Source organism: Phlebotomus papatasi, chromosome 2, assembly GCF_024763615.1.
Source record: "Phlebotomus papatasi isolate M1 chromosome 2, Ppap_2.1, whole genome shotgun sequence".
Lineage (NCBI taxonomy): Eukaryota > Metazoa > Arthropoda > Insecta > Diptera > Psychodidae > Phlebotomus > Phlebotomus papatasi.
The window spans coordinates 73,615,183-74,498,845 of NC_077223.1; the positions used below are offsets into that span (position 1 = coordinate 73,615,183).

At 33.5% G+C, this 883,663-nt stretch overlaps 22 protein-coding genes and 3 long non-coding RNA genes across 57 annotated transcripts in view; 12 read left to right on the forward strand and 13 right to left on the reverse strand.

The window, feature by feature from the left end:
• The window catches only part of LOC129804360 (mRNA turnover protein 4 homolog), a 106,197-nt gene extending 78,740 nt beyond the window's left edge, over nt 1–27,457 (reverse strand). Inside the window, exon 1 of the mRNA XM_055851610.1 lies at nt 27,447–27,457. The gene's annotated coding sequence lies outside the window, so the exon portion shown is untranslated. The remainder of the gene's footprint in view (nt 1–27,446) is intronic.
• On the forward strand, nt 7,952–28,985 carry LOC129804315 (ATP-dependent 6-phosphofructokinase). Of its 6 annotated transcripts, none has more exons than XM_055851498.1 (10): nt 8,014–8,222; nt 8,312–8,456; nt 8,524–9,020; nt 12,630–12,738; nt 17,170–17,358; nt 17,421–17,699; nt 22,095–22,115; nt 22,798–23,116; nt 23,184–23,871; nt 28,591–28,985. In XM_055851498.1, exons 2-10 carry the CDS (start codon nt 8,313–8,315, stop codon nt 28,730–28,732), a joined length of 2,388 nt encoding a protein of 795 aa, XP_055707473.1. In that variant the 5' UTR covers nt 8,014–8,222; nt 8,312; the 3' UTR covers nt 28,733–28,985. The 6 variants fall into 6 exon arrangements, with proteins under 6 accessions (XP_055707476.1, XP_055707473.1, XP_055707472.1 ...); XM_055851497.1 differs by lacking the exon at nt 12,630–12,738 and adding an exon at nt 16,584–16,692; XM_055851496.1 differs by lacking the exon at nt 12,630–12,738 and adding an exon at nt 16,923–17,031.
• A 168-nt stretch (nt 28,986–29,153) lies between these two features.
• On the reverse strand, nt 29,154–61,919 carry LOC129804327 (aldehyde dehydrogenase, dimeric NADP-preferring). Of its 16 annotated transcripts, none has more exons than XM_055851529.1 (10): nt 61,337–61,919; nt 60,272–60,578; nt 48,821–48,861; nt 48,350–48,408; nt 44,715–44,895; nt 43,696–44,510; nt 35,374–35,489; nt 30,390–30,525; nt 30,152–30,302; nt 29,154–29,654 (listed from the first exon to the last, which is right to left on the reverse strand). In XM_055851529.1, the coding sequence occupies exons 2-10, from the start codon at nt 60,495–60,497 to the stop codon at nt 29,640–29,642; spliced, it is 1,740 nt and encodes a 579-aa protein (XP_055707504.1). In that variant the 5' UTR covers nt 60,498–60,578; nt 61,337–61,919; the 3' UTR covers nt 29,154–29,639. The 16 variants fall into 16 exon arrangements, with proteins under 16 accessions (XP_055707504.1, XP_055707500.1, XP_055707495.1 ...); XM_055851525.1 differs by lacking the exon at nt 35,374–35,489 and adding an exon at nt 34,889–35,004 and having other exon boundaries at nt 61,337–61,858; XM_055851520.1 differs by lacking the exon at nt 35,374–35,489 and adding an exon at nt 39,258–39,373 and having other exon boundaries at nt 61,337–61,858.
• A 10,544-nt stretch (nt 61,920–72,463) lies between these two features.
• Nucleotides 72,464–84,003, reverse strand: LOC129804369 (heat shock protein beta-1). 2 transcript variants are annotated; one of them, XM_055851622.1, is made up of 4 exons: nt 83,451–83,903; nt 79,611–79,640; nt 75,455–75,548; nt 72,464–72,928 (listed from the first exon to the last, which is right to left on the reverse strand). In XM_055851622.1, the coding sequence occupies exons 1-4, from the start codon at nt 83,630–83,632 to the stop codon at nt 72,635–72,637; spliced, it is 600 nt and encodes a 199-aa protein (XP_055707597.1). In that variant the 5' UTR covers nt 83,633–83,903; the 3' UTR covers nt 72,464–72,634. The 2 variants fall into 2 exon arrangements, with proteins under 2 accessions (XP_055707597.1, XP_055707598.1); XM_055851623.1 differs by lacking the exon at nt 79,611–79,640 and having other exon boundaries at nt 83,451–84,003.
• A 14,710-nt stretch (nt 84,004–98,713) lies between these two features.
• Nucleotides 98,714–366,189, reverse strand: LOC129804301 (uncharacterized). 3 transcript variants are annotated; one of them, XM_055851467.1, is made up of 19 exons: nt 365,685–366,189; nt 320,226–320,693; nt 290,503–290,712; nt 148,913–149,570; nt 139,108–139,194; nt 128,300–128,420; nt 123,437–123,632; nt 123,119–123,328; nt 118,085–118,432; nt 111,150–111,275; nt 110,308–111,056; nt 104,666–104,869; nt 104,439–104,574; nt 104,207–104,329; nt 103,846–104,115; nt 102,036–102,249; nt 101,855–101,971; nt 101,464–101,787; nt 98,714–99,586 (listed from the first exon to the last, which is right to left on the reverse strand). In XM_055851467.1, the coding sequence occupies exons 1-19, from the start codon at nt 365,763–365,765 to the stop codon at nt 99,372–99,374; spliced, it is 4,857 nt and encodes a 1,618-aa protein (XP_055707442.1). In that variant the 5' UTR covers nt 365,766–366,189; the 3' UTR covers nt 98,714–99,371. The 3 variants fall into 3 exon arrangements, with proteins under 3 accessions (XP_055707442.1, XP_055707443.1, XP_055707444.1); XM_055851468.1 differs by lacking the exon at nt 365,685–366,189 and adding an exon at nt 327,514–327,964; XM_055851469.1 differs by lacking the exons at nt 290,503–290,712; nt 320,226–320,693; nt 365,685–366,189 and adding an exon at nt 235,927–236,947.
• On the forward strand, nt 163,177–163,601 carry LOC129804392 (uncharacterized). Its single transcript, XR_008751982.1, has 2 exons — nt 163,177–163,305; nt 163,391–163,601. It is a non-coding gene; the product is annotated as an uncharacterized LOC129804392 (long non-coding RNA).
• Nucleotides 279,564–281,002, forward strand: LOC129804357 (uncharacterized). The gene is made up of 2 exons (XM_055851606.1): nt 279,564–280,881; nt 280,955–281,002. Exon 1 carries the CDS (start codon nt 279,623–279,625, stop codon nt 280,439–280,441), a length of 819 nt encoding a protein of 272 aa, XP_055707581.1. The 5' UTR covers nt 279,564–279,622; the 3' UTR covers nt 280,442–280,881; nt 280,955–281,002.
• A 14,727-nt stretch (nt 366,190–380,916) lies between the features above and the next one.
• Nucleotides 380,917–387,713, reverse strand: LOC129804303 (muscle M-line assembly protein unc-89). Its single transcript, XM_055851471.1, has 4 exons — nt 387,394–387,713; nt 384,325–384,861; nt 382,832–384,262; nt 380,917–382,751 (listed from the first exon to the last, which is right to left on the reverse strand). Exons 1-4 carry the CDS (start codon nt 387,461–387,463, stop codon nt 381,028–381,030), a joined length of 3,762 nt encoding a protein of 1,253 aa, XP_055707446.1. The 5' UTR covers nt 387,464–387,713; the 3' UTR covers nt 380,917–381,027.
• A 2,967-nt stretch (nt 387,714–390,680) lies between these two features.
• LOC129804384 (uncharacterized) lies at nt 390,681–393,233 on the reverse strand. The gene is made up of 3 exons (XR_008751974.1): nt 393,087–393,233; nt 392,123–392,322; nt 390,681–390,973 (listed from the first exon to the last, which is right to left on the reverse strand). It is a non-coding gene; the product is annotated as an uncharacterized LOC129804384 (long non-coding RNA).
• Nucleotides 393,234–395,331: 2,098 nt separating this feature from the next.
• On the forward strand, nt 395,332–652,879 carry LOC129801038 (titin-like). Its single transcript, XM_055845796.1, has 75 exons — nt 395,332–396,544; nt 401,256–401,448; nt 401,904–402,017; nt 402,177–402,351; nt 406,556–407,203; nt 409,172–409,536; nt 409,607–410,001; nt 412,748–412,943; nt 416,507–417,025; nt 421,063–421,233; nt 443,259–443,381; nt 448,137–448,622; nt 450,094–450,915; nt 450,982–451,329; nt 455,112–455,288; nt 455,372–456,127; nt 460,081–460,272; nt 460,545–461,484; nt 464,650–464,810; nt 465,274–465,700; nt 469,080–470,387; nt 470,459–470,665; nt 472,611–472,927; nt 473,004–474,656; nt 479,522–480,035; nt 485,057–485,836; nt 486,296–486,616; nt 486,987–487,075; nt 487,147–487,327; nt 491,061–491,162; nt 496,024–496,161; nt 503,574–503,747; nt 505,054–506,770; nt 514,379–514,608; nt 514,678–516,042; nt 518,105–519,961; nt 520,020–520,163; nt 522,425–527,181; nt 527,248–528,847; nt 528,915–529,202; nt 532,969–533,200; nt 533,269–533,440; nt 533,511–533,697; nt 535,199–535,544; nt 538,221–539,547; nt 544,093–544,231; nt 551,255–555,976; nt 556,273–557,508; nt 558,037–558,095; nt 558,192–558,516; nt 558,804–558,878; nt 559,196–559,300; nt 559,409–560,394; nt 560,520–560,580; nt 560,965–561,009; nt 561,543–567,232; nt 567,300–567,345; nt 573,271–592,743; nt 595,231–605,916; nt 608,247–616,553; nt 618,787–624,720; nt 626,412–629,684; nt 630,308–633,139; nt 633,978–635,807; nt 637,103–638,893; nt 639,386–643,252; nt 643,663–643,803; nt 643,864–644,016; nt 644,142–646,481; nt 646,551–646,838; nt 646,910–648,070; nt 648,139–648,444; nt 651,310–651,609; nt 651,719–652,024; nt 652,088–652,879. The coding sequence occupies exons 1-75, from the start codon at nt 396,378–396,380 to the stop codon at nt 652,288–652,290; spliced, it is 104,061 nt and encodes a 34,686-aa protein (XP_055701771.1). The 5' UTR covers nt 395,332–396,377; the 3' UTR covers nt 652,291–652,879.
• LOC129804388 (uncharacterized) lies at nt 545,535–546,582 on the reverse strand. The gene is made up of 2 exons (XR_008751978.1): nt 545,685–546,582; nt 545,535–545,617 (listed from the first exon to the last, which is right to left on the reverse strand). It is a non-coding gene; the product is annotated as an uncharacterized LOC129804388 (long non-coding RNA).
• A 5,134-nt stretch (nt 652,880–658,013) lies between the features above and the next one.
• On the forward strand, nt 658,014–659,526 carry LOC129804352 (E3 ubiquitin-protein ligase TRAIP). Its single transcript, XM_055851601.1, has 3 exons — nt 658,014–658,465; nt 658,530–658,790; nt 658,847–659,526. The coding sequence occupies exons 1-3, from the start codon at nt 658,137–658,139 to the stop codon at nt 659,247–659,249; spliced, it is 993 nt and encodes a 330-aa protein (XP_055707576.1). The 5' UTR covers nt 658,014–658,136; the 3' UTR covers nt 659,250–659,526.
• A 9-nt stretch (nt 659,527–659,535) lies between these two features.
• Nucleotides 659,536–660,139, reverse strand: LOC129804382 (60S ribosomal protein L29). Of its 2 annotated transcripts, none has more exons than XM_055851638.1 (4): nt 660,082–660,139; nt 659,885–659,944; nt 659,756–659,820; nt 659,536–659,687 (listed from the first exon to the last, which is right to left on the reverse strand). In XM_055851638.1, exons 2-4 carry the CDS (start codon nt 659,919–659,921, stop codon nt 659,565–659,567), a joined length of 225 nt encoding a protein of 74 aa, XP_055707613.1. In that variant the 5' UTR covers nt 659,922–659,944; nt 660,082–660,139; the 3' UTR covers nt 659,536–659,564. The 2 variants fall into 2 exon arrangements, with proteins under 2 accessions (XP_055707613.1, XP_055707614.1); XM_055851639.1 differs by lacking the exon at nt 660,082–660,139 and adding an exon at nt 660,007–660,044.
• An 11,135-nt stretch (nt 660,140–671,274) lies between these two features.
• Nucleotides 671,275–677,457, forward strand: LOC129804326 (augmin complex subunit dgt6). The gene is made up of 4 exons (XM_055851517.1): nt 671,275–671,529; nt 671,597–671,733; nt 671,796–672,065; nt 675,948–677,457. Exons 1-4 carry the CDS (start codon nt 671,392–671,394, stop codon nt 677,263–677,265), a joined length of 1,863 nt encoding a protein of 620 aa, XP_055707492.1. The 5' UTR covers nt 671,275–671,391; the 3' UTR covers nt 677,266–677,457.
• Nucleotides 677,458–682,156: 4,699 nt separating this feature from the next.
• On the forward strand, nt 682,157–684,216 carry LOC129804335 (probable cytochrome P450 4ac1). Its single transcript, XM_055851547.1, has 4 exons — nt 682,157–682,412; nt 682,498–682,607; nt 682,674–682,846; nt 682,916–684,216. Exons 1-4 carry the CDS (start codon nt 682,247–682,249, stop codon nt 683,958–683,960), a joined length of 1,494 nt encoding a protein of 497 aa, XP_055707522.1. The 5' UTR covers nt 682,157–682,246; the 3' UTR covers nt 683,961–684,216.
• Nucleotides 684,217–689,967: 5,751 nt separating this feature from the next.
• On the forward strand, nt 689,968–695,960 carry LOC129804333 (probable cytochrome P450 4ac1). The gene is made up of 4 exons (XM_055851544.1): nt 689,968–690,480; nt 690,552–690,661; nt 690,753–690,925; nt 694,819–695,960. The coding sequence occupies exons 1-4, from the start codon at nt 690,315–690,317 to the stop codon at nt 695,888–695,890; spliced, it is 1,521 nt and encodes a 506-aa protein (XP_055707519.1). The 5' UTR covers nt 689,968–690,314; the 3' UTR covers nt 695,891–695,960.
• Nucleotides 695,961–695,969: 9 nt separating this feature from the next.
• LOC129804332 (synaptic vesicle 2-related protein) lies at nt 695,970–721,845 on the reverse strand. Its single transcript, XM_055851543.1, is given in 7 exon segments — nt 695,970–696,434; nt 703,967–704,141; nt 704,212–704,813; nt 711,138–711,547; nt 711,550–711,582; nt 717,990–718,254; nt 721,779–721,845. Coding segments are annotated over 6 exon segments (1,527 nt in total). The 5' UTR covers nt 718,177–718,254; nt 721,779–721,845; the 3' UTR covers nt 695,970–696,314.
• On the reverse strand, nt 721,423–728,872 carry LOC129804310 (GPI ethanolamine phosphate transferase 2). Its single transcript, XM_055851481.1, has 3 exons — nt 728,618–728,872; nt 726,296–728,555; nt 721,423–722,279 (listed from the first exon to the last, which is right to left on the reverse strand). The coding sequence occupies exons 1-3, from the start codon at nt 728,761–728,763 to the stop codon at nt 721,905–721,907; spliced, it is 2,781 nt and encodes a 926-aa protein (XP_055707456.1). The 5' UTR covers nt 728,764–728,872; the 3' UTR covers nt 721,423–721,904.
• A 214-nt stretch (nt 728,873–729,086) lies between these two features.
• Nucleotides 729,087–736,223, reverse strand: LOC129804364 (uncharacterized). The gene is made up of 4 exons (XM_055851614.1): nt 736,017–736,223; nt 735,792–735,951; nt 735,425–735,731; nt 729,087–729,584 (listed from the first exon to the last, which is right to left on the reverse strand). Exons 1-4 carry the CDS (start codon nt 736,028–736,030, stop codon nt 729,337–729,339), a joined length of 729 nt encoding a protein of 242 aa, XP_055707589.1. The 5' UTR covers nt 736,031–736,223; the 3' UTR covers nt 729,087–729,336.
• Nucleotides 736,224–736,483: 260 nt separating this feature from the next.
• LOC129804373 (deoxyuridine 5'-triphosphate nucleotidohydrolase) lies at nt 736,484–737,470 on the forward strand. The gene is made up of 3 exons (XM_055851626.1): nt 736,484–736,746; nt 736,813–736,949; nt 737,059–737,470. The coding sequence occupies exons 1-3, from the start codon at nt 736,643–736,645 to the stop codon at nt 737,259–737,261; spliced, it is 444 nt and encodes a 147-aa protein (XP_055707601.1). The 5' UTR covers nt 736,484–736,642; the 3' UTR covers nt 737,262–737,470.
• A 33,164-nt stretch (nt 737,471–770,634) lies between these two features.
• Nucleotides 770,635–786,068, forward strand: LOC129804347 (uncharacterized). Of its 8 annotated transcripts, none has more exons than XM_055851585.1 (6): nt 770,635–771,389; nt 779,853–780,101; nt 780,166–780,293; nt 780,363–780,556; nt 781,249–781,318; nt 784,832–786,068. In XM_055851585.1, exons 1-6 carry the CDS (start codon nt 771,088–771,090, stop codon nt 784,843–784,845), a joined length of 957 nt encoding a protein of 318 aa, XP_055707560.1. In that variant the 5' UTR covers nt 770,635–771,087; the 3' UTR covers nt 784,846–786,068. The 8 variants fall into 8 exon arrangements, with proteins under 8 accessions (XP_055707560.1, XP_055707558.1, XP_055707559.1 ...); XM_055851583.1 differs by having other exon boundaries at nt 770,641–771,389; nt 780,166–780,299; XM_055851584.1 differs by having other exon boundaries at nt 770,641–771,389; nt 780,166–780,299; nt 781,252–781,318.
• Nucleotides 786,069–786,422: 354 nt separating this feature from the next.
• LOC129804329 (fatty acyl-CoA reductase 1-like) lies at nt 786,423–798,010 on the forward strand. Its single transcript, XM_055851536.1, has 6 exons — nt 786,423–786,781; nt 789,954–790,290; nt 793,413–793,683; nt 793,749–793,941; nt 796,412–796,506; nt 796,582–798,010. The coding sequence occupies exons 1-6, from the start codon at nt 786,606–786,608 to the stop codon at nt 797,151–797,153; spliced, it is 1,644 nt and encodes a 547-aa protein (XP_055707511.1). The 5' UTR covers nt 786,423–786,605; the 3' UTR covers nt 797,154–798,010.
• Nucleotides 798,011–803,375: 5,365 nt separating this feature from the next.
• LOC129804339 (putative sodium-coupled neutral amino acid transporter 11) lies at nt 803,376–834,772 on the forward strand. Its single transcript, XM_055851552.1, has 7 exons — nt 803,376–803,824; nt 822,135–822,191; nt 822,278–822,578; nt 822,655–822,910; nt 825,440–825,510; nt 825,837–826,436; nt 831,581–834,772. The coding sequence occupies exons 1-7, from the start codon at nt 803,768–803,770 to the stop codon at nt 831,697–831,699; spliced, it is 1,461 nt and encodes a 486-aa protein (XP_055707527.1). The 5' UTR covers nt 803,376–803,767; the 3' UTR covers nt 831,700–834,772.
• On the reverse strand, nt 834,634–839,203 carry LOC129804355 (rhythmically expressed gene 5 protein). 2 transcript variants are annotated; one of them, XM_055851604.1, is made up of 3 exons: nt 838,069–839,203; nt 836,877–837,060; nt 834,634–836,072 (listed from the first exon to the last, which is right to left on the reverse strand). In XM_055851604.1, the coding sequence occupies exons 1-3, from the start codon at nt 838,171–838,173 to the stop codon at nt 835,465–835,467; spliced, it is 897 nt and encodes a 298-aa protein (XP_055707579.1). In that variant the 5' UTR covers nt 838,174–839,203; the 3' UTR covers nt 834,634–835,464. The 2 variants fall into 2 exon arrangements, with proteins under 2 accessions (XP_055707579.1, XP_055707580.1); XM_055851605.1 differs by having other exon boundaries at nt 837,929–839,199.
• A 34,449-nt stretch (nt 839,204–873,652) lies between these two features.
• LOC129804309 (uncharacterized) overlaps nt 873,653–883,663 on the reverse strand; it is a 33,207-nt gene continuing 23,196 nt past the window's right edge. The window contains exons 4-7 of the mRNA XM_055851480.1: nt 880,628–880,921; nt 880,316–880,565; nt 880,144–880,253; nt 873,653–875,557 (exon numbers count right to left, since the gene is read on the reverse strand). Of these exons, the coding sequence (XP_055707455.1) occupies nt 875,338–875,557; nt 880,144–880,253; nt 880,316–880,565; nt 880,628–880,921 (874 nt within the window). The 3' untranslated portion in view covers nt 873,653–875,337. The remainder of the gene's footprint in view (nt 875,558–880,143; nt 880,254–880,315; nt 880,566–880,627; nt 880,922–883,663) is intronic.

The window sequence follows — 883,663 nt, forward strand, 5'->3', positions numbered from 1 at the left end:
AGACATGTTGCAATATTGTGAAATTTTATCCAATGCAGGAATAGACTTTTCTCTCCCATGATCATAATTTTCGCTGACTTGCATTTTTTTTTACACTTGAAAATTTTCGAGTGGCGCCGTAATCTGATCCCTTTTTTCCGACCAGTGAAAATATTAAAGGGTATTCAATCCTATATTTTAGTTACAACTTGGAAAAATTACAATTATTAACAGAAAATTCTAGAGATTTATCACTTTTGGATGATTTAAAAGATATCTTCATTGCTTTGTCAATATCAATATTTTCGAAGATGTCTACATGCAAAAAAGTGCGATATACACAAAATATTACAATGAATACCCTTTTACAACATTCTGAAAAAAGAAAATTACACGTGCCGAAATTTGATCGTTTTATTTGTGACAATTTTTCATCATATTGTCTAAAAAATGCAAACCTTGCAATTTTGCAATCTATTTAAACATTTAACACAATCAGAATCAATTAAAGGTTTTTGGACACTCTTCGTGACAACACCTCTATTATTTTTCCTTGTGAACCAAGTACAAGAAAGTCAAGTACGAAAATGAGTTCTATCGAAGCTAATAAGTTCTCACGCGTGATTAAAGTTCTTATGAATGAATCTACAAATACAATCAATTCGGCAACCGACGCAATGATCCGTGCGATGTTGTTCAACAAATCTGACTCAGAATTAATCGCTCTTTTGGGTGATAAGAAGAATAGTGATTTGTTTAAAGACATTGTGGAAAAATTAGAAGAAATGGTGAAAGGAGGACTTAATCTTTCAGCCACAAATAAAAAAAAATTAACCATGAACATTAGAAATTTACCAGATGACGTTCTAACTGAAAAAGTATGTGGAATTTTATATAATGAGGAGGATAGTGATTATTATGAGCCTCCTACTAAGAAGCGCAAAATTGCATCGGCTCCCGTACAAATTGGTTCTGGCGATAGTGTTGGCGAAGATAAAGGAAGTAATAATGATACAGTGCTTAAAAATGTTAATTCTTATAATGAAAGTCAAGACAATGGTGCTATTATTGCTCATGATAAACAAAATGAAATTAAAAGTGATCGTATAAAAATTGATGGTAAAGATGACACCAGTGATCATGAAAATTTGATCATGAATAACGATGCTAAAATATCAAATGACAGCGTAGAAGATGCTAAAGTTGAGATTCAGAATAGTGAAGAAAATGTTGGTGAGATTTTGAACTCAGACACTCAAAATGAAATTAAAAATCAGGACACTGAAAAGAAATTTGTAGAAATTTTATCGAAAGTGAAAAAGTTTAATGCTTTTTTTAAAGTCACCCAACTGGAGATAGATTTTAAAATAAAAAATCCATCGGACAATATTTCGACTGAATGGTGGGATAACGCTTTTGATGAAGTTTTAGATATAGTTCGTAGCGAATCTACACCTGATGACAAAGTTGTTCTGCAAGTGTATCTCGTTGATAGCCCAAACACTAGGCCAATATATATTGGGAGGTGCCCCATAAATGCTCTCTCAAAGGATGCGATCTTCGGGAACTTGGAGAAAGTGCATCAAAGTACCAGTGCTTTTCACTCCACTGATATATTGGGGGTTCGAGCACACCTATTACATCCTCAAGAAGGAAGGGGTCGCCATCATACTCCAGAAAGAATGACAGGAAAGAACATGCGCCACTACAAACAAAAATCCATCATTGACGTTGATTTGGATGGAAACTGTCTACCGATTGCATTGATTTTTGGTATGTCCCTTTTGTTAAATGATAAGAATGAATCGAAAAGAATTATCAAAAATTACAAATCTACTCAAAACACATTGATTAAAGCTGTTAACAAATTAGTTACTTCTCTCGGTGTACAAATTACAAAAGATGGAAAATATAATTTGGACCTGGTACGCAAATTTGAAGAAAAATATGATTATGAATTTAGAGTTGTTGTTTACGATGATTTAAAAGATTTTAATAGTCGAAAGTACTCATCCAAAATAACAGAGTCTAATAAAAGTAAAATCATAAATTTGTTTTACAATGAAGATGAGTCGCATTTCTTTTGTATAAAAAATGTCAAAGGATTTTTTAATTATAAATACCAATGCGAATTTTGTGAAATATTGTACAACAATAAACACACATGTTCTATGGTTTGCAAATTTTGTCATAGTCATCCTCCATGCAAGCCTACGAAATATTTGAAAGATTGTTCATCTTGTAACAGGCGATTCAGGGGTGATTCTTGCTTTCAAAATCATATTGATGGGGAGGTTTGCCAAACATTTAGAATCTGCCAAAACTGTTCGCATATTTTTGAAACGAATAAAACTCATGAATGTTATACACAGAAATGTGAAATTTGTTATAAGAAAGTACAAAATCCACATTTCTGTTTTATTCAGCAGTACAAGGCAAAGCCTCCCAAAAAATTTGGACTAATTTTTTACGACTTTGAATCCGAATTTGTTGATGCGGGGAATGGCTTTTCTAATCATAGAGCTAATCTTTGCGTAGCCAAAGAAGTTTGTTATCTCTGCTACAAAAATGCAGATTCTTCTACGGATTGCGAAAATTGTACTCAAGACTTTCAAATTTTTGAAAATTCTAATAATCAGTCATGCGTTTATAAATTTGTTGATTTCGCTCTACGTTTCCGTCCCTACCCAATTGCAGTAATTGCTCATAACGCAAAAAGTTATGATGCTCAATTTATTTTGGAAGAGCTCTGTAAAAGGGACGAGAAACTTTCCCCGATCATAACGGGATGCAAAATTTTAACAATTAAAATTCGCGATATAACGTTTCTAGATTCTCTCAGCTTTATTCCTTTCGCGCTATCTAAATTTTCCTCGAGCTTCGGTTTGCCATCTTGTGAAAAGGGTGAATATCCCTACAAGTTTAATACAGATGCAAACAAAAACTATGTAGGAAAATATCCGCCTATTGAAGCCTACGCCATCGATTCAATGTCAGGTGAAAGGTATCAAAGGTTTTTAGAATGGTATGATTCCCATAAGAATGACACGTTTAATAATCGTGAGGAGTTAATTCGGTATTGCACCCAGGATGTTAAAATCTTAACTCTAGGGTGCATTAACTTCATGTCCTCATTCCTTGAAACTACTGGAATAAATCCTTTTTTGCAAGCAGTTACTATTGCTGATGCTGTAATGAAGGTGTATAGGAAGAATTATTTGCTTCCAAATACACTTGCTATTACACCTAAAAACAATTACAGCTCAACATTTATGAATCTGCAAAGCAAAATTGGATTAAAATGGCTTGTCTTTTTAAAGATGACGACAAACTGTGATATTAAATACGAAGTTAGACTTAAAAACTCACGAATTATTGCAGATGGTTATGATGAGGCCTCAAATACTGTTTACAGTTTTGAGGGTTGTTATTACCACGGTCACACATGCATTTTTAATAGGGATTACGTCTGTTCCAGAGACCCTCAAGACACCATTCATAATCGTTACGAAAAAACATTGAATCGATGGCGTAGAATTGAAAGTCTTGGATACAATTTAGTTACCGTATGGGAATGTGAATTTCGAAAGACTTTAAAGAACGACCCCGAGCTTGCACAAGCAATTGAGAATCACCCAGATGTCTTAGACGGAGGGTTTGATCCTCGGAGTGCCGTGTACGGTGGTCGGACAGAAGTATTTAGACTTCATTACAAATGTCGCCCAGGTGATCGCATTTATTATTATGACTTTACGTCATTGTATCCCTGGGCGAACAAGTATTCTAAATATTTTGTAGGCCACCCCACAATTTTAAAATCTTTCGTGATTCCAGAGGAGATTTTAATGTATGACGGCATCGCGAAAGTTGAAATTTTGCCGCCACGAGAATTGTATATTCCGTGTTTGCCTTACAAGTGCAACAGCCGATTAATATTTCCTCTCTGCAGAATTTGTGCCGAAATGACAAACACGGATCGTTGTACTCATTCTGACAGTGAAAGAACTCTCACAGGTACGTGGTCCCTCGAAGAAATTCGACTAGCCGTGCAACACGGATACAAAATTATTAAATCCTTTGTGCTTTGGTCGTATGAAACCGCTGAGTATAATCGCGACACTGGTGAGAAGGGTTTATTTGCAGGCTATGTTGACAATTTTTTAAAACTCAAGCAGGAAGCCAGCGGGTGGCCTAATGAAGTCGAATCCGATGCCTCAAAGGAAAATTACGTCCGTGAATATTTCGAAAAGGAGGGAATACAGCTTGACAAAGATAACATATCTGTTAATAAAGGTATGCGATCTTTGTCAAAAATCGTACTCAATAGTCTTTGGGGTCGATTTATTATGCGAGAAGATCACACGAAAACCACGGTGTGTAATACAAATGAAGAAATGAATAGTCTACTTTCTTCAGAAGACATCGATATTACAGATTTTTACGTGGCTGGACCACGCCAGATTTTTATTTCCTGGAAATATTCTTCTGGTGCTGATCCTCCACCATCAAAATATGTTAATCTCGGTGTTGGTATCTGCACAACGACAAATGCTCGCATAAAGTTGTATTCCGTTCTTTCCAAATTAGGCCGTAACCTTTTCTATTGCGATACGGATTCAGTTATTTATTTAGTACCTGCTGGCGAAGAGAATCCTCTTGAGTGCGGAAAATTTCTCGGCGAACTGACGGATGAGATCGCTGATTATGGTGAGGGTTCCTTCATTGAAGAATATGTTAGCTGCGGTCCGAAAGCTTATGGTTTAAAAATTTATTGCCCGACAACAAATACGTATTCATATAAAGTCGTTTTCAAAGGAATCACTATGAATCGCCACATCGAGAAAGAAATTAATTTTGAAGGTTTGAAGTCAATTGTGTTTGGTGAAAATGATGAAATTAACGTAAAATATCAGGATAAAATTTTTCGAAAAAAACATTTTCAATTATCATCAGGGACATACCAGAAAAAGGCACAATTTACTTTTAATAAACGACGATGTGTCGATAATTTTGATTCATTACCATTCGGTTTTTAATGTTTTTTCTTTTCAAAATTCTAAATATTCAATTTAAAGAGACTTTTTTTTATCAAAAGCAGTTGTATCTAAGTTTATATTTAGTTGATAATTAGGTTATTATTTATGACATTTGTAATTATAATTTAATATGGTGTAAATTTGTAGATATAAGAAAAATAAAAAAATATAGCATTTAATTTAAAAGATAGTACTGTTTTTCTCACTTGTCGTTTGTCCTCTCAATGAAATCTCCATTTTTTTTTCGCTTGGATAGTCGATCATAGCAACATTTCTGGAGTATTATGTTCTTCAAGTACAAAGAAATATTTTATGGAGTGTTTTAGAGGAAAATAGAATAACAGGTAAGTACTATATAACAGGTGAGTGTGGAATATGAAAAAAAAGGCACATAAAATCGAAATGTTAAGAAAAATGCTGCATATTTAGTGGAAAATGTAACCCCTAAAACACCATTTGTTATTTTTTTGTAATGTCAATTGGCTTATTAATGATTTTTAACTAATTTTGTGCACTTGAATTTTACTCTTTACAGAAAATAATTTAAAAAAAATAGCTGTGATTGCAAACATGCATTCTATACCTCAGATCTCCATACATTTAATCAGACGTACCACGTATATTTGATTTTATAGATTATGGACCAACGTAATACATCCTTATAAAATAGTTAGTTGCTAAAAATGATCGAATAATTTTTAAAAATTCATTTTATTTTGAGATAACAATACGAGAAAAACTTGAGGATCGCGGATGTACCCTCCTTTATGAAAGAAAAATAGTCCATAACAGTTCATTGCCTTGTCTATTCAGCATAAAAATGCAATCAGCATAAAAATGCAAGTGTCCATATGATAGTATTCTCTTACTCCTCCTTCACCTGAAAGAACTAAATGAATCATCGTAGAGCGCAAGAACATTTCACTCGCTCTTTTTTCCATTTTGCATTTCTCTCATCAATCCACACGCGGGAAGGATTCACATTACACATTGCACAATATTGTGAAAAACAATTTTTTTTTAAATAAGAATAGTTAAATGAATAAGAATAAATAAAATAATTAGCAAAAATTGAAAATATGAATTTAAGTGAGCATGGGGAGATGGGGATTTCAAATAAAATTATTAATAAAAAAAGAAACTGGCAGTGGATTCGAATATTAGGCTAAAATCATCCATGAAAAACTGAAAGTGAAAATGTGGGGTCAGCAAAAATCACCCTCGAAGACGTGGTGGCATCATGGATGTTGTCGTCATCACTTCTGAGCCCACAGATCAGATTGCAATGCTCTATATTATGCGCGAGACATTTCTGACCGTACGCGATACCTCTGAAAAATCTGACTGTGCGCGATGCCTCTGAAAAATCTGACTCTGCGCGATACCTCTGAAAAATCTAAAATGTTCCATGAAAAACTGGAAGAAGGAGCGGGGAGAGGAGAGTGAATCAGCAAAAAATCATCCTCGGAGACGTGGTGACATCATTGATATTGTCGTGGTCATCAATGTTGAGTACACTGGTCAGATTGCAATGCTCTATATTATGCGAGAGACATTTCTGACCGTGCGCGATGCCTCTGAAAAATCTGACTGTGCGCGATACTTCTGAAAAATCTAAAATGTTCCATGAAAAACTGGAAGAAGGGGGAGGGGAGTGAATCAGCAAAAATGATCCTCGGAGACGTGGTGACATCATTGATATTGTCGTGGTCATCAATGTTGAGTACACTGGTCAGATTGCAATGCTCTATATTATGCGAGAGACATTTCTGACCGTGCGCGATGGTTTTCTGACCGTGCGCGATACCTCTGAAAAATCTGACCGTGCGCGATACTGACTACTTTTAGTATTTAAATATTTTAAGGTCGAATGAACACCTCTTCGTCAGGGAATCCCTATTGACACTTTTGTTAAAATGTTGAAATTTATTTAAAGTATCTAATAAATTAAAGTAATATGTTTTTTTTTCATTAATCTACGTTTTTCGATAAGGATTAGTGTTCAAATTTCGTATTCCAAATGGTACATAATAGGATGTCAATAGGTCTTGACCGGGGAAGAGCATTCTCATACATTTTTCGTACAAAAATGTGGTATATTTTTTCTTAAGTGGTTTTTTTAGTTTTGGTATAAAACCAAATGCAATCATTTTAAAACTTTTACCAAATGAAAGAGTATCTAATGTTATGTTATTAGCATAAAATTTATAATGATTGCACGAGGATAATAGTTTTTAAAACCTTTATGAAAATTACGTAAAATTCGCAATTTTTTGAATTTTTCTGACACATTTCTATCTGTAACACCAGTAAAATTTTAAATTTAATATAAATATATTCTCTGTATATGTGGCTACCGTGGCTACCATTTCGTGTTATATTTATTTTTGTGGGATCTAAGACTTAAAAATTATAAAGAATTTAAGAAAAATAGACCATTTGTGAATTAAAATGCTCCATCCTTTAGGTAATTATCCTAGGTCCTGACACGAGTTCTTAAAGTGTCAATAGGTGTTCCTTTCATCCTATCTTAATACTAAATCTACTAAATCTCATCCTGTTCTCTAAGTGGCTGGCTAAAGTTTTTAGAATTCCTTCATGATCAAGCCAATTGGAGGACGCAATTGAACTAAAATTTAGATTTGTATTTATTTAAAAAAAAAATAGGGCCAGATTTCTAAAAAATCTAATTTATTTTATTCGATTATAACTATATTCGTAATTAATATTGATGATACTTAAAGGTCATATATTTATTTTTATAAAATTATACTTCCGATGGTGTTTCCGGTTTGAAAAAAATAGCTCATAATCAAGTAATCAAAGCTAGTTTTTATGTTTTAATTTTCACTTGATAATTCTGGATTTTCAGTAAAATTCAAAATTCCTTTTTTTTAGAATAAAATTGTCTACTTTGGATAAATTGTCATGTTTGAGAAGATGTAATCAATGGACCCAACTCTAGGAGCGTGAAGCACGTGGCGCCCCCACTCACTTGCATCGAGGTTGAAGGTCACCTTGGCGTGTCAGTTGTGTGTGTCACCTTGACCAGCCAAGAAGTGGAGTTTTTCTGGCTCAGACTCACTTTTTTGGAGCTCTCCAGTTCAGTCAAAACACCCAATCTGTCCAGTGAGGCATTCTCACACGAGCCGTTGCTGTGTCAAGAGTGTTGGTGGTGAAGTTTTCTGGTTAATCTCCAAAGGCAAGGTGCGCTCAAGACCTTTGGGATTCGGGGCAGTGTCTCGAAGATTTTTTTTTCGGTAATTCTTGAGGTGATCTTTTAAATATGTTTGCAGGATGGCTGATCAGAAGCAACGATTTATCGAACGGGGTTCCCACAAGGGGAAGGGAATTGCTGTTTTTACCAGTGGTGGTGACTCCCAGGGCATGAATGCTGCTGTCCGGGCTGTAGTCCGAATGGGTATCTACCTGGGATGCAAAGTGAGCCAATGTCAATTTGAATTTCCTCTTTAAAATTGATCAGCTAACAGAGAATCTACTGTTTCAGGTCTACTTCATTCGGGAGGGCTATCAGGGTATGGTGGATGGCGGAGACAACATCCAGGAGGCACAATGGGCTTCCGTATCCAGTATCATCCATCGGGGTGGAACTGTGATCGGCTCAGCACGATGCATGGACTTCAAGGAGCGTCCGGGACGTCTCAAGGCGGCGGCCAATCTTGTGAAGCGCGGCATCACGAATCTTGTGGTGATTGGAGGCGATGGCTCTCTCACGGGGGCCAATCTCTTCCGTCAAGAGTGGACAGGGCTACTCGATGAACTGGCCCAGAATGGTGAAATTACGCCAGAGCAGCGACAGAAGTACGGAAGTCTGCACATTGTTGGCATGGTGGGATCCATTGACAATGACTTCTGCGGCACTGACATGACCATTGGCACAGATTCTGCCCTGCATCGGATCATCGAAGCTATCGATGCTATCGTCAGCACGGCATATTCTCACCAAAGAACATTCATCATGGAAGTGATGGGACGACATTGCGGGTAAGTTCTTTCCTCTTTATCGCGATTCCTACGCGGATTTTTATTTTTTTGCGAGAATCTTAATTTACTGAACACAGCAGATTTATTCACTACACACGCTGCACTAGCCCGGGTGTCCTTTATTGAAATACTTTATGTAGCTGGGGAGGTAAATAGTAACAAGTTCCTCTAAATTTTAAAGGATTTTTTTTTTCATTCGTAAAAGCATCGTACATTAAAGTACGAGCATTTTGCAAAGTTTTTTTCCATTACATCATTTTTAGGAGAACGTGCTGCAAAAAAGTATGAGTGGATTGCCATTGATTATAATACATCATCTTCCAATATCTCAAAATGAAATGTGCTTTTTGAATTATTTTATTTAAGTTGAATTTTCTTAAAGTTGAAGTAAAACTAGTGATAAGCCTAGATCAGCTTATTGTAGGTGAGATTCTTAACGAGAGCAAACTCGGATTGTAAGGAAATTCGATTTGAAACTAAAGATGAAGGATAATATACGGCAATTTGCAATTAAATTTCTGAAAAATTGCAAACTTTTTATTTAAATAAAAATATCTAGATCTAGGATCTAAATGAACTGACAAATAGATGATTGTGAATTATAGACCAGAATTTTGCCCCAAAATTAGATCTTATCGGTTGCTCGGTAGCTGAGATAATTCAATTTATTTGTTTTTGAACACGTTTTTTGACCACAGCGGGCTTTTTATCCATGTTACGAACTACAGCAATATCAAAGGACCTCGAAAGACTTGAAGATTAAGCTGGCTATACACTAGACAAAATTTATTGCAATATTTCTTTTCAATATCCAATATTGACAAGGATTGCCTCCATATCGCAAAGATTTATTGACATAAAAGTTTCAATATTGAAGAAAATTGTCCTGTGTGTAGGCAATTATTGCAATATTTCTTTCAGTATGGAGCATTTTTTTCAATATTTTATTTCATTATTTTGAATGGCTACACACTAGGCTAAATAATGTCAATAAAAATTCTCAAAGTCACATTGAAATAAAATTTCAAGGAAATTCTAAATATCAAATTGATTTGATATTTTCTTCAATATTTTTTAATGGTCAGGAATCTTTTTCGTTCAGAACATCACAGAACCGCTGGGATTTCCTTGTTCATGAATGAAAACACATCCAAGATCAAAATCTAAGTCAGGACACATTTCTTCCTGCCTCCTCCAGAAAATCCCAGATACTCGAAATTCCGCTGTATATTTTGTCAAATCTTCCCAAGAACCCAGCTTGGTTAGCAGTTCTCATCTGGTTACTCCAGGAAAGCATAGTTCCTTTGGAATTTTGTTGTGCACTTGGTCGAATACACACAGAATACCCAAATTGGTCAGAAGATTTCTAGTCACAGATCCTCTTGGACTTTCTCCTGTATTTTGTCAAGAACACCCGAAATACTCAAGGAGAAATCTTCTAACCAACTTGGGTGTTTTGGGTGTTCTTGGAAAAATCCAAAGGAAAATCCCAGAAGATCTGTAATTTCCTGGAGGAACCAGTTGAAATCTTCTGACCAACTTGGGTATCTTGGGTGTTCTTGAAAAAATCCAAAGGAAAATCCCAAAAGATCTGTAATTTCCTGGAGGAACCAGTTGAAATCTTCTGACCAACTTGGGCATCTTGGGTGTTCTTGAGAAAATCCAAAGGAAAATTCCAGAAGATCTGTGATTTCCTGGAGGAATCAGGAGAAATCTTCTAACCAACTTGGGTATTTTGGGTGTTCTTGAAAAAATTCAAAGGAAAATTCCAGAAGATCTGTGATTTCCTTGAGGAATTAGGAGAAATCTTCTGACCAACTTGGGTATTTTGGGTGTTCTTGACAAAATCCAAAGGAAAATCCCAGAAGATCTGTGATTTCCTGGAGGAATCAGGAGAAATCTTCTGACCAACTTGGGTATTTTGGGTGTTCTTGACAAAATACAAAAGAAAATCCCAGAAGATCTGTAATTTCCTGGAGGAACCAGTAGGAATCTTCTGACCAACTTGGGTATCTTGAGTGTTCTTGACAAAGTCTAAAAGAAAATCCCAGAAGATCTGTAATTTTCTGGAGGAACTAGGAGAAATCTTCAGACAAACTTGGGTATTTTGGGTGTTCTTGACAAAATCCAAGAGAAAATCCCAGAAGATCTGTGATTTCCTGGAGGAACCAGGAGAAATCTTTTGACCACCATTAATACTCCGGACGTATTTGACAAAAGATACAACAAAATCCCAGAAGATCTAGGATTTTCTAGAGGAAGTAGGGGAGAAGTCCTGACAAAGACGGGGTCTCTGGGAAAAATTGGGCAGGATATAGAACAGAATCTCTAGTCCTCCTATCTATGATGATGTTCTGAGATGTCTTCCTGTTCATAAACATGCTAATTCCAAGAGTTTTTCTATGTTTGAAAGGAACTGAATCTCTAACTAAAATGGTATTTTAACAAGTTGTAATATTGAAGTTTTAATATTGAAGTCAATTTGTCCAGTGTTTAGGCAAATATTGAAATATTGGTTTCAATATTCTCTTCAATATGGAAGTTGTATTTCAATGTCACTTTGAAATGTTATTATTGCAATAATTTTCTTAGTGTGTAGACAGCTTTGACGAGAGACGACTTAGCGCAATTATATTCGCAATAATGGTTAAATTACTTTTCCATCATTTTCCACTAAGTCGTTTCTCGGCTTAAGTCGTAAGTCTGTCTAGGGCAAAAGAATGATAAAATTTTGTAAGAATTTTCTATAAAACCTTATTTTAAATAACGTAGTCAAGTAGAAGCAGTCATATTGGCATATGAGTGGTTTAAAAGCGTTATTATGGGAAAAATAATTATTTTTACACTGAAGCGACAAAATCGGACAGATGGCATAAAATGAGCAAAAAAAATGAAGTTTGGAGAAAATTGTAGATATAAATGTCCTTATGAATTATGCATAAATAATCATCAAAATCATTTGAGCAAGAGTCGAGATACAGTAGAGTCAGTCTCGCTATAGTCCATATTTGGTTTCAAATTTGACACTTGGGTCGCACTATAGTCCATGTAATTTTTTAAAATTATCAACGATTTTTAGTATTGAAATTGCTCGACGGCTTCCACTTTCTTTGCGATTGTGGTACTTGTTCTTGCTCTCTTCACTGTGGATCACAATTATCACAACTACTTAATAAAGTTTGCCAAAAATATTAAAATAATTATGCATGTCGCATACTAAAAAACATAACCTAACTTAAAATCAGTGTTTTGAAATCAACGGTCGATAAATTGTGGACTATAGAGCGATGGCCTATAGCGAGACTCTACTGTAATTAAGTTTAATATGAAAATTGTTTTTTCGACTGTGGCGCCCTTTGCGTTCGTTCTATGAAGTTCAAATCTTTTATAAAGTTGTAGCGCTTTGCGAGACCTTCAATTTGCAACCAAATGGGACACCCGGATTGAGTTACATCGTTATTATTAGAAAAAATATTCTATTGTTGTATACATATTTACATTTTCGTCGTGATATAGATACAGATCAGACACCAAAATTTTGGCTATAAAGCAAATCTTATCTAGATAGAAGTTGGAATAACACGAAATATGCATTTATTATAAATTCAGTTACTTATCAGTTGTGGCCGCTGTGATATCCGAAGCGACATATGTCTTCTGTCCGGAGTCCCCACCACCCGTTGAGTGGCCAGAAAAGCTCTGCCAGAAGCTCTTAGGGGTAAATTCCAACAAGGACTTTATGTGATTGAACTGTTAGTTCCTCTTTCATCTTCTCGTCTCACTCACATGTCTTTTTTTATTGCATTCTCCGACCCCCTGAAATACTGTTCCAAGATGATTGATATCTTGTTAACTAATCTTCCCCATTGTGATCTCTTTTCCTCTTGAGACTAACACTCGAGTTAAGTGGCACAATCAAAGGTTTATCTTTTAATGTGATGCAAATTGCTCGAAAAATTATCTGCGGCATTTTGCAAAATTATCATCTCTGTATTCTTGCTAAGAAAAATTAAAGAAAAGCGACGTATTAGAAAAGATAATAAGGAGGAGTAATATTTACGTAATAGCAACGTAATAATTTTCACGAAGTTACTTACGATGGATATATGGTGTTTTTTGCTACTAGATAGCATTTTCAACATTGTTTTTTTTTTATATAATAAGCATATATTTAAAAGAACAAATACCATTTGGATATAAATAGGTACCCAATGAATTATATTTAAGTTAGATGGCTTGCTCTATGATGCAAATACCTCGGGTTATAATATTATTTATATCACGTGATATTAAATGTATTTTAAACCGCTTCCAATATGCTTTACTACACTATCTATAAGACAATTTTCCCAAAAACATCTTTTGTGTCGGGATCTTTGAACCTACAGAAAATAGGAGTTTTAAAACAACTCAAGAAAAATGAACGTTGAATCTACACAGAAAAAAATATTTTCTAAAAATTTCCGTAAATGTTTGTGAATTCGTATGGGGGAGTTACGAAATTTTCGTGAATCGTATAACCCACAAACAAGTTCGTAAAAGTTTGTACTTTTTTCACAAACATTGTTCGTAACATGATCATTTGACGAACATTTTTTGTACTTTTACAAACATTTGTTCGTAAATATTCGCAAATACACAAAAAATGATCGAAACATTTTGTCATTTGTTCGTAAAATGTTCGTAAAATGTTCGACAGGAAAACAAACATTTTCGAACAAATGACAAAATTTTACGAACAAATGTTGGTAAAAGTAAAAAAAAAATGCTCGTCAAGTGATCATGTTACGAACAATGTTTGTGAAAAAAAGTACAAACTTTTACGAACATGTTTGTGGCTTATACGATTCACGAGCATTTTCTAACTCCCCCATAGGAATTTACAAACATTTACGAATATTTTTACAAAATATTTTTTTTCTGTGTATCAAATTCTAATCTCAGAAAGTTTCTGTTAAAAAGAACTGATGTCAGATTTTAATAATTTTTTAATAGTGGTTAATTTCCAAAGTAAAAATCTAACATTTTTTTATTAAATAGAAAAAAAAATAACTTGAAATTGCAAGTACTGTTCTTGATGATTTTTTTAAGGTTAGATTATACATAACCTCAAATTCCAGAATAACCTCTTAACGAAGTTAGAGAATTCGCTTAAATAACAAAACTTCAGTGAAATATTTATTACAAATTTACAATCAATATTCCCTTTGGTTCAATACTTCTTTTTAAAGATAAAAAAGTTGATCATTAAAAGATGGATAGGGTAGTTTCGTTCATTAATTTGGACTTAACTTTTCCGATAAGGTTACATAAAAACAACAAACAGAAGACAAACTTACTGATTTTTGTAAGTTATAGTTGATTGTAGACTTAAAGAGTATCATTTGCTGCGATTTTTGAATTTTATTGGCCTCTAAAAGAACGGTTCAAACTTAAAAGCAAACTGCGTGAAAAAAAAACTCTTATGAAAGCCGATTTCGAAAAAGGCTGGATAGTTTATCAAAACAAAGATTTAGCTTCTTTGTTTAAACATTGAATATTTTATTATATCATTAATTACAAAAATATTCTTCGGCGAAAATTTTGTTTAAAATGGCATTAGGGGAGGTGAGGCTATAGAGAAAAGGCTATTTTTCGCATAGTTCTAAAGGAAATTGCGCGTTGACGTAATGTAATTTAGTTCTGCACAACAATTTTGGAACTAAATTAAATTATGATAATGTCTATGCGAAAAATATCATATATCAATGTATTCCCACTTCCCCTTATCTGCTTATAAAAATAGTAAACATTTATTATTGTCAAATATTCGGCGTTTAGAATATTAAATGGATATAAAATGTTTTTAAAACCAGTTACTGTCAGTAGTGGAACGTGTGGAACTGTGCAAAATTTCGGACAGCTTTCAATATCGGACACTTCTTTTGTTTCTCATAATTCCATAAAAATTTAGTTGAGTTTTCTATAGATCGTACAATGCCAAAGATATAAAAAGGTTTTGTCTCTACGAATGTGAGACTGTAGGTAGGGCCTGTAGAAAACATCTGAGGGAAAATTCCGGAAAATCATGAAGGGAAAGTAGGGACTTCGAAAAATTTGGCGTCCGATAATTTCGAATGTGTGAAGGAGAATATTGTAGGTGATGAATTACTTACCAAAATTTTAAATTATTCTTCTGAGAAACAAGTAATATGATTTTTTTAATTATTGCATTTTAAACCTAGGATGTTGCGGTTTGTATGCAATGTGTCCGAAATTTAGAACAATCCTCTTTAAATTAATTATTAGTTTTAAAATTTAGATTGTAAGCACAATAACAATTTGGATGTGATCCAAAATGGAATGAAAAGTTTTTCTTTTAAATTTTGGATAATCAATTTTTAGAGATATTTTAATATAATATAGTAATGTGTGGTAGCTGGATCGTTTTCCTAAGAGTGCTACTTAAACGCTTGTTTTTGGACTGATGAAATTTTTTTTACTTATTCTAAATCCATAGAATTATTCACTGTTTCATTCAGAAACATAATATAAAAAAATTATCAAAAAAACTAAAGAAGATTTATAAAATAATGATAATACTGAAATAAATCAACATGCACTAACTGGGTCGCCTTTTCGCTAATTCAGTTTTAATTAAATCTTTGGATTTAAAATACTTTTTTCACAAGGAAAAGAGAATAAATGTTTAATCAACCAGTTGTCATTAGCGAAAATATCACTGCTAGAAATTTTTTAGTGAAAAACCCAGCTGGCACAAGATTGAAATGAGTCGATCACACTCACTCATTTAACTCTTTCGCGTCCATAGGGTCATATATGACCCGGGGAAAAAAGTTTCTTTTTGGCTATTTACATTAATTGAAATCTAACTGGAGTCTTGAGAAAATGAGCCAAGAATCTTACATCCTTCTATTATGATGTCGTGCACGAACAGATAGATTTCAATTAATGTAAATACCCAAAAAAAACTTTTTTCCCCGAGTCATGACATTACTCTATGGACGCGAAAGAGTTAATGGATAAAAATATTATTTGTGCTTTTTTTCAAACTTGAATAGTTATATTATGTTACTGTAGTGACTATATTACGGAAATAAAAATATTATTTTAAGAGGATTGACTGTATCTGACTCATTAAAATTCTTAATACATTATAAAAGCAATTAAAATTCTAGACATAGCTTTGCGTAATATTTCGGACACCTTGATTCTCATAGTTCCTTGCCATTATGAAATTTTTCCGAAGTCTTTTTCACATCATCTCATTCGTCGAAACGAAATTTTTTGTTATTTTTGGATTGTATATTCTCTAGACTGTGCAAAAACTCAAAATTCATGGAAATTTGAGGAACAACAGAAGTGGCCGGAATTGCAAGCTGACCGAAATTTGGTACAGTTTTCCTACTTGCGTTTGAAGTGAATTTAACAAGAAAGCAAAAATTTTTCATTACATTTCTAATTTGGAGACCAAATATTTGAAAGTCTAATTTATAATTCTCAGCTTAATCAGACTGATAAACCTTTGAATGTGTAGTTAGTAAATGAGCTGCCTATAAATAGCTACTTGGCCCTTGTTGCTGGACTGTCCGTGGAGGCGGATTTTATCTTTATCCCGGAAGATCCACCTGGTGCTGATTGGACAACACAGTTGTGCCGACGATTGTCTCAGGCAAGACCATCGAATTATAATCTTCAAATTTTTGTACACAGCTTACGGTTTTGGGAGTCATTTATATGGATCAAAATGTGTCTCTTATCATCCTTTTTTTTGTGCCTTGCTGTGAATTTGCCAAATACTTTCCCTCAAATTCTCTGTTCGTTCCAATCAAAAGAACAAAATCCAGGATTTTGTGATTCATGAGGGGCATCGTGAAATTTTCATCTTGAGTTCTTTTTCAGTTACTTAGCTGTTGTTGCAGCTCTGGCCAGTGAGGCTGACTACGTGTTTATCCCTGAAGATCCTGCTGTACAAAATTGGCCAGAGAAATTGTGTAATAAACTCCTTCAGGTATTCATTTGTTTTTTGTGTGTGTTGTTACTTCCCCTCTCATCATTATTCACATATGGCTGTTGCTTTGCATCATTGTTGTCGATTTTTTGCCCAAATTGATCCCACTTCACGGAGTTTTAATTGGATTGTCTGCAGGAGCGCAATGCTGGACAACGTCTCAATATCATTATTGTGGCTGAAGGTGCAATTGATCGGGATGGACGTCCTATAACAGCTGAGAATGTTCGTCAAGTGGTTGTGGATCAACTGCAACAGGACACGAGGATCACTGTTTTGGGTCATGTACAACGTGGAGGAAATCCTAGTGCTTTCGATCGAGTTTTGGTAATTCAAATTTTTTCCCAAATAAATTTTTCTTGGGTATTAGATTGATGAATATTGTTCAGGGCTGTCGAATGGGAGCCGAAGCTGTGCTCGCTCTGATGGAGGCTACTGATGAGACGGAGGCCTGTGTTGTCTCCTTGGATGGTAATCAGGCTGTTCGAGTACCCCTGATGGAGTGTGTTGAGAGGACGAAGGCTGTGGCTAATGCCATGGCTGAGAAGAAGTGGGCTCTGGCCGTTGAATTGCGAGGACGTTCCTTTGCCCGCAATCTCGAAACCTACAAAATGCTGACGCGTCTAAAACCACCGAAGGACGCTTTCGATGCTTCCGGAAAGGGAATTGTAAGTCAATTATTCTACCCTATTCAATTCCATAATTTTGGGTCATTTTTGGGTGAAAAAAACCATGTGTTCCATGCAATTTTTTGTAGTTAAAAAATGACTTGTGCGCCCCTAGTGTCAATTATATAAACTTTAAATGTCCTGAGATGTTGTAATAAGTGCATTGCTTTCCCGCTTTGCCTTTGGGTTTCAATTAAAAAATATCCCTAAAATTTGTTCTGCATATGAGTTTTTCCAGAGAAATTTTGATTATAATTGCTACCTGTTAATTTAGTTGGTAAAATAGGCCACGCCCCTTTCGAAAAATGTGATCAAATTCGAAAGGTGAAAATAGGATTGCTGCAATACAAGAGTATTTCGGTCGGTATTGCATTTTTTGAGCAAAGTAAAGCTATAGTGAATAAAAATGTGAACACTAAGAAGAAACCTAAAAAGTTAAAACAACTCTATGGCAGAGTTGAATTAATTTAATTAATATTGATCTAATTGTTACTCTTTTTCGTTGTAAATATAAGTAAATAGAGTTGAAACAACTCTTCGTGCGAGTTGAATTAATTCGTTGGATATCGATGTAATTATTACTGTTTTTCGGTGTAAAATTTCATCTCGACTGAAGTACATGCTTAAGTGTTTTCGATTTAAGAATATACTTCAGTCAAGAAGATTTTCGTGTAACAAAGTTAATACGAAACATCAATTAGAAATATGCCTAACAGTGTTTCATGAAGACATGTGCGTACTCATACGTGATATTTCTGTCGGAACATAGGGAACTTGAGGTCAAGAAAATATTACTAAAGAAAATGATAAAATAAAAGAAACATTAAATTGCGAAACATATTCATTTTGGGATTTGAAAGAGTTATTTTAACTCTAAAAAAAGATTTTTTTAACTCTTGAAAAGAGTTATTTGAACTCTTAAAACGAGTTATTTTCGATCCTAAAAAGAGTTATTTACACTCTTTTGACATGTAAATTTTAGGAAAAAAAAGTTAAAACAACTCTTCTGAATTTTACACCTACGAAAAACAACGAAAAAGAGTTATTTCAACATCGATTCGAGTAAGTTTACTCGATTATTTTTCTGAGTGAACTTATCAACAAAACGAAGTACAGTAAGCAGTAAGATGCGGTAACCGGATCGTTTTCCGTAGAGTGCTACTTAAACGCTGGTTTTTGGATCTATGAAATTCTGTTTTTACTCCTTCTAAATCCATAGAATTATTCACTTTTTCATTCAGAAACATAATATAAAAAAAAATTATCAAAAAAACTAAAGAAGATTTATAAAATTATGATAATAGGGTAAATGTCCTAATTCAAAACCATTTCCAGACGCTTTAACTTTCACAAAAGATTCAACACATTAAGTTCTTATTTTTTCTGAAAAGAATTACATAAATTTGCTCCTTGACTCTTCTAGAATGTTACTGTTTAGTGAAAATTCTTTAGATATAATTTGAAAACTTCTTAAATACAAGAAAAATACACAAATGCAAAATGCTGCAATTGGAAACATATTAATCCAAATGGAGACAAGGGAAAGTTTCTAATTGGAGACAAATAATGTAAGTGAAACCGCAACGAAAGGCTTCCAAAACCTTGTTGAGTTGCTCTTGAGTGCAGAATTTGTTCTTATTCCTGGTCTTTTCTCTTTTCCATCTAAAACAATAACAAAATCTCTCCAAAAAATAATATTTCCGGGGTTTCTTATTGAAGCATTTGCAGACACTTCAGAAAAACCCTTTTTGTTCACGAAATAGGTAATTATTTCATTTGAAATCTTCACGTACCGTTAACAATAAAGATTAGCACTTAATTTAACTAAAATCAGCCTGAAATAAGACATTAAATGTTAAACAAAACGAATAAACAACAGTCACCTTATTGTGTTTTTCATTGGAAAACATGGTCGATCGATGAAAAATTCGATGGTGAAAAGGTACACTTTTAATTTTTCTGAGAAATTGACAAATTAAAATTTATGAATATGAATGGATTTTCGCTTTATTTGGAGCAAAATTAACTAAATAATGAAACTGTGGTATAGAAAATATATAAATATAATAATTTAGTACTATATTTATCGTGAAAACAATGATGTTTCCATTTGGAGTAGCGAAAAGTTTCCATTTAGAGCAGGTTTTGAATTAGCTTAATTTACCCTACCGAAATAAGTTAGCGATCACTAAGTGGATCGCCTGTTCGCTAATTGGCTTCAATGGTCTCTTAATTGGATCACTCAATTTACAAACATATTAAAATGAGAAAATAATTCTTTATTACATTTTTTAAATTTTTTATTGGATTATTTCATTTAATATTTAATGTAAAATGCAATCTTTGGTGTAATATAAGTTTTATGAACAACCATTGGAAGAATAATTAGCCATCGGCCAGTAGCATACACCATGAAGAGTATTGTGGCATATTCCTTCGGTCTAGAATTTTTAAGAGCTGGCACAACACGTGAACCTCCAGAGCCAGAGCATCCAAATTTATCCAAATCGGTTGAAAAATAGACCCTCTAACGTGGTAAAAACTTTTTCCTTCAAAAATTCAAGATGGCGATTTTTTTTTAAAGTTTTTGCAATGTTTGGACGAAATGTTCGTCTGAACCACCTCCAAAACATATCCAAAAATAAAACAAATACACAAACAAATATCTACAGAAATTCGTCAGAGTATGCACCAGGATTCGTCAGAAAATCTGCAATAATTTCTGACGAATTTTGTCCCAAGCCCAAATAAAATTCGTAGGAATATCTACAGATTTCTCGGCAGATTTTCGGCAGAGGTGTAGATATTTTCTGCAGAAATCTTAAAGATATCTGACGAAATTATTTGACGGGAACTGAGTCTTTACGGGACTATTTAGATCCAAAGACAATGGAAATTAGTATTTTTGCTCGCATCTTTGTAGTTATCTAAAATGTTTACTCGGTAGTGCTTGTTAAGCAGACCATCCCATTTTCTTTATAACTTATACAGTTTCTTCATAAATCAATATTTTTGTGAAGTAACACTATGCAGATTTTCTATGGAGAAATTCTGCTGAAAATCTACAGATTTTCTAGGCAGAAATTCTGCCGAAAATATACAGATTTTCCAAACAGAAATTCTGCCGAAAATCTACAAATTTTCTCTGAATATACTGTAATATATCCGTCAAATAATTTCGTCAGATATCTTTCAGATTTCTGCAGAAAATATCTACACTTCTGCTGAAAATCTGCCGAGAAATCTGTAGATATTCCTACGAATTTTGTTTGGGCTTGGGAAAAAATTCGTCAGAAAATTTTACAGATTTTCTGACGAATCCTCTTGCATACTCTGACGAATTTCTGTAGATATTTTGCCGATTTTCTCTAGATTTTTTCTACATTCCAGACTTTCCAGACAGCTGTGTCTGAAAAGATGGAATATTTTTCACTGAAGTTTGCAATATTCAATAGAGTTATTCTTGGTGATTTCACAGTGTTTATATACAATAAAGAATTCTGCGACGTCGTGTTATAAGTAGATAATAGTGAAGTAATAACTTTAAACACAGTGTCGACCTAAATTTCGTGTTTTTGTATCATTCGATTGGCAATTTTTAAGAAATTAGTATTTTTGCTCACATTTTTTTTATTTACCTAAAACGTTTAATCGGTAATGCTTGTTAAGCAGAGCATACCATTTTCTTTTTAACTTCCACAGTTTCTTCATAAATCAACAATATTTTTGTGAAGTAATGAACACTATGCAGATTTTCTATGGAGAAATTCTGCCGAAAATCTACAGATTTTCCAGGCAGAAATTCTGCCGAAAATCTACAAATTTTCTCTGAATGTACTGTAATATACCGTTACAATTCAAGAAACCTTAGAGTAAAATCGGCAGGTAGATCAATGATTTGACGGGTTTTGTAGAGACAATGGGGACTATGCAGATTTCCAATGCAGAAATTATGCCGAGAATCTGTAGATTTCCTTCAGAATTTCTGCCGAAAATCTACAGATTTTCTAGGTAGAAATTCTGCCGAAAATCTACAGATTTTCTCTGAATGTACTAGAGTATACCGTTACAATTCAAAAAACCTTCGAGTAAAATCGGTAGGTAGAGCAATGATTTGACGGGAAACGACTAAGCACTCCGCAAAGTGTCCCAGCTTTGCGGAATGCTCGAACTCATGAGATAGAACTCTCCGAGAAGTCTAGGTGCTTGTTTATGCCCATTTCTGTAGCGGGTCTTCCGAAGGAGGCTGCAAAATGCACAAATGCATCCCGTGTACTATTTTTTCAAAACTGAACTATTTGTTTACGCTCAAAAATGACCCAGAAAATGCATGTTCTAAGCTTTTTAGAACACTCTAAAATAATTTATACTAACACAATTTACTAACTTTTCAAGCGTCTCAGTGGAATTAAAAATGTAAGTCCATTTAACATCTAACATCTTAATATTTTCAGTTATTTTATTATTGAAAATTTTCACCTATATTTTGCTATTTTTCAAAATTTTTATCAATTTGCTCTTTAATGATAGCCTTCCTCATTTGTTTCTTCCCATTTACTGTAAAAGAGTACACGTTGGGCGTTGGTGAGCGATCGGGTAAACTTTTCTATCTTTGCCTTTCAAGACCAATTTAATTGGAATGCATTCGTTGTTTAAACTGGGTTTTCTGTCAGAGTATCATATCGCTCATTTGATCACTGAGAAAAAGAGAGGGTGTGATTAACTTTTTTCGTCATAACTTTAACACTTTTTAGGTGTAAAAATATATCAACATTTTTTTAATGTTAATTTTACACCTTTTTAAGGGTTAAGTTAACATGACAAGGGGTAACTTTAAGCCCCAATACACCTAAAAAGGGTAATATTTACACCGATTTTGGATCAATACTGCAGGGTGAAATTTACATTTCCGGAATGTTATTTTAACTTTTTCGGATTTCTCTCAGTGATATTACAGGGGCACAACTGTAGCTGCAAGTTTATTTTGTGTGAAACAGCTTCAAAAGTCACAGTTGTTCCCCTGTAATTCCGGATGAGCGATATTTTTGGGATTTTGCAATGGGATTTTTGCCTTATGCTGCAATGCTTGCGATTTTAGGAGGGTTATACGCTGGCAGTGATGCACATTGGGGCACCAGCGTGTGGCATGAATGCCGCTGTGCGGTCTTTCGTTCGCAACTGCATCTATCGTGGTGACACGGTTCTGGGCATTCATGATGGCGTTGAGGGACTCATAGCTGGGAACATTAGGAAAATGGAATGGAGCGATGTGACTGGATGGGTGGGACAAGGTGGTGCTTTCTTGGGTACCAAGAGAACTCTGCCTGATGGAAAGTTTCAGCAGATTGCTGCTAAACTCAAAGAATTCAAAATTCAGGGTCTTCTCATAATTGGTGGATTTGAGGCATATCATGCATGTGAGTTTTGTTTTTTTTTACGACAAATTCCACCTGCAATTCGATTCAATTTATTAATGTCATTTAGGTGGACAGTTGGTTGATCAGAGAAAGAATTATCCTGAATTTTGTATCCCACTCGTGGTGATACCGTCGACAATTTCGAATAATGTGCCAGGAACTGAGTTTTCGCTCGGCTGTGACACGGGTCTCAATGAAATCACGGAGATTTGTGATCGTATACGTCAGTCGGCCCAAGGAACAAAGAGGCGTGTCTTTGTTATTGAGACAATGGGTGGCTATTGCGGTTACCTGGCTACACTGGCAGGGCTCGCTGGAGGTGCCGATGCTGCCTATATCTATGAAGAACGCTTTTCGATCAAGGATCTCCAACAAGATGTCTACCACATGGCGTCCAAGATGGCGGACGGCGTGCAGCGTGGTTTGATTCTGCGCAATGAAAAAGCTTCCGAAAACTACAACACAGACTTTATCTATCGTCTGTACTCTGAGGAAGGAAAGGGACTGTTTTCCACGCGTATGAACGTACTCGGTCATATGCAACAGGGTGGCTCTCCTACGCCATTTGATCGAAATATGGGAACAAAGATGGCGGCCAAGTGCGTCGAATGGCTTGTGGAGCAATTACGCGTCAATACGCAACCTGATGGAACCATCAATGCTACTAGTCATGATTCAGCGTGTCTTCTGGGTTTGGTAAGGCGTCAATATCGCTTTACGCCTCTGCATGATTTGATAGCCGAAACCAACTTTGAGTAAGTACTACCTACACCTAATATACTCTTTTTAATTTTACAAATCAGAAACAATTCGCAAACACCTCATCTTTGCGAATTTGTTTGCAAAATCGATTTGTTCCATGATGAAAACAAATGATTTTCCATGATTTCGAACTCGTAAAATTCATTTACACTCCGGAATCTTGTTTACTATTACGAGTGCAGAACCTGTTTATATCGATTCTCAGAACACTCAATTGCAAAAAAATGCGCTGTGTAATAATTTAGCATTGAATTAAAGAAAAAATACAGTGGACTCTCGCTCAATCGGCTCTTTTTCAATCGGGCGAAAAATTTTGTTGACAATTTTCACGTTTAGTTATGAAGCTAATTCGCACAAATTCGCTGCAGTTCTTCCTATTTTATCGTGATTCTTTATAATTGAGCGTTTTTTGTGGAATTTACAAAGGCTTTGACGCCCAAATCTATCGATAAACCGGATGACATTTTGCCCCAAATGCCCAATTGAGAGAGAGTCTACTGTAGGTGTGCGTTTGGCAAAGCGTTCTATGCCTTGCGAATTATTCGTCACTCCGATGCTATAATATCTCAAAAGTATACTTTTGTATCATTTACCGTTTACAATCGCGAATCACTGAGAAAAAAAAGAGAGTGCGATTAACTTTTTTCATCAGAACTTCAACACTTTTTAGGTGTAGAAATGTATCAATATTTTTTAATGTTACTTTTACACCTTTTTAAGGATAAAATTAACATGAAAAAGGGGAACTTTAACCCCTAATACACCTAAAAAGTGTAATATTTACACCGATTTCGGATCAATATGGCAGGGTAAAATTAACATTTCCGGAATGTTATTTCGACTTTTTTCGGATTTCTCTCAGTGATTGAATCGATAAAAATAAATAAAATATTTTAGGAGTAATACAATAGATTTTCGATGAAAAGCTAGTCATCGGATGATTACCGATTCATAAATGATTGAATAAAATGTATTGAATGAATCAGACTTAGCTGAAATTCGAATACCTTTCCAATGAGCCCTAAAATGGTCCAAATCGGTTGAGAATACACTCTCTAGAGCCATTTTCACTTTTGACCCTGAAAAACAGTTATTAAGAATGTTTCAATGGTATTTTCGTATATGGATGAAACGGACGAAACGTCCGACGGAACGATTTCTAAAACCGATTCAAAAATGAAGAAAAAATCACACGACGCATTTTCGAACTAGGGTAAATGTCCTAATTCAAAACCATTTCCAGACGCTTTAACTTTGACAGAAGATTCGACACATTGAATTCATATTTTTTCTGAAGAGAATTACATAAATTTGCTCCTTGACTCTTCTATAATGCCACTGTTTAGTGAAAATTCTTTAAATATAATTTGAAAACTTCTTAAATACAAGAAAAATACGCGAGGGTAAAATGCTGCTATTGGAAACATATTAATCCAAATGCAGACAAGGGAAATTTTGTAATTGGGGACAAACAGTGTAAGTGAAACCGCGACGAAAGGCTTCCAAAACCTTGTTTAGTTGCTCCTGAGTGCAGGATTTGTTCTTATTCCTGGTCTTTTCTCCTTTCCCATCTAAATCAATAAGAAAATCTCTCCAAAAAAATCATATTTTTACTTAATTTAACTAAATAAACTAAATATTAGTTTAATATAAATTTAACTAAATATTAGCACTTAATTTAACTAAAATTAGCCAGAAATATGACATAAATATTAAACAAAACGAATAAACAACAATCACCTCATTGTGTTTTTCATTGGAAAGCATGGTCGATCGATGAAAAATTCGATGGTGAAAAGAAGGTATACTTTTATTTTTTCTGAGAAATTAACAAATTAAAATTTGTGAATATGAATGGATTTTCGCTTTATTTGAAGCAAAATTAACTAAATAATGAAACTGTGGTATAGAAAATATCTAAATATAATAATTTAGTACTGTATTTATCGCGAAAACAATGCCGTTTTCATTTGGAGTAGCGAATAATGTGCATTTGGAGCAGGTTTTGAATTAGCTTAATTTACCCTAGTTTCTAATTATCTCTAAGAATAGGATTTTTATCGATTCTAAATAGTCTAAAAAATAGTTTTTCCTAGAATACCCGTGTTTTCCTTTGGGTAGGGGAGACCGGGGAGATTTGAGACACTCTTTCATGCTTTGATTTTGAGACAGTATTCGAAAAAAGCACGATAGTGTTTTACAAATTTATACGTTCTATAGAATACTTATGGGTATTGACTTTATAAAAAGTATTCAATAGAACTTGAAAAACAACTGAATTTTCTTGGAGAAGATAAAACATTTAACTTGACGTTTTGTCCCAAACCTCTCCGATGTGGGGCAGTATGGGACGCAAAAGGGGATGTTTGGGACGCGTTTTTTCTCACATAATTTGCATTTTTGAAGCACGTTAATTAATTTTAAATACTCATTTAAAAATATTTCTAATTTAAATAAAAATGTTTAACTCTTTTCGGACCACAACATATCCAGCGAACGAATTTCAGTAAAACTCACTTTATTGTAAGTCTCAGTGGTCAAATATGATACTTTTGTAGAGAAAGAATTTTTTCCGCCTTTGGGAAATGGAAAACTCATGGGTACTCTCGTCTCCAAAAGAACGAAAAGGAGACAAACTTCAATTTACCAAAAGCCAATATTATCGATTTTGTAAACTATTTGTGCGTGTCAAAGGACTCCTGTACGATGTTGATAACTAAAACAAGGTGAATTATTGACCAGTATCTTGTGGGATGTCCAGGAAGTGCTAAAAAAGATACCCAGCTCCTGCTTGTAAACAGATTCCTCAAAAAATTTCACAAAAAAAACACTTTAAAACACATTTTTCTCAACACGATGTTATTGTAGACACATTAAGCCTTCTCAAGAGCCAAAAAAACACTTCTTCGACAATCAGAATTCACCAAAATCTGGAAGAGAAAAACTTCCTTGAAAGCAATCTCCCGCACTGCCAAATGTCAAAATTATCGACCATATTGGCAAAAATTTCGCTCCCGCTTGGAATTTTCTTACAAGGTTGGTGTCAAAAAGCAAATGGCGGACATTGGCGGGATAACCTTGACCTCTAGATTTTTGCGGCTGAGAGTACCCACAAAGTTTGAACAAGTTTTTTGAAAATTTAAGAAAAAATTATTTTTCGAATTTATGTAATCTGTAATTGTTAGTTATCATACTTATTGGCCCCGAGAGGTTTTTCCTTATTCTGGTCTAAAAATATAAAAAAGTCAGGATATCTGCAAGGAAGCAGAAAATCGAAAATTCACGATTTTTGACCAAAAATATCTAAGCTCATGAGTTAATTAGGATAATGCAAAAAATATCCTAGATTTGGACATCCTTATTGTTTGTACTTATCCAGAAGAATCGAATTTTTATGGATTCTAGATAGTCTAAAAAAAATTGTTGTTTCCATGGGTACCCAGTGTCCCAAAGGAGACGAAAGAGTTAACAGAAAGCTTGTCGAAATTTTCTTAAGAATTTAAAAAAAGGGAAGCTGCTGTTAGTCCCTTTTCCTTAAAACATAAATGCTAATATTTATTTTTTGGAATTCAATTAAATCTGATTACGTGCTATCTGAACCACTTAAAATCATCAAAATCGGATTAAAATAGGATTGATTTTTATTTCCAAGCATATAAAGTTTGTGGTCTCAAATCTCCCCGGTCTCCCCTACTCTCACAGAGTCCCGAAAAACGAAAAAATCAAAGGCTGATAACGCCCAACGCACAATAACTTTTGTTTAGTAAACATGTTTTTGAAATTTCAATGAGAGTGAGTAAGATCTCGATCTAGTCATTTCTCTCATTCTCATGGGAAATTTTAAAAACATGTTTACAAACAAAAGTTATTGTGCGCTGGTCATAATGCCCAAAGCACAATACAATAGACTCTCGCTCAATCAGCTCTTCCTCAATCGGGCGACAAATTTTGTTGACAATTTTCACGTTTAATTATGAAGCTAATTCGCTCAAATTCGCTTTAGTTTTTCCTATTTTATCGTGATTCTTTATAATTGAGCACTTTTTGTGGAATTTACAAAGACTTTGACGCTCAATTCTATCGCTAAACCGGATGACATTTTGCCCCATATTCTCGATTGAGAGAGAGAGTCTATTGTAATATCTTTTTTACGGTTTAAGCTCTAGATCGGTGTCAAATTGAGAAAAGCGGATTATATACTGCTCTTTCCTTGAGTTCGAGCAGGAAAAATTTTGAAAAAAACCTGTTAATTTTTGGCTTCGTAATTCAGGAAACCCCTTAACTCTTTTGGGACCGCAATGCAGCAAGGCATTTTCATTTTTGGTCAAAAATAGCTTAGAAATGAATCGATCTTCTACAAAAAATATCTTAGATTTGAATATCCTTGTAGTTTGTAATCATCCTTAAGAATCTGTTTTTTTATCGATTCTAGTCTAAAAAAATAGATTTTCCCAGAATATCCATATTTTCCTTTGGGTTAGTTGGGTTAGTTAGAAGTCCCGAAAGACGAAAAAGTTAAAGGCTGATAACGCTTCATCAATTCATTATCTTGTTGCAAAATTTTTCGTTCTTAAAATGTTTGAAAGATCTTCTCTTCTTCTATTTTAAATAGATTTGCAGACTTTCGAAGTAGTCTTTAATATAATTCAATTTAATTTATTTAAGTTAAATAAGTCAGTGACCCGAAAATAACAGTGACTTACCATTTGCAGCCAACGCATCCCCAAAACACAATGGTGGCTAAAGTTGCGTCCTTTGCTGAGAATTCTTGCCAAACATGATTCAACTTATGAGGAAGAAGGTCTCTACATTACTGTCGAGGAAGAATGCTCCAGTGATACGGCAGTTATATAAATAAAAGTTTGCAGCAAAAAAAAGAAAACCCAAAGGGTTTTTTTTAGGTCTACAGTGAGATTTTAGTGAAATCAATGTGTTTATTTTTTTTTTCAAAAGATTTGTTGACTTTTTAGAGTGTGTTTTACCTCTGAAATAATCATTACTATTTCAAAATTCTAGTTTCAATCATGTTATCGCTTCCAATTAAGTATTATTATTTGCCAATTGGCCACAAAGGACACACAATAAATTATTGTTGATCGAAAAAAAATGTGTTTTATTTCTCTGCAGGAATTTAAATTAATTACATCAAAAAATTGATTTGAATTTTTCATTGCCAAAATTTTATTTCGAATTTTCTTCGCTGTAAAGGTGAGAAGAGAATTATCCAGTTTATCCAAGACATGAACCCCTTAAAATTAAGAGAAAACTATCAAGATTTCTAGAGAAATATTTATTTTGCAATCATTTTTTATGAAATTACAATTGTATTTTAGCTCAAAAATACCACGAGAGTAACATACATACGCGCAGTGAAACATTAATCCATAATTGTAAAAAAAAAATAATTACATAAAACTTTTGCACCTGTGAACAGGATGTAATTTCCAAGAGACTCTCCACTTTCATAACAAATTTCCAAATGGTCCTAAATTTAAGAATGAAAACTTCTAAGATGCTCTTTTGATCAGATTCCATCACTGGGAACTTTGTTCTAACTCTAAATATATTATTTTTTTTTTATTTTGTGAAGTATTTAACTTCTAAATTCGCAGATCCTCTTAAAATAAGAGCTGGAAATTTGTTTTAGGAGCAAGTGATTTTTCTCTCAGAAATTCATCCTGAAAAATTGTTTTTCAAAACGTAAATTGTATAAAAATCACATTTATTGGTGTAGATATGCAAGAAAAATCCTATTTTTCTCTTACTGCTCTGCGTCCTAGAAAGGAAGAAAATTGAAAGAAAAAAAATCGTTAATCAGAGTGCCAAAATCGCTTTCCGGGCATAAAACACGCACAGCAAAAATATTTTTTGACCAATGAGGAACCACCGGAAAAAGCCCAATGTTAATGCCCCAAATCATTCCACAACAACGGAGGATAATTTTGATGAAAACCAATGGATAAAAATTGCATACACCAGGTATTTTTCTTAGCTTTATTCCACAAACATATTCTGATTAAAAAAAAAATGAAGCTTGTGCATGCGTGAAAACCATCGCCCGGATTATTCTAATCTTAAATCTCACAACAGATCTCCTTACAAAGTTTTATCGTGTTTACATTTACAATGTTGCAATTTTTAGTTACAATATTGCAAAGGACAAAAAGGGATACAATAGTTTCTTTTGTTTTAGTTGTGTGGTCTCTGCAAGAACAAGTTTAAAGCTTTCTTGAAAATTAACCAATTAGTGCCACTAGCTGATGACCAATTTACCTTCATCAGGGCATTTGTTATCAGAACAAATGCCACTCCCAATCCAAAGGCAAACAAATGGGACAGATATTTTGTTGGCAATCCTCGTCTCTTGCGCATCAGCGAAGCCAGAAATTGCATCTTACTTTCTGAATATGGTGGGTATCTTCCTCTGCAAAACAAACCAGAAGACATTTAACATTATCCTCAAATTCTAGAATTATTCTTCCTTTTTTTACAAGAAAATAACATGACTTACGAAGCTAATTTCTCGCCAATTGGATTGAAATTCTTCACCAGGCACGATTTCATGTGCGAAAATGTATCAAAGGAGTATTTCCCATGGTAGAATCCCATTCCACTCAAGCCAATTCCTCCAAATGGCAACGTTTCAACTGCACCAGATAGAAATCGATTAGGAAATATTCATAAAAAAAAACTTTGCATTCAAAAATTTTAATTTTATAGCCAGAGTGAAGGAAGATTTAAGGAAAAAAGCTTTCCTAAAGCTGTATTACTGTTTATCTAAATATATTTGCATATTTCTTTACAAAAAGTGCGGAAACTTAAAATTTCTCTATGAGTACAAAGAAATGTCTCAATTATTTTATTTTTCCCATACGGGTAAGGTAAAGTACCCTTACTCGACCGGGTTCCTCTATTCGACCGGTGGGTCAATTTTTGAATATTTGATGGTGAATTTCATCAATTTCTATGAATTTGTCACTGATTCATATTGTTTAAAGAATAATTGACCTATTAATGTTAGATCATACACAAAATATTATAGCAAATATAATTAAATTGAATAAATAAATCTACCGGTCGAATAGAGGAACCGGTCGAATAAAGGGTACTTTACCTTAGATTTTAATTTTCGCAATAAGATCCTCCCAAAACTTAGATTAAGCCACGCCCCCTTAAAAAAAGTTAAATAGTGAAATACTTTGTCACTCAAAGGCAAAGGCACTTTCACTAATTTAATTGTAGGCGGGGTCTAAAGTATATTTCTCTTAAGCACCGATAACGCCGTTAATTATCACACTTGCACATTAAAATTTTAATGTAATTCACATTAATTGTCGCTTGTGAGCGTCCAAATATGTTATTTGTGTCTTTGAGTCACTTAATATTTGGGGTTTTTCTATTTATTGATAAAGAAATGGGCTTGGCCTGCAAAAATAAGTTTAAATTTACTTAAAGCATAAATATTTTTCACATTAAAAAATTAAAGAGAAAATCGCATTAATTTTTCGCATTAATGCTATAAATCAATTTATATCAAATTTTGCGAGCCAAGTCTACCTTTTTATCAACAAATAGATCAAATTTTGAATATAAAATGATTTAAACACACAAATTACACATTTGGACTCTCATCAGCGACAATTAATGTGAATCATATTAAAATTTTAATGTGCAAGTGTGAAAACACAGTAAGACATTTATTTAATTTTAACGATCTTAACACTAGCATAAACTGCTATTCCAAGCCTAATTGAAATCTTTGGGGTTGATTTTAAACCCTTAAACCGATTTGAACCGATTTATCACTCAACAGATCGCTCGAAAAGCTTAGAAGTACTTCAATTGATTTTTGGGCAAAAATTACTTATCTGTTTATAACCAGTTCATTACCGGTTCCTAACCGATTAGAAGCCATTTATAAGCATTAGAAATTCCTCAAATTATGACGCCATTTGCAAGCTAGAGCTTCTTTTTTAACCTTTGACCTTAAAAATCCGTTATTAGGAATGATTCACCACCCGGAAAATTCTGCAGAATTTTGTGGAAACCCAGCAAAACTTCGTTCTGCAATTCCTCAATTTTTACTTCTTCTTCTTCTTTTTTAACGGCCATCATTCAAAAACTGCACTAGCGATCGTATCGGCAAATACAAAGCTATCAAAATTTGTCTCGAGTAAGCGAAGTCTCACACCCGTTACCTGAGCCCGATCACAAGTAGATTTTGATTCTCCAATAGTGTCTTGGATGAAAGGTAAATGGAACTCTATTTGCACAAAAAGTCGTTGAAGTTCGAAGAATTCAAATTCAATTTCGAATTTTCATACTAAATTTTCGAACAAGATGGGGAAAATTTATCAAATATCACACTAAAAAGCTCGTAAAAGAGTTACTCAGTGATTATGGAGTGATTAAATACTGGGGCGAGAACAGTAAACGTCGTTGTTCAGTTTTTTTCCTCACAACAATGTGAAGACCGTCACATTTTGACACTTAAGCACTTCGAAATTCGAACAGGACGTAACTTCCGCCACCTTGCGAAAGCATTAAGAAGTAAGAAAGTCTGTTTTTTAGATCTTCAAATAGATTTTCGAATTGTTCAAGATCTACTTCTGTACGGAAAGAATATCTACTTCTGTACGGAAAGAATGGCTGCTTCAGAGACGGTTATTTCAAATTTATACATTTTATTGGAAAAATCGACGAAAATATACTCAATGAAATGAAAAGAATAACTTTTTCATAAATAATAAATAATTCTAAAGGCCTCAGCTGAAAATCACATCGTAAATTTTTTTTTGTTCTCAAGAAAATTCTTATACAATTTATCAAAAAATGCAGAATTTTCGGTCGGGAGTATGTTTAATACTGCTATTTAATCCTTCTCTATAGACAGTATACCCTCGCAGTATTTATATATATATATGAAATATATCTTGAAAATCGTGATTATAAATTCTACCAAGTTGATAAATAATTTCAGAGAAAATATTCCAAGTCCATTTTGACAGAACGACATCTTGAGGAAAGTGCCGAAAATTCATAAAATTTTCTGTAGAAATTCTGCGGAAAATTTTACAGAATTTTCATACAACGATCGGATCCACCTTTAGAACAAAATTCTGTAGAATTTTCGGCAGTTACATTTTCAAATCTGACGAATTTCTGCAGAATTCTGCAGAATTTGCCGGGTGGAAATTCGTCAGATTTGAAAATGTAACTGCCGAAAATTCTGCAGAATTTCTGCAGAATTTCTACAGAAAATTTTATGAATTTTCGGCACTTTCCTCAAGATGTCGTTCTGTCAAACTGGACTTGGAATATTTTCTCTGAAATTATTTATCAACTTGGTAGAATTTGCAATCACCATTTTCATGATATATTTTACATATATAAATATGCGAGGGTATGCTTTCTATAGAGATGGATTAAGTAGCAGTATTAAACATACTCCCGACTGAAAATTCTGTATTTTTTGATAAATTGTACAAGAATTTTCTTGAGAACAAAAAAAAAATTTACGATGTGATTTTCAGCTGAGGCCTTTAGAATTATTTATTTTTCAGAAGAATTTCGGTTCGACAGAATGTATCAGGAAATAGACGGAGACACTGAACCTTTCTTGATTTTCACAATTTTATTCTCTACGACGTTTCGAGGATGGATGTCCTCTTCATCAGGTATATTCACAGAAATTTCTGTGTCAGCCAGTCAATATGGTGAACATCACGGATCAAGTTGTGATCAACGTTCAAATGCAGTGTAACAACTTCCACCTGTACGTGATTTTCCCTGCCACATTCGATACCTGATGAAGAGGACATCCATCCTCGAAACGTCGTAGAGAATAAAATTGTGAAAATCAAGAAAGGTTCAGTGTCTCCGTCTATTATTTATTATTTATGAAAAAATTATTCTTTTCATTTCAAGAAGTATAGGGTCATTTGCCTAAAGTGAGACAGTTTGGAAAGTTGGACAAAGCAGTGTGGATTGTGAGACACCACCTTAAAACTTGATAATAAATCAATTAAATATTTAAATTTTCGATAAAAAGACCTCCATTCTCTTTTCTGATGTGAATTCTGTTTGCTAATTCGTGTTCTTAGATAGTTACTCTATCTAAATCAAAAGAGTTTGTAATTAATTAATGTACAGAATTTAAATTCAGTGACCGTTAAGACGCGTGTTTGACAAGGGTTCCCCGCGCCCCCATGATAGATAAATGTTTTTTCTTTTAAAAAAAAATCATCTATTAATCTGTATGAAACTAATTTCAAAATATGAACAATCTATTTCAAGTATTTCTGGTACATTGACTGAATGGGTTAAAAAAGTTAAGACCAATAAATCAAGAGAGGTCTTTCTTTCCATTATTGTTGAATAAAAGATAGTTACACATAGTAATTCAAAGCAACATCTCATCTTTAATCAAGTACTAAAAATTTTGCGATAAAGCTTTCTTCAAAACCCAAAACAAAAGTTTGTGAAGAAATAAATTAACCGATTGTAATTCTCTTATTCACTCTGGCTACAAAATTATTGTTGAGCTTCTTTTAAATAATTCAATTTATTGAGCTCATTTGTATGTTTACAAAATGCAGAATTTTAGATTAGTTATTTATACAACAAACGTGCAAATTTTTGGGCAATTCACTTTCAATTTCATAATCTTGAGGAAGGTCAGTAAATATTTCAATGTAAAAACTAAATGCACATTATTTAATGAAATCGGTTAATACATTCTCTAAAAATTAAATGCTAATTTATTATTTCTAAATTCAAGATCAATGAACCTATTATAATTGTATAATGAAGATTTACAATAAAGAATAAAAAAGTATTCTTTAAAAAGTGAGCTCAATAAATAGTGAATTAATAAAAATCATGAAACAAAATATATATAAAAATAACAAACAAAGAGCATAAACAAGTTAATAAACATAAATGTACAAAAAAAAAAGAAATTGGTAAAAAATACGTCCTTATATGCATTTTTTTTTCTTAAATTTGTACCTGCATAGTGAGTGATCGTGTCGTTGGTACATAAACCACCACTTGAAGTACATTGCATAAAGAGCGTCTGTGTTTTGCTATTGCTTGTGAAGACATACATAGCCAAAGGTTTCGCCCTAATTGCATTGCAAATCAACAGACAGGACAGACATTAAAAAATTATTTTTTGCTTTGCAAATGACAAATTTTCTATGAAATTCTGTGATTTTGTGATTTTGAAAGCATTTCGATCTAATTGAGCCAATGCAAGTGATGCTGTAATGTATTTTTTACCAATATTTTTTACATAAAACACCAATTAATTCTCGTGGAATTTGCGATTATTCATTTCTGCATAAACATTTCCACGAGTGATTTGTTTCATGAAGCATCATATTTACAAGACATTCAATAAGCATATCAGAAATAAAAAACACAAAGACAGTTAGAACACATCTTTGTTAGAGAAGTATAAATATTAGATTAATTTATTAAAAATCTCCTACCTCCAATTTGCATTACTGTATCATTGACACAGATGCTACCACTTGAGGTATTGTTTATAATTAACTGATAATCTGCCTTCTTTTCTGAGAAGATGTACAACGCTAGAGGTTTATCCCTATTACCAAGCAAAATAGATTGATTTTTCAAAAGAGAAATAGAGAAAATAAGAAATTATGTACATCAGATACTGAAAAAAAAATAATAAAGCAATATAATCTGTGTAGCTTTGATAGTACATTATCATCGTGTTATCTTACAATAAATTGTCTTTATGAAGAGTTTATTGAACTAGTAGTAAATGGTTAGCCACCACCTTGATAGTGAGAGATATGAAAAGAGTGAAAATCTTTGAAGGAATTTAATTTTGTATTAAAATATACCAATACTTTACTGAAACTATTTTTAAATTTCTTTTTATCACCTCGTTGCTTTCATCAGGAAGTATTTTATATTAATAGGGAATTGATTTTCATAGGCGAAAATTTCACGAGATGATTGTAATTGTTGATCCTTCACTGAGAAAAAAAGGGGGTGCCATTAACTTTTTTTCCTCGTAACTTTAACACTTTTTAGGTGTAAAAATATATCAACATTTTTTAATGTTAATTTTGCACCTTTTTAAGTGTAAAATTAACATGAAAAAGGGTTAATTTAATCACTAATACACCTAGAAAGGGTAATATTTACACCGATTTCGGATCAATAATGCAGGGTAAAATTAACATTACCGGAATGTTATTTTAACTTTTTCGGATTTCTCTCAGTGTTTGATTAATCTCCGCCCATATTTTTTGACCACTCCCTCTTCAGGAACTATAGCGAACTCATACTCAAATTTTTAATCGGTAGACTTGGCAATAACGTCATTATTGTGTCGTCAATAGGATAAATGTCCTAATTTAAAACCATTTCCAGACGCTTTAACTTTGACAGAAGATTTAACACATTAAGTTCATATTTTTTTCTGAAGAGAATTACATAAATTTGCTCCTTGACTCTTCTAGAATGTTACTGTTTAGTGAAAATTCTTTAGATATAATTTGAAAACTTCTTAAATCCAAAAAATATACGCGAGCGTAAAATGCTTCTATTGGAAATATATTAATCTAAATGGAGACAAGGGAAAGTTTCTAATTGGAAACAGTGAAAGTGAAACCGCGACGAAAGGCTTCAAAAACCTTGTTGAGTTGCTCCTGAGTGCAGGATTTGTTCTTATTCCTGGTCTTTTCTCCTTGCCCATCTAAAACAATAAGAAAATCTCTCCATAAAATCATATTTTCAGTGTTTCCAATTGAAGTATTTGCAGACACTTCAGAAAAACCCTTTTTATTCACGAAATAGGTAAATATGTCATTTGAAAACTTCACGTACCGTTAACAATAAAGATTAGCACTTAATTTAACTAAAATTTGCCAGAAATATGACATAAATTTTAAAGAAAAACGAATAAATAACAATCACCTTATTGCGTTTTTCATTGGAAAACATGGCGAAAAGTTACACTTTTAATTTTTCTGAGAAATTTACAAATTAAAATTTGTGAAAATGCATTTATTTTCGCTTTATTTGGAGCAAAATTAAGTAAATAATGAAACTGTGGTATTGAAAATATATAAATATAATAATTTAGTACTGTATTTATCATGAAAACATTGAGGTTTCCATTTGGAGTAGCGAAAAATTTCCATTTAGAGCGGGTTTTGAATTACCTTAATTTACCCTATAACTCATCTACACCATGACAATTTGAATTTGTAGGCCATGCCCTCTGCAAAACTAAAATCTAAATTTTGGGTGGCAACAATACTTCTTGAAATGGCAGAGGATCAATAGGCGTGGGCTGCTAAATCTAGATGCACTAACTCCGCGACCTCAATAAAGCGGTCTTCAGACTAGAGGTTTAGACCAGTTCCCGAAGATCTCAAAATCCTAAATAGCAACCTATTTTATTGCCTTTTCTAAATTTAATAGGTCATTTGTCCTTAATAATCCAATCCTAACGTAAATTTTTCCAAAAAATCTTAATTGTTGAAGTGCTTTATTTTCGTTTCAACCTCAATTTCAAGGTTAAAAAACAATCTGAGAGAAAAGTTGCACATAGACGAAAATGTAGATAATAAAATTCTCTATCAAACCCACAAAACAGATTGTTAGGGACAGTGCTAGTTTTCGATATAATTTGATTAAATTTGGTAAAAAGTTCGATTTTTCCATGTTTTCTGACACATATGAGACTACAGCGCCCCTGGTGTCAGTTGTACGAACTCCATCTGTCAAAAGGATTATCGGGCATGTAAAGGAGAACAAATGCTCCCATATTAAGAAATAAATCGGTTCAGTAGAATCAAAGATATAGGCAGGCACCCAAGTATAAACGGCAAAAACGGTTTTGCCTAGATTCCAGGCGCAAAAACAAAATGAAATCAAAATGATAAGTATTTTCGTAAATCATTGGACCCTATCAATAGAAAAAATAGTATGAGAATCCAGGGACAAAAAAAAGTTTAAAATTGTTGCATATTGTTATAGATTTGGGTGAGGGAACGATTATACTTAGGCGTGGTTTTCAAATGGGCGTAACATTACTACACTCTAAATTGTTCTGTTTTTTTTTTCAACAAAGAAAGACAATCCCCAAATTTGGGTTTTTGATAGGAACGAAATGCACAATAATTAGACGTGGTCCTTAAATAGGCATAATCCTTAAATGGGCGTGTTATAACAACATATTCCTTGTGTTCCGACGTTTTAAAGATTTACCAGAATAGCGGATAAAAACTAGGGATATTGGTAAGGTCAATTCTTCAAATAAACGTGGCTCCAAAATGGAAGAGGTATCATTAAATTTTCTGGATCGAAGTTCGGATTTGACAGGGGGTTAAACCACAAAATGAGTAGGTTTGGTCTTCAAATGGGCATGTTGACAATATATTTTCCTGTTCCTCTTGTTTCAATAATTTAAAAGTAGTATCGGCAGGTAAGAATTAAGGATCTGAGTAAAGTGAAGGAAACCTTTTTTGTAGGATTTTGGTTTGACCGGAAAGCCTTCATCAATTCTTTACAAAGTTTCGAGGACCAATGGTTTCGGTTATAATCAAATCAGTCACCGATTTACTATGAGAAAATTACGTACAGGCAAGAAATTATTACAGTTTACTTGACTTACAGAATTGGAGCAAAGTTCCTGTCCTCAGATACAGTACACAAATGTAACTGACTTTCCGCCTGTACGTGATTCACATACTCATTTCGATTTTAGATAAAGAGGATATCAGTCTAAACTTCTAAATTCAATACTAAAAAACTAGGCGTGGCCTTTAGGTGGGCGTGGTAATTAAGTGAACGTAGCATAACCCCATTTTCCACATTAATTCATATATCCGTAATAATTTATTGTAAATCCTGAAAGACAGAAATTTCACAAAAGCTGCATACTCAATATTGCACTCGCAATAGGTAGATAAAATTCTGTAAGGGGCATGGCCTATATTTTTAGCGGGAGGAGCCTATATGCATTTTTGTCGATTGTAATAAAATAAGCAGTTATTTTGAAAGGTGTTACAACACCCTTAAAGAAATAAAATTATTTTAGCCATAGTTCCTTAAATGGGGCGTGACTAAAATAAACTTATGGGTGGAGCTTACTAATGTGATCAAATACAACCTTCCTGAAATAAAAGAAATTTAAAAAAGTAACAGTAGAGTTAAAGACTCCCCAAATTTTGAGCAATAGTAAACCAATCACCGGCAAACGTAATTTAAAAAAAAACTTTTCTCCAATTATTCACATAGAACCCAATAAACAAAGACCCAGTTTTTGTTTTTTGAATACAGAAAGAAAATGTAAAGTATTTCCAATTTTGGAAGGGTTTTTTCTTCTTACTTGCATACTGCATTATCGTGTCGTTAATGCACATACTTCCGGATTGTGTGCTCCGTACGAATAAATCCTGAATATCATTGTCCGTGGTGAAAATGTACATTACGAGTGCGAGAGGTCTTTTCATGTTTTTTTTTTAATCATTATTATTTTTTTGGAAATCGCACACGAAATGGGGGTGGTTTTGTCAGATCCAGCACGATAATGAGAATGTGATGCATTTGATAAATGGATGATGTGGTGTGGTATTTTTTTTTATAACATCGACAATTTCAAAATGCAAAAAAAAAAAAATAAAAACAAAAAAAATAAAAATGTGATATTTGATTTCAATGTGGTACTGAGAAAAAAGTGCCTTAGGCCATATTTGATATAAAAAATAAACATTAATTTTCTATGTTTTTGATTCTAATAGAAATAGAAAAAATTGTAATCAAATGAAAATGAAATTCCTGTAGAAGCTTTTAAACACTTTAAGAGTGCACTTTTTTGTCTTTAGTAGTCTCATTGATGGAACCAAGAGTAAAAGGTCTTACATCTGACTTTAGAAAATCCAACAAAGTCTGTTTTGGTATATTTTTGTCTCTATGAACGACAGGAAAAAAATACCCCAAAATTTTAAGTAATTTTTCTGACGATACGGACGATATCAATGACTGATAATTTTCACTCTAATGAAAAATATTATGTTTGAGTATTGTAGTTTCGTTTACCAAAACGGTTTTCAAAAAAAAAAAAAAATGGAATTATAAAAAGTAATTAAAATAATTTTTCAATACGACAATTTGAAAATTCGTCATTTTTAAGCCTTAAATATTTACTAGGGTAAGTGTACCAAATTTCGGCCAGCTTGGAATTCCGGCCACATATTTTGTTCCTAAAATATTCATATTTTTTTGTTTCTGCATTTTCTAGAGATTATACAATGCAAAATAATAACAAAAAAATATCGTTTCGACGAGCAAGATGATCTGAAAAAGGCATTGGAAGAATTCCGGAAAGGCAAGGAACTACGAGAATGAAGGTGGCTGGAATAGGCCACCAATACTATATCTACATTTTTATTAATTTTAAAATGTATTAAAAATGATTTTAGAGAAAATAAAGACGATAAACTGTGTACAATGTTCCAAGTAACACTCCTTATAAAAAAATAACAAAAAAAATCAATTTGTATTAAAAATATTACATTTCAAACTTGAGACTTTTGCGTTTACATGCAACTGTGCCGAAATTCGGCACACTTACCCTATACAGTAATTATCTGGGGACTTGCAAAAATATCCTAGATTCCTTCATCCTTCTTCTACTTTGCAATTATGTGCAAACATAAGAAAAAAATTGCTTTATGTAGTTAAGAAAAATTATTTTCTTTATAGGACACCGGTGTTCCAATCGTCCTTAAGGCTTAATGCCTTACTTCGAGAACCATACAAGATTATATTTAGAAAAAAATGCTTTTTAGGTTTTCGCCTATTGATTCGTCTCTTATAAGATTACCATAGATAATTCCAAAGACTATTAGCTGATTTTCTTTTAAGTTATTAAGCTATTGAGACACATAATGACAACAACTTGCTCATACTCAACCACTTGCAGTACTAAAACCGAATGTCAAAGAAATAAACTAAAACTTTTAATATTTATTAAACTACATAATTACGGTACTTCCGCGTTAATTATTCTGAATTTGCCTCAGAAAAAGAAACATGTCAAGTGTTTAATCCAGATTTTGCTTCATAAAATAATATTTTAATAATCTTTAATTTGTGGAATACCTTTTATGTAGTTTAAGTATATAGTTTAATATTAACGAAAAATAATTTATTTAATTTAAAAATTTTGTAATATGTATTAAGGCCCTTAAATAGATAATATTGTACACTTTACGTAAATTCTTAGTAAAGTATGACTGGCCCTTTATAGTCTCGGTATCAAAACACGGATCTGACCTGACACAATTAAAAATACTTTTTAATTAAGTTCTAAAAGTTAACATATTTTGGTCAATGAAAAAGAGGTAATAAAATATTCCATTTAGCAGAAAAATATTCTATTTTAAGGCCTCTACACATTGGAAGGGAGAAATTTTTGTCAAAAATTGCATTTTTCACAGAATTTTGACGTTTTCGTCTGCAGCACAACAGGCAATTTCTTTCAAAGGCATTGTTTTTATGATAAAAACTACTCAGTAAATAATGTAAAATTGATCAGAATAACTTTTAACCGTGCTCAAGGTGCCAAAATTTTGAACTTTAAACTTAGTATTTCTTTTTCAAATACTCTTAACTCTTTCACGTCATTAGGGTCATATATGACCCGGGGAAAAACATTTTTTTTGACTATTTACATTGATTAAAATCTATCGGTTTGTGCACGACATCATAATAGAAAGATGTAAGATTCTTGGCTAATTTTCTCAAGACTCCAGATATTCAGGAAAAGAAAATATTTGAGATCAAAAATCACTAATTTCGAACTTTGTGAAATGACTTTTCTTTTTCAAAATTTTTTATATTAATTTATTTTTTTCAGCAAAAAGTTCTTTAGAAACACAAAATAGAATGTCCAAAGATTGTATATTGCATATTTTGATATAATAAACTACTCTCAATTTTCCAGAAAAGCGTGTAGAATTTTCCGGGTCATATATGACCCCATGGTCCCCAAGGGTAACAGTGTTTTCGTCCCAAACCTATAGCGAAATGTAGTTGGGACATTGTTTTTCTTCGTGAAATGCAGGTGGGACATCTTGCTCCTGGACATTTCATCTTATATCTGATGAATTATAACATATTTTGCAATATTTTAGGGTATTCTGCAAGCGTTTCATATTGTGCAATTGTATTGTTTGTGAATAAATATGTGGATAAGTTTATTTTTGCCAAATACCACTCAAAATATTGTGACAGTGACTGTTCAAGGGATTTCCAGGAAGATTCCTTGAACACCAGGAGTACAGTGTTCATCAAAGCAATCTAGTTTGCCATGGTTTTGGCCAAATTAACAACTTCAAACAAAAAAACTCTCAGAAAGCCCGTGATATAGATTTTGAAAATGGTAAATACACTTCCCTTGAGGACAACAGGGTCATATATGACCCGGGGTTTTTCCGAGTTTTCACGCAATGGAAAATTTTTTTCCTCTCTGAATTATTATATTTGATCATAAAGCATTAGGAAAAACTCAATTTTACATGAATTCATCTGCTGAATAAAAGTGGGACGCGAAAGAGTTAAATGGCAAAAAGAATAACTTTGGGGTCAATGGCCAATTAGTATAAATGAAATTAGAATTTTCATATGTAACTCAAAATTTTTCAAGACTTTCTTATAGTTTTTATTACCTTTAAAACTAGAGGTAATAAAAGGTTAATTTGCAGCAATATAAATTTTTATTTTACATATGAATCTTGAATAAAAAGGCTCGCTTTATTTTTGATGTTCGGAGTTCCAATTTTTTTATGTTTAATCTTCAACTTAAAAAAAAAACCTTTGTTACCTAACACTTCAATTAACTGATCAAAGTGATAATTGTTTTCTCATATCTATTTTTATATTTAATTATATTAAATAATTTTTTAGACTATCCGTAAACCCATAAAATATTATTACTGAACTTATTTTAAATTTAATTTGCAATAAACTCAGATTTAAAATTTAGTTTTGCAGTTTTTCTTTATAAGTAAAATTGTTAGATTTTATAGGAATCACGAGAAGTTTATTAGTTTTATGGTGTCTAGACACTAGAAGCAATTTGCGTCAAAAATTGATTTTTTTAAGGAAATTCTGACGTTTCTGCCTAGGATAGGGAAAATTTTTCCTTAAAAAAGGCATTTTTTAAAGAAATTTCTCAGAGGCCTTTACGGACAATAATGTTCAATTCAGGGGTCTCTCGACATTTCATTTTTCCATACGTTTTTGTATAGATGCACTGAAGACTATTGGCAAGTTTATTCCTAAAGAGAATTGACTTATCAGTCTAATATATTTCGAAATCGTGCATTAAAAGCTATCTAAAAATATATAGGTCATAATGTTCGCCAAAATTATACAAGAACTACGAGCAGATTTGTTTAGGACGCGGTGCAATAGCTGCAAAATTTTTAGAAGGAAAAGTGAAAAATAGCTTCACTTTTTATTAGACTTGATGGGCCCCTGGTTCAATTGATTTAAATTAAAATCAAATAATAAGATCACTCAAATAATTAGAATTTCAAAGCTCAATGTTGTTGTGATGATGTCTAAAATCAATTACATCTATTTAAAATCAAAAACAAGATTAAAATCTAATTAAAATTTGAAAATTCACAATAGAACTTTTTTCTCAGTTAAAAAAAATATTTTGGGTAAATATGTAATTCTTATTTTAAATGAGATGCAAGTTTCTTTTGATTTAAAAAAAAATAAATTTAAAAAGAAAAAAGAAAAAAATATGTTACCTTGCATTGATGAATTTGATGGCATCGTAGGCGTTTTCCACATTAACAATGGGTAGAATGGGTCCAAAGATTTCCTCTTGCATTATTGGATCCGTGGGTTTAACATCAATCAGGATGGTTGGTTCAATGAATCGTTCATCGGCATCTGTATTGCCTCCTAGGGCTACATTTGCCGATTTCAGCATACCCACGAGACGCTGATAGTTCCTGGTGTTGACAATTCTGCACAAATCTGGGCTCTCTTTGCTGTTCTTCCCATACCATTCCTGAAGGACTTTTCGAGCCTCTTCGAGGAATTTTCCTTGAACTTCCTTGGAGCATAGCAAATAGTCGGGAGCAATGCACGTCTGTCCGGCATTGATGAGTTTTCCCCAGAGAATTCTCCGGGTTGCATAGGCAATATTGCAGGAATTGTCAACGTAGCAAGGACTTTTTCCGCCCAATTCCAACGTTACCGGTGTTAGATTTTCATTAGCTGCCGCATGAACGATCTTGCCAACACGTGTTGATCCAGTGTAGAAGATATAGTCGAATTTTTCCTTTAGTAATTCTGTGGTTTCCTGCACACCACCCAGAATTACAGGAAAGCACTCATTGTCTAGATACCGAGGTACTTTGTCAGCTATAAACTTTGCACAGTTGGGTGATACTTCACTGGGTTTGATGACCACACAATTTCCAGCTGCAATTGCTGCTGCAACGGGCAGGAGGGTTAGCTGAAGTGGATAATTCCAAGCACCCATAACCAATACAACTCCAAAAGGCTCCTTGTAGATGTACACGCCATCGAGCATATTCACAAAGGTCTTTTCTGGCTACAAAGATCACCCAGGAAACATGGTAAAATCATAAATTAATGCCACTGCTAATTACCAAGTAATTCTCCGTGAATCATTTCTCTTTCAAAGTTTAATTCTCCCCTTTTTAAATTTCCCATTACAATAGCGCAGAAAATGAAAGTGGCAAGTGCTCATTGCATAAATCGTGGCATTTGCATTATTCTTTGAGAAATCACATACCTTCACGGGCTTTGCCCAGTCTCTCAAGTGCATCAGAGTGTTCTTGAGATCATTCTTGAGAAACTCAATCTCAAGAATATTCGATTCTTGCTTGTGACGTCGTAAATCTGCCGCAAGTGCAGTCTCCATCTCTGTCTGATTCTCTTCGTAGAGTCTCATAAGCTGTTTCAGTTGTTTCTCCCTGATTATCATTTTTTTGCAACAACAATTATTTAGTCATCATGGCGAGACGAGATCAAGATCGAGGGGCATAGAAGAAGAGAGATGTTTTATTCAACATTGAATCAATGAGAATGAAATTTTACACTCCTGAGTAAAACAGTTACAACATTTGCTGAGAAATTTGCAAATAATTAAAATTTATAAACTGATATCATTCAATTTGTTATTATGAGATAAAAAGAATTCGTTGCTTCTAAAAATTTTTGAAATTAAATTTTGAAATCGTATCTAACTTCATGTGGTTATAATTTCCTCCAATTTCTCCTTCTTCCACCCCTGAGGTAGTTCTGACTTTTCTTAGTGTGAGACAGATAGTGATCCTCTCAAGTGTTCCTCACATTTTCTTGCATTTCTGCTATTTTCCTTATATTTTTTGTGCAAAGTAACATCATAATGGTTGTTTCCATCCTATGGTAATGTAACACTCGAAAAAATAGTCCGAATACGTAAAATACTCAAGAACGAGAGTATTAAAGCCCAACATTGAAACGTCAAAATTTACTATGGCGTCTTTTCAAGTTTCACAAGAATGTTGTTCTATTTTTGGTAAAAATTGTGCCTTCGGTTCAAACATTCAAACACTAAAATAAAAGAATTGTAAAGCTGCTAGTTCTAAATTTACACGGTACGGATTGTGTAGACCCAGATAGGCCTAGGTTTATTTTCTTACAGCTGAATGTTGAATCGCAGTATAAAGATAATTCGAGGATGATCCACCATTTTCTAATGTTTGAACGAGAAATAGAATAAAATTAAACAGTGGATTAACGTTTAAGCGAAAAATTAGACCCCCGATTTCGGAGGTATAATTTTTGGCTTAAATATGGAAAAAACCTGTCCACATCGATCCGTAAATTCTTCCCGAAAATACTGTTAAATGATACCAAATTGATATAATCTGCACTTTAGTGGATTTAATGAAAAGAAAAAAGGCTTGCACTCTATTTACAGCTTCTTAAAAAGCCAATTTTGCCTGAAATAAAAAAAAAATATCCACCAAACGTGACTTCAATGAGCCGTCACTGAAGCTGGAGTCGCGTATTTTTTTGCACCCCGAAAACATGCATATTCTTTCACAACCACAATATTCGTTCCTATTTTATATTAGAGAATTTTTTAGCAAGTCTGGTAGTTCAAGATTACCAAATGACGAGAAAAAGCCGTGGAATCTTCCTAAACCGAACGAAAACATTAACGAATTCACATTTTCTTGCATGCCGGAAAAGCCAAAATATGGGGTTGCCGTATAAGAAAAACAGCTTACGCCAAAGCACTATTTCACGTTTCTGCATACGAAAAAAATTTAAACCTAGCTTAATTTTAACTCCAGACTAATGCCCTGGACACACTTACGGCTAAAGTTCAGAGACGACTAAGCCCATTCATAGCCAGGTCAGTTCGTGACACACTACAAACGAGGCTTAGTATTCACTGGTATCTACAAAACATAACTTTCGAGGGTTTTTATGCAGATATTTCTAATAAAATGCACTAATACTCCTTTGAAAATTAAGCTACTTGTAAATTTACATCACAATTCACGTATAACAACAGGAATTATTCACTAGAATCACCTAAATTGGCTTAAGTCGCGAGACAGCTTCCAGCTCACAAATAATTGTAATCAACAATAATTATTGTACGTGAACTGCGATATAAATTTACAAATAGTTTTATTTTAAATACAGTACATGTACATTGAAATAAAAATATCTGCCTAAAAACCCACAAAAGCTATGTTTTGTGTATACCAGTAAATGCTAAGCCTCATTTGTAGTGTGTCACGAACTGACTTGGCTATGAACGGGCTTAGTCGTCTCTGGACTTTAGCCGTAAGTGTGCCCAGGGCATAACGCTAATCTGTGGTTCAACTCAAGTTATTCTTCGTTTCAACATTCAGCTGTTAGTAATCAATATGAGAAATGAGGACGAGCATCGATACATTCAGACATCAGCCTTAAATATAGAAGATCAGGTCGATCCTCTTAGTTCATGAGCTCAAATGAATTTATAAGGATTAGAACATCAGCACTCATTTTAATAGTCAAGCTTAATTTGGATATTTTTAGGTACTTTTTCTAATGTCATTAGTGCCACAAACTTAGAAAGCTAAATCTAAAGATGGTGAAAGATTGGTGTGACGGGAAAATCAGACTGTACATCAATTGGAAATTTATGAAACTTCAATTCTTATTCACAAATATCCTAGACCCTGTGTGTAAAATAGTTTAAGTTGATACTTTACTACCAAATTTTTCAAGCTGAATGACTATTAGATTGAGTCAATTTTCAGTATAACGTTTGATAAAGTCACTCTATCACTGAAATTCTTCCCCAGAACATCTTTGTAGAGTGTTGTAGGGTAGGGTAAATACTTTTTTTCTAATTAAAACATACAATTTGAAAAAAAAGTCGTACTTGTTCTGAACATATGTAATTTTTTTAAGTTATCAAGGCTCAAAATATAAAAAGAATCCACTCTAAAGCTAAATTGGAAATGCTAATGAATTTTTTAAAGCTAGTTTACTTTTTAAAGCTAATGACATGGATCTCTTAGACTATTACATACTAAAAGTGTTTAGATGAACTTTTAGTACATGAAGCAGTAATAATATTAAAGTCATGATTACAAATCTCTGAAGAGGATTAATAAAAACGATCACTTAAGCACCAAATTTTGTTGTCAAATGTCGTTTATTTAATTCTTTAATTCTAGCAATTCCAAAGAAAATATTCTAAAATTAATGATAAACAATTAATCGCAGTATCGTATGAAAATTCGTTCACAACAAAGCTATCTCAATTTCAGAACTAATGTGTATGTTTTGGTTTTTTTTAATAAGTAATGACCAGTGCACAGTAGTTTTTGTTTCGTAAATATGTTTTTGACTTTTCTGTGAGAGTGAATGAAACCGAGATCTAGTTATCTCGTTCACTCTCTTATGTAAATTTGAAAACATGTTTACAAACAAAAGTTATTGTGCGTTGGGCATAAGGGATGAAATGCAGGATGTTCTCAAAGTTAATATTTAAAATTCATCGAATCGATGGAAAGGCTATGATGATTTTGACAAGTCAAGGTTGGCACCACTTTTTTTACATTACGAAATGACTATTTATACGAGTTCTAAGGAAAACAAAAGTTATATTGTGATATTGTAAAGTAAATAGCTCTATATAGCAGAAGTGTTAGACTTTGTTCTTCAATTTTAGCAAATGAACATAAACATTTTTGGTCATTTGAGCCGGCCCTTGATAATATTTTTGTTTCAGAATATTGGATTTATATAGGATCTCCTATAAGAAAGGTAAGTCAATTTGTACACTTGAATATGCAACAGGAAACTAACAAGTGAGAATATTTCTAGCAAATGCTACAACTTTTTCATTCAGCAGTGTTACCTTCGACTTACCTGAAGTCTACATCTCGGGTCTTGCCACTCGCAAAAGCGGCATGAGCCTTTTGCATAATCTGCAAAATGAATGATACAGAGAAGAAATTACTGAGATTGCCGGAGAAGTGATAAAAAAGGCAAGCGTCTTTTGTAGAGAAATTTCAAGTTAATTCTCTGCGATCAAGCCATTTCACTCCATGTTTCCTTCAATGTATTTGTGTTAAAAGTGAAATTTTTGCCTTCCGACCGACTTTTCAACATCATACTCTTGCACAGTGATCGCATTGGCAGAGTTTCTTACATAAATAGCCCCATTTGATTCTCAGTGAAAACTCTTCATAAATATTTTCTCCCCCATGGAAAATCATGCGGAACCGTTCTTGCAGTAAATGAGTGTCGTCATGGAACATCAATTATTTCTATTCTAATGTGGGTGTTGGCAAGATTTTTCAAATATGAGGAAATAATATTATATAAAATGCAACTTACATCGGCATATGTGGACATCTTCTTCTCGTTGGTGAACGTATCTGCAAGAGAGAAAATATCATTAAAATTATCTCCGGAAGAAACTGGTTGGAAAGTAATAACAGAGGGTCAATGCCTTGGACATGATGCGTTTATCTTAGTTTAAGAAAAATTGCATCAGTAAATTGATATTATTGGAAATTTTAAGTATTTTTTCTTCTCCAGACTCACCTCTAACCATTTTTGAAATTTTTATAATCAATTAATTGTTGAAAAAGTATATATCTTTGCACAAAACAAGAGAGTGAACATCACACAACTCCAAATACAAAATAATACTTGTTTCTGAGATTGGTCGATTGACATTGAGGCGCTGTACTTTCACGCAAATTGTTCACCAGAGGGCCCCTCAACATGAAAGAGATTTATTTTCAAATTAAATGTTTAACGACCAATCTTATTGTGAATACTTATTTTTAAAAATAATTTCGACTGCAAGAATATATCTTTAGTAGAGTAAATCTTAGGATAATCGTTCATGTTTCGTTTTAATTAAATCGTCTTTGGTAATAATCGCACATTAAAAATTGTTTCAAAAGTTCTCATAAAACCTATTATGAAATTGTAATTTTTGATCAATCTTAATTACTTTAATGGATTAATAACAGAATTAAGCTTATTTTCTTGGAAATATCTTTAGAATTTTCGTCACGATTATAAAACAATAAAAATAGAAGATCAGAGTGATAACAATTAAACATACCTTATTTTAAACAGCAGTGAATTAATGATTAGAAAGGACTTCAGAAGGGGATGATAGTGAGAAAATTGCTGTATTACGTTGTAATTTTGAAACTTAAATCGATGACCTCTTTTATAATAATTTTAAGTAAAAATTGTCGCTTGAATTTTTAACATGAGAATACACACTTGGACAACGTGGAAAATGTTCCTTTTTTTCACTTGATAACCTTATAAAATATTTAACAAGTCCTTTGACAGTTCGTCAATTACGTTAGAATAGCAAAAAAGAGGGGCATATTTTATCAGAAACTTTGTATGTGACTTGCAAAATATAAAGTTCACCAACATTGCACCTATTTATCATACATCGAGTACCTAATTTGACCTTTTGGAATATAGGTATAAATAACTTCAAAATTCTTATCAAAACAGTGAGTCGAGTGATAAGTAATGTTTGGGTAATGGTAGCTCTGGGAGGCTCAATTCTATTTTTATGGAACTCAGATTGTGTGATATCATGAAAAAAAGGAAAAAAGTAAGCCGTACAAGATAGACTTATAATCTGTGGTATGGAATGTTTTATTAAGAGTATTCTTAGATGCCACTTAAAACTGATCTATAGTGAAGTTTTACTTCAAAGTAGTATGAAGAAGTTCACTGACTCTCAAGATTGTGAAACATGTTGACAAACTACTTTTAAAAAAGCACAAAAAAGTCAAAATACCCCTTTAGTTGAGAATCAGAATGCAATTCAGCACCGCAAAACTCTATAAAAATCAATGTGATACTAACCCAGAACAACTTTAGTCTCAATAGTAAGACTCAAACTGAGATTGAGTTTATTACATGAAACGAACATTTATTTTCATTACCAACCAGTTCGGTTTTCCATTTCAGTATCAGAATGCGTATATTCAATTCAACTTTATGCGTTATGTAAGCATTTATTAAATATTCTACACTGTTAATGTTTTTTTTATATATATTTTGTTAATATAAAAATTTTCAATGTTTCTCTTTAGTGCAAAAGTATTACTAATAAAGTAATAGAAATGAGATACTATATGCCATTCAAGAAGATATTTTAAATTAGAAATGATCGATATTACTTTTTCTTTTAATTTTTATAATCATATAGATAAAGAGAAAATTAGGCCTTTTTAAATTACGAATTTCAAATTTACTGAAAATATCATTTTTGAGAAACTTGTTTTGCAAAGTTTGTGAATTAGTGATGTTAAGGCCTTGTAGTCGACCGGTTCCTTAACTCGATCAGTGAAATTAATTAACCATTTTTTTAAAAAAATGTTTTATAGTCAATTTCTATGAAATTTTTACTAATTTGCATTATGTGTAACGTAATAGATCTTATAATAATAGACAGGTTATACCATATTATAGTAAATCTAAGTAAATTGAATAAATAACCCCACTAGCCGTCTACAGGATCTTTACTTTGAGTTATTTAACAATAATTCAGATTCTCTATATGTATAAGCCCAATATTTATTGGAATTTTCCAAAACTTTTCCCTTGCGATATATTTAATCAAAATTGATTATGTGATCTAAAAAGTAAAAAACTACCCTAATATGTGACATTTATTCAGAATTCAGACATCTTCAGTTCTCCTTTCCTGTTATTTTCAAATAAGATTTTTCTTGTTAAAAATCGATTTTGGAAAATTTCTTGAAAAGTATATTTAAGCTAAGGTAAAATGATGTGGGAAATAGTTGTAGAAGTTTTTACTTAAAGGCTTATACAGAATTGGGAACAATTTTCATCAAAAATTACTTTTTTCAAAGAAAACGTTGGCACTACTGTACACAGAAAAAATATTTTGTAAAAATGTTCGTAAATGTTTGTGAATTCGTGTGAGGGAGTTACGATATGCTCGTGAATCGTTTAACACACAAAACAAGTTCGTAAAAATTTGTACTTTTTTTCACAAACATTGTTCGTAACATGATCACTTGACGAGCATTTTTTGTGCTTTTACAAACAATTATTCTTAAATGTTCGTAAACATGCAAAAAATGTTCGTAAAATTTTGTCATTTGTTCGTAAATGTTCGTAAAATATTCTTCAGATAAACAAAAGTTTACGAACAAATGATAAAATTTTACGAACATTTTTTGCATGTTTACGAACATTTAAGAATAATTGTTTGTAAAAGCACAAAAAATGCTCGTCAAGTGATCATGTTACGAACAATGTTTGTGAAAAAAGTACAAATTTTTACGAACTTGTTTGTGGGTTATACGATTTACGAGCATTTCGTAACTCTCCTATAGGAATTCACAAACATTTACGAATATTTTTACAAAATATTTTTTTCTGTGTACGTGGGAACGTCAAAATTCTGTCAAAAATGCATTTTTGACAAAAATTTCATCCAATGTGTAGATGCATTAAGTGACTGTTGCTATAAAAAATGCATATTAAAGTATTTCTTTGATTTATTTGAGTTTGTAAAAAAACGAATAAAAATGTGACAATTTAAGCAATCATACAATCGTAACTTTGAGAAAATGGAGCGAAAAGAACATTTTTCAAACGCATATAAATATTGACATATCTAAAATACAGTACATTGTAATTCTCGTGAAAATGGGAAATTTTGGTATTTTAAATCGCACAAAGGGATATGAATTTTAACAGTCATTATTAAATACGTGATTTCACATTGTATGTTAAATTGGCAAATCATATCATCCGCCAATAATCGTAAATGATAAGACCAGAGACATAGAAAAAATAAGTTTACAATTGTGATTTTAGTTTGATAGATAGATAGATAGATAGATAGATAGATAGATAATGTTTATTTTCATGTCAAAAAGAATATATGTTCTGTAACTAACTATATAAATTTTAGTTTTCACTTAATTCTAAATTGAGTGCGACCAATCCGTACGAGATACATCCTCAGCGTTCTTGAATATCCAATAAGATTTGTTTAATATGCTGATTGTACAATGCTTCATCTTTTTTTAATTGTGAAGTTAATTTATTATAATGTGTAATTGAATTGTATTTAATTGATTTTTGTCTATATTTTGTTGTTTTAATTTTAATATTTGTGTTATCTCCTTTTCTACGTCTATTATGTGTAACTTCTTCTAGATTGTTTAGTGAGTGTATTAATTTATTTTTCATTTTAAATATTAGAGTAATTCGTTGGGCTTTTATAATATCAGGTAATGTTAGAAGTCTTAATTCTTTATATAATAATGGACTGCTTGTAAGTCTACTCGTAAAGACTGTAACTGGTAAAGTCCTTAACCAGTTTTCGTCAAAATATTGTATATGCAAAATTATTTTTCTCTAACAAAAAAGTAAAAATTTTGCATGCAACATTTCGAATCCTGAAATAATTAAAAATAGTGTATGAAAATTCTTTAAGAGTAATCTGACTTAATCCAAAAACGGGCTTCAGACTTAAGGTTTACCCTTATGGCTTCTGCTTTAATTTCTTATCAATCTTTTTTTTGAAAATAAAATTACTTAGAATTGGAATATTAAGGGCAAATGATGTTATAATCTCTTAAAAACTAATACAATTCTTTTTGTAATTTAGGATTTTGAGATTTTTAGGATTGGGCTAAACCGCGCTAGTCTGAAGATCGTTTTATATGGATTTCAAATTTAAGAGCTACCCGTATCTAATGCCCTAGACACACTTACGACTTAAGCCGAGAGACGACTTAGTGGAAAATGATGGAAATGCAGTTTGACCATTATTTCTAATATAATTACGCTAAGCCGTCTCTCGGCTAATCCTTAGGTCTGTCAAGGCCCTAAATGTCTTAACTTTTCTCTATTATAGCTGAGATTCACAACAATTTAAATTGTTTGTTATTTAGGATTTCAAGACATTCAGGAGCTAGGATAAACTTTCAGTTGCCTAGTGTAACTTGTTTATTTATAAACTTTTAACTCTTTAAATTATTTAAGGCTATATGTCACTCACAGAGTAAAAGTGGGCTATTTTAATGGAAGTGTAAATACAATAGATCGCTTATGCTCTCAGCGTCTATATAATTCTCAGAACTTTTAATTAAATAAATTGTATATAATAGCTGCTCCTTATCTTTCAGTAAATTTCGAAAGGAATTTGAAAAAATTTATAGTAAATATTATTATTTTTTAATTATAGCTAATTCGCTATATTTTTACGTATTAGGTGTGATTCCTTCATAATCACACCTATTTACGAGATGATATTACTGAGAATTGTGCCTTCAAGTCGTGTGTTTATCGTAAAAATTTTCAAATACTTTTTACAGTGTACTAATTGTATTGTGAGACACCGAAAAGGTAAGTTTAACAATTGTCGCTGTTTCATTAGGTCCATTTAAATCATCATTATTTTTGCCGTGGTATTCGTGGAAAATGAACGTCTTCAGAATACTAAATTCTAAATGACGTCTCTATTCGTGGGTAAAATCAACAAAACAAAAAAAAATGACAGAAGATTTGTTAATTTATTTACCCGGACTGGTTCACCTTCAAAAAAATCTCACAATCTATGCGCCTTATGCACAATTTTATTGCACGTTGTCTTCTCTGAAATCACTGCGCCAAGTTCAAGGTGATGGCAATGTTACTAGCACTATGTAATAATGATCACGATCATTCACAATCTCTCAAAACTATGTCCAAATGTTGGTGATTTTATGTAAAATTGTGTAACTTTTGAAGAGACGAAAAGCCCAATTACGACTTTTACTTTCAGCACCGCAAACGCAACTGCCTTCCCGTCCGGTTCCCGTTGAAAGCCGTCGTGGATCATATGGTGTACATAGCTTTATCGCAATGTCTAAAGTCTGTACATAGAATTATAACATTAACGACTTCTTATCATAAAGATTTTCCATTGTGTGTGTAGGAATGAATGACTTGACAAAGCGAATGAGCACGTATATATAAGGGGTCTGTGAATAGATGACTATAACGTGCTGTAGAGATATATAATAACACTTGAATATACTTTTGTAAAATGAATTGTTTTGAGTAATTTGCGTAAGTTATTTTTTTCCCTCAAACACCTTTTGTAAAATTCTGTTTATTTGCATTTCAATGGTACATAAATTCTGTCCTTTTGTGATAGGGAAATGCCAAAGAAAAATTTACGAACTTTTGTGCATGGATATTTATGCGGGGAATGTATTGTAGTTTTGTGGATTTTTGAGATGTAAGGAATTGTTAAAGATAACAATAATTAAGAAGTATCACATTTAATTTTTTTCCTTGGCACACTTGTATACATAATACATAAGATTTATAAGTAATTCAACCTGATATACAAAGAAAATCAATCACTTTACATGAGTTCTTTTTGCTTGATATTTTTTTTATGAAATATTAGAAATTGTGGCCTATTCAGAATAATTATTGTCATTTGCAAACATGAGTGCAATATGTCAATGTAGTTATAATTTAAAAAAATGAGACCTTAGAAAGCTTTCAGAACTTTTTCTTCAATATGATAAAATTTTGCGACTAAATGATTGAGAATTCATTAATTGATATCGCAGAATAAAATCAAAACAATCACTTCTTGTTGTGATATTCGAACTTAATTAACAAGTTGAATTCAATTCGAAAAGCTTCTCATCTTATTCAGATAACACATAAATTCAATAGATAAATTTCCCCGGAAGGAACCTTGGATCACGGGTTCGAATCTCCTTGGAACATTACAGCACTAATATTGTTTGAATTCTGTATTTTTTAAGGAGGAAGAAGAAAGGTACATAACATAGCAAGAAGGAGGGTTATTGAAGTCCATAAATCTATACCCAAAACCGTGTAGCCTCTAGATCAGTAACAGACTGATTTTTTTTTGTGAATTTCCGAATTAAAAAAATCTACCAAGATATTATTTTTTGGGGAATGATGAGCCAAGCCAAATCCTAAAATTGATGAATTATATGTATTGTCCTCTCTGTGAGTCATGGTGAGAAAAGGTATGTGCAGAAGCCCTTGGAAAAGTTTATTAAATCTTTTGTGTTAATACTTTTATTCAGTCAGTCACTAAAATAATGCTTTTATTTCACTGTGTAAAATAAATATAGTTTCACCTTGTACAAGATCGTCCACTATTTTGGAATAAACCAAACCCGAATGAAATTCTACAACCAATTCATCTGTTTTATGCGCCCAATGAATAATATTGATTTCGATTAATGATGAGATAGGAAACGGGAAGTGTCCTTCTGATGGTTATCAGTTTTTTTTTTAAATATCGACATACAAAATAAATATCTACGGAAGTTGTATAATACCCAAATGACAAAACGACATTATCAGATTTTTTTTCCAAAATATTTAAATCTTTCTAATAAACATTAATCATAGACCCAATTATATTTTATCTTTTTCAAACAAATACGTCAATACGTCAAACTAAATGAGAGATTATTTAACTTTATGTATGTAATGTACAATTGCATACATAAACACTTGAATAAAATAAAATTTTCTCAGAGTTTTCTTTAGTAAATTTAGAGCAGAGATAATGATTTGGTTCTATGTTTGCAAACAAGTTTTAATGAGAGTTCACTTACATGCGTTTTAAGAACTAAATAAACTCATTCCACAAGAATATTTTAGGTGTGCGCTTTAAAAGTTGATGTTAGTTAAAACAGGGTCACTATATTTTTTTTTTCATTGAATGTCAAGACTTATATAAAATGTATGTCTCTAACTCTTTTATATCTGAGCTTTGTCTAAGGCAAATGAAAACTTGTTTGACGAATATCTTGTTTATACCAAAAAATGATTAATTCGTGATAGATTTTTTGTACAATAGATTTTGTGTTTTTTTCATCTGCTTTGGAGCTAAGAAACATTCAATATTTTTTATTTATTGGATTAGATTTTATGTTGGTCATTAAATGCGATGCCAATAGAGCCAATAGATGAAACTTAAGCTCACCGATTGAGTCCGTGATAACATATCTTGTCTCTTGATTAGCCTTAGACATTGTTAAAGTATGTTTACGGCATCACATTTTGTCCTGATTCAAGGGCCTAATGTGACTTTCTAGGTCAATGTGCAGCTTATCATATAGATTTTAAAGCATCATAAAAATCAAAGAAAGATATATATATTGAAAATATTGATATATCTATATAAATATAAAGATTCCTTTATTTTTTAATTTTGGTAGGGGGAAGTTGGGTAGCTTTGAATTGGGACACTTTGAAATTGGACTTTTTCTCCTATTTTTAAATTGAACTGACCCTTATGCCCTAGACATACATACGACTTAAACCGAGACACGACTTAGTGGAAAATGATGGAAATAGACTTTAACCATTATTTCTAATATAATTACGCTAAGCCGTCTCTCGGCTAATCCTCATGTCTGTCAAGGACCTTAGCATGATATTATATAATTTATCTCCATAAAACAATTGTGAAGCTAAATTATATTATGACGACACGCAATTCTATTTAGATAATATAAGAAAAAAATATTCAAAAGTTATTTAGACTAAAATTGATTTTTTGTTGTCATAACTATTTTCCATATATTTTTTCACAAAAACTTTGAACGGTCTAACTAAACGTTGCTAAGCCATTTTTGGCTAGTTCTGCAAAGATGTAAAAACTTTCGCTTAACAGCATTGTATTCAAAAATCCATGAGTTTAAAAAAATTGGAAAATCTTTTAAACTTTGGGCTATACTGAAATTGCATTAGAATTTGTCAAGAATCGTGTAAAAGACATAAAGATTAATAATTTTGTTTATGGGAGAAAGATATTATTGGATAATATTTTAATATTCGTTTTAAACTTTTTAAAATATATATAATATATAAATCGAGAAAACTTAAATAATTTTATACAAGAGTAAATTCTTTAAAGACTTGATGCATTTTTAACCATCGTTCATTTCAGTAAAATATATTTTTTAAACATTTAAAATTTGAACTGAGTTTCGAAGAAAATCAGTTTATCGTTGGTTTTGTGAAATTTCAAATAAATCAATTTTTCAATGGATGTGGTCTAACATCCATTGAAAAATTTTACCTCCGGGTTGGTTGAACTTTGACTTTTAATATTTCAAGATGGCGATTTTTCCGGTGAAGGGTGTACAGTAAAACCCCGCTATAGGCCATCGGATCGTCAAGTTTTTGTCATATTATTGCACCAATCAAAATGAACTTTTAAAAATTATTAGCTTTTTGACATATAATTCTTAAAAGAATACAGTGCATTAATGTAGATTTAATTTATAAAACCAATATTCCGTGAGACATCTGATTAAATTCGTGACGATCCGAGGTACAGAGTACACAGTAGCAATTACATCTATTTTTTATTAATTTATATTGTACAATTTTAAAGTTCAAACGCACAGATATAGTTAAATGGATCACTAATATATCGATTAGCATACACAAAAATACCAAATGATATTTTGAGGCTCATATTTTCAACTAAATGTCGAGCATGTCTCTTAACATTCCGATCCGGGGTAGGGGAGACTGGGACAAAATTTGTCAAAACGAAAATTTTAATATTCACTATTTTCTAAAATAAAAGAGACTGAGGCTTGAAATTTTTATTTATAGCCTTCATGAATCTTCGTAAACTTACAAAGTTTCAAGGGATTCGAGGGAAGATTATGTAAAATAAAAAATAATGAAATTTAAAGCCCAATTTTTGGAATATTTGGCTTACAGAAAACATCAATACTGATTAGCTCAATTTAAGCACATTTCTCGTTAAGATAGAGAAAAATTATCTTCGACAAAGTTGTAGAGGAATAAATATGCCTATTTGATATTTTTAACGTTTGCGAGAGTAAAACGTCACAAATTATCCGAAGACTGACAAAATTTGCCCCAGTAATTTTGAGAATCTCCACAAAATCGACTTTTAGAAAATGATTAAAAAATCACATTTCTTTCTAGATAGAGGAAAATAGTCTTCTGCAATGTTGTAGAGCAGTAAATTTCCTATAAGAATATGCTCATTATAAAACGTTTAAGTTTTCTCAGAGTTCGTGAAAGAATTAAATATGCGTTTTGACAAGTTTAGCCCCAGTCTCCCATACTTTTCCCTTACTATTCTCTCTGAGCTGTAACCTGTAATCACCCGCGAGTGCTGCTGGTGACAGTTTTCAATTTTCAAGTTTTAAGTCCAGAATTTCAAGCAATTGCATCATAATTTACAAAAATATTTTGAAGCTTTCGTTGTTTCTATAAATTTAATGAAGTTTTTGTATAAAATTTTGAATAAATATGCTTCATTTACATAAAGAACAATATGAAAATTACCTTAAAATTAATTTTCATCATATCTGCATATATACTCTTAAAAGCATTGAGTCAGTGTCTAGTGAAATACTGAGGATAGAATGTTCATATTCGGAATTAGTTCCTTACAGAATGAAAAATATTTGTTTTTAACGGTAAGGATTTTTATCTATTATGGGGGCACGAAGAGCCGGTCTTAAACATTCGTCTTAACGGTCATTGAATTTAAATTCTTTACTGTGTTATCACACTTGCACATTAAAATTTTAATATAATTCACATTAATTGTCTCTGGTAAGAGTCCAAATGTCTAATTTGTGTGTTTGAATCATTTTATATTGAAAATTTGATCTATTTGTTGATAAAAAGGTAGACTTGGCCTGCAAAATTTGATATAAATTGATTTATAGCATTAATGCGAAAAATTAATGCGATTTTCTCTTTAATTTTTTAATGTGAAAAATATTTGTGCTTTAGGTAAATTTAAACTTATTTGTAAACACAAGGTTTCTTGGTCAATGATGAACTGATTTATTGCCAAAATTATTCGTCTTTTATACAAAATTTTCTGCTTAGCTTAAGATTTTTGATATTGAGGGGAAATTGGAAATTATTGGGAAAATTATGGGGAAATTGGAAATATTGCCGGGATTTATGCTAACTTGTTTAAACTAACCCAACGGTTATTCTTAATACCATATATGAATAAGTGCTTTATTTGCTTCAATAATATTACAAATTGTCTATTCTAATCCAATAACAATATTTATTTATTTATTTTTACATATTTGTCTATTTCTTTTATATATCTTCTAAAATTTATGTTCATCTACTGAACATTATTTTTGCAGGCCAAGTCCACTTCTTTATCAATAAATAGAAAAACTCCAAATATTAAGTGACTCAAAAACACAAATAACATATTTGGACGCTCAAAAGCGACAATTAATGTGATTCACATTAAAATTTTAATGTGCAAGTGTGATAACGCCGTTATATTGACCGTATTAATCCATTACAAGCTCCCTTGATTTAGAAAGAGTAGCTATCCACGAAAACAAATTAGTAATCAGAATTCAAATCAGGACAGATAATGAAGCTCAATTTTAAGAAGTTCTAGGGGATGTCAAATTTTCCCTCCACCATTTTTAGCAAAAACTTTGAGGCTTTATAGCAAAGAAGTAAAGTAACTAAAAATCCATTCCCGACAGCAATTCAAATATCAATAGCGTAGAAATAAATTATCAATTAATCACTCGATTTACGTATGATGTGTAATACTAATAAGGAATGGGATAATAGGAATCTCAACCATCGCAAGCTGATCTTGGCTTACCTCTAAGTGGTTTTAGGATTTAGAGAAGACGCAAATTAAGTTTTAGAAATCAGAAATTCTTCTGTAAAACCGTCATAAAATATACGTAGGTCACAAAGTACATAATATAAACTTACCATTATCATCGTAAATTTCAATAACCGCAGGTTTTTCGGGATGATGCCCATTGCGAACAATTCCATTGCCATTGGAGAGATTTGCGTTATTCATCTCGGTTACAAGAGCCGATTCAATGTCATTTGCGAGACTATTGATCGTTGACAGAGATGATTGTGTATCTGGACGCGCCGGAGGCACCTCACCAAAAAGCTCCGTCTCAATCTGTACAGCTGTAGAGTCCATAACTGGGCCTCTTTTGTGATCTTGAGTGAAATCTTGTTATTTTTTTCTCTTCCAATTCACTCACTTCAATGATGTACCTCTCTGTAGAGTAGAGACGAATTCAAATTGAAAGAAATAGATACAGAGAAGTCGTTGGTAGAACAATTATCTATCATTAACGCATCATTAGCATAGTTTTTGTTTAAAGATTATAAATAATAAGTATTTATCATCCAATTTCTTGGTCTTTTCAAAAAGCTCTTTATTATGAGGTTTATTTTAATGAGCCAATTGTGCAGTATCCCTTATCTACAGTCATTTCAACTCTTATCGTGTTGTAATTACCGAATTGCTTGTTGGAATAAGTTCAACTTAAATTTCTTTCACTTTCTCTTTCTATGTAGGCCTATAATGCTGATGAATTAATTTTTTCGGGTCACCTAATTTTCCTTAAAACAGTTTATTTTGCTGAATGGCAAGATTCCACTAAAATACTTTACAGAGCTGTTTCCCGATATATTGTTAAAATTTGACTGATTAAGCTTCTTTCATATTTATTAAGACTTCCTTTCCTCACAAAAAAAACTTGCTTTCCAACCGTTTTTCTTGAACGAAATACTGACTTTTGGCCTGTATGCATAATTTAAAAAAATATCTACTTTGAATAAAAACTAAACATTATGTGACAAAAAATGGCTTTTTTGATGTATCGTGCATGTATTATTTTTCACTTTTTGTTGCTTTAATGGGATGGGACAATACATGTGCTGAAATTATAGTTTATTTTCTAGTGAATTCACGAGAAGCTATTCATCTTTGTTGAAACAAGTATTTAAATATTATCTCAGTCACTTCATTACCTTACACAAGATTTAATTTGTAATCTCTCTCACAACTTATTTTCTAAAATTGTCGTTAGAACTCCAAATAAGCACAATTACACACAACACTATATACTTCACTTATTCACTGAGTTAGTAATGAATTCTGTGATCAAAATGTGTGAAAATAGTGTTGTTAAATTTGGTCAAATTGCAATTGAGAGGCAATGAAATTTTGCGGAACTCATGTGGAATGTCTTCATGTGAAAATCAGTGAAATGGTTAATTTTTGTACACGCTATTTGTTCCACTGGGACGCACATTCACACACTTTCAGTCTCACTTGCCGGAGTTTTCTCCATTAACTGATTTAAATTGCTTCACAATTCACGGGTGTACTCAATAATAATGTCTATTCCTCCACAGCGCTTATAGTGACGTATAGAACTTGAGTGCTGCTGGACGGAGTTGGATAGAGTGGCCAAACTTTGTGTGTGACTTCTGAAAGAACCCACAGAAAAATAAAGCGACTGTCCAACGTAAAGGTGCTAAAGAGCCGCGCGACTAGCGATGAGAACAAGTGCAAGTGGCTTGAAGTGTTTACCGTCTTCAATTTTGCACTGAGCATCGATCGAGGAGTAGGGTTCCATGGCTCCATTGAACCACAATAGTGTTAACAATTAGTATTTTGTGCGTGTGACTTAACAGAAGTTACCAGAGAAATCAAAGAGAAATTTAATAAGATAAGAAATTTGAAAAATTCCAAGAAGATTGTGAAAATAATGTAAATTTGTATGATAAAAATAACGAGATCCATTTGATAAGGCCACATTTTTTCTACATATCAACAAAAATTTAATAAATCCTAAAAGCCATTCAAGAAATCAGCGCGATTATCAAAGATTTGTATATAATATATGTACAACTTCTTATTTTTAAAGTGTGTGTATTATAATTGTGATCTTTGATTGCTAGATGAAGCATTGTGAACAGCACACAAAGTCCTTACAAGCAAACTTTTATTTAGATATCAACTGAATAAAAGGTTGCGACATTACTTAACCCTTTAACGACGAGATACTTTTTACGGACTGAAAATCAACAATAAAAATTAAACTGAGAAACATAATCAATGATAAGTCTTAAATCTAACCTTGGAAAATCCAACAGAGTCTGATTCGGTATATTTTGTGCCTCTATGAACGATAGGGACAAAAAGAGCCCGAAAATTTAAGTAATTTTTCAGACAATACCAATGAATATTATTTTTCGCTTTAATGAAAAATATTACATATGAGAATTATAGTTTTTATTGCCAAAAGGGTTTTGCTTAAAAACAAATTGGAGGTATAAAAAATAAATAAAATCAATTATGAATTTTAGAATTTAAAAATTCGCCATTTTTCAGCTTAAATATTTACTACAATAGCTAGACACTTGTAAAAAATATTCTAAATTCCTTCAACCTTCTACTTTACAATAATGTACAGACATAAGAAAAAAATAACTTTAGGTAGTCAGGAAAAATTATTTTCTTTATGGGACACCGGTTTTCCAATCGTCCTTAAAGGGTTAAGGCATGTAAATACTTAGGGGAAAGCGCTGTACCTTTGGTCGACTCAAGTTTCGAACAATTCATTTTTTACTTTATGTTTTTAATGATTTTAACCCATTATAATATTATATTTTAATAGCTAGCCAATAATGCCTCAAATTTGCAGAATAGATCCAGGGGGAAATCCATTAATAACATAGAAAAAGGGGTGGCAAAGCATCCCAGACTTTGCGAAATGCTCGAACTCGTGACTTAAATGCTATACCTTAAAAGTACTTTCGCATCATTTACCGTTTACCGGTACTCAACCGATTTGAATCGATTCATAAATCACTCAACAGATTCCACAAAATAGTTTAAACTTTTAAAGAGTAATAAAAATTATATTCGAACAAAAATTACTTATCGGTAAATAACCGGTTCATTACCGGTTCACAACCGATTTGAACCGACTTATAAATCACTCAAAATATTTCCCAAAATACACCTCAAGAGTAATTTAATTGAATTTCGTATAAAAATTATTTATCGGTTATGAACTGGTTCATTACCGATTCAAAACTGATTGGAACCAGTTCAGTTTTGTCGGAAATTCCAAGACCTTTCCAACGAGCCCAAATATGACCACATTCACTTGATAAATGCGCTCTCTAGTGTCTTTTTAATCTTTGACCTTGAAAAACCGTTATTAGGAATGATTTAACGGTATTTTCGTATATGGACGAAATGTCCGCATTGGTAATTTCTAAAACATATTCAAAAATGAAAGGAATTTTGGAGCGTAAGGGGAGGGGAGGGGTGGGTGGAAAACGAGGGGCATGTTAACGGTCTTTGGGTCGACTTACGGGGGGTTCCATGAAGGTCCTAAGTAGTTATCTCTAACTGTTTGGCCACTAGAGCTGGCGACGGACGTTCGGACGGACAGACGGACAGACGGACAAACAGCATGACGACATTTCTCAGAAATCGTCTGAAACGTGAAGATTTCTTAAGAAAAGTGGTCTCCGTGGGGTGAAAAAATCAAGGGATTATATATACCCAAGAAGCAATTTTTTCTTAATATAGTTTTGTAGAATTCTCTAAGTAAGGCATTATAGAACCAAAAATCTTTTTATTTGCTTCTAACGCTCTTGGTTCCATCACTGAGATTACTATAAGTAAAGTGGCGCACTCTTAAGGATCTTAAGAGTTTCTATAGGAATTTCAACAGAAAGTTGTCAATTTAAGTCTTTTAAAAGTGCACTAAAAGACTTGTCTAATACTTGATTCTATAAGGCAGCTATTTTGCTTCTTGGGTACTGCTCTCTCCGTGGAGTTCGAGCAGTAAAAGTTGTCCGAAGCTTGAGTCGTCCGAAAGTAAGCGCTTTCCCTTATAACCTTCTCGTAGAACGACTAAATTGGGAATATTTGTTACGCTATGATAGAACATATATTCTCATTTTTTTGGTTCTTCGAAATCATTTTGTGGCAAAAATTGAAGATTTCTGCGAGAAGATCGAGTATGGACAAACTGATTAATGTCGCAACCGGCCGCAACCCTATTAAGCCAAATTTATTCCTTATCTCATTCACTCCAAACATGGTTCCTAAAATATATTCAATTATTTTTTTTTTATGTAGGCTATGTTTACAAGTATTCCTTATATAAATTTGGTGTTACGTTTGACAAAGTTTTCTTTTGTGTTCCCTTTTACATCTGTGAAATTAAAAATATTGAAACTAGAAATAACTTTATCGATCTTACTAAACCTAAATACCACCTATTTTGGATTAAGATCTATTGTCTCTTCTGCAGTGAATTCATTGAATGAATAAATGAATGTAAATAATTTTTATTTAAAAATTTAATTTCATGAAATATAAATACCTTCACATTAAAACAAGTATTACTAGATTATTTTCAAAATATTTAAGTGAAACTCTCCTGTCATTACGTTATAAATTATAACAGCTTTTTGCCTTACTTCACTTATGACTTAAGCCGAGAGACTGCAGAAGGTAACTAGAATTAAAATATTGATCAGATTATATTTCCATCAGTTTTTGAGTAATCCGTCTTTCAGCTTAAGCCGAGACACGGCTTAGTTAGGTGGAAACTGATAAGAATATACTCTAATCACTTTAAGCCGGCTCTCGGCTTAAGTCATAACTGTATCTAGCGTAGGTAGGGCATTAGCCTGCCAATTTTCTATTAAACATTGTCATTCATATCTACACCACGAATCCATACAGCCCTATTCTGTACTTAAAATTGTACAAGGAACATAATTTTATAAATAAATAATGAATAAATAGTTTGATCTTTTTAAATCGGACGATATTCGTTCTGACAACCGCAAAAGTCAAACCAGAAGTTTATCTGCTTAAAAACTGACGCTCTTACCAATTATGCCACGATATCTCCACTTCCTAAAATATACAAATAGCAATATTTGAGATTTATTTATACCTCTGTTACGGAACATTAATTTGGTATTACCTAAATATTTAATTTAGGAGCACTTATGACCGATTAACTATACTTCATGTCAGTAACTCCATTTTCCACCACATTGAATTAATGGTTTAATTTCTATAAAAAAAAAACAACGCTTAGTTTATGATATCGTAAATGATCTCTTTGAAGTACTCTTTGACAACAAAATATTAGTAATGTAAAAGAAAATTAAACCTATTAAATTTTGTATTTTACAGCTTCTTCGAACATAATTTTATTGTAGCGCAACATTCCTAAATAATATATTAATTTTAATACAATAAATTGAAGAGATTTGTTAGTAAAAAATCAAAATGGGCAAAAAATATGAATTTAGCTCTAGTCAGTAAAATATTAGGGGAAACTGGGGCACCACCAAATACGGGGTACCACCAAACACTGCGATTTTTTAATCAGATATTCGACTTTTGAGGACAAGGCCTATAGGAATTTATAGGCACTATAGGGATGCTTGTCCACTGAAGGAATGGTCGAGATATTCCAAGTAGTTTAGAAATAAAAATTAGTGTTTGGTGGTGCCCCAGTTTCCCCTATGTATTTTTTTAATTTATTTTAATATTCTATTTTCTTTTAATATTGAAGTGAATTGAACTCGGTTTGACGCCACGGGCCTAGCTGCTCCTGTCACACCTACCTTGAGCATACTTCTGATTGTTTCTGCAATAGGGCTTTTTTGTATCTACTTATTGATTAGCAAAAAATTAAAAGATCGTTATCACGACAAAAGTCTATACAGCCTGTGAAGAAGCATTTCCGCCGTTTGGCTTTGGAGACTGGTCATCAACGGTAAGACGGCGGCGGACGCAAGAAGATTAATACCTTATTGCTTTATGGATTTTGTATCAATTGTGTATGCTTAAGTGTAATAAAAATATTATTATTATTATTATTATTACTATTATATTTTGATTAGAAAAGAAAACACGGAAATTATTTAACTCATATGTCTTCAGTTTACATATTTAAATATCTTTAGAGTCTTTAGAGAATATTAACTATGTAAGAGAAAAATAAAAATATCATCAATATCAATGATAATAAAAATTAATAATATAACATGTTTAATGTAAATAAAAAGTGGTGACAAAGCGTCCCAGGTTTAGATGCTATACCTCCAAAATACTTGTGCATCATTTACGGTTTACCGGTTTACAACCGATTTATACATTACTCAAAGCATTTCCTAAAATACCTTGGGAGTAATATAATTGAATTTCGGTTAAAAATTTGTTATCACTTATAAGCGGAATCATTACCGGTTCATAATCGATTTGAATTCACTCTAGCTTTGTCAGGAATTCCAAAGCCTTTCCAACGAGCTCAAACGGTTGAGAAATACGCTCTCTGTACTGTAATTTTAGATTTTTTTATTTTAATTAAACTTATTGCTTCTGAAAAAATTTACTATGCTTTATTTTTTATCTATTAATATAAATCAATAGATAAATGAGATATTTTATCAAATTAATCGTTCATATTGTTCTTGCAAATCCTTCTACTATCGAAATTCAAGAAATTGGATTTTACGTTAAGGTTTATACAACATTATTATAATAAAATCTAACGAATAGTTTTTATGTCTTGTTCTTTAAAATACCTTGTGGCGACTAATAAAAGCAGCTTACAAAGTTTAGGTGGACCAAAAATTGAGTTGTCCCACACGACTCAGGTTTAACGTATTAGACTGATCATCTCTTTAGCAATTATAAGTAAATAAGAGACACTAATTTATCTTTTTTTCACTTACGTAAAACACTTAAAATGGAAAATCACTTAATGTCGTAACCTGTATATAATTAATTATTTTTCTTTTGTTTTGTGTTAGCATAGAACAAAATTAAGAATTTCTTAGAGGACAGTGCTTCTTATGTCATATGGAGAATTTGCTTGGAAAAATTTTATATTTCGCTTAATTTCTGCTAATATTATGCTCATTTTGATCGGTCGACCTTGCTTTTATTTAAATAAATTTCTTTAAAAAAATCCGCATAGGAAACTCTTAGTTTCAACATCATACTTTCATAAACAACTTCCTGAAAGCGGCAAAGAGTCTTGACATCTTCAGTATTAGAGATTCAAGAGGTTTAAGTGACTCCTTACTTAATTAATGTGGGAGTTTTGATGGTCATTCACTCACCAAAAATCAATGTATAATCAAAATCTTAACCCCGATCTTAACTCATATTGTGTAAAATTTATCAGGTGTGTAACAGAAAGGTTCAAGACACACTAAGGACCTTGGGAAGTTTATATTATTCAAGCATTTCAGAGAACATGCGGTGAGTTTTTTTTAGTCGGTCTTGCTGCTCAATAGAGAGTTCACTGCATTTTTAATTTATTTCCATTTCTCATAATTATTATGCACGAAATAACAAAGAAGGAACTATTGAAATGTTGTCTATATTCTTAAGTTAATAACTTTCCCGTCCCTAATTATTTTCTCTGAGTTTTAGAACGAGTAATTAAAGTTTGTGATGTTGTAATAATATAAATAAAGTTTTGTCAGGCTTTTTTTTGCAGAGAAAAACAAATAAAGAAGGTTGAATTTTATTATACAGATTAAAAGTATTGCATGTTCAGAGAAGATCATCATGATGATTGTGTTCAGAATGTAAAGTTTCAATGTTTGTTTCCGTGATCTTCACTTTAAATCATTTTTGATTTTTATTTCATAAGCGCAAAGTGATTTCTCAATTTTTTTCACCTTTGAATTTTTTCTTGATGTAACTAAATGACTTGCTTTTACTTTTAATCACTCTATTTTACTCTCCTAATGTCCACAACTATCAATTTTTGGACACCAAAAACTTGTATCCAAAAAAATAGCGTAAGAAGTTAACGCAATAATTTTGTCAATATTAAATGAACAAGCGATTTTTGTTGATGTAAAAGTGAAAGTTCAAATTGAAATCACTATACGTGACCTGCTAATTGTATTGGGTGAATGTACCTAGGTGTCTGTTATTTTTTTGGCACGTCTAAATTTGTTGGAAAAATATCAGGGCCAAATATTTCAACACATCTTTGAAAATTCCTACACGTTCGTCTTCTTATTACACATGTGGCATAATGTTGAGGTGTTTAATTTCCCCCCTGGAACGGTGTGAATTAGATAATGGAGCGTTAATTATGTTGAGCTAATTAATGAGGCATGAAGTATCTAACTAAAGGGAGTTTAATAATGTTTGAACATGATCATTGTTCGGAATTTGTGTAAGTTGTCTCATCAATTATACATGACGGATATCTATATTAAAATTTATTACTTTATTAATATATGTACAGTTTTAAAATAAAGGCTGTTAAAAGTTTGATTTGATTTTTTAAACGATTGTTTAAATTAAAATTAAGATGCAATAAATTTTTATTTCATTACATTTACGCAAGCTAAAGCTATGCTTCTTTAACAGTAAATAAACTTACAAATCAATAAATTTTATCAGTAAATATTCTATTTTGATGAGAATTCTTTAGAATTTTAAAATTAGTGGAGTGGAGACATCGTGTAAGTTTTGCCAAAAGGAAAACCAAAAGCAGAATAAACAATCTTTTTAGTACAACTGTAGGGGAATTCTGTAACGATATTACAATGTCATATGAGAAACTTTCGTAGTAAATTCGGTAGTAGGATAACGTTAAAGTACAGTGAGCACCGAATGGCCATTTCAAGGAACTCTATGAGAAACTCTATGTTACTCCATGTTACTCTATCAATAACTGATGTGAAACCGATTTTGAATTAATTTATCCGAATTTAGGACATAAAATTTTTCAAATTTGTCATTATAGAATTTTATATAGAATAGAATTATAGAATATTATAGAATTCCCCGACTGATCTTAGGGCAGAATCACATTGACAGTAAAATGCTCACCGTATTTCGTTAATTTATACATTTTCATTACAATTCTTACGCAAATTCTCGATTACCGTATTATCTTATCTCATACTCAGTGGCATTAGGTGAAAATAATATAAGAAATTTGAATAAATAAAACGAAAATTCAATAACCGGCAAGCGTACAATTATTTTTGCTCACCGTTTATCGCATTTTCATTTTATTTCTTTAATTTTCTTATATTATGTTCACCTAGTGCCACCGAGTATGAGACAAGGTAATACGGTAATGGAAAATTTGCGTAAATTATGCGAAAAATGCGTAAATTAATGAAATACGGTGAGGCTATGGCAAGCATTTTATTGTCAATGTGATTCTGTCCTTAGATTTTAATTGTACATAAATTAGTCTAATTTTTGTAAAGTTTAGTTTTTAACTTACCAACATTTCATATTTGATTGATCAATTTGACTTTCTGCTGACCAAAATGGGAAGATTATCATTCATTGATAAAACAAGGCCATTTGGCGGTTGTTAGAAGGTTGGGATATAGAAAAATGGGAATGATAATGTTCGTTATTATATTGATAAGATTTTGTCATAATTATTCTGAAATTCACCGCCAGTCTATCAAAACTTACCAATAAAATGAGCATTTTCCAATGACTTCCAATGTTATCTAGTCTCATCAAATAGAATCATTCCAATAGATTCGTAAAGTTCTGATCATTTTCACATCTTTTTCTCTGTGATGCTAGTAAAAATTACGAGGAATACCTACTTTAGTAGGAAAAACTGTTGAGATTAAAAAAAGCACGAAGCAAATACAAAATGAAAATTTTTATGAACAAAAAATACTTTTAATAAACATGAAATATTGTTGCACAGAAGACTTGATCAAATCACATGCGGCGTTGTAGCATAGTGATGTTGCATCAAAAATCTTCCGCCACTTCAGGAAGATCAGGAAGATGTTCTCGATCGATCTAAAGGTGCTCCAACGCAAGATCCTGATTGTGATTCAGCCACCTTGTCCTAGGTCTGCGCCAATGGTTTGCAAAGCTTTTCTGGAAAATCTTTTTCTATTCATACGCTGAACATGCCCATACCATCGAAGATATGATCTTAGCTCTCCACGAACAGCCACGCTCCTCACTCGATCGCGACGAGTGATTCCTTAACCACCTGAAGATACCTAATCTCGACAATTTGTACACACGATCTTACTTTTTCGATCATTACACAAATCTTATGACCATAGGTGAGAATAGGAATGAACGCAGCTTTAAAAACCGATAATTTAGCAGAAGTAGATATTTAAAAGATTTTTTTCCACCAATTTTCTTTAGCGGTTGGTCACCAGCGCTAAGACAGCGGTAGATGCTGAAAACTACATATTTTCATATAAAAACGAAATCGTACTTCTATACCTAAAGCATTGTTGATAAATAAATATGCCTATCTATCTGTCTATTTTTGTGCAAAATATCTTCCTGTTCAAAATTTCGAACATGTCCGACAGTTCATGTAGCAATTAGGGTGGAGTAACCACTTTTCGCCACTTTAGGGAAAATGTGAAATTAATTTAATTATAACTTTTGGACTCTTATTATAAGATGACTGAAATTTGACACAAAGTTACTGAGATGTATTGGCTCTAGATTCGTCAAAAAAATAGTACTCCAATTTAACGCTGGACTACTTAAAAAACTAATTTTTATTAACAATCAAAATTGAAATTTATTGAAAATTTTTGGCGACAGGTGGTAAAATTAATTCAAAACATTATCACTCCCTGCCATTCCTCATTTTTACATAAAAATTATATTAAATGAAATAATTATTTATTAAATACAAATTTTATGTATTTTACGAATATAACTAATTAAATATTCAACTGACAGATTATTTATCCAAAAACGTAAATTTTCTTTGATGAAAATTTGATGGCACTTGTTATATTTGGTAAGAAATATTGGACTCGATGGACTTGCTTAAAATATTGCTTTAAAAAATGCTCAAAATCTTAAATTCAAAACGAATAAAAATTATTTTTCGACATTTTTCCTATGATATTTCGGTAAAGTTAATGCAAAACTTTAGAAAATGAAACTTAATTTATTAACTATAGTTAAAAATGAAATTATTAAAAGATATCAACCTAAATTTGGACAAAAATAAATATCCTAGCGCTCAATTTATTGAGTGGAATTATACTTATTTCCACTCTAAAAAAACAAAATTCTATTATATTATATTTCTAAAAATGCTTAGAATAAAAAACCAAAATGTCGATTTTTATGTTGGCATGAAAGGACGTTATGGTCTACGTATGAATTTTTTTCGACATTTCTTTTTTTTTGTTGAGTTTCCTTAAGGATTAATGGGTGGAATAATTCTTATTTCCACCACTGTATTACTATATGGCAATTTATTTTTTAAGGGAAAGTCAAAGATTAAGTTGCTGATTTTATTTGTCAAAATAAAATGCATTTCGAAACTTATAAGAATTTCCATAATCTATCTATGTTGTTTTCTTATAGTCGTTGGATAATTTATCTTAATTTAAACTTTTAAGTAATCTTGCTACCGCTAGGTAGCGCGATCTTTAATAGAAACGGTTGGTGTCTAAACTTCGCATTACGCCTGTATAAGTACTAAATATTATTTTAAAAAATAACGAAAGACCTCATTAGAAAAAAATCTTTCAAGATTTAAAAAACAAAACACCGATAAACATTTTTATTACTTTCGAGACATTACAAAAGAGATTTATTGTGATAATTATCCTAAATTGTCTATGTTGTATTTCTGAATAACAAAAAGTTCAGATTTTCCTGAAGTGTTTAAAATGCTCGTGTTCCAAAAATAATATTTTGCAAAGTGAGTCAACGAAGTCAACAGTAACTCGATGTGCAATAAAAAATTAATTTTCTCTCACAAGGTCGCCATAAAGCCATTATCAATTAATTTTTTCTAAACATTTTCTCTGCAATGAATCGTAAACATTTTTTGTGAAAACTTGAGAATTGGTTGGATTTATAATAATGAAATATTTTCATTATACTCTTACCTTCTTAGATGATATTATTAACCTCACCTATTTTCTGATGAGTGGGTAAATCTCTTGTAATTGAAGTTAATCACAGTGTTATGCATTATTCAATGATGTCATCTACCCATTAAGCATCGCTTTGAAAGTATTTTTCATCGATATCTTAATAGCGCAGTAATCAAAAGATAAGGTGTCGGATTCTTCAGTAAAACACAAATATTTGTGAAGCTAAATTTAAAAAATATTCTCTTTTATCGTCAAAAGATTTTACATTAATATTTTGTAGACTGACAGAGAGTAAATTGATGGTTTTTGTTTCATTAAATATGGCTCCAGAAAATGAGAAGAGCAGGCATGAGTATCTTCCAGCAAAAGAACGAAGTTGAGGATTTAGTGGTGTGCAATTGGGATGAGGGTCTCAGCTGCTGTGAGGGATGGTGGCAGAGGGGCATCCACTGTCAAGACACCGTCTTTGCTGAGGGATGACCTAATGGATTCTGGGGCGACTCCCTTGGGCAGCAAGAATTCACGGTTATACTCGCGGTAGACGCTCTTTGTGTCAGATTTCTCTTCGTGTTTTGCATGCACCAGCAATTTGTTATCAACTGTCTTTACGACAATTTCCTCAGGTGTGTACTGGCTCACGTCGAATCTTAATTTAAGCACCTTATTGTCACCATCCTCCTGGAAAAATCAATAAAAAATATTGTTAATTATCATAAAAAAAACGGTGTTAAAATTTTAACGGTAACACAACTGAAGGTGGTTACTTTATAATTTTAAGTTATCGTCATATGCATACAACCTCGAACACCCAATAAAAATATTACAAGAATATTCATTGAATTTAAATTTAGCTATGCGTTTCAGGAATTTCTTCGCCAATTTCGGTTATTTAAAATATTTATATTAAGCAAGTTATCCAATGATAATGATAATTTGTTTAACTCTTATAAAATTGTGCATTAGGTATAATTATGTAATGATTTACTAATACTTAAAATTTACGAAGTTTATCAAGCCATGAGTAAATAACTAGTGGAGCTGACAGCAATAGAATTTACTAAAATGAACTCTAAAATGGAATATATAGAGTTTTAAGGACAAATCGAATCACAATCAATTTATTTTTTCCTGCTATAAGCTCAGATTCTCGGATTTGTATTTATCGTTTTAAGGTTACTTTTAAAGGAAAGAAAGCTTGGAAGTCTCCAATATTTCGTTGATGTTTAGGGTTTATCAATTATCATTCGCCAGTATTGTTAAACAAAAAACCTACATGTGTGTCTTGTCTTTTAGTTTATCATAAATAGGTACAATATCTAAATGGTTTAAAAATATGGTAAATTTTATCCCGAAAAATTGACGTTGTTACGCGTTCTTAAAGTTTATTTATTTTTATTCAAGGAAACTTGTGAGAGTTTATCAAAAAAATCACTTGAGATACCCTGATTAGACGTACAGTACGACTCCAATAGAGTCAACCTCAAAAAGTCTTAAACACAGTGGAACAAAATTTCAGGTTTCATGTCAGAATTTCAAACGACTTTTGTTAAGTAACAACCTGAAATAATTTTTAACGAGTGAACGCTAAGACGGCGGTGGACAACCATATACTGGTAAAAATAAGAGGCTCAAATTTAGATAAATTTGAACCTTTTGCAAAGGATGGATCAAATTTCGAACTGTAAGTCCACATTTATCATAATAGAATATGTTAATTAGATTAATTTGATTCTTTTATTTTTACCAGTGTATCTTAAACTACTTATAACTACTTTTGTGCTTTCAAAAGAACTTCTCTCAATAGCACTGATATTATTAATAATAAAGAGTATAACCATAAAAATTAATAAATTAGAATATTGCAAATATACAAGTATCAAATGCTTTGATTTTACTGGAGTCATACTAATAATCATAACAGTTATCTTTAATAATTTTTTCTACACTGAGAGAAGATAAATATATTAACGACATTTCTTCAGATTTTTTTTACACTTTGTGACTATAAAATAAAAAAAAACACCCCATCAACCCTCTTAATTCATTTTAAATTGTCATAAAAATTAGCCTTGTATTTTTCTAATATTTTAAATTATTATCTCTACTATTTTTATTAGTTTAACGCAATATTTTTAATAGTCGATTTATAGAAATTATAAAGAAAGATAATTTCTGAATTCAAATACAAAAAATACAATTTTATATTAATTAAAATGCAATTTTTCAGATTAATTTTACACTTTGCTAGATTTATTTAAAAAATCGAAAACAGGAGGACTCCAATAACCTAACAAGTTGGGTTTATATTGCTTGTAATAATTTGGTTCATAACCGATAACTAATTTTTATTCCAAATTCAATTATATTAGTTCTAAGTTATTTTGGGCAATATTTTTGAGTGATTTATAAAACCGTTCAAATCGGTTGTAAACCAGTAATAAACCGGTTATAAACCGATGAGTAATTTTTATTCGAAAATCAAATTTATTACTCTTAAAATTATTTTGTGGGATATTTGGAGTGATTTACAAATTTATTTAAATCGGTTGAGAACCGGTAAACGGTAAGTTATGCAAAAGTATTTTTGAGGGATAGCATCTAAGTCACGATTTCAAGCATTTCGCAAAGCCTGGTACGCATTGCTACCCATTGCTACCCCTTATTATAAGTCATTAGTTCTTGTAATTACATGCTTACTCGTTAAATATTCTTTCAGTATCTTAATTAGCAAAAGTGATTCAAAAATTTTACAATTTTCATGGAATTTTACATATTTTATCAATAGCGTTTAAAATGTTTATGCGCTGACACTATAGGAGTCGTACTGTATTTTAATATTTTAATGAATTTACCCTGAATAAGAAGACAAATAATTTTAATCCTATAATAGGAGTAATTGGGATTGCAAGAATGTTAATTTTTTTTTCAGTAACATTAAGACGATCTATTCATTTAATAAATTTTAAAAATCATTGTTAAAAATTCTACTGTTCAGAATAGTAAAAAATCAGATAAAATGTGATATCAACGTCAATGAACTTATGAGTGTTTTAGCTTATGACAGAGACCATTTTATATGAGTTTTATCTGATCGCGTAAACGCATTAATAGCAACACTTCATTCAAAAAAGCAAGGATATTACTGTTTAAGGATTCCCCCATTAATATTGATGGTACATAAGACTTATTGTATGAGATATTTACCTGAATAAGTGGGGAATTTATGTCGCTCACGTAATTCTGCTTCGGCCTCTGAGACAGTGCGGTATTTCCCGCGTTGCTTTGGGTTGTTGTGGAACTGCAAGAGAAATGAAGAGGGTTAAGAACAATCATCCAAAGAACAATCTTACCCTTAAAAAATTATAACAATCATACAGAGAGACATATTTATCGAAAACAGTGAGGATATTCTAGATCATTCTAAATACACACGACGCAATAAAAATACACTTGGATGATTCATTGAATGGCTCAATAGAAGAAATGTTGATGACTAACATCCAAGGACACTCTTCGTCCTTATGGCACAGTGGATAAACTAAAGGGATTTGTAAGTTTGCGAGGGGTGTATGAGTCACTGGGAAAATATTTTCCGTGTGGAATCCTCAAAAGTCAGAAGATTATAGACATTTCTTGTGGGATTCTTAGGAAGCAAATGAGATGTCTCATAGTTAGGTGTGTGGGCACATAAAAAACAGAACACGCATCACGATTGTGAATTTGTCAGTAAAGTCGTCAATATAAATAGTTCACAGCTGAAAATAATATTTCTAGCACATTCTTCAGACTGTGCAAGTTGCTCAGACACCTAAAAGAACGTAATTTTGGTTTCTTTTACTCAGCATTGTCGAATATGCCACAGAATTCCATTTAGATGGTAGACAGAACATTTATCTTTTTCAATTTATCGACCAATTTCACTAAATATTATATGTACATTGCATGAATTTTTTAAACTGCTAAATAGGATGATGAGAAAATTAGCACAAAATTGCCATATGCATTTTCTATACTCAATGATTATCACCATTCAAATGGAATATACAATGAGGGAATTATTTTTAGAACCACATCATGCCACAGAACAGAAGAACACTATAAGGTTTTCATTGAAATTCCACGAGATTTTTGGCACATTTTATCATGCGAATTTATGGGATTAATTGAAAACTTTCCAGGGGTAACCAAGGCTAAATCAGACGGCAAATTAAATTTTTTCGTGTATAAATTTGAGAAGGAAAAGCTAGGATTAGCCTGATAAATTGTTCAGTAAAAAGGGGATTTTGGATTTCCTTAAATTAAGTAGTGGTTCGCTCAATAATATTCTTAGGTCAAATTAAAATATCACACTGTCTAATTAACCCCGGTTGTCTATCTATTTTATCATAAATAACACTACTGGTAGAAATAAACGAAGAAATGAGCAGACTTTCAGGGTTTGCAATGCTTCATTTTGAGCCTTGCCTGAGAATAAGCTTCATATTTTCAAAGAAATAATCGATCATTCATTTGCAAATGTTGATATTTAACTAGAGGTCTATCCCTTTATTGAAAATTTCCAACCTTGCAATTTTAATTCATTAAAAAAAGTTAATACAACAATAAGAGAAAGAACAAAAAATAATAATAATAGACATTCTGAGTAGGGGAAAATGCCCATGTTTGATACCATTGGAAGCTTCGTAATGACTAATTTTCTTCTATGTTTCTCAATAAATATTACTTCGCAATATATTTAAAAATTGGCCACTTTCCCATAGTTTTTAAAATATGGTTGCGATGAGTCACATATATATTGTGAAACATAGAAAATGTAGTCATTACGAAGCTTCCAACGGTATCAAGCATGGGCACTTTCCCCTACAAGGAAGAGTCTTTGCAGATTTCTTAAATTTTCAAATTAGAAAAAAATGTGTGAGTAATTGGGGTTTTTCAAAACAATAATTTAATTTAACCCTTAATTTTAATAATTAGTAGGGTAGATACCCCGAATGATGCCACTACCCTATTTGATGCCATCTTGAATAAAATGTTAGTTTTTTCAATATTACAATATTAAAAAATTATGAAATATATGTAGTAGTGACTGTTGCATATATTTCATAATATCTTGATATCGTAATATTGAAAAAAAAAAAATATAAATTTATTCAAGGTGACATCAAATGGGGTAGTGGCATCATTCGGGGTACCCACCCTGGTTCTTTGAAAAGCATTTCCTAACTTTGTCATTTTTTAGTGAATAAAATAACAAAATCAGTGAAAAGTGTTGTTTTCAAGATTTGGCTCCGATATAAAGAAACGCATTGAATATTATTAATAAATATGCAAAAAATAATTAAGTTACGGAAATGACGATGAAAATAAGCGTGCAAGTTTTCAACAAATCGCTTTTAATTATAAAAATTATCGCAATAATCAATATAATTGGAGAGGTCTTGATTTCATCTTTTGAAAATTCAAATATTCTTGAATAATAAAAATTAATTTATGTATTTTTTAGTGAATCAGTTCTTAAAATCATTCAAAAAGAATACTGGATTGTTTTTCCTGTCTACACACTATAAGCAATTTTCGTCAAAAATTGCCTTTTTTAAAAAACTCTGACGTTTTTGCCTACAAGGATAGGGGAAATTTTCTTTAAAAAGGCATTTTTTAAAGAAATTTCTTATAGTGTGTAGAGGCCAATGCAGAAAGAAAATTTAAAACGTTACAAATTTAGAACAGATTAGAGACCGACCGAATATCATTTTTTAGAAAGTATGACAGATAATCGTTTTATTTTTATCAGTGATGCTTTAAATTTCATATTTGATCAAGATTTTATTATCTAACATCACATTGAAAATAATATTTGAAAAATAAATAATTATTTTCATTGTTAACAATAGCATTATTTATTAAATCCATTTGATAAATCGGTAAATCAGTTTAATTCATGCGCTTGCTAATCCCCAATTGAAAACAGAAAATTCAATTGCAATTGAAATAAATATAGATACAAACACCGTGACCACCGTGACTAATTTTATAAATTTCCGTACTCAGTTATCTCAGATAAAATTAATCCAAAGTATATTTTAGTTGCAATTCCCTGAATAACAAATAAATTGTTGGTTACTTGACAATTTAAAATACAACCGAGGCGTCTGAATGGACTTAAAGTATTTGAATTATAGTCAATTAAATCACACCTCAAATTGCGTGATAAATTTTAGGATTTACACTTTGTCACTGTAATTTTAGTGAATAACACAAATGAAATTGCCTAAGAAGGTGGAGAACAAAAGAATTTGGCATTCAAGTTTATATTTGGAATAATTGGGATAAAACTGCGAAACTAATGACCTCTTCAGACTTAAAGTTTAATATCATAATTTAACGTGCTTTTTTTCAATAACTGGTTGTCTTTTTGAGACATTTTGGGTTCGGATATTTTTTGATATGTACATAATTTATGTTGCTTCCATCAGCTAATGTCACAATTTCAATTTTGTGATTTTCTGCTTTTATTATATAGGTTTATCAGAAAGAGAAATAAAGTATTAGGGCAATGGGACTATTTAATGCCAATCATGATATAATGCTACCTTTTATAATTTGGTGTTCTTAATTAATAGAGGGAGGTAGGGCTACATTGAGCGGGGATTACATTGAAAATGCTATTTTTTGCAATATTTCTAAATAAAGTTGGAATTAGCCACAGTTTAACTCACATCCTTACAGGTTTTGTCTATCTACATAAATTACATTGAAGCCTAACTTCAATTCAAGACAATTGCATATTGAGAACTACTTGATAAAATGAACTATGTTTGTTTAAAGAGATAACGTTTTCTTGTTTTATTTTAAAATTGTTTAGATACATTTTTTTAAATTTTTAATCGTATTTCTAATAAAATATGTGTTTTGAAAATGTTATTTAAAAAATATGCTAAATGGAAGTAATGATTAGTTTTTAAAGCGCGAAAGAGATTACCGCGTAAGGCTTAAGCCCAACGCACAATAACTTTTGTTTAGTAAACATGTTTTTGACTTTTCAATGAGGGTGAGTGAGATCTAGATCTAGTCATCTCGCTCATTCTCATGGGAAATTTTGAAAACATATTTACAAACAAAAGTTATTGTTTTAGCCTGAAATTTTCATTAAGTCATAAAAATTGTGTTAGATTTTGTTTTAATATTTAAAAAAAACAGCTGTTTTATTGAACTTATCACATTACAATCTAAAAGGAACTTAATAATGTTAACACATGATAAGTATCACACACGTTCATGCTTAATAAAAAAAATTTATTGTAATTCGTACAGCATGCATAAGAACTAAATTTAATTGTTCTATACAAAACACAGACTGTACCTGGTGGTTGTAGTCTTTTTCGTGGTCGAGCTGTTTTTTGGTTATTTGCGATTGTGGTAGAAGAAGTTATAGATATCATCCATTTAGAGAGCAAGACATGCGAATTTAATATTAATTCAATTAGTTCAATTTATGCAAAAGATTAAACTATTCTACACTCCTAATGCCGGTTTTTTCAATCCAAATATTTAGGGTTATTTATTTCAAATTTTTGCCAGCTTGTATATACAAATCTGTAATTTATGACATTTTACTGAGAGAGGAAAAATCATTCTGTTATGTTTAAATTCACAGATTGGCGCTGTGTAGTTTTGGTATACATATAGAACTAGATACATATAATCGATAGATTCTATTGAACAATTTTCTCTATCACTTTCAATGCTAGTAAATTAAATGTTCTAGAACCATATGACCCAGTTTAATTTAAACATGCGCACGTATAAAATAAAAGAATTTTGATAATAAATTCTACTCCAATTGATATCACCTCAATGTTTAACATGATATAATACAAAAGTTGGGAGGATTTTTTTTGTGTGCACATTTGTGAGAATATTGGTTTATGGAAGAGTCATTGAACTTCCTAAACTAAACAATGTGGTACATAAGACATAACCATATACAATTTTTGCCTCAATTTCTGCTCCAATCTTAGACTCTGTATCTTGTCTTTGGAAATTGTCTTACTTCGAGCAATGACTTCAGAACGGAAATTGTACACTATTGCAAAAATTTATAGCTCCTAAACCCAAGTGTGAAAATTTGACTGAAAATAGATTTCATGTCGAAAATAATAAACTTTTCAAAACGTTTTTTTTTTGCAACAAAAAAAGTGATTTTGCTGATTTTCCCCACTCGTGTTCTGTGCGTGTTTTTATCTTCATCAGTACATAGACAAATATTTCAATGTTAAATTTATTTGCATTGGACGGTGAGTTAGAAATAGCCGCTATTGTTGTACTGGCAACCGTTTTGTCGTGTTAAAATTTAATCATCAACGAAAATAGCCGCAATGGAGTTTATGCTGTGCGAAGTTTTTCTATGTACTTCAGAACATTTTTCCTCTCATATATCTGCTATATATAACAACATGTTAATGGATGAGGCAAAAAAAAATTAGAGACCAGATTACTGAATCGCATCATCGCTCCAATTATGCGCAGAAAATGGACAATATTGAATTAATTGATGTTGAAGTTACATGTGAGGGGTTATTTCAAGTGACCATCTCAAGTCACACTTCAATCTCAATTTCATTTTATAACTGTCTCATCCCATATGCAAAAGAACAATTTCTTTCGTAGTAAATTGCACTTGACAATTCACACCGTATTTGTGCAGAGGCATTGAAGGAAGTTTCCTTCTGGCATTCCAGTCACGGTCTCATATGACGAAATGTATTCATGATGAGATACAGTGATTTTAATTGAGTCTCCCGCCACTCTTTGCGTGTTGCAAAAGAAACAGTCTCCTTATAAGGCGAATGAATGTGGCAGCCCAAGCAGACGAGTGTCTCTTGAGAAGCCCAGTGTGACTGTTCAGTGCCACAAGATGATTGCTCATTGGGATAAGCGTCGATATTGTCGCGAGTTGGCGGCAAATCCACGCGAGAAGTGTTCAAAGTCAAAGAGGCTTTATATTGAGGAAGTATACTTGACTTTTCCAAAAATGTTTACTTCCAAACTTTAGGGTTATCCCCTCTATCGATACTTAAAAGACACATCAATGAGTGATAAAAATTGTAACAAATGGAACTTAATCTTAACTAAATTTACTATTTAACCTAAAATTTATTACATTCATATGTTTAAATTTAAAAATCTATATTAATTGACCGGAGATGTTACATAACCTCACTAGATTGTCCGTTGCATCAACAGTTGTCGTACCTGAATTTCTTTGGACGATGTTAGTATTGTCGTTCATACTAAATTCAGACACGACAACGGTCAAACCGACGAAATATTGAAAAATATTGTCGTTTTCACCATCTAATATCGTATAAGCCTTTTGAAGATTTTTTTGTTATTCCTTTTTCAGAATCTGAATAATTTTCTCATAAACGAACATGAATTATCAACTCTTATAAGTTCCATATCATTCTCTATACGATACTAAGAACGCTCTAAAGAGAAATCGGAGCTGTTCCGAGTGACATCTATGACAACAATTTAAATATCAACAGGGGTGTAACTGTTGAGAGGAAGCTACTGCTAATGCTAAAATCATAAAATATATAATACTAAAAAATAATTTATAGATTTTATTACTTTTTACTCTATGAAATGGAATCTGCCATACTGAAGAATTCAAACAGGGGGTTTCATATGGGTCAAGTTTACGGATTCCAAAACAGATCTTAGATTTTTTTCTTATAACCTATAGCCCTCTTCAGGAAGACCGATTAAAATTTTTATAAGTGCTTATTATAATACAAATTGTGTCTGATACTACAATTGAATATTAAGAAATGTCTGACACAGGTGGCAATAATTCAATAATTTATACACTAAAAAAAAACCTGAAAAGTTAAAACAATTCTATGGCAGAGTTGAATTAACTCTAAGAACATCGATGTAATTGTTACTCTTTTTCGTTGTAAATTTTAGTAAATAGAGTTGAAACTACTCTTCGTGTGAGTTGAATTAATTCATCGGATATCGATGTAATTATTATTCTTTTTCGATGTAAAATTTCATCTCGACTGAAGTATATGCTTAAGTGTTTTCGTTTTAAGAATATACTTCAGTCAAGAATATTTTCATGTGACAAAATTCATATGGAACATCAACTAGAAATATGCTTAACAGTGTTTCATGAAGACATGTGCGTGCATCATACATGATATTTCGCTCGGAACATAGGGAACTTGAGGTCAAGAAAATATTAATAAAGAAAATTTTAAAATTAAAGAAAACATATAATTGCAAGACATATTCATTTTGGGATTTGAAAGAGTTATTTTAAGTCTAAAAAAGATTTTTTTAACTCTTGAAAAGAGTTATTTTAACTCTTAAAACGAGTTATTGTCAGTCTTAAAAAGAGTTATCTACACTCTTTTGACATGTAAATTTTAGGAAAAAATAGTTAAAACAACTCTTCCGCATTTTACACCTAAATAGAAGTAAAATCAACTCAAAAATACAGTTAATCAAAAATTACACCGAAGAAGAGTTAATCCAACATCGATTCGAGTAAGTTTTACTCGATTATTTTTCTGAGTGTAGCATGCTACTTAGTAGACAACTGGTTAAAAAGAACTTTTTGATTGTATTTTATGAAGAGTTGTCAAAAAGCCTGTACGATATTGGCTGATGAAATCGACAGTAAGTATATTTCCAATATTGATGTTTCGGAAACTCCACTCGAATTGCAAGACAGACTATAACTTTTTGATCGATTTAAGATTTTGAAAATTTTTTGAATTAAAACTATGATTCTAAAACTAAGTGCTAATATTTATTATGATTTTTTTTAAAGGACTGATTTAACTATTTAATAAAAAGAAACATGTATATTGCCGTTGTATTGAATGCCCCTTTAATAATATACGGTCCTTGAGACAATGGTCTCTCCTCGCCGTCTCACACCAAACATAACACCGCGTAAATTTCCCTCATATTATAATTGTTTTTCACCAATTCGAATACGATTTTCCTCACATAAAAAATACGACTGACTCAAACTTCCTGAGAAACATTGATTTTTTTTCTTTGTCCATCTACTTTTTTTTTACATTTTCTCCACGAATTTTCCACCCGAAATATTTGGTCTCTAAGGCGATGACTAAAAATATTCTTCATGCTTTGTGGCATAGAATGGTACTTTCGCTCTCACCTTGATGTAGTCTCGAAGAAATTGGCTTCGCGGTTCATTAATTCAGATCTGAATTTGGCCATTTCATCTTCCATTTTGCGCATTTCGGCATCAAAACGCTCACGGATTGAAGCAAATTCGGTATCGATGACACTAAAATCGCCCAATTTGATTGGGATGTTGCATTTGTTGCTCTCAGCCATTTCTTTTCTAATTTTTTTTTCTTGGTAGAACTCTCTCACTCAATGAAATTTGTAGAATAAATTTGTACTCTTCCTTATGGGTATATTACACCAAATTAATAATTTTTAAGACACTTGTCTCGATGGAACCTTTTTTTTCACAATATCTGTAGATATACACAGAAATAAAAAAGACCGTAAATTTTATCGCAATAAAAGCACTTGCTGTTTACACCACGAAATTGTATTCTTGACTGAACCACTCGGACTGTGAGTTTATTTAAATAGCATTTGAGTTTGCCGATCGTGAGGAATTTATTAAGGCGAATGGGCCACGGTTTCCAACACAACCCTACAAAAATACATTAACAAATCCTATGCAGACAATCAAACGCCCCGGCAAACTATGCTCGGCGTCGTCGTCGTTACAACTTCGTTCGCGGTCCGATGAGGTAATTCTTCGCGGGGCATGCGCATTGGATGACGTCATGCGCACCACCACACTAGCGGCATCTTCCACCTACTCTTTCCACTGGTTCACTCATAGTTCGCGGTCCCACCATCGAGAAGATGCATCTGGGAATGATCGAGAATCATCTTCACCATTACGATTGTCTATCTATTTTAGATTTAGTGAATTGCAGACGAAAGTTCGGGAATCTGTTTAATCATTTAGATCTATGCGATGACATGCTTCAGCTGGTGCTTTTATTATTACAAAAATGACGCCATTACTAGTTTTTGTTGGTGTCAAATTCTAACCTAAATAGGAAGTCACTAATGATTATCATATGGTGTTTTAGCGCCTTTATAATAACTTTTCGGTTTAAAATAATATACAGGGACTGGTAAATCGATTATGAATAGTAATAATAAGAAATGACAAATTCTGATTTATTTGTTTGAAATAGCGTTCGAAATCCTTATGAAATATTCGAACAGTAAGCCTTACAAGTCAAAGAGCATACCAATAATTGCCATTAACACTATTACTGCTCGAACTGCACAGAGAGAGTAGTATATAAATATAATCCCTCAATTTGGAGTTACATATAAAAAATAAACGACTCCTTGACCTTACCCCCTAATTTGTCACGTTTTGATAGAATTTTGGAAATCTAAAGTTTTGAGTTTTTTGACATCACGTTGTTTGTCCGTCTGATCCGTTCGGCTGTCAACAACACTAGAGACAAAACGGTTATAGACAAAGGCTTAGAAAAAAGTTGTGCAAAAACCGTTGAAACCGAATAAACGTCAAAATAATATTTGTTCTGTTAGCGTTTTGACCATTGATGTACATGTTTCTTTTGACGTTTATTCGGTTTCAACGGTCCTTGCACGCCCCTGGCTTAGAAGCTTCGGGGAACTTCACTCAAAAACCAAAACCATGTTGTTTGGGGTTGCATAAAATCGCGTTGCGATGCTTTTGATTTTTTAAATTTTTGAATATATTTTAGAGGCTATCGATATATTTTTTCTGTGAAATCTGTCACTAAGGAGAAACCTGAAAAGTTAAAGCAATTATATGGCAGAGTTGAATTAACTCTACGAATATCTATGTAGGGTAAGTGTGCCAAATTTCGGCATAGTTGCACGCAAGCGACAAAGTCTCAAGTTTGAAAGTAATATTTTTAATATAAATTGAATATTTTTGTTACTCTTTTATAAGGAGTGTTGCTTGGAACCTTGCAGACAGTTTATCATTTTTATTTTCTCTAAAAATCATTCTTAATACATTTTAAAATGAATAAAAATGTAGACATAGTATTGGTGGCCTATTCCGGCAACCTTCATTCTCATAGTTTCTTGCCCTTCCGGAATTCTTCCAATGCCTTTTTCAGAACATCTTGTTCGTCGAAGCAACATTTTTTGTTATTTTTTTGCATTGTACAATCTCAAGAGTATCCAAAAACTACAAATTCATGGAAATTCGAGGAACAAAAAATATGACCGAAATTGCAAACTGGCCGGAATTTGGCACACTTACCCTAATTGTTACTCTTTTTCGTTGTAAATTTTAGTAAATAGATTTAAAACTACTCTTCGTGTGAGTTGAATTAATTTGTCGGATATCGATGTAATTATTACTCTTTTTCGATGTCAAATTTCATCTCGAGTGAAGTATATGCTTAAGTGTTTTCGTTTTAAGAATATACTTCAGTCAAGAATATTTTCATGTGACAAAATTCATATGGAACATCAACTAGAAATATGCCTAACAGTGTTTCATGAAGACATGTGCGTGCATCATACATGATATTTCGCTCGGAACATAGGGAACTTGAGGTCAAGAAAATATTAATAAAGAAAATGATAAAATTAAAAAAAAAAACATAAAATTGCAAAACATATTCATTTTGGGATTTGAGAGTTATTTTAACTATAAAAAAGATTCTTTTTTAACTCTTAAAACGAGTTATTTACGCTCTTTTGTCATGTAAATTTTAGGAAAAAAAGTTAAAACAACTCTTCCGAATATTACACATAAATAGAAGTAAAATCAACTGTAAAATATAGTTAATCAAAAATCACAACGAAAAAGAGTTAATTCAACATCGATTTAAGTAATTTTTACTGGATGATTTTTCTGAGTGGTCAAGTCTGGAGTCTGATTTGGTTCCAATTTCCAATCCGTTATGAACCTGTAATGACCCGGTTGTGAACCGATGACTAATTTTTATCCGAAAATCAATTGTATTACTCAAGGTTGGGTGATCCTTTGGGTGATTTATGAATCAGTTCAAATCGCTTGTGAATTTTAAAATTAAAATATAACATTGAAGTCACGAGTTCGAGCATTTTGCAAAGCCTGTAACGATTTGTCTCCTTTTTGATTCTATGATTCCAATTGACAAAAATCACAACAGAGTATACCAATAAATTGCTTTTTCAAGAGAAAACCTGAGAGTTTTGAGCATTTGTCTACGGATAAGGATTGGAACACGAAGTAGTATAGAACGAAGTATATTAGTTTCAATTTATTGTATTAATTTAATTGGTTTATTAAACTGTTTTAAACAACTGAAAAATAGACAGAACATCCTGGACAGAACAAGCCAATAAGAGCTGGGTTCTCTTTGAGATACCCATCCCGATGCTTTTATAAAATTGCACATTTTCAGTTAATTGATTGAATGTTTTAAAAACAAAACCACATATCTGATAAGCCGTTTATCAACGTAATATTAAACAATTATAGCAGAAGTGTTCTGAGTCCTGATTAAATGGGCAATTTCGAGCAGTACTAGAAGTCTTAATGAGCACCTTTAACTTTAAAATGTGAAATTTTATTGTGTGATAACTCCATTAAATTGCTTCTTATACGGAATATATGAAAATTCGATTATACACTTAATTTTAAGGATAGAGATTTGCGTCAACTGAGCTTAATTAACGAAGTGTAGGGGGAACTGGGGCAGTAGTAATCTGGGATAGTTGTAAACACTGTGATTTTTTTCATTAATTTTAAGACTCCAGAGGATAAAACCCATAAGCATTCATAGATACCATGGGGATGTATGTCCACAGATGAATTGGTCAATAAAATCCTAATATACTTTAAAAATAAAAATCATTTTCCTGAAAATGTTGATATTTCGATTATTTTGATCATTTGGATTTCCACCTGGAAATTAAAAATTGTGTAAAATAATCGAAATGTAGCAATACCAGTTTTTTCCTACATCTTTTAGGATTATATTAATGCATTTACTAGAGAAATTGAGATTCTCATTATTTCAAAAGAATTAATAATTGGTCAGAAAACAGCATTTGGGGTAGATGTAAACAGGCAATTTCAATTTCACAAAATGAGTAGGTAAAAGTGCGGGAAATTGACCTTCATGCGAAATATCTATAATTCATAGATTACGAAAAAAAATTGGTGGTGCTGTGTTCAATAAAAAGTTACATGATGTCAAAATATGGGGAAAATCCATTGAAAAATGTCTTTGATATGCATGCTTTTAGTTTTTTTGCTATTTTAATTATTCTTTGTAAAAAGTGTCGTGATTTTTTGAAAAATATACAGTTTTTATATATCTCTTAAGTAATTAAAATAATCGAGAGTGGTGCAAAGTTAATTTCAAGGGTGGGAAAAAAGATGTTTACTTCCTCCCCAGAAAGTGGTTACTTCTACCCCAGGTATTTTGTGAAAAGAGAAAAATGCACAGGGACACAAATTTTATTTTTATGGAAAACTCAATTGTTTTCCAGCATCCGCATTACCCTCGACGAATTGCCTATACCCAAGGGTAAAACATGAGCTAAGAAATATTTTCCAAAAAATCACGGTGTCCTTGGAAAATCACCTCAAATTCGCATCTATCGAAAATGATTACATGTGCCCCAGTCTCCCCTATGTTTAACTTACATCGGCCAAGTCCGGTTGCATATAGAGCTGTACACGGGGACACTGGTAAAAATAAAAAGATTCAAATTGATACAAATTTGATCCTTTTGCAAAGAATGTATCAAATTTCAAAATTCTTTCCAAAAGGATCAAATTTGGATCAATTTGATCCTTTTATTTCTACCAGTGTACGATTTTGATTTTTCTATAGGAAGGTCTTATACTTACTTTGGTATCGTATCGAAACTTTGAAAATTTGATTTTCGATTTTAGTGGACAATTGGCATGGATTTTAAATTTTTAACATGGTCACACAAGGTCATAAATCACAGCGCTTAAGTTTGTAAAGAATCCAATCCAGATATGAATACTTAAGATACAATATACCATTAGAAAGATAAAGGTCATGCAGGTCTTATAATATTAAGCCACAGGTTAGAAGATCATTTTCTTGCTGGCTCATAGAGAGTTTATGTTACTGAATACACTCTGATTTGCAAATAAATCGCAATTGTGACTTGTGATTTTCCAGACTAATGGAAAAAAAGTATTTGCTACAAACAAGACGTATTTTACGAAAAAACATCAACAGAATATACCTTCAAATGTGATTTTTTTTTCTTAAATAGCCTGGCTCTGTTCCAAGATCATGACTATGTTAAAATTAATTCTAAAGTGATTCAATGTGCGTAGGATTCAATAACAAAATCAAGATGATGAATTTCCGGAAAAAGAGAGGAAACACGTGGCAATAGATCTTTCAACGGAGAAAAAATGACACAATTGTTTAAGAATATTCTAGATTTATATTCCAAGTATGGATTTAGCTGATTAGCGAAAAGAGAATTTGTCGCATCTCTGCAAATTGCGAGATTTCATACAGATCGAAAATGTTTTATTTGCGCATTTGTAATGAGTCTCCTCGCTTAGAATGGCTTTTAGCATGTCCGATGGATGCCTTTGCAAATTGACATGAGTATTTATGATTATTGTGCTGGGCAAATATCTTATTATGTTATTATGTTTGTTTAACAAAACTCGTGTTATTGAGTTCTACCCGTTCTACCTCACATTGATCTCGAAAAGATGAATGTCGTCAGTTTTGACTTATTTGCCAAGCAGAAGACCCTCATGTCTTGCTTATTTGATCCTCATGGTATGAGTAATTTGACTTAAACACGACTGTTTCATAAAATTAAATATGCGAATAATGGGCTCAAATTGTATCGAAATGATTCGTCAGGTCGTAAATAAATAAATATGATCATCCCACTTGTATTTGCACTCTCTACGTCTACGTTGATTGTATGACCATATTACTCTTTTAACTGGAAGTAACGTAGGTGGTGGATATTAAAATTTTTTTCCTAAAGATCACTCCGTCAATTTGCCATGAATGTCTCGAAACTTGTAAAGCAAAGTGTTGTTCACATTGTGTGAAGGTGAGAAATTCTACTCAGCGTTTCTCCAAGATTCTATGAGGAGGCGTTCTGAAGTTGCAAATATCGTGCTCCATAATCATATTCACAACCTGCGACAACAATTTCCTTTCCTTGTGATTCCTCCAGCAGTCCAAGTCTAACACGAAGCCCAGTACATTGCCTTTTAAAGTCATCAACTCATGGAGCCCACACAATTTTTTAAATACTTCTTGTAACTTTTTTTTTATTATTGCTGTCATCTATATAAAAACTCTAATTCAGTCAATTTCTTAATTTCTTAATAAAATGAGGAAAAAACGGGGGTCAGTGGAATTATACTGTAATATTACTAGACATTAAGCTGCTCGTAATTCAATATAATACAAATTGCTTTCATTTTAATAATATCAAATACATATATTTTGTTGACAGATACTCGTTTCACAATCCTTATTTTACTTTGGCTAAAACTATATAAATAAATATAAGCATTATTTGCTGAAATTTTTATTAACAAAATTTAAAGAGTCAGCCATTCAGATCGAATTTTGGAGATTTTTTTGGAAAAAAACATACTTTTCGGTGAACAAGATTTCTCAAACTTCGTTCATATAAAAATCAAAAGCTAGATATTTTCTGTAAGCAGATGAGTTAGACTAGTCCTTGAAAGAAAGATTTTTTTACTTGATTAACAACTTATTCTACAAGACGAAACGTGATGTAAAATACTTAAAAAATGGTATTTTTGTATTAAATTTTCCCAAAAATTCAAATTACATATTTTTCAAAAATCCTTCGTTCAAGGATGTTTAACTGACCAGCTGACAGGAAATATTTGGTTTTTGAATTTAACATTAATCAATTCCGACAAATCTTGTACACCGAAAAGTATTTTCTTTTTAAAAAGATGTCCGAAAATCAAGTCCCAGAGGCTGAATTTCTAAAATTTTTAAATGAAAATTTCACAAAATATATTTTAAATGTTGTACTATTATATCCCAAAGAGCTTGGATTAACACGAAACCTACCGATCGTTTTTGGTTGTTTTTCGATCAAATGACAAACCGCGGTAGGGCAGGATACTCAACAAATTTGTGTTGGAAAAAAGCAAAAAATTAAAATTTAAACACTGAAAAATATATTACATGCATATTTTAAGAAATTCGTGAAGTTTAATAGAGACATTGTATACCGTTTAAATATGTGTTAATTTTAAACCGATCAATATGACCGGGTGTTGGTAGGTTTAGTGTTAAACAAGTTTTTCATTATGCCCAACGCACAATAACTTTTGTTTAGTAAACATGTTTTTGACATTTCAATGAGAGTGAGTGAGATCTAGATCTAGTCATCTCGCTCATTCTCATGGGAAATTTTGAAAATATGTTTACAAACAAAAGTTATTGTGCGTTGGGCATTATGCTGAAAAAAATAGAGAAAAACATGCTACTTTTCGTTTATTTTGATCCACGTAATCCTTTAACCGCTAGAATTGAAAAAAAAACTTATGCACAGTAGAATGGCAAAATCATCCCGTCAGAGCAAATTCTGTTGAATTCTTGACTTCAGGAGAATCAATTTTACATTATAAGTATGTCACATGTAATATTAAAAGTATACCTTTTTTTTAAATTGAATGGATGAAAGTATTTATTTTTTAAATTTCAAAAATTTTCCATTTTACTTTTGGGTTTTACTTTGGAGAATTAAAATGTTTTTTTTTTTTAATGTAAAATTGTTCAACGTTTGAGTTATCAAATGAGGTATCAGATTTGAAAGCTAAACGGTTAGTGATTGAATTTTGGATCTTTTGAATACGATCTGTAAGGTTCACTTTAAAATTTGTATTACTAACCCGTCTCAATTACCTTAGAAATTGGAGATATTTAAATTGTGAGTAAGACTCATAACGCTAGTATTAGTATAATAATAATTATGCTGGCACAACATTTCTTGAATGAAATAGGCCTTCTCGCAAGGCTAGACACGTATTATTATTTTTTCTTATACAAGATGAGATTGTCAGTCCCATGCCCCGTGGAATAAAGTGCAGTGAAGCTCACTGGATGTAATCCGAAATCCGAACCACTTTTAACGCCAGAAAAATTCCTGGCTAAAGGGGATTCGAACCTGAGACACTTGTATCATAGAGTGAGTACACTACTATTTGACCTATTGATAATTCCTATTTATTATTTTTTATTATTATTTATTACTTATTTTTATTTATTATTCTTATTTATTATTTATTATTAGTATTATGTATTTTATTCTGGATTTTATAGGCAGAAGTAAAGAGATTTCAGTAGACGAAATAAATAAAAGTTAGTCAATATTCTTTGTCTATATGCTTTTTGGCCAGGAAAATTTCAATTAATCAATCTTTACATCCCTTTCTATCTCAAAAATTCAGAATACATAGGGGAAATGCTCATAATTTTGTCCAGTTTCTTATTTTGGACACTTTGAGGATAACATTGGACACTAAAAATAAATTGATTAAAATGATGGATTTTTATTCCAATATTTGATGAATAATGAATTCTATCTAAATTTTGTTCTTTTTGGAAGATTTTAACACAAAACACGTTAAAATTTGAATATGATTTGAGTTGAAATTGCTTTGTTGAAAATTCAGTGTGAGCAATTGCTTACGAGAAATATGACAGAACTTCGTGGCTTACTTCAGTCTTATTTAGTTTTGGTGAAGTACTAACAAAGTTTGTTCGCTGTTTTTGAGTGATATTATTGAATATTCATTGAATATTGTGTTGATTCACGTTACTGATGATTTGTACATTTGACCTGAAGTGAGATTTGACTTGTGAATTAGATTTTTCGTGTGAAAAATGGGAAATGTTTTAAGACATTTACCAGTGAGGTGATGGCTCTTATTTTGGACAGGTGTTTTTCTTACGAAATTTCGTGAAGTTTTAGCTTTTGTGATGACTAGGTTGGACAAATGCCAGGAGAAGCAAAGCAGTATCATCTCTACGAAAGAGATGTAGCGAGAAAAGCCTTGAAAGGCTCCCGAAAAGGCCAGGGAATGAGCGAATCCGCACGTACTTGGAGCACCGAAGTCAACTCACTTTAATGAATGATATGGAAAGTTTCCGGGCTTCTTGTGACATTCTACGTTTCCCTTACATGAACAGGAAGAGGACTTGGTAAGATTGGTTCATCAAATGAAGAACAATGGGCATCCTATTGAGGCGGATTAGCTGTCCAAATTTACAGCCAAGTTGGACAAATTAATAAACAAGTTGTCCAAAATAAGAGCCAAGGTCACCTCTACTTATCAATTCATTTTTAAACGTATTAAAACTAATTTTAATAAAAATAAGACGATAAATAGCTTGCTAAGTTTCTAAACAACCCTTCTGAAAAGAGAGTAACAAGAAATGTCAATTAGTATTGAAAATATCGCACTTCAAACTTGGAACTTCGATGCTTATAAGCAGACTGTCCAAAATTATAAGCACTTCCCCTATACCACTTTTATGGACTCAAAATGTAATTAAACTAAATTGTAATTTGCTAATGCTGATCAAGAGAAGAAGAATAGTCCGAAAGATTGAAAAAAGTATATATATGTAAAAGATTGAAGAAGAAAGAGATGTATATTTTGATTTCGTAAAATTTTCCTGATCTAAAAGCATTCTGGAACCATAAAATAAAAGTTGTCAAACGAATTGTCACGCATTTAGAGTAATAAACATTACGAGGTTGTATTAAAGAATCTCAAGCTATCATAGGGGAGACTGGGGCAGTATAGTAAACATGTGGTAGCACGAAAGACTGATGTTTATGTCTATTGCATCAACGTGGACTAATGTTGACTATTTCTTCAGTGGACAAGCATCCCTACACTGAGAAAAAAAAGAGGGTGCGATTAACATTTTTTCCTCATAACTTTAACACTTTTTAGGTGTAAAAATATATCAACATTTTTTAATGTTAATTTTACACCTTTTTAAGGGTAAAATGGGTAAAATTAACATGAAAAAAAGATAACTTTAACCCCTAATACACCTAAAAAGGGTATAATTTACACCGTTTTCGGATCAATACTGCAGGGTAAAATTAACATTTCCGGAATGTTATTTTAACTTTTTCGGATTTCTCTCAGTGTAAAGTATCTATGAATTCATATAGGTTTCGGCCTCTTATAAAAATTGCAGTGTGTACAACTATCCCGTGTTTATTACTGTCCGACTTCTCTCTAAACATCTTTGGACTTATGACTGCTAATTTTTGACTTTTTCACCATTTGCCAATTTTTTCCGCGTTTTTATAGACTGATATGGCAGCTTCCAAATCTGTTTTAGGAAATGTGTGAATTTTTGAATACTCCATTCTTTTATGATGTTTAATCGTTTATAGAAAACAATAGTAATTGAGTTATTGAATATATTAATATGAGAAAATATTCTATTATTAGTCATATATAAATATACGGCGGTAAACATTTTCTTCAATTTTATTCAATATTCGTAAAATAGACTTTCCAGACAATAAAAATGATTTAGCATGTTCAATGATGGTATCTAAAGTTCTTATATAGTAAATGGCTTAAAAAGTTCAACGGACAGACAGAAAAAAGGCCAAAAATATATGGATATCGATTAAACGTGGCATTTTGAAGCAATTAGATTTGCTTCCGGTATTCAATTATGCATATTGCTTGTCCTAGATATTCCAGTAAATTTATGTAGTGTATCCTTTCGACTAAGATGACTTTTCTATTGATCCAGACTTTACGGCGCGACTGTTTAAAATAATATTCTCTTCGATGTTGCGTGATTCACATGGAATTGGGTCAAATTTTATACGAGTAAATGCACTTACCGTGGTTTTCCTTTTCGTGTGAAGATTGCCTCGAAGGGCTGGAGTGTCTTTTTCAATCACAATAGATTAATTATCTGACTGAGTAATTTTGTTTATCATATGAATTTATTGCTTGTGGTATTATTTCTTTCACTTATTGAGATTTCCCTCCAAAAGTACTTTTGCATGCAATGCTGTGCGACATCTACAGAGCATTACGTTAAATGTTCAGGTTTGAGACTTGGAAGTTGGTAAACTGTTATATGAGAATTTACTATGAGAAAGTTGTGAAATTTAAGGAAAATTGGACTTCTATGGAAAATCAAAAGGAAAAACGTAAGGGAAAAGATTTATGAGATTTTCAATGAAATTTTGCAGAGGTTTTTTTCCAATGACTCATCTTTCGTTGTGAGGAAAGTCGCTCAATATGTCTCAATATGGTAATTTATTCTTATGAACGTTGTTGTCCATTCGCAGAAGGAAAAACCTCTTAAAGCATTTCTTTCAATTGTGAGAAAATGTACATGAGTGAATCTCAGAGCAACGGTCGCTTTTTCCTAACTTTTTCCTCCAACAAGAATCTTTCAGTTTCCCATTCAAATACCAACTGGATATACTTGAAACGTGGATTGTGATTCAAGAAGGTTGATTTTATATCTTTACCAAGTTTGTAAAGAAAATCAGCATCATTCTCAAATTTGGCATAGACAGTTTTGACCTAAATGGTGACTCATTTTTTGTTCTTCCACCACGAATGTGGATAAAGAAAAAAATCAGACAAGAAAGCCCGTTCATTGAACCAATCTCATATGGTTGAGCTTGAGATTCTTGATTAGTAAGAAATCACGTTTTGAAATCTGGCGCTATTAATAAAGAAGTCACTATTTATAGCTATTGACACAGAGATCAAGGCATTCATCCACACAAGGAATATAAACAAAATAAGGCACAAGACTTGAAGGAGTATTATTTTTTTTAAAAAAACACTTTAAAACACCAGTTAATGAGAAGTTATTTAAAATATTTCTCCCTGTTAATTTTCATCATTATATCATGATGGAGAGACAATTTCCGAGATGAATTCATGCGATGAAACTCACAGAAAGAATTCAGTGGAATTGCAAATATGTATAAAAAATTAATTTCAATTAATTTAATTAGAGAGAAAAATTAATTGAAAGCATGAATGAACTGGGAGATATTTATATTTCATTGGATGCATAAGCAAGAAAAATGGGTATGCAACACATCATCGTGAAAATACTTTTCCCTTCACAAAAATACTCTTCGCACGTTTTTCGAATATTTCAACTAATGAGGTCAATGAGCAAATATCTTTTGCTGAAAAAGGAAACACCTTTCAATATCTCAGTGGTTGATTTACGTCCAGTCTTTTGGACAAGAAGAAAAGTGTCGAGGCCCAGCCCAAACCATTTCATTTCTTTAAAAAAAATATCATTATCAAAAATTGTTTTATTTTTTCAAACCTAATCATACTTTAATAGCATTCCTTCGCCTCATTAAAATAGTTAAAAATTAAATTAAAATGATGAGGAAGAGATATTTGGAGAGGACAATGCTGAGACTGTAATCCAAATTTATTCAATTTCCAATAAGTTAAATCAAAAGAAGTTTTAGGAACTCAAAAAACAGAAATAGGTTTTTCCGGACAATCTGTGCTTCCGGTGAGCGTCGGAATTTGTTGATCAAATCCTATGAATCAAACACACAATTTTACCAGAGCTTTCGGCACTTATCGTGTCTTCCTCAGTGGATATTGATTAGTCTGGATTTTTGTCACTAATTCCTCTACTTTCTTATGCATCAGTTTTGAATTTGGTTAGGAGCTAATTTTCTTCTTTCTTTTTTACACAGTGAACGGACTGGCACTTGTACCAGTAAAAAAGAAAGAAGAAAATTAGCTCCTAACCAAATTCAAAACTGATGCATAAGAAAGTAGAGGAATTAGTGAGAAAAATCCTAAAGAAAAGACCAACCAATAACCACTGAGGAAGACACGATAAGTGTCGTAAGCTCTGGTAAAATTGTGTGTTTGATTCATAGGATTTGATGAACAAATTCCGACGCTCACCGGAAGGACAGATTGCCCTGAAAAACCCAGCTCAGTTATACCATCGTCGGCTATCCCTTTATACAAAAAACAGAAAGGTAAATTTTGCTGATTGATTGATTTTCTTTACACGTGAATGATAATGAAACTCTTTAAAATAATTTAACAGATTTTCACTGAAATTCAAAAACTTTATACGTTTAAAAATCAATTATTCTCCTTAATGTTTTGGATTTAAAACTTTCAATAGGGGGATGTGGGGATACATTAAGCTGGGGCTACATTGAAAACGCTATTTATGCGTATTTCAAAGAAAACTGGGCTTTAATGTTATGTAATTTAGACAGACATAACAATTGTGGATCTAAATTAAATTATGGTTAGGTTCAATTTTCTTTAGAAATATGCAAAAATAGCGTTTTCAATGTAGTCTCACTTTTCTCTACCACCGATATTCGGAAGAAAATCCATGTATTACTTTTTTTTTACAGTTAATAAATTGTCCATGTCTAATTAAACATTTAATATTATATAATATTTTATTCATTTATTATATTGCTTTAAATTTAAAACAAATGATAAAATGTTAAGAGACTGAAATAATTTATGAAAATAAATGTTACTTTACATTGAAAATGTTTAATTTTGCAAAACGGAATTAAGCTTTTTGATTTTATTCCAATTATTCAGTTTTGGACAAATCTTTGAAGGTAAAGTTATAGTTGTAATGCAAAAAGGAGATAACATTTCTGTTTAGTGTATTACCAAATAAGTTATGAAGAAAAAACAATTTTTTGTTAATAAAAAATTCTTCCGGTCAGTTAAAAAACCAATTTTAGTCAATAAAATATTCAATTTTGATCAGTAAGAAGCTAAAAGGTGATCATAATCCCTTAAACTCAAACTTAATCCTAACCTACTTTATTTTCTTCACTTTAAAAAATAAATAAATTCAATCTGTAAAAAATAAAATTTGAGGAGTAGGGGAAAGTGCGCTACCTGTGGACGACTCAAGCTTCGGACAATTCAATTTTTTCTCTATGTCCCTTATGGATTTCACCCATAGGACTTTTTTTTAAATTTCAGGAATTGGACTACCTACCAAGATATGAAATTATAATGGGTCAAATTCATTTATAACACTTTGAAAAAAAAAATCATTTGGGCGAAGCATAAATCGTCCGAAGGTAGCGTGCTTTCCCCTATTCAATTTATTGCTTTAAGAAAAGTGAAATTTTCAGACAACCTTCATGAAAACGAAAATAAATAGTTTCATTTTACAAATAACCATCTTAGATGTTAATATATAAATTAGACTAGACTAGACCCTTTTTTGTATAGATTTAGATTTTACTGACCAAAATTTAATATTTTAAACATCCGGTACGCCTTACCGACACCAGAGAAATTACATTACTTCAATTATAGTAATAATAATATAAAAAAATTGAAAATAAACGTTTCGGAGGTTTCAGAATTATGAGGTGACGCCTATTTTCAAACAAAATTTTTCAGTAATGACTCTGGCACACCTTTTAGATCTGGAAAAGAAATCGAGGAATCAAAATTCACATCCCTTTATTCCCTACACATAGTGGATATGTCTATCTCATTCTTCTACACTGGAAATTCTATTGAGCTAAATTGAATTTGTTGTGATGTTCAAAAGAAAAAGAAGAGTCCGAAAGAGTAAGATAAACATATGCAATATATTTGAGGAAGAAAGGGATGAGAATTTCGACTTCATTAAATTTTACTGATCTAAAAGGTGTGCCAGAGCCGTAACTAAATAAATAAATTTCCTATTTTTAGACAGAATTAAAAATTGTAAATTTCTCAAGTTATAATGGATTTTATTACAAAATTTGAAGTCAGAAAAGATTCATGTGGAAATATTTTGTGTTATAAAATGTGGATATTTTTTTACTTATTATTGGTTCGATAAAATCGTTTTCAGCGTAAGAGTATCGTTCAAGAGCTTTAGTTTTTGTGTGCGATATTGCCTAAAATTTAACATGCAATTCAGCAAAACATATTAAATTATAGGTTTTTCAATATTGAAATCTAAAAAATCGTATTTCCGGATTTAGAATTGAAATTTTTTGTTGTTCGAACATTTTTGCCTTGAATTTAAAGAAATATACCTAAGTTTAAAAGAAATTTTGAAATTTCTTTACTGATGGTTTTAAATCGGTTTCATCTCTAAAAACCTGATTTAAAACCGCCTCCAAAATAGAGCGGTTAGCCGGTTTTTCGGTGACCGATTAACCGTTATTGGAATCACTATTCGAAACTTAATAAGACTTACAATAGTTTTATTTGGAGTTGACGATATGCTACCTTGTCATTTCCACCATATATATTTTACTACCTCTATTTTATTCCTTATATCCGGTTTTACCTAAAAATCTTAAACCAAAATAAAAATGCAATTTTTGTTGCTGTATAATGCATATTGTATATATTCAAGAAAAGTGTGTGAAATACACAAAAAGAATAAAATATGTATATTTGGAAACTATTAGTAAAAGTTTTGGAAAGAATAAATTGTATAATATAATAATTCTATTCTTCTCTCTGGCAGACTTAATGGCTAAAATGGCGAAAATAGAGTGACAAATACGTAAATTTATAACATTATTAGAGATATTTTTTTGTTCAATTAAATTATAGTAAAATAGAAATAATTTCAATCTCATCTACTCAATAATATAATAATTAAGAGTTGCATTAGTGGGTAAAATATTATAATGTTTTGTTTATGTAGGTACATCTGGAACTGCAATATGTTTTTTTTTTGAAACAGAAACTTGGAAAAGTGGTTTATTGTGTGTGATTTTTTTGTAAGTTAACATTTTTTCTGTGGTTTTTTTCTGGAGACAGAAAATTTTGAAAAGATATTGAGGAATTTGCAGTATAGAATGGTGTTTCAGGTGATTTTGAGTGTATGTGTGTGATTGCGTCTTGGAAATTTGGTGTAAAAGTTCAGTAAATGTTGCTCCAATATGTTTATGTACATATATATTACTCAAGAGTGGAAGCGTCTAAATTCAGCAAGATTGAAGTTAATGTTTTTGGGCTACCTCAGCATTAGAGGTGGACGGTGATTGAGTCAGTGATGTAAGGATTTGGAGATGATGGTGATGGTGTACTGGTTTGTGGCCTCTCTTCTGGATTTGTGGCAGGTTTTTGGTTATCAGACGTTGATGCGGAGCTCTGTGACTTTTTCAGTGCGTGACTCCAATTTGGCGGGAAATCGCTGGCCTCATCCGGCGACAGGGAAATATCAGCAATTATTCCACTTTCTGCAAGCAAAAGAAGTCCACACATCAATCACAATTTATTCGTCACTGGAGAAATGCCGATCTTTGGCAAAATTCTGCTGACATGAGAAGTCTTCAAAGCACTTCATAAAATGCATTAAATTTAAAAATGAGCATCATTATAAAATTCTTCCATATTTAGACCACTTCTTGCAGGAAAGCTATCGGTTAGCTTGTTTCATCTTATGGAAACTCGGATTTGTTCAATGAAAATCCGGTTTATAAGCCAACTTCAAAAGACTTGCTAATCATCCTCATAAGTCTGAGACAAAGAAAGCTCAAAGATTTATGTTAAAAATTCAATGTCAAAATTAAAAATTCATAGTTAGAAACTAATGGACTCATGATAAACAAGATCTTCTTGACATTTATTAGTATTTTAAATTCTTTAAGGTCCTTGGGAAAATATTATCAAATTTAAGAAAAATAATAAAAAAGATAATTCTACCAATCCAGCTAAGATATTTGGGAAATTTTCTGTTTTATGACTAGATGAGTTTTTGATTTAAACTTTATTTTAAAATTAAGAGTTATGTCTCAAAAACGGATTAACTAAAAAAAATCATTTTAAAACAGGCCCTATTTAGCGAATAGTTGCGTATAAAGTTAATATTTTAAAAAATGTCAGGATGTGTCTTTTTTAAACAATATTTTGCATACTAAAATATCCAGCTATTCAAAGGTTAAAAATGAATAAAAAAGAACATTTAACATATATTATGTCTCAAAAAAAGAAATTCATTAAATTTTCAAGTATGGCATTATTTAATATGGGTTCTTAAAGAGGGCTCACACTATTTCAAAATTGTTCTCTTAAATGCACCTAAAGTTTTGTAAAAAAAAAATAAACAAAATAAAATTAATAAATACTGATTTTAAACTGGTTTCCCTGCTTACTGAAACTCTTTAAAATGTTTCAAAGTGTAAATTTAAAACAGTGCCGGACAAAAGCTCGAAAGCCAAAATCGCCATTGCTAAAACTTTAAAAACCAAAATACCGAAAACCAAAATTATGAAAATCGAAAGTGTGTCGACATCCTGGAAGCCAAAATCCTGAATGGATCTAAATCCGGAAGAGTCACCAGGATTAAGGCGGTTAATACGAGAGGCTCGGTTCCTTAAAGGGACATTGCAGCCACCTAAGCAAGTAAGTAAGGTGTTTTTTGGAAACACGCTTAAGAAGACCTACTCTATTTCCAAAATTCCAATGTGAACAATTTAAAAAATAAAACTAAACTAATCCCTCCAGTTACTCCTTTAAGATTAAGAAAACTTTCTGAAAGCCAAAATACCTTTCTTTCTTAAAAGTTTTGCATTTTTCTTCCCAACTATTTCGGACTTAAAATCTAAAACGTTTGAGGGAAAAAGGGACACGAATTTTGATTCCAAGATTTTATTGATCAAAAAGCTGCATTGGAGGTATAAAAAAAAAAAATAAATAAATAAATAAACATAGTCTTAAAGCAGGTCGAGATTTCTGAGCGAGATTTTTCTGCTGATCATTTTCGGAATCAAGAATTATATTGAAGGTGTTACCGAAGTTCGTCAGCAAATGGGATCTCTCAAAGAAAACACTTTAACTTATTTCCATGGAATAGGTTTATGAGTTTTTTTTTAAGAGATCCTATTTCCCGACAAATTTCGGTAATGCCCTCAATAATATTCGACTTCACTTTGTAATCAAGAATGTTCAAATTGTAAACTCTATAAATATGAGCTCAATCGAAGATACTTCATTGAATAAAACAATTACTTTAGCTGTGATTATGAACGAATCTCATCTACATAATCATACTTATATAATTCCTAAAATCACTTCAGTCAGCAAATTTTGCAGCAATTGATTATGTATAACTTACCCATGGAACATTGGCTGACCAATGTAGTCGAACGGTGGTGTTTTCGTCCACTCGGCGTACTGCCCAAAGTGGATGCAATACATGTGGTAATTGGAACATTCTCCTCCACCAGTTGGAGAGTATTGGCAGAGGATCGTGACGGATTCGCGCTGGAGTTGCTGCTTCCAGCTCCAGAGGTACTTCCATTGCTAGAACCAGCACTTGTACTCACAGATGAACTACTCGTCCCAGATGACATACTGCTCACCGAAATTATGGAATTGGGACGACGAGCGGTCTTCACTTCCGTCTGACTGCCAGTGAAAGAATTTCGAAACTTGGGTGCTGCAAACAAAAAACAAAGTATCGCATAAGAGAACTTTTGAATTCACACTAATCGAAAATAACTTACTTTTGCCAAGTTGTGAAAAACTAATGGAACGATCATTGATTTGATTTTGGCTCGGTCTGATGTCAAGGCAGGGTTTGCTTCCAATGCCCATTGAGGACATCTCTAGAAGTCGGATTTCTAGTAATAGATGAAACCATTACAATCTAATGAAAATTCTAGTTGAATGATTTTTCTTATATACCTCGATTTTTCCTGGCTTGCTTCCAAAGGAGCTTGGAAATCTCTTCGGTCCATACATTCTTGATATCCTCAGACATACTCTGAAGTGTCCATGTGTCATCGGGCTTCCTTTTGCGGAACCAAATTTCGAATTTTGTACTTGAATCACCAACATGGGCAGTTAAACCAATATCGGACGTTTTTATGCTGTTTTTGTAGATATAAAGATCGAGATTCTGCAAAGGATATAAAATATTCAGTTAAGCTGTGTGTCCAAAACAGACTTAGGGGGAAGTGGGGTAGTAGTAAACAGGGGTAGTTGTAAACACTGTGAATTTTTTCATTAATTTTAAGACTCCAGGGGATAAAACCCATAAGCATTCATAGATACCATGGGGATGTATGTTCACAGATGAATGGTCAATAAAATCCTAATACATTAAAAATAAAAATCATTTTTCCCGAAAATGTTGATATTTCGATTATTTTGGTCATTTGGATTTCCACCTGGAAATTAAAAACTGTGTAAAATAATCGAAATGTAGCAATACCAGTTCTTTCCTACATCTTTTAGGATTATATTAATGCATTTACTAAAAAAATTGAGATTTTCATTGTTTTAAAAAAGTTAATAATTAGTCAGAAAACAGCATTTGGGGTAGATGTAAACAGGCAATTTCCCCGTAATTGTAGATGTCGCGAGTGTAGAATGAATGGTAAAATATTTTTCTTGGTATTGCGTCTCATGGTGGGAAATTTTTCGTTGGCTGTGTTCAATAAGAAGTCACATAATATCAAAATATGGGGAAAATCCATTGAAAAATGTCTTTGTTTTGCATGCTTTTTCTTTTTTTGCTATTTTAATTATTCTTTGTAAAAAGTGTAGTGATTTTTTGAATAATATACAGTCTTTATATATCTCTTAAGTAATTAAAATAATCGAAAGTGGTGCAAAGTTAATTTCAAGGGTGGAAAAAAGAGTGTTTACATCCTCCCCAGAAAGTGTTTACTTCTACCCCAGGTATTTTGTGAAAAGAGAAAAATGCACAGTGACACAATTTTTTTTTAATGGAAAACTCAATTATTTTCCAGCATTCGCATTACCCTCGACGAATTACCTATACCCAAGGGTAAAACATGAGCTAAGAAAGATTTTTCAAAAAATAACTGTGTGCTTGGAAAATCACTTCAAATTCTCATCTATCGAAAATGTTTACATATGCCCCAGTCTCCCCTACTTTTTAAGTCGAGAGACGACTTAGAGGGAAACTGATGAAAATGTAGTCTAATCATTATTTCGATTATAATTAATTTAAGCCGTCTTTAGGTTTAAGCCAGTTTGTCCATTAAATTTAAGGGGATTTCTGACACTTTATCTTTTCTTTTCTGAAGATCTACAATTTATCCAAAAATACGTTGTATTTTGTCGTTGTTTTTTGTGATTTAAGGTGTCTACACATTGGGAGCAATTTTCGTCAAAAATTGCGTTTTTGACAGAAATTTGACGTTTCCTCCTACAACGCTGCAGGGAATTTCCTTCAAAAAAGCAATTTTTGACAAAAATTGCTCCCAATGTGTAAAATCTAATGTAATAAATCTTGGTAAAATCTAATAATTCAGCCTTCGCACACACTCTGGTTTCCAACACTTCACGTTTTCTCAATTTTTTTTTAAAGGAAACTGACCTCTCTATCTCCTAATATTGTGAAAAGGGGCGTGGCTTAAAATTATTGAATGGCGAGTCTCAAATACTACCCAACAGTAAGACAAATCCTTGTAAAGATAGCCTAGTTTTTTTTTTTTAAAGAGGAGAAATGAAGAAATGATCCTACCTTCCGATCAGGAAATCTCCTGGCCTTGCTGAAGAGTACTAATTCTTCAAATAAGAATACCTGTCGCAATGATTTCTTCCCACCACGTCCTTGCCACACGAGAAATTCATTCTGACGCAGGAGTCTTCCTTGTTCTTTGACATTAACGTCACAGTCTCTTAGAGAGTCCATGGCAAGGAGATCATTACCATGGCGCAATTGAAAACGAACCATTTCCTCAGCCTTTTGGAGTTCTTCCAGATCTTCTGCAATATACCTCTGCGCTGATCCCTAAAGCACAAAAAATGGTGAAAAAAAAATTAATGTTGCAAATAGGCGTAATATTTCTTCAATGGGTGGTGAAGAGTGAAAGTATTCTTACTTGAATATTGGAGCAAGCTTTCATGAGTTGTTGAAGAAGAAGCGCATACTTTCCCATTCGTTGCACAGGCTTCAGTAAATACGACGCTAAATCCATCTTGTCGTTCAACTCCAGTTGTTTAGACTGTTTATTTTTAATTATGGGGAGGAGTGAAACAAATAAATTCTCACGATATACAAACATTTGAAGCATTTTTTTTATCGATTGAAATGCAAGAGAGGGATTATCTTACCTTGAAGAATGCCGTTCCGTATTCACTCATCAGGGAGTCACTTTTAGGCTTATTCTTGTTGTACAGGGCATAGAGATAGAATTTACTCTCATGTCGCAGGAAGGTTGATCCTACTTTAAGGGGATTCTTCTCAAATCTGAATAGGTATGGACAAGACAAGAAAAAAAACGAACCAATAAATTAGATTAATTTGAGATGAAGATCTCCAGGGTGTTGGGGTCTCTTACCTCTCGAGCTCTTCTAGGAAATACTGCTGGTGAAATTCATAGATTCTCTCAACATTCCCAAAAATGACATTCCTCTGACCTCTCAGTGCCTGTGGGATATCATCCCTCAGCAATTCCTGGGTGTAATTTTCAATTATATACTGCAGCGATCTGACATAGTCGCGTTCCGTTCCGATCATTTCTCGCATGATCAAGAGAAGCGTCCTAAATGGGATGGAAATTAAATTATTAATTTTACACCAATCACTGTTCCACACAATAAAGTTTTATGCAGTTTATATTAATATTTTTATGCATATTATTATCTATTTTTTTTATTTATTTTGAAACACGCTCATTCATGTGAGATCACTATTATTTTATTTAAAACTTGCTGAAAGAAAAATTAGCCGCTTGTAGAAAATTAATTTTAATTAATTAATTTGCTGCAAATAAGGATAAGGTTGAGCTGAATGGGAATTTAGACATAATCAACAAATAATAACAAATAACATTCTATCATTTTTAAAATTATTTTTAGTAATAAAGGTTTTTTTACTCAGGAGTGTCCTTGGTTGTGCTTTTTAGATTACTCTCAATTTAATATGGCTTCGTACAAAACGAAGCAGAACTTTTATCACAACAGAACTTCATACAGTTTTATTACAAAAAGTGCTGTATGACTTTATTTAAAAATATCGAATTGATAAAATTTATAAAAAAAATAGAATAAGTCTTTTAGGTAAAGGTTTAACCATTTAAGGACGATTGGAACACCGGTGTCCAATAAACAAAATAATTTTCCCTGAATACCTAAAGTTATTTTTTTCTTATCTCTGTACATAATTGTATAGTAGAAGGTTGAAGGAATCTAGAATATTTTTTGCAAGTCTCTAGCTATTTGCTATGTAGTAAATATTTAAGCTCAAAAATGGCGAATTTTTAAATTCTCAAATTCATAACTGCTATAATTTATTTTTTATAGTTCTAATTTTTTTTAAAGCAAAACACTTTCGGCAATAAAAACTACAATACTCATACATAATATTTTTCATTAAAACGAAAAATATTATTCATTGGTATTTTCAGAAAAATTACTTAAATTTTTGGACTATTTTTGTCCCTATCGTTCATAGAAGCATAAAAGGGACAGATAATCCTAACCGGCTTATGTAGGTGAGATTCTTAACGTGAGCTAACTCGGAGTGCATGCAAATTCGATTTGATGCTGAAGTAGGGAGACGCCATTCAGTTATCTTGAATCAAATTCGTGAAATTATACAAATTTTGTATTACCAAAATATCAAGGATTTGGATGAACTGACAGAAAAGTGTTATATGGGTGAAATGTAGACCAGAATGTACTCTATAATTTTGCCGTAGAACTTGAACTCATCGATTACTCAGAAGCCAAGATAAGCGAGGTTTTTTGTTTCTTAACTCGTTTTTTCATCCAGAGTGCCCCAAGTGTTCATTTGTTGAACTTCAACTAAATCAAAGAATTGTTGTATTTTGCGGGACTTTCCATTTAAACCCCTATTTTAAGTGTCTTGGTGGAGTAGAGGCAGTCAAATTGGCATCTGAGTGATTTCAAAGCGTTATTATGGGAAAAATCAATTTTTTCACACTTAAACGGCAAAATCGGAGTGATAGCGTAGTCTGATCGGAAAATGATGTATGGACGAAATGTAGAGACAAATGTGCTCTACAATTATGTTGAAGTAATCATCAAAATCTGTTCAGCGACAGTCGAGATAATTGAGGTTATGTGATATTGAAATTGGTTTTTCGACTGTGGCGCCCCTGGTGTTGGTCCCACGAAGTTCAAACATTCTAGAAAGTTGTAGCATTTGGTGAGATCTTTCGTTTAAGCCCTCATTCATCAAAATCGGTCACATAGAACCGGAGATATGATTTTTTGAATTTCGTGAACTTTGACCCCTCATATCTCCGGTTCTATTGAAACCACAGCGCGCATACGCACCATTTTGGAAACGTCCTAGACTGGACTACAACATACTAAAATTTCATTAACTTGCACAATGCCGTTTTTGAGAAAAGTGACTTTGAATTTCGATGAATTTTGACGCTATCACAGCGCCACCTGTGGTGACTTTTTGAACTTCCATCTGAAAGTGCTCATCGAGACGAAACCAAAAAGGTAAAATTTAGGTCGCTATGTTAATTAGAACCGGAGATAGAGGCCGGTCAATGTTTGAACTTTGACCCCTTATAGCTCGGGTCAGGGGTTATGGATCGACTTAAGTTTTTTTTTGTTTGATAGGTATAATCAACGGCTACAACATACTAAATTTTCAGCCCGATGCACAATGGAATTTTTGAGTTATTTAACTTTTAAGATTTAAAAATTTTCTTTTTAAAAAAAGCGCCCCTAGCGGTGGTTTTATGAACTTGCGATGTTAGAAGGGGAAGTGGCATTTTACGAGAGCTTTCCAAAAAGCCCTCATTTTTTAAATTCTGACAATTAGAACCGGAGTTATGGCCATTTTAAGAAATTTTTTTGGACCCTTATAGCTCGGGTCAGGGGGGTCGGGGGACCTTAAGTTTGGTATTGATGGAAAGCTCTAAAGCCCAGCTATAACATACTAAAATTTGAGTCCGCTGAATGCCATAGGGGCGGAGCTATTGAGAAAACAAAAAAAAGGGGGGTCTTCAAAATGGCGGAAGGAGGGGTGGGGGGTGGGGGGTCTATGCACCAAGTTGCAATTTTCACCCGATATATAACCTTTGCCGAAAACCGCAAGTCGATATCTTTTTTAGTTTAGGAGCTATTAAGCTCCAAAGAGCGGCCGGCCGGCCGGCCGGCCGGGAACGTAAATTAGCCACATATATATTCGTGATCAGGAAGTGCTGAAACACATTTTGGCCAAATTTGAGGTCGATCGGACGACATGAAATTTTGTTAGGATTATAGTAGGTGAGATTGTTAAGAATCTCACTTAATACACCGAATCAGACTCTGTTGGACTTTCCAAGGTTAGATGTAAGACTTATCATTGATTATATTTCTCAGTTTAATTTTATTGTTGATTTTGAGTCCGTAAAAAGTGTCTCGTCGTTAAAGGGTTAAAGACTATACAATCACTTAAAGTTCACTTTTTTTAAATTATCTTATTCTACAGAGGAATATTACTAAACTATCCATTTCCATTATTTTATATGTAGGCAGATCTTCTAGGCCACACCCATTTAAAGTACAGTAGACTCTCGCTCACTCGACTCTTTTTTGTTGACAATTTTCACATTTAATTATGAAGCTAATTATCTCAAATTCGCTGTAGTTCTTCCTATTTTATTGTGATTCTTTATAATTGAGCGCTTTTTGTGCAATTTACAAAGGCTTTGATGTCCAAATCTATCGATAAACCGGATGACATTTTGCCCCAAAATGCCCAATTGAGAGAGAGTGTACTGTAGACCAAATCACTTTCACTGTTTAGTGATAACTGAAGCAGAATATTAAAAATGTTATATTGCATAGTGTTCTGATATTTTTCAATGCCTAAATCGGACGAAATAGTGACAAAATAAAATGTTATGTGAGGATAGTAGGGCAGACTGGGGTAAAAAGTCACAAAACGGATATTTTATATTTTTACAAACTACTCGAACGCCTCAGAAATTTCTAATTAGCGCAGTTTTATAGGAAATTTACCACTATACAATTTTGTGAAAGTAATTCACCTCTATTTTGTAAGCAAATACATTTATCGTGCCGTTTTCTAAAAGGTAATTTTGTGACTATTCTCAAAAATGCTGGGGAAAATAGTATCAGGCATTGGATGTTATCACATTTTGATTCGCTTTGTTACGGGATTTCACGGGATTCCGTAAATTAAAAAAATATCCTAGATAACATATTTTCATAGGAAATTTATTCCTCTACACCTTTATAAATTACCGTTTTCTCTATCTGAACGATAAAAAACGCTTTTGAAGCTATTTTAGAAAAAAATACACAAAAGACTGCAAATCGTTTGATCAATGCAAACAACAAGCGGCGACACATGGCATTGACGTTTCTTTTCGCCGTGAGACATCATAAATTGTTTCGGTTTTTCTTACTTTTTGCTCCATACCTTTTGTTACTTTTTACCCCAAGTGGTCATTCTTAATAAAAGGATTTATTGAGATACGTATCTTTGTAAAATTCTGAAATAGATACCGGCTTCGTAGTCAAAGAATCCAAGTCATTTAGAAAATAATCATCAGTGTATAAATTTTGAATAATAAGTAGGCCAAAATTGATATATTCTTCAAGGGAAAGATTTCAAAAATAGGGCTAAAAATTTTGATATTTTTTGTTTTCTAAATTCCTTGTTAGAATTCTAAGAAACATACAACATTGAAGAAGGTCTATGGAAGCTATCTGTGGAAAAAAATTAAGTCGCTATCCTATTTATCTTGGAAGATACTGAATTTTGAAATTTTCGATTTGTGACTTTTTGCCCCAGTCTCCCCTACTCGTAAAATATGGGCGGAGTCTCGTAAGATTACCTTTTCCTAGCATTTCCGATAACATTATATTCTATTCTATTTAATAAATATTGAGTATTAACATTATCGCGTTTAATTCCAAAAGCACAATCACGCAAAAGATCGTGGTTAATTTTTGGTTAATGTAGTAAACTTTTGGCCCCTCCCACCGAGAAGTTAGTTTGGGTGGCTCTCTTTAAAGGTATCACAATATTCTGTTGTAGTAAAATTAGGATAAATATTTCATTAATAATATGTCCTGAAGGAATGTGGTTCTATCTCCTGAAAATATTTGACTTGTTTCTACTTTTGGGTAGGGCTATCGTCTTACACTGAGAAAAAAACGGGGGTGAGATTAACTTTTTTCCTCATAACTTTAACACTTTTTAGGTGTAAAAATATATCAACATTTTTTAATGTTAATTTTACACCTTTTTAAGGGTAAAATTAATATGAAGAAGGGTTACTTTAACCCCTAATACACCTAAAATATTTACATCGATTTCGGATCAATACTGCAGGGTAAAATTAACATTTCCGGAATGTTATTTTAACTTTTTAGAATTTCTCTTAGTGATTAAGTAGAGTACTAACATTATTATAATAATTATATTTTATTTTTAGAAAAAATAATAGATGATTTTCTAATAAGATTAAATTAAGAAATCATCAATTACTCGATCAATTAATCAATTAATCACCTTTGATTTTGAAATTCGGAAAATAATTTACGTCTCGGTGTATTAATTTAATTCAACTTCAAAGTCAAATAGAATAATAGCTGAGGTAAATCTTTCTTTACACGTTTCTTTTCATAAAGAAACATGAAATAAAACATTCTTGAAAATGTATCTAACATATAAGTACTTTAATACTTTCTTTAAATACAAATCACTTTTGATTTTTAAATTTCTCTATCACTTGAAGTTTGAAACCATAAACTGCACAGAGTTCTCTCACTCTTTTAAAATGTATTAACCACATAAATTCTGATAAATTTTTGAAGAGGTCTAAATATGAATCACTTTGAAATTACGATGGGCCTCTTCATTTTTAAAAATTACTGCTCAACTTGGAAGCAAGGGACTTGAGCTAATTTCCTAATTTAAAATGAGGAAATGCCCATTGCATTTCAATTAAGTGTTCTATTTTTGGATTGTACGTACTTCTGTGTTTTCTGATCCAAGCCAGTCTCCTCGTCCAACTCGGTCAAATGGAGATTGGACGAATGACAATGTAGATGGGAATTTGGCTGAAAGGGTGCTGGTATGTCGGTATGTTGCTTTTGTGATTCAAAGCAATCCTCCTCGAGATCGTCACTGTTGTTACTCTTTACGCACGCCAGAGTGGCATCTTCGAAGCTCTGGCATGAACATGCCCGTGTCAATTTGTCATTGCCCTCACATCGATCACATCCACCAAGACCAGAATCTGCCAATTTGGAGTGCTCTTCCTCGTCCTCTTCGAGATTTGCCTCTTCACTAAGTTCACGGTCCTCATTCTCTTCTTCTGCCAGCAGAGGCAGTGGTTGTTTGGTATCCGGATCCATTCTATCCATCCAGCAATCGCAGATAGAAACTGGGGTAGTCTTGGCAGGTGGTAGCCTCTGGGGTGTACTGGTCTCAATGGGATTTTCACACTTGCTCCTTGCTTTGGCATTGTCTCGACAACGCTCAATAAGACCCGGATCCCCAATTTTTTCTGCCAATTTCTGCATCTCCTGCTGCACATCATCCTCTTTGAGATGCAGGCCCAGCAGATGATGCAACCTAGCAGCTCCCTCAATTCTCTCCCGTGTCGTCTCCAATTTCTCACTAAATTGCCGAAGGCTCTGTTTGAGAAGACATGCACTGTCCTTGAGATTCTCTATTTCCATGGTGGCCTCATGAAGATCTCGACCTTTGGCAAGATGTTTCTGCAAATTACCAACATATTAAGTGGATCACCTTCCTCATTCAATGCATATGGCAAATTGATTGTGAGAAAGTGCAAATTTGTGTCAACTCACCATCGATATGAAGTAGAATTTCTCAAAATCTTGCTCTTGATCTTTAATTATGTCGCCCGATTCCAGTGGAACTTGTGTATATTTATGCAGAGATTCATCACCGTCGTTTCGCATCCACGTTAAGACCTGAAGTGAAGTGAATATAATTTTTTTTTGTATGTGCAATTCCAAACACTATAAGTGTAGTAAGGAGTGAAAGAAAATAGAGAAATTAAGAGTAATTAATAAATCACCAATGAATTATTAATTAAATTACTATGCTGTAAACATGGTGAAATGGGTGCGTGCACAAATATTTCTCTTATAGTGATCTTCACACTGAGGGAAATGGATCTGGGAGCCGGGGTTAGAAAGAGGTGTTAAATATGCACCATAGCAATCGGGGTTTAGATTTACACCAGAAAAGAGTGAAAAAAGTGAAATTCACACCAACTTTGCTTTATAAAAATTAACTCTGCCGAGTGTTATTTTCACACTGTTCATACAATCTCTGAAAAAGCACATAAAAAGTATTTTTCGTCATCTAGGACAGTCACAAATATGTCTTGAGTGAATTTAATATACTTTCGCTCCATTACAATATGAGAAAGATATATTAAATGTATTATTGAGGAAAATAAATCGCCATAGAAGATTTAAAGCTCATCGAGTGTTAAATTTACACTGCTAGTAATGACGCTAAGAGACTACAGGATAAGTGTGAAAAGTACACTTAAACAGCGTATACTGAACACCTCCCTGGGGTTAATGAACAAAAAGACGCTATTAATTTTTCAGATTACTCATTTGGTTCAGTCTTTCTTGTGCGTCGGTCGACTTGAAACAGTAGTGTGTGCCCGCGTGAGTGTTTTCTTTGTTTTCGTGAAAAAAATTTATAATAGGATAAAGTTCTGCGTGAAAAAACGGTAAGTGTTCGAATTTATCTTTAGTATTGCAAACAAAATGAAATATTTTCCAGAAAAAGAAAAAAAATCCGATTTCTATGAAATAGGCAAATGCTGTGAAATTTGTATAATTTCTGTGTTTAATTTTCTTACTATTATTGTGTAATAATATGTATATGCTTTATGTCTGTTCTAAGATTGAAGAGAATTGTTAAATCAGGATAAAATTAGCAAATAAAAAGCATATGTTGTGTAGGGACGTGATTAAGATAACTTGAAATTTAGGTGCAATTGTAACTAAATTTCATTGTCAAGCAGCACACCATCACATTAGTACTCATTTTGTTACTAATTTATTCATTATTTTATGCCTTATCACAGTTTTTCGGAGAAAACAAACCCTATTCCAGAGAACTTTAAATATTGGAATTGCAGCGGTATTAAACATAGAGATGTCGACGTAGTCACCTTAGGGATGCTGCGATTTATGTGGGTATGTCGAATATCTCATAATTTTGATAAAATTTAATTTCTTATTTTTTGTCTGCATCTATTTTTTAGCTTTTGTTTGACTAGTTATGATCTGGACACAAGTTCTGCACACTCGGAAAACAAGCTTTTGCGGACCTCAAGGGAAGCGTAACGATAAGGACTCTCCCTCTAAAAATTCACATTGCTGAAGGTAAAATTTTTACTTTATTTTTAGAACGTTTTATTAAAGAAGTTTCGCAAATTTTCTTTCATTGATCATTGCATTATGTTTTTTATATAGGTAGGTACTGCTTGACAAAAAATAAAAAAGTAAAAAGTAAAAGAGTAAAAATATTATTCTCTGTTTTGTAGGGAACTAATTCGCTGAATTATTTGTTGTCATTTTCATTAAGTAACTTTTTCTGCTTTTGTACTCATGAATTTTAAAGGAAAATCCTAAACTCAACTCCCACAAAACTTAATTTTACTTTTTTATTTACGTTTTTCACATTATTTACCAACTAAGTAATTTTTTTGCGATTCAAATATTAATTTTTTGGGCACATTAATTAGAATGATCGTTAATTATTTTCCCGTCCTATTGACAAAATTGTAGAAAATAAAATTTTAAGTAATCATCATTTCACAACAACTTTTTAAGATATTTTTAAAGTAGATTCTAGTAAATACTATTAATAACAAAACAAAACTATTTAATCTTATTGTTCAACCATCTTTTTTTGCCACGAATTATCCCACTATTATAAATTTGAATGTTAAAATAATAAAATTTTTTAATTTTATTTTTTTTTAAGATTGGCAGCGCCACTTTGAATAAACTGTACATCGAGCTTAGTTAGGACTTTGGATTTATCCCTTAGACTTCCAAACGAAAATCGCTTCTACAAAAACAATGTCGCTTAAATGTTGGTTGACTAGAAAGGGCCCAAAGCAGCTGCTACAAAAGATTTGGTAAGATCAACAAAAATAACATATTCGACACGTTGATATATTTTTTTTATAAACCATACTCGAGAAGTTAGACATTTAAAATATTGTCTTTTAATTGTTATACCAAAATTAAAAATTTGAAGTTCCCGTTTTGTAAAATAAACTTGATTTTTAAACGAGGTTTTTATAATTTTAGTTTTAAAATGTGTAGTCTCTTTTTTTATTAATTTATGCGTTGTCTTTTTAAAAGTGTTTGTTTCTCTTTCCAGATTCAAAAAAACTTGGTACATCTTTTGATCTACACAAGATTTTACAACTTGGCCTGTTCGTGACACAATTCGAGAAAGGAAAAGGAATTGTGGACTCCAAGAAAAGCCAAATCCTTTTCGGTCCAGTATTGAACGACTACGATATTCATTCATGTAAAGATGAAATAATAAAAAAAAATGAAAACCAGCTATATTTTTTTATTGGGATGGGTGTAATATGTACACTCAACGGGGGTACAATTATTTACACTGTAGATAGTGCTACTATAAACCTCAACGTGGTTTATCTATTTTAAATACCATTGGTGTAATAATAAACCTCGAAGGGGTTTCAAATTCATTTTATGGCGTCGGTGTAAAATCTACACTCGATGGGGTTTGATTTTTCTATTCAATCTTTTTAACCCCCGCCTATTACCAAATTTACTACCGGAGAGGTTTGGTTGATTCGGGGTTAGAATTTGGTGTGAAAAATAACCCCCGATTTGTGCATTTTTCACACTCATATTTTTCTCAGTGCATTAAAATTCCTTATGAAGAATATATGGATTTTATATATATGAGAAAAATATAGTGGCAAGTGGCATGTAAACGGCTCTATTAATTACGGAAATCTTGTATCGAGAGAGAACTTTCTTTGCATTTAAACAATAATCATACGTATATTTCAATAAACACACTTTTTCACTATCATCTTTCCGGATGATGAATCAGTTTTTTATATGACGCAAAGTTGAGTGATCTTGTCTATAAAGAAGCTTTGTGCACTATCTCCATAATGCAATGTTAGAAAACTTTTCATTTTACACCTAAATGTTTTTTTTTTATTGTTCGGTCGAGACTTTCTATTATAGTGAATCTTCTTGGATTAATTAATATATGATCATCTTGGCTCATAAGGCTGAATTATTCGAAATAAATTCAAGCAAATTGTTTCTATCTGATGGATCAGCCATATTACTTAATTCACTGAATATTCGAATTTATATATTGGAATTTTTTTGCATTTGCTTGAAAATATAGTCGTTATATTGTGTATCATAAAAAATAAGATTATGTAAAAGTGTTAATAGATGTGTTAAATTTCTTTACATCACAAGTTTGACATTGAATTATATCCAAATATACTGATACTTTTTTAACACATTTATCGATTTTGATGTTAAAAGTGAAATTGGTTAAATACGAAAAGTTTACGTATTATTGGAACTGGATTAAGTAAAGTTCTATATTTTACTGTGATCGTTAATTCATATTTAAACTCATAACGATTTATTTCGCGAAAGATGGCCCAGAAAAAGCTATGCAAGCCATTGTTCACAGGCGATAAGCGCGAGGAAAACCTAGATCTTTTCCTACAATAAGATATAGCTAAAGTAAATTCAGGATCTTGGCTTGAATAGTCTTAAGACCGACTTCAAATATCTTCCTGAAATATTTTTGAATAAGAAGACGCGGAGGTCTGGACTGAACTACGTCTTAAGGCCGTTACCCTATTAGGGAAAAGTGACTGAAAATTATTATTATAGTATTGAGATATTGTACTACAAGGTAATAATTTTTACAATGTCTTTGCTCTTTAACTTTTGTTTGTAAATACGTTTTCAAAATTTCCAATGAGAGTGAGCGAAATGACTAGATCTAGGTCTCACTCACTCTCATTGAAATGTTAAAAACATGTTTACAAAACAAATGTTATCGTGCGTTGGGCATAATGCCCTAAAAGTTTTTAGGATTTTAAGCTTTAAAGGACAATGGGCAAAAGTGGTCTATGGTGCGACCAACAATGAGACCTATATCATTGAATTGGCCCTGGTATAGGTAAAAAGTTTTGTTCCGGGACTAAAGTTCTAGACCATGGGGGAAAAGTTCTAGAATAAAAAAATTATTTTCGTAGAAGAAAAAAAATCTCTTATACGAAATGTGCGCATTTACACTGTCTGATTTTAAGGGAAAGAATAAATTGTAACATAAAATATATTAAGTGACTGCATATTCTCGAAATAGACATAAAAGCATATGTCTTTACAATGCATTACATGCGTAGGAGGACATTGAAACATGATGGCTCAAAGTCAAAACTTGAACCCTTATATCTCAGAGATTTATCAACCGAATTTAATCAATGAATACTCAATCAAAAGGTCTTGAAAAATCTTATAAAATGACGGTATAGATAATTTCACAAGTCGATGGCAAGGAGCGCTCCAGGTTATCAAAGTTTTCAATTAACAAGAAATGTGTTAAGTTTCGAAACTATTCAACCGATTTTAATAATCCTATAATATGTATGTCTGATACTTTTATAGAGAGAGATATGGCCTCATTGTATTCATCGATTTCAGTAGAATCATTACATATTTTGACTTATTTTTCTAACTGTGATTTATTTATTTATTTTATTTTGAAATCGTAATCAGATTTTATATGACTGAATAGCCTTCCATAAACCTTGTTCCCAAGCCGAGTTTCAGCTTTCTCAGAGAGGAGTTGTCGTGGAAAGAGCCCTCATTTTGTATGGGAACTGTTGGAAGGAGTGACGGGACGAAATGTATATATACACGGTTAAAGAGCCTTCCATTGCCCTTGATCCTATGCCAAGTTTTTGATTTCAACTTCTTTTCACAAAGGAGTCATAGCGGAAAAAGTCATTATTTTGTATGGAGGCTACAAGAAGGAGTGGAGGGGGAGGAGCCTATATACATAATTAAAGAATCTTTCATAAACCTTGATCCCATACTAAATTTCAGCTTTGTACTTCTTCTCAGAGGAAAGTTAAAATGAAAAAAAGTCCACTAGGACTATTGAAAGTAGGAGTCAAGGGAGGGGGTAGTATCCATGGATAAATAGCTTAACTTAAGTCATACATTGAGTGCATACCGAATTTCATGAAGATTCCTTTAGCTGATGTTGAGTAATTCGATATCAAAATAGTATTTTTTTGAAAGGATAAAGCAGTTTTTTCAGGGACTCTCGGCGAATATTATTCTGGGTCTCGGTGGTTTTTCATCCTACAACATTACCTATAAAATGCGCCTAGTCCCATCTGTTGTCGCCACATAGACCAACTCCCATACATTTTTGCCCAATGTCCTTTGACTTAATTATTATTATAAAAACTCTAGTATAATATTTTGAGAGCTTCTATCTAGAAAAAAAAACAGGAGGGGAATTCTGTAACGATATGACAATGTCATATGACAAATTTAAAAATTTTTATGTGATAAATTTGGAAAAATTATTCGAAAATCAAATTGATATCAGTTACTAAGACCCTCATAGAGCTCCTTACAACAGCCATTCAATGCTCACTGGGCTTTAATGTTGTCCTGTTCTTGAATTTACCACGAAAATTTGGGGTGTTGACAGACTCGGCGTGACGAGAAAAATAGCAGGGGATCATGTATGATTTTTTTTTATGCCTTAAACTTCTTTTCTCCAATATATCGTCAAAATGCAAAACAGACAGCGATCGTACGTGGTAAAAATAGCGCTGGATAATCGCTTTGGTGTGAAGATCAAAGTACATCCGTCCGTCTAACTGATGGATTGCTTGCAATTAATTTTCTGGGGAGTTTTCTCAATTCCCCCCAGCTCATGAGACATCATATTGGCCGCTGTGGTGCAGAACATAAGGAATTCCTCCATTGCACCATGAATTATGATCAAGGGAAATATATATTTTGCTAATATTCTCGTTGAAAATGCAACTTTGTGCAAACCTGACGACAGTTAATAAACGATTTGTTGATGGCACGAAGAGCACAAAATACTTTTTCAGCAGATATGGGGGGCACCGTGCTAAAAGAATCCTCTTCGAGTTATTGGGCGTAACAGCTCAATTATCTTAGAGAGGGATAATGATGAGATTCTTTTCAAATGACTCTTGAGAAGACTTTTTTTTCCTCCTTTCTTGTGTACTATATTTTGTGGCAATTAAAAGGTGATAAAAAGGTGAAAAATGCGAATGACACGAAAGTCTCGTGTGAATCATTTCGCGTTAAATGTTAAATGATACCCGATGATCGATTTGTTGCATGTTGAATACTAAAGAGGTGTTGAGTGAAATCATATGAGGAGATATCACATCATGATACATGTGAAATTGGAATGGTGATGAAAAAAGACATACTTTTATGCCCATTTCCAATTGACAAATGGAAGTTGATGGTATAAATGTGATAAGGATTGCAAACGATATGATCATTTAAAAAGCCTCTAAATCACACTGCCAATTTGTCTCTCTGGGTGAAAATTTCAATAAATGAAAAAAAAATCACTTCATGGATGATCTTTCGGAAAACTTTAAAAGGTGAAAAATGAAAAAAAAATAAAAGATTTCTCAAAGAGTCTCTCAAACCTCATTGATTTCATCCTCGAGTGCCCGCTGGCGAGTCATTTCACGAAGTCTCTCTCTGCGCTGCTCAGTCATTTGCTCCAGCCTCAGTGCCGCACGATCAACTTCATGGAATATGGTCACCACCTCTTGCAGGCGCATCGCCACATGGTCCAGCTCACATGACTCTTCCTCGGTACGGTGATTGTCATCTTCCGCCTGAGGAGTTCTATCCGAGATACGCTGTGCTCGTTCCTGGAGGCGCGACAGCGTGGCCAACCCCTTCCGACGCAAATTCTGCAATTCAGGATCCATCAGAGCTCGACTGAGGGCGCGATGCTGTGAATGGAGTTGTCTTCTCGAGGGAACACCCTGCAACAACACATAAGCCTGTCACAATGCAGGAATTTCATTTATATCCAAACATCCCTAGGTTAAAAATTGGAATTTCAGATAATGTGGAATTTCGGAAAAAAAAACAAATTAGAGTCCGGACAACTCTGTTAAACTTGATAAAAATCAATTAAATAATCTTAAAAACATATTCTAGATAAATTTGTCTGGAATTCCGAAATTTTTCTCTATTGATTTTCGTTTGTTAAATCCCATAATCCAATATGAAATTACTGCCGACTGTTGGTCACTATTTTTTCAGGTGAACAATCACTAACTCCGGCATATCTTTTAAATTAAGAAAAGTTCTTGAAAACTAAATCTTTCTTTCTCAGATGCAGCTATTTCTATTTTGCTCTTTTGCACTCGAATCTTAATTGAATTTATATTTATAAGCACAAAATTTATAACGTAATCACAAGATATATAGTATAAAATTGAAATACGAAATAAACTTTGAGAAAAAAAGGACAGAAATTTTTCCGATTTAACACTAAACCTACCGATCGGTTTTGGGCCTTTTTCGGTCAAATGACAAACGGTGGTAGAATAGGATACTCAACAAATTTATTTTGAAAAAGAGCAAAAAATTAAAATCTAAACACTGAAAAATATATTACATGCATATATTAAGAAATTCAAAAAGTTTGATAGTGAAATTGTGCCGTTTAAATATGTTTTAATTTTAAACCGATCAATTTGACCGGGTCTTGGTAGGTTTAGTGTTAAAGGGGAGGCAAAATAATTAAAAATTGATCTGTAAATTATTTTTAAAAGAAATCTGTAATTTCTGGTTATTATTTATAGTGTTCGATTAACGAATCATATAAGTTTTTTAGGCATTACTTGTATAATTTTAAATAGTTTTATGAGATTATATCTCAATAGACAAGCACAGGACTCTTAAAATTTGCGAAAAAAAAGTTTATCAGAGAGGCAGATTGACCGATTGGCATTTATATCAAAACATCTCATAAAAGAAATATTAATTTTCACAAAAAATTATAGAAATTGTCAGGAAAGATTATAGTAGATGATAGATTAATTTTTTAATAAGTAAAATTAATCTATTTGAATATCTATGCTAATTACACGTTTTTACTATTTCGTTTTTTTTTTAATTAAAATTTTCAATAATCTTTGTCACTTTTTTTCACCGCACTTTGTTTAATATCGTCGATCACAACTAGTCACATCATTTATGTTTTTTTTTTACTGCTCGAACTCAAAGAGAGAGCAGTTATATAATCGTTTTTTTTTTCAACTTTTCACTGTTCTGGAGCTTAAACGGTACGAGATATCGACTTCCAGTCTCCGATGACCCCCAATTAAAAAACAATATCTCTCGACGTTTTTTTCCCTCCCCACCTCCTCTATCCCCTCCAAAACCATGTTTTTTCGGTTTTCTCAAAATTAGCCCAAGCTTTTTCAAAGATTTTTTGATATGTTTTAGAGCTAGTCCAGGCGAACATTTTTGACCGGAAAATTCGCCATTTAGAATTATTGAAGGTCAAAGATCAACCACTTTGGAATGTTAATTTTTCAACCTAGGTTAAATTTTAATTTTTTGCAAAGGTATTGAAATTTAGAACCCGGCTGCATCGGTCTTCATAGGTAATGAACCGGTTAAGTACCGATTTTTGAATAATTTTTCATCCTGTTGTCGGGCTTTTGCCCTGAAAGATTCCTTAGGGAGACCAAGGCTTATCGCGGCCAATTGCCCGGCAGCGACCCAGCTCTGTGCCCCCATCCGTACTCTTTCAGGCCATGTTACCGACTAACTGACAGTGTCGCCTGTCAGACAATCCCCCACACGGCGGGCAACAGAACTATACCACCAGGAAAAGGCCTTGCTTGGAGCGAGAGGCGGGAAATATGATTTTCCCGCGAACAGGGAAGGGAATCCACCAGCCGGGCTCTATTTCGCTATTGGGTGGAAAATCTCGACCACAATCCCCTATAAATAAAATCCCCTAAAAAAATCTTTTTCCGGTTTTTCTCAAAATTGGCCCAAGCTTTTTCAATGATTTTTGGATATATTTTAGAGCTAGTCCAGGCGAACATTTCACCCAAATATTCCTATGACCGGAAAATTCGTCATTTTGAATTATTGAAGGTCAAAGGTCAACCACTTTGGAAGGGTAATTTTTCACCCCATTTGGTTAAATTTGGATTTTTTTGAGAGGTATTGAGATTTCGAACCCGGCTGCATCGGTCTTTATCGGTAATGAATGGGTTAAGTACCGATTATTTGATTTTCAAATGCTTTTGTGATTTATGAATCAATTTGATATCTAGTAGATCAGTAATACCAAAAAATAATGCAAAAAACTAATTCACGGTGAGCTCTATCTCGTGAGTTCGAGCATTCCGCAAAGCTGGGACGCTTTTCCATCTCTTTTTTAAATTTATATTCGTAATATATACGACTCAACCAATATTTAATTTAAAATGATAAAAATTATAAAAAATAAGATAACTGAAAATATTAATTTATTTTTAAAGAATATAACTAAAAAAATTGGAGAGATTTGAGAAAAAATTGAATATTTCGAAGGCAAAACATATGTTTTTTTTTTAACTTTAGCGTAATTCGCTGCTCTGATTCTTAGAAAACGCTCCTTAACATTTCAGATGATTTAATTCAGATTTCCATGATAGATTTTGGGAACATTTTTAAAGAAGAAATTGATATTTGTGCTTAATTGTCACCTAATTAGAATAATCTGTGTTGTGTCACTTTTGCAGCAAAGAAGGACCTAAAAATCTCCAGTAGGGGGAGGCTTTGATCGTTCGCATATACGCTACTATCGGACACTTCATATTTCTCCCATATTCCTTTATGAATCTGACATATGGCTTTATATTGTAATAGCTAACCTTAAATCCCATCTTTCCTGAAAAAATTGAGAGTCTAATCCTTTTTTCCTAGTTTCAGGAAGCAAAAAATAAAAACAGGTCAAAAACTGTAATTTTGCTGTGCAATATTTCATACGATTGTGCAGAATTAATATCACTTTTCTGAAAAACTACTATCACAGAGGGTAGAAGGGTTATTAGGAATCAGATTTAAGTAAAAATCTTTTAGGCTGAACAGACACTTTTTGTGGGTGGAACAAAATTCACAAACTTGACTCAGATTCATCGATCGCAAATAGAAGACTGCTTCTTTCAGATATTTTCCAGGAAACTTCATTTTAGATACGATCCCTCATATTCACATCTATTGTAATCTACCGATTTGATCCATCACTAAAAAGGAAAACTTAAAAATCGTAAAATTGATAAACAAGAAGTAATTTGACTCAAATAGGTTGCAGTTGAGTAATTATTAAGCAATTTTGCATTTCTTTGATATAAAAATATTTTTCAAGCTTGCACAAACTGAATGTGCAATGAAAGAATCACATCTGCAATAAGCTCATACAGTTTACAACTGGTTTTTTGACAATCTTTGACATAACCTCACTATTGTGTTGTTTTGCATGACAAAGAAAAGAAATTGTCCGTGAGAAGCTGTTTTGTGAAAATTTTAGCTTGTTCACCTGCTGAAGCTCAATATCTGTGCTAAATCCCGATTCCTGCAGCTGCAGGAACAGAGAAATCTTCAATGATGCGCATTCAAACGTTTTTGTGCATATCCGGCTCCGTGGAGGAATGGTGGAATCTTGTGTGGTCTTCTCGCTTGCAGAGTTTTAGTCAATTTTTAGCTTTAAAAACTTATTGATTCGTGTAAATTTGGTGATATTTGGACTTTTTAAGAAAGTATTCATCAGATTTAACCGTTTCCGGAGTGAAATTCTCGTAGAACCAATCAAAAAAATGGTTTTTAATGTCAATAAAACATCTCTCAGAAAAGTTCCAAAAAAGTGATATTAAAATGTTTTATTCTATATAAAAATGGTTTAATCAAGTAGATTAGAGTTCCCTTTAAACAATGATGTGCAACTTTTAGTGTCCGGTGCAAAATTTACGGTGAAAATGGGGTGTTCAATGATGGCGTGAATCGTGTGCGATAATAGAAACTTGATTCATCTATCGGATAAATCGCCATTAAATTTTCATTTTCCTCTGGAGGAAAATCTAAGGATTTCCTGGGATTATGTTTGGTGGGATTATGAACCTTATAAGTAAGACATTTTTTTGGCATAGTTGGAGAATCCATACGGTTTGCATGGTAGTCAGAAAAAATCACTGAACTTGAACATCATTTTAGTATGCGAAAGTTCAAAGCCTCCCCCTACTAACTTTTGGAGATAAAACTGAATTCTGAAGGTGCACAAAATTCTCTATCTAATTCTGTAATACTTGAAAAAAATCAGAAAATCCTCAAAATACCAGTCAAATCGTGAAAGTGCGATATACATTTGACTTGCATTCATACATTTTGCGCATAAATATATTTGTTTTGAAAATGCGTATTGAAGTTGGGAATTTACTTATATCAGCATGTTTAGGACTAATGGGATTAATAGAATTAAAAGAAAAATAACAAGTTAGTCGTATATAAGTATGTTATACCACAGTGAAGAACAAATTTCTTGAATTGTTCAAAAATATGTAAAATAATCTTATATGACACGCATGTCATACATTGAACTGTCGCATTGTATTAAGTTTCTTCTGTTGATAAAAAAAAGTGCTTTTCTGTTTTTCAATAGTTACCTGTTGATCAGAATTCCTGATGTCTCCCATTACGGTAACTAGTTTCTTTCCCACCGAAATACACTGACTTTGAATTGGCTCGAGGGCAATGAAGAACTCCCGCCATTGTTGTTGATCGTGGTCGCATTCGCCACCGTGTGCTCTCAGGATGTTTCGTGGGCTTATGTAATTACTGATTGATGAATCAGACGGACAGCAGCAGTACTTAATCTAAAAGAAAATTAATTGGATATGGCATGAGAAGTGTTGGAACTGCTGCGGACGGGTGAGAGTGACCAATTTGTGAGACTCCATTGCTTGTGGACACTATATCTTTACCTCAACATGACTCGCTGGCAAGTGATCTCTGGACGATCGCTTCTGATCTGCTGCTGATATCTGGAATGTCCCGGACACGATAACGCGCTTGACGGCGACATGACCATGCACCAACTGGAGGCTGCTGTCCAAGAGGTCCACAACGCTAAGGTGTGCACTTTCATTCGCCACCAAGTGGATGGTAAAAGGGACGGGACTGCAAAGAAGAATTTTTCGTTTTTTATAATTATTTATTTTCTTTTAATTATGCCTCATTCCACTGTCTCACTGTCAATGCGTGTTTGCCTTTTTTCGCGTGCAAGAATAAATTAATAATTACTCTGATCATTTCAATAAAATAAAACCAATGTATATCGTTTTTTGTGCATGGCACATTTTGGGATTTTAACCAGTTAATTGCTTCATCATCTACTTCTTATACCGTCTCACTCCATGAGGCATTCAATTTATCATCTCATTGGACTCCCATAAATATTTCCCTCTCAAGACAATCTTATTAAAATAAATATTTATTTGAGATATTTTATGGGAAAGACAAATATGTGATTTGAAAAATTCACTGACAGTGCGCATCAAAGTTTATTTGGAATTTTAAATATTTTCAGGAAGATCTCTAGTCATACAACAATGTTATCAGATAATTCGTTTTTCTGGCAAATATTTCATTTCTCATATATCTTTTACAATACCTCTTGGAATTTCAAAATTTTCCTTATTTCTGAGATTATTACAAAACATTATATAATATTATGTAAACTAATGGGTAAAAGCTCGGATTTCTCTGCAAGATTAGAACTTCTAGTTGCTTTTTATCACAATCAGAAAATAAATTAAATATTAGGGGGATGTAAAAAACCTTTGAAAGGTTTTTTTTCTCCAAATATTAAATGATTTTGAGTTTTATCATAATGCAATCGGTTTATGAAATTTCTTCATAGTAAGGTCCTATTTTGTTTAAATTTAGGAGATAATGGGCCTATTTCAAAGGTCCCTCTATTCAAAAATGCCCTACTTTCCCTTATATCCAAAAACTTAAGGTGGTAAGCAACTTGTTCAGATTTTGGTAAATATGAACAATAAATATAAAATTTAATAAGTTGACAATTAAAACGAACATCCTAAATGTGTAATTTTTAAAAATGGTGAACTCTGACAGAAATTAAAATTCCTAATAATTAAAAAAAATTAAATTTAAAATAAAAAGTTATTAATAAGGGGTGATTAAGTGGATATTTGAACCACTAATGAGTGGTAAAATTATGCAATTTCTTGCACTTGATTCGATTTGGCTCAACATCAATAAAGCTGGCTTGTACACTTGTGTATCTTTTTTTACTTAAAACTTTTTAAATCACTTTGAAAAACTTATACCAAATGGTTAAAATCTAGAAGAGTCAAGGAGCAAATCTGTGTTATGTTCTCAATTTTGACTCCAAACTACCTCATGAAACCAAAAATGAAATATTTTACAGATAATTTAGATTCTTTCACTTAATACATTTTTTACTGTTCGAATTCAAAGAGACAGTAGTTACATTATCGTCATTTTTTCAACTTGTTATCACTCTGGAGCTTAAACGGTAAAAGATATCGACTTCCGGTCTTCGATGACCCCCAACAAAAAAAAACAGTATCTCCATACGTTTTTCTCCTTTCCCCCACGCCCTCCGACCCCTCCAAAACCACGTTCTGTCGGTGTTACTCAAAATTAGCTTAAGGTTTTCAATGATTTTCGGATACGTTTTAGAGCTAGGGGGAAGTGGGGCACCTTTGATAGTGGGGCACCTTTGATAGTGGGGCACCTTTGAAATTGGGACTTTTCTCCTATGTCTAAGTGGAACTGAGCCATATCAAAATACACTTTAGCTTCTCAATGTGTTTGTACAGCTATGTTATATCATAATAATGTTCAATTTTATTTAAAAATAGCTGAAAAATCCCAATTTCAAAGGTTCCCCACTTTCAAAGGTGCTCCACTTCCCCCTAGTCCAGACGAACATTTCGTTCACATATACTTATGACCGGAAAATTCTCCATTTTGACATATTGAGGGTCAAAGATTAACCACTTTGGAAGGCCCATTTTTCAACCGATTTGGTTAAATTTGATTTTTTTTTAAAGATATTGAAATTCTGCACCCGGCTACATCGGTTTTCATCGGTAATGAATCGGTCGAGTACGGATTTTTTTAAATTTTCAAATGCATTTCTGATTTATAAATCATTTAGATCTCTAATAGATCAATAAACACCAGAAGATCATGCAAAAAACTAATTCACGGAGAGCTCTATCTCGTGAGTTTGAGCATTCCGCAAAGCAGGGACGCTTTGTCATCTCTTTTACATTGTTGAATCCTTTATATGTGAATTTTAGAAGCAAAACGAGTTTCAAATTTTTTTTAATATTTTCTCACCTAGAGCGTAAACCGAAAGAAATAATGAAGAATGAATGTTTTTTTCGACTTTATCGGATCATAATTATCTTAGAAAATATTTTTTTTAAACTTTTTTCGCATATTAAAGAAAATACTGTTAGATGGTTAAAATTCTCCGTTTCAATTTGTATTCCATCACTGAGAAAAAAAAGAGGCTGCGATTAACTTTTTTTCGTCATAACTAACACTTTTTTGGTGTAAAAAATATATCAACATTTTTTAATGTTATCTTTACACCTTTTAATGGTAAAATCAACATGAAAGAAGGGTAATTTTAACCCATAATACACCTAACAAGGGTAATATTTACACCGTTTTCGGATCAATACTGCAGGGTAAAACATTTCCGGAATATTATTTTGACTTTTTCGGATTTTTCTGAGTGATGATATTTCAAATAATTCAATGTTTTGTATATACTAAATTTTGTATCCACTTTTTTATGTTTTGAAGAGCTTCATATGGTATAAATCGAGCTCAAATTTTAGTACGTTATAACTGAGCCTTTATTTTATGAGTAAGTAGTGTGTTGAGTGATAGAGTAATCGCTCAATGATGCAAGTATTTTAGGTTCGAATCCCATTTAGGTTACCAGAAATTTTTCTGATATTGTTATAGGTGTTAGAATTTTGAATTGCACGAATTCCATTTAAGTAATAAATGAAAAACGAAATTAAAATAAAGAAAAATTAAGCTTTACCATGATTTGTTACTCAATTTTCTAGTGGTAAACTGTGATTATCAATAAGTGTTTTCCTAAGTTTTATATTTAATTTAATTTTAATTTGTTTTATTAAAGAATTGTAATTCAACAAAAAACTTTTTATAAAAATTAAAACTTCTATAACAGTGTTTTTGTGTTCTTTCATGTTCTGAACATTGATATTGTGAAAATCTTAGGTGTAGTAAATAATTTATCAATAAGTTTAATTGCATATAAATTGAGAAATTAAGAGCCCCGTGAATTGTGTAATGAATTTAGGGACAAACTTATATATTTATGCCTCAGTGTTTACTCATAAATGCATGTACACAATATTTGGATGCAAAGGACAGAATAAAATGCTGAAAACGACTAAACTAATTTACAATATTTTATTAATTTATTCTCTGTCTCTCGTCTAGACGTGTTTTCCAAACACTCTGATAAAGTACTGTCAATATATTTGTATACAAATCAGTATATATGGTAAAAATTTTATGAAAGCAGAGGGAGCAAGATTGAAATATTGCGAAATTTTGTGAAAACACCACTAAAACATTCGTGTCACCCACTTTATGAATTCATAAAATTTTACTACAGAATGTGGTACATAGAGTTTCATTCACAAAGTGTTACATGCTCACCCACTCATCAAAATAAAACATACGCCACATACGGTGTGTTAGAAATTAAACAAACCGCGATTTGGTTAAATTTGTGCACAGTGCGAGAAATCATTAATAATTTTACAGATTATTACTAAAAATAAATATCTATCATTTTTCTTTCTTTTTTTTGTTTCAGAAAAATAATATCTTTGAAAATAAAAGTGTTCCAAACCAAAAAAAAATAAATTGTGAAGAATAGAAATTTTTTCAAAACTGCACCTATGAACATCTTAACAAGGCCTGAAAATGTTTATTTACATTCTTCAGATGAGATAACTTTCTATTTTAATGTTCCGTTTAACAATTTTTAATCTTCAATTTGACCGAAAATTAAGAAAAACTAGCCCATAGCACGCATTTTTCTTTTATATATGTATACCTATATTTCTCCTCAATCTTGTTATTTACTCTGAACATGCGAAGATTCAATAGGTCTAACTATTTTTCCAGTTATTTTTTTCTCGGATTTTATCGAATTTATATTTTTCTCATAACATAACTTATCCCAGTTAATATTGTGGTCTATATGAAATAACATTGGAAACATCTTCATTTGCTATGCGCCGGAAAATTATTCAATATGCATATTGGAATGCATATCGATGAGTTATGTTGAGAAGGATTGCAACACATATATGACGTGCACATTCCAATAATTATTTATGCCAAGTAATAAAATTATAAATAAACTGAAACACGAAGTGTGAAATATAGGTCAACTTATGCTCATTATGCGGTCAAGATCGATTAAGATTGACTTTTCTCAATTAACTGATAAATTGAATAAGACAAAATATTCTGTCTTACATTCAAAAAAAAAATTAAGTGTCTTTTTCATTGTTAAAATACTTATTGTTGTCTTATTGTAAGATCGCAATCAAGACATATTTCAATTTATATTCATGGAAATGCTTTTATGTAGTTTTTTTTTCGGAAATGGCACATTACGCAAACGGAATTTTGTTTAATGTGGGTAAATTTATCAGTACAACACGTGTAAATTTAATTACTTGGGTTAGAAAATAATTTTAAAAAAATGTGTATAGAAGGAATCTTACCTAGTAGGTACTGTGCTGTAATATAGAAAAACAGTGGCTATTTCGTAGCAATTGACTGCTGCCTCCATCAATTTTTGAGCTTCGATCACGATAATCGAAGTATTGTTTTTGTCTTTTGTTCCTGCAAAAGAAAAAAAAATGGAAAACATTTTATTAGATATAAAATTCGACAAGACAGCAAACAATATAATGCAATATTTCATGTAATAAAGGCGTCTACACATTGGGAGCAATTTTCGTCAAAAATTGCGTTTTTGACAGAAATTTGACGTTTCCCCCTACAACGCTGCAGGAAATTTCCTTCAAAAAAGCAATTTTTGACAAAAATTGCTCCCAATGTGTAGAGGCCATAAGACTCAGAAAAAATATTGGACAGAGATTTGTTGGAAGAAAAAGGAATGCTGAAGTGACCCAGAGAGAGGCAATAAGAATTGCCTCGTGAGATTATTTCTTTCTCATGATTTTCAAGGAGGGTTATATATGTAGATATGTTGGCGGAGTGTACTGAAAATAGTAAAGGCTCAACATAAAAGGAGTTGAGTCATAAATTAGTGAAATGAAATTGCCATTTAGTTGGATGAGAAGGTGACATGACATAGAGCGGGAGAAAAATGAAATACTCAATTGGTAATGACAAGAAAAGTTTGCTTGATTTCATTTTCTAACAAACTCCCTTTCGATTTCTACAATGTGTTCCACTTAACAGACGACAAAAGCAAATTTATATGTTAGCTAGAGTATAACAATAATTCATGAACAATTTCCGTTTTTCCCATACACAGAGTTTCGATCCACTGTGATTTTTTTTCCTCCTTCCTTCAATATAATATACATCTTTCCTCATTCACATTACGATATTTTGAACTTGATGGCAACCAGCAATAATATATACAACTGAACTTGTGACTCCTCTTTGGTCAAGAAGTCAAATAAATGAATCCGACAAGAGTTTCTTTCTGTATACAACTAGTATTAAATTAATACCATAAAGGTGTACAACTTTTATATTACGTTTTCTGGATGAAATGAATGAGGTGTTTTGTTTGCAGATATTAAACGATAAATCGTTGCCAAGACTTGTAAACTTGCAATTTGTTACATGTAATTGCAACTAGAAAGAAAATACTGATATTTTCTTCAATATGAATCTCCCACCCTTTCCCCTCATCCCACCCCCCTGAAAGATGAACAAAGTATTAATCAAGGCAATGATAAACTTTTATAGGCAAATTCTATCATCAGCGATTAATTTCATCTTTAGTCACTTATAATGTTCAATTAATATTGCCATATTTGTCGGCACCGGTATCGTGGAATAAATTAAAGGAAAATTTTTATTGAATGATTGGGATATTGCGCCAAGTTTCTCATATACAGACATTAATTTAAATTGTCATTTAACAAATTTTATCTGCCATTAGATGAGTAAACAACATTTTAATTAATGACTGAAATATCAATAATGTGTTATTTTATAGACTTTCATTGCATTAGACATTTGCCACTAGTCACAAATTTCCTGAAATGTCACCAGAAATATGTGAATTAAAAAATTTGGCTTGGTTTTTCTCTATCTATAAATCAATAAGAAGAATTGAAAAAGATAATTCCATGATTTTATTAATATCCCCTTCAATATACTGTAAAGGAGATTTGGGCAAAAAGTCACAAATTGAAAAATTCAAAATTCAATATCTTCCAAGGTAAAAAAGATAGCGGCTCAAATTTTTTCCATAGATAGCCTCCATAGACCTTCTTCAACGTCGTAAGATTCTTAGAATTCGAACAAGGAATTTAGAAAATAAAAAATATCGAAATTTTTAGCCCTATTTTTTGAATATTTTCCTTGCAGAGGATAACAATTATTACCTACTTATTTTCTAAAATTGATGCACTGGTGAATATTTTCTAAATAATTTGGATTTTTTGAATACGAATGCGCTATCTATTTTAGAATTTCACAAAAGTTCTTTTCTCCAGAAATTCTTTTATTAAAAATGGCCACTTGGGGTAAAAAGTAACAAAAGGTATAGAGCAAAATGTAACAAAAGAGCGAAGCAATTTCTGATGTCTTACGGCGAAAAGAAACGTCATTATCATGTCTCGCCGCTTGTTGTTTGCATTGGTCAAACTATTTGCAATCTTTTGTGTATTTTTTTTCTAAAATAGCTTGAAAAGCGCTTTTCTCGTTTTCTCACTTTTCTCACAGAGAAAATGGTATTTTACAAAGCTGTAGATGAATAAATTTTCTATGAAAATATGTCCTCTAGGTATTTTTTTCAAATTTACGGAAGCCTGTAATGAAGAGAATCAAAATATGATAATACCCAATGTCTGGTACTATTTGCCCCAGCATTTTTGAGAATAGTCACAAAATTACCTTTTAGAAATTGGCTCGATAAACGTATTTCCTTACAAAATAGAGCAAAATTACTTTCACAAAGTTGTAGAGCGGTAAATTTCCTATGAAACTGAGCTAATTAGAAATTTTTGAAGCGCTCGAGCAGCTTGTAAAAAAATAAAATATCCGTTTTGTGACTTTTTGCCCCAGTCTCCCCTACTATTCATAATATCAACATGTTCTATTAAATTTCCCTTCTAAATTGTGTATCATAAAAGAGAAATCATGTTTAAAATTATTATGCTAGCAGAATGTCTCTAATTTTTAAAGAAATATATATGTTAAACTTAGAACATTAACCGTATCAGTTGCTTAATGGTTTTGTGAGAAATAAAAGATAGGGTAAAGTTTGGAAAATTGGACATATCATTATAGAGATCGGAGATTGGACAACTCTTTTAAAACATAATAAACTTCATAAAGACTTAATAAAAAAATAGTTTATAGACACTTTAATGTACCCTAAAATTGCATAGTTACTAAATTTACTAAATTACTGAAATATTTATGTGAAATCTGGAAATATTGATTTTATCAGCTGTTTAATTAAAATTTTGTGGGAAATTACATTATGGTTGAATTTGGAATTTCGGACAAACTAATCTAGAGTTCGGACAACTCCTTTAAAATAAATAAAAAAATTATTAAAAATACTTCGATATACCCTAAAATTGCATAATTACTAAATTACTAAAATTTTAATATCTGCTGTTTAGTTCATTTTTTTTTGTAAAAAAAAGACTAGGGTAAAATTTGGAGTTTCGGACAAACCAATCTAAAGATCGTACAACTATCTTAAAACGTGATAAAAAGTGAATTATAAATACTTTTTAAAGCACTCTATAATTGCATTATTTATAATTATAATTATTATAGGGTAAAATGATACAAGTTGGATATAGTGTTACAAGTTGGACAATTGGCCAGTACAAGTTGAACAGAAATTTTTTCTTGATAAATACAGTACTAAATTTTTTTAAGCACAAGGAACCAAATTATAAAACTAAAGCATTAAAAATATACAAATAAAACTGAAGTACTAAATTTATCAAGACAAAAAGCCCTGTTCAACATGCACCATTGTCCAACTTGTATCACTTTACCCTATTGTCCAAATCCAAATTTGCAAAATTTTTTTTTCGAAATTTCAAATTTTATCGTAGTCAGTCGCTCAGTTATTATTTTAGAACTGTATGCTTCTGCACAACTTTTAGAATAGAAACGTTTCATGAAATCAAAATCCACAACCTTTTTTTTTTAAAGATTTTCTATATGCCTACCCTATTCTTTCGCACTTTCGTTTTTGTTCTTTTTTGACACTTTTTTTGGTACACGTTTTAGATCAGGAAAATTTTATTAGATTAAAACATCCATTTGCTATTTTCTCAAACATCCCAGCGAGCACAGTAAGCAGAAAGGAGCAGCGTTTTCAGCATATTTTTGCTGAATCGGATAGCATAAATTCTGACCGGTCAGCACGTCAGCAGTTCTCGAACAAAAGTGCTAACCAAATATATGAAAATAGCACTGCCCCACGAGTATCGTTTTAAGGCTAGCAGATGTCAGTTGAAAATGCATCTGTTTTTAGTTGAATTGAAATCCGTTAGCATTTGGTTCTAGCTAGGATGTTATCATTTTTCTATCTCGTTTTTTTCTGGACCCAAATTTAAATTGAATTTGTTGTGATATACCCCCCCCCCCTGGCAAGTGGCCTTCAAAGTTGAAGCCACTTTCTCACATTCACATACAGATTTGTATGGAAATTTTTCTGCACTCGTGACTGTTACACGATATAAGTCACAATTGAGGTGTGCCTTGTGCACAGGATTCTGTGCCTTGTAAAGAGGGATAAATATTCTATATTTCCATCTAAAAAGTTTTTCGTAACTCGAAGAGTAAGCTGTCTTTGGAAGCAATTTATGAGTCGGCTTCAAAAAGCTCCATATAAAAAAGAACCTTTGTTGTGATGCTTTAAAAATGAAAAAGAGTTCAAAAAGGTTTAATTAGAAATATGCAAATTTTTTGATAAATACAGAGACTGGAATTATTAAATTGTGATTTTCATAATCTAAAAGGTTTTGTGGAGCCATAGGGTTAGGATTTTCTTTTATACGAATTTTAAATTAAAAATATTGAAACTTAAAGATAAAATGTATTACAACAAAGTAAGAGTTATGACGAAAACTATTCTCAATGTGAAACCAATAACTAAATCATGAACAAGAAATCTTTTATATTTTAGAGATAAAACCTTTTGGTGGTAAAATATTCAAAATGATCAGTAACGGCTCTGACACACTTTTTAGATCAGGAAAATTTCATAAAGTCAAAATTCACATCCCTTTCTTTCTTAAAAGCTTTGAATATGTCTATCCTACCCTTTAGCACTGTTCTTCTTCTTTTGAACATCACACCAAATTGAATTTAATTCTGTCCAATTTTGAGACTGAAAATGTGGGATAGAATTATGAAAATTTTTCGAAAAAGAAAAGACCACAAATTTTGGTTTCATGCAATTATACTGGGCTAAAAGATGTGCCGAAGGCATAAAAAAAATTTTAGTTAAAAAATAATCCTTTTCGTTTAATCAAAATTGAAAATAAATAAAATAAAAGTCAAAAATCATAAGACTCTTTAAACTAAAATCGAAAATGGAAAGATAGTTCATATATTTTTTTCATGTAAAAAATATATGTGGAGAATACATTAGCTTTTCTAATAAACTTTAGCTTATATTTCCCTAACAAAATCGACTGAATTTGAACTTGTGTTTGTCAGCATTACTGCACAGCAATTTATGGGAAAGTCTAAAATTTATTCATGTCATTTTAAAACAGAAAAGCCTGACGAGTGAGAAAAATGTGAGATAAACTGTACTTCGAAACTCCTTATAGAGTTGTAACATAAACTCATAAATATCAGTTTAATTGAATTACAAATTCTATATCAGTAAAACCCTGAATAATCACACTGAGCAAATGTTCTTGATCTTTTGTTGTGATTAAACATCATACTTATAGAGTGTTGTGCAGAGCATTAGATTAAGTTGTTCTTACCAGCCCACATTAATTCCTTTTCACTGATTCCATCGCAAACGTCAATGAGAATCAAAGGATTAGAGGCCTTGGACTAAAGAAGGAGAAAAATCACAAGTGCTGCGTGGGCTTGTGATTAATTGCATTATAGAATAGTACTTCAAATACGGATTTAAGAACAAATCTTGTTGTAGTTTGAGAGAGATTTGCTCAATGATGGAATTTATATATTTACCCCAATCACATTTTGATGTCACTCGGAGAAATAGTAATTTTGTTAAATTGAGCAAACAATTTATATAGCTGCAATTGATGCTTACGATCAAAGAATATATGCAAAGTGCAATTTCGCAAATTACTCTAAACACCATTTGATATAGTTTGCGTGGTATGAAAAAGCGTGTGATAGTGCAATCCCCATAAAGTTCGTTCATTTATTACAACATGATATTCAGCATTCATGTTTCCAACGTAAGAGACGACCTACCGCATTCAAAACTACCACTCTTCGGGTACAGGTAGGATAATTTATGAGTTCCCTTGAGTGCATAAAGGCAACACAATTATTATTGTTCGTATATGTATGAGTGTCTCTCAATGCATTTATTACTCACGGGCAATATCTTCTGACCAAAACAAAATCAATATTATTCAATTAAATGCCGTCAACAGATCTTCAGGCTACAACTTGCTTTTCCGCGCTATGCGTTCAAATATCCCATTGATAAATGTACAAATTGTCATAAAATATTAGAATTTCTATCAGTAAAGTAATAGAATTGATTGAGTTATTGAATAGACTTAAATCTCTAATTTTTTTAGAGATATAGGGGAAATTGGAGGATCATCGAACAGGGATAGCTTCGAACACAGGAATTTTTAAATTAAATAAATATTAGACTTCAGAGAATGAGACCTGTATGAATTCAAGATACTCTAGGGATGCTTGTCTAAAGAAATTGCTGATATAAGACGAAGTGAGGCTATATTGAGGTGGGAATACATTGAAAATGCTATTTTTCACGTATTTCTAAAGGAAGGTGGGTTTTAACATAAAGTAATTTAGATACACTAAACAATTAAAGAATTGAATTGTGGTTAGGACCAACTTCCTTTAGAATAGGGCGAAAAAATAGCGTTTTTTATATAGCCCCAGCTCGATGTAACCCACTTCCTCCAGCTCAAGAAATGTAGAAATAATTTTTTTTTTGTTAATTTGGGAAACATTATTAAAGGATTGTCTTAACATCTCGGCTTTAGAGAATGCTAGAACTCTTGACTTTGGTGCTATGGCCTCATATTGATTGTGCATTATATGTTATATTTAAGTTAATGAAGTTGCTAAGTATTCTAAGGTGGAAAACAATTTTGTTTGCAAATACAAGCATTTCATACAGTAATTTTACAGCAATTTTTGTTGATTTTATCGGTTCTCACCCGATTTAAACCGGTCTGAAAGTTAGCACAATATAGCTAAGAGCAATACAATTAAATTTTAATCTAATAATAAAATGATAATTGGCATATTATTAGCTCAAAGTCAATTAAAACAGATTTAGACTTGTTCAGGATCCAAAAATCTTTCCAAAGAATTCATATTCTTCCTAATCGATTGAAAACTATGTTCTTTGGTGCTGTTTGCATATAGAAATTTAAAAAAAATTAACATTCTGTTTATGGATGAAAACTCAGCCCAATCTCGAATTCTAATGATCGTCCATAATTAAGATGGAATGGCCGACAAAAATTGTGGAAAGTAAGTGAGTTATATTATTCTGTAATACGGTTTCAGACCTAAGGTTTAGCTGCATGGCTTAAATCCTATAACTTCGAAATAGATCGGTTTTATAGAGACATTTTTGCTTAAGATGGTAAAATAAGAATAAGTATTCTTTCACATTCCTTAAATTCAGTGCTCCTGGTGCTCCTGCTTGTCATTTAAAAACTAGATTTCTGGATTATTTTATTTGAGAAAAATCAAAAAATTAAAAATAAGTTTTCAAAACCATTACAGTCTTTATTGAGTATATTAAAAATATTATTCTTTAAAAATCAAATAAATATTTATAATATATTAGATATTTATTGTTAATTTGAATAAAGCTCATGAATTTACCAGAAGAAAGGCACAAAAAATTCATAAATCCTAGGGTGAAAGGAACACCTATTGATATTTTAAGAAGTCGTGTCAGGACTTATTGACACCCTACTCTGTACCATTTGGAATACGAAATTTGAACACATATCTTTATCAAAAAATGTTTTATTAGATAGGGGAGGGTGGGGCAGTTTAACGACGCAGCAGTTTCAATTTTTGCATATTCTTCTTATCTCTTTGAAAGGAATGGGATAAAACCATTATGTTATTGAAGAGATAACTGAGATCCATGTTCATAAAAATAATTAATTTCATGACGCTTCTCGTTTGAATTCTGTAACTAATTTTATAAAACTGCATCAAAATGAAACTTTTTGTAATGTTTTATTATCAACAATTTCTGAACTGTTGCACTTATCTATCGAAGTAACATAATTGTATTAAATTAACAGTAGATTTATGATTATTATAATACATTTAGCGTTGAATGAATTCTAAGACGGTTCTGACAATTTTGATTTGAATTCCAAAATTGCGAGTGGGGCAGTTTCATGCAAGTACACGGAGAAATTTCCAGTATCTAACAATTTACTTTTTTTTAATCAAAATTAACTTAAAATTATCAGTGAAAACGTTTTGTAGCTGTTTTGTCGATGAAGTTCGAAATTATGGGAAGTAATATTTCCTAAAAGTTCATAAAAAATTTTAAAAAATCTTTAACTGTTTTTTAAGTGCTTAAAAATGATGAATTTAATTGTTACAATATCTTTCCAGAATGTTTTCAGCAAGATATTGTAATTTTTTTTAGTATTATAAAAATTCAAGACTTTAAAGTTCTATTGCAAAACTGTTATACTAAAAAGAACATGTTCTAAGGCGATATAATGATCCAACAATGTACAGAATTAGCTTATCACTATAAAAGACATTTCTGTCGTTTAAAAATTTAAAGAAAATTGCTCATTTTATGAGAAACAAGCTTGGAAATATTTGGCGATATTTTATTTTCTCTGTATGATCAATTAGGGTTCAAATTCTGTTATAAAGTTCTTGTTCGATTACATTTTCATATTTTAGAGTTTTAGAAGACTTCAAAATAGTAATTTTAATCAATTCTGATATCGCAAGTTTCCCATAAACACGTTTTATCATTCTCAAAAATTGCCTCATGTTTATCTTTAAATTGTCCCGCAATGGAGGACTTTCACACATTCTGCCTTTCAAGTGAAATGAATTTCCCCACAATAGACTAATGAAATTAAAGGATTATTGTTATTATTTTTATTAACCCTAAACCCAACTGTAATTCACAGAATATACAAAGTTTTACTTCTGTTTATCATCTTTTTGCAAAATGGTCCCAAAATATATTTTGCAATTTAGGGGTGAAACTGCCCCACCCTCCCCTACATTAAATAAATTTCAAGATTTTGACAAAAGTGTCAATAGGAGTTTCCTGTCGAAGAGGTGTTCCTTCGACCCTAGATGGTTTATGAGAGAACAGGAAATCTACTCGAAATCTTTGGCTCATTGAAAATTTTTTACAACATACCTTCACTTCATGTAAAATATTAAACCTTATATTTTTTCAAATCTGAATTATAGGAAATTATAAGAAAGTCAAAATCTTGAAATCAATCCTGGTTCAAAATCCTGCACTGAGAAAAAAAACAGGGATGCGTTTAACTTTTCTTCCTCATAACTTTAACACTTTTTAGGTGTAAAAATATATCAACATTTTTTAATGTTAATTTTACACCTTTTTAAGGGTAAAATTAACATTAAAAAGGGTAACTTTAACCCCTAATACACCTAAAAAGCATAATATTTACACGGATTTCGGATCAATACTGCAAGGTAAAATAAACATTTCCGGAATGTTATTTTAACTTTTTCGGATTTCTCTCAGCGGAAAACCCGAAATTTCAAATGGATCGAAATACTGAAGAGCCAAAGGATCAGAGAGGATCAAAAGCGAGATTTTGACCCATTTTTGATGATCAATTCCGAATTTTGGCTTTTCGTGTTTTCGTCCTCTTATGGCCTCTACACACTAGAGAAAATTATGTCCATATTGAAGAGTTTTTCCTACACGGTCGTAAGAAATTTGCTTCAATATGGACATAAATTCCTCTAGTGTGTAGAGGCCATTAGATTTTGACTTACGGAATATTGATTTTTGAGTTTTTTGGTGCTACTGAATACATAAATGGAAAATGTACTTGGTGGAAAGGAAAAATTTGCCCTAATTTGATAAAAAAAGCAAATCATTTGTTGTGAATTCATATCACTTAATTCATCATTCGTTTGTTGAAGCATTATTTCCTTAAGTTTTTGGTTTTTTTTCTGTGACAGTTTTTTTTATTTCGAATATCTTTGAAAGCATTCAGTGACAATGTCAAGTAATTGCCACGTTAAGTTTATCAACATAATAGAAATAATGTTTAAATTGAATAGCTAATGACAATTGACAAATAGAAATTGGTAATCGATGTCAATTTAACCAGAAGATACAACTCAAGCTAAACCGTACTTAGTAATTAACTTCTTGGCATTTGCTTTCTCTGTAGAATTCTACTTTAACGAATTTTCACAACAAAATAATCTGAATTCTGCAGTGAAGCATACAAGGTACATTCATCCTTCACTATACTTGGAGTGGTTTAATTCAAAATGACACGTTGACTTTAGGTGCATTGATTAAGCGATTCTCTTATGCTTCGCACAGTATGTAAACAATGAAGAAAGTTATATTGCTCGTTTTTCATGGTTTAACATAATAAAATTTGCAATATGCAGAGCAATGAATACTACAAACTAGAGGATAGAACCACCAGGGTGCATGTAGGTGTAATCAGTCAAAGCAATTTTCTAGCTATTTTAATCAAATAAGGTGCATATCAAATAATGATGCAGACGACGAAGAAGTGGTACACAAAAGAGAACAACATTGCACATGTACAGTAATAAAAAGGTGGAATTTTGTAACAAGTCAACGTGATTTTACGTTTTATGTTATAAGAGGGCGGAGGAACTCCCAACTTATCATTTTTCCTACGCAAAATTCACACTGGAAGTTGGATGTTATGTGAGTCTCGTTGAATGAGTATAAAAGGCAAGAAAATGGGGTCATTAATGCGAGCACACTCACTTGCTCTACGATATTATCCAATATTAAATTTAACAAATAGACATTTACTTTATCTAGTTAGGTTGTGGTGTTTTACAAGATTTTGATTAATTGATGATAATTTGAGATAAATACTGCTCTTACCTGGTAAGTAAATTCCTGCCATTAGTAGTTTCTCCGGTACGTCTTGTATTGATTTGGGCGGGGTTATTTCTTGAGGAACATTAACCACTGAAAAGAAGAGAAATTTAAAACATCAATTAGTTTTCTTCTCGAACAAAAATTTCTAACGACAATTTAATTTAATTTGTCATGCATTAAATACTAGACAGATTCCTAATAGGTTTCCATTTAGAACAGTACCATAAAGGTTACAATTTACTCATAAGTCATAACTAAATTTCTCTGTTTTATTTCACTGACCAAACAAATGCTTGCGTGTCATTTTATAAAGAAAAATTCATTTTATAAAAGACAATGAATTGCATTTCAATTATCACACAATTTCTAGAAATTGTCGTGACTTAATGCCATAAAACATTATGGTGATGGTTTAAAAGTACCGAATAAGTTAAAAGAACAACTTAAAACATATGTATATCTTTGCAAGAAGTTTTCCTTCTACGTGGAAGTCAATCTCAACTCTATAGTTCTGAGCATAAAAAAGGGGTAGCCAAGTGAAAAACGTTTCGCAGAATGCTCAAGCTCGTGGATTTATTTCTTGTAAAAAATATTCTGGTATCTTTTTTTTAATGAAAAAAGTTATAATGTGGTTCTGTCGATTCTGTAAAGCTGTTCGATGCAATTATACGTTATTATTTGAAAAATCAATTCATAAGTTATGTTTAAATTTGAAAATGTGATATGAGCTTCCGCAAGAAAAACCTTATCAATTAAATTAAGGAGTAAATCATAAAACTTTATTTTATGTGCAGTACTCCAATAGTTAACGCAAAATTTTAAACGATTTGAAAATATATAAAATTCCATGAGTAAAATACTAAACTTTTAAAGTACAGTGGGACCTCGATAGAGTCAATCCCCGATAGAGTCAATCTCCAATAGAGTCAATCTCCAATAGAGTCAACAGCTATTTTTTTACTCTACGGACTCCAATAGAGTCAACTTGGACCCAAATTGACTCCGATAGAGTCAACTTTTCCTTTATTATTGACCTAATAACATCATATGATTTTATTACGATTTTTTCGAAATTAAAATGAGTATTTTATATATTATTACATAACGAAAAAAACAACTATTAATCTCTTCTTTTGTACACTAAAAGAAAAAAATCTAGTTAATAACGTCAATTTTATCAGAATTTTGAATAATTAAATATCTACCGTAGCTCTCCTAATAAAAGCGAAAAAAGAAATCTCTAAGACACCATTTCCTTATCTTAACATCGTGGGTGGACCTCAATATTACCACATGGAGAGTAATTTATACTTAAGATATTTACTAATAATAAAAACATTCCGTAAAATAATTCCTTAAGCTCCAAGTTTTGCCGAAACATACAACTTTTTTGGACCAGAAGGTATAGAATTTATGGGTTAATTAAATATTATTGGTCCATCGTTTTGAATTTGTCAATTATCTAGTACAAACATAAAATAATACCCCCCTCAATCAAAATTTCACATTTTAATTGATTTTTTTTCGAATAGAGTCAACAGGCCTGGAAATTATTAGTTGACTCCATCGAGGTCCCACTGTATATTTTTTTTTAATTAAAAACATGAAACAACATTTACCGATTGAACTAGTAACTACAAAAAACAAATAACTTAGAAGACTGCGGAACCACAAGAACCAACCCTTTTCACACTAATCGAGCCGTATTGTATTTCCATAGTTCCAGGGCAAAGCTCTTAATAGCTTCGAGGAGTTAGCGTCTTTGCATAAATTTTCTTTATTGATTCAAAAATTTACTGGCTAAATAATCTCGAAGATAAGCCTAATTCTATACGGTCCTTTAATCTTCAGGGATGCTCTCAGATTTCTCAGCATTTTTCCTAATGACTTCCTATCAATATCCAAAATGAACTGAGCATTCCATACAAGATTAAAGGGGTAAATTCCTGTCTTGAGGGTGAACGATGCTACTCTGAAGGACATTTGGGCTTTAAATTCACATACCAACGGGTGGTTTAACCATTAGGAAGATTAGAAAGAAACTAATGATAACTAAACGTGATACTTTCTTCATAATTTTCTTCTCAACGGGATAAGTATTGCGATTTTCCAGTTCAAAAATATGTGTGTGCTCTTGGATACGTTTCTGCTCTATCTGAGTTTCTATGGAATAGTTTTCGTATTTCTAGGAATTTTTGAAATTGCAAGAAACCTTTCGGCGTTTTTGCAAAATTATTAATGCTTTATTATTTACATTTATTATTTACTGTTGGCCAATTGATTTGTGTTTCTGCATTGCCTTATATCGGTTTCAAACTGGTTTAGCCCAGTTCCTGAGTGTGTACAGATCGTAAATTACAAGAAATTTTAGTCATTTTTCTAAATCTAATGGACTGTTTCCCCTTAAGTTTCCGTAAAAATCCTGCATTATAAGAAATTTGAAATATTTAGCCATTTGGTTAAATCTCAAAATCGTAAAAACGGCTTAAAACAGGTCTCAACATTTAAACTGGTTCAAATTTGTTGAGAAATAAAAGTGCTTTTGAGATGATTAAGAATATTTAACATTGAAAAACCTTTAGATGGAATAATTTAATGAAAAATTAATATTTGAGAAGAAAATAACAATTTAATAATTTCAGGATGAAATTATATGAGGGTCACTGAAAGACCTCAGGTCAGTATCTCTGTCCGTTTGGGCTGTGCCTGTGATACCGGCTGGACATATGGACTTTATGACATCATTTTCACCAAACGTAAAGTTTACGACAACACGTAGAGCTGCAATTGTTTTAAAGTAGTCAAACTATGTATATTGCTGTCTCTGGAGAGTACGAGCAATAAAACTATAAATGAATGTGCCAACAACATAAAGTTTCCATTAGCTCAATTAAAGTTTTCGGTATGAACTGAATCTCACGTCATAACAATTTTTCACCGGAATATGTAATTTGAGGAAAATTTCCACCAATTCAAATGAATATTCTGTAAGTGAATAACTATTTGCAGAAAGTTCTTAAAAGGCCAATGACCCTAAATTGAAGTGAAAATAAAATAAAAGCTCATATTTCTTTTCTAAAATTTTTTGTCTGAAATATAGATTGATTTCTTGAATTACTTGGTGTCTTAAGAAAAATGTAGCAAACCGATCTACTAATAAAATAAGTGCTTGAGCTTTCCCATAGCATAAATGCAAATGCACATCGATTTATTTTGGGTGAGCAAAATGAAAATGGACAGTGGTCGGTACTTTTGTATATCTTTCAACTTGTAGCATGGGAGTTATCATGTTTTACATGCTTTTTTTTCTCTGCTCTTCAAGAGATTTTCTTGAGATTCTTGTCTCAGCTTCGCAGTGTATGGTGCTGGTATAACAAAAACATATAATCTGTTATGTCATTTACTATCTTTTCGGTACGGTAATTTTATTCATGCGCCACCACCAAGTGAGGGAACCGTGCTCGCCGCGAGGCAAGGAAGTGACTTTTTTGCACGTTCTGCCTTCACTCCAGTAACTTCTATCAGGCTCCCACGAAAGTTAGTCAGTCAATCAGTGTCGATTGTCAATAATTGTTACCAATATTGTTACATTAGAATGTTGTTGAATTGACTGGAAGTAATATTGCCAGCAATTTTCTACTGATTTGATTAGAATGCGAGATACTTAGACATTACGGTGCAAAAAATATTGAACATAGGAACGGACGGAACGGACATGATGCGCGATTTCCCAAAACTATTTCTTTTTTTTAAATTTTTAAACACCTTTTCTTTCTAAAATAAAATGTCTTCTGATTCTTACTAAATTAATTTATGAGACTCTTCGATTGATTTTTTACTGTTGGATTTACATTTTTAGAACATGAATGTGCTAAATCAATTTGCGATTAAAACTTAGATTTTTTTTTGGTAATTTTGGTTAGTTACAAATAGTGGAATATGGAGAAGTGGGAAACCTTTGAAATTGGAATTTTTCACCTATTTTTTTTAAAAAAAAAAATTGAACCTTATCGTGATATAATTTAAATGCACAAACAAATTGAGAAGCTAAATTGCATTATGATACGGCTCAGTTACACTTAAACATAGGTGAAAAATCCCAATTTCAAAGGTGCCCGACTTTCAAAAGAGCCGCATTTCCTCCTGTTGTATAGCAAATTTACTCATTCTTTTAAAATTATATTTGAACTTTTTAAAGAAATGGAAGGAGAAATGGGAAGTCATAATACCTTACAGGCTTTCCTTATAAAATCTGTACTAAAGTTCTCATGGTACATTAAATAAGGGTGTTGTCAAAAAACAAAAAACTATTCAGGTTCAGAAAAATCTAACAGATACAGGCTTATCGATAGGGTAAGGGCTCATAATTTTGACCAGTCTGCTTATAAGCATCAATGTTCCAAGTTTGAAGTGCGATATTGTCAATACTAATTGACTTTTTTTGTTACTCTCTTTTCAGAAGGGTTGTTTAGAAACTTGGCAAGGGATTATTTTCTTTGCTTTTATTAAAATTAGTTTTAATACGTTTAAAAATGAATTGATATGTAGAGGTGAATTTGACTCTTATTTTGGACAACTTGGTTATTAATTTGGACAACTTGGCTGTAAATGTGGACAGCTAATCCGCTACAACAGGATCCCCATTGATCTTCATTTCATGAACCAATCTTACCAAGTCCTCTTCCTGTTCATGTAAGGGAAACGTAAAATGTCGCAAGAAGCTCGGAAACTTTCCATATCATTCATTAGAGTGAGTTGACTTCGGTACTCCAAGTACGTGCGGATTCGCTCATTCCCCGGCCTTTCCGGGAGCCTTTCAAGGCATTTCTCGCTACATCTCTTTCGTAGAGATGATGCTCATTTGTTTCTCTAAGCATTTGTCCAACCTAGTCATCACAAAAGCTAGAACTTCACGAAATTTCGTGAGAAAAACACTTGTCCAAAATAAGGAGTAGCACCTCACTGGTAAATGTCTTAAAAAAAATCCCATTTTTCACACGAAAAATCTAATTCAGAAGGCAAATCTCACTTCAGGTCAAATGTACAACTCACCATTAACGTGAATCAACACAATATTCAATGAATATTCAATAATATCACTCAAAAAAGCGAAGAAACATTGTTAGTGCTTCACCAAAGCTAAATAAGACTGAAGTAAGCCATGAAGTTCTGTCATATTTCTCGTAAGCAATTGCTTACACTGAATTTTCAACAAAGCAGTTTCAACTCAAATCATATTCAAGATTTAACGTATTTAGTGTGAAAATCTTCCAAAAAGAACAAATATTCAGATAGAATTCATTATTCATCAAATATTGGAATAAAAATCTATCATTTTAATCAATTTATTTTTAGTGTCCAATTTTATCCTCAAAGTGTCCAAAAGAAGAAATTGGACAAAATTATGAGCCTTTCCCCTACTGTCGATTCTATAGTATCGAGACGTTATCATTTCACCTCTGTTAAATAAAATGAGACTATTCGTTTTAAAAGTTCAATCTCAGTAAATGTTTAAATTTATTTACAACAAGTGTTTGTTTTCGAAAATTTAGTTTAGTACATTTCTGTACTAAAAATTTCAGATTTTTGTTTTTTTCTGTATTTCAATGTAAAGGCTCATTATTATCTGCCCTGTATTACTTCAATGCTGTTTTTAGCTGTTGTTAGTGGAAGTGCAGCATCTTCTGTGAAATATTTAATTACAGGTGGGAATAGCAGTGTATAAAAACATTTTTTTTCATTTTCATCTCACACCTAAGCATTAGAAAATTAAACGGAACTCCGATGTCATTTCACTATACTTGTGATTTCAAAGAAGTGCGACAAATTAAATGCAATATAATTACACGGAATGTTCTACAAAATTACATATGAATAAAATTAGTAGCGAATAGCAAGAATAACATACATTTTGTGAGATTAGAGCCATGAAGACTTTGTACAAAACGATGTTAGTCTACTCATTTATTAAATTGATTTATGCAGAGGCAGTCTAGGGTAATTTGAATATTAATTCGTGTCTCGTGTGTCCAATTCTCATATAAAATGATTTTACATTGAGACACTCTGGTAGTGGATAATTCTCTTTTGACTTTTCATACAACATGTCATTAATGTGAGAGCTAGTGGGCACCATACAAAAATTTATAGTGTGCACTTGATGACTTCACAGGAGGAGATACTTTTGAAATTGTGCGTGAGTGTCTATGAAAATCAAATCATGTTACTTGAGATATTTCTATCTCGTAAGCATACCAAATAACTTTTCAATAAATTGAATTATTGAATTAGTCCGCAAAATGACATGCACTAATTTCTTTCTGGGTCCATATTTCAAAATGTAGCGTCAATTGCTTGAAAATGTGACGGATACTATTAAGAAATATTTCGTGAAATATTTCCACGGAGATATGTTATATACGCATTTTGGGTTTGGAGTATTAATTTTGTATGACTGGGGGTCAGATTTGCTTAAGATATGCATATTTCATGATAATTAGGTCAATTGCTTTACTTTTATTCCTTATATGTAGAGTTTCGTGAGAAAATTTTCCAATAAACACATATTAGTTGAAATTTATTGATGATACAGAAAAAACACTTCTCATAAAATTTGTTAATTGATAGAAATTTTCATCGTGTCGGAAAAGTGGAAAAAAACTGGAAATTTTCAAGACCTATCAAATAAATTTAGTATTCGACAGATAGGTTGATAAATAAACCAATTAAAGGGGATTGACTTTAGATTAAAATAATTTTAACGGGGTTAATAAATTTGACAAATATGACGATAGGAACATTTATAATAGGGAAATGATCTGCAATTTTTCCCCATTTTTCACGATATTACATATACCACTTCGGAGGGGTTTTCTTTATTCCTCAGGTAGTAGTGAAACTTTAAGAAGATTTATTGGGTATATGATGGAAATGTTATTGATACAATAAAGTTCAAAAGTGCTAAATAATACATATCGAATTATATGATTGGTTTCTTTTTAGAAGTATTTCATATTCAACGAAAAGAAGTGACATATCCCCTCTGGAACGTCGTTATGAAAAATAAATTAAAGGTAATAGGGTAATTTCCGTCTAACTAAACTTCCCCTAGATCTATTTGTATTGGTTGAAAATCGTTCTATTTTACAAAACAGTATCCTAGACAATTCCTAAAAGGCATCCGGAAATGAATAAAATCAAACAGTGACTTTTGAGATGAGGAAAACCTTTATATTTCGTCAAATAAAAAGGTATTACCGTGCTATCACACTAGGTTTTTTCAATTTGTAAATTCAATTTAATTTTCAGATAAATTGTTCAAATAATTTTGCATTAAAAATTATTTGAATTGATAGATTATTGCTTATTTATTGATATAAACTAATACTTGGCCCACCAAAACATGTTTAAACATGCTAAAATAGCATAAATGTGGTTGCTCAATTAAATTTGAATTCAGCAAATTTAAATTTAAATTAAATTAAGTACTTAAATTAATTTAAATTAAGTACTACCACACATTTTCCGGAGTCATTTACAATCAAAAATATCGCGGCACTATTTAAAATTGAGCAAATTTCTTGCAAAATGTGTCTTGGCTATGAGAATTTTCAAGTAAATTCTATAAATCTTATAATGCTCAATTGGCTCAATTGAATTTAAAATAAAATTGTGAAAATCCTAGTGTAATAGGGCCGTTGTTGTGGTTGTCGTGAATAATGTCTAGTCGGGTAAGTTGAACGGATTTCAGAATAGGGGTTTAATTCAGTTCCCGAATGTCTTGATATTCTAGAGCAATTTTAATGGCTTTTCAAAATCGGTTGGATCATTTGCCCCTAATACCTAATCCCTTTCCAAAAATCTCGCCTGATAAGAAATTATGTAAGTGAAGCCATATGGCTAAATCTTAGGTCTGAAACTTATCTTATAGACGATCTAAACGAAAAACCCCCTACGACATTTTTTTATTACATAATATTAAAATTCTAGCCAAAGAATAAAAGGATACTAAGTAATTTAAATTATAAATACAATGCAAAACGGATTATACTGTTTCCTCTGGGATCAATTAATTGTATAAACCGGTGGCAGCCAAAATCCCGAAAGCCAAAATCTCGAAAGCCAAAATTCCGAACGCCAAAATTCCGACAAAGGTCAAAATCCTGAAAGCCAAAATCCCAAAAGACAAAATCCCGAATTTTCAAAATCCTGAAAGGGATGAAATTATATGGAGGAAAATATTTAGAATAATATTCTAAGCCACAGAAGATTTCCCTTTGCCTCCAGCAAGCGCGAGTGCAATCATGGAAGTAGCTATGATACTTTTAAGAATTCGGGATTTTGACTTTCGGGATTTTGGCCCATTCGGGATTTTGGCTTTCGGGATTTTGGCGTTCGAGATTTTGGCTTTCGGGATTTTGACTTTCGGGATTTTGACCTGGACCCGTATAAACATATGTTTGACTATAGAAGAATTATTTATTTATATAATTAAAAGGACTAAATAAGTGTATGAAGCCTACCTTTCTAAGGATTTAAACAAATTCTCTTTAAATAAGGTGTTAAACACTACTGGTAAAAATAAAAGGATCACATTGATCCAAATTTGTTCCTTTTGCAAAGGATGGATTAAATCAACATGATAAATGTGCATTCAAAGTTCGAAATGTCATCCATTCTTTGCAAAAGGATCAATTTAATCCTTTTATTTTTACCAGTGAAGCATTGAGATTTTGCCAAATCCTCGAATTTTTGACTTGAAACTTCATAAATCACTCAAACGATCACCCAAATAATCTACGATTTTATAATAAGATTTTGAACAAAAATTAATTATTGTATTAATAATTATTAATTATTAATTATTATAACCGGTTCAAAAGCGGTTTGAATCGGTCCAGCCTTCTCGGGAATTAAAAAAAAATCCCAATGAACTCAAATTCACCTAAAATTGTTGAAAAATATGCTCATATAGGTTTATAATTTATGACCTTGAAAAATTGTTATAAAGATTAATTTCGTGAATTCAGCGATATTTTCGTGTTTGAACAAAATTTCCGAAATACTCGGAATAATCTCTGTAGTCAATTTGTCAATATGCTGTAGATTTAATTTTAAGCTCAAACGTCGTATATAGTAAATGGATTGCAGTCTTCGAAATTAATGAAATTATCAATTTTTTTAAGTCGTTTATACACTGAGAAAAAAAAAGAGGCTGCGATTAACTTTTTTTCATTATAACTTTAACACCTTTTGGGTGTAAAAATATATCAACATTTTTTAATGTTAATTTTACACCTTTTAAGCGTAAAATCAGCATGTAAGAAGGGTAACTTTAACCCATAATATACCTAAAAAGGGTAATATTTACAGCATTTTCGGATCAATACTGCAGGGTAAAATTAGCATTTCCGGAATGTTATTTTAACTTTTTCGGATTTCTCTCAGTGTATATTCCTCGGATATTTATATTTAGTAAAAATTATTTTTTTTTTCAAATTAAAAAAAAATGCTAAAACTCATGAATTTTAATCTTTGCTCTCGTTTCTCAGTTCCTCCTAAGGGTTGTTTTTCAATTCATCTTATGCAGAATATACGACCTTTTTTTGTATTGATTTTAGTACAGATGTGTACTAAATATGTATATCCTCAATCAATTTTTGTTTTATATTTTGTCATGTCATATTGTTTATTATAGAGATCCTTGTTGAAACACTGAATATTGCTAGGGATAGGTCATTTTAAAATGTTGTTTAAAATCAAATGGGTGTGAAATTTGTATATTTTAATGTAAGTTGATATTACATACCTGGCGTGGTGTTTGTTTTTTTCGTCTCATCGCCACTTTCTTCGTCACTGTCAATATGAGGAAAAGATCCACCCAGACAGAAGAGTGGCATGGATGCCGACTCTGGTGTCGTGCAATCGCCCGAGGATGCTGCTCCTGTGGAATCCGTGTTGCCGGATTCGCTCTTGATGGCTCTCAAAAGTGTGTACTTGTTGCTAATCATGGTGTTTCGCGTTATCAGCTCACGGCGCTTTATAGTGCTCTCAGGAAGTCGTCGTGGTGCAGCTGAATTTCCATTTTCCTCCTCAGCTAGAGCCTCCTCCACAGCCGCTGATGCGGGGAAAGTCAAATCATCTAGTGGCAGCCGACAGATGACCCGTTCGACTCCCACCAACAGACTCTGGAGCAACTGTGGCAGATCGTCCGCCAGCATTTCAATTGCCAGCGGACTTAGTGCGTCTCTCTGTGGACTGAGGCGCCGATAGATGATGCCTGTCTTGGATGAATGCCAAACTGCCTGCAACTGAGGCTGATTCCTTTCGCTGGATTTCTCACTCGGGTTCGGTTTTACACATAAGTAGATATCCTGCGGACGCACCAGTGACTCCTCGAGGGCACCCAAGTGGAGCACCAGAGCCCCAGATACACATAGAGGCCAGCCAGGACGCCAGGACAGAGTCTGAAAAATTGAAAGAGGGACCTATTTTATTACTCATCTTTCACATGCCCAACGTGCAAGAATGCGGAAATGTAATTCGATGAAGAAGTGCAATTGATGCTGCAACTGCATATAGTGTCACACGGAATGACTCCTCTATGCAAATGACTCGAGGGTATAAATTGACCCTCGCCACTTATTTTTCACAGTGTCACACCGTGGTATCAAGTTAGTTTGAATGGAAAAAGCATAATTGCCCATTCGCACAATTAATTAATTTGCGTGTGCTGACACTATATACGCATTCGTCCGACATACGCCGGGGTATCATCGCGACGTGAGCTCTTTAATAATTTTCTTCAAAGAATTATTGGCGAAAGCTCCTTTAACCAAGAATATTATGACAAGATATTAGTTGCATGAGAGATTTATCGATGTTTCGACAGTAAGCTGCTGCTTAAATACCTCTCTGAGTTTTCTTACTTTCAAAGATCTTTGTATTTAAGAGTAAAAAAATATTAAAAATATTTTAAATGTTTTTATTGGATCCTTTAATTCTAAAAAAAATGTATTTGCTATAGGGGAAAGCGCGGTACCTTTGAACGACTCAAGCTACGGACAATTCAATTATTCTCTGTGTTCCTTATGGATTTCATCCATAGAACTTTTCTGAAAATTTGAGACATTGGACTAGCTATTAAGATTTGACCAAATTAACTTATAACAAAACTTTAAAAAAGGGATGGCAAAGCGTCCCAGGCTTTGCAAAATGCTCGAACTCGTGACTCAGATGCTATACCTCAAAAGTACTTTTGCGTCATTTACCATTTACCGGTACTCAACCGATTGGAACCGATTCATAAATCATTCAATAGATTCCACAAAATAGTTTGATGAAACATAAAAATTATATTCGAACAAGAATTATTTATCCGGTAAATGACTGGTTCATTACCGGTTCACAACCGATTTGAACCGACTTATAAATCACTCAAAATATTTCCCACAATACACCTCAGGAGTAATTTAATTGAATTTCGTATAAAAATTATTTATCGGTTATCAACTGGTTCATTACCGGTTCAGAAGCGATTGAAATCGGTTCAGTTTTGTCGGAAATTCCAAGACCTTCCCAACGAGTCCAAATATGACCCTATTCGCTTGATAAATGCGCTCTCTAGTGACTTTTTAACCATTGACCTTGAAAAAACGTTATTAGGAATGATTCAATTCAACGGTATTTTCATCTAAGGACGAAATTCCTGTCTGGATAATCTCTAAAACATATCCAAAAATGAAAAAAATCGCATAACGCGTTTTCGAGCAATCATAAAAATTAAAAACACACTATCAAAAAGATATTTAAATAAAGAAGTTAAATAAACTTAATAAACCTTTAAATAAAGGGACAAGAGAACTTTCAGTAGTTTAGGGGAAGTCTTTCAGGCATCGCACATACTTTGGCTTCGAACACATCATATTTTTCCCATACACTTTTATTGAATCTAACCTAATAAGACTATGTTTTACTAGTCAGTCTTAAGTAAAAAATTCCCAAAAAATATAAGTCAGGTTCATAATTGAAATATGGGAAAATATATAAAATATTCGAAGCCACTGTATATGCAAACCCTGAAAACCTTCCCCTAGTTTTAATTCCGAAAAGATAGACAAATAAAAAACTAGACTGAAAAGTAATTAAATAATGAATATAATCTTATACTTTGAGGTAATTGCCCTTCGCAGACTTATCCCACAGCCAAAATCCAAGTGAAATAAAATTGCATTACGGGAATGTAGGCATGGTTCGCACAGAGTGAACCTTCAAACGATGCGAATTTTCTCTTTGTTTGCAAAGAGTTGACTTAGCATTTCTCATCTCGTTTCATGAGCTTAATAATAAATGGCTGAGAAATGACGAACTGGCTCTTTCCAAATAAAGAGAAAAATTGCGTTGTTTGAAGGCTCACTCTGTGCGAACCATGCCAACATTCCCCTATAGCTTATTTAACAGAGAACCTTGCACTGAGAAAAAAAACGCGTGTGCGATTTTTTTTCCTCATAAATTTAACACTTTTTAGGTGTAAAAATATATCAACATTTTTTAATGTTAATTTTACACCTTTTGAGTGTAAAATCAACATGAAAAAAGGGTAACTTTAACCCATAATACACCTAAATAGGGTAATATTTACACCGATTTCGGATCAATACTGCAGGGTAAAATTAACATTTCCGGAATATTATTTTAACTTTTTCGGATTTCTCTCAAGTGTGAGAAATGTTCAGCTGCTTGTAAACTGCCCCTATGTTTTAACAGTATCAGTAATTTTGGAATTTTCTATGAGACACCTTGCGACAACTCTGGCTCTGGCTCAAAGCAATTTACTTGAAAATCTAATCCCTAGACTTCTTTGAAGAATAATTTATTACAAATGGTTTGTCTTCGCGTAATAAATATTCATTCTCAGCAAATCACCTCAAACGCGTGTCTCAGTCGCACGTCGTTAAAATCGTCCGGCACAAAGGCTCCAAATTCACACTTTACGTATATAAATTGATATTGGTGGCTGCTTCAACCTATAATACCTGCATGACTTCTATCTCAGTCTTCCCCTTTTGAAGAAAATTGGCAAACAGAGCCGGAAAGTGATATGCATAAATATGGCATTTAATAAACAGTAAATCGTTTAATGTCCAGCGTTGAATATGAAAGCGCCAAAATAGATGATATGGAATATAGTCACAGGTAAGGTGCCTTTTTTCCCCATGTAGCTACCTCCTTCATACACATGTTTTATAGTGCTCTAATGCAAAAACAGGTAGAGACATAATTTATTTGCATCATAGAAAAGCTAAATCACTGGCATAATGACAAAAAAAACCCACTAAAAATGATTAATTGTCTTATTGAAATTGTTGCATTATGCGCGATCTCGTTAAATTTATTTATCGTACACGGAAGTAATGTTTGTGCACCAAAGCAGAGGGTTTTGCGAAGACAATTTGAGGATTTATTCGTCTCCTATGTAACATGGGCATATGTGTTATACAGGAGACCACAAGTTACAATAGATCGTCTCACGATCTTAAATTGCTGAGAACGTGCATTACACTAAATTCAATGATTATTATTTTGTAATAACGCTAATCGGATTATGAAAATGGCCAATTATTGACGCTTAAAGTGTGAACTGCTGCACACTCCTCATAGATTTTACCATTGAATAAGCAAGTCTAGTGTGATGGTAATTTATGATTTTCCCACCCTTTTCACTCTATCAGATTTTATATATTTTCCAACTGATTCCCGCCAGTTGCACATTTCAGAGAGATTGTGCATTTTATTGAGAATCACTCGCTTTTGATAGTTTACCCTCCCAATAGCATATTGAATGCACTTTTCCTGCCCGCTTAAATCTCTCACCACATTTGGTTTATTTTTAGGGAAAAACGTCAACTGAACGAATTTATAGGGCTATTAGAGGAAAGTGCTCATGCTTCGTACGATCCCAAGCTTCGTAATGAAAAAATTTTACCTATGTTTCTGAATAAATGTGATTGTGCAAAACATTTTAAAAACCGGACACTTTCCCTTAGTTTGTAAAAAATGAGGGCGATAATTAACATTTCTTGATAATCATAGAAAATATTTAGTCATTACGAAGCATGAGGTCGTACGAAGCTGGGCATTTTCCCCTACATTGAAAATATTTCAAATTTTCTGATTGGAAAAGGAGTTTGATAGGCATCACAAGATGTGTTTTCTTGCAGAAATATGTATTTTTTTTTGTAAGAATAATGAGCAAAATATCAAGTTTTAAATCAGCTACTTTTAGTACATTTACGTACTAAAATTTTAAAATGAAATATATTGCAAATTTCACATGATATAGTAAATAGAACAAGATTAGTAAAAGAAAATGGTAAACGAGTTTGGGAATACTTGTTCCGTTCAGTAATAACATTTCGAAGAGATAAAGCCATTCCGTTGATTGTTCTACCACTTCGAATTCTTATTCTTGAAACTTCAATCTTCAACAATGTTAACAACAGTGTGTATAAACGTTTGCTGAAAAAAGTGATTTTTTATGTAGTTTTGTGATATTTCAGGATGGTAGAATGTTTCAATCGCAGTTTTATTAAAATAAATGTCTTTTTGATTAACTTGTTCACTTTTATATGTAACTCGTCGGTTCAAATGTTCGAACTTCCAACGAGTTTTTAGGTAAGTTCTCTCTTATAGGCCTTCAAATCGGTACAGAAAAAAACACCAAAAGAAGAAGGATCCCAAATCGGTAAGGTTATTACTGAAATTTAGGGAGTTTCTAGCCAAGAAGATCATAATGTCAACATTGGGAAAAGTACTAAATTTTAATACTGTAAATTTTAGCAGTGTGTAAATGCACTGAGAGAAATCCGAAAAAGTTAAAATAACATTACGAAAATGTTAATTATACCCTGCAGTATTGATCCAAAATCGGTGTAAATATTACCCTTTTTAGGTGTATTGGGGGTTAAAGTTACCCTTTTTCATGTTAATTTCACCCTCAAAAAGGTGTAAAATTAACATTAAAAAAGGTTGATATATTTTTACACCTAAAAAGTGTTAAATTTATGAGGAAAAAAGTTAATCGCACCCTCTTTTTTTCTCAGTGTGTCAAGCATAATGGCCTCTACCGCCTCTACACACTAGAGAAATTTATGTCCATATTTGACAGTTTTCTCGACCAAAGCGTACGCAGTTTGCTGCAATATGGACAAAAATATTATTCTGCACCAATTAAAATGAGTGTCAAAACACTCATTTTACAGTAGAGTCCCGCTATAGGCCATCGCTCTATAGTCCACAATTTATCGACCGTTGATTTCAAAACATTGATTTTAAGTTAGGTTATGTTTTTTAGTACGCGACATGCAATGTTGTCATAATTATTTTAATATTTTTGGCAAACTTTATTGAGTAGTTGTGATAAGTGTCATCCATAATAAAGAGAGCGAGGACAAGTACCACAACCGCAAAGAAAGTGGAAGCCGTCGAACAATTTCAATACTAAAAGTCGTTGATAATTTTAAAAAATTACATGGACTATAGTGCGACCCAAGTGTCAAATCTGGAACCAAATATGGACTATAGCGAGACTCTACTGTACATCGAAAATTTAGGCCCGATCTGACGAGGTCGGATTTCACCTGTGACCACAAAAGCTGAGATTGTAAAGAATCTCAGCTAACCTTAAAATTCTTTCATAAATTTGATTTTAAACAATAGTTTTCTTAATTTATTGAAGTTAAAATATGGATATTTTCCTTGAATGTATTTATATAAATACATGCGACATAACAGAGAATATTGTAAGATAAAATTTGGGAATGATTTGGGGTGTCACGTCCACTGCTATCTTAGCATTTAAAATCAACCATAAAACAACACGAGAGTAATACCCGTTAATATTACAGATATTACCTTAATATGTATCTCTTTACTACAAAATTTTACATTCTCTCAGTTAGTGAAAGTGATGACTAATGGTCTCTATACTCTAGAGAAATTTCATGTCCATATTTTACAGTTTTTCCTACACAAGAGTAGGCAATATCCTTCAATATGGACAAAAATTTCTCTAGTGTGTAGACACCATAAAATCGTAAGCAGAAAAATATTGTTCTGACAAACTTGTTAAATTTATGTATGACAATATGACAATAATAATAATAGTAATATGAATCCAGTACGCTAAAGAAGACATAAGTCTTCTCATAAGACACATTTTTAGATTTATTTTTTTAATAGAAAATTTTTATTTAGGGTGAAGTGGGGCACTTTTGAAAGTGGGGCAGCTTTGAAATTGGGATTTTTCACCAATTTTAATATAAGATTGAGCTTTATCGTGATATAACTATTTTAGTTGCACAAACAGATTGAGAACCTAAATTGCATTATGATATGGCTCAGTTCCATTGAAACATAAGTGAAAAATTCCAATTTCAAAAGTGCCCCACTTCCCTCTACCTGTAAGAGATTCGAACCTGGAACACATGCCGTTCACAGCGAGCGCTACAGCTTTTAACCTATTGGATACGCTTTCAAAGAGTTATTTGTGATTTATTTTGTCACTGTGAGCGACTTTGAAGTACATTGAGGCCCTTATACGACATAATTTTACGAACACCTTATCGTATTAACAAAAGGCATTGTTAATGGGATTTTAAAAATTCCTTTATTCAATGCCATATATAAAAACACTTCCATTTACATTCTGTACGAGGGTGTTTCTTTTTAATTTCTATAATTTTCTTAATGTAATGGTTGTCGCCTATGAATTTGAGCTTGGTTCAACATGCCCCTTATTTATTCGGTAAATTTCCTCTGCCATCTGGTCACAATTAAAGCCCCTTACATACACCCATTTTGTTGATCTCACATCCGAAGTGGCATCGATAAAATGGAATTTTATATATCATGAGAAGAGGAAATATAGCACAAAAGGACCTTTGGTGTCGTGTGAATTGCAACAAAACAAATGTATGGCAGTCCAACCCCAAAAATTAGTAGCGGAACACACAAAGTTGCACAACAGCAGTGGCTGAACTTGAGTTTGAATTATTGCAATCAATTGGTTCCCTTATAGAAAAATTGAGTGTTGAGATGAAAGAGAAAGACTGTATTAATTTAATGATACAACTGCAAAAAAATGCAGACGAGAACATTGAAGTGCAGAAGAATTAACAGGGTTTCATTTGTACAATTATCGCCAATGCCAGTGACAGAAATCAATTATACGCTCGATGGCTCACCAGTTGTCCAGAAGAAATGGCCCCAAATATGAATTTAAAAACAACACCGACGAGAAAATTCACCAAATTGCTGAATAAATAATGCTTATTGAAAATTTAACAATTCGTTTTAAATTAATTATCATGGACACTGACATGTGAAATTTATCATTTGAGGAAGGAAAAAATAACTTGAATTCCTTTTCAATGAAAGTTAAAAATTTCTGCAATCAATTAAATAATTGGGTCATTTTTCACAGGAAACATTATGCTGAAAATTATAGAAATTTTCGAAGCAGCAAGTATAGCGGAATATTATTTTGGCCATTGAGCAACTAATTGGTTAAGTTCGCTAAAATATAGTTGATTGTATGGGATTATAACTTTGAATAAAATTAATAATTAACTGAAAGAGTTCAAACACTCTTTGTGTTAGTATACTACTCTATACTCTATTAAAACCGACAGAGATTTATCTTGTCCACTAAAAAGCAAAATGATTTTTGAATAGGGGAAGGTGGGGGTATTTTGAGCTGTAGGGCTACATTGTTATAGGATTCTGGCATTGTTGTACATGGACAATACATCCTAACGGAGCTATTACACTAGAAAATTTCACATTAAAGTTAAAGTGAAAAGTTGCTCATTAAAACTTCTAAAACCAGTCGAAATTGCTGATTTAGTCGGGACACAATGTTAGAATTGCTCAATGTCACGATGGCACACGGGTTGTCAGATGAGTATTTTTGTCTTTGAAGCATTTCAGTCGTTTGAGCGAAAATGTTCGATTTTAGTGAAGAAGAGGAAGTTTTCCTCCTGTACACTACTTTTATGTTGTGCAAAAGGACCCGCTAAGCGAGAAAAAGGAGGTTGTGGGCGTGAGATTGGCTCCTAACGCGACCTTCACATGGTGTCGTTGAAATTCTCTGGGGCGATTTTTTGGATATAATAATTTTCTACGGTTGACTTCGGAGGAATTTAAAGAGCTGCTTGAAATCGTAGGGCTTTATTTTCAAAAGAAGACTATGAAAATGAGGGAGCCAATATCACCCAAATCCCGACTGAGGTGTGAGTTCCGGCCATTGGTGACTCAATTTGACGCAAACGGTCTGAAAACCGTCAGATCGGCTGCCTCTATTTTTGTATTTCCAGCAGTTGTAGTCCCAAATGATGGTTTCCTGATGCACAGGCTCAATTAACCCATTCCTTACCATGGTATTATACATCATACGCAAATTGAGTGATTTTAGATGATTTATTCCTCGGCAACTGCTATCTCAATTGCTGTCCGGAATGGATTTTTAGTAAATTTAGTCTTTTAATGACTTGGGAAAAATAGTCCGACAGAGATGAAAATACATTTTGTTATTGTTTTCTTAATTTGCGGAAGGTCATGCAAAATGTTTGCTCAAAATGGCGAACGGAAATTCGACCTCCCGTCGAATTAGTTAAAATTGGCCTCTTTCCTCTCTTCTGATTTGAATTCTAGTTGCCAATTTGTTTTCTTCAATAGCTACTGTATTTAAATCAGTAGAGTTTGTAATGAATTAATGCACAGAATTTAAATTCAGTGACCGTTAACACGTGTGTTTGACAGGGGTTCCCGCGCACCCGTAATAGATAAAAAAAATTCTTTTAAAAAAAAACATCTATTAATCTCTAAGAAAATAATCCCAAAATATGAACATTCTATCTCAAGTATTTCTGGTACATTGACTGAATGGGTTAATTCGGCCATCATCTCATTTTACCACGAAATCCTAGAAATTTATGAAGGAATATACAATGTAGATCGAACACATTTTTGTTTAGCTTTTTTCTTACTTATCCTCTGCACCGATCTTTTTCAAGGTACTTTGTTCATTCTCCATTTCGTGCGTGATAAATAATAGTAGGTATTAGCACTACTTTTTATCACAATTTAATCACGAATAAATTGGTGAGAAAATTGTGGCGTAGAAACTACCCGAATGACTGCAATGAAGTAGTACCTGATGGAAATTTAATGAGCAAATTTTGCTCATAAATTTGCTCACTTCTCATTAATTTGCTCATTAATTATCAATCGTATTTATGGTATTTTAATCTATTTAAACCAATTTTTGTAACCCGAGTCCACTTTTTTATCACTAAATGAATCGATTTCTAAAAACTCTTGACGAAAATTGCACATTAGGACACATATCAGCAACAATTAATGTGAATCACATTAAAAATTTAATGTGAAATTCTCTAGTGTGATACCATGGTTAGACTACCTCTAAATAAGACATATCCCAATATTGAAGAACAATGATGTAAATCGCTTGCAAGAACATGCATAAAGGGTTGGTATAGAGAAAAACACATTGCACTTAAAGCAGTCTTCAGACTTGAGGTTTATGTGCAGGATAGATCTACGGCTTAACCCGAGAGCTATTCAAATGTCTTCTTATTCTTAAAATTTAAATAGCGCTAGAGAGTATATTTATCAAATGATTGAGACAAGTATACATTTATTTGAAAGGTCTTGGATTCTTGGATAAATCTGAGTCGGTTTTAAGCAAAAAATATTCTAAATTTGATCAGGTGAATTTTAAATTAAATAAATAAATTGAATAAAGTGTCTTTGTTTAACGCTTTCGTCTCTTTTGGGACTCTGAGTACCCAAAGCAGCATATGAATATTCAGTGAAAAACAGTGTTTTTTAATTATTCAGAACTGAGAAAAATTCAATTCTTTTGGATGATTACAAACCGTAAGGATGTTCAAATGTAAGATATTTTTTGTGGGACCTCAATTAATTCATGAGCTAAGATATTTTTGATTAAAAAATTGTGAAATTGGCTTGCAGCATATGCTGCGGTCCGGAAAGAGTTAACAAGTTAATGGAAGGGTTAATACATATTTCGAAATAATTATTATAAGAAAGGCATTCACCCTGTAGGGGAAAGTGACCATGCTTGATACGATCCAAGCTTGATAATAACTATTTTTTCTTGTGTTAATCAATAGTTGTGACTCTTCGCAATATATTTTAATAGCTGGTCCTAAGTCTCACACTTCCTGAAAAAATTAGGAACGTAGCTCTTTTTTCCTAGTTCCAGGAAGCAAAAATCAAAAATAGGTCCAAAACTGTAATTTCAATACATGATATTTCATAAGTTTTTTTCTTAATTAATGTCGCTGTTCATGAAAAGTGCTATCATAGGCACATAGAGGGTTCATCAGTATTAATATTTATTTAAAAATATTTTTACTTGAGGACACTGTTTTTGTGGGTGGTGATAAATTCATAAATTCTACCTGTGTCCATCCTATATTTTAAAAAGGGTCCATGAATGATAATTCAAAAGTGGTAACTCTATCATTAGATGTGGTTCTTTCATAATTATACCTTTTGTAATCCTTCAATTTTATCGACAATTGACATAACCTTCATCCCTGTTGCCTGAATTTTAAGGTTCCAAAGTGACATTTTCTTGGACTCAAAGTGAAAAAATGGTTTTCGCTAGTGCCCTAATGTCATAAAAACATGGCTTAGAAAAAATTACATAAAAGTGATTTTAAAACTAAAAACCAGTCGTACAAATGATATAAGCAGATAGATTAGAGTTCCGTCTAAATATTGTTGTGCAATATTTTGTATCCGGTGAAATTTTTACAGTGAAAATGGGCCTCCGAATTGTCGAATCAATTATTATACAGGAAGGCCTAGGACCCAACTTGTATAAAAATCGCCACTGAATTTCCATTTTCTTCTTGAGGAAAATCTAAGGTTTTTCAGGAACTATTTGAGGTGGGATTATGAACCTAATAAGTGAGACTTTTTTTATCATAGTGGAAGAATCGCTTCGGTTTGTGTGGTAATCAGAAAATAATCATAAACCTTGGAAATCATTTTACAGTATAAAACATGGTCTGGTCACTTTCCCCTAATCTCTTGAATAAATTTTATAAATCTTAGAAGCAACTAAATTTGTTGAAGAAGAGAACAAACATATGCGCTGTAAATTCTCAAAAAGTCCATAATCCTGATTCATAATTACTGATCACGAACTACTGTACTTTTCAAATAAAGAAAATTAGGGAGAGTGACATGCTGCTGGGAGATACAAAAGGCAGTGAAAGTGGTCTGTTACTAATAAATTCTATCACCTTTTGCAGAAAATGATTGTGAAAATAGTGTGAGCCTATTGAGAGACGCAGAAGACATATCGAGAGCCTTCAAGTAAGGCATCAAAAGTGAAATAATTCTGCTGGTTGGTCTCCCTCCGAGTATTCGGATGCATATGATGCATGTTGTTGGGGGATAGCATACATATATTTTGTATGTCGCTGTCGGGACATTAATTTTAATTGAATGGTGGTAATTTGAAAAGGTTAATTAACAGAAAAGTGCATGTCATCGACGGCGGATTTTCTGGATTCATTTGTCAATCACACAAAGTCGAATAAAAGTGAAAACTTACAATTGGACGTGAGGAAAGAATCACCTTATCTTCATTTCTTCTTTTATTTTGTTTTTGTTTTTGTTTTGCTTCACCTTCATTTTGCACTGTGCACCACCCATTAATGAATGTGATATTCTCTGAGTGCGGCAGCCACAATTTGAGTGTATGAAAGGCCATAAACATCTAATCGTTTATAGATTTAGCATTAAAATAATTACAGCATCGGTGTCGGTAGTATATCATTATTGTCATAAATGGCAAAAGTAATTTGCATTGAACGTGAGTGGTCAAAGTTCGAACTGATTATGTGTGCAGCCACTAGCGTCACTTTTCGTTCAAATATCACACTCCCAAAGTGGACGTCTCATCGTGCTTTTATGCCAGACAATGTGAAATATCCGACTGATTTAATTGACCATATTACTCAAACAGCAAGAGGGAATGATATTGGGAAAATTTTTTGAATAGTACACAGTCTGTTGTATAAATCGACATTTCCGGCAAAGAATTAATCTTGCATATAACATCACATTTTTGAATAAACAGAATTTTGTTATTTATTGAATGTCATTTAAGGGCTTGGCGCATTTTCTCTTCACAATTTTTGTGTTCTCGCCTCTCAGGAAAAAAAAACTGAATATTTAACCTGCGAAAGCATACATCATAATGGTACTACTTAGTGCATATACTAGTCGTACATTAGAAAATTGTTTTACGCAATACCCCAAAATAATTTTACGTTTATTTTCTTCTATTGAAAATTTCTTTCATATTTTTACAAGTGTTTAGAGCGATTAGAGTTTAAAACTATTTATAGATGATAAGTAGTTATGATGCTTAACAATTATGAACTATTAAGGTGAACGAATTATCTATTAAGAAGGTTATTACGAAGGTCTATTAAGATGTTTGCAAAATTTTACAAAAAATTTCAATATACAAATAGAAAATATACAGTGGCGGCCAAAATAATAGAATCACCTCCGCAAAGACCACTATTTTACCTTTAGCAGTTTTGTTTATTCCAATTCGTTTAAATAATTTTGTTATAGAAATGTTCAAAAAATTACCTTACGTCAAATAAGTATTGCTTTGGCCGCTAGATGTCTCTATTTTTCACAGAATACATCAATAGTGAAATTAGGTATAAAAAACACGATAGGACCACTTTCATTTAAATGAAAGAATGTGGTCTATAAATCGGATAAGTTTAAATAAAGCCATATTTAGAAAAAACCATAACTGACAGTTTTCCAATTTTTTTTGGCGAAACTGAATTTCACTATTGACGTATTCTGTGTAAAATAGAGCCCTCTAGCGGCCAAAACAACCCTTATTCCACGATTCTTATAATTTGGAGATTTCTACTTCAGAGTTATCAACAAATTGGGAAAAAATACAGAAGTTAGAAAAATATAAGCTTTGCAAACTGATTCTATTATTTTGGCGGCCACTGTATATGTTTGTCTTTATAAAAGAAAATTTATCTGAATTTCATTCAATTTTGTAGAATTGTTTAAATAAAAATAAAAAAAAAATTAAAAATTTAGATGAGTAACCAGCGCCACTCGCGGCTGAAAACAGTGCCCTCACACGGTAAAAAATTGTCAATGTCAGTAGATTCTCGGTAAATTCGAAAAATGAAGTCATTTCTCTTAATATGGAAATAGTGATAATGTCTTTTAGATTAGAAATTATTTTGATTTACTCGGTTTCTAAAAAATTTGCAATTTTCGTAACTTAATAAGAAAATACACATTTTAACGGACTTCCAATTAATGAGTTCTTTACGATAATTGTGATATAAGCGACTAAAAATCGACAGACGGGCAAAGAGATAATCTTCGAAATTCTCAAGCTGCAAAATATTGTATTTTTCCCAAAAATTGCCAAAAATTCTATTCTATTTATTCTGTTATTTTAATTCAATTCAATTCTACTTTATTCTATAGAGTAAAATTTTCGTTTTGGGAATTGCAACATTCCAAGAGGATAAGCGACATTCAAAAGTCAGTCGAATAGATGATAGTCGTATTCGAAAATTTACACCTTTTTTAAAGTGTATAAAGATTTTTATTCATTTTTACTAATCAATATTGTAGGAAAAAATGAATTTTGAATTTAAGACAAAACTAAATTTTAGAAAATTGAGAAATACAAATTTTATATTTTCTTTATTTTAAATTGCATAGTTTTGAATAAATTAAAAATTACCTGGTAATTTGCATGGATATTGTAAGCTATACTTTCAAAAAACTCGTTAAATTAGTCACAATAAGGAAAAAAAAACAGAACTCATTTTAAGAGAGTTGTTATTGCTATTTTACAAACCATTAAAAATCCAATTGCGGTTTTTAATTTGATATTTTTTGTAATTAAAACTATGATTATACTTCTTTTCAATCATATTTTTTCTTGTTGTTTTCAGTCATTTTGCAAATTTCAATCTGAGTAGAAGGTTTAAGTCATTATGAATTTCCGGTTTGTGTTAGGATTTGTTCTGATTTTCATATTGCAGATTCTAGCTGACGGTAGCATTCTCAAAGGTAAAAAAATCAGATTATTGAGTTTCAGTCTGACCATAATACTTATAAATAATTTAAAATAATCTTCTATATTTTTTGGTGCTAGACAAAGGAGGTGTAGATCAAAATCAAAATCAAGAACAAAGTGTTGTGGTTCGACCAGGTCCTACAATCTCGAAGAACACAACTATTATACTTCAAGATGAATATGATGATGAGGATGATGACGATGACGAGTGAAAAAAGGAACATAAGAAGATTAAAGAAGTAAAATTATAAAAGAAATGTAAAATAAAAATCGTTTCAGATCGGTAAGACCTGTAATTACGAAAATGGGAATTAGATATTCTGCAAGATTTTTTTTCTTAACTTTCTTGGCTTATTCCTTTATTGTTGGGTAAATGTACTAATTCAAAACCATTTCCAGACGCTTTAACTTTGACAGAAGGTTCAACACATTAAGTTTATATTTCTTCTGAGAAGAGAATTACATAAATTTGCTCCTTAACTCTTCTAGAATGTTACTGTTTAGTGAAAATTCTTTAATATAATATGAAAACTTCTTAAATACAATACGCGAGTGCAAAATGCTTCTATTCGAAACAAATTAATCCAAATGGCGACAAAGGAAAGTTTCTAATTGGAGACAAACAGTGTAAGTAAAACCGTGACGAAAAGCCTCCAAAACCCTGTTCAGTTGCTCTTGGGTGAAGGATTTATTCTGACTCCTGGTATTTTCTACTTTCCCATCTGAGACAATAAGAAAATCTCTAAAAAAAAATCATATTTCCGGCATTTTCAATTGAAACATTTGCAGACACTTCAGAAAAATCCTTTTTGTTTACGAAATAGGTAATTATTTCAGTTGAAAACTTCACGTATCGTTAACAATAAAGAATCACATTTAATTTCACATTATTCTTCCAGAAATATTACATATATATGTAAAAAAAATAATAAAGAACAATCACCCTAATGCGTTTCATTAGAAAACATGGTTAATTGACGAAAAATTCGATGATGAAACGATTTTTCTGAGAAATTTATATATTAAAATTTGTAAATATGAATGGATTTTCGCTTTATTCGGAGCAAAATTAACTAAATAATGAAACTGAGGTATAGAAAATACATAAATAAAAATTTAATACTGTATTTTTCATGGAAAAAGAATGATGTTTCCATTTGGAGTAGCGAAAAGTTTCCATTTGGAACAGGTTTTAAATTAGCTTAATTTTCCCTTTTATTATCTAAATTTTAAACATTTGCTACTTCATATGTTTACATATTTATTCGTAGGGTTCATTTAATTTTTTTTTTAATATTCTTTTAATCAAAACAGTAAAAGAAAATGACCTGAAGACTGTGTTTCTGGCACTCATTGTTATATTTTTAAATGTTTCAATGCATAACTTTAGACTTAACATGGTATACACACTTCTTATTTCTTATTGCAAATTTCATTCATAAGAAGTTTAGACACTAAAGAAAAATTTATGTAAGTTAAAATTATTGAAATACATTGTTTTTGCTTGTAGAGGTTTTAGATGGAGCCTAGAAACCAGTTCTCGAATGCACCGAAATTAAAAATGATAAGCAATTTTAGATTTTTCAAAATCTAATTTTTCATTTGCTCTTAATATCCAAAAAACTTTATTGATAATAAAACGAGAAAATTAAGCCATGCAACTCTACAGCTAAATCTAAGACCCTGAAGATTACTTGTCTTATGTTTCCAATTTGACTGTTATTCTCGGTTCAAATCGGTTATGAATTTACATAGTTCTTATTTCCGGTATTATAAGTGTCTGAATTGCACTCAGCGAGAATCACTGCACTTGATTCCACGAAGCATGGGATTAAAAAATCCTTTCTTGTATAGGGGAAAGTACTCTCTTTTCGAACGTTCATGCCTTCCAAAAATGTAAATTTTCTTTTAATTTTTGTAAGACACTTACAAATTTCTATTAAATATTAGTTTGCTTATGATCTATTATTAATAATTACGTGATAATTATGTGTAAGTCTCAAAGAATCAATAAAAGAAATTCACATTATTCGAAGGCATGAACGTTCGAAGGGAGCGTATTTTCCCTTATAGGGAAAAAGCCAGTGATTAGCCTAAATGAGTTTATGATAGGTAGATCGGCTCTGCTCAATAATTTGTAGAATTGAAATGTAATTTTTTAAGTTAAAATACTCAGTACGATCCTAATGATTAACAGATGATAATTCCAATAAGGGAACAACTAAAGAAAACAAATTGAAATCGTATTAAATAATTAAGGTTGATTTGATTCAATTCAATTTTGGTAACATTATTCGAAGGCATGAACGTTCGAAGGGAGCGTATTTTCCCTTATAGGGAAAAAGCCAGTGATTAGCCTAAATGAGTTTATGATAGGTAGATCGGCTCTGCTCAATAATTTGTAGAATTGAAATGTAATTTTTTCCTAATGATTAACAGATGATAATTCCAATAAGGGAACAACTAAAGAAAACAAATTGAAATCGTATTAAATAATTAAGGTTGATTTGATTCAATTCAATTTTGGTAAAAAATAAATTCTTTGATTCTGAGATAAAAATGTGAAGCCTGAGAGCCTTCCCCTACACGATTTTTAATTTTCTAATACTTATAAACATTCCCCTCACTTCTGAGGTAAGGGATATTTAAAAATTTAATTTAAATATTTAATGCAAAAATTAAAGATTTACGATTCTTAAAGGCTAATAAAATGGCACTTCATTTCTTCCAATCTTGCATCTAAATTATCTGTATTTAAAGATTTAAATGAATCCTCCCTTCTGGCTATAAAGGTAAAAAAAATCTTTAAAGTGTTTGTAATTTGCATTTCTATTTCGCTATTGTGAACACTGCTACCTTTCTGATAAAGGTTTAAAGAAATTTGACACGTTGAATATCGCTATCAGAGAATATGAATCAAGAAAGACCGATTTAAAGATTTAAGGCTACACACAAACTACTGCTCGAACACTTAATATTTTTCTCATTTTTTTTTTAATAAAACTAACCTATTGGCAATAAATTTTAATAAATAGTCTTAAGTCAGACATTTCCTGAAAGAAAAAATCATTTAGATTCATGAGAAAAATATGAAGTGTCCGAAGCCAGAGTGTGTGCGAAGCTTGAAACTGCTTCCCTAAGTCTGAACGATGTACAAGACAATTGATTTTGTTTAGACAACATATCTGCTAAATTATGAATCTGAGCCAGCGAAAAGGGCAGTGTTGTTGCCCATCTTTCTCCATTTTTCAATTCAGAATGAGTATTTCGACAAATTATATGACAGATATCCTAATACTTCTGGCAAAGAATGATCACTTCAGTGCCAAGAGCTATATTCGAGGACTTTGTCGAAAAAGCCGACATGATCATCAAAAGATCCGCTAAAAATTCAACTAAAGCATCCACTTGATATAAAGGTGAACGAGATCCACGAGTACATCTCCACGAATTTCGCATGGATAATAAAAATTGCATTCGCAAGAAGAGTGGATTTTTGGTATTTTGATTAAAACTTTTCACCGCTGATGACCATGTTTTTTCTTACTGAGTTTTTTCTTCAACTTCATTATATTTTTTTACTTGAACTTCACAGCTTGTTCGTCTTGTCGAAGAGAGTTTTTTTTTGTATATATGATGTGTTGATAAAAATGTATGTATACACGCATGTTGGAAATGAATGAAGCCATGTTGACAGGAAAAATCACAATCAAATTGCTAAATTGTTCAGTCATTGGTCATTTTTTTACAACTTGAGATTTTAATCAAGAGATCGATCGTACTTACATGCGAAGATTGATTATTTGCGAATGTTTTTGGGCGGAGAGCCATATATACATACATATAAGTATGATATTTTTTTTTAATAAAATAATTGCACATATATACATGATCGTATGACATTTTAGAAGGCATGAATTGTTGCGTAACATTACAGTACAACTATTAAACATTGTACGTGATCGAATTGAAAAGGAAAATCAGTGAATTAACACACGATCGGTGTTGTTCGATAGTGCAGTCTGCAGTGGAGGATCGCTAACGATCACCCAAGTGAACATGTAAAATGGAATGATTTTCTCTTGGTCTGTTGATTTTCAAGAGAGCCAATTATGGATATATAGAGAACCAACATTGACAATGAATTCTTCCAACTGTTGGGTGAGAGGATTTATATTTTGTATATGTATGTTGATATATACTGAGACTTTTACTGAATTCCACCAACAAGGAAATGGTAATTTAATAATAATAATTGAATATATGGCTTCACAAGAATCACACAAAGCAATTAATTGTAATTTATCTATGTAAATAAATGATGGCCTATGGGCAAATACACCTTCAACTGTCTAAATCCGTTTGGAGTTTGTTATTTTAGAAATGCTGCAAAATTGATATTAGACTCTTAAATACTTGTCAGTCTGGATAATTTAATTGCAAACTTTCGGAAAATATCTTTAATATTGATGGACATTGTAAGCAAACGTAAATTCATTGATGAATTTCACGCATCTTACTTGATTACCATGCATAATGTGCTTGTAAGAGACACCCCACAGACGTCATCTCCTTATGATAATTATGGCCAGCATAAAAATATACAGTTTTTCCACTGTTGCAAAATTCAAGTATAATTATTTTGAACTTTATAATTAAAATATACTTCTTGTACTGCATTTAAATGCTGTCTGGGAATCGTTGTTCGCGTATAAATTATGTATATATCTTGTTTATGATGGTTTTTTTTTCAGTACAAATAGTAACTTGATGGAATTATTCGTTTAATTAACCATTTATTAATTCAAAAGGCTTGGGATGTCTTGATGTAGTGAAATTTGTTTAGATATCTTCGACATACACTTTCCTGTGAAAATGATAGATATATGTATTAAGGGGATGGTCAATAGAGTGTTTTTCCTCACTTAACTTCCTATTCAGTAGAAATAAATCATTTAAGAGAGATTTTCACATTTACTTGCATTTTTGGAATTATCTTTATTTATTTATCTTTCTGTTTATGTTTCAATTAATTCAGCATAGTGTAAATCAACGAAAAAGCATTAATTTTTTTTGTACATTTCAACTAGAAATCGGACATTACTAAAAATACTTTTTCGCTTGTAAATAGGGTAAGTGTGCCAAATTTCGGCATAGTTGCATGCAAGCGACAAAGTCTCAAGTATGAATTGTAATATTTTTAATGAAAATTGAATATTTTTAGTTACTCTTTTAAAAGGACTGTTGCTTGGAACCTTACAGACAGTTTATCATCTTTATTTTCTCTAAAATCATTCTCAATACATTTTAAAATGAATAAAAATGTAGACATAGCATTAGTGGTCTATTTCGGCCACCTTCATTCTCATAGTTCCTTGCCCTTCCAGAATTCTTTTATGTCTTTTTTAGATCATCTTGCTCGTCGAAGCAACATTTTTTGTAATTTTTTTGCATTGTACAATCTCAAGAGAATGCAAAAACTAAAAATTCATGGAAATTCGAGGAACACAAAAGGTGGCCAAAATTGCAAGCTGGCCGGAATATGGCACACTTACCCTACAAGCTTTAGATTTAAGATTTCGCCACATGGGTTAACTTCTCTAATTTTATATGAATGATTTTTTTTTGAAAATGTATTGTGATAAACTAGCGAACCAATGATTAATGTTGTTTTATTTTTTTCTTTTTGTTTTATTGGATTTTTAGGAGAATTTTCAAAAATATTTGTTTTTTTATCATATCGTTTGTTGGATGATAAAAAATAACCTTGTTTCTAGAGTAGTGCTCTTATACTTTGTATGAGTGATATATGCGATCGTCGTCAAATTGTTCTTAAACGATTCCATTAATTTTTGACAAAGACAGTTTAAAGGTTTAAGTTAAATACAGTGTCAAAAAGACCACGATTTTGAGTTAAAAGCTAAATGACATTTCCTCTATTCCAATTGTACCTTGAAATTTTCTGTATTTAAAGCATTTAAAGGTTTTAAAAGCTATCCGACTAATTTCAAGAATTAAAGCAATCTTAAAAAAAAGGTTGACAATTCCATTTCAGTTTATTTATTAAGTTTGTTACATTTTCGTTTAGGGCTTTAAAGAAATTTGTCAATTTACAGATTTAACACTTGTATATTTAACTCAGAATTGAGAGGCATATCCAATAAGCATTATCCACTAAAGAGGTTTTTCTATGATTATCTATATAGTTATTCTACAGATAAAAAACATTTCTCTCTGATATTAATCTTTTACACACATAATTATATAAATGTATTTTTGCAATCAGATTTGTATCCGTAATAAATTATAGCTACTCTTTAACTAAGATAGAGTAAATAAAAAAAAAATGATACTTAAAAAATAGACAAATATTTATTGTTTTAGTGTCAAATAGAAGTGAAAGTAAAAATTGCTCCCTTTGGTAAATAAATAAAATTACATAATGGATTATATATAGGTATATGATGTTGGAAAATGGCTTTTTTGTGTGTGTAATGTTACTTATAAAAGAGTTCGACTGCCTGATGTGAACTTAACATGATATTGACATTGCAAACGGCGTGGTAGACGCAATGATTAGGTGTAAAATGTAAAGAATTGCAACAGAATGTCTGACTGAATGTCCAATCATGCGAAATTGAAGGTGGAAAGTGAAGGTTTTCATTATGTAAAAAAAAGGAAGAAAAATAAAATGAAAAATACATTGCAAGTGTTGATAATGATAGTTTAATTTAGTATCAATTTGTGCTTGTATTTTGTAACTATCATCCAACCACCAATGGACTCAGACGAGTAATCTAGGCAAGAAAAGAGATCAAGCGTCTTTACTCAATAGTATGATGCGATAAATTCAACTGATGATTGCCGACTAATCGCATACAATCGATTTGCCTTTCGTTGCCATAAGACTTGGGTATAATTTAAAAGGAATGAAAAGACAATAATCACATGAGCTTTTGCCAAGATAAACGCCCTGTACGAAGAGTTGATCAAGTGATCAAGTGGAAGAGCTCAAATCAACACAATATTGCAAATGCACCTAATCATTTAAATATTTACGACTTGATTGTTTAGAGATGCTCGCGGCACTGTTGTCTGACACGATCCCATTTTGCATCTCTAAACACAATATAAATGCACAAATTAATTTTCACAGTTCATTCCACCCCAATTGAGTGTGATTGAGGAAGTTGTCTGGATTTTCCATCTTCTTATTTCCTCAAACACCACAGCCTTTGTGATAAAATTGGGAAGAATATATTTTATTGCCTCTCTAGGGAATTTATCTAATGTGAAAATTACTAGTGACTTTCTTCCGGATAAATTATCAATTTTTCGATTACTGCACTTTATATTTCCAATATGACCAAGTGCGCCTCATAGGCACTTTGAAGAAACGATGGATTACAACAGTCTTGTCTCTATTGAAATCCTATATAGGGTACACCGAGAAAAATTTGGATGGTATTTTCTACAAATCGTGTCTTTAAATTCTACTATCTCAAAAGATAGTAGAAAATACCATCCTCCATAGAAACTTTCCTTTAGAATCTACCATCTTGACATTTTAAAATTTACTATCCTATGGATAGTAAATTCTAACAGCCGGATGGTAAAATTTACTATCCTCATTTAGATTTTACCTTGACCTCTCTTAGATTCTAATATCCGGGAAGTAAATTTTACTGGCCGCATATTAGATGTTAAAATTTAACTGGCAGACAGTAAATTTTAACGGAGGATAGTAATTTAGATTGAAATTACCATCCAAGCCAGTAAAATTTGCCATCCTGCTGTTAGAATGTCATTTTGGAATATCGTGGGTGCCGATTCAACCGTTCCCGATATGCTTTGAATACATTATAGCAATTCGTGGCGCAGCTGGAAGATGCTGGACTGTCATCACAAAGGTCGCGTGTTCAAATCTCGGCGCAGTCGTCAATTTTCACGCACCAAAATGGCTTGAAATACAGAGAATATCATCCAAGAAGGGCCCCAAGCCCTCAAACAATGGCCAAAAATCAATGAAAATAAGGAAAAATAAATTTTTCCGACATTTTTCATTCTAATATCCGGCTAGTAAAATTTACTATCCTGCCAGTAAAATTTACCATCCGGCTAGTAAAATCTAACATCCGGGGATATTAGAATTTACCATCCGGCTATTAGAATTTACTATCCATGCAATAGATTCTACAATTTTTGACAGTCCAATTTAATATCGCGTTTGCTGGGTGACTTTTTTACTATCCGGCCATTAGAATTTTGTATGGAGGATGGTAAATTTTACCATCCACATTTTTCTCGGTGTAGGGGCACTACAAAGTGACACTACTATTTGTGTTTAATATGTTGCATATCCTGGCATTTTAGAATTGGAATACTAAACATTACTGATGAAATATATTAACTTTAATTTTACAATTCTTAAGCCGCATTGTCGAAAAGCATTCCGAATTTATGTAAGGATGCATTTACAAATGACATAAAAAAGTAACACTACCCTATAAGTTTAAACTTTTCTTAAATCCAGTCAAATACAATATTTGGTAGTGATATCAGATAAGGTTCAACCTTAAACGTACTATCTTTAACGATATCAGTGTTTTTGTTTTATTTTTGCATTTTATTGAATTGTGATATTCAAATTAAATATCGCCTTATAATACTAAATATCCCATCTGACCAGTTAAGCATAAAGTGTGAATTAACCCTTGTCCTTTATACCGTACTTTTAAGAAGCTCTCATAAAAAATACCCCTTACCAAATTATAATTGAAAAACAATCTTTTGTGCTCCTAATGGCGAGCATCGGAACTAAACAATTTTATATAGTCAGTTATAGAATGTATATTCTTTTGACATGAAATAAACCGGTGGCAGCCAAAATTCCGAAAGCCAAAATCCCGAAAGCCAAAATCTCGAACGCCAAAATCCCGAAAAGGCCAAAATCCCGAAAGCCAAAATCCCGAAAGCCAAAATCCGATTGTCTTCCATGTTTCATTCTAATAGTAACGGCCACATTTTTGTGATGAAAATGAATATAGGAGAAACCGGGGCAAATTAGCCAGCAAATGATTTTTTTCTGTGTCTGTCTATAATTTTTAAACTTAACGAAGTATGTACCATTTATATCGATATTTATTTGTACAACCATATTATTGTAATTATACCGGTCAACCGACGCTGACACCCTTAAATCGATAAAATCTTCAAAACTTAACGAAATATTAAATCCAAGGTTAAATCCTTTTTGAGATTTTCAGGAAAATACTTTCAATTAGTTCGAGGTTGTCTTTATGTGCTCTTAAATAAAACAGAACGAAAACACGACAAACTGAATCCATTAACTTAACGAAATGTCAAAGTTTTCGGAGAATCTTAACGAAATTTAGAAATTAATACTGAAAATTACTGTAGCCATTTATATTGAAATTACTTCGAGGCTTCCTATGGACACACCCACATCTCACTGAACGAAATTTATGTAGATAAATTCCTAATATTCAACGAAGTGTCAAATCTCTCTAATATTTACAACAAATATTTTCAATTTGTTCGAGATTGTTGTTGTGCATTCATAAATACAACAGAACAAAACAACAACTATGAGTCCTTCAACTTAACGAAATGTCAAAATATTCAGAGATTTTTAATGACAGGTAATTAAACGAAGTATTTGCCGAAAAACTTCTAAAACTCAATGAATAGCTCAATATTTTCTGAGATTTTTAACGAAATATTTTTACTAAGTACAGACAACTTTGTTGCAATCGTTTGAGGTTTTCGATGAGTGACATAATAGAACGAAATGCCGACTAAATGAATCCCAACGGAAAACCAAAGTTTTAAAGATTCTTAACGAAAGAATTGGAATTTCTATAATGCCCATCATAATAGTGATCAACAAAATTCTAATACTGACAATTTAAATGTAAAACTATAAACCCTTATGGGGCTCACCTAAATAAATAACACATATTATAATTTTGAAAGGGAAAATGAGGAACTGAGAATACCACCCATTCTTAAATTTCCTCAGGAAGAATCGTCATCGGTGACTGATATTCACTGACTGAAGGTAATTGCCATGAGCAACAAGAGCATCATATAACAACCTTCAGCTCAACACTCGCCTGGAGATGAATGGTGTGTCATAGGAATGAAAGATTAAGACTGGTAGGTTTGGCCGTCAACTGGGTTAGCAACTGTCGAATGTGGAGTGCGCTCTACAAAATCTGTTCAGAAACATCTAGTGAAATTATTTAGAGATTAGAGTATAAAGTCATTCTGGTTTTTTTGTATATTGATTACTTGTAAAATAAAGTGTTAACAGCAAAACCTCCTATTAAAATCCCCTTTACTTTTAATATATCAACCAAAAATTTAATATACAATACATATTGTAAATTTCTTCATAAATATCTTGATTTAGAAAATATGACGCCAAATAAATGCTATACGAAATTGAGGTGTTCACTTTAACTCCTTATTGGAAAATTAAGCTATTATCAGCAATTTATCAAATTTGGCATCGTATAAACGTGCTAAACTTGCGGCAATTTCACATAAATTTAAGTGTGAATAATCTCTTTTGAGATTTCTCTGAGTGTATCATGTTTTAAAATGTTTATCTCAATCTTTTTAGTTGGTAGCTCATTTCTCCAAGAAAATCCACTAGTTTTAGAAAACCAAACGACACTCAATATCATGGAATTTGACTTTTTCTTTCACATAGACAAAAGGCAATTTTGTGATGATTCGATGAAATTTCTTACCTTATAGTCTCCTATGTATTTGATCAATGTACATATAAAATTTACAAGTGACTTACATAGTGAAAGTTATAATGAGTTGGTTGGTCATTTTTTCACCACATGTGATACATTGTAAATAAAATCTTGGGCCAAAAACCATTGAAACACCATGTTGCTCCTTATCGATTATCAATGATCAGAGAAATACAATTTATAGTTATGTTACTTGCAGTGTACAAGACAATTTTCGTTATATCCGTACTCATTTTATTACTTAATTGGAACCCCCATTAGCCATTCTCCACTTTAGGGCTTTTTTTTCATAAAAAAAACTTTTATAATTAAATTGTTCTTCAAGGTATTGTAAACTGTTAATTTGGGGTGGGGGGGGGGAGATTAAGCATGCAAAAAACAAGAGTAAGATGATATGGATCTTTGGGAATTTGACAGTATACCGGTAAGGAATTTTACTTGATTATTCGGGTGGAGCATAATGGATGACACTTGAGACACTTGAAGTCGAACCATGTTTGGTGACATAGTAATCTACTTAAAATATGTGTATGAAAATTAATATAAATATATATATGCAGATGATCGTGGTTGGAAGATTACATTTAAATCGTGTCGCTGAATGTCTCTATTCCACTGATCACCATTTTAACTGGCGGCAAATTTCCTTTAAAGACTTCACACTGTGCGATCGCGATCAGTTAATAGTGTAAATTCATATAACAACATTGAATATTAAAGTGAAATTGCTTCACGCTGTTTTGGCATTCATGAATCAAATCATCATCGTCTGTTTGCTTTATTATGACCATTAATCGCCACTGCTACGATGATCGATTTAGTAATCATCTAGCGAACAAGAGTGAAAAACCAGGTAGAGACATTTTCGAGTTTAAAGAAGTTACAGATAAAAAAAAGCAGACCATCCACATGAGACATGGTTGTGAACATGGAAATGACCAGTTGCAAGTATTTTGACATGTCTATTTTGCACATAAGACACAGCGTCGTCTGGACAATTTAGTGACAACCATGATCTGCAACTGATCATTTTCTCACCGGAACTGCTCATTTGGCACGTTTTCATCTCACTAGGTGATCGCGTGCACTTTTACGTCAAACACGTAACTTCAAAATTAGCACAACGGATTTGATTAATTGCAAAAAAAAAGTTTACGTGAGAAATTTCAATTTGTAAACTTGCACATTTTATTCATAACCATTCTTGGGGAATTTTCTTTAACAGTGTATCGTTTTGTCGATATCTTGTTATGTTGTTTAACCCATTGATATATAAACTTGAAGATCTATTGATTTTTTTTTGATAGGTATTATATTAAGGCTAAAACATTTGTGGTAAGTATTTTGGTAAAATACCGTTTTTACCAAAATTCATTCATTCGAAATGAATGAATGAATGAATGAATTTTGGTAAAAACGGTAAGTAAAATAGCAAAATTGGTAAGTAAAAAAATCAATTTTGGTAAGTAAAAGATTGAGTTTGGTAAGTAAAATGTTGTGAATGGTAAGTAAAATTAAAAGTTTGGTAAGTATAATATCAAAACTGGTAAGTAAAAATTCAAAATTGGTAAGTAAAAAAAAAGGAATTTGGTAAGTAAAAAAAATCAAAACTGATAAGTAAAACATCAAAATTGGTAAGTAAAAATTCAAAATTGGTAAGTAAAATAATCAAAAATGGTGAGTAAAAAAATCGAATTTGGTAAGTAAAAAAATCTAAAATGGTAAGTAAAAAATTCACAAATGGTAAGTAAAAAATTCACAAATGGTAAGTAAAAAAATCTAAAATGGTAAGTAAAAAAATCTAAAATGGTAATTATTTTACTCAACTATGAGAATTGTTCGCTGTATAAATACTTGCGGTCCTTGCGGTAGTAAAATATTTCTTGGAATAAAGTGCACCAGAAAAACCGAAAAATATTAAGCCAAGACACATACCATAGGTCAGTAATGCCGGCTTCAGGATGAAGGTTTAGCCCAGTTCCCGAAAGTCCCAAAAATTTTAATAAGAAAGCAATTTTATTGATTTTTTAAAATCTAATGAATTTTTTGCTCTTAATGTTCAATACTAAACAACAATTTCCTAAAAAATCTAAGGAATTAGAGGAGTTAAGCCAGATAGCTAAGCCTTAGGTCTGAAGCTCGTATAATGTGTTGAGTTTTTCTGTTCTAGGTTCTTTTATTTTATGGGATAACGAACATATTAAGTTTTATGGAGTACGATTTTAATTATTTATTTCGTAGAACGTCTTTAAATTTATAAAGGATACTCTAAATATTTAACTTAGAACTTAGAATAGATAATGAGATGAATCGTTAAATAATAATCGAATATCGTTAAAGAAAGAGATGAATCGATCTGACATATTAGAAAATCACAACCACAAAATCTTATCAAATGTGCGTCTGTATTCTCACAATTGGTAAATCGTTTGGTGAATAAACTAATGTAGGGGGATATGGGGATACTTCGATCTGTGGTGCTACATTGTTATACGATTTTTTGCATATTTCTAATTGAGACTGGGTTTTAGCATTATGTAATTTGGATAGATAAAATAATTGTTATAAAAACAGAAACACACACAGAAAAAGTAGTATAACAAATTAGTCCCACAACTCAAAGTAGCCCCACCTCCCCCTACTGTGAATATCAGTAAAGTCTACGAACTGATTTGGAAAGTTGTCCTTTCTTTAGTACGAACATATTATAATTCGGGAAGGTCATTTTATTCACAAGTTTCCCAAATTTTATCGAATATTTCCCTACGTGCCTACAACTTAAAATTATTATTTACTAAATTGTTAGGGGAAAGTGGTCTGCCTTTGAATGCGGCAGCCTTTGAATATTGTAATTTTTTCACTTTTCTTTAAAGCATAAATTCTTTTCTATTAACTATTAGATAGCTATTCATAATCCTCACAAGTCATCAAAAAATGCAGACCCTAGCTCTTATTTTCTAGGTGCTAGGGCAAAAAAACGAATCTGAGCTCTAAACTGTAATTTTGATGTTCCACAATTCATGTGTTTTTTTATAATCAAAATAATTTTTCGAACAAATCTTCTATTGTGAGTCATAGAAGGTTATTCTTGGATGGTATTTCTCCAAATACATTTTGATTCAGATGAGACAAATTTTGTGGGTGATAAAAGTTTACAAATATTGCTCTGCGGCAGCCTTTGAATCTTAATTATGTGTGCCTTTGAATCCTCTCTTTACATACATTGAAACGTCTGACAATTTCCTGTCCGGGAGCAGAATAGAACTCCTACTTTGGTCCGACGAATGTCATACAAATACTTATAACATGCTATCTTGCTCCGGCCGGGATGTTTCAAACTGACAATTGGCAACTTCAATGGCGTTTTATTACAAATTTTCAAGTGAAAAACAGAGCTTCAGAAAAATGTAAAAAATGTTGTTGTATAATGACTTTTGACTACAGTGATTGTTTTATTGAGTGCATTAGGGTTCATGCTAATCAATTATGGGCCACTTAATGTTATAGCCCAAATATTCTCAGTGAAAAATTAAGATTCAAAGGCTGCCCAACCACATTCAAAGGCAGACCATGCAGGCTGCCTTTGAATATATCGACATAACATTTTTAAGTTCCTCACCAGGAAAAACTGAGGACTTGCGAGTCCTGAATGGGGTAAGCATAGAAGCTTAATGAACAAAAGAATATTTTGGTGTAGTGAAAAGTAAAACTCATGTTGTAGTTTACTCTGAAAAAAATCTCAAATTTTGAACATCATTTTTCGTTCAAAGGCAGACCACTTTCCCCTATTATTTACTTATTATTTAAAATTCCTTTATTAAGTAATTAGTAAAAAGTAGCTTTAATGTCCCTACTACAAACTACTTAATTAAGGACAATAACAAATCCCTTAATTAAGAGCTTAGAGGTAAGGCTAGGCTATATCATGTTATTTTCGCTTTTCGCCACAAAGCGCTGACGTTTGTGTCTTTTTCAGATTATTTTTGAGTAGTTGAATGTTGTGTTGCCCTAGACATACTTAAGCCGAGAGACGACTTAGTGGAAAATGATGGAAATGTAGTTTGACTATTATTTCTTATAAAATTACACCAATCCGTCTCTCGGCTAACCCTCAGGTCTGTCTAGGCCCTTAGAATTAAGTCAATGAGTTAAGAACTTATCAAATACTTAATAAATTTTTTTTGTCTTTGACATATATTTAGTTAGAGGGGTAAGAGGTATTTTCTATTTGAGCTTTTATAAAAGTAAGAAGGTAAATTATATGCAATTTATAAAACATTACTTGATATTCTCTAATCAATGACATTTTTAGCGTATTTATTTTACCTTATCAAACTTCAAGAAACGCATCATCATTATGCCACTGAGTGAGTGTCAAGTTAAAATTATCCTTTGATAGGAATCTCGAATGATTAAAAAAATTAATAGTTATTTTTTATTATTTATATATATATTTTTTGTTAAAGACATGTAAAATAGGTAAAAGTGCGCAAATATTATACCTATAAAGGCATAAACAAAACACTAAAATGCTTGGCAAATCTATGCAATTTATTCAGAGAATGATATAAACAAAATTGATCAACTTTGTGATAAAACAGCGGTCTTTAATGGGTTAACACAGTATCATTTTGCCATTTTTTTTATGATGCGGTATTTAAAATTCTACGTTTGCTATTTCAAGTTTTAGTGACTCTAAATTTTATTCAGCGCCATAAAAAGGTGACGAAAGTTTTGCAAGGTGTAGTATTCTTGGTAAATTTATTGCTATTGCACATTGTATTCAAATGAATTCACCTTTTCGGTTATTTTTCAAAAAAAAAAAATTGCTAAGAAAAAGCTGATTGTGTGAGAGTTGCCTAAAGGAGGAATGACTGTCAAAAATCATCAAAATTGTATTAGAGAAAAATTGTGTAATATCTCACACAACATTTTGTGATAGTAGAAGAAAGTGAATGTTAAATATTAGCTGATTAATAATTAGTCATTATTTCGGCATGGTAAAAAGGGAATTTTTCTTATTTTGCTGCTGGGGAAAATAATAAAATTTTTCTGCTTTCACAGAAATTCAAGAGGATAGGATTTCAAAAGAAAAACGATTTCATTTATTGAAACCTTTGGATATGGCGTGTCAGAAAATATTTAAATTGCCCACCTTCCCATATGACTTTTTAATTCGATAATTGATCATTGATTTTGAACACTTGGCAATATATATATTGGAATTTACTTCAATGGAAAACACCATGACTAAACTTTCTTCACAATCCCATCCAAATGAAGAATATGGAAGTCTCTTCGCGTAGCCATTTAATTGCAGCAAAATGCAGTGTCAGAGTAAATTTGTCACTTGCAATTGATCTGGCGATTCTTCGTGATCTGCTGCCCCAGGAAAGGCACCAAATGGAACGTATAGCCTCTATAGAAAGTGACAAGGTTGTTGGCGATTGTATGAACTCTTGCAGAGTGAGTGTGATCAAGTGCAAAAAAAATTGCCCATTCGTATTTCAATCTCATCACGCAGAAAAATCGTACTCGACATACCCCAAAAAGTGGAACTTGAATGAAATCGCTCTTTCTTTTGTTATAATGCCCCAATGGTGGCAAAAAAAAGCACCAGAGGAATCTCAATTCGGGAGACTTTCTTCTTCACCACCTTAACCAACTAACTCTTTTTGTCCCCCGAGCCATCTGATACCATCACCTCGTTTCAAGTCAGAGTTTTGCTTTCGTTGCCGCGCATCTCTTTAGGCTGCTGCTGCCTCTTTCTTTGATCTCCGGTAGCCCGTGGCCAGTGAGTGTGACTGCAATTTCACCTCAAAGAGATTCGCATAATCACCACAATGTGTGTAATTCGTATGACATGCTGACCTTGAATGCGAGCTTTTTATCTTGACGGATGGTTTACGTTTTGGACTGCAAAAAGTAAGTACTTGGGCCAGTTGGACGGATTAGCGTGAAAATTATGCATGCCTCGGAGATCACTTATTGATTTATCACAAATTTATTCGTATCCCAACGAGACATTTTGCGGAAGAAATTGAAAGGAATTACTCTCTCACAAGATGTTATCGGACACTTGGCAAGAAGGAAAGAAAAAATAAACAACTTCCTTTTTGGTGAAGACAGCAATAAATTTATCCAGTATTGCAGCACTTTGTTTACTGGACAATTCAACAAATACTAGATTTTTGATTAAGACTACAATTTTTGACTTCAAGATTAATGTTGTTCTCATATCTCTCAGAATTCTCCGTATAAAGTATAAGATGACTTAGTATACCGGCTTCAGAGCTAAGGATTAGCCATATGTTTCACCTTCTCTAATTTCTTATCATTCAAGATTATTTGGAAAAGTCTAACTTAAGATTGGATTATCATGGGCGAATGATCTGTTTAAAGATGATTACCTGCAGACAGAAATAATTGTATCAATAAAATAGCCAATATATCCGGCTTGGAGCACACGGTAGAATATTGTCTTCGATGAATGTCCTCTTGTTATATTTATCACTTGAGAGACACTTTTTCACAATTAAGTTACAATTTATTCTCAATTTGAACTTGTCTTTTTCACTGCTCCTTACTTACTACTTTTTATAATATTTTTTTTTTATTTTCTGAAGTTACTATTTTAATCACTAAACTGCAACAGGATCTATTAGATTATGAAAAACCAATAAAATACATTGCTATTTATAATCTTGAGCCCTTCGAGAAATAGGTTAAACCTCTAGTTTAAAGACATAATGTCAATACCAATATTACTTATTAATTAAAATAATCTGCGACAAAGTGTGCAAGCCACAAATTTTAACTCTATATCTTCGACGGTAAAAGACGCCTAGAATAAAATGGAATGAATTAGAACCATTAACTCTTTCGTCTCTTTTGGGACTCTGAGTACCCAATGAAGCATATGAATATTCAGTGAAAAATAATATTTTTAAATTATTCAGAACTGATAAAAATCAGATTCTTGTGGATGATTACAAACTATAAGGATATCCAAATGTAAGATATTTTTTGTAGGACATCAATTAATTCCTGAGCTTAGATATTTCTGATTAAAAAATGGTGAAATTGGCTTGCAGCATATGCTGCGGTCCGGAAAGAGTTAATTTGAAATTTTGATATTTCCTTTGCCCAATGTTTCAAATAGGCATAGAGAAGAAGAAGACCACGAAGTAGTACAAGTCCAATTCAAGATCAAGATTCAAGAGTACTTATTATTTTTTTTTTACTTATCCATCTCAAACAGTGAAAAAATATCAAAATCCCAAATTAGAAAAGGATTGGAAATTACCCGTATTTTACCCTAGGCCCTGATTTTTTACTAAAGTTTTCATAAATCTTTTTAAAAGTAAAAAAATGTACTGTATTTAAATGAGAATTATAGAAATATTTTCATTACAACAGATTGTGATGTTGATCAAGTTATCCTGAAAACCAACATCTCAAAATCCAAAATCTTGAATTATAAAAAGTATAATAGATAGTCCCACTATTGGACACGCGCTTGCTGGAAGTAAGCGATTTTTATGACTGGGAAAATTATTCCATAAATTATCCTCCATGTGATTTCGATCCTTTCATTTTGATTATTCGGGTACTTAGTTTTTAGGATTTTTTTCGTTCAGGATTTTGGCTGCCGCTGTTTGGAGGATTTGGATACGGTAAGATCGGGTAATTCAGAATCATCTCAATTTTGAAATTTTGACATTTTCTCACTGTTTCATATGATCAAAGAGAAAAAGAAAACCACAAAGAAGTATAAGACTTTACATTCGAGAATACTTCTTCGTCGTTTTTTTCCTGTTAAAATCTAAAATTGTTAGGAAATCTCATAGTTCCAAATTACCCTATCTTACCCTAATTTTTAAGAAAAGATTCTACACTCGTGGCCGTTGTCATTGATAAATATCGCTCTTATTTCTGGAAATTACATTGACAGAAATTTCGTACCACTCGATTTTACTGATTGAACTATGTATATCCTGCTATTGTTTTATAATGTATGATATTGCATCATCATCATCATTTTCAGCCGCTTATCCCTATTGGGGTCGCGGGATTAAGACATATAGGTCAAAAGTTCACGCGTGTCGATCCTCTGCCATTTCAGCCACCTTGTCCTAGGTCTGCCCTGAGGTCGACACCTCCTCACAATGGCTTCCATAGCTTTTCTGGGGAAACTTTTTCTATTCATGCGCTGAACATGTCAATCGAAGTTGTGATCATTTAACTGAAGAAGCACCTACTCGACTCTTTTAGATCCTCACGGATGGTTACGTTCTTCACTCGATCGCGACGAGTGATTACCCTTATACGGGCTTCAGACCTAAGGCTTAGCCATTTGGCTTAACTTATCTAACTTCTTTTTTTTTGTTTCCCCCCTTACCAAGGTTTTAGGTCTTGAGACCTATTTTGACCAAAATCAAATGTTGGGAAATCCGAAATAAATTCACCTATGTGTTCAAAAATACCAAATCATCAATCAATAAAAATTTTTCCTATAATCTGGTAAAAATAAATAAATAAATAACAGATATGGAGTTGGACCTTACACATCACTAGTCGTGTTCCTAACTTCTTATCTATCAATATTTTTCATAAAATTTTGACTTAGAATTGTATTATTAAACCCAAATAATCTATTGGATTTTAAGGAACCAAATTAATTGGTTGTTTTTAAGATTTGGAGACCTTCTGGAACTGGGCTAAACCTTTAGACTGAAGACGGCCTTAACCACCGGGAGGTACCTCATCTCGGCAGCTTGTACTCGCGATCTTACTTTTTCAATCAATACCCAAATCAGGCCAGTTACAATTTTTGAAAACCGATAATTTAGCCGAATGACTAAGTTCGGCCTTCCTCACCTCGCTCCTACCAAGCTCTCATTACTGCAGAAGCTTGAACGATTCGCGACGAGAGTTCTGTGTCCATCCTAAGATTATCCGTGAATAACACCCCGAGATACATGAAATTCTCCACCCTTTCTAATAAGATTCCGCTAATTATAAAATGGGGATCTCACTGGCGCAATAGGCATAAGACCGTTAGATCTTGGGCGGTGAGATCTCTGACTCGACTCTCACAGTTGTGAGTTCGAGTCCCACCCGGTGCAAGAAACTGAATCTCTAGAAAAAAAAGACATGTTCACATGTGATTAAACATAAAATGCACCGCTTCTACCCCAAAAAACTTCAGGAGCACGGAAGAAGCATTCACTACGGGGAAGGTGTTCCTGGACCCTGGACGATCTACGATCAGGAGATTCTTCCAACACGGGACACATTCTAATTATTACATTGTAATAGAAAATAAAGTGTTTCGACACGATTAATAATAACATGTAAAATGCATTGTACATGCTGTCGGTAAATAATCTGAAGTTTTTAAGAAGGGATTTTGACCTTTGATCTTCTCCTCCTTTATTCCTTGCCAAAATCCCCTTATTTACACTACTTAAAAACTATTTCATTGGCCAAAAATCATTAAATAATCTGAAGCTCCTAAATTATAATGGCAAACCTGCCTCTCGCAATTAAATGCGGCTTACATTCTAGCATAGGAGGAAGTGGGGCTACTTTGAGCTGTGGGATTACATTGATTTTATTATGGGATTTCATTGATTATTTTCTCATAATTATAAAGACAATTGGGTTTCAACGAAAATTTAGCTTTGAAAAATAATTATAGAATTAAAAGTAATATAATTGTAAGGCTCAGCTTGCTTTAGAAATATACGAAAAATCGTACATCAATCGTACAGCTCAAATTACCTCCGCCTATGTATTTTCTTATTTTAGAATTGACAAGCAATTGTTTAGCTCACAATTCCAACAATTGAAATTAGATTAAAAATATTAAATTAAATTAAACAAAAAAATATTACATACCTTATAATTAATTTTCTAAGTAAGAAAGGGCATAATGACTTTAATTTAATTAAGAGTAAAGTAATTTATACAGAATATTTCAATATTATATTTTATTTTGTTATCTTCCAAAAAATGCAAATTAAAAATAACAGCATAAATTCAAGTTTCTTATTTTGGGAAAGAAAACACAAAACTTTTACGCTTATTTAAAAAAAAGCTACTAATGTTGAAACGTCCCTGTAGAGAAGATTTCTCTTGAAAAAGAATTACTCAATCATATTAAAAATCTATTGAAAATCCATCACAATGATAATTTATTTTGCTCTATCACGATATAAAATTTTGACGAAACCTTCATTATATGTTTTGCGAACAATTTTCGAGCATAATTTGCAGTAGACAAAAACCTACTGAATTATTGCAATAGAAAAAAGAAAAATCTACTAAAAACATTTCAATATGTGTCAGCAATTTGGAGAATTATTATCGATTTGTATTAAGTTGATATCCGTGAGTATCTATAAATTGATACATCTGAACTAAACTAAAGAATTGTTCTCTTAAATTGTGATATAATTAATTTAATTTCATAGAAATAGTTCAGAATGTTGACAGTTATTAGTATTCTCGCCTTTTATGCTTTTCTGTGTAACAAAATTACAAGTTTAATATTCTGTGATTTACATAGCCCAGCAAAGAAATTGGCTTGTCTTTTGGACGAACTCACTGGTATTTATGACTTCATTGTTTCTTGCCAGTAAACAGCTACTAAAATAGAACAAACATCTTATTTATTTTCCCATCATTAGAAATTCTTTTGGTATAGCGCAGCAAAATATTTTTCACATCTACGGAAATAGAACCTCAGGAATTCTAAACAAGATTGATCCTAATTTTCCATTTATATATTCATTCGTTAAACGTCTGGAGTATGGTGTCAAAAGATTTCACACAAAGTCAATTAATTTTTTTCAACCACGAAATAAGGTTGGGCGAAAGAAGTGTGACCTTTTTTGGGGTTAATATGTGTATCCATGACCTTTCTATTGTATTCACTTCCGTGGGATAAATCCCAAATACCAAAATTCTCTGGGTCATTCACGCCAAAAACACAAAAAAAGACCAATTGATTTCTTTTTGCATACAAACACCATGATAATTCTTTGAAAGAAATTTCGTGAGAATAATTTGTCAGTCTCTTGTATTATTTCATGTTAAATAAATTACACTTCAATTGATATTCGTTTTATTTTATGTGGCATTCATTATCATACCGTAGGCAATTTATTGCGTAAAATGTTAATCGAATAACATGAAATAACATAAACATTCATAATTTTTTCGAAAGTCGCTCGAAAAATTTGAATTCTGCGGTTTATGAATTACCACAAAACTCAACTGTTATCGATTGATGGCAACGTATTAATAAATGTGGATATGAGATGAGACTACCACCGGCTGCTCATATTTTTCACGAGTAAATTAAAAGATCGCATGATGCGATACAGGGAGGAAATATAATGAAAATGTCAGGAGCGTAATTTATAAAAATAATGACATTGGTGAAACTATTCTCCAATGAGCCATATACGAGATAAAAAGAATTTCCTTCCATTGATGACGACCAAACTTGTTAATAATAATGTAAAACGTTTTTTAACATGTAATATCTCTTGCAGAATTACTCTGTCACTTTCATAAATGGGTTATGAGAGGGTACTTCCAAAGGGGTTATATTAATGACCTACATTCAAATTAAATACTTCCTTAAGACAACTTGGTGTATAAATGAAGATTTGATACTAAATCATTCTAGGTTTAAAACTATCAAACATGAGCAGCTAATCTTATTTCAGTATTGCTAGAAAACTTGTAATCCATTTTTTTTTTTTGAGAATGATTTGAGATGATGATTTGAGAAAGGAACTTTACGTTTGGGGGATGCCATACAAGTTCACCGGCTTATTAATAACCGTAACATAAAATAGGATAAAGGCTCATAATTTGGTCCAGTCTGTTTATAAGCATCGATGTTCCAAGTTTGAAGTGCGATATTTTCAATACTAATTGACTTTTTTTGTTACTCTGTTTTCAGAAGGGTTGTTTAGAAACTTGGCAACCTATTAATCATCTTATTTTTACTAAAATTAGTTTTAATACGTTTAAAAATGAATTGATATGTAGAGGTGAATTTGACTCTTATTTTGGACAACTTGGTTATTAATTTGGACAACGTGGCTGTATATTTGGACAGCTAATCCGCCTCAATAGGATGCCCATTGTTCTTCATTTCATGAACCAATCTTACCAAGTCCTCTTCCTGTTCATGTAAGAGAAACGTACAATGTCACAAGAAGCCCAGAAACTTTCCTTATCATTCATTAAAGTAAGTTGACTTCGATACTCCAAGTACGTGCAGATTCGCTCATTCCCTGACCTTTCCGGGAGCCTTTCAAGGCATTTTTCGCTACATCTCTTTCGTAGAGATGATGGTTTGTTTCTCCAGGCATTTGTCCAAGCTAGTCATCACAAAAGATAAAACTTCACGAAATTTCGTGAGAAAAACACCTGTCCAAAATAAGGAGTATCACCTCACTGGTAAATGTCTTAAAAAATTTCCCATTTTTCACATGAAAAATATAATTCACAAGGCAAATCTCACTTCAGGTCAAATGTACAAATCACAATTAACGTGAATCAACACAATATTCAATGAATATTCAATAATATCACTCAAAAAAAGCGAAGAAACATTGTTAGTCCTTCACCACAGCTAAATAAGACTGAAGTAAACACGAAGTTCTGTCTTATTTCTCGTAAGCAATAGCTTACACTGAATTTTCAACAAAGCAATTTCAACTCAAATCATATTCAAAATTTAACGAATTTAGTGTTAAAATCTTCCAAAGAGAACAAATATTTAGATATAATTCATCATTCATCAACTATTGGAATAAAAATCTATCTTTTTAATCAATTTACTTTTAGTGTCCAATTTTATCTTCAAAGTGTCCAAAATAAGAAACTGGACAAAATTATGAGCCTTTCCCCTAAAGCATATTCTTTGGATATATTAAAAACTTCTTCATGTGCAATAGTGACCTTGAGTTATACCTTCAAATGGTTTTTCAAGGTCAATAGTTAAAAAGGTTTTAGAGAGCGTATTTATCTAAAATTGAGTCATTTTTAGGGTTCATTGGAAAGGTCTTGGATTCTCTGAAAAGTCTGAAATAGTTGCAAAATTAAATGTTAATTTTTTCTTAAAGAATATTAGTTGAAAAGATTTTATAATATCATCAAACAATAAGAGTAGGATGATTTAGACAACTATACAATTTTATTGGTATAATCAAATAATAGTGTGAAACATTTTATTCGATATGTTACGAATACCGTTAAAGAAGTTTAAAATAAAGAGAATACTTTAATAAGAAAAAAATACATTTTGAAGACGTATCGTTTGTGAGGTATTTAAAAGCATTAAATAAAAAAAAATAATTGGCTCTTTTAAGGACAATACCGTGAAATTTACAGGAAAAGATGCCAGAGTATTGACATTTCAAAATAAGGACCGCTAAGTGGAATCGACTTTGGAGAGCTTTCGAATTATTTAAATGATGTAAATTGCATTACATGCAACATTATAATAAACAATGTTCAATTGCCAATAATAAGGCAGTAACAATGGCCAGAAGTGACATATGTGGCATAAAGTACATGGTCAAATGGGATTCAATGGAAGGAATTCCTCAATTTATTAAGCTTTTTGAATTTCTTCTTGGGACACTTCACACTCACTGAAAGTTGTCGCTTTTCACCCAGGGTTAATTTGACACATTTCATCTCATGTTTCTTAGGCCGGTGCATCAAGCGAATGTAAGGAGAGACGATGGTGAAATGTGGAGTGAGAGAGAAAAGTACATTTTGAGGAAATAAAACAAACCAAATATTGCAAAGTGCAACGAGGCACAAAAAATTGTTCAACATACTCCAATGTTGAAGCTCTAATAAGGTAGAAAATTTCTCCGATTCGCATCGTTTTACATAAATTTACAATATGTATATCCCCCAATCGACCTGTCGATTTTCCGCGCCATTTCTTATTTCTCCCAAGGGGGGTGAAACAATGTGATATATCGCAATTTTTATTCATTCACCATCCTCACACTTTGATTTGGATAAAATGCAGAAAATACTACAAGATGAGGTGCCTTCTGTACAACATATACAGAATACATAATAATTATACAGACACGCGTTCGGAACCATACACAAAACTGATGCCAATCGCAAATGAAAGAAAGTTGATTGAATGGGACATTAAAATGGATAAAATATTTATGTATTTATAGAAGAAAATTTTAATCCGCAACACAGATTTCTTCCTCAGTATATTCAAGTGTATCAATGCCGATCAGACAAAAAACAACCTATGCCATATTGAAGAAATATTCCAATTTGTACTTTATGTATCTCTATTTGTTATTATTGAAATAAACATAAAACGTGTTGAAGATATATCGAGAAGAACATGAATTTCCATTGGAATATACAGGTATGATTTTATTTTTGATTTTATCCACAAAAATAAAAATAAAAAATCTTGTAGCTGTGAAAAATCGAGTAAAATTTTAAATATTTTCATAAAAGTTCCGCTCCATTACCTCAAAAATAATAGAAAAATAAAAAAGGGACAGATAATCCTAACCGGCTTATGTAGGTGAGATTCTTAACGTGAGCTAACTCGGAGTGCATGCAAATTCGATTTGGAGCTGAAGTTGGGAGACGCCATTCAGTTATCTTGAATCAAATTCGTGAAATTATACAAGTTTTGTATTTGAACCAAAATGTCAAGGATTTGGATGAACTGACAGAAAAGTGATATATGGGTGAAATGTAGACCAGAATGTACTCTATAATTTTCCCATAGAACATGATCTCATCGATTACTCAGAAGTCAAGATAAGCGAGGTTTTTTGTTTCTTAACTTGTTTTTTCATCCAGAGTGCCCCAAGTGTTCATTTGTTGAACTTCAACTATATCAAAGAATTGTTGTATTTTGTGGGACTTTCCATTTAAAACCCTATTTTAAGTGTCTTGGTGGAGTAGAGGCAGTCAAATTGGCATCTGAGTGATTTCAAAGCGTTATTATGGGAAAAATCAATTTTTTCACACTTAAACGGCAAAATCGGAGTGATAGCGTAGTCTGATCGGAAAATGATGTATGGACGAAATGTAGAGACAAATGTGCTCTACAATTATGTCGAAGTAATCATCAAAATCGGTTCAGCGACAGTCGAGATAATTGAGGTTATGTGATATTGAAATTGGTTTTTCGACTGTGGCGCCCCTGGTGTTGGTCCCACGAAGTTCAAATATTCTAGAAAGTTGTAGCATTTGGTGAGATCTTTCGTTTAAGTCCTCATTCATCAAAATCGGTCACATAGAACCGGAGATATGATTTATTGAATTTTGTGAACTTTGACCCCTCATATCTCCGGTTCTGTTTTAACCACAGCGCGCATACGCACCATTTTGGAAACGTCCTAGACTGGACTACAACATACTAAAATTTCATTAACTTGCACAATGCCGTTTTTGAGAAAAGTGACTTTGAATTTCGATGAATTTTGACGCTATCACAGCGCCACCTGTGGTGAATTTTTGAACTTCCATCTGAAAGTGCTCATCGAGACGAAACCAAAAAGGTAAAATTTAGGTCGCTATGTTAGTTAGAACCGGAGATAGAGGCCGGTCAATGTTCAAACTTTGACCCCTTATAGCTCGGGTCAGGGGTTATGGATCGACTTAAGGTTTTTTTTGTTTGATAGGTATAATCAACGGCTACAACATACTAAAATTTCAGCCCGATGCACAATGGAATTTTTGAGTTATTTAACTTATAAGATTTAAAAATTTTCTTTTTAATAATAGCGCCCCTAGCGGTGGTTTTATGAACTTGCGATGTTAGAAGGGGAGGTGGCATTTCACGAGAGCTTTCCAAAAAGCCCTCACTTTTTAAATTCTGACAATTAGAACAGGAGTTATGGCCATTTTAAGAAATTTTTTTTGGACCCTTATAGCTTGGGTCAGGGGGGTCGGGGGACCTTAAGTTTGATATTGATGGAAAGCTCTAAGGTCCAGCTATAACATACTAAAATTTGAGCCCGCTCGATGCCATAGGGGCGGAGCTATTGAGAAAACAAAAAAAGGGGGGTCTTCAAAATGGCGGAAGGAGGGGTGGGGGGTGGGGGGTCAATGCACCAAGTTGCAATTTTCACCCGATATATAACCTTTGCCGAAAACCGCAAGTCGATATCTCTTTTAGTTCAGGAGCTATTAAGCTCAAAAGAGCGGCCGGCCGGCCGGGAACATAAATTAGCCACATATATATTCGTGATCAGGAAGTGCTGAAACACATTTTGGCCAAGTTTGAGCTCGATCGGAAGACATGAAATTTTGTTAGGATTATAGTAGGTGAGATTGTTAAGAATCTCACCTAATATATAGTTCTTTTTTTAATGAAATTTTATTAGTAAAACTTGAAAAGTAAATCCTCCGGCCACGGATTACTATATTCCTGGATAGTAGGTAGACATTTTTGTGTTCCATACACTGAGAGAAATCCTAAAAAGTCAAAATAACATTCCGGAAATGTTTATTTTACCCTGCAGTATTGATCCGAAAACGGTGTAAATATTACCCTTTTTAGGTGTATTATGGGTTAAAGTTACTGTTCTTTCATGTTGATTTTACCCTTAAAAGGTGTAAAATTAACATTAAAAAATGTTGATATATTTTTACACAAAAAAGGGTTAAAATTATGACGAAAAAAAGTTAATCGCAGCCTCTGTTTTTCTCAGTGTAGTAGTGCAAACAAACCAAATGAAAGTGCACCCAGGAATGATGCGATTTGATGCTGAGGAATGAAAATGTCGAAAATGTCGAAAATGTAGTATTTAAGTGATTTTCAGTCTCGAGAATATCAAAAAGCAAGGGTACGACATCTTTATTCGTACTTTTATTCACTTTGTTTGCACTACTATGGGACACAAAAATGTCTACCTACTATCCAGGAATATAGTAATCCGTGCTCCGGCACATCCTTTAGATCAGAAAAATTTAATGAAATCGGACATTCACATCCTTTCTTTCTTTCCTTTCCTTTCTTTCTTAAACATTTTTCATATGTCTATCTTGTTCTTTCGCACTCAAAATTCGATTGATCTTAATTGAATTTGTTGTGATACGCAAAAGAAGAAGAAGAGTAGAAAAGAGTGGGACAGGCCTATGCAAAATATTTGAGATAGAAAGGGATGTTAATTTCACTTACATGAAATTTTCCTAAACTGAAAGGTCTGCCGGTGTCATAAAACGTAAAACTTGGTTAATTCAATTAAAAATGAGAAGTAGATATTGAATTCAATCAGTAAAATAAGTACAAATTTGATCAGTAGGGTAAAGTGGTACAAGTTGGTCAGTTAGTATTTCATTTTTATTTGTATATTTTTAATGCTTTAGTTTTATAATTTGGTTCCTTGTGCTTAAAAAAACATTTTGTACTGTATTTATCAAGAAAAAAGCCATGACCAACATGTACCGGCGAATTGACCAACTTGTAACACTAATTCCAAATTATATCACTTTACCCTAATAGCTTTGTCACACCTTTTTTTAGATCAGGAAAATTTCATAAAGCAAAATTCACGTTTTTTTTTCATCGTCAAAAGATTTGCATAAGTCTATCTCACATTTTCGGTCTCAAAAATGGACTGAACCTAATTAAATTTGGTGTGATGTTCAAAAGAAGAAGAAGAAGAATAGTGCGAAAGAGTAGGATAGACTTATGCAAATAATTTGAGAAAAAGGATGTGAATTGCAATTTAATGAAAATTTCTTGATCTAAAAGGTGCGCCAGCGCCAAAAGAATCGGTTTTGATCAGAATATAATTCAATTTTAGTCATTAGAAAAGTTAGTTCACAAAGGGAAATTAACGAGTATTTGATTTCTCTATAATTATCTTTTAAAAATTTGGATTTTAAACTCATTAAATTAATATTAACCAATTTTGATTGATTTACTGCCCAAAATCGTTCATTTTAGTGACATTTTAGAAATCACTCTTCGTTATCCAAATTGATTGATTCTGACCAAATTTAATTTTTCCTTATGGGAGTATTTTACTTACTGACTAAGTAATTTTTACTGATTATTATTATATTAGCTAAATAATGAAAAAATGTTTATTCGCATTTAAAAATTAAAATATTAGGTGAGATCATATATTCTGTCAGTAGAAGAGGTAAAAAGTTTGGAGTGGTATATCTCAGCTCCTGATGAACATAATTGGATGAGTGAACTATTGTTGGAAAGCTTGGTTCATTAGCTTTCAGAATCTGGTATATGTAATTGACTATGGGTAAATCATGGTCATCCAGAACCATTTATGTCGAAGAAGACACTTTTTGCAGCGCCATTTTTGACCATCTACTGCTGGGACCAGGAGTGACCCACAATTCTCGCACTTGGACTGTTCGTTAGAGGAACTCAAAGGGTATAATTTGTTGAAGAAACTTTTTTTTTGGACATCTTACTTTTTTTTATTCATCGACTTTTGCAAGAATTTTATATATTTTTTAATATTATATTGCTCTGTCTTTAAATTCCAACTACAAAATACTCTGGCCTCTTGTGATCAGTATATCAATACCGGAAAAATATAAAGTTGCAGGTTGCAAAGAAATACCTTTATATAGATATTCCAATTTATTATTCAGACCATGTTACTTGAAGTTATTTGACTCAAAATGCTCCAAATTAGCATGAGGAAAGGAATCATTCGAAATTCTTCATTCAATATGGAATACTTCATTTCCACATTGGCCAAAAATCACCAAGTTCGAAAAAGATCTACATACATATTCTTATGCTTAATTATAACTGTGTGATTATTGTGTAAAAATTAGCCAATGTGCAAATTAGCAAAAATGTTTAAACACTTCGAGTAACGAGTTCCCACATTTGGATCTTATCATCTCCGTTTAATCTAAATGCAAATTTGCTAAAACTGATACCTAACGTGGAACACCTAAACACACGACTTGTTTTGCCAATTAGGTATACGTGAAAATGTCTCTTGAATGGAATTTGCAAAAATTTTTCTCTCACCAAAAATGATGTCAATTGTGTGATAGGAAAAGCTCACCACAGAGTCTTTTTTGTTACGTACCTGCAAAGAAAATGAAGAAAAAAAAACAAAATTATATTTACTTACTTATAGGTAGATAGTAGAATATCCAATAAAACATTTATTTCTTATGATTTGCATAAATATAACATTATAAAAATTCAAAGCACGATCCAGTATTGTCTTTTATCTGTCTCTGACTGCATTTGAGAAAGGGAGGAAGCAAATGTTAGATGTTAGGACGTAAGTGAGACGATTGGAGTGTGACTTGAATTCCTAGGGTTATATGCAAGTGAAAGAGAGATTTATTCTAGTTACCAGAAAAGATTGAGAGTGTGCATATTAGCCTTTTGCGCGCTCTTCATGTAATTAGTGTTGACTTTTGTGGTACAGACTTGAACTAATTGACGCAAAAAGAGAGTTTACGAATTTTCCAAATTATATTCAAAGTCACATGGACTTTTATTTGCAGGAGAGCTTAAAACTATACGGGAATGCAGGCATAGGTTGTACACAGTGAACCTTTAAACGATGCCATTTTTTTTTCTTTAGTTGCAAAAAGCTAGTCCCTCAATTCTTAGCTATAAGAGACATATATTAATCCCATAAGACGAGATGAGAAATGCTGAGCCAGCTCTTTGCAAACAAGGAGTAAATTCGTATCGTATTGTTTGAAGGTTCACTGTGTGCGAACCATGCCCACATTCCCCTAATTTTAATAGACAATAAGTTGATGAAAATAAGAAATATGAGGAAAGATTCATTTTGATTCCTTTTTATGTCAACTACAAAATTTAAACTGCAAGCCTTATGACCAGCGCACAATAACTTTTGTTTGTAAACATGTTTTTCTTTAAACTTCCCATGAGAATGAGCGAGATGACTAGATCTAGATCTCACTCACTCTCATTGAAATGTCAAAAACATGTTTACTAAACAAAACTTATTGTGCGTTGGGCGTTACGAATTTTGTAATTTTAGTCAACTTGAAGCTTGGGTACTGCGCCTCAGTAATATTTAAGTTTTGGCTAATGCCTTATGCCCAACGTACAATGACTTCTGTTTTGTAAACATGCTTTTGACATTTCAATTAGAGTGAGTGAGATCTAGATCTAGTTATCTCGCTCAATCTCATAGGAAGTTTTGAAAAGATATTTACAAATAAAAGTTATTGTGCGCTGGGCATAATGCACATAACTTTTCTTTTCCAAAGATATTTTTATGAGTTCAATGAGAGTGAATGAAATCATGATCTAGTCATCTTTTTCACTCTTGTGCCCATCCCACAATAACTTTTATTTTGTAAACATGTTTTTGACTTCTCAATGAGAGTGAATGAAATGTAGATTTAGCTATCTCACTCTCTCTCATATGCAATTCTGAAAACATGTTTACAAACACAAGTTATTGTGCGCTGGGCATTATTGGAAATTTTGAAAACATGTTTACAAACAAAAGTTAATGTGTGCTGGGCATAACGGTCATGAAACCATGAAAATTGAAACCGCTAAATAAACTCTGTCATACTTCCCTTTATTTTAAAACCAAAAATGACATGTAGTCAAAATCAAAAGTGACATGTGGCTTGTAGTCTTGGTTAATTGGGTATATCACCCAGAGAACTTTTACGATATCGGATCACTTCAAAGACTAACCAGTCTGACTTCATTATGCAGTACATTAATATGTTACTTGGTCATACACAGAATAATTAAAATGGGTATCTTTCCGCATTAATAATAGCCATATAGCTGAAAAATCAGGCTCCAGAAGAATTATCTCCTGAACTTCTTGAACAATAATATTAGAAAACACAAAAAGACATGCAGAAATTCTAAACATATCTACTGCATCTAAATTAACTGAAACTGATAGATAACCCAATAAGGTATGTTTAGGGTTCACTCGATAAACTTTATAAGAAACTGTAGAGTCCTTAGTCTACAAAAAGCTTGGAGTAACTACAATTCAGAGAAATTAGATTATTACCACGTGAACTTCCACACAATTTTCACAATATATAGATCCTGAATGTAACAGTGGAGACAGGGGCAGAATTAGCAAGCAAATGAAGTTTTTCATTGCGTATAATTTGTAGAAAATATGTTTATATTATGCTGATAAATATTCCACTGAATAGGAATGAAAGCATTTACTTGAAATAAATAATGGTTTCCCCAATATTCTATCTAAGGCAAATTACAAGATGCCACTATCAAACTCTATCTGTGGCTAATTTCGGCCCGGTCTCTCCTACGGGATGCAAAGTCTAGGAATAGTTTCATAGTCCGCATTGCATCCAAACCAATAGAATTCATGAAAAAACTCCTTAATAATCCGAATATAATAAAGGTAGTCAAACTTTCCAGGTTTTTACGGCTTGGTAGGATTGTATTTTTCGTCGAATCATTGTTCTGATTATTATTAGGGGCATGACGTTTCCTATGTTTCCCATATGTTTCTAACGTGCCTAAAAAACTTTTGAGTTTATTAGCTGTTTTCTGTCATTGTAGAATGAATCAGCAAATATTACTAATATAAAACACAAGCGAATATAATAACGCAAAGGCAACCGAAAACCCCAAATTTGCAACCTATGAAGTTTTAGAGATATCTCGTGAAATGTGTATGAAAACAGGAAAAATTTACACTAAAACTGGTCGCATTTTGCAGAGCTAATGTTACCCCCTTGATTATTACGTTAAGATGTCTTTCGGCTTCAGCCATAGGTCTGCCCTGCACATTACATAGGTATGTTGTGAGTAAACAAAATTAAGTTTAAATCTTTCTAACTAATGTTTTAGGTCCTAAACATTAGGACCTTTAGGGCCTAAAGGGCTAAAATTAAAATTTCATTTGGAACATGCAGCTAACTTCATATTGCTACCAAAAAGTCGTTACAGTAACCTTCGCGTCTTACGTTTGTACGACAAAGGCAATCTCTGTACTATCTTAAACCTTAAGCTATAAGATCCATTGCTATATTGCACTATAAGACTATGGCAAATGAAAGCTGTGGAGAGACAGTATATTGGTGCAATATTTTTGATTTCTTTCCAAGATGCGCACGCCTTTGATCGGGGGTCTCGTATCGCAAATTACTCATCTCTCTTAGGGTAAAAGAACGTGTTTTAATGATGGACACAGCTACAATTAATAACATAGAGATGTTTATATGGTAGAAAACATTTGTATAAGCCAAACCCGGAAATTTGCAATAAATCTCAAATGTAGACGAGCAATGGTTGCAAATAATGCACATATTTGTATAAGCTAAAATGTTATCAATTGTCTAATTGTTTCCTCACGATAAACTCATTTGCCAAAGAAATTGTTCACATTTCGTTGTACAAATTCATTATACACATCTCCATCAATATTCCTCTGCAAAAGTGTTTATCTTTTTTTTTCTTGAACTCTCCAACTTCTATGTTGGTAAATGAGCGTGCAACTGGATTATTTTAGCATGTAAAGTGATTCTCAAACGTGAAGAAGGAAATGTGTCACGTTTTTGGCCCGTTTGCATGGGGACTACAGTGAAGTAAAATGAGCCCATTAATTAATATATTGCTCACATTTTGTGACTTTTACTTTCACGGAAAATACTCAAACTCTTGATTGTTGTGTCACTGGCAACTACTTTAAACAACTTGGGCAATATTAGAATTTTGTTATTTGTTTGTAATAAAATTTTTGAATTGTTAAATATGAAACTATATTGTCATCTAATAAATGGTGAAACTCAAGTATTTGGCGCGTTTTCACTTTACTCACTAGTACGTATACATTGTAATCGAGTAAGTTAATCTTTTTGACACTTTTGCAAGGAATTCCTCGCAGCTACTTGCCTCAGACAATAAAACACTTGAAATATGATAGTTTGGTTTTAGGATGTAGAAGGTGGGACGTCTTCCACTTTGTTGATTCACATTATCTGTGCATTTAATCAAGCCAGATGCTATAGTGGCAATGATTTGAAAAAAATTTGAGGTCACCTTTGAAAGTGTAAAGTGTCAAAAATGAATTTAAAAACTATTCATTTTCTTTCGTCACTATCTTTTGCCAATATAAATTCGATGAACCCTCTCACAAAAAAAGACCTTTGCGGCCAGTAGATTTGAGAGTGAATAAGAAAAATAAAGAATTTCTTCTTCCACCATTGGAAGTTTATTCCAAGAATACGATTTCAACTTGATGGTGTACGTAGTACGTTCAGGTAAACGTTCAAGAACAGGAAGACAAATCGACAGATCCCAACAAGGATCCTTTGTCTCTGACACAATGTACTCTTCGAAAGAGACGAGAGGTTTATTTTTCACCACAGTGTCACCATAAAAATAGTTATTTTGCCCAAAAGCATATAGATATATAGATTATATATATATTCAAAATCATATCCTCACCACAAACATACAAACACATTTTGGAACCAATAAAAATTATGGTTCATTGTTTTCACCATTTATGTGATTCTCGTGAAAAGCCAAAACATTCAGTTTGGTTGAACATAAAAAAAGCACCGTCAATTTATTATTTCCTGACGACCGAGAAAAGAGACAGAATATCTCAGGTTATCCGAAAAATATTGAGGCTCGGCTCTGAAATTCACTCATCTCATTGGCCGCCATTTACCAAGATAATTAGGTTTACTTCCCAGTGCCATCAATTTATCGAATGACCGGGAGGTTGATGATACGGTACACGCAATTATAACCAACGATGCGCCATACTTCTTCATTCATGAAGTGTCTTTTTTTGAATGAAGGGGACAATAACTGAAGCTGTTTTATGAGCCACACACAGGTCAGTAGAGAAGCCCTTAAGGTATACATAGGGGCTTTCATATACTTCGGGTCCGGTTTCGATCAATGAAGTGAATAGATAAATGTGTTTTCATACATCAATTAATAATGTTATTTCATTAGAATCAACGAGACTCTTAGGATTATTAAGCACATTGGTCTCCAAGGACTCATTCTACATTCCTTTTATCGCTCCTTGGAAATTACAAGGGGCCAACTTAATCTGAGCCATTTTTCAAGAGACAGCATGAAAGATTCAACTTTGTATAAATAATTATCTCAATTAAGTATGTTAATAAAAACAATTTAATTCTTTTCTATTTCTATGAGCATTATTATGAACATCGAAACATACATATTTTTACCTTTTAAAATATGTTTTTTTATGAGTTAGCTCTTTGTCAATCTAAATGATGCGCAAATTTTCATAAAATTAGAATGACACGGGATCAACTTGCTTGAGTTAGTCCCTTGTTCCACAAAAATTTGAACGATAAATCTATTTTGTACCTCTTTATTTCAAACAAAACCGCGCAAGCAATCATAAAGAGTAAAATTTTGAAAAACTTTTCTAATAACGAAATTTATTGACTCATATCATCTGAAATTTTATTAAATTCTCTATCTGAGTGCATTAAAACCTCAAAATCGCAAAAAAGGGAGTTGGCCCCTTGTAATTTCCAAGGAGCGATATGGATACACTACACTTCCTATTTGTATCACATATTAACCTGTATATCATAATGCCCTAGACACACTTACGACTTATGCCGAGAGACGACTTAGTGGAAAATGATGGAAATGTAATTTAACCATTATTTCTAATATAATTACGCTAAGCCGTCTCTCGGCTAATCCTCAGGTCTGTCAAGGCCCTAACATTCGAATATAATTTTAACTGATTTGAAGCGCCAAATAGATTCTTTCTGATCCTCGAATATGTCTAGCCCGTTAAAATTGGCAAAAGGATCAAAAAGAAATATGTAAAGAACCTCAATTCTATGATTTTGTGCACCTTAGTAAAATTATAGTTTCGGATGATTCTTACCAACTAATTCTACGGGCTAAATATTCAGCCTTATGTCCTAGACACACTTACGACTTAAGCCGAGAGACGGCTTAGTGGAAAATGATAGAAATTCGGTTTAACCATTATTTTGAATACAATTACGCTAAGTCGTCTCTAGGCTAATCCTCAAGTCTGTCAAGGCCCTTATACAGGCTTCAGACCTAAGACTTAGTCATATGGCTCAACTTCTCTAATTTATTGCACTACTCAAGATTTTTTGAAAAATTTTGTCGCAGGATTAGATTATTAAGGTCGAAAGATCTTAGATTCCGCAGAACTAATAATTTTGTTTGCTATTTAGAACTATGACACTCTCAAAAACTAGGCTAAACCTCTAGTCTAAAAGCCGCTTAAGTTTGATTGAGGCTTTCGACTATTTAACTTATAAAATATTTTATTCCTGTAATTAAAAATAATAGACAATTTGTCGAACTTTTTGATCAATATCAATAGTATTTATGTACACGGGAAAAAGTATTTTGTAAAATTGTTCGTAAATATTTGTGAATTCCTACTGAGGACATAAGCATTGCTCGTAAATCGTATAACCCACTAAAAAATTCGTAAATGTTTGTACTTTTCTCACAAAGACATTTTTCGGAACATAATGACTTAACGAGCATTTTCGTAAAGTTTTGTAAAACAAACAAAGATGTACGAACAAATACTTGTAAAAAAACAGAAAATGCTTGTCAAGTGATCATGTTATGAACAATCTTTGTGAAAAGTACAGACTTTTAAGGACCTTTTTGTGGGTTATACGATTTACGAACATTTAGGAAAGCTCTAGTGAGCATTCACAAATATTTATAAACGATTTTACGATTTTTTTTGTATACAGTGAATCGTAATTCAAAATAAATGACAGACACATCACTTAATCTTTTCCGGAGTGAAGGTAAGAAAAAAGTTATAAAAAAGGTCCTTAGATCTATCCTGGGTGAACGAAGGTGTTAAGCTTATTTTAGCTTAATTAGTTCACCAAATCAAGAGGACTTTTATAACTCCTTTAACGTTTTTAATTATTTTTTGTGTAAAAGTACTTATAGAGAAAAAATAAGCTGTCAGATGTTTGATCGACAGTTCAGAGACATAGTGAAATTAACAGTTTAGATAAACTCTCTTTTAGATACACGTTAGATAAATTTGGATAAACTATCAGGATATTTTCCAGGAGAAGAAGTCCTTGTAAAATAAATGGAATTCGAATTCGGCTAACTAAAAATTTTAATCAATCATCCTATAGAATCGATGGTTTGGCTTCAGCGTTAATTTTTTTTTTTATTTTTTCGTGATAAATTTCTTTGTGAGGTTAAGTCACAAAAATCTTCATATTGTAGCGCTACAATCCAAAAAAAAAACTATAATTTCCTTATCCCATTTAAGAGTAGATAAAGATCATATCCCTATCCTTTTCTATCTTTTCTGTATCGATTGGCTGTGCTACTGTGCAAGCGGGTTCTTACAGGTGGGGGGCCTCTGTGAGACCGGTCAGAACGGCACCAAACGTTGCGGAGATCGGTGGATTTCCACAGAAGTTCCGGTACTTTCCAACGTTCGCTTCCGCGGCCGCCACAAAATTAATTATTTAGGAATAGAAAAATTTAATTTAAAAATTTAAGTTTAATCAAAATAAAATTTTAAATCTTGATTTAAGATTTTGATTTTGATTTATAATGAAATTTTCTTTTCGACTTTGTCGTTTTCAGTATGGGAACACTTTGCCACATCTTTTCTGAAAATCTTGAAAAATCACTGCAATTGAGAACTGGACTAAACCTAATAAAAATACCGTTTTTTATCGTTCAAGCAATACAGCAGATTTGGTATAAACAATTTATATCGTTTTTTGCAAATTTTAGGGATTCATTTAAAACACACAATATCGAGAAAAACTGCACCTATGTTATCTTAAAATCAGATGAAGGTTTACCAATTCAGTGAATTAAGTTTTACCCATCGATAAATCATAATATATGTACATGATATGCAGAAGCAAAATTATATTGGCTTCAGTTCCCAAGATGAGCTATGTCGAAAGTTGTGAGATCGCAAAAGACGATAATTTCGGTTTGTGAGATGGAAAATTGTCAGGTGATTGTGAAATTATCAGTTTACTCATGGCCACAAAATCGCATTCATTAACTACTGACTGATTTAATTTCTTACTGAGTAGAGTCATAAAAAGATTTTTACGATATCTCTCCTTAGCTGCATCGTATAGCATCAAAGAAAGTTCATTCATACTCTGACCCTGAACTTCGTTGAGTATTAAGTGGGAACGACACCGGTCTTCAAGTAATCACAATATTAGAATTTCTTTTCACTCTCAGCCATGGCACAACAAAGGTAAAAAGCCGCTTCTTGAATTTCATTTGGGATTGAAAGATATTTGATATTTTCGACATAATTGCTTTTCATTTAAAGATGATGGTGCAGCATTGAATGAAAAATCCATTGGCATGAACTAGGTAAAATCAGCTGATTTTCTTACAAAGAGGCAGTGACACTGAATTTCTTCTTTATGCTTTATGTAATTCTTGTGCTGCTAAAGCTTGATTATTTCTTGATCGCATTCTCTGTGATGATCACACCAAGCGATTATTTCATCAGACACACAACGGGTCAATGATCTTCCTATTACACACCATGCAGCGGCCAGATGTCTATTGTATTAATTTATTGTCCAATTAAAGTGGTTAAATGAAGGAAAAACCTTGATCTTAAAAAGAATTCTTCATTCTCACTCATGATACCCATCCATGGGGTTGGATGCCTCATTGAGAGATCATTTTCGATCGTAAGTGAGTCTTTTTTTGAGTGCGGTGCAACTGTAAGTTTTACACCATGCTGTTTCCATTGAACCTGCAAACCTGCAATTTTCACCAAACTCCTCATCATTTATTATGTTGCAGCCTGAAACTTGGTGCATCACACATTTTTCTTTTAATTTATTGCCTATGTCTTAAGCTGACGGTGGCAATTATTGTTTGTTGGAGTTGGTTTTGTTTATTCGGCCTGCACCAGCAAAATTCCCTCTTGCACGTTAGACAATGAAGTCGAATTTCCATTTAACTACCTCACAAATTACTCATAAAATTGAGATACGAGAATAAATTTTCTCCATAGGGTGTTAATATGCTTTTAACCATTGTAAATGCCTGAAATTGTCCGTATATTTGCTACTAAGTGTAGAATTACAATGTGTTTGAACAAATTAAAGGAAATATGGTGTCATTACCATTAGCTAATGCTGTAAAACCTTTTTGACAACTTTTTAGGATGAGAATTCTTAAATACAGATTTTTTTTACTACTAACTATTGAATTTCAAATAATAATTAAAATCCGTCTCATTACAGATCAGAGGCAATCTTCACTCGAAGATCGCCTAAAATATCACAGGAATAAAATAATTGATTTACGAACAAAAATTACTCATCTATTCATAACCGATTGGAACCGCTTCAATCTTATCATAAATTTCAAGACCTTTCCAACTTTTCCAACCTTTCCAACGAGTCTAAATATGATGCCATTCGGTTGAGAAATATGATATCTAGGGCATTTTTGTCCTTTGACCCTGAAAACCTGTTACTAGAACTGCAACTGACTCAACGGTATTTTCGTATATAGACATAGTCCCAGGCGAGTGGCTTTCAAAGTTGAAGCCAATTTCTTAGTTTCACATACAAATGCGTATGGGAATTTTTCTGCACTCGTGATCGTTATGTAAAATATTTAAAAAATGAGAAGTTTTTCCGTATTATAAAATACCTTTCCCTATGGAGGGATAAATATACTAAATTTTTGTTTAAATAAATTTTTTCCTTGAAACACTGTGAGCTGAGTCCGAGATCATTTTAGGAATTGGCTTCAAATGGCTCCATATAAAAAGGCCAACTTGTCAGGCGCTTGATATAGACGAAATGTCCATCTGCACAACCTTTAAAACATATCCAAAAATGGGGAAAAATGAGAGGCATCGTAATAGTCTCAGAGTCGACTTATGGGGGTCCCCGCGAAAGTCCCGAGTCTCTACCTCTAACCGTTTAGCATCTAGACGTGATAATGGGCCGGAAGAATAGACGAACAAACAGCGTTACGTCGGAGAATTCGCAATTTCAAATTTTCAAAATACGAGCCCTTATAAGGAGTCGAAATAATTTAAATTTGAGGGATTATTGATATATTGCTCTATCTGTGGAGGTTCATACACGCAATGAAATTCGACGCTTTATTATTGAATTAGATACATTTCTTTGAATATTATGATTAGACACAAAAAACTGACCAATATACATCTCTCGAAAATATACTCCTCTAAAATTTCCAAAATTCGTATACGACAATAATTAATAACAGCGACGAAATGTTACACTGAAAGAATTTCTTATTTATTTCTTTCTTTTGTGCAATAAAGAAATGACTTTTCTCTGCAGAAGTCATAATTCTTTACACAGCGATTTGTTCCACTTTTTTTTAGAGACTCACTCTTCTGCTTTATATGAAAATTCGGAACATGAAATTTGGGTGAATTGGCTAATTTCCTGTATAAAGTCGCCCACAGCCGGTGAATGCTTTGAAAGTTAAAAGACAAATTGGCTTTTAAACGTACCATTTGATTTTGAATTCATTTTGAACTTTATTTTAATATATTGTAAAATTAGAATAGGAGATGGCTATTGCTTGAAAAGGGAAGCCATAGTTTTTACCTCACATTCTGATTGCGGAATTCAAAAATTTATGCTTAATTTGTATTTGCAGTGAATGTATTTCAAATATTCCTGGAATAAATCGAATTATAATTCTTGCTGTCCTTCTGAGAGAGATTGCATATCTTTAGAGAAAAATTTAATTTATCTTGAAAGTCTATGTAGATAATGTACACTCAATAGATATATAAGTATATGTATATTGTATTCATATGTATAATGGAACTTTTTGCAATCAAGGAATGAATGCTTCTTGGCAATGCGCAGCGATAGTCTTCCCAATTAATCTTCTAAAGTGGTAATACACCCATGTTGCCAAAGAGGTGCGATAAAGAAGGCAATTTTACGATAGTAAGGACTAGGACTGTGGAATTTATTATCATTTGGCACGTCCAGAAGCCGTTACTTGTGGTTCACCTGACAAAATGATGCGCAAAAGGAGGAAATTAGCGTGCTGCGGCATGATTTGTACCACAACGATGCTGCGGCTCTTGCTTCCATCGAGATATCTTGCACTCGACAGCTTACGCGGGATGATATGTACGTTATAATTAATTTAACTCTTAATGTTGTGTCACGTACAAGACGACTCACCGTGTGCATAGCCATTGTGCCTCCATGTGCATACTTTCATATCAATCACTATCTTAGATACACTACATATTTGCACAGTGACATAGAGATTATTTTTGCTTCTTTTGCTTCTTTTGCCTCTAAATTTTGCTACTTCACCAACTGGTAAATACAAAATACAATCTTTCTTCATTTCATTTTGAAATTCTTTCATATTGCATGAACGATAGAGGCATAGGCAAAATACAAATTTTATAGATTTGTAACGTATATAAAAAAGGCCAAATGATTCAGACTTTAAGGAGAATCACTGTTATTAAAATTGTCATAAAAATATAGGTTATATGAGGTACAGATAGATATGTTACAGATGGAGTAAAAAATTAGTAACTGTTAACTCTTTTCCGATACAACACTTCAACTTTTTTTTAAAATAAATACGCGTAATGTTTTTCAGTAAATCGTGTTCTATTTATTTCATCTTCATTTATTTATTTCAAGTTTAATGCATTCAAGTTTAAGCATTGAGATGGATCAGGTACGAATTTGAGTATCCTAAAGCAGTCTTCAGACTAGAGGCTTAGCCCAGTTAACGAAAGTCTCAAAATCTTAAATAGCAAGCAATTTTATTCCTTTTTGATAGTCTAATAGGTCATTTATCTTTAATAATCCAATTCTCAGGTAGATTTTTCCAAAAAATCGTGAGTGATAAAAAATTAGAGCAGTTAAGCCATATGGCTAAGCCTTAGGTCTGAAGCCCGTATAATAGAGTGGAGCTAATTTTCGAGAATATTAAGCCTGTAAAATTTGTCAGTGAAGGATTAGGTAAAGTGAATTTTTATGCGAAGGATCTCTAAATCAATCAACCTAAGTCTTCAGTGTATGACAGTTGTTGTTCCGTAGGCTAAATTTTTTGTAATGAATGTACTAATTTATCAAAACGTCTTGCAAGTACGGACATGAAACATTAACAAACGTCACCAAACATAAACTGTTATATTTTTGATGCAAATAAGTCGAATACATGAGAAATAAGAAATAAAAGAATAGCACTAGATTATCGTATCCACCACACACAGCTGCGTAACAGCTGTATAACAAATTTGCACGAATGTGCTAAAACATTCACTTTCAATATGACCTCCTTAATGACATCTACAACATTTTTGTGAGAACCTACCATATAGAATTGTAATTATTTTTTAAGTATTAGAAACTCAGCTTCTTGAAATTCATTATTATCAAACGACCATAAGGCCGGCTTCAGACCTACCAATTTTACCAGTTTTAAACCAATTGAACCAATTTTATTGGTTTTTCAAAATTTAATGGATCACTTGCACATGTTGACCAATCTTAAATGATAATTTTCCAAAAAATCTTGATTAAGAATAAATTAGAGAAGTTAAACCATATAGCTAAGCCTTAGGTCTGAAGCCCGTATAAGGGAAACGTCATTGTTTTCTTGCGTACTTGGCTTGTACTAAAAACTGGGAAATAATCTGGAAATTTTGTGATTACTATTTGCAGTACTCGAATACAACAGATCCGCAGATTATTCAGTAAAACCAAAGTCGATGGTTGATCTTATCAAAGACGCACGACATTCAATCATTAAGGAAATCATATGCTGATTGTCATGTTTGGTTTAGGACTCCGTTGATACAAGAGCATCTATCCTTCCTGAATTACAGATCGTCATCGAAAATATAGAATGGTAGCCAAATCATTTAAAACAAGAAAATACTATTCCACTGTATGGGACCGTAATCGATACTGCAACGGATCAAGAGAGAAAACGTATATCGATATCTATTTTAAATTTTTAGGGGAACTTCCGCCCTCAAATCAAGCTACAATTAATACCTTTACGAGATGTAAACACATTTGAATGACATGGGAAAGCTCAGATCTCAGTAGTTAATATTTTATTACGGTATATTAACTAAATATCAATAAGCTTGATAAGCGTTATATCTACATTTTCTCTCAATGCATCTACGAGAAAAATTAATTTAAAATGATCTCTAATAACCGCCATTTCCAATGACATGAGTATGGTGTGGAATAATATATGAAATTATGAATGGACAGTTTCTTTAATTAACTCTAATTGTTTGATTCATCGACTACCAATAAGAGTTAGATAGAGTTGAAAAGCACTTGTCAATTGTATACCGGTTGTACACAGCATTACCTAAACCGCTAACGTGTTTTTGATATTCACATATTCACAATGTTCGAGAAATGCGTTAAAATCATAATTATGATTTATTCACGGTTATTATTGTCAACATTTTGCTATATTTCTTAAAATGTTTAAAATAAGCATGTGGTACCAATGATGGTTACTAAAACATATGCTTGATGAGTTGCAAATATCCTACACCTCTGCAACTTTCTTGAGATATCTTCAAGGAAATTATTTAGAAATTTAATACATACTCGTGGTACAAGAAATTTAAAAAAAAATCATCCAAATGTTTGAGTTAGTTGTAAATGAAAACAAATATGAAGATGGATGTGATATTAATGCAGAAAGGGAAGAATACTGCAATTTACTAGTATTTGCAGTTTGGGTATAAGAATGTAAAATGCCGACACGAAGAATGTGAGAAAAGAGGAAGAAAGTCGGGTGTACCTATTTGCTTTAAGTGATCTCCAATGCCATCAACCACTTTCTGTGTTCCTTTTCGGTTTCAGTTTGTGTGACTTCAATTGAATATTAACTGCCGCAATGGTATCTATGCATACGTTCAGGTGATAAATTATTCACACCACGCGTATGACAGACAGGTAAAGACAAATTAGCACCATAGGAAAGTGTTAGTGCAACTTCTTCCACGTACACCGATAAAAATAGTAAAACAGTAAAAATTACCAATTTCAATGCAATACTCAACTAACCTAATAGTTTAATATCACATTGAAATTTGTAGTTTGGTTTCAAAGGATCCTATCCAGGATTTAATATTTAGTTAGTTTATTTTAGTAATTCTTTGTAAATAACTGAGCGATAAGTCTTTAATTTAGTCGAGATCTTTAAAACAAATAAAAAAAACCTATGTTATCGTTTTTCACTGCTCAAGTGTTTGCTTAATTATTCTTAATAAAAACTGTTCCATGAAGATTTTACGAAAATACTTTTAAACTCTTGGAAAATTATGATAATTGATAAGGAATAGAAATAGATGAAGAGTGTTTAAAACTTGTAAGGAACCCCTTAGTGAGCGGTCTAAAACACTTATCGAATTCATACTATCCTTATGAACTCACAGAGATCTCTTGAGAACTATTTTGAACTCACAGAAAATGTTCAAAAACCACAGCAATAACATACAAAAAAGAAATTTCAAAATTTCACGGAAAATACTTGGCGAACACTTGAAATCCTAAATGAACTCTTGCAAATCTACGAGTAATGCTCGAAAACTCATGGAGTACCCGAGAAATTCTAATAAACCCACAGTAAATGATTGGCGCACTTAGGGACACACGGAATATTCGAAAACTTATAGGATACACTGGGAACAGTTTTTATAAAATAGGGAAACAATTGGACACTTGTACGGAACTCTCGAAATTTCAAAGGAAACACTTAGGAAATCTTGAAGAACACATCGGAACTCATAATGAAGTCTGTTAAACTGACGAGAAACCCTTGCAAAACCCATGAAATCATTGGGAATACATAAAAGCGTCCAGAGAACGGTCTAGAATAGGGGAAACATTTTTATTGAGAACTTATGAGAAACATTTGGGTACACTTGAAAATCCTCAGAAAACCAGGGTAATCCCTAGGAACTGACAGAGACTGTTCGGAAGCTCACGGGGACTATCCAAATATATATTCGTAAACCTGGGGAATACTTGGAATTCCGTAAGCTACTCTTGAAATCCCTGGAAACCGACGTGGTATGGTCGATAACTTCATAGAAGACTCTTGAAACCCTTACTAACGAACTAAAACTGAACCTAGAAGGATCGCTCATAAACTAGAGAAAGTCTTCGTAATTCCCATCACTGAGTGAGAGAAATCCGAAAAAGTTAAAATAACATTCCGGAAATGCTAATTTTACCCTGCACTATTGATCCGAAATCGGTGTAAATATTACGCTTTTTAGGTGTATTTGGGGCTAAAGTCACCCTTTTTCATGTTATTTTACCCTTAAAAAGGTGTGAAATTAAGATTAAAACATGTTGATATGTTTTTACACCTAAAAAGTGTTAACCAATGGGACACATTCAATAACCCATAGATTTTTCTCGGTATATAATGAGAACTCCACTTTCATTATACGTAATACAAAATTAATAATTAGTTGTAATTCTTCTTGTACTTTATTTCATAAATCAAGTTAAAAGTACTGGATTAATCTTAATAGAAAAAAGGCCCTCTTGTTTCGATTGACAATTTCTACTATCTATCGGTAGATTTTGTACTAGGAAAAATATAAATATTTAAATTAAATATCAATTAGTATCAACCAAAATTTTTCACAGTGTAAACTCGATCATGAAGTTCCTAATGCAAAATGGGCAATATTCATAAGAGAGTGCAATACAATTTGTTGTTTAATCTCTGGTTATAACATTAGGAATATTGGACGATGCCATGGAGACAAATGTAGAAAATCTTTCATGGTTTAGAATGGACGGTAAAAGAGGAAAAATGGATGCAATTTAGTGAACTAATGTAAATCCATACATATTGTCCGCTCAATAATCAACATGTATAAAGTTAAATAAATATTCTCGTAATTGAAGCAAATTGACGATCTCTTAGAAGTGAATGTGTGGGAGTGTGTGATGAGAACAATGCACGCTTGAAATGGGAATAAATACCAAATACGAAGATCAATTGAAAGATTACGACTTTATATTTCTCTTTCTCTCTTCTCATTCTTGAAAGTGTTTTTGTTTCATAAAACCAGATCATATGTAGAATTCTGTATGCTTTTATGAAAATTTTCTTATGCATAGTGGCTCTTGCTGAATCATCATTCTTGGAAGATACCTTATGGGTAATGGGTAAATGGAGAGACTCACGGAATAGTATAAGAATCTCTTTCTTAAGAATGAAGCATATTGTGTAATGTTTATTTAGGCGCTATTCTTTCCGAATTGTAGAGAAGCAAAAGGAATCACGTAGGAATGAGACAGTAAAAATGTAACACTTATGAATGATTTATCCAAAGATGGACTTTTTAAGATGATGAGAAAAAATGTTCTTCATTGAGTCAGTCCTTCTATGTACACGAACCAGTTCAACAGTTGAAACAGATCAAAATAAACTTGCATCAGATCTTTCCTGAGAATTTTTATTGGGAGTATTCTAAACGATCTGAGATTATCACCAGAAAAATTACCCCTCATAAATCTGTCTTTTTAATTGCAACTGTCTTTGCTTTTTTTTAATAAATAAAATTAAAATATTGCACAATCTGGATTCCAATGCATCTTCGAGAAAAAAGCCCGAGGGGGTCTCAATGAATTTTACCTTAAGATGATAATTTATTGCAATTTAACAAGAACAATTGGGCAGAAAAGTTGAAGAGCAATTCATCGTATATCCATTTTCGGCATCTCCTTTTAATTACACTCAATGCCATTCAATCTGTTTTCAAGTGTTTCTCAGGTGGAATTCATGTATAGTCATCCGGCGGTGATTTCGGAGAAATGCATTGGAGGTGTTTTTCCTCCAAATGATGTGTGGGACTAAGTAATTTATTCCATTATGAAAAATGAATATAGCATTTTTGCTTGTAATTCCAGATGAGGTTCACTGACATCCTCTCAGGAGAAAAGAAATGTGACTAATAGGTATTTCTTCTTCCTCTCCATCCCATCACTAACTCATTTTTTTTTTCAAAAAACATTTTTGCGGTTTGTTGTGTCACGAAGAGAGCGAAATTGCAAAAATTTAAAATTATAATTTTCTTTTTTGCACAATGTGGTTAGAGCAATTTCTTTTCGGTAATGTCTTATGAAAAAGCCACAACATCAATAATAAGTATTGAAGACTGATCACATTAATTTTTATGGAAATAAATACTGAGAAATTTTAGTAATAAAACCAGTAAAATCTTCTAAAATCGTTTACGGAATCCTAGTATTCAGAAGTACCAATTCGAAGTTAGGAAGTCCAAGAGCGATAATATTCGAAATTACAAAAGAATACATAAATTCCGTTGCTAAACTGTCTAAAATTGGATGAAGAACTGGCGTAATGTGTATTGATAGGGGACTCTCCGGTGGTGGCCATTAGATTTGAAGTCACTTCAAAGAAAAACACTTCTTCAATCTTTCGCAGAGCTTTCGGTCCTGGATGTCACCCTTCGTCAGTGGTCGACTAAACTATGTTTTTTGTACTTTATGAAGATCGTTATTTTGTGTGGGATTGGACAAAAGTGAAGGTGATGATATTGTCCGATCTCACACAAAATAACGATCCTCATAAAGTACAAAAAACATAGTTTAGTCGACCACTGAAGAAGGTCCACATCCAGGACCGAAAGCTCTGGGAAAAATTGAAGAAGTGTTTTTTTTTAAGTGACTTCAAATCCACTGGCTACCACCGGAGAGTCCCCTATCAATAACTGTGTAAATGACATTACATTTTTCAAATCGAAATTGAATAAAAAGCTTTTTTTCTGTTAAGAATAAAAAAAATAGAGTCACTTTATAGATTTTTAACCAAACTGCTTTAAAAACTATAAATTTTTATTAATGGTAAAAATATCCTTAAATTTGAAGTATCATGTGATTTCTTGTTCAAATTTTTAAGAGCCTCTCATGTTAATAATTAAAACATTTAACTATTGTCTTGCTTATAGCCAGTGCTAGAAAAATTCGGTATCAAAAGCCAAATAAAAGTTTTTTTTTGCTTTTTCGTTAATTCCGAAATGTTTCGATCGTCAATGGGGTTCAGTCTCCACTTTAGTAGAAGAAAAATGAAATTAAAGAGATTTATACGGGGACGTGGGGCACATTTGCATGTGGGGCAGCTTTTAAATTGGGAGTTTTTCACCAATTTTTAAATAAAATTGAGCCTTATCATGATGTAATTTAGCTGCACAGATTGAGAAGCTAAATTACATTATGGAATGGATGAATTCCATTTAAACATAGGAGAAAAACCCCAATTTCAAAGCTGCCCCACATTCAAAAGTGCCCCACTTTCCCCTAATGCTTTTACCCGGTGTATAATAATCAACAGTATCTTTGAGATACTCTTTTGAGAGTTTATAAGTGTGGAATTTTGTAAATTCTCTCAGCTTCACTCGAAAATTTAGTTTGATTTTTCCGATTTTTCACACATAAACAATGTTGATAATCTTTTTTTTATACAAGGCACTCTGATAGATAAGCAAGTATACTATAGTTATGAATTGATGGGATTAAGTTCGTATAATCCTAAACCTGTACATAAAATAAATAAACAAATTCCTCTTTGCATGTCATCGTATTAATTTTTAGCTAATAAATTGTCGTTATATATGTTTAACTTTTCTGTTTACTGTCATCATATATATATAATTTTATAGAGATGTGCACAAATCGCACAAATCTTAACTGGTTTTTAGTTTAAAGTACAACAAACTTATTTGACCATTCATTTCTGATTTTATGTCTATATTTTATTCTTATGTGGAAATATTCCTTTAAGACAATCCTCCACATTTGGAAAATAACAGTTTGCTATCTAAGCACGAGGGAATACCATGAAACTCGTCTTTTAGAATTATTCCCGAAGCTGGAATTTGCCACATAAATAGACACAGATCATTTAGAAAGAATAAATAAATACTGAACACTTGGTGGTGAGTAAATGGAATTAAAGTTAATTAGTCGTGGTGTGTTGAATGATGATATAAAACATGAAAGAGGGAAAATTTGGAGCTACATATTCAGCTATGAAAAAAAAATTTAATTGCATTCGTTGAAATGTATTTCTGGGTGAAGAAAGTTTCAAAATCAAAATAAAAAAAAAAGAAAAGAATCTTTAAAATTGCTAAATTTCCGATTCTCTTTCTGCATTGAAAGTCGTAAATGGGGAATCTGGTTCTGGGAAATGTCCTCTACTGAGTGATTGAATTGGCTCATTCAGGTGAAAGAATTTTCAATCGAATGATTAACGTTTCGAATGGCTTTTTATATCTTGTTCTGCGGGAAAGTCTTCCTTCCATTCTTGAAAAACTGTGAATACGCCAAGATAGTATATAAAATGATTCAAGAAAAAAAACAAGTTTTCTGATTTAAATCACTTGCATCCAAGATATATTCTGATCACGCCAGTATTGTTGGAAACATGATGATGAGGAAGATTCACATGTTGACTTTTGTCTGAAATTCCCAAAATTACTCCATGGACGACCATTTGATGAATTCATTGACTCTGATAAAAAAAGAAATTCGTAATAATCACAATAATCAGCTTCATCTTGGTAACATTCTCTTTGTTATTACGCGCTTTTGTGAGTTCTTGGTTGGTTCTACTCAAGTCTCCGAAAACATCAAATCCACATATAAGTAGTGTCTTTCGACCCATAAAACATTCCCTTTACGATGCACTTCTCGTCGTGGTCATAAAGATGTTGTGGTAATGAATAATTTTGTTAAATTGCTGTATGACGCATCTCTTTAATATTTGCATTCCAGCGGTGTCAACGGCGGTAACTTGCGACGCCCGACAATCGATCCCATGATCGTCCAAAGAAATTTAATACCCAATGAGGTTTATTCAGTACACGTCTCACATTAAGATTATTTTTCTTCCCGGCAAAGATCATTGGAAGCAACCAAGTCATCCAAGCCAGAGATGCAAGAACGGCACATTTATAGAAACTCAATTGTGACATATAAATCAAACAGGATGACGTAAGTTGATCAACAAGTCCATAGGGATAAAAACAGTCACCAAATTACAAATGCACTTTAGCAATAAAACGACTTTGTCTACTGCACTTCTTTTTTTGCTTAAGTCTTGAGAAAAGTTCAATTTATTTTGCCATAGCTTCTACCCAACTGGATATTTATAAACATTTCTGTATTTATATATTTCTCAGATTTCAAAAATACGATGAAATTACTTGCTTCTCAATCATCAATTCATTAATCAATTATGCTGATTCAAATTATACAAATTGGGAAATGAAATCGAATTTCATTTTCTCAGAATCATCTTTATAGAGCTGAAAAATTAATATTGCAAAAAAGAGCTCTTCAATAGAGAATGTAATGCAATTATCGATCTAAAGGCTATCCATTTAATACTCTACATGTGGTAAGGAGGAAAAATGATGGAAAAAAAGCGTATGCGAAAATAATTTCAATAAACTTGTGTACAAGTTCTTAGGCTGTGCTGTTGTGTGGCTGCCGGTTGTGATGCGTGTCCAGGTCTTCTTTCACTTGTCTGTGAGGTGCTTTGAACCCAAATGGTAGAGGACGGTACCTCGGGAAGCTCTCTTCAGCTTCTTCATCAGTCATCGTCGACTTCTTGAACTAAAGTTCCTTTACCCCCATCATGCAATAAGCATATTAAATTTTATAATCTCACCGTATTACTCCCTTTCCTCCAGCACATTATGTACTACGATATAAACATTTTTCGTGTATCCAGACATCTCGCAAGACTCTATACAATAATGACTATCTATGATAAATAGATGTACAAGTCTTGGCTACGCCTAGATGTTTATATCCCTATTTATTTCACATGATAATTCTGATAGACCATGCACTTGATCTTATTTTATCGAGGGCTAATAACTTTGCAAGACATGCTCAAGTCTCTTTGTAGGGTGAGGTACCTAAGTAGAACTTCACATATTGAAATGAAAATCTAGACCATGTTCATGTAATTGCCCTATCCTAGAATTACTGATTCATGACGCACAATTAATTTCACTTGAGCGCTGAAAATTGAGGGGTATTCATCACTAGTTTAGTGATGAAAACGACATAATAATGAGATACGAGCAATAATCGGAAGATTTCGATTTTATAAAATTAAGTGAATATCATTCATGTTTGTTCTCAGCATGGGAAAATGTATAGTCTGTTCATAAATGTACCTAAGGAAAGTTTATATGGACATTTATACAGCCACAGCAGCAACTATGGCTCGGAAAATCACATAACTGAAGTAGCCAAGATCAGAACTTAAGAATTTATGAAGATAAAATCATGATAAACATTTGGTTTCATTATCGGTTAAGTAAGTAAGAAAGGTAAGTCAGTAGGAGGTGGGTCAGTAGTATACACTGGATAGTTGTAAACACTGCGATTTTTTAAATAATTACAGTGCCCGCTTTGTAATCGAACCATTCGCTTTGTTCGTAATCCGGAAGGATTTTTTGAATTTGTTCAACGTCTCGAAAATATAATACAAGATTTTTTTTGTAGAATTAGAATAAAACTTCTAAAGAGGATTAAAAAAAACCTAATTAGAAAAGTCTATTCTATTATACTTCATTTATTAAACAAAAACATCTCAGGATAATTCATTTTCATTGCTGAACATGCATGTATACATAACCTCAAAGGCCGGATTACGGCGATCCGGATTAGAAAGCGGGTACTGTATTAGACTTCAAGGGACGAGATCTGAATATGAATATGAAATGATAAACACTATAGGGATCCTTGTTTGTTGAAGAAATTAGCGACTTTTGAACTTTTTCTTGAATTAATTAATTATTTAGAAATTATTTAACAACCATTTTTGTCTGAGTTTACTGTACAAACTTAGTTCAAATAAGTACAAATTAAGGGCAGAATCACATTGATAGTAAAGCTCACCGTATTTCATTAATTTACGCATGTTCATTGCAATTCTTACGCAAATTCTCGATTACTGTATTACCTTATCTCATACTCGGTGGAATAAAAATAAAGAATAAAATTGAATAAATAAAACGAAAATGCGATAAACGGCGAGCAAAAAAAAAACTGTACGAATTATTTCTCTTATAGTTTTTATTGCTCACCGTTTATCGAATTTTCGTTTTATTTCTTCAATTTTCTTATTTTTTTTTTCACCTAATGCCATCGAGTATGAGATAAGGTAATAAGGTAATGGAAAAATTGCGTATGAATTGCAATGAAAATGCGTAAAGTAACGAAATACTGTGAGGCTACGGCGAGTATTTTATTGTTAATGTGATTCTGCCCTAAGACCACTAAATATTTATCGAATTTGCATAGTTTTCCCGACTATTTAACGCATCAAATGTTACTGCTTCGAGACTACTTATTGATAAAATTCACAGTTCTTGTAAAATAGACATAAAAGTATGTATCCCAAGAAACAATTTTTTCTTAGTATAGTTTTGTAGAATTCCTTAAGTAAGGCACTATAGAACCAAAAATCTTTTTATTTGCTTATAAGGCTCTTGGTTCCATCACTGAGATTACTATAAGTAAAATGGCACATTCTTAAGGATCTTAAGAGCTTCTATAGGAATTTCAACAGAAAATTTTCACTTTAAGTCTTTTAAAATTGCACTAAAAGACTTGTTTAATACTCGGTTCTGTAAGGCAGCTATTTTGCTTCTTGGGATACTACCTTCTATCTATAACATATGATATCACCCTAAAACATTAATATGCACTCCTTAAACTCTAACAATCATGTAAAACCCCTTGCAGCAAAATTGATATTCCCAGTTGAAAGTGAACTCTTGAAAATTTCAATTCATTTCACCTCTCCAATACCTATGATAGCTTCTGCTAAATACGATGAAAAAATTAATGAGTTTGAAGTATAGAAAAAATCAATCATCGAGATTATTGATATTTAATGATAAAATAATTATAATGATGCTATCCGAACAGCAATGGCTGTATTGGGTGAAAATGAAGTGAATAAATATATTTTGCCTTCAATTTCCTATTTTGGATTTCAAAAGTCAACTTTCTTTCATTTTCAATTTCAACTGATTTATATGTACATACGATAGATTATCAAGTGGTTAGTTAGGGTTGTTGGTGTACTGAAAGGATTGACAGACATGGGAAAGAGGTACAGAATAATGTTATGCTATGTAATGTGTAGAAAAATTATTTGAAAAGATGAAGAATTGTGGAAAGGAAAAGGAAGATACAACGTTAAATGACTATCTGAGTTCGTGTATTGCTCAAGAGTTTCTCTCTACTTTGTGTAACACACAAGTGAGTTCTCCATATTTATACCTTTTCTATATATATAATTTATTCACGTTGAAAAATCTGTCAATTCTTCTCTATCCTCTTCGATCTGTACTTAACATACAATATTTGAATGGAAATCTATACGCCACAAGGGTTCTTACAATATTTATTTTCTCTACCATGAACTATTTTTATGATCTTCCAATTTTCATTATATGTCCATCAGTGATCCTCTCTTACTTCATCTTGAGACTGATTTTTCTGAGAAGAACTTCTTCAATGGCCACCATTGAAGTCTTTGAACTTCTCTTCCTTGTATCTCCCCCTCGGCATTTAAGCAATTGTGCTTGCCTAAGAAGAATTACGCAACCATGCTTAACTACAGTTCTAATTAGTAGGTAGTTTAAGTAAAAGAAAGTCACTCGATGTGTCACATGTGATTAAATATAACCACCACGACAGAGATATTTGGGCATTTAATTAGCACTGAAAGATATTTACTTAAGCCATTTCTAGATGAAATAACAGTGAAAATGTGAAGTGTTTGCTATGTAGCAAGAAAGTTACAAGGGAATGCCTTTCTATGGTGCGACAGCGCTAAATTGAGGCAAAAGTGTCTGTTAGAAAAATAAACGAGATGAATTTCACCTCCTTTCCGCTTTTCCGCTTTGCCACTTGATGCAATTTCTTGGTCTTTCACATTTATATTGGTTAAAGCAAGTAAATATAGCTAAATTCCAACATTTCTCGTATATCAGCAGTCAGCTGTTTTCATTTTCATGTTTCTCCTTTTCATCTAGATTCTTCTCCATACACAAGATTCAATTTCTAAATGTAAGAATGAAAAGTCAAGAAGTAAACATCTTGGTGCATCTAAGGATCATTGTACCACAAGATATAGTGACCTTTCAAAGATGGATTACGCTTCATCGACAATGTCTCTGATATTTTTATTTTATTTAAAAAGCATTTAGAAAGAGGACATACGACAGTTGTACAAAACAAACTCATGACAATCAATTTAGAACTAGGGTAAGTGTGCCTAATTCCGGCCAGCTTGCAATTGCGGCCACATTTTTTGTTCCTCGAATTTCCATGAACTTTTAGATTTTACGTACTCTAAAGATTATACAATGCAAAAGAATAACAAAAACTGTAGCTACGACAAACGAGATGACGTGAAAAAGATATTGGAAGAATTCCCGAAGGGCAAGGACCTATGAGAATGAAGGTGGCCGAAATAGGGTACCAAAGCTATGTCTATATTTTTATTCACTTTAAAATGTATTAAGAATGATTTTAGAGTAAATAAAGACCGTGAACTCTTTACAAGATTCCATGCAACACTCTTTTAGAAGAAAAAATTAAAAAAATCAATTTGTATTTAAAATATTACATTTAAAACTTGAGACTTGGACGTTTGCATGCAACTATGCCGAAATTTGGCACACTTACCCTAAGACTTCTGTTAAATCTTCTAATTTAAGTGAAATAAAACAGGGAAATAAGCTTTAATATATTTCATACTAAATATAATATTAAATATTTTATTAATTTTATTTTTCGATCTTATAAAGATGTTATTGAATTTTTGAAGAAAATAGAGAGAAATGGGATACTTTTGGAATAGGGCTTTTTTAATGGAAGTGAACCTTATAATAATGTAATTTTGCTTCACAGTTGGTTTGGGAATAATAATCAGGCTTGTCCCTCAATAGGACGAGCGCTACCTAAGTAAGTATAAGTAAGTAAGTAAGTAAGTTGGTAAGTTGGCTGGTTGGTCTCTCTATTCGGAAAAAAGTCATACGTTTCTAGAATACATCGTTTCGAAATGTGTAGGGGGAATTAGGTTGGGGCACCCTTGGATTGGAACAGCTTTAAAATTGAGTATTTGTCTCCCATTTTTAAATGGTACTGAGCCTTATTATGATGTTATTTAAAAATTATTAATAAATTTGTTTTATCACTTAAAAACATGTTACATAATTTTGGATTCTTGCGTATAGAAAATGAAATATTATAATTTAACAATTTTATAGATTTTTTGATTTTGAAAACATCGAAATAGATGATTTATTCAGTTAGAATTCATATTGATACTAAGTAAAAAAAAAAACGAAAATTGTCTTAACGAAATGTGTATAATATATTTACTGAGGGATCGGAAATCTTTGTTTTTTGCCATTTTGTTTTTTACACTTTTGTTTTTCCCAGTTTGTTTTTGGAAATCTTGTCTTTCATACATTTTGCACAATTTTCGTAAATTTTGTCTGTAACACGTTTTGCACAAGTATATTTTATAACTTTACAAAAATTTCCCCTTTCTCAGAAAATTTCCATTTGCCCCAAAGAAGGGACGAAACTAAAAACTTCCCAAAACACAGAGAATTTCCCTTTGCCCCAAAGGACGATACTAAAAACCTCCCAAAAACAGAAAATTTCCCTTTGTCCAGACAGGCGATACTGATAACTTCCCAAAACACAGAAAATTTCCCTTTGCCCCAAAAGACGAAAAAAAACTTCCCCAAACACAGAAAATTCCCCTTTGCTCCAAAGTACGAAACCAAAAATTTCCCAAAACACAGAAAATTTCCCTTTGCCCCAAAGGACGAAACTAAAAATTTCCCAAAACACAGAAAATTTCCCTTTGCCCTGAAGGACGACGAAACAAAAAACTTCATAAAACACCATTGTATTATCATTATTTTATTTAATAAAATATACTTGTTTAAAATATATGAAAGACAGGATTTCCAAAAACAAAAGTTTCCAAAAAACGAAAGATTCCGCAAACCATTTTCTGAATAAGTAGGGGAGACCGGGGAGGTTTGGGACAGGGGTAGTGTGGGACAAAGCGATTTTTTCAATTAATTTTTGAAATAAATGGGATTTAACCATTACTGTATCGTAGGCAATATTAAGATGTATCTTGACTAAAAGAATGGATATCCTCAGTTTTATTGTTTCAATTCTATGAGCATTTTTTTTAAAAATTGATAAAAATCGTATATTTTGACATCTCAGTTTTCCTCTTTGTATTTTATATCAGCGATATATAATCAAAACTTTTTATCTCATTAGGTAGCAGTATAATCTGAGAACATATTTTTATAAAAGTTTCAGAGCTCACACGCTCTTGTTTTTTCCTTAAAAGTTTTAATACCGAAAATAACCGCGGGGATGTTTGGGACACCTGAAAGGGGATGAATGGGACGTTGATTTTCAATAAGATTGTAGATGACGTGCAATTTTTTATTGTGAAAATGAAGAGTAATGCCCAGTTTCTACAGGAAATCTCCCTCTTGTGCAAAGTTTATCAGTGGAGCAGACTTCTCTAACTACAGGGACAATTAAACCATCAAAGTCTTGGGAATCAATAATTCCTTCTCAGAGGATATTCTATCTTTGCCCAATCTAGTTAAAAACTATTTTTTTCGAAAATTTCTCGAACAATTTTTCCAGAAAAGGCAAGGCGAGAGCTAATTCAGATAAATAATGAGAAAACAAGGTACAATGCAGTTGTCGTAAAATCAAACAGGAATCCATCAATGAGTTCAAAACTAAGAGTTGCAAGAAAATCGACTCGCCTGAGGAATTTGATAATCATGATTGCAATATTTAGAATAAAAAAAAGAAAAGAAAGGTAGATGGAAAACAAGAAGAAAATACTTTAAATAACTGATTGACAATAAATGGCTCTACTGCACAAATAAAATTGATATTAATTTCTAAATGCAAATAAAAGATGAAACATTTTTATTTCTATCAGAAATATTTTCAATTTGGTATTTAAAATTAATTATCGTGTTCCAATAATGCAAATTATGCGAGAAAAAACGCGTCCCAAACATCACCTTTTGCGTCCCATACTGCCCCACATCGGGGAGATTTGGGACAAAGCGTCAAGTAAAATATTTTATCTTCTCCAAGAAAACTCAGTTGTTTTCCAAGTTCTATCGAGTACTTTTTATAAAGTCAATACCCATAAGTATCCCATAGACCGCATAAAATTGTAATACACTATCGTGGTTTTTTGGAATACTGTCTCAAAGTCAAAATATGAAAAAGTGTCCCAAACCTCCCCGGTCTCCCCTACTAGAAAATTCGATCATTGCGGTTATGGTTCTCAATGAAACTTCAATTGAATTTTCAAATGACCTTTAATAAAACTTCTACTGTATATTTTTATTTAAAATTTCGCATTATCTTTTATTCTTTTCTTAAATTTAATAGAGATTCTTTACAAGAGAATTTTGATTCTCAAAGATTATAGATTACCCGCTAAAAATCATAGCCTTTGGCTGGTATGTATTATACATGACACATTCGTACGTCTGACTGATTCGGATATTTGCTTATTGGATTTTAATAAATTTTTAATGGACATAATCTTTCATTCTATCCGTCTGCACTTCATAGTCGTTACTATGTAAATGAAAGGCTAAGTGCTATATGCTACAACTATTTAGAATGACTTTGTACTGTCACCGTTAGGGGTTCTTTAATCGGAAAATCAATGATCAGCAATGGTAAGCTTCCAGAAACCTCTTCTTTGCATTCATCTATGAAGATCCTCTACATGTAACTTCAGAGAGCTTTCAAATTCAATTATAACCGTCCTAATTTCAAAAATTGATTTGGTAGAAAAGATCCCACGATCCCCCTTGTTGCCAAGCTTACAATTATTTTCATCAATTTTTATCAACTGGTTTTCTGAAAGCCAATTACAATCTCTGCCATTATTTTAAAGTTTTGAACAGACTTATTTTGCCTCACATTATTGAATTAAAATTTGAAAAACAAAATAAATTATAATTAAAATTATTCGCAAGATTTTTCGATTACGTTTATAGAATGCGATCAATCGTTCTATTCCTAAATTTAAAAGAAAAAAATTCGATACTGTTGTCGGCTTTTCTTTCCTCTTTGTCAGATTAGAATATTCTATTCATTTGATCATTTGAAGAAATTTTCTTTGAAAAGATTCCATTTACTGTTGAATTCGTGATATGATTTTAAAATTTTATCCGATGCATCGATACAAATTCTAAACAAATGATTCATCTTATACTTTGTAATCCGCACACGAAACATGATCTTTCATTTTATTCTTGTGGGAAAATGTGAAATTCTCTTGAGATGTTCAACACTCATTGACAGAGTTGTATAGTGGCCTTTTGTACTCGGCCGTATAGAACTAAGCGTGGTTACATGAAAAGTGTCTATTGAGTTTGAGGAGGGTATTAGTTCTTTATCCCTATTCCAGAGACGTCTGTATTGGCAATGTAAAGTGCATATCAATGAGTTGACACACGCATAAAATGAGTGTTGTCTGGAAATAATTTTCCGTTTTGCAGAATACTCATTGTTGATCCCTTGACGATTAGAGTTCAGTTTAAGTAAATATGGTTTTGCATACATAAGCCTTTAATATTAGCATATTAGCTCAACGATCTTGAGGGTTGATGCAGTTTATGACGGACCTCACCACTAATGGATTTTCATAAAATGCTTGAGGAATTGCTCTTGTCTGGATTAGTCATTCGGTTCTTAAACAGAAAAAAAGCTGAAGTATTGTAAGTTATAATTAACATTTGCATTTTGTAAAACTATCTACTATTATATTATTCATAAATACTGACAGTATAAGTTTTATGGCTTAAATTGAGAGCAAAAATTTACCCTCATTTTTTCTTTTGATAATTTTATCCGCACTTTTAGATTCCACTCACTACAATAACCATTCAATGGTCATGGTTCTTGAGACAATAGGCTGCAGTCCTATTTTAGTTTTAGATCGATTACACATTTTTCATCTCAACTGGTCTATGGTTTGTGACACAAGAAACAATTTTCTAAAAGGCTACGACAAGTTTCCCTGTATTGTTAATATATGTATAAGACATTTTGTGGCACAGAGGCGTTATCTTGGCGGATCTTTGTGTATAATGGCACAAACAGAACCATTTTGTGCTATGCAAATTTTTGCGGTCAACTCACTTTGTAAATGCTTTAATTTTTTTTTCACTTCACCACATTAACACGTGCATACAATGATGGAGAATAATAGACAGTTTACGATTATGAGTGGCGAAATTAATTTTCACGTATAGATATCTATAGATTTTATCTAACCGAGCAATGTAAGTACCTATGGGCACGGTTAAATATCTTCCCCCTTTATATACCAATCCAATTAACAATATTTGAAAGAAAAATATTTATAGTTCTATACCTTCTATACGAATATATGCATTACGACTTCTCATCCTACTCTCCCCTATCATGGCAGGAAACAAAAACAATTGGAATTTCAAAATTCCGAGAAAAAGTAACGTTTCTATGCTACAGTCCTATATAAACTAAACAGGAAGAGATATTGACTTTTGATCTTTAGTGACCCGTATAAGTCACTATTCACTATCATTTTTTTTATTTACTTCTAATCGTATTTTATTTATTCCATTTCTTCAAAAACCACGTTCTTTTATTTCAAAATAGACTTCAGTGAATTTTTTTTTTCATTTTTGTGAAACGGATTCTTAATTTACAAAATCTTAATTTGACGGATTCTTAATTTACAGAATATAATGATTTCACAAAATAAGTCCATCTTTTAATGATTGAACCATTCTTTATAAAGAAAATGTTATTCAGTTTCGATTAATTGAATTAAATCTACAGATTTTTGAGGCGCTTTCAGACCTAAGGTCTAGCAACTGGTTTAACATATAATTTCATTACAAGAAAGATTCTTGAATCAATATTTGTCATATTTTAGTATAATAAGAATAATCGGTTTTTTAAGAACACGAAATTAAATTTATATTTGAAATCCCATGTATCCTGCTGATCTGAAGAAGATATTAAAAAAATTGGGGATTAGTCAATAAGTGTTTTAACTTGTTTAATCATAAACGTAATAATGAACAATTCATATTGTAATGCCCTAGACAGAGTTACGACTTAAGCCGAGAGACGGTTTTTCAGGCTTTTCGGGCTTTTCGTAATTATAATCAAAAGAATGACTAGATTACATTTCCACAAGTTTGTGATTAATCCGTCTCTCGGCCTAAGCGAAGAAACGGCTCAGTTAGTGGAAAACTGATAGGAATTTAGTCTAATCAATATTTTGATAATAATTACATTAAGTCATCGCGCGGTTTAAGTCGTAAACTTGTCTAGGGCATAAAAGAATTGCATTAGCTCTTTTCTTAGCTTTTCTTCAGTTGTCTACAAGGGGCATAGAGGCCTCTTACACAAAAGATAGATTGAAATATGTTAAAAAGTAGATTCACCTGGGTCCCGGTCGAATTGCCGAAAGCCAAAATCCCAAATGGATCAAAATCTCGAAAGCCAAAATCCCAAATGGGTTAAAATTCCGAAAGTCAAAATCCCAAATTCTTAAAAAGTGTCATAGCTACTCCCACGATTGCTCCCGCACTTGCTGAAGGTAAAGGTAAATTTTCTGTGTCTTGGGAAATTATTCTGAACATTTTCCTCTATATAATTTCATCTCTTTCAGGATTCGAATTCTTCTATCAACAAATAATTTTAATATTCTAAATTAAGCTTGTTTTGAAATTTACTAAATAAGCTAAGCTAATGTATATACTATGAGGACACTTCCGGTGATCGCCAGTGGAAATTTATTTCACCTCAAGAAGAAAAGCAAATTTTTTGTCTTGCCCAGAGCTTTCGATCCGGATGTGGACCTTTTTCAGTGGTCGACTAGACTATGTTTTTTGATTTCCTGAAGTTCGTTATTTCTGGAAAAATAGAAAATCATCACTAGCAGTAATTTGGGAAGGTTTTACTAATAGATAATTACTTTTCTTGCTACTTTTCTAAATTTTCTTTTTGCAATTGTGGCTTTGATGTGATTTGATTAGGCGCTTTTTCTGACTCAGTCAGAATTCTGACTCTGTGATTACTGCTGGTGATGATCCTCTGTTTTTCCAAAAATAACGAGCTTCAGGAAATCAAAAAACATAGTCTAGTCGACCACTGAAGAAGGTCCACATTCGGACCGAAAGCTCTGGGCAAGACAGAAAATTTGTTTTTCTTCTTGAGGTGAAATATTTTTCCACTGGCGATTACCGGAAATGTCCCCATAGAATATCCATCACGCCAGCTCATTATCCAACTAATGTATATAAATTATATTCAAAATATATGTAAAAAATATATATAATGAAGTATTTTTCATTTTCATACCAGATATATGGATGGATATTATTTTCTACTTAGTTGCGTCTACCACCGCCTTATCAATACCGACCTCATGAGATAATCGACAGAAATCTTGGAACAATTAGCCGGATATGTTATCATAACCATTAACTCTAGTAATAACTTTATAACAGCTAATTATTTATTCAAGAATTGTTATAATAAATGCTTTTGGTTTTTGATTCGCCACTGAAAATTATGTATTTGGTGTAAATTTTCTATTCGTGAAGATTATAGTTATGTCACATATCAATCTATTGCCAATTAAGATTATTCAGTTTTAGCAAATTATTATGTTGTCCACGTTTGAGTGTTGATAATCTTCAATCCATTTTACATGGAATAATGTGTCTCCACGCTTCTCAATTGTAAAATTCACACATTGCACGGCGTCTCAAGTTTGCTTAACTGTCGATCGCTTTAACACATTATCGCGACAATTGAGCAGCACGACGTTAAGCGTTTTAATTACAAATTCCATCCAACAGACCTCGCGTAAATGGTTTAAGATGTAGGAGAGCATTATATAGTTGGAAAGCTAAAAAGTCTATTGCATCCATAGTGCAAATGAGGATCGCGTAAATTAAGCTCGATCGTAGTGCAATGATCTTTAATACCATTGTGTCAGACACTCTTTTGCCACCTTTTAACTGCCACCTTCTATGCTACATAATAAAAAGGAGTTGAGGAAAATTTTTTGACAATCTCCCTGAAAAATCAGTCGATCGTGATGCAATTCCATTCACTGGGGACGACACAAAATAATCAAATTGGGGCCACAGTTTCAATTTGCTGGTAATTGTAGGAAAAAAACATTACAAAATCTATATATGCAGACTTCCATGGTATAAGGTAGGTTAATTTTATATAGAGGAACACCTGGTTTTTTTCGGTATATTATGTGAATTAAAATAGTGAGATTGCATGTGTTGAAGTCATAATTCTTGGAGATATCTCTGCAATAAAAAAAAAGAAACAATACTACGCAAGCCAAAGAGTTTATGAGGCATCAAAGTTTTGGGGTGGATATACTAGACCATGTGCAATGGCTGGAAAATGTACACAAAAGTGTACTTTCAATGAATTGGTCAAATTTTAATTACCTCTTGTTTAATTATATAAAACAAAAAAAATTACTGCGAATTTTTTAAGAAACGAAATTTGGACTATGTACAGATCTTTCTCTCATTCTAAAACGTCGTGTGATTTTGCACAAAAAAACGGACTCTAAAATATTAAAATTACTTCCTCATTCCCATAGCTTTTTTTTTGTAACTGAAGAATTTTTTTAACATTGTAGATAAATGTTTTTTTTTGTTCAAAGACTTATACTTCCAAGAAGATGGAGTGAACCGTGTGAATTGATATTTAGCTATTAATTATGTGTTTCGTAACCTCAAATTTAAAATAATTTGTCAAATATTGGCTGCAGGAAATGTATTTTATTTATTTTTTTCATTCTATAGCATAAAAATTTGCAGACAATATTGAACTAAATCTGGGTATAACCAATATTTCACATAAAATATGATAAATGGTTGATTTGAAGTTCATGTTTAGAGCTGCAATGCAGATTTTAAACTTTTTTACTATAGCTTTGTGAATTTAAGGTGAAGTAATTTGAAGAGAGAAAGATATATAATAATCTATAGGGGTTAACAAACTTTTCACCCATCATTTGCTAAAATGCATTGTTGTACAAGACATTTAGTGAAACACTGCAGACGTTTTATAAGAACTTTTATATACAGTATATGGAAGAGTCTTTTCCGTGGTTTGTTAGAACTTAGTTGGTGTGCATGCTGTTTGAAAAGCCTGCCTCAATGATTAGCATATTCGTGTTTCTTGGAAATCCCCGCTATCCTCAGAGAATTTGTCATGCTTTCCCGCGAAAATTCCATTTATAATTTCTCTTAATCCCATCGAGTTTCTCAACTCAACATAACTAAAACATAAAAGCATTAATTAGAAATATTTGTCTGTTGAAAGTGTATTTTATGAAAATGTAGGGGTAAATGGTTTATGGGAGACTCTTGCACTGAGAAAAAAAAGAGGGTGAGATTAACTTTTTTTCCTCATAACTTTAACACTTTTTAGGTGTAAAAATATATCAACATTTTTTAATGTTAATTTTACACCTATTTAACTGTAAAATTAACATGAACAAGGGTAATTTTAACTCCCAATACACCTAAAAAGAGTAATATTTACACCGATTTTGGATCAATATTGCAGGGTAAAATTAACATTTCCGGAATGTTATTTTAACTTTTTCGGATTTCTCTGAGTGTGTAAAAAACACGCGTGTTTTCGAAGTCATGAAACCTACCACATTATGAAGTTTTATCCAAATGGTGTAACTCCTGTAATTTTTCAATATGTGTGACATTTTCTGCAAGCCGATTTGTAAAACTTGACTTATCCGATTTTCAAATATTTTAGAAATTGCAGCAAATATTTGTTATTTACAAAATTAAAATCTCCTGTAGGGAAATTTTGTAACAGTCTGACAATGTCATATGACAAAATTTAAAATTTTTTATGTCATAAATTCGGAAGAACTAATTAGAAATCCGACTCATATAAGTTACTGGAAGCTTCATAGAACTGCGTGCAACACTCAATCGATACTCATACGCTTTAATATGTCCTATTCCCGAATTTACCATGAAAATTTGCCATATGACATTGTCATACTGTTACAAAATTCCCCTACTGGAAATGGGCTATACATTTCTGAGTCTGAAAATCGTTGTAATACAGTCTTGAGACCGTTGAGGCATAAAACCATTGACTATGTGCAAATGTTTTCAGTATCTAAACAAATCTTTGGAATTAAAGAAAAAATGAAGTAGTTCCACTGCGCATTTATGTTTGTATTTTATCCATAAACCTTATGTTATAAAAATTCCAGACGTACACGCATTGAGAGAAAATTAAAATGTAGTTATACTTTTTAATTTCATGTTTGAAAAAAATAATATTACGCCAAGAATATCGTTTTAAAAGGAAGTGGGGTACGTTTGAATTCAGGGTGCTTCAAAACAGGGATTTTTCTCATATTTGTAAATTGAATTGAGCCTATTCCTAATTTAATTAACTCCACATTTGGTTCGTAGAGCTAAATTATTATCATTGTAAGGTCTAATTTCATTTAAAAGAGATGGCAAAGCGTTCCAGCTTTGCAAAATGCTCAAACTCACGAGAAAGTCCTCTCCGGTAGCATATTTTTTTGTATGCACATAGGGTTACTGCTGATTTAATATTGTTTATAGACAATGAAAAAGACATTAAGAAATTATTAAAAAAAAAATTATTGAAAAAGCTTGGGGCAATTTTAAGAAAAACCGAAAAAACATTGTTTTTAGGGAGGGGATGTAAAATTATTCAAAAATCGGTACTTAACCGGTTCATTACCGATGAAGACCGATGTAGTCGGGTTCGAAATTTCAATATCTTTCCAAAAAATCCAAATTTAACCAAATCGATTGAAAAATTGGCCCTCCAAAGTGGTTGATCTTTCACCTTCAGTAATTCGAAATGGCGAATTTTCCGCCCATAGACATGGTGGGCTAAATGTTCACCTGAACTACCGTCGTTGCGGGTGACTTTGTACGTTTTTTCGCTGTTTTTCAACTTTGCCCTCTAAAAGTGGATAGTTAAAGTGATGGGAGGGGGGTTTTTGAGTAAAATTATTTGTATTCAGTTGTTAATGAATGGATTTTGTGCCACTAGCATTAATTTTATAAAATTTTACTATGTTTAAAAAAATCAAGAAAAAAGGCTTGCACTTGGGATAAGGTGCGGGTGACTTTGCACTTTTTAATAAATACTAAAAAATCAACAATTTCTGATAATAAACGGCAATGAAGAACTTCACATCTAAGGGTAAGATGCACGAGATCTACAGGATGACATGATCGCCATATTGATTTGACGTTTCTGTCCGCCATTTTGAATAACTGTCATAATCTAAAACAGGTTCGATTGGGTTGAAATTTTAGTATGTTGTAGCTGATATCAAGACCTTTTCAGAACGTATGTATGTTCCGGTCTACGTCAAGTATTTACCTTGATACAGAGGCTCAAAGTTTGAAAATTTGAAATATTCATATTTTGGCGATCTTTATTTTCTAATCCTGAATTTTGAAACCTAAACGAAATGCCTCAGTAACCATTAGAAATGGTTAAAGCTTTTATTTTATATATTTATTTACTCTTACATAATTTAAAAAAAAAATAAATGAACAGTGTATTTATTTATTTTTTTTATTATTTCATCTTTGCAAAAGTTTTTCAGATCTTCAAATAATATGCTGTTATAAAGAAAAACATTACTTTTTTTGTTGTTTGTTATTTAGATCTCATCGCCTAACGATAATACTGCCTTTTTTGTGATGGTTTCGATAAAAGAAGCTCTCCGTAGTTCTGTATTAATGAAAATGTCAAAATTTTGAACTTAGAGCCCCAGTACCCAGACAATCGCTTGACCTAGGTCGGATTTTGTATATGTTCTGAAAAGGTCTTGACATCAGCCAGAACATACTAAAATTTCAGCTCAATCGGATAAGTTTTTTGTTTTGACAGTTATTCAAAATGGCGGACAGAATCGTCAAATCAAGATGGCGACCACACCATTTTGTAGATCTTGGTCATTTTGTCTTAATTTATAAAAAAAATGGATAATTTTTGGCAAAATACTTCTATAATAAAGCTTAAGAAATTCTACTATATGCAATTTTATAATATAAATCATGCGTTCTTAGGAAGACTATAGTGAAAAAAAGGAATTTACTAAAAATAATGAACAAAATCGAAGTGGATTATTCTAGCCAGATAAATTTAGAATAGATTTGGGCAATTTACTTCTCTGAAATCGATTTTGGAATTGCATCTTCAGATAACTTTTTCGCGGAGTCGTTTTTTGACAAAATACCTATACTACAATTTCATTGACTATTACTGAAACTACAAGAATCCTTTTGAGGATCATTGTACCTTACTTGGTACTTAACATATCCCTATATACTTTGACATGGTAGACCGGATCGACGAAGACTATCAATAAGTGCTAGAATTGTTCAAACTCTCACGAACAGCAGAGTGCAAAGTCACCCCCCGAGTGCAAAGTCACCCGCAACGACGGTACCTCTAAAACATATCCAAAAATTATTGAAAAAACTTGGGCCAAACTTGAGAAAAATCGAAAAAACATTGTTTTTAGGGAATTATACTTATAGGGGATGTAAATTTATTGAAAAATCGGTACTTAACCGGTTCATTACCGATGAAGACCGATTCGAGCTTTGAAGATTGAGCTCGATCAGTAAAATATAAGAATACGAACATATTTTAAAGATGTTTTAATTCAAATGTTCCCCACTGTCCCTCTAATGTAAGGTTCTTTAGATAAAATTAATAGATCGGGTCCCGGTCAAAATCCCGAAAACCAAAATTCCGAAGGCCAAAATCCCGATCGCCAAAATCACAAAATCCTAAATTCCGAATTCTTAAATGTGCCATTATTACTCCCACGATTACACCCTCGTTTGCTGGAGGCAAGGGGAAATTTTCTGTGTTTTGGGAAATTATTCTACACAATATCCTCCATATAATTTCATCACTTTCAGGATGAACATTCGGAATTTTGGATTTCGAAATTTTGGCTTTAGGGATTTTATCTTTCGGAATTTTGTTTTTCGGGATTTTGTCTATTGGGATTTTGGATATCTCCGAATACATCATATTCAGTATGACTTTATGAAATTTTAAAGACAATTCTGTAAATTAATTTAGTTTAGATTTACCGGGAATAAAAGAATCCTTTATAACATATTATATGAGTTTTAATAAGCTATATTTATTTTCTTTGAGATTGTGTCCGTTTAAAAAGAAAACCAAAGACACAAATACTCTAAAACTCTTAAAGCGGAAAAAGATCGAATACAAACCTAAGTTAAAATCTTTTCGAATATTTTTCTTGTAATTAAATTAGGACATTTAATCCAAATCTGCAGACAAAACTTTCGTGGCAAAACCAGGAATAGGGAAATATTATATGCCAGTTTGGAGTTTTCATTAAGCAGTTCAGTAAGATCTGAATACAATTTTCAAAAAGCATTCCCAAATTTATCTCAAAAATAAATTGTTATTTTTGGAACAGCCATTAGATGTATCAGGTTTTACGAAATGTTTCCATTTAGAGTGAATTTCTAAAAAATCACTAAAAAAGGACTTATCTTAAAGAATTTTCATAACAATAATAAATCCATAATTTGTTCCTAAATGATTTTGAGTACAAAAGACTTTACTAGAATTCAAAGAGTTATCCAAAACCAAAAATACAACTAAGAAAAACATATTTATATTTCAAAAGAGAAAGAAGTGTAGAAAACAAAGCTTTACAAAACTATTGCATATAGACCACAAGTGAACACTTTAAGGTGATCTTCTTTCACTGAATGAGTGGCATGCAAAAATAAAGAAAAGGTCGTATAATAAATTGTCTCTTGGGGGGAGCAAGCGTAAAAAAAAATAGAAAACGCGCAAATTCGATGAAAGTTCGTTGAGAATATTGTATTAAATTTCGGCACAGTCTTTTTTAATCACGGTCATCACCGATGACCAAAACACATTTTTCAGATCGAATACGTCACACTGTGATCGGAAAACAATGATCACACATTCCAAAAGTGTAAGCTTTTCATGTTTTTACACACATCAAATCACCACTTAATTTCACTTCTTTATTTGACAACATACAATGACCCTAATCGGATTTCGACTATACGTATTTGTTTGGGACTTTTGAGACATTGAAAACAATCATTTTTGCCTCAAAAGACCTTTGAACATCTCTATTCACATAAAATTGGACATAATAACTTGAACACTCTATCAAGAGATTTCATTTTAAAGCATCATTGGGATATTGTTTGAGATTATATGTTTATCGCTATCGATAGCAGAAATTTTTCATTTATCGATATGCTATTCAATGGTAACATAAAGAGATCGCATAGGATGTAAAGAATATTGACAAAGTCAGAAAAAGTCGAATAAAATTGAAAGTATATGTAAAAGTAGATAATACCTAGGTTTCTGCAATGAAAAACGGGCTATTGGTTTCGTGTAACATTGTGAAAGAAGCTCGAAAGTGAAAAAGAGGCGCATATCATGATCTTCTTAAATTCACACTCTAAGACATGTCTTTCTCCTTGGATGTGTCCAATGGAGTGAAATAGACAGTGTAAAAAATCACTTAATTACATACGTATATAATTCACCTATAAGGGTTTCACTCTCAGATAATTTTTTTTTTATGTATGGCCAAAAGATGGGAATTGAATTTGAAAATGAGGCTAATATTGCTTGTGAGATTGCCATCCAGACAAAAATGTCTTCAAAAAGACACTACAAGATGGTCCACGAAGGGGCCAAATATAGAAATGAATCAAACATTTTGCCATCACTTTCTTCTTATTTCGGCTCTAATACTTTTTTCCCCCTATTTACCACCAAGGTTTTTTTTTGATATTTCTGCAGCACGAGAAGCACTATTTCTTTTTTTTTCTCTAAATCTCTTCTACAAATTTAAACTTCTCCACATAAGATTATGGAATTGATAAATCAAAGTGAGAAGCCCCAATCGATGGACAGGTGATCTTTTCGCCAAGATCAGATATGGATTTGAAATAAAATTAAATCATGTATACTTTGGCATATCGTTATTGTTGGATATTTGAAAAGTGCCTATTGGGCTTGCCTCAGACGCTGCTGCTAACCCAATTTACATGATGGGAAATTTCTAACAAGGCAAAAAGACAAAAAAAAAATCTACACTCAATTGTACACATGTTTGGTTTTTATCTTGGCAAATACAAAACATACAAGAGTGAAAATAACGTGAATTCGGAAAAGTGAAAACCTTCAAGGTAGTTTTTTTTCAATCATCATCTTCTTAACACTGAAGATGCTTTCAAAATCACGAGTGCAATGTAAATGAAATTTACATGTAAATGTGTTAAGGACAATTTCATTTTGCCAAATGATTCGATCAATTGTAAGTTCTTTCTCTTCACGCATGATCAAATACTGTATTTGTTTAAAATGATACACTGTGCCTACATATTGATGCCTCTTTATGACTGTCGCATCAAAAAATGAAAAGGCATACGAAAATCAATTCGAAAATCCAAGAAACAAATTTTACCTTTCATAGCGGTGAAAACGAAATATAAATGATACGATTAATTCGTTAATAACATTTAGTAGCTGATTTAAACGCTATTTTATTTAGATATTCAACGAATGTGAAGAACTGTGTCAGAACATTTTAATTTAATTTTCGTATTTCCGAAAAAAAGTTTTTCGATTATAGTGTCACTGATTTTATTGAGTCAAGAAAATATTTTATCTAAGACTAAGACTTTCCGAAAGAGTAGAGACAAATCTTAAAGAGATCTTTGATCTTAAACTTATATTTTGATTTGATAAATCTTTCTGCTGGCGAATAAGGGCTTCAGACCTAAGAGATAGCCTATGGCTTACCTCTTTTAATTAAATTTAAAATTAAATTTAGATAATGATTTTTTTTAAATCGTGGGTAAAATTCTTGGTCCCTTGAGAGCAAGGTACTGCTGTAAAAATCCATGCTAAAGCCCATCTGGACTTATGGTATTCAGTTATAAGGCTCTGCCTGACACTCTAACATCGAAATCATTCAAAAATACCAAAACAAAGTTCTATGTAAGGTAAAAGTGCCCTCAAGTCGACCGGTTCCTCAATTCGACCGGTAGAGTTATTTATTAAATTTATTTATATTTACACTAATATTTGTCGTATGATCTAAGATTAATAAGTCAATTGAGATCAGAGCAAAAAAACGCTATTTTAATAGGGAAATGCATACGACTTAGAGTTTTGTTGCTCCGAGAGCCTCAATTATTCCATTAATAAATACGAATCAGTGACAATTTTATAGAAATTCACCATTAAAACATTCAAATATTGACCACCGGTCGAGTCGAGGAACCGGTCGACTCGAGGGCACTTTACCTTATTTTAGTTGATGCTCGTTGGTATGTTTCCAACGAATTTATTAGACAAAGACCCTTATTTAGCCACAGTCCAGGAGGATATCAGTAGGTGCAGGGAAGCCTATGGACAAATCTTGATGGCTTATCCTAATAGCCTGGCAAGAGAGTTATTGGACCCCTATGCCCCTACCAGGTTCAAGCGATCACACATTCCAATTCTGTGATATGACCAGCTGCGATATTATTTTCTTTTACGCTTTTTGAGTAAAATTGGACTTAATTCCCCTCATGCGATTCTGTCGTATTAATCAAAATATTTGCTGAATGTATATTTATACAGTTTACAATAAAATATGATTTAAAAAAACTGATAAAATTCAAGTTATTTTTTTAAATTTAAGTTTTTACCGGAAATATTCGGTAAATTGTGTAGTGAAGCTTATCCTTCCCACGTTCTGAATTCGTGAAAACAACTTCATTTGAATGATTTGAATACAAGAAACGAATCTAAATTATAATAAATGGTGATCGATGTTTAGGTTTTTACTAAGTGCAGTACCATATTGACCGTCAAATACCGTCACGGTTAAATCCTCACAGTTTTTTTTTTTTTTTTTGAATCAAATTTACGCTTTCTTATAACATTTCCTAGACAAATTCGCGATCATTAATCTTGCCTATCACATAGGTATGCGGAGACATTAAGCGAAAATTATATAAGAAAATAAAATTAATAAGCCGAAAATGAAAGAAACAGTGACCGAAAAAATTGTAGGTGTAAATTATGCACAATTTAGTTGAAATATAAACTTTGTCTAGCTTTTGTTATAATTTTATCGTATTACATATATATGTGATTACAAGCTTCAAAACTGCAAATTCGTCTGAGAATTGTAATCTAAACGTTAATGGTGGAATATGTCCAATCCAAATAATCGTGATAATGATTTCACGGTGAATATTACTTTGCCTGTCTCTAGAATTTAGTTTTAATTGCTTTATTTTGTTAAATAATTTGTACTATTAATTAAGTTTTTTATGAATTTTTCTGATGGGAATTAAGTTAAAATTTACATTGAACGGTGACGGTAAAAATTCAGCAAAACTCAAAGACTCAAAAAATAAGAAAAACTTGTTAAATAAAAAATTAAATGATATTTTAGATCAGAATTAGAACAGTTTAGTCAAAAAAAAAACTTTGTTAATTGCTAATTTGTATGCAGCTTCGAATTGGACCAATCTTTAAGTTTTTGATCTCTGAAATCGAAATATATCTAGTAAACTTTTATCAGATACGATACAGCAAACATTTCTTTATAAATCTGTATTCAAATTAGATTTGTTAAAGTCAAAATCTCAGACCTAAGGTAAAGTACCCTTACTCGACCGGGTTCCTCTATTCGACCGGTGGGTCAATTTTTGAATATTTGATGGTGAATTTCATCAATTTCTATGAATTTGTCACTGATTCGTATTATTTAAAGAATAATTGACCTATTAATGTTAGATCATACACAAAATATTATAGCAAATATAATTAAATTGAATAAATAAATCTACCGGTCGAATAGAGGAACCGGTCGAATAAAGGGTACTTTACCTTATATAAAGTATTAGAGATAATAGAATTGGTTTAAGTTTATAATCGTTAATATGGTAAATAATTGAAAACTATTGGCATTTGATTTAAAATTCATACCGACTATTAACAATCTTAAAAGAAAACATTTAAAATTCAAAATTATTTTAATTGATAACTGGATAACTCAAAGAAGATTGTACATTTTAAGCTTAACTGGCGAAATTAACTTTTTTAAGCTAAGAGTGTATACAGTAAATAATCTATAAAAAGTAACACTTTCTGCAAAGGGTCAAATAGTCATGAATGAAATGAATTAAACATCATGTGAAATTTCATGCAAATCATTTTTGTAAGTGTCTCAGAGCTCTAGTGATGACCCCCAGTCAAGTTAACAACCCAGTACAAGGCTAACACTCATCTTATAAAACATTGAGAATTTTTTTCTTTAAATCTCAACCGCTCAACAATTTATCCAATTCCAATGATTGGGTGCTGCAGGAGGAATAAACAAAAAGAGTCCCAGGGAGGAGAAGCAGAAAGAAACCCAAAAAAAAAGATGAATATGGCAAAAAGATTTCGATGACTCACCAGACAGTTATGCAATTTACAATATAATTATGATTTCGTTGGCTTATGATGAACAATCACATTTGTTCCAAAGTCACATTAAAGTACAGCGATCGATGCAGAGGATGAAGAGGGAAAAGTGTTCCAAGAGCGGTGCACTTTTTTTTATTTAAATACCAATTATGATAAATAAATTATTCAGTTATCAGGAGTTTTGTATATAAATATCTCACAAGGCACTTTGAACTTGATTCTTATTTGTTTTATCTATAAATGGTATAATTGACACTTCCTTTCTTTTCTTCTCACGCACATTCGAGGCACTATTCAAGATCTTCGAGAGCAAAATAAAAAAAAATTACGGAGAAAAATAGATACAAAGGAAAACTTTGATGCAGCTCAAATATCATTGATTCTACTTCACAGGATTATCGTCTATTATTCTGTCTTCCCGTAGAAACTACACGAAGCATATAGATATTTTCTAAAAACACAACTTCAGGAACAGTATACGTAAAATTGCGAGATAATGCACGATATTACACTTTTTTCAACCTCTTCTACAGTTTTATTATGATCCACAACTGTGAGAAATGTGCAAAGAAGGGAGGAATATTAGTTATAAGAAAAGTAACGTATGATGCTCCTATCCAACTTCTTTCTTTAACTTTCTCACACTGTATATCCCTTTCAATGAAAAACTGTAGATACAGTAAAAACAAACTCTACGCCTCCAAAAGTTTACAAAATATTCTTTTTTTTCTGAAATATAGCACTTCTTTCAAGGCAAGCACAGCACTTATAGTGTTGCAATATTATAGATTGAAGAAGTAACTTAATGGCACTCGATTGTTTTTAGCTCACTACTTGAGATAGTCCTCTTCAATTAGAGTCTCTGCAATCCCGTACACGATAAATTAATTGCACACGCAATCGGCACCCGGTACTAAACCGCGGCTGGTCTGTGCACACACGTCTTCAGCAAACGGCTGCTGGCAGCAAAATAGTAAACCAACGCGCTCAGTGCTGGAAGTGAACTGGTGAGACTGCAGAGCAACGGAACCACACCAACTGACACACACAGAGTCTCATGGTGAGCGAGTGAGACCATCCCAAGACTGTCAGATACAAGAATTGTACATATATACTCGATGCCCAAATACACTTCCTCAAACTATTTCAGTTCCAATTGAAAAGGAAGATTCCTCAAAATCAAAATTCATTTGAGAATGTTTCATTTGTGAATGAAAAAAACATTCCAAAATTTATATAGAGGAAAGTGCCCATGCTTTGCACGGTCCCAAGCTTTAGAATGACTAAATTTATCATATCTTTCTGAATAAATATGACTCCGTAATACTCCCTCCGTTCCGAAATAAATCGTACGTTTGGGAAAAATTCTTGTTCCGAAATAAGTCATACGTTTGGGAAAAATTGGGATTAAGGGAAAGTTTGTTGGCAAATGTTTTGTGTATCAACAATTATCTCTTGTAAGGAACTATTACTAATGTTCAGAACTAAAATTGGGGTCCAGTCTTGATGATAAGATGAGGAAGAATGTCTTAAATATATCTTATTTTTTGCGTTTTATTTTCAATCTAAAATAGGTGCAGAATGGTGAGAGATACAGACTTGGGACCTTCGAGGGACCCCCCCATAAGTTGACCCTGGGACTATTAATATGTCCTTTATTTTGCCCCCACTCCTTCCCTTCCCCTCCAAAATCATGTTTTTTGGGATTGCTCGAAAACACGTCGTGCGATTTTTTTTTCAATTCTGGATATGTTTTAGAGAAACATATAAATGATCTCAGGGTCAACTTATGGGGGGTCCGCTGAAGGTCCCAAGTCCCTATTTCTCACCATTTTGCATTCAGATATTCGAACACATTAAAAAAGGATGTTCTTTTTATTGCCCATTCTGCAAAATTTAAGATATAAAAAATGCCATATCGGTAATAACTGTTGAGTTCTACTTTTCCATACTAAAAATTTTAAATAAATTCTAGCCTGTAATGTTAATCACAGTCCATTATGTAGTAATTAACTATCTACCGGAGCTCTTTGAAAAAAACGCGAAAAATGAACAACTTCAACACATCGATTGCTCAACTTACCATCGTCTTAAGATCCCCATATTATCCCTGAACATGGAGGATAGTTCATACATAAGATATTTACAAATAACAAAAACATTCACTGAAACCATTCCTTAATCCCTAATTTTTCCCCAAACGTACGACTTATTTCGGAACGGAGGGAGTATATTTTAAAAATAAGACACTTTCCCCTAGTTTTTAAAATATTTAATATATAAATCATATTTATTAAAAAACATAGGAAAAATTTAGTCATTATAAAGCTTGGGACCGTGCAAAGCATGGGCGCTTTCCCTTAAGTATTCGATGTTATTGCAGGAACTCAAAACAGAGAGCAATATTTATTCGATTTCGAATTATATACACATTTCGACTCCTAATTCTGTATTAACAAATAAACTCTATAGAGGGTGATATAATCTTGATTTTGAAAAATTAAAATTGTAAATTTTCTCTGACCTTTAGTTTGCTTGAACAAAATTTTTGTCTGATTTACTTCAAAACCAAAAAGAGCAATTATTGAAAAAAGTTCTTAAAAATAAACAAGAAAATGTGATTTTTAGAAAAATAGGGATCGAGAGGGTAACAAAAGTAAAATCCAGAGATATTGCGTACAATGGGCGGCCCGATACCGATCTGACCGATCAGACCGATCTGAGCACATTAAAAAAACGCAGTATCACAATAGATGTGGTTATGAAGGAATCACACATAAAAATATATCTGGAGAATGTCATCTAATAAGTTCGATCAGCGAGTGTCTTTAAACATGGACTCAAGTCTGGAAAAAAAAACAGAAAACGGAATAATGCCGGGATGCATCTTCATAATTTTAAAATTTTACCAAAACATGATTCCTTGGAAGTTGAGAAATCGAAATATGTAATATATCACTCAAAATAAATTAATTATGCTTGTATAGGGTAAGTGTGCCAAATTCCGGCCAGCTTGCAATTTCGGCCACCTTTTTTGTTCCTAGAATTTTCATGAATTTTTAGTTTTTACATACTCTTGAGATTATACAATGCAAAAGAATAACAAAAAATGTAGCTTCGACAAACGAGATGACGTGAAAAAGACATTTGAAGAATTCTCGAAGGGCAAGGAACTATGAGAATGAAGGTGGCCGAAATAGGGCACCAAAGTCATGTCTACATTTTTATTCATTTCAAAATGTATTAAGAATGATTTTAAAGTAAAAAAAGACGATAAACAGTCTACAAGGTTCTAAGTAACACTCCTTAAGTAGAAGGAATGAACAAAATCAATTTCTATTAAATATATTACATTTCAAACATGAGACTTTGGCGCTTGCATGCAACCATGCCGAAATTTGGCACACTTACCCTAATACATTGGTCTATCTTTAAATTAGATCGATGAAATAACATCGCTAATTTAGAGTAATTTTAGACGAAAAATTAACATTTTTACATTTCTCCCTACAGCTGTAAAATAATTTCTTTCAAGTGAAAAAAAAAACAATTTTTGGTAAAAATTACTTCTAAGCCTTTAATTATTGCGTCTTGGGAATTTCCAAAGAATTCCTATAAAACTATCTTCAAATTTTCACCCAGTTCTTCATGTTTTTCATTCCTTTTAATTAAGGTCGAAGGTTAAAATGCTCAAGAAAATCTATTTCGCAACTGATTTGGATAGATTTAGATTTTCTGGAAGGATTTTTGAGTCATTCATGTTCAACAAGAAATTTTACGGGAAAAATTATTATCTAATATCCTCAGGTTTAGACCCAAAAATGAGTCCTCTGACGGTCATCAGAGAGTTGGGGTCCAAATATATTCAGGCTGATCCTCGTAGCCTATAAAATTTGGCAAAAAAAATATAGGAAAAGAAAATTTATGGAAAGGAATAAAACTCCTAATCGATGATCCTAAGCCCTCAATGTTTTAACTGCTAAATTTGTCATAATAAATATTTCTGAGGATCACCTGGAGTGTATTTGGGCTTCTATACTACACAGGTGTCAAGCTGAAGGTATAGTCCATTTTCCGAAGGTCTCAATATAAAATAATAAACGGTTTTATTGGCTTCTCACGTTTGTGTGGATTAAGTAAAAATATTACTGAAACACATGCCTGATTAAAAAATATAGGAAGTTAAAGCTATATGGATAAGCGTTAAGTCTATAGGCTGTATTATAGTGAGTAGGATAAAAAAACGTTGAATAATGGAGTATAATTTTGTATTATAATCGCTCTAAAATTCCCTTGAAAACCCAAAAATTACGTAAAATAAGCACTTTACACAGTAGGGGAGACCGGGGTAGAATTAACCATCATATTAAATTTTTCATTGCGTATAATTTGTACAAAAAATGTTTGCATGAGGCTGATAAATATTTGAATGAATAGGAAGGGAAGTAGGGTAAGTGTTCCAAATTTCGGCATAGTTGCATGCAAGCGCCAAAGTCACAAGTTCAAAATGTAATATTTTTCATATAAATTAATTTTTTTGTTATTTTTTCTTAAGGAGTGTTACTTGGAACCTTGTAGACAGTTTGTCGTCTTCATTTTCTCCAAAATCATTTTAAAACCCTTTTGAAATGAATAAAAATGTAGACATAGCTTTGGCGGTCCATTTTGGCCACCTTTATTCTCATAGTTCCTTGCCCTTCCGGAATCCATCCAAAGTCTTTTTAACATCTTTTCGTTTATCGAAGATACATTTTTTGTTATTTTATTGCATAGTATAATCTCTTTAATATGCAAAAACTAAAAATTCATGGAAATTTGAGAAATAAAAATGTGGCCGGAATTGCAAGCTGACCGGAATTTGGTACACTTACACTATACATTTAGAATAAAGAGTGATTTCCTCAATATTCCTTCGTAGGCAAACTGTAAGATACCACTATCTAATACTATACGTGACTTCTGTCCCTGTCTTCCCTAACTTCTGATTTAGCTTTTAGTGTTGTAAAACGACAGAGAGCTGTGTAAGGTATATTCCTGTACAGAAATTATAAATATATCAGACGGTTCATTCAGTGGTAGTCTTATGTCAAACATTTTCGCAAATGTGAATTAAGAAAAAGATGAAGTACACAAATGTAATTTAATAATCAGAAAAGAATGTTAGAAAAAGTCAAAAATAAGTCAATAAAGTACGTACATATGTCAATTTTGTGTTAATACGGCAGAGAAGCATGTGAAATGCCTTGTTTGATGTTTAATATATTTTTGGAACATTTTTCTGCTTGTGCAATAGTAATTTTGGGTATCTTTTATTACCCTATATTACTAAAAGACAAATTTTTATACAACGTTATTTTCAATGAGTTTCTATTTTAATTTAGAGTAACGTTTGTGACGCTAATTTAACATTTTTAAGGTTTCAATTCATTTTTGAGTCAGGGTAATAAATTAACGCTTGAGAATTCTTAACTACTTCCAAGAGGTTATGAACTGATAAATCAGAAATTAATTTGTGTTACTCCTATTTATATTGTTATATTGTGAAATAATTTAGAGGTGATCTATAAATCTGTTCAAATCACTTGTATGGCAGTTAAACACTAAATGAAAAAAAAAACACTGATAGGGAAAACTGGGGCACCACCAAACACAGGGTAGCACCAAACACTGCGATTTTTTAATCAGATATTCGACATCCAAGGACAAGACCTATAGGAATTTATAGGCACTATAGGGATGCTTTTTTACTGAAGAAATGGTTGAGATAGTCCAAGTAGTTTAGAAATAAAAATTAGTGTTTGGTGGTGCCCCAGTTTCCCCTATAGTACTTGAATACATGAGGCCCTTTCAATACATTAAGACACTAAAAGTCTATATATGTATTATGTTATGACATTTTGTCGTCATCTTGGAATTATCTGAAGTTACTTTTGCGCTACCGCATAATTTCCAATATTGATCTACTCAAAATGTCGCTGACTGTAGCTTTTACTTTGCATCGTATTATTCATACAAATATTTTTGAATTGTAAGCGTTTTATTTGTTGGGCTGCTTTTGAGAGCGGCATCACACTCAATTTCTATGAACATAGGCCATCATTCTCTTTTGCTTCTAAACGCGAGATCTGGGAGTCTCTGTGTGTGGCTAGGAGCAAGATGCGGGATGCTGTGCGACTGTATGGATCACGAGCATCTCTCAGCCAGCATAAAGAGAATGCACTATGCCTTTACACACTTATACCACACAATTGTGCATCGGTTTTATTTAAAGTGGGAAATGAACAATAAAAATGCTATCCTCTTGAGATAGAGAGAGTGAAAGACATTTGAGTATCAAGCCATCAGAATTGAGCACACTCTGGAAGAATGATGAAAAAAACCAGCAAGTTCTTAAAGAATATAATTGAATAAAAAAAAATATGGAGGAAACCATAAAACCGATAAATTGTAAATTGAAAATGAAAACCAGACAGATTTGCTTGCGAGCAACACGCGTTTTTATTGTACTCATATCTCCCACGGGATAACTTTTAATTTGGCCCCATACCGGCTGCTGCAGGGTGATTTTAGAATACCAAAAAAAAAGAGGGTGTATCATTAAACTGAATCTTTTCAAAGATCTTTTAAATAATAGGTTTTTTTTACAAGCTTTACAAAGATTTCGCATTAAAATATGTAGTTACAGAAGTATATAAACGCCTTAGCAATACGCTGCAAAATCGACCGAATAAGGAGTATATTACAAATTGCCTCTTACTTAGATAATTCTGCAAGATCATGTAAAGCACAAAATCCCTTGGTGGAAAATTTTCGTTGTTTCTACATTCTATTCCTCATATTTTCATTTTATTTTATTTTAAATCTTATTCGCTTATGCAAAACAATTTCTTCATTGTGTAATAAGGTAATAGAGAATTTTCAAAACAAAAATCACAATAATCTGCAAATGAAATTATAATCCGTATGGTATAACGGGCAGACATCTGATTTATTTTTCACGAGGGAAATATGCAAATCATCCATAAATCGTGTGCATATAAAGTGATTGATGTTAATGAATTAGCATATGAAATGTGTGATTTGGAATTTGATACACATATTCCCTTTGGAGTGGAGGCGAAAATTACGAAGAATTTCACAGCGTCTCGCGAAACATGATCTTTCTTATGCACTGGACAGCATATGTGATGGAAATGAAATGATTAACAGCAGTTGCGGAACTCCTAACAGAACATCTCTATGTATTCTGAAAAATTGATATGCAATGAATTGAGATGACTTCAACTGAGGCGTCCAAGATCGGCGCCAGTCCATACCATAATGATCCAATAATACGAACACCGAACACTCTATGGCTACGTTTATACGCTAAATTATTTACTTATTTGTTGTATTAATTTTTCGCGAGCCTTTACAAATAATAGTGGTTGGATCAGCAACTGGGCTATATGCATTTCCTTTGTATTTTAGTTTATTTGCAATTTACGTATTGTTGCGAATCGTTTGCAAAAAGCAGAGATTCTCAAAGATATATAAACTGGCATCGTCTCTTGATTGAGTGGACATTTCCTGACATTCTTATTCAATGGTTCTTATTTAATGAAAGATCTATAAACACATAATGTTACCTTGGCTTATACAACCCGTGATAGAGCTTTTCCATCGTTTTGGCTCTTGAGGTTGGTCACCAACGCTAAGACGGCGATGGCCGCAGGGAAGGTTGGAAATGTCACAATCAAGATGAAGAATAAATACAATACAATACAAAAATACAATATAAAATAGCCCAATTGCTGATCCATCCAATGAAATATACAAATACAAATGAGAGTTTGCAAGAAATTTCGATCAATTTGGACTATTAAAAACTAAAAGTAGGGTCGGATGAACATCTGTTCGACAGGAAACCCCTATTGACACTTTTGTTAAAATGTTGAAAATTTTTTAATGTATCTAGTAAAATATATGTAATATAACGTTTTTTCTGTAATATACCTTTTACTATAAACAGAGATGTTCAAAATTCGTATCCCAAATAGTACAGAGTAGGGTGTCAATAGGTGCTGACACGAATTCTTAAAGTGTCAATAGACGTTCCTTTCACCCTAATCCTAGAATAAATTTTAGTGTGTTTGTTTGCCAATAACATTTTTTTCAATCCCCTTGACGCTGATACCCTTCCTTCTCCTACAAAACTATGTTTCGTTTTAGGTTTTCTCGAATGCGGTTCTAATGATTTCTTTGTTTCGAATCCCTTATGGAAGTCAACCAGACAAACATTTAATCCGTAGGGTAAAAAGTCTAAAGCGAGGCAGTGTGGAAAGTTGGACAAAGCAGTGTGGAATGTGAGACACCTCCCTAAAAACTTGATAATAAATCAATTAAATATTTCAATTTGCGATTAAAAGATTATTAAACCTAATTTTGTGATTATTTGAGAAGTTAAAAATGCAAAAGTCGTTATTAAACAATCAAAGGGTGATTTGCAAGAAGAATTTAAAAATGTATTGCATGCGTGATATTCATAACCTTCACACGGTAGTTGTCATTTTCTCTGTTTCTTATGGAAGTTGCTAGGAAAATATCAAAGAGTTTTGTTTGATGTTTCGGCATAATTTGTGAAATATTATTAAGTCCGTAGTGAAAATCGAAGGATACATCCATTTAAAAGGTGAATAAAAATATTTGTGAAATATTACATTTTAAAAGTAATTTAATTTCGTGTTGCTTTCAAAACAAATTTATTCAAAACAAAGTTGATTTTGTTAATGAATTTGGTGGTTTTGTGCAGTGAAATCATGTCAACAAGGAAGACAAAGGTCCTTAAGTATTCGGAGAAATAGTTGCAACAGCAGTTAGCAGCTGATAAGGAGAAAATCTCCTGGAAAAAGCTGCTAAGATTTCTAGATTCCGAAGACCACTTTTTCTGACAGAGGTAGTAATAAAAATCGCAAAAACATCTGGAGAAAAACAAAGAGGAGCCTCTACAGACCTTCCAAAGCAAGTGGAAAAGGACCTGGGCAGATGGGTAATTGAAATGTGCTAAAAAATTGCATCTGCTTTAAAGCTATAACTGCTGGACCGCGCGAGGCGTCTATGTGAAATTTACAGAACCTCTTTTTGGTTGAACGTCCAGGAAGTTCTTGGTAATTAGCGTTCCTTAACTCTTACCTGGACATAAAGCAGAGATTAGCATAACCATCCAATGTGCAAGTATACACTGAAAACCCTCCACATTTGATTTTCTACATATTTCGTATAATATTTTGTCGTTAATATCAATATGTCCAACTTTCCAAAAATTTTTGTCCCATTTTCCAAAATTTTGTCCATCTTTTCAAAATGTGTTGTTTTCTAATTTAATTAAATATTCTAATTAATTGGTTTAAATATCTATTAAAAACTGTTAAGATTCTGTTAGAATATTTCACAAGCAATCTCATGATGCAAAGAAAATGAAAAAAAAAATTTATTCGGCTTAAAAATGCATTTAAAATTAATTTTTTTCTTAAGTGTCTCCCTTTCCACAATTCACCCTACAGTGAAATTTTCATTTTTTCTAAATAAAAGTTCAACTACTCTGGATCTGGAGGGCCTTGTATTAACCGAATTGATCAAATATGGATTTTTTAAAACGCTCTGAAATATTCAATTTCGGTGCATCGATTTAATTCAGTAATGTCAGTAATAAATCAGTAAAGCACTTATAATTGATTTTTATTTATTTATTTTTTTTTTAATATTCATTAAAGTATTTTTTATAATTGGTAAAATATGTCTTTCCGTTTTATAGTATGAATTGTATTAAAATTTGTCATTGACTTGAATAAGATTTTCTTATTTTATTTCCTATTGCGAGATATTTCCAGATTATTCTTAGTGTATAAACGAGATCTATGAGTGGATGATTGTTTCAAATAAGAGACAGCTAATTCTGTCTATAATGTGCTACAAATGCGTTTAATTATGAACATATTCATAGTGCAAGTAATATTAAATTTATGATATGAGTGCGTATTTCAAGGGTCGAAGAGGGCAATCTCATATTCCACTTTTCTCCATCACAATTATTATCACTTGAGTGGCATAATTCGTAGAATATACATCGGTTTTGCTTGCTTAAAAGGCCATATTCTATTCATATTGACAGACCCAAAGAAAAGAACGAATATTACAAAAAAGGGATCAAATGGAAACGGAAGTCAATGGGGTTAAATTTGTATAAGAAAAGAGATGATTGCATTTCCTCTCTCTGGAGGAATCTTTAACACGTCTCCTTCATTCTAAAACCAAATATCTTGCACAGCATTGTTGTGCCTGATGGTGACTCAGTGCTTCGTGTTATAGTCACCTAACAAATTCACTCATGTTCTAGGCCTCACATTATTATTACACAACAGAAATTTGATCGGTTTGTTGAGTTACCTGCCCCAGATCTTTTTAGAATTTCAGTTTCCATTGTCAACAATTTATAATGTTAGTTTTGTGGTACGAAGAGGTAAAAGTACTTCTTTCAGCGCACAGCTATGTGACATAATTTATATTCTCTGTGGATATGAATAGAATGAGGGACTGTTTTTCTTTTCTAATCCTTCAATGAGAGAGGATTAAATAGCACACAAGGTGTGTTCATAAGAAATATCTCACAAAGAGTTTCTTGACCCCTTTTATTCTCTAACTGATAAGAAACTATAGAATTTTATTACTTATTTTTCGAAAACTGTAAACACTGTCATAACATTTTCAACATTTTAGTTCCCATTTTACAAAATATAAATTTATTAAATTAATTAACGTTCATTTATTGTCTGAAGTGAGAATTTTTGAGGGGTTTCAAAAATTGAAGATTTGGTGCAAACTCTTGTAACGTACGACTTGGAGGGGAATTCTGTAATGCTCTGGCAATGCCATATGACAAATTGAGTTCGAATCTTAGGAGAGCTTTTTCGAAAATACGATTCTCTAGCCGTGACATTGCCATTTCAGCTCACGTGGCATTGTCAGAAGTCACATATTTGAGATTTCTGGCAATTAAAATGACAATTAATTTTATTGAACAAATTAACCAAGACGTACTGTATTTTCTTGAAATCATCAAGTAAATGGATTTCATTAATAATTCATTGAATTGCATTTTCGAACTCATATGATATAACAAAAAGCTCGAATGGCATTGTCAGTTTTCGAACTCACGCGTGACAATGCCACGAAAATTACAGAATTCCCCTACTAGGGGGGAATTCTGTAACGCTCTGGCAATGCCATATGACAAATTGAGTTCGAATCTTAGGAGAGCTTTTTCGAAAATGCGATTCTCTAGCCGTGACATTCTCATTTCAGCTCACGTGGCATTGTCAGAAGTCACATTTTTCAGATTTCTGGCAATTCAAATGATAATGAATTTTGTTAAACAAATCAACCAAGACATACTGTATTTTCATAAAATCATAAAGTAAAGGGATTTCATTAAAAAATCAATGAATTGCATTTTCGAACTCATATGATATGACAAAAAAAAAAAGCTCGATTGGCATTGTCAGGTTTCGAACTCAGGCGTGATAATGCCACGAAAATTACAGAATTCCTCTTCTGAGCATAGGGGAAGTGCTTATAATTTTGGACAGTCTGCTTATAAGCATCGAAGTTCCAAGCTTGAAGTGCGATATTTTCTATACTAATTGACATTTCTTGTTACTCTCTTTTCAGAAGGGTTGTTTAGAAACTTAGCAAGCTATTTATCGTCTTATTTTTATTAAAATTAGTTTTAATACGTTTAAAAATGAATTGATATGTAGAGGTGAATTTGACTCTTATTTTGGACAACTTGGTTATTAATTTTTACAACTTGTCTGTAAATTTGGACAGCTAATCCGCCTCAATAGGATACCCATTGTTCTTCATTTGATGAACCAATCTTACCAAGTCCTCTTCCTGTTCATGTAAGGGAAACGTAGAATGTCACAGAAGCCCGGAAACTTTCCATATCATTCATTAAAGTGAGTTGACTTCGGTACTCCAAGTACGTGCGGATTCCCTCATTCCCTGTTCTTTCCGGGAGCCTTTAAAGGCATTTCTCGCTACATCTCTTTCGTAGAGATGATGCTCCTTTGTTTCTCCAGGCATTTGTCCAACCTAGTCATCACAAAAGCTAAAATTTCACGAAATTTCGTGAGAAAAACACCTGTCCAAAATAAGAATCATCACCTCACTGGTGAATGTCTTAAAAAATTTCCCATTTTTCACACGAAAAATCTAATTCACAAGGCAAATCTCACTTCAGGTCAAATGTACAAATCACCATTAACGTGAATCAACACAATATTCAATGAATATTCAATAATATCACTCAAAAACAGCGAACAATCTTTGTTAGTACTTCACCAAAACTAAATAAGACTGAAGTAAGCCACGAAGTTCTGTCATATTTCTCGTAAGCAATTGCTCACACTGAATTTTCAACAAAGCAATTTCAACTCAAATCATATTCAAAATTTAACGTATTTAGTGTCTAAATCTTCCAAAAAGAACAAATATTTAGATAGAATTCATTTTTCATCAAATATTGGAATAAAAATCCATCATTTTAATCAATTTATTTTTAGTGTCCAATGTTATCCTCAAACTGGACAAAATAAGAAACTGTCCAAAATTATGAGCACTTACCCTAAAATGTAACATATTTATTTTATTAAAATTTAAGAAAAAAATCATTATTTCTTGAGTATTAAAATATATTTTAAGCAAACCATTATCAAAATAATAGGCAAAATGCAATCGGCAATTGTCATATTAGGTTTTAGCCGAAACAACGTCTTATAAATACCTGTTAAAAGCATCTACGAATAGGACGAGTAGCCCCTTAAAATAGGGATTCAACGGCTTTTCCAATTAATTTAAACTTATCTAAATCGGTTAAGGAGTTTAAGAAAAATAAATTCAACAAAGGAAAAGTCGTTAGAAGAAACGATTTCGCTATTAGTTTTAAAGAAAAATAAGATACATTACAAATAAAATTAAAAAAAATATATTTTAAACACATTATTTGCCATTTAAAATTGGAAAAAAAATAAAATCTGAAAATTATTGAAATTAATTCAGTAGGAATAATGTATGACTCTCTCTACACAATGTATCCTTATTATAGAAAGCACCATGATCAATTTACCACACATTACACGACGACAAAGTGTAATGCAACAATGTTTTTATGCAAAAAGCAGTTAGAAGACAGTGAATTATTGTTCTTTTGGATAAAGTTAAAGTGTGGGCAAAAAGATTCATGCACGGTGATTTTGTATTTGGTGGGAAATTTCGCGAAAGCATCATTTGGCATCATTGCCTTTTCATGTTTCCGCACTGAAACATTTCTCCTTTCTCATACACCTGCCATCAATTGACTACGTTATACAATTATATTTTATAACAAATTACCTCGATCTTCACTGAGAGTGCCAAACAATAAAATTTACAGAACTTACGAAATTACTTACAATAAATAACAAATTTCTTTTTAAACTGTCAACAAGGACTGATTTGTCAAATTGGAAAAATCACTGCATATTTTATGTTTAAGAGAGGCGTTGAGTTATGAAACATTTGATTTCGTATTAAAACATTAAAAGGGATTAGCGATGTAACTTATTTTGTAATGTGAAAAAAATTAAATCGATGGGATCATTTTGAGTATATATTTTTGTAATTTGGAAAGATTTATTTGCTTAAATTTCATATTCACATATCATGCATAATATTTTGTGCATAATTGTTTAAAATAGGAATTTATAAAATATTTGTTGATACGATTCAATAAAGAAATTGAATGGGAAAAGAGTCTCAGCATGAGAGAAAAGATTTAATAAAAAAAAATCCTACACTTTGCTTCAATGCTTGTGACACAATTGCCTTATTTGCCCTGTGAAACATTGAATTATTAAATAATTGTAAAAAAAGAAAGTATCGTTAAATATGTGTAAGTATTTGATAGTTTCCCAAATATCTAATTTCATTTGAAGAGAATTTAGTACAACCACCGAATTTACATTTTACGATTTCATAAAACCAGGCTCCATTTCACAGATTCTCCCATTAAATAGAGTGTGATCAAAATTTTATGACTTTATTTCACACACAATTACAGAATAGAATTTCTTTTTCAATGCATTTCCACAGGTCCGTTAATGGCCACTTCTTACACGACCATAAATCTTATATGTTGCAAATTTTAAAATTAAACTACAAGTGCCAAAAAAATTCTTTTTATTCACATATTTGATCTCTTACTTAACATTAAAACAATGGAGAGCTACTTCAAGCATAAGTTGGTGTGATTTTATTAAAATCATCAATGAACCCATTAAATTTTTTATGTGTTTTTGGTTTTGTAGCATGATTTTAATGTTACCCCGCTATAATAATATACTGTCGGTTTGTTCAAAGAAATTCATTAATATTAAACTAAATTGACAGAGAGAAAAATTGGAAATTAACATTTTAGAGTGTCAAATTCATCATAATAATTCTACAAAATTTATGAATGAATCGAAAGTTAGAATGTTTGAGACAAGGGTATATCCAAAAACTCTTAAAATATGTTTTTATGTAGTTATAGTCAAATTAATATTGAAAATATCTTCTTCTAGATCTCATATTAAATTATGCAGATTTACGGATAATTTTGCTTGTATTTAAAATTTGGGAACCGGACCTTTATATATACATAAAATATGTAATAGGGATCTAAATCTCACTGGTGTTATGTTGACGGGTTTTAAGGGAAACACTTTTGACAAGTATTTCAATTTCAAATAACACATAAATATTCTATTTTCATTATCTCAATCATAAAAGGGGCTATGTGCTTAACTTAACTTAATTATAATTAAAATAATGATTAAACTACATTCATATTAGAATTAGAATAATTGACCTATTAATGTTAGATCATACACAAAATATTATAGCAAATATAATTAAATTGAATAAATAAATCTACCGGTCGAATAGAGGAACCGGTCGAATAAAGGGTACTTTACCCTATCTTGATTGTTAAGAATTTGGAGAAGTTAAGCCATATGACTAAAGCCTCAGGTCTGAAGCCCGTATACCTATGTCTAGGGCATTACAGCTATTAATTAAGCCTCCAAAATTACTTAGGCATTTTTCACATTTTAAAAAATGTTCGTTTTTTAATTTATAAGTTTCTTGAGAATAGAATTATAAAAAAAGTTTTGATAATATGAAATAAAAAAGAGCATATACCTAATAATTAAAACATTCCCAAAGGGTTAAATTAATTAAAGTCATTTAGATCAGGTTAGGTTAGTAGGTTCGTTACAAGTATTTGTGGTATAAGGATAATCTTACTGTACCAACAGAATTGTTATCTGAGTCTAAACACTATAACTTTATTACCTTAATCTTGCAAAAAATAAAAAAAAATATAATAAAAAAAGTATAGTATCTAATTTAACGATATTTAAATAACTTGACTTAAATTAATGAAAAAGATTCCCCAGAAAAGCTATGCAAGCCATTGTGAGAAGGCGTCGACCTTGAGGCAGACCTAGGACAAGGTGGCTGAATCAAATTCAGAATCTTGCCTTGGAACGCCTTGGGATCAAACCCGAACATCTTCCTCAAGTGGCGGAGGATCGATAAGTATGGGCTGCTAATTTGGATGTCATGGGACCGTGACCCAAATAGTTCGTTTCTCCTTCCATTTAACTACTGATGAAAGTCGAATGGTTAGAGATAACAAATTAAACAAATAAGCTTCTTTGAGGGATCTTAATTCAACTTTCCGGATCATTACATATACGGGCTTCAGACGAAAGGCTTAGCCATACGGCTTAACTTTTTAAATTCTTATAAATCAAGATTTATTGGAAAATTTTCACTTTAGATTGGGCAACATGGGCAAATGATCCATTAAATTTTGAAAAAGCAGAAAAAAATTTATGAATTTCGAGATCATCGGGAACAGGGCTAAACCTCTAGTGTGAAGACCGCTATGCTTTCATTTGGTATCATTTCATTTATTTCCAAAAATGTGTTTTTTATGTGACATGCGATCTTCTCATTTTCGAACTTATTTTAGATTTTAAAAATTTTCCTTTGGTAAGTAGTTTCCTTGAAGCTTTTATTCTAATAATTTTTCAATTTTGATATGTAAGACCATTGCGATCGATTGGTACAAAGTTTCGTTTCAAGTTAAAAGGTCTTTGGAACGGGAAGCAGCCAAAATCCCAAATGCCCAAATCCCGAAAGCCAAAATCCCGAAAGAGCCAAAATCCCGAAAGCTAAAATCCCGAATGTCCAAAATCCTGAATTGGATGAAATTATATGGAGTATAATATGTAGAATAATTTTCCAAGACACAGAAAATTTTCTTTTTCTCCAGAAAGCGTAGGTGCAATCGTGGGAGTTGCTATGACACTTTTAAGAATTCGGGATTTTGGCTTTCGAGATTTTAGCCAATTCGGGATTTTGGCACTCAGGATTTTGGCGTTCGGGATTTTGGCTTCTGGGATTTTGGCTTTCGGGATTTTGGCTTACGGGATTTTGACCTGGCCTCTTTGAAACAATGCTAAGTTTGATAATAATAATAATAATGGTGGTACAATGTTCCATAGGGAAACTTAGCCTTCCCGCAAGGGGAGTTCGAGACATGCATTATTATTTTTTTCTTATACAGGGATGGGGTTGTCATCAAATGCAGTGAAGCTTACTGGAAGCAATTAGAGAAAATCTTTAAAGCCAGAAAAATTCCTGGTGACCTAAATGGGATTCGAACCCGGGACACTTGCATCATTAGAGCGAGTGCTCTACCACTTGACCGACTTGACCCATTGAGTGCCCAAATGCTAAGTTTGAGCAAGTTGTAATATGTGCAGGAACCCTTTAAATTGCAGTGCCTTATTCACCCAACCGAATAAAGGGAAACTTATTTTTGAAGTCATAAAATTGACCATTTCGTGAAATCCGTTTTTTTTTAATTTAGAAATTATCTACAATTCTCCTTTGAACCGAACATTATTTATCCATTACTTGCAATCTTAACTACCCCTTCTTAGCAAATACTTGAAAGGGACATCAGTTTCGTGCAAAGCACAAAAATAGTTTAATTTTCAGGAATACTTTTAAAGACAATCGATACGAAAGGTGTCCTAAATCTACTCGTTTTGCTGTGTAACTGTCTTGCTCATGGTGTGGTTTAAATTTAAGTTAAATATCATATTACTTGTAGCTTATGCAAGAGTAACTGATGGGTCTTTTGCGGCAGCTTTGGCCTTTTTGACACAACAAATTAACATTGCAATTTTGCAAATTGGAAATTATGAACGCAGTCACGATGCTTTGATTGATATAATGTGGGGGTGTAATTTAATTTCAATCAATATTGAAAATTCGTGTGAATGCCAAGTAGAAATGTATGCCATTTCAGATCTTTACACATATGAACTTTTGATGAAATTAGGGTATGTGGCTTTGTTTATCTATTTACACTTTTAATATAACTTGAGGGCCTTATTAAAAATGCTTTTTACATTTCAGTGCGAGAGGTGTTTCACAAACTAAATGGTACCCAAAAAGATGATGCGGTTTATTTTATTTATTAGAAACATAATCAAGTATATGAGGAGTAAACAGTTAGAATGCATTTCAGAGAGATTTTTTTTTTGTGTTATATGAGAAAATATAGTCTTTTTTTTATTTACACACATCTTTTATTATCATCAAAGAGTGAGAATTACTTAGACAGCAGTTTCCTCTGACGTGAAAAGTGTCGTAAATGTGACACAAGACTATTCAGTTTTATCAAATACAGCATAAGTCATGCAATAATTTAAGTGCTTTTCTACAAATATTAATTTGGTTTAATTACTCAATGATCCAGATTTTGCCAATATAACACCATCCAAGTTGTAGAAACGTCTCATAAATCATGCAAATTTGCAGTTCTCGTCAATGCTTAATTAGACGCAGGCAATTTTTGGATGCAATCTGCTCTGTGAATATCTTATGTTTAAAGTGGATCTTTGAGAAAATATGCTGAAATGTCTCAATAATTATCGTCGTTTTCAACACTCGTTGTTGTATGAATTATTAATGTTTTTCAGACTTTAAAATTTTTAATAGATTTTGCACCTATAGTTTACTGGCATATATCATTAATATTTATTTTTAGGCAATTACGAATATGATAGGGGAAGTGCTCATAATTTGGGATAGCTTTTAATTTTGGACAATTTGGGGATAAAATTGGACACTAAAAATAAATTGATTATAATTATGGAATTTTCTTCGAATATTTGATAATGTGATTTATCTAAAGATTTGTTCTATTTGAAAGATTTTAAAACAAAATTCTTTAAACTTTGACTATGATTTGTGTTAAAATTGCTTTGTTGAAACTTCAGTGTGAGTAGTTGCTTACGAGAAATATGACAGAACTTCGTGTTTCCTTCAGTCTTATTTATCTGTTATGGCTAGGGTGGAGTAACCACTTATCGACACTTTTGGGAAAAACTGAAATTAATATGATTATAATTTTTAAACCCTTATTATAAAGTAACTTAAATTTGACACAAAGTTAGTTACTTAAATATGTTGTCTATAGATATATCAAACTAATAGTCCCTCAATTTAACGGTGAATTACTTAAAAAATATATTTTTATTAAAAATTCAAAAATAACCACTTCTCGCCACCTACTTGAAAGGTCCAAACTCAATTATTTTGGACAATATTACTAAAAAATATATTCAACGTTGCGTTTTCTTCCTGATATCCTTTTTATTACTCATATTATATGAATTTTTTCGATTTAACTATAGATGGCGAGAAGTGGGTCACTGGCGAGAAGTGGTGACACCACCCTAATAAATGGAAAGTTTCCGGTCATCTTGGGACATTCTACGGTTTCTTTCTCATAAACAGGAAGAGGGCTTAGCAAGTTAGGTTTTTGAAATGAACGACAATGGGCATTCTATTGAAGTGAATTACCTGTCCAAAATTACAAACAAGGTGTTAAATATTACAGTCAAATGTATCTCTACATATCGTCTGTTGGATCAACAACTGTGATAACTGCATTTGGTTTGTGTCTCCATTTGTTGCAAATGCCAAGCAGAGATGCGTCGCTTATGGTCAATGCAGATACAAAGCAAATGCAGTTAGCACAGTTACTGATCCAACCAACGATATCACTTCATTTTTAAACGTATTAAGAATAATTTTAGAAAAAGGAAATGGAATAAGTTTGTCAAGTTTCTAAACAACACTTCTGAAAAGAAAGTAACAAAAACCTAAATTTGTATTGAAAATATTGCACTTCAAATGTAGAACATTTATTCTTATAGGCTAGGCACCCTGTTCCAAATTATAGTACTTCCCTTTTTCTTCTAAAAACATTTCATCAACGTAATACGTCGTAAGTAAAGCAATTATTTTCAAGCTGTTTATTAGCAATTGTCGTAAGTGAATTTTTGTGGTATTTGTTTGAAACAAAATGATTAAATGTATCATTTTTTTGCATTACGAAATGAAGTTTACGAAGAATGTTGTTTTAAATAAATATGTTCTCAATAATTTGAGTTAATTTTCATAAAATAGACTTATTTATTGCTTTACTCTTTACAATCAATAATTAGTAAGATTGAATTACCCGATTTTAAATCCAACAGTGAGTGTCTTAACATTTTTTAATTGGAAATTATTTTTAGAGATCAAGTAATTTATATGTTGATTGATATTTTCATATATATTTTGAATGTTATATCATCTCTTTTTTTTAACTCTTCCCCCGTGTTACCATCGTTGTCTTACAATCACCAACCTCCAAGACAATACGGATAGTTAGGACAAAACGATTTTAGTTATTAACACGATTAATCCATAACTTTTCAATTCAATTCAATTTATTCTCTCACTATGCTTGATTGCGGCTGCCGACCGACTTCACTACCGATCTCATCAGGTAAACGGCAGAAACCACTGAATCACTGATCGTATATGCCAAATTTTGTACATGTTATATGTTAACAATTATACAATTATTTTTTAAACCATAAAATGTGAGTGGCAGTTGTTGTATGGAATCGGGAACAAGCATGGTGAGGTGTGAGTCTCAGCTTGGCCAAGAAGGCACGTGTTGCTGAAACTAATATATATACATATATATGGGAATGAAAGGACAAGAAAGGGTTATAATTAGGAGGATTAGGAATTGTCTAAGCCAGAAAAAGAGGCAGCGTGCAGGTAGGATCTAAGGGAAACAGATTACCCATGGCAATTGCGTCACCACGATCCAAGCACCCAGGAGCCGCTCCGCCACCCTTAGTCAGAGGCCCTATCAGCAGGGTGTCCCATGGGGTAAAAATGTAAAATAATGACGACAACTATGGCCTGCATCATAAAAGCTAGCCCCTGTACATTGGTGGGTAAAAAAGAGGCGGAAGGCCCAGAAAAAACCCCATAAAAGTGGCGACCCACCATGAAACAGGCCAAAAAAAAAAAAAAATAAAAATAAAAATAAAAATAAAAACAAAAAACATGTGATAGAAAACACCCCAGGTAGTTAAAGAGGTTATAAGACGTCCTACAGACAGGATGCATGAGTGTGGAGCAACGGGGCAAACAACCGGGATACTAACAGCGCTCGGACGCATAGGAATGCCACAGATGTCTCCTCAGGAGATAAAAGAGGGAAAAATTGCCTGCAGTATGGGATCTGAGTTCTCTAGGAAGGTCATTGAAGAGGGCGGGTACTTGATAGAGAAAACTACGTCTAAACAATTCAGTCCTAGGAAGAGGTAAGTTCATCTGCGGGCCCAGGCGCGATTGACGACCTCCCCTCACACTAAAATATCCACAACGCCCAAAAAATACCTTTAGAGTCTTAAAAACATATAAATATTTGAGTGGGAATATCCTAAGGTCCAAGAATGCTTGCCACAAGGAATCACTTCTGCGCTTCTGGAGGATAGAACGGATAGCAAATCTCTGGGCTCGAATGACGGGTGCAAGAGTAGTTGCATAGGTGCCCCCCCAAAAAGGTAGCCCATAGAGTAACCTGGACTCCACGCAGGAGAAGTACATAGCCCTTAGCACATTCACCGGGCAAAGACGGGCAATGCGATATGTACGACTTATCAACGGCAGAAGTGAATTTGCCATGTTCTCAGTGTGAGCCTTCCAGGACAGCATTTCATCAATATGCACCCCAAGATATGTGTAACCGGACACAAAAGGGACGGGAATACATGTGTCCAAACATTGAATGCCAGTGCAAGAGGGTGAATGACAAACAATTTCGGAAATTAAACCGCCAGATCTAGGTGGCAAAAAACGTATAGCCCTGGACTTGACACTGAGGGCCATCAGGTGATCCACCATGTACGCTCTGACCAGCTGAAGGTCATGAGAAACATTAAGATTGACACTGTCCCATGAATTACCCTTGCAAATCAAGGCAATATCATCCGCGTAAGCTACTATCTTGCCGGATACGCTCAAACCAAGGAGATCATTAATATAAATGAGAAAGAAGAGGGGGCCAAGAACGGTTCCCTGGGGCACCCCAACTCTCACCTCAGCAGGGGCACTAATGGAATCACCCACTCGCACTGACTGTGTTCTTCCTCCAAGGTAAGAGGTAAACAGCTCTAACGCGAGACCCCTCACACCCAAACACTCAAGTTTGTGCAGCAGAATTCTGTGTGAGACAGTGTCAAATGCCTTGGATATGTCCAAAAATACTGCTAAAACCCTCTCACTGGCGTTAACACCATTATATATCTCATTGAGGACAACCTCCATCGCCCTCTCAGTATTGAGCCCACTTCTGAACCCAAACTGCATATTATTTAATGCACCAGTCATGGACAGAAAGTCCATCAGGCGACCACTAAGTACCCTTTCAAACAACTTGGAAAGAATCGGCATAAGAGAAATTGGGCGGTAGTTATCACCTGCAGTCCTATTACCTTTTTTAAAAACGGGAACCACAGTAGCAATCTTGAGGCACTGGGGAAAGACACCCCTATCTATGCAGCGGTTGATCAAAATAGCAAGGATATCAACAACATTTAGGGCCACCCTTTTGAGGCATACAGTGGAAATCCCATCACAACCCACAGACTTCTTATTAGGAAGCTCGTTAATAAGACGGAGCACTTCAAGACTACTTACAGGTCTAAGGAAAAAACTTGGCTGGGCCCTAATAGTAGGAGTAGCAGGCTCCACTACAACATCCCGTGGGGAATCAAGCCGGCAAACTTCCTCAATAATTTTATGCGGAGCATTAATAAAAAATTCATTCATATGGTCAGCTATGGTCCGTTCATCAGTCACAGGATTCCCATTAATAATAATCTCCCTTAACCCCTTTTTATTTACACTTCTACCTAACAGATCGTTTATGATTGACCACTGCTCCCTCGCGTCCCCCCTTGCCCGGCGAAAACGATTGGCATAGTAGTCAGACTTCTCCTGCCTAATCCTAGACCTGACCACACATTGCAAGCGTTTCACCCGCTCCTTGAGACGCTCATCATCTGGATGCCTTTTTGCCAGCTTACTTAAATAATTCTTTTGATTAATCAGTCTAACGAGGGATTCTGAGATCCATGGCTTTAAGCGTTTAGGAGATCCCTTACCACGACGAACAGCTGTGCTGGATTCAATGTGTTTCTTAAGGCCATCAACAAATAAGGAGAATCCCATAGATGGATCCTCAGTGTCAATCACATCCTGCCAGAACTCAAGGCGTAATCGATCATTTAAGTCCGAATAATTAATACTCCTAATTACAGGGTGAGTAGGATGAGAATTGCAATGAACGGAGACAGAGACTTTACAATGCAACAAACAGTGATCAGAAATCCCCAAGTCAAGAACTGCACAGGAGTCATCAATTGTGGGAGACAATTGTTTAACAAATACATTGTCAAGGCATGAGACAGAAGTACCAGCAATACGAGTTGGTTCAATCACCAAGGGATCAAACCCGTACGAAGAAATGAGGAAAACACAATCATCCCTCTCACGCGTATTTGATAAAAAGTCAATATTAAAATCACCTTTTTGTCATGGACTTCTCGACTCGATTAATAATAATAATAATAATAATGTGATGGACTTTATCTCAATTCGGAATTGATCCTTTTACATATGGAGTTTAATTTTGACCCTTTTTTGTGATTAATTTTATGACATTCTTATGATTAATCTTCCCCATTTTGTAATTGATTCTTTTAAATTTTTGTAATTTGTAATCTATCCCCTAATGTGTTATTGATTTCACCACTTTTCTGTGAGTAATTTTATCACTTCATTTTGGATTCATTTGATGCCATTTTTAATATTTTAAAATGAGACAAGTCCATGATTTAAAATGAAAGTAGGATTTTAGACTCTCTACTATTATATTTTAAGGCACCATTAGCCTGGTCAGAAACCACATTCCGTAAAATTTATTACGCTTGATTGATATTTTATATCCATGTACTATAACTGACAAAATTTCCATGCAATTGTGGATACGTTATAGAATAGCACTTACAACAAATGCATCTAGGGGAGATGGGGCTATTTTGAACTGTCGAGCCATATTTATATACGATTTTTCGCATATTTTTAAAGGAATATGGACCTTACAATTATTTTATTTAGTGTTAGAATTATTTTGTAAAGCTAAATAGCACTGTATTAAAGTACAGTTTCCAGCTCTAAGTATCCCCACCTCTCCCTAGTACAGGCCCCAGGGAAGTTATGATCATAAAAATAAGTCATAAAAATAATATTTTGCCCATTCCCACATATTAATTGTGTCAGGCTTTCAGTAATATTATTGATATTTTCTACTTATTCGTTCATACATCAATTTTGAAATAAAATTAGCACAATTGCTGATACAAGCGACGAAATATATATCTATTGGTGTCACATAGAGTGCACTAATGAATGAAAAGAGGAAAGGCAGATAAAGTTTGTTACGACTTATTAAGAAAGTGTCACCCAAATGATGGCATAATTTTCTCATTAGCAAATCAGTAAATTAATGTAGAAGAATTGCTGAAATATAATGATTACATTTTATGTCAGTGGAGATCAATGGAAGTAACAGACATAATTGCATTTTCCTCAACTCACCACCATCATTATGGTCCAACTAAATATTTTTGCAAGACAGAAAATCGTGACTTAAAACTCTTATCCAGACGCACAAGAGAGTATTGAATTACTCTCGAGAATCATTTGCAAAGTCAATGATTCTGCACATGAATGGGTAGATATATAAAAATAATTGGTCGCATTTTGATTTATTGAAGAGTTTTGTGGTCACCCCGTAAAAAAAAGGCATCACATTATCCTTATCAGTCGACAATGTACTTTTCTCCATGTTGTTAAATCAGTGAAAGTTTTCAAGCCAGAAACCTCAAGTGAATTATGAGTTCAACTGTCAGCTGAGGACTTTCAGAGTGGTCGAGATTGAAAATGGCAATTTTCATCTCATTGGGAGTTTGTTTAAGTGAGTGGGAATTTATTTTTGCCATATGGTCAATAGGGTATGTATAAGTTGAGTGATCGAGAATAAAAATTTTTATAGAACGCGATCACTGGTGTGCACCTTTGTTTGGGGAGATACCCACATTAAAAAGAGTAAAATTTGCATATTATACATTTTCCGTCATGTACAAAGAATTTCAATCACACATCACATTTGAATATACAGTTTCCACACTATTGCAATAAGTCTCTGAGATTTGTTGCATCGACAACAGTTCAACAGTTTGTAGGCGCTAAGATATCTCTTAAAGCTCACGCATATATTATCCATAAATTTATCTCAAATAAGAACTTTTCTTTCTCCATCTCGCTCTCAACAAAAATCACTCATGAGCCTTTTCGATTTTACAACATGTCTTGAATAACAAATCTCCTTCTATTTATTTAATTAAATCTCCACATTTATTGCTATACATTTCTTCATAATGTTTCTTGTATCTCTTCTAAACTTTTAGATAAAAAAAAATCAAATATCGAAAAACTTCACCCAAATAAGCAAACTTATATACTCAAGTTACTGACCCCAATCCACCCACTATTTCCTTAAACATACAAAAAGTGTAAAATTGTGTCAGAATTTATCTTTTCTTTGTAGAATGATTAACTACAGCGATATCACGTGAATTTCATTACTACAATTTCCAAATGAAAAATTGTTTCCCGACTCTAGATTTTAGGCTCCACAGCCACAATCAATTTGTTTGTCCCAGAAAATTTCCTTATTGAATCATTCTAATGCTACAGCAATGTATTTTTTTCTATATCTTTTCTATAAGGTTAAATATTAAATGGCATCTCTATAAACAAATGATGATAAATAAATTTTCCATTTAACGCTTGATGTTTATTAATTAATTTTTATTGACTTGACATTTACAAAATGCAATAAATATTAATGTTAATAAATATCCCCTGCATTAATATGAATTGATGCCTTCAATTACCCTCGAAGACATGAGAAATAAAAAGAGTCATAGGTTTCATTCAAATAGCTTTTTAGGCTCTTGATTCCACCATTGAAAAATATATTTGTCAAAAAAAAAAATTGAAAAGTGAAATTTTAGATGTATAATGTATAATTTTCTACGAAAACATCTTGTTTGGATTTAATTTTACAAAATGTGAGAATTGCAAAAAAGTTATTGAATTTGAATATAAATTCAGAATTTTCTTTAGAATCGTGTATAGGAAATTTTTATGTCACTTAGAAAATTTTTGAAATGATTTTTCTATGTTAGCAAGTCAAAGACATTGTACAATGAACTGTATGAAGTTAAATTTGATCAGTAAGGAAAAATTGAGTAGTGAAGTACCGTGAAAATTTTAGCAAAGGAAAAATAAAGTTTTACATTTACCTGAAATTATTCTTGATATTTAATAAAATATAAATGAAACTCATTTTTGTAAAGATTCAAGTGTTTTCTGATATTTTTTTTTCATTTTTTACTGCTCAATTATATTTTGTCTTTTTAAAACTGTCTTTTTCATTGTGAAAAACACGATCTTTATAATTTTAACCCATGCCTTACCATGATATTATACATCATGCGGAAATTGAGTGATTTTACATGATTTATTTCTGCACAAAAAACACTATTTTGTAAAAATTTTCGTAAATGTATGTGAATTCCTATGGGGGTGTTACGAAATGCTCGTGAATCGTATAACCCATAAAAAAGTTCGTGAAAATTTGTACTTTTTCACATTGTTCGTAACATGATCATTTGACGAACATTTTTGTACTTTTACAAACATTTGTTCGTAAATGTTCGCAAACACATAAAAAATGTTCATAAAATTTTGTCATTTGTTTGTAAATGCTCGTAAAATTTTCGTCAGGAAAACCAAAAATTTACGAATAAATGGCAAAATTTTACGAACATTTTTTGTGTTGATTTTGTCATTCGTTCGTAAATTTTTGGTTTTCCTGACGAACATTTTACGAACATTTGCAAACAAATGACAAAATTTTATGAACATTTTTTATGTGTTTGCGAACATTTACGAACAAATGTTTGTAAAAGTACAAAAATGTTCGTCAAATGATCATGTTACGAACAATGTTTGTGAAAAAGTACAAATTTTTACGAACTTTTTTGTGGGTTATACGATTCACGAGCATTTCGTACAAAAAGTGCTCGTGAAGTGATCTTGTTATGAACAATATTTGTGAAAAAAAGTACAAACTTTTACGAACTTGTTTGTGGGTTATACGATTTACGAGCATTTCGTAACTCCCCTATAGTAATTAACAATCATTTACGAACATATTTACAAAATATTTTTTGTGTGTAGCATTTTGCGCGTAATTTTACAATAAATTGCGAAATGATTTTTTTTCAGATATTTAGCTTGAATAGGGGAATGTAGGCATGGTTCGCACAGAGTGAACCTTCAAACGATGTGAATTTTCTCTTCGTTTGCAAAGAGCTGATTTACCATTTGTCATCTCGATTCATGAACTTAATAATTATATATTTTATGGCTAAGAAATGATGAACTAGCTCTTTGCAAATAAAGAGAAAATTTACGTTGTTTGAAGGCTCACTCTGTGCGAAACATGCCAACATTCCCCTAATCATTTTTTCAGAAAATACTTCACTGGTAGTCTTAGATGTTTAAATTTGTTAAGAGATTTAAAGACAATCCTAAAACTTTATTACAAAAATTTCTATTATCACTCAAAAGTATTTAGTATAATCCCTTAAATACATATTTACAAAAGTGGCTTTAATATTATATTATCAATTCTAAATAATTTGTTGAGAAATGTTTATAGGAAGTGGCTGTCAAGCTTCGCACACACTCTGGCTTCGAACATGATATGACCATTCTCTTAGGGCGTGAAATTAATCAAATTTTTTTTCAGATACGTTAACATTACTAAAACTAGCCAAAAAATATACTTCATATCATAAGCCATTACACTACTATAATTTTATTATTGTTTTATTGTGCTTTCGAAATTTATATACTGAATACCCAAATGGTTCAGAATTACACCTCACAAAATTTAAGTAAAATATTAAAGGGACAGATAATCCTAACCGGCTTATGTAGGTGAGATTCTTAACGTGAGCTAACTCGGAGTGCATGCAAATTCGATTTAGAGCTGAAATTGTAAGTCGCCATTTAGTTATCTTGAATCAAATTCGTGAAATTATACAAATTTTGTATTTAAACCAAAATATCAAGGATTGGGATGAACTGGCACAAAAGTGATATATGGGTGAAATGTAGACCAGAATGTATTCTATAATTTTCCTATAGAACATGATCTCATCGATTACTCAGAAGCCAAGATAATCGAGGTTTTTTGTTTCTTAACTTGTTTTTTCATCCAGAGTGCCCCAAGTAGTCATTTGTTGAACTTCAACTATATCAAAGAATTGTTGTATTTTGTGAGACTCTTCATTCAAAACCCTATTTTAAGTGTCTTGGTGGAGTAGAGGCAGTCAAATTGGCATCTGAGTGATTTCAAAGCGTTATTATGGGAAAAATCAATTTTTTCACACTTAAACGGCAAAATCGGAGTGATAGCGTAGTCTGAGCGGAAAATGATGTATGGACGAAATGTAGAGACAAATGTCCTCTACAATTATGTCGAAGTAATCATCAAAATCGGTTCAGCGACAGTCGAGATAATTGAGGTTATGTGATATTGAAATTGGTTTTTCGACTGTGGCGCCCCTGGTGTTGGTCCCACGAAGTTTAAATATTTTAGAAAGTTGTAGTATTTGGTGAGATCTTTCGTTTAAGCCCTCATTCATCAAAATCGGTCACATAAAACCGGAGATATGATTTTTTGAATTTTGTGAACTTTGACCCCTCATATCTCCGGTTCTGTTTTAACCACAGCGCGCATTTGCACCATTTTGGAAACGTCCTAGACTGGACTACAACATAATAAAATTTCATTAACTTGCACAATGCCGTTTTTGAGAAAAGTGACTTTGAATTTCGATGAATTTTGACGCTATCACAGCGCCACCTATGGTGACTTTTTGAACTTCCATCTGAAAGTGCTCATCGAGACGAAACCAAAAAGGTAAAATTTAGGTCGCTATGTTAATTAGAACCGGAGATAGAGGCCGGTCAATGTTCGAACTTTGACCCCTTATAGCTCGGGTCAGGGGTTATGGATCGACTTAAGGTTTTTTTTGTTTGATAGGTATAATCAACGGCTACAACATACTAAAATTTCAGCCCGATGCACAATGGAATTTTTTAAAAATTTTCTTTTTAATAATAGCGCCCCTAGCGGTGGTTTTATGAACTTGCGATGTTAGAAGGGGAAGTAGCATTTCACGAGAGCTTTCCAAAAAGCCCTCACTTTTTAAATTCTGACAATTAGAACCGGAGTTATGGCCATTTTAAGAAATTTTTTTTGGACCCTTATAGCTCGGGTCAGGGGGGTCGGGGGACCTTAAGTTTGGTATTGATGGAAAGCCCTAAGGCCCAGCTATAACATACTAAAATTTGAGCCCGCTCGATGCCATAGGGGCGGAGCTATTGAGAAAACAAAAAATGGGGGGTCTTCAAAATGGCGGAAGGAGGGGTGGGGGGTGGGGGGTCAATGCACCAAGTTGCAATTTTCACCCGATATATAACCTTTGCCGAAAACCGCAAGTCGATATCTTTTTTAGTTTAGGAGCTATTAAGCTCCAAAGAGCGGCCGGCCGGCCGGCCGGGAACGTAAATTAGCCACATATATATTCGTGATCAGGAAGTGCTGAAACACGTTTTGGCCAAGTTTGAGCTCGATCGGACGACATGAAATTTTGTTAGGATTATAGTAGGTGAGATTGTTAAGAATCTCACCTAATAGATATTCAAAAAAACATAAATTATTGTTGCTTATAAACTTCAGCAGTTTTTTTTATTATTTATCCCTAATTTCATTATTTAAACATTTTAACCTTGAACATATTGAGACTAAATAAAATAGAATAAACATTAAAGGTCGCTCTAATAGTGAATGAAATTATTTCTTCCTTCAAATTTATAGTATTTGTGTTTAGTTTACAAAATGATTTATAGCAATGAAATTTTCTTCCACTACCAATAATGTTTACCAGCTGCTGCAGTATTCTATATACATTTTGACTGATGCGATCGAACAGACAATCAATCAATATCAATGTTCTCGAACATTGCAGCAGTGTTTGCGATGAGTTTAGGTTGGCTGGAAACAGCATTAATTATTGGGTGTAAAAGAAAGTGAAGCATTGAAGATTTTAGAGGTGGATGATCAACTTTTTTTCCCAGAGGAAACTGCAATAAAAATAAATTTTACTGGGGGCTACAGCGAATGTAGAGGAAAATACAAACTTCTCATATATCCAGTGAAAATTGAGTTGTAAGTTACCAACATGATACCAGGAAGTAACATTTGAACTAAGTATATTTTATTAGGTAATAATCATATTTTGCATTTAAAAAGGAAGTCTAGATCTTATGAGACGCAATTTCTCGATCATGATCCCTCTCAAAAACTCATTGCAATGTTTCGCCCATTTAATATACAAATATGGATTTGACTTTATGGTATATTAGAGATGATTTTAACGTTTCATTCATTATGCGATGACCCTATGATCTCGCTGTGAGTGAGCACAATCTCTCAATGATTTGGAACCAATGGAAAAATCATTTATATTTCGTCATCGAAAGTTAACAATGAGGTGTATACGTGTATACAAATTTGCGTGAATATGCACAATTAATATAAACTTATCTACGATCACTGTATGCTAAATGGTTGTACACATTTAATAATATGGGGAAGCATTTTGCATGGCATTCAATATCTTTCAGCTGACTCGAGCTAAGGCATTTATTCACGTGTGATAAAATATATGGACGATGATCGAATTGAAGTGGAAAATGCAAGAATAATTTGACAACTGCCTTTGAGTGGCATCACTATCTATGCATTATACCTTTTTTGCATATCCCAATGTCTTTGCTATGAGAAATTATTTAATATTTATGTATTGCAATTCAATGTTCAGCGTTGACATTTTTCCTTTTAGAAATTTCAGCTAAATTCATTCATTTCCATTTATTACGATGACAAAGAGACTTTCTAATAACTAAAACTTATGGTAGGTGTGATTCTTCAAAAGACAACTCTAAGTCTAATTTTAAAATATTAGAATAAAATGTGGAATTAAACATTATGGGTCAGTACGTTTACTTTATGTGATTTAGGGGATATCTTTAAGGTTTGGCAAAACCATAACTTAATTTTAGCGGTTTTAAGTTCTGCATAAAAATGTATTTGAATATATACCTACAATCAACTGAATTAGAAATATCGAACTGAATTAGTATTTCGATAGAATTTTACAAAACAATCGTTTTATAAAAAAAAAATTCTGAAGTTTTTATCTGATAACGGCAATTTTATAGTATTATAACGTAACTGAGGTTTGTTTCGACCATGAAGGTTGAATAGTTATCTCAAAATAAAAAGATTTTTTGAAAACTATTCATTTCATTACTTTTTACCAATTGTTTTTGTTAAATGTCTTGAATCACTTTCTTTGAACACATGTTGCCAAAGTTAATTCTTAAAAGCGACGAATCATTTTCAAGAAATATGATTTTAAAATAATTTTTTTTTAACTACTGAGGTTGGTCATTAATGATAAGACGGCGGTGACCGCTAAAAAAAACTACAACGTTTGCCCTTCTTGTGTTGTTCCTTAGGAGTATTGCTGATGAATATCTATCTATCTATCTATTTTAAGGTGAATTATCAAACCTTTGTAATCGATGAATGCTTTACTGACCATAGTATGAAATAAGTTCATTTTAAACAATTTTGGTTTGAACAAAAAATGCAAGTCGTTTGCCTAAGTTTTATATCAATTTTTAACACTATTACACTGTACTCACACTAAATTTAAACCTCTTAAAGTAAAAGACGCAAATTATTAAATATTAAGCATTAGTAGTGTTGTTTTTCGAAATCTAGCAGATCAGTTGCGTTTAATATGTAATTCTAATTATGAATTTTCCCTAAAAGCTTGTTTATTATGATATTAGGGAAGTTAAGTTTTATGTTTAAACCAGATAAACTTTAGATCAGAAGACCACCACCATGCATTACGGTCCTTAATAAAAGAAAAAAACAAAATTCATGTACAAAACTCCTAACTCTAAAAACTTTAGGTGAACTTTCTGTATTTATTTAATACAAAAATTGAAGAATTCCCAGGAAATTCCCATACGGGAGACCGGGGCAGAATTAGCCAGTAAATGAAATTTTTCATTGCGTATAATTTTTCTTAAAATGTTTTGCATCGTGCTAACAAATACTTCAATAAATAGGAAATGAAGTTTAATTTTGGAATAAATAGTGGTTTCTTTAATATTCCTTCTAAGACAAGTTATAACATCTCACTATCTAATACCATGCGTGGCTAAATCTACCCCTATCTCCCCTACACACGTATAAGTAAGGATTTAATATAAATAATTTTAATTCCCGATTCCCCAGAAAGGCTATGCAAACCATTGTGAGGAGGCGTCGACCTTGCGGCAGACCTAGAACAAGGTGGCTGAATCAAATTCAGAATCTTGTCTTGGAACGCCTTGGGATCGAACCCGAACATCTTCCTGAAGTGGCGGAGGATCAACAAGCGTGGGCTGCTAATTTGGATGTCATGCGCCGTTCGCGACCTCAATAGCGATAAGGTTGAAAATGATGATGATGATGATTTTAATACCCGTTATCAAAACTGAATAATATTTTTCGTCAGTAAAATAGTCTATTTTGTTCAGTAAATAATGTAAAATGTACTTGAGATATTAAAAAGGTTCGTAGCTTCCTTGTACAAATTATTTAACTAATTACATTATTTCTTGCAGTAAATCGGATTTAAAATCCGGAATTTGATTTTAACTGACCATTTTTACAGAATATCTGCAAAAAGTTCGCAAAATTCTCAGAATAGCTGCAAATTTTGTTGCATCTCTTGGAAAATGCTTCATTATTATTTTTATGAAAGTTCTAAACTAAACTATTATAAACATAAAAAAAATAATATAAACAATTATGACAATAAAGTAAGTGAAGCATGTACAGACACTGAAGATCGTACACTGAGTGAGAGGAATCCGAAAAAGTTGAAATAACATTCAGGAAATGTTAATTTTACCCTGCATTATTGATCCGAAATCGGCGTAAATATTGCCCTTTTTAAGTGTAGTAGAGGTTAAATTAACCCTTTTTCATGTTAGTTTTATCCTTGAAAAGGCGTAAAATTAACATTAAAAAATGTTGATATATTTTTACACCTAAAAAGTGTTAAAGTTATGAGGAAAAGAAAGTTAATCGCACCCTCTTTTTTTCTCAATGTGTCGTCTCGAAGTATTTTTTTTAATTTTTACTGGTTTTTACTAATTATTTTTTGTAAAGTGTTTTACATTAGTTATTAATGTAATACAAGTTACAAAAGATAAATTAGTCAAAACCATCCTATCTACAGTGCCAATACATACACTAGTCACTATATAATAATAACAACCAGCAATAACACATAATCTCTAGTGCGTCTACCGTCGGCTTACTCACAATCAGTCTCATCGAGAAAACGGTGTAAAACTTAAATCATTGAGTAATATCATTTTGGTATCCATTTTATATTTTTCATTTTTTTGTATGTACTTTGTATTTCAATTTTCTCTTACTCCTATAATCTAGACAAGATAATTTTCTTGTTTTTTGTTACTTTACTACAATACTGATAATACAAAACCAGTTTAATTCTTCGTAGGGAAAAGTTAAAGGTTCTAAAATGATCGATAGCTTTTTGAAAGTAATAAACTTTTTAAGATGTTTATAAAAGTAGCTTGCATCCCAATAATTTAATATATTATTGAACTCTTTTCTATCTCTGGATTGTAACTCAAAGATATAAATAAAATTGTGTCTTTCACTACACAGTTATAGACATGACGACAAAATTATTAATTTCTCTATGTAAGATATTATGGTGACTAAAGATACACTCAACGGAATGACATTGTCCCTCGATGATCATTAATAATTGCTAGAAACATATTCATTGGTCGGCGCCTCAAAGACACTTTAAATGGTCTGGCAAAAAGGGAAAAGAACAAAAAAAAATGTATTTGACTCATAGTGAAAATAAATTTTACTCTCATTTGTACAATGTGCTAAAATAAGATATTGATTCATATAATTCAACACGATTTTCAATTATTAAAATATCAAAATTAGACAAGCTCAATTACAAAGTGGCGAAAGAAAATTGAAATTCTTCGCTTTTTCTATACACATTGTACACATTGAATTTGAAATTTCACTTTGAAATGTGTGGTATGTAAAGCAAACTACAAATTGTTTTTATGTTCACCTGCATTTTTTGACTGTTGCGGATGATTTAAAGAGAGTAAAAGTTACTTGCCACAGTTATTATGTTCGACAGTAATAATCACTTTGCTTTCCACATGATTCACTTTAAGAATGATGATATGAGGTCCGCTTTAGTAGACACCGAATTATTGAGCAATCAATTTAGAATACACAGATTTTTTGACATGAAGGAGGAGATTATGAAGTATAGCAGTGAGATGACTTTGCTGGATGTTTGAAAATTAATGAAAAGAGACTATGCAGTCTTGTACACCTATGCATTCATTATTGGTAATATAATTTTTTTTGTAAATTATTGGAAATTAATCAGTGTAAGAATTTGTTAATAAGTGATTATTTATTTTTTTTTATTGTGGGATGTTGTGTCCGATTTTTTTTGCTGAGACTTTAAGATTTCGTTTAAATATATTCTATAATAAATTTACAATTTTTCACTCTGTAATAAAATGGTGGTCCTGCCTTAAAGTCTTTCGATGAAAAATCTTGATACCCCTTTCATACGAGATTTGGAGATCCAAAAATAAATATAAAAATAGTCATAGTTCACATTCCAATTGCTTAAATTTAACAACTAATAGCGTATATTTAATGTCTCGTAAAACGTTACAGCTTTTGGGTACACTAAATTTCGTAAGGGCGCCGTTATGGCCCAAATAGACTCAGGCTGATCTTCGAGAGAATTAAGCTTGCAAAATTTGACAGCAAGGATTTATGTCAAACTCTTATACATTGAGAACTTAAGATCATCAATTAGAGATCCTTTACATAACCTTCCTTAACTTAATCCTTTGTTTCCAAATTTTACAAGCTAAATATTCTCGAGAATCAGCCTGAGTCTATTTTGACCATTAGAGTTGTTAAAATCGGAAGAAACTATTTTCAATATTTAAGTAACGAATGTCTAAAAAAAAACCTTGATAAATCTTTCGAAATCGCTCAGAAATATTGTCCTATTTTCTATGGAAATTTCTTAACTTTTAAAACTTTATAGATTACGCTAGACTAAGATTGGGTAATTTGGAACCATACCTAATTCGGAACTTTGAGATTTCATAACAGATGGCAAAAGGGAAAAACAACGAATAAGTATTCTCGAATGTAAGGTCTTGTACTTACTTGTTCGTGGTTCTCCTTTTCATTTTGGTCATCTGAAACAGTGAGAAAATCTCAAAATTCTAAAATAGACATGATTCCGTACCCCATCTTATACGATCTTCAGGCTTAAGGCTTAGCCAAATGGCTTAAATGCTCTAATTTCTTATCAATCACGATTCTTTGGAGGAATTTTACTTAGGATTGAATTATTAAAGATAAGTGACCTATTAGGCAACTAAATTGTTCGCCCTTTACGATTTTGAGACCTTCGGGAACTGGGCTAAACCTCTAGTCTGAAGTCCATTTTACACTTTCAGTATATATCATACAAAGAAATTAAGAAAAACTTAGAACTACAGGTTTAGTTTAATGTTAATAAAACGAGATTTACTTAACAAAAAGGAAATATAATATAATGTAAGTAAAGCAATTTATTACTGTCAATTTTGCTTCACTTGTAATTCAATTAATTTTATGGTTAGGAATGAACCTTTTTTTCTAATTTAAGCATATGCGGCAACTTTTTACCTTGGATCAATTGAGAAAGGAGGGGAATACAAAAAAAAATCTCTTGAGATTCATGATTTTCTGACTCATCTCATCGCCTTCACAAATCTCAGCATAAAATGTACTTGCGTGTTTAATAAAATGATGCACTTATTTCTCCGGTCTCTTCAATTATGCAATAATAAAGTGAGTCTAATGGTAGAGTATGTTTGTAAGACAAATCAATGTTATTCTACTTTGCGTATTCATTTTGTAAATTTCTTACATACAATAGCCATCAAGCCACCATATGGCTGCAGTTTTATTTTAATCTTCAACTATTTTTTTTTAAAGGAAATATAAGACAACGTATTCGTGATGATCGACATACTATGTGGGGAGAGATTTTGAAATTTAAAATAATATTTTTATTGAACTCTTGATTTCATTAAACGTGATTGATTTCGACAATTTTCAAGTCTATATTTTGGTTCACATGGGATTTAGTTGATGTAGTTTAAGCAATCAGACTGGTAGCCTTGCGCTTTCTTTCTTTCTCAATTTTGTTCAAAAATTAAAAAAAAAAGTTTTGCCTTAAAATGAAAACAATATGATTAAACTAATAAGCAAATAAATTATTTGTAATTTAATAATCCTTTCATATAAATATTTCTTGGGAATTACAGAAAAAACAATAAATAATTTGAAGAAATTTTTAGAGATATTGTAATGGAAAGAGTATTCAATTTCACTTGTTTCTTATAGCAAGTTACAGCTTCCAGTTATTTGCATAAAAAAAAGTGGAATAATATTTCTTAAGCTATTTCACAGTCACTTGATGTTTTAAATAAATGATCCTTGAGGTAAAATGCCTATTAAACACTTCTGTTTCACGCTGTATGTTGCAATACTTGTCTCATATATTTGGTCAATAATTGGAAAATTGATAACCTTCTTTTGCCTTACTATACTTTGGCAATAAATTGTGAATGAATTATTTGAATGAATGGTCAATAATTTTGCCAATCAAAATCAAATACAACTTCTGCCAAATATCACTGAAATTACAGATGACCATAGCGAAAGAATTGGCAAGGCTGCACTACTCCTTTTTAGTTAATGAATAAAATTATAACATATGAGTCTTGATTATTTTCTTCATACCAAAACTGAGCTCCTTTCACATTCACCAAGATTAAATATTAACTGACAATACACGTCTGTATACTCTGTATATGTATATCATATCTACAATATTTTACACAATTCTGTGTAGCACTATGGATTATTTAAGACTAAAAGCTACTAATGCAACAAATTGCACATTGTGTTTTTCCGTAAAATCAATTGTGTAGTAAGATAGTGCCCTAACCCACTGTATCACCCCTTGGCCGGAACTGAATATAAGATTACGAGTTTACTAGAAACCTCAATATTACTCACAATCTTATGAACACCTAAAATTTTCTGCATCCCAGCTGACCATTAATAACAATTGAATTAATATGAAATGATTCCTATACCTTTGATTGTTCTGTAAAAATCCTAATTTTTTACAAAAAAAAACGAAAAAAAATGCGGATAGGGGAAGGCTTTCAAGCATCGCACACAGTCCTGGGTGATTTTTTTTTTTACATTTTTCCATTATTTCTTTAAGGAATCTCACCAGAATTTTTTCAGGAAATTTGTGACTTAACCCATTCAGTCAATGTACCAGATATACTTGAGATAGAATGTTCATATTTTGGGATTAGTTTCCTACAGATTAATAGATGTTTTCTTTGAAAGGAAAAAAAAATTATCTCATATGGGGGCGCGGGGAGCCTCTGTCAAATACACATCTTAACGATCACTCAATTTAAATTCTGTGCATTAATTCAGTACAAACTCTATTGCTTTAGATAGAGTAACTATCCAAGAATACCAATTGGCAACTAGAATTCAAATCAGGAAAGAGGAAAGAGGCCTATTTTAAGAAATTCGACGGGATGTTGTATTTTTCGTCCGTCATTTTGAGCAAAAATTTTGCATGACCTTCGGCGAAGCAAGAAAAGAATAACAAAATGTATTTTCATCTCTGTCGGACTATTTTTCCCAAGTATAATTGAATAACTAACGTTACTAAAAATCCATTCCCGACAGCAATTCGGATAAAAATTGCCGAGAAATAAATCATCAAAAATCACTCAATTTGCGTATGATGTATAATACCATGGTAAGGAATGGGTTAAAGCAGCTATTAAAATATAATTCCATAAATAAGTCAGATTCATTAAAGGATTATAGGAAAAATATGATGCCATTAAAGCCAGGGTGTGTGCGAAACCTGAAAGCTTTGCTCTATGGGAACCCTTCCTATTTAAATATTTTATTTATTTATTAAATAGACTAAATACATGGTGTCTAGGTGCGGCTGCCGTAGACAGACGCCGTATTACAATTACAGACCTTCTCATGTAAATTGTAATTTTTTGTTCATATTCAAATTTAAAACATCGAGCTTGCCAAAAAACCAGCTGATGTTCGTATGGTAATGATCTGCCACTGTGATGTAAAGTTGACAAAATGAGCATGAATTTAGCGGTTATCCGCTAGTATTTCCTAAGTGTTCTTATAATCGGATTTATCTGCTATAAAAATTTAATGAGTTAAAATTCTAGTTTCAGACTTGTGCAGTAAGACTGCTGAGCCTAGAGTAGTTGAACGGAGAAAGCCCTTCCTAATAAAGGTTTTTCTAAGCCAAAGGTACCACTCACTGTTCAGCTGAGGTGGTGACTATGAGGGGTGTTGTTAAGAATTTGAAATTTAAATTTACATGATTGTATAACTTTAGGCTTTTTTTGAAGTTCCCTTGGGTAATATTGCATTTATCAAAAACCTGTAGATCATCTTCACTCTCTCATTGAATACCGCAATCGGTACTTCCGTATAAAAAATACAGTTTGACCAGTCTTTGGCAAAAATTCCATGTGAGTAGACAAGTGATCCACGAGGTGAAGAATAAAATTATAATTTCTGTGAAAATAAAAGTGTTTTTAATTCCGGAAATTGTCCAGTGAAATCCTTGGAGATAGTTGCAGCAGCAGAGGAAAGAAACTTTGATCCTACTCGATCGGATTGTAATAGTTTCTGTGTTTTTAATAGGTGAGCACGTCACTGAGGTGGCCAAAGGGCATCATAACAAGTTACCAGCGGTTTTTGTCTTGTAATTTAATAGGTGAGAGACTATCTGCAGAAGTAGAAGGGCTGGTGATTGATATTTTCGGTGGTTCTTCTACAAATTATAGGTAAATCCTCATCATTTGATCCTACTCGATCGGATTGTAATAGTTTCTGTGTTTTTAATAGGTGAGCACGTCACTGAGGTGGCCAAAGGGCATCATAACAAGTTACCAGCGGTTTTTGTCTTGTAATTTAATAGGTGAGAGACTATCTGCAGAAGTAGAAGGGCTGGTGATTGATATTTTCGGTGGTTCTTCTACAAATTATAGGTAAATCCTCATCATTTGGTCCGACGTCGCCTTCAGGGAACAATTTGATTTCACGATGCCTGAAAAGGAACTAAGTAGACGTGCCTACAAGGGTCAACTTACTAGCATCAAGAAGGTGCTTGAGAAGTTCCAGAATGATCCAACCCTCCTTGAAAGAGATAATGCAGAGATGCAAATTGTATCACACCGTGATATGGTTGGACGGGTGGAGCAAAAGTTTCAATTAATCCAAATGGAAATTATCAAGGACACGACCACTCCGGAGGATAAAGAGAGAGAGCAAAAGGAATTGATGAGCTTTCTGGATGACTGCATGGTCACTGAGATGGCATTTACGAAGCTATTGGCAACCATCTCATCGCAATCTCCACGGTCACTCGCTGATGATTCTATTTGCTTAGAAGGAGCGGGCCCCGGAAGCTCAGGTCTGGAGACTTTGCTTAATTTAATGAGCAAACAATTGAAAGAACAGCGCCAGCAACGCTTGAGTGATGAGTCTAGACTCAAGGAAATTCTTGATGTTCAGCGAGAGGAGTTCAGTAAAATGCTGGAGACTCGTAGGGAACTTAATACTTCTCTTAGCGAAACTGACCTTCTTTTTACTGAGTCATCGGCAAAACTTGAGCCTATTAAAATTCCTTCTTTTGGGGGCTCATATTGTGATTGGCAATCTTTCAAAAATCTTTTTCTCTCCTCTGTCGATAAAAACCCACGGCTCACAAAGTCACAAAAAATGCAATATCTTGTGAGTAACACCAATGGGGAGGCTTTGGCTCTCTTCAGTAAACTCCCGTTCTCTGATGAGAACTACGATATTGCATGGAATCGCCTGGTGAAGAGGTATGATGACAAAATGTTGATAGTCGCTGCACATATGGATGCATTTTTAAGCCAACAAGTGATCTCTAAGCCGAATGCTTCAGCCCTAAGGAAACTCCAATCATCTACTAATCAAGCATTGGAGGCCATTAATGCTTTGCAAGTCACGGAAAGAGACCCTTGGCTCATCCACTGGACTCTCAATCATGTGGACCATCAGACCAGGACACTGTGGAGTGAAAAGAAGCCCCAGTCTACACCTACATGGGCGGACTTTGATGACTTCTTGAACACCAGGTGTCGGAACATGGAGTCCTGTCCACCGCAGCAGTCCTCAAGTAAGTCAAAGCATGTGTCTTCTCATGTAACCGAAAACCAGAAACGCGAAAATTGCAAATACTGTAATGTCAATCCACATAGATTGTATAAATGCAAGAAGTTTTTGGGTCTTCAACCCAAGAAAAGACTTGAAACAGTTAAAAATCTTAAGCTCTGCCAAAATTGTCTTATCGATTGTCATGAAATCAAAAATTGTTCATATCAGTCATGTAAAGTTTGTAAGCAAAGACACAATCATTTGATTCATGATGCATTTACAAGCCCAAATCCCACTGCAGTGCCACTCTCAATACTGGATAACCCTACCCCATCTGATACTGGTACTAATCCCTGTCCCTCAACATCCACTAGTTTGAATTGTGCGGGAAAATCACGAGGGGTGCGATCCCATGTATTGTTCGCAACTGCTGTTGTAAAACTTTTGGGCAACAATAATACCCAAGAATATTGTCGAATTATCTTGGACCCCGGATCCCAGATTAATATCATCTCCACTTTCATGTGCGAAAAGTTACAATTGCCACTTACCCGAACAAATTTTATTGTTGACGGAGTAGGGTCAATTTCACAAGTCTCGCAACAGGAAACTCAGGTTCGATTGCAGATCAAGGACAAATCTGAAATCCAGACCCATATATTGGATTGTCTTGTGATGATGAAAGTCATTGGGGAGCAGCCGAATTGGGAGATAGATGTCAGTAGGATCCAAATACCCCCACAATTTCAGTTAGCTGACCCCCTCTGGTTCAAGCGACAGAAAGTAGATTTGCTGATCGGTGGTAGCCATGCGTGGCAATTCCTGGGGCTTGATAAACACGTTCTAGGAGAAGGTCTTCCCATGCTCCAACACAGTGTTTTTGGCTGGTTGGTAGTAGGTCCGTGCTATTCCACAGATTACACAGTAGTGGGTTCTTGCAACATTACCACATTGACTAGCATAGATCGGACACTCAAAAGGTTCTGGGAAATCGAGGATGTCCCCAAGGAGTTCGGTGCTCAATCAGAACATGAAGAAGTTGAAGCACACTTCCAAGACACAACCTTTCAGGACCCAGAGGGAAGATATGTAGTATCACTTCCACTTAGGGATGATGTGAAAGATCTAGATAACAATCGTGGGGCTGCTGTGCGTCAACTGAACTACTTGAACAGAAGATTGGTAAAAAACCCAGCATTGCTGAACCAGTATGATGGGATATTCAAAGAATATTTGAGCCTCAATATTATTGAGAAAGTTCCTTTCGATGAATTACAGAAGCCATCTTACTACTTTCCTCACCATGGCGTGATCAAGAATGATTCCTCAACTACCAAGATACGGATAGTGTTTAATGCTAGCTCACGCACAAAGTCTGGGAGGAGTTTGAATGATTGTATGATGGCCTGTCCAGTGGTACAACCAACTCTGGTGTCAATCTTGTGGAGATTTCGATTACATGAGGTCGTCTTAACCTGTGATATTGTTAAGATGTACCTACAGGTTCTCATTAATCCCTCACACCGAGACTATCATCGGTTCGTTTGGTTTGAAAATTCAGAAATGGTGGATTATCGGTTCAGAACCGTTTGCTTTGGTGTAGCAGCATCTCCATACTTAGCAACTAGAGTTCTAAATCAAATTGCCACAGATAATAAAACGGAGTTTCCTTTGGCTTGTTCAATCCTGACTCAAAATTTCTATGTGGATGACTGCCTGTTCTCTGCCCCAACCATAGGCGAAGCCATAGATGCTAAAAATCAATTAGAAAATGTTCTAGGTGGTGCAGGGATGAAGCTATCCAAATTCAGAACTAACAGGTTAGAAGTTCTACAGCCAGAAGATGATATTACTCCAAATTCCACTGAACTCGTCTTAGATGAAGAAGCCAAAACTTTGGGTATCCTATGGAATCCAAAGACAGACGCTTTCCATTTTCGAGTGACCAACCAACCAAGCGGAGAAAATCCTACGAAACGCTATATTCTTTCAACGATTGCAAGAATCTTTGATCCGTGTGGACTAATCGGACCGATTGTCACAATAGCAAAAATCATTCTGCAAGACGTATGGGAGACTGAGGCTGATTGGGATACTCCAATCCCTAATGTGTTGGAAAAAAGGTGGCAAATGTTTGTTGCGGACTTAGCAGATATTGAACAAATCCAAATCACAAGATGGATATCCACAATCAGTAATCCAAGTCATCGTGAGCTCCACGCATTTTGCGATGCTTCGAAAACCGCTTATGGAGTCTCAATTTATTTGGTTTGCGAAGATAGTCATACCTCTCGGTCGTCAAGTTTATTGGTTTCGAAGTCCAGGCTCATGCCAATCCCATCAAAGAAGGGTGCGACTCCTACAAAAATTACATTGACGATACCAAAGGCAGAACTCAGTGGAGCAGAATTAGCCACGCAAGTAATGAACGCTGTCTCAAAATCATTGGGAATAGAAAGATGTTTCTTTTGGACTGATGCAATGGTTATCCTGCATCAAATACATTCGCCAAATCGTCCAAGAGAGGTATTTGTACGACATCGGGTATCCAAAATTCTGAGTTTGTCAACAGCATCCCAATGGCGACATGTGCCTACGTCGCATAATCCCGCAGATGTCCTTTCACGTGGTAGCAGAGTCAAGGCACTTGCCTCTAATAAGTTGTGGTGGAGTGGACCTGAGTGGTTGCTGAAGACGGAAGAAAATTGGCCTCAAGAATTTTGTCCGGGAAAACCCAACCTGTGTTGTTCGGAGACTTTGGCGGGTATGGGATTATCAACTACAGTGGATCCAGACATGATTGTTTACGATCGTCTGTTGGAACACCATGGTTCATTTTTGAGGATCAGTAGAGTTCTCGCATGGATTTTTCGAGCAGTTGCCATTTTCAAGAGCATGAGAATACGCCGAACCCGAAATTCTGTTATGATTTTTCCTGAGAATTTGCAGGTCACAGAGTTAGAAGAAGCGGAAGTTCGCATATTAAAGTGGGATCAGAAAAGGCACTTGAAAAATGTTCGTGATTTGGTCAAGGCTAACCGCCTGAATTCGTTGCCTAGCCCTATGCGAAAACTGCGTCCCTTTATGGATCCTCAAGGAATCTTACGAGTTGGTGGACGATTAAGCCTGTCTTCAGAGGATTTTGATCTTCGACATCCCATAATTTTGCCAAAAGGAAAACTTTCGGATTTACTCGCGCTACGTGAACATCAACGGCTTCTACATGCTGGGCCACAGCTCACGCTAGCGTCGCTGAGAAGAAGATATTGGCCTTTGAACGGGAGAAACACTGTGAAGCGCATCATTCATTCTTGCGTGAAATGCATACGATTAAAGCCTCCAAAATCTCAGCAGTTGATGGGTGACCTTCCACCTTCGAGAGTCTCTTTTACTCGCCCATTCCGTTATACGGGGATCGATTTTACGGGTCATATTATGATCAAAAGGGCCCCCAGAGGTGGTGTGCAAGAAAAGTCATATGTGGCAGTCTTTGTCTGCATGACAGTCAAGGCCGTTCATCTCGAACTCATTACTTCGTTAACAACGCACGCCTTTATTGCTGCATTCAAACGATTTGTCGCAAGACGGGGTCTACCAGCACATATCTATAGCGACAATGGCACTAACCTTGTCGGGGGAGAGAAGGAGTTACGAAGGTTGCTCAGGAATCGTCAGGCTCAACAAGAGCTGTCAGACTTCGCATCAAAGCTACACGTTCAGTGGCACTTCAACACTCCGGGTGCCCCACATCAAGGTGGCTTGTGGGAGGCTGCCGTTAAATCCTTCAAATATCATCTCTCACGAATTGTTGGAAATGTGTCTTTGACTTACGAGGAGCTGAACACTGTGATCATCCAGATCGAAGCAGTATTGAACAGCAGACCCCTAGTTGCTCTCACAGATGACCCACAAGACCCAACCAGTTTGACACCTGGAGACTTCCTTACAGGGGGAGCTCTCACACAGCTACCAGTTGTTCAACAAGATCTAGAGAGGACGGATCGTTTGCATAGATGGGAATTATGTACCAAGCTGCAACACGATTTCATGACCCGATGGAAGAGAGACTATCTTCATACGTTGCAACAGAGACATTGCTGGAACCGAGACTCTCCCAATATCGAACCAGGAGACGTTGTTTTGGTTAAATCAGACATTGCACCTAATTTGGATTGGCCAATGGGTCTAGTGGAGAAAGTTTTTCCTGGCAAGGATAATAGGGTGAGAGTGGCACAGGTAAAAGTCAAGGGCAAATCTTTTTCAAGACCCATTACAAAATTAATAAAATTACCAGTTCGTGATAATGAAATAAATTAAATTGCGTCTTTGCATTTTCTTAAGTTAAACAAAAAAGGTCTAAAATTTATTATTCTAAACGTAAACTTCAAAAAGGGGGAGTGATGTTAAGAATTTGAAATTTAAATTTACATGATTGTATAACTTTAGGCTTTTTTTGAAGTTCCCTTGGGTAATATTGCATTTATCAAAAACCTGTAGATCATCTTCACTCTCTCATTGAATACCGCAATCGGTACTTCCGTATAAAAAATACAGTTTGACCAGTCTTTGGCAAAAATTCCATGTGAGTAGACAAGTGATCCACGAGGTGAAGAATAAAATTATAATTTCTGTGAAAATAAAAGTGTTTTTAATTCCGGAAATTGTCCAGTGAAATCCTTGGAGATAGTTGCAGCAGCAGAGGAAAGAAACTTTGATCCTACTCGATCGGATTGTAATAGTTTCTGTGTTTTTAATAGGTGAGCACGTCACTGAGGTGGCCAAAGGGCATCATAACAAGTTACCAGCGGTTTTTGTCTTGTAATTTAATAGGTGAGAGACTATCTGCAGAAGTAGAAGGGCTGGTGATTGATATTTTCGGTGGTTCTTCTACAAATTATAGGTAAATCCTCATCAGGTGTTATAACAGCGGCTAAGCTCAACTTACGATATCGTTATAGTTTCGCTAGATGAGGTTGTGAGTACTTGACGAGTTATTCCGGAGGCATTATCGAATTGTCTCCTCAGTCAGTCTTCACTAGCGAAGTGAGGAGGACGCCAAATCGTGGCTGTCTTGAAATGCGCAATAGGGCTCAATTCCGGGAGGTTACTAATGAAGTATGCTCCAGTATGTTCTGCGGTTGGGACTTGTAGCATTCGTGCTACATTTGTAATTGAGATCTCTTTAACCTCAAACTCCGCCTACCGATCGGGTATTTCATTTCAAATTTTCAAATAGAATATTCAAATATCCCTCTGTCCTAACGATTACATGGGCAAACCGACAATAAAAGATATATTTTTCCAAGTGAAGCAATGACGCATAATGACTACCATAATAAATTTTTAATCAATTTAGAATAAAGTTTTGGTCAACCGGGTTATATCACGCAAAGAAGTCCGGTAAAAAGTTACAATTAATCATGGTTGAAATAAAAAAAAGTATTCATTGTGACCAAGGGAGTGTCCAAAGAGAATTTTTCAAGCAAGAAGCATTTTGTGTAGGCATCTTAGCAAATCATTGGCATATATCATTGAATATAGGAAAGGCAATTTCTCATTTCAGCATACAATTCAAATGCAAAACTTCTGTATTTTCTTATCACGTGAAATGACAGGAATTCATTTCTTTTTCCACATGTGCATTCAAATTAAAGTGCAATCCACTGGCTTTTTTTTTTACTTATTATTTTAAACTTCATCAGCCACACACAAAATGCAGATACAAGCCTTTGCGGCATTTGAACATTTTCTGCTTCTTGTATTTTGCTCAGTGCTGCTGCGAACGAGTAATTTGTGTATTTATAACTTTTTCCTGGGAATCACTCGGTCACGATTGTCTCTGTCAACTTGCGCATATGGTTGGCATAGGAGATTTTTAGAGAATGCCAAGAAGCTGAAAAATTTAATGGATTCTACATTGTAACTTCAATGCACTTAAAACTGCCTCCACAATTTACACACGAGTGGATGCTTCTCTATCAAATTGTCTGTGATTTGGAGAAATTATATAGAAACATTTTAAAGAGACTGAATATATTAAGTTCAGAAATGTAAGAGAGAATTTAGAGACAATCTTTTTCAAAATGTAGTAAATAGTCGTTTAATTTACTACAACGCTCTTCTAAATTTCAAATTGTAGACATTTTGTCAATTGGAATAAAATAGACTAGCGTAATTATCTTCTGCAACATTGTTGTCGATTTGTCCATCTGACCGTTATAGGACAGTAGTAGACTTAAATTTTTCCAAATGTTATGGTTGGAATCCGGGTAACAGTGCCGTCTACTGGGAATATCTTGTGGAACTTACTATCCGTCAGAAATGTATAAGTCATCACAAGGTGAATAATCGCAAGTTTGATCTCTGCAAAACTCAGACTTAGGTTAGGTAGTAAGATACAGAAATTAAACAAGGAATTGTAGAAAATTTTCCGCCAGACAAAGGCAAAGTAGCGATCATGTCGTTATTCTCTCCGTCGTTGGCAACCCTCTCTACAGCCAGAGCGATCTGAACGTTGCCTCCCTGACCTGCTTCAGAGTGAGTGGTATGACGCTCTGGCGCCATATGTAGTAGAATAAGTGTATCATGGGAAGACTCATGATCATGTCACATATAAGATTAATATTAAGATTAATGCTTTCTGAACTGCGATAATGCAAAAAAAAAGATAACAATTGTTTTATCTTGCCTCTCTTTCGCGTTTCGCTCGAAAACTTCCCGAATCACAGTTGGCACGCATGGAAAATTGCTCGAATTGCCTGTAATACGATTCAGAAAGCAATAAATACGAACAGTAATATCTTACTCATCGTATTAATCCACTAGGGTGCACTCTTTCTAACACACATATTTTTCCATCTGAAATTTCGAATACTATACACTTCTCTTTCTGTTTTTCTTACTCTTTCGCTACTTCATATGCGCGCTCTCATCTTTCTTAACCGGTTGATTGCATCGGGATGCCCTGGGTACCTGGCCTCTCTCTTGACTCCTGGCGGGTCGGCTAGAGTCGGTGGACTGATTGTCCCTAAGTCACACCATGAGTCCTCCAGACGAACTCTATTTGTCAAAGGGGTTTTTATGTATAATTCTCTCGCTCCTCAGAAGCGTAGATCGCCTGACACTATTAGGGAGCACTTCCAGAATGGACCTTGCTAATTTCTCTTTTCATCTTTAAATTCTTAATTTGTTTTATAAGCTATATTTTGTTTCATTTTCCTTTTTTTTAACTATTTTTTTTATGCCACAAATTTGTAAGAGGGAACTACCCTAAGTTTTGTGAGTCAATAAATTGAATTGAATTGAATAGTATTAATCTTATATGTGATACCACGGTCAGAGTGCGAATGCTGAACTTGCGATTCCCAAAAAAAGGAAGTCACCACCAGTGTTAGTGTCAGTAGTACGGGAGGGCTATTATACTCTATTTAAAATAAATTATCTATTGTTGGTTCTTCGAGTCGAATTATTTAGTAAATATTCCAAGACTGACAGGTTATGAAAAGTATCAACATAGCTGATCTCATTGTTGCGCTATCTAAAGTAGAAAAAGATCCCAATGAGATGCTATTTTACAGAGAAGTTAATCATATTAAGCTCAAAATAAATTAATCAAATTTTGATCCTTCGAACCGTGTCAATATTTCTATACCAGAAAGGAACTCTCAACTTCAATTAACCTAGTATTACTCAAGTTATAAAATCTCAATTATTTTTAACTAAGAAATTTAATCCATAGAGAAGTTTATTTGATGTTTGTTATTTTTTTCTTAATTTTTAATTAAGTAACTATTACATTTAAAAATGAAAATAATATTGCACAAATGCACAATATGATTATCGCAGAGTTTTACTCTCTACAACTTATTATTCTTATTATTGTTATTATATTTTTTGGTATCTTGAAAAAGATGAGACACTCAATCAGTAGGGGCATTTTCACGGTTAACTATTTAACTAAATTTCTAGTTTGAAACTTTATAATAAAATAGGAACTCAAAATACTATGCATAAAATCAGGTTAATTCCTTCTTTATGAAAATGCCATAACATATTCATCTTCAGCTTTAGTATAATTGTGACAAATATACTTTTACCACGATACAATCATAAATCATTTGCATTATGCACAATATATAATGGATTGAAATGTGTAAAAAGAGCAAAGAAATGCCGAAAGTGATGATTCTGATCGGGTGAAAGCTTCTTGAAATTCCATCGATTCAGTGCATCAGGTGAATTACGGTCTTCAGCCAGAAGGTAATCCACCTCTCTTGGTTGAGATCTTCTCTTGAGACACACAAAAGATTATACACATTCATCTGATCATAAAAATTTGTAAAGTTTAAGAAATAAACATGTCAATAATTAAGTATTCTTAAATGCACTGGTTTCTCACATTGGGGAAGATGATTTTCTTCTTTTTTTTTTCTTCTACCTTCTCACAATCCACGTAAATAATTACTCTTGTAAAAACCACCCAATGAACCACTTTCCACATAATATTGCATGCAACAAGTTATCGGAAAAAATCTCAAGTACCACCTTTAAAGATATTCTTCGCTCTTTTGTAACTATATAGTATCTTGAGACTGACTGGAGAGCGATTCAATAATTTATGTTTATTCTTTTAAATACATATTGCTCTTTAATTTGCATACCCATTTCGAAAATGACTTTCAGTAAATTTATTTTTATTTACTTATATGACAATTTGCACAAGGATTTGGTTAAATTCTTTGATGCTTTTAAAAATGATAAGTCTGGATGCAACTGAATTGTCTTTAAATTTTTATCCCCATCATTCAGTTTATCTTAATCTATTACGCATTCTTCCATGTAAATTGTCCCAAGTATAATTGCTGTGTAATAGTGATGCAATGATATTATTGTAAGAGTTTCACATTATTGTATGAATAAGTGATTAATAGTCAAAACATAATTAAAGAATCCCCCTGTCTATGGATAACCTTTGATCCTTCCCTAAAGTATACAACTTATACAATAACTTTTTCGCGGCAACATGGACAAAAGATGCGGGTCTTTGGAGAATTATGTAGAAACGAAAAGGATTATCAATTTAACCCTATAATCTAAATTACAAATAACCATCATTAGTGTGAGTGAAAATAAAAGTTCACTCTCTATTTAAGTGATGAATTGCAGAACTACGAAGATTATCCCTGAACATTTGGTGAAGCATTCAATGAATTCCCACAAGATATAAATTACGAGTGTAATATTTGAGAGTGTGAAATACATCGTAGCCGAAATGTCTTGGAAGAAAGTTATAAAATTAATTATCGTTCAAAGATTTTTCTATTGATAGTAAAAGCATGGAACAGGTTTTAGAGATTTAAATCTAACATTCAATCCATGTATGATGATTATCACGAGATTTTTCTTCATTTTTTTTCCTACTGCACGAATTTAGATTCTTGTTGAAAGGAAAGCGAAAATTGCTTAATTGTTTCGGATATTTTTGTTTTCATTTCAGACATAAAATTGATGATTTAAGTGAGATTTTCAGCATTTGGTATAAGAATTTTTGTTCTGAAAATATGTAGAGAAAGTTACTAAAAGTGGGGTATTTTGTCGTAACATAATTATATACACAGTAAAAAAAAACGTACAGTGATAATAGTGAGTTCAACTGTGCATTATGATTGTCATTCAAATTTGGCATGAAAACATAACCTTTATATTTCCTCAAATTTCCTCAATTTCAATGTAAATAAAACAAAAAATTACGAGATTTATCTCGTAAATCTAGTACAGTAGACTCTTCGATATCCGGCTGACTCGGGGACAAAATGACATTTAGGTTTTTTGAATGATCAACGGTTTTTCTATTTTGTGCAGTGTGAATTTATTTTCTGTCTGACAAAGAAAAAGAGAATTTTCTTCATGGTGTGCTTATGTTTCATTTTTTATCACAATTATGTATTAAAAACTTCGATACAATGTTAATAATACTTTAATTCACTCTGGACAAACTTCATGTTAAGTGAAAATAATTTTGAATATATCAACCGCCAGTGTTTGGCAGCTGTCACCCGGATATCGAAGTGCTGGATATCGAAGAGTCTACTGTACTAGTAGCATACTTAATACTAGTAGTAGTAATATAAAGTAGTATACTAAAATGCTGCAGTAAAATATTTAATAATGAGTTTTCAAAGTTAAAAAGATAAAGCACTTCAATTACATTATTATTATGTGCCACCATTATTATTATTATTATTATTATTTTAGTGCAAGAAGATCGAGAGCATGCGAAGATTAAAAGTTGACAATCAACTCAAAAATCCAAATGTGATTTATGCTGAGATCGCGCAATTGACCGGGTAGTGTTCCACTACACCTTCAAGAAGATTATAATTCGGTTCAAGGAACTCAAGACTGTTGCTCAGAAGCCAGAAAGAAGTAGCCGAAAGACTGAGTTTTAGGATGGCAAAGAGAGTTTTTGAACTTTTCGAAGAGCAACTCAATCTTTCCATGTGTGATGTGGGAAAAAAGATAGGGGTATATTGGAGCTTGATCCATAAAATCAAGAGAAGAAATGGTTTGATAAACCTACAAAGGTCATGCTGCTCCCTATTGGACCGAAAAACACAGTCAAAGTGCTAAAACAAGGTCGCGGAAACTCAACGATCATCTGCACAAAGGATTCCAAGGCTGCGGAAAACCTGCACTCCGAAAGGTTGAGAAATACGAAGATCAAGGAGATGAACTCCCTCCAGACCGGATGCGACAGGGGGAGGGGGGTGCAATCCTATCAGGACAGGAAAACACAAAATTCTTTGCCAAAGATTTCGACGCTTCAACTCGTCTTCCTCAGTGGTCAAATCTGTGATTTGTCTCTGAAATTTGGTCCACACTGTCTATCCATTACTCCAAATGAGGACTTACAGGGAAATTTGGGAATTCGTCGTGGGTAGGGGAGACCGGGGTAGAATTGGCCAGCAAATGAAGCTTTTTTTTCGCGCGTGGTTTGTGAAAAAATGATAAGGTTTGTCTAATGTTTTTGTGTTTCATAAGTAGTATTAGGATATTGGTTGTATGAAACAATATAGTCCAAAGCTCTAAAATCCTTGAATTTTTCTAGAGAGGATAATTAAAAAAGTATGACACATTGGCTACACGTGCCCCGGCCTGGGTAGATATAGTCACTTTTGGGGTGCTAATTGCCACCAGTTTTCCAGACGAAATTTTAAACTGGAGATACCTAATATTGTTTTGCTTGATGCACTGAAGCCCACTGATGCTAAATATGTCATTTAAACCTAAAGAAAAAGGCTTTAGCCGACTTTTTATCACATTTTTGTAATTGCGGCAAAATTGATGAAAATATCTTGAAAAAATCTATTTCACAAATTTTTCATCCGAATGGAAATATTGCTTGGAATATCAATAGTACTTTTTCATCTAACAATTATCCATGTATTAGTGAAAAATCATTGATAGTTTTATTCCGCCACGGAAGAGTGTCTACAATTGACCCGAGGGCTGTTTCAGTGTTTATCATCTTATATAAAAAATTGGATAATTATTATCCAAGTGAGAAATATTTTTTAATTGGGTTTCTTTAACCAGGAACGAGGTAAAACTATGAAATCTTGACTAAAAACTCAGAAAACCAAATGCTGGTCCAAAAACTGTAACATCAAAATTACAATTTTATACCCATTTTATAAAAATGTTTCTAAATTGTAGGATAACTGGATCAGACTTATAAATATTTCTGGGAATATGGGGATGTGTTTCTACTTTCATTAAAAAATACTTTGCTCGATGCACATTTTAAGAAAAACGAGAAAAATCCACTGACTAATTCTACCCCTAGCTATAGGTACCCTGGTCTCCCCTACTCTTTCTTAGATATTGATTTGAGGCCAACAAAAAAAAAATTATGAGAAATACTGCTGAATTTTTAGGAAAAATCTCATGAAGAAGAGTCAGACATCTGAAAACTTGCCGGATTTCGAGGGGAAATGGAAGAAAACCGGCCGAGACCGTGGAGTTTGTTAAGTCCATAATAGCGCGAGAAACAGCGAGATGCTATTGGACTTAAAAAAAAACTAAAAAAAAAACATGATCGTAGAAAAATCCTAATAAAATTATCTTTCAGACATTACAAAATGGAAAAATATACGACATATGAAAAAATACATATATTTTTTCATATATATACTGTGGTTAATTTATCATCTGCATGCTTTAGATTGTGTTTTGGATAGATCTACGGCTTAGGCTGAGAGACAGCTTACCGTAAATATAATCAAAATAATGATCAGAGTACTTTCCCATCAGATTCTCACTAAGGTGTCTTTAGGATAAGGGCAGAATCTTGACAGTAAAATTTTCACCGTATTGCGTTAATTTACGCATTTTTACTGCAATTCTTACGCAAATTCTCTATTACTGTATTACCTTATCTCATACTCGAAGGCACTAGGTGAAAATAGTATAAAAAAATTTAAGAAATAAAACGAAAATGCGATAAACGATGAGCAAAAAAAAAACTGTACGAATTATTTCTCTTACACTTTTTTTGCTCACCGTTTATCGAATTTTCGTTTTATTTCTTCAATTTTCTTATATTATTTTCACATAGTGCCACTGAGTATGAGATAAGGTAATACGTTAATCAAGAGTTTGCGTAATAATTGCAATGAAAATGCGTAAATTAACGAAAAACTGTGAGGATACGGCGAGTATTTTATTGGTAATGTGATTCTGCCTTAAAGCTGTAAGTCCAGTCTATGGAATTACGAGGCATCTATATTTTATTCCTATTCCGAGGCTATTGTATAAATAGTAAAAGATTTTATTGTTAGTATCTTTTTGGTAGAACATTGTTATACTGGTTAATACAAGGTACGAGAAATTTTAAAATTCTTTAAAAAATTTAGAAGTGTGAGCGGTTAGGGACAGCTGTAAATATGGGGTAGTTACACTAACTGAATTGTTTCTAAATTTATTTGGACTTATGGTGAGTATTTCTTCAGTCGACAAGGATCCCTATAGTCTGTAAGTTCATATAGGAGTCGTCGTTTGAAGTCTAATATCTAATTAAAAAATTGCAATGTTTACAACTACCGTATATTTACTACTGCCCCAGTTTCTCCTATACAAATTTAGGTTTTATCTTGTAAAAAATTGTGAAATAAGAAGTTTGCTTTTTAACTGTGTACCCTGTTGATCTTGAAATTGGAGAGATTTTGTCATCATATTTATTTTCAAGAGGAAGGTCGAGCTTAGTCGATCGGCTAAATTATCGGTCTTTAAAGCTGTGTTCATTCCTATTCTCACCTATGGTCATGAGATTTGGGTAATGACCGAAAGGGTAAGATCGCGAGTACAAGCTGCCGAGATGAGGTACCTTCGAGCGGTTAAGGGAATCACTCGTAGAGATCGAGTGAGGAATGTGGCCGTTCGTGAGGAACTAAGAGTCGAGGAGCTGCTTCTTCGGGTTGAGAGATCACAACTTCGATGGTATGGACATGTTCAACGCATGAATGAAGAAAGATTCCCCAGAAAAGCTATGCAAGCCATGGTGAGGAGACCTCGGCCTCGAGGCAGACCTAGGACAAGGTGGCTGAATCAAATTCAGAATCTTGCCGTGGAACGCCTCGGGATCGAACCCGAACATCTTCCTGAAGTGGCGGAGGATCGACAAGCGTGGGCTGCTAAGTTGGATGTCATGGGCCCGCGACCCCAATAGGGATAAGCGGTTGAAAATGAATGAATGAATGAATGATTTATTTTCAAACATATTTGGAATTGAATCATGGATAAATGTGACCAATTTGAGTCTTATGAGATGATCGTTAGTGCCATACAAATGAGTATAGCGAAGAGTTTGAAATGTGGAAACGAGCACAAAATGATGTCAATTTGATGAATTACCCACAAGAATATCCACATGAAAAGTAGAATGTTTATTATAATATGATTTTCTGTATAGTTATAACTTTATTTATTATCCGCTCCATCGTCTTGACTGGTGGAGTATATGTCACTCTTGTCGAGGTCTCATTATTTTTGAGAAGGTGTACAAGAGTAGACTAATAATTACTGAAATACTACATTTCTCAGCTTCTAATTGCAATCACAATGCGATTCTGATGGAAGATCCACTTCATGCAATTCGGTTAATGTTACTCATGCGTGTGTTTTACCCATAATTGACAGTTTTTTGCCATCGGAGCTCATATACAGAGGAAAGCAGGAGCGAGAGCAAAGGCTCTTAGTGAGTTGAATTGATGCTGTGATCAGCATATTTTATCATTGGACACTATTCTGTCATGATTATGGAAGTGTCGTATGCGCGGAGAAAAGTTGGAAAATGAAGAATGGTTGAATAATCAACTTACCGATCCACATGAACAGACTCGTTTGATGTCTTCGATGAGTTTGGCTCCTGGTGCTAAAAACTCTGCCTCGAAGCGACTCAGATTCCCATGGAAGGTGCACACCAGAAGATCACGGGCCTGACGTACTAGCAATGAACGCACATGGTCATGGTAGCCTGGATAGAGATGACTCAGATACCTGTCCACAAGCGTCGCCACACTGCAACCGTCCTACAAGATAAAAAAAAAATCTTGTTTTTAACATTTCACATTATATCATCAGCAATTACACGATGAAATATATCATGTAGTAGATAAATTGCATGTAAAAGTAAGGGAAATTTGTCTTCATTGAAGTTTTCAGGCATATTTTATTAAGTCGGGTTTAGTTTTTTGTACAACATCTTTATGAACTCAACTATCTTTCTTTGTTTTTAATTTCAGGTCAGTTTTAACCAATTTCTCATTATTCAAATTACTGAAATTTTCACAGTCATTTTTTCTGTGAACATCTTTTTAATTTTAAGACAAATATTTATAATGTAAAAAAAATATCTCTGATATTAAAAAAAATATTATTGAATAATTTAAAAAAAAAATCATATTAACAATTACCTCTACGAGAAGGTGGTAGAGAGATTGGACCGGAACTTACTATTAAAGTCTACATTCCTTCGTTTAGTATAAAGAAATGTTTATTAGCACTCACTGTATTAGTTTAACCCCAGGAAGAAAACTTTTTACAACACTTGCAAGAGGCTGGGACAGTATCCGTGACTTCACATGTAATGCATATTAAATAACAAATATGCTTATTTATTAAAAGGAAATATTAATCAGTGCCCTCACACTACATATCATACTATTTCTAATAATTAGACTTTAAAGTGAAGTTCTACATATTTTTAGGTGTGGTTCCTTCTAATCACACGTATTTATTATTTGAAAGGCATGATACCTATAACGTGGTAACCGCCTCATAACTTATGGGACCTAACTTCAAATTTGTCCGGGAGTCTAAGGCCTTTCGAACAAACCATGCTTTCCATGATTATAAGGGCTCATAATTTTGTACAGTCTGCAGATTTCATGAAATTTCACCGTAGTCTCCATCTACAATAGGCGGAAGAACGTGAAATTTCATGAAATTTGCCATCTATAAGTCTGCATATAAGCATCTATGCTCCAAGTTTGAAGTGCGATATTTTCAATACTAATTGACTGTTTTTGTTACTCTCTTTTCAGAAGGGTTGCTTAGAAATTTGACAAGGGTTTATTGTCTTTATTTTTACTAAAATTAGTCTCAATACGCTTAAAAATCAATTGATATGTAGAGGTGAATTTGACTCGAATTTCGGACACCTTGGCTATAAATTTGGACAACTTGGCTGTAAATTTGGACAGCTAATCTGCCTCAATAAGGTGCCCATTGTTCTTCATTTTATGAACCAATTTTACCAAGTCCTCTTCCTTTTCATGTAAGGGAACCGTAGAATGTCACAAGAAGCCCGGAAACTTTCCATATCATTCAATAAAATGAGTTGACTTCGGTAATCCAAGTACGCTCGGATTTGTGCACTCCCTGGCCTTTCCGGGAGCCTTTCAAGGCTTTTATCACTACACCTCGTTCGTTCTTTGTTTCTTCAGGCATTTATACAACCTAGTCATCACAAAAGCTAAAACTTCACGAAATTTCGTGAGAAAAACACCCGTCCAAAATAAGGATTATCACCTCACTGGTGAACCTCTGAGAAAATTGCCCATTTTTCACACGAAAAACGTAATTCACAAGGCAAATCTCACTTCAGGTCAAATGTAAAAATCACCATTTATGTTAATCAACACAATATTCAATGAATATTTAATAATATCACTCGAAAAGGCGAAGAAACATTGTTAATACTTCATCACAACTAAATAAAACTGAAGTAAACAGGAAGTTCTGTCATATTTCTCATAAGCAATTGGTCACACTGAATTTCCAACAAAGCAATTTTAACTCAAATCATATTCAAAATTTAACGTATTTAGTGTTAAATCTTACAAAGAGAACAAATATTAAGATAGAATTCATTATTCATCAAATATTGGAATAAAAATACATAATTTTAATCAATTTATTTATAGTGTCCAATTTTATCCTCAAAGTGTCCAAATTTAGAAACTGGTCAAAATTATGAGCTCTTACCCTACATGAGAGCAATTTGAAGCTGAGATTTTTACATGCAGAGTATTAGGATTAGGATTTTTGAGATTTAAAATCTCTATAACTTTGAAAATAATTATCTTTCAAGTATAATTTTCACAGGGAAGGTAGAGGGCATAGAGAAGTATCCAAAAAGCGAATAAAACAATTTTTGTAAAAAATCGAGTTGTTCAACTTATATTCTGAGTAGTCAATGAGATTATATTTTCTTTGATTAATAACCCGAAAAGAATTACAAGATTGAAAAACATACATCCGGTGAAAAAAGATTTCGTTTCATTCGATTAATTAGATAAATATTAATATATTGAAATTACAATTAATATCAAACATGAATGTTTTCTTTTTGAATTAGAATATAGAAAAAAGTGAAAAAAAAACAAATTAAGACTTGTTATACAATTTGTCTTGTTTGTATTTCAATTTATTTTACTATAAAAGGTATTTAAGATGCTTCTCTAAATATTTTCAAGTATTTAGGCCACCCTCTAAGATGGACTAATGTTCTAATGAAATTAGATATAAATACGACAACTTTAAAGAGGGTATGTGATTTATAATTCATTCCCTTCACACCCCAAATTCCCATATAATGCTTTTAGAATTCGTTTCGATTGTAAAGCCTATGCACTTTTATCTCTTTTATCACAACAAGTGAGATTTATTGAGTGACTTGCCGACTTTCATGGAAAGGATGTGAATCCAAAGTCTTGTACATCACTATTGAATGAAGATTTAAATGGTGATTAAGTGATTACACGTAAAATGGCTAGATGACAATTTTCTCTCTGAGTTTCTCTTTTACACACCTTCCGAAATGTCTCAACTTTTCACTGTGGCCCCTTTTATAATTTTTTTCTGCAGGAAGACCCTTCAGTTTCAATGACAGCGTTTGATGATGCGCTATCCGGAAAGGGATTGTTTGTCTCCGAAATTTGTTGGTGGTCCACACAACCTATTGATTCCCCCTGTTCAATTTTTATAAGACCGAGAAAAATATGATGTGGTGTGCCTTTATGGAAACCCCGTGGAGAACAGAGCAGAAAAAGACTTGGAAAAAATATGGTTCAAATGTGTAAATAGAAAGGGAGAATAAAAAAAAACCACAATGAAAAAGTAAATACGAAAAAAAAATAATAATTTGGTATACCCTCAACAGTGCTCAAACTCATTTACTGAAGGATTGAATATTCCCTTCAATTTAACATGTATAGTGCGCGAATAAACACCATAAATAAAATCAGGATTATCCGGGTGGGATGAAAAGAGACGTAAATTTACTATATTTGTTTGATCACACATGCAATAATACTTATAGGTGGATTTAGATGAATGATTTATGTGAGTAAAATAAATTCTTATTTTTGCTAAGAACACCAGCAAACTTTTTTGTAAAATATTCACTTTACTCTTTTATTATTTTTAAACTGAAAAAATGATCGATAAAAATATGTAATCCTACAATTTTTCGATACCTCCTCTTACCAATCCAAGCCGTCATATTTTAGTATTACAATTTTATGATTATAAAAAATTTGCAGTACAATATGACATATTTATCAGTAATATTTACCCATTTGTCAACTCTGTGTTATCGACCTAGGTTAAGCATCTAGAGATAACGACTTTGGGTTTTTCAATTACCTTCTTCGTTATAAACATACTTAATTTTTTAGCCTTACCCCTTGGCTTTCCTCAATGACTTTTAATATTTTTCATTTTACTGATTGACATCCAACTTACAATTAATGTAAAAAATAAAGAAGAGGGTGATATTTTGATGTTGGTTACTAACGTAAGGACGGGAGTAAGTCGTTATTACTCAAATGACTCAAACATGAATTTGAAAGAAGAATATTTAAAAAAAAAAAGATAGGTAATTTACGTGTACTTAACCGATTCATTACCGATAAAGACCGATACGGCCGAGTTCGAAATTTAAAATACTTTTTCAAAAAGGCCAAATTTAACCAAATATAGATTGTGCTTCATTTCTGAATCTAGATTATGTATCGTCTCTACGAAAAATATTCATTGAAAAAAAAGACATTGGAGGCGTTTCAGAAACAATAATAGGTTATTTAGAACAGATCTGTTAATTTATGACAACAATACTCATTTATTCTTTTTACGGTTTTCTATCTGTTTTTCTTTTATAAAATAATAAATTGCATTCAAAGACTTATATAACAAATCTGGTTAAAATTTGAAAAAAAAATTATGCTTTGCAACTACAAGTAATCAGTCAAAATTCAAATACTTTGTCTCATCTTTATTATTTTTTATAAATTTTGACATGTTATTTAAAACTTTTTTAGAAAATTTTCAAGAATATTGCAACTTTTGTATGTATAAACACTATTAATTCTTGATTTTGGAAAATCCAAAAACATTTTGCTATTAAATATATTTCCTACAAAGACAGCAAATAAACTACTTAAGTTAATTTATTCTAAAAAATTATAAGTGATAAGAAATTATAGCAGTTAAGCCATATGGCTAAGCCCTAGGTCTGAAGGCCGTAGAAGTGTATAACTTCCATAAGTGATGACTCTATTCTTTTTCTGAAGGTGAATATCGAACGACAGGGGCATAATAGAAAATTTTGGTAAATTATTTCTTGAATCATATGTTAAAATTTGACTTTTCGCTCTATTTTTCATATAGTAACATTTTTCTAGAATGATATGTCTATAGCAGAGGTGTGCAAGAAACCGTTGAAACCGAATTAACGTCAAAATAAGTTTGTTATAGTAGCGTTTTGACCATTGACGTACATGTTTCATTTGACGTTAATTCGGTTTCAACGGTTTCTTGCACACCTCTGGTCTATAGGATTCTAAAGCCAAACTCTTTGAAAAATGAACTTTAGATTTTGAGGAATTCTTTGAACAGTTAAACAAAAGTGGTAATGAGGGCAAATAGAGTAGGTACTATTCTTATAAAAAGAATTCTAATTTCTAAATCTTGTGATACACACAAGTTCAATGCGCGACTTTTTCTGAAAGTTTGGTAGTAAATTCCCGCAATTGAAATTACTCCAATTCACTTCAAGTGCTAGTCTGATTATTAGTAATTCTCTGAAGTACTTTGTTCAATTGCTCCATAATCTGTGAAAAGAATAATGCTGGCACGAGTTTCTTTAAGTTCTTACATATATAGACATTTGTAGAGTAACAACAAAAGATCTATTGAATTTTACTACGTCTTTCATCGGCTTGAGAAATTTCGATCGTTTAAGTCTCTTCTTGGCATCACTCCTCTCAACCCTACGGAAATACCCCATTCATAAAACGCACTTATTGAGTTACTATGAAAATAATAGTCTTTGCCCATAAGTATAGTTGAAAATTTTCAATTTATCAAAAAGGAAATTTTGAATTCAATTGTTTGAAGTTGCAATGACAATTTCTGCGTGATAAAAGTGAAAGCAATAATCTTAATTATAACAATTTAATTATCTCAAAATTATTTCCGATTTAGTAAATGGCAGATTATGCCAGCAAAGAAATTTGCCATTTGGAACAATCGGGCGTGATTTAATGTGCGAGGAAAAAAGGTGCCAAATGCGAATAATTTTAGCTGTATACGCGGCGGTTTTGATTAAATTGAAATTTTCTTCCGGTTTATATTGCCTTAAGGCCGTTTCACACTCGTCGGTGCCAGATGATAATTTTAGAGTAGAAATAGCTAAAGTGATAGACAGAAGAATGCTGTATGTTGAACTCACCAAAGAGTTTATAAATGATGATATATGGTCAATATTAGGCGCCGATGGATAAGTTGCCAATTGGCTACACAAACAACAAATACATAAACTTCCACACTATTCTTTTTATCTTCTTATCGAATAAAACTTCTATACATTTTAACTATACAGAAATAGTATTTGTAGTGCATTCAAACGAGTGATTTCATCAAATTCATAAATATTCTTCTCTCTTTGGTTGGTGGTTCAACGTGCTGAATAAATAAAGAGATGCGTCCCATAAATCTCTAATCACATAAATTTCATATGAAAATTAACATTTCTGCTACACTCTCCATGTAGTCGCCAAGTGTGTGGTTGTTTTTTTTTTCTTCTTTCAAATATCAAAGTCTTGATCAAAGTCCTCCTCTACCTTCTACTTTATATTTCTTTCTTAAATTTGCGCTTACTGATCTACTGTTAAAGTGGCCAAAGTGGAAAAAAGATCTAGCCAGAATTCCAAATGCTTGACCATCGCGAGCTGAAGATAGCCCTGTCACATTCACTCGATGGGAAATAGGTCAAACGGTAAAGGTAAAATTATTCTTGTAGCCACACCGTGTAGCTTTTCTCGCATTAATACGTCGATTAGATACCTTTTGGTGTGGTCGGATATTTAAAGTGAATGTGAAAGACCAGAAAACGAAAGATATACAGATCCAAGGTGCTATTCACATTTGCATCTTTAATATAATTGACTGATTATTTCATTTATAGGCTTTTAACTAAAAAAAATATCGTTTTACAATCAACTGATTTTATTTTAAATTTAACAGCGGGAATGACTTAGCACTTCATTAACTTAACAAAAATGCGGAAAAAAACTTAAACAAGTGCTGGCAATTATTTTGATTAGGTGTGCATCCTGTCTTATGTATGTTTATTGTTACTTTTATTCTTAAAGATCGTAAGAATGCAGATGTTTACTGCGAAACGATTTTGTGCATGTCCATTGATGTTTTATTATTATTATTATCTGCATTGGAAATTATTGTTTAAAATCTTATATTTAATTTTTATTTTTTCTTTGGCAATCTAGGTAGACAATAGTAGGAACAGGGTGGGGCAGTTTCACGCACGATTGTTGGATCGATTGTCACAGTTGTGGGTTCAATTCACGCTCAATACCAAAGATTATAACATCTGAAGCGAAATTTTTTCACGTATTGTAAAATTAATAAAGTTTAGCAAACTTCATAATATACAAAATATCCGAGATGCCCGGTACTTAAGAAAATATAATATTTTTCAGGATAAAAATATCTAGAAATTGTGCTATATCTAATATTTTCAGATATGCAATAAGCCTAATACGGACTTTAGACCTAAGGCTTAACCCGCTTAGCAACATGGCTTTACTTTTTTAATTTATTATCAGTCGATTTTTCTTCTTTTTTTAATTATGACTCAGGTTTGGAAATTATGGGTAAATAATCAATTATTATATGCTCTGAAAAACCAATAAAATTGGCTACTATTTTGAATTTTGGGACCTTCGAGAACTCGGCTCTTGGATAAACTTCAGATCTACATACAGCCGGTATAAGTCTAGGACACTAAATTAAATTAGGTAGAGTAGGGGAGACTGGGGCAAAAAGTCACAAATCGAAAAATTCAAAATTCAATATCTTCCAAGGTAAAAAAGATAGCGGCTCAAACTTTTTTCTATAGATAGCCTCCATAGACCTTCTTCAATCTCGTAAGTTTCTTAGAATTCGAACAAGGAATTTAGAAAATAAAGAATATCGAAATTTTTAGCCCTATTTTTGGAATATTTTCCTTGCAGAATATAACAACCTACTTACTTTCCAAAATTGATGCACTGGTGAATATTTTCTAAATAATTTGGATTTTTTGAATACGAATCCGCTATCTATTTTAGAATTTCACAAAAGTTCTTTTCTCCAGAAATCCTTTCATTAAAAATGGCCACTTGAGGTAAAAAGTAACAAAAGGTAAAAAGCAAAAAGTAACAAAAAAGCGAAGCAATTTCTGAGAAAGCCAAGAACAGAAAATTTTAATTCATTAAATTTTCCAAACTTAAAAACTGTACCGAAGATCACAGTAACGAAAAGACAAAAAAAATTATACTGACTGAAAATTATCAAAATATGACTAAATTTTCTTATTGCAAAATGGATTCTACTCGCTAGAGGATGAAAGTTCAAGATACATATTTCTGATTATGTATGTTTATTCATAACGTTCTACTTTTTAGGTGTGTATAAAATCAATGTAAATAAACTGGAAAATAATAAATATTTATTACTATTAAATGAACTCATGGGGGGGCATTTGCAACATTCGTGAGATGCATTTGATTGTCATGCAATTCCCTTCTTTACTTCATCTGCACCACTTTTCGCCCTCAAGGCGCAAATTGAGCCATTTTCTCTGGTGAACACTTCCTTCACCCTTTTTCTTCTTAACATTCATACCGCAAAGTTAACAATTTAATAAAAGCGTTCTGTCAGTGAGATCCTCTTTGTATTTTACTCACTTGAGATCTTCTCATCTGTGCGAATTCTCACGCGATCATCACCATCTATAAGCAATCTCCTAGGACTGCCTCATACGTTTTCTTTTTTGCAAAGAGTTTTATTAAGAAATCTTAATTGATAGTGGGCAGGACTAGAGTTATTGCATATTTTTTTTTATTAAAATTTATTCCATGAGATATCACATTAAACTGCACAAAGAGTGAGAATTTTTCTTTCTCTCTATCTGATGGAAAGGTTCAAGACACCAAAATCAATTTAATGTGAGTGTAACACATGTTGAAGCGATATCAATGTTTCGATAAAATTTAATTATATTCAATACAAGGGATCCACCCGCTTGTAACCCATTTCCAGTAAATCATCCACCAATTCAGTGAATTGATTCCTCGCAGGCGGTCTTGCAACTTTACATTATTCACCACTAAACAGAGTTGATATAAGAATATTGAATGAGTTTTTGTAGATAAATTTCTCCTTTATTTTTATTTATTTAGAAATTGTTTAAAAATTAAATATGTATATCACAGTTTAGAGATCTTAAAGAGTGCCCAAGAAGCAATTTTTTCTTAATATAGTCTTGTAGAATTCTCTGAGTAAGGCACTATAGAACCAAAAATCTTTTTATTTGCTTATAACGCTCTTGGTTCCATCACTGAGATTACTATAAGTAAAGTGGCGCACTCTTAAGGATCTTAAGAGCTTCTATAGGAATTTCAACAAAAAATTCTCACTCTAAGTCTTTTAAAAGTGCACTAAAAGACTTGTCTAATACTTGGTTCTATAAGGCAGCTATTTTGCTTCTTGGGGAGTGAAATTTGGTTTTAAGAAAGTATGAAGTAGTTTCCCATATGAGAAACTGGGGCTATAGTAAACATGGGGTAGTTTTAAACACTGAGATTTTTTGAATTAAATATTAGACTTCAGAGGACGAAACCTATATGAATTCATTATAGGGATCCTTGACCATTGAAGAAATAATCTTAACACTAAACCTACCGACTGTTTTTGGTCGTTTTTCGGTAAAATGACAAACTGCGTTAAGGTAGGATTCTCAACAAATTTGTCTTGGAAAAGAGCAAAAAATTAAAATTTGAACACTTAAAAATATGTTACATGCATATTTTAAGAAATTCATAAAATTTGATAGGGACATTGTACCGTTTAAAACAGGGGCATGACGTTTCCTATGTTTCCCATATATTTCTAGCGTGCCGAAAAAACTTTTAAGTTTATTAGCTGTTTCCTGTCATTGTAGAATGAATTAGTAAAAACACTAATACAAAATAAAAGCCAATTTAATAACGAAAAGGCAACCGAAAACCCCAAAATGGCAACCTATGTAGTTTTGGAGATATCTCGTGAAATCTGTACGAAAACAGGAAAAACTTTACACTAAAACTGGTCGATTTTTTCAGAGATAATGTATGTGTTAATTTTAAATCGGTCAATTTGACCGGGTCGCGGTAAGTTTAGTGATAATAAGTCCAAGTAGTGTAGACATAAAAATAAGTGTTTACACGTACCTCATGTTTACTACTGCCTCAGTATCCCCTATGTATGATTCTTGAATATACATATCATTCGGATAAACAAATAATTATCTAGGAATTGTGTTGTATATTTACAGATAACCAATACACAAGTTACTTTCGGTTTGAATATGATTTATTTTCGTTTAGTAATTGATCTAATAAACCTTGTATAGTATTTCGCAAAACTCAAAAAATAGGCAACGTAGAGTAAAACTTGAAATAACCTTCAGATGGAAAAAACTGAAGGAAGCTTTTCAGAAATATACAGTAGACTCTCGCTAATTCGGCTCTTTTAAGATCAGGCTACTTTTTAATTCGGGCGGCAGTTAAGTTCGAAAAAAAAATTTGATGACATTTTTCAAGATTGTACGATTATTGGATGAAGAAATTATCATTAAATTTGCCATGGTTTGTCTTAGTTATGATGTGATTTTGCCCTATTAAGGGGTTTTTTTGAAATTCACAATAAATGAGTATGTAAATTTAATATGTGCAGTGCACGCACTCAGAAAAAAAAAAGTTTTGTCAAATTAATAAGACAAGTTTGTCAAAAGGATGTTCTTCTATACAGAATATGGAAAAGTTTTGTCAAATTAACGAGCAACTGGATTTTGTTAAAAGTTTGTCAAAAGGGTGTTTTCACATATAAAATGTGAGAAAAAGTTTTGTCAAATTGGTAAATAACATCCTTTTGACAAAATTTAACCAAACTTTTTTTCAGAGCAGTTGAACAAAAAATCGTTGCATTTCAAGGAGTTTGACGCTCGAATTTCTCTTTAATTCGGGTGACATTTCGGCCCAAAATACCTAAATTTGAGAGAGTCTAATGTTTTAATACGGTTTAATACTATTTTTCTTAATTTTTGTAGTAAGATAATAACAAATTCTGCAGGGAAATTGAGATGATTTTCAGAAGTGGTCTATCATTAAATGTGGAAAATCTTGAAATCTTGGTCCATTTCTAAGACATTTTAAGATCTTCGAAGTATTTGACAACTTGAAACTTGAAAACTTGAAACTTAGTCTCAGAATTGAGGCCCATATTTTTTAAATAATGAAATGTAATCTATATCTATAATACTTGCAACTCAGTGCAAAAGAATAAAAATTCTCAATTCGGAAGAAAGTCATGTGTTTGAGAAAACTGCAAGAGTAAAAGGAGTGCACTGAGTCTCTAATTTTATAATGTGGCTTTACAACAATCCATTATATGAAAATGACTTAAGGCTTCAAACAGATTATTGAATCCGATCATACGACTTTTTTTTATTAAGTTTTTATGTCCGCATTGCTTTTCATGAGAATAATGGGAATTTTTTTCAATGCAGAAGCTGCTCTTATTGCAACTTCTGTAGGTGTTCTCCTTTACATTCTTGAATTTTGACCAAATTACTTATTTTTCGCTTTATATCGAGTTATTTTAAATTCTTAAGAAGACTGTACAGCATTGCAATATTTTAGAATTAACAGGACACATTGACAAATTGAGTTTATTGAAATCAAAATCTTGATCTAAAATTCGGCGCTTATCGTATGTTAGTTGTTTTATGTGAATGCTGCACTTTAAATCAATTTCACGGCCAATTGAACCCTCAATAATGAACACAGTTATAGCTCGAAGGGATATAATGTGAATTGACGAGGAGAGAAATCACGTGCTTCCTGGAGTCGGCTGCTGGATCACGCTACATCCATATGAGATGTTTTACAGTTGACACGCTTGATTTAGAGTCACGTGGCATTTGCCACAGCTAACCATTAGATGCCCTCAAATCAACACGAGGAAGGACGCTATGGCACATAAATTTTATTTCGATACACAAGAAGTGTGCATTATTGTTAAATATGTCTAATATTATGTAACACGTGATGTTATTCTCGGTTTCATCAATAGAGGTTTGAGTAAGTCAATAAATAGAAGCAATTACTCCAGAGACAAACTATATGAGCACTGTAGGTGGTTTCAGCAGTAAAATGTACATAAAAATGCAAATTTTGAAACCTTTGACATGTTCTAGGTGTTTTTATGTAGTATATCGAAAGCTTTAAACTTTTTTTTTTAATTATAAATTTTGCAGGAAAGTAATGGATTTTCCCATTTCGACACAATAAAAATTCTAGTTTAAATTTAGGAATTATGGCAGAAAACTGACATCTTCTTAATTGTCCGCCTGTTCTGCCCATCCGTCACAAGAGCTAGAGGGCAAACGGTTGGAGATAATACCAGCAAACCGTTTCAGGTCTTTGATGCACCCCTAAGTAAACTTAATAAAAATGTGAATTAATTTCCATCGATTGGGATTTGTGCACCAAAAAGGGACTTATTTCGGGGAACATGATCCAATCTGACTGAAAAACTCAGGAAAACCACTGCGAATCCACTGGAAATCCGAGGAACGTACAGGAAATCCAGGGAACTTACAAATTTTCCAGGGACCCCAAGAATCTGAATTATTAAAGGATCTAGGAAACCCATGCAGTATTCTGCCGGAAACCCTAAAAACTCATATAATTTTTCAAGAAAGTTGGGGACCTCTTACAACTTTTTAGGGGAATCCCGGGAACCCATACAGGGCCGTAGCGCTGGAGGGGCATTGAGGGGCAACGCCCTACCTTAAAACTTCCAATGCCCTACCTTAAAACCAGAAAGTAAGATAATGCTCTAAGTAGACTGGTCGTAGTATGACATAGTAGAGAATAAATTAATCTCCTTATCGCTGATGGTCTGATACATCTAATTTCATAGAGTTATCGATTGAAGTGCTTAATGCAATTTGTTAAAATCGTATGCAAAGTCAAACGATAATTTTGTGTATAATTTAAATATTTTCTCAAACTTAAAAAAATAAAATAAAATAAAATATTTATATTATATATCAATTTGGCATTGCAATTATTTGATATTAATTAAATGAAATAACGTTTTTCAATGCAATACGAAATAACGTAATCTGTGCAATACGAGCGTAAAGATTCTTACATTTCTTACATAAAAAACTCAATATATTTCTTTCTCATTTACGCATTCTCAAGATACTTAAGAGATTATGTGGATCAAGAAGACTGTAAAAATATAATAATTTCTCAATTTTTTTAGCATATTAAAAAAAATATTTAATTTAAGCTCTTAGGCATATAAAAGTATAACATTAACATAACCTATATTAGGTGAGATTCTTAACAATCTCACCTACTATAATCCTAACAAAATTTCATGTCGTCCGATCGACCTCAAACTTGGCCAAAATGTGTTTCGCCACTTCCTGATCACGAATATATATGTGGCTATTTTACGTTCCCGGCCGGCCGGCCGGCCGCTCTTTGGAGCTTAATAGCTCCTAAACTAAAAAAGATATCGACTTGCGGTTTTCGGCAAAGGTTATATATTGGGTGAAAATTGCAACTTGGTGCATTGACCCCCCACCCCCCACCCCTCCTTCCGCCATTTTGAATACCCCCCTTTTTTTGTTTTCTCAATAGCTCCGCCCCTATGGCATCGAGCGGGCTCAAATTTTAGTATGTTATAGCTGGGCCTTAGAGCTTTCCATCAATACCAAACTTAAGGTCCCCCGACCCCCCTGACCCGAGCTATAAGGGTCCAAAAAAAATTTCTTAAAATGGCCATAACTCCGGTTCTAATTGTCAGAATTTAAAAAGTGAGGGCTTTTTGGAAAGCTCTCGTGAAATGCCACTTCCCCTTCTAACATCGCAAGTTCATAAAACCACCGCTAGGGGCGCTATTATTAAAAAGAAAATTTTTAAATCTTATAAGTTAAATAACTCAAAAATTCCATTGTGCATCGGCCTGAAATTTTAGTATGTTGTAGCCGTTGATTATACCTATCAAACAAAAAAAACCTTAAGTCGATCCATAACCCCTGACCCGAGCTATAAGGGGTCAAAGTTCGAACATTGACCGGCCTCTATCTCCGGTTCTAATTAACATAGCGACCTAAATTTTACCTTTTTGGTTTCGTCTCGATGAGCACTTTCAGATGGAAGTTCAAAAAGTCACCACAGGTGGCGCTGTGATAGCGTCAAAATTCATCGAAATTCAAAGTCACTTTTCTCAAAAACGGCATTGTGCAAGTTAATGAAATTTTAGTATGTTGTAGTCCAGTCTAGGACGTTTCCAAAATGGTGCGTAAGCGCGCTGTGGTTTCAATAGAACCGGAGATATGAGGGGTCAAAGTTCACGAAATTCAAAAAATCATATCTCCGGTTCTACTTGACCGATTTTGATGAATGAGGGCTTAAACGAAAGATCTCACCAAATGCTACAACTTTTTAGAATGTTTGAACTTCGTGGGATCAACACCAGGGGCGCCACAGTCGAAAAACCAATTTCAATATCACATAACCTCAATTATCTCGACTGTCGCTAAACCGATTTTGATGATTACTTCGACACAATTGTAGAACACATTTGTCTCTACATTTCGTCCATACATCATTTTCCGCTCAGACTACGCTATCACTCCGATTTTGCCGTTTAAGTGTGAAAAAAATGATTTTTCCCATAATAACGCTTTGAAATCACTCAGATGCCAATTTGACTGCCTCTACTCCACCAAGACACTTAAAATAGGGTTTTAAATGGAAAGTCCCACAAAATACAACAATTCTTTGAAATAGTTGAAGCTCAACAAATGACTACTTGGGGCACTCTGGATGAAAAAACGAGTTAAGAAACAAAAAACCTCGATTATCTTGGCTTCTGAGTAATCGATGAGATCATGTTCTATGGGAAAATTATAGAGAACATTCTGGTCTACATTTCACCCATATATCACTTTTCTGCCAGTTCATCCAAATCCTTGATATTTTGGTTTAAATACAAAATTTGCATAATTTCACGAATTTGATTCAAGATAACTGAATGGCGTCTCCCAACTTCAGCTCTAAATCGAATTTGCATGCACTCCGAGTTAGCTCACGTTAAGAATCTCACCTACATAAGCCGGTTAGGATTATCTGTCCCTTTTCTAAATTTTTCATTTCAAATTTTTAAAAATTTAGTCATTGCAACCTTATTTTTGCAGATTTTCTTTTTTTTTTTAAAAAGACATACTTTTCGGTGAAGAAGTTTTGTCGAAATTGGTCCATCAAAAGTCCAAAAAACAAATATTTCCTGTTAGTTGATAAATGAAAGTAATCCTTGAAGGAAAGATTTTATGTTCACTTGATCAAAACGTATTGTACATTCTACAAGACGAAACATAGTGTAAAACACGTCAAGAGTGGTATTTTTGTGTATGAAATTTTCTTAAAAACTCAAATTTCATTTTTTACAAATTCCTTCGTTCAAAGACTAGTTTAACTCATCAGGTAGCAGGAAATATTTGGTTTTTGGTTTCCAGATGAACCAAATCCAAGAAAACTTGTCTACCGGAAAGTATGTTTTTTTTTTCAAAAATGTCTCCAAAAATGTCTCCAAAAATCAAGTTCCACAAGATAAATTTTAAAATTAAAATTTCAAGAAATACAGTTTGAATGTTGTACTTTCATATGCCTAAGAGCTTTAATTAATTATATTTTTTTATTATATTGAAAAGAAATTAGAACAAAATTTGTTATCAATTTTGTCAATTTTGATCCACGTAACCCCGTATGTAGGGGAAAGTGACCATGCTTGATACGATCCAAGCTTGATAATAACTATTTTTTTCTTGCGTTAATCAATAGTTGTGACTCTTAGCAATATATTTTAATAGCTGGTCCTAAGTCTCACACTTCCTGAAAAAATTAAGAACCGAGCTCTTTTTTCCTAGTTTCAGGAAGCAAAAATCAAAAATAGGTCCAAAACTGTAATATCAATACATGATATTTCATAAGTTTTTTCTTAATTAATGTCGCTGTTCAGGAAAAATACTATCATAGGCACATAGAGGGTTCATCAGTATTAATATTTATGTAAAAATATTTTTACTTGGGGACACTGTTTTTGTGGGAGGTGAAAAATTCATAAATTCTACCTGTTTCCATCCTATATTTTAAGAAGGGTCCATGAATGACAATTTAAAAGTGGTAACTCTATCATTAGATGTGATTCTTTCATAATTACACCTATTGTAATCTTCCAATTTTATCGACAATTGACATAGCATTCAACCCTGTTGCCTGAATTTTAAGGTTGCAAAGTGACATTTTCTTGGACTCAAAGTGAAAAAATGGTTTACGCTAGTGCCCTAATCTCATAAAAACATGGCTTAGAAAAAATTACATAAAAGTGATTTTAAAACTAATAACCAGTCGTACAAACGATTTAAGCAGATAGATTAGAGTTTCGTCTAAATATTGATGTGCAATTTTTTGTATCCGGTGAAATTTTTACAGTGAAAATGGGCCTCCGAATTGTCGAGTCAATTATTATACAGGAAGGCCCCGGACCCAACTTTTATAAAAATCGCCACTGAATTTCCATTTTCTTCTTGAGGAAAATCTAAGGTTTTTCAGGAACTATTTGAGGTGGGATTATGAACCTAATAAGTGAGACATTTTTTTATCATAGTGGAAGAATCGCTTCGGTTTGTGTGGTCATCAGAAAATAATCACAAACCTTGGACATCATTTTACAGTATCAAGCATGGTCACTTTCCCCTATAATGTATCGAAGAATTAGAATATATTTTTTTAATTTGTCTTTTTGATTTTTTTTTGTTTAACCTCATTCACTTACATTCAAGTAAAATGGACGAAAATCGACTAACCAAAATAGATTAATCAAAAATTTTGAATTATGCCCTATCTTTAACTACTGATGCCCTACCTTAAATTCAACTCTAGCTACGGCCCTGAACCCATATCAGGAAAGCTATAGTTCTCCGATTTGCACGCATTTAGAGGTCGCCTGTAAAGAAGCTTAGCTACCATAAGTTTATCTCAGCTTATCATTCTTTTTTCTTTGGAAAATTGCGTTGGCAACTGCTGTCAATATTAAATACTTAAGTTTTTATTCGAAAAGCTCAGCTAAATTGAATGAAATTCACGAAAATTAAACAAATCACTCGATATATTAGGGAATTTATTGTTAATATTTCTCTAAACCATATGAGTGAAACGTACAGCACATTTTACTCTACCCTAATATATCTATGCAACACTCATTAAATGCCATTAGCGAGTGTGGTAAATCTTTTTATTAACATTCAAGCATTATTAATTTATTATGCCTTGTTATGCAAAGTGACAGTCTCCCACATTTTATTCGCGTCTCATGTATATAATATTTTAAGTGCCTCTTGCATGTATCAACCCATGTCAAGACGCAATACTAAATGTGTGTTGATCTCTTCCGACTTCCGATTTGATTTTTGCCCATTTCAATCAACGACTTTTTAGTTCCATTGGACACACTCAAGCCCAATCACGTGTCGGATATATTAATGAGTTTCCAAACAACTCATTAGACGTGCAGAATTTTCAGTCAATAAATCATCGACACTTTGATACGGTCTCATCGAATATGATTTTGGTACTGGAAATTTGCAGACTGTCAGAGAATGTTTTTTTTTTTAATTTATTGTATTTATGGAGGATGCAGGTCACGGATTTATGTGATACCTAGATATTTTCCAGATTTTATAATACCTTTTGAAGAATATGGGCAAAATTGTATGAATAAGCAATTTCCGCAATGGAATTTTTCACATGATGATTTTCATCTGCCGCTTGAGAAGATTAGAGTATTTCCCTTCAGGCTTTATGATCTTTCCAAGAGTTATCAGTAAGAAATCTTTGGTTTTAAGCTTTTCTCCATAGATTCATCAAGTTCCTAAAGGCTTACCAATTTGCCTATTTTTTAAGAGTTTAGGAAAATGTTGTATAACTACATTAAAATCTGGTATAAGGTCTTTTCGGATAAACTTGCTATAGACAATTACGAAAATCTTGCAAATCCGTTATGTAAATTCAAAATATAGATATGATAGACATTATGTACAATATTCCACTGCAAAATTCAGTCATCGAAAGTTTTGAGTGTAGACATGAATTGAAGAAACATTCAGTGGTCAACATACCAAAGTCTTGTAAATTCTAATTTGATGATCTGTTGAAATATTGTCTGAATATTTTTGCATAATTTATTATATTACAGTAGAAACTTCTCCTAAATTGACATTGAAAGTTATGTAAATGATCTAGCAAAATTGATTGTATATTTCAAATTTTGTGAATGTGCCAAATCGCTAAATGATTTCACACGGAGAATTTCTTTTTGCAACATTGCCAATAAATTGGATGTTTTGTGTTGATTTTGTGCGCTCCACTTAATTTATCTGTTTTCAATTAATCCACTAAATAAGATTTATGATATTTTTTCTCTTCACATGACAGACTCTCATGAAATACATATTGATATGTGTAATTGAAAGAAAGCACGTATAATTTGATATGATGGGAAAATTGGATAGAGATTTCTTCTCATATAGCGCATGATCTCGCACAAAAGTTTCCACCCGCGAGTTGAAGAATGTGGTATGAAATGGAGTTGTGTGTCAGATTCGATTATAAGCAATCAATAAATTTGTCAAAATATTGCTCGAAGGCCCACAGTGTTCGACTTAATGGTTTTCACAGAGATTCTTCACACAGTGTGGAGTATTACAAATATTATACCTGGTGGAATGAGATGGGCACTATATTGGTCGTGAAAATAGTATTGGCTTCATGTGAAATTAATATAGCGGTCCAGTAATTAAATGTGAACACGGTTTATATGGTGATGAAGACACGCCGATGGCAATTGTGCGTTGTTCCTCTGCGTTGTGTTTATTAATTAGGAATTAATTGCGGATCATGTTCACATCCTCCTGCTCCATCACTGATTTCCTACAACCGTGCTATGTTGGCTCTTTGCAATCTTACCGCGAGAATTGTATTCTGAACATTCGGATGCGATCATCACGGACAGATCACAAACACGGGAACATATGGCTAAGTAGTAACATTACAGAGTTGTCCAGACCAAGTGTATCAAGTAGACCTACACCTAGTCAAAATCTAACCATACTTAATAAATAAATAATTTGTGAAAAAGTCTTATAATAAAAAAAATAATAACAATTTAAACCTCAAGTCAAAAGATCGAAGTTATTGAAAAATTCATACCTTCTACATAACGATTTACTTAATGCTAAGGTCACTAATTTTTAATATAATATGAATTACTATTGTGTTAATATTATTATTATTGTGGTTTGTCATTTGACCAAAAAACGAAGAAAAATGGTCGGTAGGTTTAGTGTTAAGAGACTTGCACATTTTTATTAAATATTAGTTTGCTTATCATCAATTATTGATACTTTCGTGATAATTTAGTGTAATTCTCTCAGAGAAAATAAATGAAATTCACATTATTCGAAGGCATGAACGTTCGAAGGGAGAGTACTTTCCCCTATTTGTTTCACTGGACGTTAATAAATTTAAAAAAAAAACATGAACCCCTGAAATAAGTACTCGAAAAGGAGTCTAAGATTTAAGATTTTTTACTGAATGCCACACACACCGAATCAATTATATCACTATATCAAAAAAAATCTCTTACTTATTGGGTTCATTCTGCCTCACAAAAATACTGGAAGTCCTTGGATTTTCCTCTACAGGAAAATGAAAATGTAGCGGTATTTTTTACGAAGGTGCCCTGATTAACTCAGCTTCGTACCACTTTTTCCCACCTCTGTAGGCCTTATTTTCCCCGAAAACATTACACCGGATACAAAAATTTGGGCATCACTACTTAGATGGAACTTTCATATCTACTTGTTTTCACCATTTGTAGGAGGTATCACGCATTGAAAATCAATTTTAAGCTATTTTTCTAACACATGTTTTTTGACACTCGGAAAACCATTTTTACCTGCATTCTGATAGTCAGTGAAGAGCTTGGTTAGGTATGATTCTCTCATAATCACTCCTAATAATTTGCGAAAAGTCTTATAATAAAAAAATAATAACGATTTTAACCTCAAGTTAAAATATCGAAGTTTTTAAATATTCATATCTTGTACATGATGATTTACTTAAGGCTATTAATGCAGATTTTCTCTAACACCTTCAATTGGTCTTACAGAACATATTTCGAACATAACTGATTTCAAAAATGACCAGCCACCAATCTAAAGTGAAATCTGGGAAGTTCCACTTTAAAAGAAGGAAAATTGAATGAGAAATACTCAAAATACATCGAAGTGGCAATTAAAGAATCACATCGGCCATAAACAGTCTAGTTTCATCACTGCACAAATCAGAAAGTAGTAATCACACCTATTGTAATCCTTGTTCTTTATCTAACGTCTCGAATCTGTCTTACAGAACATTTTTTGAACATCAGTGATTTTTAGAATTACTAGTGATTAATTTAAAGTAAAATGTGAAAAATTCCGCTACAAAACAAATCAAATTGGATGAAAAATTCTCAAAACGCACCGCATGGGCAATGAAAGAATCAGACCTACCATAAGCAGATTCATGCTTAACGTTTAATTTGACAGAAGTGAAATAAAAACATCTGATAAAGTCTCATTTTGATGGGGAAGTACGTGTTTTCCTTCGAGATTTTAGTGAAAATTGTTTAATATCCCAATTTTCTTATGATTTTATTCAGTGGAATCTCTGATGAGTCAAATATCCCGAGCGGCATGCACAATGTGCCCCAAAACAGTGAGGAATTCTCAAATTCGGTGGTCAGTAATTTTGACAGATGTTTTTACGAATCTGCAAAATTCAATTTTCCTGAGCTTCAAGGGTGGTAATTTTTATGAATTTTCCCCCATCCACTAAAACAACCCTTTTCAAGCAAAATATTTTCACGCTAAATATTAACCCTAATAAACCCTCTATAACTTGGAATAGTTACTTTTCCGAAAATACACTTGCAGTCTGCAAAAATGCATAATATATTACACATCAGAATTACGATTTTAGGCCCATTTTTTATTTTTGCCTTTTGGACCCAGAAAAAAAGGCCTAGGCTTCCATGTTTGTCAGGAAATGTGAGATGTAGAACTAGCTTTTAGATTATATGTCCATGGATGAAATTCATTTAGTAACTTGGAAAAAATCAACTTTTACGAAGCTGCAACATTACGAAGGTGCAAAACCTTCCCTTACTAGCATTAAAAAAAGGTTATACGTTCGCATGATGTAACATTTTCTTATTCATAACCAGTTTCATTACCAATTTATAACCGATTGGAATCGGTTATCTTGTCATGAATTCCAAACGAACCCAAACATGATCCCATTCAGGTGCGAAATTATAGAGCAAACTAAACCCTTAACCTTGAAAAGCGTTATTAGGAATGATTTAACTGTAATGAAATGAACGAAATGTGTGTCTAAGTAATTTCTAAACATATCCAAACATTTAGCAGTTCTTAAGTTGAGTTATGAAGGCCCTAAAAAATCCAAGTCTTTGTCTCTAATCGTTTGGCTTCTAGGTCTGATAACAGCCGAACAGACAGGCGGATCAACGGACATACGAGCAGCATGACGTTATTTTTCAGAAACCATCTGAAATGGAAAGATAGGCTGAGAAAAGTGGTTCCCAGGCACTGGTAAAAATAAAAGGATCAAATTGATCCAAATTTGATCCTTTTGAAAGGATGGATCAAATTTCGAACTCTGAATGCACATTTATCATAATACAACATGTTAATTTGATCAATTTTTCTGCAAAAGAATCAATTTGATGATTTTTTTTTACCAGAGGGGGGTAGAAAATGGAAATTTTGGGGAATGAAAGAATCGAGCGATAATAGATATTATGCTGGGAGTTCGAGTAACTAATATGAGCATATGGACTGGATTTCTTTGTAAAGAGCTTTCTCCCACGCAAAAGAAAAATGCCAACTTATTTTGATTCTTGTCGCATGTACAATAGTGTAAAAGCTAAATAGTATTAATCGATGAGAGTCACATAGTAGGGCATAATGCTATTGATCTAAAAACATATGTTTACAATTTCTCCAAACAAACACAATCCATTCAGTATCTACTCTCTTCTGGATGGACAATAAAAATTCCCCTTGATTGTTAATCGCCGAAAAAAAAACCTGAGAAGAAGTTTTTCTATGCAATTGAATCTCGTAGAAATTTGCAATAAGGAACAAAGTTTTGTATGTGGTGAGATTTTGAGATTACACAATTATTCCCATTGAAGGCACTCGAAATGTTCCATATACTCTCACAGTTAACATGAAAGGAATTGTACTTGGGAATTTAACTTTTCTTAACTGAATTTCTCTCTCTGATTATTCAATAACACTTTTCTTTGGCTTCACAAATTGTTTCAATAAAATTAATTGAACCTTTATGTGTGGCATTTTTTTTTAATTGGAGTCTCAATTTATAAAAAATTCACCACATTTCAATAAATTCTCAATAAATTTAACAAATACGTATGCATTTATTTACAACTTATTCTCTAATTATTTATTAAACCAAATATTAAAGATTAATCTCACTCAGTGAGTGTGCGCTCTTGCGAGTCTCTAATTTACTTGATTTATTTTCACACACTTTGTGATTGTTGTTTGATTTATCATCTCAGACGTGGAGAAATTAAAATCGCTAATTTATTGAGATCCTTCAGGGCATCAAATAATATACCAAATATGCCTCTGTTGTGTGAGAGTTCTTTCTTATTTCTGCATGAATTCAAAATTGCACCAAACGCCCATCCAGATGAATGACCACTCTGAGATAAATATATTTTTCTGTTTAATGCTGACACAAGGTGTGATGAGCCTCAGAATTTATGTATAATGCCTAAAGGACATAAGAATTCCTTTTTGACGTTTCACAAGAAAGTTCTTTATGCAAAGAAACGGTTCTTATTTTCTTAAACTTTGGCAAATGAAATTTACAATTTTAAGTTACTGAGCCAGAAAATTTTGTAAACTTTTAATATTATTCTTCACTTTTTTTTTAAATAATTATATTCCATTTAATATACTTCTTTAGAATATACTTAAGGTAAATTAAGCTAATTCAAAACCTGCTCCAAATGGAAATTTTTCGCCACTCCAAATGGAAACGTCATTGTTTTCATAATAAATACATTACTATATTATTATATTTATATATTTTCCATACCACAGTTTCATTCTTTAGTTAATTTTGCTCCAAATAAAGCGAAAATCCATTCATATTCACAAATTTTAATTTGTTATTTTTTCAGAAAAATGAAAAGTGTACCTTTTCACCATCGATTTTTTCATCGATCGACCATGTTATCCAATGAAAAATACAATAATCTGACTGTTATTTATTCGTTTTGTTTAACATTTATGTCATATTTCTGGCTAATTTTAGTTAAATTAAGTGTTAATCTTTATTATTAACGATACGTGAAGTTTTCAAATGAAATAATTACTTATTCCGTGAATAAAAAGGGTTTTTCTGAAGTGTCTGCAAATACATATATTGGAAACACCGGAAATATTATTTTATGGAGAGATTTTCTTATTGTATTAGATGGGAAAGGAGAAAAGACCAGGAATAAGTACAAATCCTACACTCAAGAGCAACTCAACAAGGTTTTGGAATTGGAAGCCTTTCGTCGCGGTTTCAATTACACTGTTTGTCTCCAATTAGAAAATTTCCCGTTTCCCCATTTGGATTTATTTGTTTCCAATAGAAGCATTTTGCACTCGTGTATTTTTCTTATAATTAAGAAGTTTTCAAATTATATTTAAAGAATTTTCACTAAACATCAGCATTCTAGAAGAGTCAAAGAGCAAATTATGTAATTCTCTTCAGAAAAAAATGAATTTAAGGTTTGAATCTTCTATCAAAATTAAAGCGTCTGGGAATGGTTTTGAATTAGCACATTTACTTCGTTCAGTTTATTTTTCGAACCTGAAAATATACATAATCCCCAGGACCCCCTGAGATTCCTCTTATTGAAAAATAAACCACGCTCTTTATAATACTTGTTATAAAATTATAATCTTTTTTTTATGCAACGCAGATAAAAATGACAATGTACAAGTAAGCAGTAAAACAAATAATTTTGACCAGTACTTTAAGGCTTTAAGACCAGTAAAATCATCATATAAATTTTAACAGAAGAAAATAAACTTTTTTTGTTTTGTATAGAAACATTTTAGATGTTTTTAATTTAGACGCATTTATGTAATAATTATGTTTTTTTTTAAATAAATTTTGATACTTTACTGACCATGTTTAAATTTTAATTGCTCATTTAGTTTCGTCAATAATACTTGAAATATTTCGAAATTAAACCACTTAAAATAAAAAAAATTAACTAATTAATTAAAGAATTCTAAAACAGCAGCAATAGAAATGTTACTACATTTTACAATAAATACAGGAAATGAGTTAAGAGAGTAAAATAAGATCCTTACTTAAAAATTTACATAACTTTGAAAGTAACGAAAAATTATGTGTGAACTTTTGCTTAGGAAAACACGGTAATGCTATCAAAATTATTCATATTATTATTGAGTATAGGTAAATTATGCAATACCATTTGAAAACAAATGTACGAAAGCAAAATCCCAATATACCCAACATTGTGTTAGAAGTGCAAATTTGTTATTACAACAAATATCTTTCAAAGTATATATTTGAATTCATTAAATTAACATATGTTTATTGAAAATTTGTGATCAAACGTATTATAAATTCAAGAGATATCACGTTAAATTGTAATTGTGGTATCTAGTTGAACGACATGAAAATAAAATGAGTGTTTGCATACGAAGACAGAGTTAGAATCGTGTTTTGCCTTTTCCCATGTTGGCGGCAATTTGAAGAGTATATTTCTCACATTTGACTGTGAGAGAAAACAAGATGATTTTTATTAATATTTAAAATTTGTTGAATTAGCCGGAAACGACAAAATTTTATGGCAGAGAAAATTTTCAAGTAAAATCTTAGGGAGTGCAGATTCTTTTGGTTAATAAAGCATCTCCGGGAAATTATGGCTATCGATCAATATAAATCTGTTTATGCATCATGTGTTTATTCGGTTGTAGGTCTCGCACGGAGCCAAATGATGCATTGGTATCGTTTTGATAATCACGACTTCGGTGGACTTTTAATTAAACCTACTGTATCATGAGTTGGGTGAAAGAGTGAAAGAGAGATAAATGGTCCGATGGAATCACCATAAAGACCACACCATATGTTCAGAAAAGTCGCGAACCAAAGATTGTCCCTGGTAGATTATTTAATGATAATGTTGCAGAACGATGTGGTCAATCTTTTATGTAGTGGCATTATTATTTTTCTTTTTGGTATGTTGTACACACAATTTCGGTGATTCTGATTGAATTTGCTGCTGGCCACTGTGCAATATCCCAGCATATAAGATGATTGCAAATCTCCCAAAGAGACTTCGTGCAATGGCAAATTCAACTCAGGAAGTTATTGAAAATTCAAACTCTGCGCACCACAGAGTAGCAAAACGATGACTCCTTCGAATGTCTTGAGAAGAGCACGATTATCTTGTTCTAGGCACTTTCACCTTAGTGCATACTCACTTAGGGCTCTCAACTGCATATTGGCATATCCATTGTCGTAAGCAAAGCAGCATAAATTGTATCGAACTCATTTCTCTCAGCACCAACCTTTCCAGGTCTTTAGGTTAAGAATTAATATTATGCACTTTTCTTCTCACTAAAAATCTCTTTTCCCATTCCATATTGTACATAAACAGACATTTTTAAAATAGTCAACATAAAACATATAGATGAATATACAGTCACTTGAAGTCTTTTTATAGCTCAAAGCCAAAGAGGGAGAAATATAAGTAATCCCTTGATTTTATGATCTCTACATTAATATGTCCCCACCCCCAGGAAATCGTATTTTTGCATAACTATCTCAATCGGAAATTGTGAGAAAAATTATGTCACGGTTTTTATTCATTATCTTGCCGTAAGGGATTAAACAGACTCAACAATTAAATATAGTAACTTGGAGTTCACAGAAACTCTTCGCCATATTATTTTATTTGTTTTAAATTCTTCAATCTGTATCAATTCAATTTTCGGCAACCCTTGTGTGTCACGTTTCGAATATAGCATTTGTTATTGATTTTATTTACGAATAACTTTTAGAAATATTTGTTGCATACATTTCGTCAATGCAATTTATAAGAATAAAAATTTATAATAATATTGATGATAAAAATTTGAGATTAGTTAGCAAAAGAGTGTTGGATTTCAGACAATCTCATTTTCGAATTTCTCCATAATTCGGATGAAAAATTTAAGTTATTGAAATTTTTAAGTTACTGATTCTTGTGATGTTTTTAATGAATTAATTAGAGAATGGATCAAGAGACATTCCGGTCAAAATTACCTTTTTACTAAATTTATAATATTTTTCAGATATCTTTATAATATTTGAAATAATTCATAATTTCTTGAGATTCATTAAGCATGTAAATATAGGATGCAGGCGGGCTGATTTAAAAGGTCAACAGAGTTATATATTTTTTGCTGCCTAAATAGATAGATAAACTATTTAAAAACGTACCAACAAAATTTCAGAAGCCGATTTGAAGTAATTTCCGAAAATACAGACACGAACGCAAAGGAGCACCGGGCAAAATTTAAAGGCGTTCGGACGAATATCCAAAACTTTCAAGCGCGTTTTCTCCACTTCTCATTTTCAAAAAAAAAAATAATAAAATAAATAAATAAATAAATAAATAAATAAATAAACACGTTATGCTAAAAAACCATGAAGCTTAGACGTTTCCTTCTCCTGCATTAAAAATCTCCAAAAACCGCTAAATTTTGATCTTTTAATTCAAACTCCTCTCTTAATAACAAGACAAAAATAATTTTGAAATAATATACAGTAGGAATCATAAGTTTGTTACGATGTTCATTACTAATATAAGACTATTCAAAAACTATGTTAAATATTTATAAAAATTAAGTTTTTTTTCCATTACTTTCTATGGTTATTGCGGTTATTGCTCTTTCTAATCATAGATTTGGAAAAAAATAATTTCAATTTTTCGTTACTAATAAAAATAATATAAAAAAGTAGTGCAACATTTCATCGATCAAAAGTTTGTTACGATGTACAAATCAATCAAGATACCGACCGGGTCATGAAACGCATCCAAATCGAAATGATTGGACTTTGTATATTATCATCTTCTCACAGGTTTATGAATGTTTTGAAAGATTCTTTTGATAAAGTAATTTTAATTTACGTACTTCTCGTAAATTGAACTTCCTGGAGAGGCAGGATATCATAAAGAGATTCTGTAATGTAGAAGATGTAGAATGTATAATAAAAATTGCCGAGTTCACCGAGTTTAAGGTCTAGGGAGAAGAAGAAAGAGTTGAGCTAAACGAGCTTCTGGTAGACCCAAGTCCACAACATAAAGACTGGATAAATACGTACTATCAATCTCTGATATAGACCCGGTGATAACAGCCCTAAAGATCCAGGGTGAGCTATGTTCGGAAGGCAAACAGGCCCCTTCTATTTGCAAACTTCGACGAAAACTGCATGAAGCAAGGAAAAATACGAGAATTGACAAGAGAAATTCCCTACTCAATAATATCAATATACAGAAGAGGGCTCAATTCTATTTGGATTCCGTTTTCAAAAGCCCAGAATTCTGGGAAAAGTCATCTGAATGGATGAATCGATGATTCGAATAAATTATTCACATGATCGAGTATACATGTAACGTCGACAGGAGGAAAAGTTATCCTATAAATCAGAGGCGTGCAGGAACCGTTGAAACCGAATAAACGTCAAATGAAGCATGTACGTCAATGATCAAGACGCTACCAGAACAAACTTATTTTAACGTTTATTCGGTTTCAACGGTTCTTGCACACCTCTGCTATAAATGTACAAAACCGACTATTAAAGGGTTAAAGCAGGATATCATGGTATAGCTATTTGACGGCTAAGCTAGGTGCTCTTGAATGGGATGGTCAATGCTGCTGTGTGCTTATGCGAGATGTGATAATATTTACTATAAGGAAATCGTTTAAGTGGTGCCGATTTTATCCTACAGCAAGACCACCGATTCACAAGGCCAAAATCATCACAAAATATCTTCAGAATGAAGACACTATAAGTGGCCACGCCAAAGTTCAGACCACTCATCAATCCAAAATCTTTGGGTTTTGTTCAAAATCAAAATCTCCGCTCAGAAACTTCATTGTTTGAAGGATTTAAAGAAGACAATTCTTGAGATCTGATCTTTTTTCACACAAAACGAGCATAGGAAGCTTTGTCTCTGCATGTCTGATCGAATTGCTTTATCTCGCAAGAACGGTAGACATACTAAAAATATTATTGTAGACCATAACAAACTTGTGATCAATGAAATATTGCATTATTTTTTATATTAATTTTATTAGTAACGAAGAATTAAAATAATTTTTTTAAAACCTATGATTAGAAAGATTAATGAATCATAGAAATGGAAACAAAAAATGAATTTTTAAAAATATTGAAAATAGTCTTAAAGCCTCTTTCCGCTTAGCACCGCAGCAAACTTATGATTTCTATACTATTTTCTGTATTTTGTGTTAAAATATTTTTAATATTTATGAAAAAATGAAAATAAAATACTAAAAGGATAAAATAACTTTAGATAATCAAAGAAATCTTTTCTGTTTATCGGTCACCGGCCACTGTGGTTTACTATGAAATAACCTTATCCAATGCGAATCAATTTGTTTAAATACCTCACGGAAACTTTTTATACCATGGGAACTCAATGGGTCAAGTGGTAGAGCACTCGCTCTATGATGCAAGTGTCTCGGGTTCGAATCCGCTTTAGGTCACCAAGAATTTTTGCACTTGATTTCACGAGGCATGGGACTGACAACCTCATACCATATAAGTAAAAAATAATAATGCATGTCTAGAAATCCCCTTGTGGGAAGGCCTAGTTCCTTTATGGAATGTCGTGCCAGCATTATTATATATTATTACTACACAGTAAAAAATTGTGTGAGAAATAAAGTTGTGTATGGGAAAAGTTGTGTAAATTCACAAGCACTATGGTTGTAAATTGTAAAATTACTATCATATTCGTAGTACGATACTAACATAATGCTAGTAAAATTATGTATTGTGTAAGGAAATTTGTGTATTGGAAAATTTGTGTGAGAACTGTCAAAATTTCATTGTTCACTATTGCAATTTTTTTTTTAAGATTTTAGTCATTTTTCGCATTTCTAACTGTCTAATTGTCTTCTAGAATCATTCATTGGATTCTTAAAATATGCCTCAGTCGTAAAAAATGAGGAATAATTATGTAATAACAGAAAACAGAGGATGCATCATGTAAATTAGAAAAATTGACGATGCAACTCTTGGCCATTTGCTTAAGAGAAATAAGCTAGTTCGTGGCGCAGCCGGAAAACGCGAGACCATCAACGCAAAGGTTATGGGTTCAAGTCTCAGATCCCTCTCTTCATATTTTTCTTTTTTTGTTCCTTTTTTCTCTTTTTTTCTTAGTTTAATACAAAGACTTTTCACAGATAATACACATAAACCGAACAAAATTGCTCTACAATCAAAATTATAGACAGGAAGCCATTTTACAATATTGACAATACACAACTTTGCCAATACACAACTTTGCCAATACACAAACTTCACAACCATAGCGCTCGTGCAAAAATTACCAACGATAGTGGTTGTAAATTTTTTTACTGTGTATTTACCTATTTGTGCAATGTTAATTTATTATACTTTAAGTTTAATTAAAAAAAATCTAAAAGGTTACTTACCTCATTTACGGGATAGATGCTCTCAGCTGGGGCAAGCGAAGTATTTTGTGGGGATATTGCCAAGGTATCCTCTGTGGAAGCACTCTCATTCAGTGCTTCTTTAGTACTCTGAACATTTACTCCATCTTCTGGGGTGGTTTCATAGTACCAAGAAGTTGTGGAAGGTGCCTGTGAGACAGCTTCATGGGTAGTGGGACAATTTTCTTCAGCAGCAGGAGTACCAATGAGAGCTTCCTTGCAACGCCTCAAATATGATCGGACGCGTGATTTACTTCGACGCATTTCCCCACGTATAAATCCACCATCACTATTTTCCACTACAATACTTATGTCATCCGATGCTACAGGGGATGGACCAGCACTTGTCTGGGAAACCTGAAGCGTGTGTGATTCTTTGGAAGATTTGCATCCCTCATGTTCAAAATCTCTGGGTATATTCTGTGCACCAGCAGAATTAGTTGGTGTAATCTGAAACAATAACAATATCATGGGATATAGAAAATCTGCAAAAAAATTAATTTTATACAAGATTTAATACAAAAATTGTGAGAAAGTTTCTGGGTAGAGAAGTAAACATGAGACGCGTGATGGCATGTTTTGAAATTAAATTAAGAAATTAGCACAAAAAAAATTGCTGATTCTTCTCTGGTAAATAAATCCGCTTCATGTTGTCTTGCAAAACGTTTATTTTGAGATTGTCGTTACTTTGCAAAATTGTAATCACTCTACTGTAAGAGGCTGCAGAGTGTTGTCGGTTGTGCCGAAAGTGCCCACTTGCGAGATTAGAAATTTGGTTAATTGCAAAAGGAGGTTCCATATGCTTTAAATGCGCGACAAGAATGAAACTAAGAGTATCAAGACAGCGGGGAAGAAATGGAACACATTCCGAACACGACAAAGAATTTCATTAGACCTCATAAAGCACGATTGGACTACTTATGGGGACTTGCCTTAAAGTCTCCATCTCAGTTCATAATTCACCTCAATCCATATAAAGTGAATTTGATTTTCATTCACATGTTCGTCTCATACAATTACGCCCTATCCCACTTTCTTGGTGATCTCAACACGTGCAGTTTCACATTTTGACTCCTTCTATCATCTTACCCAGAAATCAACACAAAAACAACAGCAAAACTAGCCTAATTCTTGGCAAATTACCTGCCTCTTTTGTGCTCCAATCTGTGTCTCATGAGATTCTTCTTATAATTGAAATTTCTCTATGAAATCATTTTAAATTAAAATTCTTTCCTTGCATGTTAGCAGAAATTAGTGTAACATACAAACTCCCACGTCTTCTATAAAAACTGAAGAATAACGCGTGGAAGAATTTTGGAATATAATCTGAACTGATAAATAAATTCAAGAAAAATGTACAAATAAAATTGAGAAATCTTTTATAGACTTTAGAAATTATTATCTTATAATGCTCGAACACAGAAGAGACAGCATTATATGTTGATTGATTTTGAGATAAAATTATTACAATTTATTCAATTTTCAAAATGCAATACCTCAGCAATGTTTAACAGATTTTCAAGTAAGGTAAAGTGCCCTCGCTCGACCGGTCCCTCGTCTCGACCGGTAGATTTATTTATTCAATTTATTTATATTTGATGTAATATTTTGCGTATGATCTAACATTAATAGGTCAATCATTCCATGAATAATACGAACCAGTGCTAATTTCACAGAAATTGACAATGAAATTTTCAAAAATTGACCCACTGGTCGAGTCGAGGAACGCGGTCGAATAAGGGCACTTTACATTACAGCTCAATTTTTTGAGACTACTCAAGTATATATTTACAAAATATTAAGATAAGGGCTTATTGAGATGAGCTATTCTTCAAAATAGAACAAAAACTCATATTAAAAAAAATCGTAAAATTGCATTTTAAATAATAAATATCTTTAAAGAGAAAACCTGTTAAGTTATCTTTAAGTCAGTTATCTCTATACTCAAACCATCTAATCTATAACTCAGACTCTATTTTGATGATTAGTCATATACAAAACAAGAAAAGTTGAAAATATAGGGGGAACTGGGGCAGTAGTAATCTGGGGTAGTTGTAAAATCACTGTGATTTTTTTCATTAATTTTAAGACTCCAGAGGATAAAACCCATAAGCATTCATAGATACCATGGGGATGTATGTCCACAGATAAATTGGTCAATAAAATCCTAATATACTTTAAAAATAAAAATCATTTTCCTGAAAATGTTGATATTTCGATTATTTTGGTGATTTGGATTTCCACCTGGAAATTAAAAATTGTGTAAAATAATCGAAATGTAGCAATACCAGTTCTTTCCTACATCTTTTAGGATTATATTAATGCATTTACTAGAGAAATTGAGATTCTCATTATTTCAAAAGAATTAATAATTGGTCAGAAAACAGCATTTGGGGTAGATGTAATCAGGCAATTTCAATTTCACAAAATGAGTAGGTAAAAGAGCGGGAAATTGACCTTCATGCGAAATATCTATAATTCATAGATTACGAAAAAAATTGGTGGCGCTGTGTTCAATAAAAAGTCACATGATGTCAAAATATGGGGAAAATCCATTGAAAAATGTCTTTGATATGCATGCTTTTAGTTTTTTTGTTATTTTAATTATTCTTTGTAAAAAGTGTCGTGATTTTTTGAAAAATATACAGTCTTTATATATCTCTTAAGTAATTAAAATAATCGAAAGTGGTGCAAAGTTAATTTCAAGGGTGGGAAAAAAGGTGTTTACTTCCTCCCTAGAAAGTGGTTACTTCTACCCCAGGTATTTTGTGAAAAGAGAAAAATGCACAGGGACACAAATTTTATTTTTATGGAAAACTCAATTGTTTTCCAGCATCCGCATTACCCTCGACGAATTGCCTATACCCAAGGGTAAAACATGAGCTAAGAAATATTTTCCAAAAAATCACGGTGTCCTTGGAAAATCACCTCAAATTCGCATGTATCGAAAATGATTACATGTGCCCCAGTCTCCCCTATATTCTTTAAATATATTATCGTACAATGGTAGTGATTGACCGGAGCGTTACTTCACAATGGCTATAATTATAGAAAAGTCACAGGAGAAATTTCAAAAAACTGTTTCACGTGTAATAATTTTGTTGTTTGTTGTTGCTAGAAATATACCGTAGATGCGGATGACTTTAAACTCCGGGGATGACTTTGCCACCCTTCTGTTCGTAAGCTGTTCTTTAATTTTAACACTTAAAGATAGTCCTTACTATTGAGACATGGTAAATAGGATCGGTGAAGACCGTCCTTAAGTGCAAGGACCTTCACCTTCACCTTCGCAAGATGGAAAGTCATCTCCATCGGAGAGCAAAGTCACCGACTTCTACAGGACCGGTTCAGTACTACTATTCATGAGATGACAGTTGCTGTATCAGAAGAACTTCGGTCCGATATAATGTAGGGTAAAGTGGTACAAGTTGGACAGTGGTACAAGTTGGACAGGGTTTTTTGTCTTGATAAATTTAGTACTTCTTTTTTATTTGTATATTTTTAATGCTTTAGTTTTATAATTTTGTTCTTTGTGCTTAAAAACAAATTTTGTACTGTATTTATCAAGAAAAAGCCATGTCCAACTTATACCGGCGAATTTTCCAACTTGTAACACTAATTCCAAATTATATCTCTTTACCCTAGCAGGAAATAGACGGAAACCTTGACGGAAGGATTCGATGTTAGAATATTGTGAATATATCATTGATAAAAATGTCGTTTTTCTAAATTGTATCGACAGAATTGTAGACCTTATGAAGAGGACATTCACTCTCCAAATGTCTTAAAGAATAAAACTGTGAAAATCAAGAGGAATTCAGTATTTTTTGTTCACTTCCTGTTACATTTTCAGGAATAAATTTCAAATTGAACCATCAGACTTTTTTTGTACAATAAGCCCAAGAAACAAAATAGCTGCCTTATAAAACCAAGTATTAAACAAGTCTTTTAGTATACTTTGAAAAGACTTAAAGTGAGAATTTTATGTTGAAATTCCTATAGAAGTTCTTAAGATCCTTAAGAGGATTAAGAGCGTTATAAGTAAATAAAAAGATTTTTGGTTCTAGTTTCTTACTAAAGGAATTCTACAAGACAATATTAAGAAAAATTGCTTATTGGAAGATGACAAAAAGAAACAAAGGGATAAAGAAGTAAAGGGGTAAAATGTTGACAATTGTTCTTAAAATTTCATAGGCTTTCATGATTGAGCCGATGAGTCGCAGAGTACCTAACATATCCAATGTCAGACAATTTCACGCAAAAATTAAGCAGTGCGGTGTCTGAAGAGAAAAACATAGCCTATAAAAACGATAAAATATCCCCATATAATTTTGACTGAAATTACTCATCCTGTTCTTTCAAAATCATCATCAACATTTTTAACCGCTTATCTCTATTGGGGTCGCGGGCCCATTAGATCAAGGTTAACAGCCCACGCCTGTCGATCATCCGCCACTTCAGGAAGATGTTCGGGTTCGATCCCAAGGCGTTCCAAGGCAAGATCCTGAATTTGATTCAACCACCTTGTCCTAGGTCTGCCCCGAGGTCAAAAAGAATTTAAAGCGACATTTTAAGAATAATATTACGAATCATCCAGTGTTAGATATTTTTATCATGACAACGGTTATTAAAAATTATTGTAATTATGTCATTTCTCTAGATAATTGCAATAATTCGCAAAAGGTTAAAAATATAAAATCCTGGAGTTTTATTTTCACACAATTTTTTAAAATCAATTGCAGAATACAATCTATAACGCTATAAATTCAATGATTGTAGTTGGTATATACGATATATACTTATAATATACTGTTTTTAATACGAAGGTTTGAACCAATTCAGGTCCCATTCCTCTCATAGGGGTTACGAAAAATGAGAAAAAGAGAAAATTGTAAGTGACCCTTTTTGATATTGCCTCACCTTTCTCCTCTAAATGACTGTAACCAATAATTTAGTTAGTGTCCCAAACTTGACTAAGAAGGATATTAATAATTTAAAAGGGTTTCTTTATTTCCAAAAAATCATATTAAATATTTGGATTCGTAAGTGGTTACCTAATTCTTGTTTCCAGGAATTTTATTGCTTTTTTTTAATACAGTGAATATCAAATATAAAAATGTTGAAGAAGTGCGGAAGGATAGTAGAATATTCACAGTAATTCAAATAATGTAACTGTGTTATCACACTTGCACATTAAAATTTTAATATGATTCACATTAATTGTCGCTGGTGAGAGTCCAAATGTGTAATTTCTGTGTTTGAATCATTTTAGATTCAAAATTTGATCTATTTGTTGATGGCCCGCAAAATTTGATATAAATTGATTTATAGCATTAATGCGAAAAATTAATGCGATTTTCTCTTTAATTTTTTAATGCGAAAAATATTTAGGATTTAGGTAAATTTAAACTTATTTTTGCAGGCCAAGTCCACTTCTTTATCAATAAATAGAAAAACCCCGAATAATAAGTGACACAAAGACACAAATAACATATTTGAACGCTCACAAGCGACAATTAATGTGAATCACATTAAAATTTTAATTTGCAAGTGTGATAACGCCGTAAGGGAGAGTATTCTCCCATCGAACGTTCATGCCTTCGAGTAATGTGAATTTTCTTTTAGTTTTCCTCAGAGACTTACAAATTTCTATTAAATATAATATTAGTTGGCTTATCGTCAATTTGCAATATCTCCTTGTGATATCACTGATACTTGTGATAATTCAGTGTAAATCTCTTACGAAAAACAAAAGAAATTCACATTATTCAATGGCATGAACGTTCGAAGGGGGAGCACTTTCCCCTACATGTATTTGATTTTAAAAATAGTTTTTGCAGGCATTCTGCAAAGTCTTTACTACTTAGTCATATCTCTCTAATTTTTAATTTCTTCTTTTTTTAAGTTTTCTCAGCTGTCAAACATTGATACAACAGTCATAAAGTTTGTATCATTAGTCATGTAAATTGAATCGACTTTGAGTTAATCACATGTTCACCATAAGGCACTAGATGCAATCAATTAAATCAATAAAACAAAATGCATATGTAGGGGTTCACCGGTGTCACACTGAAAGAGTTTTATGTATTTTGCAGACTTTTGTCCACAAGAGACCCATAAAAAAATATCCATAGAATGAGAACACCCACATTGAGGTCATTCGCGCTATTACGAGTTTCTATGGAAAAAGGCATTCCTTCGTCTCATTCATTTTCCCTTGTTTGTTCGATTAAAGTTCAATGAGTTCTCTTCTGCGGTGTCGGGACATTTTTGCCATCATATAATCTCAAAGATGGGGACAACAAAAAAAAGGCTCAAGAGTGAGAAGATTCTTAAGTGCAAAAAACATAAACATCATAAGAAGAAACTGCGACGACGCACACCCTGCCTTAAGTTACCATCCACATTTTATGTCCTTTTTCCTGAAAGAACAATTCTAAACCACAGAGACATTTCATTATCTCTTTGCATCCCCTGTAGGCGTCTAAACATTATTTCCAATCGTCTTTTTAACTCAATGAGTCTTTTTCCTATACCACCATGGTGTTTATCACCATGGCAAATGCACAGGCTACGGGCAATTTTTGATCACATGAGAAACATTAAAATAGCTCCAAATTGGCACTTTTCTTGTATACCAAATGGACTTCAATCTTATGAAAGAAGCGCACTTGGGATATAGCTTCATTTATTTCTTACATTCATATGTAGGCTTTCTAGTTCTTGAAAGAACACAAAAGTCTGTCATCGACATTCCCTGTTAAAGGCATATAGAGGACGGCTTTCAGGTTTCGCACATACTCTGACTTCGAACACTTTATATTTTTTTACATATTCCTTCCATGAATCCGACTTAAGGTTTTCAGCAAATATATGATAATAGTAGCTAAATTAAACTACATTGCCGAAGGTCAAACTCATTAAAGGAATATGGGAAAAAATTCAAAGCCAGAGTGTGTACAAAGCCTGAAAATCTTCCACTATCCTGAAATATGTAATTAAAATTTTCTGCACTTTAATCCACATCACGTGGAATTGGCTCCATTGCGGTCGTTTTGCGACGCTCCTTCATGGGATAATGAATCAAATTGTACAGACGTGAGATATTTACATAAATTTCTTGAAAGTATTGATTTTATACCCTGAGAATACTTGAAAAGAATATTATTCGCATTGGGTCTTTGGGGTAATAATTCACACATTTGCAATGCAAATATGCGGTTCACATTTGAAGATAAACTTAGCAAGAAGTTGCTTATGTGTCCTATACCTTTCTTCTGCGTGTCAAATACATCCTTCATGTTATTTTCTCGATATTTGCTTTGGAGAACCACACTGTTTATATCCTTTCCAATAACCGTTTCACCACACACACAAATATCACTCAATCAAACTTATTTTCGGAACAGAGAGTAAAATCAGCACATTTTCTTCAAGATATTTGCACGAGAAAAAAAGTGAAGTTGTTTATGGTGGGGACACACTGTTGATGCCAATGCACTCAGAAAGTCCAAATTCACTGCAAACACAATGTCTCGGAAATTGGCTAAATTTGGGGCTGATTTGAGAGCCCAGAAGGTACAAATTGCACGAGGTAATGGACAAAATGGGTGTGTTACTTTCATGTAATGAAGTTTTACTCAAACAATTTTGTGCGCAATTTATACCGTGGGAGTCACACGTTAGTAGGTCATATACAAACCGTCGCGTGAAGGTTACTGAAGTCAGCAAAAGGATATCTTCCGGCAATCCACGTCCTCTCTTTTCCCCTTCGCGAAAAATCCCATCCAATGCAAATAAGTGGGGAGTGGTTACAATGATTATTTAAAAAGTTCTTTTTTTTCCGGCAGACATTGAATTTGTTCTCAAAATGAATTGAAATTATGGATCTTTGGAAGACCCCAGAAATCAATTGGGAAAAAGGGTCAATTTCACTTTACTTTCATTCACTCAGCAAAATTCTGCTCTTTTTTTGCCAAATTTTCAACTTTAGCACGAAATTGTAACTCCAGACCAAGATGGAAAACGCTTGCGCGGAAATATAAGGTGTTGTGGAAATTTTCCATCTTCCCATCACTTTTTCCAGCATGACTCAACCTCATGGCAATTTAATCAGTTCCCATTGCGAAATTCCATCACAGGATGAAGTGTCCTGGGCATGAGTCATCCTCCCGAAAATACTGTCAGAATCCATGTAATCACTTCCATTTACCGCAAATTTCAGTGGTTTTGTTTGTGATAAGAGCTTCCAGGCATGGCTTTTTTCTTAATGCGCAGGGTCATGCCGAAATTCACACGCTCGTAATTTATTAGTATTGAATTATAATTGAATTTGGAAGAAAAGGAAACAAGAAATATTGGTCAATTACGAAAATATATAGGACTATTTTGTTTGCTAAATATGCTTAAAATATTTATGCGGATCATCATAACACGTTTCTTACCGCACATTTACATTTCTCCTGATGAATATTTTATTGGAAACAAGTCATGTGATCACTAATAAATTTATTTCAAATTAAATTTATATCGTATAAAAAGACCAGCCCTTGTTGCAAAAGAAATTTGAAGACATAAAGTATGTGGAGCATTTTTATGATTAGATTGTCAATCCCTTTTCTTGTGAAATTAATTAATTAATAATAAATTCAAATGGAATATTTATTGACGTCTTTACACGACCACTATTCGGACAAACCTTTAAAATTGAGAAATACAGTGGGAGATCGATAGAGTCAACCCCCGATAGAGGCAATCTCCAATAGAGTCGACAGCCATTTTTTACTCTACGGACTCCGATAGAGGCAACTTGGACCTAAATTGACTCCGATAGAGTCAACTTTTCCTTTATTATTGAACTATTAATAATATATGATTTTATTATGATTTTTTCGAAATTAAAATCAGTGTTTTGGTGTATCAATGTAACGTTCTTAACACAAGAAAAACATTTATGTAAGTACATGGTAATTATTATGTTAAAATTAGTATATTAGCCCTCTAATCATTTTCCAACAAAATACTCCCTCCGTTCCGAAATGAGTCGTACGTTTGGCGAAAAATTAGGGATTAAGGAACGGTTTCAGAGAATGTTTTTTGTTATTTGCAAATATCTTGTGTATGAACTATCCTCCATGTTCAGGGATAATATGGGGATCCTATCACGATGGTAAGCTGAGGAATCGATATGTTGAAGTTGTCCATTTTTCGCGTTTTTTTCAAAGAGCATCCGGTAGATAGTTAATTACTACAAGATGGACTGTGATTAACATTACAGGCTAGAATTTATTCTAAATCTTTATTATGCATAAGTAGAACTCAACAGTTATTACCGATATGACATTTTTTATATCTCAAATTTTGCAGAATGAGCAATAAAAAGAACATCCTTTTTTATGTATTCGAATATCTGGATGCAAAATGGTGAGAGATAGGGACTTGGGAACTTCAGCGGACACCCCATAAGTTGACCCTGGGACCATTTATATGTTTCTCTAAAACATATCCAGAATTGAAAAAAAATCGCACGACGTGTTTTAGAGCAATCCTAAATACATGATTTTGGAGGAGTAGGGGAGGGGTGGGGGCAAAATAAAGGACATATTAATGGTCCCAGGGTCAACTTATGGGGGGGTCACCCGAAGGTCCCAAGTCTGTATCTCTCACCATTCAGCACCTATTTTAGATTGAAAATAAAACGCCAAAAATAAGACATTTTTAAGACATTAGTTCCTCAACTTACCATGAAGACTGTACCCCAATTTTAGTGCTGAACATTAACAATAGTTCTTTACAAGAGATAATTGTTGATACACAAAACATTTATCAACAAACTTTCCCTTAATCCCAATTTTTCCCAAACGTATGACTTATTTCGGAACAAGAATTTTTCCCAAACGTACGACTTATTTCGGAACGGAGGGAGTAATTTTCTTTTCGTGATTTTAAGCGTTTCGACCAATTGAAAGTTCTCTTGTCTTCTCTCACTTGTTTTAAGATTTTTTTGATTAGGCCTATATGCGCGTAATGTAAGGAAATTTGTAATGTAAAGAAAAACGTATAGGATGCTTGATTTTTTGAATACAAAATAGCGAAAAAACTTTCTCGAAATTTATTCATACTTTTTGATAAATTTACTTATTTAAACAAATATACACGATAAACGACCATAAAAATTATCCTTTTAAAGAAAATGTGTAAATTAATTTAAAGTTACATTTTTAATTTAAAAGATTAATATCTCGAAAGAAAATTTGAGATATATAGAACCATAATACCATATTAAAAAAATTTCACTAAAAATTGAAAATTATTTAACTATTTCATTCCAGATTGAGACCGATGCAGCTAAATTGTAAAATATCTTTATTTGATTAAATTGGTTAAGAAATAGAGTCGGAAGCATACTTATTACCACTTTAAGAACTTGTGACTAGAGAGCAGTCGCCATCTACTTCAGGCGGAAATTCATGAAATTTCTTGATATTTACCAACTCTACTTGTGACATGACATGATCTTTTGTTATCCTTTCTGAAGTAAAATTTAAATCTTTATAGGAAAGGTAAATTAAGGAAAAAAAAATCATACTACTAGTATTTTAATAAAAATATTAAGTAAATTACAATATTTTGACGAAAATGCCTGTAAAAGTTCTCAGCTGAACAGGTACTCCTTTGACCCTAAGGGCCGTGACGTGAGGATTAGCCGAGAGGCGGCTTAGCGTAATTATATTCGAAATAAAGGTAAGACTTCATTTCAATAACTTTCCACTATGTCGTCTCTCGGCTTAAGTCGTAAGTGTGTCTAGGGCATAAGGGCTCCAAATAAGGGACACTAAAGCCTAAAATAGACAGGGATTGGCTTAGGGATCACCCCGAAAAATGAGGATTGGTGTCGATACACTCACGGATCAGCCCAAAATTTGGAGGATTAGGCTGATCTTCTAAATTCATGAGGTCTAGTGAAATTACCAGGATTAGGTGACATCAACGCCAGTATTGAAAATAAAAGGCTTCACTTTGTGTGTTTTGGGTGCATTTCGAAATGTCAATTGGATGAAAAACCTGGAGAGTAATGCTATTCAATATTTAAAAATCTTAAAATGCATTAAGATTGGAGTAATGGGAAGTTCAGAGTGCTCCTTTTTGTATGAAAAATCCATTGATATTGCACTTACAAAGACTTTCAAATTTCAAAGTGTGTACATCTAATAGAAATTTACGCTGAAAACGCTAATCCTTAATCTAAATCCTCAGTGCATGATAGATTGGACTAAGTATTTACCGCCAAATTTTTCGAGCTGAGTATTCTCCAGGATCAGCCTGTGTCTATTTTCGGCATAAGGCACTCAGGCTGATCCTCGAGAATATACCTATGACTGTAAAATTTGGCAGTAAAGATTTATCCAAAACTGTCATACACTGAGAGCTTAGGATCATCAATTAAAGCTCCTTTGCATTAAATTCATTTCTAATCTTTTTTGCTAAATTCAACAGACTGAATATTGAGGATCAGCCTGAGTCTATTTGATCTCTAAGTCTTTTAGGCTGAATGAAATTTAACACTAAAAAATTCGAAATTTCCAATTTTTCGCTTAAATAAATGAAATTTTGATCTGGAATATTTCCAAAAATAGCCATTATTAAAGCTTTTTACGAAAAAACTAAAAAGAACATGGTGTTGATGGACGAGGAAGGAAGTGAAGGGGTCATTAAGCAAGAAAAAGAAGGAGTCACGAGTCAATAGAAATCGAATTATCTTACCATTTGACCTCTAGCCGGTTATAACGTTTAAAAATTTTCAAAATTTATACACTACAGTAGAGTCTCTCAAATCTGAATCTCTCAAATTCGAACGACGTTTGGATTCAAAACGTCAATTGTGAGGTTATGCTAGAAAATTAGTATTCTTGGTGAATGAAAATCGTATTTATGTGCTTCTTCCTGAATGTTTACATACATTATGCTCGTGTAAAATGAAAAGGAAGTATGTTACCACTAAGACTTGCGAGAAAGTACGGGAATTTGATTTAAAGTACAATTTAATCTCACACGAATTTCGTTAGTTTTGAAAAAATCGTTCGAATTTGGGAGGTGAGAAATGTCAAAATTACCCCCCGAGCGTTCGAATTTAGAAGACTCTACTGTACTTGCAAACTTATGTAACTCCTTAAATAAAAAGACTGTAAATACCAAACCATAAAACAGTGCGTGATCTTTTTGATTGATGTTTTAATTTAATTATATCACGTTTTATATCATTGGCATTGAAAATACAATAAAAATCATAAAACAGTTAGATTTCCAGGTAATTTGCCAATTCTAATTTGAATAAAACGTCAAATCACTCTAATATCGACCACTCAGAATATAATCCGACTAACTCGCTAATGGCCAACTTTACAGGAGAGCGATTTAAAGCTGAGATTTGCATTTGCTAATAAATCAATTAATTTAACTTCACTTTCCTAATATTGTACATCAAACGGAAGGATTCGATAATAGCTATCTTAATTCCATAAAACTTTCACAAAATAATGTGTATTTTAATAACTATTACAATATTTTCCGAGTTGTAACATATTTTTCCTGAGCTGTCATATCAAAAGCTCAGGATAAGACCCGAACAACTCGAGTTTCCCACGCTGCCAAGCGACCCGGCTGGTCACGCATCACTTGTCAAAATTGTTTCGATATCATTCCCCATACGCATCACTGTCTATGTATTCTAATTTTGATAAGTAATTTTTTCAAGACATTTTAAAACTTTAAAACCCGAGCCAAAAAAATTACGTAAAACACCAAACTGGCATAAAATGCCAGTGCAATTATTCTCCACAAAAAAGCAATTTTTCAATATTTTTCTTTCCGTAAAACTTCTACAGCAGTTCTAGGACTCATAAATTATTTTTTCAATAAATATTTTCCCATTTTTCTAGTCATTTTTATATAAATTTTGTGAAAATTGTCAACAAATGCTAAAGTGATTTTTTACAGATTTTCGTAGCAAAAAGGCAACTTCTATTGAATTTCCTTATACTATTTGTTTACATATTGAATTTTCTTTTTTCTAACAATTTGGCAAGAATCTTAGAACTCATATCTATATATTATCCTGTAAATTTTTAAAATTCTCATATATAGTTTAAAAAGAAAAGAAAAAGTAAAACAAAGCGAAAAGTGAATATTCACCTTTTTTACATTACCATTCTACATCAATTCTTGGTCTTATATTACTTAATTTTTAATATTTATTTTATTATTTTCACGTATTTTTCGAATCGTGACAAAACTCAAAAATATTAACATTTTTTAGGTTATATAGTATAAGCCATTCAAATGTCCATTTCGGATGCCAACTACGTATAAAAAGGTAGCATTTTACGTCAATTTGGTATTTTACGCCCATTTTTTTAGTTTTTTTTTCAATTTTTAACATAATAAAAAAGTTATCAACTATTTTTTTCTACTAAACGAAAGCTAATTAAATTCTCTATACATTAGTGTTATCACTTGAAATTAAAGTAAAATGCCAATTTGGGTTTTAAAGTGTGAAAAAATCAATTAATTGCATTTTCGAATCGAACAAATGTGATATGAGAACAAAAGTTCTATTGGCATTGACAGGTTTCAAACGCAAGCGTGAAAATTCCACGACAATTACAGAATTTACCCTGTGGGAACTATAGTGATGGGAAAATGTCGATCAGTTGGTGTGTGTCTAGGATGGGGAACTGGAAGAGGAAGAAGTAGAAGAAGTGAAGTTTGAAATGGCGGCTAATTATCCGAAAGAAAATGTAGAAAACTTTCATGTGAAAATTGATTAATAAAAAGATATAATTATCGAACCAAGGGGTAGTGTTTCAGTGAAGTAGGATTCCCAGGACGGATAACCACACCACCTGTAGGTCTTATATTATTTAGTTTTTATTATTTTCACTTTTTCACATATTTCTTATTATTATTTCTAACCAATTTTCAAGCAACAAAATTTCTTAAAAGGTAATAGGTTATGAGCTCTCGCGCCAAAGAGAAGTTTGATGCATAATAAATTAGCATTTTATTGCTTTTATCCAGGTTTGCAATACTTGCAATACTAGAGAACCTCAAAAAAATATCAAGATATCAGTAATATTTCATAAATAATTGCAATATTCGCAAAATTTATATTCTGGATTAAATCGTGAAATTTTCTTTGGTCTTTATAAAATATAAGCCATTCAAATGTCCATTACAGCTGTCAAACTCCATATAAAAATACTAGCATTTTACGCCTATTTCGTATTCAATAACCAATTTTTAGTTTTTGATCCATTTTTTTTAATTTTATAGAAGAGTTATTAATTATTATTAACAATATTAGTTATTGACTAGTTATTACCAAATTGAAGACTATACATATTTGCAGCCAAATAATAGCTTATCTATTGTCGTGAAATCAGCCGGGATACTTTTGACAAGCAAAATGATGACGTCACACGGTCGAGTTATGCGGCTCTTATCCTGACTGAATTGAAAAATGAGTGAGATTTTGCTTTTTTAGAAAAAGCGCTATAACTTTGGAAATAATTTATATTCAGGTATAATATTCACAGGGAAGGTAGAGGGTGTCACGGAGTATCCGAAAAGCGAAAAAAACGAATTTTGCAAAAAATCGAGTTAGTCGCATTATATTCTGAGTGGTCGATATGATAAAAAGAAAGGAATAAAAAGAAAGGAATAAAGAAGAGGAAAAATGGTGAGATAGCACCTAATATTAGTTTCTATACAAATTTTCATTAGTGCTTGTATTGTTGGGAAGTCTGCGGAGATGTTATAAAAATTGTGAGATACGCAATGGATGATGGTACGAAGTTGCACGGATAGACTGAACAATATTTATGACACCTTCTTGTGTGGTGAACATAGGAGAGTGTTATTCGTCTATCTACTTAATGGACATCACTCCCACGGTTGTTGTATTACCACAATAGCTCTCTGCATTCAATGGTTCACAGCAACCGTCTTTTTTTTCATTCAGAGGTTCCTCTAAAAATATTCGATCAACTATTAGATCTTATTCTAATATCCGTTTACCATTAACAATAGCATGATGTTGACGTATAAAATTCCCTCAACTTGGGAATGTGTCATCTTTTATGAGAGAAGACATATTGCACTTCAGGCACAATGCACTTTAAAATGATGCTCTACAATGTTGTCAATAACTCAATGAAAACCACTTCCTTTACTTCTTTTGCACTTAATGTGTGTAGATCTTCATGTTAGCAGACCAAAATGAACATTTAAGTAAAATTATGAAACACAATTGCGGTTTTTGCAGCGTATTGCTTGAATAACATTGCGCTCTTACTGACACTTATGGAAAAAGAGCAGTTGTTCTTCCAAGTTGTTCAATCGAAATAGAAGCATGTGCTTGTTAATTACATATTCATTAGGATTAGTTTTTTTTTACTATTACCTTTTATAAAGAAATGGCGAAATAAAAAAAACAACTTCGCCGAGATCACGAATTAAAATATTTGGTTCTATGTAATGAAATCTGATCACGCATCAATCATTTGACTGTAAATAATGGTTAAAAAAAAACAAATTTATAGGAAATAATATGGAACTGGGAAGGGTTTTCTACATTGCCATTATTATTTTTTGATTTCTGAGAGAAACTAAGAAAAGGGGTGGCAAAGCATCCTAGGCTTTGCGAAGTTCCCGAACTCGTGACTTAGATGTTATCTCTCAAAAATACTTTCGCATTATTTACAGTTTACTGGTTCTCAGCCGATTTAAACCGATTTGTAAATTACTCGAAATATCCCACAAAATAATTTTGAGAGTACTAAAATAAATTTTCGTTCAAAATAACTTATCGGTTCATAATCGGTGCACAACCGATTTGAAAGGATTTATAAATCACTCAAAACATTTTCCAATATAACTTATAACTTAGGACTAATATAATTGAATTTCGAATAAAAATTAGTTATCGGTTTTGAACCAGTTCACTACCAGATGAATTTCGGTCAATAGGTTGATTTAATGATAATTGAAACACGGAAATGACCTTTGGTTTCTTCTCCTTTACTTTCTCAAACCGACATTTCGGAGGGGACTTCCTCCTTCCTCAGGTATGGAAATAATTGGGAAAGACCTTGTCACAAAGGTTTATGTTAAACTTAGTGCGTTTAGGACTTTTTCACTGGACACTCTTCTCATCGGATTCTCAACAAAGACTCAACAAAGACTGTCTTATTTCCATACCTGAGGAAGGAGGAAATCCCCTCCGAAACGTCGGTTTGAGAAAGTAAAGGAGAAGAAACCAAAGGTCATTTCCGTGTTTCAATTATCATTAAGTTCACTACCGGTTCAAAACCGATTGGAACCAGTTCAGTTTTCTCGGACATTCCAAGACCTTTCCGACGAGTCCAAACATGACCTCATTCGTCTGATAAATGCGCTCTCTAGAGCCTTTAGTAACCTTTGACCTTGGAAAACCGTTATTAGGAATGATTCAAGGGTATTATCACACATTTAATTGTTTAATTGATGTTTCACTCATGCATCACTTTAGAAAATATAAATCTTTAAGATAATAAATTGATATCTGGAGAATATTTTACAAATTTTGACATAGCTAATATTCAGGGTAAACTAATTTGACTAATTTTAGTCAATTCAAGTCTATTTATATCAAGGCTATTTTAGGCAATAGCCTCGCTTTCAAAAACCATTCTCACATTCATATTATTTTTACACTTAAGATTTCGAACATTTTTAAAATGCTACTATGTAAAAGAGTATATCAAGCTAATAAAAAGAATTTACTATTTAAAACACATTGTTAGATGCCAATGCTAGGTATATAGGTATGTAACACAGCTATATTAAAGTCTAAGGCCCAGAAATATCGATTTCATCACACAGTTTCATATCAGATTTTTTGCTAATATATCATTTTTTTTATCCCTATTCAATATTTCATTCAATAAAATTCTAAATTCATCTTTTATGCGACAAAACTTAGAAACATCCATTTTTAGTAACTAAACTTCTCATTTTTGGTTTCCTTAAAACAGAAATAATTGCATAAGTTTTTTCAAACAATTTTCACTGAAATTTTCAGGAATATACTATTTTTGACTCAATCAGAAATTTTACATTATATATAATTACTCTATTTATAATGTGTCTCTATTTACTGTAGCATATGTAGCATTTCTCTGTTTGGAATCATACATATCGGAAACCGGAAGTTATAAAATTTTAGCTGTGAATTTTTCATAATTAACGCTACTACTACCGGAATTTTGTCAAGAAAGCCAAGTATTTTAATCCATGGTTTAAGTTAAATTAAAAACAAAATTTTATCTTAAGCCGATTTGAAGATAAAACCAAAATTTCACCAGCACAGCTTAACTAATAAATTTTATGATTAACGTTTGAGTTTATAAATATTATGGAACAACTAGATCCATTTGAGTGAGCACACTATATTAATACTTTTCAATTTATATCAATTTACTAATTGAGATTGTGTTTATATCAACGTCATGTAGCGTGTGTTCTCAAATTTGGCTCGCTGTATGTAGGACTCTAATGATAAAAGTCATATTTTTTAATCAACAAGTTTTATTTATAAATGCTCTTCTGGCAGTCACCGTGCTCAACTCCATTGCCTCAATATGGTAAAATAAGAAATAATACCGTGGCATTGTCGTGAAGAAAATTGACAAGCGTCGTAGCAACTGCGTGTGACCACTAAGTGGGATCTTTTGAGAGTAGCTCACGATAGAGTGTGCAAGAAGAGCAAAATACCCAGTAATGGTATGGATGTTGAATGGGCAAACTCATGGAGAAATTACGGACTATTGGTGACTAATGGGAGCTTTCGATTTTGCCCTGTTCTGCAATGATAGATGAACCTGCAGGAGGGCCATTGGAAATGTCTGTTGTCTGGGGCTTAAAGCCACGAGAGATCCGCGATGTAGAAGATATTGTAAATATATTAGAACTCAATTGAACTATTCGTACAGTTGTCATAATAGACACTTCAATGCAACCATCAATCGATATCGTTTTGCCTACCGAGTGTTGCTATTGAAAATAATGATTCTCTTTTTTTTGGTGCGGTGAGAGAGAAAAGATCATGCAAAAGAGATCGTAAGGAGAAAAGCAGATTCAGTCACGTTGCAGTCATCCTCATTAGAGATTAATTAAGTGAAAATTATGTTTGGAGACATTGTGCGTATGTTCTTTGTTACTCCAAAAAATTCCAACCCAACAATAGATTAAAATGTGTATAGTGCATATATAACGAAGACAACAGAACCCGCAAGTAAAAGAAATCTCGGTCAACATGCCGCCGACCATCAAAAAGGGGAAATGAGGCTGAAGCTGCCACCACCAATTTTCTATTTAAAATAAATCTCCGGTACAATCGACAATCGAGAGTAAAATGCGTTTATGGTACGTGAAAATGAAAGCTCTGCCATATATGAATGCAAAAATAAAGCACTACAATGGCACAGTGTGAAATTTAGAAAAAAAAATTAATTAAAATAAATTTCTTCCGAGACATCAATTTTTTTTTATGCATGTTAGCTTCCAAGATGAATAGATCAATTTGTACGTCTTGAGATCTAAATAAATAATAGTGTGAAGAGTACACCCACAAAAACTGTCAGTGCTTCACTATAAGTAAAATCGAATATTAGTTATACTTTGACTAAAAATAGTTGACACATTTATTGATTTTTCACTTTTACATTGAAGCGAAAGTGTTTATCATCTGCACTGAGCTTTATTTGGAAGTGAGCATTAGTCCTAAGCTGAAACATCAACTTAAGATATTGTGCAGAAAAAAATAACCTAATTAAGAACATTTACTCTAGTTTCATTGAATTACAAAAGATATTTAAAATACATATTTATCTCCAAATCGTAAGAAGAGAAAGAAAAGTATCTGAATTCATAGATATTAATTTTAGTTATATTTTAAAATGTTTGTATTATACTTGTTAACACTTTTTACTCTGCATAAATTGTTGTTTTTGTCCATTGGAGTGAGTAGTTTAATACTTCTTTTTTTTTAGATTGATCAGGTACTAACGAAGAATAAACAGCATTTAAATTCAGAACTTTAGAGCTTTCGACTACAGTTCTATTAAAATAAGATTGCCTATTCCTTCGAATATAGTCGAGAATATTTATACTGTTAAATTTGGCAGGAAAAATTTATCCCAAAATGTTATACACTTAAGACTTAGGATCATCAATTAGAGCTCCTTATTCGTAAATTTCAAGGGGGAGATATTTGGGTCGGAAGTGGTGTACATGTACAGCTGAAAATGAAGTGCTTGGAAGTCTTTGGAAGTGGGAGTACTCAAATATAAAGTCTTTTCTGTCTAATTCCGTATTTTTCAGATTACGTTAGTTTTAGTTGAAATTTTAATTCGAGCGGCAGTATAATTTGGAAAGGTGGTATTTTGAAATTTTCAAGTTCGATTATGAAAATGAAATTTATTTATAGCTTAATTTGTGTCGTAATCTTTTCGGGGAAATACTCAGTTGAACAATGATTTTCCTGAATCTTTACAGGGCTCACCAATAATGACAAAGGTGTTGTAATTGACTGTGAATCAATTATATATTTTTTTCTAATTTATCGTAAATATGAATGTATTGAATGATGGTATAATATCGGTAAAGGGTATCCCAGGTTACCTCCACCAATTTTTGTTTACCTTTTTGCATATACTGGAAATGTTTTAGTGCTTTACATCTCTTCAATGCCAAAAGTATTCGTTAAAAAAAGTCGATTTGTGGTTTTGAGGATTTTCATAAAATGAGAAACAAAAGGTGCATTTCCAATATTTAATTTTAGACTAATTTTGGAAAGATCTATCTGATGAACTTCCATTAAAAAAACATTTTGGGGGTTTATTTAAATCTTGTCTTTGCTCTAAGATCTATCTCGATCATCTCGATATATCCTTCGAAATAACAATTCCATTTTAAACAGTCTCTAATATTGATGGCAATATTGTGAGTATCATAGTGAAAGAAAATTTGTGGATAAAAATTAAAGAGATTGTTAAAATGTTGGAAAACAATAGTTAGATCGTATTTTGCTATTTAGAAAAGCCTGGATATGTTTAAAACCTCGATATATGGGTGCCACATTCTTTCACTGAAAGGAATAAGGGGAACTTAATAAAAAGTGAAGATACGTCTGAAGTGCTGAATTAGTTGTTGCACTCGTACTTTTGGACTCTTGTAGACCACTGTTTCAATAATTGCAAATGACAATACAGCTTTTTAGATACTCTGTTTTCCTAAGCTTCACTTGTAGCTTAGAAAAAATTAAAATATGTTGATACTCTTTCGTAAAACGCAGATAATATTAAAAAATGCAAGAATATCTGGCGCAAGAAATTCAAAATATAAGGAAAATGCTAAATTATGTGTAAAAATAAGTTTCGTTAATTAGTCTTACTAATTAGATTTTTCATAATATTAAATAAATTATTGATTTCTAAGTATGAGAACTGCATGAAGTGCAGTAAGTGCTGGAAGTATTGCAACATTTTCGAGAGTGTTGCGAATTTTCGGAAGTGTGAAGGCCTCTTCCATACAAATTGTGGAAGTGCCTGGAAGTGGTGTACACATTTTTACCCAAATATCTCCCCCTTGATAAATTTCCTTTTCTTAAACCTTTACTACCAAATTTTAGGGCCAAATATATTCGAGGATCAGCCTGAGTATATTTCTGTCCTAAGACTGCGATTTTTTATTAGATAATTTGTTAGACCTTAAACAATTAGGTTGAACAATTAGGTTTTAAACAATTAGGTTGAATGAGGGTTGAACCCTATTTTGTGTTGGTATATTGAATAAAAAAATTAATAGATGTTTTAAAAAATAGGAATGTTTGTTCACTAAAGAACTGGTCAACATACTCATAGTCGTAGATCAGATAATTTAGATGTAAAAAGTATTTTTCCTAAAATAGCAAGATTTCGAACGTGATCGATCTACTTCGGGAAGTGGAAAGATCAACGTTGGTTTGATTTCTGTGATTTTTATGGATTTGATTTGTATTCTACTCGAAATTTTTGGAAAATCAAGTCAAATTTGCACTTATGTTAAAATTATACAATAGTATCCAAATTCTTCCTAAGATTTATGTATATAGAACTTTACGATTCTTAGAATTGCGCCCGCGATTTTGAGAGACTATTAAGAATACTTTAAATGAAAATTCCCCACCTTCACCAAAAAGCGATCAATATTTAAGTTTGTGAGTTTATAGAACAAAAGCTGTATGCATTATTCTTTAAATTTTGCAACAATATTGATCCCTATAGAGTCTGAGTCAACTTTTTACCTAAATGGGCGTTGGGGTAATTATGCATTCAGCAGTTGCATAATAATAGCAATCGATTAAAAGATCATTCTTTTTGCTATCGCCTTTGTGCACTGATGGAAATTTCTTGATATGGTAGCAATACCGCCTCTGTAAATTTTCTTAATTGCTGTCCCGCAGCCCATACCTCAAATCACATGGCGCCCCGTCTCAATGAGATTATTCCTCGTGCCGTCTTACTAAAGGCAAAGTGGAAAAGTAATGACAATGGATTTATTGTTGATTTTCCATTTGATCGTGTTTTATCTTCACTCCCAATGAGAGCTTCACATACTGACTCAATTCGCAAACATGGTTGACAATATTCTGTCTTGAAAACTTTTCGACACGCTCCTAGTTATTGGGTTTTGTATGTCATGGTCCCACGAGTATGTTACACCTAATGGAAGTGATCATAGTGACGATACTGTAGGTCCCGCAAAATGCAAATCTATTCACGGGTATATTGTCACAATTTGCCAAGCCCTAATTGAAGTCTGTTCGTGCTATTGAGATAGTGATTCTTGATCGTCTGGCAGTGCTTTTATTCACGCTGAACTGATGCCACAAAATCAATTATCAGTGAAGAAACCATGTAGAATGCACTCAATTGCTGCTCAGACACAGACACCAATCTTGATCGACCCATTGTGTTGCTCTAATTCAATAATGTCTTCGGAAGACGTTCAACTCCAACCCATTGAATCACTTCATTGACCATGTTTATATTTTTCCCTCTTTCACTTTTTTTTCATAACTAATATATGCATATACTTCGTCATCAATGTTTATATTTTTATTGTGAGGTGACTGAACTTGATTTTGTATTATTTTATTTAAATAGGGGAGAACAGGGCTAGATTGAATGGAGTTATATTAAACAGTGATTTTTGGGGTCTTTGGATTCCAGAAGTTTTGAAAGACAGCACCCACACATAGGTCTAAAAGCTAAAAATTATTTCTTGCCATATTTCAATTTGGATTTCTATTAAATTAATTAGAATAAAATCGGGAAAGTCTTGCAAGGTTCGCACATATTCTGGCTGCGCAAGCACTTTGTATTTTTCCCATATTCCTTTAATGAATCTGTCTTAAAAGCAATACTTTTTAATAGATAGTCACATACATTTCCTGTAAAAAATAGATCAGATTCATTAAAGAATTAGGAAGAAGTGTTTTGAGTCCAGGGTATGTGCAAAACCTACAAGCCTCCCCCTTTAATTTTCAAATTTTAAACTTATTATTTTAAACACTTAATTCTAGTATAGTTTTTAATCCTAGAACCTTTAGAACACTTTAAACTAAATCTTTAAATTACACTGAATGGATTTCAGAATAGATTATCACCCCATGTTCGTGAAAGTCTCGAACTTCAAATAAACCCATTCCTTATCATGGTATTATACATCATACGCAAATTGAGTAATTTTAGATGATTCATTCTTGGGCAACTTATACTCGAATTGCTGTCGGGAATGGATTTTTAGTAACTTTAGTCCTTCAATTACTTGGGAAAAATAGTTCAACAGAGATGAAAATACATTTTCTTGTTGTTTTCTTACTTCGCGGCAAGTCATGCAAAATATTTGTTCAAAATGGCGGTCGAAAAATTCGACATGTCGTCGAATTTGTTAAAATTGGCCTTAATCTTTTTTCCTGATTTGAATTTGGATAGTTACTCTATCAATAGAGTTTGTAATGAATTATTGTACAAAATTTAAATTCAGTGACCGTTAAGGCGTGTGTTTGATAGCGGTTCCTCGCGCTCCGCCCCCTATCCAAAAAATATATTTTTTTTCTTTTTAAAATCATCTATTAATCTGTAAAAAACTAATTCCAAAATTAGAAAATTCTACCTCAAGTATTTCTAGTACATCGACTCAATGGTTTAATAAACAATCGTAGTTATTTTTTGACCTATTAAATCAACTGTCCCGTATAGGCCAAAATAGGACAAAATTATTTTAAAAATCAAACTGTAATGGGATTAGAGAAATTAATCAACATATATAAACCTGAGGTCTGAAGTTCGTTTTGGTCCTAAAAGGCGGATTCGTATTCAGCGAGAGTTAAAATTCTTCAACTTTTTTAATATAAATCAAGAATATATTAATTTTATATGTGAAATGAAGACTTTTCTCAAGATTCCTAAGATAGACCTAAGATTCAGTCCTGTGGCTTAAATTCTCTAATTTCCTGGTAGTCAATATTTTTAAGAAACATTTAGCTTGGGATTATACATTAAGATTAGTTGATCTTAAATCTATAAAGTAAGGGTAGTTGTTCAAGACCTTTAGGAACAGGGTTCAAATTTCAGTATGAAACTCATGTTAAGTCTATTTCTAAGTCGATATAGGTATGTGATGAACAATTCTAGAAACAAAAGGTTTATTTAGATCTATCGTAATTATTTTTGAAAGAATAAAAGAATGACAAGCACAAACAGACAATTAACTAGAGTTTTTTTTCTTTAATTTATGTACTGGATTAAGTTAAATTTCATCATGAAATATTTAATTAAGTATTCGTATGTTTAAATATATTTGAAAAAAACTCATAGTGGGGAAGTTTTATATAAAATGTGAAACCTTTTCACAAACAACGACTTTTGACCGAAAATTTAATTATTTTGATTCATTATTATGGGCTTTGACATTTAGGATCACTTCATGAATACATCTAATTAGTTTTCTAAACCTTAACAATTTTTCTTCCAACATCTTATTTTATCTATTTATTTTTACATTGATTTTTGTATTTTTCTTCTGCTACAAATTTGTAAGAAGAAAACACCCTATTCTGATGAACCACATCATTATTTATTTTTTAATTTGTTTTTAATTTCTAATACAAAAAAAATATGTACCCATTGTAACCCTGTTCTCCCCTATAACCCAGCAGTAGATCATATGGCAGTTTTGAAAAGCATCTGGTATGTGAGAAGACACCTACATAAAATGGTAGAACAGTAGAACCAGAACCTTTTAACTGAAGATTCTCAAATTGGAATTTCTCTACAAAATATGACTATTGAGACTTGAGATTGATTTTCTTTATTAAAATTTCTAATTTTATACCCATATACCATAAAAAAGAACTTGATCAAGAATGCAAATCGCATTTATCAAATGAAACTATTATAATGCATGCTGTTAAATTGTTTAATTGCTCTAACCATTAATATTAATTTTTCCTAATTTATTTAATGTTTCAATGAACATATTATGACTTTTCAGTTCATTAACGACCGCACAGGAAACCATCAAAATTATTTTTCAAGTCCCTTTCCTAAGTGGAAAATTGTATGGCACTGCGGGTGAAGTTGTAACTGTTGATGTTTCTTTTTAGTAGTTAATACGAGAAAAATAAACAAGATTGATGGGACAATTGATTGTCAATAAGTGGATCCCTCAGTTTGCGAAGGGTCAAGTGTGTAGTTTTAGAGGCACTCCCATCGACCATCACAATATTCCATTCGACACAATGAGCATTTGCAGACGCGTGAATGAGTTCAGCGAATTGCATCGCCATTCATTTGTGCCGGATGCCCCTCGCAATTGATTTTCTACTGCTTCGATGATCACTAATGACAATTGGAGTTTTGTGTTTTTACAAATCACCGCTATATATCCAAATATGAATCACAAGTAATATATTGTATTTTATTTAGTGTAAAACTTTAAGCTTTTTAAATATATAAGTGCCCTTCACTTAATATAAGAAGATAATAATACTTTAGTACACATTTTTAGAATCCTAAATTTCAAGTTCCGTCAAATATCAGCGTTTTCACATTACTCTTCTTATACGATAAAGTACAGACATAAGCCGGCTTCAGACCTGAGGCTCATGCTAGTTCTTCGCTAAGATGGCTTTGTTGGTGACTGAGGATGAGCCAAAAACCCTTTTAAACCTAAATTGAGACTTAGTGTTTAGATTTTGACTTCATTGGAATCTGTTGAGCTGCCAAATAGCGTTTTCCGAAAACATAAAGTGCGTTTTCAAACGGTTATTCACAAAATTATGTCTCTCTCAAGTATGAGAAGAAATTTAATCTTGTGTGTTTTTGGTATCCTAGATTTTCGTCAAAAAATCATAAAACACTACTTTAATATGCGTAACTATTTTTACATCTCACTGTGTCACTGCAAAGGTACGTCATCATTGATAAGCCACTAACAAAGCACTTAACCTTCGTTTTAACGTGGACTTAGATAAGTCCCCAAATTTTTGGACTTAGCCACAACCCGATCTTTTCAGACTATGGACTTAACCCTTTAACAACGAGACAGTTTTTGCTAATCGAAAATCAGCAATAAAAATTAAACCGATAAACAAATTCTTATTGCTTTAGGACAGAATGTCCTTCCGGTGAGCGTCGGTGTGTTGAGTGTAATCCAAAAATTAAACACACAAATTTCCAAAGCTTTCGACACCTATCGTGTCTTCTTCAGTGGTTCTTAGTTAGTCTGTCTTTTGGATATTAGTCAATATTTTGTCTATTTTCTGGTTCATCAGTTATTTGAAATTGCTTAAGAGCAAATTATTTTCTTTCTTTTCTGAACTAATGAACCAGAAAATAGACAAAATCTTGACTATAATCCAAAGAAAAGACTAACCAAGAACCACTGAAGAAGACACGATAGGTGTCGAAAGCTTTGGTAAATTGTGTGTTTAATTTTTGGATTACACTCAACACACACCGACGCTCACCGGAAGAACATTCTGTCCTATAGCAATAAGAGTATCATCCACCATCGGCCCATCTTTCTCTACAGATAAACAAATTTGTGAAACGCCTTACATCTACCCTTCGGAAAGCCAACAAAGTCTGATTCGGTGTATTTTTTGTCTCTTATGAACGATAGGGACAAAAATACCCCAAAAATTTAAGCAATTTTACTGACAATAACAATGACAGATAATTTTCACTCAAATGAAAAATATTATGTTTGAGTATTACAGTTTCTTTTACCAAAACGGTTTTGCTAAAAAAAAATCAGAAGTATAAAAAATAATGAAAATCAATTTTCAATAGAAAAATTTAAGAATTCGTCATTTTTAGGTTTAAAAATGTACTATATAGCAAATACCTGTAGACTTGCAAAAATATCCTAGATTCCTTCGACCTGTTACTTTGCAATTACGTACAAACATAAGAAAAAATAGCTTTAGATAGTCAGGAAAAATTATTTTCTTTATGGGACACCGGTGTTCCATTCGTCCTTAAAGGCTTAAGCGCAAAGTTAATGGTGGACTCAACCATAAAGTGGTCTTCAGATTAAAGGTTTATTCCAGTTCCCTCAGGTTGCAAAATCCTTAATAGCAGTCACTTTTTCTGGTTTTTAAAAATCTCATTGATTATTTGCTTTCAATATTTAATCCTAACTAAATCAAATTTTTCCCAAAAACCTTGACCAACAAACACTTAGAGAAAATAAGCCATTTGGCTAGGTCTGAAGCCCGTACAACTCTCTAATGGTAAGTCCATATTACGTTCTCGTCAACTCTTCATAAAACGAAACAAGAATTGACAGCTTCAGTTTAGTATTTGTAGTGTATGGAGATAGATGATAGATAAAAGAGATAGGATGAGATTGTTCAGGTCAGGTTTTGAAATATTGAAGTCAGTCTAATAAACGCACGCATAGAAGTAACATCGCGTCAATAAAGTTATTGTACATAGTCAAATAATAGTCTTTTAATTAGAGTCTTTTTCTTCGCCATATAATAGCAAAAGTCAGAGCTATTATAATTGGCGACGAGTGTAAAAAGTACTCGCGTGAAAATAAAGTGTGATGAGTGTAGAAGACTTGGATTTGGACAAATTGTGGATCCAGTCAGATCAACGTGAAGCCAAAATGGAATCTTCATCAGCCACGAGGCAAGGTGGTTTTGTGGGTAGTATCTCAGAATATACTCCAGGAACCAACTTCAAGTACTACCACGATCGCATTAAGCAGTTTTTCATCGCAAACTACGTATCTGAGGAGATGAAAGTACCAACATTCTTAGCGTGCGTCGGCGAAGAAATTTACAACACGTGCACCACACTTTGTGCGCCAGTGCTGCCCAGTGAGAAAAAATTTGAGGAACTCATGGCTCTTTTAGAGCATCACTATGATAAAAAAGTGAATAAAAGGGCTCAGAGATTCAAGTTCTTCAAAGAAAAGCAGCAGGAGGGTCAAACAATCAAGGAATACATCTTAACCCTCAAGGAATTGGCGGCAACATGTGAATTTGGCGGGTTTATTCCAGACACCAATCAACAAAAGGGTTCACTCAGAGCATTGGCATTGGAAGATGCTCTAACGGATCAATTGATTGTGGGATTATCGAATGAAAAAATTCAGCAAAAACTCTTATCGGATGATTCCAAATCATTTGATGCTTGCTGTGAGATTGCACTCAATATGGAAATGAGTGAAAGAGAGCAATTGTTGCTGAAACCCAGTACCAGTGGAGTGAATAAAGTGTCCGAGAAGAAAGCAAAAAAAGCTGCAAACCGGAATAAATCACCAGCCAAGAGAAGTTCTTCACGTCACAGGGGTGATGGATAGCACCATCGCAACAAAGATGAGTTCAGTGATTCTACCACGTGCTATCGGTGTGGCCGACAAGCTCCAAATCATAAGCCACAGAATTGTCCAGCGCTAAATTGGAAGTGCTTTATCTGTGACAAAACGGGACACATTTCTACGGTTTGTCGACAACGGAGTTCTTCAGGTGATCGCGGACGAGTTGGAAGGATTCAGTGCAACTCAGTAGGAAGTGGGACAGCGCCCAGGAAAATGTCACAGCCTCTCTACTGGCAAGTAGTAGTCAATGGAGTCACCACGAAGTTTGAGGTTGATGGCGGATGCGGAGAAACGCTCATGAGTCTACAGGAGTACCAAGATAAGTTCCAGAATCATCATAAAAATTTGATCAGTATAGGGTCCCTATCTCTTTCTACTTTTACAGAAGAAACTGTTAGGCCGTTAGGATCATTTATCGCAACTGTGGTGATTGACGGTGTGGAATATGGACATCTTGAGGTGCTTGTAGTAGACACAGGGAAGCGATTTACTGCCTTGTTGGGTCGCTCATGGCTTGATGTCGTTAATCCAAGCTGGAGAGAATTGCTGTCGCCACGTAAGAATATTTCAAATATTTCTAAAATGTCTTATACCCAAGGGAATGATACTCAGTCTGATACTTTGATTAAAAATATTCGTGAAAAATTCCCATTCACGGTCTCTCAAGATACAAATCAAACAATTGTCGGGTTTAAGGCACAAATATTGCTTGAACCGTGCCAGCCTATTTTTCACAAGGCTTATAGTGTTCCATATCGATCTCGTGAAAAAGTCGAGCAAGAGCTTGAGCGTCTTTGCAATGAGAACATCTGAGAACCAGTGAAGAATAGTAAGTGGGCTTCACCCATTGTCGTGGTGCTAAAAGGCAAAGAGTCAGTAAGACTTTGCATGGATGCAAAGGTCACGATCAATAAATTTATTAAAACCGAACATTATCCTCTTCCTTTGGTAGATGATATTTTCGTTTCCTTGGCCAATAGTCGATTTTTCTGCGTCATTGATTTAAAAAATGCTTATCTTCAATTGGAGGTAGAAGAAGAATCAAGAGAGTGTCTTACCATTAACACTCTTCGCGGTCTTTTCAGGTATAAGAGGCTTTCTTTCGGGGTGGCATCTGCGCCTGCAATTTTCCAGTCGGTCATTGATCAAGTCTTAAAAGATATCGACGGATGTGTTGCATACCTTGACGATATTGTCATAGGGAGTAGTACCCAAGAGGGATGCAAAAGGATTCTTTTCCAAGTCCTATCGAAACTCAATGATCATAAGATCTTGATAAATCTCGAAAAATGTCAATTTCTGGTCAAGTCAGTCAAATACCTTGGACATGTCTTAGAAGATGGACATGTAAGTCCCAATCCAGATAAAATAAAAGCGATTGTAGATGCGCCAGCACCATCCGATGTCGCTAAATTGAGTTCCTATTTAGGGCTTATAAATTACTATAGGAAATTCCTACCAAATTTATCCACGGAATTGCACCCATTGTATAATCTACTCAAGTCGAATGTAAGATATCAGTGGGATAAACAATGTCAAACAGCGTTCCAAAAATCCAAAGAATTGCTGATAAATAGTCTTGCGTTAACCTTATTTGATCCTAATAAGGAAACTATTTTGTCGTGCGATGCATCTCCGTATGGGTTAGGAGCATGCTTATCCCAGATGGTTAATGGGAAAGAACGTCCAGTCTCATTCGCGTCAGCAAGTTTGAGTCCGAGTGAGAAAAATTATTCTCAACTTCACCGTGAGGCATTGGCAATTATTTTTGGGGTAAAAAAGTTCCAGAAATATTTATATGGAAAATGTTTCACGTTAGTCACTGATAATCAGGCAATTCGAGAGATTTTCAATCCAAAGAAAAATACTCCTGCAGTCGCAGCAGCAAGGTTACAGCGATGGGCTGTTCAGCTGTCAATGTTTAATTATAAGATAGTGTATCGCCCAGGGAAGAAAATGGGAAATGTGGATGCGCTATCGCGCCTACCTATACAGGAAAGTCATGAAGTCGAGTCGATTCCGGTCAATAACATTAGGTGGGATGATTCAATTCAAGTTGATTTTGAGAAAGTCAAATCAGAGACGAAAAACGACCCGGAAGCTAAACAAGTGTCGTCGTATTTAGCAAATGGTTCGGGTGGGGGGATACCTTCAGAATTTAAAAGAGTCCAAAACCAACTGTCGTTGGAAGATCAGTGCATATTTTATGGGGAACGGCTATTTATTCCTAAGAATATGAGATTAGCAATCTTAGAATTGCTACATGAAAATCACTCAGGAATGGTGCTCATGAAGAAATTAGCTAGATCTTACGTCTGGTGGCCATCCATTGATAAAAGTATCGAGGATTATGTTAGGTCATGTGAGATTTGCCAACAGACAAGCACCGTTAAGAAGGAAAGGCTAAATAGTAAATGGCCAGAATGCTCAGTTCCTTTCGAGAGAGTACATCTCGATCTATTCTATTTCGGGGGCAAAATGTTCCTAATAATTGTCGATTCGTTCAGTAACTACATTGATATTGTGTTAATGAACAATACAACTGCTCGTTCTCTCATCAAAGTTCTTGAAGACAAGTTCGCGATTTATGGACTATTTCATGAGATCGTTACCGACAATGGACCACCTTTTAACAGTTGGGAATTCGAAAAATATTGTCAGGAGAGAAGTATCAGGTTGAGTCATTCACCTATTTACCATCCAGCGTCGAACGGGCGCGCTGAGCGCGGAGTAAGGATTGTAAAAACTGTATTCCGAAAATTTCTCCTTACCAGCAAGGATTCGACGATCGAGCAGAAAATTCAAAAATTCTTATTGCACTACAGAAACAGTCCAAATTCCACCGCCAGTCAGTCTCCAAATGAATTAATATATTCATATAAACCTCGCACACAGATTGATAACTTAAATCCTAAGAAGAAAGTCAGTTTTGATTTGTCAAAGAATAAATATCACAGTCAAAATCAGAATAATGAGGTATCACAGAATAATAATCACAGTCAAAGTTATAGTCAAGAATTTAAAGTAAATGAGAAAGCATTATACAAAAATCATGAGAAGTCAATTGTTCGTTGGTTACCATGCATTATCAAACAAAAACTATCTAAGTTGCGATATCTGATTAGCTTAGATAGCAAGATTAAAATGGTCCACGTAAATCAATTAAAGAAATATTTCAGTCAATATAATACAGATTTAATTGCCTATAAACCAAAAGAGTCACAACCTAATTTAAAGAAAAGAGTCAGAAAACAGTCAGTAGTTGAACCTTTCTCTTATGATGGAAAACCTTTAAGAAAGAAGAGAAAAATTTATGATTCAGAAAATGTCAGAAGATCAGAAAGAATTAAGGAAATGTTAAAAAGAAAACAATTAGAATATCAATTATATAAGTCATAGTTTCATTAACAGGACCTTTAGGTAGAGTTAGGATTCTCCTAGCCTTGTAAATATAAATTGTAAATATTAGTTTAAAATTGTAAATAGGGAATTTAAAATATTGCTGGGAGAATGTAGTGTATGGAGATAGATGATAGATAAAAGAGATAGGATGAGATTGTTCAGGTCAGGTTTTGAAATATTGAAGTCAGTCTAATAAACGCACGCATAGAAGTAACATCGCGTCAATAAAGTTATTGATAGTCAAATAATAGTCTTTTAATTAGAGTCTTTTTCTTCGCCATATAATAGCAAAAGTCAGAGCTATTATAGTATTATTTAACTTTTGAAGTAAGAACATTAATCCTGTATTATTAGATATGATTTTTCATTATAATTATTTTGTTTAGAGGCGAATTTCATAAATACTTTAGTTTTGTTGTCCACTTAAACGTATTCACCTAGGTATGACAGCAGTGCGAACAATAGGAAACAAACGGCAAGAGCTAGTGGCTTGGCTTTTTTAAGAGGAACAGTAGACTCTCTCCCAATCGGGCATATGGGGCAAAATGTCATCCAAATTATCGAGAGATTTGGGCATCAAAATCATTATAAATTCCACAAAAAGCCCTGAAATTTAAAGAATCACGATAAAACAAGGGGAAATACAGCAAATTTGAACAAATTTACTTTGAAATCAAATTGAAATTGATTGAAAATTGATTGAAATTAAATAAAATAAATTGAAATTGAAATTGAAATTGAAATCAAACGTGAAAATCATCAACAAAATTTTGCACCCGATTGAAAAAGAGCCGATTGAGTGAGAGTCTACTGAATATAGTTTAAGTAGTTTAATTTTTTAAGGTTGAATATAAAAAAGCCCTGGTGAATATATTTCTTAACTTATAGAAATAAAAGTCTTTTGAATGACATAAATGTTTGATTTTAACTATTCTTGGTCAGGAAATTAACTAGCTCATTATTCTTTATCCGGAATTTGTTTGAAGTAATTTAGTGAGAGATATTATGAAAAAATATTTACAGAACTTCTAACACGTAGGTTTAAAACTTACCTAAAAAAGTCAGGTGAATATCCTTCATAAATATTCGTGTTTACTATCTCTAGGCAAATTTAATCATCCAATAAATAGAAATGAATTCAATTTTCAAAGTGTATTAGGTATCAAACTCATAAGTGTCGAGAATTCTTGGCCAATCGAGAAAAACATTATCGTAAGATTTATTTACAAAAAATATTAAATTATATGAGAGGGTTATTCATCTAACTTTGGCACCCATGTTAAGCAATTTACCATATAAGTATCATAATAATGTGTAAAGTACCTTTTATAATTTATTTATGAGGAGTGCTTGAACTCTATAAAAATACGTATTATATTTAAAAAAGAATTCAGTGAAAAGAAGCGAAACTTCACTTTTCACACATTCATTGTGTCTTCTCATTTCCGTAAAAAGAATGTTCAATTAACATTTTTAATACAATCTGTATGAATTTTAAAATATTTTAAAACACAATAGTATGTGTTTGTGTGTTTTTATATACATATAATATAGCTGATCTTCATAACAAAGTATAATGTTGGAATTCTTGCACAAAATTATTCGTATTACAATTAAAGCAAATAATATTAAATAATATGTAAGATACTCACTCTTTGTAATTAAGGATACTAGAAAAAAATGCTTTACTGCGGGTACTTTAAAAGTATTATCAGATACTTTTTTAGAAGCATTTTATAAAAATGCTTCTAAATTGTAGGATAACAGGATCAGACTTATAAATATTTCTGGGAATATGGGGATGTGTTCCTACTTTCATTAATAAATACTTTGCTCCATGCACATTTTAAGGGATACGAGAAAAATCCACTGTCTACTTTTGCCCCTGGCTAATTGTACCCCGGTCTCCCAAATAGCAGAAATAACTTTTTAGATTTTGCGAAAGCGATTATTAAAATATATTACAAGAATTATTAAGGAACTTTTCAATATAAAAATTATAATAATTGCTATCATTCTAACATATCCAAAATGAATAAAATTAATCTGAAGATTATATAGATTACATTATGGGTGCCCTAGATACCATCTTCAATGAATTTGTGTTTCCTGACACTCAAAAATGTGGGAGAAAACTTTTTTCCGTAGAAAAAGAAACGAAGAGCATAACACCCACGCTAATAAATATAAATAAGCAATTATAACTTGCTTGGCCAAAAAATAAATTAAAATGTCTACGCCAGCTAAATTACCTCTATTTTGCCACAACTTTATTGACTAAACTATAATTAATTTTAAAAAAATCTTGTGCAAATGACTTTACGAAATAAAACACAATTTTGCGAAATTTTGCAACAGAAAATCTAAAACTTTATCTCAATTTTTTTTCACAAATCAATTTATATCAAGGAATATAACTGAAATTGTGTGAAAATAAACAAAACTAACATTTCATCATATCACGCATGACTTTTCCTCTAAATTATTTCTTCACGCAATTCAAGAAACATTGGAATCCCTCCTGAGTGTTTAAACATGTAATATCCATTAAATTCAGGCCATACATTTTAGTAAATTAAATCAAGAAGGAATATGTGTTGTTGACTTTTCTCTCTTACATTTACATGATAAACAATGATGGAAAAGTCAAAATGTAATTAATTGGAGAAATTCACGAAGACTCTTGCGGAATGTTTTATGTTTTATTGCATGCATTGTAGAGTGAGGGAAACAAACGAGAAAAATGTTACTAATATACTTGAATTCTTGAACTTGGCATTGTTAAAGACGTCACACATTTCTAATCACAAACTATGTGTATAACTCTCAATTGAATTTATTAAAAAGGAAAATAGCAGACAAAAAAAAATTTAATTCTTCTTTAGGAAATTGGTCACGAATTGATTTCTCTCTAAAATCATCAAGCAATTTTGCAGAATCTCTTGTTACCTATTTTATAACAATACAAAATTGCAGGTTAGAGAACTCTGCGAATACATTTTTTTTTCTATCTTACTCTTCTATCTTTACATATTATCTTATTTATTCTCATTTTATTTCTGTGTCTTCATAAATCACTTGTATTGCGAGCCAAAGTTTATTCTATTGTTTGTCTGATTGGTGTTAGTGCAAATTGACAATCAAATTTCCCATATTAATTAAGTGCTATATAGCATCATTCCCCTACATTACATCTTAATCAGTATACTTCAAAAAGTCCTATTTCTACGACATGACCTACAATTGCGGCATACTCAATATGATTTATGTATACCTTCAATTCAGATTGGCTTATATTCTTTCACAAATCACACGAAACTACATATATAATGTACATTTAGCCACAGACTCTTTCCTAACACTATAAAGTTTAACAAAGCTTTTTTTTATCCCGGCGCGATGAGATGTGAATAGAATTCATTGACTTACATTTCTTTCATTTGAACAATAGGATTTTGGAAGATGAAAAAAATGGCGAATTTGCAGTAATCACTATTGACCAGTGAATATTATGTTTATTTTGGGATTCTATTGCTCGAAAGCTACAGAACAAGAAATGAGATTGTAAATAATCTTAATTTAAATCTAGTGATAAGTCTAGATAAGCTTATTGTAGGTAAGATTCTGAACATGGTAAATGTCATATTGCATGAAAATTCGGTTTTGAGCTAAAGTTGGGAGGTGTTATGCAATTACTTTCAATTAAATATTTAAAATATAATGAAAACTTTATATGTAGAACAAAAAAAAAATTAAGATTTGATTTCAGCCAGAGAACTTGATTTTATCATATAAAACACAGGGGTAGGCCCTCTCTATGGCTAAATAGGTGAAATAAAAGGATGTCAAAAGGTCAAATGCAAGGTCAAATGCCCTCCGGGTTTGTTAGTCGGCAAGTCAGGGCTTACCCATAACCACGGTTTACGAAGACTATTTTGAACGAATGAAAGTTGACAATATTGTTCTCAATGGGTTCCGGTCAAAATCCCGAAAAGACTAAAATCCCCAAAGAGGTCAAAATCCTGAATGGGTCGAAATCTAGAGCGCCAAAATCGCGAATTCTTAAAGGTGTCAGAGCTACTTCAATGATTGCACCTGCGCTTGTTGGAGGGAAGGGAAATTTTCTGCGTAATAAGAAATGTTTGTACACATTGTTTTTCGTATGATGTCGTCCTTTTCAGGATTGTGATCATTCGGGAATTTGGCTTCTAGGATTTTGAGCATTCGGAATTTTGGCTTCCGGGTTTTTTGATTGACCTATTCTTCTTATTCAGTAATAACCTTCCCGATTTGAGACTCTCTCCGGTTGAGGTTTTTCCTTTACCGATTCGAAGGTATATCAGAGAAAACTTACCTAAAAGCAGATCGAAGTTCGAACTTACACTTTACACTTACATATAAACTTACACTTTAGGCTTCCGGTAGATTTTCGAATAGGTTTGACTTGGCTTTGGAGTGGCTTTGTCTCTTCGAATGGTTATTACTGAATGGATCCATTCGGGATTTCCATCCATTTGGGATTTTGCCTCTTCAGGATTTTGGATTTTCGTGATTTTGACTTTCGGGATTTTGGCTAGGACCGATTTCGAATGAATGTATGTATGAAATATGGCCTGTGTTCAGTTGATCAACAATTTGACCTGCCATAAAAGAGAGATCGATGACTAAATGGCCGCACAAACGGGAAACTTTTTTTAGCGACCCATATTTGTGATCAGGATGGGGTAAAACATATTTTGGCAAAGTGTAGGTCCGATTGGAGGACATGAGATTTTCTTAAGATTCGGTGAGAGTGTGCAGGATCTAGCCTCCGGCGAAGTGTTTTTTAATCTGGATCTGTTTGAAGCCAACTTACAAATTGATCAGAAATTCAGCTGACACTTCTCAGAACAAAACCGCATTTAGACAGACAGATAGTATATTTATCCCTGTTTACAAAGACCAGAGTCTTGTACACAAGGCCCACCTCAATTTTGACATGTATCGTGTAACGGTCACGAGTGCAGAAAAATTCCCATACGCATTTGTATATGAATGTAAAAAATTGGCTTCAACTTTGAAGGCCACTCGCCGGGGACTAGTTCAGGATCTCAACTAATAGAAAATTTATTAAATAAGCTACTACGAACTCAATACATCTCTAAAAAGAAACTCTTATTCTTCAAAAAAAAAAATTATAGGAAATCTTTTGAGGTACTCGAGCAATCAGCGAAGTTGGGTACTCCTTTTTGGAAAACAAGTACCCATTTCGGTTTAGAATTAAAAATGCTACCTATGGCTTAACCACAATTCATAGGAAGACATTGAAGCATTAGAATTAGGTGAATCGGCAATATTTGCAAATTGTCTGACCTCTTCTTCAATATTGACTCACTTATATGTAATTTTGCGTACATATAGGATGAGTATGGAAGCAAGAATAACTGTTTAGTGAACATGCTCCCCTTAGGTGACTATTGTAAGAAAGAAAGGTCTTTGTGATGTACTCTCTAGGTATTGATATTTACAGCAATTTTTTTTCAAATGCTCTTTAATCATAACATAATGTTTGCATTAAACGTTTTTATCCTTGGGTCAATTTCACCTATTTTGTAAAATTTGTTTCATCAAAAAAGCACATAGCGTAAGTAATGCTTGAGAGAATCCCATAAAATGAGCTAAGAAATATTCATAAATCGAATAGAGGGTAAAAACTAAAAAAATAATCATCTAAATAACCTTGGGAAGAGTATATGAACTGTGAAAGAATATTTGCTTATGTTGAAACCGTCATTTTGATTTTTGCTCTGGATTTTTTTTCTGACACTTGTATAAAACGTGCGGCTGAAAAATAACCTCCATTTGTTCTCTCGGTTTATTTTCTTTAGTGAATATTTTCAACAAGTTCTTTAGCATTGGGTGTGTCCCACAAGTATGCAGATTTACAAAACATACCAAATAGCAAAATATGCCGAAGACTTTGCAACATGACAATGCGATAGCATAAAGGAATGCGCGTATGTACTTTTAATGTAACTGTTGAAAGATTCATGGAAACCTATGAAAAAAAAACATCCATAGTTGACGAGCGATGATGTTGGTTGGAAATCACATGCATGTATTCTATTTTAAAGTGGTGTCAAAATGTGAATTTTCCTGATCAAAAAGCAAAATCAATATAAAATGTCTTTTTCTGGCTTTCAATTATCCTTGAAACATGCAAAAATGATAACATCACTAATCGCTCTTATTCACATGGATGAAGTAAAAGATTTGCTCATTTTGTGCATTTATTAATTGAATTAACACATTGCTTCAGTGAACAAGAAATATTCTCAGTTAGTTTGAAAGTGAGGAAAATTGCATTTAATTGTATATTCCGTGAATGCAATTCACCAGAAAAAAAACTCTCTCAATTTGCGGATGAGTGAATTGACTCTATTATTTTAAAAGATTTTTAAATGCAGCCTTTTACTTTTTATTAACTTTGAAATATTATGTTTTTCTAAAAAACACACCTAAAATGCTCGATTTCATAAATTCCTTATTATACGCTCCTAATTGGTCCAGCAATGGGATTGACATGATACGTTGAAGTTTTTCTTGCAAACGTTTGCACGGTTTGCACATAGTTTCAAAGTCGAGGAATTCGCGTAATATTTTTTTACTCCATCAACATTTTCCTATAAATCGATTTACAACGAAATAAAACTTTAGTAGAAGTTATAGAAAATTATTTTAAGATAACAAAAGTCAATAACCATACCGATTTACTACCGGTTTAAATTTAAAGCATATAGATTTATAAAAAGTTTGAGAGCAAATTCCCTGAAGTATTAATTGAACTATTGAACCCTTAAAAAACTGTTAAAAGGATAGATTCTAAATTACTAGACATGACGAAAATATACAAAAAAATCAAATAAACTTAAAAAAAATGATTTATGGAGGAGTAAGGGATTGGAGTAATTTTATTAATGCCCTACACACGAATTTATTGAAAAGGTCTTCTGGAGACCCCAAGTCTCTATGATGTACTGTTATGCCTAGTCCGTGAAAAAGATGACTAAACAAAAGTATGTATTTTCAAAAAGCGGATTCTTGAAATTCTTAAAAAATAAAAAAAGAATTTCTAGCTATGAACATTTTATTAAAAAATCAAAGGGTTATTTTAGGTGTAATTCCTTCATAATCCCATCTATTTATACAGTATTCAATTTTAGCCCCAGGGACTGTTCAGGAGCACCAATTTAGTAATGAAAAAAGTCTTAAATACACGTGGAGGTTTATTCCTTGCTATTTTATACAGTACCCTTCCTTTATACAGTAACAACATTTTAAGTAGGAGCAGTGACTCTAAATCTATTATGCGATGAAATTTACATTTATTATGTAGATATAGTAAAGAGAGGTAATCCGGATACTTTTCATAGAGTGCGACTTTAATGCTTGTTTTTGGACTGATGAAATATTTTTTCCCCATTCCAAATCAATAGAATTATTCTTTGTTTAATTTAGAATCATAATAGAAATAGAATTTTAGCAATAATATTGATGAAAATTAATAAAATTACGATAATATTAATATATGCGCAAGAATGTTACTGCGACGCTTTTATGTAACTCCGTTGAATTCGATCAAACTCGGATGCTCATTTTAAGGAAAAGTTTAATGCATAAAAATGAAAAGATATTATTTCAAAAACATTTTTTAGAGTTTTATTCCATCAATTCATTTCAATAATTTATTATTTAATTATATATAATATATTTTTATTTATTTTAAGATTGCACTCAATTCTTTGATTTTTCCTCGGTTTTCTTGGCTGACTTCCTTCCACGTTTTTTCTTTTCAGCTTCAATTGGCATTTGAGCCTTTTCCTTTACCATGTGTTTCTCCTTTAGTTTTATCTCCTTTTCTTCTGCCCTTATATTTTTGTTCCTCTCTCTGGTCAACTTCCGTTCAGCAATTTCTTTCTTTTTTTGTAAATCCTGCCTCAATTTTTCCTCCTGTTCCGCGATAATTTCCTCGGAAGATACAATATACTGGTGTTTCACATTGCTGGCTTTGACCCTCTTCTTCTGACGACGTTTTGGAATTTCTCCTGGCCAGAAATAGCATTTTTTTAGTGTGTCGAAGATCGGTTGAGTCTCAGAAGTTGCAGAGAGTTGGTTTCCAGGGATGACTGGATCATTTGAAGGATTATTGTCGGTGGCCTGATCGTGCTGGTTATTGATAATGGACTCCTCTGAATGTTGGAAAACAATTTTCGGGAAATAAAGACCAGCATAGAAAAGTGGCCCATCCATCCAGCCACTCTGTGGTGACGTTCCCATTTTCCATCCTTCTGCGTTGTGAATAGCAATTTTTGGAGTAATGTCAGTTTTATGAACAGCCATTGGAGGAGCAAGTTCGCCAGTAGCTGACACCCTGAGGAGTACTGTGATACATTGCTTCGGTCCTGAATTTTTAAGAGATGGAACTACACGTGAACCTCTCCTGGACAGGACATTTCCATCTTCCGGTGTCAAAAAGAAGGCACTTTCGTCGCAATTAAAAACACGGTCTGGTGAAATGCTCAGAAGGTTGTGTTCTGTGAAATATTTAAGACAATTCTGAAACCATTCCGTGAGGTCTTCAGCAGTAACAGTAGCTCTTTCCAATGAGAAGGATTTTGGCTTGCGCATGCTGAGCTCTGGATGACGCTTAAGAAAATTCCTGAACTAAACGTCTCCGGGTCTTCCAGCTGTAAAATGGTTTGGAATTTTGTAGACCTCACAGATGAGTTTAACGCTGTCCAGAACTTGTTCCTTCCCGATGGGATGCCAGCCATCCGCACATCCCAGGATCCATTTGACAAGTTCTTTTTCCTGTTCTTTTGAAAGAATTGTTGGCCTGCCATTGGGGCACTCCTCTGGGTATTTGCCGGTCAATTTGTTGTGCAGTGTTGTTCTTGGGACATTAAATGTTTTGGATGCATATGCTATGGTAGAACCATCTCGTACACACTGCAAGGCATTCCTAATACCTTCCTTAGAGTAGGGCTTGTCCTTATAGGTCTTTTCTTTTGTTCCCTTTGGCATCTGAAACAGAAAAAGAGTCCTGAACAATGCAAATTCTGAACCAAATGTAAACATTCACAAAAATCACTTATTTCTGTATGAATTATTAATATATTATCAATAAACTCTTACTCACCTTGTAGATCAATAACTACACTAACTTTTATTAATAATTTTGATTGCAAATAATGTTTTATTATATAGAAAAAACACTAAACTTTTTCCAGCGACGAGCTGTCAACAGCAAAATTTTCTCAGAAATTAAATTTTTAGTACACAACCCAGCTGACCCGAGCTTAAAAAATATTTCTTTTACCCACTTATTAAACCGATAAAAATATAATTTTTGGTTTTTCTTAAAGTAGAATAGTTATAATATGATACTTCAGTAATTAATTACAGAAATAAAAATATAAATTATATTTTAAGTGGATGTATCAGAGTTAAATCGGTCGCGGCATCCGAGTTTTGCAATCGTCGGAGTTACATGGCCTTACTATATATGTTTTATCCTTATATCGAAAGATAAAGACACAATAGAATGATTTAAGCTCAAAAACTTTAATTCAAAATTTTTAGTTTTCATATGTAAATTTTTTTTTTATATAAATACTACATATCACTCACGCATGACTTAAGTAGAGATCGGGGAAAATTTGATAGAAAATAAAGAAATTAGTTTAAAAAAAACTCACAATTTAAAGGTTACCTAGCACTTAATCCTTTAAGGACGATTGGAACACTGGTGTTCCAAAAAAATTTTCTACGGTCTTCTAAAGTTATGTTTACATCTAAAAAGTCATGAAAAGTACTCCCTCTATCCCAAAAAAGTCGTACATTCATTCATATAAAATGTACTAGTAAACGTACGACTTTTTTCGGGACGGAGTAATTCTTTCTAACCCTCAATTTTTAACCCTCTCGTTCTTAAAGAGTTAACGCCTATTTAATGATGAATTGAAAGCTAATCCTTAAATAGGTAAATTTTTGGGAAATGCAAACGTGGAAAATTGTTCTGTTAAAAGCCTTGTAGGGGAGACTGAGACAGAATTAGCCACGCATGGTAATAGACAGTAGGATGTTATAGCTTGCTGTAGAAGGAATATTGAAGAAACCATATTCGAAGAAAACACATCCTTTCCTATTCATTGAAATATTTATCAGCCTGTTGCAAACATTTTTCTTACAAATTATATGCAATGAAAAATTTCATTTGCTGTCTAATTCTTCCCTGGTCTCCCCTAAGAGTTTTAAGGGATCTTGGAATGATCGTGAAGATCATGTGATACGCTCAGAGCAAAAACCGGCTATTTTAATAGGAAATGGTTGTTCTAGATTGCTATTACTTACAATAACTCATATATTATAGGAGTGGTATTATTAGTAAAATTTCAACATTATTTTTTTATAATTTTGTTTTTCAAATCGTCCATAGATTTTTATAAAAAAGTTTTGTGTGCTACTTCTGAATTCTGAATCACTTTTTCTGCATTTCTTCTGCTTGTACCTTCTACAGAATTGGTATATAAAATCCTCATAATCCAAATGAATTTATTAAAAATCTAAGATTTTTTTAAATAAATTTTATAGTTCTTCAACCCCCTTAGCAAAATCAAATAGAATTGTTGCCGATAAAATAACATTATTGTTAATCTTATTAGCACATAATTTTATCCCTGTCACCATGAGAAATAAAAATCTGCTAAAGTTTACCACTCTGGAAATAATACAACATGTTATCGTAGAAAATACAATGATGAACACATTAAACTAAGAATTTAATTAAGGAAAAAGATTAATTTGAAATAACTAATTAACTTTTAAAGTGATGAAAGAGATGAATATTTTAATTCCACGTCTTTTACCGGGTTCATTACCACTTGAAGATCATATCGTGAAGCAATTGTTTTTTTCATCTTTTTCACCATGCTTCAGGTTTTAAGTACAGATTGTAGACATTTTCACGGAGAAAATGTAAATAATAATAGTATTGTGATCTCAATATTTTGCACTCTTTTTTATGAACGGCAGTAATTTTATCTATTACTCAGTACGGGAGCAAAAGTTTTACACAGAGAGATACAGGACAGTTATGTTAATTTCAACGGAAATGTGTACAATAATTCACATTTGCAACGGTGTGTGCTGGTCCTTAAAATTCATTAAGTAAAGCTAAAAATTTTTAATTAGGTGTGATTACTACATAATCACAACTATTTTCAATGTTTGACTCCGTACCACTGTTTTCAAAGCTAAGGGCATTGATAGACATGATGATTAGTCGAGAGACGGCTTAGCGTAATTATATTCGAAACTATGGTTATACTACTTTTCCATCATTTTCCACTAAAAGCCATCTCTCGGCTTAAGTCGTAAGAGTGTCAAGGACCTAAGATTTAGCCATATAACTTAACTTATATAATTCTTTAACAGGTAATACTATTAGAAAAAAAAGATTTAAGATTGCATAATAAAGGATAATGTTTTATTATATTTTGAAAATTAACTAAAATTGTTTGCTATTTAGAATTTCAGGACGATCGAGAACTGTATTAAATTTCCAATCCGAAACCAGTATAATACTCCAATAACAAGTCAGTCCCACAAATTTTAATGTGGGCAGAGTTTAATAAATAATTTGAAAGAATTCTAAAATTTTCATAAATGTTTTTTAATGTGTAAATCCTTAATAGTTTTTGGTTAGACAAGGCTAATAGGCTTTAGACATTCTAAGAGACCTACGAAACTTTTTAAATAATAAAGAGAAGAAATAAAATGAAATATTTTATGTAGGCGAAAGTACTCTCCCTTAGAACGTTCATGCCTTCGAATAATGTGAATTTATTTTACTTTTCCTAAGAGACTTTCACATAAATATCAATAATAACAATTATTATTATTATTATTTTTATTATTAATATCAATACTCTTTTAGGAAAACTAAAAGAAAATTCACATTATTCGAAGGCATGAACGTTCGAAAGGAGAGTACTTTCCCCTACATGTGTATAAGTCGTTTTTACAATCATTTCATACATAAGTCATATATTTTCTGAATGGCAAATGTCAAGCAAGAGACTATGCCCAGCCTGATATAGCCGTTTGGCATTTAATATAATAAATAAGATGTCTTTAAACAACTTTAGGGGCGTGGTCTATATTTTATTAGGCTGGATTCTAAGGCGAAATGAAATATTAAATTGAAAAAGTAGATAGATCGTTTAGATTTAGACGGGGTTATACGTAAAACAAAAAAAAAACATTTTTATTTCATTGAAAATATAAAAATAATAATTTTATATAGGGGAGGGTAGGGTAATTTCACGCATGCATTGCTTTTAAAAATAAAGATTTTAAGGACCAAAAATAATTATTTAGGAATTACTCTGTACATTTTCAGACAGCCAATACACAAGAGAAACTTAACCTATTTAGTTTGACATTCATTTGGCAAATACATTGTGAAAAAAGGTCAGCTACGTAAACTGCTATATTCTAAAAGAGGGAGTGACTTAATTTTTTTAAAGTACCTCACCTACGAAATACAGCAAAATAAAAAAAAATAGAAAAAATAATGTATTGCATAGGGAAAACTGGGGCTCCGCCAAACACGGGGTAGCACCAAACACTGCAATTTTTTAATAGGATATTCGACTTCACAAGACAAGAATTATAAAAGTTTTAGGCATTGTAGGGATGCTTGTCCACTGAAGAAATGCTCGAGGTAGTCCAAATAGTTTAGAAAAAAAAATTAGTGTTTGGTGCTACCCCATATTTGGTGGTGCCCCAGTTTCCCCTAGTTATGCCAAAAATTATCCTCCTTGGACATTGGGACCTTATTTTTAAATCTTTTTATTCTGAGAAATCCAACGAAACCTACAACTTTTCAATAAGTTCATTAACTTTATATAAAATTTTAACTGTCTATACATAAATTGTGCATTATGAATAATATTTTGCATTGCGTTTAGAAAGGCGTAATACGGGTTTCAGACCTAAGACTTAGCCATATGGCTTAACAGCTCTAATTTCTTACAAGTCAAGATTTTTTGAAAAAAATTAACTTAAGATTGGGTTATTAAAGGCAAGTGTCCTATATTAGAATATAATAAGCAATAAAATTGGTTGCTATTTTGGGTTTTGGAACCTTTAGAAATCTGGACTAAGGGCTTTGACAGACCTGAGGATTAGCCGAGAGACGGCTTAGCGTAATTATTATTAGAAATAATGGTCAGACTACATTTCCATCATTTTCCACTAAATCGTCTCTCAGCTTAAGTCTGTGTCTAGGGCATAAGCCTCTAGTCTTATGAGAACCGCTTAAGATGTCTCGGATTAAAGAGAAGTGGCGTCCTGTACGTGGTAATTGGAATTGTTCATGGGTGAAATAGAATGTACTTGTACACTATACTGCACATATACTGCAAAAGCATACGAAAATTAAAATTCAACTCCCTATCAGAAGAACCCCTCCTATCCCTATACAAGAAAAAGAAGAAATTTGCTATGGCTTCCGTAACACTTTTTTTTTATTTATTTGTAGTTCAATAAGAAAATTTTCGCCAATATGTTCTATAACACATCTTGTTGAACTCAATAACACATAAGTATAATTATTTATTTAGAGCCGATTTTTTTTGGAATCTCTATGTAAAATAAATTCTTTTACTTTTGTTTAACAATCCATCAAGTGACACGCCTAAATATAACCCAGAAAATAATGGTCTTGTCAGATTTGAATGACTGAGTAAATACAATTACCAAAATTAATAAAATGTGCTTATTAATTGACTGGTTGTTGCAACGTAAGCTTGTTTTGTAAGTCAATTTCATTTATGACATTTGCAAATTTTTATGAAAGAAAATACCAACTATAATAATAATGTAATTATATTTATTTGTATTTAATTAATTGTGCGACTATATGATGAAATCTCATTAAAATGTAGTAGATTGGATAATTGGTCAACAATGATCAGGAAAATAGCTACAAAAGTGGACAAGTACCGGAGTACTTACTAAAAGTTGAGGATTTCGCTGTATTCCAAGACGAGCTTTGGTGTACTTTTTCATAAGAACTCTCCACACTACATATGCCATTTCTTCTGTGTTTTCTTTTCAACTCTTCACCCACTCATATGTAATATAACTCTCCAACGTCCACCAACAGCTAAGATGACTTCAAGGTTCCTTCTGTCAGTTCAAATAATCCAACGTTTGCACAAGTAATTTATACACCATCATCATTGTTAAAGCACACACAAGGAAAATGCAAATTCACGGGATTCTCTTTAAAAACACCATTTAATATATTTCCTAAATAAGTTGAGTCAATTTCCAAGCACAAAGAGGATTAACTGAGAACTAAAATGCATTGCACTGGAAAATAGGGCAATAAAACCGATATGCAGAGGACTTCGATAGGTGTGGTGGATGAAGGATTTAAATTTAAAAAAAAAATGTGAAAATGAACACTCTTGTGATAGAGACACACAACAATAGTTGCCGCGACTCACGATAAACTGAATGGATGGGTATCATCGAAAAATGCCTCAACCGTCAACGTTGCGCGCAGTAAACTCCATACACTCCGGCAGCAAAGAAGCGGGAAAAATTCACTTGGTGTTGATGCCTCATTCATAATCGCACTCTATAGCAAATAATATTGTGTGTAATTTTTATGCTATGCTATTGTATGCACAAGAGAGTTTGATATCTTCCACTGTTGGTTTTGTTTTTTTCAACTCGTAAAGGCATCTTTCTCAAGAAATGAAATTCATTTATTAAAAACTATCGAGTTTTTTCCGTTTGTTGGTTATTAATAATCTTATTAAAAAAAGGAAACTAACATCTAATATCAGTGGATTGTAGATAAGAACATTTATATATTACTATTTATGTTTTCTTCTAATTTTCAATAATCATTAAGGAATAGACAAATTCGTTGCATTAAGAAATCCATTCATTAGAAATTCTATTATTTAAAGATCTATTGAAGCAGAAAATATAAATTGGCGTAGGGTAAAATTTTAAACTCATAAATTATTATTAATAATTATTTAGTATTTATGCAATTGGTTCTGTACTTTAACCCTGTATATTATTTATTATTAAATAATATATTTATTATTAAATGTACTTTAACCCTGTAAGGCCGGCAAGAAAAACCAACCCCTTGGAAAATATAAATAGACGTATTTGTTGATTTTTTTTTACTTGTATAAGATATTGGAACCTCTATAATCCGTGAAATATGAGACATTTTCCCGAAAACACAAAAGAATGATAATTCCCATTCTTGTGAAGAATATCACATAGGGGAGACTGGGGCACATGTAACCATTTTCGATAGATGCGAATTTGAGGTGATTTTCCAAGGACACCGTAATTTTTTGGAAAATCTTTCTTAGCTCATGTTTTACCCTTGTGTATAGGCAATACATCGAAGGTAATGCGGATGCTGGAAAACAATTGAGTTTTCCATAAAAATAAAATTTGTGTCACCGTGCATTTTTCTCTTTTCACAAAATACCTGGGGTAGAAGTAAAGTAAAGTTTCTGGGGAGGATGCAAACACCCTTTTTTCCACCCTTGAAATTAACTTTGCACCACTTTAGATTATTTTAATTACTTAAGAGATATATAAAGACTGCATATTTTTCAAAAAATCACGATACTTTTTACAAAGAATAATTAAAATAGCAAAAAAACTAAAAGTATGCATATCAAAGACATTTTTCAATGGAGTTTCCCCATATTTTGACATCATGTGACTTTTTATTGAACACAGCACCACCAATTTTTTTCGTAATCTATGAATTATAGATATTTCGCATGAAGGTAAATTTCCCGCTCTTTTTCCTACTCATTTTGTGAAATTGAAATTGCCTGTTTACATCTACCCCAAATGCTGTTTTCTGACCAATTATTAATTCTTTTGAAATAATGTGAATCTCAATTTCTCTAGTAAATGCATAAATATAATCCTAAAAGATGTAGGAAAGAACTGGTATTGCCACATTTCGATTATTTTACACAGTTTTTAATTTCCAGTTGGAAATCCAAATGACCAAAATAATCGAAATATCAACATTTTCGGGAAAAATGATTTTTATTTTTAAAGTATTAGGATTTTATTGACCAATTCATCTGTGGACATACATCCCCATGGTATCTATGAATGCTTATGGGTTTTATCCTCTGGAGTCTTAAAATTAATGAAAATAATCACAGTGTTTACAACTACCCCAGTTCACTACTGCCCCAGTTCCCCCTATAATTATTATACTTTCTAGTTCCAAGAAGTCTTTCAAAACAAAACAAAAAATGAAAAATATAAAAAAAATAATTCATTCATAAATGCGATTATTTGAAATTTCCCCACTTTTGAACTTAAATATTAAATTATATAGCAAACAGCTGGAGATTTGCGAAAAAATATCCTAAATTCTTGTAATTTTCCACTTAATGATTATGTGCAAATTTTAGAAAGAAGTCACTTTATGAATTCAGAAAAAAAACACATTTTATCTGTAGGATGCCGGTATTCCAATCATCCTTAAAGATTAGGAAAGTTGTGCGACCTTTAAATTGGTTAATACAAAATTTTGCTTTTTTCGGAATTTCAAATTTCACCTCATTAGGGGAAAGTACCCATGCTTTGCACGGTCCCAAGCTTTATATTGACTAATTTTTTTTTAATTTTAAAATAATTGTGACCCATTGAACCCATATTTTAAAATCTAAGAGAAAATATCATTTTTTTTTAAATATATTGCGAAGTCACATTTATTCAGAAACACAGGAAAAATTTAGTCATTATAAAGTTTTGGATTGTGTAAAGGATGGGCACTTTCCCCTAGCCGTGTCACCGCTATTTGCATTTTTTGGTGACCCTTTTTGGTTCTAGATAAGGTTCTAAATCGAAATTTACCCTCTAGCAAACAAAGAGAGATAGTAAACAATTTCTAAATTCTGGGACAAATAGAACTTAAACTTTTAAGATAAATATTTACCATAAAAAGCATTTATTTTTTTTCAAAATTGAATACCCAAGAAACAAAATAGCTGCCTTATAAAACCAAGTATTAAACAAGTCTTTTAGTGCACTTTTAAAAGACTTAAAGTCGGAATTTTCTGTTGAAGTTCCTAAAAGCTCTTAATATCCTTAAGAGTGCGCCACTTATAGTAATCTCTGGAACCAAGACCGTTATAAGCAAATAAAAAGATTTTTGGTTCTATAATGCCTTACTTAGGGAATTCTACAAGACTATATTAAGAAAAAATAGCTTCTTGGGTAGTCATCAGTGACAATTCATTGTCCCTCTAATTCTGTTAAGATTTCAGTTAAACGTTTAGTGTAAAAATCAATTATTGAGTTAGAGGATAATAATACCTAATAGTTATATAGAGTATAGACCTTTCTGCAAGAGAATTTAAGTTCACTGGGTGTTATTCGAGCATCTTTAACTCCAGAAAATATTTGATAACCTAAAGAGAATTCAAACCCGGAACACTTGCAGATAGAGCAAACACACTACCATCCGACCAATTGACTGGTCAAATCACGTTAAGAGCCTTTATTACAAGCTAAAAATTTACAGTATTTATGGATTTAAAAGATCCCATGATCAAATTTTAAAATTAAAGTACACTATTTTATTTCAGCTTACTGTTTTTTTTTTAATTAAATATGATAGCCTAAAAATTTATCACATTAATATACAAAATTACTTCAAAATCTTTGCTGCTTAAAGCTTCAAAACTAAATATCAAGAAGTTGCATTTATGCAATTAAGTTAAATTTTTAATATAATTTTTTAATGATTGTTGCAATTCAGGTTTTGGCTAAAGGCTTTATTAAAGACTAATTTAAAGATTTGAAATCTAATGATTTTGGACGATTTTTTTTCAGTGATTTATGGATCTGTGAAAAACTCGTCTTGTGCTTTTCTTCCATTTTTAGATATGTTTTATAGATTACCCAGACGGTTTTTTCTTCCTTATGGCCTCTACGTTAATATAAATTTCTTCAAAAAATGCATTTTTAAGGAAAATTTCCCCTATGCTTGTAGGCAAAAACGCCAGAACTTTTTAAAAAGCCATTTTTTGACGAAAATTGCTTCTAGTGTACATTGTACATGTGTAGGCACCATTATAGGAAAATACTGTTGAATTACTCCTTATACCGGTTTTTCAATGTCAAAGGTTAAAAAGGCTTTAGAGAACATATTTCTCGACCGAGTGGTAAAATGCTTGTGCTCGTTGGAAAGGTATTGGAATTCTTGACAAGCCTTAATCGATTCCAATCAGGTTTAAACCCGTTCATAACCGACAACTAATTTTAATCCTAATTTCAATCATATTCCTCCTAAGGTGTATTCTGGACAATGTTTGCAATGATTTATAAATCGATTCAAATCGGTTGAGAACCGGTAAATTGAATAATTCGAAAATATTTTTGACGTATAGAATAGAGTATCGAACACTGAGAGAAATCCGAAAAAGTTAAAATAACATTCTGGAAATGTTTATTTTACCCTGCAATATTGATCCGAAATCGGTGTAAATATTATGCTTCTTAGGTGTATTAGGGGTTAAAGTTACCCTTTTTCATGTTAATTTTACCCTTAGAAAGGTGTCAAATTAACATTTAAAAAAGTTGATATATTTTTACATATAAAAAGGGTTAAAGTTATGAGGAAAAAAAGCCCGATACACTTTGTCACTCCTTTTCAGTATAGAATTTTATTAAAGGAATTGATTAGATAAATTATCCTAAAAGAAGTTTCACAGTAATTGAGTTACAAGGGACATATTAAAAATTTTAAAGTTGTTTTTTTTATTTTTTTTTTTGGCTGATCTTGATAATTTTGTGAACCTCGGAATTTTTTGTGAATATTGTGACATAATCTGTAATATAGGTATTATACAAAGTGTACACTCAGAAAAAGGCAGTTCTAACTTTGTATGGGACTTGCTAAAATACAGCTCTTGTCTGTAAGAATATTTTAAGACCCGAATCAACCTAAACATGTCGTGCTTAGAATCAAGAGCTGTTTTCTAAAACAGATCAACTAAGAGCTGCCGTGTCTTGAGAGAGAGAGAGAGAGAGTACCGTCTCTCTAGAAAATTTTCAGTGGCTTCCAGTGCTGTCAAATGACAGACAAAACAATTCACAGTGCAATTAATTCGCAAAGTTGTGATTGTTTTCGAGAGTTTTCTCAATGAAATTATAGTTAAAATTGTGGGCAGAAGTCTCTACAGGTAGTGAAGTGTCTTTTGGTTTAATAAATTACAGTGCCGACAAGAAATAAGTGGAAAATAGGTGAAATACGTTCGAAAAACGAAAAACATTTTTTTCTGGAAAATAAAACATTGTGTCTAATAAGCTTTGCTCGAGTCTCTGGAGTGTTGTGGAAATATGATTTTTTATTTTGAAAATTTATATAGTGAAATATTTGAAAGAATTTTGCGAGGTGGTCTTGTGAAAAAAAAATGTCACGATATTCAGAGGCATCTCACTCATCGATAGTCGGATGGAAAAATATCTTCCCAAATGTGAGTCTCGAGTTGGATAAAACTTGATCAATTTCGCTTGGATTTCAGTAGAAAATGAGGGAATGTGACAAGTTACAGTTTAAAAAGTATATGTAATGGTGGTTCATTAAAAAAAATGTGAATTTAATTTTCTCTTTTTAATTGTGAGCGTACGTCGATTTTGTCGCGATATAACAGAGAAAATTTGATACTAGAATCAAAACTCATTTAGCTTTGCTTTAAGAACTACTCAGTACTTGAAATTATATTTTTTCCACGCATGTAAATTCAAAGACTGTACGTTCTTGAGGCAAAGCGTATTCTAAAATAAATGCTTTTCTTTAAGTAAAATAGTCTTTAACCCAAGACACAAATGCCCGTTCTTATTTCAAGAGCTAAATCAAGACCCGTTTCCACAGAGCTGTTTTCTGAGTGTAGACGAGAAAAATATGCATACATCATATCCGACACTACTTTCTAAATTTTCCTGAAAATCTGCATATCAATTTCGACTTAATATCCGCCAGATATGAAACGTCGAAAACCTATAGCTAAGAATTAGATATTTTTAATGTTTATACTAAATATTAACTAATATAAGATAAGATTCCTTTGACTCATAATCAGTCTTTATTTAGAATTTAGATATTTAACGATTTATTAAATATTATTAAAAAGATGCTAAAACTAATTTTAAAAAAAACGTATTAATTTGTTCATCGTGTTTAACACTAGAAAAACCATTTCATAGGAAAAATGTTCAAAAGACATAGAAGAAAGACACAACATTAAAAGCATGCTGTAAAAGCCTCGTCACAATAGAAAGGAAAATCATGAGAAAAACTTTTAAAATACCGCTGAGAGAAATATTCGGAGCAAGACATCAGCTAACTGAAAGTTTTGAGTGAAATTTGATACAAAAATTTCTAAGGTAAAACATAGATCAATATTATTTATGCGAATTTAACTTGTAATATAAATCCTCATATTTCTTTTGCTCTGCAACAGATCAATTAATCAAAATTTTAATGTCAAATTTCATTGGATTACTGATTCATAATAAGCTCATTTTAATTTCGATCGTCTATTGATCTCTTTGCCATAGCATGTGAAGCTTTTTAGTCAAAAACCTAAGAGGAATTTTGAAATTGAAAAAGAATCATTATAAAATTACCATGAGCATTATAATAAAAATAGTTTGGCGTGACTGAAATTTCTATCAAGATATTTTTGCAGTTTTTATCGTCTATCCTCTTTTCATGTCTCAGCTTCGTGATCACAGTGGAAATCACAGAAAAATTGTTTATGTTATGGTTTTGAAGTCCAGAATGAGTTAAAAAGGGTGCAACATTAAAAAATACTAAAATGTTTATTTACACACATTAGCGAACAGCCCAGAAAGAGAAATTTGCCTATGAAATATTTTCGCTGAAATCCAAAGAACAGGGACAGAGGCAGCGAGGAATATACAATTTTTTTTTCAAATTGCAAAAAAAATGTTTTTCCGCAGAACTATAAAAATATATAATGATATATGTATGTACACACTACACACGTATTGTGTATATTAAATGTATATGACACATATTTGTCTTATGAGAAAAAATTAGTGTCTTCTAAATGAATTAGTTTTTCAGTGTTTTTTGGATCAGAAAAGGATCATTTTATGTATTTTCACATCATTGTATAACGCGTTTAGTTATCACCTTGTGGAGGAAAAGACGTTTTCCCCCCGAAGACATTCAGCCGCACCTTTTCTTCGAAACAATTTCTTGAAAATGGAATCATTTAGTTCCACAAAAAATGTAACGAGACAATGTCTACAAGTACATCCACCCTCAACAGACACTCCTTGTTTTAATTCCAAGGAAATAATTCAGTAAATGGGGTGTCGATTGCGAGATAAGCTTAGTGTTTTATTATGTCGTATTTTATGTTGAAGGTGTGTTGCTCTGCAGTAACTGTTTGTTATACGAAGAGAGGTTTGAAATTGAAAAGACAATGAAAAAAATTGCCTAAAGTTATGTGATTTTTCAAGTATTAGATAAAGGTTAAGGCAAAGCTATATAGAGTTATTCAAATAAGAGTTTCGTTATTAATTCACCGAAAATTATTCACAATGTTTCTTCTCTTATTTTATTTCTAATTTTTCAAATATATTTTAATGTAACAACTAATTCAAATAAGAATTTTAACTGAACAAATATATAAAAAGGAGAATGATTTTGAGAGTAAAGTTATGATTTATGATGAAATTAAATAAGTATAACAGTATTAATACTTATTGATTAAAAGGACTGAAGTGAATTTTTTGCACTTAAATAAAAGAAAACATTCCCGCTTACTAATTTATTTTATGACTTCAATTTTGGTTAATATATTAGCAAATTTAGTGAGTAAAAAATTTAAATTAACCAGTAAATAATTAAAAATGATCAATAAAAAATAAAAATGGTTTGTGTAATAATTTTCCCTTTGCCTTGAATGCATGTGAGCGCAGAACATTTAAGGTAAGAGAAGTATATATCGGCCATTGTACCTTGTATCGGCCAGCTTGCAGAAGATATCGGCCACCAAGATAAAAATGAATATTTAAAAATTACTAACTACGTTTTACTAATTATCTAATACAAAATATATTACGTTTGTTCATATATGATCTTCTGAATTGAGTTTTTCGTCGACTTTTTAACAAAATATAATTATTCATCTAATTAATTGAAACACTGTGTCAGAGTCTTAATCAAAAAGTAGCCATTTCTCAAATTCTTATGATTTTATACTAGAATTTCAGTGACACAAAATAAGGAATTATACCTTATTTAAATTATTTACGAAAATGTCTGAATAAAAAAATACTACTTAATTATTCTACTTTTAGTATCAGAACACTTTTTAATTGTCTCGCTACGCATAATTAGAATTAATTTGTTAATTGAGAGGAAGTACGTTTTGTTCCAAGTACAGAGCCCACCGGCCATTTTTCATCGCATTTCGATGTCATTTTCGCGAGCAGTTGAGGTTATGTCGGTAATGTTTTTGTTGTGAAAAAGGATTTCCTCAGTGTGAATTTCGCATTTTATCAATGTTAAACATCTTGAAGGAGGTCTTTTAGAAACTGCAATATCAGAGAAAAGATTGAAAAATGTGCTGGATGTCATGACGGCACGAGAATATTCTTGAATATGACTGCAAAGTATGGAGTGTCCAGAATGATCCTGAATGATAAACTTTCCGGAAGGCATTCAAAAGGGAAATCACTGGTAAGCTTGTACTACGTAAGCTTGTGAACCGGAGGATCGTGAATCAAGCCGAAACTGGATTTCTTATCCTTAAGTCCGAGCTCCAGGATTGGATCAAAAATGTGGTGAAAATGAGAAGATGCAGACAACCTTCACCAAAAATCTCCCTGGAAAGTGCTAAAAAGTGGTCTTGATGGTTAGGTTCTGGTAAAGGGTGGATGTCAGAGAGTGTTGCTTCGAGTACAACGTAATCAATTAGAAAAATATTCAAATTTATGATATTTTTTTTGGGTTTTATTTTCCGGTCGATGCCTGCTACACTCCTGGCCGATATCTTCCTCATCTGCTTTTATATGGCCGATGCAATATGCGCAGTGCATGATTGCAATTTTACCATTTTTTTAACTAATTTCTCTAAATAGTAAGAAATCAAATGTTGATATATAGATAAATGTAATACTGGAGTTACAATTGGCACATTTTAGAATGTCAAAAACTGGTTTAGATAATTTATTTTAAGCGAATTATGGAGTATTTTTCTTAACTGGCCGATACATACTTCCCTTACCTTAGATTGGATTTCAGCTCAGAATATCAAAATCTTGGCGTAGTCTCCTCACTTCGTTCTCCTGACCATATTGAAAATATTTGGGGAATTTTGTTCGTCATATTTACACAGATAATTGACAATAAACTAATGTTTTGTAGTTAAAATCTGCAATTTTGGATACGTGGAAGACAGGTTCATCAAAAAGCTAGTAGATAGTAAGCCAAAACGCATTCTTCAAACAAATCAGGAAAATGGGGGAATCATTATTATTTAAGATTTGCATAAAAATTACTTACCCTAATAATATTACAGAAGAATTTATTGATCTTATCTTGGTTGTATTATCAAAAACGTATAAAATTTATACTTTCTCAAATTCAATTTAAGAAAGATGATGTGCTGCTAAAAAAATTATCAACAATGGATTTAAATCAAAGTCTTTTATAAAAATAAGTAAGTGAAAGATGTATATAGAATAGAGATAAATTTTGAGTATTGAAAAGTGACCCTAAAAAATGCGATACGACCAAAAATGATCAAAACCAGCATTTCCTCAATTTAAATTTGAGAAAAACGTTGTAGTGTAATAACCTATTGTAATAACAATAACCTATTCAATTCAAAGTATTTTGCAGAAAAAATATAAATAAAAAGAATACAGAAAAAATTAGTTCAGAAAAGTGATTTTATGGTACACAGTCTTTTTATTAATCCTAGATTTTAGAAATTATAAATAGCAACTTTTGGCCCCGGGAGAGTCCTATACGTTAGAAAACCAGTATGCTTAGTTAATTAAACTAATGCACTACCATTGTTTAATGGATGGATTATCAGTAAAGTCATTTTAGACGAATTTTCGAGAAGTAAGCCTCCCTATATAACAAAAAGATCAAATTCTAAATATTAAGTGATTTAAAGACACAAATCGCACATTTGGACGCTTATTAGCAACAATTAATGTGAAATCATACTAAAATTTTAATGTGCAAGTGTGATAACACAGTCATGGTGTCTAGGTCTACACACTAGAAGCAATTTTCGTCAAAAATTGCCTTTTAAAAAAAAATTCTGACGTTTTGGCCTACAAGGATAGGGGAAATTTTCTTTAAAAAATGTATTTTTTAAAGAAATTTCTCCTAGTGTGTAGAGGCCATTAGAGGTTATAAAGACAAACATTTCGTCTATACATCCTATCAACCTTCCCAATAATAATTATTCAAAGGTTTAATTATTCAAAGGTTCATGAGGGAAAGTGGAGCACCTTTGAATTGCGGCAGCTTTGAAATTAGGATTTTTTATCCGATTTTAAAATGTAATTGAGCCTTATCATAATGTAATATAGCTTCGCAAGTGGTTTGTTGAGCTAAATCAACATAATCAGGTCCAGTTTCATTTAAAAATGGGAGAAAAATGCCTAATTTTAGAGCTGCTCCAATTCAAAAATGCCCCACTTCCCCCTAGAAAGAGTGTAAATGAAAAAAAAATCAGTTATAGGAGCACAGAAAGGATATTATGGGTTCAAGAACTTAACAAAATGTTTTGCACTTTGTAACCCTTACTTTTTATTGCATAATTTGGTCCATGACACGAAATTTATTTTACAAGAAATAAGTCATTGTATTACTTACCAATTTTTTTATCCATTGTATAACGTGAAGATTTTTTAGTCTTATAATTTCTCTGTATATCCTGATAATGCACTGAATCCTCACAAGATTAAGAATATAGAATATGTTAAAAATTAAATCCATTAACTTCATCACTAGTCACTGCTCTCCTCTTAAACTCTAAAACATTCACAAACTACAAATACACTCTTCAAGAAACTTGCACAAAATATTTGGTATAAATTCACAAATTAACACTATTTCAAAAGCCGAGTTAAAACATTTGTTCAACAAAAATTACAAAATTATAACGAGATATCTTAGATTTACGTTAGCTCTTCGCCAATGCCAGGTGAGAAATGACCCGTTATGGTGATATACGGAGCAATGCACGCACTTTTGGTCAGTGATTCGTCCCTCTTCAAAACACGCCATTCAGGACGGCCAAGACAAAGCCCCAGAAACGACATCGAATTCTAATTGAATATAATTCATTGGGAAAGACGCGGTCTGCATATTAAATTACTTTCATAGAAATTGTTGACGATATTAACATGGGGAGTGAGCGCGTGCAATTTTAAGGTGTGATCTTTTTATTGGTAAGTTGTACCCAGTACTTTCAATGATTGTGGGTTGTTTCTTGTTGCAGGCCAAAAAATTTGTCACTAGCAAATTTAAAGACATTTTGATTACTCTTTAATTTACTTTATAATAAGAGTGATATTAAATTCAAGAATAAGAAAACTTTTTACTTTATAACACTTCACATAAAATTTCTGTAAAACCTACAAAGGCCTATACAAACCCAGTGAGTTTTGTCCTGACTAATTTTTCAATACTTTAAAGTGTGTCTCCACTAAAATGTTTGTTTTAGAAAATCGGGACCTTTCAAAATTAGCTATTAGAATAAGCGTTGTAAAGTCAGAGAGCGCGGAATGTCGAACAAACCAATTCGGAAGTGCAAATTATGATATTGAACTAATAATGTAGTAATTATGCAATTTTCGAGTTTACTTTGAAAATTATTCCATTACCTCTTTCTGTTAAGATGTAAGAGAATTGTCGAACTTAAAAATTTGTGTGTTCGAAACCTGGCTCGTTGGAAAGATCTTGGAATTCCTGACCAGGCTGAACCGATTCCAATCTGTTATGAACTGGTAATGAACAGTTTCATAATCGGTAACTAACTTTTATCCAAGGCAACCTCATTTAAAAAAGTGTACAAAATTTAGGAAAAAAAAGAAAAGAAAAGAAAAAAAAAAGAAAGAAAGAAGAGCAAAGGAAAAAATGAGAAATGGTTTAAAAAGTAGTATTTGAATTTAAAATAACTAAACAAAATTTCACAAGCCTAATCAATTCGTACTTGTTTAAGTATTTCTTTTATGTTGAAATTCACTGGTATAAGAGTTTAAACACTTATCTTCTAAATTCTAAGAAGAAATTTCTGGATGATATTGGTGTCTGAGGACAAAATGTCCACCTTGGTAACATCTAAAACATATCCAAAAATGAAAAGTATCGATAGTTTGGTTCTTGAGATATTCCCAAAAGAGTGGTTTCGGAAAAATCCAAGAAATAGAGGAGCGCAAGGAAAATCGCAATCAATGACGAAGAGCTAAAATCCCAGTTTTTGGTCCTTATGCACAAAATACAGAAAACTTTAAGATTGGAAAAGGACACGCTTGTAAACGAAGTATAACTCAAAAGAAATTTTTATAAAATAAATAAAAAACCAGCTAAAAAATAAAGATTTTTTTATAATAAGAAAAAAGAAAAAAAGGAAAAAAAGAAAAAAGTAAAAAAAAAAGAAAAAAAAGAAAGAAAAAAAGATGTGTACAAATTTCTTGAAGTGATGTACCCTTGCTTTTATCCTACACGGTGAACAATTTCGGCACATATTTGTTCCAAAAATTAGCTCGTCCACGGACACCATAATTTTTGGCACGATCTAGTTTATTTTGCGAGACTTAAAAAGATAATCAATATTAGTAACAAATTTGTTCCAAAACGTAGCTCGTCCACGGACACTGGAAATTTTTGGAATAAATTTGTACCTTCTAAGAGAAACAAAAAGGTACCCAATATTAGTAACGAATTTATTCCAAATAATAGCTCGTCTAGTATAAAATCGAATCCCTCCTCTCACACTCAATCATACGTCACCAATGAAACAAGGAAGACGCCAAAACTGTGGCAATTTTCGTGCTACATAGTTTCACTTTTTTGATTCGAAATTCCCTTAAGTCTTAAAACACTCTTAAGTTGCTTTTCATTTGATGTTCCCTATGAACTTTCGCCATAGAAATCCATCTCGACTGAAGTATAGGCCTTAACTGTAAGACGAAATCACTTACACGAATTTATTACCGACAATGGGAACAGAAAGATTTCCCATATGAGTAACAATTTCTTTCCAAAAATTACTTCGTCCACGGACACCTAAAATGTTTGTAATAAATACGTTACAAATGTAGGAATAATATTGTAATAAAGAAAATCGTCAGTTAAATCAGCATTTATCGTAACTTCATTTTTGCGATTTTACATATTTGGAATCAGCGTAATTTTGTTTATTAAACGCACTTGTTAAAAAGAAACTTTTATAATCCCAATAAAAATTATTTTAAACAAAAATTATCGTAAGTGCCCTTAATTAAGAAAAATTTATCAGAATTTGTCGTAACTTCCATTTTTGGGGAAGTTACGACAAATTTCCATACAAAATTTTCTCTAATCAGCATTTGCCGTAACTTCTTTTGCTTGTTTGTGTGGCTTGTAATTTGCAACAAAATTGCAATATTTCTCAATAAAACGTTTACAAACTCTTCCAAATATCGAAAGACAGTGCGAATAGTGTAACATGAAATCATTCTAATTCAATATTTGCAAGAAAAAAGTGAGAAAAAATCCCTGCGCATCTGTCATTAATTCAAAACAAAACAAGCGACGTGGCGCACAAAATTTATTCATTAAAATTTATGAAATAAATGCTTTTAGGGACAGAAATAATAGTATTATTGACTAATTTAGTCAAATAAAGGCGCTTATTATCACTAGAATAATTCAAATTGATATAATGCATTTTAGAAAATTGTCATAACTTCCAGAATCTCCATACATTGGAAGTTACGGCTTTATAAACGATGGAAGTTACGATTAAATATTATTGTGTTTCTTCTAACATATTTCTCAATATTGAAGCTTTTAAATAATTTTATAAAGATTTTCTCGAGTTAACTTACAGTTTATTAGTGTCACTTTTATTATTTTGACTCAAAAGTATCGCATTCGGGGCTCATTTTTAAGAAAAATAATGCTGAACTGAAAATTTCGTCTCCTGAAAAGTTGTCAAAAGGAAGTTACGACAAATGCTGATTTAACTGACGAAATGTACCAATTTGTTCCTGACAGTGGGAACAAGACAGCCGAGTGCAACAAATTCTATTCCAACTTTCAGGAACAAATTTGTATAAAACGAAATCAACTTAAATTTGTAGACATTCCACCGCATCAAAACGGTTCCAAAAGAAAACTCTAACAAAATTGTAACTATATTTCGTAACAAAACTGTAAAGAAAACTTTTTGGAACAAAAAACATCTTCTAGGTACAAATTGATTCCAAAAAAAAAAAAATTGTTTAAAGGAAAACGTGTTCCAATATTTTGGTCAGTGTCCAAAAGTTTTAACCGTGTAGAATCAATTCTATTACTTTTAGAATTATTTTGACGGACCTTTTGAGAGATTTATTTATCGATTCAAATCAGTTGAGAACCGGTAAACCGGAGGATAGAAGTCACAAATTCGAGCACTTCGAAAGCCTGGGATAGTGTACCAGTTCTTTTAATTTAAATTTCTTTTGATAGCACATCCTTTCCGCAACTTCAGTTCAGTGTTTTTCGTAAAGGATTATAAAAGATGATCGAACAATTTCGAAATTATTTTTGATTTCTAGCTTGTGTCTGATACTGTGAACTGCATTTAAAAATACCCTACTTCAAATAGGTCTTAAGAGATAATTTTCAAATATTTGAAATATCATGAGACAATATTCAGAAAATCCATACACACATTTCCAAAATGCGACTTTCGTATAACAAAATCAAAGTTAAAAAGCAGAAGAATTTGCAGTAATGTATTTTGTGTGAGCTGAATAAAAAATCTGAAGAAAGTCACACCAGTTAAACGCATTTCCTATACTGTACTAGTGCACTGTGAGAGAAACCCGGAGACAGTGTAAGAGCATTAGATCTATTTCTTCTCAATGCCACGGATTTTATAATTCCATATCCCATTAATATTAAGACGTTGTAGGGTGTGTTTTTGAAGTTCTTTATTTTATTTTGCACATTTCTTGTACAACAATGTTAGAACAATTTTTTTCACATAAATGAACCTTGTCACGTGGTTTATTTTCATAATTAAAGTTAGCTTTCTTTCTTCTTCATCCATGATGGTAAGTAAGTCTTCATTGCATCGCCAATTTGTCGATATACCATCAGGGCCAAGATAGGGATGACGAGACGGGCATCTTTGAAGAAGTACACCCAACAGGCTGCCACAAAGAGTGCAAGATCTGTTATATAAGCGAAAGTAGACTTAACCTTGATATCTGCATCTTCCTGAGTAATTTCTACAGGAGTCTGAGAACGTGGTGGAGAAGGTGGAGTTGGTTCTCTGGGTTTTGGTATATCCGGTGGCTTCAGTGTTAGTGGCCGTCGATTTAGCGAAGCAGGAGATTTAGATTCACTGCGGTTTCTCGTCTTGGAAGCAGCCCTTTTTTCTACAGCTGACTTCTCAGTCCGCCTTGGAGCACCAGTTTGAGATGAAGTGGAGGTATCACGAGATCTTGGTACCTTTCTATCTGCGGAAGGTTTTGGTGCTGGGGATCTCCCTCTCGGAATCACGTCCTGATTTTGTTGTTTGATGTCAGTTTGTACAATTTCCGGGCGTTTTCTAGTTGCCGAACTGCTGCGTGATCGATTCTTTGGTTGGTTAACAGTTTTGGGTTTTTCATGTACTGCTACCTCGATCTGCTTTGGAGGTGTCTTCTCCTCGTCATCTTGTTCCGCGGCCTTTTTTAATTCTTCTGCACTGAGATATATGGGAACAGGAGTCCTTCGTCCACTTCCCAATTCTCGTACTATATCGCTATAATGATCAATCACAACTTTCTCTTCTTCCAAGGATTCTTGTCTTTCTTCCAGTTTCTTCTTTTTCGACAATTCACTTGCCGTAAGGGGTTTTTCTGCAACTTTCTCGGAAGGTTTGTCAGCTTCATCTTCCTGCAATTTACTGTTGCTCCCCTTTGACAGAGGCTTCAGATCAAAAATCTTTGACAAGCTCTTTCTCTCACCTTTCTCCGGAACCTTGTTTTTCTTTGCAACATCTTCCTCCTTGGCTGAGGAGTCTCCTTCTACCGAAGTTCGCCTCTTCAGGATGGGCTTCGGAATAAAGTCCGGACTCGGCAGATTGAAAGGCTTCGACAGTACCTCAGCTGCTTGATCAGGAGCTGGTTGACTATAGGGGGTTTGAACTCGGATTTGCTGACCACTTGGATGATAAGTTTCCAATTCTTCATCACCTGTAAATTTTCCTGCATGCTCACGAACTTTTCTCTTAAACTTCTCAGTCTCTGACTCATCTGATGACGCTGTACTATCTGTGTAATCGTCTGTGTATTCAAGATCACCCCGATCTTTAGTTAGTTCAATAGATTCATCCGATTTTCTAGGACTCTTGCGCTTTTCTTTTTTAACCGATATCTCCCTCTCAACGCTACCCGTTTCCATGTCCTTGAGCTTGAGATTTCCTGGATGGACAATTGGAATTTCTCCTGAAAGTCTTCGTCTTAGAGAACTTTTTCTTTCACCACGATCATGTTCATTGAATGAATCTCTTCGTGTGAGACTAGGGACTTTACGCAAAGTTGGTGCTGCTTGACCTTGCTTCTTCACCTTTTCCGCTTCCTCTTCAGCTTCCACGGCATGATAAAATCTAGCCATTGCTCTCTCATAGAGCAATTCAGTAGAACTAACAGACCGTCTTAGCATAGGCTGAGGAGGTATTTCTGCAGAAAGTTCCGGTGCTGATAGTGATAGCGGTGGTGGCGGAATAACTTCATCAATTTCAAAGTCAAACGACTGTTGCTCTGCAAAAAATAAATAAATAAAATAATTGTTATGTTTGTCCTAATCTTTGGAAAATTGTCTAAAATCAAATTTGATTTACTTGAGACACTCTTTGACCCATCTTTCTCATCATAGATAAGAAGGACGAATTCGCCGCTACTATGAATTCCATCATTGTTATCCCGTGGAGCATCAAGGCTCTTCCATGGTTTTTGCATGTCATTTTCTGGGCTTGCATTGGTAACAGAAGGTACTTCCTTGGTTTTCTCTTCTGCGACCTTTTCTGGGGATGGTTCCTGAATTATTGTCTTCACCGTACTAGTTATAATGTCTTTTGGCGCCATTTGAACATGAACGTTACTTTTTTCAACAGAAACTGTCTGCTTTGGAGTTTCTGGTGATCTTTCTCTTGAAATCTTTTCCCGTATATCCCTTGCAATTGAAGGTGAGCTCTCTCGAGATTTCGGTCTTCTATCAGCATCAGATGGTAATAGGTTTAGTTGGATTTCTGGTGGACTTTCATTCGGTCTTGATGGTGATTTTTCTTTTTGCTTCATTGGAGATTTCTCCCTCTTCTCTGCTGCTAGGACAATGGGATCAGGAGTACCATAGGAAATATCTCTAGCTATAGTTTCCGAATCAAAAACCTGAGGTATTAGTTGAATGTTGACAGTTGGTCGTTGAATTTTAAGTCGTGCAACATGCGTCTGTTCGCTCTTGTCCACCGTTCTGGTCAATTGATTTATATTGCTATCTAGGGACTGACTGGCTGGGGTAGGTGATGAAGTCGTATGCTTTCGTCTTGGTACAATCGTCGGTCGTTGATCGTCGATAAATACACTAGTATCACTTGAGCTATTTGGTTTGGTGATGCCCCTTTTTGGATCTGGAATAAATAGTATGTCTGACTCTTCACTTGGCTCTGACATCCCATATGGATTTTCTGCCTTGACACGAAATTTATATTCACTACCCTCAATCAAGTCATTGAGGGTGGTGGACAGTTGACGGGTTGTTGCAGCCTTAAGCCAAACATTCCATCCTACACGATAGTACTCTACCACATAATTGCCAATCTTGCAGCCACCATCATCTTCGGGACTGTTCCATGTGAGAGAAACAGACTTCCCGATGGACATTGAAATTGTGACCTTTCCTGGACAACTAGGGCGTGAGGTAACTGTAAGAAGAAAAGACGCATTGTCTTCTCCGAGTGTATTTTTAGCTCTGATATTGTATTCTCCACGATCAGAACGTTGAGCATGAGTGATCTTCAGGGAAGAGTTTCTATCAGTTGTTGTGATTTCGTGACGATCATCGGACTTCAGTGCTTCGCCATTCAATAGCCAAGTAACACTGGGTGGTGGTCGACCAGCCACACCAACCTTTAGGCGAATAACTTCATCAGCCTCAATCAAGAGACCATCCTCATATTGCCGGGGTAATCGAATTTTTGGTGGTGCTTCCACCTTCAAACGACATCGAGTTACCACGTGTCCAGCACGATTGGTAGCAGTACATTTAATTTCACCTATAATTTAGTATTCAAATAAAGTAACTTAAACAAATAAAAGGCAATCTAAATCTTTTTACCTTCATCTGTTAGTGCAGCCTGATGAATTACCAAAAGGCTTGTGTCGTTCTCTGTGAGGATCTTTGTACGACGACTGCTGAAGATTTCAAAACCATCCTTGAACCAATTGATTTCCGGTTGAGGTGTTCCAATTACTCGCACGTGAAATTCCACCCGGTCATTTTCAATTGTTGTTGCGCAGTCCTCGAGTTCCTGTACAAAACGTGGTACACTGATAGCAGTGCGCTGAAGGGTAACAGTGAGCCCATCTGAGAGTTCACTGGGTGGTGAAAGACCAACAATATTTTCGGCAGCAACACGAAATTGATAGCGCCAGCCTGGTTCCAGGCCACTCAGCGTGAGCTCAGTATATGGTACGAGACCCGGAGTAGCACGGACCCAGTGAGGTGAACCGGTACGACGATGCTCCACGAGGTAGCCGAGAATTGGGGCACCACCGTCCGTAAGGGGCTTCTCCCAGCGAATGGTGACAACATCGGGAGCTGTCTCGGCATCACCAGGTACAAGAGTTGGCTTGCCTGGTGCCACAGGAGGTTCTGTAATGATAAATGTTTTTAAAATGTGCCATTGTCCTAAGTTTAATATGATTTGAATCAGTATTTCCTTAATAAAACTATAGGGGAAAGTGCTCTCCCTTCGAACGTTCATGCCTTCGAATAATGTGAATTTTTTTTATTTTTCGTAAGAGATTTACGAAATTATCAACAATTGATTATAAGCCAACTAATATTTAATAGAAATATGTAAATCTCTTAGAAAGACTAAAAGAAAATTCCCACTATTCGAAGGCATGAACGTTCGAAGGGTGAGTACTTTCCCCTATGCCTTTATGGGGTTCATTTGCAAATTACTACAAGAGTTAATGAGGAAATGAATATATCGGAGCCTAGAGAGTCCATATAAAATACCTCAGAAACTCATGGGGAACTCCTAGAGCACATAAAGGACTTTAGTAACTCACGAAAAACCTGAAGAATTTACGTGGTAGGGGAAAGTACGCTCCCTTCGAACGTTCATGCCTTCGAATAATGTGAATTTCTTTTATTTATTCCGAGAGATAACACATAATTATCACGTAATTATTTATTTATTCCGAGAGATAACTTTATTTTCTTTTATTTATTCCGAGAGATAACACATAATTATCACGTAATTATTTATAATAGATCATAAGCTAACTAATATTTAATAGAAATGTGTAAGTGGCTTACAAAAATTAAAAGAAAATTTACATTATTCGAAGGCATGAACGTTCGAAAGGAGAGTACTTTCCCCTACCAGAACATACATACGCAGTAAAAAAAATTAACACTATTATTGTGTGTAATCTTTCACACCACTATTATAGTGTTAAATTTAGAAAAAAATTTAGTTTAAAATTGTTTAATTTAAAGTTGTTGAATTTAAAGTTGTTGAATTTGGAGTTGTTAAATTTAAAAATTGTTGAATTTTTGTGTGTAAACTCAAAAATTATTGAATTTTCATTTCATTTATTTTAGTTTTGTTTTGCCTTTTTGGACATTTGTAATGTTTTTTCCTGTACTTGGCATCCTCCCTTATGCGAGATAATTACATCTGATGCTTGGATCTTCACGATATACTTATTATGCATATAAATATTTGATGTTCTATATGACTTTTACCCAATGAAAAGCATCTCGACTGAAGTATAAGTCTTAATTGGAAATTCAACAATTTTTACACAACTTTTGTTTAAAAATTCAACAACTTTTGTCTGAAAATTCAACAACTTTTGTTTAAAAATTCAACAACTTTGGTTGAAATACACAAAGCTTCACACTATAATAGTGTGAAATATTATGATCAAACTATAATAGTGTTAATTTTTGATCATGTGACAAAAAATACCATAAAGTTGTGTATTTTTCCATATTATAATAATGTGAAAAACTATAATCATACTATAATAGTGGCAATTTTTTGAATTTTTCAACAGTTTTAAATTACAAAATATTGTTGAAAATTTTTTATGAGTATAATAGTGAGAAATTTTACACAGATCGTAATTAAATAATTTATTTATCCGATTTCACACTATTATAGTGTTAAAATTTTACACATTTTGAAATTAAACAACGTTGTTTAAAATTTTTCAACTATAATAGTGGTAATTTTCAATCACGTGACAATAAATTACCAAATTATTGTGCATTTTTTAAATATTTTTAAATTAAACAACTAAAATGGTCAATTTTGCACTATTATATTAGTAAAATTTTACACATTTTTTTACTGTGTAGATCTTATTAGAACACCAGGAAGTCAAAAAATTTTGATTGATAAGAATCATAATTTAAATGAAATAAAATTTTACTTAGAAAGCTAGTAAAAAAAGACCAGTCTATAAAATAATTATCTAAATTTTATGCTTAATTAATAAGCCTTAATCCCCTGTATTTTTTTCGCACCTCGGACACTTTGACTTAATTTGTACTCCGATTCTTTTTGTATATTGCTGAATGCGTTGAAATCTAAACTGTGATACATCTTTCACCACATTACTTTCACACTTGTTCTTTATAGACCATTTCAGATTATATCGAAAATTCTCAAGAATCGAATTAAACTAAATTAGAAGCAATGATTTTTTTCATTATTGTTCCAATGATTTTTAAAGTATGAATCCACTGTCATCAAATTTGATGCAGACAAGGAAGAACAACAAAAAGAACAATTTCATCAGTGCAAATAGTTAAATATCTTGGGAAAAGTAAGAAATAATACATACATTTTGCTCAACTACAATTTCACTGTCTGTGGCTAAAAATATCCCATCCGAAGTGCTTGACGCAGAGGAACACTGGGTTTGCTTCATACTGAATATCTTATATGAATTTTTCACCCAAAAGCAATATGAAACACATTTAGAGTTAAATTTGCAAATTGAAATAAATATTCAGCCTCAAAACTTACACAGATACCATTTCTAATATAGGTTTTGATAGGGTAATATTACGATATCACATTCAGATGTAAAGGAATTCCACAATCCGACACTGGTAAGATTTTCTCATTTCACTTTTCTCACAATTTTCTCGAGCACCTACCTGCAGTTTTCCAGTGAACATTTTTTCGTGGACGATCCCGTAGCTGATGTTTACCCGATGTATTGCCCATTTTGGTGCCCCAGGTGACAATGGTCCAGCTTACATTTAAAAGCAGGAAGCGATAGAAGACACCCTTACAATCACTTCACGTTTAGTACTATTGAAAAATTTTCAAGAGTTCCGAGGAGGAGATCTCAAAACACTGTCAACGACGTCAATTTCCGTCTCGCACAGACTCACTGTTTGATCCACATAATCTCATTTTAGAACTTAAAACACTTAAGAAACTTTCCCATCGGGTGGTGCTCCTCGGCAATCGTAAAATTCAAACGAATGTCGAATATTTATTCAAGCAATGGTGTACTCTTGCGACGGCGCAAACCGGAAACATATAAACGATTTTAAAGCATTAACATCTATATCGTAACATGACGTCCAAAAGCACAGAGTATACTGTAAATTGAGACTTATTAATTTCACTTCTTGAACTAAATAATAAAAGGGTAAAAATAAGCAATTTTTAGAATATCCATTGATTCTAGACTAAACGAATTATGGCCTTCGTTTTAAACATCTCGAAAACGGATAGATATAAGATCGTTTTTAGATATAGATTTCAAATATTTTTGTAGATCTCAGATGAAACTCAATGATAAACCTAGATAAGCTTGTGTTAGCTGAGATTCTTCACAGGCAACCTGGACATGCGTGAAAATTTCGTTGAGTTGAATTTGAGGGGTAATAGCTCTGGCACACCTTATAGATCAGAAAAATTTCATAAAGTCATAAAGTTCGCACTCTTCTTCTGCTTCTGAACATCGCACCAAATTTAATTTAGTTCAGTCCAATTTCCAGACCGAAAGAGTGGGATAGACTTAAGCAATTTTTTAGAGAAAGAAAGAGACGCGATATTTGATTTCACAAAATTAAACCGAGTTAAAAACTGTGCCAAAGGCATAAAGAATCGAGTCGAGCAAATTAATCTCTGCGGCAGAAAGAGATAAAATTAACGTATAAATGAACAGTCGATTTCGACTCAATAGTGCTAAAACTTTTTCAAAATTCACCTAATATATTTCATTTTGTTTAGTTTAGGAGTTTGCGTAATTTAGTACTCCCTCCGTCCCAAAAAAAGTCGTACGTTTGGGGAAAAATTAGGGATTAAGGAATTGTTTTACGGAATGTTTTTGTTAATAGTAAATATCTTACGTATGAACTATTCTCCATCTTCAGTAGTAATATTGAGGTCCACCTACCACGGTAAGATAAGGAACTGGTGTCTTGAAGATTTATTTTTTTTCACTTTTTTTCGAAGAGCTCCGGTCAATATGTAACTTTTGAAAATTCTACTGCAATTAACATTTTTAACTAGAATTTCATTTAAAAATTTAGTGTACCAAAGAAGGGATTTATAGTTCTTTTCGTTATGCCATAACAATGGGTCTAAATTTTCAAAAAGGGCAATAAAATCAATCTTGCTCTTTTTTTGTACGTTCTGTGATATGGGTGCTGAATGGTTGGAGATAAAGATTTGATGTCTTTGGACGACCCCCACCCCCCGTAGGTCAACTTTTGGATTTTCAATATGTTCCCAGTTTCCCCCCGCCCCTCCTCTTCCTCAGAAAAAAATCGCACTATGTGTTTTTGAGCAATCCCAAAAAACAATATGGTTTTTGGAGGGATAGGGAGGGGGGAGGGTAAATGAGGGGTAGGGTAATGATCCTAAGGTCGACTTGCGGGGGCGCCGCCGAAGGTGTCAAGCTTCTATCTCCAACCTTTTGGTACTTAAATCTTACTAAAAATATTCAAAAGAAAGATGTTTTTAAGATATTGTTTTCTTATCTTACAATCGTAGGTGGACCTCCATATTACCACTGAAGATGGAGGATAGTATATATATAAGATATTTCCAATACACAGCATTTCTACTTTACACCGTCTCTTCCTAGAGATATTCTTCCAAACGTACGACTTTTTTGGGGACAAGAATTTTTCTCAAACGTACGACTTTTTTTGGGACGGAGGGAATATAACCTAATCTGAGCTGCATACAAATTTTCAAACAAAATACTTTCAAATGTATAGAGCGTACGACTTATTCGACACATGTCAACCCGGTCGACGGCCGTATCCCACTAATCCCAGAATCTCAGTGGATTAGTTGGTAGAGTAGTATGAAATAGTCCAGTGAATGAATGAAAAGTAATGTCCAATGCATTTCCAATAAATCGTCTAAACAAAAGAGGCTGGTACAGGAATGAGATCAGCATTAAAGACATGTGTAGATAATCCACATTCACTGCAACTAATCCAACCAAGGTTGGTCTGCTGCAGTATAGAAACGGCACTGTGTTTCCCATTATTGGCACACAGAAGCCGAGATATCGTCGGTTGCGTCTACCTCTGTCGTATCTGCATATCTTTTATGTCAGCATTTCACGCAAGAGGGGACGTCTGTTTTGTAGCTCGCACCAAATGCAGCTACAAAACAAATGCAGATACGACAAAGGTAGACGCAACCGACGATATATAGCTGGAAAACCGCCTTGGGGTACAGATAGCGTGGCGGAATGGGGAGTGCAAAATAGTCTTAACCCCTTAAGGACATGAGGGTCAAAAATTAGGGGTCAGAAAAAATCACTTTTTCTGGCTTGTAAGAGTAAAACCGAACTTTAAAAGGCCATAGGAAAAATTTCACTTTTGGGTCACCGGTGACCCAATCGTCCTTGAAGGGTTAAATAAGTGACCTGAAGGGGAATCCTGTAACGATATGACAATGTCATATGACAAATCTTTGTTATAAAATTCGGGAGCAGGACTACATAAAAGCTAAGTTTGCATCGAATGGCCATTGCAAGGAGGTCTATGAAGCTTTTACTACCTGATATAAGTCGGATTTATGATTAGTTCTTCCGGAATTGCCGTATAAAAAAAATAAATTTGTTATATGACATTGTCATACTGTTTCGAAATTCTCCTACTGGATGCAGCGGAACCGATAAAGGTTTCCTACACTCAAAAAAATTTGTGAGTGAATTCGCTTACATTTGGGATGCGCCAAAAGGACTTCCACTTGGTGTGGTAAATTTGTATACAAATCGTAAGCGTTTTTAGCAACATTCTGTAGATTCATTTGGCATCGTTTTGTTAATAAATTTGCTATCAAAATGCACACAAAAATATGAATTTATGGCTTACAATATGTTAGTGATTTTGTACTCAAAGTGTACAAAAATTTAGCATTACTTTGAACCAATATTTATATACACTTAGGAAATAAAATTCAATTTTTCATTATAATCGTTTTATTCACTAAATTAAATTTAAATTTACAATTACCTTAGTAACAATAAATATTTGAACCTAAATAACAACAAAAAGTTCCATGGTTGCCTTTGCGTAGGCAATTTTGTCGTCTTTGTTGGGTTGAGGCCGCTAAAGAAGAAGATGGTTAGCAATTATTTAAATTGCCATCTTTCTTTCTCGTGAACTTGTTTTTCTCAAAAGCTCAGCACCGTTGATTAGAACAATTCTTTGAACTCCAAAGTACTTGTAAAGCTCCAAAAAAATAAATTTGTTCCTAAAAAGTAAAAAAATAAGAATTACTAATGTTAAAGAATAAAGAAGAGGTCAATTTTGGTAAAGTACAATTAAATCTAACAAGTATTATCTGACTTGTAAAAGGAGATTTTTTTAAATTCCGTAACTGGTTCTTTCGATTTTTTGTCTAAATCATTTAAAAAGACTGAATTAGTTCAGCAATAAAATCAACTTAGTTAATATTAAATTCACAAACTTTGAGAGCAATAATATTATTTTAAGCATTCGCAAAAGAAAAAACAGGATCTCATTTTTACTCTGCATCATTTTGGAGGCCAATTGTTTTAATTAGTCTGTAATAAATTGGGCAATTGTTTAGCAAAAAAATGGTCAGCAAAAAAACAATTTTTAAATTTCAAATTATACAATTTTAGTTCATGTGATAAGTAAAATATTGGCCTCAATTATAAGACAAAAAAACAAAATACTTAGTTTCAGGATTTTGGTATTCCAAAATCAAAAACTTATGGCTTGGGCACACCTTTTAAATCAGGGAAATTTCAAGAAGTCGAAATTCGAATCTCTTTCTTTCTTACACACTTTGCAAAAGTCTATCTCATTCTTATGTACTCTTCTTCTTTTTTTAAACATCACAACAAATTGAATTTAGCTTAATCGAATTTGGAGTGCGAAAAAAATGAAATAGATATATGGAAAACGCGTGAGAAAGACATGTGAATTTTGATTTCGTGAAATCTTTCTGATCTGAAAGGTGTGCCTTGGCCATTAGGAGCAATATGTCAAATCTATCAAATGTTAATGAAATGTCAAGATATAAACCATATGTCAAACTTCCTGTCTCCCTAAAATAATTCCAAACTTCTCAGAAATGTTTAGAATTATCAAGGTACTAACAGTTTTTTTTTTAATTAAAATCTTGAACTTGGAAATATTTGACAGTGTGAAATTTTGAACTTGATCTTGGTCCCAAAATGAAAACCATTGTTGCGGAAATTGATAATAAAAAAGATGTCTTTGAATAAAAGAGATGACTTTGTAATTTTTGATCAATTTTAGGTTTATCACTGAGCAAAATGTAATATTTTACCGATGAAAACTGTTTTTGACTTAAAGTTAAATATATTTTTGCAAAGATTTGGATATTTAACTGATCAAAAAATTTTAATACCTTCGCAATAAGAGTAGGCATCACATTTGGATTTTCCACGAGAATGTTTTCACTGGCAGCGGTTCCAGACGCATCTTCCTCGTGACATATGTTTGATATAATACGGAGTTTTGACTTCTTGAAATGCTGCCGGCAAGATTCTAACTCCCTCTGAATCTAAAATTTTTCGAATCCATCCTCTTCGGTTAGTTGACTGCGTACTGCAAATTATAAGAACAATAAATAAATAAAATCAAGAATAAAAAAAGCGAAAGTAAATTTAAACTTGATAATACAGAACTTAAAGAACTTAAAGAATTTAGGTGAGATTCTTAAAATTTTCTGTCCCCCGATCAGCACCAATTTTTGCTAAAATGTGTTTCACTACTACGAATATATGGGTGGCCAAAAGTAAATTATAAAATAAGAAAGATAACTTGCAGTTTTCGTCAAAAGTTATACATCGGTTGAAAATTGCAATTTATTGTATCAAATCAATCAATCTATTCAGCAAAATTATAGAGCGCATTCTGATATACATATCAGTAAAATGATCACATATCATTTTACTGCCAGTGCATTCAAATCCATTTTGGATTCGATACAAAATTTTAACTATTTTTCTTAAAATTACTGCATTACGTCCTTCCAACTTTAACTTTATATATAATATTTAGTCACATTCCAAGTTGACTCACGTTAAGAATCTCACCTGCAATAAGCTAATCTAGGTTTATCACTATTTTTTTTTCAGAGAAATAACTGCTTTGGAAAACAAAAATATTAATAACGGAGAAGATAGTAATAATTTTTTTTTTATTTCTATCAAATTTGAGATGCCATTGTCTATAAAATACTCTTCCTCAATCCAATTTTGTTGTGAAAATTTCATTGAAAGTTTAGGAACTTCTAACGTGAAACATCATGCACCAAAAAGAGCTTTTTCACTTATCTAAGTTGAATATTTTGCTTTTAAATTACTCACCACTATTTTCCAAGTCCTCGTAGCTTAATATGCCACTAAATTTTACATTTATAAAACACTTTTCACTGAGAAATTGCACTTGAATTACTTTTACTGCGCCATTTGCTTTTGCACTGGGGCACAGCCTTCTAGAATATTCCAGTAATGTGAGAAAAATTCTCTCGCACGCGAGAGCCCAAACTGTTTCTCTCTCTCACTTCACTCCTTTCCTGCTGTTTCTCGCGCAGCTTAGCTTTCAGCTCTCACTGAATTTCTCTCACTCTCCCGTTTAGCAGCAAAAAAGTAGCGATTTAGCTTACAAGATTTTCAGGCATTACCAAACGTGAGAATTTTTGTTACACCAAGTGGAAGCTTAAAAGCTAACACGTTCCTGGGCGTCACACTTTTTTTGCAGTGTATAGACAAATCAGACAAATCTAATCTAATCCCGCCAATCCTAATCCTCTATTCCTTTGACACGTTTGACATGCTTAACCCCTACCATCCGGGTACTGAAAAGTTACTTTGGGGTTCTTATTATTACATTACTGTCCTCAGTCTCCAGTTAATTAGTATCAGTCGCCATAAATGGTTCACTCTCATGAAAAGAAAAATAAGTGGTGTGTCTTCAGTTCTCAAAAATCCCTTTATACATTTTTAAGAATATTTAGGTGACACCATTAGGGCTTACAAGAATATATTCTTAATTTTTCGCTTGCAAAATTCTCTGAAGCATGGAAGGAAACTCCACGCATATTTAGGACTTTCTCGGAACTAAGTCGGTGCTCCTGGACAGTCCCCGGGGGCTGACTAATCCGATTAATCCTTCCACCACGATGAATCCCAAAATGAATTTGGGATAAACTAGAATATTACTAAAATTTTGAATAACCTGACCATTACTGAAGTTCTCGCAAAAAAAGTTTAAGCCGTAATAAACTAGATAGTTAGGCCTGAACATATACTCATACTTTGTGTCTTGTCTCCCAGAAGATTTGGAGTAACTATAGACAAAAATTTATAATCCATATTTTGATACTTTAATTTTTTCATTCTCTTTTCTGTTACCTGGTGATCTAAAGCAAAATTTCCTATGGCCATGTAAATTTATGTTTTCCACTAAAAATCTATTTTTTTTTCTCAAACTTAAAGGACCGTAGACTACATCAAGTTTATCACTACATCTTTATTCTTTCCCTAAAAAGTACATTAACAATATTTGAAATATAAGTGCTTCAGCCTTTTACTTATCTTTAATTAATGTAATTAATATTAAAAGTTTGATAACTTTATTAAAGAAAAAACATTATTATACAAAGTCTTAATAGCCGGATAGTAAAACACTTCACCCAGCATATAAGATATTAGCACAGACCTATCGGAGAGTTAAACATTGTAGAATACCCAGCCCGGTTTTAGAATATATTATACTGTGGATATAATATCCTTATAGCCGGAGAGTAAATGTTTCTAGCCGGATAATAAATTCTAATAGCTAAATAGTTAGTTTTACTCGCTTGAATATTAATTGCTATTGAAATTACTATACTCCTTTAAATTTTATTATCTTTAAGTTTCCTTTTGCTACATTTATATAACGAACTTTCTTTAGAAATCGAGAGGTTTAACATTAGATTTTTTGTCGATTCATCTATTTTGTTTAATAAGCATAATTTTATTATATTATTCTTATCTAGTCTAGGCAAACACGGAAGGTCGATTTATACTTTGACAGAGTAAAAATAAAGAAACTATGTTCAAGTGTAATTTCAGTAGAAAATTATAAATGATTTTATTGCTAAAAAGCACTGTATGCTTCTGAATAAATGTGTCTTCGCAATATATTTTAAAAACCGGACATTTCCCTTAGTTTTTAAAATCTAAGGTGCGATGAGTCATATTTATTGAAAAAGAAAACATGAGAAAAATTTAGTCAGTATGAAGCTTGGGCCCGCACAAAGCATGGACAACACTTTCCTCTAAAAGCAATATTTACGCTTTAGAAAAATGCATCTTAACAATAATTTTTGTGGTCTAAAATTATCTGTGAGTAGCCTCTAGACTTTCCACGTGAGTATATATAGTCATCTTTGTTATGCCGCATGCTTCTAAGGGTACTATCACTACATTTAAGTTGAATCTCTCTCGTTCTCTGTGAACATGAAGCTTTGAAGTGAGAATTATTCCAATTGACTGTGAAACCGGTATGGAGAGTGCCTGGAAAAGCGACCTCACTATTGGAGAAGTGTGTATGGAGAATGTACATTCTGCAGCTTGGAACATGTTACTCTTGTGAGTAGGGCTTCAGTCAGTTCTTGGACGTAGCCCAGAGTGGAAGTTTACTGGGCTGGAGTGTAGTGCGTGAAAGAGCTGCGAACCAGTTTTCCATAAATTGAATGAATTGACGTCAAGAGCGGGAACAGAATCCACGGTGCAGATGAACTATCATCGACCTCAAGACGTGTCGTGTGACTACTGCTGAAGGAGGTCTGTTGAAGTGAAAGAAGACGATGGGAGCAACAGGTTCAGAAAGAACATCATGGATAATTGAACCATCCATCGGCATGTGGGCACAAGCGCATACATAATGGGTTGTACATATATATGTATATACATATTGAACAATTACACATAGTTTGCGCCTGTGAGAATTTCACTTGGAATTTTCTTTTTCTACACAACAATATCATAGAGAGGAAAAAATAATTAAATGTGTTGTTTTTTTTTTCGGTGGAATAGAAGTCAAGATAAATCAAGTGCATACAGTGATTCCTTAAATTCCATCAATGTGTTTCTTTCATTTTTCTTTCACATCTACTCAATACCTTGTGCAAATAACTCTGATACACAAAAAAAGAGATATATAAATAAGTGAGAAAGAACGGTTTTATATAGGTACTATACGCAGTCCGTCATTCGATCGCATCAGTGTTTCACTTTGACCTCAATGGACATTTGAGAAATTTCAGCATTTTCACCAGTGGAAGCTGTATTTCCAGCACCATACAGATCTGGGTGCAGCAGCCCAGGCAAATAAGGCAGCAAAATATGAAGTAAGAAAAATGGAAAATAACACAGCACTGTCCACCAATGATACTTTATAACTGTAAAGACTGCCACATCTGGTTGATGGCCCCATCAGTCTGATCTCCAGCGACACCACCATAGAGAGAATAAAACTATGAGGAAGAGAAGAGATCTTTAAGATGAACTCACTATCGCAACTTTGGTTATAGATTGAAAGTCGCCACATCGTCCAATTGACCATTTAGGCAAAGTGATACTGCAATAAGAAAGTTATAAACACAAGACATGGAGGAGGATGTTCTCAATGCTTTGAAAACACGTTCCGCATTCTTGCCAGGTGGGCGTGACAGGGACAACAATTTGCTCCTAGTGATTTCGGTGCCATCTGAATTGCATCCATGGACTAAGCCATATCTCGAAATATCCATCAAGTACATTCTATCGTCATTAAGGTAATTTTTATTCTAATTAAAAATTTAAGTTTTTTTATAAATTGGACCCAATTAAAGAGTCTAAATCGAAGACTGATAAAACCTAAACTGATAAATTAGTTAAACTTTTTTTCCTACATCTTTTCCTTCTCTTTTTTTTGAAAAGAGTTGTACCGATTTTTTTGCTCAAATTCCACGGTATAACTCAGCTGCGAACAAGTAGGGGAGACTGGGGCAAATTTGTCAAAACGAAAATTTCAATACTCACAATTTTCTAAAATAAAAGAGACTGAGGCTTGAAATTTTTATTATAGATAGCCTTCATGAACCTTCTTAAACTTACAAAGGAGAATGGTCAAATCCGGTCCCGGAATCGCCACGAACGGGACCTATGTCATTGGATAGACATTAGTATAGGTAACAACTTTTGTTCTGGGACCAATGTTCTAAACCATGGAGGAACAGTTCTAGAGCATAAAAACTATTTTTTACAATGATGAAGAATGATCAAAAGTATATGGGCGCTGGTTCATCTTCATACAAAGATTAGAGTAGACGCATTTTGAAGATATTGATATAAGGTTGAGAAAAATGCCGGGACCCAGGACGATAAATGCTGGGAGTCCTTGTAAAAAAGGCCTTTATCCTTCCGAAAAATTGTTATTTTGACAACGAATTATACAAGAACTGCTTAACTGATCTTGATGAAATTCGGTATAGGGTCAGTGTATGTTTTAAGCTTTTTATTTATGCATACCACCCCCTCCCTCCACCCTCCGTTCTGGTAGCCCTCATACAAAATGGGGACACTTTACCTTATAACTCCTTTCTAAGAGGATGTAGAAAGCTGATATTCAACAAGGGAACAATACTTATGGAAGACACTTCAACCATGCATGTTAACCCCCTCCTCCACCACCCTTCTAGTAATCCTATACAAAATGGGAGCATTTTGATCTCCTTTCTGAGAAGAAGTAGTTGGTTTGTAAAAAAATGAAAAAAATAAATAACCAATTAACGTTAACAATAATTTTCTAGATTTTATATGCATTTATAGACATCTAGTCGAATTACAACTTTCTGCTTCCTCTTAGAAAGGAGTTATAAGGTAAAATAATCTTATTTTGTATGGGGGCTACCAGAAGGGGTGATGGACGAAGGGTTTGGTCTGTATGGTTAAAAAGTCTTCTATAAGCCTTGTTCCCATGCTGTATTTCAACTTCCTATCTTTTCTCAGAAAGGAGTTACAAGGTAAAATGCTCTCATTTTGTATGAGGGCAACCAGAAAGGGGGACACAGGAGGGAGATATTATATATGGTTTAAAAGTATTCCCTAAGCTTTGTTCCCATGTCGAATTTCAGCTTCCTACATCCTCTTAGAAAGGAGTTATAAGGTAAAGTGCCCCCATTTTGTATGGGGGCTATCAGAATGGAGGGTGGGGGGAGGGGATGGTATGCATGGATAAAAACTTTAAGTCATACAGTGCCCCTATACCGAATTTCATCAAGATCACTTTAGCCGTTCTTGCGTAATTCGTTGTCAAAACAGCGATTTATCGAAAGAATAAAGGCATTTTTACAAGGACTCCCAGCGTTTATGGTCCTGGGTCCCGGCAATTTTTCAATCTTATATCAGTACCTACAAAATGCGCCTACTCTCGTTTGTGGCGATTCCGGGACCAGCGCCCAGCGTTTTGACCATTCTCCTTTTCAAGGGATTCGAGGAAGGATTATGTAAAATAAAAAATAATTAAATTTTGAGCCGTATTTTTGGAATATTTGGCTTACAGAAAATATCAATACTGATCAGCTCAATTTAAACACATTTCTCGTTAAGATAGAGAAAATTTATCTTCGACAAAGCTATAGAGGAATAAATTTCCTATAAAAATATGTCTATTTGATATTTTTAACGTTAGCGAGAGTAAAACGTCACAAATTATCCGAAGATTGACAAAATTTGCCCCAGCAATTTTGAGAATCTCCACAAAATCGACTTTTAGAAAATGATTCGGAAATCACATTTCTTTCCAGATAGAAGGAAATAGTCTTCTGCAATGTTGTAGAGCAGTAAATTTCCTATAAAAATATGCTCATTATAATACGTTTAAGTTTTCTCAGAGCTCGTGAAAGAATTAAATGTGCGTTATGACAAGTTTTGCCCCAGTCTCCCTTATTTATTACTTATTAATCGTATCGAGACATTTTATATGATATTACAATGTAATCATTACAATATATCCCGTGTTGGAAGAATCTGCTGATCGTAGATCGCCCAGGAACACCTTCCCCGTAGTGAATGCTTTTTCCGTGATCCTGAAGTTTTTTTGGGCAGAGACGGTGTATTTTATTACGTTTTATCGGTTTTATCACATGTGAAAATGTCTTTTTACTAGACATTCAGTTGCTTGCACCGGGCGAGGCTCAAACTCACAGCTGTGAGAATCTAGTCAGAGATCTCACCGCCCAAGAGCTAAACGGTCTTGCCTTGGCTATTGCGCCACTAGCACTAAGATACCCGCAAACAGGTTAAAAGACACAATTAAGAATTACAATTAGTAGGGGAAAGTGGGGTAACTTTAAATTGGGATACCCAGGGGCATGACATTTCCTGTTTCTCATATGTTTCTAGCGTGCTGAAAAAAACTTTTGAGTTTATTATCTGTTTTCTGTTATTGTAGAATGAATTAGCAAATAATACAAATACAAAATACAAACCAAATTAATATAGAATAGGTAACCGAAAACCCCAAATTGGCAACCTACGTAGTTTTAGAGATATCTCGTGAAATGTGTACGAAAACAGGAAAAAAATTAAACTGAAATTGGTCGCATTTTTCAGAGCTTATGTCACCCTCCCGGGGATACCTATATTTATTAAATTCAATTAAATACCTCATATTTTTAAATTGAACTGAGCCTTCTACGGGCTTAAGACCTAAGACTTATCCAAATCGTTTAACTTATCTAACTCCTTATCAATCAAGATTTTTGCTCCAATTTTGACATATCATTGGATATTAAGAGAAAGTGATTCATTAAATTCTGAAAAATCAATAAAATTGGTTGCTATTTAGGATTTTGAGACCTTTGGGAACTAGGTCTAACCTTCAGTCTGACGACCGCTTTAACATAATGTAATTTAGCTTTCACAGCTGGTTTGTGAAGCTAATGTATATCATCTCACAATCCCATTTCATTTAAAAATAGAAGAAAACAATTCTATTTTAAAGGTGTCTCAATTCAAGGGTATCCCATTTCCGCTTAAACTAAAAATTATTACGCAGCCGTTTTTTAGGGCACAGAATCAAAATATCGAGTTTAATAATTCACATTTATCCCTAATGGGATCGCAAGCTTAGGACTTCTAGGTCAGCTTTCAAAGAGTATTTTATTTTCGGTTTTTCAGATTTTTGAAGAACCTTTTCGAAATCGATCCCGAGTCGTTCCAAAATTGTTTCATCCATATTAAACAAGATCTATCTCGAGGTCAACGAGTTTCACATTCTGATCTCTAATTTCTGTATTGTTTTGAATTTTTCAAATAAAAAAAGAGGGAAAAACTTGAAATATCCATTCTATAGGGTAAAATTAGGTAATTTGGAACCATTCATAAATTTGGGACATTTGAGACTTTCTTAAGGCGATTAAGAAGAAAAGAAACAGATTTCTTCCTTTTGAATCTCCAAAACTGTGAGAAAATCTTAAATATCCCAAATTGTAAATGGTTGTAAATTACCTCATTTTACCCTAGCTTAGTTTTTGAGATTTTTGTTGATTTTAAAGAATTAAAATAATCTAGGACATTGAAATTAAGGATCTTTATAGCTAGTTGAACAGATACGGATGAACTCTAAAGATTTAAAACTCATCGATTTTCCTCTTTTTTATTTTTTCTTTATAAAGGTTTCTATTTGTCAAACTTCTTGATAGCTTTAAAAATATTAATATCTCCACTTTATTAATTTTTTCGTAAATAAAAAAATGACACACTCGGTCCATTTGGATCCAGTTCGCCTTTTCTGTCACTAATAAACCAACTGAGCGACTTTTCTTCCTTAATTAAGTTTCTGGAAAACAACTTTAAAAGTATATTTCTCGTTGAAAGATATAGAAAAATAGTTTACGACAACGTTGTGGCGGAGTTTATTTCCCATACAAGATATTAAATGGATATTTCTCCACTTTCAAAAATTGCTCAAATAAAGGCTTTCAGATAAGTTTTAAATTGGTAAATCTCCAAATAGAATGCGCCGATTAGAAGTCTCTTAATCTTCTAAAAAAGTAAAATATCTGTTTTGCCTTATTTTGCCGCAGGTTTCCCTAAATGAAGTAGTTAATTTAAATAATTAAGTATGATTAATTAAGCCGATTAATTAAGACGACTCATTGACAAATATTAATCTTAAAACATTTTGTGAATGTCTTTAATCTCTCAATCAGAGAACGTGATGCGCCTAAAATACTCTATGGAAATAAAATATAAAAACACATGTGGATAATAAATACATAACTCACAAAGAATAAGATTTATAAATCTAATTTTGGAACAATTTTTGATGGTGTGGTTAATTTTCTTGATCTTCATGGGTTAATTTACCTCACCGATACTTTCGCTAATGTTTTAAAGACAACAGTTTTTCTCAGGATTTTTTAAATGAGTTTTAGAATCTTACGTAAATTGAATATTTTGAATATTCACAAAAATGTTTCTTCCTTGTAAATATTTCAGTGATGAAACCAAAAATTGTGGCTTTACGGTAATCGTGGATGCACAAAAGTGTTCATGGCGCTTGGCAAAGATGCATATGAGAGCCACGTCTCTTCTTGGTGCTAATTTGGCGACTCTCATTGTGATACGACCTGATGCATTTTGGGATACCCAACGTGTTGAAAATTGTGCTAAAACTAACAAGACTGGAGAGGTAAGAACTTCACGCCTATATACGTGAAAAAAAACATCTTTAAAGTGTTTGTATTTGATAGTTAAAAGTATGGCATGGTTCTCAACATTTTTAAATTGATAAATTGAAGTTACACAGTCTGTTCCGAGGAATTATTCATGCTTTTTTTATAGCTTCTCAATTTGTTTACTTTTATTTTCAATAGCTTAACTATCACTAATTTATAGCCAGCAATATTCCTTCAGAATTCCTATTCAAATACATATTTCATGTTTGCAAATCTTTTTATTAATTCTACATCTATTAGGAGCTTTAGAACAAGTTTGGTGTAACGGTCTGGAATCTTCTGATTAAAGCACGCAAGATGAGTTCATTAGACTTGAGACGCACCTTAGATTTTATTTTATACTCCTTATCTAAATGCAAACAAGTTTTTAGCGCAGACTATTTTGAAAAGAGTATTTATTCCATTTCAGCCGATAATTATCTCGAAATCGCGCCTTGGTAAGTATTTCGACATGACTGAGCTGCCAGATGGATTGGGTGGTACACTTGCCTACAGTCACGAACAATGGCTCCACAATCGTATGGTGAGTTCTATATATCACGAAAAGAACACACTTGAAAATTTACTTTCATCGTCACCCAAGTCATTTTCATTTTTTATTTCTATTTTGTTTTGTTTTTTTTTTTCTTTTTTTTCAAACATGACAATTAATTCATGTTCAATTCTCGTTCTTTTTTTTCAGCGTGTCGAAGAATTCAAAAAGGCTTATGAGAGAACTGTAAATGACCTAGAAAATTTGCACATTACATTGTTGGATAGCAAATCATTGCGAGCAAATGAGACTGAACAAGCCTTAAAAACTTGTGCCACACTCAATGGGGACGCTCAGAGATTGGTGCACACTGTCATTGAGACTGGTAAGATTATTCAAAAATTTATTATTCATTTGTAAAGCACACACCTCAAGGAATTTTTGATATACGATTGTCGCAATGCCTGAGAAAGTGGGAGACAGTCCAATCATTTATTATTGAATTTGCATTTAGTAATAGAAAGACAATAATTTTAAAATATGACATAAGAAGAACAGATTAAGGGGTTACATGGGTCTCTCAGGTCAAAAAATAGGCCTTTTTCTGATAATAATTTATTGTGTCGAAAATATTTTAGAAATTCTAAGTTTTGGGATATAAAAAAGTAACTTTAAAACAAAATTTAAAAAAAATTGAAAAATTCTAAAAATTCGACCGTTGGTAGATGATTTACCGAACCATTCCTCAAAAAACAGACGTTGCGGTATGCAGGATTTCTCCCAGCATGTTCATAAGAAATAAAAAAAGAAATATACTCTGTTAGAGGATTAGTTGGACCTCTGGATGAACGAAGGATTTTTAAAAAAAAACTAAATTTGGATTTTTGGCAAACATTTTTGTAAAAAAGTACCAATTTTACCTTATTTCTCAACACATTTTTTATTGTAAAAATGGTTATGATTAGGGGAAGTGCAAATCCTTCGTTCAAACAGTAGATAATACTTCTCAAAATAAGTATACAAAATTCCAGAAAGATCGGTTTAGTAGACTCTGAGTAATCTTGACTACCGCATTGTAAAACGGTGTATTGAGAAAAACGCGTTTAAAGTTTAACCCTTTAGGGACGAGAAGGTCATAAATCGGGGGTAAGAAAAATCACTTTTTCTGACTTTTTAGAAAAAAAAACATAAACTTTAGAAGATCGTAGGAAAAATTTCATTTTTGGGTCACCGGTGACCCGATCGTCCTTAAAGGGTTAAAGTTTTACAACAATATCCGCACGCGGGCGGAATGTAACTAAAACTACTCTACCTTCGAGAGTTTTACTTCGATTGACTTGATATTTTCAGACATATTTTTCAAATGTTATACTATAAAATAAAAAAAATTAAAAAAAAAGATTTATTTAACCTGAGAGACCCATGTTACCCCTTAAAAAATAGAAAAAAATATTCTAATTTCTCAATGTTACATTTGCATTCGGAAATCCCAGAAAATCTAAACACGGGATAGGTAAAAGTGAGTTGTTTTAATAGAAAAATGAATAAGGGACAGCCGGTATGTTTGAGACGCTTTTAATGTTTCGACTTTGAGGACATTATTTCCAAAACTCGAAAAATTAGCTTGAAATTTTGTATAAGGCACTGGAATAGACTTTATTAAAACAACCTTGATTAGTGTTTTTGTCACATTTAGATAAATCATTAAAAAATAATCTTCAGCGTCTGAAACATGGAGGCTTTCCTCTATATAGCCCTTTTTACTCCGAGTATAATGTACAAAATGAATGATTATATATTATATAAGCACAGAAGAAAAGTAATCTGTAACAATATTAATATAAAATAGTTTTCATTATTATGAGGCATGAGTAGTGAAACTTTAAATTGTGATCTCTAATTCCAAGTGAATAAATGAGAAAATGGTCAACGAGTGAGAAATTAGCCAACGTATTTTTCAATTTAAAAAAGTAAATTTTGAAAATTGTTACACTTAATTTTCTGATATCCGGATGAGTCGGATTAAAAATTACATTAAAATTTACATAACAGATAAAAGAGGATTTTTTAAAGTTGATGGATGAGTATTTGACAGCTGTCATCCGGATATCGGAAAGATTACTGTACAGTAAACTGTCACTCAATCGGCTCTTTTTCGAAACAGTTTGTTGACAATTTTCACGTTTGGGCGAATTTGTTTATTGAAAGCAAATATCTTCAAATTTTCTTTTCTCTTCTCAGATTTATCACGATTTTATTTATTTTGAGAGTTTTTTTTATTAAATTTAAAAATCAAATAAAAAAAAAAGATTTTTTTGAACTGACAGACCTACGTAACCCCTTAGAAAAATAGAAAAAAAATATTCTAATTTCTCAATGTTACATTTGCATTCGGAAATCCCAGAAAATCTAAAGACGGGAGAGGAATTAAATTTAAATTTAATTTAATTTAAATATTTTGTAAAATTTATAATGTTTATGAATATGTAAATTCAGCAAAAAATCGTTGGATTTCAAACAAGGAATTTCTCAATAGTCTCAACTATTTGAATGATATTCTGCCTCATATGCCCAATTGTGAAAGTGTCTGCCGCACTTTGTACGTCTTATTACAAAATTCCTGTACCGGTCAGGAGTAAACCAACAGTGTAATAAGTAAAAAAAAAACTAGTCAATAAAGAGTTGAAATTCCATCGCACAAATGTTAGGAATTATTTTCTTAGTGACTCCGGCACATGGCATATCTTCTAGATATAGATGAAGAAATTTTTTTTAAGGTCAAAATTAACATCCCTTTCTTTCTTAAAAGTTTTGTATATGTCCATCCTACTCTTTCGCACTCTTCTTCTTCCTCTTTTAAACATCAAACAAAATTAAATTTAAGTTCTGTCCAATTTTGAGATCGAGGGTGAGATACAGGGGATAGACTTTGCAAATCTTTTGAAAAAGAAAGTGACATGAATTTTCATTTCACGAAATTTTACAGATCTGAAAGGTATGCCAGGGGCATAAGGATTGTTTTTCACTTGTTTTTTTATATTAGAATTTGATTTTTTTATTGAAGAATTTAATTTTGTGCCAATGAAGCTTCATCACTTTTCTGAGCGAATTTTCTGCTATGTTATTTGAAGTTTTACTAACCTAATTTAATTCCACATTCTGACCAAATATTACTTTACTATTCAGGTTATTTGGATTTTAAGGGCAGAATCACATTGACAGTAAAATGCTCACCGTCACCGTCAAAGCCCTCACCGTATTTCGTTGATTTACGCATTTTCATTGCAATTCTTACGCAAATTTTCCATTACGATATTACCTTGCCTCATACTCGGTGGCACTAGGTGAAAATAATATAAGAAAATTGAATAAATAAAGCGAAAATGCGATAAACGGTGAGCAAAAAAAACTGTAGGATTTTTTTTGCTACAGTTTTTCGGACAGTTTTTTGCTCACCGTTTATCGCATTTTCGTTTTATTTCTTCAATTTTCTTATATTATTTTCACCTAGTGCCACCGAGTATGAGATAATCTAACACGGTAATTAAGAATTTGCGTAAAAATTACAATGAAAATGCGTAAATCAACGAAATACGGTGAGGGCTTTGACGGTGACGGTGAGCATTTTACTGTCAATGTGATTCTGCCCTAATACTCAAAATTTTATTTATAGTCGATGATAAAATTAATTATTTACAACAGATATTCAAGAATAATATTTTAAAATTTTAATTATTTAATTGCGAGAGATTACAGTTCCTTTTAAGTTAATGATCGTCGTTTTTATCAACCAATCTTGCATCGGTATTTCCGCTTGATTTTTGTCTTTGAAATGTTTCCGTTTATTAGTTCATATTATTAGAACAAAAACAAAATTTTGGTAAAAGAAAGTGATTTATAAACTTTAAGATTTTTCTTGAAATATCAAATAATTCTGATTCTTTAACAGATATTTATATAATATTATAATTATTTTCACAATTAATATAAAAATGTAAAGAAAGCATGCCAAATATTAAGTGAATTATGCGTAAGATTTTTAATGTCTCATTCTTCTTTGAATGTGCACTCAATTTCACATTTATCAAATAAAAATTTAAATAACAATGAAACATAATCACACCTATTATACAAGTTTTTTATTTATAATGACAGTTCAAATGTGTATTTAAACATATATAAGTTTCTTTTATTTTCCTTTTTATGTTGAGAAAATGATAATTGAATTGTACTGGCAAAAAGACAACAATAAATCTTTAAGTATAATAATTTACATTTAACAATAAGATTTTTTTTCTCTAATCTTACCGATGGAAAAAAATCCAGCCGGTCATAATTAATGAAATATGATCTTTTTATATGTAATTAACACAATGCCTCAAGATATAGAAAATGCATGAGTGCGTGAACTACATTTCCTGTTCTTGGAAATGTAAATAAAAGTGTGCTGTGTATAATAATGGTGGAAATTATAAAATTATGTATCAATTGAATATTATGTAGAGTAGAGAGGAAAAATTTATCTTGTGGCTTCCTGCCCATAAACATCAATTGAAATGATTATTTACGTTTGTACTTCTATTCAACAGGAAAAACATTAATCACGGACTTAGGAAAGATCACTTGGAATCCCAATTCAGACTTTGTAAAATCTCCTGATCTTGTGGATGCTCTTGAATCAATTAAGAAGATGCTGAATGAAGTTGAGAAGCGTCAAACGGAAGTGGCTAATGCATGGATAGAGCTAGAAAAAAGTATTGAAGTGGCCCGAGAACTTGCATCTCTGGAAGAAGGTGTAGCTTTTGTCACCAATTGGATACTCACAACGGCAGAATCTATGCTCAATGCTCAGAAAAAAATTGGCTATGATGTACAAACTTCTGAAGAATTGAGAAAGAAGCATGAACATTTGGAAATGCAGTGTTGGGATACTTATGGACTTTATGCGGAACTATTGCACAAAATCAACACATTTTCTGTGCCAAAAGATACATTTGTGCATAAAGATTTAATGTCAAAGAAAGACTTTATGGATTTTGTTTGCCGTAGTTTTGCTACACGTCTCGAACGACGGAGAAATACATTAATCACGTCATTGAGATTCTTCAGGCTGGTGTCTGAATATTTCGATAGGACCAGTGAAGTCTTTGAAACATTAATCATGAGAAATCGCGTGGATGACTTCGAAATGGCACCAGTTAATCTCCAGAAGTTGAAAGACAGTCAGCATAATTTAGGTAATTATATCAATTTTAAATTAGCTTATTTTATAGCAAGATTCGGCATAATTTGAAAGTATTTTACGATCTTTTTATTGCTCGAGCTCTGTAGACAGAGTATGATACGTTTTCTCTATTTTGTGTTACATTTATGACTTTTTTGTCCCCTATATGTATTTAAGGAAAGTATTTTTAGCCAAATTTTGTGAATTAGTTTTGAAGAAAACAAAATTTTCTCCTTTTGTTTGTCGGTTTGACTGTCTTCTTTGTCAGAAGCCAAAGGGGTTCAGATATTGAATTAAGATCTTTGGAGGACACCACCAAAAGGCGACAAGATTTTTTTAATAAAAGCATTTCAATTACTTATAACCCCTTTTTCATCTTCAAGACAAAAACAATCTTTTTCTTTATTAAGAGCCAATGTTAGGGCCCAAATAGACTCAGGCTGATCCTCGAGAATATTTAGCATACAAAATCTGGGAGTAAAGGATCCGCTAAAAGAATTTGATACAAAGGAGTTCTAATTGATGATCCTAAGCCCACGATATATGACAGTTTGGGATAGATCTTTACTTCTGAATTTTACAGGTTAAATATTCTTGAGGATCAGCCTGAGTCTATTTAGGTCTTTAGGGAGAAGTAAGGCACTTAACTCTTTCGTCTCTTTTGGGACTCTGGGTACCTATGGAAAAAAGAATTTTTTAGACTATTTAGAATCGATAAAATCCGATTCTTGTGGGTGATTAATTACAAACTATAAGGATGTCCAAATCTAGGATATTTTTTGCAGGATCCTAAATAATTCCTGAGCTAAGATATTTTTGGTCAAAAATCGTGAATTTTCGATTTTCTGCTTCCTTGGAGATATTGTGACTTTTTTGATATTTCTAACCGAATTTTTCGTTTTTTATCATATTCTTAAAAGGAACTGGACTTTACCATGAATTCCACAAACCAATTGTCAAACTAAATTACATTAAAATAAGCCTGAACTCATTTTAAAAATAGGACAATGAAGTCCAAATTTAAAAGTACAGTAGACTCTCTCTCAATCGGCTTTTTTTCAATCGGGCGAAAAATTTTGTTGACAATTTTTACGTTCAATTAGGGGAATGTAGGCATGGTTCGCACAGAGTGAACCTCCAAACGATGCGAATTTTCTTCTTGTTTGCAAAGAGCTGACCTACCATTTCTCATCTCGTTTCATGAGCTTAATAATGATCTATCTTATGGCTAAAAAATGACAAATTAGAATTTTGCTAACAAAGAGAAAATTTGCGTTGTTTGGAGGTTCCCTCTATGCGAACCATACCAACATTCCCCTATGAAGATAATTCACTCAAATTCGCTGAAGTTCTCCCTATTTTATCGTGATTATTTATAATTGAGCTCTTTTTGTGGAATTTACAAAGGCTTTGACGCCCAAATCTATCGATAAACCGGATGACATTTTGCCCCAAATACCCAATTGAGAGAGAGTCTACTGAACCCGAATTCAAAGGTGCCCTAATTCTCCCTGTTACGGTCAAACTGACATTATTTTGCAAGTAATTACAACCTCTTTTTTGAAAGTTTAACCATCAAAACCTGCTTTATGAAGAGTCGAAAATTTGACTTATGAGATGATCTCTCAAAGGTCTTAATTGATCTCTATTGTGAACAAAAAGTCCTACAATAACGCTAATAAATGAGAATAGATTGCTTAACGTATACCATTTAGCAATATTTGTAAAACTTTTATGAAATATTATATTTTTTTGAAATATGCCTTTTTAAGACTATAACTCGGAAGACAAGTATTCCAATTATTATGATTGGTTGGTATGATTTACAAAAAAAAAATAAACCATTTAGTTATGTGGCCGAAAAGTGGGTCACCGACCGGCCAAAAGTGGTTAAACTGCCCTTTATAACACATATTCCATGCTGATCAAGTTCTACCACTTGTTTGAAATTAAGACATAAATGTTACTGTATTCTTTTCAGAGACCGTCGAGAAGGAACTCATCAGAGAAGGTGAAAAGCTAAGCGATATGCTTGCAATGCCAGTAAAAGATGCTCTGGGATGTGACATAGGTTTTGACTACAGTGAAGACATTGTCAATATTAGAGATATTCTCGATGCAAGTATTGCTCGGAGAAATATCTTTATCGACAGTGTGGAATTGCAAAAACTCACTCTTGAGCAAGTGACATACATTCATTCATACGAAGAAGACGCCAAGGTGGCAATTAAGTGGATGGAAGATTTGTACAACGTTATGATTAAGTTGCATTCTCACGTGGGCAGCAGTATGTGTGAGATTCAGACACAAAAGGAGGAACTGCAGACCTTTCAGGAGACAGCTAAGGTGTGTCTTTATCTGAAAATTTGCAAATCTTCTTGCAACTCAGAAATTTGTTGTACATTGTATTTCACAGGGAATTTTCAGCTATGGATGTCAACTGTTAGAGGCATCACTCACGCTTCGACAATCTTGCAAATTGGACATATCGTGCAATTCAGATATGTTGATGCAATTGCAACGCGCTTGGAGTAACCTGCAATCTGTAAGTCAGGAGCAGATGACACGATTGAGAGTTTCCGCGGTGTTTCACCGCAGTGTCGAGGATCACTGTCAGAAGTTGCAAGAGCTCCGGGCAGCTGTTGAGACAACATGTGATATTGATGATGCTGAGAGACGTCGGGGGCGTCTGCGAAAGTACCTGGCATGCCGAGAGCGTCTTCTTGTAGAGGTTGGTCGCATGGTTCGTCTTGGAAGATTGCTCAAGACACGCCTGAAAGAAGCATTCGTCTTGGATGACACTGTGGATGGGTGAGTTTAATTTTCAGGACCATTTACTGCTAAATGCCTTAAAATAGAAACAGTCGGCACAACTTTTACTATAACGGATTTTATGCATAATGCATATCCATATGGATCAATTTCTTAACTGACGAACTTTTTGGGAAAATTTCTTTTCTACCTAGGATGATATAAAGGACAATATGATCTACATGATCTTTAAAAATCTCTGAAATAGCTTATTATTTAGGTCTAAAAATCTGCCAATTTTAAATAGACTGAACCTTTAATCTGTGGACCTCTTTACTTTACGTTCTATTATATTTACACAGAAAAATATTTCGTAAAATTGTTTGTGAATTTCTACTGGACACTTATGAAATCCTCTCAAATCCTTGGCTTTTTTTAGAGAGGATAATGAAAAAAGTATGACACATTGGCTACACCTGCCCCGGCCTGGGTAGATTTAGCCACTTTCGGGGTGCTATTTGCCACCAGTTTTCCAGACGAAATTTTAAAACTGGAAATACCAAGTGTTATTTCACTTGATCCACTGAAGCCCACTGGTACTAAATATGTAACTTAAACCTAATGAAAAAGACTTTAGCCGACTTTTTTATGACATTTTTGTAATTGCGGCAAAATTGATGAAAATATCCTGAAAAAATCTATTTCACAAATTTTTCATCCGAATGGCAATATTGCTTGGAATATCAATAGTACTCTTTCATCTAACAATTATCCATGTATTAGTGAAAAATCATTGATAGTTTTATCCGGCCACGGAAGAGTGGCTACAACTGCCCCGAGGGCTGTTTTAGTGTTTTTCATCTTATATAAAAAATTGGATAATTATTATCCAAGTGAAAAATATTTTTTAATTAGGTTTATGAAACCAGAAACGAGGTAAAACTATGAAATCTTGACTACAAACTCAGAAAACCAAATGCTGGTCCAAAAACTGAAACATCAAAACTGCAGTTTTATACCCATTTTATAAAAATGCTTCTAAATTGTAGGATAACAGGATCAGACTTATAAATATTTCTGGGAATATGGGGATGTGTTCCTTTTCATTAAAAAATACTTTGCTCAAGGTACATTTTAAGGGAACCGAGAAAAATCCACTGTCTACTTCTGCCCCTGGCTAATTGTACCCCGGTCTCCCCTACTGTTAAAAAGGTTTCGAAACGCTTTACGATCCACATGAATATGATCTAATCAAAATATTTTTTTAAGCATCAAAATCCAATTTATTTCCCAAATCCAGTTTTTAAGTCATTTTTGTAAATTCTTTGAGCAAATTCTAAATAATCTTATCTAGAAGGAATGTGCAAAATTTCAGTGAACAGTGTATTAGTGAACAACTTGAAACTTTCAGAAAATATTTTTGGCATATTGTTGACGTGTTGTTAATTTTAATTAAATTAATTTAATTTTTTTTAAATTGCAAGATCCACGTAATCCCTTAAAAATTAATAAAAATACATTTTAATAGTTTCATTTACTTAAGTACTCAATGGGTCAAATCCTAAAGTACTCACTCAATGCTAGTGTCGCAGATTCAAATCCCTTTTAAACATCACAAGATTTCTTCAATGTTAAACATATTCAAATTGCATCCAGTGAGCTCCACTGCACCTGATTCCACGGGGGATGTGATTGACAACCCTATCTCTGTTTAAGAAAGAATAATAATACATGTTTAGAAAAACCGACTTACGGGAAGACCTATTTTCATAATTAATATTATTAAAACTTCATGATTTTATCTAAAGTTTAACACTATTAATGTGTTTGTTGCTTTTTATGTTTGAAAATTGCTTTACAACCAACGAGCATTATGATGATTGCGAACTTTTACTGTCTCATAAAATAAATCATTAAAGATTTAATGTTACTATTTGAAATCAGTGAAAAAGAGTTTATATATTTCCATCATTCCTTAACATAGCATAAATCTAAATATTTTAATTTTGATTAATTGCATCGTAGATCGAAATTACTTTGAAATTTGCATTTCAATTTCACAACTTTATTCAAAGAAATGTACAGTATATAAATCTCAAAATATCTCATTGAGAAGATCTAAAGTATTACCGCTATCTTTTAAGACAAAAGTACAAATAAATCTGAGCGTATCCGCCTTGAGAGTGAAAATTGTCCCACACTAAAATAACCAGAATAAAAACAATTTTCGTGGGAAGATCTTTTGGCATCAATCGGTCGGACACAGTGTCAGTAAAGTCCAGTGTGATGTCGTGATTTGTACCTGCCACACGGGCTTTCGGTGCCGGTCCCCCTCGTGGTTTGTGAAATTGTAAAAGAAGCACTTGTGATGTCTTAAAAAAATAATTTTGGTGGATCTCAATGGATTTTATGTGCGGCTTTAATATCCGCTTTCTCTCAGAAATCAGCGTTAGATTTGCCTTTCTGTCTGGCTAACAGCCGGGATTTTTATGCCTCTGATATTCTAATTTTGCTTTATTTCATTTTAAATATTGCCTAGTCGCACAATAAGCTCGCAGAAACTGTGAAAAGATATTGATCATATGTTTTGTTTTTGTGCCAGAAACAAAGTTAAATAGCCAAACGTTTAAAACTTCCAAATGCTTTTTGCACAATACGATCTTCTTTAGTTTATATACGTGATTGCTCTACCCCATTTCACTGACATGTTTTCCTGACATTTGTGCCGATTGTGTATTTGTTCGAGATAAATAGATTTGGGATCGAGAGTGAAAAGAAAGAAAGATTATCGTGACATTTTTCTCAGGGTGTCGTCATCAGGAGAAAATAACCGTGTTGTAATGGCCACCGACAATGTGATCGCCTGCGAGGCGATCTCAGAGAAACTCAACACTGTCGCCAGCGTGGCTGAAGCACTGGACAATGTTTTGCGTGACACTCAACATGGCTTGGAGGTCATCGAGACCACGACATCGGAGAAGAAGTGCGAAAATGGAACAGATGTAAGACTTTTATTGCTTTAAGTGTCTCTTAATTGATTAGATGGATATCCGCGGGAGAATAATTAAAGTGGTAGCCTTTCCGTATTGAATTGCCGAATTATAGAATTGACATTTCTTAGAGTACAATAGGGTAATTCTGAACAGAATATAATTCTGAATTTTGAAATTCCTCACTTTTTCAGGTAGACAAAGAGAAAAATAAGAAGACTAAGAAAAAGTTTAAAACCTGCATTCAAGAATATTTCTTCGGGGTCATTCGAGGTCTTTTTCTTTTGCCGAGCTGAAATAGTGCGAAAATCATAAAATTTAGAATTAAATCCTGTTCAGAATTAGGTATCCTATTCTATCCTATTATAGAAAATCTTTTGCATTAATTATCAAATTTTTGGTACAATGCCATGAAAAGCATTTTTTGACTATATTTTTTGTTATTTGTTTGACTGATCAATATAGGGATGGGTGGGGCAATTTCACACATATATGACTTTCGAAAATACAAATTTTTAGGTTAATAAGTTAATAATATTGGAAATCTGCCCTATAAGGGAAAAAGACCCGTCTTTGAATATTTTAATTTTCCTCTCATTTTCCATTGCAAACACTCTAGTAGATTAATCGAAGTTAAAACAACATATTTATTAGTCTATAGTTAAGAATAGTATTTATGTTTTGGGAAATGAGAGAAAAATTGAAAAATGCAAAGGCTGACGCATTCAAAGACAAGCCAATTTCCCTTATGATATTAAATACCCAGTACCAAAAAATCCAGAAAACTATTTGAACTTAATTATCTTGAATTTTGTTCCGTAACAGCTGAATGTTGAAACGAAGAATAACTTCAGTTGAACCTCAGATTAGCCTTAATCTAGAGTTAAAATTAAGCTAGGTTTAAATATTTTTTCGTATGCAGAAACGAGGTATAGTGCTTTGGCGTAAGCTGTTTTTGTCATACGGCAACCCCATATTTTGGCATTTCTGGCATGCCAGAAAATGTCAATTCGTCAATGTTTTCGTTCGATTTAGCAAGATTCCACGGCTTTTTCTCGTTATTTGGTAATCTTGAACCACCAGACTTGCTAAAAATTCTCTAAAATAAAATAGGAATCAATATTGTGGAAGTGAAAGAATGTGCATGTTTTTTGGGTGCAAAAAAAGCGCGATTCCCGCGACTCCTACTTCAGTGGCGACTCATTGAAGTTGCATATGGACGATGTTTCTTTTTATTTCAGGCAAAATTGGCTTTTTAAGAAGCTGTAAATAGAGTGAAGGTCTTATTTCTTTTCATTAAATCCACTAAAGTGCAGATTACATCAATTTGGTATCATTTAACAGTATTTTCAGGAAGAATTTACGGATAGATGTGGACAGGCTTATTCCATCTTTAAGCCAAAAATTATACCTCCGAAATCGGGGGTCTAATTTTTGGCTTAAACGTTAATCCACTGTTTAAATTTATTCTATTTCTCGTTCAAACATTAGAAAACAGTGGATCATCCTCGAATTATCTCTATACTTCGATTCAACATTCAGCTATAAATGTTTAGGAAATACGTCTTTAAAAAACTTTAGAGAGGTACTACCTTCTCCTATTGAAATTATTTTACTTTCTTATCCAATTCAATTTTTGAAGAAAAAAAAATTGTACAAAGTATTCAGTATTAATGCGACTTTCAAAAGCTATAAGTGCCTTAAACTACCCCATGCTCTCCTATTTCAGTATAAAAATGTTATTTTCTTGGTTAATTTATTGTGATTTAAAAAAAAATTCTATGTCAAATTTTATGAAGCGATTACGTGGGCTAAAAATCCTGAAAAACAGCATGTTTTCTCTATTTTTTTCAGCATGATAAATTTTTATTTTAATTCAAGTTTTTAAGCGTAAAAAAGTACTATATTTTAACTATATTTTCTGAAATCTTGGAATTCATATTTCCCTTAAAATTTCAGACGTTGGAGCTTAATTTTCAGAAATCTTTTTGAAAAAACTCACTTTGCGGTGGACAAGATTTCTCAGAGTATATATTCATCGAAAACCAAAAAAACAAATATTTCCTGTTAACTGATGAGTTAAACCACGGATTACTATTATATATTCCTGGATAGTAGGTAGACATTTTTGTGTTCCATAGTAGTGCAAAAAAAAGTGAATAAAAGTACGAATAAAGACGTCGTACCCTTGTTTCTTGATATTATCGAGACTGAAGATCACTTAAGTCCTACATTTTCATTCCTCAGGATCAAATCTCATCATTCCTGGGTGCACTTTTATTTGGTTTGTTTGCACTACTATGAGACACAAAAATCTCTACCTACTATCCAGGAATATATAATCAGTGGTTAAACTCGTACTTAAACGATACATTTTTTAAATTGAAAATTCGGCTTCTTTGAGAATATTATACAAAAATACAATTTTCAGAGTATTTTAAACCAGAGATGTAATGCCCAGCGCACAATAACTTTTATTTTGCAAACACGTTTTCTACATTTAAATGGGAATGAATGAAATATAGATCTAGTCATCTCGCTCACTCTCACAGGAAATTTTGAAAATATGTTTACAAACAAAAGTTATTGTGCGTTGGGCATAATTCACGAGCGTAACCAGATAAGTTTTATACTGGTTAATATATTTTATAAAAATAATATTGTGTGACTGCTTAAAAGAATGAAAAGTGTTTCTTATTAATATAAAATAGAGCTTTATATGAGATAATTTGTTTTTGTCATGGATAAATTTCCGATTAACCAAGCAATCGACGAACGAAATAGACAGGAACCAGTAACTAATTGTAACTGGTTATTTTCAAGAATTTGGCCCCAGTTTTCGTTTTGCAAAATGAGATATGATCAAGGCACAAAATTCAACCGCTTAAGTACGAGTTTAACTCATCAGCTAATAAGAAATATTTAGTTTCTTGACGTCAGCTGAATATACTCGGAGAAATTTGTTCACTGAAAAGTATGTTTTTTAATTCAGAAACCGTCTTCTAAAATCCGATCCCAACGACTGATTTTTAAAAAAAATTTGAAATGAAAATTCCACCATAGTTGAAATTATTATACCTTTCTATGCTTAAGAGTTCGAAATAAATATTTTTTTTATTATATGGAAAAAAGACGAAAAGAAAATATGCTGTTTTTCTATTGCTCCTAATCCACGTACCCCCTTTAAAAATCATAATTTTTCTGAGTTTAGATTTTTTATGAAATATTTGTTGTGTTGCTGGTCTTGAATTTTTAAGAATCGATCTGCGTTGATCTCTAGGCTATAAATAGCGTCGGTTGTTAATCTTAAGGCTTAATTTTTCGATTTCTCATTTAATAATTCTCGCAATGCACTGAAAAAATTATTATTATTATTTGATAATATTTTTGAAAAGAAACTCAATGTTAAGCCGCGTATCGTATCCCTAAAGAAACTAACTGAAAAATTACTTCTTAATTAAAAAGAACATTGAAAAATTCTTTATCAATAAAGATATTTGAAAACCTGTTTAAAATTTTCAACCAAATATGATAAAACATAATTTGACATTGAAAATTCTCAAATCTATTTTCAGGACTGGAATTCAAGCTTGAAATCATCGAAATCTTCCACCGAAGATGAGTCTTTTATAACTGCTTCAGATTGCACCTGGACACCCCAGTCGCGATCTTCATCTTATCATACAGCCTCAGAATGCCGAGCATCACCGTGGTGGGATTCTGAAAAGAATTCCCTGGACATAGCCGATGTGTCTGACATCGAAGCTGAGATTCCTTCAAATAAACATCACGTTCATTCATCAAATTCAGCATCTTTTGATGAATCTGAACACAGTTTCCTATCCCATCATTCACCACTCTTTGTGCAGAGTGATTCAGATGATGCCAGAAAGAGACCTCTGCACAATCGTGCACGGGATTCTCCAGATCCCGGAGTTCTTCTTGAAGATGACAAAGAAACTACGGGCAGAGAAAGTGAATCCGAAGTGATTGAGAAGGTGAGAAGTGAGGCTAATCCGAGTGCTCATGATTTTCTGACATGGAATGGCTACTGCCAGAGCTTCATAACAAAACAAACCATCAAGGGATGCTTATGATGGGATCTCATGAATACATTCAAATGATCATATCAACGAAATTGCTTTTCTACATCACAATCTACCCCTCCTCATCAGACTTTCCTTGCTCAAGAAATGCTTCAAGTATTTTCTTCATCGTCCAGATACATACATAATTTATTAATACTATATACTTTCTTGTTTAATTTATAATAATTTAGTTATTTCTTTAAAAAAAATATAAATTGTTTTTAATTCATTTTATCAAATTCAATTACCAAAGTGGATTACAATGATTGACGAAGAAGAAAAATATCTCTTTGGTATTATTTTTTTTTAGTGTTTGACTTATCTGATAATTATTATTGTTTTCTTTCTATTATTATTTTTTTTGTTTGAAATAAATTATTAGCAATAAAATTCATTAGGCATAACACTGATTACTCTGAAGTTTATTAAATGGTATTCCTATGGTCTTTCGCTTATGTCATGTTCATATGTGTATGAATGAAATTTCTATTTTGATGCACTATTCAATTAATTGCCCAGTTAATTAATTATATTTCTTTTTCCTCTAAAAATTTGTGGCTTTTGGCATTGCTCCAATTAACTTTACTTCTTAGTCCCGTCTAGTCAATTATTTTGAATAATCTACCGAGGAGGAAGAGGTGGAAAAAGTTTATTATCACTATTGCAGTTTTTATTGTTTTAAGATATTTTTGTAATGGGAATCAATGGGATATGACAAATAGGGGAAGTCTTTCAGACTTCACACAACTCTGACTTCGAACACTTCATATATTTCTCATATTCCTTTAATGAATCTGACCTAATAGCAATATATTTTAAAAGCTAGTTGTAACTGAAAAAATTGGGTAGGATTCATTGAAGGATAATGGAAAAAATATGAATTGTTCGAAGTCAGATTATGTGCAAAAACTGAAAGCCTTCCCTTAATGCTTTCAACATACATATCCAATAATTTAAAGAAACGATGCCGTAGGGCGGATTCTCCACTCCCCGCTTTTATAAACCATTTAATAAATTTTTAAATCGCTCTTAACACTGTTTGAAACTTTCTTAATCCAAAATACTAATTTCATTTTTGGTTAATTTATTTATTTATAAGATATTAGGTTAACCTCCTATGTAGGAACCGTCTACAAATGAATTTCGATCCCTGAAGAAGTATATTTTTATTAAGTTTATTAGCCAAATTGCAGTTAAAAGTCATAAATTTATTACTTTAGTTTATTTTTTTATTTATTAATAGAAGGAACTGAGATTTGCAACCTTGAAAAATAATTTTCGTTTCATTATTAATATAAAATATAAGATCAAAATATAACAACTGGCTATGAAAAGAACTAAATTTCAGTTGTAAAATATATTATATATATTTCACAGTATTCATTCAACTGAAGATGAAATTTCTGAATTTTAAATATTTGATTACGAATTAAGGGAGAATCGAATGGTTTTAAATACCAAAGTATGGATCATGCCCCAATTCCTTGGAAAATTCTAGTTTTTTGCTTAGGAATTAGCGAGTCAAAATATTTGAATTTATCTTAATATTTATTTATGTTGTTCTGTGAGGAAATTTCAAGCCCCATATTGGTTCTATCCAAAGTAAAACGGTGTAACTTGATCGAATTATATCAAAGATTAGATCTTAACTAATTTTCGTTGATAGAGTTTTTCTGTCCCGTTTCTGTGTTAAAATATTTTAAAAGAACTAAAACAGTGAGAATTCCAGGCAAGTTTACACAATTTTAAAGTGCGTGTAACTCTTAATACTTATTGGATTGTAAGTTGAATTTTGGTAATAAAAATTTGCATAAGCCAATTTTTCAACACTATTGCTAAGTCGGTGTGGCAGAGAACGAAATTAAATATTGGGAATATTTTTTTTAGGCACTCAATGGGTCAAGTGGTAGAGCACTCGCTCTATGATGTAAATGTCCCGGGTTCGAATCCCCTTTTAGTCACCAGGAGTTTCTCTGGTGTTAAAGATGTTCGGATTGCATCCAGTGAGCTCCACTGTAATTGATTACACGGGGCATGGAACTGACAAACCCATCCCTGTATAAGGAAAAAATAATAATGGATGTTCCGTACTCCCCTTGCGGGAAGGCCTAAGGGGCTTGACAGATCTGAGGATTAGCCGAGAGACGGCTTAGAGTAATTGTATTAGAAATAATGTTCAAACTACATTTCCATCATTTTCCACTAAGTCGTCTCTCGGCTTAAGTCGTAAGTGTGTCTAGGTATCTGTATGGAACGTTGTACCACCATTATTATTATTTTTTTTTGGTTTATAGGACCTGTACCAAATTTCAGCCTAGTCAGATGTGAGCACCAAAGTACTAAGTTCAAAATGTTAATATTTTTAATACAAATTGGAATTTTTTGTAACTTCATCTTCAGTTGGGAACCTTGTTGATTGTTTATGATTTTTATTTTTTCTAAAATCATTCATAATGAAAATACAGTCATTGCTTTGGGTAATATTTCAGCCATCCTAATTCTTGTAGTACCTTATACCCTTCCGGAAGCATTCTAAGGTCTTTTCCGCTTAACTTCGTTTGTAGGGGCATTTTTTTTGTTCTTTCTTTGCATTATACGACTTCTAGAGAATCAAAAACCAAAAACTCATGAAATCTTGAGAAACAAAGGCAGTGACCGAAATTGCAAACAGGTCGAAATTTGATACGGTTTCCCTACTATACAAAGAAGAATACAAGAATGATTTTTGACTTTTCCTTGCTCCTCAGGTATGGAAATTACTAGGAATGAGCCTATCACGAAGATCGTACGTAGGGTCGAAGGAACACTTCTTCGGTTGGAAATACTTGTTTTCAATTTCGTCAAAATATCTCAATTTATTAAATGTATTTAATTAAATGCAAGTAACATGACGCTTTTTTTTATTAATCTACCTTTTTCTATAAGGATGAGTGCATAAATTCAGTTTCACATTTTGTACATAATTTGGTGCCAATAGGTCAGGACACAAGTTCTTAAATTGTCAATAGGTGTTCCTTTGACCCTATTTGTACCCCCCCCGCCCCCCTTTGTTGTGTTATAATTTATTTTTCTTAAGATGGAGCTAAATGATCCAAAGGTCATATCCGTATCAACGTTTCTTTTTTTTTTTGTAAACCCACTCCGATTGGCCGAAGATCATCTGTAAAGAATCCTTTCTTACCGCGCAAAAGAGGTCCGCTAAGGGAATACGACGAGATACTACCTTGAATTTGTATCTTGAACATTTCTTCATTTAAAACTGCAACTTGCACGATATAAGAAACCATCTGTAAATTGCTTGACGTAAAATATGTTCCACAGACGGAGATTACTGTTTAATCACATCATGCATTTTCTACATTAATCTTCACGGTAGACATTAAGATTGCAAGCTGTTAAAACGCCCGTCGAAGGAAGGTTTCTTCAGTTCGCAATTTTGTGTTTTTGGCTCGGTATTGAGCTAGTAAACTTCATACATCTACAAATCTTAGCGCATTCGCCGGCTTTTTCGATAAAACCAACCAACAACATGAAACACATGATCATATTTTTCTGAAGATGTGTACGTGAGAAGCTGCCGTGGCTGGCAAGTGAACAAGTCGCCAGCAACTTCTTAAGTTTCTCGATCTGCCAGTTCAGTTCTTGAAGTGATCGCGAGTGCTGTGGTCGGTCTTTAGGGTGTGTAGCTCGATTCGTGTTTGCCTGCAAATCAATATAAATTCCTGTGCTGTGTGTTTTTTCATCTTCTCTCTTGGTTGAAAAGCAAGAAAAAAAAGTTTTGCACATTTATCTTCTCTGTTCCAAGACCACATTCAACTTAACTCTCGGGGATGTTTATCTAACTATTTTTGGCTAAAAATATCACTTTTTTTGGATACAGGATTTCATTCAAGAGTGTTCTTCAATAGCAAATATGTTTATCGATATTTTCTCAGAATGATAGTTTCAAGTATTTTCAATTTGTATGGAATTTATGTGATCAATGCCTAATTGAGGAATGTTCGCTGTGTGATTATCCATCGAGATATCGCAATTGTGTGTAGTTTTTCATCTTTGGATCAATTTGGCTCAATAAAAAAAAACGGGCAATGGATTCGGACGCTGCAGCCTCTCTCGAGGCTTTTGGATACCACTCAACACTGCCTGGAACAACGACCATCAGCACTATTGTCCTCCACAGTGGACCAGTGAAACTCGTCGTGGCTCTGCTTCAAGTAAGAAATTGCCCCATGTGTGTAATTTGTCGCAGAAATAATTAAAGTGTATGGTAAATGTCAGTGAAAGTTTAAAAGGTCATAATGATTGTGGTGGACGCATGAAAGGCAATCAGAGAAGTGCTCAATTCTTTCACTTGTCCCGATTATCGCTCATGATAGTCGTATACACTTATTTGCTCTTATGGAGTCTTGAGAAAATATGTAAGATGTATGATACTAAAAAGCATTGACTTTCTGTAATCGCAACACAAGACTTTTTTTAGCTTTTGAGAAACCATAAAATTTATGAGTAAGACCATCTGTTTCAGATGGGGGTGTAGCCAACATCGCTAATTTATTTTACAACTTAGAATTTTCTCTATCAAAAATTTATATGAGCTAAAATTTTGACAGGTATAAATTATACTTGTTAAGTTAAATAAAAATAAAAATTCTGGAAGATGTAAAGTTTTGAAAGTTTAACTTGCATCAGTAAAATCGTTATTTCAAACTCCCAAAAAATCAATGGAATATGTTTGGTTTTAAAAGAAAACCCAAGCAATTACAAAAATAGGAATAATTTCAACAATTAGAATCTCATCTCATTGCATAAAGAATAATCTAAATAAAAAAATATAGAGTCGGATTTTCAAAAATCTTAGACGTCTTAGAATATTTCTTGCCATTTAGCTTTTAAGTTCGTACGTCTAGAAAAGTCTCTAAATTAATTTCAGTCTCTTTGATTTGGAAAAATAATTTCATTTTTATTCTATATTCATTTATTTGGAACTTTGAAGTTCTTAATTAACTTTTTAGCCAATTTTTACTAATACAATTTGATTTTTCATTAATCCAAATTCAAAAAATATTGCGGATGGGATTAAATCATTTTAAGTTGAAATCCAAACCGCAATAGAAACTGTTTTATAAATTTTTATTGTAAATTTTATTGCAATAATGCATTACGAAAGCAGAACGTTTTTAATTGATATTGTATTTAACTTAGAGTACTTTCATTTGTTATAAATTAGCAATATTCATTAGGGTATTTACAATCTTATAACTCTTCAGGTTTAAATAAAAATCTACGAGAAATACATGTTTCAAGCAAATCGTTGAAAAATATTTGAATTACTTCATGCTCTAAAAGTGATTTCCATTTTTTAATGGTTTTAAGTAAAAATGGATGCTAAATTTTAGTGCTCAAAATAACCATAATTAAGAGTTTGAATAGTCTTGAGAAAGAGATATGGAACGCGATCTTACATATTATATATGTACTGGTTAATCGTGAATACTTATAGAGTAATGATTTGAAGATTGTGAGATTGGACAAGTTGAACAACAATTTTTCCTGAAAAAAAGGGTGGCACAAAGTTGCACAACTTTCGTTTGCAGCTTTGTGCCACATAGGGTAAAATGAGGTAATTTGGAACCAATTATAATTTGGGACATTTGAGACTTTCTGGTTATTTCAGACTAGCAAAGACAAAACAAAGACCACGAAATAGAAGAAAAAGACGATTAAGAAGAACAGGAACAGCTTTTCTTCCTTTTGATACTTTAAAACTGTGAAAAAATCTCAAATGTCCCAAATTGTAAATAGTTCCAAATTACCTCATTTTACCCTACAAGGAATTTTCCTCCTTGTCCAAAGATACGCGGATTTTTTTCTATTGTGGGGCTATATTCTTGTGACGTGTTGATATCTTGGATAAAAATCTCATTCAAATATCTCAACTAATTTGGAAAATATTCAAGAAAAACTTGAAAAAGTGGTACAAAGTTTTATGATTTGACGGTAAATCATCTCTCGTGCTATTGATGCTTTTGTTAGGCAGATAGTATTTTATTTTGTTTTTCTTTTTATTATTTAATTGAACTTTGTAAATTCATATTTCCTTCTGATATTCCCCGATAAAAAATAATGAAAAATTCGATAAATCTCAAATTAGGTACTGAGATTATTGTAATTAAGAAAATGCGTATTGAAAGTTGAAGGTTAAAAATGACACTTTGTATATTTTAAAATAATCTCATCGGAATATTTATTATTTAAAAGGATCTTTAGACTATTTTTTAAGGATTTCTAAAACTCAACTTATTTTCTTCAAGCCTTAAAAAAACAAAAACGTAACACTTCTTTGAGTTTCCTATAATTTTAAGATTCATTACACAAACTTTTTGAATAATTTAACTCTTTTGCGTCACACTTTTATTCAGCAGATGAATTCATGTAAAACTGAGTTTTTTCTAATGCTTTATGATCAAATATAATAGTTCTGATAGGAAACAAATTTTCCATTGCGTGAATACTCGGAAAAACCCCGGGTCATATATGACCCTATTGTCCTTAAGGGAAGTGTACATACCATTTTCAAAATCTATATCACGGGCTTTTTAAGAGTTTTTTTTGCTTGAAATTACTAATTTGGCCAAAACCATGGCAAACTGGATTGTCTTGATGAACACTGTACTCCTGCTGTTCAAGGAATCTTCCTGGTAATCCCTTGAACAGTCACTGTCACAATATTTTGAGTGGTATTTGGCAAAAATAAACTTATCTACATATTTATTCACACACAATACAATTGCACAATATGAGACGCTTGCAGAATACTCTAAAATATTACAAAATATGTTGTAATTCATCAGATATTAAATGAAATGTCCAGGAGCAAGATGTCCCACCTGCATTTCACAAAGAAAATCAATGTCCCAACTACATTTCGCTATAGGTTTGGGACGAAAACACTGTTGCCCTTGCCGACAATAGGGTCATATATGACCCGGAAAATTCTACGCGCTTTTCTGGAAAATTGAGAGTAGTTTATTATATCAAAATATGCAATATACAATCTTTGGATATTCTATTTTGTGTTTCTAAAGAACTTTTTGCTGAAAAAAAAATAATATAAAAAATTTTGAAAAGAAAAGTCATTTCACAAAGTTCGAAATTCGTGATTTTTGATCTCAAATATTTTCTTTTCCTGAATATCTGGAGTCTTGAGAAAATTAGCTTAGAATCTTACATCCTTCTATTATAATGTCGTGCACAAACCGATAGATTCCAATTAATGTAAATAGTCAAAAAAAAATTGTTTTTTCCCCGGGTCATATATAACCCTAATGACGCGAAAGAGTTAATGCTGTCAATACTCAAAATTTGGCAGTGAGCTGAAAAGTTACGGGTCAGTAGGTTGGGGAAACAGTGCAACAGTAAACACGGGGTAGTTGCAAATACTGCAAATTTTCTAAAGTAGATATTATCAGAGGAGGAGAAATATATGAATTCATAGATATTATAGGGATCCTTGTCCACTGCAAAAATGGTTGACATAAGTCCGGGTAGGGCTAGGTATATAATATCAGTGTTTCATGCTCCTCCTTGCTTACTGCCCCAGTCTCCCTTATGTAATTTTAAGACGAAATATTTAGTTTAAGTCTTAAAGATAAGGTTAAAAATTTAATTTGGAATAAAGCTCCATTGTCTTAGCTCAAGCTCATTAATTTGATATTGTACATTCGAATTTAAATTAATTATTTTTTTTTACTTCTGACTGTTTTAAAGAGCTTTTGCATTTCAAAGAGAAACAAACCTTATATAGAATATGATTATTCTCAGAATCGATTGAGAAATATTCTTTTATTGATTAATGGTTTCCCAAAAATTTATATAATAAATAATCCATTCGATTTAACGTTTAACTGCTTTAATTTTTTTTCTGCATTTGTAGCCATAAAATCAAACTCGAACAGCCCCACTGGCTCCTACACAGTTTTCGGTAAAATTTAGACATATTGGAGGATTTTAATCCAGCACGCAAATCATATTTAAAATTTTACCCTAAAACAAGATTATGAAATGAGCAATTTATCCGTGAAAATAAAAATCTAAAAAAGGCGAAAACAAAATATTGTGAAAAAACGTCCTGTATGCTTGGTCTCGTGAATAAATAAACACGTAAATTTTGGTGAAAAAAAATCAGTGTGATAAGTTATGCGGTATAATGTGGAGATCACCTTAGAAATATTTAACACATTCCTGCTTGAGCTTTCAATGGCTTAGCGGCGTGACATCACATATGCGACTCGCCAGGGTCATTTAGCACATCTTCGTATACAGGTTGTGTGTGTCACATATGTCCCCCTAATAAAAGATATAGCAATTATGTATTATTCAATTCTGGCATTAATGTTTATGCCAAACATTCATAAAGTCAAGTACACTATGCATAGAGTGTATTATGCAAATTTTTTACTATATTTCTCTACAGTTCAGGGTGTGAGAACAAACTCATTAAAATATTTCACGACCAGGAATTCAATATTTAATCGTTCAATATTCACTCAATCAATGGGCCACTTTCTGGAGTGTGTATATATATATTCTTTTTTGGCCTTACGCAATAACCGCTCTGGCATTTTGTGCTATATGCCCATTCAGTCTGATGAAAAGATCAGCTTGAAGAAACATACATATAAGTGAAGTTTAATGGTCTTTCTCAACAGAATTAGGAACAGCAACATATTTCTCTTATTTTTTCTCCCTCTTCATGTACCTCCCAGCTATATTGCTCAGGGTTCTGGATAGGAAGATCAACAGAGAAAAACTCGCACATATGCTAAATGGAAAGTAAATTCACAGTTCATGAGTACAAACATTCATGACGTAGTCTTAAAATTCTAATTTTAAATTGGGACTCATGCACATAAACATTCTGCTCAGCACATTCGGCACTTTTCTATACTCTTTTTTTTTTTACTTTTCCTTTTTGTGATTATATATATCGGGTAAAATGGAACGAGCATAGAATCACAAACTCCATTCCTTCATGTATTACTCAACGCATCTTTTCATGGAGTTCAGTAGATAGTCCTCTGGCAAATTTTTATGTTAGTGTTGAGTTCTAAAATTAAATTCGTGGAGTAAGAAGATGTTTCAAATATCAAACATGAAGATCGCAACAATTTTGAAAATTAGTCGATGGGGTAGAAGAGCTATTTGCATAGTAATGTGTACGTATGCTACTTGTACATTATGTATGGATGTTATACTCTCAAGACAAGAATCACTACAGGCCGTTTATGCCCTCAAACAATCTTCAGACAACTTTGCTAAATTTAATTGCATTTATTTAAATGTTTTAAAGGCATAGCAGGAAGTAGATGGATGAAATATACCTTTCTTGATTTTTTTCATTTTATTTCCTAACGATGTTTTGCTGATTAATATCCTGAAATATTTTAAAGAAGTAAATTGTGAAAACAAGAAAAGATTATTTTTCTATTGACTTCCTTTAACACATCCTATTTATGCCAATATACTTTAAATTTACAATTTTTTTTAATATACTAATATTTATGCAATTTTCACTCAATGGCTTCAAATTCTTCAAATACTCAAGCTGATCCTCGAGAATAATTATCCCGTAAAATTTGAAAGTATAAAGGAAATTTATATGAAAAGAACCTTTTATCTCTACACAGAAGAAATATTTTGTAAAAATGTTCGTAAATGTTTGTGAATTCCTATGGGGAAGTTACGAAATGCTTGTGAATCGTATAACCCACAAACATGTTCGTAAAAGTATGTACTTTTTTCACAAACATTGTTTGTAACATGATCACTTGACGAGCATCTTTTGTACTTTTACAAACATTTGTTCGAAAATGCTCGTAAAATTTTGTCATTTTTTCGTAAATGTTTGTTTTCCTGTCGAGCATTTTACGAACATTTACGAACAAATGACAAAATTTTACGAATATTTTTTTGTGTGTTTAAAAACATTTACGTACGAGCAAATGTTTGTAAAAAAAAACAAAAAATGCTCGTCAAGTGATTATATTGCGAACAATGTTTGTGGAAAAATTACAAACTTTTACGAACTTGTTTGTTGGATTATACGCTTTTCGAGCATTTCGTAAGTCCCTCGTAGGAATATTTGTGAATAGTTTTATGAAATATTTTTTCTGGGTTATAAAAATTGCTTCACTGTATTCAGTATCAATGGGTTAAGTTTTACATTGGCATTGATAGTTTCAGCTGATTCTCTACGGTTAAATTTTACAGAATAAATATTTTTGAGGATCAGCCTTAATCTATTTAGACTTAATAGTCTATTTTAACTTAATCAAACTCTTTTCAAAAAATATTTTACTTTATCTACAAAAAGTATTAAATAGTTAAAATCCAATCATATTAACTAGCTTCGCGTCATTCTTGAACTTTTTTTGTTCATAAAAAATGTTGAATTTTTTTAAATAAAATTTTAAGTCATAGAAAATATTCTTTTAGACAACTAATGCGATATTTAAATGCAATAGTGATTTTGACCTTCCGGCTAACACATTAAGTACTTATTAAGTAGATAAATACTTGTTCACTCAATGATTCACTTAGGAGTTATAAAACATTCAACTACTTAAAAGATATATACAAAAAAAAAGAAAAACATCAGCGTTTTCTGGTACATAGCCCTAACACTGTAAGTACTTAAGTAAGGGCCTTGACAGACCTGAGGATTAGCCGAGAGACGGCTTAGCGTAATTACATTCGAAATAATGGTTAGACTACATTTCGATCATTTTCCACTAAGTCGTCTCTCTGCTTAAGTCGTAAGTGTGTCTAGGGCATAAGGGTTTTGTAAAAGTCCTGAATGAAGTAATTTGTATATCCACTACGTACTTAATTAAGGACTTTTGACTAAGTCTTTTTTAAATACCCTAATGTTTATAAAACATTATATCTTTAGTGTATCTATTTCTTTTATTTCTAAAAAAAAGGAAAAAAAAACACTTTTGCCTAATTGGCAAGGTGTACACGTTTCTACCAGTTCTGTTAGGTTGTGCGGCATTACACTTTTTTGCTGTATGCAACTGTCTCCGGATGGAAATGTTGTTATTTTTTTTATCTTTCGGCAGAAGTATTTCAAATGCATTCTGGTATAAAAAAAAAGTCGAAAAGACAATAGATTAAAGAAATACAATATAGATAAACTCTCGGAATATGAGTTTCTGGGACTCAAGGGTATAGATATGTACCCCAAGCTTTCGGATTTCTCTGGTAGGACTACAGAGAAATAGTGAGAGGATTCATCAAAATTTGGCGATTTAACGTGCAGCAGTTCATTTTCAGCAGTGGAAAAAGTTTGTTTAAAATATTTTATTATTCAAATTCATTCTAAAATCATTTATCATTAAAAACTCAATATCTAAGTTAAATAATTTTGAGTATGAATAACAATCCATACCACTATCCTGCTTAATCTTATGGGGTAAAAGCTATCTTGAGACGCTACTTTAGGCTAAGTAATGTGGCTTTCTCCAATCTTCTTTAATACCAAAGTTTTTTGATATTTCATGGAAAATTAATCATATTGAGGTATTTTTTTATAAATACGTTTAATAATATGTGCGTAAATGACCATATTGCGCATTTCAGACTAAACTTGCACTATATATCGCAACGTGTGCGAATTTTGATTTGAAGACTCAAGTGAAAGAAGTTAAATGCAGCGAGAACAGCTAAAGCAAAAGCACTGATGAGCATTTTCTTCAAGTAAATTAATTATGTGGCGAGCCAAAGTGTAGATTAGAGAAGCGATGCAAAATTTATATTTAACCGTTGATGCAAGTAATAATATTCAATTTTCTCTCTCGCATACACTGCAAAATGAACAAGAAGTAAAGTGTTATAGGGAAAAATGCATTTGCCATAGCATTCACGTAAATGGCATTAAATCGAGGAAAGATAGAAATAAATCTATTGATGCCTCTTTTAACCACGCAAGTAGGAAGTAATAACAATAAATTGTGTTGTCTTCATAGAGAGAAATTACTGTCGAATACTGATCCTTTGTAACAACAAACACCATGTTGGTGACACAAGGACTATATTTAACATAAAATAAAATTTTCATTTTAGCACATTTAATGATCTTTCTCTGTTTAAGTGTCTTGAATATGCAAATAAATAATATTTAAATTTAAACATATTTCTTCATATTTGTTTTTCAATTTACATTTGTCAATTTTACTTTTCTTCTTTGCGTGTTGCAAATTCAAAGATGCGATTTCACACAGTTTATCTTGATCTACTGAGGAATTCGATGATCTTAAGATTAACAGTATACCTCTGCCGATTGATATATTGAGTGGCTGAAATGGTCATAAAATTGAATCAAATTGCATTTCAACTTATTTTAATTTATTGCGGTTTGTAATGGTCATTTGCTGCCATATAAAATAATACGCTCTAGAAATATAGACTAAAATATTTTCTCCTCATATTACATTCTTCTACTGTGCAGAATTGTTTGTAAAAGTCTTCCAATGTATTTTCACACATTTCACTAAAAATATCTACATATAATTATTCTATAGGTTAAAATAAAGGGGTTTATACACAAAGACAGAATACTAATCAGACTGCTCATAGGCAAGAAATATTCATGGACTTTATAAGGTCATTTTTTACCAATTCTTTTCAACGTGAGCCTGTGATTTTATACATACATATATGTATACGAAAAGCCGATATTATTTATAGTACCAGATATTACAAGTTTTTAAATAAAAATCGCCAGTCAAAAGATAACTTTAAAAACTGTGCTACCTCAAAGGATACATCAAATGGCAGAGATTAATGACTATTAAAGGACAATCGCATACGGTATATTATAAGCAAACTGGACGATTTTGGATAATTTATTTCCACGCAATTCAAATCAGAATTCCTGACTGGAAAGAAATTTTAATTACTTCAGTCCTTCAATGACATGAGAAATAAATAGCCTGTTAGAAGAAGAAATATATTTTATTGCTCTTTTCTCGCCTTGTAGAAATTTATGTAAAATTTGCACACCTAGATACGCACGGAAAGTTTGACATCGCATCGATTTTGATAACATTTTCCTTCATTCCCTTCTCTTATTTGTATTCTCAGTGAGAAATTACTTTCTTAGATATTTACACTATATAAATAAATGGTGTTCGTAATGGTTTAATGTAAAGTATTTTAAATTCAGTAACCGTTAAGAGGTGTATTTGATAACGCTCGCAGTTGTAAGCAATAAATACCAAAAATATATCATTCTCTTCAATATTTTTAGTGCATATTGCATATTCTTATGCTCAACGCACAATAATATTTGTTTTGTAAACATGTTTTTGACATTTCAGTAAGAGTGAGTGAGATCTAGATCTAGTCGTCTCGCTCACTCTCACAGGAAATTTTGAAAACATGTTTATAAACAAAAGTTATTGTGCACTGGTCATTATAATGCCCAACGTACAATAATTTTTATTTGTAAAAATGTTTTCGAAATTATTAATGAGTGTAAGATTGATGACTAGATGTAGATTTCATTCATTCTAATTCAAAAATATATACTTCCAAAATAAAAATCATTGTGCATTGGGCATAAAGCTAACGAATGGTATTTCGAAATGGCATTGAATAAATGAGCAGTAAAAAGTTAAAATTGATCAGTAACAAAAAAATTTGAAACAGTGATATTATCGTCCAAATTTTGGCAAAGGGCTTTTCACTCTATATGGAACAATTTTAAATGTTAAATATGTAAATTAGGCCCATTTTTGTAAAGATTTAAGTTTTTTACTGACCATAATTAGATATTTTACTGATCATTTTTAATATTTTACTGCCCATTTAGAATTTTTTACTGATCGTTTGTTTTTTGCCTTTCGAAATGCGTGTAAATTCGATTTAAGGCTCGAATTAAGGATTATAGTTATTTTAAGAATTGAGAGTATCTGATTTATAATTTTCTTTCATCTTAGTACTTCTAACGTTGATTTTGCAACATAAAATGTTCTAAAAGGTTGTATTATTTTATAAGACCTGTATTAGTTTTTTTTCCTTTGCGTCTTCTTTTTGCAATAAATTACTTGGAAATCGGGAAGAAATGGATTGACATTAATGATTGACATTAAATAAGAATTCAGCATTCATTTTAATTTGTAATAACAAAATCCTATTTAAATCATGGAATTTTGAAGTTTCGAGAAGACTATGGCCTCTACACACTAGAGAAATTTATGTTCATATTCAAGAGTGTCTCCTACACAAGCGTAAGGAATTTGCTTCAATATGGACATAAATTTCTCTAGTGTGTAGAGACCATAAGACAAAAATTTCATAAACATTTTAAATGTTATTTTCTTCCACCTTCCATTCAATTTAATAATTTATGGCTTCATATATTTAAATGTATGAAAGAAGTGCGTAAAGGCCAATAACTCTTGGAAATGTTGACAAATTGTCCAGACTCTCAAAAGTGCTCAAAATACAAAGAAATTATATCTGCATTTTTCAATTTTATACAATCCTGCATTACTATCAAATCATTATTTAGGAATAAGGGCGCTACTTTCGGACGTCTCAATCTTCGGACAACTTAATCCTTTTTTCTATGTTTTTAATAGATTTGACCCATTTGACCCAGAATATAATTTTATAATGGATCAGATTTATTAAAAAACATATTGAAAAGAATGAATTGTTCGAAGCTTGGGTTATCCGAAGGTAAGGCGCTTTTCCCTAGTTTTTTGTTAGGTTTTGATTTTACTAAAATTATTTAATGATAATGGCCGCTACACACTATGAAAAATTTCTTTAAAAAATGCCTTTTTAAAGAAAATTTCCCCTATCCTTGTAGACAGAAACGTCAAAATTTCTTAAAAAGGGCAATTTTTGACGAAAATCGCTTATAGTGTGTAGACACCATAAATGATCAGTATTGGATCATCAATTATTTAAAATGAGAGTCAATATATGATTATTATTAATGCCTCCGGTAGACCTTTTAGATCGGTAAAATTTCATAAAAAGAAAATTCGCGTCCTTTCTTTTTCAAAAGATTTGCATAAGTCTATTCTACTCTTTCGACTTCAAATTGGACTAAACGAAATTTAATTTGCTGTGATGTTCAAAAGAAGAAGAAGAGTGCAACAGATAAGGATAGATATATGCAGAACTTTTGAGAAGGAAAAGGATGTGATTTTTGATTTTAAAAATTTTTTTGATCTCAAAGGTGTGCCGGAGTCGTAAGTATAAAATCATTGTGGGACTTTAAGCTAGGTATTTATTTGCCCAAAAGAATATTCCATAATCTCTACAACAATTTTAGATGCTATTTTTATAAATTACAATCCCTTTTGTAAACATATAGATTTTTTAAAGATCTATATAAATATTTTTCTTTAAAGTATTTGAATTCATGTTTGTCTTTAATTCTTGAACCACACCTTTAAATCGTATTTTGTTAGACTTAATTTTAAACGTAAATATAATATACTGTACGTGTACTTTGCATAATTCTAAAATAAAATGAACTTTCATGGAGACCATTTACACCACCGCATTAGATTGAAATTGAATTGTCTTAAAATCTGTTGTTATTGGCTGTATTCCATTGAAATTGTTTTAATTCAGTATAAATAGCCTCAATAATGAGATCATTTACGCACCGTAGATTGAGATTGAGTAATTCCAAAAATCGATATTTTGACAATTCAATCTCAATCTGCGGTGATGTAAATATCCCCATGTATAGTAATTTAGATTAGCAGTTTTTTTTCTTATACGATTTTAGATGCAAGCGAAAAGCAACAATACGTCAACAATTTAATCTAATTAAAAATATTGCAAATTGACATCCAAATTCCCAACAAAATATTTGTAAAGCAAATTATCATAGTCTTATTGCTCAAATGAAAAGCAAAGAAGTTGATGTTTAGGTAAAGGGCTAACAGCAGTTTTCACCCATATGAATACGGTTTAAAGTAAATGTTCCACTTGAGAGAGCGTCATCTGAGTTGATGCAAATTGAACCTCTCCTTTTCCTTGCACTGCAACAATTTAATGAGAAAGCAAGCTTTTATACACGTAACACCAATCGTGATAAGTCGAATGCACCCATAAAATTTGAATACAATTACCAAATGACAAATTTCACTGTGCAAAATTAAAGAAGTATTAAAGAATAAACATTTCTTTTGAACTCAAGTAATGGACCTTCTTTCGGAATACCGTCTTGGTGTTCCAGTGAGTGAGTCTGCAAGATATTATTTCCCATGCACTAAGAAAAACCGAATCAAGAGCCAATTTTGTGCAAAACATTATGAGCTACAAATGCATTTAATTACCTTTCGTTGGGGAAGATAATTATTAATAACTGCATTTACCGTCTTTCCACTATGCAATTTGTTGTCGTACAACATGCACATTTATGTATTTTCTTTTATGTTGAGATTATCTCGAAAGAATATTGAAATAAATTATTAAAACGTGTATATAATATACATATTTCATTTGTGTTATATAGATTCAGATGTTTGCATTGCATTAATATACAACACTACATGACTCATTTATAGTTTTTTCTTTCATAATACTAAATGATTGACATAAAAATTAACTTTTGGTGCATAATGTTGAGAACAACTGAATTAATGTTGAAATGTGTTTTTTTCCAAAATTATATTGAAAACTAAATTTTAATATGACCTTGAGATAAGAGATTCGAAAGGAAGCAAGAATTAACAATACTGCTGGATTTTCTTTTTCAAATTTTTCACGACTTTATTACACGATAATTTTCATGAATTAATAATAAAATGATATAAGAAAGCAATACACTATTGCAATTTCTAATCTAAAAAAATGAAAATCTCAATTGGATGTCAAAATGTGTAAAAGACTTATAATACCAGCTTCAAACCTAATTGAGAAAACATTTTCTAAACATAGTTAAAAATTTTATTTTATTTAGCTTTTTTTGTCACATTAAAGAGCAATTTGTTTTCTATTTTCTGTTGTTTTTCACAAATTCCAAAAATTCAGCATTTCGGACCAGATTTTAGGATTTGCTTTTGAAAAACTTGCTTTATGGTAATCACAATTACTCGGAATAGATTAATCTGAAGCCGGAAAACCAAGTATTTTCTACTAGAAGAAGAATTAGACTTGTACTTGACAGAAGAATTTTTTGTTTTCTTAGTCACAACTTATTTTATAAGCAGTGACTAAATCGTGAAGATCGTTTTTTTTGCTAGAACTCTTACAAAAATTCAAATTCCATTTTTTTTTTCAAAAATCGTTAGTTCTAGTACCAGCCGTATTCAACTTATTACATTTTTTTCTTGATTTCATATCAACATACTCAGAATCTACTTTACCGCAAAGTAAAGTTTTCCAAAAAAGTTTTCCGAAAATTAGGTATCAATGGCAAATTTATATAATTAATAGTTAAGATGGTTAAGATAGTAGCAAATACAATGAGGAACATCTTTATTTGACCTTTGCCACAGCTTCCATAAAAATAAATTAAATATTTAATAACAATAATAAAATAATACTAACAATAAAATTGATTACCTTCAAAATTCTAAATCAAGTATACTTATTAAATTTTATTTTCTGCTGTTCATTTTTTACTGCCCAGTTCTACAGTACTTTTATTAAATAGTAGTTTGGATAATGAACATATTTTAACAAAACCAACAAGCAGTCTTATATCCAGCACAGATCTACAGCGTAATGTAATTATATTCAAAATTGTGATAAAGATTTTACCTACAACTTAAGCCGTAAGTCTGTCTAGGGAATTATGTGGTTAACATATCTATAACTAAAGTAAAAAAAACAACAGAGCTTGTTCATAGCCCAGTCAATTCCTGATGCACTATAGAAGGGGTTTTCATTTACTGGCACTGAACATGTCTTTTAAGGGTTTTAATAGAGATATTTTTATTGCAATGTGCGTGTATTCAATTAAAAAATTGAAAATAAAAATATTTGAAAATTTATATCTCAGTTGTAATTATATTTTTTTAATTGATATTATTTATGAGATGTAAGTCATTTCGTGATTTAACTTTTTCCGGACCGTAACATATCCAACAAATCAATTTAATTTAACAATATTTTAATTAAAAATAGCTTAGTTCTGGAATTAATCGAGCTCTTTCAAAAAATATCTATAGATTTGAAAGATCTTAGTATAATCATTAACAATTTTATATAAACCAATTTTTTCCCAAGAATAACTATATTTTCCTTCGGGTACTTAACGTTCCAGAAGATACGAAATAATTAAGTCCAAGTCAGTTTCAGGGATTCATGTTAATAATTCTTATCAATAACAAATAATCACACATGAATTGTGTAATAAATTTACAAGCAACTTAATTTTCAATTGAACTCTAGTATATTTCACTAACTACATATTGTGCAAAGTTAATTTTCCTACATTAAGGTTCCTATTACAATTTTTGTTACTATAAGAAAAAATTACCTGTTTCAATATGTACAAGTTCTTTATGAATGGTTAAGAGCTTCAGAACCAAGAGAAGGTTAAACCTGAGGGTTAAAGAGGTCATAGCACTACACCCGATTTGATTAAAAAAAAAATAAATAAATAAAGTCATAGGGGAAACTGAGGCACCACCAAACACGGGGTAGCACCAAACACTGATTTTTATTTCTAAACTATTTGGACTATCTCGACCATTTCTTCAGTGGATGCATCCCTATAATGCCTAAAAATTTGTATAAGTCTTGTTCTCTGAAGTCGAATAACCTATTAAAAAATTGCAGTGTTTGGTGCTACCCGTGCTACCTCGTGTTTGGTGGTGACCCAGTTTCCCCTATATTAAATAGGAATAGGTGTTTCACAATCTGTTGCAGTTACCTACTGCCTATTATGAGGTTAAAAGGTTAATTGATCAATCTTTGATAGAAGTCATGTGTCATGTGATTTACAATCGCGAGTTCAAAAAGTCGAAAAACATCTTATCTGCGGAGGGAATAATAGAGAAAAATTTCCCACGGTAATGAATCTCAAGAAATGCCTAAATGTTATGCAATGAATAAATCAATAAAAGGAATAGAAATACTGAGGCAGGTTGAGATTTTTGAGATTGAAATAGTTCAAATTGCTCAAGATTCACAATGTTAATGGTTGCAGTGCCTGAAATAAGTAAATTTTCAATATAAGAGCACGCCAAAAGAAATGGATCGAATTACTTGTGTTGAGTTCAACAATTGCGCCCACATGTTTTGAATCACAGCAATAGCCACACGAATAGTGATTGGCTTCCGGACGGAACTACCCAGAGATGCCACATGATCGTGTAAATATTCGAAAAACGATAGTTATGATGCTGTTGATAGCATCAGTGATGCAGCAATCGAGGATTGACCCGATTCGATTAACCATAAGAGAGCCACAATAATAGTCTGTCTGGTGGCGAAAGCAACTTTTTGACGCACAAGCACACATCACACATTTTGTTCAGTATTAAATTTTCTGCAAAGTATTTCATTTGATGGTTCCATGTGTTATTTCATTGCATGTGATCATGATATGGGTGAGATTGTGAGTTGAGCTCATAGCCCGATTGAGATCAATTCCAAAGAGAAGACGTGCAAGAAGCCAGTAACTTGTGCGTAAGATGATGCGCGAAATCGAGTCAGGAGGAATAAAAACGCCCAATAAATCACTAAAAATAATTTATTTTCACTTCTCTATTTTTCTGGCCATGCACTCCGGTGTCACATTACCAATTCCCATGATTCACAATAAATCAAAAAATATATTACCAAAAGACCATGTTTCTGGATTTTTAAGCGTGCATAGTTGGTTGAGAAATGAATCAATAAATTACTAATGCTTTCATTGTAATCAATTTAAACAAATATTAACAAAGCTGCGAAAAAGATAATTTATATATGAGAATAAAAATAAAAAAAACAATATGTATAAACAATACATAAACACGGAAATCCTATGGTTTTACAATGAATGATAAATTACATGCGTCTGTTGACCCACAAAGAATACTAACAATTATGACCATCGCACAATTGTAACCTAGTGTTTGTAAGACCGGCAGTCAGTGGCCAAAAATAACTAATGACCGTAATACCAAACCATATGTAACTTACACATATTATATGTTTCGTATTGATACAGAATGCCTAATAGCGAAAGTGTTATGTATTTATTCTTTTACTAAGGCATCTTTTCTTTGGATTTTAATTTACACTAATTTAATAAGTTTTTAAAAATTTACTAAATCAAATGTTGGGTCATATTTGATTCTTTGAAAATTATAACAAAAACAATCAATCTTTCGTTAAAATTAGTTAAATTAATATTTTCAGAACATTTAGATATATTATATGTATATATTCTATATTTCTATGCTTATAAAATTCTCATAACTTTGGCTCATCGAAGTGCTTCCGTTTCCACTTTTGAGAGCAATATTTTCAATAAATTCAGAAGCGGCACATAGGGTGGATTTCTCATAATAATGATAAACTGAGCTTTACTTAATTATAATTTTTATAGTTTTGATAAAACGATTCTTTACATTTAGCTAAATGTGTTCCAACTTCCAACACTGAGAGAAATCCGAAAAAGTCAAAATAACATTCTGGAAATGTTAATTTTACCCTGCATTATTGATCCGAAAACTGTGTAAATATTACCCTTTTTAGGTGTATTATGGTTTAAAGTTACCCTTCTTTCATGCTGATTTTACCCTTAAAAGATGTAAAATTAACATTAAAAAATTATGATATATTTTTACACCCAAAAAGTGTTAAAGTTATGACGAAAAAAAATTAATCTCAGCCTCTTTTTTTCTCAGTGATATAATACTTACGATACATTTAAGTAGTTTTTCGATAGGTTATCATTAAAAGTTATCAAATAGCGTTTTTGCAACAGATGAAGTTTTCACTATTTTACGACAATTTTGGCTACTTTCTCCTAACTTTGTTATTACTATCCGTCATTGCCTATCAATTACAAAAAACGAAGAATATTTACGAAGTATTTTCTTTTATTGTCCAATCTTTAAAGTGGCTTTTTAAATCTGATTCGTATTTTTCAGGAATATTTTCTTATTAGAAAATTTAAAATTTGATAATGCATTTTTGCTATAATGCTATAAATTTCATAAAGGCTAAGGTAATATTCAAGTTGCAAACTTTTTTAAAATTGTTTTCAAATTTTCTTTAAGTTTGTCACTAGGGTATTTAAAACTTCTTAATACTGAAAATTGTGACATAAGTTCGTAAACTAAATCCAATGCTAAACTAAATCCTATTTTAGAAATCAAAATATCTAATCATTGACTGATTTTTAATATTATATATGTCGTTTCTTTTTGAAAGCTTTCAGCTGTGATGCGTTAAATTTACTCCAAATGAAATCTCTTAATTTAATACCAGATGTAATGAGTGCCGATAATAAAGACATAAATAAAGTTAAGGCAGGTTCATATCATAAGATAATCTGCTGAATCTCAACTTTCTCTGCATCAAAATTCAATGACCAACATATTGCTCAGAATTATATTCAAGTATTCTTTTTTTTTAGTGATATGTTCTGTTACTTGTGTTATAATGAATCGAAAGGAAAACGAGCTGCGAGAACGTTTGAGCTAAATGTTGATATTTTTTTCATGAGTGACTGCACTCTTGAGAGTTCTAATTAAGTTCTTGCACGAGGCATCGTGCTTTACAACACTTTCGCGATGCCTCAGATGGAAAATGACATTCGATGATTCATATAAAATTATATACTTAATTACTCCCTCCGCTACATTTCCGACAAAAGTGATGGGGCAATTGAACTCTTTTGCTGCATTTAATTTATAATAACTTTGCAATCTTATATGGACCATCAAATTAAATTTTCACTTGAGGTGATGACCAAGGTTTGCGAATGTCAGAAAAATTCACAAAAGTGTATTTTTTGATACATATTCCGAATATTTGATGTCATGGTTATACGTTATCGTTTAGGGGAAACTGGGGCACCACCAAACACAGGGTAGCACCAAACACTGTAATTTTGTAATCAGATATTCGACTACTGATGACAAAACCTATAGAAATTTTTAGGCATTACAGAGGTGCTTATCCACTGAAGAAATGGTAGAGATAGTCCAAGTAGTTTAGAAATCAAAATTAGTGTTTGGTGCTACCCCGTGTTTGGTGGTGCCCCAGTTTCCCCTATATGTTCTACTGACTCAAAGTAAGAATCTGTATTGTAACTCATAATTTTGAGATATCTCACAGTTCATAATGTTGGAATTAAAATTCTAAATAAATTAAATAATATGAAATATTAACAAGCTTACATTGCTAAATACATAATTTTATACAAATATTATTAATTAGAAGAATTAGTCAATAACATAATTTTTGACTCCGAATGAATTGAATCGACATTAAGATCTAAAATATTGTGGTTTATGCAATGCATGCAATAAGTCTTTGATTTTAGTATCGTCGGTTGCGTCTACCTCTGTCGTATCTGCATTTTTTTGTGTCAGTATTTCACACAAGAGGGGACGTCTGTATTGTAGCTTGCACCAAATTCAGATACAAAACAAATGCAGATATGACAGAGGTAGCCGCAACCGACGATATACCGAATTATTTTTACTGAATGTAGAGCGTACGGCCTATTCGACGCATATCAATCCTGTCGACGGCTGTATCCCCCACCAATCCGAATCCTTTATTCCTTTTACACGCCTAACCCCTACCATCCCAAGGCGGGTGCTGAAGGTTATCATTATGGCACTCTTGTTGCTTTTGGCAATTAACATCAGTACTTCAGTCAGTGAGCATCAATCGTGCTGGACAGTTACCTCTCAGGAAGTTGAATTAAATTAAATTAAATTAAATCTTTAATAGAAATTGATTTTTCATTCCTTTTACTTAACGAGTATTCCTTAGAACCTTGTAGACAATTTATCGTCTTTATTTCCTGTAAAATCATTCTTAATACATTTTAAAATGACTAAAAATGTAGACATAGCTTTGGTGCTCTATTTCGGCCACCTTCATTCCATAGTTCCTTGACTTTCAGGAATTCTTCCAATGCCTTTTTCATGTCATCTCGTTTGTCGATGCTACATTTTTTGTTATTCTTTTCCATTATATAATCTCTAGAGTATGTAAAAATTAAAAATTCATGGAAATTCGAGGAACGAAAAAGGTGGCCAAAATTGCAAGCTGGCCAGAATTTGGCACACTTACCCTAATGGTAATTATTTACCCTCGTTTCCCAAATGAAAATAAATTTATAGTACAAGGAACATTTTAAATAAGGAAAACTTTAAAAATAATTCTTGTTTTACTAAAGAAAAGTAGTTATGAGTACAATTCTTTAAGCCTATGCACAGTATACTATTATCAGTTAAGGCCCAAATAGACTCAGGCTGAGAAGATATAATCAGTAGGAAGAGGCTACAAAATGTTACAGTGTTATATCACAACTTTACGAATAATTAGTTTTATTGAATTTACCACATTAAATTTTTTTAATTTTCTCATATGACATTGCCATATTCTGAGAATTATTTTACAAGTATATTTCATTTATTCATTTCATTCATTTATTTATCATGAATTTTCTTTGGCATGTAAAAACTTTTGAATGACTTCCTATTTGTACCAATCGGTTGAAAAATAAACTCCCTTAGTAACTCTTCTAGAAGAATCAAACCTTTGTCTTTGAAAATATATTAACTACAGTTATTCAACGTCACTATCATACATACATGAGATTTGTATTTTAAGAAATTACAAAATATCTTAAAATGGAAATATTCGGTGGAACGATTTTTAAGATATTCAAAACCATGTTTCCTGAAAGCAGAATAGTGTAACCCTTAGGATAGAGATTGTTTTAACCCTTTAACGACGAGACACTTTTTACAAACTGAAAATCAACAATAAAAATTAAATTGAGAAACATAATCAATAATAAGTCTTACATCTAACCTCGGAAAGTTTAACAGAGTCTGATACGGTGTATTTTGTGCTTCTATGAACGATGGGAAAAAATAGCCCAAAAATTTAAGTAATTTTTCTGAAAATATCAATGAATAATAATTTTCGCTTTAATGAAAATTATTACGTATGAGTATTGTAGTTTTTATTGCCAAAAGGGTTTTGCTTAAAAAAAATTTTAAGTATAAAAAATATATAAAATCAATTATGAATTTGAGAATTTAAAAATTCGCCATTTTTGAGCTTAAATATTTACTGCATAGCAAACAGCTAGAGACTTGCAAAAAATATTCTAGTTTCCTTTAACCTTCTACTTTACAACTATGTACAAACATAAGAAAAAAATAACTTTAGGTAGTCTAGAAAAATTATTTTCTTTATGGGACACCGGTGTTCCAATCGTCCTTAAAGAGTTAAGAAAAATATACTTTATCTCAACTTTGTTAAGATCACTTATAAAAATTGCCTCAATTCTTGCTATCTCAAATCGTTTAAGTTCTATAGCACTCCGGTAATGAACAATCAGCTGAGCTGATATTTTAAATTTCAATTCCATTTATTTTTATCTCATTTCGTCTTTTTACCCCCCTGCCCATGCGTCCATCGCCGTCTTAGTGTTGATTCCAGCCTCCAGGACAAAACGATGGAAATGTCCCTTCGCAGGCTCTATGTTATTAATTACAAAATCATTGTTACATTTGCCTTGGGAATAGGCCAGACAGAATTGTGAGACAAAGAAAGACCATATCCGCGAGCCAGAGACTGTTTGGAAAAATGGGTGTTTTTTTTACATAAAAGAAACTACAAAAATGCAATGGCCAAGAACTACTTAGCCAGTCAAACTCAAACTAAACCCCACACAATATTCATCATAACGTCATTCTTCAAATAAAATCAGATTTTTAAATCTACAATTAGTCTTTTATAAGGGTCAGAGGGATAAATTTCGTGAAATATACCAAGATGGAAAATAAAACCAAGACTTTGACGAGTCTTTTAATGCACTTTTGAAATGCTGATTATGAGTATTTAGTACTTACATTCCTGTAGAAGCTCTTAAGTCTATCAATGTACCGCAGAGTACACTGGTCAAAATAAAAAGATCAAATTGATCCTTTTGCAAAGGATGGATCAAATTAACATGTTCTATTGTGAAAAATGTGCATTCAGAATGTGAAATTTGATCCATCCTTTGCAAAAGAATCAAATTTGGATCAATTTAATCCTTTTATTTTTACCAATGTAGTAGTAACAGAGATGGATGGAACCAAGACCTTCTTAAGCAGACTTTAAGGACTTTGGTTCTATTTTATGCCTTACTTAGAGAATTGTACAAGACAATATAGAGAAGAAAATGCTTCTTGGGATGGCTGTTTTTGTAAAGTGATCTCGGTTTTACTCGATAATTGAAACTCTAAGGACGTTTTACAAACTTTGCAAATGTTATGGGCATTATGTACATTTTACTTATTTGGATAACTTTGAGAAGTTTTTTTTAACAATCTTTTATCGATACACTCAACTAGTACGTTCTTGGTAAAATTCTGTGGAGGAGTATAAGAATTGGTATTCAATCAATATAAGTCTTAAAATTAATCCTTGATGGGTCTTTATAATCTAATAAAATAGGTTTTAAGTTTCAAAAACATTATCTTAGAATTTAATGAGGTTCTGAAGGTTCTGAAGCAAAACTTTTACAATCGTATTCCAGTTACAAAATGCAATTTAAGATTAAATTTATGAAAGCTCTTAACTACAAAAATAAACAATAAAAATAAACAATAAAAATTGTTTATATACCTCGTTCTACTTATTAATAACACATATAATTCATATTTTTTAACAAGGCAAAATAAAAGTTAGCTAATTTGCAAAACTACATTTAAGTTCATGTTTATTTAATCTTGTTAATTGTTAGTCAAATATACTGTACAGTAGTAAAGTGCAGTGCTATTTGTTTAATTTATTGAATTAGCAATACTCCATGATTTATTTAATAAACCATCAAATGTTTGCGTATAACTGCAAAAATCAAAGTTGGACATTAAAAGTGCGTAGTAAACCCCCTTTTTTCTTAATTCATTCACTGTTAGTGCATTTAGAAAGCGTTTAGAAGTGAGTGCAGCAGTGATAAAAGTAAAAACTGTAAAATTGCATGCAATTCTCACACATAAATCATCTTTTCCTTTAATTCTAGAGTGGCGAACAGTTTCACATTAAAGTTGTTGAAGCAGAACCACGATTGACATTTCTTGGTGGTGATTTGGATGAAGCTATTCTTCTACAGCGCCAACACGATGAAGTGCTCCGAAAATTGCAGGTAAATGGTTCACTTTTCATTCAGAAACAAAAAAAAAAACACCTAGCATATTGTTTATTGGTGATTTTGTGAGTGCCGATGGGGAAATTTATCAGTGCGTTACTGATTGCCTCACGACGATAGGGGAGAAGGTGAAGATCATAAGTAAACTTGATAGCTCTCAGCTGGATCAGTTGCACCAATGTATTAAATTGTATATGTTTTGATGCTAACAAAGTCGAGCGTAATCTTGGTATTATCACCTCATTAGTATGACGAGCATTGATTGCAGAGGGAGATACAAATTGAGATGATTCTGTTATAGCAGCGGAATTAGGTATGGTGGATTGAATTTTGATTAGAAGAAGAAAATCTGATCTCAATTTTTGTAACGGTCAATAATTACATATGTTGCAGTACAACAATATCACAGAATTTCACCGAGATTTTAAGTAATTTATAACCAGAAAGCCCAGAAAGTAAAACGCGTTACTAAACCACTGAGCTACAATTCGTAATTTTAGGTATTAGGTTATCTTTTATGATGATCTTGATTGTTACCGATAGCAGAAAGCTAAAGAGGTTTATAGTAAGGGAGAAATTTATCATATAAACAAATGAGACAAAGCTTACAGGCTTTACGAAATGCTCAAACTTTGATTTAGGGTAGAGTCAGTATTTTTTGCCACCCTTAGGCTTTAATGGCCTCGTAAGGTATGAAATTTTGCTCAGATTATAATGAATTGTTGTATAAAGCTACTTTGAAGCAATATCTACCTATATATCAAGAAGGATTTGTCTCGAGAATTTTGATGAATCTTATTGAAACATAGGGTAAATTAAGCTAATTCAAAACCTGCTTCAAATGGAAATTTTTCGCTACTACAAATGGAAATGGCACTGTTTTCATGATAAATACAATACTTAATTACTAGATTTATATATTTTCTATATCTCAGTTTCATTATTTAGTTCATTTTGCTCTAAATAAAGCAAAAATCTATTCATATCACAAATTTTAATTTGTTAATTTCTCAGAAAAATTAAAAGTGTACCTTTTCACCATCAAATTTTTCATCGATCGACCACGTTTTTCAATGAAAAACACAATGAGGTGACTGTTATTTATTCCTTTTGTTTAACATTTATGTCATATTTTTGGATAATTTTGGTTAAATTAAGTACTAATCTTTATTGTTAGCGGTAGGGTGGAATCACCAGTTCTCGCCAGTGCCCCACTTCTCGCCACTTACATTGAAATCGCTATTTTTCGCAATTTATGAAATAAATGAGTCGCAATTTTTTTGTATTGTTTCTGCTTCTACGCATACAATCGAAAAATAATAATTATTCGTTTTGGATTCACGATTTTGATCACTTTTTAGAGCAATATTTTAAGCAAGTGCATCGAATCCAACATCTCTTACCAAATGTACTAAGTGTCGTCAAATTTTCATCAGGCCAAAAATACCTATTTGGGTAAATAATTTGTCTATTGAATATTTAATTGCACTTGTGGAATACATAAAATTTGTATTTAGTCAAATAATATTTCATTTTATATTATTTTTGTATAAAAATGAGGCATGGCGAGAAATGGTAATATTCTGGAATTGATTTTACCACCTGTCGCCATATCTTTTCAATAGGCGACGCTAACTTCACTTCGTACATTCTCAGTTGTCAAATCTGCATTGTTTACTTTCTGCAAAGCCCCATAATTTGATTTCTCAAATAAAAGTGAAGAAAAATCATTTAAAGAGAGTAATAATAAAGTGATCACAAGGAAAGAGAAATGGTGAATGTATTCTTTTCATAGCATTGCCTAAAATAACCGAGTGTGGTTCTTTTCAAGTGGGTGGCGAGAAGTGGTTACAAATTTTACAAAACTGGCGAAAAGTGGTAAAAAGTGGCGACGAAATGGTTATTTTTGCATTATTAATAAAAATCAGTTTTTTAAGTAGTTCAGCGTTATGTTCTAGGATTATTGTTTTCACGTATCTAGAGCCAATACATCTAAGTAACTTTGTGTCAAATTTGACTTATCTTGTAACAAGGATTCAAAAGTTATGATTAAATGAATTTAATTTTTTCCTAAACATGGCGATAGCCGGTTATTCCACCCTACGTGAAGTTTTCAAATGAAATAATTAGCTATTTCGTGAACAAAAAGGGTTTTTTTCTGAAGTGTCCGCAAATGCTTCAATAGAAAACCCCGGAAATATGATTTTTTTGGAGAGATTTTCTTATTATTTTAGATGGGAAAGGAGGAAAAACCAAGAATAAGAACAAATCTTGGACTCAGGAGCAACTCAACAAGGTTTTGGAAGCCTTTCGTCGCGGTTTCACTTACACTGTTTGTCTCCAATTAGGAACTTTCCCTTCTCTCCATTTGAATTAATTTGTTTCCAACAGAGTTTTCAAATTATATCTAAAGAATTTTCACTAAACAGTAACATTCTAGAAGAGTCAAGGAACAAATTTATGTAATTCTCTTCAGAAAAAATATGAACTTAATGTGTTGAATCTTCTGTAAAAGTTTAAGCGTCTGAAAATAGTTTTGAATTAGGACATTTACCCTATGCATTTTCCTCAATTGTGTTTGTTTCAGTACTTTTCGCCACTTGTTTTAAGATGAATTTCAAATAATTAAGAGACGTAATAACCCATTAGAATAGCAGAATAGAACATATTGTGAGTGTTGAAATACAACTTGTTCTTAAAGTCCTTAAAATATTTGTTTTATATTGGGTGGCCAAAAAGTGCATACATGGCGTAAAGGGCTGACTCTACCCTAATATTAATTAAGTTGTTTAACTGCTCAATTCATGGAGAAAATTCATCATACACTAGTAAAAATAAAAGTACCAAATTGATACAAATTTGATCCTTTTGCAAAGGATGGATCAAATTAACATGTTCTATGTTAATTTGATCCAACCTTTGCAAAAGGATCAATTTGATCCCTTTGTTTTGACCAGTGTACTTAAGGGTGAGCCTGAATTACTACGTAAAAAAATCAATTCTTTTTTCTATTTCCTAAATCGATTGATAAACTATTTTCTAATACCAATACGAAGTATTTTCGAAGATACAAAGGTAAAGCAGCACCAAGCAGATTTACAAGCGCTAGGGCGAACATCCAGATCCAAAACCTCGAAACGCATTTCATCCACTTCAAGTTTTACGATTTTGTCGAATTGGCGGAAAAGATAGCAATGAAACTTATGGACTGATTGGAATGAATAAAAACTTGTTTTCCTCAAAGATAATTTCTCTGCTAGTTTTAACATAAATTTTCTTTAAAATATTTTTTACACCATTAATAGAGTAAATTTTTATCTAGAAATATGTAATTTTTAATTCATAAAAAAATCCGGTTTGACGATTTTGACCGACGTTTTGTTTGTTTAAATACGGAATAGACTTATCAAACTTCAATATATATTATTATTTGTTTTTTTTTTCACATGAAAAATAATGAGCTCCATATTTCCCGCTAATTAGTGACTGTAGCAATGAGGCCAGTGGACTGCTCATTAGCCTGCCATTTTATAATATTATTACCTAAAACTTCATTTAAGCACTTTAAACACGTACTTAATTTTTATGAAGTTTGAAGCTCTCCCCTTGAGAGATTGAGCATTTTGTAAACCATATTTGCATTAAGCATATCTTCCTCATCATAAAGTAGAAACAAAGGAACTACCAAATAATCATTAGTTCTATCAAATTAAAATAAGTTTGTTTTAGTTCGAAGATATTCCTAATGAATATTTACAATCCCCAATTTTTTGATATGTGATCTTTAGAGCTGTGTAATTGTCGACCTTCAAAAATGGGTAAGAAAAATGGTTGAAGGTTATGTTTTTACGTACATGAAAAGTCCACTTATAGACCTCCAAAGCCGAAAATGAAAGACAGCACTTGACGATATTTTTAAATAACTCCAAGAACGTAATTCCTGAAAATTCCAAGTTGGTATTTCTACACTGGTAAAAATAAAAGGATCAAATTGATCCAATTGATCAAAATGAAAGGATCACCGAGGATCCTTTAAAAGTGTCTCTGTTTTGACACATATTAATCTCCGGAATAAACGAGCAAAAACTGTGATAAAGTCATCTTTGGTGTTCGCTCAGATGAGAGAAATATGGTATCAGTAATAAGTTCATCTAACGTGATGAATTTGCATACACTGAGAGTGCGAGAAATCCGAAAAAGTTAAAATAACATTCTGGAAATGTTAATTTTACCCTGGAATATTGATCCAAAATCTGTGTAAATATTACCCTTTTTAGGTGTATTGGGGGTTAAAGTTAACTTTTTTCATGTTAATTTTACCCTTAAAAAGGTGTAAAATTAACATTAAAAAATGTTGATATATTTTTACATCTAAAAAGTGTTAAATTTATGAGGAAAAAAAGTTAATCGCACCCTCTTTTTTTTCTCATTGTACAAAATTTCAAGAGACACTAGCGATCCTTCCAAAGGTTCAAATATCATCCATCTTTTCTAAAAGGATCAATTTGACCCTTTTATTTTTACCTGTGCATAGTTTGGCATTTAGGTCTTCTAAAGATCATACAGACGAATGGACAGATAAAAAGCGAATATCATAGTTTTTTTTAATCTTCTGATTCACTATTGGATCTCGGGGTATGGTAGATAATGAGGGGTCAAAATTCGAGTGTTTATGTAAATTGAACTGTCTTGAAAAATCGAACAATAAAAAAACTATCAGACTGAAATCTTCGTATTAAAAAATATTTTCAGGACAACACAAATCCAGTTGATGAGTTTCTGCGAAAAGTAGATCAGATGATCGAAACAAAACGGCCACGTGCAGAGGTTCTGGATGCAATGGAGCAATCAATAAAGACGGTGTGGGATGACATGACAGCACTTCTCCACAGAAGAAAATTAATTGCAGACACGAATGCAAACTTTCATGAGAAACTCGGGGGTTGTCGGGGAAAGATGAGTGCTCTGGAGGAAGCCTGCCGTGACACAATGATACCCATAGAGGTAGAACCTGTGGAGGAATTTCTCAGTAAAATTAGAGAACTTCGTACAGATGTTCTTGCATCAGTCATGTCTGCCCTGCGCGAAGGTAATGAATTGCTTGCCCAATTGAAAGATATTGCCACAGAGGGGAGCCTGGACTCAAGACCTGACCACATAAAATTTGACGCCATTAAGTCGATTAGTTTAGTTGAGGTTTGGCTGGAGGATCTGCATGATCGGCGGAATTCTTTAGAGGTGTGTATAAAAATATTTCTCAGAAAAATATAGCGATCCCTACTTTAACCAAGTTCTATCCTTTTTTTCTGAGGAGACTAATATGATACTTTTTCACTAAACTGTAATAGTGAATAAGATTAGGAAAAAAGCAATTTAAAAGAAGCAATTATGAACTACTGCAACACCAGTGTGAGAAGTCAATTTGAGATACTTTATAATTCAAATAGAACTTAAATTTATACAGCTTATAAAAATTAAAACACGCCTCATGTAAGTTTAGCAGAAAGGCGCAAATAACTAATGGAATAGTGAAAGCTATAATATTCTACTTTTTCTTAAAGAAACAATAAAATTTGAATTTTATTTTACCATAATTTATCAGCGCAATAATTCATTATTCTTACGATAATAATAAATTATAATTAGAAATGAGCGCGGTATCATAAAAAATTTTGTCTCTGTTGAGCATTTCAACAAATTCATTTTTAATTTGCAGAATATTCGCGATATTCAATCAATTTCTGTTATTCTGTTACAAATTTAAAAGGGGAGTGGCCTCTTTTTTTAGGAAGGAAATAAATGTTCGAGTATATCCACGATTATAGAATATTGCGATGCATTTCAACTCCTAACAACTCGGACAATTTATTTAACTAATTACTATTTTTTCCAGTTGCAAGTGTCACAGGGGCGTGGTTTTTTTCTGAAGGAGTCCACTTTATATTACATAAATTATTGAAAAAAATCGACATCAATTGATTGGGATATATTACAATTCTTGGTACTGCCAATAACCGTATTTAACGAACATAATCTTCTGTTTCAATTGTTAAGGGGGCCTGGCTTACTTTTCGTAAATAGGATTCACTTTAGTTTTCAATTATGATCAAGGAAATCAATATTATTCGATTGGAATTTGTTATAATTTTGAGCTCTCATTGTATTTAACTAACTTTTGTTTTTCTGTATCAAACGCTGTAGGGGCGTGGTCTACGACTTTAGTCTGTATCCGCGATTAAATAAAGCAATCTAACTAGCAGGGGAATTCTGTAACGATATGATAATGTCATACGACAAATTGTCGCAATGAATGTAGAGCTCTTAGCAAGTGGTATGAATCTGATTTTCAATTAATTTTCCGAATTTCCCAAATAAAAATTCTTAAATTTGTCATATGACATTGTCATACTCTTAGAGAATTCCCCTACAGGAATGTGATGTTAATTTTGATATACATTGAATTCTGTAAATTCAGTAATCCTTAATTTTAATTATCTAAAGTTTGTTTATATAGTCAGTTATAGAATGTATATTCTTTTGACATGAAATAAACATATCTATCTATCTATCTATCTTGTTAAGGGGGCGTGGCCTAAAACCATTTTTGAAATATCTCACTTCCGGAAAGATATTTTTTACCGAAAGAAAAATGCTGCAAAACATTTTGAATGGAATTGAACTGATTTTGGGAATCTCTGTCGGTTTCCAGGTTGCTTGGCAAAGCAGGAAATCCCAGTTGGAACAGTGTCTGCAACTGGCGGTATTGGTGAAAGAACTGGAAGAAATAGAGGCCATGCTTCATCGCCGGGAGAGCGATATGTCAATATCCTTTACACTGGGCGACACAGAGAGTATAGTGGATGATCTGCTTCGCGAATATGTGAGTCTCAAAGATGATGCCATTCTTTTGCGAGATCGTGCTCTTAAGGTGGCAAAGGCCACGGAAGAACTCGTGCGATCAGACTGTTTTGCCGGTGATGAAGCATGCGCCAGAGCGTACAGTGTTCTATCGAGATGTACGGATTTCTTCGACGAGACAGATCGCCGGGAGAATTGGCTACTGCAGGCCAAAGATTTCTTTCATCGTGCCGAAGAGGTATTGGCCACACTCGAATCGATGGAGGCCGAAGTGGCAGATGTGAAGGTATCTTCCGAGGCACCGGAAGCTATTTCGGTCTACACGCGTCTCCTGAGTCGACTCAATGGTCTCATCGATGTACCAGTGCAAATGGGCTACTGTCTCATGGATGATGTGGGTCGCACCCAACCCGAAGTGATGGGTGTGAAGCGTGTAGTGGATGAATTGGAAAATCGGAAAATCTATTTAGAGAAAGTTTGCTCGATAAACAGTGAAAAACACGTCACCGTTTCCGAACATATTAACAATTTCTTCCTTCACTACAATGAAATCCTCTCTTGGCTCGTGTCCACTGCGGAATCATCGCTCAAAAATCATAACACATTCGGGAGAAATTTGCCCACAGCTCATGAATTTCTCACAGCACAGCATCAGTTGCTCTCAGATCTTGAGGTTGGACATTTACATCCATTTCACGAAGCTTTTTTTTATACAATGTCTCTGTTTTTTTGTCAACAGGGAAAAGGCAGAGAAATCAACAAACTCCTCACGACACTCGCTCCCATTCTCGAAGAAGTTGATGAGGAACAGCGGAGAAATATCGACGAAAAGGTGGAAGCTCTGCAGAAACACTGGACAGATGTGAAAAATATCGCAGAAGCTCGTGTTGATCTTGTTTCGCTGTACATTCAATTTTTGGATGAATCAGAAAGCCTTGCAAAAACATTTGATCAAATTGAGGCCATTCTCAAGACATCACCAAACGAAGAGAATCTGCAGCGCATCCAGAAAGCCTGGACTGTCATTCAACCGGCATATACTGAGATTAAATTGACTGCAAGAAGGTTCATCGATGAAGCCTCCAAAGTAAGACTCAGTATTATTTTTATATTCGTTAAATTTTTAATCCTGTTCTTTCCAAATTCCAATGCAATCCTCACAATCCCAATAAGACTAATTTGTGAGTGTATTGAGAGAATTTTATATTCATTTTCTTGTCTATTTTATTTTAAAGGAAAATTTGAGAAGGTTTATGAGTTTATTTCAACCACAAATTCCCCTTAAATAATCTTTTTATTATTTTAAAATACTTTATATCGCTCTTAGAAGAAAGATTATGTGTTTATCGTTTTCTATAAAATATTATTCATCCACATGTCGTATAAAATTTTTCAAAAAAATATAGGTTATTTTTTATCTTTGTTTTATTACCGATAAGCAATAAGTTCAGATCATTAACAAATTTAATGTTGTTTTTAAAATAATTTAATTTTCTTTTTATTAATTTCAAAATTACTTTCTAGAACGATTTGGACAAATGATTTTAAATTGAGTTATATACCGTAAGGCCGGTTTCAGACTAGAAGTTTAGCCCAGTTCCCGAATGTCTCAAAATCTTACATAGCGAGCAATTTTATTGCTTTTTGAGAGCAATAGATCATTTGTCGTTAATAATCCAATCCTAAGTTAAATTTTTCCAAAAAATCGTATTTGATAAAAAATTAGATTAGTTAAGCCATATAGCTAAACCTTAGGTCAGAAGCCCGTATAAGTGCGCGTGACTTTGTCATCTCCGGGTAACTTTGACATACTTCTGTTCGCAAGCTTTCCTTTTCTTCTAGAACTTAAGGATGATCTTTACCAACCCGATCTACCATATCTGATCGGTGAAAACTAAAGAATTAAAGAAAGGCTTACGAACAGGAGGGGTAAAAGTCACCCGCAGAGGACAAAGTCACCCGCAGAGGACAAAGTCACCCGCATCTATAGTAGCTCAATTTTACATAGTCGTTCGCAAAAACAAAAACAATATTTTTAGGTTGAGTATGTCTAAAGCGAATTCAAAACTAACATAAATCAATTGATTGGATTTCGAATTTCGTCGTACAAAATTTTTCAAAAGAATAAAATATTGTAATTAGAAAAAATCTAATATCTTTCAGCTCTGTAGTTCCATTTTTCAAACTCTATAATTGTGAATCATGATAAAAGACCTATAAAAGTAAAATCCTTCTAGTTAATCTGAAAAAAAAATAGTTAACAAAAAAATCTAATTCTGTCAGTCATTAAATGTTGCTTTTAATTTTTTTTATAAAAAAAGAAAAAGATAGCTAAACATCGCAGCTGTGCACAACTCTCGAATGATATTAGATGCTATATCCCAATTGTAGAAGTTCGCAATATTGTTTATATTAATAAAGATTCATGTATATGTCAAAATTCTTCTCCTTTGCATCATTTTGTTATGATTATCGACACACAACCAATTTATTGATCGTCTGAAAAATGCCCACATTGACATAGCAGTTAATACGCGATTAAATTTCGAACAAAAATAACGGTTCCAAAATAGATACATTACCGCTGATAATAACTAAATTCCAAAAGACTTGTACGGGTTTCAGACTTAAGGCTTAGCCAAATGACCTAACTGCTTTAATTTCTTATCTCTCACGATTTTTTTTAGAAAAATTTAACTTAGGATTAGATTATTAAAGACGAATGACCTATTAGGCTCTTAAAAAGCAATAAAATTGCTCGCTATTTAGGATTTTGAAACCTTCGGGAACAGGGCTAAACCTCTAATCTGAAGACCGCTTTACTTTGTCCGAGACTCGAAGGCCTTTTCAACAAATCCAAACTCGTCCTAATCGGTTGGAAAATACATTTTCTAGATTTGTTAAACCTTTAACCTTGAAATCGAAATATTGACATAGAGACAAATAAAATTACGTCCAAAAATCCCACGACGCGTTTTTGAATTACCATTCATAAGGCATAGTTTTGAAGAATAAAGCGACACAAAAAATCAAATTGAGAAAACCAAATTGATATTAATGATCCTTAAGTGGATTTTTAGTAAAGTCGTGCTTTGATGATGCTATTTAGTATCTTTTACTATTTCTTTTCTGGCTTTCAATTATTATGGAATTATGTTTTAACAAAATGTAACGCATATGGGGCAACCTTTGTCAATTGCTCGAGAAAAAATACTTTGCAAAACCCAAGAAAATCCGTGAACTCCAAAAACTGCTTTTAACATCTTAAAAACTCATATATCGCTTCACTAATCCCAAAAAAAATCGTTCTTCATCTTTGTCATCCAAACGTTTGTTTGAATCTACGCTAAGACGGAGATGGCCGCACGAGGTGGGAAAAGAACAAAGATATAATTAAATCAAATCAAAAACGCTTTACAGCAGAGGTGTGCAAGAACCGTTGAAACCGAATAAACGTCAAAATAAGTTTGTTCAAGTAGCGTTTTGACCACTGACGTACAAGTTTCTTTTGACGTTTTTTCGGTTTCAAACGGTTCTTGCACACCTCTGCTTTACAGACTTGAAAAATCTTTAAATTGCTTCGGGAAATTCGAGAAACCCAAAATTTGCTTCGCAAAAGTCCATAAACTAGATAACTTTTTTTTTTAGTAAAAACGGGAATGTGTCACCCCTTGTTTTCTAGTCTTTGAATGATAATTTTACGGCAATTAGATCTCTTTATTACGTAGGGTAAGTGTGCCAAATTTCGGCATAGTTGCATGCAAGCGCCAAAGTTTCAAGTTTGAAATGTAATATTTTTAATATAAATTGAAGTTTTTATTACTTCTTCTTAAGGAGTGTTGCTTAGAATTTTGTAAATAGTTTATCGTCTTTATTTGCTCTAAACTTGGCTCTAAAATCATTCTTAATACATTTTAAAATGAATAAAAATGTAGACATATGCTTCCTGTCTATTTCTTTTTAGTTTAAACTTAATCAAACCATGTAAGAGGGGCGGACCCTATAGGTTTTGATTTAAATAAATAAATAGTAATAGTAATATTACATTGCTTTGGTGGCCTATTTTGGCCACCTTTATTCTCATAGTTCCTTGCCCTTACAGAATTCTTCCAATGTCTTTTTCACATCATCTCGTTCGTCGAAGCGACATTTTTTTGTTATTTTTTGCATTGTATAATCTGTAGTGTATGCAAAAACTAAAAAATCATGGAAATTCGGAGAACAAAAGAGTGGCCGGAATTTCAAGCTGGCCGAAATTTGGTACATTTACCCTATTGATCAAATTTTAATTTTTGTATTTACTAAAATTTACTCTTTATTGATGTATGGGACACAGCTATTATTTATAATTATGATAATCAAAAGTCGAAAAGCTCATGAATTAAAACCTCAGCGATGATTTTTAAAAGGATTATTCTGCAGTATTTTAAGAGTTTTCTTTAATAATCTTACATTTTATTTTTTTCCTTGCGAATCCTTTGCAAAAAATCATTTGCAATCAATTTTAAATTTATCTATGTCTTCCGTGAATTCATCTTCGTGATGTCGCTGTCTTAATTAGATAGTTAAAGAGTTTTTGTTAATTTTATAGTTAAACTTTTCTCAGTGCATTAAACGTGAATGTAAAATTAGTAAAATTCAATATACCATCCTGTCAATCTCATATGCCCATTAGTCAATCCTCTGGTAATTTCTAAGACTTCTTAATTTAACATTAGCCTCTTCCAGTCACAAATAGGATAAGATAGTTATAGGAAAATTATAATTATAAAATGAAAGTTTGAGAGAGAGTAAATCTCTCATGAGTTTGTGCGTTCGAACTGGCTGGCTTTTCTCCAAAACGTCAATGATATTCTATTTATGTAACAGGTCGCGGACCCATATCTTGAAACAAAAAGTGCCTGCTCTCGAGTCGATGAGATTCTGAACGATTTCAGTTCGCGACAGTTTAGTATCACGGAAAGTTGGGAAAATTGGACGCAGAGTATTACCACTAAGCGCGAGACCGAGTTACTCTGGGAGAAAATTATGTCGGAAAATGTTCATGTGAGTGTTGCTTTATTACAAAATATTTAGTAGTAAATTGCCAGATTTAATTTGATGATAAATTGTTTTCTGGTAAATTGCAGACACTCAATGCAGCATCCAAGCTCGATGCTCAACTCTATCCAGTACTCTCGATAGCTTCCAATGATCCTTCAGCACTAAAAATCTTCGTTACGGAGAAGTTAACCAGTGTTTTGGGGGATATTGCAAAAGCAAAGGGTGATCTTCAGGAACGTATCACTGCCACATCCAGTCTCGATGCCAAAGATGAAAGTACCACGGAAAAATTGCAACAAGTGATAGAAAATTTGTCATCGATTAAGAACAGGCTAGATCGTATTGCTAATGAGTATGAAGCTCTTGTGATTTCAATTGTATCCTTCCTAGAAGCCATAAACACTACCAAAACGCGTATAGAGGAATACTTTGCCACACAGAAAGTGATCAATCGTGACAGTGCTGAACGTGTTGTGAGTGATCATGAGGCCTTTAGGGACAATGTAAAGGCTCAGTTCCGATCATTGATATCGCAAAGTGAAACGATTATTGAACGTATCCGAACTCTAGAACCAAATGGGGCAAAAGAACATGACACAGATCGCATTATCACCCTTTTGGAACAATTGAGGATGACCTTTGAAACGCAAATTGAGTCAAAGAGCACAGAATTGAAGGAGCAACAGCAATTGGGATTCTTCAATAAGGAACTCAAAGAGATCCACGGGAATCTCGATGATATGACGAAGCAATTGGAGGACACAGAGATGCAACAATGTGAAACTCTTGCCGCTATTTCCACCAAGTCCATTGCTTTTGAATATTTTGAGAGGACCATTGATGTAAGTTTATAACATATTAATCTTGATTTATTGGTCAGATTCACGATCACTTTGGACGCATCCATTTTGCCATAATTTCTCTTCGCATTCGCGTGGGTGCTTTTTCTCAGTAAACATTATTGTCCCAAAAAAGTCGCGATGTGTTTATTTAATCAATGACACAAGTGTGTAAATTTGAGGATGATTTAATGCAGAAAAAAAAAACAGAATTAAACATAAGAAAAGAAACGATAAAACATTCTTGAAAATTCAATTTTATTGCATGAGACAAAATTGAAGTATATTAATACGAAATGATTCCAGAGATCGCAAAACACTCTTTTGGGTTTTTTTTTCTCCACCACATTTGAACTAAAAATATCATGGAGGAGTAAATTAAAAGTTGTTATAATTTTAGTTTTCTTTTGCGGAAAAAAAAGAGAAGAAAAGCGATTTTCCAAACGCCTACATATAGAGTATTTTGAGCATCTTGTCCCGCAAACTCTTCTGATATCCATTTCGTCCCACAGTCAAATTGAGGACAAATACAATATGTTGAACAAGAAAAAAAACAACAATAACAATTTTATTTTAGTTTAGATCCTGATTTTTATAATGCACAGATATTGCAAGCGATAAAGAATCATCTAATGGGAAATTGAGTTCAAATTTATTTAGTCCTTCTTTTAAATGTGTTTTTTTTATCTCATATCAAAAAGTGTAACAAACTTTGGATTTACCATACTGACGTGAAATTAAACCTTAAGTTATGTTCAATTTTGAAACTGATCGATCGTTAAAACCTCTTAAGTCCCTAGTTGAGCTTGTAAAATGCAAAATATCACAGGCTTTATCACAAGAAACATTTAGAATTATCAGGAAATCATCACTTAAATAACTATATACGTTTTAATCCATGAATTGAATATATGATTCGGTCTAAAGGAATGTTACGATTTATTAGAAATATATTTTGTAATGATAAATGAAACATTTAAAATTTTATTACATAATGCTACACATTATATGCTATTGTTGTATATGGCATAGTTTACAAATTTGATAAATTTTTAATAATTAAAAAAAAAAGTTGGAATGCATAATTAGTAGAAGAGGTAAAGTTGGCAAGCTCAAAAATTTTAAAATTCAGTACCTTCGTGCAAAAAGGATCTTTATTTTAACACGAAACCTACCAAGACCGGTCAAATTGACCGGTTTAAAAACTTATATAAGTAACACATATTTAAACGGTACAATGCCGTTATCAAATTTTATGAATTTCTTAAAATATGGATATAATATATTTTTCAGTGTTTCAATTTTAAGGTTTTCCTCTTTTCAAGAAAAAAATGTTGAGTAACACTTATAGTACCTACCGTGATCTGTCACTTGACCGAGCGCGCTAGGAAAAACGAGCAAAAACGGTCGGTAGGTTTAGTGTTAATGACAAAATAGAGTATTTATAGGGTAAGTCTGAGTAAAATGTAATATTGAATTTTAAGATTTTCTTACTATTTCAGCTGGACAATGAAAATAATAAGGCTATAAAGAAGGTCTAGCCATGCGCTCAAGCGAACTTCTTCGTATTCTTTTTCTTTTGTCCATCTAAAATAGTTAGAAAATTTCAAAATTCAGACATGGATTCTATATAAAATTACCCTATACAGAAAAAAAATATTTCGTAAAATTGTTCGTAAATGTTTGTTAATTCTTAATGGGGACTCACGAAATATGCCCAACGCACAATAAATTTTGTTTTGTAAACATGTTTTTGACATTTAAATGAGAGTGAGTGAGATCTAGATCTAGTCATCTCGCTCATTCTCATGGGAAATTTTGAAAAAATGTTTACAAACAAAAATTATTGTGCGCTGGTCAATACTCGTAATGCCCAACGCACAATAATTTTTGTTTAGTAAACATGTTTTTGACATTTCAATGAGAGTGAATGAGATCTAGATCTAGTCATCTCGCTTTTTCTCACAGGAAATTTTGAAAACATGTTTACAAACAAAAGTTATTGTGCGTTGGTCATAAAGCGTAATAACCCACAAAAAATTTCGTAAAAGTTTGTACTTTTTGCACACTTGGTGCGTAAGATGATCACTTGCCGAGCATTTTATGTTCTTTTACAAATATTAGTAAGTAAAAATATTACAAAAAAAAATTACGAACAATTGACAAAATTTTAAATGGTTTTTTGTTACGGTGCTATCACACTAGGATTTTTTAAGATATCTTAGAATTAAGATATCAAGATATTAAGATATCCAGAATTTACTTGAAAATTCTCACAGTCAGGATACATTTTGCAAGAAATTTGCTCAATTTTAAATAGTGCCGCGAGATTGTTGATTGTGAATGACTCCGGAAAATGCGTGATAGTACTTAAAATGTCTTATAAGTCACTTATCTATCATTCAGAAGGATCCCCAAAGCCAGAAGAAAGATTTGTAGGCAAAGGGCTCATGCAGCGACTCTCATACAGTCTTATTAAAAATCTGTATGAAGTCGTCCCAACTCCCAACTGAAATTTCTAAACATAACAATTTCCTTCGAATGGCTTTGGTGGAACTTAATGAATTACTCTCGATACTTAAGCTTCACTGCATGCAAGTTTATAACTAAAACACTGTAGTTATCTTATATTTTCGCCACAAATAATATTAATTACGAGTAAATAAATTTAAAAAGAACAATTTTCATCAAAGGACTACTTGTTTAACTGCAATAAAATTGAAATTATTGAGCAATTTTAACATTTTAATTTGCTGAATTCATATTTATTTGAGCAACCACATTTATACCATTATAACATATTTAAACAGGCTTTTCTGGGCCAAGTATTAGTTTTTATTAATAAATAAGTAAAGATCTATCAATTCAATTGGTTTTTAGTGGAAAATAACGCATAAGAACAATTCATCTGAAAATTAAAATGAATTTACAAATTGAAAAAATCCTAGTGTGATAGTACGGTTAGTTTACGAGAATTTACAAACAATTATTTTAAAAAGTACAAAAAATACTCGTCGAGTGATCATATTACAAACGATGTTTGTGAAAAAAGCAAACTTTAACGAACTTTTTTGAGGATTATTGCGTTTTACGAGTATTACGTGAGTCCTCAGTAAAAATCCACAAATATTTACGAACAATTTTACGAAATATTTTTTATGTATTTTACCCTAGTAGAAGAATTTTTATATTTCCAATTTCTTTCATTTGTAAGACGCTGTTGTAGAGTTAATAAAAATTTCATAAAATTATCTCGCTTGTCATTACTTTGCCCGGTATTTCTGAGAAAGTTTGACTGAATCAACTATTAGAACATGGTTCGAAAATCACATTTCCCTTAGAAATAGAAAATAACAATTAGTTTGATTTGGTAGAATAGCTTCATTTTCTTACTCTTTTCCTCTATTCCTTTTCTTATCATATTAATAATATTAATAATTTCAATGAAAGTCCTCTGTTCCTATCTCTACACATTCAAATTTTCTTTTTTTCTTTTTTTTTAACATTTAAAAAATAAATCTATAAAATAAGAACAACATTAAATGAAAAATCATGTTATTGATATTTTGATTCTGAAGAATCACAAACAACATAAATCTTGTTAGCCTCATCTTAAAATTTATATCATGCGAGAACAAGAAATCGTAAATCTCTTTCAGTGTTTCATCTATTGACGGGAAAGTAAAATAAAAATTCTACAAGTTATTTAATTACTTTCTAAACCACATTTAGTGCAAAATGAAAGAAAATTGTAGAGATTATGTGCTATATCTATTGATGATTTTGAGTTGAACTGCGTCCAAAACGTGTCCCGAAAATAATTAGGTGACTTCTTACTAAACACGAATGAGTTTATTAAATGATGTACTCATGTGTGACGCAAAGCCACATTAAAATCTGACTTAGAGATGTATAATGAAAAGCCTAATTTGTTTGTAAATTATGGTAAATTACAGCTTCTTGGTAAACGCATTGACAATTTTCGCAAAAGTGGTGAAAATATTGCATCAACATATCCAAATACAAGAGCATATATTGAGGATGAACTGCAGAAATTGGTACAGCGATGGGAAGAATTTAGTGAACGTGCCCAAAAATCCAGGACATCTATTGATTTATCCATTGCTTACTTCAAACTACTCGATGAGGTAAAAGACTTGATTGTGATTTTGTCTCTAAATTAAAATTGAAAATGCTTTCACAACAAATTCAGAAAGAGGTTTTTTTTGTGTAGTTTGAAATTGAAACATAACTGAACATTTCTTTTATAAAATAAACTAAGCAACGAATAGTTTACATAAAATAATCTCAATAATCTAACCGATTTTCCTAAAGATAAATTTATAGTTTATCTAAATTTAACTGTGACCTGAAATGTAGTAGTGTGACCTAATATTAAATACTATTAAATCTTTCCCAGATTAACGCTCAGTATCGGATACATTCAACATATCTTTCGCATACGAACAACACTGTTCAATTTGTCTCCACTGTTGAGCAAGCTAATGAGTTGGTTCACCAAATTGATGACTATATTGATCAGAATGAAGCAGCACAGTTGAACAAATTGAAGAAATTATCAGAAATATCTGTGGAAATTTATGGATTGGACAAAACTGTTACCACCTACACAGAAAATCTATCCCTCTTTCAGTCATTCTTGAAACTCAAAGCTGATCTCAATGATACCATTGCAAAATTGAAGGAAGAAGAATCTCGGGAGAAGATTGAAAAAGTTGAAAAATTGCAAATTACTGAAATTCAAACTTCACAACATAAACCGCCTGTCTTCACACAAACTCTCATCAATGCTACCATTCAGGAAGGTGAACGTTTCACCTTTGAATGCATCGTAACAGGAAGTCCTCTACCTTCCATTGAATGGCTCAAAGATGGCATTTCTATCCAAAGCAATTCTGACTACAAAACAGTCTTTATGGATGGATTCTGTTCATTGTCAATTGAAGAAACTCTTGCTGAGGATTCCGCAACATTTACATGTAAAGCGACAAATGTTGCCGGAAGTGCAGAAACAACGGCAACATTGACAGTGAAAGAAAATGTAACTGAAGAGGTGCTAGAACCACCTGTCTTTACAGAGCCACTTCAGCCAGGATATGCCAAAGAAGGTGCAACATTTGAATTCCGATGCACAGCAACAGGATATCCTCTTCCTGTTGTTGAATGGTTCAAAAATGACGTTTGCATTGATCAATCGCCAGATTATATCATTACATTTAACAATGGATTGGCCATCTTGAAATTTGAACATGTTTTCCTCGAAGATCAGGCTCTGTTCACGTGTCGAGCTAGCAATACTTCAGGGATGGTACAGACATCAGCAAACTTGATGGTTGAACGTAAGTTTATTCCCATTCAAAATTAATACAATAACAAGACGCATTAGAAATATCTTCTAGTGATTTTCTCTCTTATAGATAGCTGAAATAAAAGAGTTAAAATCGATAGAGGAATGGGGTAAAATGTGACAAAATATATTTTTTACGGCTTACTGAAAGACCTTACTGAAATCTCGCGGTGCTATCACACTAGGATTTTTACAATTTAATTTTAAATTGAATTCAGCAAATTGAGCAATAAAATTGCTAGAACCACTTGAAATTTTTCATAGCCAGGACACATTTTTGCGAGAAATTTGATAAATTCAAAAAAGCCGCGCAGATTGCCAGTTGTTTTATTTTGTCATTTGTGATTTTGCTTAGAAAAATGAGTGAGTCCAGTGACGAGGATGAAATTTTCGTACTTTTTTGTAGGATATATGTACAATAAAAATGTGCCTCAAGGCAAAAGGAAGAGATTGTGGGCCAGAAAATGTATAAAAGAGAGATCTTCCCACGGATTCATTGAAAAAATGTATTATGATATCGCAATTGGTGATTTTTTTGGACACAACAATTTTCTTCGTATGGCTACTGAAGAATTGAAGAACTACTTCACATAGTTGGACCTCATTTGCAGAAAGAAACAATGAAAATGAGGGTTCCTATATCGCCTAAAATTGGAATTGTTGAGCAATTTTAACATTTTATTTTGCTGAGTTGAAATTAATTTGAGCAACCACAATTATGCTATTTTAGCATATTTAAACATGTTTTGGTGAACCAAGTATTACTTTATATCAATAAATAAGCGAAAATTTATTAATTCAAATGATTTTTAATGCAAAATAACGCATAGAAACAATTCATCTGAAAATTAAATTGAATTTACAAATTGAAAAAATCCTAGTGTGATAATACGGTCAGATTTGCACATTCTTATTAGAAATTTGCTTTTCTATAACTTTTTCGAAAAGTTCTTTACCTCGAAGGAGAATACAATCTCGAAGTAATTTTCTAAAAGCTGATTTTATATACCTAGTTTGTGACATATTCGCTTTAATACACGTTCTCCTAAATTAAATAAATCCAGATGATATTTCAACAGAAAACTTATTTCAAATAATTCTTCAATTGTCATTTTTAATTTTGGCAAGGGACATCGGGGATAATTTGATACTTTTATTTTTTTAGAACCTAAATCAAAATTCAGTAAGATTTATTCATAAATCGTCAGACATTTTCGCAAGGAGTAGATAATTGCGTTACTCACGGTTCTTTTGAGTGCCAATCTGTTAATTAAAAAAAATAAATAAATCGAACGCAAAGTTCATGAAGATCTTCTAAACTGCATACCAATTTCCTTAAAAATCGTCCTACAAAAATCATCTAAATCTGTCAATCTTAAGCAAAGATTGTGTTAGTATATATTTTTGCAATGACCATGTTAATCCAGGGATCTCATCTAAGTATTGTTACGATTTGTCCATTTTTGCAACCAAATCAGCGCCGTTTTATCGATTTTCCTCCTAGTTCACACATCTTATTTCCTCTTGTAGTCAACTAAACACTAAAAGATATTTGTTTTTTTTAAAGGTGATACTATGCCAATCCAGAGTATGAACCTTTTATTAAATTTAATGGGAATTTATCTTTGTTGCATCTTAATAAATAAATAAATTTTAAGTAAATTGAAACGGCATTGAATAAACGAGCAGTAAAAAGTCAAATTTGGTCAGCAAAAAATTCGCAATGATCAGTAAAAAATTGAAAAACACCAGTACTTTATCAAAAACGGTCAGTTGACCACTTTTAACTTTTTAGTGATCATTTATATTTTCCCTTTATTTTTTACTAACAACAATGCCACAGTTTAATTTTTACTGAGCATTTTTATTATTGTTGATTTTAATTTCTATTTCTCACTGCTCATATATTAATTTTTTACTGACCACATTTCATAATTTACCAACCATTTTTAATTTTTTGCTGACCACTCTTTTGATATTTTACTGATCAATTTCTATTTTGTACTGACCACTTTTAATTTTTTACTGACAACATTTAATTTTTTACTGTTCAATTTTAATTTTTTGCTGACCAATTTTTATATTTTCTGCTCATTTTTAATTTTTTGCTGACCAATTTTTATATTTCACTGCTTGTTTTTAATTTTTCTGACCAATTTTTATTTACTGACCACTTTTAATTTTTTACCCACCAATTTTTATTTTTTACTGATCACTTTTAATTTCTTACTGTTCACTTTTAATTTTTTACTGACCACATTTAATTTTTTACTGTTCACTTTTAATTTTTCACTGACCAATTTTTATTTTTCACTGCTCATTTTTAATTTTTTACTGACCATATTTTCTTTTTACTGACCATTTTTAATTTTTTGCTGATTAATTTTAAATTTTTTACTGATCAACTCGAATATATCTACTGATCAATTCGAAGTTTTTACTGACCAAATTTAATTTTTTTTTTGACCAAATATAACTTTTTACTGACCAAAGTTTACTTTTTACTGACAAAATTTTACTTTTTACTGACAAAATTGAAAATTTTTACTGATTATTTCGAATTATTTGTTGATCAAATTTAATTTTTTGCTGACCACTTTTGATTTTTTACTGACCATTTGGTTTTTGCCAATTGAAACTCGAGAATGCTGCGATGGAAAAATATAGTATCTCCCCTCTTCTTTTTATAGCCACACCTACTTATTCCAAAATATTAGCCTTCAAAGTTTCTAATATTTATCTAATGTTCCAAAAATTTACTTAATATTAAAGCAATATAAAATGCAAATATTTTGGGAATTATTGTGCAGTAATTACAAAGCTCTTGTGCTTTATTGAGGGCGTGGTTTGTTTTATAGTGGGCGGATCTGAGTGAATTTTATTTTAATTTTTACCGCATTGTTTATTATTTGTATTAAAGGTCTGAACATACTTAAAGTATTCGAGAGACGAATTAGCACAATTATATCCGAAATAATGATAAAAACACATTTGATTTAATCTTGCACTTAGTACTTTCTAAGCTTATCATCAAGTCTATATAAGTCCTAATCATTTTTGGTAGGACTTCCTACTCTAAATACAGTCTATATAATAATTTTGTATATTTGTTACCGCTTAAAGAAATACAAATCACTTTACTGTACTTCCTTTTCAGCTTTGGAACCTACTGAAGTACCGGCATTCAAAGTTCCTCTGTCAAATGTGATGGCTCGTGTTGGACAAAAGATCAAGCTAGAGTGTGAAGTTACGGGAATTCCGCGTCCTGAACTGTTCTGGACTCACAATGGGAAATTATTCACGGGTCGTGACTCAAAAGTGAGTGTAAATCTTTCATTTTATAAATAGCCTATGCATGTCTCATGTTTGTTAGTGACATAAAAATTGTGAAATTTTCTTCTCTCGGTCGATTTTCCAATTTTTCACTCTCACTATCGGATGTAAGAAAGAGAGAAAATGCTCTTCAAAATACTAAGTATTTAATATACGAGGCGAATTCATAAATATATTCTTATGAGATATATGTGGCTGTAGTACGAGAGAATAAATTAGACTTTAATTTAAATGTTTGTCCCCTCTGCCGAATGATGCTAATCCAAAATACTGTGTTTTCTTCATAATCTTGTCCACTTGCCAAGAGTTGTGGGCTGCGACAGTGCATGGAAATGCATTTCCATCAACCTGACAGTGGTACACAGGGGGCTATTTTTAAAATTTAATTTTAATCTATTTTGTGCTCCCATTTGTGAAACTCATTTTTCGTCCTCATCGTGCTTTTCAGTTACTTGTGGACGGTGATCGTGTGACGTTGCTCATCCCAGAGGCCTTCTTCAAAGACACTGGCATCTATACGTTGACCGCGAAAAATTTGGCCGGAGAGGTGTCCAATTCATGCAATGTATGCGTGAAGGGACGCGTGCCAAATGAGACATCTGATTCTGAATTTGCCAGTGATATGGAGCCAATAAAGCCATCTGTGCAGCTTCCTCTGAAGAACACTAGTGTCTTCGAGGGTAAATCCGTACGCCTTGATTGTGTTATTGTTGGTCAACCGGAACCCGAAGTTATTTGGTATCACAATGATCGGCCAGTTAAAGAATCAGCTGACATTCAATTGCTCTTCCAAGGTGACCGCTGTTCGCTCCTCATTCACGAAGCATACATCGAAGATGCGGGGGAATACAAAGTTGTTGCAATTAATTCAGCAGGTGAGTTTAAACACAGAAAATTCTTTGTTTGTTCTTAAAACTTACTCTGAGGGAAATAGTACAGCATCTTTTGAAAAAGCTCCGCCCATGAGATTTAAATTCACACCCACTTTCAAAAATGCATTAAAATGCATTAATTGAATTAATTGAATTGCATTAATTGAATGGCTCGTATGGCTCAAAAGATAAATAGGAACAGTATGACAGAGCTCATGTAAACCAATCTGGCCATTTTGAGCATGGGCGGAGCTTACAAAACTAAATTCAATAAAGCAAGTCACGCCCCCATGAGAAATGGGTGGTGAAAAATGTGGTTTGTATATATACAAACAGGCTTAGCTAAAGCGTGTACACGACAAGATTGTACCAAATGATTTGATATTTTTATGACAGATGTCACTAGCTCCGCATTTTCGTTGTATGTAAACATTGTAATACGTGTTTTTAGCTTTCTTTTGGTGAAACTCTCATTAAATTCTCTTCATTTTTCACTGAGATACGAAAGAATAATGAAAACATAAGGGAACTGATTGTATACGCGTATCTAAAAAATACTGGAATCAATTACGCGGACCTTGGAAAACTCACAAATACCTCACGCCAGACCGTCCGGAGGGTGATTCTTCGATTCCTCGGCAGTAAAACCACTGCCCAGAAACCTGGATGTGGAAAAAATCGGGGTATTGGAGAACGAGATTAGGAGAAAAAAGTGATCATGCGGTATAAGAACAATCCTTCGACATCTGTGAGGGATATGGCTAATAAACAATTTAAATGTTCTCCCAGTCTTGTGCACAAAATCAAACAGAGGAATGGACTGAAGACTTTTATGGCCCAAGCAGCCCCTCATCGCAGGGATGCGCAAAATCAGTCAGCTAAAACACGAGCTCGAAGGCTGCACGATAAGATAATGTCGGGCTTTAGTGGGGGCATGCTGATGGATGATGAGACTTCAAACAATTACCAGCAAGGGCGTAGCCAGGATTTGATTAAGGGGGGGGGGGGGGGGGCAAAAATTTTTCAAAGGGGGGTGGGGTGTTCAGTATTCGGTATTTCCACAGTACTTTTTCAAATAAGAAAGTGAACTCATCCTCCGTACGAGGATCAATGTGCTTGCAGTGTGTGTCAAAAACATGGAAAGGCAGAAAGAGATTAAAAATATGACCGGCAAAGAAAATTTTAAGGGAATTTAGATCGTGCAAATAATGATCCTTGTACAACAAGAAAGATCTTTTCGTCAGTTCTTTTGATAAGAGTAATAAAACTTTTTAATAAAAGTCTTCATTAAAGATCTCAAATCTTACGTCTGTTTGCCGCGATCACATTCTGATTTCTTATTTAAATTATACATTTTTTTTAATGTTTTCCAAAATTCAAAAATTTTTATCCGTTTCTATTTATACGATTTTAATTACATGTAATTAAGTAAGTGTATTAATAAGTTTATATTTGAGGTTTTCTACAACTTTTCTAAACATTGCAAAGATTTACGATAAAATTAACAGTCACTTTTAGAGCCCTCATCAAAAAAAAAATCACCCTAAATTATGTATTATTCATGTTTTGTTTTTAATCTTCCGCTTGAATAAAAAGTTTTATAGTATAAAATTATTACATTTTTTCATTACTCTGCGTTTTCTTATAAGGGTAGGTGTTCAAGTTTCCTGTTCCAAATGACACAGGGTACCAATACGTCATCACGAGTTCTTAAAGTGCCAATAGGTGTTCATTTGACCCTATTTGCAGAAAATATGCTGATCGGCAGCATAATTAGGAAGATCTAAGCCGAAAAAGAAACGCATTTTAAAAATATTAGAGAAAACAAATGTTTATAAATCAGTATAACTCTTTCTCACGAATGGACCTTTTGTGAATTATATCAATTTCATTTTAAAGAAAATTAGACCAGAGGTGTGCAAGAACCGTTGAAACCGAATAAACATCAAAATAAGTTTGTTCAGGTAGCGTTTTGTCCATTAACGTACAAGTCTCATTTGACGTTTGTTCGGTTTCAAACGGTTCTTGCACACCTTTCGATTAGGCGATTAATTTTTACTGCATTCAGGATATTCTGATGTATTATTGAATTAAATTTCTCCACGCTTAATATGGTTTTCCTGATATTTTAGACATTTATGAAATAGAAATCTAGGCTAACAATAAACGTTTTATCTTATTGCATTAGGGGAAACTGGGGCACCACCAAACACGGGGTACCACCAAACAGTAATTTTTATTTCTAAACTACTTGGACTATCGCGACCATTCCTTCAGTATACAAGCATCCCTATAGTGCCTTTAAATTCCTATAGGTCTTATCTTCTGATATCTAATATCCGATTAAAAAATTGCAGTGTTTGGTGGTACCCCGTGTTTGATGGTGCCCCAGTTTCCCCTAGGCATTTTAGACCTTATGACATGGTTTTATTGAACACAGGATTATAATTTCTTAATAGTATGAGTATGACTTTAGCAATAGTGAAAATGTTTTTAAAGGTTTACATGGGCATGAAGCTTAAAAAACAGCATTGCATCAAAACTCAATATTTTCCAAAATAGTTAAAAGAAAGAAACTGGAGGCTTCAATTTTTTTCTAGCCTTCACGAACCTTCTTAACTCTTTCGCCTTCTTTGGGACTCTGCACGCATGGAAAAACAACTTTTTTTGGCAATTTTGAATCGATGAAATCCGAATTTTGTAGATGAGTACAAACTATAAGGGAAGGATATAAAAATCTAGGATATTTTTTATAGCAACATAATTAATTCCTGAGCTAATATATTTTTGATCAAAAATAGTGAATTTTAGAAATATCGCTTCCTTGCAGATATTGTGTTTTTTTTTTCATATTTTTAAAGCAGAATAAGGTAAAACCTCTCGGAACCAATAAATATAATATAATAAATATAATAAACTGTTCAAACTTTTTGGGTAGGCTCATCCCCAAAATTTTAAACGTCAAATACACCAGTTTCCACCAATTCAAGAAAAAATGGAATGAAACAACCAAGAACGGCGATGATGATCTTGTAAAGACCTTGATGGGAGGACTCAAGAAGAAGATTCGAGATTTCGCCAGTCCAATACTTGAATAAAAAAAACTAATATATCCAATAAATCTACAATGAATTAAAGTTTCAAAAAATATTTTTCTTTTTTTTTTTAATATCATGTAGATTTGATTTTTAAAGCATTATTCTTGGGAACAATTTTATCGTGGACACGCTTTATCAACCAAGATTTAATTTTAACAATTTCAAAAAATAATGAAATTTTTCAATATTTATTTATTTATTTATTTCAAATTGAAAAATATTTTAGCAATTAAGAATTTCTCAAAAATTAAAAAGTCGTAATAAGGTGTATTGTAAATTTTCAGGGGAAACCTCGAGCGTTTGCCAATTAACAGTGACGCCTTTGAACAACTTAGAACCTGCAACTCGAATGTCCGGTGAGAGGATTCAATCCACGGTTGCCCCACCTAAATTTGAGAAGCTTCTTGTCGATGTCTTGGCATCCGAAGGGGAGAAAGTGGTATTTGATTGTCTAGTTGTTGGTGATCCTCGACCAGAGGTGAAATGGCTACTTAACAATCGTGAGATCGCTCCAAGTGATCGCATTCATATATCATACGATGATGATGGAGCTATAAAGTTGATAATTGAAAATGTCACAACGGATGATAAAGGGCTGTACACTGTGAAAGCTACGAATTCTTCAGGTGAATCCAAATGCTTCTCACACCTCATTGTCAAGTCTGTCAATGTAGCAGAAACTCAGCGTCCAGCTCAAGAAATTCTCATTGAGGATCATTACATTTGCCCTATGTTCAAAGAACTCTTCTCTGATCGTGTTGTACGTATTGATGATTCAACGAAATTCGAGTGTATCGTGATTGGCAAGCCAACACCAAAAGTACGCTGGTACTTCAATGATGAACCCGTGCATGGGAAAAATTTCTTAGTATCTACAAGTGGTGATCGTCAGGTCTTGACAATTCCCGCCGTTACGAGTGAAACCACTGGGAAAATTTCTTGTGTGGCTGAGAATGAGATTGGTAAAGCCACTTGTGTGGCATATGTAAATCTTGAGGGTGCATACGAACCACCCCTTGTGGCTAGTCCTCAGACTTATACCCAAGAACACCATACTCAATCATCCCTGGTGACTCTGAAGAAGCAAATGTTTACAACAACATCTACCCAACAAGTGAGTTCTGTGGCCAATAATATTCCTCAAACACAAATACTCACATCACATCAAACACCAGATACCATTGAATCGCGTCAATTCCAAGAATATCATCAATCGAAAGATTTAGCGCCGAGTTTTCAGCAGAAGTCCGTTGTTAATGTTATTAGAACGAATCTTTCTGATGTGAATATCACAAAACCAACGCGAAAGTACACACCACCACGTTTTATCTCACCACTTATTGGCAAGATTGTAGATCAGGGAGCTAATGTGGTGCTAGAAGCGGTTGTGGATGGTTATCCATCTCCCGAGGTCAAAGTGACGAAAAATGGAGAACCCATTGAGAATGACAGTCACATTAATGTAAATTACAACTTCAATAAAGTTACCATCCAACTGAACAATGTCACCGTCCCGGATGCTGGACGGTATATTTGCACAGCTAACAACGCAGCAGGATCTTCTACAAGTGTAGCAGATTTAGTTGTAAAAAGTACGTTGATTGTGATCTTAATTAAATAGAAATTATCTGTTATTCTAAAATTCACCTATATTCCTTTCCAGAATCCATCTTTCCTCCAGTGTTTGGACATCGATTGCAGACTCAGATAGCCAAACTTGGAGAGAGAGTTATTATGGATGTTGAGATAACAGGCTTGCCAGAACCTACTGTAACATGGTTCAAGGATGATCTTCCTCTCAATGAAGCATCAGTGTCAACCCATAAAGTTCAGAAGATGGGAAATTGTTACAAATTAATAATTGAAAATGGTAAGTCAAGAAAATCGATTAAAAGATTTCGCAGAACATACTCTTAAATTCACTTTTTGGAATTTTGGAATGATTCTGCAAAATTTATTCAAATTATTATTAATTATTATTGTCAATCTAATCAAACCATTTTCGTTCGGACTAATTCGAATCTTTAATTCTTAGTGTCCAACATTTTTATTGCTCAATCTTAAAGAAAGCATATTATAATCTATCAATTTTGAGTAACATAAATATTAACAATTCTCAACATCCCAAAGAATCCCAATTTTTGTAATATTTTGAAATTCTAAAGTTTCGAGTTTTTTGTGTCCCAATTTTTGTCCATTTTTTGTTTGTTAAATATTTGGTTAAAGGCCAAACGGTAAGAGATATCAAACTCTGGTAAGCGTTTCGTTTAAAATTACCTTAACTTCAGGTGTTTCTTATGCCCTAGTTACGATTTAAGCCGAGAGACAGCTTAACGTAATTGTAATCAAATTAGTGATCAGGTTACATTTCCATCATTTTCTGAATAATACGTCTCCCGGATTAAGTCGAGAAACGGTTTAGTTAGTTGAAAACTGATGAGAATTTAGTCAAATTATTATTTTGATTATAATTATGTTAAGCCGTCTGTCGGCTTGAGTCGTAAGAGTGTCTAGGGCATTACTACTATGCCCTATGTATATTTCGACAATTTGTTTGGTGATATTATTTGTTTTAAAATACGTTTAGTAAAAAGAATAAATGAACATTTTATCCACATAACTTATAATATTACCATAAAATTCTATATTTTGAATTTTTAAAAATTACAGTTAAACCACTTTATATGACCTATTTCTCAACCGATTTCGTCAAATTTGCATTCAATTAAAAAGTCTTGAAATTTAGAATACAATTTGTATTGGTTCCAATAGCATACAAATCGGCAAAGTACGCGTGATTGACTTAAGTTCGTTCTTTTCTTCTTTGTTAAACTTTTCGGAAAATTATTACGGGGTTGGAGGCACTAGGGTCAATTTGGAATTTCGAACAACGCGAAATTCCCGGAAAGCTAATTTGAAGTTTGACTAACGGTGCTATCACACTAGGATTTTCACATTTTAAATTTAAATTCAATTGAGTCAATTGAGCATTATAAGATTTCTAGAATTTACTTGAAAATTCTCACAGTCAGGACACATTTTGCAAGAAATTTGCTCAATTTTAAATAGTGCCGCGAGATTTTTGATTGTGTATAACTCCGGAAAATGCGTGATAGTACTTAAAATGTCTTATAAGTCACTTATCTGTTATTCAAAAGGATGCCCAGAGCCAGAAGAAAGATTTGTAGGGAAAGTGCTGATGAAGCAACTCTCATATATCTTGTTGAAAATCTGTGTGAAGTCATATAAACAGGAGATTTCTTGGCACAATAATGGCTTTGGAGGAAATTAGCAAATTACTCGCGTACAAGTTTATCACTAACTTACTGTACTTATCTTATTTTTTGGCCACAAATAATAATAATTATTACGAGTAAATAAATTTAATAAGAACAATTTGGTTCAAAAGGATACTTGTTTAACTGCAATAAAATTGAAATTAATGAGCAAATTTTAACATTTTAAATTGCTGAATAAAAATTTAATTGAGCAACCACATTTATGCAATTTTAGCATATTTAAACATGTTTTGATGGACCAAGTATTAGTTTATATCAATAAATAAGCGAAAATCTATATCAATTCAAATGATTTTTAATGCAAAATAACGCATAGAAAGAATTCATCTGAAAATTAAATTAAATTTCCAAATTGAAAAATCCTACTGTGATAGCACGGTCTCTCTCTTAAAACACGATAAAAATTTGAAAAAAAAAATAATTAGACAATCCCGGAAACCCCGATTTTTTTTATTTTTTCCTATTGCACATATTGAATAATTTTGATAAATTTATACCTTTCATAAAATTTCACAGCATCCTTATCGGACGCTGGGAAGTACATGGTGTCAGCTGTGAATCCTGGAGGGAAGGCAGAGAGCATTGCAAGTTTCGCAGTGATGGAAAAAACACCTGAGAGGGTTGTTGAAGTGATCAAAACTGTCGTGTATGAAGATCCCAAAGATCACACAAGAAAGGTAAGGCATATAAAATTTTCATTTCACCCATCTCGTATCTCTATTGCTAATTTAAAAAAAATTGGTGGAAATAAACTCTTGATTCACATTTGGATCATAATCTATGCCACAAGAGGCACAAAAAAAGTTAAATCTAGCCACTTTTCTCAAAATTGTGCTGAATGAAAACACTCTACATTACTCACTACAGCTGTCTTTTCATCATGTTATATGTATGTATATATTTATTAAGGGGTCGGAAGAGAGTTCAGCTATTATTAGAGCACCGGGCTCTTCTCATTCCGCACATACAGTATCTCATACAGAGACGGATATGCATGGATCAGAAGAATCGACAATTCTCACGGAAACAAGACGAACAACTGAGGCTACAATGCGAATGGAGCACAAAGTGTCATTTCCGGATTTGCCACCTCTCACCTTTTCCCAGAATACCCAAACCCTCGTGACACCAGTTCGTCATGAGGCAACTATGTCAGATCAAGCGGAAGTGCGCTCATCTGCCACAAATACTGATAAAATGCACACAAAGAGTGATGCTACTCAGACCCCTCCTCAGGTACCACCTAAACCCTCCCATGAGGAAGAAAGTACCATACAGACACAGTCAATCACGAAGAAATCCGCTTTGGAATTCTTTGAACACAAAATTCAGAGTGAACCTGTGACATTTGCTGAGGATAAATACACAAAATTCAGTGATATAAAAATGTCACCAGCACCACTCATCACTCAGCCACAATTCGATGATAAGCTGTCGAGTGAGCTGAGATCGTTGAATCTGGAACCGGGCCCAGCACCGGAAATTGGCTTCATGCCAAAAGCTGATCAAGTAAAGCGAGAGAATATTTCAGATCGTATCAAACGCTTGGAGTCTGTTCACAAGGAGACAGAATCACCTTCAGGCGGTGTCAGGGTCTTTCCTCAAATGTCCAGGACCGAGGAGCCTGGAAGTGTATCTCCTCGTCCATCTGCAGAAGGAGTAGCAATGGAAAAATTATGGGCTTCTCCTAAGTCCCATGATACCTTCATCTCTGATGTGAATGAAGTTAAGAAGAGTAGTGAGCAGCAGAGTTACTCTTTTGTCAGTACCAAAGAATCCCATATTGGTACACTGCATCCGGCACCAGAGCATAGAGAAGTAGAAGATCTCTGTAAGAAATACTCGATAAATTCGGCAAAGAAAGTCTTTGAAGAGAGAATAAAGGAGGTTCCGGATCTTGTTGCACCACAATTGGTGCGTCAAGTATCGGAGAAGACAGAACGTCCAAAGTCAGTTCATGAGATCTTTCATGATATTCACTTAGAACCAGGATCACCACCTGAGGTGTGTTATGCTCCAAAGCCCACATTTGCACGTAAGAAATCACTGGTGGAGACATTGGAAGAGAGTTTGGAGAAGAAAATCGAATCAGAACCGACACGTGTTCCACCAGGAGGCGTGAGAATTGTTCCACCACCCAAGCGTGAAAAATCCCTGCCACCAACCCTACCACCCCGTGACTATGCCCCATTAATCCCACCACCCCAAGTTCCTACATGTCTCAAGAGTGACGTGAGTGAGGCTGAGTATTCTAGTGATTTTGACTCTTTACCATGGTCAAAAACAACTGAATTCAGGCATGTTGAAGCACCGAAATTTCCCAGAGATCCTGCCCAGAAATTCAATGTTGATCAACCTGTAGTGCCATTGAGGCAGACGATTACAGAGGGCAAACCTATAACACTTCCAAGTGGCTATATGGCTGATACAGAGGAATATCATAGCACAAAGATATCTCACCACGACACTCAATTTGTCCCCAATGCTTCCCAAACCAAACACTATAGGCATCACAATCATAAGCATGATAGAACCCAAGAATCATCTGGAACTGATCTGAAGGTGCGATTGGTTCGATGGATGTTTGCAAAATAGCTTTATGTGAAACTTAGAGACAAAACACATTTTTCATCTCATTTTTTTTGCAGTTTTTCGTGTGAAATCCTTTTTGTTTTTTTTTCCTTTTTGTGCAGATTTATTCCAAATTTTTAACAGCATGATTTTCAAGATTCCTTTACCATACCGATCTTTTTAATTCGCATATTTTACAGAATGATAAAAAGTGAGTAATTTAAAAATTAAGACAAATTCAGAAAGTGCCCCTGCTTTGCACGGTCCCAAGCTTTATAATGACCACATTTTTCCTAGGTTTTTCAATAAATGTGACTCATAGCACCCATATTTTCAAAAACTAGGGAAAGTGTCCTGTTTTTAAAATATATTGCGGAGTCACATTTGTTCAGAAACATAGGAAAAATTTAGTCATTATGAAGCTTGGGACCGTGCAAAGCATGGGCACTTTCCCCTAATAATTTTTTTAACTCATCACAAAGGTCACGATAAAAAAAGTTAAAAGAGGTTAAATGCATTTGAACATTCAGCAAACTTTGGGGGCGTGACTTATTTTTTGCTTGAGGACATTTTTCTGTAAAGGTGTCTACACATTGGTAGCAATTTTCGTCAAAAACTGCGTTTTTGACAGAAATTTAACGTTTCCACCTACAACACCGCAGGGAATTTCCTTCAAAAAAGCAATTTTTGACAAAAATTTCTCCCAATGTGTAGAGGCCATAAGGGGAACAAGGACTATTTTGAGCTATGGGGCTAGATTATTATACGATTGTTTCGCATATATTTAAAGGAAATTGGGTTTTAACATGATGTAATTTGGATAGAGAAATTATTTGTTGAACTAAATAAAATAATTGCAAGGACCAGCTTCATATATAGAAATAGGCGACAAAATCATATATTAATGTAGCCCCACAACTCAAAGTAGCCCCACCTCCACTAAGTCTTTTAGATGCGTTTTTTATACAAAGGCAGTCATAAAAATAGAATCACTCCTGAAAACTTGAGTTTTTTAACTTTTGTTAATTTTTCTCTAGTAATGATTAAAAAATTTTACTTTAGAAAAGTTAAATTAATTGCTTTACGTCGAAAAATTACAGTACTAGCTGCCAAGGGTCTGTATTTTTACTCAGAATGCGTCAATACTGATGTTCTGCTGGGACAAAAAAAAAATAGAATCACTTTCATTTAGTAATAAATTGAAATTCATTTTAAGTATTTCAAAATAATAAAATTTTCGTGCAATATCAGTAGTTATTTAGTGTCTTGTCAATTAATTTTTCGAGTTTGGATAATGAAAACTTTGAAAAATTGGAGAAAATGTAGAACTTTTTCATTAGAGGTTCTATTAGATATTTGAGGCTACGAAAGCATGGAATGATCGTAAATATCATAGCTGACCACACAGTAAATTGCGAAAATCAGTAATCCATAACACAATATAGTGTTTACGTAAGCATAGTACTCGAAATTTTGGTTTCTATCGGTTCCGTGTCCCAATGGTATTGAGTAAACAACAATTCAGGATGTTCGAATTGGTCAATTTAGTAAAATCAATCTAGCATTTCTTCACAAGGAATTCTATGGGACAAATAAAGTTGAAAATGTCCTCAAGTAAGTTCTGGCTAAGTTAGAAGCTAAGTTAGAGCTATGATATTCACAATCATTCCATGCTTTTTCAAAAATCTAATAGAGCTTCTAACGAGATAGTTCTACATTTTATCCAATTTCTCATAGTTTTCATTATCCAAACTCGAAAAATTAATTGACAAGACACTAAATAGCTATTGATATTGCACTAAAATTTTATTATTTTGAAATACTCGAAATGAATTTCAATTTATGACTATAAATGAGAGTGATTCTATTTTTTTTGTCCCAGCAGAACATCAGTATTGACGCATTCTGAGTAAAAATACAGACCTTTGGCGGCCAGTACTGTACTTTGTCGACGTAAGGGAATTACTTTAACATTTCTAAAGTAAAATTTTTTAATCATACCAAAAAAAAGTTAACAAAAGTTAAAAAAAAAACTCAAGTTTTCAGGAGTGATTCTATTTTTATGGCCGGCTCTGTATATAACAAAGAAATATTGCGAAGAAAAAATAGTTGTTTTTAAGGTAATCAATTTATTCTCTCAATTATATGGAGATTACTTTATAAACCTTAATGGCTGCCGGTAAATTGAGCAGTATTTTGGCAAAAATTGGCAGCAAACATTAAAAAAAAGAAATTCATTCAATATGTAGATAAAACGGAAATCTTATAAACGTAAAAAATAGTGAAAGGGACAGATAATCCTAACCGGCTTATGTAGGTGAGATTCTTAACGTGAGCTAACTCGAAATGCATGCAAATTCGATTTAGAGCTGAAATTGTGAGTCGCCATTCAGTTATCTTGAATCAAATTCGTGAAATTATACAAATTTTGTATTTAAACCAAAATATCAAGGATTTGGATGAACTGACAGAAAAGTGTTATATGGGTGAAATGTAGACCAGAATGTTCTCTATAATTTTTCCATAGAACATGATCTCATCGATTACTTAGAAGCCAAGATAATCGAGGTTTTTTGTTTCTTAACTCGTTTTTTCATCCAGAGTGCCCCAAGTAGTCATTTGTTGAACTTCAACTATATCAAAGAATTGTTGTATTTTGTGGGACTTTCCATTTAAAACCCTATTTTAGGTGTCTTGGTGGAGTAGAGGCAGTCAAATTGGCATCTGAGTGATTTCAAAGCGTTAATATGGGAAAAATCAATTTTTTCACACTTAAACGGCAAAATCGGAGTGATAGCGTAGTCTGACCGGAAAATGATGTATGGACGAAATGTAGAGACAAATGTGCTCTACAATTTTGTCGAAGTAATCATCAAAATCGGTTTAGCGACAGTCGAGATAATTGAGGTTATGTGATATTGAAATTGGTTTTTCGACTGTGGCGCCCCTGGTGTTGGTCTCACGAAGTTCAAATATTCTAGAAAGTTGTAGCACTTGGTGAGATCTTTCGTTTAAGCCCTCATTCATCAAAATCGGTCACATAGAACCGAAGATATGATTTTTTGAATTTCGTGAACTTTGACCCCTCATATCTCCGGTTCTATTGAAACCACAGCGCACATACGCACCATTTTGGAAACGTCCTAGACCGGACTACAACATACTAAAATTTCATTAACTTGCACAATGCCGTTTTTGAGAAAAATGTCTTTGAATTTCGATGAATTTTGACGCTATCACAGCGCCACCTGTGGTGACTTTTTGAACTTCCATCTGAAAGTACTCATCGAGACGAAACCAAAAAGGTAAAATTTATGTCGATATGTTAATTAGAACCGGAGATAGAGGCCGGTCAATGTTCGAACTTTGACCCCTTATAGCTCGGGTCAGGGGTTATGGATCGACTTAAGGTTTTTTTTGTTTGATAGGTATAATCAACGGCTACAACATACTAAAATTTCAGCCCGATTGCATAAGGAATTTTTGAGTTATTTAACTTTTAGGATTTAAAAATTTTCTTTTTAATAATAGCGCCCCTAGCGGTGGTTTTATGAACTTGCGATGTTAGAAGGGGAAGTGGCATTTCACGAGAGCTTTCCAAAAAGCCCTAATTTTTTAAATTCTGACAATTAGAACCGGAGTTATGGTCATTTTAAGAATTTTTTTTTGGACCCTTATAGCTCGGGTCAGGGGGGTCGGGGGACCTTAAGTTTGGTATTGATGGAAAGCTCTAAGGCCCAGCTATAACATACTAAAATTTGAGCCCGCTCGATGCCATAGGGCCGGAGCTATTGAGAAAACAAAAAAAGGGGGGTCTTCAAAATGGCGGAAGGAGGGGTGGGGGGTGGGGGGTCAATGCACCATGTTGCAATTTTCATATGATATTTAACCTTTGCCGAAAACCGCAAGTCGATATCTTTTTTAGTTTAGGAGCTATTAAGCTCCAAAGAGCGGCCGGCCGGCCGGGAACGTAACTTAGCCCCCCATATATTCGTGATCAGGAAGTGGCGAAACACATTTTGGCCAAGTTTGAGCGCGATCGGAGGACATGAAATTTTGTTAGGATTATAGTAGGTGAGATTGTTAAGAATCTCACCTAATATTCTTGACAAAGAATTTTTCACTTTATATTATATACAGATCGAAATAAAATATAAACAGATTATTTTGAATTATTTACTGATCAAATTAAATTTCTTACTGACCCGTTAGTGACCAAAAATATTTATACGTTCACAGAATATAGTGTATGGCTCCAAAAAAAATCCGTTTAAAAATATAGTTTTTACACTAAATATCATATTTTCAGCAATGATTATGATCAACTAATAAATTTATTTAATGGAACTTATTACTTTTTATACATCTTTCTGTAAAATATGGTGTATAAACAATTTACGGTATTGTAAAGTAATGCTTGATTTTCTTTTGGACAGAGAAAGAGAGTAAAGAGTTCTTGAAATGCGACATAGGCCAAAATTCTCATTAAAATGTTTAACATTTTATTCGTGAGACATGTCTCGCAGATTTATTAAAATTGCACGTTAATGCAAAAATGTCTAAAGCAAAACAAGACCTCATAATGTTTCTCTTTAAAAATTATAGGTTCTTGATAAGACTCGAGTGGAATGCTCCCATGAACTTTATTGCTGACTTTCAAAATTTATTATTAAAGCTATTTTGGCCTATGTCGCCCTGTTTTTCTGACAGATTTGTCTTTATATAATTCTTGAAATATTTTTTTTGAGTGGACAGATCCATTTATTTCTTGTGAATTTTATGCATGTTTGTTATTTGAAATGTAATTTCATTGAGATAATTCATGACTATTTTTCTGCACATGTCTCATTAAACAGGAATACTCGACAGCATCATTGATCAAGAATATATCAGTGACAACGACACAGTATAAATATTTGGATGACAACCAATTAGAACCGTTGCCATTTAAAGCTGATCCACCTCAAGCGAAACGCCCTCGAATTCCACCACCACCGAGTCCCTCGAAATTCATTAAGGGTGAATTTCGTGAGAGTGACTATGAGAGTGATTATGAGGGACGCATTGCGCCCATTTGGCGTCCAACAGACTCAGATTCGGAACCACAATATCGTCCAGTGAGGGTCAATTTGACACCCACAGGACGACGTTCGTGTATTTCCGATGGACAAAGATCACCTACGCCTCCCTCTGAATTCGATCGCCGACCACCACAATTTGAGGGTACTCCACGTCCTAAATTTGAGCCCATTGATAAAGTACATCGTGTGACTGAGACAAGTTATAGCCACACAACGAAACAACATCATCAACCGTTTGTACACAAACCAACTCCAGTGACTTCAACGCGCTACTTCACTGGAATAGCAGGTACACATTATTATTGAATTAATCTAAAGTTTAAATTAACTTAAATATTAGCATATTTTCTTCAAAATATGTATGTGAATTACTAATATTATTGAGATGGAGACGCCTGGTGGTTTTGGAAATATATTGAAAAAAGACATTTTTTTCTCCACATATCATTGGTTGGATTAGCAACTGTGCTAACAAAAGCTCCACTATAATTTCCATTTTAATTTTCGCAGTTAAATTGCCTTTAAATTAAAAAAATAAAACAAATTTTTTGAGATGGAGGCGCCTGGTAATTGGTTTATATTGTTCAAAACAAGCAAAACTCATAATCACGTTTAAATCTAAGACAAAAGATCAGATTGAATTTCCTTCTAAATTCTCGCAGTCAAACTACAGTACGACTCCGATGGAGTCAACCTCTGAAAATTTTAAACACCGTGAGAAATTATGCAAAATTCCAGGTTTAAATGCTAAACTTTTAAACAAATTTTTGTTAAGTAAGAATCAGAGACAATATTTAACGAGTGAAATAGTAACAACAACAATTAATAACTCAAAATATTGCAGGTATATAAGAATCAAATGTGTTGACTCAATTGGAGTCGTACTGTACTCTTAATTCAGAAAATATTTGGATTATTTCAAATGGAGGCGCCTGGTGGTTTCATTATATATTGCAGGAAAACATTTTTTCTAAATATTTCAAACTTCATTATACTGTTGAATACAAAATAAAACTCTGCTCTGTGTCTATTCTGAATTTCCGCAATTTAATTTTCCCTGAAATCAAGAAAATATTAAAATGTCTCATACGGAGGCGCCTGGTAGTTTGACTACATTGCTTACAAACGTTACTTTTTGTCATCAAACGTAACTTAAAATCACGTCTACATCGAAGATAAAAGTACAGCTTAAATTCCTTTCTGAATTTGCGCAATCAAATTCCTTCCAAGTAGAGAAATTTCAAATGTTTGAAATGGAGGCGTCTGGTATATTCTCTTTATTGAAAGAAAACAATATTTTCTAAATCGTTATTAGAACTCTATTTTGTGTTTCGACGTGAGATGAAACTCCACTGTAATTTCACTCATTTCGCAGTTAAATTTCCCTTTAATTAAGTAAATATCAATATGTTTCAGATGGAGGCGCCTGGTGGCTTATCTAACTATTATAGAAAAACATAATTTTCTTAACATTAAGAACTCAAAATCATATTTAAATTTAGGATAAAATATCAGCTTGAATTTCCTTCTGAACTTTTACGATCAAATTCCTGTCAAGTTAAAAATTTCAGGGTATTTCAAATGGAGGCGCCTGGTGGCTTCACTAATTATTGCAAGAAAACATTATATTCTAAACATTTATAAATTATTTTTGGTTTTAAATGTAGGATTAAGCCAGATTAAGCTCCACTTCATTTTCATTCTGAACTTCTGCAGTTGAATTGTCTTTAAATTACGAAAATATTGAAGTGTTTGAGATGGAGGCGCCTGGTGGTTTATTTAACTATTATAGAAAAACATAATTTTCTCAACATTAAGAGCTCAAAATCATATTTAAATTCAGGATAAAATATCAGCTTGAATTTCCTTCAGAATTTTGACGATCAAATTCCTATCAAGTCAAGAAATTTCAGGGTATTTCAAATGGAGGCGCCTGGTGGCTTCACTAATTGTTGCAAGAAAACATTATTTTCAAAACATTTAGAAATTATTTTTGGTTTTAAATGTATGATTAAGCCAGATTAAGCTCCACTGCATTTTCATTCTGAACTTCTGCAGTTAAATTGCCTTTAAATTAAGAAAATATTAAAATGTTTCAGATGGAGGCGCCTGGTGATTGACAAATTTATGTCACATAAACGTTATTTCATCAACACTAGGGACTCCAATTTATGTTCAAAATTAAGATAAAAGATGAACTCGTATTTCCTTATGATCTTTTGCAATTAAATTTCTTTTATGTCAGCAAAATTTTAAATTCTGTACGATGGGGACGCCTGGTAGTTCATTGATAATTTAAACAGAGTTTTATATGCAAGAAAAAAAAGAATTTTTGAGTATTCTATGTAATAAATGAGTGGGATTTTTACAGAAAAATAATCTTTAGAAAAGAATTAGGGTAAGTGTGTCAAATTTCGGCAGAATTGCATATAAAAGCACGGAATGCCTAAGTTTTAAATGCAATATTTTTAATTCATATTGATATTTTTTGTTACTTCCTTTTCGGGAAGGTTGTGTGGAACCTTGAAAACTAGTTTATCATCTTTGTGTTCTTTAAATTACTTCCTAGAATATTGAAAAATTAATAAAAATATAGACATTGCTTTGGGTAGTATTCCGGCCACTTTGACTGAAATTCTGACCACCTTTTTTCTGACCACCTTTTGTGACGCAACGGATAGAAAATTTCAAAACGTCAAACGGAACGAGTTTAATATTTAGTTTTATACGTTTATATGACCCACAAGCCCTGAGATCTTCCGCGTAATTTGTCCTGAAGACCTGAAGAGTAGCATCTCAAATTTACGCGCAGATTTCCGCAGCAATTTGCCCGTCCTGAACTCTTCCAATCCATCATTCCATCATCATTTTCATAAAAGCGATGGTTTTTTTTTCTCTGGACATTGTAGAACTCAGAAATCGAAAAAAACACAAAATGAATAATAAATTAAGGAAAGGAAAAGATGTTGCCGGAATAGGCAACACTACCTCACCGGAGAGACGCTCACAAAGTATATACTTTTTTACGCGAAATACAGGATCCAGCTGGGAAATTTCACACGAAATTTAAAGATTGATTCACTATTAACATAAACAGAAACAATCTTTAATGAAAACTAATCAATTTTCATAAAAAACACCGAAGGAAAACCTTCTGCACTTCACCACAAATCACAAGCCTGCTAAAAACACAATCGATCTGCCACATTTTTTGTAAGACTCTTTCCACACTGAGTTTTTACAACGCAATTTAAATTCAAATTGTATCTAAAATTTAACGATCTTTGTGTTAATACATCCTAAAATGAATAAATATTTTAAAGCAAAATGAATTCATTGACTACTCGAAGATAACATAACATAATTTTAATTAATTTATTTCCATGGTCGAAATTACACTCAATGTGACCGAAATTTGGCACATTTTTCCCTAATTGAAGTACTTAAATTCGATAAAATTTTGCAATATTAGGTGAGATTCTTAACAATCTCACCTACTATAATCCTAACAAAATTTCATGTCGTCCGATCGACCTCAAACTTGGCCAAAATGTGTTTCGCCACTTCCTGATCACGAATATATATGTGGCTATTTTACGTTCCCGGCCGGCCGGCCGGCCGCTCTTTGGAGCTTAATAGCTCCTAAACTAAAAAAGATATCGACTTGCGGTTTTCGGCAAAGGTTATATATCGGGTGAAAATTGCAACTTGGTGCATTGACCCCCCACCCCCCACCCCTCCTTCCGCCATTTTGAAGACCCCTCTTTTTTTGTTTTCTCAATAGCTCCGCCCCTATGGCATCGAGCGGGCTCAAATTTTAGTATGTTATAGCTGGGCCTTAGAGCTTTCCATCAATACCAAACTTAAGGTCCCCCGACCCCCCTGACCCGAGCTATAAGGGTCCAAAAAAAAATTTTAAAATGGCCATAACTCCGGTTCTAATTGTCAGAATTTAAAAAGTGAGGGCTTTTTGGAAAGCTCTCGTGAAATGCCACTTCCCCTTCTAACATCGCAAGTTCATAAAACCACCGCTAGAGGCGCTATTATTAAAAAGAAAATTTTTAAATCTTATAAGTTAAATAACTCAAAAATTCCATTGTGCATCGGGCTGAAATTTTAGTATGTTGTAGCCGTTGATTATACCTATCAAACAAAAAAAACCTTAAGTCGATCTAAAACCCCTGACCCGAGCTATAAGGGGTCAAAGTTCGAACATTGACCGGCCTCTATCTCCGGTTCTAACTGACATAGCGACCTAAATTTTACCTTTTTGGTTTCGTCTCAATGAGCACTTTCAGATGGAAGTTCAAAAAGTCACCACAGGTGGCGCTATGATAGCGTCAAAATTCATCGAAATTCAAAGTCACTTTTCTCAAAAACGGCATTGTGCAAGTTAATGAAATTTTAGTATGTTGTAGCCCAGTCTAGAACGTTTCCAAAATGGTGCGTATGTGCGCTGTGGTTTCAATAGAACCGGAGATATGAGGGGTCAAAGTTCACGAAATTCAAAAAATCATATCTCCGGTTCTATGTGACCGATTTTGATGAATGAGGGCTTAAACGAAAGATCTCACCAAATGCTACAACTTTCTAGAATATTTGAACTTCGTGGGACCAACACCAGGGGCGCCACAGTCGAAAAACCAATTTCAATATCACATAACCTCAATTATCTCGACTGTCGCTGAACCGATTTTGATGATTACTTCGACATAATTGTAGAGCACATTTGTCTCTACATTTCGTCCATACATCATTTTCCACTCAGACTACGCTATCACTCCGATTTTGCCGTTTAAGTGTGAAAAAATTGATTTTTCCAATAATAACGCTTTGAAATCACTCAGATGCCAATTTGACTGCCTCTACTCCACCAAGACACTTAAAATATGGTTTTAAATGGAAATTCCCACAAAATACAACAATTCTTTGATATAGTTGAAGTTCAACAAATGACTACTTGGGGAACTCTGGATGAAAAAACGAGTTAAGAAACAAAAAACCTCGCTTATCTTGGCTTCTGAGTAATCGATGAGATCATGTTCTATGGGAAAATTATAGAGAACATTCTGGTCTACATTTCACCCATATAACACTTTTCTGTCAGTTCATCCAAATCCTTGATATTTTGGTTTAAATACAAAATTTGTATAATTTCACGAATTTGATTCAAGATAACTGAATGGCGTCTCCCAACTTCAGCTCCAAATCGAATTTGCATGCACTCCGAGTTAGCTCACGTTAAGAATCTCACCTACATAAGCCGGTTAGGATTATCTGTCCCTTTCTTAGACAAGTTCTTCTCCTTAGGTACACCCGTCCATAATACTATTGCAACTGAGACGAGTAACACGATGCATATGCGAGAACATACAGAAACCAGCCGTCGAGTTGTTAATATGAATCAGACCACAAGAGTAATCAAATTCGATGGTGGGCAGAAAAAGAGTGATTTTGAACAGCATTTGGAACCATTTCCATATGCCCCAACTAACGGAGATACTTCTCCCAGACCTAGAGTGTCACTTCCGCCAACACCAACGAAATTTGTAAAGGGTGACTTCCGGGAAAGTGACTATGAGAGTGAAGTAGATTCAGCAAGAATTCGTCCTCTATGGACACCAAATCCTTTGGATTCGGATGAGCCACAGTATCGACGTGTGGCTCCACCGCACTCCACTAGGTCTGCCAGTTGTCCAAGATCCTATCCAACTGAAAGGGTGCTTACTCCAATGGAATTTGATACTCAGCCACCGCTAATGCCGCAGTATTCTGCAGCAGGACTATCTAATGAGTACAAGACCCAAACACTTGATCGTTACTCTACAAAGAAGACACGTCAATATAGTAGCAGGACTCAGGATGACACACATATTCGACAAAGTGGAACGGCAAATGACTATGGGTATCCCTATGTCAGGATGAAAGATATGGGAAGTTCTCTTAAATCTAAGGCCAGTCAATTTATGAGAGATATTTCTTCGGACATAAATCGTCCAACAGCTACCCAAAAGCCAATTCTCAAGAAGACAACGAGCATAGACAACGAACCACAAGCATATCGTGAAGAATCTCGAATTTCTCAATATGGTAAGTCTCAATATTAATTCTCTATTTTAACATTTTTTTGAATGATTGTTTTCATTTGGATTTTTTTTGAAAATTATTATTTTTAAGCTTACCTCTTTCTTTCATTTTTCCGTTTGATTTTTAACCTATTCTCCATTCATTCAGTAAAGCGTCAAAAACTCCCGGACAAGGTTAGAAGTTAACTTTAAAAAATCAAAGTTAAAAAGGTTAAAGGATAAAAATTATACTTGCATTTTGTTTTAAGGCAAAATTCTGTCCAGGAAATTCTGACGCACAATTTCAATTGGTACACAAATTGGTCTTGGAATGCCAATGAATGAAAGTTATATAGTTTTTTTTTCATTCATACTCATCTTCTGTTTTATTATTTGAATCTATATTTATCATCAACTTTGCCTACGATGAGCATAAAACCCATAAAACTGTCACTGACACAAACTTTATTGTCAATGTTTTAAGGAACGAAACATATTGACCCCGACACTGGCCTGATTTATTTCAAATATGATTTTGGTTATGAGTTCGGGATCCTGTTTCCGGGTGAAGGTAAAAAATTTGTAGGCGGAAGTAGCATGAGCACTGATAGGAAGGGACATCAAATCCAACGAACTGGAGATATTGAATTGCCAGTTCTTCATGAACGTACCCATACCCCATCGGCTATGTCCAATGGGACTGGAACAAATTGGGGTCCTAACAAGCGCTATAGCCTACCAATTAACATCAATATCGATCAAATTCATCAGCCAATGGCGTCCACAGGCGCCCCATATACCAAAGGTAGAATGTGTTTTGGTGTTGTTTGGATTTTGTGTTTTAATTTTCTTTGCGAAAACTCCTCTAAGCTTTTTTTATGATTTTTTTCTCGTATAACTAATTATCAAAGGTCATAATTATCAATTTGTCACACTCTAAGCATTATGTTCTCTCATGGAAAAGTTATCCTTCATCCCAAAGTGTGTTTTTTTTTGGTTTTATTTTTGTCATATCTGTGATTCCCACTTCTTTGCATTACACTCATCACATGGATTCATTTGCATGCATCATCAATGTCTAAATGTAAGTAATTTGGTCAATGGAAGAATTAAAATAAAACTCAGAAACATTTCATTACTTCAGTTCACTGTAAAATATTTTACAAATGTTACAGAGCGTCAACGGGATATGAGCCAGAGAACCCAAACACCTGTAAATTACTCACGAGAAGATAAGCCCAAGAAGCCACCCTCAATTATAACGGTTTGTTGCATAATATAATTATCAAAAATATCTATATATCTTCAAGAAGATTCTTTCTCGTTTTTCAACAGCCTCTAAAGGACATCGCTGTTGTTGCAGGACAAACTGCGAGATTCGAGTGCATCATTCAATGTGAACCTCATCCGGATGTGATTTGGTCGAAGAATGGCGTCATGATTGGAAGAAGTTTGAAGCATCACATTGAATTCCGCAATGGAGTTTGTCGTCTTACAATTCCTCATGCATTTACAGGTAAATCTTTTGTCATAACTTGACAAATTAACAATTTAAAATGAAATTCTGCTGTATTGTAATAAGAAAAATGGTTCGAGATATCACTTTCAAGTTTACGATGACTACGTAATCTACGTAATAGAAACATGAGCTTAGCTTTACAAGGTTCATCTCACTGTCTTCAAAAGAAATATCTTTTGGCAGAATTCCAAGTAGATATTCAATCATTTACACTAATAATATCCACAGATTCTCCTTTCTAAACGAAGAGATCAGAAGATAAATTTACGAAAATAATTAGGTAGAACTGGTTACAGTCTAGTCAATTCGGTGGTATTCCGATAATAACCCAAAAATTATGAGAATATTATCAAACTTATACTTCAAGCCATTTCCCCTTAATCTGAGAGCTTACACTTCTCTAAAATGACTGAATATTAGCTTCATAAATAAACAGTGACCAGGGTATGAATTCTGAGATGCGTGAGTTTTTCACGTGAGAGACTCACGGTTTTTAGATCGTTTCCTGTAAGGGTTTGGTTAAACTTTCACAAAAATGTCACGTGAAACACTTACATTATCTACGAATTCACATGAAAGTTTTGTCGAAAGCTTGACAAAATGCTTACTAAAGGTGATCTCTCAGAGCCGTGAATTTCTCACGTGAAAAACTCACCATCTCAGAATACATACCCAGCTAAAATTAAGTCTGGTTAGATTCTGTTTATGCTCTACAGTTATTTGAGAAATGGAATTGCCTAATTATAAGAATTAAAATGATTATAAACCATATTTCTATCAATTTTTCACTAAGTCGTTTCTTCTGTTGATACTGAAATCTTTGCAGACCCTTATACAGGTTTTCAGACCTAAGGCATACGGCGTTATCACACTTGCACATTAAAATTTTAATGTCATTCACATTAATTGTCGCTTGTGAGCGTCCAAATATGTTATTTGTGACCTTGAGTCACTGAATATTTTGGATTTTTCTATTTATTGATAAAGAAGTGGACTTGGCGTGCAAAAATCAGTTTAAATTTACCTAAAGCATAAATATTTTTCACATTAAAAAATTAAAGAGAAAATCGCTTTTTTTACGCATTAATGCTATAAATCAATCTATATCAAATTTTGCTGGCCAAGTCTATGTTTTTATCAACAAATAGATCAAATTTTGAATATAAAACGATTCAAACACACAAATTACACATTTGGACTCTCATCAGCGACAATTAATGTGAATCATATTAAAATTTTAATGCGCAAGTGTGATAGCACATTTAGCCATATGGCTTAACTCTTCTAATTTCTTTTCAATCCAAATTTTTTTGGAAAATTATCACTTAAGATTGGACAATATCGGCAACTGAAACATTATATTATGAAAACCCAATTAAATTGGTTGCTATTTTGAATTTTGAGATCACCGGGAACTGGCCTAAAAAATCTTAGGTCTGAAGCCGGCCTTAGATAACCTTTACGCTAGACGTTCAACCTCGTTCACAAAGGCTTCCCATTATAAGTAACAATCTAAATGAGAATTCTGCCAAAATACTCATCTATATCAAAATTTTACAAGTTAAGGCCTGAACTCGGATTTCAAACTGGATGTTTGAACCAGTTCCCGAAAGCTTCTAAATCTTAAATGGCAATTTTGACAGCCATTTAGAATCCAATGGAGTATTTGCCTTTCAAAATTAATTTTAAGTTTAAATTTTCTAAATATATCTTGCGTGATAAGAAATTGAAGGGTTAATGCATGTCTCCCTCAATGTGATTCTCTTACTTCAAATTTTTGTCCTGAACTTAACGCTTAAAATAAAGGACAATCTCCCCAATTGCGATAGAAACTTCTGAGCGTTAATTTTTAAACCGATCTTTTTTCGTTAATTTGTATTCACCGATACAGATCTTTAATTTTATAGTATTAAATTTCTTTAAATATTTAAACTTAAATATTATAAACTATAAAATTCCGAATCTGAAATAAAAACGCCAAATTTAAAGCTTATCGGCAAAACCTTTTAAAACCTTTAAATACGGAACATTTTAAGGCTAGATTGACATAGATCAAAGCATCATTAGTCCTTAAATCAGCATTGGAATTTTCAATTTTAATACTAAATCTTTAACTCAAATTATTAGGTTTCTTTGTCACCAAAAATGAAAGGTGTAAGGGAATGTTTATTAGAAAGAATCTATCAAATGGATTTCTTTTCACATAATATTTAATTTTTGGTTACTATTATGGGTATTAAAAGTTTAATATTCAGGAAATATTTTAAATTTATAACACTGTGCATCAAAATGAAAACTTTTTCCGTGTGATTTAAAATAACTGGTTTTTTCGGGTTCCTTGGTGTCTCCCGAGCACATGTCCCGAAGAAAGTTATGGTCCATAACGTCTGGTTTCTGAGCTAGATTAAGATGAAAATCTTTAAGAAATTGGTTAGAAATATTTCATGAAATTTGCTTTATCTCAAAAATGGTACATCCTAAGATGATGGTATCAAAGAATTACTCAAGGGTGTGTAGAGCAGGACTCAAGGAAGATATTCCAGGAACGAACCATATCCCTATCTCCCCATTTTCCTTGAAATGTTCCAGATTTTCCCCATAAATCTCTAAATATCCTTCAAATCCATTATAAGGATTCACAGGACGACTTGCATCGTTTACAAAAATATTCTGCTGAATATCATAGGATCATAAAACTTACCGTTATCCAGAAATAATGCATTTGAATTACTTATGAACAACAGACTTTTCTCACAAAATTCAATATTTTATCTCATATCTTATCAATATAAAATTATAATAACTAATAGTTTACCTTTCTTTGCAATAAACTATCTAACACATTTCTGACATAGGGGAATCTAGGTTCTTACTTTTATAGAATTTCACGTAAGATACAGCAAAGAGATAGGGATATGGTTCGGTCCTGGAATATTTTACTTTAGTCCTGCTCTATACATCTTTGAGGCATTCTTTGATACCATCATCCTAGGATGTACCATTTTTTGAGATAAAGCAAATTTCACAAAATATTTCTAACCAATTTCTTAAAGATTTTCATCTTAATCTAGCTCAGAAACCAGACGTTATGGACCATAACTTTTTTCGGGACATGTACTCGCGAGACACCAATGAACCCGAAAATACCGCTTATTTGGAAAAACATTTTTTGCCGTTGCACAGTGTAATTATCTTCCTAAGGTTGGCTTAGTTTATAAAGACTTTAGGTCTGTATATCACAAACCATTTGGACTCCTGCGTACACGAAAAAATCGTTTTCGAATACTTTTCTGATACTTAAAATGCAATCAATTTTTAAGACTTTTTAGACCTCTGTAGCAACGCTTGTTTTCAATGCAATTCAATTTAGGGGGAAGTGGGGCACCTTTGAAAGTGGGGTACCACTAAAATGTAGATTTTTCTCATGTGTTTAAGTCGAACTGAGCCATATCAAAATGTGTTTCAGCTTCTCAATATGCAGCTAAATTATATCACGATAAGGCTCAATTTTAATTAAATAGATGAAAAATACCAATTTCAAATGTGACCCACTTCCAAATGTGCCCCACTTCCCCCTAATATGGTGGTTTTTTTTAGATCATTTGTGAAAATTTCTAAACGATATTATTATTATTATTAAAATACTAAAAACTAAAAAGAAAAAAAATGTGACACCTTTCACAAAATTATGTATAAAATAATTCCTAAAATTGTATTTCGTATTTTGCAGAGGATGCTGGAACATACTCCTGTACTGCAACCAATCAGCTGGGCTCCGTAACAACAAGTGCCGATCTACTTGTCCCGGGAAATAAGTGGGGCTACCGAAAATAATAGAGGAAAAGCCAATCTGCCTAAAATATATTATTGTGTATTGCAAAGAGTAAAACTCTCTTTTTTGTATTCATTCACTAAGCTTTGTATGTCTGACATACCTACTCTGTATTTCAATGAATTGACAAAACGTATGTTATTTAATAAAGATTAATGTATTGAAACTTGGCACAAGTTCTATATGTCTGTTAATATTTATTCCTGTATTCTAAATACAAAATATTATGGTTTGTATTGTATACAAAACATTGTTGCCATGGATACGAACAGTATTTTCATTTTCTTTGCCAAAAACGCCATCAGGGATGACAACTTGAGGAAAAATCTACAAATTTTCCGATCGAGAATCGTGTGATCGAAATTTCATTCGTATTTCCCCTGCAAAATGGTGAAATCGGAAAAGATCGTATTTAGGGGAAATTTTACCGAAGATCATGAGGGGATCGCAAGCGTACTAGAGATCATCTAAAAAATCAGCTGTGATGATAGTGAGTGCCAAAGATTTTAATAAAAACCAAAACATCTCACTTGGCATACATTTTGAGGATCGACGTGTAATTTATTTTTAGGAAAAAATTGTCTGTTTTTCCCCCAATGTATTTATGGATTCGTGACAATTGTGGTGAGAGATCTATATATATATATATATATATATGTCACAACTTTAATAAGTATTTTTATCTATTGATTGTCATCAACTTCAGAATGAATTAATCAATAGACGCTTCGTTAGTCACTCTAATCATTGAGATCATTTGATCTATAAATTGTCATTACTCAGTTCCTTCTAAATCATGCCAAAAGATCCTCATCTTTCTATTTAAACAATGTCTATGACTTAAAGATATAAATATCTACAGTGATATTATTCACCTGGGAAACCATCCAAGAATCCACAGTGTGGAGCATGAATAATATTTCAAATACAAAGTCCAACGCCTCCACAAAAATGATCTCACAACTTCTATTAAAATGTCGGGGGATTGTTAAAATTAAGGGAAGCTTCTAATGTTGAATTCTAAATAATTTATAGAGGATCATGTTCAAGAATGTCTAAGGTTTTACTATTTCATTCTTTGTTGGCATTGGTTACACATAATATTCTCTGCTAATTAATATATCACATTGCCTACAATTAAACAATTAAATAAATTAAACACAACTGTCATTTGATGTTGTAATTTAGGAAAATCTTTTTGGTAACCTTGAGAAGAAATCATCAAGTCAAATAATCCACCAATTATAATCAAATTTCTCTATTTAATCAGAACAGGAAATAAAAATTATTAGCTTTAGTAAGGAGATGGGGCTGTGGAGCTACATTGAGACAAAATTTTTTTTGCATTATTTTTAAGGAAGATTTAGCTATAACGTAATTAAATTTAACAATACAAAACGAATGTGGAACTAAATAAAAAAAATATTATAAGGTCCAACGGTCCAACTTCCTTTATAAACACGCGAAAAACATATATCAATGTAGACTCACAATTCAATGTAGGCTTTATAGGCTCAAAATGGCTCTATCACCCTTTGGTTAGTTTATATATTTTTTACCGACCACCAAATATTATTGGAAAAAACTATTGAAACAGATTTTGATTTGGATAGGAATTCGCTTTTATGTATTCGATCAAGAACAAAATAAAATTCGGTCAGCTTAAAAACAAATTTGAGCTGAATTTAAATAAAAAATTTAAGCCTTCAAAACACCTTTTCTTGATTAGGAAAATTAGGAAAACTGCGAAAGACCGGGATAGAGGGGATAGACATAGAGTAAGATGGGGTAAGTGGATCGCTTTCCGAAGAGTGCTACTTAAACGCTTGTTTTAGGACTGATGAAAGTCTTTTTTACTTCTTCTAAATCCATAGAATTATTCACTGTTTCACTCAGAAACATAATATAAAAAAAAAATTATCAAAAATATTAAAGAAAATTTATAAAATAATGATAATACTGAAATAAGTCAGCATGCACTAAGTGGATCGCCTTTTCGCTAATTCACTTTTAGGTAAACCTTTGGATTAAAAATACTTTTTTCACAAGGAAAAATCAATAAATGTTTTTAATAAACCAGCTGTCATTAACGAAAATATCACTGACTAGAAAATTTTTAGTGAAGAACCCAGCTGGCACAAAATTGAAATGAGTCGATTACCCTCACTTATTTAATGGATAAAAATATTATTTTTGCTTTTTCTCAAACTTGAATAGTTATATTATGTTACTGTAGTGAATATATTACGAAAATTAAAATGAAAATATTTTAAGTGGATTAGTCATAAACGATCCAGATAGCGAAGCGCCCGGATTAGCACACTTGACTATAATCAAAACGTTTGAGAAATAAAAAGCTGTTATTTTTGAATTCATGAAGTTTTCCTGGTCTAAAAGGTTATATGACACCATTTTAAGAGCAATCAAATTTCCTTGCAGGTTTAACAAAGGAAAAGTAGGTTATTGTTTTACCTGCAACTATCTTAGGCGTTAATTATAAATTAGACCAATTTTCGGAAAAATTTAGATGTTCTACTGATCAAAAATTAGTATTCCAAAGAACAGGTTTTTTTTTTAATTTCAATTTCTGCTTAACTGTGTTATCACACTTGCACATTAAAATTTTAATATGATTCCCATTAATTGTCGCTGGTGAGAGTCCAAATGTGTAATTTGTGTGTTTGAATTATTTTATATTCAAAATTTGATCTATTTGTTGATAGAAAGGGAGGCTTGGCCCGCAAAATTTGATATAAATTGATTTATAGCATTAATGCGAAAAATTAATGCGATTTTCTCTTTAATTTTTTAATGTGAAAAATATTTATGCTTTAGGTAATTTTAAACTTATTTTTGCAGGCCAAGTCCACTTCTTCATGAATAAATAGAAAAACCCCAAATATTAAGTGACTCAAAGACACAAATAACATATTTGGACGCTCACAAGCGACAATTAATGTGAATCACATTAAAATTTTAATGTGCAAGTGTGATAACGCCGTAACCAAATTTGTTTTTGTAATTTACTTTTTTAAATAGTAATTAATTTGGCCATAAGAAGAATAGTTTTTGTAAATAAAGATGCAAGATAGTCAGTTAAAGTAGGAAATGATTAATATTTATTATTTCTGTATTTTTCCCTTGCAAAACTTTCATACTGATATCGTTGCTTTTAAGTATTTAAAGTTGTTCAATGCTGGTTTTTAAGATTTCTTCCTAATCAAATTTTAATTGCAGACCATATAAAATACTGATTATTAAAGTCTTACTACCCATCTATCCCCAGTCTTCGTTTTAAATTTTATTTGATTAGAGATATTTAAAAAATATCAACTTTTTATAAATCTAAAAAAAAATGCTACAATGCTCATTTTTTGACCTTTTTTCACATTACTGATCAAATCATATTAGTATTGTTCAAAAGTTGTTTGTAACTGCAACGCAATAAATTCTAAAAGGACTATTTTAAAAATCGGCATAAGATGTTGGTAGAAAATAATTAATGGTAGAAAGTTTATGTTTCCTCAGAGAAAAAAAATATATCGTAAATTTCGCTACGTTCACCAGAATGAAATAAAAAGAAAGAGGATTTAAGAGACAATTCTGTATTTCTCGATTATAAATAAAATTAGAATGGAATTGAGAGAGAAAATATCTACTACTGATCTTTTCCCCTTTACAACCTCTACCATGAAACTATTATTTGCGCGTGGGAAAAGATATCATCGAGAAAATTCTGTGATCTTTCGTCTTTGGAAATTTACTTCTGAATTTTTCTTTCTTTTTTTTACTTCACTGTTAAGAAATAGTGATAAATAAGTCAAATAATTCAAATATTTGAAAAATATAAATAAATAAAGTTGTGAATTTCTTATGATTAATTCATCGTAATCATGATTTATTGCACTTTTAAACTTCAACGTGGCAAGAAATTATCCTTTAAGTGAATGAAAATATTTCAACACTTTGCCAAATATGTGATTAGGGCAAATAAAATTTTATTCAGATTTTTCAGACATCATTTATTGATCAATTAATAGGACGATGCGCTGTATGAATTAGCAAGTAGCTAATTAGACACATCGGAAGTGAAGCTGCAAGATGATTGCATTGAAAATATTTTCTGTTCAAGTTGAAATACTTTTGTAAAATTGCCAATTGACTGTGGGTTTTAAGTGTGCCAAAATTAGTTCGAGTAGAGTGCTTTTAGTCCTTCCTACATAAACCACAATCGTTTTGTTAATTTCACCACTTTGGAGAATTGTTCAAGGCTCTACTGTCTCAATGCGTTTCAATTTTGAAAATGTTTGTGGAATTTTCACGATATTATAATTTGTTTATTATAATGTGTATTTGATGAATGACACATGTCTATATATAAATTTCAGAGAAATACGTTTCATTTTCTTTGGAAATTTAATCACTTGTGCGAAAATTTCATCAACAATCACACAGACGATATAAAATTGTCATGAAAACACCCAGAATTTTCCGACATGCAGAAGAAAATGAGATTTATAAATAGAAAAAGTGGCTTTCAATGTGCCAAAAAATGTGTCCTAAAATCACATACTCACAAAATTGCCAGAGATTCACGAAAATATCAACAATTTTTTTTTCATCCAAAATTAACTGAGGAAAAGCTGTTTATTGTCCGGATTTTCCAAAAGGACAAGAAAAAAAAGAACACAGAAATCTCATTTTCAGTTTTTGCGCAGAGGCAATTTTTCATTGCACTATGTGGGCGAAATGGAGTTTTAAGACAGAATTTAAAGAAACAACAACATCTCACATGAAACGAAGTGTTAGAGATATCCCATTTAGAAGATTGCTAAATTCTCTTCAATGTGATTTTTTGCAGATTCAACAAAGTCTAATCATACCCATTATATTGTTGAATACAAGCAACACCCAGTGAACAGAAATAGTCCACAACTGACAGAGAAATGGGAGAACATCTTGGAGTGCTTGCTTTCACCAACATCATCCTCGGAATCAGGTAGAGCAAACTATATAGAAAAAATATATATTTAAAAAAACGGATTTTTGCAATTTTAAACACAAATCCACCTACCTCGAATTCCTCAAAATTTATCATCACCTCGGAGGAGTTAGTGTGGGTGAACAAGAATTTAGAATTACTCATTGAGGGGTGGATCTAAATTTTATACCTATATTTTCAACATCCCGAGTGAATCTCTCATTATTCTTGTATCATTTCAATATAAAACCTCTTGCAGTGGATCGATTTGTATCTTTTTAACTTGTCTTAATACATTTGAGTTATTAACCAAAAAGTAAGAAGCATTACTTTTATTAGGAAAATAAAAATAGTGAAAATGTGATAAGATCTAGATTTTCTCAAATTCTTAAAATCAGTGTTTTTGGTATTAAAGATTAATCCATATGTAATTAAATAATCCCAAAAAATATTTTAGTCTCGTATACTCTCGTATCTCAGCTCTGATATTTAGTACCGATCAAATGTCATCCGAATTATGGAGAAATTCGGGCCTTAAACTGTTTGAAAGCGAACGATTCTTGTTCATAATAATAATAATTATGTCTTACGAATAATTATGTCTTTATTCGTTTAAAATTGCTTTAGTACGTTTAGTCATAGTCTTACTGAAATTAGGTGAGATTCTTAATAATCTCACCTACTATAATCCTAACAAAATTTCATGTCGTCCGATCGGCCCCAAACTTTGCCAAAATGTGTTTCAGCACTTCCTGATCACGAATACACCCAGCGAAATTTAATTAAGAAGTTTGCATTAATTGGCTGGTGTGGGTCATCTATACATCTGATCAGCCTAAAATTTTTTTGTACAATATAGGTCTGTATAACAACTTTTTTTATGGTAGTGAGCGCGGCTCACTACCAATTAATGCAAACTTCTTAATTAAATTTCGCTGGGTGTATATGGGGGGCTAAGTTACGTTCCCGGCCGGCCGGCCGCTCGCTCTTTGTAGCTTAATTTAATAGCTCCTAAACTAAAAAAGATATCGACTTGCGGTTTTCGGCAAAGGTTATATATCGCATGAAAATTGCAACTTGGTGCATTGACTCCCCACCCCCCACCCCCCTCCCAACCATTTAGAATATTCCCATTTTTGTTTTCTCAATAGCTCAGCCCCTATGGCATCGGTCGGGCTCAAATTTTAGTATGTTATAGCTGGGCCTTAGGGCTTTCCATCAACACCAAACTTAAGGTCCCCCGACCCCCCTGACTCGAGCTATAAGGGTCCAAAAAAAATTTCTTAAAATGGCCATAACTCCGGTTCTAATTGTCAGAATTTAAAAAATGAGGGCTTTTTGGAAAGCTCTCGTGAAATGCCACTTCCCCTTCTAACATCGCAAGTTCATAAAACCACCGCTAGGGGCGCTATTATTAAAAAGAAAATTTTTAAATCTTAAAAGTTAAATAACTCAAAAATTCCATTGTGCATCGGACTGAAAATTTAGTATGTTGTAGCCTTTGATTATACCTATCAAACAAAAAAACCTTAAGTCGATCTAAAACCCCTGACCCGAGCTATAAGGGGTCAAAGTTCGAACATTGACCGGCCTCTATCTCCGGTTCTAATTAACATAGCGACCTAAATTTTACCTTTTTGGTTTCGTATCGATGAGCACTTTCAGATGGAAGTTCAAAAAGTCACCACAGGTGGCGCTGTGATAGCGTCAAAATTCATCGAAATTCAAAGTCACTTTTCTCAAAAACGGCATTGTGCAAGTTAATGAAATTTTAGTATGTTGTAGTCCAGTCTAGGACGTTTCCAAAATGGTGCGTAAGTGCGCTGTGGTTAAAACAGAACCGGAGATATGAGGGGTCAAAGTTCACGAAATTCAAAAAATCATATCTACGGTTCTATGTGACCGATTTTGATGAATGAGGGCTTAAATGAAAGATCTCACCAAATGCTACAACTTTCTAGATAATTTTAACTTCGTGGGACCAACACCAGGGGCGCCACAGTCGAAAAACCAATTTCAATATCACATAACCTCAATTATCTCGACTGTCGCTGAACCGATTTTCATGATTACTTCGACATAATTGTAGAGGACAATTGTCTCTACATTTCGTCCATACATCATTTTCCGCTCATACTACGCTATCACTCCTATTTTGCCGTTTAAGTGTGAAAAAATTGATTTTTCCCATAATAACGCTTTGAAATCACTCAGATGCCAATTTGACTGCCTTCTACTCCACCAAGACACTTAAAATAGGGTTTTAAATGGAAAGTCCCACAAAATACAACAATTCTTTGATATAGTTGAAGTTCAACAAATGAACACTTGGGGCGATCTGGTCGAAAAAACGAGTTCAGAAACAAAAAACCGCGCTTATCTCGGCTTCTGAGTAATCGATGAGATCATGTTCTATGGCAAAATTATAGACAACTTTCTGGTCTACGTTTCACCCATATATCACTTTTCTGCCAGTCCATCCAAATCCTTGATATTTTGGTTTAAATACAAAATTTGTATTATTATTTCACGAATTTGATTCAAATTAACTGAATGGCGTCCCCCAACTTCAGCTCTAAATCGAATTTGCATACATTCCGAGTTAGCTCCCATTAAGAATCTCACCTACAATAAGCTGATCTAGGCTTATCACTAGTTTTCTTTAATGAATTTGACATGTATATGGCAATATATTTTAATAGATAATTTTATGTCAAACATTTCTCGAAAAAGTAGGTCAAATTCATTAAAGGAATACGCAAAAAAATGAAGTGTTCGAAACCAGTGTTGTGCGAAACCTGAAGGTCTTCTCTAAAATCTTAATTTAAACAATAAAAATGATTTTTTGTGGTGCGCGTCTTTATCTGCTGTGGGCTTTTCTATACGGTTAAAAGAACCGATTTACCGAAAGTCACTCTATAAGATCTAGCAAATCAAAAAACGCGATGATGAGGGCTCGAACTATTAACGGAATCTTTCACTTTCGCTCTAGATCATATGAATTTGTTAGGTACATAGAATCTTTTTAAAAAATTTAGTGGGCAAACTTAAAACTCGGATTAAAGTTTATATTCGGCCATGGTAGTGTTGTTTGAAAACTTATTAATCAGTTTTATAGTTTATTCGTACTTTATAGATAATAAATTTTCACAGAAAAGATTTTTTTTATTACAATAGCATAAGTTGCGGTCGCCAGAAGATGCGATATACTTGCAGAGCAACAAGACTTTTAATATCAATGTTTCAATTTCAAAAATTTGTATTAGTTAGTAAGTTATATAAATTTTAAGAAATATTGGTAACTTCTATTTGAAAAATGAGTGTCAGGATTCTATATATGCGTCATTGAAATATCTTAGAGCAAAAGAGGGTAATTCAGAATAATTTCTTATTCTGAATTTTGAGATTTCTTCATATTTCAGATAAACAAAGAGAAAAAGAATACCACAAAGAAGTACGCGCCCTACAATCAAGACTACGTGTTTCTTGTTCTTTTTATCTTACCCATCTAAAGCAGTAAGGATATCTTAAAATTCCGGATTAGATTACAAACTACCCCATTTCACCTTAAGCTTAAATTGTTTTTCGTCACTCTCAGTTATCTGAACAATGAAGTGCTAAAAAAATATGTTCATTTTTCATTGGAGTAGGGGAAAGTGTGGCACCTTTAAAGTAGGGCAGCTTTGAAAATGGGTTTTTCACCTATTTTTAAAAGAAAATCAACCTTATTATGATACTATAATTTATCTCAGCAAATCTAAATTACATGATGATAAGACTCAGTTCCATTCCACTTCCCCGTAGCACTATAACTCTCAAGAGGTCTTTAAGAAAACTGTCCGTGTTCCACCTTCGCGGACCACTTCTTGTTCTAAAATTGCAAAAGGTATCACATTGAAGTGTAAATGATTCTAGATTACCACCTTTGGCCTGAGTAGGAAGAAAGTTCCAGATTCTGAAAACTAATGAAATGTGCATTCCAATATGATAGCTCACAAACTTAATTGTCTTTAATATAAGCTTCTTAAGCTTTTTTAATCTTTTTTTTTAAAATATTATTATTAAGTTTTAAGATTTCAAGAAACGTTACATTTCGATGAAATCCTGATTGAAAACAGAGTTATGATTATTTTAAGAATTATATTAATGGTAAAAATTAAAATTGATAACTAGATAGAGAACAGAAATTATGAATAGAAAGCGCAGAAGTTATGAACAATCTTGGCAGCTTTATAAATATTGTTTAAATTGATTTTTGATCAATCTTGCGCTGCGATATTTGGAAATAGAATCCTTTGTTGACCACTTCGAATTATTTGCTAATTAAAAGCTTTTTTTTGTAAACCAAACTACTACTAGTATACTGATCAAACATATTTATTATAAGAAACTTAACCAGACAGACGAGACATCGCACCACAAATATTTTAAGACATGTTCATAAAAGAATACAAGCAGAACCCGAACCGATTTATGTGAAGTCTAAAAGTTCAAAGTTCAAATAAGTACAGTAAAGTAAATTACAAAGTAAATTTTGGAAAAGAACCCAAAATCCATGATCATTTACTTTCAGTGCATGATATTTTGAGATTGTCTTATATCGCCGAATTTTACAGGCCAAATAACTATACACATTTTACACGGCAAACACTGATTTTAACAGTTGTCTTCTGCGTGAAAGGGACGTAATTCATGTCCCTACCTACTCCGCGATTGCTTCAGTGGCTTTCTTCGTCTCAATTACAATAAATGCAATATAATAATTTTGCCTAAAGTCCACTTCTATTCTGAAATGATCGTCATAATGTAATGTGTAAAGAATTCGTGATTTGTTTGAAAGTTTAATTGATGATCTTTTTCCTCATGTCTTGCCACAGGATGCTGCTTTCAAGTACATGCGGCTCTCAATGAAATTTCACAGATTATGTTTGATGAGAGACACATTGTACGAATTGTTATTATATCCATTCAAAATTAGACTAATTTCTTTTAAACAGTTTATTTTGCAAATTTCAGCAGATAGTTTTTCATGTAAAAAATAAAAGTCTTTTCAAGAACATTAAATAAAACAAACTAAATTTTCTATTGACAGCAGAGATTTGTTCATGCCCCATCAAACATTCAATATTTATATAGGTTTAGTAATAAAAATTTGCCAATACCCCGTCTATTTCTATCTGATTTCTTCTGATATATTTCACGATCAATGTCCATCGATTGTGTCATTCAGTAAATTTTTTTTCTCCAACTCAATTTCATCTGAGTTTTCTGCTGAGACGAACTTTACCAATTTCACTCGAAACTCTTCCATTCCAATCCAATTGCGTCTGACCTTCATATGACGCCACAATTTCATTTATTTATTCCACATGAATATGAGATTCCCAGCTGATTGTTTATTTTGAAATAAGAAAAAAAAGAACGATGAAAAGGGTCACAATAAAGACATTGCGTTCTGCTTCACTTCTTATTTTTGACAATACGAACACGATATCAATAAGCATTGGGAACTTATTAGGTTTTAATGGTTTTTTGAACATCTTGTTCTTCAATTGAAATTGACAAATTGGAAAATTGATACATTATTATCATCATTTATTGCTCTTTCTATTACAAACATCATATAAGTTCAATGTTAATTTTAAAAACGTTTTATTCTCCAGGCATTGTCCGGACTTTGAACTCAAAGTCTTTGGGTTATATTCGGAAGGCTTCAATAGACATTTCCTAAAGTAATAAAAGGACGAAAAAGGATGAAAAGGATTTTTTCAGGAAAAAAATTTCTCACTTAAGGACGTTTTTCAATGCAACATTTTACCCTAATTAAGAATTTGTTAGTGCAAATTCTTGCCTAAAAATAGTTTTCTGGTTATTACCATTTAAAATCACCCAATTTTTATTATGTTATCTCTTATAACTGGATATCTTATTGTTAGATTGCAATGATTTTGATCCTAAACGTTAGATTTTGTTGAAGTAGAGATCTTTTCCTAATACATCGAACCTTCTTGAGTATTAGAAAATCAATTATTTTTAAATTTTCCGATAATCAGTGGCAAAATTTAGAATATTTACGTGATAAAAATTGAATATCTCGGACAATTTTAATCACAAAAAAATTATTCCCTCAACATTTTGTAGTACTCAATGACCTCTATTAAATATGTGCACAATGGATCTGTCATAAATTTAATTTTTAAAAATAATTAGATTTTTAGTTTTTGTTGAATTTCAATTTTATGCTGCATCCTTTATAAAAACCATGCAAAAAATCCCTAGGAAGAAGTCGTACAAAATTGCAATGTTCCAAGAAGTTGTAGTGTATGGAATTATGAACCTTTCTGGTCCAAAATAATCCAACTCGGATCATAAATTTCCATACTACAAGTCATTGATTCTAAAAAATTTCCAAAAAACTTTAATTGCTCATTATTCTGAAGCTATGGTAAAGAGAATTTTTTCTCTAATTAGATTTGGATCCTAATACCCTAAAGATTGTTATAGAGGTAATTCCAGAGATGAATCCAAAAATGTCCATCTCTGGATATCTTATCAAAATGATCCTGGAGCAATGCTGAAATTGAAAAATGCAAAAAATCCGAATTTTTTCGCATGTATAATGCCTTTTTAGCGATCAAAACATTGATAGGGAAGCTCTTATCAGGAGGAAGTTGTTTACCTTGTGATAAGACATAGCCGAAGTGCAAGACGAGTATCTCCGATAGTCATCGTGCGAGGGTAATCGTTTGGTGATCGGTTGATCTTAAAATAATTTTCGTAACCGAGTACAGTGTTGGATTTAGGTGTATTTTTTGCGCCATGTTCTAAAAAGATTTGTTAAAAGTTATTTTGGGACACAGAAAATTTCCCCCACCAGAAAATTTTCGTGAAAATTCAGCCATTGACTGGGTATGCACGATCACAAGAAGATCACTCTTCGCTCGCTACTCAAATACGATCGACGTCTTGAAAAGTTAGTCTCGCGGGATGACTTGAGCTCTCTGCTAGCTGAGAAGAGCCCCGGACGGCAAATTGAAATAAAATTTGCTAGTTAGTGGACTTAGTGAATAAGTTGAAGAGTGGACTTAGAAAATTTTCGGATCGACTTTCATCGAGATAGGAACCAAGAAGGATTATTGCGCTCTATTGTTGGATTTTTTTGTTCGTTTTTGTGCCTATTTAACACAGTTATTTATTTTAAAATAGAAATTATTTATCTAGTGTTTTAATTAAAAGTGGAGATTTTTTTCTGTCTGATTGAGTGCAATCGCTCTTGTGAAAATTTCTTTTTGAGCGAACCCATTGAGAAGAAGGAAGAATTTGTGAATTTGTGAGAAGATCTTATCCAAGTTTTCACGGAAAAAGAATTGAAAGATAGAATTCTTGTGTATTTTTCTTGTGCAATTCTTTGCTACAATTTTGGATTTAAGAGATATTTCTCATCATGGAGCGACAGAATTCTAATCCATATCAGCTGCAGCAAACTCAACAATCGCAACAAATTGTTAGTTCGCAGCAGCAATATGAGCAGCAAATTTCCCAGCAAAGGATTAGCCGTTCTGAACATACTGTGAGCCGTCAGCAATTTACGACTCAACAGAGAGGTGTGGAATTATTCCTGTGAAAGGAAAATTATTTTATGTGCATTGTGTGGTCCAATGGACATTTTCATTGGCAATAATACTGCTAAAAAGTCGTAATCCAAACTGAAAAAGGAAAAAATCGTGTGCGATCTTTATGGTGAAGATCTTGTCTATCAGTGTCTCTCCCTCTCCCAAATCATTCTTTGGTGCATTTTATGATTTTTGCAGCATAAATCTTGTGTATGTGCATTGAGCCATTTAATTTGAGCTAAATCAAGTGACTGGCTTTGCCATTTATGGTGTGGATTTGCATTGAATATTAAATATAAAGTTACGCCATTTGGTTCAAAAACAAGCAGAAAAAAGAGACGTTGTTGTGCGATTTCTGTGACAAAAAAGTGGATTTTCTTTATATGGTTCATCATTACTTTCTTCTCTCCGTTAATTACAACAATTGTGAAACATGTGGATTTTATTGCTACAGCTGGAAATTCAGCCAAATTGATGTTTTTTAGAGTGTACAGTGATTTTATGCCCAAAAAATTGAACTTGGTGAATTTTTTTTTTTTTCAGAAAAAAGACGATAAATGTGCTTTGAGTGCTCTTAAAATCCACAAAATCTTAAGATATTCAGAATATTCGTGAAATCCGCAAGAAAATTGAGTGATTTTTGAAGAAAATTTGGATTTTTAAAGGGTTTTCGTGAATTTTTCGGTCGTTATATAACGGTGCTTAAAAGTGATTTTTCTCAAAAATATCGTTTGGGAAGGACAAAATTCATTAAATCCAGACCGATTAAATGCAATTTTATTGAAATTTTGGATTTTTTCTCATTTTTGTGTATTTTTTTGTGAAAAGGACTGATTAACAAAATCTTCACTAAAACCGTTTAAATTCGATAACTCCGCAAAAAGTGATTCAATTTGAATATTTCTTTAATTCTCCAAAAACCCATGAAATTTCTCATTGAATGATGTAGAAATTTTGCAAAAAATTTAGAAATTTTAATATGAAAAAGGACTCTTAAAAAAAATATTTATTCAATAAATTGAGTAGTTTAGTCAACGAAGTTTGGATTACGACTGAGCTCAGTGCTCCTAAAAAGGTTCCGCGTAACGTGATCTCAATGGTGAAAAGTCTTAAAAATAGCAACATAGAATGTGGATTTGTGCCAAGAAACTCTAGCATCTCTCTTTTTAACATCCTTCTCTATGCATATTTCTGCGAGAGAGATTCATCGGGAAAATATTTTTGTTCTTCACATTCATGGGCTATTTTCACACTCTCACGCCTCTTTTTTTTTCCTCAATTTTTCACTTTATTTTAGTTCATGGAGTATCACAGCAACAGGCTATTCAGCAACAGCCACAGCAAGTCTATCAGCAGCAGCAGCAGCAATTCGAAAGGAGCACGCAGCAATACCAGCAAGTGGCGCCAAAGCCATACGGTGGTGGCCCTGCTGGTGGCAGACGTGAACCAGTTTTTGAGCAAGTGTTTCAGAATGCCAGATTTGCCCAAGGGGGAGATGCTCTGTTTCAGGGACGCCTCGGTGGTAATCCCAAGCCACGTGTTTCCTGGACTCGAAAAGGTGCACCACTTCTCGAGTCCCAGAAATACCGTATGACTTACAATGAAGCCACGGGCGATGTCTCCCTGCTGATACGTCAAATCAGCCCCGAAGATATTGGCGAATACACATGTTTTGCCGTTAATGACTATGGCGAAGCTATTTGCTCTGTATTCATCCAGTTTGAGGGTCAGCCCCAAATTCAGGGCTACCGCAAGGAATTTGCCCAAACATATGAATCAACCCAGAATACACTGGGTCAACATACACAGTCCACTCAGCGATATGAACAACAGCAGAATTTCAGCAATGGCTACAACAATTACAGTCTCGTTGAGGAGGACTTCAAGGTAGACACATTTGAGTATCGCTTACTCCGCGAAGTGTCCTTCCGGGAGTCCATTACACGACGTCATATTTCTGAATCTGACTGTCAATTGAGCACTCAACTCGATCGCAACATGGGCCCCGCTGCCCCACCACAAATTGCTCAGAAGCCCCGCAATTCGAAGCTCATTGAGGGTTCTGATGCAGTATTTACAGCCAAAGTTGGCGCTAATCCCAAGCCACGTCTGACATGGTTCCGCAATGGAAAGCGCATCGTGGCATCAGAGAAATACGAAATGACCTACTCCAATCAACAAGCAACCCTGCGTATTCGCAATGCCACTTACGCTGACTCAGGCCACTACACCCTACTCGCTGAAAATACCCAGGGTATTGTTGTATCATCAGCTGTCTTAGCCATTGAACCGGCTGCCGAAAGTGCAACTGCGGCAGAACCAAGACCCGTTGACACAATGGCCGAAGTAGCAGAAGCTGGTAAAGCCCTAGCACCTACATTTGTGCGAACTTTCCAGGATCGCGAGACGAGTGAGGGCAAAATGTCGCGTTTCGATTGTCGCGTCACCGGAAGACCCTACCCCGAAGTACTTTGGTACATTAATGGCGAACAAGTGCGTGATGATGCTACACACAAGATTCTTGTCAATGAATCCGGAAACCACTCACTCATGATCATCAATGTGAGTCGACGAGATGCCGGAGTTGTGTCTTGTGTTGCACGCAACAAATCTGGCGAGGTCGCATGCCAAGCCAGACTGGCAGTTCTCGAAAAAGAGGTCGTAGTGGCGCCTAAATTTGTCGAACGCTTCACCACTGTCAGCGTTCATGAGGGTGAGCCTGTACAGCTAAACGCACGAGCTGTAGGTACTCCTACACCACGTATCACATGGCAAAAAGATGGGGCTCCCATTGTTGCCAGCCCTGATACCAGGGTTGCTATTGAAGGTGGGGCTACAACTTTAGATATCCTGCGTGCCAAGGCATCAGACTCAGGATGGTATCAGTGCACAGCCCAAAATGTTGCTGGCTCTACAGCCACTCGAGCTAGGCTCTATGTCGAAGTACCCAAGGAGGGTATCCCCGAGCAGAGACGTCTTCATCTACCAAGACCCACAAAAGTCATCGAACCTGAGTAAGTACTTGCAGATAATTTTTTAACTATAACGTCCCATTTAAAAAACTATTGTTATTATGGTATCAATCAAAATACGAACGAAACACTTTTATTAAATATCTACTATGTCTATAGGGGAATCTATTAAACGTAAACGTATCCTATATTAAAAAAAAGAAATGAATAAGTAAGTAAAATTAAGTCTGTCACGTAATATTCAGATTGTCCTGCTCTTTCGTAATATATTTAATTTTATAACATTTATTACGAAAACATGTCTTATGAGGATACTAAATTTACTACTCCTTATCCCTCTAACGGTTAAGTGTCACTGCAGGGTAGCATTACAAAAATCGCATTTACAGCAACAATAAAGGTTTTATTTATTCAGAATTGCTATAGTATCCTCGGTAATACTTTTGCTAACATCCATTCAAGGTTTGAACTCATTTTGACTCTTCGTTTAATTGCTATTCAAAGTTTTGTGTGACAGGTCAGAGAAAAAGTAGAAATTTTTTTTGTGGAAAAAATCTCATTTACAAAATCAAGAAAAATACCGGTTTAAAGTAATCTGACTAAAATAAATTTATTTTTTACTGAAAGATATCGTTCTACTTTGTGTATTTTATTTATAACATTTGAAAAAAGTAAAAATGTGAATTTTAGAAGCTAAAAGAGTTTCAATTTTTTTATATTTTTCCATTTTTCGCCTAAACTAAAAGAGAAAATGAAGAACGGATGGTATTTTTGAGTTTATTGAATCGTAATTAGTCTAAAACAAATTATCACACTACATTTTTTTCATATTTAAAAATTGGACGCTAGAGGGTTAAATATGGAAATTGTAAGAAACTATGCTCAGTGAAACTGTTATTTTGTTATACAAATACATTAATAATGATTTTATCTACGGATAAAATTTATTTATTAATTCCCGTACCATAAATAGTTCCTGTGTAATTTTCAAAAACACCAGATTATAAGATTATCTGTAGGGGAGACTGGGGCAAAACTTGTCAAAACGCATATTTAATTCTTTCACCAGCTCTGTGAAAACTTAAACGTTTTATAATGAGCCAATTTACTACTCTACAAAATTGCAGAAGACTATTTTCCTCTATCTCGAAAGAAATGTGAATTTCGAATCGTTTTCTAAAAGTCGATTTTGTGGAGATTCTCAAAATTGCTGCGAGCTGTTCAGCGTCGTGAAACTACTCCACCCTCCCCTACCCTTATTCGTAGGGAGTTCCTTTATATTAAACATAATGAAAGTCCGCTGCGGAGTTCACTTTCATTTTCAAACGAGCAAAATTGCACTATTTATCAATAACAAATATATTATACTATTTTTCCGGATAATCGGGCCAAAATTGTAATTTATAATACCATAATAAAAATTACTCATAAAGTGTTAGGTACTTTCAGGCAGCAATAGGGGGAGATGGTCGCCTTTGAATTGGGGTATCTTTGAAATTAAGCATTTCTCTCCTATTTCTCAAACAAATTTAGCCTTATCATTCTGTAATTTTGCTTCACAATTGGTTTATGAAGATAAATTATCTAATGGTAAAATGTAGTAACATTTAAAAATTGAAGAAAAAGCTATTTCAAAGCTACCCCAATTCAAAGGTGTCCATGCTCAAGTTCTTCCTGATCTTTTTCAATAGAGGAGACTGGGGCAAAAAGTCACAAAATAAAATATTTAAAAATTCAAAAACTTCCGAGATAAGCGGTTTAAAAGACAATGGGCAAAATGGTCCACCCTTTCGCCATGAATGAGACCTATACCACCGAATAGGTATTGGCAAAGGTAACAACTTTTGTTCCGGGACCAATCCCAAAAGTATGTAGAAAAGCACTAAAGCATAAAACATATGTATAAGAATTGTAATGATTTTTTTGCATATTATTATACAATAATGGTTAATCGTATATTGGTCCTTTTAGGAATCCTTTGTAAATAAGGACTCAAAGAAAATTTTCCTGGAACTTCCTCTTCATTTTCCCTCCAATTTTCCAGTTCTTCCTTATAAGTCTTTTACCATCCTTCAAATTCATAAAAAAAGGATTGTATCTAGAAAAATGTCTCATATGCAGTGATATTCTGCTTGAAAAAAGAGTTAAAACCTCTAAAGATCGCAGGGTCCTAAAAGATACCGTTATTTAATTACTTTGAGTAATGAATTCAGAGACAAAATTTTTTTAATTATTTATATTCATAACCTTTTGTTAAAATTCTGTAGTAACGGTACCTTTACAACCCTATGGACTTCAAGAATCCTAGCTCCTTTTTGAAGGAGAATAATTCTCTAAAGACTACAAAAGGATGATCTCGAGGCAATACTTTTAACGGAATTAAAGAATATTCGAAGATATTTGAGGATAATCTATAGATACAAAAATAATGGTGGACTAGGGATACGGCTTCTTTTAGGAAAATCTTCCTTGAGTTCAGTTCTCTTTTAGAAAACGTTCTTTGACGCCAACAACTCACGATATGCAGTTATTTAAAAAAAAGTAAATCTCATAAAAATAGTTCTACCCATTTCTTAAGAACTCTTACTTTAAGATATCTGAAAATAAGAAATCTGACTATAAGTTTCTTCGGGTGATATGTTCAAGACACACCAAGGACTCCGAAAATGCCTGTGATTTGCCATTAAACAAAATAAGTTTTCGTTTTATTGTCCTGTAATGTGCGATGGCTTTAAAACATGGCTAGTTTGTATGGCAGCTACCAGACGGAGCAGTCAAAGGGAAAATCTGAAAATATTTATTTAAAGCTTAAGTCATATATCGACTTTGATCCGAGTTTCATTAAGATCGGTTGAGCCATTTTCGAGTAATAAGCTGTCAAAGTTGCGAATTTTCAGAAGGATATCGTTAATTTCCCAAGGATTGACAGTCCTTTTTGACTTTGGTCTCGGTAATTTTTAAGTCGTACACCAACACCTACAAAATGGGCCTACTCCTATCTGTGGCGAAGGGTTGGACCAGCTCCAATACATTTCTGCCCATTGTCCTTTCGTCAAATTCATTCAATTCGCTATTTTCGCCTTTTCAGAATAGTTGAATAGAATTTTCTTGCCAAAAATAGCCTTTGGAAAATAACTTTAAAAGCGTTTTTCTCGTTCAGATAGAGAAAACGCTGGTCTACAAAGGTATAGAGGAATTTCCTATGAAAATATGTCATCTAGATATTTTTTAAACTTACGGAAATCCGTAATAAAGCAAATCAAAATATGATAATTTTTATCCATACTTGATACTAATTGCTCCAATATTTTTGAGAATGGTTAAAAAATTACCTTTTAGAAAACGGTTCGATAAATGTATTTTCTTACAGAATAGAGGAAAATGAGTTACACAAAGTTGAAGAGAAGTAATTTTCCTATAAAACTGCTGTTCGAAATTTCTGAGGCGCTCGGATAGCTTGTAAAAAAAATAAAATATCGGTTTTGTGACTTTTTGCCCCAGTCTCCCTTACTAATAATTTTCTTAAATAGTCGGAAGGAAAGTGATTCTGTAGAAACAAATGCAATATTATTTTATGCAAGATAATTGATGAAACGTAAAACAAATAAAAACTAGATTTTATCTCGGGAAAACTATTCTTTCTGCTAACTTGACGATAGGAGCTGCATTGTCGATTGTGCCAGCTTCTCTGACTTTTGATGGTTTTTGATTTGATAGTGAGACCAAATTCAAATTCAAAGAAATAATAATTTACGTACTTCAGAGTAATACAATTAAATGATGGAAAATTTTGATAGAGACAAAGAATACTCAAAATACAATAAAATTTCCTACCAGAATCTAATATTCAAAAATCTTTTTAAAAAAAACTGTGTTTTGCTACTTCCACTGAAACTGTGTAAAATATTACCTATTATCTATAAATGATTTTTCAGTATAAAACAAAAGGTTTGAATAAAGAAATTTAAAAGAAAATCAGTTGAAAATTAACAATTGAATTTCTAAAAAAAAAGGTACCAGCCCAGCAGTATGTTAAAATTTAATTAGAACTCAAAATGGTCATACCAATAACAAATATTCTGTTCGCTCTTAGTAAAGATCATCCTGGTAATTTTGACCCATTCAGAATGAAGTTAAAATGATTCATGAAATATTTTAAATACCCTTTTGAAGTACTTGAAGCTAATTATCTCAACTTGGAATTCATTAATCTATTTCATCTTTACCCTATTTTGTTTTAAATAAGACATCGAATTTAATTGGGAATTTAAAATCACGCACTTTGTAATGACTTAGAAGAAGCAAAAATTAAGTGTGGCATTTAACGTGTTTCCTCTAAGAAAAATCCGTGGGATGATTCTATTTAGAACCTCTCGCCAAGTTATATTCACAAGACAATTTTAAATGTGCCACAATTTCTGTAGGAGTGAGATTAAGCAAAGTCTTGAAAATATTTATTATTTATGTGGCAAATTGCCAAAAATGTTTGAGCCTGAGATGAAGTCTGAATCTTATAGCGCCTGCTCATAGAAAAGTTTTATCATGTCTTAAATCTCAATTCTGATTCAACAAGACGATCATTGGCCTATAGTTAACTAAATCTGATTCATGAATTTCTCTTTTTAGTAACCTTATTCAGGACATTTTCAATTTTCATAAAAATGTTGGGAAATGCGGACAGATATTTCCCATGATAATGTTTCTCTTGGATATCATCTTATTTAAACTAAAACTGAGTGTTCAAGACGGATCTATAAAGCTTATTCAAATTTTAATAATTTTATTTTAAGCTACTAAATACTATATGAATTGTTTGAAATAGGACTAAATCACTACGTTTCAATTTAACCCTCTAACAGGTAAGACTGCCTCAAGGCGGTCATTCTATAAATCGCATTTATTGCGGTAATATTACTTATTTGAAGTTAAAATGTCTACAGTGTCCTCAATTGTAGTCTAACTAACATACAGTGGCGACAAGATAAATACCACACCTTCAGGGATTTTCCTATTTTGATGTTTATGATACAATATCTATCTTTATACCTGATCATGCTTTATTTTTTTAGAAAATACAATGCCTATTGCGAATAAAAATGATAATTATTTAATATTTGTATCTGTTAGAACCATCTGTTTTTGTCATTTTATTAATCTAGGTATAATTCTTGTGGACAATTTAAATAGCACACTTTCATTTTTTCTGAAAATATTACCTGAAATTCACTTTTAATTTAAAATTCATGATATTTATTTATTTTTGATAATTATAGGCATTAATGCCACAAGTTTTTGTAAAATAAAATTGTGAGAACTAAAAAATCATGTAAATAAAGCCTTTGGCGCAGATTTATAGGCTTTACGTAAAAGAGTTTAGGATAAATAAAGGCATGTAGGCATGGTTCGCACAGAGTGAACCTTCAAACGATGCGAATTTTCTCTTTGTTTGCAAACAGTTGACCTACCATTTCTTATCTCGTTTCATGAGTTTAATAATGATCTATCTTATGGCTAGGAAATGACGAACTAGTTCTTTGCAAACAAAGAGAAAATTTGCGTTGTTTGAAGGTTCACTATGTTTGAACCATGCCAACATTCCTCTAACAATTTTATTTTGCAAATTATATTGTTCAGGGAAGATAACCATGAATTCAATATTTTTTTATGATCTAACTTACAAATCACGCAAAAACATGAAAATTTCGAGAAAAAATTACAATTTCTAGAGAAGATTCTGCCATTCTTCTTATAGTAAACCTGCATTTATTTGCCGCCGTTCCAAAAATAAAGGAACAAATTGAACAAAATTTGACAAAGTAACTGATGTGAGGAATACTGAAAGCCAATTATGTAAAAATACCCAGTTTGGAAGTGTTACCAAACGTACAGAGATAGTATTCAAACGAAACCGTACCTGTTGTTTGATTTTTGTTAAAGAGCATATGGAGAAGGACCTGTAATTCTGAAATAATATTCGTTGAACTGATGTATTCTTGTTTAATATCATGGGATATGACATAATAAAATATTAGATGTCCCAAAAGTCAGGAATTTTGTCCTTGATACATAACTAAGAACGTAAAACTTAGCGGTGGTAATTTTTTAATATGGAGTTACTTTTTGTGAAGTGGCTTATGGCCTGTATATGGAATATCACCCAATATAAACCAATTTTTTTACAAGGACATCTTTGGACAAAACATGTACTTCAAAAACGAAAGGGACTTGCTTTTGGTTTTTAAGTTTTAATCAAGCTAATGATCCCAAACACACTGCCAAGAGTTTTTAAAAGTGGTTCAATAATAACAAAATTGACCTTCTGGAATGGCTGGGACGGTCTAAGGACCTCAATCCTGTTGAATTTAAAGGACAAGATTGACCACAAGATAAAACTCTCGAATGTGACTAATTTGGAATAGTTTTAAGTAGATATCCATACTACATGAGATACAATCACATTAGAATAGTGTCAAATCCTGATTTCTTTAATGATATTTCATTGTCAAGCGTTCATTTTTTGCAAAAGTTACTTAACTAAGTACTAATTAATCCAAATTTAATTTCCAAATAGAATTCGTAAGTTGTTAATTGCGGTAGAAGCCGAAAACTATCACTTCTTACCATCTTCAGTTTTGTGTGACAGGTCAGAGAAAAAACAACAAAATGTCGTTCGCAACATTTTTCGTTTTCAAGTGCAAAAAAAAATTTTAAAGTAATCTAACTGTAGTAAAAATGTTATTTTCTGAAAGATATGCTATTCTAGTTTGTATATATCGATTGATAAATGTAAAAAAAGAAACCAAAAGTATGAGTTTAAGAATAAAAAAAGGAAGACCGCCTGGGGGCGATCTTATCGGTTAAGTTGTAAAATTTTCAAAAAATACCGACTTTTTTATTTAATGGTTTAGACTGTCCAGAAGAATGAGTAAAATGGTCGATTTCTGCGAATTAAGTGAAATTGATAAAGAAGCAGACTTCAACAGTGATGATGAATTCCCTACTTCGTCCTTTAATGCCCCAGATCGTAAAATAAAACCTGAAGATGATCAATGTATTTCAATGGACCTTCAAATTATACAAGAAGATGACATTTTTATACCCAGCCTGCGACCTATTAGTTTAAAATCAGTCTTATTGCCATACCTTGAGCTTAATTAACGTCTATTTATACAAATTATAAACGTTTTTCTCCTAAAAATTATCTTTTCTTAGATAATCATACAACATTCATCCATAAAAAACGTTTAAAATTAATTTATTTTACTATTTGTTCACTATTTTTCAATTAAAATATTCCAGTATTTTTATGCCTTTCCTTAAACCGATATGACCGCCTCCAGGCGGTCTTTAGCTTTTCTCACCTGGCGTCCAAACAGAAAGAGATAATGAAGAATGGATGGTTTTTTTGAGTTCAGTGGACCATTAATTACCATAAACAAAATTATTTAACTACTTTTTTTGCATATTAAAGAAAACACTGTTAGAGGGTTAAGACTTGGAAAAAGATCGAGTAGAGTATATATTCGATTTTTGTAGCGATAATATGAAAAGTAACATTCCTCACTGTGGTTTTCTTGCAGAAAGATATTTTTATCTTCTTTTGAAAGTCAATTTATAATGCAAGCCATTGTTTTTTTTTTAATTTTGCAGACCTGCTCCTGGCCCTGAAATTATCTACTTGAAACATGTGGAAAGGGCTAAGCCCCATTTAGCGCCAGGAGAGGCTGATCGAGTTTATCCACCTCCCCAGTTTATTGTACCTCTACGTGATGTTCAACAGACGGAGGGTGGAAAAATTCATTTTGAAGCTCGCATTGAACCTGTAGGAGATCCTACCATGTACGTCGAATGGTTCCTCAATGGAAGGCCTCTAACTGCTAGTAAGTCAATGAATTATTTGAAGAAAAAAAATGACCTCAATGCACAAAATATTTTTTTTCCATATATAGGCTCTCGTGCTACTTATACCTTCAAATTTGGCTTCATCGCCTTGGATCTATTGAGTGTAACCAGTCATGATGCTGGAGAGTATGTTTGTCGTGTAACTAGTGCAACAGGTGTTGCAGAGTCTCGTGCTGTGCTGAATGTCTCTCAGCGTGCTTCAATTGAACAGAGACCTCAACACCCTGAGAGTCTTCAGCAGATCCAACAACTCGAAGATTACTCCAAGTATCAACGTGCCGAGAGCATTGAAGAGATGACCAACCAGAAGCCAGTGTTTATCAAACCACTGGTCAATCTGGGTGATATTGAGGAAGGACGGAATGCCCATTTTGAAGCCCAACTAACACCAGTGAGTGATCCAACGATGCGTGTGGAATGGTACAAAGATGGTCGCCCAATCACGGCAAGTTCGCGAATCACTGCAATCTTCAACTTCGGATATGTCTCCCTCAATATTTTGCACCTACGGGCTGAAGATGCTGGTTCGTATACAGTTCGTGCCGTTAATCGACTCGGTGAGGCCATCAGTACCTCCACCATTCGTGTTATCACTAAGAGTACTGTCACTTCGGATTTGGGCATACCTGAGCAACAGCGCTACATTGAGCGCGTGGAACAATTGGAGGCCTATCAACAGCAAGCTCATCAAAAGTACGTGGAAGAGGTACCGGAGAGTCTTCATGCTCCGGAATTCAAGACACCTATTAAGGATCAACTAGAAGTTCGTGAGGGTGGATTTGCTCACTTTGAGGCTCGCCTAGAACCAGTTGGTGATCCTACATTGCGAGTAGAATGGCTTAGGGATGGACGACCTGTAGAAGCCAGTTCACGTATTACATCCTTCTTCAACTTTGGATATGTAGCTCTGACCATCAAACAGCTTACAGTTCACGATGTTGGCACCTACACGTGCCGCGCCTACAATTCCATTGGACAAGCCACGACAACCGCTAATCTCAGTGTGGTGACCAAGAAGGACATTCTGTATGATTCACAGCATCCAAGTGGACTGCAGAAGATTCAACATCTCGAGGATACCTCGCGCTACACGAGGACAGAACAAGAGGATACAAGTATCAAACAAGCACCACGCTTCCTTGGGCCACTTAAAGGCACCAACAAAATCCTTGAGGGTCAGAGAGCCCATTTTGAAGCTCGTGTTGAGCCCCAGAGTGACTTATCCATGACTGTAGAGTGGTATCACAATGGAAAACCTATAATGCCAGCAAATCGTATTCAGACCTATCACGATTTCGGCTATGTAGCTTTGGACATTGTAGGTGTTCGTGGAGATGATGCTGGTGTCTACACAGTTGTGGCCAGGAATAAATTAGGAGAAGCCCAATTGCAGGGAACAATGATTGTTGAGAGTAAGTAACATTAAATATTTAAAAAGCCAGTGATAAGCCTAGATCAGCTATAGAGGTGCGATTTCTTCGTTGCAAATTCGGATTGTGGCAAACTTGAACGATATTTATACATAAATAATGCAAATTCCGTTTAAATTGTATGTAACTTATTAACGTTATTAATGAGGAAAATTGGATGAGAAATGCATAAAAGTGTCTGAAAATCTTTAAAGTCGATTATCTCGGAAACTATGAGAGATGTCAAATTTTACACCCATTTAGAGCCCCTTTCAGGCTTGATAAGTGCAAAATTTCATTTGAAAATGAAAAAAATTGGATGAGAAATGCCTAAAAGTGTCTGAAAATCTTTAAAGTCGATTATCTCGGAAACTATGAGAGATAGAGGTCTCAAACTTTACGTCCATATAGAGCCTCTTTCAGACTTAATATGTGCAAAATTTCACTTGAAAATTAAGAAAATTGGATGAGAAATGCATAAAAGCGTCTGAAAATCTTTAAAGTCGATTATCTTGGAAACTATGAAAGATAGAGGCCTCAACTTTACATTAATTGAGAACCTCTGTCAGCGACCCCAGAAAATCGCACTTTGCGAAAATCCGCGAAAAAATTCACGCCCTGTGAAAATCAGCGAAACAATTCGCGCCCTGCGAAAATCCGCTAAAAATTCGCGCCCCGAAAAAATCAGGGAAAAATTACGCGCCCCGCGAATATCCGCGAAAAATTCGCGCCTCGCGAAAATCTGCGAAAAAATTCGCGCCCCGCGAAAATTCGCAAAAAATACGCGACCCGCGAAACTCCGCGAAAAATTACGCACCACGTGAAAATCCGCGAAAAAATTTGCGCCCCGCGAAAATTCGTGAAAAAATACGCGACCCGCGAAAAATTTCACACCCTGCGAAAATCCGCGAAAAATTCGTGCCCCATAGAAATCAGCGAAAAACTTCGCGCTCCGCGAAAATCAGCGAAAAAATTCGCGCCTCGCGAAGATCCGCGAAAGACGTCGCGGACCGTGAATTGTATATGCTACCTTACAAATCTTCGAATATAGACTCACTATGTAAAGAGGGAGAGTGAGAGAAAGGGAGAGTGAAAAAGTGCTATATATATGGGGAAAGCTTGTCCGACGCCGCTTCTCCCGCTTTTTTTCCCGCCTGACGCTAATAGCAAATTTTCTTAAAATTGAGATCTTTAAAGTGAAATATCTCGAGAACAGTTCGACGAATGTCTTAATTTCTTTTTTTTAAATTGGTCTAAATTTTCTGGACTACAAGATAAACATAAAAAATTCAAAATCGCATACTTAGATTTCGAGATAAACTACAAAACGTGATTTTTAACCGGTTTAGAACCGGTTTTTTAAAAAACTAATAGCACAGAAATCGTCGTACGCGCGCGTAGATATATTAAAAAAAGAATTATGAAGATATCTCTATCCAAACCAGAGATATTGCGTACTACGGACGGCCGGACGGCAGCCGGACCCGAAATTGCCGGCTTATGATTTTCGGCATCAGGGATGTTCAAAACATATACCCTGTAAATTTCAGCTCGATCGGAGCACTTTGAGAAAATCCGAGGATTACAATAGGTGTGATTAGAAGGAATCACACCTAATAGGGTTTTAAATGGAAAGTCTCACAAAATACAACAATTATTTCATATAGTTGAAGTTCACCAAATGAACACTTGGGGCGATCTGGTCGAAAAAACGAGTTCAGAAGCAAACAACCTCGATTATCTCGGCTTCTGATTAATCGATGAGATCAAATTCTACGGCAAAATTATAGAGAACATTCTGGTCTACATTTCACCCATATATCACGTTTCTGTCACTCCATCCAAATCCATGATATTTTGGTTTTAATACAAAATTTGTATAATTTCACGAATTTGATTCAAGATAACTGAATGGCGTCCCCCAACTTCAGCTCTAAATAGAATTTGCATACATTCCGAGTTAGCTTACATTAAGAATCTCACCTACAATAAGCTGATCTAGGATTATCACTAGCTTTAAGAATTCGCAAAAAAAAAACTTATGTTCTACTTTAAATATTCTCAGCACGCTCAAGCATCGATACGAGTAGCATGCATCGTGGAACGTACGAAAAGACCCAACGTCTGGAAGAGGGAAAATTTATCGAGCCCCAGTATGAGATTGAGGAAATCTCCAAATCAAAACCTATTTTTGTGACTCCCCTGTCCGACCCTAAACCTGTGCACGAGGGAAAAAACGTGCATCTCGAGTGCCGCCTTGAGCCCATGGGTGACCCAACTATGCGCGTGGAATGGTTCCACAATGGTCGCCCCATCACCGTTGGCTCACGCTTCCGCACATACTACGATTTCGGATATGTGGCACTCGATATCATCCACACAACTGCCCTTGATTCTGGTGAATACACCGTGCGCGCCGTCAATCACCTCGGATCTGCCCACACATCGGCATGTGTCCGTGTTATTGGGCGGAGTGATATCATGACAGAGACGCAAAATGAGATGTCTCTAGAGCAAATTCAGGCCCTTGAAGATGCCTCTCGACGCCGTCAGCAGGTAACTGAAGATATCACTGTTATGCAAGCGCCACAATTTACACGACCACTGCACAATATTGAGACAGTTGAAGGCACCAATGTCCATTTGGAATGTCGCTTACAACCTGTGGGAGATCCTACAATGCGTGTTGAATGGTTTGTGAATGGTATGCCCGTGAAGACGGGTCATCGCTTCCGGCCAGCTTATGAATTTGACTACGTTGCACTTGACCTTCTTGGTGTTTATGCCGTGGACTCTGGTGTGTACACATGCCAAGCACGCAATCAACTTGGTGAAGCTGTGACATCATGCTCAGTTCGTGTGATTGCAAAGAAGGATCTAATCTTAGACACGCAACACCCACAAGGTCTCGAGAAGATCCAATACCTCGAAGATTCTTCACGCTACAAGCGATCTGAATATGTCGATGAAATTGTCAACATCAAGCCACGCTTCCTCACGCGTCCCAAGAATTTGGAAGGAATGCGAGAGGGTCAGCATGCACATTTTGAATGCAAACTTGAACCAGTCACAGATCCCAATCTCAAAGTTGAATGGTACAAGAATGGACGACCCATCACTGTGGGACATCGCTTCCGACCAATACATGATTTTGGGTATGTGGCTCTCGACATTATTGATCTGATTGCTGAAGATTCAGCCACCTACACGTGTCGTGCTGTGAACTTTGTTGGATCTGATGAGACTCAATGCAATCTTATATGCCGTGGCAGTGAGCAAATTCTCACTACTAGTCAAAATGAAGCTGGTCTTGAGCAAATTCACTATCTAGAAGACCGTTCACGGTATCACCGACAAGAGGTTGTTGATGAAGTTACCAAGCAAGCCCCAATCTTCACCACATCCCTGAAGAACATTGAAATTCGGGAAGGACAGCGAGCTCACTTTGAGTGTCGTCTAATTCCAGTGTCTGATCCAACTATGAAAGTTGAGTGGTACCACAATAACACCCCACTCAAGTCTGGATCACGCTTCACCGAAACCAATAACTTTGGCTTCGTGGCCCTTGATATAATGGGATGTCTTCCAGAGGATTGTGGTACATATACCTGCCGTGCTGTGAATGCCCTCGGAGAGGCAGTTACTTCAGCTATTGCCATTATTCATACAAGAAAGTCAATTTATATGGAATCACAGCATGAAGGAGCTTTGACTCGTTTACATCAATTGGAAGATACATCACGGTACCAGCGTCAAAGTGTCCAGGAGGAATTTGTCAGTCAAGCTCCCCTATTCACCCTTCCCGTTAAAGATATTCGAGTGGCAGAAAATCAAGCAGTTCACTTTGAAGCACGTCTTATTCCCGTCGGTGATCCCAAGCTCAAGGTCGAGTGGTTAAGGAATGGCGTTCCATTGGAAGCATGTAAGTTGTCTAATAAGTGTTTCTTAATTGAAGCGTACTAATAAGAATATTCTTGCAGCTAATCGAGTTACAACGATGCATGACTTTGGATACGTTGCCCTAAATATGAAATACGTCAACCCTGAAGATTCTGGTACCTATACTTGTAGAGCAATCAATGAATTGGGTCAAGCAGTCACGTCTGCTTCTTTAATCGTCCAATGTAAGTATTAGATCAATTCATTCATTCATTCATTTACAACCGCTTAGCAAATTAGCAGCCCACGCTTGTCGATCCTCCGCCACTTCAGGAAGATGTTCGGGTTTCTAGGTCTGCCCTGAGGTCGAGGTCTCCTCACAATGGCTTGCATAGCTTTTCTGAGGAATCTTTCTTCATTCATGCGTTGAACATGTCCATACCATCGAAGTTGTGATCTCTCAACTCGAAGAAGCAGCTCCTCGACTCTTAGTTCCTCACGAACGGCTACATTCCTCACTCGATCTCGACAAGTGCTACCCTTAACCGCCCGGAGGTATCTCATCTCGGCAGCTTGCATTCGCGATCTTACCCTTTCGGTCATTACCCAAATCTCATGATCATAGGTGAGAATAGGAATGAACACAGCTTTGAAAACCGAAAACTTAGCCGATCGACTAAGCTCGACCTTCCTCAGCACGCTTCTGCCAAGCTCCCTCATAACTGCAGAAGCCTGACCGATTCACGACGAGAGTTCTGCCTCCATCCTACCATCACTCGTGAATAACACCCCGAGATACTTGAACTTCTCCACATGTGTCAATGAGACTCCACTAACATGTAGTGTGCATTCCACAGATTGTCGGGAAATCACCATTACCTCCGACTTACGTTCACTTTCATTGTTATGTGTTTCTTCATTGTTATGTTCTTGAGGTTATGTGTTTCACTTGTCAATTTTTCGGTGAAGATGATGGTATCACTCGGTGAAGCCAGTAAAAATTTTTTCATACTCAGCTTAAAAAAAACAAGACCATATCATTTCTTATACTCAATTCTAGTGTTTTCCAGAGTTATTTAGTTCAAATATTGATGAAAATCTTAAATTTAATGAAAATTTCAACACACTTCCCCTCTCTCTTTCACACAAATGTACAGAATAACTTTTCTAGCAGTCGTGAAGGGAAGCTCGTGAACCTTTTACTAGTGAATCGTTCACTAGTGAAGCGTTCATCGAGTTACAGAATTCCCTCCCAGGTCTGAAACCGCATTGTTCCTCACCCAATCTGGGTTCGACTATATCTCAGCATCTTCGCTCAAGGACTTTGGCATACACTTTGCCGGGCAAACTCAGAAGGAAAATTCCCCTATAATTGAAGCAGTCTTTCTTGTTTCCATTCTTGAATATGGGTACAATGACCCCAACTTGCCAGTCTTGAAGTATTTCGTCAAATCCTGCAGCTTTTCCATCCTTCAATTTACTAATCGCATACAGGACTACACTCTCTGAAGGACTGCTTTCTTCCCTGCCTTTACTCGTGGGTATACGTCATCATCAGTGCCCTGCTGAGGATTGAGCAATTCTGACAAGTACTCTTTCCAGCGACTTAAGACCTCTTCCTCTTTGGTCAGAAGATTCCCTTCCTTGGATGTTACTCCTTGGATGGAATTGCTTTTCTTCCCTCGGAGTCTTCGGACTGTTTGCCAGAAAATTTTGTTTGCCATCCTATAGTTAGGCTCCAGCTTTTCGCCAAACTTTTTCCACGCCTCCTCTCTAGCGGCTTTAACTGCGAGCTTTACAGCCTTTCGCGCTTCAACATAACGATCACGAGAATCAGGATCCTTACGTTGCATGTACAACTTGTAAGCCTTCTTTTTCTCTCCAACGACTTCTTTTACTCCCGGTGTGTTCCACCAAGATGACCGTTTCACGTTGTTCGTCATATTAATCCGCTTAAGGCCACAAGCTTCTGTAGCCAAGGCCAAAATGGCTGTATGAAAACAGTCCCATTCCGCCTCAATGTCAGAAGGAGATTGTGGAATTTGTTCAAGCCTTTCTTGTACGCCCTTCACACATTTTTCCTCAACGTCTTTCTTCTTGAGACTCTCCCACCTAATGCATTTAAGCACTTTGCTCTTACCCTTAGGTAGAGCGGGAGGGTCTTCTTTGAGGTTAATTTTTACGAAAAGCAGGTTTTGATCAGTTGACAGTTCAGCACTACGAAAAACTCGAACATCTTGGGCAATTCTTCTATCACCACCGGGAACAAGGACAATGTCAATTATTGTCTTAAGTCCTCGTGTTGTGTCTTCCCAGGTGTATTTGTGAATGTTCTTGTGCTTGAAAAAGGTATTATTGAATAACCTTTGATTGCACAAAAGTCAAGCAACATTTTACCGTTCGGGTTCTCGCCATGATCTTCGTCCCCGTTCTTCCCAATCACACCCCTCCATGTCTCAAAGTCAACACAATATTGGTATGTTCTAAAAATATGTCTTCATTATAGCTAAAGCAGCGCTTCAAATGGAGACCCAAAACGAACAGGCCTTACAGAAGATTCAACATTTGGAGGATACATCGCGATATGCCCGTCGCGAAGAGGAAGAAGTTGTTGTCAAACAAGCTCCTCGTTTTACCGCCCAATTGCACGGCCCGACCAATTTAATTGAAGGACAGAGTGCCCATTATGAATGCCGAATTGAACCCTATCCGGATCCTAATTTGAAAGTGGAATGGTTCCACAATGGCCAGCCTCTGCAAACAGGCCATCGTTTCAGAACATGCTACGATTTTGGATTTGCCGCTCTCGATATTCTCACAGTTTATGCAGAGGATAGTGGCGAATACACTTGCCGTGCAGTCAACAAATTGGGCCAGGCTCAGTCATCAATTAAATTGAATGTAAAGTCACGCCAGTCAATCATTCAGGATACACAGCATGAGGGTGCTCTGGAAAAGATTCAATACCTTGAAGATGATTCACGGTACAAGAGGAAGACTGAAGAAGAGCAGTATATTGCTGAAAAGCCTCAATTTGGACGACCTCTTCGCAATGCTAATGTGCAAGAAGGTACACCTGTGCACCTTGAAGCAACGTTGACGCCTGTAAATGATCCTACCATGAAGGTAGAGTGGTATTGCAATGGACGACCAATTCCCCAAGGACATAGGTTCAAGACAGTCTATGACTTTGGCTTTGTGGCACTCGATATTCTCTATGCCTATGCCGAAGATACAGGAACTTACATGTGCAAAGCCAAGAATGCAGTTGGAGAAGCTGTTACTACTTGTGCAGTTAAGGTCAATCCCAATGCTGGTCTTTATCTTGACACTTTGGATGAACAACGTTTGGCTAAGATCAGAGAACTCGAGAGTTACGAGAGACCACAAAAGCCTGAAGTTGAGGAAGTTGGACAGAAACCAGTTTTCCTGACACCACTAAATAGCCTGGAGAATCTCAAAGAAGGCGATCATGCACATTTGGAATGTCGTGTTGAGCCAATCAATGATCCGAACCTGCGTATTGAGTGGTTCATCAACGGAAAAGCCATTCGTGCTGGTCACAGATTTAGAACCACCCATGACTTTGGCTATGTTGCTCTCGATGTTCTCTATGTATATGGGGAAGATACTGGAACTTACATGTGCAAGGCTACAAATCTCCTGGGTGAAGCCATGAATACTTGCAACATCCGCGTTGTCAATCGCCGGTCTATTATTCTGGATACTCAACATCCTGATGGTTTGGAGAAGATACAGAAACTGGAATCCAAGGCTGGACCAACTAGGCCAGAAATTCAAGATTTACCACTCAGTCCACCGAGATTTGTAACACAACTCAGAGGAACAACTGAATTGTATGAAGGACAAACTGCCCACTTTGAGGCTCAAGTTGAACCAATTCATGATCCTAATTTGCGCATTGAATTCTATCACAATGGCAAACCTTTGCCATCAGCATCTCGTTTCCATATTACCTTTGATTTTGGTTATGTGGCACTAGATATTCAGCATGTTGTGCCTGAAGATGCTGGAGAATATTCAGTGCGTGCTGTTAATGCCCTTGGGCAGTGCGTCTCATCCATTAAGATGCAAGTCCATGCTAAAGATAGCATTATCATGGAATCACAGCGCCCAGAAGGTCTCGAGAAGATTCGTCAACTTGAATCAGCAACTCCATTCAAGCGCCCAGATATTCCCGATCAAGTTACACGACAGAGGCCAGTGTTCACTCAACCATTGCAGAATATTGATGCTATTATTGAGGGTGATACCGCCCACTTTGAGTGTCGCTTGATCCCCGTTGGTGATCCAACACTCAAAGTAGAATGGTTCCGCAATGACAAACCACTAGAGGATAGTTCGAGAATTACCAAACAACACGACTTTGGATATGTCTCCATGGATATTCAGCATGTGCGCGAAGAAGATCAGGGAGTGTACATGTGTCGTGCTACAAATCCACTGGGTGAAGCAGTTACAACGGCTTCCATGAGAATTCGCACTCACGCTAGTATTCAGTTGCAATCTCAACACCCTGAAGGCATGCGCAAAATTCAACAGCTCGAAGCACCTACAGCCAAGAGGCCCGATGAACCAGATCGTGCCTTTGAAAAGCCAATCTTCACGCAACTTCTCACAGGTCCAGCTGAACTGTGGGAGGGACAGCATGCTCGTTTTGAAGCTCGTGTTGTACCCGTTGGCGATCCAACGATGCGTTTCGAATGGTATGTAAATGGTGTCGAATTGAAGATGGGATCGAGATTCCGCACAACTCACGACTTTGGATTTGTCACTCTTGACATCAATTCGGTTGTGGCTGAAGACAGTGGTGTGTACATGTGCAAGGCTATCAATGCGGCTGGTGAAGCAGTCTCGTCGACAGCTATGAAAGTTAAATCACGATCATCGATCGCAGGTGAGAGTCTTCTTCCTGAATCCTGGCAGAAGATTCAGCAGAAGGAAGCCGCGATGAATCGTGTACCTGAGATGTTTGTGGATACAACACCACAACAAGCCCCTGTCTTCACCACGCATCTTCAGAGCTATGACAAACTTGTTGAAGGTCAACATGTTCACCTTGAAGCTCAAGTCGAACCACGTGCTGATCCCAATTTACGCATTGAGTGGTTCAAAAATGGAATTTCCCTTACAACTGGTACACGTTTGAGGAGCACCTTTGATTTTGGTCTTGTCACGTTGGCAATCAATGGACTTCGTGCAGATGACTCTGCTATCTACACTTGTCGCGCTACGAATCTTCTTGGAGAGGCCGTATCGACATGTACACTTAAAATTGAAGATCGTCATTGGTTGCTGGCAGACACCATGCATCCAGATGCATTGCCACGCATTGGACAGCTCGAAGCACCAAGACCTGATCGTCCAGCTGCTCCCGAACCAACATACGAGGAACCTGTCTTCATTACTCATTTGAACAATGTTGAATGCAAGGAAGGAGACAATGTACACTTCGAGTGCAATGTCGAACCTTCGCGGGATCCTACCATGAAAATTGAGTGGTTCGTCAATGGGAAGCCCCTGCCAGTTGGTGCTCGATTTAAGACAACCTATGACTTTGGTTACATTGCTTTGGACATCAGTCATGCATATGCTGAAGATTCCGGAATTTATACCTGTAAAGCTACCAATAGCAAGGGATCTGCGTCGACATCTGGTTCATTGAGGTGCACTAGCACAGCTACAATGTTCCTAGATACACAACATCCACAAGGCAAGGCTGGATTGGAAGCAGTCCAGGAGGCTGAAGGTGCTGCAGCAGATCGTGCTGCACGCAAACCAGGTAAACCTGAAAAGGCATATCCCAAACCTGAATGGGTTATCCCAACCCTTCCCGAGTTCCATCTGTCTGAGGCTCAACCACTACACTTGGAGGGACAGGTTGAACCCAAGGAAGATCCTAATCTCAAGATTGAATGGTACTTCAATGGTAAAATCCTGCAACATGGTTCACGCTTTAAGATGACCAGTGACTTTGGATTTGTTACTCTTGACCTCATTGAAGTATACGAAAGGGATCAGGGTATTTACACATGCAAGGCCTATAATCTGGCTGGTGAAGCTTTCACTTCTACCACAATTTATTGCACAAGCAAAGAAAGTATTATTGAGAAGTCGCAGCATCCGAAGGGTGATGAAGGTTTGGAGAAGATTCAAGATCTGGAAGATTCTCTCAGAAGGGGTGATGACAAGAAAGTTGAAGCTGAGATTGGTCAACCACCAAGATTCACGTCAGAATTTACTGATATCAGAAACATCAGTGAAGGTGAGATTGCACACTTTGAAGCTTCCCTTGTTCCCACTGGAGATCAGACAATGGTTGTTGAGTGGTTCTACAACGGCAAAACACTTGAAGCTAGTCACAGAGTCAGAACTGTTTATGCCTTTGGAATGGTTGTCCTGGAAATTTTGGGCACTAAGATTGAAGATTCTGGAAAATACTCATGTCGTGCCACTAACAAATGGGGACAGGCAGAAATCAGCGTTAATCTTGAATGTGTTGACAAATCTCAAGGGCAGAAACCACGTTTCACAACGCAAATTCAGAGTTTGGCCGGACTTAAGGATGGACAGTCTGCCCACTACGAGTGCACGCTTGAACCTGTTGGTGATCCTAATATGAAGGTTGAATGGTTCCACAATGGACAACCCCTGCGCCATTCAACGAGGATCAAACCCGTGGCTGACTTTGGTTACGTCCTTTTGGACATTGCCTACGTGCAGAGTCACGATTCTGGAGAATATGTCTGTCGAGCATCCAATAAATATGGTGAAGACTTTACCAGAGCTACGCTTCAGTGCACTGGTAAGGGTGGAGTGTTCCTTGACAGTCTTCAGCCTGAGTCTCTAGCTAAAATTCGTGAACTGGAAAGTGGTCTGTCTCAACAACCAGCAACCCCTGGAACACCTGTTGGTGAACCACCTAAATTTGTTACCCAGATCAAGGAGATTTCACGCTTAGTTGAAGGTCAGAGTGCTCACTTTGAGGCCCGTCTTACACCAGTCACAGATCCGGATCTCAAAGTCGAGTGGTTCTACAATGGCAACAAATTGCCTCATGGTCATAGGTACAGGACCTTCCATGATTTTGGCATAGTTATTCTGGATCTATTGTACTGCTATGAGGAGAATTCTGGAGAGTATGAGTGTCGAGCTACGAATAAGTATGGATCAGATTCGACAAAAGCTTCTCTGAAATGTCTGTCGAAGGCTAATCTTATCTTGGACTCGCAATTACCGCGGGTAAGTACCAAAGTACTAATAAAGGCAATTGAATTCAAATATTCTGAAACTATTTTATCTGTATAGGGCATGGAAGGAGGACTTGAGAAGATACAAACTCTGGAGGACTCACTAATTCGTGAGCATCAGGAACGTGTAGATGAGGAGAGAGGAAAAGCACCTGTATTCACCGTTCCACTATCCAATATTGATAGCCTCCGTGAGGGTGAGAATGTACATTTCGAAGCTCGTGTTATACCAACAGATGATCCCAAACTCCGTATCGAATGGTATTGGAATGGAAAACCACTCAAAGCTGGATCACGTTTCCGCACATTCTGTGACTTTGGATTTGTCATTTTGGAAATCTCACCAGTTTACCCGGAAGATTCTGGAGAATATTCGTGCCGTGCTATTAATGACTATGGTGAAGCAGTTACCACATCCTCTATGCGTGTACAAGGCAAGAGGAGTATTATTTTGGAGTCACAGTTACCAAAGGGCATGGAGAGTACTATTGACAAAATTGCAGAACTTGAGGGATTGGGTGCTAATGCTGGACAAATTTCACCTGAAGAAGACAGTGGTAAACCACCAGAGTTTATCACGACACCATCAGATTTGACACTGGGCGAAAATTCATTGGCCCACTTTGAATGTCGCTTGACACCGATCACCGATCCCAGCATGAGAGTTGAATGGTTCCACAATGGAAAGGCACTGTGGGCAGGATCACGCATTAAGACTATTAATGACTTTGGATTTGTCATCTTGGAAATTGCTGGATGCTATCAGCGTGATTCTGGTCTCTACACATGCAAAGCAACTAATAAACATGGTGAAGCAACAGTTTCGTGCAAACTACAAGTACGCGGACGACAGGGTATCATTATGGAACCCCAATTGCCATCAAACTTCCGAACTGGCACAGAAAGTATTCAGAAATTGGAGGAATCACTGTACAAACGAGAGGAAATCAGTGCCGAAGATGAGGAACCCAATCCACCGAGATTTGTCGTTGACATCAAGGATAATGTTGATATTCCCGAAGGTGGTCCTGTTCACTTTGATTGCCGAGTTGAACCCGTTGGAGATCCCACAATGCGCATTGAATGGTACCACAATGGTCGTCCATTGGCAACTGGATCTCGCGTACATATGCTCAATGACTTTGGATTTATTGCCCTTGACATGGATTATGCCTATGCCCGTGATTCTGGCGAATATGTCTGCCGGGCCACTAATAGATGGGGATCTGCTACAACTGTGGCTAAAGTAACGTGCAAATCCAAGAAGGACATCATCTTTGACAGTCAATTGCCAGAGGGTATGACAGCGGAAAAATTGAAGGAACTCGAACGTGGTCCAGTAACTGTTGCACCACAAGAGGAGGCCCCAATGAAACCACCAAAGTTCATCACTCAAATCCAATCCCATACAGTAGATGAGGCTGAAAGTATACGATTTGAGTGCCGCGTTGAGCCCAAGGAGGATCCAAAACTCCGCATTGAGTGGTACAGAAATGGCAAACCTCTACCATCGGGACATCGCTATCGTACAGTCTACGATATGGGATTCGTTTCATTGGATATCCTGTATGTGTATCCTGAAGATTCTGGCGAATATGTTTGTCGAGCTGTTAATGATCTCGGAGAGGATACAACTCGTGCTACAGTTTCATGCAAAAGTAAGCATTTGCAAACTATTCAATAAATGTTAGTAGATTACTATTTTCTTTCTTTCTTTTCCCTTAGAACTGCCAACGATTATCCTCCAAAATCAAATACCAAAGGGCATGAAGAAATCCGAGACGTTGATGCAGATGGAGGCCACCATTAAGAAATATACATCAGAGATATTCTTAACAGAAGATGATCTCTATGATCCGGATAGGAAGCAACCACCAAGATTTGTGACTCAAATTGAGGATCAAACAACTTTGACGGAAATGCAGAGCACTAAATTCGAATGCCAGTTGGCACCTGTTGGTGATCCCAACATGAAAGTTGAATGGTTCTTCAATGGCAAACCCCTACCATACAGTAAGTTTATTTCTGTTTGATTTCTCAATCATATACAAAAAGCTTTTATGATTACACTAGTAAACAAATTTCTGGCGCAAGAAATAAAGGGCATAGGGGGAAGTGGGGCACCTTTGAAAGTGGGGCACCTTTAAAATCGAGATTTTTCTCCTACATTTAAGGGAAACTGATCCATACTATAATATAATTTAGCTTCTAATTTTGTTAGTGCACCTAAATAATATCACGATAAAGCTCAATTTTAATTAAAAATAGGTGAAAAATCACAATTTCAAAGGTACCCGACTTTCAAAGATGCCCCACTTCCCCCTAAGTTTGAGTATTTTTTGAGACTATTAAACTATTGAGATCCACAGAGTATGATATAAATATAAATCACATGCGAAATTACCCATTTTCAGAGCTATAAAATAAATTTGTTTATACCCATTGACTTAGTATTGTAAATCGTAATGTTGATACTAAGTGTATTTATGCTTCTTTTATATATCATTCTTTATATCAGAATTAAGGGGAATATATCCAGTTTTACTGGACCAATTTCCACATTTTTTTTCTGTGGTCAAACGTAATCATCATCAGTTTAGACAGCACTAAACATCTACAATTACCTTTGGATCTAGGGTCGATAAAAGTAATAGAGAAAAGTACTTTCTCTTCGAACGTTCATGCCTTTGAACCATGTGCATTTTTCTTTTATTTTTCCTAAAAGACATACACATAATTATCAATATAATTGATAATAAGGCAACTAATATTTAATACAAACGTATAAGTTTCTTAGGAAAAATTAAAGAAATTCACATTATTCAACGGCGTAAACATTCGAAGGGAGAGTACTTTCCCTTGCTCATACTTTTTGAATTATATTGGTCTTTGAAGAGGACGGGAAGGTACAATACCCGAAAGCTTCCCACTGAAGGGCAATTTTTGGGTAAAAGGGTGGCAATTCCTAAAAAGAAATAGATGTGATAATATAAGAATCACACATAAAATAAAAGTAAATGAAATAATTTTAAGACTTGAAGACACAATATTTTTAATATAAATTGTGCAAGAATTTTATTACATTTTTTCTATTTGTTTCTAGACTTATAAACGCATAGCTTTGCCATACATTTCTCATTAGTTATCCGCTGCATCAATTTTACAAATCATTTATAAGAAAACCTTTAGACTACATATGTACATCTCTGATAAAAATTCAGTGTAAAGAATTTCCTATAAATGACGTTGTAGACCTGATAAAGAGGATATTCATCCTCAAAACGTCGTAAAGAGTAAAATAACGAAAATTAAGAGTGGTCTAGTGTTCGTATATTTTCTGCTACATCCCATCATCGGACCGATATTCTTCACAAAAGTTTAAATGTTATATAACTTCAGAGTCCCAGTTCAACTTTTTTTTTACTCTTGACAAAAACCTCCTGAACAAATATTGTACTTAACTAATTAGGGAGTTAATTGAGATCTCTATTCAACGGGATAAGTAAATTGTTTAATTCGGTGGCAGCCAAAATCCCGGAAGCCAAAATCCTGAAAGCCAAAATCCCGAAAGCAAAAATCCCGAACTCTAAATTCCCGAATTGGCCAAAATCCCGAAAGCCAAAATTCCTAATTCTTAAAAGTGTCAGACACAAAAAAAATATTTTGTAAAATTGTTCGTCAATGCTTGTGAAATTCTATGGAGGACTTAAGAAATGCTCGTGAATCGTATAATCCACAAACAAGTTCGTAAAATTTTGTACTTTTTCACAAACATTGTTCGTAAAATGATTATTTGACAAACAATTTTTGTACTTTTACAAACATTTGTTCGTAAATGTTCGTAAACACACAAAGAAATGTTCGTAAAATTTTGTCATTTGTTCGTATTTGTTCGTAAATTTTTTCCAGACAAACAAAAACTTACGAACAAATACGAACAAATGGCAAAATTTTACGAACATTTTTTTTGTGAGTTTACGAACATTTTTGCCAGACAAACAAAAACTTACGAACAAATACGAACAAATGACAAAATTTTACGAACATTTTTGTGTGTGTTTACGAACATTTACGAACAAATGTTTGTAAAAGTACAAAAAATGTTCGTCAAATGATCATTTTACGAACAATGTTTGTGAAAAAGTACAAAATTTTACGAACTTGTTTGTGGGTTATACGATTCACGAGCATTTCGTAAGTCCTCCATAGGATTTCACAAACATTGACGAACAATTTTACAAAATATTTTTTTCTGTGTAGTTACTCCCACGATTGTACTTGCGCTTTCTGGAGACAAAGGGAATTTTTTTGTGTTTTGAGAAATTATTCTAAACATTTTTCTCCATATAATTTCATTCCTTTCAGGACTTTGAACATTCGGGATTTTGGGTTTCGGGATTTTGGTATTCGGGAATTTGGCTTCTGGGATTTTGGCTGCCACCGAATTAAACAATTTACTTATCCCGTTGAATAAAAATCTCAATTAACTCCCTAATTAGTTAAGTACAATAATTGTTTAGTTTAGGAGGTTTTTGTCAAGAGTAACAACAGTTAAATTGGGATACTGGGATTCTGGAGTTGTATGTACTTCCTGTCTATTTATTGAGTATGTTCTTGTATTCTACGTAAAAACGTAAGATACTTGAAACCATTCGTAATTTTTTCTCAGGTTCTAAGAAGTAGAAAAGTATCTGATCTTTTATTCTCGAATAGAGTGGAGTCATAACTCGTTGACGTTGTAAACTAATGAACAGTTTGCAAAAATCTTAAGTTCTTGTCTAAAAGAGATTTCAAAGAATTACAAAATTGTTAATCGCATCATAAATTAATAATTTTAAAATTTTGCGAAATTTGTGCTAGATAAGAACTTCAGATTTCTGCAAGCTGTCCCCAAGTGTATAACGTCCATAAGTGTTGACTCCATCCTATAAGCCTAACTTTATAATTTTTTTTGTTCGAATTCAAAGAGAGAGTATTTTATAAAATACGTTATCTTCAAATAGTAACTGGGCTAGAGACCAAACGATAAAAGCTATCAACTTTCGGTTTTCAGTGACCCACATAAAAAAAACATTATTTAGCGTCATTTTTTCTTTTTTTTAAGTTCCTTACACTTGTTGTAATGGGTAATTTCACATACAGTGGTGGCCAAAATAATAGAATCAGCTCCGCAAAGACCGCTATTTTACCTATAGCATTTTTGATTATTGCAATTCGTTGAAATAATTTTGATATAGAAATGTTCAAATAATTACCTCACGTCAAATAACTATTGTTTTGGCCGTTAGAGGTCTCTATTTTTTTTACAGAATACATTAATAGTGAAATTTGGTTTGAACAACACGACAAGATCACTTTCATTTAAAATAAAGAATGTGATCTATAAAATAAGTTTAAAGAAAGCCATATTTAGAAACCATAAATGACAGTTTTCCAATTGTTTTAGCCGAACTGAATTTCACTATTGACGTATTTTGTGTAAAATAGAGACCTCTAGCGGCCAAAACAACCTTTATTCTACGATTCTAATAATTTGAAAATTTCTACATCAGAACTATATTAAAAATTAGGAATAAAATTATTCATTCATTTTCAACCGCTTATCCCTATTGGGGTCGGGAAAAAATACAAAAGTTAAAAAATATAATCTTTGCAAAGTCATTCTATTATTTTGGCCACCACTGTATTTTACTATTTTTTGCTTAGTTTACATCTTTTGCTGAATATTGAGTTTCTAATGCAAAAAATGCTGAGTTTATTTTTCACGTCTCATTTTTAGAAAATCGCTTTACACCAATATACGATTTTGGCTACGTTGCCATGAACTTCGGTTGGGTCTACCCAGAAGATAGCGGAGAATATTTGTGCCGCGCAACGAATTTGTATGGAATGGATGAGACACGAGCAGTTATCAAGACGACAGGTAAACCGGGCATCATTTATGATTCTCAGTTGCCTAAAGGTATGAAGAGTATTGAGCGAATTCGAGAAATGGAAGCCTCATGGCAGGTGTAAGTAAACCCGAATTTTTTTGCAGAAAATAATAGAAACTATGAAATTCATAATTAATATTTTATAGGGTCCCGGAAGAAGTTGATGAAGCCATGAAGCCCAAGCAACCACCAGTGTTTGTCAGTAATCCTGAACCAGTGACAGTGGAGGAAGGCGAATGGGCTAGATTCTGTGCTCGAGTCACAGGTCATCCGAGACCACGTGTAATGTGGTTGATTAATGGACATACTGTTGTCAATGTAACTATTTTATTGAAATATTCGACAAATTCACAATTGATGCATTTTTCTTTTACTCCTTAAACTCTAGGGATCACGATATAAGTTAACATACGATGGCATGTATCACATGGATATACCAAAAACACGACAATATGATACGGGCAAGATAGAAGTGATTGCAAGGAGTTCACTAGGAGAAGCACTTGCTACAACAGAACTCAAAGTTATACCACGTAAAGATGATTATCGTGGGGTTTTGAAGAATTCACCAAGACGTAAGTCTATCAATAAATTAATTCAAACAGTCATATGGCATATACATTGCTCTATTTAACCATTTTTGCACAAATTAGTCACATAGAAAGTTCAAATGGAATACTTAACCGATCAAAGAAAATCGCAATTAAAGATATATGCACTTCATATTTTTTTTGATATACTAAACAAATTATGCAAAGATAGCGAAAGATAGAAAGTAAAATGCTACACGCACAATTAAAATTGTTTTGTAAATATATTTTACAAAAATATCTATGCGAAAGAATGAATTAACTGTAATTATTCTGAAAGAAAAAGTTTGTTGTGCTATTTTTTTTTAAAGTTTATTAAAAGAACTTTGTTCGGGAAAACTTTTTTTTATTAATATTTCAAGGAGACTATACGTCACTGAGAGAAATCCGAAAAACTTAAAATAACATTAGGGAAATGTTAATTTTACCCTGCAGTATTGATCCAAAATCGGTGTAAATATTATGATTTTTAGGTGTATTGGGGGTTAAAGTTACCCTTTTTCATGTTAATTTTACCCTTAAAAAGGTGTGAAATTAACATTAAAAAATGTTGATATATTTTTACACCTAAAAAGTGTTAAAGTTATGAGGAGAAAAAGTTAATCGCACCCTCTTTTTTTTCTCAGTGTTCTGACAAATTTTTAACAAAGAGCATTACACATTTTTTCTTTCACGATAGATATTTTCAACTCTCGTTAAATCGTAAAATTCATATTTACAAAACAAGAGCAATTCTGTGATGCTCATAACACGAATAATGCGCTTCAACAACTTCCAAAATAGTATAAATATATCTTTAAACGTATTGCTTAAAAATAAATAAATTTTAGAAATACAAAAAATTAGACACATATTTTTGCTAATTTGCACAATTCACTTTTTTTGGTTTTTTTTGCTTAATTCACAAATATTTTTTAACACTCGGATGAATTTGAACTTTCTTCTAAAAACAAATTTTAGTATGGAACTTGAAAAACTAAACACAACTGCACCATAAATAGTTGATTACGCAACGCTATTAAAACACATCAAAAAATAAATTTAAATTTGCAAAACCATAACCGAAATACATTTCTATACACATAATATAATATACAAGCACTACCAAAATATTCCCAATCCTTTGGTCCTATTCCTTGGTATACCTAAGCTTAAAGCTCTAAACAACTGTAGATATGAAAAGCCCATCGACGTTCATCGCTTCCAGCTTTTGTACAAACAAATCTGAGATTGTAAATGAAAAGGCAAGGTATGAAAAAAAACTCATTGTAAATATTAAGTTACATCTCTTTTCTTCTTTCTGATAAATTTTAATGGTAATATTTCACATCAAGCATGTTTTCTTCTTTTTCTTTGCAAGTGACGTAGATTTAAAAAAAAAAAGTGCCAGTTTTCTAAAACTTGATAACAATGCTGTTAAAATATTTGCCTCAAAATTTCAAAAGTTAATTGTGACTTAATAATATTTTCTGTCTACCAAATACAGCCTGGTACGACTACGATCTTGTCCAATACCAGAAAGAACGCACTGAAACTGAGCTGGAAAAGACATTTGAAGAGAGAAAAGCCTTGTTAGATCAACAAGGTGGTATTGAATTGGGTCAGTACATTAATAAACCAAAGGTGTTCAAGGAAGCCGATACTGAATGGCAACAAGCGGTTAAGAGCAAGAAGGGTGAGGACTATTACAGCAAATTGCAAGAGTTGGAAAATGAACAAGTAGTGAAGGAGTCACGTCTACGAGAAGCTAGTCATCAATTTGCAATTCCCGGAGAAAAGATTGTTCATTCGTCAATGGCAAAGGGAATGGCACAGAAATATGAGGATACACTGTAAGTGTTAATTTCTTAACTCTTTGTTAATAATTTGAACATAAGTTTTTATAATTTATTTTAATTAAATTTTTGGAAAAGTTCAAGACATAATTTGAATCTTAAAATATCTTCAAACCTAAGAGCAGATGAAATCCTAGGTCAATCTCGTTAAAAGAGATCTTGTCCAGAGTTTAGGCTTTATATTAACAGGTTTTAATACTAATAAATCAATCCTTCAGAGAAAAAACGGTTTAAGAATCAACTTAGTTTTCAGAAAAAATTATAATATCAAGAAAATCACAGAATTTGGTGATGTCAGATTTACGTTTTTCATTATTTTAGAATACTCAGCCTTCAGATCGATTTTAAATTTTACTTTTAAAATTTAGTCTAAGACTTTTTGATAAAAAAAAACTTGATCCCACCCAAATAATCTAACCTGTGATAATAATGAAATCATTTAAATTATTTGTCTACTTTGAGAATCTTCTCAAATAAACTGCTTTTTTATAATTTTATGACCACCGGGAGTAATTTTTTGTTCTTAAGCTTTTTTTTTTTAATTCAAACACTTAAGGATGGTCTTCACTGATCCGATCTACCATGTCCGATAAATGAAGAACCACCCTGAATAACAGTGCCAATTTTAAAGAAAAGCTTACGAACAACAAGGGGCAAAGTCACCTGCATCTACGATATTCGAGTTAATATAGTCAATAGGGAATTTCTAGGGTGTTGTTAGTAATGAAGAAAAAGAAAATTTCTTGATAATCTTGGTATAGTATAAAGGATCTCTCTTTACTCCGAAGTCACCGATGCTGGCTTGGAGACCTAGTTGAATCTTTGGAAAGAGTTCTTGGTTTTCTAAGAGTGAAGTTTGTATCATAAAACTTCAAGGTTTAAATAAATTTAAAGTAGTGATATATGCTGGTCCGAACTGATAATGACGAAAAAGACTTGTATAAGGGCTCGATTGGTCGATTTTTCCAACTGGGAAAACCCTTCCGCCAATCTGGTGGATCGGTTAAATGTTGCGATATCAAGGTTAGAACGTTTAGCTGGAACCTGTTATATCTAAAGATAGATGTGTGATCTCTAAATGACGACCAATAGGCAAATTAGTATTGTTATAGCCCAACGGAACTATAGAATTAGACCGTTCAATAAAGGAACAATTTCTTCCAAGAAATAAATCTAACTCGGCACAAGAAAGAGTAAAATCCAAAGTACAACATACTTTGCAGCGGTAGCGATTTCCCCCCTGATATGTTGCGATAAAGAACTTTTCTGGATCGATTTGTGACAGATGTTGTTGAAAAATGATCTAATTCTAATATACAACAACAGCGGAAAAGGTCCTGGATAAAATAGCCAAGCTTGTTGCAAAAGTTGATTTGCAATCATTACAACTGTTGCTGCAAATTTGATGGAATTCCAGGGAAATTATATCGGCTACTCCAAGGCCATCAAATAAGCACTGTGATTCATTCAGTAGATTCAATGCCCTTCTTTCTTAATAAAAAAAACGTCCAATTTTGGGCAAACGAAAGAGCATAATCTTGCAAAATAAGGCGACAACACTAAATCATGTTAAAGTTCCAATGAAAAATTCTTCAGAACCTAGAATATTTTTCAGGTATTGACCCTTCAAACTATCATTTGCTTCAATCTCTATAAAATAATTTGGTACGCAAAAATATGGACTCCTTGAAAGCTTTCTAAAACCAGAAAGACTTTTCAACACAGTTTCAATAAATTTAGAAACGACAATACATTTTTTAGAGACTCTCTTTCCAAAAGTACCTAGCTTCAATGTCTTAAAAAATCCATAAAAAGAAATTCTGTTGGTCTTAAAACACAAATAATATTAAAATATCGTTAGTATGCAAGAATATCTGCCGCTAAAAATTCAATTATAAGCAAAATTTCTTGATTTTTTTTTTAATTTTCCTAATTAGACTTTTTGATAATATTAAATAAATTATTGCTTCTTAAGTATGAGAAGTGCAAGAAGTGCTGGAAGTATAGCAGCATTTTCGGGAGTCTTCCGAAATGCTGGAAGTCTAAAGAGCTCTTCCAAATTGTGGAAGTGTTTGGAATTAGTGTACACATTTTCACCCTAATATCTCTCCCTTGGTTAAACCGAATTAAAGGTTAAAATCTCATCTCAAGACTGAAGAGATAGATCTTTAACGTTTGATTAAGTGATAAAGTTCTTTAATCTTTACTCTTTAAAAACGAGTGAGTCATGGAAACTATAAGAAGTATAATATTTTCATGATACTTCCAAAAAATTAAATATTCTTGTCCAGCATAAATAACGCAAACATAGATCATTAAGGATTTAAAAATTAAATTAAAAAAAAACATAATAAATTTCTAACCAACTTTGATGGTTACAAAACATTGTTTTAAGTCTGAAAACCCTGAAAACCGTAAAACTTTTGGCGCAACATAATTAGAAAAAAAATTACAGATACTCTTCAGATCTGTTTATTTTATTTAACTGTTTATTTAGTCTTAAATTTGGTGAGACTGAAGCATTATCAATAGCATTGTTTCAACTATTATTGCTAGAATAGAACATGAATAATAAATCTACTTAAAACACAATGATAAAATTAAGTATTTGATAGAAATCACAATTAAAGAGTTATAAAAAATTTATTAAACTATTTTTTTTATGTTTTCCAGCGAAAAAACTGAAGAGGTTGATGATAGAACAGTGGAAACACGAAAATTCGTGAAGAAACCACCAGAACCATCAGAATCCGCCGTTCATGGACGTGAAGTTCATGTATCGAAGCAGAAGCAGACGCAGAAGGAACAAGTGGGTGATCTGGAGATCACGAGGAAGATCACGGCCACTGAGACAACAGAAATGGAACACAAAGGAAAGATTCAGGAGCGTGTGGTGCAGGGTCCAGTACAACCCAGTAAACCACCATTCTTCACCAAGAAAATTCAACCATGCCGTGTATTTGAGAATGAACAGGCTCGATTTGAAGTGGAATTCGATGGTGAACCCTTGCCACAAGTCAAGTGGTTCCGTGAGAACTTCCTTATAACCAATTCACCTGACTTCCAAATTCACACATTCAGCACAAAATCTGTGCTGATCATCCGCCAAGTTTTCCTCGAGGATTCTGCCGTGTTTTCCGTTGTGGCTGAAAATCGCGGAGGAACCGCCAAATGCAGTGCCAATTTAGTGGTGGAGGAACGCAAACGACAAGGCCGTGGGGGCGTAGTTCCTCCCAGTTTCCTGACCACCGTACAGGATGTTCGTGTTACAAATGCTCAATTGGCGCGATTTGATGCACGTGTGAGTGGTACGAAGCCTTTGGATGTCTACTGGTTGAAGAATGGCAAGAAAATCACTACAAATATCAAGTACAAGGTTCTTGAGGAAGATAATACCTACACTCTCCTGATCATTGAAGCCTACCCAGAAGATGCTGGAAAATATGAATGTGTTGCCGTGAATAATGCTGGAGAAGCTCGATGTGATGCCGAATTGATTGTTCAGACACCAGCAAAACCCCAAAAAGAAAAACCCACAACTCCTGGTACGGAAAAGGCTCCAACATTAGTTGAACCACTTAAGGATCAGAAGATCCTTGAAGGACATTCTGTGGTGTTTAAGACGCGTGTAGTGGGAAAACCAAATCCAGTGGCAAAGTGGTTCAAGGGTGAGAGCATCATCAAGCAATCTAAGTACTTCCAAATGATACGAGAAGGTGAATACTACACCCTACGCATCTCTGAGGCCTTCCCAGAAGATGAAGGTGTCTACAGGTGCGTCTTGGGCAATACAGCCGGAGAGGTATCCACCAATGCTACTCTCAAAGTCATGGCTCCTGAACAACAAGATGCTTTGCCAAGTCTAACACCGCTAAAAGATGTCATTTGCGAAGAAGGCAATCCTGCTCAGTTCCAAACCAAAATCGTTGGAAAAGCCAAAGCAACTGCAGTCCAGTGGTTCCGTGAAGGTGCTCTAATTCCCACCTCACCAGACTTTCAGGTGTGTACAGTTTTATTCATACAATGTTATTATCTCTAATCTCTCAGCTACGTTTTAATTAGTGTGATATTTGGGGGTGCCAAGAAATTTTCTTTAATTAAAGTGGAAAATTCACATAGAATTTTACCATAAACACATTTTTCGGTCTAAAGATATGATTAATGGTGTAGTATAAATTTTGCAATTACGAAGCATGAAGAGAATTTTTTTTTGCAAACTTTGAATTTATGCCAATATGTTTTATGCATATATCTCGAATATTATAAATTGCAACTTTGCAAGGTTTGTTCTAGATTTACAATTACTATCGTCTATCATTTTACACGAAGATCTATCATACGATTTTCTAATTATGTACCTCGTTGTTTGCATCGACCGTCATTGTATCCGTATTTTTTAATATTCTATTTTTAATTGTTTATGCCCAACGCACAATAACTTTTGTTTTGTATACATGTTTTTGACATTTCAATGAGAGTGAGTAAGATCTAGATCTAGTCATCTCACTCACACATAGAAAATTTTGAAAACATATTTACAAACGTAATTATGCGTTGGGCATTAAATTCATAAACAATTAAAAACATAAAACAAATAAATAAAAAAATAAAATAAATTAATAAATAAAATAGGATAATACTATAAGATTCAACGCATATTACGATATATTATTTCACTTTAATGAAAAAAAGGCTTGGACTTTTTGTCTTTCCTAAAGACTTTCCTTAAAGTATTTATTTCATACGCAGAGATATGGGGAATCTGGGACAAAATATGACAAGGCGGATAATTTAAATTTCAATACCTTCAAAAAAAAAATAGAGTAAAAAAGTAACTGATACTTAAAATTTTCACTAAATTAATCATTCAAACACTGAGAAAAATAGATTTTTTTTAAATAAATATTTAATATTTATTTGAAAAAATTCTGGGTAAATATTTGAAACTAATGAATTTTCTTTCCAAACAAACCCAAAGCACAAGTTTGCAGAATTTAAATAAATTATTATTATTATCTTTCCAAACAATGGTTAAACCTTTACTTCAAATGAGACCACCATCATTTCAAATACCTTTCATTTAATTTCGAAATTAAATAAATTCACTTTCAGTACAAATGTACAGATATTTGTATTCAGGGGCATGGCATTTCCTATGTTTCCCATATGTTTCTAGCGCGCCGAAAAAACTTTGGAGTTTATTAGCTGTTTTCTGTCATTGTAGAATGAAATATCAAAAAATACTAATACAAAATAAAAGCCAATTTAATAACGAAGCGGCAACCGAAAACCCCAAATTGGCAGTCTACCTAGTTTTTAAGATATCTCGTGAAATGTGTACGAAAACAGGATTAAATTTACACTAAAACTGGTCGTATTTTCAGAGCTAATGTCACTCCCCTGTTTGTATTAAATATCTTAGTTTTCAAATCAAAAATTATTTGTATTAGAAATAAAAATAATTCCATAGAAATAAAAAATCAGAATATTAAAATTAAATGTAACGTGGTATGTTGTCAAATTTAAAAATTTGCTTTTGTTTTAAATATAAAGCTTTTTAAAATCAATTGTTACAAACATTAACTGATTGGGTAAAATAAAATATTTGAACTTTTGTAAACTTCTCAATATTAGACGTTTTTGTTTCAAATGCAGGGGAGTTTTGAAACATTTTTTTGAAATTTTTATTTTAAATGGTCATTTATATATTTAATTTCTTTCGTAAAACTAATTGACCAAATATTTATTTTAATTTTACGATATTTTTGAACACAAAAGTATTCATTTAATTTAAATTTAAAAAAAAATGTATTCTTTCAGTAAATATTCAAAATAACGATTTCCTTTTCCAAATACAATGGAAAACAAAAAAAAAGAAAATAATAAAATTTGGAGGTCTTTAAAAAAATTAATAACTAAAGATATTAATTTAAATGAACTTATTTTCCAAAATTTATTCACAAATACGTATTTCTTATATAACTTAGATGTGCTGAATAGAAAGTCATTTGCCTGTTTTTAAAGTTTCCAAAGAGCTTTCCCTTCATATATTCTTTTATCAAAAAATTAGAAATGATGTTTAAAAAAAATAGCAAAAAAACACTTTACTCTGAGTGATATGTACTTAGACAACTTCTTCTCTAGTTTACCTTTACTGCTCTTTCGTTTGCTTTTGTGTAGAAGTTCTGCTCTTCACACTGGATGCAATTTGTCTTTGATATAGAGGACAATAATTTTTGGAAAAATTATAAAACGATAAATTTCCAATAACAATGCAAGAAGAGGTGCAGTACGGCCAAGGAGGTGACATTAGCTTTTAAAACTGTGACCAGTTTTAGCACAAATTTTTTCCTGTTTTCGTACACATTTCACGAGATATCTTCAAAACTATGTAGGTTGCCAATTTGGGGATTTCGGTTGCCTCTTAATTATTAAACTAGCTTTTATTTTGTATTAGTATTTTTTGTTAATTCATTCTACAATGACAGAAAACAGCTAATGAACTCAAATGTTTTTTCGGCGCGCTAGAAACATGTGGGAAAGATAGGAAATGTCATGACCCTGAGTACGGCTATTAATGTGTAAGGTTGCCGTCTTTTTTATTTATTGTTTTTCCTCAGTATTTGTCAGATACTAATTTTATAGTTTGATGATTTTGATATCTATTTTTATGGACGTTATTAGTCTTTAACCCTTTAAGGACGATTGGGTCACCCGTGACCCAAAAATGAAACTTTTAAAACTAAATAACAAACAAACTTGCTCAGGAAGTTCAAAACTGTCTCTTTCAAGACATAAGATTTTATTGCAAAATAAAACAAGAATTTTGTAAAGGCTTCTACATATTTCATTGCGATAAATTTAAGTGAAAATTTAAAATTTTAAAGTAAATGTCCCATGAGCAACCGAACGATTTGCTTTAAAATTCGAAATTGTCCTCAAAATAAAACATTTTGACGCAGTTTTATTGGGTTCGCCTACACATGTTGAAAAAACTTATTTTTGACGAAAGTTTCTCACAATGTGTAAGGCCTTAGGTTGGCATCCTAAATTACCAAGTTAAAAGAATCGATAGTTTTATTTTATTGTTTAAATCAATAGATACGCCATAAGAATATCCGGTGTCAGCCAAAATCCCGAATTTTTAAAATTCTGAAAGGGATGAAATTATATGGTGGAAAATGTTCAGAATAATTTCCCAAAACACAAAAGATTTCCCTTTGCCTCCAGCAAGCGCGGATGCAATCGTGGGAGTAGCTATGACACTTTTAAGAATTTGGGATTTTGGCTTTCGGGATTTTGGGCCATTCGGGATTTTGGCTTTCGAGATTTTAGAGTTCGGGATTTTGGCTTTCGGGATTTTGACCGGGATCCAAAAATATCATATCAAAGAATATATCAGAAGAATTTCAGAAACCAACACGAAATATGGACAAAAGCAAATCGACTTGTCAGAATATAAGTCGAACAACTCGATTTTTTTCAAAAAAAAAACCGTTTTGTTCGCTTTTTGGATACTTCTTTATAGCCTCTACATTTCCTTTGAATATTATACTTGAAAGATTATTATTTTCAAAGTTATAAAGATTTTAAATATCAAAAATCCTATACTCTGCATGTAAAATCTCAGCTTCAAATCGCTCTCCTGTAAAACTTGGCTACTGCGAGTTATTCGTTTCTTATTCTGAACGATCGAAATAACGAATTTTCAAGGAATCGGATAAACATCCAAAACTTTTAAGCGCGTTTTTTCTCCACTTCTCGTTTTTACAATTGCTTCTTCTTCGACTTGGCGAAAAACATTAAAAAAAAAACTTATTGGCCGAATAAAATTGAAAAAATAACTTATTCTTTTCAAAAATAAAATTCACTTCTGGTTGAATCAAAAATGTCATTGAAAAAATATTCTTTCATGTCTTTTACGGCGTATTAAGGTAAAAATTTCGTCCCAAAATATGCTTTAAAAGAAATATTAAAAGAATCTCTATTTTACAATTTGCTCCGATTTCTTTTTTTGGTTTTACTATGAAATACACTTACGAAAATTGAAAATATTTTTATATATTTTGTAATGCTTCTTTTTTCAAAAAAAATTTCAAGCACTTTAAATTTATTTAAAGATATACCAAAAATTTCATGAAATTTAGTACCTTAAAAGAAAATCGCGAAAAACAGCTAAGCTTTAGATTCCTAGTTCAGGCTTTCCCCTCAAGAGACTACATGAAACCAAGGTGATAAACCGTTTAATTCTTCGTAGAATGAATCTATTACAACCCTTATATGAATGCACCATCTACTTTTTTTTTAAATAGTCTGAGACAGTTTCAGGCATGCAAAACTTTCGAAAATATAAAATTTTTTTTGATAATAAATGGATAGATATTGTGTTAATACCGAATATAATAAATGTTTATAAAGGTTTGGTAAATTCAAATCAGCTGCCTAAACTGTCCCACCCTCCCTTATTGTAATAAAAATGAATCAATTAAAAAATAGTTTCTATAAAGCTTTATATGGTTCTAAAGGAAATCTATTTTCATTTCAGATGATTCAAGAGGGAAACAATGCTGTTCTGTTGATTAATACAACGTATGAGGAGGATTCTGGCAAATTCACGTGCCGTGTGACAACATCGGCTGGCCAAGTTGAAACATCGGCTAATCTTATCGTGAAAAGTAAGAAATAATAGCCCTTGAATTTTGATTTTAAAAAGAAATGTGTTTTTGCCAAACAAATCTATCTGTTTATGCCCGATGACAAATAATTCGCTCATGATCACCTTTTTTTCTTTTTATTGTTAGATTATATTTTGCAATACATGTTTTTTTTACTTGTTTTCTTTTCTCATATTTTAGAATTATTGTATTTATTCTTTGTGTGTATTTTTTGCATTGTAATAATTTCAACAGTGAATCATTATTTCTCTCAAATTACTTTTATTATAACCTAGTCGTGATTTTATTATATTTGATGTTTACTTTATTGATTAATCGTATTACTCTTAAGGCAAAGATATTTTGTAGCTTCCAAAGCACCTTTTTTGTTTTTTTTTTACTTTTTTACTTTAATTTCATCCTACACATTGCAATAAATAATTAATAATAATTAATTGGCATTTTGTATTGAAAGAAATCTTTATGAGGATAAAATGTGAGAAAAGCAAAACTCTATTTTTGTTTATTGAAATGATAACTGATTATTTCATTTTTTTTTGGTATAGAGAAAAAAATTAATAAATTTTACGAAAAAAAACTGCTTTTTATATAAATAGTTTATAGTTAAAGAAAATATTTATTTCAAATACAATTTTATGTAATACACAACAAGAAGGCAATAAAATTCATGCAAGAGAAATTCGATTTGTTAAATTATAAATGGACGAAGGACGTTGCAATTTTCTGTAACATTGAACTGTACAATACAACTCAAAATTAAAATTTTACACTCGATGTCCCTCAAGCGGAGAATATCATAGATCACAGCCACAGAAAAAAAAAGATTGAGAAGAGAAAAAGAAATTAAAATTATAGTTCTAAGACTATTCTCATTGGATACATCGAGTATCGGTGCCGTGTGCAGCAAAATGTGTTCTTTTCATCTCTGCAAACATACTTCAACACCCAACCAAGTAGAAGAGTGAACGCCTCCCGCAAACTAGTAATTCTATTTTTGCGCGCCCAGTGGGAAATTCTGATGATTTTACTACATAGAACATGTATATGATAAGACAAGATGGCTCAGCGAACTATGAGGATTATGTGGAAGAATTCGGGAAAAAAATATACACGGTAGATTTTCTTCTATCAACGCTAAACGGGGGATTACATTACGGGCTAAATTTGGAATGCCTTCAGCATATAAGGCTTCGCACCTTTATGATTCACAGGAAAAAATATTTTCTTCGTGGTAAAAATACATCAGAAATGATCAGAAAATGACATACATTTCCACTACTCTCTTTGGTCCAATGCAATTTAAACAGATGAACACGGAGGAAAAGAATGATCTTTATTGTTCACAGATTTAAAAATGAAATACAATTTGTAACACTGCCAGATAAATCAGAATATCTAAAAAAAAAAAGTACTTGAATGATTTAATAGTAAAAATAGTATTTTGAGAGAAAGAATCATTTACAATTAAAATAACAATGTTGTTCACTTTGACGCTTTTAACGCTGACAAGTTGTTGTTGATATGTTATGAGTAATCAGTTATCATAATTGGAACCCAAACTGTCACGTTTTCGACCAACTTCCAAGTTAACATGCTTCAGCTCTGAAAACAAAAAGAATAACTAGTCAGTTTTATATAAAATTTTAATATTTTATTTAAATAATGAATGCATAATTGCATATTAGAAGCTTCTTCAGCTACAATACAAATTTAACAATTCACGGGCTCCTTTTGCAATGTTTCAATGACCTGAGCTCTCTCAGTTAATTTAAATATAATCAACAATTATGCATTCATCTCAAACCTGTTTTTTTTGTTTAGCAATTTTTGCTGTTTTCCATCCTGCGGTCCATTCTCAAACTGTCACATAAATATTTTTTTCATCCACTAAAAATTCACTGAGAAATATTTTATTTTAACTTTTTTTATTATTCTTTTTCCTAATTTTAATTGATTTTATTCACTATATTTTTTTTTAAAATAAGTTTTTGAAAAGCTTTTTATGTGGCGTGTTTTTTGTGTGTGTTTATTTATTAGAGAATTGAATTGTAACTTCACTCCTGGATCAAGAAGAAAATGATCTAAACTGTATCTGACCAGGTAACCAACTGAACTGTACCTAGGCAAGTCACATTTTCCTTCACACGAACAATTAGTATAGTGAGCATGCGCTAAACGTTTATAGAATAATTCTATTTCTGGTCCAACATCATCAACATTATTCACTTTTACAAATATAAGCAAATTTCGAAGACTCACAACCGTACTTCCATGTTTCATGCATATATTCAACAGTTCTATTTATAGAAGGATAAAAAAGTATTTCTCCCTGTTCACCCAGTATATAGAATTTTGTGTGAAAAAAAAATAAAAGAGAGATAGGTATATTTATATACATATATGTATAGTGGATGAACTATAGATATTTTAATTTCTATCTGCATTACAATGACAGAGTTCTCCTGACTCACTCTTGCCTTCTAGACGTGAGATGATTCATGGGTACAAAAGAAAATGTAGAGATGTGCCGTGTGCCACCCATAATCCAATTATAACTTTTCAGAAAGCAGAAAGATATTCAAACGAAAAATTTACGTATAGAAGATGATCGATTGATATAATACAGAAGGCTTTAAATATATGCACATAATGTAAGATTCATTATAGCTAATTAAGCCAACGGATTATATATTTCTCAGAAATTGAAAAGCCACAAAATAATTTTAAACTTTATTTATAAGTAATAAAGTAATCAACTTTTATTGCTCGATCTCCCACAGGGTGATCAATATTATATAATTCCATTTCCTCAAAGATACATATCGTTGGATCCATCCCATACTATTCTAAGCCTATACTGAATAATTTAACTCTAAAGGATATGTTAGTCACAGAACCAAATTTTATAAATGATTCAAATGATCATTATATTTCCGTAAAAAGAATACTTCAATTGTTCGATAAATAAAATGAAGTCATACAATATTTTTAATTTCAAAAAATTTCTCTGAATAATTTTCATTCTCTGATAGAATAGGGCAATAAACAAACGATCAGTAAAAAGTTCTAAATGGGCAGTAAAAAATTAAAAATGAGCAGTAAAATATCTAATTATGATCAGTAAAAATCTGAAATCTTTACAAAAATGGACCTAATTTATATAATATATTTAACATTTAAAATAGTTCCATATAAAGTGTAAAGCCTTTTATTTTCCCTTTACCAAGATTTGGACGAAAATATCACTGTTTCAAAATTTTTTGTTACTGATCAATTTTAACTTTTTACTGCTCATTTATTCAATGCCATAGAATAGTATCCACACAGAAAAGAAATAATTCGTAAAATTGATGTAAATGTTCGTGAAATCCTACTGGGGATTTACAAAATGCTCCTAAATCGAATAATCGACTAAAAAGTTCGTAAAAGGACAATGAGCAGAAATGTGTGGCAGATGGTCCAACCCTTCGCCACAGATAGGAGTAGGTCCATTTTGTAGGTGTTGCTGTATGACTTAAAAATTGCCTAGACTCGAGTCAAAAAGGACTGTCATTCCTTGGGAAGTTAGCGATGTCTTTCTGAAAATTCACAAGTTTGACATTTTATTTCTTGAAAACGGCTTAACCCTTTAACGACGAGACAGTTTTCGCTGACCGAAAATCACCAATAAAAATGAAACCGATAAACAAAACTTGTCAAACGTCTTACATCTAACTTTCGGAAAGCCAACAGAGTCTAATTTGGTGTATTTTTTGACTCTATGAACGATAGGGACAAAAATAGCTAAAAATTTCAAGTAATTTTTCTGACGATACCAATAACCGATAATTTTCATTCTAATGACAAATATTATGTTTGAGTATTGTAGTTTCTTTTTCCAAAACGGTTTTGCTTAAAAGAAACTGGAAGTATAAAAAATATTAAAGGCAATTTTCAATATGAGAATTTAAAAATTCGTCATTTTGAGTTTAATTTACTTTACTATATTTACTAATTTACTATACAGCAAATAGCTGGAGACTTGCAAAAAATATCCTAGATTCCTTCAACCTTCTACTTTACAATTATATACAAACATAAGAAAAAATAACTTTAGATAGTTAGGAAAAATTATTTTCTTTATGGGACACTGGTGTTCCAATCGTCCAGGGTTAACCGATCTTAATGAAATTCGGGTCAAAGTTAACGTGCGACCTAAGCTTTAAATATATATTTTTAGATTTTATCTTTGACTGTTTAGATTTTATCTTTAAAGCGCGATTAGTTTGTATGGGAGCCATACAAACTAATCGCGCTTTAAAGCCTTCGAACATTACAGGACAATAAAATGAAGAAAAAATCGTATGACGTGAAACGACTGGTATTTTGGGAGTCATTGTTGTGTCTTGAAGGTCTTGAACATATCTCCCGAAGAAACTTACAGTCCGTCGCGTCAAGTTTTTGAGACATCTTAAAATAAAAGTTCATAAAAAATAGGTAGAATTATTTTTATAAAACTTGCTTTCTTTCTCGATAACGGTATATAGTCATTTGTCAGTACCAAAGAACGATTTCGAAAGGAGAACTCAAGGAATATTTTCGTAGAAGAAACCATACCCCTATCTGTCCGTTTTCATTGTAGTTATCCAGAATTTCCTCAAATATCCTCGAATGTCCCTTAATTCCATTAGAAGTATTGCGTCCTTTTATCTCCTTAAAAGAAATATTCTCCTTAAAAAAGTGCAAGGATTGCTGAAGATCATAGGATTGGAAAGGTAGCGTTAGCAAGGGAATTTCAACAAAAGGCTCAGAGTATAATGGCTAAATTAAAATATTTTTACTCTAAACTTATTATTTAAAGTTTTTGAATAACGGTAACTTTTAGGACCATGTCGCTCCTTGAAAATTACAAAGGGCCAACTAATTTTCGGTCATTTTTCAGGAGACAGCATGAAAGATTCAACTTTGTGTAAATAAGTATCTCAATTTAATGACTGAATAAAAACAATTTATTTCTTTTCTATTTGTATGAGCACTAATATAAACATCGAAACTTTTATATTTTTACCCTTCAAAATATGTTTTTTAACGAGTGAGCTCCTTGTCGTTCTAAATGATGTGCAAATTTTGCTGAAATTGAATGACAAGGCATCAACTTGCTTGAGTTAGTCCCCTGTTTCACAAAAGTTTGAACGATAAATATATTTTGTGCCCCTTTAATTCAAACAAAATTATGCAAGTAATCAAAAATATTAAAATTCAAAAAAAAAACTTTTCTAATAACGAAATTTAGTGACTTACATCATCTGAAAATTTATTAAATTGTCTTTCTAAGTGCATTAGAATCTCAAAATTGCAAAAAAGTGAGTTGACCCCTTGTAATTTCCAAGGACCATGCGATCTTCAGAGGCTAACTCTTTTACTTTCAAGGAGAATATTTACTTAGCAGACATTTCCCTACATACAATCCTTTTTATGAATTTGAAGAATATTCAAGAATTTATTAGATAAATTTGAAAAATTACAGAGAAAATGAAGCGATAAAGATATAGTTTGTTCTAGAAAAATCTTCTTTGAGACTTTCTTTACAAATTGTTCTTTGAAATGAGCAACATAAGATAAACTGTTATTTTATAAAAGGAGTTTTGTAAAAAAAAATCGTCACTTTTCTTAATTATATGTTTTATGCTGTAGTGCTTTTCCTACATACTTTTGGGGTTGATCTCGGAACAAAAGTTGTTACCTTTGCCAATACCTATTCGATGGTATAGTTCTCATTCCTGGCGAAAGGTTGGACCCTTATATTTTTTTCACAAAGATTGTTCGCAAAATGATCACTTGACGAGCATTTCTTGTTCGCACTTTTTTGTTTGTCTGGAAAAACATTACAAACAAATGACAAAATTTTACGATATTTTTTTCTGTGTGTTTACGAACATTTATAAACAAATGTTTGTAAAAGAACAAAAAATGCTCGTCAAGTTATCATGTGATGAACAATCTTTGTGAAAAAAAAGTACAAAAATTAATGAACTTTTTAGTGATCTTATATGATTTATGAGCATTTTGTAAGTCATCAGTGCAAATTCACAAACATATGCGAAGAATTTTACGAAATATTATTTTCTAAATATAGACTAAAACTCATTATAATTGTCAGTTGCGTCGACCATTATCATATTTGCATTTTTGCCATTCTTCCGATTTTAACTATTTTTGAATAAATTTTATATGGCTTCTGTAGTTGGATAAAAATTTACATTCTTAATAATAATATAAAAAAAAACAAACTTTCTTTTAAGTCGGGATGTAGAACTTGAATTTAATAAAAATATCACAATTTTTGAGACCCAGCTATCAAATCATTTTTTTATTAAGTCAAAAACAAATAAAATCCGAAAATCGAAAAATTGCAGGTCCACTACTAATTTTCCTAAGGAATGATTATTTTAGGAAAGTTTTATAAACTTAGTAAATAGTTTAGCAAATAAATGTGGGAATGAATTTGGAATTTGGAATAATTTCACTGGGAACATAGTACCCGATCAGTAGAACAAATAATATTACAAAGTTCTGTTCAAGGGAGAAGACGTACTGAAGTTACATAGTACTGAATTAAACTCTTTATTAAATTAAAAGCAGAGTTTTCCCTCGATATCCCCCTTTCCCAAATCCTACATAAATTTACAAAAAATAAGCTATTCGTTTATTGAATTTAAATTTTATAGCAAACACTGTGGCTTTTCTACACCATGAGTTATTAGAATATTTTAAACACAAGGCAGAACATTTATCCATTATTTTTACGAGGTTAAAGTATCATACTTGAAAAGAAATAAGCTTCTAAATAAAAGAATGTGGGGGCGTTCATACACTCAGATAAAAACAAAGAAAAATTATTCACAAAATCATTGTCTTTTTCACTTATCGCATTTCTGGTGCTTGGAATAAGGATGTCTACTTTCGCATTGAATAAAGAGGTAGGTTAGTTGTGATTTTTCATAAATCACATTTATTTACTTTTGCAAGTGACTTACAGTGTCCAAAGGTAAGTGTTTATTGATAATGTTTGCTTTTTGAAAAATTACACCAAAATCTATAAATTTCAGACTGTTCGTAAAATTGAAGAAAAAAAAATAAAATTATTTTTCACAGAGCGACGAGCCCGTTCTACACAATTGACCGTACCTGATTGGCAGAGAAAAATTGCTGATGTTTCTCAAAGTCAACAGCAACCCGGATCTACTAAGTCAAGTACGCCAGATGCAGATTTAGAGCTTTCTACTACAACAAGCCAATCGTATGAAGATGAAGAAATCATTCCACGTGGTGATGAGTCTCTACCATGGCGCAGAAAACGAAGCCGTAGTTTACAACCAACGGAAAAGCATAAAAAACGCTACACTTCCCGAGACAGATCACTGTCACAGCAGAGAATGATTCAAAGGATGATACAGGTTCATACTAAGAAAGAAGAACAACATAATCCATGGTTGGAGGATATGAAGAAATTAAAGAAGACAGTGATCACCCCCAAGTTCATTGAGCATGAGAAGTTAGAAGAAGTTGATCTGAGACCATCTCAAATAGAACATCATGAGATTCAAAAGGAAGAACTTGAACACGTGGATTTAAAATCTGTACAGAAAGCATATCAAAATGCTAAGATGTTTGAGATTCAACAAATTAGATCCGAAGATGATGTTAGTACAGAAGACACTGCACTTGGTCAAGAACAAGTGATTCAAGATGATACCAGCAAACAATATATGCATCATTCCAAACATGAAGCAGATAGTTCAATCCTGGCACTGACTAGAGAAGTAGACGAGATAGTTTTAAGAGATACTTTGAAGTACATACCACAAAAACAAAAGCGACTTCACAAAAAGGAGACTGAAGAAAAGGTGTATAGTGAAACAGTTACGGATGTTGAAGATGTTATAATTTTAAAACTAGACGAGCATGAATCAACTCAGATGGACTTACGGACAAAAGGTCAGCAGGCTGTTCCATGGGCTAGAGGTATCAGGCAACTAGAAACCCAGCATACTGAAGACACGGCTATTCTTCAAGTAAAACAGAAGGAAGAAATTGAAACAAAAACTGAAGACGTACCCGTACCATGGGAAAGAGGTAGAAAGAAACACAGGGAAGATAGAACAATTCCCGATAGAAATGTAGTAAAGAAACAAGACTCTACGGAAACTCAAATAAAAGAGACTGAAAAACAAGAAGCAGTAGACTGGAGGCGAGGTAAAGTTGAAAAACGTAAAGAAGAAGTAGCAGATAAGGTTTCAGTAACACAAGAAGTAAAAGAAGAGGAGCAACCGACACCATGGCGTCGAGGAAAACCTGGAAGACCAACGGAACCAGAAAAATCTGAAGAAGTCAGTCTGAAACCAGTACCTAAAAAGCCAACAGAAGAGAAACCTGAAAAGACAGAGGAAACCAAATTGACTTCGGTTCCCAAGAAAGAACTAGTTGTTCAGGACATTAAAGAGGAAGAACAACCTACACCATGGCGTCGTACTAAAAAAGAGAAACCTCAAGAAGAAATCGCTGAAGAGAAACAATGGCCCAAAGGTAAGAGAAAGCCATTGGAACCAGAGCAGCCTGAGCAGGTTCAATTGAAACCCATACCGAGAAAGACTGTTGAGGAGAAACCAAAGAAGCCAGAACAAGTCGAACTGGCTCCAGTTCCAAAACAGGTTCCAATTCCTCAAGATGTTAAGGAAGAAGAGCAACCTACTCCATGGCGTCGTGAAAAGAAGGAGAAACCAAAGGAGGAAGTTGCTGAAGAAAAACAATGGCCCAAGGGCAAAAGGAAGCCGTTAGAACCAGAACAACCTGAGGAGGTTCATCTTAAACCAATACCAAGGAAAACTCCTGAAGAAAAACCAAAGGAACCAGAACAAGTTGAACTGGCTCCCGTTCGAAAAGAGGTACCAGTTCCTCAAGATGTTAAGGAAGAAGAGCAACCTACTCCATGGCGTCGTGAAAAGAAGGAGAAACCCAAGGAGGAAGTTGCTGAAGAAAAACAATGGCCTAAGGGCAAAAGGAAGCCATTAGAACCAGAACAACCTGAGGAGGTTCATCTTAAACCAATACCAAAGAAAACTCCTGAAGAAAAACCAAAGGAACCAGAACAAGTTGAACTGGCTCCCGTTCGAAAAGAGGTACCAGTTCCTCAAGATGTTAAGGAAGAAGAGCAACCTGCGCCATGGCGTCGTGAAAAGAAGGAGAAACCCAAGGAGGAAGTGGCTGAAGAAACACAATGGCCTAAGGGCAAAAGGAAGCCGTTAGAACCAGAACAACCTGAGGAGGTTCATCTTAAACCAATACCAAAGAAAACTCCTGAAGAAAAACCAAAGAAGCCAGAACAAGTCGAACTGGCTCCCGTTCAAAAAGAGTTACCAGTTCCTCAAGATGTTAAGGAAGAAGAGCAACCTACTCCATGGCGTCGTGAAAAGAAGGAGAAACCCAAGGAGGAAGTTGCTGAAGAAAAACAATGGCCTAAGGGCAAAAAGAAGCCGTTAGAACCAGAACAACCTGAGGAGGTTCATCTTAAACCAATACCAAAGAAGACGCCTGAAGAAAAACCAAAGGAACCAGAACAAGTTGAACTGGCTCCCGTTCAAAAAGAGGTACCAGTTCCTCAAGATGTTAAGGAAGAAGAGCAACCTACTCCATGGCGTCGTGGAAAGAAGGAGAAACCCAAGGATGAAGTGGCTGAAGAAAAACAATGGCCTAAGGGCAAAAGGAAGCCGTTAGAACCAGAACAACCCGAGGAGGTTCATCTCAAACCAATACCAAAGAAAACTCCTGAAGAAAAACCAAAGGAACCAGAACAAGTTGAACTGGCTCCTGTTCAAAAAGAGGTACCAGTTCCTCAAGATGTTAAGGAAGAAGAGCAACCTACGCCATGGCGGCGCGAAAAGAAAGAAAAGCCAAAGGAGGAAGTGGCTGAAGAAAAACAATGGCCTAAAGGCAAGAGGAAGCCACTGAAGACCGAGGAACCTGAGGAAGTTCATCTTAAACCAATACCAAAGAAGACTCCTGAAGAAAAACCAAAGGAACCAGAACAAGTTGAACTGGCTCCCGTTCAAAAAGAAGTACCAGTTCCCCAAGATGTTAAGGAGGAACAACAACCTACTGCATGGCGTCGTGAAAAGAAGGAAAAGCCAAAGGAGCAAGTGGCTGAAGAAAAACAATGGCCCAAGGGCAAAAGGAAACCACTGGAGACCGAGGAACCTGAGGAAGTTCATCTTAAACCAATACCAAAGAAGACTCCTGAAGAAAAACCAAAGGAACCAGAACAAGTTGAACTGGCTCCTGTACAAAAAGAGGTACCAGTTCCTCAAGATGTTAAGGAAGAAGAGCAACCTACGCCATGGCGTCGTGAAAAGAAGGAGAAACCCAAGGAGGAAGTTGCTGAAGAAAAACAATGGCCCAAAGGCAAGAGGAAACCACTGGAGACCGAGGAACCTGAGGAAGTTCATCTTAAACCAATACCAAAGAAGACTCCTGAAGAAAAACCAAAGGAACCAGAACAAGTTGAACTGGTTCCTGTACAAAAAGAGGTACCAGTTCCTCAAGATGTTAAAGAAGAAGAGCAGCCTACGCCATGGCGTCGTGAAAAGAAGGAGAAACCCAAGGAGGAAGTTGCTGAAGAAAAACAATGGCCCAAAGGCAAGAGGAAGCCATTGGAGCCAGAAGAACCTGAAGAAGTTCATCTCAAACCAATACCAAAGAAAACTCCTGAAGAAAGACCAAAGGAGGCAGAGCAGGTTGAATTGGCCCCAGTTACTAGAGAAGCCGATGAGGATATCTCTTCTGAAGAAGAAGTGTTGGATGCTGATCAAGTCGAAATTAAGAAACGTAGAGCAAAGAAGAAGAAACTAAAACATAGAGCCACAGAATCTGTGGAGTCAGAGGATAGTTTTGATTTGGCATCACCTGAAATTGCTGAACCTACAATTGTTGAAGATTCTGTTAAAGAAGAAGCTAAAGTTGAGAAAGTTTCAGTACATGAAACCACACCTGACCTTGTCCGTACGACAAAGAAGAAGAAAAAGACTAAGCGAGTAGCATTTAAAGAGGAACTCGAAATAGCAAGAGTTGATGTTGAAGAAGAAGAGGCTAGTGACGAGATTGAAGACATTGTTACAACTGAAACAAATATTAAGTTGAAACCATCTCAGCCAAAGCCGATCGAAAGTATTCCTGTAGAGAGCGAAGAGGAAACTGTAGAATTCAAAAAAGAAATCGATATGAAAATCACCTCGAGTATTGAGAAGAAAGAAAAACGCCGAATAGTTATTGATGACAGTCAACCATTCCCTGAATTAGAACTTATTACACAGAAACGTGTGCCAGAAACTATTGTTGGAGGCACAAAGGAAGAACAAATTCAGGACATTGTTGACACTAAAGAAGAAACTGTAACTGAAGTTACAGTTGAAGACACCAAGTTAACCAAAGTCACTCCAAAGCTTAAACCACCAAGATTCGTTAAGAAATTGCAACCAAAAATATGTAAACCAAATGAGCGTACTGTTCTGAAATGCAATGTAGAGGGTACACCATTCCCAACTATCAAGTGGACATTCAATGATACTGAACTATTCGCGTCAGAGCAATATATCATGAGCGTTGTCGAAACAACTGCTATATTAGAAATTTTAAAAGTTACACCATCAAATGTTGGTGTATACTCGTGTGAAGCAAAGAATCAAGCTGGAGTGGCTATCACAAGAACCAATATTGCATTAGGTAAGTTTATCTGTAAACTGTTGTATACTTCAAAAATTATTGTTTTACTAAATTTCATAGTTAGAGTTAATAAAATTCAAATTTATCAATACTCAATTGGGACGGAGAAATTATAAACTAATTTGAGTGATAAACCTTCTTTCCTAATAATTCTCTAAGCAACTACTGTGACTCTATTTTAAAAGAAATTCCTAGATCTACTATTTAACTAAAATGCAACGCATGTTATTTGATGTGACATACAAAATATAAATGTTCCATCCTCAACACTGTTCCACTTATTATAAATTTTGTAGCTGATACAGAGGAGGACGGATTAGCTCCCACATTTGTGTCACCTGTTACTATTTCAATGACACCAGAAAAATCCCGAGCTACAATTTCTTGCTATGTTTCTGGCAAACCAATGCCACATATTAAATGGTATAAAAATAATGTGGACATCGCACCTTCAGAAATATTGCAAACATTCTATGATGAGCAGAGTGGCTATGTATCTTTAGAAATATTAAATCCAAATTATGGGGAAGTTACTGTTTATACAGTTATTGCAGAGAACACATATGGTAAAGCTGTCGGAAAAGCTACTATGACTACGGAAGAAGATACAGGCAAACCTAAAGAAATACTACTAGCACCAACGATTAAGGTACCTCTACAAGCTCAAGTTGTAAAAACAGGATCAACTGTTGTAATCAGTGTTAAATTTGATGGTAAACCACTTCCAACTATATCTTGGTTAAGAAACGGTAAACCATTGGAAGATGATTCAGTTGTAAAGATAGTGACTGAGCATAAGCAATCAACGGTAACTATTAAAAATGCTGAAAGAAGGAAAGTTGGAAAATTTGAAGTTATTGCAACCAACAAATTAGGGGAAGCACGATCATCAGCCTCAGTTGTTGTGTCTGATGTGAAAGAAACCCCTGATATTAAAGCACCCAGATTCATACAACCATTGGTACCAAAGATAGTTCGCGAAGGAGATGTAGTCATTCTTGAAGCAGTTGTAGACTCAAAACCACTATCATCCTTCCAATGGTCTGTCAATGTTCAACCAATAACTGTATCTAGGGATGTTCGTGTTGTCACACATGACAATAAATCAATACTCATCATGAGATCATTCCAAAAGCAACATGTTGGATCATACGTATGTCGTGCAGAAAATGTCGGAGGTTCAGTTACCTCAACAGCAAGTGTTAAATTGCGCGATATTACCGAAGTGGAAGAAGTAATTGAGTACATATCACCAAGGTTTACCGAAAAATTACCACTAAAAGCAGATTTGTGGGATGGTGAAACGATTGAATTGAAGTGCCAAGTTATGGGTAAACCAATACCACACATCGAATGGTATCACAATAACAGTGTCATTGAGGATGCGAAAAATGTCACAGTTTCTCAGGATAATACTGGTAATTGCATTTTGACAATTACTGAAGTATTTCCCGAAGATGCAGGAGAATATTCTTGTCATGCTATTAACGAAGTTGGAGAAGCCATCACAATGACACATGTGGCAGTTGAAGGTACATTCATAGTCTCTTTATTCTTTGTATGTCAACTTCAAATACTTAAGGATGAGATTTCTGCGTTGCAACATATTTGAAAATTACAGTAGTTAGAAATTTTTGTCTAGTTTCCTGATCTTGATTATGACAAAAAAATTATAGAAAGAAATTTCAGAAATCTTTTCCTCGATGTAATATTGTATTTTTTTTTACCAAAAATTAAAATATTAAAATTCACCCGTCCTAAATCACCAATTACTCTTCCGGTAATATAATACGTATGTTCCAATTTGTACAGAACCCGTTTGAAAATTAGATTAGAAAATAAATTGAACTAATGAGTAACGCCTCAATTGGGTAACATAGGATAACTTTGGGCTTGTAAACAAGTTTTCGATTTTAGCGAAAGTGAATTAAATCTTATTCTAGATATTCCCGAAGCACTTTCCTACACAGTTTCGAAAACATGTTTACAAAATAAATGTTGTTCTGTGTATACAAATATTAAAATATATTTATAATACCCGTTGTTTTTCTCGATTATAGCATTTGAATATCATCAAGATTCTGAAATTACATCAGTTGAAGAAGTGCAATCAGATAAGGTAGGTCTGACTAGTATATGATTCATAACTACAATCCTTTAGCATAATCAATCCAGCACAATTGATTTTATCGTACAAATTTACTGATAATTTCAGACAATTTCTGTTGATGAACCAGTAGATACTGAAACAGAAATGGCACCACAATTACTAAAGAAACTGCCTATTGTAACTAAGACTGTAAGCAAACCAACTAAGTTGGAAGTAAGAGTTGTAGGCAAACCAAAACCAGAAATAAAATGGTTCAAGCAAGGAGAAGAAATTACAGCATCTGAAGAATTTCAAATTGAAAACTTCGAAGATGGTACATCCATTCTCATTATTAATGACATATATCCTGATGACACCGGTGAAATAACATTCCAAGCACACAACCCTCTCGGTGTAACATCAACAACTACCTTGCTTGAAGTTACAGAAGGTAATGTTTCAAGAATTGTTTCTCTTAGAAAAATTTACAGTAATGTTTTTGCTGTACTACGTTGTCGTATTTTTTGAGATTTCTACTTTCAGATCCCTGTGGTTCGAAGGAAAACCATTTCTACAATTATTTTATTCTTTCTCCCCTTATATTCCCCTATAACAATCCCTACACAACCAAAAACAGAAACAAGAACAAGAGTCAGTTACAAACATCATGATCAGCATCATTTTCATTTTAAAATTTGCAAAAAGAAAATAAATCTATTTTATACTTTTAATTCGCAGAAATTGTTGGTACCAAAGAATACAGAAAACCTGACTGGGTGGTTCATATGGAAGAAATGCAGGAGGCACTTCGTGGTAAGGATTATGTCCGTAATATTAGGTTAAAAATGAAGCGTATATAGAATTCAGCAGATGCATAGCTTTGATCATATATTTAGGATAGGAATACATCGTGCCTCCAATTTATTTTAGCACATTTAGTCATTTGCTTTCACTAACAAATTTGGAAATGTTAAGAAAACAAAATTCCTCATTACCATTTGTATGTAAAAGATGTGTGTAGTGTGATTGTCATTTTTTTTCTTAAATTTTTGTGTAGTTTAGCTATTGATAGGAAACAAAGTGTGTGTCAAGCTCTTATGCTTTCCATGCTTTATAATGACTATTTGCAGCTGCAAAGCAAATTCCATCATTTATAACGGAAATTGTAAACAAAAGGGCAGCTGAAGGAGAATCCGTTAAATTTGAATGTGAATTCGTTGGAAATCCCAAACCAGGTAAGGCAGTCAATTTTTACAAGAATTACAAAAAGAAGTAATAATGTCGCTACTAATTTATGCAATGGATTTTATATTAATGCTTTCTGGCTCTAAATGACTTTCTAGATATCGAATGGTTGTTTAATCACAAGCCTGTGCGTAATACTGACTGTATTAAGATATACATTGAGGAGAATAAGTCATCCTTAGTCATAACAAATGTGTCAATGGAACATATTGGTTTCTATACGTGTAAGGCTCAAAATGAAATGGGTCAGGCAGTTACAAGGGCAAAGTTTGACATAGCATCAGCTTCATCTGCTGTAGCTGAACCTATTGTCAAAATAGAAAAAGCAGAAAAGACCGAAAAGGTAGAAAAAACGGAAAAAGTAGGAAAAGCTAAAACAAAGAAACGCGCTGTTAAGATAGTGGGTGCAGAAACTAAGCAAACAGAAAAGGTCCAGGATGTAAGCAAAACCGAAATAAGTGTTGAAAAGATAAGTGAATCCGAAAAGACAGTTACATCTCAAGTCACAGAAGTTCAATATGCATCAACAACGGTTGATAAATCTTCAATATCGACAACTCGAACAGAAACTACCGAGTATGGTGAAATCGAAATAACACAGGGTATTGACATGGAGAAGAAGGAGATTGTTGAAGAACAAATTCGTATTGAAGATATTAATGTGACTGAGATTAAATATGCCCGGGAAGTTAATGAATTCCTAGATCTTATAGATGCATCAACCTTCGGACCCGGCGAAGAGCCAATGAGAGACTTAGCCTCTATTGCTTACTTACTCCAACATGGAGTATCGATAACAGAAATAACAGCACTGTACAATGATAATGCTTTTCCTGCACTCAAAAGCCCCGAATCTCAGTCTGCCCTTGTTCAACTCGTGGAACGTGAGGGTCATGCAAAGATTATATCGGAGGTGATAACGGAGGAAAGTGTCGTGGATGAAACCCAATTAGCAGCAACTGTTGGTTTTCATGCCTTTATGCGAATGGTGGAACAGCAACATATCACTATTGAAGAAGTTCTATCACATTTCTCACGAGAGGATTTCGTAACACAAGAATGGAAATCTATTGAAGCTAAAGAGGTTAGATATCAAACATAGATCTTCTGAAAGCTACCAAATCAATCGGCCTATCAAAAATTTAAGAACAAAATTTAATTTTTTTAAATTTCAACTATGATAAAAAAAAATATTTGTTGTTTATATAGAAATATGTTGGGAAGACTCAAGAATTGAAGATAGCTGAAATTTATAAAACAGTCGCTGTCGGTAAGTTCGATTAACAAAATCTATAAATAGGAACGTCGTACACGGATAGCGACTGAGAGTTTGTCATTTTTTTTCTTTAAATTTATTTAGAATTCACTTATGTTATAAAAATTGATTCAGATTATAACAAAAAAAAATGTTATCCAAGAAAAACTATAATCAACGAAAATTATTATAATATTTCTGAAAATGAAATGAATTATTAAAATTTTTCGAAAAAAAACTTTAACTTAAGATTTTTTATTTTGTATTTTGTATTTTTTTGTGAATTTTTGTGTCTCATTTTGTTCATTTCAGTTGCTCTTTCCCTGTACGACGTTAACCAAATTTATTGTTTTCTTTTGTACTTTTACTAAATCCAATTCCCTCCACCAACTCTTCCAGAAAATGTCTTACAATCTATCCAAGAAGAACCAGCATTTCCCAAAGGTTTGACTTAAACTTTCTCCTCATGTTCATTTTGTAAAATACTTATCATTTAAGCATTTTTTTTGTGTGTCATTATGTCAAATCTTTCTTTTAGCTTCTTATGCTATATTAATGCAGTGAGCTTTAAAGCAGCGAATTAGACGGCAAATAATCCTTGTAAATACGTTTCTATTGTAGGCGCTTCTAAATTATTTTTCTTCCAGAAAAATATATCACATAATGCTTTTGCGTTTGTTACTTACCATCTTGCTCCAAATACAGCTGTAAATAAAAGGAACAGTATTAGTTAATGTGTAAGTACCATGAAAAAGAAAAATAAAGCATATTATACTCTATCTTTATATATATAAATAAATGCAAAACTGTACATAAAAAATACATCATGTAACAAAATGTTGTCATAAAATCAGCAACTGACGAATCATAGTTATAGCATTATGCAAATGGCTTGTCACAATTATTGAAACTTTTGCCATAATTCTTGAAATTATAAAAATATTTCAACTTCAACATGCATTTACATAATTTCACAGAAACATCTGAAATCATCGAGCCATTAGTGCATGATGAAAAGTCAAAGTCCAAAATCAAAAAGGGCACAAAGAAGACAAAAGAAGAATTATTGGAAATTACTGAAGATGCTACAAAAGAAGAGATAATTGAAAAGAAATTGAAACCTGTAAAGTCACAAATTAATGAAGAAACCTTCCATGATGAGTTTATTGAGGAATTTGATATTCCTACACCTAAAGCACTTCATGAATTACCAATTCAGACTCCTGTTCAATCTGCTGAAATTATTGAACAGTCCAATACAACTAATATTGCTCCAGGAAAACCCGTAGATCAAGTGGCCTCAGTTAATATCTTACCCCAAACATCTGTTATAACAGAAGAGGCTATTGTTAATGAATTAGAAAAACCATCGAGAACACTGGATATTACTGAAAAGTTGAAACAACCTATTGTTAATTTGCCTGATTTATTAGAATCCGTACAGGTATCTCAAGTTGATGCTGAAGCAGATACTGAAGCAATGTCAACACCTAAACCTGCAGAAACTTTCAAATCCAAAACTGATATATCAACTCATCAGACAGCTGAGGTCACAGAGTGTTCTACACATGAAAGTATAGGTGATCTGGATATTCCAAAGCCACAGAGAACCGAGGCTAAAGTTAAGCTTTTGCCGCATGATGTTATCGAAGTAGCAGAAGTTGAAATTGAACAAAAAGAAGATGAGATGCAGCAGAAACCTCAAGTAAATACAGCTCAAGCAGTTGAAAATGTAATATCACATGAAGGATTGCAAATCACAGAAAGTAGTACAGCTGAAAAAGAAGATTTTAAATCTTTTGATTTGCACACTACACCTGTTCAAGCTAGAGTCGATGTACCATCAAGTGAACCAATAGAAGTCACAGAAGTTATGACACATGATAAGTCAGAAAAATATTATCCAGAGTTAATTGTAGCCACTGAGAGTGCAACAGAAAGATATGTTGAACAGAAACCGTATGTCACAATGGAGGTTAATAGTTCAGAATTGGAAGATGTCTACGTACCTGGTGTTTTACCATCTACCCAAACCGTAGATGTTGTTCTCACAACAAATGAAACTGTTTCAGTTCAGGAAGAAATGGTGCAAGAAAAGGAAACTGTATTTGAGGAAAAGCCAAAACCATTGACATCAGATGCTACTGGTTCAATTATACCCCTTGAAGGTTATATAACTGAATACGTAGATGCTCAGATGCCACAGCAAGACTACCCCGCACATGTATACGATACTAAAACAGCTGATGTCACAATAGACAAGCAAGATGCTATTTCTAACTTGGAAGTCGTTACAAATGAGAAAGAAGATGTTCTTAAACCAATGGAACAAGCTAAAACCCAAGTAGCGAGTGCCGATATATCAACTTATCATACCGCTGAGACTAATCTAACGGAAGTCAATGAAAAAGAATTAGAACTTGAATCATTTAAAGTCCCTCAAGGTGTAACACTTAAGCCCGAAGTGCCAACAAATGATGCCATTATACTTCAAGAAGCTGATGTAAGTGACAACGTTAACGTTTTCAATCCTACAACACTTCTTCAAGCTGCCCAGGCAGTATTGAAAATGGAGCCTCAGTTTTCCAAAGAAATCAGCGATGTTATTGTCCAAGACAAAGAAGATCATCTGAAAATGCCCACACAACCTGAACAGTTAACCGCTAAATACGATTATGATGTGCAAAAATCTGTAATAGTATCAACAGTAACTCCAGAAGAAACAGAGACTGATCTAATAATTCCGAAACCTGCTGAGACCCATCAAGTTGAACAAAAAATACCAGACACTAGAACATCAGTTAACATTATTGAAACACAGTTACTCGATAATACAGACACCTTGCCAGAAACTGCTCCGCAACAAGTTAGCGCTAAAATTAAAACAGATGATTTGGAAGGAAAGATTGTTGAAGAAACATTGGCACTCGATAGTCTAGATACATATACAGAACAAATTACACCTAGTCCAAAATCTGCAGTACCTGTAGTTGCAGATGCACATGAATCAATACAAAATATAGAAGTTATACCATCAGATAATCTTACAACGCTAGATGATACTAAATATTCAGAGCAATTTGGAACACGAAACTTAACAAGTCCCACGAAAGTGGCTACACATGAGGAAGTACACATTGAGGAAGATACCAGTGATCTTAAAGATTCTACAGAAACTCAAGTTACAGCTAAATTGACACAGCCAACAATTGATACCATTGAAATACAAGAAACAATTATTTCTGAAACGACATCTGACACAAAAGAATTCATTACACCAGAACAAAAAACCGGAACACACACCTACGACTCTCTATCACTACCAACAAAATCAGAAACATTAGCCAATGATACAGTAAATGTTCTCACACTACCAGACTTAGAAAAGACTGCACAAATAAATCAAAGCATTTCAGAATACACATCATTACAACAAGACCAACCATGGATAGACGAACAAATCAGTAAACTAACCACAACTCTTGAAAAGCAGGAACATACAGCAAATGTCAATATTTCGGAAATTATTGCTGTCTCAGGGATGCAAGTGTCACCTGATGAATCAATATCTGATCTCAAGAAAGCACCGGAAGTTGAAAGTAAAACGGCTGAATTATCTACTGATGAATTATCTGCCGTTTCTCAATCACAAGTTGTTACTGGAGATACAGTTGAAGAATTCGAGGCAACGTCTGATACTAAGACACATACAGCAACAATTCAAACTTCTGATCTTCCCGTAGCTCAGCAAACTGAAACTGTATCAGAAGATCTATTAGGTCCATCAATTACTAAACCTGAATTAGTTGATCAGAAAGCTCAACTCACTGCAACAGAATACGCGGCACTGGAACAAAGTGAAGTTCAAGTTACTGATAGTCTTGACATTCTCAAACCGCAAGAGCAAATTAAAGATTACCAAGCAAATGTCGCACTGGATAATCTTCAAGTAATCTCTCAAACTCAAGTTTCAGCAGAAGAAACAATATCTGACTTGAAGAAAGCACCTGAAGTTGAAAGTAAAACAGCTCAGTTTGCTACTGATGAATTGTCAGCTGTGTCACAATCCCAAGTTATTACTGGAGATACTGTTAAAGAATTTGAAACTCCATCAGATACCAAAACACATACTGCAACTGTCGAAACATCGGATCTTCCAGTGGCACAACAAATTGAAACAGTACCAGAAGATTTGTTGGGTCCATCCATAACTCAACCAAGCATTGTTGATCAGAAGGCTGAACTCACTACAACAGAATTCTCGGCACTGGAACAGAGCGAAGTTCAAGTTACTGATAGCCTTGATACTCTCAAACCTCAAGAACAAATGAAAGATTACCAAGCAAATGTCGCTTTGGATAATCTTCAAGTAATTTCTCAGACTCAAGTTTCAACAGAAGAATCAATATCTGATTTGAAGAAAGCACCTGAGATCGAAGGCAAAACTGCTCAGTTTGCAACTGATGAATTGTCAGCTGTGTCACAATCACAAGTTATTGCTGGAGATACTGTAAAAGAATTTGAGAGTACATTAGATACTAAAACACACACAGCAACTATCGAAACATCTGATCTTCCAGTGGCACAGCAAACTGAGACAGTATCAGAAGATTTGTTAGGCCCTTCAGTTATAACACCTGATATAATTGACCAGAAAGCCGAACTTACAACAACCGAATTCTCAGCACTTCAGCAGAGCGAAGTTCAAGTTACTGATACCCTTGATACGCTTAATCTACAAGACAAGATTAAAGATTATCAAGCAAATGTTGCCATTGATGATCTTCAAAGCATATCTCAGACTGAAATCTCAATTGAAGAATCAGTATCTGATCTCAAGAAAGCGCCTGAAGCTGAAAGCAAAATTGCTGAATTATCTACTGATGAATTATCAGCCATTTCTCAATCACAAGTAGTCACTGGAGATACAGTTGAAGAATTCGAGGCACCGTCAGATACCAAAACACATACTGCAACTATTCAAACATCTGATCTCCCAGTGGCTCAACAAACTGAAACAGTATCAGAAGACCTATTAGGTCCATCAATTACTAAACCTGATGTGATCGATCAGAAAGCTGAACTTTCAACAACCGAATATTCGGCACTGGAACAAACTGAAGTTCAGGTTACCGATAGCATAGATAACTTGAAACCCCAAGAAGAGACGAAAGATTATAAAGCCAGTGTTACTGTTGATGATCTTCAGGTTATATCACAGACTCATGTATCAGCTGAAGAATCAGTATCTGATTTGACAAAAGCACCTGAAGTTGAAAGTAAAACTGCTCAGATTGCTACTGATGAATTATCAGCCGTGTCACAATCCCAAGTTATTACTGGAGATACTGTTAAAGAATTTGAAACTCCATCAGATACCAAAACACATACTGCAACTGTCGAAACATCTGATCTTCCAGTGGCTCAACAAACTGAAACTATCACAGACGATTTGTTGGGTCCATCAGTTTCACAGCCAGACATTATTGATCAGAAGGCTGAACTCACTACAACAGAATTCTCAGCACTGGAACAGAGCGAAGTTCAAGTTACTGATAGCCTTGATTCTCTTAAACCACAAGACCAAAGTAAGGAGTACCAGGCAAGTGTGACTTTAGACGATCTTCAAGTCATATCTCAGACTCACGTCACAACAGAAGAATCAGTATCTGATCTAAAGAAAGCTCCTGAAGTTGAAAGTAAAACTGCTGAATTTTCCACTGATGAATTGTCAGCTGTATCTCAATCACAAGTTGTAGCCGGAGATACAGTTGAAGAATTCGAGGCACCGTCTGATACCAAAAAACATACTGCAACTGTTCAAACATCTGATCTTCCAGTGGCTCAGCAAACTGAAACTGTATCAGAAGACTTATTAGGTCCATCAATAGTTCAACCAGATGTAATTGATCAAAAAGGTGAACTTACAACAACTGAATATTCAGCACTTGAACAGAGTGAAGTAGAAGTTGCTGAGAGCTGCATTCCATTTAAAAAGATGCCAGAAATTAAAGAATCGTTTGTCAATGTTAGTATTGATGAGTTTCAAGCTGTGTCTCAATTCAAGATTGATGAAGAAAATTACTTATCTGATTTAGTCAATGCAAAAATTCCATCTGAAACTTTCGCTAAGATCTCTCCAATCGAACATTTACCAATTGAACAAACTGATGTAAATGTTGAAGAAACTATTAAAGATCTGACAAAAGAAGATTTTAAGACAGCTTCTTCAGTAGGACTAATAGAAAATGAAGGTGTTTTGCCAATTAAGACTGATATATTGGTCCAAGAAACTGCGAAAACATTTGAAGGTACATTTGTACCAGATGACCATACAGCAAAAGAAACTTTAGATGGTTCCTCTGTGGCGGAGCAAATGGAGGTACAAACAGAAGAGCAAGTTGAATATGATGTCAAAACGACCAAACCCATTGCCCAAATACCCAAGCAAACCCTGCAGGATATTGGAAAAGTGCCTGAATCTCATGAAGTCATCACAAATGAATTGGAAGAAGAATTGAAATTATCTCTCATGACGGCAAAAGCATCACATTCAGTTCAAGAAAATCTCGCATCCCATAAAATTACCGAAATGGAAAATATCATCAAACAAACAGACGATGCAACTTACACAAAAGTTGTGGAGGACATATCACTCACAACAGAGGTAGATTATATTAATTTGGGGTATACCATATAAACATTCCTCAAATTTACATCATGGGTATTTTCAGGTCGATGAGCAAAAAAGGATTACGACTGTTGAAAGTGAACGTATAGGTAGGAGTGTTTACTAAATTTTAAGTATCTAAATTAACCTTTGAATAAACATTCTTCTTTTTTTTTAATTTATAATATATTAAGTAACATATTTTAGGAGAAACTCAATGCGTTTACTCCGAGCTAAATAAAATGTGAACGATTGGCTTTATGTATGGTATTGGTGTTTTCAAAATTTTAACATAATATATAATCTATACCTGACGATATATATTTTAAAAAATATTTTTTTAATTATAAGTAGAATAATACTACAAAAAATATCTTTGAACTATGCAATTTAATATTGATTCTAGCTAAATTAACTTGGAGGAAACGCTGTAGATTTAAAATCTAGTTAATAAAAATTAAGGATATGTGCTATTCAGAGCTGAAATATTTGATTAGTTTTTTTTTAATATGCTTAAAAAATGTAATTACCATAATTTTGCGTAGTATTACCTGTTGTAGTCTCAATAAAATATTTCAATATAAATATTTTAGCAAAGAATAGCCTCCATAATTTAGACATCTATTATGTATATAAGAAAATTTTACAGTTATTAACCATTCCTTATTACACAAAAAAAATAAACACACAAAGTATTTAAGCTAAAACCATCAAAGTGCTCAAACTTTAAAATTGATCACAATAATGGATAACGCATAATAGGTCTAATAGGTAAGACCTCATAGGGCTTCTCTTAAATTCACATAATGTTTAATAGTTCCAGAGATTCCGACTGATCGGGAAATATAATTGACTTTGTGAGGTACATACCAGTTATTTCTGTAACTTCTCAAAGTTACGATACAAATTTAAAGGAAACAATTTAGAACATATATTTTGAAAATTTACGATTATAAATTTTCAAGAACACATAAATTGGCAGTATTATATTATTTTGATTTATCATCTACTATATATTCACTTTAAATATGTACCTCCTTTTAATGTGTCTTAAAAATTGATTGGACTTTGAATTGATTGGAAATTGAAAAATTTCTGCGTGATGGCACAACTTCATCCTACAAATAATACCAATATTGAAACGAGGACTAAAGGTAATTTTTTAGCATTTCGAAAAGTAAATCGTCGTACTTGGTATCCGTCACTATTAAGAAAAAGAGTAAGTTGATAATTTTATTTGTAGAAAAGTTTTGAATAATGTGAACCCTATCCAAAATTAAACCATTCCTGTAGATAAAAATAAAATGTAGTATTATCCAAAGTAAAGCCATCCCTGTTGTAGATAATAGTACAAAACTATTTGCCATCAATTGAAATTAAAGGTGCATTCGGTGCTTTAGGTGTATTCATCATGTAATTCTGAGTTATATAACATAATAACCTTTCACACTGAATTGTTCTATCTTCCAAACAATTATAGACAAATCGGAAATTGAAAGAGAAACATCTAGAAAATTCCTCTACATACAGCTCTAGGAGCTCTTATATTTATTAGAGATTCGGAGACATTCCTTGGTTTAAGTTTGAAGCTGTTTGGAAACTTCAAGTGTAACTATTCAAAAATTTAAAATCGAGAAAATTTTATACCAAATTGAAAGAAGGAGAGAAAATTGAAGTAAATCTTTAGGGGAATGTTGGTATGGTTCGCATAGAGTGAACCTTCAAACGATGCGAGTTTTCTCTTTGTTTGGAAAGAGCTGACTTACCATTTCTCATCTCGTTTCATGAGCTTAATAATTATCTATCTTACGGCTAAGAAATGACGAACTAGCTCTTTGCAAACTAAGAGAAAATTCGCATCGTTTGAAGGTTCACTCTGTGCGAACCATGCCTACATTCCCCTATCAATCAAATAATATAGGAATCAACCCTTGAGTTATATAAATCAAAAGAGTTTGAGAATTCCGTAACCCTAAAACGCTCACCTCTAACTTATGAGTTTTATGTCACAAACCAGTTATTAACGCTACTGATTTAAATCATTTATAACATTCTCAAAAATTCAGTATAATATAAAGTTACATGGGGTGCGAACGACAAAAACCGCATATTTTCTCTATATTTTTTACTACTTAGACTCAAAGAGAAAGCAGTTATAATCCACTTTTTTTACATGTGAGACGGCTAGAGGCCAAACGGTAAGAGATATCGATTTCTGGTTTTCGGCAACCTTCACCCATATATAAGTCAACATTACCTAAGACAGCCTGTTTTCGTCCCCCCCCACGTCCCACTCTATCCTCTCAAACCATGTTTCTTTCGGTTTAAAGGCAGAATCACATTGACAGTAAAATGCTCACCGTATTTCGTTAATTTACGCATTTTCATTGCAATTCTTACGCAATATTCAATTACCATATTACCTTATCTCATACTCGGTGGCACTAGGTGAAAATAATATAAGAAAATTGATGAAATAAAACGAAAATGTAAATAAACAGTGAGCAAAAAAAGTGTACGATTAATTTCTCTTACAGTTTTTTTTGCTCACCGTTTATCGAATTTTCGTTTTATTTCTTCAATTTTATTATATTATTTTCACCTAGTGCCATCGAGTATGAGATAAGGTAATACAGTAATGGAAATTTTGCGTAAGAATTGCAATGAAAATGCGTAAATTAACGAAATACGGTTAGGATACGGTGAGCATTTTATTGTCAATATGAATCTGCCCTAAGACGAAAACGGCTCCTAGATTTTTCAAGAATTTTTTTCAAAAATACTTTCCAAACCTTTCATATTTTTTTTAAATTCAGTCGTTGGTATTTGAAATTCTGAAACTCTTTTAAACCTTTAGAGACAAAGAGGGTCAAAAATTGAGGATCAGAAATAATCACCTTTTCCAACTTCTTTGAGAAAAACATAACTTAAGAAGGCCGTAGGAAAATAATTTTTTTTGGGACACCGGTGTCCTTATCTTACTTGAAGAATTAAAAAACATATTTTATGGTGATAAAGAAAACTCATCTTGTGAAGATGTATACTAAAAGAAAAATCCATATATTTTCTATTGAGAAGTGAGTGTAGCGTTAATTAAACGAAGAAATTTAATAAAACAACATTAGGGGAATTTTGACATGCTTCGCACGCATGAACCTCCGAACAATCCTAATTTTCTCTTTGTTAGGAAAAACATGAATCCTAATTTCTTAGCTAGTAATTATAAAACTCATTTTTAGAACAAAAAAAGGCACCATAATCCTTCTTTCCTACACTGACTGAGAGAAATCCAAAAAAAAATTAAAATAACATTCGGGAAATGTTAATTTTACTCTGCATTATTGATCCGAAATCGGTGTAGATATTACCCTTTTTAGGTGTATTGGGGGTAAAAGTTACCCTTTTTCATGTTAATTTTACCCTTAAAAAGGTGTAAAATTAACATTAAAAAATGTTGATATATTTTTACACCTAAAAATGTTAAAGTTACGAGGAAAAAAATTAATCGCACCCTTTTTTCTCAGTGTAAGGTCTAGAACCATAAATAGAAAATTGGCCCAAAATTGGTAATTTTGATGGTGCATATCTTGTGTGATTTTTCTCATCTCTCAGATAAATGGGAAAAAAATTATTTTAGGGGCATTCTTTTAGTGAAATGATGGTCTGATTTGAAGTAAAAAATATTTAATTGGGAGGAAGAGCTATTCCAATGATGAACCTATACCACCTATAGGTTGAACCTTGACTCCACAGGCAAGGCTCGCATAAATCATCATATTTTTTTTCATTTTCCTGTCCAGGAAAATTCAGAGATTTTGTGGAAGTGTATCAGGAACACATAGCAACCGAAAGACCAGAAATTATTTGGTGTAGCGTAATCTACTGTTCATTTTACAGTTTAGTCAGAAAAAAATCTTGAAAATCGACTTCGAGAAAAAACGTGTACCATGCCTAACTTCCCCTATATGAATTTTTGGTAAATTTTATACAAAAACCACCATTTTCGGTAAAATTTATAAATTTTACCAATTTTTACGGGTCGGGTAAAACAATTTTTGATTTTCTTCCACGTAAATTTACTTTAATTTGCAAAAAGGTCAGAATTTGTGTATATAAAACAGATCTTTCCCTCTATTTTTTAAAAGTATAGTGCAATCGTGTTTGCATATAAAGGAATTATTTAGCTACTTATTGCAAGTTACCAAAGTTTCTTATTTAGTGAAGTTATTGAGAAGCGCTGATAGAAAGGTTTAACTTATGAAAAAAAAATCGTGCTCATTAATAGAAATATTATGAGCATTATACATTGAAGCCGCCTTTCATAGTCCGACTTTCAGTGTGACCGAATTTTAGTAAATTAGCCAAACTCAAGCCCAAATTAGATATTAATCCTACAAAGTTTTGTGTTATTTATTTGAACGAAGAAAATCGTCTTGTAAGGTTTATTCACAAAATATACAACACCTGGTGTGTATAATATTCAAAAACCTTCAGACTTCAAAGTTCTTTTGCTACAAATTTAATGTGTATCTGTTGATAATTTTATACAAGAATAAAAAACACATAGTAAAGTGTATTTTCAATTACACTGTGCAACGATGATTTTGTCCCTGGGATCTCATGCTATTTTTTCTATTGCTAGGGTCAAATGATTTACGAAAATACTTATCATTTTGATTTCATTTGAATTTTGAGCCTGGTATTTAGGAAAATTTAGAAAGCTAAGTTTTCCTTTAGTTGGCTGAGTGCTCATTTTTCGTTTGAACCTCAATATCGAGGTTAAAAAACAATCTGAGAGAAAAGTTGTACATGGACGAAAATGTAGCTGATTAAATTCTCTATCAAACCCACAAAACAGATTGTTAGGGACAGTCCTAGTTTACGAGATATTTTTGATCAAAGTTGCTAAAAAGTTCGATTTTCCCATGTTTTCTGACATATTTAAGACTACAGCGCCCTTGGTGTCAGTTGTACGAACTTCATCTGTTAAAAGGATTTATTGTGCATGTAAAGGACGACAAATTGTTCCAAAGCAAGAAATAAGTCAGTTCATCAGAATCGGAGATATAGGAATCCAAGTATCAAAAAACGGCAAAAACGGTTTTGCCTAGATTCCGGGCGCAAAATCCAAATAAAATCAAAATGATAAGTATTTTCGTAAATCATTTGACTCTACCAATAAAAAAAATAGCATGAGAACCCAGGGACAAAAAAAAAGTTCAAAATTGTTGCACAGTGTTATCGATCTTATCGACTTAAATAGAATTACATGAAAATGAACACCTTCTGTATCAAATTCACCTTTGTTCATTATTAAAAGTGATGGATAAATCCCAGTTGAAAAACTAATCTTGCTAGTTTTGTTTTACCTGAATATATCCAATATTCCCAACAGGCACAAAATATTAGACATTTCATTTATTCCGTGCTGTTATATTTAAAACATGTGATACTTTATTTAATAAAACAATAATCTTAAAAATTGTAATAGAATGTAACCATAGAAATGTAGGAAGCATGACAAATGTTAAAAATATGATATTGGTAAATTCAATTTTATATCCGTTCCAAGTCCTGTCTAACGATTGTTGTTTTCCATCTTAGAATTAAATGTCAAAAAACTTTACGTAAGTTTATGTCAGTTAGTAGTAAAGCTTAACAGAGCAAGAACTCAACATCTTGCACTGTTATCAGAATGTTGTATTAATTTCCCCACCTCCAATTGCACTTGTTCTGATCAATAGAGCACTTTGCATGAAAGAAATAACTATAATTACCCTCCTATTACATGGACATACAATCATAAGATATCGCAAGACAAAAAATGCAAAATACAACACGAAATACAGCCAACCAGAACACAAGAAACACAACCACAAGCATAAACAGATATTTAAATAAATATGAAAATATTTAATTAAATATCCATATTAATAAGCAATACATAAATCACAGTTTAACTGAAACAAAATTAGCAAAATTGGAATAATTTCTAAACAAAAATATTTCTATTCCCAAAAACGAAAAATTTTCAGATAAAGAATTTGATCGAGAAACACAAACAGAAAACGACGAAAATATAGAAGAAGTGGAACAAGCGGTCACAACAGAAGAAATCATTGAGGATCAAGAAACACCAGGAAAGAAAAAGAAGAAGAAGGTTATCAAGAAAACTAAGAAGGGTGGTGTGGTCGAAATCACAGAGAGCATTTCTGAGGTCCGAGAACCCAAACCTACTGATGAGGAATTCCCAGAAGAGGGGCCTGTGATTGAAGAAGCCCCAACTGAGGAAGTGATCACAACAGAAGAAGTCATTGAGGATCAAGAAACACCCGGAAAGAAGAAGAAGAAGAAGGTTATCAAGAAAACTAAGAAGGGTGGTGTGGTCGAAATCACAGAGAGCATTTCTGAGGTCCGAGAACACAAACCTACTGATGAAGAATTCCCAGAAGAGGGGCCTGTGATTGAAGAAGCCCCAACTGAGGAAGTGATCACAACAGAAGAAGTCATTGAGGATCAAGAAACACCCGGAAAGAAAAAGAAGAAGAAGGTTATCAAGAAAACTAAGAAGGGTGGTGTGGTCGAAATCACAGAGAGCATTTCTGAGGTCCGAGAACCCAAACCTACTGATGAGGAATTCCCAGAAGAGGGGCCTGTGATTGAAGAAGCCCCAACTGAAGAAGTGATCACAACAGAAGAAGTCATTGAGGATCAAGAAACACCCGGAAAGAAAAAGAAGAAGAAGGTTATCAAGAAAACTAAGAAGGGTGGTGTGGTCGAAATCACAGAGAGCATTTCTGAGGTCCGAGAACCCAAACCTACTGATGAGGAATTCCCAGAAGGGGGGCCTGTGATTGAAGAAGCCCCAACTGAGGAAGTGATCACAACAGAAGAAGTCATTGAAGATCAAGAAACACCCGGAAAGAAAAAGAAGAAGAAGGTTATCAAGAAAACTAAGAAGGGTGGTGTGGTCGAAATCACAGAGAGCATTTCTGAGGTCCGAGAACCCAAACCTACTGATGAGGAATTCCCAGAAGAGGGGCCTGTGATTGAAGAAGCCCCAACTGAGGAAGTGATCACAACAGAAGAAGTCATTGAGGATCAAGAAACACCCGGAAAGAAAAAGAAGAAGAAGGTTATCAAGAAAACTAAGAAGGGTGGTGTGGTCGAAATCACAGAGAGCATTTGTGAGGTCCGAGAACCCAAACCTACTGATGAGGAATTCCCAGAAGAGGGGCCTGTGATTGAAGAAGCCCCAACTGAGGAAGTGATCACAACAGAAGAAGTCATTGAGGATCAAGAAACACCCGGAAAGAAAAAGAAGAAGAAGGTTATCAAGAAAACTAAGAAGGGTGGTGTGGTCGAAATCACAGAGAGCATTTCTGAGGTCCGAGAACCCAAACCTACTGATGAGGAATTCCCAGAAGAGGGGCCTGTGATTGAAGAAGCCCCAACTGAGGAAGTCATCACAACAGAAGAAATCATTGAGGATCAAGAAACACCCGGAAAGAAAAAGAAGAAGAAGGTTATCAAGAAAAATAAGAAGGGTGGTGTGGTCGAAATCACAGAGAGCATTTCTGAGGTCCGAGAACCCAAACCTACTGATGAGGAATTCCCAGAAGAGGGGCCTGTGATTGAAGAAGCCCCAACTGAGGAAGTGATCACAACAGAAGAAGTCATTGAGGATCAAGAAACACCCGGAAAGAAGAAGAAGAAGAAGGTTATCAAGAAAACTAAGAAGGGTGGTGTGGTCGAAATCACAGAGAGCATTTCTGAGGTCCGAGAACCCAAACCTACTGATGAGGAATTCCCAGAAGAGGGGCCTGTGATTGAAGAAGCTCCGACTGAGGAAGTGATCACAACAGAAGAAGTCATTGAGGATCAAGAAACACCCGGAAAGAAAAAGAAGAAGAAGGTTATCAAGAAAACTAAGAAGGGTGGTGTGGTCGAAATCACAGAGAGCATTTCTGAGGTCCGAGAACCCAAACCTACTGATGAGGAATTCCCAGAAGAGGGGCCTGTGATTGAAGAAACCCCAACTGAGGAAGTGATCACAACAGAAGAAGTCATTGAGGATCAAGAAACACCCGGAAAGAAAAAGAAGAAGAAGGTTATCAAGAAAACTAAGAAGGGTGGTGTGGTCGAAATCACAGAGAGCATTTCTGAGGTCCGAGAACCCAAACCTACTGATGAGGAATTCCCAGAAGAGGGGCCTGTGATTGAAGAAGCCCCAACTGAGGAAGTGATCACAACAGAAGAAGTCATTGAGGATCAAGAAACACCCGGAAAGAAAAAGAAGAAGAAGGTTATCAAAAAAACTAAGAAGGGTGGTGTGGTCGAAATCACAGAGAGCATTTCTGAGGTCCGAGAACCCATACCTACTGATGAGGAGTTCCCAGAAGAGGGACCTGTGATTGAAGAAGCTCCGACTGAGGAAGTGATCACAACAGAAGAAGTCATTGAGGATCAAGAAACACCCGGAAAGAAAAAGAAGAAGAAGGTTATCAAGAAAACTAAGAAGGGTGGTGTGGTCGAAATCACAGAGAGCATTTCTGAGGTCCGAGAACCCAAACCTACTGATGAGGAATTCCCAGAAGAGGGGCCTGTGATTGAAGAAACCCCAACTGAGGAAGTGATCACAACAGAAGAAGTCATTGAGGATCAAGAAACACCCGGAAAGAAAAAGAAGAAGAAGGTTATCAAGAAAACTAAGAAGGGTGGTGTGGTCGAAATCACAGAGAGCATTTCTGAGGTCCGAGAACCCAAACCTACTGATGAGGAATTCCCAGAAGAGGGGCCTGTGATTGAAGAAGCCCCAACTGAGGAAGTGATCACAACAGAAGAAGTCATTGAGGATCAAGAAACACCCGGAAAGAAAAAGAAGAAGAAGGTTATCAAAAAAACTAAGAAGGGTGGTGTGGTCGAAATCACAGAGAGCATTTCTGAGGTCCGAGAACCCATACCTACTGATGAGGAGTTCCCAGAAGAGGGACCTGTGATTGAAGAAGCCCCAACTGAGGAAGTGATCACAACAGAAGAAGTCATTGAGGATCAAGAAACACCCGGAAAGAAAAAGAAGAAGAAGGTTATCAAGAAAACTAAGAAGGGTGGTGTGGTCGAAATCACAGAGAGCATTTCTGAGGTCCGAGAACCCAAACCTACTGATGAGGAATTCCCAGAAGAGGGGCCTGTGATTGAAGAAGCCCCAACTGAGGAAGTGATCACAACAGAAGAAGTCATTGAGGATCAAGAAACACCCGGAAAGAAAAAGAAGAAGAAGGTTATCAAGAAAACTAAGAAGGGTGGTGTGGTCGAAATCACAGAGAGCATTTCTGAGGTCCGAGAACCCAAACCTACTGATGAGGAATTCCCAGAAGAGGGGCCTGTGATTGAAGAAGCCCCAACTGAGGAAGTGATCACAACAGAAGAAGTCATTGAAGATCAAGAAACACCCGGAAAGAAAAAGAAGAAGAAGGTTATCAAGAAAACTAAGAAGGGTGGTGTGGTCGATATCACAGAGAGCATTTCTGAGGTCCGAGAACCCAAACCTACTGATGAGGAATTCCCAGAAGAGGGGCCTGTGATTGAAGAAGCCCCAACTGAGGAAGTGATCACAACAGAAGAAGTCATTGAGGATCAAGAAACACCCGGAAAGAAAAAGAAGAAGAAGGTTATCAAGAAAACTAAGAAGGGTGGTGTGGTCGAAATCACAGAGAGCATTTCTGAGGTCCGAGAACCCAAACCTACTGATGAGGAATTCCCAGAAGAGGGGCCTGTGATTGAAGAAGCCCCAACTGAGGAAGTGATCACAACAGAAGAAGTCATTGAGGATCAAGAAACACCCGGAAAGAAAAAGAAGAAGAAGGTTATCAAGAAAACTAAGAAGGGTGGTGTGGTCGAAATCACAGAGAGCATTTCTGAGGTCCGAGAACCCAAACCTACTGATGAGGAATTCCCAGAAGAGGGGCCTGTGATTGAAGAAGCCCCAACTGAGGAAGTGATCACAACAGAAGAAGTCATTGAGGATCAAGAAACACCCGGAAAGAAAAAGAAGAAGAAGGTTATCAAAAAAACTAAGAAGGGTGGTGTGGTCGAAATCACAGAGAGCATTTCTGAGGTCCGAGAACCCAAACCTACTGATGAGGAGTTCCCAGAAGAGGGGCCTGTGATTGAAGAAGCCCCAACTGAGGAAGTCATCACAACAGAAGAAGTCATTGAGGATCAAGAAACACCCGGAAAGAAAAAGAAGAAGAAGGTTATCAAGAAAACTAAGAAGGGTGGTGTGGTCGAAATCACAGAGAGCATTTCTGAGGTCCGAGAACCCAAACCTACTGATGAGGAGTTCCCAGAAGAGGGGCCTGTGATTGAAGAAGCCCCAACTGAGGAAGTGATCACAACAGAAGAAGTCATTGAGGATCAAGAAACACCCGGAAAGAAAAAGAAGAAGAAGGTTATCAAGAAAACTAAGAAGGGTGGTGTGGTCGAAATCACAGAGAGCATTTCTGAGGTCCGAGAACCCAAACCTACTGATGAGGAATTCCCAGAAGAGGGGCTTGTGATTGAAGAAGCCCCAACTGAGGAAGTGATCACAACAGAAGAAGTCATTGAGGATCAAGCAACACCCGGAAAGAAAAAGAAGAAGAAGGTTATCAAGAAAACTAAGAAGGGTGGTGTGGTCGAAATCACAGAGAGCATTTCTGAAGTCCGAGAACACAAACCTACTGATGAGGAATTCCCAGAAGAGGGGCCTGTGATTGAAGAAGCCCCAACTGAGGAAGTGATCACAACAGAAGAAGTCATTGAGGATCAAGAAACACCCGGAAAGAAAAAGAAGAAGAAGGTTATCAAGAAAACTAAGAAGGGTGGTGTGGTCGAAATCACAGAGAGCATTTCTGAGGTCCGAGAACCCAAACCTACTGATGAGGAATTCCCAGAAGAGGGGCCTGTGATTGAAGAAGCCCCAACTGAGGAAGTGATCACAACAGAAGAAGTCATTGAGGATCAAGAAACACCCGGAAAGAAAAAGAAGAAGAAGGTTATCAAGAAAACTAAGAAGGGTGGTGTGGTCGAAATCACAGAGAGCATTTCTGAGGTCCGAGAACCCAAACCTACTGATGAGGAATTCCCAGAAGAGGGGCCTGTGATTGAAGAAACCCCAACTGAGGAAGTGATCACAACAGAAGAAGTCATTGAGGATCAAGAAACACCCGGAAAGAAAAAGAAGAAGAAGGTTATCAAGAAAACTAAGAAGGGTGGTGTGGTCGAAATCACAGAGAGCATTTCTGAGGTCCGAGAACCCAAACCTACTGATGAGGAATTCCCAGAAGAGGGGCCTGTGATTGAAGAAGCCCCAACTGAGGAAGTGACTACAACAGAAGAAATCATCGAGGATCAAGAAACACCCGGAAAGAAAAAGAAGAAGAAGGTTATCAAGAAAACTAAGAAGGGTGGTGTGGTCGAAATCACAGAGAGCATTTCTGAGGTCCGAGAACCCAAACCTACTGATGAGGAATTCCCAGAAGAGGGGCCTGTGATTGAGGAAGCCCCAACTGAGGAAGTGATCACAACAGAAGAAGTCATTGAGGATCAAGAAACACCCGGAAAGAAAAAGAAGAAAAAGATTATCAAGAAAACTAAGAAGGGTGGTGTGGTCGAAATCACAGAGAGCATTTCTGAGGTCCGAGAACCCAAACCTACTGATGAGGAATTCCCAGAAGAGGGGCCTGTGATTGAGGAAGCCCCAACTGAGGAAGTGATCACAACAGAAGAAGTCATTGAGGATCAAGAAACACCCGGAAAGAAAAAGAAGAAAAAGATTATCAAGAAAACTAAGAAGGGTGGTGTGGTCGAAATCACAGAGAGCATTTCTGAGGTCCGAGAACCCAAACCTACTGATGAGGAATTCCCAGAAGAGGGGCCTGTGATTGAAGAAGCCCCAACCGAGGAAGTGACTACAACAGAAGAAATCATCGAGGATCAAGAAACACCCGGAAAGAAAAAGAAGAAGAAGGTTATCAAGAAAACTAAGAAGGGTGGTGTGGTCGAAATCACAGAGAGCATTTCTGAGGTCCGAGAACCCAAACCTACTGATGAGGAATTCCCAGAAGAGGGGCCTGTGATTGAAGAAGCCCCAACTGAGGAAGTCATCACAACAGAAGAAGTCATTGAGGATCAAGAAACACCCGGAAAGAAAAAGAAGAAGAAGGTTATCAAGAAAACTAAGAAGGGTGGTGTGGTCGAAATCACGGAGAGTATTTCTGAGGTTCGAGAACCCAAACCTACTGATGAGGAATTCCCAGAAGAGGGGCCTGTGATTGAAGAAGCCCCAACTGAGGAAGTGATCACAACAGAAGAAGTCATTGAGGATCAAGAAACACCCGGAAAGAAAAAGAAGAAGAAGGTTATTAAGAAAACTAAGAAGGGTGGTGTGGTCGAAATCACGGAGAGCATTTCTGAGGTCCGAGAACCCAAACCTACTGATGAGGAATTCCCAGAAGAGGGGCCTGTGATTGAAGAAGCCCCAACTGAGGAAGTGATCACAACAGAAGAAGTCATTGAAGATCAAGAAACACCCGGAAAGAAAAAGAAGAAGAAGGTTATCAAGAAAACTAAGAAGGGTGGTGTGGTCGAAATCACAGAGAGCATTTCTGAGGTTCGAGAACCCAAACCTACTGATGAGGAATTCCCAGAAGAGGGACCTGTGATTGAAGAAGCCCCAACTGAGGAAGTGATCACAACAGAAGAAGTCATTGAGGATCAAGAAACACCCGGAAAGAAAAAGAAGAAGAAGGTTATCAAGAAAACTAAGAAGGGTGGTGTGGTCGAAATCACAGAGAGTATTTCTGAGGTTCGAGAACCCAAACCTACTGATGAGAAATTCCCAGAAGAGGGGCCTGTGATTGAAGAAGCCCCAACTGAAGAAGTGATCACAACAGAAGAAGTCATTGAGGATCAAGAAACACCCGGAAAGAAAAAGAAGAAGAAGGTTATCAAGAAAACTAAGAAGGGTGGTGTTGTCGAAATCACAGAGAGCATTTCTGAGGTCCGAGAACCCAAACCTACTGATGAGGAATTCCCAGAAGAGGGACCTGTGATTGAAGAAGCCCCAACTGAGGAAGTGATCACAACAGAAGAAGTCATTGAGGATCAAGAAACACCCGGAAAGAAAAAGAAGAAGAAGGTTATCAAGAAAACTAAGAAGGGTGGTGTGGTCGAAATCACAGAGAGCATTTCTGAGGTCCGAGAACCCAAACCTACTGATGAGGAATTCCCAGAAGAGGGACCTGTGATTGAAGAAGCCCCAACTGAGGAAGTGATCACAACAGAAGAAGTCATTGAGGATCAAGAAACACCCGGAAAGAAAAAGAAGAAGAAGGTTATCAAGAAAACTAAGAAGGGTGGTGTGGTCGAAATCACGGAGAGTATTTCTGAGGTTCGAGAACCCAAACCTACTGATGAGGAATTCCCAGAAGAGGGGCCTGTGATTGAAGAAGCCCCAACTGAGGAAGTGATCACAACAGAAGAAGTCATTGAGGATCAAGAAACACCCGGAAAGAAAAAGAAGAAGAAGGTTATTAAGAAAACTAAGAAGGGTGGTGTGGTCGAAATCACGGAGAGCATTTCTGAGGTCCGAGAACCCAAACCTACTGATGAGGAATTCCCAGAAGAGGGGCCTGTGATTGAAGAAGCCCCAACTGAGGAAGTGATCACAACAGAAGAAGTCATTGAAGATCAAGAAACACCCGGAAAGAAAAAGAAGAAGAAGGTTATCAAGAAAACTAAGAAGGGTGGAGTGGTCGAAATCACAGAGAGTATTTCTGAGGTCCGAGAACCCAAACCCACTGATGAAGAATTCCCAGAAGAGGGGCCTGTGATTGAAGAAGCCCCAACTGAAGAAGTGATCACAACAGAAGAAGTCATTGAAGATCAAGAAACACCCGGAAAGAAAAAGAAGAAGAAGGTTATCAAGAAAACTAAGAAGGGTGGTGTGGTCGAAATCACAGAGAGCATTTCTGAGGTCCGAGAACCCAAACCTACTGATGAGGAATTCCCAGAAGAGGGGCTTGTGATTGAAGAAGCCCCAACTGAGGAAGTGATCACAACAGAAGAAGTCATTGAGGATCAAGAAACACCCGGAAAGAAAAAGAAGAAGAAGGTTATCAAGAAAACTAAGAAGGGTGGTGTGGTCGAAATCACAGAGAGCATTTCTGAGGTCCGAGAACCCAAACCTACTGATGAGGAATTCCCAGAAGAGGGGCCTGTGATTGAAGAAGCCCCAACTGAGGAAGTGATCACAACAGAAGAAGTCATTGAAGATCAAGAAACACCCGGAAAGAAAAAGAAGAAGAAGGTTATCAAGAAAACTAAGAAGGGTGGTGTGGTCGAAATCACGGAGAGCATTTCTGAGGTCCGAGAACCCAAACCTACTGATGAGGAATTCCCAGAAGAGGGGCCTGTGATTGAAGAAGCCCCAACTGAGGAAGTGATCACAACAGAAGAAGTCATTGAGGATCAAGAAACACCCGGAAAGAAAAAGAAGAAGAAGGTTATCAAGAAAACTAAGAAGGGTGGTGTGGTCGAAATCACAGAGAGTATTTCTGAAGTCCGAGAACCCAAACCTACTGATGAGGAATTCCCAGAAGAGGGGCCTGTGATTGAAGAAGCCCCAACTGAGGAAGTGATCACAACAGAAGAAGTCATTGAGGATCAAGAAACACCCGGAAAGAAAAAGAAGAAAAAGGTTATCAAGAAAACTAAGAAGGGTGGTGTGGTCGAAATCACAGAGAGCATTTCTGAGGTCCGAGAACCCAAACCTACTGATGAGGAATTCCCAGAAGAGGGGCCTGTGATTAAAGAAACCCCAACTGAGGAAGTGATCACAACAGAAGAAGTCATTGAGGATCAAGAAACACCCGGAAAGAAAAAGAAGAAGAAGGTTATCAAGAAAACTAAGAAGGGTGGTGTGGTCGAAATCACAGAGAGCATTTCTGAGGTCCGAGAACCCAAACCTACTGACGAAGAATTCCCAGAAGAGGGGCCTGTAATTGAAGAAGCCCCAACTGAGGAAGTCATCACAACAGAAGAAATCATTGAGGATCAAGAAACACCCGGAAAGAAAAAGAAGAAGAAGGTTATCAAGAAAACTAAGAAGGGTGGTGTGGTCGAAATCACAGAGAGCATTTCTGAGGTCCGAGAACCCAAACCTACTGATGAAGAATTCCCAGAAGAGGGGCCTGTGATTGAAGAAGTTCCAACTGAGGAAGTGATCACAACAGAAGAAGTCATTGAGGATCAAGAAACACCCGGAAAGAAAAAGAAGAAGAAGGTTATCAAGAAAACTAAGAAGGGTGGTGTGGTCGAAATCACAGAGAGCATTTCTGAGGTCCGAGAACCCAAACCTACTGATGAGGAATTCCCAGAAGAGGGGCCTGTGATTGAAGAAGCACCAACTGAGGAAGTGATCACAACAGAAGAAGTCATTGAGGATCAAGAAACACCCGGAAAGAAAAAGAAGAAGAAGGTTATCAAGAAAACTAAGAAGGGTGGTGTGGTCGAAATCACAGAGAGCATTTCTGAGGTCCGAGAACCCAAACCTACTGATGAGGAATTCCCAGAAGAGGGGCCTGTGATTGAAGAAGTTCCGACTGAGGAAGTGATCACAACAGAAGAAGTCATTGAGGATCAAGAAACACCCGGAAAGAAAAAGAAGAAGAAGGTTATCAAGAAAACTAAGAAGGGTGGTGTGGTCGAAATCACAGAGAGCATTTCTGAGGTCCGAGAACCCAAACCTACTGATGAGGAATTCCCAGAAGAGGGGCTTGTGATTGAAGAAGCCCCAACTGAGGAAGTGATCACAACAGAAGAAGTCATTGAGGATCAAGAAACACCCGGAAAGAAAAAGAAGAAGAAGGTTATCAAGAAAACTAAGAAGGGTGGTGTGGTCGAAATCACAGAGAGCATTTCTGAGGTCCGAGAACCCAAATCTACTGATGAGGAATTCCCAGAAGAGGGGCCTGTGATTGAAGAAGCCCCAACTGAGGAAGTGATCACAACAGAAGAAGTCATTGAGGATCAAGAAACACCCGGAAAGAAAAAGAAGAAGAAGGTTATCAAGAAAACTAAGAAGGGTGGTGTGGTCGAAATCACAGAGAGCATTTCTGAGGTCCGAGAACCCAAACCTACTGATGAGGAATTCCCAGAAGAGGGGCTTGTGATTGAAGAAGCCCCAACTGAGGAAGTGATCACAACAGAAGAAGTCATTGAGGATCAAGAAACACCCGGAAAGAAAAAGAAGAAGAAGGTTATCAAGAAAACTAAGAAGGGTGGTGTGGTCGAAATCACAGAGAGCATTTCTGAGGTCCGAGAACCCAAACCTACTGATGAGGAATTCCCAGAAGAGGGGCTTGTGATTGAAGAAGCCCCAACTGAGGAAGTGATCACAACAGAAGAAGTCATTGAGGATCAAGAAACACCCGGAAAGAAAAAGAAGAAGAAGGTTATCAAGAAAACTAAGAAGGGTGGTGTGGTCGAAATCACAGAGAGCATTTCTGAGGTCCGAGAACCCAAACCTACTGATGAGGAATTCCCAGAAGAGGGGCCTGTGATTGAAGAAGCCCCAACTGAGGAAGTGATCACAACAGAAGAAGTCATTGAGGATCAAGAAACACCCGGAAAGAAAAAGAAGAAGAGGGTTATCAAGAAAACTAAGAAGGGTGGTGTGGTCGAAATCACAGAGAGCATTTCTGAGGTCCGAGAACCCAAACCTACTGATGAGGAATTCCCAGAAGAGGGGCCTGTGATTGAAGAAGCCCCAACTGAGGAAGTGATCACAACAGAAGAAGTCATTGAGGATCAAGAAACACCCGGAAAGAAAAAGAAGAAGAAGGTTATCAAGAAAACTAAGAAGGGTGGTGTGGTCGAAATCACAGAGAGCATTTCTGAGGTCCGTGAACCCAAACCTACTGATGAGGAATTCCCAGAAGAGGGGCCTGCGATTGAAGAAGCCCCAACTGAGGAAGTGATCACAACAGAAGAAGTCATTGAGGATCAAGAAACACCCGGAAAGAAAAAGAAGAAGAAGGTTATCAAGAAAACTAAGAAGGGTGGTGTGGTCGAAATCACAGAGAGCATTTCTGAGGTCCGAGAACCCAAACCTACTGATGAGGAATTCCCAGAAGAGGGGCCTGTGATTGAAGAAGCCCCAACTGAGGAAGTGATCACAACAGAAGAAGTCATTGAGGATCAAGAAACACCCGGAAAGAAAAAGAAGAAGAAGGTTATCAAGAAAACTAAGAAGGGTGGTGTGGTCGAAATCACAGAGAGCATTTCTGAGGTCCGAGAACCCAAACCTACTGATGAAGAATTCCCAGAAGAGGGGCCTGTGATTGAAGAAGTTCCGACTGAGGAAGTGATCACAACAGAAGAAGTCATTGAGGATCAAGAAACACCCGGAAAGAAAAAGAAGAAGAAGGTTATCAAGAAAACTAAGAAGGGTGGTGTGGTCGAAATCACAGAGAGCATTTCTGAGGTCCGTGAACCCAAACCTACTGATGAGGAATTCCCAGAAGAGGGGCCTGCGATTGAAGAAGCCCCAACTGAGGAAGTGATCACAACAGAAGAAGTCATTGAGGATCAAGAAACACCCGGAAAGAAAAAGAAGAAGAAGGTTATCAAGAAAACTAAGAAGGGTGGTGTGGTCGAAATCACAGAGAGCATTTCTGAGGTCCGAGAACCCAAACCTACTGATGAGGAATTCCCAGAAGAGGGGCCTGTGATTGAAGAAGCCCCAACTGAGGAAGTGATCACAACAGAAGAAGTCATTGAGGATCAAGAAACACCCGGAAAGAAAAAGAAGAAGAAGGTTATCAAGAAAACTAAGAAGGGTGGTGTGGTCGAAATCACAGAGAGCATTTCTGAGGTCCGAGAACCCAAACCTACTGATGAGGAATTCCCAGAAGAGGGGCCTGTGATTGAAGAAGTTCCGACTGAGGAAGTGATCACAACAGAAGAAGTCATTGAGGATCAAGAAACACCCGGAAAGAAAAAGAAGAAGAAGGTTATCAAGAAAACTAAGAAGGGTGGTGTGGTCGAAATCACAGAGAGCATTTCTGAGGTCCGAGAACCCAAACCTACTGATGAGGAATTCCCAGAAGAGGGGCCTGTGATTGAAGAAGCCCCAACTGAGGAAGTGATCACAACAGAAGAAGTCATTGAGGATCAAGAAACACCCGGAAAGAAAAAGAAGAAGAAGGTTATCAAGAAAACTAAGAAGGGTGGTGTGGTCGAAATCACAGAGAGCATTTCTGAGGTCCGAGAACCCAAACCTACTGATGAGGAATTCCCAGAAGAGGGGCCTGTGATTGAAGAAGCCCCAACTGAGGAAGTGATCACAACAGAAGAAGTCATTGAAGATCAAGAAACACCCGGAAAGAAAAAGAAGAAGAAGGTTATCAAGAAAACTAAGAAGGGTGGTGTGCTCGAAATCACAGAGAGCATTTCTGAGGTCCGAGAACCCAAACCTACTGATGAGGAATTCCCAGAAGAGGGGCCTGTGATTGAAGAAGTTCCGACTGAGGAAGTGATCACAACAGAAGAAGTCATTGAAGATCAAGAAACACCCGGAAAGAAAAAGAAGAAGAAGGTTATCAAGAAAACTAAGAAGGGTGGTGTGGTCGAAATCACAGAGAGCATTTCTGAGGTCCGAGAACCCAAACCTACTGATGAGGAATTCCCAGAAGAGGGGTCTGTGATTGAAGAAGCCCCAACTGAGGAAGTGATCACAACAGAAGAAGTCATTGAGGATCAAGAAACACCCGGAAAGAAAAAGAAGAAGAAGGTTATCAAGAAAACTAAGAAGGGTGGTGTGGTCGAAATCACAGAGAGTATTTCTGAAGTCCGAGAACCCAAACCTACTGATGAGGAATTCCCAGAAGAGGGGCCTGTGATTGAAGAAGTTCCGACTGAGGAAGTGATCACAACAGAAGAAGTCATTGAAGATCAAGAAACACCCGGAAAGAAAAAGAAGAAGAAGGTTATCAAGAAAACTAAGAAGGGTGGTGTGGTCGAAATCACAGAGAGCATTTCTGAGGTCCGAGAACCCAAACCTACTGATGACGAATTCCCAGAAGAGGGGCCTGTGATTGAAGAAGTTCCGACTGAGGAAGTGATCACAACAGAAGAAGTCATTGAGGATCAAGAAACACCCGGAAAGAAAAAGAAGAAGAAGGTTATCAAGAAAACTAAGAAGGGTGGTGTGGTCGAAATCACAGAGAGCATTTCTGAGGTCCGAGAACCCAAACCTACTGATGAGGAATTCCCAGAAGAGGGGTCTGTGATTGAAGAAGCCCCAACTGAAGAAGTGATCACAACAGAAGAAGTCATTGAGGATCAAGAAACACCCGGAAAGAAAAAGAAGAAGAAGGTTATCAAGAAAACTAAGAAGGGTGGTGTGGTCGAAATCACAGAGAGTATTTCTGAAGTCCGAGAACCCAAACCTACTGATGAGGAATTCCCAGAAGAGGGGCCTGTGATTGAAGAAGTTCCGACTGAGGAAGTGATCACAACAGAAGAAGTCATTGAAGATCAAGAAACACCCGGAAAGAAAAAGAAGAAGGTTATCAAGAAAACTAAGAAGGGTGGTGTGGTCGAAATCACAGAGAGCATTTCTGAGGTCCGAGAACCCAAACCTACTGATGAGGAATTCCCAGAAGAGGGGCCTGTGATTGAAGAAGTTCCGACTCAGGAAGTGATCACAACAGAAGAAGTCATTGAGGATCAAGAAACACCCGGAAAGAAAAAGAAGAAGAAGGTTATCAAGAAAACTAAGAAGGGTGGTGTGGTCGAAATCACAGAGAGCATTTCTGAGGTCCGAGAACCCAAACCTACTGATGAGGAATTCCCAGAAGAGGGGCCTGTGATTGAAGAAGTTCCGACTGACGAAGTGATCACAACAGAAGAAGTCATTGAAGATCAAGAAACACCCGGAAAGAAAAAGAAGAAGAAGGTTATCAAGAAAACTAAGAAGGGTGGTGTGGTCGAAATCACAGAGAGTATTTCTGAAGTCCGAGAACCCAAACCTACTGATGAGGAATTCCCAGAAGAGGGGCCTGTGATTGAAGAAGTTCCGACTGAGGAAGTGATCACAACAGAAGAAGTCATTGAAGATCAAGAAACACCCGGAAAGAAAAAGAAGAAGAAGGTTATCAAGAAAACTAAGAAGGGTGGTGTGGTCGAAATCACAGAGAGCATTTCTGAGGTCCGAGAACCCAAACCTACTGATGAGGAGTTCCCAGAAGAGGGGCCTGTGATTGAAGAAGTTCCGACTGAGGAAGTGATCACAACAGAAGAAGTCATTGAAGATCAAGAAACACCCGGAAAGAAAAAGAAGAAGAAGGTTATCAAGAAAACTAAGAAGGGTGGTGTGGTCGAAATCACAGAGAGCATTTCTGAGGTCCGAGAACCCAAACCTACTGATGAGGAATTCCCAGAAGAGGGGTCTGTGATTGAAGAAGCCCCAACTGAAGAAGTGATCACAACAGAAGAAGTCATTGAGGATGAAGAAACACCCGGAAAGAAAAAGAAGAAGAAGGTTATCAAGAAAACTAAGAAGGGTGGTGTGGTCGAAATCACAGAGAGTATTTCTGAAGTCCGAGAACCCAAACCTACTGATGAGGAATTCCCAGAAGAGGGGCCTGTGATTGAAGAAGTCCCGACTGAGGAAGTGATCACAACAGAAGAAATCATTGAGGATCAAGAAACACCCGGAAGGAAAAAGAAGAAGAAGGTTATCAAGAAAACTAAGAAGGGTGGTGTGGTCGAAATCACAGAGAGCATTTCTGAGGTCCGAGAACCCAAACCTACTGATGAGGAATTCCCAGAAGAGGGGCCTGTGATTGAAGAAGCCCCGACTGAGGAAGTGATCACAACAGAAGAAGTCATTGAGGATCAAGAAACACCCGGAAAGAAAAAGAAGAAGAAGGTTATCAAGAAAACTAAGAAGGGTGGTGTGGTCGAAATCACAGAGAGTATTTCTGAGGTCCGAGAACCCAAGCCTACTGATGAGGAATTCCCAGAAGAGGGGCCTGTTATTGAAGAAGCCCCAACTGAGGAAGTGACTACAACAGAAGAAGTCATTGAGGATCAAGAAACACCCGGAAAGAAAAAGAAGAAGAAGGTTATCAAGAAAACTAAGAAGGGTGGTGTGGTCGAAATCACAGAAAGTATTTCTGAGGTCCGAGAACCCAAACCTACTGATGAGGAATTCCCAGAAGAGGGGCCTGTGATTGAAGAAGTTCCGACTGAGGAAGTGATCACAACAGAAGAAGTCATTGAAGATCAAGAAACACCCGGAAAGAAAAAGAAGAAGAAGGTTATCAAGAAAACTAAGAAGGGTGGTGTGGTCGAAATCACAGAGAGCATTTCTGAGGTCCGAGAACCCAAACCTACTGATGAGGAATTCCCAGAAGAGGGGTCTGTGATTGAAGAAGCCCCAACTGAGGAAGTGATCACAACAGAAGAAGTCATTGAGGATCAAGAAACACCCGGAAAGAAAAAGAAGAAGAAGGTTATCAAGAAAACTAAGAAGGGTGGTGTGGTCGAAATCACAGAGAGTATTTCTGAAGTCCGAGAACCCAAACCTACTGATGAGGAATTCCCAGAAGAGGGGCCTGTGATTGAAGAAGTTCCGACTGAGGAAGTGATCACAACAGAAGAAGTCATTGAAGATCAAGAAACACCCGGAAAGAAAAAGAAGAAGAAGGTTATCAAGAAAACTAAGAAGGGTGGTGTGGTCGAAATCACAGAGAGCATTTCTGAGGTCCGAGAACCCAAACCTACTGATGACGAATTCCCAGAAGAGGGGCCTGTGATTGAAGAAGTTCCGACTGAGGAAGTGATCACAACAGAAGAAGTCATTGAGGATCAAGAAACACCCGGAAAGAAAAAGAAGAAGAAGGTTATCAAGAAAACTAAGAAGGGTGGTGTGGTCGAAATCACAGAGAGCATTTCTGAGGTCCGAGAACCCAAACCTACTGATGAGGAATTCCCAGAAGAGGGGTCTGTGATTGAAGAAGCCCCAACTGAAGAAGTGATCACAACAGAAGAAGTCATTGAGGATCAAGAAACACCCGGAAAGAAAAAGAAGAAGAAGGTTATCAAGAAAACTAAGAAGGGTGGTGTGGTCGAAATCACAGAGAGTATTTCTGAAGTCCGAGAACCCAAACCTACTGATGAGGAATTCCCAGAAGAGGGGCCTGTGATTGAAGAAGTTCCGACTGAGGAAGTGATCACAACAGAAGAAGTCATTGAAGATCAAGAAACACCCGGAAAGAAAAAGAAGAAGAAGGTTATCAAGAAAACTAAGAAGGGTGGTGTGGTCGAAATCACAGAGAGCATTTCTGAGGTCCGAGAACCCAAACCTACTGATGAGGAATTCCCAGAAGAGGGGCCTGTGATTGAAGAAGTTCCGACTCAGGAAGTGATCACAACAGAAGAAGTCATTGAGGATCAAGAAACACCCGGAAAGAAAAAGAAGAAGAAGGTTATCAAGAAAACTAAGAAGGGTGGTGTGGTCGAAATCACAGAGAGCATTTCTGAGGTCCGAGAACCCAAACCTACTGATGAGGAATTCCCAGAAGAGGGGCCTGTGATTGAAGAAGTTCCGACTGAGGAAGTGATCACAACAGAAGAAGTCATTGAAGATCAAGAAACACCCGGAAAGAAAAAGAAGAAGAAGGTTATCAAGAAAACTAAGAAGGGTGGTGTGGTCGAAATCACAGAGAGCATTTCTGAGGTCCGAGAACCCAAACCTACTGATGAGGAATTCCCAGAAGAGGGGTCTGTGATTGAAGAAGCCCCAACTGAAGAAGTGATCACAACAGAAGAAGTCATTGAGGATGAAGAAACACCCGGAAAGAAAAAGAAGAAGAAGGTTATCAAGAAAACTAAGAAGGGTGGTGTGGTCGAAATCACAGAGAGTATTTCTGAAGTCCGAGAACCCAAACCTACTGATGAGGAATTCCCAGAAGAGGGGCCTGTGATTGAAGAAGTCCCGACTGAGGAAGTGATCACAACAGAAGAAATCATTGAGGATCAAGAAACACCCGGAAGGAAAAAGAAGAAGAAGGTTATCAAGAAAACTAAGAAGGGTGGTGTGGTCGAAATCACAGAGAGCATTTCTGAGGTCCGAGAACCCAAACCTACTGATGAGGAATTCCCAGAAGAGGGGCCTGTGATTGAAGAAGCCCCGACTGAGGAAGTGATCACAACAGAAGAAGTCATTGAGGACCAAGAAACACCCGGAAAGAAAAAGAAGAAGAAGGTTATCAAGAAAACTAAGAAGGGTGGTGTGGTCGAAATCACAGAAAGTATTTCTGAGGTCCGAGAACCCAAACCCGCTGACGAGGAATTCCCAGAAGAGGGGCCTATGATTGAAGAAGCCCCGACTGAGGAAGTGATCACAACAGAAGAAGTCATTGAGGATCAAGAAACACCCGGAAGGAAAAAGAAGAAGAAGGTTATCAAGAAAACTAAGAAGGGTGGTGTGGTCGAAATCACAGAGAGCATTTCTGAGGTCCGAGAACCCAAACCTATTGATGAGGAATTCCCAGAAGAGGGGCCTGTGATTGAAGAAGCCCCAACAGAGGAAGTGATCACAACAGAAGAAATCATTGAGGATCAAGAAACACCCGGAAAGAAAAAGAAGAAAGTTATAAAGAAAACTAAGAAAGATAATATTGTAAAAATCACAGAACATGTTACAGATCTCGATGATACTGGATTAGAGACAGAAATGCCAGAACTAACTATACCATTCTTAGAGCAAAAAGAAGCAGATGAAGTAAAAGTTATTGAAAAAATGATCGAACTGGAATTACTTAAAAAAGCAGTAAAGCCCTTAATAAAAGAGGAAAAGAAAAAAGTAAAGAAAACTAAAAAGGTTGACGAACAACCTCTTGAAGAAACTTTGGACAATGTTGAAAAAGTTCTTGAGGAAGAGCCTCTTGAAGATACTCAAGCGGAGATGGAAAAGCCTAAGAAAAAGAAAGTAAGTAAGAAGGTCAAGAAAGACGAAGAATCACCTGAAACACATGAAATTCAAGAGACAGAAGAAAAGTCTGACGATATGCCAGAAGTCCCAGAAGAAGTGATTATTGAGGAATCCCCAAGTGATGTACATGAACCAAAGAAAAAGAAAATTTCGAAGAAGAAAACTAAGTTGCCTAAAAGGGACGACGAACTAGAACTCATTGAAAAGATGATTGAAATGGACATTCCTAAAACTGAATTAGAAAAATATGAGAAGTTTGACGATGAACCTGTTGAAAAACCAAAGACCAAAGAAGAAGAAATTAAAGATGATAAATCAAAACCATTGAAGATCGAAAGAAAGGAACAAAAACCAACCAAAGTTGAAATTGTTGAAGTTTCAGAATTACCTCAGAAACTCAAACTTCGGAAACCGAAGCCAATTGAAAAGACCAGTAAAGATGAAATAAGCTTTTTGAAAACCAAATTAAAGAGTAAAATTACACATATAGAATATCCTCCACCAATTATACAATTGATTATTACCGATATGAACACAATAAGAGATGCTGGAATCTTATCCAGAAATATGGAAGAGGCTGAAAAATTACCGAAGAAGAGAAAGATAAAAAAATTCAAACTACCCGAAGAGATCAAAGATGATCTAGAAAGACCTCAGTTAGAAAAGTATGAGAAGTATGAGAGTAGTTCAGATGAAGCTCCAGAAAAAGGAGGCTACAAACGACAACCCAAAAAGCCTAAGGAAGGTGAACCTGAAGAGAAAACATTAAAGATTGGAAAAGGTAAACTAAAGCCACAAGATGATGAAACTCCGGAAACAGTAAAACTAAAAGGAATTCCTGGAAAGGAACCAAAGGACGAAACCGAGGCAGTGCAGAAACCTAAAAAGAAAGCGCCTAAAGAAGATAAACCCAAGAAGAAGAAGCCTTCAGATGACACCGAAATACCTTCTCCGTTAGAATTCGATTTTGAACCTTCGGAAGTTCCACCGTATGAACCTGAAATACCTGAACACGAAACATTTACTCCCGAAGAACCCACTCAAGAGAAACCAAAATATAAACGCAAGAAGAAATCTGAACCACAGCCAGAAACAGTGGAAATTCCACTAGAAAAGGGAACACCAAAGAAGCCAGGCGAACAACCCGAGGATGATGTCAAGTTTAGAATACCTCAAGCACCTAAACCGGAAGAAGATCAACCAGAAATTAAATTAAAGCCATTCAAAAAACCAAAACCCGAAACAGAAACACAAAAAGACGAGCCTGATCGTGACATGAAATTACCTAAATACGAACCAACATCTCCTCAAGTTAGTGACGATGAGAGAGATGATTCACCAAAAACTAAAAAAATTAAACGTAAAAAGACTCCTAAAACGAAAGACGTACCTGACGTTAAAGAAACTATACAAGATCATGATAAACCGATGGAGATTGTTCCTGATGCCAGTTCATCAGAACGTAAGTTGAAAGTTGTTTCACTTAATAAATTGGATATTTTATTCTCTTATTGTGTTATGGTTTGCATGGAAAATAATTTAAGTATAAGGTATATGATAGTATTATATGCTCCTGATCATATATTATATTACCATATCGTTTTAATTAAATAATTTAGCTTAATATTTACTTATTAAATTCATATAATGTACTCCTTCAGTTTCCAAACTAGTGATATATTCGGAACAAAATAAGACTAAGAAAGGTTTGCATTAAGTCGTTTAATTCCTTCAAATAACTCCTGTATAAAGCTATTCTTCATATCTAGTGGTAATATTGGGTACCAACCATTGAAGAATAAATGACTTAACATTTTTGAGCTGAGTTTTTAGGGTTTTTAGTATTGTTTTAGTGAAATTAAGGGCAGAATCACATTGACAGTAAAATGCTCACCGTCACCGTCAAAGCCCTCACCGTATTTCATTGATTTACGTATTTTCATTGTAATTTTTACGCAAGTTCTCAATTACCGTGTTACATTATCTCATACTCGGTGGCATTAGGTGAAAATAATATAAGAAAATTGAAGAAATAAAACGAAAATGCGATAAACGGTGAGCAAAAAAACTGTACGAAAAACTGTAGCAAAAAATCCTACAGTTTTTTGTTTTGCTTACCGTTTATCGCATTTTCGCTTTATTTATACAATTTTCTTATACTATTTTTACCTAGTGCCACCGAGTATGAGACAAAGTACTATTGTAATGGAAAATTTGCGTAAGAATTGCAATGAAAATGCGTAAATCAACGAAATACGGTGAGGGCTTTGACGGTGACGGTGAGCATTTTACTGTCAATGTGATTCTGCCCTAAATAGAGAAGATCGAGGTAGAATTAGCCACCAAATTAAATTTTTCATTGCGTATAATTTGTACAAAAAATGTTTGTATAATGCTGATAAATATTTCAATGAATAGTAAGGGGAGTATATATTTAGAATAAAGAGTGGTTTCCTCAATATTCCTTCGAAAATAAAGTATAAGATACCACTATCCAATACTATACGTGGCTAATTCTGCCCCTGTCTCCCCTAACAAGTGGTGAAAGATACAAAGTAGTAGTGTATACAAAGAGAACAAGTAAGAATGCGCGCAATAATAATGATTTGATGCTCGTGAATTAAATGTAGGATTTTAAATCTCAAGAGTATCAAGAAGGAGTGTCTTCAGTATACATATCTGAAAAATCTACTAACTGCATATTAACGACACCCAATCTATCCTTCTGGATAGTTTCGAGACTGAAAATATTGCATTTTCTTCCTGCTACATGGGATCCCGGGATTATGCACATTTTCGAGACCAAAAAAGTTTTTTTCAGAAAACGTTTCGCAGGAAAGTTTCCTCGAATAATTCAACCGCAGAATGAATTCTGCGCAGAGTAAAAGCAGTCAGAACAAAAGAATTCAATTCATCAAGAGAAATAAATTAATAAAAATAGTAACTTTTGCCCTGAGTTCCTTAATAAATTGTCAGATTATTTTAAAAATTTACATAAATAACAAAAATTAAAGTTTTTGATAATAAATAAGCATAAAATGTTTGAAATTGTTCGCGTCACTAAGGTGTATTTCTAAAGTGACTTCACAAAATTGACAAATTGGTTAGAAAACATGTATAACTTTATGTGCATAATCCCTTCAGGTGCATAACCCCGAAGGGTATAATTCTAGGATCTAGTGTAATGTTGTTTACTTTGTTTACACTACTATGGGACACGCAAATGTGTATCTATTTTCCATAGTAGAGTGATCCGTGCTTGGTGTCTTCAACCGCCATAAAACAACTCACACATCCCTTACATATTTAACTTTCATTCATCCCCACCCCATACCCTGCCCGTACAATTTTTCGAGGTCATTTGTGTTCTTTCTGTGAAATTCGTGCAATAATGTCTAGCGCACAATAACTTTTACTTTGGAAACATGTTTTCGAAACCGTGTATAACAGTGAGCGGGATGACTTGATCTAGATCCTCTAGATCTCTTTCACTCTCACTGAAATTTCAAAAACGTGTTTGTAACAAAAGTTATTGTGGGTTGAGCATAATAATAAATGACTTAAAAAAATGTCCACGCTTCCTTTAAAAAACTATATATTTAAAGGAAATCATAGTCCATAACGTACACTGAAATTTAATTTCCAAAAACTAAGTATCCATCGTAACTCATTGAAACTACAAATTCGGAAAAATTAGACTTTTAATAGAATACTATTGAACATCTTACCATCTCGGCAAGTTTTCAAAATTACCACTAAACATGAAAAATAGCTCATTACACATATTATTTCTCATTATCAAATTCAATCTCTGAAACTATTGAATAATCTAAATGAGCGACCTGTTTGAACATAGAACAGTATATTGTATACTCATCAAATATGTAACATAAATCACTTAAGATATTTAAGATATAACAATTACCTAAATATCAAAATTCATTCACAGACAAAACACATCCAAGGCATAGTACACGTTTTCCAAACATGGCAGAACAACTACAGTGTCACGAAATAAACAATGAAGAAGGTAATTTACGAAAACCACAATTTAAAAAAGACAGTCAAAAGTATAATATTTTTTTCGCGAATACAGATAACACTACAGAAACGATAACAAATTTGGAAGAAAACAATAAGCAGCAAATGTCCCAAACACTTGAAACACAAACCGACACCTCAGATATACTACAAAATAAGGATAAAGCAAACACAGAAAAAATAAACACTACATCAACAGAAAAAATAAAAATATACCAAATAAATATCGAAGACAAACCATCAAATATGCACAAGAAAAAAGAGATAATTACAAAACAAAAGAAAGGAGATACAGAAACCAACGAAAGAAATTTAAAACTTCAAGAAAAACAGACTACTGCTGAGAAACTTCCAGGACAGAGTCCTGTGATTGAAGAAGCCCAGACTGAGGAAGTGATCACAATAGAAGAAGTCATTGAGGATCAAGAAACACCCGGAAAGAAAAAGAAGAAAGTTATCAAGAAAATTAAGAAAGGTGGAGTGGTCGAAATCACAGAAAGTATTTTTGAAGTCAGAGAACCCAAACCCACTGATGAGGAATTCCCAGAAGAGCAGCCTGTAATTGAAGAAGCCCCAACTGAGGAAGTGATCACAACAGAAGAAGTCATTGAGGATCAAGAAACACCCGGAAAGAAAAAGAAGAAGAAGGTTATCAAGAAAACTAAGAAGGGTGGAGTGGTCGAAATCACAGAAAGTATTTCGGAAGTCCGAGAACCCAAACCCAGTGATGAAGAAATCCCAGAAGACTGGCCGATGATTGAAGAAGTCCCGACTGAGGAAGTGATCACAACAGAAGAAGTCATTGAGGATCAAGAAACACCCGGAAAGAAAAAGAAGAAGAAGGTTATCAAGAAAACTAAGAAGGGTGGAGTGGTCGAAATCACAGAAAGTATTTCGGAAGTCCGAGAACCCAAACCCACTGATGAAGAATTCCCAGAAGAGGGGCCTGTGATTGAAGAAATTCCGACTGAGGAAGTGATTACAACAGAAGAAGTCATTGAGGATCAAGAAACACCCGGAAAGAAAAAGAAGAAGAAGGTTATCAAGAAAACTAAGAAGGATGGAGTGGTCGAAATCACAGAAAGTATTTCGGAAGTCCGAGAACCCAAACCCAGTGATGAAGAAATCCCAGAAGACTGGTCGATGATTGAAGAAGTCCCGACTGAGGAAGTGATCACAACAGAAGAAGTCATTGAGGATCAAGAAACACCCGGAAAGAAAAAGAAGAAGATTACAAAGAAAACAAAGAAGGGTAGAGTGGTCGAAATCACAGAGAGCGTTTCCGAAGTCCGAGAACCCAAACATACTGATGAAGAATTCCCAGAAGAGGGGCCCGTAATTGAAGAAGTCCCGACTGAGGAAGTGATCACAACAGAAGAAGTCATTGAGGATCAAGAAACACTCGGAAAGAAAAAGAAGAAGAAGGTTATCAAGAAAACTAAGAAGGGTGGAGTGATCGAAATCACAAAAAGTATTTCGGAAGTCCGAGAACCCAAACCCAGTGATGAAGAAATCCCAGAAGACTGGCCGATGATTGAAGAAGTCCCGACTGAGGAAGTGATCACAACAGAAGAAATCATTGAGGATCAAGAAACACCCGGAAAGAAAAAGAAGAAGGTTATCAAGAAAACTAAGAAGGGTGGAGTGGTCGAAATCACAGAGAGTATTTCTGAAGTCCGAGATCCCAAACGCACTGATGACGAATTCCCAGAAGAAGGAGCAATGATTGAGGAAGTCCCGACTGAGGAAGTGATCACAACAGAAGAAGTCATTGAGGATCAAGAAACACCCGGAAAGAAAAAGAAGAAGATTATCAAGAAAACTAAGAAGGGTGGAGTGGTCGAAATCACAGAAAGTATTTCTGAAGTCCGAGATCCCAAACGCACTGATGACGAATTCCCAGAAGAAGGAGCAATGATTGAGGAAGTCCCGACTGAGGAAGTGATCACAACAGAAGAAGTCATTGAGGATCAAGAAACACCCGGAAAGAAAAAGAAGAAGATTATCAAGAAAACTAAGAAGGGTGGAGTGGTCGAAATCGCAGAGAGTATTTCTGAAGTCCGAGAACCCAAACCCACTGACGAAGAATTCCCAGAAGAGGGGCCTGTGATTAAAGAGGTCCCGACTGAGGAAGTGATCACAACAGAAGAAGTCATTGAGGATCAAGAAACACCCGGAAAGAAAAAGAAGAAAGTTATAAAGAAAACTAAGAAGGGTGGAGTGGTCGAAATCACAGAAAGTATTTCTGAAGTCCGAGAACCCAAACCCACTGATGAAGAATTGCCAGAAGAGGGGCCTGTGATTGAAGAAGTCCCAACTGAGGAAGTGATCACAACAGAAAAAGTCATTGAGGATCAAGAAACACCCGGAAAGAAAAAGAAGAAGAAGATTATAAAGAAAACTAAGAAGGGTGGAGTGATCGAAATCACAGAGAGTATTTCTGAAGTCCGAGAACCCAAACCCAGTGATGACGAATTCCCAGAAGAGGGTCCTGTGATTGAAGAAGTCCCGATTGAGGAAGTTATCACAACAGAAGAAGTCATTGACGATCAAGAAACATCCGGAAAGAAAAAGAAGAAGAAGGTTATAAAGAAAACTAAGAAGGGTGGAGTGGTCGAAATCACAGAGAGTATTTCTGAAGTCCGAGAACCCAAACCCAGTGATGAAGAATTCCCAGAAGAGGGGCCTGTGATTGAAGAAGTCCCAACTGAGGAAGTGATCACAACAGAAGAAGTCATTGAGGATCAAGAAACACCCGGAAAGAAAAAGAAGAAGAAGATTATAAAGAAAACTAAGAAGGGTGGAGTGATCAAAATTACAGAGAGTATTTCGGAAGTCCCAGAACCCAAACCCAGTGATGACGAATTCCCAGAAGAGGGTCCTGTGATTGAAGAAGTCCCGATTGAGGAAATTATCACAACAGAAGAAGTCATTGAGGATCAAGAAACACCCGGAAAGAAAAAGAAGAAGAAGGTTATAAAGAAAACTAAGAAGGGTGGAGTGGTCGAAATCACAGAGAGTATTTCTGAAGTCCGAGAACCCAAACCCAGTGATGAAGAATTCCCAGAAGAGGGGCCTGTGATTGAAGAAGTCCCAACTGAGGAAGTGATCACAACAGAAAAAGTCATTGAGGATCAAGAAACACCCGGAAAGAAAAAGAAGAAGAAGATTATAAAGAAAACTAAGAAGGGTGGAGTGATCGAAATTACAGAGAGTATTTCTGAAGTCCGAGAACCCAAACCCAGTCATGACGAATTCCCAGAAGAGGGTCCTGTGATTGAAGAAGTTCCGATTGAGGAAGTTATCACAACAGAAGAAGTCATTGAGGATCAAGAAACACCCGGAAAGAAAAAGAGGAAGGTTATAAAGAAAACTAAGAAGGGTGGAGTGATCGAAATTACAGAGAGTATTTCTGAAGTTCGAGAACCCAAACCCACTGATGAAGAATTCCCAGAAGAGGGGCCTATGTTTGAAGAAGCCCCGACTGAGGAAGTTATCACAACAGAAGAAGTCATTGACGATCAAGAAACATCCGGAAAGAAAAAGAAGAAGAAGGTTATAAAGAAAACTAAGAAGGGTGGAGTGGTCGAAATCACAGAGAGTATTTCTGAAGTCCGAGAACCCAAACCCAGTGATGAAGAATTCCCAGAAGAGGGGCCTGTGATTGAAGAAGTCCCAACTGAGGAAGTGATCACAACAGAAGAAGTCATTGAGGATCAAGAAACACCCGGAAAGAAAAAGAAGAAGAAGATTATAAAGAAAACTAAGAAGGGTGGAGTGATCAAAATTACAGAGAGTATTTCGGAAGTCCGAGAACCCAAACCCAGTGATGACGATTTCCCAGAAGAGGGTCATGTGATTAAAGAAGTCCCGATTGAGGAAATTATCACAACAGAAGAAGTCATTGAGGATCAAGAAACACCCGGAAAGAAAAAGAAGAAGAAGGTTATAAAGAAAACTAAGAAGGGTGGAGTGGTCGAAATCACAGAGAGTATTTCTGAAGTCCGAGAACCCAAACCCAGTGATGAAGAATTCCCAGAAGAGGGGCCTGTGATTGAAGAAGTCCCAACTGAGGAAGTGATCACAACAGAAGAAGTCATTGAGGATCAAGAAACACCCGGAAAGAAAAAGAAGAAGAAGGTTATAAAGAAAACTAAGAAAGGTGGAGTGGTCGAAATCACAGAGAGTATTTCTGAAGTCCGTGAACCCAAACCCAGTGATGACGAATTCCCAGAAGCAGGAGCAATGATTGAGGAAGTCCCGACTGAGGAAGTGATCACAACAGAAGAAGTCATTGAGGATCAAGAAACACCCGGAAAGAAAAAGAAGAAGAAGATTATAAAGAAAACTAAGAAGGGTGGAGTGATCGAAATCACAGAGAGTATTTCTGAAGTCCGTGAACCCAAACCCAGTGATGACGAATTCCCAGAAGAGGGTCCTGTGATTGAAGAAGTCCCGATTGAGGAAATTATCACAACAGAAGAAGTCATTAAGGATCAAGAAACATCCGGAAAGAAAAAGAAGAAGAAGGTTATAAAGAAAACTAAGAAGGGTGGAGTGGTCGAAATCACAGAGAGTATTTCTGAAGTCCGAGAACCCAAACCCAGTGATGAAGAATTCCCAGAAGAGGGGCCTGTGATTGAAGAAGTCCCAACTGAGGAAGTGATCACAACAGAAGAAGTCATTGAGGATCAAGAAACACCCGGAAAGAAAAAGAAGAAGAAGGTTATAAAGAAAACTAAGAAAGGTGGAGTGGTCGAAATCACAGAGAGTATTTCTGAAGTCCGAGAACCCAAATCCAGTGATGAAGAATTCCCAGAAGAGGGGCCTGTGATGGAAGAAGTCCCGACTGAGGAAGTGATCACAACAGAAGAATTCATTGAGGATCAAGAAACACCCGGAAAGAAAAAGAAGAAGAAGATTATAAAGAAAACTAAGAAGGGTGGAGTGATCGAAATCACAGAGAGTATTTCTGAAGTCCGAGAACCCAAACCCAGTGATGACGAATTCCCAGAAGCAGGAGCAATGATTGAGGAAGTCCCGACTGAGGAAGTGATCACAACAGAAGAAGTCATTGAGGATCAAGAAACACCCGGAAAGAAAAAGAAGAAGAAGGTTATAAAGAAAACTAAGAAGGGTGGAGTGGTCGAAATCACAGAGAGTATTTCTGAAGTCCGAGAACCCAAACCCACTGATGAAGAATTCCCAGAAGAGGGGCCTGTGATTGAAGAAGTTCCGACTGAGGAAGTGATCACAACAGAAGAAATCATTGAGGATCAAGAAACACCCGGAAAGAAAAAGAAGAAGGTTATAAAGAAAAGTAAGAAGGGTGGTGTGGTCGAAATCACAGAGAGTACCTCTGAGGTCCGAGAACCCAAACCCACTGATGAAGAATTCCCAGAAGAGGGGCCTGTGATTAAAGAGGTCCCGACTGAGGAAGTGATCACAACAGAAGAAGTCATTGAGGATCAAGAAACACCCGGAAAGAAAAAGAAGAAGATTATAAAGAAAACTAAGAAGGGTGGAGTGGTCGAAATCACAGAAAGTATTTCTGACGTCCGAGAACCCAAACCCACTGATGACAAATACCCAGAAGAACGAGCAATGATTGAAGAAGCCCCGACTGAGGAAGTGATCACAATAGAAGTCATTGAGGATCAAGAAACACCCGGAAAGAAAAAGAAGAAAGTTATCAAGAAAATTAAGAAAGGTGGAGTGGTCGAAATCACAGAAAATATTTTTGAAGTCCGAGAACCCAAACCCACTGATGACGAATTCCCAGAAGAGGAGCCCGTAATTGAAGAAGCCCCAACTGAGGAAGTGATCACAACAGAAGAAATCATTGAGGATCAAGAAACACCCGGAAAGAAAAAGAAGGAGAAGGTTATTAAGAAAACTAAGAAGAGTGGAGTGGTCGAAATCACAGAAAATATTTTTGAAGTCCGAGAACCCAAACCCACTGATGACGAATTCCCAGAAGAGGAGCCCGTAATTGAGGAAGTCCCGACTGAGGAAGTGATCACAACAGAAGAAGTCATTGAGGATCAAGAAACACCCGGAAAGAAAAAGAAGGAGAAGGTTATTAAGAAAACTAAGAAGGGTGGTGTGGTCGAAATCACAGAGAGTATTTCTGAAGTCCGAGAACCCAAACCCAGTGATGACGAATTCCCAGAAGAGGGGCCTGTGATTGAAGAGGTCCCGACTGAGGAAGTGATCACAACAGAAGAAGTCATTGAGGATCAAGAAACACCCGGAAAGAAAAAGAAGAAGGTTATAAAGAAAACTAAGAAGGGTGGAGTGGTCGAAATCACAGAGAGTATTTCTGAAGTCCGGGAACCCAAACCCACTGATGACGAATTCCCAGAAGAGGAGCCCGTAATTGAAGAAGCCCCAACTGAGGAAGTGATCACAACAGAAGAAGTCATTGAGGATCAAGAAACACCCGGAAAGAAAAAGAAGAAAGTTATCAAGAAAATTAAGAAAGGTGGAGTGGTCGAAATCACAGAAAATATTTTTGAAGTCCGAGAACCCAAACCCAGTGATGACGAATTCCCAGAAGAGGATCCCGTAATTGAAGAAGCCCTAACTGAGGAAGTGATCACAACAGAAGAAGTCATTGAGGATCAAGAAACACCCGGAAAGAAAAAGAAGAAGAAGGTTATTAAGAAAACTAAGAAGGGTGGAGTGGTCGAAATCACAGAGAGTATTTCTGAAGTCCGAGAACCCAAACTCAGTGATGAAGAATTCCCAGAAGAGGGGCCTGTGATTGAAGAAGCCCCTACTGAGGAAGTGATCACAACAGAAGAAGTCATTGAGGATCAAGAAACACCCGGAAAGAAAAAGAAGAAGAAGGTTATTAAGAAAACTAAGAAGGGTGGAGTGGTCGAAATCACAGAGAGTATTTCTGAAGTCCGAGAACCCAAACCCACTGATGACGAATTCCCAGAAGAGGAGCCCGTAATTGAAGAAGCCCCAACTGAGGAAGTGATCACAACAGAAGAAGTCATTGAGGATCAAGAAACACCCGGAAAGAAAAAGAAAAAGAAGATTATAAAGAAAACTAAGAAGGGTGGAGTGGTCGAAATCACAGAGAGTATTTCTGAAGTCCGAGAACCCAAACCCACTGATGACGAATTCCCAGAAGAGGGGCCTGTGATTGAAGGAGCCGCAACTGAGGAAGTGATCACAACAGAAGAAGTCATTGAGGATCAAGAAACACCCGGAAAGAAAAAGAAGAAGAAGGTTATTAAGAAAACTAAGAAGGGTGGAGTGGTCGAAATCACAGAGAGTATTTCTGAAGTCCGAGAACCCAAACCCAGTGATGAAGAATTCCCAGAAGAGGGGCCTGTGATTAAAGAAGTCCCAACTGAGGAAGTGATCACAACAGAAGAAGTCATCGAGGATCAAGAAACACCCGGAAAGAAAAAGAAGAAAGTTATCAAGAAAATTAAGAAAGGTGGAGTGGTCGAAATCACAGAAAATATTTTTGAAGTCCGAGAACCCAAACCTACTGATGACGAATTCCCAGAAGAGGAGCCCGTAATTGAAGACGCCCCAACTGAGGAAGTGATCACAACAGAAGAAGTCATTGAGGATCAAGAAACACCCGGAAAGAAAAAGAAGAAAGTTATCAAGAAAATTAAGAAAGGTGGAGTGGTCGAAATCACAGAAAGTATTTTTGAAGTCCGAGAACCCAAACGCACTGATGACGAATTCCCAGAAGAGGATCCCGTAATTGAAGAAGCCCCAACTGAGGAAGTGATCACAACAGAAGAAGTCATTGAGGATCAAGAAACACCCGGAAAGAAAAAGAAGAAGGTTATCAAGAAAACTAAGAAGGGTGGTGTGGTCGAAATCACAGAGAGTATTTCTGAAGTCCGAGAACCCAAACCCAGTGATGAAGAATTCCCAGAAGACGGAGCAATGATTGAAGAAGTCCCGACTGAGGAAGTGATCACAACAGAAGAAGTCATTGAGGATCAAGAAACACCCGGAAAGAAAAAGAAGAAGAAGGTTATAAAGAAAACTAAGAAGGGTGGAGTGGTCGAAATCACAGAGAGTATTTCTGAAGTCCGAGAACCTAAACCCACTGATGAAGAATTCCCAGAAGAGGGGCCTGTGATTAAAGAGGTCCCGACTGAGGAAGTGATCACAACAGAAGAAGTCATTGAGGATCAAGAAACACCCGGAAAGAAAAAGAAGAAGAAGGTTATAAAGAAAACTAAGAAGGGTGGAGTGGTCGAAATCACAGAGAGTATTTCTGAAGTCCGAGAACCCAAACCCACTGATGAAGAATTCCCAGAAGAGGGGCCTGTGATTGAAGAAGCCCCGACTGAGGAGGTAATCACAACAGAAGAACTCATTGAGGATCAAGAAACACCCGGAAAGAAAAAGAAGAAGAAGATTATAAAGAAAACTAAGAAGGGTGGAATGGTCGAAATTACAGAGAGTATTTCGGAAGTCCGAGAACCGAAACCCAGTGATGACGAATTCCTAGAAGAGGGGCCTGTGATTGAAGAAGCCCCAACAGAGGAAGTGATCACAACAGAAGAAATCATTGAGGATCAAGAAACACCCGGAAAGAAAAAGAAGAAAATTATAAAGAAAACTGAGAAAGATAATATTGTAAAAATCACAGAACAAATTACAGATCTCGATGATACTGGATTAGAGACAGAAATGCCAGAACTAACTGTACCATTCTTAGAGCAAAAAGAAGCAGATGAAGTAAATGCTATTGAAAAAATGATTGATCTCGAATTACTGAAAAAAGCTGTAAAGCCCTTAGTTAAAGAGGAAAAGAAAAAAGTAAAGAAAACTAAAAAGGTTGACGAACAACCTCTTGAAGAAACTTTGGACAATGTTGAAAAGCCAAAGACAACAAAGTTAGTTAAAAAGGTGAAGAAGGGAGAAGATATAGTTGAAGTAACGGAAGAACCCAAATTAAAAGAAGAAATTATGGAGGAAAAAGTGTCTGATTCTGAGGAACCTTCACAAGTTCTTGAAGAAGAGCCTCCTAAAGATAGTCAAGTTGAGACGAAAAAGCCTAAGAAAAAGAAAGTGATTAAGAAGATCAAGAATGATGAAGAGCCAGTTCAAACACACGAAATACAAGAGATAGAAGAGAGAAAGTCTGATGCAATGCCAGAAGTCCCTGAAGAAGCGATTACTGAGAAATTTCCAAGTGAAGTACATGAACCACAGAAAAAGAAAACATCCAAAAAGACAACAAAGAAATTGAAGAAGGATAATGAATTGGAACTAATCGAAAAGATGATTGAAATGGAAATTCCTAAAACTGAATTAGAAAAATATGAGAAGTTTGACGATGAACCTGTTGAGAAACCAAAGACCAAAGAAGAAGAAATTAAAGATGATAAGTCAAAACCATTGAAGATCGAAAGAAAGGAACAAAAACCAACCAAAGTTGAAATTGTTGAAGTTTCAGAATTACCTCAGAAACTCAAACTTCGGAAACCGAAGCCAATTGAAAAGACCAGTAAAGATGAAATAAGCTTTTTGAAAACCAAATTAAAGAGTAAAATTACACATATAGAATATCCTCCACCAATAATACAATTGATTATTACCGATATGAACACAATAAGAGATGCTGGAATCTTATCCAGAAATATGGAAGAGGCTGAGAAATTACCGAAGAAGAAAAAGATAATGAAATTCAAACCTCCAAAAGAAATCAAAGATGATCTAGAAAGACCAGAGTTAGAAAAGTATGAGAAGTATGAGAGTAGTTCAGATGAAGCTCCAGAAAAAGAAGGCTACAAACGACAACCCAAGAAACCTAGGGAAGGTGAACCTGAAGAGAAAACATTAAAGATTGGAAAAGGTAAACTAAAGCCACAAGATGATGAAACTCCGGAAACAGTAAAACTAAAAGGAATTCCTGGAAAGAAACCAAAGGACGAAACTGTTGAAGAGAAGACACCTAAAAAGAAAGCGCCTAAAGAAGATAAACCTAAGAAGAAGAAGCCTTCAGATTACACCGAAATACCTTCTCCGTTAGAATTCGATTTTGAACCTTCTGAAGTTCCACCATATGAACCTGAAATACCTGAACACGAAACATTTACTCCCGAAGAACCCACTCAAGAGAAACCAAAATATAAACGCAAGAAGAAACCTGAACCACAACCAGAAACTGTAGAAATTCCTCTTGAAAAGGGAAAACCAAAGAAACCAGAAGAAATACCAGAAGAGGATGTCAAGTTCAGAATACCACAAGCACCTAAACCGGAAGAAGATCAACCAGAAATTAAACTAAAGCCATTCAAAAAACCAAAACCCGAAACAGAAACAGACGAGCCTGATCGTGACATGAAATTACCTAAATACGAACCAACATCTCCTCAAGTTAGCGACGATGAGAGAGATGATTCACCAAAAACTAAGAAAATCAAACGCAAGAAGATCTCAAAACCAAAAGATTCTCCTGACACTATGACGATGAGTGACGATGAGAAAAATACAGAAAAACAGAAAACGACACATGACCAGCTGTCCAACTTAGACTCTTTACCTATTTCACAATTCCCTAATCAAAACATTTCCGAAATCACAACTCCAATTATATCAAGTAAGTTAATACTCATAATTTTCCTTAACTTTGTATGATTATCATTAAGTAAACAGGTATAATGTATTATGTATTATGTTTCATCTTTCAAAAAGTGATTCTCTTGATTTTGTAATCTCAAATATATGCACTATTAGTGTTATATACTAGATTGTACCCGTGATTTAGGTGTTTCCGCTTCGCTGGTGAAGCCATTTTTGGTTAGTCGATTGCAGTTAAAGCAAGAAAAAAAGTACAGGAGAGTTCGATGATGTCAGAAAATTAAAGATCTGTTTATGTTCATTTTTCAAACTTTTATAAACTAGTACAATCTGGCTGACTAATTTCACATGCACCTTTTCACAAAAAAAATATCTCTTGGGTGTTACCTATTTGAAAAGGGACAGATAATCCTAACCGGCTTATGTAGGTGAGATTCTTAACGTGAGCTAACTCGGAAAGCATGTAAATTCGATTTAGAGCTGAAGTTGGGGGACGCCATTCAGTTATCTTGAATCCAATTCGTGAAATTACACAAATTTTGTATTTCAACCAAAATATCAAAGATTTGGATGAACTGACAGAAAAGTGATATATGGGTGAAATGTAGACCAGAATGTTCTCTATAATTTTGCCGTAGAACTTGATCTTATCGATTAATCAGAAGCCGAGATAATCGAGGTTGTTTGTTTCTGAACTCGTTTTTCGTCCAGAGCGCCCCAAGTGTTCATTTGATGAACTTCAACTATATCAAAGAATTGTTGTATTTTGTGAGACTTTGCATTTAAAACCCTATTTTAAGTGTCTTGGTCGAGTAGAAGCAGTCAAATTGGCATCTGAGTGGTTTCAAAGCGTTATTATAGGAAAAATCAATTTTTTCACACATAAACAGCAAAATCGGACAGATGGCATTGTATGATCGAAAAATGATGTACGGACGAAATATAAACATAAATGTCCTCTACAATTATGTCGAAGTAATCATCAAAATCGGTTAAGCACGTGTCGAGGTAATTGAGGTTATGTGATATTGAAATTGGTTTATCGACTGTGACGCCCCTGGTGTTGGTCCCTCGAAGTTCAAATGCTCTATAAAGTTGTAGAATTTTGTGAAATCTTTCATTTGAGCCCTCACACGTCAAAATCAGTCAAATAGAACCGGAGATATGATTTTTTTTAATTTCGTACACTTTGACCCCACATATCTCCGGCCCTATTGTAACCACAGCGAACCCATGCCACTTTTTGTAAACTTAATAGCCTAGTCTACACTACTCTAAAATTTGATTAACTTGCACAAAGGAGTTTTTGAGAAAAATGAGTTTGAGTTTTGACGAATTTTGACGCTATCGCAGCGCTACCTGTGGTGACTTTTTGAACTTCCATCTGAAAGTGCTCATTGAGACGAAACCAAAAACCCAAAATTTAGGTCAAAATGTTAATTAGAATCGGAGATAGAGGCCGGTCAATTTTCGAACTTTGACCCCTTATAACTCGGGTCTGGGGTTATCGATCGACTTAAGAATTTTTTGTTTGATAGGTATAATATGCGGCTACAACATACTAAAATTACAGCCCGATGAACAAAGGAATTTCTGAGTTATTTAACTTAGAAAATTGAAAAATATTCTTTTTAAAAATAGCGCCCCTACCGGTGGTTTTATGAACTTGTGATGTTAGAAGGGGAAGTGGCATTTCACGAGAGCTTTCCAAAACACCCTTACTATTTAAATTCTGACAATTAGAACTGGAGTTATAGCCGGTTATTTTTCAAGTATAATATTCACAGGGAAGGTAGAAGATATGAAGAAGTATTTAAGTGAACTCCACGATGGCTCTTGTTAAACTCCACTTTTTGCACTCTTTTTACAAATTTTTATAATTGATCATTACATTCAAATAAACTGAACAATCGCAAAGACAAAAGAACAAACGCAAGACACTCAAATAAGTTTAATGAGACATTCAAATAAACTGAACAATCGCAAAGACAAAAGAACAAACGCAAGACACTCAAATAAGTTTAATGAGCTTAATAAAAAAAAAATTTCTTCTAAAATAAAAGTCTCCTATTTTAAAGTTCAGTATCCAAAAACCGAATAAAACGATTTTTGTAAAAAAAAATCGAGTTGTTCGATTTATATTCTGAGTGGTCGAAATGTTATGTACAACAAAAGTCACACCAAAACAGTTTCATGAATAAGCCTTAACCACCAAGTTTTCTTAATTGCAAATTCACAATTTAGATCATTCAGAAACTGAAACAATATCATATCCAGAACTTTTACTCGAAAATATATCATACTTATTCAGAATATATTTACAAACCTAATGCATGTATCATTTTACAGAGGACACTGCAGAAGAGCCAACACATTTACCAGAAGAAGAACAGGAAACACATCTCTTAAAATCACGAAAGAAAGCTCCAAAACTAAAGAGAAAAAGCACAGAAGAAGAACAACCAAAACAAATTTTTGACATTCAAAGTGATGTAGAAAGTGACACACAGAAAACAGAAGCCACTCAGAATGAAGAAATTATAGAAAACACAGTAGAGCAAGCAACAGATACAGACAGCAAACCTAAAAAACTTACGAAAAAGATCACAAAAAAGATAAAGAAAGGTGGTGTTGTAGAAATAACCGAAAGAGAATGCCCAGATGAAGAAGGACCCAAAATTGAAGACATCACAGAGGAAGCACCAACTGAAGAAACTGTTGAAGTGACTACAACAGAAGAAGTTATTGAAGATACAGAAAAGCCTGGTAAAATGAAGAAAAAGAAAATCATAAAGAAGACCAAAAAGGGTGGTGTCGTAGAAATCACGGAACGAGTGACAGACTTCCCAGATGAAGAAGGACCCAAAATTGAAGACGTCACAGAGGAAGCACCAACTGAAGAAACTGTTGAAGTGGTTACGACAGAAGAAGTGACTGAAGATACAGAAAAGCCTGGTAAAATGAAGAAAAAGAAAATCATAAAGAAGACCAAAAAGAGTGGTGTCGTAGAAATCACGGAACGAGTGACAGACTTCCCAGATGAGGAGGGACCCAAAATTGAAGACGTCACAGAGGAAGCACCAACTGAAGAAACTGTTGAAGTGACTACAACAGAAGAAGTTATTGAAGATACAGAAAAGCCTGGTAAAATGAAGAAAAAGAAAATCATAAAGAAGACCAAAAAGGGTGGTGTCGTAGAAATCACGGAACGAGTGACAGACTTCCCAGATGAAGAAGGACCCAAAATTGAAGACGTCACAGAGGAAGCACCAACTGAAGAAACTGTTGAAGTGGTTACGACAGAAGAAGTAATTGAAGATACAGAAAAGCCTGGTAAAATGAAGAAAAAGAAAATCATAAAGAAGACCAAAAAGGGTGGTGTCGTAGAAATCACGGAACGAGTGACAGACGTCCCAGATGAAGAAGGACCCAAAATTGAAGACGTCACAGAGGAAGAACCAACTGAAGAAACTGTTGAAGTGGTAACAACAGAAGAAGTTATTGAAGATACAGAAAAGCCTGGTAAAATGAAGAAAAGGAAAATCATAAAGAAGACCAAAAAGGGTGGTGTCGTAGAAATCACGGAACGAGTGACAGACGTCCCAGATGAAGAAGGACCCAAAATTGAAGACGTCACAGAGGAAGCACCAACTGAAGAAACTGTTGAAGTGGTTACGACAGAAGAAGTGATTGAAGATACAGAAAAGCCTGGTAAAATGAAGAAAAAGAAAATCATAAAGAAGACCAAAAAGGGTGGTGTCGTAGAAATCACGGAACGAGTGACAGACGTCCCAGATGAAGAAGGACCCAAAATTGAAGACGTCACAGAGGAAGTACCAACTGAAGAAACTGTTGAAGTGGTTACGACAGAAGAAGTGACTGAAGATACAGAAAAGCCTGGTAAAATGAAGAAAAAGAAAATCATAAAGAAGACCAAAAAGGATGGTGTCGTAGAAATCACGGAACGAGTGACAGACTTCCCAGATGAAGAGGGACCCAAAATTGAAGACGTCACAGAGGAAGCACCAACTGAAGAAACTCTTGAAGTGGTTACGACAGAGGAAGTAATTGAAGATACAGAAAAGCCTGGTAAAATGAAGAAAAAGAAAATCATAAAGAAGACCAAAAAGGGTGGTGTCGTAGAAATCACGGAACGAGTAACAGACTTCCCAGACGAAGAAGGACCCAAAATTGAAGACGTCACAGAGGAAGCACCAACTGAAGAAACTGTTGAAGTGGTTACGACAGAAGAAGTAATTGAAGATACAGAAAAGCCTGGTAAAATGAAGAAAAAGAAAATCATAAAGAAGACCAAAAAAGGTGGTGTCGCAGAAATCACGGAACGAGTAACAGACTTCCCAGACGAAGAAGGACCCAAAATTGAAGACGTTACAGAGGAAGTACCAACTGAAGAAACTGTTGAAGTGGTTACGACAGAAGAAGTGACTGAAGATACAGAAAAGCCTGGTAAAATGAAGAAAAAGAAAATCATAAAGAAGACCAAAAAGGATGGTGTCGTAGAAATCACGGAACGAGTGACAGACTTCCCAGATGAAGAGGGACCCAAAATTGAAGACGTCACAGAGGAAGCACCAACTGAAGAAACTGTTGAAGTGGTTACGACAGAAGAAGTGATTGAAGATACAGAAAAGCCTGGTAAAATGAAGAAAAAGAAAATCATAAAGAAGACCAAAAAGGGTGGTGTCGTAGAAATCACGGAACGAGTGACAGACTTCCCAGATGAAGAGGGACCCAAAATTGAAGACGTCACAGAGGAAGCACCAACTGAAGAAACTGTTGAAGTGGTTACGACAGAAGAAGTAATTGAAGATACAGAAAAGCCTGGTAAAATGAAGAAAAAGAAAATCATAAAAAAGACCAAAAAGGGTGGTGTCGTAGAAATCACGGAACGAGTAACAGACGTCCCAGATGAAGAAGGACCCAAAACTGAAGACGTCACAGAGGGAGCACCAACTGAAGAAACTGTTGAAGTGGTTACGACAGAAGAAGTAATTGAAGATACAGAAAAGCTTGGTAAAATGAAGAAAAAGAAAATCATAAAGAAGACCAAAAAGGGTGGTGTCGTAGAAATCACGGAACGAGTAACAGACTTCCCAGACGAAGAAGGACCCAAAATTGAAGACGTTACAGAGGAAGTACCAACTGAAGAAACTGTTGAAGTGGTTACGACAGAAGAAGTGACTGAAGATACAGAAAAGCCTGGTAAAATGAAGAAAAAGAAAATCATAAAGAAGACCAAAAAGGATGGTGTCGTAGAAATCACGGAACGAGTGACAGACTTCCCAGATGAAGAGGGACCCAAAATTGAAGACGTCACAGAGGAAGCACCAACTGAAGAAACTGTTGAAGTGGTTACGACAGAAGAAGTAATTGAAGATACAGAAAAGCCTGGTAAAATGAAGAAAAAGAAAATCATAAAGAAGACCAAAAAGGATGGTGTCGTAGAAATCACGGAACGAGTGACAGACTTCCCAGATGAAGAAGGACCCAAAATTGAAGACGTCACAGAGGAAGCACCAACTGAAGAAACTGTTGAAGTGGTTACGACAGAAGAAGTAATTGAAGATACAGAAAAGCCTGGTAAAATGAAGAAAAAGAAAATCATAAAGAAGACCAAAAAGGGTGGTGTCGTAGAAATCACGGAACGAGTAACAGACGTCCCAGATGAAGAAGGACCCAAAACTGAAGACGTCACAGAGGGAGCACCAACTGAAGAAACTGTTGAAGTGGTTACGACAGAAGAAGTAATTGAAGATACAGAAAAGCTTGGTAAAATGAAGAAAAAGAAAATCATAAAGAAGACCAAAAAGGGTGGTGTCGTAGAAATCACGGAACGAGTAACAGACGTCCCAGATGAAGAAGGACCCAAAATTGAAGACGTCACAGAGGAAGCACCAACTGAAGAAACTGTTGAAGTGGTTACGACAGAAGAAGTGATTGAAGATACAGAAAAGCCTGGTAAAATGAAGAAAAAGAAAATCATAAAGAAGACCAAAAAGGGTGGTGTCGTAGAAATCACGGAACGAGTAACAGACTCCCCAGACGAAGAAGGACCCAAAATTGAAGACGTCACAGAGGAAGTACCAACTGAAGAAATTGTTGAAGTGGTTACGACAGAAGAAGTGATTGAAGATACAGAAAAGCCTGGCAAAATGAAGAAAAAGAAAATCATAAAGAAGACCAAAAAGGATGGTGTCGTAGAAATCACGGAACGAGTGACAGACTTCCCAGATGAAGAGGGACCCAAGATTGAAGACGTCACAGAGGAAGCACCAACTGAAGAAACTGTTGAAGTGGTTACGACAGAAGAAGTGATTGAAGATACAGAAAAGCCTGGTAAAATGAAGAAAAAGAAAATCATAAAGAAGACCAAAAAGGCTGGTGTCGTAGAAATCACGGAACGAGTGACAGACTTCCCAGATGAGGAGGGACCCAAAATTGAAGACGTCACAGAGGAAGCACCAACTGAAGAAACTGTTGAAGTGGTTACGACAGAAGAAGTAATTGAAGATACAGAAAAGCCTGGTAAAATGAAGAAAAAGAAAATCATAAAGAAGACCAAAAAGGATGGTGTCGTAGAAATCACGGAACGAGTAACAGACGTCCCAGATGAAGAAGGACCCAAAATTGAAGACGTCACAGAGGAAGCACCAACTGAAGAAACTCTTGAAGTAGTTACGACAGAAGAAGTGACTGAAGATACAGAAAAGCCTGGTAAAATGAAGAAAAAGAAAATCATAAAGAAGACCAAAAAGAGTGGTGTCGTAGAAATCACGGAACGAGTGACAGACTTCCCAGATGAGGAGGGACCCAAAATTGAAGACGTCACAGAGGAAGCACCAACTGAAGAAGCTGTTGAAGTGGTTACGACAGAAGAAGTAATTGAAGATACAGAAAAGCCTGGTAAAATGAAGACAAAGAAAATCATAAAGAAGACCAAAAAGGATGGTGTCGTAGAAATCACGGAACGAGTAACAGACGTCCCAGATGAAGAAGGACCCAAAATTGAAGACGTCACAGAGGAAGCACCAACTGAAGAAACTGTTGAAGTGGTTACGACAGAAGAAGTGACTGAAGATACAGAAAAGCCTGGTAAAATGAAGAAAAAGAAAATCATAAAGAAGACCAGAAAGAGTGGTGTCGTAGAAATCACGGAACGAGTGACAGACTTCCCAGATGAGGAGGGACCCAAAATTGAAGACGTCACAGAGGAAGCACCAACTGAAGAAACTGTTGAAGTGGTTACGACAGAAGAAGTAATTGAAGATACAGAAAAGCCTGGTAAAATGAAGAAAAAGAAAATCATAAAGAAGACCAAAATGGGTGGTGTCGTAGAAATCACGGAACGAGTAACAGACTTCCCAGACGAAGAAGGACCCAAAATTGAAGACGTCACAGAGGAAGCACCAACTGAAGAAACTGTTGAAGTGGTTACGACAGAAGAAGTAATTGAAGATACAGAAAAGCCTGGCAAAATGAAGAAAAAGAAAATCATAAAGAAGACCAAAAAGGATGATGTCGTAGAAATCACGGAACGAGTGACAGACTTCCCAGATGAGGAGGGACCCAAAATTGAAGACGTCACAGAGGAAGCACCAACTGAAGAAACTGTTGAAGTGGTTACAACAGAAGAAGTAATTGAAGATACAGAAAAGCCTGGCAAAATGAAGAAAAAGAAAATCATAAAGAAAATCAAAAAAGGTGGTATCGTAGAAACCACGGAGCAAATTTCTGACAACGAAGAAACTAAATCAGAAATAACACTAGTGCCTGAACTGAGGGTACCACTCATTGAGCAAAAGGGCGCAGATGAGGTAAAAGTCATTGAGAAAATGATAGAACTAGAAATTCTAAAGAAGGCAGTAAAGCCATCAATAAAAGAAGATACACAAAAAGGAAAGAAAGCCAAGAAAATCGAAGAGCAACCTCTTGAAGAGACTCCAGGTGAAGTCGAAAAGCCAATCAAAAAGAAGGTGATCAAAAAGGTCAAGAAAGGAGCAGAAATCATTGAAACGGTTGAAGAACTTAAACCCGAAGAACAAATAGTTCAAGAAGAAAAACCACAACCTGAAGAAATACCAGAAGTTCTTGAAGAACAACCTCTTAAAGAGACTCCAGGAGAAGTTGACAAACCAAAGAAAAAGAAGGTGATCAAGAAGGTCAAGAAAGGTGAAGAAATCGTAGAAACAGTCGAAAAACCCAAACCAGAAGAAATTGTTGAGGAAGAAAAACAAGAACCTGAGGAAACACCAGAAGTTCTTGAAGAACAACCTCTTGAAGAGACTCCAGGAGAAGTTGAAAAGCCAAAGAAAAAGAAGGCGATCAAGAAGGTCAAGAAGGGTGAAGAAATAGTCGAAACGGTTGAAGAACCCAAACCAGATGAAATTTTGGAGGAAGAAAAACCACAACCTGAGGAAACACCAGAAATTCTTGAAGACCAACCTCTTGAAGAGACTCCTGGAGAAGTTGAAAAGCCAAAGAAAAAGAAGGTGATAAAGAAGATCAAGAAGGGTGAAGAAATAGTCGAAACGGTTGAAGAACCCAAACCAGAAGAAATTGTTGAGGAAGAAAAACCACAACCTGAGGAAACACCACAAGTTCTTGAAGAACAACCTTATGAAGAGACTCCAGGAGAAGTTGAAAAACCAAAGAAAAAGAAGGTGATCAAGAAGGTCAAGAAGGCCGAAGAAATCGTTGAAACAGTCGAAGAACCCAAACCAGAAGAAATTGGTGAGGAAGAAAAAGAAGAACCTGAGGAAACACCAGAAGTTCTTGAAGAACAACCTCTTGAAGAGAGTCCTGGAGAAGTTCAGAAACCAAAGAAGAAGAAGGTGATCAAGAAGGTCAAGAAGGGTGAAGAAATCGTTGAAACGGTTGAAGAACCTAAACCAGAAGAAATTATCGAGGAAGACAAACAAGAACCTGAGGAAACATCAGAAGTTCTTGAAGAACAACCTCTTGAAGAGACTCCAGGAGAAGTTGAGAAACCAAAGAAGAAGAAGGTGATCAAGAAGGTCAAGAAGGGTGAAGAAATCGCTGAAACGGTTGAAGAACCCAAACCAGAAGAAATTGTTGAGGAAGAAAAACAAGAACCTGAGGAAACGACAGAAGTTCTTGAAGAACAACCTCTTGAAGAGACTCCAGGAGAAGTTGAAAAGCCAAAGAAAAAGAAGGTAATCAAGAAGGTTAAGAAGGGTGAAGAAATCGTTGAAATTGCAGAAGAAAAACCAGAAGAAGAAATGTCTTCAGAAGCAGAGATCACTGAAGAACAACCAACTGAAAAAACTCAAGGGGAGGTCGATAAACCAAAGAAAAAGAAAACATCCAAAAAGACAACAAAGAAATTGAAGAAGGATGATGAATTGGAACTTATAGAAAAGATGATCGAAATGGAGATTCCTAAAACTGAATTAGAAAAATATGAGAAGTTTGAAGATGAACCTGTTAAGAAATCAAAAGTCAAAGAAGAAGAAATAAAAGATGAAAAACCAAAACCTCTGAAGATCGAAAGAAAGGAACAAAAACCAACCAAAGTTGAAATTGTGGAAGTTTCAGAATTACCTCAGAAACTCAAACTTCGGAAACCGAAGCCAATTGAAAAGACCAGTAAAGATGAAATAAGCTTTTTGAAAACCAAATTAAAGAGTAAAATTACACATATAGAATATCCTCCACCAATTATACAATTGATTATTACCGATATGAACACAATAAGAGATGCTGGAATCTTATCCAGAAATATGGAAGAGGCTGAGAAATTACCGAAGAAGAAAAAGATAAAGAAATTCAAACCTCCAAAAGAAATCAAAGATGATCTAGAAAGACCAGAGTTAGAAAAGTATGAGAAGTATGAGAGTAGTTCAGATGAAGCTCCAGAAAAAGAAGGCTACAAACGACAACCCAAAAAACCTAAGGAAGGTGAACTTGAAGAGAAAACATTAAAGATTGGAAAAGGTAAACTAAAGCCACAAGATGATGAAACCCCGGAAACAGTAAAACTAAAAGGAATTCCTGGAAAGGAACCAACGGAAGAGACTGTTGAAGAGAAGAAACCTAAAAAGAAAGAGCCGAAAGAAGATAAACCCAAGAAGAAGAAACCTTCAGATGATACTGAAATGCCTTCTCCGTTAGAATTCGATTTTGAACCTTCGGAAGTTCCTCCCTATGAACCTGAGATACCTGAACACGAAACATTCACTCCTGAAGAACCCACTCAAGAGAAACCAAAACACAAACGCAAGAAGAAACCTGAACCACAGCCAGAAACTGTAGAAATTCCTCTTGAAAAGGGAAAACCAAAGAAACCAGAAGAAATACCAGAAGAGGATGTCAAGTTCAGAATACCACAAGCACCTAAACCGGAAGAAGATCAACCAGAAATTAAACTAAAGCCATTCAAAAAGCCACAACCTGAAACAGAAACACAAAAAGATGAGCCTGATCGTGATATGAAACTACCTAAATACGAACCAACATCTCCTCAAGTTAGCGACGATGAGAGAGATGATTCACCCAAAACTAAGAAAATCAAACGCAAGAAGATCTCAAAACCAAAAGATTCTCCTGACACTGTTGCAGAAAAAGATGAACCGCAACCACACGATGACACTGTCACTACTGATTATGAACCTTCACGTAAGTTTCAATTGTGTTCACGAAGCCAATGCTTTAAATTTACATGACATAATCAATTTTCTTTATTAAATTTACAAAATCTATGTTCATTTTTGAATGCTGAAACGGCTTTAAGACTAAAAGATTTTATGAGAAAAATATAGCCACATTTTGAGTTGAAATTTTTTATTTAATGAGTATGAGTAATGCTCGTAATGCTTCAATTTCAGTTATTTTCGTACTTAAGCAAATGTTATTAATGTTGATGTCTATGTGAGGATGAACATCAGTTAAATAACAGCAAATACTACCCCTTGGTTGTGTCACAATTTTCTGTGGTCCTTTTTAATGAAAATTACAGAGCTTTTAAAGAATCGCCGTTGGACTCTTATATATTGATGAAAAACAGAAGTAGGGAAAACTGGGGTTGTTATTTAATTAGATTGCGATATTTTTTAATTAGATATTAGGCTTCTGAGGACTAACTTCGTGTATTAGGTCACAGGGGGCGAATAATGAATTATTTACAAACACAGAACAACACTATAGAGATCCTAGTCCACTGAAGAAATAGTCGACGTAAGTTCAACTAGTAGGGGAAAGTGGGGCACCTTTGAAAGTGGGGTACCTTTGAAATTGGGATTTTCACCTACTTTTAAATAAAATTGAGCCTTATTGTGATATAATTTAGCTGCACAAACAGATTGAGAAACTAAATAACATTATGATATGGCTCACTTCCACTTAAACATAGGAGAAAAATCCCAATTTCAAAGGTACCCCACTTTCAAAAGTGCCCCACTTCCCCCTATAGAAATAGAAATCATTGTTTCCAACTACTCCATGTCTACTACTGTCCCAGTTTCCCTTTCTGTATACGACTTATGAACTCAACTCTAAATAAAAGAATAGAATTCCGTGATGTATACGCCGTTTACACTTCCATTCATAAAAAAGAAATCTAAATATTTTCCGCAGTTATAATATGCATCACACAGTTACTCAATAGGAAGTAACTATTATGTTTTAAACGTAATCTGACGTTACCTCTTGCACGGAATTGTATGTTCACTTGAAAAAAAATTCCATTATGTAAAATAATTACAGATCAAGTTAAAGAGTTAATTACTATTGAGTGTATTGATTAAGTAAAAATCATTTTAAAAGTTCAATATCTCAAATATTAAAAGACAATTTAAATTTTCAAGAATTGTACAATGTAATTCGTAAGTAAAAATAACTATCTAAATAAGTTTGTATTAGTTTTAATGTGCATTTTTAAAGACAAAAATATTTAATTACACAAATTAGTCATTTTAAATAATTTATTCAAGTAAAGATGTGACTAACAGAAGAGTCTAGTAGGAACTAACAGGATATCGGAGAAAAAATATTATTCAGATGCATTTCTTTACACCTCTACCAGGTATATGTATAGTATAAAATAAAAATTCTCGAAATATTCCGCGAATCCGCTATTAAATGATCCTACTGAAAGGTCTATCATATGACTTTATCTGTACCAATAATTTCAATTGGCTAATATTTCTTGCATATACAAAACAATAGATATAAAATATTTTAAACGAAACTTTTAGTAATATTTACAATCAATTGAGAGTCAAACGTATCACAGACAGCTTCATAAAATTGATTGATAAAGACTTATCACATAGCTAATTTCAATTGTTGGAATAAATTACAACAGAAAATTTTTACACAATTATATACACTTCTTGCAGCAATTCTAACACCTAACAACGATATCTTTCTTATGCCAATTCTCACAGATTCTACTTATAAAATCAATATTCGGAACATTCATGTCATAGTATATAATCATAGTATATCTGCATAATCATTTATAATACAAAACATTCTAGATAAGCTATTTCAGCGATTTCCGCTATGTTTTAAGACGTCGATTAACGAAAATGAGCGTGATTTCATGTAAATACATACAGCTTTTTTTTGAGCAGTAAAATTCAATACTTTCCATGCGCATTTCCCAATACACAATATTTTTAGTTTTGTAAAAATGTTAGCCAAAGTATGAAGGTAAGTAACATGTATTATAGTGAGGAACAACATAAATAAATTTCATTAATTTTCACCGAAATGTCAAAAACATGTTTACAAAACAAAAGTTATCGTGTGTTGGGCGTATTTCATAACAAACATATGCAAGTATACAGTAAACAAATATAAAATAAAAAACATTTATTTTTACCTCTTCATCCACTGCCAATTATAGTGAAACAAACATCCGACACAAAAGAAGAAACACCCGACTCACAATCAATCATCAGCACACAGCCAGAAAAGGATGAATATCATGAAAACATACCACAATCTGAAAAAGTGCAAATTACAGAACAAGAGAAAATAAATGAAACTATTGAACACAAAGAGGACACAACACCTAAAAAAGTAATCCGAAAAACTAAAAAGGGTAAACAAACACCAGGACATCCGCCCGAAGAAGAGATTCTTCACGAAGACAAACCAGAATCCGAGGAAGTACCAGAAATTACTGAAGAACAACCTCTTGAAGATACTCCAGGAGAAGTTGAGAAACCAAAGAAAAAGAAGGTAATCAAAAAGGTCAAGAAGGGTGAAGAAATCGTTGAAACGGTTGAAGAACTTAAACCCGAAGAACAAATAGTTGAAGAAGAAAAACCACAACCCGAGGAAACACCACAAGTTCTTAAAGAACTACCTCTCGAAGAGACTCCAGAAGAAGTTGAAAAGCGAAAGAAAAAGAAGGTGATCAAGAAGGTCAAGAAGGGTGAAGAAATCGTTGAAACGGTTGAAGAACCCAAACCAGAAGAAATTGTTGAGGAAGAAAAACCAGAACCTGAGGAAACACCAGAAGTTCTTGAAGAACAACCTCTTGAAGAGACTCCAGAAGATATTGAAAAATCAAAGAAAAAGAAGGTGATCAAGAAGGTCAAAAAGGGTCAAGAAATCGTTGAAACAGTCGAAGAACCCAAACCAGAAGAAATTTTTGAGGAAGAACAACCACAACCTGAGGAAAAACCAGAAGTTCTTGAAGAACAACCTCTTGAAGAGACTCCAGAAGAAATTGAAAAGCGAAAGAAAAAGAAGGTGATCAAGAAGGTCAAGAAGGGTGAAGAAATCGTTGAAACAGTCGAAGAACCCAAACCAGAAGAAATTATTGAGGAAGAAGAACCAGAACCTGAGGAAAAACCAGAAGTTCTTGAAGAACAACCTCTTGAAGAGACTCCAGGAGAACTTGAAAAGCCAAAGAAAAAGAAGGTGATCAAGAAGGTCAAGAAGGGTGAAGAAATCGTTGAAACGGTTGAAGAACCCAAACCAGAAGAAATTGTTGAGGAAGAAAAATCTCAACCTGAGGAAACACCAGAAGTGCTCGAAGAACAACCTCTTGAAGAGACACCAGGGCAAGTTGAAAAGCGAAAGAAGAAGAAGGTGATCAAGAAGGTCAAGAAGGGTGAAGAAATCGTTGAAACGGTTGAAGAACTTAAACCCGAAGAAATTATCGAGGAAGACAAACAAGAACCTGAGGAAACATCAGAAGTTCTTGAAGAACAACCTCTTGAAGAGATTCCAGAAGATGTTGAAAAAACAAAGAAAAAGAAGGTGATCAAGAAGGTCAAAAAGGGTCAAGAAATCGTTGAAACAGTCGAAGAACCCAAACCAGAAGAAATTTTTGAGGAAGAACAACCAGAACCTGAGGAAAAACCAGAAGTTCTTGAAGAACAACCTCTTGAAGAGACTCCAGGAGATGTGGAAAAACCAAAGAAAAAGAAGGTGATCAAGAAGGTCAAGAAGGGTGAAGAAATCGTTGAAGCGGTCGAAGAACCCAAACCAAAAGAAATAGTTGAAGAAGAAAAACCAGAACCTGAGGAAACACCACAAGTTCTTGAAGAACAACCTCTTGAAGAGACTCCAGAAGATGTTGAAAAACCAAAGAAAAAGAAGGTGATCAAGAAGGTCAAAAAGGGTCAAGAAATCGTTGAAACAGTCGAAGAACCCAAACCAGAAGAAATCTTTGAGGAAGAACAACCAGAAACTGAAGAAAAACCAGAAGTTCTTGAAGAACAACCTGTTGAAGAGAATTCAGAAGAAGTTGAAAAGCGAAAGAAAAAGAAGGTGATCAAGAAGGTCAAGAAGGGTGAAGAAATCGTTGAAACGGTTGAAGAACTTAAACCCGAAGAACAAATAGTTGAAGAAGAAAAACCACAACCTGAGGAAACACCACAAGTTCTTGAAGAACAACCTCTTGAAGAGACTCCAGAAGATGTTGAAAAACCAAAGAAAAAGAAGGTGATCAAGAAGGTCAAAAAGGGTCAAGAAATCGTTGAAACAGTCGAAGAACCCAAACCAGAAGAAATCTTTGAGGAAGAACAACAAGAAACTGAGGAAAAACCAGAAGTTCTTGAAGAACAACCTGTTGAAGAGACTTCAGAAGAAGTTGAAAAACGAAAGAAAAAGAAGGTGATCAAGAAGGTCAAGAAGGGTGAAGAAATCGTTGAAACGGTTGAAGAACTTAAACCAGAAGAACAAATTGTTGAGGAAGAAAAATCTCAACCTGAGGAAACACCAGAAGTGCTCGAAGAAGAACCTCTTGAAGAGACACCAGGACAAGTTGAAAAGCCAAAGAAAAAGAAGGTGATCAAGAAGGTCAAGAAGGGTAAAGAAATCGTTGAAACGGTTGAAGAACTTAAACCCGAAGAACAAATAGTTGAAGAAGAAAAACCAGAACCTGAGGAAACACCACAAGTTCTTGAAGAACAACCTCTTGAAGAGACTCCAGAAGATGTTGAAAAACCAAAGAAAAAGAAGGTGATCAAGAAGGTCAAAAAGGGTCAAGAAATCGTTGAAACAGTCGAAGAACCCAAACCAGAAGAAATCTTTGAGGAAGAACAACAAGAAACTGAGGAAAAACCAGAAATTCTTGAAGAACAACCTGTTGAAGAGACTTCAGAAGAAGTTGAAAAGCGAAAGAAAAAGAAGGTGATCAAGAAGGTCAAGAAGGGTGAAGAAATCGTTGAAACGGTTGAAGAACTTAAACCCGAAGAACAAATAGATGAAGAAGAAAAACCACAACCTGAAGAAACACCAGAAGTTCTCGAAGAACAACCTCTTGAAGAGACTCCAGGAGATGTAGAAAAACCAAAGAAAAAGAAGGTGATCAAGAAGGTCAAGAAGGGTGAAGAAATCGTTGAAGCGGTCGAAGAACCCGAACCAAAAGAAATTGTTGAGGAAGAAAAACCACAACCTGAGGAAACACCACAAGTTCTTGAAGAACAACCTCTTGAAGAGACTCCAGGAGAAGTTGAGAAATCAAAGAAAAAGAAGGTGATCAAGAAGGTGAAGAAAGGCGAAAAAATCGTTGAAGCGGTTGAAGAACCCAAACCAGAAGAAATTGTTGAGGAAGAAAAATCTCAACCTGAGGAAACACCAGAAGTTCCTGAAGAACAACCTCTTGAAGAGACTCCAGGAGAAGTTGAAAAGCCAAAGAAAAAGAAAGTAATCAAGAAGGTCAAGAAGGGTGAAGAAATCGTTGAAACGGTTGAAGAACCCAAACCAGACGAAGAAATAGTTGAAGAAGAAAAAACAGAACCTGAAGAAACACCAGAAGTTCTTGAAGAACAACCTCTTGAAGAGACTCCTGGAGAAGTTGAGAAACCCAAGAAAAAGAAGGTGATCAAGAAAGTGCAGAAAGGTGAAGAAATAATTGAAGCGGTTGAAGAACCCAAACAAGAACAAATAGTTGAGGAAGAAAAATCTGAACCTGAGGAAACACCAGAAGTTCCTGAAGAACAACCTCTTGAAGAGACTCCAGGAGAAGTTGAAAAGCCAAAGAAAAAGAAGGTGATCAAGAAGGTCAAGAAGGGTGAAGAAATCGTTGAAATGGTTGAAGAACCTAAACCCGAAGAGCAAATAGTTGAGGAAGAAAAAAAAGAACTTGAGGAAACACCAGAAGTTCTTGAAGAACAACCTCTTGAAGAGACTCCAGAAGAAGTTGAAAAGCTAAAGAAAAAGAAGGTGATTAAGAAGGTCAAGAAGGGTGAAGAAATCATTGAAACGGTTGAAGAACCCAAACCAGAAGAAATTTTTGAAAAAGAAAAACCAGAACTTGAGGAAACACCAGAAGTTCTTGAAGAACAACCTCTTGAAGAGACTCCTGGAGAAGTTGAGAAACCAAAGAAAAAGAAGGTGATCAAGAAGGTCAAGAAGGGTTTAGAAATCGTTGAAACGGTTGAAGAACTTAAACCCGAAGAACAAATAGTTGAAGAAGAAACACCACAACCTGAAGAAACACCAGAAGTTCCTGAAGAACAACCTCTTGAAGAGACTCCAGGAGAAGTTGAAAAGCCAAAGAAAAAGAAAGTGATCAAGAAGGTCAAGAAGGGTGAAGAAATCGTTGAAATGGTTGAAGAACTTAAACCCGAAGAACAAATAGTTGAAGAAGAAAAACCACAACCTGAAGAAACACCAGAAATTCTTGAAGAACAACCTCTTGAAGAGACTCCAGAAGAAGTTGAGAAAGCAAAGAAAAAGAAGGTGATCAAGAAGTTAAAGAAAGGTGAAGAAATCGTCGAAACGGTTGAAGAACCCAAACCAGAAAAAATTGTTGATGAAGAAAAACAAGAACCTGAGGAAACACCAGAAGTTCTTGAAGAACAACCTATTGAAGAGACTCCAGGAGAAGTTGAAAAGCCAAAGAAAAAGAAGGTGATCAAGAAGGTCAAGAAGGGTGATGAAATCGTTGAAACGGTTGAAGAACCCAAACCAGAAGAAATTGTTAAGGTAGAAAAACCAGAACCTGAGGAAACACCAGAAATTCCTAAAGAACAACCTCTTGAAGATACTCCAGGAGAAGTTGAAAAGCCAAAGAAAAAGAAGGTCGTGAAATCTAAGAAGGATGATGAATTAGAACTGATCGAAAAAATGATCGAAATGGAAATACCCAAAACTGAGTTGGAAAAGTATGAAAAATTCGAAGAAAAAGCAAAATCAATCAGAAAACCAAAAATTAGGAAAGAAAAAGAGGAGAAACCAAAGCTAATGAAAATCGAAAGAAAAGAACAAAAACCAACCAAAGTTGAAATTGTGGAAGTTTCAGAATTACCTCAGAAACTCAAACTTCGGAAACCGAAGCCAATTGAAAAGACCAGTAAAGATGAAATAAGCTTTTTGAAAACCAAATTAAAGAGTAAAATTACACATATAGAATATCCTCCACCAATTATACAATTGATTATTACCGATATGAACACAATAAGAGATGCTGGAATCTTATCCAGAAATATGGAAGAGGCTGGGAAATTACCGAAGAAGAAAAAGATAAAGAAATTCAAACTACCCGAAGAAATCAAAGATGATCTAGAAAGACCAGAGTTAGAAAAGTATGAGAAGTATGAGAGTAGTTCAGATGAAGCTCCAGACAAAGAGGGTTACAAACGACAACCCAAGAAACCTAAGAAAGATGAACCCGAAGAGAAAACATTAAAAATTGGAAAAGGTAAAAAGAAACCGTATGACGAAGAAACTCCGGAAACCGTAAAACTAAAAGGAATTCCTGGAGAGGAACCAACTGAAGAGACGGTTGAAGAGAAAAAACCCAAAAAGAAAGAGTCGAAAGAAGATAAACCCAAGAAGAAGAAGAAACCTTCAGAAGACACCGAAATGCCTTCTCCGTTAGAATTCGATTTTGAACCTTCGGAAGTTCCTCCCTATGAACCTGAGATACCTGAACACGAAACATTTACTCCTGAAGAACCCACTCAAGAGAAACCAAAACACAAACGCAAGAAGAAACCTGAACCACAACCAGAAACTGTAGAAATTCCTCTTGAAAAGGGAAAACCAAAGAAACCAGAAGAAATACCAGAAGAGGATGTCAAGTTCAGAATACCACAAGCACCTAAACCAGAAGAAGATCAACCAGAAATTAAACTAAAGCCATTCAAAAAGCCACAACCTGAAACAGAAACACAAAAAGATGAACCTGATCGTAACATGAAACTACCAAAATACGAACCAACATCTCCTCAAGTTAGCGACGATGAGAGAGATGATTCACCTAAAACTAAGAAAATCAAACGCAAGAAGATCTCAAAACCACAAGATTCTCCTGACACTATTGCAGATGAAAAAGAACCTCAAACACACGAAGATTCTAAACTTCAGTATTTACGTAAGTTATGCTTTCAACTTTTGGATTGTGAATAATTTAGGTTAAAATATATGTTGATCGTTGGAAATTACAGCCAAAAGTAAAAAAAGGGAGATGGGGCTATTTTGAGCTATGATGCTACATTGATAGACGATTTTTCACATATTTTAAAAGCAAACCGGGCTCTAAAGTAATATAATTTACATAAAAAAAACAATTGTGGATCTAAATTGAATTATCGTAGGTTCCAGTCCCCAAAAATATGCGAAAAATCGTATATCAATGTAGCTTACAACTCAAAATAGCTCCACCTCCCCTACTGATTTGTGCATTTAAAATTTTGTCTTTCTTGTACTTCATCTTTGGTCTCATTTTTTATTACAACATAGAAATTGAAGTATATTTTTAAGCTATCGGCTAAAAATTATATCTCCATTTGAGAAAAGCATCATACATAGAAAACTTTTCTTTTTAATTTAGTTACTTTAACTATAAAATTGATATAGTATTGTAATATTAGAATTGAATTCAAACTCAGCATTAATATTCGTCCTACGCAAATAAGAACCAATTCAATATTAGTAAAAGAAGATTATCTCATTCTAATAGTGGCACAATCTTATACTACCACTTATAAATAACTCAGAAAATACTTGTTGAAAATACATATGAAACGATTATATGTATTCTTTTGCTCAATAGGGAAATGTAGGCATAGTTCGCACAGAGTGAACCTTCAAACGATTCGAATTTTCTCTAACTCTGACTTACTATTTCTCATCTCGTTTCATGAGCTTATTAATACATATCTATATTATGGCTAAGAAATGACGAAATAGCTCTTTGCAAATAAAGAGAAAATTTGCGTTGTTTGAAGTCTCACTCTGCGAACCATGCCAATATTCCCCTATACAATTTTTTCACTCTATTTTTAATATTAAGAAATTCACAAACAAGTAGTTTAGCTAACTTGCCTTAATGTCAGGTGAGGTAACTAGTTCAAAGTCGTCAAAGAATGGTATAATCAGAGAAGTCATTCTTTTAGCATTTAAAAGGTTCCTTCTGTAACTCAATATTCCTAATTTATAGAAATGTATTTATAATATAAATCAGGTTGAACCTCCATTAAAAAAACCGCTTTTATGTTAACTTTTAATGATAAAAACTTTTACAATTAGTAAAAAAAAAACCAAATCTGCTTTGTTAAGTAAAATATGCTATTTCGATCTGTAAAAGAACATGAAATTGATCAAAAATTACTTTAAACCATGTCACAAATATATCAAGATGTCTTCTTAATATATCTTCTTAGTTTTCCAACAGCATTTCTGTATCTTTATACACTGATATGCATTAATTGACATTATAAAATTGTTGTTTACTGATAATTTTACCAATCTACTGCTTAATTGCTTCAAACGTTGAATATTATGGTTAGTCAGATTCCTAAAAAACACGACATAAAATGAATCCAAATATATCAGAAAAGTAGGTAGAAGAACAACATATATATATATATATATATATATATATATATATATATATATATATATATATATATATATATATATATATATATATGCCTTTTCTAAACTGTCAAATTCTACATAAATGATACCAAACATACCTAAAAGGTTCGCAAAAATTTATCTCGCAAACATGTATTACAGCATTATGAAATTAATCATAATATCTTACAAACTATTTTACAGAGGATACAAAACAAGATATATTGCCTGATACTGTACCAGAAACATCAATGCAAGAGGAGCCCACAGAAAAACCTGAAAAGAAAACAATCAAGAAAATAAAGAAAGTCACAGACACAGTAAAACCACAAAAAACAGAAGAAGAAACTGTGGAGGAAAAAATACAACCTGAGGAAACACCAGAAGTTCTGGAAGAACAACCTCTTGAAGACTCTCCGGGAGAAGTTGAGAAACCAAAGAAAAAGAAGGTAATCAAGAAGGCAAAGAAAGATCAAGAAATAGTCGAAACGGTTGAAGAACCCAAACCAGATGAAATTTTGGAGGAAGAAAAACCACAACCTGAGGAAACACCAGAAATTCTTGAAGACCAAGCTCTTGAAGAGACTCCAGGAGAAGTTGAGAAACCAAAGAAAAAGAAGGTGATCAAGAAGGTGAAGAAAGCTGAAGAAATCGTTGAAGCGAGTGAAGAACCCAAACCAGAAGAAATTGTTGAGGAAGAAAAACCACAACCTGAGGAAACACCAGAAGTTCTAGAAGAACAACCTCTTGAAGATACTCCAGAAGAAGTTGAAAAACCAAAGAAAAAGAAGGTGATAAAGAAGATCAAGAAGGGTGAAGAAATAGTAGAAACGGTTGAAGAACCCAAACCAGAAGAAATTGTTGAGGAAGAAAAACCACAACCTGAGGAAACACCAGAAGTTCTAGAAGAACAACCTCTTGAAGAGACTCCAGGAGAAGTTGAAAAGCCAAAGAAAAAGAAGGTGATCAAGAAGGTCAAGAAGGGTGAAGAAATAGTCGAAAGGGTTGAAGAACCCAAACCAGAAGAAATTGCCGAGGAAGAAAAACCAGAACCTGAAGAAACACCAGAAGTTCTTGAAGAACAACCTCTTGAAGAGACCCCAGGAGAAGTTGAGAAATCAAAGAAAAAGAAGGTGATCAAAAAGGTTAAGAAGGGTGAAGATATCGTTGAAACAGTCGAAGAACTCAAACCAGAAGAAATTATCGATGAACAAAAACCTGAACCTGAGGAAACACCAGAAGTTCTTGAAGAACAACCTCTTGAAGATACTCCTGGAGAAGTTGAAAAGCCAAAGAAAAAGAAGGTGATCAAGAAGGTGAAGAAAGCTGAAGAAATCGTCGAAACGGTTGAAGAACCCAAACCAGAAGAAATTGTTGAGGAAGAAAAACCACAACCTGAGGAAACACCAGAAGTTCTTGAAGAGCAACCTCTTGAAGAGACTCCTGGAGAAGTTGAGAAACCAAAGAAAAAGAAGGTCATCAAGAAGGTCAAGAAGGGTGAAGAAATAGTCGAAAGGGTTGAAGAACCCAAACCAGAAGAAATTGCTGAGGAAGAAAAACCACAACCTGAAGAAACACCAGAAGTTCTTGAAGAACAACCTCTTGAAGAGACCCCAGGAGAAGTTGAGAAACCAAAGAAAAAGAAGGTGATCAAAAAGGTCAAGAAGGGTGAAGATATCGTTGAAACAGTCGAAGAACTCAAACCAGAAGAAATTATCGATGAACAAAAACCTGAACCCGAGGAAACACCAGAAGTTCTTGAAGAACAACCTCTTGAAGATACTCCAGAAGAAGTTGAAAAGCCAAAGAAAAAGAAGGTGATCAAGAAGGATAAGAAGGGTGAAGAAATCGTCGAAACGGTTGAAGAACCCAAACCAGAAGAAATTGTTGAGGAAGAAAAACCAGAACCTGAGGAAACATCAGAACTTCTTGAAGAACAACCTCTTGAAGATACTCCAGGAGAAGCTGAAAGGCCAAAGAAGAAGAAAGTGGCTAAGAAAATGAAGAAAGATGAAGTAGTAATTGAAGCGATCGAAGAACCAAAGCAAGAAGAAGAAATGTTTGAGGAAGATAAACCAATTCCAGAGGAAATTCCAGAAGTAATGGAAGAACAGCCAAGTGAAGAGACGCTTGGAGAGGTCGAAAAAGCCAAGAGAAAGAAAACTACCAAAAAAATATCTAAAAGACCTAAGAAAGATGACGAATTAGATCTCATCGAAAAGATGATCGAAATGGAGATTCCTAAAACAGAATTAGAAAAATATGAAAAGTTTGAAGATGAACCTATTAAGAAACCAAAAGTCAAAGAAGAAGAAATAAAAGATGAAAAGCCAAAACCTCTGAAGATCGAAAGAAAGGAACAAAAACCGACTAAAGTTGAAATTGTGGAAGTTTCAGAATTACCTCAGAAACTCAAACTTCGAAAACCGAAGCCAATTGAAAAGACGAGTAGTGATGAAATCAAATTTCCGAAGACAAGGCTGAAAAGCAAAATTACAATAATTGAGTATCCTCCAGAATCTACTAAATTAACCATAATTGATATGAATACCATAAGAGATACAGGAGTTCTATCTAGAAATATGGAAGAAGCCGAAAAAATACCAAAGAAGAAGAAGATTAAGAAATTTAAATTACCCGAAGAGATCAAAGATGATCTAGAAAGACCAGAGTTAGAAAAGTATGAGAAGTATGAGAGTAGTTCAGATGAGGCTCCAGAAAAAGAAGGTTATAAACGACAACCCAAGAAACCTAAGGAAGATAAACCTGAAGAGAAAATATTAAAGATTGGAAAAGGCAAGAAGAAACCGGATGACGATGAAACTCCAGAATCCGTTAAATTGAAAGGAATTCCTGGAAAGGAACCAACTGAAGAGACTGTTGAAGAGAAGAAACCTAAAAAGAAAGAGCCGAAAGAAGATAAACCCAAGAAGAAGAAACCTTCAGATGATACTGAAATGCCTTCTCCGTTAGAATTCGATTTTGAACCTTCGGAAGTTCCTCCGTATGAACCTGAGTTACCTGAACACGAAACATTTACTCCTGAAGAACCCACTCAAGAGAAACCAAAACACAAACGCAAAAAGAAACCTGAACCACAGCCAGAAACAGTGGAAATTCCTCTTGAAAAGGGAAAACCAAAGAAACCAGAAGAAATACCAGAAGAGGATGTCAAGTTCAGAATACCACAAGCACCTAAACCGGAAGAAGATCAACCAGAAATTAAACTAAAGCCATTCAAAAAGCCACAACCTGAAACAGAAACACAAAAAGATGAGCCTGATCGTGATATGAAACTTCCAAAATACGAACCAACATCTCCTCAAGTTAGTGACGATGAGAGAGATGATTCACCCAAAACTAAAAAAATCAAACGCAAGAAGATTCCAAAACCAAAAGATTCTCCTGACACTGTTGTAGAAAAAGATGAACTGCAACCACACGATGACACTGTGAGCACTGAGCAAGATCTTCCACGTAAGTTTCCTATTATTGTATCAAAATTAAGACTTATCAGAGATAATTTCCTGTGCAGCAACATTAACGCGAAACAGAGATAATTACAGTTCTGTGTTAAAATTTATATGTATACATAATACAAGGGTTTTTACTATTATCAATAAGTGCAAAGTAAAATAAAAATATTTTATTGGAGATTTTCACATTAGTTATATTTCGCCACTTAACATGAATCACTTAAAAGAAATTTTTAAAAAAGTTTTTTTTATAACAAATATTCTCTTATTGTAATTTAGGTACATGTAAAATTTCATTAAAAAATTAATGTCTAACTTGTCGTTAAACTTAAGTACAAATATAACAATACACAGGGTGACTCAAATAGTGGGAAAACTTCAGTAATACAAATGGCTTATTATTTACGTTTTATACTATACTTTGATTTTTTTCAAAATCTGAAAGTGTCAAAAATCATAAACTACGAATTTCTGGTCGAAATTAGTTTACACTATTAGAGTCACATTGTATATGTACTGCACATAATGCATGAATTAAAAAAAAACAGTAATAATTTGACAATCAAACACAAACAGCATTTCAAATAAATTTAAACATTACAAAACCATAAATATACCTTACAGAAAACGTTAACAGACAAGGTTTATACCCAGAAAAAGAGATTGTTGCTACATATGTGGAACAACAAAAAATGCCTCAAGAAATTTTAGGAGAAGAAGTTTTCAACGATGAGGAAACACCAGAAGTTCTTGAAGAACAACCTCTTGAAGATACTCCAGGAGAAGTTGAAAAGCCAAAGAAAAAGAAGGTGATCAAGAAGCTTAAGAAGGGTGAAGAAATCGTCGAAAGGGTTGAAGAAACCAAACCAGAAGAAATTGCTGAGGAAGAAAAACCACAACCAGAGGTAACACCAGAAGTTCATGAAGAACAACCTCTTGAAGAGACTCCAGGAGAAGTTGAAAAGCCAAAGAAAAAGAAAGTGATCAAAAAGGTTAAAAAAGGCGAAGAAAGTGTTGAAAGGGTTGAAGAACCCAAACCAGAAGAAATTGTCGAGGAAGAAAAACCACAACCTGAGGAAACACCAGAAGTTCTAGAAGAACAACCTCTTGAAGAGACTCCAGGAGAAGTTGAAAAGCCAAAGAAAAAGAAGGTGATCAAGAAGGTCAAGAAGGGTGAAGAAATAGTCGAAAGGGTTGAAGAAACCAAACCAGAAGAAATTGCTGAGGAAGAAAAACCACAACCAGAGGTAACACCAGAAGTTCATGAAGAACAACCTCTTGAAGATACTCCTAGAGAAGTTGAAAAGCCAAAGAAAAAGAAAGTGATCAAAAAGGTTAAAAAAGGCGAAGAAAGTGTTGAAAGGGTTGAAGAACCCAAACCAGAAGAAATTGTTGAGGAAGAAAAACCACAACCGGAGGTAACACCAGAAGTTCATGAAGAACAAGCTCTTGAAGAGACTCCAGGAGAAGTTGAAAAGCCAAAGAAAAAGAAGGTAATCAAGAAGGATAAGAAAGGCGAAGAAACTGTTGAAATGGTTGAAGAACCCAAACCAGAAGAAATTGTTGAGGAAGAAAAACCACAACCGGAGGTAACACCAGAAGTTCATGAAGAACAACCTCTTGAAGAGACTCCAGGAGAAGTTGAAAAGCCAAAGAAAAAGAAGGTAATCAAGAAGGATAAGAAAGGCGAAGAAACTGTTGAAATGGTTGAAGAACCCAAACCAGAAGAACTTATTGAGGAAAAAAAAGCACAACCAGAGGTAACACCAGAAGTTCATGAAGAACAACCTCTTGAATATACTCCAGGAGAAGTTGAAAAGCCAGAGAAGAAGAGAATAATTAAGAAAGTTAAGAAAGATGAAGAAGTAATTGGAGAGCTCGAAGAACCGAAACAAGAAGAAGAAATAGTTATGGAAGGTCAACCAATTCAAAAAGAATTACCAGAAGTAGTGGAAGAACAGCCATCAGAAGATACTCCTGATACTGCTGAGATGCTAAAAAAGAAGAAAATAGCAAAGAAGGTCAAGAAGGATAAACAAGATTTTAATGCAACTGAACTACCAGACACAAGTGAAAAAACTATTACCGAAGAAAAACCCGAATTGGAAAAAGAGGAAGAAGATACTCCCGATATAACAAAAGATGATGTTAAAAAGCCAAAGAAAAAGAAGGTCGTCAAAAAGCCTAAGAAAGATGACGAATTAGATCTCATCGAAAAAATGATCGAAATGGAGATTCCTAAAACAGAATTAGAAAAATATGAAAAGTTTGAAGATGAACCTGTTAAGAAACCAAAAGTCAAAGAAGAAGAAATAAAAGATGAAAAGCCAAAACCTCTGAAGATCGAAAGAAAGGAACAAAAACCAACCAAAGTTGAAATTGTGGAAGTTTCAGAATTACCTCAGAAACTCAAACTTCGAAAACCAAAACCAATAGAAAAGACAAGTAGTGATGAAATCAGTTTCCCGAAAACCAAACTCAAGAGCAAAATCACAATTATTGAATATCCTCCAGAAGCTACTAAATTAACCTTAATTGATATGAATACCATAAAAGATACAGGAGTTTTATCTAGAAACATTGAAGAAGCCGAAAAAATACCAAAGAAGAAGAAGATTAAGAAATTTAAATTACCCGAAGAGATCAAAGATGATCTAGAAAGACCTCAGTTAGAAAAGTATGAGAAGTATGAGAGTAGTTCAGATGAGGCTCCAGAAAAAGAAGGCTACAAACGACAACCCAAAAAACCTAAGGAAGATAAACCTGAAGAGAAAACATTAAAGATTGGAAAAGGTAAAAAGAAACCCGATGACGAAGAACCTCCGGAAAGCATAAAACTGAAAGGAATTCCCGAGAAGGAACCAACTGAAGAAACTGTTGAAGAGAAGACACCTAAAAAGAAAGAGTCGAAAGAAGATAAACCCAAGAAGAAGAAACCTTCAGATGATACTGAAATGCCTTCTCCGTTAGAATTCGATTTTGAACCTTCGGAAGTTCCTCCGTATGAACCTGAGTTACCTGAACACGAAACATTTACTCCTGAAGAACCCACTCAAGAGAAACCAAAACACAAACGCAAGAAGAAACCTGAACCACAGCCAGAAACTGTAGAAATTCCTCTTGAAAAGGGAAAACCAAAGAAACCAGAAGAAATACCAGAAGAGGATGTCAAGTTCAGAATACCACAAGCACCTAAACCAGAAGAAGATCAACCAGAAATTAAACTAAAGCCATTCAAAAAGCCACAACCTGAAACAGAAACACAAAAAGATGAGCCTGACCATGACATGAAACTTCCAAAATACGAACCAACATCTCCTCTAACTAGTGACGATGAGAGAGATCATTTAACAAAACCTATGAAAGTCAAGCGAAAAAAACTCATAAAAACGAAGGATTCGCCTGACACTAGTGATGAACATAAATCACACGATGACACTTTACATGATTTGCCATGTAAGTTTTTGCGGAATTTTATATATAGTATTCGATACTAACAAAAAATTATTGTGCTTAGTTTTATCTATGATTTCACAAATTGATTTTACTTAAGCCAAAGATTATATTGGAAAAGGAAAATTTATTACCCGAAATTTAAAATTAGTAATTTTCCTTATAGCTGCTCTAGAATAAGATTTAATACTGAATTACCATAGCAATATTAGGTGAGATTCTTGACAATCTCACCTAGTATTAGGTGAGATTCTTAATAATCTCACCTACTATAATCCTAACAAAATTTCATGTCGTCCGATCGAGCTCAAACTTGGCCAAAATGTGTTTCAGCACTTCCTGATCACGAATATATATGTGGCTAATTTACGTTCCCGGCCGACCGGCCGGCCGTCCGGCCGGGAACGTAACTTAGCCCCCCATATATTCGTGATCAGGAAATGGCGAAACACATTTTGGCCAAGTTTGGGGCTGATCGGAAGATATGAAATTTTGTTAGGATTATAGTAGGTGAGATTGTTAAGAATCTCACCTAATATCATCAATATTTAAATACAAATGTTGTTTACTAGCGTTGAGGCAATAAAAAAAATGGAAAACGACAGTGACGTAATAAATAATTGTATAAGGGACACTGTTTATTGATTAGTCAAAAAAAAACAATAAAAATTATACTCAAACATTTTATATTTTACGAAAATAACATTCACAGTCACAATTAAAATAAAACTTTTATAACATTGAAAAGCTTTCATACTTATAAAAAATATGGCAAGATTTTAAAAATATTCACCATATTATGTGTTAGAATTTACATATGCTTATCAAATTTATTTCACAGACTATAAAAAACAAGAAGAATTACCAGAAACTATCCAAGAAACACCTGACGAAAAGGAGTTCATACCAACACCACAAATTCCTACTAAAGATGAAAAACCTCAAGAGCCGGATGATGTAAAAGAAGATATTCCAGTCGAAGAAGAAATTACTGAATCTACCACAGATAAACCACAGAAAAAGAAGGTGATCAAGAAACCCAAGAAAACCGAAATTCTACCAGAAAAACCCATAGAGGAAGATACTGGGGAACCCCATGTAGAAGAAACGACTGAAATTCAAGAAAAAATAGAAGATGTTCCAGAAGAACCAACAGAAGAACAACCCCTCGATCATATTGAAAAACCGAAGAAAAAGAAAATAGCTAAGCCAATTCCAAAAGAAGAACAACCACTTGAAGAAACACCTCAAGAATTGCCAGACACAAGTGAAAAACCTATCACCGAAGAAAAACCCGAATCGGAAAAAGAGGAAGAAGATACTCCCGATATGACAAAAGATGATGTTAAAAAGCCAAAGAAAAAGAAGGTCGTCAAAAAGCCTAAGAAAGATGACGAATTAGATCTCATCGAAAAGATGATCGAAATGGAGATTCCTAAAACAGAATTAGAAAAATATGAAAAGTTTGAAGATGAACCTGTTAAGAAACCAAAAGTCAAAGAAGAAGAAATAAAAGATGAAAAGCCAAAACCTCTGAAGATCGAAAGAAAGGAACAAAAACCAACCAAAGTTGAAATTGTGGAAGTTTCAGAATTACCTCAGAAACTCAAACTCCGAAAACCGAAGCCAATAGAAAAGACAAGTAGTGATGAAATCAGTTTCCCGAAAACCAAACTCAAGAGCAAAATCACAATTATTGAATATCCTCCAGAAGCTACTAAATTAACCATAATTGATATGAATACCATAAGAGATACAGGAGTTTTATCTAGAAACATGGAAGAAGCTGAAAAAATACCAAAGAAGAAGAAAATTAAAAAATTTAAACTACCTGAAGAGATCAAAGATGATCTAGAAAGACCTCAGTTAGAAAAGTATGAAAAGTATGAGAGTAGTTCAGATGAGGCTCCAGAAAAAGAGGGTTACAAACGACAACCCAAGAAACCTAAGGAAGATGAACCCGAAGAGAAAACATTAAAGATTGGAAAAGGCAAGAAGAAACCGGATGACGATGAAACTCCAGAATCCGTTAAATTGAAAGGAATTCCTGGAAAGGAACCAACTGAAGAGACTGTTGAAGAGAAGAAACCTAAAAAGAAAGAACCGAAAGAAGATAAACCCAAGAAGAAGAAGCCTTCAGATGATACCGAAATGCCTTCTCCGTTAGAATTCGATTTTGAACCTTCGGAAGTTCCTCCATACGAACCTGAGATACCTGAACACGAAACATTTACTCCTGAAGAACCCACTCAAGAGAAACCAAAACACAAACGCAAAAAGAAACCAGAACCACAGCCAGAAACAGTGGAAATTCCTCTTGAAAAGGGAAAACCAAAGAAACCAGAAGAAATACCAGAAGAGGATATCAAGTTCAGAATACCACAAGCACCTAAACCGGAAGAAGATCAACCAGAAATTAAACTAAAGCCATTCAAAAAGCCACAACCTGAAACAGAAACACAAAAAGATGAGCCTGATCGTGATATGAAACTTCCAAAATACGAACCAACATCTCCTCAAGTTAGTGACGATGAGAGAGATGAGTCATCAAAACCCAAAAAAATTAAACGCAAGAAAACTCCAAAAACGAAAGAGGCTCCAGATACTAAAGAAGATGAAGGTTTACCACAGATTGAAGATGCAAAGACAGTAGAACCAGATAAACCTACACGTAAGTTTTCAAATTACTTTTTCAAAGTCCTATATATATCGTAGGATATTCATAACCACTATAATGTGCGTGCAAGTTTGTAGTTTATGCTTAATTATTTATAACTCAAATAAATTATATTCCTTATTTTACTCAGTAATTCAATTACGTAAATAGAGCTTGTTCACTGAAAGTAGGTCATTCAACCAAACTTTCAAACTAGAGGAAGGCATCGTCATCCTTGAGATTTATTAACAAATACTAGATGTGCACTATTTAACATCAAAGAAAAAATATAGCTTTTGAAAAGTTAACAATAATTTCAGCGAAACCTAAAATTTCTACAATAAAAAAAAGTTATATTTGTGTAAAATTAAATGGCACATATTTATTACTTTCACAATTTCCCGTTTATCGTACAATACATTTCATCTGTGATTCTTTCATAAACTCAAATTTCACAAGATTATTACAAAATATCGCAGTTTCGTCAACCATCTCCAATCAACCTTATATTTATAAGGAATGTGGTATTTTGAAAAGCTTTGAATCCGAAAACGACCAATCAGTAGTCAAAAGTATTTTGTTAAAATTCTTATACCTACAGCGTAACATTCGGACCCTGCTTTTTCATGAAATCCCGAAGACCTACAACTTCTTCAGTACGCACAAAAAATCTTTAATTTTTGCTAGTTTCAAGTACAATTATTCATTTAGAAATCACACTTTGAAAATTGAAAGTTGTTATGGCCGTATAAGCAGACTATAGTTTAATTTTTCTCAAAGGGTATTATTATAATTTTCTTTAACATTTTGATTGCTTCAGTACCAGTTTATTATATATTGGAAAAATAGTTTTAAACCGATTATGTCATCTTGACTTTGTTATCCTGGTTACCATTGAATCACAGTTTTATTCCTAATTAATACATCGTTTTAATATGAGAGCAATTGACTTAAAATATTCAATAATACCTTAGACATGAAACAATATTCCGTTTAACATACTGGTTCAATGAGCATGCAAAATCAGTATTTTGAATCATGTAGTTTTATATGTGCGAAATTTCACATTTGATTTTGTTAAATCAAATGACTTAAGTATAGTCTATAGTTTATTTTAATCATTAAGAAACAAAATGTGTACAGCAAACTTGCGTACAAGATCGGTTTTTCGTGAAAGAATCACAATACCATAAAGCTCATTAAAGCTCAAAAACAGCTTTTTATAGTTAAGCACTAAGTCCCCTTATTTTGTAATAGAAGGTTTTTCGACAATAAATTACAAAATTACATCAACCATAAATATTTTCCAGAAGACAAAACTCCTGAACTGGAATCAGTACAAGATATAGAAGAACACACACCCGTCAGTGTTGAACACACACCAACTCCGACATTGAGTGTTCCTGACGAACAAAAACCTGAAGAAACTGTTCCAGATATACCCGACTCTATTGAGGATACAGCAGAAAAACCAAAGAAAAAGAAAATTACAAAGAAACCCAAGAAAGAAGGTGAAGAAGTGGTCCCTGAAAAACAATTAGAAATTGAAGAACCTGAAAAGGAAGAAAAACCGGACACTGAACAAGAACCTGAAATTAGTTCTGCACCTGTCACTGAAACTCCAAAACAACCGAAAAAGAAAAAGACAGTAAAAGAACCAAAAGATGATCAACCACTTGAAGAAACACCTCAAGAATTGCCAGACACAAGTGAAAAACCTATCACCGAAGAAAAACTCGAATCGGAAAAAGAGGAAGAAGATACTCCCGATATGACAAAAGATGATATTAAAAAGCCAAAGAAAAAGAAGGTCGTCAAAAAGCCTAAGAAAGATGACGAATTAGATCTCATCGAAAAGATGATCGAAATGGAGATTCCTAAAACAGAATTAGAAAAATATGAAAAGTTTGAAGATGAACCTGTTAAGAAACCAAAAGTCAAAGAAGAAGAAATAAAAGATGAAAAGCCAAAACCTCTGAAGATTGAAAGAAAGGAACAAAAGCCAACCAAAGTTGAAATTGTGGAAGTTTCAGAATTACCTCAGAAACTCAAACTTCGAAAACCGAAACCAATAGAAAAGACAAGTAGTGATGAAATCAGTTTCCCGAAAACCAAACTCAAGAGCAAAATCACAATTATTGAATATCCTCCAGAAGCTACTAAATTAACTGTAATAGATATGAATACTATAAGAGATACAGGAATTCTGTCTAGAAATATTGAAGAAGCCGAAAAAATACCAAAGAAGAAGAAAATTAAGAAATTCAAACTACCCGAAGAAATCAAAGATGATTTAGAAAGACCTCAGTTAGAAAAGTATGAGAAGTATGAGAGTAGTTCAGATGAGGCTCCAGAAAAAGAAGGTTATAAAAGACCAACCAAAGAACCTAAGGAAGATAAACCGGAAGAGAAAACATTAAAGATTGGAAAAGGTAAAAAGAAACCGGATGATGATGAAACTCCGGAAAGCATAAAACTGAAAGGAATTCCCGAGAAGGAACCAACTGAAGAAACTGTTGAAGAGAAGAAACCTAAAAAGAAAGAACCTAAAGAAGATAAACCCAAGAAGAAGAAACCTTCAGATGATACTGAAATGCCTTCTCCACTAGAATTCGATTTTGAACCTTCGGAAGTTCCTCCATACGAACCTGAAAAACCTGAACACGAAACATTCACTCCTGAAGAACCCACTGAAGAGAAACCAAAACACAAACGCAAGAAGAAACCTGAACCACAGCCAGAAACAGTGGAAATTCCTCTTGAAAAGGGAAAACCAAAGAAACCAGAAGAAATACCAGAAGAGGATGTCAAGTTCAGAATACCGCAAGCACCTAAACCAGAAGAAGATCAACCAGAAATTAAACTAAAACCATTCAAAAAGCCACAACCTGAAACAGAAACACAAAAAGATGAGCCTGATCGTGATATGAAACTTCCAAAATACGAACCAACATCTCCTCAAGTTAGCGACGATGAGAGAGATGATTCACCTAAATCTAAAAAAGTTAAACATAAGAAGATTCCTAAAGAACATAAGTCTCCGGAAGAACAATACACTCCAGACCAGCCTAAAATCCCAGAAACGGGACCAGAAACCAAACGTAAGTTATATTCCCCTACATACATCATATTTAAAATAATATTAATGAGAAACAAGTGTAATACAATACGTGTCTCATAGATTTTATAACCAAATAAATTCTACAAGTGAATTAAGCTAGGGAAACTATATGAAGCTATTGTAAATATGTAGTTTACGAAAGGTCATATGAAAATATTTAAAATCCGCATTAGCTAATGTAATTAAAAATCCATGAAACTTTAAAACATATGTAATTATCTTCAACAAAAATTTCTATACATTATTTCAATTATTCCTTAAATATTTAAAACAAATTCAATAAAAAAATACACTGTAGTCTTAAATCTTTCTCCGATTATTAAACTATTTATATATTGGAACAAAAATATCTCTAGCAAATATAATAATGAAAGCCTATTGACAATTCTTATTTAATATAAATTCTTATTTACCAAAAAAAATTCGAATAAAGGAAATTTAAATAGTAATTATTATTTATTTTTGTTTTCAGAAGAAGATATAACAGAGGATATCCCGAAAGATATCCCTGTTGAAAAAGAAGACGCTTTAGAAGTTCCAGATGATGTTCCAGTTGAAGATAAACCCTCACCCTCAAAACATGTAGACGAAGAAGAAGAGACTCCAACACCAGGAAAACCAAAAGAGAAAGAGGTTCCAAAGAAAAAGAAGGTCGTCAAAAAGCCTAAGAAAGATGACGAATTAGATCTCATCGAAAAGATGATCGAAATGGAGATTCCTAAAACAGAATTAGAAAAATATGAAAAGTTTGAAGATGAACCTGTTAAGAAACCAAAAGTCAAAGAAGAAGAAATAAAAGATGAAAAGCCAAAACCTCTGAAGATCGAAAGAAAGGAACAAAAACCAACCAAAGTTGAAATTGTGGAAGTTTCAGAATTACCTCAGAAACTCAAACTCCGAAAACCGAAGCCAATAGAAAAGACAAGTAGTGATGAAATCAGTTTCCCAAAAACCAAACTCAAGAGCAAAATCACAATTATTGAATATCCTCCAGAAGCTACTAAATTAACTGTAATAGATATGAATACTATAAGAGATACAGGAATTCTGTCTAGAAATATGGAAGAAGCCGAAAAAATACCAAAGAAGAAGAAAATTAAGAAATTCAAACTACCCGAAGAAATCAAAGATGATTTAGAAAGACCTCAGTTAGAAAAGTATGAGAAGTATGAGAGTAGTTCAGATGAAGCTCCAGAAAAAGAAGGTTACAAACGACCAACCAAAGAACCTAAGGAAGATAAACCTGAAGAGAAAACATTAAAGATTGGAAAAGGTAAAAAGAAACCGGATGATGATGAAACTCCGGAAACCGTCAAATTGAAAGGAATTCCTGATAAGGAACCAATGGAAGAAACTGTTGAAGAGAAGAAACCTAAAAAGAAAGAACCGAAAGAAGATAAACCCAAAAAGGAAAAACCCTCAGAAGAGACAGAAATGCCTTCTCCATTAGAATTCGATTTTGAACCTTCTGAAGTTCCTCCATACGAACCTGAGTTACCTGAACACGAAACATTCACTCCTGAAGAACCCACTCAAGAGAAACCAAAACACAAACGCAAGAAGAAACCTGAACCACAACCAGAAACTGTAGAAATTCCTCTTGAAAAGGGAAAACCAAAGAAACCAGAGGAAACACCAGAAGAGGATGTCAAGTTCAGAATACCACAAGCACCTAAACCAGAAGAAGATCAAGAAGAAGTAAAACTAAAACCATTCAAAAAGCCTACTGAAGACGTTGAAGAAATTGTTATTAAGAAACCACCAAAAGAGGAAACAGAAGAAGTTGTGGCTGAATTAAAATTAAAAGAAGAACCGTTGCCAGAACCGGATGAAATTGTTGAAGCTGTGAAGATCAAAAAGAAAAAGCCAAAGAAACCAATTGAAGACACAGAAGAAATAGTTCTGAAAATTGAGAAGCCTGAAGAAGTTGCGGACGAAGTGGTTGTTAAAAAACCAACAAAAGAAGAAGCAGATGAAGTTGTGGCAGAATTCAAATTGAAAGAAGAACCTAAACCGGAACCAGAAGAAGTAGTAGAAGCTATAAAGATTAAAAAGAAGAAACCGAAGAAACCGACTGAAGAAGTCGAAGAAGCAATTCTAAAGCTTCAAAAGCCAGAAGAAGTTGTTGAGGAAATAATTCTTAAGAAACCATCGGAAGAAAAAACGGAAGAGATTGTTGCAGAATTTAAATTGAAAGAAGAACCGTTGCCAGAACCAGAAGAAGTTGTTGAAGCTGTGAAGATCAAGAAGAAGAAACCAAAGAAACCGACTGAGGAAACTGAAGAAGCAGTTCTGAAACTTCAAAAACCTGAAGAAGTCGTGGAGGATGTGGTTCTTAAAAAACCGTCAAAAGAAGAAACGGAGGAAGTTGTGGCAGAATTCAAATTGAAAGAAGAACCTAAACCAGAACCAGAAGAAGTAGTAGAAGCTATAAAGATTAAAAAGAAGAAACCGAAGAAACCGACTGAAGAAGTCGAAGAAGCAATTCTAAAGCTTCAAAAGCCAGAAGAAGTTGTTGAAGAAATAATTCTTAAGAAACCAACGGAAGAGGAAACGGAAGAAGTTATTGCAGAATTTAAATTAAAAGAAGAACCTAAACCAGAACCTGAAGAAGTCGCAGAAGAAGTTAAGATCAAGAAAAAGAAACCGAAGAAACCAACTGAAGAAGTAGAAGAAGCAGTTCTTAAGATTCAGAAACCTGAAGAGGTTGTTGAGGATGTGGTGATTAAAAAACCGACAAAAGAGGAAACAGAAGAAGTCGTGGCAGAATTTAAATTGAAAGAAGAGCCTAAACCAGAACCTGAAGAAGTCGCAGAAGAAGTTAAGATCAAGAAAAAGAAACCGAAGAAACCAACTGAGGACACAGAGGAAGCGGTTCTTAAGATTCAGAAACCTGAAGAAGTCGTGGAGGATGTGGTTCTTAAGAAACCGACAAAAGAAGAAACAGAAGAAGTCGTGGCAGAATTTAAATTAAAGGAGGAACCTAAACCAGAACCTGAAGAGGTGGCAGAGGCAGTGAAGATCAAGAAAAAGAAACCGAAGAAACCAACTGAGGAAACAGAAGAAGCGGTTCTTAAGATTCAGAAACCTGAAGAAGTCGTGGAGGATGTGGTTCTTAAGAAACCGACAAAAGAAGAAACAGTAGAAGTTGTGGCAGAATTTAAATTAAAGGAGGAACCTAAACCAGAACCTGAAGAGGTGGCAGAGGCAGTGAAGATCAAGAAAAAGAAACCAAAGAAACCAACTGAGGAAACAGAAGAAGCGGTTCTTAAGATTCAGAAACCTGAAGAAGTCGTGGAGGATGTGGTTCTTAAGAAACCGACAAAAGAAGAAACAGAAGAAGTCGTGGCAGAATTTAAATTAAAGGAGGAACCTAAACCAGAACCAGAAGAAGTTGTGGAAGCCGTAAAGATCAAAAAGAAGAAACCAAAGAAACCAACCGAAGAGACTGAAGAAGTAGTTCTGAAAATTAGAAAACCTGAAGAATTAGTCGAAGATGTGCTAATTAAGAAGCCACGTACAGAGGAAACTGAAGTAGTAGCTGAAATAACTTTAAAGAAACAGGTAGAACCAGAACCAGAAGATACTTCTGAGTCTGTGAAAATTAAAAAGAAGAAACCGAAAAAACCAACAGAAGAAACAGAAGAAGGATTTTTACTAATTAAACTACCTGAGGAACAGGAAGAAGATCAAGAGGAATCTGAAGAAATTATAGAAGATTTTGTTATAGTTAAGAAACCACCACCTAAACCGATCCCAATTATTGAAGAATTCAGTGATGATTATACTATCAAAAAATTGAGATCTGTGAGAAAACCTTCAAGACCAGATATTCCTGAGGTAACAGATGTTGAGAATGTTACATTCCGACCTAAAAGGACTACCACAAAAGAAGATATTGAACAAGAATTCAATATACAACTTGATTCATATGCTGAAGAAGAAATTTCTATGTCTGGTAAAGTAAGATTGAAGAAAACCAAACCATTCTCATACTCGGAAGAAGCTGGGGAGGCATCGATTAAGCTTATTCAAACATATGACGATGAAGGTGGTCCAATTATTGAAGAAATAATTGACGATGCAAGTGAACATGAAGATACGATGTATGATATTGATGAACCTGAAGAATTTTCTGATAGCATATTCCTAGAGGATGAGCCAGATAGTGTAAGTTTCAAATTGAGAGGGAAACATGTGAAACCAGAGTACCGTATAGAAGATCTTGAAGAAGATATATCACTGGACATACCATACAAGAAGAAAGAAAGAATCAGTTATGAAGAAGACTCTCTCACATTGAAACAGAAACGAAAACCTCTTCATACATTCCTTGAAGGTATGTTTTTAATTAGCGTACTTATTTCTTAAAGCTTTAAATTAATATTTAAACAGGGGGCTTTATATTTAAATTCATAGAAATAAAATTAAAAATATGTTTACAATCTTTAAAAAATTTTAGAGTTTTCTTTTATTAGTAGGTGCTTATTAATATTACAATAAGATGCTTCAATACCTTCTACTTTTTCGCCATTTGAACCGCTCACTCATTAATACAGCAAAAGGAGGTAACAGAGGGTAAATTATGACTAATACGTACTAAAATGTCACTAATATAAACAAATAAGAGTATAATTAACGGAATGTGTTAATACGCAATAAATTTTAGAAATATTTTGTGTAATGTAACTGTTTTTATTTCTTAAATAAATTTGATTGTAACACTTTTTTTCTCAACATAATTTACAGAAAATGCATCATTACAAATTACCAAAGAATATGAAACTGAGGCTCTGACTCATGAAGAAGTTATGTACTCTATTTGCACCTATGTTGCTGAAAATGAGGAAGCTCTGAACTTGGTGGAAGGCGAAAAGGTTTACGTTATAGGTGAGTTACTCTGGTAATTATAAAAATCAACCTTTATTAAACGCTTGATTTTATTTTTAGAACAACAAAGTGCAGATTGGTGGTTCGTTAAGAAATACTTAACTGATGATAAAGGATGGGTTCCTGCTCAGTGTTTGATGGACGAAGTATCATACACTCACTACGTTCAGAAGAAGTTAAACGAGAAAATAGACAAATTACCAGTATTCGAACGTACGTAAATAACTTCTTCAAATAGTATTTAAATTCAAATTGTTTAATAAGAACTTTGAATAAAACTAGCCCACATATTGAATATTTATGTACAAAATTATCTCAAATTCCAAATTTAATTTTAGGTCCAGGACCAACAGAAAAGACCCAAGCCCCGAAATTCATTGAGAAACTTCAACCACAACACGTTCCAGATGGTTATACCGTTCAGTTTGAATGCAAAGTTGAAGGTATTCCTAGGCCTCAAATCACATGGTTCCGTCAGACTGCAATTATCAAACCTTCGGAAGACTTCCAAATATACTACGATGATGATAATGTAGCAACTCTAATTATTCGTGAGGTCTTCCCCGAGGATGCTGGAACATTCACTTGTGTCGCCAAAAACGCTGCTGGATTTGCATCCAACAGTACAGAATTGAATATTGAAGCCCCATTGTCAGACCATGGATCTGATGCAACAGGTCTATCGAGAAAATCCCTCTCCCGAGAATCATCATTAGCAGATATTCTGGAAGGTATTCCACCAACCTTCTCTCGCAGACCAAGAGCACAGTATGTTGATGAAGGTTCAAATGTACTGCTCGAATGTCGTTTGGTTGCAATACCAGAGCCTGATATTTACTGGACATACAACGGTGAAGAAATCACATCAAAGGATAACGTTAAGATTGTTACAGAATCAGACATGCACATGTACTGCAGTGTGATTTCCATAACTAAAGTGACTAAAAAGCAAGAGGGTGTATATGAAGTTGTAGCTAGCAATAGGGAAGGAGAAGCTAAATTACCTATTATTCTAAAAGTTAAAACTGGAGACAAAGAACCACCTCAGATACTGGAACCCTTAAGAAATGTCATCATAAGAGAAGGTGAAAGTGTGATCCTGAGCACGCATATTATAGGTAATCCTACACCAAAGATCACATGGTTTAAGAATGGTGAACCAATTAAGGGCAACAAGAAGACTGAAAAGGACATTCACAGTATCAGCATAATAACACCAACAAAAGAAGATAGCGGAGAATATGTGGTGAAAGCGGTTAATTCTTCAGGTAGTGTTGAAACCTCTTGCATTTTGACTGTAGAAGAACCTGAAAGTGGAAATCCTGAAGCTCCATTCTTCGTTGAGCGCTTCGAAGAGCAGAGTGTACCACAAAATGGAACCATTAGACTACCAGCAAGGGTATTAGGAAACCCTGTTCCAGAAATCCTATGGCTCTGCAATAACAGTCCGCTCTATCCTTCAGAAAGGGTGAAGCAGGCATACGATGGTGAAAACATTGAGTTACTGATCAAGAATGCAGATTCCGAAAGGGATTCTGGCAATTACAAATGCATTGCAAGTAATCCAATAGGAAAAGCCTCTCATGGTGCCAGAATAACTGTTGAAGTGGATGACGTTGTATTTACAAAGAAACTAAGAAAGCATGTTGTTGTTGAAGAAACCCACAGACTCATACTGGAATGTGAGACATCACACACTGTAGTTACAAGATGGTATCACAATGACAAGGAAGTAACTGGAATGGATCATCGTATTATTGTACAGGAAGGACACATTCACAAATTAATCATACGAAATGCAAGCATGAAGGATGCTGGCTCATATAAATGTACTGTTAAGAATCAAGTCACAAAGTCCAGTGTAGAAGTTCTTGAATGCAAGCCCGAGTTCACGCGTAAATTGGAGGATGTTGAAACGAAGGAGAAGGAAGTTCTGGTGCTTGAAGTTGAAATTACATCAGATACTGCTGATGTTACATGGTACAAAGATGGCGAGAGGGTACAAGAGGCGGACAACAAGAAATTCGTAAAAGATGGTCACGTTCGGAAACTCCTTGTGCGTGGTGTATCAATTCACGACGAAGGAGAGTATTCGTGTACAGTTGGTGACCAAGAAACAACAGCTGAGGTGAATGTCATCGAACTTCCACCTGAGTTACTAAAAGGACTTGATGACATCACCTGTGTTAAAGGTGATAAGGCTACATTTGAAATTGAGCTAACGAAAGGTGATGCATTGGTACGATGGTTCAAAAATGGCAAAGAATTGCAATTTAACAATCACGTTCAACTCACAATTGATGGAAAGCTGCAAAAGTTGAAGATTTACGATGCCCAAATTGATGATCAAGCAGAGTATTCGTGCCAAGTTGCTGATCATGTTTCAACAGCACGCTTGACTGTCGAAGAACCAGTTGTTGAATTCGTAACTAAACTACCTGATACCACAACTGTAACTAAAGATACCAATGCCACATTCACTGTAGAACTCTCTAAACCAGATTACGAGACCGTATGGTACAAAAATGGCAAGAAAATCAAGCCATCGAAGAAATACACCGTTGAAGTTGAAGGAACTGTTCGTCGTCTTATTGTTCATGATTGCACAGAAGACGATGAGAGTACCTATTCGTGCAGTGTCTTGAATCTGAAGACGGTATCCAAACTGAGAGTACAAGGTAATAAAAAAAACCTTCTATTCAAATTTTTTTTTAATATAAATTTATAATGTTTGTTCTTTATTTTAGAAATACCTAAACTACCAACTGTTACACTGGACAAGAAAGCATACAAGGTTCGAAAGGATGAAAGCGTTACGTTCAATGTTAAACTTACTGGAACACCAAAACCAACAGTCGAGTGGTATACATCTGGTAAAGTTATTAAGAAGTCACCACGTATATTTAAAGAATTCGATGAAGAATCCGCAAGCTTAACAATCAAGAAGGTTGTTGATGCGGACGAGGGTGATTATACTGTTCGAGTTAAGAACCCTTGTGGTGAAGTAGAAGCAACTGCCCATCTAACCATTACCAGTACGTTTTATTGTTAAAATGTTTTAAAAAAAAAAATTATGACTTACCGGTTATTCTAATTTCAATTTCAGGACCACCTTCTCGACCAGGGGCACCTGAACCTGTTGCATCTGCTAGTGATTCCCTTACGCTGTACTGGAAGGTACCTGAAGATGACGGAAATACAGAAATTATCGAATATATTTTGGAATATCATGAAAAGAGAATAACTGATTGGACAGTAATTAATGAAATCTCAGATACGACCTTTACAGTTGAAAAGTTAACTACCAATAGTGAATATACCTTCCGTGTAAGTGCAGTAAATGAGGCTGGTCGTAGTGAACCTTCACTAGAATCACCATACATAAGGGTAAAGGCACCTACAGAAAAAGAACCTCCAATTATTCAAGAACCACTAAATGATGTCTCAATTGGTCTGGGTAAAACACTGACACTTTCATGTGTAATTGCTGGACAACCTGTACCTGAAGTTACTTGGCTTAAGAATGGCAAGACCATCAAAACAACTAAAGTCACATATGAGAACAGAATCGCCAAGTACACCATTGAAGAAACAACCGAAAAGACTACGGCAAAATATACTTGCAAGGCTGTTAATGAAATTGGCCAGGCTGAAACATCCTGTAAAGTAACTGTTGAAGAAAAACCAGAAATTGTAATTGACGATTCTGAACTGGTTAATCAACTGCGCGTTGGATCAACATGGACAGTAACTGCCCAAATAAATGGTTATCCTACTCCAACAGTTTCCTGGTACAAGAATGATGTCAGAATTGAATCAAACTCAACTTACACCATTCGTACGGAAGAAAAGACATCGACAATTTCTATTAACAGTGTTGAGAGATCAGACAGTGGTAGTTACAGGATAGAAGCTACAAATTCCTGTGGAAAGTCTGATGTTGAACTGACATTGTCTATTATTGATAAGCCCAGCAAACCCGAAGGACCAATTCAAGTGAAGGATGTGAGAAAAGACTCAATTGTTATTGAATGGAAACCTCCAGAAGATGATGGTGGTTTGGAAATTGTTAAGTATTCCATTGAGAAGTGCGATCAAGAGAAGGGAACCTGGATTAAGGTGGCCGATGTTACTAAAGGCATCGATTCATACTGCATCCAAAGACTGGCCATTAATTCCCAATATCTCTTCAGAGTAGCTGCAGAAAATCCTATTGGATGTTCTGAACCATTGGAAAGTGAACCGGTTACCATCAAAAAGATCATAGGTAAATATCTCATTTTATTTGTTTCATCTCAACTGTCTTTATTAACTACGGGAAAATGTGTGTTACAGAAAAACCAACTCCGCCTCAAGGTCCTATTAGTGTTACCTCAATGGAAGATGCAAGTTGTACAATTCTTTGGCAACCATCAGAATTCGACGGAGGTAGTCCAATTATTGAGTATATAGTCGAAATTAAAGAAACAACAGAGAAGACTTACAAAATCATCGGTTCCACTCACAACGAATGCACAACCCTTGTTATCGAAAACCTAATCAAAGGAAAAGTTTATGATGTCCGGATATGTGCAAGAAATGAAATTGGACAGAGTGGATATTTAGAGAGTACAGAAACCTTCACGGCAGGTCAAAAATTATGTGAGTATAAATTATTCGAAATACGCTAAAAGAAAGTATAATATATATAGTAAGGTGGGGTAACTGGATCATTTTCCGAAGAGTGCTACTTAAACGCTTGTTTTTGGACTGATGAAATTCCTTTTTACTTCTTCTAAATTCATAGAATTATTCGCTGTTTCATTCAGAAACATAATATAAAAAACATTTATCAAAAATACTAAAAAAAAAATATAAAATAATGATAATACTGAAATAAGTCAGCATGCACTAACTGGGTCGCCTTTTCGCGAATTCACTTTTAATTAAACCTTTGGATTTAAAATACTTTTTCGACAAGGAAAAAAACAATAAATGTTTTCAAATTTCAATCAACCAGCTGTCATTAGCGAAAATATCTCTGCTAGGAAATTTTCAGTGAAGAACCCAGCTACAAGATTGAAATGAGTCGATTACACTCACTTATTTAATGGATAAAAATATTATTTTTGCTTTTTCTCAAACTCGAATAGTTATATTATGTTACTGTAGTGATTATATTACGGAAATAAAAATAGAAATATTATTTTAAGTGGATTAGTCATAAACGATCCAGATAGCGAAGCGCCCGGATTAGCACACTTGATTACAGTGATTTTTTAAAAATAAAAAAAGTAGGGGAGTCTGGGGCAAAAAGTCACAAATCGATAAATTCAAAATTCAATATCTTCCAAGGTAAAAAAAGATAGCGGCTCAAATTTTTTTCTATAGATAGCCTCCATAGGTCTTCTTCAATATCATAAGTTTGTTAGAATTTGAACAAGGAATTTAGAAAATAAAAAAATATCGAAATTTTTAGCCCTATTTTTTAAATATTTTCCGTGCAGAAGATATCAATTAGGGGAGACCGGGGTACTTTTAGCCAATAAATGAGGCATTTTTTCGCGCATGATTTGTGAAAAAACGATAAGGTATGTCTAATATTTTTATGTTTCACAAGTAACATTAGGATATTTGCTATATGAAACAATGTAGTTCAACAAAGCTCTAAAATCCTTGAATTTTTCTAGAGAGGATAATGAAAAAAGTATGACACATTGGCCACACGTGCCCCGACCTGGGTAGATATAGCCACTTTTGGGGTACTAATTGCCACCAGTTTTCCAGACGAAATTTTAAACTGGAGATACCAAATATTGTTTTACTTGACGCACTGAAGCCCACTGATGCTAAATATGTCACTAAAACCTAAAGAAAAAGGCTTTAGCCGACTTTTTTATGACAGTTTTGTAATTGCGGCAAAATTGATGCAAACATCTTGAAAAAAAACTATTTCACAAATTTCTGATTCGAATGGGAATATTGCTTGGAATATCAATAGTACTTTTTTATCTAAGAATTATCCATGTATTAGTGATTAATCATCAATAGTTTTATCCCGCCACGGAAGAGTGGCTACCTCTGCCCTGAGGGCTGTTTCAGTGTTTATTATCTTATATAAAAAAGGAGATAATTATTATCGAAGTGAAAAATATTTCTTAATTAACTTTATTAAACCAGAAACAAAGTAAAACTATGAGATTTTGACTAACAACTTAGAAAACCAAATACTGGGCCAAAAACCATAACATCAAAACTACAATTTTATACCCATTTTATAAAAATGCTTCTAAATTGTAGGATAACAGGATCAGACTTATAAATATTTCTGGGAATATGGAGATATGTTCCTGCTTTCATTAAAAAATACTTTGCTTAATGTGCATTTTAAGGGAAACGAAAAAAATCCACTGTCTACTTCTGCCCCTGTCTAATTGTACCCCGGTCTCCCCTATTAGCTTTATATTAAATTTGACGCACTGGTGAATATTTCCCAAATTATCTGGATATTCTTTGAATACGAATCCGCTATCTATTTTAGAATTTTACAAAGACTCTTTTCTCCAGAAATCCTTTATTAAAAACGACCACTTGGGGTAAAAAGTAACAAAAGCTATAGAGCAAAAAGTAACAAAAACCGAAACAATTTCTGATGTCCCACGGTGAAAAGAAACACGTCAATGCTATGTGTCGCCGCTTATTGTTTGCATTGGTCAAACAATTTACAGTCTTTTGTGTGTTTTTTGTAAAATAGCTTAAAATGCGCTTTTCTCGCTCAGATAGAGAAAACGGTGTTTTACAAAGGTGTAGAAGAATAAATTTCCTATGAAAATATGTAATCTAGGTATTTTACTTAAATTTACGGAATCCTGTAATAAAGCGAATCAAAATGTGATAGTATCTTATGCCTGATACTATTTGCCCCAGCATTTTTGAGAATGATCACAGAATTACCTTTTAGAAAACGGCTTGATAAATATATTTCCTTACAAAATAGAAGAAAATGACTTTCACAGAGTTGTAGAGCGGTAAATTTCCTATAAAACTGTGCTAATTAGAAATTTTGGAGGTGCTCGGGTAGCTTGTAAAAAAAAATATTTAATCGGTTTTGTGACTTTTTGCCCCAGTCTCCCCTACTGAAAAAATATAAAATAAATACAGAATGTAAAAAAAACATATGATAGAGCACTATAATGATCCTATTATGGAAGAGATCCGGGTTTGCATCTCATGTGTATTGCCACAAAATATGTATGCATATAATGATGTTAAGACTAGTTTATTCAGCTTAACATAAAATTGAACATCATAGTATAAAGAGGTGCCTACCTCATTGCGGTAAAATTAAGAACATTATAATAAATACATTCATTTAAAAATAACAATTTCTAGAAAACAGAAATATTATAAATTCTACTTTATTACATGCGAAATGATAAATGTAATATCCACATTTTTTCTTTGTACTTTTACTACGGTTTTACCCTCAAATTGGAATCTTACTGAAATTATTAACTGGTTTTACAGATCCACCTTCATGCCCACGAAATCTTCGTTGTGTCGATGTAACAAGTAGGAGTGCAACGATTGAATGGGAAGTGCCTGAGCACAATGGAGGAACTGAAATAACAGGATATATTGTAGAAAAGAGAGTTGCAACCTCAAAGAAATGGACAAAGGTTGTTACTCTGGAAGCCTACAACCTGCAATACACAATTGAAAATCTCAAGGAAAAATGCGAATTTATTTTCCGTGTCTATGCTGAAAATTCAATTGGACTGAGTGAACCAGCTGAAACGGAAAATATCTTACTCAATCCAAATGCGAGTAAGTATCACATCTGTATAGTGCAAAATTTAGAATTCCGGATAACGCGATATTAGGTATACGAATAAACCAATTTCCTCAAAAACAATTTCCTCATTTTCTTCCCTAGCTGTTCCATCACCGCCAACTGCTCCCCTGGAAATTCGAGTTATTGGTACCAATTTACATGCTATTGAATGGGGTATCCCCGAGTCAGACGGAGGTGCACCGCTGAAGGGATACAACATTGCAATTCGCGATGTAAAGAAGACTATGTGGATAGAAGTGGGTCAAGTACCGGCTGGTGTGCAGAAATTCCAGATCAGAGATTTGCAAGACAATCACGATTATCTAATAAGGATATTCGCGCGCAATGAAATTGGACTGAGTGATCCATTGGAATCCGAAGAACCTTATACAGTTTTGCCCATGTCAGGTAAGCACATTTTATTTAAAATTTGCACAAAAAAGGATAATTACACATATAATCTTAAATTAGACCTAGGTGACGATGAACGTCATCCAGAGGAAACCCGATCTGGACTAACAGAGCCAACAGGCTTCAGTACAGAGAACACTTCCTCGTGGCTCCGGGAGCATAACATGGATGCCGATATTAATTCATACGCAAGGGCAAAACTCCTGAGAAAAGATGAATATTTCTTCCGAATTTGGCATTATGCCAAAAAGTTATTCAAATAAATGTTTGTTTTCTATTCTATATCTCCGAACTTATAGCAGTTAAAAACGAATGGACATAACTGTGCATAATATTTGAGTAACAAAAATTATATTTATTATTATAAAAGAAAATATCCTGACAAAAAAGTTTCCTGAATGAAATTTGTTGCATTCATTCAGGAAAGTGTTTTGTTTGTAACCTACGAATATTTTTACTGTGATAAAGTATTTTATTCTAAGTTTTATTTGATTTTATAACTATTCAAAAAAAAATACAATTTGTATAGACTTTGAAAACCAAATGATATAACTAACATTATGTGGAAATCGACAAAACAATTTGTATTTTCCAATAGCGATCTTACAAATCTTTTCTGGATATCCATATATGTGGTCTATGTATATAATGATTTGTTAAAAGTTCGAAAATATCAGAGAAATATTTGTACATTTGTTCTGAGGGAGACAAAATATAGGTGCAAATATTTTTTGTTTTTTTGGCAAGTGTACAAAATTTTCCACAGATATTTTTGTACTGTATGAAAAACAAAAACTGTTGAAATTATAAAAGGTGTGTTTTCCAGTTTTTCAAATAAATCCAAATAAATTACCACTTGTCTTTTTATTTAATTTCTGAATTATATTTTTATATAGCAAAAAACAAATGAACAGTAAACAAAGTCCGCTTCAGCCATTCATTAATGTCTTCACAGGATCGCACGACACGACGGTATTACTCGGTCATGGGGTCGAAATTCACGAATTTCAAACCGCCATATCTCCGGTTCTATTTGACTGATTTTGACGTGTGAGGGCTCAAATGAAAGATTTCACAAAATTCTACAACTTTATAGAACACTTGAACTTCGTAAGACCAACGCTAGGGGTGCCACAGTCGAAAAAACAATTTTCATAACACAAACTCAATTATCTCGACACGTGCTTAACAGGTCTTGATGATTGCTTTGACATAATTGTAGAGGATATTTTTACATCTATATTTCTTGCGAATATCATTCTTTGTCGTTTAAGTTTGAAAAAATGGACTTTTCCCATAATAACGCTTTGAAACCACTCAAGTGCCAATTTGACTGCTTCTACTCAACCAAAAACTTAAAAGGGACAGATAATCCTAACCGGCTTATGTAGGTGAGATTCTTAATGTGAGCTAACTCGGATGCATGCAAATTCGATTTAGAGCTGAAGTTGGGGTACGCCATTCAATTATCTTGAACCAAATTCGTGAAATTATACAAATTTTGTATTTAAACCAAAATATCAAAGATTTGGATGGAGTGACAGAAAAGTGATATATGGGTGAAATGTAGACCAGAATGTTCTCTATAATTTTGCCATAGAACTTGATCTCATCGATTAATCAGAAGCTGAGATAATCGAGGTTGTTGGTTTCTGAACTCGTTTTTTCGACCAGAGCGCCCCAAGTGTGCATTTGATGAACTTCAACTATATCAAAGAATTGTTGTATTTTGTGAAACTTTCCATTTAAAACCCTATTAGGTGAGATTCATCTCACCTACTATAATCCTAACAAAATTTCATGTCGTCCGATCGAGCTCAAACTTGGCCAAAATGTGTTTCGCCACTTCCTGATCACGAATATATGGGGGACTAAGTTACGTCCAAAAAACAATTCTTAAAATCGCCATAACCCCGGTTCTATTTATCAGAATTTAAAAAGTGAGGGCGTTTTGGAAAGCTCTCGTAAAATGCCACATCCCCTTCTAACATCAAAAGTTCATAAAACCACCGCTAGGGGCGCTATTATTAAAAAGAAGATTTTTCAATTTTCTAAATTAAATAACTCAAAAATTCCATTGTGCATCGGGCTGAAATTTTAGTATGTTGTAGCTCTTGATTATACCTATTAAACAAAAGAATACTTAAGTCGATCCATAACCCCTGACCCCAGCTATAAGGGATCAAAGTTCGAACATTGACTGGCCTCTATCTCCGGTTCTTATTAACATATCGACCTAAATTTTACCTTTTTGGTTTTGTCTCGATGAGCACTTTCAGATGCAAGTTCAAAAAGTCATCACAGGTGGCGCTGCGATAGCGTCAAAATTCATCGAAATTCAAACTCATTTTTCTCAAAAACGGCATTGTGGAAGTTAATGAAATTTTAGTGTGTTGTAGTCTAGTCCAGGATGTTTCCAAAATGGGGCGTAAGTGCGCTGTGGTTTCAATAGAGCCGGAGATATGAGGGGTCAAAGTTCACGAAATTCAAAAAATCATATCTCCGGTTCTATGTGACCGATTTTGATGAATGAGGGCTTAAACGAAAGATCTCACCAAATGCTACAACTTTCTAGAATATTTGAACTTCGTGGGACCAACACCAGGGGCGCCACAGTCGAAAAACCAATTTCAATATCACATAACCTCAATTATCTCGACTGTCGCTGAACCGATTTTGATGATTACTTCGACATAATTGTAGAGCACATTTGTCTCTACATTTCTTCCATACATCATTTTTCACTCAGACTACGCTATCACTCCGATTTTGCCGTTTAAGTGTGAAAAAATTGATTTTACCAATAATAACGCTTTGAAATCACTCAGATGCCAATTTGACGGCCTCTACTCCACAAAGACACTTAAAATATGGTTTTAAATGGAAAGTCCCACAAAATACAACAATTCTTTGATATAGTTGAAGTTCAACAAATGAACACTTGGGGCACTCTGGATGAAAAAACGAGTTAAGAAACAAAAAACCTCGCTTATCTTGGCTTCTGAGTAATCGATGAGTTCAAGTTCTACGGCAAAATTATAGAGAACATTCTGGTCTACATTTCATCCATATATCACTTTTCTGTCAGTTCATCCAAATCTTTGATATTTTGGTTTAAATACAAAATTTGTATAATTTCACGAATTTGATTCAAGATAACTGAATGACGTCTCCCAACTTCAGCTCCAAATCGAATTTGCATGCACTCCGAGTTAGCTCACGTTAAGAATCTCACCTACATAAGCCGGTTAGGATTATCTGTCCCTTTATGTATCTACTAAAAAAATTAATGTTCACATTTTTTTAAAAGAATATAAAATCCATCACAAAACAGAGTTTGGGGCACCAACAAACAGTCAAATTTCTCACAATTGCAGATGTCGCGATGTAGCTTGAATAGCAAAATTTTTCCCTTATCTTTCTTAGTCTTCATCTCCCTCTTTGTTCGATTTCAGAAATTTATATCCATTCATGGGATTTTCATTCAAGACTCAGGGGAAATATGGTTTCAAGAACCCAATTTTGCATTAAATGATTCTTAATGATTCTTAAATGATTTAATTCAAGGATTGACGAATGATTTCTCGATTTTATTACAAGTAATCAGAAGAGCGCGCAAAATTTGAACTTTAGGTATAGTGTTTGCCACGATTTTAGTGGCGCTGCTTTCCAGTCAGAAGTCGAATGTTGTCAAAATGATGAAAAATCCATTGAAAAATATGTTCGGTGTGCAGTGCTTTAGTTTTTTGCTATTATGGCCACTCATTCTAAATTTTGCAGTGCTTTTTTGAGAATTAGGGGAAATGCTTCTAATTTTGTCCAGTTTCTTATTTTGGACACTTTGAGGATAACATTGGACACTAAAAATAAATTGATTAAAATGATGGATTTTTATTCCAATATTTGATGAATAATGAATTCTATCTAAATATTTGTTCTTTTTGGAATATTTTAACACTAAATACGTTAAAATTTGAATATGATTTGAGTTGAAATTGCTTTGTTGAAAATTCAGTGTGAGCAATTGCTTACGAGAAATATGACAGAACTTCGTGGCTTACTTCAGTCTTATTTAGTTTTGGTGAAGTACTAACAAAGTTTGTTCGCTGTTTTTGAGTGATATTATTGAATATTGTGTTGATTCACGTTACTGATGATTTGTACATTTGACCTGAAGTGAGATTTGCCTTGTGAATTATATTTTTCATGTGAAAAATGGGAAATTTTTTAAGACATTCACCAGTGAGGTGATGATTCTTATTTTGGACAGGTGTTTTTCTCACGAAATTTCGTGAAGTTTTAGCTTTTGTGATGACTAGGTTGGACAAATGCCTGGAGAAATGAAGGAGCATCATCTCTACGAAAGAGATGCAGTGAGAAATGCCTTGAAAGGCTCCCGGAAAGGGCAGGGAATGAGCGAATCCGCACGTACTTGGAGTAACGAAGTCAACTCACTTTAATGAATGATATGGAAAGTTTCTGGGCTTCTTGTGACATTCCACGTTTCCCTTACATGACCAGGAAGAGGACTTGGTAAGATTGGTTCATAAAATGAAGAACAATGGGCATCCTGTTGAGGCGGATTATCTGTCCAAATTTACAGACAAGTTGTAAAAATTAATAACCAAGTTGTCCAAAATAAGAGTCAAATTCACCTCTACATATCAATTCATTTTTAAACGTATTAAAACTAATTTTAGTAAAAATGAGATGATAAATAGCTTGCCAAGTTTCTAAACAATCCTTCTGAAAAGAGAGTAACAAGAAAAGTCAATTAGTATTGAAAATATGGCACTTCAAAATTGGAACTTCGATGCTTATAAGCAGACTGTCCAAAATTATAAGCACTTCCCCTATAGCCATTTCGCTAACTCTTATTTACATAGAGTTCCATCTGTTTCTTTTTTTTCCATAATGTTTGTTCCGCTCATCTCTCCCTATCATTTTTCTTTTTTGCTCCATGACAAACCCTTTTTAGCTCCCTTATCTTTTATCATACTTTCTTCTTGATATTTTTGCGTTCAGTTTGTAGCTTTTAAGGACGGTGGAAAACTGTTTTCCAATTATTCACCGGACGCGCTTCGATCAAGGATCGAACAGAGGACCTCTGCGTCACAAAGCCAACACTTTGCCCATTGAGCTACCGAGGCCCCTATAATACTTTTCATTAGATTTAAAATTATCATTAATTAGTATTATCAGAAAAATTACTTAAATTTTTAGACTACTTTTGCTCCTATCGCTCATAGAGGAAAAAATACACCGAATCAGACTCTTTTGGATTTTCTAAGGTTAGATGTAAGACCTTTTTGACCCAAAGCACAAGTTTGCAAGGGTTAAATAAATTATTATTATTATTATTGTAAGACCTTTTATTGGTTTTGTTCATTGGTTTCATTTTTATTGCTGATTTTTGGTCCGCGAAAACTGTCTCGTCGTGAAATAGTTAATAATTAATTATTAATTAGTCGTTCAAATTTGAGGAGTTCAAATTTGAGGAACTCGACTGTATTAGGCTGACAGGGGCACAAAATGACATTTAGGTTTTTGAATCTCGTTAACCGTTTTTATATTTTGTGCTGTGGGAATTTTTAGTCCGTCGAAGAACAAGAGAACTTTCTTCATGGTATGTTTATGTTTCATTTTGTATCACAATTATGTATCGAAAACTTTGATAAAATGAAAATAACATATTAATTCACATTGGACAAACTAAACTGCATGTTTCGTTAAAAAGGGTTTGAATACATCAAATCAACCGTCCGTTTGGTACCCTCACCCGGATATCGAAAGTGCCGGATAACGAAGAGTTGAGGGTAGCTGAGTTTTTATTAACCTTAATAAGTTGTCAGGACAGGATGTGGAGTGCACTTCTCATGTCAAAAATATACTTTTATATTTTTTATTTCATATGAAAAAATAAAAATAATGTTTTTTGACACAGTTTTTTCTGAGTGTACTAGAAAGTTTGTATCAACGGAAAATTTGTGGTATCTTCAGGGTGGTAAAATAAGTTGGGTTGGGACTGTTTGGGAATGTTCTTTGTTTTGAATTCTACGATAAAGTTGCAAATTGTGAATCTTCCATTTATTTACTCAAATATCCTACTATGAATATAATTTGCCCAATATGTACTGAATCTGTGCTACCTAATGAAGATCTCTGTGCCAATTCCTGTGGTCATATCTTTCACTATCCCTGCATTCGACAGTGGATTGAGAGGTCCAAAACCTGCCCTCAGTGTCGAAAACTATGCTCTGAGAAGCATCTGAACAGGATCTACTTTACTGTGTCCTCGGCCCAGAGCACAGAACAGGATGTAGTTAACCTGGAGAGAAAACTCGAAATCCTCAATCAGAACTACCAAGAGAAGCTCAAGCATTTCGATGAGCTTCAGGAAGAGGCCAAGAAACTAAGGAACGAGAAGAAAAAATCTGCGTAAGATCTGCAGAGGGATTTTTTTTTGGTTAAATCTGGGGATTTATGGGAATTATTTTTCCAGAAAGACCATTATTGCCATGGAAGAAAAACTCAACAGCAAGGACTTTGCACTGAAATCTTCAACAAACCAGTTAAGGAAAATTAAAGATGAACTCTTGGAGTACCAGGATGCCAAAAAGGAGCTGGATGCTCTGAAGAATCAACTAGAGCAGGTTCAAGCCATTGAGATTATGTTGACTTCCAATCAGACGGATGTTCAGGAATTGCTGGGAAAGCATCCGAGTTCAGAGACTCTTGCCTACATGATCTCCAATCTCAAAAGGTTGATTTTTTTTTATTGGATTCCGAGAAGAGGTTTTGAGTGATCTTTTATTTCAGGGATTTAGTTAAGAGCGAAGCATCCAGGAAGGAACTGAGAACTATTCTCACAAAGACCAAAAATTCTTTCAAGGAAGAGACACAACTGCGCGAGCAACTGCAGGATCAATTGGGAATCATGGAGAGTGAGAAATTTGAGCTCCAGCGACAGCTCCGGAAGCGACAGAGAGACGAAGATGGAGATGAAGAGGACAAAAATGCCGAAAAGAGAAAATCCACTGACACTTCTGCAACAATTTCATCTCCAGAATCTCCTGGACAGCCAGATACCGACTCTCCCTACTTGAGGATTCAATCGAGTGCCATTGGATTAACGCCACTTCTCAAGAAGCCCAGCCTCGATAAACCTAACTTAATCAACTTACATCCCGACTTCAAAAAAGTGAGCCTGCTAATATCCTGACAAAAACATCCTTCCTAACCTTCAAACCTTTCTTGCAGTTAACAATCTTCCAGAAGTACCGTCCAGAACCGCAGGAAAAAAGAAATATACCAAATGGAACTTACGTATCAGATGGCATGGGAGGCGTTGAGAAAAAAGAAAATTTTCCAGGTTTCCCGTCGCGCAACAATGGCACACTAAATTTCCAGTCAATTAAAAATCGTCTCAAAAGCGGGAAATTGAAGAATCCCGCGAAGCATTGATCCGAAATACATTTTTTTCATCCATTTTTTTCACATTTTGGGTCTCTTTATTTCATTGAGGAATTATTCCATCTTATAGCTTGATGGGTTTGGGCTTGTTGGCCTTCTTACGCTCCTCATAGCGTTTCAAGGCTTCTGACCTGGGGACATTACCCTTCTTGGCGAACCGCTGATTCCGGAGGAATTTGGCGCACATCTGCAAGAAAAGCATTGTCAAGAGAGGCTGCAAAGTAAAAATTTCCCCACTCCCTTGCAAAAACTTACACCAAGCGTAGACTCATGCAGTTTCCTCGTTGGGCGTTTGATACCATTGCGATGAGCTTTGCGATCTGGAAAAATAAAGAAAAATTTATTAAAAATTGCTTCACTGCAAACAAAATTCTGCAGACGTACTCTGATTGTGATTTGTATGATTCTTGGACTTGGCCATTTTAGGTTATCTCCGAAGTTTGTCTGAAATTGGCAGAAAAAATGATTTAACATTCAATCCTTCACGATATTGCGAATAAGCACACCTTCTAGTATAAGAATAACTGTATTTAAATAAACCAAAAGCCTAAACAAAAGGAATAAACTTGGAAAATACGAACCTCGTGTGAAAAACACCACAACAATTGACAGTCGAAACCGGAAGAGGCTGGAAATTATCCAAACTGCAAGAAAAATATCTTATCCAAGGTGTCCCAAAAAATTTAAATTTGAATATATTGTAATAAAACGACCTTTTGCTTACAGCGTTTTTTTCTCGATTTTTTATGATAAAATATAAATAGAAAAAAATTGAAAAATTAAAACATAAAATGCATTTTAAAAAAATTATTGAAATTATTTCACTATTTTATTGCTTATTCTTGGATTGTTTGTTCCTCGTCAACATGGGTTCCTTGAGTATATACAGTGGCGGTTAAAAGAATAAAATCACTTCTAAAAACCTGAGACTTTTAAGATGATTTTTGGGGTCAATAAGGTAAAGGACCCTATGTCGACCACTTAAGGAGATGTTTTGTGAAAAACTTATGAAAAAAGTTATAATTTATCTTTTTTGATAGGGTTTTCATCTAAAACTATAGAATAGATCCTTATCTATCTTGTGGTGAACTTCATTTAGATTAGACATAATATAATTTTAAATTACAAAAAATTAAACTGTTTTAAAAATGCGATGTGTTCCTCTACTCGACCACTCTGATATCAGAGTGCCTTTACTCGACCGCCTGGGATTCCCTACTCGACCACCCATTTTTACTAACTAAGAAATTAAATAAACCACAAAACTATAAAGTCATGCATTTAACTTTGGCTTTCTAACACTTCATGAATAACGCTTGAAATTAAGTCAATCATTAATATAAAATAGGAAAACTCAGTTTTAAGAATTTATTCAGAAGTAGTAAAACATTTAACTGAAAAAGCTCCACTTCCTGTGATTCGTCGACAGGTCGAATTGAGGAACATTGTATTTGAAATGTACTTTCAATTTTAAGACCTTAAATTTAATGTTTAACTTAATCGTGGAATTAAAATTTTTGCACAGAATAAAGATAAAGTCCTCAACTTGCGATTAGACTCAAAATTTGAATTCTCAAGTAATCTGTAAGGATAATAATTGAAATAATTCCTTGAGAAAACAATTAAGAATGTCAATAAGAATGCCATAAATAAATTGATGAAAAATTGAGAATTTTTATTTAAGAAATACTTTTAACGCTTCGTAAAAGTGCTTTTTTTCAGTGTTCTATGGTCAATTTCTATGATATTTTCACTGATTTGTATTAATTATGAAATAACTGACCCTATATGATGTTAAACTCTTTGCCAAATATTATTGCAAATGTAAATAATTTGAATAAATATTTCGTCTGGTCGACCTGAGGAACCTAGGGTGGTCGAATAGAGAGGCGGTCGAATAGAGGATACTTTACCTTAACATCTATGGATTACAGGCAACTCATTTGTGAGAAGAAAAATTATAAAAAAGCATTTTTTATATATTTTTTCTTTGTCCCCTTTCCCATTTTCATACCATGAATTTTTAGTTTTTCTGAAAACGGCTTACAATTTTATAAATTTGCTTATCATCGTGTTAATTTAATTTAAAAAAGACTTAAACTGTTCAAATATATTTATTTTTTCAACAATATTTTTAAAAATGTGCAATTATGTAATTCCATTTCAAAAATTCATTCAGAAGCAGAGGAAAGAAAATGGATAAAAAAATTTGCAGAATTTAGATATTTCACCGGGAATTTCGGTTGGATCATCGGGTAACATCCCTTCAACAGGATCGGTTGCGTCAGCTGGAGATTCTGTAGCAAAAGGAGTGATTAGTTTAGAATTTAGATGAAAAAAATAGACATGTATAAAGAATTAAGAATCTTACCATTAGCCATAGTCACCACAATCACCAAAACAGATAGAATCACGAAAAGAGAACGCATATTGCCCAATTTTTGCTTACACTTCAGACACTTATAGTTGCTTACTGATAATTCATCTCAGATCCTCAGCTCTTTATATACACCGCAGTTTGGGTTTGTCACTAATAAACTGCAGAAAATATTTGTCTTTGCATTACCAGACTGAATGATCATCAATTCATCCAGTCATCAAATTTACTTCCAGACAAACCAGACCCCTAAAAGCTCTGCAGCCTCTGCAGACAGGTTCATCTGCCTTTGAAAGCTGTTCAAATAGTGACTAAAATATAAATATTTTTAATCTTATTGACACCGCAAAAATATTTTAAATTTTTAGCATGTACGTACAATAAATAGTATATAATAAATGAATATGATAGGAATGACTGGTATTTTTGCATAAATTTTCAAACTTTCTTGTGGTTCTATTTTTGTAAAGGGAATAATTTAAATGTAGGGGAGACTGGGGCAAAAAGTCACAAATTGAAAATTTTAAAATTCAATATCTTCCAAGATAAAAGAGATAGCGGCTTAAAATTTTTTCCATAGATGGTGATGAGGATTTACCTATAATTTGTAGAAGAACCACCGAAAATATCAATCACCAGCCCTTCTACTTCTGCAGATAGTCTCTCACCTATTAAATTACAAGACAAAAACCGCTGGTAACTTGTTATGATGCCCTTTGGCCACCTCAGTGACGTGCTCACCTATTAAAAACACAGAAACTATTACAATCCGGCTCGAAGGACCAAATGATGAGGATTTACCTATAATTTGTAGAAGAACCACCGAAAATATCAATCACCAGCCCTTCTACTTCTGCAGATAGTCTCTCACCTATTAAATTACAAGACAAAAACCGCTGGTAACTTGTTATGATGCCCTTTGGCCACCTCAGTGACGTGCTCACCTATTAAAAACACAGAAACTATTACAATCCGATCGAGTAGGATCAAAGTTTCTTTCCTCTGCTGCTGCAACTATCTCCAAGGATTTCACTGGACAATTTCCGGAATTAAAAACACTTTTATTTTCACAGAAATTATAATTTTATTCTTCACCTCGTGGATCACTTGTCTACTCACATGGAATTTTTGCCAAAGACTGGTCAAACTGTATTTTTTATACGGAAGTACCGATTGCGGTATTCAATGAGAGAGTGAAGATGATCTACAGGTTTTTGATAAATGCAATATTACCCAAGGGAACTTCAAAAAGCCTAAAGTTATACAATCATGTAAATTTAAATTTCAAATTCTTAACATCACTCCCCCTTTTTGAAGTTTACGTTTAGAATAAAAAAATTTAAACCTTTTTTGTTTAACTTAAGAAAATGCAAAGACGCAATTTAATTTATTTCATTATCACGAACTGGTAATTTTATTAATTTTGTAATGGGTCTTGAAAGTGATTTGCCCTTGACTTTTACCTGTACCACTCTCACCCTATTATCCTTGCCAGGAAAAACTTTCTCCACTAGACCCATTGGCCAATCCAAATTAGGTGCAATGTCTGATTTAACCAAAACAACGTCTCCTGGTTCGATATTGGGAGAGTCTCGGTTCCAGCAATGTCTCTGTTGCAACGTATGAAGATAGTCTCTCTTCCATCGGGTCATGAAATCGTGTTGCAGCTTGGTACATAATTCCCATCTATGCAAACGATCCGTCCTCTCTAGATCTTGTTGAACAACTGGTAGCTGTGTGAGAGCTCCCCCTGTAAGGAAGTCTCCAGGTGTCAAACTGGTTGGGTCCTGTGGGTCATCTGTGAGAGCAACTAGGGGTCTGCTGTTCAATACTGCTTCGATCTGGATGATCACAGTGTTCAGCTCCTCGTAAGTCAAAGACACATTTCCAACAATTCGTGAGAGATGATATTTGAAGGATTTAACGGCAGCCTCCCACAAGCCACCTTGATGTGGGGCACCCGGAGTGTTGAAGTGCCACTGAACGTGTAGCTTTGATGCGAAGTCTGACAGCTCTTGTTGAGCCTGACGATTCCTGAGCAACCTTCGTAACTCCTTCTCTCCCCCGACAAGGTTAGTGCCATTGTCGCTATAGATATGTGCTGGTAGACCCCGTCTTGCGACAAATCGTTTGAATGCAGCAATAAAGGCGTGCGTTGTTAACGAAGTAATGAGTTCGAGATGAACGGCCTTGACTGTCATGCAGACAAAGACTGCCACATATGACTTTTCTTGCACACCACCTCTGGGGGCCCTTTTGATCATAATATGGCCCGTAAAATCGATCCCCGTATAACGGAATGGGCGAGTAAAAGATACTCTCAAGGTGGAAGGTCACCCATCAACTGCTGAGATTTTGGAGGCTTTAATCGTATGCATTTCACGCAAGAATGAATGATGCGCTTCACAGTGTTTCTCCCGTTCAAAGGCCAATATCTTCTTCTCAGCGACGCTAGCGTGAGCTGTGGCCCAGCATGTAGAAGCCGTTGATGTTCACGTAGCGCGAGTAAATCCGAAAGTTTTCCTTTTGGCAAAATTATGGGATGTCGAAGATCAAAATCCTCTGAAGACAGGCTTAATCGTCCACCAACTCGTAAGATTCCTTGAGGATCCATAAAGGGACGCAGTTTTCGTATAGGGCTAGGCAACGAATTCAGGCGGTTAGCCTTGACCAAATCACGAACATTTTTCAAGTGCCTTTTCTGATCCCACTTTAATATGCGAACTTCCGCTTCTTCTAACTCTGTGACCTGCAAATTCTCAGGAAAAATCATAACAGAATTTCGGGTTCGGCGTATTCTCATGCTCTTGAAAATGGCAACTGCTCGAAAAATCCATGCGAGAACTCTACTGATCCTCAAAAATGAACCATGGTGTTCCAACAGACGATCGTAAACAATCATGTCTGGATCCACTATAGTTGATAATCCCATACCCGCCAAAGTCTCCGAACAACACAGGTTGGGTTTTCCCGGACAAAATTCTTGAGGCCAATTTTCTTCCGTCTTCAGCAACCACTCAGGTCCACTCCACCACAACTTATTAGAGGCAAGTGCCTTGACTCTGCTACCACGTGAAAGGACATCTGCGGGATTATGCGACGTAGGCACATGTCGCCATTGGGATGCTGTTGACAAACTCAGAATTTTGGATACCCGATGTCGTACAAATACCTCTCTTGGACGATTTGGCGAATGTATTTGATGCAGGATAACCATTGCATCAGTCCAAAAGAAACATCTTTCTATTCCCAATGATTTTGAGACAGCGTTCATTACTTGCGTGGCTAATTCTGCTCCACTGAGTTCTGCCTTTGGTATCGTCAATGTAATTTTTGTAGGAGTCGCACCCTTCTTTGATGGGATTGGCATGAGCCTGGACTTCGAAACCAATAAACTTGACGACCGAGAGGTATGACTATCTTCGCAAACCAAATAAATTGAGACTCCATAAGCGGTTTTCGAAGCATCGCAAAATGCGTGGAGCTCACGATGACTTGGATTACTGATTGTGGATATCCATCTTGTGATTTGGATTTGTTCAATATCTGCTAAGTCCGCAACAAACATTTGCCACCTTTTTTCCAACACATTAGGGATTGGAGTATCCCAATCAGCCTCAGTCTCCCATACGTCTTGCAGAATGATTTTTGCTATTGTGACAATCGGTCCGATTAGTCCACACGGATCAAAGATTCTTGCAATCGTTGAAAGAATATAGCGTTTCGTAGGATTTTCTCCGCTTGGTTGGTTGGTCACTCGAAAATGGAAAGCGTCTGTCTTTGGATTCCATAGGATACCCAAAGTTTTGGCTTCTTCATCTAAGACGAGTTCAGTGGAATTTGGAGTAATATCATCTTCTGGCTGTAGAACTTCTAACCTGTTAGTTCTGAATTTGGATAGCTTCATCCCTGCACCACCTAGAACATTTTCTAATTGATTTTTAGCATCTATGGCTTCGCCTATGGTTGGGGCAGAGAACAGGCAGTCATCCACATAGAAATTTTGAGTCAGGATTGAACAAGCCAAAGGAAACTCCGTTTTATTATCTGTGGCAATTTGATTTAGAACTCTAGTTGCTAAGTATGGAGATGCTGCTACACCAAAGCAAACGGTTCTGAACCGATAATCCACCATTTCTGAATTTTCAAACCAAACGAACCGATGATAGTCTCGGTGTGAGGGATTCATGTGAACCTGTAGGTACATCTTAACAATATCACAGGTTAAGACGACCTCATGTAATCGAAATCTCCACAAGATTGACACCAGAGTTGGTTGAACCACTGGACAGGCCATCATACAATCATTCAAACTCCTCCCAGACTTTGTGCGTGAGCTAGCATTAAACACTATCCGTATCTTGGTAGTTGAGGAATCATTCTTGATCACGCCATGGTGAGGAAAGTAGTAAGATGGCTTCTGTAATTCATCGAAAGGAACTTTCTCAATAATATTGAGGCTCAAATATTCTTTGAATATCCCATCATACTGGTTCAGCAATGCTGGGTTTTTTACCAATCTTCTGTTCAAGTAGTTCAGTTGACGCACAGCAGCCCCACGATTGTTATCTAGATCTTTCACATCATCCCTAAGTGGAAGTGATACTACATATCTTCCCTCGGGGTCCTGAAAGGTTGTGTCTTGGAAGTGTGCTTCAACTTCTTCATGTTCTGATTGAGCACCGAACTCCTTGGGGACATCCTCGATTTCCCAGAACCTTTTGAGTGTCCGATCTATGCTAGTCAATGTGGTAATGTTGCAAGAACCCACTACTGTATAATCTGTGGAATAGCACGGACCTACTACCAACCAGCCAAAAACACTGTGTTGGAGCATGGGAAGACCTTCTCCTAGAACGTGTTTATCAAGCCCCAGGAATTGCCACGCATGGCTACCACCGATCAGCAAATCTACTTTCTGTCGCTTGAACCAGAGGGGGTCAGCTAACTGAAATTGTGGGGGTATTTGGATCCTACTGACATCTATCTCCCAATTCGGCTGCTCCCCAATGACTTTCATCATCACAAGACAATCCAATATATGGGTCTGGATTTCAGATTTGTCCTTGATCTGCAATCGAACCTGAGTTTCCTGTTGCGAGACTTGTGAAATTGACCCTACTCCGTCAACAATAAAATTTGTTCGGGTAAGTGGCAATTGTAACTTTTCGCACATGAAAGTGGAGATGATATTAATCTGGGATCCGGGGTCCAAGATAATTCGACAATATTCTTGGGTATTATTGTTGCCCAAAAGTTTTACAACAGCAGTTGCGAACAATACATGGGATCGCACCCCTCGTGATTTTCCCGCACAATTCAAACTAGTGGATGTTGAGGGACAGGGATTAGTACCAGTATCAGATGGGGTAGGGTTATCCAGTATTGAGAGTGGCACTGCAGTGGGATTTGGGCTTGTAAATGCATCATGAATCAAATGATTGTGTCTTTGCTTACAAACTTTACATGACTGATATGAACAATTTTTGATTTCATGACAATCGATAAGACAATTTTGGCAGAGCTTAAGATTTTTAACTGTTTCAAGTCTTTTCTTGGGTTGAAGACCCAAAAACTTCTTGCATTTATACAATCTATGTGGATTGACATTACAGTATTTGCAATTTTCGCGTTTCTGGTTTTCGGTTACATGAGAAGACACATGCTTTGACTTACTTGAGGACTGCTGCGGTGGACAGGACTCCATGTTCCGACACCTGGTGTTCAAGAAGTCATCAAAGTCCGCCCATGTAGGTGTAGACTGGGGCTTCTTTTCACTCCACAGTGTCCTGGTCTGATGGTCCACATGATTGAGAGTCCAGTGGATGAGCCAAGGGTCTCTTTCCGTGACTTGCAAAGCATTAATGGCCTCCAATGCTTGATTAGTAGATGATTGGAGTTTCCTTAGGGCTGAAGCATTCGGCTTAGAGATCACTTGTTGGCTTAAAAATGCATCCATATGTGCAGCGACTATCAACATTTTGTCATCATACCTCTTCACCAGGCGATTCCATGCAATATCGTAGTTCTCATCAGAGAACGGGAGTTTACTGAAGAGAGCCAAAGCCTCCCCATTGGTGTTACTCACAAGATATTGCATTTTTTGTGACTTTGTGAGCCGTGGGTTTTTATCGACAGAGGAGAGAAAAAGATTTTTGAAAGATTGCCAATCACAATATGAGCCCCCAAAAGAAGGAATTTTAATAGGCTCAAGTTTTGCCGATGACTCAGTAAAAAGAAGGTCAGTTTCGCTAAGAGAAGTATTAAGTTCCCTACGAGTCTCCAGCATTTTACTGAACTCCTCTCGCTGAACATCAAGAATTTCCTTGAGTCTAGACTCATCACTCAAGCGTTGCTGGCGCTGTTTTTTCAATTGTTTGCTCATTAAATTAAGCAAAGTCTCCAGACCTGAGCTTCCGGGGCCCGCTCCTTCTAAGCAAATAGAATCATCAGCGAGTGACCGTGGAGATTGCGATGAGATGGTTGCCAATAGCTTCGTAAATGCCATCTCAGTGACCATGCAGTCATCCAGAAAGCTCATTAATTCCTTTTGCTCTCTCTCTTTATCCTCCGGAGTGGTCGTGTCCTTGATAATTTCCATTTGGATTAATTGAAACTTTTGCTCCACCCGTCCAACCATATCACGGTGTGATACAATTTGCATCTCTGCATTATCTCTTTCAAGGAGGGTTGGATCATTCTGGAACTTCTCAAGCACCTTCTTGATGCTAGTAAGTTGTCCCTTGTAGGCACGTCTACTTAGTTCCTTTTCAGGCATCGTGAAATCAAATTGTTCCCTGAAGGCGACGTCGGACCAAATGATGAGGATTTACCTATAATTTGTAGAAGAACCACCGAAAATATCAATCACCAGCCCTTCTACTTCTGCAGATAGTCTCTCACCTATTAAATTACAAGACAAAAACCGCTGGTAACTTGTTATGATGCCCTTTGGCCACCTCAGTGACGTGCTCACCTATTAAAAACACAGAAACTATTACAATCCGGCTCGAAGGACCAAATGATGAGGATTTACCTATAATTTGTAGAAGAACCACCGAAAATATCAATCACCAGCCCTTCTACTTCTGCAGATAGTCTCTCACCTATTAAATTACAAGACAAAAACCGCTGGTAACTTGTTATGATGCCCTTTGGCCACCTCAGTGACGTGCTCACCTATTAAAAACACAGAAACTATTACAATCCGATCGAGTAGGATCAAAGTTTCTTTCCTCTGCTGCTGCAACTATCTCCAAGGATTTCACTGGACAATTTCCGGAATTAAAAACACTTTTATTTTCACAGAAATTATAATTTTATTCTTCACCTCGTGGATCACTTGTCTACTCACATGGAATTTTTGCCAAAGACTGGTCAAACTGTATTTTTTATACGGAAGTACCGATTGCGGTATTCAATGAGAGAGTGAAGATGATCTACAGGTTTTTGATAAATGCAATATTACCCAAGGGAACTTCAAAAAGCCTAAAGTTATACAATCATGTAAATTTAAATTTCAAATTCTTAACAGATGGCTTCCATAAACCTTCTTCAAAGTCGTAAGCCCAGCAAAACTTCGATCTGCAATTCTGCACTTTTGAAATTTTAACGTTTCTTGTCATTCAATCGGATACTTCGTGTGGCTTCGGGATAGTCGTGCGACTTCGTGAGCATCGAGAATTTCTTTCGTGTTTTCTAACCATTTCCTTCCCCTTCGTATTTTCTATATATGGCTGATTTAATAATATTGTATTATAACATTATAATAATATTGTAAAAAAAGAGAGTATTCACGTAAAATTGTTGAATAAAAATTGAATTTTAAATAAATTGAAATACATATTTTTATGTAGTTAAAATAATGTTTAGAAACATTAGAAAGGGTAGAAGAAATGTAGAAATCATCTAAATACTCTAAAGAAATTCTGCCGATAATTTTAAAATTTTCTATAGAAATTCTGCGGAAAATTCTGCAGAATTTTCATACAACGATCGGATCCACCTTTAGAACAAAATTCTGCAGAAATTCTGCTGATTTTTCGGCAGTTAGTAATTCAAATCTGACGAATTTCTGCAGAATTCTGCAGAATTTGCCGGGTGGGAGTTTCTTAGAATTCGAACAAGGATTTCAGAAAAAAAAAACATTGAAATTTTTAGCCCTATTTTTAAAATGTTTTCCTTACAGCAGATATCAATTTTGGCCTACTTATTATTCAAAATTGATGCACTGGTGAATATTTTCTAAATTATTTGGACTCTTTGAATAAGAAACGACTATCTATTTTAGAACTTTACAAAGATTCTTTTCTGCAGAAATCCTTTTATTAAAAATGACCACTTGGGGTAAAAAGTAACAAAAGGTATGGAGCAAAAAGTAGCAAAGACCGAAGCAATTTCTGATGTCTCACGGCGAGAAGAAACGTCATTTCCATGTCTCGCAGCTTTTTGTATGCATTGGTCAAACGATTTGCAGTCTCTTGTCTGTTTTTTTTCTAAAATAGCTTGAAAAGCACTTTTCTCGTTCAGATAGAGAAAACTGTGTTTTAAAAAGGTGTAGAGGAATAAATTTTCTATGAAAATATCGTCGGCTCCAAAGAAGACTATTGTAAGTCTACTTACAGTAGTATAAAAAGATGGTATCATTGGTTGCAGAAACCTTAGATCTACACCCCCACAAAATTTTATGTTAATTAAAAAGTTACAAGAAAAATACTGAAAATCAGCGTGCCCAGTCATCAAGTTTTTTGCCCACAATTTTACTGCAAATAACTTAAAAGTAGCGTTAACCAGAAGATATTCAATGCGTAAGTATGATACAAAAGTTTTAAAAGCTGAAAGTACATTAATTACAGTGAAATTAATAAAAATAAATTTTAGCTGTCAAACTTTAAAGCTGTCTCCTGTAAAGTTTACATTTTAGACTTACAATAGTCTTCTTCGGAGCTGACGATATGACAAAATATGATAATATCCCATACCTGGTACTATTTGCCCCAGCATTTTTGAGAAAGATCACAAAATTACCTTTTAGAAAACAGCTCGATAAATGTATTTACTTACACAATAGAGGAAAATGACTTTCAGAAAGTTGTAGAGCAGTAAATTTCCTATAAAACTGCGCTAATTAGAAATTTCTGGGGCGCTAGGGTGGCTTGTAAAAAAAATAAAATATCCGTTTTGTGACTTTTGCCCCAGTCTCCCCTATAAAAAAAAATCATCAGTAGACTATTTTTTTAATAACTTCTATGGAATTCACGGTTTTCACCATTTCTACGGTTTCATTTTTGGCGCTAATATTTTAACATTTCAAATTTTATATCAGCCATCTTTTGGTGAGCACAAGAAAACAAAATGACCGTTTTTGACAGTCAATTTTGAATAAAGTAAGGTTGTCATGTTTTGTAAGAAATTCAGTTTGGATAAATCACCGGTGCTTTGTGATTTTGTTAACAAACGCGCTTTACAGCACGAATTCATTAAATTAAATTGGAATTAAATATCTATAATCACCATGGCTGAAGGTGGTAGGTCCGTTAAGAATTTACGCCTCGAGGAAGAACAAAGGCTATCCAATGCAGTCTTCTTCGGTTTGTATGCTCTGACTCAAGCTCACAAGCCAACAGCAGAATTCCAGAAAGTCTTCCAGAAGGTCAAATGAAGTAATTGGATCCCGACAAAAGGAATTTTATTAACTGGCTACTTTGTTTCATTAACAGGATTTATTTCTCAAGCCAAATGCAGGAGCTCTACCTCATGTAATGCACTATTTGCTAACAATTTACGATGCTGAAGAGTTCCGGAAGAGATTCCACTGGCCAATTTACAATGACAGAGATGCTGAAAAGTCATTTAGGTACATCTTTTGTTAATATCTTTAGCAATCAGGAGATGAAATTAATTGGCTTGTATTTGCAGAAGCAATTGCCTGAAGTACCTCATGGAACTCAATGATAGATTTCAACTGAAACTGGAGGATCTTTCCACTTACATGATGCTCTTTCCGGGTGGCTTGAAATTCCTCAAGGTCATGGAAAAACTCATGATATTCGTTATCACCGAGGATATGAAGAAGAAGAATCAGCTGGATATTCTTGAGTCAATGACAATTGCCAAGAGCAACAGAATTATTCAGAAGTTGACAGAGGAAAGGGAGGCAATTGATAAAATTGCAGATGATACTCTTGAGTAAGTTCAATTTTGTTTCATTTCCTGATCTTCCTGATTATTCCTAGTCACCTAATTTTGCACGGCTTGCAATCGAATTTATCCCTGCAGTAAATCTCAAATACCATAAGCTTATCCTGGACTAATCGCTGGTTTAATTTCTTTTTAATTAATTGATAATAAAAAAAATCAAGGATTATGGAATTTGCCTACCTTTGGGAACTGATTTGTGAAATAATTTTTGTAATACCCCGAAATGTATGCAATTAAATGCGTAAAGCTGACTATACACTAGACAAAGTTTATTGCAATATTTCTTTTCAATATCCAATATTGACAACGATTGCCTCCATATTGCAAAGATTTATTGACATAAAAGTTTCAAAATTGAAGAAAATTGTCCAGTGTGTAGGCAATTATTGCAATATTTGTTCCAATATGGAGCATTTTTTTTCAATATTTTATTTCATTATTTTGAATGACTACACTCTAATGGCCTCTACACACTAGAGAAATTTATGGCCATATTGAAGAGTTTTTTTCTACTCATGCATAGAGAATTTGCTTCAATATGGACATAAATTTCTCTTTTGGGTAGACGCTATAAGCCAAATAATGTCAATAAAAATTTTCAAAGTCACATTGAAATAAAATATCAAAGAAATTCTAAATATCAAATTTATTTGATATTTCCTTCAATATTTTTTAATGGTGAGGAATATTCTTCGTTCAGAAAATCACAGAACTTCTGGGATTTCCTTGTTCATGAACGAAAACACATCCAAGATCAAAATCCAAGTCAGGACACATCTGTATTTTGTCAAATCTTCCCAAAAACCCAGCTTGGTTAGCACTTCTCGCCTGCTTCCTCCAGAAATCACAGTTCCTCTGGATTTTTGTTGTACACTTAGTCGAATACACCAAGAATACTCAAGTTGGTCAGAAGATTTCTGTTGATTCCTCCAGTAAATCATAGATGTTCTGGGATTTTGTTGTGTATTTTATCAAATACGCCCAGAATATTCAGAATACTTGGTCAGAAAATTTATCCAGCTTCTTCTAGGAAATCACAGATCTTCTGGGATTTTCTTCTGGGAAATGAGTTTCTGGGAAGAATTCAGCAGGATATACACCAGAATCTCTGGTCCGATGTTTGACAGGAACTGAATCTCTGACTAGAATGGTTTTTTAGTAAGTTGTAACATTGAGGTCAATTTGTTCAATGTGTAGGCGAATATTTAAATATTGGTATCAATATTCTCCTCAATATTGACGTTTTATTCCAATGTCACTTTGAAATGTTATCATTGCAATAATTTGCTTATTGTGTAGACAGCTTAACTTATGAACAGGTGGCGCTGAATATAGCCGAAGAAATTGGCACCAGCAATATTTTACATTGCATAGTTAACGGCGTTTCCGTAACATATATTCAAAAGAAGTCTCCTGAGAGTATGCAAAATTTCTGTATACATAAAGCTATTGCGCGTGCTTTTTCTCGGTCCCGAAAATATACATGATCCCGGTACGCCCTGTATCACGTCGCTGCAAATTTTCTAGACGTATAAAGGCACCTTGCACTGTTTGTTTCGGTTCCAAAAATGTACATAATCCCGGGACCTTCAAAAAATGACGCAAAACTGTGTCTGTAGCAGAAACACTCAGTCCCGGCATTAAGTCCTTCGGGATTATGCACCTGACGGAATTATGCACATACAATTATGCAAGTTTGCCTACCCTTGGGAGTCAATTTATGAAATAATTTTTGAATTACGCCTGAATGTATAGGGTAAGTGTGCCAAATTTCGGCATAGTTGCATGCAAGCGTCAAAGTCTCAAGTTTGAAACGTAATATTTTAAATACAAATTGATTTTTTTATTCTTTCTTTTCTAATGGCCTCTACACACTAGAGAAATTTATGTCCATATTGAAGTAAATTCCTTACGCTGGTGTAGGAAAAACTCTTCAATATGGACATAAATTTCTCTAGCGTGTAGAGGCCATAAGAGTGTTGCTTGGAACCTTGTAAAGAGTTTACCGTCTTTATTTACTCTAAAATCATTCTTAATATATTTTAAAATGAATATAATAATATAGACATAGCTTTGGTGCCCTATTTCGGCCACCTTCATTCTCATAGTTCCTTGCCCTTCGGGAATTCTTCCAATGCCCTTTTCACGTCATCTTGTTTGTCGAAGCTACATTTTTTGTTATTCTTTTTCATTGTATAATCTCTAGAGTATGTAAAATCTAAAAATTCATGGAAATTCGAGGAACAAAAAAGGTGGCCGAAATTGCAAGCTGGCCGGAATTTGGCACACTTACCCTACTAATTTGCGACACGGGAAATTTGAAGACATTTTGCTTTCAGAATAAAACTTTAATTTCTTTTATTAAGGTATTTTTTTTTAATATTCTAACCATTTATTGAAGAATTCTGGCCAAAAAATACTGTTTGTTAAAGCATTTCTATCAAACAGTTGAATCTTTTTGTTTGAACTACTTTTACTCCGCGCAAAAAAAGAAAGCCCCTGCGGGTATGCAAATTTTCTCGATGCTTAATGCCATTTTGCGCGTTTTTTTTCGGTCCCGAAAATGTACATAATCCCGGGACTGAGTGTAGTAATTTACAAAAATAAGCTCCGCCCACATTTTTTTGATCACGCCTCTTTTAAACATTTTTAGTAAATGAAGTTGATTTTTTTTTACAATAATATTAATAATGACACAACACTCCATAGAGGAACAAGGCCTTCTCCCAAGTGAGATTTTCAGGACATCCATTACACTATGTAACGATGATTTTGTCCCAGGGTTCTCATGCTATTTTTTCTATTGCTAGGGTCAAATGATTTACGAAAATACTTATCATTTTGATTTTATTTGGATTTTGCGCCTGGTATTTAGGAAAACCCGTTTTTGCCGTTTTTTGATACTTTGGTGCCTATATCTCCGATTCTGCTGAACCGATTTATTTCTCACTATGGAATAATTTGGTCTCCTTTATATGCTCGATAAATCTTCTGAACAGATGAAGTTCGTACAACTGACACCAGGGGCGCTGTAGTCTCAAATATGTCAGAAAACATCGGAAAATCGAACTTTTTAGCAACTTTGATCAAAAATATCTCGAAAACTAGGACTGTCCCTAGCAATCTGTTTTGTGGGTTTGATAGAGAATTTAATCAGCTACATTTTTGTCCATGTACAACTTTTCTCTCAGATTGTTTTTTAACCTCGATATTGAGGTTCAAACGAAAAATGAGCATTGAAACCGATAAATAATTTTTATACGAAATTTAATTAAATTACTCCTGAGGTGTATTTTAGGAAATATTTTGAGTGATTTATATGTCGGTTCAAATCGATTGTGAACCGGTTATTTACCGATAAGTAATTTTTGTTCGAATATAATTTTTATTACTCTTCAAACTAATTTATGGAATCTATTGAGTGATTTATGAATCGATTCAAATCGGTTGAGTACCCGTAAACGGTAAATGATGCGAAGGTACTTTTGAGGTATAGCATCTAAGTCACGAGTTCGAGCATTCCGCAAAGCCTGGGATGTTTTGCCACCCTTTTTTCCTTATACAGAAACAGATTTGTCAATCCTATATCCCGTGGAATCAAGTGCAGTAATGCTCACTGGATGCAATTAGAAGACTTTTTTAATACCAGAAAAATTCCTGGTAACTTAAAGGGGATTCGCGGATCTGGGACACTTGCATCATAGATACAGCGATGCAAAAAGTATACTTTTTAAGAAGATAGTAGTTTATGTAAATAACAAGGAGTAGATAACTGTGCCGCTTACCCTTTATCCTTAATGTTACACTTGATTCATTTGGGAATTCCCTACCACTTATATAAGCTAAATTAAGCTTATCAATGATTTTTAGGTACTATGCTGCAGAACAGCAAAAAATAGATGATACTGTGAAAGAATATCAAGGGAAAATTGCAGCACTGGCTGCGGAAAATAATGTGAGTGTTGAGCAGATGTTGAGTGAGGAATATCAATGTGCTCAAGAGGAAAAAATAGCAGGGAAATTGGAGAAAATAAATAGGCAGGTTGATGTAGTAAGGGAGTACAATTGTTCGGTGGACGATTTGAAGATGAAAATGGAATGTGTGGAAAAGCCAATAATTTCTGATGAACTTATTGCTAGAACTCAAAAAGCCACAGAAAAAATCTTCCAGAACTTCCCTGAAATGGAGGAAAAAATGGGAAATAAAACTTTGGTTACAGATAACAAGGTCAATGTTAATTTTGTCCTGAAGCTAACAAGTGCTATTCTTCCTCGTCTCACAAGTATCCTTGATGAAGAATATGCACGTAGAGAGCCAACAGCTTCAGAAGATGTAAAGATAATTAATGGTATTGCCCAGGAAATTGATGAGATGGCAAAGAAGCTAGACGAGCTAAAACCATTTAAAAGGCCAAGTAGAGAAGATTACGCAGCTGCAGCTGCAAAGGCCGAATATAAAGTTGAAACTACGCCAATATATAAGTACAATGCTCACAGAACCGTAGATATGTCCTCAACGAAATATCTAATGTTTCAGGATGATGAAGATGAGCAAGTGTCGCAGATGCAGCTGAATCAATTGCAACAGCAACTAAATCATTCTGCAAAATCAACAAAATCTGTCTCTTCTGTGTGTTCCTTTAAAGACACAACAGCCAAAAAGCCCATTGCGCAATGTGATGCTCTGAGCATCCTTAAATTTTCAAATAGAAAGCGCTTAAAGCCAAAGAAGGCCAATCTTCATCAATTGAATTATCTTTCGGGAACATGGAGAAATGAAGATTTACTAAATGCCTCTACTGTCAGTCTAAATCCAGGTAACTCGTCTCATTTGTCAAAGATGAGCATTGATGGGAATTTGCCTCTAGGAAGTTCATCAATGATTGCCAGTGAGAGAGAAATGGACGATTCTACGTTCAAGTATACCTATAATCCCACTCCCACATCAAATCATGTCGATTTGCAAACATCTCCATCAGGGCGCCTCACGATGCCATCTGAAAATATCTCAGCTGGAATTAAGCTTATAGTAGAAGAGGATATTCCGGAAGAAGACAACTCTCAAGTCGACTACAGCTCACGGAGGGAGAGTGATTCATTTAGGGACTTCTATGCAAAAGTTGCTGCAGCTGAAAAGGAAGAGTCTCTCTTCAATGTCAGTGATAGCGTTCTCAAAGATGTAGAATAGAGGATCATCATCGGCATTACTTAACTCTTTTACGACGAGTGAGTCACCGGTGATAGTTAAATTTCGTTTTATGAGCACCGAATGCACTCGTCCTTAAACGACTTCCTGTTTTCTTATGTAAAATCTGAATTATAATAAATCAAAATCATTATACGATTTTGTGATCATTAAAAATATATAATTAATACAAAACTCTTATCAATTGTCAGAGAAACGCATCGCAAAACCCCATAAATCCAAAAATTGCATCGCAAAATCCGAAAAACCCGATTATGCAGAACTAATTGAGAACAGTAAAGTGCTAAAAAACATGGGAAAAGGGGAAATCTTTCTCCTGGACATTTTTTAGCACTACTGTTCCCAAGTGCTTCTACATTATCGATTTTTCTTTGCAATGGTTCCTGTCTAGACTGTTTTCCCAACTCCTTGTCGCGTGTCCTAAAACAACCAAACAGTCGTGACACGAATCAGTACAAAGAAAAGTCGATTATGCAGAACTAATTGAGAACAGTAAAGTGCTAAAAAACATGGAAAAAGGAGAAAGCATAGTAGTTTAGAACTACTCTTCTCAAGTGATTCTGCATTATCGATTTTTCTTTTCGATGGTTCTTGTCCAGGCTGTTTTCCCCACTCCTCATCGTGTGTTATAAAAGTACCAAACAGTCGACACAAGAATCTAGACAAAGAGAAGTCAATTATGAAGAATTACTTGAGAACAGTAAAATTAAAAAAAAAATGGAAAAAGGGGATATCTTTCTCCTGAACATTTTTTAGCACTTTACTGTTCTCAAGTGATTCTGCATTATCAATTTTTCTTTACGATGATTCCTGTCTAAGCTGTTTTCCCCACTCCTCATCGCGTGTTCTAAAACTAGCAAACAGTCGCAACACGACTTTAGACAAAGAAAAGTCGATTATGTGGAATTACCTGAGAACAGTAGAGTTAAAAAAAATGGAAAAAGGGGATATCTTTCTCCTGAACATTTTTTAGCACTTTACTGTTCTCAAGTGATTCTGCATTATCGATTTTTCTTTGCGATGGCTTCTGTCTAGGCTGTTTTCCCCACTCTTCATCACATCTCTCCTTGGAAATTACAAGGGGCCAACTCAATCTGAGCCGTTTTTCAGGAGACAGCATGAAAGATTTAACTTTGTATAAATAATTATCTCAATTAAGTATGTTAATAAAAACAATTTAATTATTTTCTATTTGTATGAGCATTATTATAAACATCAAACATACATATTTTTACCTTTAAAAATATGTGTTTTTTATGAGTTAGCTCTTTGTCATTCTGATGCGCAAGTTTTCATGAAATTAGAATGACAAGGGATCAACTTGCTTGAGTTAGTCCCTTGTTTCACAAAAATTTAAACGATAAATCTATTTTGTATCCCTTGACTTCAAACAAAACCGCGCAAGCAATCATAAAGAGTAAAATTTTGAAAAACTTTTCTAATTACGAAATTTAATGATTTATATCATCTGAAATTTTATTAAATTCTCTGTCTGAGTGCATTAAAACCTCAAAATAGCCAAAAAGTGAGTTGACCCCTTGTAATTTCCAAGGAGCGACATGTTCTAAAACTACCAAACAGTCGCATATCAAGACAAAGAAAAGTCGATTATGTAGAATTACGTGAGAACAATGAAGTTAAAAAAAATAGAAAAAAGGGGATATCTTTCTCCTGAACATTTTTTAACACCTTGGTGTTCTCATGTGTTTCTACACTATCGACTTTACTTTCTTTTGGCTCCTGTAACAACTGTTTAATGGTTTTAAAACACGACTAGGACTGGGGAAAACAGTCGAGGCAGGAATCATTACAAAGAAAAGTCAATGATACAGAAATACTTCAGAATAGCCATGCCTTAAAAAGTTATTCAGGAGAGAGGTTTTCAATTTTCATTTTCCATTCAAATTGCATCATATGCTTTTTCTTTAATTTTTTTTTTAGTACATGGTTCTTCTCATGTGTCTCTGCATTATCGACCTTTCTTTGTGTGTTTGTTCCTGTAACGAGTGTTTGGTTCTTATACATTTGGAACACAATAAAACTGGAAAAAAATATTCGTGACAGGAACCAACACAGAGAAAAGTCGATAACACAGAAGTCGGAGGCAATCGAAATCCCCAAAACCAAAATCCCGAAAGTCAAAATCCCGGACGCCATAATCCCGAAAGGGCCAAAATCCCGTATGCCGAAATTCCAAATGTTTAAAATCCTCAAAGGAATGAAATTAAGTATATGGAATGGAGGATAATCTGTAGAATAATTTCCCAAAAGACACAGAAAATTTCCCTTTGTCTCCAGCATGCGTTTGTGCAATCCTGGGAGAAGCTATAACACTTTGAAGAATTCGGGATTTTGGCGTTCAGGATTTTGGCTTTCGGGATTTTGGCTTTCGGGTTTTTGACCGGAACCCCACAGAGGTAATTAAGAACAGCCATATAGTACTAAAAAAATTAAAGACAAAGACCGCACCTCCATGAAGACTTCCGCTTATTTGAAATGAAAAAAGTTAAACATTCCTCCTGAACTTAACAATTTTTTAGTACATGACTGCTCTCATGTGCTACTGCGTAATCGACTTTTCTTTGTATTGGTTCCTATCACGACTGTTTACTGGTTTTGGAATACGACGAGGACTGAAGAAACAGTCGTGACAAGAACCAACACAAAAAGAAAAGTCCAAAAAGCAGAATCGTATGAGTAACAAACATGTACTAAAAAAGTGTTCAGAAGAAAGATTTCCCATGTTCATTTTTTATTGTAATAGCACCATTACCCCCATGGATCCCATAAGTATGATGAATTTTATACGGTATTTACATTATGAACAAAAATACTACTCCAGTTATTACTCCAGAGAAAGTTGATGAGCGATGAATAATTTTAGTAAACTAAGTATTCTTATTATATAACTAAATATTTAATCACAAAAAAATATTATTAGTCCTTTCATGCTCTCTCTGATTGACTGCATTTTGCATTAATTTTTTATGAAAAGCGATATCTATTGACTATTTATTTATAATTTATATCCTTTCAAATTGAAGAAAGAAATTTTAAAATTTAATTTAGGTTTAGTTAGATAATCATACATCGTGAAAAGCAAAAATGCGCATAAATTTGAATTGAATTATTAGATGCATTCGTACAAGATCTTTACAATTGTGGCATAATAATTTGAGCCTCACTTCTAGTGCTATTTTCTCGGGGTCTCATCATAAGCCAATAAATGCATTATTTATCAGGTACTTAGAACAAATGATAAGCTTGTTCGAGTTTGTGGGAGATGTGATCCATTACTCTTATTGGAAGTGGGTCTTTTCAGAATTAAAAATGTCTAATAAACCAGAATTCAATAAAATTTTGCAGCAATTTTAGCCACTGCGGAAGGCGCGTTGAAGCATCGAAAGCTTTGGCAAAGAATTTTGTGTTTTCCTGTCCTGAAAAGATTGCACCCCCTAACGCATATGGAGAGACTTTATCTCCTTGATTTACTTGTGCTATTGCCACCGTTAGTATTTTACCAAAAACTATAAATTAAGCTATTCTACTAAAATAAAAGAAAGATTATCTAAATTGTGGATGTTTCCAGAATGAAATAAGAAATATGAAAAGAATCTATCATCGGAGTTATCGCACTAGAAAATTTCACATTAAAGTTAAAGTGAAAAGTTGCTCATTAAAATTTCTTGAACCACTCGAAATCGCTGATTTAGTCAGAACACATTGCTAGAATTGCTCAATGTCACGATGGCACACGGGTTGTTAGATTAGTGTTTTTGTCGGTTTTTGTTTTTTAAGCATTTCAGTCGTTTGAGCGAAAATGTGCGATTTTAGTGAAGAAGAGGAAGTTTTCCTCATGTACGCTACTTTTATGTCGTGCAAAAGGAACCGCTAAGCGAGAAGAAGGAGGTTGTGGGCAAGAGATTGGCTCCTAACGTGACCTTCACGTGGTGTCGTTGAAATTCTCTGGGGCGATTTTTTTGTACATAATATTTTTCTCCGAATGACTTCGGGGGAATTTAAAGAGTTGCTTCAGATCGTAGGGCTTTATTTTCAAAAGAAAACTACGAAAATGAGGGAGTCAATATCACCCAAATCCCGCCTGAGGTATGAGTTCCGGCGAATGGTGGCTCAATTTGTCGCAAACGGCCTGAAAATCATCAGATCGGCTGCTTCTATTTTTGTATTCCCGGCAATTGTAGTCCCAAATGACGGTTTCCTGATGCACAGCCTCAATTAATTCGGCCACCATCTCATTTGACCACGAAATCCTAGAAGTTTATGAAGGAATATAAAATGTAGATCGAACACATTTTTGTTTAGCTTTTTTCTTACTTATCCTTTGCACCGATCTTTTTCAAGATCTTTTGTCCTTCCTCCATCTCGTGCGCGATAAATAGTAATTATTAGCACTACTTTTTATCACAATTTAATCACGAATAAAGTGATGAGAAAATAGTGGCGCAGAAATCACCCGAATGACTGCAATAAAGTAGTACCTGATGAAAATTGAATGAGCAAATTTTGCTCATAAATTTGCTCAATTCTCATTAATTTGCTCATTAATTATCAATCGTATTTAATGCTATTTTAGTCTATTTAAACCAATTTTTGTGACTCGAGTCCACTTTTTTATCACTAAATGAATTGATTTCTAAAAGCTCTTGACGAAAATTGCACATTAGGACACATATCAGCAACAATTAATGTGAATCACATTAAAATTTTAATGTGAAATTCTCTAGTGTGATACCACGGTTAACTAAGTTCGATCATAGTTAACTGAAGTGTAGCATCACAATAGCTGTGATCAAGATCAATCACAGATAAAAAGTACATCTATTTAAATGCATAGCTCTGCCAACTAGTTCCACAGTTGATAGTACGACGTGGTTTACCGTATTGGTACTCTACAGCTTTTTGAAACTTGAGTGAAGTTCTTCAGTTGTTTTGTATTTCGAAAATGTGGATGATCTCTCTATCGGTTGTGCTTTTTATTTTTTATGTTATCAAACTATTAGATATCTATCATAAGAGTCACCCTTCATACAAAGTGGCTCTAGGGATTGGTGGCCTTGATCCTTTAACATTTTGCCAGACTATTAAATTGGCTCTCACAATTAATAGAGGTTTGTGCATGAAGTGTCAATAAAACTTTATAAACTTAATTCAAACTGTTGTTTTCCTAATATAATTGTGTTATGTTAAATACAGAAAATATTTTTACATCCTTCCGAGATTTTGCTCAAAAATACAAAAAATCTTATGTTTTCTGGTGTCTTGGGCGAGCATATGTGAGGGTGATAAAAGCAGAAGATATGGAGGTGACTTTAATTTTTTTTTATTATCTTGAATAATATTTAAATTCAATCATCTCTGTAAACATACAGAAAATCCTGGGTTCAGCGAAACACACGAAAAAAGGATTTGTCTATAGATACTTGTTGGCTCTTCTTGGAGAAGGTTTGCTAATCAGTGGCGGGAAAAAGTGGATTCATAGACGAAAAATACTCACGCCGGCTTTTCATTTTAACATACTTCAGCAATTCCTCGAAATCTTTCAGTAACTATTAACTAAGAAATTTTTCTATTTTTGTTTTTTCATTGAAACAAGAGAATACCAACTTTTCAGGCAAGAAGGTGCCAAACTTATTGTTCAATTGGAAAGATCCGAAACTGTTGTAGAAGTTCCAAAATTGATTTCAAAACATACACTTGATGTGATCTGCGAAACAGCCATGGGAATCAAATTGGATTCCCAGGAAGAATCGCAAATTTACCGTGAAAGTATCCATCAGGCCGGAAAAGTCCTTGTATTGCGCTTCATAAAGCCCTGGCTCAATTCTGACTTTGTCTTCAGGATATTGGGCTATGAAAAATTACTGAATAAAATACTCCAACCTATACATTCATTCACGAGAAAAATCATCCGTCAGAGAAATATCAAGTTCATGGACAATCGTGATCAGCAAGATTGCGAGATTTACGACAGACGACAGAAACACGCAATGCTGGATACTCTTTTACTTGCTGAAAAGAACAATCAAATTGATTTGGAGGGGATTCGAGAGGAAGTGGGCACATTCACTTTTGAAGGACACGATACTACAGCTTCAGCTATCAATATGATCCTCTTTTCATTGGCAGAAAATCCCGGTATTCAGGAGAAAGTTTATGAAGAAATTATGGAAATTATCCAGAGGAAGAATGGAAATAGTCTCGAAATTTTTGACTACACCAATATGACATACACAGATAGGGTCATTAAAGAATCCCTGAGGCTCTATCCACCAGTTCCCTACATATCACGAGAATTAACAGAGGATCAATTGATCAATGGATATCCTGCTCCTACAGGAACATTAGTTGAGGCTCACATTTTCGATCTCCATCGGGATCCTCAGTATTTCCCAGATCCTGAACGCTTTGATCCTGATAGATTCCTGCCGGAGCAAGTAGAAAAGCGTCATCCTTTCGCTTACCTACCTTTCTCTGCTGGTCCACGCAATTGCATTGGGCAGAAGTTTGCTCTGCTGGAGATCAAAACTGTGATCGAGAGTATCCTTATCAACTTCCATCTCTCACCCATTACTCAACGGGAAGATCTTGTCTTTGTTGCTGATCTTGTGCTCAGAACAGCCGATCCCATAAAGATTAAGTTTACGAGGCGATCATAAAATTCAACAAGATTACATACAATGATACATAATACTAAATCAATTCTTACTTCTATTTCCACCGCAATTAACATTTAAAAATAACTTTGTTTCAGAAAAATTCTGAGTGATTTTTCTTATGTAATTTTAAGGAGGAAGAAGAAAGGTGTTTATAGAGCAATTTCCATTTGTAATGAACACTCATAGTGAGCAAAAAGACATACAAATTACTGCTCAGGCGACTTTAGTGTGGAATAAAACAAGTTTTTAAAATGAATCTTAAATATTTAACTCCTAAAGACCCCTTCACACTTGGAATGAAAATGGACATATTGAAATTTTTTTTTTTTTTTCAATTTTATTCTGCTGCACTAAAGACATTCAAATAAATATGGAACACTCGACTCAATGAATCTTAAAATTAGTAATAAAAATCAAAACTAAGCTATTAATATAAAAAATAAATAGCAATAATTAAATAATTTAGAATTATTTTTTTTTTACAATTTTTAGCTAAACGAAAATAATTATTTTTTACTTGGAAATATATTACCTACAAATAAAATAAATTAGACTATTCTTTTTGTAAAGATTTAGCTTAGACGATTTGGACGGTTCAGGTTTTTTACTGACCAAATTTTATTTTCTACTGATCACTTGTTTCTTTTATCAATAAAACTCGTGGTCAATAAATTCAATTCAATTCAATTCATTTATTCATCACAAAAAATAGGGTATTTCCCTCTTACAAATTTGTGACAGATGAAAGATAAAAACTGCAAAATTAAAAAAAAATAATCATTGAAAAAAAGAGATTTAGGAAGAATAATAAAAAAATAGTTTAAAAAAAAAGAAAAATTGTTAAGATTCAAAGAGCTACTCAGATGAGTTTAGGAAGTGCCACCTTATATGTAGCAGCAACCGATCGTCTCAATTAATCGTTGTCTAAATTAATCAGTGATCAGTGAAAACTTTAAAATGATCATGTTCATTTTTGATCAAAAAAAATCTTCTTTGTTCAGTTAATAAAATAAATAAAAAAATCTTTTAGGGGGTTCCCCTAATTACAAGGTCAAAATAGGTCTATATTTTTTTTTTATTTCTTAAATAATAGGTAAACTATCTAAGAATACACTATAAAAATTTCAGAAGCCAATTCGATGTATTTTCGAAGATACAGAGACCGAGCAGATTTTTAAGCACTCGGTCCAACATTCAAAACTTTGAAGTACGTTTTCTCGGTTTTCTCCATTTCTAATTTTTACGATTTTGTCGAATTGGCGGGAAAATTGAGAAAAACTTATGGTCCAATTTTAATGAATTAAGGCTTATTTGCTTCGGAATTAAATTCTCTTCTAGTTGAACTAAAAGAATTGCTGAAAACTTATTTTTCTATCTTTTACATGATGTTAAAGTCAAAATTTTATCGTAAAAAGGGACAGATAATCCTAACCGGCTTATGTAGGTGAGATTCTTAACGTGAGCTAACTCGGAGTGCATGCAAATTCGATTTGGAGCTGAAGTTGGGAGACGCCATTCAGTTATCTTGAATCAAATTCGTGAAATTATGCAAATTTTGTATTTAAACCAAAATATCAAGGATTTGGATGAACTGGCAGAAAAGTGATATATGGGTGAAATGTAGACCAGAATGTTCTCTATAATTTTCCCATAGAACATGATCTCATCGATTACTTAGAAGCCAAGATAAGCGAGGTTTTTTGTTTCTTAACTCGTTTTTTCATCCAGAGTGCCCCAAGTAGTCATTTGTTGAGCTTCAAATATTTCAAAGAATTGTTGTATTTTGTGGGACTTTCCATTTAAAACCCTATTTTAAGTGTCTTGGTGGAGTAGAGGCAGTCAAATTGGCATCTGAGTGATTTCAAAGCGTTATTATGGGAAAAATCATTTTTTTCCCACTTAAACGGCAAAATCGGAGTGATAGCGTAGTCTGAGCGGAAAATGATGTATGGACGAAATGTAGAGACAAATGTGCTCTACAATTATGTCGAAGTAATCATCAAAATCGGTTCAGCGACAGTCGAGATAATTGAGGTTATGTAATATTGAAATTGGTTTTTCGACTGTGGCGCCCCTGGTGTTGGTCCCACGAAGTTCAAATATTCTAGAAAGTTGTAGCATTTGGTGAGATCTTTCGTTTAAGCCCTCACTCATCAAAATCGGTCACATAGAACCGGAGATATGATTTTTTGAATTTTGTGAACTTTGACCCCTCATATCTCCGGTTCTATTGAAACCACAGCGCGCATACGCACCATTTTGGAAACGTCCTAGACTGGACTACAACATACTAAAATTTCATTAACTTGCACAATGCCGTTTTTGAGAAAAGTGACTTTGAATTTCGATGAATTTTGACGCTATCACAGCGCCACCTGTGGTGACTTTTTGAACTTCCATCTGAAAGTGCTCATCGATACGAAACCAAAAAGGTAAAATTTAGGTCGCTATGTTAATTAGAACCGGAGATAGAGGCCGGTCAATGTTCGAACTTTGACCCATTATAGCTCGGGTCAGGGGTTTTAGATCGACTTAAGGTTTTTTTTGTTTGATAGGTATAATCAACGGCTACAACATACTAAATTTTCAGCCCGATGCACAATGGAATTTTTGAGTTATTTAACTTTTAAGATTTAAAAATTTTCTTTTTAAAAAAAGCGCCCCTAGCGGTGGTTTTATGAACTTGCGATGTTAGAAGGGGAAGTGGCATTTTACGAGAGCTTTCCAAAAAGCCCTCACTTTTTAAATTCTGACAGTTAGAACCGGAGTTATGGCCATTTTAAGAAATTTTTTTTGGACCCTTATAGCTCGGGTCAGGGGGGTCGGGGGACCTTAAGTTTGGTATTGATGGAAAGCTCTAAGGCCCAGCTATAACATACTAAAATTTGAGTCCGCTGAATGCCATAGGGGCGGAGCTATTGAGAAAACAAAAAAAGGGGGGTCTTCAAAATGGCGGAAGGAGGGGTGGGGGTGGGGGGTCTATGCACCAATTTGCAATTTTCACCCGATATATAACCTTTGCCGAAAACCGCAAGTCGATATCTTTTTTAGTTTAGGAGCTATTAAGCTCCAAAGAGCGGCCGGCCGGCCGGCCGGCCGGCCGGGAACGTAACTTAGCCACATATATATTCGGAATCAGGAAGTGGCGAAACACATTTTGGCCAAATTTGAGGTCGATCGGACGACATGAAATTTTGTTAGGATTATAGTAGGTGAGATTGTTAAGAATCTCACCTAATACATCTCTTTTAAAAGCACAGATTTCACGTTTTTCCTCGGATTTTCTTAGTTTAAATATTAAATAAACTTATGTTATGAGAATTGAAATGTTTTTAGTTGCTTTTTTTCAGAAGAATTATGAACTGCAGATTTCCCGCCAAATAGAGAATAATGCGTCGAGACGCTCCAGTAAATTATTCATTAGTCCGCCAATTTAGTACTATATTTTTTCTTGAAAAAAAATTATTTAAGAACCTCAAATATGTATATAAACGATATAAACATATACTAAAAATTTCAAGAAGATTTGTCGTCTAGGGGAAGGTTTTGCACCTTCGTAATGTTGCAGCTTCGTAAAAGTTGATTTTTGTCCAAGTTACTGAATTAATTTCATCCATGGACATATAATCTAAAAGCTAGTCCTACATCTCACATTTCCTGATAAATTTGGAAGCCTAGGCCTTTTTTCCTGGGTCCAAAAGGCAAAAATAAAAAATGGGCCTAAAATAGTAATTCTGATGTGTAATATTTTATGCATTTTTGCACTCTGAAAGTGTCTTTTCGAAAAAGCAACTATTCCAAGTTATAGAGGGTTTATTAGGGTTAATTATTTACCGTGAAAATCTTTTGCTTGAATGGGATCGTTTTTGTGGGTGGAGGAAAATTCATAAAAATTACCACCTTTGCAGCTCAGGAAAATTGAATTTTGCAGCTTCGTAAAAACATCTGTCAAAATTACTGACCACCGAATTTGAGAATTCCTCACTGTTTTGGGTCATATTGTGCAGACCGCTCGGGATATTTGACTCATTAGAGATTCCACTGAATAAATTCACAAGAAAATTGGGATATTAAACAATTTTTACTAAAATCTCGAAGAAAAACACGTATTTCCTTGTTTTAAAGTGGAACTTTCCACATTTCACTTTAAATTGGTGGCTAGTCATTATTGAAATCAGTTACGTCCGAAATATGTTCTGTAAGACCCATTGGAGGTGTTAGAGAAAATCTGAGGATTACATTAGGTGTGATTATGAGAGAATCATACCCAACCAAGCTCTTAACTGACTGTCAGAATGCAGGGAAAAAATGGTTTTCCGAGTGTCAAAAAACATGTGTTAGAAAAATAGCTTAAAAGTGATTTTTAATGCATGATACCTCCTATAAACGGTGAAAACAAGTAGATGAAAATTCCATCTAAGTAGTGATGCCCAAATTTTTGTGTCCGGTGTAATGTTTTCGGGGAAAATGAGGCCTACAGAGGTGGGAAAAAGTGGTACGAAGCTGAGTTAACCAGGGCACATTCGTAAAAAATGCAGCTACATTTTCATTTTCATGTAGAGGAAAATCCAAGGACTTCCAGGAATTTTGTGAGGCAGAATTATGAACCCAATAAGTAAGAGATTTTTTTTATATAATGATATAATTGATTCGGTGTGTGTGGCATTCAGTAAAAAATCTTGAATCTTAGACTCCTTTTTTAGTACGAACCTTCGAAACCTTCTCCTATTTGTTCTCCAAAAAAATCGCGAAAAACAGCTCGTTTTTAGCTTCCTAAGAGAACCCCCTTTAAGGATACTTTAATTACCAAGATGGTTCAAAACTTTTAAACTTTCTTTTTTGCTCCGTGTGGTACTAATTTTAAAATAAACTAATTTTTCATAAATAGATATTGCACTAATAAGAGGAATTTTGAAAAAAAACTGCACATTTTGAAAGAAAAAATATTGATACTATACTTTTCCAATGACATCTTCTATTGATCATTGTAAAAGCCAAATAAATAAGTAATTTAAGTTACAAATTCCATAGCCTTTATGTGCAGGTCCTGAACATTCGAACGCAAGACCCGTGTTAAAACCCAAGTTTAATTAATTTTATTAAAATCAAGTAAAAACGCACTTGATTTTTGATACTAAGATTGAGCGTTTATTATGGTACAAACGCTTCTGTTCTAAGTTCTATAGAATAAATATTGAGTTGATCTGATGCTTCATCGTAACAGTAGGACACAGAAGGCGTATAACACTTCTTGAAGTAAATACAGATGAATTTGGGAAAATGTTTATTAATTTGGCAATTAAAAGATTCTTCATTCTCTCGTATCTCTGGTACGATGCCTTATCATATTGCTAATTCAAAGCAAAAATCATTATATATAGGGGAAAGTACTCTCTCTTCGAACTCTCATGGCTTCGAATAATGTGAATTTCTTTTACTTTTTCTAAGATATTTCCACATGATTGTTACATAATTATCAATTATTCATAAATAAGCTAACTAATATATTTAATAGAAATGTTTAAGTCTCTTAGGAAAACTTAAAGAAATTCGCATTATTCAAAGGCATGAATGTTCAAAGGGAGAGTACTTTCCCCTACACAATTGAAATTAAAAAAAGAATATGAGAATTTAACAAAAATCGTTGATCAGAGAAATACATTCGAAATTTTCTAGGTTAGCCGAGACACATATAATATAAAAAAAAATAATGAAGTTTTATGAGTAATGATTTTACACACTTTCTGGAATGAGAATGTTCTTGTCGGACAGCAAAATAAAAGATGAAAAATATTATTTGAATTTGAAATAAAAAGGGAAGTTATAATGAAAGGGAAAATGATTTTATACGTAGTAGGTGTGTGTCTCTGCTAAAACCTTTCGATTTTGATGTAATTAAACTCTTATGCTTATAAATATTATAAGACAATTCCATAAAGCTTTTTTCCATATATATGTCAATATTAAATTCAAGTGTTTGTAGAGGATTAACAAATTCTTCATTTAATTCATTTAATTGAGGTGAAAGATCACATCTGTAATCGTAAATTGATACTATTTGTTTAGTCATTGGATTATTTCCAGTAATCGTCACCCCTCTGGGATGACAAATGATCATGTACTACTGTTCTTATTTACACGAGATTAGAAACTGTTTTTATTCTCTGCATTTTCTCCGTCCGTTGGAAAAACTGATTTTTAATTGCTGATACATAATAGAGATACACGATCTCCTTGAGATTTTTCTCTCGTGCTTAGATCGAGTAACGAGGAAAAGATCACTTGTACAATCAGTAGTAATAGTGCAATTGGAAGTGAAGCATTTACTATCGTGACTTTCTTGTGAATTGAGAAATGTTGCACATTTTGGTGATATTCTTTGCGATCTTAGCGATTTCAACGATCCTCCTGGAAATATTCTTCCGGAGTCTACCCTCATATACAGCAACAATTGGAGTTGGAGGACCATATCCTAAGCCTTTCTGGCAGGGTGTAAAATTTGCACTAACTCTCAATCGAGGTGATTTAGTCTCATTTTATATATCCAGATAAATTTTTAATTGTTTCACTCTTGTTCTTATAATTTTTTAGTGAGTATTTTTACGTTATTTCGGACGTATGCAGAAACATTTCAGAAATCCTATGCATTCTTCGGATTCGGGCGAATCTATTTGCACATTATAAAAGCTGAAGATATGGAAGTAAGCATTATAAGAACAAGTTTCTAAAACTAATTGTAAATCCATATAATTTGCATTTATTGTTAGCTTGATGCATTCTGATTTTTCGTAGAACATTCTCAATTCCTCGAAACATGCCAAGAAAAGCTTCATGTACAATTTTCTTGTTCCATTCCTTGGAGATGGATTGCTAATCAGTGGAGGAACAAAATGGTCTCAAAGGCGGAGAATTCTTACACCAGCTTTTCATTTTAATATTCTTCAGCAATTTCTCAAGATCTTCCAGTAAGTAATTCTTTTTATAATTTCTTAAAAGTGCCCTATTAGCTATAGTATTAAGAAATTGCGACTTTATCCAGGTTCAAGACATTTAATCGGAACTTACTAAAGAAAGATTTGCATTAATTATACTTTTGTTTATTTAATTTATTTTTTATTAATTGCATAAGATTATATTCTCTCTATAGTATAACACTGTGCTTTACTGCTTTTGAATTCTGTATAAGTAATTAATGTTGGATGAATAATAGTGATATCGTCGGTTGGATCAGCAACTGTGCTAACTATATTTGTTTCGTGTCTGTTGCAAATGTAGTTAGCACAGTCGATCCAACATAAAATATGTTGATTAACGTGAGAACAATGTTTCTCTAGGCAATTGAATTTCTTAAATTTATTATTATTATTACATATTTTTTGTATTACCATATTTGTGTATTAAAGGATGTTGCAATAGTGATTAATAATTTATATTATTCATATTTAATATATATATACATAAAACTTTAGCTTCCAATTTTTCCTTGCTTTTAAAGGTAATAGAACGTCTTTAAAAGAATGGGAGATCAAGAAAAACTATCTCTGACAAATATTCTGAACAAGATGGTTTATTAAATTGAAATATGTTTTCATTGATTTTCAAAAATATCTTTTTGCATTTGTATGAAAATAAGGTTCTCTTGGGAATTTCGAATAATGTAATCTTAATTTTTTACTAAAATCTAGAATTTCTCTCTAAACAGACTTCAAACTCGAGATTTCGTACCAATCTCTAAAATCTTAAATGTCCAAAATCAACAATCAATTGCAGCGATTGCAGCAATTTTTCAAAATCTGTTTAACCAACTCGCTTTAATTTTAATGGTATAGATATGCTATTTAACAAGGCAATCATTTTTTACAATATTATATATCCTGAATTGATAGAATTTTCTAAGTTCATTGTATACCGCTCAGGAGCGCCTCTTGCCAATAAAAATGCCTTTTCTGTGCCCCTGATTTTTAACTGCTCGAATTCCACGAGAGAGCAGTTTCCACAATCTTTCAATTTCTCACCATCTGGCTGCCAAACGGCGAGAGATATTACCTTCCGATCTTCGGTGACCCTCCCATAAGTTAACATTTCCTAGCGAACTAACTTACCCCAATTATCCCCCCTCCAAACCTTCTAACTCCACCAAAAACATGTTTTTTTTACTTTTCTCAAAATTGGGCCTAAGAATTTCGTTCAATTTTTTGGACGTAGTCCACTTGAACATGTCAGCCTCGGTAGCTATCATTAGAAAATTCGCCATCTTCAATTATTCAAGGTCAAAAGGCCTAATTTTAAAAAGGTTTGGTCAATCAAATAATTTCAGTTTTTTAAGAAACCTTTTCTTAAACAATTTTTAACTTCAATTTGCTTTTATGATGGTCTGTAAAAAAAATTTCCAAAAAAGAATTATAAGGCAGAGCTCCTTCTCGGGAGGTCGAGCAGCTTGCAAAGCCTAGGATGATCATAGCCTGCACAAAATCTGAGTAAAACGATCAAAATTGCGAAACGTTTCGTTCGGAACCTGTGAGGATTTTACATTCAATTTTAACCGTCTTATGCTGAAGCTGTGCGCTTTTTATTTGTAATTTATTCTTTTCGTGTTGAAGCTATGAGTGCACTACATACAAGCGAAATTATTTCAAGCGTAACTTGCGCGCAATTTGAACGCAATATTAACCAATTTATGCTGAAGCAGTGCCGGTTATTGTTATATCAAAATCTCATAAAAAATAGTCTATATAATTACTATAAAAAATAATAAAGTTTTTTTTTATTTTAAAAATTGATTGATCAAGTCATGTCATTTGCCAATTACGAATAGTGAAAAAATCATATTTTTATGTCTCATTGCTTTACATGTTTAGTTTACTAATAATATAAAATTTTATTCTATTTTTCGTTAACGGTCAAAAAGCTTAACATTTTAAGGATATATACAACATTCTGAAATATCTATCTGTGAAAAAAGGACGAAGTTCTTTTAATGCTAAACCTACCAAGACCCAGTCAAATTGACCAGTTTAAAATAAACACATATTTTAAACGGTATAATGCCCCTATCAAACTTTATGAATTTCCTGAAATATGCATGTAACATATTTTTCAGCATTCAAATTTTAATTTATTGTTCTTTTACAAAACAAATTTGTTGAGAATCCTACATTATCGCAGTTTGTCACTTGACCGAAAAACGGCCAAAAACAGTCGGTAGGTTTAGTGTTAATTACAAAAAATTAACATTTTTTACTACAGGCAGTATGTTTAATGTGTACAAAATCGTTCAATTACTTCATATCTATGGGTTTTCAAAATGAAATTTGTTTCATGGTTTTCCCAAAAATGTTTCCTTGAAATTTCTCATAAGAAATATCAATATTGGTATTGCTAACAGGAAATGTTCAAAAGATTCAAAAATGCGTAATTTTCCTTTTTTACATTTTACACATTTTTTACATTTTACATATTTTTTACATTTTTACATATTTTTTACATGTAAAATGTAAAAAATATTTTTTACTATGTAAAAGCACAACCCTGTCGTTCAAGTTCCAGAACGAAGACAAGATGAAAAAAGAGCGGATTTTACCCACTCCCTTCTTGAGTTCGAGTATTAAAATTATGCAATTTTAAATATTTAATTTTTTATCTAATAAATTTATAGTTTTCAGGCACTTTTGTTAACAAAAACTCTTTATCCTTATATTTTTTATCAAAGCAATTTCGCTAGGCATAGTTGACAACAAATCTGAAAAGCAAAATCATAAGATATTATAACTAAAATAGCCAAATTTTATCAACTGCTATTTAGGGTAAGTGTGCCAAATTTCGGCATAGTTGCATGCAAGCGCCAAAGTCTCAAGTTTGAAAAGTAATATCTTTAATAGAAATTGATTTTTTTTATTACTTCTTTTTAAGGAGTGTTGCTTAGAACCTTGTTAACAGTTTGTCGTCTTTATTTACTCCAAAATCATTCTTAACACATTATAAAATGAATAAAAATGTTGACAGAGCTTTGGTGCCCTATTTCGGCCACCTTGATTCTCATAGTTCCTTGCCCTTCAGGAATTCTTCTAATGCCTTTTTCATGTCATTTCGTTTGTCGAATCTACATTTTTTGTTATTCTTTTCCATTGTATAATCTCTAGAATATGTAAAAACTAAAACTTCATGGAAATTCGAGGAACTAAAAGGATGGCCGAAATTGCAAGCTGGCCGGAATTTGGCGCACTTACCCTATTTAAAATAACTTGTTTTAAGTTAAAAATGTTTATTATTTTAGGAAGAAAAGCAATTTATTTAATCATGTGATAGTATAGCTTAAACTTTATAATGACACTATTTTTACATACTTAGTCATCACCTGAAAGAGTATTATTTTGCATATCTTATATTTAATTTTATTCCACTACGTAAACAACTTTTAATTAATTCTTAAAACACGTGATTGTAAAAAATCTTCTCTAAAAATATGTAAGAAATAAGTATAGGGGAAAGTGGTCAGTTCCTAACTGCTGATTTAAGTTTAGTACTACAGGTTCAATGGGTCATTCAATGGGTCAAGTGGTAGAGCACTCACTCTGATGCAAGTGTCCCGGATTTGAATCCCCTTTAGGTCACCAGGAATTTTTCTGGCGTTAAAGGTATTCGGATTGCATCCGTAGTGAGCTTCACTGCACTTGATTCCACGGGGCATGAGACTGACAACCTCATCCCGTACAAGAAAAAATAATAATGCATACGTCTATAAATCCCCTTGCGGGAAGGCCTTGTTCCTTCATGGAATGTTGTGCCAGCATTATTATTATTATTATTATTATTGTAAGTTCTACAGGTTCTAAGCATATAAAATAATCCCTTTTTACAGGGAGGAAAGTATAAACCTTTCTCAAAAACTATTGAAATTGGATCCTGAAGATCGAGGAATTGTAAATCTTCCTCCTTTAACTTCTCGTCATACCCTTGATACGATTTGTGAGACCGCGATGGGAGTTAAGTTGGACTCTCTGGAAGAACCAGATGCCTATCGCAATAATATCTACAGCATTGGTAGATTGTTGGTTGATAGAAGTCTTCAGCCCTGGCTGGCCAATGACTTTATTTTCAAGGTTCTGGGGTATAAGGAGAAATTAGATAAATGCCTTACTCCTATCCATTCCTTCACGAGGAAGATCATTCAACAGAGACGCTATGAGTTTCATGAGGAGGACATTGTCCCAGTGGCTAGTACAAGTGAAGATATCTATGGTGGGAAGAAGCAGAGATATGCCATGCTTGATACACTCTTGACGGCTGAAAGGAACAATTTGATTGACGTTGAGGGAATTCGGGAGGAAGTGGATACTTTTACTTTTGAAGGACATGATACTACAGCTTCAGGGATAACTATGATCCTGTTTTGCCTTGCGCAAAATCCCGATATTCAAGAAAAGGTTTATGAGGAAATAAAATCCATCCGACAGGAGAAGAATGGAGCTCCTCTCGAGATTGCTGACTACAGTAATTTGGTTTACACAGATCGTGTGATTAAGGAATGTCTTAGAATGTATCCACCAGTTCCATTTATCTCGAGAGAATTGACAGAAACACAAGAAGTCAATGGATATCCTGTGCCGACTGGAACAATTGTTGCCCTTCACATTTTCGATCTCCATCGGGATCCTCAGTATTTCCCAGATCCTGAACGCTTCGATCCTGATAGATTCCTGCCAGAGCAAGTAGAAAAGCGTCATCCTTTCGCTTACCTACCTTTCTCTGCTGGTCCACGCAATTGCATTGGGCAGAAGTTTGCTCTGCTGGAGATTAAAACTGTGATCGAGAGTATCCTTATCAATTTCCATCTCTCGCCCATTACTCGACGGGAGGATCTTGTCTTTGTTACTGATCTTGTGCTCAGAACAGCCGATCCCATAAAAATCAAATTCACAAGAAGAACTTAGAACCAAAAGCAATCTTGCGAATTGTAACTTGAATGCAATATAGGAAAATCAATAAAACTGCAAAATGAAACACCAGGTATTTTCCAATAAATGTAACAATACTCATTGTTTTAAATTCTGTTTACATAGTAATTTTACATGCTCACACATCTCAGAAACATATCAGCGCGACAGTGAATAAATTATCTTAAATACTTAAAACAGAGTAAAATTAGCCATTGTAATTTCATCTCATAAAGAGTTTGCAGAACAAAAAGAAGGTAAAAAAACTAAAATATACCATATTCACATTCATGAGCGTATCGAAGTTGTGTTGTTCTTTTTTTATTTATTATAAAACCTCATGTCGCCCAAAGCGAAAAGCACCCACAAAATCAGTCACGGAGATTTGGTTTAGTCACAGAGAGTCTGGTTTGGAATCCGGCTACTGAGCCATGTCGCTGCCGCGGGTCTCGTACGGGAGCAGGAGACACGCCACGCTGGCACTGATTGCAAACACGCCATAAACACTCACGGCACTCCACACTGAGGTTTGCAAGAGAACCTGGAAGAAGAGTAAGAGGACGAGGGCGGGTCATTTGTTGATGTCTTCATGTAATGCAATAACTTTTAAATTATTGACATTTAAGCTGGGTTTCCTCCTTCTTCCTCCTCTAAAATACCTTCTAGATTGCATTATCTATGCCTTTAAAAAGAATAATTATTCCAAATGGTAAGTAATTGTTGCTCAACTCGCTTAACCCTCTAACGGTGTTTTCTTTAATATGCGAAAAAAAAGTTCTGAAACACTGCTTTCTAGGATAATTATGATCCAATAGAGTCGAAAAAACCATTAATTCTTCATTATTTCTTTTAGTTTAGGCGCTAGGTGAGAAAATATAAAAATTTTTTGAAACTCTTTTTGCTTCTAAAATTCACATTTTTAGTTTTTTCAAATTTTCTAAATAAAATATACAAAGTAGAATGACATAGGGTAAGTGTGCCAAATTCCGGCCAGCTTGCAATTTCGGCCACCTTTTTTGTTCCCCGAATTTCCATCAATTTTTCGTTTTTACATACTCTAGAGATTATACAATGCAAAAGAATAACAAAAAATGTAGCTTCGACAAACGAGATGACGTGAAAAAGATATTGGAAGAATTCTCAAAGGGCACGGAACTATAAGAATGAAGGTGGCCGAAATAGGGCATCAAAGCTATGTCTATATTTTTATTCATTTTAAAATGTATTAAGAATGATTTAAAAGTAAATAAAAACGGTAAACTCTTTACAAGGTTCCCAGCAACACTCTTTCAGAAGAAAGAATTAAAAAAAATCAATTTGTATTTAAAATATTACAGTTCAAACTTGAGACTTTGACGCTTGCATGCAACTATGCCGAAATTTGACACACTTACCCTATCTTTCAGTAAAAAATAAATTTATTTTAGGCAGATAACTTTAAATCGGTATTTTTATGGAAATTGGAAATGAGTTTTTTTGCACAAATATTTTTTGTTGCTTTTTCTCTGACCTGTCACACAAAACTGGGAATAGCAACAAAACGAAGAGTCAAAATGAGTTCATACTTTCAAGAGATGTTTATAAGACTATTACCGAGGACACTATAGCACTTTTAAATAAATAAAACCTTTATTGTCGCTGTAAATGTGATTTTTGTGAAGACCGCCTGGAGGCGGTCTTACCCGTTAGAGGGTTAACTCCCAAGACTTGTAGCTAAAATGGTAATTATTCTTAGCCGCTAATATAATAAAGTTTTAAAACCTCGTTAAATTTAAGTAGTAAAGAGTTATTTAAGAAAATAATTTATATATTTGCTTTTTGGCTCTACAATGTTACACAAAAATTCTTTTCATGCGCTCAAGTTCTTCTAAGAAGTAAAAGAAATAATATTGATGTTGAAACTCAGGATATGTTTTTTTTTTATTTATTTCATAAATGATAATGTCAGATAAAACATACGATTTATAAAGAAACTCATAGAGTGAAGTCTACACTTATGGATGGGTTACACTTATGGACAACTAGCAAAAGTCTTAAATTATTGCATTAGGGTAAGTGTGCCAAATTCCGGCCAGCTTGCAATTTCGGCCACCTTTTTTATTCCTCGAATATCCATGAACGTTTAGATTTTACGTAATCTAGAAATTATTCAATGCAAAAGAATAACAAAAAATGTAGCTTCGACAAACGAGATGACGTGAAAAAGATATTGGAAGAATTCTCAAAGGGCAAGGAACTATGAGAATGAAGGTGGCCGAAATAGGGCACCACAGCTATGTCTATATTTTTATTCATTTTAAAATGTATTAAGAGTGATTTTAGAGTATATCAAGACGGTAAACTCCTTACAAGGTTCCAAGCAATACTCCTTAAGAAGAAGGAATAAAAAAATCAATTTGTATTTAAAATATTACATTTCAAACTTGAGACTTCGACGCTTGCATGCAACTATGCCGAAATTTGGCACACTTACCCTAAATAGATTTCGAAAAATCAAAAAAAAAAATTGTTAATTATTTCATAAACTAATAATTTTATAACTTTTCGAAATGTATTTTACGTATACGAACTTAACTTTACTACCATTTTATCTTTATTTCAAAAAAGTTGAACAAAAAATGAGGATAATAGGGGAAAGTTTCCATGCTTGATACTGTAAAATGATGTCCAAAGTTTGTGATTTTTTTTTCTGATTAACACACAAACCAAAGCGATTCTTCCACTGTGACAGAAAAGTGTCTCACTTATTAGGTTCATAATCCACCCTCAAATAGTTCCTGGAAATCCTTAGATTTTCCTCAAGAAGAAAATGGAAATTCAGTAGCGATTTTTATATAAGTTGGGTCCGGGGCCTTCCTGTATAATAATTGATTCGACAATTCGGAGGCCCATTTTCACTGCAAAAAATTCACCGGATACAAAAAATTGCACATCAACATTTAGACGGAACTCTAATCTATCTGCTTAAATCGTTTATATGACTGGTTATTAGTTTTAAAATCACTTTCTATGTAATTTTTCTAAGCCATGTTTTTATGACATTAGGGCGCTAGCGAAAACCATTTTTTCACTTTGAGTCCATGAAAATGTCATTCTGCAACCTTAAAATTCAGGCAACAGGGTTGAAGATTATGTCAATTGTCGATAAAATTGGCGGATTGCAATATGTGTAATTATGAAATAATCACATCTAATGATATAGTTGCCACATTAAAATTATCATTCATGGACCCTTCTTCTATAGGATGGACTGGACACAAGTAGAATTTATGAATTTGTTACCACCCACAAAAACAGTGTCCACCAATTAAAAATATTTTTACATAAATATTAGTACTGATGAACCCTCTATGTGCCTATGATAGTAGTTTTCCTGTACAGCGACATTAATTAAGAAATACTTATGAAATATCATGTATCGAAATTACAGTTTTGGGCCTATTTTTGATTTTTGCTTCCTGAAACTAGGAAAAAAGAGCTAGGATCCTAATTTTTTTAGGAAATGTGAGGCTTAGCACCAGCCATTGAAATATATTGCGATGAGTCGTAACTATTGATTAACATAGGAAAAATATTGTTATTATCAAGCTTGGATCGTATCAAGCATGGTCACTTTCCCCTATAGCGCTTTAGTTTATTGCAGTTTTTTTTTCAGCCCCAACCTGTATATTCTTGATGGATTTCACACATGGCCCTTTTCCGTGTAAACAGACGGAATTCCCACGGGAATTCCCATGAGATTTTCCATTCCGGATGGGAATTCCGGATGGAAATTCCCATATTGAACTGTCAAATTTTTACCATTTGCTCTATGCGCCTCTGGTGGACTTCAAGCGCGACACAAAAATGCTCCGAAGATTTGAATTTCAAATTTTGTTTTTTCCGAATATAAATAACGGAATGTGTATTTAGAAGATATTTTACGTACTTTATTTTATTAAAGTGGCTTTATTATACCACGAGGATATTAGTAATATTATCTATTAATACATTTCATGGAAAATCTTTTAAAATTTCTCGAGAAATGATTAGAAACGTTGTTATAGCGTAAATATCTTGTCAAAAACCCCCAATTAAAGTGGATAAATCAACGACAGGCTTTGGATATCTTTGCTGATAGGACCTATTGATTAATTTTCGTTTAATTGTAGTGCTGATAATTTAAAATTTTATAAAGTGTTGGAAGAAAATGTATAAAATATCCCTGGGTGACCAAGCAGTCAATTCATTCGGAACAGAGATGTTTACAAAAATTAGTTAATTGTATAATAATTGAATACAAATTGTTTTAAAAAACAAGAAGACTGTAAAATATTTTAAAATTTTATTTCCAAAAAAAAGTAAATAATAAAAAATATTGAAGTAATATTTTATATCCGAAAAGGCGGTTTATTTGGTTTCTGGCTATAATTTTCATCAGTGAACTTCGATAGTTCTTACTATTCTTTGTATTTCCTTATCTACATTATTATATTCTTTACATTTTTTAATAATGGGATTTATTGAAAAAGATAAATTTTGAATCTGCCTTTCCAATCATTTAAACCTCTTCTGAAATGTTATTGATGAATATTTAATTTAATCCAGAAACACTAATCCTTTCAAAATTATTATAGTATTATTATTCGATTTCAAATTTGCTTTTAAAATCAATGTTTTGATCACTACAGGAGATTTTACATGTTTTTTCATATATTATTTGCTTAAAAACACTCCAAATTAAATTTTCGGAATTCTCCGGAAGCAAAAAGCTATCTCGAGCGAGATAGCTTTTTTCCATTTTAGAAAATTGAATATTTCACCCTCCAACGGAAAATTTCCATTTGAAATTCAAAATATTTCAAGACATTCGGGCAGTTTCGTGCACTTTTGCAGAGGGCGCTTGTATAGCAAATTTACCATTTGCTCGTGGGAATTCCCGTGGAAATTCCGTCTGTTTACACGGTTTCAGGAAATTTGAAGCATTGGACTAGCTACACGGTGCGACAAAATTTACCTTTTTGTGGGTGTCTTTGACGAGAGTGCCAAAACTTGTTAGAGGGTCATTTAAGGACCTCAAATCTGCAATCCGTTTGTCCGGGTCACCTCTAGATTTTTTTGAAAAAGCATTTTTAGTTTTTTGATGTTTTATAAAATTCAAAAATTCATATCTCCGGTTCTAATTATCCGGTGGTAGTCACATAAAGCTAAACTGACGCGGAATTTCATTCTCTATAACTCTTGTGAACATATCAAGCATCTACGATGAAAATGAAGTATATTTTTTAAAGATTTTTTGAAAAAGGGCACCTAAAATGGTGCATTTTTCTGTGTTTTTTCCATCTTCTATTAATTTTCCAACTTTAATAGAGCATTTAATATGTCAAATAACTATGCCTAAAAGTTAGAGAATTTAATATTCTTTCATATCTTTTTGGTTTAAATTTTCTATCCTAATTCGTTTATTCACAATAATTTATTGAAAATAAAATGCATTATTATAAAAATAAAATCTCTTATTATATATAATTATTTGGTATCTTTGTTTAACCTACTGATGAGCATTCTCTTTTGCACTCTCACTTACACATTTCACATAAAAAGAGGCGAAATGAAAAAAAGAGACGTATATAGAAATAAAGAGAGAAGAATAGTTTTCTGGCACTCATAACAGCTATTCTTCTCTCTCTATTTCTATATACGTCTCTTTTTTTCACTGCACCTCTTTTTATATGAAATGTGTAAGTGAGAGTGCAAAAGAGAATGCTCTTCAGTAGGTTAGACAAAGATACCAAATAATTATATATAATAAGAGATTTTATTTTTATAATAATGCATTTTATTTTCAATAAATTATTGTGAATAAACGAATTAGGATAGAAAATTTAAACCAAAAAGATATGAAAGAATATTAAATTCTCTAACTTTTAGGCATAGTTATTTGACATATAAAATGCTCTATTAAAGTGGGAAAATTAATAGAAGATGGAAAAAACACAGAAAAATGCACCATTTTAGGTGCCCTTTTTCAAAAAATCTTTAAAAAATATACTTCATTTTCATCGTAGATGCTTGATATGTTCACAAGAGTTATAGAGAATGAAATTACGCGTCAGTTTAGCTTTATGTGACTACCACCGGATAATTAGAACCGGAGATATGAATTTTTGAATTTTATAAAACATCAAAAAACTAAAAATGCTTTTTCAAAAAAATCTAGAGGTGACCCGGACAAACGGATTGCAGATTTGAGGTCCTTAAATGACCCTCTAACAAGTTTTGGCACTCTCGTCAAAGACACCCACAACGTGTCGCACAGTGCTATTAAAATATAATATTACTATGGGTTAAATTCATTAAAAACATATTGAAAAAAAATTAGTTGTTCGAAGATTGAGTCTTCCGAAGGTAGGACGTTTTCCCCTATATTAAAATATTTAAAAATTCTACGACAATTTATTTTAGGAAAATTATGCAAATTCTTTTTCAAGATTTTACTAATTTTACGAATGTTCAGTAGTTTCTGAGATGATCTTTATGTTTATGAAAAGCACTAGATTAATTGTCCTCTGTTTCTTAATTTAAAATAAATATTCAATTTGTTGGTGAGCATCATTGAATGTGCCAACAGAAATTAACTAAAATCAGATTTTTAAAATTTTATAAGAAATAATTTAAAATTAGAAACGCCCATAGGGGAAAGGCTCATAATTTTGTCCAGTTTCTTATTTTGGACACTTTGAGGATAAAATTGGACAATGTAAATAAATTGATTAAAATGATGGATTTTTATTCCAATGATGGATTTTTATTTGATGAATAATGAATTCTATCTAAATATTTGTTCTTTTTGGAAGACTTTAACACTAAATACGGTAAATTTTGAATATAATTTGAGTTGAAATTACTTTGTTGAAAATTCAGTGTGAGCAATTGCTTACGAGAAATATGACAGAACTTTGTGTTTACTTCAGTCTTATTTAGCTGTGGTGAAGTACTAACAATGTTTCTTAGCCTTTTTTGAGTGATATTATTGAATATTCATTGAATATTGTGTTGATTTACGTTAATGGTGATTTGTACATTTGACCTGAAGTGAGATTTGCCTTGTGAATTAGATTTTTCGTGTGAAAAGTGGGAAATTTTTTGAAACATTTACCAGTGAAGTGATACTCCTTATTTTGGACAGGTGTTTTTCTCACGAAATTTCGTGAAGTTTTAGCATTTGTGGTAACTAGGTTGGACAAATGCCTGGAGAAACAAAGGAGCATCATCTCTACGAAAGAGATGTAGCGAGAAATGCCTTGAAAGGCCCCCGGAAAGGCCAGGGAATGAGCGAATCCGCACGTACTTGGAGTACCGAAGTAAACTCACTTTAATGAATGATAATGAAAGTTTCCGGGCTTTTTGTGACATTGTACGTTTCTCTTACATGAATAGGAAGAAGACTTGGTAAGATTGGTTCATGAAATGAAGAACAATGGGCATCCTCTTGAGGCAGATTAGCTGTCCAAATTTACAGCCAAGTTGTCCAAATTAATAACCAAGTTGTCCAAAATAAGAGTCAAATTCACCTCTACATATCAATTAATTTTTAAACGTATTAAAACTGATTTTAGTAAAGATAAGACGATAAATAGCTTGCTAAGTTTCTAAACAACCCTTCTGAAAAGAGAGTAACAAAAAAAGTCAATTAGTATTGAAGATATCGCACTTCAAACTTGGAACATCGATGCTTATAAGCAGACTGGACAAAATTATGAGTCTTTACCCTATATTTTTTTGTTAAATATTGTCTATGAGATCATTCTAACTCACTTTTAGTACCTGAAAATAGTCTTTTTGCACGACATCATCAATAGTAACTTTAATTCTTTTCTGACCAATTTTACTGAAGTAATTTACTTGTATGAAAATGTTTTTTTTTTCTCTTCATTCCAATTCCACAAAGAACGAATTATTCTTTTCTGACGCCTCATTGAAAAGATGATTTATATCGTTACCATTAAATTCCCGACTTCCACATCTCCAGCCCAATTGTAATAATTTCTTACTCAGATCAACCACAAAAAATAAAGAATTGTAATTAATTACCTGAGCAACATATGGAGTAGCCATGGCTCCAAGCCTGGCTAGAGCTGAGCATCCGCCTACTCCAACAGATCTCAGAGCCGTGGGATAGACTTCTGGCGTGTAAACGTAAGCCGCCTGGAAGAGTCCTGCGATAACTCCACGTGCCAGAAAGAGGATCATCGTTAGAGCTATTCGACTGGAAGATTGAAAGTGTTTTAATTGGTGACTGTTTTGTAGGGAAATGCTGATAAAAAAGAGTCACTCACTCTTTTGTTGTTGTGAGGAGGAGGACACAGCCGCCGTAGAGGATGAATTGGAAAGCCATAGTTTTTTTCCTGCCCCATTTCTCCATTACGGCAATTGTTGCAAAGATTCCTGGAAACTCAGCCAGTGTCGTCCACAACAGGTCAAGGTAATCATCAGTAGAGAGTGGATGACAGTCTTCAATGTCACCTGCTACAACGGGTTTCCGATCGCCACTGAAGAGCTCTGTGGACATCAGAACAAGCCCATAGTAGCAGAAAGCACAGGACATCCAGATAAACCACAGCAGCAGCGTTGTTCGCCTCAGGGAAGTACTGAGCAGTGCTCGGACACTCCCACGTGGTGTTGCTGTTCCCTCCACTACCAACCTTCCCAGGAGCATGGGTTTCTTATTGTCCTGAGCAATTTGCTCCAGAGTAGCCAGAGCCTTATCATTCTGCCCACACGTAACATTGTATCGGGCCGATTCCGGCAACCAGGGCGTAATGACGGCAAAGACAAAGAGTGGTGCCGCCGACAGACCAAGAAGCCATCGCCAGCCCAATTGTGGTGCCACTACCAGAGCCAGAGTTACTTCGAAGCACGCTCCAAGTGCCCAGAAGCACTAAAATTTAAGCATCAATTAGGAATGTGAAAGTGTGCGCAAGAACGTTTTGAGACTTTTTTTTAAATATTCTTCACGGATGTTTCTTCTCAAGAAAGAGTAAAACGAGAATTTCATAAGAGTACACTTTTTATTGTTTTCATTAACTCGAAAAAATAGAGATAAAATTCAAATTGTATTACAAAAAAGTTAATTATTTTGCAATAATTGAACATTTTATGATTCATTCCCGAAACCATCTCATGAATGCGAAGAATTTCATTCATTTTTATAAATAAAATAAAAAACACAATTAAAAATATGGAATTTTAATCTCAATTGATGATTTTCTGGTGTAGTAACCTTTTACATCAATCGCTAATTTCTGCACATTTGCCTTTTTTTTTAAACCTTCAACTGCTTATAAAAAATGGTGTCACTTCCCTAATTAAACTTCCACCTATTGTTCACACCTTCGTAAATATTAGTTTCTTGTCTTGCAAAAGGGAGAAAGAAAAAAAAACTGAAGTATAACTTTCCAATAAATTCACTCAAGCAATTGCATAAGAACGGCCAAAACACGCTAATTGTTCAATAAAACTTATTCGGATGAATTCCTTCCGTTTGCAAAAACACGGCCGAGAATCTACTTTAATAGCCTTGTGATAGACTTGTTTTAACTCATGGCAGATGAGATTCTTAATGTGAACTAACTAAAAAAGACCTATTTAAATTCGTAATAAATTTATTGAATTTATTGATGCCTCAAGCGAAAATACTTGTTTACGAAAATTGAAGAATTAGCTGACTAGCAGGATCCCATTTGGCTGTTAATTCATGACCACGGTAATATGTGATATCCCTTCGAACGTTCATGCCTTCGAATAATGTGAATTTTCTTTTATTTTTCTTAAGAGATTAGGTTAGGTGTGCCAAATTTCGGCATACACTGAGAGAAATCCGAAAAAGTTAAAATAACATTCCGGAAATGTTTATTTTACTCTGCAGTATTGATCCGAAATCGGTGTAAATATTATGCTTTTCAGGTGTATTATGGGTTAAAATTACCCTTTTTCATGTTAATTTAACACTTAAAAAGGTGTAAAATTAACATTAAAGATTTTGATATATTTTTACACCTAAAAAGTGTTAAAGTTACGAGGAAAAAAAGTTAATCACACCCTCTTTTTTTTCAGTGTAGTTGCATGCAAGCGCCCTGTCAAGTTTGAAATGTAATTTTTTTATTACAAATTGATTTTTTTTATTCCTTATTCTTAAGGAGTATTGCCAGGAACCTTGTAGACAGTTTACCGTCTTTATTTGCTCTAAACTCATTCTTAATACATTTTAAAATTAATAAAAATGTAGACATAGCCTTGTTGGCCTATTTGAGCCACTTTCATTCTCATAGTTCCTTGTCCTTCGGGAATTCTCCCAAAGCCTTTTTCACGTCATCTCGTTTGTCGAAGATACATTTTTTGTTATTTTTTGCATTGTATAATCTCTAGAGTATGTAAAAACTAAAAATTCATGAAAATTTGAGGAAGACAAAAGGTGGCCGGAATTGCAAGCTGGCCGGAATTTGGCACACTTACCCTAACACATTTCTATTAAATATTAGTTAGCTTATTATCAAATATTGATAATTATGTGATAGTTATGTGTAAGTCTCTTCGAAAAAATAAAAGAAATTCACATTATTTGAAATCGTGTACGTTTGAAATGAGTGTACTTTCCCCTATCCGGAAAGAATTTTTATTTACTTTATTCCTGCAGCGATGTGGGAAAAGTAGTTTAATAGAGATGGAAAAACATTAATTGAATGAAGGATTTGCATGATGCGTATGGATAGGGGACTCTCCGGTAATGGATATCAAATCATTTCTCAAAGAAAAACACTCCAAGACACAGTCCCATCTTGCCCAGACTTTCGATCCTGGATATGGACGGAAATTTGTGACTCCATTTCTAAAGCACTGGAGGTATAGGAAACCTACCCCCCCCCCCTGATATGGACCTTCTTCAGTGGTCGACTAAACTATGTTTTTGTACTTTCTGAGGATCTTTGTTTTGTGTAGGGAGTGTGAGGTTGGAGAATATCATCGATATCATCACTTTCAAGTTAGAAGTTCGTAAGGTTTTTTAGAAAATAATTTTTATTTGTTTTTTTTTTTTTGGATTTTAAATTTACTGTTCAGGTGGTAAAACATTTTCTGCCTCTTTTCACACTTTACGGAACGTTATGCAGAGTTTGTACCCGAAATGACACTAGGAAAACTTGACAAAGCGTCGATTTTGATAATATTTTTCTTCACACCCTTTTCTGATTTGACTTTTAGATGACAAATTCTTTTCTTAAATAGTTACACTATATAAATGTTGTTTGAAATTATTTTAAATGAGAAGAATTTAATTTGTTTTATAGTGTCTCTTGGTGTTTGCTTTAATAGATTTTTTTAGTGCTCGAACTCAAAGAGAGATCAGTTATATAATCGATTTTTTTTTCAACTTTTGACACTGCTAGAGGCCAAACAGAAAGAGATATCATATTCCGGACTTCGACGACTCCCTATAACTCAGCATTATCTATAAGACACCCTTCTTCCTTTTTCCCTCCACGCCTCTCCTTCCCTTCCAAAAGCATGTTTTTTTTGGTTAATTTCGAAAACAGCACCTACGATTTCTTTCATTTTCGAATATGTTTTAGAGGTAGTCAATACGAATATTTTATCCTTGAACACCAATGCTCGAAAAACATTTGGAAATTGAATTTTCGAACATCAAAGTTTAACTACTTCGGAGGGCCTATATTTCAACCGTTTTGCTTAATTTTGGATTTTTGTGAAAGACCTTGAAACTTTCAACCCGGCTGTATTGGAATTAATCGGTCATGAGTCGGTATAATACTCGTAATTAATTGTATCTTCATCAGCATTCATAAATAGTGTGTTATTAAGCAATATTTTCGGGAAAATTGGGAGTAAGAATTAGATTAAAAAAAAGAAAATGAGCCAACAGATTTTAAAAAGTTACTACAATGGATTTCTATCTAAAAAGGAATGTCCTTTAACTCGAAATGGATTATTTTTAATAAATCCCTCGAATTTAGACTCAAGAAATTTCGGTACGGGTCAATAGCATTTTTTTTGGATGTGTAGATGTTAATAGAGGAAGATAGAGGTTTGGTTTGGGGTGTTTTCGGACACCCCCCCCTAAAAGTCAATTCAAGGAACTAAAATATGATATTACTTCCCCTCATTCGTCGTCTTCTTTTCCTGCAACATATTTTTCAGGACATATCAGACTGTAATAAAATGTATTGTCAACAAAATATCTTTGAAGGACAATACATTTAACCTTGAAAAGGATTGGAGTAGTATTTCAAGGTTGTTAGCATGTATGAACGAACAGATAAATTCCAAAAGTAAAACATATACAAAAGTACACTCATTCAACACGATTTTGGAATATCCTAAAAATCGCATTTCTGGAGGAGTGGAAAAGGTTGCAGGGTAAAGTAATATCATTATTTTGTTTCCCTACGTCGACTTATAGGGGGTCTGAATAACATTCTTACCCGCTAACTCTTGCCATTTAGAGTCTTCAGTCAAAAAATACATTTACCTTTCTTACTTTGCCCGTAGAGAATAAACAATAATTTATCGAATTTTAGAACTAACACCAACAACTTCATTGGGTCCAAATTAGGGGGTATACGAAATTTCATTAACCCTTTAAGGCCGATATAGACACGGGTGTGTGTCCCAAAAAGTTTTAATCCTACGCTCTTCTAAAGTTATGTTTTACTCTAAAGAAGTTATAAAAAGTTATTTTTTCTTACCCACACATTTTGACCTTTTCATCCTTAAATGGTTAAGAAATTTGATTTCAACTTTGAGGACTTTTTTTTGTAAGATTTCGAGACCTTCGATAGCTGGATTATAAGTGTCCAGTCTGAAAAATCTGTGTTACTCTTTTGCAAAAAAAAAAATGTTTTAAATTAAAAGGTCAAAAAAGTAAAAATTTCAAAGTATATTAATGTACTTTTAGAAATAGAGAAGAATTATGCAAATATTAACGTTAAACAATTTATTTTTACAAAATTGAATCTTTGATACAATAACCTAAAATATTGCTCAGATTGAATTGGTCCCCTGTAATTTTCAAAGAGCGATAGGGGAAGTGCTTCTAATTTTGGACAGTCTGCATATAAGCATCGATATCCTAAGTTTGAAGTGCCATATTTTCAATACTAATTGACTTTTCTTGTTACTCTCTTTTCAGAAGGATTGTTTAGAAACTTGGCAAGCTATTTATCATCTCATTTTTACTAAAATTAGTTTTAATACGTTTAAAAATGAATTGATATGTAGAGGTGAATTTGACTCTTATTTTGGACAACTTGGTTATTAATTTTTACAACTTGTCTGTAAATTTGGACAGATAATCCGCCTCAACAGGATGCCCATTGTTCTTCATTTTATGAACCAATCTTACCAAGTCCTCTTCCTGGTCATGTAAGGGAAACGTGGAATGTCACAAGAAGCCCACAAACTTTCCATATCATTCATTAAAGTGAGTTGATTTCGGTACTCCAAGTACGTGCGGATTCGCTCATTCCTTTACCTTTCCGGGAGCCTTTCAAGGCATTTCTCGCTACATCTCTTTCGTAGAGATGATGCTCCTTTGTTTCTCCAGGCATTTGTCCAACCTAGTCATCACAAAAGCTAAAACTTCACGAAATTTCGTGAGAAAAACACCTGTCCAAAATAAGAGTCATCACCTCACTGGTGAATGTCTTAAAAAATTTCCCATTTTTCACACGAAAAATCTAATTCACAAGGCAAATCTCACTTCAGGTCAAATGTACAAATCATCAGTAACGTGAATCAACACAATATTCAATGAATATTCAATAATATCACTCAAAAACAGCGAACAAACTTTGTTAGTACTTCACCAAAACTAAATAAGACTGAAGTAAGCCACGAAGTTCTGTCATATTTCTCGTAAGCAATTGCTCACACTGAATTTTCAACAAAGCAATTTCAACTCAAATCATATTCAAATTTTAACGTATTTAGTGTTAAAATATTCCAAAAAGAACAAATATTTAGATAGAATTCATTATTCATCAAATATTGGAATAAAAATCCATCATTTTAATCAATTTATTTTTAGTGTCCAATGTTATCCTCAAAGTGTCCAAAATAAGAAACTGGACAAAATTAGAAGCATTTCCCCTATATTTTTTGTTTTAGAAAAAAAGCTTAATAATTCAATCAGTTTTCCTGCTCATTTACTTCACGTTTGAAAATCGAAAATATATGATGATTTCCAGGTTTGAATCCCCTTAGGAATTTTTCTGGCGTTAAGATGTACGGATTGCATCCAGTGAGCTTCATTGCACTTGATTCCTCGAGGAATAGGACTGACAACCTCATCCCGTATAAGAAAAAATAGTAATGCATGTCTAGAAATCTCCTTGCGGAAATGCCTAGCCCTTCATGGAATGTTGTGCCAGCATATTATTATTATATTATAAAGACTTTTCCAGTGTTTTGATAAAGTTATTATACATAAAAAAAATTTAAAAAATATCTCTATAGTGAAAACAAATCGCAAATAGGGCTATAAATTTCAAGACCTTTCAACTAAATCCAATCTTGACCAAATCGGTTGAGAAATAAGCCATTCTGGAAGATATTTAACTTTAACTTTGAAAAAATAAAAATGGCGGACTTTTCTGCTATATAAAGTACGCTTGTGCATGAAATATCTATCTAGATTAGTTTTTTTAAATTTAAAAACTTTAAAAAATCATTTGAAAATGATTTAAATTACTTTCCCATTTTCAAAAGTCTTAGTGCAACTAATATCAATTAATTATTTTGAAATTTTATCAAGAATGTGACCGTGGTTTTCCAGGGAGGTTGTGATTGTTTCTAAGAGTCGTTGAATTTTTCAAGATCTTTCAAGTAAGTCGTTAGTTGGCAATTAAATTATGTCAATTAGAGCGGAGTTATTATCATTTTAATATTTTTTTTTACATTCTATAGAATAGTATTAAGAGTTACATCAAGGTATTTGAATTCATTTTGGTAACTTAAGTTAAAGTTTTCATAATAAATTTTCCACAAAATGCGCACAAACACAGCGGAAAATGAAAACGCTCATAAATTGTTGCTTTTATCTTGAAGAAATCAACTTTAGCAAATGAGTGCATAATTAGACTAAGAGTCCGATAACATCGATAGCTATTGCGTAAATTGTTCATGCAATTGGAGTGAAAATTGTCTCTTGGAGTTTTGAAAAGGAACATTAAACATTTAATGAGATACTCACATCGAGGAGAACAACACACTTGGCGCGCTGTTTGGTGGGCAGGAACTCAGCATAGAGTGTCACAGATTGTGGAACACATCCAATGGCGAATCCCACTAGACCCCTAAGCAGCAGAAGCCAGCCGAAGCTGGGAGCAACAGCCGATAGAAGACCATAGAGGAAGAGCAACACTCCACAGAGTGTCAGGGCTGGCTTCCGTCCATAGCGATCACTGAGTTGCCCCCAAAATGTCGAACTCAGCATCATGCCCAGGAAGACGATTGTGGTAGTGAGGGCTTGCTGATACCTCGTAACTCCCCAGTCACAGTGCAGTGCTGGTCCGAGGACACTGAGGATTGTCATTTCCATGGAATCTGCCATCCAGCAGAGACCCACGCATAGAGACAATTTCACCTGAAACCAGCCAAAGCGAGTGCGTTCACAGCCTGAGTTACGGTGAAGGTATCTGATGAGGAAAACAAAGAGAGAGATCTTGTGAGATTCTTTTGCTTCAGATAGCATCTCTCTGATGGATAAAAACAAAACTTCCTCATGAGAAACTTCACGAAACGCTTCTTTGAGCGTGGAAATGAATTTTCGATGGGCGGCAAATGATTTTACTGAAGATCACTTGAAGATCATTTAGTATTTCACAGTCAATGACTTCTTAGAGATAAGACTCTGCTCTCTATATTTTACAAGTAAAGATTACTCAAGCTTTCAAAATCACATTCCTACCAAATTTGCAATACTCAAAGAAATCGCATTGTTTAATAAATGAAAACAACACAAAAGCCAAAGATCATATTGTATTGTGAAATTGGCACAAAAAAAAATAATCTTTAAAAATTCAATCAAATCAAATTGAATAATGGCAAGTCCATATTGAGCCAAATTAATGATATTGGCGTATTTGTGAACAAGAAACCAATATGGGAAGTCTACATTGATCAGTATTCAACGAGCATTTGAGCCATACACAAAAGATATTGAAATTAGTGACACAAAAAGATCAAATATGATGAGAATTTATTATTATATTCAATTTGCAAACTTTCATTCGGAAAATATATTTGAAAATACTCTTATAATTTAGGTCAAAATATAAATAAATTATTATAAAAACAGAAAGTAATTATTTATTTTTGATGATGCTTGCACTACTTTAGTACTAACTCAAGCAAATAAATTATTATTGTAAATAAATTGCACAATCTTGGTAATAAAAAAAAACTATTTTATGAATAAACCATTTGAAGATCATTAATTTTCATTAATTTCTGTAAAAAAAATGATAGTGATCTTTTTCATAACAGAACCTAAAGATATTATTTTCTTACTATTACTTTTAATTAGCATAGAATTTCTAGTTCAGTTAAAAATTTTACTACCATAAAAGACAAGAAAATGGAGAAGAGATTAAGAATGTTAGAAGATATTGAAAATGTTCAATAAATACTATTTTGGTCAGTAAATAACCTTAAATAACGCAATACCAAAATGATCAAAATCGGCTGATTGAGATAGACAATCGCGTCCCTAACGTCTTTCTGCTAAACTTGTGATATTCATGAAAGTGTACCATAAGTGTACCAAAATTTCGATCAGCTTGCAATTTCGGCCACTTCTTAAGTTCCTCAAATTTCCATGAATTTTTAGTTTTTGCACACTCTAAAGATTATACAATGCAAAAAAGTAAAAAAATGTCTCTTCTACAAACGAGATGATGTGAAAAATACTTTAGAAGAATTCCGAAACGGCAAGGAACTATGAGAATCAAGGTGGCCGAAATATTACCCAAAGCCATGTCTATATTTTTTAAAAGATATTGAGAATGATTATTGAGAAAATACAGACGATAAACTATATACAAGGTCCCAAGCAATACTCCTTAAAAAGAATTAACAAAAAAATCAATTTGTATTAAAAATATTACATTTCAAATTTAAGAATTTGGCGCTTGCATGCAACTATGTCGAAATTTCGTACAGTTACCCTATATTTCTTGAAGCTTTCTTTTCAAACATAATTTGTTTAAAAGTACTTGTTTAAAAGAATATACAAAAAATACATAGTTTTATATGGAAGATGTAAAACTAATTTTTTAAAAGTGTTTTTATAGATAAATTAAGTTGTTTCAACATTTTAAATTGCTATAAGCTCATTGTAATAAATAAACTTAAACTATCCTGAGAAATTATTTACCATTATTTGCCAATTTTTAGCGATGCTGCTCTAAAAAAATACATTGCATTAATTGTTTAGCGGTCCATCTCATGGGACAAAGGGGACAAAGCATAGCGCTCACGTGTATAAGCATTTCACACTTCGTAATTCTTTTTTATGTTTACCACTCTACAACCGACTTGAATTGATTCATGGATTACCACAAAACTTATCCAATATGTTTATATTGCATCTCTCGTCTAACTTTTATAACTTTTTTTTGTATAAATTTAATTTATAATAATCTATCAAAAAATTTAATTTTATTATAATTTCATTTCTTCTGGGGAAGCAGTTCGTTTGGGGGGAAGTTACTCTTTTATACTAAAGATTTCGTTGCTGTAAATGTGTATTCCTTCCGAATAAATTCATCAAAATTTTCTCTGCTGCACCAACGACTCCTTCATATTATCATAGACGGATGGTAGAAAATTTTACTCATACATACAAGTCGCCGATAGGTATGTCGAAGCCCAACGGCTTTTGCCGATTGCCCGCTCGACGCGTCGATGATATAAGAGAGACGAGAGAAATGATGAGAAAGGAGAAGAACGATGTTTTTTCGTTCTGTTTAAAAAGATTTATGTTTCAGTTGGGGTAAGTGGGACATCCTGGAATGTGGGGCAGCTTTGAAATTGTGATTTTTTTCCTATGTTGGAATGGAACTGAGCCTTCATGCTGCAATGACCGCCTAGAACCGTACTTCTTCTATATGAAATATTGTATTTTTTGAGTTGGAGGATATATTAGAAAAATATTACTAATGTAATTTCTCTATTCTTTTTTCCTGTTCTATCATATTTCCATATTTCAGATGAATATCAATCTTTGCATAATCTTTTGGAATCACTGATCTACTAGAGATCAAATTAATTCATAAATCATAAAAGTATTTGAAAAGCAGAATATCGGTACTTAACCGATTCATTACCGAAATGTTCACCAGGACCAGCTCTAAAACATATCCAAAAATCATTGAAAAAGCTTGAGCCAATTTTGATCTTGGTAATATGAAGGAGTCGTTGGCTGCACAAAGCAAACACTCTTCTCCAAATGTGGATGTTCTGAAAATGGATCTATCCTATGGACGCAATTAATCAGCCCTTAGAGTCTGAACTTATAAGCGATGAAATACTCCCGTACTTTCCGAATATCCTAATTTCCAGTAAAATTTAAGTCCAAATAAGGGCGGAACATTCTCATACATTTTCCGTACAAAGCCACAGTATATATATTTTCTGAAGTGATTTTTTTTAGTTTGGATTTAAAACCAAATTAGTGTGTAAAGCTTTTAAATTCAATGAACATTCTCTGTATCTGTGGCTATCATTTCGCATTATATTTACTTTCTTAGAATCTAAGACTTAGAAAGAAGAAGGAAACTAAGCAAATATATAATTTATGAATAAAAATGCTTCATCTGTTAAGTAGCCATCCTAGGATCAAATAGATAAATATTGAAAATATTCTTTTAACTAATTTTATCTAATTTTATCTTTATTTTATTTTATCTAATTTTATCTTTTTTAACTATAATGTGAATTTTCTTTTACTTGGCCTAAGTGACTTACACATTTCTATTAAATATTGAATAGCTTATTATCAATTTTTGATAATTATAGTAAGGTGGGGTAATTGGATCGTTTTCCGAAGAGTGCTACTTAAACGCTTGTTTTGGGATTGATGAAATTCTTTTCTACTTCTTCTAAATCCATAGAATTATTCACTGTTTCATTCAGAAACCTAATATAAAAAAAATATAAACAATATTAAAAACAAATTATAAAATAATGATAATACTGAAATAAGTCAGCATGCACTAACTGGGTCGCCTTTTCGCTAATTCACTTTTAATTAAACCTTTGAATTTAAAATACTTTTTTTCACAAGGATATAAAGGATATATTATATGTAATAAAAATATTATTTTAAGTGGATTAGTCATAAACGATCCAGATAGCGAAGCGCCTAGATTAGCACACTTGACTATATGTGTAAGTCTCTAAGGAAAATAAAAGAAAATGGATATTATTCGAAGGCATGAACGTTCGAATTCGAAGGGAGAGTTCTTTCCCCTATATGGCCAAAACTTAAAAAATAAATCTGTGTGTGAACGTGTGAACGAAAAACTGGACATTTCTTGCAATCTTTCTAATTTATTTAATAAAAAAAAAATTATCTGTCCTTTAAATATGAATCCTTATTTGCCATCACTTTTGTGATATAGTCAGTATGCAGTGAAATGGAACCATTTCCTACCTCACGTAATCTTGCTTAATTCTATATCTAATGAATAGAATAACCATTATCGAAGCATTGTAAATATAAAATGGAAAACTTAAAGGTATTTAATTATGCGTTCAGTTCATGCTACACAGCAGTATACGAATTCCGGTCAAAATCCTGAAAGTCAAAATACCGAAACCTAAAATTCCGAAAAGGTCAAAATCCTGAACGCCAAAATCGAAATCCCGAATAGTCTAAAACCCAAAAGGGTCTAAATCTTGAAATCCAAAATCCCGAATAACCAAAACCTCGAAACACCAAAACGCCAACGTTTTTGGCTTTTTGGGATTTTGGCTTTTCGGGATTTCGACCCATTCGGGATTTTATTCCTCCAGGATTTTGGCCGGCATCGCATTAAATACATGTATTACTAGGCAAAAAATTCAGAATAACAACAAAAGTTCCATAGGGAAAATAGGGCATCTTTGAAATTGGATTTTTTCTCCTTATTAGCTGAGATTCTTTACAATCTCGGCTTTTGTGATCACAGGTGAAATGCAACCTCATCAGATCGCGCCCAAATTTTGGATTTACACGTTTTGACACTCATAGATCACGAAAAATAAATGGATAAAATAGTTCGAGCAAATTTTATCCATTTCGGTGGCCGAAAACCGTTTGCTCGACGCGATTCTTTACTCCCAAAATCCAATTCACAATCGAATTTTCACGCATTTCGAGTTGCATGCACCTCGAGTTGCACGCATTCCTAGGTCACCTGTAAAGAATCTCAGCTACCATAAGCTTATCTGGGCTTATCACTTTCCATTTTTAAATGGAATTGAGCCTTCTCATTATGTAATTCAGATTCACAATTGGTTTGTTGAGCTTAATTATATCATAATACAAACCAGTTTCATGTAAAAATAGGACAATAAATCCAATTTCAAAGATGCCCCACTTCCCTTATGTAATCTTTTCCAAAAGTGTATAAGTCAATATCTATCACCGTTTTCTCATTATTTATCTCCATTGTACTCCCACACCCAACACGTGCCTTCTTGTCAAAGCTGATACTCGTCCCTTATTATGTTTGTTTCTATTACGCTCTCAGCAACGAGTACCTCACACAAACTAATGAAATTGTAAGGTAAAGTACCCTATGTCGACCACTTAAGGATAGATTTTAAATTCATTATAGCACTTAAAATTTAGTTAATCATTAAAATAAATAGGGAAACTCACTTTTATGAATTCATTCAGAAGTAGAACAACATTCAAGTGAAAAAAGCTTCACTTGGTATGATTCGTCGACCGGTCGAATTGAGGAACATTATATTTGAAATGCACTTTCAAATTTAATACATAAAATTAATCTTTAACTTCGGCATGGAACTAAAATTTTTGCACGGTAATAAAAATAAAATCCTCAACATGCGATTAGACTCAAAATTTGAAATATCAAGTAATCTGTAAGGATAATAATTGAAATAATTCCTTAAGAAAAAAGTCAAGAATATCAAAAAGTATGCCATAATTTGATGAAAAATTGCGAATTTTTATTTAAGAAATAATTTAACACTCCATCTTTTTATGATTTTTCAGTGTTTTATGGTCAATTTCAATGATATTTTCATACTGATTTGAATTAATTATGAAATAATTGACCCTATGATGTTAAATCATTCGCTAAATATTATTGTAAATGTAAATAAATTGAATAAATATTTCCACCGGTTGACTTGAGGAGCCCAGGTGGTGGAGTCTTTACCTTAATTTATCAAGAAAAATCAGAATGTAACAAACAAGTTAAGGCATACAAATATATGACTAAGGATTCTTAAGTTTCTATACCGTTTACTCAATGAGAATAGAAGTGATTAGCCGGCGGCGGCCGCAACCAAGCGTTAATTGGAGAGAAAGAAATTAAATGAATTGAATTATCAGGTCGGACGCGAACCGAAAAATTAAACTTAATTACATTAAGAACTAAGAACCATTTATATTTCGATTTGAGAAGTTTCAAGGGGCATTCTGGATGAAATGTTGATTTCAATTGTATAGTTAATGATTTTTAATTAACTTTCATTTATTATTACAAACCTTGTAAACTATCACAAATATTAGAGTAGCAATTTATGTAGGTAATAAGTATGACAAGAATTAGCCATCTAAGAACGTTGTATACTAAAGGTCCTTAGAATGAAGACTTCTTAATCTCATACCAGAATGTTAAGAAGTTCTGTCATTGTCTCGTTTGAGTTAATGTTTATGCTCTTATAAATCTTCAAGTGATTTTTAAGATGTTAATTGTGGATTAAAAGTAGCTGATGATCCTATACTGATGAAGTAATGAATACTGATAAGTACTGTAATGAATACTGAGTACTGATAAGTAATGAATTGAAAGGATGTACTCACCATCTGGCACGACGCTCACGGAGGCCATCTCGAACTCCTGTGTTGTGGTGGGTGGTGGAGGTGCCTGATGGTGATTGTGATTGACGATCGGTGTTGTATGACCTGCAATGGCCACATTAACTGTGGCCACATTAGCTCCCTGCATTTCCTCATATCCTCTCGTAGTTCCCGGTCGTCGAACTCCCATAGTTCTTCACTTTGCTCTCTGAGCTCTTTTCTCTCTTGGTCTCTCACTTCTTCACCGCCCAACTCCCAAGACGAGATTCTGGGACGCACACAAGCAATGGGTAAATTGAGGTAGAGTCACAGTTATTCATCGAATAATTGGTGATCGCGCGCAAACCCCACAAGAAATGCTATATTGCGCGCAAAAATGGTTAACCGTATTTCTTTCACACTACCGTGAGCCCGCCAAGATGAAGCACACTTCTTCAGCCTTCCAAAACACCAAATGATCAATCAATTAATTAATTAACACCCGTCTTGACATCCCATATTGTCCCGCACTGAGATGAATTTTCAATTGCGATCTTGTTGTCGCTTACAGCAATTTGGGATTCACCTCACACACCCACGAAATCACTAATTTTTTTTTTTCGGAGCTCACACTGAGACATTCAGAGGGAGTGCTAGTCTCTTCAAGAATATGATGTAAGGTCTTTTTTTTTCTCCACAATTGTGAATTATATTTCTTCTTTCGCAAAAAAAAAGAGACACTGGCAACAGTGAAGCAATTGTTGCAACAAAAGCAAAATATTTATTCACTGTCCTCGACGATATAACACTGAAGTCTCTCAATTGGAATTATTTCCATCCAACATCTAACTCACTCTTCTACACATTACAATTTTTTTTTATTGTGATTCTTCTCAAAACCTATTCTCACAACTTTTATCTATTCTTATTTATCCCCAATGCGACTCTCTATTCTTCTTGTCCCACAAAAATACACAATTCCCATTCCAGAGACATTCTCAGCACACTCTGTAACACTATAAACCACCTATATCATCGACAGACTTTTCGATGCTTCCAGCTGAAGAAGCAGATTTCAACTACTTGGCCAAGAAGTGAAAAATCTATCTCACGGAACAGTGGAACACTGTGTGAGTTAACGGGTCTCTCTCACTCTCCAAGACTCCAAGTCAATTGCTATTAGACTGATCCCCACCTTCAACATTTATAACTTCTTTTACCGCACCAGGTAAGTCATCATGACTCTGTATTAGTGACTTCCATCCATCCCTCCAAAAAGTCACGCGCGCGATCATCCAGCGTTCCGTATGAAAGTAAAAATCCCACCCGAACACGTTATAAATATTGCCCAGTTCGCCCAGCTATTTCAAGAATTTATCATATGCTGACCCGGCAAAACACCAACCTCGCACTATATCGACACTTTTCCTCATTGCTCTTTCGATGATCACATCATGAAAAACAATCATCGATCACTTATCAACTTTCTGACTGGATTCTTGCACGACTTTGCCTATTTATTAGTCTCTTACGAATTCATTGGCCTCTTGGAGTGATACCATTGAGAGGTGAGATTTGATATTCTTATAGGCAGGTTTAGAGAACTGGATTAGCTACATATTCAAATTTTCTTTAAAATAAAAAAGACATTTGAAGATTGCTCCATTTTCAAATGTTTTAATTTGCATTTACAAAATTAAAAAAAGACGATCATTTACAATCTCTTCCAATAATCTTCATTAAAATATTTTGTTTACCACAGTATCTTCTTCAATAGAAAATCACTTAAAAAGAACTTAAAAATTTCTGGATGATCACATCAAATTTAAATAAATCTATCATTTACAGTAAAACTTTAAATATATACTGTAAATAAAATTAATACTTATTGCTCTAGAAAACTTCAAAATGAAAGCAATTTTAACCCTCAAACACCTTTTTTATCAATTCAAAAAGAAATGCATTTGCAGAAAATTTTTACATTTTTTCGTTTAAAGTACTTTCAGATTTTTTTTGTCAAAAAAAAGAACAAAGAAATAGGAAACCAGACACTGATATGGCATCAAAATTGAAAATTAGAATGTATCTAGATGATCCTGACACAACTAAAGTTACTGACGTTACAACTAAACTACTGACTTAATAAAGCAGAATTTTTCTCTAATTCTTTTTTAAATAATAATTTTTTATTTTAATTAAAGTTTTTAAGCATAAATACAACTGAACTATATGTATTTTCTTAAATGCCCATTTAAAAATTTTAAATATTCGGCCCTTGGGACCTGATTTTCGGAGTTTGAAAAGAAAACTTACTTTTCGGTGAACGAAATTACTTAATGTTCATCTGAAGTCAAGAAATCAAATATTTCCTGTTAGCAGATGCTTTAAATCCCTATTTAAACCAATTTTTTTTTCTCTGATCCAAATATATTTTACAAGACAAAGCATGATTTAAATTACGCCTAAAATGACAATTTTTGCATTAATTATCCCAAAAATACAAATTTCTTTTTATTGAAAATCCTTTGTTTTTTTTCAGTCTTCAGGTGTACCTAATTTGAGTAATCGCGATCGCCACAAAGTTTTTTTTTAAAATGATCTTCGAAAATCAAGTTACTAATTCCTGAATTTTTCAAATCTTTGTAATTTTTTTATCATATTGAAAAAAATCTATTTTTTAGCCTTCGTAATTGAACACCTTAAGAAGTCAGGCCTGTTATATTAGGGGAACCCGGGGCAATTAGACATCTAGTATGATTTTCTAGATATATACTTACAACTTAAGCCGAGAGACGGCTTAACGTAATTATAATCAAAATAATGCTTTACATTTACATTTCTATCAGTTTCTCACTAAGCCGTTTCTTAAGCCGAGAGTGCGCCTTAAGCCGATAGACAGATTAGTCAGAAACTGATGGAAATGTAATCTGATCATTATTTTGATTACAACTAAGTTAAACCGTTTCTCGGCTGAAGTCGTAATGGATAAGGCATATCGAAACCGGTCAGAGCCAAAATCCCGAAGGGATCCGCATTGATCAAATTCCCGTAAAGCCAAAATCCCAAAAGCCAAATCCCGAAACCAAAATCCTGAAAGAAACTAAATTATACGTAGAATAAAGTGTGGAATAATTTTCCAAATTTTCCGAATGGGGATTCCACATGGAATCCCCATTCAGGATTTTGGTTTTTCGGAATTTTGATTTATCCGGATTTTGTCTCTTCGGGATTTTAGCGTTCTGGATCTTAGCTTTCAGGATTTTGAACGGAACCCATAGAAAACCTAACTTAATTAGTCACAGTCTTAAAGGGAGTACTGATAAAATATCCCAACACTTCTACAAGCATTTTTTTTATCTCAAATTCACTTTATAAATGTCTTAAAATGTTATAATAAAATCTATAAGAATTGCTACAAACTTAAAAAGCTTTAAAAAAAAAACCGATATTTCCAATATTCTTTTTAAGTATTTTTATTACAAAAAACATTACCTGATATATGCTAAAATTAAGAATATACGATTCCCGAAGGCATTTTTGGTCCTAAACTTCTAGTCATGCTTCAAGATTAAGATGTTTAATATTTATTAGACACCATTTCTTGTTCGGAAGCAGACTATTTGGCTCTAATAGTTCATAGAATAGAATTTTCTTGTGAAAAAGAAAAAAAAAATGCAATATTTTAACTAAAGCTTGGAGACTTCGAAACCCAGAATTCACATGATGCATATGCTCAATAGGCTCAATGTGATTCAAAAAAAATCCGAGCAAGGTAAGTGAGGGTTAAAAATGCAATGGTAATTTGTCTCTTACCTGAGTTAAAAACAAAACGTTGGACAAAATTGCACACTGGAACAAATAACTTGGCGAAGAAGTCACTCCTCATTTCTTCTGCGCTTCTCGGGGCGCTTTCCCATCATCAACTTTCTCCGCATATCTTCACGATTTGTGACACCATGTCACACCCAAAACACTGTAGATCACATGGAAGAGGCCAAAATTGAAGGTCTCATAGAGAAGTTTGGGCGAGAATACCGTCCACACGAAAAGATGATTGCGGAATCCCGTAGCAATGGCCAGATAGACACTCAGAGGGAAAATCAGGAAGAGCGTTGAGGTTTGCAGGAATGTCTGTGATTGGACTTTTCGGTCATTTTGATCGCCCTGGAGATGATAGAGCATGACTAGGAGGGCGAGTAGGGGTCCACTGAAGGTGTTCAGTGTGAGGAAAAAGCCCACAATTGGCATGTTAAATGATTTGAGACCAACATAGCCAGCATTGAGATCAATTGAAGCCAAACTGTTGGAATTTCCCTGAGAAAAATTTGGCTGTATGAGAATAATTGTATAGGGACGGGAAAGGGGTGACTCATACGGAGAATCTTACGGAAATTCCCAAGAAATGTTTCGCAAAACCAGACCCCGCCGCAAGAAAAATTCTGAAGATTTCGCGAAATTCGAAAAACTGATAATTTTCGCAAATTCTAAAATGTTTTTGAAATCCGAAGAGAACGTCAAAATGTTTCACGAAACGTATAAAACCTGAAAAAAAGCTTTCGCGAAATAAAAGCTTCCAAAATATTCGCCAAAATTAAAAGAGCCATGAAAATTATTGCTAATTTCACGGAAGTTTTCGCAGAATAGAATAAAACATTTAAAAGTTTCACGAATCTCAAGAAAATTCTTCGTGTGATCCTAGGAAACGTCAAAAAGTTCCTAAAACGCAACAAAATTAAAAGAGCCTTCGCTAAATCCAAGTACATACAAACTACTTAAAATTACTAAAATATTCGAAGAACTTGACAAATCGTCGGAATGTTTCGAAAATTTTAAGAAAGTTTTCACGAGTCTGAAAAAGCATCAAAAAGTTTAGCAAAACACAAGAGAACATAAAAAAGCTTTCACGAAATCCAAGTATAAGTTACTAAAATAATTTCAAAGCTTAACAAACTTATTAATGTGATCACTAATTCCACGGAAGAATTCAAGGAATCTAATCTAAGTTTCGCAAATCCAAATAAAATATTTGCAGGATTCGATGAAATCCCAAAAAGTTTAGCAAAACGCAAGAAGAGCTCAAAAGCTTTAGAGAAATCCAAGTAAAAACTAAAACATTCGAAAAACTCGAGAAATATACGGAAATTTTTCCGAAAAAACTCACGAAAATTATTTGATAATCCGAAAAAGTTTTCGTTAAATCTGAGAAAACATCAAAAGCTTTAGCGAAACGCAAGAAAACGTCAAAAAGCTTTTTCGAAATCCAAGAACTAAAATATTTGAAAAACTCGAGGACATTTTCGAAAAAACTCACGAAAATTATTAGATAATCCGAAAAAGTTTTCGTTAAATCTGAGAAAACATCAAAAGCTTTTGCGAAATCCAAGTACATATAAACTAAACTAAAATATTTGAAAAACTCGAGAAATCTACGGACATTTTCGAAAAAATTCACGAAAATTATTTGATAATCCCAAAAGTTTTCGATAAATCTGAGAAAACATCAAAAGCTTTAGCGAAACGCAAGAAAACATCAAAAAGATTTTGCGAAATCCAAGTGCAAGCTCTGACAATATTCGAAAAATGTGTGAAATCTAAGAAAGGATTCGAAAATCTCAAGAAAAGTTGTTCAAAAATTTAAAGAAAATTTTCGTACAATCTGAGAAAATCCCAAAACGTTTAGCGAAACACAAGAAAACGTCAAAAAACTTTCGTAAAATCCATACAGGAATTAATAAAATATTTGAAAAGCTCGTGAAAGTCACGAATATTTTTGCTAAATCTACGAAGAACGCTTTAAAAGCTTCTTCAATCTCAAGAAAATTGTTCGCGAGATCCGAGGAAACGTCAAAAAGTTTAACGAAGTTCAAGAAAAGCTGAAAAGCTTTCGCAAAATTTAAGTAGGGGAGACTGGGGCAAAAATTTGTCAAAACGAAAATTTCAATATTCACTATTTTCTAAAATAAAGGAGACTGAGGCTTGAAAGCCTTCACGAACTTTCTTAAACTTAACTTCGAGGAAGGATTATGTAAAATAAAAAATAATGAAATTTGAGCCCTATTTTTGGAATATTTGGCTTACAGAAAATATCAATACTGATTAGCTCAATTTAAGCACATTTCTCGTTAAGATAGAAAAAAAAAATTATATTCGACAAAGTTGTAGAGGAATCAATTTCCTATAAAAATATGTCTATTTGATATTTTAAACGTTTGCGAGAGTAAAACAGCACGAATTATCCAAAGACTGACAAAATTTGCCCCAGCAATTTTGAGAATCTCCACAAAATCGACTTTTAGAAAATGATTCGAAAATCACATTTCTTTCAAGATAGGTTAAAATAGTCTTCTGTAATGTTGTAGAGCATTAAATTTCCTATAAGAATATGCTCATTATAAAACATTTAAGTTTTCTCAGAGCTCGTGAAAGAATTAAATATGCGTTTTGACAAGTTTTGCCCCAGTCTCCCCTATATATTATCTGAAATATTCGAAAAACTTAAGAAATCCACGGGTTTCTAAAATATCAAGAAAGTTGTTCAAAAATTCCAAAAAAAGAGATGTCAAAGCGTCCCATCTTTGCGGAATGCTCGAACTCACGAGATAGAGCTCACCGTGAATTAGTTTTTTTGCATGATCTTTTGGTATTATTGATCCACTAGAGATCAAATTGACTCATAAATCACAAAAGCATTTGAAAATCAAAAAATCGGTACTTAACCGACTCATTACCGATAAAGACCGATAAAGCCGGGTTCGAAATTTCAGTACCTTTCCAAAAAATTCAAATTTAACCTAGGTTGAAAAATTAACATTCCAAAGTGGTTGACCTTTGACCTTCAATAATTCAAAATGGCGAATTTTCCAGTCATAGGTATGTTTGGGCGAAATGTGCGCCTGGACTACCTCTAAAACATATCCAAAAATCATTAAAAAAAAGCTTGGGCCAATTTTGAGAAAACCCGAAAACACATGTTTTTATGGGAGGGGGGGAATAGGGGAAAAAGGTGAAAAACGTCTAGAGATATTATTTTTTATTGGAGGTCATCGAAGACCAGAAATCGATATCTCTTACCGTTTGGCCTGTAGCTCGAGAACAAATATAAAGTCAAGTAAAAATTTCTGAAAAAATTATTCAAAATCGGTACTTAACCGGTTCATTACCGATGGAGACCGATGCAGCCGGGTTCGAAATTTCAATACCTTTCCAAAAAATCCAAATTTAACCAAATGAGGTGAAAAATTACCCTTCCAAAGTGGTTGACCTTTGACCTTCAATAATTCAAAATGGCGAATTTTCCGGTCATAGGTATGTTAGGGCGAAATGTTCGCCTGGACTAGCTCTAAAGTATGTCCAAAATCATTGAAAAAGCTTGGGCCAATTTTGAGAAAAACCGAAAAAACATTGTTTTGTAGGGGATAGATGAGGGTGGGGAGGGAAAAAACGCCGAGATATTGTTTTTTTTTATTGGGGCCATCTAAGACTGGAAGTCGATATCTCTTACCGTTTAACCTCCAGAGCAGGCGATTACAGTCGAGTTCCTCAAATTTGAACGAAGGTTGAGTTCAAAATGTAAAATTTGAGGTTATGTGAAGAAAGTTTTGCGTGGAGTCTGAATTAGAACAATTTTTCTCTGATGTTTCTTCAATATTATCGTATTATATTAACTTCCTCAACAAATTCCATTTCTTTAACAATAAATTACATTGATATATTCTCTAAAGTTATCTTTCTCAATTTAGGGAAGGTGCATTTCACATACATAAATTCTGTTACGTTTTTCAAAATATTGTTCAAATTTGAGGACTCTGAGAAATGTCATCCCCCAAATGTTCAAATTTGAGGAACTCTACTGTATATAACTGCTCTCTCTTTGAGTTCGAGTAGTAAAAATTTGTAAAATCTGAGAAAACCTTAAAAACTTTTGGAAAATACTACAGTTATTTGTATAAAACATAAGAAACTTATGAATATTATCGAGAATTCCGAAATGTTTTCACTGAATTCGAGAATTCCTTCTCTACCTCCCTTCAAAATATAAAAAAAAAAGATTCTTTTAATTAGAGAAAACCAAGATGTGTTCCGTGAATCCAAAAAAAAAAACTTGTTCGCGAAAACCAAATAAAGCAAAATTCAAGTGATTCTCAAAAGTTTTCACGAAATTCTGTAAAACTCTACTAAGAATATTCGAAAACCCTGAAAAGACTCAAGAGATATTATACGCAAAATCCAATAAAAGTTTAGCGAAAATCTAGAAACCAGAAACGCTTGTATATGAAATTTGGGAATGAGTCACCCCTTGCAGGCTTGAGAAAATTTAAAAAGAAACTTACTTGGTAGAAGAAGAAAATCTTCCCAATCCAAAGATGACTGAGGATGATGAGGTAGGTTTTTGGCCTTCCGGTGAAGATGGTTTGAATGGTTTTGCTGACCACTTGGCACGTTAGAATGCAACCAATGTTGAGGATTGCATTGTGAGGCTTATGGAGAAGGCAAGAGATCAAAGTAAAAATCGTTATGCCAGCTCCAATCCACACAAATCCATCCTGCTGCAGACACTTCCTCTGGATAAATCTCCTGTACAAGATTGGCAAATAATTGATTGCGGCAATCTCTGCCAGATTGACCCAGAAGAGGATTAAGGATGCACTTGAGTCACTCTCTGACACACTGAAGAGGTACACCTGGCCAGAAACTGACCGGGAATAGTAGATGAGGAGGATTGCCGTGAAGGTGAGAATATTTGTGAGAAATCCCGTGAATTGAGCACAAACTACCAGGGTCAGGATTAATGTGATGATAAAGAACCAACTGAGAGAAATTTTATTCTCTTCCCTGACGAACCAATCCCCAATGTCTGGTACATTGAGCCACTTATCGCCAGTTTGATTGAGCCTGCGGAGGATTATGTGACTCAGGAATAAGCTGAAGTATTTTATGACAACTCCATGGAGATCTTGGAGTTGGGAAAAATCTGCAGTGTTTTTCTCTTTGTCTTCTTGGGTTATCTGGGCATTGAGGGAAATCCCCCGGAAACGTTTCAAATCAGCCAGGAAGAGCAGGATAAATAGAGTGTTTCCGAAGTAGTACCACAGTTGATGCTCCTCCTCGATAAAGGAACTACTAGCATAGGACGCTGCATGGAAAATTGTGCAGAACAGCATGAAAAGATGAATTTTGTCCATCTTTGGCATCCACGGAGACTCCCTGTTCTTCACGCAATCAATGATTATTTTGACGTTGATCCTCACAATGACTATCGTGATGAGGATGATGATATTCCCGAGGAATCCAGAAGAACAGAGGGAAGATTCAACGGTGAGAAATTTTCTGGGCAAGTGTTTGAGGCAGAGTGTTCCGAACAAGATGAAGAAGATATTGTAGGAATTCCAGTCAATGCTCAGTGAATCCCTTCGATGGAGAACCAATGAGACACTGGAAATTGCAATCAAGGAAGTCATGAAGAGTCCAAGAGAAATGCTCCAATGGTCATACTTGACAAAATTCCTGGCCAGGAGATTGGACATCTCCCGAGCTGAGGACAAATAGAAGAGTTTGGCACGCTTGAAGAGTGACATATTCACCTCATCACCAATTTGCTTCATCTTCAGGAAGTTTTTGTGCAGCTCCTTGGCTTCTTGGTGCTGCAAAAAGAATTCCCTGCTCTCGAAATCTCCCTCAAAACTCTCAAAACGAACTTTCTGGAGGAGTCTCTCGCCATTGTAGGCAAGCGCTAGCAATTGATCCTCCTCGGATAAATCCACTAGCATCTCGGGAATAATATTTCCAATACTTGAAGCAGGAATTGGGATTCCCAGGAGAACTGACAGCGTAGCTGCAAAATCAATCTGATTGTGCATGGTTTTGGATGTTGAGCAATTTGTTCCAATCACCAGAAGAGGAACTGTAACTTCAGGATGAGAACTTCCACCGTGTCCTCCTGTGTCTCTCATCCCATGATCCCCAGTGACAATTAAGAGAGACGGTAGATAAGTGTTGGCATTCCAACGAGTCATTTCGAAGACAATCTTCTTGACAACTTCGTCCATTTCCTTCAATTTTCCAGGAACTTTCTTGCTAAAAGGACCCTCAGCGTGACCAATGTGATCCAGTCCAAGGTAATGGAGGATCATCATCTTCCAATCGGGATATTTAAGTTCACTGGTCAGATGTTTGGTTACATTCTTGTCTCCTTCGTAGAAATCATTGACAAACAGTGGATCCTGATTTTCACCCTTGCGTGAAAATACCTTCGGAAACATCCTAGTCCAAGTACTATCCCCATAGAATACCAATTTACCGCCTGAGGATCCTATCTGCTGCAGAAAAGTATCTGTTTTGACCTCAGAACTGCCCAAATTGAGGATGACATCGATAAAACTGGGAATAGTGCCAGAAGTCAGGGCTTTTATTCGTGGCATCGTCACTGTTGGTGGCTGAACGTGTAGCCTGAGTAAACAGGCTTCTCCATTCACCAATAATTTCCTCAGATGAGGCATATTTTCCTGCTGCTGGACAAAATCCAGACGCAGGGCATCAATAAGCATAATTGTTGTCCGGGAGAATCTCGCTCTGTACTGACTCCGATCCAATCTACGCAGGCAGGGAATTATCTAGATCTGCTATGGAATTTTACAGAAAACATTTCTACTTACTGGACTTCATCGATATGCCTGGGAAAGTCCTGAAAATCTGCCTTTTCAGTGGAAGAGAAGGAAAGTGGGAAGAAGCCATGAAGGAAGATTCCAAGACTGAAGAGAAAAGCCGACAGTTGCACTAAGTAGATTGTTGAAATTTGCATCTTTGGTACTTCACAAGGATCTGAGAATCACTTTTAGATTGCACACATCACTAAAAACAAGGATTTTACACTAATTCTTCGAGGATACTTGAGCAGCACACCCGCCCAAACAAAAGCACTAGAAACCTTTCGCCTGCTTTGGAAGCACTTCACAAGTCAGTGCTATAACCCCTCTATTCCCCTACAATTCAAATAAAAACGGTTGAAAGATCGTCCGATTACTGTGATTCGTTTTTCCAGAAACACCTCTGAACCAAATGATTAATTTATTATCCCCCTCACCAACCAGAACATTTCAGAGCAGAATCGTAAAATGCCAATAATTCTGAATAAAATAAATTATTTTCATTATTTTGTCTCAATAAAATACAAATCAATGCACTCTTCAACATAATTTAGTTAGGGAATTCACCAGCTCCCGGGACTGTAAAACAGTTTATTAAACTTTCAATGCGATCTTGAGGCACTTATTTACATTGTATTACTATCCATTTCACTCGCAAATACTCTTCAATGCCTTTATAATTTGGCCAATTTGGAGTGTTTTCGTGCAGGAACAGCTTGAGATTGATGCTAGTGCTCGTGTTCTGCCTTGATGAAGATTTTCTGACGAAATATATAGATGAGAGGGATGGCAAAGGATAGGAGCAGAATACAAATGAATAGACACACCCAGGAGATATCACAGTCAGCCCCATTGCAGTTTAAATCCACTCTGTGACGGACAGGGATGATTCTTGGCTGGGGAATTGTGTCATCGATCTCTCCACTGAGAAGAGGTTGACCCACATCCCTCTCGTCTACGCTCAGTGGATCACAAACTAAAAAAAAAATCAATAAGAAAAATCATTGAGCGTTATGCCCTAAACACACTTACGACTTAAGTCGAGAGACGCCTTAACGCAATTATAATCATAATAATCATTTCACTAAATTCCCATCCGTTTCCCACTAACTAAACAGTTTATCGACTTAAACTGAAACGGATTAGTCAGAAATTGATGGAAATGTAATCTATAAATCATTATTTATTTAGTCGTAAGTGTGTCTAGGGTCTAGATTTTTGGGGACGAGAGTATCCATTGAAAATTTAAGAAAAAAATTGTTTTTCGAATTTATGTAATCTGTAATTGATAGTTATCATACTTATTGGCCCCGAGAGGTTTTTCCTTATTCTGGTCTAGAAATATTAAAAAAAAAGTCACAATCTCTGCAAGTAAGCAGAAAATCGAAAATTCACGATTTTTGACCAAAAATATCTTAGCTCAGGAGTTAATTAGGATCCTGCAAAAAATATCCTAGATTTGGACATCCTTATAGTTTGTAATTATCCAGAAGAATCGGATTTTTAACGATTCTAGATAGTCTAAAAAATTGTTGTTTCCATGGGTACCCAGAGTCCCAAAGGAGACGAAAGAGTTAAGCTCTAATGCCCTAGATTGTAGGGCATTAGAGCTTAAATAGACTAAAGCTTATCCCGGAGAATATTTATAGCCTGTAAAATATGAATTTAAAGATTTTTCTCAAACCGTTATACGCACTTCAGACCTAAAAGACTTAGCCATAAGGCTTAACTTCTCTAATTTCTTGTCAGTCAAAAATTTTTGGAAAATTTTGACTTAGAAGTGGTTTATTAAGGGGAAATAATCTACATATTTGAATCTGAAGAACTATTAAATTGGTTGCTATTCATGATTTTCACAACTTCGGAAACTGGGCTAAACCTCTAGTCTGAAGACGGTCTTATACCGTCTTCAGACTGGAGGTTTAGCCCAGGTCCCGAAGGTCTCAAAAATCTAAATAATAAGCAATTTTATTGATTTTTCAAAATCTATTGGATCATTTGCCTATAATATCCAATTCTAAGCAACAATTTCCTAAAAAAATAGATAGATAATTTATTTCATCAACAATGTCTTAATAGCGCGTTACAGTAGGATTTTTGTGAGATGTTTGTGACTTTGCGTCCACCGCCGTCTTAGCGTTGGTGTCCAACCTCCAGGGCAAAACGCTAACGTGTCCAATAAAATAAATTGAATTATCTCGGCTACCAAGCAACCAAGTAAGAAACTAGATTCCCCTATGTCAGAAATGTGTTAGATAGTTCATTACAAAGAAAGGTAAACTATCAGTTATTATTATTAAAAAAAAATCGTGCCTGATAAGAAATTAGAGGAGTTAAGCCAGATGGCTAAGCCTTATACGGGCTTCAGACCTAAAGCTTAGCCAAATGGCTTAACTTCTGTAATTTCTTATCAATTACGATTTTTTGGAAAAATTTAAATTGGGATTGGATTATTAAAGATGAATGACCAATTAGGCTCTTAAAAAGCAACGAAATTGCCCGCTATTTAGGATTTTGAGACCTTCAGAAACAAGGCTAAACCTCTAGTCTGAAGACGTTCTTATGCCGGCTTTAGATTGGAGGTTTAGCCCAGTTCCCGAAGGTCTCAAAAATCTTAATAACAAGCAATTTTATTGATTTTTCAAAATCTAATGAATCATTTTCCCTTAATGTCTAATCCTTAAGAACAATTTCCTAAAAAATCGTGCTCGATGACGAATCAGAGGAGTTAAGCCAGATAGCTAAGCCTTAGGTCTGAAACCTGTATTAGGTCTGAAGCCCGTATTACGCAATGAGGGCTTAGGGTCATCGATTAGAGGTCGTGGCATAAATTTTCTTCACCTAATATTTCACTACCAAATTTTACAGGCTAAATATTATCGAAGTTCAGCCTGAGTTTATATGGAACTTTATGGCTCTGGCACACCTTTTAGCTCGGTATAATTTCATAAAATCAAAATTCGCATTCCGTTTTCTCTCAAAATATTTGCATAAGTCTATCTTACTCTTTCGACCTGAAATTCGACTGAACTAAATTTAATTTGGTCTGATGTTCAAAAGAAGAAGAAGAGTGCAATAAAGTGGGATAGATATATGCAAAGCTTTAAAGAAAGAAAGCATGTGAATTTCGTCTTCATGAATTTTTCCCGATCTAAAAGGTGTGCCGGAGCCATTAGAGAGTAATTTGCTAAAAGTCGAACATACTGAAAATCGGACACATATGAAATTGAAATTGAAAGTTTATGAAGTTTAACGAGACCTGCCTAGACTATAAATAACTTTGTCCGATATTCCACGATGTCCGAAATTCGAAATTTCACTCTATCCAGTATCACTTTCTGATAAAAATTTTGAAAATTAGAATGTTTGTTAAAAAAAATTAAATATTTTAACAATATTTAATAAACAAGAGCAGTTTTGTAAAAATCCACCTATTCTTTTAGCTCTTAAGCCATGCTTAAAGGGGAATCCAAATCCGTCCCGTGGGCAACCCATCCTTTTAGACAAGTCTTTGTCTTTCCCTCACAGGCATAATGGGCAACGGTCAGAGCTTGGCGCTCAATTCAAACTCACAGTCATTAGAGCCCTCTGCCGATCTATCGATCGACAGAGAGAGACATTCAGTATGGCTCAGGGCTCGTAAGCCCTGAGTCCTCAAGAATCTCCACTGTAAAGCCCCGTGGCTTTACAAGTTGGGTTTTTGAAATGAGGGACAATGTACTATTGAAGCGGATCAGCAGTCCAAAATTACAAGCAAAATGTCCAAAATTACAACCAAGCTGTCCAAAATTACAGTCAAATTCCTATCCTTATTTTTATTGATTATTGAATGTATTTAGATTAATTTTAGAAAAGCAAAGGCGATAAAATACTTTACAAGATTTCCAACAACATTCTTGAAAAGGAAATAACAAAAATACTTCAATTTCTAAAAGGCGTAAAAAGAGAGGAAACTGATTAAGTTATTCTATCAGGTAAAAAAGTATTTTTTAAGGCTCGGACAAATTGTTTTTAAAATGTGTTTTCATTGATTTGTTGGATAAATTCGGTTTTCTTGCCAAATCAAATCATGTTGATGATGAAGAGGAAAGTCCTATTACTTAAACAGTTGGAATAGGTGGAATAATAACTATAGTAAGTAGCTGTTAGATTTTGGATCTCTTAAAAAAAAAGCTACCCCGGACTTCCAGGATCTGAAGTCTGTTTTATCTGACAGAACAATTGGTAAAATTTCTGGAGAAAGACAGGAGGAGCGCCACTAGTTTCTTTCATCAGAGCATGTGAAAAGGGATGAGTAGGGGAATTCTGTAATTTTCGTGGCATTGTCACGCGTGAGTTCGAAACCTGACAATGCCAATCGAGCTCTTTTTGTCATATCATATGAGTTTGAAAATGCAATTTACTGATTTTTTAATGAAATGCCTTTACATAGTGATATTATGCAAAATTCTGTCTTAATTGAATTGTTTAAGAACATTCATAGTAATTTGAATAGATAGAAATCTCAAATACGACTTTTGATAATGTGACGTGAGCTCAAATGACAATGTCACGACCATAGAATCGCATTTTCGAAAAAGCTCTCCTAAGATTCAAACCCAATTTGTAATGGCATTGCCAGAGCGTTACAGAATTCCCCTTCAGTAGGGGAATTCTGTAATTTTCGTGGCATTGTCACGCGTGAGTTCGAAAAATGACAATATCAATCGAGCTTTTTTTATCATATCATATGAGTTCGAAAATGCAATTCATTGAATATTTAATGAAATCCCTTTACTTGATGATTATATGAAAACACAGTCTTTCCGTACAGAAGTAGATCTTGAAAAATTCGATCGAAAATCTATTTGAAGTTCCAAAAAAGAGACTTTCTTACTTCTTAATACTTTCGCAAGGTGGCGGAAGTTACATCCTGTTCGAATTTCGAAGTGCTCAAGTGTCAAAATGTGACGGTCTTCACATTGTTGCGAGGAAAAAAACTGAACAACGACGTTTACTTTTCTCGCCCAAGTATTTAATCACTCCATAATCACTGAGTAACTGTTTTGCGAGCTTTTTAGTGTGATATTTGATAAATTTTCCCCTCCTTGTTCGAAAATTTAGTATGAAAATTCGAAATTGAATTTGAATTCTTCGAATTTAACGACTTTTTGTGCAAATAGAGTTCCATTTACCTTTCATCCAAGACACTATTAGAGAATCAAAATCTACTTGTGATCGGGCTCAGTATGTCTTGGTTGATTTTTTTAACAAAATTCATTGTCATTTGAATTGCCAGAAATCTCAAATATGTGACTTCTGACAATGTCACGTGAGTTGAAATGGCAATGTCACGGCTACAGAATCGCATTTTCGAAAAAGCTCTCCTGAGATTCAAACCCAATTTGTCATATGGCATTGCCAGAACGTTACAGAATTCCCCTCCAGGAAGCTCTTATTACTTGGAGTTTCTCAAGCGTCACACCGAAATGTAAGGAAAAGGATAGTAGAAAGCTTAATCGGAATACCGGGAATACCCATTGTGTACAGTAAAAAAAATTAACAATATTATAGTGTGTAATCTTTCACACGACTATTATAGTGTTAAATTCGGAAAGTGTTAAATTTGGAAAAAAATGTTTAATTTAAAATTTGTTTAATTTAAAGTTGTTGAATTTCAAGTTTTTGAATTTGGAGTTTTTTAATTTAAAAATTGTTGAATTTTTGTGTGTAAACTCAAAAATTTTTGAATTTTCATTTCATTTATTTTAGTTTTGTTTTACCTTTTTGGGCATTTGTAATGTTTTTTCCTGTACTTTTCATCCTCCCTAATGCGAGATAATTACATCTGATGCTCGGATCAACACGATATACTTATTATACATATAAATATTTAATGTTCTATATGACTTTTGCGCAATGAAAAGCATCTCGACTGAAGTATATGTCTTAAATGGAAATTCAACAATTTTTACACAACTTTTGTTTAAAAATTCATCAACTTTTGTATGAAAATTCAACAACTTTTGTTTGAAAATTCAACAACTTTGGTTGAAATACACAAAGCTTCACACTATAATAGTGTGAAATATTATGATCAAACTATAATAGTGTTAATTTTTGATCATGTGACAAAAAATACCATAAAGTTGTGTATTTTTCACACTATAATAATGTGGAAAACTATAGTCATACTATAATAGTGGTAATTTTTAGAATTTTTCAACAGTTTTAAATTACAAAATATTGTTGAAATTTTTTTATGAGTATAATAGTGACAAATTTTACACAGATCGCAATTAAATAATTAATTTATCCGATTTCACACTATTATAGTGTTAAAATTTTACACATTTTCAAATTAAACAACGTTGTTTAAAATTTTTCAACTATAATAGTGGTAATTTTCAATCACGTGACAATAAATTACCAAATTAATTGTGCATTTTTTAAACATTTTTAAATTAAACAACTAAAATGGTCGATTTTGCACTATTAGTAGTAAAATTTTACACATTTTTTTACTGTGTAAGTAAAACGTCTAAAATTGACTGTGTCCGCCTTTCCAAAACCACCTGTCCGCCTTTTAAAAAATGTACTATTTTCTAACTTGCGTCAATTTGTCTATTATTCGAATAAAGTTTCATAACAAAAACTACTGGGATTCTGTTAAAATAATAAAATTACTTCCGATGGAGAAATGAAAAAAAAATATTTTAAACATAAAAAGGCTTTCAAACTTTTTCTACAATGTCCGAAATTCCAAATTTTACCTTAAAGTCTGTATTTTTTTTAGGAAAATCAAGCTTTTTTAAGTAGAAAACAAGTTCTACTTACCCAATTCCTCATCTCGATACTCGTTGGTACTTAATTTGGTACTGAGGATTATGTCGTTAATTGACGTGGACGTTTTCGAGCATTCAGAATTGCTTACTGAAGCTATTATTAACTTTTCATTTAATTCACCATTTGCCAGACTTTCTGGTTCCTCCTTGTCCTTCGTTGGACTCGACGCACCGCTCTTATGTACTCCCGGAAGTGTCTCCAGGAGGACACTGTGGGGAGTCAGGGGTATTCTGATAACACTTCTTGCAAATATCTCATTATCCCGCTCGATCTTATTCAATCGTTTCAATTCAGACAGCTGCAATCAATCAAGCAGTGAGTCAGGGCAGTTTCTGCCACGAATCGAGGTCACACTTACTGGACAATTGAAGCGCAACGCAATTGCCTGGAGAGTATCATTCTCCTGAACCTGGGCTTCCAGTGTTGCAATCTGTGGTGAGCGTACCCGACGCATCGGGTAGTGGTCAGATTCTTGCTGCAGAGGCTCGTAATCCCCGGAATTTGGGGTATTTCTTACTCTGACCCAGTAAAAAAATAAGTAAACAAAAGGTATTTCCAACACTGCCAGGAAGTTAATTCTCACCTTGTTCGTTTCATTGTGGCTGTATCTGGAGCTTTGATAATGTGATGCCTGCAGAAGTATGCTTTCCTATATAAAAATCTATCACTGGGACTCACAATTTTACTTCATATTGGTAGTTTTTAGGATTTATTTGGTAAAAACAAAAAAAAATGCGTAGAGACCAGAGTAACCTGTCAAAATCAGCCGTTCTAGGATATACTACTTTTCAATGTGAATGCAATCAAGGTCTCTGTGTCTAATAAAAACTTGAATTTCCTTGTTTTCAAATGATTTTGACGAATCCTTGCAATATTTATCTATAGAAAACTATATTATTTCAATTTATTTAAAACAATCATGCTTGAAAATCATGTAAATATAATAAATATAAATGCGAAAGATTAACAAGAATATTCGTTTTATTTTGAATTTTATAGCACTTTATTTCGTGTTCTTTCGTTATAAACAGCCGATGCCATTCGCACTTGAAGCGCTTTTTTCCCGCTACTTTTGACACCTAACCTCAAAGATACTCACCTAAAAGTCCACATTGCTCTAAAAATTTTCTATTTTCTCCGTAAAATCTGTGCATTTTCGTCTTTTAACAAACATATCAAGTAAGTTTATTTCCCAAATTAGAGTCCACAATGCCTTCTGAGTCTTCTTGCGTGCTGCGTTTTGCGAAATTGACTGAACACGCTTTTGCCCCAATGAAGGGCTCCGCAAAAGCTGCTGGATTTGACCTAAGAAGGTAATTATCATCTAGATTTATTTCTTTTCTTCTACTAATAATATCCAATTATCAATTTTACAATAGTGCCTATGATTGCGTGGTCCCTGCACGTGGGAAAGAACTCGTAAAGACAGACATTCAGATTCAGGTTCCGGAAGGCTGCTATGGCAGAGTGGCACCCCGTTCTGGGCTGGCTCATAAGAATTTCATTGATGTAGGAGGTGAGTAACACATTTTTGATAATCTACCGAATTTACTTTAAAATTATGAGTTCAAAATCATATTGCTGCTAGGAAAACGATTGATTATAACTTCCGGCTTATCTTCCAGCTGGTGTCATTGATGAAGATTACAGAGGCAACGTAGGAGTGATCCTTTTCAACCATTCCGACCTGGATTTCAAAGTAACCAAGGGAGACAGAATTGCCCAATTGATCTGCGAGAGGATTTTCTATCCGGATATCGAAGAGGTCCAGTCTCTCACTGAAACTGAACGTGGAAGTGGAGGATTTGGCTCAACAGGAACCAAATAGAAGACTCAAGTTCATGTCCATTCTCTATATTGGATTCCCAGAGGATTCTTTGTTGAAATTTAGAAGAAATTTCAGCAAGATTCCTATTCTCGAATTCCTTTTGGAAAAATTGTCTACCTCTCGGCGTTTATAGATCTCTGAATTAATTTCCCGCCAAAAATGGCAAGAAAAATGCTCCCAAGTGAATAAATGTTTAATTTTCTGTAAAAGACGCGTTTTCTTTGGGCAGTCCCAGTGGGAAAAATAGATCTGGTGGACTTCAAGGCTATGTGGAATGTCTCAGAAAATGTATTAGGTTGCGTCACAATATCAATACTCAGAGATACAGATGAAATTTCAGCTCCATCCCAGTCGCAATTCTGAATTTCTGTAAAAATGTCTCTTGGGATTTATGTAACGCATAATTTCCCATCCCCATCGCATTTTTATTCGTCATGGTCATCGTGGAGAAAGGTGCTAATGAACAGTCAAGAAGTTATCTGAGAATATGGGAGTTTCTATTCTCTTGTCTCACCCAGCAAGAAATCTCTCTTGGACGGAACTTTGGGTACTTTGCATGAAATTAGAATGTCGAATTGGGAAGCAATAAGTCAATGTACGCGGATTTTGGTGCTGAAATTTTATGCGTCTGCTTGTCTGGCGGTGATCGCCAAAAAATCTTGATTGATATGCTTTTGTTTGGGAGATGTGAATTTTTATTTAGGAAGGTTGTTGGCAAGTTATCCATGGACCCGGTGATGACGCAAATTCAAAAAAGACTCATCGGCCTGTCAAGCTAAAGAGAGAAAGACATTTCCCTGAAGAAATGGGCCGAAAGTTGAGGAAAAAAAATCCCTCTAAAAGTTCAAAGACAAAGAACTGTGGAGGAAATCATTTAAAAAAATTTGTTTTTAACAAAGTTCATAGGGGAAAGTGGGGCACCTTTGAAATTGAGATTTTTTTTTACCTATTTTTAAAAAAAATTGAGCCTTATTGTGATATAATTTAGCTGCACAAACATATCCCAATTTCAAAGCTACCCCACTTTCAAAGGTGCCCTGCTTCCGCAATTTGAATATAAAAAAATATTGCAAAAGACATGGTTTACTGTATTATCACACTTGCACATTAAAATTTTAATATGATTCACATTAATTGTCGCTGGTGAGAGTCCAAATGTGTAATTTGTATGTTTGAATATTTTTTTATATTTAAAATTTGATCTATTTGTTGATAAAAAGGTAGACTTGGCCCGCAAAATTTGATATAAATTGATTTATAGCATTAATGCGAAAAATTAATGCGATTTTCTCATTAATTTTTTAATGTGAAAAATATTTATGCTTTAGGTAAATTTAAACTTATTTTTACAGGCCAAGTTAGTCAAAATCTCATAGTTTTACTTTGTTTCTGGTTTAATAAAGTTAATTAAGAGATATTTTTCACTTGGACATAATTATCTACTTTTTTGTATAAGATGATAAACACTTATGAAATAGCCCTCGGGGCAGATGTAACCACTCTTCCATGGCGGGATAAAACTATTGATGATTTTTCACTGATATATGGATAATTGTTAGATGAAAAAGTATTATAATGATATTCCTAGCAATATTGCCATTTGGATGTGCGATTGCATAAATTTTGACTCTATCACAAAAATTGCATAAAAAAGTCGATTAAAGCCTTTTTTCTTAAGGTTTAAGTGACATATTTAACATCAGTGGGCTTCAGTGTATCAATCGAAACAATATTTGGTATCTCCAGTTTAACCTTTTAACGACGAGACAGACGGTTTTCGCTGACCGAAAATCACCAATGAAAATGAAACCGATAAAGAAAACTTGTTAAACGTCTTACATCTAACCTTCGAAAAGCCAACAGAGTCTAATTTAGTGTATTTTTTATGAACGATAGGGACAAAAATAACTAAAAATTTTAAGTAATTTTTCTGACGAAACCAATAACAGATTATTCATTCTAATGAAAAATATTGTGTTTGAGTATTGTAGTCTGTTTTTCCAAAACGATTTGACTTTAAAAAAACTGGAAGTATAAAAAATAATTAAAATTAATTTTCATTAGGAGAATTTAAAAATTCGTAATTTTTGAGCTTAAAAATTTACTATACAGCAAATAGCTGGAGACTTTCAAAAAATATCCTAGATTTCTTCAACCTTCTACTTTACAATTATATACAAACATAAGAAAAAAAAAATTTTAGGTGGTCAGGAAAAATTATTTTCTTTATGGGACACCGGTGTTCCAATCGTCCTTAAAGGGTTAAAATTTCGCTTTTAAAACTGATGCCAAATAGTACCCCAAAAGGCCGGGGCACGTGTAGCCAATGTGTCATACTTTTTTCATTATCCTCTCTAGGAAAAGTCAAGGATTTTAGAGCTTTGAACTACACGGTTTTATAACCCTTTAAGGACGATTGGAACACCGGTGTCCCATAAAGAAAATAATTTTTCCTGACTACCTAAAGTTATTTTTTTTTCTTATGTCTGTACATAATTGTAAAGTGGAAGGTTGAAGAAATCTAGAATATTTTTTGCAAGTCTCTAGATATTTGCTATGTAGTAAATATTTAAGCTTAAAAATGGCGAATTTTTAAATTCTCAAAATCAAAATTGATTTTATTTATTTTTTATACTTCTATTTTTTTTAGCAAACCCCTTTTGGCAATAAAAACTGCACTACTCATAAGTAATATTTTTCATTAAAGCGAAAAATATAATTCATTGGTATTGTCAGAAAAATAACTTGAATTTTTGGGCTATTTTTGTCCTTATCCTTCATAGAAGCACAAAATATACCGAATCAGGCTCTGTTGGACTTTCCAAAATTAGATGTAAGTCTTATCATTGATTATGTTTCTCAGTTTAATTTTAATTGTTGATTTTCAGTCCGTAAAAAATGTCTCGTCGTCAAAGGGATAAAGCCAATATCCTAATACTACTTATGAATCATAAAAATATTAGACAAACCTTACCATTTTATTTAGCCGCTAAGATCCGATTTTCAGAGACCTTTTTGAAAAAAAAAAATACTTTGCGATAAAATAATATATTGCGATGAAATAATATTTTGCGTTAGTAGACAAGGTGAAAGGAACACCTATTGACACTTTATAAGAACTCGTTTCAGGACCTATTAACACCCTACTCTGTACCAGTTGGAATATGAAATTTGAGCACTTATTCTTATCAAAAAACGTAGATTAATGAAAAAATGCCATATTATACTTACATTTTATTAGACAATAAATAAATTTCAACATTTTGACAAAAGTGTCAATAGGGGTTCCCTGTCGAAGAGGTGTTTGTTCGACCCTAAAGCTTAATTTTAGGAAATTGAAGTGCCTAAAAATACTCGTATGTAATTTAAACTTTTATCAAATTTCAAATTAAAAGATTTTATTTTGTCTATTTAATTAAGTAAAAAAAAGAAATTTCCAGTTTTTTGTTAAATTGTTAACCACAAATTTTACGGTGTTTATAGGGGGAAGTGGCGCACCTTTGAGAAATTGGGATTTTTCTCATATGCTTAAGTGGAACTGAGCCATATCCTAATGTAATTTAGCTTCTCAATCTGTTTATGCAGCTAAATTATATCACAATAAGGCTCAATTTTATTTAAAAATAGGTGAAAAATCTCAATTTCAAAGGTATCCCACTTTTAAAGGTGCCCCACTTCCCCCTGCTTTGTTATTTCTTAGAATCTAGATAAGACCAGCAATTAGCTAGCATTTGTATTAAATATTGTGAGATTAAAATAACCGAGGTCCTGGACAGCGAGTATAATACCGCTACTGGTGGTTGTGGCCCAACAAGGATTCTCTTTTGCGTTCGAAGTCACAGCTGAAGAACAACTGATTGTCTCTGCGAGAGCGTTATGCCAAGGGAAGGCAAGTGCTCCCTTCCCATAGTCTTACAGTAGACTCTTCGATATCCAGCACTTCGATATCCGGGTGACAGCTGCCAAACACTGGCGGTTGATATATTCAAAATTATTTTCACTAAACATGAAGTTTGTCCAGAGTGAATTAAAGTATTATTAACATTGTATCGAAGTTTTTAATACACAATTGTGATAAAAAATGAAACATAAGCACACCATGAAGAAAATTCTCTTTTTCTTTGTCAGACAGAAAATAAATTCACACTGCACAAAATAGAAAAACCGTTGATCATTCAAAAAACCTAAATGTCATTTGTCCCCCAGTCAGCCGGATATCGAAGAGTCTACTGTATGTCTATTGGAAGGCAAGCTCGTGGTGATAAGGATACACACCCTTCACCTCCCACTCAGAGGGCTAACCCTAGGGACAAGGCATTTTGTGTACCCAATCAGTCTTCAGAAGAATCCAAAATAACGGCATGGCCTTTAGCCGCGGAACACGTCTTACAATAATAAATCTAAAATTTAAATTCCTCCTATAAGATAATATAAATACATGTGATTATGAAGGAATCACTCCTAATAATCAAGAATATGCCATAAGCTCTTTTACCCTACCCACCCTACCCCATGTATTTAAATGGTGTTTAAATGTATTTAAACTCGTGATTATATTTATATTTTATTTCTAATAATAAACACAATTTGCATGATTTTCTAAAATATTCTTTCAAATTATAATAATGAAATTAAATAAATGTCTTGTTATTCAGTTACAAAACATAAACAAAACATTTTGTAGAAATTCCATTAAACCATATTTATTTTTATAAATAAACTTCGAAGGGATGAAATAAACACTCTTTAATAAGAACATCTCAAAGTCTGTCGTGTCCCAAAGCAAAACCTTGCCCGAGCGTTTCCCTGATATAGGGCCTCATTAGAATGCATTCAACGGACATTCTGACCTCACTAAATTTCAGGTGTATGGTGTGTGAGGACGTTAAATTGAAATTAATTGCGAGAATAAGGAGAATAATCACGAAAATAGCCACAAGAGCTTTAGATGGTAATTACCATTAAAATAATCACTCACTCCTCTATTTAAGTACAAGTCCAGAGTCCCAATCAATGCTTCCTCCGAAAAAAAAAGCGAGAGCAGGTTTGTATTTCTGTGCCCTCAGGTTCTTCTCCATCGCATCTCTCGCTGACTTTCACGTAATTGCAAAAGACCAAGTGCACCAATAGCTGGTCAGGGAATCCTTTTTGGACTGTGTGCACATTAATGAGGCTCCGTCATCTTTTGGGTGTCTCTCAGTCTGGCGGGGCGAGATCCCGGAGTCCAAGCATGGACCAGGATGGGAAAAAGGCAGAAATGGAAGTGGGCAAGAGTAAGAAAAAGCCATTAAAAGGCTATTAAGAGAGTGACCACGCAGAAAACATTTTTATTTGTGCTGGTGCATAATTTCAGCCCGCGACGCTCTTGTGAGACAAGTTCTTTGGTTGTTCTTGCATCCCAAGTGTCTGCCAACTTTTTTTTTTACCATCTCAGTCCTCTCAATCCTCTCTTGCCCATTCCCTTCAATCTGCACAACACACAAATTGCATTTTGCCTCGCAGTCCAGTGGCAATAAAAATATACCCACCCTCCTGTCCCGCTGATCCCTGTCTGGGCCGGAGTCGCGAGGAACATGCCCCATTTGGGAATATGTGCACAATGATAATCATCATGTGTTTCGTCTCTTGTTCCTGGCTGCCGTTTTCACCCATCAACCCAAACACGGACTGATTGAACACCTGTCGAGAGACACGACCGGAGAATGGCGAATAAGGCGATTCTCGCCAAGTCTTCTGCCCCTGTTTCTTCAGCCTTTTTTGCACTTGCCCTCCAAGTGGGTGCGAAGAAGATTTATCGCTCCTCCATGCCTGGAGAAATTGCCTTCCTCACTGTCTCGTCAGCTCCAGACAACTTCACACTTCACGCCCATTTCCGCGCAAGCTCGCGCACATTTTCTTCGGGATTTTTATTAAAGCACGATCACCACTCAATCACCTAGCACAGTTCTCTGTTCTCTTGGCATTTCAGGCTACAAAATCAGGTAGCAAATTCCCATTAATTTATTACTGATTTGGTAAAAAATCGCATTGAATGGACATGAAGGTGAATCAATCCTTAGGGGAATGTAGGCATGGTTCGCACACAGTGAACCTTCAAACAATACGAATTTTCTTTTGTATGCAAAGAGTTGGTTTACCATTCATTATCTCGTCTCATGAATTTAATAATTATCTATCTTATGGGTAAGAAATGACGAACTAGCTAGATCTTTGCAACCAAAGAGAAAATTCGCCTTGTTACTAAACCTACCAAGACCCGATCAAATTGATCGGTTTAAAATTAACACATAGTTCAACGGTACAATGTCACTATCAAACTTTATGAATTTCTTAAAATATGCATGTAATATATTTTTTAAAGTTTAAATTTTAATTTTTTGTTTTTTTTCCAAGACAAAATCGTTGAGTATCCTACCCTACCGCGATTTGTCATTTGACCGAAAAACGACCAAAAACGATCGGTAGGTTTAGTGTTAAAGGTTCATTATGTGCAAACTCTGCCTATATTCTCCTATCAACTTTTCCGTGGAAAGAAGTACCAAATATTTTGATTACTGAATTATAAAAGAAATCTATAACAAAAGAAAACTTATATTTGAGTTGAGCATTAATTAAAAAAAGGAGATAAAATAATGCAAAATATTCCATTTTGTACTCTAACTAAATGCATGATCTCTGCGCATAATACTACAGATTTATTTACGATTTATTTACGGGGTAGCACCAAACACTGCGATTTTTTAATCAGATATTCGACTTCTAAGGACAAGACCTACAGGAATTTATAGACACTATAGGGATACTTGTCTACTGAAGAATTGGTTCAGATAGTCCAAGTAGTTTAGAAATACAAATTAATGTTTGGTGCTACCCCGTGTTTGGTGGTGCCCCAGTTTCCCCTAATACATACAGTGGCGAACAAAATAATAGAATCAGTTTGCAAAGCTTATATTTTTTTTAACTTTTGTATTTTTTCCCAAGTTGTTGATATAATTCTGGAATAGAAATCTCCAAGTTATTAGAATCGTGGAGTAAGTATTGTTTTGGCCGCTAGAGGTCTCTATTTTACACAGAATACGTCAATAGTGAAATTCAGTTTGGCCGAAAAGATTGGAAAACTGATGGTTCCTCAATATGGCTTTATTTAAACTTATCCTATTTATAGACCACATTCTTTCATTTAAATGAAAGTGGTCCTATCGTGTTTTTCAAACCTAATTTCACTATTAATCTATTCTGTGAAAAATAAAGACTTCTAGCGGCCAAATAATACTTATTTGTTGTAAGGTAATTATTTGAGCATTTCTATATCAAAATTACTTAAACGAATTGGAATAAACAAAAATGCTAAAGGTAATAGTGGTCTTTGCAGAGGTGATTCTATTATTTTGACCGCCACTGTAATAGTTAGTTCCGCCCATAATTTTAGACCACGCACTCTTTAAAAGTTACGGTCAAACGATACAGGTCAATTTTTTGAATTTTCAATGTTTAAATGGGAATTACTATAATAGCACTCTTCTCGAAGTAAATTCCTTCAATGATTCAGATCTAACAAAGAACACAGCGCACTGAAGAAAGAGTGGCAAAGTGTCCCATGCTTTCCGAAATGCTTGAACTTGTGACATCGATTCTATATACAATAAAATACTTACGCATGATTTACCGGTTCACAGTTAACCAATTGCTGGTCTTGCCCTAATGGCCAAGACATACTTACGACTTAAGCGGAGAGATAATTAACGTAATTATAATCAAAATAATGATCAGATTACATTTCCATCAGTTTCTGTCTAATCCGTCTTTCGGCTTTAGTCAAATGCTTAGTGGGAAATTGATGGCAAATTTAATTAAATCATTATTTTGGTTATAATTACGTTAAGTCATCTCTCCGCTTAAGTCGTAAGTGTGCTTAAATCAAGGGCATAACTTAATTCTCAGGAGATCCGTCGTCATTAAAGCCTATCGATCGCCTTCACTGAAGTCTTTCTTAGACGACTTTGTCTCCTTGAAGCATAAGGTCGGCTGCAAGACATTTTCCAATCTAAATCGTATCCTTGCGAACCGGATGATCAGCCCAACAATGTATATTAAGGTGCATAGCGAAAGAAATATTTTTATAAATTCTTAGCCCTAATAAATTATATTAGGTGAGATTCTTAACAATCTCACCTACTATAATCCTAACAAAATTTCATGAGGTCCGATCGACCTCAAACTTGGCCAAAATGTGTTTCAGCACTTCCTGATCACGAATATATATGTGGCTATTTTACGTTCCCGGCCGGCCGGCCGCTCTTTGGAGCTTAATAGCTCCTAAACTAAAAGAGATATCGACTTGCGGTTTTCGGCAAAGGTTATATATCGGGTGAAAATTGCAACATAGTGCATTTACCCCCCACCCCCCACCCCTCCTTCCGCCATTTTGAAGACCCCCCTTTTTTTGTTTTCTCAATAGCTCAGCTCCTATGGCATCGAGCGGGCTCAAATTTTAGTATGTTATAGCTGGGCCTCAGAGCTTTCCATCAATACCAAACTTAAGGTCCCCCGACCCCCCTGACCCGAGCTATAAGGGTCCAAAAAAAAATTCTTAAAATGGCCATAACTCCGGTTCTAATTGTCAGAATTTAAAAAGTGAGGGCTTTTTGGAAAGCTCTCGTGAAATGCCACTTCCCCTTCTAACATCACAAGTTCATAAAACCACCGCTAGGGGCGCTATTATTAAAAAGAAAATTTTTAAATCTTATAAGTTAAATAACTCAAAAATTCCATTGTGCATCGGGCTGAAATTTTAGTATGTTGTAGCCGTTGATTATACCTATCAAACAAAAAAAAACTTAAGTCGATCCATAACCCGTGACCCGAGCTATAAGGGGTCAAAGTTCGAACATTGACCGGCCTCTATCTCCGGTTCTAACTAACATAGCGACCTAAATTTTACCTTTCTGGTTTCGTCTCAATGAGCACTTTCAGATGGAAGTTCAAAAAGTCACCACAGGTGGCGCTGTGATAGCGTCAAAATTCATCGAAATTCAAAGTCACTTTTCTCAAAAACGGCATTGTGCAAGTTAATGAAATTTTAGTATGTTGTAGTCCAGTCTAGGACGTTTCCAAAATGGTGCGTATGTGCGCTGTGGTTTCAATAGAACCGGAGATATGAGGGGTCAAAGTTCACGAAATTCAAAAAATCATATCTCCGGTTCTATGTGACCTATTTTGATGAATGAGGGCTTAAACGAAAGATCTCACCAAATGCTACAACTTTCTAGAATATTTGAACTTCGTGGGACCAACACCAGGGGCGCCACAGTCGAAAAACCAATTTCAATATCACATAACCTCAATTATCTCGACTGTCGCTGAACCGATTTTGATGATTACTTCAACATAATTGTAGAGCACATTTGTCTCTACATTTCGTCCATACATCATTTTCCACTCAGACTACACTATCACTCCGATTTTGCCGTTTAAGTGTGAAAAAATTGATTTTTCCCATAATAACGCTTTGAAATCACTCAGATGCCAATTTGACTGCCTCTACTCCACCAAGACACTTAAAATAAGGTTTTAAATGGAAAGTCCCACAAAATACAACAATTCTTTGATAAAGTTGAAGTTCATCAAATGAACACTTGGAGCGATCTGGTCGAAAAAAAGAGTTCAGAAACAAAAAACCTCGATTATCTTGGCTTCTGAGTAATCGATGAGATCATGTTCTATGGAAAAATTATAGAGAACATTCTGGTCTACATTTCACCCATATAACACTTTTCTGTCAGTTCATCCAAATCCTTGATATTTTGGTTCAAATACAAAATTTGTATAATTTCACGAATTTGATTCAAGATAACTGAATGGCGTCTCCCAACTTCAGCTCTAAATCGAATTTGCATGCACTCCGAGTTAGCTCACGTTAAGAATCTCACCTACATAAGCCGGTTAGGATTATCTGTCCTTTTATTAAAATTATATAATATATTAAACACTCTAATATTCTTATATGAATATTTTCGATCTCATCTTTCTTTTTAATTTAATTTTCTCGCTAAACCTATTTGAATAATTATAATTTTAAATCCAGATACACAGTGTCAGTGATGAGATTGATATCGCGGTGGAATGGGTGGAATGAAACCTCAGGGTAATACTACAGAGAGGACGTTCCAATATAAAATCTGTGCCAGTTTTCATGTAAAATAATTTTCTTCAAATTGAGTAAAATGAGTGTGATCGGCACTGACTTCTCGGGCGATGTATAAGCACTTCTATAACGAATTCAATTATTTCACGCCTTTTTTTTTATAGATATCGTTATCAAATTGATGATTGCGTGAGGTTCACCAAAAAATCGGAAAAGATATTCTCTTCCTTTTGTGGAAGAGCATTTTTTTATAGTGGCCCTCGGTGGTTGGACATCTAAAAAGAAAGTTCAAGATGTATACTCACTTCATGAAACCTTCAAATTCGAGCTTTTCATTGATCATGGAAATTTATTTTTCACTTCTTAGCACTGTACTTCATTACTAATCACTATTCACTCCAGTTATTGGCCAAAAAAGGTCATCCTGGCCTTAGGAACTGTTCACCAAATTTTATTTACACTCTGTGCACTCTGTAGAACAAATAAAAACACATGCATTGAGGAAACTTGATTATTACATTTCAATTTTTGAGATTGTTTCACTTTCTCCTTCAAAAATGTTCTAGCATATCATCTCCATAGTAATACTTAAACTTATTAAAAAGAGCGGCCACATGTCTACAAACGTCTCAAAAAAGTCAAAATCTTTTTTTTTAAGAACTAATTTACAAGAGAAGATAAAGTTATTATTAATAAACTTAATTTTAGTGAATCTGTGAACGATTTAACATATTTTTAATCGATTTGATTGAATCATTGAAATATTTTTCTTCAGTGAGCCCACATTAATGGCCTCACTTAAAATGCGGAATAGTTTTTCAAAAACTAATATATATATATATATATATATATATATATATGGAGAATAATAAAGTTAACTTTTGTTTTTCACATATAGAATTAAAGATTTATAAGTGAATATAAAGTTTTAAATATATTAAAATTAAAGATTCAGTGGTAAAAATAAAAGGATCAAATTGAGCCAAATTTGATCTTTTGGCAAAGGATGGATCAAATTAACTTGTTCTATTATGATAAAAGTGCATTCACCGTATGAAATTTGAATCACCTTTTGCAAAAGGATCAATTATGATCCTTCTATTTTTACTAAGTGTTTAGTTAGTGAATCTCTTAACAATTTGACATAATTTTAGTCTCGTTTAAATCATTGAAATATTTCCATTAGAACATTTACTATTTACAATTTAATATTTTAAGAAACCATTTTTATATTTCATTTTAGGATTGCGCTAATATTGCTAATTTTGTTAATCTTCAACATCATATTTTCAATAAAATTTAAGACTTTTGCAAGATATAAGTCTCATTTGGCCATATCCTGTTCCTACATTAATATCCCCATGCAGCTGCAAAATTTAGCTTTAGAACAATCTTTAATTAAGTTAAACCTTTTTTTAGATCAGGAAAATTTTGGAAATTTAAATCTCACATCCTAATTATTCTCAAGGGTTTTGCGTATATCCCTTTGGATCTCAAATTGAATTGAAGTTAAATGAACAAGAGAGTAGGATAAACATATGAAAAACTTTTGAGAAAGGCAGAGATAATTTTGATGAATTTTGATTTTATGAAATGTTTTTGAACTTAAACCTGTGCTAAGCATTACATTACAAGGCCAATTATAGGGGGAACTGGGGCAGTAGTAATCTGGGGTAGTTGTAAACACTGTGATTTTTTTTATTAATTTTAAGACTCCAGAGGATAAAACCCATAAGCATTCATAGATACCATGGGGATGTATGTCCACAGAAGAATTGGTCAATAAAATCCTAATACTTTAAAAATAAAAATCATTTTTCCCGAAAATGTTGATATTTCAATTATTTTGGTCATTTGGATTTCCACCTGGAAATTAAAAACTGTGTAAAATAATCGAAATGTAGCAATACCAGTTCTTTCCTACATCTTTTAGGATTATATTAATGGATTTACTAGACAAATTGAGATTCTCATTATTTCAAAAGAATTAATAATTGGTCAGAAAACAGCATTTGGGGTAGATGTAACCAGGCAATTTCAATTTCACAAAATGAGTAGGTAAAAGAGCGGGAAATTGACCTTCATGCGAAATATCTATAATTCATAGATTACGAAAAAAATTGGTGGCGCTGTGTTAAATAAAAAGTCACATGATGTCAAAATATGGGGAAAGTCCATTGAAAAATGTCTTTGATATGCATGCTTTTAGTTTTTTTGCTATTTTAATTATTCTTTGTAAAAAGTGTCATGATTTTTTGAAAAATATACAGTCTTTATATATCTCTTAAGTAATTAAAATAATCGAGAGTGGTGCAAAGTTAATTTCAAGAGTGGGAAAAAAGGTGTTTACATCCTCCCCAGAAAGTGGTTACTTCTACCCCAGGTATTTTGTGAAAAGAGAAAAATGCACAGGGACACAAATTTTATTTTTATGGAAAACTCAATTGTTTTCCAGCATCCGCATTACCCTCGACGAATTGCCTATACCCAAGGGTAAAACATGAGCTAAGAAATATTTTCCAAAAAATCACGGTGTCCTTGGAAAATCACCTCAAATTCGCATCTATCGAAAATGGTTACATGTGCCCCAGTCTCCCCTACACCGTAGAATCGTCCTCGCGAACAAAGGGAAGAGTTTACGATTTTGTTTATGCGAGGACTGGCTGGATCATTTAAGAGGAGATTTAACATGAATAGTTTATGTTGAAGATTTATGTTCAATTTGACTCAAAATTGGGGAAATAGTATTAATTTTACGATAGTAATTCATATAATATTTATAGCATCCAACGACATGACATATCAATTTCCATATACTTCTTGTTATCAAAAGAAGCAATTTGAGAGCAACTAAATAAGCTGTACATAAAATTATAATAAATTATGTTTTAACTACTACAAACCTAATAGATCATTTTACTATCAGTTTTTATTGTACTGACAGTCGTCGCAGCTTATTTGCATAGAAATAGAGATTGTTAAGATGACTCAATGGACGTCTTTGAAGGAGTTACGCGTTTTGTGAGACAGCACATGACTGCAATGGGATTGTTTAAGGCATGATTTTTTTTCGGGTGTAAATTTATTGCAGAAGAAGGGGCTTAAGGATATGTCTGGGTTTCAATTCACGCAATAAATGCAGTGTTCGCGCGGGCAGACTTTCCCACTGCGTGTCTGTCCGGCAGACAAATTGACAGTGGCCAAAAAGCTTGGGCAAGAGATGGACCCGATAAGAATAATTGTCTCGAGTACACAAACAGCATGATAAACAGCAGAGACGAAGATGGTGTATGCAGCAAACACCAAGTCTAATTACACGCGCGTGAATCAGAGTCTGGAAGATGCATAAAAGTGCAAAAGAGGAGGGTAACACAGAGACACTCAATCCAACAGGTTGTACTGTCTGTAATTTATTACACACGCAAAAGGACAGAAAAAAATTAAAATGAGATATAAAATTCGCCATACTCTCGACGCGTCGTCTTACCAATTTGTGCATTTGATTTTAATACACCACAACAGAGTTGATCTAGAAAGCTAAAGGACATTATAGATAAATAGAGATAGAAATCATGAATGTCAAAAAAAATCTTTTAAATACAAAATAGGTTATCTTCTCTAATGGCCTCTACACACTATGACAAGTTTCTTTAAAAATGCATTTTTTTAAGAAAATTTCCCCAATCCGTACAGGCAGAAACGTCAGAATTTTTAAAAAGGGTAATTTTTGACGAAAATTGCTTCTAATGTGTATGGACACCATAAAACACAGAGCCTCTTAAAGCTAAAGTGGTAAAACTCTTTCTCTAAAATGAAAGAATCATGGGTTTAAAAAAGGGCTTAAATCCCCTAAGAGCAACAGACCGCCAAACAGCCTTGTCCAGGATTCCAAGACCTTTCTAATGAGCCGTATCTTGTGCCAATCAGTTGAGCAATACGCTTTCTAGAGTTAATTAAGGCTTAATTTTGAAAAATCATTAATCGGAATGATACGAGGCTATTTTGATGTCAGAAAAAAATATATAATCAATTCAAAAATATCGTAATATTGAAAAAATATCCTTTTATTTAAGGTGGCATCAATTGGGGTATCCACCCTAATAAACTGTAAAAGCGGACTGAGAATTAGAAAGATTTTTAGACATTTTGTGTAACTTACCAACGAAAATCATGGTATAATATTCGTATTTTTTTTACTGGTGTACTGTTAACGTTTTATTATGTCGATCAATAGCTGATTAGCTCCTAAGAGTTCGCAAAACCCTGGAGAAATGCTGGGAGTTCAATATCCCCAATATCCCAGTTCATCAGTTCTTCATCGATTTTAGGCAGGCCTATACGTTCAAACCTTAGCATTAATGCTCTTAATAATGTTCACAGCTCGGACCGTTAATTAAAGCCTTAGCGCAAAGTTCCCTCACACTGTATAATGGCGTCTACACACTAGAAGTAATTTTTGCTAAAAATTGCTTTAAAAAAGGGCGTGGCTTATTTTATTCAGAGCAATGCTATGCAGTCTTGACCACTAAAAGAGCCGTTACTTAAATCGATTTTTAAAAGGCTGCAGCAGAATGGTAAGTATTTTGTTAAAATGGTAAGTAAAAAATCACAAATTGTGTATGTAAAAAATGCAAAATTGATAAGTAAAACATCAAAATTGGTAAGTAAAAATTCAAAATTGGTAAGTAAAATAATCAAAAATGATGAGTAAATAAATCAAAATTGGTAAGTAAAAATCAAGATTGGTAAGTAAAACAAAAAAATTGGTAAGTAAAAATTTAAAATTGGTAAGTAAAATAATCAATAATGGTAAGTAAATAAATCAAATTTGGTAAGTAAAAAAATCTAAAATGATAAGAAGAAAAATCAAAACTGGTAAGTAGACAAAACAAAAATGGTAAGTAAAAATATCTAAAATGGTAAGTAAGAAAATCTAAAATGGTAAGTAAAAGAAAAACAAAATTTGTAGGTAAAAAATCAAAAATGTTAAAATGTTTCACTGTTAGGACAATGTAAAATTTTCTGTGTTTTGGGAAGTTATTAGTTCTGCATATTGGGGCAAAGGGAAATTTTCAGTGTTTTTGGGAAGCTATCAGTGTCACTTGTTGAGACAAAGGAAAATATTCTATATTTTCGGAAATGATTCGGGAAATTTTCTGTGTTTTGAGAAATTATTAGTTGCACCCTGTGGAACAAAAGCAAATTTCCTGGGCAAAGGGAAATTTTTGGAAAGTTATAAAATATACTTGTACCATTTGTATCATTTTTGGTTTTTTACTTACTATTTTTGATTTTTTTACTTGCCATTTTTGATTTCTATACTTACCATTTTTTATTTGTTTTTAATTTTTATTTATGATTTGTTTACTTACCATTTTTGATTTTTTTACTTAACAAATTTCTCTTTTTTACTTACCAATTTTGTTTTCTTACTTACAAAACTTACAATTTTACTTACCATTCCAACATTTTACTTACCGAACCTAATTTTTTACTTACCAAAATTGATTTTTTTTTACTTATCAATTTTGATGTTTTACTTACAAAGTGAATTTTTTACTTACCGTTTTTACCAAATTACTTACCAAAAATGTTTTAGCCTTTTTAAAATAATATTGCGCTAGAGGAGTTTAGTATACACACGTGAATCACCTCCTGTAAATTTCTAAAGAAATTTAAAGTAGGGGAGACTGGGGCAAAAAGTCACAAAATGGATATTTTATTTTTTTACAATCTACCCTAGTGCCCCAGAAATTTCTTATTAGTGCAGTTTTATAGGAAATTACTGCTCTACAACTTTGTGAAAGTCATTTTCCTCTATTTTGTAAGGAAATACATTGACCGAGCTGTTTTCTAAAAGGTAATTTTGTGACCATTCTCAAGAATGTTGGGGCAAATAGTACCAGGTATGGGATATTATCACATTTTGATTTGCTTTATTACGGGTTTTCGTAAATTTAAAAAAATAGCTAGGTGGACATATTTTCATAGGAAATTTATTCCTCTCCACCTTTTTAAAACACAGTTTACTCTATCTGACCGAGAAAAGTGCTTTTCAAGCTATTTTAGAAAAAAAACACACACAAGAGACTGCTAATCGTTTGACCAATGCAAACAAAAAGCGGCGAGACATGGAAATGACGTTTCTTCTCGTCGTGAGACATCAGAAATTGCTTCGGTCTTTGTTACTTTTTGCTCCATACCTTTTGCTACTTTTTACCCCAAGTGGTCATTTTTAATAAAAGGATTTCTGGAGAAAAGAATCTTTGTAAAATTCTAAACAAGATTGTGGTTTCGTATTCAAAGAATCCAAATCATTTAGGATATATTTACCAGTGGATCAATTTTGGAAAATAAGTACACAGAAAAAAAAATATTTTGTAAAAATGTTCGTAAATGTTTGTGAATTCCTATAGGGGAGTTACAAAATGCTCGTGAATCGTATAACCCACAAACATGTTCGTAAAAATTTGTACTTTTTCACAAACATTGTTCGTAACATGATCATTTGACGAACATTTTTTTGTACTTTTACAAACATTTGTTCGTAAATTTTCGTAAACACACAAAAAAATGTTCGTAAAATTTTGTCATTAGTTCGTATTTGTTCGTAAAATTTTTGACGGGAAAACAAACATTTACGAACAAATGACAAAATTTTACGAACATTTTTTGTGAGTTTACGAACATTTACGAACAAATGATTGTAAAAGTACAAAAAATGCTCGTCAAGTGATCATGTTACGAACAATGTTTGTGAAAAAAGTACAAACTTTTACGAACATGTTTGTGGGTTATACGATTCTCGAGCATTTCGTACCTCTCCCGTAGGAATTCACAAACATTTACGAACATTTTTACAAAATATTTTTTTCTGTGTAGGTAAAAATTGATATCTGCTGTAAGGAAAATATTTCAGAAATGGGGCTAAAAATTTCAATGTTTTTTATTTTCTGAATTCCTTGTTCGAATTCTAAGAAACTTACGACATTGAAGAAGCGTCTATGGAGGTCATCTATGGAAAATAAATTTAAACCACTATCTCTTTTATCTTTGGAAGATATTGAATTTTCAAATTTTCAATTTGTGACTTTTTGCCCCAGTCTCCCCTATTATATATTAATATATCCTTTAAACTTACGAATTCATTCTAATCCCCAAACTTTCAATCTACGGTATGCATCAACTCTGAATCTCTGGTGCATTCGCATTATATCGTGTCTCAAGCTTCTGTATCAATAAACTCTCAGGTTATACTTGTTTTCTGCCTTCTCACCGTCTGCCACTGTTGCATCCATCACGGCATATCCATTTGCAATTTTATTATTAATTTCGCCAACAGTGACAACGAATTTCGCAGACCATCCTTGATTTCCATCCTGTTTTGGCCTCTTCATTCCACCCATTATTATCACTTCTGTGTGTTTTCCATGCTCCTTCTTCACAACACCAGACACCCTTTCTCCCATCACCATTCATAATAAATTTTCTGGGATTGCTTGCTCAAGTCTCAAAATGCTTTTTACCACACAATCAAATGCATCTGCTATGAATATTCAAAAAAAAAAATTGTTTTGATCAATTATTTTATGTAAATAAGAACATTGACAAAAATGGCAAATGTAAATAGTAAAAAAAGACTTTTCATTGCACAATTCTTGATGATTTCCGGAATAATTGAAAATTCCAAAGAATTTTACTAAGTGCACATGTTGAGACTTTTCTCCATGTGCTTTTCTGCAGAAATTTACAAGAAATGCTACATAAGTATGTAAAAAGTGGTAGAGTTTGTGGATTTCTTTTTCAATGAACTTTGTGTAAAAATAATTTATCAAAGTTAAACATATCAGCAAAATATTGTTTTGTATTATTTGTGTAAATTTGTATACGAAGAATTTTTCTTTACTGGACTTTTGATGACTCTCCTTAATATTTATCCACGAGTGCACATCTTGACTTAAACAAGAGAATATATATTTATTTTATAAGAATATTGCTATATCGCTGATTTAATTAATTTAATTTAATTATGAAAATTTTCAGTCCTGACTCACAGGCTCTAAGTGGCATTGTTTAAACAAATTCCCGAATTTATTGTTCAACATCATAGTTAAAGAATGCAAAATACAGCACGTTGTGAATTGGGTCAATTAATGCACTTCACCGAAATATTAGAATTCTTTTGGTTAAAATTAGAACCAGAACATTCAGCCAAATTTGTCCAGAAGAAATTTTGGTGTTGAAATCCCAAAAAAATAATTCTGAGTGAGGTCTCAAGCACTGAGAAAAATATAGTCTCAAAGTAGGTTATAGTGGTTGCGTAACCTGAGATTCCTTCTCCCGCCGCATTTGGACATCCATTCCGGGAGTGAAATCAACACGACGCGACTCAAGCACTGTCGCAGGCGAGACATCAATTTGCATAGAGAGACGTCTCACGATGTGACAAATGATTTGTTGCACTTAACCACCCAACAATGAACCACTGATGTGAAGAACACAAATAGAGCTTAACCCCTATGGCAGAACTGATCCAATTGTCAACATTTGGATTATCGAGGTAACTTAATTGGAGATCATAATTTAATGAACGAATAGAAAAAGGTGGAAAAGACTATCTTTGATATGTCTGCGGTTTTCAATTTAATAATATGCAAATTTTCTTTATTGCAAAAAAACTATGCAGAAAAAAATCTAAGCTATAAAACTTTTTTTTTAAAGAATTATAAGTAGGGTAAAGTGGTACAAGTTGGACAATTGTACAAATTGAACAGGGCTTTTTTTCTTAATAAATTTAGTACTTCATTTTTATTTGTATATTTTTAATACTTTAGTTTTATAATTTGGTTCCTTGTGCTTAAAAACAAATTTTGTACTGTATTTATCAAGAAAAAATCCATGTCCAACTTGTGCCAGCGAATTGTCCAACTTGCAATACTAATTCCAAATTATATCACTTCACCCTACAAAGCTATATTTTTTAAAATTTTCTTAATTTTTTTTTACAATGAATTTATTCTTAAGCTTTTGAGATATATATAATTTTTCTGGCCTTTTTCTGAATCATACTGTATTATATTTTCTGGAAAAAAAAAATATTGTTAAGTTTAGATTTAATTAGTTACTTCTTATATCTGTCTTTGAGTTATAGGTTTGTTATATACACACAGAAAAATTTTGACTCTAAATTTAAGAATATATAAGATCCTGGGAACTTAAATTGGACGTGAATCCCCGAGGCGTTTAAGTTTAGAAGCTCTGAGCGAAAGAAATGAGCTAGAATCCCTAGCTCTTTCAAATTAAGAGATCGGGAACTTAAGTTCAGCATTACCTGGAAAATGCAAAATGTCTACGGAGATCCAAATTGCAACTAAAACTAAATGTTCAAGGATTTAGAATTAGGGCATTGGCATTCATTGGATGGGATTTGAAATTAAATTCCTGGGTGTTTCTGTTTAAGAATTTTCCATTTTTCTGTGTGTAGGTTCTTCAAAATAGCATAAAATACGCTATATAATGAACCGTCTCAATTGATTTTTTCGATCCAGAGGGATCTTGTTCAGTGGCTGGGAGAGCATTAAAGTGTTTATCTGTAACGAATCCTTTGTAATATATCTATTAAAGATCGTTTTTCATTCGGACAATTTTTCAACTCACTCAACTAAATTGTGGTTTTATAGAGTATTTTTGGGGTTTTCTTGTGGATTATTAAACACCTATATATCTAAAAACACATAATTTATAATTCTCGCCTAAAGATACAACAATTACAAGCAAATATGAGTCAAGAAGCAAAATCCACTAAATATTAACAGAGTAAAATGAAAAAATAACTTCAAAATAACAAAAAAAGTCTCACGTTTGCTAGTATACATTTTGTATGAGAAAATGTATGACTTTTTTTCAGAAAAGACCTTTTTTAATTATAGCAAAAGTAATTTCACATTATCTGCTGTTAATGTCAAAGGTTTTCATTATAAAAGCTTTTAAGAAGGACATGTCTTGTACTTCAAAAAGTAAAACTTTAAGATGGAGAGTTAGCTTGTTAAAATAAGTAATTTTGTCTTACCAAACCCATACCTCACCTTTACCCCTACCTCGCTACCCTCATACAAATCCCTACAGAAACTTTTTCAGGGAGAACGGGAGTCGCTTCAAGATTCTTCTAATGTTAATTTAAATACTAATGAATGGTGTAACCATATTCAGAAAGAGCTTCCGCTGATTAGGAGTATATTTTTGTTAGTTAGTATTTTATTTGCATAGAAATAGAAATTTTGAATGAGTGTAGGTTACTCTTATGTGTTGGACACACTGCGATTTAAGCCGAGAGACGGCTTAACGTAATTATAATTTAAAAAAATGATTAGATTACATTTCCATCAGTTATTGATGGGAATTTAGTCTAATCATTTTTTTACATACAGTAGAGTTCCTCAAATTTGAACATTTAAGAGGTACACGGTAAAAAATTTCGGCACATATTTGTTCCAAAAATTAGCTCGTCCACGGACACCATAATTTTTGGCACAATCTTGTTCGTTTTACAAGACTCAAAAAGATAATATTAGTAACTAATTTGTCCCAAAAAGTAGCTCGTGCACGGACACCGAAAATTTTTGGAATAAATTTGTATCTTCTAGGAAAAATAAAAAGATACCGATAAAAAATAACTTTAGAGAATATATCAAAGCAATTTATTGTGTAATAAATAGAATTTGTTGAGGAAGTTAATATAAATACGATAATATTGAGGAAACATCGGAAAAAATGGTTCTAATTCAGACTCCACCCAAAATTTTCTTCACATAACCTCAAATTTTACATTTTGAATTCAACCGTTGTTCAAATTTGAGGAACTCGACTGTATATAAGTTAAGTCCATCTATCGGCTTAAATCGTAAGTGTGTCTAGTACATTATTTTAAGTAATTATTAACAATCGTTTATCGCTCTGAAAGGTATACTTATTAACATGGTTTATCATTGTAACAGAAACATCTAGCCCAGAAGTTAGATGTTAAATAGAAATTATTTTAAAACTTCAATTACACTGATTTTACAAACAGTGCATTGCAAAACTCAAACTTTCAAAATTCAACCTATCTATTAAAATTCTAACATATTGAATTAAATTAATATTAATTCAGGCCTATTCAAATTATTGCAAAATTTTGGAAATTTTTTTGCATTTAAAAAAAATTAACAACTTCATGTGATAGAGATTACAGCCTAGGAATTTTTTCGTAAATTTCAAATAAATTTGGTCGAACTTTACAAATGCAAGCTTGTGAAATTAAAATTGAGAATAGTTAACAGCGCCAATATTGCCCTGATGCGTTATAAATAGTTGTTGATATCAGTAAATTATTGACATTTTATTTATTTAATTTCGCAATGAAAATAATTTTTATCAATACCAAGTTGGAAAATACAAAAATATTAAAGTTAACGATTAAAGCTTTCACAAAAACGTCATAACAATAAGATTTTACAAAGTTATTTAAATTTTATTTACAATTAGGCTCTTTCAAAATCTTTCAAATATGACCAAAATGGCGCAGCAGTACATGAAGTTAAATAAATAATAGTAAATTTTCTAAAGCTTTCCATATGTGATATATAGGGGAATGTAGGCATGGTTCGCACAGAGTGAACCTTCAAACAATGCGGATTTTCTCTTTGTTTGTAGAGAGCTGATCTACCATTTCTCATCTCGTTTCATGAGCTTAATAATTATCTGTCTTATGGCTAAGAAATGACGAACTAGATCTTTGCAAATAAAGAGAAAATTTGCGTTGTTTGAAGGTTCACTCTATGCGAACTATGCCTACATTCTCCTACAACTTTTTGAATTTTATTTCCTCATGTATAGATACACGTTAAGTGCTACACTATAATCTAATTTACTATTTAAATCTTATTATAATACAGATTGATTGAATTGGTCGAATCACAGTTATTTAGTAAAGTGAGTTTACTTAATTTGTTATCATTCGTGCTTTCAAAATTACAAACAAAATCATAGAGCTTACCCGAAAAAGATTCCAAAGGGAGCAAAAATGTTGTAGTCACAGCGAAGATCGCGAAAAAGAGATCACAAATTGAGAGACATACTGGAAAATCTGTCTAGGATCTTCCCCTTACATCCCCAACACCATCCCAGCTCTAGTGTTTGCATATGGTAAATAAAATAGAAACTTTGAAAATATTTTACTATACACCTCTTTGAGCATCAAAATTTAAATAGAAGCAGGTTAGTGTCTATTGGGATGTGCAAATAACCAAGTTCATTTGCACATCTGTTTGAGGTGAGAAAACAAGACAAATTTGCTATTTCCCAATTTACAAATCTAATAGACATCGAACTAACCATCTAACGTGGCCATTTGGGATTGTTTTTCTTAGAGCGCAGCTCCAGCGTAAATAGATGCACCACTTTGTATCCAGCGTGCTGAATTGCTAATGAGAGCACCATATCCATCATTTGCTTGGGGGACACACATTCGTTACTGAATAATACAAAAATTCGTTTCTATTATGCGTCTGGCGTGATTTGCGATGGATGACAACAAGCGCGCACATAAATCTATCTTAATCATATGCCAAATTTCCATACGACGACGCGGCGTATAGATGTTTCACGAAAATTCAGAGGAAAATAGAACCATTTTTGACTAGAATGTTACGCCTTCCCCATGTGGAATTTCAAAAGGGGAATATCCCAAAATAATTATCTAACTTCTCAGAAATTTACTGGTTAAAAAAAATATGAGAAGCACATGTTTCTAAAACGATCTAATAATTTTAGTCTTCCTCCGATATATATTAATAAAATTACAAGGGAAAGTCTATCACTTACTTAACGGACCCCTACCCAAAACCTGTCACCTTCCCTTTCTCAGCTCCAAAAGAACGAAGCTTTTACCTTTATAAGTTATTTACCAGACTGAAGGTAGAGAAAAAGTACACAAACAATTGCGAACAACTTTAGAAGCTTTTTAAACTACTCGAAATATGAAAGTTATTGGCAAAAAATATTGTCGAATGTTTTGAAGCTTCTAAATGTACTTCGAACTTTATATCAAAATGCAACAATTTGAGTAAAAAAACTTCAAAACGCTCTATTAGGGGGAAGTGGGGCACGTTTGAAATTTGGATTTTCACCTATTTTTAAATAAAATTGAGCCTTATTGTGATATAGATGCACAAATAGATTGAGAAGGTAATTACATTACGATATGGCTCAGTTCCACTTAAAAATAGGAGTAAAATCCCAATTTCAAAGATGCCCCGCTTCCAAAGGTGCCCCACTTTCCCTTATGGTGAAAATTGTCATTAAAGATACATATATTTTACAATAAACATCCTTAATTTTCAATGTGTTTATTGAAAACTATTTACAAAATTTTGCAAACTTAACATTATCTGTGCCGATTGGAAAACAGTCGTGTTTTTCTAAAATTTCATTAAGACGACAATATAGGGTAAGTGTGCCAAATTTCGGCATAGTTGCATGCAAGCGTCAAAGTCTCAAGTTTGAAATGTAATTTTTTAAATACAAATTGATTTTTTTTATTCTTTCTTCTGAAAGAGTGTTACTTGGAACCTTGTAAAGAGTTTACCGTCTTTATTTACTCTAAAATCATTCCTAATACATTTTAAAATGAATAAAAATATAGACATAGCTTTGGTACCCTATTTCGGACACCTTCATTCTCATAGTTCCTTGCCCTTCGGGAATTCTTCCAATATCTTTTTCACGTCATCTCGTTTGTCGAAGCTACATTTTTTGTTATTCTTTTGCATTGTATAATATCTAGAGTACGTAAAATCTAAAAGTTCATGAAAATTCGAGGAACAAAAAAGGTGGCCAAAATTGCAAGCTGGCCGGAATTAGGCACACTTACCCTAACATTTTTGGATCAAGATAATTTTAATAGAATCTTATAAAATATGAAGTTATACTATCCTTTTAACTCATAATTTTGGATCTTTAATTTTACGTAAATATTTAAGTCGAATATTTAGTATTTTTATTTCAGAACAAAGGGATACGTTTAAGATGATAATTAAATACTGAAATACTGTAAAAGCTCTTTTAATTTTAAAACTAAAACTTTACAAACTTTTTGCGTTTTTTATAATAATAATAATAATAATAATAATAATAATATTAATAATGCTTGCAGAACATTCCATGAAGGAACAAGGCCTTCCCGCAAGGGGATTTCGATACATGCATTATTATTTTTTCTTGTACGGGATGAGGTTGTCAGTCCCATGCCCGTGGAATCAAATGCAGTGAAGCTCACTGGATGCAATCCAAACATCTTTAACCCTTTAAGGACGATTGGAACACCGGTGTCCCATAAAGAAAATAATTTTTCCTGACTACATAAAGTTATTTTTTTCTTATGTCTGTACATAATTATAAAGTAGAAGGTTGAAGGAATCTAGAATATGTTTAGCAAGTCTCTAGCTATTTGTTATGTAATAAACATTTAAGATCAAAAATGGCGATTTTTTAAATTCTCAAATTCATAATTGATTTTATTTATTTTTTTATATTTCCATTTTATTTTAAAGCAAAACCCTTTTGGAAATAAAAAAAACTACAATACTAATACGTAATATTTTTTATTAAAGCGAAATATATTAGTCATTGGTATTGTCAGAAAAATTACTTAAATTTTTGGGCTATTTTTGTCCCTATCGTTCATAGAATTAATTCAGTCCGTAAAAAGTGTTTCGTCGTTAAAGGGTTAACGCCAGAAAAATTCCTGGAGACCCAAAAGGGGATTCGGACCAGGGACACTTGCATCATAGAGTGAGTGATCTACCACTTGACCCATTGAGTGCCATTGAGTAATAGTACACTGAGAAAAATGGAACTTTTTTTAAAATCAAATAAGTTTATCATTTATTTTCAAAATTGGTGGGTAAATATGTATTTGAATCAAATGATTTTAGTCTCCATACAAAAATGACCTCGCTTTGACTTCAAGAAAAATTACTTCTATTTTAAGAAATTCTCATTTAGCTCTGAGAACAAAATATTTTCCATTAAATGTTCAAGAATTTGAAATACAGTTGGTGTCAATAGTTTGTTGCCTAATTTATGATAAAAATTAGGCAACTATTAATTAACTATTATTAAATTAAAATGATAGGAAAAATTACTTTCTTAAATTAGGTGGTCTGATATTTCATCATGGAAACAGGATCCAGAAGGACCGTTAATACTTCTGGGGAATTGAATAAATACACCCAGCGAAATTTAGTTAAGAAGTTTGCATAAAATGGGTGGTGTGGGTCGTGTGTAGATCCGATCAGCCTAAAATTTTTTTGTACAATATAGGTCTGTATAACAACTTTTTCTATGGTAGTGAGCCGCGCTCACTACCATAGAAACCATACCATACTTACCCTTTGTAGGTGTATTATGGGTTAAAGTTACCTATTTTCATGTTGATTTTACCCTCAAAGGGTGTAAAATTAACATTAAAAAATGTTGATACATTTTTACACCCAAAAAGTGTTAAAGTTATGACGAAAAAAAGTTAATCGTAGCTTCTTTTTTTCTCAGTGCAAGTATTTAGGGAGGACAGTACAACTTCAAGCAAATGAAGTTTTTTTAACGCTTTTTTTGCGAAATGCTTAAGAACTACATTTCATAAATTAACTTAATCCACCTAAGTTCTTTAGGGTATTATATAGGTATTTGGAAATATACAGCACATATTTATACATTAATTATCTTGAAATTTTACATTTTTTTATAGCTTAAATGCCTGAAACTATCTAATCATAAAATAAAAAGAACTAATATAAGAATAATAACTGACGAATAAATGTAAATTAGAAATAACAACAAATACAATTTTTCCCAAATAGTTATAGTTTAATGAAAAATCATTTCTGTAATAGATAAATATTTTATAGTTTATTTAATTATTTGATCATATTGCTAATTAAGTAATTTTTATTATTTTACAAATGGTTTTTAAAATCAAAAACAATTTGCCATTTTATTAAGTTATTAAATGTATTTTTCGTTTATGGTAAATTCATGAAATTTTTTGCAGTAAACAAATTAATGTTTTTATCGTCAATAGAACCATTATGAAGTGTTTGGGCTGTTTTTGCTAATGCATCCCTCAAAATACTGGGTATATCAGGTTTTCTTCAGTGTTGGGGCAATTAAAAGCAACTTCCAATGTTACTTCTTTAGTGTTTTCCTATGCTATCCTGCGGGCACGTCTGAGGGAAAGTATGAATACGATGAGCAACAATAATTTTTTGAGTGCGGTTTTCTGAAGCCAAGACATTGATAGATCTTTCCTCATTTTTCATCTTTGCACCACTTTTACAATGTTGCGGCTTAAGAGTACAACTGCGTTGGCTACTGTTTAATTCATGCTCCTTCGGGCAGCGTCCCTCGAATTGCCACCGTCTCACCTGGTGCGAGTATGTTGTGTGCCAGACGACGAAACCTGAGGTGATTCGCGCCCATGAATAAAACACTCGGACGAGCAGACAGGCACTCCATTCCATCATTTGAATATTGTAGGAGCTTCTTCTGTGGCGCAAAATACTCTTTTATTCTGTGTACCCAAGATCATAGACGCGTCTCTGAAATGGCTGAAATAGCTGAAGATGATTGCCCAAGTTTATTGTGAAGATGCTGTGCTATGCTAGCCTAACAATTTGTGGCCACATCTTAAGGCACAATACTCAACACTGTCACACCGCAAAATTGACCAATTCCGGCGTCAAATTCAATTTTTAGGCCTGTGAGAGCATAGTGAGAAATTTCGTGTAATTTGTGCGTGTTATTGACGATGATGCTTTATCTCCGAGTTAAGACATAAGATATCCAATAAGAAGTTTATGATAAACAATAAAAAGATATTCATAATAGAACTGTGTTTCGAAAAGGCTTATCCATAGAAAACAGTTAATGTCGCTAATGTTTTGAGGGTTTTAATAGAAAAAATATGTTGCAAATACAATTTTAAAAATTATAAAAGAAAAAAATTGTGCGGCTAACCCTTTAAAGACAAGTGGGTCACCACAGCAGTTGTCCAAAGATTTTTTTTCTTTCAACTATCCAAAATTATAAGAGTTTTCAAAAAGAAATATTTATGAGAAATTTTTTTGAGAAAAGTCTTTTACAAATTTTTCTTAGTGTATATATGCACATAAATCACATGATAGTTAAATTTATGCTCTTCGTTATTACATCCTTGCTTCTATCGAACAAATAGGAGAAAAAAGTATAAAAATCTGACAAAAATTTCGATAAAAATAGATTCGTTGACTCTATCGGTGTCCGAAAAAATCAATTAAAATATGAAATTTTTATATAAATGAATTTGCTTAAATTTTTTTTGCTTAAAAATTTTAATTTTCTGATGCTTATTTTTGTTTTTGATCCAAATTTTCTTTTGAGATACTGATATTTTAAATTAAAAATGTAAGTTGAAATAAATTTACACATTTTCATTAGAATAAGCGTAATTTTTATGATTGTTTATCATGTACATTTTTTAAAGAAGTAAGGTCTTTAAAAAGTCCGAATATAAGAAAAGTTTCTTCACTATGTTATACTTAAAAAATCTAGCATCCTCTACGTTTTTTTGTAGTTCTAGTTAATACTTTTTGTTTTTGCCATTATATTATTCACTTACAAATTTCTGATGACTCAAAATTATGTACGTTGTGTTCATGGACTTAATAAAAAACCTTAAGACCAGAGAGAAAAGACAGGAGAACTTTCAATTGGTCAAAAAGCATAAAATCACGTAAAGAAAATTATTTTGTTGGAAAATGATTACACGGTTAATAAACCTACAAATTTTATCACAAAATTACCATGTCCTTACATAAATATTTTTTTCTTGTGCTCAAAGTGTTACGTTGATACACAATAAGACTGGTTTTTATTTCGAAAAGATCATATTAAATCATATAATATTATAAGTTCAATAATAATATAAGAAAAGTTGACTCTATCGAAGTCAATTTGGGTCATAGTTGACACAATCGGAGTCCGTCGTAGAGTAAAAAAAATAGCTGTTGACTCTATTAAAGATTGACTCTATCGGGGGTTGACTCTATCGAGATCCCACTGTATTTACAATATAGATTAATAAATCACAATAAGTATTTTTTTTAAATAAAGAGAAAATAATAAAAAAATAATCAAAATAAGATCTTGAAAACGGGACACAAGATCATACTTGTAATAGCGGTCCGACAAGTCCCATCCGATTATTCTTGTTAAAGGGCGTTGACGTACTCTTCGTAGCTTAGGATCAACTGACTGTCTGCTCAGAGCATTATTCCATCAGCTGGAATTATAGCTCTCACTGTTTTAAAGATACTACCACCTCCCACTCAGGGGGCTAACCCTAGGGACAAGGCATTTTGTGTAGGCGTAGGGGAAAGTGCACTACTTTGCAACGAATCAAGCTTCAAACAACTCAATCTTTTCTCTATGTCTCTAATGTATATGACTCATGACTCCTTAACAGGAAATTTGAAACATCGGATTAGCTATTAAAATATAATATTGTACTGGATCAAATTCATTGAAAACATATCGAAAAGAATGAGTTCTTAGAAGCTTGTGTCATCCGAAGGTAGGACGCTTTTCCCTAGTTTATGGTAATTCACAATAACGACAGGGACTTTATCCGCGGAACCGATTCATCTTACAAATTTACTAATAATAAAAAAAGAACTTGAAAATCATGATTTACAATGAGATGTTAATTTAAAATACAATTTTCAGCTTCCAAATCAAAAGCGAAAGAGTTGTGTGAAATAAATTATTTAAAAATTTTGCGAACAAATCTCTGGCAATAAAAATATGGACTTTGCGGAATTGAACTAAATATTTAAACAGCCAAAACAGTAAAAACCGGAAACTGTGTATAATTTAGTATCAAAATAATTTTTATTCTTTTCGAAGTGTCCCTAAATTAATATATTAAGAATTGACTATTCTTTTTAAAATACATATCAAAATTATAAACGTATGCATTTTTCATCAACATTTTTTATTCATTGGTTTATTTATTTAATTGACTTTTGAAACGCGAATCTCTTGGAAGCATAGTGTGATAGCATGGAAATGTGAAGAAAAGCAACAAGCGTCCACCGCCATCTTACCGTTGGTGATCTACCTCCAGAGCAAAACGGTGGAAAATTCATTCGAGGGTTGTATATACATTATTAATATAAGTAATAATGATATAAACACTTGATTTGTTTTTGTATTTTATAATTAAACTTGCCGGAATATAAAATTTTACAATAGTGTTTAGATGTAGTTGCATTCATTTAACTTTTTAGCGGTTTACAGGCCTATTCTGAGTAATACAGTAGAATTTGTCAAAGTTAAACAGTTTTCAAAAACTCTACCAACTTTGACCATATTTTCAAAAATTAATATAATAATATTCATGAAAAATAAATTGAGGATTTTTTACTCATCTCGCAGGACGCTATGCTCTCAGTGTAGATCATCAACTTTCATCACTTACCTGGTTCTTGAGTTATTTCTTTTGGTTTTGCAAGTTAGAATTATTGTTGATATGCAATTGATTCCAGGAATTCTCCTTTCGGTAGAAACAGCAATGCCCACACTTTTTCACAATTCTTCCTGATGATGTATTTCCCTATAAATAATAAATAAATAATTCATTTGCAAAAAGAGATAAAAAATAAAAGTTACTCCTATTTTTTATCATTTTTTTCTATCTGGTTTCGTGAATATAGATTTGTCAAGAAACTTATGGCTGACACTGTAGGTCAGATTCATTAAAGGAGTAAGAGGAAAAAATTGAAGTGTTCGAAGCCAGAAAGTGTGCGAAGCTTCAAGGCCATCCCCTAAGCTGTTTTTTCTTTATTTCTCTTCTGTGTTTGTTTGACTACCAGATATAATTTTCATTGCACAACGTTTTACAGCTCAATCTTGAACTAGAATTTCCTCAGCTCTGATTTGTGGAAAATATTCAAGGATCTCTCAGTACACAAAAATCTACTTCATAAACATCAGTCAATGAACTCTACATTCTTTCATATTGGGCTATAAGAAGATGAGGAAAATTGCACGACAATTGAGCCCAATTGAAAATGTGGTTGGAGATGAAATTTCAATTTCCTAGGATAATTGGACACTAGAACAATTTTTTGCGCCAATTTTCCTAATCATGACATGAATGTAACCTTCATATAGTGACTGGTGTAAAATAAATAAGCTGAGTTAGGATAATTTCTTGTGTTTGAAATACATGAGTTTGCATTTGATATTGGATATATCGCACATTCTTCGCGAGTTGCGTTCTTCCGGAGAACCTTTGGTAGGGTTTAGCTAAATATAGAGATATATTGATGCGGAGGTGTTTCTGCAGTTAGAAAATCCTGAGAAATCTTACAGAAGATTTGTGTGCAAGTGGGGTGGGAAAATTTGATTAGAACCAATTGATAAGATCATTGAAATCCGGGTGCGTTTTGGGGGACAAATTAGTATAATAGATTATTTAGACAGGAAATGACCTATAATTCGTAGACGAGCCTCTGTCTCTTGCTCAAATTGTTTTGGACTAGAGCTAGACAGTATTTTCTAGCCAATCAGGTGGACAATAGGATGATTTATCTGGGTCTGTCGGCAATTTTCCCTGAGCCGGCGACTCTGAAATTGCCCCTCAAGACAATAATATTATCACGAGACTTGTTGGCAATTCCATTCACGATGGAAGAATGCTGAACATGTAGTACATTGACGCACTTACGCATTGGGTGGGAAGAGCCACCTTAAAATTGGGGATAATTTAATTCAATTTGAGAGAGTTCTCATGCGTATGGTGCGTGTCTTTTTCATTTTGGGCTCCCAAGAGAAATTCTCATGATGGGAAGATTCAGGGACATTTTGAGGACGATAGAGTTAGTGAATTGTTATATGTATATTGACTACAATTTGAGCTTAATTTGCTCATGTTACAGATAGAATAAACATATTTACTATGTAGCAAATTGATGCTTAAACCGGCAAAATTTCATGTGAATCGGTTTATGTACAGCATAGCAATTCTAATCATTTCCCGCCAATTTTGAGCCTCAATTCATTCCATGGAATTTCTTCCTTCTCCAAGTCAAGGAATTGGTCTTATGTTTGTGCGTCATAAGAGTTTTCCCATGAAGTGTGTTAGTTTCGAGGAAACACCCTCAGTCGAGACTATGGCAATAAAAAAAGGGAGAAGATTTATCTCTCATCTGTCTCATCGGCAGGTGATTATGTGCCGAAGAATGCTGGAAAAGATGCTTCGTCTACGGATGTCTAGCAAAAAATTGCCAAAGAAGAAGTGAAGAGATACAGAAAAGTGTGTCGCAATCAAAACATTAATCATACCTGGACCTATTGAATTCTTGAGACTTGAGCCAGGGACTAGACGATGTAAGATCGATGAGACACGCACGAGACAGTGGATGCTGCTTCTCCCTTTTTTTTATGCTGCTCCTAATGCCGTATAAATTATGGCAAATTGGTGAACAAATGTGGTGGAAAAGGAAATGATCGAGAAGAATGCGATTGTCTCCTCTGATTATGTTTTAACAGTTAACAAGAAAATTAGTAATATGTCAGGACCACCGTATAATATTGGGACTATATGGACACATTTTGAGATCTTTTTTTCGAAGAATTCTCTTGAATGTAACGAATTTTTGTGAATCGTATGAACCGGCGGTTTTTTTTACCTAAATTCTCAAGAAATATGTGATGATACCATTGTGAAATTTTACGATGCTGATCACCGGAAATCCCATTGAGGAGAGACAAATCAATTGAAAGAAATTTTCTCTAAATTTATTCGTCTGCTTCTGATTGCTAATCTCGCGACGAGATCATTTTAATTTAGAAGAATCACTTTGCTGCACCAGATCGCAGACGATCTCAATTGCAAATTATTAAACAGTTGTAAAAATAATAGTAGTAAAAATAGATAAATATTATCATAACTTGGTAAATAAAGAATTTTATTCAAAGTTCTCTAACGTCATAGAACAGATCAATCAGACCAATTAATCACATAACGAGAATCGTAAAGATCAATGACGATCACTGAATGGTTTAATTTTACATTAAAATCATACAGATACTAAATATAGTCTGATAAATTTCCATTAATTAATAGTAATGTTACATATAAATTATTCGTCTGCTATGGATATATTCTTTCGTCATCCTTTGAAAAAACAATCATTAAGTGTTTCTTCATAAGACAAACAGCTTTTAAAGGCTAGAAATAAACATTTTTTTTTCTTTTTTTTAACAAATGTCAAAGGATTTACTTCAATTAAATATTTTGAGAATATAAAAGAACGAGGTTTTTTTTAAGAGTTTTCAAATTTAGCTTTTGCGTCATAATGGTCTTTCAAATACAAAAAAAGTACTTTTTTTAAATTCATATTATGCCTTGAAGAATGAGTTAACCAAAAAATTTTTTTACTAGTTAATCCTTTAAATTGAGTGCAAAACATCAGTGTATGAAAAATGCACACCTACCCACTTTGAAAGAAGAATTTTAAGAATTAAACAATTAAATATGAAGATTTTGATTGACTATTTCATAACAGGAGTTTCGAAAGATTAAATACCGTTGTGTTTTATTCCACTAGAAATTTAAAATTAAAGTCATATTAGTAGACAGTAGACATTCAAAAAATCGTAAAATCCGTGAAATATTTTTATTTTCAATCAGACTCAATCACTCGTGACCATTCACTTAAAATGAAATTACTTAAATAGGGCTGACGAAAATATTTAAATTTTACAAAATCATAATATTCAGCTCATTCAGCATAGATATAGGACTTAGTAGTCACGTAATTAATAATAATAATAATAAATTTATTAGTTCATGCCCAGGATACAGAAAGTAACATGTAGGACTATACAATAAAATATGGGGGCTGACAAGATCACTAAATAACATTTCATAACTTGAGAAAATTATGATACAAAAACGACTGTAAAAGCTTTATTTATTTATTTTTTTTTTTGGAGGGAAAGGAAAAGCATCGAATAATTTTTGGACAATAGTATATAGCATAGGGGTGTGATTACGAACCCCACTTTTTGATCACGCCCAAGATACTTCGGGTGAAAAGTACCGAAGACACGAAGAGAATAGCATGATCTTGTATTTAAAAGCTAAAAGACCGTGCGCGAAAGATCATTCGTTGGTAGAAGTTTCTTTACGTTAGATATTATCCTCTCTATCCAGAAGCGACTTCCACTGATATATTTAGTATCTATTCGGACTTGCAAGAAGTTGGACGCTTTTCACCCATTTTTCCACCACACTCAGACGCGATTATTTTATTTATTTAAAAAGAAAATAGAAGAAAGTGATCTTTTGTGACATTTTCGGCAGTGTTTGAGACACTTTTTTTCTCCCCATCATATTGACAGACAAATTATGATTTCTCTAGATGGTGGATAGTGAAAAATAACTTTTAAATTTTCCATTGATCATTTTCTATTGATCACTTGTCCCAGACGGGAGGGATTTTTCTTTTGAGAACGCACGAGAACTGAGGTAGCAATTTCTTTGCTGAACTTGTGATTGAGAAACAATCTGATAAGAAGACTTTAATTGAAAGAGGGAAAATGGGAAATCTTCGACGAGGTGGAATGATTGTGATTGAGGGGGCGTTCGTGATGAGCTTTCTCCTTTCTGCGATGGTTCTCAGTGCTCCAGTGACGCCTGAATTTGAATCTGGCACCATCCTGGATCTCAACAATCCTGACCCCAACATCCTCAGGCAACACAATATCAATATCACAACCATTCGCAATCGTCAAGCTGCTCTGAAAAATCGCAATGTCTTCTCCCAATCCACCGGCATCAGGAACAATGAGTCCTTCCTCCACAATACACCAAGTTCCACGACAATCACCCAGAGGCGAATGTAAGTAATTTGAAAATTTATATTTTAAAATTGATCATGATCGTGAAAAGTGCTGTATGGGAATTTTCATCCGCAATCGGGTTTATTTATATTGGTTGTGGGGTATTTAATTGAGAATTCGTGGAAAGAATTTGGTATATTTTCTCAGTGAAAATTGGTGAAATTTCGAAAGTTTGTAATTGTAATTTTTCCCACACGTTCAGACCGATAGGCTATAGAAGATCGTGTGATCTAAAGATAGAAAATGCATGTGAAAATAATCAAAGTGTTGGATATATTTTTAGCCATGTTAATTCCACCCATAATTCTACATGAAAATGCAACATTCATCCCAAAGTGTATATTATTAATAGAATTCGCGCTATTATCTTCATGTGCTCTTGGCACGCGCAAAAATATCTCACCCATCCTAACCAGAGAGATAGGTATTGGATGAAAATTGTTAGGAAGATCATTGTGATCATCTTTCCTGCGTGGTAAAATGTTATAACTTTTGGTAATGGTTTTTCCAGGATCGAGGAAACCAGACAGTGATCATTGCTACTCTCGCCTATCTAAATGCTAATTTTAAAAGTGACTTTCATTTATGGAGTGACGACGGTCTTGCAATAAATTCTTATTGTGCTATTTTGTAACGCAATTATTGACTGTGTATGTGTCTTGTGCGTGGTTATATAGAATTTCTGTCTGGCCGTAGTCTAGAAGTAGCATTGAAATCTGCAAATGAACTTTTTGTAGGTCGATTTGACTATGGAGAATCAAAAGAATGCAATGAACGTCTGGCAATGCATGGCAAAGACGCGAATAACACCTCTTAGGAGGTTTTTCTTCTATCCCTCTCTTTTTTCCTATAACCAGATTATGCCATGCAGAAGGCATACCATTTGTCCTCCCGCTCAACTCAAGACCTGGGAAGATCATGAACTGATCTTGGCTGGATTTGCCCGCCCAGACAGAATAACTGTTGCCGCATGTGCATGTGTCTGGGCACGGGGATTGCTGCCTATGATACATATAATTCTCTATTTTAATGCATTGAAAGTACACGCCATCATGTGCAGACAATCCCGTGGATGCAACACTCCCAGACATATAGTCGAGGGTTTGTGCATGACTTCCAAACTGTCCGGCAAAGACTATATCGTAAAATACAAAAACAAATTTCAACGACTACAACCGCTACAACCATAACTGTAAAATATTTTGATCATTTCAAGATCTGCATATGATCTTTGGAACGATTATCAAAGATTCTGAAAACTAAATTTAATTTTTGCAATACCTTTGAGATCTCGTATCTTAACGTGATGATGGTAAGAACTCGTGTCTCTTGACCTATTGGCACCCTACCATTTGGGATATGTAATTTGAACACCTATCTTTAATAGAAAAAGTAGATTAATAAAAAAACATCATATTACAAAATTACAAATAAATAAAAATTGCCAATAAGTGTTTCCTGACAAACAGTCATTCCTTCGACCCTAGAACATTTGCACACATTCCTATTCAACCGGCCGGTTATTATAACTTTAGTTGTACTGTTATTAAAATTGTTATTTTTAAAATAAATCGATTTTATGAAAAAGAATCACTATTCTGAAGGTTTGAAAATGACCAAGTGGATCATGCTAAAAATTGTCAAAATGATGTTATTTCTTACTTAGACAATCCCTATTTCTCATACCATTTATAAAAAAAAAACAAAACGTTTTTCTGACTAATGTTTAACAAAATCCAAATGCATTTTGACAAAACTTTAACATATTCTGCATTGATGAACGTCCTTTTGACAAACTTTTAACAAGCAAATGCCAAACCAATAGTTTCGGACGGAGTAATGATCAATATTTTTTATTGACCAAAACTTATTTTTGCAAGGCAATTAAGGTAAAGTGCCCTCGAGTCGACCGGTTCCTCGATTCGATCGGTGGGTCAATATTTGAATGTTTTATGGTGAATTTCTATAAAATTGTCACTGATTCGTATTTATTTATGGAATAATTGACCAATTTATGTTAGATCATACGCCAAATATTATTGCAAATATAAATGAATTGAATAAATAACTATACCGGTCGAATTGAGGAACCGGTCGACTTGAGGGCATTTTACCTTATTAAAGTAAAAATGTTGTTTTATAAAACTGCACCTTATTTAAAATGTGAAATTTTTTTATTTAATTTTATATCATACTCTTACCACATTATTGTTTCATTTTATACAAGAATTACCAGCCGTAGCTGTTCTCCAATTGTTTTTGCTTTTAATTTACTTCTATGTACATAGTTATTTTTTTATATTTCTAAGTTTCGATTTTTGATAACTTTTTTTATATCCATATTTTTATAAAACTGTACCAAAACTACAAATTTCTATTTTCTTAAAATACTTTGCTTTACGCCAGAAATATATTTAATAGTGTAAAGAAAATATTTGAATTTTTTTAAACTTCTAATGAATCTATGCTAAAACCTGTGAGTTTCTACAAAGGATATCCGAGAGTTCTTAAGGACTGAACTTTCATAATGTGTCTATTTTAGAAAATATTGTATAAATGTTGCTTTTCATATCTTTTAGAGTTTGAACAAAAATCTTCTAAAAAGAAAAAAGAAAAAAAAACTAAAATATATTTTGTTTACCTTCAAATTTCTTTATGAAAAAATGCAGTCTTATCCTGGTATCACGCTTTCTCATTAAATTTTTTAAGAAATTCACATTAATTGTCACTTATGAACGTCCAAATGTGTAAATTGTGTCTGTAAATCACTTAATATTTATAATTTGTTCTATTTATTAATAAAAAGGTAAACTTATCCCAAAAATGGTTTATTGCCTATAATGCGAAAAATTAATGCCAATATTTTAATATATATGAAAAAATTTTTCGATTTAGGTAAATTTAATGTATAAAGTCTAAAAATAACCTAAATCATAAATATGTTGTTATATTTAAAAATTAATAAAGCCGCATTATTTTTCACATTGCTATAGGGTAAGTGTGCCAAATTTAAAATCTACTAAGAATGATTTTAGAGAAAATAAAGACGATAAATTGTTAACAAGTTTCCAAGGAACACTCCTTAAGAAAAAGGAATATAAAAATCAATTTGTATTAAAAATGTTACATTTCAAATTTGATACTTTGGCGCTTGCATGCAACTATGCCGAAATTTGGCACACTTACCCTAAGTTAATTTAAATTAAAACCGTTTTGTGGGACAAGTCGACTTTTTATTAAAAAATGGATCAAATTGTATATATAGACCATTCAAAGAACAAGACACACAATTTCATGCTCAAAAGCGAATTGCATTAAAATTTTAATAAGCAAGTCTAATTTTTTTTTATCTATATGTCAAAATGAATTTGATCTTCATTTTTCTATACCAAACTTAAAAAGAAAACCTGCAAACAATTCTTAAACCCTGAAAATTTGACTGGATTTTTTCCTACAAATTTGCCCCTAAAGTTTAGTTTTATTTTCTTCAAGAAATCGTTTTGTTTACAATTTTAAAGCATATCATATATGACGTATATTGCCAGTTTATTTAGTTATTTCGGGGAAATCATCTTCCATGGGACACGTAATAAATAAAAAATAGTTATTTACGGTAGACTAAAAATAAAAATGAATTGCAAATGAAGAATATCACGCAGGAATAAAAATCGGATAGTACTTTTCTCCAAAAAATATAAAAAATACCATTTAAAATTTAGACATTTTATTAGAAAATGTAAAATAAAAAAAGCGATTCTTGAAATGTTTAAGGTGTAAAAATTTTCCTTAAAATTGAAGAAACCAATACAAAAGCAGTTAGAGATATCTTTCTCAGAACTTCGATGACCCCCCTGTTAAAATTCCTTGGTATTGCATTTTTTTTGAAATTACAATAACTAATTTGTATATTAAATATTTGAAAACATTCCCTAATTATATTATTATTGAACTGTTAATATTATAAAAATTTGTACATAATTCAAATTTCGTGATCTCATTGTAGCCTGAAAATGAGTTGTATTTTCCACAAAAACTTTATCAATTTGCACTACAAAAAAAAAATCTAGAATTTATTAGGGCTGTCCATTACTGTAAAGTATTGCCATAAAATTGTGGCAATTTTCATCCTCATCATTGAGTAAATGGCATGAGAATCAGGTAATTCGTTTGATGTTAATTGCTTGCGGAAATGGACGATGCTGCGAACATCTAAATGTGGAGCTATTTAACGTCTGGACGTACAGACGAAAGAAGAGCTAAAGATGCCACTTCCACAACCAGCCAGACAATTAAATTGTTTCCATTTTATAATTTTCTAGAAGGCGATGTGTCTTGTTTTCTTTTTCATCGTTCCTCCTCTCTTTCCACACCCAGTCTAGTCCTGGGACGTCTGGCTCAATGGAATTTCTCTCGATCGATCTGTCCAAGATGAGACATGAGTCTGGGGACGAGGCGAGACTGGTTAGAGATGGGAGACTAGTTGAAGACGCTTAAATAGATGAACGAAGTGAGTGAGGGGAAGGGGGTGAAGAGATGGGCCTCTTAGTGGCCCCAGACAAGTGTTTCTCAATGAACCAAGTGGATCAAGGGCCAGGAAGGTCACATGATGTTGTTTTTGGGGGGCTCAATTGGGCGACGTGTGATTTTCCCGCCAAAAATTCCCATACCATAGTCCAAGAGATTGTCTGTGGAAGTTTTAGACGAATATTAGAACATTCGCTCACACACATTGATAAATAAAATAAATTATGTAATACGAAATAAATGCGGAAATACAGTGGAAGGAGACGTGGTGACCATTAATTTTCGTGTGCATCATCGCAGACGAAATGTCTGGCTCGAAAATGATTATGGGTGATGGCAAAAGGCGCAGAGCGCGACTTGATAAAGTGGATGCGAGGGTGACCATTTAATGGGGCAATTATATTATATTTTATTAGAACGCGACAAGAGAAGATGGTTTAGATCGATTGAGATTGAGAAGAAATTGGTTGGAGCAATTATCAGTATGGCTCGAGGCACTTGCACTTGAACATGCCTGCTATTGAGACTTCCATTAATAACTTTGACGTGGAAAAGTGGTATCTTCTTTTGCTCTTAAACACTGAGTTGAGAAGCTTGATTAGACTAACAAAGTCAATTTGTTAACTATACTAATTTTGATAATGCTATCTTTTTTATTTAATTATCCTTTGTTAATTTTACAGATTCGAATAATATTTAATAAGTACATATATTGGAACTTACAAAATTCAACCATTTTCTTAAAAAAAACATATATTATATATATTCAATTAACAAAACACCCTATATTTCGAAAACATTAGGAAAGTCGGCGATGGGTGAAGACATTAACATTTGGTTAATGTCTTCAAGTTTTTTCTTAAGTATTTTATAATCAGTTTATTGTCTATGTAATTATTGCAAACTACATTTGTCTTGAATTCAACTAATTGTCATTAATGTAATATAAATCAACATGACAGATAGTGAATAAACTCGTCCTATTGGCAGTATAAAAAAAAATTAACAAAACAAATCGTTTTAATATTCTTGTCAAATTCGATTCTTAGGTATGTTTCCCCACAGAGCTTTGATAAAAATTAATCATTAATAACGATAGTTCGTTTTTCTGACTAATTTTATTCTCTATAAATTTCCATATTTTACAAATTAAGATACATTTAAAAACTGTGTAGTTAATTCGGATTTTAAAATGCGTTTCACTAATGGCAAATATTTGTATGCCTGATATTACAAGTAACGAAAACCTAGAACCCCTAGAAATCTGGGGTGGAATGATAACTTTTCGACACTGTCGAATCGATAGTATCGATAAATCTATATCTGTTAGATTAAGCGAATGTCGACTTTTTATGTAACTAATATCTATATTAGTTACAGGAAGTCCTGCTATCGTTTAAATTTTTCAGAATCGACAGTCGATAGTATCGAAAATAAGTTATCGTGTCACCCCTGAATCCCTAAAAAAGGGACAGCCCTTGAGTAATAAAAATTGAAGCCACTTTTTATATTAATTTTTTTTTTAATAGTGCATTATTACTAGAATAATGAAGTAGAATACTTCATTTTCGAGTCCTTCACCAATTCTTTACAAAATACCTAACTTGCCCCTACAGTAAGATTCTTCCAAGAGGGAGTTTAATTGAAATTCGATTAAAAAATCAATATCTCTGAAAATAAAGGTTTTGTTAATTTTACAAATATTTTCTTCGAGTGCACCCATCCACAGAAAGTCGATTTATAAGTGAAATGATTGGACAGTAAGGCAGGGTGAGAAATGCAATTAACATTACATTGGTTCTGCAATGGCAATTAATTAATGATGAGAAATAAAATGAGAAATGGTCATACCTAGAGATGTAGGCTTACCATATACTCATCATGTGGAATTTAGCAAAGATATTTCTTTAATGATTTAATCATGGACAATATTGTGGAGTTTGTATGTCTCCTGTCGCGTGATTTCCCTCTCTTTCTCGTTTGCCACTCTCTTCGAGTAATTTATCACTTGGCTGCTTCTGAACTGCAGACGTCTGTCTATCAGTTTTATCACGATATTCCGCATATTATTTGATGCAGTTGAATGCAGCTCTTCACTTCTTTTTTTTTTTGTACTTCTCTCCCTCCTTTAGCTCCGTCTCGTCGCACATATTTAGACGGTCTAATGTCGTTTGGGTGACCTTCAAGAAATACCCGAAAAACCACGCTCACAATTGATTCACGTATTCAATCTTGTTCCTTTGGGACTTCTCGGAACTTTTGGCACGTCTTTTTCCCGCGCGAAATTTTCCACGTTGCTCAAATCACGTATACACCTGACTATTTCGAGATTAATATTGCAGTCAATTGGTGACGATTAAAACAGGTTGTAGGCAGAAAAACTGAAATTAAAAGCATACCTTATGAATGGCAGTTATTACTTTGTAAAAACTTATAGGGTTCTATTTTTAATCTAATTGGCGACTTACATAAAAAAAGCAATTAAAGAAATAAAGTTTACATAATTATTGAAATGTATTACAATTTCTTGTTTGTAAGGATAAATGGACTTAAATTGCTTGAAAGATTAAGTAAATTCTTGACATTTTTCTAAAACAACATTAAAAATATTACAAGGATTATTAATTCTTAGTCATGATTTAAAAAATAAAAAAAAATACTTGAAAAACTATTCATTTCCTAATTTTTCAGATTAATAAACCTATATTATAAATGTGATTAATATTTTTAAAAGTAAAGTTAGACTTTATAATAAAAACATAATACACTGTTAATGAGTTTAAATTGATACATTTATAACATAAAAAAAAATAATTTAAAAATGGTACAACAAACAATTTGATCGTCATTAAATTTAAAATGGTTTTCGTTCTCGTTTGAAATCAATGACATATTTTCTTGTTTAAAAACTTGTTAATACATCCTACCTATTTTTAAAGCAATATACAATAGTTTATGTACAAACAAAATTACTCTAATATTGAAATATGAACTTTAAAAATAATTCGGAAACTGGCAATTCCCTTCAGTTGAAAATAAATGAACAAAAAATAAATTGTAGTTATGTTTTAACTTGAATTCTTTGTCGGTATGATAAACAAAAATAACAATTAATAAAAAAATATAATTATTATAAATATTGAATAAACAATCTTTAATATGTATAATTTAGACATAATAAGTATAAGTCTAAAAACTTTTGATAATTTGGCTTAAAAATACTTGAAATTTATAACTTTGCATTTACACATAGATCAACAATTTAAGGTTTAACTTAACTCTTTCAGAGTCACATACAAAAAGATACAGTTCTTATGTTTTTAAACATATAATTTTACAGGTTGGCTATTTAATCTTGATATTTTTATTAAAACGAAAGCTCAAATTAGTTACTCTGAAAATTTTGAAAATACATCAACTAAAGAGGGACTTTCCGGTGTTCGCCAGTTAAAAAGGTCACTCTAAGATGAAAACACTTTTTTCGTCTTGCCCAGAGCTTTCGTTCCCGATGTGGACCTTCTTTTTAGCCACTGAAGAAGGTTTACATCGGGACCGAAAGCTCTGGGCAAGACGAAAAAAGTGTTTTCATCTTAGGGTGACCTTTTTTTTTACTGGCGAACACCGGAAAGTTCCTCTCAAAGTACATTGCGCCAGTCCTTCATCATCGATTATACTTCAACTAAGATCGTAAGCTCTGGAAACTTTAGTGTTTCAATTTTGGATTAAACTACCTCACCGACGCTCACCGGACGGACAATTTTGTCCTGAAATTGCAGAATAGAAGTTTCACGGTCGGTTTTACCTACCAGAAATTATAACATTTTAGACAATTGAGATTTAATTTTAAGTATTTGTCAATATATTCATTATTATTTAACTCAAAAATATGTATCAGTAATTTTCAAAGGCTTTAACAGACGCTTTCTGTTTCATTACAGTTTCGAAGAAAGAGCCCTGGATGCCATTAAGGAAACCATTTTCAGAAACATACTGAGAAATGATACCAGACCCCTTGAGAATTCTAATGATCCCATCTACCCCAATTCTCATGATATTGCCGCCTATCCATTGTGCCAAGCCCCCAGGAATACCAATGAGACATTCTGGAATGAAGGAAATTCCTACAATTTGAATTTCGAACTACCCACAATTAACTCCAATATGAATCTTACTGCAGCTACCCTTAGGTACTCTATTCATTTTAGATGATGATTCCCAGTACTTGATGCTAAATGATATCTTTATTCTTAGGCTGTACAAGATTGAAACACCGAACATTGGAACATCCGAGAGGAGAAATCAAACAAGACAGACGAACGACTGTGGCCAAATGGATGAGCTGATCCATATAAGCGTATCTGCCTACGTGAAGAAGCATCGTAAAGGTTTTTCTAACTTTGCATTCTAGGGATCGTTCGACTAAATTGATTTCCTTTGGTATATTTCAGCTGAACGCAAGAAGCGCATGTACAGCAGCACAATGGTGGACAAGTCCTTTGTCGGCTGGGTTGAACTGGACGTGAGGCAGGCCGTGAAGCTGTGGGAGAAGCCCAGCAAGAATTTAGGGTTGGCCATTGATGTGCACGATCAAGACGGAAATATCCTGAAGGCATCACAATTCTTCTTCCAGCACAGCTGTGAGGCATGTGAGTGTGCAATTGAGTGCTTTTTAACCCTTCTAACAAACAAACAAAAAAAAAATCGCGCATCTCATCGTGCTAGCATCATCCGGGATCCAGGCAATATAATGAATACATCTTGATCCATAAAATCAAGTCAATTGCACTTGAAATGATATATTTTTTGGCACGACGCCACAATTGCGCGAAATATAGTTTTTCTCACGTTTCCACAACACCACATAAGACATTGGTCACAATCCCAGGTCAAATTACACATAAATATACAAGTTTCATTGATATCGCGAGTATACAAAATGTTCCGCGCGCGATATTTCCCTTTTGGCACTTTATATAGTCAATGAAGGGAGTTGAATGAAAATTGTGCACAATCAACGTCTGCATCACAATTTTCACATTACACAGACAATTTCTCTTCCACTTTTGTCTCTTTTTCTTGTTTCACTTGGTTAATTTGTTGCTGAGGAGGAAGAATCCACGATTACAGAGTTGCTATTTCAGCATATTTCGGACCATGCCTGGTAATATCTGATTTCTCAAATTCCAACGCTAACAGTTCTAATTGTTTGTGCCTGAGTTTATTGCATCCATGTTTTCGTGTGTTTTTGTCCATGTGGTGTTCATTTTTTTTCTGTGTTACTTTTTTCATATTTTGTTGATAGACATTTTTTAATTGATATCTCTTCCTGTTTAGCAGCCCCTTACCCCTGGAGCTACATTAGTAAAAATACCGGGCCTTACTCTTCAATGGAGAAGGTGCCTCGGTAAGTAAAATTTAATTTAATAATTTTTAATCATGATTTATAAATTAATCCTCAATTGCATTTTAAAGTAGTTCCTTTCAATCTAATCAAGAATTATGAGATATGTATTTTGTGATACCAAAAAATAAAAGTGGCAATAAAAATTTAAAATATAAAAATATATATTATATATCACTATATTCATCTCAAATATTTATTTATTAGTATTAGGGGTAAGTGGGGCACCTTTGAAAGTGGGGTACCTTTGAAATTGAGATTTTTTTACCTATTTTTAAATAAAATTGAGCCTTATTGTGATATAATTTAGCTGCATAAACAGATTGAGAAGCTAAATTATGATATGGCTCAGTTTCACTTAAACATATGAGAAAAATCCCAATTTCAAAGGTGCCCCACTTTCAAAGATGCCCAGCTTCTCCCTATAAAATTTTAAAATGTAAAAAGTAAAAAAAAAAACAATCTTTTTGCCGTAATTAGCTTTATAGATTCATATAGAACTAGGCAGTAATAGAGAAAAATTTGAAAATTTATGTAAACCTATTTGGAAATTCAAACTTTCAATAATTAAAGTTAAAGAAATAACAGTAAAATAACTCGATTTTGACTCACACTTGTATATCCGCTATATACCTTCATATTTTAATATTCTTTTGACGATCTGGAGGTTTTCAAAAATAAAAAAAAATACATTTTGAATATTTTGTACATTTTTAGTCTTAATCTTATCTTTTTAGTCTTTCCAATCATAGAAAGTAGTAGACGATAGATAATCACTGTAAAATTTTTACTGACAAGTAGAGTTGGTAAATTTCAAGAAATTTCATGAATTTCCGCCTAAAGTAGATGGCGACTGCTGTGAAATTTCTGAAATTTTACCATCTCTACTGACAAGGATAAAAGGGTTAAATAAATATTTTGTCAATTTGTTTTTTTTTTAATAATTAACTTTTCCTAATTCTGACTCAAACACATCTTAAATTGGTCTATTTTTATTTTTTTTATTATATGAAGAAAATACAATAGGGGAGACCGGGGGAGAAAAGCCAGCAAATGAAATTTTTCTTTGCCTAATTTATGGAATTTATGAATTTCATGGATTTATGTTTTACGAACCCCATGACCTAGTTGTTGAACTCATTTAAAAATCCGTGAATTTATAGGGGGAACAGCAAAAAAGTTACAAAAATGTTTCAACCCTTGAATTTGTGCTTGGTTATCATTATGACTACATTTTTAATTTTTTAAAACGCTAGTAAGAGCGTGTCCCTTTTAGAATTTTAGTAAAAGATCTGGCTGATATTGATTTCTCATGATTTTCTTTGCAATGTTAATTTGCGAAAGATGAATTCAAGTACTGTAATATCCTCAATATTTTCATTAGTTTTTCTTCCATTAGATGACATAATTTTAAGTCGCGAGTGGCTCTAGCAGGATGGCTGCATTATTTGTGGCCTGTCTTTATTTATGGCGTCGTCGCAATTTTTGTCAGAAAGATTCCGAAAACCAAAAAAATTGATGGGCTATTAAAGCACCTGAAATAGTTTTAATTTTGAGGTTTTTCGAAGAATTTTGTGGCATTGTAAAGTTTTTTGCGAGGAGACCATAAGTAAAGTACTTATGGTACTTATGGTAAAGTAGTAGGGTGGAGTAACCACTTATCGCCATGTTTAGGAAAAAGAGGAATTAATTTTATTATAACTTTTGAACCCTTGTTACAAGATAACTCAAATTAGACACAAGGTTACTTAGATGTAATAGCTACAGATTCGTGAAAGCAATAGTCGTCCAATTTAACCCTGGACTACTTAAAAAACTGATTTTTATTAACAATGCAAAAATAACCACTTCTTCGCCACTTTTTACCACTTTTCGTCAGTTCTGTAACCACTTCTCGCCACCGACTTGGAAAGGTTCAAACTCGATTATTTTGGGCAATAAGTATTTCGCAAAGAATACATTCAGTATTCCTCTTTCCTCATGATCACCCTATTATTACTCACTTTAAATGATTTTTCTTCGCCATTTGAGAAATAAAACTATTGGACTATTGCTTAAAGTAAACAATCCATATTTGACAACTGAGAATCTACGAAGTGAAGTTAGCGTCCCCTTTTGAAAAGAGATGGTTACAGGTGGTAAAATCATTGAAAAATATTACCACTTTTCGCCATGCCTTATTTTTATATAAATATAATATAAAATGAAATATTAATTAACTAAATACAAATTTTATTTATTCCAGAAATTTTATTAAATGTTCAATAGACAAATTATTTATCCAAATAGGTACATTTTGCTTGATGAAAATTTGATAACATTTAGTATATTGGGTAAGAAATATTGGATTCGAAGCACTTGCTTAAAATATTACTCTGAAAAATGCTCAAAATCGTAAATTCAAAACCAATAATTACTATTTTTCGACTCTATACGTAGCAGCAGTAAAAATACAATGAACTTTGCGGCTCATTTATTTCACAAATCGCAAAAAATACCGATTTCAATTTAAGTGGCGAAAAGTGGGGCACTGGCGAGAAGTGGTGATTTCACCCTACTTGTTCTAAATTTGGGGTCCTTAAACATTTAGTCATTAGGATTAGATATTGACAATATTGAATGGATATTAAAGGATTTTTCCTAATGTCTAAATTTTTATATAGTTAATAATTAATAGGGAGCAGTGGGGTATCTTTGCATTGGGGCGCCTTCGAAATTAGGGTCTTCCCTAATTTTTAAATGGATCTAGACAGTAACATGATATAATTAAGCTCCACAAACCAATCGTGAAATTGAATTGTATTATGATAATGACTAATTCCACATAAAAAGAGGAGGAATAAACCCAATTTCAAAGGTATACCCCTCTTTCGCATTAACATTATCTAATATTCAGCAATTCTTTAGTATTCGGCATAATACATCGGCGTATTACGTCGGCGTAATACACCGGTGTATTATGCTGGTGTATTATATAGTTATAAATGAGGCCTACAACTATAGGGGAAGGGCGCTACCTTCGGACAATTCAATTTTTTCTCTATGTTGCTTATGGTTTTCACCTCTAACTCTTTTCTTAAAATTTGAGACATTGGAAGAGCTATTAAAATATATTATAATAGCCCAAATTCACTTATAACACATTGAAAAAAAAAGAATTGTTCGAAGCATAAATCGTTCGAAGGTAGCGCGCTTTCCCCTAGATATCTCTCATCTGAGATTATTTATTGATATTGATTAAAAAGTGGGGCAGTATCATTTAGCCCAATTTTTTTGAAAATTAATTTGCCAAATGAATATAATAAATATTCAAGCTTGTTTCTCTTTGATATACAGTACCTACAGTACACATCCTAGAATAAAAATTTACATTCCCGAAAGCTATGGATGTTTGAAACTACCCCCACCTCCCTAAATGTATTATTTCAAGGGCAATTGAGGGTTAATTAAAATATGAAAAATAGTTTTAAAATTGGAACATCACAAGAAAAATTGTTAATTTGAATAATCTTACAGCCACCCCAGAATAGACTTTAAGTTCTGCTCTAAAATACTCATTGGAAGCTCTGAGCTGCCTCCCTGGTTCCGTCATGTTTCTTCATCCTCATCAGATTCATCGCCGGAAGAGATTGTGGAACAAGATGATAGTGGGTGTCCCATCCGCAAAAAACGACGTCACACACACCACAACCACAGAGGACCCCACGCCTAATTGGATGCTTTTGCATAACGACCTAGCCGCAAGGGTTAACGCCATGCACTGAGAAAAATTCCACGAAACGCCCTGTTGAGGCAAAAAAAATATCACCTGCAAGTGTGTGCGCACTTCTTCTTTTTTTTATTTTAATTAAATTGCAATTGTACGGTCATTTCCAACACTGTTCCCTTTCAATATCGTACAATTCGACAATATTGACACAAGTATATAATTCTCGACAGGAAATGTAACGTGAGGTAGAATTTAAACACAAACACAACACATACTTAAAGGTTAGCATTATTAAAACGCAGTGACTCTCTTCCTCGCAAGAGGTAGCTCTCTACAGTTTAAGTTATATAATCCTAGAATTAGTGCTTCAACTTGAATCACTTTGAATATTAATTTTAAATTATTATATTAATAATTTCTTCTTCAAACAAGAAACAATATCCTCACTGCTTGAGGCAAAATACAAATACAAAAAAAAAACGAACTCTTTCGCAATGGAATTTAATTTTCTGTACAAAACTCAGCGAAAAAAACATTAAAAATGTCTAGTTTATATCATGTTTGACGACTTTAGTGGTGAGGTTTCTTTTTTTTTGGAAAACAACACCCCAAAGGGAATTGAGCAACCACTAAAAAAATTACTCTTGTAAATAATAACAATACTCTCTAACTGGAAAGATACACTTTTTAGTTTTAAGGTTTTGATGTAAGGTCTTTATTAAATGAGAGAGAATTAAATACAATATTTGCTAAGATTTTTAAGGCAATAGGGAGAAAAAAAAGAAATTGTAAATATGCTGAAAAAATTGAAAATTATTTAAAAATCTGACATCTTTTAGGATTTTAAGATATACTTTTAGCTTAAGATTCTTCTCTCTGATCATCTTCCTTTTTTGTCTCTAAGACATATTTTTTTTTGCATAAAACTTACGTATAAACTGCTTAGGATAATTTAGATATTTTTCGCATGACAAATTAATATTAGTTTTATACAAACACTTTTTGTATGTTTTTAACAAAAATAAAAATATTTTGGTAATGTGAGTCTTTGTCATTTTACCTTCACCATTTCGAACTTTGACCTCAAACTTTGCAAGTTCAATTTCTCTCAGTGAGGCAAAAGTCATGTCTTTAAGGATGGCACATCAAAGACAATTCAAAATGATATGACAAGGAGGCAGTTATAGACGGAACCATGAAGTATCGATGTGTGAGACTTTTTAGATTATAGTAGTGTCGTCATTAATTATCATACATTAGTTGGTTAAAAAGAGGTGTTAAGTAAAATACTATGGTTAAAGAAAAATATACACTGTGGCTTACTTCCGATTTTAAAAGTCATTTTCGTTCAATATCTGCTGGCTTTATGTTTCAGTCATCCATATTCATGGTCAAGTTAGATTGTTAAGGTAATAGCTGCGACTAAGGAGTCAGTTCTTCAGTGGACGTGACACCGAACGCATGTGCATAAGAGGTGCTCCTATATCCGAAAAATAAATAAAATACCCATTTCAAGTTTTGCTGAAGTGCCTGTGGTTTTCTGTGACTGTGCTCGATACATCTTGCCTGAAGTGCTTAAATATGCAGAGATTGATTGACGAGAGGAAGTTCGATGGCAAGGAGGAGAAACTGGAGATTCAGGAGCCCGATATGGCATTTTCATCTACGCCAATGAAGGAATTCTTTCGCGGCAAGAAGGTCCTCATCACCGGGGGGACAGGTTTTATTGGGAGACTTCTTGTGGAGAAACTCCTCAGGTAATGCCCATTCATAAAACCCATTCGCTTTAATGGTCAGCAAGTAAAGTGTTGTTGCATTTGATAAAGTCGCGTGCATTTGATTAATAAAATAAAAATAATGTACTCAATTGACGACAATGGGTGCGCGGAAACAGGTTGGGTGATTAGAAGGGGCAGCATTTTTTGCATTTTCATATATGTACCGTCCTAAGCAACAAACGGCACTCGCAGAAACGCATGACAATTAATTTTAACTAGGGGCTACTCGCAGAGTGTTTAAAGTTTAACTTTTCTATTCAAGAGTTTGTTAGTCATTGAAATATTAAATAAACTTTAAACTTATATTGCGGTATAAACTTATCATGGACAGCCAAAATTCCGAATGATCAAAATCCTGAAAGAGTCGAATCACACGGAGGATCCGAAGGATAATGTGTGGAATAATTTTCACACATCACTGAAAATTTTCCTTCGCCTCAACCAAAGTTGGGTACGTTGGATACAATCGTGGAAGTAGCTATGATGTTCTTACCAATTCTGGATTTTAGCTTTCGGGATTTTGATCGAGACCCATTTTTTACGCCTAAAAATTCAACATTCATTTACTTCGAAACAATTGGTGTGAAATTTTAAAATTATTTAGGGTAAAGACTCATAATTTTGGACAGTCTGCTTATAAGCATCGATGTTCCAAGTTTGAAGTGCGATATTTTCAATACTAATTGATTTTTTTTGTTACTCTCTTTTCAGAAGGGTTGTTTAGAAACTTGGCAAGAGTTTATTGTCTTTGTTTTTACTAAAATTAGTTTTAATACGTTTAAAAATGAATTGATATGTAGAGGTGAATTTGACTCTTATTTTGAACAACTTGGTTATTAATTTGGACAACTTGGCTGTAAATTTGGACAGCTAATCCGCCTCAACAGGAGGCCCATTGTTCTTCATTTCATGAACCAATCTTACCAAGTCCTCTTCCTGTTCATGTAAGGGAAACGTAGAATGTCACAAGAAGCCCGGAAACTTTCCATATCATTCATTAAAGTGAGTTGACTTCGGTACTCCAAGTACGTGCGGATTCGCTCATTCCCTGGCCTTTCCGGGGGCCTTTAAAGGCATTTCTCGCTACATCTCATTCGTAGAGATGATGCTCCTTTGTTTCTCCAGGCATTTGTCCAACCTAGTCATCACAAAAGCTAAAACTTTACAAAATTTCGTGAGAAAAACACCTCTCCAAAATAAGGAGTATCACCTCACTGGTGAATCTCTTAAAAAATTTCCCATTTTTCACACGAAAAATCTAATTCACAAGGCAAATCTCACTTCCAAATGTACAAATCACCATTAACATGAATCAACACAATATTTAATGAATATTCAATAATATCACTGAAAAAAAAAAACGAAGAAACATTGTTAGTACTTCACCACAGCTAAATAAGACTGAAGTAAACAGGAAGTTCTGTCATATTTCTCGTAAGCAATTGCTCACACTGAATTTTCAACAAAGCAATTTCAACTCAAATCATATTCAAATTTTAACGTATTTAGTGTTAAAATCTTCCAAAAAGAACAAATTCAAAGATTCATCAAATATTGGGAAAAAAAACCATAATTTTAATGAATTTATTTTTAGTGTCCAATGTTATCCTCAAAGTGTCCAAAATAAGAAACTGGTCAAAATTATGAGCCTTTCCCCTAAGTGAAAATCAATCAAAAATCATAGCTAAATATTCTCCGAACCGATTCTCGAATTCTAGAAAACCGAAAATATTGCAAAGAAATAATTTTCTGTATGAGAAATTAAAAATAAGATTGATATCTCTCATTCTGATATTTTTTTAACAAAAGATTCACTCATCCTATGGGGTTTATAATTACAAAAATTTTGAAAATTTTTGTAATTATATTTATTTTTTGATAAAATTTTGAAATTTTTTTGTAATCAAGAAAAAATCAATTTTCCGCCTTTTTAGAGCGAAACATGACTTTAGATTTAGATAGCCGTAGGAGAAATTTAATTTTTTGGTCATCGATGACCCAATCGTCCTTAAAGGGTGAAGTCAACAATATTAATGAATTCATGATATTCACTGAGATTAAACACAATTCTTTTTGGTAGAGAACAGAAACCTTAGCCCTTTCTTGATTCTTCATGTTTTATTCTTCTATAACGTTTCGAGGATTATTGTCCTCTTTATTGTACAAAGTTGACAAAACAATTTTGGAATTTTTTATAAAACAATTGAAAAAAAGTTTTGCGAAAAAATCTTACATCAAATTTGCAGGAAAAATCACGTACAATTTTTTCTTTAAAATCTCAAAAACGTTTCGGTTTTTTGAGAAATATTAGTTACTATTTTGGAAAGCATTTTTTATTTTTCTTTCTATATTTAATATAGAAAGAAATTACGGCTTTTTGAGGTATATTTGCGGAAATAACCTTACGCTCTGCAGTGTATAATTTTTATGTTAGTTTTTATTTAATTATAAAAAATGTTTTCCAAAATAGTGACTAATATTTCTCAAAAAACCGAAACGTTTTTGAGATAAAAAAAAATAATTGTACGTGATTTTTCCTGCAAATTCGATGTAAGATTGTTTTGCAAAACGTTTTTTTTCAATTGTTTTATAAAAAAAAACCTAAAATTGTTTTTTGTCAACTTTGTACACCTGATAAAGAGGACAATAATCCTCGAAACGTTATTTTTTTTTATTTATTTGAAAACAAATTTTGTCACCTAAAGAACGTTCTTCAAGATTATTTTAGGCAAGAATTACGAAAAGGAAACAGCCACGATGCTGTTTTAGTGCTTTCTGGAAGGTTATTAATATGTACGGACTGTAGTTTATGGTTTTATAAATCTAAGATCTTTTTTATAAAATTCTTAAAGATTTTTTCCCCTATTCAACCAGTAGATCATTTAATGGATTTCTTGTAAAAAGAATTAGCACAATTTCTTTATATAATACTCTCTGATCTCAAAAATAACCAGGAAGTAGCCCCTTGTTCAAATGCGAAAGAGAGACTATACATAAAAGGCTAAATTATATTGAAAGGTGGATTGATTTGGCGGATCGCTGTATCACTAATGAATGTTCAACTTGATTCTCAAACGACAATTTACTCCATTGCATGTTACATTTCCTCAACTGTTCCCTCCTGGCCACACCCGTTGCTTCTGTCGTCCAGAGTTGGGGTCAGCATGGTTTACCTGGTGGTGAGACCAAAGAAAGCTCAGGTCGCCAAACAGAGACTTGAGGAGCTGAGCCAGGGAGCTATCTTTGACCGTTTGCGGTTGCTGGATCCTCACTTCACGGATCGCATATGTCCCATTGAGGGTGATCTGTGTTTGCCGGATCTGGGACTCGATCGTCCAAGTGTGGAAATGTTGGAGGACAATGTAGAGATTGTCATTCATGCTGGTGCTGATGTAAGATTCGATGAGACCCTGGCAGCGGCCGTTCAGGTGAACATCCGGGGCACCAGAGATATTCTGGACATGGCTGTGCGGATGAAGAAACTGGAGGTAAACACGTGCTCCTTTCACCTAACCATTCTGCACTTTTGCATGATTTTTTTTCGACTTGTATTGCATGACTTTTCAGTCTCGTGGAGACACAATGACCAAAAAAAATAGTGCTAAATAGTAGACTAATTAACTGACCAAATTAGGCCACTGTACTTCCCTACTTTATTAGTCTTTCTTGCAACATTCCCCCAAAAACTCAATTGAAAAGTGGAGAAAATTAATTCAAACACTTTGACTCATATAAACTTCTTCGGTCATTAACCTGTCCGTTTATTGCAAATTGCTACCTGTCGTGCCTTCTCAAAGAATTTCATTTAAATGTTCCTGGCTTACACGTGATTATTCTAATGAGACATTTTTGAAAGACACCTCTGGATTCTGGTTAAAAAAAAAACTTACAATCTCTGTTTGTGTAAAAATTATTTTTTTATCACATTGATCTTTCGTCATTCATACTAAATTCAATATCAACTTTAAATCTCTCCCATCTTGTATATTGTCAAAAATCCCATGACTAATTTAATATTTGTGAAATCCATGTGAAAATTATTGATTTTTGGTAACATTATTGCATATTTCACACTCAAATTTCAAACAAAATAATATTTATTTTGACCTGACCAATAGCTTCATTACATAAATTGAAATTGATAAAAAACAACTATTTAAAAAAAATACTTTATAGTAATATTTACGTATTTTATGTAAAATTGAAAGATAAAATGTGATTTTTGTGTTCATCAAATTAAATTAAAATTTGTCCTAAAGCCAATAACAATTTCATTTTACAATCGCTCATGCCTTCAGCAGTATTTACATTGAAATTATTAATGAAATGTTTGACGAATCCCATATTAAATTTTATTAATTTAATTAATATTGTAATATCTATTGATTTATCTAAATTTATTAAATTGGGACTGATAATTTTAAATTCGAATTGAGATGACACAATTCTTAAAAGTCTTCTTGTTTCCAAGAAAACATAGCATTATCCGTAAAATTAGGTTTCTTTTAGAATTTTGATTAATAAAAATTGTTAATGATTTATTTAATGTATCCTATCATTTTACATATAATGTATGGTTATTATTATAATAAATTAAAACAAATAAAAATAGCAATGTATGACGTATGAGAAGGTTTCAATTTAAAATAATTATTCAAACTTAAAAGGAAAACGTTGTTAATAAAATATTAAATTACGTTTTAAAGCAACCTAAATATTTGGAAAATACGCGAAATTTATACAATTAAATGGTCGTAAGAAAACTTTCATTCCTCTTTAGGTTTCGTATTCTCAAACTTACATGATAATTTTACTTCTTTTGGTTCTAAATTGAATATGGATCAAATTTAAAATACTAGTTTAAATTTAATTTTTCACTAACCAAAAGTCGATATTCAAAATTATAATAATAAGCTATTACATATAAAAAAATTATGAAGAGAATTTGCGCAAATCTTAAAATTCCTTCTCATTAAACATCATTAGATTGTGTATATTCTCCTTCGACTTGTTTAAATTAAACTGCGTGCAGATTTTTTTCTATTATTATTTTATAAAAAAAAATAATTAAACTATATTCTTCTATCAATTATTTCCTTAAACCGATTTTTGAAACGTTTTTTTTTTTTTTTTTTGCCCACCCTACCTTAGGTCTTATTGGCGAATGCCTATATATGACCGCAGACTCATTTTTGAAACGTGTATTGAGGAAAAATTAAAATTATAGTCTGTCTTAAAGTAGATTTTTTAAAATTATTTATATATTTTTTAATTTATAATCAACTATTAGGGGAGACTGGGGCAAAATTTGTCAAAAAGAAAATTTCAATATTCACCATTTTCTAAAATAAAAGAGACTGAGGCTTGAAATTTTTATTATAGATAGCCTTCACACTGAGAGAAATCCGAAAAAGTTAAAATAACATTCCGGAAAATATTTATTTTACCCTACTGTATTGATCCGAAATCGGTGTAAATATTATGCTTTTTAGGTGTATTAGGGGTTAAAGTTACCCTATTTCATGTTAATTTTATCCTTAAAAAGGTGTAAAATTAACATTAAAAAATGCTGATATATTTTTACACCTAAAAAGTGTTGAAGTTATGAGGAAAAAAAGTTAATCGCACCCCCGTTTTTTCTCAATACATGAACCTTCTTAAACTTACAAAGTTTCAAGGGATTCGAAGAAGGATTATGTAAAATAGAAAATAATGAAATTTTGAGCCCAATTTTTAGAATATTTGGCTTACAGAAAATATCAATACTGATTAGCTCAATTTAAGCACATTTCTCGTTAAAATAGAGAAAAATTATATTCGACAAAGTTGTAGAGGAATAAATTTCCTATAAAAATATGTCTATTTGATATTTTTAACGTTTGCGAGTGTAAGACGTCACAAATTATCCGAAGACTGACAAAATTTGCCCCACCAATTTTGAGAATCTCCACAAAATCGACTTTTAGAAAATAATTCGAAAATCACATTTCTTTCGAGATAGAGGAAAATAGTCTTCTGCAATGTTGTAGAACAGTAAATTTCCTATAAGAATATGCTCATTATAAAACGTTTGAATTTTCTCAGAACTCGTGAAAGAATTAAATATGCGTTTTGACAATTTTTGCCCCAGTCTCCCCTACCTTCAATTCTAAGAGTTAAATTTTTTCCTATCATCTTGTTCGATCACAGTTTGTACATTACATATTGTTCAAAACAGATTCTTTTAACTTGAGAATTATTTAAAAATTCTCAATGTTATAATAAATTGTTGAAATCCAGACCAAGTATAATCTACAAGTTAAAAAGAAAGAAAAGAGAGAAAGAATTTAGCATTATTTCGACAAAAAATGTAAATTTAATTGACATCGATAACGCAAGGTTGTTGATCTTGAAAATTCTTCCGAAAAGGGCTCAAAGAACTCGGAATTTTCCTGAAACAAAAAATTAAAATTAATTATTGGGAAGTACCTTGAAACAGTTGTGCACAATAAAAGAAATGCATTGTGCACTTTCCATCCCAACTGTTTCTGTTTTTTTTTTATACCACATAAACCTTGATAAGTGAGAGGAATTCCCTTGATGAGTAAATTGCTTTATGCACTTCCCCTAGGTATTTGTTTACGTGTCCACGGCGTACTCAAACTGCCCACGTCGAGAGGTATATGAGAAGTTCTATGATCCCCCAATGGATCCATACAAGATGATCGAATTGGTGGATCGTGTTGAACGTGGTGAGGTCAGCGCTGATGACCTGCTAACCCTTACACCGAAGATAATCAATCCCTGGCCCAACACTTACTCTTACACGAAAGCACTATCTGAGGACATGGTCAAGGACTATGGTGAACGGTTGCCCATTGCTGTTGTTCGACCTTCCATCGGTAACGGTGACCAGACATGCGGTAAAATGACCTTTTTGGTTTGAACTCTCTTGCACTTCTTTCAGTTATTGCCACGCACTCGGATCCATTTCCGGGATGGAGTGAAAATGTCTATGGTCTCAATGGGATTCTGGTGGCATGCAGTTTGGGTCTCCTCCGAGCCCTACACCTCAGAAGTGACTACGTAGGGGATGTCATTCCTGCGGACTTTGTCTCAAATACAGTCCTTGCTGTTGCATGGCTCACAACTAAGGAAAAGTAAGGAAATATACGCATCTTTAAAATTCCTCAACTAACGCCTGCTCACCATGAAATTGAACCACACTGACTGGTTCTCATCCACATTTCTGCATAAAGAGATTATGGGATTTCGAAGAGTATATGCCATTACTTAATGGACAATTGCAATTCACAGAATAAGCATTCTCGTGTTTCTCGAAGAGCAATAAAAGACTTTTATATTTATTTACACTCTGCAAACAGTTGAAGCAAATGAACAAGTCTGCAAATTAATTAATCAATTGCTACAGTATAAGAACTTTTTATTGTCGTATAAAACGCTTTGGTATGATTCTTTCAAGCACAAGATGCTTTCAGTTAAACCAGTTGTGAATTATTTATTAAAGAATACCCACCAAAAATGGGATGAAATACATATTTTGGCTGGACTTTTTTGAATACTCCAAGAAAGTTTCTTGTCTGCAGGGCTTTTCTTGAGCAAATACATTATGTTAAGTCGAATTTCATTACAACACAAATATTTACTATAGAGTTGAGCAAAATTTTCTGATTAATTAATTTTAAATTTTAATTTAATTAAATATTCAATTAATTTAATATTATTATATCTTCCATATCTACATAAAACATTGATAACAAATTTATGAATTTATGAATTTTCATAGCATAACGATTTTATATCAAAAAATTCATAGTCATCTTTCAATTCCAAATTATCTTTGACAATTATGAATGGGTAATTTTTTCTGCAAAAAATGCAAACTATTACTAATATGCAAATTTAATATTCCAAGTTATACTCTTCAAAATTGAACATGTGATACAGCTTATTTAATAAAACTATATTTTCTCTTCAATTTTTCTATTCTCTCAAATTTACAGTTTGTAGAATCTACATTTATCGGGTAATTTTTTTTTGTTCATATCATACTGCAGAGCTTTTTCAAAGAAAAATTATTTGCAAAATTTTAAAAAAATTTTAAAGAGTTAGAAAATTCCTCATGACCTGGCACTTTAATTTCAATATTGCTTCACATATCGTTTAATAATAATAAAATGATAACGAATATATTATCTATATTATTAGTTGATCCTAATACTATCTAATAACTATCTACTAGTCCCCGGCGAGTGGCCTTCAAAGTTGAAGCCAATTTCTTACTTTCACGTACAAATGCGTATGGGAATTTTTCTGCACTTGTGATCGTTATGCTAAATATTTAAAAAGTGAGAAGTTTTTCCGTATTATAAGATACCTTTCCGTATGGAGGGATAATAATATACTAAATTTTTGTTTTAATAAATTTTTTCCTTGGAACACTGTGAGCTGAGTCCGAGATCAATTTAGGAATTGGCTTCAAATAGCTCCATATAAAAAGGCCAACTTGCCAGGCGCTTGACTATCTATAACATATTTGATAAATCTTAGATATTTTGCTAGTTTTTAGCTTTCCTGTGCTGAAATTTTCATAATAATATTACTGTATTTATGGCTCTAAATTTAATAACTAATGAAATTTAATTTTTTTTAATGGTAGGGTAAATGTCCGAATTCAAAACCATTTCCAGACGCTTTAACTTTGACAGAAGATTCATCATATTAAATTAATATTTTTCTGAAGAAAATTACATAAATTTGCTTCTTAACTCTTCTAGAATGATACTGCTTTTAGTGAAAATTCTTTAATATAATATGAAAACTTCTTAAATACAAGAAAAATACACGAGAGCAAAATGCTTCTATTGGAAACAAATTAAACCAAATGGAGATAAGGAAAAATTATCTAATTGAAGACAAACAGTGTAAGCGAAACCGCGACGAAAAGCTTCCAAAACCCTATTCAGTTGCTCTTGAGTGTAGGATTTGTTCTTATTCCTGATCTTTTCTCCTTACCCATCTGAGACAATAAGAAAAGCTCTAAAAACAAATCATATTTCCGGTATTTTCAATTGAAGCATTTGCAGACACTTCAGAAAACCCTTTTTGTTCACGAAATAGATAATTATTTCAGTTGAAAACTTCACGTACCGTTAACTATAAAGATTAGCACTTAATTTCACATAATTCTGCAGAAAATATTACATATATGTAAAAAAGAAGAAGTTATGAAGAACAATCACCCTAATGTGTTTTTCAAAAACATGGTTGATTGATGAAAAATTCGATGGTGAAAAACGTGCACTTTTAATTTTTCTGAGAAATTTATAAATTAATATTTGTGAATTTGAATGGATTTTCGCTTTATTTGGAGCAAAATTAACTAAATAATAAAATGAAATAATGAAAACTGAGGTATAGAAAATATATAAATAAAAAATTAATACTGTATTTATCATGGAAAAAAAATTATGTTTCCATTTGGAGTAGCGAAAAGTTTCCATTTGGAACAGGTTTGGAATTAGCTTAATTTACCCTAAGACTTTAATTTTTGATGCTTAACATTAGAAAATATTACTATAACAGCCCCATATATCTTTTTCATTATAGATCTGATAAAGTAGAAGCAGAAAGGGAGGAAAAACATCCCTTCCGGACAAAGATCTACAATTGCACCAGTTCTGCTGATAATCCTATAACATGGGGTATCTTTCAATTTATTATCATCTCAATAAAATAAGATTGGGAATAACCATGATTTTTTTTTGTGAAATTTACAGGACTCGTGAATGATTCTATGTACAAAATCTACGAATGTTATCCACCAAAACGCGGTCTTTGGATTAATTGCTTCACATATACTCGCCACAAATTACTCTACACGCTTAACGTCATCTTCTACCATGTACTCCCAGCAATTCTTCTAGATGTGATCTTTAAGTTTGGAGGCAAGAAATTGCGTCTTCTTCCAGTTTATCGGAAAATTCAAAAATTCACAGAAGCCCTATCTTACTTCACGACAAATGAATGGATGTTCTTCAATCACAACATGAGACATTTGTACAAGAGCCTCTCTTCTGAGGACTATGACTATTTCCCATGCGATGTGAAGAAGATGATTTGGCTGGAATATATTCATGACTATGGTAAGGGAATGCGACGACATATTGGCAAGGAAACCATGGATACCCTTCCCGAGGGACGCAAGAGGATGTTCCGAATAACAATTCTTCACAATATCATCAAAACGGGCTTCTATCTCTTCTGGGCTGCAGTTATCTACTTCATCCTTCGCTTCTATAGAATTATAGATCCCATCAATTTTTCGGGTATATTCATGAGAAGTGATTAATTCTACAATTTTTCTCTCATCTGTGAGATAATTCTCTCTCATCTAATGGGACTTGAGAGTCCAGTAAAAAAAATTCTTAAACCATAATTCTTGATACATTTTTGGAGCACTTTCTGAGGCTGCTGGTATAAAAAAAACTCACTCCCTTGCTCCAAGGAAACTCAATTTAATTAGTTCTGTATGGAAAATGTTTTTCATTTTTAATATCAGAGGTATAAAGGACGAGAAAACTAGATAGGATAAAGATTTTTATTGTAAAACTTAAAGTTGTAATAGATTTATTCTTTGAAAAAAAATTAAACTTTGAAATCTACATGTTTAAACAATATTTTAAATTATATTATTGCTTTAAATTTTTATTACGGCCTAACATTTGAATAAAAGTGTTTTATTTATTAATTTTTACATAACATTTTGTTTTATAGAGTATATCTAATTTTTCTATTGTCCAAGACCTTTCCAACTCTGTTAATTATTAAGCATCACCCTGAAAAATTCCCCCCAAAAGCGAGAATTTAAAATTCTCAGCATGGTTTAAAGTTTTAAATACCCCTGTTTAAACTTTTACTCCAACGCTAATTTATTTAGGAAGCTTTTAACATTAAGAATTTTTCTTTTACATATTCCTCTCTATTCCAATTATTTATAATAAAATTTTGCACATACTGAATACAAAATGAGGCACTTGTAAGAAGAAAATGTGAAAAAATACTTCATGCTGATTAATTTTATTTTTGCAAGGAAAGTAAGCGAGATGAAGCATTATCTGAAATGGGTGATTTTATAGGGATATGTTTCCATTATAGTTTTGTATGTAAAGAAATACATAACAAAAATAAAAAAATACTTAAAATAAAGAGAGATTTTTGTTTCACCTCAAAGAAAACCTTATCAGAATCCCCTATTCTCCAAGGGATAGATATAAAAATTGATTTTCGTGAGCTGAAAATTTATGTGCAATTACTTTAATCCACAGAACAAACAAATATAGAAGGTGAAAATTGAATTTAGGAAATCCTGATGTCGGTCTTTGAAATATAGCTGAACATTTCTCAAATAATCACAGATAAAGCTCTGTCTTGTGTCTCATTAATCCACTCTCGAATTGCCCCCATTTCACCCTCAATTTGTTCCGATAAAAATTCCTATTTGTCCTTTTTTCCCTTCTCAATCGTATTTTCACCTATGTGATATTTTTTTTAGATATACCACAAATCTAGCTTAAGGGCAAATCATTATTGTTGAACCTACACAACACATCCATTGAAATGAAAATACCCCGAAGTTATCCACTCAGATATATTTTATCTATGTTATATTTGTACGAAGTATTATATTTAAAATTAAGATACGTAGAAACACATTAAAATATGACAATAACTTATAACTATATAATTTCCATATGAACACATGACTCCAATGTCCAATCTTGCTCCAATCTTGAGAATTTTATTGCGATTTTTATTTTCATATTTACATTTAATTTGTGGGAAACCATTTTAAGTCAAGATAGTCTTTTCCTTAATTTGTTGGAGATTGTATCCTTGGCCTTGTTCTAAACTGCTCCATAACTTACTATCTAGAGAAGCTGGAACAATTTTACAATTATTGCTGTCTTTCAGAGTACAAACCGGTAAAGCTAGCGTTTCAGGCGATTTCTGAGAAATGTCGTCACGCTGTTTGTCCGTCAGTCCGTCTGTCAGTCCGGCTGTCGCCAGCTCTAGAGGCCAAACAGTTAGAGATAGCAACTTGGGACATAAGGGGGACTCCCCCATAAGTCGACCCAATGATCGTTACTTACCCTCATATCCCCCCAACCATTCACTTCGCTATGTTTTACAGATTATCCAGGCGGACAATCCACCATGTGTGAAAATACCATTGAATCATTCCTAATAACGGAGTGATTTATAAATCCGTTTAAATCAGTTGTGAACCGATAATGAACGGGTTACGAACCGATAAGTAATTTTTCTCCGAAAATCTATTTTATTTGTCTTAGAATTATTTTGTGGGATTTTTCGAATGATTTACAAAGCGGTTGAGAACCGGTAATCGGTATATGATGCGAAAGTACTTTTGAAGGATAACATCTAAATAACGAGTTCGAGAACTTTGCAAAACCTGGGGCGCTTTGCCACACCTTTTTATATAAAATAAAAATAATAGAAAAAATGAGAAACGTTCCGAGAAATATTTTATTAAGTGTTCTTCATATAAAAATGGATTAAGCTTGTTAAATATTTTTGTGTTATCGCGTTCTTTCATTGACTCGTGCGGTGGTCTAGATTTTCAAAACATTAAAAGCCTTGGTCAACCAAAATACCTAACTTACTTTCCTCTCAAAACTCTCATGACATGACAATTTCATTCTTTTATTTGTTAAATCTAGACAAATTTCATTTTTAAATTTTTTATTGATTCAGTTTTGATTGATTTATTTCCTCACGAACGGCTACGTTCCTCCACTCGATCTCGACGAGTGATTTCCTTAACCGCCAGATTAAACATACCAAAATAAATAAAAAACTAAAAAATAAAACTAATTAGTCTCAGACTGATCCAATTTTACATTGTTTTTACGAAAAGAACTCGGTAGTTTTTTTTATTTGTGTCTTTGTAATAGGGAAATTGATCATTTCGAACTTGAGATATTTCATAATTTAAGATAATTAAACCAAAATTTATTATTCTACTATATAAATAAAAGTAAATCTCAGAGCTCTCTAAAATTGAAATAGTTGTAATGTGGTAAACCAATAATAAGATTGCTCGCAATCGTATGTTCAGTTGAAGTGAGAAAAAATCATATTTGAAAAATTAGAAACAGGAACTCTTCTATATCACAATATTCTTTGAAAGGATATAGGAAATAATTAAACTTACTATTTAATTGCTTCTCAAAAATTTGTGTTTCTGCAAAATTTTGGGAATTCAACCATGGAAAATTGAATGAAATGAAAAATCTCAGACAAGAAATAATATTGTAATTTGCAATTTTTGTGTAATAATTTTAAATATAGCATGACAGTTTTGCGAAAATTTATTCACGAAACATTTTCCATCGATAACATCCCTATACGGAGTCACATAAATTTCGTGTGAGAATGTTCACATATAAAAGTTGAACGAAATGTTTATTATTGAGTGTTGAAGAAAATGGTCATAAAATGTAATGCATGTTTTCTGAGATAAAATCTTAAATAATATGCCTTATATTAAATATCTCTGATATAGAGCGTTAATGTTGAAAATTAATTCATACAAAGCTTTACTAACCCCATAAAAATATTAGACGCACATAAAGCTCCTCTTAAACTTTCGCAATAATTTCAACAGCAAAATTGTATACTGGTACTAACTCCTCAACACAAGCGGTGACCTTCTTTTTTTTAATGTTTTACTATACTGAAGATACTGAACACTCAAAATATTTATGAATATTAATTTATAAATGAATATTGAAATTTTGTTTATTAACATTTTTTTTCATGTTCGTCAGATAAAGTAGTAATGGACCGGAATTCTATGAAAACGCTCTATGAAAATTGTTACAATAAACTTCTGGGAAATTTTCCACATTCTGCACATGGGAAATTCCAACTTAATTTGGTCTTTCTGTGCACCCGAAACCCATTTAGTTGACACCAAAGTGGTTGATATATAAGGTAATATTGGAGATGTCGGTGAATGTAAAATGCTAAATAAAATGAATGATGGGAAAATTTGTCATGACACCATTTCATGTGTCACGTTTGATTTTTGATGGCACTAAAGAGGTTTTTGTTCATCCCACGCACTGAGAATAAAAGTAGGGATTTTTATTGAAGCAAAAAGTTACGAAAGGACCATGAAATAAGTCTTTTAGGGATGTTTCCATTTGAGAGAACCTCTCACGCTCTCACATTCTCTTGCACTGTTTACCCCTTTTTCACACCGAATGTCCGCTTGAATTGAGAAAATAGCAATTAGAGTTGATATCTCATTATTACATAACTTTCCAGATTAATGATTAAGGATCAATGTAGACTATATTGTTTAGAAGAGCCTCGAGTAGGTCAGTGGATAGAGCAGTGGCCCTATGACTGCAAGGTCTTGGGTTCAAAGCTGAGCAGCAGCAGAAAAAGATTTCTCATGCCATATCGGCTTTGAATTCGTCCAGTGAATGAATGAATAGTAAAGTCAATGGTGCATATTGACAAAAAAGTGAACCGCCTAAACAATAGAGGCTGGTACAAAAATGAGTTTCAGCTTGAAAGTAGTACTTCAGTCGGTACAAATATTCGTTGTCACTGATCCCAAACACACACCGAGAAGGGATGCTGTGATATAGTAACGGCACTGATTGCCCACAGAGCTGTGATATATAGCGGCTACTCGCAACGGGGGATAAGATAAAATAGTAGTGGGGAAGCATAAAAGGCCCAATTGGTGGCCTGGATGCATCGGATATCCGAAATGGAGAACTGACCCCTGGCAAAATCTTACGTTTAGAATTTTGTTTTGCGGTACTTTATACAGATTAAAAGCATTGACAATTGACATAAAACTGTGGTATTTGGAAATAGTTTGATAAACATTATGAAATTGATGACTGAATCATATGTAGTGTAATTATAAGCACTTTATAATGATTTTCTTGTACAACTATATTGTGCTACACTCTTACGAAATTTGTGATAAGATTTCAGTTATATATTTACAACTAAAATCAATTAAATAAAATTATTTAAATTGCTTTTAACATTAAATTCACTAAGATTCTTTTCAATCTTAGTTTGTAATTCGAAATCTGATCTCGTCAGATGAGGCCCAAACTGCATAAAACACGTTAATATACGAATATCATATTCATTAAAAAACGATCTTTCCGATCATCAGCCTATTCAGCCATTACTCCGCAGTATAAACGTTTTTGGAAAAGAACGGATAGAGGTATTAACTTGCGGTCTTTGGAACAAACTGTCTTTATTTTTGCTTTGGAAATGTTTTAAGATAATACAATGAAATTTCAAAAACCAGTTGTTTGATTTCATCGTTTCAAGTGATAGTTAGGGTTAGGGCAACGTGTGCTATTTCGGGACACTTTTTACCACTTTCAAGTTTCAAACAGCTTAACGACTTCTCAAATTATTTTTTCTTTGTTGATATAATTTTTTTTCCTTATTCTGTCCAGAATAAGATTCTTACCGAAAAATCTTGAAAAATGCATAATTTTTTGAACAATATAGCAAAAAATGTAAAGAAGTAAGAATGATTTCGGAACATTTGGGTATTTCGGGACAAGCAAAAGTGGCTATTATGTAAATAAATTTCACTGTGAGACTGATTATTTACCTTTAAGTTGAAAGTCCAAACTTCACTCTTTTATAAAAAATGTTGTTTAAATTTCACTTGTAAAGGGGCTCAAATCGAAAAAACTCAGCACTGTTTCCGTTGACATTTGCAAAATTGACCGCATTAAAGATTTCGCAAAATGTGGAATGTGACACTCTCAATCCACTCGTATTTCGTAAAAATAATTTTTAAAAAAAATATCTATATTTTGTCCCGAAAACCACCTTGTCGAGAAATATCACATGTTACCCTACACGAATAACAGTAATGGCTTTTTCTTTATTGTTAAATATCTTGGAAACCTTTCTTCTTATTTTTTGCCATCACAAGAGTATTTTCAATAATAAATTTATAGGAGATATTGAAGAGGTCTGACCCAAGAATTTTCTACAAAACAATTTCACAATAACAACATTTTTATAACAATGTTTCTGTAGAAAATAAATTTAAAAAAAGTAGAACAGCATTTCATCTTTCTAAACTAGTTAATTCTAGACTAGTATCGTTATTCAATAGTCTATTTCGTTACTGAATAATCTCTATCTCAGACACCGATAATTCCGAAGTCATTGAATTATTCAAAAGTTCAGATAGATCTAGAAATTACCAAACATTCCGCCTCAGTAAATGAAACCATTCTGCATACAATTGCTATCTGAACTCAACACTAACTCTTTGATCTTTAATCTGTAGGGTTATCAACTCATTGATGATAGCGCAAGAGCGCCTAAAAATGAGAGAGAAAATATCTCAGAAGGGGTGGAAAATGCAAGAGAGAAGACACGTGGTTCGGACTATTGATTCGCCGATCAGTCTTGCGCCACATTTCCCCCCAAAAAAGGTCAGGCGAGAGATTGCAAAATTGGGGAGAAATTTATGCTTCTCAGTCACAGTCAGAAGCTCTTCCGTGCAGCACCTTCTCTGGCTGTTTTCGGTCACATTCCCCAAGTTGTGGGTGAAGTTCTCTGTGTTTTGTCCATATCTCTCCCCGCACAATTTTCATTTTCTCTGAACTTTTTTTTTGTGTGGTGTTTCCGTGGTTGAAGGTGAAGTGGTGTATCCTTCGAGTGCACTGTATAAAGTGAAGAAATTAACCCATTCACATACCATTGAAATCAATAATTTAGTTTTCAAAATTTGTGTTGCCTTTGCAAATATTCCCTAAAAAAAAAAGTTCATTTCGATTCTGTGGAAATTTCACGGATTGTTCTGTCCAGTGTGGGCGGAAGGAGGTGTAGGAGTCCAAGAAAGTCACAAACTTAGCCCATAAGGGTAATATGGAGCCAGAAAGACGAAATACTGCTACAGAATTCAGCTATATACTCCATAGACAGGTAAAAATTCAATGGTGATTTTCCACTGAAGAAGAATTCACACTTGAGTGCATCCTGACTGTTTCTATGTGCATAATTGTGTCACCAGCTGAAGGATACTTCGACGAACGAAAAGAACATTTTAGTATTCTGTGGGTGAAAGAATTTTCCTATGATACTTTGCGTTTGTGAAATTTTTGTGAAAACATTATTGTCATGAATAATGGAAATTTTTTCTGAATATAATCTAATAAAAAATTTAATGTTGAATTTCCATGAGTATTCCACTCTCTGGAATGCCGAAATCATCTCTCAAAAAGCATCACAATCAAATATACCTCATATAACATTATCCTATTTCCATTGTGTTCTGTTTTCTGTTTGAATGATGAAAAAGTAGATTGCATTTTAATACAAATAAGTTAACGAGTTAATGATTTTATTTAAAATTGATCAAAATCACGATAAGGGTGAGTGGAGATACTATACTGAACTAATATTACACAAAGTTCATTTTCTTTAGATAGTTTGGTTTACCTCAAACTAAACGATTATGCAATATCGATAGTTCCATTCTGAAGCTGTATCAAAATGGATTGTTTTAGATAAGACATTAAGTTATGAAATTCGTACTATACGTGTATAATTTTCTTTTCGAAAAACCCGAATACCGAGTTATAGGGTAAATTAAGCTAATTCAAAACCTGTTCCAAGTGGAAACTTTTCGCTACTCCAAATGGAAACATAATTTTTTCCATGATAAATACAGTACTATTACTATATTTATATATTTTCTATACCACAGTTTCATTATTTAGTTAATTTTTCTCCAAATAAAGCGAAAATCCATTCATATTCACAAATTTTAATTTGTTAATTTCTCAAAAAAAAATAAAATAAAAGTGTACCTTTTCACCATCGAATTTTTCATCGATCGACCATGTTTTTCAATGAAAAACACAATAAGGTGACTTTTATTTATTCGTTTTGTTTAACATTTATGTCATATTTCTGGATAATTTTGGTTAAATTAAATGCTACTCTTTATTGTTAACTGTACGTGAAGTTTTCAAATGAAATAATTACCTATTTCGTGAACAAAAAGGGTTTTCTGAAGTGTCTGCAAATGCTTCACTAGGAAACCCCGGAAATATATTTTTTTGGAGAGATTTTCTTATTGTTTTAGATGGGAAAGGAGAAAAGACCAAGAATAAGAATAAATTCTCCACTCAGGAGCGACTCAAAAAGGCTTTGGAAGCCTTTCGTCGCGGTTTCACTTACACTGTTTGTCTCCAATTAGGAACTTTCCTTTGTCTCCATTTGGATTAATGTGTTTCCAATAGAAGCATTTTACGCTCGCGTATTTTTCTTGTATTTAAGAAGTTTTCATATTATATCTAAAGAATTTTCACTAAACAGTAACATTCTAGAAGAGTCAAGAAGCAAATTTATGTACTTCTCTTCAGAAAAAATATGAACTTAGTAGCATCGAACAGACTGGGCCATTGCTCATTTAATCGATTTTCAAAGAAGCAATGGAGAAGTGATATGACCCCTTCATTGGTTTCGATTAGATAACTCACTGAGAACAGCGCCATCCAGTGTAAGTAAAATGTGCAAGGCGGGAAATATCTTAAGTTGTTCAAAACAATGTAGTTCACATTATTCACATGTATTTTATACTAAACTTTAATTTCACTAATGCCTAGACTCATTTTAAATACATTTCAGAAGTTTTCACAAGAGTTTTATGAATAAAATTTCCTTTGTTTTGATTTTTCCTGGCATCAGCTGATTTCGATGGTGGTCGATGAAATTTCGAACAGTGAATTTAAATAGAGAATGTTAACGGACTATGTGATATGGAATTGTCAAGAAAAAGCAATTGACCGGGCAATTGCTTTTTGCTTTTTATTCAAGGTATTTAAATTTGGCTAATTTTACTAAAATATCATTTTCTTTTTACAGAATATTGTCTCAGAGAACGGAAAAAGATCAAATTGATGCAAAAATTGGTTTGATGCCTCAATTTTTTGAATATTTTTTCCACGTGTAAAAAAGCAATGAAGGAGTAAAAAAGCAATGACCATGTAAAAAAGCCCAGTCTGTTCGATGTGAGTGTGTTGAATCTTCTGTCAAAGTTAAAGCGTCTGAAAATGGTTTTGAATTAGGACATTTACCCTAATTATATTATTTAGGGGCATAAAGAATATTAAAAAATTCGATAATTGTCAAAAGAAATAAAAGTTGGTTATCCTATGGATGGAGATTAATTCGGAGTGAACCAACTTTTTAACAATTAAGAGTGAGATTTTTGTCTCCTTTTTGTCAACGAGCAAAAAAACCTGCGGAAGTTGTCAAAGGACGACAGGAACTGGTCAACTCAGGGGATTCGTAAACCAACTTGTTGACCATAATTTTCAGCTTTAGTCAAAAAACGGCTAGGCGCCAAGATCAACCAAACTTTTGACGGTTTCCATTACCAGTGTTTCGGTTGTCTCCTTTGGAAGAGCCGCAAGAGCAAACCTTTTTTTTAACATTTCTTTATTCTACACCGTGACGGTTGCTGTTCCTCCGTACCAAAAATTCTTTAAATTTATTAGCTGATTGATTGTACAGTGAATTACCAGAGAATACCAATAGAAAATTAAAGCCAATTTACTATTTAGCATAGTTTATCACATATTTTTAATTGTATACCCGTAAACCCCATACAACGAAAGAGATATTACGTGAAATCCGTATGAAAGTATTAAAATAACACAAAAATCGACTGCATTTCTTTAGAGCTAATGTCAGCCCCCGCCTTTTTTATAAAGCACTAGGAGGAAATGGGATAGTATTAAACATAGGTTAATTGTAAAAACTGTGTTTTTTTTTAAATATTAGATTTCAGAGGACAGACCTATATGAATTTATAAACACTAGAGATCCCCGTTCAGTCAATAAGTGATCGACATAAAAATCAATGCTACTAGAGGAAAGTACTCTCCCTTGGAACGTTAATGGTTCATGCCTTCGAATAATGTGAATTTTCTTTTATTTTACCCAACGACTTATACATAATTATCACATAATTTTCAATCATTGATGATAAGTTAACTAATATTTAATAAAAATGTGTAAATCTCTTAGGAAAGTTAAAAGAAAATTCACATTATTCGAAGGCATGAACGTTCGAAGGGAGAGTACTTTCCCCTACTGTGTTTTACCTCTTGGTTCACCACTGCCCTAATTTACCCTATCTAAAGACTTTTTCACTAAAAATCATTAACTTTGTAACGTATCTCATTTCCGTTCTGCAATTGATTTTATAAAATTGCATCTAAATAAAAATTTCTAAGATTGATTATTTTATTCACTCTCTGGTTCATTACTGTTATCTAATGGGGTCTACACATTGAAAAATTTATGTCCATATTGAAGAGTTTTTTCTACATAAGCCTAGGCAAATTGCTTCAATATGGACATACATTTATCTAGTGTGTAGAGGTCATAACGAATTTGCATAATTGCAAATGCTTTCTAAGAGTTTTATAATAATAAGATATTTAAATGAATTCTATAAATTTTCTACCAATATTACCCTATAATATTAAGAGAAGAAGTTTATCGTTTGTCCATGAAAAAGTTTTCTGTATTCAACAAATTATTCTAATTTAAATTAACTCAGAATGCACATTTTGTGAAAGTTTGGCAAGGTCTTTTTTCGAAAATATGCAAAATCTTTCAGAAAGAAAACTTTCTAAACAAAAATTAAATATTTATTTTTACTGCTCGAATTCAAAGAGAGAGCAGTTATATTATTAACTTTTTTCAACTTTTCACTATCTCGAAGCTTAAACGGTCGAAGATATCAACTTCCGGTTTTCTGTGACCCTCATTAAAAAAAAACAATATCACCAGATGTTTTTTTTTCTTCCCCACCCTATTCATCCTCTCCAAAACCATGTGTTTTTTATATGTTTTGGAGGTGATCCAGGCGAACTTTCGTCCAAACATACCTGACCTAAAAAATCTTGGATTTTTGAAGTTCGAAAACTACCTCAGAGGTCCAATTTTTCAACCAATTTGGTTAAATTTGGATTTTTTGCAAAGGTTTTGAAATTAGTTAAATATCCGTAAACGACTTATCTTTTTCGTATTTACATTTGCTTGTTTGTCCGTTTGCTTGTAACTCATGACAGAACATTCTAGAATGATCATTTCTTTTTGATTTTGCAATGCTTTTGTGATTTATGAGTCAATTTAATCGCTAGTAGACCAATAAGCACTAAATACGAAAAACTAATTCATGATTCACGAACCATGCAAAAAAATTAATTTACTAATTTCAACTAATCGAAAAACTAATTCACGGACAGTTCTATCTCGTGAGATCAATCATTCCGCAAAGCTGGGACGCTTTGCCATCTCTTTTCCGACTATTTTTGAAAATTATAAATCTACTGGCAAAATAACTCCATATGAATAGAGCCCCTGGCCACCCCCTGGGAAAAATGATTTTTCCAGATTGTAGTAGTAAAAAATAGGTTTTTTCATAATTTTAAAATTTAAATCCGCTATGCGCGCAGTGAGCCACTTTCAAACAATATAAAAAACAAATTAATAATATATTTTATCGTAGTCTATCTCAGAAATTTTATATTCTCCGGTTTTTTTTTTTTAAATAGTCCATTATTTTAAAAAATAATGGACAAACAAATCTCCCGATACCATTAATAAGAAGAATGATGTTGCAGTACGAGTGAGTGAAAAAAACTAAAGTGATTCTGTTAAAATTTAAAGAAATTTGGTGAAATAAATTGTTCTGTAGTCACACTGAAGAAGGTGCAGTGCATAGCGTACTGAAAGCTCTGGGAAGAAAAACTTTTTTACTTATGCACTGAAATCTCCTATCTAACGATCATCGGATTATCATTTTGGTAATATTAGCATCGAACAGACTGGGCCATTGCTCTTTTAATCGATTTTCAAAGAAGCAATGGAGAAGTGAATATGACACCTTCATTGTTTTCGATTAAATAACTAACTGAGAACAGCGCCATCTAGTGTAAGTAAAATGTCCAAGGCGGGAAATATTTTCAGTTGTTCAAAACAATATAATTCACATTATTCACATGTATTTTATACTAAACTTTAATTTCACTAAGCCTAGACTCATTTTAAATGTATTTCAAAAGTTTTCACAAGAGTTTTATGAGTAAAATATTCTTTGTTTTGATTTTTCCTGGCATCAGCTGATTTCGATGGTGGTCGATGAAATTTCGAACAGTGAATTCAAATAGAGAATGTTAACGGACTATGTAATATGGAACTGTCAAGAAAAGAGCAATTGACCGGGCAATTGCTTTTTGCTTTTTGTTCAAGATATTTAAATTTGGCTAATTTTACTAAAATATCATTTTCTTATTAAAGAATATTGTCTCAGAGAACGGAAAAAGATCAAATTGATGCAAAAATTGGTTTGATGCTGCAATTTTTTGAATATTTTTTCCACGTGTAAAAAAGCAATGAAGGAGTAAAAAAGCAATGACCATGTAAAAAAGCCCAGTCTGTTCGATGTGATTAGCATCGAACAGACTGGGCCATTGCTCTTTTAATCGATTTTCAAAGAAGCAATGGAGAAGTGATATGACACCTTCATTTTTTTCGATTAGATAACTCACTGAGAACAGCGCCATCTAGTGTAAGTAAAATGTCCAAGGCGGGAAATATTTTCAGTTGTTCAAAACAATGTAATTCACATTATTCATATGTATTTTATACTAAACTTTAATTTCACTAAGCCTAGACTCATTTTAAATGTATTTCAAAAGTTTTCACAAGAGTTTTATGAGTAAAATTTCCTTTGTTTTGATTTTTCCTGGCATCAGCTGATTTCGATGGTGGTCGATGAAATTTCGAACAGTGAATTTAAATAGAGAATGTTAACGGACTATGTGATATGGAATTGTCAAGAAAAAGCAATTGACCGGGCAATTGCTTTTTGCTCTTTGTTCAAGGTATTTAAATTTGGCTAATTTTACTAAAATATCATTTTCTTTTTACAGAATATTGTCTCAGAGAACGGAAAAAGATCAAATTGGCGCAAAAATTGGTTTGATGCCGCAATTTTTTGAATATTTTTTCCACGTGTAAAAAAGCAATGAAGAAGTAAAAAAGCAATGACCATGTAAAAAAGCCCAGTCTGTTCGATGTGATTATGGCTAGTATTACACAATCTCTAAATTTGTACTTAAAGTTATCAAAATAGAGCAATAAATAATAAGTGGAATAGAATCTTGACTAAATCTGTCCACATAGGAGAGATCCTGCATGTTTGAGACGCGGGTAGTTTGAGACTCGGTGGATTATTCTTTGATTATTTAAACAAATGTGACAAAAATACTAATCGAGTTATTTCAAAAAAGTCTACACTAGTTAGTACTACTAAGTATTATACAAAATTTCAAGTGTCAAAGTCAAAATACAAAAAAAAATATCTCAAACATGCAAGACCTCCCCTACTATTTTTCCTTTCTGCGGCTTCAGAAATTAGGGTACCAGAGGCAAAATGTGTCAGATTAAAAAAAATTAAAATTCGACATTTTCTAAGAGCAAAAGGATTGATGTTTTAAAAATTTTATCATATTTAGGGGGAACTGGGGCAGTAGTAAACTGGGGTAGTTGTAAACACTGTGATTTTTTTCATTAATTTTAAGACTCCAGAGGATAAAACCCATAAGCATTCATAGATACCATGGGGATGTATGTCCACAGATGAATTGGTCAATAAAATCCTAATACTTTAAAAATAAAAATCATTTTTCCAGAAAATGTTGATATTTCGATTATTTTGATCATTTGGATTTCCACCTGGAAATTAAAAACTGTGTAAAATAATCGAAATGTAGCAATACCAGTTCTTTCCTACATCTTTTAGGATTATATTCATGCATTTACTAGAGAAATTGAGATTCACATTATTTCAAAAGAATTAATAATTGGTCAGAAAACAGCATTTGGGGTAGATGTAAACAGGCAATTTCAATTACACAAAATGAGTAGGTAAAAGAGCGGGAAATTGACCTTCATGCGAAATATCTATAATTCATAGATTACGAAAAAAATTGGTGGCACTGGGTTCAATAAAAAGTCACATGATGTCAAAATATGGGGAAAATCCATTGAAAAATGTCTTTGATATGTATGCTTTTAGTTTTTTTTGCTATTTTAATTATTCTTTGTAAAAAGTGTCATGATTTTTTGAAAAATATATAGTTTTTATATATCTTTTAAGTAATTAAAATAATCGAAAGTGGTGCAAAGTTAATTTCAAGGGTGGAAAAAAGGGTGTTTACATCCTCCCCAGAAAGTGTTTACTTCTACCCCAGGTATTTTGTGAAAAGAGAAAAATGTACAATGACACAAATTTTATTTTTATGGAAAACTTAATTGTTTTCCAGCATCCGCATTACCCTCGACAAATTGCCTATACCCAAGGGTAAAACATGAACTAAGAAATATTTTCCAAAAAATCACGGTGTCCTTGGAAAATCATCTCAAATTCGCATCTATCGAAAATGGTTACATGTGCCCCAGTCTCCCCTACATAGCGTTTTATGAAACTCCAAAAATAACTTACTGACCTAAATGGTCCCCTTGTTTTCACGGATTTAAAGAAGGAATAAAAAATAATTCTTAACCCTCTTCTTTAGAATAGTTTTCTTACAGAAGATAGTAAAATTGTTTGACTTATATTCTAAAATTTAATCTTAATGGCTTCTGCACACCTTTTAGATCAGGAAAATTCCATAAAACCTAAATTCACATCCCTTTTACCTTAAAAAATTCGCATATGTCTATCTTACTCTTTCACACTCTTCTTCTTTTTTTTGAACGTCACACCAAAGTAAATTTAGTTCAGTCCAATTTTGAATCCGAAAGAGTAAAATGGACTTACGCAAATCTTTTTAGAAAGAAAAGGATGCGAATTTTGATTTCATGAAATTGTATCGATTTAAAGGTGTGCCGGAGGCATAAGCGAACATTTCTAGTGTGTTTTGGATCGCTGAAGTCGAATATGCTGTCCGTTTTAGGATTGTCACAAGAGCTTTCCATTCTCAAAATTTTTTTATCAAGAATAACTTACTTGAGGTAAAATGTACTCATGAATTTGTCTTCATGTTCGTCTTTTTTGCCTTTCCTGAACCAGAGAATATTTTTTTGGTCGATGGCTTTTCGAAAATCGAACATATTGCCCAAAACTTATTAACGTGCCTCCACTGAGAGAAATCCGAAAAAGTTAAAAGAACATTCCGGAAATGTTAATTTTACCCTGCATTATTGATCCGAAATCGGTGTAAATATTACCCTTTTTAGGTGTATTGGGGTAAAAGTTACCCTTTTTCATGTTAATTTTACCCTTAAAAAGGTGTAAAGTTAACATTAAAAAATGTTGATATATTTTTACACCTAAAAATGTTAAAGTTACGAGGAAAAAATTTAATCGCACCCTCTTTTTTTTCTCAGTGTCCCTTTTTCATTTTGTTTTAATATTCTTTAAAATTATATAATTTCTCTCAAGATTGCTTTCACCTACGTTTTTTCCAATTTTTACGTTAGATATTATATTAGTCGAATGGTTTTTATTTTTAGGAGTCAAAGAATTTATCACAGTAATTCTTCCCAAATAACAACACGACTACCAGAATCATTCATTTATTGAATAAAATTCAATTTGAATTATAAATTCAACATGTATATCACTAATATGTGCGATAACTGTCCATCATGACCAAACTCACATATGAAATATTAAAAATTAATTGCCGTGATATATAGAACTTCAAACTATTATATATAATTTTATTGACCTATTTTTCACTACATCAATAAATATAAATTTTTGTACATTTTGATCATATCGAAAAGTTATTTAAAAGTTTTTAAGCAATATCTCTATGCAGTACAGTGTCTGTATTATTATTTAAACGCCTTGCTAAGACATTTAACTGGATTAAAGTGAAAAGTGCCAGCGGGCAAAATTAATTTCATATAAAGTGAATTCACTCTGGAACAATCAATCATGCACTTTGGTTATGCTTCAATTTACCGTGAGGTAATAAATTTTCCAATGAAAACACTATTTCCAAAGGGTTTTGCACAACACGGAAACCCATCCTTGAGAGTGTCTCGCATACAAAATTGGAGTTGAGTTTAAATTTTTCATAATGCATCCCCAAGAGGAAAATACGAATATCCTATTCGAACAACTCCTTATAAGCACACTTTTGTGTCCAAAAATAGTTGTATGAAGTATTGGAGTGCACATTTCCATTATTAATTCCAGCAATCTTCAGAAATTCTAATTTACTACTTCGCCTTTTTTGTGAATTTAACAAAATTGAGTTAGTTGAAAAAGTTTTGCAAATTTGTTAAAAGGCACAAGAAATGCTTATTTATATACAATGTTTCACGCAACTAATTTCATGCAACTGATAATCAATTTTTTGAGGAGATCGTGTCCTATCATTTTGAGAAACTGGTACTAAAGTACACAATCTCATACTTTACCAAATATTCTATTGTATTGTTTGAGATAATGTGTGGAATTGTTGTTTTAATTCCCATTTTGGGCTTTAGGTCGTGACAAACACCACATGGGAAGTGAATAATTTTGCTCAAAAAGCGCACTATTATCTCTCAAGGGAAAATCCTACAAATTCTCCCACTAGTTGATGGCTGTTACGTCATTCCTTCACTTTTACCCTTTTGCAGACATCAACTCAACCATCTACAAAATCCTACACAGACTACAGGTGTTGACTTAAGTGTGACCACACTTCAGAATTAAAACAGACCCACTGACAAGGTGTTTGTAATGAAACAGGGAATGAAATTTTCCCAAGAGAAATACATATCATAAAATGGAAGCAGAGTTGAAGCTTTCACAATATAGTTACAAAAGGGGTAGAAAGGATGATTTGAACCGACTCATAAATCACTTAACAGATCGCCCAAAATACCTCAAGAGTAATACAATCAATTTTTAGATAAAAATAGATTATCCGTAAATAACCGATCAATAATTGTAAAATATGCACACTGATGACTGGGGTCCATCAGAGACCGCATATATACACTGAGAAAAAAAGAGGGTGCGATTAACTTTTTTTCCTCATAACTTTTACACTTTTTAGGTGTAAAAATATATCAACATTTTTGAATGTTAATTTTACACCTTTTTAAGGCTAAAATTAACATGAAAAAGGGTAACATTAACCCCCAATACACCTAAAAAGGGTAATATTTCCACCGATTTTGGATCAATACTGCAGGGTAAAATTAACATTTCCGGAATGTTATTTTAACTTTTTCGGATTTTTCTCACTCAGTGTATATATTTTTCATTCATTTTTTTCTGCAAAATACTTTAAATTGAATTCGTTTCTAACATATTTTTGCAATTTTTCGACACTGCAACATCTTTTTCAAATTTCAATTGAGGAAAAGCCAGTTTTTATGATTTTTAGCCATATCAAACCGTTAAGGTTAGTTGTCTTAATTTACCGTTTCTTTCTACAAATGTTGTTGTATGAAAGTGATAAAATCAACTCGTGGTTCAATTCTTTCAAATGTAGAAAAGGGCTAAAGACTTGCTCTTAAGTCTGAAAATATTAGTATTCGCGAGATTGCGTGGATATTAGGTCGCAGTTTGTGTGTTGTGCAAAATTTCTTGAAAACCCCGACGTTTATGATACCAAAAAGAACCACGGAAAGAAAAGGAACCTTTCTGAACGTAATGAACGACGTATAATTCGTTTAACGTCCAACAATACTCGAAGCGTGAATTTAAATCGAAATTCTAATATCGTGAGGGTTGTGATGAAGCGAGTGCCTTGTTCGAGAAGCACGGATAGAATTTGCGCGAAGTAATATGCAAAGAGATTGGACTAATTGTTCACTTTCATACATTTTAACAAATCACGACTAATGGTACAGGTAATTAGGTGAGATTCTTAACAATCTCACCTACTATAATCCTAACAAAATTTCATGTCGTCCGATCGACCTCAAACTTGGCCAAAATGTGTTTCGCCACTTCCTGATCACGAATATATATGTGGCTATTTTACGTTCCCGGCCGGCCGGCCGGCCGGCCGCTCTTTGGAGCTTAATAGCTCCTAAACTAAAAAAGATATCGACTTGCGGTTTTCGGCAAAGGTTATATATCGGGTGAAAATTGCAACTTGGTGCATTGACCCCCCACCCCCCACCCCTCCTACCGCCATTTTGAAGACCCCCCTTTTTTTGTTTTCTCAATAGCTCCGCCCCTATGGCATCGAGCGGGCTCAAATTTTAGTATGTTATAGCTGGGCCTTAGAGCTTTCCATCAATACCAAACTTAAGGTCCCCCGACCCCCCTGACCCGAGCTATAAGGGTCCAAAAAAAATTTCTTAAAATGGCCATAACTCCGGTTCTAATTGTCAGAATTTAAAAAGTGAGGGCTTTTTGGAAAGCTCTCGTGAAATGCCACTTCTCCTTCTAACATCGCAAGTTCATAAAACCACCGCTAGGGGCGCTATTATTAAAAAGAAAATTTTTAAATCTTATAAGTTAAATAACTCAAAAATTCCATTGTGCATCGGGCTGAAATTTTAGTATGTTGTAGCCGTTGATTATACCTATCAAACAAAAAAAACCTTAAGTCGATCCATAACCTCTGACCCGAGCTATAAGGGGTCAAAGTTCGAACATTGACCGGCCTCTATCTCCGGTTCTAATTAACATATCGACCTAAATTTTACCTTTTTGGTTTCGTCTCGATGAGCACTTTCAGATGGAAGTTCAAAAAGTCACCACAGGTGGCGCTGTGATAGCATCAAAATTCATCGAAATTCAAAGTCACTTTTCTCAAAAACGGCATTGTGCAAGTTAATGAAATTTTAGTATGTTGTAGTCCAGTCTAGGACGTTTCCAAAATGGTGCGTATGCGCGCTGTGGTTTCAATAGAACCGGAGATATGAGGGGTCAAAGTTCACGAAATTCAAAAAATCATATCTCCGGTTCTATGTGACCGATTTTGATGAATGAGGGCTTAAACGAAAGATCTCACCAAATGCTACAACTTTCTAGAATATTTGAACTTCGTGGGACCAACACCAGGGGCGCCACAGTCGAAAAACCAATTTCAATATCACATAACCTCAATTATCTCGACTGTCGCTGAACCGATTTTGATGATTACTTTGACATAATTGTAGAGGACATTTGTCTCTACATTTCGTTCATACATCATTTTCCGGTCAGACTACGCTATCACTCCGATTTTGCCGTTTAAGTGTGAAAAAATTGATTTTTCCCATAATAACGCTTTGAAACCACTCAGATGCCAATTTGACTGCCTCTACTCGACCAAGACACTTAAAATATGGTTTTAAATGGAAAGTCCCACAAAATACAACAATTCTTTGATATAGTTGAAGTTCAACAAATGACTACTTGGGGCACTCTGGATGAAAAAACGAGTTAAGAAACAAAAAACCTCGGAGGAATTTTCGGTCTAATAGGTTGTAGCAGATTGTGAACGGAAAAATAGACCTTTCTTGACTTTTTCTCTTTAATTCTTCACTAAAGAATGAAGAATTAAAGTGAAGTGAAGTGAAGAATTAAAGAGAAAAAGTCAAGAAAGGTCTATTTTTCCGTTCACAATCTGCCAAAAAACCTCGCTTATCTTGGCTTCTGAGTAATCGATGAGATCATGTTCTATAGGAAAATTATAGAGTACATTCTGGTCTACATTTCACCCATATATCACTTTTGTGCCAGTTCATCCAAATTCTTGATATTTTGGTTTAAATACAAAATTTGTATAATTTCACGAATTTGATTCAAGATAACTGAATGGCGACTCACAATTTCAGCTCTTAATCGAATTTGCATGCACTCCGAGTTTGCTCACGTTAAGAATCTCACCTACATAAGCCGGTTAGGATTATCTGTCCCTTTTTTCTGACGAGAAAAAATTTAATCTGGACGGTCCCGATGGAAATATATCATATTAGCAAGATCTGCGAAAGGAACCAAGATACTTCTCTAATGACCTCTATACACACTAGAGAAATTTATGTACATATTGAAGCAAATTCCCTATGTTTGTGTGGGAAAAACTCTTCAATATGGACATAAATTTCTCTAGTGTGTAGATACCAAAAGAGAAATTTCGGTTGTGGTTCTTTGATGGCGTGGAGAGCCTACTTTGCTGGTGGAAAATTGAAGCTTCAATTTACATCTCATAGGACGAAAAGTTGGGATTAAATCGGGATTCTCAGAAGTAGTCTCCTACCTTTTAACCCAGCAAACGGACGCCAAGACTTCATATTCCAGCAGGATAATGCTCGGATACATGTGAGCGCAGAAGCTTTAGATAGGATCCGGGTTCAGAATATCAGTGTTTTGACGTGGCCTGCTTACTTCCCTGACCTCAATCCAATTGAAAATATTTGGAGAATACTTGTTCACGACATCTACGCAGATAATCGCCAATACACAAATATTTCGAAGCTAAAATCTGCAATGGACGCGTGGATCAAACCTTAAGGGCCTCGACAGACTTGAGGATTAGCCGAGAGATGGCTTAGGGTAATTATCTTCGAAATAATGATTAAACTGCATATCCATAATTTTCCACTAAGTCGTCTCTCGGCTTAAGTCGTAAGTATGACTAGGGCATAAGATAGACTGATCAAAGATCTAATCGATAGTATATCGCATATTTGAAACAATTCAGAACCCCCACGATCACACCCGCGCTTGCTGGAGGCAAAATGAAATTTTCTTCTGCAGTCTTTATCACTAATCTATATCATTTGCAATGGTCTCAACTCCGTAAAGGAAAATGCCTGAGCGATGAATTTCATATCTCTCTGTTTCTTTGTGATTCTACATAATATAGCGACCTAAGGGATAATCCCCTATTACTATGACCATTTAATGGAGTTCCTTTTCAATATTGACTGTACGGTGAGAAAGTGAGAACGTGGGCGAAATGAGATAATTGCATTAGAGGAATGCCGAGAATCTTCGGTGAGCTTTTCAAAAGCATCCGCAGACATGGAGAAAAAAGGGGCGCCTATCCATTGCCGGGGGCAAGGACTTTCGAGTGGGTGTTCTGGGTTGAAGAGGAGTTGATGCGATGAGAGCACTTGTGCCAGGCGACCGACAAGTGGGAATTGGGAGAGAGTTGAATTTAATAATTTGTCAGCAACACATGACAATCTCAAGAGTTTCACATGATGAATATTGGGAAGGAAAATTCCCTTCTCGTGCGTGATTTCATTTTCCACTTTGCGCACTCTGGTCCTTTCTTTTCGCATCTTCCTGCATATTTAAATTGAATTAATACCACCACTTTCGTGCCGCACATGAAAATCTCCTTTACCACGGTAATTACTCAATTTGCACTCGAAGAGAACGACACGGGTTTAATTGGACGAAATGGAAAATTTCCACTGATTTCTCATAATTTGTCACACCTTCATTACCATTATCCTTTGAACTGGAAAAAGGTGTTTAAACAGTCCTAAATTATAATTTGTATATCGCTTTTCTTCATTTTCCACATTCTTCACACATAATTTTTAGTTTTTGTTTTTTAATTAAAAAGAGAATATGAAATCGAATAAAATTTTTAAAAAATCCTTATAAATCTAAATTAGAACAACTGTATTGTGAAATAAAATTGTCCGTAAACCTCATAAAAATTCAATAGACTAAAAATATATCTTCAAATCAATTATATGCGAAAAAATTAAAATCCCAATAATAAAACTCGTGGTAGGCTTGCCAAACCTGTGGTTAGAATGATAACTTTTCGATACTATCGAATCGATAATATCTATAAATCTGTATCTGCTAGATTTTGTGAATGAATGACTTTTAAACATTATTAGATCATTTATTATGCCATTCTTAAAAGAATGAATCTGTTGATAATTCCTTAGCTACAAAAAGTGCAGGTATCATTTCAATTTTTGAGAATCGACTGTCGATACCGAAAAAAAGTTATAATGTCATCCCTATTGTCATTGTTACTCCAGAGCATAGATCGTTTCTTTGGTACCCTCTGACCATGGGACCATCCTCGGTTGAAGCAACAGCTTGCCCATTTAATCTCACAATGGGTCGCTTCCGGAGCAATCCATCCGTCATCCGTTAATCCATTTGAATGAGTGAATCACGAAACTCAAAGACTAAAGAGAGGGATTCTTGATTCTTATCGCCTCTACATACTGGTAAAAATGAAAGGGCAAGGGGGAGATATTAGGGTCGGAAGTGGTGTACGGTTGAAAATTAAGTACTTGGAAATCTTTGGAAGTGGAAGTGCACGATTATAAAGTCTTTTCTGCCTAATTCCATATTTTTCTGACTACGCTACTTTTAGTAAAGATTTTTTTTTAATTCGAACGGCAGTGTAATTTGAGAAGATCTTTTTTGACATTTTACAAGTTCGGTTATGACAATGAAATGGAGCAAATATGCTCAAATTTATTACAGCTTAAATTGTGTTGTAATTTTTCCGAGGAAATATTCAGCTGAATAATAAGTTTTCGTTAATTTTTACAGTTATTTCAAATTCATATAGTTGCTCACAAATAATGACATAGCTATTGCAATTGACTTTCAATCAATTTGATATATATTTTTTTAATAATTTTTCGTAATATGTATTGGATGATTGCATAAATTCGTGGGTCTTTTTCGCAAATATAGTACAGGGGTATCCCATAGAACTCATCCACCCTTTTTTTGTTTACGTTTTTGCATAATGCTGGAAAGGTTTTAGTGTATTACGTCTCTTCAAAAGTGTTCTTCAAAAAGGTCTATTTGCTTTGGAGAACTTTTACAAAATGAAAAACGAAAAGGAGCATTTGTAATATTTAATGTTTGCGTAATTTTGAATAAATCTAAGTGATGGACTTCCGTAAAAAATAACATTTTGGAGGTTTATTTAGATCGTGTCCTTGCTCTAAATAAAGATGATTAGAAGTGGCTTTGAAAATTTCGAAATAGGGATTTATTCTTCGAAATATCAATTTCATTTTAAACGGTCTCTAATATTGATGGCTATATTGTGAGTATCCTAATGGAAGAAAATTTTTCGGTAACAATTGAAGAGATTATTGAAATGTTTGGAAAATAATTTTGGAGAAATTTCTCTAATACAACAATAACGGAAAAGGTCCTGCAAAAAATAGCCAAGCTTGTTGCAAAAGTTTATTAGCAATCACTAAAAAAACCTTTCCCAAGAATGCAAAAGTTTCAATTTTAAAGAATTTTGAAACCAGGGAGAGAATCAAGCTTAATAAAACGTGAAGATACATCTGAAGTGCTGAATTAGTTGTTGCATTCGTACTTTTGGATTCTTACAGACTTTCCAGCACATCGTCAATAATTGCAAACGACAATACATTTTTTTAAAGACTCTTTTTACCAAAAGTAGCTTCACTGGTCTCTTAGGAAAATTCAAAATATGTCGATACCCCTTCGTAAAACAAATATAATATAAAATTACTGAAAGTATGCAAGAAGATCTGTCGCTAGAAATTCAAAATATAAGCAAAGTGTTAGAAATATGCGGAATAATAAATTTCTTCATATATTTTTTTTATGTTTTCTTAATTAGATTTCTCATAAGATTAAATAAATTATTGATTAGTAAGTCTAATATTGCATAGTGCGTTAAGTGCTGGAAGTATTGCAGCATTTTCGAGAGTGTTGCGAAATTTTGGAAGTGCGCAGAGCTATTTCATGCAAATTGTGGAAGTGCCTGGAAGTGGTGTACACATTTTCACCCTAATATCTCCCTCTTGTGAAAGGGTCACTGTTTTGACACCTATTTATCTCCGGAATAAACGAATAAAAACAATGAAAAAGTCATTTTTGGTGTTCGCTCAGATGAGAGATATACGATAAGAGTAATAAATTTATGATAAAACATAATCTGTCGTGATAAATATGTATACAAAATGTCAAAAGATTCAATTGAACCTTTCAAGAGGGATCAAATATGATCCTTTTTTGTTGAAAAGGGTCAATTAGACCCTTTTATTTCTACCAGTGCACACTAAAGAAATTTATGTCCATATTGAAGAAAATTCCTTACGCTTGTTTAGGAAAATGTGTCAAATATGGACATAAATGTCTCAAGTGTATAGAGGCCATAAGAATAAAAAATCCCTGTAACATAAACTTTCAATTGAAAAAGCAAAAAAAAATTAAAAATTTTATGAAAATATGAGTGTACGTACAGTAGGGGAAACTGGGGCACCACCAAACACGGGGTACCACCAAACACTGCGATTTTTTAATCGGATATTGGACCTCAGGGGATAAGATTTATATAAATTTATAGGCACTATAGGGATGCTTGTCCACTGAAGGAATGGTCGAGATAGTCCAAGTAGTTTAGAAATAAAAATTAGTGTTTGGTGGTACCCCGTGTTTGGTGGTGCCCCAGTTTCCCCTAATATTCAATTATACGAGTTTTCTCAAAATGCTTCAATATTCGATTTAAAAATTTAAATTTAAATAGAAATATCTGGGATTTGTATAGAATACAAAAAATTGATAAGCTCCACAAACAAATTGAGAAGTTGAATTACATTATGATATGGCTCAATTCTAATATTTAAAAATAGGAAAAAAAACCCAATTTCAATGATGCCCCAAATTCAACTTCCCTGTAATCGATCTTTCGGCTCTTGGATGGTAAGATCTCTAGTTCTATTGTTATGTTGTGAATTGGAGTCAAGAAAATCAACATAAACTCAATCATGTACAAAATATCAAATAATAATATCTATAAAGAAATTTTATTTTCATAAGATCTGAAATTTAATGCAAATTTTGAATTATTTTCCTGTCTCTGAAATGTATCAAGTGATGAGGAAAGACACTACAATAGAGTTTCCGTCAGGGAAAACGTATCATTTCACAAATAAGATTGATTAATTTAATTTAATTCAAATTGGTACTCCCCCTGAAGATGTCTTTTGTATAAAGTTGGAGAAGCATACACCAGGGAAAATCATTTTATCGAAGGATATCCTGGAAATTTCAATAAAGTCCTGCATTGAAGGTAATCCCAATGCAAAATTGACGGGGAATTTGAACAAATTGGAGGCAAATCTCTCCCGAAAGTCACTTCTCGCCACAGTGACCTGAAAAACTGTGGTAAAATCCTTATTATCTGGGTCACCTTGAGACTCTCTATAGCGTGATGCACTTGTTAATTCCCAGTTCCACATCAACATACAGAATCTCACACCTTCTGCATTCTTTCAGGGTTCAGATGACTCTGTGGAGGCACATGCTTTTGATGATATCAAATCCTTGATAAAGGTGAGTTTAATTGCGATAATCGGCGTGTAGCTCTGGGGGGATAAGACGTGAGAATTTTCTGATGACGCTGAAAACTAATTTTGTAGAATGATTCTGGTGCAAAGTCGGATTCTCTGTCGTCCCTGCCTCAGGCAGCATTCAACTATATCAACTCAATTGTTGGAAGTGGAGTAATTGGGATTCCATATGCCTTCCATAAGGCCGGATTTGGTCTGGGACTTTTGCTTCTCATCATTGTAGCTTATGTCACGGACTACTCCCTCATCCTCATGGTGCGCTGTGGACACATCAGCGGACGATTCAGCTATCCGGGTGTCATGGAGGCAGCCTACGGTAAATGGGGCTATTATCTTCTCTCAATTCTCCAATTCACCTATCCCTTTCTAGGTAAGTTGCTCTTTAACATGAAATTCTTCATATTAAAAACAAAGAAATATATCAATATACTGCTGACCTTTGGTAGCAATGATCTCGTACAATGTCGTTGTGGGAGACACCCTCAGCAAGGTCTTGGTGCGCTTTATGCCCTCCTGGGGAAACTCCATGGGTGCCGTCCGAGCAGCTGTTGTCTTTGTAGTTACAGCATGCATCATTACTCCCCTGTGTCTCTACAAGAACGTCTCTCGTTTGGCCAGAGCCAGCTTCCTCAGTCTCGTGTGTGTCGTCTTCATCCTGTTTGCCGTCATGTGTAAGCTCATCTCCGGCGAGTACAATGTCGTGTAAGTTAGGATAGGTTTATGTTTCTTCTCTTGACCCAGTTATAACATTTAATATGGAACATTTGCATCCTCGATTAAGCAAATTCCAAGAACAATTGCCAATACCCCAAGGAAGGAATTTATATTTCAAGGGACGTTTATGCAGGGATTTGGAAACCGTAATTTACATTTCGTTTTTTTGCGTTCTCATCCTGTATTAGGTCTTTGGGAAACCTCTTGATTTGGGAAATTTGGTCCAATTCACATTCTATAAATTAGAAAGAGTTCTAATTTTATAAAACCAAGAGCGCTATATGCCTCGCATCTGAGTTTCAAGTTAAATATCAATTTAGTTTAATTATTGATTTCTTTTATTTATATATTTTCTCCAACTGCCAAATTGCCTATCCAGCTTTTTTCTCGGAATATTGTAAGATGTTTTTGTCATGCCCTTGAAAACCAACTGATATTCTTTTCCAATTTTGAGTATTCATTACAAAGGGCAAATAACTGATCTAAATTACGTGTCGTAGTACATATTCAATATTCACCATTTTATAGGAAAAAAAAGAAAATATTGGAATATTTTCTTTAATATTCGAAATGCTTAAGATTAAATGGCAATAATTCAAAATTACGAAATTTCCTTTCTTGCAAAACAATTTGCGGTTTACGGGAAATTTTACTGTTCACAGAAAATTTAACTGTTCTCAAAGGATTTTGCTGCCCGCAGGAGAGAAATTTTACTGCTCACAGAAAATTTTAGACGATAGTGCCTATGCTTCGTACGATCAAGCTTCGTAATGACTAATTTTTACTGCTCGAACTTCCACCTCCCAGAGACCACTTTTCTCAACAAATTTTCTGAGAAGAGATTTCTGAGAAATGTCGTAACGCTGTTTGTCCGTCTGTCCGTCCGGCTGTCGCCAGCTCTAGAGGCCAAACGGTTAGAGATAAAGACTTGAGTCCTTCGGGGCACTCCCCCATAAGTCGACCCAGGGATCGTTAATATGCCCCTCATTTTCCCCTCCCCTCCCCTCCCCGCCAAAGCTATGAGGTTATTTACACCACAGCATTGGATTGAGATTGAATTGTCCCACAATCGGATTTTTAGATAATTCAGTCTGAATCTAATGCGACAGTCTAAATGACATCAATGAAACCGTTTAGATTGCGGCCTCAGATCGATACTTAATGACAGGGGCATGACATTTTCTATGTTTCCCATATGTTTCTAGCGCGCCGAAAAAACTTTTGAGTTTATTAGCTGTTTTCTGTAATTGTAATATGAATTAGCAAAAAATACTAATACAAAATCAAAGCCAATTTAATAACAAAAAGGCAACCGAAAACCCCAAATTTTCAGCCTACGTAGTTTTCAAGATATCTTGTGAAATGTGTACGAAAACAGGAAAAAATTTACACTAAAACTGGTCGTATTTTTCAGAGCTAATGTCACCCCCCTGCTTAATAATCCGAAATCCGTTTTTTGAACAGGTCAATCCCAATCTAATGCGGCGGTGTAAATAACCTCTATGTTTTTTTGGGATTGCTCGAAAACGCGTCGTGCGATTTTTTTCATTTTTGGTTATGTTTTAGAGACTATTCAGAAGAACATTTCGTCCATATACGACAATACCGTTGAATCATTCCTAATAACGGTTTTTCAAGGTCAAAGGTTAAAAAGACACTAGAGTGAGCATTTATCAATCAAATGGCGTCAAGTTTGGGGTCGTTGGAAAGGTCTTGGAATTTCCGACAAAACTAAATCAGTTCCAATCGATTTTGAATCGCTAATGAACCGGTCCATAACCGTAAGAAAATTTTATCCGAAAATCAATTCTATTACTTTTAAAAGTATTTTGGGGGATTTTTTGATAGATTTATGAATCGATTCAAATCGGTTGAAAACCGGTAAACGGTAAATGATGCAAAAGCACTTTTGCGGTATAGCATCTAAGTCACGAGTTCGAGCATTTCGCAAAGCCTGGGACGCTTTGCCACCCCTTTCCTAATTTTTTCTAGACTTTTATCCAGAAATATAGGAAAAATTTAATCATTACGAAGATTTGGATCGTACGAAGCACGGGCATTTTCCCCTACTATTGCAGAAAATTTTGCTGTTCTCAGGAAATTTTACTTCCCGCAGGAAATTTTCCTGCCGTGATAAATTTTATCGTTCTCATGATTTTTAAAATTCAATCTCATTTACATTATTAAGATAAAAATAGGATTTTTTGACAGTGAAATCGTTATTAATTATGCAGGCACATGGTTATAAATCCATTAAAGATGACCTATCCTTTTTAAAGTGAGCTTTATGAAATCTTAAAATATGTAATATTCAGCAGATTTTGTAGCATTTAACTATAATAAATTCAACTATTGATTAGGAGGACTAATTTATTAAGTTCTTTTTATGAGATTATACAGATGCGGGATATCGGTGACGTGATAGGAAATAATTAATTACCCTTAATAAATTGATTGATTTTCCGCACGATTTTGTGGTGATTTTTCATGATTGAAGCTTTCGTCTTTTTTTTTCAGGCCAGATACAGAAAATTCCTGGGAATTTGCCAATTCCGACATCATTCCAGCTACCGGCGTCATGGCTTTTGGTAAAAATGAAATTAAAATTTTAGCTGTTTTTATTAAGATCTTGTTTAATTTTCTTGTACTGGCTTGTACAAAATGTTGTATTAATGTCTAAAATAAGCAATTACTTAAACTTTGTGCTATATAAATATCCCAAAGTTAAAAGTTCATTTTCATTAATCCAACCGAGGTTTTTATTAATTCATGAGTGGAAACCTCCTTCTTCAGAACCTGTGGGTGGTTTCTTTCTTGAGAATCTGAATTAAAGATAATGCTTTTATGGTTCTTTTCTGAGAGCTTTAATGAGCTTTCTTGTAGCTGTAGCCTAATCATTTGGAACTATTTTTAGCTTTCATGTGCCACCACAATACCTTCATTGTCTACCAGTCAATGAGAAATGCTAGTTTGGAACGCTGGGAAAAAGTCACCCACATCTCTCTGACCTTTGCTTGGAGTGTAGCTGCACTTTTTGGCATAGCCGGATATGCAATGTTCCGTGGACTTTCCCAAGGAGATCTCTTAGAGAATTTTTGCTGGACAGATGATCTCATGAATTTCTGTCGGGTACTCTTTTCTTTTTCCATCCTGCTCACCTTCCCATTTGAATGCTTCGTGTCTCGTGAAATAGTGAAAACGCAACTGCAGCGTTTTGTATCATCGGAGCCACCTGACCTGGATAAGGAGAAAGATCCTAGCCAGCAAACAGAAGACAATGATCGTCATTCTGTAGTTATTACGCTCACTATTATTTTCCTGGCCTTCATCATTTCACCCATGACGGATTGTCTGGGATCAGTCTTGGAACTCAATGGACTTCTGGCTGCCTTTCCTCTGGCCTATGTCCTCCCTGGCTTAGCATTTATCCAATTGGAGCCACATTCGCTCTACAGTCGCGAGAAGATGCCTGCTGTGGCTCTTGTTACTTTTGGAGTCATCTTTACAATTGCAGGTCAGTTTTTACATGGAAAATTCAATTTATTAATTTCATCTTAAGGGCAGAATCACATTGACAGTAAAGTCATATGCTCACCGTATTTCGTTAATTTACGCATTTCCATTGCAATTCTTACGCAAATTCTCGATTACCGTATTACCTTATCTCATACTCGATGGCACTAGGTGAAAATAATATAAGAAAATTGAAGAAATAAAAGGAAAATGCGATAAACGGGGAGCAAAAAAAACCGTAGGATTAGTTTCTCTTAGAATTTTTTTGCTCACCGTTTATCGAATTTTCGTTTTATTTCTCCAATTTTCTTATATTATTTTCACCTAGTGCCACCGAGTATGAGATAAGGTAATACGGTAATGGAAAATTTGCGTAAGAATTGCAATGAAAATGTGTAAATTAAAGAAATACGGTGAAGCTACGGCGAGAATTTTATTGTCAATGTGATTCTGCCCTAAAACGAAAAAGCAGGATATTATTTTACGCTATGCAACTTCTCTTTAACTTTTCTTTTGGTTTTGAGTCATTATTACGAAAACAGCAAATCACGAAAACTAAAAAATTACGAAAATATTTATAATTACGATTTTAAGTTAATTTTGCACCCATAATTTAGGTAAAAATGTTTTTCCATAGGTTTTTGCTGTTTTTGAAACAGCTAAAGTTCTTAAAAAGTGCGGCCATTTTTTTTTAGAATTAGGATAAAGTGGTACAAGTTGGACCATGGTACAAGTTGGACAATTGTACAAATTGGACAGGGCTTTTTTTCTTGATAAATTTAGTACTTCATTTTTATTATTATGTTTTTAATGCTTTAGTTTTATAATTTGATTCCTTGTGCTTAAAAAAATGTAGTACTGTATTTAGCAAGAAAAAATCTCTGTCCAACTTTTTACCGACAAATTGTCCAACTTGTAACACTATGTCCAACTTGTATCACTTTACCCTATAGTACGATTTACAGGACTAATAGTTTTGGTAGCATTTTAGTGTAATGTAATATAGGTTAAAGGGCAAAAAGAAATTCAATATCTCTTACATAGAAAGGTCCTTCAACTCAAAATCGAAATTCTTCATATATCCCTTAATATGAACCCGTAGAATTTTTTTGGTGATAGTTCCAGTATTCGAAAAATTGTTATTCGCTCTCTGTGGCAAGATTAAAAATTGCCGATAAATTGGATTTTTTGAGCGTAGACGCTAAGTAGCGAGAGATAAAGGTTTGGGATGATTTCACACTTCCCTATAAACTATTTCTAGAAACTATGTTATGATATTACTTTTCCTCTTATCCTTCTCCTTCTCTTACAGAAACATGGTTTTTAAGATAGATAAGATTTTAATAAAATTTATTAACAAAGGGAAATCTTATTAAAGATCTTTTAAAGAAATGAGGTAATGTATTAAGATTATTAGGATGTATGAACAAAACATCCACCAAGCCAAGCTTAAAAGTTATACAAAAGTGCACTCATTTGACTCAATTTTGGGATATTCTTAAAAACATGTTTCTATAGATGGATAGGGTTAGACGACCATGTAAGATCATATTTTGATTCCCTTGATTGACTTATGGGGGTTTGAACAATATTCTTTTCCGCTAAATATTACCATTTAAATTTAGAGTCTACACTTGAAAAATGATATTTTTGGCATTTTTAACCTTGCCGTCGAGGACGAACAATTTTTTTTTTGAATTCTGGTATTATCAAAATCATCAAAATCAATGAATTCCTTGGATCAGATTTAGGGGGTTAACGGTGTTTCACAAATTTGATTTCGAGTAGGAGGACCCTCCGTGTTAGTAAAAATAAATAATATTTTCAAACACAAAATTTCCACAAAACCAAGATTTCCAAAGACAGAGATTCCAAAGGCAAACTGGGAAAAACAAAAGTGTTAAAAACAAAATTGAAAAAAAGAAGATCCCTCAAACCGTTGTAAACACTGAGATGTTTTTAATTAGAAATTAAATTTCAGAGGACCAAACCTATATATACAAAGTCATAAATAGTCCAGGGATCCCTGTTCCCTGAATAAATAGTCGACATAAGTCCAAGTAGTGCATACATAAAAGTTAGTGTTTACAGCTACCCGTGTTTACTACTGCCGCACTTTCCCCTATTAGTTGATTTATAAATTGATACAAAAAAACATTTAAACACAGTCCCTCTTTGTACCTATCCCTGTCTACTTTTTCCAAATGAGCTTTTCGCTATTATTCTTTCATAATCACACCTGTATAAAATTTACTGCCTTTTACTTATTTTTGAATATCTTTTAGAGATGAACTTTCTATTCATAAAGACCAATGAAGTAAGAACATTCTTCTTAGGGCAATTCCCAGGTCTCATATTCCAACCAAGAGTATTTATTAAATGATTTGGATCTCAATGTGGGTAATTTAAAAGGTCTCCAAATAATCTAAGAACAAATAAAAAAAATTTTCGTTTTTTTTCGTAAGAAAAGTGTTGGAGGCATCAACACTAGAAGGTTCCCCACTCCATAATAAACTAAATAATTTATTTGAAAGTTATTCTCTACTTTTTACCAAGTGCATTGAAATACTACTAATTTATTTCATTTTATTAAAAGGTTTTCGTCATTATTGGCGATTCCCCTTTTATCTTATACTATTAATTGAACATATTAGTTAAAAAATAATTTGTAAATATCGGCAAATGATTTTCAAATAAATATTTTATAGTCGATATTTAGCAATTCTTTTACAGTGCCCGGCAAAAGTGACCCAATGTTTTACAATTCTGTATAAAAAATTTAATATTTCATAATCTCACCTTCAACTTTTTTTCCTTGAAAGCTGTATTCTAAAGCTACTAAATGAGCCTTATAATGATTTTTTGAGAAAAGCACAATAAAAATTTAGAGCCTTTTACAAAGAGGATGCATTGGGTCACTTTCGTCGGTAGTGTCCACATGCCACTTTTTGATCCTAGATTTTACTTAACGCATAATTAACGAACGTATTAACGTTTGCAGTATAATGGTTCCCGGGTTATATAAGTCATATTTCATAGATAGATAGATAGATAAATGTTTATTTAATGTCATTAGAATGTAGATTCCATTACTGGACTATATCTTACAAATAATTCTATATTTCAATAACTTAAATTTAACTTGAGTTGCAACCGATCCCTGTGAGAATGAAACTTTTCAGCGTTCTTTCCTTTCCAGGAGATACTTTTTTTATGTTTTGATTATAAAGTTTTTCGGTGTTTTTTTTTTTAATTGTGTAGGTAAGTTATTATAATGGGTGATTGAGTTGTGTTTAATCGATTTTAGACCATATCTTTTTGCATATTTGCATGATCACTTCCCGTGTATTCTCACTTGTAACCCCCAAAAATACAATTTTGAACAAAAAATCTTCATATAAGAAAAAATTAATAAAAAATGCGTCTTGCTTTAGAAAATCGCCATCAAACATGGCGTAGGTTATAAAACCAGTAACTAGACTACACATTCGTGCTCTATCCTGCTATATAATTAAGCAATTTAGAATTTATTCCAAGTTGAGTAACCTATAAAATCGATCAAAACTCGTACCCAAACTAATAATCCGTTTACGATAAAATCGATAAACCATGAACTGTTCGACTTAAAAGCCTATATGAACGAGAAAAAAGGTGAAACCTTTATAAGTAAGTTTATTGGGATATTTACTGAATCTTGGAGTTTTAAGACCAAAAGCGACCACTACAGGCATGAAAAATTTGACTGTTATCCGATTATAGAAATAAACGTATGGAAACGAAAAAAATGTAAGAAGGTGTTGAACAATTCGAAGAAAAGTCGGTTTTTCTGACGCATTACAACAGTAGTGGTGTGCAAGAACCGTTTGAAACCGAACAAATGTCAAATTAAACTGATCAAACTTATTTTGATGTTTATTCGGTTTCAAACCGTTCTTGCACACCTCTTAATTACAAGATTAAATTTACAAATATTTTGTTATAAAATTCGGCTTCTTTCTGGCCTATATACGTTTTCAAATCGAATAGTTCATGGCTTATCGATCTGTCCTGAAACGGATTTTTAGTTAGGTTACCAGTTTTGATCGATTTTATAAGCTAGGCAACTGCCTAGACTTCGCTTGAAGTGAATTTTTGACCAATTTGAGCTTTTTTTATTAGTAAAGTTGGGATCATTTCCCAATTTGTTAATTTTAAAGCAGGATAGGGCAAAGATGTATAGTGTCTAATTACTGCTTATATGGCCTGCGCCATGTTTGGTAGCCATTTTGTAAAGCAAAATATATTTCTTTAATTATTTTCTCTATAGTGCAGCTGTTTGATTCAAAATTGTCTTTATTGAGGTTATAAGTGAACAAACACAGAGAATATCATGCCAATAGGATTTATATAACCCGGGAACCATTATACTGTATCCTAATTTACGTTAATTGTGCGTAAAGTAAAACTTAGGATCAAAAAGTTGCATTTGGACACTACCGGCAAAACTGACCCAATGCATCCTCTTTGTAAAAGGTTCTAATACATTTTTTTTTGTACTTTTCTCAAAAAATTCTTATAAGGCTCTTTTAGTAGCTTTAGAATACAGCTTTCAGGGAAAAAAGTTAAATGTGATATAGGAATTAGATCATGAAATATTAATTTTTTATACAGAATTGCAAAACATTGAGTCACTTTTGCCGGGCACTGTATCCTACCATAATATATTACACACATAAATGTTATTAATTTATAATGAAAACGTTTATAATTAAATAAATGTTTTCATTAAAAATGTTTCTAGTCAAATTTTTCATAGAATTATAATTTAAATAATAAATTAAGTTTGAAAATAATAATTACTAATATTTCAAGTATTAATTTAACGAGTATTGGGTTCATATTTATATCATTCTTGAAAGACTAAACCGAAATACTTGATGGCATTTCCTGTTGTTTGTTCATTATATAAAATTACGATGAAGTTCTGTATTATGTGACGTTCTGCACAACTTTAGTGCCTCAAATGAGAAAAGTTTCAATTATTCATACAAAGTTCAATTAACAAAGTAGGAGTTTTTCATTTAATTTTATGCTAGTGCTTCCTAATAAAATTATTCACTTAAAAAAAAAGCAATTAAAACTTAAAAATCGATTTTTATTTTACAGGAGTTGCTGTACTCATTCCCGATTTGAGCAATAATGATTGTAAATCCGATGTTGTGATGAGTTACTGCAAAAATGAGTCTCAAATTGTGGATAATGTCACCCTTTCTGCCAACCCTTAAGACGTCAATAAAGAAAAGATGCCAGATGGAATTTTAGGGAGTGAAATTTTATGAAAAAAAATGGCACTAAAAGAGCTTTAAAACAGTTTGCAATAGATCAATTTCTTCCTCTAATTTTATGTAACTAACAAAACAGGTAGATTTATCAAGATTTACACACAAGAATCTTTCACACTAAACTTTGAAAAAAACAAACTTTCCCTAATCCTTTGGATGATTTATTTTTTAGACAATATTTCCAAATGCAACAAAGATCTTACGCTAAAGTTCTTTCCCAAAAAAAGAAATACGATGAAAAGTTTGACATATGGGACAATTTTTGACCAAGAAAAAGCATTTGCAAAGTTTTGAGAAAAATGGAAAAAAAAATCAATCAAATATTTACCGAATAATAAAACAAAAGGTCTATTGATAATGTATTTTAGAAATACATCCAGTAAACATAATGATAAAAAAAATAGTAGGGAAATTAGAAAATTATATTTTAGAAGTGTTGAAGACAAAATTCATGAGGCAACATGTAATAAATTTACCAGCAAGAAAATTAATAGGGAAATATCAAAATCATATCTGACACTATCAAAAAAAGAAATAGTAGAATAAATATATTTTGGAATTTCTAAACCAAAATTACACTTTCTAATACTGAATGATTAGAGGAGGAAATTAAAGTGAACGATTAGGACTATGTATCTAGTACCTGGATATGGCAGAAAAAATGAAAAAAAAATATTTTTGAGGAGAGTATTAAGAAAAAAATATATTAAAATATTTTTATGAGTAAAAATTGGGATCATCAAAATAAGTGTACCAAAATAGAGAAAAAAAACTTGTTAAGTTTTCAAAAAAACTATTTATTCAACGACGATAACAAGCAAAAATACCAAAAATAAATCAAAGAGATATTTAATGTAGCTACAAATTAGACTGTATTATTAATTGTTGATATGTTTAAATGACATTTAACCTTATTCTTTTAATTATCTAAGGCGGTTTTTTTTAAATGTGAGGTTATGCCAGACATAACCTAGAAAAACAAAATATTCAAAGTACCACAAAATGGGTAAATTCTTATTTCGACGCATATTTTCTTAAAAATTAAACTAATTATCTGGTTTTGCATTAAATTTTGCATAGGATGCTAAATCAATTTTTTTATTCAGAAACTTTGAAAAAAATATTATTTTGTCATTTTTAGGTTAGACCTGTAGTAAAGAGAGGTAATTCCGATGCTTTTCATAGAGTGCGACTTTAACGCTTGTTTTTCGACTGATGAAATATTTTTTCCCCGTTCCAAATCAATAGAATTATTCTTTGTTTCATTTAGAATCATGATAGAAAAAAAATTTTAGCAATAATATTGAAGAAAAATAATAAAATTACGATAATATTAATATATGCGTAAGAACCTTACTGCGATGCTTTTTTCTAACTCCGTTGAATTCGATCAAACTCGGATACTCATTTTAAGGAAAAGTTTAATGCATAAAAAAATGAGAAGATATTATTTCAAAAACATTTTTTTTTAAATTTTATTCCACCAATTCACATTTCTGACTTTGAACCTCTTCTTCTGGCGATGTTTTGGAATTTCTCCTGGCCAGAAATAGAACTGTTTAATGTGTCGAAAATCGATTGAGTTTCAGAAGGATCGAGAGTCTCAGAAGTTGCAGAGAGTTGATTTCCAGAAGTGACTGGATTATTGTCGGTGGCCTGATCATGCTGGTTATTGATAATGGACTTTCTTCCGAATGTAGCAGATGGCTTCATGCCTGACAGTGTCTCCTACAGGAGACATCCGGTATTGATCATCTGTGGCTCACAATGGCTCCTCCATTGACGATACCATAAGCCTAGAGGGTCCAGGAGTTCGATGAATTGCTAAGTATTTCACCGATTGGCTATATTGTGGCCACCACGACGTGCGATTTGGTCCTCCTGCAGCTTCAGATGTCTGGAGGGAGACAGAACATCACGAACAGAGCTATCAAAGCCCCCTCAGGTTTCCTCGTAGGAATAGGGAGGAAGTTTGCTTGAGTTATAATGAGGATGCTCAGTTCATTTTCTCGGAAATGAAATTTTTAGTACACAACCCAGCTGACATGAGTTTGAAAAATATTTGTTTCACCCACTTATTAAACCGATAAAAATATAATTTTTTGTTTTGCATAAAGTAGAATAGTTATATTATGTTACTTTAGTGATTAATTATGGAAATAAAAATATAAATTATATTTTAAGTGGATTTATCGGAGTTAAATCGGTCGCGGCATCCTAGTTTTGCAATCGTCGGAGTTACATGGCCTTACTATACGCATAACCTCACATTTCTATAACCTCTTAGCTAAATAAAAGAATTGAGTTCATTGAGAGAAAACGTGAATTGTATTTTAAAAGAGTAATATAAAATTTGTTGCATGCTCAAAGTGAAAAATGAAATTATGAATGTGTAGATAAAAATTATTCTTTTCCTTCTACAACGTAATAATAAATTTAGATTGTCTATATTTTTTGATAAGAAAAGACTGATAATTTATTTAAACTGTATTTTTCTATTTTTAAGAATATTATATTTAATTCTTTGTGAAGAATCATGTATAAAAATGCACCAATTTTCCAAACGACCGAGCTTTCAAAGTTTGAGAACGTATGAACTAAGCTCTAAGACAAAAAACTCTACTTTCAGGCGTTTTCTCAGCACCAATTTTCAATAAATAACCATTCTTCAGTTTAACTACAGGGTCATTCTACTTTGATCACCGCAGAATTTTATAAATCACTATAAAGACAAAAAAAATCACAGAGAAGCGAAATAGATCGAAGTTTCTCGTCCATAAATCAAAATCCATCCACAACAGGAATAATAAATTAACAATCTTCACGCATTTTATCAACGATCTGGAGATAATCAATCTTGTGAAATGATCCTGAGTCTTTTTTTTTCTTTTAAATTCGCCATTTATTTTGTTTTACAAATAAAATTGCCATTTTCTGTGTTGTTACACAAAAGAGACAAAAAGATACATATTTTCTGAATCTTATCTCAATAAATATCGAAAAAAAATGAAATAAATTATTTGCGTTTTATTTCACAAGTACAAAAAAAATTGCATGATTGACTTGCTTAATCTTAGGGAAAAATCACATTCTTCGCTCTTAAAAAAAAATCATGTTTTTTTTTAGCCGAAAAAATATTTCAGATTGCATATCATTAAGGCTAATGCTAAGTATCGTTTCTTCCAGACAATGTGGAATACTCTATCGTACCTTTTTTCGATCACTATCACAAAAGATACATTGCTTGATCATTTCTGCAGAACTAATCCTAAAATCTTACAGCTAAATTTTACTGATGGATATGTCAAGTTATTTAGAATAATTTACGAAAAGTTAGCAATTGCTTTCCAAATTAATTTTTCGAACAAATAAATATTTTTTTTCTTTTTAATTTAAATATTGCTTTAGTTTTTTTTGCTCAGATATCAAGAACAAAATAGATGACATAACTTTTTCTTTTGCTAATTTTAAAGAAATTTTTTTGTTGTTTAAAGTTACCAAGTGAAGCATTAACCTCACTTTGTAGACAAATCACATCTTGAATTAACTCTGTTTTGCTCATATCTCTCATACCTTAAACTAAATAGGGGGAAGACTAATGAGGTATAAGTTAAATTAACTTGCGCATGAATGTTTTTGAGGGTTAAATGATCCTACAACTAATGATGATGATTTGGCAAGATGTGCGATCTTAGGGTAAGCGTCGATTTAGTAGAAAGATACGACGCCACCACTTCGCCTGATAGTCCTGTATGTGGGGTAGCGTCGGTAGCTAGCTGTTGGTTGCGTTGCTGCCGATTCAGTACGATCGTCAATTCGGTTCTGTGTCGTGCTGAAGGATCGTGCAATTTGATCAATTGTGGGCAACCTAGCACGGCCGATCGTCATCTCATCGCGATCGTCATCTTTCGGGAGACTTCGCTGACGATCTTCAGCAACGGGACTACCATCTGGCATAACTCGGACAACCATCGGACCCGTGAGGTAGTTCCTCGATTCAGCAACTCCTGGTGGTCTAGCATACTGAGGCCTGACATTTGTAGGGGCTTCCTGGGCAAGATAGTTCGTGGGATCTGAGTAAAAGACATCCGATGAGGCTTCAGGAAGCCTGTAGTTCTGATAGATAGCATCAGAGTCCATTCCCATAGCATAATCTTGATGTGTTGTAGGCTTCTTTGGTACAGGAGCCGTATCCAGACCGTCGAAGAGAGGATTCCTCGCGTACTCCCCATTCTTGGGCAACATGATAGGACTTGAGGTGCTAACCTCCTTCTTCTGAGGCTTCGATGGGTGACCCTCCATCATAGAATCCCAGACTAAAAATAGAATAGACGGGAAAAAAATTACAATACGCTCTTAATGATCATCAAGGTGGGAAAAAGTGATCAATTGCAGATGATTGATTGGGAAAACTTATCGTATAACAAAGCACACGATCTTGAGGCCACTTCCTGATCTCCTTCCTGAGAAGATTTGCGTGTGAGAAAAAAAACGCACACCCACACTTGGGATGTTCTAGAAGTGATTCTCATGGATGAAAGGTCAGTAGCTGACCTCTCTCTGTTTTTCTCGCACGATTTCAACATCACAGATTATTTACAATCTTTCTACAGTTTTTTTTCGCCTTCCGCTCATTGATATGCTATTCAAAGAGGAAGGAAGGGCTCTTGACATGTTTTCTGAATTATATGTTTTTTTTTCTTTTTGAGATAGTAGAGAGGAAATCACTATGAGTGTTTCCTGAGTGATAGAGTGACCAATAGAATTTACAAAAAATCATAAAGTTCAATGATTCTCAGAGGTTTAGGCAGTTTAAGGGCACTTTAAATTAAATAATGATGCGAAAACATTGAATTGTTTTTTTTCTATAACAATTAAAATTAAGATTTCAGAGTAGAAATAGATAATTTCAGATATGATCGCGTGCGATTAATTTTTGAAATACGCAATTGCATGCAATTGATTCAAATTAAATCCGTTGAAAGGCGTTTTGTTCTAATTGTCGAATCGTGATCTTTGTGATAGATCATTTTACAATTTCGTGAAGGAACAATTTGCATTATTTTATCTTTTTTGGGGGCAATTGATCAAGAGGTGATTTAAGAAAAAAAAATACTCACTTATATCATTGGCTCCTCTCTGGTAGGGGTCCATCGAATCCAGATGACTTTCTGGCATCTTCTGGAGCATCTCAAGTCCATGAGTTAGCAATTCTCTCTTGCACTGGGGTTTTGAAACCAAATCCCGGTTTGTTTTGCAATAACTAGAGACTTGCTTGGCGAACATTGAGTACAAATGCGACATCTGCGAAGAAGGAAAAGAAAATCGTTATTATTTTTTTTTAATTCGATCACCAAAAGAAACACCATTGGTAAGCAAGGTGGAAGATGAGCAGGAAAAGGGGGGCAGGAAATGTATGCCATCGCGCAATCAATCACTATTTACATAACACACAATTGATCACGCGAGAAGATGACTAGTGGGTGCGATTGAGAAAAGTGTGACAAGAGGTGACGATCGTGGCACGATCACGTTTCACACGGCTTTAAAAAAAAAATTTCACCAATTTTGCTTTCATGGTGCAAAAGGAGAGTGTGCAAACAATGGGCTGAATTTGTAAGTCAGGCCGGATACAGGTGAGTGGATTATAAATTGCGCGTAGAGAAACATGGGGGCAAAGCAGATCGCGAGTTTAGATTAGAACTTGAAGATCACCTGAAGATCATTTGAAGAACGATGATTTTTCAGGTGAATCGCAAAAAAAAAGGCGTCTTTTGATACAATTGCTGATCTCATGGTGTGCAAAAAAAAAATCCTCAGCATTGAACTTGAACACTTCTTTAAAGCACCATGCCTTCAATATTCCCACTCACTGTGCATGATCAATCGTTCGAGACCAGAGAAAGTTACCATGAAGTGGTATTTCGGGAGAGAATTTTGTTCTGGCTGTGGACAAAATATCAAGTAGTGGCTCGAGGCGAAAAAATGCCAAATGGCTGTTTCATGCAAAATAAATTTTGCAAGTAAATATTTGTCTGTGAATAATCTTCTCTCTTGCCATTAGTGTCTTGACGCAACAGAAATGGCAATTAGTGACTATATATACAAGACGAGGTGTTGCAGGCGATAAATGCTATAAATAGCAACGGTTGGGATTATTTATTGATCGTACCATTGACCTTGCGCTTCACGATCGCGCGCAATTTGCAATCATGGATCACGCACCAATTGCAGCAATTCTGCACACAAGGTTAGGGTGGAGGATCTTCTAATAAGTGGGTGATCGTGATCTTCTTCTAATGTAGAGCTCACCTTTTCGCCACGACTCAGGTATTCCCACATTGGAATTGCAGAGCCGGAACATGCAACAATTACTGTTGCAAAGGTCAATGTGTAAACCAACAAATTATTTGCCATTTTTCAGATTCTTTTTTTTTCACTTTTAGTTCCTTTTTCAACGGATATTGAGACACTTTTAAATTCGCAATGATCACTTGCGAAAGATCACTTTGAAATTTTTTTTCCAACACTTGCGATCACTTGAATTATCGCAAAAATCTTAAGAACCAAGTCCTTGTTTAAACTGTTAAACACTCAGTTTCAGCTTATAAAGCTCTCAGATCTTTTCACTTCAACTTCTCCACGCAAAATGACTCAAGATCGGAGCCCGATCAGCATTTTATACGACGTCTTTGGTCGAATCGACGTCACAACCGACAATTTGACGCCAGAAGCATTGGAATTCTCTTGTTGGGATGTTGCTTCTGCCTCAAACGTAGTGATCTCGCACTGTTTCTCCTCTCCTCCACCCGAAGATCACTTCCATGATCGGAGGATTGGATGGGAAAACAGGAGAGTTCACCATTCGAGGAATATCTATGTATATAGCAATGGCAGAAGAAGAATTTCTCTAGTGCATATCCAAGAATATTTTATTGTTGAGATAGTGGTGAAAAATTTCTTCGAGTCTCTGTACAATGGCTGTGAGACACCATGAGTAATGTGACGAGGGAGATTATTTCATGTCGTGTGGCATAGAGAGATAAACCCATAAATCAGTGAACATCCCAGCATCGGTGACATCGACCCACGTCATTGGATTCCGAGATGTATGTCCCAAGAGGCAAGAAATATATGTGCAGACAATGCAGAGAATTATTCTGCGCTGTGTTACCATGTGGATATCACAATTCTATTTTCAATTTATCCTCAGTGATCGTACGTTTGACGAAAGACTTCAACGAGTAGTTGAGAGATGAACCGGATAGTATATCTTATGCTGTTTGATCACAAGATAATGGGGAGGTTTTGCTGATCCAGTGGATTTCTTCTTTGTTGGGAATGCTTGATCATTCGAAAACTAAATGATCAGCAAAAATCTATTGGTTTGAATTATCATTCAGGCTTCTATCAAGATGATTTCAATGGCGATGTTTTTGAACAACTATTTTTTCTATAGGGGAAAGTACTCTCCCTTCGAACGTCCATGCCTTCGAATAATGTGAATTTTATTTTATTTTTCCTAAGAGACTTTAATAAATTATCACATAATTATCAATTAATTGATGATAAACTAACTAATATTAAATAGAAATGTGTAAGTCTCTTAGGAAAAATAAGAGAAAATTCACATTATTCGAAGGCAGGAACGTTTGAAGGGAGAGTACTTTCCCCTATATGACTTTTTTTAGAGCCATATACCGATTCTGCAATTATCTGTTTTAGTGATTATTTTGCAACTTTAAAAATTCTGAGAATACTTTTAGAAAAAGAACAATTTTTTTTGTATAATTGGGACTAAAAAACACATGAACTCCATACAGATCATTCGATTTTACGGGGGACCGTGTGGATCGTTTGAGATTTTGTGATTTTGAATACACAAATAAGATAATTTAATAAATGTTCTAAAAACACTGTAATTTGTGTTATACCTTACCTTTTAGGTCATAGACATTTCATGCAATTGCAATTCCTTTTGTGAAAATTAATTCAGATAATTATTTTTCAATACAAAAAAAAATAAATAAAAGAAATTTGATAAAACTATTTGAATTCATAGAATTACTTTCCTATACTTATTTTCTAATATGATTACAAAAGTAAATTTGAAAATTTTGTATTTTTGAAAAATTATAAATAATCCAGTAATAATTTATATTCGTTCTTTTATTGAAAAAACATGAACGATTTGTCTAAACCTAGAAGATCCTCAGTTATCTGGCGATCTGATCTTTATTTATTTAAACTATTACTAAGTAAGTCTTCTAAGATAATCATAGCTTTTTTTTGTTCATCTTTCAGTTAAAAAAAATTATTTAAAAATTACTATATTTTTACTTCTTCTTTTTTGTAAGCCCCATCTATTAATTATACCTTCGATCAACCCGTCAATTTACATTCTCTTACTTTAAAAATACATCTTATCATATTTCTTTATGATCATTGAAGTCAATTAAAAAAAAACCCAATTTTGCAATATATTTTTTACTTGATTCTATTTCACAATTTATAGAAAAAAAGACCACATCAAAAAACGCCAATTTTTCCTTGAATATTTCTATAAGCTCTCATTTATCAATTAAACGAGTGATTAACTAAAAGCTCCTGAAGATCAGCAAAATAAATCACAATAAAGTCAACCCCGTGGTATTTGAAGCACCACAAAGATCACCATTCGCCCACATGATCATCTATTCCACAATACTTACCATATCTAGAGTGATTTTTTAAATTTGATATAAATCTTCTGGTTGGCACAGCAGCCAAAACAGAAATGCGCTGTGGAAAAAGCCCCTAACGATCAACAAGATCAACAAACCAACATTCCAATAAATTCCCCTTCAAAATGATACTCAAATTAGCAAGAGTGGCTCCAAAATTCTTCCTGAAGATCGCATAATTGTTTGGTACACGTAAACAGAATGGTGATCAGTGATCCGCTTATGCAAATGTTATAGACAACATTAAAATCGAAAGTAATGAAAAGTATTATCAGTGAAATTTTTAAAATCACAACGCAAAAGATGATGCTCTAAAAAAATATTTTGGCTCCAGCAATTTTAGCCGGAGACGACATTAGTAATTAATTAAATTGATCTCTGTTGTCATTTTGGAGGCAACATGCTTAAAGCATTTTTCGTGTGGACGCCGGCTGGTCGATTGACGTCACTAAAAACGGCCACAGATCTCCAATCCGGACCTCACGGTGGAGAGATTTGTGGTTGGCACACGAAAGCAACAAAAAAATTTGCAGATTGGTGCGCGTCTTCCACGGCATTTCGTAATACAGCATTTGCATAATAATGGCCCAAGTGTGATCAGTGATCGTGGAAAAAAAAATAATCAAAACACGATCACTCAGAGTTCCAAGAATAATTCTACCATCGATCTCTTGCAACTGTATTGAGATCTTAAGTGATCTTCGCTTGATCTTGCAGTGATCTAAGTGCAATTTAGATAAAAACATATTTTTTTCAAATTAACTTTTTTGCACAGTGAGGAAGAAGAAAGATCACAGAACCCTCTTACACACAGAATACACAACCGAAGGTCGTTCATATGATCAAAATATCATGATGATAAATAAATATTGATTGAGTGAAAAGGAGGAATTCTCTTTGGTGAATTTTTAGCTGATTACCCATGCAAAACGATGAAGAATCACTCTTTTGGCAATTTTTCATCAAGTGGTGGCCTTCGTCATCAGTTTAGAAGTGTTATATCCAAAAAGATCTCATGTCTCGTGGAGTCATTAAGATTACAAGTCTGAGTGCCAAGTGAGACATTCTCTTGTTATTATTGAAATTAATACCACGTGCTACACCCTGGTGTCTTGAGACAATTCAATTGATATAATGTCTCTATTTTCCCAGAATTCTTGGATATTTTTTTTGTGGTGATTCGAGTGGTGATCAAGTGATCAAGAGGTGATCATATTAGCACCTCATACGAATTTCCGACTCAACTTCCTGTGTCATCGACTTTTTTTTAGGCAGATGAGCCAAGTGATTGAGAGTTTCACGTGTATCGAGTGTGATTTCCTGGATAAACAATTTCAAAATACGAAGATTCTAAATGAAGATATATAGTGATCTTCCTTCCCGGAAGAAAAACATCTCTTAGTTCGCACACATGCGTGTAAAAAGATTTTTAAAAACACTTTGCAGCTGATAGGCTTTCATCTCTAAAACAATGAATCTCAATAGTTATTAATAATAATGGTCTCTAAGTTTGATCTTTTGGAACTTTAATCGCACGATCACTCTTCAGCTCGATCACTGTCAGAAGATCATACTCTAAGAATCAATTAGCATACAATATTATCAAATTGCGCAAAACATTATGTTTTCATGACATTAGCAATTGATATTGGCTTCTATCGTTAAGTAATAAAGTTCAGAACGAGTTTTCGATAAATAAAAGCGGTCTTTTGTGGTACAACCACTTTAAAGCTCGTTCACCGTCAGGTCTTCTCTATTTAAGCAATCAATTAATATATCTAATATTATCCGATTTCGTGAAAAATTAGTCCTTATAATATTTGCAGACGAACTAGACTTTAATTGAAACAGAATCATTGTCATATAGTGATCATTAAAGGTGATCTTGCTCCACGATTTTCTTGTAACTTGATCATTCACTGAGAAAAAAAAGGAGGCTACGATTAACTTTTTTTCGTCATAACTTTAACACTTTTCGGATGTAAAAATATATCAACATATTTTAATGTTAATTTTACACCTTTTGAGGGTAAAATCAACATGAAAAAGGGTAACTTTAACCCGTTATACACTTAAAAAGGGTAATATTTACACCGATTTCTGATCAATACTGCAGGGTAAAATTAACATTTCCTAAATGTTATTTTGACTTTTTCGGATTTCCCTCAGTGTTAGAATACGATTATACTTGCAGAATTAACTAAAATCAAATGTTATTTCATTAAAATACGCCCAAATACGCGAAAAGATTCAATCCTTGGATTTGATTAGGGTGGAACAGTATATGAATCATATTTAAACTATAATTATGTTCCGTTAGTTTCTCTTGAATATTAACTATCTAAAAATATTCAGGACAAATTTTTAAACAATTTTTTTCGTCTTGAAAATGTTTATTTTCAAAAGTATTGCATTATTGAAACTATCCTACCTTCCCTTATATCGACTATCTCAATGAGAAAGATCACTATTTGTTTATAGATCACTGTAAGGGACAAAAAGACTTAGGCTGATCCTCAAAAATATCTAGCCTGTAAAATTTAGCAATAAAGCTTTATCCCAAACTGACGTACACTCAGGGCTTAATAAGATATCCTTTACATAAATATCATCAGCATATATTTTCAAGAAATAGCCTGAATCTATTTGGTCCTTAAAAAGATCCTACCTTAGCAATTAATATTTATATATAATGTTATGGAATTGCATGAAAGACAACAAATATTAATAAAATTAGTTAAATTAGATTTTTATGTGTTCACAAAAAACTACAACACTGAGAAACTTTAACACTTCTTAGGTGTTTTTTTAACTCATAACTTTAACACTTTTTAGGTGTAAAAATATATCAACATTTTTTAATGTTAATTTTACACCTTTTCAAGGGTAAAAATAACATGAAAAAGGGGTAACTTTAACCCCTAATACACCTAAAAAGCATAATATTTACACCGATTTTGGATCAATACTGCAGGGTAAAATTAACATTTCCGGAATGTTATTTTAACTTTTTCGGATTTCTCTCAGTGAACCAATGGTTTTTTCAATATTTGTGGGATTGAAAAGCTCCTATAAATTTTCCAATTGTTATTACAGTATTTTTCGATTGAATCCTTGTTATTCTACGTCACTGAAACAATACCATGCATATTTTCAAGCCGCATTTTGGTATTTATTTCAAGATATTGTGGGATTGACTTTGAGATGTCGTGGGATTAGGGTAGATTTAATAATTTTAAACCAATTCATGCCACCAATTTATATATCTTTTCATTACTTTGGTACTTTACTTTTGCAAAATCAAAATATTTGATAAGTATTTTAAAATATGGAAAAAATTAAAGAAAAAAATCCAATTTATAAAATGTGGTATTAAATGGGGCATAGCATTAAGTGGTTCCTATAACTTAACTCTTTTGGGAATTAATTTGATGAAGGGATTGTGGAGTGCATTCTAACTGTGCTATCACACTATGATTTTTTCAATTTATAAATTCAATTTAATTTTCAGATGATTTGTTCCTATGCGTTATTTTCCACTAAAAACCAATTGAATTGATAGATCTGCACTTATTTATTAATAAAAACTAATAAGTTGGTCCAGAAAAACCTGTTTAAATATGTTAAAATATCTTAAATGTGGTTGTTCAAATAAATTTGATTTCAGCAAATTAAAATGTTAAAATTGCTCACTAATTTCAATTTTGTTGCAGTTACACAAGTAGTCTTTTCAAAAAATTGATCTTATTAAATTTATTTACTCGTAATTAATATTATTTGTGGCGAAAATATAAGATAAGTATAGTGTTTTAGTGATAAACTTGTATGAAGTGAAGCATGTATCAGGAGTAATTCATTAAGTTCCTCCAATGCCATTCGAAGGAAATTGTTATGTTAAGAAATTTCAGTTGGGAGTTAGGACGACTTCATACAGATTTTCAATAAAACTGTGTGAGAGTCGGTGTATGAGCTCTTTGCCTAGAAATCTTTATTTCTGGCTTAGAGGATCCTTCTGAAAAACAGATAAGTGACTTATAGGACATTTTAAGTACTATAACATATTTTCCGGAGATTCACAATCAAAAATATCGTGGCACTATTTAAAATTGAGCAAATTTCTTGCAAAATGTGTCCTGACTGTGAGAATTTTCAAGTAAATTCTAAAAATCTTAATGCTCAATTGGCTCGATTGAATTTAAAATTAAGACGTGAAAAATCCTAGTGTGATAGCACCGTAAAGATTTTGAAAACTGCTCTCTCTTGGAGTTCGAGCTGTTAAAAAAATATAGGATTTAATTGATTCAATTGATTTTTTGCATATTGTGGGATTAATTTTTGAACACATTGATACGAGTATTGATTTGGAGGGGGATTATTTTTAAGAAAAAAGTCTCTTAGATCTAAAATATCGTTTAGTATAAACGACATTGACTTTAGTATATAATAGTATTTAATATATATTAGGAGAACATTGTGGTATTAATTCCTAAAATATCGTGGCATTGATTGATTTCTTAATAGCTTGATCCAAATAGTTGATCCATACCAATGCCACTATTTGCTAAACTATTCCAAAAATTTCTAGGAGTTCAGCAAAATATGTGTTGAGGAATCCACGCACCATTTTTTGTTGGAAAATATATTTTTGTTTTTAAAGATCAAAGACGCGGTAATTACTAAAAGCAATAACTCTTATCTCTAGAAGTTTACTGGAAAGTTGTATATAGAATAAAAAAAGCATTTTTTGTAATAAAATTTTGTTGTAAGATCCATTGCCACAGCACCATATGAGTTTAGAAAAGAAATTTTGTAAAATTAATGCCATCATAATGTCATAACATCAGTCCCAGAAGTTCATTAGCTTATGACTTTAGGATTTATGACTTTAGGACTTATGGATTAACTTCCATGGGATGGGTATTGAATCCCAGTGGTTCAGATTTCTTTTTTGTGAAGTAATAAAACTTTATCCCCATCTTTAAGGATATAAAAAATAATCTTTTATTGTACAATTTGTACGATCACTGTCAAAATGTCCTATTAAGGGAATATATTAGTATATCTAATATTAAAAAAAAAAACGCAAAAAATAAAATAATCGTTATAGGTGGGAGACATGGTTTGGTGTCTTTTTGTTGACCTCACGATCATGCAAGATCACCAATTTTTTGACGTGCAGGAGGAGTGGATAAAAACAACTCCAAGTGGCTACGATAATGAATATTTATGGAACAATCGTGGAATTAATTGAGATTCTTTTTCAGCACAATCTTTTGTGGTTTTGATAAAGAGTAAAAAAAAGGAACTGATCTTTACGCGATCATACAGTTGGGGTATGATCACATCGATTGTCCGAAAAAAAACATCCAAACTGACAAACAGAAAAAAAATCTTCAAGATGGGATCATCGAGCTAAAGAGGAAAGATGTAAGAAATAATTGGAGTAAATTAAATAGAGATATTCGAAGTGATCTTGTGGGAAAATCCCCAAAAAAAGAGTGAAGATCCGTTTCACTTATATTGTGGATTTCTTGCAGAGAATCTTGGCATTTTATTTGTGCGAAATTCCCAAAATAAAGCTTCTGGAATTCCACAGAGCACCATGTGTAATTATTTACATACAAAGTGATTCACAATATTAACTCACCGAGAGACTTTTTCAGCTCGATCGTTTTATCTCTCAACACCTGCCGTGAGGTTTTAAGTGAGAGTCACATCTACATTTCTGATGGTGTCTGATGTATGACAAATAATATTAATTTTGATAGATTACCGTGACTCCAAAGCAGCAGCATTTTTTCTCCCAAAGCAGAAGACCTGTCTTTTTTTTCTCAATTGTAAGAAATGTTTTCGCGATGATGCAATCAAAGATCATCAAAGGTAATTTCAATGCATGAAGCACTTTTTCTTCGCAACACTGTTTACAATGTGTCTCATCGTCTTTTTACCCAATCCATCGTCTTCTCCAGCAATTATTTTTATCATTTATCGCATGTCGCTTCTTCAGTCAAGACGGAGCATGTGATTAATACCCATTATGATCATTGCAAAAACAATTGGCCAAAGATTAGGCACGATCGAACGTTAAAATTAAATAAGATTTGTGTGAAAGAGCAATAAAACGTGCAGATTACTTCAACGCGTGATCAAAATTATACCTCAAGGCATATTCTCAATCCATTTGGATAGAATGTGATCTCTTCCAGAAATTTATTGGGAAATTCCCGTAAAAAAGATCACTAAAAGTATATATTTTCTCGTGCTTAATGGTCACTTTTTGACTCTTTTCATGTCATCCGACCACAAAAAAAGCTCAAACACTGGAGAGCTCCTAAATTGCAATGATGAAATTGTGGTTTGGAGGCGTCTCAAATCTCGTGGATATTTGCTAAATAAAACTTTAAGTCAAGTGTGACATGCTCCCGTAAAGAAGACTGACACAAAGCTAGACAGTGATCTGTTGAACAAATATTATTTTTTGCAGAATTATAAATATAGATACTTCTTAGAAAAACTTATGAACTTAGCCTACCAAGAATTTTAAAAGTCATTCAAATGGCTTTTAAGGTCATAAAAGGAAAGGTTTGTAATAATATTTTCAATTGCAAGATAAAACCAAAGTTATTACACGCGTAAACTTGTGGGAGAGCTTTGATTTTTCCTACATTTTTGGTCAATAAATAAATTGAAATAGGCAATAAAAGAATTAATTTGGTCAATTGGAAAACCTGATATACCTGGAAAAATGATCATACAGTAGACTCTCGCTTGTCCGTGAGAGTGGGACTGAAATGTCACACGGATTTTGAGATTGATACACATAAAATTGTTTGAAATCCAAAGATTTTTTTGTTTTCATTGAAAATTTGTGGAGCGAATCCTGACCTGACTGAATCTACATACTCTCTAAACATGCGTACTGTCCAAAAAAGTTACAGTGAGAAGGAATTACAGTAGATAGAGCACATTTGTTTTAATAAAGAATCCGAAAATGGGGACAATTATGTGAACAAAATTTTTAAAATTCAACTGTCTCACGGATTTTTTTATGTCACCCGGAAAAAGAGTCCACGGATAAGCGAGAGTCTACTGTACTAGGCCCTCAACTAATTTAAGAATTTTTTTGAACTGTGAAAGATGGAAAATTTCGAAATACAAAAAACGGTTTATTGAAAATATCGGTCTACACTAGCCACATATTTTTGCCATTTCATTTATCATCCCCCATTTCGATCTTCTTCGAAATTTGCCAAGTGTAGCACAAGAGTGCTATACGTTATCGATCGGAACAAGTGGTAATCGGAAGGGGCCGAGTCTTGAAAATATAGCGGGGGTGATAGCACATCCCAATTCAATGTTTTGATGTTGATCTCTAGACCATAGAAGTGTTATGCCATGAGGTGCTGTGTATTACAATATCGCTTATTCGTCCCTCTTGAACTACACTGAGAGAAATCCGAAAAAGGTAAAATAACATTCCGGAAATGTTAATTTTACCCTGCAGTATTGATCCAAAATCGGTGTAAATATTACCCTTTTTAGGTGTATTGGGGGTTAAAGTTAACCTTTTTCATGTTAATTTTACCCTTAAAAAGGTGTAAAATTAACATTAAAAAATGTTGATATATTTTTACACATAAAAAGTGTTAATGTTATGAGGAAAAAAAGTTAATCGCATCCTCTTCTTTTTCTCAGTGTAACAACCGTTTTTCGAGCAATTCGTGATTAAAATTGGTTAGTTATTATTAGTAACAATATCCGACAATTTCCACCACCTTGTATTGTATGATTCTCCTTTGGTCCTACCAAATGCACAGAATTTTCGTTTTCCTCAATAAATTTGGCCGCCTGCCAATTTTGATGCTTCACCCAGGTAAAAACTATGATGCTTTAGATTTGGTATATTCTGACCATAACTATTACTCATCGTCTGTACTCATTCGATATAGGGGAGACCGGGGTACTATTAGCCAGCAAATGAAGCTTTTTTTCGCGCATGATTGTGAAAAAAAGATAAATTTTGTCTAATGTTTTTTTGTGGTTCATTAGTAGCATTAGGATATTGGCTGTATGAAACAGTGTAGTTCAAAGCTCTAAAATCCTTGCCTTTTTCTAGAGAGGATAATGAAAATAGTATGACACATTGGCTACACGTGCCCCGGCCTGGGTAGATATAGCCACTTTTGGGGTGCTAATTGTCACCAGAATTTCAGACGAAATTTTAAACTGGAGATACCAAATATTGTTTCACTTAATACACTGAAGCCCACTGATGCTAAATATGTCACTGAAACCTAAAAAAAAGGCTTTAGCCGACTTTTTATAACATTTTGTAATTGCGGCAAAATTGATGAAAACATCTCAAAAAAATCTATTTCACAAATTGCTCGTTCGAATGGCAATATTGAATGGAATATCAATAGCAGGGGAGACTGGGGCAAAAAGTCACAAATCAAAAATTTTAAAATTCAATATCTTCCATGATAAATAAGATAGCGGCTTATTTTTTTTCCATAGATAGCCTCCATAGGTCTTCTTCAATGTCGTAAGTTTGTTAGAATTTGAACAAGGAATTTAGAAAATAAATTAGAAGGAATCACACTTAAAATTATCGAAATTTTTAGCCCTATTTTTGAAATATTTTCCATGCAGAAGATATCAATTTAGCTACTTATATTAAATTTGAAGCACTGGTGAATATTTCCTAAATTATCTGGATATTTTTTGAATACGAATCCGCTATCTATTTTAGAATTTTACAAAGATTCTGTACTCCAGAAATCTTTTTATTAAAAACGACCACTTGGGGTAAAAAGTAATAAAAGCTATGGAGCAAAAAGTACCAAAAACCGAAACAATTTCTAATGTCCCACGGTGAAAAGAAACGTCAATGCTATGTGTCAACAATTCATGTATTAGTGAAAAATCATCAATAGTTTTAGCCTGTAACGGAAGAGTGGCTACATCTGCCCCGGGGGCTGTTTTAGTGTTTATCATTTTATATAAAAAAGTAGATGGATAGAAGTAATGACTTAGAAAATCATATGCAGGGCCAAAAACTGTAACATCAAAATTACAATTTTATTCTCATTTTATAAAAATGCTTCTAAATTGTAGGATAACTGGATCAGACTTATAAATATTTCTGGGAATATGGGGATGTGTTCCTGCTTTCATTAAAAAATACTTTTCTCATTGTACATTTTAAGGACAACGAGAAAAATCCACTGTCTATTTCTACCCCTGGCTAATTGTACCCCAGTCTTCCTTACTGGATACTCTTTCTTTCATATAAAAAAAAACTAAATTTTGGAAGTGATTTTTTGAATTGTTGTTTGATTTTCAGTCAAGTCATGCACCACCAATTTTCCGATAAATTGATTTATTCTTGTGCATATAAACGCTTATATATGCATATAATAGCCTTTTGAGTCATGTTTAATGTCCCCGAAAACTAATCAGATCATCTTAATCCAGTAATGCTTGCAGATCGGCTCTACCAATTGTTTTTGGTCCTTTTGCCCTCTTCTTCGAAATGCTCTTTTCCGAAATATTTTAATCGATTTTCATTAGTGATTTTCGATGATTCATATTCTCTAGGCCTCTTAAGCAAATTACGTTCTCAAAGTCCTAAAGTATGAACCCAATTACATGAAGTCTCCTTGGTTCGTTTAGGAGAAAAAAGGAGTAAAAGCCCAATTCCTCCTAATACTAATGTGATAGAATTAAGAATACAGTATCACGAGTATAGCGTGGTTTTTGAGTATTAACATAATTTGAATCATCCAGACCAGATGTTAGATAGAATAATGATGTGTTGCAGATTGTTTTATTAAAAAGAATCTACAAAAAATAAATCAACAAATCTAATTAAGCAAACAAGAATTTACAAGAACTTAATTGACTTTTTGATTCAAGCAAATGGTTTCTAAGAAGTTTTTAGAGTATCGTTTTCATGTGAAATCCTATGGAAAACTTTCAGATTTGCTCAATGACACAAAGCTCGTAGCATCACATTTCAGAATTAAGTAGTTAATCTGAAAATATTAAAATAATTGAATAGAAGAGGAAAGGTATTTGTGTCACTAAAATGCGAATGTTTTTAATATTATGTAAACGATTGGATTATTACGAAAATTAATTTTACCTCTATTGACATATTGATTCTATTTATGGCTTGTCCATTTATAATCTTCTCTCTTTGAAGGATTTCTCTTCAAAGTCACCAACTTTGAATCTTCACCTCAAAACATATTATTTTATTTCGTCATAATATTTCCATTAGTGATACATCTTATATGATAATATACTTTGTCAAATAAGAAAAGTCCCTCACAGAGTTAATTAATTTCTTCATAATACTTTCCATCGAGTCAACTAAATTGACCCATTTTCTCTAGCATAAGGGCTCTGGCCTAAATTCTTATCATTGTTTCCCATCCATTTCATTAGCAATCAATTGAGAATCTTTCCAGTTGATTTGTATGCCAAAGTGGTGCTGACGCCAGAAGAATTCAATAAATAATTTCTTGGTGTCATCTCGGATCACATGGAATTTAGTCCATCACCATGAACTGTGCACTTTTTCAAGCTCGTTACTGAAGGCTGCCTCAACTGTGCTATAGAATTTCTATATGGCGGCAATTGTAGGATGATTTAGAAAAAAGAATTGTTTGATTTATTGCTTTTGTGCTAGATGATGTTGAATTGAGTCGATTGAAGAATTGAGCGGGTGATGAGTGCAATTAAGCAGAATGTTAACATGTAACTTTTAAGTGATGTCTGCCCCCGCAGTTTTACTCCGTGGATGAGCAATTTTGTAATTGATGAGCTTCTTTATTTTAGCAAGGAATATCTGACCCATAGCCAAATTTAGAATAAAGTTCTTTATGGAAACATTGTACCATGTGTCATTGACAATTTAAGATACTGCAAAGGCTAAAATAATTCTGCAGCATAGGGGGAAGTGGAAGTGGGGTACCTTTTGAATTGGGGCAGCTTTAAAATTGGGCTTTCCCCGCTCATTTCCAGATGGAACTACAGGTATTACAACTTTTTACAAAATTTCCGGAAGCTTTTTACATTATCGATTATGGAACTTCTGTTTTGTAAATATGTTTTTGACTTTTCAATTAGAGTGAATGAGACCTAATTCTAGCAATCTTGCTCACCCTCATTGAAAATTTTGAAAACATATTTACAAACAAAAGTTATTGTGCGATGGGCATTACAATCACTAAAAAAATAATTTTTGCAGTAGGGTAAGATGGGGTAATTTGGAATCAAGTGTAATTCGGAACTTTGAGTATTTCTAGTAGTTTCAGATGGCAAAAGGAAAAGACAAGGGACGAGAAGTACTCTCGAATGTAAAGTATTGTACTTCTTCGAGGTTTTCTTTTTCTCTGCGACCATCTGAAACAATGAGGAAATCTCAAAATTCCAAAACAGACATGATTCCGAATTACCCCATGTTATGCACTGGAGCCATAAGATAAAACGTTGAATATGGAACAACAACGCAACGTGAAATTTAGATTAGACTAATAGTTTGGATAATTTTCTTAAAGCATGATAAAAAACACAATTAAATAATCATTAAAACTACTACAGAACTGCAAAATTATTACCATTATTAGGGGAGACTGGGGCAAAAAGTCACAAAACGGATATTTTATTTTTTTACAAAGTACTCGAACGCCCAAGAAGTTTCTAATTAGCACAGTTTTGTAGGAAATTTACCGCTCTTCAACTTTGTGAAAGTCATTTTCCTCTATTTTGTAGGAAAATACGTGTATCGAGGCGTTTTCTTAAAGGTAATTTTGTGACCATTCTCAAAAATTCTGGGGCAAATAGTATCAGGCATGGGATATTATCATATTTTGATTCGCTTTGTTACGGGATTCCGTAAATTAAAAAGAATACCTAGATAACATATTTTCATAGGAAATTTATTCCTCTATACACATTTGTAAAACACATTTTTTTTCTAACTGAACGATAAAAACGATTTCCAAGCTATTTTAGAAAAAAAACACACACAAAAGACTGCAAATCGTTTGACGTTTTTTTGCCGTGGGACATCAGAAATTGTTTCGGTTTTTGGTACTTTTTGCTCCATAGCTTTTGTTACTTTTTACCCCAAGTGGTCGTTTTTAATAAAAGGATTTCTGGAGAACAGAATCTTTGTAAAATTCTAAAATAGATAGCGGCTTCGTATTTAAAGAATCCAAGTCATTTAGGAAATAATCATCAGTGCTTAAATTTTGAATAATAAGTAGGTAATAATTGATATATTCTTTAAGGAAAATATATTAAAAATAGGGCTAAAAATTTTGATATTTTTTATTTTCTAAATTCATTGTTCGAATTCTAACAAACATACAACACCGAAGAAGGTTTATGGAAGCTATTTGTGGTGAAAATTTTAAGCCGCTATCTTATTTACCTTGGAAGATATTGAATTTTGAAATTTTCGATTTGTGACTTTTTGCCCCAGTCTCCCCTACTATTAAATAATTCCTAGATTTATCAAAGGGCAAAATTTTTAAATTCATTTGTCTGGATTTCCGCATTGTTCAAATTTGATCAAAGTCTTTAAAAGTAGCAGTTGAGGTAGAGGTTACGTAGGCCTAAATTTCGTTCATACTCATACTTTCCTGAGTGTGATGTATCCATTCTTGAAAGATTATGAAAGCACACAGAATCTAAATTCGATATTTGCGTTTATAAGTGCTGTTGAATCTACATTTTCTCAATTTTTGGATTTCAACTATTATTAAATTTATTACACTTATTTAAGTATGCTTAAAGATGATCTTCAACAGAAGTATTGTTTATAAAAATAAGTAACAATAAAACCCAAACATCTAAGAAAAAGTCAGATGCGATATCAATCCATAGAAACGACGATTTTTCTCTAAAACTCAAAGAAGAACAAATTTAAGTATATTGCATACAAGAATATTTCAATCAGGTTAAATTAGTGTTCTGTAGATATTTTACTAATGTTATATGGAATATAATTTGCAATATTTCTTAAATATTCTATATATTTACATTTATAGCAATATTACCAGAATTTGTTTTATGTATTCGGCAGCTACAGACATTTGCATATCACCTTAAAATATCACATCTTTTAATAAATCGAATTTTCATATAAGTTCTTAAAGGTATTATGAAGGAAAATTGAAGCCTAAATTTTCGTTCATATCCATTCTATTACAAAAAATTTAAGTATAAGACATTGCAAGGTATCGAAAAATTCTATTTAATCATAGATATTACATCGACCAAAACGTTTTTGACCATGATTACATAAATTACAGATATTATTTATGTTTTAAAAAAAAATTTTTTTTTTTTTGAAATATATAAATAAAGACCTATGGATTACAGAAAACTCATTTGCAAAAGGAAAATTTTGAAAAAACATTTTTTTATATCATATTTTCCATCTGATTTCTCGAACATAGCTCTGTCAAGAAAGTTTTGGCTGATACTGTATCTAAAAAAATGCCAAAAAAATTTTATTTCACTGCAGTAAAAAAAATAATTAGTAGTCATTGAGGAAGGTGTGCAGTACGCCGACGCCGACAGCTATGGAAACTGAGAAGGTTTCTTCTCTGAGTTAAGAATTGTCCTCTGCTAATTTCCAAAGGCAAAATAAGGAGTTTACTTCTAATAATTTTAGATGCTAATTTTGTAAATGAACCCCATTTTTGTAAATAATTTAGCTTTTTTAAAGACCAAAATTTAATATTTCACTGTTCAATAAAATATTTTACTGGTTATTTTTTTTCGTAAAATTTTGCGAGCTTAAATTAGAAATATTATCTAAAAAGCTTATATGAGCTCTTCCTTGGATTTTCTTAAATTCAAAAAAAAGTCTAAGAATATCCTAAATTACCAAATTATAGAGTTAATTATACGACAAACCATATTCTTATCTTTAAGAACTTACGGTAAGGTAATTTTCGAGACTAAATTTTGGATTAAATCTGTGGACAAGTCGTTTTTAAGCAATTCGTTTGATCTGCCAGAAAGATGGAAGAAATTAAAAATCTATCGATGGATACTAATTGGTGTACATTCATTGTTCATTCATTTATAAGAAAAAGGAATGAAAAGATTATATGCATACAAGTTTTATAAAGTAATCTTCTATAGAACTGATTAACGTTGAACCGATTAATAGCATTAAATCTGATCGAATTGCAAAAAAGTGCTTTTTTTTATTTTTTAGACATTATTACTAATTACGAAAAATGTAAACCTATTATTTCCAAGGAATTGTATACGTTGCAAAAATCCTGGCAGTTATAAACGTTACTATTTAAAACCGTCCCTGGGCCGCTTTTAACCCATTTCTTACCATGGTATTATACATCATACGCAAATTGAGTAATTTTTGATGATTTATTCCTGGGCAATTTTTATCCGAATTGCTGTCGGGAATGGATTTTTAGTAACGTTAGTTATTCAATTACTTGAGAAAAATAGTCTGACAGAGATGAAAATACATTTTGTTATTATTTTCTTGTTTCGCGGAAGGTCATGCAAAATTTTTGCTCAAAATGGCGGACGGAAAATACGACGTCCTGTCGAATTTGTTAAAATTAGCCTCTTTCCTCTTTCCTGATTTAAATTCTAGTTGCCAATTGTTCTTGGATAGTTACTCTATCTAAAGCAATAGAGTTTGTAATGAATTAATGCACAGAATTTAAATTCAGTGACCGTTAAGACGTGTGTTTGACAGAGGCTCCCCGCGCCCCCATATGAGATAAAAATTTCTTCTTTTCAAAAAATTCATCTACTAATCTATAAGAAACTAATCCCAAAATATGAACATTCTATCTCAAGTATTTCTGGTACATTGACTGAATGGGTTAAGCCGTTGCGGTGTCATTGCTTTCAGGGTCTTTGTCACTGTACCTATAGGGGAAGGTGCCCATGCTTTGCACGGTTCCAAGCTTTACAATGACTAAACTTTTCCAATGTTTCTGAATAAATACGACTCCGCAATTTAAAAACAAGACACTTCCTCCTAGTTTTTAAAATATAGAAAAGAAGAATCACATTTATTGAAAAACATACAAAAAATTTAGTCATTGTAAAGCTTGGGACCGTGTAATGTAAAGCATGGGCACTTTCCCCTAAGTTGGAGAGCCGGGAGAGTCAGTCCGGTCTAGAACGTCAGAGAAGAAGAACGTGAGGATTTGGGTCTCTCGGGGAAATCTGGCTGGGTACTAGAAGGTGTGGCGGCTAGTTGCTCAAGAGAGCTCATTTCCTATCCGTCCTTCAACCTAAAAATCTGACCGGTAGTTTACAAAATTTACTTGATCGAGAGACATTTTTCTCACAACGATTTTATTAGTAGTGAGAACATAAGGCAATATTTACGTGGATAAGTTGCAGGATTTTTTTCATAAAGGATTCATACCATTTTATTTACTTGTGTTAATTAAATAAAATGGATACTGCTACCAATATTGGTTACCAATTTCACTTAGTTCTCACAACCAATGTAAATAGATGGCCCTATATTTTCATACAGTTTTGACAACTTTTTCAATAAAGAGTGTTTTTTTACTTATCTCTTGAAGCTCTTGCTGGTTCCAATTGCCACAGTGCTTCAGTCTTACGTAAGAAACGCAGCGTGAAAGGATGTCATGTCCTTAAAGTCCCACTATCTTAAGGGTACTCTATGTATAATTTAAATGCCAATTTTTTTCTTGTGCAATCAGTGTTAATCTCAGATGAATATTTTTAAAATTCCACTTATTGCTTATGAGAGTTTCCATTGCGATATTGTGCGTTATTTTATCTCCACACTTCTGTTTAAAACGAATAAGAATTGGCAGAAAATTAAAAAAAGAATTCTAATAGACAACTAAGTAGTACGAATTCATCTTCATAAATAATAATGATATAAGCATCACAGTTAATGCTATTATGGTTACTCTTATTTGACCTCAGGCGTTTTAGAAAAGCCATTAATTGAAACATTCTGTTAGATTAGAATGGTTTTCCATTCGAAAATTGTACTTATTTCACATTGTAACTTTTGGAAATCATTTTAAGTGATTTTTTATATCAATTTCTTGTTTTCTCAAGTACTTACTTCTGCTATAAAATTTAATTTAAGATAGGTACAGGGCATAAATCCAGGACCTCACAGTCTTTTTGGTGGTTCAGTAATTGTCTGAATAGATAAAAAATGAGCAATCTGAGATTCAAGAAGAACCTCCAAAAAATTATTTGCATTATTGACATTGATTATTATTTAAGTTTTTAAGATATTAGTACCGAACTGTAGTTAAGATTTCTCTCTGAAATTTAAAATAAAAATAGAAGATTGCCGGTTTATTCCGGATTATAGCCCAGTAACATAGATTTATACTGCGCATTAAAGCTCAATATTTTTTTTGTGAAAACAAATTTATAGCTTCACGAAATACCAACCAGTCTAAATCAATTATAATTATTTTTATAGCTTTACTACAGGCAATTATTAATTTTACAACGTATTTTAAGGCATCAGCAAATTCCAGCTTACAAATTTATTGTCGTGCATTCGGCAAAAAGCTCTGGCATTCGCTGTGACTTTCCTGACGAGAATCATCGGAAGCGAGAGGTCAGTGAGGGAGTCAGTCTTTGGATGGCTTTGTTCCTCTCTCGCAATGTCAGCGGATGGCTCCAGAAGATGAAAGATTATCCGAAAATGGGCATTCATCGTCTGCCTAATTTTCTTGAGTACCATGCCTCACAATAAAAAGCCAATCTTTGGGTTATGGTGAGTGCCTTTGAAGGCGAAAAAGGCAATCACTGAAAGAGCTTTTGTATTAAAGTGTGACTTTGGGACGAAGAAAGATGAAAAGAAAAAAAAACTATCATGTTCCAATGGAAAACAATTAGATGGTGGGAGACGCAAGAAATGCTACAACAAAAAAAATTACAAAGTCGCGCCTTATTAATCGATCTTCACACCTTTTTTTATGCAAATGCCAAAGAATAAACCACAAGAATGCTGCTATAGTCCAATAAAATTCTAGTTCTTGGGTCAGAATATCGTCTCAGCCGGCCAATTATTGTCCGGCGCCAGACTTTTATCATCCACTTTAACAACACCTCAAATCACACTTTCTTGCCGTCTGAACCTGAACCTTTTTTCCACGCTGGATCGTCGCTCTCCAAAGTACAATTTTATGCAACTTTCGTGCGTCATCATCTCTCCAAAAAGAGAATTTTTGCAGCTCCCTAAGAAGCGAAGAGAATGAAGAATTTGCCAGGACATGGGTTTTTTTTTGGTCCAGAGGAGAAAAAGAAATCCGGCACGTGTATAAAAGCGTGAATAAACCATCAATAAATTTGTGCGATCTAAAAATAAACTTCGTTGTATGACCAAAATTGGCCAAGATGAAGATTCCATCGTCTTCTTCATTTCTTCTTCCATATACCCAACCATTATCTTTTATTTTCATTTACAACATGATTCGTCTCTGACAAAAGCCTTCTCTTTGCCATTAAAAGCCTGGCAAGCCATTCTTGTTATTCTCCTCCAGGCCGCGGGATCTGGATTCTGGGGAAAACACAAAATGGTATTTTTGGCCATGTCACTTTGTAAGATCAACTGACAAGATAAAAGTGTTCAGAATTTCAGGTGAATTTGCCCGAGAGGAAAGTGAAGGCATGGTTTATTTTTATCAAGGAAGCTGAAACACTTGCTCAAAATGCATTTTTACGTTGCTGATCTTTCAACAATCGATCATTGGAAATTCCTATCAGGAAATGCTCATAAAATATACCCATAAAACTTCCCGCTTATCACACTCAAATGCTATCGATCATGAGATGAGTCAGATTGTTTTGTTCCAATGAGAACGGACAGATCTTTAAGGAAATTATTGCAACTGCTAATTAATTGTTTAAACAATTCAATATGGTCATTCAAAAAAAAGACAGCCGTTGAAAAAGAAGATCCGCTTAACTCATTTTATCCCAGAAGTATCGTATTGCATCAAGCTAAGTGATGTTAAAATATATTGAAGTCTGGATTTATACACAGATTAAATTTTTCTGTGAATAAATTAAATTAAAAAATATATATAATATTAAATTAAACAAAAGAAATTCAAACAAGGTCGCAGAATTTTGTAAAAGGATAGAAAATTGCTCTATGATGCAAGTGCCTCGAGTTCGAATCCGTTTAAGCTACCCAAGATTCCGAAATTAAAGATAATCAAATTGCATGCAATGAACTTTCAGATAGCCTAGTTTCATTATGGGATGCTGTGCCAGGATTATTTATTATTCATTTGAGATCAGCAAGGTCTAAAGAGATCGAATTTAAAACGAAAGCTTTTAGAATATATTTATATGTTCACTCAATTCAATTAAATTTTATTGTTACTTGCGTGATGAAATGAAAGTAAGTTAATCTTTAATTTTAAAGTTGAAAAATTATCCGAACAGTTTTTATATCTTTGGTTTTTGCAAATATAATTATAAAACTTCAATGCGACAGCAACATTATCTTTTAAGGCTGGAATAAATAATTATTTGTACAATCTCAATAATTTGTTCTCCTAGCTTTTTATTTATTTTTTATTGTTTTTTTTAAGGCCTCCGAAAATCATGTACAAACGTCTGAATATTTAAGTTCTTTTAATGAAAATTTCATTTGCTTAAGAGTTTGAATTTTTTTATTGCATTCAAATAAAACTTGGAGAAAATATGCTGTGTTCTGTCAATATGTTCCTAACCGTAACTCCTTACTTGGGGTCTCAGTACGAAAAAAGGGAACGGAATGTCGAAAAATATCAGAAATATATAAATGAATCATAAAAGACCTTTTTCAAAGTGCAGGTCATTTTAGCGTTTTTTGTTGTTGGACGTTAAATTCTCGTATCATTCTAAATAGGGGAAACTGGGGCACCACCAAACACGGGGTACCATCAAACACTAATTTTTATTTCTAAACTATTTCGACTATCTCGACCATTTCTTCAGTGGACAAGTATCCCTATAGGGGAAAGTGGTCTGCCTTTGAATGCGGCAGCCTTTGAATATTGTAATTTTTTCACTTTTCTTTAAAGCATAAATTCTTTTCTATTAACTATTAGATAGCTATTCATAATCCTCACAAGTCATCAAAAAATGCAGACCCTAGTTCTTATTTTCTAGGTGCTAGGGCAAAAAAACGAATCTGAGCTCTAAACTGTAATTTTGATGTTCCACAATTCATGTGTTTTTTCAAAATTAAAATAATTTTTCGAACAAATCTTCTATTGTGAGTCATAGAAGGTTATTCTTGGATGGTATTTCTCCAAATACATTTTGATTCAGATGAGACAAGTTTTGTGAGTGATAAAAGTTTGCAAATATTGCTCTGCGGCAGCCTTTGAATCTTAATGTTGTGTGCCTTTGAATCCTCTCCTTCCATACATTGAAACATCTGACAGCTTCCTGTCCGGGAGCAGAATAGAACTCCTACTTTTGTCTGACGAATGTCATACAAATATTTATAAAATGCTATCTTGGTCCGGCCGAGATGTTTCAAACTGACAATTGTCAACTTCAATGGCGTTTTATTACAAATTTTCAAGTGAAAAACAGTGATTCAGAAAAATGTAAAAAATGTTGTTGTATAATGACTTTTGTCTACAGTGGTGGTTTTATTGAGTGCATTAGGGTTCATGCTAATCAATTATGGGCCGTTTAATGTTACAGCCCTAATATTCTCAGTGAAAAATTAAGATTCAAAGGCTGCCCAAACACATTCAAAGGCAGACCAAGGCTGCCTTTGAATATATCGACATAACATTTTTAAGTTCCTCACCAGGAAAAACTGAGGACTTGCGAGTCCTGAATGGGGTAAGCATAGAAGCTTAATGAACAAGAGAATATTTTGGTGTAGTGAAAAGTAAAACTCATGTTGTAGTTTACTCTGAAAAAAATCTCAAATTTTGAACATCATTTTTCGTTCAAAGGCAGACCACTTTCCCCTAGTGACTATAAATTTAGGAAAATTTTGTACTTTTTTCACAAACATTGTTCGTTAAATGATCATTTCACGAACATTTTTTGTACTTTTATAAACGTTTGTTCGTAAATGTTCGTAAACACACAAAAATAATGTTCGTAAAATTTTGTTATTTGTTCGTATTTGTTCGTAAATTTTTGCCAGACAAACAAAAATTTACGAACAAATGACAAAATTTTACTAACATTTTTTGTGTGTTTACGAATATTTACGAACATTTACGAACAAATGTTTGTAAAAGTACAAAAAATGTTTGTGAAATGTTCATTTTACGAACAATGTGAAAAATTACAAAATTTTACGAACTTGTTTGTGGGTTATACAATTCACGAGCACCAAGGAAGGGATTTTCCATCGTTTTCATCCCGGAGGTTGGAATCGATGCTAAGACGGCGATGGTCGCATGGGGGGTGGGAAAAAAACAGAGATGACAATAAAATTCAATTCAATTCAATTTCGTAAGTCCTCCATAGGATTTCAGAAACATTTACGAACAATTTTACAAAATATTTTCTTGCTGTGACAAATATTTTTTGACTTGCGCACTTTCTCTAAATATTAATCTTGCTGAAATTTTTTTAATTATTTAGTAATTGTAGCGATAATTTCGCTCTTCCATTTGATCTTTGAGTTCTTTGAGAATTATTCTCATATTGGAGGAAAAAGTTAGTCCATAATTGAATTGCTAAAGAGTGTCACATTTGAGTAGGGAAAAGTAGGTTACTTTTGAATTAGGGCACCTTTAAAATAAGGGTTTTTCTTCCATTTTTAATTGAATTAGTCATAAAAATAGAAAACAATATTCTATTTTTAAGGTGCTCCAATTCAAAGTTGCATCACTTTCTCCTAAGTATGTGTTTTTAAGATTATTTTATTAATTTCTGTCGAATTTTTATTAGGGTAATGATAAGTAGGGGAAACTGGAGCATCACCAAACACGGGATAGCACCAAACACTGCGATTTTTAATCGGATATTCAACTTGAGAAGACAAGAATTATAGAAATTTTTAGGCATTCTAGGGATGCTTGTCCACTGAAGAAATGGTCGAGATGGTCCAAGTAGTTTAGAAATAAAAATTAGTGTTTGGTACTACCCCGTGTTTGGTGGTGCCCCAGTTTCCCCTACAATGATTAAACTAGATTATAGGAGCTATGAAAAGTTCTTTGAGTGAATATAATGGCGAAATATTGAAAATTACTATAGAAAAAGGGATAGTAAGGTGTACCAGTCTTTAAGAATTACTCGAACTTGAGACTTAGTTGCTTTATATAGGGTGAAAGGAACGTCTGTTCGACAGGGAACCCCTATTGACACTCTCATCAAAATATTGAAATTTATTTAATATAAATTGTTTATATCTAGTGAAATTCATGTAATCTGACCTGCTTTCCTTTAACCTACCCTTTTCTAGAACTGTTCTGCGAATTTAAGAAGGTTTTAAAAAGGTTTAAGCAATTTCAATTGTCGACGTGGAGAAATTTCAAGATTCTTATGAAAAAGTGTAAGAAAGAAGCTTTTACAAAAATAATTTTTTTCTATTTTTTTTAAATAAAATGAACGTATATCTGTTGCATAACAGTCAAAAAATAACTAAATTTTAATTTAATACACAATTTGCATCAATTTATTTTAATTAAAATGAATTTAATTATAGTGTCAATAAACCGAGACAAAATCGTCGATTTCAACGTCTATTGACAGGTACAGATTGCCGACTTTTGTATTAGCTTGATAGATGAAGAAGAATAAGAAGAATGAATAAAAGTAAACAAAGTTGCTGCATTTTTGTGAAAGAAATAGTGAAATTACTAACAAGTTAAGTGTTTGTGCGCAAAAAAGACTAAGAATGTTTGTTGGTGAGTTGCCACTGGTGATATTTTTATAGTAGAACTTCCTTCAGCTCTAGCACTGCAGAAATCTAATGCGTGACAAAAATTTCGACTGCACCAGAGATGCCCCAATGGAAAGAGTATTGTCTATAAGCTGTTGAGAGAGAATTCTTAAGGAGAGTGTCAAGTTTTATAAATCTAAAAGCTGCCCATTGCATCCTGTAAGGAATACAATGTAAGATTATGAGGCTAGAGAAGTTTATCATCACGAGAATGGCTGCTGTGAAGGGACATAAGATTTACAGAAATCTCTGTGAGGAAGAGTTTCTTACGGAAGGACGGGGCATTCTGGATGGAGATTTAATAGATTCCCTGGTTGGCAGTCCCCCAGATGGAGTCATCCAGTGCAATAAGGAAGTTTTCAGCCAAAATCTCAATCAAAGGTGTAAAGAAAAAGTGTCCAATAGGTGTTCAAATTTCGTGTGTCAATAGATACCGAAAGTGTCAATAGATATGGCATTTAGTCATGATCTTAAAAAATACAGTTTTTTTTAGTTTTTCAAACATTTTGAGAAAAGTGAATGATACTGAACGGTAGTCAAATTAATAAGTTGATATAAGTTAATATTTAAACACAAAAAAAATTAATACAATAGAAGATATCAGTCAGGAAAGTTACGAAAGTTCTTAAAGTGTCAATAGACGTTCCTTTGACCCTACCCCAAAAAATACTTTTGCATAATTTACCGTTTACCGGTTCACAACCGATTTGAACCGATTTATAAATCACTTAAAACATTGCCCAAAATATCTTTGGACTAATATAATTGATTTTATTATTAAGATTAGTTATCGGTTATGAACCGGTTTATTATCAGTTCAGAACCGATTGGAACCGGTTCAGTTTTATCGGAAATTCCAAGACCAGGTTTGTGACCCAACCCTACATATCCTCTATTTTAAGGATTAGAAAAATCGGAGAAAATGAATCCTTCCCGTTTTGAAATTGCTATAGTATTTTAATAAATTCAAGTTTTTGAGCAAACATCGCTCATTTAAATAGACTAACGGCTACACTTGCACATTAAAATTTTAATGTAATTCACATTAATTGTCGCTTGTGAGCGTCCAAATATGTTATTTGTGTGTTTGAGTCACTTAATATTTGGGGTTTTTCTATTTATTGATAAAGAAGTGGTCTTGGCCTGCAAAAATAAGTTTAAACTTAACAAAAGAATAAATATTTTTCACATTAAAAAATTAAAGAGAAAATCGCATTAATTTTTCGCATTAATGCTATAAATCAATTTATATCAAATTTTGCGGGCCAAGTCTACCTTTTTATCAACAAATAGATCAAATTTTGAATATAAAATGATTCAAACACACAAATTACATATTTGGACTCTCACCAGCGACAATTAATGTGAATCATATTAAAATTTTAATGTGCAAGTGTGATAACACAGTAAGAAATAAAATTATTCAATAAATTACATTTTATAATAGGTGTAATTTATTTATTTTAGTAAATTTTGCAATACTTTAATAATATGTTTTCTTCTATTACTGATCATGATACTATTTAAATCATTTCTAAGAATAAAACGAGACATTTAAAAATTAGGAATTTACCACTTAGCTTTAAGCTCTTAAATGCAAATTAACACATATTTATCACAATGCTTTAAAATGAATCAGACACCGAATTTCCAAGAAATATGAAATAACAAATTGTTCGTCTATGAGACATGATATTTGGAGATGAAAAATATTTTTAAAAAATTATCTAATAATTTTAAAAATCTCATAATCCGATCTCATAATCAAATAAATTTACCAATTTATTCGAATTGCTATCTAACAAATCTTCAAAGAGTGTTTCTTGACCTATGGGAATTTATGCATGTCTAAATTGCCTCTACAAGATCATTTAGTGCTCGTAAATAACAATAGTATCACCCACAGACAAAAAAAAATTCCTCCATATCGAATATAGTCCATGTTTTTATACAGAGTGGAGAAGGAAAAAAATGTTGTTGTGGTTCTCAAAACAAACCAACAATTTATGATCATCCAGAGTATCTTATTAAAAAACTTCTTCAGTGATCCTTGGGTTCGAAAATGCAAAACACCATTGCTAATGATTTGGCGGGGGAATTATGCAAATTTACGTGCGTCACCCCTGCGCAATTTCTTCGCATGCGAAAGCCAAAAGAGCTTTTGGTCAATTAAGGAACCGCTTTGAGGTGATCTTAGAACATTTCAAATCCAAAGCCAAAAGTGTTGTTTACTAAAACTTTCTCGCGTGATGATTGGCCGTATTTCATGGGTTTCATCTTTTTTTTTTCTTGGCTTATCAAAGAGGAATGTATTCTACGCAAAGGTTGCGTCCAAAACTCGTGTTGATCACATTTTATTGCTGTGATTTTTCTGTTTTTTTTTTTATAGCCAAGAAAATATTTGCTGGAAGATGCTGAGGAGCAAAAAAAATCCGGTTTCACACTGAGATGTTGTCGCCAGCGACCTTATGAGGTCGCATATTCCAACCTGCGAAAAGGTCACCAAGGACGTTCAAAATCTTTTCACTCGATCTTCCTCTTTGTGATCATCTCGCCAAAATACCAAATGGTCTTTCTCCCCACGTCACAAAGCACTTAATTGCTCAATTTTTGATTTTTCCAACCAGTTCTACAAGCGCGGAATATCTCACAATTTGATGCTTTTTATATTCATCTTCGGATTTCGCCTTCTACCGTGTCGTAAATTATCGAATTAGTGCATTGATTTAAGAATTCCTCAGAGTTCCGCATTGATGGGTGATGAAAATAGCAAAAATGCGTGAGCAAAAAGACCCATTTACCTGGTCGGATTGTAGAAAAAAATTATGAAGATATTATACTGATTTTTAATAATATTGACAAAATCGCACAATTCCTTTTAAAAACTTTTTTGGAATTTTTTTTGGAAAAATCGCTGAATGAAAATTTTTCGCTACAGTTTACTTATGGCCTGTTTTTGTTAAGTGTGATATTAAAAGCTCTTGTAATTTCGTTTTACGCTCACGGATAAATTTGTATAGAAACAATTTGAAAAATTAAAAGTAAAAAGTTAGGAGAAATTTTGAAAAAAAAATCAATAGAATATTTCTTATATACATAGAAATCATAGAACATTCACGTATTTCACAAGGTTTGTTAGAAAAAATTAATTAAGCCCTATTACAGAATAAATTTGTAGAGCTACAAACTTTGGAGGTTTTATAACAAATTAATATTAGACATATTTATTTGTATTATAAAATTCATAAAATTTATAAAATTATTTAATTAATTTTCTATCGAATTGTCATGCTTGAATTCAAGAAACATTCGTCAATCATTTCTTCTCTATTTCTGTGATGAGAATGAAGGAAAGGTAAATTTATTATAAATTTATAAGAATTTTGTAAAATCAATTGCCTAAAAAGATCATTTTTACAATACGAGAGTTACTAGGGGAAGTGTGCCAAATTTCGGCCAGCTTCTAATTTTGGCCACTTTGAGCGTAATTTCGGCCATGGAAATAAATTAATTAAAATTATGTATGTTATCTTCGAATAGTCAATTAATTCATTTTGCTTTTAAATATTTATTCATTTTTGGATGTATTAACACAAAGATCGTTAAATTTTTGAATTTAAATTGCGTTTTAAAATCTCAGTGTGGTGACAGATTAATTGTGTTTCTAGTAGTCTTACGATTTGTGGTGAAGTGCAAAAGATTTTCCTTCGGTCTTTTTCATGAAAATTGATTAGTTTTCATTAATGATTGTTTCTGTTTATGTTAATAATGAATCAATCTTTAAATTTCGGGTAAAATTTCCTAGCTGGATCCTGTATTTCGCGTAAAAAAGTAGATTACTTTGTGAGCGTCTCTCCGGTGAGGTAGAGTTGCCTATTCCGGCAACATCTTTTGCTTTTCTAAATTTCTTATTCAATTTCTGAGTTCTACAATGTCCAGAGAAAAAACCATCGCTTCTATGAAAAAGATTATGTGGAAAGTCCTTGGAAGAGTTCAGGAAGGGCAAATTGCTACGGGAATCTGTGCGTAAATTTGAAATGCTACTCTTCAGGTCTCCAGGACAAATTACACGGAAGATCTCAGGGCTTGTGGGTCATATAAACGTATTAAACTAAATAATAAACTCGTTCCATTTGACGTTTTGAAATTTTCTATCCGTTGCGTCACAAAAGGTGGTCAGAAAAAAGGTTACCGGTATTTCACTCAAAGTGTCCGGAATACTATCCAAAGCAATGTCCATATTATTAATTTTTCAATATTTTTAGGAGGTGATTTAAAGAAAACAAAGATGACAAACTAGTTTTCAAGGTTCCACACAACCTTCCCGAAAAGGAAGTAACAAAAAATATCAATATGAATTAAAAATATTGCATTTCAAGACTTCAGTGCTTATATGCAACTATGCCGAAATTTGGCACACTTACCCTAATGGTATATTTTTTCTAACGTTATGATTTTTTATTTTATAACAAAATGTTTGTGATGGGATGCCTTCAGAAAACTGAACCTGTTTTGTAATTATTAAATCTCTAATCGCTAATAAGAGTAACTGAAAAATTGCGTATGTAAAGATCTTGAATTTATTTTAATCTACTAGACTTTACATCGAAGATTAGTTCTATTACAAATGTATCTCTAAAATACAAACCGTCTGATAAACCTTTTTCTCTGATTTAACTATGTTTTATTTCTTATTTTTATTGTTTTTTTTTATTTCTTTTCAAATTATCTATTCTTAAATTATCCATCCTTCAACGTTTCATATAAATTATCGATTTTGATTACCTTGTAATACGAATTAGAAGGATAATTTTCTATATAATTTTACTTGTTATAAAAAATTTTGTTCCGTTGCCCCTATCGCTTTAAAACGTAGCAATGTTACTCGTTTTAGTCGTTTTCTTCCTCGAAGTACTTTCTTTATGCGTTCTAATCCTACGAGTTAACAATCTGATAATTTTATATAAATAGGTAATTACTGATCTGAAATTTACTAAAATTGACCCCAAGCTTCGTAATGACAATTTTTTAGGTTTCTGAATAAATGTGACTCCGCAATAAATTTTAAAAACTGGGTACTTTTCCTTAGCTTTTAAAATATGGGTGCGACAAGTAACTTTAGAACTGCTCCAACCCCTAAATTTCCACATCCATGAGAAAAGTAATTTTTTAATTTGCGTTAAATATCTTTTTCTTATTCTCATATTTAAATTTAATTTTTCATAACCAGTTCAGAAAGGTATAATTTCTTAATTCAATATTTGATTTATTTATTCCTTTAATTGATTTATTTACTCCCTTTCATATGAATTTCTTAATTTAAAATTAAAAGTAAAATTAAAAATTAAAAATAAAGTTTTAGATATACATATAAACTTCCAATGCTTTGTATACTTTAATTAATTATTAGGTAATGCATGTATGAAGGCTTTTCTAACGTTAATTTTCCGCAATCGGTTAATTGATTTAAGAGGATACCTATGAAATAAATCACAATAAATTATCATCTTTTTTTTATTTATCTATTAAACTTAGTACAATCAGAAGATTTGGAACTATGGGAAGTTTTTGAAAAATAAAGTACGACGACATATTCGACAGAACAACCGATATCTAAAAGAATACCGAAACATTTAAAATCAATTATTCCTGTGTTCAAAACAAATTAAGAAATTAGTTTGAGCTAATAAATAAATTGCGTTAAATAAGCCAAATTCCTTCTGAAAATTGGAATTCGTCGCAGTAAAACCAGGTATCCCATAAATAATTGGATTCTCACCAATTTAGTTTTGGTGGATTTGTGCGATGAAAATTGCAAAAATTGGCATGTGGAGCGACAGTGTCATCGTAAACCCACTCGCAGTTATTATTCTTACATCCAGAGAATGGCATGGAATTCTTGGAGAATCGTACCAAAAAGAATGTCTCATCTCTTTCTATCCGGGTTTGGGCGCCAGACACTCGAGACTCTTTAATTTCTTGCGGAATCTCCCAAATGATCACAGCGATATAGCACTCAAAGTATGTGGTTGACCTCTTGGAGAATTCCGTATGAATTATTTAAAATAACAAGCTATTTCATTAGTATACATTATTTTAGGTGTAGTGTTAGGAGATCACAGAAGAAACGGAAAAGATTCCACTAATTTGATTATCATGCTTTTCTTCTCCGTGCACCTCGTGGATTTTTTCTGTGCAAGAATTCAAAAAATAAAACAATTTTTTTTATCAAGAAAGCTTCAGAAATTTCACCGAGGAAAAATTCCATAATATCCTTCAGAACAAATTAATGTGTTGGAATAAAAGATCTTAATATTTGTTTAAAATTTCTAGAAAAAATATTTCCAAATTAATGATTAAATGTAATTCTTTTTCTTAGTAAAAGAGTGAAAGAATAAAAAATCATAAAGAAAACAATGTTCTTATAAGAACACAATGTTTTATTTTCTAAAGGGATATAAAGATCACACATAATATTTTTAGGCAGTCGAACAAATATTTTAGCCTAACTATTTCACCATTTTCTAAAATATGTTTTTTAAAACAAAAGTAAAACAAAACAAAGACCAGTACCTTACTAATATTCTCCTAGTAAAATATTTTTTTTAGTTTAGGGCAACTTTATGGCTTCAAAAAATATATTAGAATTTATATTTTAAGTCTTCAAACTAATTTGCGTATCGCACAGCGACAATATCAATCCTGTTTTGAGGATTATTTTCAATTATAACATAATTTAACCCTTTAAGGACGAGAAGGTCAAAAATCGAGGGTCAGAAAAATCATTTTTTGTAACTTTAGAGCAAAATACAGTTTTAGAAGGCCGTAGGAAAAATTTCATTTTTAGGTCACGGGTGACCCAATCGTCCTTAAAGGGTTAAATAGTGAATTTTATATACTTCCCTAATCCGGTTTAAATCAGAGTTCAATTTACAATCGAATTTTCTTTTGATGGCCAATTTTGAATCGAATTTTGGGTTAATTAATGGCAATCAAGAGCATCAGGTTTTATCACTAAATATTTGAAATCGGTGTACAAGATTTATCAAAAACTAATAAATTGATAAAAGACTTCCCAGAAAGGCTATGCAAGCCATTGTAAGGAGGCGTCGACCTCGAGGCAGACCTAGGACAAGATGGTTGAATCAAATTCAGAATCTTTTCATAATAGAATTGAAAATTAACACAAAAAGGACACATTTACGCGAAATTTGCTAAATTCAAATGGTGTACAGGATTTTTGGTTCTAAAAGACTCAAGTGAAATGCTGTGGGCAAGGATATACATAAGGTCCCGAAGCGAATAATACACATTTTTGTTGAAAATCTGTATTGAAAGCACCCCAACTGAAAAATTTCTGATATAATGTGATAAGTTTGGAGGGGTTTAGTTTAGAGAATAATTTCCGATAGCGACACTTCACTTTCAATAGGCTTACCTTTAATTAATTGCACCTATTCTAATTTTTTCACCACACATAATTTTAATTACGAACAATTAAATTTAATTACGAACAATTTTGCTCGCAAGACTACCTCATTGAGTGCTAAAAATTAAGGCGTTTTTTTTTGTTCGATTCACCTTTTTTTTTCAAAAAATTGGATTGACAGTTTGGAAAGTTCTGACTTTTAAGATAGAAAGGGGTGATAAGGCGTCCCATTTTTATAGTTTCATATGATCTGATTTTTATTCGAAAATTATTTTTTTCTGTATGTTAGGGGAAGTGGAGCACCTTTGAAAGTGGGGTACCTTTGAAATTGATATTTATACCTATTTTAAAATAAAATTGAGCCTTATGCCCAACGCACAATGACTTTTGTTTAGTAAACATGTTTTTGACATTTCAATGAAAGTGAGTGAGATCTAGATCTAGTCATCTCGCTCATTCTTATGGGAAATTTTGAAAACATGTTTACAAACAAAAGTTATTGTGCTCAGGTCATTATTGTGATATAATTTAGCTGCATAAACAGATTGAGAAGCTAAATTACATTATGATATGGCTCAGTTCCACTTAAACATAGGAGAAAAATCCCAATTTCAAAGGTACCCTACTTTCAAAAGTGCTCCACTTCCCCCTATATGTTGTGTTTTTATGAATTACAGTGCTGTCTCGCTATATGCACAGTTTGGGTACTTTTTTTTTGACAGTTCTCTCTCTGAATATGCACAACTTTTTTTGAAATTCCCAACGGTTTTTTTCTTTCTTTTAATAAATTATCATTTTTTTATTGTTCTAGAATTTCCCATGTTATTTTAAATATAATATGAAACAGAAAAAATAAAATTAAGAAAATTAAAAACAAGAAAAATTAGTTACGAAGAAAATAATTTTATTTATTACTTTGTCAAAATGTAAACAAATTGATTTTGAATGCAACCGACACAAAAGCTGTGCATATAGAGAGTGTGCATATAGAGAGACATCACTGTTCTTCTTAGCAACTTTTACAATCTTTTATGTGATTTCTAATTACTGTTCACATAGAATAGATTGTGAATCGATAAACGTTAAATGCGAAAGTTATTTAGAGGTTGACGCTTTGCCACCCCTTCAAACTTTTCGAGACCGCAGCATATGCGGCAAACTAATTTCACGACTTTTTGGTCAAAAATATCTCAGCTCAAGATTTAATTGAGGTTCTACAAAAGTACCCTAGATTTAGACATCCTTTTAGTCTGTAATCACCCACAAGAATTGGATTTTCATTGGTTATACATATAAAAAATATTGTTTTTTTTTTTTTCAAAATATCCATACTTTCTATTGGACATCCAGAGTCCCACAAAATCAAGATAATCAAGAAAAAATAGGTAGCAAAACGTCCCAAGCTTTTCAAGCCGCTCGAAATCACAAAAACTACCTCTTTCTAAATATTCTTTTTATTTTTAGAGGTCCATCTGGAAGATGATTAGGGGAGACCGGGGTACTTTTAGCCAGCAAATGAGGCTTTTTTTTCGCGCATGATTTGTGAAGAAATGATAAGGTTTGTCTAATATTTTTATGTTTCAAGGATTAGGATATTTGTTGTATGAAACCGTGTAGTTCAAAGCTCTAAAATCCTTGACTTTTCAAGAGAGGATAATGAAAAAAGTATGACAGATTGGCTGCACGTGCCCCGGCCTAAATAGATATAGGGTAAGTGTGCCAAATTTCGGCATAGTTGCATATAAGCACCGAAGTCCTAAGTTTGAAATGCAATAATTTTAATTCATATTGATATTTTTTGTTTACTTCCTTTTCGGGAAGGTTGTGTGGAACCTTGAAAACTAGTTTATCACCTTTGTTTTCTTTAAATCACTTTCTAAAATATTGAAAAATTAATAATAATATGGACATTGCTTAGGGTAGTATTCCGGCGACTTTGAGTGAAACACCGGTCACCTTTTTTCTGACCACCTTTTGTGACGCAACGGACAGAAAATTTCAAAACGTCAAGCGGAACGAGTTTAATATTTAGTTTAATACGTTTATATGACCCACAAGCCCTGAGATCTTCCGTGTAATTTGTCCTGGAGACCTGAAGAGTAGCATCTCAAATTTACGCACAGATGCCCGTAGCAATTTGCCCTTTCTGAACTCTTCCAAGGCCTTTTCCACATCATCTTTTTCATAGAAGCGATGGTTTTTTCTCTGGACATTGTAGAACTCAGAAATTGAAAAAAAACACATAAAATGAATAGGAAATTTAGGAAAGCAAAAGCTGTTGCCGGAATAGGCAATACTACCTCACCGGAGAGACGCTCACAAAGCATATACTTTTTTACGCGAAATACAGGATCCAGCTGGGAAATTTCACCCGAAATTTAAAGATTGATTCACTATTAACATAAACAGAAACAATCTTTAATGAAAACTAATCAATTTTCATGAAAAACACCGAAGGAAAATCTTTTGCACTTCACCACAAATCGCAAGACTGCTAGAAACACAATCGATCTGTTACATTTTTTGTAAGGCTCTTTCCACACTGAGTTTTTACAACGCAATTTAAATTCAAATTATATCTAAAATTTAACGGTCTTTGTGTTAATACATCCAAAAATGAATAAATATTTAAAAGCAAAATGAATTCATTGACAATTCGAAGATTACATACATAATTTTAATTAATTTTTTACCATGGCCGAAATTACACTCAAAGTGGCCGAAATTAGAAGCTGGCCGAAATTTGGCACACTTCCCCTATGTTACAGATGTAGAAATAATATTATTGTAAAAAATATGTACCAATTTGTTCCTGACAGTGCTAACAAAATAGCCGATTGCAACAAATTCTGTTCCAAATTTCAGGAACAAATTTGTATAAAACGAAATCAACTCAAATTTGTAGACATTCCACCGTATCAAAACAGTTCCAAATTGTAACTATATTTCATAGCAAAACTGTAAAGAAAACTTTTTGGAACAAACAAACATCTTCTCTAGGTAAAAATTAATTCCAAAAGGAAAACTTGTTCCAATATTTTCGTCAGTGTCAAAAAGTTTTTACCATGTAGTTTGATAGTTTTCATGGTAATTTCTTTGGTTGGAGTGATTGCGTTTTTGTTACGTTAGTTCTCTAGAGAATGTTGACTTGTAGCGGGGGGGGGGGGTCATCGAAGATGGAAAGTCAATATCTCTTACTGATTAGGAGGCACATAAAAAAAGTTTAAAAAAATATATAAATAATATAAAATATTTAATTTAATTATAAAATATTTAAAACATTGTAAGGTAAAGTACCCTCTAGTCGGCCGGTTTCTCAACTCAGCCAGTTGAATTATTTAACCAATTTTTTAACGTTTTATAGTCAACTTCTATGAAATTTTCACTGATTTACGTTATATATAATATAATACACCTTATAATGTTAAATCGGCAAGACCATATTATAACAAATCTAAGTAAATTGAAAAAATAGTCGCACTGGCCGAGTTGAGAAACCGATCGACTACAGGGTACTTTACCTTAATCTCTCTGCATTATCTGATTTGCTCAAGCTTTTAATGTGTAAAGGCGTCTACACATTGGGAGCAATTTTCGTCAAAAATTGCGTTTTTGACAGAAATTTGACGTTTCCCCCTACGCTGCAGGGAATTTCCTTCAAAAAAGCAATTTTTGACGAAAATTGCTCCCAATGTGTAGAGACCATAAAGCTATGTGCAATCAAAAAAAGCAATGGACTAAAGTAATTTATGAAATCAATAAGTTTTTAAATGGATATTTTTTAACAACAAATATTAAAACAATCAATTATTTAGGAAATAATTTTTAATATTTCAATATTACAATTGATATATTTCATGTGTAATAAAAAATTCATTAGTATTCCTTCCCTATTAAAATGTTTCTCGTGGTAGTTTTTTTTCTTCCATTATTATCTCCCCAATGTTCGTTTAGATAAATGAGCAATTGTTTAGTCTCAAGAATTATTTTCGTAGGTATTTTTTTTTTATACAAATCTTCATTGCTTGACTGTTTCATCATTGAACACCTACAATTGAAGCCGAAAAAAATATCTACTTTGCCTACACATTTAATATGTTTATATCCCAACCTCTCATCTTGTATATCATTAATAAAATGTTAACTTTTTAATATTTTTTTTATACATGTTCATTTTCACATAATGGGAAAAAAACAGAGGGGTGTTATTGCATTTTTCAATAAGTGGTTTTTTTTCTGGTTATAAATAATTCTGTTTGCCATTTTTTTTTAAATTGTGTACAAAACACATTTATCTCATTCATAAGAAATATACGATTTTTTTTCCTTTACTTCACGTTATGGCAACTATTATATACAAATTGATTAACAATAAATATTAGTGTTCTTGTTTTCTATAAAGATTACAATGTAAGAAACTTTATACACTTTTCAACTTTATTCTTGTTCAAGAAAACAGAAGAAGAAGAACAAATAAAACATCTTCGAAGTTTAAATATTGGAATTCACTTGAAATTGAATACACAAAATATTTTTAATTTTTTTGTTTTTTTGTTTTTCAAGAGGAATCAACTACAATAAATAAAGTTTTAGTTATTAAAGAAATATACATTTTACTTAATTCTTTATTCCCCTTTCACAGATTTTTTGTTTTAAATTTATTAATATAAAAAACGCACTTTGTGTATTGCAAATCGAAGAATTGACTCATTTAAGTTACTTTTATCTTTCTATATTCACCCAGCAAAAAAAACTATATAAAGTTACTATGTCAACGTAATAATAGGATATTTTGATTTCATTGGTTGTAAATATTATTAATTAAAAAATAGAAAGGCACTAGATAATGTTAGTGATGTGTTTTTCGAGATGATAAATCCTTCGTATTTCACAGTAATCTCATCGAACAAGAAAAGTTTTTTTTTTGTTTGTTTTCTGTATATCCTTTTTTGTAAATAATTTATACAATTATGCTATTAATCTAAAGAGGAGAATATTCCATCATCCATCTCGATTATTATCATTTTGTTAAATATACAATGGTTATTGCATCTAAAAAAATTGGTCCAATAAAAATAATTCAATGATTTTTCACTTTTTTTTTCTATATAATACAATAACTTTTTCATCTTAAAGAATATTATATATATATATATATATTGCAAGAGAGGGTTTCTTGTCTCCGAAAGAAAAAAACACAAAATTTCTTCTCCTAACACTGACCGTAAACTATTTTCTTCACCTATCAAAAATACTACGCAGCGAGGATATTAACCAATAAAATATTTTTTTTTTATATCTCTCTCCTCTCTTCAATGATTGTTATTTCGCTCAAGGCTTTATTGAGCATCACTTGGAATTAATATGAGAACGTTTTCGGGGGAGAATTTAAAAAGGACTTTTTTTTTTAAAGATTTTACTATTGCTCACCGTAAGCAGCACCTTTTGTTGTAGGGCCCTCCTTCCACCAATCTCCCAGAGAAAATCTCTCACTAATTGACACTCTTTTTGAGTGTTGACGTGAGAATTTTCTCTTGAGCCTTCTCCTGATCCTCCTTGAAGAATATTTTCGTTATCACAATATCACCTGTGCTGAGCGTCTGACAAGCCTCATCCTGCTTCGCCACCAACTTCTGACGGCTCCCCAGGCTATTTACACCACGACCTGATACCTTATCGTGGTGACATGAACATTGGCAGCACTTTCCAGAGCTGCAAAGCAACAAAAAAAAAACAACATCAGAGAAGCAAATAGAAGGAAATAGTAATCATTAAGAAGATAAGATTACATTGCAAACACATTAGGAAAAGTAAATATATTGAGTGTCAAAATGCCAATAAAGGAAAATATTTCCATTCAATTTTTCAAGCTAAAAAATGTAATTTGAATCTCATTATTGGCTGATGGAAAAATTGCAGAAATTTTCAATTACTATCAAAAAAAAAATATTTTGGAAAATCAATAATTTAGCAATAGGGGAGGATGAGATAATTTTGCGCATGAATTTCAAATTTGACTTTCAGAATATTATAGAAAGGACGAAAGCAGTAAAACTTTTATTTTTGATGTTAATAATAAGAAATTAGGTATAATTCTCAAGTACTTCTAGCCATAAAAAAGTAGGGATATGTTATGTACCAAATAAGGTACAATAATCCTCAAAAGGATTCTTGTAGTTTCAGTAATAAATCAATGAAATGCTAATATAGCTATTTTGTCAAAAAACGGCTCTGTGAAAAAGTTATCTGAAGATGCAATTCCAAAATTGATTTCAGAGTAGCAAATTTCCCAAATCCAATCTACATTTATCTGGCTAGAATAATCCACTTCGATTTTGTTCATTATTTTTATTAAAATACTTTTTTTCGCTAGTAATCTTCGTAAGAACGCATGATTTATGTTATAAAATTGCATTTAATGGTCTTTTTAACCCTTTAAGGACGACTGGATCACCCGTGACCCATAGAGAAAATAATTTTTCCTGACTATCTGAAGTTATTTCTTTCTAATGTTTGTACCTAATCACAAAGTAGAAAGATGTAGGAATTTAGGATATTTTTTGCAAATCTCCAGCTACTTGCTATATAAAAAATATTTAAGCTCAAAAGTGGTGAATTTTCAAATTTTCACAGTGGTGCTTGAATTTTAATATTTTTAATATTTCTAATTTTTTTTAAGCAGAAACCTCTTGGGACTAGAAATTGTAATAACTATACATAATATTTCTCAACAAAGTAAAAATTATAGTTTATTGGTATTTTCAGAAAAGCTTTATAATTTTCATGGGTCATAAATGACCCAGTCGTCCATAAAGGTAAAAAAATACCGAATGGATTTTCCAAGTTTTGAGGTCAGAATATTTCATGTTTTTGTTTATGTGTGCGCAAAATAGTCAATTATTCGTGTAATATTGTGTGATAATATCATTTAGCTGAGATTTCCCAGTGAAATACTGACTGAAGCAGGTAATATTTTGATAATTTATAAAATACTTCTACATAAATGTTGTAAATTCATAACTTTTTACTCTTGTAGATGACTTCAAAAATGGAAAAAAAAATTCAAGATCAATGACCACGAAATCATCCACATAATGCCCAGATGACAATTTTATCCTGAACGAGAGCGACAAAATATACTTGGCATAAGACGTGGATAAAGTGGACTTTGAAGTTTCATCGAGAACGCCTCAACGCCGGAAGAAATCCCGGACTCACAGCAATGTGCAACTACGCCTGAAATTCGCAGATACAACTAACATTGCACCTACCCATTACCATGAAACATGTTTTGAAGAAAACTGAGGAAAGGCGCAGGTGCACATGGTGCTATTAGAAAAAAAGGATTATAAGACCAATTGTATTTGTGAGGCATGCGACATTTATCTCTGTGTTACCAGTACTCAAAATTGTAAAAAAAAAATGAAGTAAACATTAATACATTTTTATGATAAAAATTATTATTATGATAAAGATTCTTTGAGACCAAAAATTGAATGAGATAATTTATTGATCGTTTTAATTTTTTATTCGTACTCTAAATAACTCTTTTTATTATCACAAATATATTCAAGTTATTCCTCCTACAAAAATAACAGAGCAAACGAGTAAACTAGTCGTCTGGAAAATTTTGTGCTTTTTTACCTTTATGGACGATTGGATCATATATGACCCATAGTTTTCCAGGACTTCTATAGGGATAGGAATTTTTTTTCTAACCATAAACCTGTTATTTATGCTAAAATATCGAGGAAAAATTGATTTCATTGAATTTCGCGCAGCGGAAAGCTTCTCGTCCTTAAAGGATTAAAGCTTTATTATAGAAGTATTTGGCTAAAAACTATTAATTTTTTTGGGAGTTTAAGATAAAATGGTCGAGATCTACAAGATGGTCGCCATCTTGATTTGACGTTTCTGTCCGCCATTTTGAATAACTGTCAAAACAAAAATCTCATCCGATTGAGCTGAAATTTTAGTATGTTCTAGATGATGTCAAGGCCTTTTCAGAACATATATTAAATCCGACCTAGGTCAAGCAATTGTCTGGATACAGGGGTTTCAAGTTCAAAATTTAGACATTTTCATGAATACAGAACTACAGGGAGCTTCTGTTATCAAAACTATCATAAAAAAAGACAGCGCTATCATTAGGCGATGAGATCTTACAAACAGAAACAAAATTAATGTTTTTGTTTATAAGAGCATATTATTTGAGAATCAGAAAAACCGTTTTTTTTTTCAAAGATGAAAAATTGAAATAAATAAATTAATGCACTTTTCGTTTATTTTTTTTTTTAATTATGTAAGAGTAAATAAATATAAAAAAATAAAAGCCTCAACCATTTTTAATGCTTACTGAGGCATTTCGTTTAGGTTTCTGAAGATTAAAAAATAAAAATCGCCAAAATATGAGTATTACAAAATTTTAAACTTTGAGCCTCTGTATCTAGGTTGAGACTTGATTTATACTAGAACATAGATACATTCTGAAAAGGTCTTGACATCAGCTACAACATACTAAAATTTCCGCTCAATAGGACAAGTTTCAAATTCTGAGAGTTATTCAAAATGACAGACAGAAACATCAAATCAAATGGCGACCACGTCATCTTGTAGATATCGTGCATCTTACCATTAGATGTGAAGATCTTCATTGTTGTTTATTATTAGAAATTGTTGATTTTTTAGTATTTTTTTAAAAGTGCAAAGTCGCCTGCACCTTATCCCCAGTGCAAGCCTTTTTTCTTGATTTTTTTTAACATAGTAAAATTTTATAAAATTAATGCTAGTGGCATAAAATCCATTCATTAACAGCTGAATACAAATAATTTTAGCAATTAACTCCTTAGCAATTAAACTGATTTCGAAAAACCTCAAAATTAAATATATTTGATGTCTTATGATATCACGTCACAATTTTTTTTTTTTGGTTTTTGGAATTATTTTCTGACAAAAATTGCAATGAGGCCCCAGGTATGGATAGACCACAAGTAATGCCACCATCCTATTAGCAAAATCTTTTTGGTCAGTATAAAATAAAATTAGGTCAGTAAAAATCAAATTCGGTCGGAGAAAAGTAAAATTTGGTCGGTAAAAAGTTTGGTCAGTACATTTTTTTTAATCAGTAAAATGTGAAATTTAATCAATGGAAAATTAAATAATTAATTAAATAATTTAGTCAATTAAAAACTAAAAGGAAATCAGTAAAAGTTAAAACTTTGCATATCCGGACAAAATTTCGTATTGCGGAAACTTCGTATTTTAGTACATTTTGTATTTTACCATTTCGTATTTCATATTTCGCCTTTCCTAAATTTTGTACAAAAATTAAACAGGTGCTACTGATAACTTTGCAAAGCACAGAAAATTTCCCTTTGTCTCAACAGGCGATACATAGATAACTTCCCGAAGCACAGAAAATTTGATTTTTTACTGACCATTTTTTATATTTTGCCGATGAAATTTAATTTTTTATAGCGCTGGCACACTTTTTCAATTTAGCAAAATTCAATCGAATGAAATTTTACCTCTTACTCTTTCAAACCGAAATAAGATATGTTTGTCTCTTTCTGTCAAATGAAAATTGAAATTTCAATTTCATTTTCAATTTCAATTTAAATTTCATTTGACATAAAGAGACAGCTATATCGGATTTCAGTTTAAAAGAGTAAGAGATAAAATTTCAATCGATTGAAATTTACTCAATTGAAAAGGTGTACCAGTGCCATTACTGATCAATTTTGATTTTTCACTGACCAAATTGGACTTTTTATCGACCAAATTTGACTTCTCCGACCGAATTTGATTTTTTACTGACCAAATTTTATTTTATGCTGACCAAATTTTATTTTATGCTGACCAAATTTCACTTTTTTACTGACCAGATTCTTTATTTTTTACTGACCGTATTTTATTTTTTACTGACCAAATTTAATTTTTTATCGATTTTTTTAAAAGCTTTTTACTGACCATATTTAATATTTTACTGACCATATTTTATTTTCAACTGACCACATTTGATTTTTTACTGACCAAATTTTATTTTTTACTGACCAAAAAATCGCAGCCCCATCCTATATACCTACTACACTTATTAGTGTATCTTTAAAAATGTTTATAAGGGCTAAATTTCAAATTCTTTTATGCAAAAAAATATTCTTTGAAAAATAAATAAATAAGGATAATACAAAGGTAATTTTATGACACTGCAGGATCAATGGAGGATCTTTTTAGAACTTTTCTTTGGGTAAGGTAAATTATTAAAATAAAAAAAAGGATCATGCAGACAGATTACATACCTTCTGTTCTCTCCATCGCGATGCATTTGATTTTTGAGATTGTGTTCGTTGTTTGCGTTCAGGATCGCACTCGTGGCCGAAAGAATTTGATCAGGTGTCTGGGAGAAGACCTGGAAGTGAAATAAACCCATTACTAGAGAATTCTGATTTGTCAATGTCAAACTAAACTCACTGGATCACTTGGAAGAAGTGTAGCTGCTGATAAAATAGCCTCAAGCTTATCAATCTTTGCCATTCTGTCCATTGTCGTATCTGACAGAATTTCATCCATTAGCTGCATGGATTCCGTGAGACTTGGTGGCTCAGAATTCCGCGGAGAGAATGTCCCAGCACCTGGCAGTGAATTATCCGATGGAACACTATCCAGACTGGCATATTCCTGCTCAGCAACCTCACCATCATCCTCAGAATCACTTTGGTCACTGCCACAAATAAATCCCCAAATCAATTTTACTCCTCCCCAAAGCATTATTCTTCAACTTACCGATCTTGTCCTAGATTCTCCAATTTCTCAAGTTTCTTGGCCACTTTGTAAGATCCTTTGAGTTTCTCCTTCTCCTCCTCCGTCAAGTCCAAGTAGCGCAACAGGCGAATTTCTCGATTACTTAAAACTATATTCTTATTGCTCGACTGTGACAATTTAGCACGCAAATCGGCCACCTCAGTGCTAATTTTTCTCTGTTTCTTCCTCATTTTCACCTCAATTGGACGGATTAGCATTAGAATCTGTTCTGTGCACAATTCAGACAACAATCCACGATATTCCGGCAATATGGCACTGTTAACATGATAATAAACAAGAAAAAAAGGTCTTCGTGAGAAAAAAAGATTATTTTTGTGCATTTTCTTGGGAACAAATAAAATGCCAACATAAAATCATTGGTAGAGTTCTTCTTGCAATTTCCAGTCTAAATAGAGCAATTAGCTTAAATTCATCTTGTAAAATGTTTCACTCAATATCTGAACAGATGGATATTCTCAAGTCCATTTGCATTCTGTAGTATTAACAGTGAGTTATAAAGCAAAATCTAATAGGTATTTAACTGTTAGGCGCGCATCTCACGGCACGGAAACTCGTAAACTCTTCCGGATTGTTAATTTCTCTTTCTTGTTCTTTCTACTATATAAGAATGAAATTCTACAGGAGACAGAGTTGTGAGAACTACTTGCAATATAGATTAAAGATTTCAGAAAGTAATTTTTTTATGAATTTAAAAAAAAAACTTTAATATTTATTATTCCTTTTCGGACTCCACAGAAGGAACAGTATATAATAATTTTTAGACGACTCCTTTAGCCGTCCCTAAATGATCGTATTTTGGTGAAATTCTGAAGTTTTGAAATTTTGACCACGCCTAGGCCACAATCGGTTAGAGATAGCGACATTGGATCTCCGCGGAACCCCCCCCCCCCACAGAAATTGACCCTGGGAACATTAACTCTTTAGGGCAGAATCACATTGACAGTAAAATGCTCACCGTCACCGTCAAAGCTCTCACCGTATTTCGTTAATTTACGCATTTTCATTGCAATTCTTACGCAAATTCTCAATTATCGTGTTACATTATCTCATACTCGGGGGCCTTAGGTGAAAATAGTATAAGAAAATTGAATAAATAAAGCGAAAATGCGATAAACGGTGAGCAAAAAAACTGTACGAAAAACTGTAGCAAAAAAAAATCCTACAGTTTTTTTTTGCTTACCGTTTATCGCATTTTCGCTTTATTTACATTTTGCAGTCATTTTGAGCATTTTACTGTCAATGTGATTCTGCCCTTAACACTAAACCTATCAACATTTTTATATACCTATTCCTATCGCGACAGGTCAATTTGACCGATACTGATAAATGTTGTCATAGACAATACTATCACCTCCTTTCAGTCTTGGATGCTTTAGAGAGGCTCCTAGAGTCCATTTCATCCATTTACAGCAAAGACAACCAACCCCTTCTTCCCCCAGATGGTAAAAAATCTGGCAGAAGGGTAGAATTTGTTCTGATTAGTTTTTTGACCAAAGGAATAGAGCTAGCTACTTAGAATGTTCTGACAACCCCCCCCCCCCAAAAGTTAATGTAAGGAATCCAAATACCATATGGATTTTCTTCTCATCCCACTCCTTCACCTCCAGAAACTACTCTTTTGGAAATATCTCAAAAACTAATTCAACGATTCCTTTCATTTTTGGATATGTTTTAGAGGTAGTCAAGGCGGACATTTCGTCCTCAGACAAAAATATTCTCCGAAAATTCTTTCTTGCAAGTTTTCAAGGCCAGTATTTTTAAACTATTTTAGTTGTTCTATAACATACTAAAACTGAATAAAAATGCTTTTAGCTTATGCAAAATTTCTAGATCTCTCAAAATAAATGAAAAAATGAAAATTTTGTCCAAATCCATCGAAAAATCTAATCTCCTAAGCAAATTGACCACTGATCTTGAAAATACCCGGAAGGAATTTTCGGAGAATATTTTTGTCTGAGGACGAAATGTCTGCCTTGACTACCTCTAAAACATATCCAAAAATGAAAGGAATCGTTGAATTAGTTTTTGAGATATTTCCAAAAGAGTAGTTTCTGGAGGTGAAGGAGTGGGATGAGAAGAAAACCCATATGGTATTTAAATTCCTTACATTAACTTTTGGGGGGGGGGGGGGTTGTCAGAGCATTCCAAGTAGCTAGCTCTATTACTTTGGTCAAAAAATAAATCAAAAGAAATTCTTCCCTTCTGCCAGATTCTTTACCATCTGAGGGAAGGAGGGGATGATTGTCTTTGCTGTAAATGGATGAAATGGACTCTAGGGGCTTCTCTAAAACATCCAAGACTGAAAGAAGGTGAAAGTATATAGTCTGTGATTACCTATTTCGCCTATTTCAAATCGGCCAAATTGACCGGTCGTGGTAGGTAGAGCACATGAAATAAGTTTCTCGAAAAAGACAAAATAAAACAAAAAACAAATATACTCAAAAATATATCACATGAACATATTAAGAAAAGTCATGCACTTAGGTAGTGGCAATTGAATGTTTAAGTCTACGTAAATATTAGAAATATGTCCAAAAGGTCAATTTGACCGGGCTCGGTCTATAAGTTTATTTTGTCTATAAGTTTTTTCTTAATCTTTCCTGCAAATTCGACAAAATTTTTAAAATGAGAAGTGGAGAAAGCACGCCTCAAATTTTTGGATGTGCGCTCGAGCGCATGCTATTCTGATCGGCGCTCATTTGTTTTCGACTCTGTTACTTCGAAAAAGCTTCCGAAATATTTATGGTATATTCTAAGATAGTTTATCTATCAATTTAAACAATAAAAAAATATAGACCACTTTTGATCTTCTAATTTACACTCCCCCTTATGACCTATACACACTAGAGAAATTTATGTTCATATTGGAGTAAATTCCCTACGCTTGTGTAGGAAAAACTATTTATAATATGGACATAAATATTTATCTCTAGTGTGTAGGGGCCATTAAGGATGAGTATATTTTCAAAAATTTGAAAAGTAAAAAAAAATCTTGCC

What these genes read in the sequence shown, in the direction of transcription:
- LOC129804382 (XM_055851638.1), bottom strand. Translation starts at nt 659,921, where the DNA reads ATGGCCAAGTCCAAGAATCATACAAATCACAATCAGA. An exon ending in TCATACAAATCACAATCAGA is followed by an intron (nt 659,821 to 659,884) that starts GTACGTCTGCAG and finishes TTATTTTTCCAG; the next exon opens with ATCGCAAAGCTCATCGCAAT. An exon ending in TGCATGAGTCTACGCTTGGT is followed by an intron (nt 659,688 to 659,755) that starts GTAAGTTTTTGC and finishes CTTTTCTTGCAG; the next exon opens with ATGTGCGCCAAATTCCTCCG.
- LOC129804373 (XM_055851626.1), top strand. Translation starts at nt 736,643, where the DNA reads ATGCCTTCTGAGTCTTCTTGCGTGCTGCGTTTTGCGAAATTGACTGAA. An exon ending in GCTGGATTTGACCTAAGAAG is followed by an intron (nt 736,747 to 736,812) that starts GTAATTATCATC and finishes ATTTTACAATAG; the next exon opens with TGCCTATGATTGCGTGGTCC. An exon ending in GAATTTCATTGATGTAGGAG is followed by an intron (nt 736,950 to 737,058) that starts GTGAGTAACACA and finishes CTTATCTTCCAG; the next exon opens with CTGGTGTCATTGATGAAGAT.
- LOC129804329 (XM_055851536.1), top strand. Translation starts at nt 786,606, where the DNA reads ATGCAGAGATTGATTGACGAGAGGAAGTTCGATGGCAAGGAGGAGAAA. An exon ending in CTTGTGGAGAAACTCCTCAG is followed by an intron (nt 786,782 to 789,953) that starts GTAATGCCCATT and finishes TCTGTCGTCCAG; the next exon opens with AGTTGGGGTCAGCATGGTTT. An exon ending in TGATAATCCTATAACATGGG is followed by an intron (nt 796,507 to 796,581) that starts GTATCTTTCAAT and finishes TGAAATTTACAG; the next exon opens with GACTCGTGAATGATTCTATG.
- LOC129804369 (XM_055851622.1), bottom strand. Translation starts at nt 83,632, where the DNA reads ATGGCTGAGAGCAACAAATGCAACATCCCAATCAAATTGGGCGATTTT. An exon ending in TTCTTCGAGACTACATCAAG is followed by an intron (nt 79,641 to 83,450) that starts GTGAGAGCGAAA and finishes ACCAAAAAACAG; the next exon opens with CTCGACCACGAAAAAGACTA. An exon ending in AAAAAGACTACAACCACCAG is followed by an intron (nt 75,549 to 79,610) that starts GTACAGTCTGTG and finishes TTTCTCTTGCAG; the next exon opens with TTCCACAACAACCCAAAGCA.
- LOC129804326 (XM_055851517.1), top strand. Translation starts at nt 671,392, where the DNA reads ATGGCTGAAGGTGGTAGGTCCGTTAAGAATTTACGCCTCGAGGAAGAA. An exon ending in GATGCTGAAAAGTCATTTAG is followed by an intron (nt 671,734 to 671,795) that starts GTACATCTTTTG and finishes TTGTATTTGCAG; the next exon opens with AAGCAATTGCCTGAAGTACC. An exon ending in ATTGCAGATGATACTCTTGA is followed by an intron (nt 672,066 to 675,947) that starts GTAAGTTCAATT and finishes AATGATTTTTAG; the next exon opens with GTACTATGCTGCAGAACAGC.
- LOC129804327 (XM_055851519.1), bottom strand. Translation starts at nt 60,497, where the DNA reads ATGGACTCTACAGCTGTACAGATTGAGACGGAGCTTTTTGGTGAGGTG. An exon ending in AGATGTCCACATATGCCGAT is followed by an intron (nt 48,409 to 48,820) that starts GTAAGTTGCATT and finishes TTCATTTTGCAG; the next exon opens with ATTATGCAAAAGGCTCATGC. An exon ending in ACTGGGCAAAGCCCGTGAAG is followed by an intron (nt 44,511 to 44,714) that starts GTATGTGATTTC and finishes TGATCTTTGTAG; the next exon opens with CCAGAAAAGACCTTTGTGAA.
- LOC129804315 (XM_055851498.1), top strand. Translation starts at nt 8,313, where the DNA reads ATGGCTGATCAGAAGCAACGATTTATCGAACGGGGTTCCCACAAGGGG. An exon ending in TCTGCCAGAAGCTCTTAGGG is followed by an intron (nt 12,739 to 17,169) that starts GTAAATTCCAAC and finishes GATTGTCTGCAG; the next exon opens with GAGCGCAATGCTGGACAACG. An exon ending in GTCTCAGTGGAATTAAAAAT is followed by an intron (nt 22,116 to 22,797) that starts GTAAGTCCATTT and finishes TTGCGATTTTAG; the next exon opens with GAGGGTTATACGCTGGCAGT.
- LOC129801038 (XM_055845796.1), top strand. Translation starts at nt 396,378, where the DNA reads ATGGAGGAGGATGTTCTCAATGCTTTGAAAACACGTTCCGCATTCTTG. An exon ending in TCGTCGTGGCTCTGCTTCAA is followed by an intron (nt 421,234 to 443,258) that starts GTAAGAAATTGC and finishes CTTTAATTCTAG; the next exon opens with AGTGGCGAACAGTTTCACAT. An exon ending in TACTGATTATGAACCTTCAC is followed by an intron (nt 616,554 to 618,786) that starts GTAAGTTTCAAT and finishes TGCCAATTATAG; the next exon opens with TGAAACAAACATCCGACACA.
- LOC129804352 (XM_055851601.1), top strand. Translation starts at nt 658,137, where the DNA reads ATGAATATAATTTGCCCAATATGTACTGAATCTGTGCTACCTAATGAA. An exon ending in AACGAGAAGAAAAAATCTGC is followed by an intron (nt 658,466 to 658,529) that starts GTAAGATCTGCA and finishes TTATTTTTCCAG; the next exon opens with AAAGACCATTATTGCCATGG. An exon ending in ATGATCTCCAATCTCAAAAG is followed by an intron (nt 658,791 to 658,846) that starts GTTGATTTTTTT and finishes CTTTTATTTCAG; the next exon opens with GGATTTAGTTAAGAGCGAAG.
- LOC129804335 (XM_055851547.1), top strand. Translation starts at nt 682,247, where the DNA reads ATGTGGATGATCTCTCTATCGGTTGTGCTTTTTATTTTTTATGTTATC. An exon ending in GGCTCTCACAATTAATAGAG is followed by an intron (nt 682,413 to 682,497) that starts GTTTGTGCATGA and finishes TGTTAAATACAG; the next exon opens with AAAATATTTTTACATCCTTC. An exon ending in TAAAAGCAGAAGATATGGAG is followed by an intron (nt 682,608 to 682,673) that starts GTGACTTTAATT and finishes GTAAACATACAG; the next exon opens with AAAATCCTGGGTTCAGCGAA.
- LOC129804347 (XM_055851579.1), top strand. Translation starts at nt 771,088, where the DNA reads ATGGGAAATCTTCGACGAGGTGGAATGATTGTGATTGAGGGGGCGTTC. An exon ending in ACAATCACCCAGAGGCGAAT is followed by an intron (nt 771,390 to 779,852) that starts GTAAGTAATTTG and finishes GTTTCATTACAG; the next exon opens with TTTCGAAGAAAGAGCCCTGG. An exon ending in CTTACTGCAGCTACCCTTAG is followed by an intron (nt 780,102 to 780,165) that starts GTACTCTATTCA and finishes CTTTATTCTTAG; the next exon opens with GCTGTACAAGATTGAAACAC.
- LOC129804364 (XM_055851614.1), bottom strand. An exon ending in CGTTGCGCTTCAATTGTCCA is followed by an intron (nt 735,732 to 735,791) that starts GTAAGTGTGACC and finishes GATTGATTGCAG; the next exon opens with CTGTCTGAATTGAAACGATT. An exon ending in GTATCGAGATGAGGAATTGG is followed by an intron (nt 729,585 to 735,424) that starts GTAAGTAGAACT and finishes TTTTTTTTTTAG; the next exon opens with TTTGTGATCCACTGAGCGTA.
- LOC129804303 (XM_055851471.1), bottom strand. Translation starts at nt 387,463, where the DNA reads ATGGGCAATACATCGGGTAAACATCAGCTACGGGATCGTCCACGAAAA. An exon ending in GGCTGCACTAACAGATGAAG is followed by an intron (nt 384,263 to 384,324) that starts GTAAAAAGATTT and finishes ACTAAATTATAG; the next exon opens with GTGAAATTAAATGTACTGCT. An exon ending in TGGGTCAAAGAGTGTCTCAA is followed by an intron (nt 382,752 to 382,831) that starts GTAAATCAAATT and finishes TATTTTTTGCAG; the next exon opens with AGCAACAGTCGTTTGACTTT.
- LOC129804301 (XM_055851467.1), bottom strand. Translation starts at nt 365,765, where the DNA reads ATGGCATATGTAGTGTGGAGAGTTCTTATGAAAAAGTACACCAAAGCT. An exon ending in TCGAGGATGAAATCAATGAG is followed by an intron (nt 111,276 to 118,084) that starts GTTTGAGAGACT and finishes ACTTCACTTCAG; the next exon opens with GTCTTAACGTGGATGCGAAA. An exon ending in GCAAGCCAGGAAAAATCGAG is followed by an intron (nt 101,972 to 102,035) that starts GTATATAAGAAA and finishes ATCTATTACTAG; the next exon opens with AAATCCGACTTCTAGAGATG.
- LOC129804310 (XM_055851481.1), bottom strand. Translation starts at nt 728,763, where the DNA reads ATGCAAATTTCAACAATCTACTTAGTGCAACTGTCGGCTTTTCTCTTC. An exon ending in AGGCATATCGATGAAGTCCA is followed by an intron (nt 728,556 to 728,617) that starts GTAAGTAGAAAT and finishes CTGCCTGCGTAG; the next exon opens with ATTGGATCGGAGTCAGTACA. An exon ending in AGATTTTCTTCTTCTACCAA is followed by an intron (nt 722,280 to 726,295) that starts GTAAGTTTCTTT and finishes AATTTTTCTCAG; the next exon opens with GGAAATTCCAACAGTTTGGC.
- LOC129804357 (XM_055851606.1), top strand. Translation starts at nt 279,623, where the DNA reads ATGACAGTCAAGGCCGTTCATCTCGAACTCATTACTTCGTTAACAACG.
- LOC129804333 (XM_055851544.1), top strand. Translation starts at nt 690,315, where the DNA reads ATGTTGCACATTTTGGTGATATTCTTTGCGATCTTAGCGATTTCAACG. An exon ending in TAAAAGCTGAAGATATGGAA is followed by an intron (nt 690,662 to 690,752) that starts GTAAGCATTATA and finishes GATTTTTCGTAG; the next exon opens with AACATTCTCAATTCCTCGAA. An exon ending in CAATTTCTCAAGATCTTCCA is followed by an intron (nt 690,926 to 694,818) that starts GTAAGTAATTCT and finishes CCCTTTTTACAG; the next exon opens with GGAGGAAAGTATAAACCTTT.
- LOC129804355 (XM_055851604.1), bottom strand. Translation starts at nt 838,173, where the DNA reads ATGGCAAATAATTTGTTGGTTTACACATTGACCTTTGCAACAGTAATT. An exon ending in ACCTGAGTCGTGGCGAAAAG is followed by an intron (nt 837,061 to 838,068) that starts GTGAGCTCTACA and finishes CCTTCTTCGCAG; the next exon opens with ATGTCGCATTTGTACTCAAT. An exon ending in GAGAGGAGCCAATGATATAA is followed by an intron (nt 836,073 to 836,876) that starts GTGAGTATTTTT and finishes TTCTATTTTTAG; the next exon opens with TCTGGGATTCTATGATGGAG.
- LOC129804339 (XM_055851552.1), top strand. Translation starts at nt 803,768, where the DNA reads ATGGAGCCAGAAAGACGAAATACTGCTACAGAATTCAGCTATATACTC. An exon ending in TCCGGCGAGTACAATGTCGT is followed by an intron (nt 822,911 to 825,439) that starts GTAAGTTAGGAT and finishes TTTTTTTTTCAG; the next exon opens with GCCAGATACAGAAAATTCCT. An exon ending in AGTCATCTTTACAATTGCAG is followed by an intron (nt 826,437 to 831,580) that starts GTCAGTTTTTAC and finishes TTTATTTTACAG; the next exon opens with GAGTTGCTGTACTCATTCCC.